This window comes from Muntiacus reevesi, chromosome 1 (assembly GCF_963930625.1).
Source record: "Muntiacus reevesi chromosome 1, mMunRee1.1, whole genome shotgun sequence".
Taxonomy (NCBI): Eukaryota; Metazoa; Chordata; class Mammalia; order Artiodactyla; family Cervidae; genus Muntiacus; species Muntiacus reevesi.
This window is the reverse complement of record NC_089249.1, coordinates 27,973,461-29,100,761: the sequence shown is the minus strand read 5'-3', so window position 1 is coordinate 29,100,761 and position 1,127,301 is coordinate 27,973,461. Positions and strand designations below refer to the sequence as shown.

At 39.6% G+C, this 1,127,301-nt stretch overlaps 7 protein-coding genes, 2 non-coding genes and 3 pseudogenes across 13 annotated transcripts; 6 read left to right on the top strand and 6 right to left on the bottom strand.

The window, feature by feature from the left end:
- The first annotated feature begins 35,502 nt into the window (after positions 1-35,502).
- On the top strand, positions 35,503-79,764 carry SSPN (sarcospan). Its single transcript, XM_065940069.1, has 3 exons — positions 35,503-35,924; positions 68,857-68,943; positions 75,459-79,764. The coding sequence occupies exons 1-3, from the start codon at positions 35,646-35,648 to the stop codon at positions 75,822-75,824; spliced, it is 732 nt and encodes a 243-aa protein (XP_065796141.1). The 5' UTR covers positions 35,503-35,645; the 3' UTR covers positions 75,825-79,764.
- An 89,469-nt stretch (positions 79,765-169,233) lies between these two features.
- Positions 169,234-731,904, bottom strand: ITPR2 (inositol 1,4,5-trisphosphate receptor type 2). Of its 2 annotated transcripts, XM_065940048.1 has the most exons (57): positions 731,674-731,904; positions 672,303-672,373; positions 610,546-610,661; positions 609,669-609,755; positions 607,453-607,611; positions 601,489-601,587; positions 601,123-601,206; positions 600,504-600,650; positions 595,032-595,127; positions 581,042-581,086; positions 563,961-564,112; positions 559,534-559,633; positions 558,884-559,044; positions 551,164-551,305; positions 548,654-548,815; positions 544,321-544,493; positions 543,308-543,427; positions 543,006-543,191; positions 541,665-541,916; positions 540,792-540,936; positions 538,853-539,003; positions 508,094-508,287; positions 503,899-504,028; positions 501,816-501,873; positions 499,945-500,110; positions 498,788-498,961; positions 472,702-472,791; positions 472,463-472,588; positions 467,094-467,216; positions 465,999-466,199; positions 463,212-463,463; positions 460,565-460,690; positions 447,645-447,773; positions 445,918-446,038; positions 426,589-426,779; positions 420,748-420,890; positions 415,024-415,132; positions 352,947-353,055; positions 352,058-352,245; positions 346,680-346,863; positions 345,725-345,981; positions 341,594-341,794; positions 339,134-339,244; positions 335,391-335,486; positions 333,607-333,729; positions 294,112-294,219; positions 289,566-289,758; positions 286,875-287,000; positions 277,341-277,516; positions 269,426-269,590; positions 266,073-266,268; positions 261,415-261,507; positions 249,391-249,521; positions 248,109-248,274; positions 234,736-234,896; positions 174,790-174,951; positions 169,234-174,107 (listed from the first exon to the last, which is right to left on the bottom strand). In XM_065940048.1, exons 1-57 carry the CDS (start codon positions 731,763-731,765, stop codon positions 174,021-174,023), a joined length of 8,106 nt encoding a protein of 2,701 aa, XP_065796120.1. In that variant the 5' UTR covers positions 731,766-731,904; the 3' UTR covers positions 169,234-174,020. The 2 variants fall into 2 exon arrangements, with proteins under 2 accessions (XP_065796120.1, XP_065796128.1); XM_065940056.1 differs by lacking the exon at positions 581,042-581,086.
- On the top strand, positions 298,472-298,545 carry TRNAG-UCC (transfer RNA glycine (anticodon UCC)). Its single transcript has one exon. It is a non-coding gene; the product is annotated as a tRNA-Gly (tRNA).
- On the bottom strand, positions 553,993-554,064 carry TRNAC-GCA (transfer RNA cysteine (anticodon GCA)). The gene has a single exon. It is a non-coding gene; the product is annotated as a tRNA-Cys (tRNA).
- On the bottom strand, positions 707,781-708,237 carry LOC136159497 (procathepsin L pseudogene; annotated as a pseudogene).
- Positions 731,905-753,727: 21,823 nt separating the features above from the next.
- LOC136165254 (heterogeneous nuclear ribonucleoprotein A1-like) lies at positions 753,728-769,842 on the top strand (annotated as a pseudogene).
- Positions 769,843-775,939: 6,097 nt separating this feature from the next.
- LOC136159493 (large ribosomal subunit protein uL23 pseudogene) lies at positions 775,940-776,407 on the bottom strand (annotated as a pseudogene).
- Positions 776,408-813,109: 36,702 nt separating this feature from the next.
- Positions 813,110-841,420, bottom strand: INTS13 (integrator complex subunit 13). 2 transcript variants are annotated; one of them, XM_065940010.1, is made up of 17 exons: positions 840,891-841,420; positions 839,671-839,906; positions 837,529-837,603; positions 831,425-831,627; positions 830,968-831,048; positions 829,346-829,436; positions 827,676-827,804; positions 825,861-825,945; positions 822,296-822,385; positions 821,996-822,085; positions 820,518-820,696; positions 819,415-819,585; positions 819,026-819,180; positions 818,467-818,697; positions 816,842-816,981; positions 814,225-814,360; positions 813,110-813,453 (listed from the first exon to the last, which is right to left on the bottom strand). In XM_065940010.1, exons 2-17 carry the CDS (start codon positions 839,893-839,895, stop codon positions 813,414-813,416), a joined length of 2,121 nt encoding a protein of 706 aa, XP_065796082.1. In that variant the 5' UTR covers positions 839,896-839,906; positions 840,891-841,420; the 3' UTR covers positions 813,110-813,413. The 2 variants fall into 2 exon arrangements, with proteins under 2 accessions (XP_065796082.1, XP_065796083.1); XM_065940011.1 differs by lacking the exon at positions 840,891-841,420 and adding an exon at positions 840,504-840,816.
- A 163-nt stretch (positions 841,421-841,583) lies between these two features.
- On the top strand, positions 841,584-862,428 carry FGFR1OP2 (FGFR1 oncogene partner 2). Of its 2 annotated transcripts, XM_065940012.1 has the most exons (7): positions 841,584-841,853; positions 849,374-849,510; positions 851,902-852,019; positions 853,094-853,236; positions 855,577-855,690; positions 858,022-858,135; positions 860,298-862,428. In XM_065940012.1, exons 2-7 carry the CDS (start codon positions 849,376-849,378, stop codon positions 860,433-860,435), a joined length of 762 nt encoding a protein of 253 aa, XP_065796084.1. In that variant the 5' UTR covers positions 841,584-841,853; positions 849,374-849,375; the 3' UTR covers positions 860,436-862,428. The 2 variants fall into 2 exon arrangements, with proteins under 2 accessions (XP_065796084.1, XP_065796085.1); XM_065940013.1 differs by lacking the exon at positions 855,577-855,690 and having other exon boundaries at positions 841,586-841,853.
- A 10,174-nt stretch (positions 862,429-872,602) lies between these two features.
- Positions 872,603-913,983, bottom strand: TM7SF3 (transmembrane 7 superfamily member 3). The gene is made up of 12 exons (XM_065940009.1): positions 913,695-913,983; positions 902,534-902,688; positions 898,401-898,551; positions 895,379-895,499; positions 894,288-894,459; positions 888,820-888,997; positions 882,863-882,949; positions 881,073-881,153; positions 880,295-880,447; positions 877,099-877,196; positions 875,978-876,140; positions 872,603-874,709 (listed from the first exon to the last, which is right to left on the bottom strand). Exons 1-12 carry the CDS (start codon positions 913,783-913,785, stop codon positions 874,447-874,449), a joined length of 1,713 nt encoding a protein of 570 aa, XP_065796081.1. The 5' UTR covers positions 913,786-913,983; the 3' UTR covers positions 872,603-874,446.
- An 8,732-nt stretch (positions 913,984-922,715) lies between these two features.
- MED21 (mediator complex subunit 21) lies at positions 922,716-932,038 on the top strand. Of its 2 annotated transcripts, XM_065940027.1 has the most exons (4): positions 922,716-922,781; positions 930,265-930,379; positions 930,925-931,025; positions 931,573-932,038. In XM_065940027.1, exons 1-4 carry the CDS (start codon positions 922,740-922,742, stop codon positions 931,747-931,749), a joined length of 435 nt encoding a protein of 144 aa, XP_065796099.1. In that variant the 5' UTR covers positions 922,716-922,739; the 3' UTR covers positions 931,750-932,038. The 2 variants fall into 2 exon arrangements, with proteins under 2 accessions (XP_065796099.1, XP_065796108.1); XM_065940036.1 differs by lacking the exon at positions 931,573-932,038 and having other exon boundaries at positions 930,909-930,976.
- A 109,685-nt stretch (positions 932,039-1,041,723) lies between these two features.
- STK38L (serine/threonine kinase 38 like) lies at positions 1,041,724-1,121,555 on the top strand. The gene is made up of 15 exons (XM_065940008.1): positions 1,041,724-1,041,822; positions 1,047,666-1,047,741; positions 1,095,411-1,095,555; positions 1,099,335-1,099,386; positions 1,104,944-1,105,066; positions 1,105,300-1,105,383; positions 1,109,993-1,110,116; positions 1,111,677-1,111,831; positions 1,112,192-1,112,294; positions 1,112,477-1,112,538; positions 1,114,748-1,114,865; positions 1,115,298-1,115,421; positions 1,116,263-1,116,358; positions 1,118,540-1,118,631; positions 1,118,736-1,121,555. Exons 3-15 carry the CDS (start codon positions 1,095,422-1,095,424, stop codon positions 1,118,861-1,118,863), a joined length of 1,395 nt encoding a protein of 464 aa, XP_065796080.1. The 5' UTR covers positions 1,041,724-1,041,822; positions 1,047,666-1,047,741; positions 1,095,411-1,095,421; the 3' UTR covers positions 1,118,864-1,121,555.
- Positions 1,121,556-1,127,301: the final 5,746 nt, after the last annotated feature.

Sequence of the window (1,127,301 nt, the reverse complement as noted above, 5' to 3'; positions counted from 1 at the left end):
GCATGGATATCCATTCCAGTATTCTCTCCTGAAGAATCCCATGGACAGAGGAGCCTGGTGGGCTACAGTTCATAGGGTCTTAAAAAATCGGACACGGCTGAAGTCTTTTAGCACGCACCTTCTTCACAATGATCTAAGGACTCACCCAGGAGCAAGGCGAAGTGAGAGTTTTTCTAAGTAAAAGTGGTTCTGGAGCTTAGATACCAAACACCTAGCTCCTTCTTCTCCTTCCCCAGTGAGGAAATGGCCATTAATTGCAGTCCTTAAGGTAATAGTATCATCATTCCTTAATATTGCTGGTTCAATATTTTGAGACAGTAAGAATGAAAATAAATAGCAAAGAAAACATTCATAGGATTAAATTTGTGACTGACACAAAACACTGAAAGAAGGGGCACTAAGAAATTATTCTGCCCATAAGGCATCCACAGAAAGATGAAGAAAAGAAGCTCAAAAAGTGCCAGAATGACGCAAAGAAGGAAGGATCTATCTGACCCAGTATTCCGAGGCAGCTGTGGACCACCCAGTGGGAGTAGGTGGCAAGCACAGAAGGTTCCTCCCCATGAATGAAATCATACTGACCTTGCAGTTGATCCTCTCTCTTTACCTCTGGGTACAGTTCTTATGCTGGTCCGAGTCATCTATGGGGACTTTGGAAAGTGGAATTAAATCTAATCTAACCTCAGAGGGAGGTGGCATCAAACTGCCATGGCTGTGATTCAGGCATGAGGACATGGTGACGGTAGCAAAGAAGAACAAAAGGAAACAGGAGACACATTTCAAAGGCAAGATCTGTATGGCTTAGTGATTGATTAGATATAGAGCTCTCCATAGAAGTTTCCTTGAGGACAGTGTTTGTGCCCTAGACAAGCCACAGTGGCTAACATGGGACCTGCCATTCAAATGTGGTTTGAATGAAATGGGCTGAAGATGATTGTCAGGCTGGGAGAAATGTGGTACCATTAACAAGATTAAAAGATAAAGAAAGCTAGGTTTACTTTAAGGTTTATTTATTTCTTTCTTTTTTAAAAATTATTTTTAGCTGCACTGGGTCTTTGTTGCTGCTTGGGGTCTTCTCCAGGGGCTCCTCTCTAGTTGTGGTGCACAGGCTTCTCATTGCGGTGGCTTCTCTTCTTGCCCAGCACGGGCTTTAGCGCATGAGGGCTTCTGCAGTTGTGGCTCCCAGGCTCTCGAGCACAGGCTCAGTAGTTGTGGTGAATGGGCTTAGTTGCCCCTCTATGTGTGGGATCCTTCCGGACCAGGGATTGAACCCCCATCTCTTGCATTGACAGGTGGATTCTTTATAATGGAGCCACCAAGGAAGCCCTAAATTTTTTAAAAAGAAAGATTCTGAGCATAGTTTTGGAAAAATAATATAATGGTGGATTATCCAACATCAAATATCTTGTTAGCTGGTTGGAATTATGGAATTCTAGGGGAACTTTTGAAAACTATTTCTATAGTCAGGAAGCATTTCTTTGGTTTTGAAACTCCCAAAGAATTGATTCTGCTTTCTACTAATAATTTTGGCTCTTTTTTTTCAGTCTTTCAAAAGTAGTTGGAAGGGTTTCAGTTAATGTGCAAATTAATGTTGTCCAGTAATATTGCCTGAGGATGAGATGGTTAGATGGCATCTAGCCATCTGACTCGATGGACACAAGTTTGAGCAAGCTCGGGGAGTTGGTGATGGACAGGGAAGCCTGGCATGCTGAGGTCCATGGGGTCGCAATGAGTTGGACATGACTGAGTGACTGAATTGTACTGAACTGAATAATATTGCCTGGATTCTGAGTAATGACAATCAGTCATGATGGGGAATGTTTTTGAAATATTTTTATTAGGTTTTCTCATATATTTTTCTCTTTCTTCCAGAGCATGCATTTGCCTTGAGAGAATTTAGGAATGTTATAGAAGGAATGAATACAAAGTGCTTTTGTGGAGTTAGTATTTATCCTCAGACATTAAAATATGATTTTCAAAATGACGATAGACAGTCTAGATTTCTCCCAGAAAGAAAGATTTTTCTAGATTTCTTTAACTATAAAGACTAAGCCACGATAATTTAAATCATAGATTTTCTTCCATAATTCAGAGAGGAGAGCTCTTAGCCCTTAAGAGAGTTAAGCTATGAAGGTGGCTGACTGAGGAGAAAAAGGGATATGACACAGAGGAAGAAGAAAAATTGAATCCTGTGCCTTCTGGTCTAAGGGAAGGAAGACAAGAATTTTGAGGAGGTCAGATAAACAGCCCCTCACTCCTACCTCCCATGTGAAACTGAAAGCTCAGTTAGTAAGGCTTTAGAAACATCCAGATAGGTATGTGGAAGCTGAGGGCATTTGGACTGATGTCTTATTTTTCTGAGGCTAGTGTTGTAGGAGAAATTGTGGCTCTGAGAAAAGCTCCAGGCTTTGACTTTATACACATCCAAGAAGGCATGAGAGAAGAAAATGGCAACCCACTCCAGTAATCTTGCCTGGAGAATCCCATGGACAGAGAAGCCTGGTGGGCTACAGTCCACGGGGTCTCAAAGAGTCAGACATGACTGAGCGACTTCAGATAAGTTAAGATGGCATGAAGAAGATGACATCAGGGTAGAGGACAACACAGTTCAAGAGGTGAGCAACTGGTTCCTCCTGCTCACATATGTGCCCTTAAAGGGGCCGCTCCCGGAAAGGTGCCAGGGGTGCAGAAAGCGTCTGTAGACCAGCAGAGGCTCAGGTATGGAGAAAGGAGACTGAAGAGTTGAAGACTTAGAGGCAAGTGACCTGAATCACAGATTCTAATGTTGGACATTAGGCTTTCAGTTTCAAAAGCTAGACAATAAGTGACAAGGTTCTACTATGTTGCACAGAGAACTATATTCAACATCCTATAATGGAAAAGAGTGTGTGTGTGTGTGTGTGTGTGTGTGTGTGTATAACAATCATTTTGCTGTACATAAGAAATTAACACAACGCTGTAAGTCAACTATTTTGTTGTTCAGTCACTAAGTTGTGTCTGAATCTGTGCAACTCCATGGGCTGCAGCACGCCAGGCTCCTCTGTCCTCCACTATCTCCCAGAGTTTGCTCAAATTCATCAGAGTAGGTGATGCTATCTAACCATCTCATTCTCTTCCGTCCTCTCTCCTCCTGCCCTCAGTCTTTCCCAGCATCAGTTCAGTTCAGTTCAGTTCAGTCACTCAGTCGTGTCTGATTCTTTGCGACCCCATGGACTGCTGCACACCAGGCCTCTTCACAATGTGCAGAATTATTTTCCAACTGCTCTGAGTAAGAACTGTTCTAAGCCATTATCAGACCATCTTCCTCCAGCGACATTACAGCCGACTTTGAATATAGAGCTAATTTAAGAGTCTTTATGCATTTACTGAGATCCAAACAAGTGGATTGATTATCACTATTGAAATCCTTTTAAAGTAACAAAGCACTGTGAAAAATCTATATACAAATTTCTGAATTGTATGCTTCACCTCTTCTTCTCTAATTATCTATTGTCATTACTCTAATTTTTCTCTGTGATCTGTGATTTGCTAATTCCAAGTATGTTAGAGGAAATTTGCTTCGGTTCAGAATCTGACATTTTATATTTTGAAATTCATTGAATAAGTAGTTATTGAGCAAGTCCCTCTTCCGAGTGAGATATTACCTCCCGTTTTGGTCTCACTTGTTAGTCAAAGGGCAGAGATGGAGAGACACAGCTTTGTCCGTATGGTTACAAAAGTAATAGTAAACGTAAAAGTGCTCGTCATTTGTCAAGCATTATCAAAACTACAATGAGGTATCACCTCACATGGGTCAGAATGACCATAATCACAAAATCTACAAACAATAACTGCTGGAGTGGGTGTGGAGAAAAGAGAACCCTTTTGCACTGTTGATGGGAATGTAAATTGATACAGCCACTGAGGAGAACGGTATGGAGATTCCCTAAAAAACTAAAAATTGAACTACCACATGACCAAGCAATCCCACTACTGGGTGTATATCATGAGAAAACCATAATTCAAGAGATACATGCACCTTAATATTCATTGCAGCACTATTTACAGTAGGCAGGACAAGAAAACAACATAAATGTCCATCAACAGAGAACTGGATAAAGAAGACCTGGAACGTATATACAATGGAATATTAACTCAGACATAAAAGGAGTGAAATTGGTTCATTTGTAGAGACTTGGATGGACCCAGAGATTGTCATGCAGAGTGAAATAAGTCAGAAAGAAAGAAACAAATATTGTATATTAACACGTATATGTGGAATCTGAAAAAAATTGGTATAGACAATCTTATTTACAAAGCAGAAATAGGGATACAGACATAGAAAACAAGTGTATGGATACCAAGGGGGGAAAGCCAGTGGTATGAATTGAGAGATTGGGACTGATATATATACACTACTGATGCTATGTATAAAACATAACTAGCACAGGGAACTCTATTCAATGCTCTATGAACTAAATGGAAAGGAAATCCAAAAAAGTAGGGATATATGTATATGTATAATACATATACATATAACTGATTCACTTTGCTGTACAGTAGAAATTAGCATTGTGAAGCAACTATATTCTAATAGTAATTAAAAATATTTTCCTTATATAAATTATCACATTTCACCATCCCAGTAACTACAAGTCTGGACTATCTTTATGCTTATTTTATAGATGAGGAAGCTGAGATGTAGTATCTTGCTCTAGGCCTTTGACTGTGGTGACCACAACAAACTGTGGAAAATTCTTAAAGAGATAGGAATACCAGACCACCTTACCTGCCTCTTGAGAAATCTGTATGCAGGTCAAGAAGCAACCGTTAAAACTGGACATGAAACAACGGACTGGTTCCAAATTGGGAAAGGAGTACGTCAAGGCTGTATATTGTCACCCCGCTTATTTAACTTCTATGCAGAGTAGTACATCATGCGAAATGCTGGACTGGAGGAAGCACAAGCTGGAATCAAGATTTCTAGGAGAAATAACCTCAGATACACAGTAACCTCAGACACACAGATGATACCACCCATATGGCAGAAAGCAAAAAGGAACTAAAGAGCCTCTTGATGAAAGTGAAAGAGGAGAGTGAAAAAGCTAGCTTAAAACTCAACATTCAAAAAATTAAGATCATGGCATCTGGTCCCATCAGTTCATGGCAAATAGATGGGGAAACAATGGAAACAGTGACAGACTTTATTTTCTGGGTTCCAAAATCACTGCAGATGGTGATTGCAGCCATGAAATCAAAAGATGCTTGCTCCTTGGAAGAAAAGCTATGATCAACCTAGACAGCATATTAAAAAGCAGAGACATTACTTTGCTGACGAAAGTCCATCTAGTCAAAGCTATGGTTTTTCCAGTAGTCATGTATGGATGTGAGAGTTGGATCATAAAGAAAACTGAGCACCAAAGAATTGATGCTTTTGGACTGTGGTGTTAGAGAAGACTGTTGAGAGTCCCTTGAACTGCAAGGAGATCCAACCAGTCCATCCTAAAGGAAATCAGTGCTGAACATTCATTGGGTGGACCGATGCTGATGCTGAAGCTCCAATCCTTTGGCCACCTGATGTGAAGAACTGACTCATTTGAAAAGACCCTGATGCTTGGAATGATTGAAGGCAAGAGGAGAAGGGGATGACAGAGGATGAGATAGTTGGATGGCATCACAGACTCTATGGACATGGATTTGAGCAAGCCCCGGGAGTTGGTGATAGACACGGAGGCCTGGTGTGCTTCAGTCCATTTAGTTGCAGAATCGTACACAACTGAACGACTGACTGAACTAACCGATCTTGCTCAAAAGTCAGACTGCTAGTAAGTGGCAGAGGTGCAAACAAAACCCATTCATTTTTAACTTGCTAGCTTTTCTTAACCATGCCTCTGTACTCTAGCTTGGTTGCCCCATTTCTATACTGGAGCTGTGTGTGTGTGTGTGTGTGTATATTCAGTCGTGTCCAACTCTGTGACCCCCTGGACTGTAGCTCACCAGGCTTCTCTGCCCATGGAATTTTCTAGGCCGGAATACTGTAGTGGGTTGCCATTTCCTATTCCAGGGGGTCTTCCTGACCCAGGGATCCAACCTGTGTCTCTTTCATTGGCAGATGGATTCTTTATCACTAGCAGCCCACTGGCGCACTGGAGCTCACTCTGTTGTGGTATTGTGGTCCATTGTGCTGAGCTTTGTTTATTTGATGTATCCCACGGTGATTATGTCCTAGTATAGATCCCTGTATTAGGCACTAGTTTGGGGCTGAACCACAGATGAGTTCACAGGTTAGTAGAGCACAAGGATTTGTCAACAGCTATTATACAAACATCAGGACTGAATAGAAGTTCAAGGAATGAACTGTGGGGGTGACAATGAAGGTGAGTGAATTCTTCCTGGGGAGACCATGGAAAGGTTCCTGAAAAAGTGGAATCTAAAGTAGAGTCTGGAGTCCCCTGGAGGTCCCTATGCCATTTCAGGGGAGTTATAAAGTCAAAACTATTTTCTTAATGATACTAAGATACTATTTGCCCTTCTTATGTGTACAGTGACGTCTTCCCAGAGCTTACTTGATGTGTGCTCTCACAATACAAGGAGTACAGAGCAGTTATGAGAACCCAGCTGTCTTCCATCAACCCAGAGATTTACAAATGTTTAAAACAATGTCCCTGTTTTCACTCTTTTCTTGCTTTGGGAATTATACTTATTAAAATATTTAGATTAGTACATGAATTTTTATTTTGTCTTTAAATGCATTTATGAATAAATATTTTTAAAGATCTCAGTTTAAACTGTTGATACAGTAAACATCCATAGGTGTGATCCACTTAAATAAAATGTCTTTGGGCTTCTTAATAATTTTTAAGAATATAAAAGAATCGGAAACCAAACTTTTGAGGACCGCTGGTACAGAAGAAAGAATACTGAAGCTGGCATCAGAGGGCTCCAGCTCAGGCTTTGCCTGTGCCAGCTCAAAAGAATCGGAAACCAAACTTTTGAGGACCGCTGGTACAGAAGAAAGAATACTGAAGTTGGCATCAGAGGGCTCCAGCTCAGGCTTTGCCTGTGCCAGCTCTCACCTCTGTGCATGGGGAAACCATCTAAAGGTACCAAATCTTGGTTCTCCCCAATACAAGAAAGTAGCACCTCCTTGCCCCCTAGGTGTAGATCAAATAAGATACTGCCCCAAGGTGTAGATCAAGTGAAATTGCTCCAAGTCACAAGAGTCATTCATAGTATTTGATGGGCAATAGATCCTGCTTATTTCAGTGCTTATTTTCAGTGCTTAATTCATATTACACTCACTTTAGAATTTTAAAAATTCTAAAATAACTCAAGAACATGGTAAGAAAATCCAAATATTCCAGAAGGCTTTTGGGTGGGAAAAATGTCTCCTGGTCTTTAGTCCATCACTTCCACTGTCCAGAGGTAAATATCTTCTCTTGTCCATAGCTTTTTTCAGTTCCAGGTGTAATTCCTATCACAGCTCTAAATAACAAGCTTACTCCTCTACTTTGACTGGAAATTTTACTCAGTGTCTAAAAGGTCCCTGCTGTGAAAGATGGGGATACAGCTCAGTGTATTTATCCCTAAAGAGATGCTAATATATCTTTTTAAATAAGAAAATTAGAACTCTACTTGCTGCCCCACCTCCTCTTTTACCTTTTTTTATTACATTATGGTTTTAGACCATCTCTTGTCGCTACCCTAATGAAGAGGAAGATTCAAAGCTGATAGCATTTTTATCCTGTATCAAGTTATTTTTCCTATATTGTATCTACAGGTTGATTGAAATATCACTGAACGGCTGAAGATCTGGAGAAAATTTCCAGCCTGAAAGTCAAATGTGTTTTCAGCATATACTCAAAAATATCCTGATTTTTGATCATTGATTACATTAATATTATCACTAAATACAAGCAATCTACTTCCTCTACAGAGATCTTTCTCATTTTCTCTCTGAATCATCTGACCTCTTGTTTCAATCCACTGTTTTGATGACTTCAGCTTCTTATTTATGGATGCAATATCTTCACTGATAGCCCGAGAAGACTCATTAAAAATGTTAACTAGTCCTCTTCTGTGTCCCCAATTCTCCATGTTCCTTTTGAGGGTCATTCATTTTGATCGTTCTGTTTTGGGGAGGCAGGATAGAATGACTGGCAGGCTTCTAGTGTTTTCCAACTTCCAGAATTGGAGAAGTTTACTCCGGGGCATGACCTGCTAGCTAGAAATCTCAGCTATTTCATTTAGAAAAAGTGTGGAGGTAAATGTCAGGGTGGTCTGGAAGGGTGGTCTGGAAGTTCAGCACTGAAAAAAAAGCAAAGGTGGAGACGGGGATGACAGGTGCCATTGTTCTCTAAAGAGCCTTTTAATTAATCCCAAATTTTCAGGCCCACCTCTGACCTTTGCCCTCTGTTCCTGCAGATCCGGAACCCTGAGCCTCCCTAGGGCCCTCCTCAGGACCCTGTCTCTGCACCCCTTCTTTTAGGGGATAATCAGGAATGCTTCTCCTGTCAATGTGCTCCCTTCCTCTTCCCAGTGTCCAGATGGTTTTTGATTTCCTTTAAATGCTGATGACTTTTTCCCTTTCCTTTCTCTGTACTCTTGTAAGCTTAGGCCATTCTTCTCCCCTCCCCTCTCCTTCCTCTTCTGCCTTGTCTTTCTCTTCCTCCTCCTCCTTCTTTTCCTTCTTTATGGCCATTTAAATAGGGTCTTGGGAAAGAGGATAGGCAGATACACATGCTCAATCATTATCTTATATCCCAAGCCCATGGTATTTTTCTTAAAAAGCTATTTTAAGGATTGATGGACCAGTCATTATATCTTCAAATTTTATGTTTCAAGAAATTTGAAGGCTAAATCCCAGTACATTAAAATATATTGCCCTGATCATTTTTCTTTTTTCTTTTTGTTATTCTGTTGACGGTGGCCCATGTATGTGGATGATTAAGCTTAAATAATGTCTTTGAGGATGAATGAAGAAATGGAGATTTATTTAATATCATAAAACTGGTAGACAAGGAAAGATTCATTTGCAACCATTTCAATAACTCAGATGAAATATGTGGTGCATGTGATTTCTGTATTAAATTCATAAATTTCTTTTAGTGGAGTATCCTAACACATGGAAAGCAGAGTTCTCATGGTTAAAAGTATCCTAGGGAGGAAGTGGCCAGTATTTCATTGGTCACCAAGAAAACAAATACACCTTGTTTACAACCTAGTAAAGATCAGGAGACTTCCTCATCGTAGCCACAAAAAATGTTATACAGTTGAAGGCCAAATACACTTGCAGGGCATCATCACTAACTTATTTACACACCTGATCTTTAAATACTATCTTGGTTAAATATTGATTTTCCTTCAGACTCAATTTGGACCACTAATACTGACCACATCTGAGTTTTTTCATTTTTAACAGCTTTATTGAAGTTTAATTGACATGTAATAAATTACACATATTTAAAAAGTACAATTTAATAAATTTTGACATATATATACACCCATAAAATCATCACCACAATCAAGATAATGAACAAATCCATCACCCTCCAAAAGTTTTGTAATCCATCCCTCCTTGTCCTCCCCATCTTCCTTACCACCTCCAGGAAACCACTGATTAGCTTTCTGTCACTGTAGATAAGTTTGGATTTTCTAGGTTTTCATAGCACTATATGTACTTTTTCTGTCTGGCTTTCTTCTCTTGGAATAATTATTTTTAATTCTTCAATGTGGTTGTTTCCACATGAGGGCTACTACAAATACGGGTGTTATGAACATTTGTGTACACATCTTTGGACATAAGCTTTCATTTTTCTTAGGCTGGTTCACATGTATACTTAACTTTTAAAGAAACTATCAAACTCTTTTCCATAGTGCTTGTACTATTTTGCATGCCTACCAGTAGTGAATGAAAGTTCCAGTTTCCCCACATTTCTATCAACATTTGGAATGTGCAGTCTTTTAAATTTAGCCATTCTAATGAGTATGTAGTGATATCTACATTTAATCTGCATTTCCATAATTATTAATGATATACATCTTTTCAGGTACTCATTAGCCATCTATATACTTCTTCTGTGAAGTGTCTATCCAAATCTTTAGCCCATTTTTTAATTGAATTATTTGTTTTTTGTTACTGAATTTGAGAGTTCTTTATTTATTTTAGGTATGTCTTTTGTCTGTGTGGTGTGCAAATATTTTCTCCCAATCTATGGTTTGTCTTCCTTTCTCTTACCACCTAGAAATTTTTTTTGCAGTCTTTAAGGAAATTTTTATTTTTAAACAATGATGATAATCATATCTAGACAATCACACCCAGTTCACTTTCTTAGCTATACAGAAGATCCAAGGTGATACTTCATTCTTTCAAACCTACATTTCAGAGACAGTTTACTAGAGCTGTTAGTTACTATGGGTAGTATAATTTTATGTAATAAATAGATGTTGTTTCTTAAAATTAAAAAAATTACAAAGCCATATTTTCATGGTTTTAAAAGGGAGTATATTCTGAGTATAGAATTTTGAATTTCTTAAACTACAAAAAGTTTCAGATGTAAGAATTCTTTTTGCTTTGTTGGTCTCTTTCTCTGTTTTCATTTAGATATTTTAACCTGAATTGTTCCAATAAATAATTTATTCAGTCTCTCCATCTTTCATCCTTTTTATAGATAGAAGACTGATAATCATTAAATTGGCCATAGACTATGTGAATCACATTCAGTAACAAATGAAAGGGAGACCATGAATGATGGCCCTACCCCTTAATAATACAAGGCTTTCTGTATCCTTAAAGTGGTATAAAAATTTTGATATCTTTAATCCTGGAATTTAGACAGACTTTAGACAAGGATATTAAAGCAGTATATTTTAAAGTCAGCCTCCTTAGACTTGGTTACATCCCTTTCTGTAGGCAATGGGAAGCTGAACATTACTGAAAAACTCTTCTCAGAAACTTCTATAAAAAAATCTTCTTTATCACTTCTATCCTTATATTCTTGGTGCTTGTTCAGAGTAAAAGTACACGTTCCTTCAAAAGTAATTGAAGTTGTTGGGCCTTCCCTGGTGGTCCAGTGGTTAAAACTCCAGACATCCTACGTGATGTGGTCAGAAAAACAGAGTAATTGAAGTTGCATGATCTGCATATTCTTTGGAAGTAACTTAATCCTCTACTATAAAAACATCATCCCCACCTTTCTTAAGCCAGATACTTGGCACCATTTTCTTCCCACCCTCATCTTCAGTTCTCTACCATGTCCAAGTCCCTGTTGTCTCTCATCTGGGTCCTTACAGCAGCCTCCCTTTTGATGTCCCTGCCTCCATTCTTTTCCTGCCTTAGTCCATCATCCACACTGCCGTCCAGTGATGCTTTCAAAATATAAATCTAAACATATCACTACTCTCCTGCTCAAATCTTGGCCATAGTTTTCTATTATCTTAAGCATAAAGTCCAGTTTTTCTTAGTATGACTTTGCCAGGCTGTTCATGTTGAACTTTATTCTTGAGGAAATGAGAATAGAAGGACAGATGGAGATAGAGTCACAAGAAGTTCAAAATATAAAATTAGCAAATCTCAGTGCCGAATAGATAGAGGGTCGTGGCAAGAATTCAATGAGGTGATTTAAGTAAAAGGGCTTTGTGAAACAGAAGACAGTATTTTAAGGCCATTATCATATTACTATTATTCTTTTCCATCTCTCAGTACATCACTGGCATTACTGAATATCAGAATTTCACTGTTGAGTGGCTTGCTATTCCAGCCTAGACTTGTGAAACCCTGGCATAGGGGGTTGGTTGCTGCATGGCTCTGAACTCAGATGAAAACTGTACCACTGGGGACCTTTGTTTGCATGCACAGTCCTTAGAGGTGCTCGGCTTTGAGCAGTCAAGCTGTCTTGTGGCTACTCAGTCAGGATCATCCCAGGGGAGGGACTGTGGAGGTAACGGAAGCTTGCCAGGGATCAGCACCACCTGTTGCTTCACCTACCATAAAGAACACCTTTTTACTTCTTAGGCTCACCTGGAAGGACCAACTGGGTTCCTTGGGGACCAGAAATCTTGAGGTCAGTTCAGTTCAGTTCAGTCGCTCAGTCGTGTCCGACTCTTTGCGACCCCATGAATCGCACCACGCCAGGCCTCTCTGTCCATCACCAACTCCTGGAGTTTACCCAAACTCATGTCCATCGAGTTGGTGATGCCATCCAGCCATCTCATCCTCTGTCGTCCCCTTCTCCTCCTGTCCCCAATCCCTCCCAGCATCAGGTTCTTTTCCAATGAGTCAACTCTTCGCATGAGGTGGCCAAAGTACTGGAGTTTCAGCTTCAGCATCAGTCCTTCCAATGAACACCCAGGACTGATCTCCTCTAGGATGAACTGGTTGGATCTCCTTGCAGTCCAAGGGACTCTCAAGAGTCTTCTCCAACACCACAGTTCAAAAGCATCAATTTTTCGGTGCTCAGTTTTCTTCACTGTCCAACTCTCACATCCATACATGACCACTGGAAAAACCATAGCCTTGACCAGACGGACATTTGTTGGCAAAGCAATGTCTCTGCTTTTTAATATGCTATCTAGGTTGGTCATAACTTTCCTTCCAAGGAGTAAGAGTCTTTTAATTTCATGGCTGCAATCACCATCTGCAGTGATTTTGAGGTAAATCTTGAGGTAATTGGGTTCTAATCATAAATCTTTTGGTTACTAGCAACAGAAATCCTAGAAACTGGAAACCAGAAAAATCAGGAAGTGGAGTTAGTATCTTTCAGTCTTAAGTAATACATACTCTCTCTCTCATCTGTTTCTGACTATATGCCCACTCTTCTGCGGCAATCAGCTCCTTACTTCAGTAAGTGCACAAGACCCAACATGACCTCATCCAATTCTCTATCTACCATGTGCATCAGGACTGGCTGTCTCTGACATCCACTAACAACAGGATTCACTGCTCAGTTCCCAAGTCAAGACTGTTCAGAGGAGTCTGATTAGTCCATATTGTCATTTGAATAAGGCCCCAAGTCTCAGTTCACTGTTGGCCTGTGGATCAAATCTCCTGTGTCAGCTATCTAACAGGAGGCCATGAAGTGCAAGGGCACATTCTTTGATGTGGGTGGCTCAGAGGGTATGAAGACATACAAGACCTTCTAGAACTCACACCCCAAAAAGATGGCCTTTTCATTATAGTGGACTGGAATGCAAAAGTAGGAAGTCAAGAAATACCTGGAGTAACAGGCAAATATGTCCTTGGAGTACAGAATGAAGCAGGGCAAAGGCTAATAGAATTTTGCCAAGAGAACACACCAGTCATAGCAAACACCCTCTTCCAAAAACACAAGAGAGGACTCTACACATGGTCATCACCAGATGGTCAATATCAAAATTAGATTGATTATATTCTTTGCAGCCAAAGATGGAGAAACTCTATACAGTCAGCAAAAAAAAAAAAAAGGATCGGGAGCTGACTGTGGCTTAGATCATGAACTCCTTATTGCCAAATTCAGATTTAAGTTGAAGAAAGTAGGGAAAACCACTAGACCATTCAGGTATGACCTAAATCCAGTCCCTTACGATTTTACAGTGGAAGTGACAAATAGATTTAAGGGATTAGATCTAATAGACAGAATGCCTGAAGAACTATGGACAGAGGTTCATGACACTGTACAGGAGGCAGGGATCAAGACCATCCCCAAGAAAAAGAAACGCAAAAAGGCAAAATGGTTGTCTGAGGAGGCCTCACAAATAGTTGTGAATAGAAGAGAAGTGAAAGGCAAAGGAGAAAAGGAAAGATATGCCCATTTGAATGCAGAGTTCCAAAGAATAGCAAGGAGAGATAAGAAAGCCTTCCTCAGAGATCAGTGCGAAGAAATAGAGGAAAACAATAGAATGGGAAAGTCTAGAGATCTCTTCAAGAAAATTAGAGATACCAAGAGAACATTTCATGCAAAGATGGGCACAATAAAGGACAGAAATGGTATGGACCTAAAAGAAGCAGAAAATATTAAGAAAAGGTGGCAAGAATACACAGAAGAACTATACAAAAAAGATCTTTACAATCCAGATAATCACGATGGTGTGATCACTCACCTAGAGCCAGACATCCTGGAATGTGAAGTCAAGTAGGCCTTAGGAAGCCTCACTATGCACAAAGCTAGTGGAGGTGATGGAATTCCAGTTGAGCTATTTCCAATCTGAAAGATGATGCTGTGAAAGTGCTTCACTCAATATGGCAGCAAATTTAGAAAACTCAGCAATGGTCACAGGACTGGAAAAGGTCAGTTTTCATTCCAATCCCTAAGAAAGGCAATCCTAAAGAATGCTCAAACTACTGTAAAATTGCACTCATCTCACATGCTAGTAAAGTAATGCTCAAAATTCTCCAAGCCAGGCTTCAGCAATACGTGAACCGTGAATTTCCAGATGTTCAAGCTGGTTTTAGAAAAGGGAGAGGAGCCGGAGATCAAATTGCCAATATCCTTTGGATCATCAAAAAAGCAAGAGAGTTCCAGAAAAGCATCTATTTTTGCTTTATTGACTATGCCAAAGTCTTTGACTGTGTTGACCCAACAAACTGGAAAATTCTGAAAGAGATGGGGATACCAGACCATCTGACCTGCCTCTTGAGGACCTGCCTCTGTATGCAGGTCAGGAAGCAACAGTTAGAACTGGACATGGAACAACAGACTGGTTCCAAATAAGGAAAGGAGTATGTCAAGGCTGTATATCGTCACCCTACTTATTTAACTTATATGCAGAGTATATCATGAGAAACACTGGGCTGGATGAAGCATAAGATGAAATCAAGATTGCTGGGAGAAATATCAATAACCTCAGATATGTAGATGACACCACCCTTATGGCAGAAAGCAAAGAAGAACTAAAGAGCCTCTTGATGAAAGTGAAAGAGGAGGGTGAAAAAGTTGGGTTAAAACTCAGCATTCAGAAAACTAAGATCATAGCCTCTGGTACCATCACTTCATGGCAAATAGATGGGGAAACAGTGGAAACAGTGAGAGACTTTATTTTTTGGACTCCAAAATCACTGCAGATGGTGACTGCAGCCATGAAATTAAAAGATGCTTACTCCTTGGAAGAAAAGTTATGACCAACCTAGACAGCATATTAAAAAGCAGAGACATTACTTTGCCAACAAAGGTCCATCTAGTCAAAGCTATGGTTTTTCCAGTAATCATGTATGGATGTGAGAGTTGGACTATAAAGAAAGCTGAGCACCGAAGAATTGATGCTTTTGAACTCTGGTGTTGGAGAAGACTCTTAAAAGTCCCTTGGACTGCAAGGAGATCCAACCAGTCCATCCTAAACTAAATCAGTCCTGAATATTCATTGGAAGGACTGATGTTGAAGCTGAAACTCCAATTCTTTGGCCACCTGATGGGAAGAACTGACTCACTTGAAAAGACCCTGATGCTGGGAAAGATTGAAGGCGGGAGGAGAAGGAGATGACAGAGGATGAGATGATTGGATGGCATCATTGACTCAATGGACATGAGTTTGAGTAAACTCTGGAAGTTGGTGATGGACAGGGAGGCCTGGAGTGCTGCAATCCATGGGGTTGCAAAGAGTTGGACAGGACTGAGCGAGTAAACTGAACTGAACCATTTTCTTCTCCAGGGGATTTTCCCAACCCAGGGATTGAACTAAAGTCCCCTTCATTGTAGGCAGAGTCTTGACCATCTGAGCCATTAGGGAAGTCCCTCAGTTAAAAGCATGGTAAATATTTATTTGGCACTTGCTGTAGGCTGGGCTGTGTGCTGGGACTGCAGCAATAAACATGTAAATGCTCAGACACTCATAGGTTGACAGCAGAGGAAGAATCACAACAGGACACAAAGGACTAACCGTGACAGGGGGACTTTCACAGGAGAAGCATGGGTGCTCTGCAAAAGGGCTTGAAGGGCAGAGCTGACCACGCCTGTGAGGTCCAGGCAGGCTTACTGGGAGATGGCTAGTGGGGGAGGGCAGAGAAGAGTGTTCCGGGCATGGAGAAGAGAGTGTTCAAAGGCCCAGCGTGTTCAGAGCTCCCAGAAGGGAGCAGATCTTGAGGGAGGGAAGGAGTCTCACGTGCCTGGAGAGGAGACAGAGAGGAGAAGGTGAGGGCAGAGTAAGCAGCAAGGGAGTCCAGTTAAGAGGTTTGCACTTTTCTGCAGAGGCTTATGGGAAGGGGTGGAAGAGATTAAACTCGTCACTTATGGACTGGCTTTCATGCATACTGATGGATGACTTTCTCCTCTTTTGCTGGGTGTAGAAGCCAGGCACTAGGACATGGGGTGGGGAAGGGAGGTTGGGAACACGGTCCCATCAGGACACAGGAGGATTCAAAAGCCATGCAGGCCCATGTCAAGAGAAATCCCCTCTACTTCACAGTTTCACCTGGGGACTCTGTGTTCCTTAATCCATCACTGATCAACAAAAGCTCTGCCTGGGCTTTGTATTCAGTTTCTCATGACTGTACCCATAACAGCATCAGAAACACTGGCTGTACTGCTTATGATTTTAGTTCCAAATGCCTTCTAAGGGGCCTTGCAAAATGGCATTAGCAAACTGTGAAAGTCATCAAGCACAAACAAACTCAAGTTCATGCCTCAGTTTAAGGCTACCTGTAGAAAGCGGGAACAGAACCGATCTGTTTTCAGCTGTGTGCACTCTGTGTATGTCTCACACACACACACACACACACACACACACACACACACACACACACACACACACACACACACACACACACACACACACAGTGCTGCAGTCTCTTTGCTCAGGGCAGCACTTGGGTAATTGGAATCTTCAGAGAGTTGGATCCTGGGTTTAGCCAGGTTCTTTTATTTTTTTCTTTCAGTGCCATAGTCAAATATTTACTTCAGACGCTGTCGTTTTGTATGAAGAGACTCAGCTGGTCCTGATGTGAAGAAGCGTGCCCCGTGTGGCATTTTTGTTGGCACAGCAAAGGCCAGCGCCCTCTGACTGTTCTGTGCTCTCCCACAAGTTCTGTCGGAACTACAGTACTTTGGCAAGTAGTTGAAGAACTTTGGCTGTAGTTGAAAAAAAGTTAGTGATTTTATATTCCATCTTTTTTCTCCACTTCTGCTCCTGGAGGTGTGAACAAATAATGAAACTGCTAAAAAGGAAAGGCAGCTTGCAAAACGGAGGCCACACAGTTGGCCCTTGAAAATTCAGCATCTCGACCATTAGCCGAGAACCTGAGTTGGAGGTGCTGAATATTCATTCACACGATCGTGCACCGAGCAGTGAACTTTCTTTTCTTGACACAATGAACAGAGTGTCCCGACACCTTTAGACACTAGGATGCTGGCAGAACCTTGTCAGAGGTGACAGGAAGGGAAGGGACTTTTTACTTCACCTCCCACAGTAGCTCAGAAAGCCACACCATCACACGACCTGCCAGACATATATACGCTCAGGCTGCAAAATATAAACTTCACCGAGTTTAAGAAATTTGATTTCTCCCATTTAACTATCCCCTGGGTGTTCTGAGCCCAATAGCATATTTTTCCCAAATCTGAACTTTAACTTTCAAGTTCATGGTTTAATAACGAAACAATTTGAGTCCAGAGAGATATTCCGGGGTGAAAGAAGCATTACTTTAAGATACAAGAAAACTTGAAAGGTGTTTGAGATCTTTTCAGAGGAATGGAGAGGAAATTAGATTTTTTTTTTTGTCTTTTCATTTTCTCCTAATCATACAGTGTCTCACATAAGTAAGGGACGCAAATGCTGAGTTCAGCTCCAAGCTAAACATCTATCAAGGATTGTTTGCATGCATAGAGCATCCTGAGGGCAAGAATAAAAGTGGAAAGATATGCAGCAGAATTTATAGGTCTGGATAGAAGAATTAAAATTATCTAAGGGGGAAATGGGTTTTCCCCAGTGGCTCAGCGGTAAAGAAGCTGCCTGCAATGCAGGGGACCCAGGTTCTATCCTCGGGTCAGGAAGATCCCTGGAGATGGAAATCGCCACCCACTCCAGTATTCTTGCCTAGGAAATCCCATGTCAAGTCCATGACAAGGGGGCTGGTGAACTATCATCCATGTGATCCCAAAAGAGTCAGACACGGCTTAGTGACTAAACAACAGCAACAAGGGAGAAATAAGCCCTTCTGTCTGCCAGTTCATTCAGATGTTCACACTGATACACCTTCCATAATCCTTGCTGGTTTGGCTGTGCTCCAGAGAAGATACTGTTTGAAAATGAGAAGCAAGCTTGACAAAACCAGAATGATTCTCTTACAATGCACAGAATCTTATACAAATTTTACTTTTGCTTAAAAGGGATCTATTTTTTTTTTCTTGAAACTCCAGTACTTTGGCCACCTCATGCGAAGAGTTGACTCATTGGAAAAGACCCTGATGCTGGGAGGGATTGGGGGCAGGAGGAGAAGGGGACGACAGAGGATGAGATGGCTGGATGGCATCACCAACTCGATGGACATGAGTTTGAGTAAACTCCGGGAGTTGGTGATGGACAGGGAAGCCTGGTGTGCTGCGATTCATGGAGTTGCAGAGTCAGACACGACTGAGCGACTGAACTGAACTGACTGATTTTCTTTCTTGGGCTTCCCAGGTGGTGCAGTGGTAAAGAATCTGCCTGACAATGCAGGAGATGCAAGAGACTCGGTTCGATCCCTGGGTTGAGAAGATCCCCTGGAGAAGGAAATGGCCGCCCACTTCAGTATTCTTGCTGGAGAATCCCATGGACAGAGGAGCCAGGAGGGCTACAGTCCATGGGGTCACAAAAAATTGGACATTACTAAGCATACACATATTTTTTTTTCTCTCATTTTGGTCATATCAGTACAAAACTATGATATCTGTGAAAATCTTTTTTTCTTCCTAGAGTTTAATACTCATTTCCCCCTTTATATCTAAAGAAGCTATTCTCGGTATAGTTGAAGCATTTTATCTATTTCTTTGCTTATCCAAATTCTGTGTTATCTTCTATTTGAAGAAATGATTGCAGCAAAAATTATGTTGTTAAACAAAAGTTATTATTTAAGACCAAAGTTCTACTCCAACTTTCTTATTGATGAAGGGAGATTGGTCAACAATGGTAGCCTTCTTGTGATACCTTTTTCTTACAATTTTTCCCCCAAAGGTGGCTTATAAAAGGGGTGTGGTGAGAATGAATAGAAAAAAAAAACAAGTTTCTCTTGATTCAACAGGACAGTTTACACAAGGCAATTAGGTAGGCAATCTGACAATCATATCTAAAAATGTATAGTTGTGAAAACAGAGACACCCATTAATTATAGATCAAAGTTTAGCTATCTTTTTAAAATTATTATTTGTAGAGTGATCTGAGCCAAATTTGTCCCGTGAGATACTGGCCTGATGGAAATTAGTAACTAAACGTGGCACATTGATGCTCTTCATTGGAACACCTATAAGTGAGAGGTACGCCGTGCAACTTAGAAATCAAAGACTGAGTTTTAAGAAACCAGAATTTACAGGTAGAGATCAATTTGTTTCTTTCGAAGTAGTCACTTTGGAAGGTGTTCCACTCACATGGTGTTACTGTTGCTCTAAGTAGTTTTGTTAATTAAGGTTATAGAATTGCTTTTAAGCTCTTTGTGGCACATTATTTTAAATAATCTCTGTGGAAGCTAACAGTATTTTGGAAGGATGGATTTATCTTTTGGGACAATCAACACTTGTCGGAGATGAGTAAAGCATGTGGCCGGTTGAGGGGAATGGAGCACTGAGAATGTGCCCTTCTGATTTTGAGACACAACACTGCCATTGACTAGTAGTGAGTCTGTGGGCAAATGGCATAGCTAACCTGAGGCCCTCAGTGAAAATGAGGAAGCAGAATCATTCATCCATTCATTCACTCACTCACTCACTTGTTCATTCAATAGAAGCTAAGCCAGAATTCACTATGCGGAGCAGATAATGGGAGGGGAGGGATAACCTGACTTTACATTTCTGTCCCAAGTTAGCAATCAATCTTTAATAGAATAAAATTAGCAGGCTAGGTTTACAAAAGCCTTAAGTAATACAGATGATTATTGGTTGGCTCTTCAATCATCTTTTTACTAAATTTCCCAAAGAAAAGTTCCAAATGTTTGAACAATTAGAGCTTTACTAAGTAAAAGCTTATCTTCTTTTCATTAACAAAGTTGGAGGACCCGGGTCATTTCAGATGCATTAGTTGGTGCCTGGATTGATTGATGAATTTCATTTGGGATAATGGCCTACAACCCCAGCTATCCATCAAGATTATCTACAGAACCTCTGAAAAGTGCAGACATTGTATGTCAACCCACTTCCTGAATTAGAATCTCTAGAGGAAGGTCTTGGTCACAAACATTTCAAAAGAATATTATGAGTGATTCTGATACACAGTCAAGGATAAGAACCACTGGCTTACTATAATCCCTCATACTTTCAGAAATTTTTGCTTTTATCTTAGCATATTATACCTATCTTTTCTTTTAAAAATATAACCTTAGCAGAATCTCATTATTGAAATGAAATCCAATTAATATATGAAGATTCAATCCAGAGAGAATTTCTTTATCTACCATGTGTAATATCTTTTTAACTGAGCATCTGTTATGTACCTAATTCTCCATTATTTAGGTGACTCTAAAATAAATTTAAGACTCAATCTCTACTGAAGTGAGATTCTTTTGAAAACTAAGGGTATAGGGGGGTGTTTGGTTTGGTGTGTGTTTTGTTTTGGTTACATCATAATGTAATGTGCTCATTCATGAACAATAGAAAAATAGGAAGAAGAGGAAAACATCATGCATGTCCCACTGCCCCCAAGCAACCGGTTTGAGCATTTTGATGAATTTTTTTCTAGGTGCTAGTTTCATTCTTATTAAACCTCAAGCAGCTTCCTTCAATAAGCATTTCATATGCTTTCTCAGCTCTCTCTAAACAGGATGCACAAGAAGATTATTTTGATTTAAAATATGGATTGCTTAGGCATCATGGACTCAATGGACATGGGTTTGGGCGAACTCTGGGAGTTGGTGATGGATAGGGAGGCCTGGCGTGCTGCGGTTCATGGGGTCGCAAAGAGTCGGACACGACTGAGCGACTGAACTGAATTGAACTGAAGGCTTTTAGGAACAGAAAAAAAAAAAAACGCATGATATTAAAAAGAATGCCCCTTCCCAAAACCTGCATGATGTATTACATGTTTAGTACAGATGGCTTAGGGATAAAAAATATGACTAAGTGAAAAATAGATGCTGAAGAAAGTTGCAAATGATTGACAGGCATGGGGTTCATGAACTCCAGCAAGAGCTTGGTTCTTCAGTACTCAGGAGAGCTGAGAGAGGGCTGTCTGAGGGCCCAGCCATATAGTTGAGGGGCTTCCCAGGTGGCACTAGTGATAAATAACCTTTTTGCCAAAGCAGGAGACATAAGAGACCTGGGTCAGGAAGATCCCCGGATAAGGGAATGGCCACCCACTCCTGTATTCTTGCCTGGAGAATCCCATGGATAGAGGAGCCTGGCGCAAAAAGTCAGACACAACTGAAATGACTTAGCATGCATGCACACATTGAATCAATCAGCTCCGCCCACCATGTTCTGGTCTGATTACATCTTCACTATCCTGAAGTAGAGGACCACCAAACTGAAACCTGGAAGATTTGTCTTCAAGGACCAGGCATAAGGAAGAAGCTGATCACTGGGTGCCATGATGCGGTAAGTCTGAACCAGTAGGTCCAACATCTCACATCCAAGAGTCACCCCATAGATAAAAGTCCACAAGGTTGAATGATCCCCCTGCTCTGCCACACATTTCCCAGGTACACAGGCTGTGTGCCTTAGATTGTGATGCACTCTAGTAGAGTCACTGTGCCCTTATGCCTTTCTATACCTTACACAGACTTCTGTCCTTGCACATGTAACACTTTATTGCACTTCTCTGTTGATGTGTTTGTCTCCCTCCAGTTGAATGTGAGCTCCCTGAGAGCAGGAACCTGCTGCCTTTTACCATCAGTGTCTGCTGGCTTACTTGGCCATATTAAGCAGTCAATAAATGTTTACTGAATGAACTCAAGAAAGAACATTGTACATTGCTCACTCTTGAGAAAGAAGTACCAAGAAGAAATAAAATTATAAAGTTACAGTTGATCTTTGAAAAAGGAATGTTTCTTATTGCCTTAGGTGATGGTTAGAGTGTTGAGTTAGCTTGAAGTGTGTTCTGGGCAGGTTTTCAGAGTGGTACTTAATCACAAGCATGCATACTCAGATGTGTCTGACTCTTTGCGACCCCATGGACTGTTTCCCACCAGGATCCTCTGTCCATGGGATTTTCCAGGCAAGAATTTTAGAGTGGTTTGTCATTTCCTCCTCCAGGGGATCTTCCTGACCCAGGGATCGGGTGCAACCCAAATGGACTAACTACCTAGATTCCACCCAAAATATAACTAAATTAGACATTCAAAACAAAAACATGTCTTTAATATTCTATAGGTGATTCCCACCAACATCTCTGGCTTAAAAGCAGTGCATACAAGTATCTGTTAACCTAGTACTTAATTTTATGATTTAGGCTAATAAAAGAGCAACAAAAATTCCAAGTATAATTAGCTAGTTGAGCATAATACTCAAACAAATACACCTAAGCTAAAGGTGGTGTAGATTATAAAATAGCACTTGGCATTTCCTCATCTGCCACATTGCAAATTTATTGTAAATAGACACTTTATAAAATATCTATCCTGCCCTACAAAGGCTTTATATCTCCTGTATAATTTGTATCTTCTGATATAATTTGACAGAGAAAACCCCACCCTGATATTTTAACATTCCTGTCTTTGGAAATGAACTCACTGCTCACTTGTTACTCCTGTGTATTTTTATTAGGTGACTGCAGGTCTGGTGTTGCTGAGATGAGGATGCTCACAGCAGAGCTGAGATTCACCTGGGGGGTGCATTATTCAGGGTACCTTCAGTTTTGAGGGATAAAAATAATTAAGCAAAAGGAATATTTGTTCTCTTGTTTGCTTATTTAACCATTCAGCAAATATTGATTGAGTCCCTTGTGTAGGTCAAGAGTGATGGTGCAGTGTGAGCAAGACCACCTCCTGCCTTGGGATGTCAGACTATCAATGAGCTATTTTCATACAATTGTTTTCTGAGGCTCAAATGTCAACAATCCTCTCTACTCTTCACCCCCTCCATAAACCCCCCAATCTTTTTGGCTCTTCTAGCCTCTGTTCCTCTTTGTTCATTGGCCTTATTCTCACCTGTCATAGGAATAACCCCTCCAGGTTATGGGAAAGAAACCCTACAATTGACAGTCTTCCTTCTGAAAGAAGAGAGGACCACACCCCATCCCAGCATCCTTATCTTATGCCAGTGGAAGAATTCTGATTCACCCTGCATTGAATTAGTCCTTCATGTGCCTGGCCCTTAGATACAGGGCAGGGGGTAGGGGTACTACAATTGTCCAGACCGTGTCCAAAGGCCCACTCTTGTGATCATGGGGTGGGCAGCAACTGGCATGGGTAAGGAGTTGTTCCCCCAACATAAAGACAGATATTAGGCCAAAATCATTGACAAAGACTATACCATGTATGCTCTTGTAGGGAATATAACACTGGAGAAATGTGAACTTTCTTTTTGTCAAGATTTCACTAATCGAGCTTAATGTGAGATGATCAAAACCTTGTTTTTGAAGTATCAGCAATATCAGTAATTCCGTGAAATCATCTGAAATCATTTGGGGAAATCAAGTGAGCATTTCCTATTTATGTTGATGTTACCTTCACAAGGGCCATAGCAAAAGATTATAAATAAAATGGCAATCCTTTTCTGATTGGCTGGGGTGGATGACAGATAGCATTTCAGTTTGGTCACTTCCTTGAAAGGCTTCCCCGGTGGCTCAGTGGTACAGAATCCATCTGCTAATATAGGAGATGAGGGTTCAATCCCTGAGTTGGGAAGATCCAACTGGAGGATGAAATGGCAACCCACTCCAGTATTCTTGTCTGGAGAATCCCATGGATAGAGGAGCCTGGCAGGCTTCAGTCCATGGTGTCACAAAAGAGTTGGATGGGACTTAGCAACTGAGCACATACACATCCCTGAAGCAGGGGGTGGGGTCAAAGCTCAGATGAGGGGGTACTCTAAAGAAATAGAACACTAGAAGAAAGGGGGATCACTCATCTTTCTCTGGAGGTCATTCTGGAAAAGGGACTGAGTAGAGAGTGTGGTGATGGGGAAAAATAAAATTACATTGTGAAGCAAATCTCTAATTCAGTAGTTGAAATTTCTGAGGTATCAGATACTGAGTATAAGAGAACAGTGGGGAGGGTTAAACATTCTGTGGGGAGTCTAGCAGGAGAAACAAGGACAGACTTCCCAAAGAGCAAAGGAAGATAACGCAGAGGAAAGAAAAGTGAATTAGAAAAGAGTGGGGCTAGGATAATGCTAACAACTGCTGATTAGTTATCCATGTCAGGAAACGTCCTCTGTGTTTGCATGAACTATTGTATTTACACTACATAGTATAAATGAGGTAAGTACTTTTAATATTCACATTTCATAGATAGGAAATTGAGGCCTAGAGAGGTGAAGGAACATACAGCTGGTAAGAATTAGAGCCTCGGTTGGAATTCAGGCTGTCTGAGTCCAGTGTTTGCACTCATTGCCACATAAATGTGAGAGAGAATTCACAGAGAAATGGTAGGGGGAAAAGGACAGACTACAAAGATTTGTCTTAGGGCCAAAAATGTCTTTAGAGAGAGTGATGACTGGATATAGAACCAAATGCAGGGAGTTGTGAAGTCTATTGGAACTGCATATTATAAAAGTGAAAAAGGATGTCAGTCTGGCTTAAAGTCAGACAGTGACTCAGTTACTCTAAAGAGGAAGATTAGCAGTCAAAGTGAAAATCATACAGTTTGTTTATAACACATAGGATATTTCAAATGACTTCATGGTGTTTTTAATGTTATTATTTAGAAAACCTGATTAGAATTCATCCAAACTGTCTTGGTTGAGTTATTCCTAATGACAACTCTTAAAAGAAAAATGGACAAAATATGCAGGTCAAGGATTTTAAAGATATATTTTATATATAAAAAATATCCGAATCCAGATGAATCTTGTGTGAAAGTTGTATGGCTATTTAAGATCTATAAATATTTATTAAAACCATACAGTGTTCTTGGCACCGAGCTGGGTACTGTGGAAACAATAGAGGCTAAAAAGCAAGATACCTGCCCTCACCACACTCTATACCGCTTCTGTTCTTACTACCCTGGGACTTGGCAGGAATATCTATGCACAAAGCATTTATGCTCTTGTGATTTATAACAAAAGATATATATTTGGTCTTCATCACTGTTTCTGGCACAGAGCTCCTAAAATCCCTGAAATTTCCTAAGTGAGAAAGCGACAGAGTTGTGTTCTGTTATGTTAATGAGATGACTTTTGGAATACACCTAAATCGTGTCCAACTCTTTGCGACCCCGTGGACTGTAGACCACCAGGCTCCTCTGTCCATGGGATTCTCCAGGCAAGAATATTGGAGTGGGTTGCCATTTCCTTCTCCAAAAGTTGTGGTCTGGTTACCAGGAGAACCAGTCACGTATTCAGTTCAGTTCAGTTCAGTCGCTAAGTCCTGTCTCCCAAAGCTTACCCAAACTCATGTCCATGAGTCAGTGATGCCATCCGATCATCTCATCCTCTGTCATCCCCTTCTCCTCCCACCTTTAATCTTTCCCAGCATAAGGGTCTTTTCAAATGAGTCAGTTCTTTGCATCAGGTGGCCAAGGATTGGAGTTTCAGCTTCAGCATCAGTCCTTCCAATGAACACCCAGGACTGATCTCCTTTAGGATGGACTGGTTGGATCTCCATGCAGTCCAAGGGACTCTCAAGAGTCTTCTCCAATACCAAAGTAAAAGCATCAATTCTTTGGTGCTCAGCTTTCTTTATAGTCCAACTCTCCCATCCATACATGACTACTGGAAAAACCATAGCTTTGACTAGATGGACCTTTGTTGGTAAAGTAATGTCTCTGCTTTAAATATGCTGTCTAGGTTGGTCATAACTTTCCTTCCAAGGAGCAAGCATCTTTTAATTTCCTGCCTGCAGTCACCATCTGCAGTGATTTTGGAGCCCCCCAAAATGAAGCCTCTCACTGTTTCCATTGTTTCCCCATCTATTTGCCATGGAGTGATGGGACCAGATGCCAATATCTTAGTTTTCTGAATGTTGAGCTTTAACCCAACTTTTTCACTCTCCTCTTTCACTTTCACCAAGAGGCTCTTTAGTTCTTCTTTGCTTTCTGCCATAAGGGTGATGTCATTTGCATATCTGGGGTTATTGATATTTCTCCTGGCAATCTTGATTCCTGCTTGTGATTCATTCAGCCCAGCATTTCACATGATGTACTCTGCATATAAGTTAAATAAATAGGGTGACAATATACAGCCTTGATATACTCCTTTCCTTATTTGGAACCAGTCTGTTGTTCCATGTCCAGTTCTAACTGTTGCTTCCTGACCTGCATACAGATTTCTCAAGTGGCAGGTAAGGTGGTCTGGTACTCCCATCTCTTTCAGAATTTTCCACAGTCTATTGTGATCCACACAATCAAAGGCTTTGGCATAGTCAATAAAGCAGAAATAGATGTTTTTCTGGAACTCTCTTGCTTTTTCTACGATCCAACGGATGTTGGCAATTTGATCTCTGGTTTCTCTGCCTTTTCTAAATCCAGCTTGAATATCTGGAAGTTCACTTTTCACATACTGTTGAAGCCTGGCTTGGAGAATTTTGAGCATTACTTTGCTAGCGTGTGAAATGAGTGCAATTTTGCAGTAGTTTGAACATTTTTTGGCATTGCCTTTCTTTGGGATTGGAATGAAAACCGATCTTTTTCAGTCCTGTGGCCACTGATGAGTTTTCCAAATTTGCTGGCATATTGAGTGTAGCACTTTCACAGCATCATCTTTCACAGCCATGTGATTAGAGAGTTGGAATTCTCAGCCCCAACCCCAAGATCCCCAGGGAAGACAGCCCCGCCCCCTGCACCTCCCTCTCCCACCATGGAAGTTGAACCAATCACCAGCGTGCTTAGTCACTCAGTCTTGTCGGACTCTTTGCATCCCCATGGTCTGTAGCCCACCAGGCTCCTCTGTCCATGGGTATTCTTCAGGCAAGAATACTGGAGTGGGTTGCCATGCCCTCCTCCAGGGACTCCCCAACTCAGGGATCAAACCCAGGTCTCCCACATCATAGGCGGAGTCTATGCTGTCTGAGCCACCAGCCACTGATTTAATCAATCATGCCTATGTCACTGGGGCTTTCGTGGTGGAAGACTCCATAAAAAATCAAACAAAAAAGAAAAGAATTGGGAGAGCTTCCAGGTTGGTGAACCAGAACACTTCCACATGCCCCACTGAATGGCCCCAAACTCCAGGAGGACAGAAGCTCCTTTGTTAGGAACCTGACTCTATCTCTTCATCTGGCTATTGATTTGTGTCTGTTAATATCCTTTGTAATAAACAGCAATTCAGTGAGTAAACTCGTTTCCTGAGTTCTAAATTCATGGACCCCAAGGAAGGAGTTGTGGAAACCTCTGATTTATCATCGGTGGGTCAGAAGTACAGATTACCATCTACACTTTGAATTTGCATATGAAGTGGGGGCAGTCTTGTGGGACCACCCTAACCTGTAGACTCTGATGGCGTACCTGGGTAAACAGTGTCAGAATTGAGTTGAATTGTGGGACAGCCAGCTGGTATTAGAGAATTGCTTGGTGGGAAAACCCACACAGTAGAATTGAGAGTATAGCCCTAAATATGTATGTTTAACATATATGTGAGGATATTTAATATATATGTTAGCACACATTTGCTTTTTCCATGTGTGACTGCCTGTGTGTGCAATGAATTAATGCCATTTCTCAATAAAAACAATAAAAATCCATCAAGATATGTACAGTAAAAATTCATCAGGATATATACAGTAATTTTGTTCAATTTTTTTTGGTGTACCAGTCAAATCTCAATAAAGCTGAAAAAAACTCCACATCATTCAGCTAAAATATAAGTGGCAAGAGCAGTGGAGTTAGAGGTTAGGACTTATAGACTTCAAAGGGGATAGCAAGAGTTGGGGGGGAGATAAATTAGGAGTTTGGGATTAACATATACACACTGTGCTGTGCTTATTAGCTCAGTCATGTCCAACTCATTGTGAGCCCATGGACTCCCTGCCAGACTCCCCTGTCCACGGGGATTCTCTAGGCAAGAATACTGGAGTGGGTTGCCATGCCCTCCTCCAGGGAATCTTCCTGACCCAGGGATCAAACCCAGGTCACCCTCATTGCAGGCAGATTCTTTACCGTCTGAACCCCCAGGGACATCCAAGAATACTGGAGTGGGTAGCCTATCTCTTCTCCAGGGGAGCTTCCTGTCCCAGGGATTGAACTAGGGCTTCACAAATTGCAGCAGAATTCTTACCAGCTGAGGTATCTGGGAAGCACTATATATACACTACTATATATAAAACAGACAAACAGCAAGGACCTACTCTATAGCACAGTGAACTATATTCAATATCCTGTAATAATCTTTAATGGAAAAGAATCTGCAAAAATATTATATATGTATATTATATATATATGAATCACGTTGCTGCATACCTGAAACTAACACAATATTGTAAACTAATTATAATTTTTAAGAATGGTTTAAAAAATGTAGCCTTGAACAAGTCACTTAACCCTTGAAGAAATTTCAACTTCATAGGGTTTTGGTTAGATTTAGAGTAATCATTTGAGTATTTTGCAACCTATAAAATATATGTAAGTATGTGTGTGTATATATCTACATACATCCCAGACATCAATATTATTGTACTTTACAGAAAACGATGGGTTTTGTTCTTTCAGAGGAATATTTCAGAAAATAATGTAGTTTCATTTGAACTTATCCATGAGAAACAGCAGTAAAATGTGCTATGGGTTGGCTTTGGAAGTAGAATGGCTCTGTATCATTTAGCAGAATATTGAGACTATATTCATTGTCTACATATTCTAGACAAGGCCAGAAGATAGAAATTCCATCAACTGCCTTCCTCCCACACCTGCTTACTAACCTGTGTTTTATCTAATCTTACATTCTTTCCATCTCAGCCTGTGAAGGGACTTTCCTTTTGACTAATTCTCCCACCTCAAGGAACTTATCTGATCAATTGTCGATAAAAAGAGAGGCAGACTTTGCCTCAACTTTAAATTATCCCCTTTGCTACAGCGTTTCCTCTTTGTTTCTCTTCATGTGTATGCGTTAAGTCGCTTCAGTCCTATCTGACTCTTTGCGACCTTATGGACCATCCTGTCCAGGGGATTCTCCAGGCAAGAATATGGGTGGCCATGCCCTCCTCCAGGAGATCTTTCTGACCCAGGGATTGAACTCACCTCTCTTACATCCCCTGCCTTGGCAGACTGGTTCTTTACCACTAGCACCACCTGGGAAGCCCATGTACATATATCCCCTCTCTTTTGGATTTCCTTCCCATCTAGGTCACCACAGAGCACTGAGTAGACTTCCCTTGCTAATACAGCAGGTTCTCATTATGAATACTCTTTGATTCTTTCATGCTCGCTCTTTGAATAGACAGATCTTAATTCTTTTCCCCTTAAATGTGATCTGGATTGAATGAATCCCTTTTAAAGAAAAGAAAGTGGCTCAATTGTTGCTAAGTGACTTCTGAGGCTGCGACATAAAAAGGATAGCTTTTGTCTTGTTCTTTCAACCTCTGAATCTCTTGTTCTTGTTGAAGACAGCCGCCATGTTTTGAGGACACTCAACCAACCCTGCGGAATGGCCGATGAAGGAAGAGGCCTCATGCAAAGGAGCCAACCTGCATCCAGATGAAGGGGCCACCTTGAAAATAAATATTTGTGCCTCAGTCAGTACTTCCAATAGTTCTAGGCCCCAGTCTTTAAGTCTTTCAGCTGAGACCGCGGAAAATGGGAAAAACAAATGATCCCTGCTATACCCTATTTGAATATTTAACCCACAAGAACTATTGTTATCCCAAACTAGTAAGTTTTAAGTTTTGGGTGATTTATTATACAGCAATAGAACAATCAAAATGGCATGGGAAAAATTAATTTAGTAAGATAATTCAGATTAAAAATCTTTACTTTTTCTATTGTTAACAACCAATGGATATACTTTATTTTTCTGGGCTCCAAAATCACAGCAGATGGTGATTGCAGCCATGAAATTAAAAGACGCTTACTCCTTGGAAGGAAACTTATGACCAACCTAGATAGCATATTAAAAAGCAGAGACATTACTTTGCCAACAAAGGTCTGTCTAGTGAAGGCTGTGGTTTTTCCAGTGGTCATGTATGGATGTTAGAGTTGGACTGTGAAGAAAGCTGAGCGCCAAAGAATTGATGCTTTTGAACTGTGGTGTTGCAGAAGACTCTTGAGAGTCCCTTGGGGCTGCAAGGAGATCCAACCAGTCCATCATAAAGGAGATCAGTTCTGGGTGTTCATCGGAAGGACTGATGTTGAAGCTGAAACTCCAATACTTTGGCCACCCGATGCGAAGAGCTGACTCATTTGGAAAGACCCTGATGCTGGGAAAGACTGAGGGCAGGAGGAGAAGGGGAAGACAGAGGATGAGATGGTTGGATGGCATCACTGACTCAATGGACATGGGTCTGGGTGGACTCCGGGAGTTGGTGATGGACAGGGAGGCCTGGCGTGCTGTGGTTCATGGGGTCTCAAAGAGTTAGACATGACTGAGCGACTGAACTGAACTTAACTGAATATGATATACAATCACTTCCCATATTTATCCTTTTATTACATTTCAAAAATTGAGATATCATTACATATAATAACATGCACAGATCTTAAGTGTTGTTCAGCGAGTTTTTCACAGTTGTTAACACCCATGTAACTACTACCCAAACCAGGATGTAAAAGACTTCCATCACCACCAAGCATCCCCTCCTGTTCCTTTCTGGTCAATTCTCTCATTCCAACTCCACAAATACTTTTAAAATGCAATTATCATAGATTTTGCCTTTTTAATTTTTATATAAATGGAATTATGCTGTGTGTATTCTTCTCTGTCTAGTTTCTTTCACTCAGCAAACTCTTAGTGAGGTTCATTCAAGTCACTGCCTGTATCAGTGGCTCATTCCTTCTTATTAGAAAGCAGTATTCATGGTATGATTGCACCACAATTTGCCCATTCTTCTCCCTGTATTTCTTAATTATAATACATAGTTATCTCTGCCTTATATGCAGTGGACATATCAAAATTATATAGACAAAGATATTTATAAAATTACATGCAGAATAATTTGGTATTATAAATAACATCATACAAAGAGGTGGAATACATTAGAAAAGAACTGATAGTTATCACTATCAATTCTCTACAGAATGAGAAAGTTATAAGCCTCCTGTGTACCACAGATAGTACACTGCATATATGATGTTTAACGTGAGAACACAAATTGCTGTGGAAAGATCATAAATGGGTCGATTCTTTACAGAAAAATTGAGCCAGAAGATGTCATTAATGATATATAAATAAATAAAACACAAAAAAAGTAGATTTTCTTTTATTTGTTGTGTGCATACACACATCGGCAATATCTCGTGTCATTTTAGCTGAGACAGAGAAGTCAATGGTGCTTCGAGTCATAAAGGGGCTCTCAATTGTTCTCTGTAGAATATCTGATACTTCTTTAAATCAAATCTAATTGAACATTTAAAATAGAGTTCACTACATACTAAAGAAACTTGACACCGATCTTGAAACTGTAATAATTTCTCCTATGAAAGCTTTTGTTCTTGGTGAATCTAAGATCATGTTGATTTGGATTATTTCTAGTTGTATTAATATTTCCTAAGGACTTCCTGGAATGACATTAATTTTCCCCCAGTTCTGAAATGCTGAAGCATAAATATGTCTAAATAATATTGAAATACAGCAAACAGAAATACTAAGCTTATTTTTGTTATTTTCCCCAGAGGATCAAAATAATCTCAAGCCTTATATTGCCTACCCTCCTGCAATTTCTAATTTACAATCTCTGTCAGTTTTGAATAATGGAAGCAGCCAATAGAGTATCTGAAGACAATTTCTTTCTACTTTGCCTTTTTTTCCCAGTAATATAAAAATCTGAAGAGGTTATTGCTTAACCTATAAAACAGAGACATTATAATTTATGAATACTAAAAAAATCCTGTTAATTTCTGTTAAACTATATGATGAACTGGAAATGCTGATTTTTCTCATGGGAAGGACATATTAAAGGAAGAGCTTTCTTGTTGTTGTCTTTAAAGACCCTTTGATCCAACTATAGCCTTGATTGCTCTCTATAACTTTTATTGTTGTTGTCTAGTCACTAAGTCATGACTCTTTGTAACCCTATGGACTGTACCCTGCCAGGCTACTCTATCCATGGGATTTCCCAGGCAAGAACACTGGAGTGGGTTGCCATTGCCTTGTTCAGGGGATCTTCCTGACCCAAGGATCAAATCTGTCTCCTGCACTGGAAGAGGATTCTTTACTACTGAGCCACCAGGGAAGCCACTAACTTTGTGACAACTTTTCTCACCTTCTTCTTTGTTTCTACCATGTGACATCAATGAAGTGAAAATATCATCCTCATCACTACTCCCCTGTGGCATTGCCAAAGACCAGGCCCACTTTGGACACAGATTCGAGAATTCGGTTGAGAATGTGAGCAAGGGTAAGGCTTCCCCATGCTACTACCACCTTCCTCCACTGGAAGCTGAAAATTGAAGTTGGCAGCTGTAATCAGACTAGAAGGATTGCAATTTATCTGGGCTGTTGTTCACTGCTACTGGTTTCACCTGAAACTTGTCTCAGCTAGGCAATTAAAAGTAATCCTTCATTATAATAATTTATGTGCCACCGTAAGACACACTAGTTCTGAAACTCAGAAGACCAACCTGCAGGAATATCCTATTATTTTGTTTACCTATTCCAATTTAAGGTATTGAGAAAAAGGTTAAGAATATTCTTAACTAACTGATAACCCAGCAGAATGGTCAGCAAATAAAGCTTGTATCTAGCTATAAGTCAGTAATAAAAATAAGAGTCTCAATCAACTATCATATATATTATGGCGGTGGGTCAACATATTTTTTGTAATGTACTCAAATACTCTTAGGTTCAAGGCTAATAGTGAATCCTGTGACAGATAAAATACTACCTGTGATCATTAAGGGACACCTGAGAGTCCCTTGGACAGCAAGGAGATCAAACAAGTCAATCTTAAGGGAATTCAACCCTGAATTCTCAGTGGAAGGACTGATGCTGAAGCTGAAACTCCAGTATTTTGGTCATCTGATACGAACAGCTGACTCATTGGGAAAGTCCCTGATGCTGGGAAAGATTGAGGGCAGAAGGAGAAGAGGGTCCATCAGAGGACAAGATGGTTGGATGGCATCACCAAAGGAATGGACATGATCTTGGGCAATCTTTGGGAGATAGTGAGGGAAAGAGAGGCCTAGTGTGCTGCAATCCATGGGCTCGCAAAGAGTCAGGCACAACTGGGTGACAAACAGCAGTGATCATTAAATTGTTTCACATCACAAATGATTTAAACAGTTCTCCCACTTGTTTGTTTACAGGCAGTAATGAATAAAACAGATAATCTACAAGGGTTCATATTTGGTTCCCCTCACTCATCCCTAACTAGATGTGTCACTCAATAATCTGGTTAGTGAATAACTCCGATACTCAACTTTTTCATCTTTAAAAGAAGAAGCTATATCTACAAGGTGTTTGTAAGGAGTAATAGTCAGGAAATAAAGTAGCTAGCATGTGCTTGTTACAGAATAGATACTCAGTAACTGGTAGCTAGATCATCCTTAAGAACAAATAATTAATTCCAGGTAGTCAGTTAGTTTCATAAAAATGTTTTTCTGGGTTTATGTAGAAAAACTTGATCATTTGGGTTGTTCTCAATCAGGCACAAGTCACGTGGGTACCTCGGTGTGGCAAGAGCTTTCATTTGTTCTCACTAAAAATCTAATGGCATAAGGGCCCCAAAGTTGACAGCAACCTTTCCTCTGTCCCATTGCTCCTCTTGTGAGAGTGAGTGCTGCTTCTATTGCTTCTAGGTGGAGCACTGGGATATGCAGTTTGGTTTCTGCTTTTTAAGTTAATGCATTTGTTCCACGGATCATATTTTTCTCACTGATCCAGAAGGACTCGTGTATCCCTAAGTCGAGTCCAGCTCTTTGTGACCCCAGGGACTGAAGCTCCTCAGGCTCCTCTGTCCATGGGATTTTCCAGGCAAGAATACTGGAGTGGGTTGCCATCTCCTCCTCCAGGGGATCTTCCAGACCCAGGGATTGAACCCACATCTCCTGCATTGCAGGTGGGTTCTCTTACCACTGAGCCATCTGGGAAACCTGATCCAGAAAGAAGGTATAAGGAAAACACTGCAGTTCATAGAATATATATTTAATATATATTTAATATAGAATATATTTAATACCTTCAAAGGTACCCAAAGAAGAACTGATGACGATTAGTTTCTTATTTGAAAACAAAGCAAGGAGTTAGATCTTTCTTTCAATTAGCTGATAGCAAACAATCTAGGAGGAGCCTTTATCCTAGCATCCTGGCCACATCACTTATTTTTTTAATAAAGCTCTCTGAACGCTAAAATGACCATGCCAAAGTAGATATAAATACTCCAAAGTGATGGGATCATTTCTTAGTGGTTTTACTGAAGTTTGCTCTAAGTGCTACTGAGGAGAGCTATGTGGGAATAAGAATAATTGGTTTTATTGATTTGTTTGGTGACTTAAGGCAGGGACCAAATCTACCTTGAGCATCCTTCTTTTCTAGCACACTGTAGGTGAGTTAAACATATCTCAAATGTGGACAGAGTTATTAAATCCTCTAGCTTCAAGGTGTATAATAATCCCCCTAGGCACCCTTGGTTGTGGAGATTCCCAAAGACTGGCGGGGGACTTTGCATAAACGATTAAAGGGGCGTTTAAAAACAAATACACGTGAGAGAGTTCCCAATTAGCCGAGGATCTCTATAAACAGTCATTTCAAAAGCAAACACCTCAATGGGAAAATGCCTTGATTTGTCAGCGGGATCGCAGAACTTTAAAAAGAAAGAGCCCAGGCCTTGGTTGGAAAATAGGGAACAATTTAACTTCTGGAAACGACTCCACAGCTTGGTGCCTAGCAACGCCTCTTTTGGATTAAATTGTCTACTAATTAAACTCAAGTGATTTAAACATTCATCACCTTGCATTGCACCTCTCAGAAAACAAAAACAAAAGCGAAAAATTCCTGGGGTTTGAAGTGGGGAAAACAGACACCGCACACAGACGCGCAGATGCACGCACACCCCCCACGTGCGCACACATACACACGCACGCGCGCGCACACGCAGCCTGTCCAAAGAGCGCGGGGTTTGGGAGGCGCCCGGCCACCCTGCCGGAGTCTGCGGGCGCTGCGTCCTGCCCGGCGCGTTGGCAGTTGGCGACCCCCCTCGACTCCCCCTCCGCCGCGGGCTCCCCGTGGCCTTCGGAGGCTCGGCCAGTGGCTCCAAATGTTTTCCATATTTGTTCAGCCTCCGTAACTCGCCGAGCCGGGCCGGCGCGACCCGCCCCCGCCGCCGCCGCCCCCGCAGCCGCCATGGGCAGGGAGCGGCCCGGCCGCGGCGCGCGGAGCCAAGGGGGACCGCCAGCCGCCGACGCCGCGGGGCCCGACGACATGGGGCCGAAGAGGGGCGCGGGGGCCCCCAAGGAGAGCGGGGAGGAGGAGGCCCGGACGTGCTGCGGCTGCCGGTTCCCGCTGCTGCTCGCGCTGCTGCAGCTGGCGCTGGGCATCGCCGTGACCGTGGTGGGCTTCCTCATGGCCGGCATCAGCTCCTCCCTGCTAGTCAGAGACACTCCATTTTGGGCTGGGATCATTGTAAGCATCGAGTCTGTTTTGCCTGAGCGCGTTTGCCAGACAGGAATGCCACGCCGCATGTTCGAGTTACCACTAACCCACCTGCATGCGCCCTTCCCCGGCAACAAGCCTCTAACTTGCGCCCGCTCAGGGACCGATGCCCGCCGGACCGGGTCTGCCCGGGCCCGGCGCGGCGGGGCTCCTCTCCTTGTCCTGCTTGCGGCTGCCAACGCCTCCGACGCTCCTGACCCTCGGGCGCTGGAGCTGGGGAGGCGAGGCCCAGGCTGCTCATTCTGGTCACGTTGAACATTCTCAGTAACAACGGCAGATCCACGTCGGCTCTTTCCTTCCCCTAGCCCCGCGGACCCCACCCTCCTCCCTCCAGGACTAGCAAAAAAGTGAATAGGTCCATCTTGTGAGAGCAAGTTAGGAAAAATAATGTGCTTGGAGTGGCCCCATTGGGTAGAGTTGATTTTATTTTTTAAATCGAAGGTTCCATTAGGAAGCTTTAGAAAACAGTGGTGGAAGGCAGGAAATGCGAATACAGCAAGCACGGCCTTAATCCACTGGAGTCTAAAGTGGGATAAACCCAGGGCGCTGGCCGAGGCAGGAGTCTCTTTGGGCCCCAGCTAATGGATGTACTGCTCCAAGCAGAACCCCGCTCAGCTGTTGTGTTTGCACACAGCATACTTAAGCTTAATTAAACGTTTTCTCTGATACGAAACGGGCGCCATTTATTGAGCACCTACTTGGGCCTGTCCTGCCAGAGGCCCTACATATTATTTCTAACCCTCACATCAGTCTGTGGGATAGTTCTTATCCTTCCATTTCTCAACTGAGAGAACCAAGGTCATGGGTTGGCAAATCAGCCAAGTTGATACCTCTTTGCTCTAGAATACATCTGCGCTTTCCTCACTAAGCCACGCCACTCCTACATTTAGTTTGTAATTTTAATGTTATATGATATTGCCTCGGAGTCACTAAAATCTCTTCCACCTGCATCATTTCATTTGGTCTATGGAACAGCGCTTTGAGGTGGGAACTGTCATTCATCTGTGGACATGAGGAAACAGGCTAAGAGAAGTTAAATGACGTTCTCAACGTCCAGAGGTGAGGTATGGGAGAGCCAGGAGGGACCAGGATCCGCTTTCTGGCTCCCGGTCTCACGTGGCATCCTCACCATAATTACTGACCAGAAGAACCGTAACTCACAAAACAACCCTCAAAATAATTTTGTATCAGGGACAGATGTTAAAAACACCTGATTAAATATGCATTGATGCCGGTATTTTCTAATTAAGAGTATTTGAACTCTCAAATTCTTGCAGAGTAATTTAAAACTTTTAATTTGTGTACTCAGAAGTCCCATGAAATTATCATGATTGGAGTTTTCTAAATCAAGTGATTTTAAAAATAGCTTTTCACGAAGATACACTGGGTATTTTAGTCACTTCAGTGACTGTCAACAGACTCAGGGAAAATATGTCTGTTCTTTAAGGCTAGGCGAATTCATAGAAGAAAGGAATGAAACTTCTTATATGGTGGTGGTTTTGAATATTATTTGCAAATGTGTTTTCTATCCATTCTTTACTCCAACTTTAAAAAAGTCCAGTACCAAAAAAGCAGATTAGCTGGGAAAAAATTGTCTTAATGTTCAAGACTGTAGCGTACAAACCTTGCAACTGAAATTTTATGAGCGCCTGGGTAGGAGCATCACATGTTCCTAGTTGCCCAGGAAGTTCCTTGGGTGTATTGCAAAGAGCGTTATCTATAGCCAGTTCTGTTTTTTTCTTTCCAATTTTCCAGGTTATGATCTGGGATTCACTTGACGTTTTCTGGCAGTGATATCTGTGCTGATGATATCTGTAGCCTTCTCTTTGAACGGAGAGCATATGTAGCGCAGAGCAGTTAGTGGAGATGGCCTGAGACAAGTGAGGAGGGACCCTGAGAAGCCTGGCGAGGAAAAATTCAAGCCAGCTGGGCCAAGGCTGCAGGCAACGTGTCCCCGTCTCCCACAGACACCATGCTTTTTGTCCTTGTCGGGCTGTCTGTGGTTGGTCCCGGGGCGCTCTTCCAAGTTTTCAGGAAGAGAAAAGGCAAGTAGGCAGGATGGTAAAGTACAGAAGCAGAACTCTGCCTGGAGACGAACCCGGCTCCCCACCCCTCACCATTATTCACTGAATAACTCTTAAGTGAATAACTCAGTTAAGGCAAGTTCCTTTAACTTCTCCAGGCTTCTCTGTCTTCATTGATGAAATCCAAATGAGGGTTTGCTTTTTATTAGCGAAGCGTGGAGCAGTCACTGGTAGCAGCACTCTTGGAAGTAGCAGTAGCTCTGTTTTATCTCTTAATCATGAAGAACAGTCACTTTGGACTTGCTCCATTTCCAAGACCAGTTTGAACCCTAAAGGAGGTATCAGCTCGGCCATCTCACCTTTCTCTGATGTCAGCCAAGTTACTGTTAGCAGTCTTAGCGGTATTAGTTGAGTCTGGTACTTTCTGAATGACACCACTGAGCAACTAAACTGAAAAACTGAAAATACTTTCTGAATCTCTCTGGAAGTTTCTAAAACCTAATTTGGGGGGCGGGGAGAAACGGCCTCCTCAGGGTCATTTTTTCCTTGGGACAGGGAGTGATTCTGGCCTGGTATATCTGCCAGGGAATACTGGAAAGTTTGCCCTGTATAGCAGACATGCTAGACCAAAGTACAGGTCAACACTCCCTGGAAATAGGGCAGAGTCAAACCTGCTTCTGGAATGTATGCTGAATTCAAGCAAGGCACCTAGGCTGAGGCACCCTCCCCATCCACAGCTTGACCTGCTTCACTCCTCTATTTCTGTTTGTATTGGTTGCCTCTGACCATGATACTTCCTTCATTTTACAAGGCTTGCTATCCCATTACTTTGGGATTTGGGTATCACCATTCCCATGATAGAATCTAGGTATACGGATAAATTCATTTAAGCAACTTCTTCCTGACCAGTATCTGGGTGACTTGAGGTGTATGTAGTGAAATTCTAGTTATAAAAAAAAGACATTGGTGTTCTCTGATCCGAGATTTATGTCTAGGAATTTTAGAAGAACAACTTATTTCTTACTTACCTCTCACTCTCCATCAGAGAGATGACTGAAGTCTTTTTACTTCAATTACAAAAGATTCTCATAAAGGAAAGAAAAAGAATGGAGCTACTGTGGAGGCTATGTAACCTGTAAGAGTCCCATTTCTTCTCTTAAATTTTTTTCTACATAGCTTGAGGGTTGCAAGTCACTTCACAGGGACAATGCAAAGTGAACCAGGGTCTTTGAGGATGCACTTGGCTAGGGGAAAGGGATCCTAGGAAACACAAGTTTGCGCAGCATTTTATTCTATTAATGGCTTGAGTAGCTGAGTTGAATAGGCATTCGAGTTTGTCGTCATTCCAGAATTATTCTTGATGAAAAGCTGTGTGTGGATTGAAGAAGTCTGAGAACATTGGGGCCTTTACTTCCATTTTACTTAAATTAATACAATTTTGGTTTAGGTGAAGCCTAACATGTTTGAATCTTGGCTTATTTTTCTTCACTCAGTAACATTTGTTGGGGATGTCTGCCCAGCTAGGTATTGGTTTAAAAATAATGAATCATATACTAGAAGGAGATCTCTGGAGATCCTGATGGACATGTGGCCTTATCATATCTGACAGTAATGAATACTTCCGATTAAAAAATTTAACCTACACAAATATTTTTAAAGTCCATTTACCTTTCAGAGTATTTCACTTACAGTGATTTATTTGCTTTGGCATCTTTACTCTGAAGTCAATTTAAGAGCAAACTCTTGCTTCTGATCCCAATGGGGATGTTTAGTATTTGTTAGTCTCTTGGCCCTTGTAGGGAATATTCCCATGAAAAGTGGGAATTTATTCGCCTTATTGTTTTCCTCTTGCTCCATTGCTCATATACCCCACCTCCCACCCCTGTCTGCCTGGAATAAAATCCCTGAGATATATACTACACAAATCACTTTAGGGCTTTTAGGGAAGAATGTTTTTTTCCTTTAATATCATTCATAAAACTTATGAACTGTAATGTAATAATTAAGAGTCCTGCTGCTGCTGCTGCTGCTAAGTCGTTTCAGTTGTGTCTGACTCTGTGCGACCCCATAGACGGCAGTACACCAGGCTCCCCTGTCCCTGGGATTCTCCAGGCAAGAACACTGGAGTGGGTTGCCATTTCCTTCTCCAGGGGATCTTCCTGATCCAGGGATCGAACCCTGGGTCTCCTACCTTGGCAGGTGGATTCTTTACCACTGTGCCACCTGGGAAGCCCTGCATAGGCTTTGGGGATGATCAAATAAAAAGTAAAGCAGGTAATTCTCTTTAAATGTATTAGGTGTCCATGGGGCCATTATGTATTCTGACACATGATGGTATCCAGTGTGTTGAATTGAACTGTATTCCCATACTTATTATTAGAGTTTCTGTTTGAACTTGTGTATATCCACTTTAAACTATGGTTTGGAAAAATGACTTACAGATGTATTTTCCAAAATAGAGAATTTTAAGTTTATTGATAATGCTGAAAAACACTGAGAGGTAATAATAAGGAGTGTGTAATTAGTCCGTTTTGGGCTCTTGAGTTTCAAAAATATTCAGAGTATGTTAACTTAGCATTTTTGAGATATTTTATTTCAGATTATAAGATGACTGAAGGATTTAAAAAAGAGACAAGAAGTTACATGATATATTTTGCATTCCCCTAATTTGAATAACTTAGGACAAATTGGGATTGATGTGGCTGAATGGTAGATGTCAGTATTTGCAACCTTGCCTTTTTCCAAAGAGAGCAGTAGTATAGGTTTTCCTAATATTTGGTCTAATAGTTTCATAGATTGCCATTATGATGTCTACTTTCAATTTGGTCTGAGGAAATGGATGTTTTCTAGACTTTTCCTTGCAATTAGCCTTGCCCATGACATTTCTATTAAGGGTGTTCTTTACCTGGGTCCACTTGCCTGTATTGCACCCTGAAGGACTGCCATCAACGTTAAAGGATACACACAAAGGTATGTGAAGGATTCAGTGTGCATGTTTCTGTGTTACTGTAGAATAAGGGTGGAATCCACTCGTTACACTGTAATTAGACCCCATTTCGCTGCAAAGCTTAGGGCTTAGGCAAACCAGAGAAATGTTGCTCGAAAGAGCCCATCAAAATCCAGAGTTGGGTGAGACTTTGTGATGACATATTTAACCATCTAGTTACTACTTGCTGTAAATATTCAAGTCTAGGTTTAATACAATGAGTTTATAAGCTGAAGGGGAACTTCTTTTAAAATATGGATGTTGGGAACAGTATTTGCAACTGTATGAAAGCATATCTTAGAAGCATGTCCTCCTTCACATGGTTTGGATGCTGCCTCGGATCCCAGTGTATGAGATAAAACTTGGCAGGAGTAGCAGTCAGAAGCCTGAGCAAGGCAACTCACTTGATCACCCCGATAGATTTTAAAATTTATATGTGTGAACTTACACGTTCAGCAATAACTAAAATACATTTTCCTTTCTGTCTTAGTCTGCCCCAGCACGTGGGGTTCTGATGAGGAGCTGTCTTCCTAGCTTGCAGATGGCCTCTTTCTCGCTATGTGCTCATGTGGTCCTTCCTTGATGCATGTATGAAGAGAGAACAGAGGATCTTTCTCTTCCTCTTCTTCTAAGATCACCAGTCCTGTAGGATTAGGACCTCACCTTAAAACTTCTTCTACCCTAATTACCTCCTAAAAGCCCTATCTCCAAATACAGTCACATTGGGGATTAAGGCTTAAACATAGGAATTGGGTGGAGGGGGGCATAATTCAATCCATAGCCCTTTCAGTGAGGAATATCCACTTGTACAGCCACCTCAGTGATTCATAAATGTGTTTTCTCATCTTTTTCATGAAGATCCCATGACTTTCATGGAACATGTAGAAGTTTGAATATTGTGAGCCAGTAAGCTGACACTTGGCAGTCTGTGAGGTAGCATGATTGAGGTTCATGCCAGTAGTGAAACATATGGAGGAAGGTATTTTCAAGGCATTTTACTAGTTAGTTTTTTTATGTGTGTGTGTCAAATTTCAGTAAAAATAAAAATCAAGTAGATTAAGGTGGTACATACAATTCTAAGGGTAGCTTAGGCATTTCATTTGTCCCCCCAGTTCTTTAAAGCTTAGTACTCACCATTTAGTAAATTTCTGACTTTTCTTATTGGAGTGAGTCACTGTCAGGATCTAGCTACATGACACCCTGACTTCTGAGGCAAGGAAATGAGGACGGCAGACTGAGCTCGGCCTTGGGGGTATGCTCAGGTTTTCAGCAATTGGATGAGCCCTCTGGCCTCTAGGAGCAGTGATCTCAGGCTTGGTCTTTCTAGAATTCAGGGAAGCCAGCTCTTTTCCCCGAATAATATACAGCTGATACTTTTTAATATGCAGCTGATGCTTTCTTTATAATAATGCAGCTGATGCTTTCATTTTATGATGATGATTTTGAAAATTAGGTGAACAGTCTTTGTTCTGAAGAATGGGTCAAAATAAAACCCGAGGGGTGCTCCCACCTGGGGGCTCATGCTGTCACAAGCCTCCAGCCCGCAGCCCCTGGTGGACCCCTGCTTTGGTCTGCCATCAGGGCTTCTCCCCAGTTCCCCCGTGGCTCAGTGGTAAAGAATCCGCCTGTGATCCAGGAAACACAAGAGACGTGAGTTCGATCCGTGGGTGGGGAAGATCCCCTGGAGGAGGGCAGGGCAACTCTCTCTAGTATTCTTGCCTGGAGAATCCCATGGACAGAGGAGCCTGGAGGGCTACAGTTCATAGGGTCTCAGAGAGTTGCCCAAGATTAAAGCGACTGAACACTCACGCACAGGGCTTCTCATCTGATCCTGTTTGTCCTGCTTAGAAATCCTGAACTGTGCTGCACAAAGCCCAACCATCCCAGAGAGAAAGACCAGAGGAGTGACTAAAACCATCTGATACGCCACCTTTTGGTCCAATCCCAGTCCAAAACGAGTAGTAAACACAGGCAGGGCCGTGGTTCCAGTCGATGCTCTTTGATCTAAGGTTGCTGGAGCCACATCCACAGCCTAACCCAGTCATGAATCTGAGTGTCTCAGTGCTGTCTTTCCTGCGCTCTGACATGAGGCTAAGTGGCTGTGAGAAAGCAAATGGTTTGTTCACAAATCGCATTCCCACATTCTGCTGAAGAAGCTCGCTGGGCCTGCTTCTGTTGTTGCAGAAATGAGCAACTTCTCCCTGGCTGGGAGAGGCTGTGGAAACCTCAAGGAGGCTCTTTTAGCAGCATCCCACTCAACTGTTGTTTTGAAAGTGTTTGATTTGGCATTCGCTGTAACAAGCCATTAAAATCCCTTTAAGATAGATTGTTATCAAGGCCTCTCTCTTGTGTAGAAGATAATGACAGGTGACAAGAATAAAAAAGAGGGAATCGCTAATGTGTTAGCTAGACCCTGACTAGGGAATGGATTTTTGCTTTATTACTAAGGGAAAAAATAACACCCAGCTTCCTTCTAAAATATCAGGTGTGGCACACATATCAGGCTGTTAGCCATGCCATTTAGCTCTGCCAGGAAAAGTATGAAGGAGGCATTTTCTCAGATAAGGGAAATAGCGTTTCAGCCTTCATCCTTTCTGGTGGAGGGTGGAGGATGCAGGGAGAAGAACCCAGGAAGAAAATCCCTCCTGTCTCAGTGGAGGGATGTAGCATCGGAGGCAGTGAAAGGGCAAGCTAGGTCTCTGTAAGGTGGACACTTCATAATTGAAGCAAAATAACTTCTCCATGACTGCCTGCAAATGAAAGGCAGAATTTGACCATTTTAGTGTACACGTTCCACGTTCAGAAAGTTTGTGCTTGACTGTCATGCGCCTGGCTACTCAGCTGCTGAAACAGACGGATCAAACCACTCAGGCTGGCTTTGTCACATCACCTTTCATGAATAAGTTGTCTGGGATGCCTACGATGAGAGGCTTTCAGAGTTAAGGGCCCTGAGACCAAGCAAAAAATTTTAAAATGGACATAAGGTAACGGTAACTATTGTGTTCGAGAACCCTCGGTAAACAATTCTCATTCAGTCACCGAGGCTAGTGCGTCACGAATTTTTCCACCTGGAGACCTCCCTGAAGGCTGGCTCCCCCTTCTCCCTGTCCTCACACACACATCACAAAAAGCTCAGTGTCTTGCTAACCCATGTTGCCGTGGAAGGGAAGAGAGGAAACGCGGGAGAGGCTACAGTCTGCCTCGGGACACTGACCTCTTCATGATGAAGAGGACAAAACACATTTTAAAGAAGTAATGTTACTATGTATTACTTGGCGTTCCATTAGACCCTGTTTTGTTGTTGTTGTTTTGGTAAAAATTACTCTTCATTAGAAAATTCACCTGATAATGTTTTTTAAAGGCTGTACAGGATGGTTCTCTCATTTACGCTCCAGTTATGATTGACTTTGTATTGATTTACTGTATAATTCCTATATACTGGACTATTTCATCAAATTTCATTTATTGTGCTGTTTCAGGGAAATGGGCCCAGGAGTATTAATGTAGAATTATCTGTGCAATCATTTCTCAAGTGGGACCTAATTTGAGAACCTACTTAATTATGCCTGTATCATAAAATACAGCCCAACTGTATACCTCTGCATGTGTGTGCAAGTCACTTCAGTCATGTCCCATTCTTTGCACCTATGGACCATAGCCTGCCAGGCTCCTCTGTCCATGGGATTCTCTAGGCAAGAATACTGGAGTAGATTGCCATGCCCTTCTTCAGGGCATCTTCCCAACCTAGGGATTAAACCCATGTCTCTGATGTGTCCTGCATTGGCAGATGGGTTCTTTACCACTAATACCACCTGGGAAGCCTCTCTCTACCTCTGGAGTAAGCTAAATCCACATTTATAAGATTACTTTCGCTTCTGAGGACTTGAAAAATCCCAAAGTGGAACAAATGAGCTGTTAATTTTTCCCACAAATATGTAGCACTTCTAACCCTTGTGTTAATTCATGAGAAATGCTGAAACACAATTTTAGTTTCTCTTATATTCTTTGAAATAGATTAATTTGCAAAAGTATGTATTTGTACAACCTATTGATGATTAGCTTCTGGTAAGTCACCATCAGAGTGAGGTAGGTGGTTGAAAAGCAACAGAACAGAAGCCTATAAAAAAAAAGATTGTTGTTTAGTCGCTAAGTCATGTCCGACTCTTTTACGACTCCATGGACTGTATCCTGCCAGGCTCCTCTGTCCCTGGGATTCTTCAGGCAAGAATACTGGAGTGGGTTTCCATGCCCCCCTCCAGGGGATCTTTCCCACCCAGGAACTGAACCTGCATCTCCTGCATTGCAGTTGGGTTCTGTACCACTGAGGCACCTGAGAAGCCCTAAAGAAAGATTACTGACTTGTAAAACAGAAACCTTTCACATTTAGCCATTCTCACTGTGTCTTTCCATATGCCATACACGTTGCCGCCAGGAGCTGTGTATGGGGGAATACACACACACATGCACATGCACACACACATACAATCAACTGCAGTAAGTTTAGAAACCAAGTGTTTGACGCAAGTGCCACAGAGGAAGGTGTGATTAATCCTGTCTGAGAAGAATCAAAAAAGACAAGGAGAGGGAATTGAGATTGCAGGAGGGGCTCTAGTTTTGGAATAAAACAAGTGTGGGTACAATCCCAGCTCTACCATGTTCAAATAAATTTAGGCTCTTTTTATTTTTGTGTGGGTTTGAACAAGGATGGCCAGTTCTATACAATCCTATGATTTTAACTGTGAAAAGGTGTAACTGTATAATAGCATGCATGTATGTATGGTAAGTCGCTTCAGTCATGTCAGACTCTTTGCAACGCTATGGACTGTAGCCCACCAGGCTCCTCTGTCCATGGGATCCTCCAGACAAGAATACTGGAGTGGGTTGCTATGCTCTCCTCCAGGGGATATTTCCAACCCAGGGATCAAACTCTCATCACTTTACGGCTCCTGCTTTGGCCAGAGGGTTGTTTACCACTAGCGCCACCTGGGAATTCCATATAATAGCATAGACAAAATAATAAAGCAACTTCCTATCGATTCCTCAAGTTTTAATATTTTTGTCATAATTGTTTTCATTTTGTTAAGAAAGAAAACACTGCAATATATTGAAGTTGCCTCTTTCCTTTCTTAATCATGCTCTCCTACCTCACGCTCCTTCTCCAGAGGTATCTATTGATTATATCTTGAATTCGGTATTTATCATGCCTATGCATGTTTTCATACTTTTTAATGTATAGATTCATAATCAACAATTATTTTCTGTTTTAAATGTTATATAGATGGTAGCAAAATATCATTTTTCAATATTGTTTTTGAGATTTATTTATAATAACTCAGGGATATCATTCATTCATTTTTGCTATATTGCATTATGCAAGTATGCAGCAATTAATTTACTCATTCTCCTGTTAATGAAAATTTAGGTTGCTTTCAAAAGAGAATTTTTTCCTTGCAATTACACACAGTGACATAGTGGGCATTCTGTTCCATGGCTCTTTACACATACAGTTCAAAGTTTTTAAAGAATATTCCTAGGAATTGAATGATTGTGTCTTCAGATACAGACATTTGGAACTTTTTAGATATTGCCAAATCAGTACTGCAAACCCAAAGTTGTATAGATTTACACTCCCAGTAAGTCAGAAGTCCCACCCACTGTTTTATATACATGCCAACTTTTGTTACTTCTAGACAATTTTAACTTAAAAAAAAAACTTTTATTTTTTAATTAACAAAATTTAGTGCAGTTTTTAAAAGTTTCTTTCCATTTGCAGTTACTACAAAATATTGGCTATATTGCCCAGGTTGTGCAACATACTTGATCCTATTGTACATCCAATATTTTGTGCTTCTCATCCCCCCTTCATTTGTTTTTCTCTTTCTGACTTACTTCACTCCGTATAATAGGCTCTAGGTTCATCCACCTGATTAGAAATGACTCAAATATATTCCTTTTTATGACTGAGTAATATTCCATTGTATATGTGTACTGTTGTTTCTTTCTTTATTCATCTGTCAATGGGCATTTAAGTTGCTCCCATGTCCTAGCTTTTGTAAATAGTCCTGCAGTGAACATTGCCCCTCATCTTATATTGCTCCTCCCTGCGCTCTGATAAACACTAGGTTATTCTATGAATCCGCTTCTTTTTTGTTATATACATTAGTTTGTTGTATTTGTTAGATTCCACATAAAAGCAATATCATACAGTATTTGTCCTTTGTCTTTTTCTGTTTGACTTATTTCACTTTGCATAATGTTGTTCAAGTTCATTTATTTGGTTGCAAGTGACAAAATTTCATTATTTTTTATGGCCAAGTAGCAGATAATTTTAGTTTTTGCCTATCTTATTAGTGTGCAATAATATCTTATTTTAATTTATATTTTTCTGATTACTACTGGAGTTGAACATATATGTTTATTGACTGCTTAATTGTGTTTTCTACCCTTTATTTATTTCTGTGAGTTGTTTTTCTCTTGCTTATTTTATAAGATTTATTATCATTGTGACTTAGCGTTTGTGATTTTAGGTGCTGCAAGTTGGTATCACCTCTTTTACTTTTGTTTATGATGGTTTTGTTGTGGAAAATACTTAATTTTAATGCATTTACATATATTAAGCTTTTTATGGTATATGCTTTGATATATTTTAAATATTTGATATATTTTAAATATATATATTTTAAATCTCTGATATATTTTAAATATATATATTTTAAATCTCCCCCTACTTCAAGGTCAAAAAGGTATTTTTCTCTAGTGTTTTCTGAAAATATTGAAGGTGTGCCTTTGTATTTCTATCTTTAAGTGGTCTAACTTTTTGCATATGGATGCGAGGTAGTGTTCATATTTTATTTTTGGAGTGTTAATTATCTTAGTACCATCAATAATCAGTCCTTTCACACTGATCTGCAGTTTCCATTTATCACCTACCAAGTTTCCATATTAGATTTAAGGAGTGCATCTATCTCTTCAATCTCGTCGTTTTATTTGTCTGTCACTGTGTTGATATCACACTATCTAAATTGAAGTAGCACCATAATGCATCTTGTTGTAAAGATGATGACATAGGGAAATCCACCCTACTCTTCCCTGCATGTTGCTCAGTCACTCAGAAGTGTTCAACTCTGTGTGACCCCATAAACTATAGCCCATCAGGCCCCTCTCTCCATGGGAATTCCCGGCCAAGAATACTGGAGTGGGTTGCCATTTCCTACTCCAGGAGACCTTGTTGACACAGGGATCGAACGTGTGTCTCTTGTGTTTCCTGCATTGGCAGGCAAATTCTTTACCACTGCACCGCTTGGGAATCCCTACCCCTATCTTATTCTCCTTCAAAATTGTCCTGAGTCTTAGCTATATTTTCTTCTGTGTATATTTTAGATTTGGCTTCTCATGTTCCAAGAAAAATACTTTTGTATTTTCATTCAGTTTGTACTTTATGTGTGAGCAAAGAATATCTCACCATTTATTTGAATTTTCTCTAATATCTTTTTTGGTTATCTTTTGATTATTAATTTCAAATTAACTGCTTTGTGCTCAGTTCATGTGTTTTTTGTACTATCAATCCTTTGACATGTGAGACTTACTTTGTGATCTAGTATGTGACTAGTTTGTTTTATAAATGTTCCATTTAGCTTGGAAAAAATGTGAATTCTCTCATTTTGAAATTAGGGTTCTGTATTTAATTTAACAATCAAGCTATTCATTCATGTTGTTTAATTTTCTACATCTTTACTAATATTTTTCAGCTTGATATGAATATCACACTGAGAGATATGTATTCAAATTTCCCAATGTTAGATGAATATGTTTCTCCTCATTTTCCCATTTTCATTAAACATTTTTAGTCTACTTAATAACTACATACAAGATAGTGATTGTAAAATATTTCACTAGTCTGAGGTTAACAGCTATTTTTTCCCATTGAAAAATATACCATTTCATTGTCTTCTGACTTCAGTTATTGCTGCTAAGCAGTTTGGTATAGAATTGTTTTTCCTTTATAGATAACATGCCCCTTTCCTCTGGTTGCTTTTCTGATTTTCTCTCTTTGGGGTTTTGTAGTTTAACTACAATATGCCTATCTATGGATTCTATTGTGTGTTTCCTGAATCTAAGATTTTTGTGTCTTTCATCAACTAAAAAAATTGAGCCATTATTTATTTTTTCCAAATATTATCTCCCTCTTCTCTTTAGTCACTTTGCTGGAAATGCTATTAGATGTATTTGGACATTCTTGTTTATTTTCCATATTTCTCAATCTCTCTGTTAAGTTTCATCTCCCTGTATCCTCTGTGCCATATTTTGGCACATATTTTGGCATATTTCATATCTATTCTCTAGTTCAATATTCCCCTTTTCAGTTGAATTTAATCTGCCTCTTACTTTTCCAGGAGCTTTTAATTCCAATGATTTTATTTTTCATTTCTAAAGCTCCTATTTTGCTTTTATTGATTTTTTAATATGTTCCTGGAATTTTCAAAAGTGCTCTGTTGTTTATTTGTATTTTCAATTCCTTCTTTTACATCTGTTTATTTTGAATGTACTTTGAAAATGTTTATTTATTCAAATATGTTCACAGTAGATGGTTATGTAAAAAATAGTTACAGATCACATATATAATATAAAATTATTTTGTAAACCAATAGTATAGTTATATAGTGAATGTACTTTTTTATAGGCTCTATTTGTTAGTTCTGCTATTTGAAATTCATGTGGCTTTAATTCTGAGAAAGAGGAAAAGAGAGAGGAGAGAAAGAGAATGTGTGTGTGTGCATACATACACATTTATATGTGTGTGGTTGCTGGCCTTTACTAATGAATTGGTTCTTCATATGTTTGGTGTAAGTGGCCTGTGAGTTCATTTTCTAAGAGGCTTTATATGTGATAATTTGGTGTGGTATAACCTTTCCAGACAGTTTGCCTTGCCAAGTGTCCCAATGGTATCATGATCCAAGAACTGCCTTTTAAAAAAAATTTACCTATTTATGGTGGAAAATTTTCAAGCATACTCAGAAGTAGATAAAATACTATAATGAATTCCTATGATTCCATCATCCAGTTTTAGTAATTATTACAAGATGATCAATGTTGCTTTATTTGCCTATTCTGGCACTTTCTCCACACCGACACATCACACACTGGATTATTTTGAAGTAAATATTGGATATTATGTAATTTCATCCATAAATAGTCCAGTAAGTCAAAAGATGAAGACTAAAAACTAATCAAAATAGCAGTCATACCTAACAAGTTAACAAGATGAAATTGGAGTTTGAACATTCATGATTAACTCATGAATATTTCTTCACAGTTTGTTGAAATCAGGATCCCAACAAAATTCATGAATAGCAATTGGTTCATATATTTTTTACGTCCCCTTTACTCAAAGATTTACCTTTTCTCTCTCCTTTGTCTTCTCTCTTTGCCTTTTTCCTTTCTTCCTTCTCTGCCTCTCTCTCCCTCTTAACAATTTATTTGTTGAAAAAGAAAACTTTTTTTTTTCAGGATCACTTTCATGTTACTTTCTACTTTCTCACCTTCATGGGTTCCAGGACTGTGCAAATATTAAAATCCCTCAAAATCTCTACCCCACACCATCAACTGAGACAAAACAATTTTCCTGATGAATTTCAGTGCTACTGGGTTAATTGTTTTGTAGTCCTATAAGGGTGTAGCCATTTAGGGGCCTACGTTTATCCCATGGTCTTAGTTCCATCTGTTAGCCTATAGAAGCTCAATGCATTTGAAAGTGTTTTATAGAAAGGTTTCTTATCATTTTATCCTTAATACTATGCAAAAGTGAAACCTCCTAATGCTTTAACAATTTTTTCTTTGGATTTTTTTTTGCAAGTTTCTTAACCTAAGTTACAATATTCTATTAAATGGGGTAATTTTTTTCTTATTACCTTGTTTGGGGGCATAAAAGAGCTAAAGTATACAAAGTGGGCAATGAGTATAGAGGATCTTTGAACAGAGTTTGAAGAATGAATATACTAGATTCAAAATGATGGAAGGAGGAGTACTATACCAGGATGATAAAGAAGTAACTTTATTGCTCCACAATTTTGCTGTTCATGCTTACTCAATCTTTTTTTAAAAGGTTTTAATGTCATTTACAGATTTGTTTATTTTTGGCTGTGTTGGGTCTTGTTGCAGCATGCAGGAGCTGCTCTGTAGTTGTGGCATGTGGGCTGAAAAGCACGTGAGCTCAGTAGCAATGTGTGGGCCTCTCTAGTTGCAGCTTATGGGCTTTGTTGTCCCACAACATGTGGGATCTAGTTCCTTGACCAAGGATCAAACTCCAATCCTCTGCATGGGAGTGCAGAGTCTTGGACACTGGACCACCAGGGAAGTCCCCTGTGCTTATTCAGTTTTTTGAGGGTGTAATTGCAAAGTTCTCAGCAGTTCCTATAAAAGATGTATCTTGGCATAGATGTGAAAATCTGCATTGCAATATTAAAATAGGACCCAAACTAAATGGGCTCTACTTGAATGTCTGCTTGACAAGTCATGCACAGGATAGTTGTCGGATTTTTCTCTCAGTTTTCTGTAAGTGATTTGATGAAACAGTTGTGAGATTCTTTGGTTTAAAATTATGAGCTAATTTGCAGTCATTTGCAAGCAAGGTTTTTGAAACTTAGAAATTGTAGCAGCTTTGTTCTGACACATCTCTTGCAGATCTCCCTAGCTTTCCAACCTTATTTTGGCAGGAACATCAAGGAAAGCACACTATATCCATAGGATTTGGAGGATTCAGGCTCCCTTCATCCAGCTGCTGGTCACAGGTTCCAACTCATCTTTATCAGTCCCATCAGGATAGTTTTCTAACATCTTCTAAAGCAACATAGGAGATATAAGCAAACATCTGCACAGCAGAATGTGTGTTAAGAAATAGGGTAGTCACCTAACAAGCACATTGTCCTCTCCACTTTTTCTGTATTGATTCAACAGATCTGGCTAAACTCCACAGCAGTGCAAAGTAGAATGCAACATTGGTTAAAATTTTTTTCTAAACACGTATATAAAATCTACCTGTCATGAATTATACATATATATAATCTTTCTGTATATAAGAGATTTATAAAGATATATAGCTACATTAATATCAAAATAAACACAGATATAGATATAAAATTCTGGTTATTGGATAGCTTCAAATCATGATAAAACCCATTACTTGGAATTAGAAAGGATATATTTTACCAAACAAAGGACTTCAGTCTGGTATGTGCTTCTTAACACTTCATATTTCTTGGCCAGGCAATCAGATCTTTTATCACAACAAATCAGTTGAATCCACTCTCATTGCTGGTAATGGCAAGAGCAATAATTTCCTGAAGAATTGTCTCATAAATTCTTAGAAATTATACTTCTACAATTTATTTTCCAAAGCGATCTAGATTAAAGAAAGTTCTAGGTGATGATAGACCTGCTGTTTTCAATTTACTAGCCATAAATCATTCATTTTGCTTCGATTGGAATGTCTTTGCAAACTCATAGATGAAAAGTCCATAGAATTACAGCAATTCAGACATACATCTGTCAGGTAACAACTCCTCAGGCAAGAAGACGATGATAGTAACAAAGGGAAAGAAAAAGACTGAGATGTTACAGGTGAGCTCAGCTTAGGTGTGGTTCAGCAAGTGTCTTCTTTCTTTAGGCTCTGCAAAGAAATAATTTTCTCTGAGAGAATTCATCTTCTAGAATTACCTCTTTGCTGAGAAATTTTGACCTGGATCTTTATCAGCTTCTTGTAAAAATAATCTTACTTGCAAACTAAAGATTACAAATTGTTCCCTCCAAGAAATACGTAGAAATGCACAGATGGGGATGTGTGTCATAACCCAAACTCTTCCTGAGCCAGGTGGAACTTAATCCTTAGATGAAGAGAGTATTTCTGTTCTACATCTCTTCATTGGCAACTTTTACTGTAGTGGAAAAATGAAAATAACAAGAGCAGAGCAATGAAGTTCTGGGGTTGTAGATTCCTAAGGCAAGTGGAAAGGCACTGAGTATCTTCCTGATATATGTAAGCCAAATAAAACACCCCTTAGCAAAACTTACTAGCTATAAAAAGTTGTTGCTCAGTTCAGTTCAGTCGCTCAATCGTGTCCGACTCTTTGCAACCCCATGAACCGTAGCACGCCAGGCCTCCCTGTCCATCACTAACTCCGAGAGTCCACCCAAACCCATATCCATTGAGTCAGTGATACCATCCAACCATCTCCCCCTCTGTCGTCCCCTTCTCCTCCTGCCCTCAATCTTTCCCAGCATCAGGGTCTTTTCAAATGAGTCAGCTCTCCGCATCAGGTGGCCAAAGTATTGGAGTTTCAGCTTCAACATCAGTCCTTCCAATGAACACCCAGGACTTATCTCCTTTAGGATGGACTGGTTGGATCTCCTTGCAGCCCAAGGGACTCTCAAGAGTCTTTTCCAACACCACAGTTCAAAAACATCAATTCTTCAGTGCTCAACTTTCTTTATAGTCCAACTCTCACATCCATACATGACCACTGGAAAAGCCATAGCCTTGACTAGATGGACCTTTGTTGGCAAAGTAATGTCTCTGCTTTTTAATATGCTGTCTAGGTTGCTCATAACTTTCCTTCCAAGGAGTAAGCGTCTTTTAATTTCATGGCTGCAATCACCATCTGCAGTGATTTTGGAGCCCAGAAAAATAAAGTCAGCACAGTTGTTGCTAGCTATAGCTTTATTTGTAGTAGAAAAGAAGCTGCCATTTTTGCCATTTAGCAGGACTAAATTGCTTCAGTCCTGTCTGACTCTTTGCAACCCTATGGACCACAGCCTGCCAGGCTCCTCTCTCCATGGGTTTCCCAGGCAAGAATACTGGAGTACCCTCCTCCAGGGATCTTCCCAATCCAGAGATCGAACACAGGTCTCTTATGTCTCCTGCATTGGCAGGCAGGTTCTTTACCTCTAGCGCCACCAGCTTAGTTTAATAAAAACCAATAAATTTTTTTTTTCAAAATTATAATTAGTGTGGTATGTTTTAATGCTTATACAATTATATTTGTAGTGTTTAGAGACAGATAGTTACAGTTTGCCCCCTCATCTTTTTTTATTCTTGTTGGAATTTTTAAATTTAAGTATAGGTGATTATATGTTATAGGTATAAAATATAGTGATTCTTAATTTTTAAAGATTATACTCCATTTATGATTATTATAAAATATTGGCTATATTTCCTGTGTTGTACAATATATCCTTGTGTGTTATTTTATACAAAATTGTGTGTACATTTTAATCTCCTACCCCTATATTGCCCTCTCCCCATCTCACCACTGGTAACCAGTAGTTTGTTCTCTATATCTATAGGTTTGCTTCCTTTTGTTGTGTTCATTCATTTATTGTATTTAGATTCCACATATAAGTGCTTATAGTATTTGTCTTTCTCTGTCTGACTTAATTCACTTAGTATAATACCCTCCAAGTCTATCCATATTACTGCAAATGGCAAAATCTCATTCTTTTTTATGGCTGAGTAGTATTCCATTATATATGTATATATGATATATAGATATATCACATCTTCATATATAGATCATAATCACTATCATATATGTCACATATATCATGTAGATATCACATCTGCTTTATCCATTTATCTGTTGATGGACACTTAGGTTGCTTCCATGTCTTGCCTGGTTTGAAAATGTTGCTGCTATGAACATTGAGGTTCATGTATCTTTTCAAATTATGTTTTTCTTTTTTTCATGTGTATATACCTGGGAGTGGAATTGCTTTATCATATGGTAGTTCTATTTTTAGGAACCTACAAACTGTTTTCTGTGATGACCGTGTCAATTTACATTCCCACCAACAGTGTAGGAGAGTTCCCCTTTGTCCATATCTTTGCTAACATTTGTTATCTGTGTTCTCTTTGACGGCAACCATTCTGACAGGTGTGAGGTGAGACATCATTGTGGTTTTGATTTGCATTCCCCTGATGACTAGCCACGTTGAGCATCTTTTAATGTGCCTGTTGGCCATCTGCATTTCCCTCTTTGGAAAAATGGCTATTTAGGTCTTCTGCCCATTTTTAAATGTTTTTTTTTAATGTTAAGTTGTATGAGCTGTTTATACATTTTGGATATTAACCCCTTATTGGTCATATCATTTGCAAGTATTTTCTACCATTAAGCAGGTTGTCTTTTCATTTTGTCAATGGTTTCCTTGCTGTGCAAAAGTTTTTAAATTTGATTAGGCGCCATTTGTTTATTTTTGCTTTTATTTTTTATTTTTTTGCTTTAGGAGACAGATCCAAAAAAATATTGCTATGATTTATGTCAAAGAGTGTTCTGCCTATGTTTTTCTCTAGGAGTTTTATGGTTTCCGGTCTTACATTTAGGTCTTAAATCCATTTTCAGTTTATTTTTGTATGCGGTGTTAGAGGGTATTCTAATTTGATTCTTTTACATGGAGCTGTCCAGTTTTCCTGGCACCACTTATTGAAGAGAGTGTCTTTTCTCCACTGTATATTCTTCCCTCTGTTGTAGATTAATTGACCATAAGTATGTTCTCCTTTCATCCTGATGTTCAATTCTGCCATAAATTCTGGTTAATTTGGAACCTTTACTTTTACATGCCTATCACTTTTGGAACTTCCTATTAATATCTGCAAACTAAGTTCAGCTGAAACAATTTTGCTTTTTAAAAAAAGTAACGTTAATTTTGGATCTGTTATGGATAGAAAATATTTTTAACTGCATGGCATTTTTTTTGAGAAATTAAATGCTTATCTTTGTAAAACTATAATAGTGTAATCAGAGAAACATATACAGCTCGGCATGGTTACCAGGATTGGCACTTCCTGAGTAGTACATAATAAATATTTAGATTTGCAGCACAAAAGAAAAGAAATAGAGAAAGAGGTCTTGTAATTCTTAGGTGTTTGCAAGCTATTTAGGTCACATTATTAGAAAGATTTTTGAAAAGCAGGTCTTTGCTATGAAAGCAAAAGTAGCCCAAAGCTCTCAATGAATGGATTCATTTATTCATTTATGTATTTGACAAACAAGTATTGACTGCTTCGTGTGTGCTGGTACTATAATAAACCTTTTACACATGCTGTCTTATATAATCTTCACGGCAATTTATGAAGTAGGTACTGTGGTTATCATCCCAAGATGATGCAGCTGAGGCTCAAAGAGGTTACCTTGTCTGAGACTGAAAGCTAAAAAGTGATGGAGGTGGCTTTTGAATCCCGATCTGTCAGATCCAGAGCTAAGATATACTGACCCAAGTTTCTGCCATTTAGATGCAGCCCATTTTGCTCTAAACCTTCATGTAGTTATCCTCTGTTGTCCATTTTCTGGGAGCCTGTGAGGTCTTAGCTAACTTAGAGTGGATACATTTTCTTGGAATAATAATCAATGAGATTCTCAAAAGAAACAACCTAGAGTCTACCATCTTTTCTTAAGGAATTGCTGAGTATTACCAATTCATTTTTAGGGAGAACATATCACTTTAAGGATTTTTTTATTTATTGCTGATTACTATATGTCATGTTTGTGTGAAAAAGAAGCCATGATGTTAAGTGCTATGCTTTCCATAGCTCTTCTCAATGACTGACACATTACATTTCTTTAAAAAAATACATGTTTATTTATTTGGCTGCACCAGATCTTATTTGCAGCATGTAGAATCCTTAGTTGTGGCATGTGGGATATACTTCCCCAATCAGGGATTGAACCCTCTCCCCCTGCATTGGGAGCACAGAGTCTCAGCCACTGGACCATCAGGGAAGCCCCAACACTATATTTCTACTTAATTCACTTGTTAAGGTCTGCCTCTCCACTTTAAAACGTTGGCTCTATCAAAGCAGCAATTTTTGCCTCTTCTCTTAACTCTTCAGAGCCTCTGGAGCCTCTAGTATCTCCAGAGCCTCAAAGACTTTCTAGCACATGGTAGATACACAGTGAACACTTATTAAATGAAGAGATTGAGATTATTTCTAAGATGTGATAGAGGGCTACATTTATTTATATCATTCATTTCAGCTCAAATTTCAGAGTAAGTTGCACTGGCACAGTTTGAGGTCATATGAGATGGAAAAAATAATACCTACTACCCTTCTGGCACATTATTTATGATTCTTAAGTTATAAAGTAAGTTTTATTTTCTCTGTTTTATACATGATAAGATTGAGTCTCAACGACTGTGTCCCCATCCCCCAGCTTAGACAAAGTCTGGATCTCAAAGACTGATCTTTACACAATGCCTCAGGAGCAGGGCTTCCTGCCCTCCCACAAGGAGAGGAGCAGATGATGGAATGTTTTCTAAATCTCTGCACCTTTCCTTCTCTTATAGGGCTGTCTAGAGTCCTCTAGAGAGAGGCAGCCAGGATGTATAATGGTTAAGAGTCAGACTCTGTACTCCTGACCACATACAGTTTTGAGCTCTGTATTTGCTATATGACCTTAAGCATAAAACCATTCTGAACTTTAGTTTCCTCATCTATAAAAATGGGGTAATAACAGCAACTACCTCAAGGATATTTTACGAAGACCAAAGAGGATAATTTACGAAGAGTTCTTGGTTTAATGCCTGGCACATAAAACTGCTCAACATTAACATTAAAATGTCAAACAATCTAGACTTGTTAATTAGTTTTTCTTACATAAAGATTGCACCAAGTATCCACTGGTGCTAATAAAAAATAGTGTGATATTTGTAACCAAGACAGTACATGTGTTTTCAGTTCTAAACCTGCTTAAATTGGTAATACATTTATGACCCCTGAAATATACTCTAAATTTGGCTTACTGTAATAAATGCATGAGTGACTCTAATTGCAATAATAATTATGGTAGTAACCACTAGAAGTTATTATCCATTTGTTAAGATATTATACTAGGCCCCTTACTTACATTATCATTAATTCTTTAATTGGTCATCAAAAGAAGGCAGTATTATTTCCATCTCACAGATAACAAAACCAAGGTTAAGAAGCTGTAATTTTGTTCAAGATCTTTTAGGTGCAAAGTGGTAAGGTCAAGATTCAGACTCTAAAGTCCACGTTTGTTCCACTATGCAGCACTGTCTCCTTGAGTATTGTTCTACACTTGATTTTAACAAAACTAAAGAAGTAGTAGTCACTTGTTGAATGAACTGTAACTCGATGTTCCATGCTTTGGAGATATTTTTACCTTTCTCATCTCATCTGATTAGAGTAGTTTTTAGTCCTCTTATCTTGTTTTTACCTTAAAATACAATTTAAAATAATAATAATAACAAATGTGGAGAGTGGATAACTTCATCATTCTACCATATTTACAACCTATCTGATTAACAGAAAACACTTTGTTGTCTTTAAAAACTAAGGCACAGCAGGAAAAAAAATCACAGTTGATTCAATGTTCCTTATGTTATGGAACTCATGAGAGTTTTTAAATTAATTAGTTAATTAATTAATTTTTGGCTACACTGGGTCTTTGTTGCTGTGATGCCAGAAGCAGGGCCTTACTCTCTAGTTGCAGTGCATGGGCTTCTCATTTTGGTGGCGGCTTTTATTGTGGGGCACAGGTTGTAGGTGCATAGGCTACAGTAGTTATGGGCTCAGTAGTTGTGGCTCATGGGGTCTAGAGTTTGGGCCCAGTAGTTTTGGCACACAGGCTTAGCTGTCCCTCGGCCTGTGGGATCTTCCCAGATCTGGGATGGAACTCGGGTCCTGTGCATTGTCAGGCAGATTCCTAACTACTGGACCACCAGGGAAGTTCCAGCATGAGAGGTTTTGATGAGCGGTCAGGAAATAACAGTTTAAATGAGTTGCTATGGGCTACTCATTCTTACGCTGGATCTATCCTGGTCAAATGACATTCTCCATGGCAATTAATTTCCCCATGCCTCAATTTCTGTGCAAAGTAGAGATTAAACTGTAAATTTCTAAAAAAAACAAAGACCCTATCTTACTCTTCTTCCCAGTGCCTACCACAATAAAACTGCTGATCTCAACTCAGTTGGGGATTGATGCCTACATTGGCGTGGTCATGAATAACACGAGTTCAGAGATTGTACTGCCACAATTCTTACTCCATTTTCATAAATTAGGAAATGAGTACTAGGATTGCTCCCTGGCTTATTCCCCTGCACCTTTATACTATTGCACCTTTATACTGATTCTGTAGGCTAGTTTCAGTGATTCCAAACAACTAATAAAAAGTAATGTATCAAACTTTACTCTTTGTTGTTGCTGTTCAGTTGCTCAGTCATGTCTGACTCTGTGAACTCATGGACTGCAGCATGCCAGGCTTCCCTGTCCTTCACTGTCTTCTATAACTTGCTCAAACTCATGTCCATTGAGTCGATGATGCCATCCAACTATCTCATCCTCTGTCGTCCCCTTCTCCTCCTGCCCTCAATCTTTCCCAGCATCGGGGTCTTTTCCAGTGAGTCGGCTTTTTGCATCAGGTGCCAAATTTTGCTCTTTAGTTACAAACTAATCCCACTTGGTAACCAGATCCTTCCAAAGAGGAGGCATACAATGTGGTAGGGAGTGCAGAATGCTCTAGGGCACCTCTGATGGACAGTGTGGTAGAGGTGTAGGGTGCGCTAGGGTACGGCTGATGGGCTAGTGAAAACTGATCGTGTACATCTCTTCCCAACTCTGTGCTCAGTGACTTCACTTTGGTAGCTTTAAATCAGCACTGGTGTTTCCACCATGGAAATTAGCAAATGCTGCAAATAGCAGCTCCCACCCCTGCAGCTGGTGATCGTTTACCAGCACCCTGCTAGAGAGATGGTCTAGTGTTGGATGTTTGCTTTGCCCTGGCTTGGAGTGTCACAGGCAGTGCCTGTCAACAGTAGCAGAGTGCCGCATCACACGTGATGATTTAGAGATGCTCCCCAATCATCGACTACACACACTAAGGCTACAGACTCTAGAATGAGGTCATATTCAAGTAGTAATAAGACAAAGTGTTTTCCTCTTCAATTTTAAGGAATTTTGCTACAATAGCCATGACTGAATTTATTTATAGGGAAACTATTGTTACATCTCATTACTACTGGTAATAAACAACTCTTCTGTAGGAAACTCCACAAGTCAGTGTATCACTTCTAACCCCTAACCGTTCAGATAAACCCCATACTGGGCATCAGCATTTAGAAAGTACATTTTTAGCTTAGACTAGTGGTTCTCAGGGCTTCCCTGGTGGCGCAGCAGTAAAGAATCCTCCTGCAATTCAGGAGATGGGGTTTCCATCCCTGGGTTGGAAAGATCCCCTGGAGGAGGGCATGGCAACCCACTCTAGTATTCTTCCCTGGAGAATCCCATGGACAGAGGAGCCTGGTGGGCTCCAGTCCATTGGGTTGCAAAGAGTTGGACACGACTGAAGCGACTTAGCGGGCAGGCAGTGGTTCTCAAAGTGTGGTCTTATTTGTTAGAAATGCAAGTTTTCGGTCTCTGCCCCAGACCTATTGGATCAGAAATTCTGGAGATAAAGGAATTTTCACCAAGTCCTCCAAGTAACTCTGAATCACTAGCTTAGATTGTGGTTACCTCTTACCAGAGGCAGTTGCAATGAGAATCTAGTAAAAATGCTTAAGCTCTGCTAAAATATTCTATCCCATTATTCTGAAATCTTGATCCAATATACATCTTTTAATAGATTCTCATGACATGTCCTCTTGTATATTATTTGTCTCTGATAAGCTATGTATTCATAAGCAATTCTTTTGAGACTGCTTCATTTGACAGATTGCAATATATCTATCATTTGTTACAAATTATTTCTGATACACTACCTTAAATTCTACTAAATAGGTGAAAATCCATAGAAATTCTCTTAAGAAATATCCAGAGAAACATTTATAGTTCTGTGCCATCTCTTGTTGATCATTTTGGCTGTGCAAACATGAGAAGAGAGTTCATTTTGTTACTCTATTGACTGAATTAAAGTACTTTAAATACAAGGGTGAACGTTGATTAACTTACAGAAATAGAATCACATTTCAGGTACACAAATGAAAGGGGGAATGAAAGGAGGAGAGAAACCTTGAAAGGCATTTGACAGGGGAGGTTATATTCCCCAGATAGCCCTGTCAGGCAGCTCTGTCGACAACAAAAAGAAGAAAACAAATAAATTGGAGGTTGTGTGAATGTCACAAGACCAGAATATAAATATGACACGGAGCGAAGTAAATACCAGTAATTCACATTCTCACAAAATGTTTTAGGGTGATACCTTCTTGCTATGTCAAAATGAAAAGGAAAAAAAATGATATGTAGGTAAATCTGCAAGACCCTGCGTGCAGCTTTCACTCTTTATTCATAATAAGCCAGCTCAAAACGCACTACTGCAGGTACAACAGGCCAAATAACACAAACAAAGACCAAGAGTGACAAGACTCAGGACATGGATTTAAGATTCAGAGACCATTTCAACTCTGCTTAACTTTCTAACTCTTAAGATTCAGAGAACATTTCAACTCTGCTTAACTTTCGAACTCACTAGAGACGATGCAGTCTTCACTCTGAGCAAAGAAGCTCTTTAGAATGTGAAATTCAGGACTTAGGTTTTCTCTTCTTGCTAAACAGACTGCAGAAACACGCACCCCAAGAATAGGTTTTAAATGATGGCTTTTTTCTTTATTCATTACAAAGTTCTTTCAAGCTTTTCCTATCAACGTAATTATCCATCTGTATTTGAACTAGATCTTAACAAGTTCTTCGAGGCTAACCCCTCAGCACTAGTTTTGTCGTTGCCACCCAGGTGCCGTCTGATTTTGTTCAGTGATACCACCTGTCTGCTCCTGGTCCAATGGATGCCTTCTTGAAAATCTTACATAACTGCCTTTTTCCTGTTCCATGGGCTTCACTATATCTAATGGAAGCCCTTGCCCAGAATCCAAGAATGTTGTTACAGAGAGACCTGGCGAGTGTCACTGCTCATGAACAAGAACTCGCCCTTCCCCACCTTGGGAAGCCAGAACACCCTGTCTTCCTGGCATGCCCAGGTCCTGCCAGCTCAGGAAACAAGACCCTTGGTCTGGTATGAGAAATCTGCTCTGCTCCCTGTGGTCATAAAGCCTTCAGCTTTAACTATTCAATAAATCCTAAAGGAAATCAACCCTGAATATTCACTGGAAGGACTGATGCTGAAGCTGAAGCTCCAATACTTTGGCTACCTGTTGGGAAGAGCCAACTCATTAGAAAAGACCCTGATGCTGGGAAAGATTGAAGCTAAAAGGAGAAGAGGGTGGTGGGGTATAAGATGGTTAGATAGCATCACTGACTCATGGACATGAATCTAAGCAAACTCCAGGAGATGGTGAAGGACTGGGAAGCTTGGAGTACTGCAGTCTACGGGGTCACAAAGAGTCGGACATGACTTGGCAACTGAACAACAGCAATTCAATAAATACTACTTTTCTATAAGTTTCTTGCATTCTAAACTCCAATGAACTCTCTGATAAAGAAGTATTGTTGTCTATGACTGATTCATACTGATGTTTGGTAGAAACCAACATAATACTGTGAAGCAATTATACTTAAATTAAAAATGAATAAATTTAAAAGCAAGTTACAAAAGCATACTATAGTACGGTAAGGCTTACACAAATTTAAGAAGTAATATGATACTATGTTTTGTTATGGAGATGTATGTAATTAAGGGTTATGTATGTAATTAATGGAAAAATTATTAGGAAAGTTGCAGATCAACCTCAGGATAGTGTTCATCTTTGGGACTGGGAGGGTAATAATGGTTTCAATTGTATCTATAATATTTTGTCTTTTAACATTTATCTAAAACAATTTGGACAAACATTAAAAAAAAGAAGTATTGTTCTAATATGCAGAGCTGTAGGTGAGAAAATTAACTCCCTCACTCTCCTTCCGGAGCCAATTGAGCCAAGAAGTTAAAATATGTTGGATTGATCCAGGCTTTAGAGCAAATAACCTATACTAGGACATAGAAGCTGAAACTTTCAAAAATCCAAAAGGATGCTCATTTTCATAGTATTTAGACATGTCATGGGGTACAACCAAAGTTATAAGAAGTGTATTTGAGGTGCTTTCTCTTCAAATTATCCAAAGGTTCTTCATAACTGGGTAACTTCTTTGGCTCTTTTTTGTTTTCCCTAGACTGTCTCTGGGTGAAACAGCATTTCTGATGGTTTCCATTGCCTCAAGGGCTTATCTTCAGCTCAGACCTCTTTCCTGAGTTCTAGGCCCATGTGACTGACCTTTGAGTTCATATGCGCTTCACTGGTTTCAGTTCCCACTGCTTTTCCTCTTATTAAACGTGACTTATTAAATGTGAACTCCATCCATCTGGCAGCTCATGCCAGTAACTGAGTACCTCACGGATCCCTCCGTCTCCTTCAGCCCTCACATCTAATTAGTTCTCAGAGCCCTAAATTCTGCTTCCTTCACATCTCTCAGACACACCTACTTTCTCTCAGTTACCTGAACTCAGGCACGCTGCATTGCTCTGTGGATGAGAACAACTTTCTAGCTGGTCTTCCTCCCCTAATCCATTCTTCACAGCCAGAAACACCATTCTAAAAGGCAAAGTCAATCACATAACTCCTTTGCTTCAAATGTCCTAGACTGAAATAAGAGTCCTTTGTGACCTACTTCCTGTCCATCTCTGCAAGCTCATCTTTTGCTTTTTCTTCTTCCATCCTCTGCACTGGGACTAGAGTCCTCAACTGTTTACTCTGCATTTCTCCATGCTTTTGTACCTGCTAGTACTCTCTCTACCCTTCCTCACATCCTTCTGCTTGATTTCTGCTTACCTTTTAAAATCCATCTTCCAGGAAGTTTCTTCAAGTTACTTGCAGATTAATCACCCCTTCTGTGTATTACAGCAGACACGGTCTAGTACTGACATGGTATTGTAACTTCACTCTCTTTCCCCACTGGACTCCTTGAAGGCTGAAACTTTTTTTAACCACCCAGTTCCTGGAGATATTGAGCAAAGTCTGGCCTCAAAAAAATACTTCTCTCGAATGACTAAATGAAATACTCTAGAGTGAGGGTATGTGTTCCTGTGCTACTTCTGGCTGGAAACCAGCTAAATTAAGGCTTCACAGAAGGAGATATTACTGAAGTCGAAAAAATTGTGCAAGGAAGGCAGAGTTAGATTTTTAAGATACGGGTCAGTTAGGCTTGATTGTTGGAACGTGTCTCTCCTACAGACAAAGGGGAGAGTCTTGGCAGTTGCCAGCTTCCCAGCAGCCGCTAGGGATAAAAGCAGTTACGTGGGACAGAGCCTGACTCTGTGCACTGTGGACAGATGTTAACAAAGGAGCCCAGACACGTGCTTAGGGCCTGACAGTCCCCACGGAAGCAAGTTTAAAAGTCTCCATTGGGCCTGTGGCCAATAAACAAGAAAAGGGCTTTCTTCCATTGTTTCAGTTCTGTAGATTCTTAATTTGAAAAATACATGGTAAGCCCCTATGCTGCTGCTGCTGCTAAGTCGCTTCAGTCGTGTCCGACTCTGTGCGACCCCATAGACGGCAGCCCACCAGGCTCCACCGTCCCTGGGGTTCTCCAGGCAAGAACACTGCAGTGGGTGGCCATTTCCTTCTCCTTATCAAATTTACACTTCAATTAGATATATTTATATATTTTTAAAATTTATTTTTAATGGAAGGATAATTGCATTATAAAATTGATTCGATTTCTGCCATACATCAACATGAATTAGCCATAGATGTACATATGTTCCCTCTCTCTTGAACCTCCCTTCCTAGATAGATTTTTAAAACAAACTTTGAAAAAGAACTTCATGCCTCAGTGAAAATACAGCCACATTGTGGACTACACGAATAATTTCTGTATCATTACCTCCACATTTGTCAGTGCTCTGCTGAAAAGCTGCCTTTCTGGGTTCTATCTGCTTTATTTTCTACCCAAACCTCTCCAACCCACACTCTATCTCTCCACCAGAAATGTCATCTCTGTTCTTTAACCATCAGCCTGTCCTAATGGCAGAAAACCCTGAAAACAGCTTGTACTCAAAGGCTTGGCTTTGGCTTCAGTGGAAACCTGACCAACTCTCAACTTGGGGACCTGTGAGGGTGCAAGATACTTCCTGATTTTGTAATCCAAGGGAGAATGGAATAGAGGTGCTACTTTACAATGCTCTGTGGGCTTTGTAAATAAATAGATCTACTGCTCTAACAGAGATGGTCTGAGGTTCAAAGCTGGCCCTGGTGGGTAGGAGTTATGATATCGCCAAACCAGCCATTCGATGACTTGCTGGCAACTCTCAGCCACACTTCCAGCTTTGTCTCTAGGAACACTGTGCTTATCGGAAAATGCAGTTTGGTTGCTTATGTTTTCCATCCTAAAGTAGACTTAGCAACATTTTAAGGTTTCCAAAGTTGAGTGTGAATAGCTATGCTTTGATTAGAAACTCTGAATCAGAGTTTAGGAAACTCTAATGCACTAAAAAGGAAATCAGATCGAGTGTGTTTTATGTCAGGAAGCCCAGGTGGCACCGTGGTAAAGAACCTGCTGCCAATGCAGGAGACACAAGAGATGTGGGTTCGATCCCTGAATTGGGAAGAGTCCCTGGAGTAGGAAATGGCAACCCACTCCAGTCTTCTTGCCTGGAAAATTATATGGACAGTGGAGCCTGGCTGGTCCGTGGGGCCGCAAAGAGTCGGACACAGCTGAGCACTATCCACACACACATGTTTAATGTGCCACGTCCTCTTTATCCACTCATCTGTTGATGGGCACTAAGGTTGCTTCCATGTCTTGGCCGCTGTAAATAGTGCTGCTATGAACTCTGGAGTTCATACCTTTTCAAATTAGTCTCTTCTTCAGAACATTATTCAGCCATAGAAACAAATAATGCCATTTGCAACAACATGGATGGACCTAGAGATCATCACATTAAGTGACGTCAGAAAAAGCAAAATATCATATGATAGCACTTATATATGGGCTCTTAAGAAATGATATAAATGACCTTATTTACAAATCAGAAATAAACTCACAGACCTAGAAAACAAATTTACAGTTACCAGAGGGGATAGTGGGGGTGGAGGGGGAGATAAATTCGGAGTTTGGGATTAGCAGATACAAACTACTATATATAAAATAGATAAACAAGAAAGACTGTATAGCACAGGGAACTATATACAGTGTCTTGTAATAACCTATAATGGAAAAGAACCTTAAAAAGAAATATAAATATATATATAGTGAAAGTGTTACTTGCTCAGTCATGTCCGACTCTTTGTGACTCCTTGAACGGTAGCCTGCCAGGCTTCTTTGCTCATGGGATTTTCCAGGCAAGAATACTGGAGTGGGTTGCCATTTCCTTCTCCAGGGGATATTCCTGACCCAGGGATTGTACCCGGGTCTCCTGCATTGCAAGCAGATTCTTTACTGTCTAAGGAGGGAAATAAATTAGGAGTTTGGTATTAGCAAATAAACACTATATATAAAATAGGTAAATAACAAGGACCTACTATATAGCACAAAGAACTATATTTAGTGTCTTATAATAACCTATGCTAGTACAGCCACTATGGAAAACAGTGTGGAGATTTCTTAAAAAACTGGAAATAGAACTGCCATATGACCCAGCAATCCCACTTCTGGGCATACACACCGAGGAAACCAGATCTGAAAGAGACACGTGCACCCCAATGTTCATCGCAGCACTGTCTATAATAGCCAGGACATGGAAGCAGCCTAGATGCCCATCCGCAGATGAATGGATAAGGAAGCTGTGGTACATATACACCATGGAATATTACTCAGCCGTTAAAAAGAATTCATTTGAATCAGTTCTAATGAGATGGACGAAACTGGAGCCCATTATACAGAGTGAAGTAAGCCAGAAAGATAAAGAACATTACAGCATACTAACACATATATACGGAATTTAGAAAGATGGTAACGATAACCCTATATGCAAAACAGAAAAAGAAACACAGAAGTACAGAACAAACTTTTGAACTCTGGGGGAGAACGTGAGGGTGGGATGTTTCAAAAGAACAGCATGTATATTATCTATGGTGAATCAGATCACTAGCCCAGGTGGGATGCATGAGACAAGTGCTCGGGCCTGGTGCACTGGGAGGACCCAGAGGAGTCGGGTGGAGAGGGAGGTGGGAGGGGGGATCGGGATGGGGAATATGTGTAACTCAATGGCTGATTCGTGTCAATGTATGACAAAACCCACTGAAATGTTGTGAAGTAATTGGCCTCCAACTAATAAAATAAAATAAAATAAAAAAAGATGACTTATGAAAAAAAAAAAATAACCTATGATAGAAAAGAACCTAAGAAAGAAATATATATATATATGTGTGTGTGTGTGACATCTGAAGCTAACACAACATTATAAATTAACTGTCCTTTGATTTTAAAAATTGTTTTAAACATTGATTATGTTTTATAAGCTGCCATGTCTCTTGCACCCTTCTTTCTGTCAGCTGCAGCCCCACTTTTTCCATCGCTGACACTCAAGAGCTTGAAGATAGCTATTTCTCCCATTCCACTGTCCACCCATCAGTCACACAATAGTCAAGATGTATAGATTTTACTTTCACTTCACCTTTCCTCTCACCTCTTTCTCTGACTTTGTCCACCACCCACTGGATGGATTAATCCTGCTTTTAGATTAGTAAAACAAGATTCTGATGTTTTCACCACCAAACCACCCAACACCCACTGCTCATTTTCCTGAAACAGGTCTTGAGAAATGTCATTCTCCTGATCAAAAGTGCTCAAGGGAGTCCCACTCTTTCCTAAATCAGTTCTACCTTCCCAGATTTTCCACCTACCTTTCCTGCTCTATATTTTGTTATTTCCACTGTGGATACATGTTTACCCTTCTTTCCACACACACTCCTGCATCTGTGCTTTCTTGCCTGGAAAATTATATGGACAGTGGAGCCTGGCTGGTCCGTGGAGTCGCAAAGAGTCGGACACAACTGAGCACTATCCACACACATGTTTATGACTTCACTTAATGTGATAATCTCTAGGTCCATGCTTATGGGATTTTGCAGGCAAGAATACTGGAGTGGGTTGCCATTTCCTTCTTCAGGGGATCTTCCTGACCCAGGGATTGCACCCGGGTCTCCTGCATTGCAGGCAGATTCTTTACTGTCTGAGGAGGGAGATAAATTAGAAGTTTGGGATTAGCAGATAAATACTATATATAAAATAGGTAAACAACACAGACCTACTGTATAGCACAAAGAACTATATCTGTGCCGTTGCCCATACTGTTTCACCCAAGCTACCTGATTTGAGGGCTGGTTCCAGCATTTACTGGCTTTGTGCTTCTGTTTCCTCAGTTATAATACAGGGATCATAATAGCACCTACTTCATAGGGTTTTGTCCTGATTACATGAAGAAATCCACACAAAGCTCTTAGAAGAGCCCCAGCCACAAAGTAAGTATCCAGTGACCGTTAGTGATCATTACTATTATCATCATCCCTTTCAAGAACCATTTCAAATCCACCTCTTTAGCAAAGGCTTTTTTAATTGCCCAACTCAATGTTGTTTTTTTCCTCTTTTTGTACTTCTCTGAATAGCATTTGACACAGAATGCCCTGCCTTAGAATAGTGTGCGCACTTATTGTGGCCTGGCCTGGACTATACAGCTCCCAAGGTTGAGGAAGTTTTGTTCATCATCGTATGCATTGAAGGACCTTGCATAGCTCCTGGCACATCAAAAGGGCTTAATAAATACTGGCTAAATTGAAATAAATTGACTTTCCTATTTTGAATACTCCATTCCACAAGCTGAGGAAAAATATCCCATAAAGATAAGCAAATGAAATGAGCACCTTGATAACAAGCATGTTACTGGTGAAAGACACAGAGATTGATGTCATTAGAAAGCTTGCCCTGATAACATCCTTTCATCCTTGTTCTTGGTTGCAGGTCTGCTTGGTGGCCTATCTCGGTTTGTTTATGCTTTGCGTCTCCTATCAAGTTGACGAACGGACATGTATCCAGTTTGCCATGAAAGTAAGCTGTCATTTTTCTTTCTCTTTTATCGTCACATAGAAAGAAACATGAGTACAAAAGCAAGGAGGACTTTTTAAGGGGTTGCATATCTGATTATTCTAGAAATTGGATTTTTAGGCAGGCCAAAAAATGTTTTAGGAGGACATTCATCCAGTCCCCAGAGGTAATGCAGATTTTTCTTCTTTTTTTTTTTTTTTGGTAAGTCTTAATTTCCATGAACTGGATTTGCCCAGAGCACATGAAGTCTGTCCTCCAATGCCCTTAAAAGGAATATCGAAAATTCGTCAGCTCAACAAAACACTTGGCTAAGGAAAAGATGTCTTAGATCAGTGCCCACTTTCCCATTTGGGTTTTTTTTTCTTTTTTTTTTTTTTCTTTCTTTCTTTTTTTTTTAGAATGCTTTAATAATGAAACAGTCTAAGTGCATTTCCGCTTGTAGGTGGGATCACTGAGACAGAGGCAAGTATATCGGGTGCACCCAAATGATCTGTGCCAAGAGTCTGAGGGCAAAGGTGGGAGACTGGGATATGCTTGGTGTAGCATATGTGTGTGTCTTTCCTGTGTGTGTCTTTTTCCTGTTAGAGACGGTGCATTTGGTTGGAGCCAGTTCAAGTACACAGCATTTTCACTGCACAGTAGAATCTGCTCCAAAGGGAAACACAGACACACCCTTTCAGAGTTTAGGGAGATAAACACCCCACTCAGCCATCAGAGTTAGTAGAAATTCAATTCCTACATTCTCTTTCAACTCCTGCAGCAGAGAACAAAAAGCTTTCTGTAATGGTGGTGGTGGTGGTTGTTTTTTTTCTTGGGGGGGGGGGTCCACTCACATTGTTTACTTTTCTTCTACAAGAAAACACATAAAAACTGGATACGCTTTTGTTCACTAAAATAAGAAAGCATAAGGCATAAGAGTAAGTTAACTATATCATTTGGAAATTATAAAAATGAAGAAAATAAGATGTCAGTATATTCTAGTATATTGACATAAAAAACAGTGTGCTGATACATACATATATGTATACATATTTAAGTCACACTGTAAAAGAATAACTAGTGAAGAAATATTCAAATTATTTTGACTAGCAAAAAAAAAAAAAAAACAAAATATATGGTATGATCATACAAAAATAAAAAAATAGCTCTTATGTACAGAGAAAAAAATAGTTTCTCTGAGTGGTGGGATTATAGATACATTTTGGTAGGTTTTTTCTTTAATTTTGAGGTGTTCTCCAATAGTTAGATGTAACTTTTCCAATTTAAAAATTGAATGCATGCTATTTTAAAAAGTGATAGAATTTTGGTGGATATGCCTCACATGGAAATTTTACTTTTTCTGTCTGGGGGTGTTCCTTAAAGAAGGCCAGACTAAGCAGACATCATCCCTGTTTACTTTTTGAGTAGAAGTCTGCATAAACTGCAGGGCTTAGTAATGGTTTTTTTCAAAGCCAGAAAGCCTAGTAAGAAATGATATGTTAAACCATGTGAATGTCACTCATCAGGTTAAAAGGGCTCTAAACTAGGTTCATCAATTTCTGTGAAACACCGTCATCTCCCTCTCCCCCATGATCTCAGGAGACAGTAGAGGCAACAGCATCATTTTCACAGAGGCCCCTAAAGCCTAAATGTTTTCACTTAAGGAGTAAGGACAAATAAATAAAAAAGGCATTGCTAGTGTCTGCCAGGTTGAGAAGTCCCCACTAGGAAGATCTCATTAGCTATCTTTTTTTTCCCACCTGTGACAGACATTGACAAATACAGAGACACTTGCTCTTCTCCTGAATGTGACCTTTAATGATGCTAGTTTTCAGCTCTCTAAGATGCCCGCTATGTTATCTTCAGGTCGAAAGTGAGCTTCAGTCAATCTCCCGGTTTTCCAAAGTCAAGACAGGTTACAGCCACACTACCCTGGGCTTCTCACATTGTTTAGAGGAGAGGGGATGAAACGCACCTTCCTGCGGTGTTTCTCATTAGCAAAACCATTTTAGTGATTGATATCCTGGCCACACTTTGGAGAGAATTTATTTCCTTGTGTTGAACGCCCAGATAGGCAGCACAAGCCATCCTCCGAGGGTGATGACAGCGCCTCTGTGCAGCGCGCGCGCACACACACACACACACACACACACACACCCACACACACACACAGCCCTCCCCTTTTCCTTACAGACAATAGCCACAGCAGCCTGTCTTTTCATCTCAAGCTAGCACAATCTTTTCCGGCGGCCCTTTGGCAGGCCCTGTGAGCATCCTTCCATTCTTCTCCCTGGACTCTGCTCCTGGGCTTGGGGGGCCATCCGGCCATGGATTGGGCCTCCTGCCTGTTCTCGTGGCTCTATTTTCTCGGGGCTCACCTTGATGGTTTTCAGAATCGTGTCCGGTTCATGTGCCTGCGGAAACACTCGGGAGGCACATTTCCCCACGAGGGTATTGGAGGCGCAATGGCCCGGTACCCACCGCCCTCCAGGAGGCCCCCGGGCTGCCGCCGTTTCCCCCTGCCCATCGAGGAGCAGAGGGGCCTTACCCTGCCTGCCACCCGGAGGATACTTAAATTGAAGCCGAACCGCCCTCCTCCCGAAGTAACTGAACGCTGAAGCGGCGGCCGGGTACCAATTAGAGGCGGCGAGCGCGGGGCCGCGGTTACATAAGTGCAGGGGGCGCCCGCCTCCGCCCGCTGCCCTGCGCCGGCCGCCGGCCTGTCACCCGCAAGACAGATGCGGCCGGAGCCGCGCTGCTAGCAAGATATATTTGCTGGCATTCCCAAGGTCATCGTAAACACTTTCATTGATAGTTTATTTGTGCCTTGTAGGTAAAACCAGCCACTTGATTTTAAATTACAGATTCTGACCCAGAAGCTTGTTGCTGTCGGCTGAGTTGAAAGCCGCGAAGGAAAAATGCTATAGCGCTGCAGAAGTGGCCCATAGGTTTTGGCCGATCAAGTCTATATTTATGTGTTGAAATGGAGAAGAAACTTGATGCTGTGGCTCACTCTTGTTTACTTGGCCCGATGCTTTTCTGCAGTGGGAGAAGCAGAATCACCATGTGTGAGCTAGTGCACCAATGAAAATGTATTCTTATTTAAAGGAGCGGAGGGGCATGGCTTTCATTGGTGCTCTTGAGGCTTTTAGCATATTTAAGATACTCGATTCAGTTCAGTTCAGTTCTCGGTTAAAACTGAGAGATTACTCCGTATTTGTGTAAATATTTACATCTTTTATACAAGCCAAGTATGTGTTGTTACTCTCACATGACATAGAAGACGAAGTCAGTAGGATTGATATCCTGAAAGTCCTGAGAACAGGCAGCTCTTTCCGCGTCTGCTAATGTGTTTATTTCACACATACTTAAATAGTGCTACTGCGTACCAGTCACTGTTCTAAGCCCTGTACATATATCAACTCTTTGGATCCTTAGAGTCATGCTGTGAAGCCAGTGTTAGATGAAGAAGCAGAGGGACACATGGGATTGATTAATTTGCCCAAGGTTCATAGTTAAGGGGGGAGAACCAGGATTCTAACCCAGGCTGTCTGGCTCCCCAGCACATGCCTGGAATCCTCATCCAGCCCTGCTGCGCACTTGCTAAATGTCTTGGCAAACCTTTTGATCTTTAGGCCAAAAAATTCTCTTTTAAAAAGAGACAAAACTCTCATTTCAGCAAATGGATTTTCATAATGGTTATAAGAACATATTTTTTTTTTTTGCAACAATTTGACTAACTTACAGATCAAGACTAAGGGATTATTGTCATTGTTTCAAGATAATGCATCAGTGGATGCTCTAGAAATTCTCTAAGGATATATGTGTGTGGGGGGGGCGGTGTTTTGACAAGACTTCCTTAGTGCCATCCATTGATGACAATAAAATGTGTAAAGAATACTCTAGTTGGGGCCTTTCTAAAGAAGCAGATGACTCTCAGGTAGGAAATTATTCCTTTAATTTAAGCCTTCTCTGCTGGTAGAGTCTTTGCTGTATCCATGTTCTCAGAGCCATTTGTTCCCAGTCCCCTGCGCCTGCCCTGGAGACGCAGCTTTCAGCAGCAGGTACACGCCACGTGGCCAGCACGAGTTAGTCTGGTCCTTGGCATCAAGGGTTTGAAGTCAGTTGTCAAGCCTGAATATTTCAAAACAACCCACAATGTTTCAGATATTCTGCCTCAATGACCCCACAAAATAAATCCATACTTTTTAACCTATTTTTGTAGAAAATATGCCCACTGAAAATTTGGGGAGACAGGCAGAACCAAGGCCATGCATTCAATATTACAAATCAAATAGTTCCTCTTAATTTTTATTAAAATAGTGCCACTGTGTGTGCTTGTGGTTCCCTTCCTCCAAGAGAGATTAAACATGTTGTGCATAGGTTAGCCTTGTTATGTCCCTGAGATAGAAGTTTCTATAAACTGTGTCACATGTGAAGAAACGTGGGTTATATGTGACAATCCTTCATATGATTTGAAATGAAAAAAAAGGAGTGTGTGTTTAAGATGTTTTTGTTGAGAAGATCCAAAGAACCCCTGCATTATTTGCTCCTGCAGCCACATGAAGTCCACGTGGCTTTAACCGGGGTCTTTTCTCTTCTTGTGTCTGCAGTGAAGCATCCAAGTAAGCTAGATCCATGCACAGAGCCCCAACAAACACACACACACACACACACACACACACACACACACCCCACACACACACACATACACACCCAACACCACATACCCCACTCAAGAAGGAAAAAATAAATTTTGAAGTATTCTATATTTAAGACTTGAAATTGTCCCTGTGTGGAAAATCACTTATCTGTAGGACTTATGTGCATGTATTTTATAATCTTTTTTTTTTTTTTGTATTTTATAATCTTACGTGTATATTTTTATTTTGAGTTGCATTTACTTAGAGGTGGGGGGAGGGCATGATCTTTTCAGAGCAATTTTTTAATGGGAGGATAATTGCTTTACGATGTTGTGTTGGTTTCTACCATACAATGGAAATCAGTCATTTTATATATATATACACATATATATATATACTTTTGCCTGGAGAATTCCATGGACAGAGGAGCCTGGCGGGCTATACAGTCCATGGGGTCACAAAGAGTCGGACACGACTGAGCCACTAACACTTTCAAAGATATATATATATATGTATATGTGTCTATAAATCCCTCCTCCCTCTTGAGATTCCCTCCCCCTCCTTCAGATCAACTTTAATCCGAACCTGGACTGGATGTGCCTGATCTTCCTTTGAGGAGTTCACATTCACCAGAACTGCTCTATGAGCACCTTTTGACTATAGGTGTGTAACTCTTACACTAAGAACTTAGTTCAGTACACCAGTGCCAATAGCTGGGGACTCTGTTCCTTACCTAGATCCTCAGTAGGCTGAACCATTAAGAGGAAGGATTCCAGTAGGGAAGTCCAATCACAAGAAGATTTCTTGTTCTATAAAATGATTTATATACCAGTCACATCAACAAACATTCACAATTTCATGATCAAAATATTTCAGGTTTAGGGTAAATGTCTGAGTTGTTCAGGGATTCCACGGTTCTTTAATAGCAGAGTTAGAACTTTCACCAGACTTTTCAATTCCAAGGCTAACACGTAGGCTAATGGTGTTTAGAACCTTGGTGACCATTTACAGCTTATTTTTATGCTCAGAAACGACATGGTTATAGGTGGTCTTGAGATGAGATTTACAGATGATGAAGCTAACATTGAGTAACCTACTTTCTGGAGCTTTATCTTTTTTTCTCACCAATGTCTGATTGGGGATCTTGGCATTCATGGACAGAGTTTGGCAACCACTCCATTAAGCATGCTTCCCAGGTGATGCTAGTGGTAAAGAACCCGCTTGCCAGTGCAGGAGATGTAAGAGACCTGGATTCAATCCCTGGGTCGGGCAGATCTCCTGGAGAAGGAAATGGCAACCCACTCCAGTATTCTAGCCTGGAGAATCCCATGGACAGAAGAGTCTGGCGGGCTACAGTCCATGGGGTTGCAAAGAGTCAGACACGACTGAAGTAACTTAGCACATACACAAGCTACTGGACATAGTTTCTTGTTTTTTTATTAACACATGTTGTTAGCTGACCAATCATTGCCAGTTTTGGCCAACACAGTGTTTACATCGCAGAAACTTGTTCTCCACTTCTAATGTTGTTGTAGTCTTTATATCATCAATCATTAAGGTCAAAACAAGCACAGTTTGTCCTTCAGGGATGGCTCTTGTGTTTGGGATTCATCTAAGCTGCCTGCTACACCCACACACAAACATCCCCAGATCAATCTCAAACTGTTGGCTCGACTCATGAAAGCACCCTCCATCTGTACGACAAATGAGAAGACCATCAGATTTCCAGGAAGTCTCACTAACAGTCCATAAGGAGCCATTGTCATGTCTTGGGCACCACGTTTCTGAGGATGGAGGGGGAGCTCCCTAGGAGAGAAGAAGTCTTCTGTATTAGCTTTGGCGGTAGTCGTCCAGCACCCTCTGTAACTGGAAAGCCTTTCTTCTGCTTTCTTGCAGCTCTTGTACTTTGTCCTGAGTGCCCTTGGCCTGACGGTCTGCGTGTTGGCCGTGGCGTTCGCCGCTCACCACTATGCCCAGCTTGCACAGTTTACCTGCGGAAGCGCGTTCGACTCCTGCCAGTGCAAGCTGCCCGCCTCCGAGCCCCTCAGCAGGACCTTTGTGTACCGGGATGTGACCGACTGTACCAGCATCACTGGCACTTTCAAACTGTTCCTCCTCATCCAGATGATTCTGAACTTGGTCTGTGGCTTGGTGTGCTTGTTGGCCTGCTTTGTGATGTGGAAGCACAGGTACCAGGTCTTTTATGTGGGTGTCAGGATGTGCTCCGGGACAGCTTCCGAAGGTCAGCAGCAAAAGGTCTAACATTCTTGCTCAAAGGTGGAAGAGAAAACAGCAGCCTGACTGAGGTTTTTTTTTTTAAAGAAGAGAAAGGAAAGGAAGGAAGAAAAACTTTTGACAGTAATCAGTATTCACCATTCTAAATGAATATTTTTCTATTTTTCAGGAAATGAAAGAGCATTTTTTTCAGGTTTCCATAGTATTTTTTTAAATAAATTCTTAAGATTTAAATTGACTTTGAGATGTTTAAAAAAAAAAATCAAAACCACAGAACAGAGAGAGAAAGGTATAGATCTACCTTTAGAGTCTGGAGTCTATTCTTAATACTCTTGTATCTATTACTTATATAATCTTTCCTGTTAGTCCAGCTTGATTAGGACAGTTTCAGGCCCACTTGCTAAATTTTCTAGAATCTTCCTCCAGCCCCTCACCCTTCCTGCTGTGATTGTCACTACACTTTAGAGGAAGGCAGGAGGCAGGACCTAGGGGAGAACTGAACAGCCAGGCTGACTCTCTCTGTTCTATTTTCCCTGGTAGAGATGTCTCCAAGGCATGAAAACAGCCTAAAAGAGCAGAGTAGAAAAGGAAGAGACTTTATAAAAAGGCTAAATAATTACAAACACCTGGGCTGGGGCGGCCTTTCTCCTCCGCTCCCTCAGTTTGGGTCTGTAAGCAGATGACTTAGTGAATGCTTTGGATGATTGTCTGCTTCTCAATAATTGAAAGTTGGTGGTAGCTATATTCTTAATGGGGCTTCCCTGATGTAGAAGGCTTAAAAATAATTACATTATGCTTCTATTCTGTCATCTAAAACAAATCATTAAAACTAATTTCTAGCTAATTGTTAATTATAACGATGCTCAGAAGTCTATTTAATGAGCTCTGGCTGTACTTACGTAGCACCATCGGTATTAGGAGAAATTACTCATGAGAGAGGAGGCTCAATGATTCTTCCTTCTGAAAGCCAAACTTTGCAAGGGAGAAAAAAAAATTTTTTTTTTTATTAATAGCTCAGGTTAAAAATACTCATTTAAATAAAAACAAGAGCATTTGTAATGGGGAATGTTTATACAAATAGCACATTTGTGATGTTTTATAAAGTTTCTCTCTTGGCAGCTAAGTACTTTTGAGGAAGATTAGGTAATGCTGATGTGTTCTATTCACGAAACTCTATTTGATATGTAATCCTATTGTTGATTTGTATGCACAAACAACTAGAGCCTTAAACTAATATTTTGAGGTCCTTGTTTGAACACTGGGCCATTGACTTGGAGGGTAGTTTTTGGTTTTGTTTTGTTTTGAAGTGACTTACTTAAGAGTACAAGGACACTCTGGTTGGAGACTTTCCTCCCTAATTATTGTTCTCATTGAAATTGGAACAATATCAATGTTTTAGGAAAGGAACGCAGATGCAAATTCATGTAGCATAAGTGTTCCCAAGAACTTTCTCTATTAGGCTGCTTTGTTGAAAGCAGAAACTCAAGATAATAATTGAGCTTAATTTGCTTCCTTCTCCGCATTGCCTATAGATATATTTTACTAATAATTAAATCCTACCCTTAAAAAACAATTTCCGTTGTTTGCCTTAAAAGGCATTTGAATAATTCCACTGATTGTGACAGAAGTGTCAATCATTACATACTATAAATATAAAAAAAAACCCGGGAAATATTAAGTTGGTTGGAGGATTGTAAATACAGATTATGCCCTCCAGATAAAACACTTGATTAACAGATGTTAAAACCTTTTTATGTATTGACTTGTTTTAAAAATGACCTTCCTACATACTAGCTCAGGCCAAAAATGCACATTTGGGGGCTTAGTGGATGACTTGAGAGCAGAGGTTTAATCATGCACAAAAATTACATCACCACAACACCAAGCCTCTTGGTGACAACCTGAAAAATACTTTGTGCCCTGTTTTTAAAAAATTCCAATAACTGAGTCCATTTTTTATTTTGATAGTTTCCTACAAAAGAAAATGACTGGTACTCTGTGGGCTCTTTTTTAAAAAGTAAGAAACCAGTACTTTAATGCTAATTACTGTGAATAAGGCACCCTTGGAAGCACACTCTGAATACCTTAAAAACTTTTTTATGGCAAACACTACAAATTTTTCTATCAGAAAATTAAATCCTACACAACACTAAGGTGCTCCATGCTTTACAGGCAACTCACAGGGTATTTCAAATGGTAGAATAACTCTAGGTTATGTGCTTCCTTTTTTAAAAATAATGCAGCCAGTAAGAACTGACATAATGATAAACTTGATAATAATCAGGAGACATATATATATATATATGATGTAGGGCTTCCCAGGTGGTTCAGTGGTAAAGGATCTGCATGCCAATTCAGGAAACACAGAAGACATAGGTTCAATCCCTGGGTTGGGAAGATTCTTTGGAGAGGGAAATGGTAACCCACTCCAGTATTCTTGCCTGGAGAATTCCATGGATAGAGGAGCCTGGCGGGCTATAGTCCATGGGGTCACAAAGAGTCAGACATGACTGAGTGACTGATCACACACACATATATGTTGTATATATAATGAGGATTTTGCTATTGTGTGACTGAATCATTCTGAAATCCCTAAAGAAAGAAAAAAAATTGTTAAGTGAAAGAATAAAAAATAAAATGAAAAAAATTAAAAAGGAAAGAAGGAAGATTTCTATGCTGCAAACTCACTGTGTATTGATACATGTGAGAATTGTGTTGCATGAATAACAAACTGCTTTGGGCTGAACTTGAAGTATTTTGAGGTTGTGTTTTGCAAATATTGAAGTTACAGTAATGGCAACAGAAAAGGAACAGATACAGAGCTTTACACTTAGCAAAATGTTACATTTAAAATCTGACAAGGAGCCAAGATGGTGACTGTCTCTTCTAAACCATGAAACAGTAAGATTTGCGCAATCCTCCTCCTCTCCCACCTCCTTCAGGAGAATTAAATGAATCAAGACTTTGAAAAGAGGGGGAACAGCCAGGACTTGGCAGCACTTGAAATAGGAGGAATACAGCAGCCTAAATATGCAGACTTTGTAACCAAGCCCACCCGAGATCGGTCTGTGCTTTCACGTGACCACCATCTGTGCCTCCCTCGCTCCATCCAAATTTGTGTAGGCAGCTCCTTGGAGCCATTCCTAAAAATATAGCTACACCAGGCCCTGGAAACTGTAGTCAAGTAACAGGCCTAAGTTTTTTCCCTCCTCGAATTAAACCTCCATTAGATCTCTTTTGAAGGACCTTTCAGCTGCAGGCATCAGTGTGTTCTGACAGCGAGACACGTTATATGTGTGTTTTCTATTTGTATCCAGGACATCAGGATCTGTTCATCTTCTTGCACTTCCTCTCTTGCACGCAGTATATCTGGACTATGTTTATAGATCTGTTTAGTAAAGGGTGGGATAGAGGATATCCAAGGGAGTTTCCAAGGGGCAGAGATGAATCAGTTAACGATAATCAGAAATGAACTTAAAAGTTGGCTTGAAAAAACAATCACGTCCTATCATGACACATACCTTTACATTTTCTAGCTCCTGTCGCTGAACTGTTGCTGTGTGGCCATACATTTCTATAAATCCTGCTGACTCAGTTCTCACTGTACTCAAAAGAACTCGATCATGTGTTTAGATGTACGTGTATTCAGGGTAGTGTTACAAAGTGCGGATGGCCACATATACTGACTCACAGTGGAAACATTCATTTGGAGAAAGCCTCAGTGGCTCAGCCTGTGAAATGAGCCTGTGATTGGTTCTTCTAATTGTCTAGTATTTTATTATCTCAAAGAATTAGTCCCTTTGAAAACATTGGTCTGTACTTTGGTGCTGCGGTTTTGTTCTTCTGGCATTGAGGGTATAGTGATTAGAAAACAAAGTATATCTTACATGTTTGAGGTGGTTGTTTTTGAGAGGGTGTGTATAATGTAGATTTTCTTTGTTAATAAAATTTTCATAATCTCTGAAAATGTTGTGTTTGAATGTGTTTTAAAGTGATGGTACGTTGCACATGAACTAGTTTACATAAAATCTCTCAACTTAGTGTTTACATCAAAAATCTGGGTTTAAAAGAGTAGACAAGCACCAATATGAACTTTGACTCCAGTGTTCTTTTGGTACACTACATCCACTGTCAAAGTCGAGGTTGTAAATTCTCTCCAGGCAAAGGGAGTTGAAAAAAATTTTTTGCAAAAGATACTTGGAATGCTGATCTTCATTTATACATATAAATGTTAAGTAGCATGCATGCTCAGTTGTGTCCAACTCTTCTGACCCCATGAACTATAGCCCGTCAGGCTCCTCTAACTATGGGATTTTCCAGCGAGAATACTGCAGTGGGTTGCCTTTTCTTTCTCCAAAGGATCTTCCTGACCCAGGGATTGAACCCACATCTCCTCCTGCTTCTGCATTGGCAGGCAGATTCTTTACCACTGAGTCATGTAGGAAGCTCCAAGTTTGGCCTAAAAGAATGGGATACATGTCGAGTATTATATGCTCAATCATACTCAACACTGGATTATGCATAAAAACAGACAGCCTATTCCATTTCAAACCTGAAAACAAGGGTTCCTTCTTATCAACTCAGAGGCAATTTAAATAGTTGATTAAACTGTAAAATGCTAGTTCAGCTTGTAGAATGCCAGAGGAAAGGGGTAACAGGACACACGCTCTGAGCTGGACTTGCTATCCTTAGTCCTACGACTGCAAGTCCTAGGGTTAGGAATCTGACTGTCACTTTCTGGCTGTGTGACTTTGGACAAACGGTTTAGTTTTGTTTCTTCACCTATAAAGTGGAGAAAAACATAACTGCCTCACAGAGTCATGGGACAGGTTAGATGAAATAATAGCACTTTGCAAAGTGGCTCATAGAAGGGGCTTGGTTAATATTTGGTTTCCTCCTTCCTTGCATGCATGCATGCTAAGTCATTTCAGTCATATCCAACTCTTTGCAACCCCATCGATTGCACCATCCAAGGTGGCACTGGTCGTAAAGAACCTGCCTGATAATGAGGAGATGTTAAGAGATGTGAGTTTGATCCCTGGGTCAGGAAGATTCCCTGGAGGAGGAAATGGCAACACACTCCAGTGTTCTTGCCTGGAAAATCCCATGGACAGAGGCGCCTGATGGACTGCAGTCCATAGGGCATCAAAGAGTCAGACACGACTGAAGCACTTAGCATGCACGACTGTGGCCTGCCTGGCTTCTCTGTTCATGGCGTTTTCCAGGCATGAATCCTGGAGTGGGTTGCCATTTCCTCCTACAGGGTATCTTCCTAACTCAGGGATCGAGCCTGTATCTCTTACGTCTCCTGCATTGGCAGGTGGGTTCTTTAACACTAGTTCGTTAACACTTCCTTTTAATAAGCCAGGAACAATATCAAATGGGCCTCAAACAGAAATTCTGCTTTTAAAATAAGACAGTACCAGTTCTTACTCATGATGTGCATGGAATCGTTTGCTGGTGGGATCCCTATTTGTTGGTTTACATACCTGGATATGTCATCTTCTCTCAACTCTTCTCTCTGGCAGAAGTAGAAACTGAGACATTTCTCCTGATTTTCATAGCCTTTGGAATTTTATGTAACAGAAGCTTGTTTAACCCCAACTCTTAAAGTGTAACTTTATCAAACATTGGTATTATACATTATCACTCTACTGCTTATTAGGTTGTAACATACAATCCCTCATTTATTTAAAAACCAACCATCGAACACCTTTAATATGCTTGATTCTGTGGATTGCTGATTCTCATTCAAGGATCATAAAAGGTTTTATTTTTGTGTACAGTCAGAAAATACCAGAGAATCTCCAGGCTGGATAGGAAAACATTCATATAAATCTTTATACTTGTGGTGAATTTAATTATTAAAATCCTACAGCCAAAAATCTACTTTTTCTCTTGATAGAGTCTATTTATCTTTGTACTTCAGGACAAATTATTATAAATTGTTTTTTTACTTGACAGATTCATGTTTTATAAGTTAGTGTTTATGAAGTACAGGACTAATGTCAGTTACTGCCCATTGGAAATTCAGATTGTAAGTGAATGAGAATAAAACTAATGTGTGGGGATGCCAACTTGGAGACAATATTTCATTCTCCTATTTCTTTCTAACATATATACACACACAAACATGCTTATTCAGGTTTCCCTGGTAGCTCAGCTAGTAAAGAATCTGCCTGCAATGCAGGAAACCCCAGTTCAATTCCTGGGTAGGGAAGATCCCCTGGAGAAGGGATAGCTGCCCACTCCAGTATTCTTGGGCTTCCCTGGTGGCTGACAGTAAAGAATCTGCCTGCGATGAGGGAGACCTGGGTTTGGAAGATCCCCTGGTGGAGGGCATGGCTACCCACTCCAGCATTCTTGCCTGGAGAGTTCTATGGACAAAGGAGCCTGGCGGGCTACAGTCCATGGGGTTGCAAAGAGTCGGACATGACTGAACAACTTAGCAGACAGATGAGCATATTTATTGATTCTTCCCAAAGCCTGGGTTCTTAGAGGAAGTCTTTTTCTGTTTGGAAAGGTCATTAGAAAGATCCTTTAATCAAAGAGATGAGGGATATACACTCAGGTTTATTTTGGGGGAAAAACAGATACTAGGGCAATAATTCAAATTATTGAATTACTTCAATTCAATTGAATTGATTTCAACTGAGAATGAAGCCTTTTGATTAACAAGACCCGCTAACTGGGGCAAGGGAGGAAGATGGGATGACTTGTGGGACTTGTGCTGGTCCTTCCTCTTCCACATGAGTCCTGCTGGAGAGGGAGGTAGGGGTCCCCGAGATGCTGCTGCCAGGAGTTTCAGAGGAGGCTTGGACAGTGCCCGGAGAGGGGCTGAACAGTGAGAGGCCAAGGGCACTTTGGGGTCTCTGAACCACGACACCTGGGAGACACCTCTCTCTGGGTGGGGTGCTCTGTCTACTCGGACTTTCTACTCAGACCCTTCTCCCCAGAAGCTTAGTGTATTGTCTTCCCATCTGGGTGTGCTTGTAGAGAGCAAGAGGATTACTCTCAAGGACCAAAGAAGCAATGGTTCTTGTGACCGGAGAAGATGACTGTAATCTTACGATTCGTCTCCCAATATCTTCCCAGCTGCTGCTGCTGCTAAGTTGCTTCAGTCATGTCTAACTCTTTGTGACCCTATGGACTGTAGCCCACCAGGCTCCTCAGTCCATGGGATTCTCCAGGCAAGAATACTGGAATGGGTTGCCATGCCCTCCTCCAGGGAATCTTCCTGACCCAGGGATCGAACCCACATATCTTATGTCTCTTGCATTGGCAGACGTGTTCTTAACCATTAGCGTCACCTGGGAAGCCCACATCTTCCAAGGCCCATGTTTAATAGACTGTTAGTACCTAGGGAGGATGTGAAAGTGGTGTGCCAGCAGAGTGAACTGTCAGTAGTAGAGGAACCAGAGTCTGAACATTATGGGATTAAAGTTCTCACCAGCCTCAGTGGATTATGTTTACTTCTCTTTCCCTCAGGATAGAATTCACATATTCTTACAAAGTAAGAGGCAATGTTCCCTCAGATACTTTTATGGGCAAGAGTGGATTTCCGATTTTTTATTACTTTTTTTTCTTAGATTGCAATAAAAGTGACCAAAGGATGGTTATACAACTGAAAGGAGAGAGCGCATTTATGTATTTTACTGTAGAGAAGTTCACACTGTGGACATTGAGCTTGGCTATGTATCCAGCAGCTGGAAGCTTGTCCTTGGACAGACGTAGCGAGGAGAGACACCTTGAGTGTATCTGGGCCCTGGATGAGGGGGCTGTGAGAAAGAAGCTGGGTTCCACTTGGCCCAGCTTGGCTTAGAGTAAGCCCAGCCATCCTGGCACAACCCTCGCAGTGCCAGATTTTGAAGACTTTGAAGTTGACCTGACAACTCTAGGTCAAATGTCTAAGAAGATCACCTCTACTTCTGAGATGTTTATCTCTCTCCTGGGCTCTCTACTCTTCCAGAGAAGAGAGAGCTCCCCACCCCCATCCCATTCCACAGCCAAACCTGCCCCTCCTCCATGTCCTGGCCCATGCCCGTGAGGCTCAACGAAGGTGTTGTTCACTCTGGTGCAGGGTGCAGGGTTGGGTCAAGACCTTGAAACAGCTGTTGTTCAGTGACCCCATAGACTGCAGCTCACCAGACTTCCCTATGCTTCACCACCTTCCAGAGTTTGCTCAAACTCATGCCCATTGAGTCAGTGATGCCATCTGATCATCCCATCCTCTGTCGCCCCCTTCTCCTCCTGCCCTACATCTTTCCCAGCATCAGGGTCTTTCCCAATGAGTTGACTCTTGACATCAGGCGGCCAGAGTAATGAAGCTTCAGTTTCAGCAACAATCCTTCCAACGAATATTAAGGGTTGATATTCAGGTTTGATTTCCTTTAAACACAGAGACCTGAAAGTATGGTTTTCATTTTTACAGGCTATTTCTAAAGATCAGAAAATGTCTCAGGTCCAGAGAAAGGGGGCATGATGCCAAAGAGGGGAGACCGGCCCGGTTGGCCTTCCAACCCAACCCTTGGGCAGCCACCTACTCTGTCTGGGCAGAGGAAGCAGAGCTTCAGAGCTTGCGGGACGTGGAGAACATTTGCCCTGGGCCCTGACTCCGGCTGTGGCTTGGGAACCCGCGTAGGTTTGTGGAGGCTGCGGCTGCCGGTTACAGCTGAGCAAACGCCAACTCAGACTCATGGAAGGGAAGCATGCAGAGTCTGTGGGAAGGGCTCTCTCCTCCCACCATCTCAGAGGGCTCTTTATTGTGGAAGACAGAATGGGGAGGCAAAGGGAAGAATCCATGCGGAACCTCGCTGCCCCTAGTGCCAGGCTCCCTGAGCATTGCCTGTGACAACTCACCAAGGTTGACTGCCTTTGCTCAGACCCCGGGCTCCTCTATTCATCCCACAGAGAACACCCTTGGAGCCTGGCTTGGCTTCACCCTGATGCCCAGGGGAGAACGTGTCAGGCAATAAGCAGGAAAAAAATGCTCATGTCTTATTGAAAAAGGCCCAAATTGTAACTTAACAGGATGATCTTCTTTCTAATTTTTTATTTCCAAAATGTGCTTTCCCCCCAGAGTCCCTGAGCACAGACCTGTGGTTTTCTCTCTTGGGTTTTACGGCCTTTCTGCCTCAAGCCAAGAGACTTGGCTCCACTCCCCCTGAGTCAGAGTCTCGGCTGGTAGCTGAACCCAGGAAGCTCTGGCCCCACGTCTCTCCCTGGAACCACCAGACCACACAGCCTCCTGGGCTCAATCCTTTGGCTGGGTGTCTTGCCTCCTCTTTGTTTGGAAAGAGATGCCTTACGTAACCACACAACCTACTAAATGCTCCATTGTGTTCCACTTGGGAGAGCTCAAAATAACCCATTCGTGACTTATGACTTATCACAAAGATGGAATCTATTACCCACCTAGCCACAGCCCCCAAGGAGTGAGCCTCACCTATCTTACTCAGATCAACGATCCCAATTCCAGCAAGACTTAACACCTGTGGTCTTTGGGGGAATTATAAGTTCAGGACACGGTGCAGGAAATACAAAGCCTGGTTCATCTATAGGTCACGGTGTTTTGCTCAAACAGCACAAGAAAGTCATTTGTAATTCAAGATTGAGACAGGCATAAACAACTCCGTCGGATGATTCTCCTACTAAGCTGATTTTGATAAACAACTGATGAAAATGGAAGGTGTGTGTGTCTGGTCACCAGTGGAGAGATACCCAGGCAGTGAAATCAGTTGATCTTATCTCACTGGGCCAGATTTATTTCAAGGCTCCTGTTAATAGCCCATGATGCCAAGAACTGTGATCACTGCCCCAGACTGTAGAACCCTCTGAGCAGAATGACAGAAACCCATTGATAAGGTCTTCTCCATCTTTATTGTCTATGAATCCTTGATTAGCCCTGTTGGGAATTAGTTTAAGCTGGTATCTCCAGGAAAAGAACCTCCTTAGATTCACTTAAAAATGAGAAGAACCTCTGCAGGGTGTTGCCAAGGAGCTTTTGCTATATAAGGCAGGGGTGTAGACCAGGACAAATAAAACACTGTGCATTAGGTGACATCTGGTTCTGCTGCCAGAGCCGCCCCGGGGGAGAGGTGCTGGAGAGAGAGAAGGGACAGCCTGCTTCAGCCTGCACGTTCTTCCCCATGGACCTCTTCTTCTTTCAAGGATCCCTCAAGGCTCTTACTCATCTCTTCTGCAGCAGACGTTTTCTCGCCTGAGACGAATATGTGATTAGTTTTGTTGGAGGTACATTTCTGTCCCTGCTTGGTGACACGGGAGCCCTCAGCGAAGCTTTCAGAAGGGACCCTCCCTAAACTTGGTGACGTGCAGCCAACTCCAACAGCCTCCTGAAGTGTTCCCCGGCAGCCTGGAGAGGAGAGGTGAGGGGCTGGCTCCCCCTGTGCCTGCTACCCTCTGCCATTTACTCGAGGTCTTTGTACCAGATTCCAGTCCACCAAGTGCAGTATCTGTGTGTCTCCGGACAGCAGCAACCAAACTAAGTGTGTAAGAAACTGTGCTGCGCCGAGTCTCGTGTGCAAATGTGCCTCCGTGTGCATGCTAAGTCACTTCAGTCGTGTCCAGCTTTTTCGACCCTATGGACTGTGGCTTACTAGGTTTCTCTGTCCATGGGATTCTCAAGCAAGAATAGTAGAGTGGGTTGCCACGCCCTCCTCCAGGGGATCTTCCTGACACAAGGATCAAACCCGCATCTCTTATGTTTCCTGAATTGGCAGGCAGGTTCTTTACCACTAATGCCACCTGAGAAGCCCAAATATGCCTCCAGGTCTCATCATATCAGCTCAGTTAGAAAAAGCTGAGAGCAGGACAGGGCTTCCATTCTGGCTTCACAAGAGTGATTTTACAAGGATCTATGAGCCCCTACAAGAACCGGGAGCTACATGCCTGCATTACAAATTTTAGGGCATGTAATTTGAAAATCGCAACCAACCTTGAAATAATAAGAAAAAAAGTTTAGCTTCTTGTGGTTTCCAATTTCCAGGAGACAAAGCGGAGTTCAAGTCTACCTTAACTGAGAACATCAGATTGTTTCTGTTTTATTTGAATACAACTTGCAGCTAGAAGTGGATGACGGCTACTTGTACTGTAAGAACAACTAAAAAGGCAACTCATTATAGCTAATGGAAGTGTCATTATAAACCCATTTTCTTTTCTAATGCTAACTTGCTGCCTAGGAAGGAATGAAAATACATATTAGAATGGCATTCCCAACTATTAATGTGCAAGATATGGAATATGGAGAGATTACCAAGGGCAATTGTAGAATCCCCATCTTTCCAGAATATTAAATAATCTTATCTGAATTACAAGAAAAAAATTCTTTCAACTGTAAATCATGGGAATTTACCAAATCAACAGATTTCTAATGTTGTGACTGTCCCTTTTTATTTGTCTTCTGGTCTCTTCTATCACTAAAAATACTTCCAACTTGGGGTATTTTGGAGACAGAGTCAAAAGTAGGAAAGTTAAGGAACAATAGATAGGAGTGGATTTGAAATATAAAATTATTATTTTAAGGTAACAATAAAAATAAAACTTAATGAAAAAATTCTTAAGCTTGGACTACATATTTTAAGTATATGCATTAAAGTAATATGCAAAACACAGTCCTGTTTGAGTAGATTTGAGAAATCCCAGAAAGCTATTTTAAGGACCCTTTGAATTCAGTGTTTATATGCATTTGAGAGGCCATATGTGTGCTTGTGTATATGCATATGTATATATATGTGTATATATATAATGTATATGTACCATTATATATATAATGATCATTAAATTCATGGTTCTAAAATTAGGCTGCCTGGGTTTGATTTCCAGTATGTGGCCTTGGGCAAGCCAAATACCCTTGCTGTGCCTCTCTGACTGTTTCCTCATCTGAAGGGTAATTATAAGGTTTTTGTGAAGACTAAATCAATGAGTAAATGAACAAATGATTGTAATAGGTTTAGAATGGTGCCTATGGTCAATGTTTGATGATAAAGTTGGTGATTCTGTGCATGTGCGCTAAGTCACTTCAGTCATGTCTGATTTTTTGCTACCCTATGGACTGTAGCCCACCAGGCTCCTCTGTTCATGGGATTCTCCAGGCAAGAATACTGGAGTGGGTTGCCATGCCCTCCTCCAGGGGATCTTCCCAATCCAGGGATCAAAACTGCATCTCTTATATCTCCTGCATTGGCAGGAGGGATCTTTATCACTAGTGCCACCTGGGAAACCCACTGATGAGTATAAACTACAAGAAACTGAAATTTAGGGAAATGTCAGGAAACCAGGAAAACAGTGGTAGCACTTGTAATTCTTATAACAAATAATAGTGCAGCAACACAGATATTAATAATTTCTGTCCTCTGGAGCATAAGTACAAAACAGTGATCCCTCTGCCCCTTGCAAACATTGGAAATGCAATTCAGATGATGAGAGTTGGATCATAAAGAAGGCTGAGCACTGAAGAATTGATGCTTTTGAACTGTGGTGCTGAAGAAGACTCTTGAGAGTCCATTGGACAGCAAGGAGATCAAACCAGTCAATCCTAAAGGAAATCAATCCTGAATATTCATTGGAAGGACTGATGCTAAAACTGAAGTGCCGATACTCTGGCCACCTGATGCAAAGAGCCAGCTCATTGGAAAAGACCCTGATGCTAGGAAAGATGGAGAGCAGGAGGAGAAGGGGATGATAGAGGATGAGATGGTTGTATGGCATCATGGACTGAATGGGCATGAGTTTGAGCAAACTCTGGGAGATGGTGAAGGACAGGGAAGCCTGGCGTGCTGCAGTTCATAGGGTCACAAAGAGTCAGACACGACTTAGTGACTGAACAACAACAATAATACTCCTGGAGCCTAAGTACGATCCCTCTGCCCCTTACAAACATTGGAAGTGCAATTCAGATGATATTGTTGTGTTTATTTCCCAGCCACGATCTCTACTCAGGGCTTTGCAGTCCTGGCATGTGGGAAGCCTGAGGCTCTCTGACCTGGGAAATGATGTACCAGGGCCAGAGGAAGATTTTTAGAAGCCAGAGCCATCCCGTGGGCCACTCCTCTACTCCTATAGATATAGAGGACTCCAGGTTATTTAAAAAAAAAAAGCCTCATGTAGGCTTTGAGGGAGTAAAAGAGTCACAAAGTCCTTCCAATCATGGGCAGTACACACTGGGAAGGGAAACCACCATTTCTGCTTTGGAGACTCTGGATGGTTTATGAACCAAGTGTTTGCACAGTTACGTGTGACTTCTTTCTTCTTTCAAACCCAGCTGGAAGAACTGCTTTCTTCCTCACCATCCATCAGCTCTGAGCTGGTGCCCAGCACCAGGCTCCACACAGGGAGAAGACCTTGGCAAAGCCCGAGGAGGGACCTCTGTGTGACAGTAAGATGGCTCAAAGCAAATGGATCTTTGAACTTTTTGGATCCATTCTAGATAGCCAAGGTCAGCCCTAGAAGCCAAGAGATAAAATCTGCAGAGGACTTTTTCAAAGCTGTTCTTACCAGGCCATGTTGCTGGCCCCAGAAGCCCCATGGGCAGGTGCCAGAATGGGCTTAAGATACAAGCCTCCTCGCAGGTTTATAAATGGGCTTATAAATGCAGAGTTCTATAAATTGACATCTTGGGTTCTCTGAAGAGCTGAAACAGATGAGATTTAGATTCACAACATGCTTGTGCATTAAAAATAGGAATTAAATACAGACAAGAAGAGAACTATTTGATTAGGGGGCGGTTCCTTCCTTTTCTTTAGGAGAAATGTACTGAGATCTCATCTGACCACCAGCAGACACTCCAAGCCACACCGATGACTCCGATAACTGTAGAAATAGGGCATAGCCAGGACTACCCCTTGGAGAAGTAAATAGCAACCCACTCCGGTGTTCTTGCCTGGAGAATCCCATGGACAGAGGAGCCTGGCGGGCTCCAGTCCATGGGGTCACAAGAGTCCCATACAACTTAGTGACTAAACCGCCAGCACCCAGGACTAACCCTGACTCTAAACCACCTCACCTTCTACCCCAAGTTCACTCTCTTTCCACGCTTTCTTTTCATGTAGAGGAAGACGTGCAATGGGGTGGGGCTAAGAGTGGGGGGACAGGATATGGGCCCGCAGAGCTTTGTACTGTGTATTTTGTATTCTTTCCTCCAAAAGCAGTTCTGGAGGAAAAGGACTTGGAAGGTCGGGTTTTTTTTTTTTTTTTTTACACTGTGTTTTATGGAAACCTAGGATTTACTGAAGGTTGCTGTATTCTTTCTCGAGAGTAAATTTCAGGTGGTTTTGTTGTTGTTTTAATGAAATTATCAGATTGAAAAAATTTTTTTTAGAAATAGTATTTCTGTTCTCTGACCCCCAGATTATACTCCCTTCCACACTCTACAACCTTGCATTTTTTTCCAAGTACAGTCAGGGCCCTTGACACAAATCCAAAAGGAGAAATGTTTGTCTGCTCTCAGGTTTTAACTATAGAGTCTTGTTATTTACAGGATCAGTTATTCAGTACATGTGTTTTACTGTAATAAGGAAAAAATATGAAAAGGGAAAAGAAAATGTTTTTACAATTTCTGTAGTTCACTCCCAAACCTTTCTCCTTAGCATTTGCTTCGTTATCTTAACATCATTGCATTTTAGCTGGAAGGAAGCCTCTTGTCCATCTTGTTTCCTTTAACAGAAAACCAAGCTGAGGCCACATGAGGGTAAGTGACTTGCTCAAGGTTACCCAACTCAACTTCTCTATCCTTTCTCTACTTAACTTGTCTTTGGCATAAGTTCTTTCTGTTTTGTTTTTTCACTCTATGCCTTATTTCACTGCTTGATTGGAATCTGCAATGACACACTTTCTGACTTCAACAAATTGGAAATCCCCACTCCATATTCTCAAGGAGAGTAAGGGTGGTTTTGTATTTTTCTGGAACAAGGTAAAAACCCCACATTCATTTTGCTAATATATTCCAGGACATTTCTTCTACACTTTTTTTGGTAGAATTAAAAAAAAATGAATAAAACAAAAGTTACTTATGTGCTCCCAACCTCAATGACCCCGAATAAGCAGAGGAAAGGAAAGAGCGATTCAGGGGAACCCAAGAACCTGCTTGAAGAGGAGCAGCTCTAAGTGTCTGGGGAACACAGAGGGGCAGAATAAATAGCCCCTGGACAATGTGCATTTGGCGCTGATGAGATGACCCTGGGGACTGGAATCCTCCAGGAGCTGCTGTTGGCCTCACTTAAAGACACAGGCTCCAGAACCCGTCAGATTGCTAAGGGTCCAAGTCTAGATTTTGCTGCCATTTATCAGGTCGTATGGTTTAGTCGCTAAGTGATGTCTGACTCTTTTACCACCCCATGGACTGTAGTCCACAAGTCTCCTCTATCCATGGAAATTCCTAGGCGAGAATCCTGGAGGGGGTTGCCATTTCCTTCTCCAGGGGATCTTCCTTAGTGACTAAACAACAGCAACAACCAACTACAGACTCTTAGGAAAAATTCCTTAACTATTCTATACCTACGTCCCTTCATCCATAAACTTAATAAGAGCACTTACCTGACAGAGTTGTTGTGAAGATTGTAAGAGTTTGTATCTGTAATATGCTGGAAACAGTGTCTAGAACATTCTCAAGGATCAATCTGTGCTAATTATTCTCATTACCTGTAATGAATCCTGTTTCCCAGCCCAACTTTAAATCTGGAAATATAAGCCAAAGATGGAAGAAGAAGGGAACTCTTTTATCATGTTCAACCAGACGCTCAGGAAAACAACACAGTGATATCTTGACTGGACAAGAGGAACCCTTTCTCCTAACCCTACACCCAACTTTAACCATCAAGCCACACTTATTCACAATTAACATTCAAAATAGAGAACAGTTTCCAAAACATGCTTTCTTAGAGAATTTTCTGGTAGACTTCAAACTTTTAGATGAAAGTCTGGCCTCTGGTTAATATAACAAGCCTCTGTGTATCTACTATACACTGGGTTTTCTCAGTGTGATATGAGAACTACAACAGGAATGACAGTCCCACTACCCTCAAGTCTTCCTATTTGGGGTTCCTGCTCCAAATGCTGGGCTTCCTCTGTGGCTCACGTGGTGAAGAATCTGCCTGCAGTGTGGGAGACCCGGGTCTGATCCCTGGGTGGGGAAGATCCCCTGGAGAAGGGAACGACAACCCACTGTGCCTTTCTTGCATGGAGAATTCCATGGACAGAATTCTCCTGGTGGGCTACAGTTCGTGGGGGTCACAAAGAGTTGGACACAACTGAATGATGAACAGTAAGCTCCAAATGCTTCTTGTCAATAAGCAGTAATTTCTTCCCAGTCATCTTCCTGTCACTTTGGTGATTCCCTTTTCAAACCTGGGCTTATCCTCTGTGGAGCTATGTCCTGATACTTCTAAAGAGCACCAGGAATTCAGAGCCAGCCCTTTTAGATGCATGAAGAGGTTTGGTATGCAAATAATGAGATATTTCTCCCCTTCCTCAAGTTATCACTCTTTCTAGTATTGTGTCACTTTTTTGCCTTTAGAAGGGTTGTTGTCGATCTCTCAGGAAGTATAACATAACACAAAAAAGTCAGGAGAGGAGCTAAAGAAAATTTCCAGTGACCGTTAATGGGCCTGACAGCAGCAGATTCTGAAGGCCATCTTATGCTAGGAAGAAAAATAGTGATCTAGGAATCTCTGTGATGCTCATGGAACCATGCTGCAGGAGAAACGTCCACTGCTTCTGCTATTTCATCTTTGTCTTGTGTACAACCACCAGTGCAAACAGGCGACACCCACAATGACTGGGTAAGCTGGTGAACTGCATAAACTCTTTCCAAAGCGGTCAGGATTGTCCTTCCCCACTGCATTTGACAGATAAATCAAACATGCAACTTAAAGCTAAAACACATCAGACTTTGGAGTTAGTAGGTAAAACAGAAACAAGCACCATCATCGGTCAGTGCCACCAAAACAGAAACATGGTTCACCTGTTCAACATGAAACAAGGACCGGTTCCTGCTTATCTCCTGCTGAGCAAGTGAATAATGTGAAATCAGCCGTGGGGAAGCCTGCCACGGTCTCAGAACAGGCTCCTCTGCTCCGTGTGGTGCCCTTGGCAACACAACAGAAGGCTGGGGGGTGCTGGGAGAGGCCTGACCGAGGACAAGGAAAGAATGGCATGAAATACGATGCAGCTGCTGAACTTTCTTTTCATTAACTCTAAATTATATCAATTTCTAGACTTTTGGATACCTACTGAAAGCAGAAAAAAAACACCAAAGAGACAAGCTGTCTGCTTTTAACCTAACTCAAATTGAGCGATAATGAAAGTGATTCAGCCTGGTGCAGAAAGACAGGACCACCACTATCCTTGCTACCCACCTTTCAATTTTATTTAGCTAGAAGTTTCCATTTCAGCTCTCCTCCTCCGAGACAAGAAGAACACAGCTCCAGAAGGAGGCAGCCCCCACAGCTGGCTCTTCTGCCCAGCCTTACCCCTACCTGGAGTAACTCAGCCAGGCAACCCCTTTGCAGTGAGGCAGAGGGGCAGGGAGCTTGTAACATCACTGTGTGAGTGTGCGACATCATTTCAGCTTGCCTACTCACGCTGTCCCAAAGCTCATCTACCAGACGTGGCCAATAGTGCCTGGATCATTAAATTATTTTCATACTCCATTGTCCAAGAATCTTTTAGGGAAGAGGTGACTAGGAAGCTGTTTCTTGGCTATACTGAGCCAGCCAAGATTGGGGTGGATGGATGGGAATGTGGTAGGTGGAAGGGTAGGTATTATCTCTCCTTGCCAGATCCCCAAGTGTTCAAGGTATTAGCCCTTCAAGCCCTTAACTGATCTTAGCTCTGAGGTGCCTTTTATTACAACTGAATCCACAAATCTTTGAATGCTCTGAGCTTTTCCAGAACAATTATGCCTCTTGTTTGTTGTTTAGTGGCTCAGTCGTGTCCAAGTCTTTGCAACCTCATGGCCTGTAGCCCACCAGGCTCCTCTGTCGATGGGATTTTCCAGGCAAGAATCCTGGAGCTGGTTGACATTTCCTCCTTTAGGGGATCTTCCGGACCAAGGGATCAAGTCTGAGTCTCCTGCCACGTCTCCTGCATTGCAGGCAGATTCTTTACTGCTGAGCCACTGGGGTGGGGGGTGGGAGAAACAAGAGCAAGAGGAAAAGGAAATGTAAAAGATTTAACACTCCTAATACATGTTTATTAAATACTTACTTTGTGTTAGTCATCATTCTAGGAGCTGGTTGTATAGAGAGTAACAAAACTTGCATTCATGCAGGAGAAACAGACAATGAAATATAAGCAAATAAAAGCATTTTAGATAGCAGTTAAGTATTATGAAGAGCAGAGTCTTTTGGGAGAGAGGGAAGGGGCAGGGCAACATTGAGATAATAAGGGAAGACCTCTTTGGGGACATACCATTTGATCTGGGACCTTAGTAATGAGAAGAAATAAGCCATGCAATGATTTTTTTCAGGGAAAGCATTCCAGGCAGGAGGAATGGCAAGAGTTCATACCCAACAGTGAGGTTAGGCAATCAGAGAAAGAAGATGAAGGAATCTTGATCAGAATGCCGTCGGGGCAGGCTGCTGCCAGATAGGGGAGAGGAGGTAAGTTGAGGTCAGCTCCCAGTGGGATCTGGCCAGGGAAAAGAGTTTGGGAGATACTGGAGTGTTTGTAAGCAGTGCAGTTACAGGAAGTCTGCCTCTGTTTCTCATTCCCACACATGACATATGTACACACACACACACACACACACACACATAAGGAAGATACATAGAGTAGAAACAGAGCTTGAGTTATGAAAATACTTTTTATAATTGCATGTTACTTTAGATTTGATATTTAGAAGGTTGAACTCTTTCTCAGAAAGGCAAGAAGAAGGGCTGAGTTTCAAAATAAGGCAAATGTTTCCTTGAAGCCCTTTTATAAAATTAATACCTGAAATGGAATAACGCCATCCACACACAAGTCATGGGGGACATTAATCTTTCAAAGCCAACTGTTAAGATATTTTGTTATGGCTAGAACAGGGACACAACAGGGAAGAGAAAGCTAGATGGCTTTCTCACCAAGTCCCCAAGGCTTACATATCCATTAAGAGAAGGCATGACTTGGTTTAAGAAACCAGTAACCAGTAATTTACAAGTGGCGTGGTTTATCCATATTTGCAGAGAGTACCAGGTCTCCCTCTGAGATCCAGACGAGAACCTTCAGTTTTACTCACTTGTTTAACCACAATGGTTTCTCTTTGTTCCAGGACATTGGCACCAAGCTGGAAGATCCAGTCAATGAAAGGACTTGAACAAGTAAATGTTTTGGGGTGTTGACCTATGAAACACCTTTAAATACTCCTTTTTCTATGTCCTTTTCTTTCTTTTCTTTATTTCCTTCCTCCTTCCTTCCTTTCTTTATTTTCTTTCAAAACTTTTAATGAAAGGAAAATCTGACAGAAAAGGGAGATGATTTTCATTATGAACTGTGATTGTGTCTAATAAAGCTAAAATTACATAATGCTATTCTTGTAAAAGGATGAAGTTTTAAACACCTAGTGATTAGACGCATTTTTCAGACTACAAGTAAACAGAGACTCCATATCCACAGAATTTCTTGTTGTCTAAAGCAAATATGTACAAAAGTCAAACACATACCTTTTTATAAAACAAAGTTAACATTTGAAGAAAGACTATGATAGACTTGAGCAATGCAGTTATTAACAAAGAATAAATGAAGACATGAATTTCTTGTAGATATATTTTTATTCAGTTCATTATATTAATCCTTTGCCAACTTAAAGACATTAATGAAATACAAAATATTTTAAATGAGTAAAAAGATGTTGAACATTATATAAGGTAGGGAGAGTATAAAGAGTAGGAGAAGCTACTCTAATTAAGCAAAATGCTTAACTCTAAAAAATGTGGACACTTTCTGCCATCACATACTTCAATTTCACAGTGGTGCACTATCAGTAGCTCAGTTGTGTCCAACTCTTCGCGACCTCATGGACTATAGCCTGTCAGGCTCCTCTGTCCATGGTATTTTCCCAGCAAGGATAGTGAAGTGGGTTGCCATTTCCTCCTCCATTTCACAGTGATTCTGAGCCCTAAATAACAGATTTTTAAATTTCATTTGCACCTCAAAGATAGTTCCTTCATTTAAACAGACATTGGAAGTTAATTCGATGACTAAAAATCTAAAGAACTGAAGTTTGGGAGAAGGATCACTGGCCCCCAATAGATATTCATTTTCTAATCCCCAGATCCCATGAATGTTATTTTACATGGCAAAAAAGGATTTTGCAAATGTGGTTAAGTGAGGAACCTTGAGTGATCATCCTGGATTATCTGGAGAGGCCCTAAACATAATCACATGCATTCCTATAAAAGACAGGAGAAGGACATTTGACACAAAGGAGGAGAAGACAGTATGAGCACTGAGTCAGCAGTTGGTATGATGTGGTCACAAGCTAAGGGGTGCTGGCAGCCACTGAAGCTGAAAGAGGCAAGAAATGGGCTCTTCCTGACAACCTCTGGAGAGGGACAGCTCTGTCAATTCCTTGGTTTTGGTTTGGAGAAACTGACTCAGCAACCACAGGAAGCCAATATAAAAATGGCATTCTGAATTCATACTCACTGGCATCTTAAAGGGCTTCCCTGGTGGCTCAGAGGTTAAATCGCCCGCCTGCAATGCGGGAGACCTGGGTTCGATCCCTGGGTCGGGAAGATTACCTGGAGAAGGAAATGGAAATCCACTCCAGTATTCTTGCCTGGAGAATCCCATGGACAGAGGAGCCTGGTGGGCTACAGTCCATGGGGTTGCAAAGAGTCAGACACGACTGAGTGAGTGCCAGGCCAGACCAGGCATCTTAAAAGGAGTAAAAATAGCTGTGGGGAGCAGGAGAATTTTTTTTAATGAGGCAGCATTGAAAATTATTTGATTTCTGTATCAGAGGAGTAAAGCACAGTACCTATTTTATTGTTTAGTACACATGACTTCTTCAAAGAAAAGTGGATAAATATCTAGGTCATATTGACTGGTACAATTTTAGTACTAAGCATGTAGAAAGCACTGATTCTTCACTTGTTGAAAAAAACTATAAACAAAATTTTTATATCAACATAATACATGCACATAATAAAAAATGGTGCAGAGTTTAGGCTGAAAGCTAATTTTCTTCCTTGAGAAATTAAAAGGATTAAAAGGGAATTTTATGAATAACTGTATGCCCATAATTTTAACAACTTAGGTTAAATGGACAAATTTGAGAAAGTTCCAAATTACCAAAACTGACTCAGGGAGAGATAGAAAATTGAAATAGATCTATAATAAATAAAGAAACTAAATTAGTAAATAAAAATCTTCCCACAAAAACAAACTCAAGTCCAGAGGGTTTCACTGGTGAATTCTATCTAATATTTACAAAAGTAATACAATCCTTCACGAAATCTTCCAGAAAGTAGAAGTGGGAACACTACCCAACTTATTTTTTGAGGCCAGTATTACTCTGATACCAAAGTCAAACAAATACCTCACAAGAAAAGAAAACTACAGACCAATAACCTTCATAATTATGGACACAATAATAATTAAGACAATTTTAGTGTAATTGAATCCAACGACATAAAAAATGAAGACAAGGTAAGATTTATCACAAGAATGCAAAACTGGTTCAAGATCTGAAAATCAAAATATGAAGAACAAGCACCACATGATCATCTCAATAGAAGCAGTAAAAGCATTTGACAAAACATCACAGTCATTCATAATTAAAAATTTAACCACACAAATAATAGAAGGGAATTTCTCCAACCTGTGAATGTAGTGATGCTTTCTCAATACTCTAAATTTGCTGCAAGTCATTTAATTGTGTAATTACAATAGATAAATTCCATTACACAAAAATTATATTTCAGTGTAGCTATTGTTAAGAAAATGCCTATAGTGTTTAGTTCTCATCAGTAGAAGATGCTATAAGCAAGAAGTGTACCTTTACTATGTTCTCCTTGGAGCACAGTTCATTAAGATTGCTCAGTCTTTAGTGGTTTACTCAATTGAGATTTAAAAAACTAACCATATTCCATGGACTATACAACCTAAAGCCTAGCATTTAAGTTATTACATGTCTTTATTATAACTCATTCTATCTACTCAAAACAGTTTCTTGTACCCCTTTCTCATTTCTGACCCTTTTCAGATTCTGAACCCTTCATCCACTAGTTGGTACTTTTGGCACTTGTAGCTTCACTGCTAATCAAAAGACCTCAGGGTAGTTTGAGAGAGGCAAATGCAATATGTAACCAGGTCATTTGTTAGTGGGATGTTCACAAGCTGAAGAGAGCCTTTATCAGATGTACTTAGACAACTTTAACACACACTCATGGAATACATCTTTTTGTTTTCTTTAGCACAAGTGGAATATGAAGGATTTCATGTTTCAAAATGTTTCCATAATGTGGGTTCCTTGGGCTATGTGCACATGAAAGCCGATCTCATGAGGGAGCAAGTGAGCAGTTGCCCTAGTAATAAGGCTTCATTTGTTAATTCTTCAGCCAATATGTATTGAACAACTGCTCTGTGCCAAGCACGGGTGTAGGTATTGGAGTCACAGCTGTATTCAAAAGTTCCTGCCCTCTTGGGGTCTGCAGTTGCGGGAGAGAGAATCACAAAACAAATAATTGTTGATGTTAGGCCTTTGGGAAAACTTGCAAAGCAGGAAAATGAGAAATTGGAATGATAGAAGTGGCAGTCACCATAGTATGTGGAGTAGAGGCCCAAAGCTGTTCTAACAAGATGAGGTTTAGTACAAATGCTATATTAAAACGCAGGCATTGGGTCAGGTGGGCTTCCCAGGTGGCTTGTTGGTAAAGAATCCACCTACCAATGCAGGAGATTCAGGTTCAGTCCCTGGCTCAGGAAGATCCTCTGGAGAAGGAAATTCCAGTTTTCTTGCCTGGAGAATCCCATGAACAGAGGAGCCTGGCTGGCTATAGTCTATGGGGTCGCAAAGAGTCGGACATGACTGAGGGACTAAACAGCAGCAACATCTGTAGGAAGCAAGGGCAGCTCCTTTGGGAAAAAGCAACCCAGGCAGAGAGAAAACACAGTGCAGAAAGGATTGTAGGCAGGAGCACTCTCAGCATATTCATTTCAGAGGAAGAAGGGCATGTGAGTGGGTGTGGCATGGAGTGGAGAGGGTACATGGTGGAGATTAGTTCAGAGGCGTAGACTTGGTATGGCTTGTAGAGCATGAAGGGCCTTGCAGGGCATTTTAAGACCTGTGATTTCACTCTGAATGAAGCGTTTTGAGCAAAGAAGTGATACAATCTGACTTCTGTTTTAACAAGATTACTCTGGTTGCTGTGTTGAGGCTGATTGTAGTAGGACAGAGGTAGAAACTGGGGAACAGAAGCTGGGATTATTGCAATAATCCAGGCAAGAGGTGATGGTGGCTTAGATCAGGGTGTAAGCAATGGGACAGACAAGAAGACACCATGCTTTATACATTTTATTTCTAAAGAAGAGCCGACATGATTAGCTAATGATTAGGTAATTGGTGTGAGAGAAGGAGATGAGCCAAAGATGACAATTTATTTTAATTATTTAACAGAAATTTGAAAGTGTGAAGCTGTTGGTTGCTCAGTCATGTCTGATTCTTTGCGACCCCATGGACTGTAGTCTGCCAGGCTCCTCTGCCCATGGGATTCTCCAGGCAAGAACACTGGAGTGGGTTGCAATTTCCTTCTCCAGGGGATCTTCCCTACCCAGGGATCGATCCCCAGTCTCCTGTATTGCACACAGATTCTTTACCATCTGAGCCACTAGAGATAAAGAGCGTGAGAAAAAGAGAAGAGCCAAAGATGGTGATTTATTTTAATTATTTAAGAGAAGTTTATATAGTGCTAATTATATACAAGGCACTGTTCCAAGTTCTTGACAAATATTGACTCGTTTAATCTACGCAATAGGCCCATGAGATAGGTACTATTTTTGTCCTCTTTTTCCTTTCCTGCCTTCAAGGTTTTGGCTCTGAGAAGTTGGAAGGATAAAGCTGACATCTACTGAGAGAGGGAAGGCTATATGAAGAGCAGGTTCAAGGTGATGTGTTAAGGTCGAGAAGACTGAAATAACTGTGTGAAGATGCCAAGCAGGTGGTTGGTTATGCAAGACTGGAGTTCAGGAGAGTGATCTGGTTTGGAGATACACATGCAGTGAAAAGATGTTATTTAAAAACAGGAAATTAGATGACATCTCAAGTAGAGTAGAGATTCAGCAGAGGGTGAAGCACCACACTTAGGCCATCCAATATTGATGAGGACATGAAGATGAAGTATCAAAGAAGACAGGCAATGGCCAAGGAGCTTGGCATCCTGGCAGCCAAGAGAAGAAAGTGAAGGAGAAGAGGGTGAGCAACTATATTCTATGCCTCAGCTTCATCCAGGAAGAGAGAGCTCAGAATTTATTGGTTACTTTGAAAAGAACTATTCACTGAGTGGTAGGGATGAAAGTTGGTATGCAAATGAAGTCAAGAGAAAAGAAGAGGAAGAAATGATGATTAAAGAGAACTCTTTTGAGGCATTTTCTATAAAGAGGAATAGAGAAATATGGCAATATAGAATAGGTAAGGTCAACAGAGGGTGTCTTGTTTTTTGTGGTTGTCATTTTCTTTTGTTTTAAAGATGGATGAAATTGCAGCAGAGTTGTATGCAGATGGAACTGGTCCAGTAGAAAAGGAAAGAAATGTTGATACAGGAGAGGAGGTTAAATGATGTTAGTGAGCTGATGGAAGAGGATGATTAAGTATGGGGCTTCGACTTCGATGGAAGCAGAGACCATTCGTCTTTGGTAAATGGAGGGAAGGCAGGATATATGGTGATAGATGCAGTCATGTGGAGAGCTGGGGGTTGACATTTGTGGCCGTTCTCATCTGATTGCTTCTCTTTTTCTCACTGAAACCGGGAAAAAGTCATAAGCCAAAAGAGATCAGAAGAAGTATTGGAGTTTTGAGGAGAACACAGCTGTGGCAAGATCATCTAGGAAAATGAGGACTATTATCCAAAACATTAGCTCAACCACAGGTCAGCCCATGATTACAGTCCCATTACTGGGGTCTGATTTTCAAGTGGACTCTATTAAAATGCAGATACTTAGAAGCCCCAGCGCTGTCCAGCAGGTTTCCCTTGTAACACATTCACATCAGAAACTGTCTGAGTTGTCAGACTGCTGGAACTAAGACCCTCAGGGCATGATGCTTTTGCTCTCTTTTTCCTGGGCAATCTACATTTTACTTCATTTTTTTTTCAAGAAAAGTAAGTTGTTAGTGTAGAACTGAGTGTAATTCATTTGAAAAGCTTTGCAAGATTTGATATAATTAAATCCACATATAAGAAAAAAAAAAATTCCTCAACCACTTGTCCCATTTTCTCCCCTATAGAAATGTAACATAAGTCTAGGCTCCTGGTAGGAATCAGAGTAGAGTAAGGAAAGACTTGATTTGTTTTTCGAATGGAGGAAAGTGGCTTCCTACAGGAATTAAGTATTATTATTTCAGACCAATAATAATACTTAACAACTGTGGGGACCTTCTCTGTATCTGTCAAACCTAAGTATATATCATTTAGGTAATATGTGTGTGTGTGTGTGTGTGTGTGTGTGCGCGCGCACACACGTGTGTGCTAAACCACTTCAGTTGTGTCCAACTCTATGACTCTATGCACTGTAGCCTGCCAGGCTCCTCTGTCCATGAGATTCTCCAGGGAAGACTACTAGAGTGGGTTGCCATGTCCCGCTCCAAGGGATCCTCCCAACCCAGGGATAAAACCTGCATCTCATATCACCCCCTGCATTGGCAGGCAGGTTCTTAACCACTAGCTTTACCACCTGGGAAGCCCCATTTAGTTAATATCCCCTCCCAGATTAATAAACACTGAGCAGGAACATACTGAGTTTTCCGATTCTGTACAACTATGATCTAATAAGTTTCCATAGAATTCTTTTCAAAAAATGCACAGATTGGTCCACAGATAAGATGGCAAGAGAATGTTGTTAGTTAAGACCCAGAGGCTCTGGTATATCCTTTAAGCTTGAGTTAGCATTCCAGTTCTACTACACCTTAACTCTGTGATGCTGAGGAAGCCTCTGATCCTCACTGAGCCAGCCTGTCTTTCATAAATCATGGGCTACTGATAAAAGTTGCGACAAAATTAAATGAAGCAACCTGTTCAAGTAAATGTGCAATACAGTGTCTGGCACACAAATGGCTACTACTATTGTTTATGTTCCAGAAAAACATCTATTTCTGCTTTATTGACTATGCCAAAGCTTTTGACTGTGTGGATCACAACAAACTGTGGAAAATTCTGAAAGAGATGGGAATACCAGACCACCTGACCTGCCTCTTAAGAAACCTGTATGCAGGTCAGGAAGCAACAGTTAGAACTGGACATGGAACAACAGACTGGTTCCAAATAGCAAAAGGAGTACGTCAAGGCTGTATATTGTCACCCTGCTTATTTAACTTATATGCAGAGTACATCATGAGAAATGCTGGGCAGGAGGAAGCACAAGCTGGAATCAAGATTGCCGGGAGAAATATCAATAACCTCATACAAAGATGACACCACCCTTATGGCAGAAAGTGAAGAAGAACTAAAGAACTTCCCGATGAAAGTGAGAGAGGAGAGTGAAAAAGTTGGCTTAAAGCTCAACATTCAGAAAACGAAGATCATGGCATCTGGTCCCATCAATTCATGGAAAATAGATGGGAAAACAGTGGAAATAGTGGCTAACTTTATTTTGGGGGCTCCAAAATCACTGCAGATGGTGATTGCAGCCATTAAATTAAAAGACGCATATTGCTTAGAAGGAAAGTTATGACCAACCTACACAGCATATTGAAAAGCAGAGACATGACTTTGTCAACAAAGGTCCATCTGGTCAAGGCTATGGTTTTTCCAGTGGTCATATATGGATGTGAGAGTTGGACTATAAAGAAAGCTGAGCGCCAAAGAATTGATGCTTTTGGACTGTGGTGTTGGAGAAGACTCTTGAGAGTCCCTTGGACTTCAAGGAGATCCAACAAGTCCATCCTAAAGGAGATCAGTCCTGGGTGTTCATTGGAAGGACTAATGTTAAAGCTGAAACTCCAATACTTTGGCCACCTGATGCGGAGAGCTGACTCATTTGAAAAGACCCTGATGCTGGGAAAGATTGAGGGCAGGAGGAGAAGGGGAAGACAGAGGATGAGATGGTTGGATGGCATCACTGACTCAAAGGACATGGGTTTGGGTAAACTCCGGGAGTTGGTGATGGACAGGGAGGCCTGGCGTGCTGGGGTTCATGGAATCGCAAAGAGTCAGATACAACTGAGCGACTGAACCGACTGATTGTTTGTGTGTTGCTAGACACTTAAGGCAGTATTTTCCCTTGTACCTGAAGAAACATCTATAGTAGAAGTCCCTAACCTTTTCTGCACCAGAGACTGGTTTTGTGGAAGACAATTTTCCATAGACCAGAGAGTAGGGAGTGGTTTGGGGATGATTCAAATGTAATACAATTACTATAGACTTTATTTCTAATCTAATGATGCCACCACTCTGAAAGGAGGTATCTTCCCCACAGTCCAAAGTTTGGGGAGTCTTTTCTACAGGATTTTTGTTTACACTCAATCCAAAGATGCACATACCCCTAAACAGAGATAAGTAAATGGAGAGGGGTTGGGAAAGTAGGGAATGTACAGGCTGTTTCTTCTTTTTTTTCTTAGAAACATCTTCATTATGAGCGTTCTTCTTTTAAGGGATAGATCTGGGACTAGACCTTCCTTTTCAAAAAATTAAGATATAATTGACACATTATATTAGTTTTACATGCATAATGTGATAATTTAATATATGGTACATATTGCAAAATGATGATCACTGTAAGTCTAGTTAACATCCGTCACCACACAAAATTTAAAAAACTTTTTTCTAGTGATGAGAACTTTCAGAATCTACTCTCTTAAGAACTTTCAAACATACCACACAGTATTATTGACCATATTGACCATAGTTACCATGCTGTGTATCACATCCCCGGAGTTTATTTAGTTATTTATCTTCTAACTGGAAATTTGTAGCTTTTAACCACATTCATTTTACCCATGCTCCACCTCTGACAACCACCAATCTGTTCTTTGAATCCATGAATTTATTATCTGTACTACTTTTTTAAGATTCCACATATATGTGACATCATTCAGTATTTGTCTTTCTTTGTCTGACTTATTTCACTTAGCATAATACCCTCAAGGTCCATCCATGTCGTTGCAAATGGCAGGATTTCCTTCTTTTGTTATGGCTGAATGATGCTCCATTGTGTGTATGTGTGTGTGTGTGTGTGTGTGTGTGCGCGCGCACACATGTGTGTATCTCACATTACTTTACCCATTCATCCATCAATGAACACTTAAGGTGTTTTCCATATCTTGGCCATTGTAAATAATGCTGCAGTGAACATGGGGGTGCACATACCATTTTGGACTGGAGTTTTCATTTCCTTTGGATAAGTCGAATTGTTAGATCATATGATAGCTCTTGCCTGGAGAATCCGCATGGACAGAGGTGCCTGGAGTGCTTCAGCCCAGGGGTTGTGAAGAGTCAGACACAACTGAGCAACTAAGCATAGCACATGGTAGCTCTGGGATTCCCAGGTGGCTTAATAAAGAACCCACCTGCCAATGCAGGAGATGCAGGAGACCAGGGCTCAGTCCCTGGGTTGAGAAGAGGCTCAGGGGGAAGAAATGACAACCCACTCCAGTATTCTTGGCTGGAGAATTCCACGGCCAGAGGAGCCTGGCAAGCTACAGTCCATGGGGTTGCAAAGAGTTGGACACAACTGAGTGACTGAGCACATATGCATGGTAGGTCTATTTTTAATTTTTTGAGGAAATAGCCTATCCAGGCTATGTTTTTAATTGTCTCCTTGGTAATATAAACATGTCATGGACTGCTGTATATATTTTCATCTCTAGCTTGCTTAAGATTCTGAGAATTTTTAGCCAAACTGTAGAGGACATCTTCATTTTACCAGGATATTTGAGAAATTCCAGAAGGGTGGTGACCATATGTCTAACTGAACACAGTGGGGCTACTTAATAACTCGTTAAATAAAGAATAGCAATCTAACAAAAATGTGTGAATTTCCTGAGCAGTTGAGTTTCAAAGGACTGTGGCCACAGTCTCCATCTCACACTGGTCTGGCCCTGGGAAGTGAGTGGGTGTGCTGGCTGCTGGCCGTGAACCTGGATTTAATGATATCCTCCAACACTGCATCCTTTGCTGATATAGCTGTTTGAATCTTGCAGCTGTTGTGTGTATTTTCTCGTATATTACAGTTTAAAACGAAGAGAGCAGGATAGAGTCTTTGAGGCCACACATGGAGTACCGTGTGCAGTGTGTCCCCAAGCTGGGATGCTTAGGGAATAAGAAAGCCAAGGTCCTATGTTCCACAAAAGCCTGTCCTGTGACCTCTGTGCATCCTTCAGCCCAGATTACAGTCTGGCCTGTGGAAAAGGCTAGGGCCCCAGGACAGTCCTACTAGACAAAATCCGGATTGAGAGCTCACACTGTTACCCAATAACCTGCCCAGGTGGGAGAGAGTCAGTCTGTGCCTGACACTCTAGTCTACAGGTCACAGCCACATCTTTTACAACCAGCTGGAGTGTGGGGCCACTCCCATGCTTGTCACCTGGCCCTTTTTTCTGGAAGATATCTATTTACTCCTTTTCTATTCCTCCAGAAGCTAGGCTGTAGCACCCGGTGAAATTTACAAGATTATGCTGTTCAAAGGTTTTTAAAGCATCTTTATTTAGCTGTAGAATGTCGTCTCCCAACAAAACGTCACACAAAAGTCCAATATTTGAAACAGTTAATGCAGGAAGTATCTGGCTTGAAGTGGAAGGAGATGGTCTCTACTTGTCCCATCACACACACACACACACACACACTCTCTCTCTCTCTCTCTCTCTCTCTCTCTCTCTCGAGCGCGCGCTCCTTGAGGCATCTCTAAAGAATTCCTAGGACTTGAAGCAGAGAAGTTTGAAAATCCCTGATGGTCTTAATTTCTCATTTTACAGATGAGATAAGACATCTAGATCTGCCCTGTCCAATGTGTGGTAGGGTCCACAATGTTCCAGTGTGGTCCACTAGGAATGTGTAGCCACAGAGCATTTGAAATGGCTAGTCTGGACCTAAGATACTGTAAGTGCAACACACACACTCAATGTCAAATATTCGGTACCAAGACCAAAGAATATAAAATATCTCATTGATACAGTTTTGAAACTGACCGTCCATTGGTATTATATTTTAGACGGATTAGGTCCAGTAAAATATACTAAAATCCATCTCACTTGTTTCATTTTACTTTTCTTTTTTAACATGACTACTAGAAAATTCAAAATTATACAATTGGTTTTCTCTCATGGCTTACATTATATCTATTGGAGAGCGCTGATCCAGATTGTTCTGCCCAGATCATTGGAGGCAAGTTGGGACTTGATGTCCTAACCATTCTCACATTACTCATTTACCTGGAGACACAGTCAATAGATAAACACTTAACATGACATCCCTGGGCAGTTTCATTTAATATGATGGGATAAGAGAGAACTTGCAGTGGTGGGATAGGATTAGGCCCACAGATTGCCTTCCCAGGCACATATATTTATCTGGCCTCTAAGAGGCAATATACCCAGGGAAGGAGCATTGATTTAGAAACAAGAAGGCCTGAGTCTTAGACACTTTGATGATGATGCTCCCTTTTTGCATAGGTCATCAGACTTCTGGATCTAATTTTCCTTATCTAAAGTGAGAGAGTAAGTTCTCAAGGCTCAAAGTCTTCTTCATTCCCTGGAATTCTGTGATTTACTGTTCATGTATTCACTTATATTCTTCACTGCCAGAAAAAGCTTTTTGATGAGGTGTTCCTGCATCTATTTATCCTCCCTTTCTGTTTTACTCCTCCTGAAAGTGAACTTCAGCCAAGAGAAGTGGGTTGAGCAGGGAAGTGAGCTCTAAATCACTTACTTTTACCCTTAACCCTGAGAGCAATGAAAGAGCTGTCGTGCCCTTAACCTCTGTCACAGAGAGCAGGACCTGAAGGAGGAAAGGGCAAGTAATAGATGAAGGGGAAGGGGAGGTGAAAGGATAGGGGAAATAAGAATAGGAAGAAGCAGGTGAAGCAGAAAAAGAAATCTTCACACACCTGTATGTTCATAGCAGCAATATCCACAATAGCCAAAATATGGAAACAACCAAAATGTCCATCAACGGTCGAGTGGATAAAGAAGATGTGACACAAATATTTAATTAAAAACTACTCAGCCATAAAAAAGAATGAAATAATGCCTCTTGCAGCAACATGGGTGGACCTAGAGATTACCATACTAAGCAAAGTAAGTCAGAAAGAGAAAGACAAATACTAGATGATAGTACTTATATATAGAATCTAAAATATGACACAAATGATCTTAACTACAAAACGGAAACCAACTCACAGACATAGAGAACGGATTTGTGTTTGCCAAGGTGAGGGAGAAGGAAGGGGCGGACTGGGAATTTGGGACCAGCAGATGCAAGCTCTTATATGGAGAATGGATAAACAAGGTCCTAGGATAGGAACTATATTCAATATCATGTAATAAACTCTGTGTGTGTGTGTGTGTGTGTGTGTGTGTGTGCTGTGCGCATGGGTACACACTCTCAGTTGTGTCTAGCTCTTTGCAACTCCATGGACTGTAACCCGCAAGGCTCCTCTGTCCATGAGGTTTCCCAGGCTAGTGGGGAATGCAGTGGGTTGCCATTTCTTCTTCCAAGGGATCTTCCCCATCCAGAGATCAAACCTGGGTCTTCGCAGGACCTGCATTGGCAGGTGGATTCCTTACCACTCTGCCACCTGGGAAGTGTAATAAACCATAATGGAAAAAAAAATTTGTTTAAAGAAATACATATCTGAAGTATTAATTAGCCTTCTATCTGGATTCCTTGGTTTACTGACTCCAAGAAAGCAGGGACTGTGTCCAATTTTTTTTTGAGGGGGGAGGTGTTTGTCTTATACAATACCTCAGCACACTGCTATTCGCTGGACGAGAACCATGAAGTAATCTCTTCGTGTGGCTCACTGGGTGTTTTATAGCCGCTTTTTATGGCTGGCGCATCTAATGAAAGCAGATGAAGCACATAGGTACGCAGGGCAGGAGATGTCAAATTAAGCAACACTTTGATTAAACTTTTCCCCCTCCTTCCAAGCTCCTAGGAAGCAGAAAACACCCAGACATTGTTTTAAGTCAGGGAATTTCCAGCTTTGCAACTGAACTCCCTGGCGGAGGGCCAGGTCTGCCATCAGCGCGTGGGAGAGCGCGGCATTCTCAGGGCTGGGTTGGAAGTTCCAAGTTTCTGGGACGTTTATTTCAGGATTTAGCTCTTACCTATGGGCCCAGGAAAAGGGATTTTTCCTCAAAAATGCACTTTGTCTCTGAATCGCAGCGCATGCTATGACACTGGTTTATGCCCTGTTTTCTTCTTAACGCTTCTATAAATTCCCTCTCAAAGAAAATGATGAGGCCGGAAGCTTCTCTCAGGTCCCACCCACACTTGCCCGCCCTGAGGGAAGAGCAGTGTGAGGGGAAGTGGCTCTGAGGAACGGTCCTGAGATGCGGGCCTGTGGCGGCCTATTGTCCTTGTCCTCACATAGGCGTGGGCAGTGCGGATGGGGAAGGATGGGGGCGGCCTTGAAAGGCAACTAGAACCTTCCCGCACACCTTTCCTGCACACTCCAGGGGCACTCACAGTGGAGGTTAGCTTTGCCGGGAGCCAGACAGCATTTAATTAAAATAGACTTTTTAAAAAAAGAAGTAAAGGGAAAAAGGCCAACCAGAATATTTCATTAAAATATCAGATTTGGGGAAAGGTTAGAAAAGATTAAAACTGAAGTAACTGAGATGGTGGTGGTGGGAGGGGTGGGGAGGGACCCAATCATTAATCCTTCAGCGCTTTTATCCTGTTCATGTTGATGTCCAAACCCCGCCTCACAGGAGAGAGAAAGCAAAACTAATCCCTAGCAAAGCTAATAGCCTTCTATCTAATGCCGTGTATCAGGCTTCCTTCCTGAAGTCCCCCTAAGACCCTCTCAGCCAAAACCTCGGACTAGTTTCCCTTGATATACATGAGGCACATGTATAAACCATTCCTTTGGCAGGTTCTTAACTGAGAAGGGACCGCTGAGGGCCTGACTGGGCTCCAGAAAAAGGGATTGTCAAGAGGTTCTGGACAAGAATGTCCCTGGGACACTGTTGAGCACACTGTTGAGAAAGTGCTTGTTACAACATCCTGGAGAAGAAGGCCCACAGAGCTGCATTTCCTTACTGGGTCTCTGCATCCTTCTCTGCACCAGGAAATAGGAACCTTCAGAATTTTTCTTAAAATCTCAGGAACCCAGTCTCCAAGATCCATTTGTACTCAGGACTGTAATAGGGGGAGGAAGGCCTCTCTCTCTGCGTGCCTTAGCTTTTCTTCTGAGAACCACCCATAGAAGGGACAGGTTTTGAGTTCTAAAGAAAAGTCAAGGTCTGCCTGCAATGCTAGAAACCGGAGTTTGATCCCTGGACTGGGAAGATCCCCTGGAGAAGGGAGTACCCACTCCAGTATTCTTGCCTGGAGAATCCCATGGACAGAGGAGCCTGGTGGGCTACAGTTCATGGAGTCACAAAGAGTTGGACATAACTGACACTTTCACCAGATTTAGGGCAGTTGCAGGGTCACCATGTGTATTAGTCTGCTAGGGCTGGCACAAGAAAGTTTCACAAGCTGGGTGGCTTAAACAGCAGAAATGTATCATCTTGCAGTTCTAGAAGTCGAAAGTTCAAGATGAAGGTGTTGGCAGGGTAGATGTCTCTCCTTGGCTTGTAGATGGTTATCTCTCCCTGTGTCTTCACATGGTCTCCCTGCTGCCTGTCTGTGCCCTGGTCATCTCTTCTTTTAAGGAGATTGGTGGTATAAGAGGGGCGCCCACCCATGACCTCAATTTAACTGAATTATCTCTTTCAAGCCCCCGTCTCAAGTACAGTCACATCCTGTGATACTGGGTTGGGGTTGGGGTGTAGGTTAGAACTTCAACAGATCAGTTTGGTGCTGGGAAGGAGGACACATAATTCAGCTATGACATCATGTCTATGACTTTCAGGAAGGCTGGGAACTCCAGACAGCCCCCCTATTCATGGCCATACACAAATTTAGGTAACTCAACAGTGCCCTTCAATTTCTTACAAAGTATTCCAGTTTTACCCATCTTTCTGAGCTCATTAGGCCAGTCTTCTCCAGGATCTCATTTCTTCTAGTGTCGGGGATGTTTCCTGGAACATTCCCCTTGAGGATGGCCGCCTTGCCAAGATAGAGGCCACTGTGTTCCCTCACCCACTGCTCCTCTCCTGCAGACCCTTCCCAGTTCTGCTCAAGCAGACCACTAGGCTCAGTTAAGGATAGCTGTGGTCTTGCCCAAAAAGCCAGGTATATACACCCACTTCCCCAAGCCCCTTGGGGAATGCATTTGAAAAGACAGTGTTCCCTTCATCAGCTGGTACTTCCTGTGGTGTCCATAAGCAGGTCTTCAGTGCATGAAGCAGGTTCTAGAAATGGACGTTCAGAATCTGGTTTGCTTCCCACCACTCCTCAAAAAGTGACGCCCTAGTCATGCATGCTGGGAAGGAAGACAGGGTTAGTGAGCCCAGCAAAGATGCATCTAACGCCTCAGTTTCTTTCCTAGAGCAATTTAAAATCACTTCTCCTCTCCCTGAACCAGAAAAAAACAACTGTTTCCTATACTCTGGGCTCTGCAATTCAACTCTATTTTCTATGATCACAGTGCTGAGTTTATTACACAGAAACAGCCCTCACGAATCGTCTCCCTCAGATGGATCATTCCTGGGTGGTCCTTCTTGGGTGGGTTCCCCAGGCACAGGAATCCCATACCACGCCTCCTCCTCTGCTCAGCGTGCTGGGCAGATTGTACCTCAGGAAGCTCAGCTCCAGCTTGTCAAGAGATAAGATCAGAGACACTGCAGAAGGGCCCTGTTTTAACAAGGCCGAAAATACCGGGCTATTCCAACCATCAAGCCTACTGTGCAAAAACCAGCCCCCGCAACACACTCTGGCTTTGGGGGCCCTCTCCTGGAGAGGTTCCTCCCCTCGTAAAGATGGATATCACCGGGTGAGGAAAGAGTCACGTTGCTCCCAGCCAAGCTTCCAGTCAGAAGGGCTTCACTTTCAATTACCCAAGAGCAGCTGTAGACTGCTGCTTATGTAACCACCCCGTGCCTCCTTCTTAGGAGGAGGACGTGGAACCATTTGGTGTTTGCTGAATAATGAGTCATGGTCAGATTTAGGGAGTAGAAACAGTGGATTTCTCCCTGCATTGCTTCATCTGGAACTTCTAGTAAAGGATGTTAAGCTGTGAGTCAGTGGCTGGTGGGGTCAGCCCTGGGAAGGGAAAGTACCACAGAGGGCCTGAAATGAGCCCCCACCAGACTTTCATGCCGAATTGCTGAAGGGACTTCAGAAACTGGGCACTCTGTGAGGAGAGTCACTGTTTATTTAGGCCTGTGGCTGATCTGACAGGGGCTTTCCTATCTTGGAAAGGCTGCAGTTGCAGCTTTCTTCCAGGCCCTAGACACAAGGTTCCAACATGAACAGAGTTTTCTCCAAAGCTCATCTGAACCCCAAGAAATGAGACAAATCTGAGAGGTGGGAACTGAGAAACTAACAAGTTTGCTTTCATCCAGAAGGAAGAAAGAAATTAAGATATGCTCTTGTTTATCACATTGTGAGGTAAAACAAACAAAGCCCCAAGGAAAAGAAAGAAAGCTCTGTAAGAAAATGGACCAAATGTTATTTGTCCCTTTGCATATTTCTAAGAAATTCAGTCACACTTGTAGATTTTCACGTTATGAAATTATTTCTCATGACTCCCACCCCCCCTTTCCTTGCCCCCCAGAGATGCTTTTTCAACATGCCCAGGAAGAACTTTATTGTGTGCTTCGTCACAGGCTTTATTATGCTTTGTTAGCAAGTCATAGGGCCTCCCCGCTGGCTCAGAAGGTAAAGAATCTGCCTGCATTGCAGGAGACCAGGGTTTGATCCCTGGGTCTGGAAGATCCCATGGAGAAGGAAATGGCAACCCACTCCAGTCTTCTTGACTGAAGAATCCCATGGACAGAGGAGCCTGAAGGGCTACAGTCCATGGGTTCACAAAGAGTCAGACGCTACTGAGCGACTTACACTTTCACTTCAGCCAGTCACATCCTAAATCGTATGCTTGTAACAGGGCTCTCTCTCTCAGAGTCGGTGTGCCTACCTTACCTTGCGGAGGTGTGGCAGACGTTTCAGGGAGTCTGTCTTGATGAATGATGTAGGGAAATTTGCCTCAATGCACAAAGCTTTGAGCTCTGCTCTTGAGAAGTCACATGGGCATAGAGGTCAAGGTCAAAGTGCCTCAGCTCGAATCCCAGCACTGCTACCCACCACCAGCTAAGTGACTTCGATGTGCCATTAGCTTCTCTGCTTGATTCCCTCATCTGTAAAATGGAGTCAGTGAGAGTCTGCACCTTATAGGTTTATGAGGTCTGAGGCAACACTTCTAAGGCACTGTAAATGGTTTCTGAACATTCAGTAGTGATAATGACAGTGATATTAACATTACCATTATTATCATTGTCATTTTGTTCCTCTCTAGTGCCTTCTACCCCCAAACATAAGTAGAACAGCAGGAGTAGGCCTTCTGGTGAAGCAGATCCAGCCTTTGTACAATGAGTACAATTTTTCTCTAGTATTTTTGTCCGTAAAATGGGGGAAATTTTGCAAATTTATAGTGGAGATTCAATAGAATAAAGGATAGAAAATTTTTTAGTTTGGAAAGTACTCAGTCCATGGTAGCTATTTTGGTTATTATTATCGAGTTCATGAACCTGAATTTCTGCTCAAATAAGTTCCAGATTGCTTTATCCCCTGTAACAAAATGAAGTTCCAAGACCAGATCACAGGCCTCCCTTTAGAGTATTTCTATGTATATTTATGATAAAAATTTTCCAAGGGGAGGCAAACTCGTAGAATTCTAATGTAACACAGAGGTCATAAGGGACCAATCTGATGTCTGGTTGAGGAAAAAAAGGGATAAGGGACAAGGCAATTAGATTCTTTGAGAAGGGCTCTCAACTGAGTTATATTGATTGCTTTCTTGGTTTGATTTACTTCATGGTATTTTGACCACAGGAAGCAGATGACACACCTCTGTAGGTGTCATCTGTAGCCTCTCCGAGTGCTGTAGGATGGAGTGGGGGGAGGGCAGCCACATAACCATCACCACCATCATCATCACCCCCCTGCCATACAGCTCCCACATTTAGGGAGCTCTGACTATATGTCAGGCACAGCACAAAGAATTTTATCTCAACTTTATTCTTAACATGACCCTGCTGTTTTAATATTATTATCTCCATCTAAAGGACAAGAAAACAGTGTTCCTGAGAGACTTGCAACCTGCCCATGACCCCACAGCTGTAAGTGGTACAGCTGGGGGTGGAATCTAGGATTCTGGTTCTGGAAGCATCATCTATTAATACCAGGCTATATTGCCATTACTACTGGGTGTGTGGCGTGGGGCCAGGGTAGGGTGGGGGGTGGAGTGTGGGTGGCTACCTGGAGCACCCTCTGCAGCCGTGGCATATAAATCACCTGTCCTCATGTCTCTGTTGAGCAGGAAAGGTGACCTGCTGTCCAGGAAAGCTCATGGCCAGTCTGTGTTTCAGGGGGCACTGCAGCCATTGCCGACAGGCTTCAAGAGGCCATTGCTATCCTTGGTGTAACTGAGACGAACTTGACCAAAAATGATCCAGTTCCACGGGAGAATGAAATTCCCCACAGCACTGCCAAGTCATTCTGCAGAGCCAGCGTTAGAGGGAGGGGGACCACCCCCTGTCCTTTGGGGTGGCGGCCTCACACAAGAATGACCCCCGCCCCCCAGTGTCTTCATGCAGCTATCAGAGTCCTTTGAGAAGGGCAGAGCTGATGGCTTGGACAAGTCTCTTTTCTTGAAACAACGCTAATTTGTCCAGTTTTTTGTGGCTTTCTTATGTGGAACAACATTAGCTCATCCAAGCTTGTGGTTTATTTGAAAACGAAATTCCGGTAAATCTTTCGCACCATCTGGCAGTGTGGTGATTGGCCACGACTTAGGAACAAGCCACGGAGCACACAAGAAAACAAAGCGAAGAAAACCCACCCCAAACAGAGAGGCTTTCTGTAATCTCTGCACCAAAACAACCCCACCAGGCTCTCAGGACGGGGCTGCCCTATGAGCAAAGCTATAACCTGTCACTCTCCGGGTGGGAACGACTTCTTCTTGATCGCTGAGGCTCAGTGGAATTTCTCAGCCTCAGCTTTAGCCAAGGCCTTGCATTCTTTCTATAGATTAGAAGGGGACCTCTGAGATCACATACAGAGGATCTAGAAACCAACATGAGTGATCAGGAGAAAAGGGAAATTCAGCCATCAGTGGTTGACCTTTGGAGTACAGAAAAATGAGTAGGCCTAGGTCCCTGAGGGATGTAAAAGATTCTATTCTTATTTATGTGTCTGCCACACCCACCAGTCCTGTCCCCACCTTCATTATACATACAACAAACGTTTCCCCAGCACTGACTAGGTGCCTCAAACTGCCTCTGTCACAAGAGATCACATTGTGAACTAGACAGACATGATCCTGTCTTTAAAGAGCTTAGCATCTAGTAGGATAGAAGGATTAGAAAACACATCATTTAAAGTAATACTTTCAAATATACTAATTGCTATGCAGGGGACAAAACAGGGGCTGAGAAGGAGAATCAGTGTAGGAGGTTGGGGGATCGGGACCATTTTTAGCTGGGTTGCTCAGGGAGGGCTCTCAGAGGAGGTGACATTTAAGCTGAGACTCTTATGATGAGATGTTGCTGTACAGGTAAGGTGTGGGAAAGCTGAGAGTGCTAGAGGAACTGAAGGACCTGAGACGACAGCCAAGTAGAAGGGACTCATAAAACAGACCAAGAAGCCATTTCCCCCTTTTGTACTAGTGCCAGGCCGGAAGGCATTATCTAGTTTACATGGAAGAAGAGTATTTTTGTCATTCAGGAGAATGGATCGTAGGAGGCCAAGAATGGGAGCAGAAAAACAAGAAGTTATTTCAGTTGTCCAGGCGAGTGGTGATGGTGGCTTGGGCCAAATAGAAGGCAATGGAAAGAGAGACAAGAAAGAGATCAGAGGTAGAACCAGTACAATTTTCCAATGGATTTGACACTGGAGGGGAAAGGGGGAGATTCAGTAAGGATGCTTCCAGGTCTTTAGCTTGAACTACTGGGTGGATAGTGACACCAATTAGTGAAATGTAAAAGCACAATGGGAGCACCATTATTGGTGAGAGGGATCAAGAAATCTGTCTTAACCTTGCTAAGTTTGAGACATCTGATACATTTAACTTGAAATACCAAATAGAGATTCTAGAGTTCAGCAAAGAGAAAATATAAATTAAGATGTCATTAGCATGAAGCTGGTATAACTCATGGGGAATGATGAACCAACTTAGTAGATGGGGAATAGAAAATTATCCCAGAAAGGAATATTTAGGGATTCCTTCTGCCCTGGCCTGCACAGGCCCCTGGGCAGGAAGACAGACAGAGGCTCTACAACCACATCAGCAGGGGCCTTGTGTACATGTGTGTGGAGGTCCCAGCCACTTGTGTACAACTCACAATCTCTACCACTAGTCCACTTACTGTTCACTAGTCAGGGATGAACTTGGGGAAAAGGTTCTAGGCAGGCCTTGAAAATGGGCCTTGAGCTGTTTGGAAGGAATTCCAGGGTCCTGGAGAGTGGTCAGAAGGGAAGCATGTGTGGTGGGTGGGACCTGTGAACACTCATTCATCTGGATAAGGGTCAGAACAGGGACCACTAAAGCACAGGATACAGGGCAGGGCCCAGATGCCAGATCTAAGGCTGGTTCTGTGCATGTTATACTCCTACGGTCATCAAGGCCATTTCTCCAGGCAGCTGATGTAATAGCCCTGGGAACGGAACCTGCATAACTCACTCTGCCAACCCCTGGACTACTTCTGTGGCTTTTGCCACACAGTCTCCCACCTTGATCCAAACTGACCTTGTCACAGTAGCAGTGGGCAGCCTTCTAAACTTGTCAAGACTTCTGTTGGTGGAAAGGAGTAAAATGATGAAGATGAAGATTCTAAAATGAAGGTGTGGGTGAAAGGGAAGCAAGGCAGCTACAGAGCCTGACCTCAGCCAGGTGCATCACCAGCCCAATGCACACGGTCCAGGACATGCACTGGACACTGAAGCATCAAGCATGGTCCAATGAGATAGCAGGAAGAGACCAGCCTTCAGGTTGTGCCCACTATGGGAGTTCCAAGCCCTGGGTGACATTCAGGGAGGTGAAGAGCAGCATGGTTTCTGTTGGACTGTCCACTCCAGTCCCAGATCCAGCAAAGTGTTGACTGGTCAAAGAACAGAATTCATCCAATGCCCTTGGATGCCAAGGACTGGGAGTTAGCAAGAGCCAACTTTCTAACTGTGAGCTTTAGGACTGTATTACCTTTTTAGTGGGTTATGAAGGTGCTGGGCAAGACAATTCATTCTACTCTGTGAACTGGGTCAACGTTTTGGGAGAGGCGGGGTGCCAAGGATGAGATGCATTTGCTCATTTACAGAGTGTCACCCACTCACACCTCCAATATTGAGACCACTGACATCATGAGTTAATTTTCTGCTTCATAATAGAAGGCTAAGCCACCTACCTTTGACCTAGTTGGCTCAAGTCAAGACAGGGTTGCAGGCTCAGCCCATCAGCTTTCAGTTTTCAAACACTCCAGAACTGGCAGCCCTCCCACCAACTCGAGGACTGGTGACCAGGTCTTATTTGATGTCTAAATAATGAAATCCTTAGCGTTCCTCATCTAACTGAGCAAATTCCCAAGGGGCAGATATCACACACAATAGGGCTATAAAAATAATACAACTGCCTAACTCGTTTTTTTTTTTTTTTCGTCTTCATAGCAACCCTAGTCTCCCTGTAAGGCTGTCAGGGAAAGGCCCTGAGAACCAGTAACAATATGTCTCATTCCAAAGCCCAAAGGTGGCACATTTTCTAGCCTTGGGCAAGTCATCCAATATATCTACTCCTTTCCAAAATGTGAAACAACCCAAAAGGGAGCAGGGAGAATTCAATAGTTGAGTAGAAAGGTTTGAGCAACGTGGTTTCATCAGTGTGATAATGACCTCTTTCTCTTTACAAGACTTTGGCTCCTGTTCTCACTTCACTTTTGATAGTCAAGTGTATTTGCAAGTAAATGCGAGCTCTTATTAGCAATCTGCAGAGCTTTCTAAAAGCCTCTGGTTTCTAGCTTCCAGAGAAAATGTCAGGGACCCTTTAGAGTGTTACTTAGAATGGCTTTCAATAAGACTCAAGTCAAGACCGTTTTGGAGCAAGTTTTATGTGGAAATGGAAATTTTTTATATTCCTTCTTTAAATTAAAGCAACTCAAAATTTGTTTCTTTGTATTGTGGCCTTGAACTTGATATGTTCAGTTACCTCAAAAGATTGACTCATAGTCTAGTGCATGGCTCTGTATGTGTCATATTTAAATGCTTAACAAATGTTTCTGGCCAGAAAGATGGAGGCATGGATGACTAAATCTTGATTAGTCAAAAGTCACCTACCTTTAAGTTTCACTCTCACTCTGGAATTCTCAAGATTTGGTGTTTAGATTCCTCAACATCAGGTACCTGATGCTAACTTCCAGGCTCTTACTTCAGCAGAGTTCAAGTTTCGCTTGGATTGAAGTGAAAGCAAAAACAGATTCACTACGCTTCTTTGCAGCTGTGGGAAAACACTAAAAAGTACAGTTTGTATAGGGGAAAAAAAAAGTACAGTTTGTGTATGGGTTTGACTTACAGAAATAGAAACTAAGTCTTGGAGACACTGAGCATGTAGTATGGTCTTATCCCTTAGTAACCACTTGTGGTTTAAGCACATTGAAAATCCCCCACCCTGAACTGTAGTCGGCCATCTTGCTCACACTTCTCTAAATGCTCCTAGATTCTCTATACCAGGACAGGAATTCTATGCCATTCCCAATATCTTCACAAGATCAGTTTATCAGATTTGCTTCTGAGAGTCTGAATACAATCAGGCCGAGAGAAGATACTAGTTCAACCTTAGTGGTCACCAGTCTAAGTCACTTCCTAATAGAAGCTAGGGATGATCCAGTAGATTCCATGTGGGTTCATGGGTACCATTTCCCCGTTCCACAATGAGGTCTAATGAACCTCTGATGGGGACTAAGTATCTAACGTAACACAGATTGAAGAACTTCCTAAGGAGACTGTTGAAATTTAATACCAGACTAAGTTTATTGTGTTAGTTGCTCGGTCGTTTCCAACTCTTTGCAACTCCAAGGACTGCAGCCCACCAGTCTTCGGTCCAGTGGAATTCTCCAGGCAAGAATACTGGAATGGGTAGCCGTGCCCTTCTCCAAGGGATCTTCCTGACCCAGGGATTGAACCCAGGTCTCCTGCATTGCAGGCAGATTCTTTACCATTTGAGCCACTAGGGAAGGCCATAAAAATGGGCAGCACGTGTGCTCAGTCACGTCCAGCTCTTTGTGACCCCATGGACAGAAGAGCCCACCAGACTCTTCTCCAGCATTTGCAGGCAAATTCTGAGCCATTAGGGAAGTTTACTGTAGTGTCTAAAAATCTCACTACTCAAAGTGTGGGCCCCAAATCAAAAGCTACACCTGGGAACTCATAAGAAGTGTAGAACCCAGGACCCGCTCCAGACCTAATGAATTCTGAATTCTTAAGCAGATCCCTAGATGATTCATTCGGATGCACATAAAAGTTTGAGATGCACTGGTCTAAAGTACAGAATCTTTCTCTATCCCTTCCTCATTGTCCAATAAGTTCAACTTGAGCAGCTATAGCACAATATGAAAATACTTTTCCCCCTATACATCTCAGTGTACCCTAAGTAAATTTGTGACCCCACTACAGTTGAATAGAGGCAAAGAGCAAACTGCAGAGAAAAGTGGGAGCTTCTGCCAATTCTCTGAGTAAAAAGGAGCAGGTAAAACCATGCTGGCAATTGGGCATCAGCTCACATGTCACTTCTCTCTGTTGACAGCGGCTGTCTTGAGTGCTGTGTTGAGGATTCTGAGTCACCCCAAAGGTCAGCGGGAAGGAAAGCCATGCCAGATTAGCTATGATTGTCCTGGCTGAGCGATGGGAGAGTACCAGACCACCTTCCCAAGTTTGTCAGCTCTGAGGTAGGAGATGTGCTGAGAAGGACCAACTGGGAAAGAGTCTTCGATCTCATCTCTCAAAAGCTGCAGCTGGGAAAATTTTAAGTTCTTTCTGGCTTTTTTCTTTCTGTGCTTGCGTGGCTTGTGGGATCTTAGCTTCTGACCTGGCCCTTGGAAATGAAAGCTCAGAGTCCTAACCACTGGACTGCCAGGGAACTCACACTTTATGCTTAAAGAAAATGTGTCAGTGAATGACATGGGCATGTAGCAAGTCTACCTCACCAAAGAAGAGGCCCTGAGCATTTTGGGATCCCAGTCATTTTGACGTTGTTCTCCTTAAGATGCAAGTGGCCAAGAAAAAGTGTTTTGCTAAGCATAGCATCAGAAGAACAAATCATCAGGGCCAGACTTGGTCCTTATTTGTGGAAATGTTGCTTTCTTAAGTTTTAGAAGCACTGGTTATGTATGATTTAGGTTTCATGAATTTTACCAGAAAAAAATGTTTCTGCCTTTTTGTGTGTGAACTGTATTTTTTAAAAGAAATTCCATATTTAAGATGTTAAAGATCAGGCATCTTATTTCCTTCCCTTCTTTATGGCATTATGGTAGGAGCACTGGACTGGGAGTTGAGAAGATGTGGGTTTCAACTCTGATCCTCTTTCATACTAGCTATGTCTGCTCCTGCTGCTGCTAAGTTGCTTCAATCCTGTCCAACTCTGTGCGACCCCATGGACAGCAGCCCACAAGGCTCCTCTGACCACAGGATGCTCCAGGCAAGAATACTGGAGTGGGCTGCCATTTCCTTCTCCAGCTATGTCTACACTTAAGTTAATAAATCTCTCTAAGCCTAGTTTCATTGGTGACTGATACATACTAAGCAATCAATAACTTTCTTTAAAGAAATCAATCCAAGCTTCCACAATAAATTTTATTTCATTCGAATACATATTTTTGTTAATACAGAGACTCTTTGATCTGTGAAATTTTCAGGGCATCTGACAGATGCTGGGGGTGGAGGAGGATAAATCTTTGCAGCTAAAATTCATTCCTCTTTTGATTTAATGGCACAGACCTCCCTGGAAGCAAGAGGTCAGGACAGAAGACCACCCCTCATAGAGGTCCCTGATTCCCTATATAAATGTGGTCAGGTTGAAGAATATTGATAGAAGCAAAATCACAACAAGAATTTGCCATAGCCTGTGTCTCCCAAAAGCCTAAAAATAAACAGACTAAAAGAGACTACTTCAGCTGGCTACCGGCTGTGCTTCATCCTCTCGGGGCACAGCGCCCGTGGCTCAGGGGCTAGTCCCAGAAGTCCCCAGACAGACCATTTCCTTCCTTATTTCCAGGGACCCATTCTAAAGTCATTCACAAGCAGTTGCATTTGCTGGGGATCTTCAGCAACAGCAATGATCCCACCCAGAACAGCCAGAGAACTGTAAGCTCATTGTCCGGGCCCACCACTTCCGGTGGGCGGGCGGAAAGCAGGAGCAGGCTGAGGTCCGCGACCCTTTCCCAGATGCCTGCTGGACTTGGAGGCTGAGAGCGGGGACGGCACGTGGGACGGCCATGATCTCCTGCTGCTGGTGATTCGTAGGGTATCCGGGTGCAGGGTCCACCTCTGACACCAGCGGGAGCAGATTGCATATGGATCCAAGAGCCTCTGCTGGCATGTGAGAACCACATGAGGCTGGGAAGTCGCAGAGGTAGCTGGGGGGTGGCGGGGATGTGTGGTGGTGGTGATGAGAGTTCTCACAGCCCAGACCATCCTGGTGCGGAACTCACCGCATCTTCTTGCTTTTCTTGCCCTCAGAGGCCTTTGTCCATTTCTCCATTAGCCTGCTTAGGACACCTGGGCTTCTCAGTTGGCGCAGGCGGTAAAGAATCCATGTGGGTTCGATCCCTGGGTCAGGAAGATCCCCTGGAGAAGGAAATAGCAAGCCACTCCAGTATTGTTGCCTGGAAAATCCCACGGACGGAGGAGCCTGCCAGGCTGTAGTCCATGAGGTCGCAGAGTCGGACACAACTGAGCACGCATGCGCAGCTTGCCTTCGACCTGCTCCGGCTGCATTCCCCATTTTACTTTCACAGGTATCCTGAATCTCTAATTCTTTGGGGCTTCCCCGGTGGCTCAGCAGTAAATAATTCGTCTGTAATGCAGGAGAAGCAGGAGATGGAGGATTGATCCCCGGGTGGGGGAGATCCCCTGGAGGAGGGCATGGCAACCCATTCCAGTGTTCTTGCTAGGAGAATCCCATGAACAGCGGAACCTGGCAGGCTGTGGCTCATGGGGTGGCAAAGAGTGAGACACGACTGAAGCGACTAAGCATTTTTGTACCTTCTCCACGGACATACCAAAAGAATCCCATACCTTCTTGAAGGATGTAGCCACTTCCACCCCCGACAGAAAATCTACTCAGGCCAGGTTGCCTGGCATCTTATTGCCTATGAGGTTGTGTGAGGCTTGGGCCCCCTGCCTTAAGTATGAGACTCTTATTAGACTACAGGAAAATTGAGTAGCAGCTCTTTGGCTTTTTCACCTGAGACAGTCTCCAGTGGGATTTGATCTGTTTCCGTCTCTCCTTTCTCCTTGCCACAAAATGCCTTGCTCAGGATACTTGGCACCAGAAACTCATCACATGCCAACCAGAAACTGATGTGCCCCTTTTCCTCGGGGATCAGGATGCTTTACATCATCCAAGGCAGAGTGGCCTCCGTCTCCACATTGTCTGAGGGGTTTCCTCCCTTTAACACTTGAAAGTGTTAAATCACTGTTGTGCCCTTTCTTCTGCTCCATCCTTCTCCCAGGGAAGGAAACTGCAAGTTCTCTCCTCATGTGATTTCCAGTCGTGAACAAAATCCTGAAGACAACACTGGTTTATTAGAGCCTCTGTCTGGGTGTCTTTTTTTCCCTATCTGCCTGGCTGGACATCACCACAGCAGGAGTCTGGAGCTGCCGCTCGGGTCCCAGCATGGGCGCCACACATGCCCGGAAGCATGAGACGCAACATTAACCTTTTAGGGGATTTTCCAGAGCAAATGAGACCATTCATGGTATGCTATTTACGTCTCTTCTTCTTCATTCTTCCTTTTCAAAGCAGCTATTTGGAATGGACAGAAGAAAACAGAAGTCAGTGAATGGTCTATGCATCCTTTCCTGAGCGATGAATAAGGTGGAAGCTCATTTGTCATCCCGAGCACTGGTGTAATCAAGCATATGACAGAGTGAAATTTTTGACCATTTTTATCAGTTTTGGAACTGCAGCTCTTCCGTGGCCAAATTTCCCTTCATGTCTCAGATTTCCAAGCGTAGAATAACATTTCCCGCACAGACAGGCCGTGCCTCTGCTCTTCTGCCTTGGCTGACCACTGTTCACTGTAGCTGCATGCAAGGGGGAGGAGTGGATGCCTTCCAGCTTGCTGGGGTTTGGAACGGCACCTCTCATCCCCAGAGAAGGGATTCTCTGTGGGGGCTGAGTTGGCAGCGCTCAAGCTTGCCTTGCGGTCGGCACGTAGGCCATCAGAAATCATCGGAGTGTCAACCTGCCAAGCTGAGGCCATCCTGGGGCAGAAGGATTTATTGCTAACAGAAGAAAAGAAAAGAAGCCATCTCCCTAACACTGCTCTCCAGGCCACTGTCACAGCAAGGGACTCCACTGTTGCCCCCGTCAGTTCAATATCTAATTCATCATGCCTATGTTTCTCCCCAGCCGTTCAGGCCTGTCTGCCATGAGGAACAGGTGCCAAATCAGAGTGTGGAATTTTCCCAGCAGTCCCCAGGGTGTGTTGCTGCCAAGGCAACTGTGGTAGGCTTGAGGAATAGCAAGTGAACCACAAATCCAGAAAAGGAAGGGGAGGCTGCCTTTTTGGCATGGGCTGAGTCAGGTACAGGCCGTCCCTTGAGGAAACATGTGGGCTATGATGACCCCCCTGCCCAGTGCCAAGGCCGGACAAGGCCACAGGGCGGGCTAAGCTGGACCCCACAGAGCAGATTCCCAGAACTGGGTTAATCGGACCAGGTGAGGACAACAGAGAGTGGCCGCCCATGAAGGTCACAGCAGGCTCTGCCCAGGAGGAGTAGCAGAAAGCAGTGGGGTGCTGGGAAGTCCTGAGACCTGTGTTCAGTGAGCAGAAGCAGCACTGAGTGAGCATCTGGAGTAAGGTCTGGAGCTAAGCAGATGCCAGGGAAGAAGCAGAGATGTGTGCCACACAGGGGCAGGGCTGGCCTCCAGACAGGATTGGGCGCGTTCAGAGTGGCATGGCCATAGATGTAGGCTTGGCCTTCAGAAGAGAGGAACAATGGCAGTGATATCCAAGGAGGTGAGGTCAAAAGTCCAAGCCAAGTGAGTAAAAACAGAGTAGCAAGCTCTTTGGGGCCAGTCGGGTGCAAATATGGATTGGCATTCTCTGATAGAGCCTGGCTCTCCTCATCCTCGTGATGGCAACTCCACCTGTGATCAGCATGGCGTGCAGCCTACCTAGACAGACCGGAGACTTGTAGCCAGTACTGCTCACCTGCCTTCACTTGTTCTGGCTCTGCAACCTTGGCTGCAATTCTGAGACCACATCCAAGGTGAGTGGGAGTGACTGATGAGGTGTGATGTCTGCTGTGGAAACAGAAGGAGAGACTGAGGGCACAGTGGTCATGGCCTTGGTTTTCCTTCCTGAGTTTTTGCTTCATTAACTTTATGAATGGAAACAATGACATTTTATTTTCTTGGGCTCCAAAATCACTGCAGAAGGTGACTGCAGTCATGAAATTAAAAGACATTTGCTCCTTGGAAGAAAAGCTATGACAAAGATAAGCTAGACAGCATATTAAAAAGCAGAGACATCCCTTTGCCGACAAAGCCCGTGTAGTCAAAACTATGGTTTTTCCAGTAGTCATGTGTGGATGTGACAGTTGGACCATAAAGACGGTTGAGCACCAAAGAACTGATGCTTTCAAACTGCGGTGCCAGAGAAGACTCTTAAGAATCCCTTGGACAGCAAGGAGATCAAACTAGTCAATCTTAAAGGAAATCAACCCTGAATATTCATTGGAAGGACTGATGCTGCAGTTGAAGTTCCAATACTTTGGCCACCTGATGCTTCCCTGGAGTTGGTGAAGGACTGGGAAACCTGGCATGCTGCAGTCCATGGGGTCACAAAGAGTTAGACACGACTGAGTGACTGGACTGAACTGAACTCCGAAGAGCTGACTTCGTTGGAAAAGACCCTGATGCTGGGAAAGATTGAGGGCAGGAAGAGAAGGGGGCGAGAGAGGATGCAATAGTTGGATGGCATCATCAATGCAATGGACATGAGTTTGAGCAAACACTCCGAGAGACAGTGAAGGACAAGGAAGCTCGGTATGCTGCAGTTCATGGGGTTGCAAAGAGTCAGACATGACTGAGCAACTGAACAACAACAACAACTTTTGAAGACAAACAAATGTCTTGTTGAGAATGACTGGACCCCCAATTTGAAATGAGAACCATAATTTTACATTATGCTTTACATTCATTTAAACAAAATTGTCCACAGCAAATTAAGGATGTGGAATGAGATTTGACGTGAAACTCCAGGCCTTCATCACTAAACAAATAAACAATATCAATGTATTTGATTATTTTGTTCTCATCAAGTTTTGATTCATCTAGTTCATTGTTCCTCTTCTATGTACACATTTATTGGATAGGATTAAGATTTTTCTGGTTTGAAGTCTGAATTGAAAAGTCCCACTGGACTGAAACATTGATTCCCTGACACTCCCTATATTCCAACATTGAACATCACTGGCAGAAAAACTTGACATTCTCTTTTCTAAACACTATAGAGTGGGCATAGAAGGGTTGTTCTACCCAATGACCTCTTAGGGGGGTGGAACAAAGCTATTTCCTCCTACTTTTTAAATGAGCAGAGCTATGAATGTCTAATATTTATATACGGTTTAAAATTTTAGAGTTTGTGCTGGCAGTCTGATAAGAAAAGTAGACAAACATTGAGTAATCAGGTATCAAGCACTATGCTGGAGCTTTTTCCTATAGATTGTGCCATTAAATCTTTAGAACAACCCAGAAAGGAGTCTTTGCTTCCATTGTTATATAGAAGTATAGGACAGTTCAGATAGATTGAATGCTACAGACTAATAACTGGTAGACCTGACGTTTGAATCTGATCGTAAACCCCATGGTGCTGCTGGATTCTATTCTCTTGATGGTGATTATTTTGAACTACTTGTTTCTTCAGATGCTTTATGCTATAGCTTTACAGCTTGACACATTAGCTGCATTCACGATTAGATAAATAAACTGACTAGTCAGTTTGGAAAAGAGCTTGATGTTCTGTCTTCCCAGTATTGTAGTTATTATTGTTTAATATTGTATCTATAACTTAAATGGTGCAGCTATTTCAACAATATTTTGATTCGGAGGCAGATTATTCTGTAAAGTTTATGGTATGTGATAAAAGGCAAAAAAGTACAACCTGAGCTGACCTCATTGATTCTTCCATTTTCACTTGTATGTTTTTAAAGTTTTCAGATAATTCACGGGCATCATAATTCTTGACTAGAAACTGGGCTCATTTTCCTCTATCATTTCTTTTTTGTGTTCACCTGCCCATTCTCTCTCAACTCTCCTGCCGATCTCCTGATTCGGGGATTTCAGCTCTATAAGAAACTACATTTTAAAGCATGAATCATTCTGATATGACTGAGGGAAAGATGTCTGAGGTATATGAAAGTATGGGGACAAAGAAAGTGTTGGCCTGTGTCAAAACTGATTGTAGAGAAATGCTCAAAGCCCAGACCTGCCCACAGGAAACCTGGCTACTGCAGCAGAGAAAAAACAGAGAGGCAGCATTTGAGTCTGAAAACAGAGAAAATCAGAGGCTCTCAGGACAGAACCTTTAGGGAGTATAAACTCTTGAATAACAACAAAGAACTACTTGGGATACAGGTGCTGTTTTTATCACTTAATTCTACTGAAAGTATGGATTTGAGATGAAAGAGAAAGAGCTAAGAGATCAATGATTGCCTGTCCAGAGAGTGTTGATAACCTGGATTTAGATATGGGGCCTACTGGCTTAAGATACTGGAATACTGTGTTCTTGGCCACAAGTGGTTCACTTTTCACAGGCACAGAAATAATGTTTATGCCTAGAGGCTAGACTGACAGACCCAGAAGGCTTTTAACTCACTATAGTGGGTGAAGGAGGAAAGCAATCAGATAAACCTGGGAAAACAGTTACCATGGAGAGGGGCAGGTAGGAGGATGGAAAGAAGAAATCGAGAAGGAGAAGGCATGGTGAGTCATACCTGTGATGGAGAGCAGCCTTCAGTATCAGTGCTCTGAGAGTGGGGAATTCACAAGGGGAGGTGGAGGTGATGATGAAGGGATCTGGTCCTCTGTCACAAAGTTCTGAGGAAACTTCAAGGGCACAGCTTAGGTGGGGAATAAGGCAAGATGCCAGGAAGCAGAGAGGCAGAAACAGTTTGAGAATTTGATCCCAGAATGGGTTGCAGTGACTGGGTGCAGGAAGTAAGCTGAATCCATGCTTTAGAAAAACATGTTTATTAAGGTGTACCTTACCCTTAAATTTTAAGAGATATAATACTTTGCTTAGGGAGCTCAACCTAGTGCTCTGTGACAATACAAAGGGGTGAAATGTGGTAGGAGGTGGGAGAGATGTTCAAGAGGGAGGGGATATATGTACACCTATGGCTGATTCATGTTGATGTATGGCAGAAAGCAACACAACATTGTAAAGCAATTATTCTTCAATTAAAAATTTAAAAAATACCTTGTTTAAAAAATCAAGAAGAAGAAGGCTGGATCTTTTCCAAGTTGCCAAGGGTTATTCAGACTAATGTATGTACTTAGGAGGTGATAAGTGAAGGTTGGGCTTGTTGTGAGGCCTATGACTAGGCCAAAAGTACATCTTTGGACTTAATTTCATACATATCAATAAAACTGGATAGAATTTCTTACTGACATATTTATTTATTCAACAAATATTAATTGGGTGCCTATTTTGTCAGGGTGCTGGGGATAGAGCACTGAATGAAAGAGATGAGAGTCGTTCAATGATGGAGCCTAACTAAAAAATTAGAGGGAACGAGACAAAATATAAACAGGATAGCAATTCTATTAATGAGTATTGTACATAGTGATTTGTCCTATGAGAAAAAAAGTGATAAGATTGAGAGGTTGCCAGTAGAGATGTAGAGAGGTGGGCAGTCAACATGAAAAGGGAGATGGTCAGGGTAGCATTTCTGAGGATTTACTATTTGAATGAAGTCCTAAATATGAGTTGGATTCACAATGTGAGGGAATAGAGACTGAATAATCTAAGCCAAGGAAACCACATTCACCGTTGCTCTAAGGGAGAACCCCACCTGGAAAAGTTTCAAACAAAAAATAAGCCAGAGTAGCTGGAGGATTGTAAATGAGGGGAAGTTAGGAAGAAATGAGGTTGGAAAAGTACATAGGGCCTCATCATGCAGATATTTGAGAGTAATGGTGAGGAATTTGGATTTTTTTCTAAGTATAATAGGAAGCCATTGTATCTCTACAAGACTTTCAGTGGATTTCTCAGCAGAAATTTTGCAGATCAGAAGACAGTTGGGTGACATACTCAAAATATTGAAATAACAACAAATTCTGAACCAAGAATACTATACTTGGTTGGATGGCATCACCAACTCAATGGACATGAGTTTGAGTAAGCTCTGGGAGTTGGTGATGGACAGGGAAGCCTGGAGGGCTTCAGTCTATGGAGTCTCAAAGAGTCAGACAAGACTGAGCGACTGAACTGAACTGAACTAATACTATACTTGGCAAAGTTGTCCTGTGGAAATGAAGGAAAAATAACAATTTTCTGAAACACACAAATAGCGAGGGAGTTCATCACCATTAGACCTGCCTTACAAAAAAAAATGCTAAGGGCATTTTTCAAGCTGATAAAGGATGCTATTTAACATCATAAAAACATATGTGTACACAACTCACCAGTGAATGTAAATAGATTGTCAGAGATTTTCTAGTATTGTAATGGTGATATGCAAATCAGTTCAATTTTAATTTAAAAGTTAAAAAGAGGCATATTGAAAGAAATACAACTACAATAATTTGTTAGTGGATACACAATGTAGAAATGATTTCAATTGTAACATCAGTAACCTAAAATGTGAGGGGAAAAAAAGTAGTAGTATAGGGTTTCAATATGCTGTCAAAGTTAGGTTGTTTTCAGCTTAAAATAGGATGTTATAACTCTGAACTATTTGACATAAGTTTCACCATACCCACAAAGGAAAAGCCTGTAGTAGATACACAAAGTATTAAGATAAGGACATCCAAACATGTTGCCACAAAAAGTCACCAAATCATAAAGGAAGAGAGCAAAAAAGAAGAAAGTAACAAAGGAACTACAAAACAGAAAACAATGAATGGCAATAGTAAGTCCTTCAGTCCAGTTCATTTCAGTCGCTCAGTCGTGTCTGACTCTTTGCAACCCATGAAGTGCAGCACGCCAGGCCTCCCTGTCCATCACTAACTCCTGGGATCTACCCAAACCCATGTCCATTGCGTCGGTGATGCCACCCAACCATCTCATCCTCTGTTGTTCCCTTTTCCTCTGGCCCTCAATCTTTTCCAGCATCAGGGTCTTTTCAAATGAGTCAGCTCTCTGCATCAGGTGGTCAAAATATTGGAGTTTCAGCTTCAACATCAGTCCCTTCAATGTACACCCAGGACTGATCTCCTTTAGGATGGACTTGTTGGATCTCCTTGCAGTCCAAGGGACTCTCAAAAGTCTTCTCCAACACCATAGTTCAAAAGCATCAATTCTTCGGCACTCAGCTTTCTTTATAGTCCAACTCTCCCATCCATACATGACCACTGGAAAAACCATAACCTTGACTAGACAGACCTTTGTTGGCAAAGAAATGTCTCTGCTTTTTAATGTGCTGTCTAGGTTAGTCATAACTTTCCTTCCAAGGAGCAAGTGTCTTTTAATTTCATGGCTGCTATCACCATCTGCAGTGATTTTGGAGCCCAGAAAAATAAAGTCAGCCACTGTTTCCACTATTTCCCCATCTATCTGCCATGAAGTGATGGGACTGGATGCCATGATCTTAGTTTTCTGAATGTTAAGCTTTAAGTCAACTTTTTCACTCTCCTCTTTCACTTTCATCAAGAGGCTCTTTAGTTCTTCTTCGCTTTCTTCCATAAGGGTGGTGTCATCTGCATATCCTATAAATAATTACTTTAATGTAAATCAGTTAAATTACCTGATCAAAAGACATACAGTGACAGAATGAATAAGAAGGAAGCAGAAAACTACAAGATACAACAATATGCTGCCTACACTTTAGCCTTAAAGACACATATGGACTGAAATTTAAGGAATGAGAAAGATATTCCAAGAAAATGATAACCAAAGGAAAGCAGAGGTAGCAGAGGTATCATCCCTGTATCAGTCAAAATAGATTTTAAGCTAAAAATTGTCATGAGTGACAAGGGTCATTATATTATGATTTAGGGGTCAATTCATAAATAAGATACAACAATTGCAAATCTATGTTGAGCACTTAAATATATAAAGCAAATACTAACAGAACTGAAAGGATAAATAAATGACAACGCAATAAAAGTTGGTGATTTTACTACCGCATTCTCAAAAATGGACAACTCATTCCTACTGAGAGTAAATGAGGAAGCAGTGGATTTGAATCACATTAGAGACCAAATGTACCTAATAGACAAACAGAATATTCCACAAAACAGCAGTAAAACACACATAGAACATTTTGTAGGGTAGATCATATTTGGGACCACAAAACAAGTCTCAAAAATTCAAGATGACTTGGATGGATCTATGGGAGACAAATTTTCACAAGTATAAAAATCTTTGTATCATATATTACCTACATACCAGATAGCATCAACCACAAACAAAGCATAAAATATCAAGTAGACAGAATAACTTAGCTAGCTGACATCAGCAAACCACTGTCATCAGTCACTCCAGTGCTGGTACAATGTGCGTATGAATGGGGTACCATCATAGCATGGTTGGAGGCTATTCATGGGCTCAGTAACATGGACATCAATCACCAAGGCTGATATAGCTTTTCCTACCACCAAATGTCCAGTCTGCTGCCAACAGAAACCAATTATAAGGCCCTGATATGATCTCAGCCCTCAAGGAATCAACCAGACACTTGATGGCAAGCTGATTGCATTGGACCCTTTCCACCTGAAAAGAGCAGTGGCATATATTCTGGGTGTGGTTTTATTCTTCCCATGGCTTCAGCCTGCACTGCTATCAAAAAGTTTATAGAGTATTTGATTCATTGAATTGGGATCTTGTATAACAACACACTGGATCTACAAACTCACTTTATATCAGTGGTTCTCAAAGTGTGGTTCCTGGACCAATAGCATCATCATCTACTGGAAAGATATTAGAAATGCAAATTTCTGGATCCCACCCAAGAATTTTCATAAGACTGTGGTAGGGCCCAGAAGTCTGTGTTTTAACAAGCCCTTCAAATGATTCTAATGCACACTAATGTTTGAGAACTACATTTTTTATAGCAAAGAATATGTGACATTAGACATTTGACTATAACATCTACTGGTTGTATCACATACTGTGCCGCCAAGAAGAAATGGCCATTTGAATGTGCTTGCTTGCAGAAACCACAGTGTAGATATGTCATCCTCTGAGGTAGAGGGTATACCCTCAGTCTTTCTCAATCAGAATTCCATGAGAGATTTAAGCCACACCCTAAATTATTGGAGGGACTATTTTCTCAATATTCACAAGGCTGATCCACAGCTAATAAATACTATTCTAGACTCTTAGGAGGAAAGTTGATTCATTGTATATAATGGATATGTTATAGCATTAAGGCTTGATTATCATGGAGAATCCTTGTTAAGAATAGCTGCCATAAATCAATGACCATTATACTGTGCTGTGCCTCCAACAGATAAAATAAATCAGAAAATAAGAGGAGAAGTGGAAGTGGTCCTTCTTACATCATCAGTGACCCATTCGGGAAATGTGTGCTCCTTGTCCTTACAGCTCTGGTTCTGTGAGTCTAGAGGCCCTAGTTCCCAGAAGATGTGCTTCAACACAAAGAAAGAGTAACCTATGAAAGGGAAAAACATGTTATCTGGAAAAGAGTGGATTCAACTTAGGAGAGGGTGAAGATTTAGAATAGTAACTATACAACCTACATTGAAAACAACCTGTAAAGTTTGGAACAGCAGGATTGGGTACTTAGGAGACAGGTATCCGAACTCAATAATGTAGATACTATAGGTGGTATGTGATGTGATGGAGCACCCAGAAAGAATTGAGAATATGCAGATGCAAATTATGAAAGTAAAAATTTTTTAAATTTCAGCTAACAGTAGGGAAATATGTGTGTATATATATATGTATATATGTATATATATATGTATATATACATATATATATATATATACATATATATATATATATATAACAACTCAGATAGAAATAAGTACCTGAGAAATAAGTATGAAGGGAAAAGAGAGCTGCTGATAGCATGTCCTCCTAGCTGAGTTATCTAGGGAAGACCCAAATAAAGACATGAATAAAATGAAGGAATAAGTCATGAAGTTAAGAGAGTCAGGGGGAGAAGCAATCAAGGTAACAACAAATACAAATGAACAGAAAGGACATTAGTATATAGGTCAGTTGAAAGGAGGAGGAGTGGATATTGAGTATTTGTGGGGTAAAGAGATGTGTGAAAAAAAGTCAACTAGGAGAGTGACAAGTCTACTGCTATAAAAATGATGTGGTGTGCCAGGCAGTGTTGTGTGCCCATCTGAGGTCTGTGGTCATGAATTTAAGCGAGACTACTCAGCTCAGCATGATCCTGTGATTTCTTTCCAGCAGTGTTAAAACTTAAGGATGTAGGCACAATATAGAATGTTATCAGAATCAGAGTTTAACTAGGTGAGTATGATACACAAAAAAGAGGAAGAGATCTGAGATGTTTGTTCAGTTATTTTAATGATGGAATTTAAGCTCACTAAGGAGTGAAATGGGGCTTTCCTGGCAGCTCAGTGGTAAAGAACCCACCTGCCAAAGCAGGAGATGCAGGTTCAGTCCCTGGGTTGGGAAGATCCCCTGGAGAAGGAAATGGCAACCTACTCCAGTATTCTTGCCTGGAAAATCCCATGGACAGAGGAACCTGGCGGGCTACAGTCCATGAGGTTGTAAAGGGTTAGACATGATTTGATGACTAAAAAACAATAACAAAAGAGGGATGTAGGGACATGAAGGGGGGATGATGGATAGTGAAACTTTTCCAAGTTCAATAGACTGAAAAAAAAAACAAGGTCTAACCCAGTAGAAGGGGATGCAGTTTAACTGCCTGTCAAGAAGTGTACATCTCCATAAACGTGTAAGTAAGTAAGTAAGTAAAGTCGCTCAGTCGTGTCCAACTCTTTGCAACCCCATGGACTGTAGCCTACCAGGCTTCTCCCATGGGATTTTCGAGGCAAGAGTACTGGAGTGGGTTGCCATTTCCTTCTCCATAGAAACATATAAATTTGAGGATGAGAACATTAGACAGGAATATGGGTGGTTTCAGGAAGGAGAAAACACATGGGGCCAGCTGGCAAAGGGGATAATTTCCTGACCCAGATCTCAACATGGCTTAGAAGCCTACTCTAACCAAGAGAGCACCTGCAGAGTCTCACTTGGCTAAAAGTAGAGCATCTGACAAATTCCTGTTTTACTCTACTGACAGAGTCATCAGTCAGTAAGTGGAGGGAGAGACAGGAAGAGCTCCTACTTTAACAAGGAAGAATGTCTTGGCAAAAGTGCAATTGATGGGAATTTAGAGAGAAAGTGGTCTGATTCCCTTAACTGCTCTAGATGAGCCCAGTTCTCCTGGTTCATGAGATAACTGAATTCAATATTGATGACTTTTTGTGGAATTGTGAAAAAATAAAGTAATGTTGGCAATAGGTAAAAGGTTCTGCCTACCTTCTTTCTCTGCAAAATAGCTGAAGTATTATTGGAGAAAAGGATAATTAATGTAAAAATAAGTAGTTTCTGACCTTACCCAAAGGATGAAGATTAATCAGAAGATATTTTTGATGACACCTGACAGAAAGCAGGGGTGAAGAGTTAATATAAAGAAGCTTCCCAGGTGACACTAGTGGTAAAGAACCTGCCTGCCAATGCAGGAGACACAAGAGACGTGGGTTCGATCCCTGGGTCTGGGAGATCCTCTGGAGTAGGAAATGGCAACTCACTCCAGTATTCTTGCCTGGAAAATTCCATGGACAGAAAAGCCTGGCAGGCTACAGTCCATGCGGTCGCACAGGGTCGAACATGACTTAAGCGATGCAAGCAAGCAAAAGCCCAACCGTAAATGGCCCCCAAATGTTGTTATAGTGAGCTAAATCTACTAATGCCAATAAATTGATTTTAAAAAGTTGTCTTTTAATTCTGTACTTATATGGACTAGCTTCACTACAGTGGTGGTAGTGGTTTAGTCATTAAGTTGTGTCCAACTCTTGTGACCCCGTGGACTGTATAGCCGTCCAGTCTCCTCTGTCTACGGAATTCTCCAGGCAAGAATACTGGAGTGGGTTGCCATTCTCTTCTCCAGGGGATCTTCCCCATCCAGGGATCAAACCTGAGTCTACTGCATTGCAAGCGGATTCTTTACCACTGAGCCACCAGGGAAGCCCCAGCTTCAAGTTATTTCTAATCCTAAAGCAACTTTGTAGTGCAATACTTACTGTTGTGGTAACTGAAATTAAATAAAGTAATTGACTTTCCTGAAGTCTCTTAGGATATGATAGAGCCAAGATTCAAATCAGGTCAGTCTCTCTACAAAGGTCCTCCCTTGATGTCACTTGCATCTGAAAAACAACTCCATGTAAAGTGTTTGCGAGAGAGCTTTGTAATGAGGAAGACAGTGCTTTTAGTTGACAATGGCCCATTTAGAGTGATTCCTGGTGGCTAAACTGTAAAGAATCCACCTGCAATGCAGGAGTCTTGGGTTTGATTCCTCAGTTGAGAAGATCCCTGGGAGGAGGAAATAGCAACCCATTCCAGTATTCTTGCCTGGGAAATCCCATGGACAGAAGAACCTGGTGGGCTACAGTCCATGGGTCGCAAAGACTGGGACACGACTCAACGACTAAACAACAACAGCCCACTTAGAACCAAGAGCATGGTACAGTGATCACAAAAACTAAAATGGTTTTAGTTCACACCAACAGAGTGTGAGAATCTTGAATAGTAACCATGTGTCTCAGTTATAACTATACTGTGCTGTCCAACCGTGAGTACCATCCTTGAAAAAGAGATATAGACAAATGAGATTATATTTGTAAAGGAATGATCAATTTAATGGAAACTCAAAACCATGTTGAAGGCTCAGTGAAGAAACTCAGCCCTTAGAGAATACCTAGAGGTGATATGATGTTTCCTGAAACACTTGCTGTGCTCCATTGTGGAAGAGAAAACAGGCTTATTCTATATGACATCCAAGCGATAGAACAAGAGCTAATTGATACTAAGACTCAGAGATTCAAATAGAATAGGGGAGGGCTTCCCTGTTGGTCCAGTGGTTAAGAATTCACCTTGCAATGCAGGGAACATGGGTTCCATTCCTGATCTGGAAAGATCCCACATGCCACAGAGCAACTAAGCTCATGCAACCACAACTACTGAGCCTCCGCTTTAGAGCCCATGCTCTGCAACAAGACAAGCCACTGCAATGAGAAGACTGCACCACACCTAGAGAGTGGCCCTCCACCTTGCTCACTGCAACTCGAGAAAGCCCACATGCAGCAGTGAAGACCCAGTGCAGCAAAAATAATTAAAAATAAATAAAAATATACTTAAAAATAGGGGCTATCTGAAAAATATATTAAGTTTCTCATCCTGGTAGGTTTGTCAACTACTAAGCACAGATATTATGGAAGTACTTCAAGCTTTGAATGGGTGATTGTGTTACATGATTTCTATATTCCTCTCAAACTGTAAAGTTCTATGATTTCATGAATTCTCTCTTTTTTTAAAAAAAGTCAATTTTCTTTATACACACAACTATATGGTACTATAATACATAAATGCTATTATGTCATACTTGCTGTTTTTTTAAAAAAGCGAACTCCAACGTGCTTCTTTTCCTTTTTCAAACTTAGATTTTTCCCTCTTATTCTCCCTATTCCACTCAGGCCAGCAGTTTTGCACCCCTGAGGGTTCAAACCTCAGCTCTGCCATGTACTGTGTATCCTTGGACAAGTTACTCAATTTCTCTGTAGTAGTAACTGGCTTGTAACTTTATTACGAGGATTGATAAGTCAATACATGTGAAGCACTAGAACCATGCCTACCATTTAGGAAGCACCAGATAAACCAGAGTCATTGTTATTCCTCATGTCATTCCATCCATGTCAACCGGCAGAGACCTAATTGACTGTAATGGTTGCATAATATCCTATAATTTACTCAGTTCCTCTTCTTTTGATGAGTATTCTCTTTTTTTCCAGTTTTCCTTCATATAAATAGCATTGCAATATTTATGTATGTGTACTTAAGTCTTTTGGATTGCTGCTTTTACTTCTATGAGTTTAAAACAGGAACAGATTGCTGGATTGAAGGACATGTGTGTTTTTAATTGCAAGAGATGCTGCCATTTTTCCCTCATGAATAAAACTTTAAGTCTTCATATTTCTTCCAGTAATGTATGAGTACATTTTCCCCTACATTCCCAATGACAATAGGTAGTAGAGTTCTTTTTTACTTTTGCCAAATTAATAGATACTACTAATGTGATATTTCATAGTTTTCTTTAATTTGAACTCCCATCATCTTAAGGAATTCAAGCACCCTTTCATGTTGGTTAGCCATCTACTCATTTTTCTACTGAGTTTCTTGTATCTTTCTTGTCAATTTCCAAGAGCTCTTTGTATAGCAAAGATATTAACTCCTATGTGATTTCCCTTAAAACAACCTTGGTTCTAACCATGGGCACAACCCTATTTGGCTCACTTCTGCACTGTCCTTTCCACCTGAATCTTCCTCCTCTCCTTCTCTCTTGAGTACCTGGGATGGAGATTGGTCTGTGAGGAAGTAAAGCATCCCAGAAGAACACAGTGGGGCTCCATGGCAAAAGACACATTACCCCAGAGCTCATGAGAGAGAAGAAACAAGGATTAAATGATGGGACAAGCAGGATGAGAGATTAATCCGAAGAAGCTGAAGACACAGCATCAAAGTCAGAATCTCAGAGCCATGAGTGTGGAGCCAGAGAAATGAGACCAAAGTAGGGGAAGGTCAGGGTGAGGGGGCAGTGGGGTGGGGTGAGCCATTAGCTTAAAACACCCATTAAAGTTTGAAACTGTTTTTTATGGACCAGCAGGAGTATAATGTGGTGGTGGGTGGACCCGGCTTCAAATGCTCAGGCAGGCACAGACAATTTGCTTGTTCAGAAATCTTTATTGTAGCCTCGGTGCCTAAATATCAGAGTCCCTGGTACTTTAATTTGATCTTCAAGGTCTTTTAAAGTCTGATCTGACCTTTCCTTTCTCACTTTGCACCCTCTGTTGCACCCTTTATTGCTCCTCAAATTCCTTTCATCTGCTGGTTTTTGCCTGGACTGTCTTTCTCTGGCCTCTCCTGTATAAATTTGATTCCTTTTCAAAGGGTCTGTTTCTCTGAATGCTGTCCTGACCACTCTGGCCTGATGTGAACTCTCGCAGTAATTATTATCTGCCCACGCGTTTGGCAATTGATCATTGTCTCCTTGAGATCCCTTTGGAAACAAATTCCCCACCAAGCCAGCTTAAGCAATAAGGAAATTTATTATCTCATGTAGCAGGAAGCCTTGAGTTAGGAGAGGCTCCAAGGTTGATTCAGGGACTCAAATGCATCATTGGAGATGCAAATTTTCCCCACAGTGCCATCCCATGTCTGGTTTCTTCTTCGTGGTCACAAGAGGGCTGTCAAATGCGACTAGGGCTATGCTCTCTCTTGTTCACTTCTAGAGACAGAGAGTAGGAACCCTCTCCTCAAGCGGTAACTACTTTCCTCCAATCAGCTTGAGCCAGCCTTAGTCACATGTCCACTGCTGGACCAATAACAGTAGCACAGGGAATGTCATATATTAATTGTCTTTACTAATCAGAATCTAAGGGCTTCCCGGGTGGCTCAGCTGTAAGAAATCCACCTGCAATGCGGAGGATGCAGGTTCGATCCCTAAGTCAGGAAGATTCCCCAGGAGAAGGAAACGGCAACCCACTCCAGTATTCTTGCCTAGAAAATCCCATGGACAGAGGAGCCTGGAGGGCTACAGTTCACGGGGTCACAAATAGTCAGACACAAGTTAGCGACTCAGCAACAACAACAATTAGGATCTAAACCTGCTCTGGGAGAGAGTCATCTTGCCCTCTGGCACCAGGAGGGGTGAATACTTGAATACAGTCGAGCTGCAGATAGAAATCCAGAAGTGGGGAGATGAATGCTGCATAGTCATAGGCTGTCCTGTGACCATGTTCAGGATCTTAAATTAACTATTTATCCCTTTTATTGTCACTTTTCCATAGTTTTGATGTCTTTTCTCCCCAAGTAGATGGCAAACATTTTGAGAGAAAGTCTCCACCTTCCATCCTGTAACCCTCAAATGACATTTTTGTAGATGTCAGTAAGTATTGTTTAGATTTGACTTCTCTTAGTCACCTAATGTTCTCTAACCCATGAGCACAGAAGATGCAATGGAAGCTTCTAAGGTTCAAACGATAAACATTAAAATAAAAAGCTTTGGCAACTCCAAACTCAAAGCTGGAGATCTGTTTGGGCTCCCTCTCCACCTCTGCCTCAGGATTACATGTGTATTAGCATCAAACTCTGATCAAAAAAGTAAACCAAGGAAAGAGAAAGTTCTGTAATGCAATGGATCTTTTTATCTTTGATACTTGCATCTGAGTACAATCCACTGCTGAGGATTATGGAATTTATCTAAGTGGCAAAGCATTCATTTTATTGTATTCCTTTTTAAAATATAATTTAATTTATTTACCTATTTTTGAATGTGCTGGGTCTTTGTTGCTGCTTGGGCTTTTCTCTAGCTGTGGAGAACAGCGGCTACTCTCTAGTTGTGGTGCCAAGGGTTCCCATCGCAGTTGTTTCTCTTGTTGTGGAGCATGGGCTCTAGAGTGAGCGGGCTTCAGTAGTCACGGTGTGTGGGCTCCCAGGCTCCAGAGCACAGGCTCAGTAGTTGTGGCGCATGGGCTTAGTTACTCTGAGGCAAGTGGGATCCGCCTGGATCAGGGATAGAACCCATGTCTCCTGCATTGGCAGGTGGGTTCTTTACCACTGAACCATCAGGGAAGCCTCTATTGTATTTCTTTTAGGAAAGACAGTAAGCACAAGATTGACATTTAAGATATTTCATTCATTCATTTAACTTATTTTTTGAATATTTATTACCAAGCTTTGTACTAGGCCCAGGAAATAGAAAGTTAGATAAGAAATCATTGCTGCCTTTGACTTGCTCATTCATAGATATGCTATCACTTCTTCAAATGTGGTATTTTGTGCAGTCACTGGGTTTAGACTTCACACCATCACCTGGAGTGTCTGCTCTTGAAGTCCGTGTTTCACTGTGGACATTTTGCTAATTTTGGTGGGAAGAAGAAGTACAGTTTCAGCCTCTGTTCAAAGTCTAGCCTAAGGTGATTCACTTAGCTCAGCACCTACATCACTAAAATAGGAATTAATACTACTAGCCTACTTCTGGTACAAGCTATAAAACCCATTACCCTCATGTGAGGCATAATTCTGACAGCCTGAGCTGGAGAATATCATTAGCTAAAGTATAGTGAGATGGGGTGAGGTGATTGTTACGAGATTTCTGAATGAGTCAGGACTCTGGTGCTAAACATATTAATGAGTCATTTTCCTTGCCTAGCAGACACTGTGGCAGAAAGTGAAAGAAGAAGCCATTCAATGTCTGTTCTTTGAAAAAAGTGTGTTCTGACCCTCTCTCCACCAAAGGAGTTTTCGACATATTTTCACATTTTAGACCTAATACTTGTCACCAAAACATTCTTCTGTTTCCTCTCAGTTTGGAAACAACAATTGAAGGCTTGCCTCCTGGAATGGGAAAACAGGCTTTCATCTCCTTTCAAGGGTTTTGGATGATAAATCCTAGTGGCCAGATGTATCATCCATTATTGTGCCTTGTGCAGCACCTAAGATTCAAATCTGATGATCCCAGCCTTTACTGAAACCTTCTTCGTGACAAAGATGATGACAACTTGTTGACCGCACATTCACCTACTTCTAGGACTTTATGGGTGCTCATTTCCAGTGCATACCAGTTTCTACCTGTGAAGCTCTATCCTGAGTCTCTTCATGAGAAATCTCCCAACCAAGATCTCAAATTAGTCCTTTCATTTCTTGATTGCAACCTTCTCATCTAGTCTCTCTTCCACTCACTCACAAGAAATAAGTCCTCTTCTACCCTTATGCTAGCTTCAAGTACTTATTATTCTTTCTGCAACACCAGCACCTTCCAATCCCTCCTGATGCTTCATTCACCTTCGGCTCATAGTCAACTATTATAACATTGTCCCTACCATACTAGATTCCTCTATCTATTTGGCATTTTGCCAAATCCATCATGCCAACCCCAAACTCTAGTCTGTACTCACTATGTACTCTGGAGCTGCCCTTGTCCATCAGAGACTGTGGGATAAAGATTCAAAATCTTATGGGATTTGTCTTCAAGTTTACACTAGAAATTTCACCTGACCTGCAGAGCAATTTAGAAATTCTGTCAGAAGACTTCAAACATTCCTCCCAGTCAGTATTTTCAAATGCCCCATCTTCTTTAATCTTCAGCCATGCTGTCCTTGACCTTCACAAATTAATTTGCCTTCTTAATTTATAGAAAATACTGATGCTGTTTCATAATTTTTCACCTTCTTCCTTCTCTCTCTCTTTCCATCTGTGTGAATATCTGAATGAACATATCTCTCTATCTACCTCTCATTCTCTCTCTCCATCTATCTAAAACTCCTTACAGTATCCATCTTGGCTCAGACCTTGTGGTAGCCTTGGAGATACATTGTCCAGATTCCCTCTGAAGGAATGACTTGCTGCCCAGCTGTGGGCAATATGATTTGTAACAATTCTGTGTCAGCTTCATCAGGGTCTACTTCAGCTGCCAGAGTTGCTTTGCCTGATCTCACATTCTTATAACAGTGGTCCACATCTATGATTGAGGAAGGCAAAAACAAAGTCCAAGCTATTTCGCCACCTCCCACCCTCCATTGCAGGATGCTACTTCAGTCACTTCAGTCGTGTCTGACTCTGTACGACCCCATAGACGGCAGCCCACCAGGCTCCGCCGTCCCTGGGATTCTCCAGGCAAGAACACTAGAGTGGGTTGCTATTTCCTTCTCCAATGCATGAAAGTGAAAAAAGAAAAGTGAAGTCACCCAGTCGTGTCCAACTCTTAGCGACCCCATGGACTGCAGCCTACCAGGCTCCTCCATCCATGGGACTTTCCAGGCAAGAGTACTGGAGTGGGGTGCCATCGCCTTCTCCATACTGTAGGATGACTGATGAGCAATCTTAGCTCTTGGGCTTTCCATCACATTCAAATTTCTCTACCTGATCTTGCTTCTTCATCCATCCTTTATAGGTCTTCATCTCTAGTAAATACATTGGCTCCAAACTCTGTCTCAGTATCTCCTTCTGGAGAAGCCCATCTAGGAGTGGTCCTATAAAACAGGCAGAAATTAGATTTTGACTCCTGGCTGGCAGTGAGGATACCATTGCTGGTGGAAGGTGAATCGTAGAGAGCCCTTGGCACAAGGTGGTGATGATACAAGCCTATGTTCTAATCCCTCTGATGACTCCACTACAACCTCTACCTTGATATCACTAGATGGATATTTAAGGAGCTGATGACTGTGGGTTCCTTGTTACTAACTAGCTATCCCTGCAAGATGGCGGGGGGGCGGGGGGGGGTGGTCCAGGTTCTTTGTCTAAGTCATGTTAAACTTAACAATTTTTAATGAATTTAGTAGACTGTTGGTCAAGAAACTATCAACAATTGGTTGGTTTGAAAGATGGATGAGCCTCTTAAAAAATAAATCAGTCTTGGCAAGACATGCTTATAAAATGTTGTCTAGAGGACTGGGTCAACATTATAGGAGAGAGGCAATTTTGAGTTCAGCCAAGTCTCTGCTGCTGAAATCATGTAATACCTATTTGTCCCTCCTCTATCTTATCTTCAGTCCTCCCCAAAGCATTTATGATTATATCATGGCCATGGGGAAAGACCATGGTATAAATAAATAATATTTATCTTATAATGGTATAATATTATACTATATTTTTAGTTTAAGAATCTACTTGATGTCTAGAGAGATTAGAGTGGAAGACAACAACAGATACCAAGTTTATTCATTTCCTTTTAGAGAAATTAACTCATTAGGGCAAAGAAGGTCTTTTTGTCTGCCATGGGGTACTAGTCAAGGGGTAATACTAGAACTGAGACTTTCAAGGCCTAAAGCCAAGGAAACCCTGTGCCTTTGTATTCTTCAGATGTAACTCCTGCTGTACCAGCCCACACTTTTGAGAATTGAGAGGTGTTCTGGGTGGACTACCCTATCTCACTATCATATTTTAATACCTGTTTCATAGGCCTTCATTGGCAACTCTACCCTGAAATCTCATTTCCTCTTTTAAAACTCTGAACATATTCAGAGTCTTTGGTTCAGGTTCTCCAAAGAAACAGAACCAATAGGATGTATATATAATACACACTCTATAATATATAGATTATAAGAAACTGGCTCAGACAATTATGGAGGCTGGCAAGTTCAAAGACATGTAGTTAGCCAGCTGAAGACCCAGGAGAGTATTTGGTTTCATTCCAGTCTAGAAGCCAGGAGATTACAGACCCAGCAAGAACCCATGTTTCAGTTAGAGTCAGAAAAAAGTTGATGTTCCTATTTGAAGGCCCATGGATAGGAAGAACTCTTTCTTGTTCAGGGGAAGGTCAATCTTTTTGTTCTATTCAGGCTTTCAATGGATTGAACAAGGCCTATCTGTATCAGGAAGGGCAATCTACTTTATACAAACTAAAGGAGATTTTTAATTGTTAAATGCTAATGACAACCAAAACACCCCCATGAAAATACCCAGAATAATGTTTGACCAAATATATGATCATTCCATGGACTAGTGAAGTTGATACATTAAAATTAACCATCACTGGCTGTGCCAGTAATGTTGGCCCTGAATCACTGTTTTATATCTATTTATGGCTTACTTACTGAAGAATATGGGCACTAAGTTTGAACTATCTATATAGTATTCAGCAGACTGCTAGGTCCATTGTGACCTGAAAAAAAGAATCCGTTGAAACAATAAATGATTTAAGACAAGGTCTACATGTAAAATGAGAAACCACTGGCTTGGTGATCTTGCATTCTGCTTCTTTCTACTTTCTTACTTTTCTCCCTCCCAGGGCAACCAGTCAACATAACATAACCCGCTTTGGTTGCCCTAGTGTGAAACCTCAGTCAAAAGGTGAAACCCCACCCAAGAGATGAAAACCACTTCGGGAAATACCTTACGTCTTTGATATTTTTTCTTCATTCTTTGATATGACTTTTTTCCTCTGCTCAAAAGTGACTGTCTACTGGTGCATTCCTATAAGGTCTTTGCTAGGAAACAGGAAAATCTGAAAAGCTATCTTGCAATAAGTTGCTAATGGCCCATGGTAGCTTAATAGAACCCTTTGGTTTCAATAGCAACCTTGAATATGCAACTCATTTAGATAAAATTTACTCTATTGAGCATTTTTTCTGGTAGATAACACAGGGCCTTGTCTTAGATGTTCCCATTAAATCATATCATTTAATGACTATAATAGCTATGAAAGATAGCATCCCTACTTTAAAAAGAAAAAACCAGAGCCTCGAAAAAAGTAATTTATTTGCTGAAAGTCGAAGAAAGCTGAATTGAAGCCCAAGGGAAGTGTCCTGTCCACTCACTAATTGAGGGCTTTCTGCATCTGAGTGTGACTTTTCTAAGCAGTAGAACTTGTGGCAATCCTTACACTGTTTGTTCTTAGGCTGTCTGTGTAATAGCAACACCTAGGTGAATACTATGCTTTTGTCTAACACAAAAGAGGTAGAAGATTGCTTTTCTATGTGTTTCTACATTATTTCTGAAACTGCCATTCACTTATATTTTCAAATAAATGCAAACAAAACCTGTAGTTACTTTATTTTCCTATAGCTTCAGTCACAAGGGAATAGACTCAGGAAGCAGCATGGGTTCCAAATTCCCTCCTTTGAGGGAATCAATGGGCATAAGAAAAAGAAAACTAAATAAGCGAGTCCTTTTCACGACTGTACATGAATGACAACATATATACATTCAGGTGGTTACTATTGTGCTATCTTCTGCTTTGAAAAATGATTAATCAGTATTTCTGATTCTTTTACTAAAGCTTAGATTTCTTGAATTAAGATAAGTTGCTTTGTAGTTAAGTTTTTGAAAGAAAGTTTGTTTGCTGGCTTACTTGCTTTGTCTATTGCTCATTAGCATATAGAACCTGATCAACTGTAAACCTTAGCCTATTTACAGTGTTAAAAATAAATGAATACTTTTTCCTAATTTCATACAAAATATCAATCTTATTAGCCATTAAAAAACTGATAAATTGGACTTTATAAAGTTAAAAGGTGCTTTCCAGAGAAAGAAAATAAAAAGTAAACTGGGAAAGATATTTTCAATAGATGTATCTGAAAAATAACTTGAATCCAGAATGGCAAAACTCTTATAACTCAAGAGTAAGAAGTGACACAAATAAATATGGGTGAGATGGGAACAGAAAGTTCACAGAAAAACAATCTCTAAGAGAAAGTTACAGATAGCGGCATAAGAAGTTCTGAAGTCCCTCCTCCTGTGGACACAACAAATCTACATAATGAATGACATATAGAATAATTCCCTCTGGAAAAAAAAATAATTCCCTCTGAAAACTGAAAAATCTTCACAACAAGGGGTGAAGGGACAGTGCTGAGACAGATAGAAGAAACAGAGATACAGAGATGTGGTCACGCCAAGGAAAAAGACCCCACCGCAGCTGCAGTGATCCACAATCAGAAGGATTATAAAGGTAGAGATCTTTCCCCAAAGAATGAGAGATGAGATTTCCACATCTGGTGCACCAACCCTTAAATCCTGCACAGGGGAGATGAGACCCCAAGACAGCTCGTGTTGAGAATACATCTAAGGAACAATATAGAACTAGAGAGTACAGAAAAACCCACTGGCAAAGTGTTGTGTGCAGGCTCACTTGACCTGAAAATCAGCACAAAAATACCAGATTGAAACTCTCATGGACAATAGGTGAAGGAGATGCATATACTTATCCTGAAGCATCTGCTAGAGAGGCAGGAACCAGTTTGGATGCTTTTTGAAGACTGAGACCCTAGACAGAGTCATTTTTGTGTCCTCAGTCTACCTTGCTAATATTGTAATTTCCCATCTAACTTTGAAATTTCCCACCTAACCTGTTAGTTTCAGTGGGCATACACGAACCCTGCACACGAGCTGGGCCTCACAGCAGGCTGGGCAATAACCCTGCCCTCCAGCACCTAGCAACCACCATGGCCAGGTCCGGTAGCCATCTGAAGGTCGACCCGACACACCAGCCTAGAGCCGCTGCCACATCTAGTCTCGTTGGCACTCTGAGGGCCAGCTCTGCCCCCCAGCACACTTTAGTGGTGGCCATGGCCCTGCCCTAACTAGACAATGTATGCAGTATACACAGGGGATATCCTCTGAACACCTGGCTTGGTAGTCAGAGGGGACTGTGCTTCTGAGCACCCCAAGACATCTCCTAAATAAGATCACTCCATCAAGACTGGGAGAGGCAGACAATTTACCTAATACACAGAAACAGATATAGAGAATCAGGCAAAATGAGGAGGCAGAGGAAAATATTCTAATTAAAAGTCCAGACCTCAGAAAAAGAACTAAAGAAAATGAGATAAGTGGTCTATCTGATGAGTTAAAAATAATGGTCATAAAGATGTTCACTCAACTTGGTAGAAAAGTGTATGAAAACAGTGAGAATTTCCAAAAAAATGATAGAAAATGTAGGAAAATACCAAACAGAAGTTATAACAGAACTGAAAAGCACACTAGAGGGATTCAAGAGCAGATTAGATGAGGCAGAAGAAAGAATGAGTGAGCTGAAAGAAAAAGCAATGAAACTTAGAATGACAAAATTAAAAAGAAAAAGTGAAGATACCTTAAGAGATATTTGGGGCAACATTAAGTGAAATAACGCTCATATTACAAGAGTCCCAGAAGAAGATGAGAGCCAGAAAGGTCCAGAAAACTTCTTTGAACACTGGCTAAAAATTCCTCCTAATCTGGGGAGGCAGAAATCCAGGTCTAGGAAGTCCAAAGATTTATAAAAAGGTGAAGTCAAAGAGACACACATCAAGACACATTATAATTAAAATGGTAAAAGTTAAGGATAAAGAAAGAATTGTAAAAGTAGCAAGAAAAATAGCAGCAACCCATAACATACAAGAGAAACTGCAAAAGTCTACCAGATTTTCCAGCAGGAACCTCATAGGCCAGAATGGAATAGAAAGACTATTCAAAGCACTGAAAGAAATACAATTTCCAAAGAATTCCCTACCCAACAAAGTTATCATTTAGAATGGAAGGAAAGAATGAGAATTTCCCAGATAAGCAAAAGTTAAAGGAGTTCACCAACACTAAACCAGCCCTGTAAAAAATGTTAAAAGGATTTCTTTAAAATGAAGAGAAATGACATTAATTAATATTAAGAAAACCTGCAAAAGTAAAAATCTCACAGTCTATACAGATATTGAACTATAATGTCATACATCTGAAAGTTATAATAATTTTTTAAAAGATCTATAAATGGCCAAAAAGTACATGAAAAAGTACTTACCAGTAGTCATTGGGATATGAAAATTAATACCACAATAATACCTCAAACCATTAGAATGGCTAAAATTTGAAGAATTAAAAATTCTAAGTGTTAGTGAAAATGTAGAACAACAGGAACTCTTGGTAGCTGGAGTGAAAAAAATGGTACGGCAACTTGGAAAAAAGTTTGACAGTTTCTTATTTAAACATAAACTTAGGAAACCATCCAGAAATTTCACTCCTAGGTATCTATTCAAGAGAAACAAAGTGCATGTCTATAAAAGGTTTGTGTTGAAATAATCACAGCAGATTTATTTGTAAAAGCTTGGAGAACAACCCAAATTTCCATCTACAATAAAATGACTAAATATATTTGAGCATATTCACAAAATAGAATCTTAGCAATAGAAAAGAACAAACTGATACAGACAACATGAATAAATTTCAAATATGTTAAGTGACATCATCCAGGTACAAAAGATTATATACTGTTCTGATTCCATTTCTATGAAGTTGTAGAACTGGCAAGATTGATATATGGTGGTAGAAATCACATCAGTGATTGTCAGAGAGTCATGAGGAGGGGAGAGGAGATTGTAAAGTAGCACAAGTGAATTTTCTGACTGGGCAGGTTGTTACATGATGTATATATTTATAAAAAGTTATCAAATTGTATACGTATATGTGAACACTAATATACAACTTATGATAAATTTGTTTTTAAGTGGATAGGCACAATATTAAGTATTTGCTATATGTATATGACTTTAATCAGAAATACACATAAAAATTTATGTTCAAAGACTGTCAGTTTCATAGAGATTGTCATAGTGGATCAAATATCAAGACCCAAATATATAACTGCCTATATGAAGCCCATGTTAAATATAAGAACACATGTAGATTAAAAGTAAATGGATGGACAAAGATAGACTATGCCAACACTAATAAAAAAAAAAGAAAGTGGGAATAGCTGTACTAATTTCTGACAAAACATACTTAAGATTAGAAAGGTTATCAAGGATAAAGACATTACATAATGGTATTAGGTATCAGTTCTTCAAGAATAACAACTCTTAATGTGTTCAGTGTCCAACAACAGAGCACCAAAATATGTGAGGCAAAAATCTAATAAAACTGCAAGGAGAAAGATGAATCCACATCCCCCAAGGCTCAGCGGGTAAAGAATTCACATGCAAAGCAAGAGACACGGGAGATGCAGGTTCAATCCTTGAGTCAGGAAGATCCCCTGGAGAAGGAAATGGCAACCCGCTCCAGTATTCTTACCTGGAAAATCCCATGAACAGAGGAGACTGGCAGGCTAATGTCCAAAGGATTGCAAAATAGTTGGTCATGACTAAGCACGCAGACACGGCGCTAATATAGTTGGAGACCTCAAGAATTCTGTATCAGAAATGGATAGATCTAGCCAGAAAATTGGTAAGAATATTCTCAAACTCAAAAACATCATCAATCAACTGGACATAATGGACTCTGTAGACTACTTCTACAGAAGTTTGAGCAAGCTCTGGGAGTTGGTGATGGGCAGGGAAGCCTGTCATGGTGCAGTCCATGGGGTCGCAAAGAGTCAGACACGACTGAGCGACTGAACTGAACTGAACTATAGACTACTTCATCCAATGACAGCAGAATACACATTCTTCTCAAGTTCACATGCAACATTGACTAAGATAGACTACATTCTGGGACATAAACCACACCTTAACAAATTTACAAGATTAGAAATCGTACAAGTCTGTTCTCAGACCACAACAGAATTAAAACTAGAAATCAATAACTGAAAAATAACTGAAAACCCCAAAATACCCCCAAATGATTAAACAACACATTTCTAAATAACACATGGGTCAAAGAATTCTCAAGGGGATTTTTAAAATATTTTTAACTAAATGAAAGTGAAACCTCAGTTTATCAAAATTTGTGGAAGGTAGTGAAAGTGGTACTTAGGATGAAATTTATAGCATTGAATGAAAAATATAGCAAAGAAGAAATATATAATTATATAGTATATAAAATAATATAAATATGTCTTTATGGTAAAGAAGAAATATCTAAAATCAACCATATAAGATTACATCTTAAGAAGCTAGGATAAGGACAAATTAAATCCAAAGAAACAGAAGAAAAGAAATGGTCAAGAGTGAAGCAAAAACCAATGAAATTGAAAAGAGGGAATCAATAAAGAAAAACAATGAAATCAAAATCTGGTTCTTTGGAAAGATCACTAAAATCAATAACCCTGTAGCTAGACTAACTGAGAAAAAAAAGGAGAAGACACAAATTACTCATAACAGAAATGAAAAAAAGGATGTCATCATGATCTCATGGACCTTAAAAGGGTTAATTAAGGAATACAATGGGAAAAAAAAAAGAATACCATGAACAATTCTATGACCACAAGTTTGATAACCTAGATGAAATGGACCAATTCCTTGAACTTTACAATATGCCAAAACACAAAAGAAGGAACAGACAATCTGAATAGGCTTGTATCTACTATAAATATTAAATCAGTATTTTTTCACTTTCTCTTGCTCCTTGTGCAGTTGGTGTCCACACCTAGGGGAACATCTGGGCTTTGACACCTCCTGTCTATGGCTAAGTATCAGAACAAAATACAATGACCATGGGGAGCCCTGAATTCATAGGCACCATTTCAGGGAGTAATCCAGGGACGGCAAAGCAATGAAAGCAAAGAACCATCTTGCATCAGATGCAGTCATCTCCCACACTGGTCTAATCACCTGTGAATTCTTAGTCTTATTAGGTTTATTGATGATTGGTCACCTGAATTGAATTCACCTAAATGGGTGAAGGATCATGTAGCCAATTGGCCTTCATCTTAGGGCCAATCTGTGTCACCAGAGTTTTTCTTATGTTGATAAGGATGTTCTGGTACCTTACCAGGCAGCTTGGGTTTTATGTATGAGTCATAATGAATCAGAATTTTTGTTTTGATCCAGTTCAGCAGTTATCTCTCTGAGAGGCTCAGGTGGACACTTGGAGCCACCCAGCACACAGTTAGATTGCAAATTATGTCGTAGAGGGAGAACTCTGCAAATCATTCTCTGACTGGTTCCAAAAAGGGCGAGGAAAACAGGACTGTGCAGAATTTAGTGTCACCAATTAGCAAAGTCATGGGGCTAAGCCAGTCATTCCAAAACTGAATATCCACCAACTCAAAGGCAAGCGGCCTTTTAATTATTGGGGAATAATGGGCCTCAGGGAAGCGAGTGCTCTCAACCTTGTGATCTGAGCAAGGTTCAGGAGCTGGAACGGTTTTGGCTGAGTCACCGCTGGCTGCATGACCCCACACACATCACCTGACCCCCACATGCTCCGGCTGGCCCGGCTGCAGAGATGAGTAAATGTGGCCCGGAAGGCCCCAGCGCGAGAGACGGCCTTCTGCACACAACTGCCCTGGGGCAGCTTCTAGGGATGCAGGTTAGATCTGTTAGGAGGATCCTAAGAGGGACTCCCAGAGGAGCCTCATTCTAAAAGCCATCTCTGGAAAGGGGACCCTTGCCTACCCTGTGGGAGGGAGAATATACTGGCCAAAACTTCACATATTTTGAACATATGATTTTCCTTCAATGGTATTTATTCTTAGAAAATCATCAGTATTGTACACAAACATTAATGTTCAACAGTGTTCATCACAGCATTGTCTTTAATGATGGAGAACTGGAAATTATCTAAATGTTAAACTGCAAAGGATTAATAAATAAAATATAGGACCTCTGTATTTTGGAATAGTGGACAGCTATTCAAAAAATCACTATAGCAGAATAATTAATAATTTCCCAGCAGAGGTGGGAAAATGTCCACAATAGTAAGTAGAAAAGGATTATAAAATAAGGTGAGAATAATCCAACTTATTTAAAACTATATATACTCCCATGCATATAATAAATACCTGGAAGGATATACACTAAACTGTTAAGAGTTTACTTTCTGGGCCTTAGAATTGTGAATACTTTTTTTATTCATGATGTTTCCTGAAGCTCCAAATTTTCACAATGAACATGTGTTCTTTTTGCCATAAACATCAAGTTTCTGTTAACTGGGACTCTCGTGTATGAGGCCAACCTGCACACATACCTATGGAGCAAATGAATACAGTGACATGTCTGTGAACTAAGGCTTGAGCAATTCCAGCCCTGGAGGCTCTCCGGCCGGGGAACAGAGTGGGGTTTTTATTTGAGAAGCCTGAGCCTGGAAGAATGATGACTCTGTGGGTGGTTTCATAGATCCTCAATGCACGTGGCTTCCAGACCTGACTCTGCCCTAAAATTCTGGCTTGCTGACCAAAACTGAACAGTGAGTTTGCCTAGGCTGTTAATTACCCTGCATAAGCCTGGGATTTACTCTGTATATATTTAATATCTATTAAGCAACACTTGATCCTGCTCACCAGGAAGTATGTTCCAAAGGAAACCTTTCTTTTAAAGTTAAGCAAACATCCTTGGTCAGGGGCCTTAACAGCTGGGAATCACGCAGTTAACTTCTTAAGCATCAAGTCTGTGTGAACAACCTAAGTCACAATTCCACGGTTGACTGGATGGTAGTCTCACTGTGATGCACCCTGTGTGGGAACAAAACTTTTCAAATGGCCCATCTTCCTTTGAGGAGAAAGCTGTATCCATCATAATTCATACTGGGAAGAAAATAGGCAATTTATGGGACAATAAAATCCCATCAGGCATAGAGCTTTCAAGATAATATTCTGAAGCAACACAGTCATTCTTAATTTCCTTTACCAAAGCCGAGAGGCTGGGGTAGTAGATCTCAGAATTCCTGGTATCTGGCTTGGGATGGCTTGCTTAGGGCCATAGCGAACATGTGTCTTCCCTAAGCAAATTTTTTAAAATTTATATTTAATTTATTTTTTTATATTTTATTTTTAATTGTAGGATAATTACTTTATACTATTGTGATGATTTTAGCCATACATTAACATGACTCGGCCATAGGTATACATATGTCCTCTTCCTCTTGTACGCCCCTTCCACCTCCCTCCCCCTCCCACTCATCTAGGTTGTCACAGAGCACTGGCTTTGGGTTTCCTGTGTCATATAGTAAACTCCCACTGGCTATCTATTTTACATCTGGTAATGTGTGTGTTTCAATGCTATTCTCTCAAATCATCCCACTCTCTCCTGCCCCCACTGTGTCTAAAAGTCTGTTCTTTATGTCTGTGTTTGCTTTACTGCCTTGCATGTAGGACCATTTGAATTATCTTTCTAGATTCCACATATATGCCTTAATTTACGATATTTTTCTTTCTCTTTCTGACTTCCTCTGCTCTGTATATTAGGCTCCAGGTTCATCCACCTCATTAGAATTGACTCAAATGCGTTCGTTTTTTTACCTGAGCAATATTCCATTGTGTATATGTACCACAGCTTCTCTATCCATTTATCTGTTGATGGACATCTAGGTTGCTTCAATGTCCTAGCGATTGTAAATAGTGTTGCAATGAATATTGGGGTACATGTGTCTTTTTCAATTATGGTTTCCTCGGGACATATGCCCAGTAATGGGATTGCTGGGTCATATGGCAGTTTTATTCCTAGTTTTTAGGAATCTCCATACTGTTCTCTGTAGTGGCTGTATAAATTTGCATTCTTACCAACAAAGTAAGATGGTTCCCTTTTCTCCACACCCTCTCTAGCATTTATTGTTTGTAGACTTTTTGGTGATGGCTCTTCTGACCTGTGTGAGATGATACCTCATTATAGTTTTGATCTGCATATCTCTAATAATGAGTGATGTTGAGCATATTTTTATGTGTTTATTAGCCATCTGCAAGTCTTCTTTGGCAAAATGTCTGTTTAGGTCTTCTGTCTTAGTTTTGATTGAGTTGCTTGTTTTTCTGGTATTGAGCTGCTTGTATATTTTGGACATTAATCCTTTGTCAGTTGCTTCATTTGCTATTGTTTTCTCCCATTCTGAGGATTGTCTTTTCACCTTGCATATAGTTTCCTTTGTTGTGAAAAAGCTTTTAAGTTCAATTAGGTTCCACAAATCAAGCCTTGGTAAATTTTAAAAACTTGAAATCATTTCAAACATCTTTTCTGATCACAATGCTATAAGATATCAACTGCAGGAAAAAAAATTGTGAAAAACATCAACACATGAAGGCTAAATAATACACTTCTGAATAACCAATAGATCACTGAAGAAATCAAAAAGAAAATAAAAATATGCACAGAAACAATTGACAATGAAAACACAACTCAAAGTCTAAGGGATGCAGTAAAAGCAGGGCTAAGGAGGGAAGTTTATAGCAATACAGCCTACCTTAAGAAACAAGGGAAACATCAAATAAACAACCTAACCTTACATCTAAAGCAACTAGAAAGAGAACAACAACATAAACACACCAAAGTTAGTAGAAGAAAAGAAATCATAAAGATCAGAGCAGAAATAAACAAAAAATAAATGAAGGCAGCTATAGCAAAGATCAATAAAACTAAAAGCTGGTTCTTTGAGAAGATAAAATTGACAAACCATTAGCCAGACTCATCAAGGAAAAAAGGGAGAAGATGAAAATCAGTAAAATTAGAAATTAAAAAGGAGAAATTACAATAGATAACACAGAATTACCAAGAATCATAAGACACACTATGAGCAACCATATGTCAATAAAATGAACAACTTGGAAGAAATGGACAAATTCTTAGAAAATATAACCTTCCTAAACTGAATTAGGAAGAAACAGAAAATAAGAACAGACCAATCACAAGCATGGAAATTGAAATTGTAATAAAAAATCTTCCAACAAAAGCCTAGGGCCAGATGGCATCATAGATTAATTCTACCAAAATTTTTTTAGATTTTTTTTGATGTGGACGACTTTAAAAGTCTTCACTGAATTTGTTAGGGCTTCCCCAATGGCTCAGCAGGTAAAGAATCTGTCTGCAATGCAGGAGACACAGGAGATGCGGGTTCAATCCCTGGGTTGGGAAGATACCCTGGAGAAGAAAATGGCAACCCACTCCAGTGTTCTTGCCTGGGAAATCCCTTGGAGCCTGGCAGCCTACAGTCCATGGAGTCACAAAGAGTTGGACAAGACTGAAATGACTGAACACATTGAATTTATTACAATTTTGTTTCTATTTTATGTTTTGGCTTTTTCACCTTGAGGCCTGTGTTATCTTAGTCCCCCAGTCAGGGATTGACCCTGTACCCTGCACTGGAAGCATGAAGTCTTAACCGCTGGTCTGTCAGGGAAGTCCTTGCTAAGCAAACTTGTTGAAGATGGCCCAGGGGCACGCCCAGCACAAAGGGAAGGCAGTCAGAAGTATATTTTAAAATCATTCTGGATAAATCGAGTCTTCCCTGGTGGCTCAGTCAGTAAAGAATCAGCCTGCAATGCAGACTTGGGTTCGATTCTTGGGTCTGGAAGATCCCCTGGAGGAGGACATGGTAACCCAGTTCAGTATTCTTGCCTGGAAAATCTCTTGGACAGAGGAGCCTGGAGGGCTACAGTCCATGGAGGTCATAAAGAGTCGGACAGACTGAACAACTGAGCATACAAGCACGCACGGATAAATCACTGTACAAAATAAGAATTATATTATCTCCATTTCATATAAAAGAAATCAAAGAATCAACTGGAATCCTAATTTATTTAGTATCTACTTTGTGTCAGGTACTGGTTTAGGCACTGGGGAAACAGCAGTGAACATACTGGGTGAAATTCTTGCCCTCAGAAAATTTACATTTTGTTGAGAGGAAACATTAAACAGATGGATAATATATTGAATGAAAACTGATATGAAGAAAAATAAAGCAGGGGACTTCCCTGGTGGTCCAGTTGTGCCTGCCGATGCAGGGGACACAGATTCCATCCCTGGTCTGGGAACTAAGCCAGTGCATCATAACTACCAAGCCTGTGCTCTAAGGCCCAAGAGCCACAACTACTGAAGCCTGTGCTGCTCAGCAAGAGAAGCCACTGCGATGAGAAGCCCGTGCACAACTAGAGAAAGTCCATGAACGGCAACAACCTAGCGCAACCATAAACAAATAAATAAAATGTTTTTAAAACAGAAAAATAAGGCAGGGAAAGGGAGAGAGATTGGGGGAGCTGCAATTCTACATTGAGCATTACCAAGGGGGGCTTTCTCTGATAAGCTGACATTTGAGGAGAGACACAGAGGCAAGAAACACATGAATCCTTGCAGGATGAATGTTTGAAGAAACAAAAGTGAAAGGTCAAGGGGTGAGAACTTCATGATGTGTTAGAATATCAGCAGGGAGGACAGTGTAGCTGAAAGCCGTAGTAAGACTCTGGCCTTTGCTCTGAATACTATGAGAAGTCATTGGAGAAGCTTCCCAGTGGAGGAGTGTCAGACTGTCACTTACCTACATGTGAAGGGTGGGCATGGTCATGGATAAGAGCAGGATAACCAATTAGGACGTCATTATCATCATCATGGTGATCACGATTTGGACCAGGTTTGAAAGAATGAAGATGTAAAAAGTGGAGCAATTTCAAAGGAATCTATAAAAGGACCGGTTGATTGCAGGTGGGAGGTGAGAGGAAAAGATGAACAAAGATTAGGTCAAGCAACTAGAGCAATGAAGTTATTTTCTGAGATTAAGAATGGGGTGGGAGGAATTCACAGTTAAGGTTTGGATATACAGTCAATTCTGCTTATTCACAATAGTTATATTCTACAATGTCACCATGAACCCTGAATTAATGAATACTGAACCTTTGCACCTAGGGGAAATATAGGGATAACTTCCAGGGGTCCCCTGATAGCAATGTTTTTGTCAGCTGATCAACACATGACCTTCTTTTATGTATGCTTCTGTTTAAAGATATATTACTTAATATGTGTTGTTTACTCACCGTCATTGAACTCATTGCCAACAGCATGATAACTCATTCTTGAGTGAGGCTTATGTAACACATGTAGTTTCTCCATAAGGCACATCACAGCCTATTTGCACTGAGAAATGCTAGACAGTGCTTCAGCACAATGCTTAGAAATCATTTTAAACAGTGAAATCACAAGGAAAGTACACAAATTTTTTAAATGTTGTATTAAAGAGATTACTAGAGGATGCTTATTTACATTATGGGAGCTAATGCAAGAAGGCAAAGTGTTGCCTTGTTTGACCTTAGTTGGAATGTGCATGTTGAATTACTCAAATTTTTGCAGCTTTGCACATGTCTGCAAATGATTGAGAAGACACCATGGGTATTGATTTGGGGGGTCACGGACACATGTCAGCAAAGAGACAAATTCTCAAATAATGAGGACTGACTGCATTAAGATTAAGAGACCTATTATTTATCCAAGTGAAGATATGAAAAAAGAGTCGGATTCTGGGGAATTCCAGGGGAAACACTGGGGCAGGAGGTACTGACTTGAGAGCCATCGTCATGTATTTATATCTGTAGCTTTCATGAGACTGAATGAAATCATCAAGGGCACATAGAAAAAAGGACAGAAAAGTTCCAGAGACCAACCCCTGGGACAGTCCAGTGAGGAAGTGTCTGTAAAGGGGACGAAGGAAGAGTGGCCAGTGGAGAGAGAAAAGAAACAAGAAAGAGTTGTGTTTCAGAATGAGGGAATCCAGGATGAGTCAAATGCTGCTGAAGTGTTGTGTCCCACACGAGGACCTCTAGAACTGACTTCAGACTAGGCAAGATGGAGTTCACTCGGGATTCTGATGAAAAATTTCACTGGAATAGTAGAGAAAAGAAATAAGGTTTAAACTGGAGAAGGATGTAAGATCAAGGATTCTTTTTCAAGGGAGATGTTGCAGTAGAATGTGTGCACTGAGGGGAATCAACCAATGGAGAGGGAATGGTCGATCAGAAAATAAGAGAAGGGAAAATCCCATGCAGTCCTCTCTGTAACTGTAGTAACTCATTTAATGTCACATCAATTGTATGTGGTCAGTACTATTATTATCTTCAGCTACAGATGAGAAAAATGAGGTACAGGAAGGCCAGTCACTTGTTCATGGTCACACAGTGAGTAAGAGGCAAAAGGAGAACGCCAACCAGGGCTTTCTAGAATGGTGCATGTGCATGCTCAGTCACGTCCAACTCGTGGTGATGCCATGGACTATAGCCGGCCAGGATCCTCTGTCCATGGGGTTTCCCAGGCAAGAATACTGGAGTGGGCTTCCATGCCCTCCTCCAGGGGAGCTTCCCAACTCAGGGACTGAAACTGCATCTCCTATGGCTCTTGCATTGGCAGGTGGACCCTTCTAGAATGGGGGCCCATGCTTTTAGCCTCTGTGCAACTTTAGACTTCAATCAATTCACATACACTGATTACACATATCAAGCAGGCACCAAACAAAGCTGAGTGCAGAGAGGAAGGAGTGAAATCTAAGACCTGAGCTTCTCCTCTCAGCGCTCTTTTGGAAACATCACATTTTGTCCTCACAGGTGAGCAAGGAAAATGCTGCTGTGGCAGTTTGGGGGAAACCCATGAAGTCTGGGTCACTGCTCATACTTGATGCTTCTGGAATGTGTCTCACCTTGCAGCACATGGGAAATCAAATTCATTCCTTGGGGTCATTCCCAAGTCAAGAATTTAATTAATCTTCTCATAAACTCCTCCAACTCTTACCCTGGTCCCATATGAGAGATTTCTGAGAAAATTGCTCAGCTTTCCCCCAAATGTATGCAGCTTGGCATCCCTCGGACCCTGTCTACTGCCGTTAAATAAATCACTTGTTGCTAAACAGAGCAATTTATTCCCCTGACAGTTACATGGCCCTCTTGGTTTATTTTAAAATATATCAACTAACTTGCCACAACTGCCATTGTTTTTAATGTGTCTGACACATCCAATTTCGATAGCTCAATGAAAATGTCCTGTAATAAAACAGAGAGGGGCAGAGAGAGAAGGCGAGGAGTTGGTGTATAGACACAACCTTGAAAAGTGGGCAATGAAAAGGCTTGTTCAGGTGGGATTCAGGAAAAGGTCTTCCTGCCAATAGCATGAGAAATTAATTTGATTACACAGAAATATCTCTTTTTATAGGCTTCCCTGGTGTCTCAGATGGTAAAGAATCTGCCTGTAATTTGGGAGATCCAGGTTCAATCCGTGGGTTGCGAAGATCCTCTGGAGAAGGGAATGGCAACCCACTCCAGTATTCTTGCCTGGAGAATTCCATGGACTGAGGAGCCAGGCAGGCTACAGTTCACGGGATAGCAAAGGGTCAAGCACGACTGAGCCAGTAATGCACATACACACCTCTTATCATATATTCTCTTTACAACACGAATTCTCCCACACGTGTTATTTTAGCTAATGGAATCTACCTTCTCTCCCAAGCTTTTTCACAAGAAGTAACACCTTTCTGACTATTATTAATTTTTCTTTGAAAATAAATTTATTTATTGGTTGCTCTGGGTCTTCACTGTGCTCAGACATTCTCTAGTCGTGGCCTACTCTCTAGCTGCGATGCAGGGACTTCTCCTTGAGATGGCTTCTCTTGTTCCTGAGCACAGGCTCAAGGGCATGCTGGCTCAGTAGTTGTGGTACACAAGCTTAATTGCTCCTGGGCATGTGGAATCTTCCCAGACCAGGGATGGAACCCATGTCCTCTGCATTGGCAGGTGGATTCTCAACCACTGAAACACTAGGGATGTCCCTTTAATTTTTCATTTCTGTGAAAACAGTTACTCAGAAATGTAATCGTGTTATTTAACCAAGAAAAGACTTTAAGAATGTTATCCATACAAATGAATAAATCCAGTGATTTGGTGCTGCCATACACCAGGCATTATGATGAACATCAGAATCACAAGACTTTAACAAGATTGGGTATGATCGCCATGGCTTTGCAGTCTTGTGAGGATTGTCTCTCTCCAGGCAAAGGTAGAAGGAGGTGGTTCAGTTGTAGCTCCACTACTATGTGATAACTAATACAACAGACTGATTCCTCAAAATTGGAAGGATATTAAATATTATCTTGGAAGAATATTAAGTACCTACCCTTAGGCTTATTGGGGATGCCATATGCTTAAGTATTGCAAAATGACGTAACTCGATTCTACTTAACTGAACTCAAAATACGCTCAATTAATTCCTCTCTATTTGTTGTTCGGTCGCTCAGTCATATCTGACTCTTTGTGACCCTATGGACTGCAGCATGCCAAGCTTCCCTGTCCTTCACTATCTCTTGGAGTTTGCTCAAACTCATGTCCTTTGAGTCAATGATGCCATCCACACATCTCATTCTCTGTTGCCCTCTTCTCCTCTTGCCCTCAATCTTTCTCAGTAAGAGGGTCTTTTCCAATGAATCGGCTCTTTGAATCAGGTGGCCAAAGTATTGGAGCTTCAGCATCAGTCCTTCCAATGAATATTCAGGGTTGATTTCCCTTCAGATTGACTGGTTTGATTTCCTTGCTGTTCATGGGGCTCTGAAGAGTCTTCTCTAGCACCATAGTTTGAATGCATCAATTCTTTGGTGCTCAGCCTTCTTTATGGCCCAGCTCTCACATCCGTATGTGACTACTGGCAAAACCATAGCTTTGACTATCTGGACTTTTGTCATCAAAGTGATGTCTCTGTTTTTAAATATGCTGTCTAGGTTTATCTATAGCATTAAGGACACTGATTCAGTTTCCATCTAAAACCTGTTACTAATGTTTTTATAGGGAAACTATTTGGCATTGAAAATAAGGTGTTAGGTCACAATGATGATATTATTTTACCTCAACAATGATAGAGTCTACTATAATATTTATCCAGATGCCTGGTAGATTCCTCAAATTCAGTAGATCACAAACATGCCCACTGTGAAGAATTTTCTCTCTCCACTATGGATGTCTACCCTCTCTCCCAAATTAGAATCTTAAGATAATCCTCAACAATGAGCCCGCTATTGATCTAAGATCCTCGACCTCTACCTTGCTGGTGTCTCTTGGGTCTGTCCATGCTTCTCTGTAGAACACCCGTGCCCTGGCACAGGCCGGTCCTCGGGTGATCTTTGCAACAATCCAGCTGAACTGGCCTTCCTGTTGATAACTTCCTCCTCTCCAATCCAGCCCTCACTCTGCCTCTAATTACTTTTCTAAAACTAAACACAATCACATTCTGCTTCCTATATTAAAGCTTCCACTGGCCCTCCCCCCATTGCTCCTTAGGATAATAACATGGACAAGTTCATGGCCTGGCTCTTAGTTCTCCTGCACGATACAACAGCCATTGTGACTTTGGCCATTCTATAAACACGGTTCCTTTTTCTTGTATCTCTTTGTTTGCCTTCAGTCTTCCTGACACTTCAAATGCCTCTTCTTCCCAAGCCTTTCCTTGGCCACTTTTAACTTCCCACTCAATTCTTCAATGTCATTTCCTCTGTGCAACCTCTCCCCCTACATTGGACGTGGCACCTTCCATAATTCAATGACAGAATTTACTACTGTGTGTTGAAGTATGCATTGGCCCTTCTCACTCTGGAAATGCAAGCTCCTGAAGTATAGTGGTTATATTTTATTTGTCTTTGTTATTTCCAGTGCCCAGATCAGTGCCTGGAACAGTGTGTGACTTTGACAGATGTTTGATGGATAGATAAATGTAGGAAAAGGCAGAGCTTGTCTTCATTTTCTCCCATCCTTCAGGCATTTGTCCTGCATCTCCATCTTCTGAGAGCCGCCAAGCTTTCCTCCCGCTTCTGTCTCTTCTACTTTTCTTTAATTATTTAACAACACCGCCGCATTCCCATCTCTTCTCCAGCATGACTTGTCCTACACCTTTTGTTTGTTTTTTAGCGCGTGAGATAGCACATGGGTTGAGGATGGATTTTAGAGTCAGACAGTGTTGGTTCAGATTGTACAAGCTGTAGGACTTTGGGCAAGTTGCTTAATTTCCCCATGCTTCAGTTTTCTCATTTTTAAGCTAGAGGTAATTGTAATACATCACAGGGTTACAGAAGAATTAAATGAGTTAAAACATATGTGCAGCACGTATTGTTGCTTGGTGCACATTCAGGGAATGCTGGCTGGTACTAGTAGTAGTCAGGTGTGAGTGCTCCAAATGTGGACTCCTCTTTTTTCTCCTCCAAGCTCCTTCTTCCAGGCTCCATAGTCCACCTCTCTCAGCCACTCCTTTTCCTGAGTTCTTTTTTACAGAGCATGTTCTACTTTATCCTTCATCCTCTATACATAGAACAATTATTTTTTTAATTAAAATTGTTTTTTATAATTTAAAATTTGCTTTTATTTATTTTTTAACAATTACTTTTAAAGATGTGACTATTGAGTAATAGTTTCAGATAGACAGTGACTCTGGACAAGTAGGGATGGGCCTGCATTTCACAAAATCAGCTCTTGCACTGTGCTGGATTGGCTTCTCTTATAGTTCATTCACTGAGCCAGCTCGGGGTCTTTAAAGGTGACCCTAAAGGGTTTCCCAGGTGCCTCAGATGGTAAAGAATCTGCCTGTGATGTGGGAGACCCAAGTGTGATCCCTGGGTCAGGAATATCCCCTGGAGAAGGGAATGGCAACTCACTCTAGTATTCTTGCCTGGAGAATTCCAAGGCCAGAGGAGACTGGTGGACTACATATAGTCCATGGGACATGACTGATACTCGGGGAAGAAGATTGTGGAGGCACGGACAAAGTCAGTCTCAACCTTGTAGTATAATACATCCAATATTTGTACTCTTGTCTATATGCATGGCCACACACAGTACTGCTAGATTATTTTAAGGCATATACTGCAAGTACAGGTCAAACCAATAAAACAATGTTGAAATTGCTGAAAAGCAGATGTGCTGTGATTCTTGAAGCCAGAAAATTGGGCTCTGCAATTATGAAGTGAGTTTGAACTAGTGATAGTAATATGCTTATCATTTAAAATTTCCTGAGTTTATACTTGTCTGTAATGCTTTATGTGACCAAACAAAGGAAGGATTTGGGGAACGATGGGAGTGGGAGGTTGGGGTTGGCAGAGGTAAGCTTTTATATACAGGGTGGAAAAACAGCAAGGTCCTACTCAATAGCACAGAGAAGTGTGTTAAATGTCCTATGATAAATCATAATGAAAAAGAATATTAGGAAAAGAATATATATATATATGTATAACTGAATCACCCTGCTGTGCTGAAGAAATTAACACAACATTATACATCAACTACCCTTCAATAAAAAAATTCAGTTGTAGAGAAGACTCTTCTGCCACTTCCTTTTTAGTTTAGCATTCAGTTACATCTCTACTGTGTGAAGTGAAGTGAAGTTGCTCAGTCGTGTCCAACTCTTTGTGATCACATGGTCTGTAGCCTACCAGGCTCCTCCATCCATGGGATTTTCCAGGCAAGAGTACTGGAGTGGGGTGCCATTGCCTTCTCCGCACCATTTCCTGGAGCTTGCTCAAACTCATGTCCATTGAGTCAGTGAATCATTCAACCATCTTGTCTTCTGTCACCCCCTTCTCCTCCTGCCTTCAGTCTTTTCCAGCTTCAGGGTCTTTTCCAATAAGAACTCTTCACATCAGATGGCCAAAGTATTGCTACCTTCCTAGGATCCTTCAATCAGCAATGCTGGAGGAAGTTCCTTGTGGAACAGAGTTCCTTGTGGTAGAAGAAGATCATTTTCTTCATTCCCATTTCACTTTTCTTGCTTGAGCAGGTTGCTATGCATGCTGGCAGCCCAAACTGTGGTACTTAGCCAGCACTTTTCATAGAAAATGTGCTTTCCTTCTACACCGATTCTTGATTCTGGATTCCCTAGATGCAGCACATTTATTATTCATTCAGCATATGTAAGCATTACTCCCAGAAACCTTCATGTTCAGGGTCCCAACAGTTTTCCTCCATTGTGTTGTTGTTCAGTAGCTCAATCGTGTCCAACTCTTTGCAACTCCATGGACTCCATCGTATAGGTATGCCAAGATGAACCTTGCTTCTCACCTGCCTCATTCCACTTTCTGTAGGAAAATTTACACAGGAAATTTATCTCTAGAGGTAGAAGATTGGATGGGGACAGAAGGGAAAAGGGGAAATGTGACGCAGGGTCTGATGGACTCAGAGCATAGTTCTCATGTAAAAGGAGATGGCCACCTATTTTTTTTTGGAAGAGAGCAGCCCATATCTTGGGTAAGGGATAAATTGTGAGAGTGACTCAAAGTTTTCTCCTAGTTTCTTTTCTTTTTTTTCTACAAAAAATTGTTTATTTAAGGCTATGCTGGGTCTTCATGGCTGCATTCAGACTCTCTAGTTGTGGTGATTAGGGGCTGTTCTTCCTGGTGGTGCGCAGCCTTCTCATTGTGCTGGCTTCTTTTTTTCGCAGAGCCCTGCCTCTAGGCCTGGGGGCTCAGTAGTTGTGGTGCTCGGGCTTAGTTGCTCCATGGCATGTAGGATCTTCCCAGACCAGGGATCAGATCCATGTCCCCTGCATTGGCAGATAGATTCTTAACCACTGGACCACCAAGGAAATCCTCCCCTGGCTTCTTACCTGAGACTGTCCACAAATTAATTCTGAGAATGAAATGTCAAGGGAGTGGCACTCATGTAGTTAGAAAAATTCCTTTAACTCTTAAATAGACTTTGCTTTAATAATTATATTACTTAGTTTATGTGTGATGATGGAATTTTGCTTCTATATCATATTATTAGGTATGGTATTACCTAATATGCTTAGAATAGAAACTTAGGAGAATGTTATGAGGCTCTGACAGTCTACTAGTATATTTGATAGGAAACTTCATATATTTTTGAAACTCCTCCCTTGACTTCTGAAACATCACTCTTTTTTGTTCTCACATTAGCTCTCTGATTTTTCTTTCTCATTTTTTTTTTTTTTAACTTCTCTTGCTAGTTGCTCCTTGGGGCTCTGTCCCTGATCTCCTCTTCTCAGGGTCTAACCTCTGTCTTTCAGCATTTATTTACTTCTTTAGTCTCACTGTCATGAGTTCTCAATGACTCTTACAACTTTAATCTCTAGCCCTGACTTCTTTCATAGACTTCAGACTCTTATAACCTCTATTGAACAGATATTCCTACCTGAATATGTCTTAAAGAACTAAAACTGAGTATGTCCAAGAATAAACTCATCTTTTATTTCCCCCTTGAGCCCACTTCTCCAGTATTCCCTAGCTCAATAAACAGCATCACTCTTTCCCTATTCAGCAAGCTCAAAGCCCAAGAATCATTCTGGAAACCTTCTTCTTGAGCACCCAATTGAGTGCCAAGTTCTATAGATTCTCCCTTTAGAATATTTCTTGTAACCAATCCATCCTTCTATCCCCAGTGCTTACTCTTTAAGATAAAACCCTTATCATATCTTGCCTGAACTTCTTCAAATTTCTTAAATAAAATAAACACTAAATATACACATGTTGAGGGAGTTCCCCAGTCGCTCAAGCAGTAAAAATTCCTTGTGCAATGCAGGAGACACAAGAGATTCAGGTTTGATCCCTGGGTCAGGAAGATCTCCTGGAGGAGGAAATGGCAACCCACTCTAGTATTCTTGTCTGGAAAATTCCATGGACAGAGGAGCCTGGTGGGCTACAGTCCACGGGGTCGCAAAGAGTCAAATGCGACTAAGCATGCATAAGATGAGAAACATGTTGAAGTAAATGAATATATCAATATAGAGCCAGAGGTAATTGAAAATCTCAAGGTTTGTTTTCTTTTTACATGGGTAGTTGTCTTCTATATCCTATATTTATGCAACTGAGCTCTTTGGAGCTAAACTTTACATTTCTCCCAGTTAAAATCCATCACAATAGCTTTGTTCATCATTCTAGTTTTCTGACTATATTGTTACTTTGTCATCCATTTTGTTTACTTCCCAACTTTATATCATCTCCACATTTAAAAAAATTGCTATTTCTTTGTTTCAGACATTGAAATAAATGTTCATCAGGAAAAGGCAAAGGACAGAGATTTAACAACAGGCCAAGGATATTTTGGGCCTCCCAAGTGGTGACAGTGGTAAAGAATCTGCCTAACAGTGCAGGAGATTCAAGACACGGCTTTGGTCACTGGGTTGGGAAGATCCCCTGGAGGAGGAAATGGCAACTCACTCCAGTACTTTTGTCTGGAAAATTTCATGGACAGAGGAGCTTGGCAGGCTACAGTCTATATGAATCCACAAAGAGTTGGACATGACTGAGTGACTGAGCACACATACATACACAAGGATATTTTACTCAAATCTCATGTTAAGTACAATTCCCTCATGTTGTTTACTTGCATATTTGTAGACCTCTATTCTTATCAAGGACAAGTTGTGTATCTTGTCTGTAGGAAAATCATTCAACTTTTCTTTAACGTCTTGTTGAAATCAATATAAACTGTGGCTATAGTATTCACTAAATCTACAATTTCAATGATCGTATAAAATGTAAATGAATTTGGGAAGACATTCTTAGAAAACACTTGCTGGACTTAAGACACAACTTTCATTTCCTTCTAAAGATGTTTAAATCATAAAAAACTTAGAAAACGAAAAAGGAAAATAATATATAATCCCATAGTTGTTTTAAAATAAATACCATTATAGTGGATTTTGTTCAAGTCTTTTTGAGAAACATGCTCTTCTACAGTTAATAGTGTACATAAAATTTGTAGGCATTTAAAAAGTTTATTCTGCCTGTTTTCCAATGTAGCCTCAGTGTACATACTTTTGGTGGCTCAGATGGTAAAGAATCTGCCTGCAAGGCAGGAGACCCTGGTTCGATCACTGGGTTGGGAAGATTACCTGCAGAAGGCCATGGCAAGTCACTCCAGTATTCCTGCCTGGGGAATCTCATAGATAGAGCATCCTGGCCATCTACAAGTACATGGGATTGCAAAGAGTCGGACATGACTGAGTGACTAACACATGCACACACACACACGAAAGTCCATTCTATGATTGAATCATCAATTTTAAAACACACCCAAATTACTGGGCCTTTGTACTGCATTCAATATTTTAAATTATAAATAGAGTTTGTAAACATAGATTTTTCTTCATCTTTTTCTTGGATACATCTCAGAAGCTGTACATTTGGGTCAGTTTTCTGGTCCCTAATACAAATGTCTGCATTAGTCAGGTAGACTGTATTATGCTATAGAAACCATCACATTTACCCTAATCTCATTTATTTAACAGGAAAAAAACCTCTTAAATGTCAATGACTTACCACAGTTAAGTTTTTGACTCATATCAATTCTGCTGTGTGTATCAAGGATCTCCAGGGTAGTTCTCTTCAAAGAGCTGACTCAGGGTTTCAGGATGGTTCCATCTTGGCCTTCATGATTAAAGTGGTGGGAAAAGAACTTCAGGTTGTGCAGGGACTTTTTTTTATAGCCTCCACTTGTCAGTTGGTACTCACAATTCACTGTTCAGAACTAGTTATATCAGCCACATGCACAAAAAAATAAATAAACAAAACAGAACCACTGTCTGACATCATATAGAGAAATCAACTCAAAATGGATTAAAGACCTGAATGTAAGGTCTGAAACTATAAAAGTCCTAGAAGAAAACATAGGCAGTATGCACTCTGACATTGGCGTTAGCAATGTCTTTCTAGATATGTCACCTTAGGCAAGAAAAGCAAAAGCAAAAACAAACAAATGTGATTATATCAAATTTGAAATTTTCTGCACAGCAAAGGAAACCATCATCAAAATGAAAAGACAACTTACAGAACGGGATAAAATATTATATATCTTACATCTATATCCAGATTCTATATCTGATAAGGGAGTAAGATCCAAAATATATAAAGAACATATGTAACTCAACAACAAAACCACAAATAACCCAATTAAAAATGTTTCCAAAGAAATACAAAGGGCCAATGGGCACATAAAAAGATGTTCAATATCACTAGTTAGGAAACGCAAATATTCCATAATGAAATATCACCTCACACCTGTTAGAATGGGTATCATAAAAACACAAGGAATAACAAACGCTGCAAACAATGTGGAGGAAAGGGAACCCTGGTATATTTTTAGTGGGACTGTAGTTGGTGTAGTTACCATGGAAAACAGTATGGAGATTCCTCAAAAGTTAAGACTAAAATTACCATATAATCCAGCCATGATACTTCTCAGCATTTATCCAAAGAATGTGAATCCACTAATTTGAAAAGATACAGGGAACTTTATGTTCATCGTGGCATTATTTACAGTAGCCAAGATATGGGAACAACCTAAGAACCCATGGATGGATGAATGGATAAGAAGATGTGGTATATACAGATGCACAATGGAATACTGATCAGTCATAAAAAAGACAAAATCCTGCCATGTGTGACAACATGGATGCATCTTGACCGTTAGTTCTAAGTGAAATAAGTCAGACGCAAAAAGACAAATAATCATAAGATTTCACTCAGATGTGGAATACAAAAATCAAACAGATAAAATAAATGAACAAACTAAACCAAATAAGAACAAACATGTAGATACAGAGAACAGAATAGTGGTTACCAGAGGGGAGAAATGGGTAAAAGGAATCAACTATACGGTGATGGGGGAAACTAAATTTTCAGTGGTGGGCAAGCTGTAGGGCCTACAGAAATGGAAATATAATCTTCTACACATGAAACATATATAATGTTATAAACCAAAGTTACCCCAATGAAAAGTAAATCTTGGGACAACCCTGGTAGTCCAGGAATCAAGATTCTGTGCTTCCACTGCAGGGGGCATAGGTTTGATCCCTGGTTGGATCAAGAGAACTGAGATCCCACATGCTGTGCAACGGGGCCAACAAAACAAAACAAAACCCAAAACAACCATTAAAAAAAATCTAAAAAAAACCCCCACAAAAACAAACTAGTAGTGTGTTTCCCCCAGCTGCAGTGGGTGCTGGGACATGTGCTGAGAAATGTGTCCTTTGGTGTCCAGGATGAGGACAGCATCACTATTGGGGAGCATCAAGTTCTACTCCAGTGGAGTGGCTTTGCACTACTTCAGTTTAGCTTAGCTAGAACTACATTTCCCAGAATCCCTCTCTCAGAGGATTAGAGGTTACTTTTGACCACAGGAAGTATTTTCCTGAGATCTGGAAGGTGGGAATAAAAAAAGAGTTATTAAGTTCAGAAGGAGTAGACAACAGCTGCCACTGAAGCCTGATCTCCTGCTCATGGTACTGGTGTGAACAGTGGCTAGACATGACAGTCTTTTATTTTCCAGCACCCATCAGATCTCCTTCAGCTTCTCTGAGTCCTGGGTCAGATGCATACTGTTCCATGGTGAAGGCTACCAGCTTTTTTATGCCATGAAGTTTGGAGGCTGTGAGAGCCAGATGCAAATCTTAAGTTTGTCCTTCTGGGTTGTAATTTGTCCTGGCCCTTCCATGCCTCACACCCAGCTTTTTTTTCTGACCACCAGCCCCACTGACTTAGTGATTTCAGACTCAACCACCGATACCATTGCAGCAAGCTTCTGTTGAGTTCTTCACCATCTCTTCACTACAACTGTGTGTGCATGCTTGAGTGTGGGCTAAGTCACCTCAGTCATGTCCGTGACCCCATGGACTGTAGCCCTCCAGGCTCATCTTTCCATGGGATTCTCCAGGCAGGAATACTGGAGTGGGTTGCCATTCCCTCCTCCGGGTTTCTTCCTAGCCAGGATCGAACCAGCGTTTCTTGTCTCTTGCATGGGAGGCAGGTTCTTTACCACTAGCGCCACCTAGGAAGTCCCCTTCCCTATAACTGCATGAGGTCAAATCCTTAAAATAGATCTCTCAGTCCATCACCCAACCTGATTTTTCTTTTCCCATAATACCCTAAAAGATCTAAAATATATTAATATATTTAATAAAACCAGGTCTAATTTTAAGGTATTGTGTTCACAAATTTTTCTATTAGAAGATACTGCTGAAAAGATCACTTTCACACACAAAAAATCTGATCTATGTTGAAAGAGAAGGAACAGGTCATGGCAGACAAAAAGGCAGATACAACTGTCCACAGTGAAGACAATTATAAAAACGGAACGAAAAAGCACAGTTGTTAGAACAGGCAGCGGCCTCAGTAGCAACTTTTCCCTGTGCAGATTTGAGGGAGGAAGACTTTGGGAGGAAGTCTTTGTGGTGGATTATAGAGGAAATTCACACCTGTATCCACATTTCCACAGCTGTAAGGAGGACAGTTCTACTTGGAGCTGATTTTGCTCCAAGGACCAGAGTGAAAAGGAAACAGGTTAATCAAGGCAGAAATCCACACTGAAATGCAAAGACCATAATTTTTTGTTAGATCGAGCCAAACTATGTTCAACAATTCATCTCTGTTCTTAGCAGTTTTCTACCTTTATCAAGCTTGGTCTCTGTGTTTCTGTGTTCCATGCGGCAGGTCCCCTGAGATATGCCAGTGCCTCTGCTTTCAGGGAGGGACATAGGAGCGGTTCGAGTACACAGATTTCTGGCCTGCAGATTTTTGTGCTCTGAAGACTTGCCTTCCTAAGACTTCCTCAAAGCACCGTGGTTGACAGTCAAATGCAGGGTCACTTTCCAGTGTCTATGACGCTCCCCACCACGTGTATCCTCCGTTTGTGCCAATTTCTCTCACTGGAAGAGGAACTCATTGTTCAGTTTCCCTCCCGAAGCCTTTCCTCAGATCTCAAACAAAACAAAACAATTCTTGTCACCCAGCTTCAAGGACACTGCAAAATGCCCATGTGAGCAGAGAATTCTCTTCGTGGTTTGCACGTGATTCGTGCAAGTCATTTTGATTTCAGCTGTGCCATGCTCTGGGGGTTAAGAACCAGGAAATTCTGGATGACCATGTGACCTGTGCGCACGGAGCCCCTGCTGGGTGTCAGCCCAATGTTGATATATTAGGTGGTGCTGGCCAACTGGGAGTCGGGCCAATTCCCAGTAAGCGCTGGGCACAATGGCCCACCTGAACTCTCACCAGTGTGGTTCAAGTTGCCAAAGTTTTGTCCCCCAAGTCTCACTATGTAAAATAGCAATAATAGTGATTTTCATGCCAATACATTATTTAGAAATATTAAAAAATGACATAGCACTTGAAGTATCACATGCAAAAAAAGTTTTATAAATTCAACTTTATTAATAATAATTTATAAGTTATACTTATCTGGTCTTGACATATATTAGAATCATACTCTTTGAGGCAAATATAGCAATCTTCTACTGCTGGGGAAAAAAAAAGGTTTCTGGTGAAATGAGAAGAACTGGAATGATACTTTCATAAATTATTCAAGTCTGTGGAAACATTTAGTTCAGAGGTGAAATCTGGCTTTGTTTTCAGATTTCTTGAGTTTCACATGCATTTTAGTTCCTCTGCTACATTTTGGTATAGTGTTCTTTCTTCTACTAAATGGTGTAGATTTACCAACAATTCTTTCAGAGATAACAAATGAGTGACTATGCTTAGTTGCTCAGTCGTGTCTGACTCTTTGCGACCCCATGGACTGTAGCCTGCCAGGCTCCTCTGTCTATGGGGATTCTCTAGGCAAGAATACCAGAGTGGGTTGCCATGTCCTCCTCCAGGGGATCTTCCAGACCCAGGAATCGAATCAGGGTCTCCTGCATTGGGATTCTTTACGAGCTGAGCCACCAATGACTAGAGAGCCTCAACTGGCTTTAGGCATTTTCTTCAAAGTGGAATTAGGTGTCAAATTTGTAAACAGAAATCTCCCCACATTAGCAGATGCAAGCTAGTATATACAGAATGGATAAACAAGGCCTTACTGTATAGCACAGGGACCTATATTCAATATCCTGGGATAAACCATGATGAAAAGAATATGAAAAAATGTATGTGTGTGTGTGTGTGTGTGTGTGTATATATATATATAACTGAATCACTTTGCTGGATAGCAGAAATTAACATAATATTGTAAATCAATTATACTTCAATAAAATAAACTAAAAAAAAGAAAGCTCCCCATGGGTTTCCCTTTCCCTACATACAATGTGCCCCTCATAACTGCACTCATTCCAGTCAGTTTTCTGGTTCTATGGGCACCTATGCTTGTGTTTAAGATGCCTGCTGTACCCACCTTTTGCATTGCATCGAGTGTCAGGGCTTCCTGGAACATGTCTGTGGGTCAGAATATGCTGATCTGTGGTTCTGTAAAGATTTGAGAAGTGCTTGAGGGAACACATGTCTTACAGATGCTCTCCACAAAGCCCTGTTCTTTGCATGTTTAAGGGTTATCTTTTGAGATTGTAATCTGTTAAATCATTATACCTGCGCAATATTTACTTACTTATGTCCCAGTCTGCTCGGTCGCTTGAGGGTAAGCCCTGTTCATCCTACTATCTACCCTTTACTCCGTCTTTCCCCTACTTTACTAGCTCAGTTGTGTCTGACCCTGTCCAACCCCTGGACTGTAGCCTGCCAGGCTCCTTTGTTCATGGAATTTCCCAGGCAAGAATACGGGAGTGGGTTGCCATTTCCTCCTCCTGGAGATCTTCCATCCCCAGGGATTAAATCTGAGTCTCCTGCTTTGGGGAGGCGGGATCTTCACCACTGAGCCACCAGGGAAGCCTTTCCCCTAATCACAGTGAAGTCCCAACATGCACTTTCCCTCCCCAAGTCTCTAGATCCCCAATTTCTATGCTTATTCTCAGCCCTGGGGCATGGGGACAGAGGGTGGACCCTTCGGCATTACTGCTTCTAATGCTTCGGCATTACTGCAACTATAAACTAAAAAGAACAACCAAAACAATGAGTTATGAGCTGAGAATATGGAAAAAAGCAAACAGTTCTGACTTGAGCAGAACATCTTCCTGGTTTATCAATAATCCACTAGAAAATGCATCCTCATCACCAATAGAACGGAGGAGGCAATGGCAACCCACTCCAGTACTCTTGCCTGGAGAATCCCATGGATGGAGGAGCCTGGTGGGCTGCAGTCCATGGGGTCGCTAGGAGTCAGACACGAGTGAGCAACTTCACTTTCACTTTTCGCTTTCATGCATTGAAGGAAATGGCAACCCACTCCAGTGTTCTTGCCTGGAGAATCCCAGGGACAGGGGAGCCTGGTGGGCTGCCGTCTATGGGGTCGCAGAGTTGCACATGATTGAAGTGACGCAAGAGCCTCACCAACAGAAAAGTTTCAGTATGCAAGAAAATAAGCCCTTGTCTAAACAAACTTTTAAAAGGCAAAATATGTTAATTTTACATGTATAAAATTTATTTTTTAGTATTATAGTCTTAAAACATACCTACATGAAACTCTTGGGCTTCAGAGTAGACTATGTAGGGGAATCAAATCCTTTTGAAATTAAAAATTATGTTCCACAGAAACTGATACTTTTAAGCCAATATGGGTTTTAATAACTAAACAGTAAAACATTTCTCTTAACATCAAAATCAAAGATGATTATACTTATTTTAATATCACTATATAAATATGAGAACATTAATTGACACTTGTCGAGGTCAAATATTCCAGTTGCATTAACAAACATATATAAAACAAATATAAATTTATAGCGAGTGTCATGATTATCTGCTTCATCATGAATTTAATAGCCTGAAAGCTGCCTTTTTTGTTTGCTTTCGTTTATTTTACTTTAATAATCTCAAAGTACTGAGGAAGGAAAGAAGAGAAACACAACTGAGCAATATTTCAATTTTGATTAAATTAGAGTCTGGTTAGTTGCAATCCACTTTGAACACTTCTCAGAGGAGTAAACGCACTATGACATGATGACGTGCCACTCCACAGCGGCTGGAGAGGTCAGGCCATTTCTTGATAGCAGGTACATATCCAATGACTCATTCTCTCTAAAAAACTGTGTAAGAAAAAAGTAGGTAGTTCATCTGAAAGACAGGTTGCGCTCATCTGTACAAACTAATTTCTTTTCTTGATGCTGGGACATCCATCAGAAACATGTTAGTTTGTGCTAAACAGAGATAGGTTCTGACATTGCAATATAGCTAGTATTTACCGCTTTACTCGGCCTGTGAACCTCTCTGCCTAGTTAAAATACTTTAAAAGGGTACTTTTCATCTAATACTGTTAATAACAAGAATGGCCTTATTTTGTGTGTGTTTTTTTTTAAATGGCTGCTTTGGTCTACTTCAGTTTTGGAGAAGCCATTTAAAACTCAAAATGTGATATGGTTTAAAGTTTTACTGATGCATTAGGACTGAATGACAGTAGAATTTCTCAGACATTCACTGGACGCCCACTGGGTCCTAGGTTCTGTGGTGATATAGCTCAGTTTCTGATCCTTCTTGATCGTGATCCTTCAGGGACCGGTCCGGAAAAATACTATCACATCAGAGTGAGCAATTTTTAACTTGGGGAGTTATTTGGAGGGGGGCATGCATCAGCAGATTCAGTTCAAAAATTCACTGCTCTGGGTTTCCGCAGCTTTCCTCCAAGTCTACGTTTTAATGGGATGTGGAAGAAGGATGGGTTTGAGCATTCTTTATCATCTTCCTAGATCATGATTAGAGAATTTTAGGAGCCAAGAGCTTAAACTACATTCAAATAATCCAAAAACTTTAAAAAGGGGCATAGCAAATCCTGTCCAGACCTTAAACCTTGGTGGTAAGAACACGAGAGTTTAAAAGGCAATTTTTTTGTTCTTTTGGGGGCAGCAACCAGAAAAGGTCAGCTTGCTGAGCACCTCCCAGAGTCTGGTGTCACGTGCCTCGCGCTCTCACCACAAGGCGGTTCCCCTAACACTTTCATGATGTGAGTTTTGCTTTAGCATTCTAAAGGCATAGTCTCTAAGACTAACACAGGAATGGCAGGTTATTTTCTCCCTCCACAAATTCTGGTTGCATAATTTAACATAAAAACAATTTGAGAAAGAGATTATTATCTTTTTACCTTTTGCAAAGCTCTTACCGATAAGAGTTTAAAATATGCAATTGAAACGTTGCATTTTCTGGAGTATTCAATACATGTCTTGGATTTTTTTCCCTAACTGCAGGAATAGAATAAATAAAACCACTCAGTTCTTAAGCACAGCAAACATGAATCAAAGAGCTTTTACTCCATATTTATAAAAGGCAATGCCACCATCATGAGTTTCTCTGCATTTCCTGTCACCTTTAAGCATTTTCATTTGTTAATCTCAGTGTATTTCAAGAGCACACATATGTTCTCAAAATATTCTTCTCTGGGGCTTACTGTCAGCTTTTTTGTTCCCAAATCTTTGATAGTCTTAGTCTCTACAGGACTTGAAACATGATGTTAGCAAGTTATATAAAAGCCTCTTTTTGTGCTCCGTATTGACAAGAGTCCCTCTGAATCTGGGAGAAAGCAATCGCATTCCAGTCGTGTTGTCAGCTGAGGGACATAAGCTCCAAAGCACTAGTTCCTAGGGCCATAAATCCATTGTGTTCCATGTTATAAATAAGGAAATTGCCTGTGATGGCTACGATTTGGAAGCATTAAAATCTTTTCTTTGCAGCTCTCATTTTTAATCTTTTTAGTTATTTCCCTTAGTAAAACTTAGCCACCAAAATATGACTTCCTGTATCACTGACCCAGGTGCCATAATTAAAAGAAAGACATTCCAACCAACCATGAATGACAAAGGTTGCAGTGAGCATTAAAGGCAAAACAGACCCTCACTGATTCAGCCAAAGGTAGTTCTCTCTGCCCTGCATCTCCTTCCACCCTGCCTCCCCGCTCCTCTCTCTGTCCATTTGAGCAAGCGGCTTGACTTTGCATTAAGAATGCGTGATGTGTGCTTTCTAGCGGCTGCATTTTAACTTTGGTCTTCTCAACCATGAAAACACAGTTAAAAATTGTTCTCAGAGCTAAACCACTCAACATCTTGGCACTTGGTTGTTTTTAACTTTTCAACAATAGGCACTGTTCACTCCCCTCCGTCTCAGTTCTTTATTCAGTGATCAGGCAGGACGCTGATGAAAGGCTAGTCACGGCGGCCCCCATGCTATCAGTGTGGTGGCATGTGATGATTCACATGGGGTGTGTTTGATCCGAGAAAGCCCAGTCTCTGCTTATTCTTCCTTTGTTCTGTCATCTGGGGGGAAAAGAGAGAGTGTATTAAGCTGATTTTTCTCACTCTTTCCCAGCGCTGGTGGAACACACAGTGTTGGGTGAATATTTCCCAGTGAATATTTATTGAAAGAGGGAAAATATTTTTAAAAGTGAATTTCCATAGGCAGAGAAACAGAGCAAACCCCTCTCTGTGGTTAAGAAAGAGGAACCATGGTTCTTTTAAAGCAGCCCTTGCTTGTCACATATCATCACTGCCATCACCTTAGTCATTTTAAAAGCTACCACAGCTATTTTTGATACTATTTTTACTAAGGCAAACAATCTTACATGATGAAGGGGTTGACTGTAGCACTGAAATGATAGATACTAACGACGATCTGCTTTTCTGATGAACTTAATAATTGCTGTGATGGCAGAATATACGATTTTCTATCAAAAAGTCCAAAGTGGTCCCTCTCTTTCAGTATTTGTTCCTTCCTTCCCTGTTCCACAGAAGTGTCACACAAGATGGGTGTGACAAGCAGAAGCAGGCTCTGCTTGCCTAGAGGTGGTTCTTACAACATAGCGTGGGGTTTCTTTACTGTGATTTACAATCCCGTGGATAACAATCTCACTGCCAAGATTCACCAGTCTCTCCCGCTCACAGTGGTGAAAGATTTCACATCACCCCCCGCACCGAGCTCACATCTCCGAAGGGCACCCACCTGCTCCTTGAGCTCCGCCAGCTGACCGGACAGCTGTTTGACCAGACTCATGGTTGATTCCAGCTTCTCCTGCAGGTTTCGAATCTCATTTTGCTCACTGTCACCTTCATTGCTAACAAGGGACATGGCTCGCATCCGAGGAAACCAGTCCAAATTCTTCTCCTAAAAGCAAATAAATGTGCAGGAACAAGGGAATAAATATGGAAGGGAGCCTGAAGCTACGTAAAGAATGTTTATAAGGGTTCATTATTATTAACATTTTGGAGAAGAAAATGGCAAGCCACTCCAGTACTCTTGCCTGGAAAATCCCATGGAAAGAGGAGCCTGATGGGCTACAGTTTACGGGGTCGCACAGAGTCGACTGAGCAACTGAACACATTATTAACATGTAAATCAAAGTTGCTTAGCACTTTCAAAGCAAAAGGTACTCTTGCTGGCCAGGGGTGGGGAGAGGTGAAGGTGGGAATGAAGTGAGGGTTCCATATTAGTCTTCATGAGCTGAGCAAAGATTTTAAATATTGGAACGAATTTCTTTTGGTCTCCCCTGGAGGTCCTGGGTAAAGCATTTAGGACAGCGTCCTGCACCCTGTAGGCGATTAGTGAATCTTGATGAATGATGAGCTAGGCTTTGGAGGCTGAGAAGAGCAGATCCAAATGTGTGTGGGAAAAGTAAAGGCCTGAGCTGTTTATCCTCCCTACCTGATCCCTGCCCTGGCACAGAGGGGAAAGGGGTGGCAGAATAGGAGGTGATAAAAGACATGTTTCAGTTCCAGGTGCCCACGCCTATTTACCTCCCACTTCCCCAAGACAGGCTCTGGGGAAGAGGGAAGTGGGAGGGCATGGCCCTGGGTTACCCTGTCTGCTCCTTTTGGAAACGTTTTATTACAGTGGGGATGGGGTTTTAGAGTTAGACTTCCCCAGAGGGCAACAGTGGTGCCACTTCTGTTTTTCCAGGCTGACTGAGAGTGTAAGGGGGTATGTGTGTATGTGCATGTGTGTGTCCCCTCCATTGTGGTAAAAGCATATGGTTACCAAGATACCCATATCTCTTGAAAATTGTTCCTGATTGCCCAACATCATAGAATCCCTGTGAATTATTTGTATCCCATCTTTCAATCCTCAAGAAAGTTTCCCATATTAAAGATGAGGAATCGAGCAGTCCCAAAAGTTTAATTACCCTCATCACAAGCTAGGAATTGGCAGAGCTAGGATTTGAAGGCAGCTTAGCCTTTTGGCTGGGTTTCCCTGGTGTTTCAGCAGTAAAGAATCCACCTACAATGCAAGAGACCCAGGCTTGATCCCTGGGTCGGGATCCAACACAGGAGGGGATGGCAATCCCCTCCTGTATTTTTCCTGGAGAATCCCATGGACAGAGGAGCCTGACAGGCTACAGTCCATGGGGTTGCAGAGTCAGATGTGACTGAGCATGCACACAAGGCTTTTGGCCACTGATCAGGAATCCCAATCTATATTTACCTATTTCCTTAAATCACATTCTCCCAGTATCCCTAGCAGTGACCTTCCTGCTTAAGATTCTTTCCAGTCCAGAAAAGCCCACTGCGGTGGCTACAAAGACGTCTGCTTAGCTGATGCCTAGAACAAGAGCCAGTAGAGTTCTTTCTCCTCCTAAGGGGAAAGGGGAAACGTCCAACCTCTGTACCTTGGCACTTCTGTCTAAATCTCATCTGGCCCTTTGGTTAGTTTCTTTGGTAGTTGTTAGTCAAAGAACAACACATTCTTTATAGTTCCTGACCCCCCAGTGGTAGTGGAAAGGGCTGATAAAGGATAGGATAAAATATTCAAGAGAGTTAAGCTGCATTTAAACAGCTGTAGCTAATTAGCATTTCAAAGGAGAATGGTAACTTATTCTGAAGTGCAGAGTGACAGCCAGATCCATTCGATTAGTGCTTCAACATCTATTGCCAGGTATTTAGAGATGAAAATCAGGTAAGACAAAATGTCTGCCCTCAAGGAGCTTGTGGCTTAGGACAGCCCTCCATGAAAAGTGGACTGGGCAGTCTGCGTATCAAAATTCCCTGGGGTTGCTTGTAAAAATAGCAGATTTCAACCCCACCACCTCTTATGAAATTAGAACCTCCTTGGGGGCCTGCATGATTTGTAGATACTCTAAAGTTTAAGAAGTCTGATCTATGGAGACATAGAAGATTAACGAGAACCGCTAGGGTAGTGGCTGGGTAGGGAGATGGAGTGAAGAGGAAAGATGGGAAGTGGCTGGCATAAGGAATGGGAAAAGTGAAAAATGAAAGGGTTAGTTGTTAGTTGTGAAAGTTGCTTAGCTGTGTCCGACTCTTTGCAACCCCATGAACAGACTCCTCTGTCCAGGGGATTCTCTAGGTAAGAATACTGGAGTGGGTTGCCATTTCCTTCAACAGGGGATCTTCCCGATCCAGGGATTGAACCCAGGTCTCCTGTCTTTCAGGCTGATTCTTTATTGTCTGAGCCACTGGGGAAGAGAAGCCAAACAGGGACCACTGAATGCTTGCAGGGTGGAGTGGGAGACCCTACCTTGGAATGACTCCATCAGAGATCAGGGCTCACCAACAGCCCAGGTGGGTGTGCAGCTGAGGCCAAGAGCTGGACTGACCAAAGATGGTGTGTACCCTGGAAAGGGCGTCAGGATGACAAAGGTATCGGGATGCTAGGTATGGCCGCAGAGCAGTGGCTGGTGTGAGGAACACTAGTGTGTGGACTGGTAGGAGGGATGGACAATAAACAGACAATCCAGTGAACTCCAGCTCTCTTATCTATTTAGAATCTGTATTATCTATTGTACTATCTCTTATCTGAATTTTACAAATGCAGAAACTGAGGCTAGCAAACACAAGCTGGAATCAAGATTGCTAGAAGAAATATCAATAACCTCAGATATGCATATGACACCACTCTTATGGCAGAAATGAAGAAGAACTAAAGAGCCTCTTGATGAAAGTAAAAGAGGAGAGTGAAAAAGTTGGCTTAAAACTCAGCTTTCAGAAAATTAAGATCATGGCATCTGGTCCCATCACTTCATGGCAAATAGATGGGGAAACAGTGGAAACAGTGAGAGACTTTATTTTTTGGGCTCCAAAATCACTGCAAATGGTGACTGCAGTCATGAAATTTAAGACGCTTGCTCCTTGGAAGAAAAACTATGATTAAACTAGACAGCATATTAAAAAGCAGAGACATTACTTTGCTGGCAAAGGTCCATATAGTCAAAGCAATGGCTTTTACAGTAGTCATGTATGGGAGAGTTGGACTATAAAGAAAGCTGAGTGCCGGAGAATTGATACTTTTGAACTGTGTTGTTGTTGGAGAAGACTTTTGAGTCCCTTGGACTGCAAGGAGATACAACCAGTCCATCCTAAAAGAAATCAGTCCTGAATATTCATTGGAAGGACTGATGCTGAAGCTGAAACTCCAATCCTTTGGCCACCTGATGCAAAGAACTGACTCACTGGAAAAGACCCTGATGCTGGGAAAGATTGAAGGTGGGAGAAGGGGACGATAGAGGATGAGATGGTTTGATGGCATCCATGATTCAATGGACATGAGATTGGGTAAACTTCAGGAGTTGGTGATGGACAGGGAGGCCTGGCATGCTGCAGTCCATGTGGCTGCAAAGAGTCAGACACAAATGAGTGACTGAACTGAACTAAACTGAGGCTAGCAAATTATGTTGCTGGAAGCCCAATCCAGACCTGTGTGTTTCCAGACCTTCTGGCCAGAAAGGAGACTGTGGACAGAAAGTTGAATAATAATAAGGTAGGATAACTTCAGGAAATAGAAACTAGAGTAAGAAAGTCTGAAATCTGATAAAATATCAGTGAATTTGGGGAGTTAGTGTATAATGGGTATAGTTGGAGAACTTTTAGCTGGAGAAGATGAAAAATTTCTGGAGATAGACAGTGGGGATGTTTGCATAATGATGAGAATGTACTGAATGCCACAAAAGTCTACACATAAAATGGATTAAATGGGGCTTCCCTGGTGGTTCAGTGGTTAAGCCTCCATGCTTACAATGCAGAGGGCCTGGGTTCAATCCTTGATCAGGGAACTAGATCCCACATACTGCAAATAAAAGCTCCTACATGTTAACTAAAAAAAGAGTCTGTATGCCACAACAAACACTGAAGATCCTGCATGGTATAAGTAAGATCTAGTGCAGTCAAAAAAAAAAAAAGGTTAGAATGGTATGCACATGTGTGCTCAGTCACTTAGCCAGCCCATCAGGCTCCTCTGTCCATGGGATCTCCCAGGCAAGAATACTGGAGTGAGTTGCCATTTCCTTCTCCAGGGGATCTTCCCCACCCAGGGATCAAACCCAAGTCTCTTGCGTCTCCTGCATTGGCAGGCAGATTCTTTACCACTAGCGCCACCTAGGAAGCCCAGGATAGAACAGAAAGGTTTGACAGCCTCAGATGGCTGGCTGGATCTGGGCTGAGGAGTTAGCAGGAGACAGGATAGAGATGGCGAAAACCTCAGCTTTAAGAACATTTCCTAGAGAAACAGAGACAAAACAGTGTTCTAATACTTAGCTCAATGGAAAAGACCCCGATAGTGGGAAAGATTGAGTGCAGGAGAAGTCGGCGACAGAGGATGAGATGGATAGATGGCATCATCAACTCAATGAACATGAGTTTGAGCAAACTCCAGGACATAGTGGAAGACAGGGAAGCCTGGCATGCTGCAGTCCATGGGATTGCAAAGAGCTGGACAAAACTGAGCAACTCAACAACAACACTTAGCAAAGATAACATGGGTGAGATGGAAACTGCCTCCAAAGAAATTGCTGTCATGGGTATCTCAGGGGCCAGGTCAGCTCAGTCCACAGTCTCTTGGTTTTGAGGAAACAAAAGCAGTTCTCAGGGGACCGCTGCCCCAGCCGGTTGGGCCACGGGACTCTTCTCCTTACACATTCTTTCTTCACTTGTTCCTTTGTTCATGCATTCATTGACCAATTCTTCCTTGTTGACCCTGTCTGTGCTAGGCACCGGGAGAACAATAGGGAGCCAAACCCAGTGCGATTCTTGTGCTGGCGGAATTGATAGTGATAGTCTAGGTGGAGGGTAAAACTTCAATCAAAGATGGTGAAAATAACGACAAATCGGACTTAAGTGCTGGGGAGGAGTCACCTGGCCCCGCTGCCCTTTCTACTAAGGTCCCCCAAATCATTGTCTCTTCTAATTGTCTCCTGGTTTCTCTCATCTTTCTTCCTCTCACTGCCTGCATCTTTCTCTGTTTATGTTTGCTTGCTTCTCAGCCTTTTCTCCACCCATTTTATACTTTTTGTTTCAGTCCTCTTTTTCTCTGTATACCAACTGACTATAATCTGAAACTAAAATATAATGTGTCATTAAGATTTTTTTTCCAATACTGAATGCTTTCTGGTTCCTTTTCTTAATTTTTAGGAACCTGACTTGAATGCCTTGCATCTCACTAAAATAGCAAAAAATAAGCTAAAATTGTCCTCTTTCTACAAAAAAGCCAGCCTTTTAAAAATAAATGTTCACAACTGATCTCTCCTAGTACAGAAAGTGTATTCTTTTCACCAAAAGTAACTCAAGTCCAAACAAGTTCTTAGAATAAATGCTACACATAGCTTTTCACAGAAAGTGGTTTCCAATGAAATACCCCAAGCTTCCTCTCTCTGCTCCAAAGTCACAAGGAGCAGCTTCCACAAGAGGCTCAGCCTGAGCAGGGTGAGAAAGGAAACCCTGGACTTTATTCTGAGCCAGAACCACAGGACAGACACCCAGAACACTGGCTGGTTAATGAGATACCACTCACTCACCGTGTTGACTTGTAACATGTCCGCCATTTAACAAAGCAGTTTGATTTTATTTGTTATTTCTTGGTTTCTCATATAGGTTATGTCCATCCTGTGATCATGCTCATGACTAGTAGATTCCCATGGTGACTTTGGTTAGTCAATATGACATCATTTCTTTGTTTCACCAGGAATGAATATGTTTGACCGCAGGGTAGTATAAAGTTGGGAAGCTACAGATTAAGTGTTAGATTCTGAGCTTGCAGTGTATGATCCTAGAAACCTGGTGAGTGGAAAGCCAAAGCTTTTCAAAGGTACTAAAATGCAACTCCCAGAGATGAAGGGACAAAAATCATGGCAGCCATGATCCTCCTGCTATCTCTAAATTTTAATAATAACGCATCTTCCTAGGGGACCAGAAGATGGATAGATAGTAGTGTGAAAACCTTTCAAACAGTCCTTTCAACAGTCAGGTCAATTTGCCTTGTTTAATTTTGTAGTTATTCAGTAAATGATTGGGTTGTCAGAGTCAGTCAGAGCTTATCTGTGCTGTCTTTGTAATTTGTTCTTAAATGTGATACCCCATTTTCAGGGAAGAAGCCACACAATATCAAGGAAAGAACACTCATCTAGGAGTCAGGACACCTGGGTTCTGATTTTAGTTCAGCCAAAAGTGAACTGTGTGATAGAAGGAGGGTTCAGTTCAGTTCCGTCGCTCAGTCACGTCTGACTCTTTGCGATCCCATGAATCGCAGCACGCCAGGCCTCCCTGTCCATCACCAACTCCCGAAGGAGGGTGGGGGAGCCTTATTCTCTGAATCCAAGTTTCCTCATCTGTAAAACCAGAATGTTACCCTGGGTGGTCTCTATGTCTCTTCCAGCTCGTCATTCCGTGAGTTATGAATTCAAAACTTTAAAAATCAAATTGCTGAGACAAGCCCTAAGCTTGCCAACTGAGCAAACAGAAACATAGCATTTAGGCTAGAAGCAACCTTGAAACCACGAAACCCAAGCTCAGCATATTACAAATGCCCAGCCTGAATCCTAGAAAGTTTAGGTTTCCTTGAGGTCTCACAGCTGTTCCTCTGTACTTGACTTCCACTTCTGGACAAGTCCTTCCATTTAATGTAGTGAAACAACTCTTACATAATGTAATCTAGCCCTGTTGATATTTAAGAAACGACAGGCTCAAGAAAACATAAAGATTGTAATGATTTCTCTCCATATCACAATGAGATTGAAAAGTAGAATAAGACTGAGTTCAGTGAGCCAAACACTGGAGAAATTGTCTTATGTCTCTTTAATGTGTTCTAGGTACACATTAAACATTGCCTGGGACAAATTGGGAGTTTTGAATTAACAAATATATGCTGCTATATATGACAGATAAACAACAAGAACCTACTGTATAGCACAGGGAACTGTACTTGATATCTTACAATAATTTATAATGGAAAAGAATCTGAAAACAATACATACATACATCTCTCTCTCTACATATATAATTGAATCACTTTGCTGTATTCCCGAAACACTGTAAATCAAATTATTTGATTTATACTTCAGTTTCAAAAAAATGTGAAAAAAAAGTTGCCTGCATGTAAGTTAAAGAGAATGTAAGCACGGTAGCTCTGTATCAGAGTAATAATCCCATTTTTTAGCTGCTTGGCAAGTGTCAGCCACTTAAGTCATGCTACGGCCAATACCCACAGAAATCCCATAAGGTCGAGACTGTTGCCAGCCCCATTTTACAGAAGACAATACTGAGACAGGAAGAGGATTAGTTACTGGCCAAGGCCGCAGACTAGTGGTAGATGGCTGGGCCAAGCTTTGGCCTCCACCCTAGGTGACTGGAAATCTTGTACCCTTTTCACTACCTTGGACTATTTCTCCACGTCCAATAGAGATGCCAATGCTTAGCTTCTGAACTTGCCAGGGAAAACAGAGACTACCCAAAGGCTCAGTGGGTAAAGAATCCACCGACAATGCAGGAGACATAGGAAACACGGGTTTGATCCCTGGATCGGGAAGATCTCCTGGAGGAAGAAAATAGCAACGCACTCCAGTATTCTTCCCTGGAGAATCCCATGGACAGAGGAGCCTGGCAGGCTACAGTCCAATGGGTCACAAAGAGTCAGACACGACTGAGTGACTAAGCATGCAGCACAGTGAGAATACATTTTATAACTGGAATTCCCCTGATATTTCTTCCCGGGTAGGCTAAAGACTTATTTATTGAAAATTAGAAATAAATGCTTTAGGCATTGTATTAGAAATGTAGATGCAGATATTGTGGAAATACATTGATTGACCCTTGACATTCACTGCAATTTTGCAGTGTTCTGAAATATTCCTAATGAGAGGTACGACACTGAATGTACCACTGTACTGTGTTTGTACTGGAATATTGATAAACCACTGTACATGTACCTTCACCTCCACTTCCAGACTCTCTATGCTTAAAACATGCTGTCACAAGACCATTTGCAAAGGTTTTTCTTGGTTACCATCCTCTTCTAAGCCTTAAATTTACACTGCACTTTCTATTCTAAAACTATATGTGAAGGCTCCTAGGCTGAAGAGCATAACCATCTGCCCAAAGCCTCAGTGTGACCCACTACACTCCTCTCTTGGCACTTCTGGTTTGAAGATGTCAGCAGAAATGGCTCTCTAAAGGAACACCAGCCACGCTAATACTATCCACTCACTGGAAGGTTCCTGAGGGAAAGACCATTCCTGCTTTCTGGAACTTCACAGACCAAGGCCAATAATCTGGAACAAGGATTCTTTCTGAACTCAAAATAATCATATGATTACTTCTGAAGTCAAAGTAATCATGTGGGTTAATGGGAAATGCACCATATAGCCCATCCCAGCCTCTGCTCCATGAAGGAGGGGCATGGTGGGCCTCCCACCCTCTGACCAATATGGTGGCCTTGCTGGCAGGTGAGACGTTATCTCAAACCCTTAAGGAGCACCCACAACACTGGCATTTGGACTTCTAGCTTTGCTCCTAGTGAACACCCCACCTGTATGTGACCAGAGTTGCTTAATCTGGACAACAAAAAGGCTGATTCTCACAGGAGTTTGCACACAGACCCTGGGTTTAAAGGAAGGAAGGATGAGCTGGGAAACACACTCTTGTCTGACAAACACTGGGGACTGTCGGTGAGAGAAAGGATCCAGCTGTGTCCTTTGAAGCTAAAACGCTATTCTTGGATTGATAAATAAATGAGAACCTTGTCAACTAATTCTAAAAAAGGGGAGGGAATAAGAGTAAAAATTTTGCTGTGTTAGAAAAATAGCACATTCCAGGACTGGAAGATTCATTTGCCACCCTTTATTAACTGTATCTTCCTTCTGTCTCTGTTTATTCTGTTCTGTATCTTCCTTCTGCAACTGAGTTCCTTAAAGTGTGGCAGAGTACCCTACTTGGGTGGGTTGAGAAATTTAAAATATGTTAGTTATTCAAGGCAAATCTGTATTGAAAGTTTTTGTAAAGCAACAACCCCCTTTACAGAGTCATGCTCTGTATTTGAAATATTTGAAATTTTTGAATTTGAAATATTGAAAAATTTGAAATATTTTACAGATCTAAATGTGTGGATATCATGTTTGCATTATGTATGTGAAAGTGGTTTGAACCTCACAAGGTGGAGATGTAGATGTATGTGCGCTCAGTCATGTCTGACTCTTTGCGACCCCATGGACTGTAGCCCGCCAGGCTCCTCTGTCCATGGGATTTTCCAAGCAAGAGTACTGGAGTGGGTTGCCACTTCCTTCTCCAGAGGATCTTCCCAACCCAGGGATCGAACTCACGTCTCTTGCAGCTCCTGGTATTGGCAGGAGGATTCTTTACCACTAGCACCACCTGGGAAGCCCTGAACCTTAGAAAGCAAGGTACAAATGTCAAAGATCCTTGGACTGCAGAACAGACTGCACAGAGGTGGGAGTCTGTCCCTTAGAGGCGTTTAATAAAGGCTGAAAAGCAAGAGCCCCTGACATCCCTGCGGGGTTCCTGCCTGACCCCTTTCCATGGCCCTGCCTCCAGGGGGCTGCTGGCCTGGGAGCTCTCCAGGGTCAAGGCTTACTTTAACCAGTCCCTGCTCCCAAGGTCAGTGACAGAAGTAGGTCCAGCAGAAGCACCACCGAAAGAGGGAGTGCTGGAATGAAAATGACTTAACAGGCTACTGATCTCGGCAGGGTCCCAGGCTGGTAGTCAAAAAGTCAGCTGGGAGGGACTGGATGCCGGTCCAGTTTCATAGCCCCCTTGTTTTATATGCAGCACCGCTGCGGTGGGAGCTGCTGGCCCATGCCCAGCACAGGGGGTGCAGGAGGGCACTGCTCATGGCCTGGCAGGCTAAGTTTCTCTGGCAATGAAAGCCTGAATGCCCGCCTTCTGTGGCTTCCTCACCTTCGGAGCCAGAGCAAAACAGGTGAGTGTGGACCTCACCGGCTACAAAGAGGGTTAAAACGGTTCAACCAATGTTTACAGAAGAGTGTCAGAAAAAGTGCTGGACTCAAGTTTCAGACTCACGGGTTGAGATTTCTGTTCTTAAACATTTCCAGACTGGTTAAAAAAAAAAAAAAAATGAAATCATTTGCTCAGTCATGTCTGCCAGGCTCCTCTGTCCATGGAATTCTCCAGACAAGAATACTGGAATGGGTTGCCATTTCCTCCTCCAGGGGATCTTCCGGACCCAGGGATAGAACCTGGGTCTCCTGCTTCACAGGCAGATTCTTTCCTGTCTGAGCCACCAGCGAAGCCCCAGGTGCTGGTAAAGTCAGCCGTTCATGGGGACTTCGGTCTCCTGCAACGGGCAAGAGGCACTGCATGTACTAGGCCAACCCATAGGTCACTGCCTGAGGGTGGTCTACGTGCGAGATGGTGGGCCGCAGCTGCTTGGGGGTCGAGAGAACAGTGATTGCCAACGCCCACCTATCCCAGCAACCTGAAAATGCACTGATTTTGAAAAGCAGGGCTCTCAGTGGTGACCTGGAATAGGTTATCATCTGATGATATCACAAAGCTTGTGCCCCTGGGGTGAGCAGTAAACGTCATTGCTGACAGCAGGAAGGACCATGAGCAGAGCCCACAGCCCCGGGGCACCCACCTTGCTTCCTAGGCTGGCCCTCCTCCCTCCCTCCTTCCCAGGGCTCCCTGTTAGCCGTATCATGTCTGTCCACGACCGGAGGGCGGTGGCTGCACTCAGAGTGAAAGTGCCTGTGGATTCTCTTTTGGTCCCAGACTTCCCACCTCTGATGCAGCCAACCATGGCCCTTGGGTGGTTGCACAACACAACAGCTATATCCGCAAATGGAGGCGTTCTGATCTGCTCCCAGACACCAGGGCACCTAAGGAAGGAGCTGCACTGAGGAGACAGTGGTCCACGGCTGGGAGGGCTGAGAGGGCCCTGGACCCAACACAGCTTAGGGCAGCTGGGAGCTAGAGTCCTCTGGTCAGTATCTAGCACTACCGCTAGGTCAGGAACAGCAAGGGGCAGAAGAGCTCTGGTTGCGGGAGCAGCTGTGATGTAGGGCTTCTGGAGGTGATGGATCCTACCTTGAACAGCAGTCAGGTGGGCAATCACTCAGAGAGAGAGGAGGGGAGTCCAGCACCCAGAGCTGCTTTAAGCACCGGCCAGCTGGTCCCGAGACACACAGCAGCCCCAGAGGCAGGGACTGAAACAGTCAAAGGTCTGAGGATGCAGCGATGGGAGGCTTGTCTGCCAACTCGCTGTGAGTGATCAAGGAATCAAAAGGCCTGCCTGACATTCTCCCAGATTCCTCTCGCTGTTTTTCCTGGAGAAGTGTTAAGCGGGAAGTATTCTGACCACAAAGGAAAAGTAAACAAATAAGAAAAGCTTGTGTAACAGAGGAAACCATCCTTGTCAGGGATACTGGACAGCTCCAAAGTCCTACCTGTGGGCTTCCTCAGAGCAGGTCATTTCCCTTCTTGTTTGTGGTTTTCTTTTCCTGTCAGTTCATAACTCCACTTAATCTATATTTTTGTTCTTGGGACTTTAACCCTTTCTTCGTCTTACTATTTGTTAATTTCCGTATTTATTCTCATAAGCTACTCTCTCAGCCTTTTTATCAAAGAATATATTTACTTTCTTCTGCAAATAATCTCAAGTATGAGCATTTGCAAATCTCACAGGGACAGAAGAAAACTGGAGATTTCTTCATGGTGAGGTTGGGGAAAAGTATTCTGAACAGAGTACTGAATACTCCAGTGGGCATCTGTCCAACTTCTGGCTGCCTAACATCTGATGTCCTCCTGTGCCTGAGGAAACCGCTACTGGGGGTCATGATGGAAGGCAGGGTCCAGCGTCCTGATGTGGAAGCTGAAAAGGCTGACGCCTGTCTGTCCTCCCTGAGACAGTCAGAGCGCAGTCATGTGACTTACGAGTGGCCACTAGTTGCTCCTGCTTGAGATTTTGATGTGGAACAGGTGCTACCAAGAAGAATTCTTTTTGTTCACAATGGGTGAAAGAGTGATTTCTGGTTGTGATGACACCAGTGGTGCCAAGGCCGACTTCCATGACACTGCAACAGGCAGCGGCACCTTCCCTCCAGCCAGCCTGTCCCAAGCTGGGACTTCCTGGCTAGATCACTTGGTTTGAATTGTGCCCAGGTGGGCCTGGTTGTCACTTTCCTCTTAATTCTGTGCATCCCTTCCATAATCAGTTGTTATTTAAAGCCTCTTGATGGGTGCAAGTGTCAAGGGACCTATAGGACCAGGTGCTAATTTAACACTGGCAAATTCTGTCCAGAATAAAGATGATAAAATTTTACAGTGACTAAGGTCCTTATCTAAGTCACGAGTGTGTGCGCTTAGTTGCTCAGTCTTGTCTGACTCTTTGTGACCCCATGGACTATAGCCCACCAGGCTCCTCTGTCCATGGGGATTCTCCAGGCAAGAATACTGGGGTGGGTTGCCATGCCCTCCTCCAAGGGATCTTCCCAACTCAATATTGAACCCAGGTCTCCTGCATTGCAGGCAGATTATTTACCAGTTGAGCTACCAGGAAAGCCCAAGAATACTGGAATGGGTAGCCTATCCCTTCTCTAGGGGATCTTCCCAACCCAGGAATCGAACCAGGGTCTCCTGCATTGCAGGTGAATTCTTTACCAGCTGAGCTACCAGGGAAACCCTATGTAAGTCATATAGTTATTATAAGTTAACTAGTTATTATATAATAAGTGTATTTAATACTATCATAGTTATGGGAGAATTATCATGATGCCACAAATGAAATATCATAATCACATCATAATATCATGTCATACATAATTAATATTACTGATTAATTATTGGATCATCAATTAAACAGAGAAGAAATTCACAAAGTGTTTATAAGCCCTTTAGAGGGCAGTATTTCTTTCTGATGTGTTCTTGCATCTTCCATTTCTATGTCCTTGGCACTTGATACCTATTGTTGGTGAAACAGATGGATGATAAGGAGTTGCTGTATACAGTGCAAATGAACATAAGTAAACACAGTAACCTGAAATTTCCAATAAGACATATTATTATTATGAAAGGTTCCCCTTCCTTTTTGTTCTTTATTAGTCCAAAGCAAAAAGACCTCCTTCCTCCCTTTTTAAAAATGAATTTAATGAGCACCTGCCATGTAGTCAATACCGTTCCAAGCTCTAGTTAAAGCAAATGAGCAGCTCAGAAAGGATCCATTTCCATTCTAATGAAAGGTGAATGAAGGGGATGAAGATGATAACAAATGAAAATAAATGAAAATAATTTCAGATAAGGGTAAGTACTATGAGTAAAACGGTGGTTTGAAGCGTTATCTTTAGAGAAGAGGGGCTACTGTGGATTGAACTGGCTGTAAAGGGTGCTCTGAACTAATGGGAGTTTCAGGCAGAAGGAACAGTTATGCAAAGGCCCCAAGGCTCAAAATGAGGCTGGCATATTTGGAGAACAAAAAAACCAAACAAACAAAACTAGAGTGTGCTACCAAGTGAGAGATAAGGAGAAGTAAGAGAGAAGGTACCAGAGGTAGACAGGGACCCGTTACGGAGAAGCCTGGAGGCAGTGGGAGTCGAGGAGAATTTTGACTTCCCACAGTGGAATGGCATTTCCTGGTTTGCAGCAAACGCATACATACATACACATGCATTCAACACACACACACGCATAAACAAAGTTAAACAGAACACTTTGGCTGCTGCATGAAGAACAGACATGGGAGACTCCCACTTGGAGAGCACCATCTCCAGATGGGCATTCTTGGGGGCTTTGCAAGTGGGGGCAAGAGTAGGGCATGGGGAAGTGCTTCCACAATACTGTCAGCCCCCCCCGGGGGGGGGGCTTTGAAGGCAGTTACTGAGTGTTTGGAAGTGCTACCTGACAGGCAACACCTTTCCTGGAGGATAAGACTGCATTCAAAGAGCTCAAGACATTTGGTTTGCATGATTAATGTGAACAGGCAGACTGGACAATTCAGCCCCTAAATGGATTATTGGGTCAGAACTTCACCGCTGTTCTCCCACAGGAGAGAACCGGGTTATGCCATTGTGCCCATCTCTGAGTTCAGTGACACCGCATTGGCAGCCTGAAATCAGCCATGGCGAGAGTAATTACACCAGGGTAATGGGCAACGCCACCACCACGGCTTTCCTGGTACCCCCAAACTGGCCGTTAAACATTACTGCACTACTAGAACATCTCTTACTAATAGAAATGGAGGAAGACTTAAAGATAGCTTAAATTAAACCACTAACCCCAAAGTCACAAATCAGAAGATCATGACAGAACCAAGGTAACAACTCCTGATACCGAGTTGGCCAAAAATTTTGTTTGGATTTTTTTGTAACATCATACAAAATCCCCCCAAAATTTTTCATCCAACCCAAAATATCAACTTCAGGAGATGTCACCAACTGAATTCTTAGTTTACAGGGTTCACACAGGTGCCATTTTTGTTTTATTACTGACTTTTCTGTTTTGATTTTAAAGAACAGGATGATCTTAATTTAAACATACTTTTCAATGTCATAATTGAGGATAGTAATATCCAAAGTACATATATAAATATAGAACAACAAAGATTCAGGAAAAAAGATTAACCTGTGAATGCTGTAAACTAAAAATTCAGTTGGTGACATCTCCTTGAGTCAAGAGACTTTTAAGGTCAGGGGTTTCTTTGACGTGTTGGGTTGGTAAAAAAGTCTGGGGTTTTGTACGATGTTACGGAAAAATGCTGAATAACAAGTGGTGACATAAGCAGTAAAATGTAGATCAAAGCACCTTTTTCTGATATTTTGACAGGACTCTCCAGAAACTTTGCTCAAATATCATCATTCAGGTCCACTGTACATAATTTAATATGAAGTGAATTAAGAATAATACATTTATTTTAAAAAATAATAGGCAACTTATAAGTAGAGTTAAGGGGAAGTTTTATGGAGACACACATAAAATGTCTATACAGAAAACCTAGAGAAAAAACATTCCCAGAAATTCCTCTACACCAGACTCAAATGGAACATAATAAAAAATGGAATTAAAATCTGTTTTAGTAACTCCATTTGTTACTATTTGAAATTCACTGTCTTTCATACCTCATATACATGTAACACATATATGTATGTGTATATGTGTGTGTGTGTATATATATATATATGGGCTTCCCCAGTGGCTCAGCGGTAAAGAATCCTCCTGCAATGTAGAAGATGTGGGTTCGATCCCTGGGTCAGGAAGATCCCCTGGAGGAGGGTACAGCAACCGACTCTAGTATTTCTGCCTGGAGAACCCCCTGGACAGAGGAGCCTGGTAGGCTACAGTCCATGGGGTCAAAAAGAGTCAGACACGACTGAAGTGACTGAGCACCGCACATGTAGTATATACACAGCACACAACAAACAAAAAAATGAGTAAATCTTCAAAAAGACGACTTAAATTCCTCCTCTGGGATGAAAAAAAAAAGTCCTTTCCCCCCCCAACAAAAGTAAGCTATATAATGAATTGTCACCAAATCTCAAAATCACACACAAAAGCAATGAAGGATCCAGCACATGGTTATCACTGCAGGGCTTCACCTGTCATAATCTGATTAGAATAAGTTTGCAGTTGGCCAGCTCACCAGCTGACATTCTTATACTAGCCTCTAATATTAAGACATTTTATCAAATTGTGCTTTTAACTTGCTTGGTTTATTGTAAAGTCTTTTTCCTTGTTTTCAAGATACTACCAAAGCAAAGGAAAAGAGTTAGTGGTCCTTAAGTGTGTCTGTCCTGGGCTAGCAGCATTAGTATCAAATGGGAAACAGAGATGCAGATTCTCAGGCCACAACCCAGACCTGCAGAATCAGGTGCTCTAAGGTTGGGGCCCAGTAACCCATGCTTTGACAAGCCCTCTGGGTGAGGCTGATATGTACTACAGTCTGAGAATAACCACTCTAAATAATTCAAGACCTAACCAGTCATATCATCACTAAGCACTGGATGAACCTTAACGAAAATCCTTAACTGTATTCCGGTACATACTGAGTAATCAAACAATTTGTAGGCTAAATAGGGACACATTCGGGCTTAAAAGGAGTGTTATTAAAAATTCTGCAGAGACAATGGCATAACCAGAATTGTTCCCATCAAAACTATGGTCCCTCTTGTTTCCATGAAAACCCAGACTATCATTTATAGTATCTGGACCAATCCGTTAGGAGAATAAAAGCGTTCCATATCTGGGCAGCCTGGAGATAAGAAAATTGCATTTATGAGGCTTCCCTGGCGGCTCAATGGTGAAGGATCCGCCTGCCAATCCAGGAGACACGGGTTTGATCCCTGGTCAGGGAAGATTCCACATGCCCCAGAGCAACAACATGAAGCCCACGCATCTAGAGCCTGTGCTTGGCAGCAAGAGACCACATGAGGAGCCCACGCACTGCAACGAAGTGTGGCCCCTGCACACTGTAACTAGAGAAAGCTTGCATGCAGCAACGAAGACCCAGCTCAGCTTAAATAAACAGAATTACATAAAAAACGACAGTTGCACTTATGTATATAAATTGCTGAAAGGATATTTGTGAGATATTATCTACTATGAAGTCATATTTAGGTCACTTGTAAATTGCCTATGAAAATGGGTTTTGATACATTCTCATGGGAGTTATCCATGCCTGCCTCACTCATTTCATTATTTCCCATTCTCTTCCTTTTTTAAAGTGGATGGATATTAATAAGTCCCTGAAATCTCCCTTTGATGTCAATGAACATCTAAAAAAATCCAAATTTGTTCCTTTAGTTTTTATCATCATTGGCCTCTTTATCAGTCCCTGAATTGTTTAAAAAAAATCTATCAAGAAGAGCTTCAGCATAGTCACAATCAAGATCTGGAGTGGCTTTTCTTAGGTCAGTCTCTAAGTGCAAGAGAATTAAAAACAAAAACAAACAAATGGGACCTAATCAAATGTACAAGTTTTTGCATAGCAAAGGAAGCCATAACAAAATGAAAAGACAACCTATAGAATGAGAGAAAATATTTACCAATGATGCAACAGACAAGGGCCTAATCTCCAAAATATATAAACAGCTCATACAACTCAACAACAAAAAACCAAACAACCCAATTGAAAAATGGGCAGAAGACTTTAATAGACATTTTTCCAAAGAAGACATACAGATGTCCAATAGGCACATCACAAGATGGTTAACATCACTAATTATTAGAGAGATTAAAGATTAAAACTATAATGAGGTACCACTTCACACCATTCAGAATGACCATCATTAAAAAGTCTACAAATAACAAATGTTGAGAAAAGGGAACCCTCCTACACTGTTGGTGGGAATGTAAGTTGGTACAGCCACTATGAAAAACAGTGAGAAAGTTCTTGAGAAAACTAAAAATAGAACTAGCAAATGATCCAGCAACCCCACTTCTGGGCATGAAGAAAAAACTATAATTCAAAAAGATACATGTACCCCCATGTTCGTAGCAGCACCATTCACAATAGCCAAGATATGGAAACAACTTCAACATCCATCAACAAATAAATGGATAAAGAAGATGTGGTACCTAGATAAAATGGAATCTTGTTCAATCATAAAAATAATATTAATATCACTTACAGCTAGATGCAACTAGAGATTATCATACTGAGTGAAGAAAGTCAAAAAGAGAAATACAAATATCATATGATACCACTTTTATATGGAATCTAAAATATGGTACCAATGAAACTATCTACAAAACAGAAACAGACTCACAGACACAGATCAGACTGTGGTTGCCAAGGAGGAGGGAGAGGGATGGACTGGGAGTTTGGGGTTGGTAGATGCAAACTATTACATTTAGAATGGATAAACCACAAGGTCCTATTGTAACAGCACAGGGAACTATATTTAATCTCTTGGGAGAAACCATAATGGAAAAGAACATAAAAAAGAATGTATATATGTGTATAGTTGAGTCACTTTGTTGTAAGATAGAAATTAGCACAAAATTGTAAATCAACTACACTTCAATAAAAAAACAGAAAATAAAGATCTGGAGTGTCTATTTGGGGATAGCACAACATTGAGATCTAAAAACAAATTCAGAGTTGGGCCAAGGTGATATGCCAGGTTGCACCAAAGAAATCTTACACTCAGATCATTTCCATTAGCATCAATTTATTTCCACTAAACTTTTTGCAAAGGGCAGTATATGGATCGAAGGAGGCTGAATAAAAAAACTCTTGAGTCAAAACCAATATGTTTTTCTGGGATGGGGCAAGCAGGATGTGACGTCAACATGAGATTGAACTCTAAGTTTGATGATAGCTTGAAGAGTATAGCACGGACCACTGTCTAGCTGGCTCAGGGACTTAGAAGGATGTAGGATGGTGCATAGGCTTCCAGGTGGCACTAGTGATAAGGAACCCACCTGCCAAATGCAGGAGATACAAGAGACCTGGGTAGGGAAGATCCCCTGCAGGAGGGCATGGCAACTCACTCTAGCATTCCTCACTGGAGAATCCCATGGACAGAGGAACCTGGCGGGCTTACAGTCCAAAGGGTCACAAAGAGTCGGACATGACTGAAGTGACTTAACACAAACGCACACACGCAGGATGGGGCACAGCTTGACTTCCACTGTCAAAGCATTAACAGCTGGCCACTGGGTCCATGGACAATGTAGCCCTGAAAGTAGGGAGCCTAAAGGCTGCAGGTGATGACACAGAAGTCTGCCAGGCAGCTGCTGTTAAGTGTGAGAAGAAATGAGATAATCTCAAGTGGGATGAACAAGGGAAACTTCAAATGACAAAGCCGAGCTATGGGCTGCCCAGGACACAAATGAGGCTGGCAGAGAGTAGGGTGTACTGGAATTCCAGGGGATGGCAGCTCTTTCTGAATAATGATTCCTGGCTGACTGCAATGATAAGATGCCCAGTCACAAAAGGCACAGGGTCTTGGTGAACAGGAATTGCAGTCATAGTTCATACAGCAGTTGGACATAAGGCCATGTGGAAACAATCATTGTTCATGCAGTGGGTATTGTATTTCTGATTTCTGTACACTTTCACAAATACACTCCCCATTTTCCCAACTGAGGCTATTCAGGTTTTATTCATCTTCATGCATTCCCCTCCCCCCCCTCTTTTTAAAAATTTCTTGGTTGTACCATGCAGTATGCAGGATCCTAGTTCCCCAACCAGCGATCACACCCGTGCCCCCTGCAGTGGAAGTGTGGAATCTTAACCACTAAGCTGCCAGGAAAGTCCCCATGTTTCCATTTTTGAAACATTTCCCTAATTATTTGTTTTTATGGAACATCAATTTGACATAAGACTTAAACTGAAACATGCTGAAGCAACACCTACATGTAAAAGTCATTTCTGACACATGATGGAGCCTGTTGATGAAACACTGTGATGTCTTGTGGTGACTGGCTACTGAACACAGGTGCTCTGTCTTGATGAGAACTCAGATGCTGTCCTGAGATGTTTTATACCGAATACTGGCTGACTTTTAAACTGTCGGGCTTCCCCTGTGGCTCAGCTGGTAAAGAATCCACCTGCAGTGTGGGAGACCTGGGTTCAATTCCTGGGTTGGGAAGATCCCCAGGAGAAGGGAAAGGCTATCCACTCTAGTATCCTGGCCTGAAGAATTCCATGGACTGTATAGGCCATGGGGTCTCAAAGAGTTGGACATGACTGAGCGACTTTCACTTTCTTTCACTTTAAACTGTCTCCTCATTCAGGTGGTACACATCTTAAGAGCTGAAATCTTGGATATAGCTATGTGTATGTACCTCCCACCCCTGTCCCCAGCAGTACAGGCAATTTCTGATCTCACATTTCTCCTCTGACTTGCTTCTACCGCTATTGTCTTCCTCCTCACTGACCACTCCCAGGCCCCCTTGGCTGGGGCCGAGTTATGTAACAAAGCATCAGACTGTTTCTGGTTGATTCCTAAAGGGAGATTCTACTCTCTTGTATAACTTGTGTGCATGCTCACTTGCTTAGTCGTGTCTGACTCTTTGCTTCCCAGGTGGCACAGTGGTGAAGAATCTGCCTGCCAATGCAGGAGATGTAAGAGATGTGGGTTCGATTCCTGGGTTGGGAAGACTCCCTGGAGGAGGAAATGGCAACCTACTCTGGTATCCTTGCCTGGAGAATCCCATGGACAGCCTGGAGGGCTATAATTCCAGAGTCTACTTTCTTGGAATTTCCCAAATCATGGGAATGTCTTTGTTATTCACAAGAGCTCTGAATCAATCCTGAGTTTACAGTAATGAGTTGACTCCCAATGGGCCCCTACAAAGCCTCAAGACAGGGGAAAGGCACCAGAAAGCCCAAGCACTCCTAATTGGAGAGTTGGGACTCTGAGTCAGCCTGATCTCTGGGGAGGGGAGAGAGGCTGCAGACCAAGTTTAAATATCCATATGTGGCCATGATTCAGTCCCATGTTATGAAAGCCTACTAAAAACACTTGGCACTGAAGCTTCCTGGTTGGTGAACACACTGATGTACTGGTTAGATAATGCACTCCAGTCTATGGGGAGAGGGCACGGAAGCCCTGTGTTCCCTCCCAGACCTTGTCCAGATTTCGTCATTTTGTTGGTTCTCCTGATCTGTACCCTTTACAACAAAACTAATACAGTGTTTTCCTGAATGCTGTGCATTGTTTTAGAGAGTTATTGAGCCTGAGGTGGTCATGGGTACTCTTGAACTTATATGTAGGCTGTTGGAAGTGTGGGTAGCCTGGGGGCACCCAAAGCACAGTTGGCATCTGAAGTCTAGGCAGTCTTGATGGGGACCATGCTCTCTAACTTAGGGGATTTGTGCTAGCTCTGTGTGGTTACTGCCAAAAACTGGATTGCAGGGCCCTCGATGGGACATCTGGTGTTGGAGTAGGCACCAATCCTGCTCACTGCCTCTGGTTATGGGCCATGTGGCTATTGCCTGCTGGAGGTGGCCAGAGGGGCAGGATGCCCTAGAAATGACGGTAAAGAAGCTGTAGGACAAGCGGTCCAGGTAAAGTGGGCTAGCTTGGCATCAGTTTTTGCTAACTGTTGTTGATCTGAGACCCATGCATAGAGGATATTTGATGGGACTGTTTTAAAGAGAGTTACAGAAGGATAGAATACACCCAGAAACATGCAGCTACATACATACTTGGGCTTCCCAGGTGGTGCGAGTAGTGGGAAAGATCCCACCTCCCAATGCAGAAGATGTAAGAGACATGGGTTTGATCCCTGGGTCAGGAAGATTCCCTGGAGGAGGGCATGGCAACCCATTCCAGTATTCTTGCCTGGAGAATCCCATGGACAGAGGAGCCTGGTGAGCTACAGTCCCCAGGGTCACAAAGAGTTGGACATGACTAAGTGACTTAGCATGTACACACTTAGGGTATAACCACACGAGGCAGAAAGATTTATCCAGGGTGTGTTTGACATGACTAAGTGACTTAGCATGTATACACTTAGGGTATAACCATACGAGGCAGAAAGATTTATCCAGGGTGTGTTCATGGATAAAGAATAAAGCGAAAAGGATGCTTTCGGATTATGATCTTAAGTTCTCTCTCTACTCCCTACGTTCTGCCTGAGTGGTTAGGAGCAGTTTGAATCTACCAGCCTGTGAATGTTCTGTGAATTGAATTAAGCCTAGTATGTGCTCCCCATTTCCTTGTCAGGGGTGAATTTGGAGGATGAGAAATAATTGACAATGTTGAAGCAGAAAGTGAAATCACTGATAATTTTTTTAGAATAAAATTTCCTAGCAAAAATATAAACTCCTTTCCCAGCACGATCCAATCTCTGCCGTCTCCTCTCCTATATCCCTGACAGTCGTCTGCTTTCTTCACTAGCTCTGGTCAAGTGGGCCACCCTGCTGTTCCTCCCTCATGCCCAGCCCATAGTTGTCAGGGACTTGCTCTTGCTGATTCCCAGATCTCTCCATGACTTGCTCACTCACTCCAGTAGAATATACCTCCATCCCTCTATTCCTTCAGCTTTCTTTGCTTTTCCCCATCAGTTTAATTAAGTTTCATTTGTTTATTTTTGAATTTATTTCTTTTGCCTTAGGAGACTGATCCAAGAAAATACTGCTGCAATTTATGTCCAAGAGTGTTCCACCTATGTTCTCTCCTAGGACTTCTGTGATTTCAGATCTTACACTTAGGTAAACCATTTTGAGTTATTTTTGTATATGGTGTAAGGGAATGTTCTAATCTCATTGTTTTACACGCAGTGGTCCAGTTTTCATAGTACCACTTGTTGAAGAGACTGACTTTTCTCCATTATATATTTTTATCTCCTTTGTCATAGATCAGTTGACCATAGGTACATGATTTTATTTCTGGGCACTTTGTTACATTGGTCTATATGTCTGGTTTTGCACTAATACCATGCTGTTTTAATTACTGTACGTTAATTTTTAATTTTATACTATAGTCTGAGGACTGGGAGGGTCATACCTCCAGCTTTGGAGGTTTGTGGGTTTTGTGGTCCCATATAAATTTTAGGGTTATTTGTTCTAGTCCTGTGAAAAATGTCCTGGGTATTTTGATACGGAATGCATTAAATCTGTAGAGTGCTTTGGGTAGTATGGCCATTTTAATAATATTAATTCTTCCAATCCAAGAGCATAGGATATCTTTCCATGACTGTGGAATCATCTTCAATTTCCCTCATCGGTGTTTTATAGTTTTCAGAGGGTAGGTCTTTCACCTCTTTGGTTAGCTTATTCCTAGTTACGGTAATTTTTTTTTCTGGATGCAATTGTAAATGTGTTTTTTAAAACTTTCTTGTTCTGATATTTAATTTTTAGTGATAGAAATGCAACATATTTCTGTATATTAATCTTGTATCTTGCAACCTTGCTGAATTCATTTATTAGTTCTAATAGTTTGGGGATGGAGACTTCAGGGTTGCTTATATAGAGGATCATGTCACCTGCAAATAATGATTAGTTTTATCTTTTCCTTTCCAATTTGGATAGCTTTTATTTCTTTTTCTTGCCTGACCACTGTGGCTAGGACTTCCATTACTCTGTTAAATAGAAGCAGTGAGAGCGGGCATTTTTGTCATGTTCCTGAATTTAGCAGGAAAGCTTTCAACTTTTCGTCATTGAGTATTATGTTGGCTGTGGGTCTGCTGTAAGTGGCCTTTATTATGTTGAGACATGTTCCCTCTATACCCACTTTGCTGACAGTTTTTATCATGAATGTTGAATTCTGTCGAATGCTTCTTTTGCCTCTACTAAGATGATCATGTGGTTTTCCTCATCATTCCCTAACATGGCTTTCCTTACATAGTTATTTGTCAGTTTCCAGTGATAAAATGCAAATTCTAGGAGAGCAAGGATTATCTGACCTGTTCTTAGAGCCTGGAACAGTGTCTGGCACACAGCTTTCAATAGATGTTTGCTGAATAAATGTAGAGGCTACAATGGAGGATGCAGAGGAAGAAAAGTTTTCTGCCATCGCTCCGATTTTTTCAATGTCACACTAAGGAAAATTCAGGTAAAAGGTGAAGTGACTTCTGCCATCCTAGACTGCATGTTAACACTTACCAAGGTGAAACCACTCAAGACAGTTCCCAAATGAGAGGACACTTGGACGAGCAGGGACCCAGTAAAGCAGGCTGTGACCGAAAAGGCAGGGGTTTTGGAGGCAATCCATTCTCTTTCTGAATTCCAGCTTTTTCTCTCATGAGGTGTGTGATCAGAGAAGATTACTGCTCAAGTTTCATTCTCTGAAAATGGGGATATTAATACCTATCTTTTAGGACTTGTGTCAGGATTTGAGGAAATGATGGAGAAGAACTAGTGTAATGATTCTGTCTTGTGGGGAACGAGAACTAAGACGTCTAACACGTTTCTGGTGGGAGGAGAGTGGAATGGGAGCCAGGCAGGGCGCTGTAGGTGTAGGATGGGGGAACGTATGGTTGGGGCAAAGAGGATGGAGCGAGTGGGAAGACTGGCCTGTGACTGGCCTCATGAGATTATGACATCACTGAAATCAACAGATTTTAAGGGACAAGAACAAGGAGTCAGCCTGACATTGAGTTTTAACACGTCGAATGCTCCTTGGGAGTTTCAGAGGGTTTCCCCTCCATCCCACTCCACCATGAGTAACCTTGTGGGAATGAAGAAACTGTTCATTTGTTTCCAAATTCCCACTTACAACTTTGCCTATATCTGCCCACTTTTTAAAATGTAAATTCCTCAAGTCACCATGGATTTCAAAATCTACTGTTTGAGACTCACTGACACACACACAGAAGAGGAAGGCCACCTCAGAGTGGAAGAATTCTAATTTTTGTTTCTGTTTCTTTGCAAGGGCAACCTGCGGTCAGGCTTCCAGGGGTGGTGCGCACACAGTCAGAGCCTGTAACGTTGGTGTATCCAGACTGCTACTCAGAAAGAAAGTGGTAAGACTCTGTTCCAGGGTATTTTAGCCCTTCCACATTTTACTAGACATACTATTAATTCTCTTCCACTTTCTCCTTCTTTATTTGTCTCACCCAAGGCACAGAGAAATGCTTCTCCTCACGTTTATCTCTTCCCTTCCCCATTCTAACCTCTTTGCCACCTCTCTTCAAGGCTCACTGTTTTGGAGAAAGAAGTGATGTTGGTCTTTGGCTTTGCCTGGTCACAAAGCCCAGGGTCATGTGATGAATTGTGTTGAAGAAGCCTTGCCCTTGGAGCCATACTTGGCTTTGCCTTAACTTTGCACTTGAAAATGAGATTACATGAGATGTTGGCACTTTGGCCTGGTTTGTGGCATCAATATGCTGCCAGTCAATGCATGCCTTCTTAACTTCTGAGCTGACAAGGCTTTTTAGTGCCCTAACAAACAAGATTTATTTGGATTAAAATTTATCACTAGGAATGGAAAACTGATAGTTTTGCCAGTGTTAATAGCCAAGACTTCCAAGGCCCTGCTGAACTTAAATTTATCCTTAGTCCTCCAACAGATGGTCTGCTATATCCTATACATTCCACCAGGCAGATATAAATATATATATTTTCTTTCTATGACAACTTCAATGTAATTTGATTATACATCTTTGTGTGACAATTACAAATACTTTTATAAGACACTGTAGTTGTCCAAATAATACATTTTTGGGAACTTGGGGTACTTACTTAGAATATAAAAGAATGTTACCAAATAGCCTCATATTTAATTATGTTGTGTTAGGTTGAAAATTACATTATCTATTGGAATTATAGCAACACTTATTCAACATTATTTAAGATATTTGGTTATCATTTATATCCTTGGTCATGGTTTATGTATCTTATAAAATTGAGCATAATTCCCCCACATTTCTGCCCCTCAGGGTAATCTTTGTAGCCCAAATCCATTGTCTCTTAACTCTTTTTTATAATTTGCTGAAAAAATGTGGGGAATGATTTGGTAATACAACTATATAATGCAGATAGTATTGGTTTAGATTGTACACAATGACCAACTACTGGAAAAAAGAATTTGTTCTGACCTAAGACAGGTAGGTGTCTTCAGATAATATGGTATATAAGACCAGATTTATAAAACCAAACAAAATAGATTATTTGCTATTCGGTTCATAAGGCTTCTTTCCTAAAGGAATAATCACAGGATTTCTTTAGGTAACAACTTCCCCAGGTACACTGGAAATGTGTTTCCATTTTCAACACAAAATATTTCACTTATACGTGACATTCCAATGATGTGTCTAGGGTCAACAACGATGGAGAGATTTTTTTTGATGTGCACCATCAGGTTAAGCAGCTAATTTAGCAAATGCTTATTTATATTGACAGCCAGTGTACTGCAAAATGAAATTTTATAGCACAAAAGCAGTCAGTGCAATGTGCAGTAGAAACTTTCTACCAGCCAAATCCCTTTCTTTTTTTTTTTTTTTTTAAAACAAAATGTGTTAGTTTACTAACCCTGCTTTTGTCATACACTGGCAACCTCTTTAATATCTAGAGACTAGATACTATAAAATTGGGACCCATTTGTAAAGTATATACATATACCTATACAGTAAAGTTAAATGAAGCACATTTAACATATGGTAAGCAGAAATGTTCTAGCACACTAGCAAAACCTCTTTTGCAATCTTCCCTCCCACCTCCCTCAACCCAATGAAGAAGCACAGAGTACACTGTTCAGAGAGGTTTAACAATTTCATTTTCAATGACAGTATTTCCCGTCAGTTTTCTAAAGCTATTTCCAAGAAACATTATTCTATCCCTTCTATTTTTACATGCATCAAGCACTTCTAAACATATAGAAAGACTAGATATTTCATACAAGAATTTATTTGTCCACTATGTACATAGGAACTAAAGAGCCTCTTGATGAAAGTGAAAGAGGAGAATGAAAAGCTGGCTTAAAATTCAACATTCAAAAAACAAAAATCACGGTATCTGGTCCCATCACTTCATGGCAAATAGATGGGAAACAATGGAAACAGTGACAGACTTTATTTTGGGGGGCTCCAAAATCACTGCAGATGGTGACTGCAGCCATGAAATTAAAAGACACTTGCTCCTCGGAAGAAAAGCTATGACCAACCTAGACAGCCTATTAAAAATCAGAGACATTACTTTGCCAACAAAGGTCCATATAGTCAAGGGTATGGCTTTTCCAGCAGTCATGTATGGATGTGAGAAAGTGAAAGTCGCTCAGGTGTGTCCAATTCTTTGCGACCCCATGGACTATACAGTCCACGGAATTCTTCAGGCCAGAATACTGGAGTGGGTAGCCGGTCCCTTCTCTAGAGCACCTTCTCAACCCAGGGATCAAACCCAGGTCTCCCACATTGTGGGTGGATTCTTTGCCAGTTGAGCCACCAGGGAAGTGATGTGAGATCTGAGATGTGAGATGTGAGGATGGATGTGAGGACTGGACCATAAAGAAAGCTGAGCACCAAAGAATTGATGCTTTTGAACTGTGGTGTTGAGAAGACTTGAGAGTCCCTTGGACTGCAAGGACATCAAATCAATCAATTCTAAAGGAAATCAATCCTGAATATGCGTTGGAAGGACTGATGCTGAAGCTGAAACTCCAATACTTTGGCTACCTGATGCGAAGAGCTGACTCATTAGAAAAGACCCTGATGCTGGGAAAGATTGAGGGCAGGAGGAGAAGGGGACGACAGAGGATGAGATAGTTGGATGGCATCACTGACTCGATGGACATGAGTTTGAGCAAGCTCTGGGAGACGGTGAGGGACAGGGAAGCTTGGCATGCTGTAGTCCACGGGGTCACAAAGACTTGAATATGACTGAGCAGACAAACAATAACATGTACACAGCACTGTTAAATAAAACTGTACAGTGTAACAGTGGCTATAACCTGAGGCATCTTCTAAATATGACCATTTTGGCCTGAACCATTTCCTCCCTTGCTTCATTGTGACCACCACCAATCCACTTTGCTGTGTATAAAGTGTATATAATGGACAAATGAGTCCTAATGTACAACAGCTAGTCTCTCTATATGTTAAAGAGGTTGTCAGAGTATGACAAAAACAGAGTTAGTAAATAATGCATCTTGTAGATTTTGTGTTAAAAGTTTCTAGGAAGGACTGTCTTCTGAAAATTTGAGGATTATAGCCCTCTGGGTTGGTGGAGGGGGGACAGAAGAGCCTTAGGCTAGAATGCTCATATTTTGAAGACACTTTCAGATTATAATTGTTACATGTGTGCAGTTTATTCAAGATTGCTCTGTATATAATGGACAAGTTAAGTCCTCATTTGAAACATCTAGTCCATCTAGATGTTTAGAAGTGTGTGAAGTATGTCATATGTGAGGTAGTGAAATATCACTTTGTAAATATCTTTTTGCTCAAGTTTATAGGAAGTACTGTCTTTGGGAATGTTAAATGTTAAACTGTCTCTGTGAGCAGCATACTGTTGTCTATACTTGTTTAGTGGTTTGGAGGAGGTGGTGGGGGAAGAACTGCAAAAGGTAATAGGCTAGTACATTGGCACCTGGACACTTTCAGACGAAACCATTTTTGTATGTTATGTGCATTTTGTTTTGTTGTGTATATAGTGTACATAATGGACAAATGAGTCCTAATTTTGTGACATGTAGTCTCCAGACATTAAAGAGGTTGCCAGTGTATGACAAAGTAGTTCATAAAATCAGTACATTTTTGCACACTTTGTGTTGAAATTCACAGGAATGCTTGTCTCCTGGAAATGACTTTTGGATATGAATTTGTTCAACCACCTCTACGCATTACAAATCCCCTTTTTAATACAGCATCTCCTGGGCTATTTATTGCCTGAGTCATAGCATCCCCACCTTATCACACAGAATCCCATTATAATAAACAAGCTTGTGATGGGTGGAACAAGGCAGTGAGGTGTTTCTAATACGCCCCACTTTCAAGTGGCCTGGGATCCTGCAGATGGAGGCACTGCATTTCCAGCAAGGCTCTCGGCTGCGGTCAGAGTGCTGAAGCACCATCGCACAGGCTGGAGTCCCATGCCGCCGTGCAGGACAGTGCACGGGGCAGGGTGCCTGCCACCTGCTCCAGTTCAAGAGCCCTGGACAGGCTCTCTCTCAGAGCTGGTCCCTGGCTGTACATCTCCAGCCTGAGCTGGAGATCAAACCCAGAGCTCACAAGGATGTGCGCTCTCTCAAAACCAAAACAACTTATATAGTGCTTTCGTAGCCTAAATGTCAACACAACATTTTAGAGAACAAGTTTCCTCATCCTTTCCTGATGTCACATGCACCTAATGACCCCTCAGGCTTTTCTCTGGTTAGTGTCTGGCACACAAGCCCAGCAAGCATTCAGATATTTGGGGCTAGATACACACATGGAAGAATGTGGGAGGGAGTTTCACTATCATCACTCCCTCACCTTCACAGATCACAGTTTCGTTGTGGTGAAGGGGCTTATGTAACTCAATGAAGCTATGAGCCAGGCTGTGCAGAGCAACCCAAGACAGACGGGTCATGGTGGAGAGTTCTGACAAAATGTGGTCCACTGGAGGAGGAAATGCAAATTACTCCAGTATTCTTGCCACGAGAACCCCATGAACTATGAAAATGCAAAAAGATATGACGCCAGAAGATAAGCCCCCAGGTCAGAAGGTGTTCAATATGCTTCTGGGGAAGAGCAGAGGGCAATTACTAATAGCTCCAGAAAGAATGAAGCGGTTGGGCCAAAGCGGAAACGACGCTCAATCGTGGATGTGTCTGGTGATGAAAGTAAAACCCGATGCTCTAAGAACAATACGGCATTCATGAATTTGAGCAAACCTGGGGAGACAGTGAAGGACAGAGGAGCCTGGTGTGCTGCAGTCCATGGGGTTGCAAAGTGTCAGACACGACGTGGCAACTGAACAACAACAACTCTACCCGGTAGTTTTACTTGGTTGCTGATTACTTATATTTTTATTTGGTGTCTCATCAGACCCTTTCTCTACTACAGTACTGCCAGGACCCCTTTAAACCATCAGAATCAATTCTTGTCCCGCTTAAACACCAACATTTTCTAACCTATTGCAGTGAAACTTTTTGGTTTCTTGATGTAACATTAAAGCTCAACTACTAGAGATATCCCTGGTGGCCCAGTGGTTAAGCACCTGTCTTCCAATGCAGAGGACATGGCTGATCGGGAACTAAGATCCCACACGCCTCGGGGTAGCTAAGCCCATGTACCAAAACCAGAGTGCTTGTACTCTAGAGCCTGTAGAGAAAGCCCCACCCTGCAATGCAACTGAAGATCCAGTGCAGCAAAAAAAAAAAAAAAAAAAAAAAAGGCCCAACTACTAGGCAGCTATTTTTTCTGGTCCTAGTCAGCACCATACTATAGTTGAAAGAATGCATAACTGGGAAACAAAAGATAGGGAACCTACTGGCAGCCAATCTTGGGTGAATACTTTTGTTCTCTGATCCTCTCTTGGAAGGGGAACTCCTGAGCTGGCCTGGAAAGTTGGACTAGTTATTGCAGCCCTTAGATTCTATAAGCTTATGCTTTATCATCTCAACTCCTACTTAACGATTGTGGGCAAAATATTGGTATAGATCTGAAAGGAAAAGTGAAGGATAAACCACTAAAAACATTATTAAAATCGGTAGTACTTCAATCACATAATACTTTACATAGTTCACTGCTCTAAAGAGTTGTTTTAAATAGTTCACATGAACTATTTAAAAACTAAGAGGGAACTAAGGTTCACAGTTGTCATTGCTTAACCAGTGTCACATGAATGATGAATAAGTCAGAACTAGAATACAGACTTCTGATTCTCAGGGCCCCAAGACTCTTTCTCTGGGGATCATGAGATATCAGAATCCTTTTCATGATCTTATCCTATAAATTGTTCTAAGTATGCAGGTGCCTCCCAAATGCTTGAAGTTAGACTTATAAACTAACTTGCAATAAATGAAATTTGTACTCTGACAACTTAAGGATAACATGTCCTCCAGAACAAAGAAAGACCCACTGTTAATGAATCAACGAAATTAACTCATCTAAAGGCAACTTTGTCTACTGCCAGGAAGAAAGTTAGCTTGGGACAAAGTGGGCAGGAAGCATCATAATTGGCTTGGTGCCATTCACTTGCCTAGGCTCCATGTGGTCCACGGAAGAGGAAACGAGAGGAGCAGGAATAATAATAATTTAGAATGAAAAATATAATGGTCTGGGTCCTGTCATATTTACATTCATTAGTTCATTGCAGTTAAAAGCAACTCCAGCACTTCCCTGGTGGTCCGCTGGTTGAGAATCTGCCTGCCAATGCAGCGGACATGGGTTCGATCCCCGGTATGGGAAGATTCCACGTGCCTTGGAGCAACTGAACCCATATGCTGCAACTACTGAAGCCCGGGCACCCTAGAGCCTGAGACCTGAAACTAAAGAAGCCACCTCAGTGAGAGGCCGGTGCATCATAACTAGAGAGCAGCTCTCACTCGCTGCAACTAGAGAAATTCCACGTGCAGCAACGAAGACCCAGAGCAGCCACAAATAAACAAATAAATAAAAGGAACTCCACCACCCTCATTCTTTTCCCTGCTCTGCTTAATTTTCCTCTGTAGCATCCATCGCCATCTAGCATACTGTGATATTTATCGATGTTGTTGATGGCCTGCTGTTAGGGCATAAATTTCATGAACGTAGGGATTTTCCTCTGTTTTGTTTACTGCTGCTTCCCCAGTGCCTAAATTAATGCTCAGTTCATTATAAGTACTAATAAATACTTGGTAATGAATAAACAAATGAATGAGCTTTGATAACCCTCAGGTAGGCACTAGCTCTTTCTCATTTCACAGAGAAGCAGACTCTTATACAGTGATTGCTTCCCAAGGTCACAGAGCGAGTAGGTGGTAAAGTCAGGACTCACCCACAGGATTCAGGCTTTCATTTACAATCCAGTCTACAGCTGCATGCAGTGATGAGGCTGGATCAGGTTATCTCAGTCTGACCCACTAAACATTCAAATCATGCATCCAACTAGCTCCCTTTGCTCTGAACCTCTGCTCATTAAGCAACCTTCAGATTACAATCTGATTTCTCAGGAAAAAAAAAATACACTGACTGGCTAGCATGTGTACCTGTTCTGTTTGGAAATTATAATTTATCTTGTTAAATCAATGCCTAGGTGCTCTGATTTCTCTACAGCTCTGTCTTTGGACTCTGATTAGGGTATTCCCACCCCAATTCATTCTGTGTGTCCTGATGGCATGGAGGATCTGAGGCTGGGGAGTTGAGCATAGGATCTAGAACTTTTATCATCTGGGAAAGGACCTGTGTGGAGCTCTGCCCCTGAGACACCATCTGGTGACCTGCTGTAGGTCAGCCTCTCCAGGTGGTGGCCCCACATCACTGCCTTCACGTCTGATCTGGGATAAAGCATTTTCAGCAAAGCAGTAGTCTAAGTACAGTTATCTGATATAATTTGGGAACGACAGCGACGAATAGGAATCATGAAAGGACGCTTACTGATCTCAAGCTAAGAGTACAAAAGCAGGCCACAACTTTATTGCAGTTTCCTAGCAAGGTTAAACTGGAAACTCTAAGAAAGTCAGACTATTTTCATGCTTAAACACAAAGGACTTCAGGAAAGGAAAATGAACAATGTCACTATATATAGAATGTAAATTAAATTTAAAGCTCAGTAATTCTCATAGCCTGAGTACCTAACAATATTTTTAATATAAGAGTAAGACATTGTGCATTCCCCAATCATGCAAGGATTCAAGAAATGGCTCCTACAACTTTAATTACAGGAATCATTTTTAAAAATGAAACTGTTTCATTTTTCTTGACATACTGTATCCCCAGACTTAAGATATGGGAATTCAGAGGTAATAGATCAGAATTTTCATTAAGCACACATGACATTCTTGAAACATAAGATTGTTCATGCCCGTTTACCATTATATATATATATATGTGTATATATATATATATATATATATATATATATGAGTTTGCAGCTTTAAATCCTAAAATAAATGAGCTCATCTGTGCATTTATTCTAGAAAGCGAGAAGCAGAAAAGTTTTCTAAGGAAAATAAATTGTGCAAAATATTTATCTACTAATTAAAGGAAAAAAATGTTTTAATTAAAAGGGAAAAAAATTTAATTAAAAGGGAAATCTAGCCTAAAAAGTTTAAATGAACTTAAAAAATACTTCGTCTGATTAAGATGATGTTAAGTGATGAGGGCAGATAAAGAAGGCAGGGCACCAAAGGATTGATGCTTTTGAATTGTGCTGGAGAAGGCATAAGAGATCCTTGGACAGCAAGATCTGAAACCAGTCAATCTTAAAGAAAATCAACCCTGAATACTCACTGGAAGGATTGATGCTGAAGCTGAACCTTCAATACTTTGGTCACCTGATGCAAACAGCCAACTCACTGGAAAAGACCCTGATGCTGGGAAAGATTGAAGGCAAAAGGAGACGAGGGTGATAGAGGATAAGATGGTTGGATGGCATCACCAATCAGTGGACATGAAGTTGGGCCAACTCTGCGAGATGGTAGGGACAGGAAGGCCTGGCGGGATGCAGTCCATGGGGTAACAGACAGTTGGACATGACTTGGCAACTCAACAACAACAACAAGGAGTACAGGTACAGGAGTGAGTGGGCAAGAAGAAATCGTCCACAGACACTGGCCCCATGCTGTTGCCTGCATAGAAACCATTTCGGAGTGGAGTATTTTTAGGTAATATTGCATTATTCTTGCACGTTATCCAATGTACCGTGAAAACTATAAATTATATTAAACTAGAAAAATAATACAGAGGATTTCTTTAAAAAGACATCAGAAGAAAAATCTATTTTAAATTAATTACCAGTTAAATATCTTCTTTCTGCCTGCTGACAAGTTTTCAGTATTTATGCAACAGTTCTTCTTATTTTCCTACATTAGTTGGACTTTAATGAAATGGTTTAGGCTGCTTTCCTTGTTCTCTTTGCAAGCTTTAAAGACATTGTCTGTGTGATGCAGAAAATGTAGTTTCTGCTGGTTTAATGGCTAATTACAGCAACAAGCAAGGAAACAGGAAAATCCAACTAAATTGCAAATAAGTCATGAAAGGCTTTGTGAGCTCTAACTACAATTTCACACCCGGTTGCAACTGTTTCACACTCTGTTTTTAAATAAAGCCTTTGTCAACAATTCTTTTTGTTAATTTTAGTTTGATATTTCTATGTTTATTAGGTACCAGGGTTTCACAGAAAGTGGCTTTGGATTGTGCTTATGCTTTTCGTTAGCAAGGATATCTTTATCAGGGTCCACTCAACTACAGTCCTATCTCTGTTCTATCTCCAAAACAAGATGCATTCTTCTGGTGTTGGACTAAGTCAAATACTACCTACCGTGTTCTTCTCCACTATTGTTTCAGAATTTCTTCAGCTAAGAATACTAAAGAAAAATGCAAGTTTCTACAAGACTGTCCCTCCTCCCTTGCACACCCCTATTTACACTCATGGCAGGAGGGAAGCATGGACTTCTCTGGGAGGCTGTATTTTACTTAAATGTTTCCTTTTGAGAAACAGCAATAAAAACAATCTATTGAGCAGTCACTTCTGGAAGGGATGCCCATATTGACAGTTGCCATAACCATAAGGAAAGAAAAGTCATTTTGCAAGAATGCATTTTCTAGCTCTATAAAGTCAACACTCTATGACTATTTTCTCACAAGAGCAATGGAAAATCATCCGTATATCATTTTAAACTAGGACTGATTAAAACATTAAAAACATGGATAGTTAACTGTGGGCCTTAAAGATTATTAAAAATATCAATTTCAAAATCTCCTCCAAATTCCCAAACTATAATGCAATTCTTGATCTAATTAACTTTGTGAAGTGGCTGTAGAGACACCTATTATACATAGACAGGATGTGCCTAATTTACAACACAAGATATATACGTTTATATATGAAGGCCTTTTGAGGCAATTGTGTAAAATACTATAACAAGGATTGTTGGAAATATTAAAAGATATCTTACTGTAAAAACAACATCAATGTCATTTTAAATTTAACAAAATGGTTCCTTACTTTTCCATATACATTTTAACCATCTTCTTCACAAACTTCAATAAATACTGCATGAAAAGAGCATTTCACACTTTGTGCCATAGATTCAATTTGCCAACCAGATTGATTTCCTTCTGTGTAGCTCACCTGGCTTCTACATATTATATATTTTCTCCTTTATTAAAGATGATGTAATCTTAGCTTCTATCACATTTACATCCACAAAGCCTACTGAGAGAGATGCCAAGATGAAGACAGGGAAGGAGAGGATTTCAAAAAGCAGGTTTGCAACCAAATATAAAAATCTGATAAAAACTCATAATGCAGATGCTGAAGAGTGATAAAACAATATTATATGAAAAGAAGAAATCTGAACCAAACTAAGACACATACCTGGAAAAAATTACGAATGAGCAGTAGGAAACCAATTATTTATTCTGAAAAGATAATGTACTATGATTTGATCAGATCAAATAATTTATGTTTTGCCAGAGGGAGAAACTGCATTCACATGTGTTAGCCCATGTTTCTCTCACTGTTTCTATCTAGACAGTGCCTTGTCTTTCTCTGATGACATAAACGAATTTCTCTTTCTTCTTAGGCAGTGCTTTATCCGAGAAAGAGTTAGAGAGAAAAGAGATGCTGACATGGGCACTGAGCTAAATCTGACTCCACCTTCAGCTCCATTTTTGCTGCCATTTCTCTGCACAGACCAGAACTAGCCACGATAATCACAACCATGATTAGGAAACAAGTTTTTCAGTGACTGTTTACATCCTACATAGAAAATTTAGTTGGTGCTGTAGGACTACTTGGTGACCATTTGAATGAGCAGACTCATGAGTCTTTTCTTCCTTTTCTTCCATTTTTGTGTATGATTCTCTGATCCACATCTCTCAAGACTTGTGGCTTTGTTTATAAAACCAAAGCATATCAGGGCTTAAAGCTTTTCTGATAGATTTAACTCAACCCCCTTGTTTTTCATGCAAGGAAGCAAGAGGAGGTCAAGCAACATGGCCAAGTCCTCTCACGTCTCTTAGTCCCTAATTCAGTCTTCTGTGTCTCCTTGGCCTATTTTAGACTTGTTGAATCCTCTGATCCAAGGTTCCACTTGAATGTGTGTATACTGGAGAGTACTAGGAGAGAGTAGTTTCCTAATTATGAGAGGTCTTCAAACACAACTTTAAGTGTTAAGGCAGATAATAGTTTTTTTTTTTCCTTTTCTTTTTTAACAGATGAGGACACTGAGGCAGACAGGCTAAGCAAACTGCCCCAAGTCACAGAGCTAGGAAGCAGCCAAACTGGAATGTGAACTCAATCTAACCCCTGTACACTTCTTACTATCCCATTTTGCTCAACAACCATCATCTGCATTATTAGGAAGCTAAGCTAAGCCACATCACTGACTCGATGGGCATGAGTCTGAGTAAACTCCGGGAGCTGGTGATGGACAAGGAGGCCTGGCGTGCTGCGATTCATGGGGTCACAAAGGGTCAGACACGACTGAGTGATTGAACTGAACTGAACTGAAGCTAAGCCACTTGAGATATACCCTTGTTTATTTCTCATTCATTTGTTTGTTCATTCAGTCATCCATTCATTCAGCAAGTACTCACTGAGCACCTACTATGTGCCAGCCATGGCTTTGAGTCCTGTTGATATAGCAATGACTAAAAACATTGCTGCCTTAGTGAAGATTATGTTTTTTATGCATGTATGAGGAAGACATGCAGTTAAAAAATAAACATACAATATAATGTCAGGTTGCAATAGTGTCTGAGAGGAGTCAGTAAGAAGGGTAAGAGGATTAACAATCATATAGTCAAAAAAATAAAAAAATAAATAAGTAAATAAAAGAATGATATAGTCAGGAGAAGTGACTCTTTTTGAAAAGGTGACCAGAGACAGACTCTCTGAGATTCTGACATTTAAGCAGAAATATGCAGGATATGAAAGAACAAGTGGCATGCTGTAGGCCAAGGAAAAAAAAGAATACAGAAGCCCTCAGGTAGAAACAGGCTTGGCATATTGTGGGAAGAGCAAGGTCAGAGAGGCTGGAGCCAAAGAATAGGAGAGAGGCAGTGGATGGCAGGTGTCAGAGTGTATGAACCTTGACAACAAGTTTGAATTTTATTCTGTGCACTTTAGAAAGCCAGTGGATGGTTCTGAGCAGGGGAGTGACATACTCTGATTTACAGTTTAAAAATCATCACCTTATTCTCCAAGGAATAATCAGTAAAGGGGCAAGTATGGAAGCGGAAGTTTAGAGGCACCTGCAATAGTCTAAGTGACAGTTGAGGGTTAGAGTTTTGGCAACAGTAGATTCATATCTATTTCACCACAGAGAGTAGATGAAATATTTTGATGGAGTGTGGAGAAAGGAATGGCAACCCATTCCACTATTCTTTTATTTTGGGGGGATTGGTTAACAGGTATATTTTATTTTATTTTAAATTTATTTATTTATTCTAACTGGAGGCTAACTACTTTACAATATTGTGGTGATTTTTGCCATGCAGTCACATGAATCAGCCATGAGTTCCCCATCCTGAAAACCCCTCCCACCTCCCTCCCCATTCCATCCCTCAGGGTCATCCCAGTGCATCAGCCCTGAGCACGCTGTCTCATGCATCCAACCTGGGCTGGCGATCTGTTTCACATATGATAATACACATGTTTCAATGCTTTTCTCTCAAATCATCTCACCCTCGCCTTCTCCCACAGAGTCCAAAAGTCTGTTTTTTACATCTGTGTCTCTTTTGTTTTCTCGCATGTAAGGTCATCATTACCATCTTTCTAAATTCCATATATATGCATTAATATACTGTATTGGTGTTTTTCTTTCTGGCTTACTTTGCTCTGTATAATAGGCTCCAGTTTCATCTACCTCATTAGAACTGATTCAAATGCGTTCTTTTTAATAGCCGAGTAATATTCCATGGTGTATATGTACCACAGCTTCCTTATCCATTCGTCTGCTGATGGGCATCTAGGTTGCTCCATGTCCTGGCTATTGTAATCAGTGCTGCGATGAATGTTGGGGTGCACGTGTCTCTTTCTATTCTGGTTTCCTCGGTGTGTATGCCCAGCAGTGGGATTGCTGGGTTGTATGGCAGTTCTATTTCCAGTTTTTTAAGGAATCTCCACACTGTTCTCCATAGTGGCTATACTAGTTTGCATTCCCACCAACAGTGTAAGAGGGTTCCTTTTTCTCCACACCCTCTCCAGCATTTATTGTTTGTAGACTTTTGGATAGCAGCCATTCTGACCGGCATGAGATGGTACCTCACTGTGGATTTGATTTGCATTTCTCTGATAATGAGTGATGTTGAGCATCTTTTCATGTGTTTGTTAGCCATCTGTATGCCTTCTTTGGAGAGATGTCTGTTTAGTTCTTTGGCCCATTTTTTTTTAATTTATTTTTTTATTTTTTATTTTTCAGTGGGTTTTGTCATACATTGATATGAATCAGCCATAGAGTTACACGTATTCCCCATCCCGGTCTCCCATCCCACCTCCCTCTCCACCCGATTCCTCTGGGTCTTCCCAGCCCACCAGGCCCGAGCACTTGACTCATGCCTCCCACCTGGGCTGGTGGTCTGTTTCACCATAGATAATATACATGCTGTTCTTTCGAAACATCCCACCCTCACCTTCTCCCACAGAGTTCAAAAGTCTGTTCTGTACTTCTGCGTCTCTTCTTCTGCCCTGCATATAGGGCCATCGTTACCATCTATCTAAATTCCGTATATATGTGTTAGTATACTGTAATGTTCTTTATCTTTCTGACTTACTTCGCTCTGTATAATGGGCTCCAGTTTCATCCATCTCATTAGAACTAATTCAAATGAATTCTTTTTAACGGCTGAGTAATATTCCATGGTGTATATGTACCACAGCTTCCTTATCCATTCATCTGTTGATGGGCATCTGGGTTGCTTCCATGTCCTGGCTATTATAAACAGTGCTGCGATGAACATTGGGGTGCAAGTGTCTCTTTCGGATCTGGATTCCTCAGTGTGTATGCCCAGAAGTGGGATTGCTGGGTCATATGGTAGTTCTATTTCCAGTTTTTTAAGAAATCTCCACACTGTTTTCCATAGTGACTGTACTAGTTTGCATTCCCACCAACAGTGTAAGAGGGTTCCCTTTTCTCCACACCCTCTCCAGCATTTATTGCTTGTAGACTTTTGGATAGCAGTCATCCTGACTGGCGTGTAATGGTACCTCATTGTGGTTTTGATTTGAATTTCTCTGATAATGAGTGATGTGGAGCATCTTTTCATGTGTTTGTTAGCCATCTGTGTGTCTTCTTTGGAGAAATGTCTGTTTAGTTCTTTGGCTCATTTTTTGATTGGGTCATTTATTTTTCTGGAATTGAGCTACAGGAGTTGCTTGTATATTTTTGAGATTAATCCTTTGTCTGTTTCCTCATTTGCTATTATTTTCTCCCAATCTGAGGGGTGTCTTTTCACCTTACTTATAGTTTCCTTTGTTGTGCAAAAGCTTTTAACTTTCATTAGGTCCCATTTGTTTATTTTTTCTTTTATTTCCAATATTCTGGGAGGTGGGTCATAGAAGATCTTGCTGTGGCCCATTTTTTGATTGGGTCGCTTATTTTTTCTCCACTCCAGTATTCTTGCCTGGAGAATCTCATGGACAGAGGAGCCTGGTGGGCTACAGTCCATGAGGTCTATATAAGAGAGATAGGAAGTAGGATTCCTAACTTCTAATTAATTTTTAAAGCTCCTTTCCAATTAGCCACTTTAAATAAAAGCAAAAAACACATATATAGGAAATGGGGAATGCATCTACTATATAAAAAGGAATGTGACTGGTCCTTATCCCTGCTTCTAGAGAGGGAGATTCTAATTTGATAAAAGTGTCTTTGCTATTCATGAGTCCCTCGGTGTTAAGAGAGAAGATGCCTCAGGATGGGCGCTGATCATCAGAAACACCAACTATGTGATTAGAGAGTTGAAGTTTTGAGTCAGTTCAACCTTCAGGGAGGGGAAAGGGGCTGAAGATTGACTTCAATCATCTGGCAAATGCCACAAAAAGTCAACCATGCCCATGTAATGAAACTCTGATAAAAACTCTGGACACCAAAGCTCAGTGAAGCTTCCTGGTTGGCGAACACACCTCTGGGCCAGGAGGAGGAAGCACCCTGGCACATCCACAGAGGCAGGGCCGTGGAGGGCAGTGCTTGAAACCCACCCGGATCCCATTTGGCTATTCTCAATCTCTATACTTCAAATAAAACTGTAAGGGTAAGTATGGTGTGTCTCTGAGTTTGGTGTGTCATTCTAGTGAAGGATCAAACCAAAGGGCTCATGGGAAACTCTGAATTTATAGTCAGTTGGGCAGAAGTGCAGGTGTCCTGAGAACAACCTAAGTGCAGCTGGCATCTGAAGTCAGGGAGGTCTTGTTGGGGGCCATGACCTGTAACCTTTGGGGTCTGAGCTAGCTCTGGTGGTTACCATCAAAGATAGAGTGCAGTATAACCACTGGTTTGAGAACAGCATCCCAGATCACCTGGTTGTACAGGACGGAATGGATCTGGGGAGAATGACTTATCCACAGCCAGGTCCTAATGATGAGGGAGTCCTTCAGTTCCACCACCACTCTGCCCTAAACACTGAGCAAATTCATGTAACTATTACATGTTAACATTGATTTACCATGATAAAAGTTCTTAACATTTTCCTTTTGGTTATTTGAATGAAAATCCTATATTGTCATTCAAATATCAATAGCAACACTAATAGTTTTAAATAAATCGACCTTTGTTATTACCACCAGTTAGCAAGCATGAATTTCATCTATGAGTTTCATAACATCTTCAGTTTGGGCAGTTTACTCTCCTGGACTCCAGTTTTGTTACTGCCAGGAACCATGCAATCAGCCTCTGGATTGAAGTCCCATTGTCATCATATGTGGAGTGAACTGGCAACCAAAATGACTGTTTCCCTGAATGTTTTGGGGGAGGGGTTAATTGTTAATATTTCAGGCAAAAAATTATTCTTCTAGTCACCCAAACCTGAAAATCTTAATCTTCGTTTTTCTTAAATCCATGGTCAGCTAAGAGTTTTCTTTTCGGGTAGAATTAGGGAGTCAAAACTCAGGTATGGAAGGACCTCAGAGATGAGTTATTTATACACTTCTTTAATAGATACTTGTTTGAGAGGCTTTTTATTCCAGATGCTGTTCTAGGGACTGGGGAAACAGTGAACAGGACATTCAAGAGTTCAGTTTCCAGGGAAACAAAGACTCAAAAATAAGTTAGCACATGCATTCACGTATCATTTCAGACAGTGCTGAGGATTTTGTAAAAATATGACCAGGTGCTCTTATCAAGGGCCTGTGGTCTTCGTGGGCTTGGCCAGGAGTGGGGATTTTAGTTCCTGAACACTGGCATTCCCAGTGGAGGGAAAGCAGGAGACAAAGCTGGAAGAACGAGAAACCTCAGAAAGAAAAGCCAGGAAAGCTGGGCACAGGGACAGAACTGCCTGGTTCCTAGGTGGGGGAAAGGACAACGGCCCATCCTTGCTCTTGGTCCAATCTTCGTCCCACCACACCCTTCCATTACAGATTCCTTCCATCACATTTCCCATCAGAGTGATGCTCACTGGATTCCCTTCCTCCAGCCTTTTGCCCTGTCACTACTGCTACCATTTAGCCCCCATCTAATCCAGGGGTGGGTCCCCTTATGCTTTGATATCACTACTCACTACTCTGCCTCTTTCCTCTACACGCAGCCAACTCTCCCCAACCTGTAGGACAGTTCCTTATCTGCAGCTCATCATACGTTGCTACCTGCTGTTATTAACCAGGTATTATTAACCTATTAACCGATTAACCAATTAACATATTAACCAATATGTTAATTGGTTAATAAGATATATTACGCTCTCTGTATTAGGCACAGGCTTCTTGATAGCTGGGAATTCATCTGTCCTTTATCTGTGCTCTCCTACATGATCTAATCCATTATTACAGGCATGGCAGGCACTAAATATAAAATTTGTTGAATAAATAATAATTTCTTGAGCCTTGAAATGCTACTCTGATCTGATATTTGACTTTATTTTTCGTCATATAAAAGTTTATTTTCCTGAGTGTGGTTTGTATAACTTTTTTAATTGGAGGATAATTGCTTTAGAATGCTGTGTTCGTTTCTGCTGTACAATGTGGATCAGCTATAAATGTGTGTGTGTGTTTATATATATATATATCTCCTCTTCAGCTTCTCTTGCAGCCCACATCCAACCAGTCTAGGTGATCAAAGAGCACCCAGCTGAGCTCCCTGTGTTATATAGCAGCTTCTGATACATATTTTAAATTTTAATGTAATATTTACTGTGTGTCAGATACTGTATAAATATTAATTTGCTTAATTATCATACAAATCATAGAGGTAGAGATGTTTACCTACTTTTCGGATGAAGAAACTGAGACACAGGAAGATAAAGGGATCTGCATAGGCACCCCGCCCCCCGTCCGCGTCTACACACCATGCGAGGCTGTGTCCTTCTCCCATACAGTATCCTTCAGCAGCTCCCCTGCAACACTCCCCGCTCTTACTTCATCCTCAGATACTTGTGCACAAGTGAGCTATGCACTAGAGGGCCAAGTGAGAAACACATGGTCCTTTCAAGTAACCGTACATCTTTTCATTCCCAGTAATGTGAGTTATCTTTGTACATATCTGTTGGCACTATGTCCTTGTCTCCTGGGTTGAGTGCTTCCAAACTGTACTAGAACCTGAGCTCGGGAAACAGGAAGTCTCCAAGGCCCCGCAGTACAGGGACCCCACCAAGACCACAGAGGTTTCTCAGAGGTGAGGCTCCAGGTCTTAGAGCGTAATTCATGGTCTGATACTAACCAGTGTGGTTCTCCAGGGAACCCCAGCAGCATGGATGTGTAATCCTGTGGACAGCAGACCATCTACCATCTAAGACCCAGACTCCAGGAAGGGTTGGGGGAGAGGTCAGTCCTAGAAACAAATTTGGACCACTCCAAACTACTTTCTATCCCAACTGCTTTCAGCTTGTAACAGAAAACAAACATTAACATACTCAAAATCTGATGTAAAGAAATATTTTAAATATTAGAGTTGTCAGAATTTTAGAACTAGGATGAAGAGACTTTAGAAACCACTTCCATTCTCACTCTGAGTGAGGAGGCACTGATGTGCATGGTAGTTGAAACTCTAGGTCACAGGGAGAACCAGGGCCAAGGGCCTTTATACCACAGCATGGGACCCAGCTGGCTACAGATAATTCCTGGGTAATTGTCTCTTTGTCAAGTTACAAGTACCCCTGCAAATAAATCAGGTTTCCCTGGTGGCTCAGATGGTAAAGAATCTGATTGCAATGCAGGAGACCCAGCTTAAATCCCTGTTTCAGGAAGATTCCCTGGAGAAGGAAATGGAAACCCACTCCCGAATTCTTGCCTGGAGAATTCCATGGACAGAGTAGCCTGGTGGGCCATAGTCCTTAGGGTTGCAAGGGTTGGACACGACTGAGTGACTAACACATGAGTTTGGCTATTTTTGAATTTCAGATGAACTGGTGAACTGGTGTTTTGTTTTTTTTTAATGTCAGTTGTGTTTGAAATTCTAATCAACAATCTCACAGAATGACATAACACTAGGAATCCTTCCTTAAAAGCTAATAATGACAGTAGAGCTCCAATGCAGAAGGGAAGTTAAATTCAGGATATTCTTTCTAAAGGGAAATGTGTGCTTTATATTAGAACTTTATCAAATGTTGGGAAAAAATTTAAAAAGTGATTACATGACTGAAAAATACTGTAAATTCTTCACTTGAAGAAGCCTAAAATGTACTCCTTGGAAATGAAACAGACTCTCCTGTGCTACCACCACAGAGCCAAGATAAAGGCAAAGTTTTCACCCTCCCCATCCTTGCCCCTAGCGGGAACTTGAAGTCAACGAGACAAAATCTGTTTTCCCAGTGCTTCTGCTCTGACTTAGTGGCAGCTCCTAGCTCTCTTTCTAAGCAGCCCAGCCCCCAAGTCCTCTCTGAGCCTCTCCTAGCATCACACCATAGCTCTTTGTGGAAAGATCTGGCTTCCCCAGTGGCTCAGATAGTAAAGAAACTGTTTGCAATGAAGAAGACTCAGGATTGATCCCTGGGCTGGGAAGATCCCCTGGAGGAGGAAATGGTAACCCACTCCAGTATTCTTGCCTGGAGACCTCCATGGACAGAGGAGCCTGGTGGGCTTAAGTCCATGGGATCGCAAAGAGTTGGACACGATTGAGCAATGAACACTAAAATCACTTATAGGACTCAAATGAATTCAATGGTTCAAGCAATTTTAAGTGAGTTCCTGACTTTCAGCTTAACAAAAAGGAACAAATGCCAGAAGGACTTGAGTTTGGATCAGGTCACAGATAGGAAAGTCCCTCTGCTCGGCCTGTTCTAAAGATAACATTCACTATGTAAAAACCATCCTGACTTGTTTAGGATCTGCCTTCTGCTTTAAACAGGAAATTCCACGATAGGACACACCTGTCCTGCTCTCCTCTGTCCACCTTTCCAGGAGACATCGTAGTGCCTAAGACATGGTTCAGTTCAGTCACTCAGTCATGTCCCACTCTTTGTGACTCCATGGACTGCAGCACGCCAGGCTTCCCTGTCAATCACCAACTCCCAGAGCTTGCTTAAACTCATGTCTGTCGAGTCGGTGATGCCATCCAACTGTCTCATCCTCTGTCGTCCCCTTCTCCTCCTGCCTTCAATCTTTCCCAATATCTTTTCCAATGAGTCAGTTTTTTCACATCAGGTGGCCAAAGCATTGGAATTTCAGCTTTCCAAAGAATATTGAAAATTGGAATACTGGAAAATTGAAAATTGGAATATTCAGTCTTTCCAATGAATATTCAGGACTGGTTTCCTTTAGGATTGACTGGTTTGGTCTCCCTGCTGTCCAAGGGACTCTCAAGACTCGTCTTCAATACCAGAGTTCAAAAGCATCAATCAGTGCTCAGCTTTCTTTATGGTCTAACTCTCAGATCCATACATGACTACTAGAAAAACCATAGCTTTGACTAGATGGAGCTTTGTTGGCAAAGTAATGTCTCTGCTCTTTAATATTCTGTGTAGGTTGATCATAGCTTTTCTTCCAAGGAGTAAGCGTCTTTTAATTTCATGGCTGCAGTCACTATCTGCAGTGATTTTAGAGCCCAAGAAAATAAAGTCTGTTACTGTTTCCATTGTTTCCCCATTTTTTTTTGCCATAAAGTGATGGGACCGGATGCCATGATCTTCATTTTTTGAATACTGAGTTTTTTTTTTCCATTTATTTTTATTAGTTGGAGACTGATTACTTTACAATATTGTAGTGGTTTTTTGCCATACAATGTTGAGTTTTAAGCCAGCTTTTACACTCTCCTTTTTTACTTTCATCAAGAGAACATGGTAGGTAGCAGTTATTGAACAAATAAATAAATTGACTATTGCCTGATCTCTAAGTGGAACGTGGTGCTGAATGTGAAAAGAGTTTGAATGTTAAAACTCTTAAAAATGCTATGAATCTGCAAAGCAGTATTTAAATGTAGCCACATTATTTGAAAAACATCTATTTCTGCTTCATTGACTACACTAAAGCGTTTGACTGTGTGGTCACAACAAACTGTGGAAAATTTTTAAAAGAGATGCGATTACCAGACCATCTTACCTGTCTCCTGAGAAACCTGTATCAGGATTTAGAAGCAACAGTTAGAATTGGACATGGAACAATGAACTGGTTCCAAACTGGGAAAGGAGTATGACAAGGCTGTATACTGTCACCCTACTTATTTAACTTACATGTAGAGTACATCATGTGAAATGCCAGGCTGGATGAATCACAAGCTGGAATCAAGATTGCTGAGAGAAGTATCAACAACCTCAGATATGCAAATGATTTCACTCTAATGGCAGAGAGAGAAAAGGAACTAAAGAGCCTCTTGATGAGGGTGAAAGATAAGAGTAAAAAGGCTTGCTTAAAACTCAACATTCAAAAAATTAAGAACATGGCATCTGGTCCCATCACATCATGGCACATAGAGGGGAACAAGTGGAAACAGTGATAGATTTTCTTTTCTTAGGCTTCAAAATCACTGCAGACAGTGACTATTGCCATGAAATTAAAATGACACTTTCTCCTTAGAGGAAAAGCTATGACAAAGCTAGACAGCATATTAAAAAGCAGAGACATCATTATGCTGACAAATGTCCCTATAACCAAAGCTATGGTTTTTCCAGTAGTCATGTATGGATGTGAGAGTTGGACCATAAAGAAGGCTGAGTGCCGAAGAATTGATGCTTCCTAATTGTGGTGTTAGAGAAGACTCTTGACCTTGGGCTGCAAGGAGGTCAAACCAGTTAATCCTAAAGGAAGTCAACCCTGAATCTTCATTGGAAGAACTTATGCTGAAGCTGAAGCTCCAATACTTTGGCCACCTGATGTGAAGAACTGACTCATTGGAAAAGAACCTGATGCTGGGAAAGATTGAGGGCAAAAGAACGGGGCAAGAGAGGATGAGATGGTTAGACAGCATCACCAACTCAATGGACATGAATGTGAGCAAACTCTGGGAGATAGTGAAGGACAGGAAGCCTGGTGTATTGCAGTCCACAGGGTTGCAAAGAGTCAGACATGACTTAGTGACTGAACAAGAGTATTATTTTAAGCCACCAATGTTTTAAGTAGAAGTGGAATGATCAAATATTTGTTGACCAGTGACCAGGAGTCAGACACTATGTTAAGCACAAGGATGGATGTGATTTTGTTGAATACATACAGGAATTATGGTAAAGAGGAGTAAGATCCCCATTTATAGGTGAGGGAACAAGATTCAGAGCCGGGGCAAATTATCTCAGATGCTATTGTTTCAGAACACCTCGATCTCTAAATCCTCATAAAAGTAACTGATTGCACAGACATGACATTAAGTGACTCATCTTTGAAATACAAGTGCTGAATCATTTTTGTAAAATTCAACCATTATTTTTCAGGAATTCCCTTAGATAAAACTAGTCCAAAATCCTATGGAAACTAGGTTGCCTGATAACCTTACCTAACATAAATGTAGTGTTTCAGCTTAATTGCTGTCTTGACTAATTACTCATATGGGGCATAGGCTATGCCGGTCTATTAAAAACCATTAGATAGAAGCTGTGTGGCTTTACGGTATATAGTTCTCATTCCCACAACTTACATTTTGATGGCATCTGTTACTCTCTGGAAGAAAGCCAGAATTTCTGAGTAAAATGTATCAGTCCTAACAATGTGGACATTATTATTCCAGAAAGCCAACTGAGAATTGAACAAGATCTTACGGTAATGATCAGAACTGGGAAACAAGAATTTTCTTCAGCACAGCAGGAAGAAGTCTTTTTATTAAGGTTATGAGAATCAGAGATGCGAACATCCTTTTATAAGGTTCAAATAAATACCTTAGGATGGGTCATAATTCAAAGAGGCTTCAAAGAGGCTTAGATTGAATGAAACCCAAATAGCTTTGCTCTAAACATTTGGGTTTGCAGCATAATTCCATCCTGAAACTTACTAATCAATCTTGGGTTGTAAGATACGCACAAACTGACCAAAACGCTGCTCAGTTTGCTGGCCAATGAAAAGTTAAATTTGTCTTTTGGTGCCCTCTTAGCAAAATTGTTTTTCTCTTTTCTGGGTTCACTTTTTGATAAGTAAAATCTGGGTGGCAGGTTCTAGACATTATTGTTATTGTTAGTTGCTATTATCAGGATTAAGCAGGTTACAGTTCTGTGTCTAAGAGCACGTTCCTGTCAATTACACACTCTGTGTCTCCCTTGGAAAACTTCATCCAGTCAGCTGTCGAGTTTTATTCCATGAGGTATAAGCTCTGTGGTCATTTAACAAATCTTTATGGAGTGCCTACCATATACCAGGCATTGTTCTGTGCTCTGGAAATCTCCTCCCTGTGGGAGTTGATCTTTCCTAACTCCTTGCGGGAGCTGGAGACCCATCTATTCTGTTTCTTACTGGACACATGCACTTAGAAACCCAAATTGTTCCTGTGCCCTTGGATACCATGAGGCAAACTGAGATTATCACACCTCCTCAGCTGGCCCCCGATGAACCTGTGGGAGTTGGGTTGGGCCCCACTGCTCAACCTACTACCCACCACTACCCAAGACCGAAAGCTCCTTCCTCTTGCCTTCAGAAAGTCTTCTGCCTGAATCTTTTCATCCTCATCATTTCTTCTCAATCCCCAGTGGTATTTCATACCAACTCCCATCACTGCTGCTAGGTAATTTTTTCCTTGCTCCATGACGGGCCCCTTGAGTATATTTCCCATGCTGTCATGAAACATACTTTCTAAAATGCACACCTGGCCTTGTCTCTTTGGTTTAATAACTCTGAAGGGCTTCCCTTAGCTTTTAGGGTGAGGTAAAGACTTCCAAGCACACAATGACCTTGTGATCTGGCTCCTAGTTACATTTCCTCCTGGACAGCTTCACTCTTTCCCTAGACAGGCCGGTTTGCTCCTTCCACCTGCTCTCTCCTCATTTCCTGACTCACTCGAGCATCCAGGCATGACCTCGTGAAGCCTCCTTGCCCAGGCCGTCTGCTCCACCGCAGGCTCCGCTGCTGTCTCACGCCATTATCACTCTTTTATTAGATGCCTCTGTCTGCTGTATTTCACCAGTGCTTCTGGAAGGAAGTTACAGTCTCTGCCTCAACCCTGAATCCCTAGGCAGCCCACTAAGCATTCAGCCTGTGAGCCTGTTTTTATTGGATGGACAAATCTTGAAATGATGAAAAAAGATTTATTGGTCTGCATTTTCAAGACATTTTAGATTATGCCTCAACTATTACAGCTTAAAAACTAAGGATTCTAATTCCTTAAAGCAGTGGTCCCCAACCTTTTTGGCACCAAAGATCAGTTTTGCAGAAGACAATTTTTCCACGGACTGGGGTTGGGTTGGGGGGTGGTTTCAGGATGATTCAAGAGCATTATATTTACTGTGCACTTTACTTCTATTACCTCAGCTCCACCTCAGATGATCAAGCATTAGGTTCTGGAGGTGGAGAACCCCTGACTTAACATACATATTGGAGAAGCAGAAAGTGCTTTCTTCCTTCCAAAGGATGCCTTTTGGTTGGTGTTTGGGTTTGCTCCCCTACCTTTTCTCCAATACTGAATTTAATATATATTTGATCTTGGTTGTTCTACCTGATTCTTCACTAAGAGATCGCAAAGCTAAAGTAAAATCATACACACAAGTCCCAGAAAAATGAGTGTTTGGATTCTTGTTCAAGTCTTATTGACTGAATACCTTGGATAAGTAATGAGCGTCTCTGAGTCTCAATGTACAGAAAATGAGTATAATTAAATAACATGCAAAGCTGCTAGCACACAGCATACCTAGAATTCATCTTCTTTTTCTCTGCTTATCCTTTCCCTTTAAAGATATACACCTCATCTGGAATATATCTTCCTCTATCCCTCCTGACCACATCCTCCTCATCTTTAAGGTCCAACTCTCCTTCAAATCTTCTCTGTGCACTTGTCCCTGGAGCCTTCAGCCAGAAAGGGCTGTCCTGTCACTGGGGCTCCAGTGTCTCAATATCTTATTCCCTTTGTTCAGCAGATCTATGCCGAATGCCCACTATGTATTGGGCATTAAGTTCGGGGCTGGGAATCAGCAGTGAACAAAACAGATGTGGAAAAGGCTGAGTCGTAGTGGAGAGGAAAAAACTTGCTAATAAGTATAAAAACAATATTTGGTCAGATGAGTGTAAGTGCTCTTATGGGTAACAGGAAAGGAAGTAGCTGAAACAGAGATGTCAGGGGGGGCGCCAGGCATGGGAAGAGCTGGGGGACAACAACTGCAAGTGGAAGGCATCCACATGCCAAGGCTCTGACCCGGCAAAAGTGTGGCATTCTCAAGGAAAAGAACAGGATCAACGTAATTGAACTGTTCTGGGCTAAGGAAAGTGGGATGGAATAGGATTGGTGAAGTAGGTATAAGGGGGCCAGGAGGACAGCCTGCATTTTATTCTACGTACCACTGAACAGCTTTAATAAATCAGGGGTCAGGGACTCCCCTGGTGGTCCAATGGTTAAGACTTTGTGCTTCCAATGCAGGGACGTGGGTTTGATCCCTAGTAAGGGAACTAAGATCCTATATGCTATGCATTGTAGCCAAAAGATAAAAATAAATAAGTAGATAAATCAGGGGTGCACTGGTATAATTTGTTCGAAGATTTCTCCAGCTACAATGTGTCTGAACATCTGCTATCTATCTCACAGGAGTTGTGATCTGCACTATAGTTTCCTGGTGATTGGCTTCCCTGGTGGCTCAGATGGTAAAGTATCTGCCTGCAACGTGGGAGACCTGGGTTCAAACCCTGGGTCGGGAAGATGCCCCGGAGTAGGAAATGGCAACCCACTCTGGTATGCTTGCCTGGATAATTCTGTGGACAGAGGAGCCTGGCAGGCTACAATTCACGGGATCAAAAAGAGTCAGACGCTACTGAGCAACTAAAACTACACTTTCTGGAGAATACAGCTGTTCTTTCTATTACCTGGTGGTTCTTTAAGGGCAGTAATGATGTTTTATTTTTGTTTCCATCAGTGCCTCATGCACAGTCTTCCCAGTAAAACGCTTGTCAAATTAAATGAAAATGTCCCATAGCTTCTTTCTTGCCTATCACTGTAATAATTGTAGTTGCAACCCTTCTAATCTTTGCAGGAAGCATGCCATTGCCAGCCAGCTCTGAACAAGGACAGTCCTATTTGTATTTCTCTCAGGCCTTCCTGCCATTGTAGGCTTGTCCGCTGACTTCCTGTCTTCTGGCTCAGTGACTCCTGGGCCTGGCCTGCAGGGCACATTTGTGGTCCCTCTTCTGTAGAGCGTGAGGTTTGCGCTGGAACCCCGCCCTCAGAGGAAGCACTGCTGGTAGCTTTACATAACGAACAGCATCACAGCACAACAGCACGCACGCTGGCCACTGCACGTAATGGACACAGCATCCCTTCCCGCTGGCCGTGCCGTTTGGGAGCTAGTTACCAGTCCTCTCTAAGCCTCAGTTTAATCCTATGGAGAGCTGGGATAATCATAACAGCCTGCCACCTAGGCCTGATCCAAGGCCTTTAAAGAGATCATGCATGTCACTCACTCAGTACATCACTGAGCACACAGCACTCATCAAATGTCAGTTTCTATGAGTCACAGTAATACTAGTATGCAGGATTTCACTTAATCCTCAAAGCATATTACTTACTATAGACAGGGTTAATATTTAGCTGGTTTGCATAGATATGGCCTAACTAGTTGCTAAAACTATTGCAATATTTCCTAGTTTCCAGATTACCCACTCTCTCAAGCCCTCCAAGTCCTGCTCTCCTCCCCACGACCCTGCAGCCTTCTCTGCCCAGCTTCTTTTCTTGGGATCCATGTCTGCTTCTTCGCCTCGTGATCCAGAAGCTAATGGAACAGGATCTGGCAGAGCAGGAGGCCTCTGAGATCCAGGCACAATTCAGCTTGTTCAACTCTTGAGTGTTGACTGGCTGACTATGCTTTCTTCATTGACAGGTAACGTGAAGTGCAGAAAGAATCAGGAAAAATCATGGGTCTGGCATAAGGGAATCCTAGCAAATCAAACTTCAGAATCTGAGGCCCAGGTTCCTTCTGTGACATTGAACTTCTCCTTAGAAACTGATTAGAAAAACTAACAAGAGCCACTTTGACTTCTTGAACTTTGAGGACTATTACCTGGGTACCAGGGGCTTTCCTGGTGGCTCAGCAGTAAAGAATCTTCCTGTGATGCAAGAGGTGTGGTTTCGGTCCCTGGGTCTGGAAGACACCCCTGGAGGAGGGTATGGCAACTCACTCCAGTATTCTTGCCTGGAGAATCCCATGAACAGAGAAGCCTGGTGGGCTTATTGTCCATGAGGTTGCAAAAAGTCAGGCATGACTGAAGTGACTAAGCACGCACCTGAACTCCAGCAGATTTAATTTCTGATTAATTCAGGAAACCAGTCAATGACAACTGAGAGCCTACGCCTCATGTGCCTGCCCTGGTCCTTCTTATTCATCCCACTTCCATCCCTGAATCTCATTTAAAACAGTCTGGCCCAATCCTTTCACCCTCACTTCTGGTATTTAAGATGAAGACTCTGGGTACAGCCACACTGTGAAATATTTACCTTTTCCATCTCTGTATTTCAAAATAAGATGAGGATTAGAAAGATGTTAAGATATACACAAAAATGTGGTAACTCATGGATCATATATATGAATACTAAACAGGAAATTAGGATAATTAAAGGATAGATCCCACCACAAGAATGAAATCCAGAGTTGGGAACTGAAAAAAAGATGCCTCTTAAATTGAAGACACATGTCTGGATTTAAAATGTGGACAGTAGAGGTGGCATTCCCTTGAAGGTAGACATTTACTTCTTAATTGTGCATTCTGAAGCTATAACCTCTAGCCTCCTGCTTCCCTGGAAATGTAAACATTTTAAAAGTGTCTTATTATGTTCCAACGTCTTTAAAATAGGTTTTGAAGATTGAGCGGTTTCATAATTGGCTTAATTAGATCCAATTACACAATTAGTGTAAATTGGAAATAATAGAATCAGAATGTGTAATTTCATAATTATAACACATGACAATAAAGTGGCAATTAAGTCAGCAAATGCTGCTGAGGCAGAAGGGGTGCATATAAATCTTAGAAGACCTGATGTCTTTCATAAGCCCACCTCCCTCCTGAAATAGTTACTGCTCAAAAAATACTGTTGAGCTAAAGGAGATTGATTGTGAGTTCCAGACACAGAAAAACAACATCTGGTAAATTCTTAGTTGTTTTCCTTCCTTCTGGGTGACTAGATTGCTTTTCTATCTCATTAAAGGATGACCTCTCTCTTTCTGAAGTCTTCATAGATCATGCAAGAATTCATTCTGATGGGTGAATCATGCCAAACAACCCACCATTGTGCATGCCTGCCCCTCTGCCAAACCAGCAGCTTCAGGTGCACTCCTGAGGGCTGTGCGTGTATGGGAGGAGCTGATCTTGAGACATACTTAGACAGACGTCAGAGGGATTAAATCACCAGTCTCTCAGATCAGCCGTCCGATTTTTAATATTGCATTCATTATACTTGGTTCAGTGGCATACCCTTCCTGCTTCGTCTTTACCTTTTGATTTTAAAAGAGGGGGAAAGATGACATTTGCCTAATGAGAAATTCATAGTCTAAACTCGTGCAGCTATTTTGGTGTATCTTTCTGTAAATGATGTCCAACTACCAGAGGACTAAGAAGAAACTGTTCATTTGGTAATTCACTCATTATTTTATTTATTCATTCCATAAATGTTTTGAGCTTCTTGAGGGTAGAGATTGTGCGTGTGTGCTAAGTTGCTTCAGTTGTGTCCAACTTTTGTGACCCCATGGACTGGAGCCCACCAGCTTACTCTGTCCATGGGATTTTCCAGGCAAGAATATTGGAGTGGGTCGCCATGCTCTCCTCCAGAGGATCTTCACGACCGAGGGATCAAACACATGTCTCTTATATCTCCTGCATCGATAGGCGGGTTCTTTACCACTAGTGCCACGTGGGAAGCCCGAGGGAAGAGATTACTTCTTGTTTAGTCTTATGTATCAAAACCACAGAACAGTTGCTAGTGTAGAAGAGACACTCAGAGTCTATCGAGTTACTTTTAATGTATATTACAGATATCACCTGCCCTGGTCTTACACAGAACAAAAGCTACTCTATTCCTAGTTGTGGCCTTCAAGAAACTTAAAATTATTTTTGTGTCACGACAACCATTATGTTAACAAAAACATGCGTTAATTGGTACAATCATTATGGAAAACAACATGAAGTTTCCTTAAAAAACTAAAAATACTATCATATGATCAAGCAATCCCACTCCTGGGCATATATCCAGAGAAAACTAATCTGAAAAGATACATGGGCCCCAGTGATCATAGCAGCACTATTTCAATAGCTAAGACGTGGAAGTGACCTAAATGTCCACTGACGATGAATGGATAAAGAAGGTGTGGTATATATACACAGTGGAATATTATTCAGCCATAAAAAGGATGAAATAAAACCATTTGTAGTAAAATGGATGCAACTAGAGATCATCATACTGAGTAAAGTTAGTCAGAGAGAGAAAGACAAATACTCTATGATATCACTTAATACATGGAATCTAAAAAAAATGATACATGAACTTCCCAAACAGAAATACAGTCACAGATGTAGAAAACAAATTTATGGTTACCGGAAGGTAAAAGGGGGGACAGGATAAATTGGGAGACTGGGATTAGCAGATACAAACTACTATATGTAAAATGGATAACCAACGAGAACCTATGGTGTAACACAGAGAACTCTACTCAATACTCTGCAATGACTTACATGGAAAACAAATTTTTAAAAGAGTGTGTGTGTGTGTGTGTATAAAACTGATCCACTTTACCATACAGCAGAAACTAACATAATATTGTAAATCAACTGTATTCCAATAAAAATTAACAACAACAACAAAAAAACCCCACACAACTCCAGCCCCCCAAAAAAGAACAAGTGAAACTGTCCCAGCTGACATCACCATAATGTCCACAAATAATTTTTAGTCAAGAGTCAAATAAGCATAAGAGCTTAAAAGTGCCATGCACTAAAATGAGGAACTGATCCCCCCCAAAGCCATGGTCATGGGGCATGGCCAGCCAGGGTCTGGGTTGCCACCCAGTACACCAGAACATGTGGGCAGTTCTCTGAACACGCAGGGTACCTGCTTTTCCGGTACCTCTGATTTCGATCTCACTGTTTGTCAAACTAAGTACTAAATATTCCCAAAGGTCCCTAACATACCTTGGCAAATGAGCAACTGAAAATCTGAAAATGTCTCCAAAATGTTACAGAAACCTCTAAAAGCCTTGGGCATTTTTTCTAATGATCTCTATTTTGTTTGTTCCTCTTCAATATCATCCTTTGGGTAATGGCAGAAGCAAAGGGGCTTAGTGATGCTCACAGGCCATTACTAGCACAGGCTATAGGACTTGCCCTCTTAGGCCCTTTCCTCCTAGTTTATTGGGTTCTTTTTCATCATTTTTACTTTCCTGCACGGTCCTTCCTTTTCTGTCTCCCACTTTGTGTCCCCAATAAACACCAGCTCAAAATATCAATCCTCTTATAAAAAATGAGAACTTGTTTGCCAGAAGAAAACCTATTCCCAAAATACCTTGATCTACTCACATCTCCCCTAACAATATCCCAAAAGAGTTTTGTGTTAATTCAAAGACTCAGATGGTGGATAGTTAAACAGCTTGAGGCAGGGTCTGAAGGCAGGAGTGAGGAAGTTTTAAGTTCCTATGAATATTTTAGAGGTTTGACGCTGTCACTGGGTGGGTGTAGAGGCACAAATGTATTTTCTAAGAATCTAACCCCTATAAATAATATATCAATTTATTTACAATGTATGCCTTAATGCATATGAGTATAAATATTCTTTATGCATGCTGTGTGCGTGCCAAGTTGCCTCAGTCCTATCTGACTCTTTGTGACCTTTTGGACTGAAGGCTCCTCTGTCCATGGGGTTTTCCAGGCAAGAATACTAGAGTGGGTTGCCATGCACTCCTCCGGGGGATCTTCCCAATCCAGGGATCGAACCTGTGTCTTTTATGTCTCCTGCATTTGTAGGTGGGTTCTTTACCACTAATGCCACCTGGGAAGCCACCAGATACTCATTTTTACCTGAGCATAAAAGTGATGGATTGGAGGTGAAAAAATACACAGAGGGGAGAAACAGCCCCAAACTTGGTATATTCTTATTTTTCTCATTTCACCAGAAGACAGGAAGCATTTGCTAAGGGCCCCTAGGTTCAAATTGGGCTTACTTAAAGTATAGTAGAATTCAGATGAGTTGTTTCACGAACAAATATGAGGAACTTCCTTATTTTATTTTGCATAAATCCTTGAGGGTAAAACCTATGTCCATCATGAAGACGTGAAAACTTCTTCTAAAGTTCTATTGATAAACAAGCATTTAAATCAAGCTGGTAAACGTACCTAATTTTAAAGACCAAAAATTGAAGTGGTACGAAAGTGGAGGGTTTCCTACCAAGCTGTTAAGAGTGATTACCTTTGACCAGGAGGAAGAGAAAAATACAGTCTTTGAAATGAGCTACAGACATGTGTCGACTTGCCATGAGCTCTAAAATCTTCTCTCTCTTGGTGGATCAAGATTACGAGGCCATAATCTCCATGAAGCTTGGAGTAACAACTTTCCAAACCGGGTTTGTCAGCTACAGATTTTCAGAAGTTTTCCAAAAGGGCTATTTCAGTAAATGAACACTCTTAAGAGTCAAATGACTTTCTGTTTCCATCCTTCCTAAGCCTAATACCATTCTTCCTTCTCCTGACCATTAAAGTTCAGGACTGGTGCCTATTCTCTTGGACGTGTTCTGCTTGGATGAGAATGAGACATTTCATGGTCGAATAAGTTTGTGGTTCTCCTCCCTCTTGTCCTGGTTCTTGAGAGAGGAGAGCATGGATGGACACACGGAAATGTAAGGCTTAAACATTCAAGGACAAGAGCTCGGCAAAATGGTGATCTTAATATGAAGGCTAAAGGTCAATAGTTTGTTGGCAGTCACCTGGGGATTTCCTTACTCAAGATCCAACGGCTTGGACCTGTCTCTTCTTTGCAACAACCGATGCTGTGAACTCTGACACTGAAAATGCTCATCTCTAGGCTTCTGACACGCTCCACTCCCTGGTGCTTCTTCTACCCTTTTTATTGTCTTCTTTTCTACTTATTTTATTTGTCTTCTTCCTTTTTCCTCAAGACAAGATCTCCCAGGTTTTGTCTCTGGCTTTCTCTTCTCCTCTCTTTATATTTCTCCTCTCTCCTGCCACCTGCTAACCTGATGGCGCCAGCTGTCTTTCCATGTGGATTATTCCAGGGAAAACTGTCAATTACTGAGTACCCATCATGAGCAAGATGCTTTTTACACATCATCTCACTGATCTCACACCCATTTTCTGCCTTTCAGGTGAGGCGGCAGAGTCTCAGGGAGGTTCAAAGACTCACCCAAGATCCCAAGACCACACAGCAGATCCGTGCTAGAGTCAGGGCTTTAGTCCAGATCTTTCTGGCTGTAACACTCCTGCTGCTATCAGTACACCATCTCTCCCAAGCCATGACTCAGCCTCCTGTCTTGTTTCAAAATCAACAAGTCTTCTTCTCTGACTAGTTCTCTCCTCCTCACAGAGACTTTCTGAAACCCATTCGCTGCCTTTCTCCCAAGGACCATGCTCACAGTGTCAGGTGTCCCTGGCTCAGCTCTCAGCCTTTCACCTGCTCCTCCACGGCCCCCTCCTAATCTTGTCAATTGCCAAGTACCACCTCTCACTTTCCCTTCCCCAAACCAGTCCACGCACCTCTGCTGAATACTCTACTGAGCCACATTTATTCCCTTAGGTAAAAACCTCTGTAGCTTCTCTTTGCTGAAAGAAAATAATGACCAAAACCTACACCTCTTACTCAAAAGTCCAGTTGACTTTTTGGGTCATAACTTGCAGAACTTCCTTAGAAGTGAACCATGTGCTGGTGAAACCAGGCAAGTAACTATCCCCGAGTGTCTGAATGTCCCATTTTGAGGCTTTTCTTTAGGCTGCCCTCTTATAGGAACTCACTCTTAATCCAGCAGACACTCATCTGCACAAACTCTACCCTGTCTCATGTATTACACACACACACACACACACACACACACACACACACCCCAAATCCCTTCCACCACTTTCCAGTTGGTTATCACTCTACATCGTTAAGCCTTCAGACTTTTCTCTGTTCCACTCTTAGGGAACTTGGTTTGTTGTACTTTCGGTTTATTATTCACCTCCTCTTTTCAGGAATCTCTAAAACTGTTTGGCTTTAAGGAATGTTTCAGACTTCACTGTATTCCCCCAAATCTTTAGTCCAAGGGACATAATAGATGACTGATAAATATGTACTAATTAAATGTAACTCAAACTTTGATAAAATACAGCAGTGTGAGGTCACATTGTATTTAATTATTTTTCTAAATTAAAAAAAAAAATTGGCCACACCGCAAGGCATATGGGATCGTAGTTCTCCAACCAGGCATGGAACCCACGAGCCCTGCATTAGGAGCATGGAGCTTTAACCACTGGACCACCAGCCAAGTCCTGAGGTCACATGTTAAATGAATGCTTACATGATTTTCCCCTGGCAAGCAGAAACAAAATGTTTCACACAAATAGTCTCTGAGCATCTTGAGATGAAGAATAAATGATGACTGTGAGTGCCTAATCTCAAAATGATAACCTGTTTCCTAATTTAGAAGGAAGAAAGGACAGAAAAGGATACATGGAGAAAAAGAAACAATATTAGGTTCTGCCCACTGTCATATAAAAATGGAGAGAAAATAACTTACAGTAGGATGCATGTCCATAATAAAATAGGATGAAAAATGCTGAATTAAAAAAAACTCAATTTACATGGAGCTCTCCTGTGACACAATAATATTGTCAGGTAAGGAAAAACAGTGCACTGTTAACTTGTACTTAGTAAGATGTTAGCCTCTGAACATGTTCTTTGGTTGCTCCTTATATTGTAGTTTATGCCTTCCTAAGTGGATGTAAGCTCCCAGAGGGGAAGACACAGACTCGCTGCTACCTGGCTCTCCTGACACTCTGGTGTTTAAAATGTTATCCTTGGGATAGGGCTTCCTAGGTGGTGCTAGTGGTAAGTAATCCACCAGCCAAGGCAGCTGATCCAAGAGATGAGTGCTCGATCCCTGGGTCAGGAAGATCCCCTGGAGGAGGGCATGGCAACCCACTCCAGTATTCCTGCCTAGAGAATCCCGTGGACAGAGGGGCCCGGCGGCTCCAGTCCACAGGGTCACAAGGAGTCAAACACGACGGAAGTGATTGAGCATATACACATTCTTGGGACTCACATTAAGGAAGGTCATGGCTCTTCGAAGGCCTCATTCTCATAGTTAACACAATTTTGGAGGATGGTTTTTGAGGCAAAATCCAATATATGGCCACGTTTATTGTAAGAATATGAGAATTTATATCAGATGCAAACATTTGTCATTGTTCAGTCACTAAGTCATATCTGACTCTTTGTGACCTCATGGACTTGCAGAAGACCAGGCTTCCCTGTCCTTCACTATCTCCCAGAGTTTGCTCAAACTCATGTCCATCGAGTTGGTGATGCCATCCAACCATCTCATCCTCTGTCATCCCCTTCTCCTCCTGCCTTTAATCTTTCCCAGCATCAGGGGCTTTTCCAATGAGTCAGCTCTTCGCATCAGGTGGCCAAAGTACTGGAGCTTCAGCTTCAGCATCAGGTGCAACGATATTCACTAACTCAAAGGACATGAGTTTGAGCAAACTCTGGGAGATGGTGAAGGACAGTGAAGCCTGGTGTGCTGCAGTCTATGGGGTTGCAAAGAGTTGGACACGACTTAGCAACTGAACAACAAAATGCATATCATGGGTACATGAAAGTTGCAACTCTGACTTCTCTTTAAGCCAGTTCATTTTAATTTTCTATGAAACAGAAGAAACTCTGAATCGTGGACAACCACCCTACTCTCTGTGCAATGCTACTGATCATGAGGAGGAGTCACTAGCAACTGCAGACAGCAGGATCAGGGCAAATCCATCACCAACACTGGTCAATCTATCCAAAATGTGTGCTGACAAAAGTCAGTCCTCTCCCACTGGGGCTGAACATTATCTCCTCCCCAAACACTCTTTAACTGCTTAACTGCTTGATTTCTGAAATTCAAGGCATTTCTTAAAGTATGAATCATGTGGCAATGTGAAAGTTCCAGATTTGGGGAACTGAGACATTAGTGATGAAAGAAAGCATGAGGTCAGAAGATGACAGAAAGGACTGAATTCACTGCACAGAGAATTCTCCAGGAAATACCATCTGTATACCTGAGGCTTAGATTTGGTTTGTATAATCAAGATGTCCACTAAGAACCAATGATTTAGCCAGGACAGGGGTTCTTCAATGACTGACAGTCCTATTTAAAAGTTAACAAAATGACTGCTAGAACCTTTGTATTCTGGGGGGAAGGCAGGGCAGGGAATTGGAAGCATACAGAATGCAGTATAGTCATAGATCCAAACCCTCCCCTCACTTACCACAATCATTTGAGCCACGTAACTCTCAGGTCCAGTATATTCCGTTGGGTCTTTCACCTTCACCAGGACTAGGAAGTACAAATAATGCCACATATTGTGTTCTGACTTGATGTGTTCCTCAAAAGAAACTGTTTTATTATCAAACTTGTCCCTCTCGAGTCCTGCAAAAAAAACCAGGAGAGACAATGTGTCTAATGTGTCATTTAATCAGCACTCACTTTTGGCATAAAAACATAATCATCATTGTGAAGAAACATTTTCTAAAAGAGCATGACAATTTAAAATGTTATGATTAAAAACAACGCAGTACACAAGACCTCCAGAAAAAATGTCATAGTTTTTCATTTCTTCCCAACTAACATTTTCCCCTGTGGATCCTGGGAGAAGTGCAGTCCTACTTTACATCCTATTATAGATGTAAAATTTGCAGACAATTTAAAATGTAACCAAATGAAAATTGTCAAATTATAATAAACGGGACTGCAAGTTTCTAAGAAAAAGAAGTCAAAATGATTGCGCAAGAAAAAGCACGCTTGCTAATAATCAGGGCAGAAAAAAAAAATGCCGTTTTATCCAGAAACTTGGGTAAAAGGAGAAAAAAAGGCAGCTAACAGTCAGCTCTCTTCAAAACCACTTGTAATCAGTGAAGGGCAAAAGAATGTCCACAGAGATCTGTGTTCTGAATGCAATAAAGATTCATAGGCTTGTCCCACCCTTAGACTACTGTGTTCCAGGCATTTTGGGGAGGGGAAGGTCTGATCAATTTCCAGGGCACATTTTTTTAGCTTCTGGAAGGACACTGAGGAGAGGATCTGGGTAGTAAGATGCTTTTCTCTCAAAGGTTGACGGGTAGATGAAAGGAAATGAATGGAGATGAAGAAAAACGTCTATGGAAAAATGAATTAGGCTGCCAAGTAAAATGGGATATTGGGATTCAGTCTGGTTTTGCAGTTCAGATACTGGAAAAGAAATCTGGAAATTGAATTCCAACACTGGTTACTTTTTTCCTAAACATATTTTTTTTTTAAGTCATTTGGCCCTTTAGGCATGAAGAAGACCCTTTAAACAATAAGATACAAAGTACACAAATCAAAAAAAGTCTGTTCCCCAATGAAGGTGTGACCTTTTAAATTATATTATTGGATATTTTTACGGGAAATACCATAAAATTTAGCTGGCTGATGGTCATGCCTCGTCTTACTTGACCTATCGTCAGCTTAGCATGCTTCAAATAAAAATCCAATCCTCTCCCCCAAATGAGCTCCACCCACGTCCTCTTTTCATTCCATGGCAACTCCAGTCTTTCAGTTTTCAAGCCAAAAGTCTAGAGTCATCCTTGAATCCTCTGTCTCAATGTCACATCCAATTCATGTTGAAATTCATTTGGTACTTTTACAATTCACCCCACCCTCACCTTCGTCTGCTAGGCCCACAAATCTGTTCTCTACCAGGTTCTTGAATACCATTTTTTCTAGATTCCATATATATGCTTTAACTATACAATACTTGTTTTTCTCTTTCTGGCTTACTTCACTCTATAAGAGGCTCTAGGTTCATCCACCTCACTACAACTGACTCAAATCCATTCTTTTTTATGGCTGAATAATATTCCATTGTATACATGTACCACAACTTTTTTATCCCTTCTTCTGTTGATGGACATCTAGGTTGCTTCCATGTCCATCAGGACATGTAAATATTGTAAATATTGCTGCAATGAACACTGGGGTACAAGCATCTTTTAGAATTGTGGTTTTCTCACGGTATATACCATGAGTGGGATTGTTGGGTCATATGTTAGATTTGTTCCTAGTTTTTTAAGGAATCCCCATACTGTTTTCCAAAATGGCTGTATCAGTTTACATTCCCACTAACAGTGCAGGAGGGTTCCCTTTTCTCCACATCCTCTCCAGCAATTATTGTTTGTAGATTCTCTGGTGATGGCCATTTTGACTGGTATGAAGTGATACCTCATTGTAGTTTTGATTTGCATTTCTCTAATAATTGAGAAAGTAGCTCTGACATATATACACTGTGTGTGTGAGTGTGTGTGTGTGTGTTAGTTGCTCCGTCTTGTCTGATTCTTTGTGACCCCATGGACTATAGCTCACCATGAAATTCTTCAAGTAAGAATACTGGAGTGGGTTGCCATTCCTGACCCAGGGATTGAACCCAGGTCTTCTGAATTGTGGGCAGATTCTTCACCATCTGAGCTACCTGGGAAGCCCATATATACACTATTATATATAAAATAGATAGTGGGAAATTACTAAATAACATAGAGAGCCCAACCTAGAGCCCTGTGATGACCTAGAGGGTGGGGTGAAAGGAGAGGAGGGTTGAAAGGGACATATATATATATATGTATACATATATATAAAATTTATGGCTGATACACATTGTTGAATGACAGAAACCAACACAAAATTGTAAAGCAATTTTCCACCAATTAAAATATTTTTTAAAAATTTTTAAAAAGAAATTGTTTTGGCTGTATCTTCACCATATACCCAGAATCTGATCGCCTCTCACCACCTCCAAGGCTATCACTCTGGTTTGAGCCATTACTGTCACTCATCTGGTTTACCCAAATAACCCCCAGGCCTCCTTGCTTCCATGTTTCCTCTCTAAGGCCTATTCTCAACACAGCAGCCAGAGTGACCCTTTAAAAACCCGAGTAGGATGGTGTCTCTCCTCTGTTTTAAACCCTGCAGTGGTTCCTCGCCTCCTCAGAAAAAAGGTCAACATTCTTACAATGGCCCATGAGTAAGGTTGCCAGGGAAAATACAGGATTCCCAGTTAAGCCCAAAGACTGAAAAAACAGTGAATAATTGTTGAGTTTAAATATATCCCGTGCAATAGCAGCTTGCTAAGCCCTACGTGATGTGGCCCTCCGGCCTTTCTAATCTTATCTCCCATCTCCTCTCTCTTGCTAACTCTGATCCAGCCACCAAGGGCTTCTCTGCTCCTCCTGGAACCCAGATCCCTGCCTCAGGGCCTTTGAACTGACTGTTTCCTCTCCCTATAGCTCTCTTCTCTCTGATATCTCTGGGACTAACTCACTTACCTTCTAGTTCTTCTCAAACCTCACTTTCTCAATGTGGCTTCATTTGATTGCTTTATTCAGTCTGTCCCTCTCTTTCTACTGACAATTTTGATCACTCTTTCCTTTGTCTTACAGTGTTTTTCATCTCTGAACAGACTGAAAATAGCCATATCAAAGGTGTTCAATTTAACTGGATCACAAGTCTCAGATATATAGGTAAAAATTGTTGTGCAAGAAAAATCCAGCCTGCTAATTAGCACAAAAGAAAGGCATAACATTTTATCTGGGAACTTAGATATGAGCTTATTATGTTGATTATTTACTGCATGTCCATGGGCAGATATATGTGTCTCTTTTCTTCAATAATGGTCCCTGTAGTTTAGAACATTGCCTGGCACGTAGTCGGCGCTGAATAAAATATTAATTGAGTGAATTAAGAGTATGTCACTAAGAACAAAACATAATTGAAGAGATGCAGGAAAGAGTAGAATATAAGCAGAAAGCAATGAAGCAGTAGAAGTTGTAAACTGGCAGAAATCAGGAGGTAGAGCTGCAAGTAGAAAGAGGGAATTAGAATGGCCCTAGAAAAGAGAGAAAGGGGGAAGCTGAGAAAAAAGTTGGGTAATAGTGTATGGCGGGGCTGCAGGTCTTGCTAAATGAAAGCATCTGGCTCTTCATGATGGCTCTTTTGCTTACTGCATTTGTTATCTTAAATTGTTCATGTATTCTTTCAATAAATGCTCATTATTTTAAGAAAAAAAAAGGAATTTGTCACTAGGATTCATATAATCCTAGACTGTTTTACTAGGATGCATGTAATCAAAAACAGATAATAGCAGTATTGATGACATGGATAAACTGGAACCCTCCTACACTTCAAAAATAGTTTAGCAGTTTCTCAAAAGTTGAACACAGAGTTACCATGTTACCAGCAATTCCACTCTTAGGTATATTCACAACAGAAAAAAATGTATGTCCACACAAAAGCATATACATGAGTGTCTATAGCAGCATTATTCATAATAGCTAAAAAGTAGAAACCCAAATGTTCATCAACTGATAAAAAGATAAACAAAGTATGGTATATCCGTACAATTGATATTTTTCTGCAATAAGAAAGTACTGATGCATGCTAATATGAACCTTGAAAACATATTAAGTGAAAGAAGCAAGTCACAGATGACCACATATGATACGATTTCATTTATACGAAATGCTTAGGACAGGCAAATCTATAGCGACAGAAAGTAGATCACTGGTGGCCTAGGGCTGAGGAGGATGGTCAGTTTGATGGGAAGGAAGGGAACAGTGATGGCCAAAGGGTAGGAGGTTTCTTTAGAGGGCAATGAAGATGTTCTAAAATTATGATGACACATGTACACCCATGGCTGATTCATGTCAATGTATGGCAAAAACCACCACAATATTGTAAAGTAATAAATAAATTAATTAAAAAAATAAAATTATGATGCTACATACACAACTCTGAACATACTAAACCCGCTGAAAATGTATACTTTAAATGAGTCTATCATAGGGTATGTAAATTATATCTCAACAGAGCCATTACAGAAAAATGGAGAAAACTTTTAAGTAGTTTTCTCCTAGAATCCAATTCAAACAATTACCTATCTATGTACCTGTTGCAAGGTACACAGAACTATAAAGACAAAAAGATAATGTCTACAATCAATCAATCCATAATAGGGTAAAGGAAACAGACAAATTGTATTGTATTCTAAGTGGTATAAACTATCAAGGAAACATAAAGGAGGGCAAAACGAGTTCTGACCAGATACATTTTAAAAGGTTTCAATGAGGCATAAAGTTTTAAACGTCTGACCTATGAAACATGACCGTGGCAAGTGAAGAAGAGATGACCAGTAAGAAAGGGTACTTAATTTTTACTGAGCACCTATTTATGCTGAGAACCATAAAGATGTTTAAATATGCTATAATAACAACAATAATCAATCTGACCTTTCATTGATTGCTCACGTTAATAACTCTACTTAGTGGAAAAGTCAGCCAATATTTACATAAAAATATTACTGACTCCAAATCTATATTCTTTTGCCTCTGGGCAGAGGAAATAGAACAGCAAAACTAGAGATGAAAGCAAATGCCCTGTTTGGGGAGCTGTCAATTCTTCTGTTACGGTCAGGAGGGAACACTCGGAAATGAAGGTGAAATGGTACGTTTGGCACAAACCCTGCAAAGCTAAGGAGTCTGCACTTTATTCTGAAGGCTTCTGAGTGGAGCCTAGCATACTGGGTGCTGTGTTTTAAGTAATTTCTGGTAGCAGGATTTAGAGGAAGACTATGAGAGAAGAGGAGAGGGTGGGAGTCCAGGGGACGAGGGCACGGGAAGAGGCGTGTAACAGAGGGAAACTGGTGGTCTTTCATCATCACTAGATCTTACTCTCTAAGCATTATAGTCCATTCGTGTGGTTTCAACCAGCATCATGCTGATGATTTCTCAATCTTTATTCCCAGTACCGATCTTTCTTCTTAACTTTAGATTTTATTTCCAGCTGCCTCCTGACTAACTTTACAGGCATGTCAAACTCAACTCATCAAAGATGTATGTCTCTAGCCCTTCATCTCTTCTGTTAATGAAGTCCCTGTCCACCAAGAAACTTGATGCTGCCCTCAGACTCAGGTACTAACTATCCTCTCTGCACATGTCCCGTGGTCACCCTGGCTTTCTCACTATTCTCCAAACACACCAAAACCTTTGAAAGCCCTAGGCCTCTATCTAGTCTCTTTCCCACTTGACAGGAGTTCCTTCTCCAAGAGCCAGCTCAATCACTGGCACCACTCTGACTCCCTTGGTTGATCCTTTCAGTGTCTTTCTGTAAAAACTTGTCTGTTTCTATTGATTCCTTAGGCTCTACTACTTTATTGCCTGATTTATTTTTTTGTATTACCGGCACCTGGCATAGTAATTGGAAAACAGTTGACATTCAACTAAAGTTGACAGAATAATTGAATATATGAATAAGAGATTGAAGAGGATTCACAAATGAAAACTGAAGAGGGACTGATGTCCAATTAGAGGTATAGATTTAGTAGGAATGAAGAATGACTCTGACTTTTCTGACCTGGATGAGTGAGTTTAAGGTAATATCAACAAATCAAGAGGAAAAAAACAGAAGCAGGAGATTTAAAGGGAGGATATGTTTGATGTGGGATGTGTTCTGCTTCAGATGCCTTTAGAAAAATTAATGTTGGGATGCTAGGTGGGAAGCTGGGAACTCCAAAAAAGCATTCAAGATGTAACTCTACTAGTTCAAGGATAAATGACATAAATGAAAATGAAAATGAAATGAAATGATAAAATGAAAATGAAAAAAAAATTAAAATGAAATAAAATAAAGTTAAAATAAAAATGAAAATGAAAATGATAAATGAAAGCCAGAGCACTGGATGAGATGACTAAAGGAGAAAGAAACGATGTGTAAGAAGAGTTCTGTGTGCCCAATACAAACTTTTTTGGGAACAATGAGAAGACTACACTTATGCTGTGTTTCCCACCCAGTATGACTAAGGTAAGGGCACATATCCACTCGCAGCCAGGCATTCCTATTCCTCTTTGTTCTATTTCTCTCCTAGTCCTTGTCATCATTTGACATTCTATGTATGTGAGAAAATAAGCTCCATGATGACAGTGCTTTTTGTCTGGTTTTGTTCACTGCAAGATCCTACTACACTGTGGATATAAGTATTGAACAAATAGGTGAATGAATGACTTTCATGCATAAGTATAAAAAATAAGAGAATAAAATCATGCAAAAGGTATAGAGAAGGAACTAACATGCCAAGAGAAGAACACAGATGCGTTCCTCACAAAATAGCCTTTATTTCCTATGAAAGCATCTAGAAAGATCTTTCATTCCAGGAATCTGACCCTCCTTATGATAGGAATTCTGACCTTTCTCCATTTTGTTATTCTGTTGCAATTCAGCCTCTAGTCATTCAAAATTAATAGTTAGTGTGGACAACAGAGCCAACTGCTTCCATGCTTACTGCTTCAGCTGTCTTGTGCTCATTACCACCCTATCATGACTGCCTTCTGGATCCCTAGCAATTGTTTTCTGAATCATAACTGATACATCTGGTCATGTCTTCAAGGCTCAGAAGTCCCATCTGCTCTCACTGCCTGTCACAGCACCTACCTCTTCTGCAAACGCTACTATGAGTATCCTTGGAATATTCCTAGAGTCAGTTCCTACTGTGGAGAATCCCTTTTCTGTTATTTGATACCATATTCCCCTTTGGATCACAATTTAATACCAGACTGTTCCAAGAACCATTTCTAGATTAAACACAACTATTTTATAGCCTGCTAATACAACCCCCAAATATCCCATATGTTTAAATCATTCTTGAAGATATATTATTATAATATATATGGTATATATTTGGGCTTTCCTGATAGTTCAGTTGGTAAAGAGTCTGCCTGAAATGCAGGAGATCCTGGTTTGATTCCTCGGTTGGGACGATCCCCTGGAGAAGGGAACGGCTGCCCACCCCAGTATTCTGGCCTGGAAGGATGCCATGGACTGTATAATTCATGGGGTCGCAAAGAGTCGGACATGACTGAGCCACTTTCACTTTCAGTGGTATATATTAGATCTTATATGTAATAAGCAATTCCAGGAATGAATGTGTATCTAGATATACATCATCACAACACTTTATGCATACTTCTGCCTTTTGAGGGCAGAGGATAAAGAACCCTTAAGTTACCGAGGTCACAGGGATTAGCAGCTATAAGAACCTGGAAACACTCTGCAATATTTAAGAGAAGTTTCTATTTTAAATGTTCACATTAAATTTGTTCTACTTTACAAAACATTTGTTCCAATATATAAAATACTATTTAAATTTGCTGTTAGGTTAACTTACCTAAACGGCCTCTCAAATATTTGAATAAATGTGAAGTTTCTGGAAAATACACTACACTGATCTAATACTTCTTGATGTGTGGGTGTGTTAGTTGCTCAGTTGTGTCCGACTCTTTGTGACCCCATGGACTGTAGCCTGCCAGGCTCCTCTGTCCATGGAATTCTCTAGGCAAGAATACTGGAGTGGGTTGCCAGTTCCTTTCTCCAGGGGATCTTCCCAACCCAGGGACTGAACCTGGCTCTCCCACACTGCAAGCGGATTCTTTACCTTTTGAGTCAGGAAAGTCAATACTTTTTGATATCTCACACTATATATCTCTGTGGATATGTGTATGCCACAGAAACTATACCCTACTTGTAACAAAATTTGGAATAACTTGGAATTAGTGCAATTAAGCTTTTTGTCTGCAGTATATAGTAATTTAGGACTTACTTGCTTTATTTTCCTTTATAAGCAATAAGCCACATAAGTATAGAGACAATGCTAATTTGGAGGTGACTAATCGGATAGTCATTCATTAAGCAAATATTTATGAATAATCCCCAATACATACTGAGTTGGCCAAAAAGTTCTTTCGAGTTTTTCCATTCCATCTTACAGAAAAACTCGAATGAACTTTTTGGCCAATCCAATAATTGGAAGCATAAAAATGGATAAGATGTAGATGTTGATCTCCTAAAGAAGAGAAGTTATCATGTATTGAGAGCTTACTTTCAGCTAAGCACTGAGCTAGGGATTTTAATATACAAGATTTCATTTATAGCCACCACAACCCCAAAACATGGCAGCATACTCTTCACTTTCAAGGTGAAAGAAGACTTGGCTAAGATCACAAAGCCAGGATGGGAAACCAATGTAGACCCACACCTGTTTGACTGTAAAATTCATTTACTTTCTATAATATGGCAATGCATAGTATCCAACAGAGGAGATAAGACAATGGAAAATGTGTATAGTACCCTAGAGCTAATTGTGATTGAAAACTTTAGGAGTAAATGTGTTTGCTTCTGATTAGTAAGACCAGAGTAAGCTGAACTCATGCAATAACGATTTTAGATCTGGGTCTCAGAGAGAGGGCGGTCGTTCAACAGCCTAGGAGTTTGGGCATTCTAAACAGAAACACCATAACTGAGAACACGTGGAAAGAAAGAGTTAAAGATGAGTAACACACTTGAACCAGACTTTGAGCTATAAATGGGAGAACAGTGGAAGGAAAGATAGGCAAAAAAAGAAGAGGCCCAATTGTGGGGCATCCTACATGCCAGGAAAATCAGAGTTTTTGAGTTATAGTCTGTACAGTGCTACTGATGGCCTTTTGAATAAGGAAATGATGAGCTCAAAGTGGAAAATTTTGTCTGGCAGCACTGAATAGGTCATTTGGGGGTATGAGCCAGGGTAAGCCTGAAAAACCAAGGTGTGGCTGTGGGAATATGTGGAAGGAAGTGAGTGAGATTGTGAAAACAGATTCATTAGCACGTGGTAAGTAGTACATCTGGAAGAGGAAAAAGGAGATGCTTAGAATGATGGAGAAGTTGCCAGCCCAGTAGGCTGTCATTAATTTCAATAGGGAAGTCAGGATAAGCTGCTGGGTTAGAGGAAGAAGATGGAGAGGCATGATGTACTGGTTCGCAGACACGGTGAAATTGGCTGCCAGGAAGTCATACCTTTTAAAATGTCAATCAACCATGGAAAACAAAGGATGAAAGCGTGGAGAGAGGCTGGAGCCTTGGGTACATATCTGGCAATAAACTGCACAGAGCAGTGTTAAAGAGGACAGCAGAGGGAAGATACAAGGAGTCAATGGCAAAATCATGGGCTGGGAGAGAGTTTGAGACCTTGTGATGGACCCAGAGAATGTGCAACCTGAACTAGAAGAAAAGGTCAGCAGGAAATTCATGAGGAGGTTTGAGTCAAACACCTCAATCTGGGGCAGAAGCTTAATGTGATATTTTAAGGAATTTATAGGTTACAAGCTTTTTGATAACTTTGAAAAGCCAGAGAGAATTTTGATATTGAAGGGAAAGCTCAGAGGAGCAGGAATGGGGGTGAAGGGATGCACTTATTTTGCTGTTCATGCTTTTTTGTTGTTAGAATAGGGGAGACAGGATCATGCCTTAGGATGAGGTTCACATTCTACTGACAGATTTTTCCAAAGAGCCCATGTTTTGGAAGCAGGGTTCTGACACAACAGTCATCGTGATTGTGAAGAAAAAGGCTTTGAGGAAGCAGGATAAAGGCAAGACAACGAGACACAGGAAATTCTTCAAAGGCAATTATCTTTCTTCCTCTTTGAGGCTCACCCTTCTGTTAATATATAACAACTCTCTTCCCAAATCCCCCAATTATTGTACGACTTCTTCCCGATGCCATGTCAATCTTGCGTTCCTCCGTCTAATCTAGACATATAAAGAGAAGACTCTTCTTTTTTTGTGTCATTTCCTTCCAGCAAGTCCCTCCCCAGCACTGTGCAATCTGGTCCCTGTCCTTATCCACATGGAAACTCCTAAGACTCCAAAACCTCCTAAACAAGAAACTCAAAGGCTGTGTTTCAATTCATGTTACTGGCCTTCTCTGCTTGGGCACAGTTGACAATCTACTATAGTCTTCCCAAGGCTATATTCTCCCCAAGGCTACTTTCTCCTTTCACTTTCACATGCCCTCTGTGCCTGGTTGTCCTCACACCATTCATCCTGGATAGTTCTTGTGTGTATGTGATCCCCTTTCTCTTTCAGCTTTTCAATGCCACTATTTTCCACTTGAACCCCATTGTCTTCTCCTCTTACTTGGAAGCCTTCCTCCACACTCCAGCTTTTTCTATCCCATTCAGGCTGAGGACTCCCCAATACTGTCTCCTTCTCTGAGGCTCAGACATATATGTTCACCTCTGTGCTGGGTGTATCCCACTGGGGTGTTCAGTTGTTCTTCAGTTGCTCAGTCGTGTCCAACTTTTTGCTACCCCATGGACTGCAGCATGCCAGGCTTCCTTGTCCTTCCCCATCTCCCGGGGCTTGCTCAAACTCATGTCCCTGGAGTTGGTGACATCATCCAACCATCTCATCCTCTGTCGGCCACTTCTCCCTTCTTCTCCTGCCTTCAATCTTTCCCAGCATTAAGGTCTTTTCTAATGAGTCGGCTCTTCCCATCAGGTGGCCAAAGTATTGGAGCTTCAGCATCAGTCCTTCCAGTGGATATTCAGGGTTGATTTCCTTTATGATTGACTGGTTTAATCTCCTTGCAGTCCAAGGGACTCACAAGAGTCCTCTCCAACATCACAGTTCGAAAGAATCAATTCTTCAGCGTTTAGCCTTCTTTATGGTCCAACTTAGAACACACCTCACTTTCAGTACTTTCAAAGCCAAATTCAGCCTAAGCCTACCTAAAATTGTTTTTCTTCTTCCATTCTCAAACTCAATTTTGGGTACTACCATCCACCCAGGCACTCACATTCTTTCATATCCATTACAAACCACTGAGATTTAAGGATTCTGAGTGTGCTTATGCATGCTCAATCATGTTCTACTCTTTGCAACCCCATGGACTGTAGCCCACCAGGCTCCTCAGTCCATGGGATTTTCCAGGCAAGAATACTGGAGTGGATTGCCATTTCCTACTCCAGGGCATCTTCCCGACCCAAGGCCTGAACTTGCATCTCTTGCATCTCCTGCATTGGCAGGCAGATTCTACCTCTCCAATATTTAACTCTGTCCATTACCCTGAATAGTGCCATCACTACCTGTCCTGGATCAAGGTTTCTTTACCTCTTATGGACAATGGCAATAAACTTCTACCTGGTTCCTCTGCCTCCAATATTGTTCCCTGATGAACAACTTCCCATAGCTGCTCAGTGATTGAAAATAATAATTACACCCTGTATCTTCTACTTAAAATTCTGTAATGATTCACCATCTTCCATAAAACCATAAGGATAAAGTCCAAACTTTTTAATATAAGAGGTCACACATGGCCTGGCCTGCTCTTTCGCTGGCATACCCTGCTTTGAAACTCCCACTTTAGCAACATCAAACTGTTTATAGGAAATGAAGATTCTTTTCGTCTGTTCTCCTCTCCATGCCTTTCCTTATGCTAGCCACTCTGCTTCTGCCCGCTTTTATATGGCTCTCTCCCTTCCATTTTTACCATCAGCTCCATCACCATCTCCTCCAGGAAACCTTTCCTGACTTTCTCATCTGCCTTCTACTACAGCCCAATGAAATGTTAACAACCTTTAAACTTCTCTATCATTTCCCTTAATGCATTAGACAGCAATGGTATTTATTTTTTTTCGATATTTCACAATAGATTGAGGACACCCTGGAGAAGGGCATGTTGAATTTGTGTTTGTTTCCTTGGAAGACAGCTCATTATTACAGGTTAACATCTGGCACACTTCCACCTGTTGGAGTGACATTGGAAAGGCTTGGAAGAGCCATTCAGGGAAAAGAGGTGAGAAAAGGTGAACTGAGGGAGGAAGGGGATTATTGAGGGTGCAGTTTAAGTTATACGGAATAAATGTTATATACTATTTAATAAACGTTGAAGCCCTTATGCTTATTTTGTGACTTCAGCTCAATATGGAAAAATAGACGTTGAGTATCACTAGGAGTTGGTGATTATTCAAGGAGGGGAGAGGGGGGCTTCTCTGGCAGTCCAGTGGTTAAGACTGTGTTTCCACTGCAGGGGGCATGGATTCAATCCTTGGTTGGGGAATAATATTCCACATGTCACATGGTGCGGCAGGCAAAAAAAAATAAGAAAGCAAGCAAAACTCCATCCATGTTATAGCTTCTATAAAAGCAAAGGAGGGGAAAGGATCCTAGGGTGACTAAGCCAGCTACAGGGACAACTAAAACCCGAAAGGGCTGAGGTCTATGAAGCAGAGGGTGGAGCCAAAGGAAATAATGAGGACAAAAGGAAGGTTGGGTGGGTCTGAGAGAGGAAGAAGAAAAGGACAGGGTGTGAGAAATGGGGAGAGACAGACAGAAACTGGGAGAAAGCACAACTCAGAATCGAAGACAAAGTGCTGCCAGTGAGTAAGAAGTTCAAGCTGCTGGAAAGCTCATCTGTGGATTCATAATCTACCAAAATAAAATAAAAATCATTCTATTGTTTAATCAATATGTTATTGTGATGAAAAATCTGTTTGCCAGTTGGTGGAACCTTCTGGCATTTTGCAACACATGCTATAGTTAGAGATTCATACAAATGGCAGAAATAATGACAAGAGAGCTTTGGGATGTAATTCTTCTATTTCTGGAAGCAGAGTATCCCGGTCCAATGCTCAGTTACATAATCTGAATTTTGTCCAGCTTTCATTTTGAAATAATTTTTCCCAAGGCATGACAAACAAAAAATCCTTCCATCCCCTCTCTACTGGGCAGTTTCTTTCTCTCTTATTTTAGTATCTTGAGAACACTTACCACAGATGAAGCAAGTGGTCTTTAGGATTTCTTCTTTTTTCTGTTTTTCACTTCTGAGATCAGCAAAAGTATCGATGATAACCCCAAAAATCAAGTTCAGAACAATAATGATGACAATGAAATAAAAAAGAAGGTCATATACCACACGGGCAGCAAATAAGGGTTCCTGAAATAAAACATTTTAAAAACATTAAAAAAAAACCCTCTATCATGTATATGTATACAAACTCATATTTTCAAGGCATGTTGATTTAGTATATTGTCTAGCAGAAAGTATATATTCAATAATTGTTTGCTCAATGACTATAAATAGTATTCCAAGTTGGGAAAAATAAGGCCCACTTTCTATCTTCGTTTACTTTATAAGTGTTGTGAGGAAAACTTTACAGTCTGTCCCCAGACTCCTTCCATGCACTTGTACTTTTCTTCTCCAAAGGAGGGATTTATCATGTATTAAAAATCACTTGACATGTAATTATGCTAAATGTATTTTGGTGCAGTGTGCTCCTATCCCAGGAGCTACCCAGAAGGTAAACAAATGCCATTTCCAAAGGTCAGAGAGACTGGAGATTTGAGTATCATCTAACGGTCTGTCCATTTCTGAAGGAGATTTTGCTCTAGGCCTTATAGGGTCAAGTACATTCAATTCAAGCCCATTTCTACTTGATAAATGTTATTAAAATGCACATTAGAGATCAGATAGTTTAGGTGTTTCATAGATGAAGAAACATGAGATGGATGGACAACGTGACATGGCTGGCCAGTTAGAGGACTGAACTTGTTCAAGCTCCCAGTGGGGGAACTTGAGATGCTGCCACCAATGAGAAGTTTTTCAGCCTTGCCATTTTAATACATGAAATCCTGTTAGAATCCGTTCAGATCGGATATCCCTTGGACAAATAATGGAAGTTGTCCCTATTTGGAGGCAAAGAGTAAATCTCCATGCCTGTGAAAACTGAGAGACAAGAGACAGGCTGGTTTCTGTTATTTATGTAACCATCAAACTCCTCCATAAAGTCAGAAGTCATGATTTTGTTGCTGTCATACAATATACAGTTCAAAGTTGGTAAGATGTCATGACCTACTAACATATATAGATTTTTAGGACATTTGCTATTTCTATGGAATTCTATTATACAATGGGTTGCTTTCAATAGCTACCATTATATTTTTATAGCATACAACATAAAATGGAGTAGCCTATAAACAAAAACTGGGTTGTAAATGCTGTTAAGAAAGGTTAAAAAAAACGATCGTGTGAAACTATTTTTCTCCAGCTTACATCTTTTGATGGTCTTCTTAGCACGTCACCCACGCCTCCGCCGTTCCTGAGGCCCTGGTTCAGGACAGTCACAATGCACATGAGAAGAGTGTCACACGTCCTTTCAATCCCATCTTCATATTCCTCATCAGCTGTAAAAACACAAAGTCAAACTGTACAGCAAACTCACAGTTTTCAAACACTCTTTTCGGCATCTAAAGATCTATTTCTTCATAAGTGTGACAGGACACACTTTTTTGAAGTCATATATTAATAGCACATTTTCTATGTGGCATCCCAGGACTGACATAGACTGATAAAGCCACATGTATAATATCCCCAAATCGCTTTTTCTTCCATCAGGGGAAAATGACAGAATGAAAAGGATGAAATATAAGAAAGTTACTATTCATTGTGCATCGTCGTGGTGTGGGCGGAGTTCCATAAAACCTTCTGAAAACACAATCAACTCACCCAGGAAGGAAAAGCAGTACAGAGGAAAGAATGTGTACAAGGAAGCTAGGCGAGCCCAGCTTCAAATTCTACTCTGTTCCAGAACTGGGACTTGGGTAAGTTATTAAACTCAATGTACTCATCTGTAAAATGGGGAAATCTGTTTAAGGAGTGAACCCTTTGGAGGGTTGCTTAAGGTTTTTATTTAAAGTATATAAAAGACTTGCACAGAGATTGGCATACCCATAGTAAGTGCTTACAGGTTGAGGGCAGATATGATTTCACTTCTTTGGTAAGTGACTACACTTTCTGAATGACCAGCACAGTGCTACAGTGCATTTATGTGAATAATTCGTTTAATGTGAATAATTTATTTTATGTGAATGTATTTATGTGAACATGTGCATGCTAAGTCACTTCAGACATGTCTGACTCTTTGTGACTCTATGGAGCTCATAGCCCACCAGGCTCCTCTGTCCATGGGATTCTTCACGTATGAATATGCGAGTGGGTTGACAAGTCCTCCTCCAGATGTGAAAATATGTAGGGACAAATAGAGGAAAAAAATTACTATGTGACAGAAAAATTTCTAGTCTTAGTAGTTTTTTTTTTTTTTTTAAGATAAAATCACCAAAATTGGTAGTAATCTCTCAGTCACTTAAAATAATAAAAAGTTCACACCAAGTCGGAAATTAGAATCAAGATATCCTAAATTGAGAAGGAATGTATTTATCTTGTTAGATTAAAGAATCATAGTGGTGCTGAATTTTGGAATTATGTAGCCAGTCTGCATGACATGGTGTGAGTGTAACAATCACCACTACCAAAGGGAAAAGAATCCTTCTAATTTTGTGTACACAATCCATTATAAATAGTTTGTTTGGTACTTTGTTATGAAAAGGCTGGTTTTCTTCCTGTAAGCTGACTTTAACATCACATGGATGGGGAAATCTGGTATTTTCCCTTTACTCAGAGTTCTTTCTAAAACATACACCTCAGGGTATATGCCCAATAGCAGGATTGCTGGGTCATATGATAATTTTATTCCTAGTTTTTCAAGGAACCCCCATACTGTTCTCCATAGTGGAATACCAGTTTGTTTGTTTTTTTTTAACCAGTTACAAAACAGTGAAATTCAAAATCAGAAAGACTAGGGGGAAAATACATAGTAAAATATTCTGAAGTGTAACTGATGGAAAAATATGACTCCCTTGAAAATCAAATATTTTCATACCCCACTGCTCACCATGTATTCTAATTCTGACCTATCCAGTGGTTAAGAAAAATCCATAAAACACAGAATCCTGGATTTATTAATAGTGTTGATTAGGAACAATAAATAAATTTTGCTTTGAACAGCAAAAAAATATAAAAAAATAAAAATTAAAAAAGCAGAACATACACCTTGAGAGAAGCGTGGAAGTCAGAGATAGGCAAGTACTAAATGTGGCATCGAAGATACTGGCAGAGCCCAAGCACCTCAGAGGTGAGCATCAAGGCATATTCTGACTTAGAAAGTAGAAGAAATGAAACTGCTTTTGGAGATAGAATAGATGGAGAGGAGGGGAAGCTTGTGGTGACAGCAGTCAGAACAGCAGAAGAGACAAGCAAGGCAGAGAAGACAGAGAGAAAGCTCAGCCTGCAAAGAGCTTGGTTAGGTCCCAGCGCCTGGCGGTGCTGATGGCAAGAAGCATGCGAAGAAAATAGTCAGAAACATGCAAATGAGGTAAAGGAAACTTTTAAGAGAAATACGGATCATGTGTAGAATGTCTTATGCTACTTTGCTACTTTGGTTAGACTTTCAAATAATCTTCTGTCTAGTGGCATTTATTTATCTAATCAGCAACTGCCTGATCATATGACACCGGTGTTGACTAAAGACTTTTTACGTGTGCGTTAATCAACTCACAGAAGCTACAGGAAAGTGCGCCCACCTCTCCCCAATAACTGAGAAGTGAGGTTGTTTGTTCTTTAGGAGGCGAGCTAGTACAATCCACACGCGACTCACGTGATTAGCCATTGTGAAGTAAAATAGATTGGCCGCCAACACAGGAGGAGAACTGGCTTCCTGTGTGACATGCAAACAAAGGCAGAGTCCCCAGGTCAGGGTCAACGCCAGCAAAAGTCCAGTCCACTCACTCCATAACTAGCGCTCAGGCGTGCTGGTTTCACAGAGCAGCCGCTGTGAGGGTGGATAACAAGTTTCTACCTTTATGAGATGGATCTATTCACGATTTGTTAAGCCAAGTTCCCAGGCCTTCAGGCTGAGAGCCAGGCCCTGAGTCGTGGTGAATTCACCTAAGTAAATGCCACCTGGTGGAGACTTACCTACATAAGCAGCTGGCTTTCCCCATGCCAAGCCTGCCTCATTTCACTTCATCAAGAGCCCCTGGGCTAGGTACTGAAAATACTGGTGAGAAGATGAAACTGTTGCAACCCCCAGGAAACTCATGGTCCTCTAGGAAACACAGGTCAGCATATGAACAAAGGCAATGCATGGGTACCAAGGAAGCAGGATAGATATGCATCTCATGGGCTGGGGCGTCAGGGACGGCATCCGAAAGAAGGTGGCACCTGGGTTGACTACTGAAAGAGGGGCATCCGTGGCCAATAAGATGAGTGAAGACATACCAGGCAGATAAAATGGGATGAGCAAAGGCAAACAGGCATGAAAGTATCTGGAGTGTTTGCGGAATAACACATGGATTGGGATGGCTGGGCTTTGGGGCTTCCCTAGAGGTTCAGTGGTTAAGACTCCATACTGTCAGTGCAAGGGATGTGGTTTCAATTCCTGACTGCAGAACGAAGATTAACATGCTGCAAAAAAAAAAAAATGCTGCTAGTGCAGCCCACTGCCCCGCCCCCCCAAAAAAATTATTAGACCTGGAATGGCTGGGTCTTTGCGATATACAGATGAATATGGGAGCTGTAAGAAGAGAAACAGGTAGGGGACAGATCATTGCGAGAACCAGGTAAAGAGTTTAAACTTTATCCAGAAAGCTATGAGGAGGCACTGGAGAGTTTTATACAGAAGGAAGGTGATTTACCGTCTAGTTGGCAAAATAGTATGAGATAAAACATGAACTTAAATAACCAGACAAATTAACACATGATAAAAGCCACAAGAGTGGCGTAAAGAGATCAACACAGAGAGAGAACTTTTTAATAGTAAGGATAATGAGAGGGTAGCCCTTCCAATTAGTGCAGATACTGAGTCTGCCTTGACTATTCAATAGAGTAAGGCAGCAGGAGATTGGCATTTCCCAAGGCCTGGACAGAGAGCCCCAGAGTTTAAAAAAAATTGCTTAAAGATGAATAGCAGTGTGTAGAGGAATGTAAGACATGGCCAGAGATTAACAGCTCTAAGGAGTTTGGATTGTAGCTAGCAGGCAATGGAGGACTGTGGAGATCTTAAGTTGGGGTATGGGAGAAAATATTCAAAGCAGTGATTTCTGACAAGTGGTCTTAGCAGTGATACAGTGGGTGAACTGAAGAGGAGAGAATGACTAGAGGTAGGAAGACCACCTAGGAGGCAGTTGCAATAATTCAGGCATGAAGTACTATGAGTCTGAATTAGAGTAATGGTTGTGAGAATAGAAAGGATGAAAGAACGGAAACTAGAGGGACTCAATAGGAAGGAGATGGCAACGTTAAGTATCAGACTGACGCTTCCAGCCAGTGGTCACTTGGGAAAGGATGGTCTCATTAAACACAGAAGCAGAAACTTTGGAAGGAGGAATTGGATGCCTGTGTTTTGATGAAGACAAGGAAAGAATCTCAGATGATTTTTGTTTATGGGATATGAAAATGAGAAAACATTTTAAAAGGCTAGAGAGGACAAAAGAGCTAGAAATGTACTGTGATACAAAATTAAGGAAGACAGTAATTTAAAGATGAAGAGAGTAACGAAGAACATCAAAATTACACAACGGTCAAAGGCAATGAGAAACAAGAAAAGGTCACTGGATTTAACAATTAGGTCACCAGGAAATGACAGGAAGATGGCAAATAGTGGAAAAGAAGACAGTTGATTCAGAAATTGAAGGAGAGAGTGTACATTAATTGTTTTTAGAGAAAAAGTTGGTACTGAAAGGAAAGAGATTAATAGGATATTAATTTGGGGGGGGGGGTGGATAAGCGAATGCTAGAGAAGGTTCAATTAGGACCCAAAAGTGTTTATGAGAAAAAAAGAGAATAGATGGTAATATGGAAAAGATTTCAGTTATAAGAACAATGATCAAACTAATGATGGCAAAGGGGGAATGATGAAAAACAGAAATGGTTCTAAAAGAACTGAGAATACGTGTAACTCTATGGCTGATTCGTGTCAATGTATGACAAAACCCACTGAAATGTTGTGAAGTAATTGGCCTCCAACTAATAAAATAAAATTTAAAAATAAATAAATAAATAAAAGAACTGAGAGAACATAGTTGTTTACAGGCAAAAAGGAAAACTTAATGGAAACAGAATTTCATGTGGATACATTTTAAAGAACTAAGTATGCGGTCACAAAGAGTCAGACACCACTAAGCATACACATACATATTTATGCAAATAACTTAGAACACTGTTTGGCATGTATTTAGGGTGTAATAAATTCTAGGTATCATAATTAGCATTCTTATTGATAGATGGCTGTCAAATCTCATGCAAAGCTATAGTTTTAATACAATCAACAAATTCTGTACTTGAACAATATAAGGTTAAATTTTCCCCATTTTCAGTTTGGTGGTATTAGGAAGGATTTTTTTAAATTTCTAATAGGAATGTTTCATATGAGAAAAGAAATAAAAATATATCCTATTAACTCTGAAATAATTCCCCTGATTTGAGGTGTTAGTCTATAAATTTTTTTAATACTGGACATGCTTGAATAAGAGTATTTATTAATGCCATTTTTCTACTGTAACAATTAAGTTATTTCTTTTCTATGGTTTCTTAGAAAGCAACAGATTGCCATTGAGATATATTTGAAACTATGAGTACAACTGAGAACTTCTTGTGTGCTGGCCTTGAACTTTAATCACAATCAACTCAATAAGGAATTGCTGATTTAAAAAAACTATTAGGGAAAAAAAATTGAAAACATTGGACACCCAGTAGGAAGACAAAATGTAGAGCAATATAAAGACTGACTGGTTTCTGCTATTCATCAATCTTTTTTATTACAGTAAAATATCAGAATATATTCTATGTGAATAACTCATAGATGTTGGGCATCTGTTAACTTCCTCTTTTTCCTGTATATTCAAATGATTTGAACTTAGAAAATAATTGCAATATATATCATATATAGGGCTTCCTTGGTGGCTCAGGGGTAAAGAATCCACCTGCAATGCAGGAGTTGCAGGAGATGTGAGTTCGTTTCCTGGGTCAGGAAGATTCCCTGGAGGAGAGCATGGCAACCCACTCCAGTATTCTTGCCTGGAAAATTTAATGGACAGAGGGGACTGGCAGGCTACAGTCCATAGGTTGCACAGAACTGGACATTACTGAAGCAGCTTTAACACCCCCCCACACATATTATATATATATAATATGCATGTATACATGTTCAGTCATGTCCAGCTCTTGCCTCAAAAAAGTCTTACTTTTTTTGAAAATCAGTTTTTTTTTTTTTAAAGAGAATATTTTTGTCCAGGAAGTCAGGGAGGTCTGCAGCAAATAAAAGGCTTTTTGTTTCTTTATTCAACCACAGTTGGTTGCCAGCTGCCATGAGAATTTGCTGCCTCTGGGACAATGACCCTACCCACATTCGTGGAGCTTCCTCAGGAGTTGGCAGCTCAATCTCCCACTCCCCGCGAGGTTTGTTATCATGCTACTGTGTGTGTCTGGGTCTTTTGTAATGTGGACCTGCTGTCCACTAGGTGACAAACCAAAGCCTTCACAAATGCACACTAGGGCTTGCAAATTAAAATTTCATCCTGGTCTTACACACAGCAAAGTTATTTTTAAATCTAAGTGACACACGCTGCACAACAAACCCCAGGTTCTAGCTTTCATTCGACTTTTGCAGTTAAACACATGTGGCCAAAATTTCAAGGTGGCCAGGGCTGCAAGATCAAATCCATTTTCAATCAAATGGATTTCATCACTTACCATGTCAAATGTAAAAAGGGCACAGAAGGAAAAGGAGATTCATACAGGCTTTCCTGTAGCTTTTAATACTCATTTAGGTATGATCCCTAATGATGAACAGCTATGGTCACCACCTCTATCACCACCAGCCTCTCTATCACACCTCCAGTGCTGAAATCCCTGCAGGATTCTTTCCTCCCTATTCTGGGAGCTTCCTTTGCAAAATCATACCCAGCTTTCCCCACAACTTCTAGCTCAGGTCCAGCCTAAAAAAATGGAGACTCTGTCGCTAAGATGCTATGCCTGGAAGAACTGTCCCCATTTGTCCATGGGAAAAAATGGAAGCTCTGTTCTCTGTATAATGCAGTAGGTAAAACTGACAGGTTATAGAGGTATTATGGGAAATCTTCTATGCATGTGCATTCAGAGCTATAATATAAACCAGTATCCAAACAGGCTTTATGACAGAACAGGGTTTCTCAGTCTTAACACTACTGACATTTGTGTGGTGTTCAGTTGGGTCCAACTCTTTGCGACCCCATGGATTGGAGCCATCGGGCTCCTCTGTCCATGGAATTTTCCAGGCAAGAAAGAATACTGGATTGGGTTGCCATATCCTCTTCTAGAGGGACTTACTGAGCCAGGGATCGAACCTGCTTCTCCTGCATCTTCTGCATTGGCAGATGGATTGTGCATTGGCATGTGGGGCTGGATAATTCTTTGTTGTGGGGACTGACTTGTGCATTGCAGGATATTTAGTAGCATCCCTGGTCCCTACCCTCTAAATGCCAGTAGGACTCTTCCCAGAGTCATGACCACCAGAAATGTCTCCAGACATTGCCAAACATCCTCAGGCCAGGGGGAGAGGCGAAAGCATTAACTCCAGTTGATAAACACACAAGACAGAAGATTTATTTTTTAAGAAATTGCCTCAGAAGACAATATGCATAAAGAAAATCTATCTAAGCACTCTAGGGGGAAAGGCAATATGATAAGCAGAATTACAACAATCTCTAAATTTTGGCTAGGAAATATATCATTTGTAGAGATTAATCCTTTAATTAGGAGGTGATAAAATTCAGAAGGTTGGAACATAGGCCTTGAATCAGAGATCTAAATTGATTTACTAGCTGTGATCTTACTGAATGGCTCTGTCCTTCAGTGTTTCTACCTGTCATATAAGGAGAGTTAGTAGCATTTTTCTATCCTTGAACATACCTCAAGGCCTTCACTTATGCTGTTCCCTGTGTCTAGATGGCTTTTTCTTCCTTTTGGCCTGACTGGCCCTGTTTTATCCTCCAAATCTCAGGGTAAATAATCCCTCCTCAGAAGGGCTTCTCTGACAGTTGGCAGTCAGGTTCCCTTGTGATTACCTATCATAGCACCACATCATAGTTCCATATTTTGCAACTTTGCTTCCCTCACTATTTTATAAATTCTATAATGTCCAGGATTATCTTTTATTCAACACTGTCCTGAATACCCACCATGATGGTTGACCCATAACAGAGGCTCAACAGATATTGTTGTATGAATAAATGAATGAATACACAAGGTTTTCATAATTATTAATATATCATTGTCATCACTGAGGATCTGTACTGATTTGGCTTAATTTCTAATTTACAAAAACACGTCATTATGTTAAATGTTAAGGTCAAAATATCACAATTAGTGAGAATGTGTGAAACAATGTCACCAGAATAGCTGGTTGAGCATCTACAACAAGGCCTGGGGAAGTGTAAAAAGCCTAAAATTCGCAGACTTGCCCAGAGCTGGACAGCCACATCTTGGGATGTGTGCACACACATATGACCTGGAGGACCTCATTCTCGGAAAGCGGGGTCCCACGGCTCTCACACTGCATCTCAGAGCTTCTGGATGCTGAGTGGCAGAGCACCACTGATGCTCGGTTGCTGTGCTGGGCCAGCCGCCTTTACAGACCCTGGCAGGAGGGACACTAGTTTCTTTGTTGGTTTACTGGCAAACCAATATTTTCCTCTTAAGATCAAATCACTGTTACAGTATATTTGTTTTTTAAAAAAGGAAATAATTTTTTTTTCCTTTTCATAAAAGAAATTAACCTTGAATACTTATTGGAAGGATTGATGCTGAAGCTGAAGCTCCAATAGTTAGGCTATCTGATGCAAACAGCCCAATCACTGGAAAAGACCCTGATGCTAGGAAAGACTGAAGGCAGAAGAAGAGGGCAACAGAGGATGAGAGGGTTGGATGGCATCACTGATTCAGTGAACATGAACTTGGGCAAATTCTGAGAAATGGTGAGGGATGGACAGGCATGGCATGCTGCAGTCCACGAGGTCACAAAGAGTCGGATACGACTTGGCAACTGAACAGCAGTAACAAGGCAGGAATAGGGTTACTCTCCTTGAGATCATGTTATTAAAATACTTCTGCTAACAAGAAAGTAAATTTTTTAACATACTTTTTTTTCATATTCTGTCAAGGAGAAAGAATGTTGAATTGGAGAAGTAACAAATACTTAAGACAATAAATTGATGTTCAAGGTGGCCAAAAGATCCCAAGAGCTATTTAAATTTAGCCAGCTACTTAAACTAAGTCTATGTCTTTGAAATAGCTGTCTGTGATTTTTTGAATCATGGATAATGGCAAGAGAAGAGAAAGATCTATAGACCTGAATTTGATAGCATGATGAACTCTGCAAACTATGACAAATAAGATTAACGCTGATACCCCCAGATAAGAGATGTCATTAAAAGGATAGTGTGGGAAGGAGTCAGGATCAAGAGAAGACAGTATGGGTTTTGACTAACCTCAAATTGAGAATACTGGCAGATTTTACGTATCCAGGCTTTGGCAAGGAGGCATTAAGAAGGAGCCTCATGTCATATTCTTTTTTAAAAAGATAGAGGAACATGGGGTAAACGGTAGTTTATTTAAGATAGATTTCTTTGTGGGTGAATAATGCACAAAACGTGCCTACAGCAATCTGAAAGTATGTTTTCAGCGGCTGCATGCCAAGGACTCCGTTCTTAGCACTGTCTCCATGTAACATTTCTAGCACCTTTCATGAAAATCTTCTAGAGGTTGGCAAAATTTACTCTGTTAAGAGCCACAAGACAAATATTTTAGGCCTTGTGGGTTACATATAGTCTCCAATGCATCTTTTTCTTTAAAGGAAAAAAAAGAACTTTAATGTAAGTAAGTTTAACAACAGCTACATATTAAATATGAAACTTTAAGACTGTCCTTAAAACAACTCATTCTCTTTTTGCTGAGTTGACTTTCCCTCTTATTTTATTTATATGCCATCCTAAAGACACATTCAATATTTGGGATTATAAATAAAATCAATGAATTCAGTTGCAAACATTCTTCACCCGAGAGCTGTACAGAAACAAGTGACATTTGACAGGTTTTTTTCTCAGATTTCCCCATGGGCCAAGTTTGCTAACCCCTGTTCTAGAGCTTATCAGACTTGACGATGACACGAGAGAAAATGAATATACTGCTTAACAGAGGGACCCCACGAGCTCATGGCACGTGAGCACTGGAAGGGACCTGAAGCCTAGAGACCATCTGGTCAAGACACCCCTCCTCTAGTCACAGGAAAAACTGGGACAGCCTTGGGGCTATGGGTTGGCAGAAATATACAAATATAAATGCATGGTTTTATACTTGAAATCCCAAACTCCCAATTACGTGACTACAGAATAGGCATTTATGGCTTGATGGCTGAACCACTGAAGAATGGCATTTTAACTGAGAGTCAGTCAAATATGGGTCAAGAGCGTGGTGTGACTGCAAACTGCACTATCCTGAAAATGATCCTCCCATTCAACCTCTTGCCTTGGAGTGTTACATGAAGAGTCACGGCCATAATACATAGGGAAGAATGAAGAAACTGGAGGTGTACAAGCCCGAGGAGGCATGTAACGGGATTTCAGAAACTGCAGAGCGCAGTAAAGCTACACAAAGAGAGGACAGACTGGTTTGTGGTTTATAGGCCTGACCTGGGTACCCAGGAGGTCAGGGAGAAAAGATATCTGAGCGGTCACTGCTCACAGTGCCTAGAGCTGCTGGCACATGGGAATGCAACATATGTGCGCATGCTTGCTCAGCCGTATCTGACTATGGACTGTAGCCTGCCAGGCTTCTGTGTTCATGGGATTTTCCAGGCATGAATACTAGAGTAGGTTGCCATGCTTTCCTCCAGGAGATCTTCCCTACCCAGGGAGTTGCCCTCCTTCAGGGGATCGTCCCATCCCAGGGATCAAGCCTGCATCTCCTGTATCTCCTGCACTGGCAGGCAGATTCATTACCACTGAGCCACCTTCGAAGCACAATAGAACATATGCATGTGTTTAACTCGCCGCTTAGGTCATAGAGAATGAAACATTTAGTCAGTAGAAGGGATTGTTCGTTTCTGTTGGACTTCAAGCAATAGTTCAACATCATATGGTAAGAAGCAACTTGGGGGAAAATCCCCTACTGTTATGACTAAACAATGTCCTTCTGGATGGACGTGAGGAAATCCATCCTTATGCCGTGCTTAACTCTTGCTTCCCTCACTCTCTCCGAGTCCAACTTTGCCTTTTGGAGATATAACAGAGATTAAATCCATTCCTTTTTTATACATAGAACTCTTGAAATATCTAGACACTTCCTCAATCTCTGCTGCTTCTGGAAGTAGATCACTAATTTCTTCTACAATTCATTAAATTTCACATATGCCCTAGTTTCCAAATTCCTGCCACATCCTAAGAAGACAATGTAGTTTAAAAATTTTTTTGCATGTATGGTTACATTTGTCCCTTTGCAGGCAAGAAAATATCATAAGCCCTATCTATCTATCTATCTACCTATCTATATCTATCTATCTATCATCTATCACCTCCTTCTCTCCCTGCCTGCCTCCTTTCCTTCCTCCTTCTCTTTTAGGACAAGCCAGCCATTTGAACAAAGTCTAGGAAATTTACATAACATATCCAAGACCTAAATCTAGAAAGCAACAGATGAAGAATTATAACCAAGCCTTTTGAGTTCTAAACCCATGCTTTTCCATTCTTTGTTAATGGATGGATTCTTTTGTTAAAGGTAATACACTCTTAGTGGAAGGCTATACAGCGGGAAGGGTCTTGCTTAGTGCAGTATGGTTTTACAATATAGTAACAGCATTTTTAGCAGTATGTACCACAGAGTAAATTTGAAAAATTCCCATGATTAGAAATGATATAAAGAACAGGGTGAGAATACAAAATGTTGGATATGAGAATCCTTTCTCTAGTTGGAAACTTTTAGGTTCTTTTACCCTCCGTTCTATTTCAACTCACCATGAAATTTTCAGAGCAACTTTCTAACTCCAGGGGTCCTTCTCAACCCTGGAATTGAACCCTGGTCTCCTGCACTGCAGGTGGATTCTTTACCGACTGAGCCATCAGGGAAGCCTCAAGTTGTAATAACTTTAATCAACTAAACATAGCTTTAGAATCATTGAGTTCATGCTGTCCTGGAGGCCCTTTTACAAACCTGTATTTGAAGCTGGTATTGTAGGTGAGCAGTTGTCCTTTTCACATGTACTCAGGATTGAAGTTAAGGTCATAGTAGGAACTGCATTGCTCCCTGAGAACACACAACAGAGACGTGATATAGAGATGAATACACAAGTGACAAGAAATGAGCAGACAATTATAAAGGCACATACATAAAGGGTGCTATTACTCCAAATGGGCTGCGTTCCTCAAGTTTTTGGTTAAGTTAGTGTGGAACTCTGAATACAGTTCTGCCTACTGAAGCAATTTTATAAATAGAGAATAGGTTCATGGGCCAACCCACTAAAAGCCTCTATCTTTGTAAAGTATCTGAGATAAAGTATTAATAATTCTGTAGGGGCTAACCACCCTGTATAACAAGTTTCCCATGGCCAAATGCATTCAGGGCTGTGGCTTGGAAATGCCAGCAACACGGTCCCCCCGTGTTGTTGGCACCCCATGAGCTGTCAGCCACTGATGCCCATGGCTGGAGGTAGCGGCTCTAACAGTAAAATGTGGGCTCCTGGGAATGAATAGGGCATAAAGCATCTCAAGGAAGCGAGAATCATCTGTCAGATCCCTTTCAGGATCTTCCTTTTCTTACTTAGTCCCCAAGGATTCATCTGTTGTTGGCTTACCACCTATCTCCCTGGCCCAGAGGTAACATAAAATAGCAACCTTCTCTGCATTTCACATAGTTTGTTGTTAGTAACAAAGTGAAGAGGTTCATTCCTCTCAAACCCATTTATCACATGAAGCCATCAAGGAAAGTCCAGAAGATACAGGGAGAGGATTTGGGTCACTTTTTTTCCCCCCTTTAAGCACATTTCGTTTATTGTCTTCCTGGTTGTTTAACCATTAAGTTGTGTCTAACCCTTTGCGACGCCATGGACTATAGCCTGCCAGGCTCCTCTGTCCAGGAGATTTCCCAGGCAAGAATACTGGAGTGGGCTGCCATTTCCTTTTCCATCCATTCATTTTTATACACTGAAAAAATATTCAAGTGCATTTCAGGGCAGCACCCCCCAAGGTTAGCCTGGTTGTTTAATGAGGAGAGGGTGGAGATGGGGAATGGTGGCTGGAATTCGGACATGTGATGAGGAGAGGGACCAGGCCTGGGTTTGCCGCTGACACACGCCCTGGAGATGAGACAGCTGGGGTCCCTGAGGAAGGAGGTCACCGATTTCACCCCCATCTCTCCCCGCACCCTGACTGGGGCAGCTTGGCGGGTATATCACGGGTGTAGCGTTGAGTCAGGTGGTCAGAGAAAGAGAGAGGTGAGGTTCCTGAGTGTCCCTTATAGCCATTCACTTAAATTAGTAAATATTTACTCACTTTGTGCTAGGCTCTGGGGGCTCAGAGTTGGGGCCTTGAAGAACCCACAATCCATTAGGGAACACAGAGATGTACAGACATAGTTAGTCGAATAAAGGAAGTGAAGTACAGGTGAAGTGAAGCAGGAGATCAGGAGAGGAAGTGAATTCTAGAAAGGAAAATACAACACTTTTCAGAAAAAGATCCATCTTGAGGAGTCAGGATTTACACAGGCGGAGAGAAAAGGCTGCAGCTCCAGGAACAAGGTGTATGAAAAAGGGCACCGCAAAGGCACAGACTAGGCAGAGCTTCCCGGCTGAGGATTTTCGAAAGAACAGCATGTATATTATCTATGGTGAAACAGATCACCAGCCCAGGTGGGTTGCATGAGACAAGTGCTCGGGCCTGGTGCACTGGGAAGACCCAGAGGAGTCGGGTGGAGAGGGAGGTGGGAGGGGGGATCGGGATGGGGAACACATGTAACTCCATGGTTGATTCATATCAATGTGTGATAAAAACTACTGAAATGTTGTGAAGTAATTAGCCTCCAACTAATAAAAAAAAAAGAAAAGAAAAATGCAAAAAAAAAAATAAATAAATAAACAAAGCATTCCACAGCCAGCCCAGGACCTAGCAAGGTTTTGAACCCGTAAGACAGAGAACCAGAGCCATGGCTGGAATGAATGACATGGACGAGAAGAGAGGATGCCATCTGAAGCCATCTCGGAGGTTTCTCCAGTTTTCTGGGGAGAGGAAAGGAGGGTGAGAAACAGGAGGCCAGTGCTGAGGAGGGGGAAGAGAGGTAGCAGGGGAGACAGTGGAACCTCCGCTTGTCAGCACCACCTTCTCTCCAACTGCTTGGGCTCATCTAAGACACGGATTCCCCTGAGCGCTGTCAGATGGAGCCTCCTGCATCTACAGAGTCAGATTCTACTGGTGCCAAAGGGGGGATCTGCATTGTGCTAAATTCCCAAGGCCATTGGCAAATTATTGGCCCCCTCTTCTCCCACGTGCCTGTGATGCTCCTGTTATTCACTCTAGAGTCTAACCTTCTCTTTGCTCCCTGACTCTTCACATTTGCTGAAGGGTTGTGTATTTATATAGTCCCAGTTTCACTTGCTCTCCAGATGTGCATCTTTGATAATTTCACTCAACTCTGGAAGAAAATAGTGTTCAGTAACTGAAAGAATACATTTTTATGCTATGTATCAACAGCCATAATATATAGAATTAGAAATTAAGCCAAAGCTCCACCTGATGCGAAGAACTGACTCATTGGAAAAGACCCTGATGCTGGGAAAGATTGAGGGCAGGAGGAGAAGGGGGCGATAGAGGATGAGATGGTTGGATGTCATCACCAACTCAATGGACATGATTTTGAGCAAACTTTGGGAGTTAGTGAAGGACAGGGAAGCCTGGTGTGCTGCAGTCCATGGGGTTACAAAGAGTTGGACATGACAGAGCAACTGAACAATGAACAACAATGTAAATATGAGTGATTTTCCAAGGAAATGGTATCACATACATATACTCTCTATGAAACAAAAAGCTCTCAGTCTTTGAAGAATCAAAAGTTTAACTTGGTTAGCTGGTTTTGAGTGCTAGATTTGCATAGCATTTACAAATGCTTTAACAGTTTTCATATAAACGCATAGATATTTTTAGTGAAGATCTTGACATTTTAGTTTCAGTGATATTTTGCAAAAAAGAAAAAATAAAAGACTTAAAAAATATAATATTTCTAAGGAAAATATATCCATAATGACACTAGGCTACTTTTAAAATAACACAATTAAAATTATTTACTACAAGATTCATAAGACAATAATGACTATATACATTTGAATTCAGAAATTATGATGCCTAAGGGTCAGACTTACTCTGTATTGAATAAATCAATATGATTATGCCTAGTAAATACTTAAGACAAAGATTTTTGAGAATAAGAATTCACAGTTTAGTACAAGTGGAGTTTTGGGGGTATTTGTATAGATAAGCTTTTCCTATAAATATTTATACCTGTAAATCTCTGGATAAAGAAACATTTAAGGAAGAACAAGAAAGGTCATAACAGAAAATGTACAATGTGGCTGTGAACAAAGACTACTACCTAGGTCTGAAATTCAGTCTCAAGTTTAATAACTTTCAACTTACGTATATGATGTTTCTATTCTATGCTTTGATCACTTAGACTCTAATTGATTTAAATGCTATTTAATTATCCCATATTTTAAAAGCACCACTAATTAAATCCTGCTTTTAAATTTGATGGTTTGAAGAAAGAGAGAGTCATTTTGTGGCTTCCCTTCCCTGCAATCCACAGGCAATGGAATCACCCAAAGAAAGTGCTAGCAAAGTGCAGTAACTACGACATCCATCTAGCAAAACAGGAGAGTGAAACAAGAGTAAGAATGAAATTTAACCAAAACAACAAATGTAGGGAAAAGGGAAAAAAGAAATCATTAGGGAACATAATAAATAAAATATCCAAAGTAAGTGGAAAGAATCACCCCTCACATCTCAAGAATCACAGTGAGTATAAACGGGGAATGCCTAACCAGTCAGACAACAAAAATAAATATCACACAGAAATTCTGACAGCCACAGACTCATGGACAGTCTTAATTCTGACAGTATTAGTGACAATACTTTGAGCATTTTTTCTATACTAAATTTTCTATCTGATGGCTTCCAAATTGAAGCATTTATACTTTCCAATTACTCAAGTATAATATAATGTACTGTGAGAAAACATGTATGTAATAATGGTTGTGAATGATGCTGGATATTCTTGGTAGAGATATCCCACAAAGGGAAAAAGAGGAGGAAAGAAGGAAAAGAATCTCAAAGCGGTTATCCTCAATTGAAATTGTCAACTGTCTCCTAGAGTACAGTCAACAACTGCTGAAACTTCTGTACTGAGACTGAGCTTATGTGATATTTCTTGTACCAAGACTTCCCTAAATAGTACACACTGTCAGCTAACATATAGCCCATGGGTATTTTACACTCATGAGCTCTTAGTGAATAAGAAAATGTTTTCAAAGCAATGAAAGAAAACATTGCCTCCATTTCAAAGCAATGAAAGAAAACAAGATTACAGGTGAGATGACATTAGTGTTTATCTATGATCCTCTTAACAAGCTGTGTACAAACTGTGCATGTTCAGTCACTATGTCAGACTCTTTGCCATCCCATGGACTGCAGCTCACCAGGATCCTCTGACCATGGGGTTTCCTAGGCAAGAATACTGCAGTTGGTTGCCATTTCTTTCTCCAGGGATCGTCGCAACCCAGGGATCAAACCTGCGAGTTCTCTAAGGATATTAACTGTTTGCATTACCTGTGACGGGAGTTCTGTTTTTCAGCCTATCCACTTCCATAGTGAAGTCATCCTTCAGAAAAAGGAACCCAATAATGGAAAACAGGTAGACAAGGATGAGGGCAAGAACCGCAGTTAGAATAATGGATCGGCCGTTCCGTGTGACACTTTTTATGACATTGAGCAGAGTCTCTTCTCTATATACCAAATCAAAAAGCTAGAGAAAAAAAAAGGAAACAAAGGCAGGGGAAAAATGCAGTGAAGCAACAAGTGAATAAATAGAAGGGTAATCACAAATACAAATGCAGCCATTTTAGTTTATCCATGAGAGAATAACAATATAAATAAGACCTTAAAAATGAACCAAGATAGGTATTTCTTCTCCAGTTGGGATGTATTAATAAATTGCTTTTCGATAAAGCAAATCCAAATTTGAATTTAGAATTATAATATTATATGTAATCAACTTAGCTGCTTATTCCCTATTTTTATTCTTTCTAATATTCTGCAGTTGCCTCTGGAATATATAAAATAGCTAATATGAAATGCTGAATTACGTTCACCTAAGTGATGAATAATTGACAAATTCATTCAATGTATTGTTTAATTAAGGGATTACAGGTGAGATGACAAGAATTCAATTTTATGAGCCCACTATAATATTAATAGAAAAAGTATGCAATTTAAAAATATTTGAGAAACATAAACATCTTTCTTAGTTAAACAGGTAGAATGAGGGCAAAATCTATTACTTCAGTATATACTCGTGGAAACAAAAGTATAATACACAGTGCTAATTTATTTCCTCTAATGGGTTACTATCAATTTTGTATTTAGTAGTAGAAAATCTATGCTCTAATTAAGAACCTAGGTATGTGCTTGCTATCTGTTGTCAACATTAAGGAAAATTTTATTGTTATATTATAATGTTGAAATTAAACATCAGAAAGTACCTATTTTATTATCAAAGCTGGTTAAAAGCAATAAATTAACAGTTACTTTAAAGAAGGCATAAATAGCAGTATGGAAATGAATAGTATTTTTAACACTGGAATAATTGGATTTGTCTTCTACTATCTGTGGGCAGAGATTAGAATTTCTGAACTGGTTTAAATGATCAATTATCAGTGTCACTCATCCTTTCAGAAACATCAGGGCTTTGTACACTGTTTTTCTAAGTACTGAGGCTTATATGGTTACTTACCAATTTAATTGCAGCTGTGCAAATAATTGCTGTAATGATATTAACTTGTTTGCTCACCTTAAGACACTGATATTTTATGGTGGTCAAACATAAAAACATGTGCTTAACTATTTTGCTATCTGTTTATCTCAGAAGGGAGCTATAACATTTAGAAATAAAGTCCATATTCTTCCATGAAGACAAATTAAGCAATGCTGATTCAGCTTCCAAATTATTGACCTGGCTTATTTAACTTATTTAAACATTTAGTTGACAGAAAGGAGAGTTTTCCTCAGTTGAACAGTGGCTGAAAGAAAAGGTCTGGCAAAATATCCAGTTCATTTCTGGATAGCTTCTGAAAGTTTCTAGTTTTCAGAAGCTGATGGGATGCTTGCTAAAAAGTACATACTTTTGGGCCCCATTCCATATGTATGGAATCAGAAGTTTGAGAAGGCAAAGGTATTGACATTAGACAGATGAATGGTTCCTTCTGTTTATTTCTGAAAATCCAGAGTGTGGTTTTTATTAGGTTAAAGGATGCCTGGGCATTTGTGGACATAACTGAGAGTGCATATTCATATATTTTTAAAATATAAAAATACTTAAAAATACATTGAAATACCATTTTAGCACTACATTCAATAAAATGTCCTTTTAGTACTCTAAACATGAAAATGAAATATACCCTTTTATAATCAACCCAATGAAGACAAATTAGCATCAGTGTTATACAATTTGAGAGATGAAAGATGAGGAAAATGCAAATAGAAAATAAGATTAACACAAATTAAAAGTAATATTACTACTAATAACTCATATAATAATTCAAATATACCTTTATTTTGTCAAAAACCTTCCCTTCAATAATGCAGAGTTACATACATCATTTCACATGTTTTTCATATTATTTCTTTAATGGGTCTTGGTATCACTAGTCTCTCATACTAAACCTATCCATTTTATAAATAGGGAGGCTGAAGCACAAAAAACACTGTCATAAATTTTACATATTACAGTCAGAGGTTCTGGGTATTACCTATAACCTATTATATATAATACATGATATAATTTGTCTATCAAATATCATTAAATATCATAGGCAGATTTTTTGAAATGGAAGTTTTATGGTGAATCAGAGCAGAAAAGATATTCATTTGCATCCCAGGATCAGGAAAAAAAAATCTACTTTTGATTGCTGAATACTAATCTAACTTAACTGCCTAGAATATAATTTTGTATCCTTATGTTGATAAGGGACAAATCCACTCTTCACTGTGGCTCTTTCGATTGCTTTAGGGTAAATGAAAATGTAGCCTCTTGTTGAATCCTCCTACATGGCTGTTCTGGATAACAGGACGGCAGGAAACTATGGATTTGCCTCTCATGATCAAAGCAAACCAGTCAAGATAATGTTTTTAGATCTTCAGCTTGTTTTTTAGGAATTATTTTACTGGGTAGTGTTCTCCTCTGCACGTCAGCTGTGAGCTAAAGATATAAAGAAATTGCTCTCATGGCGTCATAATGCTAACCTGGTAATGCTCTAAGGTTCAAAACATTATCATATACTTGCATCGACTCCTCTCCTGGCTTATAGTTAGAGAACATATATGCAGGAAGGAAAACTGATAATCAACAAAAACCAAAACCAAAACCAAAGTACAACTTTAGAAGAAATCTGCGAGTCCATCTAATGAACAGATATATGTAAATAAGTTTAACAACAATGCCATGTTAAATCTGAAACTATGACTGTCCTTAAAACAACTCATTGTCTTCTTGCTTTGTCGGCTTTCCCTCTCAGCTTATTTATATGCCATTTTAAAGATATACAAAATATTTGGCATTATAAATAAATACAATGAATTCAGTATCAAGAAAATAAATCCCTTTTCTTGCTCAAGAATCTCTAAGCTAATATGATGTGCTTAAAACCCAAAGCAGCCCGCTACACGAAGCCTGGGTCAAGTGCTGGGTCTCAGAGAGTACATAAAGAATTGCACCACCTATGTAGTATCTCAGAGAAAAAGACTAAAAATAATAGCAATGCATGATTTTCCTAGGCAAGTCTAAAAATAACATAATTTGTCCTCAATGCCAGACTCTGCTTAAAAAAATCAAAGAGAAAAGCATAAGAAGCAGCAGCATTGTGTATGTTTTTCAGCAGTGACCGTCCACATAGAGATGTACTCACCAGGAAGCTATAGAAGAATTCATGGACAAAGAGACCCAGCATGCAAACCAGGACATATGCCACGTGGTAGAGAAAGGCCATATCCAGGATGACCGCTCGGTAGCCTCGGGTGAATGTACCACGATTTCCAACAAAACTCACCAGAAACACTATTTTATTACAAAGCTAAAGGGAGGAAAAGATTTGATTTTATTGTCTTACTCATACTGGTGAAGCTCACAAAAATAGCAGGTCATTGACAAAACCTATTATTCCCAAAGTCTGTGGTTTTCTTTGATGATTTCTCATTTTGTAATTTTTCAACACTGCTTACAAATCTACATGTAAACACCAGACAGACAAACCTTGTATTCTCTGCAATTCCAGGAAAAGGGAGCAAGAGTGATTAAGAGACCCAGCTCTGCAATCAAGACAGACCTGAATTTAAATCTCAGCTTTCCCACTACTATCATCTGATCCAGGCCACGCCACCACAGGCTTTGGATGTTTCTTGTCAAAAATTAGAATAAAGGAATTTCCACCTCAGAGAACTCTTCAAAGAATTAAATAATTCATAACGCATATGAAGTCCTTAGTACAATGACTCTTGAAATATTACTTACTATATCTTCCATATTAACAGTAATACATGCAATGTTTTAATTATACTATAAATGAAACAGAAAAATACATTTTCAGAAAGCAACCAGAGATTTGTCCTGGATTTTTTTATCCTGGATTTTCTCCACTGAATATTATTTTAAACAAGTATGCAATTAAAAATTATTTTTTAATTTACTCTGCATTCATAAAAAATATATTTATCTACCTATATTAAAATAGATATAAAACTTGCATGTATCTTCTAAGCTGTATGTATGTTAATTACTCAGTAAGCATTTTGGAGTGTTTATTATGCTTGGTATCACGTAGAATATTTAATATTTAAATTAAAACTACATTTAAAATTGCCTTCTGTGGCATAATTTTAAATATATAAATTTATACTGAGGTTTTTGGGCAATAACAATGACGCATGCAATGATTTCCAAAGAACATGGCTATCATAAACTTAGTGCCATCTATTTGGTTCTAGAATCACTGCATTATTTATCAATGGAAAGACTAATTTTTCCATTTAGTTATCAAGGAAAGAATTACAGGCTTCAAAATTTCAGTTAGTTCTTCCAAATCATTCCCCGAGTCCTTAAAAATTTTCTAACAGTACCATATTTGTCTTTATGTGTCCAAACCTAACTTCAGGAAAACAGCTTGCTCTTGCAACACTACAGATTTTTCAATGTATATGAAAGAAATTGTCTTATGGAATGATTTGGAATAACATAAGAAGGAGAATAAATAACATTTTGGGCAGAACTAAAATTTGAGAAGTTGAAAAATCTTTCCTTCAACTTTCTGAAGTCCAAATCAATACAGATAAAATGAGAAATGGCTTATCACTGCACCTTGTGAAGATAAGCAAACCAAATCAACAGCATAGCAATTAAAAGCTTCAAACCTTTCCTAAGTTTGCTCCATGTTAATTAAACAATTGACTTTATCAATTTCATCATCTTGCTAACAACTTGAATAGTGTCAAATGAAGTTTTACTTCACTAGTGTTGCATCATCATATCTTGACATTACTATTAAATATAGCTACAGTATTAATGGATGTTTTTATGCTTACTATCCAAGAGCAAGTTTAATTCATTCACCCAAATCGTTAATATGAAACAGAAATAAGAAGTTCAACAAAAATGAAGTTAAAGATTAAAATTATGACTTTTCAGGAGGATGAATGATATGCTGCAGACAAATTATTTATATATTGTGTCTTTAAACTGAGTCATAAAAAGTTAGGCATGAAAACTATGTACACATCCTTTATACTAAGTAAAAGGGATATACTGAATTCAAGTTCTCAAAAAGAGCAATATATTTCACTTCTCAAATGATGCAAAAGCAAGGACACACTTCTGCCTCAAAGGGCCTCTGCCATTTTTGCATGAAAAATAAATATTAGCCTTATTGGTTTCAAGTTAATTTTTCTGAACTTTGACCTAAAGTTTGATGTTGATGGACATGCTCCTGCTCTCTTGATAGAATTGATACTGGTAGTGGCAGCCAGCTATTTCTGCACAGGACAGAAACAAGGAATTTGAGGTCTTTTTAAGTGTTCATACCATGAAGAAATAAGTGCAAATATAAATGATTTGGGTAGGAAAGAACTTGAACACTGGTTTTTCCTGCCCATGACCTTGTACTTTGTGAACTAGTCTTATTGAACATTTTCCATGAAAGCTGGGAATATTCACGGAAACAAAGAAGTTACAAGAACATTCTCCTTTTACATATCATGACTTACTGGACACTAACTGGTCCTTCCTTTGTCAATACCATCATGTGGGCAATCATTGCTTCTATGGCAAGGGTCCATGTGGGCAACAATAAATGGGGAGTGTGGGAACTGGGCAAGGTGGGTTAAAAGGCCATCCTCAGAAAAACAAACATTGTATATTAACACATATATGTGGAATCTAGAAGAATGGTACAGATGATCTTATTTGCAAAACAGAAACACAGACATAGAGAACAAACACATGGACACCAAAGAGGGAAAGGGGGAGTGGGATGAATTGGGAGACTGGGATGACATGTATACACTATTTACACTATGCATAAAATAGATAACTAGTGAGGACATACTATATAGCTCACGAAGCTCGACTCAATCTGCAGTGACCTAAATGGGAAGGAAATCCAAAAAAGAGGGGATATGTGTAAACACCTAGCTGATTCACTTTGCGTACAGCAGAAACTAACAAAACTCTGCAAAGCATCTATACTCCAATAAAAATTAATTTTAAAAAGGCCATCCTCTTCTGAACTGCTGTTGAAAGGACCTTTCAGTCAGCACACAAATACCAATATAAATGATCATAACTATCCCATGTATTTTTTTGTTCTCTGTCTATTCTTCAAAGTTGCCCTTGATATATTGGGTTGACTAAAAAGTTTTGTTTGGGTTTTCCTGTAAGATCTTATGGAAAAACCCAAACAAACATTTTAGCTAACCCAATATTTTTCATTGGAAGGATTGATGCTGAAGCTGAAGCTCCAGTAATTTGGCCACCTGATGTGAAGAGCTGATTCACTGGAAAAGACCCTGACGCTGGGAAAGATTGAGGGCAGGAGGAGAAGGGGGTGATAGAGGATGAGATGGTTGGATGTCATCATCAACTCAATGGACATGAGTCTGAACAAACTCCTGGAGATAGTGAATGACAGGGAAGCCTGGCATGCTGCAGTCCATGGGGTCACAAAGAGTCAGACACAACTTAGTGACTGAATGGCAACAACAATATTTTTAATTAAGAATGGGATAAATTATGTGATGATTGGGAGGAAAAAGTGGTGGGTGGGGGAGAGAAAGAGTAGTAATGTAAACTCTCTGTACAGCCTTTTAAAAGTGGCACATCATCCAAAGATTTATGAATGTCTTCTACAATAGCAAAATTAATGCTCGCTTGTTAATTAATGTACACTAAAATAAGTTCATTAGTTTTAACTAAGTAAATTAACTATACAGTATAGCAATAGTTTCACAGATACATTACATTTAATTGACGTGTCTTTGCAAAACTTTTAACAGCACAGTATAGTGGAAAGACCCTGGCTTAGAAATTGGGCCACTGGGCTCCAGTCTTATCTCTGTCATTAATTACTCTGGTAAATCCTCCTGGTCTCTATAGGATGTATATATACTTATTTCTAAAATGTAATGACTAGAAGGGAAAAAGCCTGAAGGTGCCTCATAGCTCTAGAATTCAAAGTGGTGTTCTTTAAATTTTGCTATTTCATGTGATCCCAGAAATTTCCAGCTGCCTTTATATTATCCTATTTGTTATTTGACTGTGTATTCCTGATGGGTAATTCCATCCCCATCTTACATTGTTCCTATTTATTTCCTAGGAATAAATTATAGTAAAAGAAGGTTGTCTACTGTTTATTGAAAAGCAAAACTAAACTTACCATCTTGAACTATAGTTTAACTATATTACCATATGTTCATCAACCATTAACTTTCTAACTAAAAATGAGATTATTTGATTCAAAAATTTCTATTTCAGTGATGTTACATGGGCAGGATAAGGTTCCCCAGTTGTCAAAGCCTAAGGTAAAATTGTTATGTAGTCAAAATCACCCAAGAAAACTTTTAAATTGTCAACAAAACAGTACAGTAAACAAGGGTGGTATAAACTGTAGTGTCTCTTACTAAATTCAATACATGCTATTAATAGTATTCTCCCAGCACTGGAGTGGTTTTCTGTCTCTGCAACTGAATATCAGAAGTAGGTGCCTCAGTGAGTATAAGAAAAACACAGAGAGAGAGAGAGAGTGTGTGTGTGTGTGTGAGAGAGAGAAACGAAGAGAATAGGAATATTTTGACTCAGAATACATCTTTCACAGATATATATTGTATTATTATTTATTATAAAAATAATCTAAAAAATATGAATAATAAGAATTAATGGGATGGTTAAATAAATTATATAATATCCATGCAACTGGAAATATTATCATTACTAAAATGAAATTTACAAATAAATTTAACAGTATAAAAAAATATTAAGTGATCCCAAATTGTTAAAAAGTGTTTATATTTGCCAAAATAATGTTAATTTCCAGTACCCATAGCTAAGATTGTAATACAGAGGATGGGAAGAAAACTGTATTGGGTTATAAGATAGGCTTTTATAACAGAGAAAAACATTTGAATTTTTTAAGCATCTCAACGACTGAGATTACTAACCCCTGTGACAAGACAAGAGAAGCTATCTGCAAGCTAAATAAAACTTCAATTTTTAGAACCTAGTAGAGATGAAGCATCATGATAAGCAAAAACTGATAATATGAAGTGCTCAGAACACAGATTGAGGCTTTTCCTCCTACTTGATTCCTTTTCCCAAAAAGGAACTTTCTGTATTTGCTTAAAACTGTGAAAGACACTGAGTCAGAACAAAGTTCCTGCGAACCAAAACACAAACACTGTAACCATCACTACAGCAACGTTCTAGAACTAAATCCTACGTCACACAGTAGGTACCTAGTAAACACTGACCTTCATCGCTGTTTTATCGTCACTACTGCTGCTGTTCTTTTTTAAATCTTCACACCAATCTCCTGAACTGATCTTCTCAACAACTCATTTTACTGATGAAAAGAATGAAATTCAGAGGCATGCTATTTGCCAAAGGTCTGAAATTCTGATTCTCACTGTCTTGACTCTCAGGTAGACATTTTTTCCCTGTTTCTGATACTTATAACTTTAGTAATTATAGTTCCACCTGTTATACAATGCAATGTTTTAAGAGCAAATTAAGTTACTAAATATGTTAAAATCAAAGGTACAAACACAACTGATTTATTTTCTTTTTCCCCCTACCTCCCAGGAAATGGTAAACCATAGATAGTTCTGTAATGATCCTGTACGTTAAATGTTAAGATAAATGATATTCACTAAAACATTTCTATTAAACTGTATAATATCAAAACTATAGATAAAAACTCTATCAATATTTATCATATCAAAATTACAATTATTCCATTTAATTTGTCCCAAATGAAAACTGATAATTTTTTTTTTCAGTCAACATGCTCTAGATAGGCAGATAATAATGCATTAATTAGGGGTTGTGCAAACAAGAGTTTTATGCTCTGAATGCTTTTAAAGTACCCACAGATTGACAAAGTTAATAAGAAAGTTTTATCTCCAGGTAGATTTCTTCTCATGAAGAAATTAAAGTATAAAACTTGTCAGTCAAACAAATAGCCATTTCTTATGGTGGAACTATTTTCACCAAACTAGGCAGAAGTTATCTTTTTATCCAGTCTCCTGAGGGGGAAAATACTCCCAATGTTTTCGGTTTTCCCAATAGACTTTAAAATGTTATTCCTTATTTCTTTATGTATTCTTGAAGCTTCTGGATGACAAGAACATAAATCCTCTATTGGAGACCCAATCAATATATGCTGTTATTTTGGGTCTAACTCTGTCTAGCTATTATTTCACTGATCAAATTTGAATTTTCTCACTTAGATTAATGTCTTATTGAGAATCAGCTACTAGTTTATGTATACTATTTGCTTCTTCAAATAATAGAGTTCAATAGTCATTGTATTTTTTAAAGAAAAAAATAATAAACTGGAAGTAGTAACAGGCTTAGAAAAAATCAGACAAAGTCATGAAGATTCCTTAACTCACCTGCTGGAAATATTGCAAAATTAGCTTATTTCCAAAGCACAAAAAGTGCAAGTTCAGTTCATGTAAACCATTTTTGAATATTTAAGTGCTAGGTGTTAAGGTAAAGTAAAATGGGGCAAGGAGTGAGGTAGACAGGATTATATCTATGAATGTGACAACCTCTGCCCTCAAGAAACTTACAGAAAAATATATTTGGTACTTTACAGAATTTTTACTGATAAACTCTTTGTATGTATAGTACACTTCACTTTATTCAGGGTGTCCTGTTTCCATAGTGTAGTGGTTATCACGTTCGCCTCACACTTTATTCACAATGATTGAGGGATAATTGGTAATATGGTGACCTGAATGTTCTAGTTTAACATATATAAACATATAAATAGATCTGTCATATCAGTTCAGTTCAGTCACCCTGTCCTGTCTGACTCTTTGCGACCCCATGGACTGCAGCATGCCAGGTCAGACAGATAAGTATATCTGCCATATTTGTATATGTATATATGTATCCACCACATATATATGTATGTATCTGTCATATATATCATGTTCAATTTTTGAAGAATTATAATAGAGATCAGAAACATAGATTTGGCCATACTAGCTCAGCTTTATAATTCTCAAAACCTTGGTTGATTATTTCATTTATAATACATATTTGCCACATTTTTTTATGGTGTGGCACTGTAAATGTGTAAGAATACAAAGATAATCTTTCACTCATTCATCTACTCACTCATTACTTAATTTAGTTAAGAAATATTTGCTGGGTACCAATCATGTTTCAGACTTTGAATGATTACTCATTCTTCTTAAGAACTTATGTAGAAGGGGAGATACCAGATACAGATACACAGATACCAGAATATAGGACCTTATGCCAGAAACCCAGTTAAAAGTGTAGAAAGTACTTAGGTATTCAGTGGACATATTAGCAAGATTTATTTGCCTACAAGGCAACTTCCTCTTTCATTAACCTGGTGATGTATTGTTTCTTAATGTTCCTTTTCATCTGCGACATACAGAAAGTTGTTTAGTCCCTTTAAAATTTTATCACTTGGGCAAAATTACTGCTATGTGTAATAGTAGTCTGGCTTACTTATCCCAAGCTTACCTAGTAAGGTTGTGAAATGTGCTCCCTTGTTCTAATATTTTAAAATTCAGTGAAAAAAACTTAATCTCATCTATGCCTTTCACAAGTTAACAGGTGTTGTTCACATTAAAAAAGCCCAATTTCATATTTTCTCTTATTGCGATCCCTTTCCTTTGGTCATTTTACAAAAGACACTCACTTCTAAAATTCTACTGAATATAATTTAATCTTTCTTGGATGATTTAGAAGTTACTTTAGAATGTTAACAGTGGTTCAGAGTCATTTTTGTCAATAGCTGCCCAAATAGGATGCCAAAGGCATTAAAATTGGATTGGGTTAAATTGACTGCAGAACTGGGTCATGACCCAGATGCTACCATCCTAAAATATACAAAATTTTGACTTGCCAATTTTTCTTTCTCTAAAAAGTCAATGAAGAAGGTACACATTAAACTCAATTTAATTTGGATTTACAATAAATTAGAATTTATTTACAGAGTTAAAGTATAGAGCTACATTTTTATATTTAGTACACTTTTAATTAATCTAAAACAGTACAAAACTAAATAAAGTACTTACATTTGCTGCACCAAGAAGTATTAATGTAGGCCCAAGACCTATTGTATATATTGACCTGAGCATTATTGACACAAGAAATGGCCGAATACCCACAGGCTTGGAGAAGAAAAACAGCATAGATGTGCAGATTGCCACTGCTATCCAGAGGAGAATTGAGAACAACGGTGAAAGAGTACCTGTAAAATGTAGAAGGAGTTTATTTTCACTAAGAACAAAACTGGAACATGTTAAATCATTTGCCACTCTATTTTATATATATGAAACTCCAATACTTTGGCCACCTGATGTGAAGCACTGACTCATTGGAAAAGACCCTGATGCAGGGAAAGATTGAAGGCAGGAGGAGAAGGGGACAACAAAGGATGAGATGGTTGGATGGCATCATCAACGCGATGGATATGAGCTTGAGCAAGCTCCAGGAGTTGGTGATGGACAGGAAAGCCTGGTGTGCTGCAGTCCATGGGGTCACAAAGAATCAGACATGGCTGAGGGACAGAACTGAACCAATTTCATTTAATAGAGCAAGACAAGTTGTAAGACACTGAATTTCAAAGTAACCCACTCTACCTTCAGAAAAGTAAGATCATGGCATCTGGTCCCATCACTTCATGGCAAATAGATGGGGAAACAATGGAAACAGTGACAGACTATTTTTTTGGGCTCCAAAATCACTGCAGATGGTCACTGCAGCCATGAAATTAAAAGACGCTTGCTCCTTGGAAGAAAAGCTATGACCAACCTAGACAGCATATTAAAAAGCAGAGATATTACTTCACCAACAAAGGTCCATCTAGTCAAAGCTGTGGGTTTTCCAGTAGTCATGTATGGATGTGAGAGTTGGACTATAAAGAAAGCTGAGCACTGAAGAACTGATGCTTTTGAACTGTGGTGTTGGAGAAGACTCTTGAGAGTCCCTTGGACGGCAAGGAGATTCAACCAGTCCATCCTAAAGGAAATCAGTCCTGAATATTCACTGGAATGACTGATGCTGAAGCTGAAACTCCAATATTTTGGCCACCTGATGTGAAGAATCGACTCATTGAAAAAGACCTTGATGCTGGGAAAGATTGAAGGAAGGAGGAGAAGGGGATGACAGAGCATGAGATGATTGAATGGCATCACCGACACGATGGACATGAGTTTGGGTAAGCTCCAGGAGTTGGTGATGGACAGGGAGGCCTGGCGTGATGCAGTCCGTGGGTTCACAGAGTTGGACACGGCTGAGTGACTGAACTGAATGCACTTATATTTAGAGGAGATGTCTTTGTACACATTATTCATTATTTCTTGTACTCAGACACTCAGTGCTGTCTGACTCTTCATGATCTTATGGAATGTAGCCCCCTCCCACCCCCAGCTCCTCTGTCCATGGGATTTTCCAGGCAAGAATACTGGAGCAGGTTGCCATTTCTTCCTCCAGGGGATCTTCTGGACCTAGGGATCGAACCACCGTCTCTTAAGTCTCCTGAGTTGGCAGGTGGATTCTTTACCACTAGCACCATCTACATTTCCAGAAAGCTTGTGATGAATCCTAGGCTGCTTAAATACTCACTAGTTAATGCTCCTTATATTAGTTCTGAAACTTGTGTGTCTTTCTTTCCAATGGGAGTCATGCTAGATGCTTTGGACAGGGGTTTCTCATTTTGGGAATCTTAATTCAAAATGCATGATTAATGGCCATCAACTATTCAGCTAAATCAAATGGAATCAGGCACTGAACTCATACCTTGTCCTGTTTTAATATAATCAAGCTTTTATATTATATTAAAGAATTCAGAATGCACACTCTTTAGTTTTTAATGAAACAGACCTAAGCTTTAACTGTTAAAACACACAAGTGCCTTTATGTGTATGAATACATATGTATATGAATACATATGTATATGTATATATTTCTCAACATCTAAAAATAATGTTCAACTATTTACTTTATCAGAAAATAAAAACTCCAAATGTTTCAAAACCAAACTCCATTGCAACAAAAGTTTCTTTAGAAATGGCCCCAGAAGGGGTTTATAAATACATTTCCTTTTTTTAAAAGGACAATTCATTGATGTCTGCACTGACATGTGTATTCAAGGAATCCCCCTCCGAAGGTCAAGTGATGCTATATTTGCAGAAGTAAATTAAGGGGGAACACTCTTGGGCTGATTAGACCTCAAACATGTGTATTCAGGCTGATGAAGTCAGAGGGGAGATGACAAAACAGGGATTTTCCACTAGTTCAGGTAAGTCATTTGGAATCAGGCACTGAACTCATATCTTGTCCTGTTAAATTATTAGCAAGTTCTCATGGTGGCTTAGGGGTAAAGAATCTGCCTGCCAATGCAGGAGACATGGGTTCAATTCCTGATTCAGGAAGACCCCACATGCCTCTGAGCTACTAAGCCCTTGTGCCATAACTCTTGAGTCTGTGCTCTAGAGTCTGGGAGTCCAAGTGCTGCAACGACTGAAGTCTGCGTGCTCTGCAACAACACAAGCCACCACAATGAGAAGCTCTCTCACTGCAGTGAAGAGTAGCCCCTGCTCGCCACAACTAGAGAAAGCCCGTGAGCAGCGATGGAGACCCAGCACAGCCAAAAATAAATAAATAAAGCTTAAAAAGCGTTTTAAAGTTATAGATTCGGAATGTAAAATATCCATTCTTTAATGAAACACACCTAAACGCTCACTGTTAAAACACACAAGTGTATTTATATATATATGTGTGTGTGTGAAAGTAAAAGTGCTAGCTGCTTAGTCGTGTCTGACTCTTTGCAACCCCATGACCCACCAGGCTCCTCTGTCCATGGAATTCTGCAGACAAAAATACTGAAGTGGGTAGCCATTCCCTCCTCTGGGGGATCTTCCTGACCCAGGGATGAAACCCAAGTCTCTTACATCTCCTGCGCTGGCAGGCAGGTTCACCACCAGTGCCACCTGGGAAGCACCGATTACTTGTTGACTATAAACAGAAACATAATCTGTGAGCTCGTTTTGAGTAAGTCAATCCCTAGTTATAAATTCCCCAAGTTGTGGAGCTTCACTCTTAAGTTTAATAAAACTGCCAATATCTTTGCACACTTAACTCTAATCCAGTCACTAGATTCTTCAGTATGATTCATAAGTAATGTCTTGGTGTGACATTCTTATTTTAAAAGTCTCAACTTTGGCACTGCTAATCACACTGTGCATTGTCACTAATGCCTGATAAGCTAATCACAACTTGACCACCCTTTCTCAGACAGTATCTGGCTCGCTGAGATTTTCTCTTGATCCAATAAGAAATTACAACCATGAACTTCAAACTGGATATTTGATCCCTTTGCAGGGAGAACTCAAACAGTGTCTAGCTTAGTACCCTGCACATAGTTTAATGTTAAATATGTATTTGTGAAGAGTAAATAAATTTAAAAGTTACTTAAATGGCCATTTACACTATTGTCAATTGACAACAATTTGTAATTATATTTTGTAAGAATGATCACATTGGTTTTTAGCTGAAGATTTGATCTTCAGCTAGAAAAATAAACTGAAATCCTCTGACAAACTTTAGAAGACAGTAGACTGTCAAAGCCATTTTTTTATCCATTAAGGGTGGAAAGAGGGGACTGTCTTCTTGATATTTGTATTACTTTTCTATAATGATCATGTATTACTTTATAATAGAAAAAAATTTAAGAATTCACTCTATATATTTTAAAATATTAGAGTATAACACTTGTCCTTAATAAAAGAAAATTCAAATAGAAACACTGGAGACTTCAATTCTACTCTCCTATCTACTTCACACTGACTTGTTTCAAGTTTATTTATAGCAGGGGTTCCCAAACCCTGGGCCACAAACCAGTACTGAGCAAGTGAAACTTCATCTATATTTACAGTCACTCTCCATAGCTCATATCCCATGGTCTAGGGAAAAATTGTCTTCTATGAAACTGGTCCCTGGTGCCAAAAAGGTTGTGTGTGCATGCTAAGTCGCTTCAGTCATGTCCAACTCTTTGCAACCCCAAGGACTGTAGCCCACTAGGTTCCTCTGTCCATGGGATTCTGCAGGTAGGAATACTGGAGTGGGTTGCCTTGCCTTCCTCCAGGGGACCTTCCCAACTTGGGAATCAAACTATTTCTCCTGCATTGCAGGAAGATTTCTTACCCCTGAGGCACCAGGGAAGTCAAAAAGGTTGGGTACCGCTAACTGATAAAACATGCTGCATCTTACTCCCCTCCCTCCACTCCTCTGCCTCGAGCGGAGACTTGTAAGAGTTTCCCAATCTGGCTAACACAAATTAGATAAATCTATGGGTGTTCTTTACTACTGTGTCTCACTCCTTTCTTCATCCTTTAACTAGACTATAAGCTCCTTGAGGACCAGGTCAGTTCTCCCAGTGTTTGTATCTCTAGGGTTGATCACGGTGTCTGGCATCCAGCCACACTCTATCAGTGGTTGTTATTAAGGTGAATGAATTAAAATCACCTTGAAGATTTATTTCCTTTAACACAAAGCACCTGAGGGAAAAAGAATGACATCCCAAATCTGAACACAGTATTTTTATAAATCACATGCTAAATGGATGTAAGAAGGCACAATTCTCTGCTAACCCCTCTGCCTTTGCCAAACTGGGCAGGGATGGTTGGCATGGAAATGCTCAACTTCTGAGTGGACACCTCGGAGATTCCCTAGCATCGATAGCTGTGGCTTCAGCCACAAACAGCATGACCTCATTCCCTAACTTTGGCACGTTTCATTTTTAGAGAAGCACATGTTAAGCATATAAACTAATCAACCAAACAAGGAAACCCACACCAAAATCTACAGCCACACCAATAGGCCCTGGATTCTTGAAGAAATTCAAAGAAAGCTCTGCAAAGCCTGACTACGGAAGGAGATTATTGGCAGTAGGGGTTGGGAGGGTGGACGTCTTACAAGCTGGTACTCTGAGAATCACCTTCCACTAAGTATCTTCCTTTTATTATCGTATGCTACTACTCTGGTTGAAGGCAGACACTGTTCTCTCAGTTAATATTATAACGTAAGCATGAACCAGGTATCTGGACATAAGTGATTCCCACAAGCTCACTGTGTGTTCAGGCTGGAAAATACCCTTGGTGACAGCATACACAGCCCAGTCCCCCTGCTGCCAGCCTCTCTGTCCTCACCTAACACATTAGCCAAAGTGACTCCGGAGCAGCTTGTATTAGGATCTAGGGTTGGAAAAGATGGCCCATTTGGACCACAGGTTTTTTTTTCTGGCTCAGGATTCACCAGGTGATTTTGTGATCAACTTCTACCCAGAATACAGGAACCTCAGAGCTGGATGGAATCCTCATATTTACTTATTTTTTCTTTTTTAAGTTTTTATTTTATAACTCTTTCTGACTAATGTTACAGTTGCAAATATAATACAAAATTCTCATTGACTCTTTACCTGGCTTCCCCAAATATCGACACCTTACATAATCACACAACAATGATCAATGTCTGGAAATTAATATGATATATGACATTAATAGAGTTGGACCACAAAGAAGGCTGAGCACCACAGAACTGATGCTTTCAAATTGTGGTGCTGGAGAAGACTGTTGAGAGTCCCTGGACTGCAAGGAGATCAAACTAGTCAATCCTAAAGGAAATCAACCCTGAATATTCGTTGGAAGGCCTGATGCTGAAGCTGAAGCACCAATACTTTGGCCACTTGATGTGAAGAGCTGACTCACTGGAGAAGACTCTGACGTTGGAAAAGATTGAAGGCAACAGGAGAAGGGGACAGCAGAAGATGAGACGGTTGGACCATCACTGACTCTATGGACATGAATTTGAATAAACTCCAGGAGATGGTAGAGGACAGAGGAGCCTGGCGTGCTGCAGTCCCTGGAGTCACAAAGAGTGGGACACTTAGTGACTGAATAACAAACACTTTAATCTAAACACCTTTATTCAAAGTTCAAGAACTGCCAAAATCATGTCTTTTTTTCTGAACCAGGATCACACATTGCATTTAGCTGTCATGTCTCTTAGTCTCTTTTAATTCCTCAGTACTTCTTTGACTTCACAAGCTTCAAGAGTACTGGACAATTATTTTGTAGAATATTTCTCATTCTGGATTTGTCTGAAATTTCCTCACTTTATGCATTTTTGTCAAAAGATGCCGTATCCTTGTCAGCGCATCATGTCAAGAGGCACCTGATGTTGCTGTGTCCCTTCACTGGTGACATTAACACTGGTCACATAATTAAAGTGATTTCTCCACTTTAAAGTCACTCTCTTTCATAATAAGTATATTATGGGGAAATACTTTGACTATATCAATATCCTGTTTCTCATTATACTTTCTCATCTAACACATCTCTATTAATTTCAGCATCCACTGATGATTATTACTGTTATATGGAATTTGCCAAACAGCAACATTCTATTTCTATTACTCCTTCTACACTGATTAACAGGAATGCTATTGTAAGGAAGAGCTTTCTCCTCTACCAATATGGATTCCCGGATTCTTATTTTATTCTGAGGGTTATTATGTATTACTGTAACTATTTTTATCTCAAAATTTCCACAGACTTGGCCACTGGGAGACCTTTCAAGTTGTATCCTGTGTTGTTTGACACATTCCCATCATTTTTGGTAGCACTTTTTTGGAAGGAATCTTAATGATCAACTAATTCATCTCTAAATTGTCTCAAAGCGTCCCAGCCAAGGAGTCATCCAGCCTATGCTTGACAAAATCCAGCGTTAGAGACGTGCATATCCAGCACAGATTTACCTTCTCCAGCCAGTTCTGATGGCCAAGTATAGTAATCAGTCTTAACTTTGCTTTCTCAGCCTTCCCAGCTATGCATAGTATGTAACAGAAGGTTAGAGGCTCAGCTAATCCTGATCAAAACTGTAACCTTATTCATGGAGCTATAATGAAATAACCCATCTAGAACTGTAAGCAGATTACCCAAATATAACCTTGGGATTCCTTACTGCCAAAATGGCAGCACATGCTTTCCCTTCCCCTTAGTGCCTTACCCACACCCAGACCTTAGAGTGAGCCTCCACCTCGGTTACTGCTGTTAGCCTCTATTCGGTGCTATCTGAAGAGTAAAGTGCACACCTGTGCCTGATGAGGACAAACCTTGTCTTCCTGCCTTGTTTTTGTTGGTCTTACTTCTTTCTGAGGCTGGAGCCTCATTCCCAATTTTACCATATATGTAGTTTCAAGTTCTTGTTCAAGGACCGGTTGTATTAGTGACACCTTGGGAAACTTGTTAAAAAGTATGTATTTCCAGACTCCCGAACTACTGGTCAAATCTTCCAAAGCCTCAAGTTCTTCCTCCAGAAGGGTGAAGTACTTACTTTATAGAATCGTCAGGAAGATTACATGGAATTATGTATGTGACGTGCTTAGCACTTGGCCTGATCCAATCGAAACGGTAAACAATAACAGTTGCTATTATCTCATTAGCAATACTATTACAACTGCTATTAGTCAGACAAGTATGAAAAATGTATCAGGTGCTTTACTTTCCCCTGAATGAGTAAAGAGTAGATGTTCAGAGGGTGCCCATGCCCATCACCATCATATTTAACGTATAACAGGTGGCAGCACAGGCTATATACTTTGGCTCTGGTGGTCTTGTAAGGTATATCATGGAATAGAACTTAGGGAAGATGATGCCTCTGTATAAAGGGGCACCTGTTACTGACACGCTTCTAACCTAATCATCCTGCAGAAAAGTCCGAGAGCACAAACAAATGCTTTAACCGTCTAGTCTTAGATCTGCCATTCTTCTCTGGGCTTCCACCTCTTTATGTGTCAGTGATGATTTGATATTAGATAATTTCCAGAACTGCTTCTATATCTAAGACTTTATGCTCTATTTACCAGGATGCTACAATCTAGTTAGCATTCCGTGTGCAGATGATACTAATTTATCATTTCAGGCTGGGCTTCTCTCTTTACGAAAGTTATGTTCTTTCGTGCCAAGAGGGCTATCATCAGTAAACGAGACTAAACACAGTGAAGACAGCTGTTTCCACTTCCTGCTGTATTTGCAACTTCCCCACAATGGATGGCCAAATAGTTGCTACGTGTTCATTGCTATTTAACTCACACACCTACTCCCTTGTCAAATATTCTTTTATTAGTACTGGCATACCTTCTAAAAAAAAAAATCAAACCTTTCTATAACTACTCAGATTATACCCAAAGGCTAGAACTTTGCTATCTGCCATCTGTAACAGACCTTAGAAATAGCAAATTACTTCTGCACTCCCATTTCCCTTCCTGCTCACTCCCCTTCCTACTCACATCTGAAATAGGTTTAAATACCTCTGGCTTTTCTCATACCCTCCTTTCCACTGAGCTTCCCTTTGTAGTATTAATATTCCTGTAACGACCTTGTAACAACAACTAAGCTTTATCAAATGATTAGTAGTAGTAGTGTTAATTGCTCAGTCGTGTCTGAGTCTTTGTGACCCCATGGACTACAGGCCACCAGGCTCCTCTGTCCGTGAAATTCTCCAGGCAAGAATACTGGAGTGGGTTGCCATTTCCTTCTCCAGGGGATCTCCCAACCCCAATAGAACCTGTGTTTCCTGCATTGCAAGCAGATTCTTTACTGTCTGAGCCGCCAGGGAGCCCAGATAAAATGTAAGTGCTATGTAAATGGTTGAAGATGAGTGGCAAATTCAAGTTGTATTTTTTGGTATCATATGATTACTAGTTGCTATTCTTAATGCTTTACCTACGACATCTCATTAAATTCTCACATAATCCTATAAACTGATGAGATACAAAAGCATCTTGTGGTTATTATTTGCTGGTATCTCTCATCCTGTCCTCTGAGCCATTCTTTTCAATGTCCATTCCAAAGTTATCTACCTGATTGTATCCCAGTCAGGATACAGATTGTGACATATTCTCCCACGTTCTTTTGCCAGATTTAAAGAAAATAATTTCCACAGCCTTTAGTGTATCTCTCCTATTATTTCCCATGTCACTTAACATGGGATAATTTTTCTTGTCATTGCTTTCGCAGTCTGATAATATTAACTTCATGTTCAATATCCTTTGTGCTCTATTATTATAATCGGCCTTATGCTGTACATTTAAAATTATTTTTCAAATTGCCTGCATGCTTACTGTAGAATCCTTAAGACAATACCAAAAACAAAGAAAAGAGAGTAAAATAGAGATTCCACTACTTAAGATAATCACAATTAACATTTTGGCATACATCTCTCACTTTTCCATGTATTTATATGATTGAGATGATACATAAAATGCTTCTGCTCACAAAATAAGGTAGAAATATTTTTCCTTGCCTTATTTATCAATATAGCTCTTCTAGCTCTTCTGTATATAAACTTCTTGAAAAATATTTACATTGACCATCATTTTCTGCCTATTCTACTTACAATCATTCTGTTTCCAGTGAATAAAGAAAAGCTATGTAACAAGAATGAAATTGTTGTAACTGGGAAGGTCTAAATAGTTAAGGCATGCATCAAAAGTATTGTTTTTAGACTCTAAGATACTTATCATTTAAAGACAGACAAGCACTTGCCTTCATCTCCATCATCCCCAAATGGGTAGAAGAGAGCCACAGCTAAGTTGATGAACACAGCCAGGTTGAAGGAGATGCTCCCCCAGAGAGAAATATGCCTTGAGAACCAGAACAGGGCAGGATTACCTGGTGAGAAAGAGGCACGGTGGGACAGAACAGAAAATGAATTTTGATTTCAATACCAGAGGCCTACTGAAATAACATCTTCCTAAATGCATTTTTGCAAACTACTATAGAAGTATATATAAACAAACATTTAATGCAACTTATTTTAGAATATTTACCATCAATACCATAAAGGAGTCTTCCATTTGATTCCTTCTTTTCTTTAGCCAGTTTACACCTAAGCCATTGTAGAAGGGTGAGTAATTCTGCAACTGCTAATTCTGGTCAGAAAAGATGACTCTGGGTTAATTCTCTTTAATATATCCCTAGAGCAGGTTGCGGGAAGGAAGTTTAGCAGTCAACTGGGGCCCCTTTTAATGGAATGGTATACATTGCTGTGTAATTTAGTAATATCAATTAATTGGTATTACTCACTCCCCTGTCTTAAAGTAAAATAAAACCCCCACCCTTTGCACAGATGTATCTCTGGTGAAAGTTCCAAATCACAGTCACAGTTACCTGAAACTCTGAAACTTAATAGCATGGCATAGCACTTCTTACTGAGAACTACTGATTTATAATATTACCTAAGTTTTAAACCTTTATGCTTCCCAAGAACTTGTTGGGTTTGCAACAGCAAAAGTAAGTGAAAGATACAACAAAAACTACCAATAAGTGGGAGAGGTTTTGCTGAATGTTTTCAGAAATGGGATTCTGTATCTGTCACCAGAAATGAATTGATAGATGCATCTATTGAATAAAATTTACATAAGTCAAAACTCAGTTTCTTTCACCTCTCCTAAAAAACTGGACATGTCATGCATACAAGCTTGTCACACAACATATTCAGGTCTTGTCCATTGTCTAACTCTTAGTAGTTTAACATTAGATTTAAAATATTAAGAGTCAATTGAGGGGAAAAGCCATCTGAATTTTTAAATAGAAATTTTTAAGCTTTTCAAAGTATGTTCTGTGAATTCCAATCTCAAGTCTGCTGCTTACTTATAAACTACACTTTCCTTCAGTACATCTTGTTTTCTTTCTCTTGGGTTAGAGCATTCCAACACCGGAGTAGGCTATGATTAGCTACGGCATTTAGTTGACTAATGTGCCATAAATTGTAAGCATTTGCATTTTCATCGTTACTGAATTAGGAGTCCTCATTTTAAAAAGCAGAATATTAAGACAAAATTAGAAGATGTTGATACATACATTTGTAATAACAAATCCATCAAATGAATCTGATTCTGTCTAAAACCTCATCATAAGCTGCTTCCAAATTTTAAAAGTAAACTGTATATTGGAAATTATTTTAAGGTTTTTCTTTTGACAAATGACAAAATATTTATCTCAAAAACACAGACCCCACAAGAACTAGCTCATTATCCAATTTACTTTTTGTCAGGAATAAAATGACAGATTTTCAAATTGAGTTTCTGTTATGTACTCTGAGTATGTAAGTTTCTCTGAATTCCGTAAGGTTCTTCATGGGAAAGTGCTAAGAGAGAGTAATTTCTTTATTTTTTTCAAATATCCTGCTAAGAAAGTCTGACAACACATGCTACAATCTTCATTCAAGGATGTTATGTCTCAAGTTCAACCAAATTCATAATCCCCATAATCACTGAAGTTCCCAGGAAAATAAAATGATGCAACACTGTTGAATAGAAGTATTGAGAACATATGCCTGTTGTCTGGAAAGTCTCTCCAATAGTCAGAAAAGACCTAATCAAAGTTTTCCCCTAATGATTTTTATTAAAAACTCATGATATTTCCCATCTGGGAAAATAAAGTTTATTTTAAAATTGAAAAATTTTTAATCCTTTGTGGTCTTACTAAAAAACTTTTTAAAACTTATTGGAGTGTAGTTGATTAACAAGGTTGTGTTGATTTCAGGGGTACAGCAAAGGGATTCAGTTACACATACACACGTATCTATTCTTTTTCAGATTGCTTTCCCATTTTGGTTGTTACATAATATTTCCAAATAGACTTAAACCTGAAATAAGTAATGGGAACTATAAGACGGTAACTTTTAAGTGTTGCATTATAACCTTGCCCGATTGGAATACAAGTGTCACACAATTTTTACTTTGACTTGGCAAGATTCAGATATGTTGAAAAAAGGAATGAGTTTCAGAAAAAACACTAAACAGTCTACCTGATCATAAGATCACAGATACAAGAAGACAGGCATACCTATGCAGGGTCTCTCCCCTCCACTCCACTGATTGCTAAGGCCGGTCAAGGCCTATTCATGGACTTCAAACCTGCAGCTGCTCCGTAGCTGAAACCCACAGCTGCAATCTTGGATGTCATAATATTTATAAAACTATAGGATCAGTACTAAAAGACAATCTAATTAGTCAGAACCTTCTATGTTCCTTAAGCCACAGGTGTCTTGGCTCCAACTGTAGACAGAGCTTACATACTTAAGCTTATAAGTGATTTCAGTAACATCAGACGGCAAGAAGTTAAGAGCCAATTGAAATGAACACTGACATGTACCCCAAAGTACTGGTGTATCTATCATTATGCTCAAAACATTTTCATTAGGCTCAGATCATTTCAGTTCATTGCACTTACTCCTGATTTTCTTCTGCCACTTCATCTCATTGTAGAGATCTTCAGTCTGCTGGAAAAAGTCATTCACTTTACTTCCCTGTTCATCCCTCTCCGTGGTGTTGAATACGCGACACTTGGATTCTCGCGTGAGGTATTCACATATATTGGGGACAGGAAATACTATTTGCTCCATTGTCCTGTCATGCCGAACAATCTGAAAAACATTAATTTGCATTTGTTTTAAGCTTTGGAGAATCTTAGACTACTTTCTGCTTTTAGCATGACTTCAATAATGATACTTTATGAATTCAGCTATGAAAAAATATGCCAACTTGAAATATCTGAAATAGTCCTGTATCTTATTCTCTTTAAATGAGAGAAATTAATCAGACTAATGTATCATAAGTAGTATACTTCACTGTAAATAACAAAAACCAAAATCTTTATTCCTTCTCGATTAACATTAAACTCTCACCACCCATTTTTATCTTTAAAGAGTACATCAGAGAACTAAGAGGGTCTTCACTGGGAAGTGGCTGGCCATGCAACCTTAAGCACAGCACTTGTTATATTTTTATCCTGCTCTTATCCTGTTCTTCCTAAAAATGGCTACTGGGGAACAAATGACATATTCAACATAATGTGCCCTGCGTTCTACAGAGAAAAATGTTTTATGTCATTAAAATATTTTCCTGATAATGGCAAACATATTTTTATGTGTAACATTCATTCAAGCATACACTCAGATGTGAATATTTGTTGTTTTGAACTTCTCTAATTTGGTATTGGTAACAGTTTGTTGTTTAGTTGCTGAGTCATATCTAACTCTTTATGACCCCCTGGACTCTGTCCATGGAGTTCTCAGGCAAGAATACAGGAGTGGGTGGCCATTTCCTTCTCTAAGGTATCTTCCTAGACCAGGGATCAAACCTGCATCTCCTGCATTGGCAGGCACACTAGGCTACCTGGGAAACCCTGACCACAGTTCACCTTTAGACAGAAAAACAAGTTAAATGATATCATACAGACTCCCTATGTCACAAGGGTTCATGCAGACTACCTGTCAAGGTTCATATTTATATACTCTATCTAGCCCTCAAAAATTAATCAGAAATTAGTCTAAGCTAAAAGAGTCATTCTATCTCCCTGTGCTGCTGACTGGTATGGTGATGAGCACTTGACCTATTTCTGGAAAATGAGGCATATGGAGAAATATCCTGGGGTTGGAAGTGCTCTCACGGGAGATTTTCCTTCTAGAAAAGACAGAAAGCCACATGAGACAAACAAAAGATGTGTGTGTATAACACAAAAGCTCTTTTTCATCAGTACCTGCTTCCTCCCTGCTTAGAAAAAAAGGTGATAATGTTACTTGAAATTTTGGCAGCCATTTTGCAACCATGAGGTGAAGACAGCACCCACATGATAAGAAGGACTTAGCTGAAAATATGGAAAAGGTCTGAGTGTTTGAAGACATCACTGCATCATTGAATCAATTACAGAACTACTGGTACCTCCAGACTTCCCATTATGAGGGAAAATCAAATATTTTTATTGTTTAAAAACTGTTAGCCTGGTATTTTGTTACTTGTAACTGAAACTATCCTAAATGATATGCTATATATACAAACCACATACTAGACTACTATCGTAAAACAAAGAAGAAATCTGTAGTGGGAGATAAAAATTCTTGGAACATAGGTTAAAAAAATCAATCATACAAAATAAAAATTGGAAGTGTTTGGTATGGTAAGCAACTCCATGGGAAAAAATGGTTTACCAGTTCCAACAGTGCCAAACATTAAAAAAAACACTCTCCAGATGCATTTAAGAAATAATGTCCTGATGACTATAAGCCAAGCTTTTCAGCCCTTTGTGACATGTTATGTTTGATCCTGGTTGTTACATTTCACAAGGAACACTGACAGACTGGAGGGAGAAGTGAAAGAGATGGGGATGTGTTAACAGCAAAAGGCCAAAAAAGGGATACTTTTCTCAATACACTTATACCACACATGCTTATTCAGGCCTTAGGTGAGGAGTCCTGGGAAATTTAAAGTGAAAAAGCATGAACCCTAATCTATACAGGCTTGCAATTTTGTAATCACGATGGCACCTCAAATGTCTGAACCAAGCTATCACAGTGACAGGGAGCAAACATTCTGAACAGTAGGCGAAAATGAAAGTGGGCTGGATTGCGTGTGTTATCAAAAAATAGCTTTCTAATTATTAATGATTCCAAATCAGATGTTTCCTCCTGAAGTAGTGAGATGGCTATCAGAGGAAGAATTTAAAGCAGAAACAGGATTATTGCAAAGCAATTCCTCCTTGGACTGGTGAACAGACTAGGTAACCCATAAGGCCCTTCCTATTTCCCAGGTCTTTGAGCCTATAACATATAGACAAACTATTATTTGCAACAATATTCATTATTCTGAGGCTATGCTTCAAGAACAATGCTCAGTATTGGAAATAAAAGGGTGATTAAGAGCAGTCCCTGCCTCAAGTAGGGGGCCAGTGACCCAGAAGAAGCTAACAGTATTCCAACATGGCACCTTAAAAAAACAGAATGATCAAAATGCCTGTAGGAGTATAGTGGGATAAAATAAATGAATGCGGAGGTGATATAAGCTGATCTTTGAATGAGCTTGAGGTTGGTCAACAGGAAGAATTTAGATCATCAGTCCAGAGTATTCCTTTGAACCCTTAACTTCTATATCCAGCTTCATGCATTCCTCAAGTCACCTCAAATTCAATTTTCCAAGAATCAACAAATGACCTTCCAGAACACTTTAATTGCCAAAGATAGGATCCTTGTGCATAACACCAATTTCTGTCCATTTATTCAAACCAGAAGCCCAAACGGCATCCTTTTCCCCAGTGTTTCCCTCACCTCACATGCAGAATCCAACATCAAGCATCAAGCCCTGTGTATATGTATATGTGTGTGATATAATATACAGTGTCTCTATATTCTCCAATCTGTCATCTTTAATACCACCATCTCTCTCTTTCCTATCTTCCTATCTCATCTACTTGCTTTCTTTGCCTCATTCTCTTTTCCAGTCCTTTCTCCAAACAGCAATTTGAATAATCTTTGAAAAGAATCATTCCCTTTCCTATGTTCTCTCTTTCCCTTCATTCAATTTTACCTGGAATTCCATGCCCAAATTTTAATAGAAAGAAACCTCTACTCAATCTTTTAATATATATTTTATACCACCTTCTTTGTGAAATCTATCCTGAAATACCCCAGGCACAGTTAACTACTATTTTCTCTAAATATCCTTGACCTTTGTTTATACAATTACTACACAGAATGATATTCTCTATGTGTATAACTGGTAGAGAGTAAAGGCTCAGTAAACACTTACAGAATGTATATATTCACAGCTTAATCTCTCCTCACCACTGAGAACCCACAAAAGTCCAACTCCAACTGCAGTCCCCAGTTCTCACAGAGAGGTATTAATTCAACCCCTACCTCTGATTCTCTTCTAATTACTAACCTTGTTCTTTGGCCTCTGGGACCTTCCACAGAACCTTGGTGGTTTGATGATCTATTTGTATCAATTTCTCTGGCTTCCTAACTTTGCCAGCTTCTCAGCCCCTAAGCACCTGAGATAGTGAGCAATGTTTTTGCTGTGGGTGCAAAAATCCCAGCTCCTGGGTTGCACCAAGTCAAGTCTCCCACCAAAGCTATTAATGTTCATAAATGTGAGCAAGGGATCCACTTTGTAACACAAGGTAATAATGATCATTACTGCAAAGGTTTGGCAACAGTAAACAAGAAGGTACAGTGATTATGTACCCTGAGAGTTAACAGCAGTAATGCCATTGTGCCCTCTGCTAAAAACTAAAAAATATCTGCCGAAGTGGATGAATGCGGGAATGTAAATTACCTTGACAGGCGTCAACTATTCTACTCACTTCTGCCTGATCATCTCTGCCAACCAGTGTCAAAATGATACCATAGCTAGTAAATGACAGCCAGATGGGTCTCACAACATGTAATCATTAAGGCCATGTTGACCCATACCTCCAAAACTGACACCAGCCCTTAAGTAAGGGCTCATTTATGGGGGTGGGGCTCAACTGCTGCAGGCTTTAATGGAAACTGTTAAACCATTTCAAGTCCATGCTATCAATATGAAAACTTTACTAGTGCCTTCTGTTTTCCCCACCCTTCTGTACCCTTTCTTACACAGAGAGTTTTCTTTAATAAGACTTCCAGGGTTTTAAAAGAAACAATTTCTTGAATGATAGAATCTATTATAATAATCCTGTCTCTAAAATATCTTCCAGGACCCAAAGAAAACAAAAACAACTTTATTAATTACAAAAGAGACTTTACATATAGTTTTGGTCAAAAAAGAAAAGACAATTTTGAAAGATGTGCACATTGATTTCTTACAGACCACCCCTCACATCTCCTCTTTTGGTATATATGTTGATATTTTCACAGTTTACATCACTCAGTTCTACATCATTGTTCTAGGAAACAATTATGAAAACGGTCTGAAAGAGAAAGTAAACATGTCTTTTCACAGTTGGACCCATTGATGGTTACCTCGATCTGTGCAGTATGGTTGGCATAATACTTCAAGGCTTCATCTCCATCATCTGGATCGGATCCTGGTTTGAGCATCTGCTGTAAAAGTTTGTTGTGGCGGGCCAACTAAGGGGAAAAGTGAGAAAAATGTTTTAGTTCTTTTTTCCCCCCTTTACTGAGGACAGACTTTGAAAATACTTTATCCACTTTAATACAGAGCTTCACAGTTTTGGGACTAATGGCAATTAATTCCATTTCAGGAGAGCATGTCTATCTGAAAGGCATAAACAATGACATTACTATAGCAATCTTGCATTTTTATTTGGTGATATAGGTTGTTAGCAAGGGTTTCCCATGTAGCACAGTGGTAAAGAATCCACCTGCGGATGCAGGAGACACAGGTTTCATCCCTAGGTGGGAAAATCTCCTGGAGCAGGAAATGGCAACCAACTCCAGTATTCTTTCCTGGAATACTCCATGGACAGAGGAGCCTGGTGGGCTACAATCCATGCAAGGAGTCAGACACGACTGAGAATGCATGCATGCATGCATGTTTTTAGCAGATGACCATGTCTTGCCCAGAGTAGGTATCCAGTTACTATTGTTGATTAAATATATATCTTCAATAAATGTACAATTGTGCGAAGAAGAAGAAAAGCCCACAATGATGTAATTGACACTCCTTATAATAAATTTAGATTACATGTATACATAAAATAACTTGATGAGTACTGTGATAGTTCAGTGGGTAGTGGGACCAATATAAATGGCAGCGTCTTATATGCACATAAATAGGTATCTATATTTCCTACAGCATCTAATCAAAGCTCTACAATTAGCATTTTGTACTAAAATCCCATGCTTCTGCATATTCAGATGTCAAAATTGCTGTTATATGAGTACAGAGCTCAGTTTTATTAAAATTGAAACCAAACATTTAAAACACAAAAATTTCATTATAAATTATCTTAAATGGTTGTCAATAGAGCTAATGTTTCTCTCTCAATTTGAATGTCTATGGCATTTGTTGGCCAGTTCTCTCACTTTGTAGATAACTAATACGTATTGCTTTCAGACAGCTCTTTTATGGTTGTCTTGAACAACCTCTAAAAACCTCATAATGTCTTTAACCTTTCAGATTTTCTATTAAGCCCTAAGTTCCCTGAGGGCTTCTGGTAACAAAAACTCTGACATATAATTCTTTTATTCCTAGCACCATTCTTATCTCTTACTCTGTGCCAGACACTATCCTAAACATTTAGGTACACGAATGAATGTGAACCTAGTAAGAAATTCTGGGGTAGGTACTACTATCCCCATTTTACAGACAGGAAAACTGAGGCACAGAATATTTAAGGAACTTGTCTACGAGAACATAGCTTTTGAGCTAATGATCGATCCAGTATTGAACTCAAGCAGCATGGTTCCAGAATCAATACTGTCATCAACATGAAAGAGCAGTAGTAGATAAGTCTTTGGTTATTCATTAAATGTTATTATAAATTATGGATATGAAGAACAGTAATAAATTTTAAACAATTATCTTGAATCTATGAAACTAAATAAATATCATCCTTGTTAGTGATAATTTGGTAAGTTATATATTCATTCCATTGATGCTGCTCCTCATTTTTATTAAACTGTCATTTTAGAATTGGCTTTCAGGGATATTTATAAATCACTCAAGAAAGCCATTCCTGTTTTATATTTATATTTAATTTTTGACTGAAATGCGAATTATACAGATTTTATTACAAACCACAGTCATAAAACTTGTTGTGACTTGCAGGTGTTTCTAAAACTCTAAATGAGTTTCAAAAGATAAAATTATGGTTATCATTTAGGCACATTAGCATATGTTCTAGGAAATGTCCAGTTCTTGAAGGCATGAAGTGGCATGATTTGTTTATCGATTGGATCTGAGGCATGAGAGAAAGGGGAGTTAAGGATGACTCCAAAATTATTGACCTGAGCAAGTCAAAGTCTAGAAATGCCCTTTACTAAGGAAAAATGCAGGAGGAGCGTAATTTAGGGGGTCAATATCTGGACCTTGGTTTTAGACACAGAAAGCTTCATATATCATTCAAAAGGAAAGAGTGAGCAGGCTCGTGATGTTTGTCAGGAATTCAAGGCAGGGGTTGGGGATGGAGCCATATGGTAGGCGTCATCAATATACGGCTGATATTTTTAAAACCATGACCCTTAAAGAGATCAGCTGCCGTAAGCTTAGCCAGAGAAAGGAGACCTAAGGAACTCTGATAGAGGTTAGAAAGATGAGAGGCACCAGCTAAGGAGACTGGGAAAGTTGGGCCAGTGAAGTAGGAACAAAGCCAGTGAAATCGGGTCTCCTGGAAGCCAAAGGAAGAAAGAACTTCAAAAACGGAGGGCATGATCATCTGCATCACATCAGATGAGGATGGGGACGTGGTCACTGGGGTTACCAACTTGGAAGTCGTGGTAACCTTCACAGGGGCAGTTCAGGCAGTAGTGGACACCAATGTCTAGGTGTAGTGAGTTTAAGTAAGAATGAGAGGAGAGGAAGTACAAACAATGAGTGTAGGCAGATCTTGAAGAGTGTAGCTACTAGGGGATCCAAGAAATAGAGTGGTAGCTAGAGAAAGGGAATTACAATGAGAGTTGCCATTAATGAGACTGTGGTTTTGCTGGGTTAACAACATGCAAAAAAAAGTGGGGGGGAATATAAGAGTCTGTGCAAGGAATGTATATGGTACTATGGAATCTCAGCTGAATAAGGAAGGAAATGAAGCCAGGAGGAACAATGAAAAAGTGACAGGATCAACAAATTGTAGCTTCTAATGTGGTTTTTAGAATGTGTTGGGAGTTTGGTGCGAGGTAGGAAGCGCTAGTCAGAGTGAGATACTTGAAATGGAGTTTACTGACAGAGCAGGGAGCAGTGATCAGCCAGGACCAGGTCTCAGGAGTGTCTATCATCTAATCTATATCTACTACTCTCACACCTCCACATCACCCTGGCCCCAGTCTCCATCTCCCCTCACCTGGAATTCTACATAGCCTCATAACTGTCTCCTGGCTCCACCTCTGTCTTCTAGATATCACCTTAATCCAAGGCCAGAGTCCTTTCGATCAGATCACGCCTCTTTTCTGTCCCAAATCCTCTGATGACTGTCATCTCATCTAGAGTCGGAGCCCAGTCCTCACTGACCACAAAGGACAACAGAACCTGGCCCCGCTCCCTCTCTGGACTCTTCTCTGCCACCCTCCCCACGTCCCAGCCACACTGGGCTCCTGTCTGTTCCTTCAGCCTGAGAAGTGTGTGCCCATCTCAGGATTTTGGCAGGTGTGGTTCCCTTTGCCTAGATTCTCTTCCTCTGGATTCCTGCATGGCTTGCTCCCTCACCTACTTTAGGACTCCTTTCAAATACTATCTTATCAATAACTATGCTTTCAGAGACCAACTTACTCACCTCCCCCAACACATCTAACCGCCCCCCCCCATTTTCTACTTTGTTTTTCTCCATAGCACACACAATGACGTACCATATTTTATCACTAATCTATTAGCTATCTCCCCCCAAAGAATGTAAGCACATGCTCTCAGAGGAAATGGGTTTTCATATGTTTTGTTCATGGCCGTATTTCCAAGGCTTAGAACAGTGTCTGGTATATAGTACAGTACATACCTTTTAAAAATCAACTGAATGTCAGTCTTTAAATCTTAAATTATGGATAGCTTCCTAAGGGGAGATATTAATGTGAATGATTTCTTTTCAATTTATTAAAATGCTTTACTTTTTTTTTCTTCTCTAGTCTTTCTATTTTTTAACTGTCATAGGGTTAATTTACAATGTTGTGTTACTTTCAAGGGCACAGGAAAGTGATTCAATTATGTGTATACATATACATGTATATTCTTTTTAGAGTCTTTTCCATTATAGGTTATTACAAGATACTGAGTTATTTTGACCTGTGCTATGCAGTAAGTTCTTGTTTTTTTTAATCTATTTTATATACATTAGTGTGTAGCTCTTAATCCCCAATTTCTCATTTGTCTTTCCCCCAACCCTTGCTATCCCCTTTGATAACCATAAGTTTATTTTCTCTTTCTGAAAGTCTATTTCTTTTTTTGTAAATAAGCTCATTTGTAAAAGAAATAAAAAACTTTTATGTCTTTAGTGTCACTTTATAGTGTCAAAACTGCTATAACTATTTTAAGAAACCACTAATGCTATTTTATATAATATAATCAATAGTATAAATCTATACAAATAATTTTTATTTCATCCAGATTAACAGAAATATGGTAGGGCCTCTCTCTCCAGTCTTAATGAAATGCTTTGTTTCATTTGTCTTGTTTGACTGCAGATAAGGGGCACCCTAAAAAGGCACTTTAGGGGCTTCCCTGATGGTCGAGTGGTTAAGACGCCAGCATTTCCAATGCACGGAGCCTAGGTTTGATCCCTGGTCAGGGAACCAGATTTTGCATGTTGCAACTAAGAGTTTGCATGCTGCAGCTAAAGATCCTGCATGCCTCAATGCAGACTGAAAATCCCACGTGCCGCAACTAGGACCCAACGCAGCCAAGTAAATAAAAACATTAAAAAGGCACTTTAAGAAAATGCCTAGGCCTCCGTTCACATGTTCAAACACTTATTTTATCTTCATTCATGATAATATAAGTAATCTATATAACTCCTGGAAATTTTGAAATATATATATATTGAAAAGACCGATTTATTTATATTTATGGCTGAGCTGGCTCTTTGTTGCCGCATGGGCTTTTCTCTAGTTGCGGCGCACGGGCTTCTCACTGCAGTGGTTTCCCTTGTGGAACACGGGCTCTAGGGCGCTCGGGCTTCAGTAGTTGCAGCCAACAGCTTACTTGCTCCATGGCATGTGGGATTCTCTCTGACTAGGGATTGAACCCGTGTCTCTAGCATTGGCAGGCAGATTCTTTACCACTGAGCCCACCAGGGAAGCCCTGAAATATATAATTCTTTAAAATAAAAACAAATTAGAAGTAATTGCCATTTTTTAAAACCTGGACATCTTTTACATTCTTTATAACTGATGGCCTTTCCTGACTAAAGTCACCTAGCAGCTTCTTCATTGTTCTGTGTTCAGATATTGCCCTTTACATTTCTAGAGAGTATAATTTCCCATATTGCCTCTTAGTAACTATTATTTTTCTTCACTGGGCTGCAACAAACTTAAGGAAAAGTGCTTGGGCTTACTCACTTCTACATTTTCAGAGCCAAAAGCAGAACTTGGGACATCAAATAGGCAAAACAAATATTTGTTGGGTAAATAAAGAAATGGGTTAATTCGTGACAGTCATTATGCACTTAAATGAGCAAGGACACATATAAGTTTCAGTAAATTGTCTCTGTTTTCTCCTCAATAAATGAGAAAGGCCAAAGACAAAGAAATCTGATTAGATATCAGATGATGACAGAATTCCCAGCATTGGTAGAAATAAAATATTTTAATATTTTTTCTTATCTCATAGCTGTTCATGTACTTCTATTTCTTCTGCTAGATTGTAAACTATTTGGAGAAGAAAGAACTAGGTACTCAAAAACTGTTGAACTGAATCCTTTATGAAGCAAGGATAGCATTCCAATCACACAGGCAAAATACAAAAAAGCAGACTCTCTCAACGATTCTGAAACGTGTGAAAATGACTGGTGTCAGTTTAGAGCTCTCTTGGTCCAAATTTATAGTTTACTAAAAGCACAGTACAAATTCTCAGAGACCAATGAACACACATCTAATTTTTTTAAATAAAGATTTAATCCCCTATTTATGCAATTCTATCAAAAATATTCTGCAGAAAGGCCACACTGACAACCAGAGACATCAGGGTTTCCTCAGAGATGGGCTCTTCACTCTGACTACACCTTGTCCACTGTACCAGCCACGTACCTTTTCCTATGATGCAAATAATGAAAAACAACCCCAACATCTGAAGATGCAATGGCATCATTTAGTATTACATGCTTTGGAAACCAAAGGTGCAAACATTTGCTAAGTTTCTGGACAAGCATGGTATGCCTGTCGAGAGCCATCACAGTAAGAAATCTAATTTAAATCCTAATGAAAAACTGGAAAACAGCTAATTTAAATAATCAAGGACAGCCATCTTATAACATCCAACTTGACTTGACAGAGACCCTCACCACAGCACTCAAAATCATCTGATGTCATGACACACCACAGTCTGGAAAACCAGCCAACAATCAATAGGAGTAATCATGAGAAGCTGAACATGGGCAGCAACACTGAATGCTAAAAGGGATAATGTCATAGGTGGGAAACCTCTGAGAACAGAAAAACTTTTGGTGCACAGCAATATCTGTGAGGCAAAATAGTAGCAATTGTTTTATATATGATATGGACATGGGATTTACACTTGTCATATCTGCTTAGTAAGTGATTTTACCAATCACTTACTAAGTTTACTAAATTACAAATTACAAATTACTAAATTACAAATAATTTTACCAATAAACAACTCTTATTAGCTCATTAATACAAACAGAAAAATTAGTCCTGAGATAATCTGTTGTCTATAAAAATAATAAAGCTTTAAAATAAATTGCAATGCAATCGTGGGGAGATATATTAGTAAGGAAGGGATCAAAGGCTTGGGTGGATAGTTAGCCTTATAAGAGGACTTCCTGGTGGCTCACAGTAAAGAATTTGCCTGCAGTGCAGAAGATCTGGGTTTGATCCCTGGGTCGGGAAGATACCCTGGAGGAGGGCATGGCAACCGACTCCTGTACTGTTGCCTAGAGAATCCCATGGATAGAGAGAGAAGCCTGGCAGGCTGCGTTCCATAAGGCTGCACAGAGACGGACATGGTCATAGCGACTAAGCAGCAGCGGCCTTAAAAATATCAAGACGTCCCTCATAGCAAAAGACTGCCAAGAAGGGCTAGGATTCTTTCACTATCTGTTGAAAAGAAAAAATGAAAGTCATGTACCTTATTATTAATTATGGCATTTGTAATTTAGTTAAATACATATGCAACACTGAATGGAATTTAAACTATGTATATGTAGGTACACATACTTTAAATACAAACCTCATGCATAATCCTACAGCAGGGCCTTTGACTAACGCTGGGCAGTGTTTTAAGTCCAAGATCGGGAAATAAAGATGATGGATCTGGGCTTCTCACTTTTCGCAGCACCTCTTGTTAAACCATTTCACATTTGCATTCTTATCATTAGGATTTTAGTGTTCATTTTAGTTTGGAGCCAAGTAAGGATGAGGTGAAAAAAGAAAAAAATCAAGCAATTGCATCTGAATGTTATTCAACAATAATTATTCTTTGGCACCTCTCATCTGTGAACTTTTTCATGTAGTCTCCATTTTTATTAATTGGTAAAACTGACACAGCTATCCAAAGATTACAAAGTGAGCTGGAGCCTGAAGTCAGTATAATTGCCTTATCTGCTCAGGTTTGGTACACTGCTTTTATACCAAACACTCTTCTTTTTTTGAGATAGAGAGAAATCAGCAGAAGAGGGTATAAACTAAAGTTTTACCTATTCTAACATGGCTAAAATATACATGGCCTATATTTTCAAGACATCTGTTTTTCTCTGATTTTGTGATTCTACTACATGCAAAGCACAGAACTAGTGTGGGATTACAGAGATAAGTGAGATACTTTATTCTTTTAAACAACTTACAGTTTAGTTGGAGGAATTAAAATGATTACAGGAATGTAATTCAAAGAGGGAACACAAAGGCAGAAATACAAGGAGTCACGTTTGGGTGGTGATCCTAGGAAAGGAATCATGCATGAAACACATCTGATAAAGATTTTTAAAGAATAGAGAAAATGAAGAAGGGGATGGAGGAAATGGCACAAAGAAGTTATTCTGTGTAGAGAGGGGTCCACATGAACAAAGTCACAAAGAATGGGTAGCAGGAGACAAGACTAGAATTTGGAGCCAGACTAAATGCCCACATGAGGAGTGTGAATACAGAATATGGCTGTAGCTTGAATTATATCCACCAAAACGATACATTCAAGTTCTAACCCCCAGGACCTGTGAAATTGACTGATTTGGAAATATAGCAAGTTCTGTTCAATTTCCAGAGCATGTCCAATTGTTCATAAACCCAACAAAGTTAGCCTAGGTACCCAACTAACACAATCAGCTATATAGTACCATGCTATAGTAGGTTTATAATATTTTTCACACAAATAATACATAAAAAACAAATGCACAAAAATAAAGAAAACATTTAAAATTTTACAGTACAGTACAGCAGTATCAGCTACATCACTGACACTTTTACGCTCGCTCCTGGACATCTCAGACTTGAAATAAAGACACTGTACCACTGTACTATAGTACCATCCGGTAAAGTACACAAATCCCCTACACACACTTGTAGGGGCTACATGCATGTGACAATGTACGCCAGACACGTGAACTATTAAGAATTTACGTGACTGGACACGCGAACGCATATTTGCATCTTGGAAAGTTCACAACTTGAAGGTTTGTATATAGTGGACTTACTATCAGGTCTTTGCAGACATAATGATATTAAGATAAGTCATACTGGATATTGGTGGGCCCAATCCACTGACTAGTGTCCTTATAAGAAGAAGGAAATTTGGACAAACACACATACACGCGCGCACACACACAGAATGCCATCTGATGACATGAGAGATGGGAGTGAGACACGCCAAAGAATACCAAGGACTGCCAGCAACCACCAGAAACTAAGAACAGCGAGAGGGTAAGATCTCCCGCTAGAGCCTAGAGAAAGACCCTGGCCCCGCCAGCACTTTGATTTAGGACCTCCAGCCCCCAGAACTTTGAGATAGTAAAAACCTGCTGTTTTAAGCTATCAAGTTTGTGGTAACTTGTTACCATAGCCCAAGGAAGCTGTCTTAGTCTGTTCAGGCTGCTATAACAAAAATATCATAGACTGGTGGCTTATGAACAGAAACAATTTCTTACATTCCTGGCTGCTGGGAAGTCTAAGAACAAGGGCCAGCAGGTTCAATATCTAAGGAGAGCTCACTTTCTCAGAGTGAGATGTCTTCTCGTTATGACTCCACTGGTAGTCAGGGCAAAAGATCTCTCTCAGGCCTCATTTCTACATAAGGGCACTAATCCCATTCATAAGAGCTACACCATCATGACCTAGTCGCCTCCCAAAGGCCCTGCCTCTAATACCATCACATTAGGCTTTGAAAGTAGTTGCTCAGTTGACTCTTTGCAACCCTATGGACTGTAGCCCGCCAGGCGCCTCCGTCCATGAACTTTCCTAGGCATGGATACTGCAGTGGGTTGCTATGCCCTCCTCCAGGGGATCTTCCTGACTCAGAGATCCAACCTTCATCTCCTGCATTGCAGGCAGATTCTGAGCCACCAGGGAAGTGCCCACATTAGGCATTGGGATTCAACATAAGAATTCATTTGAATCAGTTCTAATGAGATGGATGTAACTGGAGCCCATTATACAGAGTGAAGTAAGCCAGAAAGATAAAGAACATTACAGCATACTAACACATATATATGGAATTTAGAAAGATGGTAACGATAACCCTATATGCAAGACAGAAAAAGAGACACAGAAGTACAGAACAGACTTTTGGACTCTGTGGGAGAAGGTGAGGGTGGGATGTTTCGAGAGAACAGCATTGAAACATGTATATTATCTATAGTGAAAAAGATCACCAGTCCAGGTTGGATGCATGAGACAAGTGCTCGGGCCTGGTGCACTGGGAAGACCCAGAGGGATCGGGTAGAGAGGGAGGTGGGAGGGGGGATCGGGGTGAGGAATGCATGTAAATCCATGGCTGATTCATGTCAATGTATGACAAAACCCACTGAAATGTTGTAAAGTAATTAGCCTCCAACTAATAAAAATAAATGAAAAAAAAAAAGAATTTGGGGGAAAGGTATATAAATATACACTAAAAGACTAGAAACAAACTAGACTTTAGAAAGCAAGACAAAGGGTGCATCTGGGGACAGGGCATGGGATCATAAGAAACTTTATTATTATTTTTTTTATACCATTTAAGTTTGGAAGCAACTATAACACAATTTTTAGCAACAGATATTAGGTTGGTACAAACAATCGCAGTTTAGGACCACGAATTTTAAACCATTATAACTAAGTTCGAACACATCTTTATCAATCAAAATAGGAACCATTACAATCAGCACATTTTTGCCAACGAGAAATAAGTTTCACACTCATTCAATCTATAGCAGAAGCTAATACAAATACAAACCATAAAGGAATTTTTCTCTTAACTGTGGCAAGATAAGTTGAGATCCTTATCTATTCTTTTTGCTTCTATTAGAAAAGGAGTCAGGGGATTAGAGAGAAGCCATTTGGGATTGGTGTCATCTGCCCAGAGCCACTCCCAGGACTTTGAGGTCCTTTATAGAGAAAGCAGACCAAAGAAGAAATAACTCTGCTTCCAGCATATGGATGCCAGAATTATTATTCTGTTAGAATCAGGTCAAAGCCATGACAAGAAGAAGAAAAGGTCTTCTCACATGAGGTAGTTCAGCCGTGTGGTCTTGGCAAGAGAACAGTCACGCCACCATGGCAGGCGTTGTTTGTACTCAGATACTTCAGAGGAGAACTGGCTTCAGGCCCCCCAGGTGACAGGAGAACACCCCCCCACCTCAGGCAGCACAGCCCAGGCCGCAGGAAATCCCCACTGATATTTGGCTCCTGTCTGAGGTGAAGGAGTGAAGGGCTCCTTTCGCGAGGAGAACATGATGGCTTTTTCCCAAAGGAAGGAGGTGACAGCATTAGAGACTGGGGGAGAAGTCAGGTAAGAATGAGACAAAGGGAAGAGAACTACAGATGGGCCACGGGAAGCAGAGGAAAGTACGGATTCACCCCCAAATAGCGTAATGGAATCGATTATGCTGGGAAAAGTAACAGATCTCAGTCTTTCTTAAAAAGCTTATTCACAAGTCCCTTTTTCTCCTTCTCAGGTTTCCCTGTTACTCAAACACAGCTGTCCATATTACCTTGAGCAGTATTTGGACTGTAACCAGCATGAAAGAGGAAAAAAAGGCAATATTTGTCTTTCTGGATTTCCAAATAGGCTCCTGAGAATCCGAAGAGAAAGCCCTTAAGAAAGTGTAACCAAGAGGAAAACTGGCAATGAACAGGAGAGAGAATAGAGTGGGTGTTCATTCTGAGAAAACAGCTTGGCACCCCGGGAAAGAGATGGGGCAAATTCCTTAGTACCTTGCCAGGCAGCTGTGAAGGATTCATGGACCACCAGGCCAAAGGATCCCAGACCTAGGAAAGCATGAGGTCTCACAACTGTTTTCTCTCATCATTGCCACATATACACAACCACAAGGAAGTAAAGAACTGGTCCTTTTCCTCCAGGGCAGGACTGAAGGAGGGACCCTGCAGAGCCAGTATTACTCTGTTACAGCATTGTTATCTAAGGTGTCAAAGAAACATAGCTTTTACTTATCTAGTATCTAAAGTAAATCCTTTATATGTCTTAGAGATCAGTTTATTACTCCCATTTTACAATGGTAGCCAATCTAAAGATAATGGGAAATAACAATAAATTTGCCAAAATTTAAAAAACTCCTAATTTCCAAATGGTCTAGACTCCTATTCATGAAGGTTTGTCTAAAATTATAGTAAAACCAATAAAGGACCTTTAGTGATCATAATAAATAAATATTTGACAGCTAAACCCTTGAAGCAAGGCAAAAAAGGAGAGGGGGAAAAGGGCAAGAAACAATGCATTTAAAAATGACTGAAAGTAGTAAGTTGTCTCTGTACTAAAGTTTTGCCATAAAGCATTACAAACTGTTGTGATGAAGAATCTAGCTTTCCTGCGGATTGCTAATACTTATGCTAATATAAAGGTTCTCAGAATATGGTCCATGACCGGTGACATCAGCATCACCTGAGAACTTGTCAGAAAGGCAAATTCTAGGGCCCCACTTCACCTTCAGAATCAGAAACTCTGCAGTTGGGGCCCAGCAACCTGGCTTCACCAGCCCTCCAGGGGATTTCAATACTGCTAAGAGTTGAGAATCCTTGTCCTTAATAAATCTTTATCACCAGGACTGACTTGTATTCTTGACAGGAAATCCCCTTTTGTAATCTAAAATTACACTTAAAAGAAGCAATTCTGTTTTTAAAGGAGGCGACTCAGTGGGTAAATAATCCACCTGCAATGCAGGAGATGCAGGTTTGATCCCTGGGTCATGAAGATCCCATGGAAGAGGGCATGACAACCCACTCCAGTATTCTTGCCAGGAGAATCCCATGGGCAGAGGAGTCCACGGGGTCACAAAGAGTCAGACAAGACTGAAGTGACTGAGCATACATGAGAAAAATGTAGACATTTAAAAACTCTTAAAAACAGTAGTTACTGAATCCATTTTTCAAAAAAAAAAAAAATTGAAATTGGGATCAGACATATAAAAAGTATTCCATTTAATTTAAAAAAATTGGTCACTTATTACTTACATATTCCAATTTCTGAGTTCACTTTACTCTTTTAAAAAGATTTCTGTACTCCCTATTTACAATAGCCAGGGCATGGAAGCAACCTCAATGTCTATTGACAGAGGAATGGATTAAGAAGATGTGGTAAATATATACAATAGAATATTACTCACCCATAAAAAAGAATGACATAATGCCATTTGTAGCAACATGGACCTAGAGACTGTCATACTGAGTGAAGTAAGTCAGACACACACACACAAGTATCATATGGTATCACTTAAATGTGCAATCTAAAAAAATGGTATCAATGAACTTATTTACAAAGTAGAAAAAGAGTTACGGGTGTAGAAAACAGAATAGAGTTACCAGGGCTGAAAGAGGGGAGGACTAAATAGGGAGAATGGGGTTGACGCATATACACTACTATACATAAAGCAGAGAACGGATAAGAACCGGCTGTACAGCATGGTGAACTCTACTCAGTACTCTGTAATGACCTGTATGGGAAAGAATCTACAAAAGAGCAGCTATATGTGTATACAAAAGTGATTCACTCCTCTGTGCACAGAAAGCGACACAACATTATAAATCAACTACATGCCAATTAAAACAAAACAAACAAATAAAAGATTTCTGTGCCAAAATCCCATTCAAGTAACATGTTTCTTAGAAGGTTTACACAATTATATAAGTGTATTAGTTTATAAAATTAGTTTATAGGTGTATTTTCATGAATAGATGAACAAAATTACCTTCTAAAAGCAAGCTTTTTCCCTAGAATTGCTTGTCATGTTTACTCTTTAGTTTCATTTCTTCAATTAAAACAGGTCACACCTTCTCATATTTAATACTGTAGAAGTTATGTATGTTAGTATTTTATTAAAATTTTATAATTCTGAAGGAAAATACCTGTCATTTTACATTTTTCACAGAAAATTTTAAAAAGTACAATATAATGCTGAACTGCTTCTGATATTAATGTAAGAATGTACAGCAATATTTCCTGAATGACTAAAACTACATGAAAATAAATTGTATGTAAGTAGGCTATATTTTCTGGAACAGCATTTCACAAAAATATTCTATATTAATCATTGTTGGCAGTGTTCTACTCAAAACAAATAAAATATTTCATGGCTAGAAGTACACAAAAAAATTAATCCTACTTGTTTAGTGGAGTTGTTCAAAATACAGATTAACATTAGCAAGTGATCTCCAGGAAACACCTAAATAATATACACTAGGAGTTTTTCTTTTGCATTGTAGAATTGATGAAAGACAGGTTTTTCTTCAGACTCTATTTCTTTCTGATGTAAAGAAAGACAAGTGTTTGAAATTTCCAGGTCTTACTATTCCCATAGGTCTTCCCTGGTGGCTCAGTCAATAAAGAATCTGCCTGCAGGGCAAGAGACCCGGGTTCGATCCCTGGGTCAGGAAGATCCCCTGGAGAAGGGAATACCAACCCACTCCAGTATTCTTGCTTGGCGAATCCCACGGACAGAGAAGCCTGGCGGGTACAGTCCATGGGATCCCAAGAGTTGGACACGACTTAGTGACTTAACTACCACCACCACCACTATTTCCATAAAGGAAGTAATGCATTTTTTCAGACCCAGAGATAAGAGGATAATAATACTTTAGTAGCTCCTTCAAGCATCTAGAAATAAATTAGTTGGAAATTTACAATCATGTCCCCTCTCTGATGATTTTTCAAATGTAATTTGGGAAACACTAGCAGAACAGAAGGATCTTTCTCCACAGTAATTAAAATAATGAAACATGACTGAATTATCATTTATCTGATGTTACTGTATCTCCCTCACCTAGAGTAAAGTCCTGGGAGGACAGGAATTTTGTTTTGTTCATGATTGTGTCCCATGTATCAACAGAGTCCAGCATACAAAGACTCCTTAATGAATATTAATTGGATGGATGGATGCATGGATGGGGTGGGTGGATAGCAGGCATAAAGAGTTTTGGTTTGTTTGATTTTTAATGGTAAATGTGTTTAATTTTCCAAAAGAGATTGATTTTTAGAAAATATTGAATCATAATTTGTAAATGTGAAGGCGGTTTAATTCGTTTTTATGGAGGAAAGCAATTGTTTACTTACAAAATAAAGAATTGATGGATTAAAGTATTGCTTATCTGTTCAAAAGTATTCTGATTCTTTCACAGTTTCAAGTGATTCTTTTTTTCCCCCTCAAGGAGAGCATTAAGAGATGAAGATAGTCATCTTTCTGAAGTCTTTGACCATATTAAAATGGGTCTTATGGCTGTCTGGCAAAACTTAGAGAACACGTGCTCTCAAAATAATTGTTGGAATGAGGGGGCTTATTATCCACATTGAGGGATTATCTCTGGTTCTGCTCCTGACCTTTCACAGGAACATGTATGATTACTTGACCTTTTTATGTCTAACTTACCTGGCTGTGAAATAATACCTACAATACCCTATCAAAGAGAATTACTCGAGAACCTATGCTTCTAATACTCCTGACATTCCTCAACCAACCAGGCTTAGTGAAAAGCACAGTATTACTGTTCTACTCTCCTTTATGAGAAACCTCATCTAAGAATGAGTCAATTGCCTTTCTCTTGCTTATAGTCTTGACAAAGCCACTTCAAAGTGGCCTAATTAAAGGCTTGGAATCCTAATGATGAGTTCCACAACAGTCCTGCCACTGCCAGTGTGCTTAGGAATCTAATCTGAAGTGCACAAATGAGTCAGATGTAAAACCAGGGGAGAAACGTGGGGAATTGAGAAGAAGCACCATGAGATAATTTTCAGGAACTTGAAGATCAATTGCTTGAAAGCATTTCAACCTCAGGTTTCTGCAGCTTTCTATTTCTAAGTTACATCAGACTGAGAAATTTACCGTGGTAGTGCGTCTCTATGTTTAACTGTCTAATCAACAGCTGCTTTAAACAAAAGAAAAAAGGTCAGCCTTTGTTAGATAGAGTGGTTCTCAAAAGCGAGAGAATTATTGCTCAAGTGAACTTCTGCATTCAAAGGCAAACCTAACAAAGGAGGAAATGAGGTGGCAAGGTGAATTTCAACTCTAAGTTAGGATTCAGATAAGTTGAATCAAACTGAGAAGAGACAAAGAATTTCAAATAGATTTTGTTGCTTGTTCATTCTGTGACACCCAACACCTTTTAAAAGTTATACAGTCATTCAGAAGTTAAATTACACAGGTTGCAAATGAAGAGACAAAGAGAAGGCATGCAATGAAAAGAGAAAAGGAGGAGAGAAAATTCAGAGACAAACTCAATTACAAAGTCTTGTTCTCCTTTCTTAAAAAATACACAGCTAACTGGTCAATATCTAAGGATATAGGCATCAAACACAAATATATAGATACTACAGACAATGCTATATTCTGCAATTTATGCTTCTTTGGTATTATATGATAAGGTCATGAGCTACCCATAAAAGAAACAATACTGTTCGCTCCATAAAGCACTGCTGCTGCTGCTAAGTCGTTTCTGTCGTGTCCGACTCTGTGTGACCCCATAGACGGCAGCCCACCAGGCTCCCCTGTCCCTGGGATTCTCCAGGCAAGAACACTGGAGTGGACTGCATTTCCTTCTCCAGTGCATGAAAGTGAAAAGTGAAAGTGAAGTCATTCCATTGTGACCGGCTCTTCACGACCCCATGGACTGTGGCCTACCAGGCTCCTCCGTCCATGTGATTTTCCAGGCAAGAGTACTGGAGTGGGGTGCCACTGCCTTCTCCAATAAAGCACAGTATATGCAATTTTAACATAACAAAAATGCCACTTATCCCAATTCAGGACAACAACAAAATTCTCTTCATAATGTAAGCAATCATGAGCTAAATACTATGACTGGCGTATGCCTTCTGTGTTCATTCTAAAATGTTTCATGAAACTGTGACGTGTGTCCAATAATTCTCTAAGCATAGGGAGCATGCATAATAGTGAACACAACAGACAAAATTACTGCCCTTATGGAGTTTCCAGTCATGGGAGAAACATACACAAACAAATATATGGTCAATGAAAAGGGGAAAGTGCTAAGAGAAAAAGAAGCAGAGGATGGGAGTAATGAACCCTGGAAGGGGCTGGAGGTTGCTATTTCAAATGAAACAGAACATTGTAAAAGGACATCAGCCCTGGGTGTTCATTGGAGGGACTGATGTTGAAGCTGAAACTCCAACACTTTGGCCACCTGATGCAAAGAGCTGACTCATTTGAAAAGACCCTGATGCTGGGAAAGATTGAGGGCAGGAGGAGAGGACGACAGAAGATGAGATGGTTGGATGGCATCACCGACTCAATGGACATGGGTTTGTGTGAACTCCGGGAGTTGGTGATGGACAGGGAGGCCTGGTGTGCTGCAGTTCATGGGGTCGCAAAAGTCGGACATGACTGAGCGACTGAACTGAAAAACAGAAACTTAATAACAAAAGAAACAGTAAATTCAATGATAGAAAGCAGGAGTATGTTTGCTGGTTTCAAAACACAGCCTTAAGACCAGGGTCACTAAAGTAGGGGAGGAAGAGGGTGGCCACAGAGGCAGGTAGAGGGGGTGCAGGGGTCAGATCATATTGGGGTGCTTTTGATTTGATGTTTGTTTAGAAACTAGAATTATCAGAAGGTTGTGAGCAGAAAGATGACACAATCTGCATTGCATTCTTAAGGGTTCGGGGCATTCCTGTAGAGAAGCTGCTAGGCTTCCCAGGTGGCCCGAGCAGGTAAAGAACCCGCCTGCCAACGCAGGAGACGGAAGAGACGTGAGTTTGACCCCTGGGTTGGGAAGATCCCCTGGAGGAGGAAGTGGAAACCCACTCCACTATTCTTGTTTGGAGAATTCCATGGACAGAGGAGCCTGGCGGGCTACAGTTCATGGGGTCGCAAGGAGTTGGACAGGACTGAGTGGCTAGCACACACACTATCTTCCCGGCTTCCATTCACCTCAGTGTCTCCTCCAACAGTGCGCCGTGTATGGTTCAGCCGTGTTCGGCTCTGTGCGACCCATGGACTGTAGCCTGCCAGGCTCCCCTGTTCATGGGATTCCCCAGGCAGGAATACGCGAATAAGTTGCCATTTCCTTCTCTAGGGGATCTTCCTGACCTAGGGATTGAACCCACGTCTCCAGAGTCTCTTGCAGGCAGATTCTTTACCATTTAGCCACCAGAAAAGCCCTCCAGTAACAGTACTTTATTCCTATTTATCTCAGAGTGGTAATGATTTCATGAGATACAGCACTCAGTACTTGATAACTATGAGTCAATTAAAAAAAAAAAAGTAATCAGGCACGTGATCATCAAAGGTCTCCCAAGCCTGTTTGTGAGTGCCTGTTCTGTTCTATTGAAAATGACTGTTTGATGAGGAGACAGACAAGCAGTGGGTATTTCAGAACAATCCTTCTGACCTCCTGGTGGAAAGTGGATTTAAAAGGGACTTTACTGGAGGCAAAGGAAGGAGGCTGTTACAGCTGCCCGGGCAGGAGGAGGAAACGGACGAGAAGAGGAAGAAGCCCGGGCAGTTCTGAGAGATGGTGGAGGGAGGAAATGGTGAGCTATGCTGTCTGGGATGGGGGGTGGGGAGGGTGGAGATGAATGCCAGCTTTCCAGCTGGGGAACTGGTTAGAGAACCATGCCACCACTGAGAAAGGGGGGCTCAGTGTAGCTCTGGGTAGAGGCTGGTGATGACTTTAAGGTGGCTGCTTCTCTGTGCCACCAACTGCAGTGCAGACTGTGACGCAAAAGAAAAGAAATCGTCTGAGCCCCCAGGAGAAGCGGGATAGCGCCTGGCTGCCTGTTACCACCTGCAGCCTCAGCACTCATCTTTCCTGGATATGCTGAGTGTTTATTACTTCGAACTTCTCCCTTCCTCTGCATCAATGCGGAAAAAAAGTGTGGAAGTGGTCAACTTTCCATCCATCTCCCAGAATAATGGAAAAAAAGAAAAAATAAACAAATCGGATCAACTTAAAAGCCTTTGCATAGCAAAGGAAACAATAAACAAAATGAAAAGACAACCCACAGACTGGGAAAAATATTTGCAAATGACATGACTGATAAGGGATTAGCCTCCAGAATTTACTAACAGCTCATGATGCTTCATCAAAACGAATAACTCACTCAAAAAATGGGCAGAAGACCTGAACAGACATTTCTCCAAAGAGGACATACAGATAGCCAATGGGCACACGAAAAGATGTTTAACATCACTAGTTAGTACATAAATGCATTTCGAAACTACAGTGAGATATCATCTCACACCGGTCAGAATGGCTATCATCAAAAAATTACAACAATAAATGATGGAGAGGGTGTGAAAAGAAGGGATCCCTCCTGCACTGTTGGTGAGAAGGTACCCTGGTACAGCCACTACGGAGAACAGCATGGAGGTTCCTTAAAAACTGAAAATGGAGCTACCGTGCTGTTGTTCAGTTGCTCAGGTGTGTCCAACTTTTTGCGACCCCGTGGACTGCAGCACGCCAGGCTTCCCTGTCCTTCACTATCTCCTGGCGTTTGCTCAAACTCAAGTGCGTTGAGTTGATGATGCTATCCAACCATCTCATCCTCTGTCGCCCCCTTCTCCTGCCTGCAATATTACCCTGCAAACTCACTCCTGGGCATATAACCAGAGAAAAACATGATCCAGAAGGATACATGCACGCCAGTGTTCATTGCAGCACTGTTTACAATAGCCAAGACATGGAAGCAATTTAAATGTCCATTGACAGAGGAATAAAGAAGGAAGATGTAGTACATACATACAATGGAATATTACTCAGCCATTAAAGAGAATGAAATAATGCCATTTGCAGCAATATGGATGGACCTAGACAGTGTCATATTGAGTGAAGTAAGTCAGACAGAAGGAGAAATATCATATGACGTCCTTTTTATGTGGAATCTAAAAGAAATGATATAAGTGAACTTACTTACAAAATAGAAAGAACTTATATAGAAACTTATATAGAAAACGAACTTACGGTTGTTGGGAGGTCAGAATAGTTAGGGACTCCAGGAAGATCATGTACACACTGCTATATTTAAAATGGATAACCAACAAAGACCTATTAAATGAAGCATAGTCTTTCACAATAAAAAAATGTTTGTTTGTTTTTTTTTTTTAAAAAGAACAAGTTAAATTCAAGTCACTTCTAGAATCAGGGATACAGTCAATCAAATGGGGGTGATGGATGATGTCAAGGAAAACCTGCCCAAAGGATGTGTTTTCTGTTAAAACAATGTAGACTACTGTTTGTATTCCTTTTGGATTTCATTTGTGGGTCCTCTTGCAGTGTCCATTTAGGATCTGAACCCAGCAACTGCCTGAATTTGAGCCCTCCCCAACTCTAATGAGCCTCAGGAAGGCTGATGCAGTTCTCCTTCCTACTTCTGTCTCAGCAATCTGAGCATGAAGGCCTTGCTGCAGCTCCCGAGCTCACTGACATTTAATTAGCACTGTCGCTGCGATCCCATCACGTGAGTTACCATCTGGGAACCGCAGAGCACCATGCAGGGCGGGTACCAGTTGAAATAAATGCCTTGTCTGGCAGCTAGAGATCTGCTTTTGCAAACAGGAATCCTTATTTCCTCTTAGCCCTTTCCTGGCAGTGCTTCTGGATAATGCCACTGTGCTCAGAGCAGAAACAAATCTATATGAGGAGGCTTCGGAAATCTGGGATGGACATGTTAAACAAAACATACACCCACATACACATCCACTTCATCTGAAGAGCAACTGACGTGTGTTGAGGGTATAAAAGCTGATCAGTGACAATGAGAAAATTTGAGTTGTAATGCCATCAGTGTTTATCTCATCCTCCCTCCCCTCAAAGATTTAGAACTGATATTTCACTTTCATTACGCTTAAGACAGGGATCAGAAGAGGATACACTGACTAAGCAGCTCTGAATCACTGCTTCTCTAATATGCACCCAGAGGAATCCACTTTTTAGTATTAACCTTACGACCCTCTCTGCTCACTGCTGTCTATTGGGGGCCCCCACCACTCAGTACGGATTGCCCTTAGTGAGGCTGTTGGTGATCTAAGTGCCAAGCCCTGTTGGGATTCAGGGCTGCACCTTAGGTATTGCCTGATGGTCCAGATGGTAAAGACTGCCTGCAATGCGGGAGACCTGGGTTCGATCCCTTAGTTGGGAAGATCCTCTGGAGAAGGGAGTGCCCACCCAATCCAGTATTCTTCCCTGGAGAATTTCATGGACAGAGAAGCCTGGTGGCAACAGTCCATGGGGTCGAAAAGAGACACGACTGATCGATTAACACTTGCATACTGAGTTCGCTGGGGTCCCTGGGCCCCTGCTCCTTTGTGAGTTTCTCTCCTATTTTACTTCCATGCCCCATTCGCTCAGACTTCTCATTCTCAACCTACATGTTTCTCTTTCTCCTCCTGTCCTGTAAAGTGTTCCATTCTTGGGGCTTCCCTTGTGGTCCAGTGGTTAAGAATCCGCCTTCCAGTGCAGAGATGCAGGTTTGCTCCCTGGTCCAGAAATAAAGATCCCACATGCCTGGAGGCAACTGGCCTGCATGCTGTAACTACTGAGCCTGCGCACACCATAACTAGAGAGCTTGCACACTGCAAAAGAAGACCCCGTGTGCCACGACTGAGACCCGCCACAGCCAAGTTAATTAATAAATTAAAAAAAAAAAAAAAGCATTTCACTCCTGATCTTTTTCTCCTCTCATTCCAACTGTTTTTCCTGAGAAATCTCATCTATGCCCACCAATCCAAATAGCAACTATTTACTAATATTTCTGTCCATCCATGTTCCAAGCCCAGGTCTGTTTCCTGAGAATCAGGTACATATAATAAACTGCAGAGTATATACCTGTGACCCAATGTCTCACAAATTCCTCAAATACCAGAGGTCTGGAACCAAGCTTCTTTCTCCCCATCTCACCCCCTAGTTTTCTCTATCTCCCATCTTGTGAAATGTGCCATCGTTACCCAGTCACCAACTCTACACCTGGCAGTTATCTCCCATCATCGCCATTCCCAGAAACGGACTGGAGTTTGCACTTAGATGATGGTAAGGGCTTCTCATTTCTCCAGGGATAAAGGTCAACCTCCTTAGGGAGCTCTCCAAGTGTCATGGACTGACTCTGCCGATGTCCCCAGCCTCAGCCCTGGCCCTCTCCCATGTTGAGACCCAGCTGTCTGGCCTTCTCTTCTGGTTTGCTCCTTATGAATTTTACAAGCAAAGCAGGGTGAAGCTTAGGATTCTCACACAGCCATGGGGGAATCTAAGAATCCATGCCCAGGAGGCGAAAGTTACAGTTTTTGTTTGTTTTGATGTAAATTTTTTTTAAAAGATTCTTTCTGTGGCTAAACACTTAGGTTAATTCTTTTAATTTCATGTAAAAGAAAATTAGGTGATAATCAGATTTGTTTGATAGCAGGAAGATAGAAATTTCAAAAGGATAGGGACAGGAAACAGATTAGAAGAGGCTGGATCTGGGTCAGGTGACCAGGCTCTGGGACAATTAGGGAAGGAAGCTGGCAAGGGAGAACGTCTAGCCTGCGGACAACTTGAATAAAAATACCCAGGATGGATGGTAAGAGGCAGTTTCGGGCTCCACCCCAGAGTTAGTCAGTCAAAGTCTCCGGGGACAGGAGCTGATGCACACTACAGTGTGATAACCGATGCTCTGACCTCAGCTTTTTAAATTTAATTACCATATAATGGCTTCACAGTGTTCTGTTTGTTTCTGTTGTACAACAAAATGAAGCTGCTCTATGTATGTGTATATCCCCTCCCTCCTAGACCTCCCTCCCACCCAGGCCCATCCACACCTCTAGATCATCACAGGGCACCGAGCTTAATCTCCCTATGCTATAACTTCCCACTAGCTATCTGTTTTAAATATGTCAACGTTACTCTCTCCGTTGTTTGTCCCACCCTGCCCTTCCCCTCTGCGTGTCCACAGGCCATTTTCTCTGTCTCTGTCTCTATTCCTACCCTGCAAATAGGTTCATCAGTATCAAACACGATGCTTCCCCAGTTTGGGGATAGAAATATTACCTTCCCCCCAGGCAACAGTTTCTTTAGTTTGCCCTCTCACCTCTATCCCTAGGTCTGTGTCATTCCAAGTACTGTGCCCCCACGCTCCCCTCTTCTGCTTGTGTTCTACTTGGTTCATCCACACCCCTCTTCCACACTCGATTCATTCACACTCTGAATCCAATGATTCAGCATTAATGATGCCCAGTCAATGGGTTAGCTAGCATCAGGTTTCCACTGTTCATAGAAGGCTGGAATCAGGATCTCAGCAATGCAGAGTGACTTCACTTTTATCCAAGTGATAAGTGTATGTCTCTCTGTGGCATGTGTGTGTCTGTGTGTTACACTCATAAACAAAGTGAATTAAATGTTATAAATATAGAGATGAAAAATAAATGACCTATCACTTCTGACTCATACAGGTTTTTCAAATGTGAGAAACTTCAGACTGTGAAGATTCTACAGATCCTCTAAAGCGCAGTTTGGCAAACTCTGGTTTGTGGGTCAAATCTGGCCTAACATCTGTTTTCATCAATGAAGTCTCATTTTAACACAGACTGGTTTGGCATTAGACTGGCAAGTTAATGTCTCCAGCAGAAACTGTATAACTGAAAACTAGCCTAAACTATTTACTAGGTGACCCTTTGCCAAAAGGTACCTATAAAAGTAAAAAAACAAAACAAAAAACTTGCAAATACTTTGCAGGTCTCATACAGCAGACAAAATGAAAGAGAGAGAGAGAGATACATAGTTAAGTGAGAGTCGCTCAGTTGTGTCTGACTCTTGGAGATTCCATGGACTATACAGTCCATGAAATTTTCCAGGCCAGAATACTGGAATGGGTAGTCATTCCCTTCTCCAAGAGATCTTCCTAACCCAGGGATTGAACCCAGGTCTCCTGCATTGCAGGAGGATTCTTTACCAGCTGAAAAGGTATCTTTTGAACCAAACAGCTTTATACCTCTAGAGTTGATATTACTTCATTGATTACATAAATCCCAACATGGGACTTTCCAGAACTTTCCCCTTCTTAGAATTTCAAGCAACTACTTGGTGGTGATGTAGAAGGGGGACTTTTTCGGTCTGGCTGAGGGTAACTACTTTCCTTTCTGAAACTTGACATTTCAGTTCAACAGTTTATCTTCTAGCATTATTTTGTCACTGTGGTCTTTCACTTTTCTGTGCCTCTGTAAGTGATTCTAAAACTCCAAATGCGCCAACAGCCACAAAACACAAAGGCTGGGCCAGCTCATCACGTTACTAGTAAGATTCAACATACCTACAGAAGTCTCTCAACTACTAAGTCAGGAAAGAACTATTCTCACATACCACCTTAATATTCTACCACTGAATCTACTGATTGAAAGAGGAAAGTAGATCCTTTTGTCCTGACAGCCCATCCCACCTCATACTTCTACAATGTGTCCTTGGAATAAAGAGTCAGCTATATGTTAACCTTTCTTCATTTATGTTTGAGCTGGAAAAACAAGTTAACCAGTAAACATAGGCAGATATATGAAAGCACACAACACCAACACATACATCCAGGATACTCCTTGTGCAATGACATTAGTGTTTTTATACTGGCTTACCTGTTTACCAATTACATTTTCTCACGGGTTTGTATCTAATTGATCTGCCTTTAAATACTTGCTTAATACTGTCAGGGTATAAATTAGCACATGTCATTAAAAAGTACAGTCATTAAAATATCTTTTGGAGACTTGTAATAATGTTTTTGAGTTGGTGGATACCTTTAAAGCTGAATCCTGTGCCATTCATCTCTGTGTTAGTGTGTTTAGCATTCAACAAAATCCTTTAATGTCTCATTAATTTTATGCAACATAAATAAGAACTAAGTATCCTAAGGAAGAATTTAGTAGAAACTTACACTATATTTCAATAAATATATCAAATGAATTCTTTTGGCACTTAAAACCCTCCAGAATTTCGTAAGGTATGTCCCTCCACCGCTACCCCCACATCTGTACAATGCTGCTCCACCTCCTGATGTCCCGGAGCACCTCACTTCCATACACATATCATGATGACTACTTCCGGTTCCTCTGCTCATTTCTTCCCTGTGATGGAAATGCCTTCTTCTCCTATCTCTGCTTATCTAAATCTTATCAGAGCCTCTTGATAAAGGTGAAAGATGAGGGTTAAAAGCTGGCTTAAAACTCAACATTCAAAAAACTAAGATCATGGCATCCTGTCTCATCACTTGGAAAAACAGATGGGGAAGAAATGGAAATAGTGACAGACTTTATTTTCTTGGCTCCAAAATCACTGGGGACAGTGACTGCAGCCATGAAATTAAAAGATATTTGCTTGTTGAAAGAAAAGCTATGACGAATCTAGACAGAGTATTAAAACGCAGAGATATCCCTTTGCCTATAAAGGTCCATATAGTCAAAGCTATGGTTTTTCTAGTAGTCATGTATGGATGTGAGAGCTGGACCATAAAGGAGACTGAGCACCAAAGAATTGATGCTTTTGAACTGTGGTTCTGGAGAACACTCTTGAAAGTCCCTTGGAAAACAAGATTAAACCAGTCAATCCTAAAGGAAATTAGCCCTGAATACTCATTGAAAGGACTGATGCTGAAGCTGAAGTGCCAGTACTTTGGCCATCTGATGCGAAAAGCGAATTCAATAGAAAAGATCCTGATGCTGGGAAAGATTGAAGACAGGAGGAAAAGGGGGAAGAAGAGGAAGAGATGGTTGGATGGCATCACCAACTCAATGGACATGAGTTTGACCAACTCTGGGAGATGGTGAAGGACAGGGAAGACTGGTGTGCTGCAGTCTATGGAGTCTCAAAGAGTCGGGCATAACCTAGCAACTGAACAAAACAAATCTTATCAATACACAGGGTTTATCGAATATGTCAGCCCCCTTGGGAATCCCTGATGGTCCATTAGCTAAGACTCTGAGCTCCTGATGGAGGGGCCTTGGGTTCAATCCCTGGTCAGAGAACTAGATCCCACATGCCACATCTAAGAGTTTCCATGACACAGTTGAAGATCCCACATGCAGCAACTAAGACCTGATACAGCTAAATAAATAAATATTTTTAAAAGTAAAATAAAATGTTAGACCCTCACAAAGCCCTCTACAGTAACACCAATGCTAACCTCTTCCGTTTCTAGTCATCTATGAACTTGTTGATTGTAACATCACTCATTTAATCACTCAATCAAAGTATTTCCTGTATTAAGCACAGTCCTATGCACTGGGCAACACATTCATGAATAAAATAAAACTCATGTTGTTAGGGTCTGGGTCTGGTATCTAAGTTAAAAAGACTGTGGCAGAATCAAGAGTTTCATTACAAATAATGTAAAGTGTGAGATGCCTAAAAAGACATTCAAATGCAGACTTCCTGGGTGGCACAGTGGTAAAGAACCCACCTGTCAATGCAGGAGATGTAAGAAGATGAGGTTTTGATATCTGGGTCAGGAAGATTCCCCTGGAGAAGGAAATGGCAACTCACTCCAGTATTCTTGGTGGAAAATTACATGGACAGAGGAGCCTGGTGGACTACGGTCCACGGGGTGGCTAAGAGTTGGAGACAACTGAGTGACTTAGTACACACGAACAAGACGCCTAAAAAGACATTCAAATGAAGATCTTAAGCAGCTGGATGTACAAATCTGTGTTCAGAGGAGAGACTCAGGTTGAAGATATAAACTGGCAGTTGATTACGGTACATCTGGTGTGTAAAGTCACGTGACAGAATGAGATTATCTGAGTGTCCCTTGAGAAGACCAGAGCCGTGGAATGGGTCCTGGAACTCTCCTTCTGATAGAAACGGGAGAGGAATAGGAACAAGAGCTGGGAAGAAGGCAGAAAGAGTAGAAAACTGTGCAGCAAGAAAGCTAAGCATTTCAAGAAGAGAGCATCCCACTGTGTGAAATGTTAGTGACAGGAGAAATACGATGGAGACTGAGGACAAGCCATTCAATTATTCAGGTGGCAGTCACTGGTGACCTCGTTAGGAGCTGTCCTGATGGCATGACTAGGAGGAAAGCCTGGCAGGGAAGGATTTCAGAGAGGACAGAAAGAAGAAACGGAGGTAGCAACTGTATGCAACTTTTGATCGTTTGGCTAAAAAAAGGGAGCAGAGCTACGGGTCAGTGGGCTAGGGGTTTTTTTTTAGAGAAGTTGATTTGCCTGCTTGAATGCTGAGCAAATGATCGAGTAGGGGGAAAGCGATGTCTCTGTTCCTCTGACTCTCTCTCCCTCTCTGTCTCAGCCACACACTCACTTTCCTGTGCACACTCCTAACCTGAGATCCCAGAGCATCCCAGGAACACACTGTCCACAGGGTTGCTATGCTGTGATTGTCTTTATGTGGTTGTTGTTTAGTCACTCAGTCGTGTCTGACTCTTCTGTGACGCCATGGACTGAAGCCCGCCAGGATCCTCTGTCTGTGGGATCTCCCAGGCAGGAATACTGTTGTGGATTGCCATTTCCTTCTCCGGAGGATTTTCCCAACCCAGGGATCGAACTCGCAGCTCCTGCACTGCAGGAGCTGGCAGGTGTATCCTTTGCTGCCACCAGGGAAGCCCTTGATTGTCTTTATGTCTCCCAGTAATAAAGGGTAAATTCCATGAAAGCAGAGACTATATCTCACTGCCATGCCCTCAGATTTCTCCATCTGTGGTACAGTTGGTGTCTCTAGAATAGCTGCCTCAAAAGGAACTGGCGATGTGATCTCAGGGATCAGGCTCATTGAGCATGGAATCTGCATCTGTTTGCTGAGAACATAACCAGGTGATAGCACGTGATCAATAAACTTACACTGACTTAAAAATGAACTGAGAAGGAATTTAAAGTCATGAAAATAAATCTGATGAACCTTAAAGATGATGGAGCACTTCCAGGCTGTGTCCAGGTACTGGATGTGTATGTAGGAATATTTGTGGACACAATCGTCAGTCCTTATATCATGTTAAAGTTGTTACTGAAAATACAATTGCCTTCTATTACTTTGCTGTATGGCAATAGGATACAGCTAAGTACTTTTTAAAATTTAGAATCTGACAGGCCTTTTTAAATTGCAAAGTTGTATTAATCTAAACTTCTATCATATGACCAGTAATTAATCCTACTAGCGAAGGTTCCCTCAATCAATTCCTATATGCCTCCAGTACAATGAAGTGTTGTACTTCACTAATCATCAATATGGGTTTGTTTTTATGTGGGGGGCTGGGTCTGGGCGGGGTGTTATTTTACATTATATGTTATCATGTAACTTAAATATTTCTTTCTGTGCCTTGGTTGCCACGAAACATAGAAAAATTAATGCTCGAAATAATATTAGTTAATAATATTTCCCCCTGATGCTGGGAAAGATTGAAGGCAAAAGGAAAGGGGGGTAACAGAGGATGAGATGGTTAGATAGCATCACCAACTCAACAGGCGTGAATCTGAGCAAACGCAGGGATAAAGTGGAGGACAGAGGAGCCTCGAGGACTATGGTCTATGCCATTGCAAAGCATCAGCCATGACAGCAACTGAAAAACAAACAACAATGTATTTTCTTATGTCAAACTGCCATATGATAGCAACATAGAAAAATATCTTTCTTGTAGTGAGAAAATAGCTGATCCTGGTTTTCCTATTTCTTTGAGACAAGAAAACTTGCAATTTGCTCAGTTTTCAGGCAAAGTTCCTTTAATTGCTTACATTTCTACATATCTATTTGCCAAGAATAACAGCAGGTTTTTCACATAGCTGGGCAATTAGGATAAGTGTATTTTCTGTTATTTGATAAAATAATTTCTTGATATTTAAAAAAGCTATTTTCAACTAAATTCACATATTGGAAAGTTTCTACAATATGAAAGTCTCTCTATGAAGTGACCTTACATACATATTTTCAGAATGACTGTTGTACATGCTTCACATTTATTTATATTTAGCTCTTGATTATAACTCAAAAATATAGATCATTATTTATCCCTGAAGACTAAAAACAGCTATGTTCATTTTTTTTCTGGGGTATTCTGCAGAATAGTGTAGAAAACATTGTTTACCATGCTGTCTTCTGCCCTTGTATATGTTTCTTTTAGAATTAAATAACAGTAATAAGTTGGTCATAAATGAATAGTATAGATATGACTTGTATTGCCCATTATTTTTCACTCTTGGTTATTACCAAGAAGCTCAGTGCTATGACTGATGAACAAGAAGGATATTGGGTAAGATACTTAGCATATTTTGATTCTTTTCCTTCTCAAGCCTTTTGATCTTGTATTTTAACAGTCTAATTACACAAGTGCATTTCTTATTCAACCTCAGATTCCTTTTATAAGTAGGTAAGGTAAAAATAAATACATAAATATCTAGTAGCTGGTTAGTTTTGTTGTTCTTGTTCAGATGCTAAGTCATGTCCAACTCTGCGACTCCATGGACTGCAGCACGCCTGGTTCCCCTGTCCTTCACCATTTCCCAGAGTTTGCTCAAACTCATATCCATTGAGTTGATGATGCCATGCAACCATCTCACCCTCTGTCGTCCTCTTCTCCTCCTGCCCTCAATCTTTCCCAGCATCAGGGTCTTTTCTAATGAGTCAGCCCTTCGCATCAGGTGGCCAAAGCATTGGAGCTTCAGCTTCAGCATCAGTCCTTCCAACGAATATTCAGGGTTGATTTCCTTTAGGATTGGCTGGTTTGATTTCCTTGCTGTCCAGTTAGTTACTTTGCTACATTACTTAAAACGTAATCTAACTCAGTAAAAGAGTCATTACAGTCCAATTACTCTCTAGTTAGTGTCCAATAACTCTTTGGAAGTCCGCTTTGCAAACATAGCTCATGGAAACTCAGCCCCACCCCCAACCCCGCCCAAGAGAAAGATGAAGTCAGAGAAGTTGAGTGACATAATCAGCTACTGGAGAGAACATGGAGTTCAGGGTGAATACAAGTTAAGCAGTTTGTACCATATACTAGCCAACATATGACTGTGAGTCGAAAACCCAGCTGTGTCTTCTACTCTCTGCGCTTCAAGCAATAATAAAGATGAAGTAATTGTTAAGTTAGTTAAAATCCTTTAAAGATATTAAGGATGGAAGTCATGTATCCAATTACAGGCCCATCCTTCTATTTCTATGAATAAAATGAAGCAACGCTGATGACTACATATTAGCATAAGAAAATAGAAGTGGCAGAGAGGTGAAGCAGCCTAGGTCTCTAGGGAAAACATTTTAAGCAATCTGAGCAATAAATACATTTCATATGACTTTGGTATAAATTAAAATTTAGCTACTTAGTCATGTATTTGCATATCCCTTAAAATGAATATAGCTCAAGCTGTGAGATTAAAATTTTAAGGGAAAAAAACAGATTAATGAGCAATAGCAACTCATTAATAACAAATTCCATCAGCATGACAGAAAGCACCCTAGACCTTGAAACAGGATGGCAGTTCCTACCATCCTCTCACCCCTGAAGGGGAAAAAAAAGATACTAGCTTTGCTTGGGGACAAGGTAACAACTCAAAGGTTAAAATATGCTAGGGGATGTATGTATTATCCTACATGGAGAAAAAATATATAGAAACAGCCCTGCCTGGCATCGCTAGCTCTACTAATGGACTTTGAATTCAAGAATATAGTTGAAATCAGAGCAGACCTAAAGAGGAGCCAAAGAGGGCTTCCTTGGTGGCTCAGAGGGAAAGAATCCACCTACAGCGCAGGAGATGCAGGTTTGATTCCTGATCCAGGGATCCCATGTGCTGCGGAGCAGCTATGCCCATGTGCCACAACATTTGAGCCTGTGCTCGAGAGTCCAGGAGCCACAAATACCGAATCCATGTGTCCTAGAGCCCATGCTCCAAAATAAGAGAAGCCACTGCAGTAAGAAGGCCACACATCACAAGTAAAGAGTGGCCCCTGCCTGCTGCAGCTGGAGAAAAGCTTGCCACCCCATGGACTGTAGTCCGCCAGATTCCTCTGTCCACCTAATTCTCTAGGCAAGGATACTGAAGTGGGTTGCCAATCCCTTCTCCAGGAGATCTTCCTGTCCCAGGGTCGAACCCAGGTCTCCTGCATTGCAGGCAGACACTTTGCTCTCTGAGACACCAAGGAAGCCCAGTGAAAACAGCACAGCCAAAAAACAGGTACAGAATAATAATAATAAATTTAAAGAGGGGTCAAAGACACAACAAAGGCCTTCTACATTCCTAGAATTCAGACTGATGCTCTAATAATGTCACACAGAAATAAATATAAGTCTACCAAACAAGAAATGTTAAGCAGAGAAATAATTGCTTCCACTGAACTTGGCCTGATGATCCTCACACCAAACTAACAATTAGAAGTCCAATTACAATCCACTTCCTGGACTACATTTTTTTTTTTTTACTGCTCCCACTAACCATGACTCTGAGAGGTCACATGAAAGGCAGTAATCCAAAGATTCTTTGGTGCTTGTTGAAAGATATGCAGGAGCCTATTTGAGGGGTTAAATACCTAAGCATTTTTCCCTGATATAGTTTTATTCATGAAAAAAAAGTTTTTAAATGAGGCTTCATGGGTGCCCAGATTGTGCGAACCTACTACTAATAATGTAGCCAAGACCTACATACATGAAATAAAGAACAATTCTAGAATTATACACAGCATAAGCTAGTGAGAAAGAATGTAAGCAGTTTTGGGGGGGTGGACATAACAGAACTCAAAACAAAGACCACTGTTGACTGGAAATGGGGTAAGTAGGTTTCTATTTGAGCTTTAGAGGAACTAAGGTAATAATAAATGAATTTTAAAAACAAGAAGAGATACTTTGTTAGTTCAGAGGAAAGATGGTATCATGAATGAAAGTAAGAAAAGTTCCTGATATGAGGGAAGACATTATAGGGTCCTGTCTATGTAGAGTTTGCCGATATGACTGGAAAAGAATAAACTACTAAATTAAAAAGAAAGTCCACAGCAGCTGAGTAATATCCTTGACTGCGAGAATGCTAATGTAAGTTTTGCAGAATTCTGTAAATCCTACAGTACCTGTATTATATAAAAACACTATCAGCATGTATGACTTTTTGCAAAACATTACTCTCCCAAACTCTTGTTGAGTATCTACTATAGCTAGGTACAATACTTAGCATAGGATCAGAAACAATAATTGTTTGTGCACAGGATTTATACTCCAGTGGGAGGAAATACCATTAATTTTGATTGTGGTAATGAGAACAGGAAAATATCTTTCTTTTTAAATTACTATACTTACGTTAAAAACATTAAAGTTTTAGAGTATATCATGTTCCAGTCATTCATTCACTCAATCATGCAATGTTTGTTAAATGCTTACAATCAGGGTCATTACAGTTATGAAACATGTTGACTTAATTCAAATTATTGTAATTAATTTCAAATAAAGACATAAGAAGATACCATACCAAATCCTTACCAATATTCCCCAAAGGAGTTCCTTTCTCTAAAATGTCTATGGTGTTATTTTTGCAGAAGTTGTTGCCTCTGCCTGGAATGTTCTCCCCAATTCCCTTATTTGTCAAGATTCAGTTGAAGGGTCACTTCCATGAATTCTCTCCTGACTTAAGAGAAGCGTGGCTTGTACATATCTCCATTTTAACAAAAGTATGTTAGATTATAATAATTTATCTGTCTCCCTCTCTCCACTCCAGGGCTTCCCAGGTGGCGCTAGTGGTAAAGAACCTGCCTGCCAATGTAGGCAGACGTATAAGAGACACAGGTTCAATCCCTGGGTTGGGAAGATCCCCTGGAGGAGGGCATGGCAACCCACTCCAGTATTCTTGCCTGCAGAGTCCCACGGACAGAGGAGCTTGGCAGTCTGCAATTCATAGGGTCACACAGAGTCGGAGACAACTGAAGCAACTTAGCTCTCCCGGCTCCAACACACACTTAACTGTGAGCTCTTTGATGTCAACTTTATTCATGTTCTATCTTAGCAACTAAAACAATGCCTGATATAAGAGATGTTTAGTAGTAGGGAAAAAACAAGGCCAAGGGATGCCCGTGGTGGTCCAGTAGTTAAGAATCTGCCTGCCAATGCAGGGGACACAGGTTTGCTCTCTGGTCCATGAAGATCCCACATGCTGCGGGGCAACTAAGCCCATGTGCCACAACTACTGCAGCCCGTGCAACCTAGACCCGGTGCTCTGCAACAAGAGAAGCCACAGTGACAAGTCCAGGCACCACGACCAAGAGGAGCCCCTGCCCACTGCCACTAAAGAAAAGTCCACACAGCAATGAAGATCCAGCAAAGCAAAGCAAAAAAAAAGAGGTGCTTAATCAATAAATGTTCCTGAATGATAATCTTATAATAAATGAGTCTCAGGTGCAGTGTTTGTAATCAGTATAGTGTTTAAGTGCTGGGAGCTGGGTGAGGGTCCAGCTACACAGGTCTTCTAATCCTGGAAACATGCCAAGCTTATTGTCACTTTCCAGACATCTCTGGGATGCTTCCCCACACTGCCCCATTACATACTGCTGACTTCTGCTTTTTTCACCTAGATCTAGCTTTAATCTCACCTCCCTAGAGAAAACTCTCCTGATCAGTCATTCTGCAATCGACCTCCTGAGTGTCGTTCACCCCACCCTCTTCTCATTCACTGCAGAGCTTGTATGACTATCTGCTCTCTCCGGTTGGTCTACTCACTGCTCCCAGTCAGAATCTAGGTCCCCTGAGAGCTGATTTCTTGCCGCTTTCCCTCACTGCTGTATTCCCAGTATCTAGTACAGTGACTGACATCTGGTAAAACACACAAAAAGACCATATAATTGAATAAAAACGGAATGAGAAATTCAGATCCCTTCGTTCACAAGAGGGCTTCCTTGGTGGCTCAGTGGTAGAGAATCCACCTGCTAATGTAGGAGATGTGGGTTTGATCCCTGGGCCAGGAAGATCCCCTGGAGAAGGAAGTGGCAACCCATCCCAGTATTCTTACATGGAAAATCCCATGGACAGAGGAGTCTAGCAGGCTACAGTCTACGGGGTCGAAGAGCTGGACACGACTTAGTGACTAAAGAAATCCACAAGTGGTAAACTACGGTTTGAAAGTTGCATTCTGGCTGCTGGTAAATTTTGGTTGGCATGCTTGATGTTTTTAAAATTTCTGAATGAGTTGTCAATTTTTTAAAATTAGATTTCACAATGTTTTAAATTTAAAAATTCAGATATTTTGAAGTAGTGGAGGAATAGGAAATTTAGTGCCTGCAATCCCAATTGGAAAGTCAACAGAGGTAAGTAACAGCTTACCAGATCACCAGATAGTCCCAGACTCACCTGCCCTCACATCACCCACTTTTGCTTGGCCCTGAAGGTGGTTTGGGTTTTGGTCCTGGTCTCTAATATCCTACATACATCACGGTCACGTAATTACTAGAAACCCTGCCCTCCCAGACTGCTGTTACTACTAAATCTTGGACTGTATCTTTACAGATAAATTAGCACAATAACGTATCTTTATATTATTCTTGCATTATGACATGGAAAAATCAAACAATTAAGAGCAAAAACTGAATTTCCTAGATACCAGAAGAAAACCTAGGTCAGGGTTTAAAGATATCAAGGTAGTAGAAAAAATTATCATTAAAACATTAGAAAGCAGATGAACCAGGATGAAGTAGATGTAACTACTATGACCAAGATTTGTTGACCTTAATTAAAATTCACAAAGAAAAAAATGAAACCCAACTGAAGAATGGACAGACACATTTTCAAGCAATTCAGATAATAAATAGAAATGACCAACTAACATATTAAAAGATAACTCATTTTATTAGCAATCCAAAAGATGTGGACTAAAATGAAATTCCCTTTCATCTACCTCATTAATTTATTCAACAAACATGTGTTGAGTGGTCACTGTGTTCCTGACACTATTCAACTTGGTCAATCTTTATTTAAATGGTAATAATTTTAGGATTCAGTAGTATGATTGCCATCACATGGTGAAAAACAATTTTATAATGTGCACCAAGAACCATAAAATAGTTACTACCATGAAACCTAGTAATTAAACTTCTTGGAATTTATCCTAGGGAAATAGTCAGTGCAGCAGACAAACATTAACGCATGAGGATGTTAATCATAGCATAATTTATAATATCGAAAACATTAGAAGCCTAAATGTCTAACAATAAAAGTGATTAAATAAATTATGGTGCAATAAAATGGTGAACAATTATGCAGACATTTAAACTGTGTTTTCAAAGACTATTTAATGACATGGGGAAATGATGATGAAAAAATTTAAAGCCTATATTTAAAAATAATTTCATATATCCAATTAAAGTGATCCATTCTTTCTTGCCTTAAGAGCCAGGAGTTTCTTTTGCTTTCCACAGGCAAGCTATCTAATACTTCTCTGAATCCTGCAAGGCACATAACATTTCACATTTCTCCATATGCTTCTCAATTCTAGCAGGTACTGAAATAAACAGTCTCACATGTTCACTGCAGCATTATTCACAATAGCCAAGACATGGAAGCAATGTGGTTGTCTTTCAATCAATGAATGGATAAAGAAGATCCAATATAGATACACAGTGGAATCTTATTCAACCATGAGGAAGATCTTTCTGTTTGCAACAACCTGCATGAACCCTGAGAGCACTATGTTCAATGAAATAAGTAAGACAGAAAAGGACAAATGCTGCGTGATATCACTTACATGTGGAATCTAGCAATGACAAACTCAGAGAAGCAGAGATAGAGTGGTGTTTGCCAGGTTTGGGAGGTGGAGGAAAAAGGGAGGTCTGGGAGTCAAACTCCCAGTTGAAAGAGTAACAGATTCTGAGGATCTAATGTATAGCCCAGTCATTAGAGTTAGTGATATTGTATCATAAACTTGAAAGTTGCCCAAAGAGTTGATCTTAAATGTTCTGGACACAAAAGAAAAATCACACTCATGTGACTAAACTGGGTATTAACTAAGGTATCAAATCAACATACTTCACACCTTAAACTTATACAATATTATGTGTCAACTGTATCTTAATAAAACTGGGGAAGAAAATAAAATTAAAATAAAGTCTCACAAAAACAGAACTGCCACAGGGAATCAAAGAAACAATGTGTGTGTGTTAGTCATGTCTGACTCTGTGTGACCCCATGGACTGTAGCCCTCCAGGCTCCTCTGTTCATGGGATTTTTCTGAGGGGGTAAGAATACTGGAGTGGTTTGCCGTTCCCTTCTCCAGGCAATCTTCCCAACCCAGGAAACGAACCCAGGTCTCCTGCATTGCAGGTGGACTCCTTACTATCTGAGCTACCAGGGAAGCCCTAAAGAAACAACAGGACTTCATATATGTTAAACTTATCTAAAGTACCGAACATTGTTCTAGATTTCACACAATGGCTGTTTTACAGAAAGACAGGAGTAAAGAGAAGGAATAGGAAGAAAGTAGAATATTAAACACCAAAGCTAGAGCAGAGAGAGGAGGCAGAGATGCATGAGACGAGCATGTGAAGGAGAGAAAATGTAAAAGGACACATAGCTGAATTTTAAGGAAATTACTCTGCGTGTCACTATGGTATTAGAACTTAAGAAATTCCCTTTTTCAAGTATTGATAGCTCTATGTAGATCAGACAAGACACTTACAAGAAGCATTATTTGTTTCTCGTAACACCAACCACAGGAAGGGCCAAAAAGGATGTCATGGTACAAAAAGCAGAACTACTCAACTACCATGAAAAGAATAACAACAAAAATTGAAAGTCTGAGGGCACCAAAATAGACTGTCTGTGCAAAAGATGATTATAGTAAAACAAGGAGGAAGCTGAACCTCAGTTTTGGAATTACTGAACTGTGCAAAGGCAGAAACCAATCTGCAGGGTCATCAGTACTACAGAGCCAGACTCCACACTCACAATGGACACAGCCAAGCCTGGACCCCAGAACACTCTCGGAGCACGGCTACATGGCTACTTGCGAAGCAAGGCTTACAACCACTGTCTTTGGCATTTGTGCCTCAGTGTGGAGGCTGTTTGGACTACAGATTCATAAGGAGGAACTCAGCAGCCATCTCTGCCTCCGAAGAAACCAGGACAATATCCTGGCCTAGAGAAAGCCAAGGAAGTCACTTGAGGAAAGATCTAAAGAGCACGGGTTGGCTCTCTTCTGAGTGAAAACTGAACTTTTCATTAAAACCAGTGGGAGGAGCCACCCCGTAGGGCACACATGTATAAAGTGGCAAGGGAGCAACTTCCTGTGTCATTGTTAAGAGAGTGAGCAGACCGCTGCTCAACTGCCCTGCTGGTTACACGCACTGCTCCACACATCATGCATTCCTGTCCGAGACGCCTATAGACTCCCGCTTCATGTTCACACTCTTACAGTTTAATCACAAGGCCTTAAGGATTCCAGATCTCCTTCCCTCGCTCAGTCTGACATTCTCCCTCTTCCTGAAGTCTGGCTTTATTTATGTGCCTGTATATTGTACCATCACAGCTCTGCATCCTACTGCTTTCCTAACACTTCGGTTTGGGGGAGATTCAGAAACCTCTAGATATCCATCCAGGCCATTTTCACATCCATTATCTCTTCGTTTCAGTTAAGTAGTTTTTAGCTCTTACTTTTTTTTTTAACAGGTAGTTCTGAATCCCCACTCCTTGGACAACTCCACCATCATAGTTGAATCTGTTTCTCTCTAAGCACTTTCATAAACTCCAATCCATCAAAAATCACTGACATTGTGCTGTCTTCATTTTTAATCTCTTCCATAATTTAAATCATTATCTTTCAATCTAGGAGGAGCTTTTGTATTCTTTATTCTTATTCTCCACTCTTTTCAACATTCACCTTAGCTTGTCTTAAAAATCTGTATTCTTGGGATTTCCCTGGCAGTCCAGTGGTTAGAACTCTGAGCTTCAATGCAGGGGACACAGGTTTGATTCCTGGGTTAGGGAAGTGAGATCCCAAATCCCACATGTCATGTGGCATGGCCAAAAAAAAAAAAAACCTCAACAAAACAAAACCTAATCTCTACTCTTGTATTTCATCTGCTTAAAACTGAACTGACCTAACATGGGTCTTTCCTGACAATATTTTTATTGTTCCTCATAACTGGTAACATGAGATTACATTTTTAAATGTCTTCTCCATGGGTTCAAGGTAATCTGGCTCAAACATCTACTCTTTTATTTGTCTCAGGGCTGACTTGGCTGATCAGGTTGTTCACTTCCAACTTGAAAGACACATGGTTAGATCTTGCTCAGGCAGCGGAATAACCTTTCCAGGCAGAGCGAGACTAGCTTTCAGTCAAAAGAACACGATGGGTGGCTGGGCTCGCTGACTTCCTTCTAAAACTTAGTACTGCTCACTCTGATCTTCTCTTTTTCAGTGGTTTCCCTTCCACAATGCTACAGCTTCTGAAATAACTTCTTGCTCATGTACACATGCTGTGTCACTGTATTTCTATCTTTGTTGTAGAAGCCAATATGATTTTATTCTCAGTTTGTGATTTTTTTCCCCTCTCTACTCTCATTCAATCTCTGGACAGTCCTTCTCTGGCTTGACTCAGTTGCTGTCACCCAACTTCTTTCTCTCTAAAACTATACCTCTTCCGCATCTTAAATCTCTGTGTCCTACTTTCTTCAGTGTATCTCTTCATCTTAGCTTTCAGTTCCTCAATACTTAAAATTCTCTGGTCTTCCTAGCTATAATCCTTTGCCCTGATCTTTTCTATTCTATATATGAATTTTGCTATACTTCGAGAAGGTTCCCTGATGGCTCAGCAAGTAAAGAATCCACCAACAATGCAGGCGATGTGATGCGGGTTTGATCCCTGGGCTGGAAAGATTCCCTGGATAAGGGAACAGTAACCCACTACAGTATTCTTGCCTGAAAAATCCCACCGACAAGGGAAGCCTGATGGACTACAGTCCATAGGGTTCCAAGAGTCGGACGTGGCGGAAAACATACGGTGAGAGATCTAAGAATCTTCTCAATGGTGCAACTATACTACAAAATTATCACAGCTTCTTGTATTAATATCTTTTAGAAGTTGACTCCTTTCTGAATTTTTTGTAAAAATTATACTCAAGGTTACATACATTAGGCAGTTATGTATGAGGACAGAGATGGGTAAGAATAGTCTAAAAAGGAAAATTTTTAATACCTTAAACTTACACAGTGCTGTATGTCTATTACATTTCAATAAAACTGGAAAAATTTTTAAAAATAGAAAGTTAATCTATTCAGAGTTATTTATATCTGCCAATGTTTGTTCAGTTACCTGATAAGATATACATGGAAGCAGGAAAAGGTAGAGATTGTCAATGGGGGAAAATGACTAGCATGAGAGTCTAGAAGTTTAGACTTTATTCTGTAAAGAAGTGAGAGCTATATAGCTAACCACTGTATGATGTGAAGAACTGACTCCTTGGAAAAGACCCTGATGCTGGGAAAGATTGAAGGCAGGAGAAGGGGACAACAGAGAATGAGATGGTTGGATGGCATCACCAACTTGATGGACAAGAGTTTGAGTAAATGTGTCAAATAACACTAACCAAGCACCTGTTTTCATACTAACACAAAATAGAAATGGTTTTACTTTGAAAGAATGTGAATTTAGCTTCATATTTTTAAGAAGTTCAGTAAAAAACAGTTAGAGGCTGTCACTTTACAGGTTCTGCAGGAAATATGCCAGCCTACAATTCAAAGAGGCCAGAAGTCTGTTTTGACCTGAATACATCCTTTCCTTTACACTCTCTGTCTTCTCAGGAGCCTCTGTCCTCTCTGCTTCCAGACTTCCATCTGTTGCCATGGATACCTATTCCTCAGGCTCTGACATGGGATTCTCTCCTCCTTGCTGGCCCAGTTTTTGGTACCAAGTACTGTTTTCTTGTGGACCAGCTCTGACCACAGCCCTAGGGGCACCAGCAGGCATTCTGGGAGCTTTTTCTTCTCTTGACTCAGAGCAAGGGACACAAGTGCTGAATAAATGGAAGGACCAGATCTTGAAAGTATTGACAGCAAGCCATGACATAAGATGAGATTGATAAGATCAGCAAAACAATGCAAAGATAAAAAAATGTGATACCTGATGGGCCAGGATATAGATATTGTGTCCAACATCCTTTGGGGAAACATCATCATCTCCGCCCTCATCATCCCCATGATCGCATTCCAATCCTTGGTTATAGGCATTCTTCATCACATCCACCTATCAAAAAACCAACAGGAACATCAAGACTTGAAATGCCACAAACAACATGCATTTGTCTCATTTATGGGGTATAATTAAAAACTGGAATGCCTCCTAAGACTTGAAAAATATACAAGAATTCTAAATGAAAATGACATTGGAAACCTTCTTCATTTAAATGATTATGGAATTATTTTCCTACAAAATTCTCTGTTTTCCTTGGAAAATTTGGCTTTGATTTTTGAAAGCTGACAGGGCCAAAGTTCCCATGAATTAGGAGACTTTGGAACCCTGATAAGCACCCGTTATTTATCAAGGGTGCACTAGTAACAAGAACACATGGTGCTGGACAGACACCATCCTCTGCCTGAGGACCCAGTGGTGGATATGACAGAGTTTCTGCCCAGAGGGAGCTTATCATCCAGTGGAAGAGTCAGCAAGGGGCCAGCATACCAGTCCTGCCTGCAGCAGGAATAAGTGTGAAGCACCCAGTAAGCACTAAGCATTAATTCAGGGTAAGCATTAATTCAGGCAGGAGGTTGAGGGTGGGCCACAAGGAGGAAGTGGATGATGGGACAATAGTGTAGTAGATAAAGGAAATGATATTTTCAAAGGACCATTGTGCGGAGTTGCTGTTGAATGAAAACATAACTCACCACCCTCATTTAACTATGAGGATGAGGAAGTGTCTTGCTCTTCCTAGCCCACTGCCTTGCAGATACTATGCTGTCATAAATATGTTAAATCAAATTGCACCTTATCTTTCTCTTTATCTGCATTCTTCCACTCTATTCCTTACTATTAGAGAGCAAAAGAGGTCCTTCATACATCATATTTCCCTACTTCCCTGCCTCTCTGTTCTTTTCCCAACCTTCCATGTTTCCTGTTAACATTACACATTGCTTCTCTGTCCCTTCTCTGAACCTCCCGGGCCCACAATTTGTTCTAATATTTAGCAAATGCTCTTTCACATCAATGAACTTATCCTGTTTACACATTAAAAGTGTCTTCAGAGAGTTGCCCATAGCACCAACAGGGGTACTCAAACAACTAAGTTATTAGGGGGACTGGCTATACAGTTTGAGAATGTTCTCAATGCTTTTGAAACTCAATGCTGTTAAAAGCATGCTGATATTTCTTCATAATTCCCATGTCACAGTGAGGAGGAAAGTATAACCTCTCCAATAGGAAGACAACACTAATGATCTCTGGGGATTTCCCATCAGGTCTCCATGCAATTTTCTCCAGGCTGAACACTGTGTCATGTTTCACTAAGGACAACTGCAAAAGATATTTATTTTGCTTTTATTTTCAGAAAGAGGTGTAAATATAATTTTTGAGGGGTACAAACATTTTTTATTTATCTCCCTCACATATATACTAATATACAAACTAAACTTTTTTGGGGGCAAAAATAATTTGCAGATAGTTCAGTTAAGTGTAACAAGCTGGTTAAGAAAAGTATTTAGAGTGGATAAACCAATGAAGTCATAAGGACCCAAATCACACAGGCCTTTGCTTTCATAAGCCTTCTGAGGTATCAGTAATGGCAGGTCATGATGTGCCATCATGTCTTGGTAGACCAGGGAAAGCCAGTAGACATTTCCCCTGACATGTATACTATACACTGCCCCTTTTGGGTTACACATTATTGACACGACTTTCAGAAGGTTTCTTACCAGTTCTCTGGGTCTCATGTTGAAAAGAATCCTTTCTGCATTCTCGCTGTCATGTCGGCTTTCCATGATGGCCAGCAAAAGCTTGGAGGCATTGTTCTAAAGATACACATTGAGTTGATAAACATTGAGTTGATGCACATGCAAAGTCTATTTCATAGATTAAGGATCCCCTGCATGTGTTTTAATTGAGATTATCAGGACTATTTTAAATCAAGCACAAGTGTAACCTCCTATTTTCAGTTGGCTTATTAACATTTTAAAAGAGAATGTTTTATTTTATTGTCAACACAAAATAAAAGCAATGAATCATTCAAGGTATGTTACAAGGAAATTTTAAATATTGCTATAAAGCCCTTTTAAACACAAAATTGACTTAATATATGATACATTAAAATATAATCATATTTTCCTTCATTATTTCCTAAGTAGAGAATTCTTCATATTTTCTATGAAGACAATCTAAAAAGATAGTAAGTTGAACCAGTATCAATGACATATTTGGCAAAAATGGCATATAGCTCATTAGAATTCAGCACAATTATTTTTAACATGAAACATCAACTCATAGCAAATCAAAATCTTAAATTTGATCAATAAATAGTGAGAATTAATTTATAAAAGTCTAAATTCATGAGCTAGAAAGAAAATATAAATTTATTGATAATAGTTAAAACTCCCCACATGGTAATATATATGCAACATTTTAACAAGTTGGGTTGTAGAATATTTTCTATTTTTGTTTAATAGAAAATAGAAACAGTTCATGTTGTCTTTGGTGCTTCCTAATTTGGTTTTAAAAAGGTATTCTCTGAAACATGTTTACCTATAGAAGAAATCTTAAATGTTTCTGATTCAGCCAAGTTATTATCCAAAATAGGAACCACACAGTTACAGAAAGTCTTCTAACACAAAGCACAATATCCTCAGCATTTGGAAGGATGCTCTGTTTTCAATTTCTACAGATTTGCACAAATCCTAAAATTCCCTTTTTCCAATAAAGCATCCCACACCAATAACCTATCTTTAAAAAGGTAAGGTTCTAGAGTTAGTGGAGAGCTTGCATCTTTAGAGCAATCCGAACTGACCCAACCTAGAATGAAAAGCTAAAACCCCGGCAACACTAACAGTACTCTAGTGAACTTCACTCAGCAGGCCCAATACAAAGTAGCTTAAAAGTACATCCAGTTTCAGAATGCTATGGGCAATATGGTGTTTTCCTAAGAAATCTTTTTCATACTATCCTGGAGGAATAGAAATCTTATAAACGACCTACTGAAATCTGAATCAATTTGAAAGTACAAGAGACTATATATGCTAAGAAATCCAACTTATATGTGTTAATAAACGATTCTCTTCCAAAAGAAGCTAGAGTCCTTAGACAAAAAAAGAAAAAAACAGCAACAGTAAAACAACAACAACAAAACCTACTTATTTTATAAATTTAGCAATTTATAGTGCAGGTCAGTTATGAAATGTAAATTAAAAGGGACAAGATATATATATGAAAAAATTCATGAAATTGTATAGCAAATGAGTACAGTTAAATGTACTTAAAATTATACCTGTTTAAGTAATTAAATTTAAGAGTAAATGATATATAATAAAACCTTAACATTTTTTTCATATGGCATCTCTGTAGTGTTCCAGGGAATTTACAATTAAAAGCATCCTACCTATACCTTCTAAAATTTGCCAGTATACTATATCATTCTGTCTTACAAACATTGTTCTCATATTGGCCATTATGTACAAAGTCTCATGGATTATTTAGAAACATAACTCATCTCCCTTAGCAAAATATTATAAATATTTCAATTCAAATTCATTCATTTTCTATTTTACACATACCTTGAGCTATCCAACTGTCATATTTTGAAAAGGTAACATAAATGAAATTTTAAATGACTCTTTTTTCAAAACCGATTTTCATTTGAATAGTCAAGAATATCTTCAAACAATTAAGTCATACCCTATCACTTAGGTTCCCCACGCCCCCCCGCCATAGGTCTGAATTTGTAAATAATCTCTATGTTTATACTTTGTTTTACTTTATTTTTTAGGTTTTTTTTTTTTTAATGTGGGCCATTTTTAAAGTCCTTGCTGCATTTGTCACAATATGGCTTCTGATTTATGTTTTTTTGTTTTTTTTTTTTCGCCACAACATGTGCGATCTTAGCTCCCCAACTAGGGATTCAACCCACAACCCCAGCATTGGAAGGTGAACTCTTAACCACTAGACTGCCAGGGAACTCCCCTACACTTTGTTCTAAGTTGATGAATCCTTCAGTATTTCCCCCAGTTAAGTTATATCAATTAAAAATGAGATTTAAAGGTGTAAGTAGTTAAATGATATATTTTTTTAAAAAACCTAAGGCTTCAAAATGCTGTTTCTTTCTGAAATATGGTTAAATATGAATTCAAGATAAAATCTTTTTTTTTTCTAGTAACTCAAATTAAGCTATCATATAGGCCAAGCTGACTTTGCTAACTGAACAATGAAGTTAATGAGGAAAAGGACACAAGTGTAATCTGCATGTGGATCACCCTGTTTCTCATTTATGAAGATAAAGACCCAAAGCTGATACCTGCTGCAAATAAAAATAGTGAAATATGCAAACATAACTCTGTTTGCTTATTAAGAGCCATTAGCACAATCTCCACATAAGTAGTACATATATGTATTCCATTATGTGATCTAAATCTATATTTAGAGAAAACTATAAAATACCATTTCTATCCTTCTTGGCCATAAATTTACCTGTAAAAGGTAAACTTTATCCTCTCTATGATATTGGATCAACCCTATGTGTATGGAAAAATTTTAAATAAGCAAAGTTTTTAGTTCTAGCACCTAATATATGCAGTCTTTAATAATTCATCTCAATTGAATATCATGTCTTTTTATTTGGAATTATATAGTTTCTTGTGTGTATTCATTTATCTATTTCCATTTGAACAAAAAGTTGAAGAAATTTTTTTCAAAATGCCATTGTGCTCCTGATCTCTGATAAATGGAACTGCTGCAAAGTATGCACATGATTTAAGCTAAAGCAACTTCTCAAAGAGGGCTTCCCTGGTGGCTCAGTGGTAAAGAATTCACTTGTAATGCAGGAGATACTGGTCTGGACCCTGGGTCAGGAAGACCCCAGGGAGAAGGAAATGGCAACCCATTCCAGTATTCTTGTCTGGAAAATCCCATGGACAGAGAACATGGGGTTGCAAAAGAGTTGGACATGACTTAGCAACTAAACAAAAGCTTCTCAAAGGGAGCTTGAAAATGGCTTACAGTATTGGAGAAAAAATTAAAATTCTAATATAAAAGAAAACAGCTTTTAGGAAATAGACGTAAAACTAAAACAGAGCCCTCTTCTACCACAGTCTCATTAATTGTGACTTGTTAGATAAGAATTCTATAGTCAAGACGAATTAAAAACATGGCATAGTGAATGTTCAGCATCTTATGTTCCTCTATATAATGAAAAATAGAAAAGAAGAGCAGTGAAACAAAGTGATTACTTAAAAACACTTCCAGTAAGGCATCCTCAGATCTTATTTGACACTTTATCAGGAATTCAGTGCTCATTGGGCTTTTACTATCCCTTTCTGTCAATTCATTACTTGAAAATATAATAATACGCTTGCTTTTTAGAAGACCTACTTGCGCATTTAGAGTCAACTCTGAAAGTGAGTTTCATATAGAGAATGTCACTTTCCCCTTCACCCCACCACTGGGTTTACTTTACCTTTAGCTGGAGCACCAGGTCCATTCGATATTTACCAAGAGGGTTTATGTCATTTAGAATCAAAGCAATGATGATATCAATTCCATTAGATTCATGAGTAGCAATACATGTCTAGAAAACAAAATATTTTAAAAATAACAGTCTATTTACAACATAAGAGCACTAGAGGCCACGACATAACAGAATCACCTTAGCTTTTTGATGTTTAAAATACAATTAAGATTTAACTTTGAGATTAAGTCTAAGATAAGTCAAAGATTTAACTTTACTTATTCTTTTACATAGAGTCTATTATTTGATTAGTGCTAATTAAAAGACTTGTATGAAGAACACAGAGAAAGACATTGTATGAAACAGGTATCTTTTCAGGTGAACAATTTTTGCAGAATTTCAAAAAACAATGGCCTATAAATTTTTATATGTCCTTCATTAGAGAAATTCTTTAAATTTAGAATTTTAAGATCTGATCAATTTTAAGAGAATATTCCTATTTATAAAAACCTTATGCCCAAGGTTTGTAAGTCAAGTTTATCTGTGATGATGTGGCATCTTCACTTCTCTGCTATTTAATGCTAAATGAGTAACAATCTATGCTGTTGACTGTGCTGGGAATAGTCACCTCCTGATATTTCAGACATCGTGTCAGTGATGCTGGTTGAGGGAAAAGGTCCGCAGATTCCTTAAACTTTAGCAATTTACAGAGGAATCTAACTTGGGAAAAGTTTATAAAGTACCCTGAGAGATAAATGTCAGTATTTTGAAGGTTGGGACCTACCGTGCTAGGACTCTGAATTTAATTCACTTTATACAACTTGAAAATCGGGAACTAATGGTTGGAATTTGTGAAACTACATCTTACCATGCAGCACCCAGAGTCAAAGAGGTTTGAAAAACTGAAACCCAGGTAAGATAAACAAGAAAGAGTAAAAGCAAGGTAATTCTGAAAGGATTGTTATTTTTCAGGATGGGCTTCATTTCTCTCTTCACACAAGGAAATTTTTACTCCCCTGACACCAAGGAGAGGTATCTTCCATTCATCTACATTTCCTGAGGTTCTTTTGATCATGACAGTGTTTGTTAAACTTAGAGGAAATCAATTTGCAGATCATTTCTGAAATTAGCTAGCAATTTTCCTTCCTTCCACATATTTCCAGAGCATGGGGATCATAGTAACCTTATTTTTAGAGGATATGGGATTCACGCTATATTATTATTAATTTCTATTTTTAGAGCTAACTTGATTTAGCAACTTTCAAAACTCAGTTTCATTTTCTTAAAAAACGAAAAGTGGAGAATACATGCTTTCTATTATAGATTTACTTGATTTTAACCAACAACAAAATGAAATCTTTGAATTTGCATATATTTCTTTAACTTAAAATCAACAGTTAGGTTTTCTTATATTATTGCCCTGGAAGAGTGAAATATAATACAGAGCAAAATCCACAAACTCTTTCACCATGTCACATGCATATTACAGGGGGTAAAGATCCCCATAACAAATTACTTATGCCAATAATTATCATATTTTTGTTCTACATACCTATGTATGTACATGTATGTGTGTGTACTTTGTACATATGTCATATAATTTGCAATAGAAAAGCAATTACTTTTCAACATTTCTTTCCTGTGTCAAGCACTGACATTTAGTCTCAGTGGCTTCTTTAAAATTTATATCCAGAAATGTTTGTGATTTGAAACTTCTTCTTTCCAGGGTGGATCCATGCTTGTGATGGTAGCTCCATAACACCTGTGTGGACGCGGAGTCAATAAACTCCAGGCTGCCCCCCACCCTTTACCAACCCAAGTATTCCAAATTCTACTCCCTCTCTGTGTCTGTGATATCCAAGAAAATGGAATCAGAGACAAATACTCTGGAAGAGGAAGTCGAAATTTTGCCCTGGAAAATGTTATACAGTCAAAAGGGCACTCTGTTTAGACGCAACCACAATTTCTGAGTTTTAAGAATGGCCCTACAACTTAAGAGATTCCATTACTCTGGGACCCTGAATGTCACTTAATTTCTGAGTCACAATCTAGCTATCAGCAAAATGGGAGCAATATGACCTATTTGCTACATTTACTGTCAATATAGAGATGGTAATATACACAACGCACTGCAGTGGAGCCAAAGAAGTCAAAGGGAGTTGATGCCACAAATCCTGGAGAGAGTAACTAAAGATGAAAACTGATCAATGATGAAAACACATATTGTACTCTGATTTTTATCTGGGATGTTTTCATGGGAATTTCCTTTTACAGTGAAATTAAATTAAAATATGGCATAGTATTTGCTAGTTCATAATTCAGTCTTTGTATGCTTTGTTAGGAAACTAAAAATATCTGGCAAAGTAAAAGAAAGATCTTTCAAATGCACACAAAGCTTGGCTCTTTCACCAACTTGATCCTTTGGCTGACTGGTCGGAATAATTTTCGTGAAGGACTGCTTTCAGTTACCTGATTTTCATGGCATGGACCTTGACAATACTCAGTCAAGCTCTCCAGAGTCTGGTTGACCAGCACCACATTCTTCTCGTTGATGTAGAGACCCAAGAGTCCCAGACCCCCTGTTGTGCTTCCACAAATGCAATCCAAAAACTGAAGGGTCTCACAGACAAGGTTGTAATTGGTTTTGTTGTTTTGATTCCTTAGGAAGTTCTAAACACAAAAGAAAATATACCCAAGGCATTAAAAAAAAATCCCTATGCTAAATGTTTTCAGTTTTCTTTGTATGAGTGTTTATCCAATTCAAGAGGATCCCCATGGTAATGTGGAATGGACCTGCTCTTTAAAAGGAAGTATTCACATTTATTACATTTCTCTTGGGATTAAGAAAAGAGAGATATATTTTTCAAGCATCTGTATTTATCAAAAGAGTTCATAACAACATCTCTCAAAGTCATTATCTTAAAATTATATACAAAGGGTAACATAATTAAGTAGCAGGTAAGGAGAAAAGAAAAAGGAAACCAGAAGAAGTTAATTAGGGAAAGAAGCGATCGAATAGTCAACTAAGCAATCCCTTAAACATAGTGCAGCTTCTAATGATACAACCACTAAGAAGGGCAATTTGGAGGACCTGTCAACATTTTCAGTAACAGACAACTACAAAGAGATCCAGAGCACACTGCTTGTAACAGCCCCAACTGAAAATCACACCATATCAACCAGAGTGTGACTGATTTATTAAATAATTGTATATCAAACACTGGAATACTTAGAAACTGTAAGAATGAGGTACTTCAGAGGGCTCTCCTGGTGATTCAATCACTGGGACTCTTCCTTGCAGTGCAAGAGATGCACATTTGATCCTCGGTCAGGGAAGTAAGATCCCAAATGCAGTGGAGTAACTAAGCCCGCACAGCCTGTATGTTCCAGAACCTGCCCACCACAACTAAAAGATCTCATATGATACAGTGAAGATCCTTCTGTGTGCAACTAAGACTCAATGCAGCCAAATAAATAAGTAAATACTTCAAGAAAAAGAAGGAGGTACTTCAATATATGTACTGACATAAACACAATTTAGTAATAATTTAGTAATTAACTTAGTAATAATCTAGTAACTGTTGTTATTCAGTCACTAGGTCATGTCCGACTCTTTGAGACCCCATGGACCACAGCATAACAGGCTTTGCTGCCTTCACCATCTTCCAGAGCTTGCTCAAACTCATGTCCATTGAGTTGGTGCTGCCATCCAACCATCTCATCCTCTGTCGTCCCCTTCTCCTCCTGCCTTCAATCTTTCCCAGCATTGGGGTCTTTTCCAATGAGTTGGATCTTCCCATCAGGTGGCCAAAGTACTAGCATTTCAGCACCAGTCCTTCCCATGAATATTCAGGGTTGATTTTCTTTAGGATTGATTGGTTTGATCTCCTTGCAGTCCGAGGGACTCTCAAGAGTCTTCTCCAATACCACAGTGTAAAAGCATCAATTCTTTGGCACTCAGCCTTCTTTATGGTCCAACTCTCACATCCATACATGACTACTGGAAAAACCATAGCTTTGACTAGATGGACCTTTGTTGGCAAAGGGATGTCTCTGCTTTTTATTTTTTTATTTTTTCCATTTATTTTTATTAGTTGGAGGCTAATTACTTTACAATATTGTAGTGGTTTTTGCCATACATTGACATGAATCAGCCATGGATTTACATGTGTTCCCCATCCTGAACCCCCCTCCCACCTCCCTCCCTATCCCATCCCTCTGGGTCCTCCCAGTGCACCAGCCCTGAGCACTTATCTCATGTATCCAACCTGGACTGGCAGTCTATTTCACACTTGATAATATGCATGTTTCGATGCTGTTCTCTCAAAACATCCCACCCTCGCTTTCTCCCATAGAGTCCAAAAGTCTGTTCTATACATCTGTGTCTCTTTTTCTGTCTTGCATATAGGGTTATCATTACCATCTTTCTAAATTCCATATATATGTGTTAGTATACTGTACTGGTGTTTATCTTTCTGGCTTACTTCACTCTGTATAATGGGCTCCAGTTTTATCCATCTCATTAGAACTGATTCAAATGAATTCTTTTTAATGGCTGAGTAATATTCCATTGTGTATATGTGCCACAGCTTTCTTATCCATTCGTATGCTGATGGGCATCTAGGTTGCTTCCATGTCCTGGCTATTATAAACAGTGCTGCGATGAACATTGGGGTGCACGTGTCTCTTTCAGATCTGGTTTCCTCGGTGTATATGCCCAGGAGTGGGATTGCTGGGTCATATGGCAGTTCTATTTCCAGTCTGCTCTGCTTTTTTAAGACGCTCTCTATGTTTGTCATAGCTTTTCTTCCAAGGAGAAAGCATCTTTTAATTTCATGGCTGCAGTCACTGTTCAGTGATTTTGGAGTCCAAGAAAATAAAGTCAGCCACTGTTTCCACTTTCCCCTCATCTATTTGCCATGAAATGATGAGACCAGATGCCATGATCTTACTTTTTTGAATGTTGAGTTTTAAGCCAGCTTTTCCATTCTCCTCTATCACTCTCATCAAGACGCTCTTTAGTTCCTCTTTGCTTTCTGCCATTAGTGTGGTAGCATGTGCATATCTGAGGTAGTTGATATTTCTCCTGGCAATCTTGATTTCAGCTTGTGAGTCATATCATATGATGTCCTCTGCATGTAAGTTAAATAACCAGGGTGACAATATATAGCCCTGATGTATGCCTTTCCCAATTTTGAACCAATCTGTTGTTCCATGTAAGGTTCTAACTGTTGCTTCTTGACCTGCATGCAGGTTTCTCAGGAGGCAGGCAAAATGGTCTTATATTCCCACCTTTTAAACAATTTTCCACAGTTTGCTGTGATCCACAGAGTCAAAGGCTCTTCTACATCAAAGCAGAAGTAGATGTTGTTTTTTTGGAATTCCCTTGCTTTTTCTATGATCTAACAGATGTTTGCAATTTGATAAGGTAATTACTAAAGGGCTTCCCAGGTAACAATAGTGGTAAAGAACCCTTGCCAATACAGGAGACACAAGAGACACGGGTTCAATCCCCGGGTCAGGAAGATTCCCTGGAGGAGGAAATGTCACCCCACTCCAGTATTCTTGCTTGGAAAATTCCATGGGCAGAGTAGCCTGTTGGGTTACAGTCCATCGGGCTGCAAAGAGTCAGATACAAGTTGGCAACTGAGCACACACACACACGGGATTAACAAACACACACTACCATATATAAAATAGGTCTTCCCTGGTGGTTCAGATGGTAAAGAATCTGCCTGCAATGTGGAAGACCCAGGTTTGATCCTTGGGTCAGGAAGGTCCTCCAGAGAAGGGAATGGGTACCCTCTCCAGGATTCTTGCCTGGAGAATTCCATGGAAGACGAGCCTGCTGGGCAACAGTCCATGGAGTCACAAAGAGTCAGACATGACTAGGCAACTAACACTTTAACTTTCACACATAAAATAGATAAATGTTAAGGATTTACTGTATAGCACTGGGAACTATTCAATATCTTGTAATAATCTTTAATGGAAAGTAATTTTAAAAGATATATATATATATATATATATATATATATATAAAACAGAATCATTTTGCTGTAGTCCTGACACTAACACAATATTGTAAACCAACTAAACTTCAAAAGCAAAACAATCCTCTTCTATATTAATGTTTATAATAAAAACATATATTAACTGTTTATAATAGAAAATATATTAACTCTGTTTATAATATAGACATATAAAGATACTCTGTATCCTCACTCAAGAAATATGAACTGAGTTGGCAATGATGAAGGCCCTCTAAGTCTTATAAGACCCTGAAAGGTACAGATGAGGCAAAATTGACCTTATTCAACAAATCTCAGAGTCCTAAAGTTAGATGATACCCACTGAGACTGAAGAGATGTGAGTTGAGGATGCAAAGAATGAGACTGTAGGAATGCATAAAGGAATTTTCTTCTCATTTTTCTTCACCCAGACACCAAAATTTCTTCCCATTTCAGAAAAGCACCATTGTTCTTACTATCTCTCCAAAACTTGACTTATTATCTCTCCAACACTTGTTAGTTTTATCTGAATTTAATCACTATCATCATAGGCTGGATGCTCAGCTCTCACACAAAACAGAACAAGTACCTGCAGCTCCCGGTTGTGATTCTCACAGAGTAATTGCAGAAACCTCAGAATCGGCTGCATGATGGCAATGGCAGGGCTCATTGTGACTTCCTCGGCGGACTTGTCCTCCGCATTTCCTGCTTCAGGTCCTGCACACATCATGTCTATTTCTGGATCCATTTCTCTTCTGTAGACACAGTACGCTTTGGATGTGGCCGAAGAAGCCTCTGTTAACTGCCCTTTCATTCCCTCTTTTAGATGTAATGATGAATCTCTTACTGAAAATAAAGCAGTACTCTTATATTTATGAATTAACTTCCATTTGCTAATTAAAAGAAGACAGTTACCCAAATTCTCTAACGACTGGACTTCAAATCACCTGACAAGAGGTGCAACAACTTCTCCCAAAAGAATCTGAAGGAGCAGCCAAAAAGTTAAATATGCACTGGGATATTTTTTTTTTAAGATCTTAATGCTTAGCCCATTTTAGAAGGGCTCTTGTCTTTCTGATAAATATAAAATTAAGAGCTCCTGAATACAAAAAAGTGAGAAAATAGTACAAAGTCCAAAATATTTATATGATTTGTTTTTACTATCCTGATGATTTTGTTATTCCAAATTCCAAGAATCTTTCACAGAGTTTAGTGCTATAATTTTGGTTCTTACAGTTTACATTTCATGAGCATTCAGAAGGTTTGGGTAGTTGTTCTTTACCATGAATTTCACAATAAAATCAAATATTTTCATGTCACTAGTTGATTTGCACTGATAATTCCTTGTTTGAGGCTGACCCCACAAAGCTATTAGAAGGTCAATACCATGACCACAATAATTCAAGGACAGTGTTCCATACACAAAGGCACAGGTTGGATAATTAGACTAAGGTAAGTGAGATGACAAAGATAAATGAGATCTAAAAATCATGTTACCCTCTTTTCTCTTACTCATTCTTCCAAATACTCAACTAGTCCTTTACCTCTCATTCGTGGGCCAGATGTCATCAGTTCTGGGTCATCATCCCTTTTTTTGTTACCTAAGTCGATGGTGTTAACTGTCACTGTTGATCTTATCTCTTTCTGAGCAGCCTTCATTCGGTCATAGAGAACTTTGAAGAATTTTTCTGATTTTTTTTGTTCATGTAACTGCTGGTAGAAGGAATACTGCAAGAAAACATATTTTAAGACATCGACCCCCAACGGTATTTGAAATAAACATAAGCATTATGGATAAAAGCCCATATTTAATGTGCTGCTCATGATTATTTCATAAACTGACAGCTTTACCAATTTCCTATACTATTTACTGTGTCCTAATAATAGCTTATATTTGCTTAGTACTTTCCAATAAAATTCAACATAATTTTATGTTATTGAAGTCACCTTTAGTGATTATTTGTTTTAAAATTTCATAAGAACACTGTAAGAGTGGTATGCAAAGAGCTCTTTGATCTTTATATTATTATGAAGTCATGTTTTGTGCAGTACTATTTATTGAGGTCCTAATATGTTCCAGGCCCTATGCTGTGAAGTAATAGAACACTCAGGAAAAACAGTTATGATTCCTGCCTTCACAACTTTGTAATCTAGATTGGAAAACGACCACTAATTCTGTGATCCTGTGATCATCTTTACTTTTTACTTAGGTAAAGAGTTATTTTTCTCTGTGTTACCATGGCAGCCTCACGCATAGGAACCCACTGATAAGCAGGTACTAAGTCCCTTGGGTATTTTATTAGCTACATTGCTTTGCATAGGATCTAGGACAAGCCCACCCTAAAATGCATGAAGTGAACTCTGCTTCACAATCATCAATGATGTGGAAAGAATTCAACAGTCAAAGTATGATAAAAACACATCTCTGGAAATAATGAACCTTGAGATCATCTGCCCTAATCATGGTCTGCTTGGAGAAGTATCCAGAAGAGGTAGGAGTTAGGAAACGTGATATGCTCTGGACAAGACAGGATTCACATTGGGTGGTTAAATTTTAAGTTATTAAAACTAAAACCACAGGACAGACACAACACAAACAAGAGAAATACAGTAAAAATAATTAATAAAGATAGTAATTCTAGTCACTGTACTGATATGAGAAGAGTTATACAAACTTGATGAGAGACAACGGGAAGAAAACATCTGAAGAAATAATGACTTCCAGATCAAGTAGAATTGCCCATAATCCAATAGAGCAGACAATTTTGGGAAGTTTGGTTCCTACAGATATCCTTTCCTGAAAAAGTGCCTGAAACCATGACTCACAGGTCCTGGGACTTGCAGGTGAGAGTCTGTCTAATGACATCAGACCTGGAAATGGATACCTGTCCTGAAATTTCTGCTGTGGGTGATGCACATTCTCCAAGCGTTTTCATAAAGTCTTACAAGCTGGTTTCATACCTACACGGGGGAAGCACTAGGCAGAGGGCTAGCAACAATTCAAGAAAGCAGGCCAAAAAGCCACAGTAACCATAGCAACCACAGTGAAACCATCAAGCTAGTCCTATTAATTCAGAGGATAAAGACAGATTTCAGAGACCTCTATGGTCCCATAAATTACGCTTATGTTTGAACCCTAATATTTTCAATATAATGGCATTAGAAGGCAGAAAGGGATTCCTACATATTAATGAAGAAGTTATAGAACTTTGTGGTTCTACTAACACAAAGTTTTATAATTTTTGTTGTTTCTTGACATGTATTATCTCATTGATCCTTTCAGGACAACTATGTGATGAACAGAGCATACTTCTTCCATTTTATATATCAATAAAATAAGGTTTGGGGAATGTAAACGACTTGCCCAATATTATATAGTATTAATAGAGATAGGATTTAAATCTAGATTCTCTGACTCTAAATCACTATATAAAATAACCCTTTAAGCTCAAAATAACATGATTTACACGGACTTTTAAAACCTAGAAAGGAAATCAATCCTGAATATTCACTGGAGGGACTGATGCTGAGGCTGAGGTTCCAATCCTTTGGCCACCTGATGCAAAGAACTGACTCATTAGAAAAGACCCTGATGCTGGGAAAGATTGAGGGCAGGAGGAGAAGGGGAAAACAGAGGATGAGATAGCTTAATGGTATCACTAACTCATGAGTTTGAGCAAGCTCTGGGAGATGGTGAAGGACAGGGAAGCCTGGCATGCTGCAGTCCCTGGGGTTGCAAAGAATTAGACACAACTGAGTGACTGAACAAAGGAACAAAGCTGAACAGTATGACTTTAATAAAGATAAATAGCATGCTTTTATCATATATATATAATCTCAAGAGGTAGCATAACAATTTAATCCCTCACAAAGGTGCATGTTTTGGTTAGGAAACCACCTCCATAAGCTTCAGAGTATAAGGGGAAACGCCCTGTTTTGTTTTGTTTTTTCAGGAGCCAAGATGATAGAAAAACAGTTCCATGTGATAGAGGAAGGACTTCCCCCCAAGAAGGATGGAGGGCGACAAGAAATGAGAGGGCAGAGAAGAGAAATGAAGTGAGGACCCAGAGACATGAAGTAATGTGGGGTGGTCAGTCAGTAAAACTTCCCAGGAGTGAGTAGGCAGAAGGATATTTTAGAAAGGACAGTTTAAATATTTATTATTTATTAGCTGCATCATATGGGGTTTTCTGTTGTGGGGTGCAGGCTTAGCTGCTTCGCAGCATGTAGGATCTTGGTTCAACCACCAGAAATCGAATCCATGACCTCTGCCTTGCAAGGTGCGTTCTTAACCAGAGGACCACCAAGGAAGTCCTGGAAGGAGATGTTTATAGTGCGTAAGAGCCAGTCTGCATGGGCTCCAATCCTAGCTTGATTTCTCACCAACTACGTGAGCTGATGTGTATCTCAGATTCTTCTTTGGTAAGATGAGATAGGATTCGAATTCCTGCACAGGTTGTTGTGAGGATTAACCAACCTAATACGCAGAAAGCACTAGGAGAGCCTGGTGTTTAGGAGGCATTATTCTCACTGTTGCTATTATTAGTGTACACTTTGAAACTGTAATTTAACCATCTTCTTTCTCCTCCCCTCAACCAATTTTTAATTAAGTACATTTAAACATATAAATTGATTTATGTAGCTAGGAGGGTAAAACTTAAGAAAGGGTATCAGATCCCTAATTCAGGACTATAGAAGCTGGGTGTCAAGACAATCCCTGAACTAAGTAAGCAATTCAACAGTGGCCAATGAGACAATTAGAATATAAATCCCCCTGGATTTTGACAGAAGTCTTGGGGAGGGCAAGCATTCAAGTTGACCTCAACTAGACCTCTTAGGGCCAGGAGCACACAGTTGACATCTGGGTTACACAATGATGTAGATAAGTGAGAAATCTGGATAGTGTAAGGCTGGTAAACAAGACTGTCATAACCCATTCAAAAGATTTTCATAAACAAAAATCACTGAATTCTATTTCATCAAGTATTTGCCAAATGGCTTTAAAGCTGTAGATATGAAGAACAAGACATGATAACCCTACTTTAAAGAAGATGGCATTTAACTGGAGAAACGGAATGTCATACAGATAACAACCAAGCAAAGCAGCACAGGAAAAATGCCAAGTGAGCATCCAAGAAGCAAATGCTATGGGAGTTCAGATAAAGAATCGGTCCCAAAGGCCACAGCCAAGTAGGGAAGACTTTGTGAATAGAAATGGACTTGGACCACTCATTCACAGGGATGTTCACTTCCGATTATTTACTGAATCCCTAGGCTGGGCCAGACATGGTGCCAGAAACAAGGGATGTGAAGATGGAAAACATGTGGTCTCAACCTCTAAGGATTCATAATTCACTAGACAGAGCCTGCTGTACTCACGAAGAGGCACACAGACACACACAGATGCGGAAACGCCACTGCAGACATCTGCAGCATGCAGCAGAAGCAGAGAGTCACCAGTGGGCAATTCTGCCCAGTGGGACCCGGGTGAGAAAAGGCTTCCAAGAGAAGTTCATGAGTTGAGTCCTCAAAGAGGAGAAAGTGACATGAGAAACGGCACAGCACATCTCAGGGGCTAAAAGAGCTTAGCACAGCTGGTGCACAAGAGCAAGGGTGGAGGCGGGGAGACATGGAGCAAGAGAGCAAAGTTAGAAAACTTGAAGAGACTAGATCTTGAAGGAGAATTTGCCTTTTTAGGGGAAAGTGACTGACGTTAAGCAGGAGAATAATACGTGTTTTGGAAAGGTATCTTTAGAAGCAACATGACTTTTTTTTTTTTTTTTTTTTAGTGCTTAATAAGAAGTGGTGTCTACTTGCCATGAATAGGGAAAATAGATTCTGGAATTGCCAATTAGTTGTTTGCCTTCCTGACCAAGGCAAACCTGCAAATATCTGGTTAGTGAGTGGCAGGGCTGGGAGGAGGAAGCCTGGTCCCTGGGAACACATCCCAGCTCTCAGGATCACACAGGGAGCTCTGCCTTTAGGTGTGGAGAAGTTCAGGGGCAACTTGGGAGGAGTTTCTAAGTTATGCGTGTGCCTTCGGGAAATAGTGGTGTGAGCCCACATGCACGTGAGCACATTGCTCACTGGAGTGGAGCGCTGAATAGATAAATGATGACGCTCAAGTCACCCTTCCTGAGCTGAATGAGTAAACAGAACAAAAAAAGAAGGAATGGTTCTTCTCTCCCCACAACAGTGAAAGCTTCACCTACTCAGAGGCAGCAGGGTAACAAGCGCTGGCAGATTTGGGGAACAGGGAACAGAAGAGTTCTCTGTTTCTGAAAAAGTAACTGAGGTGCATGGTGAATGTTATCAGAACTTGTTTTAATGTCAAGTACTGTATGAGGAATTTATATATATATTACCTCATTTAATAAATGCACTTAATTCCTTTTTTTACATATAATTCTGGGATAAGTCAAAATGTTGTCCTAATCTGCTTAGTCAGCCTAAAATTTCTCCAGGCAAATGAGAATTTCTGGAATGTTCTCCTTCACTGAATAATTTGCAAAGTTCTGCTTTCCAGGTAGCTCAGTGGTAAAGAACCCGTCTGCCAATGCAAGAGACTTGGGTTCAACCCCTGGATCAAGAAGATCCCCTGGAGAAGGAAAAGACAACTCATGCCAGTATTCTTGCCTGAAAAATCCCACGGACAGAGGAGTCTGGCAGGCTACAGTCCACGGGGTTGCAAAAGAATCTAACAGGACTTCCTGACTATACAACAACAATGTAGTTACTACAGCAAATCAAAAAATTTATAAGGGAAATGTGATACAAGGTTGTTGGGGGTTGTTTTTTTTTTTTCTTTTTGAGATAGCCATGAGAAACTTAATGAAAAATCATTACTTAGGTTTCCAAGACAAAGAAGTAAGAAACACAAAGTAACCAAATGTAACCAACGGCGATGATGGTGAGCAGGTACCTGAGTTTGTGTGTTCCCTCCTTCCAGCAAGGCAATGCCAAGTAAGATGCCTTCTGAAAAAATTCTGTCATTTTTGGTATTCACTATAACATCGATGACAAGTTCAGATGCACCTTCTTTATCCAGGAGACACTGAATATCTGACATGGATATCCCCATCTTATCTGAATCTTGCCCGGAAAAGCTTCCTGTGATTAGGAAAAATAATAAGTAAACCTTTGTCAAAAGGCAAAATTAATTCTAAGGTTCAAATTTGTTTCACGAACCCAAAATCATACAAAGGGTTTTTAAGGTGCTCTATACTTATTTTTCCAGTTTTATTGAGATCTAATTGATATATAATATTGTATAAGTTTAAGGTGTACAACATTAATAATTTGATAAATGTATATACTGAAAAATGATGACTACAATAAGATTAAATTCATCATCTCATAAAGTTAATTGGTATTCCTTGTGATGGGAACTTTTAGGATCTATTTTCTTAACAACTTTCAAATATGCAATACAATGTTGCTACAGTCATCATGCTGTATATTACAGTCCCAATATTTATTTATTTAACTGAAAGTTTGTTCCTTTTGACCACTTTCACTTAATTTCTCTACTCCCCACTCTCTGCATCCGGAGACCACAAATCTGATCTCTGTTTCTCTGAGTTTGGAGTTTTTAGATTACATACATAACTGATTATGTCACTTAGCATAATGCTCTTGAGGTCCATCCTAGATGACACAAATGGCAGTATTTTCTTTTTGTTATGGCTGATGATGGTGCTTTTTAAATTAATTTTTTCATATTTGTGCTATTTTAAGTAAAACACTAGAATAATACCGGCATGCACAGACATTATTAAAATTTGAAAATAAAGGGAAAAATGATATCTTGCCTCCTCCTTGTGCAGTTTTGCAGTAGGTTCCAGAGAGGTGTCCATTTATAGAGACTCCGTAATCACCTTTAAAGTATCGATTCAGGAGGATTTTTCTTAATGTATTACCCTAATAATAAAAAGGATAAGAAAAATTTTATTGTTTCTTTTTCTAGTAAAAGGGAGAGCTATCAATACATTAAAATGGCACTTAAAATGCATTTTATCAATGATGTTGAACATGGAAAAACTAACATTGCATAATATTTTCTAAGGCAAAGATCTGCCAATATTTCTCATGAAAATAACAAAAAACGTTGCCTCTCCAAGAAATAAAGCATAAATATACAGTATGTTTAATAGAACAATACAGTCACAAACTCTATAAATTTTAAATTGCTTCAAAAGCTGAAGGTCCCAGTGTCGGTAAGAATACTCATGGCATCTAAAGAAAACACAGATTAATAAATAACCTAAGAATTGGAAAGGAAAAGCCTCCACTTAGATAGGCCCAGTAAAAAGAGCTAGAAAAAGTCCTAGGTATACAGAAGGTGCTCAAAAATTTAAGCTTGATAAGACAGAGTGAATTATATTTAAATTCCAAGAGCTTTATTCAGAAGACAGTGGGCAAAAGATAGTCTATCAAACACACAATTCAAAAATTCCTGTTTTCTACCGTTGATTGCTAATGAGGTTGACAGATAGTCATATACTAATTGGTTGTTTGGATTTCCTCTTTTAGAAAGAGTTTGTTTACCTGATTTTTTTCAATTAGATTATTTCTTTTGCTATTAACAAAAAGGAGTTCCTTATATATACTAATTTCCAGTCCTTTGTCAGTTGTATATGTTGTAAAGTCTTCTTGTTTATTACTTCTCTTTCACCACTTCTTAACGAAAAAAGCTGTTTAATTTTAATGCAAGCACATTTATCACTGTTTTCCACTAGTCTTGTGTTTTTGCTTTTTTGTTAGAAATTCTTTCCAACTCTGGTTCAGAAAGACATTTTCAAATATATTCTTCCAAAAGTTGAAAATTTTGCCTTTCACATTTAGATCTATACTCCAATTTGAATTGAATTTTGTGCCAGGTGAAAGGTAAGATCTTAATTTAATTTTTTCCATATTGACATCAATTGTTCCCACATGATTTATTGCAAAAATCATTTTTACCACTTACTGTCAATAAGCTCCTACCATATACCAAAATTTTTTCTGTCTTCAATTTTATATGGATTATAAGAGATTTTAAAATAGCATATTTTGCAATATAGTTGCTTGCACGAACAGAAGAAATATAGATAACTCCAAATCTTCCATTTTATTGGTTATGATTTTAATAGACAAGGGTAGTTTTTAAAACATTATGTAAGGACTATAGTCCTTACATTTAAACTACTTACATTAACACCACAACTGCAACAGTAAGGACATTGTGGTCCAAAAGCTTATGCAATTGGCTGCAGATCATGCAGCTAACAGGTGACAGACTAAGACCTGAGCTCAACTCCTGATGGCAAAAAGTGGCCACTGCCCCAGGCCATGCCGCATGCCTTCGCATGCCTCCCTTTCCTGCTGTGACTCAGGACTTCACTACACCTTCTCTCTCTCATGCTTTGGTTGTCCCTGTTTCTCCAGCCCTTCGGACTTTGTCCTCAGTTCTCCAACTCTTAGCTCCCCGCTCCATATCAGCAACTTCTTCCAGCCCTTGCTTGCACAATCCATTGGGCAGGTCTCACTGCCAACTGTGTCTCCTCCATCCTTGACCTGGCTCTTTGGAGCCTCTCCTTCTCTTTCCATTCACATTTCCTTATCTACAGCTGGAGGTTCTGCTGGCAACTAAACTCAGCTTTTCACAATGAATTAATTCTTCTCTCTTCAACGTGTTTCTTTCTTAAGTGGAAGAAATTCAATTGGTTTCAAGGTGATCACATCATTCTTGTCTTTTAGGCTCCAATATCCCCCCCAACTTGAAAATGATTTGTGAAAACCTACCCATTCTACTTTTTCAACTGTTGGCTCCAAGAGTATCTTTACACATTATACTGTAACCCAACTGAACTATGTGATGATTCCTCAACCACAGTTTTCTAAGTCTTTCTCTTTGTTCATATCAAATTCTCAGTTTGAAAGCTCTTCTTTTGTCTTACTTATGGACATATCCTTGGAGGAGGACATGGCAAACCACTCCAGTATTCTTGCCTGGAGAACCCTGAGTACAGAGGAGCCTGGTGGGTTACAGTCCACGGAATCACAAAGAGTCAGACACAACTGAAGTGACTTATCACGCAGGCATGGACATAGCCTGTCTTCTCTCTTCACTCTACAAATATTCATTAAGAATCAACTATATTTTAGGCACTATCTTAAGTTTATAAGATATAACCCTCCTCTCAGACACAGGTGTAAAGAAGAGACTTAGACTCAGTGGGAGAAGGAGAATGTGGGATGATTTGAGAGAATAACATTAAAACATATGTATTACCGTATGTAAAACAGATAAGTGGTGACAGTTTGGTGTATGATGCAGGGGACCCAAAGCCGGTGCTCTCTCTGTGACAACCCTGAGGGGCAGAGTGGGGACGGGGTGGGAGGGGGATTCAGGATGGAGGGGACACATGTATACCTATGTATACCTATGGCCGATTCATACTGATGTATGGCAAAAACCATCAAAATACTGTAAAGTAATAATCCTCCAATTGAAATAAATGAAAAACACAAATAATTTTTTAAAAATATAACCCTCCTCTCAAATAATTTACAATAAGATCAGTTCCATAAGAGAGATGTATACTAAGACCTACGGAAGTGCTTAAGGGGGAATGGCTGACTCAGAAGAGGTTTCACATGGCAAACCTCCCCTGCTAATCCAGATGACCATCCCAGCAAAGCTATCTCGTGCACAGTCAGTGTGGAACAAATGTCCTAAATGTCACAGTGCCAAGAATTCCAACAGACACTCAGAACCTTACAGTGACTTTTATTTACTGACACTCAAAATTTTTGGAACACATCTCTTATTCCTCCCTATTTCATGCTTTCTTCGTCTGAGATTTTTTCATATAGGGGTGCTGTGAGTAAAGGTGATGACTAGTCTTAGAAGAGAAAGTGAGGTGTTAAGAGCTTATTCTACCAGTGAAGAGAACTCAGGCTCTCCCCTGTTTAACCAAAGTGGGGCACTTATAAAAGACACAAGAAACTAAAAGTTCTCATTTAAATTTGAAAAGAAAGCCTTTTGAGTTGAAATAATTTCATCTGGTCAAACAATGATGCTTCCAAAAGGGTAGGAAAAACAAAATAAGACATTTCTTTGGAGTCAAATGGACTTTTTATCATGTATCTCATTACAGCAGAAGGAGATGCTACAAGAGACCCTTTTAGACCCATAAATTATAAGGTTCAAGTTGTAACCTGGGGAGAAAGATGTGAGAACACGTTAACTGAAGTAATTTCTTCAAAGGGCAGCTCAGTTTGTACTAATCATAGTTCTCACCTCTACACATGAATGGATTGCTTCTCACTTAAACCCTGTAACATACAGTTGGCCTAGCTGCAATAAATAAAACTGAGAAATGTGAAAATACAGGACTGTTTTTCTCTTTTTAAGGTATCACTATTAATTAATTAACTATTTTTTTTGGCTGTGGCATGCATGCAGGATCTTAGTTCCCCAACCAGGGATCGAACGTGCTCCCCGGCAGATGAAGTGTAGAGTCTTAACCACTGAACTGCCAGGGAAGTCCTAGGACTGTTTTTCTTGATATGGCACAAGTCACAGTCACCTCCTGGAAGAGAACCTTTTGTGAATGGAGCCCCAGGTCTATATGAACGAACTCCCATTTTATTCTCTGTAAGAGCCTTTTAACCCCATTACTCCAAGAACTCAACCAAGAGATAGAGAAACAATAGTTTTTTTTTAAAGGAGAACTAGAAAGCTACATTTTACCCTCTGTTTTTAAAAAATGCCCTTTATATTGCTAGAAGAAGAAAGCTATTCAAAACCAATCAGAGAGTCGAAGTGTTTCACAGCAGATTAAAATATGCACCCTATCTGTCATTATTTCTAAATTCTTTTCAGGCAGATAAAATGAAATTGTAGATGCTTACTAGATTCCTAAACATCAAACTCAAATGAGCCACACTTTTGTTATCCAATTCCAGCCAAGTTAGAAGCATGTGTTTTCTAACTATGTGAATTCAGAACGCCACAGAAAGGGGACAAGCGCTCCCTATATTCTGCTTTCAACTCTTGAGCCACACTGTCCGTGCTTCAGTCCCCTCTATGCCACATACTAATGGTATGTTTTAAGCAAGTTACTTCAATATACTACCCAGCACTCAGTCCTACAACTGTCAAACGAAATGATCATAACACCCTTTGGGGGGCTTCTGTGATGGGGAAAATATGTAAGTACTTAGAACAGTTTCCAGCATGTAGTAAGTGGTCTGTAAGTTGTGTAAAATTGATGCCATTGCAAGTATTAATACCAGATCACAGAACAGTTTACAATTGACAAGGTGAGTTTGTACATAGCTTCTCACTGTATGCCAAACCATCCCATATAATAAGAAAAGGGCAAGAATAATAAATGATAAACTAAGTGAAAATCCTCATTTATCCACTATTAGTCAGTCCTTGGAATTATATACTTGTGAGCTAATCTGCATATACTTTGCCATTTAAAATGGACCTTCCAACTTCAACTAAGTGGAAAAAATTCTATACTGTTTCCAACTCCGCAGTTTTCAAAAAAAAAGCAAACCTTGGAGCTAAACAGGGCTTCCCAGGTGACGCTTGTGGTAAAGAACCCGCCTGCCAATGCAGGTAGACGTAACAGACGCTAATTCAGTCCTTAAGTGGGGATGATCCCCTGGAAGAGGGCACAGCAACCCACTCCACTATTCTGCCTGGAGAATCACATGGACAGAGGAACCTCGCAAGCTAAGATCCATAAGGTCACAAAGAGTCAGACATGACAGAAGTGATTTAGCACGCACACGTGGGGCTAAACATGAATGCAGAATAGGCAGAGATGGAACAGGATTCTGTTTGTCTTAACTACCCTCATTTAAGACTGGAAAACTTCAGATATTGCTACATCATAACATTTCTGTTGTCCAGTACTGAGCTCTACCTTGAAGGATGGGAGGCAAGTATTTCGCCTCAACCTGTCTTGGGACTTTCTTGGTGGCCTTACAGTGCTGACAGCTCGCAGGCAAGTCATTTCCACAAATTCCTTTAACTCAAACTAACTGTAGAACCAAGGTCAGAAATTCTGGTGCCAGGATTATAAGTAATAGCCTCAGAGCTATAATTGCCACTGCAGAAATTTGGGAAAGAACTAAAAACATTTTGAAAAGCATCCTAAAACTGAGAAGCTCAACTTCTGTACTTGCTCTTCAGCTTCCAAAATGAATTCCTGACTGGGCTTGCCATGGAAGGTGTCTTTATTGGGTTAGGCCAAGTAGCAAGGAATGTCCTTCCCTGTCTTTTCAATATCAGAGTCAATTCCAGGCCACAAGACACAGTTTTTAGCCAATGCCTTCATGTGAACACATCCCAGATGTGCTGAAGGTAATGTAGCCAACATAACTAACAACCACCTTCTGAAATTGCAACAAAACATCTCCATAAAAAGAAAAGCCACAAGTTTGTGAAAATCTGAGAGGATGGGTTTTGCCTGGCCACTTCCTCTTGCATCAATTCTAATGGATCAAAAATTAAGAAGCTTAAAAATGACTGCCTTTCACAGATAGAAAGGATAACAAGTATGTATTAGTCTTAAAAAAGACTAAAGATTTTCTTTGATTTTTGAGGAAGCCCAGCCCTGTCTTATCAGGAATTAGTAGCATTAGGAGTGAAGGGTCCAAGGATGTGATATTTGAGGGACCAAATCCACATTTGTTCCCATTTCCTTGGAAAAATCAGACACTAAAGTAACATTTTTCTACTGTGTGCAGTATCCTTAACACACCATCAAAATATGTCCCTGCAACCAGAATCCTAGAAAACTAAGTCCTCAAGTAGAAATTTAAAAAGCAATGAAAATTGCAAACTAAAGATACTTAATTTATGGTTTCTCCTCCAGGACTAACAATTAGCTGCTAATCAGCTCAGATAAGATCTACATGGAAGTGATTGTATGTTTCTGTACTCTGCATAGTTTTATTTTAACATTAAACTTGGTATTAGTCTAACTGGTGCTCCCCTAACCTTTCTGTTTAATGATAGTCTCTCTGATTAGATAGTTTTCCTCATTTGAATTCCAAGAGGTTAAAAGGTATATTTCTAATTTCAAATAAATTATTGCAACAGCTGTATCCTAATGGAATTACATTAAATGTGGCATTATAATCAACTACATCTTCAAGGAACTCCTTTGAGAAAATGTGGCCGAACTCCTATAATCTAGTTGTCTGATGGTTTAAATTTCTGGGTCACTGACTCCAAGGAATATAAGCCAGTTCTTTCCCCTGATAATTTCCCCCCACTTTCTTAAGACAAGAAATACAAACTTCGACAGGAATAGTTATTATATACATTCACAGATACCCTTTATCAACACGATGACACAATCATGATAACCTTGAAAACATAGTGATGTTTCAATAAATCTAGTAAAGGAGGTTATGAAAAATAAAAGAACATAGAAAAATTTTAAAACCAATTATTCATACACCAGAATAACAGTCTACTTCCATCTCTTTTCTTCCCTTTTTTTAACTCCTTGTTAAGATATATTATATTTCTACCATGTGTCAGGAACTAGCAAAGGGGCTGCGAAGAGCCATTTGGCAGCATATGCTAAAAGAATTTTTAAATATGTAGAGCTGAAACATATGGCACTGTTTTTCAAAATAAATAATTGTCACCAGACCATTTGATTCCATTTGTGAAATGAGAACATTTAAACAGTAAAGGATGATATTTAAACATTTAATGATGATACTGGAGGTAAGAGTAACAAGTCATCATTCTGCGTTTATCAACTACCAACTACTTCTGGAAAAACAAGGTTGCTAAGAACACTGAGAGGATGAATTTGTGCCCCATAACTAGTGAGAAGTAAAGGAAAGTATTATCTTCTTTGGAGTTTAATAAAAGCCTCTCAGTATTTGGTTTCCAGGAAGTACACAGACTGACATGAAAGTCAACAGCATCGTACAGCCCCTCACCCATTTCAATACAGGGTCTGCTAAATTCTAAGGATTGAGAACTTATTCAACCCTTCAGCCACAGTACTGACAATGGATCTTTCTGCTTATAATTGTTCACTTTTCTGGGTAAGCAGTCTTCGTCTCATCTCCAGAACATAAAGAGCTGAGAGAAGAAGAAATAAGCAAGTGATAAGAAAAGGGGCCTTAGATACCATTTCCCTATTGAAGCAAAACTCCTAGATTCACACATCATAAATTACTACCTCATAAAATTACACTCAAATGGAAGTGCATACAACCACTGAAGTTAAGCCCACGATCCCCTGGTAAAGAGCGCTGAGACTACCTGTTACCGAGAAAATGGAATCAATATGCTGCCAGTGCAAGCATGAGCACTCACATCGAAGACCAGGAAAAATGGAATTTCGTATGGTCAATTTCAAAGCTCCTGTAAAAGCTTTGTATACCTGAAGGATGACATGGCCAAGTATAGATCAATAAAGAATCAGCCTATGGAGATCTCAGAGAACACAAGAGAACAAAGAAAGATTGGGGAGGAGATGGAAGTAATTAAGAGACTTGAACTTGATCTGAATGTGAAGTGCAAGTGAAGAGTTTCCCTCTTGGACAATGGGAAGAATGATATCTGTTTTAGATCCTCCAGTGCTGTGATTCCTCTCATATTTCCACAATCATTTGGTAAAGATGGTTACATAGGTACAACTTTGCAAGACAGAGTACCAAGTGGTAAGGAACAATATATAAGTTATTGAAAATCAACCTCTATCTCACATAATCCACAAAAAATCAATTTCAAGTGGATTCAAGATTTAAATGTGAATCACAAAACTATAACACTTAACACTTTCAGAGGTCTATGTAGCAGAGAGTATATTTATGACAAAGGGGTAGGAGAGGACTTCTTAAACAAGAAACAAAATCTGCAAACTATAAAAGACTACAGTAAAATTAAGAGCTTCCATTTACCAAAAGACATCATTAAAACCACTCAGAAAAGATAATTTATTTATATATATATATATATATATATATATATATATATCAATGTTTAAAGAATTCCTGCAGACTAGGAAAAAAGCATAAACCATCCAAAAGAAAATAAACAAAAGATTCAAACAGGCATGTTATGGAAGAGAGAAGCCAAATAGTTCCCCAAAATACATACAAAAATAAATAACTTCACAAGGAATTAGAGAAATGAAATTTTAAACTGCAATAAGAGACTTTTCATTTACAAGACTGGCAAAATTTTAAAATTCTTTCAACATCAACTTTCTACAAAGATGTGAGCAAACACCGGGAGTTGAGCAATTGGTGTAGCTACTTTGAAAAATAATTTGATATTCTCAGTGAAGCTAACGATGTACAGATGAAAAGCAACAACAACCAAAAAAAACAAAAAAAAACCAAAAAAACCCAAAAGAAAACAAAAGAAAGCAAAGCAAAAAGAGAAAAGAGAGAGAGGAAAGACCAGCATGTTCCAGCCCTATACTCACCTTCCTGTTTCTATGGATATTATGTTGTCAATGCAGTTGGTGAGTTGCAAGCTGTGATCTATCTATCTACAACCAAGAGGGTTTGGCTCACTGGGCAGTGAGAGGGGCACAGAACTTGGCAGAGTTGTTGAGGAAACAAGATGGTAGAAGAACCAACCCCTTCAGAGAAAAAGAGAGAGAGAATCCTCACCCCTTTCCCCCCAAAATACTGGCATGGAATTAGCCTTAAAAGGGAAGGAGAAAACTACCACTTGCATTACTTATCAATCAGTGCAAATATTTTGACAAAAGAAGTATGAAGGCAAATTTTAATAAGTTCAGGATATATTTACAAGTTCCTTAGATTTATGGAGTCAATGGAACGAAGAGGAGCTCCACAAAGCCACAACGTCAAGGTAAGCTCTTGAAAATTAAATGAGACATCTATCAACACACAGTCTAACACATAATAATGAAATTTAAAAAGCGCTCAGCATTGGAAAGCTGTACACTTAGTGAAAATGATAATGTTCTGGAAACCAACATAATTAGTTTGGACCTGGGTTCTGCCACTGGCTTTGTGATCTCAAGAATTTTATTTACCTGCCCCTGGACTCAGGTTCCCCATCTTTGAATAATATCTATGCTGCAGGGCTACTTTAAGAATTAGCAATTGTATATGGAAAGCTTATGTTCTTAGACCATAATAAGTGCTAAATAGATAGTTATTATAATATTTTGTCTAGCATTAAAACATAAGCTGCAATTGAGAAAGACTTGCACAATAGCATATACAGGATATGACAATGCCTAGCTCCACAAAGATACCCACAGTTTTAACAACTGACCTAAGTATCCAACTCCAACTTTCTATAAATGTTTAAGAGACGGTAAATGAAAAACAGCATTCATTTTGTAGAAGATCACTTTGAAGCCAACTTGTTCAGTGTGTTATGGTTTCATAAAAATAATGTATTAACATGCATAAGTTTCAAGTGTCCCTAGTGCATGTACAAAGCAGAACTCTTCCAAAAGCCAATGGTCTAATGTTCCGTTAGGGAAAAAAAAAACCAGCAGTATTTCATCCTAGTATTTGTTTTTAACATAAGAAATGTAAGAAAAATATTTTAAACATTTATAAAATTATCACACAGTGTCCATTAGGAAAGACTGTGCTTGCTAACTAGTCTCCCCACACGCACTTGGTGCCCCTATAATTCATTCTCTGATATCCAGAGGGCTGTGAACAACAGACAACTATACTGAATATATATGAACACATAAAAATGCTTACAAACTGATGAGAAAAGATCTCATAAAAAGTGGACAAAGAATTGAACTGGCATTTCATATAACACATATGGCCAATAAGCATGAAAAAAACGTTCACCTTTATTAATAATTAGGGAATATAAAATAAATCTGTGTTGAAAAATAACACACACACACACACACACACACACATATATATCTGAATCACTGTTCTATATGCCTGAAACTAACACAACATATTAAATCAGTTATACTTTACTAAAAAAGAGAAATATCAAAAAGACTATCATAAGCCACCATTTTACAACCACTAGATTGGCAAAAATTAAGAAGTCTGACAAAATGAGTCAGACATTAAAAAATAAGCTTCAATTGAGAATGACTTGCACAAGTAGCATATACAGGATACGACAATGCCTATATATCAGGACGTGAATCGGTTATGGAAATGGAAATTGGTACGACCACTTTAGAAAACGTGTTCTCACCTGGCAGTTACATTCCCAAGGAAATGTGCTCCAGAAGACACATAGTACTACATCCTAGCCATTTATATTAGCACTGATAGCAAAATAAACAGTCAAAAATTAAACCAAAACACTGAAATCAATCCAAATATCCACTGACAGGAAAATGTATCAGTAAACTGAGGTACATTCCCGGAATGGAATAAACAGTGGTAAATGTGAAGGAACTAGAGCCTCACAGCAATACCCAACAGTCTTGAAGAATTTTAGAAACATGATATTGAGAGGGAAAAAAATGTCCTAGAAGACATGAAATGCAGTATTAAAAATGAGAGGTACCAGTTTACCAGTTGCCTCTGGAAGATGAAGCCAGAACACATATGTAGATACATGCTTTTCAGTTTACTGGGGGATTCACACGTCCTCATTACATTACTGTGCTTTATAGTTTAAAGTGATGGTGTACATATTATCTCATACAAAGTCAATATTATATTTAAAGAAAATATTCAATACATATTAAACATCATGATAGTTTGCATGTCATGTTCTGTCATGCACGTCTTCTTGCATGTCATAGTCTGTGGGTTTTGAATACCGACCAAAACCCACAGCATAGCTTATATAAGGACTCATGATGCAACATCTACAAATCCTGAACCACTGTCATTATTGTTCTGGGAGTCAGTCTACATCTTCCTCCTGCCACACAAGCCTTCCAGTGTCTCACCATGTCTTTTCTTCCTCAAGGCATTAGGAGAAAATGGTTCCTTTTGCCATCCATGCTTTCTTTGCACCTCTCCCTCTCCATCCCCCAGCTTTGCTTGATTAACTCTGACTCTCGACCTTTAGGTCTGAGCTCAACACATCAAAGTAATCCTCTGGAATCTTACCAAACTAGTTTTCTTTCAGTCCCTTCATAATACCATGTGCTTCATTCACATGTTTTAGTTTTAGAGTTATTTATATCAATCTGTGAATGATTTTGATCTCTTTCTACTAGATTATAAAAACCACAAGGACAAGGAGTTGCCTTTTTTTTCCTTTTGACTGATCATCAACTCCAACACCTAGTGCAAAAGCTGGCACATTAAATACTCAATAAAAACTTTTGAATGAATGTATAAACCAATGATTCTGAATAAGAGGGCACTATTTACCAAAAAATAGTCACATTGAGTGCAGTCTTTTTAAGGACTACAATATTTGACATCTGTCATGTCTTACAACTTTGGAAGATATTTGAATTATATTGAAAGTTACTTACATATTAAATACTTTCATTACACAAATTCACTAACTGTGCTTCCAGGTCAGAAAGAAGGAAGTTATGTTGGAATCCAAGAAGCAAAATATTAGAATACCAAAAAGAAAAGGTGAACAATTCTACATTTGTAAAAATTTGTAAAAATTTTAGAAAAAATTCTAAAATCGTAAAATGTTGATCAATGATTGTGATACGGTCTAATACAAGAAAATATGCTAATATGTTAAAAATCTAGTCCAAACTCTTCCCTTGTCACCATACATCTAATAAAATAGGATTTTTGTATTTTACTGAAAAACCTTGATGCTCTATCTAGTCAAGGCTATGGTTTTTCCAGTAGTCACGTACGGATGTGAGAGTTGGACTATAAAGAAAGCTGAGGGCTGAAGAATTGATGCTTTTGAACTGTGGAGTTGGAAAAGACTCTTGAGACTCCCTTGGACTGCAAGGAGATCCAACCAGTCCATCCTAAAAGAGATCAGTCCTGAGTGTTCACTGGAAGGACTGATGTTGAAGCTGAAACTTCAATACTTTGGCCACCTGATGCGAAGAGCTGACTCATTTCAAAAGACGCTGATGCTGGGAAAGATTGAGGGCAGGAGGAGAACGGGACGACAGAGGATGAGATGACTGGATGGCATCACCAACTCAATCGACATGAGATTGGGTAAACTTCAGGTGTTGGTGATGGACAGGGAGGCCTGGCCTACTGCGGTTCATGATGTCACAAAGAGTCAGACACGACTGAGTGAATGAACTAAATTGAACTGAACTGAATACATCATTGCAAGGATCTGACTGAGTAACATAATTCTTAATATTATGTAAGTGTTTCTCTTAAAAAGATATTATTTTCTTTTAAAAATATTATGTTGGTGTGCCATAATTTACAAAAGATAAAATTAAAAATAATTTTTTTCTAACTCATTTTCCCCTTATCAAATTAAAATCATTTTTTCTTAGTGTTTGCTGTTATGACAATAAAAATTATGTAGGTCTAATTTTGATGATTTCCTGCATCTAAGTGCCCATGAGACCATATATCTTGCCTATTTTAATATAAGCAAGTATCTGCTTATATGTCCCAACTATGTTCTAGAAGTTAACCATAATTTTCAAAGAATTCCACAATGAAACACTATGAGACAATGATTTAGATAGGGTAGAAACTAGGAATTCCATAAATATTCAACAACATTTTAAAGTACCAATACAATTATTACCACAAGAAAATAAGATTTCAATTCAAACAGACCTAAAGATGCCTGAGCTGATTAAAAGACAAAGTGTCAAATGCCTACTTTAGGAAGAGACTTTTTTTAGTTTTTGACTCAGCTTATTACAGTCTTTTGAACACTATTTTGAAAGTCATTTATTCCCTCTGGCATATACTGTGGCAGAAAATTCACCATCTTATACATCCTGAACTGTAACTGGAATTCAAGCCACTAAGAAAGTAACACTTTGTCTGAAGTGAAGTGTTAGTCACTCAGTTGTGTCCCCACGCTTTGGAACCCCATTGTCTGCAGGCCACCAGGCTCCTCTGTCCATCCCATGGACTGCAGCCTGCCAGGCTCCTCTGTCCATGGAATTTTCCAGGCAAGAATACTAGAGTATATAGCCATTCTCTTCTCTAGGGGATCTTCCCAACCCAGGGATTGAACCCAGGTCTCCTGAATTGAAGGCAGATTATTCACCAGCTGAGCCACCAGGGTGTCTAGTAACATGCAAGGTACTTCTGCTGTTATGGAAGCTGAGCTGCTTGGCAAGGCTCGGGTGGAAGGGATCTGCATTATAAACACTTACACAGGCTCATGAATCACCTGTCTAGTTAGCTTTGGAAAGGAACAAAGCAAAATATTTTCATGGTGAAAACACAATCTTCAAAAAATTTGACTTGAGATGAATCAGCTACTTTCAATTAGTAACTTAAATAGGACAAGGAAAAGAAAAATTTCAGTCAACTACAGGTTGGTAGACAGTATATTGAAAAGCAGAGACAACACTTTGCCAACAAAGGTCCATGTAGTCAAAGCTATGGTTTCTCCAGTAGTCATGTATGGATGTGAGAGTTGGACCATAAAGAAGGCTGAGCACCGAAGAATTGATGTCCTTGAGCTGTGGTGTTGGAGAAGACTCTTGAGAGTCCCCTGGACTGCAAGGAGATCAAACCAGTCAATTCTAAAGGAAATCAACCCTGAATATTCACTGGAAGAAGTGATGCTAAAGTTGAAGCTCCAGTACTGTGGCAACCTGATGCAAAGATCCAACTCATTGGAAAAGACCCTGGTGCTGGGAAAGACTGAAGGTAAGAGGAGAAGGGGATGACAGAGAAGGAGATGGTTGGATGGCATCACCAACTCAATGGATTTGAGTTTGAGCAAGCTCTGGGAGTTGGTGAAGGACAGGGAAGCCTGGCGTACTGCAGTCCATGGGGTTGCAAAGAGTCGGACATGACTGAGTGACTGATCAACAATAGGTTGCTAATTTCATACTCCCAAATTCGGAAACAGTAAGTTGATGACTCTTTCTCTCTTCTCCATCTGTGTGTGTGTGCATGAGTATGTGCAAAATATCATTTTTATACTCATGGATATTAACATGTATATATGCATGCTCAGTCACTTCAGTCATGTCCAACTCTTTGAGACTCTATGGACTACAGCCCACCAGGTACTTCTGTCCATGGGATTTTCCAGGCAAGAATACTGGAGTGGGTTGCCATGCCTTCCTCCAGAGGATCTTTCCAACCCAAGGATCAAACCCACATCTCCTGCATCACCTACATTGCAGGAGGATTTTTTACCTCTGAGTTACTAGAGAAGCCCATTAGTATGTATAAAATGTATTGATCAAGTCTTTGTGGGTAAGGTAAGAGGAGAAGGGGATGATCAAGATGAAAAGATCAAGTCTTTTCTCCTGTGGGTATTGGAAGCATAGATGATTGAGTTGCCTTCGAAAAATAAAAAGGGCACAAACACATCTCCTACTACATTTCTTTTTAAAAAATATATATTTATTTATTTACTTTGCTGCACCAGGTCTTAGGTGAAGCATGTGGAATCTAATTCCCCAACCAGGGATCAAACCCAGGCCCCCTACATTGGGAGCTCAGAGTCTTAGCCACTGAACCATCAAGGAAGTCCCTCATATTACATTGGAATTTTTTTTTTCACAAGGATATATTTATTGAAACCTTATTTTTAATAGGAAGAATTGAAAAACATTTCAATGATTCTAACAGACACATTTTCACCCAAACTTTAGGATTCCTGAATTACAGGTCAACCTAAAATTAACGGTATACCATACCTCAGTTGGCAACATTTCTTTTCTCCCCAAGAGATATAACTCATGACACATTAAAATTGGCAAGAAAGAAAAAGTATTTTTTAACCTAGCATTGGAATTCAACAAAGCCTCATGGTATCTGGTATCACTCACTATTACACCTACTTTTCAGTTCATATAAAGCAAGATGAAAATATACCAGAGATTTAGGGATTTAATCTTATAATCAAACTAGTTTTCTTTAGTGTTTTCCCTTTTTTACTGCTACCTGTTCCATGCAATACTTCAAATCACCATCATCTTACATTTTGATGTCATATACTCTGAATTGGGCCTACATTAAGATCAGTAAACAAAATGAAAATATTGACAGAGATGAGGTATACTTTACTTATGAACCAAGAGCAATAGAAAAGTAAGTAAGAGAGATGCATTTAAAATAATTTTTGAAGCATGGACAATATTAAATTGCTCTCCTTTAAAATATTCACCCTTAAACACCACTTCACCTCCACTAGGATGGCTAAAATTAAAAAAGAGAGACAATAATAAGTGTGAATACAGAAAAATTGGGACTCTTCTACATTGTTAACCATAATAAAATGGTACAATCACTCTGGAAAACTGTTTTGCAGTTCCTAGAAATTAAACATATAGTTTCATATGACCCCAAATTCCACTCCTAGTCATGTGTAAAAGAAAAATAAACACAGATGTCCACACAAACAGCTGTACCTGAATGCTAACAGCAGTGTTATTCATAATAGCTAAGAAGAAAAACCCAAATGCCCATCCACGATAAATGGATAGACAAAAATGTGATAAATACATACAATGGAATATTATTTGGCCATAAAAAGGGAATGAAGTACTGATACAGGTAAACATGGATTAGCCTTGACAATATTATGCTAAGTGAAAGAAAGGATCAGACCACACAGTTTAAGATTGCATTTATATGAAAGTCTAGAAGACGCAAATCCACTGAGAGAGAAAGCAGATTAGTGGTTGACAGGGGCTGGGGTGGGGGAATGGAGAGAAACTGCGAAGGGTATGGGGCTTCTTTTGGGGGTAACGAAAATGTTCTAAAAGTAGACAGTGAGTGTTGTTTGCAAATCTGTGAATATGCTAAAAACCACTGAACTGTATACTTCAGCAGGGTGAATTTTACCATGTATGAAAATTTCAGTAAGGCCATTAAAAATACAAAATATATACATTAAAGAACTTCACTCTATCAATGATTTTAAAATGCATATCTTAAAGAAAATAATGTCAGTTCTGTCCAAATTTTTGCTAATAAGCGGCTGAGCCATCGCTGCTATTTGCCACAAAGTTCCTGCATTTAAGTACATCTGTACAACAGATGTGTTAGAACAGCACATGTTTTGAATGTTACATCTGTTAGTAAAATACAGAGCAGCTCAAACTGCTAATTAAACATAAAATTTCATGTGTCAATTAGGAGCCAATTTCTTGTTAAAACTATCTAATGTTTAAGGCACAATAAATTGAACTAGCGTCTAAGACTGCTTGTGTCTTGACCTGTGTGGGAAGGCGGTCCAGCGTGCTGAATATAGGCTGGACAGTTTCCATGGATACCTCACACCATTTGAGGTGTAAGAAACTAAAATTTATAAACAACCTCAGGAAAAGCATGCTTCGCAAAATATATTAGTTTAAAAATAATGATCTTCTTGAAGATGCTAGAATTAATTTTGTTGATAAGTGGATAAGGTTTTGGGGGGGGGGCATGAAGGAGGGTTTTAAAAGGACAGCTTTTAAGTTGAGTTAGAATTCACAGGAGAGGGAAAGACATACTCTAAGGCTTTACATCATAAGGTTTACAGCAAACCTCAAGAGTTTTAAAGATATTTAGCTTTTATAGAAACCAACTCTGTTCAATTATTCCAGCTGAGTTTAATTAATCTGGCCACTGCATACTAATATGCTGATCTTTCCCCAAAACTGTAATTACAACCAGGGTACTCCACCCACCATCCCTGTGCTCCTTCCCATGGAATAAGACTACACATTTTCCAGATGTAACATGAAAGCCACAATGTTATTCAACAATCATTTCAGAATTAAACAAAATAAAGCATGAGAAGAACACATGTATCTGTATATGTATGGCTGAGTCCTTTTGCTGTCCACCTGAAATGTCACAACATTGTTAACGGGCTCTACTCCAGTACAAAATAAAAAGCTCAAAAGAGAGAAAAAACTAAGAAAATTAATAATGCTTTAATTTTATTATAATTTATTGTTTTATTTTTAACATATGCATTATTGGTTATCATTTTATTTATTATTTTAATATGTATCATTATTTTAAAATTATTTTTAATGTTTTAAACTAATTATTAAAAAATACATTTTTTTTCATTTATTTTTATTAGTTGGAGGCTAATTACTTTACAATATTATAGTGGTTTTTGCCATACATTGACAAGAATCAGCCATGGATTACATGTGCTCCCCATTGTCTCTGCTTTTTAATTGCTGTCTAGGTTGGGCATAACTTTCCAAGGAGTAAGCATCTTTTAATTTCATGGCTGCAATCACCATCTGCAGCCCCCCAAAAATAAAATAAAATAAAAGCTGCATGTGTTCTGTTTTTTTCAAGAGATATTTCCCAGTCCACTTTGCTGAGAAGACCTGACTCTACACCTGTTTGTTCACACCTTTAAAGTTTAGAGAAGAAGAATGACGAAGTCATAGCATCAGCTTTTTCCATGTCCCCAAGTCACTTCCCTTATTAAGCAACCAAGTCAGGATTCAGTCCCAGAACTCAAGAGAGAACCAGCATGAAAACATGGATGTTTTCTTTGGACCACTTAGTCCTGTTATTACATGAGATACAGCATGAGTGTTTTAATAAAGGAGACAAATGAATCAGTACATTTTAATCAAAGTACACCAAATATTTAATTTCTATAACAGGGCAGTTTCACAAATACCTCATTCAATACTGATAACAAACTGACACAACACCTCATTTAGTAGCAAGAATCAACTCACTGCATATGCTCTTCCCCAATATTTCTGAAAAGCATGCATCTAATTTATTTTAAAACAAAGACAATGTTTTGAAAAATTAGAAAATATTCAATAAAAGTGTTGGGGCAGAAGCTGATGGTCAAAGAAAACAAAAAAGGACTCTACCCAGAAAAACACTCATATTAAATAGGACCCAGCTCAAATCAAGTTTTCTTGATTGTTTCCAACTCCATTCCCCTATTTCTTGTTTACTATGGGGCTTCCCTGCTGACTCAGTGGTGAAGAACCCACTTGCCAGTGCAGAAGACGTGGGTTTGATCTCTGGGACAGAAAGATCCCCTGGAGAAGGGAGTAGCAATCCACTCCAGTATTCCTGCCTAGGAAATCTCAGGGACAGAGGAGACTGGCAGGCTATAGTCCATGGGGTCATGAAGGACTCCCACGCAACTTAGCAACCAAACAGCAGCCACAGTCACCTTGATCCCCCTCAATTCTTCCTGTTTTCTCACTTTGCTTTCACCTGAGCTGTAACCAAGTCCTTCCTTGCAGTCCCCTTTGCTTCTGGATATCTAAGTTTTCATCAGGAGACAAGATCTGTACAGTATTATCACCCCATCTGTGGTGCAGGAGCAGGAGCCTTTGAACCTGCTGTTTCTTCCACCCTGCAGCATCCCACCGCTCCCTGCCTTCACTAGCACCTGTCACCCTTTAGGTCTCAGCTTAAATGTCACTTTCTCGGAAAAACCGTCTTCTGGATGCTCCTCTCTTCATCTAACTTGCATCCTCCAGTTACACACTCTTCCCAGCATTCAGATCTCCCTCAGAGTCATTAAGTAAGGAAAGTGATTAATCCCTGCCCAACCTGATGGTTGGAATCTCTCACTAAATTCTATGACAGTGTAACAGATTGTTCAAGGCATTCTCAGGGCTTAGTGGACATTCAGTAAATTCTTGGTAAATATATTCCATGTCATCCATTTCTTTCTATTTCCAAATACCTCTGCATTCTGTCATTTTCCTGATTTCCTAATAAAAAATTGTCCTTAGAATCAGATTGCTTTTCAAAATCACCTAAGTGGTCATACTGTGAAATAAATATTCTTCATCCCAGGGTGAATAGAAAACAATCAGTCTCAAGCACATGGGACCAATGCATAAACACCTGTGTGACCACGTCTGGGACATGTGTGGGACTAACGTATGCAACTGGAGAATGGTAAAGCAGAAGGGAATTTCCATATATCCACTTCAGCTGAAAATTAAGACTTGAAACTGAAGCCATTTCTGTCTTCCACTTTCACCCTTCAGCCCGCATTAGTTTCTTTAGCTCTGACCCCTTGACACCTTGCCACACGATCTTACCATTCACAGCACTAAAATCTTGTGCTCTGAAGCTTCTGTCACCTGGAACGACCTCCTGGTACCTCTCTACCTCATTTACTCTTCACCTCATTTCAAAGTTCAGCCGCAAACGTCCCTCTGCCCATATTTCAACTCTCAACGAGCATAGAAGGGCACCGATTTTTAACTCTAAAGCACTCGAGCACTCACTTTACAGGAAGACACTCTGCAGTATCATCATGAAGCAGAGTATACTGCATTTTCACCCAGGGGGATCTCTCAGGTCTGTGAAAGGCATTTTCACCCCGCATTTTAAAAGCCCAAGCTTAAGTCAGAATTAAGATTCACGATGGTATTGCTATGATGTTAATATTTTTGTCCTTTGAAAATAAATTAATATAGTTGTTCCTTCTGGAAAACACAGAAGATTTTATAAAAATCCCTTGATAAAGCAGCAGCAGAAGGTGGGGCAAACTGAGAGAGTAGCATTGGAACATATACATTATCAAGTGCAAAACACAGTGGGGAGTTGCAATATAACACAGCGAGCTCAGTCTGGTTCCCTGTGATGACCTAGAAGGGAGGGATATGTGGAAAGGAGGTTCTAGAGGGAGAGGACATATGTGCACCTATGGCTGGTTCATGTTGTTGTATGGGGAAATCAACACAACATTGTTAAGCAACTATCTTCCAATGAAAAATAAAGGGCTTCCCTGGTGGCTCAGTGGTAAAGAATCCGCCTGCCAATGCAGGAGACACGGGTTCAATCCCTCATCTGGGAAGATCTCACATGCTCCGGAGCATCTAAGTCTGTGTGCCAGAACTATTGAGCCTGTCCTCCAGAGCCCAGAACCCACAACTACTGAAGCCAGCATGTCCTAGAGCCCACACTCCACAACAAGAGAAGTCATTGCAATGAGAAGCCTACGCACAGCAACTGCGAAGTAGACCCCATTTGCCACAACTAGAGAATAGCTGGCACAGCATGACAAAGACCCAGTGCAGGCAAAAGTAAAAAAATAAAATAAAGATAAATAAATAAAATTTTAAAAATAAGTAAATAAAAGTTCTTAAAAAGATAGCAGCAGCCATCCCTGCCCTGATCAGTAAACTAAGATCATGCCATCCGGTCCCATCACTTCATGGTAAATAGATGGGGAAACAAAGAAACAGTGAGAAACTCCATTTTTGGGGGCTCCAAAATCACTGCAGATGGAGACTGCAGCCACGAAATTAAAAGATGCTTGCTCCTTGGAAGAAAAGCTATGACAAACCTAGACAGCATATTAAAAAGCAGAGACTTTACTTTGCTGACAAAGGTCTGTCTAGTCAAAGCTATGGTTTTTCCAGTAGTCATGTATGGATATGACAGTTGAACTATAAAGAAAGCTGAGCACTGAAAAACTGATGCTTTTGAACTATGGTGTTGGAGAAGACTCATGAGAGTCCCTTGGATTGCAAGGAGATCCAATAAGTCCATCCTAAAGGAAATCAGTCCTGAGTATTCATTGGAAGGACTGACGCTGAAGCTGAAACTCCAATACTTTGGCCACCTGATAGCGAAGAACTGACTCATTGGAAAAGACCCTGATGCTGGAAAGGATTGAAGACAGAAGAAGAATGGGACAACAGAGGATGAGATTGTTGGATGGCATCACCGACTCAAAGGACATGAGTTTGAGCAAGCTCCAGCAGTTGGTGAAGGACAGGGAAGCCTGGTGTGCTGCAGTCCATGGGGTTGCCGAGTTGGAAACAATTGTGTGACTGAACTGAACTGATCCCTGCCCTATAAGTGTGGCATTACCAGCTCAAGAGGAAAAGACAGACACTCTGGTTTACTGGTAGGAGATGCAGAGATTGGCCGGCTTTCACCAATTCATTTCCTTTTCTTCTGGACACACAACTCAAGTACGTTAACCAGCATTCTGTGCAGTCAGGTGGGGCCACGTGAGTGAGCCTGAGCCTGAGCCAAATGAAAGGAACGGAAGGAACAGGTGTTGGGCCCACGTTGGAATCTTGCATCTTTCCCCTACTGTGTGCTCAGTTGCTTCGTCGTGTTGGACTCTTTACAACCCTATGGACTGTAGCCTGCCAGGCTCCTCTGTCCACGGCATTCTCCAGGTAGGAATACTGGAGTGGGTTGCCATACCCTCTTCGGGAATCTTCCCACCCCAGGGATCGAACTCATATCTATAGCCTGAAGCAAAAGTTACAGCAGCCAAAGAAGATGCAGAGTCAGGAAAAGGACGGAAACTAAGGCTCTATGTTGCGGGAGCCGCCCAGCCAGAACATCACATTGGGATTTGAGCTTTCGTTATGTAAAAGCATAAGCAAACAGTTACCATACTAAGCCAGGGAGGTTTTGGGGTTTATCTGTTTCAACAGCTAGGGATACCTTAACCAATACGGGCCAGCATGGGTTAGCCTGGATGGAGAATAACTGGTCTTGTCCCTGGTAGCTCCAGCTGTGACTTTTCCTAAGGTATTTTGTCCAGACCCACCTTTGTCTGGAGAAACTGACTCCGGGCACAAGCTAGTCATGAAAAGTCATCTGGGAATAAAATTTCATCCACATCAGCGTGATTCCCAGTTTCCCTTAATTTGTCACAGCTTTCCCTCTTTCCACCATCTCTGCCTTCTCTCTCTTATCCAACTTTTCCATTGTCTCCAATAACCATTACTACAATTCTCACACACACACACACACACACTTTTTTCCCACGTAGTTGATCCTGAAAAATGGGAAATACAAAAGGAAAGCCAACTAACTTCAGGCCGCACACACATCATCAACGATTTCAAACTCTCCAGTATTCAGCTATGTTTCCACCAACTTTGTTACCTGTCTGCTTTCATTTGTCCCATCTTTGAACCTCTGAAAACAATTCCCCTTTCATAGTGATAACTGAAGGCTTAATAAGACTCAGAAAGTATTAGAAATTCCTCAATTAAATATGTATTCCAAGAACAACATGATACTTCCAAACAACATAAACTAAGATTTGTCTTCATTTTTTCATTATTTTACCAACTATGGAAAAAGTGTGAGCTAAATTTCTGAGAACAATCAGTTTTCACGTGAAAAGCTTCCAATTAACTTCACTTTTAAAAAGAGAAAGGAAAAAGCAAGAGTGAGGGAATGGAAATAAGGACAAATGAATTGAGAAATTGTACCAGCTGGAATTTGTATCAATTTAATTCAATAGCAAAGAATGAAGTGATTATTGCTATGTCTTCTAATGAAGTCCCAAAAAATGATTTACAAGAATATTTACTACAGTTACGATGTTTCTGGTCTTGAAATAAATCCACACAAAAGATATTCTTTTGTACTAGATCAGTCAAGTTCCAGCCTGGCTTGAGGTGACGATAATTATTGGAAAGTAAATTGTTATGTTTTTGTCTGACTGCCTGTTACCTTGGCACATGTTATTTCTAATTTCGTCTGGAAATAACAGTACATCAAGCCATCTTGGGTGACTTACATAACCAGCTACTATCATTTGAGAATTGTCGGCTCCAGTACCTCGCTACTGCATGCATAGTTACAGTGTTGGAACACTGATTTCAGTTCATTTATTTTCTGTCATGGAGAATTGTTATTTTACAAGGCAAATTAATTCTAAAGCTTAACCTTTAATCTCTTTTTTTTCAGACTTTAAGCTTTTTATTTTTCACTGGGGTATAGTCGATTAACAATGTAGTAGTAGTTTCAGGTAAACAGTGAAGGGACTCAGCCATACACATATATATATATCTCCATTCTCCCCCTCACCCCCCAGTCCAGGCTGACACATAACACTGATTCACCTTTAATCTTAATTCAAGCCATTTAAGTTTGGTAACCAATGATAATCAAAAAGGAACAAGATTCAATGAACAGCTGATCTCAACTTTTCTTATCAATTAAAATTTGCACTTAAACGATGACTAACTCTTCACACAAAACATAATTATCTACTGCTGTCTGTATTTATAATAAGACTAAAGTTGTATCCTTAAGTTAGACAGTAAAAAATTATTCTCCTAAACTCTGTACAGTTTAACAAATACACAATATAATTTCTACCTCAGTACTCACCAACATATTTTGCACTATCAAAAAAACAAACAAACAAACAAAAACAAACAAGAGGCCTAAAAAACAGTGAAAAAACAAGGTCCATAACATCTTACTCAGATTGAGCCAATTTGGTCTAATATCAGCAAGAGAAGAAGAGAAATAGAAAAAAAAAGAACCTACATGTTAAAAAGGGAACACTCTAGGGGAAAAAACACACACACAAAAAAACAGAAGCTTCATATCATTTATTAAAGAAAATAATTTTCCTGGACTATAAAAATACTAGCACCAAGTTCTGATACTAAAATTAATTTTTTAAAGAAGTGAAAGTCGAGAAACTGAAAAGCAACATCTCTCTCATTGCTTATAGTGACTTTTGGGGGGCAATCTGAACATTATTTTACTTTCAAATATGAACAACCCCTGCTACAACTATTGTATTACCTGGGTAAACCATCAAAGCCCAATATTAAAATGCTAGTCTTTGAAAGCACATCCTGACTTCCAGTATGATGTGAAAGTGTTAGTTGCTCAGTTGGGTCTGACTCTTCGCGATCCCATGGACCGTAGCCCGCCAGGCTCCTCTGTCCATGGGATTTCCCAGGCAAGAATACGTGAGTGGGTAGCTATTCCCTTCTCCAGGGGATCTTCCTGACCCAGGGATCAAATCTGGGTCTCCTACATTGCAGGCAGATTCTTTACCATCTGAGTCATCAGGGAAGCCTGTCTTTCAGCATATGCCTGACTAATTAATCTAACATCATTATACTTCTGTAGAAATCAATGAACACAACAATGAAAGAAATAAAACCCTGAAAACTCCATTTTCAGCAGAAGGAGGAGACAGATACAGTCTGAAGGCTACAAAGGACTGCTGTCTGGCAGAAGCCACGCAGGATAAAGTGTCAGGAAGATCCATTAAGAGTGCTAAGGCCAAAAAGGAAAGGCAAAAATATACCTCCTGAAGTGATGGACCATACCCTCCCTCCAATCTACAAAAGCTACATTCCACGTTAGATCACTAGAAGTCAGGATGAAAGTGAGGAAAAGCAACATGAGATGTGCCGAGGAACTAGAGTCACCATGTTTGTAAGATGGTTCTGTCGTTGTGGTGGCAGAAAGGGAAAGTACTTTTGTACCTCTAAGACCTCCTGTAAAGTATTTGGTTGTATCAACAGAAAGAACATATAAAAAGGGACATGAAAGGATGGAAAAGTTGAAACGCAAGAGCAAAACGAATCAATATATATCACCCATATGTATTATACATACAGATTAAAATTGCTACCAAAATATTTCAACACACTTTCGTTTAAGTTATAATGACATCACATCTATAAATGAACACAGCAGAGCAAAAAGAAATAATTCATAAAAAGACTGTGGACAATATAATAGGAGATGAAACTAAGAAAACATTTCTTCAGAAATAAGTAAATAATTTGAAGGGACACTACAGAGATCAGACACAGAAGACAGACAAGAAAAAGAAAACAAAATGGACATTAAGCAATTTCTTCAAAATTAAAAGCAAAAGTGAAAAAAACAGAAGATAGGGCATGAAAACAACATATACATAATCTAGAAGTATAAGGAAGCAAACCACAGAAACAAAAGAGAATAAATCCATAAAGACGTAACAGAATTTTCCTAAATGTAAAGAAAACTTTGACTATAATGATAACAAAAAAGAAACTAGAAATCAGTTTTTAAAATCTGAAAGCAAAAGACCTCCTGCATCTGGTAAATAATACACTCTTCTTAAACATTTGGGCCAGAGAGAGAATTCAAACTAAATTGAAGAATTTCTAGAAAACAACAACGAGTAAATTCCTATACTGAGAGAGATGCTATAGCATATAAGTAAAGCAGTGCTAGGAGAAAAATTCATAGTCCTAAACCAGTCAATCCTAAAGGAAATCAGTCCTAAAGGACTGACGCTGAAGCTGAAACTCCAATACTTTGGCCACCTGATGCGAAGAACTGACTCGTTGGAAAAGACCCTGATGGTGGGAAAGATTGAAGGCAGGAGGAGAAGGGGACAACAGAGGATGAGATGGTTGGATGGCATCACCAACTTGATGAACTTGAATTTGAGTAACCTCTGGGAGTTGATGGTGGACAGAGAAGCCTCGCGTGCTGCAGTCCATGGGGTCAAAAAGAGTCAGACACGACTGAGCAACTGAACTGAACTGAAACCTTTGTACCAATAAAAGTAAATTAAATGTCATATCCCAAAATAAAAACTAGCAAAAATTTAAGCCAGATAAAATTTTAAATACAGAAGTATAATGTAATGCATTAGAAATACAAACAGCACTAATAAACTTTTAAAAATTCCTTTGGGAAAAATGAAAAGATTAATCATCTGACAGAGTAAAGAAATAATATAAAACACTAACTAATGAACTGCAAAAAGGAAACAATGAAAGAAACAAAAAAATTAAATGATCATAAGATTTTCTATGATCAACATAATTTTTCATCTCCATATAACATTTTTCTTCAAAACCTGAATAAAATAACATTCTAGCAAAATATAATTCAACAGAGTTGAGCCAAAATGAAACAAACAAACAAACAAATCTAAAAGGTCCATTTCCATAGAAGAAATAGAGAAAAGCATCAAAGGAGCTAAACAGCCAAAAAGTGCCAACTCCAGAGAGTTTCACAGGAAAATTCTACCGAACTTTTTTTTTAAACTTTTTATTTTGTATACCGAGGTATAATGTTGTGATACTTTCAGGTAAAGAGTGAAGGGACTCTTTAGCCATCTGTATACCTGTATCCATTCTCCCCCAAGCCTCGCTCCCATCCAGGCTGGCACATAACACTGAGCAGAAAACTCTACCAAACTTTAAAGAAGAGATTATTCCAATGCTATCTGTTTCAGGAGAGGAAAACACGAACAACTTCCAAATTCTTCTTATGAAATAGTAAACATGATATAAAAACTCAAAGAATAGTGGTCAACAATAATAAATACCTACAATTTTTTAGAAGTATCATTTTTTTGTGTGTGTATGTGGGTGTATTAACAATTCTATGACTCAGTGGACTCTGTTCCAGGAATACCAAGATGGCTCAATATTAGGAATTCTAAGAAAACTATTAACAAATAGGAGGTTAAAGGAAACATATTTACTATATTAAGTTTAAAAAGAAAAGTCGTATGGTTGGTCATGCCCTATAGATGGCAAAAACCCACTTAGTAAAATTTAACCTCATTTCTGATCTTAAAAAATCAGCTAAATAAATGGCTAATTTCTTTAACAAAGTAATATACTTATCCCCACATTCAACATCATGCTAAATAGGAAACATTAGAAACACCGCCAATAAAGCCAGAATCAGACAAAGATGTTCACTACTACCGTTAATATTTAACACTGTGCTGAAGGTACAAGCCAAAACAATTATCAGAGAGAAATGATTTTAGACAGAAAATTTGGAAACTATCAGTACTTGCAGATGACGTCATTTTATCCTGAGAATGCCAAAGAGAATAAAATTTAAAACTACTGAAAACAGTAAGAGAATTCATTAAGGTAATGAGATTCTAAAACATGATGAAGCTTTTTATGCATGAATACCGCAAAATCAACAAGACAGACTGTTAAGTAAAAAGACCAAGGTGCCAAAAAGTGGTATGAGAAGTAACATGATAACAAAGATAAGCATAAGTGTTTGCATACCATATGATATCACTTCTATGTAGAGTGTAAAACATGACAAAAACGAACCTATCTCTGGAACAGAATCAGGGACAAAGAGATCAGACGGGTGATTTCCAAGGGGGAGGGGGTTGGGGGAGGGATGAAGTGGGAGGGTGGGGTTAGCAGATGTAAGCTTTCTTTTTTTCAATCACATCACTGCTTATTAATACATTATAATGCATTTATCTGGAAAATCTTTCCATATATATAGATGTAAGCTTTTACATGTAGAATGGATAAACAACAAGGTTCTACTATATACTGAAGTCGCTCAGTTGTGTCTGCCTCTTTGCAACCCCGTGGACTGTAGCCCACCAGGCTCCTTCATCCATGGGATTCTCCAGGCAAGAATACTGAAATGTGTTGCTATTTCCTTCTCCAGGGGATCTTCCCAACCCAGGGATCGAACCCGAGTCTCCCGCATTGCAGGCAGACGCTTTAACCTCTGAGCCACCAGGGAAGCCCCACTATATGGCATAGAGAACTATATTCAATACCCTACGATAAGCCATAATGGAAAAGAATATTTAAAAAACAATGTGTATATGTATGTATATATATACACACACACATGCATATATAACTGAATCACTTTTCTGTACAGCAGGAATTAACACAACATTGCAAATCAACTACACTTCAATAAAAAAGAATGAATATGTACTTGCATTTGCATGTGAATGAATAAAGACTGAATGTCTATATGCCTGCTCAACTGCTCCGCTGTGCCTGACTCTTAGGTACCCCATGGACTGTAGTCCACTAGGTTCCTCCGTCCATGGGATTTCCCAGGCAAGAATACTGGAGTGGGTTGCCATTTCCTTCTCCAGGGGATCTTCCCGACCCAGGGATCAAACCTGGGTCTCCTGCATTATGAGCAGATTCTTTACCTCTGAGCCACCAATGAAGCCCTGAATGTATATATAATAAACAAATAACAGTTATTATCTGGTTGGAAGTAGATGGGAGGGTTTGAAGGTGAAAGGAACATCTTTCTGTTTATATTTTTGTACCACATGGTATATTAACTGTTCAAAAAACTAAACCTCAAATAATTTTTAATTGAGAGAATTGTATTAAGTTACTTAAAAGTCAAGCATGCCAGCTATTGAGCTTCCCTGGTGGCTCAGTGGTAAAGAACCCACCTGCCAATGAAGGAGACACAGGTTTCATCCCTGGGTCGGGAAGATCCCCTGGAGAAGGAAATAGCAACCCACTCCCGTATTCTTGCCTGGAGAATCCCATGGACAGAGGAGCCTGGCAGGCTTCAGTCCATAGGGTTGCTAAGAATTGGACATGCCTGAAGTGACTTAGCACTCACACATGCCTAACCCAGTCTGTAGTTTTTTCATCATGCCTTTTCCCCAAAAAATCTGCTCCTGGTCTTTGCCACAGGACTCAGAAATCTGATCCAGCCACACCAGTCCCCTCTGCTAAGTTTTTAAGTTTTAGTGATTCCCAATCACTTCCCCTTGCTCCTGCCCTAGGGGTGATAGCTGCTTCTAGAAGTTGCTTTGCATACCATGCTTCAAGTGTGTTTTTATTTTTTTTTCCATTTATTTTTATTAGTTGGAGGCTAATTACAATATTGAAGTGGGTTTTGTCATACATTGACATGAATCAGCCATGGATTTACATGTATTCCCCATCCCGATCCCCCCTCCCACCTCCCTCTCCACCCGATCCCTCTGGGTCTTCCCAGTGCACCAGGCCCGAGCACTTCTCTCATGCATCCAACCTGGGCTGGTGATCTGTTTCACCCTTGATAATATACATGTTTCGATGCTGTTCTCTCAAAACATCCCACCCTCGCCTTCTCCCCAGTGTCCAAAAGTCTTTTCTGTACATCTGTGTCTCTTTTTCTGTTTTGCATATAGGGTTATTGTTACCATCTTAGCCGTTTACTTCTTCAATTCCTAATTAACAATTCTTCATATTAATCTATTAAAATAACTTGTGCCTTTTTCCTGACTCAAATCCAATTAATACACCAAGCAAATTTTTAAAACAAATTTTAAAGCACATACTACTATTGAACTTTTTTAGATATTTGTGGAAATGGATTATCTGTAGGTTGATACAACTTGGGAAACTATACAAGACAAGTCAGGCACTGGGGAGAATTCATTTAGGTAAGAAGTACAATTTCCTTTCAGAGAACCTGAATAAATTATTTCCTGGACCAAACACCATCACATTAATATAACAATATGAGTCATTCTGAAAGAATGTACATTAGAGACCCAGATTCTGCCCTTCAGTAGTTTCCTTTCTATGGTATAAATCCTCAAAAAGAAACTCCAGCTAACCAGCTTTCATAATGCTGATTTCACTTATTACCTGAAGACGTTTTTGTGAGATGGTGCATTTTCAACAGTGAGAAAATGACAATATGTGGTTCATTTGCCAAGAAAAGTTTATTTGCTCACAACTGAAGTTCAGAAAACCACATCATACTTTAGTATCATTTACTTTTCAAGTATAACACATGAAGAATTATTTCTATTAATTATGTAATACTAGTATTATATAAAATTTAATTTAAAATGCCTAATATATCTGCCAATCATATACTTGGTAAACCCCTTGTGACAGCTGAATCATTAAAAATGTGTTTCTAGAAAGTACATATTCTGCAAAGTTGTCTGTATGCTGGCTATTAACTTAGAACTGTCAAAATTTTTCAGATTCATTGCAGGCATTCAGAGCTCCATTCCGCGTCTATCCAAAGCCAAAACAATGATGTTTGGTCATGAAGCAGGTTAGGTTCACATACTTAATTTGACTTTTGCAAACACCTGCCTTTAAGACAAATATTTGTGGTACAAAACCAGATGATCTTTGCAAAAAGACAAGGTGGGGGATGGAGGTGGGGAATGAGATGAAGAAAAGAAGGGTGCTCATGGAGCCCCAGCCCTGCAATGATGAGTCACACATCATCTTTTAAAGATGCCAGCAGGGAAAGGAAAAAAAGGACAATTGTGGTAGGGCCAGGGGATGTGTTAGTCCCTTTTTATTATTTTGCAAAGACGCAGCAGCAAGTTATATCCACTGATGAGAATGAGCTATCCTTCCAACACCAACTCAATAAAGCAACTCTGGGTTCCCTCATTAACAAAGTTACACCCTGGCATCAGTTTAAGACCCAGAGGCTAGCGAGCCTTAATAACAGATGCCATTCATTGAATTATATTTCCCACTATTTTCTTTTGACTACTATAAAATACTACTCTGTTAACCACAAAATGTTTTCTGTCCATTTTGAAAAGATATATTTTCTGTTAAAAATTTACCAAACAACAACAACAACAAAAAAGAACTATGTTTTTACAGTTTGGTTTGAATATATATATGTGTGTGTGTGTTAAATACATACATTCATATTTATGGGCTTCCCTGGTGGCTCAGTGGTAAGAATTCACCTGCAATTCAGGAGCCTTGGGTTAGATCCCTGGGTCAGGAAGATCCTCTGGAGTAGGCAATGGCAACTCACTCCAGTATTCCTGCCTGGGAAAGCCCATGGACAGAGGAGCCTGATGGACTACAGTCCCTTGGGTAGAAAAAGAGTTGGACATGCCTTACTGACTAAACAACAACAACAAGTACACACACACACACACACACACACACACACACACACACACACACACACACACACCTCCCCCAGAAGGACAAACAGAGAAGAAATATATTTGAAGTAGAGCATAGAGATGTTCTAATGCTATCTCTATATTTCAGAATATTAAACAAGAAGTAGCTACCAACTCTTATCTTACATCAGAAGCACCCGGGAAGCTATTTTAAAATGATAAAATCTGAGACCTTCACTCTAGGCATAATAAAATAGGATTTCTTTGAAATATGGGCCAGTCTAGCCCTAGTCCATGGAAGAGCATTTGAGGACCATTAATACACAGTAGGATAAGAATGCTTACGATCTCTTTTGGAACCTCTATCCAGTCACCTACTTGCAGTGTCACCCTGGGAAGCTTATTGTACTCCTCTACCCATCAATTTTCCCTCTGCTTAATAAAAATGACAGTAGTAATACCTGCTGCCAATGGTTAGAAAAATTAAACCAGTAGAAATATCTATGCCTGTTAACTCTCACAAAATTTAGATAATCTATCAAAATTGTTAAAATCTGGGTTTTACTATGACATGTTAGAAAACAACTCACTTACGAATATCAACTTAGACTAAAACGCAGGATATTAAGCTGAGTGAGCAAATTCGTGTCCTAAGGATTTCAAAGGTTAGGAGAGAAATAAAAGCTTTATCCAACAGGGAAAAAGCTACAACAATGGTGGTTTTTCTGCCATCAGTTCAAGACCACCTTGCCTAAAACCACAAAGGAACTGTACTCTTTAATCCCCATTGACAGAACAAAACTGAAGCTCTCTGCAAAGCATTTTGGCACCTTTTGTTTCAATTCAGTGTCCCAAACAATTCTACATAACTTTAAGTTCTTACCAGAGCTTTTGGTTGAAGTCTTATATTAAATCCCATTTGGAGGAAAATAAGGGTAAAAGAAAGCGGGAAAGTCAAGCTCACATCACTGATTTTGGTGGTTTCCCAGTGGCCCTTTAAGCCCTTAGTACGATGATAATCCTGACCTTCCTTCCAAGTTTTCAATTTCTCAACATCTACTCTGACCTTCCCTCCTCCATCCCAGATCTTCTTTGTGAAAAGATATCAGAGGTTTCAGCCAAACAACATGGGGTTAATTTCAGATAGATCCCAACTCCTTAAATTGATCATCTACAATTCACAAAGAAAGTAAACTCACTCAATATAAAAAGGCCATTGAATTTACAATTTGAAATTCTTCTTAATCAAAGTTCCTTTGCCCACCCCCACCAAATTATCACTCTGTCCATCTCTTTATTCTCACTCACAGATCACAGTGTAAACAAACAAACAAAACATAAAGAAAAAAAAAAAAAGACACCACACAGGCAGCCTTTAAACTGATTCCTCAAAACAACAGCAAAATCTGTTTTATAAAAGAGAAAATCTATTCCTAAGTGTCTGTAAGAAAATCTATGTTTTTCAGTCGTGAGGGTTGGGTGTTTTCTCCCCATTATTTATCCAGGTTACATAATGCTTACACTCTGCTCTTCTGTGGCACAATGATATATATATAATGCAAATATCCTTGCTGGAATTATGATGGCAATTTCTCAATTTATGTGGGGCTAATCAACCCATTTGCTTTCTAGTGGAGAGCAGTAAAAGCTTATCTCATGCAGACTCACGGATCATTCAAAGCAATCTAATTGAATTTCAGGGCCAAGAGCATTGTACAACACGTGATGTGTCTCCAGTGAAGCACGGTGCCAGACACTGCGGGCGTTACATAATCCCATGGCGTCGTTGGCAGAGGACGCCTCCTTAGCTGCCTCGTGGCTTGGCAGTCCATGCCTCCTCCAATCATGCCCTGCAGCTTTGATCTGCACAGGCTGTTCACATGGACAGTCACATGTTTTGAAAGTTTCATAGCAGTGAATAATAACACAGGGACCATTTCCCTACTGGTAAGTAAGAACAGTTCATTAAAATCAGTAGCACAGCACACTAGATTATACCAGGACAGAAGATACAACACTGCAGTTTCTCAGCAAGCAACAGAGAAAACAAATGTGAAAAATTCTACTTTTCATTTAATTAATTGTGAATAGTAAGTGTGAAATAATTAAATAGTCTCTGCCCATGGTTTCCACTAATGTTTGGTCTTTGACCCTGGTTCCCAACAAAAAGCCCCTAAAACCCTTGTAATTTCCTGAGTAATTGGTGGATCTAACACAGAGCATCTAAATCTCTTAGATCTGCCTGGGGGACAGGAGCATCTTTTGTTCTAACGAGGTAACTCCTGGAGGGCTCCTGCTTGGCGGCTGGCTGGTCACCAGGAAGACCAAGTCACAATTAGAAGTCTGTAACTTTCAGTCCCCACCTCCATTCCCTGGAGAGGGGAGAGGGGCTGTAAATGGCATTAGCCATCTATCATGCCCATGATGAAGGGTCCATAAAAACCCCTAAAGGACAGTGTTGGGGCTTCAGGGTTGCTGAGTGCATGGAGGCGCTGGGAGAGGGTAGGGAAAAACCATTCCCCCTTTCCACGTATTTGCCCTTCACACTCTTCCATCCCACTGCTCCTGAGTTCTATCCTTTTACAACAAATTTGTAATTTAGGAAGCAAATTGCCTTTCCTAAATTCTGTGAGCCACTCCAGCCAATTATCAAACCTGAGGAGGGAGTCCTGGGAATCTCAAATTTATAGCTGGTCAGGGCTTCGCACGTGGCTCAAGTAGTAAAGAATTCACCTGCCAATGCAGGAGAGGCAAGAGACATGGGTTCAATCCCTAGGGTGGTAAGATGCCCTGGAGGAGGAAATGGCAACCCATTCCAGTATTCTAGCCTGGAAAATCCCTTGGACAGAGGAGCCCAGTGGGCTACAGTCCATAGGGTCACAAAGAGTCAGACATGAGTGAGCACACACATGTACACATGCACACTCAGAAAGTGAAAGTGAAAGTGAAGTCGCTCAGTCGTGTCCGACTCTTTGTGACCCCATGGACTGTAGCCTGCCACGCTCCTCTGTCCGTGGGATTCTCCAGGCAAGAATACTAGAGTGGGTTGCCATTTCCTTCTCCAGGGGATCCTCCTGCCGCAGTGATCCAACCCGGATCTCCTGCATTATAGGCAGACGCTTTACCGTCTGAGCCACCAGGGAAGTCCTGCACACTCAGAAGCACGGGTGAAAACCTGGACTTGCTTTGGCATGTGAAGGAGGGAGCCGGCTTGTGGGACTGAGCCCGGGACCTTCGGAATCGATGCTGTCTCTAGGCAGATAGTGCCAGGATTGGGTTAAATCATGCCCCGCTGGTGATGGAAAATTAGTCAAGGGCAGGGGGCAGGGAGACTTCTACATTTGGTGGTGGAAATGAAGTATGAGAGTAATAGTCAGCCCTTATCTGCAGGTTCTGCAACTGCCAATTCAACCAACCAAAGATTAAAAATATCTGGAAAAAGCTTCAGAAAGTTCCAAAAAGCAAAGCTTAAATCTGCCACAGGCTGGCAACTGTTTACATGGCATTTACATTATATTTACAACTAGCTACAAGGAGTACAACCAAGTGTCAGACATGAGATGGTTATTCCTGAAAATGAGCTACAGGGGCTCCAATAAATCCCCACCCTCATATAGTCTATACTCATTAGCTGATTTCCAAGGATTGATTAAAATGCACAATTTAAACATATTAAGTATATCTAGTTTTAAAGTAATGTTATTAGATTTGAAAATACTGAGCTATCAAAAAAAAAGAAAAAGAAAATACTGAGCTATCATGTAAGCCTAGACATTTAACCTTTGCCTTCTTTCCATTTTACTAGTATTATACCCTAATGTTAAAAAATTCTAAAACAGAGAGTGAAATATAATATACACTAAACAAACAAAACCTTCAAACAAAGAATAAAATTCCATACCTAAAACATATCTACACTCAAGGTCCTGAAACCAGGCACCTGGTGATATCTTCAGACTTTTTTCTTTAACAAAAGAAAGCAGTTTAGTTTGTACCAGGGATGTCTAATTGAACTTTCTGTGATGGTGGAAATATTAGATAGAAAGGGAAAAAAAAGGAAACAGGAAAATGAAAACTAAGTACACAAACCATATTTTTTTCTTGCTCCAAGATATGTCTATAGGTCCATCAAACATTAAATATTATCAAAATAAGTAACATAATACTACAGTAGCTAAAACTAAACTGACTATCAATTGTTAAAAAGAATCACAAAACAGCAAAACTGTCAACAAAATGTGATCATGGTATTAAACATGTAACTAAATTTAGACAAAACTTGTTGATTTCATATGATCTGAATAAATATTTATAATTATGAACTGATAATTCAAAAGATATGAGATAAAAAAACCAGTAATTTATTTTATATAAAACACGCTAGCTTTAAGTTCAGAGGAGGCAACGGCACCCCACTCCAGTACTGTTGCCAGGAGAATCCCAAGGACAGAGGAGCCTGGTGGGCTACAGTTTATGGGGTCACGAAGAGTTGGACACGACTGAGCGACTTCACATTCACTTTTCACTTTCATGCAATGGAGAAGGACATGGCAACCCACTCCAGTGTTCTTGCCTGGAGAATCCCAGGGACGGAGGAGCCTGGTGGGCTGCCGTCTATGGGGTCGCACAGGGTCAGACATGACTGATGCGACTTAGCAGCAGCAGCAGCTTTAAGTTAAACTTGACAAATTCTCAGAGTGGAATAAATCACTTGTGAGATGGTGACACCTACTGCTGAGCTGTGACACTGCAGCCCAGCTCTATAGGTCCGTTTATCACGGTGAAGAGACAGAAAGGAAATTTCAAAAGATCTCAATGCAAAACGTGAGCATCACGACCATGTGGACAAGGCGGTCAAGGAATGGAAAAGAAGTGATACATATGTCCCTGTCAATCTTTCTAGTTTTAAAGCTTCCCAGGGTCCAAGTTTTGAAGCCCTTGATTGCATGATAACTCCCTTTTAATAGCTTTCAGTTTGGGATTTATGACACATATAAAGTCTACCCTTTCCAAGTGAAAGAGCCACAGAAACACATTTCATAAAATCTCAGGACAATTACAGTACTCTCCTACATGACTCCTCTGCCTACAGCATTTCTCACCAACAGTATCACAGAAGGATTAATCTTACAGTCATTCCTTGACCTTCATTCAGTAGCTTCAAGTTGATGCACTGCAAGTGAATTCTATTCCTATAGCTTTAAGACCTCCTTTAAATTAGCTTTACTTTCCAATTTATATCCAAGTACAATTAAAAGAAAACTTGGCACCATATGACTGCAGCCTGCCAAGGCTCCTCCATCCATGGAATTCTCCAGGCCAGAATACTGGAGTGGGTAGCCATTTCCTTCTTCAGGGGATCTTCTTAACCCAGGAGGTGAACTGGAGTCTCTTGCGTTGTAGGTGGATTCTTTACCAGCTTCAATTCCTGGGTTGGGAAGATCCCCTGGAGAAGGAATAGGCTACTCATTCTAGTATTTTCAGCTGGTGGCTCAGCTGGTAAAGAATCCACCTGCAATGCAGGAGACCTGGGTTCCATCCCTGGATTAGGAAGATCCTGTAGAGAAGGGAAGAGCTACTAACTCCAGTATTCCAGCCTGGAGAATTTCACAGCCTGTATAGTCCATGGGGCCACAAAGATTCGAACACGGCAGAGTGACTTTCACTTTCACTTTTCTTTACCAGCTGAGCTACACAGAAGCCCTAACAGGAACAGTGCTCTGGATAATCTGTTCACAAACCACATTCTGAACTATCCCACACTTTGCTCACACTCTCACCCAGACTGCAAGACCACTGTCTTTCTGCTCTGCTTGTATAAGCTGCATTCTCTATTCATTTTACAAATGTTTATTGGATAATTCAAAACGCAGTGATGTGTACTGCAGATTCAGTGATAAACACAAAAGAGAAGAATTTTATTCTCATGGAGTTATAGGGCTATAGAGGGAGACACAATAGATAATATAATAGGAGACAATTGAGGGAAATTATTTTAGATGGGGTCATCAGGGGGAAAAAAAAAAGACATTTGAGCTAAGAATGTGACATCTGAGCTGAGACCCAAAGGATGAAAAGAAACAGGTGTGGTAATAGCCAGAGGATCAGCATTCTGGGCAGAAGGAATAGCAAGTGCAAAACCTCTAAATAGAAAGAGATCCTTTTGTTTGAGGAACATAAGGGACATTATGTGGCTATCTTTATAGTAAAGCAAAAGAAAGATGAAAAAGATGGCACAAGCTAGGTCATGTAGAGTCTTACTTATTCTGGTAAGAAATGAATGTAACTTTTCTTTTAAAGAGCAACAGAAAAATATCAAAGGATTTTAACAGAAGAATGGCATCATCTGATTACAACTATTATTCTATAGAAAAAAATGGACCGGGGGTTACAAACAAGGGAAGAACAGAGATGAATTAGGTAATCACGGGGTAGTCCAGGCAGGAGATGATAATGTCGTCAGGAAATGGGTCCAAACCAGGAAACTGCAGGGCAAATAGAGAGCTGGGTGTGTTGAAGAAACATTACAGGTAGAATCAACTTGCTGACAACTTGCTGAGAGGAAAGAGGGATCAAGAACGACACTTAAGGTTTTGGTTAAGGAGCTTGGTAGATGGTGATACTGCTTACTAATAAGAGGAATGCAGTGGAATGCAGTGTGAGAATGGGACTTCCCTGGTAGCTCAGATGGTAAAGCGTCCGCCTGCAATGCTGGAGACTTGGGTTTGATCCCTGGGTTTCGAAGATCCCCTGGAAAAGGAAGTGGCAGCCCACTCCAGTATTCTTGCCTGGAGAATCCCCATTGACAGAGGAGCCTGGCGGGCCACATTCCACGGGGTTACAAAGAGTCCGACACGACTCAGAGGCACAGCATAGGCACAGCACACAGTGTGAGAATGACTCTGTCCTTGGGATAGCGAAGGACCAGCTAAAATTCTACCTCCCTCCTGAAATTTCCTAGGACCAAAAAAACCTCATTATAATCTATTCCTGTAAAGTTTGCAGTAACACTCATTTTTACTGTCTCGAACTTTATGAATAATTCCTAGGAAATGGCTTGTAGCCATCCCTAACCTGTCAAAAATGACTTTGGTTCATGACTTCACATTCTGCCTCTAACATCTATATAATTCATTTAGCAGGTAGCACAGACTTAACTCACGTTATTTACTTTTCACATGGACTTGCCTGGCATGCATTCTACCCTAGGGCACAAACTTCCTGTGAGCAGATAATTGATACCTCCTGGTGCCTCAGAACTTGGTGGTGGTGTACTTTGTAGGAAGCAGGCTTTTGATAAGTCTGTGTCATCAATGATGAAGAGTATAATGGCTAACAGTGCCATCACATCCTGAGAATTCTATTAAACACTGTCCAACCAATCAGAATGGTTCTGATACAGTGGAATGCTCAGCATTTTAAGCAATGGAAATGAAACCAGTATCTTTCAATTCAGGTTTACGGGTAAACTTGCAGAGAAAATCTGTTCCAAATATTCATTTTAGAGAAATTTTCTCTAGTCAATCTAGACTAACACAGACCTATACTAGGGGTTCTCAAACTCACAAAGAAAGGATTTAACATCAAAATTGGCAATTATGTACAGCTTAGCAGTAGCACAAATTGAGGTACCTGTATTGATGGCATGTTATTAATCAATATGTTTCTATGAAAAAAAGAAAAAAGTTAAAACCTAGTATTCCCAATCTATAAAGCAAGGATACATATATTCCTGTAAAAGGAAATGGCAACCCACTCCAGTATCCTTTTCTGGAGAATCCCATGGACAGAGGAGCCTGGCGGGCTACAGTCCATGGGGTCACAAAGAGTAGGACACAACTGAGGGAGCACATACATATACAGTATTTCTTATGAGAACATGAACTTAGCATGGATAAAGGCAATTAAAATTCATTATGCAATGAAATAAAACTCCCAAGGGAGAAACAACAGCAACAGATGGAGAAAGGTCAGTGGAGAAGTTCCTTTTTCCTCACCTCGTGTGCCCCGGGTGGAAGAACTCCTATTAGTGCCACTTTTGACCTCTCTCTGCCAGCTCACGTCCCCCGTAAAAATGGGAGCACCTTATCTGATTGGCGAGCTGGAAGGAAGGACTAGGAAGATGCTTAGCAGAGCTTCTCCTGAGTTCTTCTTGACCACGAGAGCAGGTGAATTCTGGGCTCCTCTCTGCCACATTCTAAGAGGCCTGCCCTTTGGGGGAATCTGGGGTTGGGGCAAAATATTAGCAAACATATCCACAAATTGGACGCACATTTTTCAGTTGGATATTCTGGTCAGTAAGCTGGCATTTTGACCTCAATCTGAGTGACTTCTATGTCTCTCAATACTTCCAAATCCTGGGAGAAGGATGCTGTTTAAGTGGTTTACCTCAAACCCTTACAGTAACAGACAGTTTGAATTAGAACCTATTTCTAAGGTTGCTGAAATTTAGAAATATACGGTGCTGAATTTTCATGTGGGGCTACAGAGCTGAACATGAAATCCAACACACTTAGATCATCTAGGAACATTGCATCTATCCCAGGAAAATATCATCTATCTTATTATCCTCTCATATTCTTCCTTAGTCACTTGCTATAACAATACCCACCCTTACGAAAACCTGCAGGGATAAGCCGACTGGAACAGCACTTCTTCCCAGGTCACTGCAATCTTTCTAGCATATCTAGTATCTTTGGTGCTGTGCCGTGGTTGTGGTTAGTCGCTCAGTCGTGTCCAACTCTTGCTGACCCCATGGACTGTAGCCTACCACACTCCTCTGTCGATGGGATTCTCTAGGCAGGAATACTGGAGTTGGTTGCCCTTTCCTTCTCCAGGGGATCTTCCCAATCCAGGCATTGAACTCGGGTCTCCTGCATTGCAGGCAAATTCTCTACCAACTGAGCCATCAGGCAAGAAAACCAATCAATTACAGCAAATGGTTTTTATCACAAATATCCTTAAAAGTAAGAGAGAAGATAAATGGCTGGGAGCTGAGCAAGTTCACTTCTGTATGTGGCTCCCTCGGAGCACTAACAATATTCACTGCACTTTCCTGATGCAGCTCATTGTATTCTGCCAACTGAAATATCTCAGGCAAATGTCAAGTACAGACAAGCATAATACACTACAGCATTATGTGTGGAAGACACGTCAATAAATGCGCTGAAAATATCAGCAGTGAACAAAAAAATCAGGAAAAAAAGAGATTTTCACATTAATGTCTGTAACCTACTTCTAATTGTTCATTTACTATACAATGGTCATGTATATTAAATTGGAGTAAAAAAACTAAGCTTAGAGAAATTCTGCAGTGGACAGGTATAAAGAGCGGTTTTTAAAAATGCTTCTGGGGTTTGTGTTATTTTTTCTTTTCTTTTTTTTTTTTTTTCAAAAAAAGGATACATCCATTAAAAAATACTCTGATGATGCCTGCTCTTATATAGGTCAGACTGGCTTTCCACTCCCAGGATCCTGTACTTTAGTCTAATTTTTATTTATAGGTGATATTTTCTCACATACACCTATGATTTTCAAATACCATGTTCTATATCTCATGTTTACTGCTTTACATATGTGTATAAACGTTTACCTGAATGACCCACGAAAATTTTTTTCTTGTGCAGTTATCGAAGTGACCATTTAGAATCCCACGGGAAAGATTATACCAAAATCAAAACAAAAACTATATAGCTAATCTCAATTTAGCTATATAGTTACCTGTGTAAGAGCAGAAGGAATTACTGTGTGACTGGATCTTAAAATATTTTTCTGGTACTACTTAATTACATTTGTTAGCAGGAGAGACTTGATTTTAAATATACAAAAAACTTCACTCCTAAGAAAATAAAGTAACACCGCTTTAAAATATCAGAAAAACGTTCTATAAGCCAGAATATTTACAAAAGCAATACTATGACATGAGTCATTTTTTTCTTCCTTAAAGTAAGGAGAACTTGCCACTTCATCCCACAGACAGGCCCAAGGAAGAGGTACAGAGGCTAGGATAATAGTGTTCCTGGCTGTGCTTCGTATTTTAACTTTTACTTTATGTGAGTATTAGAAATAACCATTTAAAAAAAAACAGGTACCTAACAAAATAAATAAAAATGTGTATGTGAATTTTACAAATAATAGGAAGCCCTCCTCTAGAAAAAGCATACTTTTCTTTAAAAAAAAAAAAAACAATTATTTATTTATTTTTGGCTGTGCTGTCTTCACTGCTGGCTGGGCTTTTCCCCGGCTGTGGTCTGCGGCCCTTTCATCGCGGTGGCGTCTTGTGTTACGGAGACCAGCTCTAGGGCGCGAGGGCTTCAGCAGTTGTGACACGTGGGCTCAGTAGCTGCAACTGCCGAGCCCTACAGCTCAGGCTCAGTAGTGTGGTGCACGGGCTTAGCCGCCCTCCCCCATGTGCGATCTTCCTGGACCAAGGATGGAACTCGTGTCCCTGCACTGGCAGGCGAATTCTTAACCACTGTACAACCAGGGAAACTCCAAAAGAATACTTTTCAATGAAGGATTTTAAGTGTTTAATTTTTATTGAAAAGACTAGACTGATAAACTGCTAAAATGATACTCCAGAATAATTCTTTAATTTGGAATAAACAGACTCCAAAAGATCATATCTGAAACTTGCAACTCTTTCAGCTTGTCCTGAAACACTGACAAAGTACCCAAGGAAAAAACTGGACTATGTCAGGTTAAGACTAAATAATAATAACACAAATATTAAATTCTATCAAATTTTCAAATTTTCCCATTTTCTGTTTTCAGAACCAGTTAGATCTATATAGTGTTCCAATTTTATGCTCAAACGTTTATCCATGTAATTACGAGCATCACTGGAATTTTTATGCCAATCAACAGTTTTCTTTCAACATTAATCCAAGATATGAAACAAGAGGAAAGAAAACCCCTTTTTCTGTTTGTTGGTGTAGACTGGCTTAAATAATAATATTTAGAAATAACCTCCTAAATCTCTGCTTGTAGATACCAGCAATCTGCTCAGTGCATTTTGGCTATCCTCAACCAAATGAGCAAATGAGAATCAAGCTCAGAAAACATGTGAACTCGTCTTATCTATGTGTAGATTAAAGACCGAGGTTGCTGCTGTTGTTCATTTGCTAAATCGTGTCAGACTCTTTGCCACCCCATGAACTGCAGCATGCCAGGCTTCCCTGTCCATCATCAACTCCCTGAATTTGCTCAAACTCATGTCCATTGAGTCAGTGATGCCATTCAACAATCTCATCCTTGGGGTCTTTTCCAAGGAGTCGGTTCTTCGAGTCAGGTGGCCTAAGTATTGGAGCTTCAGCTTCAGCCCCAGTCCTTACAGTGAATATTGAGTTGACTTTCTTTAGGACTGACTGGTTTGATCTCTTTGCTATCCAAGGGAATCTCAAGAGTCTTCTCCAACACCACAGTTTGAAAACATTGATTCTTTGGCACTCAGGCTTCTTTATGGTCCCACTCTCACATCCATAAATGACAACTGGAAAAAACACACTTTGACTCTACAGACCTTTGTTGGCAAAGTGATGTCTCTGCTTCTTAATACACTGTCTAGGTTTGTCACAGCTTTTCTTCTAAGGAGCGTCTTTTAATTTTATGGCTACAGTCACCATCCACAGTGATTTTTGTGCCCAAGAAAATGAAATGTGACACTGTTTCTACTTTCTCCCCAGCTATTTGCCATGAAGTGATGGGATCCAATGCTATGTTCTTTGTTTTTTGTATGTAGAGTTTTAAGCCAGCTTTATCACTCTCCTCTTTCACCTTCATTAAAGACGCTCTTTAGTTCCTCTTCACTTCTCTGCCATTAAAGTGGTATCATCTGCATATCTGAGGTTATTGATATTTCTCCCAGCAATCTTGATTCCAGCTTGTAAGTCATCCAGCCCGGCATTCCGCATGATGTACTCTGCATATGAGTTAAATAAGCAGAGTGACAATATACAGCCTTGATATACTCCTTTCCCAATCTGGAACCAATCCATTGTTCCATGTCCAGTTCTAATTGTTGCTTCCTGCCCTGTATATAGGTTTCTCAGGAGGCAGGTAAGTTGGTCTGGTATTCCCATTTCTTCAAGAATATTCCGCAATTTGTTGTGATCCACACAGTCAAAGGCTTTAGCATAGTCAATGAAGCAGAAGTAGATTTTTTTTTTTAATTTCCTTGCTTTTTCTGTGATCCAACGGATGTTGGCAATTTGATCTCTGGTGCCTCTGCCTTATCTAAATCCAGCTTGAACATCTGGAAGTTCTCTGCTCAGGTACTGTTGAAGCCTAGCCTGAAGGATTTTGAGCATAATCTTGCTAGCATGTGAAATGAGTGCAATTGTATGGTAATTTGAACATTCTTTGGCATTGCCTTTCTTTGGGATTGGAATGAAAACTGACATTTTCTAGTCCTGTGGCCACTGCTGAGTTTTCCAAATTTGCTGGCATATTGAGTGCAGCACTTTCACAGCATCATCTTTTAGGATTTGAAATAGCTCAGCTGGAATTCCATCACCTCCACTAGCTTTGTTCATAGTAATGCTTCCTAAGGCCCACTTGGCTTCACATTCTAGGATGTCTGGCTCTAGGTGAGTGATCACACCATCATGGTTATCTGGGTCATTAAGAGCTTTTTAGTACAGTTCTTCTGCGTATTCATGCCATCTCTTCTTAATCTCTTCTACTTCTGTTAGGTCCTTGCTATTTTTGTCCTTTATTGTGCCTATCTTAGCAGGAAATGTTCCCATGGTGTCTCAATTTTCTTAAAGAGATCTCTAGTCTTTCTTATTTCACTGTTTTACTGTTTTCCTCTATTTCTTTGCATTGCTCACTTCACACTGTAACCCCCAAAATTTACAATTAAAGTCCTAACTCCCATTACCTTAGAACAGGATCATACTTGGATGTATGGGTTTTAAATAAGTAAGGGAATTAAAACAAGGTCATGGGGTTCCCTATTGGTCCAGTGATTGAAAATCTGCTTACTGATGCAGGGGACACAGGTTTGATCCCTGGTCCGTAAAGACTCCATATGCCACAGAGCATCTAAACCCATATGCCAAAACTGCTGAGCCCATGATCTAGAGCCCATGCTCCACAGGAGAAGCCACTGCAGTGAGAAGCCTGCACACACACACTGCAGCTAGAGAGTGGTGCCCACTTGCCACAACTCGGGAAAGCCTGTGTACAGTAATGAAGACCAAGTGCAGCTGAACATAAATAAACAAGTAATATTTCTTCAAAAAAACAAGGTCACAAGGGCTGGCCTTAATACAACATGACTGGTATCTTTAAATGAAGAGGAAATCCAGAGACAGACATGTGTACAGAGGGAAGACCATACAAAGAGGGAGAAGACAGCAATCTAAAGCAAGGACACAGACCTGGACAGCTCTTCCTCATGGTCTCAGACAGAAACAAATGCCCCAGCACCCTGATGTCAGACGTTTCAGCTCCAGAACTTTGGAAAAATAAACTCCTGCTATTCACCAGTCTGTGGTACTTTGTGACATCACGGCAGCCCACAGAAACCAATGCTGGTAGTGTCACATCAATTCTTAGTTTCTTAAAATCACAGAGAATGACAACTCGTGACAGGTTCTCAGGAGGTGTGGTGCTGTGACTCAAACAGTGTAAGTGAGGCCAGGCTTTGCCCCAAACAATCTTCTCTCTGGTGCCTAATCCATGACCCAGAGGAACAACGATCAACACAGCCATTCCTCGATGGCATGGAATCACTGGCTGCCACGGCAGAGGCCTCCCTGGGGCGGATCCTTCATCTACTCCTCAATTTCTGGCCCAACCCTGGAATGGTTCCCAAGTTGTGTGAGATTCTCTTTTCTCCCTAAATTAGACGCACAGCAGGGATATTTAGTATGCTCTTTCCAGAGAGTATCCCTGGCAAGAATCAGCAGGATGGTAGGCGAACATGTGAATCTCTTTTTACTTTCAGGAAATGGGAGATGTCGAGGAGAGCTGACTTATTTTTTTTCTCTTTTTCCTTGGCCCCACCAGGAAGCCTTTGGGATCCTATCCCCTTGACCAGGGATCAAACTCACGCCCTGAACAGTGAAAGCACAGAGTCCGAACTACTGGACCACCAGGGAATTCCCCAGCTGTGTGTCTTTTTTTCTTTTTTTCTTTCCCAGCTGTGCATCTTTAAAGCTGAGGACAGTGGACTCTTGCCAGTAGACCTTAGAGGGAACTTCGCTTGGTCTCAACCGTGAAATACATTCCCAGACCCTGACACACCCTTTAGGACAGTAACATCTAAAAATCTCTTCTACTCTAAATTTTACATGACTCTAGATAGAGCTGAAGAGATAACAATTTCATCGCACATCAGTGAGTTACAGTATCTTCCAATTTATTAACTCTGCTTTAATAATAGAGCATTCTGGCTTAGACAATAAGAAAAAGGAAATGTCACATGAAAATCTGAGGAAGCAGTATCCTTCTCAAGATCTCGTAATGAGATCTTGCAAGCCATTTTATAAAACAAATTAACTTCAATGTTACACAGGCAGTTTACTAAGGAAAAGATGATCCCATGGCATTGCAAACAAATAAGTTCCCTTCCAAATGAGGCTCATGTGTGCTGGGAATACTGGCTTAACACACAGATAACTCTTTGCTAACCTTAAGGTCAGGTTATCTATATGAAGCAATTTCCATTCTTATGATTAAAAAACATTTTATTCAGTATGGAAGTGCCTCAAATAACTAAAATAGAGTTGCCATATGATCTAGCAATCCCACTCCTGGGCATATATCTGGAGAAAACTATAATTTGAAAAGATACATGCAGCCCAGGGTTCATAACAGCACTATTCACAATAGCCAAGACATGGAAACAACCTACATGTCCCCTGTCAGATAAACAAATAAAGAAGATGTGGTATATACCGATGATGGAATACTACCCAGCCATTAAAAAGGATGAAATAATGCCATTTGCAGCAACATGGATGGACTCAGAGAAAGTGAAGTAAGTCAGAAAGAGAAAGACAAGTACCATGTGACATCACCTATATGTGGAACCTAAAATAGGACACAAATGAACTTATCTACTAAACAGAAGCAAACTCATAGACATAGAGAACAGGCTTGTGGTTGCCAAGTGATAGGGGAGGTGGGGAGGGATGAGTTGGACTTTGAGATTAGCAGATACAAACTATTAAATATGGAATGGATAAACAACAAGGTCCTACTGTACAACACAGGGAAATATATTGAGTATCCTGTGATAAACCATAATGGAAAAGAATATGAAAAAGAATACATATACATGAATCACTTTGTATATAGCAGAACATAACATTATAAATAACTATATTTCAATCAAACTTTTTAAATGTTTTATTGATTGAGTAACACAGAATCAACTTAAAGTGGACTGAATTAATGATCTCCAGAGTTAACAGTAAAACATGCCATGAATATCGTGCATAATAAAGATGAGCCTAAAAAGCTATGTGGAACATGTACACTGCTTTCCATATACTAACAGAGCACAGAAGAGATCACCCAAGTCCAGGAAAACTGTACTGACAATCAACAGATAGACTCTGGGCTGAAATATGTGCTCATTGTATCTCCCATCAATGATCTTCTCATGCAAAGGTGTGAACAGAAATTAAAACTATTAGTGAACATCTTGAATAGGCTATTCGAGGTTCAATTCAAGAACGTGATCTGGTTCTCAAGTTCATAGTTTCAGACAAAGAGAATGTAGTTATCAACCTTGGGACTCAGCCAAATATAGGGGGGTGGGAGGGTGGGGGGATCTGAGCTTCAAAGTCTCCCTGAGGGGTGTTCAAGGGCCGATGTAAAGATAACTTTTCACAAAACTAGTGCAGAAGCATAATTCAATGGTCACACATTCAGTTAAGCACAGGAAAAGGAGGGAGAATTCAAATGTAAGAAAAAGCATATACGTTACTGAATTAGAAATTTTAGCCCTTGATTCAAAAATAGGAATTTTTCTTGAGAAAAATCTATTTTTATTATATAGCAACAGTTATTTAAAGATGGTGCATATAAAGAAGAAAAGAATCCAAAAAGAACAACTCAGATGTCAGTCAAGATTTCAAAGATTAATATTTACGAAAACAATTGGCAAACAACAGTGTGTGATCCAAGAGCAAAAAATGTTGCAGCAGATGTCTTGTCAAAAGGCTACAGATGACGAGACGGAGCATACTCTCGTCCATATGTTTTCTCAGTCTGAGAAAAGAGATCCTCAGCCATTTTTCAATTCTGGAGAACACAGCGTGCCTGTGTACACAGTGAAGTAGAAGTTTCTCTGTCAGGGAACTTTGAGCCAAGAATTCCGGTTTCATTTGGAAAAACGTGGCACACACAGTTCAGTGGAACATGAATAGAAAATCAGGCAAATAAATAAACTACTCAATCTGTCAAGAAACAAATTGCAGAAGGAACTGGAATGGCCATTGGCTGTTTTTGGTTTTCCTGGACATCCTTCTCCGGAATCTTTTGGCAACAATATTTCAATTTTCTCATAGGGAACCACCCTCCCATCTTCCATGTTAGTGGTCCTCCTTCAACAGCTGCTCAGCAGTTGGGCTCATGACCGTGAAATAATAAGAAGACAAACAGACCAAGCTGGGCAACTGGGAAATTGGAGGGGTCAGTGGTTTTGATTAGGTCAAAGGACAGTCATAACGGCTGTAGTTAAATAAACAAGCTGAATGGGAAAGAGGACAGGGCAGCCAGCGAGACGTCTGAATTTGCTATCATGGGGTAGAAGCAGTTCCTGGTGATGAAAATGTCCAAAATGTTGCTAAAGATGTGGGTGATGGACGTGGACAGGAGAAGTTCAGTTCAGATGCAGGGCTCAAGGGCCTGAGAGGCCAAAGTGCCGAATGTGCTGCCCATGTGTACTGGTCACCCCACTTATTAGGGGAAACACACTATCTGAAGCTGCCCACCCTGGCCAGGCACTAGAGTAACCATGTGTGCAAGTTATTTTATGACAGGAGGTCCTAGTAAGGAACACAGAGGTAACAGGCCACCACCAATCAGAAGAGTTCCGGAAAAGTCAAAAGGAGACGTCATGCATCCTACCAAGCTCCCAGAGCCCTCCTCGCTGGAATCCACCTTGGCTGAGCAATGTCAACGGACCCTAATTCAGGGTCCTCCACCGGGAAGGACCCTGAATCAGAATGACTGGCCGGAGACAACTGGGAAACTAATCCCATCACCATAAAACCCGACACTGCAAGTCACATGACAGAGCAGTTCTCCTGGGTCCCACTACCCTCTTGCTCTCTTCCCGGGCACCAATAAAATCTCTTCCCTTGTCAGCACATGTGTCTCCTCTGACAATTCATTTTCTAGTGTTAGATAAGAGCCCACTTTTGGGCCCAAGGAGGGGTCTCCCTTCCTGCAACACAATGATGGTAGGTCTGGGGGTAGAGACATGGAATGAAAGCCAGGTTCCAAAATATTGGAGAGATGAAAGGCAGGGAAGGTGGGGGGGGCAGGACTGGAATGCTGGCAAAGCCAGGGTGATTGAGTCAGAGGGTCTGAACCTCAAAGAGCAATAGATTTTAAAAGATGGCAGAGGAATCAGTCTAGAAATAACCAAGAGAAACAGCAAGACCACAAAGCCTCTTCACATACTGGGTATGAGAGAAAAGCTCTAATCCACAGAGCTTCTGAGAAAGAGGGGTGGCCTCAGGGAAAGAGACTCTTGATTAAAGCAAGAAAGTGGGGGACTCCCCTGGTGGTCCAGCGGATAGGATTCTGGGCTCCCAATGCAGGGTGCCTGGAGTCAATCCCTGGTCAAGAAACAAGATACTGCGTGCTGCCGCAAAGACCCAGTGCAGTCAAGTAAATAAAATGAAAAATAAACAAAGCAAGAAGGTGGGAGATGATGGGGAATTTGGAGTTAGCAGATGAAAACTATTATATATAGGATGGATAAACAACAAGGTCCTACTGTATTGCACAGGGAACTATATTCAATATCCTGGGATAAACCACAATGGAAAAGAATATGAAAAAAATGTATGTATATGTATAACTTTATCACTGTGTTGTATGGCAGAAATTAACATGACATTGTAAATCAACTAAACTTCCATAATAAAGAAATAGACGAACAGATAAATCAATAAAAAATTTTTTTTAAAAAGGAGATGGAAGGAACACTTATAGGAGAAGATAAAGACACAGGAGCATCTGCTGAGGGGGACAGAAGAGAGGAAGAGCCTGGGAACCCGAGGAGGAGAGGAGGAGCAGGTTCAGGGCAAGGAGACAGGCAACGCCATGGAGACAGCAATGGGGCAGGACTGGGAGAAGGGCTTAGTGTTTACACTTTGTGCCCTGAACCGCAAAAGCATGCGGAATTGATATCAAAGATCTCTTTCAAGAGAGTGGGCAATCGGCCACTAGCCAGAAGTCATCTCCAACTCTGCCAAGGGGACGGGGAATCTCAGCTGACTCTGCATATGGTAAATGAATAAATAATTGCATGCTCCATGGTGGAAGATGGTGAGAAGCCTAAAGAAAGCACGCTTCTCAAAGGTATGCCCAAGTATGAGATTACTTCTGGTGACCACATACCTGCTGGTATGTACATCTCTAGTTACTATATGAATGTACTCTGGCATTTTGAGAGAAGAGGAAACAGACTCAATTCCTGGGATGGGAATTTACAAGTACATCAATATTATTCCCTGTATCTGATATTAACTATAAGCATTCGATTTGACTTTAACTGTCACGTGCCCCATTTAATTTTTTTGTGTGTGTGCACGCCACCAACTCATTAAACCAAGCTGCCAGGTTGAGTTCATTAACACATCACGTCTGTTTTCCCTATTCCATGACTATAGAACGAGTATAGTCTGTAATTTGAGTTTTAATTAAAAACTCAGCCAAAGGCTACGAACAACTGAGAAAAGATAAACCTGACATCACACTGAGCAATCTGCAAATATTCTAAATGTTGTATGCTGCTCTGTTTTAAGTAACCAAGACATATCCAAAAATGCTTAAGATTTTCAAGCACCAGATGGAATGCGCAGAAATGGAGCCTACCCTGAAGAAATCAGCAAATGGTAGCTGTTCAGAATCATTAAACACGAGAAGAAATATCTTAAGGTAGTTTGTGTTACTTGAAACAAGAAAACAGCTTTCCTCTGACAGCCATGAGTGACATTCTTAGGGCTTTGTAAATTGACGCCAGACTAGAATGAAAGGCAGTCTCCCACAATGATTGCAAACCTGGGCTCTGGAGCCAGAAGACCTGAGTTTTCATCCTGACTCCACCATTTTTTCACTTGTGGCCTTGGGCAAGCTCCATAACCTTTCTGGGCTATAGTTTCCTCAATGTGTTGTTATGAGGGTTAAATGAATTAACATTGTGGGGCATTTATACAAGCACCTGACGTTTATTATATAGTAAACACCATAGAGGGTTTCCCTGGTGACTAAGCGATAAAAACTCCACCTGCCAATGCAGGAGATGCGGGTTTGATTCCTGGATTGGGACGATGCCCCAGAGAAGGGGCAGAAGAAATGGCAATCTGTTCCAGTACTCTTGCCTGTGAGATTTCACGGACAGAGGACCCTGGAAGGCTACTACTGTCCAGGGGTCACAAAAGAGTAGAACGTGACTTAGTGACCAAACAACAACAAAATCAACAGACACCACAGAAGTTATTTATGTTACTATCATTTAGAGCATGTACCTAAAAAAGAATGAAAATACATTTTCCCTTTTTATTTTTTTTAAGATAGCTTGAACTCCCCAGGTTTCTAGAGGCAGTAAAAGAAGTGAAAGCCTAAAAGAGGGTTTCAAAAGGTAAAATCACATGTAAATGGCCATTTATTTTCTCCAGCATTATCTGATTTCTTACCATGTGGAGAAGCATCACATACAGAGTAGAATCAGAACTCCTTGATTCATATCCCTAGTTCTGTCACTGACAAATCTATGATTGTGACCAGATCATTTCCCCACTGGGGCCTCAGTCTTATCCATACAATGGAAATTAAAAAATATTTGCCTACCTCAGAGAGGTACTGTGAGGCTCCAAATGCCCAGAGACACATTGTTATTTTGCAAATAGTTTCTCTAGAGATGCACAATCAATGATAGTTAAATAACAGCAACAGCAATAATGTGGTTTTAGTGTCTCATATACTAAGTCAGATATTTCCTCTGTGAGCACCTGTCCGGAGATGAAAGCATCAGACAGAAAAAGTAAAATGTCTCAGACCCAATCTGCTTCAAGCCTTTACATCCCACTTTCTTGTTACCGTGGTAACAGCAGAACAGTTTCAAACACCAATTTTGTCCCATGGCGGGAGATCCTGATGCTGCTTGAGAGCAATTGGTTAGTGGGCCATAAAGCTAGTTAGAGGCTTCCCAGGTGGCTCAGTGGTAAAGAATCCACCCTCCAAGGCAGGAGACACAGGTTTGATCCCTGGGTTGGGAAGATGCCCTGGAGAAGAAAGTGGCAACCCACTCCAGTATTCTTGCCTGAGAAATCCCATGAACAGAGGCGCCTGATGGGCTATAGTTCAGGGGGTCACAAAACAGTCAGACACAACTTAGCAACTAAACAACAACAGCTAGTAACACTAGTTAACCTGACAAACGCAGTGACCAGTCCAGCTGACTGGGTCTCAGCCTCTCTCCAGAGCCTGAATTGCTCTCAGGGTCTCGGTTCTACAGTGGGCTCTTCCCACTTCTTGTGTGGCCTGAGTTCTCTACTTGTTCCCGAATTCCTTCTCAGGGGAAGGGGGTCCTTCCTGAGAGCAAAGCCCAGTGGCTGGATCCTTCCTCCCACCTGCCTGCCTTCAGATCCGGTCATCCTTCCTCTGCCACAGCTTCCCTGAGCTGAGCACCCATGTTACTATGTCGGGGGATCCCCCACTTCTTCCCCTTCCAAGGCAGACCACAAGCAAACACCACAAGGCACATCAGACAAAGCCTTTGCTACAAGATTATCAGCTTCACTAGCCCTCAAGAATGAATGGAGACCTCCTTGCAGCTGGTCCAACTCTGCAGGTGTATCAAGTACCAAGAAACCTTCCTGGGTGACAAAGAGATGCAAATTAGAATGTGAAGTGATACTTCTAGAACCCACTTCTTGGATATGACTAGTGAAGGGCAACGTGTTGTACAAGCAGACAGTCACTAACATTTATTTCTACTGTGTATAAAAGTCAGTTCACAAACACTGAACAATGACCGTGCGCCACGGGGAACACTGCAGTGAATAAAATCACCCATCTCTGTACCCAGTAGCACAATGCTTATGACATGTGGAGTGGGACTGGGGATAAATACAGAACTAGACCCTTAGAGAATCTCTGAAAGGTCTTTGGGGCATTTCTTCATCACATCTATCAGACCTATCCTCAAGGAGTTCCTAATTTATTTAAAAGTAACAACACACACCCTTCAAATGGCAAGATAATAAAAGGTCTACACTAAAGAACCTGCCTACCAGTGCAGGAGACATAGGAGATGCAGATTCAATCCCTGTGTCGGGAAGATCCTTGGGAGGAGGGCATGGCAACCCACTCCAGTGTTCTTGCCTGGAGAATCCCATGGAGGAGCCTGGTGGGCTATGGTCCATAGGGTCGCAAAGAGGCAGACACAACTGAAACGACTTAGGAAGGATGTAACAAGACGGAGATGATTTCATAAGTACTTAAGTGATTATAAACTAGAATAATATGAAGTTAAAAGAAACTGATCATGGAATGCATCCTGAAAAAGAGTTTAGGTTAGATTTAATTGGAAATAATTAACACAATAATTTAGTAATACATTAATCTTACTTTTTTCTTTTGTTCTTTTTGTTTTTTTTTTTAACTTTTTATGTAACCCATGTTTATTTTTTAATCCCAAAACCATTTTTCACGTGCAACCATTAACTACCAAATAATTGGCTAATTTTTGAGTACTGACAATATTTTCAACATGATCTTCCAGTCATTGATCTCTTCAGAATCAAAGCTTAACTCAAAAATCACTGAGGCAGTGAAGTTATTGTCAGATTTTTAAGTGCGAGAGTAAAGTCAAGATGTATTTCAGAACTTTATAAGTTTTGCAATAAAGGTACAATGATGAATAAATCTGATAAACATATCACTCTGATAGCCAGCCAAGCTGGCTTGAAGTGGCCAAGCCAGCCCAGCAACTGAAGAGTAAATTTCTAAAGTTCTAAAATTTCTAAAAGATTCCTTTGCGCCCACCATAATGCTAAACGTCTTTCTGCCCCTATAAAAATATAAAACAAAAACCCCAAAGGGTAAGAGTATACTAATTATATTTCTAAAACAGATCTCTTACTGTAAGGAGACATCAACATATTTTCATATTTCCAACCATTTAGTTACCTAGTTAAAACACAATACACACACCCTCACAATATAGGAATGGCAGTACAAAAGGTTTATAAATAACATCATTTACTGTATCTAGCTTTAAAAAATATTAGAATATAGGGGGAAAACTTCACTCACCTCCAAAATGTATGTTTTTAAAGTTCTACAAAATGCATTTGATGCTAAAACTGAAATTTATTTTTCCTTAGCAAAACAATTCTTAAGCTACAGTGCACTTTATGTAACAACTCTACATAATTTGTTTATCTGCCTCCTAAAAACATGAAATGAGCATATTTATAGAAGGTGAATAATTCTGCAGACTCTTACAATAAGAGGAGTTTGATACAATTTATAAATTTGCAACAATGTAATTACTGCTGGGACTGACAAGTCTGCATATTTGATGTAGGAGTGAAGTTCCTTGGTATTTTTCTGACACTCTTTTTGCTGCTTTTCAAAATCAGAAACAAAAGATTAATTACAATGATTTTTTTTCCTGCTGAAGAAAAAATAAGGTCTAGTTAACTCAGTAAAATTTTGAGTTAAAGGTATCTTAAAAATAACTCAAAGCATCCTTTCTTGAAGATCTTTATTCCATATCAATCCAGATACCAACTTTCAAACCAAGAAGCTCCGTCTGTCATCACTGTTCAGTGTGCAAATATCACCTATCCCACCTGGGCATTCGTAAAGATCACAGCTCTCAATTAGATGCTATGTTGTTTGTTGAATGCCACATTTCCACAAGAGGCTATCTACCATGTCATCTTATAAGCATTGCTTGGGACTTCTCTATATAATATTCAGGCTACTAGCAACTCAGACATGATCACAGGATGGGGCTTGGGAAGCTCTGATATAGGTCTGTTAAAAATAATCTTAAAAATCTGCACAGCTCTTGCATCACATTGTTCCCAAACAGCTCAATCTAAAATATTCAAGCCTTTCCTCAGCAGCTCACAGAATCAATGCTTTATGCTTTCCAGCACACATGCATACAAATTTTTATCAAGAACAAAACTAAAAAGCTTTCCATTTTATTTAGGTGAATATCTGAGAAAATAGAAGAGCTGCGATTCTAAGTTGTATCATCTGTTTGGCTCTAGCATCTTGTTAGAAGACCTTAGAAGCCAAAATGTTTGGGTGGAATACCAGCTCTCTTCACCTACTTACACTATATACTTTGGCTTCCGCATCAGTAAGAGAAGTGTAATACTACCAAACAAAGTAAGTGAAAGTATTAGTTTGCTCAGTCATGTACAACTCTTTGTGACCCCATGGACTGTAGCTCACCAGGCTCCTCTCTCCACAGAGTTCTCCAGGAAAGAACACTGGAATGAGTTGCCATGCCCTTCTCCAGGGGACCATCCCAACCCAGGGATCAAACCTGGGTCTCCCACATTGCAGGCAGATCCTTAACCAACTGAACTACCAGGGAAATTCAATGACAAAGAGTTAAAGGGTCAGGAATGGTATCTGATTTTTAATAACGTTTCCCTAGTGGCTCAGATGGTCAGGAGTCTGCCTGCAAGGCAGGAGACCTGGGTTTGATCCCTGGGTTGGGAAGATCCCCTGGGAAAGGGAATGGCTACCACTCCAGTATACTTGCCTGGAGAACTCTATGGACAGAGGGCCCTGGCAGGTTATAGTCCATGGGTTCGCTATTCTTTATTTATTAAAGAGAGATAAAATACTTAATACTATGGATGAACAAGAGTTAAAGGTTAAATAAGATAATGCATAAATCAGGAACAGTATCTGATTTTTAGTGAGCTCCCAAATAAATGCTAGCAATCATCACTTTATAAACAAGCATATAAAACTATACCAGAGTAGAAGTGGATTCCTTTGCAAAATTAGTCCAAGAATATATAGCATTCAAACCTGAAAATTTGAAGAATATTGAACTTGACTAAACATCTTTGTTGTCCTGTAGATTTTATGTATTGTCAGTATAACTTACAAGTGGATATGAATTTACTCACAGAGGAAATTATGATTGGCATTCTAAATAGGTCAACTTCTTTGACTACAATGTAAGGAACGAGACTATAAATCACCAGATCCACAGGCTATCAAGGAATATTTTCAGGGCTCCTTATCTTTTGCAATTCTACAGGACAGAAGCTATGAATTTTATATATTGAGGATCAGATCTTATAAACATCTTTACTATTTATTATTTATATATTTCTCCCTTTTATGAGAGAAATAATTTCTAATGCTCTATAAATCTTAATGAAAATATATACTGAAGAGTATAAGATGAAGAAAATCGACCAAAAAAAAAAAAAGTCCTTCAAGACAAACCCATCCTCTGAACACAGTTCTCACTATTTCCTGCTCGGCATCTCGACCATCCACCTCCATCCAACCCATACAGCTCTATCTCCTGACCACCTCAGGTAGACCTTACTCAGACCTGGACCTAAAACACTTTGAAGTACACAAAACTCAGGTGTGGTGCTAAATTAAGCCATGCTGTTCAGAAGCGCACACTTCCTAATAGGCATTTCTATTTTATGGTGGAGTCACAGAAAAAAAAGGGTTTCTCTGGTGGCTCAGATGCTAAAGAATCTGCCTGCAATGAAAGAGAACCAGGTTTGATCCCTGGGTTGGGAAGATCCCCTAGAGAAGAACATGATTATCCACTCCAGTATTCTTGCCTGGACAATTCCACAGACAGAGGAGCCTGGTGGGACACAGTCTGCGGGGTCACAAAGAGCTAGATATGACTTGAGTGACTAACACTTCCACCTCCACAACAGAAATAAGAGTAGAACACGGCGCCGAGGATGGAGAATATTAGAAATCACACTGCCCTGAAGCCATTTTAAAAACATTCCTTCTCTTCTCTTTCCCTACACACATTTTCCAACATCATATTTTTTTTAAGTACAAATAAACACACCTGCTGTTATTACCTAAAAGGATCCTTTCAAATGGAACCCATCCCAAAGGAACACTGAGCTTTCAGGGACCTTATATATATCCTTTGTAACTTTTTTGCTTTTCTACCAGAATCACCTAAACAAATAAAACTTTATAAAATTTTTATAAAACTCAGCTAACTCCCTATTTCAGGGATTTTAATATACAATTCGCATGTTTTAACCTTCAATAAAAATAAGCATTGTCACTTTTAACAAATGGTACACAGATGATCAGTGGGTTTCACAGAGGCTTGCCTAATAGAAAATTAAATTTTCATTTACTTGTATTATTCTATTTGAAATCTTCAGGATATTACCACCCACATCTTCTCTCTAAGCCTCTGGCACAAAGGAACATAAAGCAAGGAAAAATATTCAGTAAAATTATTTTAGGAATTACGATCAAAGGGATTATAAATTGCATACGTTTTTAAAATCGACTAAATACCAGAAAAATGTAGTTACATGAAGATTTTCCTTAATATTTCATATAGAGAGGGCTAATAAAATCAGAAAACTATGGTCTTGAAGTCCAAAATTGCTTTAAGGACATCTGTTTCAACCATGAAGCAACTTTACTTCACTGCTCTACTTTTAAATTTTCACCACTATGAACACACAGACACACACACTTCTAGTACCAGAGACAAAAGAAACAAAATGAAAATGGAGACTTTCTTTTACAGTATTAAAATGCAAATAAATGAAGTCCCAAATGTAACATTACGATGTTACTGTTGTTGCTTAGTTGTTGTTTCTGACGCTTTTGCAACCCCACAGACTAAAGCCCACCAGGCTCCTCTGTCCATGGGATTTCCCAGGTAAGAATACTGGAGTGGGTTGCCATTTCCTTCTCCAGGGGACCTTCCCAACCCAGCGATCGAATTCCGGTCTCCTGCACTGGCAGACGGGTTCTTTACTACTGAGCCACAGGGATGGGGAGCAACATTAAGAAAGCTGGTGTGAAAAAGCCTGGTGTGAGTTTTCTGTTTTGATTTAATTCTGAGAGATCTCTTGGGAATGCTTCACTATACAGACAGTAGACATCCAGCTGACTGGTAGGCAGCCAGGTCCCAGCTAAACTATGTGACAATGCAATTCAATTCTCTGAGCCTCTCCACGTTACAAACCTGGAGCTACTGCTTCCTGTTCTATATACGTCCTAGAGCAGCTGAAAGGTAGCAAAATATTTTACAGTGCTTTGAAAACAGTGAAATGCTACAAATTCAAAGCAGTTTTTGTCATATTCATTCACATTTAACCTGCCCTACATTTTAATCAGCCATAGGTAAGCTCTCCAGTAAAAAGATCACTGTGATAGATTGGGTAATGGCCCTCCCAAAGATGTCTATGCCCTAGCAACAAAAACCTGGGACTGTCACCTTACTTGGTAAAGGAATTTTGCAGGTGTGATTAAGTTAAGAATCTTGCAATGGGAAGATTATACAGGATTATCTAGCTGGCTCCAATGTAATCACAGTGTCCTTATAAGAGGAAGGCAGGAGAGCAAGAATAAGAGTGGGGGATATAACAATGGAGTCTTTTTTATATATGTCTGTGTGTGTATGTGTGTGTGTTGTGTGTGTGTGAGAAAGAGAGAGAGACAAATAAGGCTGGTGGGTGGGGGGGAGGATTTGAAGACACTACAGCTGCTGGCTTTTAAGACAGAAGAAGCCATGAGCCAAGGAGTGCAGGAGGCCCCTAGAAGCTAAAAAAGGCAAATAAAATGAATTGTCTCCTGGAGCCTCCAAACAGAATTCAACTGACATTTTGATGTTAAACTTCAACCTCCAAAACTGTAAGATAACAAACATGTGGATTGTAAACTAATGAGCCACTTGATAAATAAGGACGAGAGAGGAGAGTGAAAAGCTGGCTTAAAACAACATTCAAACAACAAAGATTGTGGCATCTGGTCCCATCACTTCATGGCAAACAGAAGGGGAAAAAGTGGAAACAGTGACAGATTTTACTTTCTTGGGCTACAAACCACTGCAGACAGTGACTGCAACCATGAAATTAAAAGATGTTTGCTCCTTGGAAAAAAGCTGTGACAAACCTAGACAGTATATTAAAAAGCAGAGACATCACCTTGCCAACAAAAGTCCATATAGTCAAAACTATGGCTTTTCTAGTAGTCATGTATGGATGTGAGAGTTGGACCATAAACAAGATTGAGTGTCGAAGAATTGATGCTTTCGAACTGTGGTGATTGAGAAGACTCTTGAGTCCCTTGGACAGCAAAAAAATCAAACTAGCCAATCTTAAAGGAAATCAACCTTGAATATTCATTGGAAGGACTGAGGCTGAAGCTCCAATACTGCAGCCATCTGATGTGAAGAACTGACTCACTGGAAAAGACCCTGATACTGGGAAAGGCTGAGGGAAAGAGGAGAAGGGGACAACAGAGGATGAGATGGTTGGTGGAATCACTGACTCAGTGAACATGAATCTGAGCCAACTCCAGGAGACAGTGATGGACAGGGAAGCCAGGCGTGCTGCAGTTCATGGGGTTGCAGAGTCAGACACAACTTTGACTGAACAGCAATAACAAACAGGAAACTAACATAGGAACAAAAACACAACCACCTGTTATCCCAGGACAGATAACCAGGATTTTTTTTTCCTGAAAATACACAGTAAGTTGTAAAATAATGGCTTTGACCAGTTTCTGAATCTGTTACCCAAGGCCATTTCATCCAGACTGGTGGGCCCTTTAGGTCCTCTCCACTGGCACAGAAAAGGGAGCACCAGCCATGTAACATGGGCCAACTGACAACATGCAGAGATTGTCCATTGCTGTCTCTTTCCCAGGAGAGGTATTTGAATCATTCTAGATCCAATATGCTTTCTAAAAATCTCATATAAGGAGAAAAGTCTTCTCCTTTCACTAGTAGAAATCCTTCTCACTCTACAACATTTAGAATGAAAATGCTAAGATCTAGAATTCTTTCAGCTACAGTTTTCTATTCTGTCTTTAACAGACACAGAAATTAAGAAATGATATTTATATAAGTCTCTTTTAGGCTTTTCTTTCTAAGTTAATTTCCATCTTCCTTAATGTTTAATACTAGGTTTCTAAACTTTTATCTATTTTGGATATTACATTCTACTATATTCTGTCTGCTTATGACTTAAAATCCAGCCCCTCAAACATGTTGGACAAAATATACTAATCTTTCTTAATAGTGATATACATCATTTGTAAAAGTTGTCTGTGATCTGATAAATAAGATTAGGCAGAGCGGAAGGAGCCCTGGTTTTGGCTGGTTCTGGTTTTGGCCCTGCTGTGTGACCTTGGGTAAATCACACTACCCCTCTGGGTCTCAGTGACAGCATCTATAAACCAAGGAGCTTGGACTAAATACCCAGATACGATGGGTAATAATGGATACTAAAGGATACTAAATACCCAGGTATTTACAATCTAAATACCCAGATACAAAGAGAGGCACTATGGAAGCAACCTAGATGTCCATTGACAGATGAATGGATAAAGAAGTTGTGGTACATTTACACATATACACATATTACTCGGCCATAAAAAGAAATGCATTTGAGTCAGTTCTAATGAGGTGGATGAACCTAGAACCTATTATACAGAGTGAAGTAAGTCAGAAAGAGAAAGATAAATATCATATTCTAATGCATATATACAGAATCTAGAAAAATGGTACTGAAGAATTTATTTACAAGGCAACAATGGAGAAACAGACATAGAGAATAGACTTTTGGACATGGGGAGAGGGGAGGAGCGGGTGAGATGTATGGAAAGAGTAACATGGAAACTTACATTACCGTATGTAAAATAGATAGCCAACAGGAATTTGCTGTCTGGCTCAGGAAATTCAAACAGGGGCTCTGTATCACCCTAGAGGGGTGGGATGGGGAGGGAGATGGGAGGGAGGTTCAGAAGGGAGGGGATATATGTATACCTATGGTTGATTCATGTTGAGGTTTGACAGAAAACAACAAAGTTCTTAAAGTAATTATCCTTCAATAAAAAATAAATTAATTAAAAAAAGAGAAGCACATAGTATTTTGTTAATTCTATTGAGAAAGTATCATTTGTGGCAAAAACAGTTGATAAGTATTCCTCATTAGCTCCTTCACAAAGATAACACTGGGGGTACTGAGGCTTCTTTGTATTTTAACAATCCCGATTCCATACTGGGAAGGCTCAGTGCCGAAAACGCCCGAGGACACTGCAGGCCCCCTGAGCAGGACAGGCTGCTGGAGGCTAATGGATGAGGAAGGTGGGGGGAAAGGCAGAGGGGGTCCCGTAACACTCAGGCAGCGCAGAGCCCCTGAAGGTTCCCGAAAGGCTCTCGTGACCTCCGCAGACACTGGCAGGCCCCCAGAAGCATGTGAAATGCGCTCCGTGGTGGCCGTTAGCAAGCTGGGCCACGGGTCTCCACCTCCCCTGTGCCCAGACACTGGGCCGGCACTAACAGTGGCTCACAGCGTGTGTGAGCTGCCTGAGTGAATGAGCCTAAAGAGCCTCAGCCGACCCCTTCCCTGAGCACCGTGTCCTGGGGCGCCATTCACATCATACTTGATGGGAAACGTGTCCCTGGAGCTCGGAAAACAGCAGCCCTGCCTCCCTTCAAGGAGTCTCAGGGAACTGGGCACTGGTGTTTTCTAGACAAGAGAAGATGAAAGCCTGAACTAGTTAGTCATGGCCCTAGTAGGGTAGAGGAGACCCAGAGAGCTGCATGAATGATTTTACAGTGGTTTGGGAGATGTGCTGAAATTCCCCTGACTAGTCACAGTAAAATCTTGCCTGATTTCTTTCCTAGTTTCCTTTATAGCAATTCAATAATCATCTATTATATAAAATTGAAGGCTTATCACATATCTTCCATTAAGCACAACTGTTATCATAAACTTCACTCGTCTGTAAAAAATTCATATGACCTCATTTTTTCTACCTAAGGATCTGATACTTCAGCCAATATCAAACAATCTACAGCAATAGTTTGAAGAACCAAAGGAGAAAGAAACAAAAGTCCCAAGGAACTCTATGTACCGTTTTTAAGAATGTACCATATACTCAAACTTATAAGCGTATTTCTTGAGTCCTATGTTACAGCAACATTTATTAAAACTGTATTGATCACCTGTATTTTATTAATGTTTCTCAAATATAGTTTAAAGGATGATGAGAATTAATGCAATGCAGAAGTCATTTTGACTACTGAAGCAAACAACTGATTCAAATGTTGTATTTTGAAGCTATCCCCCCTTCTATTAATATCCAAGATTCCACTGCAATTCTTTTCTACCAAAATATGTTAAGAAAAAATCTATCACTACAATCTTTTTGGAATTAGATAGTATATACATAAAATAAAATCTTTCCATTTTTAAACATACCAGATAATTAATATTTATAGAAACAGAACAAAAAATTATTAAGGAGCATGTTACAAATTATGTTTGATACCTGAAAGTAAACAGTAAAGGTAGCTAGCTAAAAAAAACCTACATTAGATTTATATTTTATATTTAAGTATATCACCTTGGGTATTAAACATGCTGCCAGCTATCTCTTAATGAGCACCTGAGCTGTCATTTTTAATAACAGACTGACAATTATTATCTATAAGTTGATATTCCCTGAAAATCATCTGTGCAACATTTAGCATAGTTAAGAATAGAAACTTACAGTTCCATTTATTTAAAAAAGTATTACTTTATAATACTGGGCATAATATTATAGAAAATGACATGAACATATATGTACAATGAAAAATCAACATATTCCAAAATGCACAGACCATTTAAATTCACAGCAGAACTTTGTACAAAACCTTAATAATGCTTAAAAAAGATCATTTGGTCCATTAACACTATATGAGAAAAGTATACATATTCATGACAAAATATAACAACAACAAATAAACCAAATACTTGGGCCATTCTAATCTTAGTTACTTCTCAAATCAAAAGTAAATGCTAAGAGATGAATAACATAAAAGCTCAAATTATCTAATTCATCTAAGTACACACACTATTAATATGTAATATAAACAATCATATAATAATAGTCTATTGTAATTTATTCATTATAGTATTCTAGAAATTCTATTTTATTTTCAAATAGCAAGAAGAAATTTTAAATACCTCTTCCACAAAGCTGTCTTTCTTCTCTAACATTTCTCGTAAAGTCTGAAGAATTTTAATGCACAATTTTTCTTCTTTTTCCATCAGTTTCTTTGTATGGTTAATCAACCTTAAAACAAAACATTAAGCCTTAATAGAACAGTAATTTCTCTTTAAGCTAATATAAGAGCATCATATACCAGAGGGAAAAAATAATCACACCATTATTTTAGAGTATAAAGTAAACTAAATACATGTCATCAAAGTTTTAAAATTATACTCCAGCTTATAAACTTTGTATTATAAAACTTCTGCTTTATAGTCAGTATACCCCAGTGCTTCTCAAGTTTATTCAGGTAACATACTTTTAGTGGGATACAATACTCTAAAAAGACCAATGAAACAATGATTATCTTCAAGTCTATCATGTGAATTAAAACAAGTTTATTAGGAAAGAAATATGAATATTTGCAATATAGTACACTTTATTATATTGTGCCATACTATATTATTTTGCATGTAGTATAACATATTAACTATATAATAGCAGCATACAACATTGGAGCCTTAGCATTAATGGGATGCTTTCCAGTTTCCATTAATAATAACTGCTATTTTTCACTGCTAGGGCTTGGTAGAAATTGGCAGTTTTCATGATTAGAAGGAAAAAAAAAAGTAAATCCAAGATAGTCTATCCATTTACTATTTTTGCTATAATTTGGGCAAAGATTCTAATTAATTTTACAGTGGTGACCTCTGCAGCAGAGTTCTGTCAAGAGAAATATTTGAGGTCACAGTTATATAACATCTCCAAGAACTCAGAATCAAATAAGATGCTGAGAATCAGAATTTACAGCTTAGCACATACAACTCATGTTGTTAAAAAGTTGGTTCTCAAAACAACCCCATGAGATATGTCCTCCTAGAGAAAAACAAAACCATGCAGAATATAATGGAATGATCTGATTTCAGTGACATAACGGGAATCCTGTGGGACAGAGCCCCAAGGAAAAGTGAGCTTTCACTAGATAGCGGCTAGTCAGGGCTTATTAAGTGTCAGCATGAGGTATGAGCACTTTCCATGAATTTTCTCCACTTATCCTCACAGCAAGCCAAAGTCATATGTTAGGTTCTATTAACAGGCTAATTTTGCTAATGAGAAAACAGAGACCCAAATAGGTAAAGCAACTTGCCTCTGGTTACACAATTGTTAACTTGTGGGGTCTGGAAATAGACCAAGTCTATCTGACTTCCAGTAGTCATGTATGGATGTGAGAGCTGGACTATAAAGAAAGCTGAGCGCCAAAGAATTGATGCATTTGAACTGTGGTGTTGGAGAAGACTTTTGAAGAGTCCCTTGGACTGCAAGGAGATCAAACCAGTCCATCCTAAAGGAAATCAGTCCTGAATATTCATTGGAAGGACTGATGCTAAAGCTGAAACACTAATACTTTGGCCATCTGATGCAAAGAACTGACTCATTGGAAAAGACCCCGATGCTGGGAAAGATCGAAGGCAGGAGGTGAAGGGGACAACAGAGGATGAGATGGTTGGATGGAATCACTGACTCGATGGACATGAGTTTGTGCAAGTTCCGGAGTTGGTGATGGACAGGGAAGCCTGGTGTGCTGCAGTCCATGGGTTCACAAGGAGTTGGACATGACTGAGTGACTGAACTGAACTGAACTGAACCTGACTTCAGTGTCAAAATTTTGAAGCACCACTCCATGGAGACAGGACATCCCTTCACTGATGAAGGGAGTCCTAAGTTATACACAGCTGTGTCTTATATGAAATTAGAGCAGAGAGAAAGGCAAAAGCCATAAATTGGACAAAGAAGCCATTACATTTTGTTGGGGAGCTGCCTAGGGCTGACTGGAGAAGGTTTCAGAAACAATGTAACATTTAACTATGAAGATTTCACCTGGCAGGAAACAGTGGAGAGAAGTGATTTCAAAGGGGATGAAAAAAAAGGCAGACACAGAAAAGCTGATGTCATGTCCAGGAAATAAGTATACTCTCACTGCCAGCTGACAGTTAAAGACATGGAAAAGGAGAGTGTAAAAAGTGCAGTCTGAAAAGAAAGAACTGGGAATATTATGCTAAAGAGTCTGGAATTTATAGAAAATAGAGAACCACTGTGTTAAAGGAGCTGTATGATCCTGCCTACCTGTTAAAAAGATGGCAGTGGGAGCAAGGGCATGGAAGCGTGAGAACAGTAACAGATGAACAGGGCACACGATGGGGAAAGGGCCTAAGAAGCAATACAGAAATAAAACAGCCATGACCTGGCAAACAGTGGCATACAGGAAGTGGAAAAACAGAAGGAAAGGAGATCACAGATGCCTGAAATGCATGAGTTGGGTTAGTAGATGGGCAATGATAGTTTTAAATGACACCTATTTCATGTTGGGAAGGACTAGTGATTTCCTCTTAGACATGTTACATCTGGACAGGGCGCTATATGTCCATGTGGTCAAGGCACATTTGTTGGTCAAAAGTTCTCCTGGCAAGAAACAAAAACCTGCCTCTCTGGAAGACAGTTATTCAGTCTTTTTTTTTACAGACTGTGCTGTCCTTAGCTGCTCAGTCATGTCTGACTCTTTATGACCCCATGGACTGTAGCCTGGCAGGATCCTCTCTGTTCATGGGGATTCTCCAGGCAAGAATACTGGAATGGGTTGCCATGTCCTCCTCCGGGGGATCTTCCCAAACCAGGGATTGAACTCAGGTATCCTGCCTGCATTGTGGGCAAATTCTTTACCATCTGAGTCACCAGGGAAGCCCAAGAATACTGGAGTGGGTAGCCTATCTGTTTTCCAGGGGATCTTCCCAACCCAGGAATCAAACCAGGGTCTCCTACATTGCAGGTGGATTCTTTACCAGCTGAGCTACCAGGGAAGCTCATGAAAATCATTTGGTGGACACTGTAAATTTCGTTTGACATTTTTCTCTCTTAGGCTATTTCTATTTTCTTTAACTCTTCTTTAGATAAAATATTTAATTCACTAACCATTTGAAAATATTGGTGGGAAAAAATGAACACTTGCTTGGGATTTATACAAAGTGTTCATCTACCAAATAATGTTTGGTTGAATTAGATTATTTGGCTTTCAAATTTTTTCTGTATCTAAGTAAAGAGTAAGTTTCACAAAACAATTCATCATACAAATACATGAATGTGAGTGTATTTATACAATGATCACAAAAAGTTACTTTTACTATAAGAGATGCATGCTGATATTTTATATTTTTTCCCAATTCTTTTTTACAAATCAATGGTTTCCTCTTCATAAGTTACATCTCATAATATGGGAAACATTAAGCTTCTCCTTCATAAGGGAGGAGTAAGTGTGGATATGAATGAACTACATGCAACCACCATAAAAGCCAATACTCATAATGACCTATTCTCTTCTCTCTCACTGCATGTGACTAATGTGAGATCCGGTCCTTTCCTGGGGGTTAGCCCTGACATTCTCCAGCAGACCCATCTGACTTAACAAGTCCCAATAATTCAATTCATCTGAGGATGTCAGAAGCCCCCACTTAAGACCTGCAACAATTAACGATGTTGGATTCTAATTTTATTGTAATAGATACCCTTGCAAATAAAACTCTTGGCTCTTCCCAGAATTATGGAAGAAGTAAACAGATATCCCCGAGCCTCAAGCCATGCTACAATCACTCACATACAACTGCATAAAAATCCTTTCTCTAACCACTAAAGTATGTGTGACTTTTTCTTCCTCCACCCAAATGTAGGACCTGTGATACATTCTCACTATCACGTCACTCTGCTTCTCTCCTTTGAATTTATCTAATATTGCAACAGACTTGTTTCATCTTCAACATAGGTCAATATTTTCTTGACATTTTGAGTTACTTTACATCACCTTCTCACACACCTATATCCTTAAGTTCTAGACCAGAATTTTCTTTGAGATAGTTGAAATGTTCTATAACTGTGCTGTCTTAGTTGTTGGCCAGTAGGTACCTAGGGCTACTGGGTACTTAACATGTGGCAAATGTCGACTGAGTGACTAAGTATTTTATCTGTGTCGTAATGAATTTAAACTTTCATATTAATAGCCATGTATAGTTATCATATTGACACTAATTCTTGACACTGAATCAGCAAACTCTTTTTCTAAAGGGCAGAACCATAAATAGCTTAGGTTCTGGAGGCCATGCAGACTAGGCCACTAGTCAGTTCGGCTGTAATAGTATGAAAGTAGCCACTGATGACAACACATCAATGAATGTGTGTGGCTGTGTTTCAATAAAACTTTAGTTGCAAAAATTATCAATGGCCTGTGGGCCAGTTTGCCAATCACTTGTTTAGACCATCAAGGTTCTGGGATACAGCTATAGCATCATAGGAATATCCTGGGGATAAAATTCTCAGGTATATTGCCTACTGTTTAACCTATGTTATATATACATTGATATATATTCATAGGAGATAAAGTATATTTGTCAAAGACCCTATTTTTATACTAGACAACATCTCTACTTTTTTTTTTTTCCAGTGGCTTCCACAGTCAGCAGTTTTACAGACACTCTAGACCTCTTCATTTTAAAATGCTTATAAGAAGGCTGGTTAGTGCCAAGACAAGTCCATTCTTCCCAGGCTTCTTAAGATACAGTGATCAAGAGTCAAGAATTCCTGATTCTGGCCGTAAAGTAGAAACTCCACCTGCTCTACAGCATGACCCCTGTAGTCGGTTCTTCTCACCCCATACCCCGTTTTCTCTCCCCAAATCCCAACTTTAACTGGTATAAGAAAGAAACACATTTCTTGTGTCTCCTCATCCTTCAACTTCTGCCTCACTATGTCACAGTCAATAGAGGAGGCTTTGAGACCATTTCAGCCATACTCTCAACCATACAGAAGAGGCCGTGACAAATAATGGTCAAGGGGGTTGCAGCTTCTTCTGACCCTTCATCCAGATTCTCTCCCCAAGGAGACCCTGTACCTCTGCTTTGCCATCTTGAGTCAACATGTGATTACTTGCACAAATTATTCAGTGAAGGGTCCTCAACATTAAGATGCATCTTTCTGAAGCTACCCAAAACTTTCTCTCACAACTGCTTATATTGCCTTGAGAACTGCTCCTTTACCATTAAAATGAAAATATTCTAGGATAAACACATCCACTGCAAGAGACCTGACAATACCACAAAAATGCTAAGAGAAATACATAAATGAAAGAGCTTTAGATGAGCCTCATCAAGGCAGCATGGCTGAGTGCCGGGTCGAGACTTAACATCTGGGCCTCAGTTTTCTCATCTCTAAAATGAGGCCCAATCTCTCAGAGCATTTGTGCAGATTAGATAACATGGGTAAGCACCCACAGGACAGTAGCCCACAGAGTAAGACCTCAATAAATGCTAGTTCCTTTTCCCTCCTTTTTCTCTTAAGGAACATCAGTGACCTTAAACTGAAATCTTTTAAAAGTTCACATCATATAGCTATAGAAAGGACTCAGAACCAAGATATTCTTTTATGTGATATTCTGTGCCCAGTGATACATTTCATTTTCAGTAAATGTTAATAAATATGATAACCTGAAAATCACCAAAACACTGAATCACACTAATGATTTTGGAAGCACGTTCGCAGGGACTTTAGGTGCTTCACATGCTCTGTGGACGGTCATGAGGCACCAGCAGCGTCAGAAAGCAGGGGTGTCAGAGGTGGGCTCAGGGCAGCACCTGCAGCATCTTGGCTGTACCACTTACTTCGACATGAACGCGCCACATCTTATTCTAGCATCGCTTCCCTCAGGAAACAGCAGTTCTGGGCTGTACAACACGTCCACCAACACTGAGAACTCAGCCTGCATCATCGGGCTGAACTGTTGCTCCAAGGAGGCCACTACATCCTAAGGAATAAACACAAGAGAAGACGTGTGAAGACCTGACTCATATTTCATCCTTTAAACATATGACAAGCTTATGAATACTAACCAGGAATGAGGTGTGGGACTTTCAGAGGAGAGGTACCCCTACTTCCCAAAGCACTGGATGTGTGTGCTTTAAGCACAGGCTGGCTTTCTGTCTGAATACTTCCTGGATCTCCTTAATCATTTATGTGCTAAAGGAGGAGTGGGTAGCTATAGATTTCTAAGAATACACAGGAAAGATGAAAAGTCAGTAAAGCCACTGCTACAAGCACCACGGTGTCTAGGACTGTAATACAGATGGTGCAAAAGTGAAAGTGAAAGTCTCTGTCAGGTCCAACTCTTTGCGACCCTGTGGACTAAACAGTCCATGGAATTCTCCAGGCCAGAATACTGGAATAAGTAGCCGTTCCCTTCTCCAGGGGATCTTCCAGACCCAGGAATAAAACCCAGGTCTCCTGTACTGCAGGCAGATTCTTTACCAACTGCGCTACCAGGGAAGCCTATAGACAGTGCAGGTGTTCCTCAAATTGGAATTAGAGTATGCGCCAGGAACAGCTAAAAAAGACTTCACGGGTGCCACTGGTCACCTGGAACTGACCATTTTTTCCAGTGGGGGAAATTCCCTGATATATTACCTGAAGCATATACTATCCAAGGGTTCGATGACATTTAGTAGTATTTCAAATTATACTTTTTGATGGATGCTATTGATCATCTACCAGTAGCCTTTCCTCATCCTTTTCCTTGCTAACAGACTCTCCGGGAACAACACTGTCAGGGAGAGATGCCCCTGCCCGCCTCCCCTAGCATCAAGGCTGATTGGTTTAAGCCAGTCATGGTCATTCCACTTCCCCTGCCAACAACTGGTCAGGCGTGATTCTGTGACATAGCCCTGGCCAATAAGACATCAAGTGAAGTCTGCTGAGTGTGAGGGTGTGCATGGAGCTGGGGAGCGGGCAGGGCAGGTTCTTTAGAAACTGTCTATGGCTTCTAAGATAGCCTCAGAGTGTGAAAATTCGAAATACAAGGCAGCCCTCAAAGGACCTTCGAAGACCAGCCTTAAGCTGAAAGTCAACAGACTAAGGGTGGTTGGAACCCCGACCAACGGAGCTGCTGAATTAAACACCTCAGGAAGAGCCCTAGTTTCAGATTCCTTGCATGTGAAAAGATATATTTTGTTTATTATTTAAGCCACTTTAAGCTGTTAATTATAGCTGAAAGAAGTCAACTGACATGTTCCTTAAATTAACTATAAGCAAGGATAATTTACTGAACATTATTTAATGATGAAAGCCTCCCCTTTTTGTTTTAAAATTAACTAAGAAAACAAACTAAAAATAAAAAAAAACCTCACATAAAGCAATACTTTATTCGCCCATAACTGTGGCTTTATTCTGTTAAGCAGAAAACTGACTGCCAATTGCTGATTGTTACTCTCAGCATATGTTTTTAGGTTATTTTCTTCCTGGTAGTCTCTTGATTTTTTATGACTAGATTTCAGGAGTTAACTCTGGTTTAACTCTTTCCTTCCCTTTTAGAAAAAAGTGATCACTTCCCCTTTAAGTACTAAATAAGTTTTCTGAGAAATTCCTCATAATAGTTAAGAGAGACTACCAGGGAAGAAAAAAAATCACATAAATGGAAACTAGATATTATACAAAGGCGGGAAGAGAATATGGTTATCAAATGTGACCACAGTTACCGCAGTTAAGAAAACATCACTAAAACATACCTCTCTTTCAGATTACCTCTAGACTTCATTTTATTCTCTAAACAAATTGTGTCCAGGCATCTATGATGTGAGTCTTCATCTCCTATTTCGATCATGGGTCAACCATATAATCTCTTTGATTCATTGTTTCCCCAACATGAAAACCCAGGATAATGATACTAGCAATTACATAGGCTTGCTGTGAGGATTAAAGGTAAATACATACAATAGCCTCTACAATGTTTTGTAATAACCTATAATGGAAAATAATCTGAAAAATGATCACTGATGTACACCTGAAGCTAATACAACACTGCAAATTAACTATGTGAAGTAGTTGCTTAGTCATGTCCAGCTCTTTGGGGCTCCACAGACTGTTGTCCAACAGACCCCTCTGTCCATGGAACTCTCCAGGCAAGAATACTGGGGTGGGTTGCCATTCCCTTCTCCAGGGGATCTTCCTGATCCAGGGATGGAAACCGGTTCTCCTGCATTGCAGGCGGATTCTTTACTGTCTGAGCCACGGGGAAAGCTCTCACTACCGCCCAAATTAACTACATTTTTAAAATGGCTAAAAATACTAAAAAGAGAAAAACAGCCTCTAACATGTACTGGCCACTCCTTAATGTTAGTAATCATTGAATACCACTTAGCTGCAATCATCACCGTGTTGCTAAATTCAGTGGTTACTTTTCTGTCCTCATCTTACCCAAGCATTTTATACACTGTTCCTGATTCGTCAAACACTTTCTACTCTTGGTTCTGTAACATCACATTTTTCCTTGTTTTCCATCTATGTCCTGACTACTCCTTTACCAAATTCCTGGTCCTTTCTCTTCTATATCTACAGTTTCTTGTGAGGAACCTCATGAAACTGCATGGTTCTGACATCATACGTATACTGAAAATTCCCACATTTCCTGCATTGGTATCTTTCCAAACCACCCCAGACTCATACTTACATCAGTCTGTTTGACACATCCATACAGATACTGACATAGGCATCTCACACTTAAGATTCTCCATACAGAATCTCTTGATTCCAACTCTCCCATTCTTCCTTACCTTAGCAAATGATCTAATCATATTACACCAAGGCTAATCCTTGATTTCTCTTTCCAACATCCCACAACTCACCCATCCATCCACCAAGCCCCAATGGCTCTAGGACCAACTATATCCAAAATTTATTATCTTCATTGCTATCACTACACCCTTAAACCAAGCCCCCATTACCTTTTATCTGAATTAATGCAATAGCTAATGAACTAGACTCACTGCTTCTGTCTGGACCCGATAGTCAATTTACCACTCTAAATCCACAGTGTTTTTTTAAAGGTAAACCAAGTCATGCCTATTCTCTGCTAAAAATCCCCAATGATTTTCCATCACATTTAGAATAAAGCCGAACACTATCATGCATGACAGTCTCTACATGATTTGGCTCCTTATTTCATAAGACTCTTTTCCTTTGCTCACCTCTGCCCCAATGGGCTTCTCTTGGTTTTTCAAATTAACTTCATTCCTGCCAAAGCATCAATGCATTTACTCTTCCTTTCCCATAAAGCTCTCTTTGAATAAACTCATCCTCCTCAATTGGATGTCAACGTCTCCTCAATGGAGAAGCGCTCCCTCACTACAGGATCACTCTCCCAGTGACTCTCCATCATACTGTTATCATGATTTATTCATTGAAGTTTTAATTATCTAACTTTATATCATTTACTTAATGGGTTACAATGCATTTTCCATGAGGACACAGACCTCATGGCTCTATCTCCAGTACTTAACACGGTAGCCGGTACAGAGTATTCATCAAATATATAGTTATCCAATGAATGCCACTGACTATGCTGAAATAAGTTGAAAGCATGCCCTCTCTATACTGATGGACATGACTATCTCTCCCCTGAAATATCTGCTCCTCTGTCTCTCATGAACCTGCTTGCCTCCTTCCTGACTGTGCCTTTCTTCCATCTAAAATTTTATTTGGCCATTCTGCAACTTCTGGGAGCCTAAAAACATGTTCTTTGTTTTTCCTATCACTATACTTTCTCTTTTAGCAATACCAACCAACTATTACCTCCAAATATAGACCCACCTTCCAATACTTTCAGTAGTCAACAAATCTAATTCACTGTGCGTTCAATGAGCATAGCCAACATCCTTCTACTGTATTTTCTCCTTCCTTTTGACAGTGCAGGGTCTATAATGTCACCTAGTTTCCAATCATCATGCCTCTTCAATGTCCCTCATGCTCCCTCTCTATCTCCATCTGAGAACCCCCAGGTCTGCTGACCCTGCCTTCATTTTTTTTTATAATTTTATTTAGTTAGTTAGTTATTTTTGGCTATGCTGGGTCTTCATTGCTGTGCACGGGCTTTCTCTAGTTGTGTCAAACAGGGGTGACTACATTCATCTATAACTCTATGGCTGATTCATATCAATGTATGACAAACCCCCCCCCCAAAAAAAAAGAAAAAAAAAGAAACAAAACAAAATCTGTGCAAAGAATAATTGTTCTTTCTCTTCATAATTAGCATATTTTCTGTTTTCCTCACAAAACTAAGCACCCATTAAATACAGGAGCTATGTTTGCAAGTTCTCCCCTGCATTTATAATTCTTGCCAAGTGATGTTTGCATGGTAGGCACTCAGCAAGTATGTGTTAAATTGATTAATAAATACTATAGGAAAAACAAACAAACAAAAAACAAAACTCTGAATCTTCACCAAGTAATCTACTCATTACCTCTTGTAATATTTATTCCAGTTCATGTTCTGATCATTCTCCATGCCAAAAAGTTTCCTCAAGCCATACTCCAGTTTGTACCATGAAATCTTTCACTGATTATGTGAGTGGGAAGGTATCTCCTATGGGCCAAATTGTGTCCCTCTCAAAACTCATATGATAAAGCCCTAATCCTTGGGCTTTGAGGCTTCCCAATGGCATTAGTGGTTAAAAAAAAAAAAAAAAAAAATCCACCTAACAATGCAGGAGATGCAAGAGAAATGGGTTCAAGCCCTGCACCAGGAAGATCCCCTGGAGAAGGGAATGGTAACCCACTCCAGTATTCTTGCCTGGGAAATTCCATGTGCAGAGGAGCCTGGCAGGGCTATAGCCATGGGGCCGCAAAGACAGAGTGAGAGGCTGAGCACACAGCACATACACACCGACGCTTCAGAATGTGACTGTATTTGGAGTCAGGGCCTTTACAGAGGTACTTCAAGTAAAATGAATTCATATGGATGGACTCTACTTCGAAATGACCGGTGTCCGTACAAGAAGCAATTAGGACAGAGAAGTGTATGTGCACAGAGGGAAGACCACATGAGCACACGGTGATGAGCATGCCACCTGCAAGCCACGGAGGGAAACCTCAGAAGAAAACAAACCTGCCAACACCTTGATCTTGGGTTTCTAGCTCCAGAGCTGTGAGAAAGAAACTTCTGTCGGTTAAACCACCCAGTCTGTGGTATTTCATGATGGCAGTCCGGGTAGATTAATACAATGCCTCTCTTTACTCAGTGTCCCAGAAGGTCCAGGCCAAACACAGGAGTGGGATACTATGCAAATAATTTGGGAGTAAAGGTGTTCACACCATTCTCATCAAAGAAATAAAAAAGGATATTGAGACATGAACTGAAGCAAGGTTGTGAAATATTTATTACATGGGTCTTTATAGTAAATTATTCCACCAAATGTATTACAGCTATTATTTTGATATTAAGACCCATTACCTTACTGTCAGAACAATTAAATAATACCTACCCAAAAGGAAAAAGACTCCCAACAACTTCTATCTGGAAGCAATGTTTTAAAAAAGATAGTGTTGGTTGGACATTGTAAAGCAAAGCCTGGTCCCCAACTAGAATTTGATATTTTTAATCATAGTTTATTTATGTAGCCACATATTTTAAATTATAATTTAGAAAATATTAATGCCATTTCATGCTCTTATTGTACCTGTAACTTTTCAATAATATTTCTGTAATCCCAAGAAGGCCCTCCAAGAGCTTCCTTAAAGCGTGGTCCAGAGCGAGCTGATAGTCTCCAGCCCATGGCTGCTCTCTGCACCATATTTGAGTGACTCTTCATGAAAAGAGTATTCACTTGGCTATCCAAATCCACTGGAATGGCAATTCCGCGATTCTTTGCTGAAAAAGAAAGATTTAAACACTTTCCTCTTAATTTGACTAAAGTTACTTGCATGGTATCAAAACAATTAAGACAGAACAAATACAAAAGGAAAAAATGAGACAAATTCTGATACGTAATGTAAAGCATGGTGATTATAGTTAGTCATACTATAGAGCATATTTGAAAGTTCCTAAGAGAGGAGATCTTAAATGTTCCCATTATAAGAAAAAAATTATGACTGTGAGATGATGACTGTTAACTAAATTCATTGTAGTAATCATTTCACAATATATACATATATCAATGACAATATTATATGCCAATTATATCTCAATAAAACAGGGTTAAAAAACTATCACACCTTCAAGTTCTGCCATTAAATTATTTTACACAACAACAAAACTGTTTAACTTGAAAGTGTCTTAGTTCTTAAGACCAATGATTAAAATAGACTCATTAAACATTCAAGAACTTATTTGATTTCTTGATGGTTAATGTTTAAAATGTACTTTATATAGCATAAATATGGGAAAATACTGTATAACAATCATATATATTTGGACCTTCCTAGATGCAGAGGACAATTAAAAAGCAGACAGAAAATATAGGACAAGATCCTGCCAGTCCATTTTATAAATATAATTCTTGTGTATATGTGTATGTACACACATGCAAAATGTACAAAACTGCATATGGTAAAACATCTGAGGCAAGAAATTAAAAAATTGAAAAGAATGAGAAAATCTGCACTGGAAAATAGTACACAGTGCACATTCTTCTTTCCAAGATCCACTGAAATTTATATTTTAATAGACATATAGTTTTCCCTGGTGGCTCAGATGGTAAAGAATCTCCCTGCAACAGGAGACCTGGGTTCAATCCCTGGGTTGGGAAGATCCCCTGGAGAAGGGAATGGCTACCCACTGCTGTATTCTTCCTTCACCCAGAATTTAGGGTAAGCCTTGTCGTTTACATGAGAAAGCTAGTAGAGAAACAGACTCTCAAAACTGCAGTGGGATGTGCAGGTCATCTATAGATCTTTATAACTATGACATACCACCACGAGTCACAGGGAAAAGCAAGAACATTTAGAATGGCCCTGGGACTTCCCTGATGGTCGAGTGGTGAAGGGTCTGCCTTGCAGTGTGGCGGACCCCAGTTTGATCCCCGGTCCAGGAAGATTCCACATGACTCGGAGCAACTAAGCCCATGTGCCACAACTACTGAGCCTGCTTGCCCAGAGCCTGTGCACTGCCACAAGAGAAGCCACCACAACCAGGGAAAACTGGATAGCAGCAGCCGAGACCCAGAACAGCCCAAACATAAATGAATATTTTTTAAAAGAGCAAAACAAACATCGCATATTAATGCATATATGTGGAATCTAGAAAATGGTGCCGATGATCTTGTTTGCACAACAGAAAGAGAGGCACAGATGTAGAGAACAAACGTAGGGACTCCAAAGGCGAAAGGGAGTGAGATGAATCGGGAGACTGGGATTGTCACGTATGCACTTCTAGGAATAAAACAGACTAGCTAATGAGAACCTACTGTACAGCTCAGGGAACTCTACTCAGGGCTCTCTGGTGACCTAAATGGAAAGGAAATTCAAAAAAGAGAGGGTATTTACATATGTACAGCTGATTCACTCTGCTGTACAGTGGAAATTTACACAACATTGTAAGGCAAGAATACTCCAACAAAAACTAATTAAAACAAACAGAATAACCAGCCCCAGTGAAAATAGAAATGATTCAGGGAAGCACACACACACAAAAAAAAACATTCAAATAACTCTAATTATTGTCCTCAGAAAATGTGAGCACACACCACATTCAAAAACATAGAAAATAAAAATAAGAAAAGCAATCTTGGAAATTAAAATGACTGCACAGATTGTACAAAAGAAATTTCAAAATTGGCTGAAAAAGATGGGAATAAGGACCTCTGGTGGCTCAGGTGGTAAAGAATCTGTCTGCGGTACAGATCAAATCCCAGGTTTGATCCCTGGGTTGGAAAGATCCCCTAGAGAATGGAATGGCTGTCTACTCCAATATTCTTGCCTGGAGAATTCCATGGACACAGTAGCCTGGCATGCTACAGTCTTTGGGGTTGCAAAAAGTCAGACATGACAGAGGAACTAACTAACATTTTGATAACTGGGAAAGTCAAGGAATCTTCCACAACACAAAGCATAAAAGAGTCAAGGGACAAAATAAAAAAGATGAAAAGATGGAAATACTTTGTAAAAAAAAAAAGTACATCTAGAATTACTGTGGTGCTAAATGGAATAAGCATTTGTTATCTAGAAAATTCACTCATGTGAAAAGACTTGAAGACTCATAATGACAGATGAAGTATTATAACAGACCATATTTTAAATAAAATGTGTGAGTGTTAGGCACTCAGTCATGTCTGACTCTTTTGCGACTCCCTGGCCTGTGGCCCACCAGGCTCCCTCGGTCCATGGGATTCTCCAGACAAGAATACTGGAGTACGTTGCCATTTCCTTTTCCGTTAAATAAAATAACTATGCATAAAAATGAGCCCAAGAGAAACTAAAACAGAGACAAAATTAAATAAGGAGGGTCAACCAGGAAGTCAAATATCTAATAAATGTAAGCTCCAGAAAGAAACATCTAAGACAATGGAAGAGAAGAAATGATTAAGAAAATATAGAAGACAATTAACTGAGTTGAAAAAAAATGCAAGTCTTAACTGAAAGGGTCTACAGTGTGTGTTAAATAGGATTAAATAAGCATATTGTTCATATTCTAATCAACATGTATAATGCTATTATCTGTTGAATTGTGTCTGCCAAAAAATATGTGTTGAAGTGCTAATCCCAAGTACTCGGAAAGGTGACCATACTGGGAAATAGGGTCTTTGCATACGGAATCAAGTTAAGCTGATGTCAGATTACAGTGGGCTCTAATCCAATACACCCTGTGTCCTCATAAGAAGGGGAGAAGAGAAACAGAGAGCAAGACACCATGTGAAGATGGAGGGAGACTAGATTTATGCATTTCCAAGCCAGGAACACCAAGGGCTACCAGCTGGCACCAGAGGCTACGAGAAAGGCATGAGCAGATCCTTCTCTAAAGTCTTCAGAGAGAGCATGGTGCTGCTGACACCTTGACTTCCACCTTTTAGCCAGCACTGGCAGATGACACCACCCTTATGGCAGAAAGTGAAGAGGAACTAAAAAGCCTCTTGATGAAAGTGAAAGACGAGAGTGAAAAAGTTGGCTTAAAGCTCAACATTCAGAAAACTAAGATCATGGCACCTGGTCCCATCACCTCATGGGAAACAGATGGGGAGACAGTGGAAACAGTGTCAGACTTTATTTTTTTGGGCTCCAAAATCACTGAAGATGGTGACTGCAGCCATGAAATTAAAAGATGCTCACTCCTTGGAAGGAAACGTATGACCAACCTAGAGAGCATATTAAAAAGCAGAGACATTACTTTGCCAACAAAGGTCTGTCTAGTCAAGGCTATGGTTTTTCCAGTGGTCATGTATGGATGTGAGAGTTGGACTGTGAAGAAAGCTCAGTGCCGAAGAACTGATGCTTTTGAACTGTGGTGTTGGAGAAGACTCTTGAGAGTCCCTTGGACTGCAAGGAGGTCCAACCAGTCCATCCTAAAGGAGATCAGTCCTGGGTGTTCTTTGGAAGGACTGATGCTGAAGCTGAAACTCCAATACTTTGGCCACCTCATGCCAATTAGTCAAGAGTTGACTCATTGGAAAAGACCCTGATGCTGGGAGGGATTGGGGGCAGGAGGAGAAGGGGACGACAGAGGATGAGATGGCTGGATGGCATCACCGACTCGATGGGCATGAGTTTGAGAAAACTCCGGGAGTTGGTGATGGACAGGGAGGCCTGGTGTGCTGTGATTCATGGGGTCGCAAAGAGTCAGACACGACTGAGCAACTGAACTGAACTGAACTGGGAGACAATACATTTCTGTTGTTTTAAGGCTCTGAGGTGTGGTCATTTATTCTGCCTGCCCTATGAAATCACTGTAAATGCCAATAGCAAAAAGAAAATTGCAAGAATTTTCGGAGAGAAAAGAGAGTTTCTGCATAAATTCAGACTGGCATCAGATTTTTCATCATCAATACTGGATGCTAGAAGTCAATAGAATAATATCTTTATAGACTGACTGCTGAACAAACCAATTAGTAGCTGCCAGTAGGAAAAGGGAAGTGGGGAGAGGCAGGGGTAGAGCAGAGGATTATACGTACATGCAGTTAAGAGGTACAAACTACTGTGTAGAAAATAAATAAGCTACAAGGCTATGTTGTAAACCAAGGAATATAAGCCCATATTTTATGATGATCTAAATGGAGTCTAGTCTATAAGAATACTGAATCACTATGTTGTACACCTGAAACCAAAACAATACTGTAAATCAAATATACTTCATTTTTAAAAGTGATAAAGAGGCAAAAAAAACCAATGGATAAAACCAGATTTTTTTAGGTGTTTATAAACTATCTAAACTAAAAATCAACAGTGATACCTAAATACAGACATTTCAGAACAAGCAAGGCTCTGAAATCTTTTTCTTCAGAAAAAAAAATTGATTTTTAAACATTATCAACCTATAAGAGATTTCATTGTATTTGAGAAAAGAATACAAATGTCACAAGTCATAACAATGCAAACCAGTTATCTATAAAGCTATCATTGGAACACAAAGTGGGAAAGAAAAGGTGAAAAATCTGAAATCTGTTAATTTCCTGATTTTTCACAGTGTGAAGATAAAGACATTATTTAGACCTGTTATTCAAGGGATAGGGATAAAAAGATATTCTTTAAAGTTATAATGATAGTCACTAGAAGATTTCTTTAATTAGTGGAAATAGGAGGGGAGGAATAAAAAGAAATGAGATTGAGTGAGAGGGAGAGGATCTGGCTTGCTTCATATAATGGAAGGAAAGTAACAGCAGGGACAGTACTATTCCTGTTGGTGAAAATTTTGTGATGCTCACAGATACTTAAAAATTTCTTTGAAAATACATAATTTTAGCTGCCAACACAAAAAGTTCCCAATTTAGACAGGAGCTCGAGCTAAATTTTAAGGAAATAATAACAGCTCTAAGCCAACCCTAAATGATCAATTGTACCACTGTCCAAAGTTCTCAAGTGAATATTTTCCTAATATTCCTTATAAAGTTCCCTTTTCCACAGCATACAATGTCCCTGCTTCTGTCCATCGCATACAACAAAGCAAATGCACTCCAGTCCCATCTGAAGGACCAACAGCCTCAAATGGCCAAGTTGCACATATTTTTAAACACTTAATTCTTACTTGACTGACCCACCCATAATGACTGCTTCACACACATGCTGGCTTTGCTCTAAACATTCAAAAGTCAAACAGAAGACAATATTCCTTATATGTTATTTTCTAAGCAACAGAAAACAAGAAAAATTATAGAACTTAAAGTGTTAGTTGCTCAGTTGTGTCTTGACGCTTTGCAAGCCAATGGACTGTAGCCTGCCAGGCTCCTCTGTCCATGGTTAATACATGCTTTTGAACTGCTGTACTGGAGAAGACTCTTGAGATCCCCTCAGGCAGCAAGGAGATCAAACCAGTCAATCCTAAAGGAAATCAACTCTGAATATTTATTGGAAGGACTGATGCTGAAGCTTTAATACTTTGGCCACCTGATGTGAAGAGTCAACTCATTGGAAAAAGACTCTGATGTTGGGAAAAATTGAGGGCAGGAGGAGAAAGAGGCGACAGAGGATGAGATGGTTGGATGGCATCACTGACTCAATGGGCATGAGTCTGAGCAAACTCCAGGAGCTAGTGAAGGACAGGGAAGCCTGGTGTGCTGTGCTTGGGGACACAAAGAGTCAGACACGACTTGGCAGCTGAACAACAACAACATAAAACTTAAAATTGCTCAAAACAGTTTTCACAAATGTTTAAACAAAGGGGATAGATTTACCTCCCCTTTAGTAACTGGATATGTTAGATACAACTAACCATCAAGGGTGTGCTGCTAGGAATACAACTTACACAGAGATGTACCTAAGAAGTATTATTCTAATGACACCAGTGAAGATGTAATCCAATGGTGTGAGAGTGCATGCTACATTGCTTCAGTCGTGTCTGACTCTTTGCAACCCTATGGATTGTGGCCTGCCAGGCTCCTCTGTCCATGGGATTCTCCAGGTAAGAATACTGGAGTGGGTTTCAGTGCCCTCCTTCAGGATATCTTTCCAATTCAGGGACTGAACTGGCATCTCTTATGTCTCCTGCATTGGCAGGCAGGTTATTTACCACTAGTGCCACCCCAGCATGTGAAGCCCCCCATCAGTGTGGTCAAGAAAATCATCCCCTGCCCCCTCCTCATGCATCCCATGAGCTGCTGCCACTATTTCATTATGGCCAGCACCAAGGAGACATCACTATCCCAAACTTTGATGAAAGGGTGTTTCTGTCCCTCAAACTGAACCACTCTAGCTGGTTTTTTCTAGTCTTCTGTCTTGGCAAAAATTGCACGATGTACATTAACTGGCTAAAATAAACCTTACTTTCTCATGCCCAAAAGTAAACTCTAGTCAAATGCTAAGTCACAATTTCTAGGCAATAAAAGAAAATCAATTAAGCAACTGGGGAAAGGAGAAATTGAGTTAAAATAAGTCAGCTGTGTAGATAATTATAAAACTTTTTCAAGCAATTGTAAAAGTATTAATACCTTTAAAGACATGGCCTGAAATAGATTTTTGGCACTGTCAAAATATTATAAAGATGAAGTTGAAAGCAAAACTGGCAATGCTAATTTAGCTTTCTATATATTGTTTAACAATTAAAGCAGAAATTTGAAGCTAGGAAAAGAAAGGAATTAATTCATGATCTCACTTTACAAGAACATTAGTAACTAGAATAATATTTTTCTAATGTAACCAAAAATATGATCCACATTTAGCTTCCATTTATTAAGGTAGAAAACAATCTGATATAAATATCAGAATGTGAATTGAAATGTGAACTAGGATGTATTTTGGGGGGTTAATGGTTTCCACACCTCCTATCTCCAATCAGAAAAAACTAATGAATTACCAAGTCATTCTTCCAGCATGTGGCATTAACTCCAAGTGTGCTTTAGCGGTCATATAAAAGTTTAAAATACTTAAAAAATAAATGCTCCTATTTCACCCCTAAGATGGAATGCAACCAAGATACTATCTCACTAAGGGTATTTTGTCAGAGAATAAGCATATGGAGTCTTTAAAAGAGAGAAGATGGGTTGTTATTAACAATTCATCTTTTACAGTGTTCTGCCCAGAGATGGCTAGTTCTCTAAAATGCATTATCTTTATTCATAGGTATTGTGATTATTGGGCTAACTGACTAATTAGGCTTACAAATCCTGAAAATTCTCTAGATATGACAAAATTACTTTAAGATGTAATTGAAATCTATTTTTAATTATTATTCATTAAACACTGCATATTCTGTGACATTTTTAAATTAGACCAAGTTACTGGTGGCAAATGGCAAATGAAAATCTCTGAGAATACACATTTTACAGTGATAAGTGCCACGGGAAAAAAATGTTTAGATAGACAAATTGACAGGTTGGGGAAAAACACAACAGAAAGTGTGAGCATTTATTAACAACACTTGGTTTGTTGTCAAGCACCCCGCACAGGCTCAGAAGAATAAGAATGGCTAGTGCACAAGCAACATAAGTGAGCAGAGTGGTACCTTTTCTGAATCAGGTCAAAATATCCAGGATAAATCTCAACTGAAACACTAGCATTCTTAAATATGAACAACACTAAAAACGCAAATTGTATCTTTCCTGTTTAGTACTCAATCTACACTTAACTGACCCCTCAATTAAATAAAGAAAATTTTATTACAAGTATTGGAGAGGATGTGGAGAAAAAGGAAGCCTTGTGCACTGTTGGTGGGCATATAGATTTGATGAAGCCACTATGGAAAACAGTGTGGAGGTTCCTCCAAAAATTAAAAATAGAACTACCATGATCCACATGTTCTACTTCCAGGTATTCATCCAAAGAAAATGAAAACACTAACCCCAAAAGATATATACACCCCTATGTTTACCACTGCATTATCTACAATAGCCAAGAAACGGGAGCAACCAAAGTGTCTGTCAGTGTATGATGAATGGATAAAGAAGATATCACACACACACACTCACAAACTGGAAACTACTCAGCCATAAAAAAACAAGGGGATCTTGCCATTTGGGATGGCATGGACGCATCTGGAGGTTACTGTGCTGAGTGAAATAAATCAGAGAGAAACACAAATACCACATGATTTCACTTACATGTGGAAGCTAAAAAACAAAGCAAATGAACACACAAATCAAAACAAAACTCACAGATATAGAGAACAGCTCAGAGAAGGGACTTAGCAAGTGAGCGTAAAGAGTCAAGGCAGTCCAAACACATGGTGAAGGATGGAAACTGTACTTATTGTGGTGATCACTTCATGGTGTACAAAAATACCGAATTATTGTGTTCCAAGCCTGAAACTAGTGCAACTGTTATATACCAATTTTACCTAAATTTAAAAAGAATATATAATTTTATGAGTTATATAAGAACTAGTATTGGCACACCTGACTATTCATCTGGAAAAAATTAAGTTGATTCCACATCCTCTATCTTATAACTAAATATATTCCAGATAACTCAAAACTGTAAATAGCCACACCAAAAAACAAACAGACCAGGCAAATTAAAACCATGAAAATTCTCAATGGGAATTAAAAAACAACATCTTAGGTTTATCAAGGCCATTCTGAAGATGAAACAAAACCTAAAAAGCCTACAAGAAAATAATTTCTACATGCCAAAAAAAATGCAAATGACAAATAAAAAACTGAGAAAAAAATATTGACTACTTAAAGGCAAAGAACTCATTTTCTTAATAAATAAAGGGCCAGGCAGACTATTGGGGGAAAAAAAAAAAAAAAAAAAAAAACCTTTAAAAAGGAAATAAAAAGTGACAGTTCACAGAAAAGGAAATACCAATGACTCGACCATATGGAAAGGTTTCATTTTTTCCCTTATTTGTAAGAAGAGAGACACAAATTAAATCTATATGGATACTTTTACTTAAAAGATTTGCAAAGTTCTATGAATCCAATAACACACTGTATTATCAAGGAGATAAATTATCTCCTGCATTGTTTGTGGCATATAAATTGAACAACCTCTCCAGACTACAGTATCTGTCAAAATTAGAATATCCAGAAATTCTACCCCTAGGTATTTATCTTATTCTTCCTCATGAGCAAAATGATTAGAAACAATATAAATAATAATAGGGTTAAATAAATTAGAATACAGGCACACAATAGGATACTATGCAGCCAATGACAAGAGTAGGATATTCATTCATTTGTATTCACTCAGGTATTTTATTCATATAATAAATATTCATTGATCTACCATGCTCTAGCCAGTGTCAGAGTCTGAAACTCTGTAACAGATAAAGCACTTAGCTTTGTTTTTTACTGAAATATGATTGCTTTACAGTGTTGCATTCGTCTCTGCTGTACAAGGAAATAAATCAGCTATATGCAGACAGGTATCATTTCCCTCTGGCACCTCCCTCCTACTCTACCCCATCCCACTTATCTAGTTTTATTCTGTGTTGTGATTTCTGTACATGTTACATTTACCCTCAATGTACTAGAAATTCACTGAGGGCAAGAAATACGGTTTCTCAGACTGTAGATCCCTAACAACTAGAGTAATGTTTTTCAGATAATGACAACTTATCAATAGCTAAATGAATAAATATGTGAAAAAGTTTATAAAATTTGTCCTATCTTTTCCTTCAGGTTTAATTTTTTAAGTAATAATGGAGTTTTACATTTTCCATTACTACTTTAAAACCACAATTATAGAGATACATTATGTCAAATGCTTTATACAATCAGTCATAACATTTACAGAGATGAAAATAGACACACTGATTTAAGAGAGATTGAATTTCTCTTCTCAAAGAGTTAATTTTTTATACACATTCAAATTTGGGGGGCACGACTGGCTTGAAGATTGATGTTCATTATTCAAACCATTTGTAAAAGATATTTTGCAAAATTTCCATTTGGAAAAATGATTATGTTTTTAACAAAGTACCCAATATTAATCCCCTCAAATCATTTGAAGGTTATGAAACACATAGAACAAAATTCTTTTTTAGATGAAATAAAATGAGAGTAATCCTTGGATGCTTTTTCTCAAAGTACTTCTAACATGTGCTATTGTATTTTATACAAATGAATAAATTGAAGAACAGTAACTGACTAATGAAATTAACATCCTGATCAATATTTTGTATTTTAAAGGTATAACACAGTGTTATTTAAACTGATTTCTGACAGCAGAACATCACAATACCTGCTAGCATGTCAGTCTAGAAGGGATTCACACCTGCCTGTGGGACCAGACCAGCTACCTAACCTTACTAACCTCATGACCCCATCTTTAAAATGGGCCTACAGACTATGTCCACATCGCAGGGTTTACCACACTGTCTAACACCAATAACAAGGCTTCCCAGGTGGCTCGGTGGTAAAGAAGCTGCCTACCAATGCATGAGCTGCAGAGACGCAGGTTTGATCCCTGGATCAGGACGATCCCCTGGGGAAAGAAATGGCAACCCACTCCAGTATTCTTGCCTGGTAAATCCCATGGACAGAGAAGCCTGGTGGGTTACAGTTCATGGGGTCACAAAGAGTCAGACACAACTGAGTTACTGATCATATACACATGCAATAACACTAATCAATCCTCCCCGCTCCCAGCAAGGTAAGTTCTGACCTAGTAAACGCTTTTGCTGTTTCTACCACCTTTTATATCTAATGTGTAAATATGAAAGAGAAGGAAATATTTTTGATGATAGATGAGTTCAGCCAATATACTTGAGAGCACTTTACAAATGACAAAATGTTATGTAAATACAACTAGAATAGACAATATAATAATTATCTGCATTTATAAGAATGTGTTTACCAGTTTGTAAATGCACTGAAATTTTGCTTTATAATAATTAAGTATTCTCTTGGACTTTGTAACTAGAGAAGGAAATGGCAACCCACTCCAGTACTCTTGCCTGGAAAATCCCATGAACGGAGAAGCCTGGTAGGCTACAGTTCATGGGGTCGCAAAGAGTCAGACACGACTGAGCAATTTCACTTCACTTCACTTGACTTTGCAACATTTTTCTTAAATACATATATTCTTTCTTTGTTTTCTTTAATATGAATTCATACATATTTCAATTGTAATAAATGCCTCTTTGTATTCTTAAAGAGGTGTTGAAACACAAAAATGATTTCGCACCTGAGTTGTAAGACGTCAGACAGATCCCTACATGGTGAGCCAAACTGCTATTGTCCTAGTTTATATGTTGGGGTTTCCTAAGAAAGGACTCTGGAGCATCCTGGTACAGCATTAACTTCATACTCAGAGAAACTTGGATTTCAAATCCAGCTCCACTTATTAATCAGGTAAGTTATTTCACTTTTCTATGCCTAAAGTTCACCACCTGCAAAAATATCTAGCTCATGGATTATTGTCAGTCAACACATTCAAAAACCAGCTATGTCAGAAACAGGCATCTTTAAGCAGAAGCAATCAGTGAATAAAGCAAAATCCCTGATTGTGTAGTTTATATTCTAAAGGGAGAAGCAGACAACAAAGAGGCAAACAAACAAACAAGGTGCTTTCACACAGTGGTAAGGGCTAAGAGGAAAAGAAAACAGTAAGACAGGACACGGGGTAGGAAGAAGCTGGAAAACTATATACAGAAAACTCTATCTGGAACACTTCACTGAGCACTTAACGTTTCAACATGTCATCATATGGGAGAGAAGGATTCAAATAACAGGAGGAGTCCATGCAAAAGCCTTGGGATGAGAAAAAGGTTTACAGATGAGAAACAGAATGTAGACCAGTGAGGGGGGATCAGAGATGGAGGTAGGGAAATGGGGGAAAGTAGCAGTGGATGAAACTCAGATAATGAAGGTCTTCCTAGGTCATGACAAGGAATAGGAATTTTTAGTGCAATGGAAAGTTTTACATAAATGACGGATATGATTTGATTTACATTTTAAGATCACTGTAACTACTATATAGAAGATGGATTGTAGGGAGACTGGGGTAGAGGTAGGGTATTCAGTAATGAGCCTCTTCTGTAATCCATGTCATATCATGGTGCATTTGACAAGAGTGTCTGACAAGAGAACGAAAAAACTGATGGATTTTGGAAGTGGAACCAATAGAACTTGCTGTTGTATATAACAGAAGTGAACAAAAGGGAAGAGTCACATGTGACTCCTAAGGTTTTAAAAATGTACTAACTGTAAATAGTTATTCTTTGAAGTGGAACAAAAATCCGTCTCTTAGGGAGTTTCCTGGCAGTCCAATGGTTAGGACTTGGTACTTCCACTGCCAAGGTTCAATCCCTGGTCAGGGAACTGAGATCCCATAAGTTGTGTGGCATGGTCCAAAAAAAAAAAATCTTTTTTTTAAAATCTGCCTCTTGCAGTTGCTATATATTAATTATAATCCTATTCCTGGTAACCTGTAAAGGAAATCCATTCACACCATCAAATGGTGGAAGATAAGACTTCTTTTTTATTTGTCTAAATATTTCAAATGTTTTCAAACACTGTTAGGGGAAGCACACTGACTGAAACCACCCATCCTGGCCAGGCACCATAGTAACCATTCGCATGAGCTATTTTACAATAGGAGGTCCTGGTAAGGAACATGGAACTAATAAGCCACCACCAACCAGAAGAGTTTGGGAAAGGTGAAAAGGAGATGCCACATGTCCAACCACCTCCCAGCATCCTTCTCACTGGCATCCATCTTGGCTGAACAAGGCATGCACCACCAGGAAGGACTCAGAGTCAGAATGATTGGCTAAAGACGACCTGGAAACTAACCCCATCACCATAAAACCGCGAACCACATGGCAGCGCAGTTCTTCTGGTTTCCATTACCCTACTGCTCTCCACATGGGTGCCCTTTCCCAATAAAATCTCTTGCTTTGTCAGCACATGTGTCTCCTCAGACAACTCATTTCCAAGTGTTAGACAAGAGCCCAGTTTTGGGCCCTGGAAGGGGTCCCCCTTCCTGCAACATCACTACATAAGTAAGGGAGGTTTAGAGCCCTTTACTACCTCAGACGCTCACTTCTGAATGCTTTTATTTTGATGATGTGTTTTTCCATGAAGCATATCCACCAACAAACAAAAAAAAAGATGCGGTTGACCCATCACTCATTGGAAAAGACCCTGATGCTGGGAAAGATTGAAGGCAGGAGGAGAAGAGGATGAAAAAGGATGAGATGGTTGGATGGCACCACCGACTCAATGGATGTGAGTGTGAGGAAGCTCCCACAGACAATGAAGGACAGGGAAGCCTGGCATGCTGCAGTCCATGGGGTTGCATTGAGTTGGACATGACTTGGTGACTGAACAACAAAAACCCATCACAAAGCAGAATTTGCTTTTCACTTTTTCATCTTAGACAATAGCTTTTATTAATGTATTTTTCAAAGACATTTCATTGTCACTGTCCCTCAAAATCTAGTATATTAATACTTAGTGATGGTGTAAACTAGGATAAAGTTAAGACTGTAAGAAAAGTATAAATGGTCAAATGGGGATGAGTTCAGATCTGAACCTGTAAGTCAGAAATGGCTTTAATGGAGAAATTTGAACAATAAAAATTTTCAAGTAATGGAAAAGATACTGACAAATGGCAATGGTGAAAACTGGAGAGAAGGTGAGAAGCAGTGAGCAACAAGTCAAAAGAGGAGGCAGGGCTGTGCTGGCAAGGCCACAAATGTGGCAATGAGGAATCCATCCTTAGCTTATTGGACAAAGGGATGCTGCTGAAGGCTGAGGACTTTGTTGTTGATGTTTTTGAAACAACAGAATTTCACATCAAGATTATTCTGGTAGCATATTTTTTTAAGTGAGGAAAGAACACAGCATGCCTATGTGGTCCAGAAAGGAAGCAAAGAGGAGTCAAACTAGGCCATTATGGAGTAGGAGAAGGGGACAAAGAAGACAGATAGTTTCTTAACTGTTCAGTTGGAAACAACAAATGGGGAAGTGGAAAGAAATATGCTTGCCATTTGCAGTGCCATGGATGGACCTAGAAATTATCATACTTAGTGAAGTGAGTCAGACAGGGAGAGACAAATATCATATGATATCACTTATATGTGAAATTCTAGAAAATGATGTAAATGAACTTAACAAAACAGAAACAGACTCACAGACATAGAAAAAAAATTAATGGTTATCCCAACAGATCACAGAAGAAAACAAAAAGGAAATCAAAATATGCATAGAAACAAATGAAAATGAAAACACAACCCAAAACCTATGGGATTCAATTCAATAAAAGCAGTGGTAAGAGGAAGGATCATAGCAATACAAGCTTACCTCAAGAAACAAGAAAAACATCAAATAAATAACCTAACTTTACACCTAAAGCAACTAGAAAAAGAAGAAATCAAGAATCCCAAACTTAGTAGAAGGAAATAAATCATAAAAATCAGAGCAGAAATAAATGAAAAAGAAACAAAGGAGACTATAGCAAAATCAACAAAACTAAAAGCTGGTTCTTTGAGAAGATTATAAAATAGGCAAACCATTAGCCAGATTCATCAAGGAAAAAGGGAGAAGAATCAAGTCAATAAAATTAGAAATTAAAGTGGAGAAATCATGACAACACAGAAATAGAAAGGATCATAAGAGACTACTATCAGCATCTATATGCCAATAAAATGGACAACCTGGAAGAAATGAACGAATTCTTAGAGAGGTATAACCTTCCAAAACTGAACCAGGAAAAAACAGAAAATCTTAGACCTATCACAAGCATGGAAATCGAAACTGTAATCAAAAATCTTCCAACAAACAAAAGTCCAGGACCAGATGGCTTCACAGGTGAATTCTACCAAAAATTTAGAGAAGAGCTAACACCTATCCTACTCAAACTCTTCCAGAAAAATGCAGAGGAAGGGAAACTCCCAAACTCATTCTATGAGGCCACCATCACCCTAATACCAAAACCAGACAAACATGCCACAAAAAAAGAAAACTGCAGGCCAATTATCACTGATGAACATAGATGCAAAAATCCTCAACAAAATTCTAGCAAACAGAATCCAACAACATATTAAAAAGATCATACATCATGACCAAGCGGGCTTTATCCCAGGAATGCAAGGAGAACAGACTTGTAGACTCTGTGGGAGAAGCTGAGAGTGGGATGATTTGAGAGAATAGCACTGAAACATGTATATTACTATATGTGAAACAGATGACCAGTCTAACTTCGAAGCATGAAAGAGGGTACTCAAAGCTGGTGCACTGGGAGAACCCAGAGGGATGGGAAGCAGGGGTGGTTCGGGACGGGGGGACACTTGTACACCCATGGCTGATTCAAGTCAATGTATGGCAAAAGCTGTACAACATTGTAAAGTAATTAGCCTCCAATTAAAATAAATAAATTTTTAAAAATAAATAAAAATAATATATTTTTAAAAAGAAAACAAATTAATGGTTATAAAGGGGAAAAGTGGCAGGGGGCAGGGGGAGTGATAAACTAGGAGTTTGGGGTTAACATATACACACTACTGCACATAAAACCTTAGTAGATAACCAACAAGATTCTACTATATAGCACAAGGAACTATATTCATTAAATTCCAATAACCTATAATGGAAAAGAACCTGGAAAAGTGTGTCTGTGTGTGCATACACAAATGTATGCACAACTGAACACTTGGCTGGGCACCTGAAACACTGCAAATCAAGTATATTTCAATTAAAAAACACATGCTTTCACACAAAGATAAAACTGAGATTTTATACCAAAGCATTCTTCCAAACCTACTTTGATTATTGACTTGATATTTTTTGGACTTCCTTTCACATGTGTCTCTATAGCATGCAAAAAGAGACGAAAATCTCCTGCTAAATCATGTAAGAGTAAAGGAAATGGTAGAAAATGAAGTCCTGTAACATAGAAATAAATTCTGTTCTTACACTGATAGAGCTTCAGTGACTCTTTTAAACTTCCCAAGTTGTGCTACCTGCTCTGTAAGAACCGGCCTGACTACACAGGGAACAACACCGGAAGTGCAACTCAGATGGAAGATACAGCCTGGCACCTCACTTGTGGCTTGGAGCTCTTCATCTCTCAATTTGTAAGTGGTATGAACAGCATACCCTCCATGCCCCATGTTTTCCTCCGCTGTATTTGTTGAATATCAACGCTTAGGGAGGAAGAGAAGGAGACAAAAAGGAAGTGAAAAAAAAGTGGGGGGAGGAGAAAGAGGAAAGGGGAGAGAAGAAGCAGGAAGATGAGGAGGATGGAGGGAGACTGCCTTAAAACATAAAATACAGAAATATACTTGACAGCAAAGACAAGGCAAAAATATTCCTTTGTAAAAACAAATCATCATATTTCTTTGCTTTTCCTTTAGATTATCTTTTGATGGTTAGTACACTTCCCAGCTGACTGGGTCAAAATGAAAATGCTTTTAATATTGTTTCTTTACAATTTGAGATCTATTATTAAAAACTCAGAAGTTACAGGAAAGCATGAACAATAGAACCATTCTACCACCCAGCAATAACCTGTGTTAATACTTTATTTATATCCTGCTGGACACTTTGCTGTGTGCATTTTCAAAACAAAATTTAGGTTTTCTTTTGTGTTTTTTATTTTTGACAGTACATAGGATAGCCTGGGCTTCACTGTGACTCAGATGGTAAAGAATCGCCTACAGTGCAAGAGACTTGGGTTTGATCCCTGAATCAGGAAGATCCCCTGGATAAGGGAATGGCAACTCACTCCAGTATTCTTGCCTGGAGAATCCCAGGGACAGAGGAGCCTGGTGGGCTACAGTCCATGGGGTCACAAAGAGTCGCACACGACTGAGCGACTAAGCCTTTCACTTTCATGATGGCCTCTTCCTTTTCTTCCTGAACAATTCTGTCCTAGGGCTTCCCTTGTGGCTCAGCTGGTAAAGAGTCTGCCTGCAATATGGGACCTGGGTTCGATCCCTGGGTTGGGAAGATCCCCAAGAGAAGGGAAAGGCCATCCACTCCAGTATTCGGGCCTGGAGAAATTCACGGACTGTATAGTCCATGGGGCTGCAAAGAGTCAGACACAACTGAGCTACTTTCACACACATCCTATCTTAAAACCTGGAGGCGGAGCAGAGCAAAGTCAAGTACCAACGCTGGGCAAGGAGTGCATTAGGGGCTGAGGTGGTCCAGAGTGTTCGAACCCAGAAGGGAGTGGAAGGCATGTGCCTAGGAGGCGCCCTGGAATGGTGAATCAGACTTAGGAAAGGAAGCTGGCCACACTGGTGGACAGCCTGGCACGGTGACAAAGGTGATAAGTGTATCCATGCTAACAAGCGACCCAGCACAGAATCAGAGGCCACTGGCAAGAGAGCAATAGCGTGATGGCAACCAGTGGGATGTGAGGAGGAAGCTTCCACAAGAAGGAGGCAGACGCCAAGCTGTCAGAGGACACAGCCTTGCGGGGTGCGGCCCCGCATGGGGTGCCCAGGCCCAAGTGGAGCGGGAAGAGAGTGTATGCAAAGAAGGAGTCCCATTTGAAAGCAGTGAAATTAGAGAAAGTGGAGAACTGGCATCCTTATAAGTTGAATTTTATAATCCAAAAATAGTATTTATTTATTAAATCTTATAAATTTAACATAATTTAAATAAATCCATTGGTTAAATTTAAACAAAATCCATTTGCTAAATTAAAAATTAAGTTAAAATCATTTATTAAAAATTCAAACAAATCATTTATTAAAATCTTTTATATCCTTCAAAATAGCAATATAATTTTATTCTCTCATGTTTCTTATTTTGCCTAAAACATTATTTTTATTGTTGTGACATATTTTTTCAAATGTATTCTCTCTTTGGGATATATAGAAGATCTACCAAGTCTAATACTTATTAATAATTTACAATCACCTAGATGAACTCTATTCATCTCTTATCTCTAATAATTTTCAATTGATCCTCAGGTTATAACTCCTTTTGAATGTATTCAAATTAAAATTGGGCCACCATTACATTTTGTCAATATTAAATTACTTAAACCAAACTGCACACAGGGAGAAGAGACTAAAATATTTCAAGTGGTCATTAATTAGTTAAACCATTTATTCATTTATCAAATATTTACTGAGCACATACTGTAATCCTGGCCAAGTTAACTGATCTAGATAATTCTGTTTCCCCAGCTGTAAAATGTAAATAAGCAATGAGCCTACCTAAGGATTAAATGAGATAATACATGTAAATTGCTTAGCATGGCAAATGTGTATGCTGACAAATGTCAGCAGTGATGATGACCACAATAATGAAATATACTATAAGCTGCCCTTTCCAATGCCTCCAATGCCTGCAGAACCATCATTAGCTGAGAAGAATGATTCAGCTCCTGTTTGTTTTCTGAAGTCCAGTCCAGTCTATATTTCTTTCCCTCCTCCTTTCTGCCATCTAGAACAGTCCAAATTTACTTCAAAAAAAAAAAAAAAAAGGAGAGAATTCTGAAAAATACTTTCTAGAATGCACTAACCTTCCCTTAAATGTTATTCTCTGGCATTCCATTTTATCTGTAATTTCTGAAGCCTCCTATGGATAATAGAGGCTCAAATAAACTTGGACAGATTTCACACAAAATTTAGAAAACTAAAAATCCCTCAAGAAGTCCTCCTGCTGCATGCAGATATTAATATATTAGGCTACTTAACAGACAATTCCATAATAAAATCTCAGATAACAAAAACAAATTCATTTGTGCAATATTCTACTGAGCTATATTAAAGCACTGTAAAAAATATTAACTTAAGATTAGAAATATAATAATTTAAAAATAAGTATTTTAAAAATATTTAAAATGAAGAAATTTAATTATTATACTCTCCTCCCTAAAAGGATGCAATGTTCAGAATTGTTTGCTCATCTCTGCTCTTACCTTTAGAGAAGTCACACAAGCTGCTTTATACTGCCTATTAGACAAAAGCCTGACTTCTTTTACATAATGTGAAGTAAGTAAAATCTGACACTCCAACTTACCCACTTCAGCCAAAGTTCTGATACAGGACTCCACTGAGGCTTTCTGGGCCGGATTTGGCCAGGTGCAATTATAAATTCTGAAGGCAGACTGGAGCAGCTGAATAAAAACTGGCTGATGTGTCTGAAAACAGAAAGAGGTAAACAGGTCATCAAACCATTAACCCTCCTGATAATCTATTCATTATCAAAACAGGCCCATCAAAATAAAATACAATCTTGTCTTTTAAGTTTCAGTGCTATTTAATGAACATCGCATTCAACAGATATTTATTATGTACTCATCTCATGACAAGAACCACATTAGATATGGTAGAAAATTCATTATTTTACCTATATTCTTAACCTGGAAAATATGACCTTTCTTGAAGCCAATGATATGAATTTAAGTATACTTTTATAATTCCTGGTTATTTCTAAGTATAAACAGAACATGGATTAGAAAATGGCAACCCACACCAGTATTCTTGCCTGGAAAATTACATGGACAGAGGAGCCTATTGGGCACAGTTCATGGGGCCACAGAGAGTCAGACATGACCGAGCAACCAAGGACGCATAAATAGAACAGGGGCTTTGGGCTTATTTGTTTGTTTCACTGATTGTGTGTTTAGGTTTCATATGATGAACAAGTAGAGGAGACAGCAATTTTGACCTACAAAAACAATTTTACATGATTTTAACAGTCCGAAAGTTTTCCCTAAAAAGGTATAACTGAAATAGTATTTTTATAAGAGCAATATACAATCACTGTAGAATATTTGGCAACCAAACAAATGAAAATCACCAATAATCCTAACAAGTAAAGATAATTAGTATCAACGTTTTTAAGGGAATTACTTACTGAGTTTTTCTATGTATATATGCACATATATTCTTTATATGCACAAACCTGGAGGGCACTATAATGCAATTCTGTGGCCTATTTCACTTTATATGGCTTTATGATGGTTTCCCTTAGTCATCATTTTTTCTTTTAAACCATGGCTTTTAATTGTGATATAATAAGCCATCTATAGATACACCACAATTTATTTAGCTAATCTCCTGCTTGAGGACATTTGAGGTTGACATCAAATTTTAAGTATTTGTAAATGAAAGTGAAAGTGTTAGTCACTCAGTCGTGTCTGACTCTTTGCGACCCCATGGACTGTACGCCGCCAGGCTCCTCCGTCCATGAAATTCTCCAGATAAGAACAATGGAGTGGGTTGCTATTTCCTTTTCCAGGGAATTTTCCCAAACCACAGATGGAACCCAGATCTCCCACACTGCAGGTATTTTCTTTTCCATCTAAGCCACCAAGGTAGTTAATTTCCTGCTGTGGACGTTTAAAGTTGACATCAATTTTTAAGTATCATAAATACTTCAGTGAAAATCTTAGTATATAAATCCATGCTGATTCTTTCAGGATTTACTAAGTGGAATTATTGAGTCAAAATGTCTATCCGATTAAGCAATCATACCAGTTTGACACATGGGAAACAGTCAATCTACAGTTGTGAAAGTTCCTATTTTGCTTAGAGAGAGCAAAAAGAATGCAGCTTGAAGTTTCATTTATTGAAAATAAAGATTGGGGAACTCAGAAAGGGGCATAACAGTGAATACTATGAAAGAAGACTGATCTTTAGAGGGTAGAAAAGGACTTTCTGGCCATGTTAAATTTTTTTCCATTCAAATAAGGTACAGAAATTCTGTGTGACAGGATGCTTTTTCCTTTTCGGTAATGTTACCTGGAGGCTGGTACTGTTGTCTGAAAACGGTGAATTAAAGAAGCCGCTCACAATATTCATTATTGACTCGGTAACACACTTTTCCAAAAAGGTGTCTGCATGCTTCCTGTCTGTGGTTGTGTTGCAAACCTGGAACGAGAAGCCAAACAACTCAGTGCGTTCCATCACATCTTTGATTTACAACTCAATATTGGAACCTTCAAAAAATTGTCCTGAAATGGTTTATTTCTCCTGCTTTTGAAAGTTGCTTTGAATAAAAATATTCCTGCCTAAAATCCATTCCAAGTTTATCATTCAGTAGTGGCTTCGTCTTTAAGTTTGGCCCAGAGTTCTTTCACAGACCACTGCCCCTTCTTCCTGATCTGCTTCTCTTTCCTCCTGCACACAGCCTTCTCCCTCCATCCTCAAGCCTGGCTTTGCTGGAAAATACTTTTCCACTTGATGTGAGGAAAATAAAAAGGAAACAGCCATTGTAAGTACAAGAAAGTGGTGAAGGTGATTATTGATGGCTCATATCTCTATACATTTTCACCTCTAATAAGTGGCCCATATGGGAGGATGTGAACACAGAAAATACCTGGAAAGAAAAACAGAAACATAAGCAAAGGGCAAACCCTTGCCAGCAATTTTGACTTGTTCGTCCACAGATTATCTGGTAAGTTCAGAAGATCTGTGCTCGTGCCTTCCTCTCTGAGCAAAGGGAACATCAACAAAGATCGCGGGCTCTGACCTTCAAGTGGGAGTAAATGAGGCCAAAGTTGGTTATCCTGCTAAACAAACTGTAAATTTCCAAGCATGTCAGAGTAGACAAATTGCAAAAGCTAAGATACACAATTGAAACCAAATGAAAGTGTTGGGTGGTAGGAAAAAAAATGGAGTTAAAAAAATAAAAAGAAGTGAGCAAGGGAACATAGGATGTGAGAAAAGACTCAAGGATGGGCAGAGAGAGAGAGAACATTTAAATATTCACAAGATTACAATGGATCAATATAGTGGCCAGATGTTCCAAATGTTCTTAGACAATTCCAAATTTTTACCTAATTTATTCTTTTCATTAAGGCGATTAATCAAAAAAGTAAGAAAATGTAATTTAATCAGATATTCCTTTAAAACCCTGTACACAAGTAAAATCACCAAAGAGAGTAACTCCCTTCTCAAACTGTGTGTCCCAGTGTTTTGTTTTGGAAAACAAGTGTCCACTGAAAGGAGAGAGAAGAAAGGGTACAGGGTTTGTTTTGCTAAGTCACCTTCCCTCCAGTAGGGGCATCTCACCTTTTTCCCATCTATTAAATGACACCTGCCTGACAGGGGTGTTATCAGAACTAAAAGGTTGTCAGTAACTTAGTGATAAAGAAACTGCCTGCCAATGCAGGACAGACAAGAGACACAGGTTTGATCCCTGGGTTGGGAAGATCCCCTGGAGGAGGAAATGGCAACCTACTCCAGTATTCTTGCTTGAAGAATCCCATGGACAGAGGAGCCTGGTTGGCCACAGTCCATGGGGTCACAGAGTAGAACAAAATAGAGCACACACACACAATCTCATAGCTATGTGGGAATGACACAATTAATGGCAATAAATTATGCTGTTATGTCATCTTTTAGTTATTGTTCTAGCACATAATGCAATGCCTGATAAATACAAAATGATCAATAAATGTTTATGAAATGAATGACCAGCTAATTTTTTAAATGAAAGAATAACAGAGAATAAGAAAGGATTCGTTTTATCTTAGGTTAACTAAGGGTTAGATTCTATTTGTGGAACATCTGACCTTGGATTAAAATTTAATGTGATCACTGAACTAATATAAAATTGATTTTCCCATGATGGATATAAAGTAGGATTTATTTCATTTAATATCTTTATGGCACTGGCTCTTACGGTGATTTTTTCTGATACACAGGATAAAAATACATTAAATTTGGGTAGGTGGTTAAAAATTCCACCATAACCAGCCCAAGGATGCTTCTTCCTCATCAAGGAAGAACAACTGACATTTCACCAACTGAATGGGGGTATTTGCAGCTACCATAGAATCACATTGCATTATCTGCAACTGAACATTTGCTAAAGAATCCCCCAGATTTGCTTTAGTCTGTGGACAAATTAAAGGAATCTATTTCTAGATGAAGGCTTTCCTCAAAATCCTGGTTGTGGAAATTCTAGGTTTATGCAACTGTGTGGAACCTATTTCTCAATTTATTTGGACAAGAAATTCACATAAATCGTTCAAGATACTTTTTCTGCCACAGATGAATAACTTTTTCACCTCTAGAGCCTGCATCTTACATTGTGACATTAAGGGCGGGCAGTCTCTTTCCCATAAAGACTAGAAATAGCTCAAATAAAATCACACCACATTAAATTAATCTTATGTATAATACATGTGTTTTTAAAGTTTCTGTTTGCAGACATTATTCATATACTATTATTTCCTATCAAATATTCCTATGTACCATCAATATCTAAACACATATTTCAAAAGGCTATTCCATAGATTCCACTCTAATGCACCATTATGCTTTAATCTGTTTTTGGAGTGAGTTGAAGTGTATTAATTGCTCAGTTGTGTCTGACTCTCTGCGACCCATGCCTGCTAGGTTCCTCTGTCCATAGAATTCTCCAGACAAGAATACTAGAGTGTGTAGAAATTCCCTTCTCCAGGGGATCTTCCCAACCCAAGGATCAAACCCAGGCATCTTGCATTGCAGGCATATTCTTTATTGTCTGAGCCACCAGGGAAGCCCAATCACAGTTTAAATCTCTCCACAAATCTCTGGTATATATCATTATTTTTTAAATATTTTAATTCTATAAGAATGATTCTCAATTTGTAATGTGCTTTACACTGGGGGAAAAAAAATCCACCTTTGTTATTCTTTCCAAGAAAAAACTCCATCTTTTGAAATACCTGTCTTCATCTACTTTCAGATGAATCTTACCTCATATCAGTCAAATTTCATGGACTATCACTTAGCGAAATTAACTATTAAATTAAAACTATTACACAGGAGTTAGAACAGTGAACCAAAAAAAAAAAAAAAAAAAAAAGAAAAAAAGTCTATACTCTATTAGATCTCTAATTCTAATCAAGAGATGCACTATAAATAAATTAACAAACATATAAGTGGTAAAAATAGAGAAAACAAATAGGCTCCTGAGAAAAATAAAGGGCAAGTAGTACAGGGAATGCAGCAGGAGGAGTAGGTATAGGGAAGGATTACTATTTTATCTATTAATAAATTGCTTGGAGAACTTCTCTGTATAAGGCCACATTTTAACAAAGAACTGAGGAAATAGCCATGGAAGTTTCTGGGGGAAGAGCAAGTAAAAATCTGTCTCCACAGACAGACACACAGTAGGCATTTAAAACTGTTGGCTGAACAATATTAAGTGTAATTTCTAGATATAATTATTTCTGAAACTTCTCCTCTATTATATATGATGTCCCTTCTCTCTTGTGCTCTAAAAGTGATTGATATCTTTCAAAGATGACAAATTGAGCTAAATAAGTTATCATATATATGCTGCAGTAGCCCTGTCCCTAGGACTGTCTGTAATGATAGAAAACTATATCTGGCATGTTCAAGATAGTAAACACTAGGTATGCGCTTACTGAGCACTTGAAATGGATTTTTTATTCTATTTTTTTAAGCTTTTATTGAATTTGTTACAATATTGCTTCTGTTTTAAGTTTTTTGACTTTTGGGCCACAAGGCATGTGGGATCTCAACTCCCTAACCAGGGATCAAACCTGCGCCCCCTGTATTGGAAGGCTCAGTTCTGACCACTAGACTGCCAGAAAAATCTCTTTTATTCTATTTTATCTAGCTAAAATTAAAATTTAAATGTGGCAAATTATTAACCTATCAGATAGGGCAGCTCATACCAGTAACACTTTGATCATACAGACCAAGGAATACAAATCTTAAAGTCATTTTTCATTCCTCCATAGGCATTAAAAATGTTTTTGTAAATATCTGAGGAAATATCTCTTATTTATTTTAATATGCATTCTTTTATTTATGAGGCCAAAACTTTTTCAAACATTTGCTTTTTATACTTCCTTTTTATGTGAGTCATCTGTGCCTACACTCAATCGGCTTTCTTAGAATTTTAAATTTATTTTTAAAAAAGAACATATATTGATGTTAAGATAGCAAATGTAGGAACCCTGTAACAAAATAGAAAAACACAAAATGGAAAACAAAAATTATCCATAGTTCTAAAATCTGAACAAAACCATGGTTAACATCTTGGAATCTTTTCTTCTAATCTTCTTGCTCTGCCCTATATATTTTACATAATTGAAATAATCCTGGATAATCAGCTTTTTATTCTCCTTCTTATACTCATTACTCAATCATTGGCACTCTCATATCATTAAAAATCTTCAAAAACTAGTCACAATGACACTATATCTTCAATCTTGCAGATATATCATAATTTGTTGAACCATTTCTCTATTAATTAAATACATAAATTATTTCCTACTGTATTTTATTATAAAAGTATGTTGAACTTTCTTGACCATAAATCCTTGCTATCATTGTTAATTATTTCCTGAGGACAGATTCTTGGAAGGTAAATTACTTGACACATTAAAAAGATATGAAGGGTTTTTTTTAATGTACTAAAAAAATGTTTTTCCAAAAGATGGCATAAATTTATTCTCATCAGCAAGAAATGTGAACCAATATTTAGTATTATCCTTTTATCTTTTTATTTTTATACTTTGATAGTTATAAATTAGATCTTATTTTCCTTTGTATTTTTTTAAGTTATTAACAGCTGACTATTTTTTCAGGGATTTACTTGTATGTAACCCAGGAAATGCCTGGATTTGGCCCATTTTATCATTAGATTGCTCCTATTTTTCTTATCAATACATATATATGTTTTCTGTGTAAAGGTTATGAGCCATTTTTTAATGTAGGGTAATTTTTTCTATTTTTATGTTCTTTTATTTTTATGATGTTGAGATATATATATGTGTGTGTATATATATGTATATATATATGTTTTACATTTTCAAATAGGGAAATGCTTTTTTCATAGCTAATTTCGTCTACTGTATTTATGCTTAGAAATAACACTCTCATCCAAAACAGATAAATATACACCTACACATCCAACCATTTTTACTGTTTCACATTTATCTATTGCAATTTATACAATTATATGATGTAAGGACAGGAACTAAGTTCATTTCATCCCAAATAACCAGGTCTCCAAATGTCATTTTGATTTAGTTCAAATTAAAAATTTTTATTGAATGCCCTTATTCTATGCCTTATTCTATTCTGGGTACCTGGGATCTATCAGTGAACAACAAAATATATAAAAATCACTAGCCTGATGAAGTTTATTATTACTAATCTAATAATCCAGGGATAGGCAAACTACCATGGGTCAAATCTAGCCATATCTATTCATTTACATTTGTCTATAGCTCCTTTCCCCTCAGTAATTGTTATAAGAGTTGTGATAGGAGCCTGAAAAGCTAAAATATTAACTATCTCTCTCTTGACAAAAAAAAGTTTGCTAATCACTAAAAATTACCCTTCGCTTCCCTACTAACAGGTGATTAGTTATTATATCATAATATCTTACATAAATAAAAATCATTTTCTGGCTATTTATTCCATTCCATTGATATGCCCATTTAATTCTGTGCTAAAACCACATTTTTTTCAGATTCAATTTTTAAGTATTTTCAACTTGATATGACATTTATTTATTCATTCCACAAAAATTGGGAGGTCCCTGGCAGTCTAGTGGTCAGCACTTGATGCTTTCATTGCCCTGACCCGGGTTCAGTCCCTGGTTGAGGAACTGGGATTCCACAAGATACGCAGTGCAGTCTAAATAAATAATAACACAAATACTGAATATCTGTTATGTGTAAGACGCTGTTCCAGGTCAGATATGCAGCAGTGAACCAAACAAAATCTCTGTCCTTCTTGTGTTGAAGCAGAAACAAACACAAATACATTAAAAAAAAAAATCAGGTAAGGATAAGTTGTTTAAAGAAAAATGAAGCAGTACTTCCCCAGTGGACCAGTGGTTGAGAATGTGCCTGCCAATACAGAGGACATGGGTCGATCCCTGGTCCAAAAAGATCCCACGTGCCACGGAGCAACCAAACCCAAGAGCGGCAACTACTGAAGCCCCAGTACATAGAGCTAATGCTCAGCAACAAGAGATGCCAGCACAATGAGAAGTCTGTGCACCAAAAGTAAGAGTAACCTACACTTGCCGCAACTAGAGAAAGGCCACTTACAGCAACAAAAATCCAGTGCAGCCAAAAATACATAGATAAAATTTTTAAAAAGAAAAATTAAGCTCAAAAAGAGGGTACAGAAGGAAGAGATTGTTACTTAACATCGGGAAGCCAACCAAAGCCTCTCTGAAGACTTTAAGTAGGGGAGGGACCTCAAAGAAGTCTTGAGGATGGAGGGTACCTGGAGATGAGTACATCCCAGGCAGACGCAGAGATGCTGAGAAGGGAGTGAGTTTGCCATATGTAAGGAGCAGCAAGGAGGCCACCAGATGCAAGAGAGCTAGGCAAGGGGAGAACAAGAGGACGGTGGGAAGCCAGGGTGAGGTTGGGGGTGGTCATTGAAGAGAGGAGAGTCCAATCTTATACTGATTTTACTCTGTGAGGAGTCTGAGCAGAGGCGGAACCTGAACCAACATTCTTCCTCTTTTTTAATCATTATGGCTGCTGTATAGAGAAAAGATGAAGGGAGAGGGCAAGAGAAGAAGCCAGAACAACAGCTACAGCAATTATCCAGATGAGAGTTAATGGTACTCTGGTGCAGGGTGGCAACATTCAAAGTATTCAGAGGGAGTCAGATTTTGAATATTTTAAGGTTAGAGCTTGCAGAGTTTGCTAAAGGATTAAATTTAAGAGCAAGAAAATAAGATTTACAGATGACATCAAGATGTTTATGCCTGAATGCCTAGAATGAATGATGGTATTGCCATTTACTGAGATGCAAAAGACTTGAAGAGGAATTAATTTTTAGTGGGACATGAAAGTGAGTGAAGAGTTTGAGGTTCAATTGCCAACTGGAGATGTCACGTGGGCAGTGAGATATGTGAGACTTTAAGAGGAACGACCCAAGCTTCAACCAGCCTGGGATTAAAGTTAGAAGAGCAGATGAAAACAGCAAGCAAGTGACTGTGGAGACAGGAGGGAGCTAGTTTAAGGTCTGAGCCTCGCACACTTCAATATTTAGGAGCTAGGAAGATTCAGAGGAAATAGCAAAGGAGACTGAGAAGGAGTGGCCTGGTGAAGTAGAAGGCCGAGAGTAGGACTGATACCCTGGGGGCCAAGTGAGGACATGTTTCAAGGCAGAACCGATCAACTATTGTAAATACTGATGATGACTTGAAGAGTAGAAAGTACTGTGCAGGGCTTGGGCCAACCAATCACAGTGAAGAAGAGTCAAACAAGCGTTCACTCCACATGGACACCACCATTATAAATTCAGCATGAAAGTTGAAAAGAAAAGCAGAATTACAACTGAGGGAATGGTGCTACACACAAAATAATACTTACAGAATACTTACATTCTTCACTTGCCTGCCGTGCTAGCTGTTGTTGTTCAACTGCTAATTCATGTTTGACACCCTGTAAACCCATGGACTGCAGCATGCCAGGCTTCCCTGTCCTCCACTATCTCTTGGATTTTGCTCAGACTCATATCCATTGAGTCAGTGATGCTATCCAACAGGCTTTTTAGAAGGGACTTCCCTGGTGGTCCAGTGGTTAAGAATCCGCCTGCTACTACAGGGCACTTGAGTTTGATCCCTGATCGGGAAGATCCTACATGTCACGGGGTAACTAAACCCACGTGTCACAACTACTGAGCCTGCACACCTAGAGCCTGAGAGTCACAACTACCGAAGTTCACATGACCTTGAGTCCATGCTCTGCAACAAGAGAAGCCACAGCAATGAGAGAGGCCCACACACCACAACTAGAGAGTAGCCCACAGCCAAAACCAAAAACAAATAAATTTTAAAAAGAAGGCCTTAGAATGAGACTTTTCAATGGCTCATTCAACTTAAAAACCAACGAAGAAAATGATGGAATCAATTCATCAAGCAAAGAAAACCTATTGAATTCTATCAAACTAGAGAACCTGGAAAGGGTGTTCAAAAGTACATATACATTTTATCTTACTGTCATTTCCTACCTATTTGGTAAGTCACAGGGAGAAAATGCTCAAGTGATCTACTTGGAATGAAATACTCTGATTTGTCTTGTTAAGCAGCGTTTGAAGAGGCAATGACATGACACTGTGCCAGGTGTGTCTCTAAGTTATTCCTCAGTCTAATTTCATCTGCCAGTACGTCACTTAGCGTACTGTTGACCATTAGAGAATCTTGGAATTGATAGCAAAATTGGGAACATCTTCAAAAGGAAAAATAGTCTGCGGCTAACACTAACCACAGCTCGCCCCTCTCCATGTACCTTCTAATATGACTCAAATCTCCTGACTTTGCAACAACAATCAGTTATGAAGCAACGAAAAGCATTTCTGCCTTACAAATACAGATTTTAGCTGCACTGACACAGAGATCAAAGTGGGCTGTTGTTAAACGCTCTCTCTAAAAGACAGTAAAACAACGTTTCATAGGCCTAACAGCTTTGCTGTCTGTCTAAATCTGGTGTATTTACAGGACATGGATGCCGGTTCCGTCAGAAAATCACAATGGAATAAGTATATGAAACAAGCCAGTGCAAATAAACAAATTTTTTTAAAAATAATAAAAATTAAAACTAAACAAATTTGGTTTAGTAAAAACTGTCTTTTGGAAAACTTTTCTTACATGGGTCTTAACAAGATAAAAGACAAAGGAGTACAAACAGGAACATGAAATATACTAATTAAGGGACTCTTTAGAGAAATTTACCAAGAGAAAACAAAAGGAGCTCGGTGGTGCTGACTCCTGAGAAACATGAAGACAAAGGTGGAAGGTGGTATGAGGGCCACCACATATTAATATTTCATTTGCCTTTTAAACAGGATTGCTCTCCAAATTTTTACTCATCAGCGGTGTGCTGGCTTGGGCTTCCCAGGTGGCACTAGAGGTAAAGAATCTGCCTGCTAATGCAAGAGACACAGAGATGCAGGTTTGGTCCCTGGGTCAGGAAGATCCCCTGGAGGAGGAAATGGCGACCCCCTCCAATATTCCTGCCTAAAGAAATTCCATGGAGAGAGGAGTCTGACAAGCTAGACAGTCTAGGTTGCAAACAGTCAGAACAACTGAGCGACTGAGCCGGTGCCCATGCGCACACACATACATACGTGTGCTAGCTGAACCCTGCCTGAAGCACTGGGTCCCATCCTGAATGCCATGTTTAAAACACTAACAAATTAGAGAGAATTCAAAAGTGTACCGCAAAGAAGCCCAGAAATCTTAATGGAAGAGGAACCGCTGAAAGTCATGGAGAAAACAGTAGGAGACATGAGAGCTATCATGACACACTTGAGAAGTTACTCTGTGAAGAACCCTGGATTCAGCACCCCCAGGCCTTCCAGTTCTGTTACCAGCCAGGCAAGACACCCTATGCTAGCAAATTAATCTCTCGGGAACTTGGGAGCAAAATTATCAGGTCAACCTAGATGATCGTAAGTTCCTTTAAGTTGTATACCTTTATCATTTCAAACTAGATCACTAACAAGGAGACTAGCAAACACCCACATCTTTTCTGAAATGAATCATCCTATGTTGCTACAAAAGGAAAAATAGGTAAAAAATTATAAAAATTTGGATCTATATAAGGCCTTTTAACAAGTAAAGTTTTCTAGTAATGAAACCAAATGTCTCCCCCAAAAAAGAAGACTAAGGTCACTGTTAATGGAAATATACAGGCAGGTACTTAACACTGAACCGCAGCACTGCCAGTTTCTTTCAGCCCTGAGATCCTATGGTTCTCCAGGTCCAAGTTACCAAATACCTTTCCTCCAGGTTACCTTCACCTTGTCTCAGTGATGGAAATCAGTTGTCCCAGGATTTCGTAACTTTGCGATAACACCTGAATTTAGTCCATCTTTACACCAGGTTGCTGTTGCCTGCGTCCAGCTTCACCAACATGATTTCTGGGTCTTGCCTGTGTTGGGTGGTCCTCATTCAGGTCATCCTCCATATTATTATTGGGTCTTGTGGAAACTACTTGAAATTGCTTTAAAGGCTACATACAACCTTTTAATAATACCAGTGAAGTTACCATGATATGGATAAAATGGATGATAGTACCAACTCTCTTACTAAATGCCATGCCTCTGTTAAGACCTATATACCCATTATCTCATTGAATCCTCCTAGTAACACTATAAAGAATGCATTATTATTGTATTGATTTCACAAATAAGGAAATTCAGCATCAGAGGGGTAGGGGTCTTGCCCAACAAGATAACTGAAATATTAAGAGGCAGAATCTAAAGTAATTAGCCTCCAATTAAAATAAATAAAAAAATAATAAAAAAAAGAGGCAGAATCTAAATTTTAACTCTGGTCTGACTAATGCCTTTAAAATGCCTAGTCTTAACAACCCTTCTCTACTGCAGTGATTATCAAAGTGTGGTCCCTAAACCAGCATCTTCAGGATCACCTGAAAACTTGTTAAAAATGCAAAGACTTTCACTTACTGAATCAGAAACTATGGGGGTGGGGTTCAGCAATCTGTGTTCTATCAAACCCTCCACGTAATTCTGCTGCTTACTAAAGTTTGAGAATTACTGCTCTACTGAACTGAAAATTTGCCTAAAAGGCCACATTCTACTTACTTACCCTTTTTTTTTTTTTTTTGTATTTGAATTTGAAAGTGTGTGGTAGCTCCTTAAACTTTCTTCAAGGGGAGAAAAGACAAATCCTAGATGTTGAAAGTCAGATTTCCTGTCCCTTCCCTGACATAAGAAGGGTGATTCCTTGTCTTTCTCAATGAGGGGATAAGAGAGTCTTGCTTTACATATAAACAAGAGGGAGAGAAACAAGAATGAAAGAAAAAATGCTTTCTGCAATATAGTTAAGCTATTGTGGTTAGACATAAGGACTGAACAGACCAAGAAGATCCTGAAATTCCCTTAGAGCCTTTAATACTAATAACACTATGTCTACTTAATCAAAACAAAATAAAAATCCTGCCTACACACACACTTTAAAAAAAAATGTACCCCTCAGCCATATGAATAAACACATCAATGGAAAGACCATTTCCAAGGCAGCATGATCAATGACAGTTATCATTAGCTTTCTTTGGTTTAAAAATAAAAATCCTGTTGCTTTGCAGCTCGTGCTGTCTAGAGAGTGACTCTGGTCTTTTCAACCTTATCTTTAGTCCAGAGCACCGTGCAAATTTGCAAATCAGTCTGCAATATTTTTACTATCTTCCCGCACATGCAGTTTTAAACCTCAGCCGTCAGCATGTATACCGTTGTTCACTCCAAGGTCTCTGGAGATACTCGTGGCTAGTCATTTAGAAGTGCTTTCACAAGGTCACAAGGGTAAATACAAGTGGTATGTAAGTGCTGTGTAAAACAGGATGACCCCTCCACAGATGCAGGTCCACCTGAGGAAGGGAATGCGTGGCTTTGAAAGTCTACAGAAATAAAGTAAAACAGGAACTGCCTTACTTCACACACGTGTGAACACAGCAGAGCTTGAGCATACCACCCCACACCAAAGTCGAAAAAAACACATTCCACCTGCTACCCTGACTAAATATAAGAGTGTCTGGACTAGAATATGTGATTTATTCTACTATCTAAGATTGGTCCTGGATGTCTGGGTCTGCAGTTGTTTCATTATATCCCCTTTGTCCTTCCTCCTTCCAGAAAGAACTGTAAGGAGGCAGTGAGATAATGGATAAAATCAGCATCCATCCATGTGGACTCCATTAACCACCCTCCTTCACTACATCTTCGGTACATCTTAGTGAGACCCATGTAAACTACAGCACTCAGGAATGTAGGAGGCCAAAGGACTGGGACAGGCCACCGAAAGTCACAACAGGTCTAAGGAGTCAGCTATACATTATCTTCTATTAGTGAAACCCTTCATTGAACAGTACGTCCCACAATTTTAAAGGGGAAACTGGAGAAGATCCCCAGCCCCCTGTAAAAAAAAAGAAAACCTAAAATAATACAGTTTGGACATTTTGATAATTCAGCATGCTTAAAAGGGGCATAAGATATACTAACTAAAATTAAGTGCTATCAAAGATTCTGTCCTTCCTTTCTTCATTCATTCGGTCAATATTACAGAACAAAAACATATGCTAGACAGTATCAAGAAAATGCCAACCAGCTACATGTGTCCTTCCCAACCCTCAAAAAAAGCCAAACATGAGAAAATGGACTCAAAGTAAAAAGCAGACTGCATTTTGGCTGACATGAGTAAAAGCATCAGATGATTCAATTACTGGAACACACTCTCATAAGCAACAGTGGGCAGTGTTAGGTTCCAAACAGTATGGTCAAGTACCTACCTGCCTTAAAACCAAGTCAAGATATCGTGAGATTTCTTCCACCTATAGTTTGTAATTGACATGAGGCTGAATAAATTGATCTTTGCCAAATACCTTCTCTAACCAATATAAGATGCCTACTAAAATTCTGTTTATTAATAGACCAACACGATCAGTGGTAAAAATGAAAATGAACACCCTGTTGCCATATACACTGTACTGGCATTTTGTGTACATTAACTCATTAAATCTCACTCACAGTCTTGTGAAACTCAGTCACAACTTTTTGAATATAACAGATGACATCCAAACATAGCGGGTTTAATTTAAAGTTTCCATCTATTAATAGCTGCTTGATTCTATTTAGTCAAAAGCTACATCGACAACCTTACTAAACATGAAGCAGCATTTAATGGTCAAAGCATAACTTACCCTTGCCATATCCACCAAGAAGTTCTCAAATAATTTCCAAATGTGGTTACTTGTGTAGATTTCTTTCATTTCCACTTCTGTGTCAACGTAACAGTGATTAACAAAATTCACATAAGCAATTTTAACCTGTGCCAAGTTTCAAATATAAAAGAAAGTAAGTTTTCTCTACATTCTTCATTTTCAAATATCTATTAGGAACAGTTAAATAAAATTCTTATTTCCTGTAGTAAATTATAGTATGATTTGTGTCTACCCAGAGAGCATGCCTATCTCCTTTCCTTTACTGTTCCATCCCCTGGCCCAGGGTAAACACAAGACCTAGTATTCTGTTCCCCTGGGCCCAGTGATCGGTGTGAGAATGTGAACTTCATGTAAACCAAGCTTAACATATCTGAGACTCCAGTGTTCCCTTTCTCTCTCTCCCCACCTCCTTTTCCCTTCTCTGTCTCTGTCATTCATTCATTCATATTCATCCTCTTTCTCTCTCTCTCATTGTCAAATGGAACAAGATAAACCTGCCCCAAGATGCCTCTTCTCCAGGTGTGTAGAGGAAAATTATGCTCAGAAAAAAAGGGCGTGAGGCAAAAACACAAAGGAAAAGGGAACAAAAGATAGATGGAACGCTGACACGGCTTGAACCTCTTGACTCTTCTGAACAACCATCCTTCAAATTTCCAAATACTGGAGCCAATATATAAAATTCCCTTTTAAAATTTAAACGAGTCTAAATTAGGTTTCTGTCCATTGCAACCAAGAGAGATCTAATACAACGATTAAATATGTTGACTAAATAATACTGTATTGCCATTCAAAAACAATTAAACTGCTATTTCTGAGAAGAAGCAGGCTCACAGTTTACCAAAAAAATGGCATTATTTTAAGATGTATTAAAGTTTCTTTCCAGATTTAGCAAAACTTCTCATAAGAGACTGGGATGAGTCTCACCAACATATACCATTACTAAAGTGCATAGGACAATAGTTTTTGTTTTTCTTTCTTTTCTCTTTTTTTTTTCTCTCTCTCCTTGTCTTTCCTCTCTCTCTTTATGAAAATGTGATAAAGGCTGTAAATCTCTCCAGTAAAAATCACATATATTAAAAAATCAGGTAAAGAATTTCAGAGGATTCATAGAATCCAAGTTAGAACCAATGGGAATACAAGGCCAGCTTTTATGGCCTTAGAAGTTATCACTCCTTGACTGAGGTCTAAAATCTTCAACCACAGGGTGCTTGTGCCAAGGCTACATTACAGGGTAAGGAGGCGTCAGAGTCTCAGCATTCTGGAGATTCTGCAATATCTTAATTTAATTCCCCGGCAATTCTGCCAGATATAGACTATAGTTATTTCACTCAAAACTGTGTAAACTGACAACGAGAAAGGTTAAGTAACCTGTTGGAATCAGTCGCACAGGTAGGAAGTAACCGATCCAAGATTCTGACTCATTCTTCAATCCATTCACTCACTCACTCAAAACATATTTATTAAAGGTAGGCCCAGGCTCAGAGAATATAATGGTAAGTATAAACAGACCCAACTGTTACTCTCACTGAGCTTATAATCTTGGTAAAGAATGAAAAGACTACAGACATTTGTTAATCAATAAAATTCAAATGTCAAATTTCAAATTGTAGACTCTTATAGGCTCTAAAACTAGAAGCTAGGAGGGTCTTCTTTGAAGAAGTAATACTTGAATCAGAACCTAAAGGATGAAGGGGGTGAAGCAGGTGAATATAAGAGGTTAGAGTGTTATGTCAGAGAGAACTGACTGACCAGAATCAGGACTTCAAATAAAGATAGAACTCACAGTTTAATCACAACACTATGCTTCCTTTCTTTGCTACCTTACTTCAAAACAACCAAGGCATGAAGCATTCTTGGTTTGAGGTGTTAGCAATCCTACAAAATTTCATAAAAAATATACTTTCAAGTCCATCACTATGCAGGACTATTTGGAAATAGGAAACTTAACTTAACCTGGTATCTTTTAAAGTTACTGTGATTTAAAATGTTTGGGTTTAGCATATCACACATTTATAAACTTTGCAACAATACACTAGAACAGTAGAAAAAAAGAAATTATTGTCATATACATTCCTGGAAGCTTCATTAATGCACCTGGCAGACAACCAGTCTCTAGTGAGTTTTTTCCCTGCCTGTCATGCCAAACTAGGATGGAGGATAAAAGATGATGTATGAATAAAACAAAATATGTGTCCATGTTTCCAAGAAAGCATCTATTCCATAAAGCAAAGGTAAACCTAGAAAATCCAATAGTGGTCCTGAGCACCATTCTAGCCTCTGTGGATGACTGTGAGCTATTTATGAAGCATCTGTTTTATGCTCAAAACATACTAGAAGTTACAAGTAAATGTTTAAGTCTGATCACAATATCATACCTAGAAATTTCTATAGTGGAATTTCTAGAAAACTAACAGTGGTTATACTCTTAAAAGGCTTATCAACTTTCATAGTCCCTTGTAGAACAAAAAAGTAAGTTTTAATGATTTTTAAATTTCCCTACTTATATACCTAGGTACTATTCTGTGACTAAGTGTGTTATCTCATTATAAATAGCCATAGGAGGACTTCTGGTACTTACTAGAAATTAAAAACAACTCTATAGCTGCTAAGTTTTTGCCAGGCTTACCTCAGGGATGCAGTCATCATGGGTCACCACCCTCACTATGTCGTCCAGGGGCAGAAGGGAATTGCACTTGATTTCAGTGTAGACATTTTTCCCCTCTGTGCATGCTGCCAGCAGCTCCACGAGGGTGATGTGGTAGGCTAAGGGGCCACTCTCATCCCCTCGGTCTCTCTCTGAACACATCATATGGAGAAGGATGGGAAATGATGCTCTATCATTGTAAAATATCAGCACATCTTCACCCCCATTTATCAACTGAAATGATAATAAGAGAGTCTATATAGCAGTCCAAATGTTCATCCTTGCAGTTATTTCCAAAGGCTTGGTCTATGTGGAAACACGTGCATATCTTTGTAAAAATACAGATAACATTGCAAAAGCAGAACTATACCAAAGCAGGATGGCAAAAAGATTCTATTCATGTGTGAAGTGATTAATTACGAAAGTCATCAAAACCAGTTGAGGAAATATGGGAGAGGTGCGTGGCTTTGAGAATAAATGACACAGATGATTGGAAACTGTTCAATGAATTGTCAGTCACTGAAATTAAACCTGCAAAATATTCCAGTAAAGTTACTTTCTTTAACTTCAAATGGTAGATGCCATTGCCAAGTATGAGAAATCTCATAAGTCTCATTTTACTGTGAAGTAAAATATCCCCATCCCCTTCAATAGCGATGGAATAAGTAAGCAAGTACATGTAACCACATGTAACTCTACAAGAATATCAGTAGGGAATGTAGGTAAAAGCAGAGAAATAGAAAAATACAAGCTTAAAAAAAGAGAGAGAGACAAAGAATCAATTAGTAGGGGCTTCTAGGAAATAAATTTTCCTTCCTGTTTTGTTTGTATAACAAACTAACTAAAGTGGAGTTTCCAGCAGGGTGTAATTTTATTGCTAAATTGCCATAATGTCTTATTGCCTATTTGGGGGGAAAACAGTATTATTTTATTAAGGAATCCACTTTGACTGCCGTGAAGCCCAGGCTGAGTTAACAGTGATGAGTTCTGGAAGTAATAACACTCCACTCCAGACTATCACTGCTATCTTCTCTCTCTCCCTCAACTGAAAACCCAGCCTCATGAGGTCTCAATTCTCACCCTCCTATTCCTGAAAGATGCCCAGGCTAGCTATGTAAGAGGCTTCTGCAGAGAAGACAATTTTTGCCTTCCCAGGAGACAAACCCTCTACTTTGCTTTATGAGGCAGATAGCAACCCCAAACCACAGACAGGTCAGGACCTGCGCTGGCCTCAATTCTTTTTGTCTATTCTAGTACCAATTTTCTACCCTCAGTGGGAAATATTTTGGTAGGTAACACAGATTACATAATTTTTTCTCTATTTTATATGAATTGATAACATACTTAAATTGATAAGACAATTAACTGGCTTACACTGAAAGTTTTGTTGAAAGAGAAATGTATTTGTGTCAAAAATGTATATATTAACATAAAATTATAAATATTTCTTCACATATAGAAACACATCACCTAATAAGTGCCATTGGACTCGCTTAACTATTTGCTGCTTTCCCATTTTAATTCTTTCCATGATGATTTTCCAAAATCAAATTAATTGCCACATTTCTAGGCAAAAGAGAACTAATGTGAATGCAAATACAGACAGGTAAATTTTACAAATGTAAAATGCTCCTTAAATGTGTAATAACAATAATTTACATTAAAAATTCAGGACTTTACACTGTATTAACTTTGAAATTTCTATGGGGCAAGAGGGACTCACATTGTAACAATAAAGAAATTACTCCCATCCCAAATTTAAAGTGTATAATTATGAAAATTCCCCAAATCAATATGATCCACTAGGTAACTGTAGATGGTTGAAAGCTGCCCTAATCCATACAGGCCTTTAGAGAAATTAGGTCACAGAGCAGTGATCTACCCACATAAGCTCAAAGTATTCTCCAAAGTAGGCTTCCGAGGTGGTGCTAGTGGTAAAGAATCCACCTGCCAATGCAGGAGACATAAGAGATATGGGTTCAATCCCTGAGTCAGGAAGATCCCCTGGAGGAGGGCATCGCAAGCCACTCCAGCATTCTTGACTTGAGAATCGCATGGATAGAGGATCCTAGCAGGCTACATTCCATAGGGCTGCAGAGTCAGACACAACTGAAGGGACTTAGAGCACATAGGCATGCATTCTCCAAAGTGTCACTCGGTTCCTAGTAAGTAACTCATTCACTGTATAAATCTGGCTCAGTGAGAAATATCATAACGAACAGGGAAAAATAAATGGAGTACCTCATCCATTTGCTTTTCTTAAATTTTTAACTGACTCTGAATAGCTGAGCTTCCAAATGTAAAAAAATCACTGACAGATAATTTCTATTAATTTCACTTCCTTCAAAGCCCTCTGTAAATAGTAGCAAAGAACATCCATTCTATGATCACAGAAACACAGTAATAAAGGCACTCGAAAAGCAGAGTTTAATTCACTTCTGTTATATTTTGAAACTTAAAAATATAAAATTTAATCACTTTCATTCTAAATATTCTATAACATTTCATAGGCTTTTACCCATTATTTAAAATACACAAATTCATTAAGGCTCAAAAAGAAAAATACACTCCTAGAAAATTATAACATCAACTTAACGATTTGTCACTTCCCTAGACCTAAGCAAAATACATTTATGCTTAAGTAGTTGTACTCAAATTACTTTCCAAACCTATGTTGTTGGGGGATTTTCTTCACTGAAAATGAACAGAAAACACGTATTTGAGCATAATGTTTATGTGAAGCTGCTAAAATGCAAACTGAGAACATACCTCGGTCATTACCATATCCTGGCACTTCTTCACGTATTTACCATCTGCTTTGACGATCGTCTGCAGAAACCTCAGGTACTCCACGTGGCGGCCGTGTGTCTCAATGCAGTGCACGAAGTGCTGGACAACCCTCTCGCTGATTTCATTGCACAGATGGTAATTGTTCATGAAGATGTGCCGCATGGTTTCTGCTTCAAGGAGCTACACACAGAAGAATGCGCCCTTGTAATTCTGACAAGATCAATTTTCTATTTTACAGTAATACTTAGACCAATTACCTGGCTTGTGATCACTTTTCTATTTTATGCAAAACTGTAGTGAGTTTCCTGTGCAACTCTTGCACAAGATGCAATGAGATTATTCAGCATTTAAAAAAATAAAATAAAAAAACTGAGCTCACAAAGGAATTTAGTTGGAAAAGGGAGCTTATTATAAAAGTCAACATGTTGGCAACAATATTCTTGAGATTAATTTAATCATGTACTATTCAAACATGGCTCTTCCTTAGTATTGGCTGACACATGTTTTACACAGCAGAGATAACTCCACCTTTGAGTTTTTCATATTTACTTACTTGAGGCATCACACTTAGTCTTTGCTGTACCTTATCTTTTTCCTAACTGTGGACATAAAAGTGAAGTTGCCATCTGTAGGTAAGATTTGTGTAATTTTTCAAGTTTCTTTAAATATTCCCTTAATGGAAAGATACTCACTTTCAGGAGAAGCAGCCCCTACAAGGAATAAAATGAGGTGATGAAGATGAATATGGGGCCTCCCAGGTGGTACTAGTGGCAACAAACTTGTCCGCCAACGTAGGAAACTTAAGAGATATGGGTTCAACCCCTCGGTAGGGAAGATCCCCTAGAGGAGGGCATGGCAACCCATCCTAGTATTCTTGTCTCGAGAATTCCATGGACAGAGGAGCTTGGCGGACCACAGCCCATGGGGTCACAAAGAGTTGGACACAACTGAAGTGACTTAGCACGCACACATGCACAAGATGAATAAAATTCTATCCATTAATGTTGCCAAAAGAAATGACATGGACACTTTACTAAAAATACTATAAATATTAGAAGTCACTCAAATACTTACACCAGGGGTTAAGAACAAATTCAGATGTTTATGGAGGAGAACTTGATTCTGTGGATTTCCCCGACAGAAATTCTGCAGGAATGTGTGAGCCAGATTCATTACTTCATTCATCTTCTCATCGTTCTGGAAGTTTAAAAAGTAGTATATGATACAGAGAAACACACAGAGCAAAAATACTACCAAAGAATGTTTTTTCACACGTGCATTTTTTCCTTTGTTTTCTTCAGTGTTTTATGGTCTCCTTTCTGTGTCCACACCTCTCCCCATTTTGCAGATGTCTCTCCCCTCATCTTCATTCTACTATCTGTTCTGCTCCCCTTTTTGTTTCACAGTCCATTTCTCGTTCTCCCCAATCTTCCTACTTGTTCACTACAATTTCCCATCTCTGTACAAAGCCGCCCGTCTCCCCTGCATCTGTCCCCACACCTCCTCTGTTGCCCTGTTCCTCTCTCTCTGCCCTCCTCACTCTCCCCAGTTCTGCTCCGTTCTGCCTTGCATCCTCCAATCCCTCTCTTTCCTTCCCTCTCTTTGATTTACCTTCTTCCAGTGTTTCAGTGTACCTGGAGCTTCCTGATTCTTCTGCTTTCTATTCTTCCTCATTCTGCATCATCTCTATCCCCCTGTTTCTCCAGCTCCTCTCTTTCTTCTTCTCCAGGCATTTATCCCTCCTCCTCTGGGTCCTCTCCTGTTCTCATTCCCATATCCTGCTGATTTGCCCCCACCCTCTTCTCTCCACTCACCTGCCCTCTCTTCCCCACTCTGTAAATATACATATTTGAGTTGGTCAAAAAGCTCATTCAGGTTGTCGCATAGCAGCTTATGATAATCTCGAACAAATGTTGGCCAACCCAGTATTTCTGACCTTCCCTCTAGTCTCCACTCTCCCTTCTCTGTGCCTGCTTCTTTTGCTACTTATTTTGCCTCTTTTTTCATCTCATTCTTTTCCTTTATCTCTTTGCTTTCCACCCTCCTCTGCCCCCCACTCTCTTTCTCCCCCTCTTTCTCTTAAATTGTTTGCTTATTCACTGTCCTTTCCCAAAGTCCTATGATAGGGTACTTCATTGCTAATAAGAATTTCAATAAGAAACCTGAGTCTCAAAACTCACAAACAATGCAAAACTTTCTTCTTAACAGTTATCTTTTAAAATATCACTGAAACAACCTAAAATTTTTTTAGGCTAGGTCATGTGGTCACTCTCAGACACACAAAATGGATTTATGTTGAGTCACAGTTTATATTAAGATAATTCAATGTTTTCTTGTTTTCTTTTTTCCTAATCTGAGAGTCTAAATTTTATGCCATCTATAACTAAACCAACAGCTTAAGATCATTAATAGACTCATCTTCTCATATTTAAAATAGGGATGAACTAACTAGACTAATAATTATGTCCAAAAACTCCATTCCCATCTTGAAAATAGGAAGTTTTTATTTCAAAATATACTAGTATTTTCTTTTATGTTTGTAGTCCAGGCATAGTGAAAAAACATCAAAGCAACTTCAGCCACAGGAACACTCAATTCACACAGAAAAGTCAGCCAGTACAGAAGAATGGCAGGGGCAATTCTACTGGAATTGGTATTTCCTTGAAGCTGTCACCTTATGCTTTTTTCGCTTGTTTATGAACAATCTAGTTATTAAAACTGAGCAAACTCCAGTGGCATTTTTCACAGAAATAATTCTAAGATTTATATGGAACCACAAAAGACCCTTAATATCCAAAACAATCTTGAGAAAGAAGAGCAAAGCTGGAGATACCATGCTTCCTAATTTTAAACTATACTACAAAGCAACAGTGATTCAAACAGTATGATGGTGGCACAAAAACAGACACATAAATCAATGGATCAGAACAGACAACCCAGAGATAAACCCCAAAACATGTGGTCAATTAACCTAGGGATGAGCTCTAAGAGAGATGATATCACATTGTATGTGCTTTTCAGTGATGTGTAGGAAAATTCAACCTTTTATTCAAATTTTAGGTCATGCAAGTTAAAAATCACTTGGTTTAGATATTCTAGGCTGATGAAGAGACTGGGGAAAATGTATCAGGAAAGAATGAAAAAGAAGACAAGAATACACCTTGGGGAAAAGAGAACTTCTTAGTGTTGGTGAAATTGGACAGCGACATGCAAAAGAATCTACTATCTTATACCATATACAAAAACAGACTCAAAAAGGATTCAAGACTTAAATCTAAGACCTGAAATTATAAAAATCCTAGAAGGAAATACAGGCCGTATACTTTTTGACATTGGTCTCAGCAATACTTTTTGGATGTCTCCTCAGGCAAGGGAAACAAAAGCAAAAATAAACAAATGGGACCTAATCAAATTAAAAAGTTTTGACACAGCAAAGGAAACTATCAACAAAACAAAAAAGCAAAATACTGAATGGAACAAGATATTTGCAAATGATGTATCTAATAAGGGGTTAATTACACAAAAAACTCATACACCTTGACATCAAAAAAAAGAAAGAAAGAAAGAAATGGGCAAAGGCACTTAATAGACATTTTTTTCCAAAGAAGACACACAGATGGCCATCAAACACATGAAAAGATGCTCAACATCACTAACTATCAAGGACGTGAAAGTGAAAGTTGCCCAGTTGTGTCCGACTATCTGCAACTCCATGGACTATGGAATTCTCCAGGCCAGAATATTAGAGTGGGTAGTCGTTCCCTTCTCCAGGGAATCTTCCCAACCCAAGGATCAAACCCAGGTCTCCTGCACTGAAGGGGGATTCTTTACCAGCTGAGCCACCAGGGAAGCCCAATTATCAAGGAAGTGCAAATCAAAACCACAGTGAGATATCAACTCACACCTGTTAGAAAGACTATTATCAAAAACAGTAACAAGTGCTGGTGAAAATTTAGAGAAAGGGGAACCCTTGTGCACTATTGGTGGAGACATAAATTGGTATAGCCACTACAGAAACAGTATAAAGTTTCCTCAAAAATTAAAAACAGAACTATCATATGATCCAGCAGTTCCACTTTGAGTATTTTTCTGAAGAAAACAAAAACACTAATTCAAAAAGATATATGCACCCATATGTTCACTGTAGCATTGTTTACAATGGTCAAGATACAAAAGCAAACTAAGTCTCCATGACTGGGTCACAAGATGTGATACACACACACACACACACATATTGATAGACAGATATACACACAATGGAATAATACTTAGCCAAAAAGAACAGAATTTTGTCATGTGTGACAATATTGATGAACCTGGAGGGTATTATGTAACTGAAATAAATCAGAAAAAGACAAACACTACGAGTTCACCTATATGCAGAATCTAAAAGAGAAAATAAACAAGCAAACAAAACAGAAACAGACTCATAGATAACAGAAAACAAACTGATGGTTACTGGAGTGGAGTGGGATGGAGGAATGAATAGGTGGGAAAGATTAAGAGTTACAGACTTTCACTTATAAAATAAACAAAGGATGTAATGTACAGCATAGGGAATATAGCCAATAATATTGTAATAACTTTGTATGTTGACATCATTTTATGTTTATAAAAATATTTCAAATCACTCTGCTGGACACCTGAAACATAATATTGTAAATGAGTAATATTTCAATAAAAATATAATAATAAAATAGAAAACCCACAAACATAAAGTAGTAGTAAAACACTCAACACTATAGTTACATTTTTAGAAAATGGACTTCATTCCATGTTATATGCCTGTGTTACAATATCAAAGATAAAATAATTTGAATTATAAATACTAAGAAGTTAATACATTTGGCTGCTTTTCAATAATTCTTTTACCGTATTCTCTAACATAGTCTGAATTATACCACCTTATAAATATACGCATTAAAATGCACCTAAGTCAAACAGGGGGCAATTCAATAAGAGAAATGAAAAGTCCAAGTGGGTAGGGTGTATGGCCTGGCATGGTTGGTTTCCAAGAGAGATAAACAGGGCATCTACTCTCAGATGAAGGTCAGAGCCTGAGTGAAGTGCAGAGGGCATTCATCAGGAGGAAGAGGGGAGCAGAGACAGTGGAAGATGAGTTATAAACAGTATATCAATAAGTGAGTAATTACATTCACACACATATATTCTCTAGATCTGTCTACTTAGAGGACCTGAAGAAGCAAAACCCCCACAGAAAAAAGTACATTAAGTTCTCAGAATTTTTCTCCCAAATACCATTCTCCCCCAAATGAATCTGGAGCTTCCTGAAGAAACAGCTAATTCCAGGAGGAACAAGAAAAATGCAAGGTGAGCCTGGAACATTTTAATGTGCAATTAAGTGATGAATCACTCGAAGACTGATGAGGCCATGTTAGAGGACAGGCAACTAACCCGAAGGGGCTCCATTGACCCAATGTGGGACAATCAAAATGAAATAATGATAGAAACCTAATATAACCTATCATTTGAAATTAGCATCCATGAGTCCATACTAAAACAAATAAATAAATAAATGAATAAATCAAAGGTTTAATAAAAACAGACAGCTAATGGAAGCTGCAGCATAGCAGAGGGAGCTCAGCTCAGGGTTCTGTGATGACCTACAGGAGTGGGATGCATGGGGGAGGAAGCTCAAACAGGAGGGGATACGCGTATACTTACAGATGATTCACGCTGTTGGACAGAAAAAATCAACACACCATTGTAAAGCGACTGTCTTCCAATTAAAAAGAAATTACTTAAAAGATTAAAAAAAAGAAATTTTGATCAAAACTGGAATATTTACTTAGTTTCAAAGAACTGTGCCACAAAATATTTATTACAGAGGAAAACTGAGTGGCTCACAGTGAGAATTCTGGCAGACACCATCTTCATCAAGTGACCCAAGTAAACATCACCGGTCATGAGGCAAATCAAAACTGCACGCTGTCTGATAGGAAACGGTGGGCAAAACTTAAGTGTTACTCCTGTAACGTTCCTGCCAAAGATGCATACTGAATCAAACCATGAGGCAAAGTCAGATGATCCAAATGAAGAGGCAGTCTTCAGAATAGCTGGCCTGTCTTCAAAAGTGTCCAGGTCATGAGAGGTCCAGCATGAGGAGGTTTAAATGGACATGACATGAGACAGCACCTGTTTCTGAAGCGGATCTTTTTGTCAAACAGGACGTGATTGGGATGATGGGAGCATGTGAACGGCTTCTGAGGATAAGATGGCAGTAGAATGCCATGTTCCTTCTCAATCTGGAAGGGTGTTATGGGGTGATGCTCCTAGGGAATACATACTAAAGGACTCAGGGGAGGTAGGGCATCAGGTTGGTAACTTACTTGCAAAGGGTTCAGGGGAAAATATTATTTGCAACTTTGCTATACTGAAATTGCTCCAAAATTAAAAAAGGAAAACAGAACCTAAAAACGTACCTTTTCATAGGGTATCTGCAGCAGATCCAACACTACCGAATGGGCTCCCATATTTTTCAATAATCGTTGATGTTGATTGCGACACTTTTTGTTCTGGACGCAGAGTTTACTGAGCCTAATCAAAATCTTTCCAAACAAGAAGAAAATCATTAACCATATAAAATACAATATTAAATATAATCAACAGACAAAACTTTTTTGCCATGCAAATATAAACCCACATAAAACTAGTTGCTGACCTCCTTTACAATCCGATAGTTGTTGCTCTTATTGCTGTCAATCTGAGGTTTCTTTGTTCCATCTTGCACTGGACTTAAAATGTTTGAGTCCTAAAATAAACACAAAGATGTATTTTATGTTCTGTATAGCTTTGTAATAGATTTGGTTCTTTTGCAATAAATAAGAAATACATTTTGAAATTATTTTGTGATGAATTTATTATTCAACTTAAATGTTTCTTTGGTATTTTTTTTATCTCATAAAAAGCTCCTTAGCTTCAAGGAGTCATGCAAATGACCACTTCCCAATAACAACCAAATTACAAGATCTGGGACTTCCCTGGTTGTCCAGTGGAATCTGCCTTCTAATGCAGATGTCGGTTCAATCCCTGGTTGAGGAAGTAAGATCTCATATGCCATGGGGCGACTAAATCCATGTGCCTCAACTAGCAAAGCCCCCACATGCCTCAGGGGAGACCCAATGCAGCCAAAATAGAAAAAAAAATTACAAGATCTATGGCATTACTAATAATGAATGAGTAAGTTAAAGAGGAAAAGGAATAACAGGTAACATCCTCAGTGCATTTCCTTATGCTAAATGTACCAGACCTTATATGGCCTATAGAAAAAGGAATGGTAAAATTCCAGGGCACAGCAGGCAAATTTTATTATCAGGGATAAACTGCTGGAAATAAAAAGACTGAAGGAGCATATTATAATGAAGCATAATTTCAGAGATGCGAGGTAAAAACACCTTAACCCAAGAATTCTCTGACAGGTCACCATGACATTCTTAAGAGTCATGACTGGGAGTTGAACAACCACATATAGACCATGAAAATGCAAAAAAAGAAATAAAATGTAAATTTAAAATAATATTTTAAATTAACAAAGCATACTAATAGGACCTACAACACCAGAAACATTTTATTATAACAACCATTATCTGCAGTAGCACAATAAAAGACAAATATTAAGGAGTGTACATATTTTAAATACCAATTATTGGAGTCATCATATGAAAATAAAACACCAGTTATAATACAATCTCCAAACATTTACTAATCCTTAATGCATGCCTGGTACTAGACAATGGTGAGAGGATATAAAAGAAATAGAAGATATGGTTCTTCCCACAAGAAATTACAGTCTACCTAAGAAAGCAGGGAGAAATATGAAAATAAAGATCTGAACTGAGAGAGTTTGCTTTCACAGAGACAGAGAGAAGGAGAACAGATATAATTTTAGACAGCTTTATGAAGGAGGGCAAGTTCAAGCCAAGGTCTTGAATGATGAAAACAATTCAGTTAAGTATGAGAGACAGGCGGAAAGGCAGCGGACATTGGTGAGGTGAAGTCACCTTACCCCAAAAGTGTTCTAGAAAGGAAAGCACAACGGTGTGCAGAAAATGACAAGAACTGACAAAGCAGGCTGCCAAAGTAGGCAATTAGGTGGAGTGGGGCCTGACCACCTCCCCGATTTACAACTAGTGCAAAACTGCATTTGGGATGAATATCAAGTTCAATGTGTATTCCTGACTACACTGAAGGTGCTGGGCTCTCACAGTTAAATGGGACGCCAATCTAAGCTTGCTGCTGCTGCTGCCAAGTCGCTTCAGTCGTGTCTGACCCCGTGCAACCCCACAGACAGCAGCCCACCAGACCCCTCTGTCCCTTGGATTCTCCAGGCAAGAACACTGCAGTGGGTTGCCATTTCCTTCTCCAGGTAATCTAAACTTAGGAGAAAGTTAAAAAAAAAATGAAGTTAATTGATACAATTTTATTTGTCCCTATTTTTCCTACTGCACTCCATGACAAATCACAAAATAAATGCAAATCAAGAAAGAAAAATCATTGTTTTCCTCGCTAGTCAAAGATTTCTGATCCAAGGTTTCAAGCAAGAGAGTGACTTGGTCAGGTATGGAGTTATCACCACGGCTCAGTAAGCTCCATGTCTCTCGGACTTTTCTCCAGGCAAACATCGTCCAAGACAGAGGCTCCTGATCTGAACTCCATCTTAGCAAATGACTCTTCTCTCATTTTACTGAGCATAAGAAAATTCCCCTACATGATGCTGTCTCTTCTGCATTTGAAAACATCCGGTATCATCCACAAAACTGTCTGCATTCCCTGCTGTGGCTCAGAGAAAAAGAACTTTTGAAACTCAGATTTTTAAATTCCATCTCCCCTGCCTTTTCTCTCTGATTCATCGCTGATTCTGCAGGTGAACTGTTTCTACCCTCTACTGATTCTCTCTGAACTCTCTGAAACTACACCCCAAGTTGAGGCTAACTGAGCACTTCCCATGACACTGCGCATTCTGGGAAGTCATCTTGCATCTTGGATTACTACCTCCACTGAGTTTCTCAAAAGAATAATCTACTGTACTAAAATTGTTTTATGTGTCAATGACTCACAATTACCAAAACTGTCTCTAGCATCTGATTCTCTGGTTCACTACCGTTGTCTTTAAATTCCACTTTGTTTTATTATGACAGGATATTCTCCAAGATTTTCTGACCACCTTGTCTCTTTCACTGAATGGAACTGGAACCACAAAATGTTAAGAATAAAAACACTGAAAGCATTAACACTCTTCCTATTACCTTCCAGGGTTGTGTCATCTATGCTAATAAATCCTAGGAAGGAAATGAAAGCAATCCAATTTCCACCCTAGGTAAACAAAAGAGGAAAAAGAACTGGAGATAGTATCTACAAGACAATAAACACTAAGTAAATCCAAAAAAGTTACAGAAGAAAATGTAAAAATATATATGTAAGTGAGGCCAATGTATTAATAGAAGAGGGAAAGGGCCCCAGTGCCTCATATGAATGGAAGCTATTTGGATGGAAGAGGTTGGAGGTCACAGCATGAGACAAACAGGGTTTCTACTTGATAGAAAAATAATTTATTGATGAAAAGTAGAAACTGCAAAGGTAGAAACATAATTTCCTTTTTCTGATCACAAAGGTGAAGGTTGAATTTTGAAAAGGCCATATTCATTTTTTTCTGGAAGAGAAAAAATATCAAAGAAAACTAAGTTTGTATTCCAATCCAAGATTAAGATGTTACTAAGTCTAAAGACTGACAATGCTCCTAAGGTGGAAAGGAGATCTTTCTGATATATTTCAACTTTTTAAAAAATCAGTCAAATATACAGGCAAAGCTTTGGCAGATATATTTAAGTCTATTTTTCAAGGAACGGCCTGCAGAAAAAGCAACTGTCTTGTTTTAAGAAAAGTAATCTCAGGGAAGATGTACTACATTGCAAAAGTTACGCTCTTTAGTTCTGCCCAAGGGAGGATGTAGACAATGCTAAACTTCCTAAGTATAGGAATTATAAAGAAAAATTATTTTAATTTAAAATTGCCAGCAGTCAACAAAGGAGGCAATGCTGGAGAATTCAATGAACGGCCCCTTTTAATTCCAGAAAATAATTCAATGTAATTAAACCAAACAAAAATATTAACTCATAGAACATCTGGATGATCCCAAAGCAGCAATCAGGGGAATTTAAGAAATATGTAAACTATATAACTACAGTTAGGTTTTATTTTCTTATTTAATGCCAAGATGCTCCAAGTAAAGTTGACCTGTCTTCCTCCAGAAAGGAAAGAAATTGATTATATTTTTTTATATCCTATACTACTTTGTCCCTAGGTTAGTGGCCAAATCTAAAAAGTCCTGACTCTATTCTAATGACAATATATTAATAAGGTGTAAAATGTAGAAGTGTAATTTATGCAGAATCCCAGAGTTGAGGAGGCTCAGGAAAAAAATGTGTAACACTGAGAACAGTGTCATGCTTATAGTAAATATCTAAATTATGCTTTTGACAACAGTGATGAAGAAAGGCATTGCAAAAATACTTGTACTTTACTATAATTGTTTCCTATCATCTGGAAGAACTTGAATTTATTTCCTCTAATGGAATATGGGAACCACTTAGTCAAGTGATTTTATTGAGGCAGCTTGATTTTTAATTGCATAGTATATACTGTAACATACTTTGGCCACCTGATGTGAAGAGCCAACTCACTGGAAAAGACCCTGATGCTAGGAAAGATCAAGGGCAGGAAGATAAGGATATGACAGAGGATGAGATGGTTGGATAGCGTTACCAACTCAATGGACATGAGTTTGAGCAAACTCAGGGAGATAGTGAAGGACAGGGAAACCTGGTGTGTGGCAGTCCATGGGGTCACAAAGAATCAGACATGACTTAGTCACTGAACAACAACAGTAACATAAAGCAGTATATTCAGAAACAGCATAGCAAGGATAGTTTAGAAGGGTCTAGAAATTTCTGGAAGAGTCTAGAAATTAGATGGTCAGCATGGATCTAGACAGGCTCAGAGTGAATACCTAAGCAAATACTGGCTCTGAACATCACGTTGCTCCCACACTTATTTTGCATCAGGCAAGGAAACTCTTTTTAGATAAGTAGCAAAAATGATATAAGAAAATAATATTGTATGAATCAAATGGTGAACTAAACATGGGCACAAGTTATTGAGGATCTGGCTCCTTAATTTAAACAAGGTCAATCATACTTTTAAAAAAGAACTTTCCAAATCCTACAATGTAGAAATGCCTGCATCTACCACAGCTGTGATTAAAATAGTTTAATGCATTTCTTTGCAGTGAAGTGAAAGGATGTCCTTCTTCAGCAATGACATCAAATCAACAAGACTGGAAAGCATTCCACTCACCATCTGGATCCCTAGCCTTCTCTTCTTGTATCTACTTCTCAACCTAATCAGTGGCATCATTTACCAATCACCCTCCTCCCAACTTCAGATGTCAAATGCCACACTTTCTCCTTCTCACCTCCCTCCAAAACACTAAAAAAAAAAAAAAAAATCTAATAATCAGACTTTGATGCTTGACTGACCAACCAGATTATAATTTAATTGAAGCTCTTCATATTAAATATCACCTCCTTCAGACAACTGAATGACTGCCCTGCTGTGGGAGGATGAGGTATTTTTTTTCTCCCATCCATCTAAAAGTTACATCACATATCAGCCATTTAGGATGATACTCAAGGGTTTGCAGAAACTCTTACATCATCCTGAATCTAATTATCTGACCTTAGCAGTAAAGCTAAGACAGACCCTCATGGGGTCATAATCGACAGTTTCGGCTTCCCTGGTTGATGTCTAAGGTTGCTCTAAGACTTGGTGAGGACATTAATACTAGCAGGTAACCTTCCTCCAGATTTCCCTCAACCCGGGCACAAATTCCTACCCTTCTAGAGGGTAAACCATACTCTCAGTCTTACTCCAAACCTGTTTGGTTTCCCTTTGTCCCAAAACAAATACAAATATTGACATTTTTTTTTATTCATTTGATGTCATTTTAATTAGTATTTGATGATGTTTAATCAGACGTCCTAGAAAACACCACAAATCTCTTTGACTATCAGTATCTCTGATAAAGTAACGAAAAAGGGTGTGCCACTGGAGTGCTTTCTCTTTGCTTAAAGTGATACTCAGAAAAACAGGGAAGGTACTGACGACAGGTATGTTCAGTGTAAACTAAGAGCTGTTTTCATAGGCGTGCAATAAGAACCCGCTATAGCACAGTCATGTACAATACTTTTTATATAATACTTTCTATAATACTTTGGTGGTTTAGTCACTCAGACATGGCTCCTCTGTCCATGGAATTTTCCAGGCAAGAATACTGGAGCGGGTTGACATTTCCCTCTCCAGGAGATCTTCTTGATCCAGGGATTGAACCCAGGTCTCCTGCACTGCAGGCAGGTTCTTTACCAACTGAGTCACCAGGGAAGCTATAATACTTTTTAACATGATCCTCAGCAGTATTATATAAAAGGTAGAAAGGAAAGGCAGCCCTTTAGTTAGCAGGGTGGCCAAGAATAACAAAGCACCGTGCAGGAAGTGAAAAGAGCAACGCAACAGAGCCCTCAGAGAATGCGCCTAGCACCTGACATACGTGAGGGAAGCAACCCTGGTCGCAGTCATCTCAGCGCAAACCCCGACGCGGCTGTGAGAAGAGGGCTGGATGGACAGAAGCGGGGGGAGGAACCAGCACCTTCTCTCAACTCCCTCTTCAGCAAGCAGGCATTACAGAAATGTTGTTACCTGGCCCTGGGCCATAGGTGTGCTCTGATTTGAATGAATCAGCTTCTGTAATTTCCTTCTAAGCCACGTGCTGAGGGAAAAAAACAGAGGAAGTAGGACTCCTCGCTACCAGTGAGGCAGGAGCTAGCTGGGCCTCAGGGTGAACATCTGGTTTCTCCCCTGTGGACAGAGACCCTAAAGTAGCAGGAGCAAGAGAGGAGGTGAGCCCTGTCCAGGTAAGAGATGGGGCCACATAGTTCTCATTCTCGAAGTCAAGGAGACCTCCCCGACTACATATACACAGAAAGGCTCCTGGAGATCAAAAGAGAGGGGGCATCACATTTTAGTAAGTAATCTCAACCTATCCACAGGCCCCTCTACTAGAATCCATCTTGGCTAAGAGCCGTGTGCACTCATATGGGAGGACCCTGAGATATACCAAATATGGACTCGGAACCAGGCAAAGCAAGATGACTGGCCAAAGGAAACCCAGAATAAATGCCCCATAAAAGGGATTCAAACCTCCATGAGGGCACGACTCTCTCTCTGAGACCACCCATGTGTCTACCCACACGCATTCTTTCTTTTCCATTAGGAAGGGCGCTTATTAAAACACTTGACTTCTTTCACTACTTTCCATCTCTATGTGGAAATTCATTTCTACATAGCTGACGGGCCAGGGCCTTGTCACTGGGCACTGGTCCCTTGAGGTCTAGCTGCGTGGATTCAGCGCTCTCACTGCTGAGGATTGACCTCAATCTCTAGCCAGCAACTGAAACCCTGCTTCAAGTTGTTGCAGGCTAAACACACCTGAGATCACCAAATTCAAATGAAACTGAGAACAAATGGCAAAGTGGAAAAAATGAATAAAATAGTAACTTTCCCTACAACATGAAGGGAAATAATAAAACAGCATTAAATTTTAAATGCAGGCCAGAAGACAAGAGGGAGAAAAAGATTCTTATCCCGGAAACAATTCAAAGAAATCAATTCAGGAAATAAAAGCACTACATTTAAGAATTTGCTTTACAGCCAAATAGAAGGAGGATGTGTATAAGTAGCATTTGGCTCAAGACTAAAAATTAGTTTTCAGCTGCATGTTTTGTTAAAGGACTTATTAAAGTTGACACTCATGTGCAGATATCACATTCAGTAACATCAACTCAGACATAAAGGACAAAAATATGTAATCTGATATAACCAAGTAAAATAAACATACAAGGAGGTCAAGGGCAAAAACAGATAATGAAGAAAAAATTCCATAAAAAGAAAATTCACACAAGCACTCTCCCAAATGAATGGATAAAAGTTCTCTATCCAATTACCATAGAGTCCCGCATAAGTCAGATCATCTAGGATGATTCTGTCTGAAACTCATGGACACTTTCTGCACCCAGCCATGAAGGTTAGACATTCAATCAGTTTCTTTTGCCAAGAGTCAGTTGGTCAATCACAAGTTTTGCCAGAGAAACCAAGTTTATATAAAACTATTTCCCTGCTGTGCAGAATCAAAGTCCTAACACTTGGGAAAGCATAGCTTTCTTTCAAGATATCCTTCGAGAGGGAACAGCCTCCTTGCCTGTTTGCCTCATCAAAGAAAAAAGATCAGAAATGGTCGACATAGAATGTAAACCGGGCTTCGCTTTTAAAGAGTAACGGGATGTGGAGGTAAGACAGAAACCATCAAACAAGGAAGGGCTGTCAACAAAAAAGCAGAGGGAAAGAAGAGGAGGGAAGCAAAAGGGGAAGGAGAGAAGGAAGGAAGGAACTAAGTTCATTCTCTCAGAAAGGTAAACCTGCAAACTAAAATTTAAATACTTGTGAGGAAAGCGAATGTTAAGGTAGATAACAAAAAACTCAAAAATGAGACTCTGTCATTGCCAGGGAAATGAAACAATGAAGAAACCTTCTGAAAGGACTTTAAAGGATGTTTAAAATGGGCTTCCCAGGTGATGCTAGTGGTAAAGAACCTACCTTCCAATGCAGGAGATCTAAGAGACTGGGGTTTGATCCCTGGGTCGGGAAGATCCCCTGGAGGAGAAAATAGCAACCCACTCCAGTATTCTTGCCTGGGGAATCCCATGACAGAGAACCCTGGAGGGCTACAGTCCATGGGGTCACAAAGAGTCAGAAACGACTGTAGCAACTCAGCATACACAAGTACATGTTTACAATAATCATAGATACTAAAATAATAAAATTAAGACATGCAAAAAAAGAAAATAAAATTACTAGAAGGAGCTATATGAAAATAACTGCTACTAGGGAGCAGACTGGATTGCTGACAGAGTGAGGAAGCCGACTTTCCACTCTCTATACTTTCACACCTTTGGATCTTTGATGTATGTTAATGTATTGTTCATTAAAATAAAATAGTAAAGAATGGAAAAAAATAATCATAGAGATAAAATGAGGAATAACCTCAGAGAGGTGGACCCCTATGTGGCTGCCGCATGGTCAACATCACAGCATCACTTGGCAGGGAGCAGGGAGAGATGCAAACCAAGGGTCAGCAGAGAAGGGAAGGCATGTGTCCTCCAGCCTTCAATCACCCTAGAGAGGTGTGACTGCTCTGCTGGACGCCATCCCGGGGTCTACATTTCTGAATAACAACCTCTGCCCCATCTCGGCACAACTTCTCACAGGGCAAGCTGGAGAATAAGGGGTCTCTGAAGGTACACAAAACATCCTGGCACCAGGCAGTCTGGATTTAGGTGCCTGCTGTTTGCAGGAATTGATCAGGATCACCAGCTATGAGGCCCATACAAATGAGACTCCTCCTGCTGAGAGGCAAGAGCCAGGGTCCTCCTGAGAAGTCAGATCAGTGCAGGGCCTCTTGGGAGAGATGCTCGTGCCCCATCCCCCCACCCCCACTCCAGGAAACAGGAGCCAGCTTGCTGCCTAGGCAACCCAGAGTAAGCCCCCAGGGACACTTTCCAGTTAATCTGCCCCTTGCATCATACACCTATTAAAAGGACAAAAAAAATTATGAAGTGAAAACACGCAGATAAGAATCTTGAATGCAGAGATATGAAAAAAATCAATTAAAAACTCCCAAAGAAAAAACAGTCCTTGATGGAAAAACTAGACAGTTTAAAATAAACATCAGACTTTAGATTGTGAAGACTAAGTTTTTGTTTTTTTTTAATGTTAGTCACTCAGTTGTGTCCAATTCTTTGAGACCCCACAGACTACAGCCTGCTAGAATCCTCTATCCGTGGAATTTTCCAGGTAAGAATACTGGAGCAGGTTGCCATTTCCGTCTCCAGGTGATTTTCTGAACCCAGAGATTGAACCTGGGTCTTCTGCACTGCAGGCAAATTCTTTACCATCTGAGCCAGGAGAGAAGGCCCCCCCGCCACCCTTTTATTTTTTAAAGGCGCAAGCAGCCATTTGTAGAGATAAATATATATACACACACAGACACAGAAGCACAATCATTGTGAAGGAAAATTAACAACCAAAATATTTAACACAAGTGGGAACTTCTGTTAGAAGTCCTGTGATGCCTCCATGGCTTGCTTTTTGATTCTTTATAAAGAGACGGATGAGCATAAAGGGCAATCCTGATTTAACCCACTCAGATCTGATTTCCTGAGTTAATCCCTCCGTCTTATATTTAGAAGTCAACATGCATTTGAATGTGATGAACTAGTAATGCTACAGAGACTGTCAACTTGTTATACCCTAGCTTCTAAGTTTTCAGCAACGATGCCCTTTTTAATACCCTTGAAGGTAAGTTAATAGGGAAACCCTGTAAGATGGAATAGGTAACAAAGCTCATAGGTACTAGGGATGCAGTGAGCTTACCAGAAGACCCAATCTACCCCATCCTCCACTGTGTTTATATGAGATCAACTACAATACTAGGATAATTTTGGTTACACTGAGATTTGGTAATGTTAGTAGGTGGATTATCACAGCTTCCCAGGTGGCTCAGTGGTAAAGAATGCACCTACCAATGCAAGAGATGTGGGTTCAATCCCTGGATCAGGAAGACCCCCTGGAGGAGGAAATAGCAACCCACTCCAGTATTCTTGCCTGGAGAATTCCATGGACAGAGGAGCCTGGCAGGCTGTAGTCCTTGGGTCACAAAGAATCAGACATGACTGAAGTGACTAAAAAAGGCACGGCAGTTCAGTTCAGTTATGGACCCAAATAAACAAAATTTATCACTGAGGGGGAAAAAAATACTTTTATGCTATTGGAAATATTTCTTATTACCAAAATGAGACTCACTGTACTGTTATCTGGTTTTCTGATGTCTAAGCAGGCACAAAGTTAGACCATTATGAGCTGTTTTAAAACAATGGCAATCATCTTGTGTTTAGAGCCTTTGTAAAGATTTACTACACAACAAAGGATTATTATCTGTACTGGCTTGCCAGAGTGCCTGCTGCCTGCTACTGGCTGTTTCCATTGATATTGTGATATATTTCATCCTGTTTACAATAAATTGTCACTATCTCTGGCAGTTGGTTCATTGCATAACATAGATTATTTGGCTGTGTACACGTTAGTAACTCTGTAGTTTCTCACTTTTTCTTCCCATATTAATCCAGGTAGGAAATGTACCATTCTCCTGGCTTCTCAACTCTTCTTACGTCCATTTCCACTTTTGTCTCCCAAGCTCATGCTCACCTAACCTCACATCTGAATTTGAACAGGAGGCTCCTAACTGGTCCCCACCTTTAGGCTCTTTTGGCTGAGCCATCCTTCCCCCAAATCTTCAAGGGTTCCCAATCTCCAGCCACTTCAAATACAAACCACTTACTCCTGTTGAGTTCTGCTTCTCTTGTGATTATTCCTGAATTACTAGCTAACGAAATCCTCCCAATCTTTTATTTATTTTTCTTTTTGGTTTTTCTTGAAGTATTCACTAACTTTATTCATAATATAGAAGTGGATGAAGGCATCAGTTTGTACACATGAAACTTATACAATAGTACATGTCAGGTATGTCTCAGTAAAGCTGGAAAAGAAAAAAAATTTTTTAATTAGTTGGAGGCTAATTTACAATACTGTAGTGGTTTTTGCCATACATTGACATGAATCAGCCATGGATTTACATGTGTTCCCCAACCCGATCCCCCCTCCTGCCTCCCTCCCCATTCGACCCCTCTGGGTCTTCCCAGTGCACCAGCCCTGAGCACTTGTCTCATGCATCCAACCTGGGCTGGTGATCTGTTTCACCCTTGATAGTATACTTGCTTCAATGTTGTTCTCTCTGAACATCCAACCCTCGCCTTCTCCCACAGAGTCTAAAAGTCTGTTCTATACATCTGTGTCTCTTTTTCTGTTTTGCATATAGGGTTATCGTTACCATCTTTCTAAATTCCATATATATGTGCTAGTATGCTGTAATGTTCTTTATCTTTCTGGCTTACTTCACTCTGTATAATGGGCTCCAGTTTCATCCATCTCATTAGAACTGATTCAAATGAATCCTTTTTAACGGCTGAGTAATATTCCATGGTGTATATGTACCACAGCTTCCTTATCCATTCGTCTGCTGATGGGCATCTAGGTTGCTTCCATGTCCTGGCTATTATAAACAGTGCTGCGATGAACATTGGGGTGCACGTGTCTCTTTCAGATCTGGTTTCCTTGGTGTGTATGCCCAGCAGTGGGATTGCTGGGTCATATGGCAGTTCTATTTCCAGTTTTTTAAGGAATCTCCACACTGTTCTCCATAGTGGCTGTACTAGTTTGCATTCCCACCAACAGTGTAAGAGGGTTCCCTTTTCTCCACACCCTCTCCAGCATTTATTGCTTGTAGACTTTTGGATAGCAGCCATCCTGACTGGCGTGTAATGGTACCTCATTGTGGTTTTGATTTGCATTTCTCTGATAATGAATGATGTTGAGCATCTTTTCATGTGTTTGTCAGCCATCTGTGTGTCTTCTTTGGAGAAATGTCTGTTTAGGTCTTTGGCCCATTTTTTGATTGGGTCATTTATTTTTCTGGAATTGAGCTGCAGGAGTTGCTTGTATATTTTTGAGATTAATCCTTTGTCTGTTGTTTCATCTGCTATTATTTTCTCCCATTCTGAGGGCTGTCTTTTCACCTTGCTTATAGTTTCCTTTGTTGTGCAAAAGTTTTTACATTTAATTAGGTCCCAACCTTTTAAAACAGTGAAGCCAGGCTTCCCTGGCGCCTCACTAGTAAAGAATTCACCTGCCAATGGAGCAGAGATGGTTTGATCCCTGGTCAGGGGAGGAGCCCACTTGCCACACAGCAGCTAAGCCTGAGCGCACCACAGCTATTGAGCCTGTGCTTTAGAGCCTGGGAGCTGCAACTGCTGAGCCCTCAAGCCACAACTACTGAAGCCCATCTGCCCTAGAGCCTGTGCTCAGCAACAGGAGAGGCCATGCAATGAGAAGCCACTGCACCACCACTTGAGAGAGGCCCCTGCTTGCCCTAACTATACAAAAGCCTGTGCAGCAATGAAGACCCAGCTCAGCCATAAATAAATAAGTAGAACAGTGAAGCCTTCTCCACACAGTCACGCCCACACTGATGTCTCCCTTTTCTGTGATACAACAGTTCAATATTTAATCACACATGTGTCATACTGTTTTCTGGGTGTTATTCTGTGTGTGCCATCTTTGAGAACGAGCATCGTATCTCAAATATTAGATTTGATTCTATATAGTAAATGTTAAGAAAGGAAATGAGAAATTCAGGTGTGTACAAAGGCATGGAAGCATGATGGTGAAGGTATGAAGTTGTACCTTTAGCAGAATGTTCAAAAGAAGAGTGGTGCTCTGGAGAAGCATGAAAGCAATCAAGGAGAGCAGGTTCAGATATGGTCTGATCATAAGTCGTGTCCAGCTCTCTGTGACCCAATGGACTACAGTCCACTGGGTTCCTCTGTCCATGGGATTCTCCAGGCAAGAATACTGGAGTAGATTGCCATGCCCTCCTCCAGAGGATCTTCCCAACTCAGGGATCGAACCTGAGTCTCCTATGTCTCCTGGACTGCGGGCGGGTTCTTTACCGCTGATCCACAGGGGAAGCCCCAGACATGGTCCACACTGACTCAAATCTAGCATCAGCAAAAAGATCTTACAAGGATAAATACATGGGTTCAAAATACAGAAGAGTTTTCTACTTTTAAGAACTGTCTAAAGTAGAAATAAAGAGAAATCTCTGATTACACAACATTCAGAAGTGATGGATAAAAACAACATTTAAACTCTCTCTCTCTCTCTCTCGTTTGTTTGTTTTTGGCTGCACTGTCTTCACTGCTTCGAGCAATGCAGCGAGTGGAGGCTACTCTTCCTTGCAGTGCGTGGGCCTCTCACTATGGTGGCTTCTCCTGTTGCGGAGCACGGGCTCTAGAGCACCGTGCCTCAGTAGCTGCAGCGTGTGGGCTCAGGAGCTGTGGCACACAGACTTAGTTGCCCCACAGCATGTGGAAGCTTCCCAGGCCAAGGATCGAACCCATGTCCCCTGTACTGGCTGGCGAATTCCTACCCACTGGACCACCAGGGAAGTCCCAAACCATCTCCTGTTACGAGAAAGAAACAAATGGAGGCCAGAAACCAGAAAAATACATGACATTTCCAAGTAATAATCAAGCACTGACCCATTTGTTGGCCTTTAGGGCATCAGCCAGAGTTGATAACCAACAATTGAGTTTTAACTTGTCACACACATACACAATGCAAAGAGTTGGGCATGACTGAGTGACTTTCACTTTCACTTTATGTGTTGTTAGACTCTATGGGTTTTGACACATGTGTAATGTTATGTATAGTATCATATAGAAGAGTTTCATCACCCTAAAATTCCTCTCTGCTCTACCTGTTTGTTCCTCTCTTTTTAATCTCTACACCCCAGAACCTCAGAGGAACCCATGATCATTTTACTGTCTCGTGTATAGTTTTTCCTTCTCCAGAATACAGCTGGAGTCATACAAAATGTAGCTTCTTCAGACTTCGTTGTTGTTCAGTTGTTCACTCGTGTTTGACTTTTTGCAACCCCACAAACTGCAGCACGCCAGGCTTCCCTGTCCATCACCATCTCTTGGAACTTGCTCAAACTCATGTCCATTGAGTCAGTGATGCCATCCAACCATCTCATCCTCTGTTGACCCCTTTTCCTCCTGCCTTCAGTCTTTCCCAGCATCAGTGTCTTTTCCAGTGAGTCAGCTCTTTGCATCAGGTGGCCAAAGTATTGGAGCTTCAGTTTTAGCATCAGTCCTTCAAATGAATATTCAGGGTTGATTTCTTTTAGGATTGACTGATTTTATCTCCCTGCTGTCCAAAGGACTCTCAAGAGTCTTCTCCAGCACCACAATTCTAAATCATCAGTTCTTTGGCACTCAGCCTTCTTTTTCAGACTGGCTTCTTTCATTTAGCAATATACTTTTGAGGTTCTTTCATGTCCTTTTCTAACCTGTAAGCACTTTCTATCGCTGAATACTACTCCGTTGTCTGGATACACTAAAGTTTATTTATCCTAATTTATCTATTAAAAGACCTCTGATTGCTTCCAATTTGGGGCCATTTTGTGTAAAGCTGCTGTAAATATTTGGGTGTAGGTTTTGAGTTGGTATCTTGGGGGCTGAAAGCTGGCATGTTTTGCTCCTTACAGTATGCGTGATTACCTCAACCTGTGGCCAGAGGGCGCTGTGTGCCTGAGACGTCTGAAGGCAGGAGTCTGATTTAGCGCCCCAGTCTTGATTATTTGCTTAGAGTTAACTTGTCTTTCTGAGTTGCAGTTACTGGCATTCGTCTTCAAGGAAACTTACCATGTTGCCCAGAAGCTTAGAACTTTCTGATCAGGTTTGAGGTTACTTTTCTTACTTGGTAGATGGAGGGTGAGATAGAGGATGACCTGGTTGGATGGCATCATCACTGACTCAATGGACATGAGTTTGAGCAAGCTCTGGGAGATAGTGGAAAGGGAAACCTGGTGTGTTGTGGTTCATGGGGTCACAAAGAATCGGACATGACTGAGCGACTAAACAACAGCGATAACAGACGGAGGGTGGAGTCTTTTAGAGCTGTCCTCCGTTTCCAGTGAGCCCAGAAATATACTTAAAATAGGCTTTGTATCTAGGATCTAGTGGTTTTGTAATAGGAGGGCCATTTGAGTTTTAACTTGGCTACTTTTGTAGAAGTCATTGGGAATGTGTTTATTTAGATATTTAGTAAATTTAAAAGTGTGTTATGAACTTAGATTCCTTGAAATATGTGAGTTCCTCTGGGGTTTGTTTAACCCAGAGAAGATTTCATTTGCCTTACAGAGCCACTTGGGGATATGACATTTTGTGAATATGTTAAAAAGAGTTTTTGACTTGGAACTTTTGGGGCCTTTTACTAGTGGAAATTCTAGTCTCAAATCTTGAGCGCAAGTGCACTTGTCTTGAGCTCAAGAGAGTTTTCCTTCCTATTTTGGCTTTGATCAAGCCAAAACAGGTACCCCTTTGCTCTTCTATGCATGCATTTCCCTGGTTTATCACTGTGGGTGTTTCCTGGTTCTAACACAGGTTTCTGGTCAGACCTTCCATCTTCCTTGGGATCCAGGCTTTGTTTCCTTTCCATTCTGTGTGTGTGAAGTGAAAGCGAAAGTCATTCAGTCATGTCCAACTCCCTGCAAAGCCATGAAATGTATAGTCCACGGAATTCTCCAGGCCAGAATACTGGAGTGGGTGGGTAGCCTTTCCAACAAAGAGCAAAACCTGAAGTAAACTATGAACTCCGGTCAGTAATAACATATCAGTATTGGCTTATCAATTGCACCAAATGCACCATATTAATTAATGGTGGCACCAGTGGTGAAGAACCTGCCTGCCAATGCAGGAGACATAGGAGACTCAGGTTTGACCCCTGGGTCAGGAAGATCCGCTGGAGGAGGGCATGGCAACCCACTCCAGTATTCTTGCCTAGAGAATCCCATGGACAGAAGAGCCTGGCAGGTTACAGATCACAGAGTCTTAAAGAGTGGGACACGACTGAGGCAACTTATCTTGCAGACACGCTAATAATAGAAAACTGAAGGGAAGGAAGGAGGGGATGTATGGGCATTCACTATACTTTCACTATATTTTAGTGTTTCTCTAAACCTAAAACTGCTCTAAAAACAAAGTCTATTAAATGAAGATATGAGCTCATAATCAAAGATGACCAAATACATAATGAAATAAGTGTAAAAATCATAAGAAATTCACAAGTACTTGAGATCCTGGAATTAGTATTACATACAAGGCCATAAAATAGCCACATGGAATCATAAAAATTAGCGACAACAGATAATAAAAATGACCAAAAAGATTTTTTAATCAAATCACAGGTGTGATAAAGTATAATGGCTGAAATTTTTAAAAGTCAAGAAGTGAAGTTAACTACAAATAAGACACGCCTGAAAAGCGACTCAGGCAAGTCTAAAGAAATTATTCAAATTCAGCACAAAGTCTCAGGTATGGGAAATATAAAAAAGAAACTAATAGATATGAAAGAAATAAGGTTTAAGTAACATGCAAAGAGTCAGATATGAATGAAAAGACCAAACAGTTGTAAGATCAGAATCAAAGCACCAATATTCAATAGGAGATTTCCCTCGTAGCTCAGTTGGTAAAGAATCTGCCTGCAATGCAGAAGACCCAGTTTCAATCCCTTGGTTGGGAAGATCCTCTGAAGAAGGAAATGGCAACCCACTCCAGTATTCTTGCCTGGAGAATCCCATGGACAGAGGAGCCTGGCAGGCTATAGTCTATGGGGTCATAAGAGTTGGACACGACTTAGTGACTAAACACTACATTCAATACACGGTAAACTTCTCAACAGTAGTAATGCTGCCCGAAGACATGGAACAATATTAAAACAAGTGGAAGAAAATAACTCGCAAATGATAAAATGTTTTTGTTTCTAGTAAAAACAATTTAAAATTTACATATATCTATAAAATAGACTTAAAACATATAAAGGTTAATAGAACTACAGGGGAAACTGATAAGTTTACCACTATAGTGAGAAATGTAAGCAAATCTCTCTCAGTTGTGGATACATCAAGAAAACAAAGACATAGTGAACAAATATATGGATACCTAGTTGGTGGGAATATGGGAGGAACTGGGAGATTGGGATTGACACATATATGCTATTGATACTATGGATAAAATACATAACTAATGCTATTGTTCAGTCGCACAGTCTTGCCCGGCTCTTCAGCACGCCAGGCCTCTCTGTCCTTCATCACCTCCCAAAGTTTGCCCAAGTTCATGTCTATTGCATCGGTGATGCCATCCAGCCCTCTCATCATCTGATGCCCTCTTCTCCTTCTGCCCTCAACCTTTCCCAGCACCAGGGACTTTTCCAATGAGTCAGCCATTCTTATCAGATGACCAAAATACTGGAGTTTCAACTTCAGCATCAGTCCCTCCAATGAGTATTCAGGGTTGATTTCCCTTTAGATTGACTGGTCTTATCTCCTTGCTGTCCAAGGGACTCTCAAGAGTCCCCCTCCAGCACCAGAGTTCAAAGGCATCAGTTCTTCAGGGCTCCATCTCCTCTATGGTCCAACTCTCACAACTTCACATGATCACTGGGAAGACCATAGCCTCGACCATACAGATCTTTGTCGGCAGAGCATAACTGACGAGAACATACTATATAGCAGAGAACTCTACTTAAGGCACTGTGGTGGCCTGAATGGAAAAGAAGTCCAGAAGGGAAGGGGTATGTGTATATGTGTGGCTGATTCATTTTGTTGCAGAGTAGAAACTAATTGAGCATTGTAAACCAACTATACTCCAATAAAAATTAATTTTTAAAAAGCTGAACAAATGAACTTCATAAATAAAATTGTGACCATGAAAAAAGAGAGAAAACAAAAGTATTAGTGAGTAGATGGATGATTTAAATACAATAAGCTCGATTTGCTAGTCACATATAAGGACTCCTATACCCATTCACGTTCTACTCGAGCATAAGATAGTTCTAAAACCCAAAGATATAATAGACCATAAAGTAGTCCCAACAAATCTTGGGAGAACTGGTATCATCATAACCACATTCTCTTGTTGTGAGTTAATTAAGGATTCAACAGCCAAAGAAGTGTAAATATTGCAAGTATACTTGGCAATTTAAAAATACATTTCCAAGTTAACTATTCTGGGCCAAAGAAGAAATCATAATGAAAAATTTTAACATCTAATATTGAACAATAATAAAAATTGTTGCTGTTCAGTCACTAAGTCATGTTCAGCTCTTTGTGACTCCATGGACTAGCGCACACCAGGCTCTTCTGTCCTCCACTGTCTCCCGGAATTTGCTCAAATTCATGTGCATTGAGTCAGTGATACTATCTAACGATCCCATCCTCTGTTGCCTCCTTCTCCTGCTGCCTCCATTCTTTCCCAGCATCAGGGTCATTTCCAGTGAGTCAGCTCTTTGCATCAGGCAGCCTAAGTATTAGAGCTTCAGCTTCAGTATCAGTCATTCCAAAGAATATTCAAGGTTGATTTCCTTTAGGATTGACTGGTTTGATCTCCTGGCAGTCCAAGGGACTCTCAAGAGTCTTCTCCAACACCACAGTTCAAAAGCATCAATTTCTTGGAAATCAGCCTTCTTTAGTTGCCAACTCTCACATCTGTACCTGACTACTGGAAAAAACATAGCTTTGACTATATGGACCTTTGTCAGCAAAGTGATGTCCCTGCTTTGGAATACACTGTCTAGGTTGGTCATAGCTTTTCTTCCAAGGAGCAAGCAGCTTTTAATTTCATGGCTGCAGTCACTGTCCACTGGGATTTTGGAGTCCAAGAAAATAAAATCTATCACTGCTTCCACTTTTCCCCCTTCTATATGCCATGAATTGATGGGACCAGATGCCATGATTTTATGCTTTTTTAATGTTGAGCATGAAGCCAGTTATCTTACTCTCTTCTTTCACTCTCATCAAGAGGCTCTTTAGTTCCTCTTCACTTTTTGTCATTACAGTGGTATCATCTGCATATCTGAGGTTGTTTGACATTGCTCCCAGTAATCTTGATTCCAGCTTGTAATTCATCCAACACAGCCATTTCTCATGATGTACTCTGCATGTAAGTTAAATAAGCAGGGTGACAATATACAGCCTTGTCGCACTCCTTTCCCTGTTTTGAACCAGTCCATTGTTTCACATCCAGTTTTGACCCACAAACAGGTTTCTCAGGAGACAGGTAAAGTGGTTGGATACTCTCGTCTCTTCAAGAATTTTCTGCAGTTTATTGTGATCCACATAGTCAAAGGCTTGAGAGTACTCAACGAAGCAGAAGTAGATGTTTTTCTGGAACTCCCTTTCTTTCTCCATGAACCAGTGAAATATTGGCAATTTTTTTTCCATTTATTTTTATTAGTTGGAGGCTAATTACTTTACAATATTGTAGTGGTTTATTTATACATTGACATGAGAAATATTGGCAATTTGATCTCTGGTTTCTGTGCCTTTTCTAAACCCGGCTTGTACAACAGACGTTCTTGGTTCATGTACTGCTGAAGCCTAGCTTGAGGGATTTCGAGCATAGTCTTGCTAGCATGTGAAATAACTGCAGTTGTATGGTAATTTGAACATTCTTTAGCATTGCTCTTCTTTGAGATCAGAATGAAAACTGACCTTTTCCCATCCTGTGGAATACCATTTGTCAATATCTGTGGGACGCAGCTCCTTAGGAATTATACCATTCTTTTTTTTTTTTTAAGTCTGCAAAGTATGTCAACATAAAAGGCTAGAGTATAATAGGATAAATATAATAAAATAGCAAACAAGCCCAGGAGCTTAACAAGTCAAAAATAAATTCATTAAAAAGATGAATAAAATATGTACAGCTCTGGTGAGATTATACCTGACATCATACATTTGTCAAAACTCACAGAATTGTACAACCCAAAGAGTGAAATCTAAAGGGAAAAAGAAGGGAATGAAAAAGGGGTATGAAGCTACAGATATAACAGAAATTTTAAAAGACAATGAAAGATGAATAAATTTGAAAACTAAAGTATACAGCTAGAATAATATACAAGTTGCCCCACAAGAGAAAAGTTTAATGAATTTATAATCTCTACAATATAAATTTCTAGTTAAAATTTACCCAAACTAAATCCAAGGCCAATGCAGATTTAGACAAGTTCTACCAAGCACTGACAGAAGGGATAATTCCAATCTTACCCAAAAAAAGGGTAAGATTCTGTAACTCACTTCATTATGGAACTAGTCTAACCTTGATACCAACAACTGACAGGAACAGTACAAGAAAGGAAGACTGGAGACCAACCTCACTGATAACATAGATGTAAAATGGTAAACAAAATCCTCGGAAACTAGATGTAGCACGGCATAAAATATCATCACGACAAATTTATTCTAGAATACTAGGTTACTATAGAAGTCTATTGATGATTCATGTTATTAAAATTAGCAGATGAAAGTTAAAGAAAACATCATCTTGATAGATGCATACACTGCATTTAATTAAAGTCATAACCATTCATGGTAAAAATTAGCAAATGAAAAACAGGAGAGCATTTCCTCAATTGATAAAAGTATAATAAACATCATGTTCAATAGTTAAATATTAAAATTATTCCCTTTAAAATCAGAAGCAAAACAAAAATGCCGTTATCACATCTGCTCAACACTGTACCAGAAAATCTTACCAACACACTAAAACAAGTAAAGAAGAAATAACAGATGCAAATATAGTACTCAAGTTTAAACTTAGAGCATCACCATGACTTGATATAAAAAATATTTTTAAACTCAGTAGTAGGTACACATGAATTGGTAGGCTCTAACTACCTTCCCACACAGAATTTAGCTTAATCTAAAATGGAAGAGGAAGTGAAATGTCCAAGAAACATAAAAACATGGTCAACTTCATAAAAATCCAGCAAAATGAAAATCACACAGGGATAATACACCAAACACATCCAATTATCAAAAATGGAAAAGCAAGAAAACCAGTAGACTTCATGATGGGGAATTAAGAAATTCTTACATACCGTGAGAGTATCATTTGGTCTTTGGAAAGCAACTGACATTATTTGGTAACCATACTAGATGTTTACACCTAAGTATACATCCTGAAGGGTCTCTTAAACATGTGCATCAGGTGACATTTCAAAGTTTTTAAAGCTCCTTTTGGTAATGAATTGTCTTTCAAGACACTAGAACTGTAAAGAATGAAAATGTCCATCAAGAGTTTACTAGATAAACATCTGCATAAAATGTAATAATGTATGTTAGAGAAAATAAAATAAGTCACTGCTACACAACAGCGAAGACAGAGAACAAAAACATACCTAAAACAGACTAAATAACTATTTAGGTCTTCTGCTCATTTTTTGATTAGGTTGTTTGTTTTTTTGACATTGAGCTTCATGAACTGCTTATATATTTTAGAGATTAATCCTGTCAGTTGCTTCATTTGCAAATATTTTCTCCCACTCTGATGACTGTCTTTTTATTTTGTTTATGGTCTCCTTTGTTGTGCAAAAGCTTTTAAGTTTAATTAGTTCCCATTTGTTTATTTTGGTTTTATTTTCATTACTCGAGGAGGTTGGTCAAAAAAGATCTTGCTAGATTTATGTCGAGGAGTGTTCTGCCTAAGTTTTACTCTAAGAGTTTAATACAATGAAATATTACTCAGTCATAAAAATGAATGAATTGGGTCATCTGTAGAGACGTGGATGGGCCTAGATAGTGTCATACAAAGTGAAATAAGTCAGAAAGAGAAAAACAAATATTGTATATTTTTAAAATGTATTTATATTTATATATATATATATAAATATATATAAATATGTGGAATCTAAAAAAGATGATATGTTTGTGTCTGTGTGTGCGTTAGTCGCTCAGTCGGGTCCGACTCTTTGCGATCCCGTGGACTGTAGCCCACCAGGCTCCTCTGTCTATGGACTTCTCCAGGCAAGAATACTGGAGTGGGTTGCCATTTCCTTCTCTAGGGGATCTTCCCAACCCAGGGATCGAACTCTGTATCCTACACTGCAAGCAGTTTCTTTACCATCTGAGCTATTAGGAAAAAATGGTATAGATGGTCCTATTGGCAAAGCAGAAATAGACACAGACATAGAGAACACCCAGGAGGCAAGCAAGGAGATGGGAGGAACTGGGAGATGGGGACTGATACACATGCACTACTGATACTATGTATAAAACAGAGAACTAATAGACTGTCCAGCACAAAGAACTCTACTCAATGCACTGTGGTTACCTGAGTAGGAAGGAAGCCCAAAAAGGAGGGAATCTATGTGCATGTGCGGCTGGTTTATCTTACTGTACAGTAGACACTACATTATAAAGCAACTGGACTCCAATAAAAATTAACCTAAAAAGACTAAATGAAATTCTTTTCATTTGTTAAATGTTTTAGAAATACAGATACACATAGTAAAACCACTATGACAGCTAAGGAAATTATCAACATAAACTCATGAAAATGGGTTTCCTCTGGAATACAGGGATGGACCATGGGGACAGGGATGGACCATGCAGACTTCTTATTGATAATATTCTATTTCTCAAGCTATACACTAATTTCAACAAACTGTTCTACCTCAAGATTTCCCATCACAGAAGTTTGTTTTGTTTTAAGAAATATCTCACTTCAGTGAGCTATTTAGAGACAGAACAAGTACCATATAGGAAATGGACTTGATAACCCTACAAGTATCTTTTAAGATTTCATAATCCATGTGCATCATAACAAATAGCACAATGTGTTGTGCATAAAAACCAACAATAATTATAACAAGCATTCACTGACTACAGATTTTTGGCAGACACTGCTGGTTGCTAACCTACATCCTTACTTCCTTCTCCCTTGCCAGCAGATTTTTTAAAATATTTATTTATTTATTTGGTTGTACCGGGTGTTAGTTGCAGCATGCAGGATCTTTAGTTGAGTAATTCAGGCTTTAGCTGCAGCATGTAAACTCTTAGTTGCAACATGTGGGATCTAGTTCCCTGATCAGGGTTTGAACTCAGGCCCCCCACATTGATGGCATGGAGCCTTAACCACTGAACACCTGGGAAGCCCTACAAGCAGATTCTGATTTTGTTTATCCTTCCCCCATGTAACTCAGCGGAGAATATTCTAGCCTGTGGAGCATCTTTTATTTAGTCTAAACTCACAGTCCCTTGGTTTATAGGTAAACATGTAGTCCTGCTTCAGCCAAGGAGACATGAGATAGAATCCACTGAGGGGCACCTGGGAAAGGTTTACTTGCTGTTGAGCAGAAGACCCAGAAAAGCACAGACATTCTTTCTTGGGGTGTCATGATGCTAGGATGAGGATATCCTGATGCAACCATGAGGAAGATCAGTCTCAGTGTAAGGCCACTGGTCCATCATGATTGCACTGAGACAATAAATTAACTAAAGCTGGAGTCTTACTTCTTGACTTGGTAACTAATATGTCACCGTACTGTCTATATTTTCCCACTGAAGTCGTATCAACTGACACACCATATGCAGAGTTCACGCATTTAACCTTCACGGAACACTATCAGCCAAGTATCATTATTAAGTTCACTGAATTGACAATGAAAACAAAACTGAAAGAATTCAAATCAGTTGCTCAAAGTCACACATATAGTGAGGGGCAAATTCTAGGGTGTCTGACACCAAAACCTATCCTCTGAATGCCCTATCCATTCAAGGCCCATCCATCTTCCTGAGGCTGTGTGGGGTGAAAAGAAAATCCCAACAGATCTGAGGGGTCCATACGTGTCTAAGGTACAGGTCAGTGCTGGTGGCTGCAGTATTTATACTCCAGCCAATGCAGATTCTTGGCCTCTGAATCATGGCTATGATTGTTTGACCTTGAAATCTATAGTCCAGAGGCAGCCTCTAGAACTGTTTTCCTCCAGACACTCCTAAAATTTAATTCCTTGTATTAAATCACTTCCTGCTTTAAGGACCTAAAATTATTAACATGTGCTGAACTGATAAATCCTGACCTCAACAAATAAATAAGTATATTTCAACTTTATTGATTTACATTCATCTGAAGTCCCTAGAAAAACAGTTTTATAGCCCATGTGTAATGCAGTTTTATTTTTAATAAAATGACTATTATCAGAGGACTTATTCATCTTCTTTCTCACATCAATACAAACTTTTATTAAACTGCTATGAGGATGTTGTGGATATACACTTAAGACAGGTTCTTTCTCCACTTTCCCTCATGACTGGGAACTTAAACTGTAGACTAGTGACTGGCATCCCTCATGGAACATCTCACTTCTACTCTTAAGTGATTTTCTGGGCAAACTTTTACAAAAAGCATAATGCATTTTCCCTAAGGTTTGGTGTTCTTCTCTATTAAAATAAAATAATGAAAAGTTCTGAAAGGGGAAGAAACATCACATTTATCCTCTAGAATATTTACAAAATATGTATTTGTAAAAGGAAGTGGTATGCTAACTTCATGAAAGCATAATACATCTCTTAATAACTTCAAATATTGTATCAGAAAGTGCAATTTTACATTAAAGAGCCTGGAGCTTATCATTAAAAAGACCTGAGTTAAAATCACATAGAGCTGCTTGATAGTGAGAAAATCCTTGGGTTTTCTGAATTTCAGTTAATTCAGTTGATTCGGAAATGTGATCTTTATAACCATCTCCAAAGTTTACTGTAAAATTTTTAAAAAATATACCTTGCATGACAGTGTCTGCTGTAAGAGTTGGTATATAGCAAATACTAAATAAATGTTGAATTTTCTCTTATATCTTAAACACGCTATGGAATAACTCCATTTCAACCAAAAAAAAAGCTGTAGAAATTCTACATGCCACTAACTTATATCATGTGCGTGTGCATACTCAATTGCTAAGTCGTGTCTGACTCTTTGCAATGCCATAGACTAATGCCCATCAGGTTCCTCTGTCCATGGGAATTCTCCAGGCAACAATACTGGACTGGGTTGCCATTTCCACCTCCAAGGGATCTTCCTGACCCACAAATTGAACCCATGTCTCCTGCGTCTCCTGCACTGACAGGCAGATTCTTTACCATTGAGCCACTTATATCATAAAATCACAGAGAAGTTTCTAAAGAATTAAATCAAAACTACTGTGCAGATCAGTGGTGATTAGTCCTGAGACAAGTAGAAAGTATTTACCCACCACTGAGCTTCCCTTTGGAATTTTTCAGCATCTTGACTTTAATTATTTCCCATTCCCACTAATTACCTCCTACTCAACACCCTATACTACAAAATACTTTGGGTATTCCAACAAACAGAAAAGTTGGGGCAGGTAAACCCCTCAAACAGTTTACATTCCTGTAGATTAAAATAATAACTACATAAGGACTTCCCTGTGGTCCAGTGGCTAAGATCTGGTACTCCCAAAGACTTAATACGGCCAAATAAATTTTTAAAAAAATAACAACTAAATAAAACACTGGACAGGTATTTAAGAAACTCAATATATTAACAGTTATGGTGTTGACACTGATCTTCTAAAAAAAATGCTTTAAAAAATTTAATGGTTTATTTAGTATTTAGCAAAATGCAGAAACAGCAATGAAATTAGCCCAGTGAAAACTAAAACCAATATAACAAAAGACTTATGAACACCATTTTACCATTTTTCAGATCAAACAAATTTGGGGGATTTTCATGTTGGCAATGTCCTTTCATTTGGGTATTTTTACTTATTTATAAGGATATTCAATAATGAAAAGAATGATTTATAGGTTGACAATAAAAAAGCCACCATGAATGTTAAAACAAAAATTCCCCTCTCTTCATAGGTTTAGGCTTACGACCTACTCCTTTTTTCTCCACCTCACTCCATCCTGTTGTCTTGATTCGTGGATTATAAGATTGAGAGTGGGAAGGAGAAAGAGTGAAAAAGGAGGCAGATAGTGTAATGAGAACAATTAACAAGAATTAACCAAAGTACAAGTTTATGTGGATTATCGACTTGGCAAACGGAAATTTTATGCTGGTTTAAAAGATATTGTTTGGATGATTTCAATTTAGATCTTGAAAACAAACCTCAATTGGCTCTTCACCACCTTTTACTTGATTTTCACCCATTTCTCCATTCTCATAGCTGCTGCTCTTCTCAACCCATAACTCGGATTTCTCTACAGTAAGTCGAAGCTGGTCTAGATCTGCCTTGATCTGTTTGTAGTTATCCACATCCTGATTAGACACCAGCAACTGCACCTAGAAACAGAATTTCAATCCTCAATTTACCTATGGAATTTCATTTATGTCAAAAATCCCAAGTCTTTTAACGTATGTGTCCCTCAGTTGAAGTTTAATATTTCTAAGCTATTTATGGATATTTTACATGTATATTGATCATGAAAATTTACCTGAAAGTATCCCCAAATTCTATTTAATATATTCACGTTATAAGGAATTATACATACAAAAAAGTGAGCCCTAACAATGCTTTTCAAAATGTTAAAGAGTAATTTAAAGTAAAAGATACCCTAACTCTAATTTTACCTTATTACTTTATTAGTTAATTTTTCTGAGACTCCCTGTTTGAAAGAGGTAGAAACATAAAAATAAGTGGAAGAAAATACCCATACAGTCTAAAGCTTAATTTGTATATATTATGTGAATATATGAATAGTTTTATCTATTTATACAATTACTTTTAGTTAATTCATATTTTAACATATTCTTGTAAAATTTCCTAATGAAGATCAATGTTCTATTAAGGAACTATTAGTGAAATACAAGTAAGCCCAGAGATAGTCTTCATTCATGGTCTCAAAACTGGTATCATTCAAAGATGACAAAGAAAAAGATTAGCTCCATCACAATTCCTCTCTTTTGGATTCATATACTTTTCAATCACAAAACACTTATTTCGGTGTAGTACCCAAACTGATCAGTAAAATTTAGGGTCAGAATAACAGCAGGGGCAACAAAATTCCTAATATGGTATTATCCCCCAGTGCCTTCCTAAATCTTAGTGCCTATCATCCACATTAAAGATATTAACTGAAAAATCACTTTCTAAAATAGATCATGTCTTGGCTGCAGACAAGGCCATATCTATCTTTAAAAATAGAAAGTGTCCCCAGGAAAAGCTGCAGTCTCATTAACTCTGCAACCATCAAGTCAGGTTGGATGCTATAAACAACATTTCAGAGCCTCTGCCGGTGGAAGCACTGAAGGCTACTCAATCTCACCTGTTTAAATGCCTGTAAAACTTCCGCTCTCTGGCTGAAGTGCTTGAACAGCAGCTGCAGGGCTCCCGATAGCAGAGGCGGGTAGTCATGCATGATCAGATGAATGAGGACGCGTAAAAACGTCCTGCCTCCTTCGTCATCGAGTTGAACTGGATTTTTCTCCTTTCTGTAAAACCAAAAAATCATTCTAAAAGACTTGTATACATAAAATCTAGTCATAAGTGGCTAAAATTGTGTATACATTCTCAGACTTAACACTATTTCCACCATCACCCCTCCACAAAAAATTGGAAATTGCAAAGGAAGACTTTTTTACTTTCTTTGGCTTCATGTTACTAATAAGGGGGCTTCCCAGGGTGGCACTATTGATAAAGAATCTGCCTGCCAATGCGGGAGACATAAGAGACCTGGGTTTGATTCCTGGGTTGGGAAGATCCCCTGGAGAAGGGCATGGCAACCCACTCCATTATTCTTGCCTGGAGAATCCCCAGAAACAGAGGAGCCTGGAGGGCTACAAGCCATAGGGTCACAAAGAGTCGGACACGACTGAAGCGACTTAGCTTGCAGGCACAACTAATAAGGAAATGGAACATAAAGAAAAGCTTGTGATTGTCCATGAAAGGAGGGGTGACCAAAGTCCCAGTCTGTCCAAGACTCAGAGTCCTAAGATGGGAGACTCTCAGTGACTGCGGTATGCAAGTAGCAGGCAAACTGGAATGATCTGGTAATCTAGACACAGACAAAAGACAGAATGAATCAATCCAGAAGGGTTTATTGAGAAGGCGTATCAGCTGGATGCACGTCGAGGACCAATTTACCACCCCCAACGCCCCCATCAGGCCCCAAACCTCCTCAGGACAGGTGGTGAGGCGGTGAGGCGCAGCACGCGCACGCGCACACGCACGCGCACGCGCACAGGCGAGGCCAGAGCCAGAGCAACTCCGCGAGTTTGCTGTGTTCGGACTCTGGGCGAGATTACCCGGATGAAAAGTTTGTTTATTTCAGTGAAAATCATACACTGGCTTATCCTCTTCTCAGGAATAATGAAAACTTGAATAGGAAAACACAGTAACAATAACAACAGCAGAAACTGGCAAAACAATATAAAAACAAACCTAAACCAAAAGTTCACTAGACATAAAAATCCTTTCTGGGCTTCCCTGAAGTCTTTCTTCTTGTCTTTCTTGCTAATCAAAGAAAATGCAACAAAAGGCTTAGTACAGAAATCTGTTAGATACATATGGCAAATCTGCGATAAAAATTCATGGTAGAAACTCCACATTTGTAGCTCAGACATCGTACAGGTCTTACTTTTCTTTTTGACTATTAGTTTCATTTCTGGGGAAACCAAAGAAACAACCTAAAAACAATGAATAGTAGGGCTCCTGACAGCAAAGGAGGATAGCCATGCAGAGATATTTCATTTTCTTCAATCATATGGATATTTTCAATTGGCAGATGATGAGCATTAGTTCTCACATATATACCTAATGATAACATTGAAAGAAGTTACTTTCTTGCCTCAAATTTCTCAGATTTTGGGAAGCAGTGTTTTGCAAGATCCAGCAGTATTTTTGCCAGGAGACTTAAAGGGCATTCGTGTGCTGTCATTATTTGAGGAAAGAAAAGCAAAGAATTCAGGGGAAAGTTCAATACACTGATCTCATCTCTCCTGTCTTTCTTTTTTAACCTGACCTAAAGAAAAGCTATGCTTTCTCTTCTATAGTAAATTCGCAGCTTCATTTCTGGCAGGAATTATGTTGGCAACCATAAAGGATATAAAATTAAATAGATACAGGGAATGATAAAGTATTGTAAAATTCTAAGTAAAATCTTATTCATAAAATAACGATACATAAATGCTACTATACCTTCCAGCAAACATAGTTTCTGCCTGAGCTGCAATTTCATCTATATCAGGAACAATAGCTGCAAAGATAAATGGTAAAATGGTAAAAAATCCATTCTTTATATTTTTATAATTAGGAGTCCCAATATTTATATTAATGTAGCATACCTAAAAATATTTTTGTCTTAATTTCTTTATGCCACCAAAAGTCAATTAACACTTTAAAAAGTCACAATACAGTCTCTTATTCATCAATATTTTATTTTATTTTTTTCATCAATATTTTAAATTGAAGTTTACATTTAAAAATCATTATACTCAAAGGTACATTGAAAAGATCACATAAAACTATTTACAAAGTTTCTTCATCTATATAAGCATATATATATAAATATATATATATATAACTACATACACACATACCTATATATATATACATATAGTTTAAACAGATAATGATATGGAAAGATAATATTTTTTAAAGAATCACAACATACCCATAAGGAAACTTGTTATTACATGGTACTTCCAAACAATATGATCTTTTTACCTAAGCTTACTTTTGCAATTCCATACCTTCTTCTTGTGGGACAGAGTGCTTTTTTTTTTTTTAATGTGAACCAGTCTTGATTCCTCACCCATCCCCACCACCAATATTTTGAAGATGTCTATGATAGGTACACAATTTCTCATCTCCAAAGCACAAAAAAAAAAGGAGCAAGATATAAAAAGGGAAAAAATTCTTCCCAGAAAGCTACCTCATACAAATACAACCGATTTAAGAGGTCAGATAAATCAAAGAAGACTGGTTTTCTGGGGATGCCCCTAGACTTCCCCTCCCACACTTTTACTGACAGAGCTCCTTTTTCCAGAAGTCTGGCTTCTGAGAGCCAATAATTGTTATGCTAGTGTCAATGCAAACGCCAGCAAGACTTTCTGGTTCTGCCTCCTCATTCCTGGAAATAGCCCCTTGGGGTTCTATACTTCTGGGAAGCATAAAAACAACACAGCTGCAAATGTGCCTGGGAGACTTCTAGCTCAGGAGAGCTGAAGTCCATGTGTAGAGAGCACACTGCCTTGGATGGTACCCATGAGTCAGGGAGCAGGACGTTTGGCTTAGCATCCACATTAACTACGCTGACTTTCCATCAAACTGACTGATGCACAAAGAAGAGGCTTCCTGATGTGATCACAGTGGTTGTAGTTCTCAAGAAGCTTCATATCTGTATATAAATCCCACCCCAGCAAAAAAGTTCTGTGAACTGGCTAAATCATCAATGATATAGATTCCATCTTCAATATGATATAGTTTCCAGCTTGTCATGGCTGGCCTGATCTAGCCAGAAAAAAAAAGTGGTGATTTAATGTTTCTTAGGTTTCATAAGGTACTTTCTAGAGTCACAGCATTTTTACAATAATTTTTATGCTCTTATGTCATTATGCTCCTATACTCACGGAGAGAGTAGCTTCATTCTTATACACTTTAAATGTGAAAAACAGTACCAATTTACAACTGTACAAGGTAATAAAGAACCAACACACACACATACACAGTAAAACCAACACCCACATCCAGACCTTTATGGGAATGCCATGTCTTTATTCTTGAGTTGGGTAACTCCTACAAAATACCTTTCTTCCTGATAGATGCATTTCACATGCTCTGTGATCAAGCCAAAAAAATAATCCCCTTGGATTTTCACCAAAACAGCATAATTCTTAAAAGATTCAAACCTGGAGTTGGAGAGACCTCAGAGAGAATCCCTTTTCCACTACTTCATAACTTTAAGCAAGTAACTTAACCGCTCTAACCTTGGTCTTCTGATCAGTAAACTGGCACAATAAAGAGTACTCAAACTTGTGGAGTTGTGAAGAGAACAAGAGAGACTGCATTCAAAGGACCGAGCACCAGCAGCAGCAAACATCCTCCCTGCCATTCTAGACACGTTATTTAATTTCTGTCTCAGCCCCTTCACTTCATTGGTGGAGATTATTTGGACATTTTTGTCTCATACAAATGCCTCTTGTCTTAAAGCATAAACAGAAACTTTAAAGTTCTCATGGAAACATCACCCAGAGAGCAAATACCGTCACAAAGGTAATACCTGATGGCAGCAGTGTATCAGGAGAGCCACTGGTGGACGTCTCGGCATTTCCATTGTTCTCCCCGAATTCCTTCTTATATATTGACAGCATATAGGAGATCCTATAATCTAGTCTGACACTCAAGATAAACTATAAGAAACATTAAAAACAACGTAAGTTTCTTTCATCAGCATGGTGTTTAAAAATTCATTTCATTACAGGACAGCACGAACAACTTAACTATCAACATGTCACATGAACTACTTCGAAACTTTATTGGAAAACTCAACACTTCCATCACACACATGATAAACAGTCATAACGCTAAGAGCAGTGAGGCACTTGCAGGAGCCAATATCAGTAAAATCCCTCAACAGTTTTTGAAAAGAAGATGACTTGACTTCCCACGATCACTCTTGGAAGATTCCAGGTGGGGGTATCCAGGAGATAGGAATGAAGACATTATGATGACATAATTTCCTGAGCCCTGAGCAGAGTTTCCACCGGCTCCACAAGAACAGTGCTGGAGCTGAGACCCTCATTCACAACAGGAAGGCCAAGATTTTAGCTACAGTAGTGTGGATTCTGACTATAACAAAAGGAGTCCTGGATCTGGGCTTCAGAGGGGCAGCTTAAGTAACAGCCTCCGGTATACCAGGGATACGCCTTCCTGCTGCCTGGCTTTCTTTGGCTCTGTGTTGCTGTCCTTATTCTCTTTAGTGGACGTATTGACAGAGACCAAGTACCAATGAGGTTCCCATCTGTGGGCAGCACTGAGAAGGATGCAAGTGCCTGGAGCCCAGGGTCCTCAAGAAGAGTGACTGAGTTGGAAAAACTAAATATACTTTGCCATAGCGCTGTTTGTTGGTGTTACTTGTTCTCTGCTTCACTGCACAGCATGTGGAATCTTAGTTCCCCGAGCAGGAATCAAACCCTCACCTCCGCAGTGGGAGCACGGAGTCTCAACTATAGGGCTGTCGGTCCCTGCTACAGCATTGTTAACATACTTAGGAAATGACTGAGGGCTACCCGTGTGGTATAAAATATAATGGAGATCAGGAAGGAAAAGGGATATGTCGCTATCTGAGTGGAGATGGGAAACAACAGAGAGGCAGACTTACACAGGGCAACCTGCCATCCCAGTTTGCCTGGGAGAGTCCTGGGACAGCCTTTGCTCCCAGTATAATTATTATCTGTATCCCCTACACTCTCTTAAGAGATGCTCATTGGAACAGCAAACAATAACAGTCATGCAAGTTTCAGAAAACTGGGGGTTTGGTGGTACCCTCTAAACCTAGTTCTATCTATGCCAGAGTCAGCAGTGTCAGAACCCCATCTCCCTCCTCCCACCCTCCTGCCCCTTCCTCTCTCTCTTTTGGTTCTTCTCCATCTGAACAACACAGGCTGGAATGCCTGCAGCGTCTCTCTTACCTCCTCACATTTATTTTCATGGTTCACTTTACCTTGAATATTCTTCTCTCCTACCCCATAATTACTAGATTTTGAGATATCCTCCAAGGTCCTGTTTGAAACCCTTTTGAAATGAAGCTTTCCCTGGTTCCACAGTCCAAATCAATTTTTCTCCTTTTTGCTCACCCAACACATTATTTACAGCTACGGGTCCAAAGTTGAATGCCTCTCTCTCTTCCTTCTCCCTGTTGCTCTTCTGCTAGGCCTTTATGTTCCTCCTGGGTCACAGCCATGCTCCAGGTCAGCTATGTTCAGTCAAGCTCCACAAACTTGTTGAGCCAGGTACTGAGGCAGGTACCAAGAGTGTGGAAAAGGTGCCAAGGATATAAAATCTACCTCTGAACAGCATATAGTTCAGAGAGAAAAGCAGACACCAAAGAAACTCTTATTAGCATGCACTGAGCACCGCTACCGCTATTAGTTGAACTGATTCCAATTACGAAGGGGATTTTCAAAGCTGGAGACAGATCGTGGGAGGAGGGGGCTGAGAAAGGACCAGTGGGCTTGGGGAGCAGAACGGCAGGAGCAGAAGCTAGACTGCAGGTGCATAAAACGGAGAGTTGTTTTTTTAAGTGAATTTATTTCTCTGGTGGCTCAGACAGTTAAACAATCTGCCTGCCAGAGTTTGATCCCTGGTCGGGAAGATCCCCTGAAGAAGGAAATAGTAAACCTAACCCGATATTCTTGCCTGGAATATCCAAAGGACAGAGGAGCCTGGCAGGTACAGTCCATGGGGTCACAAAGAGTCAGACACGACCAAGCGACTAAGACTTCACTTTCATGTAAAGAACAAAGTATGAAAACATAAATTAATGAAACACTCAGTGGCTTTCAGTTGATGATTAATATTCAAAGAATTATATTCTATAAATAGAGCCAAAATTAAAACTTTCATCTCTAATATAGTTCATTGTGAAAAATAATGGAAGGGAGAAGGGGAGGGGGAGAGGGAAGAATAAAAAGAAAGGCAAAGAAAGAAGAGTTAACAAGGGCTGAAGACAGACAGAGGGAGAGGATGAGAGAGAAACAAAAAGACTTAAAGAAAATACACACAATGATGGGGAAAGAAAGGAAGGGCTGGAGAGGAAGAGCAGCTGGCAAGAAAGCAGGAGACTTGCTTAAGGAATGTGGCTACAAAGAAATTCTTGAAGAGACAGTCTTAAAAAGAAACAGTCAAGAGGAGCACAGGGGAACGCAGACACAGGGAATCAGCGTCAGACACAGGCACACAAAAACCAGAGCAAGAACAGAGGTTCAGCAAGAAATACAGAAAGGACCCAACCGCAGCAGCAAAAGCAAGCCAGTCCTGCTCTGCCCTGCCATGGTTTCGCCATCTCATCATTTTTTAGCTATAATGGACTGTTCTGTAAATGCAGAATATCTGTAACCGTTACTGGGCTAAAATGAGGACATGTATTTCAGAGGCTGTCCCATGAGGAGAACTAAGCTGGGAGCCCCCTAGGCCCACAGGTCAGGTGATCGACACCTTCCTTGGGTTAAGAACAGGACAACTGAGTGATTTCTCAGGGTAGTGAACACGGGGTGGGATGCCTGCCAATAATTTCTCAGGACTCAGCCTTCGGAATTTGTGGCAGAACTGTGAAACTTTTTATGATTATAAATCTAATTACTTTAAATAAAAATGTACAGATCCTTCCAGGACAACTAATCCAGTTCTGGTAGCTAGTCTACATTAAATTAGGAGGAAAGACTTAGTAAACTGTAGCCAGAACTTTAATAGATCCTCAAAAACTCCAGGCTCCAATTTTCAAATATGGAATAAATGCTATAATTAAAGTATCACAAAACTACTTTCCAAACTTAAAAAAAATGCTAAGAATTCATAGCTATAATAATGGGATTTTATTTACTACCCCATACTAAACCACTGGTCACAAAATAGCAGTTTACTCCTTTAACTTCATAGACAAAGGTATTAGACTAAGTTATCGTTTTTAAATGTATATATTATTGATCTTCCCTGGTTGTCTAGTGGTTAAGGATCCTCCTACCAATGCAGGGGACACAGGTTCAATCCCTGGTCTGGGAAGATTCCACATGCCATGGGGCAACTCAGCCCATGCACCACAACCACTGAAGCCCAAGAACGGCAACGAAGAGTAACCCCTACTCACTGCAATAAGAGAGAGTCCACACACGGCAACTAAGCCCACACAGCCAAAATTAAAAATAAGTACACAGATGAATAAACATATTTACATATATTATTACTAGCCTTTTGGAAACAAAAACACCAGGACAGTCACTTACATAAAATGCTAAAAACAGTCATTAACTTTTAAGTTAATAAAAATAAAAAGTCTCTTACTATGATAAATGTGTATACATAGAATCAAATGTCCAATTCAATTAAAAGTAAAAAAAGAGCTGGAATTCAATCTTAACTTCGCCTACTCTGAAACCCTTCCTAAATTAAGGTAAAATTAAATCGAGATCAATGTTAAATGACAAAATATATATTAAAGAAGTTATGTCAACCTCAAAGCACTCCACATTTGTTAGGTATCATCATTAAACTATTTAATGGGCATGCACACATGTAATTAATATGTTAAATAGTGTCAGTGTGAGATTTCTTCCCAGGCTTATCATTATCTTAAATGAAATAAAATTAGATCAACAGCATTTCAGAATATTTACACAGTGATCTGGAACAAAAAGTTAAGACATTAAACCAACAGGCATAGGTAGGTGCTTGCTGCTTCCCTCCCATTTGGCCCTTACCTGTAAAATCTCAATGATCTTCAACTTGGTGTCCATGACGGTGACGTCCTCATGATCAGTGGGGCTTCCCTGCTTGCTGGGGTGCAGGCTGGGCTGAATGTCAGGCACACTCATGGGGAAGATAGAGCCTCTGCTTAGCACCATCTGGGTCATCATCTCTCCCACCCCATGGATGGTTCTCATGACATTGTTTCCTGGCACAAGAAAAGTCCACAAGTCAACACACATGCCACCTTGGGAGACAGCTGTTATATCCGTTGGCCGCAGCCAGACTGAAAATGTGGCAGGAAGAGCACTAGGGATGAGAAAGAAGAGCATCAGTCCTGCTCCGGCTCTTTCCTTGCAGATCAAGTTAAAATAGTGCAGACACATTTCAGAATGACAGATTTTAGAAATACAAGTTTACTTTTCTCAGAAAATGCTTTCAAATGACACACAGCAGGTGAGTTGTTGATGGCTCTAACAATATCCAAAGCAGGTCCTTCTGGAACATAGGAAGTCCTACCATCCATCACACCAAGAGGCACTAACTCTTACAGTCACGAGGAAGAAAGGTTATCAATCTCTACCATAAAGTACGTTGCAAGTGAGGATACAAAGACTACAGGAAAACACATAAATGGTGACTAGCATCCTAATCCTACCTTCAAGCCTAGGACCTTTTAGCTTGGCTTTCATAACGCTTGTGAAAAAAGCTTGGGAGTAGGATTTTTACAGCTTCATTTTAAGGAAAACTCTTTTCTAGAGAAGAAGCACATTTTATCCATTTCTTCATCAATTTGAATTTAAAAATCATAATTCAAAATCCACAAAAAGCCATTGTGTTTGAGATAATTACAGAAACAAATTACTAATCATCATCTTCAATAAGGCATCCTGCCTCTCCTGCATCTTGAGTTTGGCTCCTCATTTCATTCGTCCTCCAATAAAACTGCCCACAGGCTTCCCTGGTGGCTGAGTGGGAAAGAATCTGCCTGTTAACGCGGGAGATGTGGGCTCAGTCCCTCGATCGGGAAGATCCCTTGGAGAAGGGCATGGCAATTCACTGCAGTCCTCTTGCCTGGAGGTCCCATGGACAGAGGTGCCTGGCAGGCTGCAGTCCATGGAGTCCCAAAAGAGTCAGACACAACTGAACAACTGAGCACGAAGCACGCACAAAACTGCCCACACACTCATTCCTCACGCTGACCACAAGCAGTTGTACCAGAGGATCCTCCTGTCACTGCTATGATTTACCCTCTCCTCTGCTATTTCTCACTTCTAAATCCCTACGACAAGAAATGAGGATTTGAAAGAACAACTCTCTACTTTCTTTTCTGAACAGTGGTCTTTGCTTCGTGGGTGTTCATGGAGCTTTGCCTCAAGCAAAGACCTAAGAATCTGGCAAAGAATGTTCCTTTCCCCAAGTGTCTCAGGGTATAAACCAAGAGAAAGGGAAATGGAAATAAGATGGGATGAGATTAAACCCTCAGCTCCAAGCAAAGACCATAAACTGTGGGAATACCTACAGGATTGAAAGGCAAACAAATAAAGAAAAAGGAAAATATTTAAAGGATGACTCAAGAGAAGCTTCATGGTCCTGTTCACAGACCACAATTACCATCAAGCCAATGGTAACTGATATTATTTGCATACTGAAAGGTGAAATGCCTTTTAAAACTCATTATCTTATTCACAGATTAAATCAGTATACATAAAAGAGGATGGTACTGAAAGAATACATTTTTGAGAATGCAATGAAGGAACATTTTTTTCTAGAGTGGCATCTTCCAGGCAGAAATTAATTAGGGTTTTCATTTCATTTTATTACACTGTTGCTAGCCTAAACCCAAAAATGGGGATAAGAAAAAATATATGAAAGATAATTTCCAAGTTTGGACAAGCTTGAGACAAAGGATTTGAGACAGCCTCATTTTCTATCAGAAAAACCTCAAGGCAGAATGCTTCATTGTCTGTGGTTCCCAAATAATCATAACAACTGAGCATTCCTACATCTCCCCACCGACTGCAGGCATGTGATCTGGTTGCTGGCAACAGTTTCGGATCATCAATGCAACCAGTACATTTATCTGAGGCTCGATTCCAGTATGTATATGTAGTAGCCTCCAAATGATGCTTGCTTACCACCAACACAGAACAGGCTCTTCTGTTATTCTTACCCTTGATTCACACAAAAATCCTAGGTATGCACATTGTCTGCACCTTATTTAGATTTGCAAGGAAAATAACCAATTAATCCAAATGACTGTTACACATAAAACATTCGCTCAGACAATTCTTACCCCCTCCCAAATATAGATCTTGTCATCAAGCAATTAAAATCTCGAAGCCAGTTCTGTCATAATAGATAACACATGCTGTCAATGAAATGTGAGGGCTCATCCCAGTGGCAACACATCATTAGATGCCTGTGGCACTTGGTGGCCACAAAACTCTCCTAACATCTCTGTGTATGGCCAATGCTGAGTCTGCATATTAAAAGATGCTATGTCTTCCAGAGTTTCTGGGTGGTGATGAGAAGTGCTTCCATTATGAACTACTACAGCTTGGAAAAAATAAATCAAACACCACATAAATCACAGACAAGCAAGGCTCCTTTATTCCCCACAGAAAATTTTTTTAATTCTAAGACTGTTGAGATAACTCAGAGATGATTGAAAGTGAAAATCACTCAGTCGTGTCCAACTCTCTGATCCTGATAATTATAGATCCCCCGATCTTCCCAATCCAGGGATTGAACCCAGGTCTCCAACATTGAAAGCGGATTCTTTCCCATCTGAGCCACCAGAGATGCCCAAGAATACTGGAGTGGGTAGGCTATCCCTTCTCCAGGGGATCCTCCCAACCCAGGAATTGAACCAGGGTCTCCTGCACTGCAGGTGGATTCTTTACCAGCTGAGCTACTAGAGAAGCCAGAGGTGATTAGTCTTCAACAATGCAAAAAAAGAAATTTTAGGATGTCTCTTCTCAACCATGATTAGTTAATACTACTGAAAAGTTTTCAGTAAAAAGGCTACTATACTATAATATTAATGCTCTGGATAAATTCAAGTTTTCGATGTCCTTTATATTAACCCAGAAGCTAGAATTTGGATTTACATACAAAGTATATTGAGATGGTTTGAAAAAGGGAGTCACCTTTGTTATGTAAAACTACAAAGGAAGGAATTTCTTAGAAACAAAAGCAGACAGACTTTACAGGTTCTTTCATCATATGATTGTGTAGGCATTTTTGGGCTTCCCAGGTGGTGCTAGTGGTAAAGAACTTGCCTGCCAGCTAATGCAGGAGACATAGAGATGCAGGTCTGATCCCTAGGTGGGGAAGATCCCCTGGGGGAGGTCATGGCAATCCACTCCAGTATTCTTGCCTGGAGAATCCTATGGACAGAGGAGCCTGGCAGGCTACAAATGCATAGGGTTGCACAGAGTCGGACACGACTGAAGCAACTTAGCATGCATGCTAATCCTAATGCCCTCAAGAGAATACCCCCCAAAGCAAGACAAATACAGTAAATGCATACTAGAAATGGTGACTGGAAATGGGTTGAGAGTTCATTGCTTTGTTTCTTTGATGGTTTTCATGAGTCGTTTCTGTTCTCAATTCCAGAGATAACACTAAAACTGTGCTGACCATAATTGAATTTTTCCTTATTCCAAAGTCACTTTATTACTGGCCACGCTATGGGATTCAACAATCTTTAACACTTTTGTGGATTTACAGAGAGTGTAAGGGCTTTAGCAGAATCTTACTTGACTGATGGAAACTTACTGTAGTCCCCTGGTGTTTTATTTAAAGTCATTCTTTACCTGCTATCTCTTTCTGTTAGAAATACTTTTCTCTAGGGACTTCCCTGGTGGTCTAGTGGTTAAGAGTCCATCCTGCAATACAGGGGATGCATGTTCAATCCCTAGTTGGAGAACTAAGATCTCACATGCTACAGAACAACTAAGCTCCAGTGTCACAACTACTAAGCCCACATGTCTCAACTAGAGAGTCGGCGCACCTCAACAAAAGATCCCACATGACGCAAGGAAGAGTCCCGTGCCGCAACTAAGATTTGACATAGTCAAATGAACAAATAAATACTTTTCCAATAAGAAATACTTCCCACCTATGAACACATAAGAATAAAACTGATCATCTGAGTTTTCTAGCTGTTCAGATTTCATATAGACATTTCTGAAATCTTCTAAGCATTTATAAGAGAAATAGATATATCTGATAAGAGTTCTGTGAATAACTGCTCACAGCAATTTTCTTCTTTTGTGCCTACCAAAGACAACTCTCAATGCTTTAGAGTAATGGAAGCCAAAAAATGGATAATATCAAAACCAATCTTATTTCCCTGAAACATATTTTTATAGTTGGACTTGGAAAAACATATCTGCTATTTTCATAATTCATTTGAAACAGAATGATGTTAAACCATAAAGACATGTTTCAGGACATCTTCCTACTTCCTCTCCTTGCTTAGCATCTCCTTATAAACCTCCTCTTGCTGGAAAACGCCTACACTCTCTAAAACTAGAGCAGTTTTCTATTTTGATCATTCCCTGGAGAAGTGCTTCCTCCCAGTGGTTAGGGTCTGGGTTCTAAAAGGACTTTTCTGTATGCACACACACACACACACAAAAAGCATTAACACAAGATCAAAACCTTAGTTAAGATAGTGGTATAATCAGAGTAACAGGGAACACGGTATCAATCTAAATTAAAAGAAAGATTAAGATTTAGCATCCCAATAAACAAGTAAGTAACCAGCACTCCCAGTGCAAAGTCAGATAAGAGCTACATATACAGTCCACATAGGTTTTTTTTTTAATTGCTCAATGATAGTTTTAAAATTTATTTTATTAAAGTATAGTTGAAACTTACAATGTTGTATTAGTTTCCAGAGTACAGCAAAGTGATTCAGTTATACATAAATATATATATTATTTTTCACATTCTTTTCCATTTATCATTTATTATAGGATATTGAATATAGTTCCCAGGGCTATACAGTAGGACCTTGTTGTTTGTCCATTTTATAAATAATGGTTTGTATCTACTAATTCCATCCCTTCCTTATCCCCTCTTCTTGGCAATCGCAAGTCTGTTCTCTATGTGAGTCTATTTTCTTGTAGACAATTATAGATAAATTCATTTGTGTCATATTTTAGACTCCACATATAAGTGATATCATATGGTATTTGCCTTTCTCTTTCTGACTTACTTCACTTAGTATGATAATCTCTAGGTCCATCCATGTTGATGAAAATGGCAGTTATTGTTGTTCAGTCACTCAGCCACGTCTGACTCTTTGCAATCCTATGGACTCCCTGATGCAAATGGCATTATTTCACTATTTTTATGGCTGAGTAGTATTCCTTTGGGTATATGCATCCTATATACCACATCTGCTTTACCCATTCCTCTGTCAATCACACAGGGTTTTAATCCATGTGCTGGAACTGGAGAGAACTTGGTATTCCTCTGTCTGGAGGTCCCCAGATGGTCACCTGGCTCTCTCCCTCAAAATCCTTTCTGATTTCTGGTGCAATGTCTCCTCTTCAGACCTCTTCTGACCACCCTCTTAAAGAAGAACTGCCATCATTCTGGACCCTGCTTTACATTTCAGTCAAGGCATTATCACTGTCTCACATAATATTTTACATTTGTGCATGCAGTTATTGTTTCCCTCCCCCCAAAAAAGAACATAAGCTCCATGAAGACAGAGGTTCTGCCTGGTTTATTACTCTATCTCCGGCAGCAGGCACAGTGTCTGACATGCTACAGTCATTCATTCAATGCTTATTAGATTACTGCACAAATAAAAGAAGTTGGATGAACAAATAAATTATGAAAAATGATATGAACTGTAGCCCACCAGGCTCCTGAGTCCATGGGATTTCCAAGGCAAGAATACTGGAGTGGATTGCCATTCCCTGCTCCAGGGGTTCTTCTCGAACCAGGGATTGAGCCCCACATCTCCCTTGTCTCCTGCATTGCAAGTGGATTCTTTACCAATGAGCCACCAGGGAAGCCCAATTGTTGTAAGGTTTATATTAAAAAATAGGTATTATTAAACTAGAGGGTAAGTTTCATCAAGGTGAGTGGGGTTTTTTTTTTTTTTTTGCTTTCTTTTACACTTTCTTAATTTTCTAAATTTTTTCAAAAAGCATATATAATTTCATGTTACTTAAAAACATATTTGCTAAAAAGTATAATAGATAAGAATGAGATAAAGCAAAATCATAGAAACTGACTTTATCAAGGGCATATCACATTGCATGTATTAATACTGTGCTAGGCCACACATACCATTCACAGCAGGGTAGGGAGGTGGGGAACCCATCCCATTTTATACAGCAGCAAGTGGCAAAGTCACAGATTAAGGTTAATTAACATCAATGTGCATTTTTTTTCTCCATACTACGTTGCTCCACTAAAGGATATTACCTTCCAAGTGTACAAAGATTTTATACTAGAACTCAGAAAACCTACCAAATGCAGAAAGAAAATATCTTAATTAAAACTGTGTACTGAAAATGTGGGATGACTATTAATCATATCATGAATCTGCTCACATTATTCTCAAGTGATCTTATCCAACTAGTTAATATTAAATAATTGCCCACACACTACTTGTGGCATTTTGTTTACATTATACGATCTAATTTTAAGGGCAGTCCCTACTCAGAAAATATTTATTAAGCAGCCAATGTTCACCTGGCTTTATACTAGGGACATGAGATGTGGAAGGACATAAGAAAAGTAGAAAACTTCTTGCTGTTGTTTAGTGACTAAGTCATGTCTGACTCGGAGACCTCATGGACTGTAGCCTGCCAGGCTCCTCTCTCTGTCCATGGGATTTCCCAGGCGAGAATACTGGTGTGGGTTGCCATTTCCTTCTCCAGGAGATCTTTCCAGTGCAGGGATCAAACCCACATCCCTTGCAATGGCAGGTAGGTTCTTTACCACTTGGCCACCAGAGATGCCCAGAAAATTTACAGTACAGCTAAGAAAACAGAAAACATGCCCCCCATCCCAAATTTAAGAACAGATACAAAGCACATGAGATATTAATAACATAGCATGGACAGTATACAAAATGGCTTAGGACATTTTTTTCCCATTGGGAAAATTATCTTAGGGTAAGGAGACTAAAAGGCAGCTTCACTAAGAGATACAATTTTGAACTAGGCTTTGAATGGGGTGAAGGATTTAAATTAGTGTAAATCTTTCACAAACCATTTCACCACCTGATGTTCAGAATCTTAATCCTAATTAAAAAGTTTCCAATTTCTTGTGAGAATAAAATTATATGTGCCCAAAAAGTCATGAAAAATACCATATAATTGTGATGTATTATCTCAAAATGGAAAGCGGAGGATTCGTGCATGCTTTCACTAAACTTCTGAAAAACAGCTATTCTCTGTTGTGTTATGTTCTATTACAGTGGTCACCACCTTACTAATGAGTATGTGATCCATCACATAATCATAGCTCATAATCACTAACACACTGGTGGGGTTGACACAAAGTATCACCTCTAAAAGAAGGAGTCTTGCAGAGGAGTGGTTTGTAAAGAATAGTCAATGGACAGAGAAGATGATATGACACCTAATCTTTTTCATTCTGAATAAACACTCAGTGAATACAATATGTTGATAAGCCATTGACAGATTCCAACTTTCCAAGTAGAAATAGGGCAAAGCAAAACCTACTGAAAACATGTTACTAAGGTGTAGTAATGTTATTATCCATCTTTTTTTTTAATATCAAGTAGACTGCTTAGAAGAAAATTATTTCCCATCCCACACCCTAAAGAAGAGTTACACAAAGGATGAATTGAAAAAGAAATTCATACAAAACAGTGGCTGAGTTCTACATCTTATTTTGAATTTCATCACTGTCAAATACTGACAAAGTCATTTCAGTATTTCAAACCTCAAGGTTTCATTTTAATTTGCCAAACTGATCTTTAATTCTTAACAGTTAGTAATGCAAGCAGTAAGTGGATTTACTATTTTTACAATTGAGTTGTAAATTAAATATGGTGCAATACACAGCCCTTAAATGAAAGGCTGTAACAGTGTGGACAAAGGAGGATCCATATAAACCACAAAGCATCCAGATAGTCAGACATTTCTATTATCCAGAAAGCTCTTTTGTGCCCTTTTCCGGTTAATTCCCTCCACATTTCCCCTCACCACCACCACAAAAAGCAACCACTCCTCTGATTTATCACACTGTAGAGATATACATTGAATAATGTACAGTTTCATAGGTATGATTTTAGAAGCTGATTTTAGCCAGAGTACTATTAAATCAATCATTGTTAAAGTACTGAAGGGCCTCTAGTTCCTTGCTGCTCTCTTGTTGCCTCCACCAGATAAGTACATTTGTCAGTGACCGGTGAAGTCAGAAAGAGCACGCTTTTTTTAAAGTATTTATTTATTTACGGCTGTTCTAGGTCTTCGTTGCTAAGCACGGGCCTTCCCTAGTTGCAGCGAATGGGGGCTGCTCTCGCGTTGTGCGGTGTGGGCTTCACATTGTGGCTTCTCTCCTTGCGGAGCGCAGGTTCTAGACACAGGCTCAGTAACTGTGGTTCATCAGCTTAGCTGTTCCACAGCATGTGGGATATTCTGAGACCAGGGATCGAACTCGTGTGCCCTGCATTGGCAGGTGGATTCTCCACCACTGAGCCACCAGAGAATCCCAGAAAGAGCGTATTTTGCAAAGTCAAAGACAATGTGAAACAAGGAAGGATAACTAATATGGTAAATGACTGCCTCAAATCCCAAAACTACATGAACAGGTTGAAAACTAAGGGGTTAAAAGCAATAAAACCAAGAGCTGCTTCTTTGAAAGGCTAAACAAAATAGCCAAAACCTCTGGCCAGGCTCACCAAGAAGAAAGGAGAGACAAGCCAAATAAACAAAATAAGAAATGGAGAAATAATAAAAAGGAGAAATCTCAACTGATATCCCAGAAACACAAAGAACCATAAAAGAATATTATGAACTGTTAATTATGTGCCAACAAATCTGACAACTTAGAAGAAATGGACAACTTTCTAGAAACATACAGCACACCAAAATTGAATCAAGAAGAAATAGATGATTTGAATAGACCAATCACTAGAAGTGAAATAGAATCTGTAATAAATTAAAAAAAAAAAATCCCTACAAACAAAAGTCCAGGACCAGACGGCTTCACTAGTGAATTCTACAAAACATACAAAGAAGAAGAACTTATACTGATCCTTCTCAAACTCTTCCAGAAGACTGAAGAGGCAGGAATACTCCCAAAGACATTCTATGAAGGCACCGTCACCCTGATACCAAAACCAGGCAAGGACAACACCAAAAAAGAAAATTACAGGCCAATATCTTCGATAAGTATAGATGCAATAATTCTCAACAAAATACTTGCAAAATGAATCCAAAGCACATAGAAAAGATCATACATCATGACCAAGTGGTTGTATTAATCGATCAGTCATGTCTGACTCTTTGGGACCCCATGGACAATAGCTCACTAGCCTGCTCTGTCCTTCGAAATCTTCAGGCAAGAATACTGGAGTGGGCTGCCATTCCCTTCTCCAGGGGATCTTCCTGACCCAGAGATCAAACCCATATCTCCTGCACTGTAGGAAGATTCTTTACTAACTAAGCCACCACGGAAGCCCCCTGACCAAGTGGGCTTCATCCCAAGTTCACAAGAATGGTTCAACATTCACAAATCCATCAATATAACATACCACACTAACGAGAAAAAAGAAAACTAATGGGTTAAATCCAACAAGGTAAAATGAAAATATAAAATGCCCTGCCATTTAGATACAAATAAAACCAACTCAAGGATATGATGGGGAAAATGTGATATAAACAGAGTACAAACTAGAACTTGAGTTTCATTCAAGTAGAAATCAATAGTAGGGCTTCCCCAGTGGCTCAGCAAGTAAAGAATTTGCCTGTGAGGCAGGAGACACCAAAGATGCGGATTCAATCCCTGGGTGGGGAAAATGACCTGCAGAAGGAAATGGTCACCCATTCCAATATTCTTGCCTGAAAAATCCCATGGACAGAGGAACCTGGTGGGCTACAGTCCAAAGGGTCGCAAGGAGTCAGACAAAACTAAACAACTGAGCACACAGCAGAGCACACACAGAAATCAATACTAGGTCATCATTACCCAAAACACTCATTTTCACCTAGACCATATTACAAAAGTGAAGTGTTCAGAATAAATGAGAAAATAACTGTTCTTGCCAAGCAGTGATCAAAACTATTTGAATCATAAAGGGAACTCTTAAAGGAACTGCAGGTGATGACAGAGTGAGGAGACACACAGGTGGCAGGCTGGCCATTTTCAAACAGAAAAGACAGATGTGTGGGAGTGAAGCTGGATTTCAGCGTGGCTCCAGGGAACAAAAGCAGAGCTGCGTTTTGGAAGTGAGAGGGAGGCATCTTTAGGATAACCTAACACAGGAGACCTAATATTTAGAGCTGCCTTTTGCAGCAGTAAAATCTTGGTCACTCAAACGTTCCAAGAGATCCGAGATGACCGTTTGCAATGGGTATTACAAAGATCTACAGGTCATACAATGTGGAGATCATTTCTTCAGTCCCTTTATGCACTAATGTTCTATAATCCCTACCAATAAGATCCTTCATTGCAAGTCACTGGTGGATGCTCTTGACCAGAGACTGAGGCTCAAAGAGAACTTAAGATGAGGAAATAACTGAGTAGAGAGAAGATGAGGACAACCCGGTCCTCTTTAGTCATTCTCATAACTTGTGAGGTCATCTAAGTATTGATTTTGCCTTATTAACTGAATTTGGTAATGTCAGTAGCTCTTTCTGGCTTCCAGGAATCATTCATATTACTCCTAGGGAACTTCAGAGATTTCAGTCACCTTAGAGCTTAAAGAATGAGAATAAATTCCACACTAAACTGAAAGGTGCTTCATCCATTGTGGAGCAGATACCTTTGCAAAACCAAAACCTCAAAATCTACAGACAATTCTTTTATTTCCAACACATGCCAGAGAAACACAGATAAACCTGGAATCAGTCTTCTGCTTCTACCGAGTTAAATAACTTACAAAGTATAACCAAAAACATTTTTATATATCATAACTTTATGTGAGCAACCCCTGACTGAGAGAACTATAAGGAAGTTATACAGTTGCTTCATGACTTCATATAATACAGAAATTAGGCACGCATCATACCCATTAAATCCTTCTGAAATTTATTAACCCACACAGTTAGTAAGGGACTATTTCAACCATATTATTCTGTTAAGAAGGTGTACTAAACCTAAATGTCCATTGACAGAGGAATGGATAGAGAAGATGTGGTACACATATACAATGGAACGTTACTCAGCCACAAAAAAAGAATGAAACACTGCCATTTGCAGCAGTGTGGATAGGCATAGAGCTTATCATACTAAATGACTAAGTCAGAAAGAGAACAACTGATACCATCTGGTATCACTTATATGTGGAATCTAAAATACGACACAAATGAACTGGTTTACAAAACAGGAACAGACTGGCAGACGTAGAAAACAAACGTACAGTTATCAAGGAGGGAGGAAGGAGGGATAAATTAGAAGTTTGGGATTAGCAGATACAAATACTATATATAAAGTAGAAAAACAACAAGGACCTACTATATAACACAGGGAACCATATTCAGTATTTGGTAATAAACCGTAATAGAAAAGAATACAAAAAAGAATGTGTGTGTGTGTGTGTGTGTGTGTGTGTGTGTGTACGTTCAGTTCAGTTCAGTCGCTCAGTCGTGTCCAACTCTTTGCGACCCCATGAATCACAGCACGCCAGGCCTCCCTATCCATCACCAGCTCCCGGAGTTTACTCAAACTCATGTCCGTCGAGTCGGTGATGCCATCCAGCCATCTCATCCTCTGTCATCCCCTTCTCATCCTGCCCCCAACCCCTCCCAGCATCTCTTCGCATGAGGTGGCCAAAATATTGGAGTTTCGCTTCAACATCAGTCTTTCCAATGAACACCCAGGACTGATCTCCTTTAGGATGGACAGGTTGGATCTCCTTGCAATTCAAAGGACTCTCAAAAATCTTCTCCAACACCACAGTTCAAAAGCATCAATTCTTCGGCACTCAGCTTTCTTCACATGTTACATATATATATAAAACTGAATGGCTTTGCTGTATACCAGAAACTAACAAAACAGTGTGAATCAACTATATTTTCAATTTAAAAAAGAGATGGGGGGCTTCCCTGGTTGACTCAGTGGTAAAGAATCCACCTGCCGGTGCAGGAGACATGGGTACTATCCTTGATCCATGAAGATCCCACACTGCAGAGCAACTAAGCCTGTACACCACAGCTACTGAGCCCGTGCTTTAGAGCCCAGAAGTCAAAACTCCTGAGCCCATGTGCCCCAACTACTGAAGCCCACTCACCCTAGAGCCAGCACTCTGCAACAAGAGAAGCTACCACAATAAGAAGACTATGCATTGCAACTAGAAAGTAGCCCCCACTGCCTATAGCTAGAAAAAAAGCCCAAACAACAACAAAGACTCAACACAACCAAAAAAAAATAATTAAATACACAAAATTGTAAAAAAAAAAAAAAGTCAGCATCATGAAAATAAAGAAAAAAAAGAGATGGTGCATGAGAGATCCCTGAAAAGGTATAACATAAGTAATCATTAAAATTGTAGAAACAAAATATCAGGAAGCATTTTATCATCAACTGGTATTTGTCTTGGTATCTCCCATACATTGGCAATTTGGGCAGCCATATTAAAAGTTCATGAGTAATAAAAGAAAAAATTATAAATCTGAAATGTTATGGTCTCAAAAATATTTTTATCATTCAAATATACAAAACACATAATTTACATACATCCCTCAAATGCATGTCACTCAATGAATAAATTTGAAAATCAAGTATGCTTAAAAAAGCATGTTAGGCATGGTCCAAGTCAACTCTAGAACCAGAAACAGAACGTATTTTCAAAGTTCTTCTCCCCACTTTAGTTCCCTCAGCCAATAAATTTCAATCTTTATTACTGAATTATCTAGGTAGTAATTGTAAAAGTCATGGAGTCTTTTGTAAGTCTACTAGAAAAAACAGCCATTAAAAAAAATTTCAACATTAACAAAAAGGCAAAAGCATACATTTGGAATATTAGGGTCTCAATATTTTTGTCCTTCAAATGCATGCATATCTATATAAAGCATGTCACATATATTCATCCTAGAGATAGTGAGTTACAAAAGTATACATGAAATACAGTAGTATTTGATCCTGGAGGATAAAATTGTTTCATATCACTGGGAATCAGCAAGAGACGGACCTAGGGACATCTAACGCAGACGAAGACCTGTGGGCATCAATTTAAGGTACTGCGTTGTTACTCTCTAGAGATTACGAGGAGGAGTGACTCAAGAGGATGCTTATGTAGGAATGTGGAGAAAGAGCCAAAAACAGAGACAAAGAGACCAGCAGGGAGTGAAGAGAAACATCCAACTTCAAGATATTTAAGCTGGTAAAAGTTTTAAGACTTGTGACTGAAACTTTGTTTCTGAGACAAGTCCAGCAAGGGTTCATGAAGGTAAGATATTTGGCTTAAAATTTTTTTTGGATCTGACCTGTGAAATCACCTTAAGTTATATCAAAACTCCTTAATAAACACCTACTGTTCCGTACTAAACTTTCTCGGGAAACTGGGAAAAGGTAGAAAGCAGAATCCCTGCAGATGAAGAAGTCATCAGCACAGAAAGTAGTGAGCAGCAGAAGGCACATCGCTGACAAGGCTGTCAGGTTTTGTGAAGAACTAGAGAAAAAGAGACAGAAACCTGAATTAAAAATGTGGCTCAGCAAGCTACAAGCCGTATGGTCTCATGGTAACTACTTAACCTGAAAGAGCCTATTTCCTGGGAAAAATGTGACCATAATAACTAACAAGCTGGATTATGACAAGGACTGCAGATAAAAATATGCAAAATCTGTATGTGTGCTAGGTGTTAAATAAAAATAGATACCCTGCTAAATGTGTGGCCTGGCCAATGGTGGAAACTCAGTGTGAAAGAGACATATTACATAACTATTCTCTGCCTGTTGTGTGTGTGTGTGTATATTTGATTTTTTTAATTTATTTTAAATTGGAGGATAACTGCAATATTGTGTTTGTTTCTGCCATCCATCAACATAAATCAGCCATAGATATACATAGGTCCCCTCCCTCTTGAAACTCTCTCCCACCTTCCACCCCATCCTAATTTTTAAAGGGACACGATTTAGCATAGATCATGTTTCTGAGAACCTCTTTATATAGAGAACACTTAAACCTTAACACTTAAGAGGAGGAAAACAAGTTCTCCCAGACACCACTGGTAACTAAGAGAAAGCCTGACAGTTACAGGCATTTTTTCTAAAACTTATAAACGCTAAAGGAGAACAAAAATACATGGATAAAAGTGTAAAAGACATTATACATCAAGTCAAAAAGGACTTAGCGGTGCAGTCAGCATAGCACAAAGCTGGCAGAAGAACCAGACTCACGGGATCAGAATGTCACAGAAAACTTCCTTCATATCTGAAGAAAAGTATTTCATAACAGACTTGCTGCCTAGAGTAGGTTTCCATTGTCTGTGATTCTGGGGCATTTGAAATCAGGTAGCATCTAGAAATTTCTTTCATGTCTAGAACTTTGCTGTGCATTTAAATGCTTTAATGTTGTTTTGGAGTCCCTAAATCTCTATCTTCTATAAGATCTGAATCACTTTTATGGTTCCTCCTATTCTGTTGTGAGAGCTTAATCTTGACCTACAATTTTTCCAATGGTACTTTTCTAGAAAGTATCTATGGTGGATGGCTGTGATGGTCCTTCCCAGATTCACCTTCAGGGATGAAGGACTACGGTCTCAGCTGCTGGCAGTGCTGCCTGGGGGAGCAGGCAGCGTTATGCGGACTGACTGATCTGAAGGGAGCTGCCTCAAGCAAGCGCCCAGGCCATTCGAGAGTCGCCCGCAGGGACATAAGAACTCAGCCCCCTCATCCAGTGAGAGACAACTCTGAAAGGACATCCAATTCAGACAACCCTGAGGCTCCCCCTAGGACTGCATCACAATCCAGCTTCTCCCTTGGCCCAGTCCTGCTTCCAGTCCACCAGGCTCTTCCATTCCACTGGTGCTGTCCTAAGAGCTCCCCGCAATATACCTCTTGAGGGCTAATCTCTGCTCCCTGGGGAATACTACATGTTCTGTCTCCAGGGAAGTTGCTGTCAGTGGAAGAATCTCAAGGCATGATGAGAACACACTCATCTGACACAGTGTGCACGCACAAAGAACAAGACAGACTTATCACTGTGGACAAGATTGCACATGGTCCTTGCTTCCTCTTCCAGGCTCCAGCTTCCTTTACTGGAAGCCTATGATGTGGATGGAGAGAAGGTTATAGATAGAAGGGAGAAGCAGATGGGGAGCAGGCAGGTGTGAGGAAGGAGACCTGGAGAGGATGAGACAGATCTAAGGGTGAGGGACAGGCTTGAAGCTGAGATGAGGCAGGACCAACTAAAAGGAGCATCTTAAGAGGCAGAATGGTAACTGGAAAAATTAGGTGCAGAAGTCCATGGAACAGACATTCAAATGATGATGGGTAATCCGGCAAATCAATCTGCCTGACACTTCTGAGCACTGTGAGCTCCACTATGAACATATGTCCTTTATACAGACCTGGAAGGAGCTCAGTCCGATGAAACATTAAGAGAAGCTGAAGGGACACTGGGACGAGACCTAAAAAGGACCTTCACTACCTGCTCTTTGGTAATGGTCATGGAACTAAGCCTCATTTCTGTCCTGTCTCATCCTCCACCTCCACACAGTCGTCTACCTCCTCGGAGTCCCACTTTGCACCAGTCATACCTCCTTGCTAACTTACTTGCCTGCTTTTTTTGGTTTTTTTTGGCTGCACTATGCAGCATGTGAGATGGTAGCTCCCTGACCAAGGATCAACTCAAGCTTCTGCAGAAGTTTAGATCTTAACCACTGGACCACTGGGGAAGTACCCTTGCTTGGTTTTTTTGGAGACACACTCCATACTTTAAGTGAACTAAAGCCCCCGGTTTCAAGGCATTGTAGCTGATGTCTTTACAAAGAGCAACCACAGCTCTTAACCAGCAGACATGCTTCACAGATATTTGCTAAAAGGAGTGTTTTGCAACATACATTAAGAAGAACAGCATTCAGTGAGGGAATGAGAATTACACACTAATCTTCGAAGAGCCCTGGTTTTGAACTGAAACAGACTGCAAAAATCACATTTGGACTAATCTCCTGATTTTATAAAGGAAGAAACTATTTTCTGGAAGATTTTTTTTTGCTGCAAATATTTTCTTCCTTTCCCACCCATAGAACACTATTAAAAAATGTTTCTGCTCCACCTCCCATCTCAATTTCCCTTCTCCTTTTAAAAAGCAACGAGGCTGCCAGGAAAAGCATTTCAAGGTGGATCACGTGAAGTCCCAGCCAAGGCAAGGGGAAAAAAAAGCTAAATTGAAGAAGCAGCTGGTTCTTTGCCACCAGAAGGGAAGGTAGTATACTCTTCCTCTCCTCCCCCAATCTTTTGGAGCAAGGAAACTGCTGCTAGACACTTGCGTCTCCAAGGTTGCTCTCCCACCTCCTCCCTCCATACCTCTTCCCTGCCCCAGGCTGGGCCCACAGGGCTACACTGAGTCGCCCAGTGCGGCTGGGATCCTTTCAGAGAAAGAGGATCATTCCAGGCTGCTGTGGTTACCTGTATCCAATTTCCCTAAGACCAAAGGCACTTCTGCTCCAACCCTGAAACCTCAAAGGAAAGGAAATCCTCAAAGAAAATGGAATTCTTCATTGATTTGGGGGGGGGGGGTGGTGATTTACCCTTTTCAGTATTACAACATCAGTTCAGTTCAGTTCAGTTCACTCAGTCGTGTCCGACTCTTTGCAACCCCATGAACTGCAGCACGCCAGGCCTCCCTGTCCATCACAAACTCCCGGAGTTTACTCAAACTCATGTCCATCAAGTCGGTGATGCCATCCAGCCATCTCATCCTCTGTCGTCCCCTTCTCCTCCTGCCCCCAATCCCTCCCAGCATCAGGGTCTTTTCCAATGAGTCAACTCTTCTCATGAAGTGGCCAAAGTACTGGGAGTTTCAGCTTCAGCATCAGTCCTTCCAATGAACACCCAGGACTGATCTCCTTTAGGATGGACTGGTTGGACCTCCTTGCAGTCCAAGGGACTCTCAAGAGTCTTCTCCAACACTACAGTTCAAAAGCATCAATTTTTCAGCGCTCAGCTTTCTTCACAGTCCAACTCTCACATCCATACATGACCACTGGAAAAACCATATATGCCCCCAAAAAGAGATTATCTGATTACTGACTGGGAACAAGCCCACATGACAGGGTTTGATTATGGGAACTCCCAAGAACGTGGAGTTGTGAAAAAGCAAAACGATAGGAGGTTAAAAAAAAAAAAAAAAGAAAAGAAGAAGAAGAAACTATTCAGCTCTCATTTGGTCTTTTGGTAGTTTTCTGATCTGTTGTCTTCTCAAAATATGGTGAGTTCAAGGACAGGAAGACAACTGTGAGAAGAAATGACCATGGTGGCCTGGATACCCAAATGGGCCCAGTGTTCACGCAGCGGTTAGACTGTGTTACTTCATTTTGGAGGTTTAAATTTGAATCCTAGTTCCATTCAAACAACAAATAGACAAATTAAAGGATATTGACAGGATAACCAAATGACAAATTAGACCTAAACCATTTCCAGACTGTGTGAAGTTCTCTTTGAAAAGATGACAGAATTTGCCGAGTTAACATACTATGTCACTCTTAGAAGAATGCGTAAGTAGGATTCACATTTGTCCCAACTATTCAAATGACTCTCGAGTAGAACAGGATACACCCAACCACCTGTAATAAGTGATCTTAATTAATCACATCAGTACAAGCAGACCTCAGAGATGTTGCAGGTTCCATTCCAGACCTCTGCCATAAATCATACAGTGCAATAAAAGTGAGTCACAGGAAATTTCTTTGGTTTCCTACTACATGTAAAAGTTATGTTTCCACCATGGTTTAGTCAATACAGTGTACAGTAGCACTATGTCTAAAAACACAACGTACATAGCTTCATTTAAAAACACTTTATTGCTAAAAACTGCAGTTACTTGAGCCTTCAGCAGGTTGTAATGTTTGTACTGGTGGAAAGTCTTGTCACAATGAGATGTTGATGGCTGCCGAGTGATCAGAATTGCTAAAGGTTGGGGTGGCTGTGGCAATTTCTTAAAATAAGACAACAAAGTTTGCTGCATCAATTGACTTCTTTTCATGAACAATTTCTCTGTAGTTGTCAGACAGCATTTTAACCACAGTAGAACTTCTTTCAAACTTGGGTTCAGCCCTCTCACACCCTGCCACTGCTCTACCAACTCAGTTCATGTAATATTCTAAATCTTCTGTTGTCATGCCAACAATCTTCACAGCATCTTCACCAGAGGTGGATTCCATCTCAAGAAACCACTTTCTTTGCTCATAACAAACACCTCCTCAATTGTTCAAATTTTAATGTTGAGAGTATAGCAATTTGGTGACATCATCAGATGCCATTTCCATTTCCAGTTCTCTTGTTACTTATACCACATCTGCAGTGACTTTCTCCACTGAAGTTCTGAACCCCTAAAAGTCATTTCTGAGGGCTGGAATCAACTTCTTCCAAACTCCTGCTTTTTGACCTCTCCTCACAAATCACAAACGTTCTTAACAAAATCTAGAACGAGAAGTCTTTCCATAAAATTTTCATTTTACTTTGCGCAGATTCGTCAGGAGAATCACTATCTAAGGCAACTATAGCCTTATAAAATGTATTTCTTAAATAATAAGACTTGAAAGTCAAAATTATTCCCTGATCCATGGGCTGCAGAATGGATGTTGTGTTAGCAGCATGAAAACAACACTAATCTGGTTGTACATCCCAATCACAGCTCCTGTGTGACCAGGTGCACTGTCAATGAGCAGCAATATTTTGGAAGAAATCTTTTTTTTTATTCTGAATGGCAATGGGCTTAAAATATTCAGTAAACCATGGTGTAAACAGATGTGCTATCATCCAGGCCTTTTTACTGCATTTATAGGGTACAAGCAAAGTAGAGACAGCAAAATTCTGAAGAATTCTAGGATTTTCAGAATGGTAAGACAGCACTGGTTTCAACTGAAAGTCACTAGCTGCATTAGCCCCCAGCAAGAGTTAGCCTGTCCTTTGAAGCTATGGAGACAGGCATTGACTTCTCCTCTCCAGCTATGAAAGTCAAAGATAACATCTCCCAACAGATGGCTGTTTTGCCTGCATTGAAAATCTGCTGTTCAGTGTAGCCACTTCCATGAGTTATCTGAGCTAGATCCTCTGGATAACTTGCAGCAGCTTCTACATTAGCATTGGCTGCTTCATCTTGTACTTTATGTTATGCAGACAGCCTCTCGCCTTAAACCTCATTAAGAACCAGAGTTGTCTAGCTTTAAACTTTTCTTCTGCACCTTCCTCACCTCTCTTGGCCTCCAGAGAACTGGAGAGAGTTGGGGCTTTGCTCTGGATTAGGATTTGGCTTAAAGAAATACTATGGCTGCTCTGATCCTCTAACCAGACCATTACACAACTTTCTCTATATCAGCAATAAGGCTTACCATTCAGGTGTTCACTGGAGTTAACACTTTTAATTTCCTTCAAGAACTTTCCCTTTACATTCGCAACTTGAATAACTGGTGCAAGAGGTCTAGTTTTCAGTCTATCTTGGCTTTTCAACATGACTTCCTCCCTGAGTGCAATCATTTCTAGCTTTTGATTTAAAGTGAGACATGTGCAACTCTTACATTCACTTGAAAACATAAAGGCCACTTTATAGTTCATTGGTCTAATTTCAATATTTATGTGTCTCAGGGGAAAAGGAGGGCCCAAGGAGGGGAGGAGAGATGGGGAATGGCAAGTTGGTGGAGCAGTCAGAACACACAACTTTTATTAAGTTGGCCAGCTGACATGGGTACAGCTAGTAGTGACTCAAAACAATTACAAGAGAGCATCAAATATCACAGATCATCACAACGAACATACTAATAATTTTAAAAGTTTGAAATACTGTGAGAATTATCAAAAGGTGACACAGAGACTCAAAGTGACAACTGCTGTGGGGCAAGTGGCTCCAGCAGATTTGCTGGACTCAGGGTTGCCACAAACCTTCAGTTTACAAAAAATGCACTATCCGTAAAGCTCAGTAAAGCTAAGTGCACTAAAAAGAGGTATGCCTGTGGCAGTCCCAATCTTCGGATTGCATATCCTTCAGCAAGCAGAAAGAGAGATGAATAATTTTTTAAATGAACTGTACTTTCACACGCATACTGAAAATAACCAGTTTATCAGCCTGTCTAAGGATTTGCTTTCAACTTTTGGACATGGCCAAGAAGAGCACTGTTTGACATAATCCTTCGACCTAAAAGGTCAATTACACCGAATGGGGCCTGTGCATTTTAAATCACTGAGAGTAAATGATAGATATTAGGCAAAGCAAATTGACCGAACAACATGGCCTGCTGGGAGTGAAAACATTTGTTTGAAAACAATATTTCTTTTTGTAAGTGAGTACATAACTGGCTGAAAAAAGGTTGCTAGTTGATAGTTCTGAAGATAAGCAAGTGTCTTCTCCCTCACCACAGGAAAGGGCAGGGAAGTGCCAGCCCCTCTGTCTCCATGAGAATACGCCTCCATAATTTGCTGAATGGACCACCTCGAGGGTACCAAAACGCGAAGCTGCTGCGCATGCCAACTAAAAGCCACTGTGATGGCGCGTTGTCACAGCCTGGGAGCTATTCAGACCCCCGACCAGCTCAAGGGAGAAGGCAACTCCCAGCGATAAGACGGGATGAACTGTAACCAAGGACCCAAAAGAGGAAAACGGCCACTTTGCAAGGCAGCCAACCCCATCACCTCAAACACTAATCACTGGCATCTAAGCCTACAGGATTTCCCAGAAAAACACAAGGGCGCGGTGTGCACACCCTATTTAAGACAGGCGCCACTGAGGCCAGCACGGACTGGAACTCCGGAACCGGAAACCTTCACCTTCTCTACACGCCTCTTCTTCCGCTCCCCTGGGTCTGACCTGCCAAACAATGACAAGACACGTGTCTTTGAATGTATAACCCTAACTGCGCTGGAGCAGAATTCCTAAGTGGTAAGTAGATCAAAAGAATTAAAAAAAAAAAAAAAAAAAAAAAAGACATCTTTCTATTGCACCGAATTTTCCAGATACACTATTAGAAGAGAAATCTGTTGTCTCTTTCTTGAAAGAGTTGGTTTGTCTAGCGACAGTGCTTATAAAATTGCCTCCTACTTTTAAAAAATTGTGCTTTGCAAATGATTTCCAATTAAAAATAAAGTTTCATTAAAAATAAGAAAACAGAATCCAAACCATTTTAATATAAAAGAGACAAGAGGATGCTACACCGGGTCCTCTAATGTGGTAACATTGCTATGGCTCCCTGACTTTTCCTTTAGAATAACAACTCTTTTTTTTCCCAGGTACTTCCCGTAATCTGGGATTTCCTCTCTGGCATCAACCTCAGTCTCACTCTGTACCACAGGAATTTTTCCCAGGCCTGACAATCCTGTCTCCACCTTTGGAAATTCCAGAAATGTGTTCTCTCTTGCTTCTTTTATAGAGTCTAAGAAGACTTTTTAAGGAATTTATGGCCTAATAGAATTCAGCTATAATAACACAGCTTCAAGAAAAGTTGCAGGATAAAGCTGTTAAGTTTGAAGTGTCATCTTACATACAATAAATCATTTTCCTACTTGTTTAATTATCTAAGTCATTAACTTTTCTGTTTTGAAATACTCTCAAATTTATGGACAGAGTTGCCAGAATAGTACAAAGAACTCTCATAATACCCTGTGATCAAATTTATCAGATTCACAAATTCTTCCACATTTGCATCCTCTCTTTCTCATCTCTCTCTCTGTGTCTCACACACACACACACACACACACACACACACACACAATCTTTCCTGCATTATTTGAGTTAGTTCCAGCCATCATAGCCTTTTTAACTCTCAATTCTTCAGCTATTTGCTAAAAACAACTGCATTCTCTTACATAACCACAGTACAGTATAATTAGAAAAATGAGAAAATCTGATACAACACTACAACCTAATATACAATCCATATTCAAATTTTACCAACTGTGTCAATAATGTCTTCTGTAGATAATAATTTTCTTGATGCAGCACCACATATTCTATTTAGTTGTCATATTTCTTTAATCCTTTTTATTCTGAAACAGTTTTTCAACCTTCATCTTTTGTAACATTGCCATTGTTGAAACATTCAAGCCAGTTATTCTATAAAATACCCCACCATTTGTATCTGTCTAATATTTCTTCATGATCAGATGGAGATGATGAATGTTTATCAGAAATTTGAAATAGGCAATGCTGTGTCCTTCTCAGGACATCACATCTAGAAGCACATGATGTTGCTTTGTCCTGATTTTATTATTTAAAAAATTACCTTTAACCTCTATTTTGTTTACTTAACTTAAAGAATATCTATAAGACTGAGCCCCTACAGAAATGCTAACTTTAAAAAAATTATGGAACACAATTCTAACCTCAATAAGAATTTTTCTAAAATATTAGCTCATTAGACTAATAAATAATGTAGCGGTGCAAAGGATAGGAAGACTAATTTCTTGCACTTTAATTCTTAGCAATGCTGCTAACTTACTAATGAATCTTAGGCAAGTCAGTTAATCTCCCTGAATATGCTTTCCTATATTGGTACTTTAAAAATTTTTTCTTTTACAAAACTGTGGACTCCAGGCACAATTCCATTATATTTACATATTGGCAACATTTATGAACAAATGATGTAGCCCTGTGAGATACATTCTTTCTTATTTTATGTCCTGTAAGTGAAAGCCACATATGCACTTTTTCAAATGTATCTCAAGGCAATATTGACAAAAGTATAGTATCTTTTTTTGTCTTACAAATATAGATAAGCTCCAAAGAAATCTAAATTAGGTGGCCCTAGGGGTAAAGAATTCGTCTGCCAATGCAGGAGAACTAGGAGAGGAGGGTTGGATCCCTGAGTCAGGAAGATCCCCTAAAGGAGGAAATGGCAACACACTCCAGTATTCTTGCTTGTTAAATCCCACGGACAGAGGAACCTGATGGGCTACAGTCCATGAGGCTGCAAAGAGTCAGACACAACTGAAGTGACTGGGCACAACCCACTATGGACGCATTGTCCTTCCATATGTATGCAAGATAATGATAGTAAATAAACAGCTAGTGTTACTAAAAGCAAAAGGAATTCCTTGAGAAGGACTTTTCAAGTTGAGAGAAATGAAGATAGCTAATCATAACAAACTCTCTCAGAGGTATCATGTGTAATAAGTAAAATTGTCACTATTATCAAAAGAAGCTTAACCACAAATTATATTTTCCTACAGCTTACCTTATGCATCCAATAAAAGGAATACATAAAAGAAATAATTTACCTTCTGATTTGCAAATATCAAGAGAAGGAATCAAACTATCACCCTTAAATTCAAATTAATTTTAATACACCAAGAAGTAGAATAACAGATTTCTAGAATACTTACTACTAAATAGGGGGATAAATACATTCTTTCAGATTCCAAAAATCTAGGCAAAATGCACAAACCCTTACCACAAATTAAGCAGATGTGTTTCCCAGGTGAAGAGATACCATTCTACACACCACACCAGTTTCAAAAGGAAGACTTCTGAATCTCAGTTCATGCAGAACACATATAGGTATTTCTTACCAACACAACAAAAAGTTTCTTAGAAAACTATAATTGGCTGATAAAAACTATCATGAATCACTTTTTATACTACAATAGAATTATGCTATTTCATATTTCCTTAATGGAGTAACACAAGGTTAAGCCCAAGTCACATTACATGAAAGGTAATCCTATAAAACCACTCAGCACATAGTTTACTCAATAAACAGGCGCTATCTAGGAAGTACATTATATAAGCCAACAAACAATTAAACTTACTTTTTATTTGGCCTCTAAGACACTGTATTCTCCTGGTCTTCCTCTTTACTTGCTGGCACTCTGCCCCAGTCTCCTGCGGGCTCCTCCGCTATCTCATTGCTCCATGTTGGCACATCCATGATTCAATCTTTGGACATCATTTCTTCCCAATCAACAGTCACTCCTTAGGTGATTATATTCAGTTTGGTATTCTGAATGTCTCTTGTGCACTGATTCTCACATTCATGTTTCCCACCATGACTACACCCTAAGTCCATTCACATATCCAACTATGACATCGCCAGGAGATTCACAATAGTCATTTCAGACCCAAGGTACGCAAACAGGAATTCCTGATTGTCCCTACAATCCCACTGACCTGCTAGTCTTTCTTATCTCAATAAACAGTACCACATTTACCCAGCTGCTTTCAAAACCCTGGAATAATGTTTGACTCTCTTCTTTCTTTCCCATTCCCATCAAGTCCATTCAGTTAGGACTGCATCACTCTAACATCATCTTACTTACAACTAATATCACCATCATACTTCTCCACTTCCACCACTTCTATCCTAGTCCAACACCATCACCCAATCCTGAAATAGCCTCCTTTCAATAATCTTTCCAACATTTATGTCCACACAGATGTTCATGACTGTCTACTCAGCAGCCAAAGTTATCAAATCATATTGTTCCCTTCTCAAAACCCTCTAAAGTCGCTCATCAAATTCAGAACACAATTCCAATATGAGGGTATAATAATCTCTATAATCTGAGCTTGCCCAACGTCTTATCCTGTCGGTCCTTCCCTCACTTCACTTCAGCCAAAATAGCCTTTCTGCTTGATATGCACATACATCAAGCTCATTCTGCCTCAAGGCTCCCTTTCTTGATGCAAGTAGGTCTCTGCTCAAATGTCAGAGAGTGGGTTCAATACACTAGCTAGGAGTGCAGATCAAAACTACAATGAGGTATCACCTCACACAGGTCAGAATGGCCATCATCAAGAAGTTTACAAATAATAAATACTGGAGAGGATGTTGAGAAAGGGGAACGCCCTACACTGCTGGTGGGAGTGTAAACTGTACAGCCACTACGGCAAACAGTATGGAAGTTCCTTTCACTCACTGAAAACAGAGCTACCAGATGATCCTGAAATCCCACTCCTGGGCGTATATCCGGAGAAAACTATAATTTGAAAAGATAAATGCATCCCAATTTCATAGCAGCATTATTTACAGTAGCCAAGACATGGAAGCAACCTGAATGCCCATCAACAGATGGATGGATAAAGAAAATGTGGTACATATATACAACGGACTATTATGCAGCCAGAAAAGAGAACGAAATAATGCCACATGCAACAACATGGACGGACCTAGAGATTATCATACTAAGTGAAATAAGTGAGGCAGAGAAAGACAAACACCATATGATCTCACTTATGTGTGGAATCTAAAAACAACGATACAAATGAACTTACATACAGAACATAAATAGACCCACAAACATAAAAAACAAACTTAGGTCTACCAAAGGGGAATAGGGTGAGGAATAAATTAGGAGTTTGGAATTAACATATACACACTACCATACATAAAGCAGATAAACAACAAGGACCTACTCTAGAGCACAGGAAACTATACTCAATATTTTGTAATAATCTGTGAGAGAAAACAATCTGAAAAGAAAGCAATATATCTGTATGTATAACTAAATGACTTTGCTGTATACGTAAAACTAACACAACATTGTTAATCAACTCTACTTCAATTTTTATAAAATCCATTTTAGCTAAAAGTAACTGCCTGTCCCCTCTCCATCATACTCCATATTGTCCTAGTTGATTTTTGTCCATAGTATTATTCAATACAGCAGTGTATATTCACTTATGATCTGACTATCTCCCCCTGTAGGGAGAGGGGTGGGATTATGCCTATCTACTGTCTGTTCTGTCAAGGACTAGGGATTGCATCCTGTTCATCATTTTTCCCACTGACTAGAATAATGTCTGGTAGACAACAGTTGCTCAGTAATAATTATTCAGTGAGAATTTACTGAGTAATTTAATTAATGGTTCTCATATAACTGATAAAATGATTAAGGTATCCAGAGGTGAATGGAGCCCATGAGAAAATATGAGAATTATAAAATATTGGAAAGAGTAAAAAAATGTCTCTCAGAGGGCAGACATTCATAAACAGTGGAGAGTACATACAAGATATTAGCAATTTTTCAGAGGATTCAAATACTTTTCTCTAGGATAAAACTCTGAAAACAGATTATAAGCACGGAGAACAAAAGTCGAAGTCAACTTTTACGTTTTTAAAGGATGGTCTGGTGTAAAGTAAACTGGATATTGTAAAAACATCACACCAGGAAGCATCTCTACTTTCTTTTATTTCTCCATTCCTTGCCACCCACCACCACTTTCTCTGAATATATACTGTATGTAATAGTTTATATAATAGTTTCTTTATTCTGTCGTAAGTCTTGGAGATTACCATTCTGTACAGCCCCACCATGCATAATTCAAGTTTTCTTTTAGTTACAGAATGTTTTCTTGGATTGGAATTTTAAATCTCAGGTCTGTTCCTCTGTTTCATTTTTCTTTTACAAGGACTCCAATTATTCATACGATGGCTCCTCTTTGCTTTCTTCCATTTCAACAGTTTTCTCACTGACATTTTTATTCGTTTTTTTTTACATACTTAACATTCTCATTACTGTTCTTCCTTTCTTCAGTGGTGCTTCCTACACTTTCAATCAAATCTATTCTCCCTTTGATATTGTGTAATTCAGTCTGTTATTTCTAATAATAATAATAAAGTCTTTCTCTTTTCTGAGTCCAATAAACTTTCATTTCATTTCTTACTGCGCTTTTTTTTTGTCCATTTCTATCCATCATTTTGTCCATTTCAAATCCATCATTTGGATTTATGATTCAAGGTGTTTATCATATGTTTATGTTTTCATATTTGAAGGTATTTAATTCAGTTGAAAGTATCATGTTGGAATTCTCTTCCACAGTTGATGTTCAGAGAGGAATTTCCATCAACTGAAATGTTTTGATTCTCCATTCTGTTTTGATCTTATAGTCCTTTCATTGAGATGACAATTGATTACATCTCTGCATTTCATGGACAAAGTGACGTGGGCTGATTTACATGATCTTTAGCTCAAGAGCACCCTCTCCTGCCCAAGTCATGAAATGCAGTCTCTTTAAAGGTTGGCCTTTGTTGGGAGGCTGCAGAGAAAGTTTTATTTTCTGGTATTCCAGATTTCCCCACCTTGTTTCTTTTCCCTTTCACCAACAAGAGTCTAAAGGGTGCCTCTACCTTACTTTTAACCTGTTCACCTCTAGTTTTTCTTAACTGTTCCCTGTGTCCATTCAAGTTCCTTCCTCTTTATTCAGAGTTCTTATCTATCTGGATTCTGCATTCTCTTTCAGTATGTTTCATCCTTAGGGTAGACCTTCTCTTTCTAAGGGTGATTTCCTTTTTGGGGGGGTGGGGAGGGAGTGGCGCACCGCTCAGCTTTCAGGATCTTAGTTCCCTGACCAGGGATCAACACCCTCCCTCCCCACCACAGTGGAAGGGGTAGAGTTGTAACCAGCAGAACCGCCAGGGAATTCCTTCTATGGATGATTTTCACAGTCTCTTCCACACGGTTTTTCCAGAACCCCCTAAATATCCACATAAGCTCTCAGTGGGAATAATGAGGCAGTGCCACTAAAAACTGATGTCATTTTTCTACTTACAATAACTTCGTACTGTCTTCTGTCTTCTAGTTCTGCTGAAGGTGAGGGATATATAAAGTTTCATTTGCGTCTTATTGACATGTACAAATTTTTGGCAGATGTAGAAGGAACTGAGATTTAAGCAGCGGCAGTTAATTACTTCAGCTACTTGTTTATCATTCTTTGTCAGATATTTCTTCTCTATATTTGAAGTTAGATTTCCGGCTTCACTGTTTAATCCTGTAGTGGATACACTGGGCTGCACCCTCATCACCTATTCAGAGCTGAGGTACCTGTTTTCTCAGCTGCTGGCCAGTCATGGCTGCTGCCTTCTTGTACCCATGCTTCTCACGAAGAGAGACCACCGTCAAAAAGGAACTGCCTTATTGAAGGCTGCACATCCTCTCTATGATGAAGCCAGCAATCAATGCTGGCTAATATGAGGATACAAAGCCCAGGCTCTCTGCCTTAATTTGTGACAACTGTGAAGGACCATCCCAGCTCCAGAGATCCCTGTAGGATCAGCAAAGACCTCAATTGAAACCACAATGTGGCTCAGATTCTCCACTTCCTTATAGATGTATATCCTAAATGCCAATCCTACCTTCTCCACTTCTTTACAGGTAATATATCCCAAATGCAGTCTTCAATATACATTCTGCAAACAATTCTACACCACAGGGTATTTTCTGGGGATCCAACCTGAAGACAATCACCATCTGAAACAAACTATCGAATTATGAGGCAGGCACTGATATAAGTGCTTTCAATATGTTGTATACATTCACTTAATTCTCACAAGGAAACTGTGTGGGAGATGCTATCATTCAGTTCAGTTCAGTCACTCAGTCGTGTCCAACTCTTTGCAGCTCTGTGGACTGCAGCACACCAGGCTTGCCTGTCCATCACCAACTCCCAGAGTTCACCCAAACCCATGTGCATTAGTCGGTGATGCCATCCAACCACCTTGTCCTCTGTCATCCCCTTCTCTTCCTGCCCTCAATCTTTCCCAGCATCAGGGTCTTTTCAAATGAGTCAGCTCTTTGCATCAGATGGCCAAAGTATTGGAGTTTCGGCTTCAGCATCAGTCCTTCCAATGAATATTCAGGACTGATTTCCTTTAGGAAGGACTGGTTGGATCTCCTTGCAGTCCGAGGGACTCTCAAGAGTCTTCTCCAACACCACAGTTCAAAAGCATCAATTCTTCTGCGCTCAGCTTTCTTTATAGTCCAACTCTCACATCCATACATGACCACTAGAAAAACCATAGCCTTGACTAGACGGACCTTTGTTGACAAAGTAATGTCTCTGCTTTTCAATATGCTGTCTACGTTGGTCATAACTTTTCTTCCAAAGAGTAAGCATCTTTTAATTTCATGGCCTCAATCAACATCTGCAGTGATTTTTGAGCCCAGAAAAATAAAGTCAGCCACTGTTTCCACTGTTTCCCCATCTATTTCCCATGAAGTGATGGGACCAGATGCCATGATCTTAGTTTTCTGAATGTTGAGCTTTAAGCCAACTTTTTCACTCTCCTCTTTCACTTTCATCAAGAGGCTTTTTAGTTTCACTTCGCTTTCTGCCATAAGGGTGGTGTCATCTGCATATCTGAGGTTATTGATATTTCTCCCAGCAATCTTGATTCCAGCTTGTGCTTCCTCCAACCCAGCACTTCTCATGATGCACTCTGCATGTAAGTTAAATAAGCAGGGTGACAATACACAGCCTTGACGTACTCCTTTTCCTATTTGGAACCAGTCTGTTGTTCCATGCCTAGTTCTAACTGTTGCTTCCTGACCTGCATACAGGTTTCTCAAGAGGCAGGTCAGGTGGTCTGATATTCCCATCTCTTTCAGAATTTTCCACAGTTTATTGTGATCCACACAGTCAAAGGCTCTGGCATAGTCAATACAGCAGAAATAGACGTTTTTCTGGAACTCTTGCTTTTTCGATGATCCAGAGGGTATTGGCAATTTGATCTCTGGTTCCTCTGCTTTTTCTAAAACCAGCTTGAACATCTGGAAGTTCACCATTCACGTATTGCTGAAGCCTGGCTTGGAGAATTTTAAGCATTACTTTACTAGCGTGGGAGATGAGTGCAACCGTGCAGTAGTTTGAGCATTCTTTGGCATTGCCTTTCTTTGGGATTGGAATGAAAACTGACTTTATCACCATATCTCAAATAGAAAAGAAACTCTTAGAGAGGAGAAGTACCTTGCCTAAGTTAATAAAAAGTGGTCAAGCCAGAATTGGAATATAGGCACTCTTGACTCCAAAGCACATGCTCTCTTGCCCGCTGTAGTGTATTGCTTCTGTAATGGCTTTGCACCCACCGCCTCTTTGGTGTGATCCTGCATGTACCCATTCTCTGCATTTTACTATTGCCCTGCTCTGAAGGGTAGCCAGCATGTGACACACACCAGGATGATCTCAAATATTAATTTTTTTTTTTCAATTTGGCTGCACTGGCTCTTAGTTGCAGCTCGCAAGATCTTTGGTCTTCATTGCAGTATGGGGTTCCTCTAGCTGTGGCATGCGAACTCTTAGTTGCAGCATATGGGATCTTGTTCACTGACCAGGCATCAAATCTGGGCCCCTTGCACTGGGAACATGGAGCCTTAGCCTCTGGACCAACAGTGAGTCTCAAGTGTTTATTTTTTAACACATAATATTTTCACTAGTGAACTGACCATAGCATGATGGAATTCCTTGATCTTATGAAGTTGTCTTTGAAAGTTTTTCATTAAAAAGACAAGCATGTTAGCAAATCTAGCCTTTTGGCATTCAGTCCTATCACAGGATAAAGGTCCACTTGCACACATATGTTACCAGGTACATGTTCACAACCACTCTCGACAGATTTAGTTTTTTTATCTCACCTCGAAGTAATGCCAACAAGATTATAACTTTTCTCCAAAGTTCTTACCTCCATCTTGAAATTTGCTTAATCTCTCAAAATATGATGACATGGGGGCCTGGACAATATCTAAGATAGCCAGAAGAGTCCTTGTGAGCCTTAACAACTCACTGAAACTGTAAAATCCAAAGTATATAAGATTCCGAGCCAAGTGAACCACCTAATTTAGAAAAAGAAGAAAAAAGGTAGAAAAGAAAAACATTAGGAAGAAAAATAAGCATTGAATTTTTATTATCTAAGTTTGTGCAGACATGTCTAATTGTGTCTAATTCTTTTTTTTTTTTTTTTTCCAGCTGGTCTGATTCAATAGAAAGGTAGATTTTAAAGAACCCCGCCTAAACATGGACAGCAAACTAGTGATTACCAGTGGGCAGAGGGAAGTGGGGAGGAGCAATCCGGGTATAGAAAACTGAGAGGTACAAGCCATTATGTATAAAATACATAAGCAAAAATGATATACTTTACAGCACAGGGAAATATGGCCATTATTTTGTAATAACTTTCAGTGGAGTATAATCTACAAAAATATTGACTCATTCTGTTATATACCTGAAACTAATATAATATTGTAAATCAACTATACTTCAAAAATTTTAAAAAGAATTCTATCTAATCAACAGGAAATATATTCTTCAGGCAGTCCTCTTCTAATTCATTAACACCTAGGAATTTAATACCTGCAAAAGTAACCACTGAACTCTGATTTAATCAAGTTTAGAATTAAATCCAAATAAGACCAGTTCATCAACCCTATCACAGGCCCATGTGACAGGAATATGAGGTATCTGGTGAACAGTCAGCAGGGAAAACAAGAAGACAGATTTTAGTTGTATCAGGGTGGTTACGGGAGGTTTACATTAGAATGATTGACCTCTTGCTTAAATATTGTTATTTAGTCAGTAGGATATCACTTAATAAACAGTCACATTAATGAATTACTTTAACAACTGAATATTACCCATGAAATCTGTCTAGAAATACATGTTCTTTATGCCACTTTGTGGTCTTATGGATACTACAGGACATACTAGGCATGACAGCCAGCTTCCAAGACAGTCCCCAACATAGGGTCTCCTTCCACACGGCCCCAGGGTTAGTCGGTGTCACCAACAAAATACAGCAGAATGATACAAGGCACTTCTAAGCTCAGGTTATAGAAGACTGCAACTTCCATCTTGGGCCCTCTCTCTCTTTCAAAGAGTTACCCCAGGGGAAGCGAGGCGCCATGCTGTGAGGTCACTGAGGCAGCTGATGGGGAGGCCCACATGGCAAGAAGAACAGGTGTCTAGGCAATAGCCAGCAAGGAAGTACAACCACATAGAGAGCTTAGAAGCAGATCATCTAACCCCGGATGACGGTAACCCCAATCAACAGCTTGATTTACAACCTCATGAGGGACCCTGATCCAGAACCACCTGATTTCTGACCCACAGAAACATGAGATAATCATGCTTGTTGCTTTGGGCTGCAAGGTTTGGGGGTAATCTGTTACACATCAGTAGTAGGTACCTAATACCCCAGGTATCAGGTAATGGCATCTTTTGTCATTATCTACTCAAAGTGATACTATAATTTCAATTTAGTTTAATCAGGTTAAAAACATTATTTTAATGGAGAGATTTTTTTAAATGTATGCAAAATATATTATAAATATGCAAAACTCTGTCCATTAAATGCAATGACGTTTACACAAATAAATAAATCAAAAAAAGAAAAGAGTATATAACAGATAATTATAAATAAAATATTTTGTATATCAGGTATAATTAAAATATCAAATCTATCTTTTAATCAGTGGCAGAGGGAATCATACCTTCAGGAATTTAACTACCAAATTATCAAAACATCCTAAATATTAGAGGGAAAAAATCTTTGATGTTCAATGTACCTAACTTTAGACAGGGTAAAGTGAATAACTTCACAGATTAATTGTTTCAAAAGAAATTACCTCAAATGTCAGTTTATTTTTTTCTTTATCTCCAAAAGGAAAAGGCTGATTTACAACTTCTTTCAAGTATTCTTCAACAAATTCCATTGTCAGTGCAAATTTCCTCTTCATATCATTTCTGGAAGAGTCTGTTATAGAATCATATCTGGGAACACATAAAGAATTTAAAGGAAGTTAAACTGATTGTAGTCATTTAAATTGGAAAATATATATACTTTAACCTCCTGACTTCTAAGTTTGGGTAAACTAATCAACCTTTCTAGATGCTGTGTCCCCATCTATAAAATGGGCCTGTTTTGAAGTGAGTTACTACATGTAAAGCACTTAAATCAAAGTCTACCATAATATTAAAGACTTAACAAACTTTTGTTCCTACTATTAATATATTTCCTGATTACTGGTTTCCAGAATAACATTTCTATTATCAAAAGTTGTCATTTTACTTTCCAAAAAGAGTATCTCATTTGCATTTGGAAGGTTAAAGAAGCCAAATTTGAACACAGAAATGCGTTTCCTTATATTCCATTTCAAAACTGAAGACATTTGGGGGAGGGATGGATTGGGAATTTAGGATTAACAGATGCAAACTATTATATATAGAATGGATAAAAAACTAGATCCTACTATATCCTATCCTATAGTACAGGGAACTATATCCAGTATCCCATGACAAACCATATGGAAAAGAATATGAAAAATAATGTATATATATATATGTATAACTGAATCACTTTTCTGTACAGTAAAAATTAATACAACATTGTAAATCAACCATCCTACTTCAATAAAATAATTTTTTTAAGAAATTGAAGACATTTGATTTTGAGTTCCTCAACTGAATTTAAAGTCATTGAGAAATGTTCCCAAACATACTCATGAATTGTGATTTTCGTGGGGATTTCTGTCCAGAGCCGGGCATAGCGAACAGGGACCACGGACTCCTGGGGATCCCGGTCAACATGCATGTGGAGCATGAGGCGACAAAAAGATGCTCGGAGGTCAAAAGGCAGGCTCTCATCTGACATACATCGCAGGATCAAATCAACAGAGAGTTGTGTAGAAATCTGGTTTATTGCCAGATACTGGCGATCCAGGCACATCCTTGCAAAGAGATTTAGCTGGTACCTTAAAAACAGTAAATGTATTACATTATTTATCTTATCCAGATAAAGTCTAAGCATTAGTATCAATCCGCATCTATTTTTATGTTTCTAGTATTTCCAAGTGTATGTGAAACTGGACATTGTTATAGTGGGTTAAGTGATTGAATGGCATGTAGATGAGGTCACTTCTATGCCCATTCAGTTGCAATTTCTCTCACTTGTTCCAGCAAGAAGTTTCTGGCGGAGACTGCCATCAGGCTCTAGGTTCTTGGTTTCCTAGGATTACAAACACACTAAGCCCAAAGGCTATGGATAACAGCTCTCGTGAAGCCATCTCTCTCTGCCTTGTTCCAGGCTCTCACGTCTAGATTCCAAGTGTAGACCTACTCAGTTCCCAAATGATCAATGATGACTCAAGTGACCAATCCAAATGGCATCAGTACACTTTGATTCATCAGCCTCCAAGATGCAGAAAGTAGCCTTTGATTTTGCAGCTGTAGAAACCAGGGAACACAAGGAATTCTGTCTTTCTCAGATGTTTGTGATCTGGGCCCAGTCTTGGTTTCTGCTTTGGGTTTCCATGCCTTAGACTCAAAACACACCAACTCGGTTCTCGCTCTCACTATACTGACTACATCAACCACCACTGAAACTTCAACTACTAGATGCCACCACTGAACTTTCACAACTATAGACACCAGTTTGTCCAACGTCCCAGGTCTCTACATGATCATGAGCAATATATACATAACTACTGGCTAACCTTCTCTGAGGCCACCTCTACAACCAAATCAGCTTCCCTGGCCCCAGTTCTATCTCCCTCTCAACTCGATTATCTGCACCTACATCAGTCAACAAGAGGAAAAAATCCTTTGCTGCACAACAGTTCCAAACTAGCAGAAAATGAGAAAATAGCAAGTGATATATGTGGAAAACACAGATGTTTACACTTATTGTGAATATTTTAAATAATACTAAGTATTTCAGCTACCCTAGTTCTGATATAACTTCTTAAACTTCTTCACAGACATCTGACTTCACAGATTTACAGATTTCTGAGAATCACCTCTCAGTATGAGACTGAGAATTATGGTTCTCTGTGATACTTAACCTGTAATAGGTAAGGACTTCCAAATCAGCCTTGGTGCCCTCCTTGGCCTCCTGGGCAAGGTGCCTGATAGCTTTGCCATGAGGTTCCTTGTTGCTGTCAATCCAGTAGAGCCAAACTTCTTCCTCATCAATGTCATCTGGAAGGATGGCACTCTCCATGGGGTTGTCTCCTTGCATTGAGACCAATCTTGAAATAAACAACACACACGAAAATCTATGAAAAAGTTCATTCAGAAACAAGACAAGGAACTGTCCTACTTACAAATAATGAACATAAAGGATGCCTCCATCATTTGGGCTTACTTGGTTTGAATAAGAATGTCTGCATTGCCTGGGCTCAACATAAATTTGCAGATGAGTTCTTGAGTTACAGGTATCGCGGTAGTATTAGACACACACAGATCTGATAAATAATCCAAAAACCTGACAAGGGAAAAAAAATTAAATTGAACATTAGCAAAAAGCATCTTATAAAATCATGTCCCAAAATATACTTTGGGATATAATGAAACTCTCTAGATATATTTTTAATATTATTTACATGCAACAGTTTTCTAACGTGTTGCTTATCTACTACATCATTAGAGACAAATTAAACATCCAATTATTTGTATTCAGTACAAATCTTGTTTCCAAAAATGATATAAGCTTGCTTCTACTCATTTGGTGATATTCATCCCACAGTACTGTGACTTGTTATATTTAGAGTATCAAAACAAAGCCAGATCAAAGCTAACACTGTACTCAGTAAAACAGACAGCACATACTTAACGTGAATTCGGCCTGGTCTAGTCAGAGGCCTAATTCTACCTTCTAACACTTATTTGCCAGGCTAATTACGAAGACTTTGTCAATCTGCTTGACTTCTCTGCAATCACTTCTCCCAGATAAGGCAGCATGGAATAAGAGAAAGGCAACTTGCCGTGGAGTCAGAAACCCTAACTTCTCTTTCCAGTTGGTTTGTAGGCTTCTATTTTCTCATCTCTAATATGTGGATAATATTTTATGACCAGTGTACTTCAGGAGAATGTGCAAGGATTTAAATGAAACAATGTATTAACATATATATGAACATATTTTGAAAAACTATGGCGAACTATAAAAACACAAGTTATCAGAATGAAAATCAACCACATTTAAATACATTATCTATAAAGGTATTTCTCATCATAATATCTCATGATGATACATAATTATCATAGCAATAAGTCCAACACTGTTTTGTCCATGAAAGAATTCCAACTTTACAAAAGTTCTGAAAATAAAGCAATAAGCCATAGACCCCACAAGAAAACAATGCATGAACTACTTCAAACCTTGGCTCTCGATTTCTCCTGAGTAAACTAACAAATGTTTCTATTTCTTTTGCTGTAATGTGTTTCTCTAGTAGTTTTCTGTTGTTGTGCAACAAAGCTGTGATGGTATCTTCTGCCAAAATATCATAGCCAATCTGGGACTGCATGACACAGAAATTCTTAGCAATGTATTCCTGCAAAGAAGAAGAACTGTCAGAATACGCTACCAAACAGCTTAGAAATAACAGGTTCTATTAGGGTCAGCAACAGTGATTGATTTATTCATAAGAGAAAACACACTAAAAAGTATTATCAAAAGAAAAGCAAATAAGTAATTCTTCAATAAATAGGACTTTTGAGGAAGGAATTGCAAATATATTGATATAGACCTCATTTTAATTGTAACAGAAAATTACATGTCTAGAAATAATTTTTATATGGTACTTACACTTACAAATTAGAAAAACAAAAATAAACCTAGTTAAAATCACAATTTTTTATGACATGATAACTAAGTATCTCACCAGTATAACAGATGCCCTTCTTCAAACGCTCACTAAAGTCATAACCCAGGATTTTGGCATACTTACAGAAATGAAAATGACCTTCTGACATTTTGTTCGTGAACCATGAACTCCATATTGTTATATGAAGATCCCAGGTGAACCTAGGCGATTTCTTTTTTTTACACATACTACAATGATCTATTAAATCTTCTCTTTAAAATAATGATAAAATTACATAGCACTTTTCATCTTAAAAAAAAAGACCAGTGAAAAAAATCACAGATAAAAAGGTAAACAGGAAAAAAGTCCAGTAAGGTAATATGATTAACCACTTCACTGCTCAGACCAATTCATCCAATAGATATTTCTGGAAGGCCATTCCAGCTCTATAGTATGGTTATGTAAGAGGATGTATTTGTTTTTAGCAAACACATGTTGAAGAATTGAGAGCTGGGTTATGGCAAGAAACAAGACAGACAAGCTCCCATGCAGCTCATGTCCTAGTGATAAAGGGCAGTCATTAAGCTAACAAATAGGATCATTTTAGGTATTGATAAGTGAAATGAAACAAGCAGAAGGATAGGAAAAGCTGACAAATCTAGATGGGGTAGGTGCTGAAGAGGTGACATTTGACCTGGGATAGAAATGATATAAATGATTTAAAAAAAAAAAAAAAAGAGGCAATTATGGGGAGAGAAGTCATCGAAGCAATGGGAGTAATAAGTGGAAGGTTCCGTGGTGGTGGAACCGAGTCTTCTGAGTTCTGTAAACACAGGGTGCCCCTTGCAGCAGGAAAGTCATTAGTGAGGAAAAAACAAGAGCTGACATGGGAGGTGAGGTCCTGGAGAACCATGTGAAAACAGAAAGGTCCATTCTTAGAGCAAGAGAAAGTCACTGGGGAGTTCACCCCATGAATGATTCCATCTGCTGCTTCTCCTTCCCACCAGCCTGCCTCTCTATTCCAAGCAACATCTCAGAACTGGTAAGCTTAACCTTCTCCACAGTCCAAAGTTTTCACTTCAATTTCTTGGGGATTCTCCTTGGGGATGTTTTCTATGCTGGGAAAATTTACTGACTAGAATGTGTTCTTGCCTTAAGTAAAACTTACTGATACCAAGGGAACATTTCATACAAATAGGGGCACAATAAAGGACAGAAATGGTATGGACCTAACAGAAGCAGAAGATATTAAGAAGAGGTGGCAAGAATACACAGAAGAACTGTACAAAAACGATCTTCATGATGCAGATAACCACAATGGTGTGATCACTCACCTAGAACCAGACATCCTGGAATGTGAAGTCAAGTGGGCCTTAGGAAGCATCACTGTGAACAAAGCTAGTGGAGGTGATGGAATTCCAGTTGAGCTGTTTCAAATCCTAAAAGATGATGCTGTGAAAGTGCTGCACTCAATATGTCAGCAAATTTGGAAAACTCAGCAGTGGCCATAGGACTGGAAAAGGTTAATTTTCATTCCAGTCCCAAACAAAGGCAATGCCAAAGAATGCTCAAACTACCACATAATTGCACTCATCTCACACACTGCCAAAGTAATGCTCAAAATTCTCGAAGCCAGGCTTCAACAGTACGTGAACTGTGAACTTCCAGATGTTCAAGCTAGATTTAGAAAGGGCAGAGGAACCAGAGATCAAATTGCCAACATCTGCTGGATCACAGAAAAAGCAAGAGAGCTCAAAAAAAAAACCATCTACTTCTGCTTTACTGACTATGCCAAAGTCTTTGACTGTGTGGATCACAAAAAACTGTGGAAAATTCTGAAAGAGATGGGAATACCAGACCACCTGACCTACTCCCTGAGAAATCTGTATGCAGGTCAAGAAGCACAGTTAGAACTGGACATGGAACAACAGACTGGTTCCAAATCGGGAAAGGAGTATGTCAAGGCTGTATATTGTCCCCCTGCTTATTTAACTTATATGTAGAGTACATCATGAGAAATGCTGGGCTCGAAGAAGCACAAGCTGGAATCAAGATGGCTGGGAGAAATATCAAAAACCTCAGATATGCAGATGACACCACCCTAATGGCAGAAAGCAAAAAAAAAAAAAAAAAAAAACTAAAGAACCTCTTGATGAAAGTGAAGGAGCAGAGTGAAAAAGTTGGCTTAAAGCTCAACATTCAGAAAACTAAGATCACGGCATCTTGTCCCATCATTTCATGGCAAATAGATGAGAAAGAGTGGAAACAGTGGCTGACTTTATTTTTGGGGGCTCCAAAATCAGTGCAGATGGTGACTGCAGCCATTAAATTAAAAGATGCTTACTCCTTGGAAGAAAAGTTATGACCAACCTAGACAGTATATTAAAAAGCAGAGATTACTTTGTCAACAAAGGTCCGTCTAGTCAAGGCTATGGTTTTTCCAGTGGTCATGTATGGATGTGAGAGTTGGACTATAAAGAAAGCTGAGCACAGAAGAACTGATGGTTTTGAACTGTGGTGTTGGAAAAGACTCTTAAGAGTACCTTGGACAGCAAGGAGATCCAACCAGGCCATCCTAAAGGAAATCAGTCCTGAATATTCATTGGAAGGACTGATGTTGAAGTTGAAACTCCAATCCTTTGACCACCTGATGTGAAAAACTGACTCACTGGAAAAGACCCTGATGCTGGGAAAGATTGAAGGCGGGAGAAGAAGGGGATGACAGAGGACGAGACGGTTGGATGACATCACCAACTCAATGAACATGAGTTTGAGTAAATTCCGGGAGTTGGTGATGGACAGGGAAGCCTGGTGTGTTGCAGTCCATGGGGTCGCAAAGAGTTGGACATGACTAAAAGACTGAACTGAACTGAACTGATTCCCAAATAGCATCCAGCCTCCAGGTCAGACATCCTCAGCCCTCCAAAGCTCAGCCCACATGCCTTTCCAGCCTACTCCCACACCATCCTTCCGCATGGACTAAACTCATCACCAAAGTTTCCTGACTATGTACTCATCTCTCCAACTAAGAGAAACATGGGACACTAATTTATCAAATGATAATTAACTGAAAACAATTTTGTATTAAGCAGATGTATATTACTGAGTCCACTGGATATTATATTATATTTTAAGACAAAAATGAGACGAAGTTCTGCATGAGTTGGCAACTTTAAGCTATCTCCCTGGATACACGTGGGTTCCCTGCCCTCCATGGTTAGGTGTATCTTGCGATAAAACTGCCCTTCTAGCATCTATTATTCTCTTTTCAGAAATCTCTGTTCACTAAAATGCCAGTTCCCATACAATTTCTGAAAATGATTCTTTTTTTTTTAATGATTCCTATCATATTCAAATGCTTCCTTCTCCAAGCACCCTTCCTGGGTTACCTTAGCTGAGCTCCCCTCTCTCCTGAATTCCCACAATACTATCTTATCTCCCCTACCCGCTCCATGACTCTGCCTTACATTTCAGATGCACATCATATTTTTTCCACCAGACAATGAACTCTTTGGCCTACACATGATGGGGTATGTCACATGTTTCTAGAAACGCCAAGAAATGGCTCATTCCTCTTTACATAATAAATCCAGCATGCCTCCTGCCCGGCAGGAGCTAATACCATGCACACACGAGGACTTAGCCATCCTCCCTCAACAATTCTAATTTTACAAGGAATAATAAATACATATGTCATTTCAAACACATTTACAGGTCATTTTTGTGTGTTATAAAATATTTCAATTATAAAAGAAACGCTTTGGAACACACATAAGTGACCAAGAGACAAACATTTCACTGCAAAGCAGAATTTCCCATTTCTAATTTCTCTGTCTTGGAATTGTAAGCAAACAACTTTGCCCATACTTTAAATGTTAAAAAGGTAAAAAGGAGGGCCAGCCTTGAACCTGGTTTTTCCGGTAATCCTGCTGCGAGTGTCTCAGTACGCGGTAGCAGAGCCTCAGCATGTACTTATAGGGGGCATATCTCTGGTCCCCCAGATCTTCAAGCCTCAACATTGCACCTTCTCCCGCTTTCTCCTTAAAGGGTGCTTTCAGAATCCCAAACACCTATTAAGAAAACAACAACAACCATGGCTTATTCTGATGAATACAGGTGCATGTTTAGAATTCTTAAATTTTTTTGTAATGAAAAAAGTTGACTCAAAAAGGCTTTCATAATATTTGAGTAGAATTAGTGTAAAGTAAAAAAAATAAAAGAAAGATTTTGGGGGGGATACAAGACCAACATACTAAGGGACAGAAAAATACTGCTGAAAGTATTCCCTAAATTAAGTGACAAAACAATATTTAAATAAAATGTTTCATTTTGTTTAGAAATACTATTTTATCAAAATAAAAAAAACATCTGGGAAGTGTTCAAGTCCCCAAATAAGTCAGACAGAAAAAGAAAAAAATCATATGATATCACTTATATGCAGAACCTAAAAAAAAAAATTATACAAGTGAATTCATTTTCAAAACAGAAACAGACTCACAAACTAGAAAATGAACTATGGTTACCAGGTGGAAGGTGGGAGGGAGGGCTAAATTGGGAGTTTGGGACTGACATGTACATACAGCTATATTTAAAGTAATCAATAAGGACTTACCACAAATAAATAAATATTTGGTTAAAAAATAAAATGAAAAGTTTAAAGATTTTAACTTTTACCAAGTTACATGAACATGTACAGATGAACTAAAATATAGTTTGACTTCAATGGGCTTTATAACTACTTCTATTATTCTCTATAACTTTCTAAAATCAAAACACGATAAGGAAAATATTTACTTTTCATCTAAAACTCACATCAAAAACTACCTTCAAATATTGCTTTTAAACCTCTTGGTAAAAGAATTAACTTATTATTTGTATACATAACGATGTGATCAAATCAATGAATCTATCAGCATTCAAAACAAATAAGGAGCCATATGGGCAGCTGGTGATACCCAGTGACTCGGATTCTTCTTGCAAGAAAATTAGCAGTTGGGAAATATTTAAAAAGCATTGAGGAGCATGACTCTTTTAGGCAACAAGATAGCAGGTAAGATCACCTGGAGATGAACTGGCAGGATGAGTAAATTATTTATAAAAGAGCACCTAGGCAAAGACATGAGGAGTCATACAAGAAAGCAGAATTTTCCTCTGTAGTCCATGAAATAAAATATGAATTACAGTTTCTTCAATAATTCTATTCACTAAACTGTGAATTTTCTATTTATAATACTGAAGTAAAATGTTTGACATATAGTGGTTGAAATAATATTAATAAATCATTCAAGGTCCTAAAAGTCCTTGAAATCAAATGTTTTATACAAAAGAAATGCTAATGTTAGAAAAGACTTTGTCTTATTAGATTTGCAATCTTTATTTTATTTTAGAAAAATGTTGATTTTATATATTCTGACAATCAGCTACAGAATATTAATTTATAATGTCTATTGTTTTCCTTTCCCAACTCTACAAGAGCATATATATTAATAACATAAACTTTATTTTTTAAGTACCTTCCTACAGTCCATAATTAAGGCAGAAACCCATTACTTACATAGCAATTAACAGAATAAAAAGAATGCACGAAGGTAGGCATGTCCAAATGTGCATAGTATTAGGGAGTAAATTAATTTGCTGGCACGTGATGAACAACTTCAGGAAGAAATAGCATAGGAACATTTCTAGACTTTCAGGGAAAAAACTAGAATACTGTAAAGAGCACTTGTGACTAATGAATAGCCTGCCCTACTTTTTGAGGGGAAATGGGAAAAAAGTAGGAAGCAGATGGAGATGGCAGCTTCCAAGCTCCCCTGGAAATTCTACTTAGAACATTATTACAACATCTTTTCTGGAGACAATTTGACCATGTAGGTTTTTCAGAGGTCTGTGGCAGGCCATCTTCAAGATGGCCCCCAGTAAACCCTGCCTCCTGGAATTACACTCTTATGGAATCCTGTCTTCTTGACTGTGAGCTGGAATTATTGGCTCACTACTAACTAAGAGAACAAGGTAGAAATGATGAGATTTACAATTTCTAAGATTAGGTTACAAAAAGACTATGGCCTCCACCTGGAGGCCCTCTCTTCTGCCTTGGATCCCTCACTTCTAAGGAACACAACCTACCTAGTCTTGAGGCAGTCCAGTGGAGATGCCCAGGCGAGTGAGCTGGGTAATAAATCCTCCCCTGTTTGAGTCTCGAGATGACCACAACGCAGCCAAGACCTTGACTGCAGCCTATGAAACACCGTGAGCAAGAAATGCCTACCTAAACCACCCCTAGATTCCTAATCCACAGAAAACCTAAGTATCTGCTGTCTTCAGACACTAAGTTTTGGGGTAATTTGTTATACATCAATAGGTAACTAATACAAGAACTTTCCTGATACTATAATTCAAAAGATAAAATATGCAAAATCACCTGTGCCAATATGTTTTGTTCCCTCATTAACTTCTGACGTTCTCGGTTTGGCTTGGTGATAAGCACGTCTAGAACATCTTGTCCATTGTTAGGTACATCAGCAACAAAGAAGATAAGGTCTTCCAATAACTTGGTTACAAACCTATTATAAAGAGAAAAGGAAATATTATGGTGTGCTTAATCTTGGAAATATTTTTAAATAAACACTAAAACATTATAATAAAATAATTTAATGAAATAACTAATACAGTAAATACTTAAATCTTTGCAAAGAGCATCCCTTCTTCAGTTCCACCAACCCCTACTCCCACCTCCAACTCTAATCAAGTATTTGCAAAGACAATTATGAAATAAAACACCATGAGTCCGAAAACCAGAGGTGTTGAGAGGATAACACCCATCAGCAGATGCTTTTTCATGACTGACTCACAAAGAAGGGTATTTTGGCTTTCTGAGAGAACAGCTAAACTAAATTCTTAAACTCAAATTTGTTCTTTTTTATTATCAACTCAACTACATTTTCTAATCTTTACCACATTACAATTTCTCCCTATACAGAATAGGAAAAACTTAAATGACCTGCAAAGAGAGACAAGAGCAAGCCATCATATCTCTAAATTGTTCTGAAAGTATTAACCGATCTATAAAAATCATAACACCCTAAAATCATACACTAATGTTTACCTTTAATTCTACATTTTGGCTATTTTTTTTTAACTATTACTTGAACATTAGTGGCATCTGGCCCCTAAAGCGTCTGGAGTGCCTTCCCTCCCTTAGCTTTCCTCTTCCTCCTTCCTGCGTTTTATCATTTTCTGTGTGACTGTTTTTGTAAAATTCATACAGGCACTAACCACCAGGGAAGTACTTCATATATGAATTTTTTAATACTACAAAAATTATCCAACAAATATTTAAGCAAACTTTATCCAAGAAGATGTCATATATATGCATGATAGAATGCTACTCAGACAGAAAGGAATGAAATAGTATCATTTGAGCAACATGGATGGACCTAGAGATTATCATACTAAGTGAAGTTCAAGTCAGACAAAAAAAGACAAATACCACATGATATCACTTGTATGTGGAATCTAAAACATGACACAAATGAATTTATTTACAATGTTTTAACATTTAACAGAAACACAGACATGGAAAACAAGCATGGTTACAAAAGCAAGCACAGGGTGGGGGAGGAATAAATTAGGAGTTTGAGATTAGCAGATACAAACTACCATACATAAAACAGATAAACAACAAGGTCCTACTTTATAGCACAGGGAACTATATTCAACATTCTATAATAAATCATAATGAAAAAGAATATGTATATTTATATATAACTGAATCACTTTACAGTAGAATCTAACAACATTGTAAATCAACTATATTTCAATAAATAAGCTTTATCCATATATATCAGCATAATTATTCACTGTTATTAGTACGATCAATCAAGATCACATCAACAAAAAAACTACAATTTAAGAGATTCAGTGACTCTAGAAATATGTGGAATGTATTCAGTTATGAAGCACCTTGATCTTATTTCCAGATTCAACTCCTGCAAGAGAGTGGAGCCAGTGGATACACCTATAATCCAGAATTTAGCCACCACATCCAAATTCAGCACACCTCCAAGGTTCATAAACTTACTCCAAATTCCAGAGATATTATGTTTTCTTGCATGCCTATTTTAAATTTTAACCCAATCTGTTTCTTTTCAACAACATGTTTTAGGAATAGGATTCACTGACATAACTACACAGAAATATAAAACATGATTTCTACACATCAAAATATGGTGTGAATTTCTTTCAAAATTGTGACTCAACATCTTCTAAATTATTCTGTTGTCCTTAAGAGAAATAATAAAATATTTATTTCGACCTCAGACTTCTTCAGCAAACTAAAATTGAGCTGAGCCGCAAGGGCTCAATCTACAAGTCCAGTCCAAGCATAAATAGATCCGCATTTTCTTTTTAGAAGTATTGGTATTTTTTTTCTCTTGCTGTTTAGAGGATATTGTATTCAGGTGTTTAGTTATCTAAGAAAGCACAGCTCTGGGGGAAACTACAAATACCTCTGCTTCAAACTCTTCCAGATGGCCTACAAATTAATGATGGTGGAGATGTAGATGCAGAGAATGATCTTGCGGACACAGCAGGGGAAGGAGAGGGTAGGACAAACTGAGAAAGTAGCTTTGACATATATACACTACCATATGTAAAATAGGTCTAGTGGGAAGTTGCTATATAACACAGGGAGCCTTGCCGGTGCTCTGTGATGACCTAGAGGGGTAGGATGGGGGATGGGAGGGAGGGTTACGAGGAAGGGGCTATATATATAGTTATGACTGAGTCTCAATGTTTACAGCAGAGACCAACACAAGATTGTAAAGCAATTATCTTCCAATTAAAAATAAATTAAAAACTGGTGATAGCTAATGGAATGATGATGAAGAAAATTAACAGTCTTGACTGAGAATGACTATATATTAACCTTATTTGCAGAGCCCACCTCCCCTAATGATGAGGCAATGAAAGTCAAGAAAATGAGTCTTCTCTTTTGACCTCCAAAACTGTTGAAACCTTATTTTTGTCTTTTCACCTCAAGCATCCCATCTGTGGCAAATAAAACTGATTTTTTCAGTTTAGACCAAATTACAACTCTATACTGGGAGATGGGTGAAAGTGAAAGTGAAGTCGCTCAGTTATGTCCGACTCTTTGTGACCCCATGGACTGTAGCCTACCAGGCTCCTCTGTCCATGGGATTTTCCAGGCAAGAATACTGGAGTGGGTTGCCATTTCCTTCTCCAGGAGATCTTCCCAACCCAGGGATTGAACCTGGGTCTCCTGCATTGCGGGCAGACGCTTTACCGTCTGAGCCACCAGGGAGATGGGTGGGTCCTTTAATCATTCAAACTTACTAATTTCCTTTTACTAAAAACTTTTCGTGAATTTTTTTTACCATAGGCAGCCACGATAGACAAAATATATATTTAAAAAAGACATACCTAAAACATAACAAAAAACACAGTCAACCAGGAATGAAATAAGAAACACTGTGATGAGCAAGGATAATATTCAGTACTGGCAAGACAAGGGGGACTGAAAGCATGTGGCAGGGACCTAAACTAAAGATACAAAAGCGGAGACTAAAGCAGGGTGTCTCCATCTCTTAAAGGAACCCTAAAAGTACTGTGACCCCTGTTCCAGTCCTGGCTGTGCAGTGGGTGATAGGAGGAAAGAGAGGAGGCATACAGACAGGACTGGACCCAACCACCTGCGATCTCAGTGGCTAAACCTCAGCTTACCAGAGGACGTGAATTCTCAGTCCTCGACATCAGACCTGGCTCGGGACTTGTGGAGATGAGCCAGGTGGAGGCAACCATAAAATTAATAAAGAAGATGAGCAAACGCAGAGAGAGAATAAGAAAAAAATTTCCACGCAAGAAGAACCTGCATATTTAAATTTCAAAGCACAAGAGAAAAACTGACATTAAGAAAGCCATCCATCATACTAAAAAACCAGGAGGCCACTTCATTACCAAAAAAATGCAAGGAACAGTACAATTTCAAAATAACTTTTAAATCAGTGTGCTTCCAATCCTCAAATAGTTAAGAAAACAATTACATACCAAAGAAGACAGTATACATAAAAGAGGGCAGATACAAATGAAGAAAATGTGGCTATGCAAAAGAGCCAATAGAAATCTGAGAAACAAAATTATAATCATTTAAATAAAAATATAATTCATGAAGGTAAAATACTACACACACATTCTAAGAAAATGTGGTGACTTATAGATAGTATCAAAAAAATCAATCTAGGAAGCAGGACAGATTTCAAAAGGCAAATTATAAAAGGAAAGTTAAGACATAAAGGAGATGAATTAAGAGGATTCAACACACATCTAATAGGAGTTCCAGAAGAGAGATTAGAGGAAAAGATAACAAATAGTTGAAGGAAAATGGCTCAAAAATTTTCCAGAATTGAAGAAAAATATAAGTATTCTGATTTAAAGTATACCCTAAGTGTCAAGTGGGAAAAACAAAATTAAAAATTACTTGTAAACACACTGTAGTGAAACTTTAGGACATCAAAGACAAAAGAAAAAAATCTACAAAATTATCAGAAAGTAAAGAAAAATGCCAATAAAGAATAACAATTCTTAACAGCAACAAGACTCAACAGAAAATAATTGTTATAACTTTAAAATACTAAAGAAAAAGAATTGTCAAACTGGCATTTCATACATAAAGTATCAGTTTAAAAAGGAAGTAAAATAAAGACATCCCCATATAAAGATTAACAAGATTTATAACTTCATTGAATAGACTAAAGAAAAAATTTCAGCAAAAAGAAAAGTGAACTCAGAGAGGAGTGAAATGCAAGAAATAAAAGCAAGGAGAACAAAAGGTAAAATGCATTAAGAAATATAATTAATAACAGAAAAATAATTTTAGGAACTAAATTTTCAGAAAAAAAGTGATACATCAAAATCTAGATGATATAAGTAATTTAAAGAATAAACTCAGAACTATGCATCTAGACAACTATCCCCCCAAAAAACAGATGGGAAGTAGAATAGCAGAGAATAATCAAAGCATTCTGAAGTACTTTTCTCCCATGAGAGAAAGAAATATTTTCAAGTTGTATAAAAAAGAATATATAGCTGAAATGTATGACAAACCATATGGGCACTTGCAAAAGAATAGGAATAGGATCTATAGCCTCTAAACTAGAAGAAAAGTAAAAATGGGGAGAAAATACAAACTTAACCACTCTAACAGAAAGGAAGAAAGAAAAAGAGGGAAAAGAAAAATAGTTATACAGGAGAAAGAAAATAACAAAATATGATACCCATTGGTATTCAAATAAGTCCAAACACATTATTTAACAAATCAAGGTAATTAAACTTTAGCAAATTCAAATAGATTATCAGATTATATTTTTAAAATCCAGCTCTTGCCTGCTCACAAGACATTAACAAAGCAAAATGACTGGCAAATCTGAAACAAATGGATATTGAAAAACAGGCATCTACTCAAACACTAAACAAAGGATATTGGTGTCAAGACAGGAATATCAAGCAAGTAAAATTCAAAAGGGAATGACACTGCTATAGGAAAATATTAACTCTGTATCAGAAGGACATCTGATCTGGTGATCACATGTTGGATGGCCCCTGTTCTAGATTCTGAGCTATCTCAAGGAACTGGAGCCAATACTCAAGCCCATAAATTGCATGAAGATGTAAATGCTGTTCATGACTGCATTGCCACCATGTATAAACTGTCCTAGGAATACTACACAGTTTTAACAAACAAGGAAATCCTGTCCCATATGACAATATGAGTGAACCTGCTTTGTGAAATAAACCAGTCACAGAAGGACAAACACTGCATGATTCCACTTACACGAGGAGTGACTGCTTCCTTAAACTTTGCTCCTTACTGTCAAACTATGTTTCAAAATGCTTATACCAATTACTTCTTGGAAAGCAAGGAGATCAAACCAGTCAATCCTAAAGGAAATCAGTCCTGAATACTCATCAGAAGGACTGATGCTGAAAGCTTCCAATACTTTGGCCACCTGATGTGAAGAACTGACTCCCTGATGCTGGGAAAGATTGAAGGCATGAGGAAAGGGGGACAGAGGATGAGATGGTTGCATAGCATCACTGACACGATGGACATGAGTTTGAGCAAGCTCTGGGAGTTGGTGATGGACAAGGAAGCCTGGTGTGCTGCAGTCCATGGGTTTGCGAAGAGTCGGACACGACTGAGCAGCTGAACTGAACTGATATCAATTATCATTTCACCAACATGAGAGTTTCAGCATGTGAATGCCTGGGAAACTGGTAATTTCTTATTTTTCTTATTCAAATTGAAAGGTATGTAGCAGACCATGAAGTGGAGAAACAGAGAATGCTTGTGTTCTGGTGTGTTAGAAAACCATGGACTTTAAAAACACATATGATTAAATACCCCACTTACAGTGGGATCTTACCTGATTGGCTTAAACTTTCAATTTCCCTTTATGTAGAATGGCAATAATGTCCATATCAAGGCTGTTTGAAGGACTAGAGAAATATATTTACAGTGCCTAACATAGTACCAGTATAAAGTAGGGATGAAATGACTAATGGCTATCAGTATCACTCTTTCTTACTCATTTCCAAAATGGAATGAGTGAAGGAATCAAAGATCCAGTTTCTTCCAGCGTCTTCAAGCGAGTTACAAGGGCAGAAAGCTACACTTTTGCAGACTGTTTGCAGGTATTATATAACATGTTTGCTTTGTGGGACTTGAGCAGAGAAATGTATCTTGAATAAATAAGAACAAAAAAGCGTAAAACTTTTAGGGCCTTTAAAACTCCAAACCCAAATATCAAATCAAGTGCATCAAAAGGCATCTCTTATGAAACATTTAAAAGGAAAGATCAGAAAGTAACTCAAAATAACTGGGTTCAAGCCTAACTAAAATAGAAAAATGTAAACATTCCCCAGATTTTAATGTTACCATTTTCATTCATGCACAAGGATCTGCTCATTGAGAAGCAGGTGTGCTGCCATGGAGACCATTCTATGTATTTCCTTAGAGTCATTCATTCACCTGAGAGCTACTGCAAGAGCTGACAACTGACTTTTGATGATTTAAAAGTTATTCTAGCTCATGCAGCTCAACACTCGAAAAATAAAAAAAAAAAGACCCAATCAAAAAACGGGCCAAAGAACTAAAAAGACATTTTTCCAAAGAAGACATACGGATGGCTAACAAACACATGAAAAGATGCTCAACATCACTCATTATCAGAGAAATGCAAATCAAAACCACAATGAGGTACCATCTCACGCCGGTCAGAATGGCCGCTATCACAAAGTCTACAAACAATAAATGCTGGAGAGGGTGTGGAGAAAAGGGAATGCAAACTAGTACAGCCACTATGGAGAAGAGTGTAGAGATCCCTTAAAAAACTGGAAACAGAACCGCCATATGACCCAGCAATCCCACTGCTGGGCATACACACCGAGGAAACCAGAACTGAAAGAGACACATGCACCCCAGTGTTCATTGCAGCACTGTTTACAATAGCCAGGACATGGAAGCAACCTAGATGCCCATCGGCCAATGAATGGATAAGGAAGCTGTGGTACATATACATGATGGAGTATCACTCAGCTTTGAAAAGAACACATTTAAATCAGTTCTAATGAGGTGGATGAAACTGGAGCCCATTATACAGAGTGAAGTAAGCCAGAAACAAAAACAGCAATACAGTATACTAATGCATATATATGGAATTTTAAAAGATGGTAACGATGACCCTATATGTGAGACAGCAAAAGAGACACAGATATAAAGAATAGATTTTTGGACTCAGTGGAGAAGGCGAGGGTGGGATGATTTGAGAGAATAGCATTGAAACATATATATTACCATGTGTGAAATAGATGACCAGTCCAAGTTCAATGCATGAAACAGGGCACTCAAAGCCAGTGCACTAGGACAACCCAGCGGGATGGGAGGGGGAGGGAGGTGGGAGGGGGTTCAGGAAGGAGGGACACATGTACACCCGTGACTGATTCATGTCAATGTATGGCAAAAACCACCACAATATTGTAAAGTAATTAGCCTCCAATTAAATAAATACATTTAAAAACATGAATGATAAATAAATAAGTAAAAGTCATTCCAGAAAGTTACCAACCTCCTTTCATTCTGGGTTATTGAGCCATTTTCCAGCTTTTTAACTGTAGTCGCCAGCACTTTATTTGCATCATTGGCAAAGTCTAAGTCTCGGACCTCGGACAGTGGGACAGACACAATGGCGAACGCTTCTTTGTCTTCTTTTGTTTGGCAAGTTCCAATCTGCAATGTATTTTTCCATTAAGATTAGTTGCTTTATTAAAAAATGATGCAATACTCTTCAAGTACTAACACACCTTAGTACTGCAGAAGTAGATGATCCAAACACAATTCCTACAAGCATCGGCCACTATGAAAAGCTGTAGAGACACAGATCTCTCCTGCCCATTTCCTGCCTTGTTCTCGAAGCCCGACTGGCAGTGTTTCCCTTTTACCCTTGCCCTTTGCTTCAGTTTCAACAGAGGAGAGGAAATGCCCTTCTGGAATCTTCTTCCCTTTCCACATGCTGCTCCCATTCTCTTGGTATCTCTGCTGCATCTTCTTGAATCACAGCCCTGCAGTGACCTGACTGGTGGGCATGAGTCCTTGATGAAATTCATTGCAATAATTTCTAATACTGACGAAGTGCAGTTCTAAGAACATGTAAGTCATTCCCTAATCCTATCCACACGACATCTGGATGAAAAGTAAACCATTCTCAGAAACATTTACCTTCAACATAACTGGCCTCTCTTCATCCGTGTCTATGGGGATGCTAGTACTGGTTACCCATGTGTTTGTACATAAATGTCTTAACCGAACATATGAGTTCCTAAAAGAAAAATAATATTTAAAAAATGGTTTATAAAAAATTAACACTTAATATTAACATATTTAACAGTTTCATACATGATATGAATATAAATATATTTTAGGCAATTAACTGAGTGTAGATCAGTCACGTTTAAAGGGAAAATCTGACTACAGACTATTTCAAAGCATGCAGTATTATTACCTAGGCTGGTGTTTCTCAAAATCTAGACCTTGGACCAGCACCATCAGCATTGCCTGGACACTAGTTAGAAATAAAAATTCCAAGGTTTTACCCCAGTCCACTGAATCAGAGAATCTGAGCGTGAGGTCCAACAGTGAGTGTTTTACCAGCCTTTCCAGGAGATTCTGATGCATATGAAGGTAAGAAGCATGGACTGTAACCATCTCAGCTATAATGGCTGTCTCACTGTAGCCCCTTTTGTGGTTTAAACATTTGCACGTGAAAGTATATAGTGTAGTCAATACTCAATACTTGCAGATTATGTACTTGTGACAAATTATCTGTAACCCCAAAATCAACTCTTGGGGGCACTCTGGCAGTCTTTCTCAGACATGCATAGAGTAGCAAAAAACTTGATTCCCTGCCATTCACATCCCCCGTGTAGGCTGAACAAGGTCATGCTCTGCCTTCTCGTTTCTACTCTTGATCTGTCAACAAGTGTCTTTCGTGGTCCGTATATTACCATGTTTTTCACTGTCATTTGGGGAATTCATTGTTGAAAACAGTCCCAAGCGCAGTGCTGAAGTGCTGTCTCGTGTTCCTGCAGGGTAAAGCTGTGATGTGCATTACAGAGAAAATACTAACGACAGAGAAGCTTCATCCAGGCATGAGTTACTGTGCTGACGGCCATGAATTCAGTGTTCATGAACCAAAAATATATATTAAGTGAGGTGTCTTTAACCAAAAACACATAGAAAACAAGGTTGAGTATTGACAAAAATACTGTGTCCAGAGGCTTGCAGGAACCTAACTCTGCATTTCCCTTAGAAGCAATGTTCCCATATTTGCTAATTCATTTTCCGGCAATAATAAGAACCAATGATAGGTGAATTGTGAGAGAGTGTATGAGAAAGAACAGCTAGAGCTTCCTCCGGCTCAAATATTATCATTTTCAGTGAAACTTAAACAAAATGAATAAAGTGTCCATTAAAAGAAAACCACTGTGTTAAGTTCTCTGCCTTCAGGTTGCAAGAAGTTCAGCAGGAAAGATAAGATAAATCCCTATAACACAAGGCAGAAAGCATTAAGGCCAATAAGAGAAACTCAAATTAAAAAAAAAAAAAACAAAGGCTTCAGGGAAATAGATTTAGTCTCAAACACCATGGTTCTGCTCATTAATGAAAGTAGATAGAGATTTTCAAAAATCTAGAACAGTAAAGGTTCAATTATTGTCCAAATAATCAGCAAAGGTCCAGTACTGAAATACCTCTGTGACACCACTTATCTTCTGCATGGAATTACACAGGAGATGTCATTTGGACTCAGTTATCCTCACTATTGTATTTTAAGCATCTGGAAAGTGGGGCCATAGCTTATTCAGCTTCAAGGTCGTTCCCCCTAGTCTTACCCCTGCACTTTTTCTATAGATGCTTATGGAGTCAACCTAGATGGCTGAGTTCCAAACTAATGAGACCACACTTGAGCATGATAACTTGCAATTTCCAAGAACCCTAAAAATGAATAACTCCTTAGGACCTACACCACAAAAATCCTTTCTTAGAATCTTGAAGTCATTTGAATGTCTAAAATACGAAGGCACTAGGAAGACTTCCTGGCAGTCCAGGGCTTAAGACTTTGCCTTCCAATGCAGGGGGTATGGGTTTGATCCCTGGGTGGGGAGCTAACATCCCACATGTCTCAAGGCCAAAAAAACAAACCATAAAACAGAAGCGGTATTGTAACAAATTCAATAAACATTTTTAAAATGATCCACATCAAAAAAAAATCTTAAATAAAAATAAAAGATGAAGGTATGCATCATAGTGGTTAAGAGTATAGACTTCAAATTCACACACATCAGGATCAAATTCCACCTCGTGATCAATCATCGCCTGGTCAACCGAGTCACACTAAGCCAGTAGCTCCCCAACCTGGCTGCACAGTAGGTCAACAGACAAGCTTCTGCAGCCTGTTGCCCAGGCCGCACTGCACATTACTTAAATCAGAATGTCTGGGACTCAGAGAAGGCATCAGTACTCTTTAAAGATCTCCAAGTGACTTCACCAGTCTTCGAGTGACCAGAGCATAAAGGGCAAAATGCCGCACAGGTGATTCCAATTTAAAGCTGACGTGAAAAGCACGGCATTAACTAGATCATCCCAGGGGGCTCAGCATTCGCCTGCAACGTGGGAGACCTGGGTTCGATCCCTGGGTCGGGAAGATCTCCTAGAGAAGGAAATGGCAAGCCACCACAGTATTCTTGCCTGGGAAATCCCATGGACAAAGGCGTCTGGTGGGCTACAGCCCATGGGGTCACAGAGTCAGACACGACTGAGCAATTAAGCACACACAGCGCAGCTAGTCTTTCGTTCTGATCTGTTAGAATTGCCACCAGGATATTTATAAAGAACTTGACAGAGTGCTCAGCACACAGCAAGAGCTCGAGTGATATTACAATAGTAGTTATTACTAAGTGTTCACGAGCACAAGCTTTAGAACAACTAATGCCAAAGAATATGTTAATACAAAAATCTGTTCCATGAGAAGGGCCCAGCAGTGGCTCTGAATAGTAATAGATGAACCCTTCCATATAGAGCAAGGCTCTGGGGCTTGTCTATACTTTATAGTGAGATCTCTCTATCTTTTCCTTAAGCAAGTTTTCTTGGTTAGAGTTCAAGAAGGTCTCTGTTTGTTGAGTTAAAAGCTAAAGTGAGTAGTGAGAGCAAGGATTTATTAAGATGCCATACTCAGAAAAGAAGGTCAGAGACTTGCATCAAGTCAAACCTTCAGCGGGGATCTCTTTACAGATCTCTATTGGTAGCCCAAAGAGAAATGGCTCAGGCAAGGCCAAGATTCAGCTACATTTCGCCCACCCACGTACCAAACAGGTCTGACCCTGCTCAGCTTCCAAGATCGGGCATGTTCTGGGTGGTGTGACCATAGACTCAGCTACACAGCTCATGAGTGAGAACAGCCGTGAAACAGCCCAGGAAGCCCAAAGAGCAGTGATTTCTGGCAGTGTTAGCAGAGCAACTTTTTACCTTCTCTGAAAGTAACCTGCACAGTAATGTCTGCATTTTGAGCATGTACTTTCAATCTAACCACTGCGATCTGACCAAGGCCAAGGACAATCATGCTGGATCAAGGATAATTTAGAACAATCCCACTAAACTTAATAATAAAGGCAAAACTCTATGCGTCTAGAGATTGCATCCTAGTGCTATTGTTGGAAGGTAGACAGCTGTAGGCCAAAAAAAAAAAAAACAACCTTAATCAAATCCAAACAAAAGAATGTAAAATATTCTCTCACTTTAAGTTAACAATTACCTCACTAACAATCCTCCTTCCCCCTCTTCATTTAGGTCTACTTGTCTCCTAGCTGGGCCTTCAGCACAGCTAGTAAATTTCAAGATTTTTCCATTTCGTGTTCCTGCTGCTTGAAACACTTCTCCCAGATGGAGAGGGCTTGATCTTTCAAATCATTCAGATCTTTTCTCAAATGTCCTCAATCAGAGAGGTCTCATACCTAATAATAGAACTCTCCATATGCTTCAATTTTTCTTCAAAACATTTTTATTACCTGACCTTATAGTTTGTGCTTATTTGTTTATTACCTCTCTCTCCCATTTGAATTTAAGTTCATAACCAGTTTGCTCACAGTTGTCCTCCCAATGCCAAGGGCAATGCCTGGGAGGTAATCAATGTTCAGTAAAGATGTGTTGACTCAGTGACTAAATAAATGAACAAATGGATGAATAAATAAATGAATGAAATCTGGAATTTTACATAATAAAAATGTCTTAAGTATTTTTAAAATTAATTTTTACTGGAGTATAAAAATGCTGTAAGTATTAATGGAAATGCTTCTAGATTGTTTTTCATTTTAGTAACCACAGGACATCCAAGTAATAGAAATAAATAATTCTTATGAATTTCTCAGAATTTCTCTTGTCCTGAACATTTTACTTATTCTTAAAAATAGAACAATTATGTTAATCTACTCATAAAAGAGGCATGATTTTTTACACTTGCTTTTCACTTATACTTGCTCTCTTGCTGTCACAAAAATTATATTAAAATAATGGTTTTAACTCCTTACCAACCAGTAAAATTATTCAAAGGGACATTATTGTTTAACCTGGTTTTTTGTGTTTTTCTTTTTTACCTTGGAACCAGGCAGTCCGCTCTTTGAAGAGTTGTGGCATCCAGTTCGAAAAGCGACGCAATGTCATTCCCATGTGGGACTGAGACCAAAGTGTACATGATCTTCTCCCCTGCCTGGCGTTTCTTCTTTGAAGCTGGAAGATCTCCATCTCTCTGTTGAGGTGGTAGAATGTTTTTTACTTTTATTAGGTTTCTTACTAAACTGGGAGAGAAGTTTAAATTTGCATGTATTTCTTCATTGGATTATAGTGATGCCTAGCTCACACACTCCAGAGGACTTCATCTGGGCAAATTATCAAAGCACAACAGTCAAAATAGCGATGGCCCTTCCCTGATATTAAACCTATTTTCACAGTAGTAATTTTGAGCATTTCACATTTAAAACAAACACAGAGGGACTTCCCTAGTGGTCCACAGGTTAAGAATCCGCCTTCCAGTGTAGGTGATGTGGATTTCAATCCCTGGGCCGGAAACTAAGATTCCACATGCCTGAGGGCAACTAAACCCATGCACTGCACCCCTGAGCCTGAAAACTCTAGAGCCCATCCATTCTCCACAACTAGAGAAAACCTACACACCACAATGAAGACTCAGCTCTGCCAAAATGAAACAAACAGAAACACAGAGAAGAAACAGTGTGCTGAATCATCTAGATTTCACAACTTGGAAGCATGGAAGTATTTCAGAGTTCCTGCCTAATCCCTAAAGCACCACTGGGATATTAACTTGGAGTGAAGGGGAATCAACAGCAGGATTCCCATTCAGTTCACTGGCTGTTCTATAAGATCCCAGGAGATACTATAATGTCAACTAAAGTAAAGTCAAATGGAACAGAAGCCTTTATGAGGAAACTCAGCCAATATTTCCACTACATCCCTACCATTTTAAGCAGAGAACAAAACAAGACTGATGATTATGCATTTTCTCTTGAACTTCCCCAAGTTCCTATGTCCCATGGAAGGATTTGATGTATAAGAAAACCAAAACAGGATACAGTAACTATAATATAAGCTTGGTAATACTTCTACATATTTATTAAATCAATTAAATTTGAATATAAGAGAGGACGGCTGTCATTGTACCATCAAAGGAAGTTGAAACAAAATAGAGGAGGGAAAGGATGCTCAAAGGTAAATGAGAGCAGTTCATATCCAAAGACAAGCTTTGCTTTCAAGGTCGCCTTAGCAATGTAGTACTACACCTGATCATTCCAAAATGTTCACTTAAAGCACCATCCCAAGGCTATGAGCATCATTTTCCTTGGATCAGAAAATCCATGCCATTTCTTGCTGGTGTCTTCTGTAAATGGTGCACAAATTGGTAACACCACTGACCTACAAATGGGCAGAGGAACTGCCGGGGCCCAAAGGAGAAGCAGGATTGCTATCTGCTAAATCTCACACAGCCTAGCAGTACCTGGCAGCTCTTGGCATCTTTCACTTACAGGCCCTCCACAAAGACCCAAGTTCAAACGCAAATGAAGATAGGAGTTTGGCAAACTCTCCCCAGGGAGTTTAACCCTGGTAACTGTTGTTTCTTATCAGCAGGTATGAACTATGTTTATTCATCAGAAAAAGGTAACTTACTACACATTAGAAGGAAGTACAGGGAAATAGGAAAGAAGGAAATGCAAAAAAAGTAAGCAAATTACACTTGTGAATTTACACAAAACTTCTCAGGGTACCCAAACCATTCCTTGGTTGTTCTTGCTAACCTTACAACAAAAATTTGAGAAAAAGGAAGAACATTATTTCATTTAAACAAAGAGATGAGTGCAGTTACCTGCCGGAGATGAAAGATGAGGGAAGGAGAGAAGGAAAGGGGATGGAGAGGAGGAGGACCAGAGGAGAAAAGGGGGGAGGAGAAAGGAGAGGAGAAAGAAGGGAACGAGATGGGGAGGAGGGAATAAAAAGGGGGAAAGGAAAGGGGAAGAGGAAGGAGAAGCGAGAAGTTAGAGCAACAGTGAATGCCCAACTCCAAATTTAACTAGCCATATCTCAAGCCATATCACCCAAAGCCAGAGACCTGGTCTGCAGCCCTTAGGCACTGAGTGAGTCACTCCTCAAAGAACAGGCATAAACTCAATGGTTAACAACCTTCTTTAAGGTTTCTGAAAAAATTCTCATGGGTCAAAAGACCCAATTCACAGCCATCTGCATTGACGGCATGGAAATCTGTGAACTGAAAACAAACGTCTTTGAAAGGGCAAAACACCATCCTATCTTGACAGAAGAAAATCTAAATGTCTTTAAATAACCCTATAGAAATGGCCTGGCCAGACAAGTAAGTTAGGAAAGAAGGCAGCCTGGGTAACATTAGAGCTCACGCTCATGGAATCTCAAGCTTGGGAAAGATTTTCATAGATCATCTGTGAGCTAAAAACACTTCTTCCCAATTAAATCTCTGGCAGCAGCTAGTCAAGTGAAATTCTATTACTTGAAATTTATTCCTCTGCATCATGAAAACACTGGCCTTTAATTATTCCCTACTGAAATTTAGGCAGCCTTTGTACAAGTTTCGTTTATTTCCTGTATTTCAACTCTCACGGACAGTTGAGGGAAAGAGTCTAAAGAAAGAAAAATAGTTGGAATGAGAAGGTCAAAATAAGGGAAGGAATGGGAAGTGTGGACACTAGAAGGAAAATAGGCATGTGCGAGAAAAATATGACACCAAAAGCACTTTCAATGAAAAATAATGATTGATAATCAAGCTTCCATGAAAACAAATTTCTCCTGCTCTGTGAAAGACACAGTCAAAAGAATGAGAAGATAAGCCACAGACTGGGAGAAAATACTTACAAAAGAAATATTTAATAAAGGACTGGTATCTAACATATACAAAGAACTCTTAAAATTCAATAATATGAAAACAATTAATCGAATTTTTTAAAGGGCAAAAGACCTGAACAGATACCTCACCAAAGATGACATACAGATGGTAGCTACATATATGAAAAGATGATCAATATCAAATGTCATTAGGGGGTAGCAAATTCTCTAATTAGATCTCACTTGCAGCAATGATATACCATATACACCTACTGAATGGCCAAAATCCAAAACAGTGGCAACACCAAAGGTTGACGAGGATGTGGAACATGAACTCTCATTCATCACTGGTGGGAATGAAAAATGGTACAGTCACTTTGGAAAACATTTCAGTGGTTTTATGCAAAACAAAACACACTCTAATACCATAAGATTCAGCAATCATGCTCCTTGCTATTTACCCATATGAGCTGAAAAGCTATGTCCACACAAAAACTTGCATCACAGCTTTATTCATACCTACCAAAACATAAAAGCAAATAAAATACCTTTCAGTAGGTGAGTGAATAATAAACTGTGGGACATTCAAACAATCAAATGTTATTCAGCACTAGAAAGAAATGAACTATCAAGCCATGAAAAGACACGAGGAAACCTTAAAGGCACAGTTAAAATGAAAAAAGCCAATGTGAAAAAGCTACATACTGTGTGACTTCAAATATATGGCAGTATGATATTCTGGAAAAAGCAAAATTATGGCACAGTAAAAAGATCAGTGGCTGCCAGGGATGGGAGGGGAATGAGTAGGAAAAACACAGAGGATTTTTAAAGCAATGTAACTATCCTGTATGAAACTTTTATGGTGGATACATGTCATTATACTTTAATCAAAGAGATAGAAAGTTCTACACCAAGAGTGAACCCTATGATAAACTATGGACTTTGGGTGATAATGATGTGCCAAGGTAGGTTAACCAGTGTAACAAATATACCAAATAAATGCACCACTCTGATAAAGGATGCTCATAGTAGGGGGCGCTGTACTTTCGTGCAGGCAGGGGTATACGGGAACCGTCCGTATCTTACATTGAATTTTGCTATAATGCTCTTTACAAATGCCTGTTTAAAAAAAAAAAAAAAAAAAACCAATTGATGAGTACAACAAGTATAGAGCCTGTCCTCTAGAGCCCGGGAGCTGCACTACGGAAGCCCATGACCCTAAGCCCATGCTCCGCAACAGGGGAAGCCATAGCAGTGAGAAGCCTGCACACCGCAACCAGAGAGGCGCCCCAGGCCACCGAAACTAGAGAAAAGCCCGCACAGCAATGAAGACCCAGTACAACCAAAGACAACTAAATAAATAAAGCACACAGTCTGAGAGGGAATATTTTTAAGTTATATATCTGATAAGGGACTTGTATCCAGAATATAAAAAGAACACTTACAACTCAACAGTTGTAAAGACAAATAACTCAATTAAAAATTGAACAAATGATGAGACCAAACATTTCTTCACAGAAGACAGAAAAAATGGCCAAGAAATACTTGCAAAAGTGCTCGATCTCATTACTAAATAGGAAAATGTATTAGGATGGTTATGATCAGAGTACAGACAATAACAGGTGTTAGGATGTGGAGCGACTGTAACAGTCTCTCCCCATATTGCTGGGGAGCACAAAATGGGGAAGCCACTTAGGAGAGTTTGGTAGCTCTTCAAAATATTAAACATATAGCCAGCAATTCTGGGCTTCCCAGAATTGGGAAGTGCTAGTGGTAAAGCGCTAGTGGTAAAGAACCTGCCTGCCAATGCAGGAGATGTAAGAGACCTGGATTCGATCCCTGGGTGGGAAAGATCGCCTGGAGGAGGGCCTGGCAACCCACCCCAGTGTTCTCACCTGGAGCAGCCCGTGGACAGGGGAGCCTGGCGGGCTGCAGTCCATTGGGTCGCACAGAGTTGGACATGACTGAACACACATGCATGACTTAGCACACACGCAACCAGCAATTCTAATACTAGGTATCCACCCAAAAGAAATGAAAGCATATGACCATGCAAAAACATGCACATGAATGTTCATAACAGCTTCATTGATAATAGCTGAAAAGCAGAAACAAGCCAAAGTCCATCAAATGATAAACAAAATATGGTACATGCACAAAATGGATTATTTGGCCATGAAAAGGAATAACATACAGATACATGCTACATGTATGCACTTTGAAAACATTATGTTAAGTGGGAGAAGCCAGACACTTAAAAGGCCATATATGGTATAATTCCATATATGAAATATTCAGAAAAGGCAAATTCTCAGAGACAGTAGATCTGGGTTGATAGGGGCTGCTGGTGGATATAGGCTTTCTTTATTGGCGTGATAAAAAAATTTTCTAAAATTAAGATAGTGGTTACAGATTCACAACACTGTACCTTCTAAGTGGGAGAATTCTTATGGTATGTGAATAATAACTTAGTAAAGCTAAGGACAGGGAGGCGTGGCGTGTTGCAATTCTTGGGGTCGCAAAGAGTCGGACACAACTGAGCGACTGAACTGAACTGAACTGAAAGCTACTGAGGAAGAAAGGAAAGGAAAGAGTGGGAGGGAGGGAAGATGGGACAGGCAGAGAGGTAGAGGAGGAGGAAGGGAGGGGGGGATGGAGGAGGGGAGGGAGGAGGAGAGGGAGGGAAGGGAGGGAGGAGGGGGGAGGGAGGGAGGAAGGGAGGAGGGGAGGGAGGAAGGGAGGAGCGGAGGGAGGGAGGGAGGAGGGAGGGAAGAATGAAAGAACAAACTAACCAACTCAGAAGTACCTTGTTTCATTATCTCTGCCATCCAACTCAACATGAAAATCCATATATTATACTAAGATATGGATGAAGGAAGTTGCTTTCCCTGGCGGCTCTGAAATGTCAGGGTGACACAGGAATCACACTTCTGTCCGACCCCAAACAACTGAGTCAAGGTCTCAAGAAGATCTACACAATCCTCTTATACAGGGCCCAGGAGAATGTACCATGTGCAACCAGGAACTCCTTCTCAATAGTAAAAATGGTGGTGACATCTGATATTGAAGATAAAAATCACTATGATGAAGAAGGTAGAGAAAGAGGAATGGGGAGATTTAAGAGAAAGTGCTAATTCTAAAAGGAAAAAAGGAAATTCTTTTTTTATTATAACATGAAAACTTGGGGAGAAATAGATCAGGAGAGTTACAATCACAAAGAAATATTATAAAAGAGCTCTTTTTTGGATTCGGCAATGCTATTGCAGCCAAAAGAAAGAACCACCAACATAATGAGTGTTATTAATACACATGAGGGAAGACTGCCTCAGAATGGAAGAATGCAGAAATAACGGATGAGCTCAGACAGTGGTAGGAAAAAAAACAAAAAGGATTTTTAAGACAAGTGGCTTAAATGTAGTGTCAAAAAGGCACAATTAAAACACAATGTTAGCTAAGGAAAATAAAATCTAATCAATTATATTGAACCATATTTGAAGAAGGGCTTCCCTGGTAGCTCAGATGGTAAAGAATCCACCAGCGATGCAGAAGACCCAGGTTTGAGTCCTGTGTTGGGAAGATCCCCTGGAGAAGGAAATGGCAACCCACTCCAGAATTCGTGCCTGGAGAATTCCACAGACAGAGGAGCCTGGTGGGCTAGAGTCCACAGCACTGCAAAAAGTCAGACATGTCTGAGCAATGAACTCTCACACACTTCACTTTTGTATTTGAAGAAATGTTTTGTTAAGAGAAGATAAGCATTTACCCTGAATATTGGAGAGTCGATGAACACGTATTTGACAGTTTCTCTCACTGTAGGCCAGTGTAGATGCAACAAATTAGTATTCCAGTCTTCCTGGAGGCATTCCATATCGCTGAAAGGTATCTGTGCCATCTGCACACCAATCGTCTCATCATAATTTAGCTTCTGATGCAGACTTTCCTTCAGGGAAAATGCACTAGCTGCCCCAAGGCTTCATGTCTACTTAGCAACTGAGAGGGCTTCCCAGTAGCTCAGTGGTAAAGAATCTGCCTGTATGCAGTGCAGGGGATGCAGGTTCAATCCCTGGTTTGGGAAGATCCCCTGGAGCAGGAAATTGCAACCCACTCCAGTATTCTTGCTAGAAAAATCCCATGGACAGAGCAGCCTGGTGGGCTACAGTCCACAGGGTGACAAAGAGTCAGATATGAATAAGCGACTGAGCACAAGCCCGGGGAACTGAGAGACGACATTGTGATTATACATCAGTCATTTGTGAATTCATTTAGTGGGGTCAATCTTCCTGTCTACACTCTCCTTTTTCCTCTTTTGAAAAGCTAATAAAATGAATCTTCTGGACTTATAAAGGGAGAGCAGGTCCAGGTTCCTAGAGACTGCCCTCCTACTGAAATGGAGCAGGATCCTATGGTCCTTGTCCCCCATGTCCTCAGCCTGCCTTTTGTCCATGGAAAAACTTTAGCCAAAGAATAGGTTTAATCACCGAAGCGAGAACATGCAGAAACAAAGGAGACCAGTCAAAGGAGACCAAATAATAATAGTTTAGCCACTAAGCAGAGTCAAGGACCTTTAGTTCCTCCTCGAGGGCTATGGATAATATTCTGAGCTATGGTCCGTGAGCTGTTTTGCAGATACTGAAACTCATGCAGAGTGGAAGAAGTTAATTACATGATAACCAAACTGTATCCATGACATAAGCTGCCCCAATTCAGAGAACTGGCCTCAAAGAAATGGAAACAAAGCAACCTTGGAAATGAAGATTAACTGTACTTAAAACAATTAAGATGATATTGATCAGACCACCAATGACTGATTTCAAGATGACTATTGGGACTGACTGTGCTGTTTCTGCATGTAGCCTCTTCTGTCTGTCTATAAAAGCTCTTGTCTCCAGACTGTCGAGTTGGGGAGGGGAGGGGGACGGGGTGGGGGGTGGGGAGGAGTTGGCTTTGGATTGGCATCTGTCCTCTCCCCCTATCCCTTGCCAGTTGCCAGCCTCCGAAATAGAGCAGTTTCTACCAACCTGGCCTCTTTAATGGCTTCTGGGCAATGAGCAGCTGAACCCCACTTTCGATTATATCCCACTTGGTAATATTTCCCTGTGGAATCCTAAGAAGAGTGATCAGAGACCTCTCAAGTTTGACACTCTTACAGTGGACAATAAAAATCCTTGCCATAGAGAAACCTCACTTATTAGGGCTAACTAAAAGCTCACTTTAAATTGCTCATACTATTTAAGACCTGTGGTTTAACTTTAATTACACAGGATAAGTGGAATGTATATTGTACCCCCAAATCATCTGCTTAGGTCCTTGGGGATAAAAAGCTTTACTAAACAGATAAGTTCCATTTATAAAAGCATAACAATTGTTTGTTTGGGAATAGGAGCTTCTAACACATTTAGAAGTTTTCAAAAACAGTGCTGTAGTCTAAAGCTTTATGCTATCAATCTCTTGTCCTCTGTTAATCTGCTTAACAAGCTGTCATAAGCAGTTTGACAGCAAACTTCAAGCTAGCCTTTTGGAATTTTTTAAACAATGAAATGTGAATAATGAGTTGTAAGTATACAATTTCTAAATGAATGGACTGAGTTTCAATATACAAGAAAATTAATGCTTTATTTCCATAACATGAAAACAGTTCTGTTCAAAATCGTGTGCTTGTGGCTTTTGTTTATAAACCCACATCTCTTTTAAAGGAAAAAAAAGACCCCAAAACACTAGTTCCCTGCTGAGAATTACAGAAGCACACTTCTCTCCCTCTTTGCATCATGAAAATACATTGAAATACAACAGAGCTTAAACAGGTGTTAAATTTAACATCAGCTCGTTCTCCCAAACTCTCTCAATTTAGGGCATGCAGGGCCTCAGAATGTTAACCTAGTCTGTTCGGTTTTTAGATAACCAGCATTTGCACTTGGAAGGAAAGGCACACCATCTCTCAGACTATATAAGTCGAAAATCCCGTATGGGAAGCCAGAGAGGATGCTAATGGCTCGCTGGCTTCTCCAGCTCCCGGGGGCCCTGCCGTGGCTAACAGCAGGCAGCCTCCTGTAACACCTTCTCTGTTGACTCATTTGTGAGTCATCGAATTTTCAGCAGAGACATCACGTAGGGATTCTGCTGTGAGGAGCCAGAGACATTCGGTAAGAAATAATGTATGCGTTTTCAGGGCTGATTCAGACCTGTGCACAGCCACTGCAGCCTAAGACGTGCAGGCATCTGTGTCTTGGTCCAGACCCTCTGGGGCTCTCACTGCAGACTTTATGTAACAGACAACCCCGCCAGTTAAAGCTGCAAACACTGCTTCTCTTGCCAGGGTTCCTTCACAATCAAGCGCTCTCAAACGAATTCCTAATATGACCCCTTTTTTCCTTTCTTTTCCTTATCATCTTAGCACTTATGAATATATAGTAAAACTCAAAGAACTGGGGGGTCTTCTTTCAGAATCTGTCCCCCAAAGAAAAAATCTACAGAATAGAAGTTTCAAGTCTATTTCAGCAAAGTTTCATGCTTCCCAGAACATTTCTGTTTCATGTATGTTTTTGATGCTTCTCAAAGGAAGACAATCTGGCTCCTAGAAGATATTTGGTCATTTACAGAAATACTTTTAGTTGCCACACTTGGGTGGGGAGAGAATAGGGAGAGCTCTCCTGGAATCTAGTGAGAAGAATCCATGGACACTGCTAAAAATACTACAATGCAAAGGACAGACCCTACACCAAAGAATGATCTGACCCAAATATCAATATATCAGGATTTCTAGGGTTGAGAATCCCCAGCACAGACAAAAGACATTCCCTCAAAAAATCAGATCACATTCCCCAGAAATAAAGTAAGTGAAAATGGGCAGTGTTATCCTCCAAAAAGTCCCCTTCAAAGAGCCATCTGAAAAGATGCAGGCTTTCACGGAGAAAAAATACTAATGACTGTCAGGTTCCCAGCTGGGCTTGATACAGTTCCAATATTTACAGGGTCCCTGTGGATGCTGTACATTTGTAAGATTGGAAATAATAGGCTTCTTTGTAGAATAAATACAGCAATTTGGGTCTTAATGGGAGCTCTGACACACTCCGCCTCATTTCAGCGGCACCATCCATTAACCTTTGAAACTTCAAAAATGGAAGGCAACACTTGATAAAGGTTTCTGAATCACAGGAAAAATATTAACTAGATATTAAATAGACAGCATAAGGAAAATTAGAAAAGAAAATAATTAGCATGGTCACAGTGAATTCAGTGTTACTGGAACCTAGATCTGAGGTGAGATAGCATTGTTTTGGGAAACTGATTTCATTTTTCACAGGCTACACTCCAAATGTTCCTCTGTTTCCTTTCTTAGACAGAAACGTCATTATTGCTAGGTGGTAAATGGTGTATAAAATGAGCAGCCATATTGTTAGCTTTACTGCTCCATATTCTCAGCTTTATTTACTCTCAAGCTAGTGGTTTTAGAGAGAAAAGAAAATGAAATCAAATGTCCCAGTTGGATGTGCTTCTGAGACGACAGATGAGAGCCAATCATAAAATTCTACAGCAAAACCAAACCCACCTGTGTGGTATGCAATTACAGTATCACTAGTAACACTGCTTAAACAGAAGGGTGCTTAAGAGGTGGAGAAGAAACTGTACTTCAGAATACAAAAGAACAAAATCTAGCAGTCTAACTAAGGCTTGATTAACACAAAGGGTGAACTTCACCATGGATTGATTACTTATTTATATGCTCTGTGCGGCTCCATAAACCTTCACACACTATATTCTTCCCCTCACCTCCGCCCAGAAGCATCAATAGCATGTCCAAATGGTATAGAGTGTAAAAAAAGATGAGCACAGAAGATTTATTTCAACTACACAATTTGAAGCTTTGATATGAGGCCCTCTTAAGAGAAACAACTTACACTTTTCAAACCTACCAACATCTTTTACACAAGGAGTTTTCCATCCATCTGCTTTGACTTTATCCTCATGACATGCAAGTGAGGGATGCAGGGCAAACATCCTCATTCTATCAGACAGGTGAAGAAACTGAGTCTCAAGAGAGCTACCTGACTTGTCTGAGGCTACGCAAGTTTATGGTGGTGCTAAAGCAGAGCTCTCTCGTCTCTACACCATGCTCAGAAGCCATACAGAATATCACAGCAATAAACCTTGACAAAGAGAAAAACAGTCCTTGACATCCAACAGCTGGCCTGGTATATGAGCCAGGCCTTGGAGTTGCTAGGAGCTGGCCTGACACTCGAGCTGGGCTGTGCAGTTCTCCTGGTGAATATGGACAATTTCACAAAACTCCAACACCAGATAAGGCCACTTCATGACTGGAATGGATCAAGACAAAATGACACCACTTCATAACCATGTCTGAACACCAACAGATTGTGAGTATCATACAGGCCACAAAAAAATGATGATCCTGTTCTTCTCCTCTACGGAGTATGAGCAACTACAGCCTCTTTAGCAAGGACAGGGATCTCACCTACCCTGACCACAGATAAAATGTATTAAGACATCTCTTCTTCCTGACAGCATTCCTACACACAGCAAAGCTTCACCTGTTTAAGTCCTCCCCAAAATCAACGACACAAGCCGAAACCCTAAAATAGGTTCTTCCTAGCATGTGCTCACTGAGATTCCCCACAGTCCCCCACAGTGTGAGTGCAGAGAGTAATGAACCCCATTTGTTCAAGTACATGTATTTTCCTGGTGGTCTCTGATTAGAAACCATTGTGAGCACAAACAAGCTTACAAGAAGGACACTTTTTCTGCTTTTCAAACATGGCTACTGATAGCATTTTCCTAAGTCATCGGAAGGTAAGAGCCCAAGAATCCTGGTACAGCTACTTGAAAACCAAGGAGAGAAAAGTCCACATTGGGGGATAAAATTGAATTACAAACAAAAGACCCAATTTATCTAAAAAAAAAAAAAACAACTACTCTATTTAAAGATATTTTGACACAAATTAAAGTTTTTACTGGGTCAGTGATCTGAGACTTCAGCTTATTTCTATTGTAAACATGATAATCATTTTGCAGAGAGGAGTCAAACAGGACTGACTCAGGTCCATAAATTCTGATTTGATTCATCGCCTCCATAATCATTATCCTCATAAAACATAAATCTGCATACCAATATAAAACAGTAATCACTTTAAATATTCCAACTGTTTCCATCAAACAGCAGATATTTGGGTGATGCAGTAATAATACCTGCTCATTCCAAAAGGGATGGCTAAATTCCTACCAAACTGTATTACAGACTGTGTCTATTTTATATCAAAATATCTGGCTAAATTGTTTTCAGGGCTTCCCAGGTGGAGCTAATGGTAAAGAACCTGCCTGCAATACAGGAGACATAAGAGACATGGGTTCCATCCCTGGGTGGGGAAGATTCCCTGAAGAAGGAAATGGCAACCCACCAGTATCCTTGCCCAGAGAATCCCACAGACAGATGAGCCCCACAGGTGGGCTACAGTCCATACGGTGGCAAAGAGTCGGACACAACTGAAGTGACTTAACACACATGCAAATTGTTTTTAAAGAAATCCAGCCCTACTGAGAGTCACACATAGAAAGGGAGGTAATGAGATATATGAAGCAGTAGACACCACGGGGCAAGAGCAAGTTGCACTCAGTTTAAAACAGTTCAGTACAATTCACTTCAGTTGCTCAGTCATGTCCAGCTCTTTGTGAACATATGGGATGTAGCACGCCAGGCTTCCCTGTCCATCACCAATTCCCAGAGCTTGCTCAAACTCATGTCCATCAAGCCAGGGATGCAATCCAACCATCTCATCCTCTGTCGTCCCCTTCTTCTCCTGCCTTCAATTTTTCTCAGCATCAGGGTCGTTTCCAATGAGTCGGTTCTTCACATCAGGTGGCCAAAGGATTGCAGCTTCAACTTCAACATCAGTCCTTCCAATGAATATTGAGGACTGATTTCCTTTAGGATTGACTGGTTGGATCTCCTTGCAGTCCAAGGGACTCTCAAGAGTCTTCTCCAACACCACAGTTCAAAAGCATCAATTCTTCGGCACTTAGTTTTCTTTATATTCCAACTGTCACATCCATACATGACTACTGGAAAAACCATAGCCTTGACTAGATGGACCTTTGTTGGCAAAGTAATGTCTCTGCTTTTTAATATGCTGTCTAGGTTGGTCACAGCTTTCCTTCCAAGGAGCAAGTGTCTTTTAATTTCAAGGCTGCAGTCACCATCTGCAGTGATTTTGGAGCCCCCCAAAATAGTCTCTCACTGTTTCATTTTCCCATCTATCTGCCGTGAAGTAATGGGACCTGATCGGAGAAGGCAATGGCACCCCACTCCAGTACTCTTGCCTGGAAAATCCCATGGACGGAGGAGCCTGGTAGGCTGCAGTCCAAGGGGTCGCAAAGAGTTGGACATGACTCAGCGACTTCACTTTCACTTTTCACTTTCATGCATTGGAGAAGAAAATGGCAACCCACTCCAGCCTTCTTGCCTGGAGAATCCCAGGGACAGAGGAGCCTGGTAGGCTGCCATCTATGGGGTCGCACAGAGTCGGACATGACTGAAGCAACTTAGCAGCAGCAGCAGCAGCAGCAACAGGATCTGATGGCATGATTTCAGTTTTCTGGAAGTTGAGTTCTTAAACCAACTTTTTCAGTACCATCTTTCACTTTTATCAAGAGGCTCTTTAGTTCTTCTTTGCTTTCTGCCATAAGGGCAGTGTCATCTGCGTATGTGAGGTTATTGATATTTCTCCCAGTAATCTTGATTCCAGTCTGTGCTTCATCCAGCCCAGCATTTCTCATGATGTACTCTGCATATAAGTTAAATAAGCACAGTGATGATATACAGTCTTGACGTACTCCTTTCCCAATGTGGAACCAGTCTGTTGTTCCATGTCTAGTTCTAACTGTTGCTTCTTGACCTGCATACAGGTTTCTCAAGAGTAGGTAAGGTGGTCTGGTATTCCGGGCTCTTGAAGAATTTTCCACAGTTTGCTGTGATCCACACAGTCAAAGGCTTTGGTGTAGTCAATAAAGCAAAAGTAGATGTTTTTCTGGAACTGTCTTGCTTTTTCGATGATCCAGTGGATGTTGGCAATTTGATCTCTGGTTCCTCTGCCTTTTCTAAATCCAGCTTGAACATCTGGAAGTTCATAGTTCATATACTCTTGAAGCCTGGCTTGGAGAATTTTGAGCATTACATTCCTAGCATGTGAGATGAGTGCAATTGTGTGGTAGTTTGAACATTCTTTGGCATTGCCCTTCTTTGGGATTGGAATGAAAACTGACCTTTTCCAGTCCTGTGGTCACTGCTGAGTTTTCCATATTTGCTGGCATATTGAGAGCAGCATTTTCACAGCATCATCTTTTAGGATTCAAAATATCTCAACTAGAATCCCATTGCCTCCACTAGATTTGTTTGTAGTGATGCTTCCTAAGGCCCACTTGACTTTGCATTCCAGGATGTCTGGCTCTTGGTGAGTGATCACAACATCATGGTTATCTGGGTCACGAAGATATTTTTGGTATAGTTCTTCTGTGGATTCTTTCCACCTCTTTTTAATATCTTCTGCTTTTGCTAGATCCATACCATGTCTGTCCTTTATTGTGCCCATCTTTGCATGAAATGTTCCCTTGGTATCTCTAATTTTCTTGAGGAGATCTCTAGTCTTTCCGATTCTATTGTTTTCCTCTATTTCTCTGCATTGATCACTGAGGAAGGCTTTCTTATCTCTCCTTGCTATTCTTTGAAACTCTGAATTCAAAAGGGTATATCTTTCCTTTTCTCCTTTGTCTTTCTCTTCTCTTCTTTTCACAGTTATTTGTAAATCCTCCTCAGACAACCATTTTGGTTTTTTGCATTTCTTTTTCTCAGGGATGGTCTTGATCCCTACCTCCTGTACAATGCCACCTCCATCCATAGTTCTTCAGACACTGTCTATCAGATCTGATCCCTTGAATCTATTTGTCACTTCTACTGTATAATCATAAGGGCTTTGATTTAGGTCATACCTGAATGGTCTAGTGGTTTTCCCTACTTTCTTCAATTTAAGTCTGAATTTACATAAGTTCATGATCTGAGCCACAGTCAGCTCCTGGTCTTGTTTTTGCTGACTGTGTAGAGCTTCTCCATCTTCAGCTACAAGGAATATTATCAGTCTGATTTTGGTATTGTCCATCCAGTGATGTCCATGTGTATAGTCTTCTCTTGTGTTGTTGGAAGAGGGTGTTTGCTATGACCAGTGCATTCTCTTGGCAAAACTCTGTTAACCTTTGCCCTGCTTCATTCTGTACTCTAAGGCCAAATTTGCCTGTTACTCCAGGTGTTTCTTGACTTCCTACTTTTGCATTCCAGTCTTGGGTGTTAGTTCTAGAAGCTCTTATAGGTCTTCATAGAACCATTCAACTTCAGCTTCTTTGGCATTATTGGTTGGAGTATAGACTTAGATTACTGTGATATTGAATGGTTTGCCTTGGAAATGAACAGAGATCATTCTGTTGCTTTTGAGATTGCACCCAAGAACTGTATTTCAGACTCTTTTGTTGACTATGAAGGCTACTCCATTTCTTCGAAGGGATTTTTACCTACAATGGTAAATATAATGGTCATCTGAGTTAAATTCATCCATTCCAGTCCATCTAGTTTACTGATTCCTAAAACGTCAATATTCACTCTTGCCATCTCCTATTTGACCACTTCCATTTACCTTGATTCGTGGACCTAACATTCCAGATTCCTACGTAATATTGCTCTTTACAGCATCAGACTTTACTTCCATCACCAGTCATATCCACAGATGGGCGTTGTTTTTGCTTTGGCTTCAATTCTTCATTCTTTCCAGAGTTATTTCTCCACTGTTCTCCAGTAGCATACTGGGCACCTACCGACCTGGGGAGTTCATCTTTCAGTGTCATATGTTTTTGTCCTTTCATACTCTTCATAGGGTTCTCAAGGTAAGAATACTGAAGTAGTTTGCCATTCCCTTCTCCAGTGGACCACATTTTGTCAGAACTCACCACCTTGACTCGTCCATCTTGGATGGCCTTACATGGTAAGGCTCATAGTTTCATTGAGTTACACAAGGCTGTGGTCCATGTGATCACTTTGATTAGTTAAAACATTTAGTTACATCTTTTTTGTGCAACTAACTTCGGACAATGGAAATTATTCATTAGAATGTTTAAGATTAGGCATGAAAATTTTGAGAAGTTCTTATCCCTTAAGTGTGACTTCAGATCATAAAAATTATTTAAACTTTCTATTTGGTCATACAAAATTAGTTTACTTATAAATTTTGAACTAGTTCTAGATGTTTACTAGCTTTTGTGGAAAACAGGAGTCTCAGGGTTGCCAATTTTCTACTAAAAGAGGGGAGACTGAATCAGTTTAAAGAGTAGTTCACAGTCTTTTCCTGTAGGAAACTGAGAAACAGCAATTTGACTTCTAGGTCTTGTCCTTAGTTGTTTCTAAGGATAGCAGTTACAGAAGTAACTTAAAAATATAACAACAATAACATAAATGATAATTAGACATACCACAAAAAAAAGAAATCTAGCCCACCAACTAAGCTTTATTTATTTCACATCAAAGTATCCTGAATTTCTGAATTTTTAGTAAGTTTCAGGTACATAGCATTATAATTCAACATCCTATAGTACACAGTGCTGACTACCAGAAGTCTAGCTGCCATCTATTACCACACAGCTTCACTTGTACCCCAAACCCATTCCCTCTGGCACACCCCTTCCTCTCTAAAATTTTACTGAATTAAATCATGTTGTCATCATTAAGTCATTTTCTTTACAAGTGGGGATGAGATGAGCAGGATGAATAATAATAAGTATTTTTAGTGAAAAATGATTGAGATCTTTTTGAGTTACACAGGGTAGAATATTAGAAACAAAACTTATCTACTTGCTGAATGCTTCAATTTCTCTCCATAAATAAAACCCAAGTTATTTTGAATCAAAAATGATTTTTCCATTGTCCTGTTTTAATATTAAGTCACAATTTCACTCCTCTTTCCTAATCTCTATGCACTTTTGAAAACTAAACCTAGACCCAACATACCTCTGAGACCCAGCTGCCTTCAGCACTCTATCATAAATAGGCTCCAAGTTGCTAGAAATCTCCCTAAATACCCACTACTGATCATCTCCTTATACTCTAAGCCACCTCATCGTTTATTTTTATCATTGATCCACAAACTCTACTCAGAGCCTCTCTTTCAGAGTCCCTAGTCTTCAAATTGTCTACTAACTTCAATTTGTTCATATAAAATATAAACAAAATGCTTGTATTTGATGGAGAAAAAAAAATAGTTCTACTCACCACATTTTTTCCTTCATTTTGGGCATCTCGATAATCAGGGTTAAGCTAAAAATCAAAAAAACAAAACTAGTTTTGAATTGCTATTAAAAGTACATTAACAAGACCAGTGATCTTTAATTCTAGTTCACTATATTTCCAGGGAAGCCTGGTGTGCTGCAGTCCGTGTGGTGGCAGAGTCAGATATGACTGAACAACTGAACTGAACTGACCTGCTGTTCACAGGTGGCACAGTGATCGAGAATCTGCCTGCCAATGCAGGAGACATGGGTTCGATCCTGGGGTTGGGACGATCTCTTGGAGGGAGAAATGGCAGCCCACTCCAGTATTCTTGCTTGGAAAATTCCATGGACAGAGGAGCCTGGTGGACAGGCTACTGTGCATGGGGTCACAAAGAGGTGGACACAACTGAGCATACACACGCACACACACAATGTATACTTAACTAAATTTCACATAAAAAGAGGCTAAGAAAGAAGGTATTACTAAATACCTTCAAATCCGAGTGGCAGGAAACTAGAGGTAAAATACCAAAGCTATGGCCTTTGTTTATATCAAACAGTTGACATTTTTGAATAAGTGAGAGCTGACAATCTCACCTCCAAGGAAGCATTCGAGAAACTTCATTTTGCCTACCACAAAACCTGCCATTGACCAATAATGCCTCCACCAAGTTTTAAAAGTAGACCAAAGGCAAGTTTTAACTGTGATTCAAGATCCTGGTGCACATGCTATACATACAAGAAAAGAAAATCAAGCAAAAGAGGAACTATACACACACACACACACACACACACACACACACATACACACATACACACACACACACACGTATCACCTAAGTCAGCTAATGCATGAGGATTATTGAACAAAAGAACTCATGTCTCTGGGTGGGGCTGTGGAGTAGTTTGGGGGTCATTCCAATGAGAAGCATGAGATCTGGATATGCTGTGTGTTGGCCCACACATTTCCAGCTGGCTAAAATTCATAACTCCTGACTCCCACTGGACTTCAGTTCAATCGCCCAGTCGTATCCAACTTTTTTGCAAACCCATGGACAGCAGCACACCAGGCTTCCCTGTCTATCACCAACTCCTGGAGCTTGCTCAAACTCATGTCCATCGAGTCGGTGATGCCATCCAACCATCTCATCCTCTGTTGTCCCCTTCTCCTCCTGCCTTCAGTCTTTCCACAAGGCTACACAGTTTCAAAAAGGTGTCCTTATTGATCATTTGGTTTACAGGCTGTTTTCTCAAAATAACAAGCTGTCCAGTTGAATGCAATCCTATTCATGTGAGTCAGTCGGTGTATATAACATGAAACACCAGGTAACTAAAGTCACCACTTAACACATAAGGCTAGAGGTCATTTTCAGTATGACACTTGGTTAGTAGCTCTGACGAATGCCCCTGCCAATTAATTGCTAAATATTAATGAAGGAGCTGAAAAAAGACCAAAAAGCAAAAAACTCTCAATAACATTGAAGACTTAGACTGAAAACAATCTAAACCTCAAATCTTCAATGAGTTAACAGTAATTATAAAGCTGGTGGACAGGCAATACTGCCCCAGTTGTCATCTCATGGCAAATCTCAACCTCACTTCAGGCTAGTGGCCAAGTGAACACAGTTCAGAAGATACTGACTGCGGTTCCACGATTTGCCTGCTTACCCACAGAACCTGAGTATTCACCAACCAAAGACCCCTACAGAAGTGCTTCTCCATCCCTGAAAAGTTGCTGTGGGATGGAGCAGAAAATTTTCCCCCCATCCTTTATCTGGGCTTCTCAGGTGGCTCTAGTGGTAAAGAATCTGCCTGCCAATGCAGGAGACACAAGAGAATCAAGTTTGATCCCTGAGTTGGGAAGATCCCTTGGAAGAGGAAATGGCACCCCACTCCAGTATTCTTGCCAGAAGAATCCCATGGACAGAGGAGTCTGGCAGGCTACATACAGTCCATGGCATCGCAAAGAGTCAGACACAACTGAATATCTGAGCACATCATTCCATCCACTCTCCATTACCTCTCTCTGCTTCTCATGATCAAAGAGATACAACAAAGCTTAGAAAGCAAATGGGCAGAAAGTGGAGGGAGCAGATGATGGCAGAGGGTTTTCTAAGAAGCTCTGCCTGAAGAAACAGCAAGAAGAGAAAGAACCGTAATGATATCTGGAATGTAATGTCTTCTGGAATGACACTGCGTGATGATGGAGATAATGGGGAAATAGTAGAGGAGCCAGGAAGAGACGCAACCGCAAGAGATCCCAGGGATGCAGAGTTGACATCTGCTGGAACTGGGAAGTAGGCAGGGACCCTGTAGGCTGTCCTGCAGCTAAAGATTCAGCAAGAGGATTGAGAAAAAGGAAGAGGAACAAAAAGACCATCCACTCAACCCTTCTGCTTCTGAGGGTAATAAGGGAGGAAAGCATGAAAAAAACAACATGGGACAGATTACAAAGTATGTTAAAACAGGGGGAATTTGTTCTCAGAATCTTTCTGAATATTATCTATGGTATGCCTGCAAACGTGCTGAGTCATGTCCGACTCTGCAACCCCATGGACTGCCCACCAGTCTCCTCCGTCCACGGGATTCTCCAGGCAAGAATACTGGAATGGGCTGCCATTTCCTTCTCCAGGGGATTTTCCCACCCAGGGATCGAACCTGTGTCTCCTGCATTTCCTGCACTGGCAGGTGGATTCTTTACCCACTCAGCCACCTGGGAAGCCCAATATGATACAAAATAAGTTTTCAGGAAATGGCTTGGCACATTCAACAAAGTACAAGTGAGCACTGCCTCTATATGAAGATAGCAAAATATGAACGACTAAACATATAAAATAATAAGATAAGTAATAAAATAATTAAAAAGTAAAGAATCACAATATAAAAATAAGCTAAATTAAGGGGAATTTCAATAATAATGAAAACATACATAAATACAAAATTAAATTCCATGTCAGCAGCAGGAATGAGCATAGTTGATGTTATAGAAAATGACTGATGCAAAGAACAAAAATTGAACAGCTATCTTTCAACCCAGAGGAAACATGTAAAGAAATGAAAATTAGGAAAAAGGAAATGGTCATAGAGGACCAGAGAATGTGGTATCAATTAATGGACCTCCAGAGTACTAAAAGGAAGAGAAAGTAAGTGAAACACAAGCAATAATCAAAGATAGTGGAAAATAAAGCTTTCCTCAGCTGAAGAAAGAACAGTGTATGCTGAGTTCATATGCCAGGACTTTCCTGCAGACCATATTCGAGGAGAATCAACTAAAAAGACATACTCATTTGAAGATGATGGGAAAGATGGGGAGGAACAATGGTAGGGATATAAACCTGAGCTAGAAATTAGGCTTAGACAAAATGTATATCATGTAACAGGAGACTGGATTAGCAAAACATGGATATTCAAGCAACGGCATACTAGTCAGCAATAAAACATAGGGCTGCCGATGTACACAACAAGGAAGGATCTCAGAAGTATATACCGTGGAATATTACTCAATCATTAAAGAACAAAAAGGAAGAAGGAAATCCTGCCATCTGCAACATCAGGGACGAACCTTGAGGGCCGTATGCTAGGTGAAATAAGTTGGACAGAGATTGGCAAATACCGTAGGCTGCAGTCAGTGGGGTCGCAAAGAGCCAGACAGGGCTGAGTGACCAAGCACAGCACAGGCAAATCCTGTGTGATCTCACCTACATGCAGCATCCGAAACAACGAGACAAAAAGACAGAATACAGACTTAAACAGAGAGCAGACCTGGGGTTACCAGAGGTGGGGATGGTCATGGGAGAAACGGAGGAAGGCAGAGTCACAAGGTACAAACTTCCAGTGTTAAGACAGTAAGTCCTGGGGACGTAATGCACAGCATGGTGACTACATTTAATAATACTGAACTGTAAATTCGGAAGTTGCTAAGAGAGTTGATCTTCAAAGTTCTCATCACAAGAAAAATATTTTATAACTGTGGTGATGGATGTTATCAAGATTTACTGTGGTAATCATTTCTATATATAAGTCTGTGTGTGTGTGTGTGTGCGTGTGTGTGAAGTCGCTTCAGTCATGTCCAACTCTCTGTGACTGCATGGATTGCTGCCTGCCAGGCTTCTCTGTCCACGGGATTTCCCAGGAAACAATACTGGAGTGGACTGCCATTTCCTTCTCCAAAGGATCTTCCCAACTCAGGAATCAAACCTGTGTCTCTTGCATCTCCTCCATTGGCAGGCAGGTTTTTTACCACTAGTGCCTATATATATATATATATATTTACCACTACCACTATATATATATGTGTGTGTGTGTGTGTGTGTGTGTGTCTTTACACACACACCAAGTCATTATATTTTACACCTACAACTATGTCGACTATATTTCAGTTTTAAAGTGGGAGAAGACACAGATGGTATGACTCCATTCCTATGAAATCTAAGAACAGAAGAAGCTGAACTATGGTTAAACAAACCAGAAAGTGAGTGGGGGTATAAGGGAGAGGAGATGCTGAAAAGGAGAAGCCAGTCCCAGAGCCACTGGACAGCAGTCTTCCAAATTTCAGAGCAGACAGACAATGGGGTGGGGGAAGGGTTATAAAATAGGAATCCAGTTACCAGTTGCCTCTTGGTGCCAGGCCAGTAACTGGGGAGACCTGAGGCTGAACTTTACTTTTCTAGGAGATGTATACCTCAAGCTCCTTAAATTCCCCTGAATTATGATTAAATGAGTCAGTTCCAGAACAGTACCATTCTTGTTTTTGAAATCCAACAGTGAAAGGTAGAAAGTGAAAAGACAGTGTACTGATTAATCAAACTCAAAAAGACACACTTTTACTCGGTAGTAATAAAAGTTCCAACAAAGGGCACAGAAGGGGTTTATTCAGCTTTCTTAGTCAAGTATCACTGTTTTAGGGAATTTCGTAGAAGTTCAATGGTGGGACTTGGCTGTTTTCACTGCTAGGAACCGGGTTCAATCCCTGGTCAGGGAACTAAGATCCTGCGTGCTGTGTGGTGTAGCCAAATTAAAAATAAAATAAAATGCCTTTAACAAAAAAAGGATCACTGTTTTACTTTTTTTAAGTTTGAAGAATTCAGAATTTTCTTTTAAATTAAAATATATATACTAAAATTATAGCTAAACTACATTCAAAAGGTATGCAGCAAGTTTAACCAGGATATATCATATGGTCAAAGTTTTTATCCAGTAAGCATTTGGACTAGTTGGTTACAGAAACTTTAAAGTAAATCAAATTCATGCTAGAAGCCATGACATATCCATCACTAAAATGTATACAAAAACAGGAATTAATGTACCAAAGTCAAACACAGAATCACATATGCCCTTTAAGACACAGGTCACATTCTACCTTAAAGTCAGTGTCACTTTCTAAAATTGTCTTCACACATTTCACCCTTTTAGCATCACCCAGTCCAGTCCCTGACAGATGTGTAGGGAACTGGATTTCAGACTCTGGTCTGGAAGGAAATACCATGGGTCTTAGCAGAGGTCATCTAACACTAAAAGAACTGAGGATCCTCATCTGTAAAATGAAGGAAGTCTATGACTAAAGCCTAATCATACTAATTCCACATCATTAAATTTTACATACTAATGTCTTTGGTAACAGTACTAAAGAAGGTGCTCATCAGTTAGATTTCATCCCATCTTGTGTCTCACAGACTGCAGTGTGGCCTTTTTTATAAAAAATTATTGCTTCAGTAAATTCATTAAAGTAATATAATAATAGTAATTGTAAGGAGGAGGAGAGGAAGAAAAAGGAGAAGAAGGAAGGACTACTCAAACAAATCTATGGCTACATAAATTCACCAACATTAACCAAAGATCAAATAAATACATGCTTTACTATATGTTTTAATTACACTGCTGATTTCCTTCTCTAACTATAACCATAATAGTAATTCAGCAATTAGACTAAGGATGAATCAAAAAATATATTTCTAAAGAAGAGTAAAAAAGACACAGTGATATGAAGCTTCCTGAATCTTTTAGGATTTTAAAGGAAGTATTTCTTTATGTTAAAAGATGAATTATAAATCTGGCATTGGAGAGAGAGATCTGTTATTCAATCATTTACTCAATAAATATTAATAGAGCATCTATAATGGACAAAGCATGGTGGCATTAGGTATTTTCACAAAGACAAAGAGAATATGGTCCCTGACCACAAGACCTTACAATCTAGGAGGGAAAATAAGACATAAATACAATTAGCAGTAATACAAAATAGAATGTGACAAGAGATACAAGACAGGAATGAATAATTTATAAATAATAATAGATCAGAAGAAGGAGGGATCTATGGTGGGCAAATTTATTCAGGAATTATTCATGAAGGGACTTCGCCGGTGGTATAGTAGATAAGAACTCGCCTGCCAAAGCAGGACACATGGGTTCCATCCCTGGTCCAGGAAGATTTCACATGCCACAGAGCAAATAAGCCCGTGCTCCACAACTCCTGAAGCCCAAGCACCTAGAGCCTCTGCTCTGCAACAAGAGAATTTACCAGAATGAGAAGCTCACACACTGCAAGGAAGAGCAGCCCCAGCTCACCACAACTAGAGAAAGCCCGAGTGCACCACGAAGACCCAGCACAACCAAAAACAAGCAAACAAATAATTTTCTAAAAAAAGAATTATTCTTGGAGAAGGTAGCACATGAGGGAAGCCTTGAAGGATAGGTAGAATTACAACTGGGAGAGAAGGAAATCTTTTCTATATAAAATAGATCCTCAGAAAGGAAATGCTATATGGCTCAGTGACCTCTACTCAATACTCTTGTAATAACCTGTGGGCAAAGAATCTGAAAAAGAATAGATACACGTGTAGTTATCACTGACTCCCTTTGCTTTACACTTGACACTAACACAACACTGTAAATCAACTACACTCCAATATAAAATTAAAAGTTAAAAAATAAAATTTAAAATTAAAACTGAGAAAAAAAGAAAGAAGGCTGGAATGAAGAAGACAGGCAGTACAAGGGGAGCTACTGCCAAATATCTGAGAAAATGAGCCTTGATCAGAGAAGGCCCATAAAATTCATTTATGGAATACTTCTTATATGCTTTTAAAGGTTAATTCTCCCCGTACAATTATCCTATTAGAATCAACCCTTAACCCCAGTTTCCAGGTGAGACACCTGGGGCACACCAAGTCAAACCACTGAAGAGCACGTTATTCAGAAGCACTGGGCTGACGGTTCCAAAGCTCCAGCTTTCAGTTCTGATAGCCAATGACTCCCCTCCCACCCCCATAACGAGGACTGGTATGATCCAAGGTGAGAAGGAAGGCCTAACCAATGGGGCTTTTTTTGCCACATGCTAAAGAGTTTGCATCTTCAGGAAGATTTTGCATATATCACTGGGAAAATGTTTGCAGAAACAGTGCACTAAAAATCCTCACCTGGCCATAGTTAGCAGGAGACAGAGGTAGATGATAAAAGGGGCAATGTAACCAAGCGCAGGGTTGGAGTAAGTGGTGGTAGAGTCCCAACATCAATAAAGAGGCTGAAATAGAAAGGAGAAAGCGGATGGGAAAGATTCTACAGAGTAAAGAGAACCTGAAGGTTGAGGGGGAAAACTGAGAAAGGAAAAGTGTTTATCAAGACTCCCAAGTTTTTCACCCAGAGCTAAGAAAACTTAGTCTCTCTAGGGAAACAATTTCATCTTAGATATGATTATTGAGTTTCAATGGCAGTGCAATATCTAAGATCAAAGTCATGGCCCACTGCAGCCAGGAGAGTAAGTAACAGAGAGAGAAGAGAAAGAACAAATAGGCACTAAACTTTTTTTTTAATTTTTAAAAATTATGTATTTACTTATTTGGCTGTATTGGGTCTTAGCTGAGGTGTGTGAGATCTCTTAGGTGTGGCATGTGGAGTCTAATTCCCTGACCAGGGATAGAACTCAGGCCCCCTGAATTGGGAGTGCAGAGTTTTAGTCACTGGACTACCAGGGAAGTCCTGAAACTAACCTTTGAAGGGAATCTTCATTTAAGTGGCCAAAGAGGACTCGAATGAAGTCAGGCAGAGAATATGACAAGTTCGAATGGAAAAGTGGCAGAGAGACAGATTAAAATCATAAGCACCTAGACAGTGAAAGTCATGGCTATACCACTTATCAAATTAAAGACAGCTGCAACTGTCTCTCTAAAGAATAGCAAGCAGCAGATGGCAAGTTGTGAGTCCAAAATTTATGTTCATTTTCGTAAAAAAAAAATTACTTTTTTATAATGAAATGTCTTTTGATCAATTTTAATTATATATAACACTGAAGTCATAAAATCAACACATATATAATTTTAAATAATCATATGTTCCTCTTTCCAATGACGAGGCATTTCACAGCCAAGCTATTATGGTTAGGGCCAGAAAAGAAGGGAAAAATAACATGTACAGGATGCTGACATGTGCCAGGCATCATTTATATTTTGATATATATTTATTGTATATAAAGAGTCTGGTATGTATGCTCCTTTATTGTATATAAATTTTGCATACATATAAATATACATACACACACATAAAGACCCTTTTCATATACTATGGCTGATACATTTGAAAGAGAACCAAACACTGAGGTATTTAAAACTACAGCCCTCATGTACATAAGATTCTAGGCTAATGTACAAGTTCTTGAGTACTAAGTTTTTAATTAACTAAAATCCAGATTACTCTAGAGTTAGGAAATAAGTGTTTACTGCCATCTGGTGGAAGTCTGGCCTATCTACAGATAAATAAGATCGTCTTAAAACGGGCAATTGCAAAATCTTTAACAAAATTATTTTTCACTGTCGCTCTACCTTATTTGGGAAATGATCATCAAAAGTTAGTCCTTTAATAACATGCAAAGAAAGAAAATGCAGCAGATTAGAAATTGTGATATTTGAGTTATAATTCTTCCCACAGCTATGGAAGAACTATTTACTAAGGCTTTCATACTGTCCCTGTTCAAATTACAATAAAATTACTTTCTCAACCACAGACAGGATTGTGAACACAATCCTGTGAACACAATAAGGTGACACAAGAAAAAGATCTATGGCAAAATGACAAGTATGCTGACAACCGTGTTGTATATTAAAAAAGCAAGGTTCAAAAGGGAGGGGATATATGTATACCAATGGCTGATTCATGCTGAGGTTTGACAGAAAACAACAAAATTCTGTAAAGCAATTATCCTTCAATTAAAAAATAAATAAATTTTTAAAGAGAAAAAAAAAGCAAAAATATATGACTGTTTACTTCCGTTCATGTCACCTCATTTCTTGCATGGCCCACAGAAACTGACATTATAGAAGGAAGCCTAATAATAAAGTCAACAAATGCCCTGTTACCTAATTCACAATTAAATATTTTGTTCCACATCTTGTCCACGAGTTAGTAGCACTGTATATTATTCAAAAATAAACCCTTAATTTGCTAACACTGTTGGAGATAGTCAAACTGAGTAAGGGTTCATTTCTAAACCTTAGTTCACTTTAGTAATTTACAGAATGAAGTCTCAACAGTGTTATATCACATCACCGTCCTAATTCCTAGATGTTTTCTACAATTCTCTCACACACACACACACACACAAAACATGGTGCTATTCTTGAATTGTTTGTAATTTACATGTTTTGTCTCCACAGTTAAGACTACAGAATATTCAGCATATGAAATAGTCTAATTTTCTTTAGTTTCCCCTTATTCTAAACAAATAAGCTTATTACATTTTTCTGAATAACTTAGCCACCCAGTAAGCACTGGTTAAATGGAATATCAGATTAAGAAAGTATAAGTAAAAATTCTAGGTGTTTTTTCTCATATGTACTTAGAGTTAAGGTGGCAGCCCTTTAAACTTACTGAGAGATTTATCATGGTTGTCTTTAAATGTTAATAATTTAAACCTAACACATAACCTTGTTATCTCAGATATTTATGTATGCTGGAAAGACCTGACAAATAGATGTCCCAGTGATGAGTTAATATAATTCCCCTCCAGATTGCACACTCTTGAAGGACAAGGACAAAATGCTAGTCATCTTTGTTTTCTTCACAATAACAGAACAGTGCTTTCACCTAGAAGGCAGTCAATAAAATGATTATGTAATTTCAGTATAACATACATCGGCTTCTCAACACTGGCACTAGTGGCGTTTGGGCCCAGATCATTCTTTGTTGTGGGATCTGTCCTGCACTTTATAGGATGCTTAGCTGCATCCCTAGCCTCTAGCACTAGATACCAGTAGCCCTGAGACAATAAAAATGTCTCCAAACTTTGTTAAACACCCCCTGGGAACAAGACCATCCTCTGCTGAGACTCTGACAGGGATGAAGCAATCCAAGTGTAGCATTCAGCCTGAAGACTATCATTAACCTTGTTTCTTAACTTTGGACAAAATAAATCACTTCTCTGACTCTGGGTTTCCTGTTTTGCCAGGCGAAATTGACTGGATTTAAAACTTCATTCTCGCTATGATTTATTCATTAGACTATTCAATACTTACTGAATATAAATTATCAGAGACTGTTCTAGATACAAGGTAGCCAGTGTTGATTCCCTAAACATCTTCCCCCTTAAGTTATCTGATTGACAAAGAAATGTCAGTTCTGGATAACAAAAATAATAAAGATAAATTTTAAAATAATAATAAACACAGCTACACATTTCCTTTCCCCTTCCTCCCAATGGAAGCAAAGGGACTTAATACTTACTAAATACCCTTTATGTACAAGGAGCTGCAAATTCACAAGATATTCTTTAATTCCCAAAAATCCCATATAATATATATTATCACCTTTTTCACACACAAGGGAACTGAGGTTCAGAGAGGTCAAATATTTGCTTAAAGGCAGAGAGATTGTGAGTGGTCTACCTGGGCCTTTTCTTCCCACTTCTCCAGGCTCTCTTTGCCGCACTGGGCAATATAAACACCATGAACTAAAAGCCAATTTAAGAATTATATCATCCAGTTGACCAGGGGTGCCTCAAGCATACTAAATTAATATTTCAAATTATAAATAGGTATGTTGAAAGTGGAAAAGTTGGAGGAAAAGAGTAACATGCCTCCAAATCCTGCCCTCTGATAGATCCTTCCTTACAACAGCGCATCCATCTTACTGTTTAAAAAACACTTTATAAAAATCTAATAGAACTCTTCCCTTCCTTTTATGATTCTGTTTCTCCCGCTTCACAACCATTATACAAATCTCACTCCACACCTCCTTCTGATGGCTGGCTTCCTCATCTCTTCCTCTGCCCCCTGCATTCGGGTCTTCACTAAAAATGCTCTCAGTGAAGTCACAGATGACCATATTCTCGCCAAATGCTGCGAAGACATTTTGTTCCTGACCTTTTCTGTAGCACTCCCTCCTTGTTGAAACCCTATCTTCTCTTGCTTGGCATCTGTGACTCAGCCCATTTGATTTTCCTGTTGTTTGTGTGACTTCCCAGGCTGCCAGTCTTTCTAATTTTACTTAATTTTAAACATATAAAGTTTACATAGCTGACACCCAGCTCGTGACTACCATATTGGACAATGCCACTCTGGAGTGGTCTGTTTTGAACACAGATTATTTAGAACGCTGCTCTTTAAGCTAAAGATTAAACACATTCTGCATGGCTTAATATATATGACCTGAAAAAACCGGCTACCCAACATTTCTGGCCCTATCACTCCCCTCCCACCTTCTAACATCACTTCTAAACTCACATATATCTTATGTGTGATACACACATGAATTACCCGTATGAAACTAGTTTGTAAAATGAACAAACCTCCTCTGCCTCACTGCCTGAACACGCCTCTCTCTCTCCTCCATCTGCCTTATTCACCCACCAGGCAGCTGCCCTTCCTCGCGCCCCCCCCCACCCTCTCCCAAGGCGTGTTGTACTTGACTATTTCCCCACCTCTAAGAGAACTTTAATCTTCATTTCTAATCTTTGATAGGACACCCAGTAGACTTTTCTAATTCTTATTTTAGACAAGATTCTCCTACCTTACTGTTTAACTTTTCCAAAGCTTTACTTTTCCAAAAAAAGTTACTTCAAAACATTTATGGTATAAGCAGCCCATAAACTGTGAAGTTCTATTTCATTTAAGTGAGCCGATTCATTAAAATTGAGTCAGATATTTATAAAAGTAAGAATGCTTTCTACTTGCCATATAATAAAATTAATCATGTCAGCATTCCTTCCTGGAAGCTTACCATGGTCACACATTACGTCAAGCACTTTATATCATTTCGTTCTTTTGATAAACTCATATAAATATTGTGACTATCCCCATTTTCTAGCAGAGGAAACGGGAGTTTGGAGAGATTAATTTGCCCAAATATGGTCTCAAATGTGTCTCAGATACAAATTCTATAATTTTCTTTTTTCCCATTCTCTAAGCTTAGGGAAGCCTAAATAGCTTCTTCATATTCATTCATTCATTCAAAACGTATTCACCAAGTGCTTTCAAAGTATCAGGCACTTACCCAGGTGCTGGGCATGCAGCGGTAATGTCAGCAAAAAAAAAAAAAAAAGAAAAGAAAAGAATTCCTGCCTTCAGAGAGTATTCATTCTGACAGAGAAAGTCAATAAGACATATAAAAAGTGAGAATGTGGGAAATACTATAAGGAAAACCATCACAGATTAACATGATGGAGAGGGTAATGGGTTTGAGTTCTACTTTAGACTGGGGTCAGCATATTTATAGAAACTTCTGCTTGCACCACCTTTTTCTCATCAGCTTTCCAGCCCCACCTACCTACCCTCTGAAACATCCAAAAGCAAAAGTTAGATAATTAATGCTAGACATCCCAAGACAAAATTCTGGTTTAGAATCCCAGAAGAAACTCCAAGTGGAAAAACGGAGTTAAGAGTAAAATGAATGGGTATTTCATATATCTGAAAACAAAGATTTTCTACACAATACCATATATAAAATAAACAACAAAGATTTACTGTATATACAGGGAACTCTGGGTTTCCCTTGTGGCTCAGCTGGTAAAGAATCCGCCTGCAATGAGACCTGGGGCCTGGAGAAGGAAAAGGCTACCCACTCCTGTATTCTGGCCTAGAGAGTTCCACGGACTAGTATAGTCCATGGGGTCACAAAGAGTAGGATGCAACTAAGTGACTTTCACTTTCACAGGGAACTATATTCAATATCTTATAATAACCTATAATGGAAAAGAATTTTTAAAAGAATATAAATACATATATATAGATATACAACATGTATACTATGTATGTATAACTGAATCACTTTGCTGTAAATGTGAAACTAACACAATATTGTATATCAACCATCCTTCAATTTTAAACAGATTTAAGAAAAAATAAATTAAAAATTATAACAAATATTTTCAAAACTAGTTTCAAACCAGATAACTAAACTTTAATTAAATCATTCCTACAACTTCAGTGCTGTTATTTCTACCACTCTTCACTCTGACTGTCAACATGCATTTAGTGGAGAAAGAAAAGACCTTTCCATGTTTTTACCATTCTTATTGACAGGTTTAGGACAGTGCAATACCTCAGGGGGGCAAGGGGGGGGATAAACCATTTCCTTTCCAATGGTTTGAACAATGCAAGCCACCCATCAGTGAAAGAATAGCCACAGAAGATAAATCTGAAACTATTTAGACTACACCACACCAACTATGAGCTGATCGGGTTCCAAATGAGACATTCTGAAAGAGAGAAGTCAAACAGGAAGTCTCAGGATGAATCCCAATCAGATACCCTCTTCCAAATAACCTTCCAACAAACCAACCACAAGGTTCTGTTGTGGAGGTTGCTGCTGTTTTTATTTTCAAAACAAAGATTATTTTAAGATTTCAATTAATATTTACATTTTGAGAATAGTGGACATGCCAATCCAGTACTTGATTAGCAATAATCGAATGTGCACAATACTGTTCCTACAAATACATCTTCTCTATTGCCTGTTTCACTATTTCCGAATCAGAGATTTTACAGCACTATATCCATTAATCTTACCTCTGCAGCTAAATAGTTCCCGGTTGCAAGATGTTTAAATCTGAACAAGCTGTTCCACTGTCCTGCACCCCCACGGCATGGATCATGATGAACTACCTACAGACAAAAAGAGAAACAAAAATAATGGCTAAAAGACATGCATGTTCCTGGCAAGCAAATCTCAACAGGTTACAAGGGGTAATATGTCCACGTTAAAGATGTCAAACCTAACATACCTTTTCAGGAGTCCAATGTAGCAAAAAACAAGATTCCCCATAAATAAGTAAGAGAATAGTTACCTCACTGGGCTTGCATGATTCTCATGTCTCATATCTGCAAATACAGCCTTACTCCAAAAGACATGTTTCCAGGCCCAAACTGGAAATACTGTGGGGCTTCCCCACATTTGTGATTCATTCATTCAACAGATTATGTTGAGTCTACCAGGTGCCAGGTACTCTTCTAGGCAATAAGGACCAGAGCAATGAACAAGACTAAGCTTTCAGTGAATAAGATTTGGCAGCACCAGGAGGAAATAAATAGACTGCGTGACTGAAAACCTAGAGAAGGCTCGTGCTTATGCTCAGTCGTAACCTACTCTTTGCGACCACATGGACTGTAGCCCGCCAGGCTTCCTGGTCCATGGGATTCCCTAGACAAGTATACTGGAGTGGGTAGCCACCGCCTTCTCCAGGGTTATCTTCCCTACCCAGGGGTCAGACCCACGACTCCTGCATTGGAGGGTGGATTCTTTACCACCGAGTCACCAGGGAAACTCCCTACAGAAGGCTACTTTGGGTCAATATGGCAGTCAGCATGGGCACTCTGATCGATAAGAATGAGACGGGGATGCAGAGAGACTGGAAGAGATCATACTAGGCAGAGAGAACCACAAAGCCAAGGCCCGGAAGTCTGGACTAATTTAATTCCTGGCTCTTTCCCTGTGTTGCTTGTTTACTAACAGCATGTCCTTTGACACCTGCCCTAGATGCTGAACCAGTAGGTGCACTGAAAATGAAAGTGGTAGAAGGTCTGAGACTGTCGCTCATGACAAGTGGCTCGGTGTTGAAGCAAAGTTCAAGTTCTCCGCTTCAGAGACAACTGGTTTTGGGTCCCACCAATGACCCACTCCAGTATTCTTGCCTGGATAATCCCATGGACAGAGAAGCCTGATGGGCTACAATCCATGGGGTCACAATGAATCAGCTACAACTGAGCATACACGTTCTTGACGTTAATGACTATGGTTATGATCACAGCAAGGCATGTAACATCTCAGAAGCCTGTTTCTTCAGGTACTAAGTAGGTTTAATTCCTGGGATTGTTGTGAAGAGTAAACATCACAAAGCATATTAGAGTGCTCAGATAACTTTCCGCTGTTCTTCAGCAGATCACCTCCTTCTTTTTGATATCCTTTGCCTCCTGCCCCAGCCTCAATTCTGTGTGCTAACGTATGAAATGAAAGTGAAAGTTTAGTCGTTTAGTCATGTCTGACTCTTTGCAATCCCATGGACTATTGCCCCCCAGGTTCCTCTGTCCATGGAATTCTCCAGGAAAGAATACTGGAGTGGGTTGCCATTCCCTTCTCCAGGTAATTTTGCCGATGAGGGATCAAACCTGGACCTCCTGCACTGCCGGCAGAGTCTTTCCCATCTGAGTCACCAGGCAAACAGATGTATAGAACTTCCCAATGCCTTTTGCTAGACTCCAGCTCCCATTTCTTCCCATGTTTCAAAAGCTCAAATGAGATAACTATGAAAATACTTCAAAGTGGATGAAGTCTTACAAAAATACTTCCTCTATGGCCAAACACCTGCTCATCCTTCAAAGTTCAGTTCCCAAATCAACCTTCTTCCACCAATCCTTTGCTAATCCCACCCCCTACCATGATCTTGTCAATATTTGAACTCTTACTCCTTTGGGAGAGACACAGATATCTCTGAGAATCCGATAAAATCCATGAGTTGTCTCACATACACACATACACTCACACACCTTTTGTATACAACTGCTGGAGGTTAATAAATAACTTGACACTCACCAGGATTCACAGACTAAGAACCCCTGCGCTATACATTAGTGGGTCTAGCGATAGTAGTACATACAGCTCCCTAAAGGACAATGTGGAGTCAGGGAAGGGAGGGCATTTTCATTTATCGCAGTGATTTTTGAGGGACGCTACTGGGATGAATGAACAGTGGCGAAGATATTAAATATCCTGCAATTCACAGAAGAGTTCAAGCATAGGCTAGATACTGTGTGTGACACTCAGGACCATCCCCGTCCTTCTAAGTGCCCTGCTGTGCCACCAGGACGGGAAGCAGAGGAGAGTGAAAGAGAGACTCCTCTAAGGGCTCCAATTAAAGGTGGCAGCAGCTGCCTTGGAGGGCCTCACACGGAGCGGCGTGGTGGAGGACTGGAGCACAGGAAGAGGCAGCCCTGGCTTCCAGCCCTACCAGATCTTTACATAAAACCATGCTCTTCACCCCACTTTTTCCCATCCAGTCCTTCCAACAACGTTGAAACCAATTTCCAATTTTAAATATCTGTCTGCTTGAAACACATGATGCTCAGGCTTCCTGAACTGAAGCCTGGTTGATGCAGCACACCATACAGAAACGTCCCCCAGTATCACTTTCCAATCTCCAGCAGAAATAAAACCTACCACAAATATACACTGCTAGTGCTGTAACATGTAATCATATGGAAAAGTTTTTACATCAGAGCTTTTATATTTACATATAAAGCTTTTATATGAAAAAGCCAATCATTTTAGAGATATTCACTGTGTGATAAGGAAGCTTATGTGAATCCAAGATATTATGTCAAAATTACTGAATAATGTATCCACTCTCTCCATTCTGACTGCTCAATGGATCATAACATTTCCAACCACGCATTTTGTTGGGAAGGATTTTGGTGCAGTGGCAAAATTACATCAAGAGCTATAAAACTAACAGCAAATATAAAAGAGGGAAGATACAAAACTTCTTTTAACAGAGTTGGAACCAAACCCACTGTGTAAGGAATTTGCTACATAACTTTTCCATCACTGTATTTTGCCAATAAAATTTTAAAATAGCATTTAACAGTACTGCTGAAAGGAAGTGAAAGGTGAAAGTGTTAATCGCTCAGTCGTGTCCGACTCTATGCGACTGCATGGACTGTAGCCCACTAGGCTACCCTCTCCATGGAATTCTCCAGGCAAGAATCCTAGCGTGGGTAGCCATTCCCTTCTCCAAGGGATCTTCCTAATCCAGGGATCAAACCTGAGTCTCCTGCACTGCAGGCAAGATTCACTACCAACTGAGCCACCAAGGAAGCCCTACCCCCTATATTTTGAAAATTCTTGGAGCACAATGATAAGAAATCTATGGCATGAAAAAAATGTTTTAACTATGTATTTATTTCCTGGTTGCCTGTTATCTTTCTCTTATTCTAATAAGAAAATTCGTGAGATTGGCTTCTGGGAAGAGGATTATGTAGTTTTGGCGGTAGTTGTTTTCCTCCGACTTAATTCCCTGTCACCTACTAAAGACCAATGTATATGGTCTCCAAATACATTGAAGGATATGGTCCCTTCTGAATGCAAGAAACTGAAAATATGCCTCAACATGCTTCTGTGCATTTCATCTCTATTCTAAACCACATCATAACTTAGAGAATTGTCTTTATGTAACATTTATAATTAAGGCTCGGCTCATTTACATAAATATTATACTTCCTCATTTTCTCTGTTTCAATAGCTTGTAATTTGCCTCATTATCCTTATTTCAATTATGGTGATTTCTTTTTTAAATCATGTACAAATAAATCTGTTCTGTTATTACCTCTCCTAATACTAGATATTACCCAAGGGCCCACATTTAGCTATGCTATTTCATTTTCCTGTACTTGTATAGAATGTCTTCTTACCCTCTTCTTTTATCACTTCTGCCAAATCTAAATGAATCCATCAAAGTGAAAGTGAAGTGAAAGTGAAAGTCGATCAATCAAGCCTGACTCTTTGTGACCCCAATGGACTTTACATTCCATGGGATTCTCCAGGTCAGAATACTGGAGTGGGTAGCCTTTCCCTTTTCCAGGGGATCTTCCCAACCCAGGGATCAAACCCAGGTCTCCCGCATTGCAGGTGGATTCTTTACCAGCTGAGCCACAAGGGAAGTCCAAGAATACTGGAGTGGGTAGCCTATTCCTTCTCCAGCAGATCTTCCTGACCCAGGAATCGAACTGGGGTCTCCTGCATTGCAGGTGGATTCTTTACCAACTGAGCTATTAGGGAAGCCCCAAGATGGGTATAAATGTTATAGTTTCTACAGTATGTATTTATATGTTGAAATGCATATTATTATAAATTATTTTCCTTTTGTATCTTCTTTATATTAGAATTTGGGCATTTTATTTGATTTTTTAATCATGAGAATATATAATAATAGTATTAACCATGAATTTCATTTTCATACATAAAGGAAGTATAACAAAATATATTGCTGTAAAAGGGGGGGTGGTTTGAAATGGTTGAGAACCACAGCTACAGCGGCTGGAGATACATTCAATCCAGATGGAACTTATCGGGTTGTTTGCAGTCACTCAGGTATACCTTTCTTGCCTGGAGAATCTCCATGGATACAGGAGCTACAGTTCATGTGGGGTTGCAGAGCCAGACACAACCGAGTGACTAAGCACAGCACAGGTATATCTTATCTCTTCCAGTATATAGAAAGTTCCTTTAAAGAGAAACCCATACCTTCCATTTTCTTAATTACTCTATCATATTGGCACATTTAAGAAAATACCTCTTAAAGGTCAATGAATTCTTAACTATGGTTCTCTTTCACTCCAATAGAAAGAGCATCCCCAGAAGACACAAACGCTCTTTTCAGTGACTGGGTTTCTGATGCTCACTTACAGGGAGTCCTCCTGCCCCATCTCAGCACCAGCGCCGTTCAAGGCACAAGGCCTGCAGTCTGCTGTTGACCTGAAGTCAACACTTTACAATGGAATTTTTAAAAGCAAAATTATATATACACTTATTAAATTCAAGAGAAAGAGAAAGATGCCTCTAAGAAGATAAACAAAGGAAGTAGCAACATTTCAGACCGGGTCACAGCAGTAAACAGGTACAAGAGGCTTCACAAAAATTATTGTTTTATGAATCTATCACAAGTGATGCTTGGGCTTCCCAGGTAGCGCTAGTGGTAAAGAATCTGCCTACCAATGCAGGAGACGTAAGAGAAACAGGTTCAGTCCCTGGGTCGGGAAGATGCCCTGAAGGAGGGCATGGCAACCCCCTTCAGTATTCCTGCCAGGAGAATCCCATGGACAGAGAAGCCTGGCGGGCTAGAGTGATGAGGTTGAAAAGAGTTGGACACAACTGACGCAACTGAGTTGTGCACAAGTGATGCACAAGTGATGCTTATAATGATAAACCATACAAGTGACCTTGTCTTTTAGATATAAGCATTTATTAAAAGCCAAAAATTATTTACGCACCTCTATTTCCCAGAGTGCTTTAGAACTGGTGGCAGAAGTGGCTGATTGACGCAAGGTTGTACGAAGGAAAATGTGCTGTTTTTTCTCATATTCATCACAAGTCAGAAACTTCTCTTGTTCAGCATGGAACAATCGAACAACATCACCCTAGAAAAAGAGGCAAAAAAAAACTGCATTTCCTTTGCTGTATGTCTCAGGGAACTCAAACCATGGCTCTGTGACCACCTAGAGGAGCAGGAAAGGGTAGGAGATAGGAGGGAGGTATGTATGGGAACCTATGTATGCCTATGGTTAATTCATGTTGATGAATGGCAGTAAAGCAATTATCTTTCAACTAAAAATAAATAAATTAAAAACTATTTTCAACAAAAGTTTGAACAAACAGACATAAGAAGTAGGTGACTCTGTAGGTTTTTGATACTCTGGCCCTTCTGCTAACACTTGGCTTTTAATGATTACGTATACATTTCCAAATATAGGAAGGAAAACTCAACATGAGTTTTAAGGTTTACAGTCACATTCTAAGCTTCAAACACAGTGAACACATAGGTTTTGCATCTAGAATCTCAGTAAGACAACCTTCGATTCTTCCAGCAAATGTTCTACGTAACATACTTACTCCTTTTAGTACATCTTCTCGATAGGAACTGTATTTCATGAATAAAGTGATTTTCCAGCTAGTGTTGCAATTAACAGCATTCACCTATTAATGAAGAGATGTTAAGTTATAAGACTGCAGGTTCCATTTTATACCATGAATTATTACTTCAACCAGAGGAAGGAGAAAAAAGAACAACTTTGGACAATGGGGTATGCATGTCAAAAAATATCTTCAAAGGACCATTCAAAACCTATAGGTATCTTAGTAATAATAATTAGCATAAACTGGGCTTATGCTTATGAAAACATTGAAAGAGACTATAAGATTTCTTTATCTTCTCGTGATAAAAATCAACAAATTCACTTCCTTTCCTCCCAAACTTACCTCTTTACACCCTGGATTATCGAGTAGTTCTATGTTGCTGGCATGCAGTGGCTGTCCTGCATTCACGGGCATCAAAACAACTTTATCTCCAACAACAATCTGGAAATCAGAATCAAGTTGCAACTGAGACACTGCATGGATCTGTGGCGATACATTTGATGCTAAAAAATAACTGTAAAGAGTCCTCATTATTGACCTAATATTTGACCTGTTTACCAAATTTTAGGTCAATTCTTTTCTCTTTAAGGTAAAATATCTTCTGATAAATGATTATATAATCATGTCCCACAGGGCCTATAAGTGTGGATTCATAAAACTGGTGCAGATTTTTTTTTTCTTTTGCTTGGCATGTGGGATCTTAATTCCCCAACCAGGATCAAATCCACACCCCTTGTGGTAGAAGCATGGAATCTTAACCACTGGACTGCCAAGGAAGTCCCTAGATTCTTTTCGTATTGGTTTGCCATTTCAGTTAGAGCTTTCTTTTTTTTTTTTTCTTTTTTTTTGAGGGGTAGAGCTTTCTTAATGTCAGTAATTAGGTCAGCATCCCTCCACAGAGGTCTGATGCCATGTACATAGGAGTTATCAAGAATGAATACATCTGACACAAAACAAGAATCTGCCTAAACATTAAAACCACTTCAAGTGCAAGCAGGGAATCTTATACATGTGTATTTGCTCTAAATTAAAAACAAATCTACTATATTTGATCTGTCCCATAGTCTCAGAAATTTAATAAACATTTTAATATCATCTGGATTCAGAAAATGGAGAATCTGGTATGACCCTGTAGGAACATGTTTATAGTTTGGGCGTTGGGTAACCAGTTCCTTTTTATCTTAAACATCTAATACTAACAGTGTTCCTTAAACCTGGTGCTCATTTGCAAATAAAAATTAAAATTAATTATGGGGAAAGTGCTCTAAAGAAATAAGCCAAAGTTGATCTTTTTATTAACAATGTCTGCTTGATCTTTAAGTGTCTTTATTCATCACTGTGGGGAAACGAAGTTGTGCTTTTCTTAATGATAATAGTGAACAGTTATTTTATAGTTATTAAAGTTACTTTTGTCAAGTTCCACTAGAAGATTTACTTCTGTAGTACCTTCACTCTTCTTCACAAAATTGCTCACCACTTCAGAAATGAAAACCAATACCTTCCCTTTGCATATTTCATATCAACTAAATATTAGAAAAGATTAATAGATAACTGAAAAACAAATTAGGACTGAGACAATAAAAACAGATAAAATGTCTTCTCCCTGGATCTGAATCTAGACTAAGACTTTAAGGAACATAATTTCACATTTTCAATGTCAATAAATTATATACAAGAGTCTACTTCACCTACAGTACTGTTGTCACAAACTATACCTGGAGATTCAAATATGATAGAGAAGCCATAAGCTCATCAGTCGAGCAAAAGAAGGTTATTCTTTGGTTTGCAGGAATGGCTTCTGTTATTTACAGGACTGGTCTCTGTTCACCATCCTGCCTTTCAAGTCCATAATCAGGTGGAGGCTGTGATTCAGAAAGAACCATTACAGAAGCTCTTTATTATGTCCAGATATGGAAAAAATCATTTAGAGACTGTGCTAAGTGAGAGGATGAGAGGGAAGAACTGGGCTATGTTTGCATAAAAAAGGGGGAGTAGGAGTATACGCATAAGAAATCATCCCAGTGGTTAACTGTGAAAAAGAGAAGTGGGAACTGGGAACATGGAAAAAAGGATGAAAAAGAGACTTCTCCCTATATATCTTTATATTGTTTTCTATCTTTGAATCACGAATTGGTATCAATTTTAAGCAATTAAATTATAAACAAAATAAACAAAAATCAACATGACAGACATATTTTCAATACCTCCCTCGAAAAACAAAAACATATGTCATTGCACATGACACCAAGCCAACTCCAAGTCTCAAAATCATGTAGACGCGTGGACAGTCTTCCATTCTACAAGACACTGGGACTCAACACTGCATTCTGCAAATACTACATCTGGTCTTCCAACTTCCTAAACAACAGTTAGATCTGGTTCACTATCATTCCTGTCTGTACTAGATAAATATTAGCCAATAAGTTGCTAACTATAATGACGTATTTTAGCTATATCTTTCTAATTAAAAGAATACTTTGGTTGCACCTATAGTCAGTGCTCTAAGACTCACTATTTTACCATAGCTTTCTGTAAGCTTTGGATCAATCCCTATATTAGTTTTACTTCAAAACAATCACTGTAAAGTCTTCTATAACTTTAAGAGACTAGTCATATAGCCAAAATGTCACCAACTTCAATGATTCTTAAGTGTGGTATTCATAAGGAGAATATAACATGATCTCGCTAATTTCCAGGTCCTAGGTCTTGTTGTTGACAATGGCTACTTTGATCACACATGATGAATAAAACTGACAAATAAAATGGACAAGATGCTAATCATAAGATACAAAAAGAACAGTAAGACGTGCTAGGAATAACACAAGAGTGTGTAAGAAGTAGTCTCTATTCTTGAGGAATTCTTATCTGTTTAGACAACTTGGTAAATTTGGTAGTATTTTCAGAAGAGTGTAGGCATGGAGCCTGATCCACTGACGCGGAGAGATGTCTTCTGAGAAGCCATTTATTTAATACAGAACTCGAGGATGATATCACTTTCTCCCACATCACGTTCACCCTAGTGCACACACATTTTAAAAAACTGCAATTCCAAAAGCATTTCTGCTGATTCTATGTAACAGCCATGGAAGCTTCATGCTGGGATTTTACTGGAAATAAAGAGCAACACAATACCACCAGCAGCCACCCTTCTTTTGAAGTGGTCCCTGGTGTTGTGGAAAGGACACTGCAGCAGAAATCAAAACACCAGGGATCAAGTCTCACCTTCTCTGTAACTCCAAGGAGTCTAGGTTTTCAAAAGGGTGAAATCTACTTGCTATTTAAAGAGGATCTTTCCCTAAGGGTTGTTTTTCTTTTTCTTGACTGAAAGAAATATCTGACCATTTCTCCCTCTTAAAATCTACTATCAAGGTAAAGAACCGATGTCTTCTTAGATCAAAGTTGAGGATGAAAAATTAACTACTCAATCAAGGGAAGATAAATAAAAATAAAATATTTATGTACTCTGCTCAAAGCTGTCCCCAGTGACTTTCTGAGCAACAAGAAACACGGACATCTACACAGCTAAAAGTTGAGGGATACATGAAACTATTTTTCCCCCAAAATTATCTACCTTCAAATTCTATAAGACATATGACAGAGATGGCCTTAAACAGTAGAAACCACTGATTTTTTGAGGATATGAGCACTTTTCTCTCTAGCCTATCATCAGCCTTAGTCTCACATTAGCTTTCAGTCACTGAACATCTTTTGGGTAGTTATAACCTAAATCACAACTTAACTAATTAGTAAATAATAAAATAGAAATTTAGAAGTCCTTTAAATCTTTCAATTTCTTCTTTTTAGTTTAATGTTTTTTAAAAAAATCTATAGTCTTATACAGTCATGGAAATGAATAGAATTTGTATCCTGTTGTATGAAAATTGTATAAAGTTTAATTATGTTGAATCAGTTCATAGTGCTCTTCAAATCTACTATATCCCTTCTACTTTTCTGTATATTCATTCTATTAATTTCTGAGAGTATGATACTGAAATGCCAACCAAAAAATGTTAATTTATCTACTTAAAAAATAATTGTAACTTATACTGGAAATATATGTAACTTGGCTCTGTATTTTCCAAGTCTCCAGTAAATGTTATCATATTTTGACAATCTAAAAAATTTTATGAAAAACTGCTTCAAAAAATCAACAGTAATTAAACCACTTGTTATGAAATGACAGGGTTTCCAACTGCCTTTAATAAAATACAGTACACTTATATTTTAGAAAAGTGCTACCTATTCCTAAGGAGGAAAATGAGCATTATGATATAATTATTTTCATGGAAATAAAGGTCTACGGATGTGCTTATGCTTTCACAGCAACCTTAATCACACACAAAAGCTACAGTGGTGAGCAAAAACAGTGAGCTATTTCAGCAAAAAGCAATGTGTAAGGTTGTTTTAGCCATGCTTTATGGAGCACATCTATAAAAGGAGGATCTCTATTTTGCACGTAACAATTATACTATCCACTTTAACCAAGATGAAGTGCTTGGGATAGGTTGTTCCCCATCCTGCAATCCAGTCCAACTAATTATTTGAAATAGTTCATTACAGTCAACTCTCTTTGATCCTGTAAAGACATTTGGGAGTAGGGAAAGGAATATAAGATGAAAAATTAGATAGGATGAATTAATAAAATCATCCTTATTGACATTTGGAGCTTACTGTTCATCATTCAGTCATGTCCAACTCTTTCTGGTCCCATGAATTGTAGCCCACCAGGCTCCTCTGTCTATGGGGATTCTCCAGGTAAGAATAGTGGAGTGGGTTGCCATTCCCTTCTACAGGAGAGCTTCCCGACCCAAGGATCGAACCTGGTTCTCCCACATTGAAGGTAGATTCTTTCCCATCTGAAGCATGAGAGAAGTCCATAAAGGCATTTGGGAGTAGGGAAAGGAATAGATAAGATGACAAATCAGATAGCATGAATTAATAAAATCCACGCTAATCTCAAGGCCCCAATTTATCCAATGATTTCATCCCATTCCTTTAGAGCTTGAGCTCAGCTCTTGTTTATTTTCATGCTTAATTTTCATTGACTACCTGCAAACAGGGACCCTACTCAGTGAGGGGGACTGGAGAAGTATTTTAAAACAGGGCATCCAAAGACACAGGTTGTTCTTCAGCTGCATGACCAGTCCCCGAATAACTAAGAGTTGACTGTAATTAACTACCTACTGAAATTAAAATATATGTCATGCTCACAGCACACACTTGATGCCAAAAGAAAAAAGAAAATAACTTATTTTCAAGGAATCCAAAACAAGTTTAAAGTGCATTACATTCCTGCATGCCATGCTTCTCCCAAACCTTACCGAAGGAGGATACCATCAGCTAATCTATTAACCAAATTAAACCATGAAGCTTGTAACCTGTGGAGTTGAATTTGGACTTCAAAATTCACTGGAAAAATAGATTTATTACAATATAAGACATTCCTAAGACAAGAAACAGCCAATACATTTTAAAATATCATTATAGTATTGATTGAGAAAATTGTCAGAATAATAAGACCTTAACATTGCTTTCAATTTTTAATGTTAATTTTTTTAAATCTCAACTATTTTTATTGATCACCTGACTCAATATTTGTATTCTATTTACAAAATTTATTGAGTACTTGGTGTCAACCAGAATTTATTAAGCATCTCCCACATGCCAGGGACTGTCACCTGCTACTTCATCTATTACACACAAAAATATCTAACTATTGATCCTATTGAATCATCACACGTAATTTTTATTTTCTCTGCTCCATAAAGCAGCAGAAAAATATTTTGCAACTACTAAAATTCATATGATATAACATATTTAAGCACGGTCATCAATGAGCCACTGCCAATCATTACATTACACATCTCCTCATACATTACATATCTATTAAGTTGTACAGATTGTAAACAACTGGCCACTGAGCCAATAAATGACATATTGTCATAATTTGCTGTGTTACTCAATTAATTCAAAGGAATAAACTCCCATCTCCTAACCACAGCTTATTCTATATAGCCACACTCCCTCCTGAATAAGGCCAAGAAGCAAATTCTGTTACTTTAATTCTTTCACAAAATTCTGGCTGGAAGATGATTTTAAATCAATCTGATCTTAGTCTTTTTATGATTCCCGAGCACAATCTGTACTATAAATAAATGCTTTCAACCTATTAAAGAAATTAACATAAAATAATATGTGGAAGCTTGAAAACGATCTTTCCTTTCTTCGCACTTTTTGGATTCTCCCATTATTAAGAACTAACATCTTTAAGAACACACTTTTTCTCTTCATCTTAGAGCTACATACATTGTCGCCCTCGCTTCTTAGCTTCCAGAAGGGATGAATATAAAACCAAGACCCTTCATTTCCCGCAGCATCCAAGGACACACGCATGGCATTCTTCTCGAGCAAAGCAGGTAATCTCTTGTTGACAGTCAGATACTTGTTGCTTTTTATATGCAGTAGCTGTAGGAAAAAGACAGGGATTACTGCCTTCATTCTTTGATCTCCTCTGTTCATTACACACATATATTTATATTTAAATCACATACCCACATAACACGGCTCAGGGGAGAGAGTAAACAAAGAAGCTCTTTGTAGACTCACCATCTTTCCAAGTTAACTTTCTTTGGGTTCCTCCTCACCTCCACCCCCAGGGCTGTTTCAAATGAAGTGAGCACATAAGGAAAAAAACTAAGGACACGTCCCTGAATGATTTTCATCTACTGATAAACAATAGGACAAACCCAGGCTTTCCAAAAGAGACCAGGATGCTACTCCCCACTACTGGGTTTGCCCACATGTTTATTCAGGTTTTCAGAAGATATTACAGAAAAGCCTGAATGAACTTTTTGATCAACTCAATATATTCTTTCTCAATTCCTGCCTGGCCACAAAAGCAAACTATATTAAAGGATAAGCAAGGAACTGGAATAAGGCATCAACCCACTTCATATTATTAACCACCCCTGCCTAAAACCAGCCCTCATCCCCCTGTGTGAGGAGACCAACTGCTCATCCTAAACAACCTCTCCCACAAGAGGACACGATCCCGCTCCTTCTCAAATGAAGGCAGGAGCGCACTGCTGGGGCTATCTGGATCCCATGGGCGAAACCTTTCCAAGACACTATTCTGAGTAGGAAAACTGAAACAAATAAGCTTCCTGTTTATTAATCCAGTCATTTCAAAAAGAGAATGGTCGTTTTAACATCCACAAAATAAGAAGGAAATTATCTCAGAAATTTCCAGTGAAACCAGTGAAAACCCTCACGGGCCAACTCCAGTCCTTTTGGAATCCACCCTGTTAGAGCGCGTGGCTCAGCCCTTAACATGTTGGGAAACATTTGCAGGTCAGATTCTTGACAAGAAACCTAAGTTCTGCTTGCTGGTACTTAATATGAAGCAAAACTTGGTTAAGAGAAACTCTAGCTATGGAGGACCACCCAAGGGACATTCAGCCACAGGTAACACACAGTCTATTATGGGATTAATCGTAACAGCCGGGAGTCGCAGACCCAGGGCTCGCCTCTTGCCCCATCAGAGAACTGCTCTGTTGGTCCCGTGCTCTGGCACTTGGCATCAGGGGATGTTATTTTTTGAAACAGCTCTATGAAACACCTCATTGTAGCATTTATGGTAAGGAAGTTGTTAGGGCCATTGTTTACTATATTAAACAGTGTCCCCTTTATGAGAGCTCATTGGAGAAACAGTTCTCTGGTCCTCTTCCTGAGAATGTTTGTGCTTCCAAACTTCTGACTTAGTTCTCTGTACCGGCCTTCTACTAATATGTGAATATCGCAATATTTCACATGGCCTTATACCTCGACAAGCAACAAAAAGGCTTCAACTCAAAGTTTACCAGCCTTTACAACATGGATATGATAAACATGCCTCACCTTTGACTTCACTTTATTCATGCAATCAGTATTTTCCCTTTGATCCAGTTGCCTTATTTATTTCTATTTTATCTTGTTATGTGAAAAGTATTTTTGAAAATGCCTTACATTCTTTTTGGAACAAGGTAGGGCATATATTAACAACTATCAAATAAAAAATTAAAAGATCTAAGTGAAGCACAAAAAAGAAATGCTTATGAAATAAATCAGTGTGCATACTAATTGACATAGAAGATATAATAACTCAAGGACAGTTCTCATCTAAAAGTACAATTTGAAAACTTTCCTCCCTACAAAATGAAAAGATAAAGCTTCATATGTTACATGTTTAGTCTCATTAATTCTTAAAGACTATTTTATTACAAGTTTTTCCCTATCTTCTTCCTTTTGATTTAATAATTTGTGCAATTCATCTAGATAAGCTCATTTCTTTATGTGTACACACTGGATTTATCCATATAGAATGATGTGCTGAATATCAACTGAAACTATCACGCTGTCTGTATAATTCTGACCAAAGAACAAACTATTGTAGCCCCCAATTTTAATGCAGGTTGGCATTTCTACCAAATGCAAATTATCGATAAAATATTCATCTCTTTTACATGAAAATAAATAGCACTTACTTGTATAACATTACTGTACTTCACAATTTCTCCCAATAGCTTCTTATTCTCTGATTCATTTTGTTTTTGTTCCAGTTCTGCAGCATGCTGTAAAGTGATTATCAAATATTTACTGTGAAAGCATAACAAACAGAGAACAATAGCTGACACAGAAAAAAGGTTTATTTTAGGGACAAAGAATACAATCGAGACTAAAATAGGTGGATTGCTTTAAAGTTGGTGCTTAGGGAGAAGTGGGGCAGTAACTAAATATATGATTAAAATGTGTGGCAATTCTCTCAGTTTAATGCTGAAATGTAGCCTAAAATATACTGATATGCTCTTATGTTGGAAATTTCAGAAAAAGGACTAAGCAGTTTGGTCTTAAAAAATTATTTTCAGAAGGAATATTGCTAGAGAAGCCAAACACAGATAAATTTCAAAAGCTTCAAAATACAGTTTCAATTATTAAAATAACAGGAATTTTAATGACACACGAAGTCCTATTAAACTTACACAGAGTCCAAATCAGAAACAATAGACTTTCAATTTTTTTTTCTGATAGTCTTTCAAAAAAAATGGGGTCCTATATCAGGTAAAATTTAACTGGATTTGATATTCCTGCAGAGATTCTGAGTTGGTTTTCAGTGTGATGTGAATATCTGAACTGGTCTGGCACACCCTAATAAACAGCAAGAAATACATTCCCTACACACCAGGAAATCAGTAGTCATACACTGATTAAAAGGACTTAACAGTCCTTTCCACTTTCAGCATGTTGCCACATCTATTCTGGATCTCAGCGTACTGAGGGCAATCACTAAGCTATGGAATAGATCTTTTGTTGTTGTTGTACTTGTTCTATCTTAAGCCAGTGAGATGGAAGGCTGGTCCTTACCTGTAATTTCTTCAGCAAGGCTGCCTCGGTGTGGTTCCCTTGTTTAGCTTGCTTGGCTTTCCAATACTGCTTCTGAGCAGAATATCGGTTCATAGGGCACACCTTAAAGAGGCAGTCTGTGACGAACCAACAAACAAAAATACTGTAACTAAGGAGACCAGCATATTTTAGATTTCCCTTATAGCTGAGTATTAGAATCTTGAATGTCTGAGCATAAATAACATGTAAGCAAAAAAAAAAAAAAAAAAAAAACCATTTAAGCATCATTTAGCCCATTCTCTGGTGAATTCTTAAATTCTACCCACATCATTTCTTCTCAAATAATTATTTAGTCTGTTAAAATACCACCGTTTTCATTAGCTTAGGGTTTTTAAAAGAAACCATTGCTAACGTGATTTATAAAGAAACCAAACCAATGTAAATGTTATTAAGCACTTCTTAATTATAATGGGGTACCTGGTCTTAGAAAGTCAGTAGAACCAGATTAGTGTCTTTCCTTGCCTTATCTGACCTTGCACAATCAAGTACTTATTCATGGTATGTACCTTTGATAGTCAAAAGTGATGGAAGAAGTAGAAACAATCACAGCAATCAAGCAATCACATTTCAGCCATCTATTCCCCAAGGTTACACATACCGAGGGTGAACACGGTGTGGAAATCTGAGATGCAGTATGTTATAATGATTGCACTGCATTGTTATAAGGGAAAAACAAAGAAAAACAAAAAACTAAGATTATAGTCCTAACTCTACTACTAAATATCAAGTTAGAAAATCATAGTGAAATAATATAGTGATATCTCTAAGTGAAAAAACAAATTTTTTCTGTTTAAAGAGGAAAATGGAAGTTTGACTGAGCACGGCTTTTATTTGCTAATGATTCTAAGTGTTTGTGGAATGGATTACAATCTAGAATAGACGTCAACTCCCAATATTCTATAGTAAAGGAGTATTGTCACAGAAGATCCAAACATTATTTTCATTTATCTCACAAAAATTTGTAAAAATTCTATATAATAAATTAACCTCGTTTTGACTGATGTGTTAATGTTTACATTCATTTTCATTTTTCAAATACATTTCCAAAGATACAATTCAGTCAATTCAAATGTCAATTTTAGGCACATTATTGACTATATTATATATATATATATATATGTATATATATATATATATATATGCTCATTCTATTATTCTCTTTAAGATTAAGTACAGAATTAAATGAGGTGATCTTTTTTCTTTTTCATATACTTTTGTTTATTTGTTTATTTTTGGCTGCACTGGGTTTTTGATGCTGCGCTCAGATTTCCTCTAGTTGCGGTGAGCAGGGACTGCTCTTCATTGTTGTACACAGGCTTCTCATTGCAGTGGCTTCTCTTGTGGAGCTCAGGCTCTAGGCTCGCAGGCTTCAGTGGTTGCAACACACGGGTTCGCTAGCTGCAGATCAGGGCTCCAGAGCACAGGCTCAGTAGTTCTGGTACACGGCTTTAGCTGTTCCGTGGCATGGGGGATCTTCCGGGACCAGGGGTCGAACCCCCGTCCCCTGCACTGGCAGGTGGATACCTATCCACTGTACCACCAGGGAAGTCCGAGACAATCTCTTTGCAAATCTCACTTGCTTTTGGTTCTAATGGCACACGTGATCAAGAAATATTACTGTAAATTACTTAAGGAAGTTTTAAAACTCAGAAGAAATAATGACTTTTTTCTATAGCTTGTAATTATAAATAATAAAAATTCTATTGATTGCTTCCCCTCTATACATATACACCTATAGAAAACATTATTAACTCCTGGTCTAAAAGTTACTGATGTGGATGAGCAAATATTTTATAGGTAGCAGAAAACAGGTACCGTCTAACTGCTCAAAGTAGGTCAAAAGACTCGTCATAATTACAGCAGGAGACAGGAATCCTCACCAGGCACAGTGTGTGAAACCCAAATAACTAGATTTAAAACTGTTTTCCTTGGCAACTTAGTTGATAACACCTAGAAACTATTCCTATATATTAGTATCTACAAAGAGAATACACAAGTTTTACAAGCACGCATACCAAGGTTGTTTAGTGATATCTCCAAAAGAGTACTCCCGAAGTAATACAGCAGACCGCTTTAACAGTCCTATATTAGGTAAATGGCCAAACCCTACTTTGTTTAGTGCAGCAAAAATATAAGTCTATATTTAAGTAGAACTCAACTCCATAATCTGCAATATCTACTTCTGATTACTTCATCTATGAAGAAAGGAAAAAAAAAATGGGTTCTCCATTACTTCAAATCCCTAGTTAAGTCCATTAGGAAACAGTCTTTTGACAAAGAAAATATTTTTTTTCCTAAATTCTGGACCACCCCAGGAGCACTTCTAATGAATGGTATCCTTGGGTAGCTAGCAAAGAAAGTGTCACAGTCCTCATCGTCATAGCCAAAGCGATTGTGAAGCATCCAGTCAAACATCCAGCCAACTAGGGTTTTCTAGTAGGTTGTGCCTCTGGGTGTGAAGACTCAGACCCTGTCCTCAGAAAGCTCTCAGTCTAGTGGGTGAAACAGGCATCGACTGTGTGATGAACTTTCACAGTGAGGCTCTGCAGAAGGTGCTGTGGGCCTCAAAGATGCAAGAGCCCATTCACATTGTTTAGGGGGGTCAGAAAAAATCTTCCAGAGAAGAAGACACAAGTCAAGTGTTAAAGAATCTATACTAGTTCAGCATGTTGGCAAGAAGGTTCGAACGCGCAGGGGTTGGTGGGGTGGGGTGCATCTCAAACTGAGCCCACAGCCGGTACAAGGGCAGAGAAGCAGAATGCCCAGGGAGCTACCAACCAGGCAGGAAAATGACATCCCAGGCTGTGAAATGAAATCGGCAACACTGGCTGAAATCTGGGTCTCCAGAGTGCCATGTTCTAGGTTAGGAGTATGCTCTCTACCCCAAGAAAACACCCTGTTCTTAGGGTTTTCAGCTCTTACAGCACATGGAAGATGATATAAACAGCAAGATGAGAAGCCCAGCATGAAAGTCCACTGCCAGTGTCATCAGAAACAGGGAGGATCTGGGCATATGGGAGTTTTAGGGTAGCTGCAGATTTAAAAAGAAAGCAGCAGAACCAACAGGCTTAGTCTTACCTATTAGTGTGGGGTGGGGAAGGGTGAGGGAGAGGGAAAGTGAGGATAGTCTAGCTGACACTAAGGCTTAGATTTTCAAAGCCCTTTCCATTTTCAGAGCCTCAGCTGTATAGTTCTCCTCAGCCACCTTCCCCAGGAGGCATCTCATTTTGTAAATAATTGAAGTGTGGGTACCAACATCATAGGACTATTTTGGTTGACAGGAGGAAACCTAGGGCATGCAGGCCTCTGTAAAAATGCTGTTGGTGGTAACAGTGACGGGTATGTGTGTGAATGAGTGTGTAACTCTCCCTCTACCTCCTTTAGAAAACATTTTTTAAAAATCTACCATTCTTGGGCTAGTCACGTATTCTGTCTGATTTTAAATTTACTGCACAATAAAGGTCGCAATAATACTTGCCATACCTAATTCACAGGGCTGCTGAAATGAGAAAAATAATAATAATAATAGAAAATCTGTGACATTACTCTGTGAACTGTAAAGCCCTATAGTAAGCATTAAATGTAAGGTATTATTATTAATATTGCTCCATTCATTCAGCAGTAGCTTCGCTAAGATTAAGAAGTGACTAAACACTTACAGAGCTCTCAGCAAAGAGCTTCAAAAAGTAGAGTTCTCAGATTAAACCCAAACGTAACCCCAAAATGTCAAATTCATGACAAGGTGTTCGTTCAGCCCTTCATTGATGCCACAGTCTCAGAAGCCACAATGTGCTTTTGTATAGCTCTCGAATTCCTGGAAACAGCACGGCAAGAAGTAGAGGGTGAAGTCTCCACTACCACGTAGTATCTTTTAAAATATGCAGAAGCGATAACTAGCACCAGCATGGGTACAGCCTTGACAGAAAGCCTTCCTTTCTCTTCGCTGGTGGCTCAGCTGGTAAAGAATACGCCTGCAATGCAGGAAACCCAGGTTTCCACTCCTCGGTTGGGAAGATCCCCTGGAGAAGGGAATGGCCACCCGCTCCAATGGTCTTGCCTGGAGAATTCCATGGACAAAGGAGCCTGGTGGGCTGCCTGGGCTCACAAAGAGTCAGACACGACTGAGAAACTGACACTTTCTTTGGCACGCAGGAATCCAGACCTATCCCTCTCTCAGCGCCCTCCTCACCCTGCTTCCAGAACGCTGGGGCCCCTTGGTCTGCTCATCCTCTAAATTTAAAGATGTATATCCTGCTAGGAAAAAAGACCTCAGGGAGTTTTCCAATTACAAAGCTACTTAGTGTCATTTATTAACTAGGTAGCAACACTCTAGCATTTCAAGACTCAAAGAATAATTAAAAAAAAAAAAAAAAAAGACAAGGTTTGTTTCATAGAGCAAACATCAAAAGCCCAAATAAGCAATTACAAGCAAGTAATTAGAGTTAAATTTTTTAAAAAACTTAACCTTAAGATCTGAGGCCAGCAATTTTGCAGAAATATAGAAGGTCAGAAAATGCTAGAAATCTGACAAAACAGGCTATGTTCAGTCAAGCAATATTGTAAAAAAAAAAAAAAAAAAAAAGTCTTAAAATTGAAACATTTATTTTAAAACCATGGAAGGAAACCAAACCTCCAGAAATGTTCACTTAAACGGAAAGATCTGCTGGCATCTTAAACCTTCTAATAAATGCTCGTGGAGGGAAGAAATATGAAAGCCATTCAAATGGCGTGGAGCATGTATCCCACAGTGTGTAATACTGTAAATCAAAGAACTAGCCTTCCCAAGCGACTCCATGTGCGTCTGGAAGGAAGCCAGTCTAAATTTCTACTCACAATACCTCACTAAATAGTTCTCAAATGTTTTGTTTGTACAGATACAAGTGCTTCCTAAAATAGAAGGCAGCTTTTGCACCCCAGAAACTGTCTATAGGACTCTATTCTAGGTTATTATACATGAGGTTCAAGTTATGTAGTAGCCAACAATTTCCCTTGGTAATGGTGGAAAGAAAACTTTGTTTCATTTCTTCTCCCTCCAAGAGATGTGGTAAGATTTAAACGAGGCGAGACATTAAACCATCAGCAAATGGGTGTCACAAAGCAGGCATTGAACAAATGGCTCTTTCATGGAAGCCTGTAAAATTACCTCATGCTGATTACAGGGAACGTGGCTGCCAAGAGCTTTATTATCTCCGCATGGAGAAAGGTGGGGAGGGAGAGCCGCTGAGCGTCTCCTGTTTTTAATATAAACCGGATGGAGCAGAGTTCCATGAAGACAACAGGCCCTTCCCAATGATAAAATGGAAAGTGGTAATAAAACTCTCCCCAGGGGCAGGGACAGGCAGATGAGGGGTGACTGGATGCCAGCAATTAGAATTAACAGTTGGTCAGAGAGATATACATTCATTGGCCAAAAATATAATTGCAGCCCTCTTTTTGTTTTTCAGTTTCTCTAAGAAATGTATCCTGAAATACAGTGTGTGTAAAGAAATCTTTAAGTTTATTTTTTTTTAAAAAGGAGTCTGTATTGTTTTGTTTATGCATGGAAATTTCAAACCAAACATCGACTCCCTGATCATGACCAAAGGCAAGGATAGAGGGTGTCTAAGAGGGGAAGCATCCTCTAGAATGTTATAAAGGCCAAAGAAAATTTCCTGCAGGTGTTAGCATGTGTTAAAATTTATCACAATACGTGACTTCCAGCACGAAGATTGCAAGATAGCTTCTTCTAAGCAAAAGTCAGCTATTTTACTACTGAAGAAAGAGAGAAATGGCCTGTAGCATTATGAAGATGTTACAACTCGAAGGGGGCTCCAGATAAAATCTAACCTTTCCCTTCTCTGACATAGGCAGCAAAAGCTCAGAGTAAGTTGCCTGAGTCGTTCAAGATAGAATCTATAGATTGAAATAACTTACAAATATAAACAAGTTCAATCACACATAGGATGCTTGAGAGCCCCGTGAAGTGACTGTCTGGCCCCGTGGTGACAGATGCTGACACCATACTTGGTTTGCTCGATGCAGTTAATTGCCTTGGAGCACCTCGTAAACTACAGAGAGTACTGCATATTGATAGTAAAGAACATCTGATCTTCACAGCAACATTGAGAGTCAGCCAGGATAGTTTTCTCTATATTCCAGAGAAAGAAATGGATACTTCTCTTAAATCCAAAAAGTTGGTAAGGAATTAAGCCAGAATGTGAACTGAAATCTTCTGAAATGTGTAATCTGAGTGAGTGAGAGTCACTCAATCGAGTCCGACTCTTTGCGACCCCATGGATATCTATCTACATCTATAAATATATAGATTTCAGATATCTAGATAGATAGATATAAAACAATTACAATACCTCAAAGGAACATTTATGTTTTAGCATGGGAAGTAGGCCACATGAAAGTCACTCAGTCGTGTCCGACTCTTGGTGACCCCAAGGACTATACAGTCCATGGAATTCTCCAGACCAGAATACTGGAGTGGGTAGCCTTTCCCTTCTCCAGGGGATCTTTCCAACCCAGGGATTGAACCCAGGTCTCCTGCATTGCAGGCAGATTCTTTACCAGCTGAGCCACAAGGGAAGCCCAGTATGCCATATATGCATACATAATCAAATAAAAGCTAAGACATCAATAGGAATATTACAAAATCTTAGTCTCAAAAACATTTATTACCTGATTCCTACATTAATGGCTAAATTCTCAAAAACAAATGAAATTTTATATTCTGCTTCCTCTGGAGTGGGACAGAAAAATAAAATTCAAATGTGCCAACACTTATTTTCATTCCTGTCAAGGTTTTAATTTTAGCATTAAGCAAACACTAGGCCTAAGCAGAATTCACTATCAAAACATCATAAAAAAAATCATAATTTATAATTTTCAATTAATTTCCCATTCTTAAAGTTTCATATTAACACTGACAATCAAAAAATGTGTATTAAGCAGGCTGATTCCAAAATCAAAATGCAAATCTTCAAGTCATTATACACAAATATCAAGTCTGAAAGAAACTGAAGCAAATTCATACATACATAAATGTGTGTGTGTATACATATATACATAGGGCTTCCCACGGTGGCTCAGTGATAAAGAATCTGCCTGCCAAGCAGGAGGTGTGGGTTTGATTTCTGGGTTAGGAAGATCCCCTGGAAAAGGAAACGGCAACCCACCCCACTATTCTTCCCTGGAGAATTCCACAGACAGAGGAACCTGGTGGGCTACAGTCCGTAGGATCACACACGAGATGGACATCACAGAGCAACTAAACCACTACCACCACCATACATACAGACATAGACATACATATACATGATACTTATTTATATATATTTTATGTGTTTACTTGTATTTTCATGTATAATTATATAATGCACTTTTATAGTGTCTCCTATGTATCAGAGCTTGTCACATTCCCTAACTTAATTCTTCTAAAAACCCTTTGAGGTTAGCATTAGTTTGATAAATGAAGAAACTAAAACTGAAGATCTATCCTAAATTTTCAAAAATAGTTTTTAGATTTACTCCAGATCAATCTCTGTTTTTACAAGAAGTAAAAGAAATCCAAACATCCATCAAGAGATGAATAGATAAACAAAATGTGGTATATACTCACAATGGACTATAGCTCCACCATAAAAAGAATAAAGTTCTGATACATGCTAAAAGATAAATTTAGATACATTTACTGAAATTAAAACACAACATGATAGTCTAGCTTTTCCTGGTTTCAGACTCCTAGAGATGCTTAACTTCTGTGCATACATGCCAAGTTGCTTCAGTCATGTCCAGCTCTTTGCAATCCCATGGACCGAGGAGCCCACCAGGGATTCTCCAGGCAAGAATACTACAGCGGGTTGCCATGCCCTTCTCCAGGGGATCTTCCCGAGCCAGAGACTGAACCCACATCTCTTATGTCTCCTGCTTTGGCAGGTGGGTTCTTTACCACTAACGCCACCTGGGAAGCTCAAACCTCTCCCGCTGCTGCTGCTGCTGCTGCTGCTAAGTCGCTTCAGTCGTGTCGACTCTGTGCGACCCCATAGACGGCAGCCCACCAGGCTCCCCCATCCCTGGGATTCTCCAGGCAAGAACACTGGAGTGGGTTGCCATTTCCTTCTCCAATGCGTGAAAGTGAAGTTGCTCAGTCGTGTCCAACTCTTCATGACCCCATGGACTGCAGCCCACCAGGCTCCTCCATCCATGGGATTTTCCAGGCAAGAGTACTGGAGTGGGGTGCCATTGCCTTCTCCAAACCTCTCCTACAAGGACCCAAAACTGCATTAAAAAAAGGGCTGAGTATCTGCAACTCTGACTTAATAGAAGTAACAAAGTAGCAAGCTAGAAAAAATTAGGCAGGATATTTCATGCCCTCAAGGCCTCCACTTTAAAAGTAGTAATTTTCAAATAGCTGAATAACTAAACTTTTAAGACAGGTAAAATAACTTTATAGTGATGGGCTTTTTAAACCAATTGCAGCATGGCAATAATAACTCCTGGCTTAAACCATTTTAAAGGTGAACACAAAACATTTTATGCCAAGTTATAATTATGTAATGGAGAGTTATGTAATATTTAGATTGAAGAATTTCTTGCTGTTCATTATCTAGCTGTTGAATTCATTGTTATACCCATACAGAAAAACCAAAACAAAACCAGTGTCTCATGATAGGTCCTCTGTGAGCAGATATTTACCCATAAGGAAAAAAAAAAGATCACAAAGTCCTAATCATCACTATTATTGCAGAGTTGTGCCCAAGTAAAACTACTTTTTGTTGATTATTATGACCATAAAGTATCTATCTCTATAGATAATTTATAAGTAAATGGACAATAATTCAATGGACACAAGTTTGAGCAATCTCTGGGAAATAGTGAAGGACAGGGAAGCCTGGCATGCTGCAATCCCTGGGGTCACAAACAGTCAGACATGACTTAGCAACTGAACAACAATTGTTTTAAAAACTGTAATTGTGCAAACCAAGTTTGAAGTCAGTTTATTTGGCTTCAATCAGCCCTTTCTGAATGGACTGAAATGAAATGGGATGGGATGAAATGGCATTTGACTTTTTAATTTTATTTTATTTTTAACTGGAGGATAATTATTCTATAATACTGTGATGGTTTCTACCATATGTCAGCATGGAGCTTCAAGAGGGATGGAATGAAATGGAATGGGAAGAGAGAGAAGGTAAACGGAAGTCACTGCACTACCAAGTATTCTATTCAAGAAGCTGGTTGTGTGTGTGTGTGTGTGTGTGTGTGTATTACATGCTGGATTGTGTGTGTGTGTGTCTGTGTTACATGCTGGATTGTGTGTGTGTGTGTGTGTGTGTGTGTGTGTGTGTGTGTGGTACATGCTAGATTACGATGTGAAATGTACAGTATTCAGTATTCACTGAGAGTTGCAATACAAAGTGTTTGAAAGTGACTATTCTATAGGATTGCACATGAATACAGGTTCAGGTTTTAAAGGAAATGAAATTTCAAAAAAACAAATCTATATAAGGAGAGGAGAAAAGGAGGGGAAGGAAAGGAAATGAAGAAAGGAATTCTGTTGTTAAGAGGAACGAAAACTGACATGATCAAAGGAGCTTTTTCTTGATTTACAGACTTTTGAAATCCAGTTTTTACTTTGAAATAAAAAATATCCTTCTATTAATTGCCCCATTAAGTTTCTATATAGGCAATTACAATAGAACAGGAAGATACCCGTTGGAATATATCTTCCTCTTTTTCACCCTCACTCTAGTTGACCTCTCTACCTTTACTACCTTACCTATCCATCAGACGGCACCTTTTGCTAATTAACATTTTGCATGTAACTCTACATTCACCACCTACTATCTGGCATATGGAAGATGCTCAGAATCTGTAGAGGAAACATCTCCTCTACCTTTACAACCTTATCTATCCATCCGATGGCATTTTTTATAACTAACATGTTTGCATGTAACTCTACATTCAGCTTCCCTGGTAGCTCAGCTGGTCAAGAATCCACCTGCAATGCAGGAGACCCTGGTTCAATTCCTGGGTCAGGAAGTTCCCCTGGAGAAGGAATTAGGCTACGCACTCCAGTATTCTTGGGCTTCCCTGGTGGCTCAGATGGTAAAGAATCCCTCTGGGTTTGATCCCTGGGTGGGAAGATCCCCTGGAGGAGGGCATGGCAACCCACTCCAGAATTCTTGCCTGGAGAATGTCCATGGACAGAGGAGCCTGGCAGGCTGCAGTCCACGGGGTCACAAAGAGTCGGACATGACTGAGCGACCAAGCATAGTGCACAGCACTGCCTTCAGCACCTGATGTCTATTATGTGGAAGATGCTCAAAATTTGCAGAGGAAGCACCTGCCACGTTGCCTGAGAAACAATCATTAGATTCCTGTTCTTTCTGCTCCAAAAGGTTTTACTCATTTTTGTCTCCCATTAAAATGCAAATATTTGAGACGGGAACACTCTAAGATCCTGGGCCTCAGTTTAAAAGTGGAGATGAGCCAGTGCTGTGGATCTGGGGAGGTAACTTTTATATTAACTAATTACTGGGAAGGATGTGCAAGAAAGGTGTGTATCAAATTTTCAGATGGAGCAGAATGGGGATGAATAATTAATTTGACAGGCAAAAATCTAGATTTGAAATAATCTCTACAGGACAAACGTCAACACAATGAAACTTTTACAAAAGTACAGTTCTGAATTTAAATTCAGAAAAATGCAGCTGCTTAAGTATCTGACAGATTTGAGTTCAACTTCATATATTTTTATGTGTCCAGGCCAATTCTGGTTTTATGTCTGGTGCCTGAGCTTAATTACTGTGTCCTTTTTTAGTCTCAAAAGTATCCTAATTTAGATGATAAAGTATATGTTCACCCCAAATATAATAAACGAATACCGTGATATAGTGACTGGAAAGGTGATAGAGACATTTCAGGCTGATTCACGGAAGAATGGAGCTTCAACCAGAGAACTGGGGACACATTCAGAATATTAGGCTAATGATACACACTCAGAATGCTGGGCTCAATTATAGCTGCCACATTTTAAGTGGCACCCTGACAAAATAGTCTATCTCCAAAGTTGGGCACACAGGGAAACCAGTATAATATAGAGATCATGCTATTTGAAGAACAATAGTAAATTAATCACAGGCAAGTTAGCTTTCACAATAGTGTTCAGGCAGAGGCAGATAAGAAATGCTGTCAAAGGGATCTTGTGTTAGGAAGAAGGCCCTTTCTGCATACTACCTACTGCCTTCCGTGTTATGACGGGACCCATGGCAGATATGACTGGCATGAAAGGTTATAGAGTTCATGTTTAGAATTTCCTGATAAAAGCTCAGACAGCTCAGCTGCCCCATCTGTGTTTATCACATCATGGACCGGTCTGCCATCTCACTATTACAAAGACCAAGAAATCGCAGCCCTAGAACTTCTAAGTCTTTCACTATGAAATACCTGTCCATAAAGGGTAAAATATTCAAAGTTAAAGCATTACACAAATATCCATTATTATTACTTCCAACTTTACATTCCAGGTGAGCAAATACAGTTGTGTCGATTATACCTCAGAGTTTCAGAAGCATGCTTGCTGTGATATTTTGTCACTTAAGTTGCTTAATTTCATAAGATCCTTTCAGATGAAAAGAAGGTGAACAGAGAACTAACGTTTAAAGAATGAAAACTAAGCAACACCCTCTCTGCACAAACACACACACATTCACACACACTCTGATAACAGCTAACAATGAATGGCCAGACACTATGCACCAAGCACTATGATAAGAGCTTCATACCAGTTCTAGCATACTCCAATAAAAATTAAAAAAAATAAATGACAAGGGCATACTGTATCGCACATGGAATACAGTCAATATTTTATAATAACTTCGTATGGCGTATAATCTACAAAAAATATCAAATTACTATATTGCACATCAGAAACTAATATTGTAAGTCAACTAAATTTCAATTTTTAAAAAATTAAAATAAATGTAAAATAAATCAAAAAAAGAAAAATGAGAGAAAGGTCCTGCTCGCGTTCCCATTTCACGGATGGTGAAAGAGGAGGTAGGAAGTTAGGTTTTGCCCAGGGTCACAGAATTAAACAAGTAGTGGAGTGAGGAGTCAAACCCTCATAACTGCCATCAGAGTCTGTGCTTTTATACACTTTACATACTTTTATATACTTTATATACTTTTATACACACATATACCAGCTATTTTGCATGTTGCAAAGTCAGGGCAGTAAGATACTGAAGAACTAGGAACTGGCAGGAAAGAGAAGACTTCCAGAAAGCAGGCTAGACATGAGAAGTAGGAAAATTAGAAGATGGGGTGACAGAATAGCTTCTGCAGGAGACAGGGCATTTTGGCAATTTCTTGAAAAATTAAATATACACTGACTATATAATTCAGGAATCCTCGTTTCAAGGTAACTACTCAAAAAATTAAAACACATGTCCACACAAAGCCTCATACACAGATGTCTGTGGTTCAGTTGCTAAGACTTATCCTACTCTTTGCAGCCTCCATAAAATGCAGCACGTCAGACTTCTCTGTCCACAGTGTTTATATCAGCATTATTCATAATAGCCAAAAACAAGAAAGGGAAACAACCCAACTTCAAATGTACTAGTATATCCACAGAATGGAGTATTATTGAGTCAAAAAAAAAAAAAAGGACTGAACTACTCATACACAAAACAGCAAGGATAAATCTCAAAAATATACACAAAGTGGAAGAAAGTGTGAAGTGTTAGTTCCTCAGTTGTGTCCGATTCTTTGCCACCGTCTGGACTGTCGCCTGCCAGGCTCCTCTGTCCACGGGATTTCTGAGACAAGAACACTGAGTGGATTGCCATTCCCTTCCCCAGGAGATCTTCCTGACCCAGGGATCGAACCCAGATCTTTCACCTTGCAGGCAGATTCTTTGCCATCTGAGCTACCAGGGAAGCCCGTGGAAGCCAGACACAGAAAAAACTATACACCATAATGATGCCATTTATACGAAATTCTAGAAAAGGCCAAACTAGAGCATCCAAAACCATCAGTGGTTCACCTAGCACTGGGCTGGGGACAAGGCTTAACTGCAAGGGGGCAAAAGAATTTTTGAGTTGGGGGTAATGGAAATATGATCACGCATTGGCTGCAAAACTGCATTTTCCAAAACTTATTGAACTAGGCTAAATGGGTGAGTGTTATTATATGTAAGTTACTGTAAAATAAAACTGAAAAAAAAAAAATCACTAGATTTGTATATAGCCCTAAACTGCTTTCTTTTCAATGGATCAGTGGTGTCCCATAAATAGTCTTAAGATAAAACTCTGGGGACATAATAAGGATATTGTTTTTTGCTATTCAGGCTGTGGTTTGCTTGGTTTGGGAGGAAGAGGAAGATGAGGTGACTCGCTGGCTACACACCAGGCTCTAGCTGCCTTCTCTGCACCTGGAGGCTCTCACATATACCTGGAGATGGACTGATAAGGCACACCCAGGGGTGCAGCAGGGAGATCTGATTAAACCCAGTGAGACACATTTTCCTAAACACAGCACACAATAAAACTGAGGCTTAACCCAAATTTTAATTCTAATTTGGAGGAAAGAACAGCCTGGAATACCTGGTCCTACCTGAAAGTGAGTGACACCGACTGAGTCACATCAAAAGAGGCTCCTACTCAACAAGGATGAGGCTCTCTGTGCCTACAGGGTAATGACTAAAGTGAACTAAAGCTCAGCAAATATGGTAAAACCCATGAGTTCACAGTTATGAGAAAAAATACTTATTAGTCTTCTTTGGAGGTCAAGGTATCAACTCATTACCCTAAACACGAGTAAATAAAGAAAACTAAGCATTAAGAAAGACGAGAAAAAGGAAGGTACACCAGCACTTATGAAGCACATCCACAGAAGCATGTCTGTGCTGCCCTGCTAGGTGGAAGAAGTAAGCTACACCAGGTGCATAATGTGATCTCGGTGTTATAAAAACAAACAAAGCTACACCACGCTATTATATGCTTGATAAAAACACAAGGAAGATAAACTATTCGCCTTGAGAAATGGAAGTGAGCATTGCAGAGGAAGGAAAAGTGATTTTCACTCTGTGCTTTATACAATTCTTTATAAAAATTTTTTAATAAATGTTTTAACAAAAACTTTTTAAACAAGAATTTTTTCATTTTCCCAAGAAAAAGATCTAACTTACTATGAACTACTTAACTGTCTACTTTGTTTAGTCCACTCATATTCTTCTCCATGGAACTCTGTGATTAAATAGCACCCAATTATTCCCCATAAAGCAAATCTGAGGCAGGAAACCTGCCCAGGCTGAGGAGGGGAAGGCTCCCGGAGAGGGACGAAGCTCAAGGCAGCATATACCACTCGGAGGCTGGCTGTGTCTGAGGCCAGGGCGATGCCTTCTCAGGCGGGGAGAGTCCAGTTCAACTGCAGTGTATCCCTTTTAGTCTCCAGTTAAGGAGTTTATTTAACAGGAGTGGTGAAGGATACAATTAGAAAATTTCTCAAAGGTTAGCAGAATTGAAACAATGAGAGTTTCCCAACAAGACAGTGACTTTTCTAAGTGCTAATAATTCTAACCTCTTTTCCTAGCAAGGTCAGGGTCTCTGTTTGAACCAGTTTTATATATGTGACTATATGGTCCTTCCGGGTTTTCCTGGTAGCTCAGACAGTAAAGAATCTGCCTGCAATGCAGGAAACGTGGGTTCAATCACTGGGTTGGGAAGATCCCTGGAGGAGGGCATGGCAACCCACTCCAGTATTCGTGCCTGGAGAATCCCCATGGACAGAGAAGGAGCCTGGCAGGCATCCATGGGGTCGCAAAGAGTCACACATATGGTCCTTCCTACTTGTACATCAGTTGACAGTGACAGCTTGGAACAGAAGATCTTAAAGAAGAGGGGGAAGGTTGAAGAGGACTGATATGTTTAAAGCATCACAAAATTGAGAAGATTCTTGACCTGGGAACCATGAACAAACAGCTGGATGGGACTCATGGAGGTCCACAAATCCACAAATGTGCTAAACTTGGCTTTGTTAATCAACAGGGGGCGGGGGGGAGTTATATAAGGAAGGACAGGATTGTTACAAGATGCTTCAGAGAGACCAGATAAAAATCGGTCCTAAATGTGTGCCCGGGCAAGGATGGACTCTTGGAGCAGGTCGGCAAGAAGCCAAGGGCGTGCCCAGCACCAGCGTGAATAAGCACGCCAGAACAATGTGGAAAGACAGATGAAGAAAGATGACGTAGCAACATCACTTTTGTGTGTTTATCCAGGAGAAATGAGTGCTTTTTCCACCAAAAGTCATATAAAGAATGTTCACACAGCAGTATTATTCACCATAGCTCCAAACTGGAAATAGTCCAAATGTCCATCAGTCATATTTGGACAAATAAATTGTGGTACATTCATAGAACAGAATCCTAAAGAGTAGTGAAAAGGAACGAACTGCTGAAACACACAACACCACAGATGAATTAACCACACAGACATAACGCTGATCAGAAGAAACCAGTCACCCAGGGGATGTGCTTTTCAAGCCTAGGTCTATACCCAAGATAACTGAAAGTGTATATCCACACAAAAACTTGTACATGAGTGTTTATAGCAACAGTAAGCGTAATAGCCTAAAATGGGAAACAGCCCAAATTTCCATCAACTGAGGATTTACAAAATATGGCATATTCCCACAATGGGATATTATTCAGCAATAAAAAGGAATGATTTGTTGATTCACGATACAACATGAATAAACCTTGAAAATATTATACTAAGTGAAAGAAGCCAGCCACAAAAAGTCATATATTAAATGTTTCCATTTATATGAAATGTCCAGAATATACAAGTCCAAAGAGACAGGAAGTAGATTCATGGTTGCCAGGGTAGAAGCTGGGGAGATTGGAGAGTGATTGTTGATGGCCAATGTTTGGGGAATGTTGAAAAGTTCTGGAGTTACAGAGTGGGAGAGTTGCAAAGATTTGCAAGTGCACTCAACAACAGTGAATTGTGCACTTTAAAATGTGAATTTTATGGTATGTACATTATATCTCCATTTATCTCCATTTTAAAGCTTAATTAAAAAATAATATGTATGATATGGTTCTATAACATAAAGTTCAAAAACAGAGGAAACTAGTTTATGGTAATGAGGGTAAAAATAGTGGTTATTTTAAACAGAAGAACTAACAAGGAGTGGGAAAGGGCATAAGGAAGCTGATCGATAATTACATGAACATATATGTAAAAATGTATTAAACTTACACTTGATACACTTAAGCTTACTGAATATTTGTGTTTTACTGAATGTAAGTTAAATTTCAGAGGAGAACTTTGTGAAGAAAAATCCTTTTACAATCCTTAACGTTGCAGCTTGTAAGCTCCATAGCACATAGTATATGCTCAGGGAAGCAATTTCACCTTTTCAGTTGCCTAGACTAAAAACCCTAGAGCCATTCTTGATTCCCATCTCTTGTACCTCATGTCCAAAATAATAAAACACCTATAGGTTCTTTTTTTACCCACTGGAACAGATAAATTTTATTTTTTAATTTACCTTTGTTGTCGTTAAAGTATAGTTGATTTAAAGGGTGAAACAGATCACCAGCCCAGGTTGGATGCATGAGACAAGTGCTCGGGCCTGGTGCACTGGGAAGACCCAGAGGGATCAGGTAGAGAGGGAGGCGGGAGGGGGGATCGGGATGGGGAACACATGTAGATCCATGGCCGATTCATGTCAATGTATGACAAAAACCACTACAATATTGTAAAGTAATTAGTCTCCAACTAATAAAAATAAATGGAAAAAATATATAGTTGATTTACAATGTGGTGTCATTTTCAAGTAAACAGCAAGTGATTCAGTTATACATACATATAATCTATTCTTTTCCAGATTCTTTCCCCTTATAGGTTATTACAAAATATTGAGGAGAGTTCCCTGTGTTATACAGTAGGTCCTTGTTGGTTATCTAATAATATTTTATATATAGTAGTGTGCATATGCTAATCCCAGACTCTAATTTATCCCTCCCCCTCTTTCTCTTTGGTAACCATAAATTTGTTTTCTATATCTGTGGGTCTATTTGTTTTGTATATAAGTTCACTTGTATTATATTTTAGATTCCACATATATGCAATATTATATGATACTTGTGTTTATCCTTACTTCACTCAGTATGATAATGTCTAGGTCCATGCATGTTGCTGCAAATGGTATTATTTCATTCTTTAACACCATGGAAGTGAAAGTGTCAGTTGCTCAGTCATGTCTGAACTGAGTTGGGTCTCAGTCAACTCTTTGCGATCCCATGGACTATAGCCCACCAGGCTCCTCTGTCCATGGAATCCTCCAGGCAAGAATACTGGAGTGGGTAGCCATTCCCTTCTCTAGGAGATCTTACCAAGCCAGGGATCGAACCCAGGTCTCCTGCATTGGTAGGTGGATTCTTAACCACTGAGCCACCAGAGACGCCAAAAGGAAACCATAAACAAAAACAAAAGACAACCTACACTATAGGTTCTACCTTAAAATATACCTAGAATCCACTTTCTTACCAACTCACCGCTCTGACCCAAACCACCACTTCTCTCCTGGCTACAGCAACAGCCTCCTGACAAAGCTCCCTCTTTCTGCCCCTCTCACTGCTGAGTCTCCACGAAGCGGGGGAAGTGGACCCACTGAAAGACGGTCAGGTCCCATCAGCCTCAGCTCAAAACCCCGCAGTGGCTTCACTCTTCCGGCTCCAGCACCCCCAAGGGCTGCCTTGACTTGCCCACTCCACCTTCAGGCCATTCCCCCAGTCCCCCCCAGTCACTATTGCTGACACTCACCCAGGACCCCCCACTTCAGGGCCTTTGGCCTTGCTGCTCTCTCTGCCTCTGCCTTTTCCCCACCATTTCTGCATGGTCAACTCTTGACTCCTTCTTCAGACCTCTGCTCAAGCATCAGTGACACCCCGGTCCCAGCACAGTGAAAACAGCAAGCACCCCCTTTCCAGCCTGTACGCTCAGCCACCCTGCTTTATTTTTCTACCTCGTGTAGAAAAATATCACCACCTGATAAAGGTCTGGCACTTACTACATGCTCAGTGAATGTTTCCTGAATGAATGAACACACACACATAGATAAAAGGAGTGAAAGAAATGAATAAATATTAGTGATATTACTTCCCAGATGCTGAATAAAATCCCACAACCTTTGGTACCATCTGAATTTTTCATCGTAAGTATGGATCACTTTGACCATAAACAAGAGACACCAGGAAGAACTACAGGAGCCTTCAACTTAACTGGATTCCACCCATGATTTGCCAAAAAAAAAAGCACCAGGATATGCGCTGTCTTTTCTTGAAAGTGGTTCCTGGGATCTTTCAAAAGGAAAAGGTGAGCACAGAGGAAGAAAACTTTGCAGTCAAGATGTGATTATTCATTTTAGACTGTCAGGAGAAGTTCTTTGTGAAACAAAGGTAGGCAAATGATGATAGGTGGCACTTTTCTGAGCTAAAATGTTTCTGTGAAAGCAATAGAATCCTTCCGAAGTAGCAGCACTCTTAATGTTCTCACGGGTCGCAGGGGCCTGTCCTGCCCACAGATGAGCTGTGGTTCTGCTCGAACAGGCAGGCTTTGATGTGATCCAGGAACGGTGAACAACAGACCTCCCGTGTTCCTTGCCTGCCAGATGAAAACATGGAAACAGAAAGGAGCCCAGGTGTTTTTGCCTTTTATCCTTGAACACACACAGACATAAAGCAGCTGTGACTTGGCCAAATGTGAGCTGGTCCAGCGGAGGCACAGTTTTGATTGCACTTCTAACGATGACATGTTGTGAGACTCCCAGCTCTGGGTGCCTGAACCCTGGCAGAGGACGGCAGCCACCCTCTCTGCCACCGACATAAAAGTTTATTTGAGGCATAAACTCTGGATGCTCTAACAATCTGGTAAATGGTACAGGATTATGTTTCAACGGTCCAAACAGTAGAGTTGAACTGTCAGCTTGTTAGAACAATTGCTACAGAGAAAGCGGACTCACATTGTTTGAAGAAGCACCCCTGAATGCCTTCCCAGAACCTCTGTATTAAGAAAAAAGAAATGCCTTAAAATTCTCCCTTACAGAAGTCTGTGTGTGTCTTGGGGAGGGGGTGGGTAGGCTGCTGCTCAGTTGCTCAGATGTGTCTGACTCTTTGCGACCCCACGGACAAGTCCACCAGGCTCCTCTGTCCATGGGATTTTCCAGAAAAGAATACTGGAGTGGGTTGCCATTTCCTTCTCTAGGGGACCTTCCTGACGCAGTGATGGAACTCGCGTCTCTTACGTCTCCTGCATTGGCAGGCAGATTCTTTATGACTGCACCACCCAGGAAGTCCACAGAAGTCTGCAGGGTAATCAAATTTCATGAAGCAAAAATCAGGAAATATTTGGTTTAAACATTTGGCTTAAATGTCGTGGTCACAAAGTTATTTTGTGGAACCCAATTATCAAAAAGTGGTTTTACTTAATGGATAAAAAAATAGAATTATTTGTAACTCAAATGTTAGACCTTGCTGTGAACAGAGGCTCACCTAGTATATGTTCAGTACATGCCAATTTAATTTTAAAACATATACCTCAGTCTTCCAAGAAGCCATCACTGACTGCAGCAGCTTATAAGAAACCCCCTTCTCAGATCCAATATTTACTACCCAACAATGATTATAAACAGATTTTGTTGTTCTTTAATTATTTTATACAAAGAGGCTTATCTCCCCAACTTCTTGTCCAACTCCCTCAAATTCAGAGCCTAAACATTAAATTTCTTTTGAATAACCCAGCAGTACCTAACCTAGGGGACAGAGAGTGGGATTAACTATAAAACATCTCACCCCATTCATCCTAAGGGAGCACAAACAGCTTGAAATATGATATTCCTACAACACACACACACAAGTCCTTGCATGGTTTTTCATAAGTTGCTTCTTTGAAGACCCAGTAAAATCTGCATGCAAATGGAGGCCACCTGGAGAATGAGCCCATTCTATTTTGCCCATGTCCCCCATCTACTGAGCCAGAGAAGACAGGGCAAGTGTTCTCTGTGGTGTTCAGGAAGCAGTAGACGTGAGTTTGAATAGGAAATGAGCGGAAACAACCTCTAACAATCTGCCACTCTAAACCATGAACACGTCTTCCCTCAGCTGCTGTTTAGTCCGACTTGGTGCGGCCTGCCTCCTGGGAGACGGGATCTGGTGATTCATGTCTTTTTCAAAGAAGTCTTGGGAGGTTCTATCTAGAAACTCAGAACAACCCTGGTCTGCTGCAAGGGTCACAAATTTAATCTGGCAACACCGTTTTCTTCATTACTGAAGCACATGTGGGCCACTTCTGATTAATTAATTTTTACTCAACAATAAGATGCACATAAAAAAAAAAGATGATTACCAAAGTAATTCAGTCAAAGTGGGTATTCCAAAACCGTTGTATATACACGCCTGTTCCTTCAAAGGTCTCAAGGGCTCTCTTATTAGTTGTGTGTGTGTGTTGTATTTTGTTTAGTTTCTTAATTAACTTGAGCCTAATTCTCTTATAAGCTACATCAGTGACTGTAAAAGTGAGGCAAACATGCTTCGACTCTCCTCCAGATTCACAAAACTCCTTTTGCTTGCTAAATATCCAAGTAAATCAGAAGCGAGCAACTGCCCAGGTCAGAGCAAAGCTGTCTGGACAGGTAATCAGTCTTCCAGAGTTTCTCTACACTAGTCAAAGTCTACTTAATCCAATTTCAAAGGCCATTTTGTTTTATCTGCACTTTGAGTTGGTACATAAACATGTACATGTTTAAAACTTCAAAGACTATTAGTGAAATTTGTCTTTATTTATTTTGTTCTCAACTCTGTAATTTGCTCAGCTCCCAGCTCAGAGGTCTGGAAAAAATCCACCATCACTTAAAAACACTGTCTTCAGCTAGCTGGTAGCATTGCTACCCTTGCAATTCTTGGTTCTTTATTAGTGCTACTACCCATTTTTGAGAGTGGCTATCACCCAACCAGGTGTGTATAACCAGGAATCATATAAAGTTACCACTTTGGAAGATTTAAAAGTCAAATATCAGTAATTTCATATAATTCAAACAAAATGTATGATTAAAAACATCTTCAATTCCTCTTGTCTTAATATTTACTCACTCAAATACAAATTTTTGTCTAATCCAATATGGTTTTTCTGATATGCCTCTTGCTTTATTTTAACAACTACCATTCTCTATTTGCACAGCTTCACCTAAACTCACAGCTCATCTCCTCTCATCAAGACAACTATATGTCCTTGTTTGAGTCTCCATCATGAATACTTCCCCTTTCAATTCAGTCTTGAGTCTACTGGATCAATTTCTTCCAACACTGCTTTTTTTTCTGGGCTGCACTGACCCTTAGCTGCAGCATGCAGGGCCTAGTTCCCTGACCAGGGACTGACCCCACGTCCCCTGCACTGGGAAAATGATGTCTTAACCACTGGTCCACCAGGAAGTCCCTCCAACACTGCTTTTAGCATAGCTTCCTGTTTAAGAATTCTTCTGCATCAAGTGCAAATTCATTTACCCCATCTTGAGTGTGCTCCACCAAGTCTCCTATCTCATATCACTACTTCACTGACCTTTTCTCATTATTCCTCAACAGAATCAAGAGATTCTGTTTCAAACACACAAAAAAAGTCCCTGCCCCAAACCCATAACTTGTTTTTCCTTCCAAAGAGACCTATGTGTATTGTTCTAACATCTAAATAATTCAGCCTGTCAGCTTCCCACCAAGTCAAATCCCTTCTAACTTCAAAACCCTGAAGAATCACTTTCTCCAGGAAGGCCTCCCTAATTAATTTTGTAACACTCAACTAATCCTATAATATTACCAAAAAAATCATTCTTTCTCACTGTTTTTATTTTCTTTTTTAAAAATGTATTTATTTTTTAATTGAAGGAGAATTGCTTTACAGAATTTTGTGGTTTTCTGCCAAACCTCAACATGAATCAGCCATAGGCATACATATATCCCCTCCCTCTTGAACCTCCCTCCCATCTCCCTCCCCACCCCACCCTTCTAGGTTGATACAGAGTCCCTGTTTGACTTTCCTGAGACATACAGCAAATTCCCGTTTGGCAACTGCTCCTCTCTGAATTTCAAACATGTATCTCTAAACCATCCTTTCATTATCAGGGTCATGATTTCCCAGTTGCCTGAGGACAAGTCCACTGGGTGTCTCATTTTCCACATGAAATAAGACCTTCCTCTTAGTCTTAATAAGAATTACAATGATTATTTCTTGACATTTAAATAAACTCATTTTTAAATTGTGAAATAGCAGATAGGACTCTAAAATACCACTTCCTCCAGGAAAACCATGGTTGATGAGTCACTAGAAAAGAAAATTATAAGGAACTTGAAATACAAATTTTAGAGTCCATCAGCACAAAGATGGCAATTTAAACTGTAAGAATCAATGAAATTTTAAAATGGAAGTATAAGAATTGAGAAGGGAAAACGGCAAAATCTGAGGAAATCTGTACCTGTAGGTATAGAAAATCTGTACCTTTAGGTATGTGCTGAATGACTAAAGGAAGTGAGATTCATTACTGTATGAATTTGATTTGACAGGGATTTGACTGTATGGTACATACGGTACCCAAATACCTGGATTCCCTACTAAGTTCTCATGGGTTATCATGCCTACAGTTCAGTGAGTCCAATATGGAAACTAAAAGACAAACATAACTCAAGAAGGTTAGCACTGACTTATAAAACATCCAGGTCAGAAAATGAAAAATAGACTGTGATCCAAAGCAGCTTTCAGACATATTACTCATATAAATTTCTAAGGAGAAAGTCACTGCTTATTCTAATATAATATAAAATGTCAAGCTTTTGTGGAAAAATCTGAATTGTATTCACATTTAAGTCATAACTGATGTCCTAAATGTACACATCAAACAGTTCCAATCCCTACTTTTTTCTCCTGGAGAAACAATGAAAAGCTCATATGTTCCACAACATTCATCACCTGCTCCTGATTCTACTAGAGGAAATAAAGACCTTTGTTTTCAAGTTTTGTGTCAGGGTTGTGAACATTTCAGCTAAGGATCACAACCAAATATCAATGTTCCTTTTAAGAAACGAAGCCTACAGATCTCAAGGAATGCAAAAGTTAACTTGTCCAATAGCTTCTTATGTGATCAATCCCCATAAATGTCAAAAAAGTAAAAATAAATACCAAAAACCTCATTTTCTTTAGTATAACAGAAGCCCTCTACCTATAATTCCCTAACAAGTCTAGTAATGTTAAATACTATGTCTTAGGACGCAGTTATAGGATCTTTGAAAGTGAAAAAGACATGCATGATTAATCATGTATGGCTTTTTCCTCCCCCAGCACTGTTAGAATAAGCTTCACCATTGCTAATTAATATTTGCTGAGTGTCCAACAGGGGTGAAGCATGGAGCCAGAAATGGAAAAAAAAAAAAAACACAAGACAAGGAGCCACAGTCTTAAGTAAGCCATTAGGAGAACAAGAAATGATTCTGCTGCTTCTTGAGAGCCTGTGGAAGAACAAGAAGACCTATTTCTAAACTCCTGTAAGGAACATGAATGTAACCTTACATAATAGCATAACGCTTCATTCCACATTGAAAGAACTTTTGCTCAGTTTGGAAAGTGTTCACCATGATGTCAAGTTTCAGGTCACAGATGTAGATTTCTAACTTTAATATCCAAAAAAATTTTGATTTTCATTCTACAATCTGCATAGACAGTAGATACACTCAACATCTCTCTACGGGTATGCCACACTTACCACTCCCTTGGTCATTTCCTTATAGATAGTAAGTTATAAGACCCCTCCCTCTCTTCTGATAACAGCTGGGATAAACTAGAGGCTAACAGCTCATCTAAAAATAACCATCTCTCATCTGTGCAGTGCCAAAGTGCTGGCCTTCATTCAAGAGGTCTGCTCCCACCAAGGTCCCTGCTGGTGACTTGCAAGGTACTTGCTGGTGACTGATTAATGGTGGGGGGAGAGGGCATGTCCTTTATTCTTAAACCAGGACACCTTTAAAAGTTAAAAGAACTGTAATGACACTAGAACAACAGATGAAAACCAGGACTGACTCAGTAAAACTGGACATAGCATTATAACAAATTAGCCTAAACCAATACTCTCTCAGTACACGAGACTGGGCGTGGTGGGGGGGAAGTCAGGAGAAACAACACAAAGTGAAATTAGTAAACTAAAATCCCAAAGCAGAAGAGAAGGAAGTGCATATCATGAACGAACAGAAGAGATGAGATAAAAATGGCATGAGGAAAAGTGCTGACATTTCAGACTGCTAGAACTTGCAATGTCTTAGTGCGATTCCATGAGATAGCTATAATTAAATAAATCCCAAATGAGTTAAGTGAGATTATCTGCCCAAGATCAGGTAGCTAGTTAACACCAGTCAGGGCCATGAAAACACCTGAGTCATCATAAAGGCAAAACACCAGGGCAGAAGGTTTCCACAAAGATGTGCACATTCTCAGGGAGTGGCCAGTCTACTAGGGTGTGGAAGAAATTTCTAAAAACTGAATATATACTCATAATTATCCCCTAGTTTTTAACTTAATTCTGTATATTTTCAATAATGTATGCTACTCAGTATTACAGTTATATATATATATATATATAATATCTGTAAGTAAACATCTATCATTCCCACTTTGTTTCTGTTGGAACATATGATCAAAAAGGTGGAAAGACCACTGCCTCTGGGTTCAAAGCAACAGATGGCCACTTCTGAGGAGACCGTTCTATAGGCACGTGACACCGTCAGGGCTCATCTCACGCTGCCGGAGCCCACGTTGCTGGCATGAGTTATGGTGACAGAGGTTCGCATCTCTGCTACTTCCAACAATACCCCACCCTCAACTCAAACCATCATTTTGTACTAGAAGTTTTAAAGGTCCTAAACAAACACCACTAATCAACACGAGTTTAAACCTACCCATAAAATTATTTTTACCACACGACTGACCAAATCCACAGAATTATACAACTCTGTGTGCATACTCTTGTTAAAGTATTTAACCAGGAGGCCATCACATGGAAGGATTGGGTGGAGAGGCCGGTGCTGGCAGCATCTAATGCCCTGGTAGCCTAAGCACGCAAACCAACACCTAAGCCAGAATCAAATCTGAGAAAGTGAAACTTAAGAATAAGCGATCAGTTCTATTTCCAGTTTTTTAAGAAATCTCCACACTGTTTTCCATAGTGGCTGTACTAGTTTGCATTCCCACCAACAGTGTAAGAGGGTTCCCTTTTCTCCACACCCTCTCCAGCATTTATTGCTTGTAGACTTTTGGATAGCAGCCATCCTGACTGGCGTGTAATGGTACCTCATTGTGGTTTTGATTTGCATTTCTCTGATGATGAGTGATGTTGAGCATCTTTTCATGTGTTTGTTAGCCATCTGTATGTCTTCTTTGGAGAAATGTCTGTTTAGTTCTTTGGCCCATTTTTTGATTGGGTCGTTTATTTTTCTGGAATTGAGCTTCAGGAGTTGCTTGTATATTTTTGAGATTAATCCTTTGTCTGTTTCCTCATTTGTTATTATTTTCTCCCAATCTGAGGGCTGTCTTTTCACCTTACTTATAGTTTCCTTTGTTGTGCAAAAGCTTTTAATTTTCATTAAGTCCCATTTGTTTATTTTTGCTTTTATTTCCAATATTCTGGGAGGTGGGTCATAGAAGATCTTGCTGTGATTTATGTCGGAGAGTGTTTTGCCTATGTTCTCCTCTAGGAGTTTTATAGTTTCTGGTCTTACATTTAGATCTTTAATCCATTTTGAGTTTATTTTTGTGTATGGTGTTAGGAAGTGTTCTAGTTTCATTCTTTTACAAGTGGTTAACCAGTTTTCCCAGCACCACTTGTTAAAGAGATTGTCTTTTTTCCATTGTATATCCTTGCCTCCTTTGTCAAAGATAAGCTGTCCATAGGTTCGTGGATTTATCTCTGGGCTTTCTATTCTGTTCCATTGATCTATATTTCTGTCTTTGTGCCAGTACCATACTGTCTTGATGACTGTGGCTTTGTACCACTTCTGGGCATACACACTGAGGAATCCAGATCTGAAAGAGACACGTGCACCCCAATGTTCATCGCAGCACTGTTTATAATAGCCAGGACATGGAAGCAACCTAGATGCCCATCAGCAGATGAATGGATAAGGAAGCTGTGGTACATATACACCATGGAATATTACTCAGCCGTTAAAAAGAATTCATTTGAATCAGTTCTAATGAGATGGATGAAACTGGAGCCCATTATACAGAGTGAAGTAAGTCAGAAAGATAAAGAACATTACAGTATACTAACACATATATACGGAATTTAGAAAGATGGTGGCGATAACCCTATATGCAAAACAGAAAAAGAGACACAGAAATACAGAACAGACTTTTGAACTCTGGGGGAGAACGTGAGGGTGGGATGTTTTGAAAGAACAGCATGTATATTATCTATGGTGAAACGGACCACCAGCCCAGGTGGGATACATGAGTCAGGTGCTCGGGCCTGGTGCACTGGGAGGACCCTGAGGAGTCGGGTGGGGAGGGAGGTGGGAGGGGGGATCGGGATGGGGAATACATGTAACTATATGGCTGATTCATGTCAATGTATGACAAAACCCACTGAAATGTTGTAAAGTGATTGGCCTCCAACTAATAAAATAATATTAAAAAAAAAAAAAAAAAAAAAAAAAAAAAAAGAATAAGCGATCAAAAAACAGAACAACCGATCACAGACAGCCAATGAGGCTTTCCCAAAGCAACTGAATAAGCTATAACCAATCAAGGAATTGCTTTGCTTTGCTTCTGCATCCTGTCTTAAAAACCTTCCCTTAGCTCCTGTCCTTAGAAAGCTCCTAACCACTTCTGATTTGGCATGGTCCCATTAGAATTGTGTCTGTTCACAAACTCTTCAAAAAAAAAAAAAAAAAGTTAACATGCCTCAGTTTACCTTTTAACAGTTATGAAAGGGCAAATGCATACACAGGATTAATAATAAGTTTTCAAGAGTAAAGAAATCTTTTAAAGATTTCACTTCAGACATCTAAAAACTCATTCACACAAAAACAGATCGCCAGTCCAGGATGGATGCATGAGACAAGTGCTCAGGGCTGGTGCACTGTGAGGACCCAGAGGGATGGGATGGGGAGGGAGGCGGGAGGGGGGTTCAGGATGGGGAATACATGTAAATCCATGGCTGATTCATGACAATGTATGGCAAAAACCACTACAATATTGTAAAGTAATTAGCCTCCAACTAATAAAAATAAATGGGAAAAAACATTAAGAAAAAATAAAAATAAAAAAATAAAAACTCATCTTAATTTCAACAGCCCTCTTGGTTAGTGATACAGCTCTTCTTGTCTATGCTACTTTCCTCAGACTGCTTAAGCCAGTTTCTCCTATTACATCTTCAGGTGAGATAATGACTAGTTTTCACATAGGCATAAATTTTCGAATACATGAAAACCCATTTATTTAATTCAACTCTTCTTCTTTCTCTATCTGATATACATTCACATCTGTTTGGCTGTATCGGACTCTCAGGAAGTACACTCTATGTTGTGAGGATTCTTGAGCCAGAATCCTTAGAAAAGTACCCTCTTCAGGAGGCAGACGATGGGGACGTGAGACTAGGAGGTGACTGCTATCACTCTCCTACTTGAGAACTTGAAGAAAGTCAAAGCCAGCTCTGGAAGCATTAAGAGTAATCATTTATGCACTACTTAGAATGCCCAAGAACGGTAAGAGTCAACAATGCTTGATTCTAAAAAAAAAAAACCTACCCAAATTAAGAGTCCAGGGTAAGTAACTCTCCTCCTGCCGACTCCCTGCTGCCCGCCCCCCACCATGGCTGGCTCCTTGATCTCCATCTCTTCAATCACCTGGAGCCATCTCTTCCACACCCTCTCTCCACTCCCACCCTTCTCTCTCCATCTCCCCCTTCTAATCTTCTCCATTCACTAACTAGACAGATTATATAAAAGTATATTTTAAGTATCCATTTAATATACACTGATGTCTCTTTTTGTCAGTTTTAAAAGATTTGTTGAACAAGAAAACTGAGAAATAACCAATTACTACCTACTATAATATGTAACAGATGATTATTAATGTTAGTCTTCTCCTCTTTGTTTACTGTATGTTTTTGCTTGGCAACTGACCCTTAGTTGATTAATTTTGTGAGGATTAAGGTTCCTTAATGAAGAAAAAAGGGTTTCCCACCTTAAAAGTAGCCTTTTCCCATAATACTGCCATAACAGCTCCCAAAAAGCCCAACTTTCAAATGTCACTGTTAAAAGACACAAGTCCAGTAATACAAAACCTCTTATTAGGAACGAGAATGTCCATGTCTTTATAAATTAAGACACAGAAAAAGAGGCCCCAAGTAGAATGTGGCACCTGCCTCAGTAGCCAGACCATCTTACTGAGTTTCAGAGGCCACCAAAGTATTAATATTTCACCTGCTGCCCATCTGCCAATGGTCTATGGCATGTCCTTTTGAACTGGGCACACGGGTGGAAACAGGGATTTTCTGTATTCTCCTTAATACAAAGGAAATAAGCCAGCATTTTCTTTTAAATTTTCTTATTAAATGCCAATAGAGATATAAAATGAAATTTTACAAAACATATGGCTTTTCAAACAAGTTATTGATCCTCTACAGACCACCTCTGACCCACTATGACCAAAGCCAAGAAGTCAAACTTGAATGTTTTGGGCATAAGGACTTCTGTGGTGGTACAGTATTTAAGACTCTCCACTTCAATGCAGGGAGCACAAGTTCAATCCCTGGTAGGGAAGTTCCATGTGCCCCACGATGCAGACAAAAAGAAAGATAAAAACATTCTGGGCATCAGTGGCCATTCGCACCATGAGAGCAGAAAAAGTGTATGTATTAATCACCTTCAGATTTCCAACGCCTATCAAAGTATCTAACATACACATCATCGCCTTGTATGCTTTAAATGTACATAATTTTAGTTGCCAATCAACCTTCATAAAGCTGGGGAAATTAAAAAAAAAAAAAAGCTTTTTAAAGCATGAAGCACATAAAAAGTCTTCATTAAATACTTTAGAAATAAATGAATGATACACACATAAATTCTTACCTTTCAAATAAAATACCCCTTCCCAGAAGTAGGTGATGGGTCATATACACTGTAAGAACTGACAGATAAGAATTTCCTTCTCTTAGGAACAAGATAGTTACTCTTTAAAAATTCTCACACAGGGATAGACTTGTGCTGCACTTGGAAACAAATTCAAATAACTAAGAGTTTTTCCTTTGTTTATGTAAATCAAACCACAGTAGCAAATCCAGGTATGCCCTAAAAGATATTATTCATTTCATCAGAGCACAGCTGTTTTGCAAAAGAGCAGAAAGAAAGTAGTTTGTAACTGTCTGTCTTCCCTCCACAGCTGCTATTTAAATTGCAAGGTATCATTCTGTTATAAACTGTATCTTACCTAAGGAAATGACACAAGCTTTGCAAACACTAAGCAAATCTAGACAAACTAAACACAAAATTACTAATTCTATGAGCTAACACACACAAACCACCTAATGAAAGGTGAGAACGATGCCGTCAAAGACTGAAGGGTAATTAGAGGTGGTGGAACCAGACTAACAGACTGACAAGGCATTGAAGCAGCAGCTGTGGGCAAAGCCAGGAACAAGGCAGGTGATGTCCACACAATCTTTTCTAGAACTTCAGTGACTTGCGCTGACTCCTGCACTGAGTCCAAAGTCTGAACCAAAGTCACAGCAGTGTGGAGGTTACCAGAATCAAACATGAGTGGACTGGAATAACAGAGGTGAAAATTAAAACCATTCTCAACAGACTTGGGCTTGCGAAGGGGAAAAGGAGGGGAGGGATGGAATGGGAGTTTGGGGTTAGTGGATGCAAATAGAATATATAGAATGGATAAACAACAAGGTCCTACTGTAAAGAACAGGAAACCATATTCTGTATCATAAGGGAAAAGAATATGAAAAAAACTGTTTGTATATGTATGACTGAATCATTTTTTGCTGTAGAGCAGAAATTAACAAACACTGTAAGTCAACTGTATTCCAATTAAAAAAAATATATACATATATATAACAGAAGCAGAAGATATTAAGAAAAGGTAGCAAAAATACACAGAAGAACTATATAAAAAAGATCTTCATGATCCAGATAACCACGATGGTGTGATCACTCACCTAGAGACAGATATCCTGGAGGGCGAAGTCAAGTGGACCTTATGAAGCATCACTATGAACAAAGTTGGTGGAGGTGATGGAATTCCAGTTGAGCTATTTCAAGTCCTAAAAGATGATGCTGTGAAAGCGCTAAACTCAATATGCCAACAAATCTGGAATACTCAGCAGTGGCCACAAGACTGGAAAAGGTCAGTTTTCATTCTAATCCCAAAGAAAGGCAATGCCAAAGGATGTTCAAAATAGCGCACAACTGCATTCATCTCACACACTAACAAAGTAATGCTCAAAATTCTCCAAGCCAGACTTCAACAGTACATGAACCAGGAACTTCCAGATGTTCAACCTGGATTTAGAAAAAGCAGAGGAAACAGAGATCAAATTGCCAACATCTGTTAGATCATAGAAAAAGCAAGAGAGTTCCAGAAAAACATCTACTTCTGCTTCACTGACTACACCAAAGCCTTTCCAGTTTGACAAACTGGAAAATTCTTCAAGAGATGCAAATACCAGACCACCTTAACTGCCTCCTGAGAAATCTGTATGCAGGTCAAGAAGCAACAGTTAGAACTGGACGTGGAACAAAGGACTGGTTCCAAATTGGGAAAGGAGTACGTCAAGGCTGTATATGATCACCCTGCTTATTTAACTTACATGCAGAGTGCATCATGCAAAATGCTGTGCTGGATGAAGCACAAGCTGGAATCAAGATTGCCGGGAGAAACATCAATAACCTCAGATAAGCAATGACACCACCCTTATGGCAGAAAGTGAAGAGGAACTGAAAAACCTACTAATGAAAGCAAAAGAGAAAAGTGAAAAAGCTGGCTTAAAACTCAACGTTCAGAAAACTAAGATCATGGCATCTGGTCCCATCACTTCATGGCAAATAGATGGGGAAACAATGTAAACAGTGACAGACTTTATTTTGGGGGGCTCGAAAATCACTGCAGATGGTGATGGCAGCCATGAAATTAAAAGATGCTTGCTGTTTGGAAGAAAAGCTATGACCAACCTAGACAGCATATTAAAAAGCAGAGACATTACTTTACCGACAAAGGTCCATCTAGTCAAAGCTATGTTTTTTCCAGTAGGCATGTATGGATGTGAGAGTTGGACCATAAAGAAGGCTGAGTGCTGAAGAATTGATGCTTTTGAACTGTGGTGTGGGAGAAGACTCTTGAGAGTCCCTTGGACTGCAAGGGGATCAAACCAGCTGATTCTAAAGGAAATCAGTCCTGAATATTCATTGGAAGGACTGATGCTGAAGCTGAAGCTCCCATACTTCGGCTACCTGATGCGAAGAACTGACTTCTTAGAAAAGACCCTGTTGCTGGGAAAGATTGAAGGCAGGAGGAGAAGGGGAGGACAGAGGATGAGATGGTTGAATGGCATCACTGACTCAGTGGACGTAAGTTTGAGCAAGCTCCGAGAGTTGGTGATGGACAGGGAAGCCTGGCATGCTACAGTCCACAGGGTCACAAAGAGTTGGACATGACTGAGGGACTGAACTGAAGTGAGAGAGTGAGTGTGTGTGTGTGTGTGTGTGTGTGTGTGTATAAATCAATTTCCAACATTTCAAGGAAAAGGGGAAAGAAAGAAGAAATTTTATATAAGATACAGAAATTTAACTATATCTTCCATCTATATCTCAGATTCCTTGTATTAATAATATAGGGAATGGGTGGGGATTAGGAAGAAAACAACCCTTAGTGATCCACCTTGAGCTAGTAACTGTGCTTGTAAATTTACACAAATTGTGTAATTTTCAAAGAACCCCAGGACATCAATATCACCATCACTGTACAGTGTGTACACTCAGACAGAGTGGGGTGAAGTAATCCCTCAAAGTCACACTCCCAGTAAGTGGCCAGGACAGGGTCTAAACCTCCCTCAGTCTGACTGCATTACACCCAGCGCAGGGCAAAGAAGCTCCCAGTAAGACCACCAAGAATTGCATGCCAGCTCTGTGGTTCCAAGAGAGGAGTAAGCCCTAATGCCTAAGAAATTTACTAACAAATCAACATCTCTCCTATCACACAGAATGGACTGGTTATGTGCCATTCTTTGGAGAACTGAGAAAGCGGTCCCTCACATTACTAGCCAAGCTCGGTGGTTAAAGGACTAATTCTGACCAGAAGGGCTAGAATGGAACATCTGCCGATTCCTGGTAAGAGTGGGAAAACATGTTCTCAGGCCTAGAACTGCCACTCCCAGGAAATACCCTAGCAAGAATGTGCCGCAGGCCTTCGATGAGTTAGTGGAGCCAACAGATGCTTTCTCAGAATAATGCTTCATTAGCTCTGTTTGTAGTTAAAGGCAATCAACTAATAAGAAATGGTGAAACATAAAAAAAGCGAATGAAAACAAGGATGTAATTTTTTCCATTCAGTTTCATGGACCCAGAAAACAATGAGATTTGTATATTTAATTTAGAAATACATACATACAGTGTAAATGATAAAACTAAAGAAAGAGGTTGTTTAAAACAAAAGTCAGGACCGTAGTTATCTCTGTGGGGGAAGAAATGGCAGGATATGAGTAAGGGGCACACAGGGGGCTTTTGAGGTGCTTGCACGTTCTTGTTTTATGCTGGCTAATCAGCATTCATGTTGATGTTGTTTTCACAGTACTATTAGTGGTGGGGGGAAGGTTATTTTCCACTTTCCATCAAGTGATGGGACTTCAAGAATGAAACTGTGACATGACCCACCCTTTGGCTTCCTCCCACTAAGGAAATAAAGGGGCTTATCTGAATACCTAAATGCCGCTTGTGATTGGGTAAAGACTTCTACTTGACTCTATTAATAGATTCACAATCAGCATACCCACTTGGTCAATGCCTCAAGTCAAATCTTCAAACCTAGCCTTTAGCTTATAAAAGGTGAAATTTTGGTTATCTATCTTCCCCACCAACTTCCCAATTTGTGTCCTTAGTGAAAAAGAAAAGGGCTACTTCAAGATTTACTATGAAGCTATAGTAATTAAGGCAATATGCTATGAACGAAAGAACACAAAAACAGATGAATGAAATAGAATAGAGTCCAGAAGTAGACCCCCATAATTATAGCCAACAGATCTTTGACAAAAAAGCAAAAGCAACAAAATGGAGAAGGATGAGCTTTTCAACAAATGATGCTGGAACAACTGGATAACAACATGCAAAAAAAAAAAAAAAAATTGAAGACCTTACACTCTTCACAAGAATTAACTCAAAATGGATCACAGACCTAGATGTGAAACGTGAAACTATAAAACTCCTAGAAGAAGATAACATAGGTGAAAACCAAGATGACCTTGGGTATCGTGATGATTTTTTAGATACAGTAGCAAAGGCTCAATCCACGAAAAGAAATAATTGGTAAGCTAGACTTTATTAAAATTAAAAACTTCTACTCTGCAAAAGACACTGTCTAGAGAAAAAGATAAGCTACAGATGGAGAGAAAATATTTGTAAAAACTTACCTGACAAAGGATTGTTATCAAAAATATACAATAGACTCTTAAAAGTCAATGATAAGAAAACCAATGACCCAATTAAAAACTGAGCAAAAAAAATCTAAGCAGATACTTCACCAGAGAAGATACAGAGATGGCATAGAAACAATTGAAACGATGCTCAACATCATTTGTCATTAAGGAATTGCAAATTTAAATAATGAGATACAACTACACTTCAGTGAGAATGCCCCAAACCCAAAAGACTAAGACCATCAAATATTGGCAAGAATTCTCAATCATTACTGGTGAGAATGCAGAATAGTACATCAACTTAGAAAAACTACTTAGGGGGTTCTTATAAAACTAAGTATAATCTTAACATCTGATCCAGCAAGTTTCTTGGTGTTTATCCAAATGAGCTGAAAACTTATGTCTACACAAAGCTGCACACAGATGTTTATAGCAGCTTTATTCCTAATATGCAAAATTTGGAAGCAACCAAGATGTCCTTCAGTAGGTCAATGGATAAATTCACTGTGGGAATCCAGATGCCAGAATATACTAATATTCTAAAAAGAAATGAGCTATCAAAGTCATAAAAAGACAAGGAGGAACCTTAAATGCATAGACTTAAGTAAAAGAAATCAGTTTGAAAAGGCTACATACTATATGATTCCAAATGTGTGACATCCTGGAAAAAGCAAAACCAAGGCAAAAAGTGAAAGGATCAGAGATTAGAATGGGAGAAGATACTTGTGAAATAAATATCTGATAAAGGATTAATATCCAAAATATATAAAGAATTCATAAAACTCAACAGCAAAATAACAAACAATCCAATTTAAAAATGGACATGATTTTGCACCAATAACAAAGGGAAGAAAAACAAAATAAAAAAAAAGTGAGACTACATCAAACGAAAAAGTTTCTGCACAGCAAAGGAAATTATCAACAAAATGAAAATGCAACCTACTAAATGGGAGAAAATATTTGCAAATCATATATCTGATAAGGAGCTAATATTCAAAACCTATAAAGAAGTCATACAGCTCAGCAGCAAAAACCGAAGCAATGTGATTAAAAACTGGACAGACATGAATAGACATTTTTCCAAAGAAGATACACAGATGGTCAACAGGTACATGAGGAAGTTCTCAACATCATTAATCATCAGGGAAATGCAAATATGAAACACAATGAGGCATCACCTCACAGCTGTTAGAACAGCTATCACCAAAGAGATAAGAGATAAGAGTTCGTGAGGACATAGAAAAGAGCAATGTAAGTTTGAGGCTCTACCCAGTTGGAGAAGGAAATGGCAACCCACTCTGGTATTCTTGCCTGGAGAATCCCTTGAACACAGGAGCCTGGCAGGCTATAGTCTATGCGGTCACAAGAGTTGGACACGACTGAGTGACTATGTGCACGCTACCCAGTTAATTCTATCTCAGCAGACCTAATATCGGCAGTTTTCATCTTTCCTCCTCCCTTTCTCCTCTTCATCAAGTGGTATTTAACATGTAACAGTGACCTTCCACTCTCCCCTCCCTTTCTTATTTCTCAGGTTTTGGGGGGTTTTTGCAATGATCCTGACATCTATAGGCCCTTCCACTAGAAAGCAGAGGGGTTGATAATGGACTCTGAATCATGGATTGTGACACTTTGAACAAAGTACAACCTGCACCAAATAGTAACTCCCAATGTTCTAGAAAGACAAGAAGTTGTATCATTTCTTCATAATACTTACATTTTAAAAGGAAAATATTTTAAAATATAAAGGAACATACTCTCTTTGAATCCTTATCAATAAATAAAATGTTATATAGCAACAATAGAGGTAGGCACATGATTTTGTTCTGTTTTAATCTTTCTTAATTATGAACTACTTCCAATATACAGAAAAGCAAAGTCTAACAAAAAATAAAATTTTCCAGGCTCATTTGTTAGACATTTAGTGAGTACATCGTATGTGCCAAGCACTATGCTATTTGCTGGGAATGGAAAAATAAACAAGAGGGTTATACTTTGTAGAGTTTTTACTTCCATAGCAGAAATATATACCTAAGAACATGTAGCAAGGTGCACCTAATTTTAATGGCATGGATATTTCATGGTTTAGTTAGTCTTAATTGTTGGATATTTTGATTGTTTTTTTAGCTAATTTGAGGAACACAGCTTTAAAATAAACAAAACAAAAAAACGTTATGCAAGTTCTTTGTCCACTTTCTAGCTACCCTTAATACTCAACTAGAACAAAGGCTTTGATGAGATTACCAGGTTCTCCCATCTAGATCTGTTATCAGATAGAACGGTAAGGAAAAGTCTAACTGATATAAAGGAACATTTCTTTGTCTAAGTGAAATATAAGTAACACCCTAGAATTTTGTGTGAAAATCCAGCAAAATAGTATTGTCCATGTGACACACATCAGAAGGGGGCTTCCCAGGTGGCTCATTGATAAAGATTCTGCCTGCCAATGCAGGAGACGCTAGAAACACAGGTTCGATCCCTGGGTCGGGAAGATCCCCTGGAGCAGGAAATGGCAACCCATTCCAGCGTTCTTGCCTGGGAAATCCCATGGACAGAGGGGCCTGGAGGACGATGGTCCATGGCGTCACAAAGAGTCAGACATGACTTAGCGACGAAACAACAACAAAAACAACAAAACAACGAAAGATACCTTCATCTGCCTTTGCCCATCCTATTTTGATTCATCAGTCTATGTTAATTATATATTTTATGAGCTAATAATAGGTTTTATGAGCCACTGATCACTGAACTTGCATGCTCATAAGTAGGCAGAGACAGAACCTTATTATTTAACATTTAAGATCAGAATTCTTTGCTTGCTGGCTATTTTATATTTCCCTCTCTCAACCAAAGCCTTGGAGAGTAGTCTTGGTTCATCAGACAGCTCTTCAGACAGTCTGTGCTAATTTATAATTTCTCCTTGAGTGTAAGAGTGCCTATTTCCATATAGCCTCTCTTTTTTAAGAGGGGGAAGTTCATAATCTCTCTAAAGCTTACAATTTCCACATATTTTGGCTGACTGGATAACAGTAACAGTACACCAAATTGGTACAACTTATGAGTTTTAACATTTTCTCACATGTTGGCTACAAGACCTTTGGCTTTTCACAAGCTCGATTAATATATAACTTATATTCCATTAAGTTCACACTTTAAAGGTACAGTTCAATTGTTTTAAAAATATTCACTTTTGGACTCTGTGGGAGAAGGCGAGGGTGGGATGTTTCGAGAGAACAGCATCGAAACATGCATATTATCTAGGGTGAAACAGATCACCAGCCCAGGTTGGATGCATGAGACAAGTGCTCGGGCCTGGTGCACTGGGAGGACCCAGAGGAATCGGGTGGAGAGGAAGGTGGGAGGGGGGATCGGGATGGGGAATACGTGTAACTCTATGGCTGATTCATGGCAATGTATGACAAAAACCACTACAATACTGTAAACTAATTAGCCTCCAACTAATAAAAATAAATGAAAAAAAATAAATAAATAAAGTGAATACAATACTAAAAAAAATAATAAAAATAAAAAATAAAAATATTCAGAGAACTGTACAAATATCACTATATATTAACTTTAGAACAATTCATCACCTCAAAAAGAAATCTTGTACACATCACCCACTCCCCTACATCCCCTTCCTTCACCTCTGTGTAGGTGTGTGTGTGTGTGTGTGTGTGTGTGTGTGAGAGAGTTAGTCACTCAGTCGTGTTTGACTCTTTGCGACACTATGGTCTATAGTCCAGCAGGATCCTCTGTCCATGAGACTCTCCAGGCAAGAATACTGAAGAGGCTTGCCATTCCCTCCTTCATCTCTATGTATCACTAATCTACTTTGTGTTACTCTGGACCTTTCATATAAATAGTATCATATAATATTGAGTCTTCTGTAATTTAGCATAATGGTTTCAAGGTTCATCCATGTCATGCATCAGTACATCCTTACTTTTTATGGGTAAATAATGTTCTCTTGTGGGGATATACCATGTTATGTTTATCCATGTATCAGCAAATGAACATCTGGGTCTTTGTTCACTTTGGGCTATTATAAATAATCCTGCTATGAACATCTGTATGCAAGTTTTAGTGTGGCTTATGCTTCGTCTCATTTAGGTATATATCTAGAGATGATTTCCTAGGTCAAATGATAACTTTATCTTTTTCCGGAACTCTTGGATTGTTCTCCAAAATTATGTATCATTTTACATTCCCATCAGCAGTGCATAAAGGTTCTAATATTTCACATCCTCACCAACACTTGTTATTATCAATCTTTTTTAGTACAGACATGTGTGAAGTAATATTCACTGTGGATTTTATTTATATTTCCCCAATGACTACTGATATTTAACATATTTTAATGTGCTTAATTGACCATTTTTATCTATTTTTGAGAAATACATTCAGATCTTTTGCCCATTTTTCAATTACATTGTTTGTCTTTTTACTATTGAGTTTGTAGGAGCTCTTCATACATTTGAGATATGAACCCTTTATCAGATATATGCTTTGCAAATATTTTCTCCCAGATCATGGGTTATCTTTACACTTTCTTGATGCTATACTTTGAAGCATAAAAGCTTTAATTTTGAGGAAGTCCAGTCTATCTAGTTTTTCATCACTTGTGCTTTTGATGTCATATCTAAGAAATTACTACATAACCTAACATCACAAAGAGTTATTCCTATGTTTTTTCTAATAATCTCAATAGTTTTCACTCTTACATTTATGTCTATAATCTTCTTCGAGCTGATTTTTGTATATGGTCCTTTCACTTATAAATGTCCAAAAATTTCCTCTACTAAAGAGAGGAAAAAAGATAAAAAGCGAAACACTAAAAACCACTAAAAACTAGAAAATCACTAAAAACTTTAGCAAGTAGAATATATGTGTGAATGATATATATATTTAATTATTATTATATTTCCTCCTAATATAGGCCTAGTTTTTGCATCTTCTAAATGGCAAATGGCAAGCAAAGCTGCAGATAAACTAGTATTTCTTTATTTTCTTCTACTCGCTGTTGCAAGCTTTCTTGTCCTTTTCTTGACACCCCTGCAGCAGCCAGGCCTCCTGCTGAGCCCAGATTCTGAAAAAGATCATCACAAGGAGCAGTAGGTATTACAGGACAAATTAAAATGACTTCTTGAGTTTGTGTCTTCCTTCTGATAAGGGCAGTACTGGCTGCCAGTACTCCCTCCTCTGCCTGGAATTCCCTCTTTCTCTGCCTCCTCCAGACATTCAAGCCAGCTTCACACAGGCAGTAAAGAAATTTAAAAATTCTGAGCCTAGGACAGAAAAATATCTCAATCTGAAACAACTCAAAATTTTTTCTAGTGGCTTAAAATAAGCGTGTGAGTATGTAAAAAAAAAAAAAAAAGCTTGACTTTTCTCTTAATATAAAACTGATACATGATCAAAATACTTTGGAAAATCTAAAGAATACAAAGAAAAAATAAAATCCTAACTTTTTTCATGCCCCAAGGTTAACCATATTTATTATTTTGATGTATGCTCTTAGAAAGGCAAACAGACACAGTTACCAAAATACACAACTATACATGCATATGTATTTCAGATAACTGAAAATGTATTATATTTACAATTTTAACTAGAGCTCTTTTCACACTTCACATTATCTCTTTTTTCCAGTTTTACCGAGACGAAATGAGTATATAGCACTGTTTAAGTTTACAGTATACATCATAAAGACCTGACTTACATACATTATTAAATGATATCACAATAGGGTTGGTGAACATCCATCACGTCATGTGGATATAATATTAAAGAATGGGAAAAAGCTATTTTTTTCTTCATGATGAGAACTCTTAAATCCTAAGTGTTAATCATAATTAACAGCAGTATTTATTATATTTGTCATGTTATATAGTACACCCCTAGTGCTTATTTATCTTATAACTAGAAGTTTGTACCTTTTGATTGCCTTCCTCCAATTCACCATCTCCTCTCCACCCCGCACTTCTTGTAACTACAAATTTATTATCTTTTTCTATGAGTCTGTTTGTTTGCTTTTGAGGTATATAATTAACCTACAACAATATGTTAGTTCAATATTTCTATACATTTCAAAATGCTCACCACTGTAAGACTAGTCACAGTCTGTCACCATACAAAGATATTATGCATTATTGACTCTATTTCCCACCCTGTACATTTCATACCCATGACTCAATTATTTTGCAAATGAAAGCCTGTACTGCTTCATCTCCCTTATCCATTTCTTTCTTCCCCATGCCCCCCCCCTCTGACAACCACATGTTTGTTCCCCATATCTATGACTCAGTTTCCATTTTGCTCTGTTTGTTCATTTGTTTTGTTTTTTAGATTCCACATATAAGTGAAATATTACAGTATTTGTCTTTGTATGGCTTATTTCACCTAGCAAAATACCCTCTAGGTCTATCTCTGTTATTGCAAATGGTAAGATTTCAATTATTTATTATGGCTGAGTAATATTCCATTGTATATATAAATACTAATTTGTAAAGCTATATGCACCCCTATGTTCTTCACAGCATTATTTACAGTAGCCAAGATATGGAAGCAACCTGAGTGCTCACCAGTAGATTAATGGATAAAGAAGATGAAGTGTGTGTATACACACACACACACACACACACACACACACATGGGCTGTGTGTGCTATCACTTCAGTCATGTCTGACTCTGCAACCCCATGGACTGTAGCCCTCCAGGTTCCTCCATCCATGGGATTTCCCAGGCAAGAATACTGCAGTGTATTGCTATGTCCTCCACCAGGGATCAAACTCATGTTTCTTACATCTCCTGCATGGGCAGGCAGGTTCTTTACCACTACCGCCACCTGGGAAGCCCACATATATGGATATATATATCCATTTCATATGTTGTAGTTATTAAACTTTACTTGAAAATATTAAATTCCCACTAAGGACAAATCACAATGTCTATATCTTTTTTCTCCAGTGTACATTTAAGTTTCCTTCATTATAAAAAATACTATGATAAACACTGCACCTCATGTTTTTCAGATTTTTATATGATTCCACAATCTTTATATTTGCCAATTCATTCATTCATAAATATTTGTCAAAGGTCCATCCTGCTGTAGGCACAGTGCTGAACTCCAAAAGTTCACGGAAAATAACTATCTACCTTGTCCCTTCATTTTGTCCTGCCTCGTTAAGTATACCTGCTGGTCTGACTTCTAATTACTCTCCCTGACCAGAGTTCTCACCTGTTCCCTGCCTATCCACTGCTTTCAACACATGCTTTTTCCTATAGCTCAGTTAAGCTGATTCCTAACTCTTGCTACTTGATTGTTTCTCGAGTAAATTGTTCTCAAATGTTTTGGTATCAAGGCCTCTTCACAAGCTTAAAAATTATTGAAAACCCCTAAGAGACTTTCTTTTGTGGGCTGTTTCTATCGATGTTTACTATACAACAGATTAAAATTAGAAATTTGCAACACAATAAAACGCAAGCACATGTTCCATTAGCAAACAGAGAGATGACCGGCATCACACTTCAAGGAGCCTCTGGAAAACTCCACGGTACACTCAACGAAGATTGACAGTGGAAAAGACAAATAAAACCTGAGTGTCATGAAAATACTTTGATCTTGAAGATCCTCTCAAAAGGGTCTTGAGGACCCCCAAGCTAGAGAACTACATCTAGGGCTTTGTCCTACAAGTGATTCATATTTTGCATTTACCATCTCTTATGGCCTGTGGTGGCCTTTCCTCAGCTGATAAAGAATCTGCCTGCAATGCAGGAGACCCTGGTAAATTCCTGGGTGGCAAAGATCCCCTGGAGAAGGGACAGGCTACCACTCCGGTATTCTTGCCTGGAGAATCTCATGCACAGAGGAGCCTGGCGGGCTACAGTCCATGGGGTGGCAAAGAGTCGGACACGACTGGACGACTAGGCACAGTACAGCGTGGCCTCTGGCAACCAAGGCTGGGCTGTCTTCAGCTTGCTTGGTTGCTATACAACCATCATAGCCTGGCTCAGAGAACACACGTAACAAAGGCTCCTGACTGCCTTCTTTTCTCTGAAGAAAGTGATCGCAGTTTCCAAGTCCAAAAGGTTTTATGCCACTAAGTTGCCATTTCAAGGCTACTTTTGTTCTAGGCTATTTAAGGGATGAGACCTTGAATTCCAGGCTGTTTGCTATTTTAATTTGGAGGGCAAGGAAGATACAGAGAGAATATCCCAAAAAGCCACTAGAACATGCTACCCATCTCCGTGTTAGGTCAAAGTAGGGAACTTGCTTGCTCTCTGGGCTTGCCTATATGGAAGCCAACCAATGAAGGTACCTGCCTTTAGTTTTATTAACAATGCTGGCCAAATATATATTTTTTAAAAAACAAAGGTTGACAAAGAAATAGAAATCAAAGAACATCCAATTATTGCTTTAAGTCAAAATACCAGCTACACTCAATCAGCTGCTCTTTCCTTTTTTTATACATTTGCCTACTGGACAGTCACACTGTTTTTTTTTTAACATGACATTTCAAGTATTTGATTTTTTTTCTTTTATGTGGTAACATTACAAAACCTAATGCAGGAGAGGCCTGGGCTTGATCCCTGAGATGGGGAAGATCCCTTGGAGACAGAAATGGCAAACAACTCCAGTATTCTTGCCTGGAGAATTCCATGGACAGAGGACTCTGGTAGGTTACAGTTCCATGCGGTCGGTCACAAACAGTCGGACACGACTGAGTGAGTTTCACTTTTCACAAAACCTAACTCCCAAGCTAACCACATAATTAACTTTGTTTTAACTCTTTATGCCTTCCATTATTTATCAACAGGAAGGTTTTAATTATGCAGATACAATCAGAGTACAAGTTGCATAACCATGAAGCTTTCTAGAATAATCATAGCTGGACTTGTGCTTCATGCAGTACATCTAAATGGAACCATAAGGGCAAATCCCAAGGCCCTATTTCTCACCAGAGCTGAAGCTTCTGTCGTTTAGAAAGTGCTAGCTTAAAAATAGTTTTTAGCCTACCTATACCTATGATTTCAAAATAGAACACTTTCTGAATGTGCTTATTATCTTCTGGTTTTTCATGGACCTTGAGAGACTCTAGCAGCTTAATTTTAACCAGCTCTAAGTCATCCAGTGGAAGAATCACACACACAAACATGCACACGCGCGTGCACACACACAAACACACACCACCACCACCACCAAAAATCACAGTCATATAGCAAAGCATTAGAGAAGAAGCAAGACTCCGTGAACTCCTAGGGACCTATCACTTTCACTTTCAGGGCATAAATCTCTTTTTGCAGGGGTCCTCAGCTAACAAACTGGTAAAGAATCCGCCTGCAATGCAGGACATCCCGGTTCAACTCCTGGGTCGGGAAGATCCCCTGGAGAAGGGATAGGCTCCCCACTCCAGTGTTCTGCCTGCAATGAGAAAGACCTGGGTTTGCTCGCTGGGTGGGGAAGATCCCCTGGAAGAGGGCATGGCAACCCACTCCAGTATTCTCGCCCGGAGAATCCCCAAGGACAGAAGAGCCTGGTGGGCTACAGTCCAGGGGTTGCAAAGAGTCGCACATGCCTGAGTGACTAACCACAGCACACAGCAGCGAACAAAAGACGACAAGGCTTGAGAAGAAGGTGAGAGGGTGGTGACCCACCAGTTGAGGCTGGATCTCTACTCAGAGGGCTGCTTTGTTCAGTTTTTACCTCTCATTCTTCCAAAGGCGACGTTTCCAAACTACTTCCAAGCGCTTGTAAAACAAGCACTGCCACCCGCCAGCAGTTTGCTTTATTCTGAAACTGCTGTATTTACCTTGAAAACCACAAAATGTAAACAAGGGCACCCGATCAGAGAAGATCTTTAAACTGCTCATTCACTAAATCAACACCTGGGAAGAAAGGCAGTTGACTTGGACTTGCGCACACAATGTACAAATCTATCTTTTAGCGGTTGCTTGAGTAAGTTAATGATTAATACGTTTTACAAGATGTACGGAGACTTTCATAAACAAAACATATACTAATGCATTTAATACTCAAAAGAGTAAAATAAGTAAGGCCAATCTACCATAAACCATAGAAGTATAATCTTAATTCACACATACTTTCACTTAAAATATCAAATGTGGGTAAGATATTTTCCCTCTCACTAGAGATATTTTATGCTATACAGCTTGTGAAAACTGGAGTGAATAACTTTTTAATATGTTTTTAATATGCCTAATACATGACAAAATGAAAGAGGAGAGGGAAATAGTTCATTTAAAAATAACACAAGGAGCCCACCCTGGTGCTCTGTGATGACCTAGAGGGGTGAGATGGGGGAGGGGAGTGACGGTCAAGACGGATGGGATTATATGTATAGTTATGGCTGATCTGCATTGTTGTACAGCAGAAATCAACACAACATTGTAAAGCAACTTTCCTCCAATTAAAAAATAAATTTTAAAAGGTAGCTACAATTTAATTCACTGAAGAGTTTCTGAGTGAGCCATAGCTTTAGTTTTACAAACAGTCCATGCTTCTCACCACACTGTGGTCTGAAAACTATATTATAAAAGCGATGCATTTCTCATAGGAAATTCCACTGGAATAATACACCTGAAATTACCTAAGAAATACAAAAATAATAATGGATATAGCACACGTCGAAATGCTCCAACCTTCCATATATTTAGAAGAACAAACATCCTATAAAAGTGATTAAAATGTGTTCTGCTGTACTTTCATAAGGATTGTTCTTTTCCCTCAAATTAATACTGTAATATGTAAAAATCTGAAGACCTCACCAAGGACCTCCAGAGAGGGCCCAGAGAAGCAAAGAGGACTGATTGCTTAAGGGCTTTCTCTATGTTTCAACACAGCTAGACTTAGAGGTGAAAAAAATTCACGGAAGTGTAGTGTGGGGAGACTTCATTATTTTTCAGTGAAGTCATGAGATTATTTTTGGATCACATGAACTTCTAACCATTTCAGGGCTAGCTTCCCCCTCTGGACTATTCTATCTTCAATTGACTAAATTTACCCCTTCTGCCTCAGTCTTTTCCAGAATGGTATATAAATGGAACCATATATTAGGCAGATTTTTGAGACTGACTTCTTTCACCCAGTATCGTGCACTCGAGAGTCACTATATGACTGGAGGTACCCCTGGTTCACTCCTTTTTACTGTTGAATGGTAATGTACTTCATGCATTATTTACCCATTCATTAAAAGAGATTTTTTTCATTTTTTTCAGATTTTAACATAAGCACTGAGGAACAGATATCTTTGTATGAAAATAAGTTTTACTTGCTCTTGGTAAATATTTAAGAGTGAGAGTTGGGCTTTTATAGGTATTTAACTATAAGTGTGTTTAACTTTATGAGAAACTGCTAAACTCTTTTCCAAAATGGCTAGAGCATTTTTCACACCACTGACAAATGCATGAGAGTCCTAGTTGATCTGCATCCTTGTAAACACTTGATATTGTCAGTAGTTTTAATTTAGTCATTTTTGTAGTAGTACTTCATTGTGGCTCTTGATATTGTTGTTTTGGGAGAAGTACCTTAAATGTTGGTATTCTCAGGGATTCCATTTAGGCAACTCTTCTCACTCACAGCTTTAAATTCTATCTATATGCTATCAAATTTCAAATCTGTATTTTGCATCTGGATTTTTTTCCTGCACCTCAAGATTAACATCTCCAGCAATCTTCTAGATCTACCCCTCTGGCAGAAAGAATGCCAGAACCAAGTTCATTACTGTGGTAAATGGCAAGCAGTCATAAATTTTTCTCATCCCTGTATGCATGTCTCTTTACAAGTGGCTTTGCAGGTACTTCCGTCAAAAGACACAGTCAATTTCTCCACTCTCTGCCTCTGAACTTAGCCATATAACATTAAGGGTCTGAATAATACTTGAGTACTAGGGGAGAGGGATTGCCCTTTCGGGCTGTTCTCACACTCTCCTATGGGAAGAAACTGAGCTAGCCTGACAGAGAATGAGATGAATGGCCCAGCCACACCTGTTAACAACCTATCCACAGACAGATAAGTGAGTGAAGCCAGCCCATACCATCCAGCCATCAGCTGACCACAGATACACGAACAAGTTCATCAGAGATCAGCCAAGTCAGCTCAGAACAGAAGCCTCAAGCAAACCCAGAGATTCAGGAGTTAAGCAAATGAATGCTTCAGAAAGTCACTCAGTTTTGTTTTGGCTTTTTTTTTTTTTTTTTTTGGTGGGGGAGGAGGGAGGGTGTTAAAAATTAAAGCACCCAGACCCTCCTCCAAGCTCATTTCTGTCACTATTCCACATTCTCCTCTGCTTTTAACATTCCTAAAACCACAATCACAAATGAGTCATGCTACTACATATCCCTGTGCCTATTTCTCCCCAGCCCTCTCCTTTCCACCTAGTTAACAACTGCCCATCCTTCCAGGGCTCCAGCTTAACTCCCTTCTTCCTCCAAATTCCCAAGGTAAATTATAATCTTCTCTTACTTCAATAGCCCTTTAGGACTAAAAGCAGTATAGATAGTGGTTAAGAGTCTGGATTTCAGTCAGTCTTTTGCTTCTTACTAGTTATATGACCTTGGACAAGTTACTTAACTTCTCTGTACCTTGATCTACTCATCCACAAAATGGGATGTGTTGGGACTTCTCTGGTGGTCCAGCAGTTGGGAGTCCACCTGCCAATGGAGGGAACATGGGTTCGACTCCTGGTCCAGGAACTAGGATCTTATTCAGCCCAATATACTACACAAGTATTACACATGAGTAGGAGTAATACATGCAAATCCAGAAGTTCTCCTTAAAGGAGAATCTGCTTGCCCTTTGCCCTCTTTATACTGACTGCGGAATAGTAACTACTGAAGCAATTTTGGAAGCCACATGTTAAAGACAATACAGTTACAAGACAGTTCTGTATCACTCACCTAGGGACTATTAGGTGAAAGAGAAATAAATTTCTATCTTCTGTAAGCCTTTGGTTTTTGCTGTTGTTTTATTTCTGTTTTAGCACCTTGTATTTTTTTTGTTTCAATGTCTGCAGTACTGTGCACTCGGTCACTCAGTCGTGTCTGACTCTTTGCAATCCCATGGACTGTAGCCCACCAGGCTCCTCTGTCCATGGGATTTTTCAGGCAGGAATACTGGAGTGGATTGCCATTTCCTTCTCCAGGGGATCTTCCCAACCCAGGAATTGAACCCAAGTCTCCTGTGTCTCCTGCCTTGCAGGCAGACTGTTTACCCACTGAGCCTCCCAGGAAATTTATCACCTCATACAGTACACTAAGATAATAATATCTTAATAACAATGCATACTTCTTAGGGTTTCAGGAAGATTGAATGGATTAAGATAATATAAAGCATTGCAGACATCACCTGAGATACAGGAAGGACTAAATAAATATCAGTGATTAGCAGCAGTGGTAGTAAAGTAGCCCTGATCACATTTAGTTATCGTTGGTTTACTGGCCTATGTCCTGCAGGAGGCCAAATTTATTTGGGTAATGGCTTGGCACTTTTGTCTCAGTTTTATACTTACTATTTAAAAGGGAAATGCAATTTAGCTTTGCATACGAAGTATTTCCCTAGGAACTACTTTCATGAAAACGTGAATACTAGGCCTGAAAAACCAAAATGTCTCTTCCCCATAGGCACAAATCTTTCTACTAACAGGGAAAATGCTATCTTAGTTAAGGAGCTAGTCTCATCTCTCAAAACAGGAAATTGAAATCTCCATTTTTGAAATATGGCAATTTGGTTGCTAGAAAAGACATCAGAGGAAAATTGTCCTTGAGCATCAATAGAAAGGGTCTTATCACCCACTCTTAACAAAGAACATAGCATGGCAAGACTTCCCTGATAGTCCAATAGTTAAAAATCTGCCTGTCAATACAAGAGACACAGGTTCGATCCCTGGTCCAGGAAGATCCCACATGCCAGGGAGCAACTAAGCCCATGTGCCACAACTACTGAGCCTGCACTCCCCAAGAAGAGAAGCCACATCACCACAACTAGAGAATAGCCCCTGCTCACCACAACTAGAGAAAGCCTGCAAGTGGCAACGAAGACTCAGCACAGTCAAAAATAAATAATAATTAAAAGCAATTAGCACAGCATGAAACTATGGATATGTTTGTCAACTGAAAAGACATACATCATTTTATCCAGACTACAAGCCATTAAACCTCAAGATTGAGAACTCTGAGGAATTCGCTAAAATCTGCAGACTTTGGAAGTGGCTAGCTTCTACCCAACATGACAGAACAAGATTAGCTTTCTGGTTCTACAGAATCCTTTTCTTGACCATTCATCTTGTCTGTTACTGTATACTGACACCTTCTATTTTCTCAATGTGATTCCTATTATCTTCATCCTATTACATTTGACCCCCTATGGTTATGAGAGTTACTGGATTCACAGGCATGGAGTCCACCAATCACAGCTCATGACTAGTAAATGAGGTATGGGAATAACCCATTGTTGTGGGATGTACAGCTTATCACATAACACACCCAGGAACAACCAGTCTCACAGAATGCTGAAATGCTTTTCTAAAGACACAATTGATGTACCAGGCAACTCTCTAGAAGAATAAAGTGCCATTCTTCAGCACACTGTGCATTTACTAAACCAGAGACTGCTACAGGTCCATGTGCCCCAAGAGGAAGGGTAGCTGGCTTGGAAACAAAGGGGCGGAGGCAGTAGTGGCCCCATGAACCATCAGTACCAATGTCCTACCATATATCTCTGTGCATTCCATCCCTACACCTCTGGGCTCCACAGGGTCACACCTGCTCCAACTCATGAGTCTACTAGCATTGCTGCTGTTCAGTCACTCAGTCGTGTATGACTCTTTGCAACCCCATGGACTACAGTATGACAGACTTCCCTCTCCTTCACCATCTCCCAGAGTTGGCTCAAACTCATGTCCATTGAGTTGATGATGCCATCCAACCATCTCATCCGCTATCAGCCCCTTCTCCTCCTGCACTCAACCTTTTCCAGCATCAAGGTCTTTTCCAATCTACCAGCATGGGATATATATTATGGTTTATCAGTTGGACTCCTTGACTAGAACAGAGTAAAACAAGTAAGTTTTATAAAAGTAGTTCATTTTCTCGTTTATTGTGGTGGTGGTTTCACTGGTATATGTATATGTCAAAACTCATCAAATTGTACATTTTAAACAACTGTACCTCAATAAAGTTGTGAAAAATAAAAAAAACTCCATCATTCCACAATACCATTACTATAACTTTTTATGTAGCCCTTTGCACTTTCTTTACCAGATGATCAATACCAAAATCAGACTGATTATATTCTTTGAAGCCAAAGATGGAGAAGCTCTACACAGTCAACAAAAGCAAGACCAGGAGCTGACTGTGACTCAGATCATGAACTCCTTATTGTCGAATTCAGACTAAAACTGAAGAAAGTAAGGAAAACTACTAGGCCATTCAGGTATGACCTAAATCTAGTCCCTTATGATTATACAGTAGAAGTGACAAACAGATTCAAGGGATTAGATCTGATAGACAGAGTACCTGAAGAACTATGGATGGAGATTTGTGACACTGTACAGGAAGGAGGCATAAAGACCATCCCCAAGAAAAAGAAATGCGAAAAGGCAAAATGGTTGTCTGAGGAGGCCTTACAAATAGCAGAAAAAAGAAGAGAAGTGAAAAGCAAAGGAGAATAGGAAAGATATACCCATTTGAATGCAGCGTTCCAAAGAATAGCAAGGAGCGATAAGAAAGCCTTCCTCAGCGATCAATGCAAAGAAACAGAGGAAAACAATAGAATGGGAAAGACTAGAGATCTCTTCAAGAAAATTAGAGATACCAAGAGAACATTTCATGCAAAGATGGGTTCAATAAAGGACAGAAATGGTATGGGCCTAACAGAAGCAGAAGATATTAAGAAGAGGTGGCAAGAATACACAGAACTATACAAAAAAGATTTTCATGACCCAGATAACCAAGATAGTGTGATCACTCACCTAGAGCCAGACATTATAGAGTGTAAAGTCAAGTGGGCCTTAGGAAGCATCACTACGAACAAAGCTAGTGGAGGTGATGGAATTCCAGGTGAGCTATTTCAAATCCTGAAAGCTGATGCTGTGAAAGTGCTGTGCTCAATAGGCCATCAAATTTGGAAAACTCAGCAGTGGCCACAGGACTGGAAAAGGTCAGTTTTCATTCCAGTCCCAAAGAAGGACAATGTCAAGGAATGTTTACACTACTGCACAATTGTACTCATCTCACACACTAGCAAAGTAATGCTCAAAATTCTCCAAGCCAGGCTTCAACAGTAAGTGAACTGTGAACTTCCAGATATTCAAGCTGGATTTATAAAAGGCAGAGGAACAGAGATCAAACTGCCAACATCCATTGGATCATAGAAAAAGCAAGAGAATTCCAGAAAAACATCTACTTCTGCTTCATTCATTACGCCAGTCTTTGACTGTGTGGATCACAACAAACTGTGGAAAATTCTTCAAGAGATGGGAACACCAGACCACCTTACCTGCCTCCTGAGAAATCTGTACGCAGATCAAGAAGCAACAGTTAGAACTGGACATGGAACAACAGACTGGTTACAAATTGAAAAAGGAGTATATCAAGGCTGTATATTGTCACCCTGTTTATTTAACTTAGACACAGAGTACATCACACAAAATGCTGTGCTGGATGAAGCACAAGCCAGAATCAAGATTGCCGGGAGAAATATCAATAACCTCAGATACGCAGATGACACCACCCTTATGGCAGAAACTGAGTCAGAACTAAAGAGCCTCTTGACGAAAATGAAAGAGAAGAGAGAAAGAGCTGGCCTAAAACTCAACATTCAGAAAACTAAAATCACAGCATCTGGTCCCATCACTTCATGGCAAATAGATGGGGAAACAGTGGAAACAGTGACAGACTTTATTCTCTTGTGCTCCAAAGTCACTGCAGATGGTGACTGCAGCCATGAAATTAAAAGATGCTTGCTGCTTGGAAGAAAAGTTATGACCAACCTAGACAGCATATTAGAATGCAGAGATATTACTTTGCCACCAAAGATCTGTCTAGTCAAAGATATGGTTTTTCCAGTGGTCATGTATGGATGTGAGAGTTGGACTATAAAGAAAACTGAGCACCAAAGAATTGATGCTTTTGAACTGTGGTATTGGAGAAGATTCTTGAGAGTCCCTTGGACTTCAAGGAGATCAAACCAGCCAATCCTAAAGGAAATCAGTCCTGAATATTCATTGGACAGACTAATGCTTAAGCTGAAACTCTAATACTTTGGCCACATGATGTGAAGAGCTGACTCATTGGAGAAGACCCTGATTCTGGGAAAGACTGAAGGTGGGAGGAGAAGGGGACGACAGAGAATGAGATGGTTGGATGGCATCACTGACTTGATGGACATAAGTGTGAGCATGCTCTGGGGGTTGGTGATGGACAGGGAAGCCTGGCATGCTGCATTCTATGGTGTCGCAAAGAGTCGGACATGACTGAGCGACTGAACTGAATTGAACCTGTACTTTCTACATTGGGTTGCAATTATTTATACACACATCTTATCTCCCTCATCAGATTATAAATTCCTTGAGAGCAGCATTAATTTCTGACTCATTTGAACCCTAGTAACTAGCTCACACACTGCACTGCACACAGTGAATAATCAATAAATCTCTACTAAATATATCGAGATCTTATAGAGTTCAAAACATCAGCTTCAGACAAGCTGGTCTCATCCCCTAACAGCTATGCGACCTTGAGCATGTTAGTTGACTTCCTCCCAGTGTGATTTCTGTGTCTGTAAAATGAGACTACTGCTGCTATTACGGCTAAGTCACTTCAGTTGTATCCGACTCTGTGCAACCCCGTGGACGGCAGCCCACCAGGCTCCCCCAGCCCTGGGATTCTCCAGGCAAGAACACTGGAGTGGGTTGCCATTTCCTTCTCCAATGCGTGAAAGTGAAAAGTGAAAGTGAAGTCGCTCAGTCATGTCCGACTCTTAGCGACCCCATGGACCACAGCCTACCAGGCTCCTCCATCCATGGGATTTTCCAGGCAAGAGGACTGGAGTGGGGTGCCATTGCCTTCTCTGAAAATGAGACTACTACAAATTAAGTAAGGGAACATCAACAAAGGCCATCCAAAGCACTCAAAGTTAAGAATTTCAATATGTAGGACTTTCTAAGAAAGAGCAGCCTTGGTTTTTAAATTAAAATATTCACAGACAAAAGGCATTTATTCTCTACTTACCAAAAATTTAGGCACACATTTAACAACATGCATAACACTTGAAGGGAGATTTTTACAAGTTCCCAACTCAGAAAAATTGGCCCATGGATACAGGAACAGTAAACAAGGGAGTTGTTCTAACAGTACTAAACCGTGGACATCACAAGTGTTCATATTCTGCCCATTACTTTTACTCTTCATGGAGCAAACTAAACTTCACAAGTCAAAGTCACAAATCAATCAAAGTTCACACAGCATACAGAGAGACAGATATACAGTTAACTGTGTTGTTCTTGTTGTTGCAGCCCAAAACAGAAACCATTCAGAAGGACAGCAACTTCCTTCCAACAGAGACTAAAATATTTTAAAAGTACAAGCCCTTTTACAGTCCTGACTAGATTCAACAAGAGAAGCAAAGAGACAAAGCGATGTGTTTCCATTCCGTCTTTTGGCCCTTCTCTGAAATCTCACAAAAAAGAATAAACTTACTATCCAATTTCCACTGCCACTTAAGAGTTTAATAATAGGGGATTCGCTATAGAAGGTTCTTAATATGATGACTTACCACAAATACACAGAATCAACACAGCAGAAACATTCAACTGGAGAAGGTTAAATATGTTTTTCAATAAACCATATAGTTTCTGGCTTGGAAATTCACTGCAGTTTTCTAAATTGAATAGCAACAAACTACAAAATGCTACAACCTAAAAGAATTTCACTTAATTCATGTAGAAGTTTTCATCTTCTGCTCTTCACACTACAGATTTATATATTAGAATACATATTTTTAACACCAATGAACTGAAATTCAGGGGTGGAGAATATAAAGCTGTAATAATATAATAGGTCTACACTTTGCTTTCTCATGAGTGAAATAATCACCTAACATCTATGTTACATGCTGGGTAATATTAAGACCTCAAAAAAAGCATGTGATGACAGAACTGAAATTATATTGCCTTTCAGAATTACAACTTTCTAGGACTTTATTCATTAATTCAACAAAAATTAATTCAGCCCCAGTGATACGCAAAACACTGTTCTTGATCTAGGTAACTCAACAGAGCACAGTTTTTACCCTCAAACGGTTTGTAGTCTAACCACAGGTCTTTCAAATAAAGAAACGGGTGCAAATTCTAAGCACACACAGGTACCACAACCATGTGTCCTCAGGCCCCAGTTCACTGACAGCCACAGTGGAGAGCTCCCAGCGTGTGGGCAGGTTCCAAGCTCAAGCGCCTGCATCGCTCCTCCTGTCTTCATGATCGCTTCCCCGACACTTGGAGAACTTGCTCACTAGCAAGCAGGAGCAATCCAGAAGTTCACGTGGAAGGAATAACAACACAGTCCACAAACCCACCGAGGATACAACTTGGCTCCAGCCTTGGATACGAGATTCCGAGGCATGTTCTTTGTGGGGTCTCAAAGGGTCCCAAGGACTGAGCTTCAGTTGCCACAGTGGTGAGAGTCACATACACTTTCTGTGCATGCTTGCTAAGTCGCTTCAGTCCTGCCCAACTGTGTGCAACTCTGTGGGGTGCAGCCTGCCAGGCTCCTCTGTCCATGGGATTCTCCAGGCAAGAACACTGCAGCGGGATTCCACGCCCTCCTCCAGGGGATCTTCCGGACCCAGAGATCAAACTTGCATCTCTGACATCTTCTGCATTGGCAGGCAGGTGCTTTCCCACTAGCGCCACATGGGAAGCCCTCTGCACACTTCACCACCTTTCATTGCATTAGGCTCACTCTCCCTCACTCCCTCACACTTCCCAGGACCACTTCCCAAATTGATTCTCTCCACCCACGTCTTCCAGGGTCTGATGTGACGACGGCTCCAACCAACATAGTCCTATTCTAGTTCTCTTCAGGTGTGTTCAGTCACACTGGAGTAACACATGAAAGGAGACTATCACATATATCCCTGTGATCCACTTCAGCTTCAAGATGTCAGGAGGCTTAGATTTTGAATAAATAATGTGGATGAGAGCTAAGATCAAAAAAGAGAGAATGAGAGAGAAAGAGGAAGTTTGGCAGGCTAGAACAATGACCAATGCTCAAAAGATGAAACATAACAGATCCCCCATCTGGCTCCAAAATACCAGGTATGGAGCACAGGAGAAGTAAGGGTCCAGAGATGCAAACAAAAAAGTCTCAGGGGTCTGGCTTGACTAACAGCTCTAGGGGAGTTGGGGAGTCCTGCTCAGGACTCTTGGGCTGCAAGTGTGGCATCCAAAAACAAGGTAGGGTCTCATCACAACACACCCAAGTGTACCATGTTCAGATCTTCCTACAGCACTAAGAATGACACTGACAAATAGGAGCCTAACCAGAATGCAAACATAGCAGCGAGATGAAGACTAGAGAAATCACTAAAAATAATGTAGCTGGCAACAGGTGGAAGAATTTTTTAAATTAAGACTGTAGAAGAAAAGCTGCACGGGAATAAAATCATTCTAAACAAATACAGAATGCAGGAGAAGTAGGGGGCGACAAAGGATGAGATGGTTGGATGGCAACTCCAACTCAATGGACATGAGTTTGAGCAAACTCCAGGAGATGGTGAAGAACAGGGAAGTCTGGTGTGCTGCAGTCCACGAGGTCACAAACAGTCAGACACGACTGAGCAACAAAAGAGTAACAAACAAATACTAAAGCTTAACTGTGTGGGAGAGGGATTAGATAGAATCTATGTGGCTTTTCAGGGCCAACAAGTAGAATTTACAGGAGGGTATTATACCACAGACAGTAGGGTACAGTCGTTAAAAACAAACAGCTCTAGAGTTAGACAAATTCATTTTGAGTCCCAACTTCACTACTAATAAGCTTGGGGACCTTAAAATGGTTGTATGGCTTCTTTATACTTAACTCTCTCAACTGCAAAATTGAGACAGCAAGAATTTCTACTTTACAGGGTTATTGAGATATCGGGCTTCGCTGGGGGCTCAGATAGTAAAGCGTCTGCCTGCAATGCGGGAGACCCGGGTTTAATCCCCGGGTTGGGAAGATCCCCTGGAGAAAGAAATCGCAACGCACTCCAGTACTCTTGCCTGGAAGATTCCATGGACTGAGAAGCCTGGTAGGCTATAGTCCCATGGGGTTGCAAAGAGTCGGACACGACTGAGCGACTTCATTTTCACTTTCATAAATGTTAATGCACAGGAAGTCCTGAGCCCAGTGTGCATGTATTAAGTGCTCAGTCGATAAATGTTAGTGCTTTCAAATCTGAAATAGTTTCAGTCTTCATCCCCAAAATTACAAGATCATCAAATCTGAAGGAACTCAATAAAGGAACTGGTAGAGGAAGTAGATATTCATAAATTGGCTCATACCAGAGAATTACTATGTTAGACAAGATTGACACGTTCAACTATAAAAACGTCAAAGCTACTACTTAGCCAGATAGCTTTTTCGCCAATGCTTTTAAGTGTATAGCCTCCATGAAAGTGTTAGTCGCTCAGTCATGTCTGACTCTTTGTGACCCCATGGATGGTAGCCCACCAGGCTCCACTGTCCATAGAACTCCCAGGCAAGAATACTGGAGTTGGTTCAGTTCACTTCAGTTCAGTTGCGTCCGACTCTTTGTGACCCCATGAACTGCAGCACATCAGGCCTTTTTGTCCATCACCAACTCCCAGAGTTTACTCAAACACGTTCATTGAATCGGTGATGCCATCCAACCATCTCATCCTCTGTCATCCCCCTTCTCCTCCCAACTTCAATCTTTCCCAGCATCAGGGTCTTTTCCAATGAGTCAGTTCTTCGCAGCAGGTGGCCAAAGTATTAGAGTTTCAGCCTCAGCATCAGTCCTTCCAATGAACAACCAGGACTGATCTCCTTTAGGATAGACTGGTTGGATCTCCTTGCAGTCCAAGGGACTCTCAAGAGTCTTCACCCACAACACAGTTCAAAAGCATCAATTCTTCTGCACTCAGCTTTCTTTATAGTCCAATTCTCACATCCATACATGACGACTGGAAAAACCACAGCTTTGACTAGGTGGACCTTTGTTGGCAAAGTAATGTCTCTGCTTTTTAATATGCTGTCTAGGTTGGCCATAACTTTTCTTCCAAGGAGTAGGCATCTTTTAATTTCATGGCTGCAGTTACCATCTGCAGTAATTTTGGAGCCCAAGAGAATAAAGTCTGGCACTGTTTCCACTGTTTCCCCATCTACTTGTCATGAAGTGATGGGACCAGTTGCCAGGATCTTAGTCTTCTGAACGTTGAGTTTTAAGCCAACTTTTTCACTCTCCTCTTTCACTTTCATCAAGAGCCTCTTTAGTTCTTATTCACTTTCTGCCATAAGGGTGGTGTCATCTGCATATCTGAGGTTATTGACATTTCTCCCGGCAATCTTAATTCCACTGGAGTGGGTAACCAGTCCCTTCTTCAGGGGATCCTCCCAACCCAGGGATTAAACCTGGGTCTCTTGCATTGCAGGCAGATTCTTAACCATCTGGGACACCAGGGACGCCCATAACCTCCATGAGAAGAGTCAAAAGGTGAGAGTATTATTGTTGCTGCTGTTTTTGTTTGATCACTAAGTCATGTCCAACCTTTTGCAACCCCATGGACTGCAGCCTGACAGGCTCCTCTGTCCATGGGATTCTCCAGGCAAGAATACTAGAGTGGGTTGCCATGCCCTCTTTCAGGGGATCTTCCCAACCCAGGGAATTGAGCCCATGCCTCCTGCTTGGCAGGCAGGTTCCTTACAACTGAGCCACCAGGGACGCCCAAATCTGAAAGTGCCAGCCTTGAAAACGGCACTCTGAGTTAAATGCCCAGAAGAAACTGAGGTAAAGAAATGTCTTGCCAGTCTTCTCCCAAGTCCTGATACTCACTACCTGCTTTCAAGTGGCATCACACAGCAGAGAAAGTCTCTGTTTCAGTGCCTGAAGCGTTTGAGATTATTGCCGCAGAATGACTTTTTGCTTGACAGAAGCAACCTTTTGATAAGGCTGGTGGATTATGAAATAGTCACATGTCAAATGACCACAGAGTCACAGAGCTGGAAATTTCTAGAGCAAACAGCCACAGCCTGTGGTGTAAGAGAAGGGACTGTCTTCTCTTCCCTCACCCCTCCTGGGGAGTGGTCCCCTGGGTTCTGGGTTACTTGTGTGTTTTATCACCTTTCTGGTTAAGAAAAGGGCACACAAACCTCTTTTGTTTTGATTTAGGTCAGTTTCTCCTCCTAACAGAAAATACACACGTATTAACAGGTCTAAACGTTTGGAAATATCTATACCCAACTTCTCTTGAGAACAGGGGGAGACATGCATAAAGGAACGAGGAGACGGAAAAGAAGAATGGAAAGAATGTAAAGTCAACAGAAATAACTGCTCTCATTTAGCGTGCAGGAGGAGGGCTAAACTGTATATTAGGATCTTCCCTAAGACTCTACATTCTCAAAGCAGGAAGCCTGGGTTCAATCCCTGGTCAGGGAACCAGACCCCACATGCTGCAACTAAGAGTTCGCATGCTACAGCTAAAAGATCCCACGTGCTGCAACGAACAACTGGCACAGCCAAATAAGCAAATATTTCTTTAAAACTATGTATCAAAAACTAGGATGAGTGATAAATCATGTTGACGATATGTGCCCCTGACACGATGTAGGAAGAAAAGCAGTTAATATCCCTTCTCAAAACCTTAGCCCCTGTCTAATTATGATGAAAACATCAGCCAGACCAAAATCAAGGGACATTCTACAAAATGTCTGGCCAGTACTCTTGAAAAGTATCAAGGTCATTAAAAAAAAAAAAAAAAAAAACAAGGAAAGACTGAGAAAGTGGAACAAGCTAGAGGAGACTAAACAGCCATGATGACTAACAGCACGTGGAATCCTGAACAGGATCAGGATTGCAGAAAGGACAATGGAAAACTGGTGACATTCAAAGCCTGGAATTTAGTCAACAGTAACGTACAAATGGTAATTTCTTAATTGTGACAAATGTACCACAGTTATATAAGATGCTAAACAGGGGAAAGTGGGTGGAAGGGAACTCTCTATACCCCCTTCACGACTCCTCATAACCTAAATGTATTTCAAAGTTTATAGCTGATCTTTAAAAATGAAAGAATATTTGATCATGAAAAGACTTCTGCGCTTACTTAAGACAAAGCCAATGTGCTTCGGTTAGTGCTATTCTGATGGTGTGGTTACTGAAAATAGCTGTCCATCCGCCAGGTTTTAAATAACCCTTGGGAAGCTGTTTGTTTGTTAAAGCTTCATTTCCTCTGTTCATGTGAAAAGCAGAGGGAACCCATCAAAGGAATATTGCTTGTACAATTGTGTGTATTGGGGATAAGTGTATTAACCTCTTTAAAATTTTGGCTCCTCATTAAAAAAAATTGGGAGACCCATATTGGATTTCCTTTCTATTTATTTATTTTGGTTGCGCTGGGTGTTCATCGCTGCGCATGCGCATTCTCTAGTTTCGAGGAACGGGGGCTGGTCTTCGCTGCGGTGACAGGCCCCCAGGGTGGCGGCTTCTCTTGCTGTGGAGCGCACGCTCTGAGCACAACCTTTAGCAGCGGCAGCATGTGGGCGCAGCAGTCGCTGCTCGTGGGCTCTAGAGCATGGGCTCAGTAGTTTTGCCACAAGAGTTCACTTGCTCCAGGGTATGTGCAGTCTTCCCGGGCCAGGAATCGAACCCGTGTCCCCTGCCTTCCAGGCAGATGCTTATCACCTGTACCACCAGGGAAGGCCTCAACTGACTGCTCATTGCCGAGAAGCTCTAAAATTTTATGATTCACTTGAACAAACCATACAGTACGTATGAAAAACAAAAATTGTTTCAAATTAATTTGCAGACACCACTTGTCTGGCTGAGGCAAGACTGAGGTACAGCTGAACTGGTGATACGCTGTTGTTTCTTCATATTATCTAAAAAGTTAACAACAGGGGAGGGTGCTCTGGAAACTTGGCAGAGGGGTCTGGAAAGGCAGGTGTGGTGATCTTGGGAGGTCAATCTATGCAAAAGCGATGGCTTTTACAACCAAAGGGAACAGGAGGAACACATTCAGGAAGAGAAGGATAAAGCTGCAGAAGAATAAGGTATGAAAAATGATACAGAATTGGGAAAACAAGGTCTGCCGAGCAATGTGAAGGCCAGAGAAAGCAACGCAAGCCCATCTCATGGAATTCTCTGGGGCCCCGTCAAGATGGGCCTCCAAGAATCCAAGAAGAGTCAGAGCTTTAAACCAAAAAGGAATCTTGACTCTTCAATAGCAAGATACCCTCCTTCTCCAATGATGAGTGGAGACAAATGACTTAGTCTTACACAAGACGTAGAAAATGAGAGCAAAGCAGCAATGACAATGACCTAACGTATTAGATTTCAGGAAAAGCCAGCCTTCCAGGGGCGGACGGAGCACCTGAATGATTCATACTTTGAACCAATGCCCGCTGAATCATATGACACCAAGTATCCGTGTATAATTACCTCCTGGGTACAGAGCTGTTACTGCAGTTCCCTCAGACACACTAAAATATTTAAAAGAAAAAAGGCAGCCACAAACCCTGAAGATTTATCTTTGACAGATTAACTTCCCCTGACGAACAGAGGAATAAGGCTACACACGCTCATGGTCACGAAGCATGAAGCACCCTGGGAACCAACTTGTATCACACGATCCCAGGGAAAGTGTGGGTCTCTCACCCATATACATCTAATGGCTATTTTTTCCTGATGTCTACTATGGGCAAAGTTCTATGCCTGGGAAACACAAATAGAAAAAAAGAAAAGCCTGCCCTTGAAGAGGTTATAATGTAAGAGAAGAGCCAATTATGTTTAAAGGAAATACATCATGCCTTTCTATCATAAGTTAGCTACCATTTGTATAATGACTTAAAACACTTTTACATTTATTCTCTGGAAAGAATCCAAGCCACACAGAGCCTTGTGTGGCAAGATTATTCTTGTTTTTATCCACCCCAGTCCCACCAGACAATGACAGATGTCCTCGGAGACAGTAAGTGGTTGGGTGACCTACTTAAGATGACCGTCGGCGAGAAATGCGGTCAAACCCAGACTCCACGCTTTCTTCTGCTACAAATACAGATCTGTTGTCCCAGTTTGCTTTTAAAACTTTTTACCTTCCACATCTTACAGTTCACAAAAGAGAGTCTGTGGATCTGAATTTGTTTGTCATCCCTTCTCTCAATTCAATGTATCTCTTCCACCTGGGAAACAGTGGCTTTCTACAACTTAGGAAAGGTCTCACCCGTATCTCTTTACACGTTGCCTCGTTCTCATGCACTCCGGCCTCTCCTTCTAGAATCTGATTAGATGCTGCTAGACCCTCTCGGTCCCTCCTCAACACTGGCTTTTCATGACTCGTTCACACGGTCCTCTGCCCTGCATTCTGGGCAATCTCCTCAGCTCTCTCTTCCATGCCACGGTCGCCTCATCTCCTCATATAATACACTAGCTCACGCTTTCTAGAACCTGTATGTTCTTTTCCATTGTGTCCATTCTTCCATCAGGCTCCTCTAGCCTGTTCTGCCTCTGAAATCATTTCCACACACTAACTGCACAGTCTCTGGCAAGCTGTCCTCTGTATCTTGCTTCTCACAACCACTGACTCTCCTTCAAGCAGTTCAACAGTGAGTTCCTCCTCCAGGGGGACTGTGTGTCGTGAGAAGACCTCACGTGCCCAGGGCTGGGGGAGTGTCCCCACTGAGCACCGCTCCACGTGCACTGATGGGTGGTATCGCTCCCACAGTCTGCTTTCTTGCAAATTTCCCCACGTGGGGAGACATGTGGATCACGTATTCAAAGTGACTGATGTCACTCAAACACATTTACTGCGCTTGTCACTCTCTGTGAGACGAAAATGCAATATTCCTGCAAATCCTTATAATAAAAATTGTGTAAAAAAGTTACAGAACATGAAGCATGGGAACACCAGACGTGAAGGCTCCCCCCACCCCATGCACGCGGACAGCATCCTGACCTGGGTCTGGGGCTCCAGTGAACCCCTCTGACTCTCTGTCCAGATCAGGTTCCCTTACTAAAGCTGTGTTTCACCAATATGAGAAGGGATGCTGACACGGTGTGTTCAAAATGAATGCTGCTTTTAAGTTGTTATCATTATATTATTATTATAAGTATACACTATAAAGTATTAATTTGATTTGCACAAGCTCTTAATGACTGGTCTTAGTTGTCTATGATTCTCTACAAGTCCCATTAATCCTTCTCTTGTAACAGTCATAACCAATTTGCTATTATGAACAACTTCTCAGTTGATAGTATAACACTATCTCTAAAATTACACCTAGAAGGGAATTCTAAGACAATTTTAGTTACTATGTACCACCCAAAGTGACATTTTAAAAGTAAAACTAACGCATCAGTGTCACCATGCTGGAGATTTTACAAAGATAAATTAAAGAGCTGATAAGAAAACGCTAATATTTATGGTGTAACTGTCACGGAAATACATAACTACATATCATTCAGCTATATTTACCGGTTTGAAAAGTGGCCTCTCACAGTTATTTAATAATTACCAAGATTTCCCTTCAACATACAGACTACTGTCCAGCAAAACAAAACATGAAGCTATTCTTTCAGTATCAGTCCTTCAATGTGTCAAGGAAGAAAAACCACGGGGAACTTTTGAAAGCATTTCCAGCACCAGATATATTTCTATTTGAAAGTTTTACACTGAATAAAGTCCTAACATTACTTCTTTTAAGGCACAAAAATACCCCCACTTAGGTCACATAATATAAAATAAGTATTTCTCTCCTACCTCGGAACTTCTTGGGAGGGTTGGCCAGGTCTCCTGCCTCTGGATGAACCACACATCGGTCATCCACCAGCCTGGAAGGAAAAGAACATTCACACTGTTGACATCGTCGTGTTCATAGAGCTCAAAAGACACATGGAGATCGCATCGATATTTACAAAAAGCTTTTACTACCACTCTTCATTCAGAAATGTTTGAACAGTCGTGGATTTATAAGAAGATCTGGTTATACAGGCATGAATTAAAGCAGGGTTTACAAAACTCAAAACCAAAAAACTGCTAAGTAGTGGGCTTCCCAGGTGGCGCGGGTGGTAAAGAATCCGCCTGCCAATGCAGGAGACATAAGAGACGAGGGTTCAATTCCTAGATAGAGAAGATCCCCTGGAGTAGGAAATAGTAACCCACTCCAGTATTCTTGTCTGGAAAAATTCCATGGACAGAGGAGCCTGGTGGGTTACAGTCCATGGGGTTGCAGAGAGTCGGACATGGCTAAGCGCTGAGCATCAGCAGGAAATGTTAGAGAAATCACGATACTGACACAGCGTGAAACTGCAGAGCCAGTTACAATTCTATTTCTTAAAGGCAGTGGCGTGGGAAACATGTATAGTATGTGGTGGAAATAAGTGGGAACAAATCAGTAAGACATTGATTATGTTTAAACACACACACACACACCCCTCGACAGAGACACACATGAGGACTGGAACACAGACACCAGAACATTAACAGGGATTAGACTGCCCATGGTTTTTATGTTCCAGTGCGTAGGCAAGCATGTTTTGTTTTATTTTTATAAGGAATGTGTATGCTTATGAGATCAGGCTCACAGAATGACGACACAGTGGGATAAGAAGTGCTCATCCTGTGTTCAGTGATGGCTCAGCCACTTCCCAGCCAGATGGGGGTTTGAACCTCCTTCGCTACACCTGCAAACACAGATAAAGAGTACCCACCGCATGGTATTGATAGGAGGACTGACTTCATGACTGTAACGTAGCTAGCACAGTTTCTAGCATAGCCTAGGACCTTAAATATTAAGTGTTTAAGATAATAACATTAGGGACTTCACCTGCCTTATTCCTATCTTCCTCTAGAAGGATGCCTGACACTTAGTGATGAGTAGTACTCAACAAATTTACTCAAATGAATAGAGTACCTTTCTAGTTACAAAAACTTGCCCCTACTAAAATATCCATGAAGAGCCAATTTCGAGGACAATTCCCAGAAAAGCTGAATCTCTGATATGAGAGCCAGAAGACATGAATCTCTGTGTCAGGGTAACATCTAACTACCAAAAGACTCATTGATAGTCATTTTCTCCATTGACTAAGCGATGAGAGCCACTAGGGTTTTCTCCAGAATATTGTGAGAATGCACATGAATTAGTTCCAAATTTATGAGCTCATTTGAAGAAGGATGTCGCAGTTGCAACTTTGTTAAAAACCATGCATTAACCCCAGCACAAAAGTAAACCCCACTCACTAGTATGCATTAACCCCAGCATAAAGTAAACCCCAATTCATGATCAACGGTCCCCTTGAACTAGAATAATTAACCAAATCAAGATGAAACTTTTGGTGCCTGGCTATCTGTTTACAAAAGCAGACACTGCCTAAATCACTGGATTTCTCTATAAGATTCAATTTCCACCAAACAAAAATAATAACTTGATCAAGCATATAGTTCTTTGATTTTTTTTTTTTAGTATACTTCATTCATACTGGTTTACTAAAATGTGGTTTTACAAGAGCTGCCAAGCATGCAAGAAATTCCTTTTAAGAGTCTTCAAAATTGTTTTCTTAGAAACAGGAAGTCACAATGGGTCAAGAGAAAGCAAACCCAAACCTCCACAAAATCCAACTTCAGGCTGTAACACAATATAATATTTAAATCTAAAAAAATGCTGTGAGGGAAGCTTCAGCTTTTCTAACTAGTTAAATTGTGGGGGAAGGAGAGGGTAGGATGAATTGAAAGAGTAGCACTGATATGTATACACCACCATGTGTAAAATAGAGAGCTAGTGGGAAGCAGCTATATATCACAAGGAGCTCAGCTCGGAGCTCTGTGATGACCGGGGCGGGGAGGGGAGGGGGGTGGATGTGTGATGGGGGAGGCGTGGGAGGGAAGCTGAAGAGAGAGGGGTTACCTGTATACTTATACCTGATTCATGTTGATATATAGCAGAAATCAACATAACATCATAACAACATAACAATTATCCTCCAATTAAAAAAAAAGATAAGAATTCAAAACATAATAATAAAAAAAAAAAAAGCACATAGTCTAATTCAGAGACGTCATGGCAAATAGAAGGAAAAAAGTGGACACATTTTATTTTCTTGGGCTCCAAAATCACTGCAGATGGTGACTGCAGTCACGAAATTAAAAGATGCTTGCTCCTTGGAAGGAAAGCTGTGACAATCAAGACAGCACATTAAAAAACAGACATCACTTTGCTGACAAAGATCCATATAGTTAAAGCTATGGTGCTTCCAGTAGTCATGTACAGATGTGAGTTAGACCATAAAGAAGGCTGAGGGCCAAAGAACTGATGCTTTCAAATTTGGAGGAGACTCTTGATAGTCCCTTGGACCGCAGGGAGATCAAACCAGCCAATCCTATAGGAAATCACCCCTGAATATTCATTGGAAGGACTGATGCTGAAGCTGAAGCTCTATTCTGGCCACCTGATGAGAACAGCCAACTCAATGGAAAAGACCCTGATGCTGAGAAAGACTGAGGACAAAAGGAGAAGGGGACAGCAGAGGATGATGGCTTTGGAGAGGAGACAGTTGGATGACATCACTGACTCAAGGGACATGAATGTGAACAAGTTCAGGATTTGGTGGAGGACAGGGGAAGCCTGGCACGCTGTGTGGCCCATGGGTTCGCAAAGACTCGGACATGACTTAGCAACTGAACAAGAACAACTCATCTATAGCACAAGAAATTTGTATTAAAAGTGGCATTGATATCTTACCTAGTCTTTGTGTCTGCCATTCCCACAGAAATACAGGCTCCCCTAGAATCGCCCAAGGAGCCTCCACCTGAAAGGTGGCTCGCCACCAAGAGGAATGGGAAAAAACTAAAGCCATCAGTCAGGTCACAGTGCATTTACGTAAATATTTATGCCTATCCTCAATCACTCTGATAGCTCAGATAAAAACATTAGTAATTAAGAGTGACTTCAGTTCTAAGAATTTGTCCTATGCCTTACAAACCAAAGTCTGTGAAAATTACAAAGACAGTCATCTCATCATACAGACTGAATGAACTGGAACTGAGTTTGGAGAGAATGGAAGAAGGGAAGGTTATGATGAAGTGGGTGGCTAAAGAAACAAGTGTGAATTTTAATAACAGTGTGAAACTAGTGTGAATTTTATAACAGTGTGAATGTTAATAAAACATGTATGATCACAGATGTTAAATGTTAAAGATGACTTTACTGCACAACCTCTACAATATCTCCAAGTGCCTCTTCTTGAATACCTTCAGGGCCAGAGTATTCACCACTTACCATCTTCCTGCTCTGTTTTATAGGTCTTTTTCCCATCACAGTACTTAAAATTTCTAACTACTTGCTTATTAGTCTGATCTTTCAATAAATTCTAACTCCATGAAGTCAGAAACTGAATCCATCTAGTTTACCATTATATATTTGGCATCCATTAGAATGAGTTATAGTGGCCACTAAGTAAATATTTGTTAAATAAATAAATGAATCAAAGAAAAACAATGAGACTGGCTTTCCCAAATAACTTTCCCTTTTTGGTTCTTTCTTTTGGTTCTTTCTTTTGGGCTAAATTTTCTTTTTCTAGGATGAACAAGTCTATTTCTCTCCAGTTCTCCCTCATATGGATATTTACCAAGGAGCTCAACATCCTTTCATGCATCCAAGTGTTAACACCACCTATAAATGTGATTCCAGAGGCTATTCACATGAATCCAGGTGTATCTCAAACAAGTGCAGGAGTCAGGGGTCTCTCACCTCCTCCTTTCTGACACTAAGCTTACAGTTATGCTACCTAAGAATACATCAGCTTCCATGGAAGTCAAGCCCACTTCTGACACTCACTATAGCTGACCAATTTCAGGTTTTTTCACGAGTACTACCGATAAACCAGGCTTTCCCATCCACCACTGGAGTAGTTAACTTTTATAACTTACGAACAAGGGTTTAAAATTGAATAGGTACAAATATAAAGATCGACCTTTGGCCAATGAGAAGAAAATCACCTGAAAGCCATCTATACCATCCTGAAGTCATTTAAATACCTTCTCATGATTACTTCCCATTTTTCTCACTCATAAACAGCATTTCCCAAATCTGGCTCATTGGCTGAATCATATACACATGAAGCAATAATAATACCTTTCTTTGGTCCCTATCTAGCAAACAAAAATTTCTGAGGATAGTCTAAGAATCTGTATTTTTAAAACACTATCCAATCTTTCTTGAATGGATTAGTAGCACCTATACTCCCACAGTGCCCGAGTCCATCCTCTAAAAGAGAACTTCTCACACTCCATCAATTTTTCCTACACGTGCATATTTTACAAGCACAACAAATTATAAGTTCCAGGAGAGTCAGCACATTTCTGTTCTGCATGTATGCATGCATGCTAAGTCACTTCAGTCATGTCCAACTCTTTGCAACCCTATGGACTATGGTCTGTCAGGCTCCTCTGTCCGTGGGATTCTCCAGGCAAGAACACTGGTGTGGTTGCCATGCCCTCCTCCAGAGGATCTTCCCGACCCAAGGATCGAACCCACGTCTCTTATGTCTCCTTCATTGGCAGGTGGGTTCTTTACCACGAGTGTCACCTGGGAAGCTCTCACCATAATATGCCCAAATCTAAATGTTAGTCCTCAAACATGGAAGATGTTAAGTATTAACTGAGTGAATGACTGAGTCACTTTTTGAACAACTGAGTAAATCAATAATGTTATTTTTGGTATTAGTAGATCACAAAATCAATAAAAATAACTGGAACTAACAAATGGTTAACTAATAGTAGATGAAAGAAAGGGTGACATATCTCAGAAAGTTATCAAAAATGTCAAATCCTGATAAGGACCAAGACAGCCTGCTCTAAATAAAAAATCTTATATAGAACCTTTCAACTTCAATCTGTCAGTACACTTTTTAAAGGGCTGTATTAATCTCCCCCATTTGAATCAGCAAGTAGGCCAAACGGGCAATTATAGCCACAGCCAAAAATTCTCAATCTGTAACTGAAACTCAGCTTAACATAAAACCTGTTATCCTTCATATCTTTCTTCTCTTCATAAGGTCATAACTGTAAATTATTTGTTCACTGTAATTAATAAGAAAAAAATCATTCAACAATTAGACCTTCCAAGGTATCTATAAGGAGCTTTCATTAGCTACTTTGAATGATTTTATACATAAATATGAATCAAAAATATACATGAATCAAATTTTAACCAGACAGATATGCCCCCTAGAGAAATCTTGCAAATTTTGTGGATCTGAAGACATGTGTTGATATAAGAGTTTTCGAGGCAACACTTCATGACAGCAAACACTGGAAAAACTCAAATGTCCATCAGTAATAGTAATGTGAATAAATATACCATGACAAGTGAGTAATTTCAAGCAAAAGAGAACTATTTTAAAAGGTGAATAAATTGCAGCTGCATGCAACACTCAAACACATGAAATGGAGCTAAAAACAAGTAAGTCTCAAATGCTATATAATTCCATTTATATAGAAGGCATAAGTAGGCAAAATTAAATAGCATATATTTTAGGAATACACATGAAGTGTAAATAAATTATTGTATAAAAATACATGACTCTCCAATTTTTAAGTAGACTTCCAAAAGAAAGCAAATTACTCTGTCGGTCTCCAGTCCCTTATTATTTCACCAGTTGTAAAGATAATTCCAGAAAATAGGCAAAATACAATATGTCAAGTCATATGTTTTTCCTCATGAAGCCATAACTGATATTTCTACCTTTGAAATATTACACTTTTTTAAATAAGTGTGTTATCTTCCTGATATTTGCCTACCACACATAGGTGACCCTTGTGCAATTAAGTGATATAGTTCATTTCTAGTACAATGGTTTTGAAGCACATTTAAATAAAATGAATTTGAGGGGAGAGAGAAGAAGGGGAATCCACAGGAGGCATTATTAAAAACTATTAGTAAGAAAGAGAGCTAATTTGTGAGCAGGTTCATTCGTATGATGGAATTACCTTTACAGAATTCTCAGGACTCTGTCACAAACCATTTTACCCATAACTGGGAGTTTTACCCTGATAGCCATATGAATTTCTCCTCTAGCTGCAATTTTCTGACTTTTAGCAAAACTGTCTCTCCACCCCATACAACCCCACCACCCAGCATCAGTCAACCCTGGCACATCACCTTCCCTTACCACCACTTAGAAGTAGTATTAGAGGAGAAAAAACACATGGAGAGCTCAAATCCTTGGTCTGCCACTTTACAGCCAGCTGTGTTTATGCTAGCCACTTAACCTCTCTCTGCCTCATTTTCTAAATGGGGCAGCTGTGATCTCACAAATTCCTTCTATTTCTGTGGTTTCTCATTTCTCTGATTCTATTTTGTAATCAAAGTTGGCTTTGATATCACCTTTCAGTAGCAAATTCTGATTTTAAAATATTGTATATATTGTAGTTTGAAAGTTTAACTGTTCAGAATAAGTTGCTTGAAGTTTATTTATTATTTTATCATACCAAGCAAAGTACTAGTGTGTGGTCTTTGTTCCATTCATTCACCACAGTCTTAGAATGCAGTGTTTTCGCATCTTAAGGTCTTGCCATTTAGTAATAGGGACATTTTTTTACTGACCAATACTCAAGTTGTGTAAGTAAAAAGCCAACCTCCAGGCCTGCAGAGCCAACTCGACTCACTGGAAAAGATTCTGGTGCTGGGAAAGATTGAGACAGGAGGAGAAGGGGGCAACAAAGGAGGAGATGGTTGGATGGCATCACCGACTCAACGGACACAAGAGTGAACAAGCTCTGGGAAATGAAGGACAGGGAAGCCTGGCATGCTGCAGCCTGTGGCCTCACAAAGAATCGGACGTGACTTAGCAACAGAACAACAACAAGGCCTGTGGATTCTTGTTTGTAAGCCAATTAATCTGTCTCATAATTCAGAGTAACTTAACAGGAAATACTAGGTTCTACAAATGTCCAGTTCCATACCTTAGATCTGATAAGTCCTGTGGATACACCCCTGCATAACGCCATAAGCAATTCTAATCACACAAAAAGGGAAGTAATTTCATTGTTAAACTTTCTGCCAAAGAGTATCCTAACTTGTAAATGTAAAACAGATGCAACACTGAAAATTCACTCATGGCCTGGACTCATATTTTGCCAATGTTGACAAGTAGAATTAAATTCCCTTTTGCCATTGGAAATGTGAGATTTTAAAAGTTAAATCAATAAAGCTGAACATTATTTTCTCTTCTTAAGTTTCCTATTTCAGTAATATATTTTTACTAACACAAATGCTTTACATTTAAACATTAAAAGTATATTTAATTCCACATGTAAGTTTTTCAACCATGCACCGGTTTGTTACTGCTAATATTTCTAAAATTGGTTCCTTCCAAAGTTGAAATTGTGCTTGGTCTTACGTATTTCAAATGTTTCCAGTTGTTCTTCCATGAAAGATAAAATCAATCTAAACCACATATAAATTATAGCATAAACACTAAATTATCAAATAATACTACATAGAAATCGCCAAAAATACTGAGTGAATTGTTATGCTTAAATTTTTTGATCAGCAGTATCACCTATGCCAAACAACTTAAAGACCTTTAAACAAAATGCATATCCTGAGGACTACAAAGGCAACGCTGTTACTCGCATATTAACATTTTTAGAAATCACTGCAAGAAGCCATCATTTAGTGAAACAATTATATTCAGAGTATGGATGGTGGTAAAACTGGTGGGAAAAAAACCAAAAGAACCTCTCAGAGAGAAGCACGTATTACCTAACCATGACTTCAGAAAGGATTTTCCTGTATATTCTGAAAGCTTAAAGTCTTAATCTAGCCAAAGAAAGCAATCATTTTCTTCTCAGAGTTTCCTTCTCCATCTAATAACTTTCTTTCCTTGATCCTCTCCACCCTGTCTGCTCAACCTCTTTGAACCCAATACTATTGAAAGCCAGTATACGCAGCATTTTATTCTAGCTTGCCCATTACTGTTCTCATGAAAGTCAAAGCACTTACAAAGTGTCTTTCTCAGGATATAAATGGTCATCGATATCAGCTAAGATCAATTATTTAATGATGGCTAAGGTTACCTTAACTACTACCAGTTCTCAGTCATCTGCAGAGAGCTAGAAAATCTTTGGCACTGGTAAAAGTGACAGACTGGGCAAAGTTCAGGTCCAGAACTTTGTTAATACTAATACTACCAGATTGTCAAGCCTATCTGAGTTTTTGCCACCTGGCTGGTACCAACTTAAAGGTGCTACCAGTAAAAAGGCTATAAAATGGGAAACTCATCTAATGACACTCTCTTATTCCAAGAATAGACACCTCTCCTGCCCCAGGTTTCTGCCTGGTTTTGGTCACTCACTCACACTTTCACATAGTCGTTTATTATTTTCTGTCCAGAGTTATAGCAATTATACTGTAGATTCTACTCAAGAAACATGAGTTCAAATATTTTCAAAGTTTCTACTGCAGCAAGCTGCTACTGCATCAGCAAAAACAACAACAAACATATACTTTAATTACCAACTTAAACCATAACTAACATATACTTTAATTATGAACTTAAACTATAACTATTATAAATACTTATAGATATTAAAGATAGTTTTCTTAAATGAAAAAAGAGAAAGAGTCCATCAAAACTGGCCAGACAGACTTGATAAAGAAGTTCCAGAAAGAAAAAATAATTGTTAAACTAAGTAGGTGGATTTAAGACAGAAAATCAAACACAACTAATTAATAACCTACAAGGTAGATCTTAAGAAATCACCCAAAATGAAACAGAAGACAGGAAAGAGAAAAAACATGAAAGAGGGGTTAAGAAACACCAGGGCTTCCCTGGTGGCTTACACGTTAAAGAATCTGCCTGAAATGCAAGAGACCTGGGTCCAGTCCCTGGCTCAGGAAGACCCCCTGAAGAAGGGAATGGCAACTCACTCCAGTACTCTTGTCTGGAAAACCCCATGGACAGAGGAGCCTGGTGAGCTACAGTCCATGGGGTCACAAAGAGTCAGACACAACTGAATGACTAACACACAAGAGATACAGGGATGGAATGAGAAAGTATCAATGTATTATACTTAGCATCCTTGGAAGAATAGACAAATGGAACAGAGGCAATATTTGAAGAGATAATGGCTGAGAATTTCCTAAACTAATGAAAGATATGAATCCACAAATACAGAAAATACAACACATTGGGCTGCTAGTGTCTCAGATTCTACAATACAAGCCAGAAAATTTTGGAATCATTTCTTTGACTGTAATCATCTAGTTGAAACTGTGTGCCCAGCAAAATTAACTTATAGGAACGGGTAATGTCAAAGTATTTTTAGATAAAAACTAAAATTTACCACTAACAGATTTTCACTAAAAAACTTTCCAGGATATACTTCAGGTAGAAGGAAAATTATCTTAGTACAAAAAGATCAGTTCTAAGAAGAAATAGGAAGGAAAAACTAACATGTGAATAAATGTAAATAAACATTTTTAGTATAAAAGAATAATAATGACTAACATATGACTTGTTTAAAAGTACAACATTACATATCAGATCTCTGCATACAAGTAAATAGTTTACAGAGTTAAATAGTTCCATGGTGCTGCATCATACAGGAATTAGCTAAATATCAATTAACTTTTTACTTTACTGGGTGTGCATAGCATACTTTTTAAAATACTGAAACAGAACTAGTGTTAATATGCAAATACAGAGCCAACAGAGAAGGATGAATGGAACAAAAAGAAAAATAAGCAAACATTCAATTGATCCAAAAAAGAATTGAGAGAAGAAAAATTTGGGAAAATCATGATTAACATAAGGCACAAAGTAAGAAGGTAGAAATAAGTCAATATTAGTCATAATAAATTTAATTTTTAACTTTAAATTTTAACTTTAACTTTTAAAGACAGACTAAAAAAAAAAATGTCCAGACTGAATGAAAAAAATCCAACCATATGTTATTTACTAGAATTATACCTAAAACATAAGGACAGAGAAAAGCACATTAAGGAAATTTTGATCAAAAGAAAGCTATGGTAGAAAAACAGACTTCAGATGTTTCTTAAAAAAGCATTATTCAAAGCAAATAAGATGGTTAAATAACAAGAAGTATTTCAGTTCTCTAAGAATACATAACAATTCTAAATTTTAATGCAACAGCCTCAAATCATGCAAAAAAAAATTTTAGAACTACAAGTTGAAATTAACAAAGATATTATCACAGTGGGAGATTTCAACATGTTTCTCAATTACTGATAGGGCAAGCAGACAAAATGTAGCAAGGATACATGCTTTAAAATCCATAATTAACAAGCCTGATCTAACGGACAAATGTAAAACATGCAACTTCTCATAGAAATATATAAAACAACAAGTGGAGAAAATATTTTCTTTTTGAGGGTATATAGAACACTAATATTCCGGGTCTCTCAAATTTACTGATTTACTTCATATGCTGTCTTCTCCTTTCCATCCTCCTAGTATTCCCACCAATAAATAAAATCCACACAGGGAACAGTTGGGAATAAGAAATATAACAGGAATTATGAGCACAGGGCAAAAATGATTGTTAATCAATTAGCATTAATAATGTTACACATAGTGTAATGATTAAGATTTGCAACTCCAGCGTCATCCGACTGCTTGGATTCAAATTCTGATCTTGCCATTTACTGACTATGTGACACTGGGAAAGTTATTTAGCTTCTTTGAGCCTCAGTTTCCTCATCTGTAAAACGAAGGATTAATAACAAGAACCTAAAGAACCTGTATATTGTCAGGCTGTGTATTGTCACCCTGTTTATAACTTATATCCAGAGTACATCATGCGAAATACCAGACTAGATGAAGCACAAGCTGGACTCAAGATTGTCAGGAGAAATATCAATAACCTCAGGTAGGCAGATGACACCACCCTTATGGCAGAAAGCGAAGAGGAACTGAAGAGCCTCTTGATGAAAGTGAAACGAGAGAGTGAAAAAGTTGGCTTAAAGCTCAACATTCAAAAAAACAAACATCATGGCGCCCGGTCCTATCACTTCATGGCAAATAGATGGGGAAACAATGGAAACAGTGACAGACTTTATTCTCTTGGGCTCCAAAATCACTGCAGATGGTGACTGCAGTCATGAAATTAAAAGACACTTGCTCCTTGGAAGAAAAGCTATGACCGATCTAGACAGCATATTAAAAAGCAGAGACATTACTTTGTCAACAAAGGTTCGTCCAGTCAAAGCTATGGTTTTCCCAGTAGTCAAGGATAGATGTGAGAGTTGAACCATGAAGAAGGCTGAGTGTCAAAAAATTGATGCTTTTGAACTGTGGTGTGGGAGAAGACTCTTGAGAGTCCCTTGGACTGCAAGGAGATCCAACCAGACCATCCTAAAGGAAATCGGTCCTGAATATTCATTGGAAGGACTGATGCTGAAGCTGAAGCTCCAATACTTTGGTCACCTGATGCGAAGAACTGACTCATTGGAAAAGACTCCGATGCTGGGAGAAATTGAAGGCAGGAGGAGAAGGGGACAAAAGAGGATGAAATGGTTGGATGGCATCACCAACTCGATGGACATGAGTTTGAGTAAGCTCCGGAAGTTGGTGATGGACAGCAAAGCCTGGCGTGCTGCAGTCCATGGGGTTGCCAAGAGTTGGCCACGACTGAGCGACTGACCTGAACTGACCGAAAGAACCTACCATATAAGCGTATTATGACACTTCTGCAAGCTATTTGCGATACGGTGCTTGCATAACATTATCTCAGAAATTATGTTTATCTTTTTGTGAAGAGTTAGAACCTGTAGGAAATGAAAGATCTAGTTAAGAATGCACACTTAGGTAATTATTGTGGAGACAAAACCTTCATTTGAGAAAAAAACAAACAAGATCCAATACCCATTGGATCTAATATTCTGATTGTTCCTTGAATCTTCTTAGCTTAGGCCTTGCTGAAAAAATGTTTCAACAAAGCAAGACCATCCATGAATAAAGCAGAACTGATGGCTTTATGGTGTTGGGCTGCATCTCATACAGGCCTCTTCTTGTCTCTGAAATTTTAGAAATCTGTATCTTGCAGAGAATGGAAAAAAGAGGTAAAAGATATAAAAGGCAACAGAAGTACAGGCATACCTGTGCCATTGTGCTTTGCTTTACTGTATTTTATAGATACTGCATTCTTTTTATAAATTGAAAGTGTGTGGCAGCAGTGCGTCCAGCAATCTATTGGCATTGTTTTCTTAAGTTTTTGTTTGTTTGTTTGTTTGTTTTTAATTTTTTATTTGGAGGCTATCTTAAGTTTTTTTACTGGAGTTTAGTTGCTTTAAAATGGTTTTGTTGGTTTCTGCTATACCACAAAGTAAATCAGGTATACACATACATATACCCTCTCTCTGAACCCAAAGAGCATTGAATAGAGCTCCCTGTGCTAAACAGTAGGTTCTCGTTAGTCATCTATCTTATGCATAACAGTGTATAAATATAAATAAACATTTATGTCAGTCCCAATCTCCCAATATATCACACTCCCCTTTTACCCCCCTAGTGTCCAGATGTTTCTTCTCTATATCTGCTTTGCAAATAGTTTCATCTGTGTCATTTTTCTCGGAAAAAAGTATATACCAGAGCCCTCAAGTCTTTTCAGGTTATATGGTTTTCATATCCTTACTATATTTTGATAACATAGCCTAAACTTACAAGGTCTTGACAAATTCTCTTGGCTCATAGTACACATATTTAGCTTAAAACCATACTCATCAATCTTCTAGAAGCTTAGGGTCTCCCTCTGTGATCCCACCATATTTGATATGCACCCTTTCAAGCTGCTATATATTGTATGATACCTTTAGTTCCATGTCTCTAATAAACACTGAGATCCTTGGGGACTGTAGCAGTATGAGTTTAATCTTCATATTCTCAATAGCTAGCACAGTGACTGGCATATAGTCAGTACATAGAAATAACTGTTGAATGAATGAACTTACATACTTCAGCGGACCACAAGGATAAAGAAAACAAATCTCAAAAGACAAAACGAGGTCGATAAAGAGGTAGCAGGAAAAACACAGGAAGAAAAGATGAACTAAATATATAACAGTGATCTAACTGCTCCTCCTGGGCTCATGCCCTCAGCAAAACATAAAGAAACAATCATATATTACAGAAGTGAGTGGCTAAAAGAGACCTCAAAAAATAACCCAGTCAGTAGGAGCTCCTAGGCAGAACAAACGTAGTTTAGCCAAAAACATTTCTCTCCTTTGAAATCTCCAGAGTACAATGCAACTAGCAATTAGTTTTATAGCTGTTAGGACCTGTGTCTTCCCTATTCTTTCAACTATGCTACCTTCTTCAAAAAGAGATGAATATGAGAACCAAATATCATGCTAATCAGACATAAAGGAGAAATGCGCTGCTACTGCTAAATCGCTTCAGTCGCGTCCGACTCTATGCGACCTCACAGATGTCAGCCCACCAGGCTCCCCCGTCCCTGGGATTCTCCAGGCAAGAACACTGGAGTGGGTTGTCATTTCCTTCTCCAATGCAGGAAAGTGAAAAGTGAAAGTGAAGTCGCTCAGTCACGTCCGACTCTCAGCAACCCCATGGACTGCAGCCCACCAGGCTCCTCCGTCCATGGGATTTTCCAGGCAAGAGTACTGGAGTGGGGTGCCATTGCCTTCTCCGAAAGAGAGAAACATACCTAGGAGGAAATAGTTGGCATGAGAAGTTTCCTCACCAGAAAAACCTCTGGGAACCATAAACCAATTCTCACAATGATTAACATAAGAAACTAGACTTCTTTTTTCCAGTAAGTTGGAGGGTATAAAAGTTACTGTGTTAAAGCTACAAGCAGATGACTCTGAGTCAACAAGAACTGGGACATTTCTAAGAATTGCCAGAAAAAGGGGGGAGCTTTAAAAATCCTTCTTATAAAAAAAATTCATACTCTCACATAGATCCTTCAGAGACAAAGCTTCCAATGTTTAATTAACAGTGGCTAACTGTGAGTAAATATAGGTTTTAAAAAAACAGACGTCATTCTAAAGTCACACATATAATTTGTATGGATGGAATCAGTGGACATACCCTCTTTTAAGTCAGTCTGTGCACAAAGAAAATAATTCCAAACTTATTTTGTGTTACTGTCAAGGGTCTAGTTGTAGCTGAAATGACAGGTATATCCTCTTCTGCAGTGTTCTAATTAAAGAGCAGAGAGCTGTCTTTCCGGGATAGAGTGAAAGTATTCTTACCTGAAAATAGTCAAACAAAACATACAATCTCTAAACAGAGCCAACTGACAGTAAAATCAAAGGTAAACAAAAAAACCAGAGAAGTCTGATGACTGAAAAGAGCCACACACGTATGTACTAAATTAAATTATTTCTCTAGCTTCCAAGGTAGACAAAATTTTTTTCCCAATGCCTAGAAAATGTGGTGTTGAAGAATACTCTTGAGAGTCCTTTGGACTGCAGGAAGATCCAACCAGTCCATCCTAAAGGAAATTAGTCCTTAATATTCATTGAAAGGACTGATGCTGAAGCTGAAACTTCAATACTCTGGCCACCTGATGTGAAGAACTGACTCACTGGAAAAGATCCCGATGCTGGGAAAGATGGAAGGCGGGAGGAGAAGCGGATGCAGAGGATGAGACAGTTGGATAGCATCACCGATTCAATGGACATGAGTTTGAGTAAACTCCAGGAGTTGGTGATAGACAGGGAGGCCTGGCATGCTACAGTCCATGGGGTCGCAAAGAGTCAGACACGACTGAGCAACTGAACTGAACTGAGAAGCAGAAATACTAGTACTCTTAAAGCAGAATTTATAATTAATCCGAGGTAATGAATTTACCTATAAATGGAAGGATGTGCGTACTCAGCCACTTCAGTCGTGTATGACTCTTAGAGATCCCATGGACTATAGCTCACCAGGCTCCTCTGTCCATGGGATTATCCAGGCAAGAATACTGGCGTGAATTGCCATGCCGTCTTCCAGGAGATCTTCTCAACCCAGGATCAAACCTGGGTCTCCTGCATTGCAGGCAGTTTCTTTACCACTGAGCCACCAGGGAAGACCAAATGGAAGGATACTACTAGTTCTAAATCCTAGTTTAGACAGTGATCATCAAAAATAAGGGACATTCCTGGTGGTCTAGGGGTTAAGAATCTGCCTGCCCATGCAGGAGACAAGGGTTCGACCCCCGGTCTGGGAAGATCCCACATGTTGTAGGGCAACTAGACATGTGTACCACAACTATTGAGCCTGTGCTCCACAGCAAGAAAAGCCACCACAGTGAGAAGCCCAAGCACCACGAAGAGAGAGTAGGCCCCACTCGCTGCAACTAGAGAAAGTCCATTGTGCAGCAACAAATACCCAGCACCACCCAAAATAAATAAATACTTAAAAAATACGTCAAAATTTTTAATTAAAAAAAACACAAATAAATGTTCCCAAACAGATATATTGGCTCTACTAGATTAGGACAAAAATGGGATAATATAAATTTAACAACACATGCTTCTGGAACTTCTCTGGTGGCACAGTGGATAAGAATCTACCTGCCAATGCGGGGGATGTGGGTTCAATCCCTGGTCCGGGAAGATCCCACCTGACAAGGAGCAATTCAACCCATAAGCCACAACTACTGAGCCTTGTGCTTTAGAGCCCAGGAGCTGCAAGTACTGAAGCCCTAACTCCTAGAGCCTGTGCTCCGCAACAAGAGAAGCCACCGCAACGAGTAGCTCAAGAACTGCAACAAAGAGTAGCCCCGCTTGGCACAACTAGAGTAAGCCCACATGCAGCAACAAAGACCCAGCACAGCCAAAAAAAAACCAGAAGGTTTAAAAAAAAAAAAGCCCTTAACAATACATGTTTCCTTTTAAGATTCTAACATCACAACTGTACTGATTCCAAATAAATGTGTGATGTTGGGAAGTTATTTCTCTGGCCTACCTATAAAACTGCAATAACTTAGTACTAACTTCATAGACTTGATCTAAATAAACAACTGATTTGACAATGCGAAACACCCAGTACAAAGTTAATATTCAATAAAGCATAGCCACCATCATCATCAATGTTATTTATTATAACTGCCCAGCACAAAGTACATTCTGAGTAATTATTAGGATTCACCCTTTTCATTCCTGTTATTTATTATTAACACATAGTTGTTGAAAAAAGTTCAGCAGTGAGGCAATCACTACAGAAAAAATGAATTGAAATCTCTTCATCAGGAAATTCATTCATTCCACAAATATTGACTGAGCAGTACGATGTGCCAGGCATTGTTCTAAGAGCAAACAAAACCAACACTCTAGTAGGGAGTAGTAGCAAAGAGACAAATAATAAACACAATAAATCCATTAATTACATAGTGTGTTAGCTGCTCTGTCATGTCTGACTCTTTGCCGCCCCATGGACTGTGGCCCACCAGGCTCCTCCACCCACGGGATGAGCTAAGGCATAAATACTACTTTAAAAAGGAAACATAAAACATGACAGAAGATATAAAGGAGGTAAGGGAGTTATCTAAGAGAACTGCAATCCAGGCAGAGGAAACAGCACAGTGGGAGCATGTTTGCTGTGTTTGAGGACTGACAAGAGCAAAGTAAGTCAGAAAGAAAAAGACAAGAAACTGTATATTAACACATACATATGGAATTTAGAAAGACAGTACTGACGATCCTACATGCAGGGTAGCAAAAGAGACACAGACATAAAGAACAGAGTTTTGGACACAGTGGGAGAAGGCAAAGGTGGGATGATTTGAGAGAATAGCAATGAAACAGGTATATCACCATATAAAATAGATGACCAGTGCAAGTTTGATGCATGAAGCAGGGCACCCAGAGCAGGTGCTCTGGGACAACCCAGAGGGATAGGGTGGGGAGGGAGGTGGGGGGGTGGTTCAGGATAGTGGGCACACATATGGTGGTTTAGTCACTAAGTCATGTCTGACTCTTACAACCTCATGGACTGCAGCCCACCAGGCTCCTCTATGCATGAGATTTTCCAGGCAATACTGGAGTGGGTTGCCATTTCCTTCTCCAGGGGATCTTCCCGACCCAGGGATTGAACCCTGGTCTCCTGCACTGCAAGCAGATTCTTTATCAACTGAGCTACCAGGGAAGTTGATTCATGTTGATGTATGGCAAAAAGCATCACAATATTGTAAGGTAATTATCCTCCAATTAAAATAAATTAATTAAAAAATTTTTTTAAATCTTCAGTTTCAAAAGTCAGCACTGCATCAAGGAGTTAACAGTCTCCTGCTCAGCACGGGTCCACAACGAACCAAACAGAAAATTAAGAACATTATGCATTTCAAAATTAAACTGTCTTAACTTATCAAAATATATCTCAAGATTTGCAATGCATTTGAACCTTCTTCAGTGGGTTATTCTCAACTTGCATGATAAGTACAGAAAGAAAACACTCCTCTTGTCCTTAAAAATATATATATGCATCATTAGAAAATCATTGTTGAATGAAATATATGTCAAAGAAAGAACAGTGAAATAATCATTGAAATACACAGCAGAGTGTTTCACACAACACCCACATATTCTAAAGTACTTCCTTCCCCACCCAGAGCCAAGCTGCACTGGTTCTGTGTATGAGCCCTGCCAAGCACAGGGCGTTCAGCTGAAGCCCTACAGGAGTCACTGCAAGGCCAGTAAGTCAAAGTCGGAACATGTACAGAAAATCCAAATCTCTGTGCCTGCGACCTGAAGACAGAAGCTCTCTCTGATTTATAACGGGTTTCACAAGATTACTATGCTCACTTAGATAACGTTGGCATTTATTCTCTTAATTCTCAAAAATTCTGCAAGAAAGAGAAGTCATTCCATTGATGGCGTGTGTTTGGTGATATCCAGAAAACCAGTTGCTCAGTAAAGGACCCACTGACATCCCAAGACCATATCAACCTGAAATGAATTATATAGCAAAGGTGCCTCAGACATAGGTTACTTTTTATTCTGCTCTGGACCTTTCAGAAGCGTACATTTTGGAAGTTTTGGGAAGCTTCCATTTAAAAGCTTCCATTTTCCACTTAAAACTCTTAACAGAGCATAGTTAAGAACCAAGAAGACCTCTCAGCCACCCAAGGGAGGATAAGAGGCTTAGGCTGACCCCTCTTGTCACATCCTCCCAGACACAGTGCTTATCCAGAGGACAGTACGCAACCCAAGCAAGGCCAAAGCACCTTTACAGAAGCAAATATGAACAATGAACGGGAAAGGAAGCAGTCCTAATCTCCTTCTAGGATCAAGAATTGTGATGGAAAGTGTAGGTCTAACACTGTCAGGAATCATTTTTCCCACCATGGGTGGAAAAAGTGCCAGAGCAGAAAGCCCAAAAGGAGGGGAAAAAATGAAGCAACAGACAACATCCCGGTCTCATCAACTGAACCCCTGGTTCCAGCTGTACCTGAAGCTAGACCTCCTCATGCACTTCTCAGCAATGCAAACCAAAAAGTCTTTGTTTTATTTAAGTGGATTGGGTCTCTATTCTTCGCAAAAGAAGTTAATGTACCCATGAAGGGCACAGAGCTAGTAAAGAACTGGTAAAGTATTGAATATAAGCAACCAGAAAATCCAGAGTAGCCATGTAACCACAAACAAGGTACAATCACTTTGTCCCTGACTCATTCATTCAACAAATATTCATCAAGGGCTGACTGTGAGCCAGGCATGGTCCCAGGCACCAGGTAAATAGCAGAGTACAAGACAGACCAAACCCAGAGCTTACATCTTAATATAAGCACAATAATTACTCACTAATACAAGTGCTCCCAAGCTTAGGTCCACAGAGTGGGTTTCAGGGAGCGTTGAACACCCTCAATACATGTAAAATTTTATGTTTGTGTATATTCATGGCAAGTTGAACCATAAATTTTCTCCTAGTTTCAAAAAGGAACATGGCCTCCCCCAGTCCCCAGCCAAAAGATTTAGAAAAAACTCTTGGAACACAAGTATATCTTAGGATCAAGATGTCTTAAGTTCTTACGAAAATTCTCCTATCATAATGTTAGCATAGTTTAGTACAAAGAAGACGCACTCTATTCAACAGCGATTTCACACAAACATTGTTCTCCTTGAACATCTATTAGGAGGCTAACCCCTTTCATACTTCATTTTTCTGTGGAAATAAAACTAACAGCTAATAAGTGGTTGTTGTTTAGTCACAAAATGCGTCCAACTCTTCTGATACCCCACGACTGTAGCCCATCAGGCTCCTCTGTTCACAGGACTTCCCAGGCAACAATACTGGACTGGGTTACCATTTCCTTCTCCAGAGGATCTTCTAGACTCAGGGATCGAACCCGCGTCTCCTGCCTTGGCAGGTGAATTCTTTACTGCTGAGCCACTAGGAAAGCCCCAAAAGTGGTTGCCTTAAACCCTAAAAACCTAGAAAGTATCTCAAATAATAGTACCTCAATTAAGGGCTGTAAGGAACAGAGAATAAAATATTTAGATCCTCTCCTCAAGTCACATAGACTCCTCTTTCTAGGAAGCTGTTCTTGGCCAACAAATAGCTCAATAACTTTTTAAAAAATGATAGGATGCAAAAGAATTACACATCTCTTTTTAAAAGGAAAATTCCATCCCCACCCCCACGCCCGCCCACATTAAGTTTTGAAGGGCCCAGTTTACAAACGTTGCTATCATTAACAACCAATTTTTTCCTTTTCCCTTAGCAACTTAATTTGTATTTGGAAGTTTCCATGCTGTAATTCAATACAACTAAAGAGCAATCAAGTTGCAACAAGCAAAAGTCAAAGGGGAAATTACCATTATAGAAGCTTCTCTTGAAGTTATATGCCTCATCCTTAGAATTTTATGTGAGAGGAAAATTAATTGTACAAAGACAAACTCAAGAAAGGTACCATCTTCTGGATTCTCCGCTTCATGAGAATGAATGTGGATATTCTGCCCTACTTTCTAACTCCTTTTATATACAGGTTGTTTATGCTACACACTTGCATTTCCTGGACCCAAAAGAAAAGCAACCTCCTTTCATCTGCAAAACTGTTTCCTTCTAAATTGATACTGATCAGATTCATATCTGGTTAAAAAAAAATAAAAACAGAAACCAGGGTCAGTGCTTACCCTTATTCAAAAAAAAAAACTCTTTGGAGATGTTTAAACACCAGCTAATGCATCATAATTATTTTCTCATCAAAACCGTCTCTAACACAGAAGTACAGAACAGACTTTTGAACTCTGTGGGAGAAGGTGAGGGTGGGATGTTTCGAAAGAACAGCATGTATATTATCTATGGTGAAACAGATCACCAGCCCAGGTGGGATGCATGAGTCAAGTGCTCGGGCCTGGTGCACTGGGAGGACCCAGAGGAGTCAGGTGGAGAGGGAGGTGGGAGGGGGGATCGGGATGGGGAATACGTGTAACTCTATGGCTGATTCATGTCAATGTATGACAAAACCCACTGAAATGTTGTGAAGTAATTAGCCTCCAACTAAGAAAATAAAATTTAAAAAAAAAACTGTCTCTAACAATGTGTTCTAGCGGCTTTTGTTTTGGCTATTACTACTTCTAAGTTACCAAAAGCAGATTATTTTTTAAGACAAAATAACTCATTTCTCAACTTTCTGCCATCCTATGGAGGGAAACTGAAGATCAAGTAATCAAAGGTAAAAAATGAATTTTTTTATCCTGCCCAAATAATTCACTGATTCATATTCATGTCCACTATCTTCACTCTGCTCTAAAATGTCTGGACAGAAGTTAAGTCTCACCAGCCTTTTTCACCGAAGTCACAGGAAGTAGCATCTGGTCTACCAACACTCATACTCTCTTTCTCATCCTAGGTTTTCCACATAATTGCTATGACTTTGGAATCTCAAAAACTGATACTCTGAATAACTTAAAGGAGTAATTATGCCTGCTAATTCTAGATTTGCAGTCTCTAAATAAAAATTACATTTCCTCATTCAGCACAGTAGACATATAAATACCAACCATCTATGAAAAGATACAATTTCCCTAAGATATAATTTTTAACATCATATATTTAGGAAGTAGACTTAATAAGACCAGCCAAAAGTTTGCTTATGGTTGGTATAAAAGATGCCTCTCTAGGGACAGCAACATTTGACATTTTGGTAAGATTTTCTCAGTTTCCTCAAGATGCTAGACTCTCTTGCCCCCGTGGAGAGGTAAGAGAAAAACAATGTCACCAGCAGTCATTTTGCCCCACGAAAAAAATCAACTACAGTCTTTAGGTAATTCATGCTCTCCTTAGTCTTCTATATCTGTCTGTCTCATTCTTTCTCTTTTATAATGTCAAGTTTTAAACAAATTTTTTTAAATTTTGTTGAATTACAGTTGATTCACAATGTTGTGTTAATTTCTTCTGTATAGCAAGGACACTTTTATGTGTGTGTGTGTGTGTGTGTGTGTATGCACAAAAATATTCTTTATCATATTCTTTTCCATTATGGTTTGTCACAAGATACTGAATACAGTTCCCTGTGCTATGAAGTGAAGTGAAATGAAGTCACTCAGTCATGTCCAACTCTTTGTGACCCCATGGGCTATACAGTCCATGGAATTCCCAGGCCAGAATACTGGAGTAGGTAGCTGTTCCCTTCTCCAGGGGATCTTCCCAACCCAGGGATTGAACCCAGGTCTCCCACATTGCAGGTGGGTCCTTTACCAGCTAAGCCACAAAAGAAACCCAAGAATACTGGAGTGGGTAGCCTACCGCTTCTCCAGTGAATCTTCCCGACCCAGGAATCGAAACAGTGTCTCCTGCACTGCAGGCAAATTCTCTACCAACTGAGCTATCAGGGAAGCCCCTTCCCTGTGCTATATATATAGTAGGACAACCATTTTATATAAGATGGATAAACAACAAGCTTTAAAAAGATATTATGTAACGTTTATTCAAAATATTTTTTAAATTGCCTTTTAGGGCAACTTTTTTTAGGGCCCAGTCATCTTGCCAAACTGATGATTTCAAACCAAACTTCTAATCAAGAAGAAAAAGATAAACATCCACGATTACCCCATCTTATTTAGACATCCTCTAAGAAACAAATGTAGACTTCATAACATACTCAATTTCTCCCACAAACCAATACAACTTTCAGAGTTTTATTAAAGTTTTTCACTTTGCACATTAAGTCACAATACCATTCATAGCAAAAAAAATCCATGGAAAAAATACATCCGTCAAGAAACAAAATTCTGCAACTGTGCGTTGGTTCTGGATTAGACACTAAGGGCTTCGTCACTGGAGGGTCTCATCCATGCAGATGCTGACAATCGCTGCCAGGAGAAGAAATGGCTTCCTAGGTGCGCAGTGGTAAAGAAGACGCCTGCCAATGCAGGAGACCCAGGAGATGTGGGTTCAATCCCTGGGTTGGGAAGATCCCCTGGAGGAGGAAATGGCAACCCACTCCAGTATCCTTGTGGAAAATTCACAGACAGAGGAGTCTGGCAGGCTACAGTCTATGGAGTCACAAAGAGCTGGATGTGACTGAGCACGCACACACACACACACACACACACACACACAGAATAAAAATCCTTCACCAAGGCATTTGGCCCTTGCTTTTGTCCTGTCTGAAGAAAGTCTATGAAAAAGGCACATAATTCACTGTGGACAAGATTTATTATTACCAACAGAATCACCACATGCCTTTTCTAGTTTCCTCTCTCAAAGTAATTCTATGCATAGTCCCTACAGTAAAGGATTACCCAAAATCCTTACAGCTTTTCCCTTGGAGAGTCTTATTTTTCAGTGTTAAATTAGTGAAATGACATATCTTCAGCTACCTGCTGAATTCAACATTCTAAACTACTGAATTCTCTCTGAATGTAAAAACATTATACAGTAGGAATTTGCTGCTTCCCCACTGTCCGCCCTTTCTAATTCTGCCCTATCCTCAGCACAGCAGCATAGGCATGTCCAGTCCTCCCTTCTGCTCACAAACTAATCAAAAGCCTCTTCCCAGACCGTCGAAAACCTGAATTCCAAGAACTTGGCAGTACAGGGGCTGTTACTGGGCCAGGCTCATAAGTATTCCATCCATGGCCTAAAGAATTGTTAAGTAGCTAAAGTTTTCTCTAAAGAGCCTGGAATTTAAAAACAGGAAGAGAAAGGATGTGATAGGAAATGCTTTATTTTCCTTCATTTAATGTTACATTTCCTTTATGAATATCTTGATTTAGACACATAACTGTGTTTACTATTTCACCCTTTAAACATCCCCAAACACTGCAATTTTAAGAAACAGCTTCACTAGATTTCTTTCTAACAATTAACAAATCTTAAACTTATGTCTCATCTCTTCTTTGACGTTTCAAGGTTTAAAAAAAAGTAATCAGGTAGGTTACCTTAATGATACACCAAATGTCATGACTGATCTATTGAATTGTAATTAGATGATATTTGGAGTATAGTTTTAAAACTACTGCCTAAAACAAGGTATTTAATAATGTACACAACTAGTATAAATTATTTCTATTTTCCAAATATGTTTATTTATCAATAAACACAAAGTATAATCAAGAAAATACTGAGTTATATAACCAATTCAACAGTTATTTGCATCCTTGCTAAAGGGGAAGCATTTTCCTGGTTTTAAAATTATAGAAAATCTGGAAAAGTAAGCCACTGATATTAAATGTATAATATGATTCAATTATTGAAAATAAATAGGCTTCAGTGACTTCTTTAGGACTTAATCAGTTTTTAATCCCCAGGAATAAATTTAAGCAAGGCAGTGAAAGAGTTGTATAGTGAACATTACAACACATTAATGAAAGAAATTGAAGACACAAATAAATGGTAAGATATTCTATATTCATTGATAGAAAAAAATAATATTGTTAAAATGTTCATTCTACTCAAAGCAATATACAGATTCAATGAAATCCTTATCCAAATTCCAATGGTATTTTTTTTAATTTATTTATTTTTTTTAATTAGTTGGAGGCTAATTACTTCACAACATTTCAGTGGGTTTTGTCATACATTGACATGAATCAGCCATGGAGTTACATGTATTCCCCATCCTGATCCCCCCTCCCACCTCCCTCTCCACCCGATCCCTCTGGGTCCTCCCAGTGCACCAGGCCCGAGCACTTGTCTCATGCATCCCACCTGGGCTGGTGATCTGTTTCACCATAGATAATATACAAGCTGTTCTTTTGAAACATCCCACCCTCACCTTCTCCCACAGAGTCCAAAGTCTGTTCTGTACTTCTGTGTCTCTTTTCCTGTTTTGCATATAGGGTTATCATTACCATCTTTCTAAATTCCATATATATGTGTTAGTATACTGTAATGTTCTTTATCTTTCTGGCTTACTTCACTGTATAATGGGCTCCAGTTTCATCCATCTCATTAGAACTGATTCAAATGAATTCTTTTTAACGGCTGAGTAATATTCCATTGTGTATCTGTACCACAGCTTCCTTATCCATTCGTCTGCTGATGGGCATCTAGGTTGCTTCCATGTCCTGGCTATTATAAACAGTGCTGCGATGAACATTGGGGTGCACGTGTCTCTTTCAGATCTGGATTCCTCAGTGTGTATGCCCAGAAGTGGTATTGCTGGGTCATATGGCAGTTCTAATTCCAGTTTTTTAAGAAATCTCCACAATGTTCTCTATAGTGGCTGTACTAGTTTGCATTCCCACCAACAGTGTAAGAGGGTTCCCTTTTCTCCACACCCTCTCCAGCATTTATTGCTTGTAGACTTTTGGATAGCAGCCATTCTGACTGGCATGTAATGGTACCTCATGGTGGTTTTGATTTGCATTTCTCTGATAATGAGTGATGTTGAGCATCTTTTCATGTGTTTGTTAGCCATCTGTATGTCTTCTTTGGAGAAATGTCTGTTGAGTTCTTTGGCCCATTTTTTGATTGGGTCATTTATTTTTCTGGAATTGAGCTTCAGGAGTTGCTTGTATATTTTTGAGATTAATCATTTGTCTGTTTCTTCATTTGTTATTATTTTCTCCCAATCTGAGGGCTGTCTTTTTCCAATGGTATTTTTCACAGAAGTAGAACAAACAATCCTAAAATTTATATGGAATCACACACACACACAAAAAAACCCTGAATATCCAAAGCAACTTTAAGAAAGAACAAGGTTGGAGGCATTATCCTCCTTCATTTCAAATGCTATTACAAAGCTGTAGTAACTAAAACAGTATGGCATGGCAGGGGTGGGTAGAGACAGACACATAGATAAACAGAACAGAATAGAGAACCCAAAAATAAACCCAAACATACATGTTCAGTTAACGTTGGCAAAGGAGCCAAGAATATGCAATGAAGAAAGGACAGAATCTGCAGTAAATGGTGTTGGGAAAATTGGACAGCCACATGCAAACAAATAAAACTGGACCACTATCTTACACAACATACAGACTTTACTCAGAATGGATTAAAGACCTGAATGTAACACCTGAAACCTTAAAACTTCTAGGAGAAAACAAAGACAGTAAAGCTGCTATTTGAAATCACTCTTGACAATGATTTTTTGAATCTGACACCAAAAGTACAACGAAAGCAAAAATAAACAGTGGAACTGTTTCCAAACTAAAAAACTTCTGCACAGCAAAGGAAGGTATCAAAAAATGAAAGGCAATCCACTGAATAGGAAAAAATATTTGCAAATCAGATACTTAGGTGTTAATATCCAAAGTATATAAAGAACTTATACAACTCAACAGCAAAAGAAAAATCCAGCTTTTAAATGGGCAACAGACCTGAATAGACAGTTTTTCCAAATAAAACATTCAGATGGTCAACAGGTACATGCAAAGGTAGATAATTAGATAATCTAATAATAATTAGATAATTAGATAATCACTAATTATCTGGGAAATACAGATCAAAACCAAAATAAGATATCACCTCTCACCTGTTAGAATGGCTATTAACAAAAAGACAAAGAATTAACAAGTGTTAGCAAGGATGTAGAGAAAAGAGAATCTTTGTGCACTGTTGGTTGGAATGTAAATTGGTGCATGTGCGCGTGCATGCCTATGCATGCTCAGTTGTGTCTGACTCTTTGTGATCCCATGGATTGTAGTATAGCAGGCTCCTCTGTCCATAAGTAAGTATTCCAGGCAAGAACACTAGAATGTGTTGCCATTTCCTACTCCAGGGGATCTTCCCAACCCAGGGACTGACTCGCACCTCTTGTGTCTCCTATACGGGCAGGGAGACTCTTAACCACTGGTGCCACTATAGAAAACAATGCATATAACTCTATGGTTGATTCGTGTTAATGTATGACAAAACCCACTGAAATGTTGTGAAGTAATTGGCCTCCAACTAATAAAATAAAATTAAAAAAAAAAAAAGAAAACAATATAGAGGTTCCTCCAAAATAAAAAACATAACTACCACATATGATCCAGAAATTCCACTTCTGGGTATGTATCTGAAGAAAATGAAAACACTAACTTGAAAAGCTATATATATCCCATTTCACTGCAGCATATTTACAATAGCCAAGATATGGAAACAGCTTAAGTGTCCACTGATGGATAAACCTTAGGAAGCATCATTAGGAACAAAGTGAGTGGAGGTGATGGAATTCCGGTTAAGCTATTTCAAATCCTAAAAGATGCTGCTGCTAAAGGTGTTGCACTCAATATGCCAGTTAATTTGGAAAACTCAGCAGTGGTCATGGGACTGGAAAAGATCAGTTTTCATTTCAATCCCAAAGAAAGGTAATGCCAAAGGATGTTCAAAATACCACACAATTGCTCATCTCACACACTAGCAAAGTAATGCTCAAAATTCTCCAAGCCAGGCTTCAACAGTACGTGAACTGTGAACTTCCAGATGTTCGAGCTGGGTTTAGAAAAGGCAGAGGAACCAGATATCAAATTGCCAATATCCACTGGATCACAGAAAAAGCAAGAGAGTTCCAGAAAAACATCTACTTATACTTAATTGACTATGCTAAAGCTTTTGACTGTGTGGATCACAACAAACTGTGGAAAATTCTTCAAGAGATGGGAATACCAGATCACCTTACCTGCCTCCTGAGAAATCTGTATGCAGGTCAAGAAGCAACAGTTAGAACTGGACACGGAACAATGGACTGGTTCCAAATTGGGAAAGGAGTACGTCAAGGCTGTATATTGTCACCCTGCTTATTTAACGTACATGCAAAATACATCATGCAAAATGCCAGGATATGTGAAGCACAGGCTGGAATCAAGACTGTCAGGAGAAATATCAATAACCTTAAATATGCAGATGACACCACTCTTATGGCAGAAAGTGAAGAGGAACTAAAGGGTCTCTTGATGAAAGTAAAAGAGGAGAGTGAAAAAGCTGGCTTAAAACTCAACATTCAAAAAATTAAGATCATGGTATCCAGTCCCACCATTTCATGGCAAATAGACAGGGAAACAATGGAAACAGTGACAGACTTTATTTTCTTGGGCTCTAAAATCACTGCAGAAGGTGACTGCAGCCATGAAATTAAAAGACGCTTGCTGCTTGGAAGAAAAGCTATAACCAACCTAGGCAGTATATTAAAAAGCAGAGACATTACTTTGTCAACAAATGTCCATCTAGTCAAAGCTATAGTCTTTCCAGTAATCATGTATGGATGTGAGAGTTAGATCACAAAGAAGGCTGAGTGCCGAAGAATTGATGCTTTCGAACTGTGATGTTGAAGACTCTTGACAGTCCCTTGGACTGCAAGGAATTCAAACCAGTCAATTCTAAAGGAAATCAGTCCTGAATATTCATTGGAAAGACTGATGCTGAAGCTGAAACTCCAATACTTTGGCCACCTGATGCGAAGAACTGACTCACTAAAAAAGACCATGATGCTGGGAAAGACTGAATGCAGGAGAAGGGAAGACAGAGGATGAGATTGGCTGGTTGGCATCACCAACTCAACGGACATGAGTCTGAGCAAGCTCCAGAGTTGGTGATAGACAGAGAAGCCTGGCATGCTTCAGTCCACAGGGTTGCAAAGAGTTGAACACAAGTGAGCAAGTGAACTGAATTGAACTGATGGATAAACTGAGAAAATGTGGTAAATACCACATACAACTGTATATTATTTAAACAAAATATTAATGAATGTATACAATAGGATATTATTCAGCCATAAAATAGAAAGGAAATCTTTCAACTGTAACAACATGAATGGACCTTGAAGTGAAATATGCTAACTGAAATAAGTCAGACAGAAAAAGATAAATATCATACAATGTCTCTTTTTTAAATTTATTGTTAATTGGAGGATAACTGCTTTTACAACATTGTGTTCGTTTCTGCCATGTATCAACATGAATCAGTCACAGGTACATACAATGTGTCTTATATGTCCTCTCTTAAAAAAAAAAAACAAAAAAAAAAACAAGTGGTTACAAGAGATAGGGGATAGTGACTAGGAGAAATGTGTTAACTTTGTTTTTCTGTTTAAATAAACTGAATTTTTTAAAAAGATTTAAGCTTATATAGTAACTTTTTAAATATCCAGGATATACCAATGTAGTTTTCCAAACACTCACACAAGTATAACATCATTTCATACCCCCAAAGGACCGCTGAGGAACAGAACAGAAGTATGAGTAGTACTCCCAAATTAAAGATGGGGAACTGACTTCAGAGATTAAACGATGTGTCCAAGTTCTCAGCCACTTCAGGATAGACTAGAATTTGAAACTAAGCACTTAGACAGCTCTTTACAAGATTCATATTTTTAAAAATTCATAATCAAGTATCTATTTATTCAATGGTTTGACTTCAACCTTGAAATTAAATACGATTTCTAGATAGTAATTTCATAACCAACCAATCTGTTTAGTAGTTCAAGATGGACCTCAGTTTTAAATATTTAAGGAAGGACTTAAAAAAATTGAAGACACTGACTCTTAAGAGAAAAATTTACTATGTGTTTTCTAATTGTTACATAAAGATCAAATTTCAAATATTACATATTAATCAGGTATTATAATTCATTTCTAGCTCTGACATAAAAAGTATTTGTCTTACAGAGGGAATTTTTAATGAAAAGTATTTTAGCAACATTTGCTAATTTTGATATCTAAATTAACAATTTTCAGTTTTAAAATTCATATTTTTAATCCTGCTTATGTTACACCTTGCTTAACACACATCCCCATCATAATAACCAGTTCTTGTACACTGTGTACATATAAGGTGCCACAATTATTCTATAAAGTTGATAAGCTACTTATGTCTAAACAAAAGCTGTGAATACTAAAAGCAAATACAGTCATAATCAAATTTACTGTGAGCAAGAGGTTCAAATGCATATATCTTCATGGATGGGATTCATTTATCAAAGCAGGTTTATTCATATATTTATGAAAAATGTACACGTTCTGAAATAGCTTGTTTCCTCAACTCCTCTTTCCTTTTTTACTTTGCATCAACATTACAATAAAATGCTGCCTTCCTTTTTGACCCTCACTACAACCCCCACCCTTGACAGTGTCAGATTCTTTCCTTCACGAGATGATGGCAAAGAAAAGTTTAGACCAGACCAGACTAATGAGGCTTTACCACTCCATGCATAGTACTCAAATAATTTCCCTTTTCATCATGAAGTAGACTCCACCTGTGTTAGTTTAATACCCAAAACTAGTAAACTGGAAGGACAATAGTCTTCTATACCATCAAAAACAATTCATGGCGGCTAGAGGGAACAAGATGGCAGAGGAGTAGGTGGATCTGGAGAACATCTCTCTCCACGGATACATCAGGAATACACCTTCAGATACAGAAGTGCGTGCAGAACACCAGCTGAGAGCAGACAGGAGGACCTGACCAGAGGAAAAGAATACATAGGACCAGGCAAACTCAGGAGGAGGAAGGAACCAGGGGAGAAACTGGAGCGTTAGCAGGACTGGACCAGGGAACCCAAGCAGGGGTCCGATCCCCACATCAGGACAACCGTTTGAGTTAAGAGGAGAAACATTTAACAACGAGAGTCAAAGAGCTGATCTGTGGCAGCCTAAACGGAATGAGACTCAAACAGTCCTTGCCACAGCCATTCACACCCCAGCCAGGGACGTGGGTCCTCTGGAAAGAGCAGCGGCTGGGAGGTGGAGTGTGCGGATTGCGGAGCAACAGCAGGGGGAGGGCTGCTGTTGACTGCAGAGGCACAGATGGAGGGGAGGTAAAGGAGGGGACTCCGGTGGGAAATGCCTGTGGAGGAAAGCCAGGCAGCCATGAAAGCAAGGGGACACTGCTGAGTCACGCGTAGGGGGTGAAGCCATCACCACAGCCTCTCTCTCCCCACATGCCAGCATCGGCAGCTGATCAATAGAGAGGCTGGCCCATCAGATGCCTGACGCGGCGACCTACAGACTAGGAACCGAGCCAGGGATTCCCCTCTGTGTGCCTGAACTGGCGGAGCTACGGAGAAAGACTGGAGAGACCTTCTGATCGCCAGCTACAAGAGGCTGGAAGAAAGACTGATGGGGCCGTAACTCCTGCCGCGGAGGCAGTCCGTGTCCCTGCACGCTTGGCACCGCCAGGGTCCCTGCAAGCCAAGCAGCTGCGCCACCTTCACGCTCAACTCTCACTGGGGCAGAGCTGCCGCAGGCAAAAAAAACTCCTGTGTCTATGCACGTAGGGTCGCTTCAGTAGTGTCCGACTCTTTGTGACCCTGTAGACTGTGGCCTCCTTCTCTGTCAAGGAGGGGGGTTCTCCAGGCAAGAAGACTGGAGCGTGTTGGCCAATACTGGCTGCCGTGCCTGTCTAGAGCACTCTAGTTCCTGCTGCCCTAGCCGCCAACTCCCCTGAGTCCCTGGTGCTGCCAGAACCCTTGAGACCCAAGCAGCTGCACCACCTTCACGCCTGGCCCTCACAGGGGCAAACCCAAGCCCTCCAGGGCAGCCTCAGGGGAAAACCCCAGTGGACGACCCACATGCAGAGGTGGGAATAAGACCACAGTTGAAACCCAGGGACAGTGTGGTTATGGAAGAAGACCCAAAACCCTCCCACCATCTATACAAGCTGCAGATTAAATCCACAGGATCAACTAGGCAGACTCCGTGTCTATGGCATATACAAAGGGTCACTGAGATCTCCCACATAAGAACACTGTGGACATTGAAGGCAAGAACACACAGGAATAGGACCAGGTTAGAATCTGAGCTGACCCCACAGCAGGTCCAGAGATCAGCACAGTGCTGGAGATTATTCTAGGGAGGTGAGGTGGACTGTGACTCCCAGTGAGGAAAAGGACGCTGACAGCAGTGACTCAGAAAAACATTTATTATTCTTATGTTTTGACTTGTTCTGTAGATTCTTTTGGATTTTTTTTTTTTCCTTTTTCTTCCCTCTCTGTTGTAATTGTCTATTTTATTGGCACTATGAAATCTTACTAAGCTGTTGAGCTTTTTTTTTTCTCAGTCACATTTTTCACTGTGGTTAAAAACCTCTGCCTCTACATTGGGCTTTTGCAGTTCTATGGAGTTTTCTTTTTTTTTTTCTTTTCTCTTTTTAATTTTAATTTTTAAAACCAGTTATTTTTTCTATATCTATTCCTCTGTTTGCTTTTCCTACTGTTCTCCTTCCCTTGTATATAAATCTTCTTTATCTACCTCTATTTAACTTTGCATATCTATTCTTCCTTTCTTTTCCTTCTTTCCTTTCCTCTCAACGTACATGTTAGTTTTCTTTTCATTCCTTTATTCCCCAGGTGGCACCTTGCTTTAGCTGGTTTTCCAGTTTGAGTTTTGGTTAGCTTTGTTCTGATAGATATAATTCTTGGTTTCCTTTGTTTGCCAGATCAATCTATTGTACTTTATTTTTGCTGGACTATTTTGATTCTGCTTATGGGTATATGTGTATATGTGTATATTCAGACACATTTTTTATTGTTGTTATAAACCTCTGCCTCTACGTTGAGCTTTTGCAGTTCTATGGAGTTTCCCTTTTTCTTTTTCCTTTCTCTTCCCTCTTGTTTTTCTTTTTTTCTCTTTTTTATAATTTTACTTTTTAACTGCTTTTAAATATTATATTTTTCTACATTTATTCCTTTGGCCACCTTTTGTACTGCTCTTTTCACCTTGCAGTTAATCTATAATGTATATAAATCTTCATCTGTCTCTATTTAACTTTGCATATCTATTCTTTCTCTTCTTTCTTTCCTTTCCTCTCAACATATTTGTTAGTTTTATTTTCATCGCTTTATTCCCCACATGGCACCTTGCTTTAGTTTTGTTTTTCAGTTTGTGCTTTAGTTAGTTTTGTCTTTAACTGGTAAATATAATTTTTGATTTCCTTTCTTCACCAGGTCAATCTACTATACTTTATTTTTGTTGGACTGTTCTCACTTTGCTCATGGGTGTATATGTATATGTGTATATTCCATTATTTTAATTATCATTTGCCTGATTTTGTAACTGCCATTTGTCTGGGGTTCATCTTTGGTTTCTCATTTTTGGATATTTGTTTTAATGTCACTTAATGCCATAAGAAACCATTTGTGAAATCTTTGTTTCTGACCAGATCGAGCCCTGAGCCTTTGGCGTGGGAGCACTGACTCCAAGACCCCAGACAACCAGAGAACTAACCCTAGGGAATATCAAATAGTGAAAACTCACACAAAGGAAACCACCTGAATACAAGACCCGGCACGACCCAACCAACAGTTGCACCCTGTGCTAAACAACAAACAAAACAAAAATACAAACCCAATCATCAGCAGACAGGATTACCACCTTACTCAGCCTTGATCATCAGAGGGAAAACAAACTACAAATAAAAACTCAGCACAAATCTCACCCATTATGAAGCTTACACAAACCACTGGACCAAGCTTAAGAGGGCAGAAACCAAAAGGAAGAAAGAATTCAACCCTGAAGCCTGGGAAAAGGAGTCCTCAAACACAATAAGTTAAAAAAAAAAAAAATGAAAAGGCAGAAAAATACTACACAAATGAAGGAACAAATGAGAAACACATAAGTCCAAATAAATGAAGAGGAAATAGGCAAACTACCTGAAGAAGAATTCAGAATAACAATAGTAAAGATGATCAAAAACCTTGAAAACAAAATGGAGAAAGTGCAAGAACCAAATAACAAAGACCTAGAAGAATTAAAGAATAAACATACAGAGACAAACAACACAATTACTGAAATTAAAAATACTCTAGAAGGAATCAATAGCAGGATATCTGAAGCTGAAGAACGAATTAGTGAGCTGGTAGATAAAATGGATGAAATAACTTCTGAAGAGTAGAATAAAGTAAAAAGAATGAAAAGAACTGAGGACAGTCTCAGAGACCTCTGGGACAATATCAAACGCACCAACATTCGAATTATAGGGGACCCAGCAGAAGAGCAAAAGAAAGGATATGAGAACATTTTTGACGAGATTATAGTTTTTGAAAATCTCCCCAACCTGGAAAAGGAAATAATCAGTCAAGTCCAAGAGGTACAAAGAGTCCCATACAGGATAAACCTAAGGAGAAACATGCCAAGACACATACCAATCAAACTAACAAAGACTAAACACAAAGAAAGAATATGAAAAGCAGCAAGGGAGAAGCAACAAGGAACATACAAGGAAAACCTCATACACTTAACAGCTGATCTTCCAGCAGAAACTCTGCAGGCCAGAACGGAATGGCAGGATATAGTTAAAGTATTGAAAGGGAAAAATCTACAACCAAGATTACAGTACCCAGCAAGGATCTCATTCAAAATTGATGGAGAAATAAAAAGCTTTTCAGACAAGCAAAAGTTAAGAGAATTCAGTACCACCAAACCAGCTTTACCACAAATGTTAAATGGACTTATATAGTCAAAAAATACAAGAGAAGAAAAAAGATCTACAAAATCAACCACAAACAATTAAGAAAATGGCAATAGGAACATATATATCAATAATTACTTTAAATGTAAATGGATTAAATGCTCCAACCAAAAGACACAGACTAGCTGAATGGATACAAAAACAAAACCCATATATATGCTGTCTACAAGAAACCCACTTTAGACCTAAAGACACATATAGACTGAAAGTGAGAGGATGGAAAAATATATTCCATGCAAATAGGAAGCAAAAGAAAGCTGGAGTACCAATCCTTATATCAGACAAAATAGACCTGAAAATAAAGAACAGTACAAGAGATAAGGAAGGATACTACATAATGATCCAGGGATCAACCCAAGAGGAAGACAAAACAATTGTAAATATCTATGCACCCAGCATAGGAGCACCTCAATACATAAGATAAACACTGACAGACATAAAAGGAGAAATTGACAGTAACACAATCATAGTAGGAGACCTTAACACCCCACTCACACCAATGAACAGATCATCAAAACAGAAAATTAAAAAGGAAACACAAGTCTTAAATGATTGATTAGATGAGATGGATCTCATTGATATCTTCAGGATATTCCATCCAAATGCAGAAGAATGCACCTTCCTCTCAAGTGCACACGGAACATTCTCCAGGATAGACCACATCTTGGGTCACAAATCAAACCTCGGTAAATTTAACAAAATTGAAATCATATCAAGCATCTTCTCTGACCACACTATGAGACTAGATATCAATTACAAGAAAAAAAACTGTAAGAAACAAACACACAGAAATTAAACAACACATTTCTAAATAACCAACAGGTTACTGAAGAAATCAAAAGGGAAATCAAAAAAATTCTAGAAACAAATGACAATGAAAACACGACAACTCAAAACCTATAGGATGCAGCAAAAGCAGTCCTAAGAGGGAAGTTTATAGCAATACAATCCTACCTCAAGAAATAAGAAAAACATTGAATAGACAGCCTAAAGTAAAATCACCTAAAGTAAAGTCACTCAGTCGTGTCTGACTCTGAGACCCCATAGACTGTAGCCTACCAGGCTCCTCTGTCCATGGGATTTTCCAGGCAAGAGTACTGGAGTCGGTTGCCATTTCCTTCTCCAGGGGATCTTCCTGACCCAGGGATCGAACCCAGGTCTCCAGCACTGCAGACAGACGCTTTACTGTCTGAGCCACCAGGGAAGCCCAAATACAACCTTTTAAAACATGAAAGTTCAAAATTCATTAGGCAAGTTGATTATATAAACATATTTACAACAGCAGTGAAAGAAGTGGTAACATTTCACCAGTGTAAAAGGTCACAGAATTCAGATCACAACTTGGATCTTCAATGATTCAAGTCTTTGATTTCCACACAATAAAGTTTTAAGAAAATATCCTTCCTCTGGATATTGTTCTTAATCCAGCCTTTGAGATTTAGACAGTAGGATAACTGGCCATGGTGGCGATTCCACAGTGATTGTTCTGGTCTTTGGCCATCTTTATGTAGCCATTCATGCCCCCAACATTCACCCCAGCTGTTTTTGACAAGCTAATATTTATTGACATCTGAGTCTGCTCCTTCAAAGCCATAGCCAACTGCCAGAACAGCATGATTCAGGGACTCACTGATGCATTTTGGCTCATAATAAATGCCTGACTTATAGAACTGGAAAGATGGATTGCCTGCATCTATAGCAACAGAGATGGGGCCCAAAGTTGCCACTGCCTTCATAAGAGCCTTCTCCTGCTTAGGGAGGTCCATGAAAACAGTTTCATTAGCAGCAGAATTGTTGGGATTGTAATGGCAGGTGCCAACCAATCCAGTGTATGGATAGGATTCCTCTGAGTCCAGGCCTCCAACATCCAAAACATACTGGAAGGCATTATCCATGAGACCACTGTGACAACCCTGATTGCCTTCAGGCTGAGAGCAGTCCACCAGGTTGTGCTCACTCAGTGAAACAAGTTTGCCAGTTTTTTGGAACATCTGTCCTTCAGGGGCACCCATGATACTAAAAGCCCAACAAGAACCACACATATCCTGATTCTTCACAGGAGTTACATAGCCTCTCTCTTTCCAATCCATGGATGGAGGAATCAAAGCAAAGATAGATTCACCTAAAACATAGTTTATACCTAAAACAACTGGGAAAAAAAGAACAACAACAACAACAAACTAATCAAAGGATTACAAGAGATTATTATGAACAACTATATGGCAATAAAATGGATAACCTGGAAGAAATGGACAGATTCTTAGAAAAGTTCAATCTTCCAAGACTGAGCCAGGAAAAAATAGAAATTATGAACAACCCAATTACAAGCACTGAAACTGAAGCTGTGATCAAAAATCTCCCAAAAACCAAAAGCCCAGGACCAGATGGCTTCACAAGAGAATTCTATCAAACATTTAGAGAAGAGCTAATGCCTATCCTTATAAAATTATTTCAAAAAACTGCAGAGGAAGGGACACTTCCAAACTCACTCTACGAGGCCACTATCACCCTGATACCAAAACCAGACAAAGACAATGCAAAGAAAAGAAAACTATATGCCAATATTACTGATAAACATAGACGCAAAAATCCTCAACAAAATTTTAGCAAACAGAATTCAACAACATCAAAAAGTTCATACACCATGATCAAGTTGGGTTTATTCCAGGAATGCAAGGATTCTTCATATACACAAACCAATCAATGTGATACACTATATTAACAAATTGAAAGATAAAAACCATATGATCATCTCAATAGATGCAGAAAAAGCCTTTGACAAAATTCAGCACTCATTTATGATTAAAACTCTTCAAAAAATGGGCATAGAAGGAACCTACCTCAATACAGTAAAGGCCATATATGATAAGCCTACAGCAAACATTATTCTCAATGGTGAAAAACTGAAAGCATTCCCCCTAAGATCAGGAACAAGACAAGGGTGTCCACTTTTACCACTCTTATTCAACATAGTTCTGGAAGTCCTAGCTACAGCAATCAGAGAAGAAAAAGAAATAAGAGGAATCCAGATCAGAAAATAAGTAAAGCTCTTACTGTTTGCAGATGACATGATCTTGTACATAGAAAATGCTAAAGATAGTATCAGAAAATTACTAGAGCTAATTAGTGAATTTAGCAAAGTTGCAGGATACAAAATCAATACACAGAAATCACTTGTATTTCTATATACTAACAATGAAAAATCAGAAAAAGAAATTAAGGAATCAATCCCATTCACCATTGCAACAAAAAGAATTAAATATCTAGGAATAAACTTACCTAAGGAGACAAAAGAACTGTACATATTAAATTATAAGACACTGATGAAAGAAATCAAAGATGACATAAACAGATGGAGAGATAGGCCATGTTCCTGGGTAGGAAGAATCAATATTGTGAAAATAACTATACTACCAAACACAATCTACAGATTCAATGTGATCCCTATCAAATTACTAATGGCATTTTTCACAGAACTAGAACAAAAAATTCACAATTCATATGGAAACATAAAAGACCCCAAATAGCCAAAGCACTCTTGAGAGAGAAGAATGGAGCTGGAGGAATCAACCTTCCTGTTTTCAGATTATACTACAAAGCTACAGTCATCAAGACAGTATGGTACTGGCACAAAAACAAAAATATAGACCAATGGAACAAGATAGAAAGCCTAGAAATAGACCCATGCACCTATTGGTCCCTTATTTTTTACAAAGAAGGCAAGAATATACAATGGGGCAAAGACAGCCTTTTCAATAAATGGTGCTGGGAAAACTGGACAGCTACATTGGCCACCTGATGTGAAGAGCTGACTCATTTGAAAAGACCCTGATGCTGGGAAAGATTGAGGGCAGGAGGAGAAGGGGACGACAGAGGATGAGATGGTTGGATGGCATCACCAACTCGATGGACACGGGTTTGGGTAAACTCCAGGAGTTGCTGATAGACAAGAAGGCCTGGCATGCTGCAGTTCACAGTGTCGCAAGAAGTCGGACAGGACCAAGCGACTGAACTGAACTGAACTGAACATGTAAAAGAACGAAATTAGAACACTTCCTAACACCATACACGAAGATAAACTCAAAAAAAAAAAAAAAAAAAACTCAAAATGGATTAAAGACCTAAATGTAAAACCAGACATGATAAAACTCTTAGAAGAAAACATAGGCAGAACACTCGATGACATAAATCAAAGCAAGATCCTCTATGACCCACCTCCTAGAGTAACAGAAATAAAAACAAAAGTAAACAAGTGGAACCTGATTAAACTCAAAAGCTTTTGCACAGCACAGGAAACAATAAGCAAGGTGAAAAGACAACCCTCAGAATGGGAGAAAATAATAGTAAATGAAACAAATGACAAAGGATTAATTTCCAAAATATATAAAGCAGCTCATACAACTCAATGCCAGAAAAACAAACAACCCAATCAAAAAGTAGGAAAAAGACCTAAACAGGCATTTCTCAGAAGCTGACATACAGATGGCTAACAAACACATGAAAAGATGCTCAACATGTTCATTATTAGAGAAATGCAAATCAAAACTACAATGTGATATCACCTCACACGGGTCAGAATGGCCATCATCAAAAAGTCTACAAACAATAAATGCTGGAGAGGGTGTGGAGAAAAAAGGAATGCTCTTGCACTGTTGGTGGGAATGTAAACTGATATAGCCACTATGGAAGAAGGTATGGAGATTCCTTAAAAAACTAGGAATGAAACCACCATATGACCCAGCAACCCCACTCATAGGCATATACCCTGAGGAACCCAGGGTTGAAAAAGACACATGTATCCCATTGTTCATTGCAGCACTATTTACAGTAGCTAGAACATGGAAGCAACCTAGATGTCCATCAACAGATGAATGGATAAAGTTGTGGTACATATACATGAAGAAATATTACTCAGCCATAAAAATGAACACCTTTGAGTCAGTTCTGATGAGGTGGACAAACCTAGAACCTATTACACAGAGTAAAGTGAGTCAGAAAAAGAATGATAAATATCGTAGTCTAATGCATATATATGGAATCTTGAAAAATGGTATTGAAGAATTTATTTTCAGGGCCACAATGGAGAAAAAGACATAGAGAATAGATTTATGGACATGAGGAGACAGGAGGAGAGAGTGAGATGTATGGAAAGAGTAACTTGGAAACTTACATTACCATATGTAAAGTATATAGCTAACGGGAATTTGCTGTCTGGCTCAGGAAACTCAAACAGGGGCGCTGTATCAACCTAGAGGGGTGGGGTGGGTGGGAGATGGGAAGGAGGTTCAGAAGGGAGGGAATATATGTATACCTATGGCTGATTCATGTTGAGGTTTGACAGAAAACAGCAAAATTCTGTAAAGCAATTAATCTTCAATAAACAAATTAATTAAAAAAATAAAAAACGAATGGCTTCACATTTTAAAACCTGACGGTAAGAACACAGGAAACATGGCTTTGTTATGCCCACAGGGCAATCCCATCTGGCTGCAGTAGACACGTGTTGTCTTTGCCTTGCCAGCATCCACTGCCTTCCTTCTGGCCACTGAGCCCAGAAAGGAGAATGGGGAAAGGCTCTTCTTCCACGCAGTGCATGATGGCATATCCTCTGTCATCAGAGCCTCTCATCCCTGGCCACAGTGTTCAGTTGAAGATGGAACTGTTATCCCAGTTATTGCCACAGTGAACACTGCAGCACTTCCAGAGTTTAAGGAACTGAAAACTCTCTTTTTAGCTCTGGATGTAAGATGGTAGGATACGGTAACGATGAAGCTGCCAGCAGACACACTGCCACTAAGAAGGCCTGTCTGTGGATGGACTAATACTGATGACAAAACAGAATCAAGGTTAAAGCCAGAGAGCCTATAACAAAGTTATGCACAGACTTTTTAGCTACCCTGATCATAAACCATACATTCTTGTTTGTGGCCAGGAGTGAGGGTGGGGGGGTGGGGGGAAGGGATAGTTAGGGAGTTTGGGATGGACATGTACACACAGCTAGATTTTAAATGGGTAACCAACAAGGACCTGCTTTATAGCACAGAGAACTCTGCTCCATGTTACATGTCAGCCTGGATGGGAGGGGAGTTTACAGGAGAATCGATACATGCACATGTATGTCAAGTCCCTTTGCTATCTACCTAACACTACCACAACGTTGTTAATGGCGATACTCCAGTAAAAAATAAAAAGTTTCTAAAAAGTTCTCTTCTGTGCTAACAATTATTCCAATTGATTTTTCTGTTTCTTGCAAATAAAAAACATCCTGGCTAACAAACGGTCTTCAGATTGACTAACTCACTGTCAGAACAAGGAATGCAGCACTCTTATCCATTACTAGTTAGTCCAGTAAGACTAGAGATAACAAACTGGCATAAACTGCACCATCAGGAATTGCTCTTAACTAAAAGGAAATACCTTCTCAGAGAGAAATTTTCTAACAAGAGTTTGCAAAGTGTGTTTAAGTGTTTTAATGCTTTAATTTTTAAGAGTGCTTCAATAGTCTGAGTGTATATACACATTAAGATTCTGGCAAATAGCGAAATCTCCTTCCATGTCATAATCAAAAGAAGGCTACAACCTGGATCATTTGTGTTCACTAGGTACATCTAAGTGGTAGGAGTAAGATACCCTCTCTATGCCTTTCAGATCCCTATGATTTTGTCTAAAAATCATTATTATTCTAAAGAGAAGTAACTGTTATCATTTGATTAGTCACTGTTTAAAATCTGACATGATTGTCCTAGGCAAATTTGTTTATTTTTAAACTGATTAATTATCCAAATTAGATAAATGTTTTTGCTAATCCCTCTAACAGTCACAGAAGCTCAGAAGGAATTCTTGGCAATAGGAAACCTCAGAAAAGGGGATGGTGACATCAGCTGCTCAGTGGAACCTTATGCAAAACCTCCATTCTAAATGGCTTCAAAGCAAATGTTTGTTTTGTCTCAATAAATAAAACTGTTTCCTTTCACCACTGTGTTCCAGAAGGGAAGAAATGTTAGCCACTGAAGTAGCGCGATGGCTTTAAAATTTAACAAGACTTGAAAATTCTAGTCAAGCAAGATACGGAAAATGTATGCCAAGCAATTCAAAGATTGTGACTAATGTTGATACACTTTAGGTGTTTGCATTACATCAAAAAGATAGCATGCATCAAACCACTAATACAAGATAAACAGAAGTGCCTGCAGTTTAGTAGTACACATTATCAAAGTAAGGAAGGGAGGAAAAAAGGGCTAAAACCAAAGCAAACAATAGATAAGGCGGAGTGCCTTTGAACAGTCTACTAAACAAATACCCACTGAAAAACTGGCTGACTGCAAAGTTTTATAAACACAATATGGCAGAACTTTCAAATCAATGCAGTAGAACTTAGCTAAGCTTCCAGAGAGACTCCTGCTGATTTTTTCAGATAGAATAACAATAGTAATAATAATGGTTTCCACCTATTTAACACTTAGGTGCCTAATCCTAAGAGGCTGAAACTAAGGGTTTTACATACATTAATTTCCATTAGTCATCATGGCAATACTATAGGTAACAATCCCTCTTTACAGATAAGAAAGTTGAGGTTTTCGGTATTAAGTAACTTCCAAACATCATACCATGAGAAGGAGTAAAGACATAATTTGAAACCAAGTTTATCTGATCAAAAACTCATCCTCTCAGCCATTATGCTAAAACGTTATTCATTTGTTCAATATATATTTATTGAAAACCTATTATGTGATAGATACTGTGCAAGGCGTTGGGGATGTAACTGTAAACAACACAGTTGCTACCCTTACACAGTTTAAAGCCTAGTGGGAGAAACATTTGTTATTTAGTCACTCACTCATGTCCAACTCTTACAACACCACGGACTGCAGCCTGCTAGGCTCTTCTGTCCATGGGATTTTTTCCTTTAGAAAGTTCACCCAGTTGTAGTTTTAACTGTACTTCTTTTATAACATTATTGGATTATCTCCATTTCTCCCAAGCTTGCCAGGTGGCTCAGTGATAAAGAATCTACCTGCCAATGCAGGAAGACACTGGATTGAAAATACTGGAGTGGGTTGCCATTTCCTTCTCCTGGGGATCTTCCCGACTCAGGGATCAAACCCACATCTCCTGCGTTGGCAGGTAGATTCTTTACCACTGAGCCACCTGGAAAGCCTGAAAGAAAGATAGATAATCCAATAATATTGTAAAAGTAGTACAATGAAAACTACAACGGGGATAAACTTTCTGAGGGAAAAGAATGTGGTACCGTATAAGCATATACATAGCAAAGAAAGCTCACGGTCCGGATGTCAGAAAAGCTCACTACAGAAGCATCACAGAGCTGAAATCTGAATGATAAACAGGCTTTAATTAAGGGAAAGGTAAGGGCTTCCCAGATAGCACTAACAGTAAAGAACCTGCCTGCCAATGCAGGAGATGCAAGAGAGGTGGGTTTGATCCCTGGGTGGGGAAGATCCTCTGGAGGAGGGCATGGCAACCCACTCCAGTATTCTTGCCTGCAGAATCTCACAGACAGGGAAGCCTGGTGGGCTACAGTCCATAGGGTCGCAAAAAGTAGGACACTACAGAAGTGACTTAGCACACACAAAGGGCTTAGGAGGGGAAATCAACCCAACAGAGGAAACAAACACGTGAAAAGGGCCTATGTTAAGAGGAAATTCAGGATGTCTGTGCAACTAAAAAAACGCTTATGCCTAAAACAGCACTGCAGGATGGAAATACAGTACAAGACAAAGCTTGCACCTCCTCCCAGAACCACGGAAAGATCCTACTTAATAACATTCTACCCAACTAGAAGCAATGAAGGGAAACCTTTCAAGTCTATAGACTCAATTTTTTAAAGTAATAAAGCCTCAAATGCAACAATGAATATTTTAATTCATAAATCATTAGGGTCTAAAGTCAGACACTAAACAAAGATACTGTCCCTTCAATGATTCTGATGAGAAGCTACTCTACATCCCCACTCCAGCTGCTGGGTTCAGGCTGCTTTCGTGAGTCACCTGGTTCCTCCCATGCCTGCCATTTGCAGCTTTCTTCTACTTCTCTTTACCATTGTCTGATTTTCCCAGAGCAAAACCTGATCACTTCATTCTTCCACTTAACAGTTCATCAAGGGCTTCACACTGCCTAATGGAGAATACATGATCTGACCCTCGTCAGCCCATCTTGTTTCATCTTCTGTACAAATACAGTACAGCTAGGATGTGCAGATGTTCAGAAAACAGGTTCACTTCTTGATATCCTGTTACTCCTAAAGTATTGGCCTTATCCACATTGTTCGAGATGGTTTCTTCCCTCGCACATTACAAACAGCTGAATGGGAGTGGGCTGGGGGTTCAAAAGAGGGGAGTAAACATCTCTTGTAAGTGTCTGACCACAAATTCTAGTCTGACGCCACACCTGGCTACAGAAGAGGCTAGGAGACGTGGTCTTTATTCTCAGCATCCACACACTCAAATACTTCTATTAGCATCAAAGAGTGAAAAACTAATTTAGGGGACTAACTAGCACACCCTGATACAAAAATTAAAATCACTGTGCATTTTGCTAAATTAAATATGGTTCAAACTAAATAATGCAGTTGATATTAAGTCTTTCAGCAGGTATTACAACTTCAATTTTGAAAAAAGTACAATATGAATGTTGATCTATTCTTTCAAAAATGTTTATAGTATGAAATTATGGCTATCTTGTTGCCAAAGTAATAATTGACTCTCCAGAGCCTGTACCTGTCAATTAACTTTAACAATTATTTTTTTCAGATTCTCCAATAATTAACAAAATGTTTTTCTACTTGCAGTTTGATAGTTTTTAAAAGCCAGTTCTGAGAGATTCTGTAGCAGCTAAGACTTCAGATATAAGTACTTTGTTTCACCATGACAAATAACAATGACTTCATTTGTGCTAACCAGGAAAGGAGGCTCATTCTGGACATGGATTTAGAATTGGAGCTCAATTACTAAATCGTGTCCTGCCAGGTAAATAGGGAAGAAAGATAAATAAAGGCCTTTTATCATTTGTTATTAATCCTGGCGGTGGATTCATTCAGTAAAATTTTAAATAACTAACACTTTCATTGACAAGTAATCTTGATTTGACTTAAAATGTCATAGTATTAACCATTCCTAGCCACAAGTAGAGTCCTCAACACAACAAGGTACGTTGTGAATTCTTCCCTGTGAATTTTAACAAACCCAAACTAAAATTACCCTCTTTGCAAACATGGCTGAAGCCAAAAGTCTACTTGAAATGCAAATGTCTAAGTAGTTATATCTCTGATGCTAGCAATGACCTTGAACACTTTAGCCAAACACAGATAACTAGTCCTTGAATCATTAACTTACTTTGGATTCCTAATGCATCTTTTATCTCAATATTACTTTTCATATTTAAAATACTAAAAATATTATATTTTTAATATAATAATACTTTTAAAATATCATATTTTAAAACATCTATCACAGTGGATCACAGCATGTTAGGACTAGAGGGAACAGAATGACCTTGTTCTATGTTTCTACATTATTTTATCATTTGTACACATCTAATTTTCCCTTTATTTCTCTGTCCTATATGCAAATATGCTCTCAAAGAAGTTCCCATTTGTACATCGCTACCAGCAAGGATTCCAAGAATAAGAGTGAATAACAACACTGGGAAACAGATGGGAAAACAGTGGAAACAGTGTCAGGCTTTATTTTGTTGGGCTCCAAAATCACTGCAGATGGTGATTGCAGTAATGAAATTAAAAGACGCTTACTCCTTGGAAGGAAAGTTATGACCAACCTAGATAGCATATTAAAAAGCAGAGACATTACTTTGCCAACAAAGGTCCGTCTGGTCAAGGTTATGGTTTTTCCAGTGGTCATGTATGGATGTGAGAGTTGGACTGTGAAGAAAGCTAAGTGTCAAAGAATTGATGCTTTTGAACTGTGGTGTTGGAGAAGACTCTTGAGAGTCCCTTGGACTGCAAGGAGATCCAACCAGTCCATCCTAAAGGAGATCAGTCCTGGTTGTTCATTGGAAGGACTGATGTTGAAACTGAAACTCCAATACTTTGGCCACCTGATGCGAAGAGTTGACTCACTGGAAAAGACCCTGATGCTGGGAGGGATTGGGGGCAGGAGGAGAAGGGGACGACAGAGGATGAGATGGCTGGATGGCATCACCGACTCAATGGACATGAGTTTGAGTAAACTCCAGGAGTTGGTGATGGACAGGGAGGCCTGGCGTGCTGTGATTCATGGGGTCGCAAACAGTCAGACACAACTGAGCAACTGAACTGAACTGAACAACACTGGAGAATTTTAAATTCTTAAACAGAATGATCAAACATGTCTTTTGCAATAAGACTGAGGCAGAGCACATTATAACAGGCTGATTCAACAGAAAGAATATTAAGTAATGAAGAACAAAAATACGGTTCACTTGTTCTCCTCAACCTACATTTAAATACCCATCCCTTTCCAGACACTTATTCCTAAGTTTCAGAAATAAAAATTACAACTTGTTATATGCCATCTTCTATTTAGTAAAATAAAATTATAAATTCCCCAATTACTTTCTGGTTTCATATTAGCAAATTATTTTCAACTAAACTTTTTTGCTTAAAGCTGTTAAAGTACAAAATATTTCCCTGGATGTATTATATACTATCCACTAAGAAAAAGGGCTGATTCAAATTAAGAAACAGTCTCACAAAATGCTTACAAATTCACTTTTTGCATGTGCAAAAATAAAACTAAACTTTCCGAAATAACAACTTCAATGCGTCTGTAACACTCAAACAATTAGATAAGGCTATATACACTACTTTTTCCAGCCTGTAAGTTTTATCACATGTTAAGCTAGGGAGGTGCAGAGATATGACCCAAGAGATTTATTCAAGTTCCTAGTACAGCAAGAGTTAATTGCACTATAAATCTAGTGACAACTTTCATCCATTTAAAAAGAATTACCCTTATGGATTCTCAAAGTATTTAATAAGAACAATTACACTGACTTTAAAATTAAATTGACTCTTTTCCCAGGGCAGGGCTGATGTTAACATCTACTTAGAGATCTGGGAATGTTCATATCCTAATTCAACATGTATTCATTCAACAAATATTTACGGAGTCAAGCACTTAAGATAGTGACAAAACAAAAGATTTCGGCCTTCAAAGAGCTTACATTCTACCAGGGGCAGACAGGTGATAATGAACACAAGAAATAGTAAATTATGTTGTGTGTAATAAGAAGGTATGAAAGAAAAAGGCAAAGCAAGATAAATAGAACAGGAAAGACTGAGACAAAATGTTAAATATGATACCATGTGACCAGGCAATTCCCCTCCTTACGTGTATACCCAAAGGAATTAGGAATATGTCCACAGAGAACCTTACACACAAGTATTCACTGCAGCATTATTCATAACAGTCAAAAGGTAGGAGCCACACAAATGACACTCAACTGATGAATGAATAAACACAATGGACTGTATCCTTATCATGATATACTATTCAGCAATAAAAAGGAATAGAGTACTGATACATGCTACAATATGGATGATCCCTGAAAGCATTATGCTAAGCAAAATAAGCCAGACAAAAAAAGGACCACACCAAAGTGGGTGTGGGGGGGGCCTGATGAGGGAGATGGGGAGTTATTTTCAAAAGGGTGAAGAGTTTCTCTTTGAGATGATGAAAAAGTACTGAAAATGGATAATGGTGATGACCGCCCAATACTGTGAATGCATTTAATGCCGCTGAACTTTACACCTAAAGATGAGTAAGATGGGGGAACTTCCCTGGTGGTCCAATAGCTAAGAGTCTGCACTTCCAATGCAGATGGCCCAGATTCAATACCGCATGCCACAACAAAGAGAGAAAATTGCGAGCGCCACAACTAAGACACAGCACAGTCAAAGAAATAAATATTATTTTAAAAAATAAATAAGACAGTACATTTTATATTATGAACAGGACCATAATTTTAAAAGGTGCTGAGAAGCTACTATTCAATTACCTACTAAATGATGAGATCTCAGTTGACTCAGGTCCTCTGCACTCTCTTCCTGCCATATACCACACCGCCCTGGAAGCAGGCAGAAATCAGAGCCCCGCTAACAGTGATTTCCCTGAAAATCAGATCCAGCCTTGTGACTTTTCTTCATGGACGTAAGTAATTAATCCAAGTGGAGCCAAATTCTATCACTCTGCATTTTGAATGGTAAGAAGATATAGGGCATAGGAATTGCTATATCCTAGTCCTGTAAACAGAGAAGGCAATGGCACCCCACTCCAGTACTCTCGCCTGGAAAATTCCATGGACGGAGGAGCCTGGTAGGCTGAAGCCCATGGGGTTGCGAAGAGTCAGACATGACTGAGCGACTTCACTTTCATTTTTCACTTTTATGCATTGAAGAAGGAAATGGCAACCCACTGCAGTGTTCTTGCCTGGAGAATCCCAGGGATGGGGTCGCAGAGTCGGACACGACCGAAGTGACTTAGCAGTAGCAGCAGCAGCAGTCCTGTAAACGGCAGGACCAGACAGAAGGTTCTGCTACCGAGATGCCCACAGCAGTTCTGAGTTTCTGCCTTTCTTGATGTTCACTCGTTGAGTTCATCATTCAATTTACTGGAGCGCCTCCAGGATCCTGTACTCATAAATTCCCTTCTTTGCTTAAGCTAGCCAAAGATGGTTTCTGTTCCTTACCAACAGTGGAACTTTACTTCTAATATTCAGTTCTTAAGCTTTATCCATATGGGCAAAGAGATATGCAAGTGTCTTTTGCTTTCCAAATCTTTTGAGCTTTTGTGATCAGACAGTAAGAATTAAAATAGCAAGAGAGGGGCTTCCTTGATGGCTCAGTGATAAAGAATCCACATGCCAGTACAGAAGACTAGGGTTCAATCCCTGGTCCGAGAAGACCCCACAAGCTGCAGAACAACAAAGCCCAAGCACTGCAACTATTGAGCCTGTGCTCCAGAATCCAAGAGCCACAACTACTGAAGCCTGCACCAGAAGCCCATGCACCACAACTAGAGAATAAATAGCCCCCCACTCACTGCAACTAGAGAAAGCCTACACACAGCAATGAAGACCCAATGCAGCAATAAATAAATGTTTTATTTTTTAAAAAAGAATAACAAGAGATACCTACAGGCAGCTTTTCAAGAGCTCCAAGGCAATGCAATATAAGGCTTGCAAATAATTTAACTAAATGTAAGTTGGAGGGCACTTAACATTCTCTAATTTTTATAAATAATACACTTTGATTTGCCACTGGAAAAGTTAATCAACAATTTTTTTAATCCAGTTTCGTTTTTGGTTGGGTTTTTGTTTGATATGTTATATTTAGCTCTGATAATCCGCTAAGTTCTTTACACAATTTGAAGAATCCTCTTTTCAATAGGAGATAATATGTGGAGAGCAGTAGTGTCTGCTCCTAGTGGCTATTTCATAAGTCACTACCACAGATCTTAGAGAGCTAGACATCTAGGAATTATTTAATTAAAAACATAAAAGTTTGTTCTAAGATTCCACTGAGGAGTTTTTTTTTGTATGGCAAACACATAACAGAAGTCCAGCAATTTGCAATTTTCACAAAGACATTTTTCTGATGATATCTTAACAATGACTCAAACACTTTAGATAGAATCTTAATAACACATGCTTGAATTCTAAGAACTTAGATATGAATTTAGATTACGCTTTGTTCACTTCCTAAGTCTTTCCTGGCCATCATGGGAATCTATCTATGGCCTCTATTGCTTGTTAAACACCAAAAGGAAATGAGGGAAGAGTGGGCTCCATAGATACCAGAACAGTACTCTAAGCGAAGTGGAGTGTGTGTGTGTGTGTGTGTGTGTGTGTGTGTGATGTGTGTTGGTGTGCGCGCGCGTGTGTGTGCACGTGCACACGCGCCTGTACATGTGTGCATGTGTTGAATAGTCTCAGGCACTATGAAGCAAACAAAAAAAAATTAGAACTATTTTAGATGGAAAGTTTTCTTTATTAGCAAAGCTTCCAGGGATCTAGAAGACAACTGTAAGTCCATGATTAAGGAAGAAAAATGATCAAACACTGGGATGAGGAGAAATAAGGGGGAAAGGAATGAAAACAGAATATTCAAAGAAGCTGGAAATACTATAAAAATTCCCCCAAATAATTGCCAAGTTTCTGGGCTTTATATCCTGCCCTCTTTATCTCTTGTCTCAGCAAACTGAGTAAACTCAGTAAACATGTCTCAGCACATGACAAATTCAGAGGGCCTGACAAAGCTCTTATTTTGATAAATAAGCATAAAATAAGTTCTTAGGATATTTCTTCAATCTTTGCACATTTCAATAATATCAAATTTTTGCTTCCTTTTTAGGAGTTACTAATAAGAATAGTAAAATTTCACTAATTTTTTGAATAAAAGAAAAAAGTACCAAGAATATATTGTCGGGTCTAGTGGTTGGGATTCAGCACTCACCACTGTGGCCCGGGTTCAATTACCAGGCAAGGAACTGGCCAATTTAGATTCAGAGGCTCATGGCAACAGTTGCTATGAGCCTTGGTCCGTTCCAGAGATTTTTATTCTGTGACCTTGGTACAGGGCTCCACACTGTGACCTTGGTATAGGGCTCCACATACATGATCAAATTATGGACACAGGTTAAGACAAATATTCATCTTAATGATCTCACAAAGTTCAGCTAAATATCACCTCCTCTTTGAACCCCTCTTCAGATCATACCACTCAAAGAATCCTCTTTTGTTTCCTTGTGATCTCTGCTTTTAATCATCTTTATTTGAAAAGAACTGCTTTATGTTGTAGTTATTCAGTACCAATCTTATCTCCATGACTAAATAATGACTACATTGATTTCACAAATATTTATTAAATGCCTACTATGTAGCAGGAATTATGTGAGGTGCTGAGCATACAAGGATTAAAAATCAGAGTCAGTTCCTGATCTTGTGGCATTTACAATTCTGAGAGCAAAGGTGTCAAACACCCTCAGACTCCCATAGATCCTAGTCAAATGGCATACCACAAATTATCAAAGGAAGCTTGAATTTCTGAGATAATAATTAAAATAGCACAATATCTGGCATCTCTTCATGCTGGATCCCTAACACACAGTCAGGGTTTGTTAACTATGTGTCAAATGAACCAGTGACTCATCTGTAGCATCCTCTAGCATAAACCACATCACCAAGAACGGTCCATAGACTTGATCATGCTGGGGACACATTTTCAATTTTATGATTAAATTTTTCTGAATAAACTGATAATTTATTCTTTTTTTTGATAATTTATTCTTAATTCAGGGTTGAAGTTCTGTAGGTTTGTGTCAGAATAAACTATAAAATCACCTTACTAACCAATCATTGATTTGAATTTTGAAAGGGCTAATCCATCCATTTCAAAGATATTCAATAAAAATAATCAAATGATTTCAATCACATACACACACAAAGCCCTCACTAAGTAAATACCCATAAAAACTGACAGACAATAAAAGTTCCATAGTAGGTACTAAGATTATTAAAATGAACTAGTCAGTCATGCTGAAGGGCACACTTCTTACATGTGTAAACAGACTTCTAAAATAAAACAGACTATATATTTACTGCACAAATTAGTGTTAGTCACTCGGTTGTGTCCAACTCTTTGTGATCCCATGGACTGTTGCCTGCCAGAATCCTCTGTTCATGGAATTCTCCAGGCAAGAATACAGGAGTGGGTAGCCATTCTCTTCTCCATGGGACCTTCCCAACCCAGGGATCGAACCCGGGTCTCCCACATTCAGGCAGATTTCTTTACCATCTGAGCCACAAGGGAAGCAAAAGTTAAATCAACCATGTATAAAGGATCAGCATTACTGGCCAGACATTTTTTCCATAATACATTTAAAAATACCAACAATAAATAACTAGGGACAAAAAATTTTATGGTAAACATATGACCTATATATTTCAGCAACATGCAGTTCTTGGTTTGTGTTTTTTGTCTACTGACAATGACCAGGAAAATGCTTTTTTATGCTTTTTAAAATAAACATTTTGATAAGCAGTAATAAGAAACTGAAGATTCTCAAAAACATTATTTTCATTTTAGTTAACTGTGCTGACTGTAACAGTAAAAAATGTCTAATTAAAGAAACATATGTACAATCTGGGAAACACAGGAGACATAAGAATGAAAATAAAAATGAAAATCATGCACTCATCCATGATATGGTGTCACTGCTGTTAAAAAACATGTTGAAAGGTCTTCACTTTCACTATTTTAGGTGGATATTTTTTCTATATTTTTAAATCAGAATTATGGTTTTCTAAAGCATATATTAAAAACATTCCCACCTAAATCTGCGTGAGAGTAGAAAACCACTGTGCATTTGAAAGGCACAATCAATTTTACTCATTAAATAAATGAATGGATGAATGACCACTAAAATTTCACTTCTCTGATTACTATCTGGTGATTTATTGCCAAGTTCTGATGTAAACAAAAGGAGTAAAATTCAAGCACTTGTTATGCTAGAAATCTGTCATAGAAGTCCACTGTTACTTCCTTTATATTTATATATGAAGATACACCTCGTGTCCGGAATTTGTTTTAAAAGTTTGAATTTGTTTATTTATTTTTTTCATTTATTTGACTGCACCACATCTTAGTTGCAGCATATGGGATCTAGTTCCCTGACGAGGGATCAAACCTGTGCCCCCTGCATTGGAAGCTCAGAGTCTTAACCACTGGGCCAGCAGGGAAGTCCCCATAAAAGTATGAATTTAACTTTTAACTTTTAAAGTATCCTGTCTATATCCTGAGTTCCAAAGGGAAAACATGATTGGGAAAAGCGCTACCTTTGTAAAAAAAAAAAAAAAAAAAGTTTTAAGCAAAAAAGCTCTGTTAAATAAAGAATGAGGGCAATCATTTGCCTTTGAATTCTCTTCTACCAAAGTCAAGGATCTGGGCACTTAAGGAAGCATGGTTGTTTACCTGACTGACCTCTCCACCGGAGAGGGTCTAAAAGCTACCCTGTTGTTTATGGAATGACTTCAAAGTTTAAGAAATGGTCGACCTTTCAGCTTAAAATAGACTTTATGTTCACCACTTCAGAAGCTGTCTTTGTGCTCCAGCTGATTTCAAGTTCCATAACATGACACTACTAACCCTCAGACTTTCCAAAACAACTCAGTATTCAAGATTATACTGTCTTCTTCCTCCTCTTTAAAGACACATGCAAATATCCAATGGATTTTTAGATACTTTTATCATAGTAACAAATGCTGTAGCCAAAACAGAGCTAAATTTATACACCTAGTTATAGCAGAAAATAATGGCTGTTACTTGGAAGAGTTCTATCTAGAAGAGACTAAAGATAAATTACAAATTAATGTAAATATAAGTCAGCTGTAACTGCTCCTTGTTTCATCTGAGTCCCTACTGATTAAACTTTCCTATTAAGGGGAAGATTTTCTAAACTATGATAAGAACAGAAAAATTAAATAAGTAAAAGAAGAAAAAATTAACAGTCAAATTTGCAAACATTTAAATATTAAAAATTTTAAGCAGAAAAAAAGATCAGAAAGGGAAATTCAAGGGACTGTAATTGGGAAAAATAAACATAGGACTTTACACAGTCTTGTTCATTTATCTGAGGGATTAAGTCAGAATTATAAATGGTGTGACCCACCACTCCCCTACCTGATATCCATCATTGAACATTTGAGCAAAATCAAACATGAACTAAAAATAAGAGCCCCGATCTTTAGCCACTCTGGCTAAGCAACTGTTAGGACACTTGGCAGTCACCGCTTCAATGGGTGGTCACCTGAGCGTTTTCTCAAACCTTAACAAGCTGGTGTTGATTCTTGGTAGGTCCTGAGAAGAACCCTCAAACCAAAGGCAGTAATCACTTAAATATACCTATACAGACATACCTGATCACACACACTTGTCATTCACTGAACTCTGAACTACGAGCAGAACAATGAAACGACGAGTACTTTTCACTGATTCTCCTCTCCCACCCATCCTGGAAATGTCATGCTCACTCTCACAGTGTGGTATCAGACCGTTGATCAAGGTGATGTACCCAAAATACCTAATGTCAGAAGTGTCAAGGCTAGGACTTCCAAAACTAGGTTGAACTAACACCATACACAAAAATAACCTCAAAACTGATTAAAGACCTAAATGTAAGACCAGACACCATAAAACTTCAATGGAAAACAGAGAAAACTCTTTGACATAAATTGCAGCAATATCTTTTTTGAGCCATCTCCTAGAGTAATGGAAATAAAAGCAAAAATAAACAAATGGGACCTTATTAACTCAAAAGCTTTTGCACAGCAAACGAAACCATAGGCAAAACAAAATGACAGCCCACAGAATGGGAAAAAATATTTGCAAGTGATGCAACCAACAAGAATCAGGCTCCAAAATTTACAAAGAGTTCAAGTGGCTCAATATCCAAAACACAAACAACCCAATCAAAAAATGGGCAGAAGACCTAAGTAGATATTTCCCCAAAGAAGACCTACAGATGGCCAAGGGGCACATGAAAAAGATACTCAAATCACTAATTATTAGAGAAATGCAAATCAAAACTATACTGAGATATCACTTCACACCACTCAGATTGGCAATCATCAAAAAAAATCTACAAACATTAGATGCTGTAGAAGATGTGCAGAGATGGGAACCCTCCTACACTGTAGGTGGGAATATAAATTGGTGTATCCATTATTGAGAACCATAAGGAGATTCCTTAAAAAAACAAAAATAGAGCTACCATATGATCCAGCAATCCCACTTCTGAGCATATACCTGGAGAAAAACATGGTTTGAAATGGTACATTCACACCAATGTTCATTGCAGCATTATTTACAATAGTCAAGATGTGGAAGCAACCTAAATGCCCAGTGAAAGATGAATGGATAAAGAAAATGTGGTACTTATATACGATGATGTATTATTACTCAGCCATCAAAAAGAATGAAATAATGCCATTTGCAACAACATGGAAGGACCTGGAGATTATCATACTAAGTAAAGTAATTCAGAAATAGAAAACCAAGTATCACAATATCATTTACATGTGAAGTCTAAAAAAAATGATACCAATATACTTATTTACAAAACAGAAACAGACTCACCTACTCAGAGAATGAATTTATGGTTACCAGGCAGAAAGGGAGGGAGGGATAAGATTGGGAGTTTGGAATTGACATACACACAGTAGTATATATCAAATGGACAACCAACAAGGATATATAGTTCCCTACAGCACAGGGAACACTGCTCAATATTCTGTAATAACCTAAATGGGAAAAGAATTTGAAAAAAAAATGATACATGTACATGTATAACTAAATCACTCTGCTGTACATCTGAAACACAATATTATTAATCAACTATGCTCCAATATAAAATAAAAATTAAAAAAAAAAACAAGTATCAATGACTAGTGAAGTAAATCTCAATATAAAGAAAATAAAGGAAGGGGAAAGAGACAATTAACACTGCATTTGGTGGAAATAAAATCACCATCCTCAAAAAACTACAAATCACAAATGCTGGAGAGGATGTGGAGGAAAGGGAACCCTCCTACACTGTTGGGAATGTAAGTTGGTACAGCCACTATGGAAAACAGTATGGAGGTTCCTCAGAAAACTAAACATTACCATGTAATCCAGCAATCCCACTCCTGGGCATATATCCAGAACGAACTATAATTCAAAACGATACATGAGCTATGTTCATAGCAGCACTGTTCACAACAGCCAAGACATGGAAGGAACCTAAATGTCCATCCATAGATGGGCTGATAAAGAAGATGTGGTATATACATGCAATGGAATATTACTCAGCCATGAAAAAGAATCATATAATGCCATCTGCAGCAACACAGATGGACCTAGAGATTATCATTCTAAGAGAAATCAGAAAGAGAAAGATACAGACCTCCCTGGTGATTCAGCCTTTAAGACTCTGCCTTCCAATGCAGGGGGTGCCAGTTCAAACCCTGGTCAGGGAGTTAAGATCCAACATGCCTCAGAGCCAAAAAACCAAAATAAAAAACAAGAGCAATATTGTAACAAATTCAACAAAGACTTTTAAAATGGTCCACATCAAAAAATATTTTTTTAAAAAAAGAGAGAAAGGTAAATACCACATATTATATCACTTATATGTGGAAACTAAATCTAAAATGTGACAGAAATGAACAGAAACAGTCTTCTGGACATAGAGAACAGACTTGTGGTTGCCAAGGCAGAGGGGTTGGGGGAGGGATAAAGTGGGAGGTTGGGGTTAGCAGATGTAAGCTTTTATATAGAGAATGAATAAACAACAAGGTTCTACTATATAGAACAGAGAACTATCCTATGATAAACCATAATGGAAAAGAATACTAGAAAACTATATATATATATGTATGCATAACTGAATCACTTAGCTGTAAAGCAGAAATTAACACATTGTAAATCAACTATATCTCAACTTTAAAAATAAAAAAAAAACAAAAGCAACACCACATTTGAAACTGTACAGCATGTCCCCAAACTCCTTCACTTTTAAAAGAAAAATAAAAACCATAACCTTAAAGTGTACAGTAGCAAAAAAAATTTGTTTCTTTAAAATATATTCACCATCTTTATTCAACAGGATTTAACAGTTTTCCTTAAGTCAACATAAGTGTTTCTTAAAAAAGATATTTAGATGAAAAATTAAGTTAGAAAATATAAACTAGGCCCCTTTGTTACCAATACAAGCCGGAAGAACAATACTCTACCTTATTTAGCAACAACTCAGGATTCAGAAACATCAGGTAAATCCTGGTTAAAGGATAATTGTGGGGAGGTGGGTGGGTGGGATGGAAATGCAAACTTTTGCAATAGGAACAGTCTAATTTCTCAGACTGAGAAGCTGAACTTAAAAGCTAGGTCACAGAGCCTACAAAAATCTTACCACATTTCCAGTTGGAAAGGCCTCTAAAAGGGCCTACTGAACTCTAACAGAATGAAAACCTGTAAATTTTTTTCCAGCTGAAAATTCATAACTTTATTGCAAAAAATTCAAATAATGTGTTTCCTCTCAAATTTCCACACTAGATACTAAAATCAGATATGATTTATCTGCAGATAAATATCTATGAATTATCTTGTGATAATTAAGCTGAATTTGAAAACCATCACACGACCAAAAGTGTGAAATAGATAAAGAGTAAAAACAGAAGTCAGAAACTTTCAGCCTCATTTTTAGCTCTTCCGCTGAGTTTTTAATATTACAATGGAACAAACTATGCTGGCTAACTAAATACAATGCTAACGTCTCCAATAGAGCTCTCTGATTCACTTTAACAATTCACACACCTTTGAAGAAACTTAAGGGCCACAAGAATACAAGCATAATCTGGATTTTCCTACAAACTTTCTTTAAAAAGGGGGGGGGGGCTCTTCCCTTTCTGTCTCTTTCATTCCCTTTTATAATACCCTAGGGGTGGGAGAAGCATATACTCTAACTCTCCACAAAGACATGCTGATATGAAAAGGGAGTAAATGATACGAACAAGGTTATAATTAGCAATAGACCTCAGACAACAGATCTCCTTCCAACTACAGAAGAGCAGAGAGATTCAATTTGAAGTATGCACTCTGTCTTTGATAGAAAAAGTATAAATACGATCCTACAACAATATAATGAAAAACTATAATGCTGTTTTGATATTTATGGCCCTAAAAAAGATGCAAGGTAACATATCTACCAGTTGTCTTCTACACTAACAAAGTAGATGATGCTACTTTGCCTAGAGAACATTTCATGTAGCATGCACATAGGCTCCTGCCAGTTTTGTAACTCCTAAAACTCTCAGGCCACTGTGGTTCTATGAACTACATTATACTCCAGCTACTCCATGGACTCCATAAAGAAAAAGAACACTCAATCAAAGCACTAAGCTTCACCGGCGGCAGCATACCAAAGATCCACCCTCACCTTAGAATTGAGCTGCACAGAGGTCTTGTCATAGTAACCTCAAAAAGAATCTGTTTGTCAACAGAAAAATAATACTGCACAAACACACTCTAAAGCAACTCAGCTTCCACAACACCAGCAAGAAATGTTGAATACAAATCTATATGCTACATTAAAGGTCAAGCTTCTTTCTCTCAAGGCTTAAAGACAACAATATATACCCAAAGAAATACACACTTGGCTGAGAATCTGGGGACAGGGCTACAGTTCCAGCTTTTGACATTAATGTCCTCTGTTTCATAGGTAAGTCACTTCATTTCTCTTCCCCTCCATTTCTCCATCTCCAAATTGAGCAGGAGAGATGCTACAAGCGCTTAAGTAGAGAGTTACCAAACGCATTCCTCTGCTGAAAGTGTGTATTAGTCACTCAGCCATGTCTGATTCTTTGAAACCCCATGGACTGTAGCTGGCCAGACTCCTCTCTCTGTCCATGGAATTCTCCAGACAAGAATACTGGAGTGGGTTGCCATTCCCTTCTCCAGAGGATCTTCCCAACCTAGGCACTGAACCCGAGTTTCCCGCATGGCAGGTAGATTCATTACCATCTGAGCCACCAGGGAAGCCCTCTTTTGCTGAATAAGACACTACAAAAACATGGCTTTTTATTTGACTAGGTTTTGTACTTTATTCCTAATCCTTTTTCTTATTTTGTCCAAGAGTGTCACTATTGCTCACAGTTACCAAGGGAGTGATAATTACAATAGCAAACATTTTATACAACTGCTCACGTGCCTAGTGTTATACTAAACACTTTATGTTAATTCACTTCTTAGCACAATCCTATGAGGTAGTAACCACGATCTTCCCACTTTCAGGGTGAGGAAACTGAGATGCAATTATACCACTTGCCCAGGGTCATCAGGTTCATAAGAAGAAAAGCAAGAGATCTGACCCCAGGCCCCTCCAGCTTAACCATCATGTTACCTCCACAAGGAGAGTCCACAGTGGAGAAGGGCGAGGTGCAGCAGAGTTCATCTGCAAAATGTCGTTGGGGGCCCAAACACTGACCTTGAACTGTAAACTCTCCCAGAAACAAATGGCAGCTTATGATTTACAAACTCAGCACCAAACACATATCACATGTTTTTTTTTATCTTCCATGTTTTAGTTTCACAATAAATTAACACTGATCTTAAAGGAATTACGGTAAATCTACCTCCCTTCTTCCACTCAGAGGAGATGCACAAGTAACAGAAACTCAGAAAAACAAAAACTCTGGAAGTTGGGGCTCCCATGTCCCCTGTCAGGGAGACACCACCCTGTTAATGGCATGGCTCAAAGTCAGCGTCCAAGGACATGTTAAGTCGTGTGTCCTAAAATCTAACACCAGAAGAAAAACAAAAGTGACCAGTCATAAGTGGAAACACCAGTTCCTCAGCCTAAAATCTCTAAGACTGGAGAGTCCAGCTACTGAGACGGCGGCAACAGCAACAAAAACGTGCCTATCAAAAGACAATGCAAAAAAAAAAAAAAAAAAGACAATGCAGTGCGTATTAAAACTACAGGCTGGTCTCCGCCATCAGGACAGAGAGAAAATGCTAGTAACCAAGGAAGTCCTCTCTACCCAGCGTGCACAGGTTATGTTTATATGCCTACTTCCCCCATTCAAAAATCAACTTCAATCTCAAGAGCCATGCACTTGGCTGCGTCCCAGCAGAGGCTGAGCATTTCCGCGGGCCCAGGCCCGGGGAGGGCAGAAAGCAGGTGTGAGTTCTAGAAGCCAGAAGCCCCCAAGACGCCCCCGAGGCGGGACGAGTTCCCGTTTGGCACGGCCAAAAGGAAATTACTTCAGCGAAGCGGGGACAGTGAGCTCCTCCCGCAGGGCAAAGCCACACTCCTCCCGCTCGCCTCATCGCCCGAGTCTCACGTCCAAGGCCACAGACTTGAATCCACTGCTCTTACAAACCCGGCCGTGAGGGGCAGGGGCTTGGGAGTCGTAGTGAGCAACGGTGGGGAGAGGAGCCGTGTTGTTTGCGTTGGGTTCCACCCCCCCCGGCCCACCTATAAGGGTTTAAAAAAAAAATTTTTTTTTTTTAATCAAAACAACCCACGGAGAGGCCAACGAAGACCGTCTGGCCTGCGTTCGGGCTTCTGAATCACTTCCTCCTTTTCAGATGCGTCTGAGCTCGAGATTACGAAGTTGCTGAGAAAGTCCTGCCTCCATCGGCAGCTTCCTGCGAGCGCGCCAGCCGAGCGCAGCGCGCTGTCCGCGGGCACAGAGCCTGCCCGGCCACCCCAGGCGAAGGGGCTGAGCTCCGAGGGGACCGAGCGCCAGCGCTCCGCAGCCCGCGCTCCCCGGCTTACCCCAGCGTGTTGATGAAACCGTTGACCGAGCCCTCCGCGTACAGGGACACGATGTCCCCTATGTAGAGGAAGCTGGACATTTTATCGGACATGCTGCTTCATGCTCCGAAGAAGACGTCCCCTTCTCTTCTCAGCACCCGTACCGCCCTCTCGGGGAAGCCGCAGCGGCAGAGGCGGAACGGAGCGCCCGCCTGCAGCCCAGAACAGCGGCGGCGGCGGCGGCGGGCACGGCCAGAGGGATAGAGCTGCGCCGGGAGAGCCGCCAGGACCGGAGCCGCAGCTCCGGAGACCCCGCGACGCGCGCCGCTCGGACGCCGGGAGAGCCGCAGCCGCCGCCTCCCCGGCAGGTTTCCTGTTCCTTTCAGAACTTTTCTCTCCGACACCTTTGCTCCTCCTCCTCGCTCCTCCGCTCCCGCCTCCGCGAACCCTCCGCGCTCCGCGCGCCTCCGCGGCGGTCCCCGCCGCCCGGCCGGAGCTGCTGCTTGCAGAGCCTTTGGGTCCCCTCGGGGAAATTTTTGGACCAGGTGGTGGTGCCCATTGGGCGAAGGGGAGCCGAGGAGCGTGGGGACACGGAGGCGGAGGCCAATCAGGCGGCGGCGGCGGGGGGCGGAGCCCGGCCAGGGAGGGACGACTTTAGGGGGCGGGGGACCCGGCCACCCGGGAAGCCGCGGCGCGCGCGCACCGAACGCGGGGAGGCGCTGGAGGGGCGACAGCGGGGCCCCCGAGCCGGGAAGCTGTCGCCCGAGAGCCGCCCTGGAGTGGCCAGACTTGGGATGCGACCGTTCCCGCCTGGGAAGGCGAAGGACAGCGGGGTCCAGACCCGTTCCCGCGTCTTAAAGGGGGCGGGGAGCATGAGAATTGGCGATGCGGCGGGCGCGTAGGACCCGAGCTGAGTGAGCCAACCTCACGCCTGCAGATGAAAAGGAGTCAGGGTGGGATGGATGCGTGGAATGGGGAATTTGCTGACAGGCGGAGAGAAAGGAGGGTGTTGAAGTAAAGGAAAAAGTAGAACTTTTTCAAAATACACAATAAGGAAAGAAAATAGGAGGGAAAAGGAGGGAGACAGTGGAGAGGGAGAGGGAAGGGTTTGTCTCCATGTGGAGTTAGTAGTTTAGGTTTTTGTCTCTAGTATTCATGTAAGGCGTTAGTGAAACTTGACCCGTCAGCAGATGTCCAGGTAGACGCGAGGGAAAAGTCGCTTGGCCGAGCCAGCAATTGTTTAGCCAGCCTTAAGCAGCGAAACCTTCTGTTAAACCTCGGAGGCCGCGCCTCCTGCTCTTAATCCCAAACCCAGGTTTAACCTTCCACCTCCGGAGCCCGCTGTCCTCTCACTGACAGCCTCGATTTGTTTCCTTTTTAAAGCTTCTGACTCTCAAAGTTCCAACGGTCATGAATGAAACTGGCAGCGGGACACGTTTCCACACCTTCTTTGCTGTTTTTGTTAACTCTCGTCTAAACATTTTAAAAGACTTTGGTCCTATCCTTCCGGAAGAACTGGAAAAGGCAAACTTGGGCAGCAGTTAGGACACTAGCCACCCAATCAAAGAATTTCGACCTAAATCGTCCCCCCAGAGCGAGGTTTGCTGAAAGGTGAAGGGACTCAGGGCGCACAAAGACGTGTGTGCCAAATTGTGCAACTGATGGAAATTTAAATTTACAGTTCAAGGCTGTCTTACATTTTGAAGATGGTTTGGGTTGACACTTATATAATGGAATGTAAAGCTGCTTCTGCAAAGTTGCTTTAGTCGTGTCTGAGTCGTTAAGACCCCATAGTCTGTAGCCCACCAGGCTCCTGTGTCCATGGGATTCTACAGGCAAGAATGCTGGAGTGGGCTGCCATTTCCTTCTCCAGGGGATCTTGCCAACCTAGGAATGAAACCTGTGTCTCTTATGTCTCCTGCATTGGCAGGTGAGTTCTATACTGAAGGAATAAGCTTAATATTCAGACGTTTAGAAAACATGCAAGATAAAGAATTAAATGTCAGACACAGAATCCAGGAAATGTCAGTGCAAAGCCTGTATGTGTTGAGATAAACTGGACCCAGTCATTGTCCTACCATGTAACTGACAGACCTCCCTTTACTTCTGGGTTCTCCCTTGGAAATCATTACTTAGCAACTTAGAAATGCCTGTTATGTGACAGGAGCTCTCTTCTGTCTACATGATACACTGTTTTGATGTTGGGAGCCTCCCAGGCATTGAACAGAGGAGCTATTTAAAAGCTTGAGATGGAACTTGATGAAGACCCTGAAAATGGAGGTTTCTATTTATCCAAGAAGCCCGTGGATTACATTCTATGGTTTCCCATGTTGCACAGTCCTGTGTCAAATATCCAAATGGATGCTCCACTATTATTGGCCGAAGTCATGAATGTTTTTCTTTGTTTCCCCTAGGTTCAAACTTATCAGTGAACAAGACATTATAAAACAAGTTAACAGGTACAGACTTCAAGTCACATAACCAAGATCAATGTCTTTTTTCCTCCTCACCCCATCCCCACCACCCACCATCCACTGAGGTGTCCTGTATAGTCTGAGCCCTGAATCCAGTCACACTTCTCATTAACATGAAATAGATGATCAGTCAACCAACAAAGGGTCTTCTGTGCCTTAGCTCTTCTGGCACTTCTATCCTTCATTTGCTCAGCTTGGAAACCTCGGAATCATTTTTGACTCCTCTCTCTCATGTCCCACATTCAGTTTACCAGCAAATCCTGTCAACTCAGCTTTCAAACTATAAACAAAATCCTACAACCCTGGTCCATGCCTCCATCATCTCTCTCCTGGATGACAGCAGACTGCTCACTGACCTCCTCTCTTCCACCATTGCACCTTTATGATCTATTCTCTACCAAGAAGCCAGACATTTGCTGTTAAAATAGAAATTAGGTCAAGCCCCTGCTCAAAACATTGCAACGGCGTCCCATCTCAGAGTGAATTCTAAAGTCACTTCCACGGCCTTTAAGACCCTACATTGATCTTCCCCCTGGGCTGATGTGGTGCGGCTCTCCGGGTACACATATGTGAGCAGACCCTTATGTATGAGTGAGTGGTGAGCAGTCCGCACCTGCACAACCATTCTGAGAGCCCGCCACCACATCTCTGACCTCATCTCCCACCACTGACTTGACCCCTTCCTTTCCAGCCATCTTGGCCTCCTCGCTCACCTCCAAATATGCCATAGGAGGCCACTGCACTTGCTGTTCCCTCCGCCTTGTATGTTCTTCCCACGTGTGTCTGCAGGTTTCGGTCCTTCTCCTGCTTCAGGTCTCTGCTCTGATGGCATCACATCACAGGAGTCTTTCCCTGACCACCCTGAAAAAAATACTGTCCTAAGCTTCATTTGTTCTCTGTCTCCCCTATTCTATTTTTCTTAGGTTTTTTTTTTTAGCACACCATGTTATTTGCTTATTTATTGTCCTGTCTCCTCCCACTAGAATATGAGTTCCAAGATGGCAGAGAATTTGTCTGTTTGCATTCCTGCTTTATTCCACTATTATAAGAGTTCTTGGCACATGATAGGCAATTAATAAATATCTGTTGAATGTGTGGGAGAAAAAAATCCCCTAGTACAGCTATTGTTATAGAGTCTCAGGGACCTCTGTGAAGCTTGTTACCTCCAAGAGTAACCGTACTTCAGTTGGGATGCATGTTCACCCTAATCCCAGATTCCCAAACTTTCTTCAGGATCTATCATTGTCTTCTCTTTGAAGCTAATCCTAGGACAGAGAATCACATTTAAACCTAATCCAAATTCTAACCCACTCTATACATACTACTTGTCAACAGGTACCATTAACCATTAATGACTTGGCTAAATCCCACATAAGAAGAGGATGAAGGAAAATGCCGAGTCCTAGATTTACTGAGACTAAAACTGTGATGATTGAGAAAACCTAAACTTAATGTATCAAGAGTTGACTTGATTTTTACCACCAGTAGAGATGGGCAATTGAAACAGATTATTAAAGAACAGTTTGGCCTCACATCATACACAAAAATTAACTCAAAACAGACCTAAATATATGAGCTAATACTGTAAAACTCCTATAAGAAAACATAGAGTTGTTGTATTCAGAAACCAATACAATATTGTAATTATCCTTCAATTAAAAATAGATAAGAAAAAATATAGGGGTAAATTTTCATAATATTGAATTTATCAATGGTCTCTTAAACAGGGCACCAAAGCCATAAGCAACAAAAGAAAAGATAGGTAAATTTGACTTTACCAAAGTTAAAAATTTTGTGCCTCAAAGGATGCTATCAAGAGAGTTAAAATAATCATATGTGAGAAAGTATTTGCAAATCATATATCTGATAAGGGACTGATAAGATAATAAGGAGTGTTGACAAAGATATGGAAAAATTGGAATGCTCTATTGCCAGTAGAAATTTTGGAAAAAGAGTTTGATAGTCCTTAAAAAAGTTAAACAAACTTAACATTTGACCCAGCAATTCCCTGGTGGCTCAGAGGGTAAAGAGTCTGCCTGCAATGTGGGTCAGGAAGATCCCCTAGAGAAGGAAATGGCAACCCACTCCAGTATTCTTTCCTGGAGAATCCCCATGGTCAGAGGAGCCTGGTGGGCTACAGTCCATAGAGTCGAAAAGAGTTGGACACAACTGAGAGACGTCACTTTCACTTTCAGCAATTCCATCTCTACGTAGGTATTCAAGAGAAATGAAAGCATATATATGCACACAAAAAATTATACAAAAATATTCATAGTAGCTTTATTCATAATAGCCAGTGTCCATCATCCGTGATGAATGGATAAATGCACAGTGGAATGGTAATGGTACATGTCCATAGAAACTACTGGTTCATATTACAACATAGATGAACCTTGAAAACATTATGCTAAGTGAAAGAAACCAGGCACAAAAGATCGCATGTTATATGATTCTAATTATATGAAATGTGCAAAATAGGCAAATTCATGTAGATGAAAAGTCAATTAGTGGGGACATCCCTGGTGATTCAGTAGCTAAGACTGCACTCCCGCAGGGGCCCTGGGTTCAACTCCTGATCAGGGAACTAGATCCCACATACTGCAACTAAATATCCACATGCAGCAACTAAGACCCAGTGGAGGCAAATAAATAAATAATGAATATTTTTTAAGCCAATTAGTGGTTACCTATGGCTTGGAGGGGATAAAAAAGGACACAGGGTTCCTTTTGGGAGTGATAAAGTTTTCTGCAAACTTACACTTTTGCTCACTATATTTTTCCCTTGACCTCTGTGTTCATGGTTTCACCTGACACCTACTTTGAGCAACAGTAGCCTCATTCTTAGCTGCCGAGACTGGGGAAAAGGTGGGAGGTTACAACTAAAAAGAATTCAGTGAAGCTGTAGGTGGGGTAGAACACATTACTTAATTCCTCATTAATTGTCTGAATGCACAAACTCAAAATGTTCCATCTTGCAATCAAATCACTTTTGTCATCAGTGGCATCAGCCACCTCTTAAGTAATCAGGCACATAGTCTTGGAGTCACTCTTTTTTCTTTTCTCTACCTACTTTCTTTCCTTTATCTCAAAAAATGTCTCCTCTTTACCTTCCCCACTTGCTCCATCCTATACCTGTTGCCTGCTCCCAAGTCTCTACTCTTCCAGTCTCCCGCACTCACAGTCCTCACAGCAAGCCAGAGAACTGTCCTTACAAAGCTGATCTGATCACAACTGCTCAAACATACAATGACACCCGCTTGTCTACAGAAGAAAGCTTAAAGTCTTCAACCTGCTGGTATGAATATTAGATACTGTGGGCATCAGTCCATCTAAATGGATTTCCTCTGCTGAGAATATGACACCACCATGTCATAACATTCCACAGTGGTCATTATCTGGTCTCCTCCTTTGAGAACTTTAGTTTCTACTCTTCCACTCCTGATAGACTTGTGGGAAGCCAGACTTCCCACATATAATCTAGTACTTTTAGTCTCATGATTTTTCTTTTTATTGACTGCACAGGGTCTTAGTTCTGCCATGCAAAATCTTCAATCTTCATTGTGCCACGCGGGACCTTTTAGTTGTTGCATGCAAATTCTTAGTTGCAGCATGTGGGATCTAGTTCCCTCACCAAGGATCAAACACAAGCCCCCTGCATTGGGAGCTCAGGGTCTTAGGCACTGGGCCACAAGGAAGTCTCAGTCTTCATGCTTTTGAAGGCAGTGGTCCCTCTGCCAGAAATTCCCCTTCCTCCTTCCCTCCTCCCACCTCTATACGCCCAAGCTCCATTTCCCCAGGGAAGTGTCCCAGGTACAGCCAGGACAAAGTTCCCCTTCCTCCTGAATCCCCATCTCTATATTCACTAGGGAGAGTTCTGTGGATTTGTCCTCTAACAAATATGCCTTAGTCGTGTATACAGCCTGCTGTGAAATTTTGGACTGCAAACGTGCTGTGACTTGCTTCCAGTTGCAAGCTGGAATGAGAATAGTGGTGATATAGGGAAGAACGTGGAAGGAGAAGCTGATAGGATTCTCATAGGATTTGTAGAAGAAGAATCTGCCACTGTTGAGAGGTAGATCCCAGAGAACTGTCCACTTTTCCCCCATGTCTACCAGCCTGAATGGGGTCAACGCCACCCCCCACCCAACTCCAAGCATGGGTTCTGACTAGTCTAAACCAGTGCTTCTCAAACTTTAGTGTAAGAACCATCTTAAAACACAGCTCCCTAGGCTCCATCCCATGAAACGTTTGACTTAGCAGGTCTAGAGTGGGTTTACTAGCATTTCTGGAGGAGGTGATCATGTATGGAAGGGGTAGAGGGGGTTGGGGTGAAACAGAACTTGGTGAGTGGGAAGGCATTGCTGAAAAAATAATGTTTTTCATTTTTATTTTGAAATAATCTCAAACTTGCAGAAAAGTTACAAAAGAGTAACTTTTTATGAAGAGCACATCACTTTGACCCAAATTCACTAATTTTTATAATTTGCCACCTATGTTTTGTTGTTGTCTTTCTCTACAAACACACACATATATACACACATACAATTTATTTTTAGAACTGTCTGTCTATATCATGCCCCTTTACCTAGGATTTCATGTGTTCCTAAGAACAAAGATATTCTCTTCCGTATCCATAATATAGCTATCCAGCTCAGAAAAGTTAACATTGACCTAAAACTTTAATCTACCGTCCATAATCTAGTGTTGTCAACTATCCTTCATAGCAGGGGTCCCCAGCCTTCAGGATCTAATGCCTGATCATGTGAGGTGGAGCTGATGTAAAAATAATAGAAATAAAATGCACAGTAAATGTAATATGCTTAAATCATCTCAAAACCACCCCCACCACCCCCAGTCTGTGGAAAAATTGTCTTCCGCAGAACCAGTCCCCGATGCCAGAAAGGTTGAGGACCACTGCTTGATGGCACTGTTTTCCTCCAGGACAGAATCCCATGCAGGATCACATGCAGCATTTAGCTGTCATATCTCTTCAGTGTCTTTTGATCTGTACCAATTCTTCAGACATCCTTTGTCTTTCACAACATTGACAGTTTTGAAGAATTTATTTATAGGATAGTCCTCTGGTTTTGCCTTGCATTTCTTCCTAACTAGATTAGGTTAAGAGTTTCCAGCTAGAATAGTATTAATACGTTAAGTGACGACATGTACTTCCTCAGGTGACGTGACCTCAGGAAAGTGGTGTCCATCTGTCCCCTTGTTTATGACTTTAGTTTTGATCACTGTCACAGTGTTGTCTAGTGGAGAAGAGTTTAGCAATAATCCCAAACCAGGTCTCATTTTAAAGATTGATCCACAAGAAACACTCTTTTAGCTTGGGAAAACTCCACAAATCTAGGCCAATCCCAAAGCAACAGCAAGTTTGATTTTCCTGCCAAGAATGGTGTACAACCCATCTCCTGACCTTTAACCTCTCTATTTCCAAAGCTGGAGTTTGACATTGGTCTACTGTGTTTCCCTACCTGCAGGGGGACAAATTCCAATCCCCCTCAGTGATGCCTTTGAAGTTCTTCCCGGTAAACTAGATGCAAGAGCCAGTTATCCCTTCCACACCTTTCTCCCTACACACACACACACACACACATACACACACACACCCGGTAAACTAGATGCAAGAGCCAGTTATCCCTTCCACACCTTTCTCCCTACACACATACACACACACACACACACCTGGTAAACTAGATGCAAGAGCCAGTTATCCCTTCCACACCTTTCTCCCTACACACACACACACACACACACACACCCGGTAAACTAGATGCAAGAGCCAGTTATCCCTTCCACACCTTTCTCCCTACACACACACACACACACACACACATACACACCCGGTAAACTAGATGCAAGAGCCAGTTATCCTTTCCACACCTTCCTCCCTACACACACACACACACACACACACACTTGGATCTTGCCCATGCCCTGGGGGTGGGGCAGGACTCATAACGCAGCAGCAGCGCACTCCAAAGCACTTCAAAATCATTTCTCATCTTCAACAGCCTAGCTCAAATGTTTCCCTTCACGATTTGCATCTTGGTCTTAATTATTGTATTTCAATGTCTCCACTGAAAGTCCCGATTTAACATCCTGTTAAAATATTCTTCCAACCTCTTAGAGATATTTACACTACCAGCTGTTAAACTGCTCAAATATTTCAATTCTTGCTTACTTCAACTTGCAACTATTCTTCCTCTAATATAATTTCATGTTCTCAGCTAGATGTCAGGACAACAGTCATCAATCATAACTGTACACCAGAATGATTAAAAATAAAGCATCACATAGTCCTGGTTTTTGTGTGTGTTAGTCACTCAGTCGTGTCCTACTCTGCAAGCCCATGGACTGTAGCCACCAGGCTCCTCTGTCCATGGACTTCTCCAGGCAAGAATACTGGATTGGGTTGCCATTTCCTTCTCCAGGGGATCATCCCAGCCCAGTGATCGAACCCAGGATCGATCCATTACAGATGGATTCTTTATGACCTGAGCCACCAGGGAACCGGGTTTAAGTCCCTAATTGATTCTCTGCTGACTTTATGCAAATATTCAGCCTCTGATGCCTCATTTTCTTTATCTGTCAAGTGAGAACAATAGTACCTGCCTCCTAAAATCCTTGTGAGGTTTAAATTAGAAAATACACTTAACAGGTTTGACATGGTGTTAGTTATTTTTGTGATTACCATTGTCTGAGAGAAAAGCAATATTAAAAGTCATAAGAAAACCAAGTATCAGAGATACTGTGACCTGTGCAAGAAGATAGATCAATGACAAAGTCAACACCAGACCTGTCTCCAGAGAGTCTGAGTCAATGGCTGCTTTATTTACACATCAACCCCTTCAGTAAACAGTAGTGAATGCCTAATAATCTCTCCCAGGGATATTTGATTCTTTAAAATTTCTTTAAAAGAAAGAAATCTGATTTTTAATGGGGAAGTTTCAAACATAATAGAAAAAACTAATTTTGAAACCAAAGTAGCTAAATTCCAATCCCTGGTGCTACAGAACCAACCCACAGTGTCCCATGGGAACTCTACCTTTGACAAGTTTTTATCTCTTCACAGAAGGGGGGGCAGATGAAACCCTGGGAGAAAACTGCCATCCAACACCAGAAAAAGCTGTTGTGCTTGTGGTCCCTAGCCTGATAACGGGAAGACATAAAGCAGACCTCTGACTATCCCTCACCTCTTACAGACTTCCCGTACTATAAGAAGTGCAGCTGGGGCAATTAGGTCCTAAAATGCACACTAGGAGCAATTTCTCAATGTGTAATCGCATTTCCCAGATGCTTCAGGATTTCTGACTTGCTCTTAAAGGTTTACTTCAGGAACTTTAACCTTGTCTTAATGAGTGGAAACAGACTACTAAGGCCAAACCCGTCAAACTGGTAACTGTCAATGAGAATGGAAGACAAGAGCAAGTGTGAGTAGAAAGGAAAGAGATGGTGAAACTTAATTATATTAAAGACTTCTGTATTTGAGTCTCTGAGCGGAGCACTTCTCTTCTCCTATATTACCTGAGAACTTCCAGGAGATGATTACCACGTACTATTAACCCCATTTTACAGCTGAAGAACCTGAGTCTAAGAGAAGTTAAGGAACCAACCCAAGGGCACCCAACTAGTGGGAGAAAAGAGAAAACAGCATCCTAACCCAGGAAAGGGCAAAACCAGGGAGAATAAACTCAAGGAGAACTTCCTGAAGTCTTTTTTCTGACCTGACCTTTCCCAAATTTGCCTTGGTTTCCTCTCATTTGTGTACATACTATAAACTGTCATGTCGTCATTTCTCAGTATCTGTGGGGGATTGGTTCCAAGAGGGCCCACGGATACCAAAATCCCCAGATGCTCAAGTTCCCATGAGGGGGTTGGTACAGCTGGTCCTCCCTATTAGTGGGTTTTGCATCTGCAGTTTTAACCAACACCCAGGCATATACACACACCCATGTAAAGTTGTACCATGTACGCAAACTGTGGTTGGCTGAAAATTTTAGTTCAGTGCTTTTAGAACATCACATGACATCTTAAGATAAAAATAAATTCAGGAGAATGTAGTTACTCAATAAAAACTCTTAAATGAAATTTAACGTTTAAAAGTATGTATAAGGGATTTCTGGATTTAAAATACATATGCACTGATATAAAACATAAAGTAAAATGTCAAGTAGATTTAATTCATACAACTGTAAAATATTATGTCAAAATTCTAATAAAATGTAAAAGAAAACAAGATGGGCAAACTATATGCAACAAATGTTATAGGCAAAATGTTGGATGTAGGCAAGAAATGAAAGTAATGTAATAGGTGTAATTTTTTAATACATTAAAATTTTTGAATTATTTTAAATTTTTAATTATATTTTAATTGCATTTTTAATTATAATATTTTTAATTATTTTAATTATATTTTAATTTTTAATTTTTTAATTGTAATAACCAGTGCTGATAGTGAAAGAGTCAATCTCATATCTTTACAGCCATTTTAAATGACAATATAGATCCAAGGAGTATATCCTGAGGAAATAATTCTATATATGAAAAATACTTTACTCACAATTTTTGTCATAGTATTAATAATAGTAAATATTGGGAGCAAAGCCAATATTGAGTAATAGCAAATGAATGATGTAGAAGTAGTAGCTAAGATGGTGTATGCCAATGACTCTTATTAAGAATATGTAAAATATATAAAAAGATTTATGTCAAGGTTTACAAGTAGGATCGAAGTTCTGTATTGAGTTTGGTCACTAAAATGTCAGGGGAAAACAACATACTAGAAAAAAAGACTTGTATGATAAAACTAGGACTAGCTTTCTCTACTTTCCTAATGTTTTAGAAAGTTTGTATTTTTTTAAATGAAAAATAAAAATCACAGCAATAAATGACACTTCTTTTTAAATGGAAAAATTTCTAAAGAAACTCTGAGAAAGATTGTTTCAGAGTTTCAGTTGACACAATAGAGTGAAGGCAGAACAGGAGAAAATGGAAATACCAAATTCAGTCATGCAGAAACATGCCTAGGACGTCAGCTCTTGATTCTGGTTTTATACTTAACCTTTTCTTGTTAAGGCATATTTTTAAGCAAGTGTTTATCAGAGTCTGTATAGTGAAATTACAAGCAGAGGATATGTAGCTGCATGGTATTCCAACAATTCAGTTTTGGCTGGCTCAGTGTCTCCTAGAGGGCCTCCTAGGTGGGGCACTTGTAAAGAACCTGGCTGCCAATGCAGGAAACAAAAGAGACATGGGTCCAATTCCTGGGTCGAGAAGATCCCCTGGAGGAGGGCATGGCAACACACTCCAGAATTCTTGCCTAGAGAATCCCGTGGACAGAGGAGCCTGGTGGGCTACAGTTTATGGGATCGCAAGAGTTGGACATGACTGAGCGACTAGGCACATACACACACGTGTCTCCTGGCATCTTTCAGAATATCTCAGTAGACAGAGATGCCAAGTGGAAATTCAAGAAGGCTGTAGAATTCAAACCCACCCTTCTTGGCAAAAACAGATTTAAGATTGGAATGTAGTTCTCCATGACAACCTTATCAGTGTTTGGAGTCTGGTTATTTCTGGGTACCAGGTAATGGGAAAGTGTTGCAACTAAACCTGTTACCATCTTTGCCTTAGTTCTGGGCCTTGTGCTAAGTCAGGATTTGGCTAGGCTCACCATTATAATCAATCTCTGCTTATCAAACCGGAGCAGACTTGATATTGAATAAAACTTGCCGTAAGTGACATAAAAATATTCATTTTTTGTCATTATAGAAAACTCTAAACTGAATAAGAGATTTTGAGAGATACTCAAATAAACAGGCCTAAACTCAGCTCCCCAAAAGTCTCCCAAATTATATTGCAGCTTCTCTTAAGAATGCCTGAGGGCTATTGTATAAAGCAAATCTAGTATTTTTCATATGGAAGTAGGTTTACACTAGACAAAAACATTCCTTCAAATATTGCAACCATCACGGCCACTTCACACAGACTTTCATTTCCCTGAAGAGATGAACACCTGCCTCAAATGTCATTTCCTGTCCATGTTTGTGTGTGGATGAAGACAACAGAACACCAGGTTTTGAATACATGCTCACTTCCTTTTAGTCTGTCAATTTCTGAGAGAAGGTGTGAGCACCAGTGGGTAGAACTAGAAGATGAGAAGGGAGCATGCTAGAACTTTTAAGACAACTTGTTAGCAACATCTGTTCTATCTGCTTCTAATGAACATGCAATTCCTTCATTCTCACAGCATTTGGAAGACTCTCCCCTCGAGTCATTGCATAATGGTTCATGTCTGTAATATTAATATTTCTTAATATATGCCATCTCCCCCAACACAGCCATACACAATGCTATATAAAGTTGTACCATGCTGGTTTTCTTAGCAGCTACGTCACAAGTCTACATTAACTATACTTTGTATTCTTAGAGTTTAAAAGTCATTTGTTTTTATTTTTTTATTTTTTTTAAGTCATTTGTTTTTAAAACAAAAATATGTTCACAGATGTAGAAAACAAACATTGTGTCAGGGTGGGGGGAAGGGATAGGGAGGGATAAACTGGGAGATTGGAATTGATGTATACACACTACTATATAAAAAATAAATCACTAATAAGGACCTACTGTATAGCGCAAGAAACTATTCAATACTCTGTAATGACCTATATGGGAAAAGAATCTAAAAAAGAGTGGATATATGTATAACTGAATCACTTTGCTATACAGCAGAAATTAACACAACTTTGTAAATCAACTATACTCTAATTTTAAAAAACATAATAGAAAAGAATATGAAAAAGATGGGACTTCCCTGGTGGTCCAGTGGCTAAGACTCCCTGTTCCCATGCAGGAGGCCCAGGTTCAAACCCTGCTCAGGGAGCTAGATAGATCCCATGTGCCATAACTAAGAGTTCTCATGTCTCAACTAAAGATTCTGCATGATACAATGAAGATCGAAATGTCCTGAGTGCCACAACTAAGACCCAGAGCAGCCATATAAACAAATAAACATTTTTAAACATAGTATAAAAAAGAATATATGTATGCATAACTAAAGCACTTTGCTGTACAGTAGAAATTAACACATAAATCAACTATAATTTAATAAAATAAACTTTTAAAGAAAAAATAGTCATTTGCTTTTTGTCGTGAGTATTTTCTTCCAATTTAATATTCATCTTTTTCCCTGCAGATTTTCTTGTTGTTGACATATTCTTGGACCAAAAGGCAAGGAGGTAGAGAGAGAGGAGAGCGCTTATTCTCTCTGCTTTCACCATCACTGCAACACAGCCCATCAATCCACGTGGCATAGTCTACCCTGCACCATTCATGTTTATTTCTGATACAGCTTTTGACCTTTGCCATGTGCTCTGATAAACTTTACGTTGGGTTAGAGGTGTTCAGATTTCAACACTTCTGTATACCCATCCACTTCTTATTGAAAGTCTCAGCTTTCCTTTTTCCCCAAGCTGAGCCTCCCTTTGTTCTTTTCCTCCATGGCCAGGTCAGTTTGTACACAGGCATTGGAAACATAAAGCTAATTGTGTGTCACTCACCTGACAATGTTCTTATAAAACAAGTAGACATGAACATTTAAACGCTTTAAATATAGCAGTTTATCCAAAGTTAATGGGACATCCTGGCAGTCATTTTGCTGCTGCTGCTGCTGCTGCTAAGTCGCTTCAGTCGTGTCCGACTCTTTGCGACCCCATAGATGGCAGCCCACCAGACTCCCCCGTCCCTGGGATTCTCCAGGCAAGAACACTGGCATTTTACTCATCAGCAAATATTCATGGAGCACCTATGCTACCATGATACATGGTAGTTATATAACAGTGGCAAAAATTGTTTCTGCCCTCAAGGAATTTGATCCAACATCATTTAGAAAATACCAATCGATTTTTGTAAGTCATGTAAAACTGGATAGGCATTAAAGAAAAAGAAAAAATTGAGAGTAAATATTTTACGAACTATACAGTTCCATCTTGCTTGAAGACTGAGTTTTAAAATAAGAATTAAGGTGAAAAGTTGAATAAAATGAAAAATGTTACCCTTTGAGCATTTGAATCTCTTAAAGAGATGGGAATACCAGACCACCTTAGCTGCCTCCTGAGAAACCTGTACTTGGGTCAAGAAGCAACAGTTAGCATGAGACATGGAACAATGAACAGGTTCAAAATTGGAAAAGAGGACGTCAAGGCTGTATATTGTCACCCTACTTATTTAACTTATATGCAGAGTACATCATGAAAAATGCCAAAATGGATGAAGCACAGCTGAAAAGATGACAACACCCTAATGGCAGAAAGTGAAGAAGAACTAAAGAACCTCTTGATGAAGGTGAAAGAGGAAAGTGAAAAAGTTGGTTTAAAACTCAGCATTTAAAAACCAAGATCATGGCATCCAATCCCATCACTTCATCACAAACAGATGGGGAAACAGTGGAAACAGTGGCAGATTTTACTTTCTTGGGCTTTAAAATCATTGTGGACAGGGACAGCAGTCATAAAATTAAAAGATGCTTGCTCCTTGGAAGGAAAGCTATGAACAAACCTAGACAACATAATAAAAAGCAGAGACATCACTTTGCTGACAAAGATCCATGTAGTCAAAGCTATGGTTTTTCCAGTAGTCATGTACGGATGTGAGAGCTGAACATCCGTACAGCTGAGCACCAAAGAATTGATGCTTTCAAACTGTGGTGCTGGAGAAGACTCTCGAGAGTCCATTGGACTGCAAGAAGATCAAACCAGTCAATCCTAAAGGAAATAAACCCTGAATATTCATTGGAAGGACTGATGCTGAAGATCCAATACTTTGGTCACCTGATGCGAAGAACCGAGTCATTGAAAAAGACCCTGATGCTGGGGAAGATTGAGGGCAGGAGGAGAATGGGGTGGCAAAGGATGAGATGGTTGGATGGCATCACCAACTCAATGGACATGAATTTGAACAAACTTCGGGAGATAGTGGAGGACAGAGAAGCCTAGCGCGCTGCAGTCTGTGGGATTGCAAATAGTCAGACACGAGTTAGCAGCTGAACAACAAAGAAGGGTCACACGCTCATGCTTCCAAGGGTCTCATGGTATTGAAACGGAGAAAAGCAATTCCCCTCTGCTGCTACCCCCAGGAGCTACATTCAGTACGAGGCAGCAAAATTTCCTCCTCTACCAAAATTGTTATTTTCCTCTTTTTTTTGAACAAGACATTAAAATCTAAATTAAATTTGGGTATATTTCAATATCACAATAAAAATTAAGCTCCTGAATGTGAAATGTACAGTGTGGAGAATATGGTCAATAACTATGTAATATCTTTGTATGGCAGCATTGTAACTAGACTCATCATGGTAACCAGTTTGAAGTGTATAGGAATATCAAATCACTATGCTGTGTAACAGAAACTAACATAGTGCTATGGGTCGATTATATTTCAAAAGCAAACACATTCATAGAAAAATAAATCAGATTTGTGGCTACCAGAACCGGGGTGGTATGTAGGGGAACTGGATAAAAGTAGTCAAAAGGTACAAACCTTCAGTTATAGGATAAATAAGTACTAGGAATGTAATTATAAAATGACATGATAAACATAATTAATACTGTTGTTATGCTATATATAAAAGTTGCTAAAATTCTGAGTTTGCAACACAACAAACACCAATATTTTTCTAGTTCTTTAATTTTACATGAGATGATACTTAGATGTTCACTAAACTTACTGTGATAATCACTTCATGATGAAGGTAAATCAAATCATTGTGCTATACATCTTAAATGCATACAAAGCTGCTTGTCAGTTATATCGCAATAAAACTGGAAGAAAAAAAGATTAAGCTCCTCAATTTTTTGGACTGACACTTTCCTCTGATAGGGATGTATTATTGTGTATGTTATTTTCTATGGCCTCTTCTGTGACTGTGCTGGGTCTTCATTGCTACGAGCGGGCTTTCTCTAGTTGCAGCGAGCGGAGACTACTCTCTAGTTGCGGTGTGGGGACTTATTACCTCGGCTTCTCTTGTTGCAGAGCGCAGCCTCTAGGGTGTGTCATCTTCAGTAATTGTGGTGCACAGTTCTAGTTGCCCTGAGGCCTGTGGAATCTTCCCCGCAGTGATCAAACCCAGGTCCCCTGCACTGGCAAGCAGATTCTTAACCATTGGATCACCAAGAAAGTCTTTTTGTGTATATTACTAAGAAAGAATTTGGTGAGGGAAGAGAATTTAGAAAACTGATGCTCTGAAGAAAAAGAAATAAAACCATGCAGTCACCCATGAGCAGTAAGTCCAGTGATACGTGTCTTTCAAAGCATACATGCAAAAAGAATTCCAAACATTTCTACTTATAAGATAGTTATTATATAGAGACTCTCAAGGGTTAAAAAAAAGAGAGAGACTTGAGTGGTTTGTATTACAAAGAATGTCAAATATTTTCACATTCAAAATATATTTAAATACTAGCTCAACGAAATAGCTGATCAATAAAGTTTGGCACCTGTGTGCATAGTATTTTCTACTTATAGAAGTCAAACACATTTTATTGTTTGTTTCCATAATTTATCCCAAATTGAAATAGACTCATAAAGTCTGTCTTTATATGTGAATTTACTATAATCAAATATTATTTTGGCAATGTATCTTTAACAGCATAATGACACAAGTGTGTTTTATCATTTGGAAAGAAGACAAAAATAGGAATTTTTTCAAGTTCTACAAAACACATATGCAAAACAGAAAAAGAGACACAGATGTACAGAACAGACTTTTAGACTTTGTGGGAGAAGGCGAGGGTGGGACGTTTCGAGAGAACAGCATGTGTATTATCTATGGTGAAACAGATCACCGGGCCAGGTGGGATGAATGAGACAGGTGCTTGGGCCAGGTGGGATACATGAGACAGGTGCTCGGGCCAGATGCACTGGGAGGACCCAGGGGAATCGGGTGGGTGGGGAGGTGGGAAGGGGGATCGGGATGGGGAATGCATGTAACTCCATGGCTGATTCAAGTCAATGTATGACAAAACCCACTGCAATGTTGTGAAGTAATTAGCCTCCAACTAATAAAAATAATTGAAAAAAATAAATAAATAAATACAAAAGGAAAAAAAAAGAAGAAAGAAAAGGAAAGGAAAACAAAAGGAATGGAGAGGGTATAAGGGGAGAGGAGGCAGATGGTAAGTAAGGGGCCCATAAAGAAAACTATTGGAATTCCCAGGTGGCTCAGTGGTAAAGAATTTACCCGCCAATGCAGGGGACACAGGTTAGATCCCTGGTCCAGGAAGATTTCACCTGCTATGGGGCAACTAAGCCCAGGCACCACAACTACTGAAACTCACCCACCCTAGAGCCTGTGGTCTGCAAAAAGAGAAGCCACTGCAATGAGAAGCTTATGTACCGCAACTAGGAAAGCCCACGCAGAGCAACAAAGACCAAGCATAGTCAAAAATAAAAATAAATAAATAAAATTTTAAAACCAAAAAAAAAGAAAACTAGCCCCCAGCCCCCCACACAATGTGATGCAGAACAAGGTAGCCAGGCTGGGGTAGCAAGACCCAGCCTTTCTAGGATCACCTTACTTGTCAGGATGCATTTATTCTTTGTTTGGATTTTAGAATGTCAGTGCCACAGATGCTTTCTTTGAATAAATGTTCTCAAAGAATAAAAAGGTACATTTTTATTAAAAATAATCGCCTCCCATGTGTAATAATTAAATAGCTAAACCCTTACTTATCCAGAGAATTCCTGATTTTACTCTTTCAAGCTTTATATTTCTTCCAGGATATAGCTTGTTCCCAAATAACTTATTTTTAAAAGCTTCCATATTAATTTTGATCTATAATACATTCTGAACTCATCTCATTTTTACAAAAATTGCTGTCACATAGATGAAGACACATAGCTGACTATTAAGTGTTTTTTAAGTTGATGTGTATTAATGTGAATAATTAAGACATTTGAAATGCCAAAACATAGCAGGAAATAGTGGAAATTACAAGTCAACAAATACTACATATCATAAGCTACCATTATTCACTAGAAATTCTCACTGAATCAGGACCAGCACTCTTCTGAAGGCCAGGAAAGAAAACTCTCCACATCACAGCTCCTCTTTGATAACACGGTGCTGGTGCTTCAGTCACTAAGTTGTGGCCGACTCTTGCAACTGCAGAGACTACAGCCCTCCAGGTTCCTCTGTCCCTGGGATCCCCCAGGACAGAATGCTTTCCTGGGAGTGGGTTGCCATTTCCTTCTCTCCTCAATAACATGATCTGCTTATAAAATAAAGATTTAACCATCTAAACATTAATATTTAATATGAATTATCGTAACAAAATTCTCTTGGCCTAACCATGTGTACAACGACTGCTTACAACAACTTTATCACTTAACATGTATTTTAACAGTTTTTACAATTTTCAAAATCATTTCTCTATCTAGTTGAGCTAGATACAGTGAATAAAAGGAGACAATGTAAAAAGTTATGTCTGAAAATAAGGAGGGTATTTGTAAATGTGGAAAAACTGTGGTGTATTTTAATAGACTATCAGAACTTGTTTCTTTGGTAACATTTTCAGGAAAATAAGTTGCATTTTTTCATTTTTTATCAGTCCCTCCATCTTTGTAATGAGAAGTATCAAATAGCTTCGAGCTGCATACTTAGTTTGCCCACTTTTAGATTTTTCATCTTCATTCTGAGTTAGAGAAATTCTCATATTGGATTTATAAGCAAAAAAGCGTCTATCCTCAATTTAGTACAATCCCAAAGACTGTAGTATTAAACTTTATATAATCTGAAGAAAAATGCTGTATTAATTTGTGACAATTGTGTAAGGATTAAATCTATATTCCCAGCAGATATGTCACCACTAACCTTAAAATGAAAATTATTTTATTTTGCTGTAATACTTGCATATTTCAGAAGAACAGGACATTTCATATTCATCAGTTTGTTCAACATAATTCATACTCCAAAATGTATCATAAAAGCAGAAGGTGTGCCTGAGAGAAAAGAATCCATGATCCATGATTGTGAACTTTATATCATTCAATCTGATTATGAGGGATGACTGAATCATCAGTATTAATAAATCTTAATAAACCTAAGATAACAATAAGAAGGTGACTATTCACATACGTATATTTTTCAGTTAATATTTTTTAATTTCTTAAGCTTTTATAGGTGAAGAAGTTAATTAAAACGTTTGTAGGTGTTTCTGATGATGTTTACTAACAATGCAAAATGAGGCGGAGAACTAATGCAATTCTCTGGATAATTCACACTGTAATGAAATTGTCAAATACTTGAGTTTAAGCTTAGGTTTCTGTTTTTACTTTCTCTTTTGAGCTCAGTTATCCTATTTTGCAAAAGAACACTCCCAGACTTGATAACATTGCCACACCTAGATGAGTATCATCTTTTTCTTATTTTACAAGTGACAAAAGCTAAGGACCAGATAAATCAGGTGATTTGCTCATAAATCAGGAATTAAATCATAACCTTCTCACTCTCATCTCATTATCATATTACATTAGAATCTTTTTTGTAGTAACAGAAACTATGCTTAGTTTTTAGAAGAATATACAAGTTAATTGTGCATATAGTATAAAACAGAAAATAAGATTAACAATAGAAAAGATTATGCTATTCAAACCATTTGGAAACTACATTTTCTTACTAAACAGTAGATCATTATCATACTTCCATCATAAGTTAATTTTTATTTGCCTTGTTTCTCAAATGCTTTATCTAGAGATTATTTTACTAAGCAAAGTAAATCAGAAACGGAAAGACAAATACCATACAATATCACTTATATGTGGAATCTAAAATATGACACAAACGAACTTATCCACAAAACAGAAAGACTAACAGACATACAAAACAAACTTAGGGTTATCAAAAGGGAGAGGGGGTGGGGGAGGGATAAATTAGGAGTTTGGGATTAGCATACACAAACCACTATATATATAAAATAGATAAGCAGCAAGGTCCTACTGTATAGCACAGGGAATTACATTCAATGTCCTGTAATAAACCATAATGATAAAGAAAATTAAAAGACTACATATATGTATAATTGAATCACTTTGCTATACAGCAGAAAACTAACACAACATTTTAAATCAATTATACTCTAATAAAAAATTGAATTTAAAGAGGGCCCAACCTAAATAAATACTTTCCAATAATAGAAAATTAGTTATCACTATCAGCAATGAAACCATTGAAAAGTTACTATAAGCATCAAATCATTACCATCATTATCAACAATACCCTTATAAAAGCAAATTTTGCTTTGATATTCAAATGTGTAACAGGTATCACATTTATTTTGCAACTGTTAAGCAGATACATTTTATTCCCCACTCCATAATCAGATTTCAATACTGTCTTCATCTCAGAGACCAAGCCCTGAATTTTAATCATACTAGACGTAGAAGGGCATGTTTTGGGTTTCTTGATCAAGACAACAGGTAAAAATCCAGAATGGTGGAGAAGGAATTTATTAAATTCGTTATTTCCCTTTCAACAAATAATACCTGCCACAGAGGAGAGTCGATACCTTGTGCTCAGTTGTGACAATAAAGTGGAAATAGAAGAATGTGATACAGGAGAAATAAAGAGATGCAGTATTTTAGAATCTAAGACAACATTGATTGTAAGGAGCACCATTACACCACCAAGAAAGAAAAACTTCTGCTAATTAAACTAAGCACATGATATGAATTCTAAGACCCAATTTCAAGGATATTCAAATATGAAGGGGGGTGGAGAGCACTTCTCTGATGCCTAAGTACAGCAAAGGAATAGAAAAGAAAGGGTGCGAGGTGGGTGGGCGAGATGCTCTGATCTCCTGAGTCTGGGGCGTTAGAGAGAGGAGGATGGAGGGAGGCACAGAGGCTAGTTGAAGAGCAATTCTGAGGGCAGAGTCGGGGTCATGCCCTGCCTCCAGTTAGAGTTCCAGAAGAAGGCTGCCTCTCGGGCAATTCCCATGCTAAACGAGGGAGGCAGAGTGCCATGTTAGAGAAAAAGTGGTGAGTCAGTGTCATTGGGCAGAGAGGGGAGATGGACAGCAGATCCCCAAAATTTGCTCTAATTTCCATGTGGTATAAAGTATGAAAGTGTTAGTCACTCAGTCGTGTCCAACTCTTTGTGATCCCAGGACTGTAGCCCACCAGGCTCCTCTGTCCATGGGATTCTCCAGGCAAGAATACTGAAGTGGGTTGCCATTCCCTTCTCTAGTGGATCTTCCTGACCCAGGGATCTAACCCACGTCTCCTGCATTGCAGGCGGATTCTATACCTCCTGAACCACCAGGGAAGCCCAATGTAGAGATAGGGCTTGCTTAGAGATCCAAAGTGAGGATCCCGAGGGTTAGAATGTGAAGTCACATGAACGGAAACCCAGTGAGGTTGCCACAGGGTCACTGTCATACATCGCACCCCACTTTGGTGAAGGGTGAGATGACCTATAATCCACCAGGCCAGTGGCCAGATAGGAGACAGGGCAGAAACTCAGAGGGGACCATGGCAAGCAAGCTAATGCCAACTTGGTGAAAGAGAGTTACTGGGCTCAGATCAAGCTCAGTGAGCAGACCATGGGTTACACCACACAGACCTCAGCCAAGAATGTCAGCAGAGCGAGCAGCAGCCTGGCAGACAAGAGGTCTCACCACAGAGAAGCCAGAGCACAGAGCGAGACCCCATCCCCCACGGCCACAAGGTCACAAAACCGCATTCCACCAGGTGAAATACGCAAGGCCGATCATCTCACCCCAAAGATATTAAATACTGTCTTAAAGGGATTGTTTGAATTTGTATAACTAGATCAGAGTCGGGGCTTCCCTGGTGGTTCAGTGGTAAAGAAACTGCCTGCCACAACCCAGAAGGATGGGACGGGGAGGGAGGTGGGAGGGTTGTTCGGGATGGGGTCACACGTACACCATGGCTGATTCACGTATTGTAAAGTAATTAGCCTCCAATTAAAAGAAATAAATAAATTAAAAAAAAAAAAGAAGAATCCACCTGCCAATTCAGCAGACATGGATCAGTAAGATTCCCTGGGGAAGGAAATAGCAACCCACTCCAGTATTTTTGCCTGGGAAATCCCATGGACAGAGGAGCCTGGCAAGCTACAGTCCATGGGGTCGCAAAAGAGTCAGACACGACTTAGCAACTAATCAACAACATATCAAAGCTTAAACAGAATGGACTGAAGTCAGTTTTTTTTTTTCCGGTCGTCCATCAGATGGAGTCTTGATGAGGATCAAATCCACTTTGGACAATGCAGTTTTATTTTTCTTTCTAGTTTATTGAGATGTAATTGGCATACAACATTGCGTACATTTGCTGGGCTTCCCAAGTGGCGCTAGTGGTAAAGAACTTGCCTGCCAATATAGAAGACATAAAGAGACACGGCTTTGATCCCTGGATTGGAACGATCCCCTGGAGGAGGGCGCAGCAACCCACTCCAGTATTCTTGCCTGGAGAATCCCTTGGACAGAGGAGCCTGGCGGGCTACAGTCCATAGGGTGGCAAAGAGTCAGACACAACTGAAGAGACTTAGCACGTGTTGTGCAAAATGTTGATAAAGTGTAGACAAATGAAGGAGCCATGTTTCCTAGCTCCTCTGACAGGCAGAGTAGGTAAGTATGTGACTGAAAATTATGACTTCTCTTCTTTATACCAAATATATGATATTTGATGATGTCAAACTCTGTTATTTCTAAAATTATACAAAGAAATACAGAATATTCTGCACGAATCATCCTTGATCTTTCCAGCCAGAAGAAGTCTCTCCTTATTCTAAATTTCCATACCAAGTTCAATTTTGAAATGTGGCTCCAAGACCATCAGCATCAGTGCTGCTGGGAACTTGTTAGAAATGCAAATCACCGGACCCAACCCCAGACTTACTATATGAGAAACTCTGAGGGGTGGGGCCCAGCAATCTGTATTTTAACAAGTTGTGTAAGTATTCTGATGCTTGCTAAAATATGAGAACTGTGGTCATAACATTCTGTGCTTCTTTTATGAGCTCTATTACATTCCAGCATTATAGTTTTGGTTTTACTGTTCTTTGGTACCCAGGTTTGAATATTCTATGTGACAGACTTTATTTTTCTGGGCTCCAAAATCACTGTAGATGGTGACGGCAGCCATGAAATTAAAAGATGCTTGCTCCTTGGAAGGAAAATTATGGCCAACCTAGACAGCATATTAAAAAGCAGAGACATTACTTTGCCAACATATGTCAAGGCTATGGTTTTTCCAGTAGTCATGTATGGATGGGAGAGTTGGACTGTGAAGAAAGCTGAGCACTGAAGAATTGATGCTTTTGAACTGTGGTGTTGGAAAAGACTCTTGAGAGTCCCTTGGACTGCAAGGAGATCCAACCAGTCCACCCTAAAGATCAGTCCTGAGTGTTCATTGGAAGGACTGATGTTGAAGCTGAAACTCCAATACTTTGGCCACCTGATGCTAAGAGTTGACCCATTGGAAAAGACCCTGATGGTGGAAAAGATTGAAGGTGGGAGGAGAAGGGGACGACAGAGGATGAGATGGTTGGATGGCATCACTGACTCAATGAACTTGAGTTTGAGTAAACTCCAGGAGTTGATGATGGACAGGGAGGCCTAGTGAGCTGTGGTTCATGGGATCGCAAAGAGTCAGACACGACTGAGTGACTGAACTGAACTGAATCGAATCTTTCTTATCACAGTCACCTATAGACTACTGAGTCATCCTTTTCAATTTTCTGCAGATTTACCTTCTGGCTCACTATTACTCTCGCCAACACTTCAGGCATAACTCATAATACTTTCAGTATCTACATAAAAGATCTTTCTCACTTCCTGGTCTCTAATTTAATCAACCCCAATTTTCCCTCTCTGCTTCATCTGCTCACTCTATGAGCATGTTGTGGATCCTTATCATTACCAATAGTAATTACAGACATAAACTTTAATCTCAAGCAGCCACTCTCTCACTACCATCTGCTTCCTATTTTTGTAACTACCCTAATTCCACCATCTTTCAGCCTGCTAAGATCCTACTGATCCACTACTTTTACATGGGTACCCGCCTCTCACAGGCCCTATTTTCCTTCATTACTCAGCTGGCTTATGGGCCGTTGTCATCATCACACATGACTATTTCAATTTTCTTTGTCCTCTCTCTCTTTGTATTATTCACCTAGACAACTGCGACTCTGGCTAAACCCAATATCCCGGTTTGCTGCAACCTGCACTACTAATATCACTAGAGAAAAATGCAAACCCACACCGACCAGTCCCTAGGATCACAACTACTGGATATGTATGGTTGAGTCCCTTCACTCTCCACCTGAAACTATCACAACATTATTATTTGGCTATACCCCCAATACAAAATGTGTTTGGTGTTAAAATCGTAACTACTGGACTTCCAGGGGGTGAGGCAGTCAGAACACATTCTCTTGATTCCGTCCCTCTTCCACTCCTCTGTGTGACGGCTCGCACCTTCTCATCCCTCCTCAAATGCCACAGCTGCTCCCCAGCTCCGACACTCTTCCTGATGGGAGCCTGGTCTCCCAGCTCATGAGGAAATGGAAACAATTGAGACAGCAGTTCCACAAACACCTGCCAGCACACCTCTGCCATTTCCTGGGTCCCCTGCTCTGTTGTTATGGGCTCACCTTGATGGCAGCTAATCCCCTTAGAGAAAACCTCCTGAACAGAGTTGAGCATAGTCTCCTCTCCAATTTGTCTCCTCCCACTCTCTCTTCTTTTCTGCGTTTCATTCATTTATGGCTGCCCTGGGTCTCCGTCGCTGCAGTCTTTCCCTACTTGCAGTGAGTGGGGGCCACTGTCTGTTGTGGAGCTCAGCCTTCTCACTGTGGTGGCTTCTCATTGCACGTTTTCACGGGCTCCAGGTGCAGTCCTTGCAGCATGTGGCCTCTCGGGTGTGGTCTAGTAGTTGTGGTGCCCAGGCTTGGTTGCTCCCAGGCATGTGGGATCTTCCCAGACTAGGGAAGGAACCCATGTCCTCTGCATTGGCAGGTGGATTCTTAACCCCTGGACCACCAGGGAAGTCCCCCTCCCACTCTCTTTTGAATGCTTTGGCTTAGCCCCCATGAATCCACTGAAACTACTCTCATCAACATCACCTGTGACCTCCAGGATGCTAAATCAGTGGTTCTCTGTCCTCATCTTGCTTCTCCTATCATCTACATTTTACACGGTGGTTGACTCCCTCCTCTTTGATCTACTTGCTTCCGTAGGCTTCAGGGATACCACCTTCTCTTGGTTTTCCTTGTATTGACACTTCATTGATTGCTGGTGCCTCAGTATATCTGAAGCATCTAAACAATATTGTGTTCCAGTGCTTAAACACTGGGCCTCTTCTCTTTGGAGTATACCTTCACTTACAGGTTTTCCACTCCAAGTTTAATTCCGAATTCTATATCTACCTGCCTAGACACTTATACTTGTTTGTCTAATAGACAGATTTGAGTCCTACTGATCAACAGCATTTGAAATAAGATGGCTCTGGCTGCTGCATGAAGAAAAGACTTAAGGGGAGCAAGAAATAAAGTAGGGACACTAGTGAGAAAGCTTCATGTAGTAGCCCAGGCAAAGAATAAGATTGATGTGAACTCTAGTGGGGGTGGTAGAGATGAAGAGAAATGGGCTCACTTAAAATTGTCTGAAAGTTTACTCTACTACAAAGCCACAGTCATCAAGACAGTATGGTACTGGCACAAAGACAGATATATAGATCAATGGAACAGAATTGAAAGCCCAGAGATAAATCCACGAACCTATGGACACCTTATCTTTGACAAAGGAGGCAGATATACAATGGAAAAAAGACAACCTCTTTAACAAGTGCTGCTGGGAAAACTGGTCAACCACTTGTAAAAGAATGAAACTAGAACACTTTCTAACACCATACACAAAAATAAACTCAAAATGGATTAAAGATCTAAATGTATGACCAGAAACTATAAAACTCCTAGAGGAGAACATAGGCAAAACACTCTCTGACATAAATCACAGCAAGATCTTCTATGACCCACCTCCCAGAATATTGGAAATAAAAGCAAAAATAAACAAATGGGACCTAATGAAAATTAAAAGCTTTTGCACAACAAAGGAAACTATAAGTAAGGTGAAAAGACAGCCCTCAGATTGGGAGAAAATAATAGCAAATGAGGAAACAGACAAAGGATTAATCTCAAAAATATACAAGAAACTCCTGAAGCTCAATTCCAGAAAAATAAATGACCCAATCAAAAAATGGGCCAAAGAACTAAACAGACATTTCTCCAAAGAAGACATACAGATGGCTAACAAACACATGAAAAGATGCTCCACATCACTCATTATCAGAGAAATGCAAATCAAAACCACAATGAGGTACCATTACACGCCAATCAGGATGGCTGCTATCCAAAAGTCTACAAGCAATAAATGCTGGAGAGAGTGTGGAGAAAAGGGAACCCTCTTACACTGTTGGTGGGAATGCAAACTAGTACAGCCACTATGGAAAACAGTGTGGAGATTTCTTAAAAAACTGGAAATAGAACTGCCATATGACCCAGCAATCCCACTTCTGGGCATACACACTGAGGAATCCAGATCTGAAAGAGACACGTGCACCCCAATGTTCATCGCAGCACTGTTTATAATAGCCAGGACATGGAAGCAACCTAGATGCCCATCAGCAGATGAATGGATAAGGAAGCTGTGGTACATATACACCATGGAATATTACTCAGCCGTTAAAAAGAATTCATTTGAATTAGTTCTAATGAGATGGATGAAACTGGAGCCCATTATACAGAGTGAAGTAAGCCAGAGAGATAAAGATCATTACAGCATACTAACACATATATATGGAATTTAGAAAGATGGTAACGATAACCCTATATGCAAAACAGAAAAAGAGACACAGAAGTACAGAACAGACTTTTGAACTCTGTGGGAGAAGGTGAGGGTGGGATGTTTCGAAAGAACAGCATGTATATTATCTATGGTGAAACAGATCACCAGCCCAGGTGGGATGCATGAGTCAAGTGCTCGGGCCTGGTGCACTGGGAAGACCCAGAGGAATCGGGTGGAGAGGGAGGTGGGAGGGGGGATCAGGATGGGGAATACGTGTAACTCTATGACTGATTCATATCAGTGTATGACAAAACCCACTGAAAAATAAAAGAAAAATAAAAAAAAAATTAAAAAAATAAATAAAGCCGAAAAATAAAATAAAATAAAATAAAATTGTCTGAAAGTTTGAATCAAAGGACATGATAATGGATTGGATGGAGGTGTGGAGAAATTAAAAGATTTTTTATAAAAGACACTATCTCTTCATGTTCAGAGTCATCACAAACTGTCACAAAAATGAATCAAATGTCCTGTCGGTAGCAGACATAAGGGTAGTAGAATGGTGTTAACTTCCTAAGACCAATCATTTCTTAACAGTTTCTTTTCTTGTTGTCATTTTTTCCCCCAGTTTTATTGAGGTATAATTGGCATGTAGCACAGTGTAAGTTTGAAGTGTATAGCATAATGATTTGACTTACATATGTCATGAAATGATTACAGTAAGTTTACTGAACATCTATTATTTCATATAAATACAAAATTAGAGAAAAGAAAAATATGTTTGCTTGTGATGAGAAATCTTAAGATTTATTCTCCTTAACAACTTTCATTTATAATGTAGAGAAGTGTTGATTATCTTGGTCATGTTGTACATCACTTTGCTAGTGCTTATTTATCTTGTAATTAGAAGTTTGTGCTTTTTTACTTTCTTCATCCAATTTGCCCTTCCCCTAACAGCTGCCTCTGGTAACCACAAACCTGATCTCTTTTTCTATGAATTTGTCTGCTTCTCTTCTTTTGAAGTATAATTCACCAACAATGCTGTTAGTTCCTGGCATACAATATATTTCTATACATTTCAAAATGATCACATGAAGTCTAGTTACAATATGGCACCATAAAAAGATATTACATAGTCCTTGACAATAATATAAATATATTCCCACACTGCATATTTCATACCTGTGACTCAATTATTTCTCCAACTTCAAGTTTGTACCTCTTGGCCTCACTCACCTGTTTCTTTTTTCTCCCAACTGTCTTTCTTCTCTGGAAACCACCCTATTTGTTCTCACTTCTACAGGCTATAGGCTGTAGCTATAGGCTCTGTTTTTGTTTTGTTGTTTGGTTATTTGATTTGTTTTTATATTTTATATGCAAGTGAAATCATATAATATTTATCTTTCTCTGACTTATTTCACTGAGTATTAATACCCTCTAGCTCCATCCATGTTGTCACAAATGGAAATATTTCATTGTTTTTCATTGCTGACTAATATTGCATTGTCTATATATATTACTTCTTTATTCATTCATCTCTTTTTTCCTTTTTCAGTATTTTTTTAAAAGTTATGAAAGTATGATAACACATTTACAGGACACTATAACTGGAAAATACAGAACAAGTTTACATACAATTCCACTATATATCACAGTTATTTTTTAAGTAGATAAATTAAGAGTTTTAGTTGGAGTTTCAATATCAAAGTCTCAAAAATTAATAGAATGAATATACAGAGAAGTAGAAGGATATAGTAGACCAGAAAAGCACTGTGAACCAATTCAAGATAATTAAAACCTGTCTAATTTTCACACAATAGTAGGACACAAATTCTATTCGAGTTCTTGTAGACTGTAATGTAGGAGATGTTGGAACAGATCCAAGGACATAAAACAAGGTGCAAAAGTATCATGGGCTAAAGTTATTGAAATCATACAGAATCTGCTCCCTTTTCACTGTGGAATTATGTTAGAAATCAGTATCGAAAGATATTTAAAAAATAGGCCCATGTATTATCAAGTGCAGTGTGACATTTACCAAGAGAGATCTTTGACTTAGCCATTAAAAACCTCAGTAAAGTTAGAAGACTGAAAAAAGCACAGAGGGTGATTGCAGAGAAGAAAACATTTAAATGAAATGAAAAGTGAGAAATTAATATTGAAGATACTTTAAACAAAATCCCATGTATTTGGAAATTAAATGTCTACTTTTAAATGATGGATGTATCTAAGAAGCCTTAACAAGGAAATTTAGCAAATATTTATAATAGAATAAAAATGAAAAGAGAATTTACCAGAATTTTTTGCACACAGCTGAAGCTGCTCTATATAATTAAATACAATGTGGAGTCTTGACTAAGGTATGAAAACATATAGTGAACACTGGCATAAAATTTTGTGAGATTTGAACAAAGTCTGTACTTTAGTTAGTAATACTGTATAATTTGCTAATTTCCTGTTTTCCTTTTTTTACAATATAGTTTATATTCATACTTTATATTCATTCATCTCTTAATGGTCGCCTAGGTTGGTTCCATATCTTGAAAACAATGAACATAAAGGTCCATATATATGTTTTCTGGTTAGTGTCTTGTTTTCTTCTGATATATACCCAGAAGCAGAATTGCTGGATGATATGATAGTTCTATTCTGAGTTTTTTGAGTAATCTCCATGTTGTTTTTTCTATGGCAGCTGCACCAATTTACATTCCCTCCAACGGTGTTAAAAATTTCCTTTTTTCCACATCCTTGCTATCACTTGTTATTTGCATTCTTTTTGATAATAGCCATTCTGACAGGTGTGAAGTGATATCTCAGTGTGGTTTTGATTTGCATTTCCTTGATGATTAATGATGTAGAACATCCTTTCATGTGCCCGTTGGCCATCTGCATGTCTTCTTTGGAAAAATGTTTATTCAGGTCCTCTGCGCATTCTTGAGTACATCTGCCTCCAAACATAAAATTGTTTACCGTGTACAATGAGGAAAAAGGCAATAAATGTTTGTGGACTGATTGTCTCAATGTTATAAGCTAAATCCAACCAAATTTTAGATAGCTCACTAGGAATTCTGAAATCATTTAATTTTCCTCTTTTTACAGAAAATGAATAAGCATCACTCTCATTAATTGCGTGTAAATGATCAGGTTTTCTTCACCATGACATGTGATTCTTCACAAACATAGAATCTAGCCCTTCTTTTAACCTTCATTGAACATTACCTTTAATTTTGTTAAAAAGGAGGAACATTTCTTTCACCGAAAGGCAAGGAAAGAGGAAGAAGATGGATGCAGAAACAGATGTGTTCATAGGATTTTCCAGGGGATGAGCAGGGAGCATCACCCAATGCTTTTTTTTTTCTCAATGAACTGGAATGAAGAAGAGGTAAGAAGTGGGAGAGAGTGAAAGGTTAAAATAGAGAGGAAAACGTGTTAAATGATCAAAGAAAGAGGGGGGAACTGCTTAGAAAATTCCCATTTATAAGATGGAAAATGAATAAATTAATACAAAAGTACTTTTCTGTGAGGGGATGTAAGGATGCTGCTAGGTAGAAATAAATTTCATATTTCTGTGTTCAGAAGAAAAGGATCCATACAAAGTTTAAGCTTTCAGGAAATCATATGCTGTGTAAATAAATTGGATGTAAACTCTTATCTTGAACTTATAAGATTTTAGGTTTATAACTGAAGCAAATAGCTACCTATTTGCCTGTGATAAAAATAACACAGAAAAAAATTAATGAGAAGGAATTCTGTTAATTGTCACTTAAGCCAAACCATTTCCTTTCTTTGAAATTCAGCTGGAAAAGTTCACAGGGTGAGAATTTTGTTGTGAACCCAAGGTACAAACACTCATTGCAGGACAAACAGCGGAAATTATTCCACCATTAATCTGTCAGTCATCAACACAGCCCATTCAGACCATTACAGAGGCTTTATTTGCTCATGGATTTCTGTGCTCTGTCTATATTTCTCTTTCCTTTCCTCAAGAAGGGACAGACATTTAGTCATCGGAATACAGGAGGGACACTGAAATTTATCAGGCTCAGTACTCTGCATATACTTGCCTTGACTTTACATAAATCACAGAGAGTCCATGCATGAGAGTCTCCAGCTAAATAAAACTCAATAACTCTCAAGGGGACCCCTTTCAGGTTGAACGGATCTTCCTTCCATTGAACTGAAATGTTTCCCTGATGTTTCCAGCTCTTTCCTGAGTTTGTCCATTAAAAATTTCCACAACAACTCTAATGTTTATTCCATATGCTATGGTCACCAATAGGGAAGACAGTTATGGTATACTCCCCCAACATTCTTTCTCCAGTTGTCGTTCAGTTGCTCAGTCACGTCTGACTCGTTGTGACCCCATGAACTGCAGTACACCAGGCTTCCCTGTCCATCACCATTTCTCAGAATTTGCTCAAACTCAAGTCCAATGAGTCGGTGATGTCACCCAACCATCTCATCCTCTGTCACCCTCTTCTCCTGCCCTCAGTCTTTCCCAGGATCAGAATCTTTTCCAATGAGTCAGCTCTTCACATTAGGTGGCCAAAGGATTAGAGCTTCAGCTTCATCATCAGTCCTTCCAATGAATATTCAGGGTTGATTTCCTTTAGGATTGACTGGTTTGATCTCCTTGCAGTCCAAGGGACTCTTAAGAGTCTTCTCCAGCAACACAATTCAAAAGCATCAATTCTTCAGTGCTCAGCATTCTTTATGGTCCAACTCTTGCATACATACATGACTACTGGAAAAACTATAGCTCTGACTATATAGACCTTTGTCAGCAAAGTCATGTCTCTGCTTTTTTGATACACTATGTTTCTCATAGCTTTCCTTCCAAGAAGCAAGTGTCTTTGAATTTCATGACTGTAGTCACAGGCCACAGTGATTTTGGAGCCCAAGAAAATAAAATCTCTCACTGTTTCCACTTTTTCCCCTTCTACTTGCCATGAAGTGATGGGATCAGATGCCAGAAATAGCCAAATTCTGGAAAGAATAAAATTAAGGCAATTATATTTCATCTTTATGATAAATAAAGATTGCTTACCAAAAGCCAATTTCACATTTCAAATAGCTAAATAGAACAGAATTTTACCAGAACAACTTGTGAACCAATAGTAGGAGAGAAAAATATCTAGTGGGAAAGAGTGTTCTCTGTGTCTATAACATTTGGTTTGATTATAAACTGAGTACATTTGATTTACTTTTCACAGAGTTCTATTAGAAAACTGTTCGGTCTGCTTAAGACTGCTTTTCTTTCTTAAATTACAGAGGTAATGCCAAGCCATAGTGACCCATTACGGGCTATACAATTCTGTTGCTAAACTACATAAGAAAAGCTGATATTTTTCTTACACTCTGTGCCTCTTAATGCATCACCCTTGGCCTCTTCCCTCTTTCTCAGCTTCATTCCTTTTCTTCATAGAAGTCATTGGCTTACATTAAAAGTGTACTTTAGAGGCTCCCCAAGTGGCTCAGTAGTAAAGAGTCTACCTGCCAATGCAGGAGACATGGATTCGATCCCTGATCTGGGAAGATTCCACATGGCACTAGAGCCCAGTAGTCACAAATACTGAGCGCATGCGCCGTAACTACTGAAGTCCACTTCACTAGAGTCCATGCTCTGCAATGAGAAGCCACCTCAGTGTGAAGCCTGAGCTCTAGAGAGCACACCCTGCCCACTGCAACTAGAGAAAATCCTGCAGCAATGAAGACCCAGCGCAAGTGGGAAAAAAAAAAGGAGGGGGGGAGTGTACTTTAGCTTGCTGCCCAATTTTTCCAAGAAGAAAGCAAAAAGTTAATTAGAAATAAATAAATACTAAAAGGCTGTCATTAGAGCATCACTTCTTTAATGTAAAAAGGGCTTATTCTAATCATTTCATTTCTCTTGAATTTTCTCATTCATAAGAGTGCTTTTATGTACCTCTTTTCACAGGAAATGTCTCCATGCAATGCAGTTGTTCTGCCATGAGCAGGTTCAACTCAGGTGGGTAGATTTTTCTTTTTTTTTTTTTTTTGAGAAATTGTTCACACTGAAGACATACTGACTTCTCTCACCCAGAAACCACAGGTCCCAGTTTCTCTTCTGCTGAGGCAAAATGGTTCTCCCCAACTTCTCAACAGTTTTCCGGCCAACTTACTAGTTCATGATCTTTCCATTTCATAAGCTTAACCATATTAGTTATCATTAACCCACCCAATTAGCCAAGACCTACCAGTGTCACCCAAACCTGTCACCAAGTAATTTCTGCTCAGGGTCTCCTGTGGACAAGGACGTTTTATTTATTTATTTATTTATTTATTTATTTTTTTAGCTGCTCTTTTTTTTTTTTTTCAGTGGGTTTTGTCATACATTGATATGACAAGGACGTTTTAAACAGATGACTGGAGCCCGAGGGCATTTTTGGAAGCTGTCAGACTTGATGGAAATGTGGGAGGACGCCTCAATACTAGTGGGAGTGTATCAGCCTCCGTTCCAATCTTAGTGCTTCCACTTCCTAATTCTGGGACTTTGGGTCCATTGCTCAACACCTCTGTGCTTTGTGGCTTTTCTCTGTCCTTAAGCCATGTACTGAGCCCCATGGAGATGGGTACCTCCAGCCTATAACATCCAGACTGACCTCAGGCTTCTAACTGTTTCAGTTCAGTTCAGTTCAGTTACTCAGTCATGTCTGACTCTCTGATCCCATGGACTGTAGCATGCCAGGCCTCCTTGTCCATCACCAACTCCTGGAGTTTACTCAAACTCATGTTCATTGAGTCGGTGATGCCATCCAACCATCTCAGCCTCTGTCATCCCCCTCTCCTCCTGCCTGCAATCTTTCCCAGCATCAGGGTTTTTTCAAATGGATCAGCTCTTCACATCAGGTGGCCAAAGTATTGGAGTTTCAGCTTCAACATCAGTCCTTCCAATGAACACTCAGGACTGATCTCATTTAGGATAGACTGGTTGGATCTCCTTGCAGTCCAAGGGACTCTCAAGAGTCTTCTCCCAACACCACAGTTCAAAAGTATCAATTCTTCAGCATCCAGCTTTCCTTATAGTCCACCTCTCACATCCATACATGACTACTGCTGATACGAAATCGGAAGGGGGAAGAGCACTGATTTCCCCAACACCTCACTAGTCCCTGCGATGGTCACGTCCCCTGCTCCCGCAGTCCCCACACCACTGGAGCTCTGACTCATCCCATGACCGACAGCAGCTCTTCCTGGAGAAGTTCTTCATCAGCTCTAGTACCGTTTTCTTTCTTTCTTTTTTTTTTTAGAATTTGTAGGTATTTTTTTCTAAACAATATTTTTTTTTTCATTTACTTCTACCGTTTTCTTGACTGTCCTTTCAGCCTAAAGGTAGGAATGGCTTCCTACTGTGGCTAGTTTCCTGGATGCCTCAGCATGCCTGATTGATTCCCTCAGATCTGCCTACACATCTGCAAATAGTCCCTTCTTTGAATTTGCTTCAGAATTTCATCTCTGTGTATCTCCTATTTCTTGTTGGAGCCTTGACTAAAATACCTCATTGGGCTGTTGGAAGGATTAAATAAATTAATATGTATAAAGTGCTTCCCAGGTGGCTTCCCAGGTGGTGCTAGTAGCAAAGAACCTATCCGCCAGTGCAGGTAGATGTAAGAGACACGGGTTTGATCCCTGGGTTGGGAAGATCTCCTGGAGGAGGGCATGACAACCCACTCCAGTATTCTTGCCTGGAGAATCCCCATGGACAGAGGAGCCTGGTGGGCTACAGTCCATGGGGTCACAAAGAGTCAGGCATGACTGAAGCAATTTAGCATGTATGCACATATAAAGTACTTAGAACAGTCCAGGGCACAGATTAAATACTCTGTGATTAGCTGTTGTTATCACTGAGGCTGCCATCTCTTGCTTTCCTATCAGTCTTGGAACATAGAGCACTCCAGTTGCCAAAATATTGAGTTGGCCAAAAAGTTTGTTTGTGTTTTCTTATAAGATGTTATGGAAAAACCCAAATGAACTTTTTGGCCAACCCAATAGATAGGGATCCTATCTCTAGAAAGCTTTGAGTGTCTGGAGGGCCTCCACCAACCTCCCTCCATGAGGACATTAGCACAGGCTTGGGTGAGAAACTAGAGTGAAACTGACTCAGATACAGATGGAAAATCAACAAGCTGGGGCTTGAGGAGCTCAGGGAGTCTCAAGAAGTAAACCGGCAGAGACTGAAGAACTCAGTCCTTTTGGCAAGATTTGGGCTCCAGGAACGGAAAATTAGAGGAGTCTTTGATAGATTGGATATTTAGAGGGGATGGCAGAGTGCAGGGAAGTATAAAATGCCAAAGACCAACTTCCTCTACTTCATAACTTGGCCAAAGGCCAGGCTGGCTCTTGTCCAAGTTTCTGAAGATCAGGTGGACTTGAGTGTTTGGCACTAACAGGATCTTATCTTAAAGAGTGCCAGCTGGCAGAGTTCAAGTTCACATATTTATACTGGTGGAATCTAGTTCAGGCAGGAACCAAGACCATTCTTTATTAACAGGACTGAGGGCATAAATAGAGGATTAAGAGGCTGTACAGGGTGGTGGTTGAAACGTAGGCCCTTGGGACAGCCTGACAAGATTCAAAATCAGTTCTACCACCTTCTTAACTGGACAGCACTGGGCAAGCCACTCAGGCTCTCTAAAGTCTCAGTATTTTAGTCTGTAAAAATTTTAATGACAGATTTCTACCCTGAAAGTGGTTATGAGAACTAAATATGGAAATTAAGGTACAGGGCCTCATACGGTGCCTTAAATATAGTAAGTGCTCAGAAATGTTTGTTTTCATAATTCTCATCATTATCATGATCACCATCATGGTTCTTAATCATCAACTGATAGAAATCTTGCAGGCATATGCTAATGAAAGGGTAACAAGGTTTGTGAAGATACTATAAAGGACATGGAAGTTATACTATATGATGGTATTAAGTCAACCAACTTATTCTTTCTCCTTCTGTCATCATAGGGCTTGCCTAGTAGCTCAGATGCCTGCAATGCAGGAGACACAGGTTTGATCCCTGGGTTGGGGAGATCCCCTGGAGAAGGGAATGGCAACCCACTCTAGTATTCTTGCCTGAAGAATTTCATGGATGGAGGAGCCTGGCAGTCTATAGTCCATGGGGTCACAGAGTCAGACACAACTGAGTGACTAATGCTATGTATAGCAGATGTCATAATAGCAGATGCCCAAATTTCAGACCCAGGAGAATTGCGGTCAAGAGCCAAACCTCAAGGTGTACCTGCTCTTTAGTATAGTGATTTAAAAGTCAAGTTCCAACCTTTCTACCCATGGATGCCACCCAGTAAGCATTGTTAAAGTGTCCATCTACCCTCGCCGCTGCACAATTGTCTAACTCAAGAATCTCCCAAAGAACCCAAACAGCTGTGGAAGCTCTTTGTCGGAATTTTGAGCTTTGAAACAATTGAGGAGCCATTCTGAGTAATGAGGAACACTTACAGACTCTGTGGTAATGAGAGCTCCAAACACCAAACACTCCAGAGGCTTTGGGTTTGTCACCCGTACCTCGTGGAGGAGCTGGATGTGGCCAGGAAGGCAAGGCCACGCAAGGTGATGGAAGAGTTACGGAGCCCAAGAGGACCATCTCAGAAAAAGATTCTCAAAGTCTTGGTGCCAACTTAACTGTGAAAAAAAGATTTTTATGGGTGGCACTAAAGAAGACAGTTCTACTCCAGGTGGTAGTAGTGAAAGTGAAAGTGAAGTCGCTCAGTCATGTCCGACTCTTTGCAACCCTGTGGACTGTAGCCCACCAGACTCCTCTGTCCATAGGATTCTCCAGGCAAGAATACTGGAGTGGGTTGCCATTTCCTTCTCCAGGGGATCTTCCCGACCCAGGGATCGAACCCAGGTCTCCTGCATTGCAGGCAGATGCTTTAACCTCTGAGCCACTGAAGAATATCACTAGAGAGATTATTTTGAACAGTATGGGGAAACTGAAGTGTTTGAAATCATGACAGACTGAGGCCATGGCAAAAAGAGAGTCTTTGCTTTCGTAACCTTTGATACCATGCCTCTGCGGACAAGACTATCAATCAGAAATACCACACTGTGAATGATCACAACTGTGAAGTAAGGAAAGCCTAAGCTTACCAAGAGAGGATTAGTGCTTCACTGGCTGGTGAATGAATGATGGCCAGTGATTTCGGTGGGACTGACAACTTTGGTCGAGAAGGAAACTTCAGTGGTCGAGGTGGCTTTGGTGGCAGCTGGGTGGCGGCGGATACGGAGGCGGTGGGGACGGCCATAACGGATTTGTGCTATGCTTAGTTGCTCAGTTGTGTCCGACTCTTCAAGCCCCCAGGCTCTTCCGTCCATGGGGTTTCTCCAGGCAAGAATACTGGAGTGGGTTGCTGTGCCCTCCTCCAGGGGATCTTTCCAACCCAGGGATCAAACTCAGGTCTCCCGCATTGCAGGCAGATTCTTTACCATCTGAGCCACCAGGGAAGCCCAAGAATACTGGAGTGGGTAGCCTATCTCTTCTCCAGGGGATCTTCCCAAGCCGGGGATTGTACCGCAGGCAGATTCTTCACCAGCTGAGCTACCAGGGAAGCCCCATAATGGATTTGGTGATGACGAAAACAATTTTGGAGGTGGCAAAAGCTACAGTGGTTTTGGCAGTTACAATAGTCAAGCTTCAAATTTTGGACCCATGACAGGAGGAATCTTTGGAGGCAGAAGTTCAGGCCCTTGTGGTGGTTAAGGTCAGTACTTTGCCAAACCATGAAACCAAGGTGGCTATGGCAGTTCCAGCAGTACCTCTGGCAGCGACAGAAGGTTTTCATTACTGCCAGGAAACAAAGCTTAGGCAGAAAGGATAGTCAGTCAGGTGATAGAGAAGCCACAGGTTATAACAGACTTGTGAACTCAGCCAGGCACATTGGTGGCAGGGCCTAGCTGCAACAGAGAAGACATGTTTTAGACAATACTCGCATGTGTGAATGAGAAATCTCCAGGACTGTGTTTGTGACTAATTGTATAACAGGTTATTTTAGTTTCTCTTCTGTGCAAAGTGTAAAGCATTCCAATAAAGTGTTTTAGTTGGATTTTTTTGTACCCATGCTACTGATGTTAATTGTAATAATCTAATCATGATGCTGAATAAATGTGTCTTTTTTAAAAATAAAGTTCTATAATCAGACCCATCTGAGTTCAAATTCCAGCTCTGCCACATCAGAGTATTTTGACCTTTGGGTAACTGACTTTACCTCATTAAGCTTCAGTTTTCTCATCTGTGAAATGAAAGGAGGAATAGTTCCAACCTCCTAGAATAGTTGTGGGTTTTGAGATGATGCAGCAAGCATTGTCTCTCATTAGTTTACTTCCAACAGATGAAAGTTGTGAGAATTCAAATGATAACTAAAATAGAAGGCATTAAAAAAATTTTTTTAATAAAAATAAAGTAAAATAGAAGGCATCCCTAAGGACATTTGGGGGCTCTCACAATTTAAAAAATTTGACCATATCGGTAGGAGAATTGACTAGAAAGGGGCATGAAAGTAAATTCCTAGCTTTATGCTCATTTGTGTCTGATTTTTTACAACCCCATGGACTGTAGCCCACCAGGCTCCTCTGTCCATGGAATTCTCCAGGCAAGAATACTGGAGTGGGTAGCCATTCCCTTCTCCAGGGGATATTCCTGACCCAGGGATCAAATCCATGTCTCCTGCATTGCAGGCAGATTCCTTTCCGTCTGAGCCACCAGGGAAGCCCATGAGGGTAATTGTGGGGATGGTGATAAAAATGTTTAATTCTTGTTCAGGGTAGTGTATAGAGTTGTCAAAAATTCATTGAATTGACTTGTAAGATCAGTTCATATTATTGTATAAAAATTATACTGCAATGAATAAAGAATAGTTATGAACTCTGCTCTAGACCTAAGAGTTTATCTCATCCATGTCTCTATGTGAAGCCTAAAAAGGATCATTGATAATATTTATTTAAAGAAAAGGTGAGGGAGATGCTGTTGTCCATAAGTTATTATTTCTGCTGTAAATTACTCATCTGCTAGAAACCAGTAAGGGCAATGGGGAGGCCCTAGTCAGGAGTGTATTCATAAGATCCTTGGGAATAGTGAATCCAGGGCTTATCTTCACTGATCTTACTTAGAGCTTCTATCTAAAATTGACTTGACAAGGGTGGGATGTTTCGAAAGAACAGCAGGTATGTTATCTATAGGGAAACAGATCACCAGCCCAGGTGGGATGCATGAGACAAGTGCTCGGGCCTGGTGGGCTGGGAAGACCCAGAGGAATGGGGTGGAGAGGGAGGTGGGAGGGGGGATTGGGATGGGGAATATGTGTAACTCTATGGCTGATTCATGTCAATGTATGACAAAACCCACTGAAATGTTGTGAAATAATTAGCCTCCAACTAATAAAAAAATAAATAAATAAAATAAAATAAAATTGACTTGATAAATGGCTAGGGCAGGCAAACCCACCCAAAGACCTGTTTGTATATATATGGCAAAGGCTTCATTAACAGCAGCTGGGGGACTTTCCTGGTGGTCCAGTGATTACGAATCTGCCTTCCAATGCAGGGGACACAGGTTCCATCCCTGGTCGGGGAATTAAGAACCCATATGTGCCGGGGCAACTAAGCCCATACACTCCAACTACTGAGCCCATGTGCTCCAACTAGAGAGAAGCCCATGCACCAAAACAAAGGATCAATATGCTGCAACAAAGATCCCACATGCTGTAACTGCAACTAAGATCTGATGCAGCCAGAAAGAAAGAAAGAGCATCCTCCTTAATTAAAAAAAAAAAAAAAAAAAAACAGAAAAACAATGGCTGTAGTCTTTCTGCACAGGAGTAAGGCATGCATGCCTAATGACAGAAAGAGTGAACCCATGAGTTGATAAATGGTTGAATGAACAAATAAGAGCTTACTTAATGGTCGTGATGCATCACCTTGATTATTTAACATGATTTAATTTCCACAAAATTGTGTGAAGTAGAGGTTATTATCCCCACTTTACAAATAGGAAAATCTATGCTTAGAAAGTTAAATGATTGATTAGCTTAGCATTCTATGGCCTGATCATAGCAGAAATGGACCCCATATAATCTAATCACATTCTAAGTTGTTGCAAATAATATTTTTAAGAGCTCCTATGTATCATATCAGAGCATGTAATCATCATTTAGAATGTGTCAAGAGGTTTAGCCTGTTTCAGACACCACTCCAGTCTATGCTTCATACCTCTGTTACAGGATTAATCAATTGAAAGTTGTGAGGTAGGATACATTTTTTAAGTGCTAGCCAATGATTTCCTCTATTATTTTCTCTACTTCTTCATTCTTCATGTCTTCCAGACAGCAGATAGGCTATTTGAATTCTATTATCCTCAGGCCAGGTGCTTCACAGGTGGCACTAGTGGCAAAGAACCTGCCTGCCAATGCAGGAGATGTAGAAGACTTGGGTTTGATCCCTGAGTCAAGAAGGTCTTCCTGGAGGAGGTATGGCAACTTACCCCAGTATTCTTACCTAGAGAATCCCATGGACAGAGGATCTTGAAGTCCATAGGGTCCATCTTGTCCATGAAGTCCATCTTGACAGTCCATAGGGTCACAAAGAGTTGGACATGACTGAATGACAGCATGCACACCCTCAGGCAGAATAAATTAACAGAAAGTGAAAAATAATGAGCTTCTTTTGGTTTTGACACTCCAAAGAGAATGGCAAGTGTGCAGGGCATAAGCAAGATGTAGAAATCTACTCAGTAATGTAGAGGATGGGATCCCCGACAAAGATTTCCTGGTGTAGGAAGAAGTTGGAACACAGATACTAACAGGGCCTCAAGATGGGCCCACCCCCTCCTCTTCTACCCTCACTCATTCAAGAGTCAGGTGGGAAGGAGGCATCACCAAAGCTCCAGATAGGTTTTTGGGATCCTGGAATAGCCTAGAATAATGACTGTGAGGGGTGTCCAACAGATAGATTCTGAGGGTGAGGTCCTTGTGGGAGCCGGAGTGTCAGGTCTTTCCCATGCCTGGTGTTGGCCATCGGAGTGATGCCTGCCAGCATGGACAAATGGTGACCAGAGGTCAGATTCACACTTGTACTTCCACTCCCAACCTCTCATCCCTTGAACATTCTCCAGAAATTTGATGCAACTCCAGGAAATGTGGGAGGAAATCCCCGAACTGACAGAGATTAATTCCTGCTGCATTGGGAGAATGGGGGCTCCAAACAGAAATTAGGCTATAGAAGAACAGACTGCTATACTCCCTGCCATAGCTCAGCAGGTAGAGTGTAGGACTGTATAAAGACAGGCTTCTTGTACAGTTCAGTTTGCTGACTGGCATTCACTTTGCTATAATTGTGTCCACATTAGATACTCATTCTTCAAATAGTGGGGTTCAGTTCAGTTCAGTTGCTCAGTCGTGTCCAACTCTTTGTGACCCCATGAACCACAGCACGCCAGGCCTCCCTGTCCTTCACCAACTCCCAGAGTTCACCCAAACTCATGTCCATTGAGTCGATGATGCCATCCAACCATCTCATCCTCTGTCATCCCCTTCTCCTCCCACCCTCAATCTTTCCCAGCATCAGGGTCTTTCAAATGAGTCAGTTCTTTGCATCAGGTGGCCAAAGTATCAGAGTTTCAGCTTCAACATCAGTCCTTCTAATGAATACCCAGGACTGAACTCCTTAAGGATGGACTGGTTGGATCTCCTTGCAGTCCAGGGGACTTTCAAGAGTCTTCTCCAACACCACAGTTCAAAAGGATCAATTCTTCTGCGCTCAGCTTTCTTTATAGTCCAACTCTCACATCCATACATGACTACTGGAACTATTGGACATATAAATAGAACATACAAATAGCGTGGGGAAGGGCCTAATAACAGAAGCTTACAAACAGAAATCTGAAGAAGAAAATTTTTAAAGACAAAATACCCCTTTCAACTTAGCCCCTGCATTTAATGCTCCCGTATTCACTGAGATGATCCTATTTTGTGTGTATGCTGCGTTGCTATTTAGTCACTAAGTCGTGTCCAACTCTTTGAGACCCCATGAACTGTAGCCTGCCAGGCTCATCTATCCATGGGATTTCCCAGGCAAGAATACTATGGTGGATTGCCATTTCCTTCTCCAGGGGATCTTCCCGACCCAGGGACTGAACCCACATCTCCTGCTTTGGCAGACAGAATCTTTACCACTGAGCCACCTGTGGAAGCCCAGCTTTATGTATGTAGCCTCATGTTTATCTTTGCTTGAAAATTCCTGGACTTTATCCTTCATGAGTTTCGTGACCTTCAGCTTATACCCCTTAGAGCATATTAAACTTTCGTCCTGGAACTTGTTTATTTTGAAGCAGTAACTGTTAAGATGAGAGTCTTTTATTGGTGCAAAAAATCCTCCTGTCCAACCTGAACTCTTCATGATTCTTCTCTATGTCCTCCACACTCCATAGCAGATCCATACTCATTTTTTTTAATCTTTTGGCCTCCCTACAGAGTATGTGCATGCATGCATGCTCAGTTGCTTCAGTCATGTCCAGCTCTTTGCAACCCTGTGGACTACAGCCTGCCAGGCTCCTCTGTCTATGGTATTCTCCAGTCAAGAATACCAGAGTGGGTTGCCATGCCTTCCTGCAGGGGATCTTCCTGACCCAGGGATCGAACCCGCATATCCTGTGTCTCCAGCACTGCAGGCAGATTCTTTACCACTAAGCGACCTGGGAAGCCCCACCACAGGGCATATGGGATCTTAATTCACCAACCAGGAACCCGCTGTGGCTCCTGCACTGGAAGCACAGAGTCTTAACCACTGGACCATGAGGAAAGTCCCAGCAGCTCCATATTCTTACTTATGTAGTCATCTCTAGTATCCCATACATCACCTGGATCCCATACATCAAGGATGACTCAGGGATAACCATGCAGATAAGGCAAAAATAACCCGGGGGAGGGAGGGGCCACCAAGCCAATTTCCTTGAAAAAAAATTGTCATTTGAACCTTTGGAGACTCAATGGCCCAACCCAACAGCTGGGTGGATGGGAAAGTGGTCAAAGGTAACGGAAGTGAAGTCTATTTCAGTGGCCCGGGAAATAGATAATGATGTTTTGGACTAAGATGTAATATTGAGACATGATTGATTTGGGAACACACTATATTTTGGAAGTAGAATCATCAGGATTTGGGTGTAAAGTATGAGGTAAAGAAAAAGGTCAGGTCTGATCCCTGTGGAACTGTGTACAAGCCCCTCTGTCCTTGACTTTTGAAGTAAAATGCTGACTCAAGAGTTAATGATTGGGAAATGTGAAGATGTAGAGACAAAGAAGAGCTGTTGGGCTAGGGAACTGGTAACAATTTAGACAATAATTCTGCCACATAACAGAATCATCATATTCCCAGTTCCCTGAAAGACATAGATAAAGGCCTGACACTCACTCCTAAGTTGATTTTACGGGAGGCAGACCGCCCCCTCCACCCCCCACTCAGATGAAAACTGCTGACCACAAGAATACAGACCCTACACTGGTTGAAACCAGGAGATGGATGATGCTTGAAACTTCACCGTGATGTCAATCAGTCCAAGAGCTGATCATGCCCTGCTCCTTGAACACTGTAAAACTTCTCACTACTCCCTCCAGGGCACTGTCTTCAGGGCATTCGCCCACCGTGGGCCCCTTTGTCTAGCAAAGCAATAGAAGCTACTCTTCTTTCTACGTCACCCAAAACTCGGTCTCCACATTTCTATTCGGCACCACTGAACAGAGGCTGAGTTTTAGCAACACCTGCGCAGGCTGCAGTTACCTGGAATTTCACACCAATGAATAAAATGTGACTCTCAAGACTATCACCAGCATCCATGACTCCCACAGCACCCCATGTATAGTCTATATCTTTTTTTTTTTTTTACATAGTGAAAACTTTTATATTTGGAATTATCCAGCTGGACTCAGCTTAGATGATCCCAATTTTGTTGGCAACATCCAAAGCATCATAGTCAGGAGTCAGTCTAACATATGCCTTCTTCTCTCCCTCAGGCCTGATCAGAGTATTGACCTTAGCCACATCAATGTCATAGAGCTCCTTCACAGCCTGTTTAATTTGGTGCTTTCTGGCCTTGACATCCATAGTGAATACCAGTGTGTTGTTGTCTTCTATTTTCTTCATGGCTGACTCGGTGGTGAGGGGGAATTTGATGATGGCATAGTGGTCAAGTTTGTTTCTCCTAGGGGCGCTCTTGTGAGGATATTTGGGCTGCCTCCTAAGCCGCAGTGTTTGGGGCCGCCAGAAGGTGGGTGATGTCCAGATCTTCTTTTTCTTGTGGCTGTGGACACCTTTCAACACTGCTTTCTTGGCCTTCAAAGCCTTTGCTTTGGCTTAAGCTTTAGGAGCTTCCTTCTTCACCTTCGGCACCATCTTCATGAAAAGGTATAGTCTATATCTTAAGAGATAACATTTTCCTAGGACTCTTGAAAACATTCTTCTATGTCTCATTTGTTAAGACAGCTCTGTGACAACGTTCAGAAACAGGTCAAGTACTTTAAACTTTGCCCTCTCAATGATGTAATGTTTTTAAACTAAATACAGATTTTTTTTTTCCTCATGAACAGAAAATAGTGTTAAAATCTCAGATAGGACTAGTGATGAGAAAGGCATGCTGATCAGAATATTGTTGAAAATATGAAAAAAATAAAGATTTCTCATTAGGCTAGGCTATCGTGGTAGGCAGGGTGCCCACAATGTTCTCTCTTTAAAACTAGGCTTTTCTATTCCCACACACATCCACTTCATCTGCTACCCCTCAGGGTGAATGGTGATTGCCCCAATCTCCTGATCTTGAGAAAACAATGCATGGGAAGTGGGTCAGATGGCCCAGGGCCCAGGGAAAATGTGTCTGTCTTGTCTTCTCTAGGCAAGATGCAGAGGGAAGCTTATAGAACTGGAGACAGGCTTTCACTACAAACTATGAAGGAAAGATCAATTATTTCCTACCAGTCATCATGAAGACAGCAAAAACTAACAACTTCACTTTTGTGCCCAGAGTCCAAGCAGAGAGAGCAAAGAATAGCCAGGCGCTGACGAGCAGCAACAACCAAATGATAAGGAGCATTTGGAAGAGGGCGCTGGTGATTAAGCCGGCTGTTGGGTTTGACAACTGAAAAAGGAGAGAAAATGTTCTTAGTGTTCCAATGGGAGTGTTAAGCTTTATCTAACCATTATTCCTGGGCTTCCCTTGTGGCTCAGCTGGTAAAGAATCCGCCTGCAGAGCAGGAGACCTGAGTTCAACCCTTGTGTTGGGAAGATCCCCTGGAGAAGGGAACAGCTATCCTCTCCATGTTATTCTGGCCTTGAGAATCCCATGGACTGTGTAGTCCATGGGGTCACAAAGAGTTGGACACAACTGAGCAACTTTCACAACCATTATTCCCAAGAAAATGCCAACACACACTAGCATTAGAGCCACTCTTCTTCGTTTAAGACACTGTGTGTTAATGGGCTTTTTATTTTGTAATATCTGATTCACTTATATGGCTGCTTTATAAGGGTGTGTGGTCGGAGCACAAAACCAAGATGCAAATTTTCTTTTTTGAAATAAAACTTTTTTTTTAAGAGAAATTTTAGGTTCACAGCAAAATTGATTGGAAGGTACTGAGATTTCCCATTATTTTCTGCCCCCACAGAGGCATGGCCTCCCCCATTATCAACAAAAGGGGTACATTTGCCACACTGATGAACCAACAATGACACATCATGATTATCCAAGGCCCCTGGTTTATGTTAGGGTTCACTCTTAGTGTTTTATATTCTATGGGTTTTTCTCTCTGTGTCACTTCAGTTGTGTCCAACTCTTTGTGACCCCATGGACTGTAGCCCACCAGCTTCTGGCCATGGGGATTCTCCAGGAAAGAATACTGGAGTGGGTTGCCATGCCCTCCTCCAGGGGATCTTCCTGACCCAGGGATCGAACCCAGGTCTCTTATACCTACCTGCATTGGCAGGCGGGTTCTTTACCACTAGCACCACCTGGGAAGTTCATATGGGTTTGGATGAATGTAAATGACATGTGTCCATCATTATGATGGTATTTTCATGGCCCTAAAAAATTCTTTACATAAGGATTTAATTTTTAAGATGAAGCTATTTTTGTGAACATAGAAAAATACTAAAATTTGGCTTTTCAATTCCAAATTAAAATTTTTTTTCACTTCATTTTTCCCAGTATTGTCTACAAATTCCATGTGCCAGACCAATGTACCAATGGTTTTGTTTATTAAACAAGCTTTCTTAATATGTTTGAAACTTCTCCTGAAAGATCAAATAATTACAATATTTTCATCATCGTTTCTTGCTCCTTTTCCCACCCCACCCTCTGCATTGCTTCATTTTGGGGAGATAATTCCTGGCATGCTGCTTTCTATGCTGTGTTGTGATATAGTACAGTTTTGGCTGAAAAACCCGGTGCGGGACCAGCAGAGTGCACACCAAGATGGTTGGGTAGCAGCCTCTACCTCCCCTGTTAAGGCCTTCATTAAGCTCTAGTAATGGGGCATTTTCCTGGTGGTCCAGTGGTTGAGGCTCTGTGCTTCCAATGCAGAGGGTGTGGATTTGATCCCCGCTCAGGGAACTAGGATCCTGTGGAGTGCAGGCAAAAAAAACCCTCTAGTAATGGACTCATCTGTTTTTTCTCATCTGTCCTTCACTCCAGGACTGTGAACTGTAAGAACAGGGGTTGTTTTGCTCACTATTGTATCTCTAGCACTTAGAACAATGCCAGAAACCACAATCGATACACAGTAAACATTTTTTTAATTATTGAATAAACCATTATTGGTGAGATCATTTACTCTGTGATTCTGAACTGCTTATCTGTCTTCTTTTGACCAGCCTTCTAGATGGCCTACTTGAACAGGACTTGGGGAACAAGGGTGGTCTCATCACTGACCACTCACTCTCCCTACAGCAAGAGTTGCATTCAGCTAAATGATTCCCAGAGATAGTGGAAGCTTCTATTAATAGTCTGCAGTGACTCAAAGAAATGATAGCATTTTTAAGCTTGAGGAAATATTGGGTCTATGCAGGCTACAGCAAGCAGTAGCTGAATATGCAGTGTCCTTCATTTTGTTATTTTGTTGCGGAAATTTTGAGACGACAGCAAGTTTCATCAAGCCCCATAGAGGTTGAAACAGGTATGCAGCCATTTGCATTATTCCTGGGATCATGGTATTTACCAACTTGCTTTTGGCAGTGACTAGCTTGTTCACATAAATTTCTGAGGTGAACTATTTTTCAGAATTGTTCTCAGAAAGTAACACCTGTTTCTGACCATAGGCAACTGAGCATCAAAAGAAAAAAGGGAAGACAAGGGGGAATGTTTTCCTGGATGTCAGCACAACACACCTGGCTGTATCCATCACTGGGAATTTACACCTTAAGATTCAGTATCAAGTATAAATCACTCTCAGAGTGGATCTTGCACTTAAATCAGTATAATTCATTTATTAACATTAAGTTACCAGGAGGGATCCAAGTCTCTTTTAAAACTCACACATCAGGAACATCCCTGGTGGCCCAGTGGTTAAGAATCTGTCTTGCAATGCAGGGGAAATGTGTCCAATCACTAGTTCAGAAGCCAAGACCCCACGTGCAGCAGAGCAACAAAGCCAGCATACCACAACTACTTAGGCCCACGTGGCGTAACTAGAGGGTCCAAGCGTCTCAACAAAAGATCCTGCGTGACCCAATGAAAACCTGATACAAATACATAAATATTTTTTTAAAAAAACCCTCACCTTGCACTTTTTAAAGTCAATGACACAGATCTTGAGTACAGTAAATTCTGAAATTTGGCAAGTGTCAGGTTCTATGTCCGTGGATGTTTCAAAAAATAGAACTACAGTCCCATTTATGTTGTAACAATTCTCATTTACTCTTTCCGCTAAACTTGATCCAAACTGTGTTACTTTTTAGTCACTGGTGCTTCATGTCAAGAAAGAAATTCTAAAAAGGAAAAAGAAAGAAATTCTAGTGACAAAAATAAGTTGCGTTCAACTTGGAATTTCATAAGATTATTCCATTTCCAGCAGGATGGCAGACTAGATACCCTAAATGTCTCTCTACTAGAAACAAAATGATGGATAAAATAACAGGAAAGAAAGAAATATTCAGGTCTCCTAACTAAGTAAAAACCCTCTCTGACAGAAAATAACAGCCTGACTCTCACAGAGATTTACAGCCTGAATTGTGATTTGCAGTTTGCCACTGGATCAAACAAATAAATAAATAAAACTTCTTAAGATAACAATTTTATTTCATATGGTGATATTGTCTCCTAAATGGTTGGCAGAAGAGAGTAAAATCTAGGACACAAAAACTACCATAGATAAGATCCAAGAAACTTTACATTTAGAATAGGTAAACAGCAAGGTGTATAGCACAGGAAACTATATTCAATATCATGTGATAAACCATAATGGAAAAGGATACAAAAAAAGAATGTATATATGTGTATAACTGAGTCACTTTGTTGTACCGCAGAGATTGACATAATATTGTAGAGCAACTACACTTCAATTAAATTAAAAAAAAAAAAAAAAAGACCCAGGGAAAAGGAGTAATTCACAAATGAGTTTGCACAATTCCTTGCACGAGGAAGCAAGGCACCATAAATAGGAGATAGCAGAAACAACAGGGGGAAAAGATCCACAAAGGCTTCTGATGTTGGAATTATTAGACACAGATATAAAATAGTTATATTTAATATGTTTAAATAAATAAACATGAAAGCTCAAAATATGAGTAAAGAACAACAAACTCCACAGATGAACAAACAGATTTTAAAGAGAACCAAACAATTGACATGTACACACTACTATATTTAAAATAGATTACCAATAAGGACCTATTATATAGCACAGGAAACCCTGTTCAATACTCTGTAATAACCTAACTGGGAAAAGAATTGAAAAAGAAAAGATTCATGTACATTATAACTGAATCACTTTGTTGTACACCTGAAATTAACACAACCTTGTTAATCAACTATACTCCAATATAAAATTTAAAAAGTTTTAGTAAAATAAAATGCATGAGTGAAAATAAATACATAAATAAATAAAGAGAACCAAACAGAATTTCTAGAGATCAACAATTGAATTGTAAAATATCAAAATGGACAGGAATAATCAGTTAGCTATACCAGAGGAGAGAATTTGAAAATGGGAAGAAACACACAAAAAAATTCAGGAAATATCCCAGACAGAGATGAAAAATATGAAATAGAAGTTAAAAGGCATGGAGTATAGCGTAAGGTCTAACTATCATTCCAGAATGAGGTACTAGAGTAGGTAAGGATGTCAGGATAATGGCTGGGAATTTCCCAGAATGCTTAAAAGGCACAAATCCAGAAAAACCAAATGAAAACAAAACAAAAGCAGGATGGGGAAAAAAGTATTCTATACCTAATCATAGCTACAAAACACCAAAAGACAAAATGCCTTCAACAGTGCACAGACAGAAGATGCATCACCCATAATGAAACAGCAATTAGACTGACAACTGACTTCTCAACAGCAATGAGAGAAGCCATCTTCAACAGGCTGAGATAAAATGATTGACAACCTATTATTAATACCTTTAAGAAAATAATTTTCAGACAAATAAAAACTGAGAGAATTTACCACCAAAGAACTCACCAAAGAATTAAAGGAAGGACTCTATTTCAATAGAAATGGTAACAAATACTTTGGTAATATAAGGATAAAATAAACAAAACTGATTGTTTATAATAAATGATTACATTGATTGTAATGTTATAAAAATCAGTGGGAATAATTAGCCTAAAACACCATTATAGTACCTTACAAATAGTGAGAGGGTGGAGGGTGATCAGAATTAAAACATTCTAAGGTTGACACTTCCCTGACAGTCCAGTGATTAAGACTCCATGCTTCCTTCCACCTGGCAGGGTGGGTTCAGTCCCTGGTCGGGGAACTTAAGATTCCTAATGCTGCGTGACTAAAAACAACAATAACAAAACTCCAGAGTCTTTGCAATTCTTGGAAGGTAAAATTAGTGAACAACTATAAACTCTGACAAGGGTTCACATTAAAATAATCAGAATAACCACCAAAATAAGAGACACAGAGCTTATTATTTCTAAGTTAGTACATATGAAAGATTCAAATAAGGGAAAACTTAATGAATTTGAAAGACAGCAATATTAAAGAAGAGAGGCAGAAAGGCAGCACAAAGAGAAAGGATATAATAAGATTTATTTCTCAAGTGGTTGCAAACAGTGTGTCTGTCTATGTGTTGCTGAAGTTCTGAGAGAAGAAAAAAAAAAAGCCACCTCAAATCTTTTTAGCTCAAAACTTTATGAATTTTCTAGCCAAAGATTTTTTAATTGTTATGGATTTTAGATCTCACACATGAAATATACTTTTCTTTTGGAAAATACCTAAAAATCAAGATTTTAAGAATGAGATCATTCTCTATTGTTTACTTCTTGGATCATCCTGTTCATCAACCAAAGGAACCCGGAATCTAACACTCTGGCAAAGTTATTCTATTATTTATTTTCTAAGTGTTATCACATGTCGCAGAGAATAGAAAGAGCCCATTAAGTTCCCACCTATTTAAATGAACGGTAGCTCTCCCACATACTCAAACACATACTCTCGAGCGATCCATAAGTCTGTTTTAGGCTCTCTTTAACAGTGTGCATGATGAAACGGGATTTGAAGTGCTCAGCCTCTTCAGCCCTCAGGAGTCACTGAAGTGCTTCCAAGCAAGACAGCCAAGTAAGCAAGGGCAGTTCCTTCTGCTAATCCTCTTAACGATTGCCACAGGGAGGAGGGTTCACTTCAGTAAGTTCTTGTCGCCTATCAATACGAAATCATAAAATGTGAGAACCGAAAGAGACCAGAGGGAACTTTTGGTCCGATCGTCTCTAATTCAACAACTGCAAAATCTGAGACGCCAAGAAAGGAAGTGTACTAGCTAGTTAATTGGGAAAGAAAAAGAACCCATGTTTCTTAACTCCCTCCAATTCAGGGCTTTCCATTCCTCCCCCACTTTCTGCTTATCATTCTGTTGATAACCGCTTAATAAGAAGGATACAGGCTGTTGACTGGAGGGAGCTTTCTATTTTCAGGACTCATCAGAATGACGGATTCTAACTTTTTGGGGTCATTAAGCTCCGGGAAACAGATGCAGTGTGTCCGGGTCCGCATCCCCTTTCTGAGACACATGAGCACGCTCTCCTGGACAGCCCCAGCCTGTCCACGGGGAGTTGAAGGCTGATCCCAGCAGAAGTGGGGAACCTGGGGGCTGGCGGTCGTGCTCACACTGTCAGCTCGTTTCCCAAAGGCAGCATCGAATGCTCCTAATTCTTGGCCACATTTCCCCCAGTCATCATTTAAGTGAAGTGGTCTTTTATATTTAGACAAGATGAAACTCTTCCTTGATGTTTCCTTTCATTCTGCGCATGTGAAATACTGAACATAAAGAGGGTCGAAGATAAGCAAATGAAAAGCCCAAAGGATGGGAAGTGGTTTCTCTGCAGCAGTCCAGTGAGGTGGGACTGTTTATCTAAAGAAGAGACAGCTGAGTGCAGAAAAAATACATTAAGGCGGAATTGCCTCATTAAAAAGCAACATGCTCATCTTTAAAGTAATTTCAAACTTGAGTTTCTGAAATGTCATATTGTCACCAGAAATAATAATAAACTGTATCTTTGATAAATTCTGTATTTTTGTGATTAGCTCTGTAAGAAATGGTCGGTGGGTTTTTCCAAGTAGCTGTACCATTTTGAAACTATTAACAATGTTTCCCCACATTATTGCCAGCATTTGATATTGTCACCTTTAAAAGAAATGAACACTTTTGGTAATTATGTGCTTCTTATAGCCTAAGAATTTTTTGTCTAATCCAAGGTCATAAAGTTTTTCCCCAAGTTTTCTTCAGGGAGTTTTATAGTTTTAACTCTTATATTTAGATATAACCTTGATTTTTTTAATCTAAAATTAAGTGTGAGGCACAAGCCAGGGAATGGACTTAGAATCCCTTGGCAAAAAAAAAAAAAAAAATGGTGGGAGGGGGGAAGCTTGGTCAATAGTTGTTAAGGCAAATAGTATTTTTGTTTTGCTTTGGTTTTGCAATTTACAAGTAAAACCAATAATCATTTCAATATTTCTCAACATTCTGTGTGTAATACACACAAGTAGGAATTGTGGACAGGGAAGAATCTCAAGAAGTAGCAGACCCACTGAGCTTTTTCCTAATGTGTTTCCATTTAATTAAGAAGATGAAACATGAGCATTTGAATAATAGAAACTGTTTTAAAAGCTGCACACATTTCACTGAGAAACATAATGTACAGAACCAGTGATTCTCAACAAGGAAGGAGTCAGGTCCTTCTATGCAGATATATCAGAATCACCAGGAAGATTTTCAAATTATATATGCTTCCCATCCCCGGCCCCTGCACATACACCTACACACACACACACACACACACACACACACACACACACACACACACACAGCCACATGCTGAAATTCGGGCAAAAACCCTCCCGTTTCCAATTGAGGGTAATATTGGCCGCTGTTACAAAAAGGGCATGTTTTAACTCTCAGACAGGCTTCGGGAAAAGTTGTGAATCACTGCTCTAAGTGGTTTGGGAGTTGTCTACCGAAGATCCGTGGCTGGTTTTTAATTGCATCTTAAAACATAGGGTGCAGATAGACAGAGAGGATGGAGATCATTTCAGGTTTTTTTTTTTTTTTTTAATAATTAGGAGACAGGGAGGACAATGACCAGGAGATGTTTACTTTCCTCGGAGCACATGTTCAAGCAGGGAGATGAGTCTGGAAGGATAGGTTAGGGTTAAATTGTGGATTATAAGCTCCATAAACATAGGGGCTTTGCCTATCTTGTTCACTTCTAGATGCCCAGCACACACAACAGTGCCTTGCACACCACAGGCCCTCATGAATGTTGAATAAATGAAGTCTTGATTGTCAAATTAAAAATTAAGGACACCATTTTCCATAACCTAGACAGTGTAGAATAACTGCAGACAGTCACGGAGACATTAAACCTAGAGTTCCAGCAAGAGATGAAGGTGAACCCATAGGTATGAGAAGCTAAGGTGTAGAGAGAAGGCAAAAGTCAAGAACCAATATCCTGGAAACAGAGAAGGGGTGAGGGTAAATAAAACAAGATAGAAGGGCTGTTAGGTAATAAAAACAACAAACATAAAATATCACTTTATAATTTACAAACTCTTCCATATACATAATAACAAGTAAGAAAGGCATTACTTCTCCCATTTTACATAGACTTCAGTGGTGGAATAGTAATAATAAAACATTACCAACTTGAAGATAAGAAAACAACCAAGCCAATTAAAGAAATTAAAAGTAATATTAAGAATAAGGGGTGAATCAATCAGGAAACAAGACACACCGGAATTTGAAAAGGGAAGGTTTTATGTAAAGAAGTATTAACTTAGGAGAATAGCTTTAAAAATGTGTAAAGAAGACTCTAAAGTATACCTAGGGCTGCTGGACAATGCCTAAGGGAGAGAAAACCTGGAGAGGGTTCACTCTCCAAGAGCAGGGTTTAGCTCTCTTAGAAAAGGATGCTTGCCACCCCCGGGATGACAGGGGTGTTTACTGGGTTGTCTGAGGCAGAGCTGGTCCACAGTCACCAGGCAGCAGGAAACAATCTTCCAGGGTGCGGATGCTCCGAGGCCGACCGGCGGATGCATTGAGAGGGTCTGGGTACCACTGCGGTCGAACGTCTGGAACATGCCAGGGTCCAGGCGGGAGAAGCACGGTGAGCGGCCAGCTGGGCCTGGGCCGGGCTGCCAGGTCACCAAGGGACGTTGTGTGGCGAGTGCGGAGCGCGCTGGATGTCCTCTTTCACACACAATCTTGCTGAGTCCTACGGCAGGAACCAGCAAAAGCGTGAACAGCGCCCGGAGCCCAGACGCCTCCTTCCTCCTGCAGCGTCTCTCCAGCGCCCTCTACCGGCCAAGCTTAACATCGTGCCCAACCTGAAGAAGAAAGGCTGGAGACACCCCCAGTCCATCGGGAGTTGGCAAGGAACAAAGCGTAGCTCTGCTGGTTACTCGACCTTTTCCAGAATGTCTGTGCATGACTGAGCTGTTCTCTAAGTTCCCGAAACCAGAGGCGTTGAGAGAAGCGGAGTGGGGAGAGGAAGGAGCAGTGATAAGAAGCCGCAGGTTAACATTCAACCAACCTGAGAGGAAAGGGAGAGATTTTATATCTCAGCATGTCCATATAAAACCCCAGAAGGCAGTAAAAGTCGAGCCTGGGTCTCCTCCCTAAACCTGGTCTTTCCCAACAGCAAGAGGCACTGAGGATTTTGACTGACCAACTCATAGTTATTTGCTCACCTGCCTGGCCAGAGAGGTGGGTGACTCTGATGGGTCACTACATCATTTGGTCACGAAATAGGTGGAGGAAATTTTCCCAAAGGGAGGTCATTAGGATGAAAATAAGGGACAGGAGTGCCTAAAAGCCTCTGATCTCTATTATGGGGGCACAGATGAAAATGGGATAAGTCCGTTTCTTTGCAGAAGGCTTTTTGTTGCTGTTTTGTATTTGTTGTTACTGTATTATTACATTAACATGCTTTTGTGAGCCCCATATTAACTCTAGGTAGAGCTGGATGGGAATCACTAAGCGAAGCCACACAAGCCTGACTCTGTCAAAATGCATCAATGGGCTCCCTCTCTCACTCACTGTGACCATACAGCAGTGAGGTTTTGAAATAGTGGGAATCTTCCATTCTCTGTTAGCTGATGCCAATGATATGCGAAAGCAAAAGGCTTCTAACCCTTAAATCCTGCTCTGAAGATAAGTTAGAAATGCTACTGGGCTGAGCTTAAATGTTGTTGCTTTTGTCTTTAGGCAGTCTGAGGTTCAGTAATGTGATATCCAGTTACCCGAGTGAGCCATGGGTACCAGTAAGAAACACAGGGGAGCCTAGCTCACCACACCCCTTTGTCCCTGAACTGGATCAGAAGAGTTTCAACAGCATCACGTCTGGGGCTGGTGCTGACATCTGTCTCTGTGAATGTGCTGGCTGTAACAACTCACTATTCATGCGAAGAGATCCAAACTCTTCATGGCAAGCCAGACACAGGTGCTATCATTGGAAAATTATTCTATTATCCAATTCCTCCATATGCTTTCCAAGGGAACATAAACCAGTTTCAGGTAAGCATTTAAGTATCTTTAACCATATGTTCAGCACTGTGTTCTTGCAGTTATTAAAAATAAACAGGGGTCATTAAAAAGAATGAAATCGTGCCATTTACAGCAACATGGATAGACCTAGAGATTGTCGTACTGAGTGAAGTAAGTCTGACAGAGAAGCAGAAACATTGTATAATATCCCTTATATGCAGAATCTAAAAAGAAATGGTAAACAGAAATAGACTCAGAGGCTTAGAGAATGAACTTATGGTTCCCAGGGGGAACATAGCAGGGTAGGGAAAGCTAGGGAGTTTGGGACGCATAGATGTACACACTGCTATATTTAAAATGGATAACCAGCAAGGACCTACTGTATAGCACAAGGAACAAAAATTTTAAAAATTTAAAAAATAAATGGTTCAAGCTTTCCAAGTTGTCCATGTAATAATTTATATGTAGGTATCTCAGAGCCCTAACCAAGAAATGAAGTTATTTTAAATGACTCATAAATAAATTTTCCTATAAGGAACTTAGTTCAAGAAGAAAAACAATTCAGTATTTGAATTTAATAGAATGTAACATTTTTAGGCACAAGTCTTAATTGTCAATCATTAAATAGCTGCTAGGTTTTGGTAAACTTTTTTTTAGTGTAACACTTGTCCAAGTAGTTTAATAAAGTTTAATGTTTATTCTATGATTTCTACTCAAACTTTGTTTTTCATAAGGACTTTATGAGCCTGAGATGAAAGAATGTCTATTTGCAGGGTTTAAAAATACTGGTTTATGATTAAACTTGACGTTTCTATCTCAACAGAGATCTTTAACTCTTGTTATCAGTCCTCTGTCACAGGAACAAAGCAAGCAAACAAACATTAAAACGTCTTCCAAGTTCTTTATTTCGCATGTAACTTAACAGGTTACACTGGTTCATAATGTTAGACTGCCAAGATGGCTAGAATATAATGCTTCTCTCAAGACCTTGCAAGGACTGCCTTTAGAAGATGAAGGAAGAGATTTCCAAATCATGGCCTCGGTGCCTGGGGATTTCTGTCTCCAGCAAACGCAGTCTCCATCACCTCTACCCTTCATGTGCAGGGATGACGTAAAGGAAACAAGTCTGATTCCTTCTCCAAGTGGGTGAGTATCCTCATTTGAAAAAGTACCAGGCCAGCTGTGTGAGGTGCTCAGCCCAAGAGTGAGGACAGGACATGAAGAAGTAAACCTTGCCCTAGAGAAAGAGTAGGGAACAGAAGACCACCACAAAAGGAAGAAGACACGTTTCACAATGCTGCTAATAAACAGGCTCTTGGAGCGGAGTTTCTTATGATAATTGCTTGAACTGGAAGACAAACTCTCCAAATAACTGAACTCTTGGGAAGTAAGTTTTTATTTCTCACACCATTTTATTCTATGCTCATGGACCACACACTGAGAACAGTCCTCCTTTTCTCTTTCAAAAGGCAGCAACCTGAATACAGGTGAGCCTTGTAAGCGTAGAATATGTCAGAATATTATAGTAACAGTAAGGGAGGAAAACTGGGAGACTGGGCAACAAGAATGAAGGGGTAAAAATGAACATTGTATATTTTATGTGATTTTCATTTTTGTGCCTTGTAACTCTTTTATTGTGTTCGTGTATTACTCACAGTTTATAAGGTGCCTTTGCATGTACCATGGCATATTTTTTTGTTCATTTATCTACTCATTCATTCATTAAGAATTTAGTGAGTGCTTACTATTTGCCACATCCCAAACCCGGGAGCAGGAGATAACAGGAATAAATTGCTGCCAAAGAACTCAGTCTGATAGTGCAGTAGGGTATGTAGGAATGTAATAAAGAAACTGTATACTGTAATGGTCTTTACCTTTCTGGCTTAGACAAAATCCACTACAATATTGTAAAGTAATTAGCCTCCAACTAATAAAAATAAATGAAAAAAATAAGGAAAAAGCAAAAAAAAAAAAAAAAGAAGAAACTGTAATATTGTGTAACGAATGCAATAACAGAACCATATGAAATATGTAGAGGCTAATTTGCAGCAACATTGATGGACCTAGAGAATATCATACTAAGTGAAATGTCAGACAGAGAAAGACAAATATCATATGATATCATTTGTATGTGGAATCAAAAAATAATACAAATGAACTTATTTACAAAACAAAAACATAGAAGACAAAGTTACAGTTAATGAAGGGGAAAGGGAGGGATAAATTAAGAGTTTGGGATTAGCAAATACACACCATATTTATAAAATATATAATAAACAAGGTTCCACTGTAGAGCACAAGGAATTATATTCAATATCTTTCAATAACCTATAATGGACAAGAGTAGGAAAAAGAACATATATGTATTTGTATATATAATATATAAACACTCACATTACTGTACATCTGAACCTAACACAACATTGTAAATCAACTGTACTTCAGTCAAAAAGAAAAAGTTATAGAGGCTAAATTAGTAGCTTAACCCAGCTGAGGGTAGGATGTTGGCAAAACGTTTTGGATGAGATCATGTCTATGATGGATTTTTAAAGTTGAAGTTAGCTAGTCAGAAAAGGAGGCACTATAGTCTCAAAGAAGGACCTCTTTGATGGTTATTAAAGCATTACGCAGAATGATATGTGCGGGAAACCACACAAAATTTGGCATCACTAGAACACAGGGTGAGTTGGCCAGTGGCGGGAAATGAGGCTGGAGAAGTTAGCAAACCCTGGATCTTGAAAAGCCTTGTGGGTTCCATGGCACATTTGAAGGTCTTAGGTATGAAGCGAAGAAACAGAAGCCTTCAGAACAGAATCTAATCACTTCACCCTGGAAATAAAATCTACTTTCTTTGTCTTAAAAGACCTTAAAAAATTTTTTTTTATAATTTTGGGTTTAGCATGCCTATTCATTTCAACAGTAAACCAGGGCTGTATGATGCTCAGATCCTGTCTGGATCTGTGAGAATTATTATTTGATGTTTCATTCAGTAAAAACAGGACCTCCTAGAGACGCTAGCCTCACAACCCCAACTCTGGACTGAGGTCAAATCAGGGTCTATTACTTAAAAGAGTGTATTTAGTAATTGCGGGAACTACGAGTCAATACTTCCATTTAAGAGGAGATCTGCTTGTAGACTTTTGGATAGCAGCCATCCTGACTGGCGTGTAATGGTACCTCATTGTGGTTTTGATTTGCATTTCTCTAATAATGAGTGATGTTGAGCATCTTTTCATGTGTTTGTTAGCCATCTGTATGTCTTCTTTGGAGAAATGTCTGTTGAGTTCTTTGGCCCATTTTTTGATTGGGTCATTTATTTTTCTGGAATTGAGCTTCAGGAGTTGCTTGTATATTTTTGAGATTAATCCTTTATCTGTTTCTTCATTTGCTATTATTTTCTCCCACTGAAATGTTGTTGTGAAGTAATTAGCCTACAACTAATAAAAAAAAAATAAAGAGGAGATCTGCCATTCATTTAGATGAAAAAGATGTGAGATAAAGAAGTATAAGAGAGCAAAGCAAAAGGAAGGTGCAAGGAAAAGAGGGATACAGGAGGGTGAAAGGAAAAGAAGGATGCAAGGAAGGAAAAGACATGAGGTAGGATGAAAGGAAGGCCACAGGGCAGAACACAGGGATGGGAAGGATAGGAAAGGTCTCAGGAAAAGAAGAGAAGGGACAGGAAGGAACAGGACAGGTGCAGTGGAGTGAAAGGCTTTATTTTTGTGCCAGGTGACTTGCCAAGTGTCCTATGTCAGTTCATATTCAAAATATCTAGGACTTCCCTGGTGGTGAGTGGTAAAGACTTTGCCTTCCAATGCAGGGGATACGGGTTCAATCCTTGGTCAGGGAGCTAAGATCCCGCATGCCTTGAGGCTGAAAAAGCAAAACATAAAACAGAGACAGTATTGTAACAAATTCAGTGAAGGCTTTAAAAATGGTCCACATTAAAAAAAAAATCTCTGAAAGAGAAATTACTATACCCATTTTCTATTTGAAGAAACAAACTCAGATCAGTTAAATAACTCAAAACTTTCAAACTCCAAAATGACTTTCCCACTGAAATTCTTATCTTCTGACTTGAAGTCATCAAACATCTGGGTTTGGATCAGGTACTTACTCTATTCCTTTGGACATTTTACTTAGCCCTTTGAACCTCAGTTTCTTCAACTATATATTGGTGGTTTAGTCACTAAGTCATGTGCCGCTCTTGTGACCCCATGGACTGTAGCCCGCCAGGCTCCTCTATCCATGGGATTTTCCAGACAAGAATACTGGAGTGGGTTGCCATTTCCTTCTCCAGGGTATCTTTCCAACTCAGGACTCAAACTCAGGTCTTCTGCACTGCAGGCAGATTCCTTACCGACCGAGCTATGAGGGAAGCCTCAACTATATATTAGGGATTATAATAATTGTCCTTCATCCTCTCCTAGTTATTGGACGTAGCAATAAACCATGTGAGAATATTATATACACTCCTCCAGGGAATCTTCCAGACCCAGGGATCAAACCCAGGTCTCCTGCCTTGGCAGGCGGGTTTTTTACCACTAGCACCACCTGGGAAGCCCGTTATCTCTAAATACACTCCGAAGGGGTTGTTAATAAGGCAATAACCCACTCTGTGTTGTTTTTTTAAATTTTCATTGCTAAGGTCCAAGGAGGCTCAAAGTTTTCTACCAACGTAGCTGAAATCACCATTAAGCAGCTGCTGAAACTCTTGGTGTTGGAAACCATCTCTTTTTGATACACACACTGACAGACTATTTCCACTTGGATCCGTCTTGAGTGACTATGAACTCCTTCAGAAGCAAGATAAACAAGCACCGCTGGAACCTTCCAGTGTTGGCTGCAGACCCAGGTACACCATTCCTTTACAAGGCCCCTCTGTACAATTCCTCTGGCCTATGGACCATGAGGTTTCTACAACACTGCCAGAACTAATGCAAGTTTTTCAACAGCATGCTTCCTCCAAGTGTCCTGCCCAGATTTTAGGATATAAGATTACGGTTGGAGATTACCTCAAAAACCTCAGAGAAGACGACCCAGACAGTTAAAGACTGTCCCAGTGACAACGGTGGGGCCAAATAAAATAAGAGGAAAACCAAACAAACCCTCCTCTGTTTCATTATCTACCTTAGTGACACCTTGGATCCCTAAAGTTGTGTCTGTGCCTGCTCAGTCGCATATTCGTGCCCGACTCTTTGTGACCCCGTGGACTCTAGTCCTCCAGTCTCCTCTCTTCATGGAATCTTCCAGGCAAGACTACTGGAGCAGGTTGCTATTTCCTCCTCCAGGGGATCTTCATGACCCAGGGATTCACCTGCATCTCTTGCATCTTCTACATTGGCTGGCAGATTCTTTACCACTTGGCCACTGGGGAAGTCCCCTAAAGATGAGGCCTCATCAATTTCTGGCTTATTTGATCGCTTAAGACAGATCACTCCTATCCTCAACCCTGACTTTATTCCAGGTTCTCCAAGGTATGCAAAGACAACAGGCAGCTGCATACAGTAGCAACACAGAATTCATTAAAGAGAATTCTCCTTGACAACAAACCTTGAATATTGTTTTGCTTTGCCTGAGGTCATTCCTTCTATGGTATCAACAGCTACTTCATTCACAGATTTCAACTTCCTTGAGAGTAGAACTACCATATCAATGTTATTAGGAAAACTAGACTCAACAGAATGGGGAATAAAGGGGCACAGCTTGATCCACAGGACAAAAATACAAAGGCATCCTGTTTTATCTGACACTGTCTCAGAGGCAGTCAGGCTTGGTATTCAAGAGCCCTGCTTGCCTCATCCCAGTACTCTCATTCTCTTGGGTCCTCCATCTCAGAGGAAGTAATGTGGAATACAGCCACACCTTCCGAGGGACTATCTTCAATGACAACATTGCTCTGCAGATGGAGTGGCTTTGACCCAGTCTACCTGGAAAGCTTTGTACAATCACCTAACAGCCTCCTGATACCTTCAGCATCAGCACGGGAGATGTGGCAGCCTCCCATCTTCCCCTTGAGTTTAGGTAGTTGCTCTGGTCAAACCAGCTGGGACAGAAGCATCCTCATGACCATAGTCATGAGGTTTTTCAGAAGAATCCTTCATTCTCCACTCCTGCAGAGACACTTTCACCTCTTAGCATGAATGTAAATACAAAATTTGTATGGAATATACATTTGACTCAACTCTATAGCTGTGGCAAACTGCTTGTTTCACCAAGAACCAATTAGAAGAAGACTCATCATCTGATGTGATTATGAGAACTCCATCTTCTTCTAAGGAGATCTCATCATTGATGCATTTATCAGCTTAATCTCTTTCTGAGCTGCCCAAATTTGCAAATGCATTTGTTACCACGAAAGTATGGACTCAAAGACCACACTGCATTGTGCTAGCAACTGGTATTCAGGCATAGAACATTTAGTTTTTGGCAAATTCTCCAGAACTAGCCAGACTTCAGCAGGCAACATGATGTTTAACCTGGATTCTACTGAAATGATGATAAGTCCCTCACATTCTTTCCAAAACTTATTGACAGTTATGGGACTATTTCTGATGTTAACAGCATGCAAGGTAAGATTGTGGTAGTTGCTTACTTTTCTATTTGCTATATTTTTCAGTGAATCTTTATACTAACAGGTAGTAACCAACTAATGTTGGTTAAAATATTCAGATTAAAATAGAGTGTTAAGATCCAAATATAGTGCCTGATGTCTGCTGTGGTGTCATTATAAGTTTTTGATTTTCTTCTCTTTATAGTCTCTGTATTTTCCAATATTTCTACAAGGAGCATAGTGATTTTCAGGAGGAAAAACTTGTAATAAAATATTATGTAAGACAATTCAACAAAATACAGTATCCACTATGGCTGATTCATGTTGAGGTTTGACAGAAACCAACAAAATTCTGTAAAGCAATTATCCTTCAATTAAAAAACAAATAAAGTTTTAAAAAAATAAAAAAAGATATAGTATTCATTATCTACCCTCTACACATTAAATACAATTCAGATTTACCAAAGATTCACAAAAGTAGAAGGAACTTTAAGCCATCACTTAGACCATGCTGTCTAGTTATTATTATTCTTAAATTATCTCAGAAAGACACTAATCATCTGTTGCAACCTTTTGGCTCCTCATCATTAGAAAAAGGCTTGCTAACAAATTTAATCCCTACTGGTAAAGTTAAGACCATCTTCTCTCTCATCATATACTCTAAACACAGGCAAGGTTGATTAAAAATCCAGTATCTACAGTCAGACAAGGGTTTGAAATCTAGTTCTATAATATACTATTTGTGTGACCTTGAGGAGCTACTTAATTTTATTATTTCATTTTCATCATTTATAAATTGAGGATAATTATTATCCTCAATAATTGGGGATAATATATTATCCCCACATATTTGTTGTGAAGATAAAATGAAATATACACTTAGTACAGTGCCTGGCATTGGATGAATGTTCTTTAAATGTAACCTGTTATCATCTCTGCCCATCTTCTCTTTTCTGAACTAGGTAATTCTATCAGAGTGATTTTCTTAGAACTTGTTTCATATTGAAGCATATTTGTATGATAACTTTATGGAAAATTTCATGTATGATTTTGAATTCTGGGAGAATTCCTATGTTTGAATTAAACATTTAATTTAAATTGATGCTGACCACTTTATTTGGATTCACTCCAGAGTTTTCAGAGACATCATTTAGACAAAATATAACCAGTTTGTCTCTCACTCAATATGAATTGCTTCTTGCAACAAAGATGTTGAAAATATGTGCTCTCCATTCTGAAACTCAGAAACCTGAGGACATGTCACCCTAAAGTAAGCAATTCTATCGCCAAGGAGGGAAAGCTGATGGAACATGAGCCTGTTTGGAACTTACCTCCCTGGTAGTTAGATCATATACTGCTAGGCTATCCCATGAAATATGCAACAGTGCTCAGATATCACTTCAACATAGTGTTTCTCTTCATCAAGTAGTTGCCCCATTCTGTCTTCTGGATTCATTGTTTTTTCCCTAGTATGATGCTCTTCTTTCCAACTTAGTGCAACTTGCAATATCTAAAGCCACCTGCCTTTGTTATATCGCAGCATATTTCCATTTTTGCAATAATCAGTCACCTCATCTTTCTCCAACAACTTCAAACCTTTGCTGTGCAAATCTTAAATCGTTTTCTAGCTTCTATGAGATTTAAATGTATTCATTGAAATTAGAATACTAGTTATTACTGTGCTTCTGTTCAGTTATACAACTTTCATATCCTGAACTTTATTTTCTAATATTTTCTGTTTTGGCTGCACCAGTTTTAGTTGTAGCACACAGGATCTTTGATCTGCAATGCGGCATGTGAGATTTTTAGTTGGGGCCTGCTGCTACTGCTGCTGCTAAGTCGCTTCAGTCGTGTCTGACTCTGTGCGACCCCATGGACGGCAGCCCACCAGGCTCCCCCGTCCCTGGGATTCTCCAGGCAAGAACACTGGAGTGGGTTGCCATTTCTTTCTCCAATGCATGAAAGTGAAAAGTGAAAGTGAAGCTGCTCAGTCGTGTCCAACTCTTCACGACCCCATGGACTGCAGCCTACCAGGCTCCTCTGTCCATGGGATTTTCCAGGCAAGACTACTGGAGTGGGGTGCCATTGCCTTCTCCAAGTTGGGGCCTGAGGGCTCTTGGTTAGCAGCGTGTGGGATCTAGTTCCCTAACCAGGGGTCAAACCCTGGTCCCCTGCATTGGGAATGTGGAGTCTTAGCCACTGGACCACCAGGGAAGTCCCTTATACCCTTAACTTAAAAAAATGTCCCTGTCAAGCTTTTAAATCACACACACACACACATACACACACACACACACAATCAGTTTAGAAATTTGAACTGACTGCCAAATTACTGTGTTTCTGAAGCCCTCCAACCCAGACTTAGTTATTCGATACTATTAATGAGCTAATCTCAAGATGTTCTTCCATACTGTAAAAAGACTGAGAAGATTAGGAAATTTAGAAACTAACAAACTCCATAAATATAATAAGCAGCATCAAGGCTGTAATGTGAAATCTACCAATTGTTTATAAGGGAGAAAATGAAGAAAAGCAGAGGAGAGGGAGACAGAAGTGGGAGAAAGAAAACAGAAGAGAAAGAGTAGACAGCTTATGATGGATGAACGAAGGAGGAAGGCTGAAAACAGATGATGGAAGAAGTCAGACCCTTTCACTCCTTCCTGGAGCTGCTAAGCGGTACCCAAATACAGGATACATGCGCTTTCCCACCAGGTGGCGCTAGAGGTAAAGAATCCACTTGCCAATGCAGGAGACACGAGAGAGAGGTTCAATCCCTGGGTCGGGAAGATCCCCTGGAGGAAGAAATGGTAACCCACTCCAGTATTCTTACCTGGAAAATTCCATAGACAGAGGGCCTGGCAGGCTACAGTCCATGGGGTCAAAGAGAGTAGAACACAAGTGATCATGCGTACACACACACACACACACACACACATGCATCAGCTCCAAAAGGGAATATAGGGAGAAATGAGTCAACCATCAAGACAATGTTAAATATTTAAATAAAAATGGTATTTGTTGACATTTGTTCCTTGTTTCTTCCTTCTGGGTCAACCCAACATGTTTCCAACAGTTGTTAATCCAGTTCAGTTGATAACAGCAACTGTCAGGCACAGACCCTATTTCCCAATTCCCCCTTACACTTTTTAAGATCAGGAAGACGGGAGCTCAACTCGTTGGCACTTGCAATGAGATCAGTAAATGATTATCCTTTGGGTCCCGGAAGCTGGCTGCAATTTAATTGGTTTGTTTTTTGCTAAACTCCCTGACTGCCTAAACTCCAGCAGCACTGAACAAATTGTATCAACCACCCTGAGACCAGGGTCTACTATTATACGCTGGTATAACAGAACCTTATGTGTAGTCAACGGCAGTTCTCTGAAAAGGTGTCCTAACAGAAAAATTCAGGAAATGATGTTTAAACTAAGGAGGTCTGACGGAAATGTCCACCCAAACTTTCCATCCCCAGAACATAAAATTGGTACAACTGAAAATATCACATATAGTGGGATTTGCCTTATTCTGGAGCCAGACATTGGTGTGTTAATTGAGAACAGTCATCTTACCTCATCTAACACAGAAAATAGCCCCTAGATTAAAAATTTGCCTTTGGCTCTGTTAGTATGTGTATACTGACTGTGGCAGAAGCGGCAGGTGTTGCTCACTATTTCTGTAGAAACTATGACTTTTCTTATTCTTCAGTCCCTGATGTTTCAAAGGAGAAACTTAATAAGTAATTCAGACCAAGAAATGTATGTTATAAGGCTGAGAAAGCCCCCTACCTTGGAATGTGAAGTTCCACCCTCACCTGGATTATGGAGAGAGGCACCATTGCCTCTCAACATTAACCTTACAGAGAAAATGCAGTCTGCCACAAACACAAAAGTAGGCAGTCTTCCAGCCTCCAAAACACCAGCTTTCATAATGAAGTGGCTCTCATTAGTCAGAGGAGAAGGGAGTGATACCGTCAGAAAGCCAGATGTGTCAACAACTGTGTGACAAATAGGAATGGCTGATCTAGAAAGCAGGTAAAATGAACAATAAAAAGCAATAAATACTTCATCCTCTGCGTTAATTGTATTAACATACTACCAATTAATTCTAATTACTTACCTCTCCTTAGAAGCCTGATGATCAATTATAAATTTATGTCATCCAGGCCACCACTATCTTAAATCATCTAGACTCATCCATTATGGAAAGTAATTGCATCACTGGAAACAGCAGTTCCCAGTGTACAAAATGCTATAAACTGCCAACACAAGACATTCATTACAACCTCAGCATGATGGCATAGTTTAGCTATAAATAATAAATTCTGCAGTAGGTTAAGATTTGACTAGGAATAGGAAAGAATTAGTAAATGCTTATCTCTCCATTGTATTTTTTAATTTTTTCAAGTTTTATTGAAATAGAAATAAAAGTGCTGAGTTGACATATAGCATGGTTTAAGCAATGATTTCATTTACATGTAATCATTAAATGATTTACCATGATAGATTTAGAGAACATTCATCATCTCCTGTAGATACATCACAATAAAGTGAAAAAATATTTGTTGTTATGAGAACTCAAGATTAATTCTCTTAATAACTTTCATTAATTATGTATGGCAGGGTTAATTATTTTTATCATATTGTACCTTAAATCCCTGGTACTTGTTACTTATCTTACAACTGGAAGTTTGTACCTTTTGACCGCCTTCATTTATTTCCCCCTCTAGTAGCTACAAATCTAGTCTCTTTTCCTATTTGTTTATTAGTTTGTTTTTGAAGTATAATTGCCCTACAATTCTATATTAGCTCTTCGTGCACAATATAGTGATTCAGTATTTCTGTACAGTTCAAAAGGCCACCATGATATTGTCATCTGTCACCATACAAAGATATCACATAGTTATTGACTACATTCCTGAAACTGTGCATTTCATACCCTTCATTCATTATGCTGGAACTGAAAGTCTGTACCTCTTAATCTATGTTACCTATCTCTGTCCTCCCCAGACCCACCTCCTTCCAGCAGGCACCTGCTTGTTCTCTGAATCTATAACTCTTTCTGTTTGATTATGGTTGTTCATCTGTTTTGTTTTTAGATTCTACATATAAGTGAGACTGTGAAGTATTTCTCTGTCAGACTTAATTTCACTCTGTGTAATACCCTCAAGGTCCATCCATGTTGTCACAAGTGGCAAAATTTCATTATCACAGCTGAGCAATTCTTTACCATCTGAGCCACCAGGGAAGCCCAATTTTCTAAGCCTGGCATGGTGAAATCCACGCGGTCACAAAGAGTTGGAACATGGCTTAGCAACTCAACAACAACAACCACATATTCTTTATCCATTCATCGACTATGGTTACTTAGGTGGCTTCCATATCTTGGCTATTGAAAATAATTCTGCAATGAACATGGGGTGCATGTATCTTTTCTAATTAGCATTTTCCATTTCTTTAGATAAATGCAAAGAAATAAAACTGCTGGATCATATTTCTAGTTTTTTGAGGAATCTCCATACTATTTTCCACAGTGTCTGCACCAATCTACAGTCTCACCACAGTGCACAGGATTGCTTTTCTCCACATGCTTGCCAACACTGGTTATTTGTTGATGTTTTGATAATACCCTTCTGACAGGTCTGAGATGATATCTTGTGGTTTTGATTTGCATTTACCTGATGATTAGTGGTGGTGAATATCTTTTCATGTGTCTGTTCGCCATCTATATGTCTGCTTTGGAAAACTGTCTATTCAGGCCCTCTGCTCATTTTTAAAACTGGAGTGTTTGGCTTTTGAATGTTGAGTTGTATAAGTTGTTTGTATGTTTTAAATATTAACTCTTTTTCAGATTTATCATTTGGAAATATCTTGTCTCATTCAGTAGGTGGCCTTTTCACGTGGTTGTTGGTTTCTTTTGCTGTGCTAAAGTCTTTTAGTTTGATATAATTTAATTTGTCTATTTTTACTTTTGTGGCTCTGTGTAAGGAAACATATCCAAAAAAAATTTATAAGACTGAAGACGAAGAACATATTGCCAGTATTTCCTTCTATAAGTTTTATGGCTTCAAGTCTTAAAGAGTCTTTAATTCATTTTAGGTTGATTTTTGTATATGGTGTGAGAAAGTAGTCCAGTTTGATTCTTCTGAATGTAGCTGTTCAGTTTTCCCAAAACTATTTATTGAAGAGGCTGTATTTTCCCTATTGTATATCCTCACCTCCTTTGTTGTAAATCAATTGCCCATATAAGTGTGATTTCATTTCTGGGCTCTCTATTCTGTTCCATTGATCTGAGTGTCTGTTTTTTTGTGCCAGTACCATGCTGTTTGATGATTATAGCTTTGTAGTATAGTTTTAAGTCAAGGAGTTGATACATCTGTTTCATTCTTCTTCTTAAGATTGTCCTGGCTATCAAGATCTGTTGTGCTTCCATACAAATTTTAGAATTATTTGTTCTAGTTCTGTGAGAAATGATATTGGTATTTTGATAGGGATGTAGATTGTCCTGGGTAGTATGGTTATTTTTAACAATACTAATTCTTTCCCCAAGACTGAATCAGGAGGAAATAGAAAATATGAATGAAACATTTGTCAGTAATGCAGTTGAGTCAGTAATTTAAAAACTCCTAACAAACAAAAGTCCTAGACCAGATGGCTTCACAGGTGAATTCTACCATGCATTTAGAGAAGCGTTAACACCCATCCTTCTCAAAGTGTAGGTGTAAGTCTTAGTCACTCAGTTGTGCCTGACTCTTTGCACCCCATGGACTGCAGCCTACCAGGCTCCTCTGTCCAGGAGCCAGAATTTTCCAGGCAAGGATACTGGAATGGGTTGCCATTTCCTTCTCCAGGGGATCTTCCTGACCCAGGGATCAAACCTGGGTCTCCTGCACTGCAGGCTGATTCTTTACCAACTGAACTATTAGGGAAGCCCCCAAACTATTTCAAAAATTTCAGGGAAAGGAATGCGTCCAAAGTCATTCTACCAGGCCAACATCACCCTGATACCCAAACCAGACAAAGATATACACACTAAAAGAAAGTTATAAGTCATTATCACTGATGGACATAGATGCAAAAATCCTCAACAAGATATTAGCAAACTGAATTCAACAATACATTAAAAAGGATCATACATCTTGATCAATTGGGATTTATCCCAGAGATGCAGGGATTGTTCAATATCTTCAAATCAATCAGTGTGATATGCCATATTAATAAGCTGAAGAATTAAAAATCATATAATCATCTTAATAGACGAAGGAAAAGCTTTTGACAAAATTAAATATCCTTATGATTAAAAACTCTCCAGGATGTGGGCACAGAGGGAACCTGAAAATGAAAGTGGAAGTTGCTCAGTCATGTCTGACTCTTTGAGATCCTGTGGACTGTAGCCTACCAGGCTCTTCTGTCCATGGGATTCTCCAGGCAAGAATACTAGAGTGGGTAGCCATTCTCTTCTCCAGGGGATCTTCCCAACCCAGGGATTGGGTCTCTTGCATTGCAGGCAGATTCCTTACCATCTGAGCCATGAGGGCCCAATAGAGGGAGCCTCCCCCAACATAATAAGAACCATTGATGACAAACTCATGCTTAATATCATACTCAGTGATGAACAGCTTAAAGCATGTCTTCTAAGATCAAGAACAAGATAAGAATGCCCATTCTCAATGTTTTAGTTCAACATAGTATTGAAAGTCCTAGCCATAGCAATCAGACAACTAAAGAAATACAGGATCCAAATTGGAAAGGAAGACATAAAACTGTCACTGTCTGCCATTGACATGATACTTTACATAGAAGATTTTTAAGATGTCAACATAATAGCTAGTAGAACTTATCAATGAATGCAGGATACAAAACTGATTTACAGAAATATGATGCATTTTTATATTCTAACAATGAGCTATCAGAAAGAGAAATTAAGAAAACAATCCCATTCACAATAACAACCAAAAGAATTAAATACCTGAGAATTGGGAGTTCTGGTGATCAAGTGATTAGGACACACCACTTTCAGTGCCAGGGCCTGGCTTCAGTCCCTGGTCAGGAAACTGAGATCCTGCAAGCTATACGGAACAGACCAAAAACAAAAAAGCAAAAAACCCCAAATCCAAAACCTGTCAATAAATCTAACTAAGGAGGTAAAACACCTGTACTCATAAAATTAGGACACTGATGAAAGAAATTGAAGATGACATAGATAGACATACCATGCTCATGGATTGGAAGAATACTGTTAAAATGACTCCTTTGTATTCTTAACCTCAGTTCACAAACAAGCACATGATATTGATTTAAAAAAAAAAAAAAAAGACTACCAAAAAATAACAACAAACCTTCCCTCAGTTCTATTCTCTTATTGAGCTACCACACCTGGCAAGAGCACTTTGGCCACCACATTTCTGAAAGAGCTGATTCATATCCTCCCCTTATAACTTCATTCAAGTAACATTTTAATCACTACAGTTTAGTTTCTACTCCCACCACTCAATGGAAATGGCCTTTTGGAAGTAACTGCCAGCATCTTGGTTGGCATATCTTTTGGTTGGCCTTGCCTAAATCTTCAGTCTTCTGAACATCTCGGAAACTCTTGTGGCACTTTTTTATTCTAACCTCTTTGACCTTTATTTTTCCCTTCTCTTCTACCACTTAAAACATATTCTGAAGCGCTGTTCTTGAACTTGGTAAGTACATAAATTTAATGTGATGTCTGCTTTTAAATAGGATAATTTTAGTTCTCTGGTTGGACGCATTTAAAATTAAATCACATGTTTAACACAAAATGTTTTCAGTGTTTGACAATTCAATCTGATTCCACTGAAATGGAAAATTTTAAGTTATTAAAATATACATTTATTATACACTTAAACATATTGCTATTAATTTCATTTAGGGATCTTTCCCATGAGCCTAACTATGTCTACTAATTAATAAATCTCTAAATCAGAATAAATAAATAAGTAGGATAATATTTCTCTCTTCTTTTAATGTTCAAATCTAAATAGTTGAGTATTACTCCATTCCTTACTAAGAAAGAAATTACAGGGGCATTTAAATTCAAATGCTCTTCTCTTTTGAAGCTTCTTAAAAATTTTATTTATTTTTAATTGAAGGATAATTACTTTACAGTATTACATTGGTTTCTACCAAACGTCATCATGAATAAGCCGTAGGTCCTTTGAAGCTTTTAATTTTAAATTGATCCAGGGCAGTGGTGGAATTAATTTAAAATGTTACAAATAATAAAAAATAAATAAATAAAATAAAATAAATAAAATGTTACAAATAAGACACGAGATTAAGTTTGCACCTTTCACTAGGAGGAACGTTCAATATGCACAAGCTACTAAATTTAGTTTCTACCAGGTATTTGGTCAGAATATAAAAACAAATCTATAAATCAAACCACATGAAATGGCCAATATTCAATTTTGTTTTTACTTTAAAAATGACAATTTTATATGGTTCAATCTAATATGCTCACTTTAATTACAGAAAAATATCTCAATGAAATGAAACCTAATAAGAATAAATTCAGAGTTCTCAGAATTAAGTCTAGTGCTTCAAATCTTTACAATAATATGGACATTTCTAGATTTGCTCACATTAGCAACACCTCCATAACAAAGTTAACATTGGGCACTTTTGTTCTCCACACATGTGCAATTGTGCTGGTGACTTTAATTGAAGTGTTACAGAAATAACAAAGCAAATAACACAGTGCCTCATAAAACAATGAGAACAAACTACTGTAGATTGTTTTGCCTTCAACTAAGGGCACTTAGTACTCTAAAGTCAGGAATGCAGGAGCAGTATTCAAGAATTCAAACAATTGGCAACTTTCCTCTAAAAGTATGCTGTGTGTTTTTCAGTCTTATTCTTCTGGCATGATATACAAGTGTCAATCCACATATTAACAAGTATATGCATTAATGAGGTTTGCACATGTCCACACAGTGATTTTGAACAATATTCATATAAACATGAAATTTTTGGAGTAAAATATCACACTATTTGTGACTGTAATAGTTCATCAAACAGACCATGCAATTATCACAGGATTGTGAAAATTTTACCATACACTATGATTTGTATACTGTCGACCCACGCCTCCACTGTAGACTCATAGATACTCACAGTGATTTGCAATTTTGCAGTTCTTGCAGGAGAAGGTGAGTGCACAGCCTATTACTCTGCCATCTTATTGAACAATCAGAGAAAACTAACCAAACTGATCACATTGACCATAGCCTTGTCTAACTCAATGAAACTATGAACCATGCCATTTAGAGCCACCCAAGACAGATGGGTCTTGGTGGAGAGTTCTGACAAAGCATGGTTCACTGGAGAAGGGAATAACAAACCACTTCAGTATTCTACCCTTGAGAACCTCATGAACAATATGAAAAGGCAAAAAAATAAGACACTGAAAGATGAACTCCCCAGGTCACTAGGTGCCCAATATGCTACTGGAAAAGAGTGGAGTAATAACTCCAGAAAGAATGAAGGGATGGAGCCAAAGCAAAAACAGTGCCCAGTTGTGGATATGACTGGTGATGAAAGCAAAGTCTGGTGTTACAAAGAAAAATATTGCATAGGACCTGGAATGTTAGGTCCATGAATCAAGGTAAATTGAAAGCGGTCCAACAAAGATAGCAAGACTGAACATTGACATTTTAGGGATCAATGAACTTAAATGGACTGCTGCTGCTGCTAAATCGCTTCAGTCGTGTCTGACTCTGTGTGACCCTATAGATGGCAGCCCGCCAGGCTTCCGCGTCCCTGAGATTTTCCAGGCAAGAGTACTGGAGCAGGGTGCCATTGCCTTCTCCAAAAATGGACTGGAATGGGTGAATTTAATTCAGATGACCATTATATCTATTTCAGTGGGCAAGAAACCCTTAGAAGAAATGGAGTAGCCCTCATAGTCACCAAAAGAGTCCAAAATGCAGTACTTGGGTGCAATCTCAAAAATGACAGAATGATCTCCATTCATTTCCAAGGCAAACTGTTCAATATCATAGTAATCCAAGTCTATGCCCCAACCACTAATGCTGAAGAAGCTGAAGTTGGACAGTTCTATGGAGACCTAAAAGACCTTCTAGAACTAACATCAAAAAAAGATGTTCTTTTCATCACAGGGGGTTGAAATGCAAAAGTAGGAAGTCAAGAGGTACCTGGAGTAAAAGGCAAGTTTGGCCTTGGAGTACAAAATGAAGCAGAGCAAAGGCTAACAGAGTTTTGCCAAGAGAACGCACTGGTCATAGCAAACACGCACTTCCAACAACACAAGAGAGGACTCTACACATGGACATCAACAGATGGTCAACACCGAAATCAGACTGATTATATTATTTGCAGCCGAAAATGGAGAAGCTCTATACAGTCAGCAAAAACAAGACAAGGACCTTGCTATGGCTCAGATCGTGAACTCCTTATTGCCAAATTCAGACTTAAATTGAAGAAAGTAGGGAAAACCACTAGACCATTCAGGTATGACCTAAATAAAATCCCTTATGATTATACAGTAGAAATGACAAATAGATTCAAAAGATTAGTTCTGATAGAGTGCCTGAAGAACTATGGATAGAGGTTCATGACAATGTATAGGATGCAGTGATCAAGAATATCCCCAAGTAAAACAAATGCAAAAAGGCAAAATGGTTGTCTGAGGCGGCCTTACAAATAGCTGAGAAAAGAAGAGAAGCTAAAGGCAAAGGAGGAAAGGAAAGATATACCAATCTGCCTGAAGAGTTCCAAAGAATAGCACAGAGAGAAAAGAAAGCCTTTCTCAGTGATCAATGCAAAGATGGGCACAATAAAGGACAGAAACAGTATGGACCTAACAGAAGCAGAACATATTAAGAAAAGGTGGCAAGAATACACAGAACTATACAAAAAAGATCTTCATGACCCAGATAACCACGATGGTGTGATCACTCACCTAGAGCCAGAGATCCTGGAATGCAAAGTCATTCCTGGGCCTTAGGAAGCATCACTACAAACAAACCTAGTGGAGGTGATGGAATTCTGGTTAAGCTATTTCAAATTCTAAATGATGATGCTATGAAAGTGTTGCACTCAATGTGCCAGCAAATCTGGAAAACTCAGCAGTGGCCACAGGGCTGGAAAAGTTCAGTTTTTATTCCAATCCCAAAGAAAGGCAATGCCAAAGAATGTTCAAACTACAGCACAATTGCCCTCATCTCACATGTTAGCAACGTAATGCTCAAAATTCTCCAAGAGAGGCTTCAACAGTATGTGAACCATGAACTTCCAGATGTTCAAGCTGGATTTAGAAAAGGCAGAGGAACCAGAAATCAAATCACCAACCTCTGTTGAATCATCAAAAAAGCAAAAGAATTCCATTAAGTTGCTTAGTCGTGTCCAACTTTTTATGACCCTGTAGACTGTAGCCCACCAGGTTCCTCCATCCATGGGATTCTCCAGGCAAGAATACTGGAGTGGGTTGCCATTTCCTTCTCCAGGGGATCTTCCTGACCCAGGGATTGAACCCAGGTCTCCTGCATTGAAGGCAGAGGCTTTAACCTCTGAGCCACCAGGGAAGTCCTTCTGCTTTATTGACTATGCCAAAGTCTTTGACTGTGAGGATCACAACAAACTGTGGGAAATTCTTCAAGAGATGGGAATACCAGACCACCTGACCTGCCTTCTGAGAAATCTATATTCAAGTCAAAATGCGTCAGTTAGAACTAGACATGGAACAATGGACTGGTTCCAAATTGGAAAAGGAGTACATCAAGTCTGTATATCATCACCCTGTTTATTTAACTTCTGTGCAGAGTACATCATGTGAAATGCCAGGCTGGATGAAGCACAAGCAGGAATCAAGGTTGCCAGGAGAAATATCAATAACCTCAGATATGCAGATGACATCACCCTTGTGGCAGAAAGCAAAGAGGAACTGAAGAGCCTCTTGATCAAAGTGAAAGAGGAGAATGAAAAGGCTGGATTAAAACTCAACATTTAAAAACTAAGATCATGGCATCCAGTCCAATCTCTTCATGGCAAATAGATGGGGAAACAAGGTAACTGTGACAGTCTTTATTTTCTTGGGCTCCAAAATCACTGCAGATGGTGATTGCAGCCATGAAATTAAAAGACACTTGCTCTTTGCAAGAAAAGCGATGACAAATTCAGACAGCATATTAAAAAGCAGAGACATAACTTTACTAACGAGGTCCATCTAATCAAAGCTATGGTTTTTCCAGTAGTCATGTAGGGATGTGAGAGTTGGACCATAAGGAAAGCTGAGCACTGAAGAACTGATGCTTTTGAACTGTGGTATTGGAGAAGATTCTTGAGAGCCCTTTGGTCTGCAAGGAGATCCAACCAGTCTATCCTAAAGGACAGCAGCCCTGAATATTCATCAGAAGGACTGATGCTGAAGCTGAAACTCTAATCCTTTGACCACCTGATGGGAAGAAGTGACTCAATTGAAAAGACCCTGATGCTGGGAAAGATTGAAGGCAGGAGGAGAAGGGGACGACAGAGGATGAGATGGTTGGATGGCATCACTGACTAGATGGACATGAGGTTGAGCAAACTCTGGGAGTTGGTGATGGACAGGGAGGCCTGGCGTGCTGCAGTGCATGGGGTCAGTGTTGGATACGACTGAGCGACTGAACAGAACTGATGATTTGTATATCTTCTTTGGGAAAATGTTGACTCAATCCCTCTTCTGCCATTGAGTTGTATGAGTTCTTTATATATTAACCCCTTATCAAATACATAATTAGCAAAATTTTCTCCCATATCAAAGGTTGCTTTGGAATTTTGTTGACTGTTTGTTTTGCAGTGCTCTTTAGCTTGAGGTGCTATGCTCAGTCGCTCTGTTGTGTCCAACTCTTTTAGACCCCATGGGCTGTAGCCACCAGGCTCCTCTGTCCATGAGATTTTCCAGGCAAGGATCCTGGAGTGGGTTGCCATTTCCTTCTCCAAAGGATCTTCCCAACCACGGGCTTGAGGTAGTCCCACTTGTTAATTTTTGCTTTTGTTATTTGTGCTTTTGGTGTCATATCCAAAAAATCACTGTCAGTAAGTTTCCCTCCTATATCTTTTTCTAGGAGTTTTATGACTTCAAGTCTTATTTTTAAGTTTTAAATTCATTTCAAATCAATTTTTGTGAGATAGGGATATAGTTTCACATGTTGTTATCCAGTTTTCCCAACACCATTTATTGAGTATCGTTAGCTTCCCTTTCAAATATCAGTTGACCATACATATGAGAATTTATTTATGTGCTCTCAACTCTGTTCCATTGGTCTATGTGTGTATTTTTATGCCAGTACCATACTGCTTTGATTACTATAGCTTTGTAGTATAGTTCAAAATCAGCAACTGGGATGCCTCCACCTTTGTTCTTCTTTCTCAGTATTCCTTTATGACTCCATTCAAATTTTAGAACCCTTGTTCTAAAAAAAAAATGCCATTTTTTTTTTTCTCAGTGAAAATGCCACTAGAATTTTGATAGAAATTGCACTGAATCTATACATAGCTTTTGGTAGTATGGATATTTTAACCATATTAATTTTTCTGATCCATAAGCATGGAATATCTTTCCATTTGCTTGTGTCTTCTTCAGTTTCTTTCACCAGTCATAGTTTTCAATGTTAGAGCTTTCACCTCTTGGTCAAATTTATTCTTTATTATTTTAGTCTTTTTGATACTATGGTAAATGAAATTTTATTTCTTTTTCAGATACTTCATTGTTAGTGTGCATAAATGCAATTTAATTCTGTATGTTGATGTTTTATGCTGCAACTTTACTGAACTTTTTGATTAGTTCTATCAGGGTTTTTTTTTTCTTTTTTGTAGAGTCTTTGGATTTTCTATTTAAGATTATATCATCTGCAAACAAAGTCAGTTTTATCTCTTGTTTTCCAATTTGAATGCTTTTTATTTTTTGTTGCCTGATTACTCTGACTTCTAGTACTATGCTGAATAAGAGTAGTCTTGTTCCCTACCTTAGAGAAAAAGTTTTCAACCATTCATCAGTGAGTATGTTGTGAACTGTGAACTTGTTATATAAGGCCTTTATTATGTTGATATATGTTACTTCTATATCCAATTAGTTGAGTACTTTTATCGTAAAAGAATGTTGTATTTTATCAAATGCTATTTTGCATCTATTGAGGTGATTTTATTTTTATTTTTTATTTGATTAATGTGATGCATCACATTTACTGATTTTTATATGTTGAGCCATCTTTGCTAAGTCCCCCTTAATCATGGTGTCATTGAATTTGGTTTGGCTAACATTTCATTGAAAATTTTTGCATCTATATCCATAAGACCTAGTTTCCCTTCTTGCAGTGTTCTTGTCTGGATTTGCTATCAGGGTAATGCTGACCTCACAGAATGCGTTTGAGAGTGTTTCCTCTTCTTATATTTTGTGGAAGAGCTTGAGAAGTGTTGGCATTGCTTCTTTAACAATTTTGTAGAATTTGCCAGTGAAATCATTTGGTCCTGGGCTTATCCTTTGGTGAATGTTTTTTATTACTGATTCAATCTCCTTACTTATGATTGGTCTGCTCAGATATTCTGTTTCTTCATGATTCAGTCTGGTTGTATATTTCTAGGAATTTATTCATTTTTTTCCTGTGTCATACAATTTGTTGGCATAGAATTGTTTCTGGCAGTCTCAACATCTTTTGTATTTCTGTATTATCAGTTATAATGTCTCCACTTTCATTTATCATTTTGTCTTTTTTCTTTAGTCTAGTTAGATATTTGTCAATTTTATCTTTTCAATAAATCCAGCTCTTAGTTTTATTTCTTCTGCTGTTTTTCTGACCTCTATTTCATTTATTTATGCTCTAATCTTTGTTATTTCCTTCCTTCTTCATACTTTGGACTTTGCTTCTTCTTTTTCTGTTTTCATGAGGTGTAAAGTTAGGTTGTTTACGTCAGATCTTTATTCTCTGATATAGGTGTTTATCGCTACAAACTCCTCTCTTTTGCATCATACTATATGTTTTGATATGCTGAATTTCCATTTTTAAGATATTTTAAAATTTCTCTCTTGATTTTTTCCTTGACCTATTGATTGTTCAAGAGAGTGTTGTTTAATCTTCACATTTTTATAAATTTTTAAGTTTTCCTCCTTAAAGCCACTTGAGCATAAAAGATACTTGGTATTATTTCACTCTTTGTAAATTTGCTAAGATTTGCTTTGTGACCTATCACGTTAATTATCCTGGAGAATACTGTGTGTGTTTGAGGACAATATGTGTTCTGTTACAGTTGGAGGAAATGTCTTGTGTGACTGCTCAGTTCATTTAACCATTAGTTTTCTATCTGAATTTAGAATTCTATCTGAATTTCTATTTGAAATTAGGGTACTAAAGTCCCCTGCTATTATTGTATTGTTATAATACAATAACATTCATCCTTTCAGAGCAGTTAACATTTGCTTAAGGTGCTCAATTATGGGTGAATATATGATTCTGGTATTTTCTTGGTGAATTGACCCCTTTATCATTATATAATGACTATCTCTTGTCATCATTTTTGGCTTTACATCTATCTTGTCTGATATAAAGTATATCTACCCTGCTCTCTTTTGGTTTTCACTTGCATGGAATGTTCCTTTCCTCTCTTCATTTTGAGCCTATGTGTGTCCTTAAAGCCGAAGGGGTCTCTTGCAGGCAGTATACAGTTGTGTCTCACATTAAGAAAAAAATCCATCCAGTCACTGTATGTCTTTAATTAACTAGAGAATTCAATCTATTTACTTTTTGAGTACTTATTGATAGGTAAAGACTTGGTAATGTCATCTTTATTCCTGGCTGTTTTGTATTTCTCCTGTTCCTTTTCTTCCTCTCTTGCTACCTTATTTTGTGAATTGATTTTCTGAAGTGGTACGCTTTGATTCCCTGCTCCTTATGTCTTGTGAATCTACTGTAGATATTTGTAGTTACCATGAGTTTTACATAAAATACACACATATCAGTCTACATTACACTGATAATAACTTTAATCACATACAAGACTCTACACTTATTCCCCTCTTCATGCTTTTGATGTCACAATCATCTTTCATAGTGCATATTTATTAACAAATCATTGTAGCTATAGTTATTTCTAATACTCTTGTCCTTTAACTTTGGTAAGAGTTAGCACCACTGGGGAAGTTGGGTGCTTATACACTCTCTCTTTCTCCACACTAACATCTCTTTTGGCCCCAAGCTGTGTAATGTTGGAGGAAGGGTGATGCAGGTAAGGTCAAGCTGTTTCTCTTATCTACTCCAGTACCTCCAGGTACTACTTTTTTTAACTCAATGGTGTGCTGAAAATTCTCACCTAGAAACTTGGAATTCCACACGGGTGACTGCCTAAGATAGTGACTTCCGGGGGTTCCCAGAGTGTAGCTGAGGGTTTGGAGCCTCTTCACGAACCACTGCGTGGTCCAGAGCTGAGCCTACCTCAACACACGGGTGGCTGAGGCTCTTCTCAGGCTGTCATAGGATGCAGAATCCCACAGCTCCCTCAAAGGGGCTTTTGTCCATGGATGGATGTCAAGCTTTCACTGGTGGTATTGGGGAGTCAGGGGACAAAGATAAGGGACATCTTTTGCTCCCATGATACTGGTATCAAAATCTTTAGAACTGAAAGTGTACTTGTTCTCTCTAGGGTAACTTTGATTCCCATGATCATTAAGTCTGGATTTAAGCTTAAATTCCAGTATTGGAAGGGTAATAATTTTTAAAATTTATATTTTGTCCACTTCTCTTGACTAGTAAATCCTCAATATGGATGCTGTTTTAGAAGAACCAAAAACTCACCAATCATTCTTCTATTTTTGTCCTAAAACAGTCACTTCCACCAAAAGGCTGTAATAGGTATTGCAGGATAAGACCAATAATACATAGCCTGATGTTCTGTGGGAGATAAAAGAGGAGCTCAATTTTAGGTGCTCAAAATGCATCTACTTAAACAGATAAGAATGTGTCTACTGAAGAATATTAACCACCAACCATATATAGAATAATATAGAAAACTACCTACAGTAGTTCAAAATGCAGCCACAGAAACATCCTCCCAGTTGGTAGAACACAGTAAGAGCAAAAATATATATATATGCAAAAAAATATATATATGTGCAAAAATAATACTTAAAAATGAAGACTGAAATGTAGATAAGTCAACAAAGGAGTATTGTCTTAGCACATGGGAAACGAAGAAGCACAAATTGAGAGTGAAAAAAAGAGTCTTTTTCAAATGGGTTATAAAGAAAGTATTTTTGAATTAAGAAGTAAACTAGGGACTTCAACTTGGTACAAGTTAAGTGGGTATCAAAGATAAGGCAGAAACAGTCAGAACTCAACCACAAGTAAATATGATCCAATAATTTAGTACTAGGTTACAACTCCTGAAATCTTGCAAGTCTAGGTACTAATTAGGTCTGGTCACGCTTTTGAGTGGTGTGTATCTAAACACAGCGGCAGGAATTAAGACGGCACTAGCTTAGGGGAGAGGGCAGATGCAACGGCTTAGAATCACACAGGAGTTGATAAAGGAGAACATCGTAAATTTCACTGGATTGACAAGGGATCCTGGTGAACCCTTGTTTAAGCACAAGTGATTTTTGTTTAAAATAGAAAATATTGAATTTCTATATTTAAACAAAGAGCTTTTCCTGTTCTTTAATAGAAACTCAAAGAAAAATCACAAGCCTAGAACTGGCATTTAACAATGAAACAACATGTTTCTTACAACATGTTATGAGCTTCCAAAAGCAGCACAGGAAGAAGACTCACCAAACATATACCATATAATGGTGACATTTCTGAGAGAGGAGGAGACCAAGATTCTATTCAGGGATTAAAATAAGCAACATAGTAACTTTTCTTTAAATTTGCAGAAGCAATCTCCTTCATCCTTCTCTTTCAATATGAAAAGTTAATGAGTTAAGTTTTTAGCAGAAAAAGAATTATATCATCATTCAATATGGGTAAGTAAGTCTACAAAGCAATCTCCTTCATGCTTCTTTTTCAATATGAAAAATTAATGGATAGTGTTTTTGGCAGAGAAAGAATAAATAACATCATCCAACATGTTAACATCCCCAAACTGAAAACTACCTGAAAACTCTGCTTTTAAATGGGCAACACACACACACACAAAATAATCTAAAATAAAATACAAAATAAGCAAACAAAAACAGTAGTTTTTGGAAAAGCACTGCATATGTTGCAGATTCATAGGCAATATTTTCTATTAAATACTGTAAATATCACCCAAATTGTTAAAATTTCTTAAAAATTTCTCAAAATTGTCAGCCATTATATGAATGTAATCTTTTGCTTAAAAGAACACTCTGATATTTTGCAGTTTAGATATTTTAATAGTTTTATTTGGCAAAGAGAAGCCTAAGAATTTTTTAAAAAACATTTCCAGAGGGAACACCCTCTACCATAAAATAAATTTGTTTAATTTGGGAGGACAAATGTATATTTTTGACATATGTGCCAATTTTACAATTAATACAAAAAAGATAAAGTTAGTTGAAATATTTTAAAAATGTAAAAACCAGTCCAGGCAACATAGCTATACAATCTTGCTGTAAAAGTTCTTATATCAAATTCCATTCAAAATATCTATGCAGGATACTAAATTCAATTGCTCAAGTCACTCTTTACTGCCGGCTGGCTTTTCCATTTTCTGTTGTCTCCATCCTGAAAAATAGGAGGGAAAAAAAGTGCTGGTAAAATAAAATATTCATTAACTACCCATATTTTTTCTCCTTATCTAACTTTTAAATGAAATTAAAATCTAATATAGTCACAGAACAGAAGAATATAAGCACTTTAGAAAACGACTAACTTGAGGTAAACTTCCCGATGGTAAACTTCCTTGTTTTGCAAATGAGTGAAACGTGAGGGAGGCCCAGAGAGATCATGTGACTCCCAAGCTTTCATTTCAAAGGCCACTGGTTTTTTTTCACTATACTACTCAAAGTAAAACTAAAGGAAAAAATCTCTACCATTTAGACAAGAATTTATTTCCTTTTCTATTGAAGAAATTTCTTTATCAACACATTTTTAAGAGAATTTCTTCTAAAAAAGCAATTAAAATAACCATTTTATTTATATCTAAATAAATCTTCAATTATTTGTAGATATTGGATTTATTCAACTAAATTCAATATTCCTAATACTGTACTACTTACTAGGAAAATATTTTCTCCCTGTCATTCTATACAAGGGTCAGTGCTACATACTAAGTTTTCTTTATGATTTTCCCTCTGTGATGTTTACTGAACATTCATGGTTACAATAAACAATATCAGGTCTCTTACAAGCACCAAAAATTTAAGAAAGTGATTTTTTTCCTCTTTTTAAGTAACATTATCAAAACTGCTGAACACAAAAAACAGGCAGTGTTTATTTTTTAAACTTATAATAAGGCAGTTAACAAAACGAATTTCTACAATAATTAATACAAACCCATTTTCCTCTTTAAGATGTTGATATAACTCAGCTCTGTTATTAACAGAGTTCAAACGTCCAGCAAACTCCTGATGCTTTCTGGAATTGGCAGTGTTGATTCTATTACTCCATAATGATAATAAGGACACTGGCCCTGGTATAATATTTGAAAGAAGACAAAAAAGTAGAACAATTCATTACTTCAAAGTTTACAAATTTACCCCTAGTTCTTGTTCACTTTATATGAATTTAAGCAATATCATCTTCCCTTTATTCTAAAATTTGTATGTGTTTAGGGATCTCTAAGACCACCTACTAGAGTTCAGTGATTTGCTAGAAGTACTCAAGTAACTAAAATTAAAGTTACAGCCATAGCTAAGAATCATTACAGCAGCACAGTAAGAACACACAGCCAGCCCAGTGTGGCAGAAAGACACAATAGGCAAAGACTAGAGAAATCCATCTGCAGGCTTTCCATGTTCTCTCCTTCCCATGAGGGTTCATACAGAGTGCATACTCCCTCCAGCAGCAAAAATGCAGCCATGTGTGTACAATATTTCTGTCAGAAAAGCACAGAAAATTAAGATTCAAGAGTTCAAAGTTTTTAAAGAGGCTGGGCATATATTTATTTTTTTCCTAACTACAACTACCAAAATCCCAGACTCCCAGAAGAAAAGCAGGTGTTTAATTCATATGTAACTTCATCATTTGGGGAATGTTTCGAAAGCCATATTCCCAGATGTCAGCCAAGGGCCAAACAGGCAAGCAGGCTTTTCTAATGATGACAGCCTCAGGCCTGCTCTAGTTAACTCTTTTCTGTACAATATGAAGAGGCAAAAAACATTCCCTCCTAACACCATATACAAAAATAAACTCAAAATGGATTAAAGACCTAAATGTAAGACCATTAACCATAAAACTCCTAGAGGAAAATACAGGCAGAATACTCTTTGAAATAAATCATTGCAGTGATTTTTTTCTGATCTGTCCCCTAAAGCAAAAGGAACAATAAACAAATGGAACCTAATTAAACTTAAAAAGATTCTGCACAGCAAAGGAAACCATCAATAAAATAAAATGAAAACCTACTGAATGGGATATAATACTTGCAATTGACATGACCAATAAGGGGTTAATATCCAAAATATATAAACAGCTCTTACAACATCAAAAAAACAAACAACCCAATTTAAAAATGGGAGAAGACCTGAATATGCATTTTTCCAAAGAGGAATGCAGATGGCCAACAGGCACATGGAAAGATGTTCAACATCCTCAGCCATGAGGGAAAGGGAAACCAAAACCACAATAAGGTACCGCCTCACAACGGCCAGAATGGCAATCATCAAAGAGAACACAGATAATGTGAAAGGAGGTGAGGGGAGTCTTTCCTGAAAGAGTAGTTATCTACGTTAAAATCTGAAATGATATTCATCAGTGAGAGGGAAGAGTGGACATTTGTGACAATAGTAGTTCTAGGGCTTTATAAATTCCACCCTATGGACACACCATCATTTAAGTCATTCTCTTACTAATACACGTTTCAGTTGCCTGCAAATTTTGTTACTACTAATAATTTTTAGAGTTGTATTTTCCAAACAATGTTGAAGCACTGTTTAGAATAAACCTAAATTAACTGCATCCTAATCAGCAGTGGCATATGAGTAATAGGATAATTTACCAGGAGACATTTATTTAAAGCCTATTATTTTCCAGGTACCCTGGCAAATGCCTGAAAGACAAATTTGATAAGATTGCTTCTAACTCTAATTTCAAAGAAACTAGTGAACTGGAGTTATTAAGATGTATTACAATATATACTACAGTAGTAGTACATAAAAAAACAAACAAACCTCCGTAGGATGAGGTAACAATAACTGTAACCTAGCCAGCCTCGAGGTCTTTCTGTAAGAGTAAGGGTGCAGTGGTTAAAAACCCAGTCCTTTGTCATACCATTTCCCATTTACCCTGAAAGAACTGAATTTAGTTTACCTTCAAGATAACTAAGGCCTACAATAAAAAGCTATGACCAACCTAGACAGCATATTTAAAAGCAAAGACATTACTTTGCTGACAAAGGTCCGTCAAATCAAAGCTATGGTTTATCCAGTGGTCATGTAAGGATGTTAGAGTTGGACCATAAAGAAAGCTGAGCACCAAAGAATTGATGCTTTTGAACTATTGTGTTGGAGAAGACTCTGGAGAGTCCCTTGGGCTGCAAGGAGATCCAACCAGTCAGTCCTAAAGGAAATCAGTCCTGAATATTCACTGGAAGCACTGATGTGGAAGTTGAAGCTCCAATCCTTGGGCCATCTGATGCGAAGAACTGACTCCTTAGAAAAGACCCTGATGCTGGGAAAGGTTGAAGGGAGGAGGAGAAGGGGATGACAGAGGATGAGATGGTTGGATGGCATCACCAACTTGATGGACATGAGTTTAAGCAAGCTCTGGGAATTGGTGATGGACAGGGAGGCCTGGCGTGCTGTAGTCCATGCGGTCGCAAAGAGTTGGACACGACTGAGTAACTGAACTGAACTGAAGTGACATCAGGAGCCGTGAGCAGCTCTTCCTCATACAAAATATAGAGGACTCTGTACAACAGAACTAAATTGGAAAACGTACAGTTCTGCCTTACCTTTTGATTTTTCTACCAGTGGACTTTCATCCATCTCAACAAGAGGCTTTTTATTTGGAGGTTCTGGGGAATCAGGTGAATCTTTTATAATCTCAGCTTCAGCCAGCTCTTCTTTCCCACGTTCTAAGATTCCTTTTAATCTTTCAGAGGGACAAATAATAAAAACTTACACATTAAAAAGAAAATTTACAAGTTTACATTCTTAGAAATCTAAATGGCTCAGTAATTAAACTAGACTTTGCAAATCAGCCTTATTAAGATATCGGCTCTCACAACATAAGCCTAGGAACAAATCAGGAACAAATCAGGAGCTAACCCTCAGTCTACAATCAGGTAAGAGAACTTAATGAATATAAATACAACTTTTCCTTTTTCTTCATCATAGTGTCATCATTCAGTAATGTTGTTGGCTGTAAAATGGCGCTAAAATTGTAAAAAAGACGGGGAGGGGGAGAATTTAAGAAGGTAAAATGCAAAAGATCAGAAATAATGTGATCTTTGGAAAATAATCCACAATTTTAATTTTTCTAAAGATATGGACAAAACACTATTTCAAATTAGAACTAAGATTAAGAAATCTACTAGACTTTGTTCCCACTAGTTTATGTACTGTGAAAATATATTTATGTTCCATAAGTTCGGAACTTAACTCCAAGCTTATCTTGAATTTCATGTACTTGAAGATCAATGGGATCGGAATGAGAATACTCTTCCCTCCTCTTCTTAAAGCAAGACAATTTTGTGTCAGAAACTCAGCAGTCCTAAGGAAGAAGTGAATTTCTAAGGCCAAAGAGAATAAAAGTGTTCTGCCTACGTATGAATGAAATAATACACTTTTCAGTATTAGCTTCAAAATATTCACGTGGGGAAAGTAGAGGGTGGTGATGGTGAGGGGAATGGATGTGGATATATATGAAATGAGGTCTGCTACAAATTGTTTAACTATTGAAAGCAGATAACAGGTGACTGTTCTACTGCTACATATGTCTGAAATTTTCCATGTAAGTTCTGCTTTTAACTATTGCCACTACGATAGTTACCTGGCTCTTTGCCTGATTTCTGGCAAGGAGGCAGAAGATGAATCCAACTAATACGTCATGATATTTTTTATTTATAGATGTTTATTATTTTTTGTTTTTTTCAAATTTAACCTGATAAATGAGGAAGGTTTCCAGAATAGGACTATGACCTTCTGTGCTTTCAAGTGTTTTTCCTATGCTTATTTTTATAGCAGCGTCTTTCACATTTTGTTATAAATGTTCACTTACTTGGTCAATCTCTACAAACATTGTTCGTCCTTCCAGGGTAGGGATCTTATGCCAGTGTGCATAACACATAAAAGCAATTACTAATAACAAAAATCATGTATCATGATTTTCATAAATTAATTAGGAAGAATTAAACACTACCTTTGCTGTTAAATAGCAAAAAAAGAAAAAAAAAAACAACCTCTTTTAAGGCCAAGAAAGACCTTCCAGATTTGAAGAATAATAAAATAACAGCTATAAAGTCAATAAACACATTAAATACATTACTATAAATAAGGTCTCAATGTTCAAATGTGTTACATGTAGAATGTCATATGATAGAAGCCACCACGAACTATGTTAATATCAACAAATCACCTCTCGGAATCTTGCCAGGATTTCTCCTGTTCATAATCTTTCACTGCTTTCTCTGACTTGTCCTCTTTGTCCTCCCTCTTTCTTCCTCGTTTCTTTCGTTCTTCTTCTTCTGGGGGTTTGCTTCTACATGCCATTAGACATTCCAAGACTCTTTGATGTTTCTCCGAATTGTTGATATGGGCTCTGACAAGGGTTTCTAATTCATTCCACATGATACGGTACTGCTCATCTCTAAAGTAAAGATTTAAAAATAATGTCCTTACAAAATACTCTTTAAATAATATCCAAGTGTCACTTGTTAATGATGAAGTTAAAAGAGATAATTAAACATGGGCTTCCTTTCTCTTCCAGTGGTGCAATACTAACTGATAATGTGTCTAATTCATCTATTTTATGTTTTTTATCATTTCACCTTAATCCTATGGATATGTAGATACACACTCCCAAACACATAATTTACATGTGGAATAAGTTAGCAAAAAAAAACCAAACAAACCCAGAAGCATCAAGTAAATGTGATCAAGTCAATGTGATCTACGAGAAAGAAAGAAAAACCTGCCTTTTAGGGCCTTTTCCTCTGGTACCAACTGTGGAAATAGGCAGAGGATCGTTTTTTCTTTCCATATCAACTAAGTTGTATATTGTTTTTTGACAGTTTAACACATCTTCTTCTGTCAAAGACTCTTTCACAATAACACTGGCTAATGGAACTACCTGTAAGATTCCCAAAAAAAGGAGAGAGAAAGAAAATCTGTCATGAAAAACAAGTATCAAAGCATCTAGACAGAACTTGAGTTGATTTTAAACATCACCATGGAGAGCTAATCTATTACTATCATTTCCATTTTCTATTGTTTAACAAACTCATATAATTTTATCCTTTGCTTGATAAATGTTATCTATAAATGATATATCATTAATCCAAAAGAAAAACAATTTCACACTTACCGCTTGCATATTAAAAATGGTGGTTTGTGAAATAATCATAGGCCAGTAACGGGTGTGCTTTTCTAACTGATCTTTCGCTCGTTCCAAAGGGATCTCAAGACTTCCATCGATTTTATATCTGGGGTCTAGAAAAGGAGTTAATCTGTTTTCCCTCATAAATTCACCAAAATCCTAATGATAACCAAATAAGATAAAATTAGAAACTATTTTCTAGTGCTTCAGTGTGGATTACATGTAACAGTCTGTTCCCCTGATGTCTTCTGTCCTGTGATATACAACAAAGCATTTTCTCTAGCAGCCCACCCTCCACACACTAATTTTTTCCTTTTTTTTTGAACATGAAACCCAGCCTTTACTCAATGGAGATTAAGAAAGCCTCAAACATAAATACACTCATGGTTTCTTCTGCTTTTTAAAACCACTCATTTTTTCTTCACATCTATAATATATTTCTTTTCTATTATATGCACATAAAAGAATAAGTTCATCACATTAAAATACCATTCTACTTAAAAATTAAAACAACATCAAAATGTTAACTGTGTTTATCTTTAATGATGGAATTATAGGTAATTTACATTTAATTGTTCACATTCACATTTGTTATAACCACCTTAAAAAGTAGACAGTCATGAAATATCCAATATAATAGATGGGTAGGGAGTGAAAAATTCAAATCAGAACAATACAGTCTCTATCAAAAATAGACCCAATTGCCCTGTATGTACCTATCAATAACACAAATATTGACAGTGTTATTTCAAAGTAGCAGAATCCAAACAGTCAAAGGTTTATGCTTGGCACTTAAGTTACTAGAAATTAAAATTCAGCCTAAGGTATTAGTTCAAATGAATTTCCATTCTTTCCTATAATTCCATCCTGTCAATGCTATCCATATACATCTCAGCATACACTGAATACATGGGGAAGATGACACAGTGATAAATAGCTCTTTTGATCAAGTACTGCAGGAAATTCACCTAGTTAAAATAATAAAAAAAATTCAACTTCTCTAAACTTCTGCTACAGGTCTTAGCATACAATAGGTCCTCTACATGTTCGCTGAATGATCAACTCAAAATTTATAGATATTAGAGTCTTACTGTAATCCGGTAGTCGGTAACTCTTCCTCCACATCCTTCACTAATTGAAGGTGGGTCTTCTAGAATGGATCGAGAACTGCTAAGGACGTGCAAAAAAATCTCTCCTCCATGGCTACTAAGCATATGACTAATGACTTTGGAACCTGACTTCCGTGGTTGTTCCAATAAAACAGAACGGCCTGTCAAAAACAAGATTACTCTTATCAGTGATGGAACTCAAGTGGCTCTTAATTTTTCCCATAAGACTGACATCTAGATTTTTCATTTTACTTATTGCCCCTCACATTGTAACTAGCATTGCTAAGTCAGTCTATCTGCATATGAAGTTCTAAAACTTTGAATGCTAGCCTCAGCCTTCTCTTGGTTACTCCGAGCTTACACAGGTGTGTAGGACAGTTTTCCAGAATAAGTATAGTGGTCTCTGGTATGTTTGGTTTCCTTCAGTTACAAGTTCATATAAAAATTTTTTCCTGAATGTCAAGAAAAAGGTGGGACAACTCTGATCCCTCAGATTATCAAAGCTACAAATCATTTTAGGGAGAAAGCAAGTCTTAATTCATTTCTGCAATACCTCCCTATCAACATAGTTACTGTTACTACTTTCTATTTTACATGACCAAATGTTGTTTAATCTGGACTTTACTTAATCTGATAATCAAACTGTGTTTAACAGAACAATTGAATTAACTTTATGATAAAGGCAGAGTAACTACAGTGGTTCCAAAACCTAGTTATTATAAGAATCACCAAAGGAGTCACTGGAATTTAGATTTAGCAAATGGAATTCAATAATTTGGCTTAAAAAAAATTTTTTTTTAACTCAAGGAAATCACAGATTTAAAGTTATATCTCTAAGAATCACATCATATGTTACTGAGAATAGAAGTTTATTTATGATAAAGGAATAGTAAAGAGAAATAAGTCCATTTATATAATTTAAAATTCAATAGGCCAAGATAATCTTTAGCATTCTATCTTCCAAAAAAATCAACTTAAGAGTCTAAATGTCAATTTTTTAAAATAAAAATACCAAAAAATACACTAAATAAATTTACTTAGATACAACAGTCTGAAAGACATAAAGTCAACTTATTCTTAAACATTAGTAAAACTGTTAAAGGGTATTTATAATTATACAATTTTAAAACAGCTTTGGGCTTCCCTCGTAGCTCAGTTGGTAAAGAATTTGCCTGCAATGCAGGAGATCTGGGTTCGATTCCTGGGTAGGGAAGATCCCCTGGAGAAGGAAATGGCAACCCACTCCAATATTCTTGCCTGGAGAATCCCATGGACAGAGGAGCCTGGTGGGCTACGGTACATGGGGTCGTTAAGAGTTGGACACGACTCAGCTACCGAAAACCAGCTTTGGAAAATAAAATGGTTATAGACTATATTTAAGCTTTTCCAGAATTCACATTTTCACATATTCGAATGACTCACTTGTAATGATCTCAGTAAAAACAAATAAAGAAAGTTACCATTTAGAAGAAAATTAGTAAGGCAGGAGGAAGGTCTACTATTTACATCTACAGGTGAAATTCGGTAAGCGCCAGTGCAATAGTGTAATTCTGAAATAGAAGAAAATACTGATTTGAAAGAATATAAAGAAATATTTCTACAATTAAATGAGAAAAACAAGTAAAAACAAAAACTTGTTCTTTGACCCCCTAAAACAATGAAAAACAAAAATTCAAGAAGAAACAAATGAACCCTACCTAATACTTAATAAGAACCTTTTGATTTATTCTTTTCACTTTTAATTATTTTTAGGTACCTACCAATGTTATTTGTCCTTGGTGTGCACCACTTTAATGTTATTGTTTCTTTAAATGAGCCTTCTCTACTGCTGCCACTCAAATGGTTATCACCTTTAAAAATAATTTAGAGAAATATTAAGATTATTAAACAGATCACAAACTTCAAGTGTGTGCCAAGATTTCTGAAAGAGTTTAAGTTTTATAAGAGAAAATAAGTGTGGAAGAACACCTTTTTTATTAAGCCTCTTAGAAAAACACCAAATATTCAGAGTTTGGTTATTAGTTATTATTAAAATAGGTACTTTATTTTCCTCCAAATTTGTTATTAATAACTTAAATCATTTTATTCACTACACTGAAAATCAACAGCATAATTTTTGACATTTCAAGAATCTACAACTGTTTCCCTATGACACCATTAAATGATAACATAATGTAGTTATGTAACTAAACCTTCAGGAATCTAAAATACATAATTCATTGTTCTGAATCCCAAAAAAATTTATTAGAGAAAAAATAAAATGAGGAGTCTCTAAGTTAAATATGAGATATAAAGTGAACACTTTTTGCTTTAATGGAGTTGAGTAAACAGATGTTAAAATAATGACAACCAAGTCTTAAACTCCTCAAAGTCATCCAAGAGGGTTGGAATCAACTTCTCCTAAACTCCTGTTAAGTTCATATATTGACCTCTTCCCAAGAACAATAAATGTTCTTAACATTTATTGTTATATAGAACAATAAATGTTCTTAACATTTATTGTTATATAGAACAATAAATGTTCTTAACATTTATTGTCATATAATACTCAATATTATGTATATATAGCAACAATAAACAATAAACAACAATATATAATATTGTTATATAAATGTTCTTAACAACATCTAGAATGGTAAATCTTTTCCAGAAGGTTTTCAACATTTTTAGCCAAGCTCAATCAGAGGAATCACTATCAAAGGCAATTATAGTTCTACAAAATATATTTCTTAAGTAGTAAGGCTTCTGAAGGGCTTCCCATATGGCTCAAGTGGTAAAGAATTCACCTGCCAGTGTAGGAGAGGCAGGCAGGAGATGTGGGTTTGATCCCTGTGTCGGGAAGATCCCCTGGAGGAGGAAATGGCAACCCACTCCAGTATTCTTGCCTGGAAAAATCCCATGGACAGATGAGCCTCGTGGGCTACAGTCCATATGGTTGAAAAGTCAAACACGATTGCGTGACTGAACACAAGGCTTGAAAGTCAAAATTACTCCTTCATCCACGTGCTGCAGAACGGATGTTGTGTTAGCAGGCACGCAAACATTAACCTCACGGTATGTCTCCATCGGAGCTCTTGAGAGATCAGATGCACTGTACAAGGAGCAGTAACGTTTTAAAAAGAAACCCTTTTCTCTGTGTAGTAGGTTTCAACAGTGAGCTTAAAACCAGCAGAGCCTGTTGTTACTGAGAATCAGTAAACCATGGTGTCAACCAATGTGCTATTATCCGGGCTTTGTTGTTACACTGATACAGCACAGGTGGAGTAGACTTAGCGTAATTCCTAAGGGCCCTAGGATTTTCAGAATGGTAAATAAGCATTGCCTTAAACTTAAAGTCACCAGTTTCGTTAGCCCTTAATAAAAATGTCTGCCTTTCCTCTGAAGCTTTGAAGTCAGACACTGACTTCTCTCTAGCCATGAGAGTCCTAGATGGTATTTTCTTCCAATCGAAGGCTGTCTAATCTACACTGAAAATCTATTGTTTAGTGTAGCCAACTTCAGTGATTATTGAGCTCGATCTTCTGAAAAACTTGCTGCAGCTTCTACATCAGTAGTTGCTGCTTCACCTTGCATTTGCATGTTATAGAGTTTCTTCGCTTGAATCTCATTAACCAGCCTCTGCTAGCTTCAAACTTTTCTTCTGTATCTTCTTCATCTCTTTCAGCCTTCACAGAATTGAAGAGAGTAAAGGCTTTGCTCTGGATCAGGCTTTGGCTTTAGGGAATATTGTGGCTAGTCTAATCTTCTATCTAGACCACTGTAACCTTCTCCATGTCAGCAACAAGGCTGTTTCATTTTCTTATCATTTCTCTGTTCACTGAAGTAGCACTTTTAATTTTCCTTCAAGAACTTTTCCTTTGCATTCACAACTTAGCTAACTGTTTGGCACAAGAGGCCTCACTTTCAGCCAATTTTGGCTTTCAACATGCCTTCCTCACTAAGGTTAATCATTTTGAACTTTTGATTTAAAGTGAGAGATGTCCAGATAATGAAAATTAAAACAAAAATAAAGAAATGGGACATAATTAAACTCAAAAGCTTTTTCACAGCAAAGGAAATCATAAACAAAATGAAATGATGACCCACAGAATGGGAAAAAATATTTGAAAATGATGTGATAGACAAGGGATTAGTCTCCAAAATTTACAAACAGCTCATGCAGCTGAATATAAAGAAAAAAAATCCAATCAAAAAATGGGCAAAAGACCTAGAGACATTTCTCCAAAGACAATATACACATGGCCAAGAGGCACATGAAAAGATGCTCAATATTGTTAATTATTAGAGAAATGCAAATCAAAACTACAATGAGGTATCAGAATGGCCATAATCAAAAAAATCTGCAAACAATAAATGTTGGTGAGATTGACAAGAAAAGGGAACCCTCTTACACTGTTGATAAGAATGCAAATTAACACAGACATTATGGAGAACAGTACTGAGGTTCTTTAAAAAACTAAAAATAGAGCTACCATATGATCCAGCAAGCCGACTCTTGGGCATATACCTAGAGAAAACTAACTTGGAAAGATACACTCAACCCAATTTTCACTGCAGCACTGTTTATAACAGTCAAGACACAGAAGAACCTAAATGTCCAGTGAAGATGAATGGATAAAGAAGGTATGGTACATACATACCAAGGAGTATTACTCGGCCATTGAAAAGAATGAAATAACACATTTGCAGCAACATGGATGGACTTGGAGATTATCTAACCTAATAATATCAGTATTTTTGTGTCTCAGGGAACAGGGCGGCCCAAGAAGAAGGAAAAGGACAGGGAACAGCCAGTTTGTGGAGCAGTCAGAACATACACGACATTTATGGGTAAGCTCTCTGTCTTATATAGGTACAGTTTGTGGTGCCCCAAGACAATTACAATAGCAACATCAAAGATCATCAACCACAGGTCACCATAACAAATATAGTGATGATGAAAAAGCTTGAAATATTGTGAGAATCACCAAAATGTGACACAGAGACATGAAGTGAGCAAGTGCTATTAAAAAATGACACCAATAGATATGTTCAACCTGTTACCACAAACATTCAATTTGTTAAAAAAAAAAAAGCTACATCTGCTAAAGCAAAGCATGATAAAACAAGGTATACCTGTATTCGTTCCATTAGCCTCATCTTTTCCAAAGTATATTCAATAGAACACTAGGTTCCATGGCCATTAACGGGTGACATAGTCAGATAAGTTTGCAAAGGGATGAACTAAAGTCATCAGGTTAGTTACTCAAGAACTTCTCAAAGCTGTTAGTACATTTTCCTATGTTAGATCTTATAAAATAATACTTTCCAAAGTCTCTTACTTACCACTTTTCAGGAAATCTACATGTGCATCTTTGTGATGAAGCAGTTCTACATCATAATTGGCAGATGTGTTAGCATGTTGTTCTTCCTTAAAGCAAAATTAAAAATAACTTGGCTTTGATTTTAAAATAATGAAATAATTAATTATTCATTTTGCTTAAAGTGAGATCAAATATACTCAACAGTAATTAGCTATAATAATGGGACAATGTGCTCAGTAATTAATCTATTTAAAGATGCAATAATTTTCCAATTCAATACAAACTATATAAAAAAATTACTGGCTACATTTCAGCAATAAAGTAATGGTTTTAATGTCAGAATTAACGTAGATGTGTAATCTAGAAATTGAGAAATTTTTTTACTCAGAATGCATTGTCCTGCCAATACTTCTTTATACACAAATATGACATAACTCAAATAGTTTGCTAATTGTACAATAGTTGTTTAAAGGAGGAAATAGCATCTTTAAATTCCTATAGTAAATTAAACAAGCACCAACTATATAAAATAGCAAATACAGACCAATAAACAAGTTGAGGAACTTGTTTTCACTAAACAGTAAATAGAAACTTTAGTATTATCTATTTACAAGAAAGAGACAGAGATTGAGGAGTCACACCAGTAACACATAAATACGGTCAAATTTAAAAAGTAATGTATCTATCACCCTCAGAGGATTTTGCTTACAACTCATGAAATTATATAAAGTACATCTATTATGCTATTTTACTTCTTAATTGCTTCCTCACCCAAACTGATCTATTAAGGCTATAATTTCCACTGAAGAGCCAGCCACTGATATAAGGAAGGAATTAATAATGAAAAGATTACATTTCTCACACAAATTAGTTTTTATAATATGCAAAAAAATACAATTGGACTTATAAGAAATGAATTTAAATGTTTAGATATAGTGGCTACTTTATGTTTGTAGACATAAATAATACAATTAAGCTTAACTCCACTCAGTAAAAATTCATGTGAAGCTTTCTATAGGCCAGGCATCGTACTGGTCTTAGACAACCAGGTAATATAATGAAAACGCTGCTGTTGTTTAGTCACTAAGCTGTGTCTGACTCTTCTGTGACCCCATAGACTGTAGTGCTCCAGGCTCCTCTGTCCATGGGATTTCCCAGGCAAGAATACTGGAGTGGGTTGTCATTTCCTTCTCCAGGGGATCCTCCTGACCCAGGGATTGAACCCACATCTGCACTGGCAGGCAAAATCTTGACCACTGAGTCATCAGGGAAGCCCATAATGAAAATGACAAGTTAGTAATAGATTCCTAAGAAAATCCTCCAGTAAAATCATAAGACTCATATGGTAGTTTTTCAACTAGAAAAATAAACTTGTTTAAAATTATAGACTTTTTTCCCCTAGTTATTAGACCTATCAGTTACAAACACCTTTATACTGGGTAGGGAAGAACAAAAATAAAGGAAACAGAAGAGCTACTAGAACACACGAAGTGAGTTAAATCTAAGAACAACTGTCAGGAAAAGAATCACAGAAAAAGTAATCATTTCTGATGAAAATTATATTTTGATGAAAATAATGAGAACAAAATTAAAAACAAAAAAGCTGATATAGAAGGTTCAAATTAGGGAAAAAATAATGCATTTTGTTCTGTGATCCTTTCATGTTGCTTTTCATTATTTACTAACCTGGTCAAAGACACTGAATGTGGGCTAGCAAAACAGAAAATATGATACGGGGAGAAAGAATTAAGGTTCATTAAAATAAATAATACGTATCAAGCAAATACTTAAAAAGCAAAGCAGAGTTTTCAAAGTAGCAAGAAAAAGAACTGCCTACCTTCATTGGAATATTAGTAATAGTAGTTGAAGCCAAGTCGAAATGCTGCTGTACTAAAATATTTAATTTGGTAGCAAGATGCCGTCCTGCACGAACACTATGAACTTCACTGGTTAAAACGGGGGACAACTATAGAAAAGTATGAAAAAAAAAATAACCCACGAAACATTAATACATTGTAACTTAGGGCTAAATATTTTACTTCAACCCATAAAAATTAAGTACTTTTAAACTTTTGAGATAGGGAACAAAAGATCCATAAGTTAATCATAATCATTACCTTAGTAATACATTTTTATTCATTCATTCAGTCAACAGATAGGTAAGGAGAACTTACTATACTGATTGCCAGAAATTGTGAGTTATTGGAGTATACAGCAGTGAACAGGTACAATCTCTATCCTCTTGAAACTCAGAGTAGAATAATTTTTGATTTAAATATATATTTTAATTTATTATAAGTTTTACTTCTATTTATCTATATGCAAAATTGATTTGAGGTGATCCACAGAAATACTGTAGAATAATTAATTTTGTGAAGAAGACAAACCTCTGCAGATAACACTACTCATTACAAAGAATGAAAATCACTACAAATGTCATATTTTGTCACCAATAAATGTAGTACGGCAGCCAAAATCCACTTATAACAAGGTAACATTTTATTCGTTCCAAGGTAATATTTATTGTAAGTAAATTGTTTACTTATCATAAAGTAAAGCCAATGTACTGTCATGCTATCAAGAGTCACAAAAAAGCTAGCAAAAAAATGGGTTTACACTGGAAATCACCTAAAACACAATGACAGAGATAACCTAAAAAAAACAGTTATAAAAAAAAATTCATTAATACTTCAGATGTTTATAACAATGCTAAATAAAAAAAAAAGAAATAAGAACATATACATTTAATATCATTATATAAACACATATATCTGTATTGCTAAACACAGACCACTGATGTGGTCTATGCTATGTGAATCCATTTAATAATCAACAGACTCATCTTTTCCTTTAAAATTGTGCCAATTTGAAAAGTAAAACTAAGGTTGGAAATTAGTCTTTTCCCTTTTGGATAGGTAAAATTAATTTCTTTGCTATAGGAGTATATTTTGACTACAGAGGGTAATTTCTTCTAATGAGGGGGGAAAAAAAGGTTTTCCATAATAAGAACTCATTAAAGCAATTTGGTTCAGATAATACAGTCTTACTGCAATGTGGGAGACCCGGGTTCAATCCCTGGGTCAGGAAGATCCCCTAGAGAAGGAAATGGCAACCCACTCCAATATTCTCGCCTACAAAAATCCCATGGATGGAGGAGCCTGGCAGGCTACAGTCCATGGGGTTACAAAGAGTCAGACACAACTGAGCGACTCACACACACGCACATACACACACATTGTAATTGAAATTTGAGGAACAATAAAAACTGTGTGTGGTTTGATAATAAAATTATTTGAAATAAATATCAAGAGGCAAGCAAAACAGAAAATACTTTCAAAATCTACAATTATAACATAAAGAACCAATCTATGTATTTTGCCATACAGGTAGATTTCAAAATTAAATTTTCTTAACAGAAAATGTTCGCAATCTGATCATTCTTATGCTAAACCTTGTATTTATCATTAATAACTAACAATGATGTCTTCTTCCATGAGCTCTATTTACCTCTTTCTTAGGACGATCAGATACAAGGCTGTCTTCACCAACTGGGTAGGTGTGGATCAAGACAAGTTCACATTTCTGAATCTGCATGAGACTTAAAGAAAAACTTTTCACTTAAAAGATAAGAACACATACTATAGAAAGAATTCAGGCAGGTAAACCACAAAACATTTAATATACTAAAGCAGTGTATAAATCAGATTAGTTCAGTTAACATAAAAGCTAAATACTCAGAAAGACTGTACAATTGCTATCCTTGTACGAACATTTAATGAATAATTTTTATGAATTTAATTCAAATGCAAAAATGATCATTTTCTGTGTGTTTGAAGGATACAATAAAGGAAAAATTCTTACATTCTGGTATAGTTTTCAAAAGATAACTGCCACAGAGAAAAATGAATATATTGTATATTAATTTCCCTTTCACTAGTATTTAAATGGCAACTCTCTCCACTATTCTTGCCTTGAAAATTCCACATTCGGAGGAGCTTGACAGGCTACAGTACATAGAGTTGGCCGGAACTGAGAGCATACACATACATAATAGCATTTTTAAGGACAAAATCAGGCAACTATGTTACCTATAATTGGTTATTTCCAAGAATACAGGATTTGTAATACTAAAAAGTTACCCCAAGTTTTTATCTGTTTTATGCCCCTCCATTTTATTTTTTAAATTGAGGTGCAGCTGATGTACAATAATAAAACTTGCAGGTTTACAACATAGTGATTCACAATTTTTAAAAATTATACTCCATTTATAGTTACTACAAAATATTGGCTATATTCCCCATGTTGTACAATATATCCTTGTAGCTTAGTTATTTATATACAGTAGTTTGTACCTCTTAATCCTTACCCCTAAGTTGCCCCTCCACCCTTCCCTCTTTCCACTGCTAACTACTAGTTTGTTCTCTATATCTGTGAGCCAACTTTTTATTTTAAAATTTCCAAACCTACAGAAAAATTAAAAGAAAGGAACTATTCAATGAACACCCATATATCCTTAACCTATATTCACTGTTGTTACATTCATTTTCACTATAAATGACTAAATAGATGTACACTGTTTCTTTTTTTTACTAAGTCATTTAAGAGTAAGCTGCAGAGGCAATGATACTTCATTACTACATACCTCAGCATGCTTCCTTCTCCTAGTGAGAATAATCCTACTTGTTAACAATAATACCAGTACTCCACCTAGAAATTTAATAGTAGCTCAATCTAACATATATTCCACACAACAATTGTCCCAAACATGTCTTCAGTAGCTTTTTTCTTTTTAAAAAATTCATACAATGTAATTAGCTGTAAAGTTTTGATTTGGTATTTTACAGATTTGTAAGAGCATGAGATCTAGCCATTAAAAATATGCATTATAAATTTATTTATCATGTTATCCTTTTGCTCACCTTTCCTATGAGCAAAAAGTAAAATTTTAAAGTGAAAGGGAAAATGGGACAAGAAGTTGCTGATCAAACACACGTTTCGACTAATTTGTAGAGCCAGCAGAGAATTCAAGGGAATGCTACCAATTACTAATTAAGTTACTGGAATAATTATAATGAAATAAACAGGACTATAAAAATGGAATATTTATTCCATTTACGGATTTTACTCACTGATCTGAATTTGCAGCAAGTTTGTTATGCTCATGAATTGTTTCTTGGACACAATCCTCAAGCATTCGCACATGACTATCACTATGGGATAAAAAAGATATAACCAAATTAAATAAACAATAAGAGAAAAAAATTACACACACTATTCAACTGTGGTATCATGTTACAGGCACTTTAATTACTTCAATAAGGATTGTCTGTAGCATGCTCATTCACAATACCAAACAACCAACTGAATGAAAACCTAGTGAGGGAAAAAAATCAAATTGATCTACATGATAACAATTTAAACAGTTTCACTGAGGTGAACTCGATATTTGGGAACACAGCTTTGATATTAGAAAGGCCACATGTGATATGCTTAAATGCTAACATGTTGCCTCTACTTTGTTAAAATAAAAACTACAATAGGACATGAAAAATTCCTCAGTACGAATTACTGTGATTAATGTCTCACCTTTTTGCATTAGTAATGCAAATTATTCGTCCTCTGTTTCCAACACGTTCTGCATTCTCCATTAGCAGAGTACGAGCCTCATGTTGGTATTCAGTAATTTTACAGAGGGTTTCCACTGCTGCAACGAGACCATGCAGAATACTGCAGCATTCTGGATCTGCCCGTGGATTAGGAGGCCCAACAGCAGCTAATGCTGCCATCAGCTAAGTAAAAGGGGAAACAATTATGATGACGAGAAGAAGCACAAGGCAGACAAAGGCATCACAAGAAATGGAAACTATAGACCAATGTATGTTATAAATATGGACACAAGTGTCTTCAATTACATACTAGCAAACTGAACCCAGCAACATTTCAAAAGAATTATATACCATGACCAAGTGGGACTTATCCCAGGAATGCAAAGTTGATTTAACATCCAAAAATTAATTAATGCAAATGCTATCAATAGAATTTTTTTTTAAATCACATGATCAGCTCCAGAAACAGCATTTGACAAAAATCCAAAATCCTTTCATGGGTTGAGAGAGGATTAAATGAGCCAAGGTAAAAAAATAAAATCTTTTCATGATAAAAACAGTTAGCAAACTAGAAACAGAAGGGGACTTTCTCAAGCAGATAAAAGGCATCTATGAAAAATCTATACATAATATCATGCTTAATGGATGCACCCCCTCTAAGATTAGAAACAGAAGGATATCCACTCTCACCATTTCTATTCAACACTATACTAGAGGTTCTCTCTGGGGCAATTAGGAAGGAAAAAGATGTAAAAGGAATTCGGATTGGAAAGGAAGAAGTAAAACTATCTTTATGTTGCAGATGACATAACCATGCATGTAGAAAATTCTAAGGAATCCATTAGAAATTTTCTAAAAATAATAAAACTCAGCAAGGTTGCAAGTACATGATCAAAAGACAAAACCAACTGCACTGCTATGCACTTGCAAAGAAAAATTCAAAAGTGAAATTAAGAAAATAATTCCGTTTACTATAGCACCAAAAAGAATAAAATGCTTAGGAATAAATTTAACAAAGGAAATGCAAATTTTAAACTCCAAGAACTATGAAATATTGTTGAAATAAATTAAAGATCTAAATGAACAGAAAACACTCTATGTTCGTGGATTGGAAGATTTACTATTGTTAAGATGACAATACTACCCAAACTGAATTAGGATTAAACGTATGCCCTGTCAGAATTCCAGCTGACTTTTCTAGAAACTGATAAGCAGATTTGAAAGTTCATATGGAACTGCAAGGATCCAGAATAGCTAAAACAATCTTTAGAAGAAAGAGTGAAGACTTTTTTCTATGTATGCATAAAGATACATTAGAAGGTCCAGTTAAAAATTAACAGTGATGGGGATAAACAGTGATGTGCCGGTAAACCAGTTCTCTTAACAAAAAAAATTTCCTAATTTGTAGTGTTTGCCAGTATCTATGGTTAAAAACTCCCATGATAGCTTATTTCAATCTTTCACTGAGTGCAAAGGTGAGCTGGGATTCACACACACTCAGCTCTCTCAAGCTGGTATAAGCAGGTTCTAGTATACCGCTAACTGGAGCAGGGGACAAGTGGGAAATTCTTCAAGGCTTAGCTTTTATTTACACACACATGTATGTACACAGGCCAATATATATATATGCAAATTTTATTTTTAAACTATATAGGTATTACCTATTCATAAACAATAATCAAAAAAGAAAAAATACTGTGTCCATATCACTATAAAAGTTCCTGGTTTATAGGAGAAACTGCTTTTTAGGAGAGGGGTGCTGTGGTCATGGGAAAGCAGCAGAAAGAAAGTTTAACTTCTGGTGTCAGATAAATATAGGCTTAAATTCTGGCTCTGCCTTTTAATACTGTGTGATCCTGGTCAATCTCTCCTAGTCCTTTAACCTAATCTGAAAGTGAAACCAATAGAACCGGCCCCACATTAGTATGATACTTGTAGACTTTACTTAAATTTAGCTAACAAAAACAAGACTCTTGAAATTAGACAAATTTTTTAGTAAGATCTACCATGTAGAGAGAGGACAGCATTATGAGATGTAAGAGAAGAAGCCCTGGATCTAAGCATGTAAGTCAAACTACCTCTGGCCCCTTGGCCTTCAGTTTCTTCACCAGCACCAAGAAAGAGCCAAAGCAAAAAATGTCTACAATCCTTCCAGCCTAAACATTCTTCAATCAATCTACTTCAACTATTTCTCATGATTATTCAAAATAACTAGAGAAAGGTGTGACATGGATAACTAAAGCTAAACGTAAAATGTGTCAAGATGGAGATGACGATACATAATTTATACAAAATGTCAATTACTTTGTATCATCCTAAACATCAAAGCTTTGCTATATGGTTGCATTCACAACTAGTTTCCCTTCAGTTCATAATCTAAAAGCAACTCTGTGATATAGTATGATATAATATTTCTTCACCTTCAGAAAGCAGAAGGAAGTAGTACAATAATTTTCATATCATCAGTATATCTACCATTATCAAATGCATACCTTTTACTGCACTGCAGAGGGGCAGTAAGAAAAATCTATACAAATTTGTACTTACTTTTATTCACATACAACTAGAGAAGCCTCAGGCTTCTTTCACAGTACCTCTTGAAAGAACAAAACAGAATACATGCTATTTCTTAGATTGTACAGGGGGAATGAATGGAATCTTCAATATTTTTTTCAAGCAATGAAAGAATAAAGATCATTCTGGAGTGATATAAATGCAAAGACAAGCCAAAAAACAGCTCTCCTACCCACCAGCCACCTTCAGTGAGTTACCTCAAAAGAAAAGAAGATTAGAAATGTTTATATATTATGTTAATCACAACATTTTAAAACCACTGTGATAAACACATTTTCTTATAAGTATTCAATTTAAAACTCCCATTTGGATGGGATTATTTCCATTAAGGGCTTCCCTGGTGGCTCAGTTGATAAAGAATCTGCCTGCAATGTGGGAGGCCTGAGTTTGATCCTTGTGTTGGGAAGATCTCCTGGAGAAGGGAATAGCCACCCACTTCAGTATTCTGCCTAGAGAATTCCATGGACTGTATAGTCCATGGGGTTGCATGTTGCATGCGGACATGACTGAGCAATTTTCATTAAAGGATATCCATTAACAGAGAATTTTTAACATGAAATAGTTCAAAATAATGTATTAAAATAATTCACTAATGCTTGTCTCTCTTGGTCATATTCATCAGTGAAGAACTTTGTAGACTGAAGTCTGCTATCCAACTGAACAACAGCAAAGAATGCAACCTACCACAAACTCAGTATCTTAGACACATGTTTAAAAAGCATAAACTTGATGTATTGAGCATGGGTTTATTTCTGTTTCCTCCTAAAACCCCACTAAAAGTGTAGTAAAGGAATTTAATTGTAAAAAGCAAACACCAAACACAGGGGGGCAGGCGGGGGAACCCCAATAAACTCAGAGAGATGAAGAGAATGGAGGAGCAGACAAGAGAATAAACAAGAGATGTCAGCAAGAATGTATGAAACTGGATGGAGGACCGGTAATTGACTTAGCAACACTGAATCAGCTGAATCTAAGAGCCTACAGGGGAAAAAGCAAGATGATAGGCTTTTCAGAATCTAGGAGAGGTTCAGGAACTGTGAATGAGGTGAAGTTAGTATAAGGTACAACTTGACTCCCACACTTACACCCTACCCATGCAAGTGACCACCTCTCCCCAGACACAGAATCACACCCCTTGGAGGAACTGAACCAGGAAGCTACCAAACAAGGATTTCACCAAGCGCAGCAGAATGTAAGGGTAAGGCACTAGACCAGGGCTGCCCAAAAGAATTTCCTGTGATGATGGAAATATTCTGTATCTGTGCTGTACAGTAGCCGCTATCCACGTGTAGTTTATTTGAGCATCTGAAACATGGCTAGTACTACAGAGAAACTGAACTTTTTAATTGCATTTAATTTTGTTCAGTCACTAAGTCATGTCTGACTCTTTGTGACTCCATGACCTGCAGCCCACCAGGCTCCTCTGTCCTTCACTATCTCCCTGAGTTTGCTCAAATCCATGTCCATTGAGTCAGTGCTGTCATCCAACCCTCTCATCCTCTGTCCCCCTCTTCTCCTTTTGCCCTCAGTTTTTCCCAGGATCAAGGTCTTTTCCAGTTAATTTAAGTAGTAGCTACTTAGTAGCTAATAGTAGCTACATATGGCTAGTACATTGGACAGCACAATACTAGACCAAAACCAGAAAGATTGAGTGGAAGTTCAATATTTCACCTACCCTCTCCCCTGGTTCCCAGAAGGCTGATAACCAGGTTTACGGCACAGAGGTAGAAGAGTGGAAGGTCTTCCCTGGAGACCCTGAGTGGTCCCAGAGAGGTGACCTGTCCATTCTGACATCCAGAGGTCTCCCGGGGAGAGCAATTGGATAACTATGACAAAGACCAGTTAGCAATATCTCCTTCATAACATGCAGACCTTCTCACCTGCTGTTCAGTGCCTTTCTTTTAAACAAGATTGCATACCCAAGTATCAGCAGGCATTTAAGAAAAGCCTCAACATGAAAAGAGCACTGAAAACACGAAGAGATCAAAAGAAAATATCCAATAAATCACTAGTACCTGCAGGTTAAAAGATTACACCCATAAATCAAGAAAAGAAAAAGGACAAACATGTACACAATTAAAGCATAATAAAAGTTCTTGGAAATTAAAGATATGATCAAATAAAAAGTTCCATATATGGGTTAACAGGAAATAGGTAAAAGGCTCAGAAAGAACAATGAGGACCAATGAGAAAAAGAATAAGGGAATTAATTCAGGAAGTCCAATTTCCCACTCATAGGGATTCCAGAAAAATGCAGAACACAAAGACAAGAACATTATCAAAGAAACAGTACAGGGAAATTTCCCTGGAAGAATATAAACCCCAGTTAAATGAATGACAAAAGACCAACACTAGGGCAAATAACTGAGAAATTTCAGAACATAAAGGAGGAAAGAAAATATTCTAAAACATTACAAAGAAATATTTCTGTTTTACAAAGGAAAAAATATTTGACTTCTCGATAAGACTGGAAGCTATATAACAGTAGAGTAAGGCCCTCAGAATTCTGAAGAAAACAATATTTCCAAACTTAAATTTTTATACCTCTAGTACAAATAAACTGTAAGGTAAATTACAGAAATTCTGGAGGGTATATCCTCCCAAAACAAGAGATGACACACACACACAAAAAAAAAAAGAGGAAAAAAACTGGGAACTGAAAGGCAGGGAACAAGGAGGATCACAGCAGGGCAACAGGCCTAGAACACAACCAGTTCAAACTGCAGCCCAAGACTGAGTTCCAGGAAGTTTTTCAAGGGGAAAAAAAATCAAACCGCCAATTTCTAATTCGCCAGTAATAAAAATATTGAGATTTTTTTTGTAGAGACATGAGGAAAACAGCAATATGGTCTCAGAAAACTAAGTATATTAAAAGCAAAAAAAGCAAAAATAAATTCCAGGAATACATAAAAAAATTATACAAGAAAGGAAATAACACAGAAGTCAAATCATTGTGCTGGACATCTTAAACTTATACAGAGCTGTAAATCAACTATATTTTAATAAAACCTTAAACAAAACACAAAAGAAATGAGACAATCATATATACTTCTTGGTTTAGCAGTGGATCACCCTTTACGTAGACATAACGTAAACATGGAATTCTGAATTAACCAAAACTTCTGATATAACAGTACTGAGAAAATCAGGGAATGGATGTGGGCAGTCATAGTGGCATATGCAAAAGAAAGTATAAAAGGTAAATCTTCATGACAATAATGATAAATAAGACTTAGATAGCAGTAAAAATGTTATTTAGAAATATGGAAGTAAATAAATACTAGATGAGCTAGAGAGTTGAAAGCTTGCTTCTAGGAAGTGGGGAAAGGCTGGAAGGTAGATAGCTGTCTTTCTTTTGGTGTTAGTTGGTGTTTTAAAACTAAATGCAAATATTACACCAGTAAACAAATTATTTTTAAGGAAGTATTACTGTATTCACATATTTTCAAAAATGGCCACAACTCAAAACCTAAGCAAAAAATAAAAAAAACAAAAGAAACCTAAGCATACCTCCTGCAAATTTTGGTCTTCTTGAGTCCAAGAATTTAAAACATGTGCTCCAGAGTCACTTACAATGAAATTCACCTAATAGAGTTCAAAGAAATAGTTAGTATTCAACTCCAATTCCACTCAATTATATCATATTTAAAATATTTATATTATAAATATCTTTTAATATATGTAATACAAACACAACTGGAAGTGCAGTCTCTAGCACTAGCTTGCTAACTGATTCATTCATACATATACAGAACAGCCAGTACCAGGAAAACAGCTCTGCCCCTCACAACATGGGGAACATCAGGGGTTCTCGGATGTAGAAAGACAGAGGGCAGTGCAAGAAGAATACAAGCAAAAATAAATGAACAAGATGATTTCAGAGAGTGATAAATGCTATGCAAAAGAAACTGTTTAGCTTTTTTAGATCAGTTGATCAGAGAAGGGCTCTCTATAGAAGTGGCAATTGAGGGGAATCCAAAATGACCAAAAGAAACCAGCCAGGGAAAGAGATGGAGGTACAGAATCCTAGGTACAGCAAACTGCAAATGCAAAAGCTTCTGTGTACTCTCTTAAGGTCAGAAAAATATGCTGGAGTCATATCACATAAGGCAGTGGAGGCCGGAAGAATGGATTTGAACTTCATTCTAAATTTTAAAGTAAAATGCAAACCCAAAAATACTATCAGGTAAGATGATGACAGTAAGGACATATTAGAAAATACATCAGAATATGGCTGTGTTCTCTTCTGGAAGGAGGGTGAGATTATTTATTTTTCACTGAACTATACGGTCTAATTCATGATCTTTTTTCTTATTATCTGTGAAATACTAGTTTTGATTTCCCAGTAAGTTTGATAAGTAGCCTTTTCTCCTGAGGCTTATCTGACAGGAACATGTCTTACTGGCCCCTTTACTCACATTACTGCAATGAAATCTTATAACAATCATAGGAAGGAGGTGTTATGCTGACTAGGGAGGAAACTGAGGCTTGAAGAAATGAAGCAAAAAAGATCAAGGTCACACTGCTGGTTGCTTAATGATGTCAGAATTTGAACCGAAACCTATGCCTTCAACCACTACATTATGCTTCCTGTCATATATACATTTTTTTTTATCCTACATGATACACAATTTACAGAGGGACTAAAAGCAATTTTTATTTAATTTAGAATACATCTGAATGTGTAATATATATTAGACTTTCCATGTTCAGCCTTACTGTTACTCCTCTGCCTATGCCAGTCTATGAGCTGGCTAGCCCACCTACTCACTCCAGTATTCTTGCCTGGGAAATCCCATGGACAGTGGAGCCTGGCGGGCTACAGTCCATGGGATCACAAAGAGTTGGACATGACCTAGTGACTAAACAACAACAGGTCCCAGCCTAGACTGCTCCAAATGAGACAGACAGCACATCATCCACTGTGGCTAACCAAATGACTTCCCTTAAATAGAACAGTTGAGATTCTGAAACCTGAAGATAATTTTCATACTCGAAATTTTTATCAATCTTACATTTCCCTTCTTACTGATAATAACAATTTCCACTTAACATTCTTAAAAGTATTTCTTTACAATATGGCCAAACCCAGCGGCGGTTTAGGACACTTTCACTAAAACTGTAAGCAGCCTGGTTCTTAGAATTCTGGTTCTGCCTCTAACTAGCTATATGACTCAGAGAAATTGCTACTTTTGACCTCAGCTTCTGCATCTCCAACAAGGCAGTAACAAACAAGACTGATATTCACATGGAACACACCAACACATTCTGACAAAGTGCTCTCAGCCAACATCCCTTCTGCTTATGCTGGCAACAGCTCTCAGTGGTCAGTGTCTGTTCCTTTCTGGTTATTATATACTTTGAATACTGTCCCATTAATTACAGTAATTACTGCATAGGACTGTTGTGAGAGTCACAGGAGTTAATAAATATGAAGCACATGTAAGAAGAGCTCCGTAACTGTAAGCTGTTATTGTTGGCCCCGATTAAATACATGTAACACATTAATCCCAAAGGGGAGTTCTATATACCACATTTTTAAAGTAGCAAATAAATGGTAACTCAAATTGATAGCAAATTCATATATAAAAAATGTAACAAGCAGTTAAGTACACCCCCCAAATCATGATTTTCCTTGTACTTCACACTCACCAGCTTTTTGAAAGGAAATATGTCATACATTATTCTACAATATTCCATGGAAGATTCTACTGAGCAAGTCCACAACGATTTAGATATGGGGGCCAATGGGATGATTCCTTGCGTCCTATTCTTCACCAGCATATCAAACTCGACATGTTGTCTGCATGACTCTGCCATGTAAGGGCAGTGATCCACAACAAACACTGTTTTATGAGATTCAGAAAAAATCTTCATCTTGTTTTAACCTGCAAAGGATAAAATATATTAGTCAAACATCTTATATATAACATTGAATCGCGTAAATTATTTCTAATGACTGTCTCTTTTCCTCAAGAAGATTTGGTAGGGAACATTAATAATCAGTATTCAATGAAATTTATCCAACAAAGGACAAGATTTAATGAGGTCATGACAAGAAAGTAACTATCAATTCAAGGGATGAGCTACTCCATATTAACCTGTCATTCTACCGGAAGCAGGCAACGTTGCAATCCATGCACACATTTTTGCTCTGGAATGCACTTAAACTTGTCAGAAGAAAATATTTTTACAAATAATTGAATTGTTTCTCTTACACAATATCAAACATAATAAACGACAAGTACTCTTCAAATACATTTTTGATGATCACTGTTAATTGACATCAATTACATATAAACCCCTAAACTTAAGTCAGTCAGTATTTTGGGGATTCCCTCCAAAAAAATCTCAAGACTTCTGAAGAAGCGTAGGGGGGCAGAAAGAATGAACTGGAAAGAGGAGTGACAACAAAGGGAAGTCCAAAACATAACAAACATCTCCTAAGATAATTGCATATCTGGTCTTCGCATTAGGATACGGACCTCAAATTCACGTTCTCCCCCTTAGCTTATGAAACACCACGGTGAATTTATCATGTAGAACAGAAAAACTTAGGTGCTACCATCACGCTGGTGAGGAGGAGGAACTTCAAGAACTTTTTCTTATAGCAACTCCCTTGCTTCGCTAAGAAAATCTTATACTGAATAGACAAGCCACATTCGAAAAGCACATGGTAAACAGAGCAAAAGTGCTCATCAAAACGAACTGACTTTTTACAATCTACCTATTTTCCTCTACTGCTTTCAAACGCATTTCCCCTTCATGCAAAAGTCTTCTTTGCGAAACCTGGACACACTCTGCTGGAAGGTGGGGGGTAGAAAGTACAAGGTGAGTGGATAGGGAAGACCTCACGATCGAGGTTCGCTTACTTTCGTGCCTGGTCCTGCAGTGAAAACGAACAGAGGCTATGGACCACAGCCTCTCTGGAAAAGGCTGCTGGCTGGGTGGGGAGGGTCAGCGCACAGTCAGGAGTGACTGGTACCAAAGACAGGGGACTATGCTTTCCCCGCTCATCTCTTAGCACACCGGTCCTTCCCAGCCTTCCTAAAGGCAGGAGCGCGCGCGCGCCTGCGCGTGAACACAAACACTCACACACTCGGACTGGCGCGTGCGCAAAACACTCTTCGACAGCCCCGCTAAGCTGCCCTTCCCCCTCGGCGGGCCAGACGCCCAGGTCTCTAACAGGAAGAGGGCGGAGCCAAGGAAAAAAAATGCCTCCGACCCTTAAGATTTTCTACCCGCTAATTTTCCCAGTCACCCATTGGGAAGACTGATCCCGTCGACCTGAGAGCCTCCCCAACAGCGTAGTACCAACCACAGCACCGGCTAAACCAGCCACGGCCCCCTAAGCGCAAGGGCCTCCCACTAGATCCCCCTGCTCCGTCTCTCCACCCAGCCCGTTTCCCCTAGCAAAACTCGCGAGACTTTGAGAGAGCCCGAGCAAAAGCCCAAGTGCGGACTAGTGGGGCGGGACGTAAAGTGGCCCGCCCCTACTACTTGCGCATGTCAGCTAGAGGCCTCAAATAAATCGCGGAGGTCTGCCCCCCCCCCAACCCCCGCCTTTACGCGATGAAGGAAGTCTCGCGAGGTTAAAGCGCTTTGAGAGCGCTGGTCGGAGGCGGTCGCCCGGGGTTTTCTCCTTGCCAGTGATGGGGCTGAGCACCTGGAACCCCGGAGCCAGCCCTGCATTGCCTGTTCTGGGTTCTGCGTCTGCTCGCTGAGAAAGCTGGACAGGCGGGAGGAGTCTCTTCCCTTGGGTGCAGAGGTCCCCGTTGGCAGAGGCTTTGAGTCCTAACCGCCACAGCTGACGGCTGCGAGGGATTGAGACCAGAGTAAGTGAAATCTCAATCCAGGGAGACGAGCGGGCGTAGCGAGGCGTAGGCTTGCTTTCCCCTTTTGCACCACCTCTTGAACCACCGGCTGCCGGTTCCTAGGCGCGGCACTTCCTATTCTCAGCTCTGAGCACCTCTTTCCGGATCTCAGGTGCAGAAAGTTCGATGAAAAGCCTTGGCCCTGACCCGTGGGGACACACCTCTGTTCTCGGTTTTCTTCCTGCCTAGCCCACCTGGCAGCTCACCGTTGGCGGGGCGGGGTGGGGGTGGTCGGCAGGGATGGAAGAGGGTTCCTTTTCAGGTTTCAATTTACCTCTTTGCGTAAGAACCATTCCCTTTCTTGAAACCACCCTTCAAGAAATATGACTCTTTTCCTAGTTCTCTTCGCGGATAACCAACTGTCTTTAAACTGCCTTCTGAAGAATCCTACCTTTTTCTTGGTTTTCATCTTACCTTTCTTCTGTATCCGATCTCAGATAATAGTACTGGTTGTCCATCCAGTTGTCCGCACTAGAAACCCAAGGCTCATCCTTGACTGTATTTCCGCTTGTATTGCACTGTGCTATTTCTTCTTTCAAAACCAGATGATTTCCCCACCATCCTCCTCCCCTGGTTACCATTCTGAAATACAAATCTGTTTATGTCAATCCTTTCTTGAAACTTTTTCAATAACCTTACCGCTGACAGAATTAAGTCCTATTTGTTAAGCGTATCACATAGAGCTTTTTACTGTCTGTCCCAATCCATTTTTACCTTTTCTGTTTTATATTGCCAGTACCACAATATTCGTTCACGCCAGACTGCTGTTTGTCCAAACACGCCAAGCACTTTTACAGTGCCTTTGTATGTGCTGTACCATCTGTCTTGAATGCTTCCTCTTCCTTTTTATAAAACCACCTCTAAAAATGTAATTCATAGACCATTGTCTTCTCAGGCTCCCCCAGATGATACTGATAGTACCACTGTTCTCCCAAAGCACTTGAAACAGTATTTCTACAGAACTTTTTAGATTGTATAACATTGTTTATTCAAGTATCTTGTCTCCTGCCAATTTGAGCTTGAGTCTGGAAATCACATCTTATTCATCTTTGTAGCAAAAGTTGATTCATTGCTTGGCACATAGCAGGCATTATTTGTATTAATGTAAACATGTGTATACTTATTTGTAATGTGTGCGTTTGCATGCTTAGTTGTTCAGTTGTGTCCGACTCTTAGTCCTCCCGTGGACATAGCCCCCCAGTCTCCTCTGTTTCTGAAATTTTCCAGGCAAGAATACTGGAGCAGATTGCCATTTCCTACTCTAGGGGAATCTTCCTGACCGAGGGATTGAACCCAAGTCTCCTGCATTGGCAGGTGTATTCTTTAACCACTGAGCCACCTGGGAAGCCCCATTTATAATATAATAGTTCTGAAGTTTCATCATAGAAGTAGGAGTCCTTAGCATTCTCAAAAAATATAGAATTTTAGAGCCAGAGGGACCTTCTATATTAGTTTTAAAAACGCTGACCAGTTTTGAGTATGAGGAATACTGTACCACTAATACACAAGTAATTGTATTTTTAATATCTGTTAGTTGAGATTGTGCATCATGGCACAAAACTATTATGCTTTTACATGATTTTGTATTTTATTATTAGCAGTCTCTATTAAAAATGGTGGGATATATAGGTAGGAGAGAAATATTTAGACTACAGACCATGCTTAATGCATGTACATCTGTGCCACCCTTCCAATGATTCCTTGCCCATAGGTTAGAAATAACTGGTTTAGGTTAGATTAGTTTCTTCTTAAATTGTCATACTTGTTTGAACATACATGTATATGAACTTACATTTAGTCACAATTCCAAGGAAACATGTAATTAAAAAAAAATAAAACTTCACCTGTGTCCTTGCTTTCAAATTCTGTTTCTTCTAACTTTAAAAATTCATTTTCTTCCAAAAGCTGCTTCATAAAACTCTAAATGTGTTCATTCCATTATTTTCAAGGACAGAAATTTTTGTGCTTTCAAATACAGTGATATGTGTGTGTAAGGTGCTTTTTAAAAGTACGTAATTTGTAATTTACATGTTTTCTTTCTTGATCTCTGTAAATTTCTGAGAAAATCATACTATGCCTTTCATTTTTGTACCTCCATGGGTGTCAGTTAATATTTTCTCCAAAGTAACTTTAGAGGCACCTGCCCAAACAATAAAAATTTTTAACCAAACTAGGTTGTTGACATTTATAGACATATCTGTGGTATGTCAGTGATCACAGTATTTCTCTGTGGTTCCAGCTATAGGATAATGGATTTGTGGATAAAGGAGAAAGAAGAGTGATTTTAATTTCTTTAAATTTTTCTTAACCAAAGTCTCAAAGTAAACAGCTGGCAGTTTCTTTCCTGGGTGGGTGGTGGTTTCTCTTTTATCAGCAGCAGAATGTTCTGAACGCTCTGCCAGGAGTCTGACTGCAAATGTCTTTGGTTGGTAGAGTGGGCGAGAATGTGCTGAACATGGTGGGGTGGAGGGGAGTAGGACCAGGAACTGCTTTAAAAAAATTTTACCTGTAATCTGAACCTACCTGTAGAAGATAATGTAAGTAAGTACACTAGTTAAGTATGACTAGTTAAGACACACACTTAAAAATAGATAAATTGAAAATATCTTTTTTTTAATTGGAGTTTTTTTTTTTTTTTAATTTAAAACTTGTTGGAGAATGGGAAAACAAATCTTCCTCCCACTGCAGTTACCAATGAAAAGGGAGGGCTGTGAGAGGGAGAAAAGCACAGTGGTTTCCAAAACTGGCAAAGTAAATGCATGTTATGAAATATTTTAAACTTTTGTATGGTTTCACATACAGGAAATAAACATGCAGATTCTTAGAAATTTTATGTCACTGTTTATCTAAAATGCTAATAAAAGTATGCTTTTAATTACCTGCTTTTTATAATTCCTTACCCAGAATAGAAATGGGCTTTCCTGGTGACTCAGCTGGTAAAAAAATCTGCCTGCAATGCAGGAGACCTAGGTTCGATCCCTGGGTTGGGAAGATCCCCTGGAGAAGGGAATGGCCACCACCTCCAGTATTCTTGCCTGGAGAAACCCATGAACAGAGGAGCCTGGCAGGCTGCAGTCCATGGGGTCACAAAGAGTCAGACACGACTGAGCAGCTAACACTTTCCCTGAATAAATAAGTTTTTATAGTTACAAAACAGATTTTAAATGTAGTTCATTTTGATAGGAGTATTTCATTATGCAATCTAGAGAGTTTTTTTTTTTTTAAAGTGGATGTTAATTATAGTTTCAAAAAGCCTAATTGGTCTTGTTAAAAAACAAAATTCAACTGAGTGAACTTTAAAAATCTTTTTGGCTTTGTTCAACAATTCATGAATCAGGCAGCACCCCATCTAGCAGAAAGGAGTTCCAAGGAGCTGTACAAAATGAGACACTTTTATAGGAAAAGGAACAAGGAAGTTATACTAGCAAAAAGCAGGTTGGATGTGACAAGGTCACTTTCCTTTAGGGGATGGCAGGGGTCTGTCAGGCAAATGACCTCACAGTGATTCCTGATTGAGTGGTTTAAGGTTCCATTTCTGGAAGAGGCCAAAACTGTAAGTTAAGTCTTGGTTCGGTGATGTGGGGCATAGCATGAGTGACTCCATTTGGGTGGGGCCTGTTTTCTTGTTTTTAACAGTCTTACAGATTAACTGTGATGACTGGTTAAAATAAGTGCTAGGCTTCCTATTGGTTATGAGGGAAGATATTAGAAATTTGTTATTTTTTATAATCTTTGTTTATACTTCCACTTATTTTCTACTGCTGGTTTGAAATGCAGTTTATATAATATTTTGGAAGTCTCCTTGGTGGAGTAGCATCAAGGAATTTGCTTTGTTTTTCCACCCAGGAGACCACAGTAGTTTTTACATAGGTAGAAGCAGGCAGAGCCCTGGAGACCCATCTTGGCTGAACATCCTCTAGACTGGGATCAGAAGTTCTATTTCTGGTACTCGCTTAGCTCCTTCCTGCTGCATGGTGCTGTCAGCTCCTTTCTGTTCAAGTCCTGAGTCTGTTTCCTCATTGATAAAATGGGGATAACAGTTATCCCGATGAGCAAGATTCAGTATAAGGTTGTATCCCTTAGGTTCAGAAAGCTACCGACACTTGGAATCTAACAGCTGAGGCAGCATACTGATAAATAGATCCAGAAATAGAGAGCTCAGAAACATACCCATACATTTGCTGAGAAAACATACGACAGGTGTGGCATTAAACTTCAGTGGAGGAGGAACGTACTGTCCAAAAAATGGGAAATGGGACAATTGGTTGTCTCCATGAGAAAAGGAAAATATAATTCAATATCTTGCACACATGCAAATAAACAGCAAATGAACTAAAGATAAAGGCAAAACATTGGGGATAGGTAAGATTCTTTACCATCTGAGCCATCAGGGAAGCCCGTATGTCTCCTTGTCTAACATGTTGTCAAGTTGGTAACCCCAGACACAGCTTAACTTTTTCATATTTCAGAAAGAAAGATTTACGATTATCTGAAAAGATTGCATCTAGATTCAGGGCTCTGTTTCAGTTAATCTACAGATTCCTTTGCCCAGAGAATTCTGAGAGCATGGCTTTTGGGGAGAGGGCAGCTTACTGAATTACACACAGTATAGATATTCGATCACCTGTCACCTCATCCTGTATGGGAACTTTAGTGCATTTTATTTGGAAACACATCCTAGCTATTGTTTGTAGATATCATGTTATTACAAAGCATAAGGAGATTTTTTCTGATATTAGTCCCAACAGTGTCATTTACATGTTGGGACCACGGACTGTCAAGGTCCTCATACCTGAGTTGTTCTGTTAGATCAAGATAACTTCTCAAATCTTTTACAGCTTTCTCTAGACCTTGCTTTTTTCTTTTCTTTCACCATCTGTTGCAACCAGTTATTTTTACTGTAAGACATTTTTTTCTGTTTTTAAATGTAATTTTACTCTAAAAAATCTGATGTTCTATAGTTAGTGGGATTGATGGGAGATACGGAGATATAGGGGCTTCCCTGGTGGCTCAGATGGTAAAGAATCTGCAATGCAGGAGACCCAGGTTCAGTCCCTGGGTCAGAAAGTGGATACCCACTCTGGTATTCTTGCCTGGAGACTCCTATGGACAGAGGAGCCTGGAGGGCTACAGTCTGTGGGGTCACAAAGAGTCAGACACAACTGAGCAACTAACACTCATTCATAGAGATACAGTGACCCCCATATAAATAAGAAAGCTGTACTATTGCCTTGCTCTAATTTTAGGTAATTCCAGAATGGCAAGGCCTTGTTGGAGGACATCTTAGATTTTAATGACTGTTCTTTTGTGTTTTAACCTATAGGAAGCATTGGTTCCTTTAGTGGCCCTTTTGCTGTTGTATTTTGAAGTGCTCTTATCTAAATCTCCTAAATCTTAGAAGACAAATCTTTTGGTGGTTTTATCTAGTGAGACAGAAGTTGTATTAATTTCCAAACTTAATTCTTAAAGCTCTCTGGAAATGTCTAGTCATATAAGTGAACATTTTATAAATTGGTAGTTTTACATTTTATTTTGATTAAATCTTTTTATTCAGCTTTGAACCTGTTTATAATAACAGGACAATATACTCTCTGCTTCAGCTGTTGGGTACAACCAAGAATACTGTTTGAATTTTTTTTCATCTTTATTTAGTTTGCAATTTTGAATCTTTGCTAGGTATAATCTTAATGAAAGCCTGCTAAAATGGTGTGATGTGTTGTATTTTCTTTCTTTCTTTTAAAATGTTACACAGTTGGGTTATTTAAATCTCTTGCTGCATTTTTCTGTATCTGAGGGGCTAACAATTAACCTAACGAGTCCCATGCAGTAGTATCTTACAAATACCTATATTCTGTAGCAAATTCTGTCTTCCTAAACTTAGTGAAAATCCTTAATTATAGCCCTTAACTTTGTTCTACATCTGAGTTTTAATTTAATTGCTATAGATCAGGCTTATGACATAGTAACATTACAAGGTAATTTTATTTTTTGAGAAAATCTTAAAGAAAGGGTGACTTGTATATTAACAGAAAATAAGACAAAACAGTAGAAAGAGAAAAATTCAAGAGTGATAAGTGTCAGAATGTTAAAGTTTTTGAGAGATTATTTTAAAATAAAAATTTTGTTTTGAGGTCTCCGCATATCAGTTGAAGAAGCTAAGTAACTATAGGCTGTGTTATGTTTTGTCTCCTAGTTTTTCAGCTCCTTTTATACATTTTAGTTATTGATTTTAACATATCAAAAGTTTCCCATAATGGCCAGTGTTGTGCTAAGTTAAAACTTTCTTTGCCATTTACTAAGGAAAGTGCTCGAGTTAGAATTATAAAGAATTTTTATATGAGAAGCTGAAGTTCCTCCAGAAGGAGGTTGATCCTTTAGCATAGCATGACACGTAGAGACCGCTTTGGCTGGTTAGTAGTGTTTGTTTGTGGATGGTGTCTGAGGTCACCTGACCAAGCAGAGGCTAGGAAGGGTCATATGGTCAGAGACCCGACAGTCACCGACTGCAGAATACAAAATAATAAAATGACCTTTTTTCACAAATGGCAAGATAGGGATTGCCCTCATGAAGAGCGCAGTTTCTATATAACATTCAGTTCAGTCGCTCAGTCTTGTCCGACTCTTTGCAACCCGATGGACTGCAGCATGCCAGGCTTCTCTGTCCATCACCAACTCCCGGAGCTTGCTCAAATTCAAGTCCATCGAGTCGGTGATGCCATCCAACCATCTCATCCTCTGTCATCCCCTTCTCCTCCTGCCTTCAATCTTTCCTAGCATCAGGGTCTTTTCCAGTGAGTCAGTTCTTCACATCAGGTGGCCAAAGTATTAGAGTTTCAACTTCAGCATCAGTCCTTCCAGTGATGAATATTCAGGATTGACTGATTTGATCGCCTTGCAGTCCAAGTCAAGAGTGTTCTCCAACACTGCAGTTCAAAAACATCAGTTCTTCAGTGCACTAAAGAATCCACCTACAATGTGGGAGCCACAGGAGACATGGGTTCGATCCCTGGGTTGAGAAGATCCCCTGCAGAAGGGAATGGCAACCCACTCCAGTATTCTTGCCTGAAGAATCCTATGGATAGAGGAGTCTATATAACATAAAATGTATTTATTGAATGTACACTTTTGTCCCCACTGTATATTCAGGGTGTTTTAAATACATTCTGATTTTGTTCTCAAACTTTATCTATATATAAATGTGTATATATAAACACATATGTGTATATATGTAATATATAATTATATATATTTATATATGTTGTGTATAATTTTTTGAATATTATAAATTCACTTTCAAGTTTGTTCCATCTGAACAGAATCAAAACCACAGGTGTTCTTAGATGTTTTTCATCCTGAGACAGTGAACGATTCGGTAACAAGCAGCTTAAGCATAATGTGTGTTAAAGTGGAACTAAAATAAGATTGATAGCCACCTTTCTTTTGAATCCGTTTGTCATTTTTAATCTTATGTATTCCTTTAGAAATGAGTTGCACCATTGAGAAGGCACTTGCTGATGCTAAAGCCCTTGTTGAAAGATTGAGAGATCATGACGATGCCGCAGAATCTTTGATCGAGCAAACCACAGCTCTCAACAAGCGAGTAGAAGCTATGAAACAGGTTTGATTTTTTTTTTTACCCTGTTGATTCCATTTTTAAAAGGCAGTCATTGACATTTATGTGTTATTTTTATTATAAACTTCTGCTTAACTAGTATTTTATTTTTAACGTTTTCTGAAGTTTAAAAGTAGCTTGACTTGTATGTTTTAGCTTACTTCAGATTGAAATATAATTTTGTCAAGGTCAACTGACTTGTATGTGTGTATATATATATCTTCTAAAACTTGTAGATTTGATCACTTAATTTCCTACAGTGATGCAGATTTGAATTTGGAAAATGCATGCATTTTTTTAGGTCTAAATACATTTGATAAAGACGAGATAGTGTCTTTTACTAATAGTGACACATATTTTGTTCTGTCTCCTATTTTTATAATGTAGAAATATTTTTATAGGAATATTTTGGGGGTGCTGTTTAATAATAAAATAGTTTTTGAAGATGATGCAAAGCAATATCTTGTTTTCACCTTTTGCGGTTACTGCATTTGTGTGTGTGTGCATGCTCAGTCGTGTCCAACTCTTTGCAACACCATGGACTATAACCCACCAGGCTCCTCTGTCCATGGGATTTTCTAGGCAAGAATACTGGAGTGGGTTGCCATTTCCTACTCCAGGGGATCTTCCCAACCCAGGGATTGAACTTGCATTTCCTGCATTGGCAGGTGGATTCTTTACCACTGAGCCACCTGAGAAGCCCTATTCATTTATACTTGCTACCTTATTTTTCATTTACTGCTGCCAATTAAGGAAGAAATGAAAAGGGCTTCACTTCTTGTTATCCTTACCATTATGTATAAGAACTTTCCAGTGGGCTAGGAAGTTGAACTACTATTTTAAGCCCTCTTTTGATTTTAACTTTAAGAGAACTATAGAATCTCTGAAACTATGATAGAAATCACTGTAGGAAAATATATATTTATAGCTTACTCTGGTGAAGTGCATCTCTTTTGTAAAAGGAAGCAGCAACCTGCGGGTACTGATTTTAACAAAGCTGCTGAAAAAGTGAAGCAAGTTTACCTATTGGATTAACTGAAAAGTTCATGTGGGTTTTTCCATGACATCTTATGGGAAAGCCTGAACTTTTTGGCCAGGCCCATATTTTGCTGCCCTAAACACATTACATACCTCCCTGTCTAGCTTGACTCATGCATTCCAGTGAACATACATATCTTGTATTGAGTTGTAAAAAAGGGGAGGAGGTTGACAAGCAGAGTTAAGAACCATACCATAAAATTTACCCTATTTTTTAATTTTTTTGGCTGCACCACATGGCCTGCTGGATCTTAGTTCCCCAACCACAAAACGAACCCACATCTGCTGGAAGCATGGAGTTTTAACCTCTGGGCCACCAAGGAAGTCCCCTACAATTTACCCTTTTGAAGGGTGCAGTTGATTGAACTTTAGTATATTCACGTGCTCTGCAACCATAATCACTGTCTAAAGTTTTCAAGTTTCATCTGTGTTCTAGTATGTATCAGTTCTTCATTCCTTTTTATTGCTAAATATTAATAATATTCATTGTAAGGGTATAGCACCTTGTGTTTTTCTATTCATTGGTTGATGAACATTTGGATTGTTTTTCTTCTGGGGCAGTTATATATAATACTGCTGTGAATATTTGTGTATACATTTCTATGTGGACATCTGTTTTCAGTTTTCTTGGGTATATACTTAGCTGTAGAATAGAATGGTCTTATACCTCTGTGTTTAACTTTTTGAGGATCTGCCTGTCTGTTTTCCAAAACAGCTATGTCATTTTACATTCCCATCAACAATACATAGGCGTTAGCAATTTCTGCACATCCTCTGTTAAGCTCGTTATTACTTGCCTTTTGATTAAGGTCATCCTAGTGGCTGTCATGTGCTATCTCCTTGTTATACTGAGCTGTGTTTCCTTAATGACTAATGATGTTAAGTATCTTTCATGTGTTTATTGACCATTTGTGTATCATCTTTAGAGAAATGTCTCTTCAAATCCTTTGCCCATTTTTTTCAGCTTTATTGAGATATACTTGATGTACAACATTGTGTGAGTTTAAGGTATACAATACACATGTATATATTGTGGAACCATTACCTACTAACCATGAGGTTAGTTAGTACTTCTGTCACCTCACATAGTTACTGCATGTAATTACTGTATGTGGTGAGAATATTTAAGATGTATTCTCTTGACAAATTCCAAATATGTGATATAGTACTGTTAACTTTAGACACCATGATGTCCACTGCATCCTCAGAACTTAGTTGTTTGCCCATTTTTAAATTGGGTTCTTTTTATTGTCGAGCTGTAAGAATTCTTTATGAAATGTACACACATATATACACATATGTAACATACATATTTTCAAATATATTCTCTTACATCTTGAAAAAAAATCTTTTCATTAGTATCAAGAAGAAATTCAAGAACTTAATGAAGTTGCAAGACATCGGCCACGGTCCACATTAGTTATGGGAATCCAGCAAGAAAACAGACAAATCAGAGAACTGCAACAAGAGAACAAAGGCAAGCTATTTATCACTGTGTATAGCATCTCAAACGTGAGCATCTCCACTGCACTGTTGAATTCGGATCAGTTAATATTCCTTAAATGGGAAAATAGCCAGTTAAAGTTACTTTTTCTAGTCCATTATGCTTCAATTACATATATCTGTCTTTATCCTATCCTACATATGAATGTCTGTCTACCTTACTTGGAATCATCTTAGGCTCTCACCTTCAATATCCATTTGTACCACTGAAATTATTACCTGTGAAATAACTCAGTTTCATTCTCTGCAGTCCCACCACTTTGGCCCCTAGCTTAGATGTTTATAGTCTCTGGCCTGAAGTATCCTCATTGGTCTCCTTGATTTCAGTCCCTTTCTGCTCCAGTCCATCTTCAGCACAGTCATCAGATTGATTTTACAAAAACATATCTGGTCATGTTGTTCTTTTGCTTAAGAACCCTCACTGTGTACTATTTCCTTATCCAGAGGCCTTCAAAGTTGACTCTAAGCCTTCTTTTTCATATTCTTCCCATACCTACCTTCTCCATGAGACCTTTGCTCTTGCCACCCTGAACAAGTTCCCAACATACCATCCACTTTCATGCCTCCCTGCTTAGAATGCCCTGTCCTTTATTTTTCAACTGAAGGAATGTACATTCACCTCACTACTATACTTCTATGAAGCCTACACCAATTTTTCCTCACAGACTTTTTATATGTATTAGGGTAGAGCCCCACTTTGCACTTAACCACATTGTGTTATAATTATTTATGTTTTGTTTTCTCCACTAGACTCTGAACTTTATGGCCTTTTGGTATTCCTAATATAGAGCATGATCTGACACTCAGTTGTTGTTCAGTCAATAGTTGTTAAAATGATTCTCAAAAAATGAGCTTAAAATGGTTATTTTGAAAACTAATAAAGGACTCCATTTGGTGTCCTTTATTTCCATATGGCTAGATTTTTGTACCTCATGTTTTCTTTATGAAATACCCCCTTTATAAGTTGCTTTTTAAAAAATGTAATATGGAAGAGAATACATTGTGCATCTTAAACTCAATAAATAAAATATGCTGTTACTCTTGATAGAATTACGTACATCCCTGGAAGAACATCAATCTGCCTTGGAACTTATAATGAGCAAGTATCGAGAACAAATGTTTAGATTGCTAATGGCTAGCAAAAAAGATGATCCAGGAATAATAATGAAGTTAAAAGAGCAACATACTAAGGTAATCCCATTCTGTAAATATAATTTGAAAAAAGGACAATCAATTAACTTGTGTTCAGATTTTTAAAAAATCACAGGTGTCTTACATGATATCGAATGCTTCTCTTTTTGACGTTTTCTTCTTTTCCTTATTTTTTTCATGTTATATGTCATTTTCTGTTTGATTTAGTCTTCAAACTCCCATTCTTCCCTAGTACTAGCTTATAATATATATTAAAAAGTAAACATTATTTGGGAAATAAAGGTAAGTCTATTCAATTCAATTTATTCAAAATTATAATGTTACCTGCTTCAAAGAAATATTTCTTCTAACTTGTATATTGGTATATGTTGCAAAAATGAAAATTAAATGCCCAAAAACCTTTTTAAAAATCCGAAAACAGCTAAAGTTAGATTCATTTTTAAGACTGTCTTCTGAATGAGGCTAATTCATCCAGACTATAGATACTCCTGATTATTAATGGAAGCACCAAGGGGTGGGGGGGAGGAAAAGAAACAATATACTATATATATTGGCCTTCCCACCCATCCCATCCTCCATCACATACCACTCAACATCATTTTTAGAGACAGAGCTGAACTGGCTATAAATCAGTGTTGTTTCTGCTGTTCATCTTACTAGTTGTGATCTCTGTATTTGCTAGCAGCTGCTGTGAAAAGATAGAATATTCCTTTACCATTTACATTTTATTTTAAACGGATTTTTAACTGCTGGTGTGAAAAATATTAGGATAGATTGTGACTACGAGGCCATTATCTCTATTGGATAATGATGAGCTAACTATTTTTTATTAGTTATAACGAGTGTTATTTAAGAAGTATTGACTGTTATAATGTATTTTTATCTTTCTCAATTATTAAAACACTTTTTAGATTCTTTAAAATATTTCTTCCATCTTGGTGATTTTAGGTACTTTTTATTATTAATTCTACTAAAAATAAATATCTAGTAAAGTGCTTTAACATGTAAATTCAACTTTCCATAATAAGGAAGTTAGTAATAGCTCTTGTGTCAAATAGTATAATAATAAATTAACAAATGTGGTTTTAATATTATCTAATTATGCTATTTATCTCCTAACTAAAAGGAACCATAGATAGTTAAGTGGCAATCTTTTGAGTATAAAATGTATCTATTGATAATATCATTATAAAAACATTTTATAAAACATTTTATTTTGAATATATAATTTAAGAGGTTTTTTAAGGTACAAATATGAAGTGACTTAAAATTATTGGTAAAATAAGTATGTTCTTGAGACATTCCAAAATACCCTTGTGTTTAACAACCTAACAAATTTTTTAAGATCTACAGAGAATACTCTGGCAAGCAAGTGCTTAAGAATAAGATACTGAAGCTAGCTAGTCCCTCGTGGTAGCAGTTATGTCAGAAGCAAATGTTTTCTAAAACACATTAGATTTTACCATTCAATACAGCTGTTTTACTAATTAGCAAGTTAAACATGTCTTAAGATAGCTGTAAGCCATCCTTTTTCATTATGCAGATGAAATTCTTCTAAGTGCTGATTCTTGCCTTCCATGAAATAACAGTTCAGTTACTTGTTATTAATTTTAACTAATACATATTAATGTTTGTGATTTTGATTTTTCCCAAAAAGGAGATGCTTTGATTCAAACAAATATTTATTAACACTTGCACTGGCTTAGTTATCATAATGAGATGAATGACTAAGTTTTATTATTCTACCATAGGACCTTTCAGTGCATTGGGAGATACAGATAGAAACATGATTATCTAACATGAGGTAGGATGTGATGAATCCTAAATAGAGATCTGGATTACTACTGGAGTACTAGAGGAAGCAAGATTAGTTCTCACGAGGAGAATCTGGGAAAGTGGCAAGGAAAAGTAGCAAATCCATCTAAATCTGGCCTCAAATTAATTTGGGGGCTTGACAAGCAGAAATGGGTGAGCACAGAAACTTGCATGATAAGTATGAGCTTCTAGAATATGTTTAGGTACTAGTGCTCTGATACACCTAAACACAAAAATAATTTTATAACACATTTTTGGGTAAAACACAGAGTTACACTTAACATCATTTTGGAGCAAGAGGCTCTGTTGAGACTACTGTAACAGAATTCTGCCCTCACCTAGAAGTTTTTTTGAGCACACATTTAAAAGCCAATAAAAAGTTTGAGGAGAACTCATTTTCATTCAAACACTCATTTTTACATTATTTTTGAACTACTACCTTTTTGGAAATCTTAAAAAAACAAACATTTCCAACAGTTGGCTAACTCGCATGAACTAACACTCATTCAGTTTTAAAATTACGGATATTGTCCGTATTAACATTATAATGACTCTGTACTACAGATTGACATGGTGCATCGTAACAGCTCCGAAGGATTCTTCCTTGGTGCATCTCGACACATCCTTGAAGCACCTCAACATGGACTGGAGAGGAGGCACTTGGAAGCAAATAAGAATGTACACTAAATACAACAGTCAACTTTGGGGGTGTGGATGGGGGGGAGGGGCATTTAAAAAGTGCTTTTACATTGAATTCTCCCAAATTAAATCAGCAATAAATGAAATTGCTTTTAAAAAACACTATGCTTTTGATAGCCTTGCAAAAATACTCAGGTTAGAAACTTTAAATCTGTCATGAATTCGCTGTGTATTGCATTATACATAGCCTGTTAGGTAATTGCAGGCTTTAAAGGTTCTTTGGGCCAGCCTTTCATTTTGTTATTCTAGTTAACTGTAGCTGCAAAATTTTAGGAAGCTTCAAATGGTTGTCTTCTTTCTGGACATCAAAGACATTTTCTTGACAGTTATTTTAATCTGACTTTGTAAAAATTTTCTTTAGTCAAACAATTAAATGAACTGTTTTAATTCAGATTTTCCATTAGTTTATAGTCCTTTAATTTGCATTCACAATAAAATTACCTTTGTTTAGGTGTTACAATTAAGTATAGTAGCAACCTCTCCATTGTGTCTGTTGTGTTTTGTCTTTTTTTCCCTCCAATGCAATTTTAAGAGAGTGCAAAGATTTTGTTGCTAGCACTTCTTGCTTTTAAAACATTTTGAAAGCACAGGTCTTGCCCTATTGTGCCTTTTAAGAGATCTATGATACTTCCCTAAAGATCTTATTGTAATAAGTGGATCATTCAGGAACCAGGCCTGTAAAAATACCGTTCAGTTTTATTGAGGTTTTTTTTTTTCTTATGATGGTTTTGTTAGAACAGACTGTCCTGAAAAAAGTAGTTTCTTGTTTTCTTCCATTTTAGAGGCAAATGATTATTCGTTTCCTTGTAGTTGCCATAAGACATCAAATCATAAACTAAGAAAACTGTTGGTATTCAAAATTTTTGCTCATTATCCTTATCTGACTTGCTGCTGAAGTTACTTGTACTTGACTTGCTTTTAAATGTTAGGCTCCCTTTATGGTAGGAGGGATTGTAATTATTTTTTTTTTTAATTGTTATAGGACATGACAGTTACTTGTCTTGATATCATTCTTACCATCATAGTCTAATCCAGAGCTGTCTAATAGAACTTTCTGCAGTGATGGAAATGTTCTTTATCTGTGCTATTCAAATTGAAAGCCATCAGCCATATGTGGCCATTAAATGTCAGTAGTGCAACTGAGGGGCTGAATTGTTAATTTCTTAAAATGTATTTGACTTCAGGTAATTTCAATTTAAATAGCACTGTACTGTACAGTGTATTTTGCCTTCTTCCTGTGTACTAGCTTTGTATAGATTATATTAAAATAAGGATCTGTATTTTTGTTACTTAAGATATTAAATGTGTGGTTTACTAAAGATATTCCTGTTTGTTGTCTGTTTGAATATTTATATTCCTCCAACAGTTTAGTGTTGTAGGTTTTGAGGGGTCTTGTTCAAATCCTTTTTCCAAATAGAGTATATACAACTGTTTAAGAGACTGAATGTTTACGTGGGAAACTATTAACTTCTATATTTAAGTTTTGGCCTTAGTATAACAAAGTAACCCTCAGTTGCCAGTGAGCAATGGTCTATAGAAGTTATTCATTTAAAAAAGTATTAGTCTTGTGTCCCTGATGATTATAAACAACAGAGAAATTATAAAACCTTATGTCCATCTCTTTCATTGACTATAAGCTCTTTGTAATCAGAGAACATTTCTGTTAAGAAATGTTCGTATTCCTCTCACCTAGCATAGTGCCTGCACACCATACGTGTGCAAAAAAGAATAATAAAAGTAGAACTCTGTTCTTTTTATTCAATACTTATTATTTACTCAATACTTATCATCTATTATATACCTAACATTAAATAATAGAGAAATACAAGCAATGTATAGGTCCTGCTGTCAGTGAGGATTATAGTCTGGAAAAGATTCTAGATTAAATTGCGATCAGTTTTTAGGATGGATACCATAGAATATATTTATAAATCATGAAGACTTCAGGAAGGAATAGATAGTGAATATATATCTTTCCCATTAGTTTGGTCATGGGGCACGTAGGTACGAAAAAGAAAATGTTGCTGATCATTTGTGGTGAGAGGACTGTGAAATGAGTCTTCTATTCATGGGTTTAGATATATCGTTCTGCTTATCCTTAATCCTAGTCCAAACAGAAATCTGACTTCACAAGGACATTTAATGTCAGTCAACAGTCTTGTAAATATCTGTTTGATATATTACATTTATGTTAAATGGCAGTGTAAAGGTATTAACATTCATATCAAGTAGTAATGCAGATTTTATAAAAAGTTTTTTTTTTTAAGTGTTTCATTGATTTACAGCTTCCATCTCCTTTTTTTTTTTTAGGAATTACAAGCACATGTTGACCAAATAACTGAAATGGCAGCAGTCATGAGGAAAGCCATTGAAATTGATGAGCAACAGGGTTGCAAGGAACAGGAACGAATATTTCAACTTGAAGTAAGTTTTAAATTGCACATGTAGGTGAAAACTATTTGTACAAAGATTTATGCCAGAAAATATATCTCATTTTTAAATATATACTTTCTGGGGTGCTAGTAACGTTCTTTTTCCTAATCTGGGTACTGGTTATTTGGGAATATAATGCAAGACCATTTATATAGTAATATAGGAGTCTAAGATCAGTAGTAAACTTATACCAGTCATTGAGAAAATTGACTTTTTTGGATTCTGTGTTGCTTCTGTTATTAGGTGAATATAATTCTTCAGCTTAGTAATTTGTTAAAATATCTCTTTTTTATCAGAGATCACAATGATGAAGAGGGAAAATTTTTTTAATCCACAAATAATATTCTTCGGCCACTTGTATTTTTCTAGGGATATAAAAACTTTCTTACCACCTGATGGCTCAGATGGTAAAGAATCCGCCTGCAATGCAGGAGACCTGGGTTCAGTCCCTGGGTCGGAAGATCCACTGGAGAAGGGAATGGCAACCCACTCCAATATTCTTGCCTGGAAAATCCCATGGACAGAGAGCCCGGAGGGCTACAGTCCATGGGGTTGCAAAGAATCAGACACGACTGAGCAACTAACACTTCACATAAAAGCTTTTATTGCATCTGCTCTTTATTTTGTGGTAGCAAAAGCACAAGTCATTGTTGAATAGCTCAAATTGGTGGAGGAGGTGAACTTTATAATTTTAAGACCTTCATTTTGAAATCATGGTGGAGAAATTGGTTGTAGGGGACCAAAAATGATTTTTCTAACTGTACAAATTTCTCTCATTCTTTGTAACCAAGGCAAGCAAACTTTCTCAGTAAAAGGCCAGATAATAAATCTTTTCAGCTTTGAAAACCAGGCAGTCTGTGTTGTAGGTACTCAACTCTGCCACTGAAACAAAAAAGCAGCCATAAACACACAAAATAAGATTGGACTCAACTGTGTTCCAGTACAGTTTAATTTACAATAACAGGCCTCAGGCCGAGCCATAGTTTGCTGATGCCTGCTTTATACCATTGAAACTTAGAAAGTAAGACCAAAGACAAAGCTGTATTGAGAATAAATTATAATAGTTATTTTTAAATGTCTAAAAATTTCTAACAGTATTTCAGTTCAGTCGCTCAGTCATGTCCAACTCTTTGTGACCCCATGGACTTACAGTAACCAATCTAAAAGATAAGGGCAAAGTTGTTTACCAGTGGTCAATCTGGTCACTTACTTACCTTCTTAAAAAACACCACTATCTATTTAGCCAGCCTGCTGCTGTTAAATCCCCACAAGGAAAGCAAACCAGGCTTGCCCTTCATTCTGTGCTATCATGGAAAATAATAAAAGTACTGAAGTACTAAGAGGTGTTAGCCCCAGTGTATTATTCACAGACTTTCTGAGTTTACACAAATAAAAATCTAGATGTTATCTTCTTCATCTGTGTTGTTGTTTAGTCGCTCAGTTGTGTCCGACGCTTTTGAGACCCCATGGACTGTAGCCCACCGGGTTCATCTATCCATGGAATTCTCCAGGCAAGAATACTGGAGTGGGTTGCCATTTCCCACTCCAGAGGATCTTCCCGACCCAGGGATCAAAACCCACGTTTCCTACATTGCAGGCAGATTCTGTACCACTGAGCCACCAGGGAAACTCCTCTTCATCTATATGTATTGTGTTGTAAAATAAGGCAGTTTCTGAAGTTCTGTAATTAAAGCTGCATAAATAAAAAGCCTTCACAGTGGTGGAAGACACTGAACACATAATTCCTACCTCTTTAAAAAACTGTTCTCTGGATTCAAGTTGTCAGCTTCAGTGGCATATATCATTTCATACAGGCTTCCCTGACCTCCAAGATCCACTGCCTGATGAACTGAGGTGGAGCTGATGTAATAATAATAGCAATAAAGGGCACAATAAATGTAATGCACTTGAATCATCCTGAAATCAACTCCTTCCCTCCTCCCACCCCCGGCCTCCAGTCTATGGAAAAATTGTCTTCCAGGAGACTGGTCCCTGGTGGCAAGGAGGTTGGGGACCCACTGATTTAATACATTTCTGCCAATTACAGTACTTGCTTTTTATTTATCATACCTTCATATGTTTGGTTTTTCTTAAGATGTTTTTACTATTATAGCCACCGTGCTGACTGCTTCTTTTTGTTTGCTTTCTTATAGCAAGAAAATAAAGGCTTGAGAGAGATTCTTCAAATAACTCGAGAATCATTCTTGAACCTTAGGAAAGAGGATGTGTCAGAAAGTACGTCTTTGTCAGCATTAGTAACCAGTAGTGACCTCAGTCTGAGGAAGAGCTGAAGAGCTTTTTAAGTCTGTGAACCTCTTACAAGGTTCCAACACACTCACTGGGACTTGCTTGTTAAGTGAATGAATTGACAGCAAAATCCATCTCAAGTTACCCTTTGTTTTGTTTTTTTCTATAATATGTACAGTGCACTGGCAAGGACGTTTAAAGGATAGCAATGAAAAAATACATAGTTAATGGTCATAGACTTTACTCCAAAATATAATTGAAAAGTAGAAATTAAGCCTTTGTTAATTGGTGAACAAGATTTTTGTAATTGTTTATAATTTTTATAATTACAAAATTACAAAATTTGAATTACAAGAATTTTCTAATTCTGCCAATTAAGTGTAATTGGCAGAATTAAAGATTTTCACAGCAACTACTGCACGTAACGAGCTTTCAGCAGTGCTGTTGGCTTTCGTTGACATTTAGATAAACATGAATATTCCCAACAAATGTCGTGGAATTCATAAAAAATATCCCAGTTTTAATATACAGATTTTGCCACAGTATTGTGAATGGAAAAATCGTCATACTAAATTATATTCTTCCTATTTAGTGAAAGCTTATGTACCATGAGACTTCAGCTTTAATGATTGCCTGTCTACCTTCTCATTAATTAAAATTTTTGTCAAAGTTCAGTTTAAAAGGCTGCTAGGAATGTTTTATATGCACCATAAATAAAAGAGGTAATTTAATTTGAGCTCATTTATCATAATAATGAGCTGACACTTGTCCATGACTTGCTTAAGTACATGAGATATCATTTCAGGAATGAAAGAGAAGGAATACTACTTTCTAAGAAAGAAGAGCTTATAAGAGACATATTTAGTAGGTTAAACTACTTCTTTGAATAAGTTTTGGTTCTAAATCAGTAATGAAGATGAGATTTTTCTCTTCTCTGGTTGATCTTTAAGGATATTAGGTAGCTCATTTAGCTAACAGTTGAAATGTTTGATACAGCAAGCTAGGTATGGTAATTTCACAGTAAATTGGGAATTGCTCTGCCTCAGAACCTTTTTTTTTAAGTAATTACTCTTAACATATGGAAACAGTAAATCAAAATTAAAAAAATTTTTTCTAGGTCTAAAGCTCCATCTGGTTTTCATAAACATAAGCAAAAGATATTTCTTGTAACCTTGCAGTCAAAGGGTTGGGGAGTACCAGGGGAGGAGGGGGGAAATCTGGATTATAAGTATTTGTCTTATTTTTTACAAAATATATGTCCAATATATAAGTTTTTAAAAGCCAGTAGAAATAGAAATGTGCTGACATCAGTCAAAATCTAAATTTTTCATATTTTGTGGTGATTATAGAAGAAAAGGTAAGAATGTCAAATACTATTAAATATACAGTACTCATTTATATTGAATATATATTAAAATATGCATGATAGAACATTCTCCTTTGGAGTGTATAATTTGTTAAAGTAATAATCACATGGTGACTTTTATGTATAATTTCATATATGGTAAAATTCAAAACTGCTTTTCACTTTGGAATTTTTTTATCTTAGGTTTGCAATAGTTGAGGGGACTGATTGAATAGAAAATGGCTAATGGGCCCAAACTAAACAGATTTATTTTCTCATTCAGAGGCCTTGATTGGTATTTTATAAACAAGTAATAAATTTTATTTTTAAACTTTTCTATTGGTTTTTGGGAAAGTATCCTGTAATTTGATGGTTTTTATCCCAAGTCAGAATTAAAATAAGCTACACAATTGAGATTAAGTCTGAGGCAATTTGTTGGGGCAGCTCTATTATAAAACATTACTTGACAAATAATTATTTTTGTAAACAAATAGGTTGAATTAATTTATTCTTGGTCTTCTTACTTGGATATTATTTTAAGAACTTGGTCTTTAAAAACATGTACTTTATTATATAGCAACAGTGTTGTATCCCATACTTTTTTGTTTTTTAAGCAGAACCCTTAAATTTATGTCTGAAACTATGTACTGCTAGGAACCTATTTTATCAATAAAGATGAGTGATTAAATTGGTATGGTCTCCAAGTTAATTTGAAAACAATGCTTACATTTATTCTTACTTGTAGGTATTTTTTTAGGGCTGTTTGTTTATCCTTACCACAAAGTTAGTACTTGGCAACAACTTCTACCTGTATTCCTTAGGAACTGGCCAGCAACTTATTGCTGATTCTGCAGACCTTTTGATCATCTGCAGTGGATTTAAAAACGTCTTCCAGTGACATGTCTGGGTGATCACTGCTCTACCTGTGGATGTGAGCATATTGCAGATACAGTCTTTACAGGTCTAAGGATCTCAGGATAAGATCTTCCTGGATGTCGTATGGATCCTAGGTCCAAAGACTAGTGTCCTTATAGGAGAAAAATACATTTGAAACTCACAAGGAGAAAGTCACGTGAAGACAGAGGCAGAGGGTTATGCACATTAAGGAACCCTGCGGTTTATGAGGTGCCGCCAGAGGCTTGGAAAGAGGCATGGAATGACCTCATCTCCCTCAGGCCCTCCCGAAGGGATCAGCCCTGCTTGATTCCAGGTTCTGGCCTTCTTGATTCTCAGAATTCTGAGAGAATACATTTCTAGTAAGCTACTTACCCAGCCTGTACCAGCCTGTAGTAATTTGTTACTGCAGACTTAGGAAATGAATATATCCTCTATTATTTATCATCTATCCACCATGTTATTTATTTTATAAAAGGAATACAACTCTGAAAAACCCATTATGTACAGGCTCACAGATAAAATGTTTTCTGCTCAAATTGATATTCTTTAACATCAGGATATCTTCCAAAATGTTGTATTCCTAAACTGACTCTAATGAATGGAAGATCACAGATCCTTAACTTAATTTGTGCTGACTACTACCTTTTTTGACTTTCAGAGTAAAACAGGAGTACAATTTTTAGTGAACTGTTGATGAAGAAGAATCTCTAATTGGTATTTGAGGGGACGTTTCCTTTTTAACTCACTGGAGGCAGCTCCTTCACCTTTGTTCTTCTCTTTGTGATTGCTTAACATTAGAGAACCACAGGGCTGGGTTCTTACTCCTGTTCTGAATCTACCTCACTTCCTTGCTGATCTCATCCAGTCTTGTGACTTTACATACCACCTATATGCTAGATGACTCCCAAATTTACAGCTCTCATTAGACCTCATTAACTCTAGACTCCTCCAACTGTGACTAAAAGAAATATCAAACTTAAGATGTTCAAAGCTGAATTCCCCGTCTGACTCTCAGATCTCTCTCTCTGTATTTTTCCCCATCTCAGTTGATGACAGCTCCATCTTTCCAACTCCTAGAGCCAAAATCCTTGGTGGCATGTTTGACTCCCCGTCTTAAATCTTGCACCCAGTTCATCAGCAAATCCTGTCGAGTCTCCCTTCTAAAGACCGTTGACCCTTGAACCACAACAGGGTTTAGTAGTGCTGATTCTACACAGTTGAACATCTGACTATAACAAAGCCCAGCCCTCTATATCCAGTGTTCCTCTGTATTGTGAGGTTCTGAATCTGGATCGACCAACCGTGGATGATGTGTTGCTGTAGTATTTACTATTGAAAAAAAAAGTCCATTCAAACCTGTTATCCAAGGGTCAACTGTGTATCAGAATCTTACCATTTTTCAGCATCACCACTGCTTCCACTGGCTAAAGCCACATTGTGATAATGATTGAGTTAAACTGGATTCAACCTAAATACAACAGGAAAAGAGTTAAATTTAGTTTTTTAATAATCTAAAGATAAATTATTGATACCTATTCAGTGAGGTTTATTATTTACCGTGACTTAATTCTAACAACAGGAAGGAAAAAATATATACCTAAATTTGCATAAGAAGCTTACTACTAAATTGCATATAAAACAACTAAGTCCATGGGGTTGCAAAGAGGTGGACACAACTGAGTGACTGAACTGAACTGAGCGAAAAATCAAATCCATTGGGAGAAATGTCCAGAAGCAAATAACATCAGTATTCTAACAAATTATTCTACTGTTAACATACTCCAGACAACTAGATTCTTTCACCTACAAACCATTTTTTTGTAACCATCGTTGGATAAATGCATTATAATTTTTCAACTATTTCCCTTATTGGTGTTTATTCAGATTGTTTGCATTTTTTGTTAAAACAATGCTACATTAAACATTCATATAAAAAATAAACATTCATATATACACAGGCTTTTGCACTGTAATGTCTGGTGCATAAATTCCCAGAAGTTTGTTAGATTATGTTCACTTTTGTTATTTATTTTTCACAAAAAGGAAAAAGAACTGTACATGGTTAAAAATCCAACACATGGAAAATAGAAAATTCAGAGTAGTCAACCTCATCCTAAAACCCATGTCTAATAAGTTGCCTTGCTTTTTCACCTTGATTTTTCTTTTCAATGATATCCCTTGTAAGTCTTTTTGCACATGAGCAAAAGGGAAAGAGTAAGGCCACTGTTTTGGAGTAACCAAAAGCCTTTAGAAAATTCACTATATTGAAATTGATATCAATGGATAGGATTGTGCCTAGAATAAAAATGCACTGATCTTGAAACACAGGGCCTACTTCTTGAGTGTCAGTAGCCTACATTTGAGTTTTCTAACAAATCCTCAGTGATCAATGGAAAGAAATAGAGGAAAAGAAGAGAATGGGAAAGACTAGAGATCTCTTCAAGAAAACTAGAGATACCAAGGGAACATTTCATGCAAAAATGAGCACAATAAAGGACAGAAATGGTATGGACCTAACAGAAGCAGAAGATATTAAGAAGAGGTGGCAAGAATACACAGAGAACTGTACAAAAAAGATCTTCACGACCCAGATAACCACGATGGTCTGATCACTCACCTAGAGCCAGACATCCTGGAATGCAAAGTCAAGTGGGCCTTAGGAAGCATCACTACAAAGCTAGTGGAGGTGATGGAATTCCAGTTGAGCTATTTCAAATCCTGAAAGATGATGCTGTTAAAATGCTGCACTCAATATGCCAGCAAATTTGAAAAACTCAGCAGTGGCCACAGGACTGGAAAAAGTCAGTTTTCTTTCCAATCCCAAAGAAGGGCAATGCCAAAGAATGTTCAAACTACCGTACAGTTGCACTCATCTCACATGCTAGCAAGATAATGCTCAAAATTCTCTGAGAGGCTTCAACAGTGAACTGTGAACTTCCAGATGTTCAAGCTGGATTTAGAAAAGGCAGAGGAACCAGAGATCAAATTGCCAACATCCGCTGGATGATCAAAAAAGCAAGAGTTCCAGAAAAACATCTATTTTTGCTATTGACTATGCCAAAGTCTTTGACTGTGTAGATCACAACAAACTGTGGAAAATTCTTCAAGAGATGGGAATACCAGACCGCCTTACCTGCCTCCTGAGAAACCTGTATGCAGGTCAAGAAGCAACAGTTAGAACCAAACATGGAACAACAGACTGGTTCCAAACCAGGAAAGGAGTACATCGAGGCTGTATATTGTCACCCTGCTTATTTAACTTATATGCAGAGTACATGATGCGAAATCCCATGCTGGATGAAGCACAAGTTGGAATCAAGACTGCCGGGAGAAATATCAATAACCTCAGATATGCAGATGACACCACCCTAATGGCAGAAAGCAAAGAAGAACTAAAGAGCCTCTTGATAAAAGTGAAAGATGAGAGTGAAAAAATAGGCTTAAAACTCAACATTCAGAAAACTAAGATCATGACATCTGTCCCATCACTTCATGGCAAATAGATGGGAAAACAATGGAAACAGTGACAGACTTTATTTTCTTGGGATCCAAAATCACTGCAGATGGTGATTGCAGCCATGAAATTAGAAGGCACTTGCTCCTTGGAAGAAAACTTATGACCAACCTAGACAGCATATTAAAAAGCAGACACATTATTTTACCAACAAAGGTCCGTCTAGTCAAAGTATGGTTTTTCCAGTAGTCATGTATGGATGTGAGAGTTGGACCATAAAGGAAGCTGAGCGCTGAAGAATTGATGCTTTTGAACTGTGGTGTTGGAGAAGACTCTTGAGAGTCCCTTGGACTGCAAGGAGACCCAACTAGTCCATCCTAAAGGAGATCAGTCCTGGGTGTTCATTGAAAGGACTAATGCTGAAGCTGAAGCTCCAATACTTTGGCCACCTGATGCAAAGAGCTGACTTATTGGAACAGACCCTGATGCTGGGAAAGATCGAAGGCGGGAGGAGAAGGGGAAGATAAGGAAACGCGGCGTGCTGCAGTCCATGGGATTGCAAGGTGTTGGACACAACTAAACGACTGAACTGAACTGAAACAAAGAAAGCTCATTAGAATCGTCATTCCCTAAAAGCTTGTCCTTATCATGTCTGTATGTAACCCTGAACCTCAGCACATTGCTTTGATTTGTATAAATAGTTGATGAGCAGGGTTAGTCATCCTTGGTTGCTTTCAATGCCAGAGGATTTTTATCTTGGATTTTGGTACCACTCAGCGATGAAGTGCTCAGTCCCGTCAAACCAAAAGCTGATGTGAGAGAAAATGAATGAATTTCTCAAATATTAACTTCCCCTAGAATATGTTCATTTTAAGACTTATCTCAGCAATTGTAAGGTTTTTGTTCCCAGCTCATGCAGGCTCTAGACATACATAGAATACAAGAGGTGAAAAACGTCTCTATTCAGTAGAAAGAAAATCACTGGTGTGTTTTATGTGATACACAGCACCCTTGGAGAAGCAGGGAGCTTAATACATTTTCTTCCTTGCTTTTCAGCTGCTTTGGATCCTCTGCCCCTCTCCTCAAAGCTCCCAGATGCTAGCACACATCCTGCACCATGAACTACAGGCAGGCTGAGCACTTTCAAGCTAATCTGGGCAAAAGATAATCCATTAGAGGAGGAGCCATGAAACCTCATGGGAAATAGGCTTTTTCATCCTTAAGGACTTCAAAGGGAAAAGACTTAAAAAAAAAAATGTGGCCATTTATTAACCTCCTTCCAGAGGAAGTAGTGTCACATATATTATTATCCTTGTGTGTACAGGACTCTGGAATAGAAGGAGTGATTCCAAGGGTCACGCCTTGTGAGTCACTGGGATTCTGACCTACCTGCCAGGGAATGATTGCTAAATTCTAGGGTCTTGGGAGGAATGGAAAAAGGTAAATTAAAAAGGCAAGGTGTGCTCTGTGCAGTTTTGTAGAACAGTTAAAACTAAAGTGCTCAGGGCTGGTGCACTGGGAAGATCCAGAGGGATGGGATGGGGAGGGAGGTGGGAGCGGGGATCGGGATGGGGAATACATGTAAATCCATGGCTGATTCATGTCAATGTATGGCAAAAACCACTACAATATTGTAAAGTAATTAGCCTCCAACTAATAAAAAAAGAAAGAAAGAAAGAAAGAAATGCACTCTAGATGCACTTTAAAAAATAAATAAATAAAACTTAATGAGGAAGAGAAGACTGACAATAAAGACAGAACTATCATATAATCCAACAATCCCACTTCTAGATATACACACACAAACACACACACAAAAAGGAAAATAGGATACTGAAAAATTATCTTTACGGCTGTGTTTACTGCAGCAGCATTCACAATAGCCAAGGTAGGGAAACTACCTAAGTGTGCTTCAATGGATGAATGGACAAAGATGTTGCATGTGTATGTAATCAAATATTATTTAACCATAGGAAAGAAGGACATTCTGCCATTAGCGACAACATAGATGACCCTTGACAGCATTGTGCTCAGTGAAATAACTCAGCAGAGAAAGACAGACAACTATGGTACTACTTATCTGTGGATTCTAATGAAGCCAAACTCCAAATAACAGAAGTAGAATGGTGGTTACCAGGGGTAGGGGGAAGGGGAGCTGGGGAGAATGTTTAACAGTATAAATTTACAATGAGAAGGTAAATAGATATATTCTGGACATTTAATTCACAGCATAATGATTATAGTCAGCAATATTATAAGTTGCTGATAAATGAAATCGTAACTGTTCTCACCACAAAAAAGAAATGATAATTATGTGAAAAGATAGGGATGTTAGTTAATGCTCTAATGATAATTAGATAGTAATATATAAAGGTATTAAATCAGCATATGGTACACCTTCAACTTATATATATGTTATATATAACAATGTTATATATCAATTGTAACTCGATTTAAAAAAAATGACAACATCCTGTCTGGATCAGCTGCTCAAAATGACAAGAGCTGAGAATGGGAGAGCTGATTCTGCCAAGCATCAAAATGAAGGGCTATCATGAGTGGTGGGCATACAAGTGAGATTCCACTGGGGCATCTCCAAAATGAGAAGGGAAGGCCTCCAGGCTTTGTTCATGCTTTTCCTCTACTACATGGAATGCACTGTGCCTCCTTGAGGTCCTAACTCATCTTCCAGTGAAAGCGAAACTGTTGGTTGCTCAGCCATGTCCAACTCCTTGTGACCCCTTGGACTGTAGCCCACCAGGCTTCCCTGTCCATGGGATCCTCCAGGCAAGAACAGTGGAGTGGGTTGCCATCCCTTCTCCAGGGGATCTTCCCAACCCAGGGATCAAACCCGAGTCTCCCACACTGCAGGCAGATTCTTTACCATCTGAGCCGCCAGGGAAGCTCTCATCCTCCAGGTGTTGTTGTTCAGTCACTGAGTTGTGTCCGACTCTTTGCGATCCCATGGACTGCAGACAGAGAAGCCGGGCGTCTCTGTCCTTTACCATCTCCCAGAGTTTGCTCAAACTCATGTCCATCAAGTCAGTGATGCCATCCAACTATCTCATCCTCTGTCATCCCCTTCTCCTCCTGCCTTCAATCCTCCCCAGCATTAGGCTCTTTTCTAATGAGTCAGCTCTTTGCATCAGGTGGCCAAAATATTGGAGCTTCAGCTTCAGCATCAGTCTTTCCAATGGGTATTCAGGACTGATTTCCTTTAGGATTGTCTGGTTTGATCTCCTTGCTGTCCAAGGGACTCTCAAGAGTCTTCTCCAACACCACAGTTTGAAAGCATCAATTCTTCAGTGCTCAGCATTCTTTATAGTGGTGCAACTCTCACAACCGTACATGACTACTGGAGAAACTATAGCTTTGACTATATGGACCTTTACTGGCAAAGTGATGTCTCTGCATTTTAATACACTGTCTATGTTCATCATGTTTCCTTCTAAGGAACAAGTGTCTTTTAATTTCATGCCTGCAGTCACCATCTGCAGTGATTTGGGAGCCCAATTAAATAAAGTCTGTCACTGTTTCCATTTTTTACCCTTCTATTTGCCATGAAGTGATGGGACTACCTTACCTACCTCCTGAGAAACCTGGATGCAGGTCAAGAAGCAATAGTTAGGACCACCGTTCTATTTGGAAATAGAACCATCGTTCCAAATTGGAAAAGGAGTACATCAAGGCTGTATGTTGTCACCCTGCTTATTTAACTTATACGCAGGTTACATCATGTGAAATACTGCCTGAATAAAGCACAAGTTTGAATCAAGATTACCGGGAGAAACATCAATAACCTCAGATACACAGATGACACCACCCTTATGGCAGACAGTAAAGAAGAACTAAAGAGCCTCTTGATGAGGGTGAAAGAGGAGAGTGAAAAGGCTAGCTTAAAATTCAACGTTCAAAAAATGAAGATCCTCCTCCAGGTCTCCACTTAAATGTCATTTCCTCAAGGAATTCTTCCCAGGCATCAGAGATTCTACCTCCAATTCCATAGTAAATTTCCATTGCATATTGTATTTCTTTTGGATAACTATTTTAGTGTCTGCCTCATCACACGCTAAGCCCTGAAGCAGGCACTGGGCCTGATTTTTGCCAATGCTTGGCACTTAGGAACGTAACAAAATATTGCATGGGTGAGTGAAGGTGAGGTCCAAATCAGAGTATTATGGTATTACAATTTTTAAAATTTTGTTCCTGGTGCTGATGTAACTTGATCCAGAACTGCCAGCCTCCCCAGTGCCATGATTATAAGGTCCCTGGCAAGTCCAAGTTTCCACTAACTTGAGCCCCTCTCTACCTCAGTTGCATAGAGTGGTCCTTGCAAACGTAGTAGCCAGACTGCACAGGTGTCTTCCAGTCAACAAGCAGGATAAACGGACTTGTAAGGTGCAGTCATTTGCCAGGGTTGCCATAACAAAAACCCCACAGACCGGGCGGCATCACATCAGAAATTTTCTCAGTTCTGAGGCTGCAAGTCCAAGAGCAAGGCATGTTTCGTCTGAGGCCGCTCTCCTCTGCTGGCTGGTGGCCACACTCGCTGTGTGCTCACACCTACTCTGTCCCAGGGTTCTAGTATGTTCTCATCTTTTCCAGATTGGAGTAAGGCTCACCCTGATGGTCTTATTTTCACCCAAGTGACAGTGTTAGTCACTCAGTCACGTCCGACTTTTTGCACTCCCGTGGACTGTAGCCCACCAGGCTCCTCTGTCCACAGAATTCTCAGACAAGCATACTGGAGTGGGTTGCCATTTCCTACTCCAGGGGATCTGCCTGACCCAGGGATCAAACCAGGGCCTCCCGCATTGTGGGCAGATTCTTTACCGTCTGAGCCACCAGGGAAGCTTGGTTATCTAATTAACTCCTTTATAAAGCCCTCTCTCCAAATGGGCTTCCCGGGTGGCTCAGACGGTAAAGAATCTGCTTGCAGTGTGGGAGAACCCTGCAATGCAGGAGACCTGGGTTCGATCCCTGGGTCAGGAAGATCCCCCGGAGGAGAGCATAGAAACCCACTCCAGGATTCTTGCCTGGAGACTCCCATGGATAGAGGAGCCTCATGGGTTATAGTCCGTGGAGTTACAAAGAGTCAGGCATGACTAAGCAACTAACACTTTCACTTTTCACTTCTCTCCAAATACAGTCACCCTCTGAAACACTGGCAGGTGAGGGCTTCAACATATAATTTTTGGGTGGGTGGCACAATTCCGTGCATGTCAAAAAGGAAAACACAGGCAGCCTTGCTCCTAAGGACTGGATCACAGTGGGAAAGCCTACAGTTTTCAGGAAATGAGAGCCAAGAATTCTGGGGTTTTAATGAAGGTTAACACAGGTATCAAGTACATCATCGAGGAGTGAACTTGATAACCGAAAGAGTCACTACAAATGCTGCTGTGGTGAAATACTTACAGAACTGGAAACTAAATATCTATTATACACTTTATAAAGAATATAAAACGGTCCATGACTGTAACTTGGAAAAACATGCTTTCACTGTGTAAAATTAACACCTTCCCAGAGGAAGAGATCATGGCAATATTAGGAGCACAGGAGCTTTCTAAGAATTCACTAACAACAGAAGAAAATTGGGAAAAAAATCAATGATTCATGTTTTCATCACAATAAGAGTGTAAAGCACATTTGGATAGGGAGTTCTCAAATTTTGGTCTGGGCACTATTATTTGAAAACTGTGACTTTATATAATTTACTCTTTAAGAATTTCCTCAAGTACAAAATAACATGATTACATGTTTAAGGTCAGATAACACTGTATCTAAAGTTCATTCCTGCTCTAACATTGTAGCAATTTCTTTGTTAGAATCACTTTTCTATCCCACTTTATACAGAACTCAACAGGTCTACAGCACTGGTTAGCTGCTGTGGTTTGGCAACCTAATAGCTAATCCATAATAGGTTAATCAGAACTAAAACATTTAAATGGTAGAAACAAGTTTCTGACAACACTATTATTTTTTTGTTTGACACAACTAAAGTACTAATGACATCAACACAAACTAATACATTAAAGACAACAGCTTTTCTTCTAATAAAGTATATAAACTTTAACACATTACCCCAATTTCCTTCGTTTCCTATCATTTCATTTATGCTTAAACTGATTTTTTTTAACATATACATGTATCCTTTTTAAAATTCTTATCCCAATTAGGTTGTTACAGAACTTTGAACAGAGTTCCCTGTGCTATAAAGTAGGTCCTTGCCAGTTATCCATTTTAAATATAGCACTGTGTACATGTATATCTCAAACTCCCTAACTATACTTCCCCTTCAACCTTCCCATCCCCCACCCCCACACCATCCCACAACCATAAACTTATTTTCTAAGTCTGTGAGTCTGTTTCTATTAAACTGATTTTTTGGAATAAAGAATTATTTGTCCAAGTTAAACAATTTTGTGTTTATAGCTATGAAACTGTCCTCATGTCTTATTACTTTTGTACAAATACAGTTGGTAAAAAATTTTATAAGAATTTTATAATAATGAGACTTTTTTGCATTTTTTTCAAAATAGGTATTTATTATTAAAAAATTAAACAAACTGGCTTATTACTCACAAATTATCATGAAAAATTTTAAACAATTTGTCTCCCCCCTCCAAGAAAGTATGTTTTGTCTTTATAATATTTACTGGCAGACATTTTGATGGTATAGAAAAAAACACAAATATTCCATGTCACTTTGTTAGAATTTATGATATAGCAGAATACAGACTCTCTATGGTGAATCATAAAAAAAAACCACATTTTTTTCCTTCAAGTGTTTTTTGAAGTTATATAAACAGTGAAGATTACAAAATAAATAGTAAATAAACACCTGTGTAATTTAATTTTTCAATGCAAGAAATTATTATACATTTTTTTTCATTTTGTTTCAGCCTTTCCATAACACTTTTAAGAGCAAAGCTGAAAAGTTTCCAGTTACTGGAAGTGTCAAAAACCTATTGTATATTGAAAAACCTGTAAAAGCAGCATCATTTAAATAGTGGTTAACTCACAAATAGGAGAAGGACAACCACAACTAACCTCACAGCCACTCAGGCATCTCAGTCACCAGCTTCAGATACAAGGTAGAACCCTGGCGGAGACCTGACAGTTGTTAGAAGGCCATGAGGAGCAAGGATGCAGCCCGGGGCGTCGGGGCAACGAAGTCAGAACTGAAGGGACTCTCCTTACAGAATCCAAGGGCCTCATTGAAAGCAGTTCTATTCAACACCTGTCCTTTTTCTCTCCTCATCAATTTACAACACAGATAGGACAAAGACTTCATACTGAAATTTTTGAAATTGTACCAAGGCTCTAACAACTAATTTAGCAGAGAGGACTACAAAATGCAAATATTTTAAAGGTTTCCTTATTAATGGGACTACAGATGAAGCTAGGAGCCAGTTTATCTCCCCAAAATAAAACAATTTATATGTCACCGAATGCAGTTTAAATTAGAAATCAAAACTATCTTAAAAGGTTTTGAAAGGAAAAAAAGTCACTTTTTATCTGGAATATAAATAAGTCATCCATATATCCATATATCATCTATATAAATTGACCTCTTTTCAAATGGTTGAAATATTTCAGCTATTTAAATTACCACTTTAAGCAATAAAAGGCAAAGATGAGGGGTACCAACTGAACTATATATACACTTAAAAGTGATCGATAGGGTAAATATGTATTTTATCACAAAGATAAACAAAAGGGTAATTTTTGATAATATATGATATTTATGTGCAACTAAGTAATCAGATTGCTTATAGTCAGAAAATAAGTTAGTTCTCCCTCCTTTGTACTCTGAAGTTCAAAGCTGCAGTACCAAACTCCCAAAACTACAAACACAGTGGCAAATAAAAATTTATTCAAATAAAACTGCCCTCCATGCCTGGTCCCCAAGTTTAGCCAGACTTCGGTGAGAGAATTGTTCAAGGAGTTACAAAAAAAAAAAAAAAGCAGAAGACAAAAAACCCCACCATGGCTTTACAGAACAACCATTAATTTTTAATTTCTTTTTTTTAAAGTGTATCTACTTAATGGAGTAAGTTGACACACAACTTATAAACCAAAAATGTAATTTCTTAAGCATTTGGTAATAAAGAAAAACCTCCTTACCACCACCATTATGACCACTTTTCACACTCTCACTTAGAATGACTGTCATCTCCCAGGCATGCCCTTACCCTCTTTCAATAAAGAGACCACAGTACTGTAGGAAGCACAGATGCAGAGCCGGTTCCTTAGCAGACTTGCCCCAGAGACTGCGGAAGCAGCCGGGCAGCAACACCGAACATGAGACGGTACCTGGGATGTACTTCTAGATTGCCCTGACCAAGCGTTCTGGCATCTACAGAAGCAGGGGCGTTCTCTCTCCCGCCGGCTGCTCCTTCTGGAAGAGCCCTTTGATCTGGGCTAATCGGCTGAAGAGTCGCTCTCTCAGTGGAGGGATGTGGTGGCTGGGGTCCAGGATGTTCGTCACTCTGCGCTCACGCTCTCGCTTCCATAACTTGTACGGGTGGGGAGGGAAAAACGGCTGCCCTCTTTCTCTTCGAATCTGTAGCGTAATGCCACTTACAGCCAGCATCCCCCACACTGCCAGGATAATAAAGTCTACAGGACAGTAGAAAAGGACAGTTGGAACTCTTGTATTTTAAAACCTAGCACAGATGTTAAGACAACATTTTATAGCCTCAATCTGTATCATCTTTTCTCAGTTAATACTACACTTTTTGGTGAGTATGTCCAAATACATGTGTATTTCCTCACTTACAAGCCAGGGAATAAGCAAAGAAACTATGCTCTTACATTTCAAGATAGGAATTTCCTATTACAGGCATTTGAAAGTCCAGACAGTTATAAAAGAATCAGTTGTTCAGAGCCTTGGCATTCCAGTATTTTTTGACTACAGGCATAGTGCTCACAGACAGAGTTGTTTGCTGTGTTTTTCCAGAGTGGAGAGGAAAGGCAGTGATCTCACAGGCATACAACGTGGAACATCAGATACCACCAGGCTCTTCTTTTCCCATTCCATCCTATATGGGACCCCACCTCACTCATATACAGTAGATCTAGAAATGCATGAAGAGATTCAACAAACTGTACTGAGCTTCCAGTAAAAGGTTTGGCCAAATACTGAAACTTCCACGACACGTGGATTTCAAGGTCTCTACCATGAGTCTCTTAAACAATGAGGGCAGTTTCAGGATAGTAGAGGGAAAGAGCTGAACTTAAATATTCATAACAATTGTAATCATGCTTCTACACCTTCGATTCTAAGTCTTGCTTTACCATCCTCCCTATTTTAACACTCTGAAACCAACATATCTTACTATCTTTGTGAACATTTGATTTAGTAGTCATTTTTCTTCCTTCAAAAACTTAATGGAAAATCTTTAATGGGTAGACTCTTACAATTGAGGAAAAACACAACTACTGATTGAAAACCACTTTCTCTTTTTATTAGCAAATTATGTGCTTCTTCATAGGAAGGAAACAAGGGAATAACTTAAAAAATTAGGTTGTCCTTCTCACCCTTCACCCTACCCTCAACTCATAAGGTGCCAAACAGCTTTATTCTCAGCATTTTTCTGACAACTGGGAATGACTAGATAAACTTTAGTAATCCTGGTTTAAAAATTTCTTAATAAGTTCATTTATTAGATTTTCAGAAGCATGAATTTCAACCACCTTACAAATTTAAATTCTTTGCTCCTAAAAAGTAATCATTAACACAGGGCTCTAATAGCATCTGGATAGTGTGAATTTCCTCCATATGTGTCGTTAACCTTCTTTCAATCTGGTTATAAGAGCTCTTGTTAGCACAGGTAAGCCAATATTCCTACCTGACTATCACTTGGTTCTTGGATTTAGAGTCTTACCATTCGTTTGAAAAGGCACATTCATGAAAGCTCTGCGGAAATCCACATGGAGTGCTCTCCTGAGTATGTTCAAAGTGATGTAAGAAAGGCTTGTATACAGGTAACCGTTCACGGCCAAGACCACCGAATAGGAGCCAATGAATCCACAACTCAGTATGTTCAGCTGTGGAAAAGCAGAAGTGTTCAGGCATCACCTCTGGTAGAACAATAATAGTTTTTATAGCTTTCATCACTGGCCTCAACCCTGAGGAGCAGGGAATCACTCCTGCTCCTTCGGGGCGTATGAAAAGGAACCAGATCTTAGAACTGAATAAAGGTTACCTGAGAAGATAAACTGGGGGTTTCCCTGGTGGCTCAGTGGTAAAGAATCCGCCTGTCAATGCAGGAGACCAGGGTTCAATCCCAGATTCGAGACGATCCCATATACCTTGAAGCAACCAAGCCCATGCACCATAACTATGGCTCCTGTGCTCTGGAGTCCGGGAACCTCAACTACTGAGCCCACATGCCGCATCTACCGAAGCCCAAGTGTCTGAGAGCTTGTGCTTAGCAACAAGAGTAGCCACTGCAGTGAGAAGCCTGCACGCTGCAACAAGAAGTCCCTGCTCACCGCAACTAGAGAAAGCCCACTTGCAGCAATGAAGACCCAGTGCTTTCTTAAATTTATTTTGCTGGAAAATAAATAAATAAAATTATGAAAAAAAAAAAAAGATAAACTGAAAACAACTTTCAACACCTATGGTTCATAAAACAGTTTCCCTCATCATAGAAAAGGTCTTCCCTCTGAAACAACTTCAATAATAAATTCTAAGTAGATGAAGAATCTCCTGGAGAGACAGCAGAAATGAACAATCCATCAGATGGCTACATCACTGTAAACCCTACCTTCTCTGCTCCTGCTGTTAGAAGTGTGATGACCTGCACCACTTATTGGAAAAAATAATGTGATCATTGTAACAAGAACTTCTCTTGCTTTCACAGTAACAAGGCTATTCAAAATGAATCATCTGATACAGAGAGACAGCTCTCTCTAGTGAACAGAAATGCAAAATGATGCAATAAGTGAACAAAGGAAGGCCCAGGAAAATAGGGTGAATATCTTGACCTGATGAAACACTTACTATTCTTAAGCAGCCCATGAAAACCACCGGAATGAAAATGGCTATACAAGAGAAGGTCACCCAGAATACTGCGTCAACACGGAAAATCTTTAGGTTTCCTGGAAAAGCAGAAAGAAATCAAGAGTAAACAACAGGTTCACCAAGTGAAATTTCATTTTCTCAACATGTGAACATAGACATATCCTGAAGGTTTAATGTAACAAATAGGCACTATGAAATGAACTGATTTCTTTTCACTTAACTATCAATACAATCTTCTTTGAAGGATGTGTCCTAAGAAGGTAAAGGGGTGGGAGGAAAAATCAAGTAGGTAATGCTCTGCATTTATTACAGGATAACTTAGAAGAGGCTGGACTAGTCCAAGCTCTATCATTCACCAGATGTGATGCTGGGCCCGTTTCCTGATCCTTAAAATGAAAAGGTTGAACCACTTTACCTCCAAGCTTCAAATCATCCCTTCTAGCTATAAATTTCTATAATTCCCTGATTTTGTACTGTGAAGTAAAAATTATAAGTGGCATTCAGAGTCATCATATGATATATGAAGCCCCATATAAGGAGCAAACTCTGTTTAGCAGATTTTGACCATCAATGCATTTCCTGTTTATCCACTGTACACTGGAAGATGTGACTTTTTCTCAGGTATCAGGAAAGATGTGAGCTAATCATTTAGCTAAGATGTGAGCTAATCCATCCTACTAAACCCTTCTCTAAAGTGCAGTGCATCTTGGGGTGACCCAGGATGGATATATTAGAACTCCTATTATAAATTATGTTTCAATAACAAAAATGTAAATCTGACAATCATTTAATACTGACACTGGCACCATCCCCCAGTCCAACTGCAGATGTCCCTGTATCTTGAGACCCACGTATCCTGAAAGAGCTGGAAGTCCATAGTGAGGGGCTCTGACCCGGAGACCCCATGTTCTCAGAAAGCAAACTGCAACATGCTTCAGTGGGGTGAATGGATGGATCATATCTCCAGTTCACCTATGCTATCCTTCACAACATGCACATGTGACTTCAAAAAAAGGAATACAAGAGATTAACAATAGTAGTTATGATGCCAGGCATGAGAAGACTGACCCATTCAGAGGACACATAATAAAGTGAAAACAGTAATTTCATTAAATCTAGAAGTCAACCAAATCTTTTCCAAATTTTAGTGCTTAGAAATATGAGTTTGCACCCACTCTAATTAAGGTCACACTTACCCTAAATATCCTTGAGTGATGAGATAGTTCATATATTAACTACTATAAATAAGACAGCTCAACACATTAACTACAAAAGATTCCAACCCACCATCCCTCCATCTTCTAAACATTAACAAAAAGGAAGCTCATTAAAAAGCATTTGGTTTAGCACTTCTAGAGTAGAGCTCTGAATCTGCATTTTCAATAAACATCCCTGAGAGTCTGTGATTTAGCCAAATCTAAACAATGCCACTTTACAGGTAGATAAAGAGCTACCTGTAAAGGGGGGCTGGAATGAACTTGGCTATAGGTTTGCTAAAATCAGGGCGAAGGGCCTTGGAATTGTCAGTAAACACACAGGTCACCAATTCTTTCTGGTTTAAAAAAATTTTAATATAAGAACTAAACATTATGAGAAGAAGAAAATAGCCTAATAGAGTACTTCTGACCATAGATACTCTTTTTAAAAATTTTATTTTTTCTTGAAACATAATTAATCAATAATGTCATGTTAAACTGATTCAGCTACACGCCCACCCACCCACTCACACACACACACACACACACACACTTCTTTTTTGAAGGATCTTCCATTATAGGTTATTATAAAATACTGAATATAGTTCCCTGGGCTATACAGGAAGTCCTTGTTGTTCATCTATTTTATGTATAGTGTGAGTGTGCTCAGTTGGGCCTGACTTTTGTGACCCCATCGACTGTAGCCCGCCAGGCTGCTCTGTCCGTGGAATTCTCCAGGCAGGAATATTGGGGTGGGTTGCCATTTCCTTCTCCAGGGGATCTTCCTGACCCAGGCATTGAATCCACATCTCTTGTCTCTCCTGCACTGGGAGGAGGATTTTTCACCACTGAAGAAATGTAAATTACCATACAACTATAAAGTGAAGGGGAGCAGAACAGGCACCCCAAAATGGGCCCCTTTGGCATGGGGGTTATTTTGAGCTGAAGGCAATCAAGACCCAGCAGATTTGGGGGAAACTTTTCTCTCCCTTTACTGCCTAAAAGAATTTAGATCACAGGCCTGGCCCAGAATGAAAGCAATTACCAGAGACAGCTTTATGTCTGCAATGGCAGACATCTGATTACCACCTGCCCGTCTTATGTTCCTGTGAACTGCCCTCCTCCTCTCGGAAGCCTCAGACTCCATCTGAATTCTTAGCTCAGGATGTCAGAGAAGCCTCAACTGCCTGACTGCCTTTGAGTCTTCTGTTTTTATGGGACTCCAGTGGTACAGAATTAAGTTTGTTTTTCTCCTATTAATCTATCCTATGTCAATTGAATTATTAGAGCAGCCAAAAAACCTAGAAAGTTGAAAAGAAAATCTTTCCTCCCCTATGAAAGGGAGTTAACTTATACATTAAGCAGATTTTTTAAATGGATAGAAACTGAATAATTTAAAATCCCCCAAACCATCCCTTGTGCTACTGTGCTAGGATGACTACAAGGAGGTACTCAGGAACACTCAGGGCTTGCAAAGGGTGGGAGCAGGGGTTAGGGGTCCAAGGGGAGACGGGCAACAGAGCATCAGGCTCGCTGGCTCCGCTGCATCAGGGTAGTGCCAAATTTACCTGTGGGTCGGATCAGGCTTCTGCTTAAGACTCACTAAAAGAAAGAGTTGCAGGGTTTTAAAAAATGAAAACCACTATTCTGCCATATGTAAAGAATTCCCTTTACCTCCATTAATTTCAACCAACAGAAATACACACAGACCCCTTATCATGACACGTAGGTCCAAGGCAACCTCTGAAGACATTCTAGAATTCATCTACATAGGAGGCCTTTGAGGAAAGGGGGATTCTTACTGGTACTGGCTTTCCCTAAAGTGGCACATTATCAGTGCAAGTTTCCAGAACTCTCAGGAGAGGCCCCAAATCCCTAACAAGGGGGGGGGGGGGTGTGGGGAGCGTGTACTGGAGAGGTGAAATAAAGTCTCTGACAATGAACTGCACGCACATAACATTGAGTTACACATCTCCTACCCAGGGGAGTGAAGAAAGCCACTGATGCGACGAGGAAGCCCAGCACCAGTCCGACACACAGCATGCAGAGCGTGAGGACTCCAAATCGCCACCAAGCAGCTACCAAGAAAATTCCACCGATGCTTCCGGCGACGGCCGTCACAATCAGGCGGACTGCACGAGGGGAGTGGACGGACAGTTAAGTCAGAGCTTCTCGGATGCATGCTCAGACACGCTAACGTTACCAAAGCCAGACTAGACTAGCCTTTCTCTGGGTCGGGCACCAAGGGGGGATCAGCAGTGCCGTGAAACCAGCATGGGGAGGCCCTCTCTAGGGAGGGTCTGAGGCTGGAAACCCGGGGAGGTCATCTGAGGATGAGTGACAGGCATGGTCTGGGACAACCTCCACCTGGGACTGTGGATGAAGGGGTGAGAAGCACTCTGTTCAACATGACAAGGAAGGAGGGTTGGGTTTGTTCTGAGGTAAAGAAAATCCTAACACTCTGATTGTTGTAAATGTCATATTGTCAATATACCACATAGCTGGAACACAGGCTTATAATCCACATGGCCCTTCATTTCCCTGAGTACCAAGGAATTCTCCATGCAGATTAAAAACCTTGGAGAGAAGGTCTGAAGGAATAGCTCAGAAAAGATGTGTAGAGCATAGGTGGCCAGTTATTTTACACACATAAGAGAATAACACATTCAGTACTGGTCAAACTATACAAGGGATGCTGGGTGCAAACACAGCACCTTGCTTTTTGAACCTTCATCAAACTATATTATGTTCACTTACCATCATACTTAATAGGTGTCAGTCTTGTAATCAGTATATAAAAGAAGAATCCAATGAAGATAAAGCCTATAAAGAACAGTTCTAGTAGCACACCACCAAGAAAGCAAAAAAAAACAAAAAAACAAAAAAAAAACTACAGTTAGTAAATGCAATTTAAATGTCTAATCTACAAATACATTCTTCAGTTCCCAGAATGTATACATGAGGGCATTCAAAGAAAAGAAATAAAATTATCTAAAAGGCAGGAAAAATTCAGAAGTCATTGGAAGTAAATATTTTTATTAAATGGGTACAAATTAAAGTATTAACTATTGGACACATTTTTTGTATATAGGTCAGTTTCGATTTATCAGTTAATTGTTAATTTCATAGCTTGGTTTAATATATTTATAGTTCCGATTTAAAACAAAATAGTACTTTTGTTATTGTGTCTGATCTGAAATTACACACTAGATTTCAGTTCATTGTGCTCAGTCACTCAACCATGCCCTACTCTTTGTGGCTCCATGGACTGCAGACTGCCAGACTCCTCTGCCCATGAAATTTTCCAGGCAAGAATATTGGAGTGGGGTGCCATTTCCTACTACAGGGGGTATTCCCAACCCAGGCATCGAACCCACATCTCTTGTGACTTCTGCATTGGCAGGTGGAAGTGCCACCTGGGAGCCCTTCATTACATGAGCAAAAATAGAATTTGAAAGGTTAAAAAAATATATTCCAAAGCAAAATGTAACTTTTATGTCTTCTTTTAATTCATCCTCTCTTGTTTAATATGAACATCGACTATTGTCTTTAACCATAAAAACCTAGTAGTATCTTTTAAAACTCTACATACAGCTTAACAATTAAACTCCTTACTACAGGATCATTCTACATTTTGAGCAATTAAATATTCTTCACAATATTCTCTTCTCGATCAAGACAAAAAAGGTAGCAATGGAGGAAAAGGGAGTTGCTGTTTCAAACAATTTATCAGTTCAAACAGTTTTCTAAGATCAGGATTACATTCACTCTCCCCTTGTTATACCAGTATAGCCCCTGTTAATGAATTACATGAAGGATTCTTTAAAGAATCCATCTGCAATGCAGAAAACACAAGAGAGTTAAGACCCCCCGGAGGAGGAAATGGCAATGCGCTCCAGTGTTCTTGCCTGGAAATCCCATGGACAGAGAAGCCTGATGGGCTACACTCCATGGGGTTGCAAAGAGTCGGACATGACTGAGTGCCTAAGCACTCATGCAAACGTTAGTTATATAAAAGGTAATCCAAAGAATTCAAGTCAATTTAACAAGCACATTTCATATTCTCCTCGCTTCACTGGGTTTCACTGAACAGATCGTGGAGTTCCCATTTGCTCTTTGAACCTCCCAGGGTTCTGCAGACATTTCACCTCACTGTGCACTGCAGCCTGATTTGTGCAAAACCATGTCCATCACCATCACCAAAATCCACATATATTTTGTATACAGACATTCTGATTTCTAATTAGTAATCGTTGGTCAACTAGTCATTCTAGCAATTGATAAAGGTGTATGCACAAATCAAACTTTATACCCTGCTTAATAAGAAGAGCTTGCACTCCCTAGTGGAGAAAAGAGAAAAAATTAAAATGCACTGTAATTTAGTAAAATGTTTATTTACTAAAAGACCCCAGCTACAAATCAATGAAAATAGTGGAGATAACCAGTTGATTACTCTCCTTACAGGTCATAAACTCCCCAGAAGCATTTCAGGAAAAAAACAAAAAAACTACAAGGCATGTAAGTAGCAACTATATTAGACAAAATACCTGTTTTCCAGAATCTGTGTCCAAAGAAACAGATGAAGAGGCCAAGCAGGGCAAAAAGAGTGAAGAAGACTTTGGTAGAGACTCTTCCTAAAAAGAGTAAAAATTAAGTGGATAATACATCCAATTTGATACTTATTATCTATTTAATATAGAACAAAAGCTTCATGAAAAAAAGTAGAGTGAAGTGATAATTTATTCCATAAGTATATAAGTTATTTTAGAAACATTCTTGCCACCTCTAGTGACTTTATGTGGGTGATGAATACCAATGGCTGCAGGTTCCACAGAAAGAGAAATCAGACAATGCTGCTTCCTGATTCAGTTCAGTTCAGTCACTCAGTCATGTCTGACTCTTTGTGACCCCATGAACCGCAGCACACCAGGTATCCTGTCCATCACCAACTCCCCGAGTTTACCCAAACTCATGTCCATTGAGTCAGTGATGCCATCTAACCATCTCATCTTCTGTTGTCCCCTTCTCCTCCCGCTTTCAATCTTTCCCAACATCAGGGTCTTTTCAAATGAGTCAGTTCTTTGCCATCAGGTGGCCAAAGGATTGGAGTTTCAGCTTCAACATCAGTCCTTCCAACGAACACCCAGGACTGATTTCCTTTAGGATGGACTGGCTGGATGGATCTCCTTGCAGTTCAAGGGACTCTCAAGAGTCTTCTTCAACACCACAGTTCAAAAGCATCAATTCTTTGGTGCTCAGTTTTCTTTATAGTCCAACTCTCACATTCATACATGACTACTGGAAAAACCATAGCCTTGACTAGATGAACCTCTGTTGACAAAGAAATGTCTCTGCTTTTTAATATGCTGTCTAGGTTGGTCATAATTTTCCTTCCAAGGAATAAGCGTCTTTTAATTTCATGGCTGCAATCACCATCTGCAGTGATTTTGGAGCCCATCAGTTCAGTTCAGTCGTTCAGTTGTGTCTGACTCTTTGCGACCCCATGAACTGCAGCATGCCAGGTCTCCCTGTCCATCACCAACTCCCAGAGTTTACTCAAACTCATGTCCATGGAGTCGGTGATACCATCCAACCATCTCATCCTCTGTCGTCACCTTCTCCTGCCCCCAAACCATTGGAAAAGCATTAGGGTCTTTTCCAATGAGTCAACTCTTCCCATGAGGTGGCCAAAGTACTGGAGTTTCAGCTTCAGCATCAGTCCTTCCAATGAACACCCAGGACTGATCTCCTTGAGGATGGACTGGTTGGATCTCCTTGCAGCCCAAGGGACTCTCAAGAGTCTTCTCCAACACCACAGTTCAAAAGCATCAATTTTTCGGCCCTCAGCTTTCTTCACAGTCCAACTCTCACATCCATACATGACCACTGGAAAAACCACAGCCTTGACTAGATGGACCTTTGTTGGCAAAGTAATGTCTCTGCTTTTTCATATGCTATCTAGGTTGGTCATAACTTTCCTTCCAAGGAGTAAGCGTCTTTTAATTTCATGGCTGCAATCACCATCTGCAGTGATTTTGGAGCCCCAAAAAATAAAGTCTGACACTGCTTCCACTGTTTCCCCATCTATTTGCCATGAAGTGATGGGACCAGATTCCATGATCTTAGTTTTCTGAATGTTGAGCTTTAAGCCAACTTTTTCACTCTCGTCTTTCACTTTCATCAAGAGGCTTTTTAGTTCCTCTTCACTTTCTGCCATAAGGGTGGTGTCATCTGCATATCTGAGGTTATTGATATTTCTCCAGGCAATCTTGATTCCAGCTGTGCCTCTTCCAGCCCAGCGTTTCTCATGATGTACTCTGCACAGAAGTTAAATAAGCAGGGTCTGCAATTCTACCTGCGACATGTTTGGGGAAGGGAATGGTAGAAAAGACAAGGAAAGAGCATGTGCCTAAAACAAATAATTCTGTTTCCTCACAAAGAAACTAGAAGGAAAAAAAGGAGAGAGTGGGGAGGGAGAACTATGGCGTTGAGGGAATTTAAGACACACCAATTACATGCAATGTACAGACCTCATGTGAAACCTAACTCAAACAAATGAACTGTGAAAAACCAGACTGGGAAAATGTAAACACTGGCTGTTAATTTGATGCCGTTAAGGAATTATCTTCAATATTTTTCACTGAAACTTGTATTAATGCTACTGTGGCAATTTTTTTTTAATGGCCCTTTTCTTTAAGATATACATACCAAAATTCTGTAAGCAAAATGACCATTAGGTACCTGCTCTAAAAAAATCCAGTGATAAAGGAGAGTGGAGGGGCAGACACAGGTGAGTGTATAACTGAAACAAGATAACAAGCATGAATCAAAATTGTTAAGACTGGATAATGGTATATGGAAGTTCACTTAAGTTTTCCCTAACAAAGTTAACTGAAAATCACATTTAAATAAAAGAACATGTATTATTCTACAAGTCACGTGTGAACAAGTCACTACCAATCTTATCAATTATGCATGTTGCTCTGGGAAAAAAATATAGCTTAATAACTATATTAATGTGCTCTCTGAAGCAGAAGAATCTAATCCTGTGATCCTCAAGCAGCGCAAACTTAAATACAAAAACTAGGATTCAAAAGATAAACCCTACTGAAGGGAAAAATAGGCCCACTAAATTCACCACCATCATGACTCCTCTGAGATAAACACAAGAAAATAATTCCTGAACTAAAAATACAAACACAGCACCTACGCAAACTTATGAGAGGTATTACAAACCAGCTAAAAGTCAAAACACATAAAATACTCAAGCATTCCAGTGGATACCATGAAGACCTACATTTAGATAAAGAACACAAGATAGAAGGTCAGAACTTGCAGGGCATAACATACACCTACATATCAGTTTCTTTGTGAATGAAGAGCTGAAAGGAAAGATGAAATGAGAGTTACTGCCCTATTCTGCTTATTTCAGACCTATCTGTCGTTGTTCAGTTGCTAAGTCATGTCGGACTCCTTGCAACCCCATGGACTACGGCATACCAAGCTTCCTTCATCATCTCCCAAAGCTTGCTCAAACTTACGTCCATTGATTTGGTGATGCCATGCAACCATCTAATCCTCTGTTGCCCCCTTCTCCTCCTGCCCTATGATTGACTGCTCCTCTACAATTCAATCATTATAACAAAAACATGCAGTTTAGTGGGATAATTTTTTTCAAGTGAAAATCTAGTGGAAGTTTCCAGCAAGTACAATCACCAGAGACAGCAAGCGGCCCAATACAAACTGACCCAGTTTAGATATATTCCTCCAGGACATTAGACAGCAGAGGGGAACTAAGAATCTCCGATCACAATACCAGGAAGGAGAGAGAAAGTCAAGCATATAAGCAAACCAGAGAGGAGACAAGGTTTCATAAGTAAAACTGAGAGGTAAGATAGTGAGTGGGATGGGAGGATGGAGAAGAGCCAATGTTTACAGTGCTTTTAGTCATCACAGCATCGCTATAGGTAATGACATAGGCAAAGGTTTTAATTAAACGGCAAAAAAGAGGGTGTCCATGTATATATGTACAGTTGATTCACTTTGCTCTACAGCAGAAAGTAACACAACACTGTAAAGAAACTATACTCCAATAAAAAAAAATTTTTTTTAAATGAGGTAATGTGGATACATCCTCCCTACTCCAAGCTCAGGAAAGGCATCCTAGGTGCATCGAGCTTGAAAAGGAAAGTGATAGAACCCACATGACCGGGAGGGTTCCACCCTGAGTTGAAGGAACAATCAGGTGGGACCTTTTCCTCTCCTCCACCTAAAGTGGAAAGACGGGGCCCAGAGTGCTCTGATCAGGAGCAGCCCTGGTGCAAAGAGTTCAAGGCAAAGGGAACAGAAAAACCCAGACAAGATCTAGCCTAGCTGGCAAATCAGAGAACTTATATCTGCCTGGTTTCTTGCACTGTATCTCTCAAGGCTCTTGCACGTGGCACTGGAAGACTGGTGGGATACAGCTCTAGCAGAGAAGAGCAAAAATTAATCCCTGCTTGAACACAACTGACAGGCTTTATTTATTTACCTATTTTATTTTTTGGCCACACTGTGCAGCTTATGGGATCTTAGTCCCCCAACCAGGGACTGAACTCAGGCCATGGCAGTGAAAGTGCTGAATCCTAGCCACTGGGCCCCCAGGGAATTCCCACAACCCACAGACTTTATTCTTTATAGAAAACTCACTGAAAGAACTCTTTGAACTCTTTCTCCAATTTCTTTCCTCCTATTTGTTCTTGAACAGACTCCAATCAAGCGCCTCTGAAATGCTCCCAAGGGCACCAGTAGCCTCCAGTTGCTGCTAAATCCAAAGGTCCTTTTCCATCTCTTTCTTAGCTGGCCCTAAGCTAAATCTCAGCTCAGTCCTGAGATCCCCTCCTCTTTCCTACAGCTATAAACATGAAAGGAATGATAAATAGAGCAAAATGCCATCTGGCAAACCCGTTGGCAATATTTCAGGCAAAGTTCACTGCATCCTCCATCCAGCAAGTGAAGCATTTGAGAAGCAGATATTTGCCTGCATTCAAAGTATCTCCCTAAAAGATATTTAAAGGGAAAAATAGTTACTTCTCAGTGGATAAACCTGGCAGACACACCTCACCAAGTACTCAGGATTATGACCACCAGGAATGGAACAGACAGACATCAGGTGTCTGCAGAGAATGACACTTTGTATTCCTGCCAAAAATGCATCATCTGAACTCAGTTAGGAGGAAACCAGATAAACCCAAATTGAGGACTTTCTACCAAAATAAATACTAACCTGTACTCTTCAAAAAGGTAAAGTTTTTTGAAAGACAAAAACAGACTAAGAAATTATTCCAGATTAAAGAAGATAAAGCACCATGTGATACTGAAGTGGACCTCAGACCAGTAAAAAAGTTTTTCCTTTGGTTATACAGGACATTAGTGGAACAAACAATGAAATTTGATAACATCTATAGATTAAGTAACAGTAGTATATCAGTGTTCATTTTGTGATTTGATAATGTCACTATGGCTATATAAGGAAACGAACAGAAATATTTTAGGGCAAAAGGGTCTTTATGTCTGCAACTTACTCTCAAATGCTTCAGGGGGGGAAAAATGTAGATATGTGTGTATGTCTAGATAAAGAATGAAAAGCAAACAGCAGAACATGTTAACTAACATTTGAGGAATGCTGGTGAAGATTATACAGAATTCTTTGAATTATTTTCACACCTTTTCTGTAAAACTGTTTCAGAATAAAATGCTAAACACACACACACAGGATGATGTTACAACACCCCGAGTGCCACCGTTCTCTCTCTCCTGGACACTATGACGGCCTCCTCATCAATCTCCCGATTTCTGTTCTTGCCCCTGATTTTTCTCAAGAAAAGCACCAGAGTGATCCCATTAAAATATGAGACAGATCATAGTATTATTTGCTCAGGCCCTCCAATGCCTTTTCACTGCACTCAGAATAAACACTATAGCTCAAAGGAGGACCTGAGAGGCTACCTGCTCTTGCAGCCACCCAAGGCAGGCCCCCAGTTGAGGGCTCTGCGCTGGCTGTCTCCCTGGCCTGGCAACCCACTCCCCACCCCAGACACGGGCACGGCTCCTTGCCTTGCCACGGGTCTCCTCTAATGCTACCAGCTCAGCAAGGGCTTCCTTGTTTCTCAAATTCTCTCACACCCCATGGTTATCTCCCCTACCTACTTAATTCTTGCTCCTCAGCTCTCATCACTTATCTTAGGCACTGTGTATTTTACCAAGGTCTTTTGTCTGCCTCGTTCCCCCCACCACTAAAATGCAGGCTCCAAGAGGGCAGGTATTTTGTCCATTTTGTTCACTCCTCTATCCCAGTGCCTAGAACAAGAGAGCAGAGTAACACAGGCGCTCGGGAGGCGTGTGCTTAATGTATGAATGAATAAACGAAACAAAAGCACTTGTAAATATCCTGAAGTTCTTTTCTAGTTGATAAAGCTCTTCAAGGCCAAAGAAGAAAGTTCACAGTTGAAATCTACATACTCACCGAGGGAAGAACAATTACCCTCCTCTGCCTCAAAGCTGCAAGCATACGTGTGAGTGGGCACGTAAGCTGTGGACGTGTTTAGAAGTGGATCCTGAACGATGACATTGTAAATGACACCCTGTCCCCGGAGAGAGGAGAAGGAAACACTTGTCTTATCGTCAGCTGTTAGGGTGACGACCTGAAACCAAAAGTAATGCATGATTAGTGTTTAAGTTAAAAAAATCAAACCCCACAAGCTTTTCTATTATAACCCCACCTACATGTGCTATTAAATTCTAATAGGAAAGCATCATTCTTGTTTAAAACCTATACCAGCCCACTTGACTTTTTTAATGTATTGAAGTACAGATGATTTACAATGTTGTGTTAATTTCTGCTCTACAGCAAAGTGACTTAGTTATACACACATTTATTTTCTTCATATTCTTTTCTATTCTGGTTTATCACAGGATACTGAATATAGTTCCCTGTGCTATACCTTGGGCTTCCCAGGTGGTGCTAGTGGTAAAGAACTCACCTGCCCATGCAGGAGACTTAAGAGATACTGGCTCGATCCCTGGGTTGGGAAGATCCCCTGGAGGAGGGCATGGCCACCCACTCCAGTATTCTTGCCTAGAGAATCCCCATAGACAGAGAAGCCTGGTGAGCTACAGTCCATAGGGTCGCAGAGCCGGACAAGACTGAAGTGACTTAGCAGGCATGCACTTGCTCTACAAAGCAATTTGTTATCTATCCATCTATATGTAATAGTTTACCAACTCATTTGGGTTTGTCAAAAGATTACCCTATACAATCTGTTCGTGCTGATACGATCAAGCTCTTACACAAAAACATCTAAAAACTGCATATATTAATGATTTAAGTAAAATGTGATATAAGGATTAAGTAAAATGTGCTAGTTAGAACAAAGTAAAAGAATTTTTCCCATCTGCTAGACTGTAAAAGATGTAAGGGCAGGAACCTTATACATCCTGCTCACTAGTCTCCTGTCAATACTCCGCACAGAGGGAGGGTCCAACTAGTGATCGCTGAGAGCCAGAGCCAACATAGGTTGTGGGGGGTTATACACATGTTATAGTTATACACATGTCCCCCGCTCCTGAAAATCATTCCCACCTCCCACCCCTTTAGGTCATCACAGAGAACAAGGTTGAGCTCCCTGCATCACACAGCCAAGTCTCCCTAGCTATCTATTTTACATATGGTAATGTATATATGTTTTAATGCTACTCTCCCAATTCGTCGTCCCACCTTCTCCTTTCTCCACTGTGTTCATATGTCTGTTTTCTATATCTGCATCTGCATCTGCTGCCCTGCAGATACGTCTATCAGAACCATCTCTCTAGATTCTGTATCTATGCATTAACACACAGTATTTGTTTTTCTCTTTCTGACTGACGTACACTCTGTGTAATAGGTGTTCATCTACCTTATTAGCACTGACTCACGTCCTAGCTATCATAAATAGGGCTGCAATGAACACTGGAGTACATGTGTCTTTTTTTAATTCTGGTTTTCTCAGAGAACATGATCAGTAGTGGGATTGTTGGGTTATATGGTGAGCTATATCAATTTATATTCCCACCAACAATGCAAAAGGGTTCCCTTTTCTCCACACGCTCTCCAGCATTTATTGTTTGTAAATTTTTTGATGATTGCCATCCAGGCCAGTGTAAGGTGATATCTCATGAGATCTCATTGTAGTTTTGATATGTATTTCTCTAATAATGAGAGATGTTGAGCATGTTTTCCTGTGTTTATTAGCCATCTGCAAGTCCTCTTTGGAGAAATGTTTGTTTAGCTCTCCTGTTCTCTTTTTTATTGGGTTGCCTGTTTTTCTGGTATTGAGCTGCATGAGCTGCTTATATATTTTGGAGATTAATTGTCAGTTATTTCATTTGCTATTATTTTCTCCCATTCTGAGGGTTGTCTTTTCACCTTGTTTATAGTCTCCTTTGCTCTGCAAAAGCTTTTAGGTTTAATGAGGTCCCATTTGTTTATTTTTTTTATTTCCATTACTTTAGAAGGTGGGTCATAGAGGATCTTGCTTTGATTTATGTCAAGGAGTGTACTGCCTATGTTTTCCTCTAAGAACTTTATATAGTTTCTGACCTTACATTTAAGTCTTTGTATGTATGGTGTTAGGAGGTGTTCTAGTTTCATTTAGATAGGGGATACATGTAATAAAAACAAAAGCTCCACTTAGCCCTCACAGACAGATAGGTTCCTACTAACAGAAGAGAGAAAACTAAATATTAAGAGTTTCAGGAGTGAATAATTAGAAGTTTCTTAGAAAACTTCTACTGTTTAAATATAGTGCTTAGCCTTCAAAAATATGTTTTCTGGGGAAAGGACTAGTCAAGCCCAACAGAATGCTGTTAACATTAGCTTCTACTCTCCCAAGTTGTTATTATGAGACATTCAACCTGAGAGAACTATTGAAAGAATAACACAATGAGTAAGTTATATACAACCACTTAGATTCAACAGTTGTTATTATTTTAGCACATTTGCTTTTCTGTCCTTCCCTCTTTCTCCCTCCTCTCCCATATATATATATATATATATATATATATATATATATATTTTTTTTTTTTTTTTTTTTTTAAAGTAAGTGACAGGTATCATGACATTTCACTCCTAAATACTTCAGTGTGCATGTCCTAACACAGTGCTTCTCAAACTTAATGGCCTGTGAATCACGGCAGCCTCTGATTCTGCTGGTCAGAGGAAGTGCCTGAGGTTCTGCTTTTCTAAGAAACTCTCAGGTGTTGCAATGCTATGCATTCACCCACCACACTTTGAACAGCAAGTACAAGTATAAGGATATTCTCCGACGTGCCCACAATACCTTAGCTCACCTAAGAAAATTCATAATTTCTTATTATCTAATACACAGTCCATATTCGAATTTCCCCGAATGTCTTTTATAGTTTTCTTCCCCTTAACCAAGATCCAACCAAGTTCCATATGTTTATCTCCAATCTCTGTAATCTGGAACCACCTTTCTCCCACCTTTGAAAGATGAAGGAAGCTATTTTACAGCTTATTCTTCAATCTGAATTTATCAGATTGTTCTCAGGGTGTCTAACTTGTACTTTCATCCCATGGATTTCTTGTAAACAGAAACTCCTATAAACAGGAAATCAAGTTGAACCTGTTTTGCCAGAATATTCCATAAGTGATGGTGGTAAAGTCAGCCTACATTGCTTTAAGCAGAGAATGCAGGTTCAAGGTTAAGCACATAATGCAGGTTCATCAGCAAAATTAACTTTGACCACACAGATAAGGTAGACCATCAAATCACTCCATTCTGAAAGTAGTTTTCCCTCTGCAATTAGAATTAACCTCAGGGTGCTATTTAGGCATCTTGGGATTATCCTGCCCCCTAACACTCTTTTACCTGGAGATCCTTGCCTGAATTATTTCATTGAGGGTCATAAAATGGTGATTTTCTAATTCTATTATTCTTCTGCAGTTACTAGCTGGCATTCTTCTTAAAGAAGAGCTTTCTGAGGCTTCACAGGTGGTTAAGAATTCACCTTGCAATGCAAAGGACAGTGATTTGATACCTGGTCCATGAAGATCCCACATGTCACGGGGCAACTGAGCCTGTGAATTGCAACTACTGAGCCCATGCATCCTCGAGCCTGTACTCCACAACAAGAGAAACCACCGCAATGAGAAGCCCACACACTGCAACTAGAGAGTAGCCTCCACTCACCACAACTAGAGAAAGTCTGTCTGTGTGCAGCAACAGAGACCCAGCACAACCAAAATAAATAAGTAAATACTGAAAAAATGAAGGAGAGCTTTCTCTTATCAACTGGGGGTGAATTCACATCCTTCTTTTGTTAAAGGTAAATTCCTTCCCTTTTATCAATTTTCAGAGTAATTTTACGTAAGTTGCTCCAGTGGTAAGTAGCAACTGAGGAATTTTCCTTTTTCTTTTTTTTAGTATCAGGATGGACTAAAGATGTTCTTCTTTATTCAAGGCTTAATTGATCATGTTCTTTTTGATGACTGAATTGCCCAGAGTTGGTCAGGGTGAGCCTCTTCTAATAGGCTCCACATTCTTTTTGTCATGTCCTCAATTTGTGTTTCCTTGAATTCTGGCACACAAGGTTCTAACTCTTAACCAAAGTTAAAAAGTAACCTAGGGAATTCCCTGGCAGTCCAGTGGTTAGGACTCTGGGTTCTCACTGCCAAGAGTCTGGATTTGATCCTGGTTGGGGAACTAAGAACTTAGTACCGCGCTAAGCCGTGCAATACAGCCTAAAATTTTAAAAAGTAACCTAAAAAGACTGTTATATGAATTTTTGTATTCTTCATGAGAATAAAAGTGGTCTTTGAAATTTCCTATGTACAAAGGCAAACTTTTTGAATTGAGCTCCTAATTTGTGAATAATCATAATTTTTTAAATTAAATTAATTAATTACATTGGCTGTGCCGGGTGTTAGTTGTGACATCCAGGATCTTCATTCTTTGTTGCAGCATGCAGAATCTTTAGTTGCAGCACATGGGATCTAGTTTCCTGACCAGGGATCAAACCCTGACCCCCTGCATCAGAAGCGCAGAGTCTTAGCCACTGGATCACCAGGGAAGGCCCGCAGCTGCCCTATTTCAATAGTTTCTTTCTATATAATCTGGTAGTCTGCAACTTTCTGGGAAGATCATAACAGTCTGGAAAAATGCTCCTCACCAACCACCAGACTGACAGATGTCCTTGTTTATCAGACTGATATCAGGTACCTTTTAAGACATAAAGACAAAATCCTGCCCTCTACAAAAATGATCAAGAGTATGAGTCTCAAACTTTAATGTACAGAGGAATCACCTGGGGATCATAAAATACAGACGCTGATGCGGTAGATCTGGGGTGGAGCCTAAGAGTCTGTGACTCTAACAAATTCCCAGGTGATGCCAGCGCTGCCAGCCTGTACCCCCACACTTGAGGAGTAGCAAGAGTTTTCAGGGGTTCAAAAGCTCAGAGAAAATTTTTGCTGCAAGTTACAAACTTTGTACTTGCATTTAAATAGTAAGAATAATGCGTATATCTTTAAATAGTTTCCCATTATTTTTTCTTGAAACAGTATACACATTACATTTCCCAATTTTTTTAATCTAATAGTTATGGGAGTACATAGAAAATGACCACCCACTCCACCCATAGCTCAAGATAACCAGCCACAATTTGTGTTTCCTTGAAACACAACAAAACATGTGGTTGCAACAAAACATAACAATATTTACATGCATCTCCTCAAAAATCAATGTTACTCTGGGATGTCACTGGCATTGACTCCCAAGATGACAATGAAATCAAAGAGGATATAATGAGAATCCTAGAAAGACCAAGAAAACAGTAAAAACAGTAATAATAATAAGCTCCTGGTAGCTTCTCCCCTTCTCAGCTCTTACAAAGGGGTCACAGTCTGGCTACAGGAGTTACAGGTATCAGACTTACCTTGATAGCATTGGCCCGCACCTGAGGCACCTCGGCCATCCTCTGCAGATGTCTCAGCAGCACCTCTTCAGTGAGGTCGTTCTCGGGCAGAAAATACTGATAGACATCATACCGCAACCTCCACCTGGAGTCCAGGCCCGTCTTGACGTCACAAGACGGAGGATCTGCGCCTCTAAAATTAACCAACAAAGCTGAACATCAATCTCCCGTGCTACAAATCTCATCTACTAATGTAAATAGGAATCAAAACTTCAAACTTCTGCAACAGCGATTCCCAGTTTGGCATCACTAAGGAAAGCGAAGCAGTATGTATGGTTAATTAACCAGATATGAGTCAACTGCCAGCTTAGCTACTTGTTGGCCGTGTGTATGTGGGCAAGTCACTTAATCTCAACAACCCTTAGGGCACTACTCTGTAAAATAAGAACAAAAGCCCCTTCTTCATAAAATTCTAAGGATTAAATGGCAAAGAACATAGAGTATTCAGTAGCACTGTGAATGATACACAGAGAGTGTTCAAATGTTACCTATCATTACTATTAAAGTAGAAATTAGGGCAGAGTTTTAATTAAAACAATAAAATCCTGACAAACATAGGAATGTTTCACAGCTACAGAATGCTTTCTTTTTTAAAATATTTATTTATTTGGCTACATCGGGTTTTTGTTGCCGCACATAGGATATCTGGTTGTAGCATGTGAACTCTTAGTTGAGGCATGTGGGTCTAGTTCCCTGAACAGGAATCGAACCCAGACCTCCTGCATTGGGAGCACGGAGGCTTAGCCACAGGACCACCAGGGAAGTCCAAAAAATGCTTTCTATATCTAAAATTCTTTACAAAAACTAAGACATACTTCTAAGTGCCTATTAAAGACAGCATTTGGCTCTTCATAAGAACGGAGGGAAACAATACTAACTGTAAATGACACCTTAAGTATTAATAACAAAGCTTATATTACTTCTATTTGGAAAAAAAAATAAGCAGTTCAACTTTGCTAAGGAGAACTATGGATGTTGAGAGAATTTACTCGGTCTACACAACAGTGAGTCATGCTTCTCCTGAAAAGAGTTTTGGGAGTTGGGAGACATACCTCGCATAGCCTAGATTTGCTGGAGCAAATTTGATAGTTGTTTCAAAGAAATTATACTCCAAGTAAATGTTTGGATCGATATCTAAATCAAACTCCAAATTACAGCCACCAGGGATAGGATCTAGATGGGAAACCAGGAAGTTACTTAGAATTCTTATACAGTCAAAGCAAACTCAGAAAAACAGAACCCCACTCTTACAAGAACACCCAACACAGAAGTTCAGAGGACAGCTTCTAGCTTTGTCCTACCTCATGGACTGAGGGTAAAGTTATATGAGGTGATGGGCTGTGGAAGACCTTTTCTGTACAGGGCCAGAGAGTAAATATTTTAGAAGCTGTTCAGACTCTCTGGTCTCTGTGGCAGCTGCCCCGTGGCAGGAAAGCAACCACAGATGATATGTAAGTGAACGGCTGTGTTCTAATAAGACTTGCACAAAACAGGCTGTGAGCTGGCTTTGCCTTGCGCTCTGCAGTTTGCCAACCTCTGCTCTAGAGTTGAAAACATCAGAAGAGACAGCAATTCTGAAGCTGGGGTCCAAGAATGGGTTTCAGGAGCTCTGTGAACACCCCAAAAATTATATGCCAAATGTTGAATGCGTGCATTTCCTAAACACATTTTCTTTAGATTCTGAGCAGTTTTCATTAGATCCTGGTAAATAGAAAAGGGGTGCCCACTTTTCACTTAACTCTTTCAACAGGGAGAAAGATGGTGTCAACCTCTCATCCTCGCTGGAAGAGTCTGTGTATACATAAAAGAGGAAAAAACAAAAGATCTCAAGAACCCCAGGATCATGTATTAGATATAGTATGTGCACAATTAAACACAAAATAAATTTGGAGTATCTGCATGCCTGCATGCTAAGCCGCTTCAGTTGTGTCTGACTCTTTGTGACCCTATGGACCATAGCCCACCTGGCTCCTCTGTCCATGGGATTCTCCAGGCAAGAATACTGGAGTGGGTTGCCATGCCCTCCTTCAAGGGATCGTCCCAGCCCAGAGATCAAACCCACATCTCCTGCTTTGGTAGGCAGTTTCTTTACCACTAACACCACCAGGGAATCCCCTCGGGGTATTTAATTTACATTCATAATATGGTTAAAACAGCTCTTACTAGGAATCCTATTCATAACCTTTAACCAGGACAAAACTTAAAGAAGTCCCTTGACATTAGTTCAATTCCATGCAAAGAACTGGGTATGGTGGGCTCAAGTGGAGAAGTTAAGACACAAGAAGGTAAACCCAGTTTAAAGTATTTTAAGATCTCAGCTTCATAAACTCATTCAATCGTTCCCACAGCTGGTTCTTAATTTCCATAAACTGCTGGAATTCTGCAGCTCCGAGACACCCCGTGCGCACTGCTTCACAGTGGACTCTTCCTCGGAATTTCATGCTCTTCTTTCACACTCTTCTTCTCCTGTATTTACAAATATTTACCACACCCGAGAAAATCATGTGTACTGTAACTGACACTCCACTCTCACTAATTTTCTCCGTACACTGACCTTGATGAAAGCTTGACATCTATCATTTTTTAAATCAAGTAATTACCCTTTGGCTACATACAATTGTTTTTCTTCGGCTCTCATCACTTTTTGGAATTCTACCTCCTTGTCTTGGTATTGCAACCTCTCCTTCCCTTTACCACCAAACTTTAAGAGAATGTAAATCTCCTCTCGCCTTCACTCCTCAATCACTATGATCTGGTTTTTATCCTCATGGTGTCATTAAAATGATTCTCATTAAAGGCCACCACTGACTCTGGCTTGTGCCACCATAAAGATGTTTTTAGTCACTCTCTTGACCTCTCTGCAAAGTCCTATTTACCACTTCTTATAATGCTGGGTGTCCAGTCTCTCTTCTCACTGTCCAATTCACTCCTTAGTCTTCTAATTATTCTTCAGCAGTTAGCATCCCCCAGAAACTGTGGCAGGCACTAGGAAATTATTTGCTATAATTTTCCTCCCTAAATCTCTCAGTTCATGCCTGGATGACCTCATTAACTTCCATGACTTTACTAACAGCTATTCAGCTGTTCAGTTGGATATCTAACCTGACTTTTCCACCCTAGGCCCTTATTTTCAGCTGCCTACTGTGCAAGTCCATCCACACGTCCTACAAGTGTCTCAGATTCAATGTGCCAAACTGAAGTCACCATCTAACCCCATCCCAACCACCTAGAACATCCAGCACCACAAACACCCCACCTGATCACTATTTTGATCATCTCCCAGCTGCCCAAATGGGAAGTCTGTGCTCCCCACTTGTTACAATCCATAACCACTGGTCATTGTATCTTGTAATTCCACATTTCAAATTTCTCAAATCCAGCCTGTCCTCCTTCCCTTTCTCAGGGCCACTGTTCAGACCTTCATTTCTCATTTTGAGTCCTGAAGGTCATGCTGTCTTGACTCCACTATGCCCCCTCCAATCCACTCCCCACACTGCTTCTAGGGTTAACTTTTGAAGTGAGGAAAGGCATCAGGTCATCCCTCTGCTTCAAGCCTCCATGCTGCCTCAGTAAAGAGTGCAGACCTCACATTATATACCAGGACCTTCACACTCTGGCTCCAGCCACACCCACTGTCCACCATTCTCCAAATACCCCATTCTTCTCCCTTCTCCTTCCTCTGCCTAGAACCATCAACTAATGTGTGAGGACCATGTCTTGACTTTTTATTTTTTTTAATTTATTTTCAATGGAAGGATAATTGCTTTACAATATTGTATTGGTCCCGGCCATACATCAACATGAATCGACCCCTCCTCTTGACATGTCTTTCACTTACAGCTTCTCCAAGGTCTCCTTCAGTGTTTTCCAAATGAATACATGTGTTCTTCTAGTCCTAGTCCCTTCCTGGGCTTTCACTCATCATGCTAATTCTCTGACTCCCCCGCTGCTAAAACCTTTCCAAGTCAAAGTACTATAACAAACGCTTTTAATAGGATTATAGTTATCTCTAAATTCTCACCCACAAGTCCTGCATTCTGGACAGTAATAAGGAGTTGATGATAGAAAGGTTACCGCTTTCCGAGTAGGACAGTGGAACGGCCACATTTTGGACAGGCTCAGGGTCTAATGTCTCCAAGTGCCAAGTGCACGTACTCTGCTCTGGTCTAAGAATGGAAAGCAGTCCTTTGTCAGGGCCCGTCCCCGAGGCATTAGGAAGGAGAGTCTGCAACAAGGAAAGAAGGGTCATTGCAAGTCAACAGCTGAACAGTGTTTCAGCGCCACAGTGAATCTAGTGCAGGCCCTATTCCAAAGCTTCTCCAAACCAAATAGTTGATTAAAGAATTATTTTCACCTCTATGTGCATGTGCCCACAGAGACACATGGAGGAATTATTTAAAATATACACTCTTTGATCAGGAATAGCAGATACACAATAACATTCCCAAGTGTTTCAGTCCCTTCAGTGAGGATTTACTATGTCAAGTACTTGGCTTCGCAGGTGTTGCTAGCGGTAAAAACTTGCCAGCCAGTGCAGGACACATAAGAGATGAGGGTTCGATCCCTGGTTCAGGAGGATCCCCTGGAGAAAGGGATGGCAACCCACTCCAGTATTCTTGCCTGGAGAATTCCATGGACAGAAGAGCCTAGTGGGCTACAGTCCATGGGGTCAGAAAGAGTCAGACAAGACTGAATTGACTTAGCACGCATTTCAAGTACTAAGACTACTGGGTTAAGGACTTCCATGGAAATGACAAAACTAAAACAGTTTAGTAACAAGTCTGATGTCCTTTATTCAACAGAACACCACTGATGGACTGGGGGAGTACAGTGCCTCACTAGATACAGAGCATGCTTCCCAAGGGATGTGGAGCATGAACTAGCTTTTTAGAGCATTAGAAGAACAAGCTGGGTTAGGAGGTTGGGATTTAGTCAGAAGACGAGCAAGTCCTATTTTCTAGGGTCAAGTGAGCTGGCTAAGCTGAGCTGGAGGATTATGATCAGTGTAAGTTAGGTTTCCTTGACAGGCATTCCCTGTAGGTGCAGTCTTAGGTTTAGATTTGTGACGTGGGCCAAGTCACTAGGGTGGCCTCCATTTGTGGTACAAATTAACTTGACCACTACCGAGACAAAAAATAGAAGCTCTGCCCCCAAAGAGTTCAGTCCTGGAAAGGTTTTTTAAAAATAGAGTTATAATTTACATATTATAAATTACACATAAAGTATACCAACATAAGTTTTGATAAATGCAGGCACCTGGGAAACCATCACCAAGACCAAGGCAGTGAACACAGAGATCATCTTCTTTGTGATCTGTTCTTACTCCTCCTCAGGAGAAGGCAATGGCACCCCACTCCAGTACTCTTGCCTGGAAAATCCCATGGATGGAGGAGCCTGGTGGGCTGCCGTCCATGGGGTCGCACAGAGTCGGACATGACTGAAGCGACTTAGCAGCAGCAACAGCTTACTCTTCCTCACACCCCATACTCTCTCATTCCCTCCCCCCATCTGCTGGGAAAGCTTTTTGAATAATAAAGTACTAAAGTTGAGAGGTAATAGATTCAGAGTGTTTTCTTAAAGTTAAGGGAAAGACCCTGACGCTGGGAAAGACTGAGGGCAAGAGGAGAAGGGGGCGACAGAGGATGAAATGGTTGGATGACATCACCAACTTGATGGACATGAGTTTGAGCAAATTTCAGCAGATAGTGAAGGACAGGGAAACCTGGTGGGCTGCAGTCCATGGGGTCACAAAGAGTCAGACACGACTGAGCAACTGAACAAGAAGGAAATGGGAAGAAAAAAGTGCTATGTGGGTTTCAGTTTGACAAGCATAAGAGAGAATGACTAAGGAACTTAAGGGTCAAAAGTTCCAAAGAACTCACTGCCAAGATGACTCCAAAACTCCAATGTGTCACATGTCATCAGGAAGTTACAGCTCATCACGAAACAGCTCTCTTCATGCAGACCACTCCCTTTTAGAATTATATGCAGTTCTAGTTATCATCTTCTCAGCAGTATAAATATAGTGAGAACTAAAGGCAGCCCAAGAAAGGAACATGATTATCATTAAGGATAACTAAGATCCTTTCTGCATGAAAACTGAGACCCAAGATGCTGCTCATCCAGGTCACTTTTGTCACATCAGTCATGCAGGCACCCCTTCACCTAACCTCCGTTTCCTCAAAAGTAAAAATAAACATTAGGACTACTTGGACGAACTGTTATAAGAATTAAAGTAACTACGTGGAAAACCAAATGCAAGGGGTCCTAACTAGGAGGCTCAATGCATTTCCAGAGACCCCCATGAAACTATACAGATGTAGTCATACATTCTGCCAGGTAGAGAGTCCATGATTTCAGCAGACACCAAGTCTTTGGCCCCAGGAGCTCAAGGATCACTGGCCTAGCACACAGTGGGCATGTAATAAATATAACTGCATTTTTTTCTCCACCCTATCTCTTCCTTCAAATGTTATCTTTGCTGTGATGTTATTAAGAAGGAAATCATCTATGTGCCATTTTACAATGTCTCCTAGGTAAGTGCCTGAGTAGAAAGTTTCCCTTTGAATATAGTGCCAGAAAAAAACTTGGCTTCCCCCTCATGAATGAGTGTTTTCTCCTCCTAAGAAAGTTATGAAATTCAACAAGCTCTGATTTCTGCTCTGGCTGCAAAGACCTCCCACAAAATCAATGTATGGGTCATATACACTATTATATCTTCAATTAGTATAATTTATTCTTTCCTCTCTTCCTCGATCAAACCCTTCTACTTCTAGTCTATTAATTTTTGACTGTGCTGGATCTTACTTGCTGCATGGGCTTTTCTCCACTTGTGGCGAGCAGGGGCTACTCTCCAGTTGCCGTGCACAGGCTCCTCGTGATGCTGGCTTCTCTTGGGGCAGAGCACAAGCTCTGGGGTGCTCAGGCCTCAGCAGTCACAGCACATGGGCTCACTAGTTGTGACTCCCAGGCTCCAGAGCACAGGCTCAACAGTCGTGGCACCTGGGCTTAGTTGTGCTCCATGGCATGTGGGATCTTCCTGAATCAGGGACTGAACCCATGGCTCTTGCATTGGCAGGAGGATTCTTGACCACAGAGCCAGCAGGAAAGTCCCCATATCTAGTCTATCAAACCACCACACACACACATCTTCAAAACCTTTATGGTAGGGGCAGGAAGGCAGGAGCAAAAATTACAAAACACTCAGTGTGAAAGATACTACGACCAATGTCCATAAAATATATAGCAACTGGACGAAGACAGCTTCATTTAGCAAATTCCAGAATATTAGAAGGTAGGCTTGTGCTGTGCTGAGTTTCTCAGTCATGTCCGACTCTTTGCGACCCCATGGACTGTAGCCCGCCAGGCTCCTCTGTCCATGGGGATTCTCCAGGCAAGAATACTGGGGTGCATGGCCATACCTCCTTCAGGGGATCTTCCCAACCCAGGAATTGAACCAGGGTCTCCTGCACTGCAGGCGGATTCTTTACCAGCTGAGCTACAAGGGAAGCCAGCAGGTAGCCTGAGGACAAATAAAAATGCAGCACAACTTCATACAGAGTGAAATTCATGCATTAGTCTAAGGGGTCATATGGACTAAAAATAAGTAGATCTGTAAAGGGTAACAGAAATGGCAAAGCCTTAATGGCCTCAGCTGATTCAGGATATTTGAAAACTTCCCAGAGATGAGGTTAAGGTTCAGGGGTTTAGTGAGGACCTCTGTAAGAGGGTCTCAAGTGCTGCTGGGAGCCCAGCACTGCTCTGGTTAAACTGAGAGTTAGAATTCTTTTATTTCGATGAAACTCTAAAGAATAAAGCTGATCCTATTAGGCGTCTTAGTAAACTTCAACACTAAAATGGCCGAACGACCACAGAAATCCGTTGAAATGTATTCTCAGGTAAAAATCACTAAGGACCCAGTAGGGTAAGAAAAAGAAAAGGTAGGAAGTATGAGGAAAGTCTAACTGCAGGCAGGAGACATTTGGTACAAGCCGCCCTCCCCCCAAACTCAGCAGCATCAGAGGTCACCACTCAAGAAAGTCCTTAGATATTCACCTCCTAGCCAGCCTAAATTACTAACTTGACAGGACTCAGTCTTGATCTTTTAAAAATTTAACACAAAAAGAGGCATTAATTTCTAGTGCTCACACTAAATACAAGATACCAAATTGTGGAAATAGTTTTTATGGAAGTAACTCTGTACTTACCTCAGAAAAAGAAATTGTTGTATTCTGATACTGTGAGTGTATTTGGAAAATAACAAAAGTGACATTGCTGGAAATATGAGGCAAAATAGCTTCCTCTGGAAAGGGCTTCTTGAGCTCCAGGTATCTAAATTTCCCCACAGAAAATTCCAGAAGACCTACAAGGGGAGAAATGTTTCATTGTAACATTCATACCTCTCTGTAACCAATTTGTAGGAATTGTATACTTGAATACACATGCAAGGTTAATTTAATCCTCAGAAAAAACTGTTGAGCCCTATTCATTAATGAGGACAATGAAGCTTAAAAGGCAGAAGCAGCAACCCTCCACCTCCTCATAAACCTCCCCCCACCCCCGCCCAAGGTGATTCATCTGGAAAGGGTGGAACTGAGACCTGAAGTGGAAGAAAGGTATTTCCAAAGATGCAAACACCAGGATGTTCAAGGTGCTAGACTTCCAGAGCCCAGAAAAAGCCCTCTTTTGGTAGCAGCAGTAACAACTCTACTCAGAACAGAATCCCTGAATTTAAGGATTAACAACTCTCATGAGTTACCACCAATTGTATATGCACTGGTACTAAAGAATATATTCTGAAATAAAAAAAAAAAAAAAGAATATATTCTGAAATCAGTCCAGCTAGAGAGACACATCTGGCTTCAGTTTTATCCCACCCTTTACTAGCTATGGGATCTCGGGCAAGCTACTTAATTCCCAGATCTCCCGTACTGTAGGTGGAAAGCTTTACCACCTGAGCTACCAGGGAAGTCTTACTTAATTCCCTTAAACCTCAATTTCTTCATCTGTCTATTAGGACTATATTACCCAGCTTGTCAAGGAAAGTGTCATCAACATGGGCAATAATGTGTATTGAGTGTCCACACCAGGTACTTCATGAAAAACAAGTCTTCAAGGATCTTTTTGTTTGTTTGTTGAAGGATCAGGTTCAGAGTCCACATAAAAGGTAGGCTATCACAAGTTTTCCAACACCTCATCTAGGCTTTCCCATCTGCCGACCTGCCTCCACTGCCTGGCCGTATTTCATTCACTCTGGGAGTCTTTCTTGCAGCTGCTCACCACTTCTTTCCTTTTCCAACCTAATTCTCAAGGAATCCACTAAATAGGCTGCTTTGACTTCTGTGTGGTTCTGGGTTCCCATCTCACCCTCTGCCCTAGAGTCAGTGTATCTTTGCATAAACAGCAGAGTTCGCAAGCATTACATAAGCAGGCTTGGATGTCGGAGTTTAAAAATAAACAAAAAGATTTCAATTTAATATAGATGAAAAGGAGTCAATGAGGTAAAGATTATATTCACCAGAGCCTTAGAGTGGAACAATGTTTTTTTTTTTAGAAAGAAACTTGAGTCAGTTGGAGCTGAAAGAAACACTCCAGACACTAAATAACTTCCTAACTCATTCTTATGTACCATTTCCAAAGAAAACTAACTTTTTCAATACTTTCTGCTGCTTTTGTTGTTAACACAAGTACTCCATCTGGATGATTAAAAAAAAGAAAGACTATTAAGAAAGGCTAACCAAGAAAGCCAAACAGAACATATAAATAGTGGATGAGAATAAAGGTTTTTGTTGTCGATGTTGTTCAGTCCCTAATTTGAGTCCAACTCTTTGCAAAGCCCTGGACTGCAGCCCACCAGATTCCTCTGTCCATGGGATTTCCCAGGCAAAACTACAGGAGTGGGTTGCCATTTCCTTCCTCAGAGGATCTTCCTGACCTGGGAATGGAACCCACATCTCCTGCTTGGCAGACACTGAACCACTTGGGAAGCCCAGAATAAAAGTTACTCTCTATAGTACCTTTGTAACTTACTTTTTAAACTGATGACAAAAGAGATTATTTGTGGTTATAGTTTAATTTCTAAAAATCCAGAGAAAATTTTAATGAAGGTGATGTATTTCTTATTTATGTAACAAGACAAGACATTTCATCTTTTATGTGGAACAAAACGCCAGCCCAAAGAGAGGTAAAAATATTAAGTGACTAATAGAATCAACGGAAGTCTGGGAAAAGTGGTGAGTTTCCTGTTTTGTTTTTTTAAAGGGAGCAAGGAAAGCACTTTAACATATCCCAGGCCTTCCCATCACCATGATTACTCTATTGTGCCTAGCCTCTAAGTGTCAACTCTTTGCAACCCCATGGATAGCAGCCCACTGTCCATGGGATTTCTCAGGCAAGAACACTGGGGTGGGTTGTCATTTCCTTCTCCAGATTACTTTACTAGGAAACCAAAATTATGTATAAAATTAAGTGGATTTCAGTAAATGGCCCTAAAGACCTTTCACGTTTTGCACTTTAATTTTGGTATCATCTATCTGCCATCTTCCAAGTCTTAAAACTATCCATAAATTCTAGTCTGCAAAACTAAGAGCAAGATCAGTTTGTTTTCCTAGGAATTAATTAGATTTCCATCCTTGAATGGTTCACAGCACTCAGTTCATTTACTGGCCTGCATTTTTCGAGTTACACTTTCAGTTTTTGTGTTTTCAGAGCCTTCCCACCCCGTTTTCTCTATTTGACAAATATTTATTTAAGTACTTCTGCTGAACTAGTCACTCTGCCTCTTGAGTATTGTGACCAAAACTGATGTAAGCAAATTCATAAAGGTTATTATCACTTAACACTTAAGTTTGCCCCTAAGCCCGTCTTGGAAACTCTTTTGATAATCTTTATGTCTGTCTCCCATTACATGGGCCTTGAATCAAAATACTCTGTAGAACCTTTCAGTCAGTTGAGTAGATCAGTCATGTCCAACTCTTTGTGACCCCATGGACTGCAGCACGCCAGGCTTCCCTGTCCATCACCAACTCCCAGAGCTTGCACAAACCCATGTCCATCGAGTTGGTGGTGCCATCCAACTATCCCATCCTCGGCTGTCCCCTTCTCCTCCCGCCTTCAATCTTTCCCAGCATCAGGGTCTTTTCTAACGAGTCAGTTCTTCGCATCAAGTGGCCAAAGGATTGGAGTTTCAGCTTCAGCATCTGTCCTTCCAATGAATAGTCAGGACTGATTTCCTTTAGGATTGATCTTCTTGCAGTCCAAGGGACTCTCAAGAGTGTTCTCCAACATCACAGTTCAAAAGCATCAATTCTTCAGCGCTCAGCTTTCTTTATAGTCCAACTCTCACATGCATACATGACCACTGGAAAAAATCATTTATAACCTTTACAAGCCCTAAAAGAGACTGATGCTATCAACTAGTGAAATATTGGTTTTCTTAACCTTTCCTTAATCTATCACAACTCAGAAATACTAGGAGAACCAAAAACTTCCAGTGATTTAAAAGACAGTAGGGAAAGACACAACCATAGGAATAAAAATATATTACCAAACAACCGGTAACTTAACAAAATAATTAGAGGTAATAAAAGTAAGTATTTCTGGAGATGTATGCTAAGTGATTTTTCTTTTCTTTTCTTTTTTTTTTTTTGACTATGTGATCTTAGTTCCACAACAGGGACTGCACATGGGCCCTCCCCATTGAAAGTGCAGAGTTCTAACCACTAGACCACCAGAGAATTCCCCCAATTTTCCTTTTCTTTACACATTTCATGGTTTATTTAAATTTCCACAGTGATCATGAGATGTTCTTAGCAGAAAGAAAATACACAATTTGGAGAAAATCTCCTTCTCTGATGGCACTCAAAACACAAGTTCTACCTTAACTCTTCATCTGAAACTTATAAAATAGGGACACATCCAACCTAGATAAAATGGTGACGACACTCTCAACACTTCTGTCACTTATGTTTTTCCCTCAAAATGGTAATATTTTTTCAGATCATATATAACCATATTTAAAAAGGCTGATCATATTTAAAACTAAGATCATGCCATCACTTCATAGTAAATAGATGGGGAAACAATGGAAACAGTGAGACCTTATTTTCTTGGGTTCCAAAATCACTGCAGATGGTGACTGCAGCCATGAAATTAAAAGATGCTTGCTCTTTGGAAGAAAAGTTATGACAAACCTAGACAGCATATTAAAAAGCACAGACATTACTTTGCCAACAAAGGTGTGTATAGTCAAAACTATGATTTTTTTCAGTAGTAATGTATGGATGTTAGAGTTGGATAATAAAAATGACTGAGCGCCAAAGAATTGATGCCTTCAAACTGTGGTGCTGAAGAAGACTATTGAAAGTCCTTTGGAATGCAAGGACATCAAACCAGTCAATCCTAAAGGAAATCAACCCTGAATATTCACTGGAAGGACTGATGCTGAAGCTGAAGCTCCAATACTTTGGACACCTGATGCAAAGAACTGACTCACTAGAAAAGACCCTGATGCTGAGAAAGACTGAAGGCAAAAGGAGAAAGGGACAACAGAGGATGAGACAATTGGATGGCATCACCGACTCAGTGGGCATGAGTTTGAGCAAGCTCGGGGAGTTGGTGATGGACAGGGAAGCCCGGTGTGCGGCAGTCCATGGAGTCGCAAAGAGTCAGATATGACTGAGCTACTTAACAACAACAACAAAAATGCAAGAAATGTAGAGAAAGTTAATTCCTCCAGCAAGTACACTGTGCATAAAAAAATTACTATTAACAAATTGGTATAATCTTTCAGGATTTAGGAGATATCAGCATGAGCATCTCCACGTAAATGGGAAAAAGAAAAACACAAATATGTCTTGGTATAACCCATCTTCTAGATCTTAGATATCTTTCCACATCAAGAGACAATTCTAGTTTCCCAGTTTAAAGGTTATATAATATTACATTCTATGTCACCATGATTATTCAACCAATCTTTTATTATTTTTTGATGTGAAACATTTTTAAAGTCTTTATTGAATTTGTAACAATACTGCTTCTGTTTTATGTTTTGTTTTTTATGGTCACAAGGCATATGAGATCTTAGCTGCCCAACCAAGGATCAAACCCGTACTGCTGCATTGGAAGGCAAAGTCTTAACCACTGAAATGCGAAGGAAGTCCCCAACCAATCCCTTATTAATAAATATATATGCTATTACCATTCCAGCATGAATAATAAATAAGAAATAAAATTGTTGCGTGTTGTATAGTCACTAAGTCGTGTCTGACTCTTTTGTAACAGCATGGACCCACCAAGCTCCTCTGTCCATGGGCTTTTCCAGGCAAGAATACTGGAGTGGGTTGCCATTTCCCACTCCAGGGAATCGTGCCAACCCAGGGATCAGACCCAGGGATCGGACCCAGGTTTTCTGCATCTCCCGCATTGCAAATGGATACTTTACTGCTGAGCCACCTGGGAAGCACAAGAAATAAAATAACTGTATATATATTTTACAAAAAAAAATATATATATATACATATATGTGTGTATATCAGCAATAAACCTACTTGAGAAGGTTTTTGCTGTGACAGTGTAGCAGATCACCTTTGACACTAGATGGTTAAAATACCCAAGAGGTCTTGTTCACCTTAAGAAAATGAGAAACGAAAACAAACAACTTCTGTGAGAAAATTTATAATGATCAGGACCAAAACAGTATGTGACAGCCCTTGCTTCTGACTTCTTCAAGAAAAAACACGTAGCATTTCAGAAACAATTGCAACTTCATCTATTACTTTCCAGATTTCCAAAAGCTTCCAAAAGCAAGATGATGTCTCACCAATCCTCTTTTTCCAGTCAAATGCCTCTGGCAAGAACCAAGCAGAAGCCAGAGAACAAAGGGGAGAGACTGCATTTAACAAACTGGTTGAATATTTAACAAACCAGTCACTTGACAAATAAGTAGGGGTATGAAAAGCAGGTATCTCTGGGGGTATATTTTAAATAATATTTTCTTTGCACATTTCCTGTTTTTCATATTTTCTATAGTACTCATGAGGTGTCCTTATTAGAAAGGAATTTTAAGTTGTACATTACAATTATCTGAAGGTGCTTTTTTTAAGATATTGTTGCCTGGGTCTCTCTCCAGATCAGTTAAATCAAAATCCTTGGGGTCAGGGCCCAAGTATCAATTACAAAGCAAATATTTATTATAATAAAGGCATACAAAGAAGGGCACAAAGTTTGCACATCCAGGTCAAGAAACAGCATTCTAGCCTCTCCTTCCAGTCACTCTCTTCCCTACTTCCCAGAGGTAACCGTGATCCTCACTTCTAAAACCACAGATCGGCTCTTTTGGAAATTTAATTAAACAGACTCATACGGCATGAAGATTATGTCTAGCTTTTTAAAAATCAACATTTGTGAGATTCATCTCAGTAGCTGTAGTAACCACTATTCACTCACTTCCATTGCTGTATACTTCACGAAATAAATGTACCACAATGTATTTATCTATTCTGTTAATGAACATTTAGATTATTTCTAGTTTGGAGTAATTATAAATAACTCCATTTAGGCATCCTTGTATGTATCTTTTGGTGTACATGTACACATTTCTACTGGGAGAACCTATGAGTAGAATTATCAGGTTACAGGGTTTAGTTATGTTCAATTTTAGTATTTTTCGAGTTATCCAACATTGTTTTGCCAATTGTGACCCCTATCAACCCGTGAGAGAGCATTTCAGTAATCCAAGATGCTCGCCAACACTTGGTAAGAATATTCTGCTTTACTTATTGGCTATTTAAATATCCTCTCCGTGAAAGGGTCTTGTTTGGTCTCTCAGTCGTGTCTGACTGTGACCTCATCGACTGTAGCCCCCCAGGCTCCTCTGTCCATGGGATTTCCCAGACAAGAATACTGGAGTAGGTTGCCATCTCCTTCTCCAATGAAAGGGTCTCTTCAAGCCTTTTGCCCATGTGAAAAACTGGATTATCTGTCCTTACTGAATTTTAGGAACTCTGTAGGCATCACCGATATGAGTGTTCTGTCAGATATGGTGCAAATATCTTCTCCACTCTTATAGCTTGTCTTTTCACTCTCCTGTTACCCTGAGATGAACAGAAGTTTTCATCTTAATGTAGTCCAGTTTCTCAAGTTTTTCCTTTATTATTTTAAAGAATTATCTGCCAACGTAACTCAAGATCATAAAGATACACTCCCCATGTTAACCTCTAGAACTTTGTTCTACCTTTCACACTGAAGTCTAAAATCAGTCTGAAACTGATTTTTACATAGGATGTGAGGCTAGAGTCAAGGTTCATTTCCCATAGGAATATCCTGCTGACCTAGCAACTTTGTTGAAAGTAGTTTTCTGACTGCTCAGAAATTTCACCTCTGACAGAAGTCAAATGACAAGGTGAGGGTTTCTGAACTCTTAACTTTGTACCATTGGTCTATTTGCCTATCCTAACATCAATATCACAGTCTTAATTTCTGCCCCAAATTTGTTCTTCCTCTTCAAGACTGTATTGACTATTTTGGGCCCTTTTTAATTTCCATATAAGTGTTAGAAAGCAACTTGTCAATTTTCACAAAACAAAACAAAAACCTGTAGAAATCTGACTGGGATGTCACTGCAAGTATTAATTTGGGAAGAAATGATATTTTTATAACACATACTTCTTCGGTGATTTTGAGATATCTCTCTATTAAGTTTTTTAATTTATCTCAAGAACACTGTATCATTTTCTGTGTAGAGACTGTTCCATAGTCCATTATAATCATCTCTAAATATTTATTGTTTCTTGATGGTATTATAAATTTGCTTTTTATTTTATATTTCAATTTCTAGTTGTCTCTTTATCAAAATGCCTTTTTTTCAAAGCACTCCAGGTGATTCTAATGTTCTGCCAGGTGTGAGAACTCCTAACACAATGCTTGATGAATTAGGGAAGGATAATTATATTTTTTCCTATCCTTAGTTACCTTTATCTAACTTCTCTGTGAATTTTCTTTGGCAGCATTACACAGGCAATCTAAGAGCCATTTCACAATTTTTATAGAAGGTTGCATGTTAAACAAACCAATTATGGTTTGAGTCCTGACTTGCAGGGCTTTGTCATATTTGATATTCCAGGGCTTCATACAGTCCCAGGAAACTGACTGGCACATGATAAGTGTTTGGTAAATGATGGCTGAATTTTGTGACCTCGGGGAAGTAATTATTTTCTCTGGACGTCAGTTCCCTCATGGTAATATGCAGGCAACTGTACTGCATACATCAAATGGCTGCTAAAAGTATCAAATAGGAAAAAGATCTGTAAACTATCCAACACCGCACAACAAAACATCATTATTAATTTCCATTAGCTTTCCAATGTTTCAGAGATTCATGTAGTTACCAAGAAAAAAACTATGGAGGCAGTCAGTATGGTTCTGTTACAAATATACTAGTGAAAAGAAGAGGTCTAACATGGATAAATCCCAGCACATCCATCATAAACAGCATTGAGAAAGTGACTTCCACAGAATGGCAGGGGAAAACACTGAAAGTCAAGACGACTTTAACAATCCCGCCTGGCAGAAACTGCATTCAATCACTACTCATAAAAACATATATGGCGAAAGAAGACACATATACAAAAGAAGACAAGCATATAAAACACATCCTGAAGAGGTTAACAGGAACTTAACTGCACCTCAAAGTCATCTGGAAAAGGATGCATCAGATACATTTTATGAGGGATATTCAAGTCTTATGACTTGGGGGTGGGTGGGAAAGACATCACATCAAAGGATATTACAGTGGCTACCAGGAGACAGAGCACTCAGGTTGTAGCTCTCTAAAAAGCAGTATCTCTGCCTTTTCTGGCAAAAATATTTTTTGCCATCTAACCCACAGCGGGATCCTTTTCTATTTTCATATTCTTCCTCCATTCCTACCCAGAGTCATTTTTTCTTTCAATGTGTGTGTGTGTGTGTGTGTGTATGCTCAGTGGCTCAATCATGTCTGACTTTGCGACACTATGGACTGCAGCCCACCAGGCTCCTCTGTCCATGGGATTTCCCAGACAAAAATACTGGAGTGGCTTGCCATTTCCTCTTCCAGCGGATCTTCCCAACCCAGGGATTAAACCCACGTCTCCTGCATTGCAGGTGGATTCTTTACCACTGAGCCACCTGGGGATGACTTCTTTCCAATAATACCATTCTAAAAGGAGCTGCCTAATCCCAATATTTTCCTTTTCTTTCTCAATGAGAGCCTAAATGTGCAACCTTAACATTTTCCAACTCTTCCTTTTTACTATTTTACTAAAACATATCTCTTTACGTTTCTGCTTTAACACAACAAATTGTAGGAGAGATCTGTCAACACTTCATAATTCTCTTCAGATGGAGTATTAAAAATAGTTCAGCCACTTGAGCTGGCTGGCATTCAACTGCCCTCCCAATTTCTCACTGATACCTTCTTATGAATTTTCATTGGCCCTAAAAGATGAAGAGAAATACAAACATATACACACTTTTGCGAGAAAGAGAACACTTGCAACTAACTACAAAAATGGCCTGCTACCTTCCTTAAGGCACTTAAGAAGGTTCAAAGGGCACGATGCTAAACTCCAATTACTGGGTAAGTTCCATGTGAGTTACTGGATATGAACCTGAAATAATACTGAATTAAAGGTGTTAAGGGTATCATGGAACCGGGACTCCAAGAGAACAGAAAACTGTTTAGATGTATGATTCATCTCCTGTGCCCCGCTTGTCACCATCCCCAAACATTCCAGAAACTCAATCTGCCACCTTTAAAGCTTCCCTTAGCTTCTAAACCACTACACAAGGTGTCAAGTTAGGTTATTCTGCTATAAGATGGATAAATTTTCCAAATTTACGGCACTTGCTCAATTTCAAGTTGGTAAGTTATCAGAATCCTCCAATAGAAATCCAGCCATTTTCCAGGAGGATCATGCAAGTGCTGAAGTGTCTCTGTTAATTCCCACTCTGATCTCTACCTGACAGATGTGGAGAATATCAGGTTTCATTACTGCTCAGCAGTCAGTTTCCCACATGCTGCCCTTCTCCTACCCAGAACAACAATACTGATGCAAGGGCAGAAGAATAACGTGGCTGAGGAAACGCTAGTGCTGTAATCACAGAAAGGAGGTGAGAAACAGCATCCGAAAAACATTAATTTCTCAAATTACTTCACGAGTCTGATCATCTGCACACTCTAATCTCTCAGACTCTTCTCCTTGGAAGAATGGAGCTGGCCTGATGAGGAAGGGAGAAGAGATTCTATTTCAAGGAATAAGAATTCAGAGAAGAATTAAGGGTAAAACACCATACTAAATAAAGCATTCTCACTGGAGGGCAGCTTTGTAGAAGGGGAGGACCATGAAATTTACAAGACACAGGGGTTCATAGGCTACCTGTGCCCCATTGAACTGTTCACTCCTGTAGTGAGCATCATCCTGGGTCTCAGCTTCATCCTCCACCAGTGAGAGACAGTAATTATCTCATAGGGTTGTCAGGAGTAAACAACACTGTCATGAAAAGCACCTGGCACAGACTGCACGCAGTGAATGTGAGTGCCCTGTGAGAAACAAGGCTTTCTTTTTTTTTCTTCTGCAAAAGTGTAACTGCCCTTTTCAGCTTTGGTCTTCAGTCCTAGGCAAAAATTCTAGGATTCAGTTTGCACAGAGCGTTTCACAGATAAGCATTTAGAAGCACAATCACATTATTCAGAAAATGTTGTGTTTCAGAACCACAACTAGTCTCTTAAGCTCAATACATAACCAAAATACGCTTGACCTCACAACACGGAAAAGCACATGATTATCGGCTTGGTACAATTAGTGGTTTTTGTTTACATTAACAAAACACCAACTAGTGCTAAGATCCATTCACCAAGCACATGACCTTTGAGCTGAAGTCCCATTCTGGGTTCACTTTTCCTCTGAAACTCCGCCGAGGATAACGAATTTGAAAAGCATCTAGATTTGGGGAGTACAAGAACCGCTGCAGCTTGGCTTTATCAAGTTTCGCAGTCCAGAGGTTCAGATCAGCCACTTGGGAGCAAGCGGGTGTTTCACGGTGTTAAATTAAACCTGCAAACATGGCTACGCCCTAAGGGAAAGAATAATGTGTCTGAACAAGCGGGTTTCCTATCTCTTCCCATTTCCCCAGTATAGATTAAGAGGTTGACAGAAGGGCCTTCTTAGCCAATAGGACTTGTCTCCTGCAGGAAAGGACCTCGATCCATTCCTGCCAGTTCTGAACGCACCGCCTCCCCGGCTGAGTGGACTGACCCCAGGGCGGATTTTGACCTTGCAATAAATGTCAGACCAAGTTTGGGTTGCAGAAGTCAGGCGCCCCCGACCTTACCCTCGCTGGAGTTTCCGACGATCTCAGCTCCGCCGGCCGCCCGGGTTACCGAAGCCAGCACCGCGATGAGCAGCAGCCGAAGGAGCTCCATCGCTGCCCGGGCCGGGCCCCGCAGTCTCGCCAGCGCTACCCCGGGTCGCCAGCGCCTGGCGCCATCACTCCCAAGATGCACTCCCTGCACACCTGCCAGCCCCGCAGAGCCCGCGCGCCCTGGGCCCAGCAGACCGTTCCAGTTCCGGTAATTAGCCCCGCTGCGCGGCCTCGCGCCTCCTCCAGACCTTCACGTCACGCGGCGGGGCCTCGGGGGCGGGGCCTGGGGCGGGGCCTCGGGGGCGTGGCCTGGGCCGGGCCTGGGCGGGGCCTGGGCGGGGGCGGCCGGGGCCGAGGGCGGGCCGGGGCGGGGCCTGGGCGGGAGCGACCGGGGCCGAGGGCGGGCCGGGGCGGGGCCGGGGGCCGCGCGGGATCGAGGGGCGTGTCCGGGCGGCGCGAGCCTCGGTTCGGCTGGCCGAGCCTCTCAGACCCCCACCCCGGGGTCAGCGGCGACCCCAGGAAGTTCTGTGGTGTAACCTGTGTCTCTCAACTTTGGTATCTTAGCACTTACGAAAGCCACCGTTCGAGGAAAAATATAACCCTTTCTTTTGAGGCCTAACGTCTCCCGGTACCACGTTTAACGGTCCTTTGCAAAAGGGGAGAAAAAGAGGAATCTGGTGCTCAAAACGCTAGAGATGATCGTTTCTCCCTGTCGCAATTGCCTTAGCCGCTCAGGGAGAGGTTAGTTTGAAAATGTGGGGGCGATGCTGTGTCTGTAGTACTTACTGCGATAGTGATGAGTGCCACGTTTAAAAATGAGGTTTCATTTTCTCCAAGCGAAACATCCTCGAAGACTCAAGACCTTCATCTGAACTTCCCCTCTCTAATTTTATACCCGAGGGCTGTTTAAAGAGCAGTGGTCCATGTGATTAGATGGCTCGCGAGACGATGGTGGAATTAGGTTTATAGATTCAAAGTTATTTGGGGAAGAGTGCCCTGCTTTATTTTTCCTGCTCTTTCACTTTTTTGAGGATTTCCCTGGTGGCTCGGACGGTAAAGCATCTGCCTAGAATGCGGGAAACCCGGGTTTGATTCCGGGCTCAGGAGGATCCCCTGGAGAAGGAAATGGCAACCCACTCCTGAGCGACTTCACTTTTACTTTTTCAGTTATATAGTTCAATGAACAATCGTGTTGAAAATTACATATTTGGTTAATCCACTACTAAACGAAAAACCTATAGCAATCACCATAATATTAACAGGCACAAGTCTTCAAGTCTTTTCCTGTCCTTCCTCTGCCTGGTCTAAATGTTCACAGCTGCGGTACTACTGTTTATTCCTATGGTTTTTATTACTGTCCTCATTCCAGTAATTCTCAGTAGATGAAATACCAAGAGCGATTATAAGGGTAGCATTTGCATCCACAGATGGAGCATGCAATAAACTGTGTCTGATAACTGATTAACTGTATTAGGGAGGAAGGATTACAACTCTCACATTGTCACAAGATCTTAACAGAGCTAGAGGAAATACATGTTTTTAAAAAAATAGGGACTTCTCTGATGGCACAGTGGATAAGAGTCTGCCTGACAATGCAGGAGACATGGGTTCAATCCCTGATCCAGGAGGATTCTAAAGATGTGACTAAGCCCATGTACCACAACTGCTGAGGCCATGCTCTAGAGCCCGAAAGTCAGAACTTCTGAGCTCACGGTGCTGCAGCTACTGAAGCTGGTGCTCCACAAGGGGAGAGGCCACCACAATGAGAAGCCTGCACACCACAACTAGAGAGCAGCTCCCACTCTTCAAAACTAGGAAAAGATGGCTAGAAGTAATAAAGACCCAGCATAACCAAAAAATAAATTATATATCTCAGATCTCCCACTCTTTTAAGAATTTATTTGAGCAAAAATCTCTTGGAATCTGGCAGCATGAAAGTGGAGGAACTTACTAAGCAAAAAAGCAAAGGAGGAAGCCATAAAGAAAAAGACTGGTAGATTTGGCTACTTAACATTTTTAATTATATTAAAGTAAAAAACACCATAAATAATATGATCAAGTTGATGGCCAAAAATAAAAGTTAGCAAACAATATGAATAGGGAATCTTAAAATAATAAAAGAAACACAAATGTCCAATAAACACATGAAAGATAAGTTCAAATTTACTAGTAACAAACATACATACAAAATCAAGTCAAGAAACTAAGCTGCAACTATTTCAAAAGAACAAGAACTTTGAGTGTGAATGAAAGATTTGAGAAGACATTCTATGATGGAATTAGTGACAGTGTAATTTCATACACCTTTTTATAGCATGAGCTGCATCAAAAACCTTAAAAATACTCATAGCTTTAGTGTGATAATTACACTTTTAGATTTAAGTATGTAAATATGTATAAAAATTTTATATATATAGTGTACAAAACTGTTCAAGGTGCTATTTACTATAGCAAAAAGAACTAAAACAGCCTACATCCCAACAATAAGGAAGTAATTAAAAAACCTGTAATGCATCCATGTGATAGAACACTGTGTAGCCCATCAAAAATCATGCTTTAAAAGGCAACTGATTGATCAGGAAATGTTTATGAAAAGACAAGTTAAAAAGCAATAAAAAAATATATATGTAGTATAAGCTTTTTTTGTTTTCTTTTTGATATGCATTCATGTTTATATGTCAGAAAGTTTGAAAGAACATTATCACAATGTTTAGAATAGTTTATCTCCAGGTGATTGGATTAAGAATAATTTTCTCAGACTTCCCTGATGGTCCAGGGGTAAAGAATCTACCTGCCAATGCAGGGGACACTGGTTCAATCTCTGGTCTGGGAAAAGTCCACATGCCTCAGGGCAACTGTGCCTGTGCGCACAACTACTAACCTCCTGTGCCACAATTACTGAAATCCATAAGCCCAAGAGCCTAGACTCTGCTACAAAGAGAAGCCACTGCAATGAGAAGCCCATGAACCAGAACTAGAGAGTTGCCTCCACTTGCCACGACTAAAACAAGTCTGTGCACAGCAACAAAGACCCAGCACAACCAAAAGTAATTAATTAATTTTTTAAAAAAGAATGATTTTCTCTGTCCTTTGTAAAATGTCTATGAATGTATATAGCTTTTGATTAAGAAAATAATTTTTTTTTAAAGATACTGTTCTGAAGGTTTTCTGGTAAAATCATTCAGGGTAACAGTCCATCTTCCTGAGAATGACACGTTTTTCATGATATAGTGCCCATCCAGCTTTCTGGGCTCTTGGTGCAACTCAACTCTTGTGTGCCGGCCATGCTGAATTAGTTTCACTTCCCTGAACTAATCCTGTTCTCCCTTCTCCACGTTTTTGCATTGCAGTTCCCCGTACCTGCAGAAGACAGATGATGACAGATGTGTCAGTAAGCAGAAGAGGATCTCATTACCTCGGCTCTGGAATACTGTAACAGCTTGGGGAGAGTGTTGGCTGTGGTTCCTTGCTCATGTCAGAGTTCCACTGGCAACCTGTGAAGCAAATGGGCCCAGCAGCTTTGCAGATAAGATTTTATTCCTAAGAATTGAAACCAAACACAAATCCAGGAAACAGATAACCAGAGCCTTAAGGACTGCTTAAAGTTTAAAAAAGAAAGGAAGGTGGGCAATTTATCCTAGATTTTTGACAAAATGTAAGATGTTGGGAAAGATTGAAGGCAGGAGGAGAAGGAGATAACAGAGGATGAGATGGTTGGATGGCATCACTGACTCGATGGACATGAGTTTGAGCAAGCTCCAGGAGGTGGTGATGGACAGGGAAGCTTGGCTTGCTGCAGTCCATGGGGTCGAAAAGAGTTGGATACGACTGAGTGACTGAACTGAACTGAACTGAAGACATTTGGATGGAGATGGGAATAGGGTTTCAGGGGAAAGGCAGGAAAGGTTCTATGTGAAGCTCTCCCATTTATCCGATCTCATTCTTTAAAAAAAAAATTTTTTTTTTATTTGACTGCTCCAGTTCTTAGTTGCCACATGCAGGATCTTCACTATGCGATCTAGTTTACTGACTAGGGATCAAACCCAGGCTCCCTGCATTGGGAGCATGGAGTCTTGGTCACTAGACCACCAGAGAAGTTCCTATCCTGTCTCATTCTAAACTTACCTTAGCTCTGTATTTTTTAATACTGTTGTTTTTCCTGCTGGTTACATTCTTTGGACTGTGTTTATTAAATTAAATTCAATAAATGTTTATTTACTAATTTATATGGAAATCATTATGCTAGGAAATTCATTCACTTAGTCCATAAATATGCATTCAGTGACTTCTGTGTCAGGCTAAATGCTAGGTGCTAGGTATTAGAAATTAAAAAAATAGGAAACATATTAAAATATGTTTCCTGCTCATAAGTAGCTAATAGTGTTGAGTTAATAAGAGTCATGTATGGATAATTAAACCTCAATTTGCTAAGTGTAATAACAGAAGTACAAGGAACAATTGTGGTAAAGATTGGGAGCAATTAACTTACTCTCGGGTTTCAGGAAATGTATTATCAAAAAATAAATTGTTTAAAGTGAGGTTTAAAGCTGAATGGATGATCAACAAGGGAACAAAATCAAGGTAGGAATGAAGTGTGGGCTTTTCATACAGGAAAAGAGAATTAATGTGTCTTATATGATGTTCACAGGCGTGTGAAACAGCAGAGCATTTATAGGAAATTGCAAGTAATCTACTATAGCAAATGCTTACAGTATTTCAGCACAGTCCTCGGAACAGTTTAGAAGTTAAATAAATTGTGACTAAATAGTTAATAAAGGTAGTTAAGGGTCTAGAATGTCAAGTTAAAGAACTGTTAAAGTTTTCTTTTTCTGAAAAAATGTCATTACAGATTAAACAAATTAAAATACTACAAGATAGGCTATAAGGTGATTTTAAAAAAGTGAATCTGGATGATGGGTACATTAAGTGTTCCCTACACTATTCTCTTTACTTTTGTGTATATTTGAAACTTTTAATAATATAAAACTTAATAGGACATACTTACCAAAATTGTGTTTAAAAGACAGTGTTAGTCGCTCAATTATGTCCAACTCTTTGTGATTCCATGGACTGTAGCCCATCAGGCTGCTCTGTCCATGGGATTTTTCAGGCAAGAATACTGGAGTGGGTTGCCATTTCTTTCTCCAGGGGATCTTCCCACTGCAAGGATTGAAGCCAGGTCTCCTGCATTGCAGGCAGTTTCTTTACTGTTTGAGCCTCCTGGGATTAAAAGAAAAATAATACTGGGTTCCTCCTCTTAAAACCATATAATCCAGTTGGGGATTCAAGAAAATCAAATGAAAAAGCATGTGAAAAAAATGTCAAAATCACAAAAAAAGAGAAGGGAGTCCATGTGGACTCTAGTAATTCAAAAAATTTGCATGAAAATAGTAAAACTTTTTACTAAAAAATCCTAAAGGAAATCAGTCCTGACTATTCATTGAAAGGACTGATGCTGAAGCTGAAACACCAATACGTTGGCCAGCTGATGTGAAGAACTGACTCATTGAAAAAAGACCTTGATGCTGGGAAAGATTGAAGGCAGGAGGAGAAGAGATGACAGGATGAGATGGTTTGATGGCATCACTGACTCAATGGACATGAGTTTGAGCAAGACCTGGGAGTTGGTAATGGACAGGGAAGCCTGGTGTGCTGCAGTCCATGGGGTCGCAAAGAGTCGGACACAACTGAGCGACTGAACTGAACTGAGCAAAACTTTAAAAGATAGAGTATGAATTAAATAACAGCAAAGAAATTGTTTTGATAAAACCTTAGTCGTTTAGTAATTTCTAACTCTTTGGACCCTATGGACTGTAGCCCGCCAGGTTCCTCTGACCACAGAATTCTCCAGGCAAGAGTACTGGAGTGGGTTGCCATACCCTGAACTCTGGGGAACCTTCCTGACCCAGAGGTTGAATCTGAGTCACTCACATTGCATGCAGATTCTTTACCATCTGAGCCACCAGGAATGGTCATCAACTGGAGGCAATTTTGCCCCACACTTCCCAGGAGATATTTGGGACTATCTGGAGATATTCTGGATTGTTACTACCGGGGAAGGGGGAGGGCATTGCTACCATCATCTCAAGCATAGAGGACAGGGATGCTGGCAAACATTCTACAATGCCCAGGACAGCATCTCTAGGACAAAGAATAATCAACGCAAAATGTCAATAGAGGTATTGTTGAGACATCCTGAGCATATGTAGCTGTATTAGGCTGATGAGTTATTGCCTGACGTTCACAGTTTCAGGAGATTCATAAATCCCTTAAATGTATGCAAAATTTTGAGCCTTGTTTAGGGAAAAGTCCACAGGTTTCATCTAATTCTTAAGGGGTCCGTGGCCAGAAGAGGCTGAAGAAGCCTGGGAAAAACAAGGGTTTTCAGAAGCTGTGGTTGAAAAATCTGAAGTGATTATTTCATTCAGAAGATGACTGCAAGATGAGGAGGATCGGTTTACCAGAGCCAGGTTATGGTTGGCCTTGAAACCCAAGCAGAAAGGGCTTGACAGCAATCTAAGATCTCTTTCTTACAGTTTCCAGTAACTCCAGAGAAATCTTAGGTTGATACCCAGACCTTTCTGCTTGGGTTTCAAGGTCAACAGAATGACAGGACGGAAGTTGGGTTGTAACAGGAGTTGTCTGAGAGTGGTTCTACCCCAAGAACCCAACTTCTCTTCCACCAGGCAACAAAACTTAGTATTCTCCCTTCGTGGGCATGCTCATTCATCCCTCTGTATTCAATTCATATGAATTTTTCCTTCAAAACTAGCCTCTTCTCCTATCATGGTCAGCACCCTAGTCTAGGTCCAACTCACCTCATTCTTAAATAACTACAAATCCCTTCTCCTTGTGAGCCCCTGACTTATTCACCTTTGCAAACTCAGCACCCCTGACATACTTCCTGGCACATGGCAGGCATTCAGTAATGTACCCTCTCAGCTGGGGCCGAGAGGAGAGGGTCACAAGTTTAGCCCACATTACAGTTAAGACAAACTGGAGTTCTCTCTCATTTATCCAATAAATTGGAGAAACCTGGAGAGGTTCCTAATTAGGTCCCAGCAGGTTTGTCCATTGTTTGGAGCTGGGGTGGGTGTGGGGGTGAAACAGAAGGTTGGAATAGATCCAACAAGCCAAGCTCCCAGTGGATAGTTTTCTCAACCCACCCCCAGTCCTGGGAGATCATCCCCAGGGATAATCTGCCTGTGGAGCAGGATCTGGGAGTTTGTCATTAGCCGATTCCAGCCCCATTTCTTTCCAGACTGTCCCCAGGCTAACTTCCCTTAAATACCAAGTTTCTAGTATCACTTTTCAGATGGATACCCTTAGGAGGCCCTGCGTGTAGGCCTAAATTGCACAGTTTATCATTTTTAAAATTGAACTTGCCCCACCTCTGCACCTGGCTTATTTTCTAGGAACCTCTTCTCTGCTAACTACACAGTGAGATTTCCACTCTCCTCTCCACTCAGTCTGCTAACACACAAACTGCTTATCCGTTACCTAGCTCATCTTCCTCCTCTCACTTTTGCCCACAAGACCTCTCTTGTTCGTACTCTTTCAACACGGACCTTACAGCTCCCTTTAGTACTTGTTTTGGACGCTTTCCATCCCACGTGTGTCAACTTCCCTAGCACACCAACAGTTAAATACGCATCCAGCCTCCACCTGGCTAAGGCACTCTGCACCCAAATGCAACAGAGGGGCACCTGAACCCAGACCGTCCTGATCGTTTGCTGAATTTTAATTCGCATTTCTTAAAACGAAAGTCGGTATTATGACTCACAGGTATTCTTTAGCTGCTTGCTGTGTATGTTTTGTGGTCACCTAGAAAGCTAAAACAGCATAAAATAGGTAAAGTATTCAAGGCGATGTTTAAGAATGGATACAAGGGAGGGTAAGGAAAATTACATTTAAAAACCCCATAATCGAACAATCTCTGTGTAGTGCTAACACCTAAGTCATGAGAAAGTATGCTGGCCTCCAAAACCGAGTGACTCCCAGCCTAGGTTAGATGCATGAGACAGGTGCTCGGGGCTGGTGCACTGGGAAGACCCAGAGGAATCGGGTGGAGAGGTAGGTGGGAGGGGGGATCGGGATGGGGAACACATGTAAATCCATGGCTGATTCATGTCAATGTATGGCAAAAACCACTACAATATTGTAAAGTAATTAGCCTCCAACTAATAAAAATAAATGGAAAACAACAAAAAAACGAGTGACTCGCGACAACCCACAGACTACAGACAGTAGCACAGCAGGGTTATCCCAAGTGGAGTTCAGTTCAATTCAGTCGCTGAGTCGTGTCCAACTCTTTGCGACCCCATGGACTGCAGCACGCCAGGTCTCCCCCCTGTTCATCACCAACTCCTGGAGTTAACTCAAACTCATGTCCATTGAGTCGGTGATGCCATCCAACCATCTCATCCTCTGTCGTCCCCTTCTCCCACCTTCAATATTTCCCAGAATCAAGGTCTTTTCAAAAGAGTCAGCTCTTCGCATCAGCTGGCCAAAGTATTGGAGTTTCAGCTTCTACATCAGTTCTTCCAATGAATATTCAGGACTGATTTCCTTTAGGACTGACTGGTTGGATCTCCTTGCAGTCCAAGGAACTCTCAAGAGTCTTCTCCAACACCACAGTTCAAAAGCATCAATTCTTCTGCGCTCAGCTTTTTTATAGTCCAACTCTCACATCCATACATGAATACTGAAAAAACCATAGCCTTGACTAGACGGACTTTTGTTGGCACAGTAATGTCTCTGCTTTTTTAAACGCTGTCTGTGTTGGTCATAACTTTTCTTCCCAGGAGTAAGAGTCTTAATTTCTAGACTGCCTCTCTTAATTTCAAGTGAGTTAGTCTAAACAAATTTTAAGGCTCAGGAAAGCCCCGCCCCTTCGCTACGGGGTTTGGGGTTTGACTTGACTCCACCCCCTCCGAGAACGCAGCCCTGTGATTGGCCGTGACTGTCCAATCGCGTAGGAGCAGCGGCTTTCGCCTCTTTGTTTGCGGGAGGAACATGGCGGATCGGCTCACGCAGCTGCAGGACGCCGTGAACTCGGTGAGCAATTGCACTCGATTAATTTCCGTCGTCTTCCTTCCGGAGAGAAAGCATGGCAGAGAAAGAGTTGTGAGGGACGAAACTCGGAAGTGGGGAGTGCGCTGAGGCCGGGCTTCAGCAACAAGCGCCGGGGTTGGCTGGAGGCGGCGCTGCCGTCTGGAAGGTCTGAGGCCGGCTGCGGGGCGGGGCGGGAGCCGGCGGCCTCTTCGCCTGCCAAGTGGAGGATCTCACTGCGTGGACTCTCAGGCTTCACCGGCTTGCCTTGTTCTCTGGGACCGGTTTTATTTTCTTGTCAGTGGTGCTTATGGATTTTTCCTTTTTTTGTTTTGCCGGGAGGAGAAAGGAAGCGGAAGCTTTTTTTCCCCTTATCAATTTTAACCCACGGAGAGAAGTCCGTGTTCCTAATGATTGGATCTTTGTCATTAGATGTTAGCTGAGAGTATTCTTTGGTTACAGTTTTCAGATTGGGGCTGGAGTGATAGTAATATGAAAAGTTTTGTTTCATCCTAGTTGGTTCGTATAGAGCAAGGGTTCCGTCTCGGCCGCTCCCCCAGCTTGTCAGTTTAAGGGAAATTGACATCTTTATAATAGTGAATCTTACGGTCTTTGTATATCTTTAAGGTTTTTAAAACATCTGCCAATGAGTCTTCTCCCTATGAAAGGTCAGATGTTGTAAGTAGCCCCCCTTACTTTGATCTTTCTGGTTATTTTTCCTGTTATTTATGTCTACGTGGTAAGTATATGCAAACCAAAGCATTCATATACTTATTACCATTAAGAGCTAAATTGTTTTTCCTTGGTAGTTACATTTCTGTCATTCTGTTTATAATTTGATGTCCCAAGTCGGATACCTGTAGATGTTGACTGGAAAATCAAACTACCGAGTCTCTTGCCAGTTTTTTCTCACTGGAAGCTAATAAGTTGGTATTCTTGTTATCACTCAGTGTTTGTACACTTGAAGAATGTGAATCTGCCTGTGAGAAATGGATCTATTTTGTGTATGAGGGCCAGCCTCTAAATGTTGATAAATTCACCAAGATGAATTCTACCTTTGGTGACTTGCCTGGGCGGCCAGCCAGCCTCCCTCAGGGAGATACTTCTTTGAGGCTTTACAAAATTAAATTGTAATGACTGCTGGATGTAAATATTATTTTACGGGAAATGTTGCATATTCATATATGTTTCATAGCCAGAAGGATAGTAAGGACAAAGTGAATATGGCCTTTAACTCCATGGTTGATCATTGGATTTTGGAGGAAAGCCTCTAGGTTATCTGGTATAGTTGCCTGGTATATATAAATACTGTCATGGTTACAGAGAGTTACTCCTTGAGGAGTTTACAGTCTGGTTAGAAAGACATCATATACTCGAGACATTGAAATAATGCAAAAGCAGTATGTAGTTAGGAGTTGTAATTAATCGAGTGTTTTCAGCTGTAGGCAGAATTTTCTGGCTCTAAGATACCACTGCATTCTCTACAGGGTCTGAGGTCTGAGTGTCCCACAGCCACATCAGACCAGTAAGTTTCCAACATCATATAAGGACACCCTTTTTTTAAAACCCATGGTTACCTAATTTTAACAGATTGAAAACCACAATCACACAAAACTAACCAAACTGATCACATGGATCACAGCCTAGTCTAACTCAATGAAACTATGAGTCATGCTGTGTAGGGCCACCCAAAATGGATGCGTCATGGTGGAGAGTTCCCATTGGAAAAGGGAATGGCAAACTACTTTAGTATTCTTGCCTTGAGAACCCCATGAACAGTATGAAAAGGCAAAAAATACGGCAATGAAAGAACTCCCAGGTTGGTAGATGCCCAATATGCTACCGAAGAAGAGTGGAGAAATAACTCCAGAAGGAATAAAGAGAGGGAATCAAAGCGAAAACAATGCCCAGCTGTGGATGTGACTGGTGATGGAAGTATAGTCTGATGCTGTAAAGAACAATATTGTATAGGAACCCGGAATGTCAGGTTAAATAGAGTCTGAAATGCAGTACTTGGGTGCAATCTCAAAAACAACAGAATGATCTCCATTCATTTCCAAGGCAAACCATTCAATTACAGAGTAATCCAAATCTGTGCCACAACCATTAATGCTGGAGAAGCTGAAGTTGAACAGTTCTATGACGACATACAAGACCTTCTAGAACTAATACCAAAAAAATAATGTCCCTTTCATCACGGGGGACTGGAATGCAGAAGTAGGAAGTCAAGAGACACCTGGAATAATGGGCAACTGTGGCCTTGGAGTACAAAATGAAGCAGGGCAAAGGATAACAGAGTTTTGCCAAGAGAACGCACTGGTCATAGCATACACACTCTTCCAACAACACAAGAGATGTCTAAACATGGACATCACCAGATGGTCAACACTGAAATCAGATTCATTATATTCTTTGCACCCAAAGATGGAGAAACTCTATACAGTCAGCAGAAACAAGACTGGGAGCTGACTGTGGCTCAGATCATGAACTTCTGTAAAATTCAGACTTAAATTGAAGAAAGTAGGGAAAACCACTAGACCATTCAAGTATGACCTAAATCAAATCCCTTATGATTATACAGTGGAAGTGACAAATAGATTTAAGAGATTAGGTCTGATAGAGTACCTGAAGAACTACAGACAGAGGTTCATGACATTGTATAGGATGCAGTGATCAAGAACATCCCCAGGAAAAACAAATGCAAAAAAGGCAAAATGGTTGTGTCTGAGGAGGCCTTACAAATAGCTGAGAAAAGAAGAGACGCTAAAAGCAAAGGAGAAAAGAAAAGATATACCCATCTGAATGCAGCGTTCCAAAGAATAGCATGGAGAGATAAGAAAGCCTTCCTCAGTGATCAGTGCAAAGAAATAGAGGAAAACAATAGAATGGGAAAGACTAGAAATCTCTTCAAGAAAATCAGAGATACCAAGGGAACATTTCATGCAAAGATGAGCACAATAAAGGACAGAAATGGTATGGACCTAACAGAAGCAGAAGATATTAAGAAGAGGTGGCAAGAATACACAGAAAAACTATACAAAAAATTACCTTCATGATCCAGATAATCACGATGGTGTGATCACTCACATAGAGCCAGACATCCTGGAATGCAAAGTCAAGTGGGCCTTAGGAAGCATCACTACAAACACAGCTAGTGGAGGTGATAGAATTCCAGTTGAGCTATTTCATATCCTAAAAGATGATGCTATGAAAGTGCTGCACTCAATATGCCAGCAAATTTGGAAAACTCAGCAGTGGCCACAGGACTGGGAAAGGTCAGTTTTCATTCCATTCCCAAAGAAAGGCAATGCCAAAGAATGTTCAAACTACTGCACAATTGCACTCATCTCACATGCTAGCAAAGTAATGTTCAGAATTCTCCAAGCCAGGCTTCAACAGTATGTGAACTGTGAGCTTCCAGATGTTCAAGCTGGATTTAGAAAAGGCAGAGGAACCAGAGATCAAATTTCCAACATCCTCTGGATCATCAAAAAAGCAAGAGAGTTCCAGGAAAACATCTACTTCTGCTTTATTGAGTACACCAAAGTCTTTGACTGTGTGGATCACAACAAACTGGAAAATTCTTCAAGAGATGGGAATATCAGAAAACCTCACCTACCTCCTGAGAAGTCTGTATGCTTATCAAGAAGCTGCAGTTAGAGCCGGACTTGGAACAATAGACTGTTTCCAAATCAGGAAAGGAGTACATCAAGGCTGTATATTGTCACCCTGCTTATTTAACTATTATGCAGAGTACATCATGTGAAATGCCGGGCTAGATGAAGCACAAGCTGGAATCAAGATTGCCGGGGGAAATATCAGTAACCTCAGATATGCAGATGACACCACCCTTATGGCAGAAAGGAAGAGAAACTAAAGAGCTTCTTTATAAAGTGAAAGGGGAGAGGAAAAAGCTGGCTTAAAACTTAACATTCAACAAACTAAGACCATGGCATTCAGTCCCATCACTTAATGACATTTAGATGGGGAAACAATGGAAACAGTGAGAGACTATTTTCTTGAGCTCCAAAATCACTGCAGATGGTGACTGCAGCCATGAAATTAAAAGATGCTTGCTCTTTGCAAGAAAAGCTATAACCAACCTAGACAGCATATTAAAAAGCAGAGACATTACTTTATCAACAAAGGTTCGTCTAGTCAAGGCTATGGTTTTTCCAGTAATCATGTATGGATGTGACAGTTGGACCGTAAAGAAAGCTGAGTGCTGAAAAATTCATGCTTTTGAACTGTGGTGTTGGAGAAGACTTGAGAGTCCCTTGGACTGCAAGGAAATCCAGTCAGTCCTTCCTAAAGGAAATCAGTCCTGATATTCATTGGAAGAACTGATGATGAAGCTCCAATCCTTTGGCCACCTGATGTGAAGAACGGAGTCACTAGAAAAGACCCTGATGCTGGGCAAGATTGAAGGTGGGAGGAGAAGGGGACGAAAGAGGATGAGATGGTTGGATGGCATCACCAACATGAGTTTGAGTAAACTCTGGGTGTTGGCGATGAACAGGGAGGCCTGGTGTGCTGCAGTGCATGGGGTTGAGAAGAATTGGACACCACTGAGCGACTGAATTGAACTTTCAGCTATAAGTGCTGAAGTGGACTGTTGAGTGATATTAATTAAAGTAGAGGGGATCTTATTAGGATTTACCTGAATCATAATTATTTGTAAAATTTTAACATAAAGTTCTTTTACCCTCTGAGGACTCCATGAGAGCAAACTGTCTTGTTGGCTTTATCACTATAATGTTTATACAATTATACACACAGTGCTTCTCATAGAGCTGATTTTTTTTTTAAGTCTTTATCCTTCTTTCTTTATTATTTATTCATATATGGCTGCACTGGGTCTTCATTGCTGTGCACAGGCTTTCTCTTGATGCACTGAGCGGAGGCTGGCGGGGGACGGGGGGAGGGCATTGTATGGGCTTCTCTTTGCCGTGATTTCTTCTGCTGTGGGCAACAGACTTTAGGTACCTGGGCTTCCCAGTAGTTGAGGGTCAGGGACTCTAAAGCGCTGGCTCAGTAGTTTGGGTGCAGGACTTTAGTTGCCCTGCAGCATGTGGAATCTTCTCAGACCAGGGATTGAACCTGCATTGACAGGTGGATTTGTTACTACTGAGCCACCAGGGAAGTCCCTAGAATTATTTTGATAAATATTTGCTGAGTAAATGGATTTTGAGAGCTTCATATGGACAGAACAAACAGCCATTGTATTTAACCTAATGAGAGAATGTTCTCAGTTAACAAACTCTAGTTACCAGAATCAGAATCTATATTTGTACAGGCTCAGAGCACTTACTGCCACCTAATACCTTTGCAAAAATGTGAACAAAAGCAGTGTAGTCAGGAATGAATTTTCACTAGTCAGGCATATATAAAGGAGTAGTAGATAATGAACAAGTCGGGTTGAGTTCGAATTTTGAAAGCTTTGGAATAGCCTGAAGATTTGGAGATTTATCTTGAAAACCATGCTGGGGTGAGCTCAGAATTTTGGAGCAGAGTAAAATAACCTAGAAAATAGTAAGGAGCTATTGTAAACAATTCTTGTGTGAAGTAATTAGTTGCACTAACAGCATCAGTGATGATAGAAGGAAAAGGGAAAGATTTGTAGTAACACTAGCAGGATTTGAAGATGAAAGTGAAGAGTTTGAAGGTAGACTGGTTGACTGGAAGATTCTCAATGCAAATTAGATATTAAAGAAAATAGTTGACTTTTGAGTTCTGTCATTCAAATAATGGCAGTAAAACTTATTGGAAACGCTGATTCACTGATTGGAGACCAGGAATTGCAGTTTGAGTGCTCAGGACTATGGAGAGAAGTTGGTGGGGAGGATGGGAGTCTTAGGTTTGGAGATGGTAATGTTAACAAACTTAAGTTTGTTTGCTGGATCCACATCTGGCCAAAGGCTGAGACATCGTTTTGCAGCCAGAGAAGGGGTTTATTTATTCGGGAAGCAGCCGAGTGACAAGATTAGGAGGGCAGATCTCGGATTGCTTCCCAGAAGGCAAGAGACTTGAGATTTGGAGGACTTGCCTGGTGGTCTAATGGTTAAGATTATGCACTTCCAATGCAGGGGGCATGGGTTTGATCCCTGGTCAGGGAACTAAGATCCCACATGCCTCTTGGCTGGGGGGTGGGGGTGGGGGGTGGGGATGGGAAACAAACAGAAAATAAAGACACTTGAGATTTTATGGGATAAAGAAGTAGGGTGGTCTCAGGCGTGGGGTAAGGTGATTGGAGGTAGGGGGGAGGTAAAGTAATCAGTATTACGCACAGGACCAGTTCTTGGGGCTTCCCTGGTAGCTCAGATGGTAAAGAATTTACCTGCAATGCAGGAGACCCAGGTAGGGTCGTTGTTCCCAACTGGTCTGAACTGGGCAGGACCTTACTCCAAATTTTTCAAATTTTTGAAAAACAGCCTAAGTCCCTTTTACTATAGTGACCCACACATCAGGAGCATTATCTGTTGGGTGTGGTAAGAAGTCTGGTGCTGCGTTATGTGGGCTATGTGAAGCTTGGAAGCTATTCGATTAGGGAAAGAAAAAAACTAAAGCAAACATAATCATTAGAGGCAGATTACAAACAAAGGATTTTGTCACCAGCTGTTTCCTTATCTGCTGTTTTGTAAGACATACTCCAGTCTTTTCGTTTAAGGTGCCAGCTTCTGTTAACCCCATGGGACACAGTTTCAGTATGTAGGGACTTGGTATTGTCAATCTTCAAACTGCTTAAGAAATACTTTTAGAGCACTAGGAGTTTTGAGTCCTGGAGAAAAACATTTCCGACATACTTAAGGTGCAGTTTTTTCCCACCACTATTTCTTTCTACTTGTAACTACTCTGGTTTCAGCAAAGGGGTCATATTTTAAATGGTTTAAAACTTTAGCCTGGGCCATTCTGAGATGTTTGCCGGTCAGATGTGCTCTTTTCCACCACTGCTCCCCCAAAGTATTTACTTGTGCTTGCAGAAAGTACTGGCATAGATTTCTTTTGTCATTCTGTTACCTTGGGAAGAAAAGAAAGATTATTTTGTTTTTCTTTTTAACTGTCTCAACTAAATTGATACCAAAGATAGTTTCTTTAGGGCTTCCCAGGTGGCACAGTGGTAAAGAATCTGCTTGTCAGTGCAAGAGACACAGGAGACTGGGGTTCCATCCCTGAATAGGGAAGATCCCCTGGAGGAGGAAATGGCAACTGACTCCAGTATTCCTGCCTGAAAAAAGCCCATGGACAAAGGAGCCATGGGTTTGCAAAGAGTTGGAAGTGGTTGAGCCACTGAGAATTTAGTTTCTTTGCATGATTGAAACGTTTAACCATTGTTAGTAACTGTTTTTTGCTATCCAGAATTACTCCTTTCTGTTTTATTTATTTATTTTGGCTCAGAGAACATTATAGAAACATTGCTGCCGCTGTTACCAATAAGACCCTTAAAGAGGGTAAATCCAGTCTAACTCGGCCACCTTTCCTCTGCCTCCAGCTCGCAGATCAGTTTTGTAATGCCATTGGGGTGCTGCAGCAGTGTGGCCCGCCTGCCTCCTTTAGTAACATCCAGACGGCCATTAACAAAGATCAGCCGGCTAATCCTACAGAAGGTAAATAAATTTTCTTGGCTTCTCTTAGTTTGACTCTCACGCTACCTCTAATACCTTAAAATCAGATTTATTGAAAGGTTCAACTTATTTATGGCTTTCTGAAAATGTTGATGTTTGAGACTATTACAAGTTTGTCATAAAAGAAATGAATTCATTACAGTAAATTTACATAACACCTCATAATTCTTTTCATGTGAAATAACAGATTTTTTACTTCTCTAAAGTATAATTGTGTGAATTTAGCTGAATTTTTACTTGAGGGACCTTAATAAAAATGGCATCCAATTTACACATTCCTTTATTCAAGGGACCACCATATTATCCTAATAATGAAATGATAATACATTATGCTTAAGTTCTAATTTGAGTTAATATTAAAGCTAATTCTCAGACATAATAGAATTGATGTGTTAAAATTACACTTTTATCATTAGAAGCTTAATACAGAAAAAGTAATGAAGTTTCCTGGTTTCATTAAACTTTAATTTCCCTTTCTGAAAACTTGAGATTCTCTAACATCCTCAATGAGTGCTGTCTTTCTCTAGAATATGCCCAGCTTTTTGCAGCGCTGATTGCACGAACAGCAAAAGACATTGATGTTCTGATAGATTCCTTACCCAGTGAAGAATCTACAGCTGCTTTACAGGTAAAAATCTGTTTTCCTTTGAGAATTTTACGAATAGAATTTTGAATTCAAGGAAATAGATTTAGTACCTTTTATTACAATATTAAATGTTAATCTAAATTTTAAAATGGGAGTTTTATTGTAAACTACTGCAGCCTATTTAAGACTGTGCTGAAAATATATAGGTGTCCAGTTTTGAGTTACAAGGAAGCTTACCGTTTTCCTCAGTTGGGTTCTTTTCCTTGCCAGTAGTGACAAGAGAGGGACCATTCTGGGTATGGAGTAGAATAGCAGTGTCTGAAAGCAATGTGGAAACGAGTCTCATGTACCCATCCAGAGATCTCTAATTGAAAAGTCATCTTTTAAATAATTCATGCAGGGAAGACTCTCAAGTAATATCTGATCTTAGGATTTCTGCCACTGGCAAAAAAAATCTATCACAGTAGTCGCATAGTCATCAGATTTAAAAGTAAATACTTTCATTGCAATTTCTTTCCTCCTCAACTTTTACCAGTCTCCAGGTTTTTCATTTCTCAAGCTATTCTTAAATTTGTGTTTTCTCACAAAGGCTGCTAGCCTATATAAGCTGGAAGAGGAAAACCACGAGGCTGCTACCAGTCTGGAGGATGTTGTCTACCGAGGGGACATGCTTCTGGAAAAGATACAGAGCGCACTTGCTGACATTGCGCAGTCCCAGCTGAAGACAAGAAGCGGTACCCAGAGCCAGTCTCTTCCAGACTCCTAGCCCCAGTGTAGGCGTGCTGCGGCCGGGGAGAGAACTGTTTCAGCGCATCAGAGTCAGGTGTAAGCCTTACCAGCAGTTCCAGAAACACTGAGCACTATGACATGTTATCTTTTCAGCTATTTTCAATAGTCTTCTGTTTTCACTCTTAATAAAGAAGCTTGTAAAATGATGAATGAACCAGCTTTAAAACTGTCACTATGCCACTATTTTTTATTATCTGAGTGAAATTATTGAGGCCAGTATTGCATTAATGTTCATAATATAATTAATAAACAGCTGTACTATCAAATTCTGTTGTGACATAATCTGTCTTTATTTTTGTCATGTTTCTGCAGTTTTTACAAATCAAAACATCCCTCAAGAGGTGGTAAATGCAGAGAGCGTGGACTTCTGAATTTAGGTTGACATCCTTCTACCTCTTTAATGATGATATGGTATAAATTTGGAGCTTGAACAAGGAATGACTGAAACCACATTGTTTTTTAAGAAACAAAAAGTTAATATGGCTGGATGAGATATTAGGTCACTTTTGGAGGCTTTTTCCTCTTTTCCTAGAACCTCAGACCCATTCTAGTTCATCTCCACATTTGTTTCTAATAAGAAATAGTCTTTGTGTAATTCTCATGCTATTGTGAGAAGAATTTTCTTCATTCTCAACTTTTTCTCTCTTATCTCTGCCTGTTTTTTTTCTCCCTGTTTTTCTCCTTAATTTGCATAGTGAAATAGTGAAGTATGTTTCCTGAGTCTTAGATTCCTTCTCATTCTTTTTATTTATCCAAAGTTTGTTTTCTGATCTTGTAAACCTCTCAGCCTTTATTGCTGCATTCTATTTGACCAGAACATGCTTCCACTACATCAGTTATTACTACTTCAATATCATTGTCTCCACTGGCCCTTTTTAAAAAAATTTATTTATGTATGTTTGACTGTGCTGGGTCCTTGTTGCATGGGCTTTTCTCTAGTTGTGTTGGGTGGCGGCTACTCTCTAGTTGTGGTGCCCGGGCTTCTTATTGCAGGGGCTTCTCTTGTCGAAGAGCATGTGATCTAGGGCACTCGGGCTGCAGTAATTGCAGTGTGTGGGCTCCGTAGTTGTAGCTGGGCTCTAGAGCACAGGCTCAGTAGTTGTTACCCACGGGCGTAGTTGCTCCAAGGCATATGGGATCCTCCCGGACCAGGGACAGAAGCCATGTCTCCTGCGTTGGCAGGCAGATTCTTCACCACTGCGCCACCAGGGAAGTCCAGCCCTTTGTTACTGCTGACATTTGTGTCTGCTTTCTCAAGTATGCTTATGCATCCAACTCTTGGATCTCCTTGAATTCCATCATAATAAACACTTCTACAGTTTTTGAAAAATATTGCTTAGAGAGTACATTTTAGCTCCAGTAAGACAATTTATAGAATCATTAACTTTTTAAATTGTTAAATGTTATCCATACTAACATAATTTTAAATGTTAAGCTTATTCTCTCTGACATCACTTAAAGTTCATTTTATTTTTAAACACTAGAATAAAGGATGTAAAGGAACTCACAAAAGAAAGTAGTCTTCAAAATAATGAACCATATTCAAAACATTTTGGACTTCCCAGGATGCAGTGGTAAAAAATCTGCCTTAGAGATTTTTTAAACGCGGGAGACACAAGATACTTGGTTTTGATCCTTGGGTCAGAAAGATCCCCTGGAGTAGGAAATGGCAATCTGCTCCAGTATTCTTGTCTGGAAAATTCCATGGACAGTGGAGCCTGGTGGGCTACAGTCCATGGGATTGCAGAGAAGCAGACACAACTGAATGACTGAGCATACTCAATGCAGTTAACCCCAAGAGAGAAATAAGTTACAGCCTTAAATGGTAGACTGTTAAAACATTACTCTTCCCTGAAAGAAACTTCTTATATTTGAAATTGGCATTCCCACCCCCCCCAGTTTAAGGTATTATAGAAAGAGGACAATACATATTCTGAAATATGCATAGAGATTGTATAACATAATTCATAAAGATTGTTTGCGGCAGCTTCTCTTAGGCACCATTTTGTGGCTATTGGATTAGGAGGTCCTCAGAGCTGAAATAAATGTTTGGGCAGAACACTGAAGAAATCCCCCTACTGTATTCCAGGAAATGGCTTCCTGCAGAGAACCACCTTTCCCAATATGACTAAGATACGATGAGTGGATGATTCCTTTGACTACCTGTGACGCAGCCAGACCTAGACCCTCCAGATTCCTGTTTTTTATCTCATGAATCAGTTGTTGAACTGGTTGTTCCCAAAGACCATTCTGGACAAAATGCCCTCTAACTTAACTTGATCACACTTCAGGCTGTCCCCCACAGTCCCCTGAACTTGAATCCACCCTCAGGCTAAACCAGCCCTGGAATGTGGAAGAGACTCTTCAGCCACACCTCCTGAAAATGGACCACAGAAAAGACACTGCCTGATCAACTGTCCCATTCTGTCATCTGCTCCCTTCGCTCCCTCACACCCAGATCTTTCTAGCCTTGCTTACTTTTCCTATTAAAAGGATCTGATCTGTTTTTGAGCTTCCCAGGTGGCTCAGTGGGAAAAAATCCATTTGCTAAAGAACGCAGGAGATGCAGGTTCAATCTCTGGGTCGGGAAGATCCGCTAGAGGAGGAAATGGCAAACCCACTCTAGTATTCTTGCCTGGGAAATCCCATGGACAGAGGAGCCTGGTGGCCTACAGTCCTTGGAATCCCAAAGAGTCAGACATGACTGAGCACACATACACGATCTGTTTTTGAGCAGCTTGCAGACTTAAGTACAAGACTTCGGGACACCAGAGGAACTATTGCAAACAGGCAAGGAGACTAGCAACAGGATTCTCCAACCGATCTGCAAATCCTGTTTCTATAGCCTCCTTGCCCCTGTTTGCGATAGTTCCTCTGTGTCCCAAAGTCTTGTACTTAAATCTGGATTTGTTTGAACACCACTCACTGTGTAGGAAAAAAATCCCATGACTCTTTAACACATAGCCCCAGGTCTAAGTCTGGGGTAAAGGGTGTGGAGGCATTTACTTCAAGGAATAAGAAATCTTTTCTGATTCAGAACATTTTGTGTGCATGTTCAGGATAAAATTAAGATGAATGCTAAAAAGCTAACACTAAGAGATAACTTGGAGATCAGAGGAAATGATAGTGGGAGGTTAGGACATAATTCAGAACTAAATAAAACCAAACTACATATAGAAACTTGTTGCATTTGCTAGGACAGTATTTAGGAGGTACAATATTGTATTCCTTGCCTATATTAGAAAAAAGGGAGCTGAAAATTAATCAGCTAAACTTCAAACTGAAAGAAGGAAATAGTAAATCATAACAGAAAACTAAGAAAGCAACTATACCTTGAGAGAATAAGAAAAGCCCAAAGTTGGGATTCAAAAAGAGTAAGGTAATGAACAACCTAGTTGAGTTTGATTAAGGAAAAAAGAGAGATGACTTAAATAACGTGAAGTGCTAAAGAAAAAATTGTGTGCATCACAATCTGTGTTTAAAGAGTGCATGGGAGTTTTTCTTCATGATTTACTCTATTTTGTCAATTCTAAAATGCCTATATTTTCCTTAACTGTATCTTATTTCCCCCCCCCCACCATGGATTCTTTTTTTTTTAATTATTATTAACTGTATCTTAAATTGAAATATTCAGTGGGGAGCTGTTGTTTCATTCTTTAATGGAGCATAAAGCCATGGTTTGTTTCAGAATTGATGGGATCTTTGATTAAAAATAGTAATGTAATTTGTCACATTAACAGATTAAAATCAAACTCATGATCATTAACTTAGTGCAGGAAAAGCATTTGATAAAATTCAGCATCATTTATGAAAAAATTCTTGGCAAAGGAGTAACAAAAAGTTTTAAATGCGGCAAGTGACTTACAAAATATAGCAAACATATTGAAATATTGAATGCATTCCCTTTAAGTTTGGGGACAAGACAAGGATGCCTGCTATTACCACATCTATTCATTTTGTGCTGACAGTACTAACTTACACATTTAAGCTTTAAAAAGAAAAATTATAAAATAGAAACAAAATTTATTATTTAAAGATGAAATAATTGCCTTGAGAGAAAATCAAGAAGATTCCATAGGTAGACTTCAGGAGGTTTTGCACGTTAGACATAAAAACAATGTGCACCACATTGGCAACAGACTGTAGGAAAAAAGGCTTTTGAAAAAAACATTTTCAATAGCAAAAAAAAAACTTTCAAGTTTACAGTAAAAATGTAAAACATTTAAGGAGAAATAGAACAAAAATTGAGGAAGAATTGTCAAACTATTTTTAGACATTTTTAGAACTGAAATAAATGGAGAATAATATCTTTATAAAATAGGAGTCAATATTGTAAATATATCAATTTTCCTCATGAATTAACAGAATTTTAAGTTTCCAACTGAGATTCTTGTGGAACTTGACAAGTTATATGGAAATACAAAGTGTCAATAGAAATTAATATTCTCATGAAAAAAATAACAGAATGACAGCTTGCTTTAATAGTATGTACTAATTAATAATTAAGACAGCATGTGTTAGTGCCAGGGTAGATAAATAGACCAATGGAAGAGCTCTAACAGATCCTCACAGATATGAAAACTTGATTTGTGACAGAGATGAGGTTACAAATCACTGGGGAAAAAATAGAAATTGTGCTAGAATATTGATTATATACATGCTACATATTAAAGTCATAAAGTACCTCTGGGGTTTCTTTTAGGGGTGATGAAAATTTTCTGGAATTAGATAGTGGTGACTGTTGCACAAATGTGAATTTAATTAAAAACAATGATATACTGTAAATGGGTGACTTATGCTAATTTTTCTCAATAAAGCTGTTATGAAAAAGAAAAAATTCTTGCCAGGTGAAGGGTAAATATCTAAAACTTTAAAAAGACATTCTTAAGGATATATCTGTGTAACTTCAGGACAGGGAAGGATTTTTTCAAACTAGGTATAGAATGTTCACATTATAAAAAAAAGAATGTAAAAATTACAATAAGCAATGTGTATCCTACTGCTTCAGACTTTTACATATATTAACTAATTGAGAAAAGGCCCACTCCAGTATTCTTGCCTGGAAACTTCCATGGGCAGAGGAGCCTGGCGGGCTGTAGTCCATGGGACAGGGAAGAGTTGGACACAACTGAGCACAGTGCAGCTCAGTAAATTTAATTTAAATGCATTAAAATTTAGACTTTGTGTTTATAAAAATACTCCGAGAAGAATGAAAGTGCAATCTCAACTTGGGGCAGAGCAGATATTTGCAACACTTGTAACTGGACAAAGGGTTAGTATCTATAGAATATATAAAACCCTTCTATGAATCAATCAAAAAAAAAAAAAAACCTACCCATTAAAAAAAATGCAAAACACTTAATCATTTCACAGCAGAAGAATGGCCGATAAAGGTGCAAAAATGCTCAACCTTACTGATAATCAGAAATTGGAATCTAGCTGTCTAGGTTTTTAGGAAGGTTCACTTCTCTGGGCACGGGGACAAAACTTATTTTTTAAATTGACACTTTACTAGCTTGACTTATAAATTTCATATATTTGGGTATATGGTCCCTAGGCTTGCATGTATTCTTGGCCAAGGCTGCATGTGTTCAGGCAGGCTTATAAATGTATGTTTATATAACTTAAAGAAAAGCTAGGCGATTCCAAAGACAAAATGCAAGGCAGTGATTATCTTTCTGATGGAAAGAAATGGGTGCCATTAAAGAAGGTGAAAGAGGGTCTCTTAATGTAGTGTAATAATATTCTTTTCTTGAGTGGAGAGGCATGTATTTAATACAACTCAACATTCTATGTAAACTACATTTAAGGGTCGTGTTTTCAATGAAAAGGTTTCAGGTGGCACATTTTTAAGCAGCATTAAGCACATTGTTTTACTTGTGACTGAGTTCAGCAGAGTTTAGTTCAGTCGCTCAGTCATGTCTGACTCTTTGCAACCCCATGGACTGCAGCATGCAAGGCTTCCCTGTCCATCACCAACTCCCCGAGCCTACTCAAACTCAAGTCCATCGCGTCGGTGATGCCATCCAACCATCTCATCCTTTGTTATCACCTTCTCCTCCCACCTTCAATCTTTCCCAGCATCAGAGTCTTTTCCAGTGAGTCAGTTCTTCACATCAGGTAGCCAAAGAACTAGAGTTTCAGCTTCAACATCAGTTCTTCCAATGAATATTCAGGACCGATCTCCTTTAGGATGGACTTGTTGGATCTCCTTGCAGTCCAAGGGACTCTCAAGAGTCTTCTCGAACACCAGAGTTCAAAAACATCAGTTCTTTGGCATTCAGCTTTCTTTATATTCCAACTCTCACATCCATACATGACTACTGAAAAGACCATAGCTTTGACTAGATGGACCTTTGTTGATAAAGTAATGTCTCTGCTTTTTAATATGCTGTCTAGGTTGGTCATAGCTTTTCTTCCAAGGAGCAAGCATCTTTTAATTTCATGGCTGCAATCACCATCTGCAGTGACTTTGGAGCCCCCAAAAATAAAGTCTGTCACTGTTGCCATTGTTTCCGCATCTATTTGCCATGAAATTGTGGGACCAGATGCCATGATCTTAGTTTTCTGAATGTTGAGTTTTAAGCCAACTTTTTTACTCTCCTCTTTCATTTTCATCAAGACGCTCTTTAGTTCTTCTTTGCTTTCTGTCATAAGGGTGGTGTCATCTGCATATCTGAGGTTATTGATATTTCTTCTGGCAATCTTGATTCCAGCTTGTGCTTCATTCAGCCTGGCATTTCACATGATGTACTCTGCATATAAGTTTTAAATAAGCAGGGTGACAATATACAACCTTGGCGTCCTCCTTTCCTGATTTGGAACCAGTTTGTTGTTCAATGTCTGGTTCTAACTATTGCTTCTTGACCTGCATACAGGTTTTTCAGGAGGCAGGTCAGATGTTCTGGTATTCCCATCTCTAAGAATTTTCCACAGTTGTGATCCACACATTCAAAGGCTTTGGCATAGTCAATAAAGCAGAAGTAGATTTTTTTTCTGGAGCTGTCTTACATTTCCAGCAGATGTTGGCAGTTTTGATCTCTGTTTCCTCTGCCTTTTCTAAATCCAGCTTGAACATCTGGAAGTTCATGGTTCACATACTATTGAAGCCTCTCTTGGAGAATTTTGAGCATTACTTGGCTAGCGTGTGAGATGAGTGCAATTGTGCAGTAGTTTGAGCATTCTTTGGCATTGTCTTTCTTTGGGATTGGAATAAAAACTCATCTTTTCCAGTCCTGTGGCCACTGCTGAGTTTTCCAAATTTGCTGGCACATTGATTGCAGCACTTTAACAGCATCATCTTTAGGATTTGAAATAGCTCAACTGTAATTCCATCACTTCTACTAGCTTTGTTTGTAGTAATACTTCCTAAGGCCCACTTGACTTTGCATTCCAGGATGTCTGGCTCTAGGTGAGTGATCACACCATCATGGTTATCTGGGTCATGAAGATCTTTTTTGTATAGTTCTTCTGTGTATTCTTGCCACCTCTTCTTAATATCTTCTGCTTCTGTTAGGTCCATATCATTTCTGTCCTTTATTGTGCTCATCTTTGCATGAAATGTTCTCTTGATATCTTTAATTTTCTTGAAGAGATCTCTAGTCTTTCCCATTCTATTGTTTTCCTCTATTTCTTTGCACTGATTGCCGAGGAAGGCTTTCTTATCTCTCCTTGCTATTCTTTGGAACTCTGCATTCAAATGGGTATTATCTTTCCTTTTCTCCTTCGCCTTTAGCTTCTCTTCTTTTCTCAGCTATTTGTAAGGCCTCCTCAGACAGTCATTTTGCCTTTTTGCATTAGTTTTTCTTGGGGCTAGTCTTGATCACTGCATCCTGTACAATGTCATGAACCTCTGTCTGTAGTTCTTCAGGTACTCTATCAGATCTAATCCCTTAAATCTATTTGTCACTTCCACTGTATAATCATAAGGGATTTGATTTAGGTCATACCTGAATGGTCTAGTGGTTTTCCCTACTTTCTTCAATTTAAGTCTGAATTTTACAGAAGTTCATGATCTGAGCCACAGTCAGCTCCTGGTCTTGTTTTTGCTGACAGTATAGAGATTTGCCACCTTTGGCTTACTGAACTATATGGCTGATTCATGTCAATGTATGACAAAACCCACTGAAATGTTGTAAAGTGATTGGCCTCCAACTAATAAAATAATATTTAAAAAAAAAAATAAAAAAAAAAAAAAAAGTAAAAAAAAAAAAAAAAAAAGAATATCACTTCAGTTCAGTTCAGTTCAGTTCAGACGCTCAGTTGTGTCCAATTCCCTGCGACCCCATGAACCTCAGCACTCCAGGCCTCCTTGTCCCTCACCAACTCCCAGAGTCCACTCAAACCCGTGTCCATCGAGTCAGTGATGCCATCCAACCATCATATCCTCCGTCGTCTCCTTCTCCTCCTGCCCTCAAATCTTTCCCAGCATCAGGGTCTTTTGAAATTAGTCAACTCTTCCCATCAGGTGGCCACAGGATTGGAGTTTCAGCTTCAGCATCAGTCCTTCCAATGAACACCCAGGACTGATCTCCTTTAGGATGGACTGGTTGGATCTCCTTGCTGTCCAAGGTACTTTCAAGAGTCTTCTCCAACACCACGGTTCAAAAGCATCAATTCTTCGGCGCTCACCTTTCTTTATAGTCCAACTCTCATATAATCAATCTGATTTCAGTACTGACCATCTGGTTATGTCCATGTATAGAGTCTTCTCTTGTGTTGTTGGAAGAAAGTGTTTGCTATGACCAGTGCATTCTCTTGGCAAAACTCTTGTTAGCCTTTGACCTGCTAGTTTTGTACTCAAGGCCAAATTTGCCTGTTACTCCAGGTGTCTCTTGACTTCCTACTTTTGCATTCCAGACTGCTATAATGAAGAGGATATCTTTTTGGGGTGTAAGCTCTAGAAGGTTTTGTAGGTCTTCATAGAACCATTCAGCAGAACTGGCTTGCTATTAGACACTGCAGATATTGTTGGAAAAGGCATTTTGATCTGTTTCCACAAGACTGACTCTCACTCTGTCTCCTGAACTCCTAAAAATTTCAACACTAAGTGGAATTTAGAAAGGTGCCACTATGTCCTGACTCTTCATCCTTGCCGCTGCCTATGGAGGGTTGCATTTTTTTTTTTTTTTTTTCTCTTTTGATTGCCTGAGAAAGGCCTCTCTAGATGGAGAGAAAGAAACTCCCCTAAAGCACTGATGCCTTAATGAAGCAGGTTGGGGCTTCTGAGACCAAACAGGCAACAATCTTTCACCACAAGAGGGCAGTTTGACCCTGAACTTAGGTTCTATTCGGGAAGCTGATGTGTCCTAGAAAGGAACCTGAGGACCAGCTGGCTTGGTAGCAGACATCACAAGTCGCCTGGAAACTACTCAAAACTAGCGTTGTGATTCTGATTTGAACTAGTGTCCTGCTGGAGCCAGCAACTTGAATCTATGACCAGGACAGCATATTAAAAAGCAGAGACAACATCACTTTGCCGACAAAGGTTTTATGGGCAAATCTATGGTTTTTCCAGTAGTCATGTACAGATGTGAGAATTGGACCATAAAGAGGACTGAGCGATGAAGAATTGATACTTTTGAATTGTGATGCTGGAGGAGATCTTGAGAGTCCCTTGGACAGCAAGGAGGGCCAACCAACTGATTGTAAAGGAAATCAACCCTGAATATTCATTGGAAGGATTGATGCTGAAGCTGAAGTGCCAAAACTTTGACCACCTGATGCAAAGAGTTGACTCATTGGAAAAGCCCCTGATGCTGGGAAAGATTGAGGGCAGATGGAGAAGAGTACAGCAGAGGATGAGATGGTTGGATGGCATCACTAACTCAATAGACATGAGTTATAGCAAGCTCCGAGAGATTGGGAAGGACAGGGAAGCCCGGTGTGCTGTGGTTCGTGGAGTTGCAGAGCCAGACACGACTTAGGGACTGAAAAATCGACAACAATGACCAAATGTCTACTCTTGTCTGAAAAGGAGAGGGACATAACGTGGCTCTTCATAGAGAAGTTATTAGGTCCTAGTGATGACCACAGAGGAAGTTCCTTGAGCATTTCTTCTGGATGGTGAATTATCTTTTATGTCCACATTCATTGGACAGGTGACACAGCAGAGACCTGCTCCTTCCTGGCTGAAGGCTGGAGAGACAAAGTAAGAAGTGATTAATAGTATAGGTACATGCGCCACCCTGCTTGCACTGCCCCTTATTAGTGTGTGACCTTGGGCAGGTTACCTATGTCCATGCAGAGCTGAAAAATAGCAATAATATTACTAATAACCTCATGGGGTTATTATGGAGGGTAAATGACTATACAGGTGCAGTAGTCTAGCATCATTCTCCTGGACACGTATTTTATTTTTATTTTTTGTTGAAGATCTACCCAGGTTTGATCCCTGGGTCGGGAAGTTTCCCTGGAGGAGGGCATGGCAACCCACTCTAGTATTCTTGCCTGATGAATCTCATGGAGAGAGGAGCTGGCAGGTTATCGTCCATAGGGTTGCAAAGAGTCGGACATGACTGAAGTGACTTAGCAGACACACATAGCTGATTTACAATGTTGTGTTAATTACTGCTGTATAGCAAAGTGATTCAGTCATACACATATATACATTATTTTTTTCTTTTTAAATTCTTTTCCTTACAGTTTATCACACGATATTGAATATAGTTCTCTGGACAGTAGACCTTGTTATTATGCGGTGTTTTTGGCCAAAAATGTTTTCCATCATCTATAAAAACTCTCCTATCTAAACACTTACAGTATCTCTAAAATAAAACTATCTGATCTATTTTAAAAATATCCCAAATGTTAGTTTTGAAAGAATTTATTTAAAATATGGAATTACCAAAAGTTTCAGTCTTTGCAAGAGCAATGTATTGACATCTGGGAAAGTGGAGATTTACTACTTAAATTCTAGAAAAAAAAAAAAAGCTTTTATAATAGGTGGATTAACTGATTTAGTAAATGCAGCTAACCTTTAATTTTGAATCCATAATTTTTTGCAAGATCTTTTTTAAGCTGTCAGAGCCATTATTACCAAACATTAGAATAAATTAAACTTGAAACCAGAACTTCATATCACTTTATCCCACAGCCCCAAACCAAATATTATAGAAACAAAGCTATTCAATTACGTTTCTCTCACTAAAATTTCTTTGGTGAAGACAAAGGAAAATTTTGTAAAACATAAAAATATTAAAGAGCAATTTTAAATTTGTTTTAAAAATATTTATTTGGCTGTGTCAGTCTGAGTTTTGGCATGACGAATCTTCATTGCTCTTAGTTGTTCCACAGCATGTGGGATCTTAATTCCCTGACCAGGGATCGAACCTATGTCCCCTGAATTGCAAGGCAGATTCTTAACCAATGGACCACCAGGGAAGTCCTAAAAATAGTTTTAAATCCTTTCAAAATTTCTGTCTTTAGAAATATGACAACTGAAATATATTAGCACAGTATTATGTATATAGTTTATAAAAAACAAATATGCATATATCAGGAATATCAACTCAACATTTGTTTGGATGGGGTATCCAATAAAAAATTTGGAATCATAGGCCTATGTGATAATAAAGCAACCCGTATACTTAATTATTAGGTTGTCTCAGTAGCATTGCATGCTACAGAAAAATATTTGTGATAGAAAACTTCATTGCCTTATTTTAAGAAATTGCCACAGCCACCCCAACCTTCAGCAACCACTGCCCCAATCAGTCAGCACAGCCATCAACGTCGATGCAAAAACCTCCACTAGCAAAAAGATTATAACTCACTGAAGGCTCACGTGATGGTTAGCATTTTTAGCATAGTTTTAAATGCAGATGTGTACGTATTTTAGACAACATGCGACTACAATATAGTGTAAACATAGCCTTTATATGCAGTGGGAAGCCAAAGTATTCGTGTGACTTGATTTATTGTGAGATTAGTTTTATTGTGATGGAACAGAATCCACAGTATCTCTGAGGTACAATATTCCTGAGCTATGCCTGAATGTTAACAATTTCCCATTTACTAGATATCATCCAACCCCAAATTCTTCAGAGTTCTTGATAATTTTTAAGAGTATAAAATGTTCTTGAGACTAAAGTTTGAGAACTGCAGCCTCAAAAGAAAAATAAGACAATGTACTTTTACATTGCTAAGATTGCTTAAGGATCTAGGAGAGAGAAGTGAGGTGGCAGATGCAACCATTAGCGGTTACATTTTTTCTTCTTACTCTTTCCCCTTTGTTTGAGGTCTGGTATAGCTTGGTATTTTATTTTAATTGTTTTGTTATGGTAAGAAGAATTCTGACACTCTGGAGGTACATCATAAGTCACATAACCCTGATGAGCATGACAATGAAGCATTTTCTTGTCAGTTGATTCTAGACTGTTTACATTAATCTTGTTTATTTCTCAGACCCAAGATTGGCTAAAGTTGGAGGACTCTCCTTAAAGTACACTCTTCTTCTGCGAGAGCTAAAATTTAAGAAAATCCTTAGACACCAGGGTCATCCTTATGATCTTGAAATTATTTTTCTCAACCCACAGTGAAGAAACTACTTATTAAACACAGGTGCTTTTGGAGGAAAAAAAAATCTAATAAGCGATTGAATACACAGTTTAATTTTGGAAGAGTTAAGCTCCTTCCTGACATGGTCTACTCTGTCAGATAGTGGCTTATTCTAAATGTTTCAGCAAATAATGCCAAGCAGTACAGTAAATCTCTATCTTTCCTAAGAGTGCTGCTGGAATAGATTTCCTCCTAACCCTGGCTGGGGCTTTCATTATTTATTAGGGGGATTAAACTTAATTCCCTTGATTTGTACTTATTCTTTCTAACAATGGTTGATACATAGGAATTCAGAGAGGCTTTTTCAGATTTGAGATGCAAGTTCAATGTCAGCCTTTTTTTTTTTTAGTTTTGCTCAATCAAAACAAAGGAATAATTGCCATTAAAGCACACTATGCAGAATCCAGGACTTATATGGTGACTCCGAATCGAAGTTTATTCCCTTGATTTTGCTAGAAATTAGATGCAGCTACTGAGAATACCAGAAGGGTTGGCTTCAGGGTCAGTAGATGTAAGCAGAGCTTAGGAAAATAGGATCTTACTCGGCAGTCTCCTGATTACTGTTGCAAGGACTTCTTGAAAGATTATTGATACATCAGCGTTGAACAACTCTTTTCTTTGTAGAAGCCGTAAGACGTAACGGTTTAGTATATAGGCTCCAGGTTTGAGCCCTGGCCATACCACTTAGAAGTCACGTGACCTTGGTTAAGTCACATCACCACTCAGATATTGAGTCCATAAAATAAATATAATGACCTACCTCATAGGATTGTGTTGTTGATATGAACAATAAATGTCAAGTATTTGGTCTGATATGAAGTAACCAATAAACATTATTTATAATTGGTTTTCTTTTATTTCTTGAACCTCCCACAGCTCTGTGATTACTGGGAGGTAGAAATCACTATTTCTAAGGAAATATTGAGGGTCAGCAGTTAACTGTCCATTGACCCAGACCCCATGGCCCTCTGATTTCAAACTCAGGGCACTTCCTAATATTCCATCCTGAATCTTGTAAGTATAGGAACAAGACTCACAAAAGCTTGAGCTCTTACATAATCTTATACCTCATTTAATAAATTCAGAGAATTTATAGAATCTAGATAAGCATATAAACTTGAACTTTGAACCTTTGTGAACAAACATACATTAATTGTTGGATTTATTTAATTTTCTGTTTACTATTGTTTTGGGGCTTCCCTGGTATCTCAGAGGTAAAGAATCCATCTGCCAATGTAGGAGCTGTGAGTTCGATCCCTGGGTTGGGAAGATCCCTGGAAGAAGGAAATGGCAACCCACTCCAGTATTCTTGCCTGGGAAATCCCATGGACAGAGGAGGCTGGCGGGCTACAGTCCATGGTGGTGGTGGTTTAGTCACTAAGTCATATCTGACTCTTTTGTGACCCCATTGGACCATGGCGTCCACGAGTCAGATATGACTTAGGAAATGAACAACAACAAATATATTGTTTTATTACTTTCACATGGCACTAAGATCCATCTCTATCAGTAGCTGTTTATGGACCCAAACTTTATATTTAGGATAATTGGGTCACACTGAATGTGGTAGTTTCTCAAAATTCTGGAGAGCAGGGACTGTCTTAGCATGGTAGAGCGTTCAGCAGAGTGGCCTAAACAGCTGAATATAATAGGGGAGATCAGCTACTTTTTCATTCATGATGCAAATATTTAAAGCACCCCCAATGTGTGCAGGGATTGCTCTGGGATACAGCGATGAGTGAGCCAGATCAGGTCTTTACTTTTAAAGAGATCACATACTGGAGTGAGGAGATGAGCAATTAACAAATAAGCAAAACCATAAGAATGGTCATTTCAGATAGTGTAAGTAGGAGCTAAGAAGACAATAAAACAGGGTGATGGACACAAGCTGATGGGAGAGATGCTGGGATGTGGTGGGGAAGTCAGGTGCAGTTGTCTGGGAAGACCTATCTGTGGGGGTGGCGATTTGAGCTGAGACTTTGGTCATTAAAAAAAACCAACTGAGCAAGGAGCCAGGGCTCAGGCACTGGGAACAAGCTTGGCTTGTTATAAGAGTAAAAGGAGGAGCTCATTATAAATAACGAAACTCAAAATCCTTATGAGGTCTTTTTTGTCCACATAAGAAAAATACAGGCTTGGGATTACCAATTGCTTTAGTCACTTTTATTTACCTTCTAAAAAAAAAGAATAGGAGTGGCTGAGGTACACCTTTCCTTTGAAGTGCTTTAAAGGGCAAAACTGGTTCCAGCTTGTTGACTCTTATTACAGTGCTGAAATGTGTATGGCTTTTCTTCAGATATTTGAGAACCAAAACTTTTACGCTTAGGAGCATTTGGCTCATCTGTGAAATGTTAGTTTCTCTTAGTAAGCTTCACCAAGGACTTGGAATTTGGTATCCCTATTTATAAATCTGATCTTTAAGCGCACATGATGATTCACACTAAAGAAAATAGAAGATCTTACTGTAACTCCACTTTTAATTTCTCCCCCTTTTTTCTCACTCATTGTAAATAGTCAAAGTACCTATCTATAGAAAAATCAACAACTAGAAAACAGAAGAAAGGTAGAGGTGATTTGGGCTGTTTGCCTTTCCTAAACCATGTCATGCAGAATGTTGTTTACTGTTCAGTCGCTCAGTAGCGCCCAATTCTTTGCTTAGTGTACAACACCATGGACTGCAGCATGCCAGGCTTCCCTGTCCTTCACCGTCTCCTGGAGCGTGCTCAAACTCATGTCCATTGAATTGGTGATACCATCCAACCATCTCATTCTTTGTCATCCCCTTCTTCTGCCTTCAATCTTTCCCAGCATCAAGGTCTTTTCCAATGAGTTGGCTCTTCGCATCAGGTGGCCAAAGTATTAGAACGTCAGGCAGAATACTGTAGTTATAAAAGATCTTACGTTTGCCGGGAGGGAAATACTATGTTTGTATCTTTCCGTGTCTAATGAGAACAGTGGAAACAACTCAGCCTTTAGCCTTTAATATAGAGATTGTCTGCAAAAGTGTTAGAAGGGCTGAAGGTGCAAAGAGGTGAAAGGATGCTCCCCAGATATCAGTAAGTCCAGGAAGCTGTCAACCTGCATGGCAGGAGGAGCAAAAGGGAAAAGGATGCTGCCTGAATCCCGTGAGTGCGGTGCTATTGAGGCTTTGAGAGCATCCCTGCCGCACTGCTGCTGGAACCACCACAGCTACTACTCCACGTGAAGCCAGCGGTCCAAGTGATGGTTCCGGATTTTGGACACCAGCATTCTGGCTTTTGCGGATAGACTTGCTGCTGCTGCCGGAGCTGCTACTTGTCCTCTGGCGCTGTTGCTATGACTATGCCACCATTACAGCGACCTATGTGACCTGTGATGACCTTCCATGACCCGCTGGCTGGCTGCCCCAGCCAGAGCAGAAGGAGGAAAATCAGGGCTCCTTTGCTCCTCCTGCTTTCTGACCTCTTGCCAGGACTTTCTGTGCCAGAACCTAATCAGACCCAGCAGATGGGAGAGTCTGGGAGATGTGGTTTTCAGGCTTCCAGCCCCCGAGAGGCAAGAAGGAGACTAGTATGAAGTTGAAGGCCAACAGTCAAGTAACTAGAACAATACTCTAGTAAGAATGATCAAAATTGAGTTTAAATTGAATTCATTTAATTTTAATTAATTTTATATTAAAATCCATTAATTTTAATTAACCTTTAAAAAAATTTAACTTCACGATGTCTCCAAACCTTTAATATACTGTTGTGTTGGAAATTTTTCTAAAGGGAGTTTGCAGTGCTTCTGCACTTTGAGTTTGTAGTGCTGCTCAATTTTATTTGGTAATTTTCTCCCCACCAAACACAGTTTTAACATTTCATAAGACCTCAGACTAAGATAAAAACAGGACCAAACAAAAATGCTATTGTCATTAGTTTATAATGAGGACATAGGATAATAACTTATATAAAAGATGTTTTCCTCATGAATTTTGAAAACTACAGAGGACAGATTAGAATGGTAATGTAGGAGTTCAAATATACCAACATGCTGAAAACTAATCATGTTAAAGGAATGACACTGACAAATCCTTGCATTTCTTGGATATTTTTGTAATGGTCGCTTATTGTTTTGGTAGCCCAATACATGAACATCTTTGAGAGAATCACAAGGGGAGAAATAAAAAATGAAGAGCTCTGATTGATACGGAAACTGGAGGGAAGGACAGTCTTTCTGGTTAGTTAATAGTTGTTGTTAAGTTGCTCAGTCGTGTCTGACTCTTTGCAAACCCATGGACTGCAGCACACTAGGCTTCCCTGTCCTTCAATATCTCTTGGAGTTTGCTCAGAGTCATGCCCATTGTGTCAATGATCCCATCCAGCCATCTCATCCTCTATGGGCCTCCTTCTCCTGCCCTCAATGGTTCCCAGCATCAGGCTTTTTTTTAGTGAGTCGGCTCTTTGCACCAGGTGGCCAAAGTACTGGAGCTTCAGCTTCAGCATCAGTTCTTCCAGTGAATATTCAGGACTGATTTCGTTTAGAATTGACTGGTTTGATTGCCTGGCTGTCCAAGTGAATAGCTAATTCTGATAATTCAGGACAGAGAAGTCTGATGGGCTACAGTCCATGGGGTTTAAATAATCGGACATGACTGAATAAATTTTACCGTATCTACAGAGACACAGTGAGTTCAGAGGCATTAGCCTAAGTGTCCAGAGGGAGCAGATGCCAGCAGGACAGCTGTGACTCTCCAGCAGGGCCAGTGCCAATAGGGCACCCTACAGAGATGGCTCTGTTGGCAGGGTCTTAGCTGCACTTTGTCCATGTATGTTCCTGCCTGAGTTTGTTTATTTGGTCTTCTTGCCTATTGTGTAGCTTTCAACCCCTCCCAAAATTATTTTTCTCCTTAAGCAAATTAGATTTGTTTTGTTTTGTTTTGTTTGCAAGAGCTCTAACTGAAACATTCTTAGAAAGTAGAGAAAATCGAAGGGAAACTCAACATTCTAATTTTTTCCCCACCAATAAGAAAGAAAAGATTGATTATATCAGGGAAATAATTATGAAATAAAATCTGCCTCCCAATGCAGGAGATGCAGGTTCGATCCTTGGGTCAGGAAGATCCCCTGAAGAAGGAAATGGCAGCCCACTCCATTATTCTTGCCTGGGAAATCCCATGGACAGAGGAGCCTGGCAGGCTGCAGTCCACACAGTCGCACAGAGTTGGACACAACTGAAGTGACTTAGCACACACGCATGCAGTGTTCCATTGTATATACATACTAACTACATCTTTATCCATTCATCTGTTGACAGACATTTAGCTTGTTTCTGTATCTTGGCTATTGTGAACAGTGCTACTATGAACATAGGGGTGTGTGTATCTATTTGAGTTATAGTTTTGTCTGATTATATACCCAGGAGTATATAATCCAGGGATTATAAATCCAGGGAGTAAAAATCCAGGGATTGCTGGATCATATGGTAATTTTATTTTCAGTTTTCTGAGGTACCTCCATGCTATTCCCCATTGTGGCTGCACCAACTTATATTCCCACCAATAGGGTAGGAAGTTTTCCTTTTTTCTACACCCTATCCAGCATTTGTTATTTGTAGACTTTTTAATCATGGCCATTCTGACCAGTGTGAGGTGATACCTCATTGTAGTTTTCATATGCATTTCTCTAATAATTAGTGATGTTAAGCAACTTTTCATGTGTCCATTGGCCATTGGTTGGAAAAATGTGTATTTAGGTCTTCTGTTCACTTTCTGATTGGGTTTTTTGTTGTTGTTTTTGAGTTGCATGAGCTGTTGGTACATTCTGGAAATTAAGCCCTGGTTGTTTGTATCACTTGCAAATATTTTCTCCCATTCTGTAGGTAATCTTTTTGTTTTGTGTATAGTCTCCTTTGTGGTGCTAACTCTTGTAAGTTTGATTATATCTCATTTGTTTATTATTGTTTTATTTCTATTGCCTTGGGAGACTGACCTAAGAAAACACTAGTAAAATTTATATCAGAGAATGTTTTGCCTATGATTTCTTCCAGGAGTTTTATGATGTCATGTATTATGTTCAGGTCTTTAAGCCATTTTAACCTTTGTGTATGGTGTAAGTGTATGTTCTAACTTCATTGATTTACATGCCGCTGTCTAACTTTCCCAAAACCACTTGCTGAGGAGACTGTCTTTTCTCCATTGTGTATTCTTGCCTTCTTTGTCAAAGATTAATTGGCTGTGGGTGTGTGGGCTTATTTCTAGGCTCTCTATTCTGTTCCATAAGATGCTATATTTAATTTTTCTCTCTGATTTTTGGAAAATGTATTCAATTAGGTAGTCATCTATCTTGTCTCATAATTAGTGCCTTAAAACTTTTTATTTCTGCTATTTTATAAATTGAAGTAATTAAAATTATTTTATTCACAGAAAATCTGCTTCAGTTCTCAAATTTAGTGTAATAAGTTGTTTTAAAAGCTTGATTACACAAAATAAACCAACATTAAATGTTAATTATCCACAACTAATATAGGTATTCATGGGCTTCCTTGGTGGTTCAGATGGTGGAGGATCACCTGCAATGTGGGAAACCTGGGTTCAGTCCCTGGGTTGGGAAGATGCCCTGGAGGAGGGCATGGCAACCCACTCCAGTATTCCTGCCTGGAGAATCCCATGGACAGAGGAGCCTGGGGGGCTACAGTCCATGGGGTGGCAAAGAATTTGACAGGACTGAACGACTAAGCACATGTACAATGTAAGAAGAAAGTGAGAACAAATGACTAAAATGTCCAAGTTAATAAGTGCAAGATTGTTTGAAATACCTTTTAGTGTCTTAAGTTATTTAAAGGCAATGGGATTTAAGAAATCTTAGAAAATTTGAGGTTTATGGAAGTTGTGATTGTATCTAATCAGAGGAATTCAATGCATTTTGCCATTTTCTTTAGAGATTCACATGGAGAGAAAATAGATTTCCACAATTAAGCTATATTCTTAATTAATTTTTAGTTTTTTTTTTTTTTTTTGCTGTTTTTTGTTTTTTGAGAAGGGAATGGCAACCCACTGCAGTATTCTTGCCTGGAGAATTCCATGGGCAGAAGAGCCTGGCGGGCTACAGTCTATGGGGTCGCAAAGAGTCGGACATGACTGAGCGACACACACACACATTTTATTCAAAAGTAATTAATAGCTCTGAAGATAATTTAGAAGATCCAGACTTTGAAAAAAAAAAAAAAAAAAGAAAATAGAAGCCATTCATCATTTCATCACCTAAAAATAACCACTATGAACATTTTGGTGTCTATCTGTTCAGGCTTTTTTTAGCCTTGTTATTTGGTACGTATTGTTTCAATAAAAAAATAGAATCAGGACTTCCCCGGTGGTACAGTGAGTAAGAATCAGCCTGCCAATGCAGGGGACAGAAGTTCAGTCTGGTCTGGGAAAATCCCACATGCCATGGGGCAGTTAAGCCCGTGTGCCACAACTACTGAAGCCCGCTCACCCTAGAGCCTGTGCTCCGCAACGAGAAGTCACTGAGAGGAGAAACCCACATGCCACAATGAAGAGCAGACCCTGCTCACAGCGACGAAGACCCAGTGCAACCAAAAATAAAAAGATAATAGATAAATAATGTAAAAACATAGAATCAGATAATACTATTTTCATGTAACCTGCTTTTTTTCACTTAAACATTGAAAATAAATTTGTACTTCATTTTACAAATTATATATTATTTTGATACCTTCATTTATTGTTGGACATCTAGTTTGTTTACAACCAGTGATAAAGATATTTATGAGATATGTTTATAATATAATAGACATTAAAAACTACTAACAATTTCTTCCAGTAGAGTTATGGGATAAAAATACTTTTTCATGTTGTGGATAATTAATGTTTAATGTTGGTTTATTTTGTATAATCAAAAGATTTTAGAGAGAAAAAGTCATGATTAGACGTTGTTAGATAAAATTATATTTAACAACATTCATATAGTTCTTACTCTACTATTCTGAATACTTTAAGTAGATAAAATCATTGACTCCTCCTAATAATGCTTTGAGGTATGTAATATAACTATCCCCACTTTATAAATGGGAAAAAGAGGCCCAGAGATCTTAGTCAACTTGCCCAATATTACACAGATAGTAAGTGGTAGAGCTAGTCTAGGGTTAGGATGCATGCTCTCCATTCCATTCCAAGGATTAGCCCTGCTATCATTATCCTGGGTTATCTGAGAAATGGGATTTGAGGTGTTAATTGAACAGCATAGGCGTATCCAAGAAAGAGAATTTGGTGAGTGCTGAGAAGATTCTGGGAGTGGAGTGAGTCTTAGCCAATCTTATGGAAAAGAAAGGAATCTAGAACTTCTTAGATCAGGAATAGAATGCCATGTATCAATTATTCTGCTAAAACCAAATGGCAAACCTTACCTCAAGAAATCTGTATCGTCCTCTCTTCAAATTTTTGTGATTTTTAAAATGTAGCTTTTCAAAACACAATTATCATGCAGAATATAAATTTTTCCCTCCTTCGTTTTACCATTTTTCTGTGAAGTAAGTAGAGTTAATAGAATTTACTTAAGGAGAAAAGATTTTTAAACTACATTTACAGATATGGGCTCTCTTAAAATGCCCCAATATGCTGCTATCTTGTGTTTAATATAATTAATTCTAGAAAATTCTGTTCTCATAGAGAAATGACAACGTAATACTGCTTGTTTACCATCCAAGTTAGTGAATATAAAGATTAGTTTGAAAGACTATTCTAAAAGCAACCTTTAAACAGGCAACTAAAACAAGCAAAAGTCACGGCTTACAGTGACAGTAAAACATCCTGGGAGCAACCAAAGAAATGCTCCAAGAACAGAACTCTTCAGAAGTCTCTGGGACAGTGTGGAAGGCAAATTTAGCAAGAGAGATTAACTGTTCTGAGGAAGAACAAAGGCCCTTCTGATCATCGATGAGGTTGCCCTTCTATGGGGAAGTTTGCGAAGCTCCTTCTTGCTTTCACTGTCACAGGGCCTGGCGTGCTCAGTGATGTTTAAAACTGTTGGTGCAACATGTAAAATTTAATTCTGACAAGTGAATCAGCCCAGTCAGTGGTGAGGTAGCAGGAACAGAGGAATTCAACCAGGCCATGGGACAAAAGAGAGGGAGCACACATAGAATAAATGACTAATAAGGGTAAGGCTTATCACAATTTATCACATTGCATCTCATCACGTCATATCGTATTTTAGAGCTAGTTCAGACCACTTACACTAAATCAGAGGTAACTACAGGAAAATCAAATTTATGGAACTGAAAACATTTTTTGCTGAACTCCAAAGTGTGTTAGTTGCTCAGTCGTGTCTGACTCTGCAACTCCTTGGACTATAGCCCACCGGACTCCTCTGCGCATGGGATTCTCCAGGCAAGAATACTGGAATGGGCAGCTGTTCCCTTCTCCAGGGGACCTTCCTGACCCAGGCTTTGAACCTGGGTCTCCTGTATTGCAGGCAGATTCTTTACCATCTAAGCCACCGCGGAGGTTTAATTCTCCACTGCACAATTGCAAAGGGGAAGAGTCTAGATAGGACCAGAGAAGGTTCTCTCAGAAACTTATCTCTCACCTTATCAACTAATCACACAGTTCAGTAATTAAAGCTTATTGGAAGTAATCAGACTCTTTCTACATAATCTAAAAGTGACAACAAAGGCCAGCTGGATAACTTTAAATGAATCAGACTTAAACTTGATCAGTTCAGTTCAGTTCATTCGCTCAGTCATGTCTGATTCTTTGTGACCCCATGGACTTCTGCACGCCAGGCTTCTCTGTCCATCACCAACTCCAGGAGCTTGCTCAAACTCATGTCCGTCAAGTCGGTGATGCCATCCCACCATCTCATCCTCTGTCATCCCCTTCTCCTCCTGCCTTCAATGTTTCCCAGCATCAGGGTCTTTTCCAATGAGTCAGTTCTGCAGTCTTCTCCAACACCACAGTTCAAAAGCATCAATTCTTTGGCGCTCAACTTTCTTTCTGGTCCAATTCTCACATCCATACATGACTACTAGAAAAACCATGGCTTTGACTAGACGGACCTTTGTCAGCAAAGTAATGTCTCTGCTTTTTAATATGCTGTCTAGGTTTGTCATAGCTTTTCTTCCAGTGAACAAGCATTTCTAATTTCATGGCATCTTTTTAAACTTGATCAGTGTAACATAAACAGGCCAAGAGATATAGTTTGATTACATAGTAAACAAGACAAAAAGCTGAACTTGGAGGTTCTGTGGGACTGTTGTTGCTTGTTGCTTTGCTGAGGATTCTCTCTCTAAATTCTAGACAGTTAAAGCAAGTTATTCTGAACATTGACCTATATCTATTCTAGAAGTGGCCTCAAAACTACAGAAAACTCAGAACTGGCCAGCTGTAATTAAGGTATGGAAAGATACTCAAGAAGAGCTCCAAGCAAATATTTTCAAAGATGCTGTTACTTTGTTTTTTTTTTTCAAAAAGTAAAATTATCCTTTCTCTCAATTACCCAATCATTCAGCTATTATTTATTGTGTTAATAAGTCCCAGGAGCATCAGGCGTGAGTGAGGCAGATCCCCACCTCATGGTCTTCAGAGTCCACTGGGGGAAGCTGATTCTGTCTGAGACATGCCATCCCTCTGTGACCATTTTTGTCATGTAGGGCTTCAGTGCTGACTTCTACTTTTAACTAGCACGCATGCATGCTAAGTTGCTTCAGTCATGTCTGACTCTTTGTGACCCTATGGACGGTAGCCCCCTAGGCTTCTCTGTCCATGGGATTCTCCAGGCAAGAATACTGGTGTAGGTTGCCATTTCTTCCTCCAGGGGATCTTCTCAACCCAAGGGTCAAACCTGCATCTCCTTAGTCTCCTGCATCAGCAGGCAGATTCTTCACCACTAGCACCACCCTTTTAACTTAGGCTTTCAGTAACTGATGGACTTGGAGACAGCAGAATACAGCAGCAACTACCATTTATTACTACTTACTATTAATAGGTGCCTTACATCTGTGACCTCATTTAAATCCTGACAATAGACAGGCCTGAAGTAGCCCAAAGGGGGCCTTGTGCAAACCTGAAATGGGTATCTTCTTGGTAGATGCTGCCCAGGGATTTGAGCCCAGCTGGAATGTCAGCTTCTTCTTACCTCCTCAACTCAGTACATTTGTACAGTTCACAGGCTGCACAATGGGCCTTGACAGGCCTCTCAAGAGCCTAGTTAAAGTATCGTCCACCTTGTTTCACAAAGAAGGACACTGAGGTCAGGAGAGATTAAATAGCTTTTCTGGGGGCTGGGGTCATCTTTCACAAAGTTTCTTTGGCTTCTGCATCTGCTCAAGCACAGTCTCCAGGGTACTGCTTCTCACTTACAATAGGGTGTTGCCGCTAGGCCCGCCTAATTTGTGACCTGGGAATCCGAGAGCATCCAGCTCATGATGAGCAATTCTGGACACAGAATCACTTGATGTCCCATGGTAGGGGCTAGACTACATCAGGGCCCAGTAGCCTGCCAGGAGCTGCATTTCTTAAAAATTTTAGGTGTAGTTCCTTTACAATGTTGTGTTAGTTTCTGTTCTACAAAGAAATGAATCAGCTATATGTTTACATGTATCTCCTTCCTCTTGGATCTCCTCCCCACCTCTCCCCGATTCCACCCCTCTAGGTCATCACAGAGCACTGACTGAGCTCCTTGTGCTTCTTCCCGCTAGCTATCTATTTTACATATCGCAGTATACAGTGCACAAAGTCAGTCCTAATTTGCCAATTCATCCCACCATCTGTCCCCCTCACTGTGTCCACACATGCATTGCCTATGCTTATATCTCTATTTCTGACCTGCAAATAAGTTAATCTGTACCATTTTTCTAGATTTCACATATAGGCATTAATATACGGTATTTGTTTTTCTCATCCTATTCTCTGCAGCAAGTGGCATATCATCTCTTTGAGAACCTTAGAGGTCCGCATTGTGATCCTCCTACTGGGACTTGCCCGAGAACTCACATGGCATCTTTTCTTCAACTGGTACTCCTGCTACCATGGGATCTGCTGGGGTGTATGACCCAAGCTGCAAGGCCGCTTTTACTGAAAACTGGACATTGCTCTGGGCTCCATTCCAAAGCTGGCAGCCTTCCAAATCACCCTATAAACGGACTGAAGGAGTGTATTTCAGTGTGGAATAGTCTGCAAACAAATGATAGGGAAGCCTGATGAGTGGTGTGCTTCTTTCTTACAAGCTGAAAGTGAAAGATGCAATAATCTACCTTATATCTGGGTTTCCTTTGTGGCTCAGATAGTAAAGAATCTTTCTGCAATGTGGGAGACCTGGGTTTGATCCCTGGGTTGGGAAGATACCCTGGGGAAGGGAATGGCTACTCACTCCGATATTCTTGCCTGGAGAATCCCATGGACAGAGGAGCCTGGTGGGCTAAAGTCTACGGGATCACAAAGAGTTGAACTTGACTGAGTGACTAACACTTTTCACCTTGTATCTGGGAGGGGATAACTCTCCATGTCCTATGCTAATCTGGCAGGCCTCTGTATCTTTCTAGGGCTGACTTTTCACCCTCTGGATTCAATATGTCTCATCAAGGCATCTAGGGTACATGGCACATCTTGTTCATTAACATTTCCTCAAAATAGTAGACCAATGTAATTTTGTGAAATGTTCAAATAGCATGGATCCTTATGAGAGAAAATGGGAGAATTAACATAGTCCTGGGGCAGTCCTGAGAATATATTGTTGTTCAGTTGCTCAGTCGTATCTGACTCTTTGGACTGCAGCATGCCAGTCTTCCCTGTCCTTCACTATCTCCCAGAGTTTGCTCAAACTTACATTCATTGAGCCAATGATGCTATCCAACCATCTCACTCTCTGTTGCCTGCTTCTTCTCCTGCCCTCAATCTTTCTCAGAGTCAGGGTCTTTTCCAATGAGTTGGCTCTTCACATCAGGTGGCTAAAGTATTGGAGCTTAGGCTTCAGCATCAGTCCTTCCAATGAATATTCAGGATTGATTTCCTTTAAGATTGACTGGTTTAATCTCCTTGCTGTCCAGTGAACACTCAAGAGTCTTCTCCAACACCACAGTTCAAAAACATCAATTCTTTGGTGCTCAGCCTTCTTTATGGTCCAACTCTCACATCCATATATAACTACTAGAAAAACCATAGCTTTGACTAAACAAACCACACCAGCATTCTTGCCTTGAGAACCCCATGAACAGTATGTGAATATATATTATTGTCATTTTGTGCCAATTGAAAACTGCTTTCGGTTCCTCTTTTGATTGATATGAAAAATAATATGCTCACCAGATCAACCACACACTACATACTTGAGGCTCTGTTAATGTGCTTCAGTAGAGGTCCCATATCCAGCCCAACAACTGCAATTGGGCTACTCCTTTGTTACATTTACATAATGCATGATCATCCATCATCTGGTTTTCATAGATTCCAGAACAATAATTAAATGGGCACCACCACCTCTGCACCCTTTAAATCTTTGTCGTTGTTGTTTATTCACTAAATTGTGTCCAACTCTTTGTGACCCTATGGACTGTAGCTCACCAGCTTCCTCTGTCCATTGGGATTCTCCAAGCAAGAATACTGGAGTGGGTTGCCATGCTATCCTCCAGGGGATCTTCCTGGCCCAGGGATTGAAACTGTGTCTCCTGCATTGGCAGATGGATTCTTTACCACTGAGCCACCAGGGTAGCCTTTAAATCTTTGAGGTCGGCTCTGATCTCTCTGCCATGCTCCTCTGAGATGTAACTTAGTTTCTTATTTACTATCTTGGCTGGATGGAGAAGTTGATAGTTTCAGGAAATTCCACTTGACATTTTCTTCTACAATGAAGCTCTACTGTAAAAGAAAAACCAGATAAGACCTGGGTCTTATCACAGTCTAATTAAGAAGAGAGTCATGACTGGAAGAGCCAGGAATTTCAATCCCTATACTTCATAAAGCTGTATATGGTGCACCTCTTGTGTCTCAAGGCTCACCTCTCATTTCACCTTGTTCACCTCGGTTCCATTCCAACACCTCATGTCAGCTGCCTTTCATAGCTCTAGTTTGCTGCTCAGAGGCTTCTCTGCTCTGCATTGAGTCACCTTCAGCAAACTTGGCTTTTCTGACAAACGTGCAAACTTGAAAATAGGAAGGACTAAAAACCCTTGACCTGTGGAGACGGAGCTGAGAAATCCTCCTGTCTTATGTCCCTCAGACAGACAGTGGGGAGGTCCATTCTACTTGACTCTTTAGAGAGGGTTCTAGAAGGAACACCTCAGTTTCCCATAGTGGTGAGCAGCTTTATAACACATCACACCCTTGATTTTGAAACAAGAGGGAAGGGAGCAGGGCACAACCTTTAAAAGAAAAACATGGCTTATAGACCATGACAAAAACTAGTTAGAAATAAGATGGAGAAGATTCATCTTCCAGTAAACCTTGAGCCTCATTATATGCTCATTGTAATACATTAGGATATACTCAATGACACACCCACCAGCGCCATGACAGTTCTGAGGCTGACCATAAAAGGCTAAAAAGTGGGTGGTGACCCAGTTCCTGGAAATCGCCACCCCTTCCCCCAAGTAATTGGAATAATTCTGCCACTAATTAACCTATGAAATTACCCAGCCCATAAAAGCTAACCATGTTATATTTCAAAGCTCTCTCAGCTTCTGTAATGGCCCACACTCTGTCTGTGGAATGTGCTTCTGTCTAAATAAATCCACTTCTTACCTGTTATTTCATCTCTGTGTTCTTTCACAATGAAGAAAGAACCTTAAATTCACCCGCAATAATTTCACTTTCACATTCTTACTCCTGTTGCCTGGTATCACTGTGGGCAAGCTCTTGTTTCAGGATCTTCTATGTGAGCTCAGTGTGGCACTATTAAATATAGGATATATATGTGGTGTTACAGAAAATTAAAAAATGCATGGAGATACTTAGAAGAAAAACTCATGCAAGATCCACTATCCAAGAATAAGCTTTCCAGACTGAAAACTGGACTTGCTCAGATCCTTGTCTTGCTCTGGGTTCCACTCCAAAGCTCGAGACCAACAAAGTATATGCTAATGCACATACTTTTTGAAAATTAGGACAAGAATTTTACAATTTATTCTTATTCTCTATATTGCAATCATTTTTCCTGTGCCTCTTTGTGATCAACTGCCTCTCCATGGTATGTATTCTAGCACTCAGTGTGACTGCGATTGATTCAACATTGTCTCACATGTGGACACTTGATTTGCTTCCCAGCTTCATGGTTCTAAAGCAGTCCTGTGATTTATATCCTCAAAGCTATTTAAAAAGTAGCGGTAGGTATGGTACCACTTACATGTGGAATCTTAAACAAAACAAAACAAAACAGAAAGTCAATTTAATAGAAACATAAAATAGAATTGTGGTTACCAAGGGTGGATGGGAGGGGGAAATGGAGAGATGTAGGTCAAAGGGCACAAACTTTCAATTACAGAAGAGTAAGTTCTGAGTGTCTACTGTATAGCATGGTGACTATAGCTGATAATAAGGTATTGTACACTTGAAAGCGGCTGAGAATAGATCTTAAGCATCCTCACCACTAAGTGATGGATGTGTTAATTATCTTGGTCTTGGCAATTATTTCATTTCATTATGTATATAATTAAATAATAATATATAATCATCATTCATGCACTTTAAATGTACATGACTATATCTATCAGATATTCCTCAGTAAACTCGAGAAGAGCAAGATCACTAGAAAAAGACCATTCCTTTGAAAATTAAGAAGTCTGTAGGTCAAAGAAGAAATAGGGAAAAAAGTAGCAATATATCACAGTGGCTGAAATTTTACATAAGCTAGGGAATCGAGCTGACTGATTTAAATCCTGGCTACTCTGCCTATCAGTTGTATAATTTTTGACAAGTTGCTCAACTTCTCTAAGCCTCAGTCTCTTTGTATAAAAGTGTAACACTGATAGGTAATAATGTCATACATCATAGGATTGCTATAAGCATACTAAATTAATTTGTGCAAAGCTCTTAGAAGAGTGTCTGTTGTATAATAATTGTTCAGTAAAATTTAGCTGTTATTGTTGGTTGTTTCATTAGGATTAATTCCTAGGAGTAGAATTAATTCCCAGGTGGTGCTAGTGGTAAAGAACCTGCCTGCCAATGCAGGAGATGTGAGAGATGCTGGTTCAATCCCTGGGTTTGAAAGACCCCCTGGAGGAGGAAATGCAATCTGCTCCAGCATCCTTGCCTGGAGAATCCCATGGACAGAGGAGCCTGGCAGGCTACAGTCCACTGGGCCTCTCAGAGTTGCACATGACTGAAATGACTTAGCAAAGAATTGTTTGGTCAAAATGCAATTTTTTTTGAGTCAATTGATATAAATTGCTGAATGTAAAGTTAGAATTGACATTCATAAAATTCATATTGTCAAAATCCATGGTATTTCCATGGGTCCAAATATGTGAATTGTTTTTAATACAAGAGGCTAAATGTACATATTCTTTATGTACATTCAAATAAAATATTTTTTATTTGAATAAAAAATAAACATAAAAAAGCAGCCAAAAGTAAACACAGCCAAAAATAAACGTAAGTTTATGGCCATTTATGCTCTAATAGCAAACAATCCTATAATTTCAATAATTTCAAGCAACACAGGTTATTTCTCACTTGTACTAAAAGTCCAGTGTTAGTGTGGTGGGGTAGAAGGGAGGGTGTCTATTTCTTGTATATCTTGGACTCTGGCTGACGGAGGTTCTGTGATGCTTCCACGATTCTTGAGGTGGCAAAAAGAAAAAATGACAATATATGCACTGGCTCTTAAAGCTTCTACCTGATGTGATGTACATTAGTCCTCATATTTTATCCTTCAAATAAGACATGTAGTGACTCCTAACTTCAACAGACACTGGGAATTACAGTCCTATTCTGCACTCAGGGGAAAAGTATTGGGCTAATCGTGACCAGCCTTAACGACTACCATAAACTTCATTGTTTCTATATTTATTTTTTAAATGTTTATGTTGCTAATTTTTTGAAATAGGTAATATGTATTCACATGGTTCAAAATGCAAAAGCTATAAAATGTAATAGACTGAAAAAGTCTATGTCTTTTGATCTTTCTCCTTTCCTGGAGCGAACTAGTACTAACAATTTTCTTGTGTTTCTTCCAGAAATATTCTATACATATACTCTATTAGTGAATACTTGTGTGTGTGTGTGTGTGTGTGTGTATGTGTGTGTGTGTGACCATTTTCTATTTGCCCTCAGATTCATTATCTACCTTTTATGGATCTGCTCTGTGTTCTAAGGAGTTATCGTTGTTCAGTGATTAAGTCATGTCTGACTCTTTGCAACCCCATGGACTGCAACCTGCTAGGCTTCCCTGTCCTTTACTATCTCCTGGAGTTTGCTCAGATTCATGTCCATTGAGTCAATGAGACTATCTAACCATCTCATCCCCTGCCGCTCCCTTCTCCTTTTGCCCTCAATCTTTCCCAGCATCAGGGTCTTTCCCATGAGTCAGTTCTTCAGCCTCAGTATCAGTCCTTCCAATGAATAATCAGGGTTGATTTCCCTTAGGATTGATTGATTTGATCTCCTTGCTGTCCAGAGGACTCTCAAGAGTCTTCTCCAGCACCACACTTCAAAAGCATCAATTCTTCAGCGCTCAGCTTTCTTTATGGTCCAACTCTCACATCCATAAATGACTACTGGAAATACCATAGCTTTGACTGTACAGACCTTTGTCGGCAAAGTGATGTCTCTGCTTTTTAATACACTCACTGTTCCCTCCTCTTGCCCCCATAAGATTTAGGGATGGTAACTGCTTCCTGTCAATGCTAGTCCCCGGAGGCCTCAGCAGCTCTCTCATGTTTTCAAAACAGCTTTGTTGAAGTATAATGCACATACCATACACATCACTCACTTAAAGTGTACACTTCTTTTGTGTGTGTGTATTCACACATCTGTCAGCCTCTCTTTGCGTTTCCTTAACTTCTATCATACCCTTCAACAAATTCTCTTCAGATTTTCCTCTAAGTGTGCTTTCTGTTTCCTGGTGGGACACTATCTCATCGTATATGTGGTGGTATGTTGGTGCCAGCTCATATCAACTCATGAGAGCTGATTGTTACATTTTCAGGAACTTTGTGTGTTGGTTATTAAACACAGCCACTATTTCAAAATAGACTTACAATTAAGTTATAACAGATAAGAAATACTAAAAATTCATCACTTCCTAATTATTTTACTATATTTTACTATTATATGTTTTTGGTGAGATTATTTGCATCTACTATATTTGAAAGGGGTAAATGCTATATAATGGCCTCCATGTAGGTATGTGTATTTTTTCCCAACTCTGTATTCAGTGATGTCACATTGGCAACTCAAAATTGGCCATTGTGGGAGTATTTCCACCAGATATCAGCAAATTATAAAAATCAGGGCTTAATTTTTTGTTTGATTGATTGTCTGTAGATGGTAAATATGTTAAGAATACAAACTAAACCTAAGTGTTTGTCATTGTAAATATAATAAAAAATTGAGGAATTGTTCTTCCATTATTTGAAATTATTGTCCACTCCAGCAAAGAAGTCACTTGCATCATTGAGGAACCAATGAAGCTCCAGAATACACCTTCATTGGTTCACTTTCATCTTACTTGTCAACCAACATTTGTGCAACTACACTTGGGGAGGTGGGTGGTTGAACATTAGCCAGCACACCAATGGCACAAACACACACATGTGTGTAATTTAGCTCTCATTCCATATCACCAACAAAGCTGCCTCAGTCTTTTTAGGTTTGTATTGCATATACCTTATTTATGGATAGTTAGGCTGTAGTCTCTTGCTGCTACAAACAAAGCTACAGTGAATTGCCTATGAATCATCTGTAAATGCATTTGTAACTTCAATAGTTATTTCAAAATTGCTGTCTATGAAAAATTTCATCAATTGCTACGCCTACTGGCAATATACAAGAATATCTGTTTTCTCACACCCTCAGTCATACAGTGTGCTGTCAAATGCTTTGTATTTTTCTGTACTTTTCTTATTAATGATTGTTGGTAATCCACCTAAGGTTTTAAAAAATGCAATTTTAGATAATGCAATGCATTAATCATTGCATTTCATAATAATTTCAATTCTATTTTAAATGATAGCCTTGAAGTGATTTATTTGAGAGATAGTAACAATTATTCTTGGAGATGCAGTTCAATATTATAGCTCTTACACTTCAAAAATGATATGGGAGTATTTTTCTAGTAGACACTAGCAAAGTGAAAGAGAAATGTCAGTTTGCAAGAGAAGTAATGTCAGTTTACAAAAGTGAAAGAGAAATGTCAGTTTACAAAAGCAATGTCCACTTCAATGAAGCGATTGAATGACAGTGCTTGATATCCTGTGCTAGAGCCCACTGGGCCCTATGCTACAGAACTCCCCTAGGGTGGGGGAAGAGAGATCCAGGCAAAGGCAGAGTGGTTTCTGCTAAGGTGCAGTCAGACCTACCGTCAAGACCCTAAGGGATACTGAGCAGAGCCTCCATTTATCCAAACGTAGTCATAAGCTGAGGTTTGAGCAAGAAAACATGCATCCACATTCTTGAACTTCCTCGACATCTCTCCCTTTCCCACTCTCTTTTCCACTTCAAAAAGAAATAAAGTCTTCTGTACCTGTAATTGAAAAATATTGGGCCAGAAGAAAGTACATAAAGATTGAGACCTGACCGACCACGTTTCCACATTAACATGGCTATGAGTCAGCATCCTTCCCTTCATAAACGGGTGCTTGTCACTGACATCTCTCTATCCTCTAAATTAACTGGAGCAAGAGGCAGTCTTTGATTCCTAGCTCACTTCACAGTAGTTCTGTAACATTTGGAAGTTATTGACTTTCTGACTTTCAGTTTCCTCATTTATAAAATGGAGATAATAGCAATTTCCTTCATATGGTTATTGTGAGGAAATTATATAATCCTTGTAAGAAATACAGCCAGGGCTTGGCATATGTATGGTATTGCTTAATATATGTTATCCATTATTTTATAGAAACATATGTTATATGTTGTGTGCACCCTTGTTAAGCAGTAGAAATCCAGTCATTCACAGTAGGCTTTTTCTGATGCCTTTATGAAATCCGGAGGTAAAGAACTCCATTAGATATTCCTATACAGAGGTAACTGGTGAAGCAGATCTTGACTGAATGGAGCAGGTGCAGGCAGAAAAACAGTGCTCTCCACAGCCATTATCATGAGCTTTACTTCTGTCTGAGTGATACATGATACATTTTAGTTGATCCAGACTTAGTTTTAAGTAACCATTTATTTTGCTGAACAAAATTAAAGCTTATGTGCATCTATCATAACATATATCCAAGCCCTGTTTAATCTGCTAGGAGAAGAAATTTACTAAATGATACCCTGATGTCCTACAAGGGCTTATTCAACTTCATGGAAGAAGCCCTTGATTCACATAGAGTTGATTAGATATGCTGGATCTTTCTGATGATTCTGCACTGGCATTTAGCTGACCTTGGAGTTGGTTGTGCATAAAAAAGCATGGAACACGCCTTTCTTTGCCCACAGTTTAATTATATAGAGAGTGTGGAAAAGAGTTTTGCCAAAAAAGCCCAATGGCCTAACATACATTGAGTGCATGGCAGACACTTTGTGTTTCTCTCTTTCTTCTGTTGCAGGTAGCAAAGCAACTGAATCTGATTAGAAGACTGATTTGGAAAAAATAGATTCAGTTCAAATGGAGAAGTATTTCTTGAGAATGTAATTATCTGCAAGGCCTGTGCTGGGGGGTATGAATCATAATAAGACAAAGAAGGTAAAATCTCTGCTCTCAAGAAATCATCGTCTACAGGTATAGACAAAAAAAGAGAAGAAAAGACAGTAACAAAATGTGGTAAGAGCTCTGCTAGAAGCAGGCAAACATAGTATGTGGTGAGGCAGCCACTAATTCCACCAGGGTGGAGGGAGGAAGCTGCTAAGGAAGACTTTGGATGGGTGGCCTTTGAATGGGACCTTAGAGCATCTGTGAGATTTTTGGATGCAGGGAGTGGAGAAACAGAGAAGTAGCATGGCCATAGGCGGAGAAGCTCCATGGTGGGAGATGAAGGTCAGAGGATTTGCTGAAACCAGGTTATGGAGTCGACGCTCTTCCTAAAGTGTGTGGATGCAACTTGAAAGCAACAGTGAACATGGAAAGTTCTTAGCTGGGACAGTGACTGTCCAGATTTGGTTTGGAGAAGTTCATTGCAGAAGCAGTGATTGAGACTGGGGAAGCCAGGAGATAAGCTTGCCAAGGGGTCCAGGGGTCAGAGAAGAAGCTGGAATGATAGCCCTGGAGAACATCTAAGGATGAGTTACAGAAGAGAAACAAGTGAAGAAGGCTCATAAGAAGTGATCTTCAGAATCCAGAGAATCATGAGACTGGTATAAGGAAGCAAAGAAAGGGGTGAGGAAGAAGAGTTGATCCACATGTCAACCACAGCCCACAGTTCCAGAGGGAAGGAAACTTAAAAGGATCCACTGGATTGGGCAACTAGACTATTTTTAGCAACCGTTTTGAGACCAGTTTGAATAGAACAAGCTGAGTGGAAACCAGATACTGTGCCAGACGTGGAAAAATATTTATAACATGCAGGAAATATAAAGATAGGCGAGGACTAATGTTGCCTCCCCTAAGGAGGGGAGAGTTTAAGAGCAACTGCTGGAAATCATGAGACACAAGAGCCCCAGAAGTCTCAAGGCCAAAACCAGACAGAAGAGAAACATTTGCAGAATGATGTCATCCTGCCTCCTTGAATGATATCACTTGGTTCCTCAGATGTTTCACCCAGACTGCATGAGTCAACCTCTATATTTGGGCATAAGAGAACTACCTTTTGTGCTGTGCGCCAATTCAGAAGTCTGTTTGTGCTAGTCTGGTTTAACTCTGCCCAATTATTTTAAGCTATGACCTCACCACCAGTTCGTGGTAGTTAATCTGTTTAAACTTTATCTCATGGCTTGAATTCCAGTACTCAATTTTATGTAATGTAATCTTAATTGGGTTTTTCCCCCCCTTGCATTGGGAAGACACCAGGTTTATTTTTACAAGTACATTCATAACCAGTATAAAAAAGGCAAAAATAGAAATGTCAGAAGCAACCATAAATAGATGCAAGAGATTATGTAGATCACTGGGCATGACTAGAATAATAGGAATAGCTTCCAGGAATTAAGTGCCTATCACTTGCCAGACAGTTTTCATAGTTTGTTTCCAGTTCTCACTATAGCTCAAAAATATTCTATGATTTCCAGCTGAAAAAATTTAAAGAACTTGTCTATGTTCACTCAGGCAGCAAATGGATGAATAGGGACTCAGAACTAGACCTGACCCCAAAGCCCTGGTCTTTCATCACACTGTGTTCTCTTCTGATGTCATTGCTGTTGCTGTTGTTCAGTCGCTAAGTTGTGTCTGACCCTTTGTGAGCCCATGAACTACAGCACGCCAGGCTTCTTCGTCCATCACTATCTCCTTGAGTTTTCTCAAAATCATGTCCATTGAGTCAGTGATGCCATCCAACCATCTCACCCACTGTTGCCTGCTTCTCCTCCTGCCCTCAATCTTTCCCAGCATCAGGGTCTTTTCCAATGTGTCAGTTCTCCACATCAGTTGGCCAGAGTACTGGAGCTTCAGCTTCAACGTCAGACCTTTCAATGAATATTCAGAGTTGACTTCCTTTAGGATTGACTGGTTTGATCTCCTTGCTGTCCAAGGGACTCTCAAGAGTCTTCTCCAGCACCACAGTTAGAAAGTGTCAATTGTCTTGTGCTCAGCCTTCTTCGTGGTCCAACTCTCACATCCATACATGACTACTGGAAAAAAACCATAGCTTTGACTATACAGACCTTTGTTGGCAAAGTGATGTCTCTGCTTTTTAAAACACTGTCTAGGTTTGACATAGCTATTCTTCCAAGGAGCAAATGTCATAATTTCATGGCTTTAGTCACCCTCTGCATTGATTTTGGAGGCCAAGAAAATGAAATCTGACACTGTTTCCACATTTTCCCACCTATTTGCCATAAAGTGATAGGACCAGATGCCATGATCTTAGTTTTTTGAATGTTGAGTTTTAAGTCAGTTTTTTCATTCTCCTCTTTCACCTTCATCAAGAGGCTCTTTAGTTCCTCTTCACTTTCTGCCATTAAAGTGGTATTATCTGCATATCTGAGGTTGTTGATATTTCTCCCTAATATCGTGGTGTCCATAATTGTGAAAGAAAAGTGGTCACATCAGATGAGGTATGTTCACAAGTGACAGCTTAGACATTGATTTCTACAAGCTCTTATACAATAGATGTGAGTTGTCCATCTAAATTTTATTTAGACAGAAGTATTACAAGTTGCATGTAGTTAACCAACTTAATAGTTAGGACTCTCTATCTTGGATGGGGGATCCAAGGAGAAGGCAAGAAAGATGAGAAGACCAGAGGATTACACAACAGAAACTATGATCCAGAGGGAAATTCAACATTAAAGAAAAGCTGGAGGTGAATTCTTGTAAGATCTTGAGAAGGCATAACTTTCCTGAAATTTTGAACTACAGTGATTCTTTCTTTGGCTAAATCATAATGAGATCACTCATCAGAATTTTACTTCTTTTATTCTGTACTCATTGCTATGACTAGTAAGCAGACCTGTGATATTTATTTAGGAAGGAAACAGAAACTAGCATTTGGTTAGTACCCGGTGCAGAGTGATTTTGAATGTGAATGAACGTCTGCCTTGTCCCAGAAACTGTACTGTGTGTCTCTGTGCCAGTGCTAAGGGATTTAAATAGAAGTTAAGAAGAGGGACATTGAGGCATTGAACTGTGTTTTTCAGGCTGGAATTCTGAGTGATCTAATGTTTGATATTTGATACTATTATGTGGCCATTTCCGAACAAAGCACACCAATTAAAGTGATTATTTTGAGGGAGTTTGTAGGGACATCAATGTCTTAGAATTTGTTGTGTCTAAAGATTCCATGAAACAGTGAAGGAGAAGCTAAAGGACAGAGGAGTAGGGTGGATGCTGCTTTTGAATGCTGGTATCCGGCATAGTACCTGGCATGTGGGAGGCAATCAACAAACATTAGTTGTGCTAGCCATCACTTTAGTTTTTTAAAATCATTTTATTTATTTATTTTTGGCTGTTCTGAGTCTTCATTGCTTTTCATGGACTTTGCCTAGTTGCAGTGAGTAGGGGCTAACCTTTGTTGCAGAGCACAGGATTCTCATTGCGATGGCTTCTCTTGCTGTGGAGCACAGACTCCAGGCATGCAGGCTTCCATAGTTGCAGCACATGGGCTCAGTAGTTGTGGCACATGGGCTTAGTTGCTCTGCAGCATGTGGACTCTTCCCGGACCAGGGATCAAACCTGTGGTGTTCTCGGCATTGCAAGGCAGATTCTAATCTACCACTCCATGAAGGAAGTCCTATCACTTTATAATCAGTGTAAGTCACATCCTCAACTCAGCTCCTGCGGTCACATTTTCCTTTACATCTGAAGAATATCACCCTTCAAATTCTCACCATCCTTGATGGCAATAAAATTCTCCAGAGCAGGGACCAGCTTCTGGTACTTCAGCACTTTTTCCCCAGCACCAACAAGGTATTTGAGGAATGCTGTTGGTTGGGCGAACGAATCCTGCATCATTAACGATTTTGTCACCAAGCAGTTCTGAGGACACCCAAGTGTCCTGCTTTTTGTTGTCTTCTCAGATCAAGACTGCTGATCCACTTGGCTGCGTGGCAGTTGCCTCTCTGGGTTGCTGTGATCTCCTCACCCACTTTACTTAATCATGGACTCGACTACTCTGGGCCTTCTCCTGAGGCACTGCCTAAGAGGCTTTAACAGTTTGACAAACAACTCAATTTTTGAGGATAACAGAAGAGATTGATGACACTAGAAGCAAAGGTAAAATTAGACAACAAGACTCCACAGACCATGCCTATCAGTAGGTCCCCACACTTTTCCTTCCTCTTTAGTCTCTGGATTGTTGGGGTCTATTTCCTCCCACTGATGAGAGTTCCAGCTGACTTTCTGTTATGGGTTGAATAGTTCCTCCCAATTCATGTCTACCCAGAACCTATGCTGCTAAGTCACTTCAGTCGTGTCTGACTCTGTGTGACCCTATAGACGGCAGCCCACCAGGCTCCCCTGTCCCGGGATTCTCCAGGCAGGAGCACTGGAGTGGGTTGCCATTTCCTTCTCCAATGTGTGAAAGTGAAAAGTGAAAGTGAAGTCACTCAGTTGTGTCCGACTCCTAGCGACCCCATGGACTGCAACCTACCAGGCTCCTCCATCCATAGGATTTTCCAGGCAAGAATACTGGAGTGGGTTGCCATTGTCTTCTCCACCAGAACCTATGAGTATGCTATTATTTGGAATAGGGTTTTTCAGATATAATCAAGCTAAAATGAGGTCATATTGGGTTAGGGTGTGTGAAAGTCACTCAGTTGTGTCCGACTTTTTTGACCCCATAGACTATACAGTTCATGGAATTCTCCAGGCTAGAATACTGGAATGGAGAGCCTTACCCTCCTCCCGGGGATCTCCCAACTCAGGGATCGAACCCAGATCTCCCACACTGCAGGCGGATTCTTTACCACCTAAGCCACCAAGGAAGCCCTCCTAAATCCAATGACACGTGTCTATAAAAAGAGAGAAACTTTTTATTAAAAATACTTATTTTTTTTTAAATAAAAAGAGACCCAGAGGAGATACAGGGAATCAGGCAGTGTGAAAACTGAGGCAGAGATTAAAGTTATGATGCTGCAAACCAAGGAACAACCAAGGATTGCTGTCAACCACCAGAAGCTATGATGAAACAAAGAAGAATCCTTCCCTAGAGTCTTTTGGAGGGCCCTGCTCACAAGTTGATCTTGTATGTCTAACCTCCAGAACTATGAGAGAATAAATTTCCAGTTGTTTCCGTTTGTGGTAATTGATGATGGCTGCCGAAGGAAACAAACACACCGTGCCTGCTTCCTGAAATCCGGGACTTTGACGTCGCCTCTCTTAACTCCAACCAGAAGAAGCGGGAGGAGAAGAAAAGAAAATCAGTTCACATCAGAAGTATCTCCTGAAGATTATTTCCATTCTCCACTATCATTGAAGAAGGCTTTTAGGTATTTCATAATGAAGTTCAGCTAGCTTTTCTCCTTTTCTCAATTCCTCATTGTCAGACTGGGCTGGGAATAGGAAGGGTAGCTTATGTTTGTAGGTCCCCTGCTCGGAGAGATTTCCCTTGGCATCAAATCTGAAGTAGCTCCCCACTCCCCGACACTCTCTAGCACACTGCATGCGTGCTAAGTTGCTTCAGTCATATCCAAGTCATTGTGACTGCATGGACTGTAGCCCGCCAGGTGCCTCTGTCTATGGGATTCTCCAAGGCAAGAATACTGGAGTGGGTTGCCATGCCCTCCTCCAGAGGATCTTCCTCACCCAGGGATCAAATCTGTGTCTCCTGCACTGCAGATGAATTCTTTTACTGCTGAGCCACCAGGGAAGCCCTTCTAACACGTTACAGAACTATATATTCTTCATAACACTACCTGAAATTATCTTGTTTACTTAATTTTTTATTTTATTTTTAAAACCCAAGTTCTTTTTAAAAATTATTTAAAAAAATTTTTGGCCACATTGCACAGCACTGTGGGATCTCAGTTCCCTGACCAGGTATGGAACCAGAACCCCCTGCATTAGAAGCATGAAGTCTTAACCACTGGGCCACCAGGGAAGTTGTTCGATTTTTTAATTGACTAAAATCACACCCTGCCCCTGAAATTTAAGGTTCATGAGACTAGACCTTGTCTCTTTGTTTCACGACCAAATATAAATTTCTCAGAACAATGCCTGAAACATAGCAAAAAATTTTATCAATTGAATGAATGAATAACATTGCCAAATGTATAGTAATGTCAATTCCCAACTTAGAGTGGAGATGGACACTTAAGACAGAAATCTCTACATTGTTCCTAGAAGGGGAACAGTATAAGGAGTGGGGTTCATTTATGCTAATAGGCTATACAGGGAAGACTAGGGAAGATGGTTTACTACAAATACATGAACAGAACTGATCTCCTTCCTCCTAAAAGTTAAAAATAGACCTATAGACATCCAAACATATCCTGGCTTTAAGGCAAAAGGATGCTGAGTTTTGCAGCTGTCACATGAAATTTATCAAATGATGTGTTAAATATATGCAAATAATTAAAGTGAACTATAAACATTCAGGCCTGATGTGATGTTGAATTTACTATTGTCCAGGATTTCTTCCTTTTTTGAAGGTCAGAATTTTTAAAGCAGTTCAGAATAAAGGGAAGTTTTTATCCTGCTAGAGTCTTACAGCATGGAATATCTTATCTACACTTAGAGCTATGTATGCTGGAGTGCTTCAAATGGACAGAATTAAGATGGTTAGTACTTTGAGTTAACATGGCTGGATGCATTAGGCAGATGACCTTTCACAAAGAAGTCCATTCATTGAGTTAGACATCACAGCCAACCTCCACCCAACCTGAGTAAGATATATTGGTCTGAGGCACAGGAATACTACATGCCTTTATATTTCAGTTTAATAAATTTTTGCTTATTTCACCAAAAGGCAACCTAATATATGTTTGGACAAGTCTTTGTAAAAGTATATCTTCCTAATGAAAAATGATTATCATACTGCTGAAAACTGGGAAACCATATACATTAAATATGTGCATTTTTCCATAGCGTTTTATAATGTTGAGAAATCATCCTGACTAATCACCTGAGAATATTGTCCAAAATTAAACAAGGGAAAATCAAAGTATGAAGTTAAGTGAAAGAAAGCAACATGATTAGCAAGGGAGGAAAAGTCACAATCAAAGATGAATTTCAGTCAATAGAACCACATCATTTGTTTTATCTAATACTGTAAAATAGACCACCCCCAAAACTTGTGGTTTAAAGCAATAACATTCACCCCTTTGTCTATGATTTTGTAATTTGGTTAGGACTTGTAAGGACAACTCATCTCTGACCAGACCAGACCTGGGTTGCTCAACTGCTCCGGAAGGAGGGAGTACCACTTTCAAGACAGTTTGTTCATGTGACAGGCAAGCTGGTGCTCAATAAAGCTACTAGCTAAGGCTGCCAGCCAAGGGTGATGGTTATTTTCCACATTTGGTCCTTCCATGGCTGCTTGGGCTTCCTCACAGTTTGGAAGCTGAGTTGCAAGAGGGAAAAATTAAAAGTTACCAGTTCTTAAAGATTAAGCCCAGGCCTGTCTAGATTCAAGGAGGTGAAGAAATAGACATCACCTTTGGGGGATGGAACATGACAAAGACTTTGCATCCATCTGTAAAGAATTTGCTTACATTTCAAGTAGTTGACAACGTATTGGGGGTGGAGATAGATGCATAACTAGACAATATGTAATGATAGAGGGAAACTTGGAATTTGGAGGAAGCACAGAGAAAGAACACTTCACCCAAACTTGGCTGGAAATATGGGGAGTCAGTGAAGATATACTTGTGCCCATGCTTGTCACTCAGTCATGTCTGACTCTTTGTGACCTTATGGACTGTAGCTTATTGGGCTCCTCTGCCCATGGGGTTCTTCCAGGCAAGAATACTGGAGAAGGTTGTCATTTCCTCCTCTAGGGGATCTTCTTGACCCAGGGATTGAACCCACGTCTCCTGCATCTCCTGCATTGGCTGGCAGGTTCTTTACCACTGAGCCACGTGGGACATTCAGAAGTATACTAGATATATGCATTTGGGCCTGAGTCTCAAATAATGGGATAAAGTTAGTCAGGAGTGGGGAGTATGGGAGGTAGATAGAGGTGTTCCATGTAGGGATAACTGTTTCACAAAAGCACAGATTCTAGAAACAGAGTGATGAGAGATGGGACTTAAAGCTGTACAGTGTAAAGAGAGAGAAGGAAAGTATCAAATGGTAAAGATAGAAGAGTTGGGTTCATCAGAACCAACTCTTGTTCTGTTCATCAGAAAAAAGCAAATACACAGAATAAGGGCCACTACTCTTTCTTCCCTTACCAATGACAGCCACTGTTCGTTACGAACATCTGACATGGCTTCATAGTCCTTCTCAACACAAGAGTGTAGAAATTACCATTGAATGATTGGAGTTGGTCTGTGGGGTGGCGGGTATAACAGCTGTAGAAACCATTGAGGTTTATGTGGAGGGTCACAGAGTTAGATTTTGCTATTAGAGTCCTGGTAAGCTACTGGAGGATGGATTTGAAGAGAGCCATCCTGGAAGGAGAGGACAGATTTTGTGGCTGGTGGAATGGTCCAGATGAGAGATGATAAAGAACTGAATCTAGATTAAGGGACACTGTTTGTAGAGAAAAGGACTGATTTAAGAGATATTTAAGACATGAAATTGTGAAAGTTGGAGCATAAAGAAGGCTGAGCACTGAAGAATTGATGCTTTTGAATTGTAGTGCTGGACGAGACTCTTGAGAATCCCTTGTACTGCAAGGAATTCAAATCAGTCAATCTTAAAGGAAATCAACCCTGAATATTCATTGGAAGGACTGATGCCAAAGCTTAAGCTCCAATACTTTGAGCACCTTATGCAAAAAGCAGACTTACTGGAAAAGACCCCGATGTTAGGAAAGATTGAGGGTAAGAGGAGAAGGGGATGGCAGAGGATGAGATGGTTAGATTGCATCACTGACTCCGTGGACACAAATCAGCAAATTCCAAGAGACAGTGAAAGACAGGGCAACCTGGAGTGCTGTAGTCCATGGAGTCGCAAAGAGTTGGACATTACTCCTTAAGTAGTGTCACCAAAGAGTTGGACATTACTCCTTAACTAGTGTCACCAACAGAGAATGGTGGAGAAGCCTGTAAAGAGGAGGAGAATTTGGAACATATTCACTCACGTTGTCTGTGGTGGTAAATTTCAATGCATATATTGAACAGACAGATTTGTGTGCCTGAGGTCTTAGACAGAGAATAGGTTTGAGAGATTTGGCATTCAGGGTACTGTTACAACTATGAAAGTGTGTGAGGTCTGCCAGGGAGGACACATAGAGCAAAAAGAGAAGAGCCAGCGAGAAACTGGAAGAATATCAAGACCTGTGGAGTGAGTGGTGGAAGAGCTTAGGAAAGTGCAAGAAGAGAGGGTTAGAAGGCGTTAAGTTTCCCCAAGAATATACGGAGTCACTAAAGCCAAGGGTTGAGAATTTCAAGAAGGAAGAAGTAGTCTCCAGCGTTACATTCAGCAGAAAGATCCACTAAAATAAAGACAACATGTAATCAATGGATTTCTCAGTGGAAGGTCACTAATTGCATTTACACACCATGTTTTAGGAGAATAGTTGGAACAGAGATACGATGCAACTATGAACTGAAAGGAGACTGAAGAAGTGACAGCTTTCAGCAAGTGTAGATGACTTTCAAAAGTCTTCTGGGACAATACTGTAAAGTAATTTGCCTCCAAGTAAAATAAATAAATAAAAAATTTAAAAAGTCTTATGGGTAGAGGAGAGAGATGGTGGAAAGGATAGGTGTGGGTGGAGGGTCAAAGGAACGTTTTGGGATTTCTAACACATTTTTAGAAGAAAAGGGTCATTTCCATTTTGAGCAAAAAACTGAAGCAGTGCTTCTTTTAAATATGCTAATTGTGTTGTTTTCTCTAAGTTTTTTTTGGTAAGCTAAACAAATGAAAATAACAAATAATCTTTCTTTCCTTGGATCCCATTTGACATGTAAGAAAAGCAAGTGTTCTGGTTGTGTTCTATTATGTTTTATTCTGAGTGATGTGTATAATAGGTGTACTAATTCAGCAAGATTTTGTCTGTAGAACTATTGAGTTAAAGGCATATCCTTGTGTTTTTAATTTAGGTCTTGTTTTCCTAATCATAAAAGTTATAGATGTTCATTGGAAACACACACATACCAGAAAGGAAGAAGGAAAACATTGCTTTTTAAAATATGCCTGTAAATGTGAAACTCAACTGGAATTTCCATGGCAGAAATTTCAGTCGTCTATTCAGGAAAGGTGGGTTTACCTACAATCTGATATGTGCTTGATTATGACTGTTGGAGGCTTTCTGTTTGTTCCTGAGTCTTAGTTTTTAATATAAACAAGATAATACTCAGAATAGGTATAAGTTTGATGGAAATATAGACTGTTACTACCTTTCTCTATCAGGACCTTTAAATCACTATCCTCTCTCTAGAAGGACCCACTGTATAGCACAGGGAACTCCACTCATGGCTATGTGGCAGCCTCAGTGGAGGGGAGTTTGGGGGGGAAAGGATACAGGCATGTGTATGGCTGGGTCCTTTTGTTGTCCTCTAAAGCCATCACAACATTGCTGATTGGCTACACTCCAATATAACATAACAAGTTAAAAAAAAGTACTATCCTCTGTCCCATTAATTCTAAGAATTTACTAGTAAAATAATTAGAAGTTTTCATAAGCATTTAAATACAAGGTTTTTTTTTTTTTTGAATCTTGGAAAAATAAAGCCCAATAATGTGAAATCCTTAATAAGGATGGTAAATCCATATGACACAACTAGTAAACTCAGATTTTTTAAGAATAGTGATTGGCTTGGGAGAATGTTTGTGATACAATAAAAATTTCAGGCTGTAGCTTTTCAGTATGTTCTGAATGTTTTAAAAAGAAAACACACATGCATCAATATATAAACATCTAAAATTTGTCTGGAAATAAAATACATTAAAAAATATAGTAAGATGTTATCAGCTATACTTCAACTAAAAAATACAAGATACTAATAGTTCTATGTCCAGGTGGTTCTTTATGGGTGATTTATACTTTCCTATTGTGAACTTTTCTGCGTTCCTAAATTTTCTGTGATGACATGCACTATTTTTAATAATCAAGAAAAAGTTAATAATAAAAATGACATATCTGGTGTTCAATTTGTGAATTCTTATGACTGTCTACCAAAACCCATTAGGTTCTGACTCAGTGTCACTCAAACCAAGAGTACTTGAAATTTTCCAAAAATCTCAGAGTTCTGACATGATATAACGTCATTCTGTGCATGATGCTTTCCTTGGGAGCACGTCAGCAGTACTCCAGTGCTGTGGCAAGCAGTCTTTGGAGGGGACAATATTAGGAAATTTAGATGGTCCTGTTAAAAGTGGTAGTGCTTTGGTATTTTGATTAGTCACACAATGGTTGATTAAAGTGAAATTATTATAGCATCTGTTTGCGGTTACCCTAGAATGAGCAATAAATCAGGTACAGTGTTAACTTGTCCTAACTAATGCTGACATTTTTTCCTTCTTTGGCTGGAATGCTCATGAGTCTGGATATATGTGGGAAAAAATGGCATGAATTTCCTTAGAATCATATGTGTCATTACTTTCTTTAATCCTTTAAGTTTGGGTAGAAAATTTCCCTCCAGGGCTTTATTTAGAAATCTAGAATAAGAAAGTATCTGTCCCAGTTCTGAGAAAGGTATACATGTGGGTGAATATGTCTATGTGTTTCTTGTTTTCTGAGTGACATTGTCTGGGAGGAAAAACAAGGGACAGTTTTTTTTTTTTTTTTTTGTACATGTAGCTATTCTTTATTTTTTAAATTTATTTAATTTAATTGGATGCTAATTACTTTACAGTATTGTAGTGGTTTTTGCCACACATTAACATGAATCATCCATGGGTGTACATGTGTTCCCCCATCCCAAATCCGCCTATCACCTCCCTCCCCATCACATCCCTCTGGATTTTCCCAGTGCACCAGCTTTGAGTTTCCTGTTTCATGCATCAAACTTGGACTGGTCGTTATTTCACGCGTTTCACAATTCCTTTTCTCTCAAATCATCCCACCCTCGCCTTTTCCCAGAGTCCAAAAGTCTGTTCTTTTTATCTATGTCCCTTTTGCTGTCTTACATATAGGGACATCATTACCATCGTTCTAAATTCCATATATATGCATTAACATATTGTATTGGTGTTTTTCTTTCTAATTTGCTTCACTCTGTATAATAGGCTCCAGTTTCATCCACCTCATTAGAACTGACTCAAATATGTTCTTTTTAGTAGGTGAGTAATATTCCATTGTGTATATGTATGACAACTTTCTTATCCATTCTCTGCTGTTGGACATCTAGGTTGCTTCCATGTCCTAGCCATTGTAAATGGTGTCACAATGAACATTGGGGTACATGTGTCTCTTTCAATTCTGGCCTCCTTGGTGTGTATGCTCAGTAGTGGAATTGCTGGGTCGTATGGAATTGCTGGATCGTAATAGCTGTGAAAAGAAGAGAAGCGAAAAGCAAAGGAGAAAAGGAAAGATATTTCCATTTGAATGCAGAGTTCCAAAGAATAGCCAGGAAAGTTAAGAAAGCCTTCCTCAGTGATCAATGCAAAGAAATAGAGGAAAACAACAGAATGGGAAAGACTAGAGATCTCTTCAAGAAAATTAGAGATATGAAGGGAATATGTCAGGCAAAGATGGGTTTGATAAAGGACTGAAATGGTATGGAGCTAACAGAAGCAGAAGATATTAAGAAGAGGTGGCAAGAATACATAGAAGAACTGTACAAAAAAGATCTTCACGACCGAGATAATCACAATGGTGTGATCACTAACCTAGAGCCAGACATCCTGGAATGTGAAGTCAAGTGGGCCTTAGAAAGCATCACTATGAACAAAGCTAGTGAATGTGATGGAATTCCAGTTGAGTTATTTCAAATCATGAAAGATGATGCTGTTAAAGCGCTGCACTCAATATGCCAGCAAATTTGGAAAACTCAGCAGTGGCCACAGGACTGGAAAAGGTCAGTTTTCATTCCAATCCCAATGAAAGGCAATGCCAATGAATGCTCAAACTACCGCATAATTGCGCTCATCTCACACACTAGTAAAGTAATGCTCAAAATTCTCCAAGCCAGGCTTCAGCAATACATGAACTGAGAACTTCCAGATGCTCAAGCTGGTTTTAGAAAAGGCAGAGGAACCAGAGATCAAACTGCCAATACCCACTGGATCATCAAAAAAGCGAGAGAGTTCCAGAAAAACATCTATTTCTGCTTTATTGACTATGCCAAAGCCTTCGACTATGTGGATCACAATAAACTGTGGAAAATTCTGAAAGAGATGGGAATACCAAACCACCTGACCTGCCTCTTGAGGAACCTGTATGCAGGTCAGAAAGCAACAGTTAGAACTGGACATGGAACAACAGACTGGTTCCAAATAGGAAAAGGATACGTCAAGGCTGTATATTGTCACCCTGCTTATTTAACTTATATGCAGAGTACATCATGAGAAATACCAGGCTGGAAGAAGCCCAAGCTGGAATCAAGATTGCTGGGATAAATATCAATAACCTGAGATATGCAGATGACACCACCCTTATGGCAGAAAGTGAAGAGGAACTAAAAAGCCTCTTGATGAAAGTGAAAGACGAGAGTGAAAAAGTTGGCTTAAAGCTTAACATTCAGAAAACTAAGATCATGGCATCTGGTCCCATCACCTCATGGGAAATAGATGGGGAGACAGTGGAAACAGTGTCAGACTTTATTTTGGGGGGACTCCAAAATCACTGCAGATGGTGATTGCAGCCATGAAATTAAAAGATGCTTACTCCTTGGAAGGAAAGTTATGACCAAACTAGATAGCATATTAAAAAGCAGAGACATTACTTTGCCAACAAAGGTCCGTCTGGTCAAGGCTATGGTTTTTCCAGTGGTCATGTATGGATGTGAGAGTTGGACTGTGAAGAAAGCTGAGCACCGAAAAAATGATGCTTTTGAACTGTGGTGTTGGAGAAGACTCTTGAGAGTCCCTTGGACTGCAAGGAGATCCAACCAGTCCATCTTCAAGGAGATCCATCCTGGGCGTTCATTGGAAGGACTGATGCTGAAGCTGAAACTCCAGTACTTTGGCCACCTGATGCGAAGAGTTGACTCATTGGAAAAGACCCTGATGCTGGGAGGGATTGGGGGCAGGAGGAGAAGGGGATGACAGAGGATGAGATGGCTGGATGACATCACCGACTCGATGGGCATGAGTTTGAGTAAACTCCAGGAGTTGGTGATGGACAGGGAGTCCTGGCATGCTGTGATTCATGGGGTCACAAAGAGCTGGACATGACTGAGCGACTGAACTGAACTGAATGGCAGTTTTATTTCCAGTTTTTTAAGGAATCTCCACAGTGTTCTCCATAGTGGCTGTACTAGTTTACATTCCCACCAACAAGGTAAGAGGGTTCCATCTTCTCCATACCCTCTCTAGCAGTGATTGTACACTTCTTGATAGTAGCCATTCTGACTGATGTGAGGTTTTACCTCATTGTGGTTTTGACTTGCATTTCTCTGATAAGTCATGTTGAGCATCTTTTCCTGTGTTTGTCAGCCATCTGTATGGCTTCTTTGGACTAATGTCTGTTTAGTTCTTCGGCCCATTTTTTGATTGGGTCGTTTATTTTTCTGGTATTGAGCTGCATGAGCTGCTTGTATATTTTTGAGATTAATTCTTTGTCAGTTTTCCATTTGCTATTATATTCTCCCATTCTGAAGGCTGTCTTTTAACCTTTCTTATAGTTTTCTTTGTTGTGCAAAAGCTTTTAAGTTTAATTAAGTCCCATTTGTTTATTTTTGCTTTTATTTCCATTACTCTGGGAGATGGGTCATAGAGGATCCTGCTGTGATTTATGTCAGAGAGTGTTCTGCCTATGTTTTCCTCTAGGAGTTTTATAGTTTCTGGTCTTGCATTTAGATCTTTAATCCATTTTGAGTTTATTTTTGTGTATGCTGTTAGAAAGTGTCTAGTTTCAGTCTTTTACAAGTGGTTGACCAGTTTTCCCAGCACCACTTTTTAATGAGATTGTCTTTTCTTCATTGTATATTTTGCCTCCATTGTCAGAGATAAGGTGTCCATAGGTGTGTGGATTCATCTCTGGGCTTTCTATTTTGTTCCATTGATTTATATTTCTGTCTTTGTGCCAGTACCATACTGTCTTGATGACTGCAGCTTTGTAGTATAGCCTGAAGTCAGGCAGGTTGATTTCTCCAGTTCCATTCTTCTTTCTCAAGATTGCTTTGATTATTAGAAGTTTTTTATGTTTCCATACAAATTGTGAAATTATTTGTTCTAGTCTGTGAACAATACCATTGATAGCTTGACAGGAATTGTGCTGAATCTGTAGATTGCTTTGGGTAGTATACTCATTTTCACTATATTGATTCTTCTGATGCATGAACATGGTATATTTCTCATCTTTGATTTCTTTCATCAGTGTTTTATAGTTTTTTATATATAGGTCTTTTGTTTCTTTAGGTAGATTTATTCCTAAGTATTTTATTCTTTTCATTGCAGTGGTGAATGGGATTGTTTCTGAAGGAAATGGCAACCCACTCCAGTATTCTTGCTTGGAGAGTCCCATGGATAAAGGAGCCTGATGGGCTGCAGTCCACGGGGTCACAAAGGATCAGACACAACTGAGCATGCAGACAATCAAATCAATCTTTATATGTAATGCACTGCACTGGGTACTGAGCCAAGCAAGGTGCCATTCCTCATCCCCAAAGCCTGGGACCCAATCTCACTTGGTACAGATGTGTCAGTCCTCAATCTTGAAGAAAGCCTGGGTAATCCAGCACAAGTTGCTTTGATTCAATACAAGTTTTCATCAAGGGAAATCAGTTCTTGGCCTTTCTGGAAGCACAGCCTTCTATGAGCTGACTAGAAATGACACCCATCCCAAGCTTGAGGCTACTTCATAGTCTTTTCTCACTGACTGTCCTGCCCTTGAAGACATCCAGGGACTTTCACCATCTCACCAGTTCTACATCTCTCTCACATCCTCACCAGTAGCAGCCATGCCTCCCACACCACCCTGTCATATTAGTTGCCTATTGGGTGTGTGTGTGTGAAGTCACTTCAGTTGTGTTGGGCTCTTTGCAACCCCATGGACTGCAGCCCACCAGGTTCCTCTGTCCATAGGATTCTCCAGGCAGGAATACTGGAATGAGTTGCCATGCCCTTCTCCAAGAGATCTTCCTGACCCAGGGATCGAACCCATGTCTCTTATATCTACCTGCATTGGCAGGTGGATTCTTTACCACTAGCACCACCTGGAAAGTCCAGTTACTTATTGCTGTTGTAACAAATTACCAGAACCTTGACAGCTTAAAACAACACTGATTATTCTTTTATAGTTCTGGAAGCCAGAAGTCTAAAATTGGTTTCAGTGATACATCAAGGTATCAGCAGGACTGTTTGCTTCTGGAAGTTCTTACAGAGAATGTTTCCTTGCTTTCTCCAGTTCCTAGAACTGTATTTCTTGCATTTCTTTGCTAATGGACCTTTTCTCCAACTTCAAAGCCAGGGTCACAGCATCTTTAAATCTCAGTCTTCCTCATTTCCATCTTCACATTCCCTTCTCTCTTAGAAGAACCCTGGGGATTACAGTGGGGCCACTTGCATAATCCTGGACAATCTCCCCATCTCAAGATCCCAAATCTAATTCACGTCTGCAAAATTCCCTTTGCCATACAATCTAGCAGCCATGGGGCTTCCCTGGAGGCTCAGCGGTAAAGAATCCGCCTGCAATGCAGAAGCACTGGGTTCATTCCCTGGGCCAGGAAGATCCCCTGGAGGAGGGCATGACTACCAATCCAGTGTTCTTGCCTGGAGAATTCCATGGACAGAGAAACCTGGTGGGTTATGGTCCTTGGGGTCACAAAGAGTTGGAAACAACTGAGCAACTGAGCATGTACTGGATTTGGATATCTAATTTTTATTTCAAAATTAACATGTCCAAAACCAAACCTTTTTTTTGAAGTGTAGTAGATTTACAATATTGTATTAGTTTCAGGTATTCAGCAATGTGATTCAGTTATATATATATATATATATGTACTTGCAGCAACATGATTGGACCTAGAGATTATCATACTGAATCATATATATCTATACATATATGTAATCATGCTTTACAGATGTATACATATATATGTATTCATATATATATATATATATCAGATTATTTCCCATTATAGTTTATTATAAGATATTGAATAATAATTTTAATTATTCACTGTGCTATACAGTGAATCCTTGTTGCTTATCTATTTTATGTATTGTAATTTATATCTGTTTATCTCATACCTTTTATTCTTCTCCCTGCCTTTCCTTTTTGGAAATCATTAATTTGTTGTTTATGTCTGTGAGTTTGTTTCTGTTTTGTCCTTAGATTCATTTGTATTCTTTTTTAGATTCCACATATAAGTGATATTTTATAATATTTGTATTTCTCTGACTTATTTCGCTTAGTATAATAATCTCTAGGTCCAACCATTTTGCAGCAAATGGCATCATTTCATTTTTTATGGTTGAGTAATATTCCATTACATGTATGTATACACACACACACACTCATATACATATCTCTCACATCTTCTTAAACCAATCAGGACCAAACTTTTCAACACCTCCCCCTCCCCCAAAAGCTACTTCCTGAATGATATTCATCTCAGTGAATGGTGACACCATTCTCCCAAGTTGCTCGGAACAAGTACTTCTGTGCTTCCTTTTTCTGTCACACCTTGTGACCAACGAGACAGTCAGAGCATTCTTAGTTCCAATACAACTATACTACACCTCTACAGACACCACCCAGTCTGAGGCACCATCATCTCATATCTGGAGAACTCCTACCTAACAACTCTCCTTGCTTTCATTCTCATCCTCACAGTCCTTCGACAGATACGCCCGATAACTTCACTGTTCAACCCTCTTAATCTTAAACAAAATGACTAATCTTAAACAAAATCCAGTCCTGATCACAGCCTACGAGACTATACTCTGGCCCCTGCCTGCTTCTCTGATCTCATTTCCTACCCTTTTTCCTTACTTACACTTCTCAAGCCATACTGGCCTTCCAGTTCTCTTGGGAAATCCCCAACCACACTCATGCCTCAGGACTTTTGCATATGCTGTTTCCTTTGCCTGGAATACTTTTCCACCTAGATATCCTCATGATGTATGCCCTCACTCTGTTCAGATCTATGTCAGATACCATCTCCTCATAGAGGGCTTTCTTTATTACCCTACTTAAAAAAACAATCTCATCATGTTATTTTTTTAGAGTGCTTCTTATTACATGCCACTGTATTATTTACTGTTGTTTCCTGGTTTATTAACTTCTGTTACACTAGAATAGAAGCTGCATGTTCACCATTGTATTTGCAGCACCTAAAATAGCATTTGATTAGTGGTTGGCACTTGATACAAGTTTTTAATTAAAAAAAAAAAACCTGCTATGTGCTAGATACATGTTTTAACAGTGTTAATTATTTTAATCTTTCTAATAACTTTATAAATTAGGTATTATTATTATCACTACTTATTTATTTACTTATTTATTTTTGGCCATGCCTGGTCTTCATTGCTTTGGTCAAGCTTTCTCTAGTTTTGATGAGTGGGGGCTACTCTTCTACTGCAATGCACTCTTCATTGCAGTGCATTGGCTTCCCATTGTGGTGGCTTCTCTTGTGGAGCACAGGCTCTAGGGCTCAAGGGCTTTAGTAGTTGCAGCTGCAGCACTCTAGAGCACAAGCTCAGTAGTGGTGACAAACAGGCTTCATTGCTCCGCAGCATGTGGGATCCTCCCAGATCAGCGATCAAACCCAAGTCTCCTGCATTGGCAGATGGATTCTTTACCACTGAACCACCAGGGAAGCCCTATGAACTTCTTAAAACTGATTTCAACCCACTGAGACCTGTCTCTCCTGCTCTGTGCCCAAACCTTTCACTAGCATCCTACTTCCTGCTAACAGATCCCTCCAAGACCAACTTTATCACTGAGTGAACCTTTCAGGAAGCTCCAACTGCTTCACCTCCCATCTGGACCCTGGTTAACACTAACTTGACCATAGAAAGTGTTATGAGGAGAAGTCAAAAGCCTCTCCTTTCTGAGAGATCAACATATCTGAGTGAGATACTGATATTCTTGCCCTTCCCATATATGCGATAGTCTCTCTCTTTGGAAATTACATCTGCTAGTTCCAAGTCATTTGATTTGTTTGTGGGGATCTTCCCAACCCAAGGATCATACACGGGTCTCTTGTGCTGCAGGCAGATGAAAGAGAGAAGGCAAGGGAGACAGGTTGAAGATTCAAGAGAGAGAAAAAGCAATTAATAGAGGAGAGTTACCAAGAAGATGGAAGGGAGGGTCAAAGAGAGGCAGAGGTGTTGGCCTTTGATGGATGAGAGGTTCCTCTTTTACTGAAGAGGAGAAAAGAGAACCAATGGGTGTGGATGTAGACAGAAATTGACTTTTGCTCTGATTTAAATCTTATAATAACATGGATCATGTTGGATAAATATTTTCTTCTTTCTCCTTTTAATAGGAATAGTAATTTGATGATAAACACACATATGCACGTTCTATGTGGGGCGTGTTTAGCCATGAATGTATGTATATTTGTCTATACAGTTTGTCTAGCTATTTTCTTCTATGTTTTCCCTCTCCTTCCAGTTTTATCAAGATGGTCTCCGTGATTCACCCTTTAAGAATCATGCTTGAAAATTTTTTTTAAATCATGCTGTGAAAATACAAGGCAAAGAATCCAGATATGCTCTGGTTATCCCTTCGCCTCATGGGTCAGTTTATTTACTTATTTTTTAAGACACTGATTCCTTTTAGAGGCAATGATGTCATCCCTCAGTTTTTTTTTTTTTTCTGCAAACAGTTTATGTTCTTAGCTATTTCTTAGAACCATTTACAATTTCCTGTTGAGTATGAATTTGTCCTGCTGGAATTCTATTTACAGTGATTTTCCTGTTAGTTTAAAATCACACATAGACACACACAGAGTCTTTCTTTCCCACCATTGACCCATTTTTCAGCTACTTATTAGCTTTGGCTTCAGAGGCATTCTAGACTGGATAACCTTCCAGCTCTGTCTCACTGACTGAGATGCTCATGTTACAAAGGAAAAAGCCCTAAAAGGTCAAGTAACCGCAGGAGAGCGGAACTTCAGTTTGGACGGAGCGGGAAGCCAGGCACGCAGAACAAAGGTGGCCGCTGTGTTGGGATGCAGTGGGCAAGGCTTCCTCTGTCCTCGGCTGGCTCTCCAGTGGTTGTGGTTTGTTGTAGCATTGTGGCAGACAGGAAGCCAGGAGTGGGCAGAATACTGGGCGGTAACTGGGAGATGGGATATCAGCAATCCTGATTCAGCCTTGGCACAAGTGGTGCAGGGATGTCTTAATTTCTCCCCTTCCTTTCTCTATTTCCTCTTTCTAATCCTCATCCTTCCTCTCCCTGAAATTCATGCTTACTTTACAGCTCTCATCTGTAAAGTAGCAGAAAATGCTGGGATGAAAATACATTCTTCAGAGAGCAAAGTACGTAATTGCAAAAGAAAATCTGGGGCTGCTTAGTAAAAAAGGGGAAATGTAGCCTGGCTGCCTTGTTAGTTTATTTTAAATTTGTGGGCTTTTTGATTTTTGCTTTGTATGTTTCTTTATTTGATTAACAATGCTGTGCCAATTTTTGTCGTAGAGCAAAGTGACTCAGGTTCTGCTAGGACTGGACTGTTCTCCATCCACCCGACTGTGATTCTAGCCTAGTACTGGGACTCACGCTGCCGTGCCCTACCCTCCAGACTGGACTGACTTGCCCAAACCCAACTGAAGCTGGCTCTGAACCACGGAAGTTTTCCAGAGCTGTTTTGGTTGTCTCCTCTGACCTTATTCTTCTGACTCCTTGTTTCTCTCTCAATCCTCTCTCATTTTGCTGTGACCCAACAGGCTGTGTGGCTAAGTCTTGTGTTGTGACATTATTACCCAGGATGCCTTGGATTGGTTGATAATTGAACACCTATTGATTTGTTCTTTCTCCGTAGCACGTTGTATAAGTGCTGACTATTCATTCAGTCAAAATCTTCTGAGAGCCCACCATCCACCAAGCCCTATCCTGAGCACTGAGGAAATGCCAGTAAGTAAAACAAGATCCCTCTTTCTAACCACGTCCATCCTGTGTGCGTGCTTTCTGCAAACATCAGTCTTTAACATGAAACACACCCTGACAGATACCAACGGGTCTTTCACTTTAATGTATAAGACATACTGTACTTCCTAACACCCAACCCCTCCCCCCGCCGCCCCACCATTTCCCAGATGAAGAGACTCACGTATTGTCTCTCATTTCCTCCATTATAAATAAATACCTAGGACTTCCCTGCCGGTTCAGTGGTTAAAACTCCAGGCTGCCATTTCAGAGGGCACCGGTTTGATCCCTGGTCAGGGAACTAAGATCCCCTATGCCCCGCAGCCAGGCCAAAAAAAGAAAAAGGAAAATGAATTCCCATATGGATTGTTTCCAAACCATCCTGCTGGAAGCATAACATCAGCTCACAAATTGTTGCGCCAAGATTATAAATTACCACTGATAAATAAGTTTAAGGCTTGGAAATCAAATAACTGTCCTTTGAGACTTGCAGACTAGACAACACAAATTGCTCATTGCTGACAAAGAGATTCCAAGCTAATGTTTCTCATTTTGGAGGATTTAACCACACTATTTAAGGGAACCCAAACTGACTTTTGCTCTGATTAAAATCTTATCATAACATGGAACATGTTGGATAAATATTTCCTTATTTTTCCTTCTAATAGGAATAGTGATATGATGATAAACAAACACATGCACGTTTAATGTGGGGCAAGTTTAGCCATGAATGTATGTGTAATTGTCTATGCAGTTTGTCTAGCTATTTTCGTCTGTGCTTTTCCTCTCTTCCCAGTTTTAGAGTTCTCCAACTGACTATCATAATTACTGGACAACAAAGATATTACTTATATATCAAGAGCAATTACTAGTAAGCAAAATTTTAAAATCATGCCCTAGGACTGAACAAAAGTGCTAAGCCTTGACACAAATGTTGCCCCACACGCTAGCCTAGTAGTAGACAAGCTGAAGTCAAGATGGTCTCCCTGATTCTTCCATTATGCCCAGGAAGTGCTGGTGATATGATAGCAGGGCAGACATTAGGTAGAATGAAGACAGTAACTGGCCATGTGGTGTGATGTCAGAGATTCCCACAAAAGGGACTGAATTGAGAAAGTCCTTCCTCTCTACTACAGACAGTGTAGTGTTAGTCACAGGCGTGTCCAACTCTTTGTGACCCCATGGACTGTAGCCCATCAGACTCCTCTGTCCATGGATTTCCCAGGCAAGAATTTGGAGTGGGTTGCCATCTCCTTCTCCAGGGGATCTTCCTGACCCAGGGATCGAACCCAGGTCTCCCACATAGGAGGCAGATTCTTTACTGTCTGAGCCACCAGTGAAGCCTCTGCTACAGACAGACAGAAGTAGGATTAACTGTTGGAATTAAAATGAGGTAAGCCTCACCAGGGCTTCCCAGGTGGCATTAGTGGTTTAAAACCCAGCTGCCAATGGAGGAGACATAAGAGATGTGGGTTCAATCTCTGGGCTGAGAAGATCCCCTGGATGAGGGCATGGCAACCCACTCCAGTATTCTTGCCTAGAGAATCCCATGGACAGAGGAGCCTTGTGGGCTATGGTCCAATAGGCTTGCAAAGAGTCCAACACGACTAAAGCAACTTACCATGCAAGCACGCATGAGCCTCACCATTCTGACTCTTGCTGCATCTGCTAGCATGTTATTCACCAGGAGATAAAGGAGATTCCTTATTCACAAGGAAGAGGGCTCTGTCCTCAGGTCCCTGGTCACTGGCTTGGAGCTAAGCATTGTCATAGTCTGCCCTGGATCCCAGCAACTCTCCCTGGTCTCCATGGATCAGATGCCCCTTTCATTCTTCCATCCTTGCTTTCACAAACATTTAGCAGTGCCTTCTGAGAGCAGGACACCTTGTGTGAGACTCTGAGAACATAAACCCAAATAACATATATGTCCATTCTCTCAAGGATCTGATGAGACCTTAAAAAAGAAACAGGGATGCAAATGAGGGAGCTCTTTGTGCTGATGGAATAGTTTTGTCTCATGATTGCAGTGGTGGTTCCATGCACTCACACGTGATAAAATGGAATAGAACTGCACACATTATTCCCATGTCAGTTTCCTGGTTTTAATGTTGCACTATTGTTATGTAAAATGTAACCATTGAGGGAAACTGGGGGAAGGGCACAGGGGACATCCCCATACTGTCTTTGCAACTTTCTATGAATCTATAGTTACTTCAAAATTTAAAAAAAATTTGAAGGTCACGAGATATTTATCTCATTTTCATTTTACACCCAAGAATGCAGGTTAAGGGAAGTTTAATAAATTGGCCAAAGTGACGGATTTGAGTGTGTGCATTAAGTAAATGCAAATTTAAGTCTGGAGTTCAGTAGAGAAGTCTGGGTTTTTTCTGTAGATCTACTGTAGATCTACAAGTCATCCCCCTTGGTGTGGTGATAAGAGGTGTGGAAGTGGATGAGAACATTGGTGGAGTGTTGGAGAGCTGAGGACAGCGTCCTTTAGGAGATGGGTAAAGACACTGAAGGAATGTGACCAGGGAGACAGGAGCAAAACCAAGTGAACTGGATGTCTTAGAACCCCAGGGAGCAACTAATTTGCAGAGTCAAATGGTGCTGAGGTGGCAAGAGAAACGAGGACTGGAATCCTCTGACTTTTGCCACAAGGAGGCTATTTGTGACCCTGGTGAGAGCCCTTACTATGGAACAGGAAGAAAGGAATAGGAGGAGAGAGACTGGAGGCCAGGTATATAAGATGCTTTTTCAGTAAATCTCATGTGAAGAGGAGGCGAGACAGGACCATAGGTGGAATGGGGAAGTGAATTCTAGGGAGGTTTGTTTGTTTAAGGTTAAAGAGAGGAGGCAAGGGAGACAGGGACGTTGAAGATTCAGGAGAGAGAAAAGGCAATCAGTTGAGGAGAATCACCATAGAAGATGGAAGGGAGGGTCAAAGAGAGGCAGGTGTTGGCCTTTGATGGGTGAGGGGTTCCTCTTTTACTGAAGAGGAAGAAAGAGAAATGATGGGTGTGGATGAAGACAGTGGTAGAACTGTTGGCAGAAATTCGATGAATTCCTTTCTGAGGACATCCATGTTTCTCTGTGAATTAGGAGACAAAATCAATTGCAGAGGCTTGAAGTGATAAGAAACTTTGGAATGGTTGTAGGGAGGGATTTGAAGGTGGCTAGGGTAACAGGGTAAGATGCCAGGCCACACTGAAGCTGCAGGGGTGGCCCACTGACATCCCCTGGCACTCACAATTCTGCAAACATGCTGATGGTTTTCAAGTGCAAACACACCTGCCTGATGGCATCCTCTGGCTAGAAGCTTGTGTGACCTGTGTGCAAGGTAGCCTGGAATGAGAGGGAGCTAATGTCCCTGAGAACAGACCTCCACTAATGGCAGAGAAGAAAGGAAGGCTGTATACTGTCTCTCTGAGGTGCCAGTAGAACTGAACTTCAGTTGCCGAAGTAGTAGTCTGCTCATTAACATTCCCTGCATTGGTCCCTCTCCCCCCGACCCCGATTTTCTCTCCCTATTCCCACCCCTCTGTCCCTCTTTCTCTACTCTTCTCTCTCTCCTCTTCATTCCTCTACTTGGGAATACCTCAAAATAAACCATTTAAATCCAGATCTGTGATTCAGGCTCTGCCTTTGTGGGAACAGAACTTAGGCAAGGACCCAGTTGAAATTAGGGAACAATAGTGAGTAGTGGTACCTGTCTTTCAGGAGGTGATACTCTAGTATTGCTTGGTAGCCAGGGTATGAAAAAACAAGAACAGATAATTTAATCACGGAGTGTAGGTAATTTTGCAGTAGGTGCAGAGTGAATAATGAGGTGAAGGAATTTAAAATATTGGCAAGAGAATGCTTGAAATTGTTGATCATTAAGTCTTCGATGAATAGAGGGGTGGACTAGAAAATCTGAAGCAAAATAAAAACAAATGTATAATGAAAATTGAGCAGGCTAGTTGAGAAGATAAAAGGATGTGGTCAGAGAGAGGGACGCCTGATTTAGTAATTTTAGAGATGAGGCAATTTGTGCAGCCTGTGGCCAAGAAAGCAGGTGATGACACAGTAACATCTGCTGTATTTTATTGTAAATGAGAAATTCAAGAATTCCTGAGACTGGAAATGGTATGAATTGTTCATGCAGATATTTAAGTCTCCTTGGATGATAGTCATTTGCAAAGCTATGAACCAAGTGCCAATTTAATAAGGGGTAATTTATCAAAAACTCTGCTGATAAGGAAGGATAGTAGTTGATATGACTGAATAGCATGGCTCTTAAAGATTCAATCATTGAAGTCATCTTTCTGTGTTGATATAGATTTACATCATCCTTATTTATTTATTTTTGGCTGCCCTGGGTCTTCATTAATGTGTCTGAGCTGTCTTTAGTTGCAGCAAATGGATGCTACTCTCTAGCTGTGATGCCCAGGCTTAGTTGCCCTGTGGCATGTGGGATCTTCCTGGACCAAGGATCGACCCCATGTCTCCTGCATTGGCAGGTGGATTCTAACCCATTGATCCACCAGGGAAGTCCACATCATTCTTTTCAAGGGCTGTAAAGCACTCCATAAATGCTAGTGCCACAGTCACTTAACTAGCTCCTACTGCACTGTGCTATGCTTAGTCGCTCAGTCGTGTCCCACTCTTTGCGGCCCCAGGACTGTAGCCCGCCAGGCTCCTCTGTCCGTGGGATTCTCCAGGCAAGAATACCGGAGTGGGTTGCCATGCCCTCCTCCAGGGGATCATCTTCCCAACCCAAGGATCGAACCCCGGTCTCTTGCTCTGCAGGTGGATTCTTTCCTGTCTGAGCCACCAGGGAAGCCCCTACTAAGAAACATTAAAGTTATTTCTTATTTTTCAAACTGATAAAGTCTGAATACATCTTTTCAAAGATGTGTAATAATCTCTTTGGATTAACGTCCTATATGCAGAATTGCTTCACCAAAGAGAATGTATATCTAATGTTTTGATACTTCTTATCAGATTTCCATCAGGGAAAGTTGTGCCATTGTATACTCCAATAGAAAAAGCATGAAGTATACATGTCTTCCAACCTTGTCAGTGTGTGAGTTTCGGCAATTAAAAATCTTTGTTAATCTGACAGGTGAAAATTATCTTGTTATTGTTTCAATTTGCCTCTGAGTATTAGCAAAGTTGAACATTTTTTCATATATTTTTTGACCAATGTGTTTTACTTACCTATTTGTGACTTTTGCCCATCTTTTCTATTGAAGTTTAATTTTTCATGCATTGTATGAGCTCTGTTAATACTATGAGTAGTAACCCTTTGCCTCGCATTATTATTTTCCTCAGTTTGGCACTAAAGTTTGAAACGTACATGTGATTTAAAAATTTTGCCACACAGAAGTTTCCAACTGTTTGTACTTAACACTGTTTACTTGTCATCATTCTTCCTGTTTTAAAATAATTTTTATGTCTAAAATGTTTACATTAAGGGATAGTTAGGGAGTTTGGGATTGACATGTGCACACTGCTATATTTAAAATGGATAACCAACAAGGACCTACTATGTAACACAGGGGACTCTTCAATATTCTGTAACAACCTAATTGGAAAGTGAAGTCGCTTAGTTGTGTCCGACTCTTTGCTACCCCATGGACTGTACCTATCAGGCTCCACTGCTCATAGGATTTTCCAGGCAAGAATACTGGAGGGGGTTGCCACGTCCTTCTCCAGGAAAAAAGAACAGATACATGTAAATGTGTAACTGAATCACGTTGTTGTACACCTGAAACCAACACAACATTGTTAATCAACCATCCTCGAGTATAAAGTAAAAGTCTGTATTTAGTTAGATAGAGTGAAGTAATGAGCTAATATTTTCCCCTAATTACTAGTCAATTTACCCAAAACTTTTAAATGATCCGTTCTTTCCTTCAGTGGTTTGAATGCTACTTTCTGTCACAGACACACGTAATGAGTGTCCAGTTCTTTCCCACTTCCCTGCCCCTTGTGGCTCGGGGCAAGCGTCAGATTGGAGAGCCAGCCCGCACCTAATTCATACAGCGCCCTGGTGAGCGGCTCTCAGATGGAGTCCAGGAAGTGGGGGAGAGGGTGGAATGGGGGCAGTGTTGCAGCAGCTCTTGGGGAACAAGACTCTGACTCATGCTGTGACTGGAACATTCATGGGCGGCTCCTTCAAAGGACAAAAATAAACGGGACTCTAACAGCGTAGTGGCAGGCTGCCTGGGTACTGATTCCCTGGACTGCATTGCCGGGATGATGGCTCTGCTATTATGGCCATTGCTCCAGGCACTGGCCTGATGCCCATCTGTGGCAGAACTGGGCCCTGATCGCCCAGGCTCCTGGTGCTCAGGACCTCCAGGGTGGAAGCTGACCTCCAACTGCTATCAGAAGGCGGCACACCCAAATTCTGCTGTCCCCCCACCACCAGACCCTAACCTTGATCACTTTCCCTTCTCCTGTTTCTGCTTCCGGGGGCCAGTGCCTTTCTTTTGCCCCTTAAATGGACTGACTCCTCACTCCTTGAGAAGGATGAGTGTGGCTTCTCTTTGAAGACAAATTACCCTACAACTTTGAATACAACCTTATAAAAATGGCATTCCTAAATCGTGCATTACCTTTTCTAAGTACAGCTTCCCTAAATCCTTACACAACCATGTCCTTCAAAGGGGAGCTATTTCTGATGTTTCAAATGTAAAATCAAAGGAGACAAAAAAGTTTTAAAATTCACTGTAGCAAAGTATAGTTGATTTACAATGTAGTGTTAGTTTTGGGTGTACATCAAAGTGATTCATATGTTCAGATACACACACACGCAAACACACACACACGCAAACACACACACACACACACACACACATATATATATATTATTTTTCATGTTCTTTTCCATTAGGTTTATTCACGGGATATTGAATATAGTTCCCTGTTCTAGGCAGTAAGACCTTGTTGTTTATCCATCTTATGTACATTAGGTTGTATCTGCTAACCCCAAACTCTCAATCCATCCCTCCCCCACCCCCTTCCTCTTAGCAATCACCAGTCTGTTCTCCATGGCTGTGAGTCTATTTTTGTTTTGTAGATAAGTTCACTTGTGTTATAATTTAGACTCCACATAGAAGTGATATCATATGGTTTTTGAAGGAGATAAAAATATTTCATCTCTATCAATGCATTTTGCTACATAAATTCTCCATTAGTTAATTGATTAATTCCTGTTTTTTTAAAAAATCCCTGTTTGTAAGTGGGAGAGGCAAGTGTGCACAGACCCTCATCACTGTTCCTCCTTGAATTAGCCCGATAGCCTCAGAAGCTAATGTTGCTTCTGCTGTCACTCAGCCCGGGGAGTTTGTGGCTGGCCTCTCCACTACCAGAGATGTCCCTATGGCTCTGGTACCTGGGGGTGGGCTGTCCATTCCTAGAGGCCTTCCAATTTAGCCATTGTTGCCATTCCTCCTACTGTCTTCCATCACCAAGCCCAAGCTACTCCTGAGCCTTACTTTTACTGATGCTGGAAGTCTTGTTTTTGGAGAAGGGATAGCCTGCCTGCCTCCCTTCCTTCTGGGTGGCCTGGACTGCCAGAGATGCTTGTGCAGGTGGGACCCTTGGCTGGTGGGACCCAAGCTGACGGGTATAAGGAGCCTGAAATCTGACACTCAACACAGGAGTCCTGGCAGGGTGCTAGGGAGGTGGCCAGGTGCTGGGTGAGCTCAACGAAGGCATGCTTTTCTAATCTGCACAAAGGCACTCATGGGTTGGTGGCAGTCCTGGGCAGAGCTTGCAGAAACCATAAGGCACTGCAGAGTTACAGTCTTTCATATGAGGAAAACAGATCAGACCTTCCCAGTAGGCTCCGTTTCAGGAGCTACTTATGTTAGGTGCTTCTTGTCAGTTTCTCTCTCGTTTTTTTTTTTTTTGGCCATGTCATGGGGCATGTGGGATCTTAGTTCCCCAACCAGAGATCGAATCTGCATCCCCTACAGTGGAGTCCTAACACTAGACCACCAGGGAAGTCCTTTCTTGTCCATCTTTCTTGATGTCCTTTGATGGGAAGCCTACTGTCACTAAAAGTGAAAGTCGCTCAATCGTGTCCGACTCTTTGCGACCCCATAGACTATACAGTCCATGGAATTCTTCAGGCCAGAATACTGGAGTGGGTAGCCTTTCCCTTCTCCAGGGGATCTTCCCAACCCAGAGATCGAACCTGGGTCTTCCTAATTACAGGCGGATTCTTTATCAGCTGAGCCACAAGGGAAGCCCAAGAATACTATAGTGGGTAGCCGATCTCTTCTCCAGGGGATCTTCCTGACCCAGGGCTCGATCCGGAGTCTCCTGCACTGTAGGCGGATTCTTTACCAACTGAGCTTTCAGGGAATTGTGCTTCAAATAAACATGTCACCTCTCGCTGCCTTTCACTGAAGCCACTATGCTGGAAGTCTCTTCTCTGAGTATCCAGTGGGCGGCTCTTTCCTAGCCATTTTTTTTGTCTTTCCAGAATCTTAGGGATTTGTTTGTATATAGGACAGTCCATGCCCTCAAACATAGCAAAGAACATAGACAGAGTTGTTAACCCAATACCTTTCTAGCCCCCTTCTCCTAGGAAAGGAGCAGTCTCTTCTCCATTCTGTTTCCCTCTTCGCCCCCTCATCTAGGATAAGAGCGTCATTTTTATACGACACATCTCCTGTTAGCTTTGGTCCAACCTGGGCCCAAAAGTTTCCCTGGGATTTTTCTAATTAAAATTGAGACATTGTGCCTCTTTAGGAATAAAGCTGTAAGATTTGAAAGAGAGAGAGAAAGGCGCTGTGTAAGGCTAGGTTTCCTCCTGATAGAGAAGACTGATCTACCCTGAGACTGAGGGTGGCCTGTGGAGGAAGCAGAGATTCCAAATGGAGAAGGAGAGAATTCTGGCAGCTTTCCAGTCCCTGGTCCCCGTGGTTCCAGAGGCTCTGCTGCATCCCAATTTCCCCCTTATTAGGTTATTCACCTCCTTCTTGGATTTTGTGAGACAGCTGTCCTCGCCTCCCCACCCCCTCTCTTTGGAGAAGGAAATGACAACCCACTCCAGTATTCTTGCCTAAAGAATCCCATGGCCAGAGGAGCCTGGCAGGCTACAGTCCATGGGGTCACAAAGAGTCAGACACAACTGAAGTGACTTAGCACGCTGCATACCACTCCCTCTCTCAGGCAAATTCAAGCTGTGTTTCTATTATCTTGCAACCGAGAGTTTTACTTGTCCAAAGGCAAATAAAGTACCTTAAGGCTGCTTCATTTAGACTCCACTGGGTCTGGACTACAACTATGACTTCACGTAGATGAAAACCGGAGGCCTGCTGAAGCAACTGCACTTGGACTGCTAAATAAGATTCATTATCTGATGAAGTTTAACAGAGAAGAGTTAAGGAAATGAAGTCCAGAAGGGTGTTTCAGTTAACAATAATGTCAATTTCCTGAGAAAATTGCTTGACCCCAGACAAGGCATTTACTTTTTCAGGAGAATTGTTTTGTCTTGGTCTTTTTTAATTTTTTTAACAACAGAGTGCTATTGTTAGGAGGCATTCTTGAGATGACTTCCTTGCTGTACACATATATGAACAAGTGAAACCGATATAAGCAGAATAAACTGGATTGAAAATGTGTGTGTGTGAAGCACAGTATGAAGAATCTCTGCTGAGGGTTTGCCCATGGTTTCAAAAGATCAGTGTATCATAAACCTATTTTTTACATTTGCATTAGTGACATTCATTCAAGCACCATTTATCAATATTTGCTTTGGGAAAACTTCATGGAGGCTCCAGGGTTGGACAAAAGAGTTCCTTAACACATGGTGTATATAACCCTAGTGTGGAAGTACACTCATGAAAATAATGCAAGGCCAATTGAAATAGGTGTTGTAACAGAGAGAATGACATATTCTGGAGCACTGAGGGAGGAAAGGCTAATTCCAGCTGAGCTGGACACAAATGGCAGGCTCCTATTATTCAAGTTCAGAAAAAATTATCTACAAATCTCAAATGTCAGGTCATTATTTTTCAATGATAACTAGACACTTCCCAGACATTTAAGTTGTACATGAATTTCCTACAAGGCCCTTAGCTGACACCTGACACTTCCTGAACTGAGATTCTATTTTATGATGAATATTCCTTTTCACAATTCTAATGCTTGCAGATTTTATGAGGTGAGAGGTTTAATGGATTAAGTCCAAAGGGCACATCTCTTTTCTTACTAAAAATAGACAAGGATTAACAAGCCTTTTTTAGTAAAGGGCCAGATAATAAGTATTTTCAGCTTTGCAGGCTGTAAAATTCCTGTAACAACTACCTAGTACTGTTGTTTTATTTTTTAAAATTTTTATTTATGTATTTATTTATTTTTGGCTGCTCTGGGTCTTCATTGCTGTGTGAGGGTTTTCTCTAGTTGCTGTGTGTGGGCTTCTCATTGCAATGTCTTTAGTTGCGGAGCACAGGCTCTAGGGTGTGCAGGCCCAGTAGTTATGGGCTTATCTGCCCCATGGTATGTGGGATCTTCCCAGACCAGGATCGAACCCATGTCTGTTGAATTGGCAGCTGGATTCTTTCTTTCTTTTTTTTTGCAGTTCTGCAGTTTATTGAACAAATAAATCATTGCCCCTCACAGATGTCCATTCCCTTCTGAACAATATGGATGATAATACCCACTCCAAGAGTTGTTAGTATCTCAACATTACAATGAGATTTTGTATACATGAAGGCATTTTAAACTGTAAATCATACAGATAACAGCTATGATCTTACATATATTATAAATCTGACACAGTAACATTTTCTAGGATTTTTCAATGCTTATAGACCAAAACAAAAAACAACTCCCTGCAAACCAAAAAAGACCAATTTCCAAATTAATGACATGTTCAAATCCAATATAAGCTTTAGATAGAGTGATAACAAGAATAAATGGACCCAATAGGAATGTTAAAGAGGAAAAATTTGAAAATAACCTCTCAAGTGGTGCAAACATTCAAACTGGCGAGAGGTTAATTATCTAGAGATATGAAAATGCAAAATTTTAAGGTCAAATAAAATATTTTTTAAAGCATAAATATATTCTTATAATTAATATAATACATTGAGTATTTTATAATCAGGCTTGGTTCTTTTTAGAAGAAGCATGATATTTAAAAGGCATTAAAAAATAATATTCTTGAAATCCCCAAAATGCTACAGCAAAAGGATATGACATGAAAATCCAATCATCACTGTGGAAAGCTATAGTCCATAGGATGGCCCAGAAGGCAGGAGAACTCTGAATTCTCTAGAGAGGATTCTCTGTGGTGCTGAAGAGTTTTTAACTCCAGTAATCTTCTCCAAAGTCAGTACACACCCAAACTAAGGTTGGCTATATCTTATAATGTAAAATAATTGAACACATATAAATTAAAACAAAAGTGAAATAATTTAACCACTGAGACCAGCAAAGATTAAAACATTTTTAAATGATCTGAGTCAACACCAGCTCTGGGAGCCCTGTACCCTACAGCCAGAGACCCTGGGACCAGCTTTACCCATGAACGGCCAGGCTCCAGCCCAGGGCCACCATAGCCCTGCAGCCAGCTGTGTCAGGAACTGACCCCACATACTAGTAGGCCAACACCAGTCCCAAGACCCCCAGGGCCCTGCATCCAGAGATCCCAGGACCTAGCTGCACCCACCAGTGACCCAGCACTGGTCCCAGAACACCCAGGGCTTTGGCCTCACCCACCAGCAGCTTGACACTCCCCCTCCAAGACCCAGCTCTCTCTGCCAGTGGGTCTCTAACCCAGGACTGATTGCACCCACCGATTGGCAGGCACCAGCTTTGGGATGCCCTGGGCCAAGACCCCACCCACCAATGGGCAGACACCAGCCTCAGGATCACCTTGGCCCTGCAGCCTGCCCATCAGCAGGTCAACGCCAGCTCTGAGACACTATGGGACCTTCTGCCAGCAGCCTAGGGATCCAGTCCCACCCATCAGTGGCCAACATCAGCTTCAGGACATCAGGAGCCTGCGGCCAGAGCCCCTGGGCCTTATCTCTGCCTACCAGTCAGCCTGCACTAGTGCCAAAACAACCCCTCCTCACTGTCTTCTCAACTTACCCCCACCCCCGGTCTAGTCGCCTCCGCCTGCAGGCCAATACCAGCTCTGAGAGACCTTGGTCCCCAGGATCCAGCTCCACTCACCAGCAGGCTGGCTGACTGACACTACATTCAGGAACCTGATCCTACAATAACCCAGACCAGAGCCTGACTCTGCCCACAAGTGAGCAGCACTAGCCCTGGGAGCTCCCAGGGTTCCTGGAGCCAGCCACCTCGGGACCCAGCCTAGCCAGCAGCCTCGACACGAGGCAGGGCCTGGCAGCCAATCAGAGGGCCAGCCACGCCCACCAGACCGCCCAATAGCCAATCCACCCCAAGAGAAGGACCTCCCCGCCCCGGAACCCACATAAGAGACGCCCCTAGAACGTATAGTCCTGGTGACCAGAGGGGAATGTGCTGTTGGGATGAATAGGATGTCTTCCACAAAAGGCCTCTTTTCAAGGTCAGGAAACATAACCAATCTACCACATACAGAGAAATAAAAACAGCAAATTAGGCAAAATGAAGCAACAGGAAGAACATGTTCTAAATGAAAGAACAAGATAGAACCCTGGAAGAACTAATTGGAGACTGACAATCTACAGGAGAATGAGTTCAGGGTCATGATCCTAAAGATGGTCAAACAACTTGTGAGATGAATGGATAAACAGAGTGAGAAGTAGGACCTAACCAAACTTAAAAGCTTTTGCCCAGCAAAGGAAACCATTGACAAAATGAGAGACAACCTATTGAACGGGAGAAAACATTTGCAAATGATACGATCAATAATGGATTAATATCCAAAATATATAAACAACTCATACAAAAGAAAAACATGCCCAATTTAAAAATAAGCAGAGTCATGAATAGATATTTTCCCAAAGAAGACATACAGATGGTCAACAGGCACATGAAAAGAGGCTCAACACTGCTCATCATCAGAGAAATGCAAATCAAAACCATGATGAGATATCATCTCACACCTGCCAGGAATGACAGTCCTCAAAAAGTATAAAAATAACAAATATTGGCAAGGATGTGGAGAAAAGGAACCACTCATACACTGCTGTGGAAATGTGAATATTGGTGGCAGCCATTGTGGAAAACAGTATAGGTGTTCCTCAGAAAACTAAAAATGAAACTACCATATGATCTGGCAGTTTCACACCTGGGTATATATCTAAAGAAAACAAAAACACTAATTTGAAAACGTTCATGGACCTCAGTGTTCATAGAGCATTATTTACAATAGTCAAGATATGGAAGCAAGCTCAGTGTGCATAAACAGATGAATGGATAAAAAAGATGTGGTTTATATATACAATGGAATACTACTCACAGATAAAAAGAAGGAAATTTTGTTGTATGTAACAACCTGAACGGACCTGGAGGATATTAATATTATGTTTAGTGAAATAAATCAGAGGAAGAAAAGTACTGTGTAATTTCACTTATACATGGAATCTGAAACTAAAACAAATGAATGAATATAACAAAACAGAAAGACTCACAGATAAAGGGGACAAACTAGTGCTTATCACGGGAAAAGGGAAGCGGGGGACAAGATAGAGATGGAGATTAAGAGGTACAAACTATTATGTATGAAATAAATAAGCTACAAAAATACATTGTACAGTATAGGGAATAGAAACCATATTTTATTATAACTTTAAATGGAGTATAATCTATAAAAATTTTGGATCACTGTGCTGTGAATCACCTGAAACTGATATAATATTATAAAACAATTTACAACTTGGTAAATTATTCTTAAATTATCAGAGTTAACAGATTATAGAGAAATTATCTACTCATTTCTCATTGTTGGGAGAATGAATGAGAACAATGTTTTTCATATGGATTTTGCAGTTTGTATAAAGTTTTTCAATGTTCGTACCTTTTGGTTTAGCTTTTTTATTTTTAAACATGTAGAATGAATAATGTGACAAACACATACAAATTTACATGTGACGATGTTTAACTTAGCATTTTAAAAATCAAGAACAATGTAAATGTTCAGCAAGAGACTCATTTAAATAAATTTGGTACATTCAAATGACATATATTATTCCAGCTTTAAAATAAATGAGAACTACGATGTGTCGAATGTAAAAGCAGTTTACCAAATAGTATGATAGTATGATTATAGTTTTATTACAAAATACATAAATATTTATTTAAAAAATACTGGAACATATATATGTCACTAAGGGATTGGGAAATAAAGTATGGGACATCCATACAGTGGCGTATTATGTAGATATTAAAAGATAACATGGGACTTCCCTGGTGATCCAGTGGTTAAGCCTCCAAGCTCCTAATGCAGTTGACATGGGTTCTGTCCCTGGTTGGGGAACTAAGATCCCACACGTTGCTTGGCTTGGCTGGAAAAAAAGGATGATGTTGATCCAAATGCTGATGGACAAAGACATATTAAGTGGATAGAAAGGTTATGTAATAATACATATAGAGAGATAGATGTGGCTCAGATAGTAAAAAATCTACCTGCAATATAGGAGATCCAGTTTCCATCCCTGTGTCAGGAAGATCCCTTGGAGAAAGGAATGGCAACCCACTCCAGTATTCTTGCCTGGAGAATTTCACGGACAGAGAAGCCTGGAGGGCTACAATCCATGGAGTTGCAAACAGTTGAATACAACTGATATATATATATATATATATATGTATGTGCATTGCTAATCATCAGAGAAATGCAAATCAAAACCACAATGAGCTATTACCTCACACCTATCAGAATGACTATCATCAAAAAGTCCGCAAATGACAAATCTTGGCAAGGATGTGGAGAAAAGGGAACCCTTCCACACTGATATATTTTTAAGTGGAGAGAAAAGTTATGTAATAATACACATACTATGAGCTTATTAGTATTTTTTAAGTTTGTTAAAATGTCTTTATGGATATACATTCAACTAGTAATTGCAGTTTCATCTTGGATGAGAAATGAAGCTGTTCTAGAAATGAAGTGTTTATCTAGCACTGCATCACAATTCAACCTAAAATGTGTGGCTTGAAGCAACAGTATTTATTTATCAACTCTCATTGTTTATGTGGATCTGGCTTTTTGAAGTTGCTCAGTAGGGTGGTTCTATTATACTCAGATTATAATCAGGGGGTGGGGTCAAACCAAAGTCTTGTTCATTCATTCATCTATTCCCTTGTGGTTTTTCCATGTGGTTTCTCCAGAGTGGTAGCTTCAAGGTAGTTGGACTACTTACATGACTTTTCAGGGCTCCAAAGAAATGGGTTGAAAGAGCAAGAAGCCACACTGCCTTTGATGACCTAGCCTTGGAAGTTGCTTCCACCTTTCTACTAGTTGAAGGCAGTTACAAAGGTCTGGCCAGGTCCAGGGGGCTTCCCCAATGGCTCAGCTATAAAGAACCTTCCTGCTGTGAAGGAGATGCAGGAGACACGGGTTTGATCCCTGGGTTGGGAAGATCCCTGGAGGAGGAAATGGCAACCCACTCCAGTATTCTTGCCTGGAAAATTCCATGGACAGAGGAGCCTGGTGAGCTACAGTCCACTGAGTCACAGAGTTAGACCCAACTGAACACACATGTACTGTTCAGGAATCTGACCCTCATCTCTTTTTTCCCAGCTAATGAGATATAACTGACACATAGCATTGTGTTAGTTTAAAGGTATGTGATGTCGTGATTTTATATGTGTACATATTTCTAGATGATTACTGCAATAGGATAAGTTAACACATAGTTACAATTGTTTTCTGTGTGTGGCAAGAGCTTTTAAAATCTCTCAGCAATTTTCAAATACACAACACAGTATTATGAACTGTAGTCCTCATTCTTTTTTTTTTCATTTATTTTTATTAGTTGGAGGCTAATTACTTTACAGTATTGTAGTGGTTTTTGCCATACATTGACATGATTCAGCCATGGATTTACATGTGTTCCCCATCCCGATCCCCCCTCCCGCCTCCCTCTCCATCCCATCCCTCTGGGTCTTCCCAGCGCACCAGCCCTGAGCACTTGTCTCATGTATCTGACCTGGGCTGGTGATCTGTTTCACCCTTGATAGTATACTTGTTTCGATGCTGTTCCCTCAGAACATCCCACCCTCGCCTTCTCCCACAGAGTCCCAAAGTCTGTTGTGTACATCTGTCTCTTTTTCTGTTTTGCATATTGAATTATCGTTACCATCTTTTAAAATTCCATATATATGCGTTAGTATACTGTATTGGTCTTTATCTTTCTGGCTTACTTCACTCTGTAGTTCTCATTCTATACATTATAGCCCAAGAACTTATTCATCTTTCAAACCAGAAGTTTGTGTCTTTTGACTGCATTTACCATTTCCCCCACCCCTAACTTCAGCCCCTGGGAAAATCCTCCAATCTGTTTTCTGCTTCTGTGAGTTCTAGACTTCGTTCTTGATGGAAAAGTATCAGCATTTCATTATGAGAAAAGTGTGTTGGATGCACTATGACTGGTGAAACCTCCTTTGGAAAATACAATCTGCCACAGTATATTATGTATACTTTTGCATTGCTTTAATTTTTACAATGAATGTGTATTATTTTAGAATGAGCAAAAACAATGGAAAGTTACTTCAATTTTTAAATCTGCATAACTAAAAAGGAATAAAATATTCTTTCCATTCTACCAATATAAAGGGGTTTAAAAATCACATTGAGAGTGAAAGTATTAGTCACTCAGTCCTGTCTGACACTTTGTGACCCCATGGACTGTAGTCCACCAGGCTCCTCTGTCCATGGAATTCTCCAAGCAAGAATACTGGAGTGGGTTGCCATTCCCTTCTCCAGGGGATCTTCCCGATCCAGGGATCAAATCCAGGTCTCCTGCATTGCAGGCAGATTCTTTTACAATCTGAGCCACCATGGAAGCCCCCAAATCACATTACATCCTGCCTATACTATAGTAACATGTTTAAGTTGGAGCAATTCTATATAAGTAGTAGGGAAAATACACCTTATAATTATTACAAAGTGATCTATTTCAAAGCAGCCCTTATTAAACCGACATTTGTGTTACAGTGGCTTGATTTTAAATAGGGGTCTGAATTAGAGGTATATCTACTCTGCCCAAGACTGTTTTCATTTTTTTTAAACTGTAAATATAAGTTGGAGAAATTATCTAATTCCATAGAATAATCATATCACTCAAAGTTCTAGAGCAAATGAACGATTCCTAGCATGACAGCCTTACCAACAGGCAAACCTTGTCTCATCACTTCCTCCTCCTGACATCAGGAGTCTTAGGGAAAACTCCTGCCCCAGAGAGATTTTCTCTAACAACTGAGACCCAGAGTTCTGGCCAGTTTTGTTCCTTGACCTTAAAAGCTTCCTATCTTTTTAATCAAAATGCATATGAAGAATTGAACTGTGGTGCTGGAGAAGACTCTTGAGAATCCCTTGGACAGCAGGAGATCAAATCAGTCAATCCTAAAGGAAATCAACCTTGAATATCCCTTGGAAGGAGTGATGCTGAAACTCCAATACTTTGGCCACCTGATGTGAAGAGCTGAATCATTGGAAAAGACCCTGATGATGGGAAAGATTGAGGGCAGGAGGAGAAGGGGACAACAAAGGATGAGATAGTTGGATGGCATCACTGACTGGATGGGCACGAGTTTGAGCAAACTCTAAGAGATAGCAAAGGACAGGGAAGCCTGGTGTGCTGTGGTCCATGGGGTCACAAAGAGTCAGATATGACTTAGTGACTGAACAATAACAACAACCCATGAGGAAAGGAATTCTTTAAGCTTCTTGGTCATTTACAATGAAGTTGATGAATTTCTGACCCTAGCAGATGAGAGGTTTCTGAAGAATGGAAATGTTAGGTCTCAGGTGAACAGAAAAGAAGGAATTCTGCAAAAAGAAAAATGTGGTGGTTGATGGACAGCAAGCACACCTTTCACCTGGTTCATTTACCAGGGCCCACTGTCGGTCACTATTGTTGATTAAGTCTAACAGTTCTCTTGCTACACCATCTTGTTTATTCTAGGAAGATAAAATCTCATACATAGTCAGAGCTCACCTCTACCTTTTAACTTTCAGTGAAATAATTCAATCACAGAATTTTTAGAAGTTTAATAATTATGGTTTATATTGAAAGACAATGAATGTACCTAGCATCTGTCATATGGGGTGAAGTATATTAACACATAGATATATGAAATCTAGAAAAATAGTACAGATGAGCCGATTTGCAGGGCAGAAAGAGACACAGATGAAGAGAATGGACATTTGGAAATGGAGTGGGGGAAGGAAGGGTAGGACAAACTGAATGAGTAGCACTGATATAAATACACTACCATGTGTAAAATAGAGAGGTAGTGAGAAGCTGCTTTAAGCACAGGGAGCTTGTCTCGGTGCTCTGTGATGACCTAGAGGAGTGAGATGAGGGGGAGATGGGAGGGAGATCCAAGAGGAAGGGGATATATATATATATATACATATAGCTGATTCACTTCATTGTACAGCAGAAACGAATACAACATTATAAACTGATTATACTCCAATGGTTAAAAAAAAAATATTAAAAGGAGAAGTACAGCAAAAAGAGACAATAACTTCCTGCCTTACTCCACAAAAACCCAAAGGAATCTTTTAAAATATATATATTTAACTATTTATGATTTATCAGTGTTAAACAAGATGTGCTGACATCCTGTTACAATGAATGATGAAATAGCTCACTTCTCCACACTTGCCTCAATTTGCCTTCTGCCTTCCTTTTAACATAATTACATCACCATTTTTTGTTCCTATACTTGTTACCTTTGAATTAATGATTAAAAACCAGAGTTAGCTGCTATAGAAGCTGTGAGATAGAAGACATTTTATTTAGGGACATGGACCTAAATATTTAGGCTATGAAATTAATATGACAAATTTTATTAGCATTCATTTATCTTTAACATCCACTTGAGCTAAATGCCTCTCCCTCTGTTCACTTCTCAAGGAAAACTTTAAATAAAATAAAAGCATTTTGATATTAGAATTGTAGTAGATGAGGAACCCTAGTAAAACTAAAATTGGCTAATCACTCTAGGGATAGGGAGAGGAACCTGGAGAAGGGCATGTCAACCCACTCTAGTATTCTTACCTGGAAAGTCCCATGGACAGAGGGGCCTGGTGGGCTATAGTCCACAGGGTCACACAGAGTCGGACAAGACTGAAGTGACTTAGCATTGCATGCAGGGAGTGGAAATCTGAATTAAAATTGGCAAGATGAAGCTACAGAAAATAAACAGGTTCAACATGGCAGGGACTGCTAGTTGACTGCTCTATTTCCATTTTGATGCCCATCTTATTGGGTATGATGGTGTGTCCTGTCAAATAAAAATATTACGTTTGCAAGTCTAACAAATTAAAAACATAAGACTGTCAGTTAATTTTGTATTTCAGTTAAGCACCGAATAGTTTCTTAGTATAAGAATGTCCCAGGAACTATTTTATCTGGCAATCCTGAGAAGCATATTCAGAAGCCTTTGGGGGAAGCATCTACAGAAGTTCTTAAAAGGGAACTGACTTACCTAGCAGGCACACACTTCTCCTTTTCTCTTCCTCCTTCTCCCTGCCTGGAATTCTCATGTGCAGCTCCTGTCGGGTAGTCAGTAGGCCACATGAGGGTGAAACTGACCACTATGGACAGGATTGTGCGTGTGTGTGTGTGTGTGTAGTCGCTAAATCGTGTCCAACTCTTTTGACACCCCATAGTTTGTAGCCTGGCAAGCTCCTCTGTCCCTGGAATTCTCCAGGCAAGTGGAGTGGGTTCAGCATCAGCTTCAGCATCAGTCCTTCCAATGAATATTCAGGACTGATTTCCTTTACAATTGACTGTTTCGATCTCCTTGCTGTCCAAGGGACTCTCAATAGTCCCTTCCCCCAAAGGCAAGGGTGTGATAAACTGCGGGGTTAGAGACTGAATTTTGAGTCTGGCTGAGGCTGTGCTGGAGTTTCCTCCTTTGCACACAGGTTAGTAAGTAGACTTGGTACCTGCATATTGAGGCACGTGGCTGGGATGAACACAGATGGGGCCTTCAGAACAGCCCCTGGGTCGCTTAGCCAAATGGGCAAACAGCAAAGACCACAAGTTCCTTTTTAAAAGGTAGGCTCCAGGCCCTGCCCACGTGTGCTTCTCACTCTGACAGGAAGTAAGGTCAGATCTGGGCGCAGAAGTGAATGAGAGGACAGGACAGTCTTGAGCTCTGAACTTTAGCCTCGAAAACAGGTCTAGCCACCAGTTAAACTGGTCCAACAAATGTTCCCAACTCTGACCAAGCATATCAGTCTCTCCTATGAGGAGAGACAAAAAAAAGGAGTGAAGTGAGAGAGGAAAGAAGCATGGGAGTTTCCCTCTTCTGAGATAAGGCAAAGAAGTGGGGAAAAGGTGAAAGAAATCCCTCCATCTTCCACAGTTTTCCTTACCTGTGTCTTCTTTTCTTAGAAATAATTAGAAGCACAAAAATCTAAAAGTACCTCAATGTTCAATTCAATCATAATTAAACATTTTCTGAAATGTGAAATAGCAGTGAAGCATGTGTTGCTGTTGTTCAGTCCTGTCCAACTCTTTGTGACCCCGTGAACTGCATGCAGCACGTCAGGCTCCTCTGTCCTCCACTATCTCCCAGAGTTTGTGGAAATTCATGCCCACTGAGTCAGTGATGGTATCTATCTCATCCTCTGCTGTCCCCTTCTCCTTCTGCCTTCAATCTTTCCCAACATCAGGGTCTTTTCCAATGAATTGATTTTTTGCATCAGGTGACCAATATATTGGAGCTTCAGTGTCAGTCCTTCCAATGGTCAGGGTTGATTCCTCTAGGATTGACTGGTTTGATCTCCTTGTTGTCCAAGGGACTCTATAGAGCCTTCTCCAGCATCACAATTCAAAAGTGTTAATTCTTTAGCACTTAGCCATTTTTATGGTTCGATTCTTACATCTGTGCATGACTACTGGAAAAACCATAGCTTTGACCACATGGACCTTAGTCAGCAAAGTCACGTCACTGTTTTTTAATACACTGTCTGCATGTGTGCTAAGTCGCTTCAGTCATGTCTGACTCTTTTTGCAACCCGATGGACTGTAGCCCACCAGGCTCCTCTGTTCATGGGATTCCTCAGGCAAGAATACTGGAATGGGTTGCCATTTCCTCCTCCAGGGAATCTTCCCAACCCAGGGATTGAACCCACGTCTCTTATGTCTCCTGCATTGGAAGGTGGATTCTTTACCTTTAGTGCCACCTGTGAAGCCCCAATACACTGTCTAGGTTTGTCATTTTGCATTAAAGATCATGAATGTCTTATTGCAAAATTCAGCCTTATGTTGAAGCCTATTTGCTTCATAATACATACTTGTGTCCACCCATAAATTGGGTGAATGGCCCCCAGGGCATTCTGGCTCCCATAGTCACATCACATAATATTATTGGGCTGGTGCAATGATTGAATGAGTTAAAATATATAAAAGTATGTAAACAGTGCCTGGCATACAGACAGCCTTAGTTATTATTATTAATTTAGGATAACAGAGGGTGAGATGGTTGGATGGCATCACCAACTCAGTGGATGTGAGTTTGAGCACACTCCAGGAGATGGTGAAGGACAGGGAAGCCTGGCATGCTGCAGTCTATGGGGCTGCAGAGTTGGACATGAATGAATGCTTGAACAGTAAAAATCATCTCATTTGATTTTCACAGCACCCTGTGAAAAAGGTTAAGGTAGGCCATATAACCATCTTTGCAGATGAAGTGATTCAGTACCCTAGGCCTACGATTCAGATTTCCCAATTTCTAATTCAAAACTCTTTCCACTCCCCCATGCATGGGTGGCTGCCTGATTTTCCTTATTCAAAAATTTAAAGATTGGGTGTGTTTTCTTGTTACTGAGAATTCCCAGAGGATGACAAGGTAGACATTTGGAATTCTCGTACTCTACCAGGAAAAGAGATGCTTGGCTTAAATTACATGCATCATTTGGCTTTACAGATTCCTGGGTAAATCAATACGGGTATTATACAACTGATAAACATTTGTTTTCTGTCTGCACACAAAATATTTCACATGCTTATGGTTTAGTTCCTCATTAGTTAAGCCACTGAAGGAGAAGGGGAAGGTAAAGCGATGTCATTCCCAGTCCCCTCACTGAACGAGCCTGACTTAGCTCATTTGGGTGAATATCATCATGCCCCTCCTCTTCTTAAGCACATATTTTAACTTTATATAGATGAAATGTCTATAATGTGTGTAAAATGTGCAGATAATAGATATCTGCATGTGTACATGCTAAAATGTGTATATAACAGATAACTACATGTATGCATGTATGTATACTCACACAAGATGATGAGGACCATGCTCTGCACATGCTCTGTAACCTACTGGTATTGCTTAACATGCTTAGTATCAAGAGCATTTTTCTATGTTCTGGGAATCTGGCAAAAACTGTTCTTGTCATTTGTGAAGGAAACTTAACAAATTACATCTGATATAACAATGGCCTGCACGATAGCCTTTCTTCTTTGTTATTAGTTGAACTCCAAATTTCTTTGGGAGGGCAACATGTCCAGCTAAAACCCTTCATTTCCCAGGGCAACATATATGTGCAAGTCATAGATTTGCAGTCCACTGTAAAGCCTGTATACCAAGTCTTAAACAAGTAAGGGAGTTATTTGTTACACAAAATAAGAAACCTAGAGGCACACAAGACTTGTATGATCCCTTCACACTGCCTTCTAGGACCCAGACTGTTTTCAGGCTTCTACTTTGCCATTTTTAGTATGGAGTTTTAGACCCAGTACTTGTTACCTTGTCACAAGATGGCTGCTCCACAGTTTAAAACATATCTGTGACCCGGGCAAAAAAGAAGAAAACAGCAAAGAGCAAAAGGTGTGTGTCAGTTGCAACTGCTTCTGATTACAGTGGTTTTCTAGACTCCCACCTATCAACTTCCACTTACATCTCACTGATCAGAACTGTGTCACGTGGCTGCCTGAAACCACAAAGGAAGCTGGGTGTGGCCAGTTTTGTTCTTCAGGGAGTAAGTGCTGAGACAGTGAGGAGTAACAATGGTTTAAACACCTGCGAAAGAAGCAGGAAGCCCAGTTGGGCAGGGGAGTCAGCATGCCCTGATGCAAATCTGAGTGTCTACCAGCTCAGTGACAGCAAGAGCTGCCCACTAGGGAAATCCTGTGTTGGGTGGAAATGGCTAAGCTTTGTATTCTCATCCTGCTAGAAATTGGCTGGGGGCTGAGGAGCGCCCTGAGGAGAGCAGGAGGAGAGCAGGATCTCAGCTTGAAAGTTGCCAGGTGGTAACTGGCAACTTTGACATGGGTAGCAAATCCTTTCCAGAAACAAGGGGATTTGAGTGGTACATCCCCATGTGTGACAACCTGGGAAATGGAGGTTTTTAGCTGAACACGTTGCTCTCCCAAAGAAATTTGGAGTTTTGTTAATAAGGAAGAAGAAAGGATATTGCCCAACTTCTTGGGCACCAGGAACCAGTTTCATGGGAGACAATTTTTCCGCGGGCCAGAGGTTGGGTGGGGGGATGGTTGGGGGATGATTCGAGCTCATTACATTTATTGTATACTTTATTTCTATTATTTTTATGTCAGCTCCACCTCAGATCATCAAGCATTAGATGCCAGAGTTTGGGGACCCCTGGATAGGCCTTGTCTTATTGCATAAACGTTGTTAAGTTTCATTCTCCAGTGACAAGAACAATTTTGCCAGATAAAGGGGACTCTGTTGAAAAAACTTCTACGAGCAGTTGTGTCTTATGGTGCGAGGGCAACAAGCAACAGAAACACCATCTACAATACTGAGCACCCTATAAGCCATCTTCGCATGGCATCAAGCTGCCACTGGTTTGAAGGTGAAGGTGAAGTCGATCAGTCAGGTCCAACTCTTTGGGACCCCATGGACTGATTTTCCAGGTAAGATTACTGGAGTGGGTTGCCATTTCCTTCTCCAGGGGATCTTCCCAACTCAGGGATCGAACCTGGGTCTCCTGCATTGCAGACAGACTCTTTACAGTCTGAGCCACAAGGGGGCTTCTGCCACTGGTTTGGTAATTCAAAAAGCAATGGGGCTAGCTTCGAGGTAAAATGATGGACACGAGTAATAGCACACATCAGTGAATGGGAGTGCTGCTTTTGTCCTTCCTCCTAATTTTGCGCTTTTTAAAAAGTCACTGGCATAATTAAAGCTTTCCCTTTGGGCTTGTAAAGATTTGGCTCATTGATATTTTATTTGTAAACTGGGGAGAGACCAATTATTTGATCCTCTCTCCTGGGTCGGATAACTCAGAAGCTCTCAGGATGATGCCAAATCTCATTCAAAAAGAGAGTTCCCCAGGAAAAACTGAAACAAGTGAATAAGCAACTCAGGAGCTAAGGATTGTGCACTTAGGATGCTTATTGCTCTCTGTTTTGCCGAAGTTGTTTCCTCCAATCTGAGTGTTTTCAATACGATCAAGAAAAAGTCTTTATCTCTAACTGCTGGAAATACATTTCACTTTCTCCAAATGCATTCAAGAGTAAAATTTAGAAAGGAGCCATGAATGTCTCTCTGTGCGGATATCTGGCCTGGTGCTTTGAGTATGGATCTGGCTAGTTGATTAATTCTGAAAGACTCAGTGGTGTGCATACAAATAAAGCATCAAAATATGGAAATGTGACATAATGGAGAATACATTTGGGTCTTAACTAATCTTAGAAAACTGGTGAATAATTTATTCTCCTAATTAGTTTCCTTGCCATAGAGTTTGCTATTTACCAGTAATTAGGATCTCTATTTCAGCTCCTTCTTTCCCAGAGAGAAACAGCATGATCAGTTTTTAATTGGTAGTGAGGAATTAAAGGTTTTTCAGTTTTTAAAATTAAAAGTTTTTAATTTTAAAAAATGCATATTTACTGTAGAAAATAAAGAAAATATCAGAATGCTTAAAATTATTCCTAATTTCACCGAGAGGTAATCAACATCATCTATTCCTTCAATCTTTCAAAACATTTATGCAATTTTTTTTTACATAAAATGTGCACATACGTAGAAATGTGTATACATTGGGACACTGCACACAATTGTCATGCTTAGCAACAAACCATGAACACTTTTTTCATATCATTTTCTTCAATAGCACATTTTTCAAAGGCTGTGTAGTGTTCCTTTGAATACATTGTACCATAATTTATTCAACTAATCCCTCATTATTGAATATTTCAATTCTTTCTAGTTTTGCAGTATTATAAACAATTCTGTCATGAATAACTTTGAAACTCTCTCACACTCCAGATTATTTCCTAAAAGTAAATACATAGAAGATTAAGAACGTTGGATATAGATGTCCCTTATTTCTGCCTGCCTAGAATTATTTCCCTTTTTCAGATGACAGAACTGATCTCACACACCACACATGCACTGCCTTTCAGGAATTGCTTCTCAACCACCTGGTGGAATGTTTTGTCACATGGCTGGGATTAATCAGTATCCTTTTTCCTACCACTTCAGACAAAGTGACTAGTCCAGGAATGGTACATGAGCTAAGCTGGGTCAATAGGGAGGATTTTTCTACATCTGATAATGATACTTGGATAAAAACATCTCTTTTCTTCTGAAATTATGGGTACCACAGATTATTTAAGATTGGAACTGACAAAAGACATCTTTGCAACAATGACGCCAACATAGAATAAAGCACAGCTGAGAGGTGGAGAGAGAAGGAAGATTCCTGATGACAACATTCAACTTCCTGGTTCCAGAAGAAAGGTGCTCCTCTAGACTTTTTCAGTTACTTGACCTAATAACTTCTCCTTTTTGCTGAAAACAATTGAAACTGGTATGCTTCCCTGGTGGTTCAGATGGTAAAGAATCTGCCTGCAATGCAGGAGACCTAGGTTCAGTCCCTGAATTGGGAAGATCCCTTGGAGAAGGGAATGGCTATCGACTCCAATATTCTTGCCTGGAGAATTCCACGGGTGGAGGAGCCTGGAGGGCTACAGTCCATGTGATCACAAAGAGTCACACATGACTGAGCAACTAATATTGCACATTTCACTTTTTTATCCTTAGGCAACCAAGACTTTTGGCTAATATAGGTATTCTAATAGTTTGATGCATATTTCCAAGTTATCTCCCAGAACAGTATTGCCAAATATGCTTGTAAAATAAGGAATTCTGAATTGAAGTACAGTTGATATTGTGGTAAAGCAGTCAAGGTAGAATTACTATGTGAATCAATTGTGTCTCTTCTTTTCATACCTCCATCACCTCCTGACCGAAGGAGAGTATCCTAGTCAAACCATCACACTAGTTCACACTAAAGGTGGGTACTGTGATGAATACAGATCAAGCTAGGGTTATATTACATCAGATTGAGTAAAAGTCTTTGCTGTCAGGTCCATGTATTTCTTAGCCAATTACACAGTGAACCTCCAACATGTTTACTTTCTTTCCATCCTCAGAAGTGAAGGTGAGGAGAAATCTTAAGGGAGGCAGTTCCAAGAAAGGAGTTAAATTATTCAGGAGTAAATTGTCAGCTTCAAGTCAGTGAGTCAAGGCAGAGTATTTTAGAAAGAAATTATGTGACTGGACTAGGTCACAAAGTTTCAGAGCCAGATTAAAAAGGCAGGCCAGTGGGCAGCAGTGAAAGGAGGTGGGTGGGGGAGGGGTGATGGTCAAAGAATGTTAAAATAACATTGGCAAAAACAAATCAACTTCAATATTTCACTGGAATTAACTGAAAAGTAACTTACGCTAACTCTGGTTTTTCTATCAACTCCTTATATAGCTAAGGAAATGAAAATTGGTTACAGTCTTACTGGGGTGGACACTCCCCTCAAAAGGAAATGAAAACAGCACTCTTTAGTAGTAGCAGCCAATCTAATTTGGATATTTTTGAGGTGAATATGTGCACTAGTGGTTAGCTGAAATTCCTCAATCAGTTAATGTATGACTTAGGGCTATTTGAGAGTGAGTGGTTTGTTTTACTCACCCTTTCAGGTCTCCCAAAATGTTTTCTAGTTCATAAAATTATAAACAAAACAAGACACAAGAGAGAAGAGAGCTTCAGAAAAATGGGAAGTGACTGTTAAAAATTTTTTTAGAACATTTCCTGTTCTTCAGCTAGTGGAAGTGCATTAGCAGTAAATATGTTTCTAAATGCATTTTTTTATTGATCAAAAAAATTTACCCATATCCTGACTAAATCAATGTTGAATAAACATTTGTAAATATTTGCTTGTAGAGGCCACCTGACTTGGCCCAGGACTTCCAGGAGGTTGGGAGAGAGGAATGGGATAAAGCAGCAAAGTTATCTCTTTTTTTTTAATAAGTTCTGAGATTACTCCATTAAGGAGATGTCTCTCTGGAAACCAGCTGGGTAGGCAGGGTTGCAAAAGAGCAAACTTGAGGACAAACCAGCTTCATGTTAGAAATTTTAGAAGCATTGTACAAGGTCCTAAGAACAGGGTGGCATCTCCAGCCACCCATGGCTTTTAGGCAAAGAAAACACTTAGGAGAAACAGTAGCCAAAAATCAGACAAAAGATCTGAAATACTGGTGAAGTAATTACCTCATTCACTCACTATCTCATTCCTTCACTATCCTTCCAAGTGCTTTGACCAAAACACAAACCTAATCTTGCAGCTCAGTTCAGTCTGGGGAAACAGAGGGAAAACTGTCTCTGCTCACAAACCCCTTCTCCCAACTCTGCTGCTTCACTGCTTTGAAGTAACTGAAACAAAACCCAGGTATAACAAAACTTAAAAGAACATAAGCTGTCCATGTAGAAAAACTGAAAGAACAGAGGAAAAACCTTCTGAAACTAATAAGCTATTGTAGCAAGTTGGTTGGATATAAGGTTAATATACAAAAGTCAATTTCTTATACCAGCAATGAACAAGTAAAAATTGAAATAAATATACAGACTATTTCCACTAATATTTCCCCAAAGAAATACTAAAGAAATACTTGGGTATACATTTAACAAAATATATACAATATCTATTTGAAGAAAACTACAAAACTCTGATGAAATAAAATCAAAAGAAATAAATGAAGAGATATTCCATGTTCACAGATAGGAGGACCAAATCTGGTCATGATGTCAGTTCTTCCCAACTTAATTCAAGGCAATCTCAATAAAAAATACAAACAAGTAACCTTGACAAAGAAGCAAAGGCAATACAATAGAAGAAAGATAGTTTTTTCAACAGATGGTACTGGAACAACTGGACATTCAGATGTAAAAAATGAATCCGGACACAGACCTTACTTCCTTCACAAAAATTAACTTAAAGTAGTTCATAGATAATTGTAAAATACAAAACTGTAAAACTCCTAGAAGATAACATCAGAGGAAATCAAGATAACATTGGATGTGGGAATGACTTTTTAAATACAATACATCACCAAAGGCATTATCCATGAAAGAGATAATTGATAAGCTATACTTCAATCAGGGGTTTCCCTGATGGCTCAGCTGTAAGAATCTTCCTACAATGTAGGAGACGTGGGAGATAAAGTTTTGATCCCTGGGTTGGGAAGATCCCCTGGAGAAGGAAATGGCAACCCACTCCAGTATTCTTGCCTGGAGAATCCCATGGTCTGAGAAGCCTGGCAGGTTGCCATCCATAGGGTCACAAAGAGTTGGACATGACTGAGTTAAAATTAAAAGCTAAAAGTTAAATTTTAAAAAGCTAAAAAACCAAAAATTAAAAATTTTAATTTTAAATTAAATTAAAAACTAGAAACTTTACTAAAATTAAAAACCTCTGCACTGTGAAAGACACTATCAAGAGAATGAGAAGACAAAAGATGGGAGAAAATATTTGCAAAAGATATCTGAGAAAGGACTTGTACAAAATATACAAAGAACTCAACATTAGAAAGTAAACAATATGAATAAAAAATTGATCAAAGACTTAAATAAACACCTCAACAAAGATGTATAGATAGCAAGTAAGCATATAAAAGAGTACTCAATATCATACATCATTAGGAAAGAAAGCAACCAAGATATTCTTTAGTAAGTGAATGGATAAATAAACAGTGGTATATCCAGACAATGAAATGTTTTCAATCACTAAAAGAAAGTGATCTATTAAGCCAAAAAAGATGTGGCGAATCCTCAAATGCATACTACTAAGAAGCCAATCTAAGAAGGCTACAAACTGTATGATTCTTATAATATGACATTGTGAACATATAAAAAGATCAGTGTGTTCCAGGGGCTACAGGGGAGGAACAGATGAATAGAGTACAGATGAACTTTAGGGCAATGAAACTATTTTGTATGATACTGTAATGGTGGATTACATTCATTGCTTTTTAAAACCCAAAGAATTTAAAAACACTTGGAGTGAACTCTAGTATAAATTATAGACTTGGGTGTTAATGACCTGTCAATGTAAGTTCATCCATTGTAACAAATGTACCACTCTGGTGCTGGATCTTGAAAGTGATAGGGGATGAGGGGTTGCCCTCAGGAGAGGAACTTTTTGTACCTCCACTCAGGTGTCTGTGAACCTAAAAGTGCTCTAAAAAAATAAGGTTCATTTTTTAAAGAGTCTAAGCAATGAGTCAGTGAGAGAGGGATAAAGTGTTGAGTAGCAGAGGCTATTTTTCACCGACACCGCCTTACTGAGGAAACTTTGCTTTCTTCCCTGGCATCCTGTATTCCCTACTCCATCCCTACCTCCACCCTGTTAAGCACTCACTTTGTTTTTCTACATTTGCTCATTTTATCAGTCTGATTGCACATTAGTGTTTCCATATTTCAGGGTGGATACACTTTACAGCCTAGGCCATAGAAAGACCACACGAAGTCTGAGAGCTGAGCTCAGTCCTATGTGTCTGCTTCCTACCTGTCTGCTTCCAAGTTTTCCTTTCTCTCCCCATCCTTGCTTTCTGTCTCTGCCTCCCTGATGCTCTGGATCCAGAACCCTTGGGCTCACAGTACAGGGGACATGCTGGGCTAGACCTGCCTGGCTGTTGCCAACCCTCAGCTTCTTAGTTTCTTTTTCCTTAAATACCCAGACATCTAAGCTGGGCCAACTGGGTAGAAGAGGGGCTGCAAAAGAGATATCTAATATTTTCCCCCCATTAATTACTTCCACCTCAGAGGGCTTTACCAATTCCTAAGGTGAGCCAATTTGTAGAGTTTCTCAAAGGACATGCCACAGGTTACAGGTGTCTGTGAGTTGTAGATGGTGTTAAATTTTTGTAGTCTCTAAAATTTTTAAGCCACTGAAGAACTGTTAAAAATTTTACAACATTTGAATTTATTTTTACATTTTGGCAGGTAATGGTATCAAACAAAGAAAATAGAGTGTTTTACCAAAACTCATAGAGTATATTTCCAATCCCCTCCGGGTTGCAGATAGTGTCTGATGAGTTGAAGTCCTAGCCTGGAAGTCAACATACCTGAGTTTAATGTTGGTCACTCTCAACTGATATTGTAGCTTCCTCATACACATAAAGAAGGGAGGGGGACTAGGTGATGTTAAGTCTCTTCCAGCTTTAAAATTTTATGATTTCTATTCTTTAAATGCAGATACAGATGGCAATGGTTTAAGCTGGCACAGTTTCCTCCTGTATCACATTTCTCTCCAAATGAAATCTGAAAACCTAAAAAGTTTCCTGTAAATGGCCATATTTCAGATTTCATCAACTCCCAAAGCAGATTGCTTATGGATCAGAAATCCTCATCTTGAAAAGGGGCAAGTCCTAACTTGCCCACATGTTCTTTCCACTCAAATGCAGACACTGTTTTTGTGGAAATAGTAGGGGAGTTTGGCCAGCCAGAGGCCCCAGTCTGAGGGGATTGAAAGGCCTCCCAAGGCAACCACTCCCAAAGGCGGGTGGAATTTCTGGGAACAATTTCCTGCCTGAATAAACAGTCCCTCCCAAACCCTTGAGGCTGAGCTGGTTCAGGGACTACCCTTTGGGATCAAGTCCACTACAGGGGCCAGTCAGCCTTGGACAAAAATAAATGTGAAGAAAGTGGTCCCTGGTTTTGACTCCATGGCAGATCCAGAAATAACATGGTTTTTCAGTCATTAATAAAGGACCAGGAGCCTGCGCCAAACCTGGAATTCACGCCGGAGTCTATCTTGGTTCAAACATGTCACCGTGGCACAGCCAGGACTGGCGGTGGAGAAACATGAGCCAGGACTCCATTGGTTGAAGTCTGGCTCTTGGCCACAAGGGGAGGTTGTTTGTCTTGGAGTTGTTCACGTTAGTCACCTTTTGAACGATCCTCCCACCTCCCTTTCTGAAGCTGTTTACTCTCCTGGCAAATGGACCCCTCTCACCATCTCGGCTGCCCACCATGCTGCCTTTGTGCTCAGACAAGGACTGAGGTTGGAGAGTTTAAGATGCCATTCCTCTCAAGAGAATTTTTATTTCACAGAGTACTCTAAAAAATTGTAGAGCCTTGGACAAAATTTCTGGTATTGGAATTTCATACATGTAGGAGGGAAATTCAGGTGGAACACTTTTCTACTACCCTCTAATCATACCACAATTATAATTTAAGGAAATGGCTATTTATTTGGGTATGCGTGGTCTTAGTTGCAGCATGTGTGATCTAGTTTCCTGACCGGGCCTCCAGCATTGGGAACATGGAGTCTTAGCCACTAGACCACCGAGAAAGTCCCACAAAACGCTAATGTAATGGCAACTATATGCAAATACTGTTCTATCTACATTACAACATCAACTCATTTTCTCCTTACAGCCATATGAGGTAGTACTTTTATTATCCCCATTTTCTAGGTAAGGAAACTGAAGAACAGAGGTTAAATAATTTTCCAAAGGTCATACAGCCAATAAATGGCAAAGCTGAGATTCAAACTCAGGCAGTCTGCTTTTAGAATAGCATGCTTATAACTACTGTGCTATTCTGCTTCTTATATTTCATGCTTTCTCCAATCCATCCTAAAAATTGTAAGTCAATGAAAATTATTTCTATTTTTGTATTGAGTTAAATATCTTTCAAGGAGAAGCACATAATGTGTGATAATTCTATTTATTTCTTTCGATCACTGATTCCCCCTATAGTTTCAAATTACCTTCCTATTTTTTTTTTCTTTTCTTTCATTCTCTGGCTTAATCCTTAATATTTTCTATTATTTCAATCACACCATCAAGCACACGGAATTCTCCTTTTCCTGTATTCCTCCATTTTCTTGTTCACTTTGCCCTCTTGCCCAAAACCCTTCAATGACTTATGGGCACAGTTAACAAGACAGAGAAGGCTCTTGTGATCTGGCCCCTGCTTGCCTCTCTCCCATCATCCCCTTCCATATCTTGCGTCACGCCCGCCATTCTAGCTACTTACTGTTGCCTTCTTTCCACTCTTCAAAGACGTAAAGCTCATTTCTGCCTCGGGATTCGTGCACTTCCTGTTTCTTCTTCCTGAAATAATCTTCCCCCAGCTTTTCCTAGACCCAGTTCCTCATTTCTTTCAAGACTCCCCTCAAGTGCCACCCCACAAGAGAAGCTTTCCTTGTCCACCATGACGGAACCAGCATAACTCTCCTTTCCTGGCTTTATTTTTCATCATAGCATTGATCACTTCCAACAGTTAGCTTATATACATATTTGTTTACTTCTTTTGTCTCCCATGTCTAAATGGAAGCATTACGATGACTTTGTGAAGCTACAATGAATTCCTAGCACCTAGAAGAGTGCCTAGCCCAATAAGTATTTGCTGGATAATTGAAGGAGTTTCTCTTTATTTAGTTTCTGCTAAATAAATGCCATGATGGTACTTCCCTTAGTCATTCTCCTCGATTAGCCTTACGGATCTCTATTTCCATTTTGCTGTACTCAAATACTTCCTAAGAAAAGATGCATTGGGAGTAAAATTTCCAAATTCTCACATATTTGAAAAGTCTTGTATTTGGCTTTCCACATAATTGGTAGTTAGGCTGGACATAGAATTCTAGGTGGAAGCTCATTTTCTCTTAGAATTTTGACAGCACTACTGCTAATGAGAAGTCTGAAGCATGCTTACCTTTCGTGGCTTTGATGACAAAGTGTGTGTGTGTGTGTGTGTGTGTGTGTGTGAAATTTCTTTCTAGAAGCTTTTAGGATTTTATCTTAACACATCCCCAGTGATGTATCTGAGTTTTTACTTTCCCTTTATTTTCCCTATTCATCCTGTTCTGCAATCAAAAGGCTTTTGCAATGTGAAGACCGTGTTTCTCTATTTAGCTTTTCTATTGTGTTGTTCTCTCTTTCCAAAATGCTTTTTAGTCAGTTTGGTCTTCTTGGAATGATCTCTTGTTTCTTAACTTTCTCTCCTGCTTTTTACCTTTATGTCTTTTTATTCCATATTACCAAATCCCCTTGGTTTATCTTCCAAGTTTTTTAATGTTTTTGACAGTTGTAGTTTCGCTTCCTAAGAATGAGGTTCGTTCTTTGACTTACTCTTCTCTGTGGCATCTCATTCATGTTTTAGAAATATGTCACTTCAATTTGGTTTTATTTGCATTTTTGTTTTAAAAGTTCTATCCTACTCCCTCCATTAGCTGTGTTTGCCAGGCCACTTTTTTGATTTATTTGTCTTTATCTTTTTCTTTAATGCTGTAGCTTTCATCACATGCTTGGTTATCTCTTCATATGTAAGAATGAGACAACAGAAAGTTGAGCTGTGCATCTGACTGGGATTTGTCTTTTAACTGACCTCTGTGTCTTCCCTTCCCTCATTCAACTAAACCATCCCATTCCTTGCCACTGAACTTCCTGAAGAATTTCACTGATTTTATCATCTCCCAACTTAAACCTTTTTGCCTTCCTGTTGCTTAGAACATCAAGTGAAAAATCCTTTCTCTGGGGTCTTCCCTGGTGGCTAAGTGGTAAAGAATCCACCTGCCAATGTAGGAGACACAGGTTCGATTCCTGATCTTGGAAGATCCTACATACCATGGAGCAACTAAGCCCATGTGCCACAATTATTGAGCCTGCTAGCTCTCTGGAGCCCACAAGCTGCAACTACTGAAGCCTGAGCAGTTAGAGCCAGTGCTCTGCAAGAAGAAAAGCCTCTGCAGTGAGAAGCCCGCATATTCCAACTAGAGAGTAACCCCAGCTCGCTGTAACTAGAGAAAAGCTCGTGCAGAAATAAAGACCCAGCGTAGCCATAAATAAGTAAAATTATAAAAATTCTTACTCTGATGTTCAAGCCCAACCTACTTTCCTAGTTTCGTATTCTAAATTCTCCTTCCTGGAACTTCTAGTCTAGTCACTGTTTTGTCAACACATCACTTCTGTTTCTCCACCTTTGCCCACATTGTTTTCCTTTTTTCCTGTATGTTCCAAATGCTTTAATATTCAGTCAAAAGATTTTTTTATTCACTCATGTACTTTTAAAAACCGTTTCTTTCATTTCATTTCATTTTCATTTCATTTCAAAAACCATTTCTTTTTGGCCTTTTATTTGCCATAATGAAAGCTGTTGGAGATGTGATGGTGACTGAAATAGAGTTTCTACCTTCAAAGACATTTTGCCTAGTGGCAGAAACAGAGAAGAAAAGGCAATTTCGAAACCTCCATACTATGAGAGAAAGACCTTGAGAGGAATATCCAACCCAATCTTAGGTCATCAGGCTAGGGTTCCTGGAGAAGGTGAATCTAAGTGAAGACCTCATCTACTGTAATCTAGGTCACAGTGAGCTTGCAGTCTCTCTGAGTATCCTGTCCTTATCATTCATTTGACTTTTACTTACCTGGAATTTTGTACTACTGTACCGAACACAAGGGGCTTCCTAGGGAGCACAGTGCTAAAGAATCTGCCTGCCAATGCAGGGTACAAGGGTTTGATCCTTGGGTTGGGAAGATCCCCTCGAGAAGGAAATGGCAACCCACTGCAGTATTCTTGCCTAGGAAATCCCATGGACAGAGGAGCCCGGTGGGCTACAGTCCATCAGGTTACAAAGAGTAGGACACGACTGAGCACACACACGTACATACATACTGAACACAAGGCATTTTTAAACTTTTAATCATAGCTCCCTAATCTAAGTTCAATCTTCTTAATGATGGAGGGCATAATCTTACATCCCTTTGTCTTCACACGCTTTCTCTCAGTTAAGAACAAATGTCTTACCCATTGTCTAGGGAGCTCTTGTGTGTTTAGAAGAACTAATTTTCAGTAGACTATTCTACCCTTGCTTGAATGCTTTTCTTTCTCCGAGTCTTTTCTTCAAAGAATATTTGAATATTTATTATATATCAACAATCACTGTACATCTTTGGAATATTGCAAATGCTATGGTAAAATGTGCACAAGATACAAAGTGTAAAGAGAAGAGAGTGATTTCTTCTGGGTAGGCTTCCTTTTTGTTTTGTTTAGTTTTCATTTTTAAGGAAGAGTTATGTGAATTCCTTAAAGGTAATCTGATTGCTATGTACAATAGCCATACACAATAATGATTTCATTCATTTTAGTTACTTTTTAATCTTGTCTTTATGTATAAAATATGAACAGTTTGGAAGTCTATATAGTACTAATTTATAGTGGGATAGAACGATGGACTTGTTCAAAATTGGGAAAGGAGTATGTCAAAGCTGTATGTTGTTACCATGCTTATTTAACTTATATGTAGAGTACATCATACGAAATGCCAGGCTGGGTGAAGCTCAAATTGGAATCAAGATTGCCAGGAGAAATATCAATAACCTCAGATATGCAGATGACACCACCCTTACGGCAGAAAGCAAAGTGGAACTAAAGAGCCTCTTGATGAAGGTGAAAGAAGAGAGTGAAAAAGCTGGCTTGAAACTCAACATTCAAAAAACAAAGATCATGGCATCCAGTCCTATCACTTCATGGCAAATAGGTGGGGAAACAATGTAAACAGTGACAGATTTTATTTTCTTGGGCTCCAAAATCACTGACGATGGTGATTGCAGCCATGAAATTAAAAGACACTAGCTCCTTGGAAGAAAACCTATGACAAACCTAGACAGCATATTAAAAAGCAGACATTACTTTGCTGACAAAGGCCTGTATAGTCAAAGCTCTGGTTTTTCCAATAGTCATATATGGATGTGAGAGTTGGACCATAAAGAAAGCTGAGCACTGAAGAACTGATGCTTTCAACCTGTGGTGTTGGAGAAGACTCTTGAGAGTCCCTTGGACAGCAAGGAAATCAAAGAAGTCAATCCTGAAGGAAATCAGTACTGAATATTCATTGGAAGGACTGAGCTGAAACTGAAACTCTAATACTTTGGCCACCTGATGCAAGGAGCCGACTCACTGGAAAAGACCCTGATGCTGAGAAAGATTGAAGGCAGGAGGAGAAAGGGATGACAGAGGATGAGATGGTTGGATGGCATCATTGACTCAATGAACATGAGTTTGAGCAAACTCTGGAAGATGGTGAAGGACAGGGAAGCCTGGCATGCTCCAATTCATGGGGTCGCAAAGAGTCGGACACGAGTGAGCGACTGAACAACAAACAGTGGGATTATGATGACGACGATAATGTTGATGATGATGATGCTAGGGTCAAGATCCAATGTTACTGTAGGAAGCCATTCATTAACATATTTCTTTTTTAGAAGTTTCTTTTATTTATTTATCTTCGGCTGTGCTGAGTGGTTGCTGCATGCGGGCTTTCTCTAGTTGTGGTGAGCAGGGGCTACTCCTAGTCACAGCGTGCAGTCTTCTCATTGTGGCAGTCTCTCCTATTTTGGAGCCCAGGCTCTGGTGCATGAGCTTCCGTAGTTGCAGCACACGGGCTCAGTAGCTGAAGCTCACAGGCTCCAGAGTATGTGCTCAGTAGCTGTGGCACATGGCCTTAGCTGCTCCAAGGCGTGTGGAATCTCCTCGGATCAGGGACCAAACCTGTGTCCCCTGCATTGGCAGGCTGATTCCTACCCATTGTGACACCAGGGAAGTCCCGTTAACATACTTCTTGCTTCTGTTTTGCTGAAATCTGTTATTTCTCATCTCTGAGGGTTCTGTTGATGCATTTTTGACTTTATATTTTTCCTAGTCTACCTTCCTACTATGAAGCTTCAAGCCCCTTAAAACTTTAATAACTTTCATTTCTCAGTGCTATGAATTTTAAGATTGGACTCACAAGAGGCTAGAAACAAAATGCAATTCTGTTTTGTACCACTATGTATTTATATAACCAGTTCCTAAAAAAAATTTTCAATTTAAAATGTTTGGTGGAGAATGTAAAAGCCCATATAAGTTGACCCAGTTTTCACTTCTTTAACAGAACAGAGTGAAAATTTAAATTCATAGGACCACAAGGCCAGTCCACACTTTATTAACTAGTGGAATCTTTGACTTTTAAAGTCAATCTTCATTCATTTACCTTGAAAAAAAAGCAAAGGTTCTACTTAGAGTAACCAATGGTTCTACTTTGCCCAATACTGAGGTTGCTCCTAGGACACAAGATTTTCAGCGCTGGAACCAAGGAAATCCCTGGCAAACTGGGATGAGTTGGGTATCACACAGATAGATAGATAGACATTACAGGTATAAAAATAAGTAAATAAAAGGCCTTAGTTTTATATGGTAAACAATTATTTTCCATTAATTTTATATCCCGTATAAGTACTTAAATAGGTACTTTTATATGCATATGTTCCTGGAGGAGGAAATGACAACCCACTCCAGTATTCTTGCCTGGAGAATTCCATGGACAGAGGAGCCTGGTGGGCTACAGCCCATGGGTCGCAGAGTCAGACATGACTGAGCAACTAACACTACTACTACTAATATGCATATGTATTGGGTTGGCCAAAGTTTGTTTGAGTTTTTCCCTATTACATGACATAAAAACCCTAAGCTCTTTTTTGGCCAAATCAGTGTGTATATGGGGCTTCCCTGATAGCACGCACAATAAAGAATCTGCCTGCAATGCAGGAGACCTGGGTTTGATCCCTGAGTCACAAAGATCGCTGAAGAGGGGAATACCTACCCACTCCAGTATTCTTGTCTGGAGAATCCCGTGGACAGAGGAGCCTGGCAGGCTACAGTCCATGGGGTCGCAAAGAGTCAGACATGACCATACACCTATCTATTTATTGGGGTTTCCGAGGTGGCACTAGTGGTAAAGATCCTGCCTGCTGATACAGGAAATGTAAGAGACACGGGTTTGATCCCTGGGTCCATAAGGTCCCCTGGAGAAGGGAGTGGCTACCCACCCCAGTATTCTTGCCTGGAGAATTCCATTATCTATTTATCACCATTTAATTTTTCTTTAGTTGAATCATCTTTGAAGTGAGGAGAATAATATGCAGCATGCTCACAGGAGTGTTCAGTTTCTTAATTAATACATGTAAATTGCTTTGGGATCCTTTGATGAAAGCACTAAATAACTGTAAAGTTTATAACAATATTCTTATTGCATTCAGAAGGGCTCAGCAGGACTCAAAGCACCTTTCTGATTGAACGAGGGACTCCTTTATCATTATTTAGATACTGTAATTCCCATGGAGGTTCCACCAACACTATTTAAATAATATGGAACTAGTTTGCAACAAATTGTTCTTTTAAATATATCAAAGAGAGAAGGCAAATGAAATAGGACCTTTGGACCTCAGTAACAAAAGACATACTCAGGAAGGAGGTAGTTGCACAAGCCACCTGGCTCTTGTCTAAAAAAATAAAACAACTGTAAGAAAAAGCCCTTTTAGGGAGCAGGATTTTTTCTTCTTGTATGCGTTCTAGGTAAATATATTTCTGTGATTTGTAGTTAGTCTTAGTTACTGAAAATGTTGGAAGTTCCCCCAGGAAGGGCATGGCAACCTACGCCAGTATTCTTGCCCGGAGTATCCATGGACAGAGGAACCTGGCGGGCTACAGTCCATAGGGTCGCTCAGTGTTGAGCACAATCCAAGCAACTTTGCATGCACTAAAAATGTCAGGTTCTCCATTGACAGATACAATAGTTTTTCCCAGGGCAAAATTGGGAATATTTGAGATAAAAATAAATGGCATTGTTCAAATGGAATGTTTCACCATTTTATGCTTAAATATTCCTGTGTGTATTTCTTAGGAACAGGATATTCTCTTACATAACCATAGAATGATCATCAAAATCAGAAAATCCACACTAACTTAATCTAAATTATAGATCTTAATCATATTGTCATCAACTGTCACCAAAACGTCCTTTATAGCAAATAATAATAAAATTCTGGTCAAGGATCTAATTGGAGATTAAATGTTGCATTTAGCTGTGTTACCTCTCTAGTTTTTAAAATCTGAAACAATTTCTCAGTTGACCTTTTTTTTCCATGAATTTTGTATTTTGAAGAGTATAGGCTAGTTATTTTCCATAGTATCTCTGACTTCTGTTGGTCTGATATTCTTCATGATGAATTTGAGGGAAAGCAGGGTAAGCTACAAGGGTTTCAGTAAAGAATCTGTCTGCAGCGCAGGAGACCTGGGTTCAATTCCTGGGTCAGACGATCCTGTGAAGAAGGAAATGACAACCCACTCCAATATTCTTGCCTAGAGAATCCTATGGACAGAGGAGCCTGGCAGGCAACAGTCCATGGGATTGCAAGTGTTTGACATGACTTAACAACTAAAGCACCACCACCACAGGGTAAGATAAAAGCAATGTGACCTCAGTATAGCATGCTGCTGCTGTTGAGTCCCTTCAGTTATATCTGACTCTTTCTGACCCCATGAACCATAGTCGGCCAGGCTTCTCTGTCTATGGGATTCTCCAGGCAAAAATGCTGGAGTGGGTAGCCATGCTCTTCTCCAGGGGATCTTCATGAACCAGACAGAATCCAAGTCTCTTATGTCTCCTGTGTTGGCAGGTCGGTGACAAATAGATTCAATATAGAAGTGACAAATAGACTCAAGGGATTAGATCTGATAGACAGAGTGCCTGAAGAACTATGGACACAGGTTCATGGCATTGTACAAGAGACAGTGATCAAGACCTTATCCAAGAAAAAAAAATGCAAAAAGGCAAAATGGTTGTCTGAGGAGGCCTTAAAAAGAGTTGAGAATAAAAGAGAAGTGAAAGACAAAGGAGAAAAGGAAAAATATACCCATCTGAAAGCAGTGCTCCAAAGAATAGCAAGGAGAGATAAGAAAGCCTTCCTCAGTGATCAATGCAAAGTAATAGAGGAAAACAATAGAATGGGAAAGACTAGAGATTTCTTCAAGAAAATTAGAGAGAGCAAGGGAACATTTTGTGCAAAGATAGGCACAATAATGGACAGAAATGGTGTAGACCTAACAGAAGCAGAAGATAGTAAGAAGAGGTGGCAAGAATACATAGAAGAACTATACAGAAAAGATCTTCATGACCCAGATAACTATGATGGTGTGTTCACTCACCAGTGATTGCCAGATATCCTGGAATGTGAAGTCAAGTGGGCCTTAGGAAGCATCACTACGAGCAAACCTAGTGGAAGTGATGGAATTCCGGTTGAGCTATTTTAAATCCGAAAGTGCTGCACTCAATATGCCAGCAAGTCTGGAAAACTCAACAGTGGCCACAGGATTGGAAAAGCTCAGTTTTCAACCAATCCCAAAGAAAGGCAATGCCAACGAATGTTCAAACTACTGTACAATTACACTCATCTCACACACTAGTAAAGAAATGCTCAAAATTCTCCAAGCCTGGCTTCAACAGTACGTGAACCGTGACCTTCCGAATGTTCAAGCTGGTTTTAGAAAACGCAGAGCAATCAGAGATCAAATTGCCAACATCTGTTGAATCATCAAAAAAGTTAGAGAGTTCCAGAAAAACATCTACTGCTGCTTTATCGACTGTGCCAAAGCCTTTGACTGTGTGGATCACAACAAACTGTGAAAAATTCTTAAAGAGATGGAAATATCAGACCACCTTATCTGCCTCCTGGGAAATCTGTATGCAGGTCAAGAAGCAACAGTTAGAACCGGACATGGAACAACAGACTGGTTCCAAATTGGGAAAGGAGTACGTTAAGGCTATATATTGTCACCCTGCTTATTTAACTTATATGCGGAGTACATCATGCAAGATGCTGGGCTAGATGAAGCACAAGCTGGAATCAAGATTGTCAGGAGAAATATCAATAACCTCAGAAATGCACATGACACCACCGTAATGGTAGAAAGTGAAGAAGAACTAAAGAACCTCTTGATGAAACTGAAAAAGGTGAGTGAAAAAGTTGGCTTAAAACTCAACATTCAGAAAGCTAAGATCTTGGCATCTGGTTCCATCACTTCATGGCAAATAGATGGGGAAACAATGGAAACAGTGACAGACTTTATTTTGGGGGCTCCAAAATCACTGCCAATGGTGACTGCAGCCATGAAATTAAAAGATGCTTGCTCCTTGGAAGAAAAGATATGACCAACCTAGACAGCATATTAAAAGGCAGAGACATTATTTTGCCAACAGAAGTCCGTCTAGTCAAAGCTATGGTTTTTCCAGTAATCATGTATGGATGTGAGAGTTGGCCTATAAGGAAAACTGAGCATTGAAAAGTTGATGCTTTTGAACTGTGGTGTTGGAAAAGACTCTTGAGAGTCCCTTGGACTGCAAGGAGATCAAACCAGTCAATCCTAAAGGAAATAAATCCTAAATATTCATTGGAGGGACTGATGCTGAAGCTGAAACTCCAATACTTTGGCCACCTGATATGAAGAACTGACTCATTGGAAAAGACCCTGATGTTGGGAAAGATCGAAGGCGGGAGGAGAAGGGGATGACAGAGGATGAGATGGTTGTATGGCATCACCAACTCAATGCACATGAGTTTAAGTAAGCTCCGGGAGTTGGTGATGGACAGGGAAGCCTGGTGTGCTGCAGTCCATGGGGTCAGAAAGATTCAGATATGACTGAGTGACTGAACTGACTGACTGACTTTATTGGTACATGCAATAAACAAGCCTAGGACCAAGGCTGAAGCCTGGAACCACTTCAGTAGGCTGGTAGTGGATGTTGTGGGGCACCATCCAACTCCACATCTGCCTGAAACACTGGCGCCAACAGACGCATCCTTCTTCAGCTATTCCCTGAGCCAAGTGACTGCCTCTCCCACATTCAACAGCTGGTTGAGATTGGGGTGCAATGTCCTGTCCCCTTGTCTCAATTGGACAACTCAGGAAAGTCATCTCGACTCCAGAGTTCCCTCGGGGATAGACTGAGGCTTCTGTTGCATCTGCATCTGAGTTCCACTTCTTCCTCTGCCTAATCTTGCTACCTTCTCTTGTTTACCTGAGCTGTGCCAGAGATCACTCTCCAATAAATCTCCTGCATACTAACCTGAGAGTTTTAGGATCTTTTCCCCAAGAAACCTGATCCACAATTAGGCCATTTTAAATAGGTGCAGTGGGTCTTTCAACAATCATTTCAAATATTAAAACAGGCTCATTTAAAACACTTCAAAATTATTAAAATAGTCTGTGTATTAATCCTCTTAAAAGAATTTTACTCCAGCGAGATTCTACCAGAAACAGTTACAGTCAGAGAACCACCACTAAGATGTCAACAAGAGGCTTTGTCCTTAGAGTTGGGTCCTTAGTTTTGCAAGCTAGAAATTTAACTTTGTCAGAGGTGATCAGACTCAGAGAAACTAATACAGAGCAATAGTAATATAGCTCTGAAAAGAACATGTAGCAATTTATAATGAGAAAAGTAATTGCCTAGCAAACCAAATTTTTCTACTGGCTAACTAGCATACCCCTAATCCATAAGAAAATCTAGATGAGAAGCTAAATAAAAAATGTACTTAATGACTAAGATGATACATCTGATGTTCACTTTTCTGATTTATCATATCTGATCATATTTGTACTATTCAGCCCTGGTTGGACACACCCATAAGTAGACCAGACATTTATTCCTGCTTACTATGGCAACTTACAATATTCAACTTAATACTTATAAGACCAGTTCTCCATATGAGAGAAACAGAGTGCTTTTTAAATGTAAATTTGACACATTATTCATCTGCCTAAAACCCTCTAATAACTTCCAGTTGCTATTAAGGGTAGATAAATCTCCTTAGCGTTATCTGCAAGGCCCTGTGTGGCCCAATCAGAAAAAAAGATCATGTTTTTGAAAGCCCTGTTTGCGTTACTTCCTCCTGAAAACCAAATCAGCATAAAATACATGAGTCCAACTCTCTGAAATCAACCTGACTCACAGGGGTGTTAGAGAGTGTAGCAGAGTGAGAGACAGGTCCAGGAACTTCTCCCCTACAATCCCTTGCTTCTAGATTTATGAAACTATTAGGCCAAGAGAAATCATCAACCCAGCAACAAATAACACGACCCCAGACTCTACTTGAATCCTCTATGATCAAACAAGCCACAGGTTTTGTGACTTTCTTCCTTACACTTTCTTGTTCCCAACCTTAGCTCCACAGCTGAGAGGAAGAAGAGGCACTCAGCCTGAGTGTCTACGAGGAGATTGTATCAGATGGAGAGGAGGGGGTCCTCCTTATCCAAGTATTCATTCTCTGAGTCCCTATTCTTATGAGATTGTTCAAAGGAGTCTCAAAACATGAAAATAACTCCTAACAAATGAACCTATTACAAAATGAGTCTCCACACAAACCTTCCACTTAACGCTGGACTTTATTTCTAATACCATAACAAAGTCTTGGTCTCTCTTGCTTTCTTTTTTTAAAACCATTTTAAAAATTGAAGTATGGTTCATTTACAATCTTGCATTTGTTTCAAGTGTACAGCAAAGTGACTCAGCTAAACGTATATATATATTTTCAGATTCTTTTCCATGATAGGTTATTATAAGATATTGAATATAGTTCCCTGTGCTATATAAACAGTGTGTCCTTGTTGCTTATCTTAGTTATTTGTTTAACTTTGGCTGTGCTAGGTCTTCATCGATGTGCGCAGTCTTTCTCTAGTTGCGGTGAACAAGGGCTACGCTCCAGTTTTGGTGCTTGGGTTTCTCATTGCAGTGGCTTCTCTTCATTGCGGAGCACAAGCTCTAGGGGGCATGGACTTCAGTAATTGTGGCTCCAGGGTTCAGTAGGTGTGGTGCACGAGCTTAGTTGCCCCTGGGTATGTGGGATCATCCCCCACTAAGGATTGAATCTGTGTCCCCTGCTTGACAGGTGAATTCTTAACCACTGGGCCACAAGGGAAATTCCTGTCATTTATTCTATATATAACAGTATGTATATGTTAACCCCAAACTCTTAATTTATTTCTCCCTTCCCCCTGCATCCACTTTGGTAATCACAATAAGTTTGTTTTCTATGTCTGTGAGTCTCTCTTTCTCTGGCAAGACTGAAAATCTGGCCAAGTCCTGGTGTGAACAGCGTAAGGGGAAATGGAAATTTTCTTGTACTATGTGCTGGTAACAGTGGAAATTAGTGAAACTTCGGGATGATAGTTTTTGGAATCAGTGTGAGAAATATAAAATATGCATTCTCTTTGACCCACTTCTAGGAATTTACCCTAAAGTCAACACTCTCTAATGGGAAGAGATAACTGAGGAGGAAGTTCAATTGTTTCAACTGTTTTCACAAAGTGGAAACTATTGAAAACAATGGTTTAAAATAGAAAAATATGAACATCAAAAGATCTCATAAAACTTATTTTTTTAAGAGGAACCCTCTATATTATTGTGACGTTAAATGTAAATTAAGGATGTCAATGCATAATATCAACAGTTCAGTTCAGTCGCTCAGTTGTGTCCAACTCTTTGCAACCCCATGAATCACAGCACGCCAGGTCTCCCTGTCCATTACCAACTCCCGGAGTTTACTCAAACTCATGTCCATCAAGTCGGTGATGCCATCCAGACATCTCAACCTCTGTCGTCCCCTTCTCCTCCTGCCCTGAATCCCTCCCAGCATCAGGGTCTTTTCAAATGAGTCAGTTCTTTGCATGAGGTGGCCAAACTATTGGAGTTTCAGCTTCAGCATCAATCCTTCCAATGAACACAAGGACTGATCTCCTTGAGGATGGACTGGTTGGATCTCCTTGCAGTCCAAGGAACTCTCAAGAGTCTTCTCCAACACCATAGTTCACCAGCATCAATTCTTCAGTGCTCAGCTTTCTTCACAGTCCAGCTCTCACACCCATACATGACCACTGGAAAAACCATATCCTTGATTAGACGGACTTCTGTTGGCAATGTAGTCTCTGCTTTTTATTATGCTGTCTAGGTTGGTCATAACTTTCCTTCCAAGGAGTAAGCGTCTTTTAATTTCATGGCTGCAATCACCATCTGCAGTGATTTTGGAGCCCTCAAAAATAAAGTCTGATGCTGTTTCCACTGTTTCCCCATCTATTTCCCATGAGGTGATGGGACCAGATGCCATGATCTTAGTTTTCTGAATGTTGAGCTTTAAGCCAACTTTTCCCACTCTCCTCTTTCGCTTTCATCAAGAGGCTTTTTAGTTCCTCTTCACTTTCTGCCATAAGGGTGGTGTCATCTGCATATCTCAGGTTATTGATATTTCTCCTGGCTATCTTGATTCCAGCTTGGGCTTCTTCCAGCCCAGCGTTTCTCATGATGTACTCTGCATATAAGTTAAACAAGCAGAGTGACAATATATAGCTTTGACATACTCCTTTTCTGATTGGGAACCAGTCTGTTGTTCCATGTCCAGTTCTAACTGTTGCTTCCTGACCTGTATACAGGTTACTCAAGAAGCAGGTCAGGTGGTCTGGTATTCCCATCTCTTTCAGAATTTTCCACAGTTTATTGTGATCCACACAGTCAAAGGCTTTGGCATACTCAATAAAGCAGAAATAGATGTTTTTCTGGAACTCTCTTGCTTTTTTGATGATCCAATGATGTTGGCAATTTGATCTCTGGTTCCTCTGCCTTTTCTAAAACCAGCTTGAAGATCTGGAAGTTCATGGTTCACGTATTGCTGAAGCCTGGCTTGGAGAATTTTGAGCATTACTTTATTAGCGTGTGAGATGAGTGCAATTGTGGGGTAGTTTGAGCATTCTCTGGCATTGCCTTTCTTTGGGATTGGAATGAAAACTGACCTTTTCCAGTCCTGTGGCCACTGCTGAGTTTTCCAAATTTGCTGGCATAATATCATACAAAGTCAGAAAAAAAAAATACGTTAAAAAAATCCCTAATGTGATTCAGTCTCTGTTCAGTCTAAGTACTTCTTGACTATAACTGTAACCTGAATTTTTTCCAATTATTTTTTTATTTTGGTAAAATACATATAACATAAATTTTCTTCCATGGTTACTATAAAATACTGTCCCTCCCTCTGATATTTACTTTTCTCCCCCTGGTAACAATTATCCTCTAATAATGAGAACTTTCTAAATTTTCCATATTATGGATGAGTAAACTTAGGTTAGGGCTTCCCATGTGGCTCAGTGGTAAAGAATCTGCCTGCCAATGCAGTCAATGTGGGGTCAGTCCCTGGGTTGTGAAGATCCCCTGGAGTAGTGCATGGCAACCCACTCCAGTACTCTTGCCTGGAGAACCCCAGGGACAGAGGAGCCCGGATGGTTACAGTCATAGGGACTGCAAAGAGTCAGACACAACTGAGCGACTGAGCATGCATGCATCGCAAGAGAAGGAAAGAACAACAGATGGGAGGTGTTAAAAAAAATCCTCTAAACCCTCTTAGTTTACAAATTTTTCCGAGATCTGATATTATCTCTAAAGAGTTCCTTTTAACAATTTGAATAAATTTTGAAGCAGTCATAATCACTTATAAAGAAATCAACATTTTAAAAAAGATATTCTATATTAAATGGGCTAATAAATTATAAAGGAAAAACCAAATAAAGTATAGGAACTCTGGGGCAGATTAAAAAACCAAATAGGTTATCTACTTATTTTAAAATAATAATATTATTATAATAATATTTTAAAAATAATAATATTTAAAATAAATAAATAAATATTTATTTAAAAACCAGAGTGATACCATTAAAATTCTTTTTAAAACTGGAAAGTGATTGCTTTATAAAGGTATAATAATTTTAAGTACTAGATTCACAGAATATGAATAGACACTCTACAACAAAGTGACTACATTAACTTCCCAGAATGTATTCAAATTATTTTAGTTTTCATTAGACTGTCTACATTAAGCATGAATTTTTTTAATAAGTTGAATTCCACTATTATCATGAGAAACAGTCTTTGGAGGGATATTCTTCCTCTCGCTTGAGAAAATAAAATTTTTAGGACTCAGTCCTAAAATTAAGAATGGGAAAGGCAATGAGATTGAAGAAAAAACCCTCTACTTTTTAGTTTTAAAAATAAAATCTTTTTAAAATAGAGTATTATACAATGTGAGTGAATTTCTAATGTGAATGAATGTCACAAGAGACTGAAGAGACCAAGGAGAAGTTATTTTTTCTGTTCTAATTTGATGCTTTAAAAATTAAAATTGCATCAAATATGCATTATTACAAAATATTATATATTATCTTGCATTTCTCTTGTAAAGAGCTTAACTATCAGTGTTTCTTTAAGAGATGGAGAAAGGGACTCAAGTAACACCTAGTATTTGAACAGTGTTTTTCACACATACAGTATGTAGTGGTCATTAATATTAATACTACTGACAAATATTTCTGTTTTTTTCTCCTTCCTGGGTTATCGTTTTCTTTTTTTTTTTAATTTTTGGACCACAGTATGTGACATAAAGGATGACACCAGCCTTATGGCAGAAAGCAAAGAACTAAAGAGTCTTTTGATGAAAGTGAAAGAGGAGAGTGAAAAAGTTGGCTTAAAACTCAACATTCAGAAAACTAAGATCATGGCATCAGGTTCCATTACTTCATGACAAATAGATGGGGAAACAATGGAAACAGTGACAGACTTCATTTTTGGGGCTCCAAAATCACTGCAGATGGTGACTGCAACTATGAAATTAAAAGATGCTTGCTCCTTGGAAGAAAAGATATGACCAACCTAGACAGCATATTAAAAGGCAGAAACATTACTTTGCCAACAAAGGTCCATCTAGTCAAAGCTATGGTTTTTCCAGTAATCATGTATGGATGTGAGGATTGGACTATAAAGAAAGCTGAGCACCGAAGAATTGATGCTTTTGAGTTGTGATATTGGAGAAGACTCTTGAGAGTCCCTTGGACTGCAAGGAGATCAAAGCAGCCAATCCCAAAGGAAATCAGTCCTGACATTCATTGAAAGCACTGATGTTGAAGCTGAAACTCCAATACTTTGGCCACCTGATGTGAAGAACTGACTCATTGGAAAAGACCCTGATGCTGGGGACGATTGAAGGCAGGAGAAAGGGACGACAGAGGATGAGATGGTTGGATGGCATCACCAACTCAATGGATATGAGTTTGAGTAATGTCTGGGAGTTGGTGATGTGCAGAGAAGCCTGGCATGCTGCAGTCCATGGGGTTGCCAAGATTTGGACACGACTGAGTGAACTGATGTGACATGCAGGATCTTATTTCCCCAGCCAGGAATAGAACCTATGCTCACTGCACTAGAAGGGTGGAGTGTCAGAGATGTCTCCTTCCTAGAATATGAGAAGATTGTACCTTTTGGCTTTCTTTTATTTGTATGGGGGCCATCCAACTACTTCTGGTCAATCAGTGGGCTGTAAGCAGAAGTCTCTACTTGAGACCCTTCCATATTGTCTTTTCTTTCTGGCATAACAATTAGCAATGTTCAAGATGATAGCTGCTGCATTGGTTTGGAACCCTGAGTAATCCTGATGAGCAAGCCTTATTGCTGGCCTGAATTGGGCAAGAAATGCTAGTAATAAATAAATCTTCACCATTTTAAGCCACTAAAATTCTCTAATTGTCTGTTATCACAGCATCACTTTGTCTCATCTTATGTATGCACTATATTTCCTATTTCACAGATGGAAAATCCACTCTATCTCTATTAGTATCAGAAATCTGTAAAAATTAATAGAGAGAAGACACAAATCAAAGCAAGCAAAGACTTTTTTGACCTGTGCAAGGTCATACAGTAGTAAGAGAACCAGGTCTTTGGAATACAAATCCAGTCTGATGTTTCTGTTAGAGGAGTAATAAATAAAATGCAAAAAGATGAGTTGCATTATGTGAGTGTTCAGTCATGTCTGACTCCTCATGATCCCATGGACTGTAGCCTGCCAGACTCTTCTGTCCATGGACTTTTTCAGGTAAGAATACTGGAGCAGGTTGCCATTTTATAATCCAGGGGATCTTTCAGACCCAGGGATTGAATCTATGCATCCACCATTTCCTGCATTGACAGGTAGATTATTTACCATTTCAGTTAGATGTAGTATATTTTTATGCTTTTCTTTGGGTTTTTTATGCTTCCCTTTATGCTTTTCTTTGGGTTTTTTTATTTACATAGGTGCTTTTAACTTTGGGAGAGAAATAACCTAAACTTGGAATGCTTTAAACCCTAGGTGATAAATAGTTTGCAATTTAGTCAAGCCAGCTAAAAAGTAAAGTATAAATCAATGAGAAGTCATTGTTTCCAGGTTTATAGTATATTTTTCAGAAGGCAGTCTGGTGAGAGTTCTGAATGGATTGTCATATGTTTGACTAAATGGTCCAATGAAAATCCCCTGAAGCTTGTAGAAAAGAGATTTTATTTTCAAACAGACAAACCTGAATTGCATTTGGCTTGTCTGGGCAAGAGCCCCTTTGAAAACCTTGGCTATGAGAAAAGAAGCCAGGGGTCAAGCCCTCTTCATGTCAAACTGGAAAGGTCCATTCACTTTTTTTCTTTGTAAATCCTATCTAATACCTATCTTTTCCAAAAGAGAAAAATTAATGTCTTCCTGTCAGGACAGTCTTTCAAGCAGACTGAAAAGCACCTAGTCCCTCTCTCCTTAAAAAAATTAATTGACATAACATTATATATAATAACCTTTTTTTTCATAATCACAAGACTTAAACCTTTTATTTTATTGTTTTTCTTTCAGTCTTTAAAAAATTTTATATATATACATATATATATTTGCATGGAATGTGCATATTATGAATGTATGTATATATGTGTGTGTGCTCAGTCCTTCAGTTGTGTCCAACTCTTCACAGCCTCACAGACTGTAGTCCAACAGGCTCCTCTGTTCATGGAATTTTCCCAGCCAAAATACTGGAGCGGGTTGCCATTTTCTACTCCAGAGGATCTACCCAACCCAGGGATCAAACCCACATGTCTTATGTGTCCTGCATTAGCAGGTGAGTTCTTTATCACCAGCACCACCTGGGAAGCCCATATTATGAATATGTACATATATTGTTTTTCGAATAATTTTTATGCAAAAGCTGTTAGACTGTTGGTAACATGCTTTAGAACTCCCAAACCTAACAATATTTTCTGAACATCTTTCTATGTCATTAACCATTTATCTACAAGCAATTTTAAACAAATATATGCTATTACATTGTACAGATCCACCATAACTTATTACACTAATCCCTATCTTTAGATATTTAGATTAGTTCCAACTTTTCACAGTTACGAATACATAATGCTGAGACATATTTCTGTCCATATGTCTGCATGTAGGCAGTTGTGGTCTTCGGAGAAGGCACTGGTGCAACCCACTCCAGTACTCTTGCCTGGAAAATCCCATGGATGGAGGACCCTGGTAGGCTGAAGTCCATGGGGTCACTAAGAGTTGGACATGATTGAGTGACTTCACTTTCACTTTTCACTTTCATGCATTGGAGAAGGAAATGGCAACCCACTCCAGTGTTCTTGCCTGGAGAATCCCAGGGACGGAGGAGCCTGGTGGGCTGCCATCTATGGGGTCGCACAGAGTCGGACACGACAGAAACGACTTAGCAGCAGCAGTAGGCTTCCCAGGTGGAACTAGTGGTGAAGAACCTGCCTGCCAATGCAGGAGACCTAACAGTGGCGGATTTGATCCTTGGGTCAGGAAGATCCCCTGGAGAAGGGCATGGCAATCCACTCGAGTATTCTTGCCTGGAGAATCCTATGGACAGAGGAGCCTGGTGGGCTAGAGTCCATAGTGCTGCACAGAGTCAGATATGACTGAAGTGACTTAGCATGCATGCAGTACTCACAGTTAATAGTGATTGAACATGTTGTAAATAGGTAAGTACCTCAAACTAGTTTCCCTAACTCCAAATTCCATGCTTTTACTTTTGCTTAGTCGTGCTTCTTTGATCCACTATTAGGAATCTGGGTTGCTGGCTTTGCTACTGGGTGACCCTAGGTAAGTCATTAGAGCTCTTTGAGCCTCAGCTGCATCATCTATAAATTGGCGGTAATAATACCTAACTCACCAACTTATTATAAAGATTACAATACAAGCAGAGAGCATAATGCTTGGCACACAGAAAAAATCTCAATAAATATAAACTACTCTTCTTCGTCTATCCACAAAGCTAATCAGGAATTAACATTGCCCTTACTCACACAGAGGGGAGTGTTCAGTCAGCTTGTCTTGATAGCCTCTCACTCTCTCTTTTCAAAAAATGTATTATTTATTTGTCTTTTGGCTGCACTGGGTCCTTGAAGCTGTGAGCAGGCTTTTTGGCTGCACTAGGTCCTTGAAATTGCAAGTGGGCTTTCTCTAGTTGTAACAAGCAAGGGCTACTCTCTCGGTTGTTGTCTGTAGGCTTCTCATTATAGTTGTTTCTCTGGTAGCAGAGCACAAGCTGTAGGCTTGTGGGTCTTTAGTAGTTGCCGTGCATGAGCTTAGATGCCCTGCAGCATGTAAAATCTTCCTAGACCAGGGGTCAAACCCCTGCATTGGGGGGGCAGACTTTTAGCCACTGGGCCACTAGGAAGATCCTCACTCTCTTTTTCATCATAATTTTTAATGCTTAAAAAAATCTCCATATCAGCAGTTATATCTCTATTATCATCCTTGCTAGCTGAGTCTCCCCTGGATTCAGTTCAATTCAGTCACTCAGTTGTGTCCAACTCTTTGCAACTCCATGGACTGCAGCACACCAGGCTTCCCTGTCTATCACCAACTCCCAGAGCTTGCTTAAACTCATGTCCATTGAGTTGGTGATGCTGTCCAACCATCTCATCCTCTGTTGTCCCCTTCTCCCCCTGGATTAATTTTGCCAAAGATTTCCCCTGTTTCCTTATTTCTTTGACTTTTCAAAGAATTACCTTATTGGTCAATTTCAGACTTTATACTTTGTGTTACATTAATTTCTTCCTTTATATTTTAGAATTGTATTTGAATTTGTTAATCTTAATAAATTACATCCATTTGAAAAATGGAGCTATATATGGGAGCAATTATGTATTTGATCTATAATACTTGGTACACATAATGGTCAGGACATCTGGAAGGGATTCTGCTGTAATCTTGACATTCTTCTACTTTCTTTGAATTTATTTTGTTTTCTTTTTCAGGTTTCCTGAGTTGAGAGTTTGGTTCACTTGTTTGTACCTTTTTGTGTTTTCTCTTCAATGCATTTAAAGCAATAAGTTTAAATACTTATTTGACCATATCCCACAGATGCAAAGCTGTGTACACAGGAAAACAACTTTTCTGTTTCTATGTTTTCTATGTGGAAGGGTTTTACTAATAGCTTCCTTCTGTTACCATTTACTACTGTCATTTGTCATTCTTTGGTTATTTACTACATGGTAGGTCTAGGAGTAATACTAAATTTCACACACTGAAAACAAAAATCAGATGAATTTTGAGTGCCAAAAAGGTTTTCACCATGATTTTTCTCTGTGGGCTACAATTTTAGTTTGTCTATCCACATTTGGTGTAACTTAGAGAAGAAGGAATAAGTGAAAGACAGGGGATAAAAATTCATATTCAACTATAGATTGCTAAAGTTAGCACTGACCATGGTGTGTATCTGTTACCTATATTACCTGAACTTTAATCATGATTGATAATAAGAGAGTTGATAAGAAGAGTTTTGGAAAGTCCTACAAAAAAATCTATTATTTAAGGCCAACAGTTCTCAATCTGGGTCTGTGAACTTTAATGAAAAATAGATATACACATTTTATGTATATATATATATAAACATATGCATTAATAATACATACGCATCAATGTATTTTTTCACTGATCCTTAATTGAAAATGATCATTTCTTCCATTATGAATATATTCAGCAAACAATAGTAATATTAGAAATCTTAGACTTTGTTCCCAATAGAAATCACGCATATTTTCTACCACATTAAGTTGGTACAGATATCTCAAAATATTGTTTATGTATATCACTACTGCAAAATTACTGTAGGTATTGACCTTGTTATTTGATGCATTAATAAAGAAGCAAATATATAACTATTATTATCTATGGCTGTGTAATAAATTACCCCCAGCCCCAATTAATGGCTTAAAAAATGAATACATATTATTTCACAGTGTCTGTGGGGTAGGAATCTTGCAAGACTTTGCTGTGTATGTTGGCTCAGGGTCCCTTGCCAGGCTGCAATCATCTTGAAGTTCCACTGGGAAAGAGTCTGCTTTTATGTGGTTGTGGGCAGGATTCAGTTCCTCACAAGTTGTTGGACTGGGTGCCCCAATTCCTAAGTGTCTGTTGACTGGAGACTTTGCTCTGTGTTTACTGCATGGCCCTCTCCACAAGACAGGGCAGAGCATGACAGCTGCTATCATCAGAGTGAGCAGGAAATGGAGCAAGAGAGGATGAACAAGATGGAAGCCAGAGTCCTTTGTAATCCAATCGTGGAGGTGACATCTCATCATTTCTGCTGTATACTCCTTTGCAAAACCAAGTCACTAGTTCCAGTCCACGCTCAAGAGAAGGGGGTTGTACAAGAAAGGAATACCAGAAGGTGAGGATTATTAAGAGTCATCTTTGAAGCTGCCTACATCAGAACTATATAAAAAACTCAGTTTTAGTATTTTAATAACTTTACATTAATGTAATTAATTTCTTTTATACCCTAGGTAGCTTATTTTATGCATTTAAAAACACTATTCTGAAAAAGAGTCTATAGATTTCACCAAACTTCCAAAAGAGCACTTGGCTCTAATTTGATTCGGGTCAGGTACCTTCAACACCTAGGGAAATTTGTTAGGAATGCCTTCAGTTTAGAAACTAGCCTGCCTCATGTTATCTTAGTCTGATACCCTAGACTAGTTCATAACTCTTAGTGCCATGAAAATAACATGGCACATTTGAAAACATAAGTTTGCTAGAGCATACTCCATAAACTGCTTTCAGTCCTACCCACCTGAATTAATATGTGTGTGGTGGAGGGAGAGAAGTGTACAGCCCTCTGTTAAGTGTGTTTGATCACAGTTAAACTTCTAATGCTTGCATATGGCAACTGTCATTTGAGCCTCAAAATCACCATATGATATAGAAGAAAATGATTTCTCCAAGAACACAGTAATTACCAGATCACATAGTGCTTTTTCCAACAATCAAGCTATGTATGAGAGAGAAGAGAGTGTTAAAAAAAAAAGAGAGAAGTGATGTTAAGATTCTTTCCTAAGTTCTTCCTATGTGTCACCTGCTCTGGGCAAAACTAAAGATAATGGTCGTCATCTCTGAATTACATTTTCCACAAGCACAGCACTAGCTTTGTATATTGTCTTAACAGTCTAAAGTAAATTCTTTTTTTTATAAAATCTCCAATATTCAGATAGAACATAATTTGTCAATGATAATTGGGGACAATTCTCTTATTTGATTTGCTCAATAAAAACTCAAATGCATCACCTTCCCAAAGCCATCCTTTCTGAGTCATAGTACAGGTGATTTTCCTCATAGTTCTCTGATCCTAAACAAGCAGCAGCCCAGTAACGTCAGTTATTTTAGATTTTTCAAGATGATGCAAGCAAATTTTTCATGAATGCTGCAGGGTTTTTTGTTTGTGTTTCTGTAGCTTTTCCAAATGTGAATCCCTCTCAAGTCTCTACAGTCGAGTCAGGATGGAAAAGGAAAAGGGTCAAGGAACACTGACCTACTAACTAGTTAGGCAACATGATCAGCCAATCCATTTTTGTTAACCATTTTCCTACTCTGCAAAAGGTTCCAAAAAAATAACTGAAATGATCTCTGAGCTCCCTTTTATCTTTAACACTCACTTTGCATTGTGAAGCATCAAGAAAAACTCTGGCGACATGTAGGACACGTGACCAATGTGGCAACACCCAGGGTCACTCAAGAGTGGCCTGAACTAGCTTTCAGCAGAGAGGAGGGAACTGAGGTGAGGCTGATGAGGAAGGGAGGCGGTCACTCTTCGAACAACTCCTTCAGGGCCAGTCAGGAATTCACCGGGTGCAGGTGGGTGGGGCGCGTGTGTGTGTGTGGGGGGGGGGGGTGCCTGTGTTGACGACAGAAGGCTACTTCCGGATGTGGTGCGTATGACGTCAGGGACCGGCCGAGCCTCCTAGAAACAGAGGAGGGAGGGCTCGCGAGAGTTCAGGGAGGCCGCCCCGAGATTCCGGCGCGGCGGCGGCGGCGGGTCCCACCTCCCGGGGGCGGGGCGAGGGCGGAGCGGGCAGAGGGAGCAGACGGTCGCCGGGCCGGCTGCGGTCCGTGCGGAGGCTGAGCCGGCCGCGGGCGCGACCGGAGGCAGGTGAGTGCGCTGATGCGGCGCTCCTTCGCGGAGGAGGCTAGGGGTCCGACTCGCCGCTCCGGCTCCAACTCTGAGAGCCGGATCAGGAGAAGATCTCATGTGTCTTAGGGTGTCCAGGGAAAGCCGGGCTGATTTCGAGGCTGGAAATATCTCCGGTGAAGCTCCGGTGACGGCCTTGGCCCTCTTGTTTCTTGGGGTGATACTGGCCCCGGGTGTCCGGAGGGGTGGCCTGGGGCCCGGGGAGGAATCTTTGTCCTCCTTGGCTCCTCTGGCCTCTCCCCTCCGCGGCCCCCGAGCCTCGGGCTCCCTGTCCCTGCCTGGGCTTCATAAACAATAACAAATGTCGCGGACCTTCCCCTGTATCCCCTGCTCTCCCGTCCCGTGCCCTCCAGCCGATGCCAGCGAGGGGAAGGATTTGGGGCATGGCTCTTAGATTGTGGGGGCTGTTTGTGTACCATTCCTAAAAACTGATGCGTCAGATTGCTAAACATTTCTCAAATAGACACAGTAAAAGCCGCCCAGCTCCCAGAAGCCAAGGAGTGTATAAAGCCGGTCTCTCAAAATCGGACCCTACCGCTGGAATCCTAGACCCTTCTTTTCGCCATCATTTTCTCCCACTCCCTTTTTTCCCATCTTTACTACGGGAGGACGAACGAGTGGTTGTTTGGCATGGGTAAAAATAGAGAAGGTTGTGTCCGATGGAGGAAGGAAACATTTCACCCTCAAAAGTTGCCAGGTAGAGAGCAGAAGAACTAACTTTATTTTCAAAATCAGTGGCCTCCCGTTTACTGATACTACTTCTGTTTTATGGGACCGCTTTTCAGATTGTGAATTTGGAGGAAAGACATTAAAAGAAATGGGGAGGGGGGCGGGGAGACCTGGTGGTGCAGGGAGTAGGGGCTGGTCCAGAAAGCATGATGCTGGTGTTCCTCACTTGAGAAAATGCAAAGGCACCGCTCCTGTCTATTTCACGCAACTTGCGATAAGTTTTGATAGAAGCCAATTGCTTGGAAAAGGTGGCCTGAGTATTAGCTTTAATACTACTAAAATCTGAGGAAACAGCTGTAAGTGTTTCACTTATGCCTCCTAGCTGTAAGCCGGGAGTGAGACTTGGTTTTTCAGGGGCTGTGAGTAGGGGACGGGGTTAGGCCTTATACTTGTTAAGTCTCCTTACTTTAAGGCAGGGTTTATTGTTGTTTAAGCCCAGTTTTGCTTCCTGAGGGAAGGTTTTTGAAAGTTCTTTGTCTAGGTCATAAATGTATATAAGATACTGGAAGCCTCTTTGTGTTTGGTTTTTCTTTGTATGCCTCAGGATATATAAAGCAATTAAGTTTATTGTACTGTCTATCCAGTGGCTGAGAGGTGTTGTATGTGAATTGACCATTCTTCTCACTATGTGAGGGGAGAGAAATTCGTCCAAAATAGGATGTTAAATTATGATGACATTTGTTCATTGCATAGAAACATCAAAGTACCTTTCTGTAAAAGATTCTGATCTCAGAGGAAGTATAATGTTAAAAAAACTTTTTTTTTTTTAAAATTTGGTTTGATATGGCTTAGCGTTTGTGGTGTTCTCCTTTTTAAGATGGCTAATGACATTCCCCATTTACTTGGGATATGTTTAGAATGAGAAACAAATTGGGTGTTGTCTTTGTAATCCTTTGAAAGCCCCTGCCACTGGAGAATGAAAAAAAAAATTAGACTTAGAAAAACCACATTAAATGAGTGCAATTCTTCTTTAGTCTTTTGTTTTTGAGTTTCTTTTTAAATAAATCATAGAGTGGAGACCAGAAATACTTGTGCAAATAAGGTGTCCTCGGCAGTTTTCATGCTGAAAAAATTAATTTCTAAAGGTAACACACTATAAAAACAAAGGAAGAATCGTAGTTTGTAGAAAGGGATAATAAATGAATTCAGCCATTTGTTCTCAGAAAAGTTATGTCCTCTCAAAGTTAGGGCTGCAGCATCATGTTAGCGAAGTTGGATAACACTTTATAAAGTGTTTTCCCAGTGATCTGGGATAAGTTGGAGGCTCTTTTGCATGTGTGTGGCACTTTTTTGAGAGACGGAAAAGGGCACAAATCAAAGCCAGAAAGTTTTGCATCTCAATGTAATGTGAAAATGATTTTATTTTACATAAACAGTGGAGGGTGAATCAGGCAAGCATATTGTCATCTAGCAACCCCAAGATTACATTAAAATTAGCAGATGGGTAAGTTATGATTAGGTTGACTTGACATATGTGGAAATTATGCTACTGTATATTTATATTAAAAACACCATAGACTTTTTTTTAACCATAGACTTTTTGAATGAAATAATAAGAGAGCTTTTAAAGCATAAGAAATCTTAAAAATTAATTTAAAAAGATAACCTTGGTCAGTAGTTAAAAGATAATTAAGTGAATCCTTCTTCCCCACCCCCCAAATTTTTGTTTAAGTGTTAAGAGAGTGTTTACCCAGATAGGTCCGGTACTGATGTGTGCTGATTACCGAAAGCTCCTTTCTCCAGGTACCTGTTTTCTAGTTGATAGACACAGTATTATTGTTCAGAACCTTTAGAGAGAGGGAACCGAAGGGCAACAGTGGGTAGCATTTGCAGCCCTGTGCACTCAGATGAACTGTGGTCTTTTGTCTTCAACCTGATGGGAAGAAGATATTCCCAAATAACTATAATACACAGTCCATTTTGTGGGGAAGCCAAGGAGGAAGGGGTTAAATTCTACTAGACCAATTAAAGAAGGCTTTCATCAGGGAAAGGCATTTGTGTAGATGATTGAGATGATCTAGTCATATGATGATCATCATAAGCAAACACTTTATATAATGCTGCTTGCTCCTAAACTGTTATGGTGCTGATCTACCTCAGTTTAATCCTTACAGCAACTGTGTGGAGTGGGTGTTTTTATTCCCATTTTGCAGACACAGTAATTGAGGTATCTAGAAAATGGTAAAGCAGGGGTTCCCACCCAAGAATTCTGACTTGTATCCCTATGCTTAACCAATCTCCTTGATTTTTCTCCCACTTTTGATGATGTTGGTTTGGGAAAATGCATTCACCTGACACCTAAATTTAGGGATCCGTTTTCTAGAAAGAGCTCCAAAATGGTGAAAACCCAGGTAAATAGGTTATTTTTGGCATGTTAGATACTAACTCCGTTTTTAGAAATTGCTCTTGGTGCACATTAAGTGTAATCCTTGAGTGGGGTTTTGATAAATTTGATTCATTACCTAGTAGCAGGACCCACAAGGGTTTACAAGGGAGAAGCTGTAACTATGTTAATTCCTTTGCCTAGTGGAATGTTTGAATCATTGTATGTTTTGGCTTGTAATTTTTTAAAACCACTTGGCACTGGGTATTTTTTGGATTGAATTGGGAAGTTGGAATTTAGTTAATTATTGAACGTCAGTCTCAGCAGCCCTTTTGATTTTTTATTTTCACAACAGCTAAATTTATAATCAGTGAATCTGAATAGTGTTGAACACTTGAATCAGTGTTTTGAATAGTGTTGTACAGGTATAAAATGAGAGAAGTTCAGTCACTGATACTTTTATGTTAGGGCAACTTTGAAAGCTCTTTGGGGTTGTGAAATAAAAGGTACTCTAGAATTGCACTGGGCCCGGTACAAGCCTACTGTGTAAATGCTGCTTTGTTGAATGAATGGTCCAACTGATTTTATTTATGAAGTTTCAGGAGTGATTTGCACTTGTTGGTTAGGTATTGAAGTCACTTTAAACTGGATTTAAAGATAAGGGGAAAAAATTATGGTTAGACCATACTAACCATATGGATACTTAGCTGTCCTTTCCTCCCTGCAAGATGCAGGCCTTTGTCAGAGCCCTTATCAGCTGTACTTGTAGTATTAAGTAGAGCTCTAGGGGCACAGTTTTTATTAATGAATATAAGTATCCTCTCCTTGTGTGAGTGTGGTAGATTGTAGAAAACCTTGACAAGCTTAAAACCTAATGGGAAAATATGGGGAAAGAAAAAAATTGGCAGAACAAAATCCAGGATTTAGAGCTCAATGTATTTATATTATTACAGTAAGACACAAATTGCAAAACAGATTTTATTTATTTATTTTTTATTGTAGTGGGGTTTTTGTCATACATTGACATGAATCAGCCATGGATTTACATGTATTCCCCATCCCGATCCCCCCTCCCACCTCCCTCTCCACCCGATTCCTCTGGGTCCTCCCAGTGCACCAGGCCCGAGCACTTGTCTCATGCATCCAGCCTGGGCCGGTGATCGCAAAACAGATTTTAAAAAGTTTTTTTTCCACACAGCCTGAATTAGTAGTGATGGTATATTATTTCCATTTACCACCCACTGTTTGACAAAATTTTGGGGATCTTCAGCCCATAATTTCAGGGAGATGCTTTTAAGTCCACTGTGCTTTGTTATAAAAAAAAAAAAAAGAAAAGAAAAATTACACATTCCTTCAAGTACAGGTTTTATTTTGAAAAGATTATTCTCAGTAAGGAGGAGTGTGAGTTGGGTAAACTCAAAGGGAAATCAGACATACCCTCACCTCCTTGCTGATAGTAATTTTGGAGGCATCTTTTCCCATCATAGGCTAGTTTTGTCTCCAATGAAAGTCCACTGAGAGCCGTAACCTCCCTAAGACCTTAGCAGTTACAGGTCAGATAGTGAGTTGACCATTCATGTTGATGTTGTGTAAATTCAGAAAGGCCTCGAACTTTGGCAATTTTTCTGTGGCTTATGACAATAGTACTTGTACTGTGTTCAGCTTTTAAATTCTTAAACAAGCTCTTTGCCTTCCCCTGAATTAACCCTAGACAGGTTGACAACCCAAGTGGGTGTTGATTCTCTGGCCACCCATATGGAACGTTTCCTGTTTTCCTGGTCTTTTTGCCGATTCTTATTGGTTCCATAGGGCTTCCCAGGTTGCTCAGTGGTAAAGAATCTGCCTGCAATGCAGGAGACCTGGGTTTGATTGCTGGGTTGGGAAGATCCCCTGGAGAAGGGAATGGCTACCCATTCCAGTATTCTTGCCTGAAGAATTCCATGGACAGAAGAGGAGTCTGATGGAGTCCATGGGGTTGCAAACAGTCAGATACAACTGAGTGGCTAACACTTTCACTTACTTTCACAGCAAATCTCTGGTTGGTGACATGAGTCTTAACATCCATGGGTGCAGACTTTTCACACGTGAGAGTGTTTAAGTGACTGAGCCCATATGCAAAGCTTGTGTCCATTGTTTTTCACCTTTTACAATTATTTGCTATCTCTTTATCTGCTTCAGGAGGGGATTCTATTCCTCTTCTTCCTAATTTTGGGACACTTTTACTGTTTTTGCAATTATCAAATATGGTGGCATTAATAATGATTTCCCAGGTGACCCTACTGGTAAAGAGCCTACTTGCCAATGCAGGAGATGCAAGAGATGCGAGTTTGACCCCTGGGTTGGGAAGATTCCCTGGAGGAGGAAATGGCAACCCACTTCAGTATTCCTGCCTGGAAAAATCCCACAGACAGAGAAGGCTGGTGGGCTACCGTCCATGGGGTTGCATAGAGTCAGACATGACTGAGCACAAACATATACGCGTGTGCGCGCGCACACACACACACACACACACACACACACACACACAGCATCTCAAAATCAACCACAGATACAACCACTTCCCCAGAATAAAAAACAAGATGGCAGAAACTGAAATGATTCTACTTGATATTAATACCATCTATTTTGGGTCAGCAGAGTTGTGGTGGCTTTGCTATGCAGCCTCACTTTCATTCTATCTATGAATATTTGGAAAATTGAAAGTTACATATCACTAAGCACTTTTTTTTTGTCCTGTTCTCCTTCTATACAGTCGTTGCTCTTCAGCTTTTATGACTTGGAGATTTTGGCTACGCTTCTCTAGATTCTTCAGCAGTCCTGGAGGCACAGTAAGTAATTTGTGTATTTAATGTGAAAAATGCTTTGTGGTAATCCATGTTTCCCAAATGTTGTCACCCAGCAGTGGACTACAGACTTAGCCCTCTGTATTTCATCTTCCCCATTGACATGTTCTTGGCTCCTTTTTCTTCCTGAATGTCACCAATCAGGGTACAGGTCTAGTAATAATTTTACCAACAACAGTAATCATTTGCTTAACACTTACTATGTACCAGATATAGTACTGAGTACTTTATATAAATATTATCTCATTTATTCCCACAGCAACTGTCTCAGCTGTTACCTCTAGTTACAAACAAGGAAACTGGAGCCTAGTGGGGTGAAGGGACCAGGACCACAGGAGTAGATGAGTAGATAGTTAAGGGGCAGGGTTAGGAGCTGATCTCTGAGATCCAGGGTTGCTTTCTCTTATATTGCTTTCTTTTATTACAAAAACTTTTCCTGTGCTATTTAATATACCTCCTCCTTCTAGTCTCACCTGAATTTTGTTTCTTTCCTCTCCTCCTTCCTTTTTTTAGAAGTTATTTACATTTTTGATATAGAACATAAATTCCTTTGGGAAAAGTATACAAAAAATAACTTCAGCTCTGCTCAGATTTCCTATAAAGGGGGACCTGCTCTTGGTGAGAGCTAACTATAAGAAGAATATTAGTAACACCTTATGTTTGTATTGTGCTTTAGAGTCTTATAAAGCATTTTTAGGCATTTTCTTGGTTAATCCTCAAAGCAGACTTAAATTTGTGTCTTTAGATTAAAAGCTGCCAAAGGTAGTTTGCTAAGGCTTCTGCAAAGTTAGTTGATGAGACAGTTTTGGGCCTCAGTGATTTTAATGCTGAAATAAACAATGTGATCAAATGTTCTGATTTCACATCAGTTGGGAGCAGATGTATATTATTGTAGCATGGCATTTTCCTAAAGGGCCTTATAGTTTTGAACTTTTTTGGTCAAAGTTGAGAAATTGGAATTTTAGTTCTGCATTTTGAATCATAAACTGTTTTAAGTCCTCAATTCTTGAATTTCAGGTGAGTGATAGTTAAGTTTCTGTCTGCCTCATCCTGCACACAGCTGTTGGGTTTAACTAGATTAATTATGATGAAGGAAAGGGTGGAGGAAGGATAGATTTTGTTTCAAAAGTGAAGTTAAAGAACGAGGGCTTGGTGAGGAGTCTTCCAGTAGCTTTGTCGTAGGAAACTGACTATAAGCTTTAAAGGATGGACAAGCTGCAGGTATTCACCTCTGGAAAGTGTATAATTTGAGTGATCAGAGAGTTTATTGAGTGATCCATTTTTGAAATACTATCTTGTACCTGTATCTTGCTTTATTAAATTTAGTATTTGCCCAGTTGTGGACATTTTTACTTAGCTGAGCACCCGTCCATTGACTTGCCCCCATTACGGAAACACCATAACATGTTTGCTCTTCATAATGATTCTGTGTGTGTCAGCAGGGGCTGACTTTTGAGATTGGGGAGTTGCCTTTTGTTGTGTTTCTACAGTAGTGATCCATTGGATTTGGACACGTCTTTCAAATCTGGTTGAGGATGTTCTCCTTATGTCCACTATTACTCTGCCAAACAGAATAGACTTTCTATTTTGGTGGCTAGAGTGGAAAAATTTAAGTCTTGAATTGTGTGTATTATTTGACCCACTGATATTCTTAATACTGGCAAATCCTCAAGGAATCACAGACTCATAGTATTTTCATGAGCTTAATCATCACAGTTCAACATTTATCAACTGTTTTCTGGACGCTGTATTAAATACCATGGCAAAATAAAGACAAGTAGAAGGGATTGCCCTTCTATCAAGGAAGGTTCAATCCAGTAAGACCTAATGTATGAGTGCAAATAAGTGTAAATCAAGCAGAAGGTGATAAGCAAGTAACAGGGCACTGGGAAACAGAAGGAGAAAAGATTGCTTCTGGCTGGAGAGATTAGGATGGCTTCCAATATAAAGTGAAATAGAAATTGACCATTTATGAGTGAAAGACATGTCAGGGGAGGGATTAGCATGAGTTTGAAATATCTCCATAAGACCTGATGAATTTTGTGTTAATTATTTACTTCTTTCTCTGCCTTGTTGGATTTGAGCCCATTCAGCTTAGAGAACAGGTGTTTTTCAGCTTTTCATTCTCTGCATCATCAACTGTGCAACCTGGTACATTTAATTAAAGTTCTACTTTAGTGAGATTACAGAGGCAGTAGTGTATATGGGATGGATTCAAGGGAAGACAGACTGGAAATGGGAAGACGGAGGAAGAGGCTGGTTGAAATAATCTGAGATTGCACTCATGCTCAGTCGTGTCTGACTCTTTCATGACCCCATAGACTGTAGCCCACCCACCAGGCTCCTCTGTCCATGGCATTTTCCAGGCAAGAATACTGGAGTGAGTTGCTCTTTCCTTCTCCAAAAGGATTGATAGTGAAATTCTAAACCTGGTGGGATTGGAAAGGAGAGACCTGCATGGGTGAGTGTTGGCCCTTCATGTTGAGACGTAGGGAGTTCTTTGCCTCTGTGATTACATGTGAGGTCTGTGTCCTGTTCCAGGAGATGCAGTGATGGAAAGACAAGTTGTGCCCTCAGAAAGCAGGCAGGCAACTGCGAGCTGCCTCGAGGTTTAGAGATAATCGCAATAGCATGTAGCTGCTGTAATGAAGTAGCACTCAGGGAGAAGGGAAAAGGAGCACCTGTTTGGGAGAATCAGAGGTTTCCAGGGAGGTGGTGGTGTTGGAGCTTAGCCTTGAAGGTTGAGTAGGAGTTTTTCTGACCAACAAGCAGGAGGAAGATATAATAGCGTAGAGTGTGAGAGACTGTTTTGGGATTGCTTTAGTGTTAGGACAAGAGGCTAGGTAAGATAAAGGAACTTGTCCTGGTAAAATAGCTTTTTATTTGCTGTGTTTTTCCATATTTAGTTTCTTTAGCTTCAGCACTCTGAACTTTTGTAAGGAAATGTTTCTATTGCTTCTTATAGCCTCATGGAAGTCCCTCCTGCTGTTTCCCAAGTTGACTGCCAGGGATAAATTGTCTCTTGCTTCCATTTTGTGAAATTAAACAGGGAAGGTAATGATACCATTAGCCAGGGAGGAAAAAATCCTAAAATCCTTTCCTTTGGTGAATGCCTGGAGCACGTAGGCTTGTTGTATGAGAGTGCAGCATCAGAACACTGCTTCAAGAGCACCTGACTTGAGAGGAACATAATTATTTACCTTTCCCATAAAGTTTTATGGTGCCCTTGAAACTTTCCCAGAATTGTAATATCTTAGTGCTGAAGTCCTTTTACTCTGGATCTAGCCTTGATTTCTTTTTTCTTTTTATCTTCTCTACTCTAATGCTTATTGTGCTGTAATTACTTAGCAGGACTCTAAACTTCAATTGGTGTCAACCGTTATCTCTACTTTGTCCTGTTTCTCTCTGTTTTGGTCATTTAGAAACCTGCATCTGCAAGTCATGGTTCTGAGTCTCCACATTAGACTGCTAGAGCTAAAAAATCTCTTGTGGTTTCTTTCCACCAAAGTTTACTTGATGTAGCCATTTGCTTTCCTGTCCTGTGGACTGAGCCACTGACACAGAATATAGTTAAATTGTTTTATACGGACAACCAAAAAGTTCATTCTAAACTTCAGTTAGATTTATACCCGTTGTATTTCTAAGTAGCGGGTGGGGGGTGGCAGCAGCTGTGTTAGCTTTACTGCCATTCATGGTAATAAAAGTTTATGGGTACTGCCAGGAAGAAAGCAAAAGACAAGGGCAGGAGAAGAAAGAGAAGGCTTGCAGAGGGCAGGAGAGGTGTTGATTGGGGGCAGGAGAAAGGTGCATATGGTTGAAAGAGGTCAAATTTCTCTGATACCTATTCTAAGTGTCTCTGGGTAGAACCAGTGTCATCTTTTAAGGTGAAATTTTAGTCCTCTCTAAAAATACCCTGGGTGTATTGTTGTGCCAAAAATGACAGTTTGTTTTAATCAAACATTTCTGGATTTAATTTTTAAAAATGTGTTTATATACCTGTGTGTCTGTGTGTCTAGAATTGAGCAGAAAGGGAAACAAAAGCCAATACACTTTAAATATTAGTGGAAATAATAACTACATTTCAGAAAACCTTTAAGACTTAAAACCATAGGTTAAGTCTAGCCCCAGTCAGGCACAGGGTGAGAGAAATGGCAAGGAAGAATAAGTAAGCACATGTGTTTGGGTAAAACTACATCCTGATGCCAGCGGTATAACAGGACCCATAGAGGGGAGCATAGAACAAGAAATCAGGTAGGAGCCTGTGTTTGCCTGGCTCAGTCAGTCAGTGACTCCTTCCCTTTACGGAGACATTGTCAAACAAGAAACTTTAGTTCCTCAAAGTGTTTTTTCATCCTTGGACAAAGCAAGCCAAAGAATTAAAATAAGTATGAAAGAAAAGGTCTGATTTTCATTTTTCTGTAGTGATGATAAAAAGTTTTCTCAGATTGTAAGAAATACTAGAGTGAATTAAAGTCTTTGACTCATTTTCAGAGTTGAAAGATCCTATAGAGGTCAGATAGTCCAGTTCTGTGCTGTGAATTCCCCCTAATCCTTGGTAAGTGGGTGTTTAGTCTTTGCCTAAAAATTTCAATTCCTTGCAAAGAGAAGAAACTTAACAGACCATGAGGTCACTGACTTTCATTCTCTTGAGTGGTTGGTGTTCTCCACCTTCTGTCCCCAACCCTCTGCTTACTCCTCACATTCTGGGGTCTGGATGATCTCATAGGCTCTGATGCTTCCTTCAGTGACTACTCTGTGATGATGACTTTCAAACCAGACCCCTTTTCTGAGCTTGAGACTCCAGTGGTTCATCTCTTTCGTAGACATCACCACCTAGGTGTTTTCCGCGAGACTCAGTGTTATCTTCTCCTTTCCCAGAACCTGTCTCAGGCTTCTTACCTCCTCCAGGGTATGGTATTATTCTCTTTGGTTGTCCCAGCCATAAAGCTGGAAATCATCCTTGACTCTCCTCTTGTTTATCACTCACATAAACTCTTAGTTGCAGTGTGTGGGATCTAGTTTGCTTTCAGGGATCGAACTTGGGCCCCTGGAACTGGAAACATGGAGTCTGAGCCCCTAGACCGCCAGGGAAGTCCCCATCTCGGCTCTTTCTACAGCATCAGTATCTTCATTGGACTCCAAATTACTGAAATAACCATCTTTTTCTGCTACCAGCCTTGCAGTCTTCCAATCCATTTTATGTGTGGCTGCCCAAAGGGTTCTCCTCAGACATAAATCTGATTATGTAACTCCCACAGTTCAATTTCCAGTGATTCTCCATCATCTCCACCAGATTCCTTACCATGGCCTGTGACCGGAGTCCCTTCAAGAAGTGGCGCCCTTTTTGCTTTTCTGGCCTTCTCTTTCAACTGATTCTCATCACAGAGTTAGAGATAATTTTATATCACTGAAAGAATGATGAAGGAAATGGCAACCCACTCCAGTATGCTTTCCTGGGATATCCCGTGGACAGGAGCCTGGCAGGCTACAGTCCATGGGATCGCACAGAGTCAGACATGACTTAGCAACTAAGCAACAGCAAGAGTGATGACTGAGGACAGCTATCTCATATCTTCTCTGTCTCAAGCTAAGCACGTTCATTTAATTTGTTCACATGTCAGGAATTTCAGACTTTTTACTTTCCTGACTACTCTCTTCCACATGTGTTATATTTTGTTAGTTTTCTCTCTTAAAATGTGTGGCTCACTTTTAGATAAAATACAGTTGTCATACAGAGAAACAGGACTTCACAGGTTTGTGGTATCTGGATATAGAATGACACAACTTAATGTATAGACTTTGCTTTTCCAGTGCCATAAATGTGAATTTGTGTGTATGTGTGTGTCCAGAAATATTTGGGATTGTGGAATCTACTTATATTTAGCAAGTGACCAGGAGACTGACAGAGAAATAAGAAGTCAACTAATGAATTTATTTTATCACTGTGAGTAGAACAGAAACTTCATAATTTGGTCAGTGCACTGTCACCCCAGTAGGACAGTCTACACGGGAAGTGGTTACTCTAATCAAAATAGGTCATCTTAGTGAGAAGTGTCACTGAGCCAGGATAGCTGATGGAGCCTCTTTTTACTAAGGATACACTTGCCAGCAGTGCTCTGGACATAGTCAACCATCTCTGTCTCAGACAGTGTTGGGGAATATAGGCAAAATCTTGCTTGTTAAACTCCTGTCCCCACCCCCAACAGATTAATGTAACATTGTTTTCTTAACAGGTTCACCAGCTGCTGCTGGTGGTAAGGGATCCCCTGCCAGTACAAGAGACACAAGACATGCAGGTCTGATCCCTGGGTTGGGAAGATCCCCTGAAGTAGGACATTCCTCCCTACCTCAGAATTCTTGCCTGGAAAATTGCTTGGGCAGAGGAGCCTGATGGGCTACAGTCCATGGGGCTACAAAGAGTTGGACATGACTGAGTGACTGAGCACCTTCTGTTAATACAGTCTTTCCTTTATCCAGACAGAAACACAATTGACAATGTTTCAGCTTTCTTAATTCACATTCTGTTATAATCCAGCCTCCCAGAAAGTACACCCTGCTCACTTTTGATTGGGTGTGACTGTTCTCAAATATTTTCAATTATACCTTTTCTTGGAATTACTTATGTTGATAGTCATTTCTAATTCTTTTGCTTCATGCTGTTATTACTCCCAGAGGGTGACTTAATTTTCAAATTGTGAGGACATTTTACTTTGTCCTTTTGTACTTACTATAGCACATTGCCAACTATTGAAAACTTCTCCAGGTCTGAACCCAGTGATACAGCCTAGAGTATGGCATTCATCTTGCTTGTTTCTAACCTATGTCTATTAACTCAGCCTAAGATTGAGATCTTATAACTTTTGAGGACAGCTTTTCCATACTTTTAATTTGTGTCAAGCTTTATTCAGCAAAATCTTTAGTTGTTCCTTATGTATATAATAGTTTATCACAATTTATACTTAGCATTTGTTTTTGAATCCAAATATAATTTTTACCTTCTATCTATTAAATTTCATTTGTTAAAGTTAACTTTCTGTAAAAACTAGTTTGGATTCTGACTCTGCTGTCCTGCTCTTGGTTATTCTCTAGGATCTATTCATCCTCACATTTTGTTAAGAGTGTCATTAAAAGCTTTATCTGGTTCATTGTTAGTATAACTGCTGAAGTCCCATAAGTCTTGTGCAGAACTTGCCTATGAGCATTCTGAATTTTGTTGCTTTATAAACACATCTATTACTCAGCCCTTGTTTCCTCATCTTTCTCCCTTACCCCTCTCAGAAGACTTGGAGAGCGAAACTTGTTAAATACCTTTCAAAGAGTCGTATAGATTGTTTGCCTTGTAGGTTTGCCAAGAAAAGAAGTAGAGTTACTGGGCAAGACTTGTTCCTCCTGAATCCATGTGGATTTTTAGTGATCACCCATCTTTGTTCAGAAGCCATCTGCTTTATGATCTTTTCTCGAATAGTCTTCAAGCTGGGTGATAAGCATAACATTACTGATGTTAGTGTTTCATCATATCCATGCTCTTTTGTAATGTTCATGTTAGTATTTTGTAATGTTCATGCTCTTTCCTCATTTTGGAGGATTGGGAGGCCTGTATTCTGTCTTTTAGCAGAGCTCCCAGGGCTCCATAATCCATCAAAGAGTACTTGTCCTCAGCACAGTTCACAGGCAGATTCCTGGTGTGTGACCTTGTCAGCTGGCTGAGTCAGAAGAAATCTGCAGGCCACTGGGGGCAGCCCTTCTGTGGCCCCGCTGCCTGGACTTTGGTTCCCTCACCCCACAGACTCCACTTCTGGCCGTCACCCTGAGGAGGAGACCAAGGAAGGAGGCCGAGTTCAAGTGGGGGTGCGCACTGGACAGAGAGTTCTCTTTAAAATAGGAGCCGGACCTGCCTCTCAAGGACGCTGTAAAATAGAAACATGGAAACTGGAAGGTGGCATTCAAGTGTAAAAAATTTAAAAAGCAATGTAAAAGTAGAGGTGGTTCTTTTTTCCCTGTCATGTGGTAACTACACTGTTCACTTTAACCAGTGTACCCAGGCCTTTTGCAGATTTTCTCTTCTCGACATAAATTCAAGAGCCCCTTTGGTAGCCCTTGATGATTTTCTCAAGCTCAGCTCACTGTGGGCTTTTTGCTTCCTGATGTCACCCTGAGCCGCTTTCCCAGCTGTCCATGTTATGCCTTCTGCCTTTTATCTGTGTCTTTTAAAACCTCAGTTCGTTGGAGAGCTCTGTGTGCAGAGAGTCTTTTCAGACTCTTCTCCTTTTCTCTGTTGCACATTATAACCAGAATTCCATTTTTTTTAAATATGAAATCATTTAAGTTGTACTTTTTTCTATGTGACTAGAATGAACCGGGGCTTACTGTTTGGTTATATCTTTTTCCACATGTTTTTCTCACTTATCTTCTTTTTTTAGTTCTCTCATTTTGTCTCAGCCTTCTTTCCTAGATTGTTTTAGTGATATAGCTTTAAGAATTATTTACTCTAAAACCCAGAAGTCTAAACCTGTTATTTTATCAAGTCCTGTGTGGATATGAAACATCTTCCTAGTTATTCTTTTAAATTATTCACTTTCAGTTTATAATTTACTTTCAGTCATGTCTGACTCTTTGTGACCTCCTGGACTATAGCCTGCCACACTCCTCTGTCCACGGAAATTCTCCCGGCCAGAATACTGAAGTGGGTTGCCATGCCCTCCTCCAGAGGATCTTCCCAACCCAGATGCCGAACCCAGGTCTCCCGCATTGCAGGCAGATTCTTTACTGTCTAAGCCACTGCTGCTTCTGCTGCTGCTAAGTCGCTTCAGTCGTGTCCGACTCTGTGCAACCCCATAGACAGCAGCCCACCAGGCTCCACTGTCCCTGGGACTCTCCAGGCAGGAGCACTGGAGTGGGTTGCCATTTCCTTCTCCAATGCATGAAAGTGAAAAGTGAAAGTGAAGTCGCTCAGTCCTGTCCAACTGTTTGAGACCCCATGGACTGCAGCCCCCCAGGCTCCTCTGTCCATGGGATTTTCCAGGCAAGAGGACTGGAGTGGGGTGCCATTGCCTTCTCCGGTCTGAGCCACTAGGGAAGCCCCAATTTACTTTCAACCAAGTTTGAAATGTTCACTGTCTCCAGGGCAGTAATCATGTTTTCTACTTCCTTTGTATTTTCCTTGTGCCTACATGCTCAGTCGTGTCTGACTCTGCGACCCTATCAACTGTAGCCCACCAGGCTCCTCTGTCCATGGGATTCTCCAGACAGGACAACTGGAGTGGGTTGCCATGCTCCCCTCCAGGTGATCTTCCCGACCCAGGGATTGAACTCGAATCTCCTGCAGTTCCTGCATTGCAGGCAGATTCTTTACTGCTGAGCTACTGGGGAAGTCCCATTACCTGGCCCACAGTGGATGATCAGTAAATATTTGTGGGATTAATTAACCAAGGATAGTTTAGCTAGAAATCTGTTCTTGAGAACTTCCTAAAACATATGATGCACCTTCCCTTTTAGAGTCTCAAGCAGGGTTCACTTTTCTTTCCTCTGAAGTTTTTGTAATTTCTGTTCCCTAAGCATGTCCCACATTCCTGTCCCCAGCAATTGTAGCCAACTTGAGAGTAACTCTCAGGTTTTCCAATTAACCACTGCTCTTCAACCAGCTGGTTTCTTCCCAGTAGTTGTATTCATATCCAGAACATTTCTTTCCCCATGTGAGAGATGGGGACTAAGCAAGGCATTGTCAGCTGAAACCTTGAGTTTTGGGTGTAGGAGCGCTCTAGCTAATATCCCAGATGTTGAAGTCCCCATTACAGCGTGGTTTCTTTCTGTCAACTTCAGCCTCTAAAATAATCCAGACCAGCAGTTCTGTATGTTTCTAAGTCCCATCCCTTCAAATCTCAGTGATGCTTAGGTGGTATTATCACCTATTTTTAGCTCATTTTTATAATGCCAATTTTTTCTTTATTTAATCCTATTCTGGACATGGGTTTGCAGGGATCTAAAGCTACATTGTTGCTCACACCCTTCCCATTTCTTCTTCTGCAATAAATAACTTGCTGGACCATTCTCACTATTGTCATTTTTTAAAGAGAGCATGACCAGCTGCTTTCATTGTTTCAGTAATATCTGAACTTTTTCTATGTCTTTTCCCGCTTTAAGCTTAAAGTCCATTTGATCAGTAAGTCAAAAATTACATAGTAACTTCTGAGAATATGTTCAGAGGAAACAAAAACACTAACTGGAAAAGATATCTGCACCTCCATGTTCATAGCAGCATTATTTACACTAGCCAAGATATGGAAATGACCTAAGTGTCCATCAGTGAGTGAATAGATGAAGGACTTAGGCACACACACACATACACACATACAGACTTGAGACAGGTTCAGAAAAGTGAAACATAAATGAGGTTGGAGAAATCAAGAAAAGCTTTGTAGAAGAGGGGAACTCCATTAGGCTTTCAAAATAAAAGTACAGATGAAAGGAAGGACCATTTTTATATTTAGATTTTCCAGAGCTTGGTGGTAAGATTGATTATGGCATGTCTGTTGGTTGATGAATGGTGACACAGGCAAATAATGTAAAATAAAGTTAAGTAGTTAGGGTGGAGCCAAATTATGGGGTTTAATAAAAACTAGGCAAAGAAGTTGAGATTGGAGTGGAAAAAAGGAGACAGCTTCAAAGTTTTTGAGCCTCCAAATGACATCATCCATATTCTGTATACAGAGCCGTGATTTAGAGAAGGGTGAGGATGGCGTCAAGAAGACCCACTTGAACGCTGGTACCATCATGTAGGGCTTCCCAGGTGGCGCTAGTGGCAAAGAACCTACTTGCCTGTGCAGGAGACATAAGAGACTCGGGTTTGATCTCTGGATCGGGAAGATCCCCTGAAGGAAGGCACAGCAACTCACTCTAGTATTCTTGCCTGGAGAATTCCTTGGACAGAGGAGCCTGGTGGGCTGCAGTCTATGGGGTCGGAAAGAGTCGGACATGACTGAAGCGCCCAGCACGCAGGCATGCACCATCATGTTACTGACAGTGCGGTCAGGGCCTGGACTACCCAGTGGCAGAGGGATGGGTGAGGAGTAAGATGCGATGGGAGAGAGATTTCCAACAGATTTTATTAACAAACCTGAAATGGGAAAGGGAGAGGTGGATGAAGGCTGCCTTCCAAGATTCTGATTGGGAGAAAGGTTAGTGCCATGGCTAGAAATGGGGTTGTTAGCAAACTGGCTGTGGGGTAAGAGTTATGCATTTACTTTCTGACGTAATTAAATGTAAGTATTTTGTAAGATGTTTAGGTTGAAATAACAGCAAGAAGGAAGATGAAAAGATAAGAAGATGTGTTACTCATCCTTGTGGAGTATGGCTTACAGGCGTAGGGAAGGGTAATTTCTCTCTCTGAAAGTTCAAAGACAGAGCCAAGAACTGGCATTCATGGATGGCTTCTTAAAGATAAATCTGAAGAGATTCTGGTATTTATGTCGATTGAAATTACTTTGAAAGTAATCCCTGCCCTTGGTGATAAAAGACATGAAGTGATATTTCAGGAAATTAGAAAGCTTGAAAAGGTATCAAGTTTTCAATTACCTTTGAAAAGGTATCAAAGGAGAAATAGATAATTATTGGTGACTTTCTGGCCTTTTTCTTATGCATCTAGAAGGATAGAAAATTATACATATATATAAGTATACATTTGATAATAGATGTACATGTGATCATATACTACATACACTTTCATAGCTTGCTTTTTTCATTTAATGTTGCACCGTAATTATTTTTCCATGTTGTGAATTACCACTTAAAAGTACTGTTCTTTAAAAGCTATATTTTTCCCCATCATTTAGATTTATAATTATTTAATCAACAGCTTTACTGTTGAACACGTAGATTGCTTTGAAATTTTTTTACTCTTGTTAATAATACTGTAGTAAACTTTGGTGAAATATATATTCTTCAGCTGTTAGTTAAATAGGAACCCTCTGAAAGCAAGGACCTCTGTATCCCTAGGACTTGGAAGACTGCCTAGACATAGGAGTTGCTTAATTAAAGAAAAAAACAGGTATTGCCAGGATGTAGGAAGACCATTAAATCCTCAGTTCCTCTTACTTCCTTAATTCTGATTCCATGCGTACTTCGGAATCTTCTTACTGTGGTTTGGCTGTCGGTAGGAATCTGGTTGTAATGAAATGACTGGCCATGTATGTCCACACGACAGGCGTTCTTCCTTCTGTCACTGTCATATTTGTTGTTCTTAATCAATTTTGAGGGGGTACACAGCACAGCGTGTGGGATCTTAGGTCCCTGACCAGAGATTGTGCCCCCTGCTCTGGATGTTGATGTTTTCTTTTGAAGAGCGTTATCACCTTATTTTCCTATGGTAATAAATGCACATTTTGAAGAACTGGCTGACCCAGTTCACAGATTTGTTTTACTTAGGGAAAACTTTAGTAGAAAACTAGAAACTTTCTCATTGTATTAGGGGAAGCCTAGTGTAAAAACCTTTTAACTAAGAGGTATGATTTGAAACATATTTTTGTACTGGAGGCTTCTATTGAACTCTACCTAAACCAAATAAGACCTGCTAAAAGCTGTAGAAAGAGATTTATTTTTTATATTCCATCCAGATCTTTTCTGTTGCACCTTCTGCTTATGTTATGTTTTGCCCCCAAGGGAATCACATAAAGCTGTCACCATGTTCATGTAACACTTGAAATGACTGTTCTCTTAGTTACTAAAGGGTTGTATTTGATTTTGAGTTTTGATCCCAACTGCCCAGGGTTTGTCTTGGACAGATCAGCTACTGAAAACCTAGGAATCTGAATACCTTTCACCAGAGTGTCGTCTGCTCTCACCTGGCTTGAGGATAATATTCTCTCTGGTATGACCTCTGTGTCAGAAAATGTTTCCCAATTTGTGTTATAGGAAATATGAATCCTAAAAGATCACTATGTAATTCATCATGTTAAAAGATTTTAGAGTCAAGTTAGGGAAATTCTGTTTCTTCCTTAGGAGATTTATCTGCTTAACCCATTAATCCTCAAATTTATTTCATTCCCGGTACCCGTTTTCACTTAGACATCTAAGAGAAAAATGTTTTATAGAACACACTTGAACAAATGATGCTTTGAGTCATTACTGTGTTGTTTTTCTGCTTGTGAATCAGTTTGGTTCCATTTTAAAGTTTTAGGATTTTTGTTTCTGCTGCAGATATTAAAGTTTTCTTTATTTTAAAATTGTTACTTTTCTAGTCTGCAATGTATACATTGTTTCAATGATGGATTCATTATGTAGACTTGCCTAGGACTCATCTAAAAGGAATACATGTTAAATTGTTTTTTAAAGGTTTTGAAGTGTGTTACATGTTAGAATATAAAATGTATCTGTGCAAAATAAGGAAAAATAATGAAACCCACCACAAAATATCTTCCAGGTAGTCTAAGAACTAAAACTTTACCAGTATCCCAGAAGCTTCCCGAATGCCCTTTCTCCTCCTCCTCTGAGCTGTCTTTAAATGTTTTGGTAAACAGAAGAGTCAGACAGGATTTAGCGACTGAGCAGCTAGCACTTCCTGGCTTTTACTTACAGTTTCATCACCTCGGAATAGATCCCATTGAGTCAGTATTATTTTTTAGGTTTGCTTGTTTTTTTGAACTTTATATAAATGGAAACATACAGTGCATAATCTTTTCTTACTCACTTCCTTTTTTTTCCACGTTATGTTTCTGAGATTTACCCAGGTGGTGGTACCTTGTTCATTTTCACTGTGGTGTAGTTTTCAATTAGATGAATGTACCGGAATTTTTCTTTATTCCACTTCTATTGATGGTCTTATATTAGACCGTATAATAGAATATATGGTCTATAGAATATAATAGAATATATTAGACCATATAATAGAATCTTCTATTCTATTCTATTTGTTTCATACTTTTTTTTTTTATCTGTAGTAACATGTCCACTGCATGTTGTTAGGCATTGCCCTTGTGCACGGATATCTTTCCATTTATACCTAGGAGTAGGATTGGCTAGTCATTGACTATTCATTTTTACTTAGTAATATACAACTGTTCTCCACAGCAGTTATACCAGTTTAGACCTTTACCAGCAGTGGATAAAAATTCTCATTGTTCTACTTCCTCAGTAGAATTAGATGCTGACAACCTTTTTAGTGTTTGTGAATCTAGTGTGTGAACTGATACCTCATCTGGGCTTTAATTTTCATTTCCTTGATTAGAATTGTAGCTGGGCATCTTTCATTATGTGTATGGGCCATTTTTGTTTTCTGTGAAATTCCTATTTGGGATTTTTGCTCTTTTAAAAATTTTATTGTTTGTGTTTTTCTTGTTGATTCATAGTAATTCTTTATGTATTTAAGATACATGTATATAGTTTAGAACAGTGCCTGATACATAGTAAGGATGGTATAAGAATAACTATTAATATTATATTACCATTGTATTTAGTTCTTTGTTTTTATGTTTCAAATGTCTTATGCTAGTTTGTAGCTTATTTTTCATTCTGTGATGCTAGTATGTTTTTTAATGTAGTATTTTAATATGTATAAATTAAGTTTTATATAAAATCACCACGGCAAATTCATGGCGCAAATGTTACATTTCATAACCTATAACTTTTCAATCTTCAGTATCATTTATGTTGCTGCTGCTCATTTTTCCTAACCCCAGGAAAATTTAACCTATTTTGTTTCCTGTTCAAATTACTGTAGTTTAATTCTCTATGTTGTAGCCTAGTTATAGATGCAGCCATCTCTCCAGATGCATTGTAATGATGTTGAAGACAAAATATCTTTGGCTTCATTATTTCAAAATTAAATACTCATAACTGAGGGCCTGCCTGAAATCTGTAACAATTGCCCATAAGAGATTTAAATGAATCCTAAACTATTATTATAGTTGAGTGGTTGAGTCCTCACGATGTTAAATCACAGACTTAAGTTCTTTGAAATATGTAACTTGCCGACCAAGCTGTTAATGGATTATTTTCTTAAGCTTGACAGTAGTTCAGAAATCTGATTATCTCCTGATAGATTCTTCCACATACTAGAAGGATGGTAAAAGGGGCATGTTAACAAATTACCAAGTTAACAACAGTGATGATGGACAGCAATGATAATGGTAATAACAGTTTCTCCAGATTGACCACTTAAGGCATCACATGTAGTAACTGACAAAAATTTCCTTGATCAGTAAGAAAACTAAAGACTCAGACAGGTGAATTAACTTTTCTAAGATCCCAAAGCTAGAAGAGTGGAATCAGATTCAAACTCAATGAGTCTAGTTGCAGTCTCAGAAGGAGATTCCTAAGGTAGTTATCAACTTGGTATCTGAAGTGTTACCTCACTTAGTTGTAAAAGAATTTACCTAAAACTCTGTATTGTTGTTTAACATAGTGGTGAAGGAATGGAAACCTCATTTTCAGTGTGGTGGATGGAATCAAAATAGGAGGAGAGCTTGGAACTGGTGTTGCCTGGTGTGTCAGGCTCCAGTCAAAACACTTTGGATCTTTGTGAGTGGACTGTGGCCTGTGAAAGATTTCAAGAGCTCCATAGCCTTTAATTCAACCCCCCCACCCCCCGCCCATTTGCTATTGTCAACTATTTGGAGAGGGGGAAAATGGGGGAAAGGCTTTAGAAATACCACAGAGAGCTCTCACTAATTTAGAGCTTGGTTGGAGTCCTCCTAAAAGATTTAATAGGGGAATCTTATACAGCTATTCGGGAAAATAGGTAAACATATTTGAAAAGTGTCCACTCATTAACTTTAGGTTAAGAAAATTTCCCCCCTCATAATCTTTATTTTGAATTTAAAACATTCTCATTGGCTCACGAAGTAATCTTCTTTATGTTGCTATCACTGCTTTGTTGTTGTCCTGACCCTCAGTCATATCTGACTCTTTGCAACCCCAGGGACTGCAGCACGCCAGACTTCCCTGTCCTTCACCAACTCTTGGAGTTTGCTCAAACTCATGTCTATTGAATCAGTGATGCCATCCAACCGTCTTGTTGTCTGTTGTCCCCTTCTCCTGCCTTCAGTCTTTTCCAGCATCAGGGTCCCTTACTGCTTTGGCTAGTGGCTATTTTCAGATATAATTTTCACTCAGCTGTGGCTTCTTGATTGATTCAGCTATAGCTTAAGTACTTACATGAATTAAGGTCAGTGCATTTGCTCTAAAAATTATAGAGTTAAATAACTAAGTGAAAAGAGTGAAACAAATTATAGCTTCTTATCCATTTTATTTTGAGTGAATTAGCAGGGTTGGAATAACCATGTATAACAAAGGTAGTTAGTACTGAGGTCAGCCACTGTAGGGTGTTACGATCATGACTCAGCTAGGGTGTGTATCTTAATGGAAAAGTTTTCAAACTTTGCTGTGGGATTTAAATATTATGCCTTTTCCTTTATTGCTTCCCCCTCAAGGAAGGACCAGGAAGGTAGCTCTTTTCCCTCCCTTGTTTGGTCATAATGAAGGATTGCAAGTTAATTAGCTGCATTCAAAGCATCACACAGATTGAATTCCATATTTGTCTTGGAGGGAAGTCCAGACTTCTGTTTGGGGTGATTGAATCTTTGCTTTGTGAGGCTGGGTGCAACTTCCTTGTATTCAAGGGCAGGATCATCTTGTCAACTATGAGATATAAGTCACTTGAAAGAAATGAGCCCCCAAAGTGTGGGTTTTTTTTTTTTAATGTCTCTCTCTGCCCCCTTTCACCCATTCTGTCCCCCCACCTCCCGCCGCCCCCCCCCCGTACATCAGAGAGATATTGCACTTGCTTGCTACTTGGCAATAGGATCTATGAGGATTAATTGTATACGTTGTTTTCTTTGTGGGTTGGGGACAGAAAATTGCTCATTAACCTTTTCCCAAGTCCCTGAGAAATACTGGAAACTTTGACAATTAATTATGAACTGTAAAAGAAACATGTAGATAAATACTGGGAAGGCAAAAATAAAGGCACAATTAGGCATCTGAGAAGCATTATTTTTTACATTAGCTCCTTTTATGATTTGAGTTTAAAATGCCCTTGATGTGTCAAAAAGAAACCTTACTAGCTTTTTTTTTTTTTTTTTTTTTTTAAAGAACGTCATGACCTTTATGCTATGTTGACAAAGCCTGTTTTGTTTGATTTTTTTTTTTTAACAGGGTGGGGGTTTTATACTTTGCTGATTCCCGTGGGGTGGTTATGATTTGTTTCATGGAACAGATCCAGTATTAGAGTGGTAGAGGCCCTGAACCACGAGCCTAATGCTGGCTGCATTTCTAAATATGTGCCCTTCAACAAGTCTTGTCAACTTTGTGAGCCTCTGTTTTGTTTTTTTTTTTTCCTTTTTTTATCCTTAAATGGGTTTGAGAGAGAGAGTACTGCAGAGTGGTGAAGAGTTCTGGGCTACTGAGTCTAGCAGGCTTGTTTTGGATATATCATATCAGATAAGGTACATGTCTCTGAGCCCCATTTTTCCCTACTGCAAAGTGGCAGTAACTTTACGTACTACTCCTTAGGGTTAATGTGAGGATCAAAATCAAATGAGACATTGTATATAAAGTGTTAAGCTTGTTACCTGACTCATGATTAATGCTCAGTTCATTATTGTTAGTTAAATATTGTTGTCATAGCCAGTAATATCTGAAGTGATATTAACATTTTATAAAGTTATGAGTTTGGAACTGGATGATCAGATTTGGAAGTAAGCATAGGCTTACTGCTGAGAAAATCTTAGAAAGTATAAGAAAGTAAATACTTAACAGATGGGCAGAATTTTCTAATTTCAGACAATAGTCATTATTAGCAAGATGTTGTTTAGATGACCTCCCTTCCTGTGCTTTATTTTTTATCATCTTTATTCAAATAAAGATAATGGTTTCTGAGGGAAAAATACTGCTTTTGTCTTATAAAAATGGAAACAGAAGTCCATGTGGTTTGCAGCACCTAGGACTGACTGAGCGCTCCTAATTCCACTCTCAGAAGTGCCCCCTTGGGAGCTCAGATAAAAGATACAATGTAATTTATAAGGAAAAAAAGTATCTTCTATAATAGTTTACATGTGGGGTGTAGTCTGACTCAAACAGTAACTGAACTATCCGCTCACTCCCTTGTGTGGGGATTATTGCTGATAAGGTCTAAAAATCTGGAGGGGATAGGGGGTGGTGGGGAGGGTCTCAGGGGCATAAAATTACCAGAAAAATAACTTTCATCTCTCCTTCCTGGTGCTCTTGATCAAGTCATTGCTAATATGGCCAGTGAGCCGGGAGTTAATCACCTGTACCGCATGGCACTGTTTCATTAGCTTATGAAACTCATCATGTCCAACACATAACCCACATTTGTTAAGCACCTGCTGTGTGGGGGGCTTCCCCGGTGGCTCCGTGGTAGAGAACCCACCTGCTTGTACAGGAGACGTTGGTTCAGTTCCTGGGTCAGGAAGATCCCTGGAGAAGGAAATGGCAACCCACTCCAGTACTCTTGCCTGGGAAATCCCGTGGGCAGAGGAGCCTGGCAGCTATAGTCCATGGGTCACGGAAGAGTCAGACCTGACTTAGCAATTAAACGACAGCAACATGTGTGGCCCTGTGTGTGAGCCTGGTCACTCAGTGATGGTGAATAGATAATGTCTCATGCTGTAATTTCTACATTATCTTGGAAGAAAAAAGTAGAATGATAGCAGAGTGCCTAAAATCTGCATTTCTAAAACCTTTGCTTCATTTATACTTTGGAGAAGGAACTGTTGCCTTTACTGTGTATTAACAGCTACTTCCTCATGTAACTGAGTATGCTTTCTGTTCCCTGTTCTGAACCTCAGGATTCCGCTAGAGCAGAATCTCAGGAATCTCCATCTACCTCAGTTCAAGGCCTCATCATATCCTGTTTGACCATTTTCAGTTCAGTTAAGTCACGTAGTGATGTCCGAACCTTTGCGACACCACGGACTGGACCATTTTAGTTTTCTCTTAAATACTAGATTTAATTTCCTTCCTTTTTACCCTCCTCTGTTTTATAAACACCACCAGCTACCACCAAATCTGTGCTCCTGTTCCAGCAGATCATCTAAAATGTAAATTGGACCACAACATTTCTGGTTTAGAAATCTTTAAAATGCCTTTCTTATCGCTTTTCAAGAAATGGTCCAGATTCCTTGGTGTGGCATACAGGGTTCTTCTCAGTCTGGTCCCTGCTCATCCAGTCTCATCTACTACACCTTACTTTCTGTCTCCCTTTGCATGTGAATTTGTTTACAGTTCCATGCTTTCTCACATTGTGGAGGCCTTCCAGTTTTTTTTTAAAGATTATTTATTTTTGGCTCTGCTGGGACTCCATTGCTGCACATAGGCTCTCTCTGGTTGCAACGAGTGGGGACTGCTTCTAGTTATGGTGCTTGGGCTTCTCATTGTGCTGGCTTCTCTTTGTTGCGGAGCTCAGGTTCTAGGTACTGGGGCTTTGGTAGTTGTGGCCCACAGGCTCAGTAGTTGTGGCACATGGGCTTAGTTGCTCTGAGGCATGTGGGATCTTCTTCCTGGACCAGGAATTGAACCTGTGTCCCTTGCATTGCAAGGTGGATACTAACCACTGGACCACTAAGGAAGCCCCAGCCTTCTAGTATTTTCACCTCCATCACTGAGGTGTCATCATACATTGTATTGTTTTCATTTGTTTAGACATGTTTTCCACTGTGAGCCTGGATCTTGAAGGCAGAGATTTTGCATCATTTAATTTTGTATTCTACCCACATATAATACTGGCAGGCACAAAGTGCACATTCCCTAAATGTTTGTCAAATAAATAAATAAATGAGGGATTAAGGATGCTCCTATGTGACCATAGTGTATTACTAATAACATGTGCAGTTCTTAACTGTATTATTCAATAACTAAGTCAGTTTTATAAATCCAGTAATCATGGTATAGCCATGGGGAAGTTAAGAACCATCTTATCCAATCCTTTTTTTCAGATGGATAAACTCAGAACCAAAGAGACTGAGTAACTGAGGCCAGGGCACACAACTGAGGAGTGATGGCATGAGGATTAACCCTGGCGTGGATAGGCCTTGCAAATTGAAATGGGAAAGGCTTTTTTAAATGTGATAATTGTTGTTTTAGTGGTTAAATCCTGTCCAACTCTTTTGTCCTGACCTCATGGACTGTAGCCCGCCAGGTTCCTCTGTCCACGGGATTTCCCAGGCAAGAGTACTAGAGTAGGTTGCCATTTCCTTCTCCAGGGGATCTTCCTGACCCAGGGGTTGAACCCATTTCTTCTGCATTGGCAAGTGGATTCTTTACAATTGAGCCACATGGGAAGCCCTAATGTGATAATAAGTAAACAACTTAGTTTGGGGATATTTTTTGAAAGCTTAATTATGGGAAAATTTTAATATATACAAAAATACAGAGGAGAGTATAATATATTCCCATGTACCATCACCAGATTTTACCAAATCATGGCATCTTATTTCATCTGTAACCACACTCATTCTTTTTGTATTATTTTACAGACAATTCTTAAAAATGTTACAGTATTTTATCTGGGAATATTTTAGTATGTATGGGATATGTTTTTAATCTTTTGAATATAGATCTCTTGGTATTCTGGGAAGTCATTATACTTCAGACAAAATAATGACGCCTCACTGAAGGCTTGACTCCAGAAAACTGGCAGCCTTTCCCACTGGGGGGTGATCTTCATCCCCCTCCCAGCTCTTCCAAGACCATCAAGTCCACTGAGCCCATATCCCTGAGCTTCCTTTATGTGTATGCCCTGGAGAGAGTTGTGCTGTTTTATTTAGATTCTGTTAGATGGAGGTGTAAGGGAGAAAAGAATCGGTGACCATATTAGTAAGGAAAATAGACAGTTGTTAGAGAAAGGAAGATACTCTATGTATAAAGTTAAATAGCTTTAAAAAAGTTTATCCACAGGAGAGCTTTAAAAGTTCTTGGACTCTTTGTCATTTTTATTTTCTCAAGATTATATTAGAAGCTTCCTTTTAATTATGGATTATTATAAAGTTAGAGAGAAAAATGTAAAGAACATTCATGTGCCTGATGCACAAATCTTAACTTTTTGCTCTGTTTGCCTGAGTTTTTACTGAGATAGCAAAACATTACAGATAGAGTCTGAAATGCCTTTGTGGTCCTTCCCTTCCTTCTCTCCCCAGACATACTCATCCCAGATGTAGAAGTTTTATTATCTAGTGTGTGTATAACCGCACATTGAATAGTGTTTTGCCCTTTAGAAAGCAATTTTATCTCTCTCTCTTGATCTTCACAACTCCTGAAGTATGTAGGGAACTCTACAGACTGTTTATTTCACTTCTAAAAATGTACAACCCACTGAATTATCCAAGTTTCACTTAAAAGCTACAGGGTATGAGGCAATGTTTTATGATTTACAGTGTATCTCATTAGAAATTGAGTTCTGAGGCTTTTGTATGAATGCTCTTCATATGCTTAAAGTACTAAAACTTACCTTTAAAAAGTATAAACAGTGTCATGAGATTGAGAAGGAAATTCAAATAGATGAATGGTCTTAAGTTCCTCATTTTAGTGAAATTGCCTTAAAACTTCCCAGGGCTTCCTAGGTGGCACTAGGATAGCTAGGCAATGACTAGGTGGCTGCCATTGCAGGAGGTGTAAGAGTTGGGAAGATCCCTTGGAGAAGGGAATGGCTACCCACTCCACTATTCTTGCCTGGAGAATCCGATGGACAGAGGAGCCTGGCAGGCTACAGTCCATAGAGTTGCAAAGAGTCGGACACGACTGAAATGACTCAGCGCACATGCACAGGTCTTAAAACTAACTCACAAATAAGTTTTCTATGCACTTTCAAAGAAAATACCTAAGTAATGCTTGTTGACATATCAGGTTGGTTAAAGAGTCACTGAGATGTCTTGCTTTGCATTATCTAATAATATTTTAAAATTAATATCTGTAGAGTTTGCATAAGATTAAAATTTTTTTAAGAGTTCCATCCTCATTGCCCTCAACCAGTTTTCCCAGCTATGTTTAGCATTGTTTTTTTGTTCCTTGGGAGGAGATACAGTGCTCATCCTGTTTATTCAACTAAAAAAAAATTCTTTTATTCCTTTCTTTTTACTTTGAACAAATCTAGTGCTGGTAAAAATTTCTGACTCAGTGCTTTTGGAAAGAACGACCTCTTTCCACAAATAGAGGAGCCCTCGTACTAGGTCTTCTGAGTAAACTAGTGAATTTCCATGATGTGAGGAAACTGGGTGGAGTTTCTGTGGATGTGAGTCCTCTGGAACAGGGACTTTTCGGGTTGAGTATAGGGGAATAGGATCAGGTTCTGGTATTGAAACTGCACTCACACTGCAGAGTGTTTGGGGATTTCCCATTGGGTTAATTCTGTGCCCACCACAGTTTCTATGTATCATCTGGAGTAGCTGCTTCGAGAACAGTGAGAGATGGTGTGCTTATGGGCTCTCTGTCCTTTTAACAGGATGCTGGGAGTTTGACTGAGTCGTGATTTATAAACCAAGGTGAGCTCATCACTGTTTTTCTTAACCTGGGCTCCTAAAAAGCTGTCATTAAATTTTGATTACCGCATTCAGGTAAGCTAGAGATGAGTTTAGCCAACTTATTAGTTTTTATTGGGCGCTGCAGCCCACACTGATCTTTCCCTGTTTGAAGCCCTGCTTACATCACATAGGCTCACCTGGACATATTTGTCACATGCACTGATTGTTTTTGTGGGTTTGTATTGCTTTTTTCAACACATTACCAGATTTTAAGTGCTCAGGTCACCTCTCTTACCATTTAGGTCTCTTCTTACTAGCAGAGTGTCAGGTGTATAAGGGGTGCTTATGATGCCAGTTATTTGATCATAATTGGTCAGGTAATGATCAGTTACCTAAAACCAGTGGAACTGTTAGCTGGTATCTTCTATTTCTCTATCTTTGGTCATCCTGAAAGCCAGCCTTGCAACCACCACCTGGTAGGTTTACTGAATATTGATTTTTTTCCCCTGTAATCAATAAGAGACACTCTGTAAGTTTGGATCCCTTTTAAAATCCTTCAATTTTAGGGACTTCCCTGGTGGTCCAGTGGCAAAGACTCAGAGCTCCCAGTTCAGGGAGTCTGGGATCAATCCCTGGTCGGGAAACTAGATCCCTCATGCTGTAACTAAAACCCAGTACAGTCAAATAAATATATATATATTTAAAAGAATTTTAAAAACCTTAACCTTCAGTTTGGATATTTTTTTCCCAGATGATAGAAATACCTTGGCAAAGGAACCAAAATCAAATTGGTAATTTTAATCCTGGGGCTGAGGCTGAAAGTGAAAGTCACTCCGTCATGTCCGACTCTTTGTGACCCCAAGGACTATGCAGTCCATGGAATTCTCCAGGCCAGAATGCTCCTGTCTCCAGGGGACCTTCCCAACCCAGGGATCGAACTTAGGTCTCCCACACTGCAGGTGGATTCTTTACCAGCTGAGCCGCCAGTGGCTGAGGCTGGATTTGCTTAAACCACCATGTGCTTTCCGCCCCCTTTTCAAAAAACTGATACCTAGTCAAAATCCCAACAATGTTTTTAATTGAACTTTAAGAATAGAATCTAAATTCAGGTAAAAGAGTGTATAAAACTTTGGGAGGAAAACAAAAGAAAGAGGAGAGTCTTTCCAACAAGATGGCAAAATATATTTTACAAGCTCTGAAAATAGCTTGGTTTAGTTATGAGAATAAATAAATAAGTAATTTGAGGGAACAGAGTAGAGTTTCAAAATGGATTGTTACCAGATGGTTGTCTCGTGCGGAAGTTCTGTAGTTGCTCAAACTAAGGCTCGAAATCTTGGTGCATATAATTTATTTTCCTTAGTTTTTTAAGGTGTTTGCTGCATTCTTAAGGTGATTCTCTTTAGTTCTGTGAAACCTTGTGGTTGTCATATTTGCACAAATTTTGTGTTGGAAAGAGATGAGGAAAATAAAATTTATTATGAAGAACTTGGAGCTCTTAGAAACAAAGTGCTGTGTAAACAGAGGCTTATTTACCCAGTTAAAAATAAAGGTCAGATGGAAGACGATGTAGTGGAGTGGGCTATAAGCTTATGCTCAGTTATAAGGCAGAATGGATTCCATTTACTAGCTCTGTGTCTTTGGGATGGAGACTTAACTAAGCCTCAGTTTCCTCATTTGTAAATGTGGGAAGCATCTACTTCATAAAATTGTGAAGATGAAAAAATGTTAAATGTTTAGCACTGTACCTGACACAGAAGGGTTTGAGAAAGTTACTTATGGTTTTATTTTTGTTGATAAAGACGTTTAAAAGCACTGCTGAAGTGCTTTTGTCTCAGTTAAGTACCAGGCATGAAGACTTATAAATAAAGCAACTTTATTTTCAAACCAGTTTCACAGTTTTCTTGCAAGAAACAAGCAATTCTTCCCTTAGCAAAAAAGGACTGAAAACTTTTGGTTATGCAATGAAGAGAATCAAAGAAAATAAGTACTGATTCCAGCTACTTTTTTTTAATTTGCTGTGAGAATTTGAGCAAGTTAATTGCTGCAGCAAAGTTCTTTCTTTTTATGGCAAATATGAGAAAAGGAAATAGGCTTGAATTTCAGTGGGAAAGATTTAGGTTGGATGTAAGAATCCTCTGATTATAACACTGCCAAGCAGATAAGGACTCCTTTGTCACCACCAGGAGACCTTTCTATTCTCAGGTTATTTCAGGACTCCTGTGACCCCATCTAGACACAGCTTAAACCTGGATGAACTTCAGCCGACATGGTGATATCTTTGCCAAGATTCTGGAAGCCTCTCAATGTTGGTTAATCCTCCCGCTCATAGAGCAAAACATTCTGATACTTTTCCCCTATTTAGACAAGTAAATGAGGACACCAAAGGTTCCCAGCAAGATTATGAAACGTTTTAAACAGCTTCTATAGCTGTGTGGACCAGAGGTCAGGTTAGCACAGTGGAGGAAGGTTAGCACAGCCTTATTCCTGGTAGAAGAATGAGAGAGTCCATCCTTTTAAGTTTCTGTAAAACTAGGGATTATGCAGCAATTTAAGATTTGTCAAGAATAAGTAAGGTGATCTTGTAAGAAAAGGCCAGTCTTTCTCTGCAGTTGCCTTTTGGAAGTTACAGATTTATTTTTGGCTTTAGCTTTGTTTAATCGCTTGAGTCTGGTCATAAAAGGTAGACATGATGTTGGAACAATAGAATAATAACTCTGGAGTCAGACAGGGTTGAAACCCCAACTCTGCTACTTGCTAGTTAAGAGGCCTCTGGCAAATGACTTCACCTCTTTGAGCCTCAATTTCTTAGGAAAATGCAGAAATAGTGTCCCCCACCCCTGGTTTTCCTGAGGTTACCTGAGAGAAGGCACACAGTACTACCTGGCACATCAGGTTGGCTGTGATGCTGACCATGATGATCATGATAATGAGAAGGACATTGATTAGTTGCCTTCTAGAGAATTATTATCTTAGTTGGAAAGTTTCTGCTGAAGAATAATTTGGCATTATTAAAAATTTATATATGCCGGTCCAAATAAATAGGGTCTACACAACAGGGTCTTAATGCCGCATCTGAATCACAGAAAGTTTTACTTAGTTTAGAAAGTTATATTTCTGCATATATTTTCAGCCTTTGAGCTTTGTGACACTTTTGATTTGATACTGTTGATTTATAGGAAAGTGCCTTGCTGCTATTGTAATAACTACAGTTCCGGCATGGACTAAATCATGCTCTGATTTTTTCTTAAGTTGTATAAATGGAAATTATTTCAATATTGGCATTATGGTATGATTTAAGCTAGGCAAAGAATGTAAATCAGGCAGCTTACAAAAGAAGAAATAATTATTTAAAATACATGAAAATTGGTTAACTCACTGTATGTGTGTGACTCAGTTGTGTCTGACTCTGCGACCCCATGGACTGTAGACAACCAGGCTGCTCTGTCCATGGGATTTTCCAGGCAAGAATACTGGAGTAGGTTGCCAGTTCCTTCTCCAGGGGATCTTCCCAATCCAGGGACTGAACTTGCATCTCTTGAACTGTCAGCAGATTCTTTACCACTGAGCCACTTGGGAGCTCATTGTAGTCAAAGAAATGCATAAGCAAAACTAAGATGTCCTATTGGGCTGGCCAAGATTAAAAAGACAGTGACTAGTTTTGGCTCTCTCATATAACTGTGGTTGATCAGTTGGTTTTATATCTCTGGAAAGCAACCTTGCCGTGTGTATCGAAATTTTAAACGTTAATGATTTGACTTAGCAGTTGCGTGTCTAGAAGAATATAATAAGGACATAGGAGAAAGCAAGCCCAATCTATGATCTAATATATTCATTGCAGCATTGTGAAAAATCCCCTCCTCATCCATCAGTGGAGACCATTTGAGCATTGGTTTAGTGGACACTGGTTAAAAAGTACGGCACTATAGAGAATGACGTGTGCTTGGACCCTCAGTCGCAGAGGAACCAAGTTCAAATCCTGTTTCCACCATGTTCTTGGGCAATTTACTTAATCCAGCTAAATCTCACCACCCTCTTCTCTAATACAGGCACTTTCATTTTAGGGGTCTTCTGAGGATTAAGTAGAGGCTTCTCAGGTGGCTCAGTGGTAAAGAATCCACCTGCCAATGCAAGAGATGCAGGTTCAATCCCTGGGTCAGGAAGATCCCCTGGAGAAGGGAATGGCAACCCACTCTAGTATTCTTGCCTGGGAAATCCCACGGACAGAGGAGCCTGGTGGGTACAGTCCATGGGATCCCAAAGAGTCTGACAGGACTGAGCGACTAAGCAGCAGCAGAGGATTAAGTGAGATGATACACAAAGCACAGTGTCGAGGACAAAACAGTTCATCATATGTTAGTGTAATATGTTATCATGTGTTAGTAAATATTATTACTCTTTGTTGCTTAAAAAGGATAAAGTGGATCTGTTGGAATTAACACTGAAGGATGTCTGCAAGTTAGGGATAAAGCAAGTTACAGAACAGTTTATATAAATGCATTTTGTTGAAACTGTGCATGTGTGTGTGTGTTTATATGGACATTAAAGTTTCGGAAGGCCATAACAACAGTTAGCATTTAATGAGCCCTTGACTAAATCTCAGGCACTATTCTAAGTGCTTTAACTCGTATCAATCAATTACTTTATTAAAATCGGTTAATATGTTTTAAGCACTTGGAATAATACCTACACTTTGTAAAGTACTTAATCAACACCAGTTATAATTCTCACATGCTCTCATGGTCTCTGTTTATGGATAAGGACACCAACACCCTGAGAGGTCTTCCAGTTCTTAAGCAGCAGAGCCAGAATTTAATGCAGGCAGTCTGACTCCAGTCCATTACCCTATAGTGAAAAGTGGATTTTAGAGTGTCGAGGTCACTTTTGATTGACACTATATACTTTTGGATATTTTCACATTTTTTACATGACAGATATTTCTTTCATAAATAGAAAAAAAAGATATTTCTATCTTCAAAAAAAGTTCATTTTTATATTTTAGAAACCTTGTTTCATCCGTTATAGCATACCTATAGCAAATTCCAGAGACCTGAATATTTATGCACTTAGGTTTGCCATCATGCTAAATTATCTTGGACAAGGAGCATACAGGACCTCATTACAGTGTATACGGTTTTGAGAAACTCACTTTGGAGCATAATTTTATAAGGAAATAATTATAGATAGAGGTAGAGCCCCAAACTAAATCTATATCGCTTGTGTGTGTGTCCAAACTGTGACTCCATGGACTGTAACCCATCAGGCTCCTCTGTCCGTGAGGGGATCCTCCAGGTAAGAATACTGGAGTGGGTTGCCATGCCCCTCTCCAGGGAATCTTCCCAACCTGGGGATCAAACCCGCATCTCTTTATGTCTCCAGCATTGGCTGGTGGGTTCTTTGCAACTCACACCTCCTGGGAAGCCCCTTTCTATTGCCTAGTGGTTGACTAACTTCTGTAATGAGGTATTATAGCCTTCAAGAAGCCTTTAGTCACAATACTTTGGCTTCCAGAAAGTTTGGGTTAAAATGTCATTCTTTGGTCATCTGAAAAGCAGGCAGTTATTTGATCCACAGATCCATAATCCTGAGATAGAAAGCAGTGACTTAGTGTCAGACATGGACTCCAGGGACAGAGCTGGTAGGTGCCACTGTGGTCCGGGGCCGCCCTGGCGTTCAGTGCTCTGAAGGGCAGCTCCACTGGGGGGCTACACAGTGCATAGAGCCGCCTCCGCACTGTGGGCTCTCCAGATGGACTGGGAGCTCCCCTGAAAGTTGAGTAACCTAGTCCAAACGTCTCCCCCAGACCTGACTGCACCTCATGTCTGCAAAATGTGGGAGATGAACTTGATAACGGAGTTTCTGTCTTCAGGTTCTGTGATTCTGACAGTCTTGCCTGAGTGGTGAACTAAAATTGTGACCTGAGACCTTTAATGGCATCAAGAGAAGTGTTGAACAGAATTGAACTCATAAGCTGATTTATGGAAGGGTTTGCCAGTGTACTAACTTGAATTACAGGATATCCCCAGTGACAAAAACTGTATTATTTGCTTTTATTCTGTTTTAGGCACAGTCTTCCTCCTATATTTGTTTTCCAAATAAAGCAGAATTGTGTTCTGAAGATCACAGCTCCGCACAGTAGTTTGACCCTGTTTGATACTTAGATAATAAGTTATCCAGGTATTAATTATAAAGGTTACTAGTACTAAAAATGCCTTTTTCTGCCTTAAAGTTTTCTGTTCTCTGGTGTCTTAATGAGGTGGGTACCTCCTGGTTTTTTTCTGACGATTGCAGATGCGAGGTAATCTCTGTGTTCAACAGAATATCTGAATCTGAGGAGTCACATCGTATGTCTGTTTCTAGCTGGGAGCAGTTTTCACTGGTCCCTTGTAATGGTCAAAAAGTCTCTTGGAAGAGTTTAAATCACCCAAAATAACTAATAGTAGCCCATAGCTGCTTAAATCTTAACAGCATAAGCTTGGTGATACCGTGCTTTCATTTTAGTCTAATCTAATCTTTGCCCTCAAAAATGACTTCTGCTTCTGGCTCTTATGTTGTTAAATTAGTCTGACCTCTTTCAGTGAGTGCTTGTCTTTTAAGAAGAACAACAAAGAAAAACCAACACAGTAATTTTAAAATTAAAAAATATAAAAGAAATTGATACAATGGAGGAATCTACATAAGTCTCCCCTGAAGCCTTTTTAGTGGTATAGAAGCTTTAAATATTCTGAATGAATGGGAAAAGTAAAATAGTTTATGTTTTTAATGAAAGTCATTATTTAGGAAATTTACATTTTACAGCCTCACTTAAAACTCTTCTCTTTTCAGGTTTTATTGTGTGTATGAATGTTGATCTATTTCTCTCTCTCTCTCTCTTCTCCTCTCTTAGAAGCTTACTTTCAGGAAAGGGAAAGGCAAGAGAGTGCGGAGATGACCACCTTTTTATAACTGGGCTGCTGAGGGATTCGTGTGCTTAGGCTACTTCCAGAGCTCCTCCTCTTTCCTTTACAGCGTGTCACACCACCTCTCACCACTCATCATTTTCCTGCCTTGCCCACTCACTGGTTGTTCTGTCACACCAAACCTTTGCCTTGTAGCACAAAACAGGCAGTTTTGGTTGTACTGGTGTTATGAGTCAGGCATTCTTATCTCCTTTAAAACAGGCAAAGGAGGAGTAAAGGGGAGTGAGGCTAGAGCGCTTATTTCTTCTCTTATGCTTTTGGAGGAGTAGCTTCCTTACGTGAAATGAGACTTGAAGTTAATTGAGCTGAGATTTGTGCTGCCTTGCGTTTTGATTTTGATACAGACCTTTTGAATCACAGGTGGAAGAGCTATTTGAGAAGTAAGGGGCAGTTTTAGCCCTTGTAAATATGCACAAGTATAAGCCCCCACCCCCAAAATGACTGAAAACCTATGGAATTCCCACGAGTCTTCTGGTTTGCCTTTAGTTTTATTCTGTGACCTCAGACTCTTTTTGCTGTTCTTCATAATCTTCTGCTAAACCCAAACTAAGAATTTGGTTGTTGTTGTTTACTCATGTCCAACTCTTTGCAACCACACAGACTGCAGCATGCCAGGCTCCTCTGCCCTTCACTATCTCCCAGAGTTTGCTCAAACTGATGCCATTCAATCATCTCATCCTCTGTCATCCCCTTCTCTTCCTGCCCTCAGTCTTTCCTACCTCAGAGTCTTTTCTAGTGAGTCGGCTCTTTGCATCAGGTGGCTAAAGTATTGGAGCCTCAACTTCAGCATCAGTCTTTCCAATGAATATTCAGGGTTGATTTTTTTAGGATGGACTGGTTGGATCTCCTTGCATTCCAAGGGACTCTCAAGAGTCTCCTCCACCACAACTCAAAAGCATTAATTCTTTGGTGCTCAGCCTTCTTTATGGTCCATCTCTCACATCTGCACATGACTACTGAAAACCATAGCTTTGATTATACAGACTTTGTTAGCAAAGTGATGTCTCTGCTTTTGAATATGTTGTCTAGAGTTGTCAGCTTTCCTTCCAAGGAGCAAGTGTCTTTTAATTTCATGGCTGCAGTCACCATCTGCAGTGATTTTGGAGCCCGAGAAAATAGTCTGTCACTGCTTCCTCTTTTTCACCTTCTATTTGCCTTTAAGTGATGGGACTGGATGCCATGATCTTAGTTTTTTGAATGTTGAGTCTCAAACCAGTTTTTTCACTCTCCTCTTTCACGACCTTATCAAGAGCCTCTTTAGTTTCTCTTCATTTTCTGCTATTAAGTGGTATCAGCATCTTCCATGGTGGCTCAGATGATAAAGAATCTACCCACAATACAGGAGACCCCAGTTCGATCCCTGAAGTAGGAAATGGCAACCCACTCCAATATGCTTGCCTGGAGAATTCCGTGGGCAGAGAAGCCCAGTAGGCTACAGTCCTGTGGGGTCACAAAGAGTTGGACACGTCTGAGTGACTAACACACATCCAGTGGCATCATCTGCATATCTGAGGTTGTTGTTTTTTCTTCCAGCAATCTTGAGTCTAACTTATGCTTCATCCAGCCTGGCATTTCACATGATGTATTCTACATAGAAGTTAAATAGGCTGGGTAGCAATATACAGCCTTGATGTACTCCTTTCCCAGTCTGTTGTTCCATGTCCAGTTCTAACTGTTGTTTCTTGACCTGCTGGAGAGGAAATGACAACCCATTCCAGTATTCTTGCTGCAGGAACCCCATGAACAATATGAAGAGGCAAAAAAAGAATTTGGTACTTAGGAAAAAAATTCACATACAGTGGTACCAAGAAAACCACCTCTGTGGGCTGAAAAATACAAGTTGATTTCCTTTTACTGTTCCTACCTTCCCCTCACATACTCTTAAATACCTTTTTCTTATCATAAGATGGATTGTTTTCCTTTTATGGAAAAATTAGAAAATTTGAAAAAATGAAAAAATTGAAATCATCCATATTTCACATCATATTTCACCCTAATTTACCCTCTTCCTCCCATCATATGGTTGAGTTCATATTTTACCTGAATATAAAGCATCATATCCCATTTACTTAACCTTATTTTTCACATTTTTAGGTTTTGGGGGGAAATTTTTCTTCAGTATTATGTCTGTGATATTTCATGCTATCATCAATCTATCAATCATTCCATTTACTTTTAAACATTTATTTTATTTGCTGTTTTAAATAATGCTTTGATTTTTTAAAATGTTTTTGAATCTCTGCTAAAGTTTTTATTGTTTTCTTAGCATAGATTCCCAAATGTGAAATTATTTATGTCAAATGATAAAAAAAAAGCAAAAAAAAAACCCAAACCTTTAAGATTCTTGATATAAATTTCTATATTCCCTACCAGAAAGGATTAATTCCTGCCAGAGGGAATATAAGCAGAGGGAATGTAGTCATCAAGATGGTGACATAGGTCATTACTAACTTCAGCTCCCCACCCCCACCCCAAGAGGACCAATTATCAATTATCTATGGGCTAGACACCATTGTAAAAAATCCCAGAACCCTGGGATGAGGCTGACACATCCCTGGGCCTGCAGAGACTGAGAAGGACCCTAGGCCAGCACAGTGCCACACCAAGAGGGTCTCCCCGAGTCTGGTTTTTCCAGTGAGAAAAAGAGCCCAAGTTGGACATCCAGCTCCCCCAGTGTTGTGGAACACTTCCTGGGAAGACCATTTAGGTCTCACCTTACAGGGATACTGGGAAAATTTGTAGAACTCAACCACTGGGAGACACTAGAGACAGAGAAGGGGATGGATTCATAGCAACCAGTGCTCAGATCTTGGGGGACCACATTCCTGCTCACAGTGGTGCATGAATAGAGACCAAAGCCAGTGACTCTGCCCATCTGCAGAGGCAAGTTCGGTAGTCCTATCTGGCATTGGCGCTCGTAGCTTGCCTGATTTGGGTCTTTAGCCAGTGAGCAGGCTGACTGTGGAGCCTAGTCTACAGTCCTATCCAGGCAAAGCAGCACGCTCACAGTGCTGCTTAAGTGCTGAGTGTATCCTCTGGTCGGTCCTATCCGACCAGGAACCCGGTCGGAGAACATGTATAGCCACAGAACCTACCCTACAGCCCTGCTTAGTCAGGGAGCCAAGCCAGCAAGCTGTTTGAGGGGCCTAAACAGTGACCCTGGGCAGCCTTGGAACCCAGACCACGCTGCTGCCCAGCTGTGGAGTCACCCTACTGCTCTGGACTGCGGCAGAACCCAACCTAGGGCCCTCTCTAATTGTTGAACACAGCTTATGGCCTTGCCCAGGCATGGAGCCCAGCTATTGATCCTGCCCAATTGCAGAACGTAACCTCCAATCCCACCTGTTAAGGGAACCTGGATAGTGACTCTGATCATCTGAAAAGCACAGTCTCTAACTCATCCAACTGCAGAATATAATTCTTGCACCCAGTGATCCTGCCAGTGACCTTGTCCAACAGTAGAGCACAGTCAATGGCCTGCTTAAGTGCAGAGCCCAGCCTAGGGCTCCAGCTCAACATGGAGACGAGCCAGGAACACCATCTGGTTGGGATGAGCCAGGAACACCATCTGGTTCCTAGCAACCTAAGACCCCGCCCAGCCAGAAACAATTGCAGAGCCCAAGCCATAGCCCTGCCCGTTCATGAGTCCAACCCAAGCACCATGTTGCCAGGGAACATAACCTGCCACCTCAGCCCACTAGAAGTGATCGCAGATTCCAGCTAGTGGCCCCACCTGACCATGGATACAGCTAGCAGCCCCACCCGGTTAGGAGGCCCTCCTAGCAGCTCTGCTTGAATATGGAGTCCAGCCAGCAGTTGCATCCAACCGCAGAGCCCAGCAAGCAGCACCCACCCCCATACCTCAGAATATGGGCAGTAGCCTTATCTAACAAGAGAACCCCATAGCAAGCCCTGCCTGCCAACAGACACTACCCGCAGGCCTGTCCAATATTCCAAGCTGAACTGACTGGTGAATGTCTTTCCCTGCTGAAGTAAAACCATAAATACTGAAGGAAGAGACCACTTGCCTTAATATGCAGAAACCAACTCAAGGAATCAAGGAACAAGAAGAGTCAGGTAAACCTGACACCACCAAAGGAAGCTAATAAACCTCCTGTAACTGATCCTGAAGTAGTGGCGCTCTGTGAACCATCTGACAAAGAATTTCTAATAATTATCTTAAAGAAGCTCAGTGACCTATAAGAACACAGAGACAGCTAGCTGAAATTAGGAAAACAATGCAAGAACAAAATGGAAAGTTCAGCGAAGAAATAGAAACTATCAACAACCAAACAAGCAACCCAGACAGAAATCTTAAAACTGAAAAATACAGTGACTAAACTGGAGAATTCTATTGAGAGATTCAACAGACTTGACCAAGTACCACCCCCTGACCCCCACACACAAAAAAAGTGAGTGAGTGAATTAGAAGATAGGTCATTGAACTTATTTAGTCCAAGATGCAAAAAGAAGGAAAAAGAGTAAAGACTTATAGAACACTATTAAGACATACAAATACTTGGAATCCCAGGAGAAAGGAGAGCAGTAATGGCTTGAGGAAAGAAATGGACATTCAGATTCAAGGATCCCAAATAGACTGAAACCAAAAGGACTCTACTGAGACACATTGTAACTACATTATCAAAAGTCAAAGAAAAAGAGAAAATTATGAAAGCATCAGAGAAAAGTGACTTGTTACATATGATGGAGGCCTTACAAGACTGCAAATCGATTTCTTAATAGAAACTTCACAGTTCAGGAGAGTGAGAGGATGATATTCAAAATATTGAAAGAAAAAAGCTGTCAACCAAGAATAGTATACCTAGTAACACTGTTTTCACAAATCAAGGAGAGAAAAAGATTTCCTGAAAAACAAAAGCTGAAGGATTTTATCACCCCTCGATCTAACTTACAAGAAATGCTAAAGGGTGTTTTTCAAGTAGAATTTAAAGGATACTAACCAATAAAAAACATATGAATGTGTTTATAAAACTTACTGGTGATGGTAAATGTATAGTCAAAATCTGGTTCTGTGAAATTGTAATAATGGTATGTAATTCATAACTCTAGTTTAAAATTTAAAAGACAAATGTTTGAAAAATAGCTGTAACTACAATAATTTGTTATTGGATGCTCAATATTAAAAATATGTAAATTGTAACACCAGTAACCTGAACTATGAGGGGCAGAGGATTAAATGTCTAAAATCTCTAAATGCTATTGAACTTAAGTTGTCATCTGTTTAAAATAGAACATTTTATGTGAGCCTTATGGTAATCACAAAGGAAAAACCTTCTGTAGGTACAGAAAAGACTGGTAAAGGAGTCAAAGCACACTGCTGCAAAAAGTCATTGTTCACAAAACAAGATAGCAAGAGAGGAAGCAAAGAACAAAGGATCTACAAAACAGAAAACAATACAATGGCAATGGTAAGTCTTTACCCATCAATAATTACTTTTAGCATAATTGGATTAAATTCTTTAATCAAAAGACATAGAATCGCTGAATGGATTAAAAAACAAGATCCAATAATGTGCTGAATAGGAGACATTTTAGCTTTAAGAACATACATAGACTAAGAGTGAAGGGATGAAGAATCTTATCTCAAGCATATAGTAATCAAAAGAAAGCAGGGGGAGCTATAGTTATAACAGACAAAATAGACTTTGAGGTTAAAATAGTCAGAAGAGATAAAAAGGTTATTATACAATGATAAAGGGGTCATTTCATCAGGAAGAACAATTGTAGCTAATTACGTCCCCAACATCAGAGCATTGAAATATATAAAGCAAATACTAACAAGGAAAAGGGGACATAAACATCCATACAGCTATAGTGAGGACTTTAATACCCCTCTCAACTATGGATAGATCAATCAGATAGAGAATCAATAAGGAAACAGCAGATTTGAATTAAACCAAACAGATCTAACATTCCATCCAGTTGCAGCAGAATGCACGTTCTTCTTAAGTGCACACGGAACATTTTCTAGGAGAGATCATGTGTTAGGCCAAAGACAAGTCTCAACAAATTCAAGAAGGTAAGAATTATCACATATTTTTGCTGACCACAACAGTGTGAAACTGGTAATCAATAACAGGATGAAAGCTGGAAATCTTGCAAATACGTGAATTTAAATAACACAGTCGTGAACAACTAATGGGTCAAAGAAATAAAAAAAGATATTTCAAAAACATGAAACAATAAAAAATGAAAGCATGCATACCAAAACTTGCAGGATACAGCAAAAGGATCTAAGGGGGAAGTTTATAATGATAAATGTAAAACATAGATTAAGCACAAGGAAAGCTCTCAAATTAACAACCTAACTTTCCACCTTATGAAACTAGAAAAAAAAAAAAAGCTAAGCGCAAAGTTAGAAAAAGAAGCAAATAATAAAGATCAGAATAGAAATGAGTAAATTAGAGAATAGGAGAACAATAGAAAAGATTAATAAAAGTAAGAATCGATTCTTTGAAACAACAAAATAGAGAAACCGTTAGCTAAACTAATCAAGAAAAAAAGAACAAATTATAACTGAAAGGGGAGATACTGCCTCTCATACCACAGAAATACAAAGGATCATAAGAGACTACTGTGAACAGTTACACATCAACAAGTTAGACAAGCTAGAAGAAATAAATTCCTAGAAATATACAACCTGTCAAGAATGAATCCTGAAGAAATAGAAAATCTGCGCCAAACAACAATGAGCAAGGAGACTGATCAAAAATCTTTCAGCAAAGAAAAGCCGAGGACCAGGGTGTTAATATCTAAAATATACAAGGAACTTGTACAACTCAGTAGCAAATTAACAGTCCAGTTTAAAAATGGACAAAGGATTTGAATAAACATTTTTTTTAAGAGAAGATATTCAGATGGCTAAGAGGTGCATGAAAAGGTGCTCAACATTACAAGTTGTCAGGGAACTGCAAATCAAAACAGCAATGAGATATCACTTTATACGGTTGGAAAGGGTATTATCAAAAAAGCAAGAGAGAACAAGTGTTATTGAGATTGTAAACAAATGGGAACTCTTGTAAACTATTGGTGGGAATGTAAATTGGTACAGCCACTATGGAAAACATATAGAGGTTCCTCAGGAAATTAGAAATACAACTACCATATGGTCCAGCAATGTACAAAGGAAATGCAGTTACCATCAAAGAGATTGCTGCACCCTCACGGTACAGTAGCCAAGACATGGAAACAGTCCAGCTGTCCATTGATTGATGAATGATAAATAAAATGGTGTGTACACACATACACACAGCCTATTAGAATGTTATTCACCCAGGGAAAAAAAAGGAAATTTGTGACAACATGCATGAACCTTAAGTTACACAGTCTTACATATCCATTATATCTCAATAAAGCTATAAAAACATCCACATGGATACAGATGATGGGTATAAAGATATCTGATGATAGACTGGACCCAAACAAGAAGGTTTTCCCCCAGGTTGTGGCTACTTTTACATGGGAAATATATTGCATTATTTTAAAGTTTTGAATTTTCCATGTCTTTGATTTATTTGTTAACATTGAACATTCTTCATGTTTGTTAGTGACTTTTACTTGTTTATATATTTGTCAGTTGGTATTATCCATTTATTATTAGGGCTTTTATTGTCTCTTTATACCTTTGATGTTATAAAACTTATGATTTGTATATATTTTTTAAAAAAATTTATTTTGACATAGGTATAATGTATTTTTTAACATAAAAGTTTAATATATACTGCTATTTTGCAGTTTCCCTTAAAAGTACTATCTTTTAATCTTGTTTGATACATATATTCAAATTTTTTCTATAATTGTACCTAGGACTATTTTCCTTGTGATAATTTCCTATTATGACAGTCCTTTTCCTTTAAATGATCAGTTAGTCATCTTATTTTCTTGTAATTTTTTTTGAAGTTTAATTTTTCCTTTTCCTTTTATTTCCTGTTCCTCCTTATCTTTTTCTTCCCCTTCCCTTTCTTTTTGCTTCCTTTCATCTTTTTCCCTTTAGCTTTGTGTTCACCCTTTTATACCATTTGAAATTTATTTTGCGCTTTGGAAAGAAATGAACATCTCTGACTTGTTTTTTTTCCCACAAATAGATAGCCAATTGTCCCAACTCATTAATTGACTAATTCTTCCCTTCCTTCCACAATCTATGATGAGATTTTTTTCATCAAAAAGCCAACACTTTTTTTTTTTTGGATCAAGGTTATTCTAGGTATTTTATGAATGTTGTTCTCCTCCTCCTCTTTGCTACTTTTGTGAACAGGATTATTTTTCCATTTCTAAATGTCTAGCTTTAAAATTAACCCTTTAAGGAGTAAGTTTTAAACTTTAAGTTGAACTCTTTATTTAGAAAATAATTTGTCTTATTTTCACTGACCCATACTCTTTATAACAGAAGCAAAAAACAGAAAACTCGTGTTGTTGGATATTAGAAGTAGACAGCATGACTGACAAGGCCGAAGGAGCGCTAGTTCTGCGAATGCATTCGTTGTCTTTGTTCATCTTACTCCTCCACGTCTCAGTTCAGAGCCACAGCTTAAATCTGGGAGCCCCAAATCTCCAGATCACTGTCATGCCTCACTCTCACTATCCAAGAACTTCTCTTGTGCAACTTTAGGATGTACAGTGTAATGATTTGATATATGTATTACATTCTGAAGTGATTATCATAATAGTTAGTTAACATCCATCACCTCAGATAGTTAAAATTTTTTGTGTGTCTAGTGAGAACTTTTAAAATCTACTCTTAGTAGCTTTCAAATATACAGTACTTTCAGATACTTTCAACTTTCAAATAGTAGTATAATATTGTTAACTTAGTCTCCATGCAGTGCATTATATCCCCAGGACTTATTCATCTTGAAACCAGAAGTTTGTAAGTGAAGTCAGCCAGAGAAAGACAAATACTGTATGAAATTGCTTATATGTGGAATCTTTTTTTGAAAAATAATATAAATGAACTTATTTACAAAACAAACAGTCTATTTACAAAACAAACAGGCTTAGAGAACGTTCTTATGGTTACCAATGAATAGAACTTGATTTAAAAAAAAATTTAGGGGTACCTCTACTCTCTAAGCTTGTTTTCTTCTCCATCGTGGTGCTAAATTACCAGTATTTGAAGTTGTTTGGCATTTCAGATGAGGTAGTTTATTTTTTTAAGTTAACTGTGACTTGTAGAATCAGGTAAGCATCTATCTTTTGCAGGCAAGATCTAATGCATTACCAGACAGAGCTACAGCAATAGAAAAATTGAATTATGTAACTATATTTAAGAATGGTTGACTTCTTTCTGAAAACTTTTGAGAAAAATGGGTTACTACATTACCTAAACATTAAAATCTGTAAACAGGCCAGGTTTTAGATAAAATTACCACCACTTTGGCAAATTTAATTTAGTTTAATTATTTAATTTAGCTTCTTTGATTACATTTGCTTAAAAAAACACGTTCCCTTCTCATTTCAAGTTAAAAGAAAAAAACTGTGTACAGAAGGAGTTTGGATTAACATTCTTAAGTAGTCTGCTGTTAACAGTATTACTATTGCCAAGTAAGCTTTGGGGAGCGCAACCTTTGAACTGTATTTTGGTCGCCAGGAAAAAGTGCCTTTTTAGAAACAGTTTTAAAAACAAAAATGATGTTGACTTTAGCACCACTGCGCCATTACCACCAGCCTTATGACACAGAAAGCAAGGATAATTGTCTCTAAATTCGATCTTCTGGACTAGTAACCAGAGCCAGTTCTCTATCCACGGATGGAGAGCGTCACATTAACTAATTAAAAGCAAAAGCTCTTGACACCAAACAGAGTAAATAGATTTTAAATAGAGTGAATGTCTGTTGCCTCATGAGAGTGACTCCATCTTGTGAGAGGAACCAGTAGTTCTCTGAAACACTTTCTTCTATCATAGTCACATTCCCAGATCATCACTAGCATCTAGTAATACTTCTACCAAAAGCTATTTTTTTTCCCTTCAAGTCTTTCTGTTTAGAAAACTGATAAGTACTTTTTGATGCCTTTCTCTCACCACTAAAAGCACTCTAAACTTTCAAATCAAATAGGTTTTAAGACTAGAAGACATAGAGAATATCCACTAGAGAATACATTTACAAATTAATTTACCAGGACAGTTACTCAAGAAAGGAGGAATGAGCAGGAGGATTGGGTTAAGAAGGGAAGAAAATTGATCATTTTTGTATATTTAATATGAGCCACATGTATTTAAAAGATTTTCTCATTTATTATGGAGGTATCAAACACTTACATGACGTTTCTCTTTGCTAGGCACTGTTCTAAGTCCTTTACAAATATTAACTTTTGTAATTCTTGTAAGTCCTACATTAACATGATAAGCATGTACTATATAAGTTGGCCATCATAATCTTTATTTTAGTCACCAGTAAATTGAAGCACAGAAAGTTTAAGTAATTTGCCTGAAGTGATGTACCTAGTAAGTGTCTGGGCCAGAATTCAGACCTAGTAACGTGGGCCCTCATCACTGGGCTTTGCCATCATTGGAGCTTCACATCAATTCTGTAAGGCGGGCTTAGTGTCTATCCATTTTAGAGCCATGGATCCTGTGTCTGGTGAAATAACTCAGGATCAGCCTTGAACTTATTTTCTTTCCCCACCAGGTTAGCATTTCTTATGTACTTCCTGTTCTTATTAATGATATCAAGATTTACACAGCTATCCAAGTCTGAAATTGAATTACAGATTTCATTATTTTTAGCTGAGTATCTGAGCCCTTCTTTTAATCTCTTCTGGAGAAGGCAATGGCACCCCACTCCAGTACTCTTGCCTGGAAAATCCCATGGACAGAGGAGCCTGGTAGGCTGCAGTCCATGGGGTTGCTAAGAGTCGGACACGACTGAGCGACTTCACTTTCACTTTTCACTTTCATACGTTGGAGAAGGAAATGGCAACCCACTCCAGTGTTCTTGCCTGGAGAATCCCAGCGATGGGGGAGCCTGGTGGGCTGCCGTCTATGGGGTCGCATACGACTCGTGTCAGAATTGGACACGACTGAAGTGACTTAGCAGCAGCAGCAGCTACTGTGTTAAACTGGGCCCATATTATTCTGCCCTAAACCGAGGATTGTAATCTCAGATGCTTACTGGAAGCAGGCAAGTAGCTAATACAAGGAGTGAAGGAGGCTGGGCCTGAGGAAGGAAGTTGGTGAACTCTGGCAGGAAGTGGTGTTTTCAGGGACCTACTGCTTCTGTTCTTGCCGTCCATTTGCAGGCAGGATTGCGGGGTCGAACTTGACAGATTGGATTTTTTGAGAAGAGCCAGAAATCTGGATTTTTATGTGAAATCTTCTGATTCTGAACCATAGTACAAGTCACACAGAATAAGGTTGCAGGCCCTCAGTTTTATTACCCCTGACCGTTTCTTATTGAGTCCTCCAGGCTGATTTACACTCCTCCAGTCTAGTCTACTCAGCCTCCTTGCAGCCTCCCTATGCTACCATAATCTATCTGAAGTCCCAATCAGATAGAATTGTAGGGGAGGTTAGCAGGATCAAAAGCATTAAAACATGTAACATTTTGGGAAGAGTTCTTGGTACTTGGGTAAGTGCTCAATAAATGTTCTTTATTGCTCTTCACTTAGTTAAAGGCCTTAGACAACTCCCATTTATACTCAGGATAATTTTTTAACATGGCCAGAAAAGTATTTTATGATTCCTGACTGACTTTGCACCTTCATCTTTGGCTATTTCAGCAAATGTACTGAAGTCATTCTCTACACTTGAGTGTGTCAGTTGATACCAAGCCCTTTCAGCCTCTTCCCCTTCTGCCCTGTGGCCATCTGACTTGTGGACTCTTGATCATCACCAACAAGAGTCAATTGAGGCATCTCCTCCTCTCTTAAACCTCAGTCTATACTTTTCCTTGAGTTTCCCTTGCGTCAGCCTAGGACTGTGAACTCCCTAAGAGCAGGGACTGCTTTTTGTCTTCGTATTCTCAGGGCCTTGGCAGTGCTGGCATGTTGTGTGTATCTGCAGTAAATGTTGATTGGAAATAACATGACTCTAAAAGTTAGTATTGGCACTTGAACTCTCACCTGACAGTTATTTCTTGCTCTTCAGATGCTACCTCAGAGAGGAAAGAAGCTGTGGCTGCTCTGTTATCATTAGGGACCCAGAGGGCAGTGTCCAGCCTGAGGACCTGTTGGGGTTCTAGGTTGCAGCTAGTGATGAATCTAGGAAAATGTTTATTCTCCAAGGCATTACTGATGCTCTGTCCTCTGAAATGTAGTTTGTGAAAGTTAAGATGAGGTCATTGGTTAAATCGTACTGGTCAGGTAAAGCAGTTTTGTTTTTCTATTTTAGAAGTGTGATGGTAAATGCTTGGAGACACTACATCTATTTATAGATGGCCCCAGTGCCAGATTTGTTATCTCCTTTCCCCAGGCTTGATAAACGAAAGAATGCTGGACTGTGATTGGTAGCGTCTCCATTAATGAATAGGAGAGTCTGGAGAAAACACGTGAACAGGAAATTCAAGGGCACCTACTGCTGTTTTTATCAGTGCAGAAATTCTAGACTTGCAAATTATATCCTGTTCTTTTTCTGGCTGAAGAAAGGGCTTTAGTAAATAAAAGACAAAGAACAGTGTGAAATCCATTAGAGGAATACATTTGCAGTATAACAAGTGCCAGTTATCCAGATCATTCTTTGTAATAATTTGGTCTCTTCTGTTCTTAGTTTTGCTTAATTTTAATATTATAAAGCCTATTTGTTTCTGGCTAGAGAGTAATAATTTTTGTTTTATTTTGTTTTTTAAGCCAATCTCTAAAGGAGATTCTTTAATCCAGACTAAGGGAGGAAGTTTTGGGTTTTCCATAGTTGAATCTCTCAAGTAGGATTTGTCTCTCTGAAGGTTAATATAACACCAAATGATTCTGTAGTTTTTAATCCAAAGGAAATTGTTAGATATGAGACATATAATTTAAAATCCATTAATTTTGAGTTTGGTTACTCACCATCATTTATAGAATGCAGACTGTGTGCTCAGCACTTTGCCAGGTGCTGTAATTTTGTTACAGAGATGAACAGGCATAGGTTTTGCTCTGATTAGGCATACACTTGCATGTATGTATAATTTGAATGGAAAAACCATGGTGATCATGGTTAAATTATATAGTGTTTGGAAGTCACTTTTCATCACTCTATATCCCTTCTGGATTTTGGAGTTAGAAGTTCATTTCATCTTTCTAAGGAAGAATCCTTCTCTTCTTTTCATGTTTACCCCTCTTTCATAAAGACTTCAGGTTCGTAAATGTTTATTTAAAACTGGTTCACATTTTTTCTGCAATGCTAATGCAAACACTTTCTGTGGTTTGGAGTTGTTTTTAGTACCCCAACTTCTTTATGTTTCACAGAAATTTCCCCCCCAAATTTTGCTCAGTAATATTTCTGCCCACTTCTAGCCCCCTAGTTTTGCATCATCTGGGAAAGCCCTGACAGCAATAGGGCTTAATATTGGCCATCTCCTCCTGCCTCTTTGAATGGGCAGAGGTGTCCTGGGCAAGATAGTGGTCAATCTTTCTTTTTTTTTTTTTTTTTTAAAAGATTCCACTTTCTCCTTATGCCATTAAGCAGCTGAATATAAACAATTCTCTGTTTTGATGCCATGCTCACCAGCCTTCTTTGGTCTTTACATCTAACTTGCCTACAAAAACAGAGTGCATTTGCCAAAACATGCAAGTTTCTTGTTTCTCAGTTTCTTATTGTGTAAATCCATAAATTGCCATCATGTCTTGTTTATCAGTCTCTTTTGAACTTTGTGAGGATAAAGTAGCTCCATAATCTGATCGCCCTGAAACACTGGCAGCTGAAGGCCAGACCCTGCTCCTTGGCCGACAGAGCAGAGCAACCTGTTTTGCGAGGCCCTTTGGCAGCCTGTTAGCTGCCACACCCTGAGTTCATTATGTATCCTTTTTGACTTCTAAAAGCATTTATGTTGTTTAGTCACTCAGTCATGTCCACCTCTTTGTGACCCCATGGACTGTGGCTCCGCCAGCCCCCTCTGTCCATGGGATTTCCCAGGCAAGAACACTGGAGTGGGTTGCCATTTCCTCCTCCAGGGAATCTTCCCAACCCAGGAACCAAACCCGCATCTGTTGTATCTCCTACATTGACAGGCAGATTCTTTACCTTCCAGCCAGCTGGGAGCATTACTGATGTGTTATTTCTTTGTGCTTTTTCAAGGGGCATTGTAAAAGGTTTTATTTATTAGCTTTTTTCACCATTCACTTTTTGAAAGGAAACTATAAACCTTAGTTTATAGTTGAGTCTTGACCTTTTTTCCTCCTGCTGATTGGCAAACCAATTTGAAAATTCTCCTGTCAGCTACAGATATTCTGGACAAATCAGAAAGCACTCAAAATTTCTAGATATTACTCTTTGTTGGAGTTTCTAAGTCCCCCCCAACCCCCATCGCCAAATATTAAAAAAAATAACAGGCACTTTTTAAAACCAGTGTTTGAAGATAACTGTCTGTAAACTTAACATTTGTATGCCTAAAGGGAGTTCCCTCAAATACTGCTGCAAATGTCTACCTACCCGCCTTTTTGAGGATTTAGGATACATATTATTCCATTAACAATGCAATGTAATGGGAAGTCATACAGTAAGAAACTTTGTATAATCTAGACTTCCTAAATTTATTTGACTTCTTCCACTTCCAGCCAACCTTCCAGCTCCCCTCTTCCTCACCAGATCCCCTAGTGCCAGTTAGCAAACATGACTGGGGGTGTTTGCTCTGTACTATGCCATCCCCTCTTGTCCTTTCTTGACCTTTCTGCATCTGATCCTGAAACATAGAACATGAACCCAGTTTTCTGAGATCTCCAAAGATAATGTGGCAGCATTGCCTTAGGTAGCATTCCAAGTTTCGTCATCATGTTCAGTCATGTCCGACTCTTTTCGACTCTGTGGACTACAGCCTGCCAGACTACTCTGTCCATAGAATTTTCCAGGCAAAATACTGGAATGGGTTGCCATTTCCTCTTCCAGAGGATCTCTCCTACCCAGGGATCGAATCTACTTCTCTTCCATGGAAGCTGGATTCTTTATCACTGAGCCACCTGGGAAACCATTCCAAGCCTAGTGCTCAAAAGTCACTTGGCTGGGATAATTCTTGAGCTCATTTTACTCTTGTTTCAAAAATAACGCTCACTATTATTAAAGCACATTAAAAAATTAAGCTAAATGCCTAAATAATGTCTTACATTTGTATAATTTCTATGTTGTATTATCTCAGATGGCCTTAGACTGGGCCTGTGAGCTAGCCGAGCAAGTACTATAACTCCTGGGTCTGAGGGGAAGCTTCTGAGTTCAGAGCATTGTGGTGATTTGAATAGGACCCTGGTGGCTCAGATGGTAAAGTGTCTGCCTGCAGTGCAGGAGACCTGGGTTCAATCCCTGAGTTAGGAAGATCCCCTGGAGAAGGAAATGGCAACCCACTCCAGTACACTTGCCTGGAAAATCCCATGGACAGAGGAGCCTGATAGGCTACAGTCCATGGGGTCACAAAGAGTCAGACACAACTGAGCAACTGCACTTTCACTTTTTCACTTTTATGTGGTCATTTAGCAGCAGAACCTGGATTAGATCTCTAAATATCTGACTCCAAGGTTCAGTAAGTTTCTTTTTCCACAGTTGCCACCCTTTATAGGCAAGTTTTGCTAATTTTTTCAACTCTCCTTTCACCCTATCCCCCATTTGTGGACTCATTTCATTCAGTAATACCTACTCTGAGTCCAATACAGTGCTATCAAGGTGAACGCTCAAGAACAATTCAGGGAAAGTTCTTGCTCAGAAGTGCTCCAAGTTTAGTTGGATAGGCAGATGACGTGATCAGCGCTTGTACCTGGGGTATTTGTTACACATGGCAGAGAGCACACTCGAAATAATGCCATTTGGTCTCTTCTGGTAAATTGATGTCTCTCCTGGCAGGGAAGCTTAGAGGTCACCACAGTAAGGCTTCTGTCACACTGCGCTGTGAAGGATCTGCAGTAGCCCTGTAGATAGATCGTAGGACAGAACTGGTTCAGGAATAGGTCATGCCAGGGCTTGGAGGCGTGAAAAGGCCAAGTGAGTGGTGAGGAAGGGCAGCAGATGAGGCCAGAAAGGCAGATAGGAAACAGCATTTGGGTGGGGTGGGTCTCCGAAGCTCACCATCTGACTTTCCCAACTTTCAGTTCCTTTCTTTACTGGGCTGTTGTGGGGAAGAAATGCAATCATGCTTGGGAGTGCCATGGTCTTAAAGCCTCAGGCAAAAAGGGGGAAACTAATGAATAAAGTCTCAGAAAGTTTCTGATAGATACCAGCAGTCTGTGTGTGAGTTGTCCTTATTTGTCTTGCTGAGCTAATTTGACTTGCCATGAACAATTTTAAACAAGTAATGTGATCAGCTTCTTGTTATAAAAAGATTTAGAGTAGCGAGCAGAGAAACAAGTTTATGATGTTAAAATAATAAATGCAATTTTAGACATAATGAGGTTCAAGCAGTAGATTGAGGTATAAACTCACTAAGACAACAGTGAAACTGGGAGTTTGCCATAATTAAATTGTTTACTTTCAACCTGTGTATGACTTGTTTCACATGAAGAACGAGATCCCTGGAGTGTAGTCCAGTTCAGGTCTATATCCAGGGCTCTGTGTCTTGATGTAGTTAGTTAAGGAGAGGATGGTGTTGGGGATAGGTGGCAGATTTGCGAGAATACTTTTAGCTAATAATGCAATGTTCGATAGTTACACTGGCAATCTGGATCTTCTCTAGTATGGACTGTTATGATCTCCCATCTAGATAAGCAAAAGCCTCTTTAATGTATGGAGCCATTCTAGGATTTTGTTTTGGGGTTTTTTTGAGGGGGGACCGGTGGGGTCTAGACGTGGACTATGGTGGGCAAGCCTCTAGGGTCGGTGCCCACCTATAGCAGCCACCAAAGTTCAGTCTTAACATTCCTTATCTCATCTAATTATCTGCCTTATCTTCTCCTTCTTGGTTTTTGTTGTTCTTGTTTGTTTTTTGGCCACGCCACATGGCATGTGGGATCTTAGTTCCCCAACCAGGGACTAAACCTGTGCCCCTTGCAGTGGAAGCATGGAGTCTTAACCACGGGAACTCCCGGGAAGTCCTTACATTATCTTCTTTAAACCAGTACTTTGCTTGGCTGGCTCAATGGTTTTTAAAAGGATTCATATCAATGTATGACAAAACCCACTGAAAAATTAAAAAAAAAAAAAAAAAAATAATAAAATAAAATAAAAAAAAAAAAAAAAAAAAAAAGTTGGTACCTGAATGACTTTACGTAAACAAACATTGTCCAGGAAAGATCACAGAAATTCCCTGTTGTCTCCTGACTTGATTCATATGTTTTCGTTTCCTGCCTGGTTCCTACAGGCATTTGAGTTTCATCCGAAAATGAAATGGACCTACCAGTCTGGAGGAGGGCACTAGACTTTGACCTAGCACTATTTGGAATGACTTAGGATTCAGGAGGAAATAGGGCATCCGTGGACTCCATTCAGAGGGGTTTGTTTCTGGGGCGTCCTTGGTTAAGCCTGCACTTCCCCTGCCGGGAATTTAGATCCCACATGCTATGCAACGTGGCCTAAGGGGTTTGCTTCTAAAAGTAATTTTTCTGTAAAACATAATACCCATCAGAATTGCTCTGACAGATGTTCATGTGCATATTTGATGTAACACTACTTGATTCATAGAATTTATATGGCAGAAACTACTTCTTGCTATTTGACTAAACTTCGTTAACTCTTTTGGAGATGTGTGTTTATTGGGTCATAAGTATCAGCAAAATCTTGTGGATTTTATTTAGTAATCAGTAGGACAACCACAAAATTGACTGAACCTTTCTTGTTTTGAATGACTGGTGAGTATGTATGTGAATGTGTTCGTGTTGTGGGTGAACTGCTACAGGTGCTTCTCTAGTGTGATTTACACCTGCCAGCACAGAATTCATTTCTGTTGCTTTGGGAATGGTATATCTTTCTCTTTCTTTGCTATATTTACTGAATACTGTATTTCTTTATTATATTATGTTACTTATAATGTGAAAGAAGTTATAACCCTATAACTGTTAGGGTACAGTGTTGTTGCCTAGTAGAAATCAGATCATTTCTAGAGTTTGTTAAAAGAGATGGAAAGTTTTCTTTTCCTGTGAAATAATTTGTATCTCTGTGTCATTCCAGTTTCCGTTACTATGGCAATGACGGCAGGGTCTACAACCAGCTTTCCGATGAGCAACCATACCCGGGAGAGAGTGACTGTAGCCAAGCTCACATTGGAGAATTTTTACAGCAACCTAATTTTACAGCATGAAGAGAGAGAGACCAGGTATCGTAAAGGCTGATCAAATTTTTCTGTGTAGTTAAATAAGCTATCATATTATAAGAGGGATGTAAACATGTTGTCCGTTAATAATATAAATATTGTGGATCCTTGAATGCTGATTTTAAGTTTCCCATAATGACAGTGTACTTGGTTACTTGTTTTACCTTCACAGAATAGTGTCTTGTCCTGGCACCAATATACTTATATCTCATGTTAATTGATGTTTTAAACAAAATGTTTCTTTCCATGAGATTATGATATATCTTTATACTTTGTTTTAAAAAACTTTCTTTTAAAGAGCTAACTAATAAATGACTGCTTTTAGTCCAGAAACATTTGTAGTGTTGTGTGTATATCGGTGGGAATGAGAGAATTTTGTTTAAAAATGACGTTATTTTGCCTTCAGAAAACTTAACAGTAGGGAAGATAATGCACATGAATATTATATGAAAGGGTGAAAAGTATGCCCTTTGAGAAGGGTGAAGAAAGGAGAGGTTGTTTTTGACAAAAGCAGCTGGGAAGGCTTCGTCAAGGCTGGTGGCATTTGAACAGAGCCCCTAAGGAAGAGTACTATTAAATATGCATGAAAGGGAGAAGGGGGAGGTTAACAAGCAGGAGGGAGATACTGGAGACAGAGGAAAGCACCTTCCCAGGTCAGGCATTGTCCAATTTAACTCCAACTAGATTTTTACCATTTCCTGGGAGCCTTGGACACTTGAGATCAAAGCTATTCTCATGGTAGTAAAGAGCCTTGAAAAATTTTGAACAGAAGATCTAAATGATCACAGGTGCGTCTCTGGAAGACCACTTTTGTTGTGTTGTACAGAATGGACTGTGGGAGGAGAAATTAGAAACAGGAAAGGATGTAGTCCCGGCCAGTGGAAAGGAGGCTAGCTTTAGGATTATGACAGCAATAGTAGGGAAGAACTCAGTGAGAAAGATGGGAAGAACCTGGCAGCTACCCAGATAGGGAAGGTGAGAGAAAGAAGTCAGTGCTGGCTCTGAAATTTCACACCTGGGCCAACAGAGAGTGGTATAACTTAGTGAAATAGAACTTGAGGGGAAGAATCTGGTTTGGGATGTAATTTTGGGTGGGTCTAACTACAGATTAGACATGGCTGGGGAGAGTACAGAACTGGAAAGTGAAACTCAAGTGACTGTTCAGAAGTCAGCTTAGAGGAAGGAAATATAAAAGAGAGCTAAGAAAAAAAAAAAAGAGAGAGCTAAGAAAGGTAGAGACTAGGGAGGAGAGTAAATGTGTCTTTGATCCAAATTCCTAGAGGAGAAGAGGAAAGAGAATGGAACAGAGGTGAGTTAAACTGAGTTCACCATCAGCAGAAATTCCAAAAGATTCAATTTAGGCAGAAGGCAAGTGAGCACACTCAGAGGATCTAAATATAAATATGTAGGTAAATCTCAGCCAAAATGGACTGTATAGAAAACTTCAACAGTAATGGTAATATCTTAGATATTTTAAAGAATAGAACTAAAGTATTTTTCAACAGTAGACTATCAGGAGGGAAGATCAGTGTGTCCTAAGGATAGGGATACAACATAGAAAGGGGTAAAGATTGATTAATTTCAAGCTTTGGCAAATTAAGAATACTTGTTATAATTTCTAAGGTGGCCACTAAAAGAATAAAATTAGTTTGTAACTTTCAAACTAATAGAAAGAAAAAAAGAGCTAGGGGAAAAATAAGTTCAGAAGAAAGCAAGGGAAAAAGAAAAACTGAAATACCTAAGAGTAAGCACAAGTAGAAACCGCACCTTAAGTTAGAAATAAAGCATATAAGAAATTACCCTAATTGTAAATATAGTGAAAGTCTGAAAGTGATCAGATCATCAAGGGAGACTGAATGAAGTAAAAGAGAACCAAGGAAGGAAAGTCCTATATTTTTTCAATGGTCACTTAAGTTACCATCTTTCTCAGTGAGAAGGATGGGGAAAACATGGCAGCTACCCAGATAAGGAAGGTGAGAGGAAGAAGTCAATGCTGGCTTAAAATTCATGAGAATTTTAAAGGTTCATTACTGTCATTTATTGCTGAAACCTTAAAGTAACTCAGTTTTGCCTTCTGTTCCCAAACAAAAGAAAATAGGGATAAAATTAAAAAAAAAAAAAAAAAAAAACCACGGTAAGTGCCATGGAAGTCAAATTAAATAGCTCATGTTTTCTAAAAGCTTATACTTTAAGGAACATGTGATGGATTTTTTAGGCTTAATTAATTGGATAAATGCATAAGCCAAATAAAGTACCAATCAGTACAAAGCTTAAGATCATTTCAGGAGGAAACTATGTTTTAAGAAGTGACAAGAGAAGCCTGTGGGTCTTCTCATTTAGGTATGGAAACAGATGAAAGTTTTTGCATCTCTCCCCAGAAGGAAAGATAAGTTACTGAAGTGTTGGCTTTAGAAGGCGAGCATAGGGATTTGACAGAAGAATACAGTTGTTTGTGTATTGGTAGTCCCTCCTGTGTTAATGGTCCCCTGACTCTGGATTCTTCCTGCAGAGAAGAAAACTCAGATCATTCACCAAGCAGCTCTGGTGTCTAGAGGGGCATGATGGCAGACACAAAGTCCAGTATCAGGAACTTAGTCCATTCAAAGGGTTGGCCTCGGGCAATAATGTGTAAACAAAAGATAAAAGTCAGTGTGATTAGCACCAAGGTAGGTGCTTATTACTAGAATTGAGGAAGTAAATGGAGAATATTCTTTGACATGCTGTCTTATGAACAGGCTTTAGATATTTTTGTTATGAATTTTCCTTAAGAAATGAAAAGAATCTTAACAGTGGTTTAGGAAAGAGCTTCCCTTTGGGCATATTGTCATAAATATCATGGTTTCAATCCTCAACCCTTATGGATAAATCTTTGAAAGTTAGTCTTTTTCTAGTATGCTGCAAAACTAATTAGGAAAAGCTCTCCCAGATTTATCATTAGGGAAAAAAAAGCAATACAACAGAAATGAAATACTAATAGTCACTTGGAAATGAGTTGCAAAGTGGATACTGCAGCTGTCTGTCTGGTTACCATTTATTTTGTCCATACTGACCAGCACCACACAGCCCCTCACCCCACCCCCACTCCCTCCGTAGCTTACGTAACTTCAAGGGTACATTTTAAAATATTGAAGAACTGAACTTGGCTATGGCTAGAAAAGCAAATATTCTAGTAGTTAATGGGTTTTTTTTTTTTTAATGTACATATATCACTTTCCAATTTCCCAGGAATTATAGCAGAATCAAATATACTTAATTGCACTGAACATCTTTCTTTGATTATCCAGGAAAATCAAGTTTAGAGGTTAAGTGAAGGATGTAGACAAGCTTTAGCTAATAAGCATTAAAACCAAAGTTCTAGCACGGGCAAGCCTAGGGATATCCACCTTAAAAAATTTTACGTTTAGTCACTATAGTTACCTTTTTATACATCTAGTATAAATGTTGATAAATGTTAATGATATTGGAGGTTTGAACATTAGATAGCAGAGTTTTCCATGTTAAAACATGAGTCACCTTTGCTAACAATTCATTTAGGCAGCTTTAGAAGTAAATTATTCATTTGGCTAGTATGAGACAGCTAAATCTGGACTGGGCTTATATTTTGAAAAAGAATATATATATATATATAATCACTCTTTTTAGTGATTATTTTGATTCAACTTGAAAGATTTTTTTTTTAGCATAGCAAACTGAAGTGTAAACTTGAAAAAATAAATGTACATTTGTTAAATGGAAATACTTAAGACCACTTTTAAATTTAAATCAATTTTTCTTCTAAAAAGGCAGAAGAAATTAGAAGTGGCTATGGAAGAAGAAGGATTAGCAGATGAAGAGGTAATGTAAGCTGTAATTACTATGACTAATGCCTCTGTTATATACGTGAAAGTCACTAAATCTTAAATGCTCTCACTACCAAAAAAAATAGCATTTAGTTATGTGAGGTGATGGATGTGTTAACTAACTTTATTGTGGTGCACATTTCACAATATATATTCACTTGTATCAAGTCATCACATTGTAGGAAATTCCCTGGTGATTAGGACCCCATGCTTCCACTGCTGAGTTTGATCCGTCTTTGAGGAACTAAGATCCTGCGGATCACATGGCATGGCCAAAGGCGGGAGGTGGGGGGGGAGATCACCACATTGTATACCTTAAACTTACACAATATTATATGTCAATTATATCTCAATAAAAAGGGGAAAACTATAATAACTGTACAAAAGCTACCCTAGTGACTTTTTCAAGTATTAGCGCTAGTGGTAAAGATTCCTCCTGCCAGTGCAGGAGACATAAGGGAACACGGGCTTGATCCCTGGGTCAGGATCCCCTGGAGGAGGGCATGTCTACCCACTCCAGTATTCTTGCCTGGAGAATCCCACGGATGGAGGAACCTGATAGGTTACAGTCCATGAGGTCACAAAGAGTTGGACATGACTGAAGTGACTTAGAATGCACACATGATCTTATAATTTAGATAATGTGGGTTTAATATTTGAATGTGGTCTTCTTACTCTGTTGCTATGATGGAAATCTTTGAAAGGGGGAAGCTTTTTTTTAAATTCTAAGAACATATATTCAATGTATAGTATCTACAGTATTCTAGGTGTGAGGGATAAGAAAAGAGGGCTCCAAGAAGAATCAGTTAATTGCCAGATCTTCTTTAAAATTTTCCTAGATGTTTCTTAAAGCCACGTGGTTCACTAGTCTGGTGCCTGGAACCCAGTGATGTAAATACGTGTTTCTCCTGAAGATTCACTGCCCCCAGCTAGTCTCTCTTGTGTTCTCAGCCATATTCCCATCCCATTTTCCTATACACTGCAACCAGGGTTACCTGTCAAAAACCAGATCTGACCAAGTCACTCTTGTTTAATACCCTTCACTGGCTCCCATGTTCTCTCGGGATAAGGCCAACTCTTCAACGTGAGTGGATATACAAGTCCCTTTATAATTTGGCCTTTGCTCCCCTTTCTCTCACCTTATTTCTTTTCACCCCACCGCCAGGCTGCCCAACGGGATTGAATTATTTTCATTTCCTTGCTCCTGCCTGTAGACTTTCTTCTGTGCATCTCTGCTGCTTGGAACTCTTCCTTCTGCCTGCCTGAGTTCCACTATTCTTCAAGATATTTTCTGTCTCTTTCTAGACAGCACGTCCACTGGGATAGTACACTATTCTTGTCCCTGGGGCAGCCTTAAAACCATCTTCCCAGAGTAGAAACTCCAGATGTCTATTCAGCATTACGTGATCCAGGCTGGCAGAGGGCTAGGATAAATATATGGTAAATAAATGAACAAATGGACAGTGGATCTCTCCCTAAAGAGTTCATAGATTAGAAGGAGAGATTATGTGTGTGTACATATACAAATAGGTATACATGATAGAATGTGGCAAACTTTGAAAATATGGAGGGTTTTTTCCCTAGTTCAGGGAATCAGAAAAGGTTTCACAGAAGAATTAACAGTTGATTTGAATCTTAAAGAAATAGGTAGAATTTACATAATTATTAAGAGGTGCATTCAAAGTAACAAATATGTGCAGAATATTGCACTTTAAAAATGAACTATATGAAAGCAGGTGTCCAGAGGCCAAGCAAGTATCATAAAGAAGAGAAGCTGGCTCCATTGGTTTCCTAGGGACATTTAGTCTTTTGAGCTAATATATTTTGCATATTTAATTCACTTTTTTTTTTCATTTCCATGAAGAAATAGATTCTTTTTTTTTGCCTTGTTCTGAAGATTTTCTCCTCACAGTTTGTCTTTTGATAAAGAATACCACTTTTCACTTTGCTGAAAGAAAACGAGACCACCAGCCTGATAGTACCAGTTTCCCATGTCTGGCACCGGGTGGATGGAGGTGGCCTGGTTTCTGGGCTATCATGTTGGCCCAGTGCAGCCAAGTTCTGCTTTTCAGGAGAAGCTGGATATCTGGACTTGTATGAAATCATTTGCCTTTTTAAAATATTGGCATGTTATTAGGATGATTTAAAAACAACTTAGGGGCCAAATCAAATGCATGTAAGAGTTGAGTATAGCCTCTCGTCCAGAACAGGAGGTGCTAAGTATATCTAGAACTGTTCTCTATAATTCTCTTTAAATAACTCACAGAAAATGTGAGGTGATTTTACCCCTAAAAGATCTCAGTGGCCTAAAATAACCATGTATAAATATAAAACATCTAAAATTTTCAGTAAGGATATTAGAATCCCAACAATGCTTCTTGCTGGGCCCCATGCTAAGCCCTACACTGTCACAAATAGACATGGTCTCTGAATGAATGTACGGTGTGCTGGAACTATCTTTATGTGGGATGGATCTTTTAAAAGTAAAATTATTTTATAAAAATAAATTCATCCTTAATGCATTCTGTAATAGAAACTAACCTGTGAAGTAGTTTATGAAAGTTAGCTGTGAAAACTAAACCGTATATATAATGTGGTCATGAGAAGCATTTATAAGAGATGAAGTTGTTACCTGATGTATTCCATATCTTAAAACTTCTGTGTACACTGTCTTCTACAAAAACTGAGCACCCTGCAAAATGAGCGTTTGAGGAACGCCCATTTGAAGAGGAATGGAGAAAAAAAAGAAAATGGTGTATTTCTAGTTTCATCTCATTTTAAATCCTACCTAACATGGAATATTACTTACTGTAAGGGAAAACCAAACTGCACAAGCTGAAGCTGCAAGAGGGCCTTGACATGCTAAGCCTGCCCACAGATTCCTGTTGTCGTCTTAGAGAGGAAAGAATATGATTGCCAAAAACATGATTGCAACGCTATTTGCTTTGCAAGATGACTTGATTTACACAAGTTGTGAGCAGATATATCAACATGCTTTTTTCATCAGTTTTTTAAGAAATGTGAACTTGTTTCAACTCTTTTTGGACTACAACGTGGACTTTGATATTATGGATAAGTTTTTTTTGTTTTTCAAGTACTGTGACAGTGTCATAGGTGAATTCCCTTTTTCATAAGATTGTATATTTCATACACTGTTATCTCCCTTTCACCATTTAGTAGCTCTCTCCTGACTACATAATATTGTTTACTTACCACACTATACAACCTGTCAAATAGTAATAAGCATTACTTTCTTTGACTGCCTCTCTATCAATTTTGAGCATAATCTATGAAATTGTGTGATGAAATCTTTTCCATTCAGATTAGACAAGTTTCTGAATCTGCATCCAACTGTACATTGTTAAATCCATAAAGCCAGAAATCCAGCCTGCCTTTCAGAATTCTTATATTTAATCATTGATGTAATTTTTAAAAGGGTCTTTGCTTCTTTGAAAAATGGTGTTATAGTGCCACCGTGTGGCCTTTTAAAATTAGAGTCAGTTTATAACAAGCTACTTCTGAGCTATCCTTTTGTTTTAGTAATAATTCATTTTTCAACATTATTGACTCAAAGGGCATTTTTAAACAAAGAAGGTCTTCACTATTTCCACCACTGGTGTGACTTCATTTAGCTGTTTAAAGGTGTTTGGTTTGAAGACATAATTTCTTGATTTTATTTTTGTAGACTTTGTTAGAAGTATCAGAATTCCATTGTGTTGATGATGCATACTTGCATATTTCTAATTAATAATTCACTTTACCAATTTGGAAACAGTTGCACACAGGCGTAGGAAGGGGCTATTCAGTGGTTATATCTTGAACTACATTTAGGAACAGTGCTTCTGAACCGTTTCAGTCATTTTGACTTTCTTTCTCAGACCTGAACCTCTGCGTGCTTGATAGGGTTCAGTTGAAGATGAACTGGGGCTTGATTTTTTCACTGATTTTGTTTGTTACCCATTCTTGTGACCTCTACTGTGGTAGTGTTCCGTTGTTGTGTCCAACTCTTTGCAACCCCATGGACTACAGCACGCCAGGTCTTCTGTGTCCTTCACTATCTCCTGGAGTTTGCTCAGGTTCATGTCCATCGAGTCAGTGATGCCATCCAACCATCTCATCCTCTGCTGCCCACTTCTCCTCCTGCCCTCAGTCTTTCCCAGCATCAGGGTCTTTTCCAGTGAGTCAGCTCTTCACATCAGGTGGCCAAAGTATTGGAGCTTCAGCTTCAGCATCTGTCCTTCCAGTGAACATTCAGGGTTGATTTTCTTTAGGGTTGACTAATTTGATCTCCTTGCTGTCCAAGGGACTCTGAAGAGTCTTACGTGATCTCTACTGCTGCTGCTGCTGCTAAGTCACTTCAATCGTGTCCGACTCTGTGCGACCCCAGAGATGGCAACCCACCAGGCTCCCCCATCCCTGGAATTCTCCAGGCAAGAACACTGGAGTGGGTTGCCATTTCCTTCTCCAATGCATGAAAGTGAAAAGTGAAAGTGAAGTCGCTCAGTCATGTCCACCTCTTAGCAACCCCATGGACTGTAACCTACCAGGCTCCTCCGTCCAGGGAATTTTCCAGGCAACCCCTGGCAAGAGTACTGGAGTGGGGTGCCATTGCCTTCTCCGTGATCTCTACTAGGTTGAGCTAATTTGGCATAATTCTATGTCAAAAAGCAGAAATTTGGTTCATGAGGGGAAGGAGAAGCAAGGTTTAGAACAATTAAATAAATGCCCATTCCAAGTGTAAGCTTCAGGTAGTTCATAATTTTTCTTTAATAGTATTTTTTGTAATCTTTGTGTAATGAATTGTGAAATTCTTGACTTGGATATTTTAAAGGATTCTTTGTGTAATTATTTTTTTGTTGTTGCAATTTCATATTTTTAAGAAGTTATATGCCAAGTCTTAAGCACTTTATTTAAAAAATCTGCCCAAGAACAAATTCTACCATAAATAAGCCTGCATGGAAATACTGCTGCTGTGTGATTTCAGTGTCGGAAGTCTCAGCTGCTGTGAGAGCAGCCTTGGAAATTACCGAGTTGACACAATTCCCTAGTAGATTTGTTAACAGTAAAAAATGAATATCAGAAATTATGGTGACTTCCCCAGTGGTCCAGCAGTTAAGAATCTGCTTTCCAATGCAGGGGGCACGGGTTTGATTCCTGGTTTATGGAATTAAGATCCCACATGCTGTGCGATGCGGCCAAAAGAAAAGTAAAGAATGCTATTAGCATTTCCTAAAGTTCAATTTTTATTTTTGAATGAAGTTAGCATATGGATGAAAGATTATGTGGACTTGTTAAGATGAAGTATTTAATGGAGTCTGTCTCAAAAATAAAGATTTATCAATTGTTAAAATTTTTTTAATGATTTTTAAAATTATTTTATTTTTTCCATGCTTAATGAATGTTCAACTTTGGTAAATAAGTTGTAGCACCAGCATATAGTATTTAAGATATGTTACCTTCATTTTAATATATCATATCTTTTAACACTATAGGCTTCCTTTGAAACAATCTGATTTTAAAAATCATCTTCCTAAAATGTTCTTTTTTAATAGAAAAAGTTACGCCGATCACAGCATGCTCGCAAGGAGACAGAGTTCTTACGGCTCAAGCGGACCAGACTCGGCCTGGACGACTTTGAGTCTCTGAAAGTTATAGGAAGAGGAGCGTTTGGAGAGGTGTGCTTCTTTTCTAAAGTCGCTGCTATTGAAAATGTGTATCTTAAGATAGTACCTTCATATGTAAGTAGTGTAATGTGATAAAATGTGTATTAAAGGAGCTGCATTTTAATAGAATTTCTAAAATAACCAGCAACAGCAAATTACAGCACTGCTTTCTTTAAAGGAGCCTACCTTTCACCCCTAAATAAATAGCAGTGACTGAAATTGGTGCTATGAATTTTACATTCAAGGTGCGGCTGGTCCAGAAGAAAGATACAGGCCATATCTATGCAATGAAGATATTGAGAAAAGCTGATATGCTTGAGAAAGAGCAGGTAAGAGCTCTTTAGCACATGTAACCAGAGGAACATCCGCTGGCGAGGTGTTAGAGTAAGTGCTAAAACTGGGGCTTTTAAGAAAGAGAAACCTACACATCTTACTATTTAATTGATTATAAATGTTTTGGTAGCCTGTTTCATTGTTTCTCTCTGGTTAAAATTTCTTCCAAATTCATAATCTAGCTTATGTCTTCAGGCTGTCATAACAAAATACCACAGACTGGGTGACTTAGACGACAGACATTTCTTTTCTCATAGCTCTGGAGGCTGGAAGTCCAGGAGCAAGGCAGGGTTTCGTTGCTGGTGAGACCTCTCTTCCTGCCTGCACACAGCAGCCTTCTCACCAAGTGCCCACATGGCCTTTCCTTGGTGTGTGCAGAGGGCAGAGAGTGACCCCCTGGGGTCTCTTCTTATAAGAACACTATCCCTCCCTGCTTATGGCCTCACTAAACCTACCTCCTTAGAGGACCCCGTCTCCAAATCCAGCCACAGTGGGGTTTAGTGCATCACCATAGGAATTTTCAGGGAGGACACGAACCTTCAGTTCATAGCAAAATACCTTCTTCTCTGACTTCACTAAAAATAAAGGACACTTCTCAGCACTCTCCGTCCCTATTACCCATCAGATAAGCAAACCAGTCTCCTAAGAATTTGCTGATTTTATTACACATATTTCAAAATCTGTAAAGGGCCCCTCTTGTGGCTTGGATGGTAAAAGATGTGCCTGCAATGCAGGAGACCCAAGTTTGATCCCTGAGTTAGGAAGATCCCCTTAAGAAGGGAATGGCTACCCACTCCCATATTCTTGCCTGGAGAATTCCATGGACAGAGGAGCCTGGCGGGCTACAATCCATGGGTTACAGAGTCAGAGACGACTGAATGACTAACACTCAAATTCTATAACCCCTCCAATTTTGTACTCCTGAGCTCTCTCTATCTTTCCTGTGACTTGGTGCAATTTTGGGGTGACCATGAATCTGAAGACATCGATTATTGTTGTTATTCTATTATTTTATGCATCCAGCTGAGTAGACATTGTTAGAACCCTGAGTGAATACATATGCTAGTGAAAGACTCAACAGTGTGAGGGTGCAGAGGGAGATGGTACCTCCCTGGACCTAAAGCTGAATTGCACTGTTAGTCCCACCCAAACTAACTTTGTTATCATAACAGTAATGATACTGATTTTTCATTTAAATATGGCCCAATTGAATTTTCACTTTCTGTTCCATTCATTCGACAAGTATTTATTAGGTGCCTACGATGTGTCAAATACTATTCTAGGTTCTGGAAATACAGTGATTAACAGGTGAAAGCTGAATCTTGTTCACTGACAGTTGTGGGGAAAATGAGCAGACAGCTGTTTGAAATAGTCATGTCTGCCGAGTACTATGAAGACAGACTTTACAAAAGGATAAAGTGATGCAGATGACCTGGCTTTAGGAGAAAGAATTAGATGAGGGAAGGTCCTCTGCAAAGAGAATATTGACGAGAAAGAGTGAGACCTAATGATCAGGTAAAACGAAGATCCAGAGGCCCTGCAGCAAAAAGAATCTTGGTCTGTTCAGAGATGGAAAGAAGCCACTGTGGCTAGAATTCAGGGAGGGAAGAGTGGTGGGAGATGAAGCGGGAGAGGGAGCCAGGGAGCAGATCACACAGAGCCTTGATGGTCGAGAAATGGTGTGTGGGTCCCCCTCCAGAAGCAGTGGGAAGACACTCTTTTGCTTGAATGAGAACTGACATGTCTGCTGGATGCTTGGCAAAGATGGATCAGCCCCGTAGCTTGCAGGCAGGACAAACAAGAGTTGGAGCCGGGAGAACACTTGAGAGACTGTGTAGCCGTGCCAGCCGGGATGTGATTGTGACTTACACAACGGTGCATGCTTGCTCAGTTGCTTCAGGCGTGTCCGGCTCTGTGCAACCCTGTGGGCTGTAGCCCGCCAGGCTCCTCTGTCCATAGGATTCTCCAGGCAAGAATACGGGAGTGGGTTGCATTCCCTCCAGGGGATCTTCCCAACCCAGGGATGGAACCTGAGTCTCTTATGTCTGCTGCATTGGCAGGCAGGTTCTTTACCCCTAGCACCACCTGGGAAACCCTGTACAACAGTACAGGATTACAACAATTAAGTGGAAGAAAAGTCACAGACGAAGTGTATGACCTCATGGAAGAGCCAGCAGGATTTTCTGTGCCGTACTCTATATTGGGAGTGAGAGGAGGGACAAGGATAGTGAGAAAAGAGGGAAGAACCAAGGATAATTCCCAGAGTTGTACCTGGGAATGGGATGCTTCATGGTGTCGTTTTCTAATGTAGAGAAGACAGGGAAAGCAGGTCGCTCCTGACCACTCACTCTCCAGGAAGACAGGACTCTGCAGACAGCCTGCTTTCAGGATGAGAAGGTGACAGGAACGTCCAGAGATGCGGTGACAGGGGTTTTGTTGAACACAGGCTGATCTACAAGGAAAAGGTTAGAAGGCGAGGGAGGTCGGATATTGAGATGTGTTAGAGAATTACAGATAATGATGGAAATAAACATCTGGGTTAAGATGTAGAGCCTCCAAGATTAGGAGATAAACAGGAAACTTCTAACTAAGCCATATGGGATTAGTCCTGGATTGAGTTTTAGAGAAAAGACTAAAGGCAGAAGTGAGTTCTAGTCTGTAGTCTTTAGGTAACTGGCCACATGTGGCTGCTGGGCTTGAGTGTAGCTAGTCTGAACTGAAATATGCTGTGAAAAGGAAAATGCCCTACCAAATTTTGAAGACTTGGTGTCCCCTCCCTCAAAAAAAGAGTATAAATAAATACCTCAATGATTTTTATGGTGATTACATGCTGAAATGGTAACATTTTGGACATATGGGGGTTACAAAAACTACATTGTTAAAAATAATTCCACCCATTTCTTTTTATCTTTTGTGTGGCTACTAGAAAACTTAAAATGACATGCGTGGTTTGCATTTATTTCTGTTGGACAGCCCTGGTCTAGAATTTTTGCAGGAGAATCTTCACTGTAGTCCAACATCAAATCAAGTCTCTTTTGCACTTTGGGGTTGTTTTTTTTCCTATATATAAATTAATTTGCTTTTGTCACCATTGAATTTCATTTTAGAAAATGCTTTTCCCACTTAATTCTAATATATTATTATTTTAAGTTTTTATCACTCTGCAAAATTAAATAGCAACTTATCTCTCCACTTTCCTGGTGGCTCAGACAATAAAGCATCTGCCCACAATGCGTGAAACCTAGGTTCGATCCCTGGCTTGGGAAGATCCCCTGGAGAAGGAAATGGCAACCCACTCCAGTATTCTTGCCTGGAGAATTCCATGAACAGAAGAAACTGACAGGCTACAGTCCTTGGGGTCGCAAAGAGTCGGACACGACTGAAGCGACTAACATATCTCCCCACTGTTGTGGTTCCAGATTACTGTGGATGACATTTCCTCTGCTTTAGAAACCTAGGTCCATTTTGAAAACATACCTGTAATCTGGCTTCAAGATACTTAAAAATGATTAATCAAGCCAAGTGTATGATGTAGTTGTTTATCTTGACAACACCAGAGGCAGCACCAGAGTTCGTTTTTCCTTTACCATCTCAAAATGCTTTGTAAAAGGTGGTAGGTAGGAATTTCAATATAATTTTTTACTTTATGAAACAGGTCCAAAGAAATTTTAAGTTTTTTGATGCCAGAAAGCAAGTTTTTAGTCTTTATTTTTGTGCTTTGATTTTGATCTTAGAGCATTTACTGTATCAGACCGTAATACAGTAACCTCAGTTATTTTAAGCAGAGCATATTTTGTTATAAAGAAAAGGTTTACAAAATCTGTATCCTCATATGCTTTAGGCCAGAGTTCATAATGGCACACAATGAAAATAGCAAAAGCATAAATCAAATTATTCTATTGTTAATTAATATTTGAAGAAAGAATGTATAAATGTATCAGTGGGCAAATGTTGGAAAATTAACTGTACCAACCCCAACCACTCAATTTGTTCACTGAGTGAACAAATCACTCAGTTCATAAAGTTTTTCAGTCTCCAAAATATTCATTTAATAGTAACTGTAGTAATTATGTGTCTGGCAAAAGTCAGTAGCAAAATCTCAAAAAGTTATATAAGAATTTACTGTAGATCATGTTTATGGATACTATAAAGGTTTATTATAACAAAATAATATAAAATTATTGTAAATGTTTCAACTTCTTAAAACAACCTAATAGCTAAAGGCCAAGTCAGGCCCTTTGTCGGATTAGTAACAATTAAAAATAGTTTGTTGAGGACCCTGACTTTGTCATACCAATCTATAGGGCATTGCTCACTACTTAACTTTTAATAAAAGTCAGACTGGGACCCTAAATTTATATGACAAAGCCAGGATCCTTGGTTAGGTGGAGATTCTGGTTAGAAAATCTTTAGACTAATCATTTTTCTACCTCAAAAATCTCAGCTTCCTTTTGTGATCCCACCTTTTCAGACCTGAAGATATCAGCTAAAATAAACTGTTTCCTGAATTTCTCCATATTTAATGAGAATATGGTAATTGTTAAGAAGTAAGCTTGAAAAATGTGTAACATGTTACAATTATGTTTTCAAAATACATTCATCCAGGTGGCCCATATCCGAGCAGAAAGAGATATTTTGGTAGAAGCAGATGGTGCCTGGGTGGTGAAGATGTTTTACAGTTTTCAAGACAAGAGGAACCTTTATCTAATCATGGAATTTCTCCCTGGAGGTAAAAGCAAATGTAATAGTAATGACAGGCCAACACAAGCCATCTTTATATCTAGCTATGATTTTATTGATTATGTAAGTCAGTAAGCTAGGGATATTTCATACTTCTGGCTCTGAGGTTTTACACAGTCATAATTTTCTAATCATTCCTCCCATAATAATACTAATTTGAACCACAAATCAGATTGTTTTGAAGAAATGATAAAGCTGGCACATTTTAAATATTATCATTCTGTTTAGTATATATAATTTTTTAGATATTTGCAAGTTTAGAGTTGAGAACAAGTCCCCAAAGAAGAAGACAGACAGCCCAGTGGGCAAATGATAGGTGGGGTGAGGAGGAGAACTCCGGTTGGTCCACAAATAGATAAGAAAGTGTTCAGCTTTACTCATATTCAGGGAAATGCAAATTAAAACAAGAATGAGATTCCATTTCACACTCAACCATCTGACTGGTAGAAACATTAATAGTCTGAGTGTGGGGGAAACCTGGCCTCTCATCTGTGCAGAAGAATCTCTGACTCTTAGGGAGAGCAGTTCAGAGATGCCAGGAAAGGTAAAGAGGTGTGTGTCCTACAGCCAGGGGTTCTTCCCCACATGTGCACAAGAGGCCTCATGGCAGCACTGTCATAAGGTGAAACCCTAGATGCAAGATGACTGCCCATCAGTAGAAGAATGGATAAGTAAAACATGGCATAATTATGTCATGAAATATTTTACAGTAGTTAAAAGTCAGGAGCTGTATTTGATTCAAGAGTAGGATCTCAGAAACCAAGAGAAATAAAGCAAGCTGTGGAATTATATGTACAGTTGATATCACTTATGTAATTTTAAAAACCATAAAAAAGACTCTCAATTCATAGATTAATATATATGCATCTGAAAACATTTCAAAAATAAGCTGGAAGAACACACACCAAAGCAAATCCATGATAATGGTGACTCAGCAAAAAGGGGAAGGGCACTAGAATGGAAACAGAGGATAAAGAATCTGCGTGGTATTTTTTTTTTTCTTTCAAGACTTGAAGCATCATGAAAAAATATTAACAGTTGTCAATTCTGAGTTGTAAATTTACAAGTGTTTCTTCTTTGTCCCTTGTAAAAGAGCAAAATTTCTTGGGAACAAGAATGTCTAGAAGTGACCCTTTTGGTGGGATAATGACTTATCTTTGTTAGCCCAAAGAGTGCTGAGTGCTTTTGAGACTTAAATTTGAAAGGATATATCCCATTTCCAGATGCACTTACATGCATTCATTTTCCCAGCTTGATATATTTTCCTCAGCAACTTATTTCTGGATATTGAGTGGTAGATACTACATCATTATCAGTTCTGCTCTAATTTGATTTCAAATACTTTCTATCTTAAAACCATTACATGTCATGAAACTTTTCCTTATGCAATGAGACTTTTTATTTGGCCCTAGAGATGGTTGGAAGTACTCTGGGTAGATCATAAAATGCAGAAATGAGGCTTAAGTTGTGTATTACAAAGACATCTTTTACAAAACATTCCCTCTTTTGAGGCATTACTAATACAGGGTACTTACTCTCATTTACTTAGGTGACATGATGACATTGCTAATGAAGAAGGATACTTTGACAGAAGAGGAAACACAGTTCTACATTTCAGAGACTGTTCTGGCAATAGATGCGATCCACCAGTTGGGTTTCATCCATCGGGATATTAAACCAGACAACCTTTTGTTAGATGCCAAGGCATGTGAATAAACTGGTGAATTACTAGGTCACTGATTGTTTTATGCTGTAATAGAGGTGGTTTTGTGATTGGAAATCGGCAACTGCAATTTATATGACTGCTAACCTACATTATTTTATAAACTGGTACAATAGGAGAGAGCTCTTGAAGTGCAATGACCTCAAGGGGAAAACTGGCTGTCTTTTTATCATCTTCCATTTTCTCCTTCTTAAAATAATCAACATCAAATATTGGTAATTTTGCATTTCACCTGTAGGAGTTTTAAGCTAAGAATTTTTATGAATGCATTTAGAAGAAGAGTTTTAAGTAAACCTTTTGTCTCTAATGATTTTATGAGGTTTTTTCCTTTTTTTCCTTAGGGTCATGTAAAATTATCTGATTTTGGTTTGTGCACGGGATTAAAGAAGGCTCATAGGACTGAATTCTACAGAAATCTTACTCACAACCCACCAAGTGACTTCTGTAAGTTGGATTTTTTTTCGAGTTAAAGTAGTTCAGCTGGTTTAATCCAGGACTGTTGAGAACTGAAGCTTCTGTCCTTCTCCTCAACCCTTAAACTGGTGTGTTTTCAATGCACGTATGTGAATTTGTGTTTTGGTAAGAATTTTCCCCTCATAATTACAATTCTGTCTCATTGAAATTAGCATTCCAGAACATGAACTCAAAGAGGAAAGCAGAAACATGGAAGAAAAATAGGAGACAACTGGTAAGTAGCCACATTTGGAAGAAAGAATTTTGTGCCCTGGTCCTAAAATCTCATTTGGTATTTGTTTTATAATTTAGAGCTTCACAATAATTAGTTCTTACTTCCTAGCAGTGATAGAGCTTGTTCTGAGATAGTATAGCTTTCTTAATTTTTCTGTAGTATTTCCGTGCCTGTAAAGGAAAATGCTACTTTCATATTTTATGATTTCACTTCAGAATATTTTATCAAGCATATCTATAATTATGCATTTGTCTGTTTGCCAGTACTAACACTTTCTATAAAACTCACCGAGATGAGTGTGTGTGCATGCTAAGTCACTTCAGTCTTGACTTAGTGCTCTGACTTGGTGCTCTTGTCTTGACTTAGTGCTTAGTGCTCTTGACTTAGTTGCTCTGTGCAACCATATAGACTGTAGCCTGCCAGGCTCCTCTGTCCGTGGGATTCTTCAGTACTGGAGTGGGTTGCCATGCCCTCCTCCAGGGGATCTCCCAACCCAGGAATTGAACCTGTGTCTTTTGCATCTACTTGCATTGGCAGGTGGGTTTCTTTACTGCTAGCACCACCTGGGAGATGAGTGTAAATTGCAGTAAATGCTGAGTGATTTTCATGTTTCCATTTTCCCTTCCTGTCCTGATAGAACAAATATCAGTCAGCATAAGTAAGGTTATTGTGTGTTTCTAAGAACTTTATAGACAAAGTAAACATAAAGTTTGTTGTCATGTTAACAGTGTTACAATAAAATAGAATTGAAAAGCAGACTTTACCACAAATAAACTTAATGACTCCTTTAATGCCCAACAGCACTGTCTGTTTTTAACCCTGCAAGCTTTCTCCTCCATTACTTAGCAAATATTAGAATCATTTGTCCCTTTTCCTCTTTCCTTTTATCCTGTGAACATTGTCAAGGTTACGAATGTGCCTTTTGACTTTAATTTCCTAACTTCTTGTATAATGCCTGGAGCATATCGACAGATATCTATAAATATTTGTTAAATTCTTCCGCCAAGTGATGAAGAGAAACTTACTCAGCAGTCCCTCAGGAAGGTAAACAGACTGAAAGGCAAGAGTCTGGTACCCTCTCAAAGCAAATAAAATGACCTTTGCGTTATTGAACTCATTCTCTCATTAGCCCAAGTAAACTTTTTGTGCTTGTAAAACATTTTGGTGTTTTAAAGTTTTCAAAAATATTTTTTAAATGTTTTGAGCTCTGCATTAATGACAGAATATTCCTTCTACTTTTAAGTCTGTCACTTTCACTTTTAGATCAGATTTTATGATTGAGAAAAGAATTGCAGTATTTCCTACTTTTAAAGGGAAATATGGATACTGCCTAAAACTATGGTGGAAATTCTGTATCCCCCAGTTACAGGGTATTCACAATCATTACTCATGTGCAGGTTTTACTGTTCTTGTGACCATCATCATGACTTACATCAGTGTTTTCCAGTGAAGAAATAGAGCAGACTCTTGGTGTTTGGGGCAGGAAATTCCTTTAGAGCCTACATCCCCCGCCACTAAATGCCAGTCATATCCTTCCCCAGATCACAGAAATGTCAAAATCTGCTGTTACACATTTTCAAATGACCCCTAGAGTACTACCTGTAATAGAAAATTGCTGCCTTAAAGAAAGTTTTTGTAAGATTTTATATGAATTAAGGATGAAAACCTGCATTGCTTTCTAATAGATAAGCAGCACCCTGGAAATGAGTTTATAATGAAAATACCTGATGTATATATGGGAGGCTGTGGTTTACAGACACATTCCTTTGCTTGTTTCATTCTTGTACCTACTCTGTTAGGGCAGGAATTATTAGTCCAGTTTTATGTAAGCAGAAGTTGAGGCTCAAAAAGGCTGAATGACTTGCCCGAGAGCGAGTATTGAGTGGAGAAGCCAGGCCGACTGAACACAACCTTTTTATTCTTTTTTGGACTGGATTTAGGACTGAATACATAAATAACTTAGTTGAGCTCTTTAGGGACAGAAATCATGTCTTAACATATTATCTGACTCCATGCCTGTCACTAAGCCTTACACATGATAAAATGCAAAACACATATTAGATTCAAAATTAACTTCTGTATATTTTGGTTTTTCCAGTAGTGAGCCATCCTCAGATCTTTAAAAAAAAAAAAAAAAAAAAAAAAAATATATATATATATATATATATATATATAGAGGACACTGGTTTGACAAGCTGTTCCTTTGCAGGCATATTCAACAGTTGGGACACCAGATTACATTGCTCCGGAAGTATTCATGCAGACTGGTTACAACAAATTGTGTGACTGGTGGTCTTTGGGAGTAATTATGTATGAAATGCTAATAGGTATGTTTTATTATTCATTTATGCACATACCATATAAATCAGAGTGCCACTGATTGAACATACTGTAGATATTATGGGCTAAAATATCTGAACTTGTTAAGCTGATTTCTGGCATCCCCCAATGTTAAATACACAATGATAAATATCAGTGAGCTCTCTAGGGATCCTGTGTCAGGAAGGGGGCATTTAACCAGAATTCCCAGGTATCTAAATTGTATCTGCCTGACCTTTTAGGTGAAAGAGGGGCAATGCTTTAAATCCTTTATTTTGTTGACTTTATAAGTCATTTTATTATAAATGGGTAAATGGTGATTTTTTTTTATTGTTAAGTAGAGCGCTCAGGGCTATTTTGTTTTTTTGTGACATGTAGATAGTAGGTACAGCAAATTTGATCATAAAGGCTAATGAAACCTTATTTCCTGTGATACATAGGATATCCACCTTTCTGCTCTGAAACACCTCAAGAAACATACAGGAAAGTGATGAACTGGAAAGAAACTCTGGTATTTCCTCCAGAGGTGCCTATATCTGAGAAAGCCAAGGACTTAATTCTTAGGTTAGTAGTTAAATCTCTTAAAGAGGTTATGGTATCGTAAGGCCTCATGGGGACCTAAAAGATTAAATTGCCTATTTCAGTTTTGTGAGAAGAAAAAGACTATCACTGATCTGTACAGTCAAAGGACTCAGTAAAGAAAAGGCATTTTGGCTTTTTTTAAATGCAGATTCTTAAAAGGTAATATGCAGGACAAAGAAAAAGAGTTAAGAAGAGGGAAGAAGTTTTATATTATTTCAAAGGTCACTCCTGTTAGATTACAATGACTTTATCCCCTAAAGAGAAAGGAAAAATAAATTCTTAGTAGCAGTTCATATCACAAAAGTCTATGTAAGAAAAACACCAATACAGTATATTAACACATATATATGGAATTTAGAAAGATGGTAATGATGACCCTATATGCGAGACAGCAAAAGAGACACAGATGTAAAGAACAGACTTTTGGACTCAGTGGGAGAAGGTGAGGGTGAGATGATTTGAGAGAATAGCATTGAAACATGTATATTATCATATGTGAAATAGATTGCCAGTCCAGGTTTGATGCATGAGACAGGGTGCTCAGGGCTGGTGCACTGGGATGACCCTGAGGGATGGGATGGGGAGGGAGGTGGGAGTGGGGTTCAGGATGGGGAACACATGTACACCCGTGGCTGATTCATGTCAATGTATGGCAAAAGCCACTACAATATTGTAAAGTAATTAGCTGATTTCTATTTTTCCTCACATTTCTCACAATAGAGTTAACTTCAGTAAACAGAAAAAAAAGATGAAATGTTTGAAATAATGCAGCGTACTTGAGATGTAGTCTGCATATTATAATTTCTCTGTTTCCATTTTCTAGGTTTTGTATTGATTCTGAAAATAGAATTGGGAATAGTGGAGTAGAAGAAATAAAAAGTCATCCTTTTTTTGAAGGTGTCGACTGGGGGCACATCAGGTATATTTACAGGCTTTGAGCGGGATAAGGCTGTGTGAGTGAAAACTTTCTACTAGATTTGGTGATTAATTTATCTCTGATTCTGATAGATTAAATACAAGAGGTAACATTGTGGTCATGTGATAAGTTCGTGTTTTCTGGATGATATAAATGAATGAGACTGTAGTGGCTATAGCTGAATGACTCATTTTATGTAACATCCACTTTAAGAAACAACCACATACTGTGGCCCTGTTTAGATTTTGACACTCAAAGTTACATGATGAAGGCTGTTAGTGCAACAAAGATGTAATTACATTTAACAGTGTATAACTATTTTTGTCCTCTCATATTCTATACTGTCTCCTTTATTAATTTTGACGAATATACAGTCCCTCTCATATACACTGTGAAAGTGAAAGTCGCTCAGTCGTGTCCAACTCTTTGCAAACCCATGCACTATACAGTCCATGGAATTCTCCAGGCCAGAATGCTGGACTGGGTAACCTTTCCCTTCTCCAGGACATCATCCCAACCCAGGGATCGAACCCAGGTCTCCCGCATTGTGAGAGAAGTTAAATAATGCAGGTAGCTTTGAAGAACTGGTTTAGAGTTGTTTCTTGTGAGCAGTGGCCTTTATTCATTTTGTGGCCAAACTGTCTTCAGCAGCTCTGGACTCTCCCCAGCACAGCAACAGTTCAGAAACAAATCTGATTGTGCCATTTCCTTCCTTCTCTTTGCACTTAGAGAGTGATACTAAGGGTCTTTCCCTGCTTTTCAGGATCTTGGGATGTGATTCTTGCCTCATCTGTAGAAGCGGCATCTTGTGTGGTTTCTGCCCCACTCCTTCCACCCTAGGGCACTGTCATTTGCTCTTCATTCTGACGAAAATGCCCTTCACCTCTCTGGCCTCCCTGCCCTCAGTCCTGCCTCACCTATGCTCGCCAGCCCCCCTTTCCACTTTCAGACAGCTAAGTGTCCCTTCACTGGGGCTCCTACCATGTGCTAGACACTCTACCTGATTCTGGAGTAGGTATATTTGAGGGGCTGTTTACTATATGTCCAGCACTGTTGTAAGTACTTTATGTACATATCTCATCTTATCCTCATAATAAGCCTTGTTATTATCCCCATTTTACAAATGAGAAAACTAAGTCACAAAGAAGTAATTTGCCTTACTGGTGCCTCAGCTGGTAAGTGATCTGGCTAGAACTGAATCCAGGCAGTGTGATTCTGGAGTCCTGACTCTGAACTGCCACACTGTATTTTACTGTCCATGTGTCATCTCATTGAGCAGAACTATTACATGATTCCCCCTTGATACAATTGAAAGAATGCTTATAGACTACCAGTCCAGTCTCCTGGTTTTATATGAGGGAAGAGTCACAATGTCTAAGGTCATTCTAATAATTACTAGAGATTAGATCTCAGGGCACCAGAGTTTATATTTTTTTTACACTAAACTAATATAAATTTATTGTTAATACATTAAGTGTAAATAGATTAGAATAATTCTGGGGAAAATATAAATGTGTTTTTACACAACTTTGTACACTTATCACCTAATCGATCAATAAGTACTTGCTGAAAAAATAGAAGCAATAAAAATTGATGAATTTCCTAAACTATTTTTAGCATGATACAAAAACATTTTCATGACTTACTATTTTTTTAACCTGATGACCCCAGTTCCCTTAAAATTTATATGATTGAGAAGTTTTTGGATTCAGATTTCATCACAAACAAGTAGTCCTGTCACCGTTTGAGCCCCTTATTTTCCCAAATGACTTGATTTATCAAGTGGTGGATCCTCTACTAGAAGAATTCTATCCCTAAATTAATTAGGTTGGATTCTGGTCTCCACAATGTTTAGGGTACTTTATAGAATGATAAAATTTTTTTAATAAAATTCTCTGTTCTCCTTTCCCTGTCATTAACTATTCTTATTCCTCTTTAAAAAAAAACAGCATGAGAAAGTCATGATATAAAGAAATAAAAATTCCAAGTAAACGATAATATTTTAATAAGAAAATTCTACTCAGCTATGAAATCCACTTAACTTCAGAAAATTAAGATCCATAATAAATTTCCTTGGCTCTTCTAATATCTATAGAATAGCATGCAGAATTTGCAAGTAGAATTAAGCTTTGGAAAACTGAGTTCAAGAAAACTTAACCATGGTTACTGAATACTATTTTACAGGGAAAGGCCAGCAGCAATCCCCATAGAAATCAAAAGCATTGATGATACATCAAATTTCGATGACTTTCCTGAATCTGATATTTTACAACCAGGTAAGATATTCTCACAGTTAGCCACATTTAAAAGACTATGAAAGTGATAACATATTTCATTAATGAAATTCCTTTGGTCTTGGTTAATTTTTCTATCTTTCCAGTGCCAAACACCACGGAACCGGACTACAAATCCAAAGACTGGGTTTTTCTCAATTATACCTATAAAAGATTTGAGGGGTTGACTCAGCGTGGCTCCATCCCCACCTACATGAAGGCTGGGAAATTATGAACAAAGATCACGTGGGCTCACAAGCAAAAGAACTCAGGTAGCCGCATCACCAGGCTTGCTTGGCGTAGATAACAATACACTGAAATACTCCTGATGACGGTGGTGCTTCTGACTACAAGAGGAAATTCTACAGGCTTAGGATTTCGAAGACTACTACAGGAATTGGTTGGCAGTGCCAGCTGGCTTTTTTCTTTTTTTAATATTATTTTTGTTAACTTTATTATATGAAGGTACTGGAATAAAAGAAATGTACATCCCTTTCTAACTGCACTGCCTACACGCGTATTAAGGTCCATTCCGCCTGTGTGTGCCGTGGCTTTGTACTGTAACACCTCTAATCAATTCAGGAGAAACACATATCATTTAAAGCAACATAGGCTAACCTGTAGGTAACACTGCAGTATTGGCTGTTTTACTGCACACCTTATGGGTCTAGATAATCGATAAAAGCCATCTTCCATAGCTGGTGTTAGAACACTTGCCCTATTGGTTTGGACATCTATAGAATATATACGAAGACAATTTCTGTAATGGTTTTAAGGCATTTTAAAAAGGAAATACACTGGGTTATTTAAAAAATAAAGTTTATCATTATGTTATTACACAAACTCCACAGTAGGGAGTAACAACTTTTGAATAAGGAGGAAGTTGAACAGCTTCACTCAAGCACTCCACTAATATATTTACTTTGCATTCAGAAATACTGATGACCTTTATACATGTATTCTGTATACTCATAGGGAGATGTACTGTATCATATAAAATGTAAAGTTGCTTTTCTTGTGACAAGAGGACTTCTTTTTTAATAAGAGGACATGGCATTATTTTAATTTGATTATGGTGAGTTGAATTGAAGAAATGACCATGAAGGCTGCTTGTAGAACTACTAGTGTATTTTTATTAAACTATTTTTTTAAACGTCAAACTTCTGATCATGTAAATGAACTTGTAGAGAACAAAGAGCTATTTACTTTGGTTTTCTAGAAAGTTGTTACATATCATGGCTGGTTAACTTTTATTTGTTTTGATGAAAACTTTTCCTTTGATAGTACTTGTATTATTGTGCCATTATTTTCTTATACTCCAAATGTACCAAAGATCCTGAACAGAGTGGATGTTCACAACTATGGGGGATTTTACTGTCCTGCGGGAATGCTGTCTTCAGATCTTTGATGGAGGCTAGCTCATTCAAGGGCCCTACTGTTCATGTTTAGCTCCATCACTGTGGTTACTGTAAACGGAATTAAGGAAGTAAATGCAGGCCAGGGGGCTTGTGATTCGAGGATGGGGGAGGTGATGTCAGCAGCAAATTCTTTGGGTATTCCCCCAAGAATGAGATAGTCTTTTCCAGCTCAACATTTTCATTTTAAAATAACTCTCTGAAGTTTTGGCTTCGTCAGTAATAGTGGAGGAGTATTAATTTATCAAAGAATGGCCTAATGTTCGTCTTAATTGCTAACTAGTAGAATTTCTTTTTTAGATACAACAGTTATCACTGTTACGAATGATCTGTGATCAGAATCTAAAATGATAATTTATTTGTATAGATGTTCTTCTAGTGGGGAAGAATTGCATAGGACCATTATGCAGATCTACAAAAGCTTTTATAAATGTTCCTGCTTCTAGGGAGCTCCATGGTGTTTCAATAAGGCCATTCTGTTCTTTTTTTCTTCCTGCCCTGTTCTCCCCTTCCCTTCCCTTCCCTTCCTTTCCCTCCCCCCACCTTGCTTCCTTCCTCCCTCCCCTTTCCCTCCTGGTATTTGTTTGATACTTATTATGTGTTCACCTAATAGTTCATCTCCATTTTTCTTATCTGGAACATGTGACCAAGTATCTAGGAGAGAGAACTATTAAAATTTTGGGGTTATCTCCTTTTGCCTAGCTCTTGTTTTTCTAATTACAACTGCCTCTAATTTTAAAAACTCTCTAACTTACATTTAGTTTTATGAGATTTTTCTCATCTCCCCTCTTCCACTGTTTTTTTAAAAAGGATGTTTTGCTAGTGTGAATGGGTAAGATACAAGGAAATTGCAACATACTCTGGTTCTACTATGGTAACTATTCTAGTATTAAAAAATTTCATTAATTCATTAGTGAGAGAGAGATTGATATAAAGGAGCTGAATTACCTAAGTTTACCTTTTAACTGAATAAGAATAGAGCATTTTAGTTTCCATTTCCTTCATTCTTATTAATAGGAAGAACTTGGGGATAGTTTTGGTTTCTTGGCAGCAGAAGGGCAATTATGAAAGTTTACCTTGTTAAGATACTCATTTTTCCCTGGAGTAGAGTGATTCATAATCTTTGGGGTTCCCTCCTCATCAAAAGCATTTCTTAAGTGCCTATCTAAAAGCAATTAAAGACTGTGTCTGCCCTTTGGAAGCTAAGAATTTGATTCATAAAGCAAATTAGCTAGATAATTTGCAAAGTACCCTTGAGCTTGAATTTTCTCTATTATTTACTTCCCATATTTCAGGTGAACCATTTAATTTAAATGACAAAACCCTATCTAATCGACAGAGCATAATGACATTTTCTTTAAATTAGACTCTATTTTGAATTAAAGAGTTTTGTTATAAACTGTGTGTTTTTGGTTTTTCTAAGTATATAGAAAGCTTGTATAATTCAGATTTGTTGATTTCCTGATTTAATGTAGATTTTGACTTTTTTTATTAAAAAACCTTTGTATTAAAGCAAGTTATGTTTTTTTTTCTTTTATGCTTTTCTTATTAACATAGCTTTAAATGTTTAAATTTATTGAAGCATAGTGCTATCTGAGAATAGGAAATTTCTTATCAACCTTTACTGAATGGAATATATATCTGATTTAATAAGCTATTAGTTGAATGGAAAATAACAAGTATGGAAGATTCAAAACTGGTTGCTTAGGGTTAAGATAGGGTCTCATTTATTTCTGTAATAATATACTTTTTCTGTTTTTTTAAACACCTGTTATCTTTTCATAGATCTGTAAATCTTACAATATGTTTAAGTACACTTATTTTTGGTATTTTATTGTAGAAAACCTTTAGACAATCAACCCAGCAGTATCTACTGGTACGAGAAACAGCTATTCATCTATCAATGATCTGCAAAGAAATTGATTGAAATTTTAATCAATAGAGAGGTCCCTGCCTACAAAACACATTCTATTCTGTCTTTGAATTGCTAAGAGTCAGAACATTCAAAATAACTATTTTGCTACAACCATGAATATTTCCCCTTGTCTTGATTTAAATTTTATTTTCTCTGTAGAAGTGCACTTATCTCTGGAACATTTTAATGAAACAAACACTTGGAACAAATATAAATACAATACACTTAGGACTATTAGAGACATTTTAGATTTTTATGGAAAAAATGAGAATAATATTGCTACTTTAAACAGGACTGAAGTAATAAAAATAGATGTTAGTTATTTTTAAAGCAATATAAATTATTCAGCATTTGTCTGAAAAATAATCACCAGACTATTGAGTTCTATGTTCAGCTACTGAGTTTCAAAGAAATGTTTTGGTGGCATCATGCACTTTTCATTGAAGGTAAGAAAAGAATAAAAACTATGTTTACAATATTTTTGTTGGTGAGGTTTTTTGGTTATATTTTTGAATTTTGAGACAGATGTTACCCAAACCTCAAGAAAGCCTGCTTTGTAAATGGATCCAACTTTTACCCTTAAAGATCACATCAAGAACAACATACTGGATAAATATTTTAAGTTTCAATTGTCTTATGTTTAAACACTCAAGATAGTTGTACAGGTTTATATGCAGCTACCCCACTAGGCCAAAATCAATTAGCAGGTAGAAATGAAACTATGTCTCAAAGTAGCAATGGAAACTAGGGATATAAGTGCCCCGGGTACCCAGGTACTACTCTATCTGTCCCATTGGAGACACTGACCATTGATCATGACACTGTTTCTGCCAGTCTCAGAGGGAGCCGGTCAGAATCCTGTTTATCCTAGCTGTGCTTCCAACTGTTCCCTGACTGACGTCATTTTAGTAAGCTACTGTTAAGATAAAATGGTGAAAACACTGAATATCAAAATTTGGACTTCAGAGCAAACTTTGATATTCTACATTAATCTTTCAAAAGCATCTTGTTAAAAGAACTTCCATTGCTTTACAAAATGCTTTCACTTAGCTTACTCATTTTGGTTTTTACTACTACTCTGTGAAATAAACATAATTAGTAATATTTTACAGATGATGAACATGAAGCTGAGTGTGAATTACCCAAACTCAGGTAATAGATTGCTCTCGAACTAAGTCTGGGGCTCCTTCCACTCCCCAGATCACAGAGCACACTTCCTTGACAAATTATCTGATATGCTTCTAGACCTCAGAAAAACACATGGGAAGCCAGTGATCAATTTGGCTTTTTGGGTGCTTTTGACTGCAAGTATCAGATACAAGTAAAAAGCAAAAATAAGGAAAATGAGTATCTTGTGTAAAACTAAGACACAAGATGGGAACCGTCCAGAGTAAATTTAGCATCTCAAAAACGTCTTCAAGAACAGAGATTCTTTCTAGTTTTCTACATTGTCATCAGCAGAGTGTTGGATGTCCTTGGGCTTGTTTTCTCAGAGGGCTGAATGGCTACAGGGACTCTAAGCATCAAATCGTCATACAAGTCTTTAAAAAGATTGTTCATCCTCTTTTTAAGAGTAAGGAAAATCTTCTCCACAAGCATTCTAAGCAAAGAACCCTGCCCCCCAATCCCATTTTGTTGGCCTTGATTATGCCATCCATTCATTCCTACAATAGTACCTGGTCTGTGGATTGATTTAAACTAAGCAGGTGCAGAGTGAGGCTCCCCTAAAGCACATGGCCACCTGACACCAGAACCAAATTGGAGTTAACCCCCAAGATAATCAAAAGGGTGCCACACTGCTTTATACCAATGGTTCTTACTGAAGCCACTGCACTTGGGTTTTGTTACTGATTCTGCCATTGCCCACATGTGAACTGAAGGGCTGGTCCATTAACATCTTTTCTGACCCAGGTGAAATAGAAGTACTGAGGACCACTGTGCTAGACCATGGTTAAGATGCTGGGAGCCTAGGTTGCTTGTCCTTCAGAGAAGAAGGGGCGGGTCTCTGGACATCATAGAAACAATGGATGTTTGACCCAGTGACCAGGGCATGGTTGTTTTAGTGGTACTGCCAAGGCTTCCAGCTGCCATTCATCTCCTCACAGGTCCATCTCCCCCAAAGCTGTTATACCAATCACAGGGATCCTCATCTACTTACTTGCCCCCCAAGATCCAGGCAAGGGTGGGCCTAATGACTGTCCTCATCACTAGTCGCTCAACTGCTTTGTCTAACTTGAGAAGATAGACTTTGATTAGTAGAAATCAAAACATTTCTCGGGAAGATTGTGCTAACAACCATCACAAAGTTATCACTGTTCATTCTAAAGCATTCCTTAGCAAATCCTTAAATGTTGAGATGACTTATAAGTCTCTGCCAAAGGGAGAAATACATAACAGGAAAGGGAGATTGTCCTCTGCCTTTCCTGTCCTCTTAGGTGAGTTAATCATGGACAGAACTTGAAAACTCCAGTATGTTCTATATAGTAGAGGCCTGAGGAGGGTCTAGGGCACCATACATGTTGTAAGATTGTCCAAAACCTCCAAAAGAAAAAATTACTTCAGCTTTTGACACTTACATATACAAATACATAATCTCTACGGAAAAAAGAGGCAGTAGCTCCATATATAGAGAGATGTCTGTAAACTATTCCCTCTTGTTCTAAGTTTCGGTCTCCCTGTATTTTTCTTAGAATTTTAGTTTATTGCTACTTCTGTCCTCTGGCTTATAGGAATACACACACACACACACACACACACACAACTTCTCCTTTGCAACAATCTAGGCTTAAGAAAATTACTTTTTGGCTAGTGGAAGCACTATTTCCTGAAGTAGAGTACTTGGAGCAACTATTTCAAAATTAACTAGGATACTTACTTGAATAAAGATTTAGTGTGTCTCACCCCAGACTTACTAAGTCAGAGTTTCTGGGGTGGGTCTGAACTTCTGCACAGTCTCAATTCAACTTGGGAAACTACTGAGCTAAAGGAAAAAGGACACTGATTGGACTTTTCTACAATGAAATAATACTTTCCTCACCAATTGTTATGAAAACATCTATATGAAGTAATGGATGTCCAGTTGGTGATGTACAGCAGTCGGTGCTTATAGCCATGCTTGGCACAATGTAGACACTCTACAAGCATTTGTTAACAAATGAATAATTGCATTTTGTGAGCAGCCCTACTCCCCCTCTAAGGCCAATCTCAAAATGTTTTCATGTTTAATAAATACATAAATCAACTCCAAAAGCATTGAAACAAACTATAACCTTTGCTAAAGTTGTTATTTTCCAGGGAAATAATGTAAGAGGGTTTGCATTACACAATGAAGCTTCCTAAATACCCTTTAAAAATACTCTCAAATTTCCACTCCCAGTGGCAACAGCCACCATCACTTCCGCTGTTTCTCATGAGTATACCTTCTCTGCGTCTCACCTCCATGGGCCAAGCTCAAGCTGATTTCTCCCATTCCAGAAGCCCGCTAAAGGCTTGTCTATCCCTCAAAATACATTTGTGTCCCCCTGTTTCTCCTAACTGCATGCCCACTCATCAACCTGCTCAGCAAATCCAAGAATCTTCCCCAGTATTCACCATCCATGGAATGTCAGGGGTGGAGGAGTGATGGGGAAGAAAGAGTAGTTTTAAATATTAATAATTTAAGTATTTCCTCAGTCACTTAGGAGCTCATTAATGGGTAGTTATTTATTTTTATATGTCACTGGAGATGGGGGTCTTCAATTTAACTATACTCTGAAGCAGGTGATTTTTTTGTCCTGGACAAACTGACATATCTATGTGAACTTAAAGGGTCCTCCATACAAAAGTGGACTGTTACAACCCCAGCAGGAGGTTGACAAGAATAGGAATTTATAGTGTGCGAGGCAGTGGTTCCTAATGTCAATCTTGTTCTTGCCTGAGTATTTGGCAGTGAAGGAAATTACGGAACAAACTAAATCCCCGCTAAGATTAGCAATGGCCCCTGAAAGCAAAGTTGTTCTGGGCTTTTGGGAAGGAAACCACATTGACTGGAAGGAACTATACCATGCACTCTGCAAGTTATGTTTCAAATCACTTTCTTACATTTTGCTCAAGGAGAAAATATGAAAAGACTACTAGTTGGAAAGGAGAGATGAATTTCCTATCCATCTGTCAAGATATCGTGTGACTATCTCTGCCTTATCCTAGGAGGTATAATATAACCACTCTAAAAAAATAAAAATCTTAGGAAGTAAAGCTCCAGAGTTTAAAGAAACAGTTGAAAGCAACTTTTCTTTCTAAATGTGAACAATTGGGGAAACACAGATTAAACTATGAGAATGATTTGCCCCAAGGAATCCTGTGTGTCTGCACTCCTTGTGTGTTACACGTCTGGCATCACATTTAGGTACTGGATTCCTGGCTCTTGCTCTCAGGCTTTTGGTGGAAGTGAATCATCATTTCTAAGAAATGAGGACTGTGGTGATTCACCGGCGAGCTTATCATACCACGTATGAACCCCTGAGGAGATCTGACTTTCACCATCTGGCTTCCACTGCATACTGAGTGATTCTGGCCAAAACACTCATCTCTGAACCTGTTTGCCTACTGAGAAGACAAGAAATTATAGGTGTTCAACCACCTCACAAAGGTTGTTGTGAGGCTCACCTGAGATGATAAAGGGAAAAACACTTTGTAAGCAAGACAGCGTGTACGTAGCTTGTCCGTTAGGGCTCAGTCGCTAAACTGTGTCCAATTCTTTGCGACACCATGAACTGAAGCCTGTGCACTCCTCTGTCCATGGGATTTCCCAGGCAAGAATACTGGAATGGGTTGCCATTTCCTTCTCCAAGGGATCTTCCAAATCCAGGGATCCAATCTGCATCTCCTGAACTGCAAGCAGATTCTCTACCACTGAGCCGCCAGGGAAGCCCCTGTACTTTTTGACCAGGATCCTAGAAATTCTGGTTCACCATCAAGGTGGCATTAAACACATGTGCGGTCTAAGAGTACCCCCTTTGCCCCCCAAGGCTTGGTAAACCACCTCAAAACAGTGTACACTTGTCTGGAAAGCCAGGGTTTGAGCATATTCAGGGAAACCTAGGCCAGATCTTAAGAGTGTCTGCCAGGCTCTCTGCGGAATTTTTCTTTCTGAGCCGACAGCACACGTTGGTGTCGATGGACTTCGGGTGGAGTTCCAAGTCAAAGCCAGGACTGGGATGTCTCAACAACGGTTTTTTATTAGGAATGTGTCTCATTGTGTGTTATCGAGGGCAGCATCTCTGCCATCTCCAGCAGGATAAAGTCCGGGACCCACTTAAGGCTGCGTCAGTTTCTCTGGGTCTGCCTACTTCCCTTGGGAACACG

Bases quoted from the DNA above. Each gene is read 5' to 3' on its own strand.
- STK38L (XM_065940008.1), top strand. From the start codon at position 1,095,422: ATGGCAATGACGGCAGGGTCTACAACCAGCTTTCCGATGAGCAACCAT. The intron at 1,099,387-1,104,943 runs GTAATGTAAGCT...CTTTTTTAATAG, and splicing joins AAGGATTAGCAGATGAAGAG to AAAAAGTTACGCCGATCACA. The intron at 1,112,539-1,114,747 runs GTAAGTAGCCAC...GTTCCTTTGCAG, and splicing joins AGAAAAATAGGAGACAACTG to GCATATTCAACAGTTGGGAC.
- FGFR1OP2 (XM_065940012.1), top strand. From the start codon at position 849,376: ATGAGTTGCACCATTGAGAAGGCACTTGCTGATGCTAAAGCCCTTGTT. The intron at 853,237-855,576 runs GTAATCCCATTC...TCTGTACTACAG, and splicing joins TAAAAGAGCAACATACTAAG to ATTGACATGGTGCATCGTAA. The intron at 855,691-858,021 runs GTACACTAAATA...TTTTTTTTTTAG, and splicing joins ACTTGGAAGCAAATAAGAAT to GAATTACAAGCACATGTTGA.
- MED21 (XM_065940027.1), top strand. From the start codon at position 922,740: ATGGCGGATCGGCTCACGCAGCTGCAGGACGCCGTGAACTCG. The intron at 930,380-930,924 runs GTAAATAAATTT...GTCTTTCTCTAG, and splicing joins GCCGGCTAATCCTACAGAAG to AATATGCCCAGCTTTTTGCA. The intron at 931,026-931,572 runs GTAAAAATCTGT...TTTCTCACAAAG, and splicing joins AATCTACAGCTGCTTTACAG to GCTGCTAGCCTATATAAGCT.
- ITPR2 (XM_065940048.1), bottom strand. From the start codon at position 731,765: ATGTCCGATAAAATGTCCAGCTTCCTCTACATAGGGGACATCGTGTCC. The intron at 353,056-415,023 runs GTATTTAAAATT...TTTTATTATTAG, and splicing joins AAGACAGCTTTGTGGAAGAG to GGTAATACATTAAGAAAAAT. The intron at 277,517-286,874 runs GCAAGTGCTTGT...TACATTTTACAG, and splicing joins TGGGGATGATGGAGATGAAG to GTACTCTTTCACCGTTGTTC.
- INTS13 (XM_065940010.1), bottom strand. From the start codon at position 839,895: ATGAAGATTTTTTCTGAATCTCATAAAACAGTGTTTGTTGTGGATCAC. The intron at 831,628-837,528 runs GTATGCTTAGGT...CCTTTTACTTAG, and splicing joins AAGACCAAAATTTGCAGGAG to CTGATGGCAGCATTAGCTGC. The intron at 814,361-816,841 runs GTAAGGCAGAAC...ATATTATACCAG, and splicing joins ACTGGTAGAAAAATCAAAAG to GGCCAGTGTCCTTATTATCA.
- TM7SF3 (XM_065940009.1), bottom strand. From the start codon at position 913,785: ATGGAGCTCCTTCGGCTGCTGCTCATCGCGGTGCTGGCTTCGGTAACC. The intron at 895,500-898,400 runs GTAACCTTTCTA...TTTCCCATCTAG, and splicing joins ACTGTCCTACTCGGAAAGCG to ATCCTATCCCTGGTGGCTGT. The intron at 882,950-888,819 runs GTGAGTATGTAG...TACTCTTTTTAG, and splicing joins GGGTAATTGTTCTTCCCTCG to GAAGAGTCTCTACCAAAGTC.
- SSPN (XM_065940069.1), top strand. From the start codon at position 35,646: ATGGGCAGGGAGCGGCCCGGCCGCGGCGCGCGGAGCCAAGGGGGACCG. The intron at 35,925-68,856 runs GTAAGCATCGAG...TCTTGGTTGCAG, and splicing joins CATTTTGGGCTGGGATCATT to GTCTGCTTGGTGGCCTATCT. The intron at 68,944-75,458 runs GTAAGCTGTCAT...GCTTTCTTGCAG, and splicing joins GTATCCAGTTTGCCATGAAA to CTCTTGTACTTTGTCCTGAG.